The following is a 1,153,433-nucleotide window of genomic DNA, read 5'->3' on the forward strand; positions in this document are numbered from 1 at the left end:
AAAATGGTGGTGGCTAACCAACCGGACATAGTGGTGGTAGACAAACAGAAGAAGACGGCCGTAGTGATCGATGTAGCGGTTCCGAATGACAGCAATATCAGGAAGAAGGAACACGAGAAGCTGGAGAAATACCAAGGGCTCAGAGAAGAGCTCGAGAGGATGTGGAGGGTGAAGGTAACGGTGGTCCCCGTGGTAATCGGAGCACTAGGTGCGGTGACTCCCAAGCTAGGCGAGTGGCTCCAGCAGATCCCGGGAAAAACATCGGAGATCTCTGTCCAGAAGAGCGCAGTCCTGGGAACAGCTAAGATACTGCGCAGGACCCTCTAGCTCCCAGGCCTCTGGTAGAGGACCCGAGCTTGAAGGATAAACCGCCCGCAGGGGCGTGCTGGGTGTGTGTGTATATATATATATATATGTATATGTATATATGTATATGTATATATATATACATATGTATGTGTGTATATATATATATATATATATATATATATATATATGTATATATATATATATATATATATATATATATGTATATATATATATGTATATATATATATATATATATATATATATATATGTATATGTGTATGTATATATATGTATATGTGTATGTATATATATGTATATGTGTATGTGTATGTATATGTATATATATGTATATGTATATATATGTATATATATGTTTATTGTTCTGGATTCTTCATCTGGAAGAGTAGAGTATAGCACAGCTTGCAATCACACTTTCCTTAACCCTGACAAACAAGCACAGTTGCCAAAACATCTTGACCAAACATCTTGGGTTGGTCTTCTGTCCAAAGAACATTGGTCCAGAAGTCTTGTGATTTACTCAGATGCAACTTTGCAAACCCAAGCTGTGCTGCCATGTTTGTTTCAGAGAGAAGAGAATTTCCCTTGACAAGCCATACATGTTGAGGAGTTTTAACATGCTAATTGAGGCCTGTAGAGTCTGAGATAGAGCTCTTGGGTTTTTGCAGTTTCACTATTAGACATTCTGACCTCGGGGTGAAAAGTTTCTTTTTCACATGACTCAAAGTGTTAATTAGATTTATGTCAAAAAGACTTCAAAAATATTACTCCTATTACTACTGCCCCAGAACACTGCCAACAATGACCCTGAAAACTAACAGCTGATAGATCAGTGTTCCATAGCAAGCTATCTCACCTTTGCTTTGACAAAATGAAAGCTAGTTTCTAAACTGGATGCACTAACAAGTCTCTCAGTTTTTTGACAGCTACTAGCATAACATAGATTCAAGGATTACATGCAAAAACACTTCTTTAAACCCTCATATATACAAGTAGACAATACAGAAATGCATAGGCTTATTTGTTCTTCTGAACATTTTCCTTGCACTTTCCTGACTTGGTTGTTTTTTGTCTCTTTTGAGAGAGGAGCTCAGTTTTCATAGCTTGAAACCAAAGACAGTGTGAAAGATGGATGTCGTAAGGTTGATGCTACCCATTGCTTTCATGAATCTCAGTCACCAAAACTTTTTGGATGGTCAGTACCACACAACACAAGCGTCTACACTGTGAACAGACTCAGTTCAACAACTTGAAATAGTGGATGAAGCCTAGCAAACTACAATCAGCTCCATGTGTCTGTGTGGGACGTGTGTCCATTAATGTGTCCACACGCCTAACTCAACTATCCAAGTGGATGACTTATAAAAATATATAAATAACCCCACGTAGAGTAATCACGAATGACAAAACTAATCATAGAAGACAGGCTGTAGATGTCCTTTTTAATGCTGTAAAGTTGGACATTTTAATGCGTAACACAATAGGGATTAACTGTTTGGAGGCAGCCTCAAGTGGTCACTAGAGGAACTGCAGTTTCTGCCACTTATCTTTTGGCTCCCTTTCAGCTCTGGAGGTTGCCTGTTGCTTGAAACAGATGGAAAGTGGCAGTCGTGTACTGACGTTCTATGTTCAGGATATTTAAATTATGTTTTGCCCTCCAGAGCTTTGCACTGGTAACATGACTGACTGTTAAGAATGCAGTTTATCTCCCTGGTGCTATCGCCCTCTCCATTATGCCAACATCTTCTTCAAAATCAAATGCCAAGAGTAGTAGGAGTCCACTGACCAGTGAGTGACAGTGACTTTCTTACACAATTAAATACAACCACACAGAGTCTTAGTATGGCTGCAAACTTATTCCTGGTGCTTTATTCTTATTACCTGTCATATCCTTAACTTATTCAGGACTCAAGTTTTTCATATAAGATGCATTTTCACTTTCATTTTCTTATTTGCTCCTACAGTGATGCTACTTTACCACATATTTACGTGTTTTGCTTTTGTGATTTATTTGTGTGAGTGCCCATTATGGATCACTACCCATTACTCAACCTCTGCTCGCCTATATGAGAGCCTGTTTATCAGCCCCTCCCTGCGCCTTGCAATTTCAGCCTGTAGAAGACAACATAGCTGAGACTGGTGCCATTTGAGTGAAATATATCCACTGTGATCTTTTGGTACTCAGGAAAGCCACTGGCACCCCACCCACTTGCAACGCATCCTCCTGGGACTGGTTGCCTGGCAACACTGGCTGATTGGGTTAGCAGGGTTAAGAAAGGGTCTGGCACGGGCCAAAGGAATCAGATCACTCCCATTGATCATCCTCTCTCTGCGCTCCGCTGAGAGCTGAGGCCGCAGCCATGAAAATCAAAGCCCTGCCTTCATGTCTGAGAGGGGGTTATTACGCACACAAGGGAGCCGAGAGAGACACAGCAGGCTTTGTGTGGTCGCACTGTCTAACATCCCATAACGCGCAAGGCGGTGTCCTGCTGCAACTACTCACTGTCGCAAGTGATGTGATTGTAATTGATGCCCTTTAAAGAGATTTCAGGCAATACAGAGGGCCGGTCTGGAGAGCGGGGGACGTGCAGACAAGCCTTCAATCTATAGAAAAGGTCCTTCTCTCTTCTGCGCTATTATCAGGTATTATGAAATATGGGGATCTATTTAAGGTCATTAGCTGGCATTGAGACAGACACACAAGTTTTAAAAGGTGTCACTTGTGAGGAAAAGACGAGAGATGAGGGCGACAGGGTGGGTGGTGGTATTCCAAATGCCATCGGCTGCTCCAACAACGCAGGAGTCTCAGCGGGAGTGAGACACACTGGGCTGATAGAGATTCACATCGTACTATTTTTATCATTCATGCATGTAGTGGTTATAGTGATAGTCACCACATAGATCATAAACATGGGCATTCTGTAGATTTACAGTAGCATCCTGCTGACGCCTTTATTAAAGTTTACCGGAAACAACAGACGTCTTTTGCAGCAGATATTGAAAACTTTAACAACTCAAACTGCACTTTGCAAAGTTCAGAAAAAGTGTTAGGACCCAAACAAGGTCTACATTTGGCCAGGAAGGGGTACTGAAGATAAACTGTGAAGTCCACATCTGCTAACATGTATAGCTACTGGAAAATGTGAGCAAGTATTGGAAGAGTTGTTAGCAATGTTTAACCAAAAGCACTGGTCCATATACATTCTAATGATACACTGTGTGAATATATATGCATATCAAATGCCATATAATTGTGCAAATTTTATGTTGGAGTCTCATTTTGGGGTTTTTTTAAATAGTCTTTTACATATTGAAAATTGTTGCATCACCCTGGCCTGCAGCTATTTCGAGGATTCCTTCACCTTTATCTTACAAGGAAGAAGATTTTTAGGGATATAAAAGGAAGCACCTCCCATATAGGTTTGGACATTTCATTTTTTTAAAAAACATGTGGATGTATGCATGTACCCTGTACTTTCTGTTCAAAACCAGCCCACACCAGTTCTTCCTTTCACAGAGTGCCAGTACCAGTGTTCAGACAGCCCAACTGTTCCACCAGTCCTGCAGGCCTTTGGTCGCAACTGCTGAAGTCCCAGAGAGGTGTAAAGTGCAGCGAAGCAGTGTGTGGCGCAGGCTGGGTGATCCCTCCCACGTCTCTTTACTCATGCTCTCCCAAGGGGAGGTAGTCACCCGGCCAACTGGTGTCACAGTTCCTCCGCCAAACTGACTGAGTCACGGTGAAAATGGGGCAGAGACTTGGATCTTTTGGTCTCCCTTTCACCAGCTTTCCTTTGTTTCTGCAGTTTGGTGGGGTTTTTCACAACAAAATTAAACCCACTGTTGATAAAGAAGCAATGTCTGTTTCCTATTTTGGTTATTCCAACATAAATTCCACTCTTTGGTTCATTTGCATGATGTCGTTTTGTCTTATCTGGCTATGTGCAGTTTATTTGATATTTCATGCTGTTAATATTTCACCATTGTTCTTTGACCAGATTTTTTCTTTTAATTTGTATGTCCTTTCTCATGTACCGTAACATCCCTTCAAAACTGTCGAGCGGATAGTCTCTTTCCTTTGAAAGAATGTGGTGATTTAGGTTTTCATCACTAGTTAGGGTCCTCTCAAACGTTATGAATTCTGTTGATACTGGCTTCAAAGATTAGACGAAATTTTTTGTTGTTTACAAAAATTTATTCATACAAATCTTACAACACGTTTTTTTTTTTTAAACATTTATTGACTTGACCCTTGCAGACGGCCATTCGAAGAAGTAGTCTAATATTCACTTTCCACACAGTAAATATATATATATATATATATATATATATATATATATATATATATATATATATATCTTTGAAGATTATTTCATTTTCGTAAGGCTATTGGCGCTTTGAATTACCATACATATAATGTTTTATGGAGTGCGGAAAACTGCTTCTTCGCTTTATTTTCACAAAAATCCACATCTAGTGCTCTAAACACAAAGTACAAAAAGAAAGCAGCGCAAGCAACAGTGCTTGACGTCTAAGATGAATGATGCTTAAGACTATATCAAACATCTGTGCAACACAAAAACAACAGCAACAACAACAACAACAAAAGGGTGAAATGTAAGCTGATGATGTGCAGCATTGTAGGGCCACTAAATAGCCATCTAGGATTCATGGCGATTTTAAAGTCGATGCAAGGCACCACAGCCGCAAACTGCTTCCTGCGTCACAAACCCTAGAGGGGAATGCAAAATTAAAGAAAGATTGATACAGTAAACACAAATTGGAAACGTTTACCCTGCTGTTATTCCTTCCTAACACATTTGGTAAGAAGTGTGCAGATTGTAGGGGCGGCGGGGGACCACTAAGACTTTGAGTTTTTGGTCTAACCATGCTGGTTGCCCTGATCCCTTTCAAAATCAGCATGTTCTTTGTCATTTGACCCACCCCTGCTTCCCTTACTTCAGTTCTCTTTGTGTGTTTCTAACCCTGCTTACATCATATCCTCACTCTCTCTTTTTTTAATATAATCAATCATTGTGGCTTTTGCCGTATAAAGATACTAGAAAATGAATCGTCCACAGTTATTTTTTCTCGCACACAATTCAACAGTAGATTACAAAAATCTCCCTTGCCTAAGTAACAAACCCATAAAGTATGACATTAGATTGGGAAACTCTCGCCAGTGCATTCAGAGAGGACATACAGCTTTGTGTAGAAATGTGAGGGAAAAGTGAAGAGAAAAGAACACAAAACAACATCCAGAAATGAAAGGCGTGTATGTTTGTAGTAGTCAGAAAGCAAGCAAAACCATCTAGTTGGAGTCGTCTGCACAGATGCGGTGGCTAGTGCAATTACTTTAATCATGCAATCTACTGTAGTTTTTACATCGGTTCACATGACAGAGAATGGAAGCACAATAGACCCAGAAGGTTCAAACACAAAGCTTCAAACTGCCTTGTTATGTCTCTCACAAAGAACAAACTGATGAATAAGTTACCATGTAACAAGTATCATTTCTTTTTTTTTTTCTTTTAAATTTGCCTGATGGTGCTTGAGATGTTCGTGATACTTATTAAATGGGCAGAGAGGCGTGAGAAAACCTTTAGCAGGATAAGAGGTTTCCAAAACACAGAATCCAGAAAACACAAGATTGGCACTTTACACGAGTCAAAGGTGTGTGTGTGTGTGTGTGTGTGTGTGTGTGTGTGTGTGTGTGTGTGTGTGTGTGTGTGTGTGTGTGTGTGTGTGCGTGTGTGTGTGTGTGTGTGCTCACTTTGTAAACACCAAGGAAGAAAAAGGGCAAGAAAAACCTCAAAAGTACTCTGGTCTTCATCTCAGATTTGGAGGCTTTTATTTTGACAAGCCTCTCAAATTTACTTAAACAAAACTGGCATTTTTTCCAGCCAACTAAAATTACTTTTTTTCCATCTCTCCACACTTTTTTGTGGATAGATGGGTTAATTAAAAGTAAAAATCTGTGAGAGTCTAGAGAGACAGGAGCACAGATGAGGTGGAAGAAGAGGTTGAGTTTTGAGTGTTTGAAACGAGAGCTGAAGGTGAGGAGGGGGAAAAAGGAGGGGCGTAAGAAGCCCCTTGCAAGGACACGGCCTCAGGAAAGAGCCTGAAACTCACCGGGATTTCGGGAGAGAACTGTTTCAGCCATTCTCCCAAAAAAGCCTCAAACTCTTCCCCGTCCGGGAGGGCATCAAAGTCTATTTCTTGTAGGATATGGTGAAAACCTATGTCTTCAAGGCTGTTGTGAATAAAGACAACTAAACTCTTAATGTCACGTCACAAAAAGCAGCATTCAATACATTGATTGTCTTTTAAACTATTTATTTTCCTCACATTCATGTCTCTTTGCTAATTTTTTAAAAGACAGGGCTGTTGGAGCATATGAGTCACGTCAGACAACTGTGTCCCCTCAATAAATTAGCCTAAAATAAGTAAATCAATGAATACAGAAATAGAGGCTAAATTTTCTTAAATCAACAACAACAAAACAAACAAACAAACAAAGAAAAATTGGTCCACAAAGTAGATATGTGCGTTCTCAAGTGCTTTAAGTACAAAATAAAAAACAATATTATTATCAAAATATTCATTTTAATGGCTTACTTCATACATAAATACATGTTTAAGAACACAAAAGCGATCCACTGATTGGTCAGATTTCAAAATGACTTCATCTGGGGCTGCACACACTTTGATTTTGGTTTTTTTTTGTTTTTGTTTTGTTTTTCAGGAGAGGAGGAGGAAGATGCTACAAATATGCCAGCCGCCGTCCTTTGTTTCTAATTCTCTGTCTATACCTTTTCCCAAGGACCGCCGCCAGGTATTTCTTGACTGCCATTTGCTTTCTGTAGCGGCTGTAGCTGTCTGTGAAGATCCCATCTGAGTGTCGCTTGGAGAGGGGCTCTGAGCTGTCATCCAACATTTTCCCCCCGCTGTGGGAGAGACGAGAGGCGGGTCTCACTACCAGCACACGGATACATGATGCATTCACAAGACCCACCCATATGTACAGCCTGTGGTGCTAAATCTATTTTGTTTGTGTTTTTCCTTAAAAAGGAAAATCATTGTATAACCACATTCCTCCTTTTTTATCACCAGCCAGGAGAGCTGTGGATACACTCACTCTGCATCCTCAGTTTAAAACATTTGTTGGAGATTTACTGACAAAAACAGGCAGCATGGTAGTGAGCAGAATAGTGATCTCACAAAGGCTTTTTCCACACTGATTCATGTTCCCTCTGCTTAACTTTTAACCCACCCCTTCACTATTTTTCATGCCTGCACTGAGATGTGATGGGCCTGCTCATAAGGCTATAGAGGAACTGCAACCCCCTCCATCACACCCCACCCCTCCTTCCACCGGGAACCACTGGGACTCAGTCCCCATAAATAATTCATTTGGAGATAAATTTAAACTTGTGCGGCTTAATTCTTCCCTTTGCGCCTTTAGATTGCAGCCAGCTCAGAAAACGACACTTCCCAAATCAATCAAGTGCCCATTTGTGTTCCCCCTGACGATTTTTTTTATAGCATTAATAAAGGCTGATTCAGAGGGCGATTTATTTAGCAGCACGCTGGGAGATAATGGGACCACAGACATATACAATACGTGTAACAGCGTGAATTATGAGTTTTTAAAGAAAACCAACGGGGGAAAAACACACATAGGACAGACCACATTTAATATAAGAAAAGAAGAGGTGACAACCAAGAAGAAGCTCTTACCCTACACGTTTTGCCATCAGAGAATGAAGGTATTTCCTTGCTGATAACTGACCCAGCGCTTTCCTGTAGGCTTTATTAAACATGCCGTCTGCATGTCTTTCCGTTCTGGGATGATAGATAGCCACACAGTAAAATCACCACACAATGTCAAGTCGCTACACTGCAAAAATATCCACCTTAAATCGATTATTTAGGCCTAAAACGGGCTTTTTTTTAAACCTCCCTCCACCCTTTAAGTAAAAACTCTACGAGTCACTATGAGATCATTTCCTTTGTGATTTACAGTGAATCCGTAAAAAGCATTATTTTCCCCAAGACATTCCTCTTGATTCAAAATAACTAATTTTTTTTTAGCTTATTTAAAGAAAAACAAGCTTTTGAGTCTTCACGGGAGATAAATTCAGCGCATCCTGACGCAGAGAGACGTTGCTGATTCCCCCCCCCCCCACCCTTTTTCTTGGAAAGTGAAGATATTCATCATCGTCTCTATTCTTTCATTAAATTTTAATGACTTTAATCAATGACTTTTCCCTCGTTTCAAAGCAGACTGATTTTTTTGTTTTGTTTTTGTTAAAGCTTCAAAACAAAAAAAATGATTAAAATAAAACCTTCGTGTTTGAAGTTACAAAATCTCGACAATACACTGATTAACACGTAACATACACATACATGGACATAAATAGGGACTGTACGGCGATGAGATGTTCAACATGGATGTCTGCAACGTTGAGCGAGAGAGAGAGAGAAAAGAGAGAAGGGGTGGGGGAGTTTTTCGTAGCCGACATGAAAGTCACCTTTTTTCCGGAGGGTAGTATAAAGTGTAGACGTCGTCAGCGACAGACGGAGCGCTCCTCGCCTCAATTTGATCTCTGTCGTAATCCAGGGACGGTAAGGAATTGCCGTCCTCATCATAAACATCGCCATCAAGTCTGAATAAAAGTAAGAATGGACAGTTTTTCCCAGTTTCTCTTCACATCTGCACTTCATGTAGCATATTATTCGCATATTCACATGAAATTCTAACTCAGAAAGAAGATCAGACATCAGGAGTTTCAGGAACTCTTTTCACAACATTTGTTTTTTAAATGTTGGAATTATAAGGATTAGTCACACGAAATTCTCTTAACTAATTGGGATTTAAACTTGTTTAAACCCAGTAAACTCGTTTCTATTAATCATTCAATCACATACATCTGGTGTATTAATGGCTGCAGGTCAGGTTGAGACGCCGTAGTTCACTGCCTCAGTAGCTTAAATTTCATTACCGCCGCTCCCTGGTGAATGTTTCTCAGCCCTATGGATTGGCTGTCAGATGATGTTATCCAGTAATCCAATCGGCTATTATACTCCCAGACATAACTAACTCTAAAGCAGATAAGCTCGTTAGCCTGTGCCCTGCGGGTGCTCGGTGCCCACCAGGAGCTGCACATGAACCACAAATCAGCGACTGAAAAGGGAAACTTAAAGACGGATAAGAGCATACATACCTAAGACTGGGAAAGCTAAGCCCCACAGGTGAGCTGTTGACGCTGTAATGCATTATGATTCCATAGATGAATAGTGCTAAAGTCGCTTTACTAGACATTGTCCTGCTGCAAAAGAAAAAAAAAAGCGGCATCAAGTCAGGCAACAGTTAAACGAATCTACTCACAGCACAGCTCTACGATCAGGTAGGTTCACTTTAGCTGCTTTCACACCACACCTGAGTTTCAAAGCAAACAGACAACCACACACCAGGACTTTCATCTAAACTCGCCTCACTTTTACCCAGAATAAAAAGAAAGAAAAGAAGAAGAAAAAACTCCCCAAAAGTGGCTCCTCTTACCAGTTGCGAGACGCTGGACGCGATCCGCTGAAAACCTCAACTGGGAGAGTGAGATAGGATCTCTATCTCAGTCTCTCTCTCTCACACACACACGCACTCTCTCTCCCTTCCTCCTCTCTTCCTCTGTTACTCAGCGAAGAGCTTCTTCGGTGCCCTTGTGCTTGGTCGGAGTGTGCGTAGCCCGCTGTGCACCTGCGGCTCAGTTTTGGGGAGTTTCTAAGCGGACTCGGTCGCGGTGGAGAAGAAAAGCGGCAAACATTTGTCTGCAGAAAACTTTCCTGCGTCCTGCGAACTGTACTCCCTTTGGTTTTTTTATGCATAATTCCGAAAGCATGCCTTTTTCACTTGTCGCGTAGGTAAGGGGGGGGTAAGGGGGGAGTGGTGGGGGTAGGTGGGCGGCTGCGTCATCCCCCCCACCCACCTCACCAGTCCCATTAGAGTACATCCCTCTTTCGCGTCAATGAAAGACACCCCCCCCCCCCCCCCCCCCCCAAGCCACGCCATAAAAAAAGAAGTTTGAATTCAAACATTATAATTCATTAAACAGTGAATTAATGTCAATATTTGACGTCATGCCATAAATAGGATCACATGACGGGCCTAGTGGAGGTGGAGGTGGTGGGGAGCTGTCCAGTGCTGAAGTTTGTGTTGGGGGTGCTGAAATATGAGTCATGCTTTCTTCTAGAAAAAAAATGGATCGTTTCTCTAAAGGCAACAAAGAGATGTTTCAAGGACTTAAAAAGCTGCAATGTGCTAATCGTTTTTCCTTCCTGTTTTTCAAATGTCCGCCTCTGCAGAGGAGATGAGGCTCAGTTACACAACCACATATCTAAGTATTGTTCAGAGCCTGAACGTGAACTTGCTGAAGGATCCATACTGAATGGACGTTTTGGGTTGTACTCATAATTTTAGCTTTTTGCCCCACAATCTGACCTCTACAGAATAATAGCACAATTCTATTGATAGATAGATAGATTTTTGTGACAGTGTTTCTTATTTTTACTCATAAACTTTCTAAAAGGGGTTATTTAACACATATTACAGATAATCAATTGGAAGTTTCCTCAACCACAAATAAACCATTGGTGCAAAGACACGGGATATCTGAAAACTTACAATTCAGGGACCCTTAATGACAACTTGGGGTTTCACTGATGAGCAAAACTGTGTACTATGAGTACTTTTTATACATGTTACATTAAGTTTCATTAACTATTGTCTTTGGGAGCTATCCGGTGCTGAAATATGGTTTCACGACTCTGTTGAGAAAGCTACCTAACTGCACAGAAAATAATGCTTAACTCTCTACTTATTTCACTTTGCACTCACAATATCAGACATTTTATTAAGCATTTGAGTCAGAGTCACATTGTTGAAGCAGAGCTTTGGCTTTGCTTGATACAGTTACTTGAAATTGTTTAAGTCATAAGTGAAAAACCTGATTGTGGAGAGAAAATAAACTGCTTATATTCTCCACTTAAAAATATAATTACAAAACAACAATATTGATGCAACACCATACTGTTGAAGCTTGTCAGCGTGGAGCTACTCTGTGTAAAGGAATTTGGTTGAGTGGTTCTCAGCCTAGAGGAAAAGACACTCCAAAAGGTCAGAAGATAATGAGGCAGGAAAGAAGAAAATACAGAGTTCTGCTCTGCTTTATTCTAACTGGTCCTTTTGTGGTCACACATTTGATCCTTTTATCTATTTAGGGCTTTAAGGGTTATTTTAATGAGATCATCTGACAAACATACACCCTAAAAATGTCTTTCTGATATACTGTATTCAATCTGTATTCAATGAATGAGAAACGTGTGACATAAAGAGGGTGAATCTACAACAGTATCTGAATTTTAAAGAGAAAAACATTACTTTTTTGGGTAAAGTCTTGATCTGAAAATTTAAAACTGACTACAGCTGTCAGAGAATTAAAAATTTAGAATAATTTTCTGTGAAATGTAAAGTTGCTGAAGTGTTAAAAGTCCTTAAATGTGCAACTCTATAAGAGATTTGTGGTTTTCTTCTCATTGAGACTACTTTTACCGTTTGGGCACTATTCATTTAGAGTCAGCTGTGTCCGCTGTCCGCAGAGGAATCAGAAACGTGTTGAATCTGTATTGGGTGATTCAGACCAGTTGATGCTCTTGACGTCATGTGACGGTGGGCTTAGTGCAAAAATAACACAATGAATACATAAAATTTATAGCAAAAAAATCCCCATTTTATCTAAAAATACCTATTGGATTCGGGTTTTCTTCTTGTTCTTGGTGAGCACTGCGCCCCAGTGGCTATGAAAAGACAGTGCACTGTGTCATATTAGGGGCCCCAGTGATTGTAGATTGGCACAAAAAGTCAAATGCACAAGAAATCTCAACATAAATGCAGACGTGTCATTGCAATTATTTGTAATGTTGTTTCAATCATACTTTAAGCAATTGTTTTACTGTATTCCTGTTTGCTTTTGAGGGGTTTAATAGTGGATCACCTGCCTTTCTAACCTTTAACAGTTAAGATCCTTTGAAGCTCCTTCCTGTCATAAACACGGTGGAATATTAATAAACTTGCTACCCTGAACAGTCATTTAATTCTTTACTGTCTGTATTTTATGTTCAACTGTAAACTGTTTAAAATTATTGTTTTCTTTTGGTCCAGATTTTATTGTAGCAAACAATCATTAAACCCAGTTTCCAGTATTCAGATAGCACATATTATATTTTATATACTGTAAGTAGCGAACGAAGTTACAGTAAAAGAAAATATGCTCTTGTTTGATTAGAAGGGTCAGCAAACAGGAGCTTCCCTTCACACTGTTTAATATCTCCTGCTTGGAAAGAGAGATCTGAACAATCACAGCGGACCACGATGAGCTTTATCACCCCAAACAAGACAAGAGAGGAACATATGACTCATTCTAATTTTAGCACTGTTAGCTTTTTATAGCACCTTCTGGTGCTGACATGTTGTGTTGAAAGAGTTTTATTAATGTTACAGTCTCACAGTTCAAGTAGGCAGTACTCAGCTTTTACAATGACAAGTGTTGACAGAATGTGGCAGACGTGGATTTTGAAAATCTTATTTGTAAGGTGTACATGTCTGTATCAACAGACACACTGTACAAATTCAGCTTCCTTATGTTAACAAAAGCTGATCCTAATACTGTAAACCATAAAGATGTAAGGTTCATTCCTTGGACATGTCCTTATGCATGGGCTATAGTTCCAACTAAAGGGGTAATGAGTTATCCCTCATTTCTTTATTTTTTGCAAGGAAAATGGGAAATGGGTGCAGAGATGTGCCACTCTACATGGAAATATAGTATATAATGCAAAAAAGAAAGATATTACACAGTTCTAATGAGCTTGGAAGTCAATTACCACTTTTATTCTTCAGTACAGCCTGAACTCTGAAAAAGAAAGCTTTAAATCAGAAGTACTTGACTCCATTAGCAAACCCTAGCTACTAGAATAGAAAAAGTTTTAATCCACCCAGACCGATCCGGTTTCATCAAAACCAGAAAACTTAGTAAGTCTCACCTCTAAACACCATATAAAAAATTCTATCATCAGAGGCAGAAAAGGCATCTGATAAAGTTAACTGGACATTTCTATTCAGCACTCTACACAGACTGGGTTTTGGAAAGTAGTTCATCGACTGGATAAAAATATTTACACTTCACCCAAAAGAACAATCGCTACAAATGGGGTCACATCACAAATTTCACTCTTCACTGGGGAACCAGACAAGGTTGTCCACTCTCTCCATCTTTATTCACCATTTTCATTGATCCATTAATGCAGCAATATGCCAAAATATCCCAATATGCCAAAATTACTCTATCTACAAGACCCACATAACTCATTACAGGAAACTTTCAAAATAATTATCAACTTCTCAAAAATCTCTAACTACACAATAAACTGGGATAAATCGTCCATTCTGATGCTTTTTGAGGAGGCCTGGGATTCTGCAGCTCAGCACCCCTCCCTCCCGCTTCATACTGGCAATATTAAATATTTAGGTATTAACATTTCAAACATTTTAAAAAATTACATTTCTTTATTTTTTTTTTATTTATTTTTTTTTTTTGCCTGTCCCGTTTGGCTCTTTTGCCATCAGAATTATTGTCTAAAGGCAAAGAAAGATGCCCAACGGATTTACTTTACCAAATCGACCAAACCCAGCCTTGCCGTATTGGTCTATTTGATTCGCCTTTTATTGTTTATTTTATTTGAACCTGCTAAATACGGGAAAGACTTGACTGGGGAAAAGAAAGGGGCGAAAGAAAGGGGGAAAGAAAAACAGCGGGGAAGAGGGACGAGGATAAAGGTCAAAAAACAAAAACCAACAAAATAAGAAGACAAAAAATACATATATCAATCACGTGGATCACCTGTTGAGAAAGAAAAAAGAGAAAACAAGCAGAAAAAAAGAGCAACATAATAAACAACATCACGATGATCTATGGGAATATGACAGTAAATACTAAATATTAAACATTATTGTGCAGCACGTAAGATCGACAGCACACAGTGTGCTTTGAGGTAGGAGCCAAAAAGGGTGTAGTTTGTGTGTGTGAGCACCCGTGTGTACACCTGTGAGCATGAGCGTGCTTGTATTTAAAAGGTTCCTTCATGTAATGATCTGCTAGAGGGTGTGGGGAGCCACAGCCCCGTCCTTACTTACTATTCATCACTGATTAAGATAATAACAGCCCTAGGTTTCTCTTCAGCACTATAGCCGGGCTGACAAAAAAGTATATCTTTATTTTTTTGATCATAGAGGGTTTGTTGAACCTTTAGACAAAATATATGAAAATATATCAAATTTTAATCCGCATATACAAGTTTTAATTTGTATCCCATTTGCTACATAAGCCATATTTTTGCAATTTAGTCATTAAAAATGTGTCATGCAATTTATTTCATTTTTTGAGGGTAAAAAAAAGTCACAATGATGATGTAGAAGACTCAAAAACTCACAAAAACACATGTATCAAATACGATACGCTTGGCTTTAATGGTTTAACCATAACCATAACTAGTAACGACATGAATTTCATCACAAATAAAAATGTAACCATTAGAGAAAAAAAATATTCATATCCATCTCACAGATTTATAATTAGATGATTACATGCCTCCCTTAGCCTGGTTCTACCAGTGGTTTCTTCCTGTTAAAAGGGAGTTTTTCCTTTCCACTGTCCCCAAATGCTTGCTCATATGGGGTCGCTTGATTGCTAGGGGTTCTCTTGATTATTGTAGGGTCTTGACCTTGTGACGGGTGTTGTTGTGATTAGGTGCTATATTAATAAAATGGAATTAAACAGAATTTTTCTAATCAGGTTTATTTTTACTGCAACCGCAGTGTTTTGGGGATCAAGAGGTCAGTAAGTTCAGGCTAATAGTAGTTAAATGCAGGATCAAGTCAATTTCCCATGAAGGAAATGGAAATTTTCCAGCTTCCATAGGGCAAGAGGTGTTATACACGTTCACACTTATGAGCAGTTCAGAATCACAAGTTAACCTAACCTAACCTCATTAACTGCATATCTTTGGACTGTGGGAGGAAACCAGAGTACCCACGTAAACACGAGGAGAACATGTAAACTCCTCACAGACAGGCTCCGGCCTGCTGGTGGAGTTGAACTCGGGATCTTCTTGCTGTGAGACAGCAGCGCTAATCACTGTGTGGTTTACATACACGAAACAACATTTTGATTTATTTTTATAATTTCTGAACCAAAAATTAAATAGAAATCATAACTTTCACTACTTCAGGAGAAACATCTGTGTCGCTTCATAGCAAAGAACAGCGATGCTTGTGAGCAGACACGAGTATAATTTATGCACCATCTATTTCCAGTTGCACTTATCAGGAACAGCTATGTTTACTTTTACTTTTTAAGCAGAAAATCAGGTATCGAGTTGCTTGTTTTCACACACAGTAGTGTGATAATCTTGGAAACAGTTAATGAATAATGGTGGTAGTTCTACTACTGCTGAATGTCTTCCTCTACGCCTAAATGAGTTCAAAAACTATCTGCCTCAACTGACTTCCAGTAAAAACAATAACAACAACAAAAAAACATTTAACTGAAGTAGCTGAGTGATATAATGAATTTACAAAGTGTGACGAGGAAGCAATTTCAGGACTGGGAACCTGTGTGAGGCGTGAATCATCAACCCTCTAATGAATCAGTGATAATAAGACTTAAAATAGGAACATATAAAGAGTTAGGTTTGATTTGAATACTATCAACACTTGTAATTTTTCTCACACAAAAAGATATATTTTGGGTTATTAAGATAGAATGACTATAGACTAACCAAAGCAGGATGGTTTGTATTCCTTGTATTAACCACCAAAAAGCAGTAATTAGAAGGTTCAACATGAAATAACTCAAAAAGTAAAGCTGTTATGCAGAAAAAGACATTCATAAGTATCATTACTAATTAAGTATATTAATATTTAATCACCTTATCTTTAGGTTAATCGCAAGGTGCTGTTGCTTTTCTTGCCAAACCTAATTAATATAGGATTTGTACCACATTATAAAAGTGTTAAAAATAGGAATGTACCATATGTAGGAGGCAAAGATAGAGGAGTCCAAAACTGAAGAGAAAGGACATCCTGTGGTTAATTTAATGGTGTAAAAAAGGAGGCAGGAGTGTTCATTATAATAACAATCAATGTTCCCTCTAATTTTTCATGTGTCACAGAGCGAATACACAAACTCCCTGAGCGGTCCCTTGGACCACTGTGAGCAACAGCAGACGTGTGCACTGTGGTCACGCCAGCATCACATCCATCCAAGTCACATGGTTTATTAAAATAATCAGATTACAGTATTTACATTTATGTTAGACTTTTAATTAACTGCTTTAGCCCACTTACAATGAAAATGTAAAAAAAAAATGAAAATTTTGAAAACAAAACTTTATTTTTTTTTTATTTTTATTTTTTTTTTATAAAGCTCTGACTTGTATTATGAGGTTGAGTCTGTGGGTCTGGGAGAGAGTCCTGTAACTCTCTGTCTGCAAAATACAGTAAATAATGACCAATGTTGGGCAATTAATTATATAGTTACTTCTTCAAAAAAGTTACTGAGTTTTGCAAACAACAACGTTTTTTGCAGCTGTTTACCTAAAAATGCAGCCAAGGCGTTTTTTAAATAAACATTTCAAACTATTTACAGAACAATCAGCTGTTCTGCATCAAATTTGATGCCACACAAATTATTTGTGTCACTCCAAAAAATAATTTCTGTCCACTATGAGATAAAGGAGAACAACGGCCTGGTACCTGCAGGCCTGACAACAGGAGATGTATCACTCCTGTAACATTCAGCAGTTGCCTCATTGTTCTGACACACACAACAAAACTATTGACTACACTACACACTAACTACACAAGATTCGTGCTAAACGTTGCAAATCTGTCACAGCTCAAAACACCGCTGTCACTCCTAAAACTTCCCCCCTTCCTAATCAACTAAATACCATGTTGCCATATCATTTTTTGATTGGTCGACATGGTACATTTTTCCACCAATAGGAAAGGCTGAGGGCAGGGGTTTGCTCACAGGCGGAGAGTGCTTTCGAGGTTTTCCTTATAAAACGCCGTTTTTACCGTTTCTTCCTGCAGTAAATATAAACAACGATAGTATTCAAGAAGGAAACCAAACATTGCATTTATTTTTATCATAACTCTGGTTTTACGTGGTCTATCAACACAATTTAAAAACTGGTATAAAGTCCACACTTTTTCTGTCAATTGTTCCGTCTGTCCTGCTCACATCTCCAATGGTTCTACACGTCATCAACGTGGCTTCACTCCACATCAGCTGCTTTGCCAGCTAAAACACCGGTGTCAGCACATAAGGACGCTGTCATAGCCTGTCAACGACGTTGATTAGCTGCGTATAGATGAACGTGAATCGCATTATTGGCTGGACTATGGGATAAGGTGGCACCGTTCTAATCCCATAAGGGAGCAGCCAGTCACTTACTGACTAACACTGCAAAACAGAATTGTTAAAGTTTTAATTTTAATTTCAAGTCAAGTTAGATTTTTTTTTCTGTGCGCAACGCAGATTTTCTGTGCGCAGAGACCGTGCCAGCAGTGCGCAATTGCGCACGCGCGCAGTTTAGAGGAAACATTGATAACAATAGTCCATTAAAGTGGATAGAATTACCACTGCAATACAAGAGCTTCACATTTTACAGACAAACCATGTGAAAATCACAAACGTATGCCGAAATGTTTCACTAAGTACTGTTAAAAGGATTCAAATAAACAGAAACATTTCACCTTAAAAACTTTTTTTTAATCAGTAGGAATGTAACAAATAAGATCCTGTTTCCGCAGATTAAATGTAGCTAATTTTATTATTTGAATTACAACACACGAATTAATCAACATCCTCACTTCTGTCTTTGGTATAAACTGAGTGATATTAACATTTTAAACCTAGATCATATAAATGTGGCAAGGTTGAGTGCAACACTGCACAGAACCACGTAGAATATTTCTATTAGCCATACTGGCACTGTAGTTTTGCATTGACGATTGTAAGAAAAGAATATAAAGAACAAAATGCAATTAATTAAAAAAAACACATTCAGTAAAACGTTGAGCGAACTTTAAACGATAAATGTTTTTAGGGTTAAAGCGTAAACATGGTGGGAGGCAAGTGATACAAATTAGCTTATCGTAACACCATATTATGTGAAATGCATCCCTGTGAAAGTTAAGCGTGATACAACGGGTGCGATACAGCAGTTCTCCCCCTGAACTGTAATAAGAGATGATCAACCAGCAGGGGGCGTCCAAGACCTGTATTTGTGATTGAAAGCGCTGCACATTTAGTCCCTTTTGTAAAGGAAGCCTTCCTTCACTTCACGGACCGGTCTGTTCTTAGTCGCCTGATTTTGTTTCTTTCTTTTCTTTCTATTCTTATTTCCTCTCTCCCTCAGTCATCATCTCTTGTCTTGGCTGATCTCAGACCAGCTGCAGCAGACGGATCTCTGTCTGTAACTCCAGCTGTGTGGCTCCAGTCCCGCAGGCTGGGTCGGCCATGTTGTTGTGTGGGGGTTGATGGAAGTTTAGTAGTAGGAAGTGGAGGCTACAAAGCGCTGGGATACTTCAGGGTCTCACTTTTTTTTTTTCTTTGCTTTTTTTTTTTAAATCACTGTCATGCCGATGCAGGACTCATCCTCGCTGACCCGTCCGCTCTGACAACAATGACCGTCTCCTCCATCGCCCCCGCCATCCTCTCCAAGACTGCAACACTTAAGCTGCTTTGATTTAACTTCACAAAAAAAAAGAAAAAGAAAAAAATCTGACCACAGTTGACTCTGCTGGATGCGTAAAGTGGGGATGAAGGCGACTCGGTTCCGTTTGAAATAACTCGGATATTTTTCTTTTGCTTTTTGCTGATCTGACTCGAGGGGAACAGAGGGGGGAAAGAGAAAACACCCACCGAGGACTCGGATTTGAGAAGGTAAATGAAAAGGGAAAAAAAGAAAAGTGGTCTTTGTCAGAGCAGCGGGATCAGATAAAGATGGGCCGAAGCGCAGCTGCTCGCCTGTCTGGGCTGTCAACAAAGGAAATTAGATGTCCAATAATAACACAGACATGCTTGTAGATTTTCTATGTAGTGTGTGAATGTTCCTTTATCCTGCAAACCAGCCGCTTTGTGTCATTTTATAGGACATCAGCGAGCAGTCGGCATGCTTTCAGTCCCAGAGGAATACGGTATAAGTATACTGGATTGCAGATGAATAATCAAAGTAACACAAGCTGAGTGTTCTGCAGTTTGATAAAATAGCAGGGGTCTAATTATCATTTCACGGTTTAATTATCATAAACACGAGTCTTAAATTGTCATCGTGGGATTATAGTGGTAAATTAGAGATTAATTGCCAAAAACCCGTGTGAGAAAAAATGGATTAAATCCTTATTTTCTCCCATTTTCTATGTGTTCACTTGTCAGCGTGTTAATTAGATTAAATAACTGAGAAAAGTTGATTCCACAGTGCTGATAAAGATGGGTTGAAAGAGAAAGAAGAAGAAGAGGAGGAAGAGGTTCGGGTTCTTTTTGTGATGCAGAGTCACTCATTTAACAGCTGAGTCACACTTTGAGGGGTTGCTTATTCTTCTCTCACTCCAACCTTTCAGTCTCCACTTTTAGGACACGGGCTTTACTTGCACACATGTTCTTTGAAGTCTGTAAACTGTTAAGACTTCAAGTGACTCGGTGTGGTGTCATATCCTGAACAGCTCTGCACTTTTGCACAACTATGTAAGTGAATCATAGCAGCTCTGAATCCTTATAAGGTCTGGCGAGGTTGGAGAGAAGGCAGTTGTGTTGTTATTCGGGCTTTGGAGTGTGATCTTTCACCCCTGGAAGGTTCCTGTGAAGACATTAAAAAGTTACAGCTTTTAATGTTACCACCGAAGCTGCTAGAAGTACTTATTGAATTGATTCATTTGTTGAAGTTTGCAGCTGTTGTTTTGATGTTTTTAATGCACAATTCCTACAGTTTGATGGTCTGAGTCATCAGTGGTGATGCAACAGCATCAGCGTTCTGGGAACACCTATGATGGGTTGGATGTCAGAGGGTTAAAAAGACAGTTGACAGTTTCCAGGCTGATCTGTTTGTAGAGAATATACTCAGTGGATCATTTAGTTTGTGTGTTTTTAGACTGATGTTGGGCTTAACAGCAAAATATTGTTTTCTTTATAGCTCAGGATACCTGAAGTGATGCCATTTCTTCTTTTGACTGACATGAAACTTCCCCTTCTTTAAGGTCTTCACTGAACGAAGATACTAATAGTAGAAGATGTGAAATTTTGGAATTTCATCACATGATTGGTTAATAAGGTCATCTTCTAGCATATTAAATCAGTTCACCACTCTAAGAATGTTTCTTTTCATTATTTTTTTCTTTTTCAAACTCAGGACTTCACTCGCTTCTTTCTCCAGCATGTGAGGGAGTGAAATCAGAGCAGTGCTCTCCATGTGTGAAAAAAGAAGGCGCATGAACAAATATCTAAGAGTTGCCCTCTTATCAGCAGTCTGTAAGGGAGAGTTAGTTCTGATATTGCGAACAAAGCGCTCCAGTGTTTCCTAAACTCTGCTAATGCCACAGTCCACATGTCAAATACAGCTTTTGTTTCTATCTCAGTGAAGAAGACTCTAATCTAGGCTGTATTGGGGGTTTTGGAGTCACCTTTTGTTTTTCGATGTTGACACTTAAAACAATCGGTCCTGTTATGTGCTGGCAAAAGGATGATTCCCAAAAATAGCACGCCATTCAGGATTTCTCATGAGAGCTTTTATTCTGAAAAATGTGTGATGTCTATTCTCTGGCAGCACAGTAACTGACATGAGCACAACCACAAGCTCTTCATTGAAGTTTTGAGACAGGTTAAATAAAGTCAGTTATGATAATAATGTAAATAACCAAAACTGATCTTTTTCCTTTTTTCTGTTGGACTGAAGTCGAACACTGATGAGCGAGGAGGCTCTTCAAGCTAAACTTGTTCTCAGATCGATGTCAAAGTGTTGTAAGCCTCAGGATCAGCTTACTGTGAGCACGCTTGCAACAGAACTCAACACCCAGTGCAGAGTAAATCTCATTATGAACCATTTATTGATGTTTCTCTTGATGCTGCGGGGCTTCAGATCTCCACCGTCACATGACGTTTCTCCAGACCCAGATTTAACTCTTTGGCATCAGAGGAATGTCGCAGGCTGCATCTCTTGAAGATCTGAAGCCCATTAAAGCTCCACAGACCCGCCCAGTCTGCATCCGCAGCGACAGCAGCTAACAGCTGCCCGGCAAGATGCTGGGCAGTATTTCAGTAAGACCTCTGATGACTGATGGAGGAGGAAAACACCACCATACTACCCTTCAGCTAAGCTGCCAAGCTCTCACCCAGCCAACTATCAAGATCTAGTTAATCTAAATCTCAGAAGATTTGAGCCTGTTCAAACTACTGAGAGTCTTACTGTATCTTAGAATATCTTAGAATCAGGCTTCAATTCATGTATAATGCATGGCATGCAAAAGGAAGATGTAATAATTTATACTTCACTAGCACAGCTTTATCTTGGGTAACTTATCAGGCTAGCAACACTTTCATGTATCATATCTGCATATGCAAATACTTCAAAAAGTTGAAAATTAAAAGTTAAAAACATCTAATGAAAGAGGTAAATCCAGATTTATTTCTATTTATTGCCACGGTAGCAGGCAGACACTCCTTTTGTAGCCATATATTAAATATGCATGCAGTGGTTTGAGGATTCCTCTTTTGAGTTTCAGCATTTTGACTCCCACCATATTGTTTGTTTGCTTTTTGGAGTCAGAAGTGACCATATTTAGATGGGAATCTTGAGTGTTAGGTTATCAGCAAACATTATCTATTCATACTCAGAGGTACTGGCTGCTAAACTACTAGTATCACTCAAAAACTACAACACACACTTCTTGGACGGACTCTTTGTTAAATAAACACACGCAGTCATGTTACGGTAAGATAATGGCTTTAAACATAATCCAAAAGATGAAACACCAACACAGTTGTGAGGTCTGTACTACAAAGCAAGATTAGTGTGATAGCGAGCTATGTCGGGGTTAAAGTCGGAGTTTTCTGTGTCACTAAAGTGGCTAAATCACCATGGTAACCTAACCTAACCTGGTTGGTTATGTGTTTGGTTTAAAATGTTTTAAAATTCACTAGAAGCGCCGTGTTTTCACTGAATTTTATTTACAGCATGTTTTATGTTCAATGTGTTTTATATGTGCAAGTTGTTAAGCTGTACCTTATTATCATACCGGTTGCTTCAGGAATGTGCATATAACAGTGAATTGAATTAGCATGGGTAAAAACTAGCAACAACTGCAGCTCTCACATTAAATAAAATTTAAAAAAAACATGAAACAATTTGTCCAATTATAAGTTCTGAATTGGATTTTTGATGGGGATGTCTCATAAAAGTTTGTGTAATGCTGCAGGTTATTCTTTGCAAGCAATCAGTTCTTTTCAAAGTGACTCTTTGGTCTATTTAACAATACAAAAACCAAAAGAAACAAGTTAAAATTCATATAAAAGCATAAAAAAACAGCAAATCCAGGCATTACTATAGCAGTAATAGGTAAAAATCAGATTTTGTTCTGGTTTCTGATCATGGGACTCCTCCACATTCAGCTTACTCATCTAAACATTGTCTCTGCAGCCTTCTTAAACACTCTGAACTGTGATCCCTGTAAAACTCTTCAGTATAATCCAAGAGAGTGACGGAAAAATGCTCTCCTCTCTGTCTTATCAGCGTTTTGTGAAGCCTCTGTGGAATTATCACTTTGTGGTCAGAGTCAGGGAAGGAAGCCAAAAGAAGGTCGCTGATAAGAAGTGTTCAGGTTTGAATTATCAGTCTTACAAGAGATCATGGAAAAAACAGGAGATGGGTTTTAACTGAAACTCAGATCACGTTAGCTTACGTAAATACACAAATGAAACAAAGCAGGCAAAAGAGTTCTTCGAGAAAAGAGTGAAAGCTTGAAAACGCTAAATACAAAAGGTTAAGGGTCTGAGTTGCTGTCTGAATCTCAGATGTTTATGGAGGGATGCAGTCCCTCGGGGGAACATCTGGAGCTGCCTCAGATGTCCAAAAATAGTCGTTTTTTTGGTTTATTATGTATTTCCTGTAATACTTGACAGTCTAAGGGAGCGCCAAGAAGCTCTCACATGCAGGCAGGCAGGTTTCGGCAAGTATCAGCTTTGTTGATGTGTCCTTGAGCAACTCACTGAATCCCCTGTCAGCTGTCTGTGCCACAGTAGCTCACTTGGCAATCTGACCTCGCTGGAAGAGGAATATTAAACAGAGATAGTGTCTAGTCTTTGGGTCTTTTGAGACTCTGTGGAAACAGAAGGAAGCTCAGCAGTGATGGAAAACATATTTATGTTTCTGTGTTGCAGGTATTTTTCACCTCTCTGTCGTTCACGCTACAGAAAAGGCTTCTGCTGGTGATATACAAGTGATATATAGATAATTTCTCAGTTTGTTGGGCTGGAAAATGACAATCTTTAATCTGAGCAGAGCATTTTAGATTAGATTAGATTAGATAGAACTTTATTAATCCCTCGGGTGGGTTCCTCTGGGAAATTCGATTTCCAAAAAAGCACAGCACCGACAGAAGTTACAGAGTTACAGAATATTATATATATATATATATGCTTGCTGTATTTCTTAGGCACCTTATTCGTCGCACCTTTCTGCAACTCCGTTAGTTGGCTAACCTCTCTCCGTGCTACTTTGATCTTGCCCTCTAGCCTCCTTCTCCATGGAGGGTACTGCCCCTTGTGGCTGTTCAACTTGTAGCCAAGCATCTCACTGATCACTGCTGCCGTATTGTAGATCAGCTTGTTAGTGTCGGTAATCGTGGTTGTAGGTATTGCCCGTAGTGCTGCATTAACATCATCTAGCAGACCTTCTGAGGGTACTTCACGTAATCTTGGTAACCGGCTACGGGGGATCCAGGTTTCAAGCTTGGCCATGATCCTATTTTTCAGGTCAGTTCCTCTCGCACTCAACGATCCTTCTCCTATCGCACTTGGGGCTATGTACCCAATCTCGGGTGGGGGTGATGATATCTCCCCCCTGACCTGGCGTCCTGACTCCTCCTTGCCGTAGCATTTGTGTTGTACCTCGTCAATCTCTAGCTGTGAGAGCAGTCCCTTCTTTCGAATGTTGGAACACTGAGCTACTAGTTGTTTCGCCGTCATTGTGGATGTTGGGTATCGAAGAATCCATAGGTCCCTCATCCTATTCATGTAGCCCCTTCCGCCGGGGTTACTTGCGTAGTAGCCTACTGGCTGAAGAAGCTAACTGCACTCCACGAGCGTCTGGCAGCACAAATGAACCAGCTGCTAGTTAACGAGAGACACCCGGAATGGCTAACTGAAGGCCGGACGGTCCTGATCCCCAAGGACCCCAAGAAGGGACCGGTCCCCTCCAACTACCGACCAATAACCTGCCTCAGTACTACATGGAAGCTCCTGTCAGGCATCATATCGGCTAAGATGAACAGGCACATGGGTCAATACATGAGCGGGACACAGAAAGGAATTGGCAAGAATACCAGAGGCGCAAAACACCAGCTACTGGTAGACAGAACAATCAGCCGAGACTGCAAGACCAGACTGACCAACCTGTGCACTGCCTGGATTGATTACAAGAAGGCCTATGACTCAATGCCCCACAGCTGGATACTGGAATGCCTAGAATTGTACAAGATCAATGGGACCCTAAGAGCCTTCATCAGGAACTCAATGGGGATGTGGCGTACAACACTAGAGGCCAACTCCAAGCCCATAGCACAAGTCACCATCAAGTGCGGGATCTACCAAGGAGATGCTCTGTCCCCACTGCTGTTCTGCATAGGCCTGAAGCCCCTCAGTGAGATCATTAACAAGACTGGCTACGGATACCGACTACGGAACGGAGCAGTTGTCAGCCACCTCCTGTACATGGATGACATCAAGCTGTATGCCAAGAGTGAACGAGACATCGATTCACTGATCCACACTACCAGGCTATACAGCAATGACATTGGAATGTCGTTCGGACTGGAGAAGTGTAGTCGGATGGTAACAAAGAGAGGGAAGGTAGTCAGAACTGAGGGGATTGAACTACCAGAAGGCAACATTGCAGACATAGAGGACAGTTACAAGTACTTGGGGATCCCGCAGGCGAATGGGAACCATGAAGAGGCCGCTAGAAAAGCTGCAACCACCAAGTACCTGCAGAGGGTCAGGCAAGTCCTGAGGAGTCAGCTGAATGGTAAGAACAAGATCCGGGCCATCAACACGTACGCCCTGCCCGTGATCAGGTACCCTGCTGGGGTAATAGGCTGGCCAAAGGAGGAGATAGAAGCCACTGACATAAAGACAAGAAAGCTCCTTACCATGCATGGAGGGTTTCACCCCAAGTCCAGCACCCTGAGGCTGTACGCTAAGCGGAAGGAAGGGGGCCGGGGACTGGTGAGTGTCAGCACCACAGTCCAAGATGAGACAACGAACATCCAAGAATACATTGGGAAGATGGCCCCAACTGACCGAGTGCTCAGTGAATACCTCAGGCAGCAGAAACCCAAGAAAGAGGAGGGAGACGAGGAACCATCATGGAAGGACAGAGCCCTGCACGGTATGTACCACCGGCAGATAGAGGAGGTGGCTGATATCCAGAAATCCTACCAGTGGCTGGACAAAGCTGGACTGAAAGACAGCACAGAGGCACTAATCATGGCAGCACAAGAACAAGCTCTGAGTACAAGATCCATAGAGGCTGGGGTCTATCACACCAGGCAAGACCCCAGGTGCAGGCTGTGTAAAGATGCCCCAGAGACAATCCAGCACATAACAGCAGGGTGCAAGATGCTGGCAGGCAAGGCATACATGGAACGCCATAACCAAGTGGCCGGCATAGTGTACAGGAACATCTGTGCCGAGTATAACCTGGAAGTCCCGAGGTCAAAATGGGAGATGCCCCCAAGGGTGGTGGAGAATGACCGAGCTAAGATCCTGTGGGACTTCCAGATACAGACGGACAAAATGGTGGTGGCTAACCAACCGGACATAGTGGTGGTAGACAAACAGAAGAAGACGGCCGTAGTGATCGATGTAGCGGTTCCGAATGACAGCAATATCAGGAAGAAGGAACACGAGAAGCTGGAGAAATACCAAGGGCTCAGAGAAGAGCTCGAGAGGATTTGGAGGGTGAAGGTAACGGTGGTCCCCGTGGTAATCGGAGCACTAGGTGCGGTGACTCCCAAGATAGGCGAGTGGCTCCAGCAGATCCCGGGAACAACATCGGAGATCTCTGTCCAGAAGAGCGCAGTCCTGGGAACAGCTAAGATACTGCGCAGGACCCTCAAGCTCCCAGGCCTCTGGTAGAGGACCCGAGCTTGAAGGATAAACCGCCCGCAGGGGCGTGCTGGGTGTGTGTGTGTGTGTGTGTGTATATATATATATATATATATATATATATATATATATATAAATACAGAGACAATATAAATAAAATATACGAAGGGGATAAATAGAATAAATAGGAATAAAAAATAGAAATACAAGTGAATGAATTGCACATTTCAAGTATTGAGTCTATTGCACCGTTGACTATTTACAAAAGTATTGCACAAAAGGTATTGCACAGTGAGGTGAAGAGGCACTACAGCTTAGTTGTTCCCCCCTCCTTTGTCCTCCTGTTTCCCCTCCCTCTCCCCTCCAGGGAGGAGTTAAACAGTCTGATGGCGTGTGGGACAAAGGAGTTTTTAAGTCTGTTAGTTCTTGTCTTTGGGAGAAGCAACCTGTCACTGAACAGACTCTTCTGGTTGTTAATGGCCGTGTGCAGAGGATGTCTGGCATTGTCCATAATGTCCATCAGTTTCTTTAATGTCCTTTTCTCTGCCACTGTCACCAGAGTGTCCAGCTTCATGCCGACCACAGAGCTAGCTTTTTGTACCAAATGAAAAAGCTTTTATTCCATATCAACACCAATAGCGACACTGATACTTTTTACTAATAAAGCCAGGTTAACGTGGCTGTCTCTGAAGCACTTTGGGTCAGCTTCTGTTGTTTAAATGTGTACATACTGTAAATAAAATAGATGTGAAAGTCAACGCAAAAAGGTTCTGACGTGTTTTCGAGGTGCATTTTTTTTATTTCTCACTTATTTAGCACAATTCAGTCAGCTAGATATTGAACTCAGAGGATAAAAACAAAGTATCAGTCCTATCGTACTAGTATCAATCCAGTACCAGCATTGGTATCGATACTGTCGATATTTGGGTCTATCCGCCCGCATCTAGTGATATGTCAAGCTTTCTTACTTACTGATCTTCTGTCTGTCTGTCAGAACATAGCAGTTCTTAGACAATAGCACCAAACCTTTCCAATCAGATAGTAAAAGAGGCCTTGGTTTATATGTGCATGTGCTGACATGTAAGCTTCCCCATTTTTAAACCCTTCACCTTCCTCTCTCATTGTTCCTTTATGGCTCCGACTGGTGCTACTGGGAGTCTTCTCGTGTTTGCATGCTGTTGTAGGTCATGTTAGCATCCTGGGGGCAGTGGGATGTTGTCCGCAATTAGAGTAAGTTACTATAATTAGCAGCAAGGCAGATTTTCCTTCTGGCTTCATGATTCTGCTACAGATCTTGTGTTGCGCTGAGTGCAAAAGAGAGTGAGGCATTTTGATGTTAGAGTGTGATTTTTCTTGTGATTGTGGAGGTTTGGGGGGGGGGGGGTTCATGACAGCTATGCATGCTCACTGGCCTTAACATTGTTGCTGTTGCATCTTTTATTTTTGTGCCATATTTTCTCCTAAAGCTCTCGATTTTCAGTGTAGACAAAGCCTGTGGTGTCAGTATGTGATGACTGGCAGACTGACAGAGAGCTAACTGAGCTGATTTAGAGGCTTCAGGCAAAGCCAGTCCTCTTTGTATCGTCACAGCAAAGAGCCCTTAAGAGCCTCCTCTTCAGCTGATAGCCCTCATAATTCTGCTCATGTGAGAAGCCCATGAACACAACAAATATTTAATAGGCCAAAGTGACTGTAGAGTCAGAAGTCTTCTGTGTTTCAGCTACTGCCACCGGTGGTCACTCCTCTTTTTTTGTTTTCTGTTATTATCCTCTTAAGTTAAATCCACCATCCTCATAATCCTAGTAATTTAAGCTGGTAAAGCTGGCTATGAGCCCGTTTGGCCCCCTCCTCATTCAGCACAAGCATTCAGCAAAACTCTCCCTGTACCCTACATTTCATAACATTTCTTTCTTCACACAACCAGTAACAGGAATCGTATCTGAGTTTTTATCATTGGGGTTTTGGAAGGATATTGTGACACTGAGATAGGAATCTATCTGTTTAGTATGCTCCACTCAGTTATAGCCCAGCCTTCAGTTAAACACCATATATCATAGTTATTGCTTCTGTATTAATACAAATAGGATGAGGAAGTGAGTGTGTGCTGACAGATAAACTCCTTTCAGTATCCGATGGGAATTTCAGTGAATTTAACTTGCTAGCTTAAAGTACAGAACCTTAAATGTACTGTCAACAGGCTGATAGCTTTGTTGTTAAACTTTTAACAGCATAAATCAAATTTAGGATTATTGTTAACACTTTTCATTTTTGATCAGCTTATTGATCATTGTATCGAAAAGCAAACAGCATGCTAACAATTACCTAATGAACTCAGTATCTTTCTTTTTATGAAGACTAAAGCACTGTGAAGCCATGCTTATCAACCACTGTGATTTAATCTAATTGCTAACCAAATAGTCCATGTTGGTATTTTGCAAGAAATATTTTCTATGTTTGGTATCTTAGTTTATTGTTAAAGCATGCTAATGTTTCCTAACCCTTAACAAAAAACAAGAAAGTGCATACTTACCAAACTTGGCTGCCACAATGCCGGATTTGAGTCAGTATTTGTGCTATATTAATAAAAAAGAAAATGAAATGAATATGCTATATTTAAAAAAACTAATTTTTGACTTTGTTTATTGTGAGTTTTGTCTCATTTTTGACAAATTAATTTCACTCAAAATCCAGGTTCAGGAAGGTGTAGGTTTTTTTTCCCAATATTGTGTAAAATCCTACAAAAAGAACAATTATATGATATTATCATATGAGAATATCATATATCATACGTGTGTGCAACAATGTAGTTTAAAATATCCAGTTTATCATCAAAGCCCAAATACAAAAGCTGTGACCACTTTCACGCATGAACTGTGGCGTAAACAGCATCTGTGAGACATCTGACAGCTGTTGAATTTGTCTTTCAGTTGCTGGGCAGATGCTTTGATCTCTCTGACTACATCTGATCAGATATCTGATCAGATGTAGTCAGAGAGATCAAAGCATCCACCCAGCAACTGAAAGACAAATTCAACAGCTGTCAGACCAGCACTGAAACCCTTCATTGCTAAAAATAAGTCTTGTAGCATTGATTAAAAAGACTAAACTTTGAACACACTGATTTTTTTAAAATCACTTTTAGGAGCATTTTTTGTAGCTTTATCAGAGGGATGGTGAAAATGTTAAACAAAGATCACATGTGAACTGAAGGCATCGCGTTTATGGCCGATTCTTGGTTCCTCTTTCCTTCTACAAGATTGATTTTTCCAAAGCAGAAAAGAAATCATCTTAACAAATAAGTTATTAATCCATTATCTCACTACATTACTACACTGACCAAAAAAACTGTGTGATGTGTAATTATTTAACAGCATTCTGGTATAGTATAAAAATAAAAGAGACATACTTTATTTTTAAATCTCTTAACTTCAGTATTTATGAGGATTTTGGGAGACTGACGTCACTTTTATGAAATGACTGAGGCCTTATTTTTGGAAGGAAAAACATTTCTAAAGTGCAAATATTCCCGGGATGCCGGCCAGTGTTTTACAGTGTGATAGCTTCACTGCTGACCAGGCGGGCCAGGCACCCATCTGTCTAAATGTGAAATACAAGGCCACCCGAGTCGACCACTGAGCAAAGCCCTCTGCTTTCCGTGACACTGGTTTTGTCTCGAGGTTAAAGGAAAGTTTGGTTCAGAAAAGTGTTTTTTTTTTTTCCATGCCAACATTCTCAGCATGTCAGCTGCAGATCTAAAATCTGAGATCAGATTTACCGACATATTCATTTGAAGCTGTTTTTAAGAAATCCGTCTTTCTGACACAACTCCACTAACTGACCACCCATAAAAAATGTTTTGTGGAAGACGACCAGTACCCAGCATGACTTGCAACCTGCAATTTGCACAGTTTTATTTAAGCAAAGTGTTCTGAATCTTTGGAAGGTTTCTGCGGTTTGTCCCCGTTTTGTTGATTTCTTTGGCAGTTTAGCTGAAGAACTCGATGAACTCTTGATTATGAACCTCCCTCTACGATGAGGACAAATCCCTCCCACCTCCCAACATCAAGGCCACTGTTACAAAATCAAAGAGAGATGTATTACTGCACCAGTAGATCCTCTTTCACTGATGATTGTACGATCACTGCCCTGTAATTCAGTGCGCTGCTGTAACCAACTGTGCCGCCGTATTGCTCAGTAGCGCTGTGTTTAGTCTACTTCCACGCTGAACATATCAGCTCTTTATAAAAATCTTTTACCTCTTTTGTTTTACTGTCTTGGAGTGTCAGTAAACCAGCTCCTACTCTGCGTTCAGCCGTTGTTCTTGGCAAATGAAACCGTTCTGATCTCCCAGCGCTCAGACTTCTTTACGAGCGTATCTGATTGTCTCCACATTTTCCAGGCCTTCACTCCACAAAAGAATGCCTCAGTGTGACTCCATCCAAATTATGTTAGGAAGAGGAATGACAACCACGCCGATAGAGACACATCAATGCTTTAAATCTTCCAGCGTGGTCAGGCTGAGGCATTGATAGATTGTGAAATGGTAGACGACTTGGCAGAGACGTGTAAAAAGCAGAGGACTAAGATGCCCGGACAAAGACACAAAATCCAGGAATCTCAGGCTCGGACACAAAAATGACTCACAGTTTTGTCCGACACCGATTATTGTGTCGCTCATTTATAATCAAATTTGTAGTAATTTCCTTTTGCTGTCATTTTGTATCACTTTGTAATATGATTGTGTGGCTTTGAGTGTTTCTTAGTGGTTTTGTTGCATTTTGTTTCTGGTCAGTTTATGCTGTTTTCTGTGTCGCTGTAAGTATTTGTTGGTTGCTTTTTCTCTTTGCAATCATTTTATTCTTTTAATTATTACGTCTGTTTTGTGATTATCCGACGATGTCTCTTTATGGTTTCTTTAATTTTCTTTATAGTGGCTATTGGGCCTCCAACAAGGCTGCCTTTATCTGTACGTAGCTTTTATGAACATAATCTGTGACATAGCCAAGTAGCAGAAGATTTCCACTTTCCCTATCTGGCCTCAAGGTCACATCTCAGCTTTTTGCGCATGATGTGGTTCTGTTGGCTTCATCAGGTGGTGACCTCCAACTTGCTCTGGAGTAGTTCATAGCCAAGTGTGAGCCCGCGGGAATGGAAATCAGCACCTCCAAGTCTAAGGCCATGTTTCTTGGCCAGAAAAGATTTAAGTGCCCACTGCAAGTCAGGGACAAGTTGTTGCCACAAATATCTTGGTTCAGAAGTGAGGGGTTTGATTAACCCAAAGCTATGATATGTCAGTCTACATTCTTAACCTCAATTAATCAAAAAGTGAGATTGCAGATACACGGGGCAGAAATGAGTTTCCACCAAGGGTTGATTGGGGACTCAGAGTAGAGACTTTACTCCACATCGAAACGAAAAATATCAGGTGGTTCGGGCCAGAAACGGCCCTAACCAATCTGGCGCCCTAGGCAAGATTTTAGGTGGCGCCCCCCTACATCAGCAGTGTAGTGTAATGTTGTAACAAATAATATTTCTATTAAATAAGCTTTACTTTGCATTTTAATTAACGTGGGATTATTTTTTGTATTTAGAAATAATAGTACCAACTTTTCTTTTTTTTTCAACATTTGTGGCACTGGCGTGGCACCCCCTGATGGACGGCGCCCTTAGCATTTGCCTATACGGCCTATCACAGCTGCTATCCAGGCTGGACGCCTTCGTTTGCTAACATCGATACACGAGCTGCCTCATGTTGCTTCCAGGTTGGGAAAGAATGAAAAGATAAACCATTTTCAAGCTTATTCTCTTGCCGGTCGTGTGATCGAATATTGCAGCGGACCACACAGCAAATACGAACCATGGCTATGCTTTCGCTCCTTTTTCACTTAGACCCCCAAAATGGCGGATCGGGCCAAAATCCTTTCCACGCCCACCCCCGTGACATCACGCTCCAAAGCCCTATGCCACGGGCCGGCCCTGGTTCGGGCACCCAATTAGGATGCCTGAGGGCTTATGTGGTCATTTTGTGTCTTATGATACTTCTGCTACTCTTTGCTGTAATTTGATTGATTTTTAATAAAAGGCATGAACTGTCACTTCATAGAAATGGACTGTGACACTTTGGCCCTCTGGATCTTTGGCATGTTGAACCCATTTGGTAACCATCCATGGATGGAGGGCCCCATACAGACTTGTCTGAATTGCAGCAAGGCATAAATGTAGATACTCCAAAGAAATATGCATTTCCCTATATAATGTGGAGTAGATTTAAATAGCATAAAATCTGTTATTTGTTTACAGAGTCTCTTGATGGAACAGGAGCGTCAAGTAATAGATGGTAATAGTGAAAATGACAGAACTGCACAGTTTTATCTACATGGCCTTGTTTGAGTGATTCAAATCGGATTTTACATTTATCCATATGTCCCAGTTACCACATGGCTTATAGTCTTAGAGGTTTTAACAACAATAAAATGATTCACATAATCATATCAGGTCAATACATTTTTATTTCATAATGCTTGTTCCAGTTCCTGCAGACCTTATGTTGTAGTCAGTAATCCTATATGCCCCTCAGCCCCTCCATCTATACCGTCTCATCCTCTTCCTCTGTTTACACTGAAATAATATCTTCTTGTTGTGTGTTCTTTCTCAAGGGTGAGAAGATGGGGTGCATAAAGAGCAAAGAGGACAAAGGCCAGACGATGAAGTATCAGCCAGAGAACTCCCAGGCATCTGACACCAATACCGCCACCACGCCTCACGTCGGTCACTACGGACCAGAACCCACCCAGCTGCAGCAGAGTCAAATTCCCTCATCTTCCTCTGGCTCGGGGGCAGTAAATTTCAACCACACCCTCACGCCGTTTGGTGGCTCTTCATCTGCCATTACTCCCTTTGGAGGAACGTCATCTTCTTTCTCCGGTCCTGTGTCCAACTCATTCTCTGGTTCCGTCCCCAGTGAGTAGAGTTTTACTGCGTGATGTCAATACTGCACTGATAATGGTGTTCATGCAAAATGAAACCACTGTTTACTTATTTCTTTATTATTTAAAGCTCAACATGTACATCCTATGGAGAGCTTTGCAGACAGATGTCTACATGTTGCTTCTGTCTAACACCAACTGCAGACATTCATTTGATGTCATGCGCACATCAAAATGTGTCCACTGTATTAGACCCGGTTGCTAGGGAAATATTTATTGGTATAGAAGCACATTTTGGTGATCGCATTTCTCTGCAAATGCTCGCTAACTACTAGCCGAGTGTTAGAAAAACTCAAAAAAGTGCACCACAAACCAAAAATGAAGAAAATTAACCTTAAAAATAAAAGTTGTGCCTCAACACTAAAGCTAGCGTATTTCAAAAGGTGCAAGCTTTACTTTGAAGCAAAATGATCCACGTTTGCAGTTTGTGTTGCACTTATTCACTTGATCCTACATTGTCACTATGATTGCTATGTGTCCAAAATGGTGGACAAGTTAATGTCATGTGGTTAGCAGTCACGTGTCTGCAAACCTCAATAGGACTGGAAGTCTTTTTATGGCCTGTCACCATCTAGTGATCTTCAGATAGAGTGCAGTTTTAAGTAATTCCTGCATTGACTCAATTTTTCCAATTCAGAACCAGCTTCCATGTTTTATACTGTCTGTAGTGGCTCTTGCCTATGTTGATGTTGGTCCTTCTGCTTATTCCCTGCAGAAGAGAAGATAGAAATCCTGATGTTTTCAGTTCAGTCCACCTTCAATCAATCAGCTTTTGACATGTATATAGATATATGTATATGTATATTCTCGTAAATGGAGAACAAATCTTTCACTGTTGGCTTTTTGGTAGATGCGTCTCATAATCCTTGACTGTGTAACTGAAGAGTTAAGCAAACAGACACCAACATGGGCTCATAAATCTGCCTTAAATCAGGCTTTAGTTTTATTTCATCAACATTACGTCCTCTTTGTTTTGTACTAATGCAGTCCACTTTTAACTGTCACATCACTGGCCCAAGTTTGATGTCCTGAATATTGATTTGAATGTTACAGTGACATAAACTGAAAGAGCTTTATGAAATAGAAAATTCCCATCACATATGCTGAGACGGTCAGGAGCAGAAATGCAAAGTAAACATAATTTGTATTACAGTAAAACATAAATGGGATAAAACATGCAAACATTATTAATATTAGGCTTAGCCTGGTCAGCATGCTGATCTGGCTTTACGGTGTGACAGCTAATGCCGGTCGTTGTTATTTGAAGTTGTTGGCGATAACAACTATCGGCTCTGATCACACAGCTTACAGCGATCCTGAGAGCCCTCCTGTTTAGGTGGGATTTAGGTTGTAATCCTCCTCCATGATGGATTATCTGCTCTCAGAGGGGGATAAAGGTGGCACTGCCATGGTATTTGCTTTCTGCAGGTGATAATAGAATTACTGTTGACAGCATTGTTGTCAGTGGTAGGTATATGAATATCATGTCTGGGCATATGGCTACACAGTAGGCAAAATATTGCATGGAAAGATAGAGCACCTGTGTTCTCAAAAGTGATATACTAATAAACTTTATTATTACATGGAAAGCAACACTATCAAATAAAACCAGTTTTATACGGTGGCAGTTGTTTACCATGTGTGTAAATTTCACTCTGTCTTGACAGCATCTATTCTCAGTCATATTTCCATGCTGTTAAGACACAGACATTGCCGCATCGCTGTGATGTTATTCTTTTCAGTTCTTTGTCTCTTTTTATGTTGTTAGGTGGCGTTACATTCTTTGTGGCCTTGTACGACTACGAAGCCAGAACGTCAGATGACCTCACCTTTAAAAAAGGAGATCGTTTCCAGATCATCAACAATACGTAAGAATCGCTCCAGTTTCTCTCTCAGTTTATGAAGCGCCTGTATGAAAATGCTTCCTCGTGAGTACTGCTGCGATTACCAGATGCCTTTCTTTGTCGCAGCAATGCACAGCTGCACCTGTTCGCCGTGTGTCGGCCTCAATGAATGACTTAGATTGCCACTTGTCTCCTAATGCCAGCTTTCTACTGGGAACTGTGCACGTCTGCTCTGGCAGAAATGTTGCCCCGGGTTATATTATTGTAATGTAAAATAGATTAGTCTCATTCAGTCCCATTTAGATGTTAGCATTTAGTGTTAAACACATTTTAAAGACTGATTTTGAATCAAATAATGAGGTTTACAAGTGCAAACAAGATTGAAAAGAATTTCGAAGTATTTCCACAGGGCTTACCCAAAAATTATAAGCAATCATTTACAGTTTTTTTCCGTTCCAGGTATCAGTGACACTATTATTTGATGATCAGTCTTTGGTTGAGTGTTAACTGAACAAGTCATTTATCTCATCTCCTGTGTCGCTGTCACACTGCAGAGAAGGAGACTGGTGGGAGGCTCGCTCCATCAACACAGGAAAGAAAGGCTACATCCCAAGTAATTATGTGGCTCCTGCTGACTCCATCCAGGCTGAAGAGTAAGACCTTGTTGCTGCTTCTTATAACCTCATTACTCCAGCTATGACAGCTGCACCAAGAAGCTATGACCTCATATTGCACAAAGCACGCTATCCAACATTAACAGCCTTTAAAAAGCTTTATGATGTGATTGTGACATTCAAAAGAAGGGAATGCATTAAATGCGTTCCTGCTTTTTTGTTTTTTGTGTTTTTAACCATTCAAGTCCTTAGTCACGTCTGAGCATTTTATTCAAGTGCTCTTTCTTTGCAGGTGGTACTTTGGTAAAATGGGACGCAAAGATGCTGAGAGGTTGCTGCTGAATCCAGGGAATCATCGAGGAACTTTCTTGGTGCGAGAAAGTGAAACTACTAAAGGTGATTATATTCAGCAAAGTGGGAGGAGTCGTTTCCGGGCGTGCATGGATTACAATCTAGCATGGTCACTGCAGATGTATCATTTCAGGTTCATTGTTATTTCTATTGTCATTGATCTCTGTCGTGCTGGGGTTTTGCTTCTTGCTGCTTTTTTCCCCCACCTTCAGCTTTCCACATGTAAGTGGGGAAAAGCAGGGAAGACCCAAGACAGATACTTATCGCCAAATATAAACTACTGCAAATGGAAATAGAAATGTTCTTTTGACTAAAGTGGTCCAGGCTGAAAATCCTGTTGCTGCATGGATCATGCTAGTCCATAGCAACTGAAGCACTTTCATGACTTCGTGGCAAATATAAACAACGACATAAGTAATAATTTTGCAATGCTAAAAAAAAGTGTTTATATGAAATACATTCACCACGTTAAATCACTCCACTTTCAGATTCTGGGTGGAAGGTGAGTAGGTCAACTATAATGACATGATACAATGAGACTGTTATAGTTGTTAGTGTTAGTATTAGTGAGTCTTTAAAAAAAGATGGACGTATCTCTATCAATGTTACCTGTTGATTTTAGCATTTTAAAGCTTCAACATTAGCATTTAGGTTGCTACCATGGCCTCTACTGACTCCAAAAGCCCCTTAGTAGTACCTCAGCCAGATGCCTTTAGTATCCTTGTATAAACCTGGTTGGATATTTGACCACTCTTTATTTAAATTGGTTGATTTGCTGGCACGGACCCATCTTTTAAATATAGTCCATAAATTATTGTTTGGAGTGAAGTTGGGGTTTTGAGATAGTCTAAGAACACAGCTGTCAGTGTTCTTAGATCTGAAAGCCTTACCTTTACCCCTCCAAAGATACCTCTAGTTATTGTTGTCAAATAGCTAATTCTTTGTCTCGTCTGACTGTAAGATTTTTCTTCCAAAGGCATTTGGTTTGTCCCTGTGCACAGGTGTACATTTCAGTCATGCACGAAGGTGCTGATTTTGGTCAGGGGCAATGTAAAACTGGCTTCACTGTGGACAGTGATGCAGGTGTTATAGCAGTTTTCAGTTCATGGCATGCTCAGGAATTGCAACGGAGGTCACTTACTGATGACTTTGACTATAGTACATTTGAATTCATGCTGTCACATTAATGGATGCACAAGTTTAACACTGCTTGTGTCACAGCTAAATCTTTAAAAAAAATTCTTCTCACCAACTCTAATTTGCAATAAGATTAAAGTATGCTTCATATTTGCTGTTCCTCGTCTAGATGAGTGAGCTTTCTCTTAGCCTGTGTGTGAGAAGGGTGTGGGGGCAGCAATCATTTTCTGCAGCACCCTGTAGCGCGTACGGATGCATAGATCCTGGTACTGTTAAAATAGTAAAGAGAACAAAACCTACAACAGTTACACAATTGGATCTGCATAAAGCCATGAGGAAGACTAATAACAGCATGCAGCTGCTTTAAAAGAATGAAGCAGCCAGCAATGGTAAGAACTCTCTGTAAAAAATAATTGCCCTGTGTTTGACTTCAGTGTTCAGGCTGTTGTGGTATTGATGTATTTAGCATCAGAAACTGATGGAAGAAACATAAGTCTCCAAAGCAGTGGAGGATACTTTTTTGTGCTAAGAATAACAACTTTGTAAGAAAAACATAAATTCACAGCTGTAAAAAAGGAAAATAAAAGTCTGAGGGAACCAGAGCTTTATCCTAGTTTGGAAGCCATGTTTTTTAACCACAACAAAGCCAAATCACTCACAGTTGTGCTTAAAAAAATGAAAACCACTTCCTGTATGTCCTCCAGGTGCTTATTCTCTTTCCATACGGGACTGGGACGAATCCAAAGGAGATAATGTGAAACACTACAAGATCCGCAAGCTTGATAATGGGGGGTACTACATCACTACCAGAGCACAATTTGACACATTACAGAAGCTTGTGAAACATTATACAGGTATGTACACAGGCAGCACTCCCTGCTCACTTGCTTTTTCTGTGTCATCTCATTCATTATTCATCACAGTCGTTCTTCATACCTCGAGGAATTATCCTGAAAATTACTCTTACTCACAGCTGCTGCTCTGTGCCACGCAGTTTGCCGTGCTTCCTTTAGGGTTACCACAGGAGATGAATGGCCTTTAATTTTAATAACAATTGATGGTGCTGTTATAATTTTGAAACTCACACCTCCTCCTTAGCCCGAAGAGAGCTGAGGTTAAGTCTCTGTGATCCCACTCCATTTCAGCTTGGCTCTCGAGAGCGCTCTGGTGTGTTAAAAAGCCACTTCATCTCATTTATATTTCATCGCAGCTGGGATGAGTGCATCTAAAGTCATCCACATCAAATGGAACGAATGATGGATGAAACTTTACGACACTGAATCCTGCTGGTTAAAAGACTTGTGTGTATTGGTGTGTGGCACTGCTGGGTGTAATGTGTCATTTTGATTTCTGTCACAGAGCATGCTGACGGGCTCTGCCACAAGCTGACCACAGTTTGCCCCACAGTCAAGCCTCAGACCCAGGGCCTTGCTAAAGATGCCTGGGAGATTCCCCGGGAGTCACTGCAGCTGGAGCTCAAACTGGGCCAGGGCTGCTTTGGAGAGGTTTGGATGGGTAAGGCCAAAGCAGCCACATGTTGTTTAGTAATTATCTATATTTATGTACATTGGGAAATACAGAATAAGCCCCAGTTTATATAGAAAATGTCATTGTCCATCTATGTTTATTGTCTCTGTCAGAGCTGGGGACTTATCCACTTCCTTCAGTTGCTTCCTCTTTTTGTTATATCATCTTTATCTCTAGAGATCGTATCTCTCAGGAGGAGAGAGCGAGCTGGATTTGTTTGCCGTGAGCCCGTATCCGCTCATCCCAGGGATATTTTGCGAGAATCGCATGCATGACAGCACATGTCTGAGCAATTACAAGACCTAATTAATGATATTGTCTCGCTCCCAGCCCATTAACAACACTGATTACCCCTGTTGCCTGTGGGCTTTTCTCTCTCCCGCATCTCCATCTCTGCAGGCACGTGGAATGGTACAACTAAGGTAGCCATAAAGACGCTGAAGCCGGGGACCATGTCACCTGAGGCCTTCCTCCAAGAGGCTCAGATTATGAAGAAGCTCAGGCATGACAAACTGGTGCCTCTGTATGCAGTGGTGTCTGAGGAACCCATCTATATTGTCACAGAGTACATGTCCAAAGGTACCGCCAATCCCTGGAGAATAACAGTACTCAGCTGTTTTCCTGTTACACGACACTCCTGAGGTCTATTTTTAGAGAGAAGGAAAAACAACATCAGGTGTGAGCCTCTAGATTTTTCAGGTGGATCACATGCCCTTGCTTTTTTTCCTCTTTAATTTACACATGGTGATTTCCTTGAAGGAAAAATGTAAATTTTATAGGCTTTTTAATTAATATGCTTTAAAAATTGAAAGTCCCTCAGGGTCCCTGGTGGGTCCCTGATGCGGGAAAGTGGAATGGGTAATTGAAAGCTGCAGCAGGTTTTCATAGAAAAATTTTTTCTGAGGTTACTCGGTGACAGATGCATGCCTACGTGTCTGCAGTCTTTGATGTGCAGTGATTTCACAAAGACACTGACACTGACCTTTCCATACTTTAACTCCAAACAAGAAACATGGATCAGCTAACACTGTGAATCGCAAAATTAATTACTGTCCAACTTAATGCATTATTCACTTTAAGCTATTATTCCACACTCTGTAGCAGTATGTCGTTATGCAGCTCCCTCACATCCATTATGACTTCTCACACTTGCTTTTAATAGGAAGCCTGCTGGACTTCCTCAAAGAAGGAGATGGCAGACATTTGAATCTTGTCATGCTGGTGGACATGGCTGCAAAGGTGAGACCAGCACCTGTATCTTTTTTTTCTCCACTAGTGCAGAATTCACCTCAGTGCACTGCCAAGTATAGAGCTCTATTTTAAGCTTCTGACATTTAAAAAAAAAAGAAGGAAGAAGAAGAAGAAGAATCACAGCCTCAGGTAAACAAGTCCTCCTCTCCCAGATTTGGCACACTTTGCTTTTATTCTTACTCTTTGAAAATCAATCAGACATGAAGAGGTGATGGAAAGTACGAGAAGCTGAAAATTATTAGCTGAAGTGGCGAACGTGAGATGCTGTCTAACCATTTTGGGTTTCTTTTTTTGTGTGTTTATTTTAAAGATCGCTGATGGCATGGCTTTCATCGAGAGGATGAACTACATTCACAGGGACCTGCGTGCCGCCAACATCCTCGTGGGCGAGAACCTGGTGTGTAAGATTGCCGACTTCGGTTTGGCCAGGCTGATAGAGGACAACGAGTACACGGCGAGGCAAGGTGGGTACACGCACACTTAAACACAGGCTGTGTGAGTCACAGGTGAATGAGGTGTCAGGGCAGAAACAGAGAGAGCCTTACAGCTATGACGACTCCCGGTTGTCTCACCTCATGATGAATTAGGCTAACATAAGAAAAACCAGATGCTTCTTTTGATCTCTTATTAGCTTTGCCCTTCACATGTTGGAAGAATTTATCTCTGCTATTTCTGCTTCGCAAGCAGTGCCTTACCCTCATGAGAAAGTGGAGCAAGCTTTAGATGCTTCCAGTGAAGGCTGAAGACTGCAGTTTCCTTCTGAAGCTTGTTTTAGAAGCATCTGTGAAACTTAGGGAACAGTACTGCTCTACAAATTTAATTACAGTCTGAAGACCAGTGGCGTAGAAACAAGAGACAGTTGCCAGTGATGCTATAAAGAAAGAAAGGAGTTAAATACTAAATATGCTCACATTTTTAGTTTGAGATTTAGTAATTTATCACTAAAGTAGAGCTGAAGCTAATCGATATATCATGAGATGGATGAAAAAATAATCTTATAAACACACAGTCCTCAAAAATATGCTAAAAATGTTGCATTAGCAGCATATTAGCTGAGGGAAGTGGGGCACAGTTGATGGCCTGCTTAGGAGCAGAAAAACTAAATACCTGGGACAGAAGACTAAAAAGATACCTGTGAGCATCTGCTTGGTCAAAGATCTGAAAACTTGGTGGCTGTAAAAAATTCACTTAATCTCATAGACTGTATATAAAAGATGTAACTCCCGTGCCTGGAGAAACTGCGCTGGGTTCTCTATGACCTCAGTAAACACTTTTCAGATGGGTTTATTCTGTTAACAGCTACTTTTAAGACACTTGAATACAACATTACATTCAGTTGTTAAATTATAGTCCTGTTTACAGTGAAATAAACAATAGAGCATACTCTTCTTAATAACACATAAGAGGGCAGTGTTTGTTTTTGTTTCTCTGTCACATCCATGTGTTTTAAAACACTGTGATGGTGACAGGGAAACATCACATTGAGACTTTGCTACACTAGATGATGCCACCATGTCTGTGTCCATCTTTTATTTACAGTCTATATATGAGTTCGTGACTGTGGCAGAGATCAATGAACTTTTGTTTGTGGTGCACATGACACTATTTCCATAAGGACTGTTTCTCAGGTAGAGAGTAGTTCAAATGAAACTGCTTTTTGAAATATATATTAATAAATACTTTTAATACTTTAGATATCTTTTTTTAATTATTCAAATGCAGCGTTCTTTATTGTATTGTTTATATTCGTTGTTACCCCTTAAACCTGTTTTCTCTGAGGTCTATTTAAAAAATCTGTATGACTGAGTAGGAAAATATAATGTGCTCCAAATTATATAACTATGGTTAACTGACCTTCCTGTGACTTCCTGGAAATGAAGACAGAAATTAGCCCATATGCCCTCTAGTGGCAGCACTTCACCTAACCCTCTCTCCTGTCTCCTCCATCACACGCAGGAGCCAAATTCCCTATTAAATGGACGGCCCCAGAAGCTGCGCTGTACGGCCGTTTCACCATCAAGTCAGACGTCTGGTCCTTTGGCATCCTGCTCACTGAGCTTGTCACCAAAGGCAGAGTGCCCTATCCAGGTAAGTGACAGGGTCAACACTAGCACACAGATATACACATACCTGGTGTGAAGAAAAGGTGTAGTGCACCAACAGTGCGCAGTGATTAATGACCAGAGCGATCAGCCTGCAGTCTGTCAGCAGACGTTGAGCTGGTGTGCTTGTTAATATCAGAGGATGAAGTGAAGCTGTCTGACATTGTCTGCACTGGTTGTTTATGGCTCTGTAGGGGGAGTATTGACATGTACACGCATGCACACACAGATAGCCTTACACACACACATACACAGACTCTGTGGCACATTTGAGATTAGATGAGACCATCTGGTGGGGGACGATCAGGAGATTGAACACAACTCTTGTTTATAACCATCTGCCAGACCGATTCTGCCCCAGGGAGCAGTGCCCGTAGCCTTCTGTGCTACCTTCACACAGATCAGGTTTATATGTGATGTAGCCTTGAAACTAATATTAGAGGTGTGTGGCTGAAGAGAATCTGATAATTGATTATAGAAGTAAGTTGACATTTTGAGAAATAGACACATATTTATGGTAAACCTGGGGAAATAGCTCACTGGGCTCTGTGAACAAACACCACTGGATTTTATACATTTGCATTTATATGTTTGAAATTGCAGGTATGGTAGCAGCTCAAGGTAGCCATATTCTTACCTCACAGGAACAATTCTCAAATTTAACAATATATTCTGTTGAGGTTTTTGCAAACACACATTTACTAACCATTTGATGTTCATTTGTCTGCCATTGTGGATGTGTTACACCCTTGGTGAGCATGTAGGATCAAGTAAATAAGGCCCAAGTCATCCACTGCCCAACTGTTGTATCACGTTTAAAAGGGCGGACAACTCTCAAGCAATCTGTACATGACATGGATTAATAAACAGTTTAGACCATAAAACAATCAGTAACATGTTTGTTGTCATTGAGAAAGACTCAGACCCGGCTCGGTGTTAGAAAAAATATGTAAAATTAGGATCCTTCCAAGGTGGCTTCACGTTTTCAACCTGGTCAGGCCACATCCATCTTTTATATACAGTTGTTGTTTTATTACTTTTGGACAAAATCTATAAGCTAAGCTTAACTAACAGGTTGGTGTCTTTAGTAATAAATCAAACAAAAAGATTGTATTTCATTTCAAATGAATTATATGAAGCCTTTTAATTTGAGCAAATGTGCAGCTTCAGTAATATTGGGATTGAAAAATTAGGGATGGAAATTTGTGACTGATTTTTCTCAGTTTAAAGGTGCTAAATGATTACATGATTGGCAGGTCTGTCACAATATTCTTTATCTATTCTGTTTTAAATACACTTTTATGATAGGCAAATCAATTCACAAGTCTATAGGACAAACTCCCATGGAGCCTAAGCAATCCCAAATCTTGTCTTGAAATCAAAATGTAAAAGAGTGAGTGATATGTTTCCTTAAAATGTTTATTTAAAAACATAAACCACATGGACTGTTGGCTATAAATTACTAATGCTACCCAGTCATGTGCAAAGTGTTAAGGCCTCCTGCTACTGGGATCCAATGCGTCAATACAAGAGCAGTAAATTTAGGTCAGCGTAAAGAGTAATATCACAAAGTGGTAACAGAAGGTGCTTAGTTTTAATTATTAACATAAATAAATCAATTAATATTAAAATGCAAGTGAAGAATTTCAAGCTGAATTTCTTATATTATTGGGGTCCACCTGCAGTACAGATATATGATTTGCCTATTACTACTTTATTTATTTATTTATTTATTTTACATGCAGCATGGATATCATCAGCACCATTATATTGTGACACTCAAATAGTGTTTTTTTAATCACAACTTGCTGCTGTAGATTGATATTCAGCAGGGAGGGGATTTGCTAGGCTTTCAATCCTTTCTGTTGATGGTGGCTGTGATTTTAATGATGCACTCTGGATTTTCTGTGGAACATGCAGCCTCCTGAGCCCTCTTATCTCTTCTTTTTCCATTTGGAAAAAAAAGGCTTGAACAAAAGCTCTTACAGCCCTCTCTGTCTCCACTCCATCTCCACCTCAGGTATGGTGAACCGGGAGGTGTTGGAGCAGGTGGAGAGAGGCTACCGCATGCCCTGCCCGCAGGGTTGTCCCGAGTCCCTTCATGAGATGATGAAGCTGTGCTGGAAGAAGGAGCCCGACGAGAGGCCAACCTTCGAGTACCTGCAGTCCTTTCTGGAGGACTATTTCACCGCCACAGAGCCACAGTATCAACCTGGAGAAAACCTATAGCCAGACTGGACTCTTCTGTGTATCCCTACGCCCAGAGGAAGCTTGTTTAATGACAAGTCCAGAAAAAGTTGACCGGAAACTGCCAGTCACACAAACCACTACTTGCTCTACATTTTCTCTCTCCCTTTTTTTTCTGTTTCCAGTGTCCACACAAGATTTTGTTGCATTTCATAATTTTGTGTTAACCTACGGTACTACTCAAGTCTTAGATGTGTGAATTTCTGAATATGACTGTGGTTTCCGATTTCAGAGAAATGTTTCAGATACACTCCACGTGGGATTCTTACTCCTGTGAAATAAGCTGTGACGAAGCCTCGCGGACGAAAAACCCACTGAGAAAAGCCGGCCGTCGCACTCATTTGCCTCCAAATTTGTGCTGTAACAATAAATTATGCAACATAATGATTAATTGTTGATAAGAAATAATATATTTTCCTAACGGGGAGACATTCTCAGGGTGAGGTTGATGGTCCAAATTCCACACGGCTTATCTTTATTCACGTCATCAGTTGCAGTAGACATGATTAAGATTGTGATAAACTCTGTCTTTTTTAAAAAAGAACAAATATGTTCCTAGAATTTATAATCTCACGGACATTGATTTAAAGCTTCATTTGAAGACTTCCCCTCGCTGTCCATCATCCTCCAGAAGAGACTTTGTGATTACAATGCCATAATTCTTTGTGTCCCTCACTGCCCTGGTTACTATAATCCCACTGTAATCGCTGCAGAGACATGCTTACATGAAAGACGTTTGTATAGTGTGTCACTGGGTCTATTTAACGGTTTAAACAGGGATGGGATGAAACTCAGACTCTCGTGTTTTATGGTGACTCTGCAAAAACTGTTGTTTGTATGGCAGTGATGTGTATGATAGCTCTTCTCTTTGCTCCTGTATGGACTCGACAGGACAATATTATATTGTTATTAATTCCAGTTGATGACCGAGCTTGTAATGAAGGGCTTTATAAACTCCTCATTTTGTATGATTATTGATAAAATTGACAAGACTGCAAAGTTTACCGGGGAGGCAGGTTGTGGGTGGAGACTCACCTGGGGAATTTGTACAATAAAACGCGATTTTACACAGTGTATTTTTATATTTTTATTATTCACTTAGAGACCAGACGCTTTGATTTGTCTCTTTAAGCCTCATCTTTAATGTTTAAACCGGCACGACACGGTGAAGTGGGTGGGGTAAGCTTACAGAGGTCACAACAGCAGAAACCGCTTCGATCACATGACAGATTTAATCTGTGCGCAGAGATGTCGCACAAAATTGTTAATTTGAGAGTGAGGGATGTGAGGTTCCCGACGTCCCTGGAGCAGCACGGCTCAGACGCGATGGTAAGAAGTTTGTGCAGCTCGTTCTCCATGCGCGTGCATGTTCGCATTCACAGACACAGTCACAAGAATGAGACCTTTCCCCCCTCCCTCTCATGTCCACGCTGCAGCACACCGACCCGGACTACTCGGCCGCCTATGTGGTCCTCGACACGGACAGCGGCCTCAAAGGTTTCGGCCTCACGTTCACGTTGGGAAAAGGCACCGAGATCGGTAAGATCCACGCGGGGCGGCCTTAAAGACCCACTTTGACGAAGCCACCACAACAAACTTGCTGTTGCATTCAAGTGCACGCAGTGAGCTCGGAATTTCTGGTTCTTGAACAGTGTGAATTTTATCAAAAGGTTTTCGGTAGGGGAAAAAAATCTCAGCTATATAGAGTAAATGTGAAAACGCTGCTGTTTTTTATTGAGCAAAATTACAACTGCGATGTAGATTTTTACATGAATACAACGTCTCATAACTTACACCACCAAATTGTTTAAAAAAACATTAACAATGCAGAAATCAGCCACATTATGGTTTATTGTTGGTGTTTCTATGGCCTACATGCCCCTTAATGATTAAAAAGTTGCAGAGAAAATGTCCGATCTTGGATGATTTTTCTCTTTTTAATTTCCAAGCCCTGCACTGCCATCTTGTGGTAGTTTTAGTCAATGGATTTCAGTTACATTACAGAGAATACTGACATGATATGAACATGACAAAAACGATAACATTTATAACATGTATGGTGGTTCATAGATGCTGGAATAAGGATGGATTACTAGTTAATACGCACACAGTAAATACATGAGGATTGACTATAAAAATGTGTATATGGTGTGTAGGTGTGTATATATGGCATTAGTTATCTTAAATAAAACAAGAAGATAAAAAAAACAAACAAAAGCAAAACAAAGATATATTTCTCCCCCTTCCCAGGTTTGGTTTTAAATCCTGATTTGTATCAACTACCGCTTAACCTATATTAGTTCCTTTCAGGTTAATCTAAGTTTATTTTAGTTGTTCTAACTCTGATCAATACGAGTTCACTCAGGTCTAATAGCTCGATTTAATTTCGCCTCATTCGGTTCACCCAATGCTTTCACTCGCTGTACGTGCAAAGTAGCTGGTTATAAAGCATTAAGAGCTGCAGCAACAGAAAATATTGTCAAGGCAAGAGACTATCAAAATAAAACAGGAAACTACTGTTGAAAACTGTTGAAACTGAAAAATATTCATTAGTAATTATTCATCTCTGTCTAACATAGTGTAACTGTTACTCTGTCTCTCTCTGTTCTCTTCTCTTCCCACTCACCCTCAATTAGTCACAGTGGATATCAAAGAGTGCAGGCTTATGAGCGAGACGCCTTTGTGTAGGGTGGCACAGAGCAACAGGGAGATAAACTGGACAAAACACCGAACATCATAACTTGGCTGTTGCAGGGCTGTCTTCTCAGACTCCACAGTCCCTGTATCTGTTTAAATGAGGTTTATTAAAATTATAGATCTTTGTTGAAGTTTTGATCTTCATCCAGTTTTTCTTTGTTTTTGTTGCTGGTTGAAACCCCACAGTGCTGTGCGCTGTCAAGGCCCTTGCAGGACTAGTTATCGGCAAATCTTTGCAGGAGATTGTGAGTAACTTCCGTGGATTTTACCGCCTCCTGACCAGTGATGGCCAGATGAGATGGGTGAGAGTACAAACATAACATAACAAACATGACCAGATTACAGTCATTTCTTTAGATTTCAAGCTAATATCAGTTTCACTTGACTGATGGAATCTGCTGATATTCACTCGGTGTTTAACACTTATGGGTTAATATCAATATGATTATTGAATAAATGTTAAATGACATATTTTATATTTATAAAATATGTCATTTATCTAGCGGTGCCCACACTTTTGTATCCATACGAGACAGCTTATTCAGACTGGTGGCTTTGCCAGTGTTGTTGAATAATGTATGCTTGTTTTTTCATGCCAAAAAAGCCTCCAACAATAATTAACTATAAAAAGAGACCTAGTTAATAAATGCATGATGAAAAATGTGTCTATTAACAAACGGCGGTGTACTCTCCAGTTTTGCTAGATGTAATTATGACTCTCGTCTGGTACAGTTAGGCCCAGAGAAAGGAGTGATCCACCTGGCCACTGCTGCAGTCCTGAATGCTGTGTGGGACCTCTGGGCAAGAGCTGAAGGCAAGGTGGGGAAATCTCAGATGAAGCTTAATAAGTAAAACTTTGTTTCTCTCATAAAGCATGACACATCATGGCTCACAGACTTTTTCCACAGCCGCTGTGGAAGCTGCTCGTGGACATGGTGAGTCAGAGATAATTTACTCCACCGATTTATATCCGAGATGTAATCACAAGGGAAATATCATGCCATGTATTTGTCAATTCAGGACCCGAAGCAGATTGTGTCGTGCATCGACTTCAGATACATCACTGATGTGCTTACAGAGGAAGAAGCTCTGGGTGAGACTGGTTTTTGACGTCATTGAGTGTGTCCAGTACAGTTTGAGAAATGCAGTGTTACCAAAACGCTGTGTCACACTCCTTCTGTCTTCATTCTTTTCTTAGACATACTTGTGAAAGCACAGGAGGGCAAGAAGCAGAGAGGTGAGCACACTAATTACTGCCTCTTTAGAAATCAACCAGAGCCCTTTCAGCCACCATAAAAGGCCAGTTTATTCCATTTAAACACAATTTAATTCAGTACATATCTTTTTTCCATCAGAGGATCAGATGCTGAAAGAGGGTTATCCTGCATATACCACCTCCTGTGCTTGGCTCGGATACTCAGACCAGCAGCTCAAGCAGGTCTCTGTTGTATAAATCGCTCAGCAAACAGTGTGCCTAGTTAGGCATACTACTAACTATAATGACAGTCATGTTTCTGTTAAGCTCTGCTCGGATGGTCTTAAAAGTGGATGGACCAGATTTAAGGTGAAGGTTGGCGCTGATCTAGAGGACGACATACGCCGGTGCCGCCTCATAAGGAAAATGATTGGACCCAGCAGCACATTGGTAAGCCTGTTCTTGCCCCTGCATGTGTAATGGCATTAGGAAATTATACCAAAGGGGTTTATTTTCCTGTTAGATGATCGACGCCAACCAGAGATGGGACGTAGCCGAGGCCATAAGTTGGGTGTCCAGACTGGCTGAGGTCAAACCCCTTTGGATCGAGGAGCCCACGTCTCCAGATGACATCCTGGGTCATGCTGCTATTTCCAAGGTAAGAGAATAATTTCTAGTTTTCAGCTTGTTTATGTGTATGAAAGGCATTTCTGTGATACAGTATGTATATGGGACAACAGAAAGGTTGAAAAATCATCAAAACAAAGCAACCATCAGATACATTTTATGTCTTTCTGTGGCTATTTTGCATCCCTTGGCAGTCGTTTTAAACCTCTATATGGTTGTATCATTGATTTCTAATGAATAATATTAAGGGTAACAATAAACACAAGAACAGGACCCTCTTTCTGTCTCTTAGGTACATTCAGTCATCCATCCAGGGCTGTTGAGTTATAAACAACTTTCTTGTTGCAGGCTTTGGCTCCACTGGGGATTGGAGTGGCAACAGGCGAGCAGGTCAGAGCTCAGGTCTGTTCCAACAAGCATATCTTTGATGGGTTATATTTTTAGTTGAGTTGAGTTGAGTTTTCTCTCCAGTGTCACAACAGGGTGATGTTTAAGCAGTTCCTGCAGGCCTCTGCACTGCAGTTTGTCCAGATAGACAGCTGTAGGCTGGGCAGTGTCAACGAGAACCTGGCCGTGCTGCTGATGGCTTACAAGTTCCAAGGTAAAAGTTCAAGGAATAACAATCATGAATCATACAGATCCCCAAGGCATGTTTTTTAAAAGTTGCCAAAGGCCCTCAAAGGTTATTAGACAAATACTGCCTACACAGAGGAAACTCGTGGGTTTGCGTTTCTTCTTTCTCAGTGCCTGTGTGTCCTCATGCCGGTGGAGTCGGGCTCTGTGAGCTCGTCCAGCATCTGATTCTGTTTGATTACATCTGCGTGTCTGCGGATCTCAGGAACCGGTAGGAGCAGCGTTTATTTTTATCAACAGTTTGATCTCAGTGATTATAACCAAACACTGACTTTTTGATTTGTTTTCCCCCCAGAATGTGTGAATATGTAGACCACCTCCACGAGCACTTCACTAGTCCTGTAGTGATTCAAGACGCCCACTATATGCCACCGAAGGCAAGAAACTGATTAGGAAGTCAATCTGCATTACTCTGAAAAAAAAACAACTTTGCGTTGTTTACAGCTGCTGGTATAGATCGTTCTGCTCTTTGATTTCAGGATCCAGGCTATTCTTGTGAGATGCTGGAGGAATCTGTGAACCGACATGAGTACCCTGAAGGAGACATATGGAAACAGGAAATAAAGAAATAGGGACTGTATTTTAAACATTTTACATTTGTACAGTACAAACATTGGAGGGGAAAAACATTCTGAAATTGTCACATAAAAGGACTGGACTGAAAATGTCCAAAGAAAAAGTCTTTCAGAAAGCCTGGGGAACTGAAATTAACTTTCTCCAGAGCTCTTTTTCTGTTACCGTAAATAGAATATTTTTCTTCTTACTGATCAAAGTGCCAAGCTTTAGTGAATCATTTGATTTTTTTTTTAATACTCTTTGGTCTTTCCTTTATAATGTAAAGTGCTGTGAGAAAACTGCTGCTGTGAAATAGAACTATATTAATGAAACTTGAAAAATTACAAGTCAAGCTGTAAACCTTGTATTAAGTCCTCTTAAGTCATCAGATTGTGGTCATCTTTCCTTCATAAGCACTTGTCATGTAAATCCTCTAAATTCTGTCTTCTGAAGAATTTCCCTCCTATGCAGTGCTTTGCAGCAGAAACCCATTAACAAGATATCTGAAGGCTGCTACCCTGTTTAAGCCAAACAGTTCATGGGTGTACAACTCCAGTTCATCAGTTAGCATATAGGAAGTTGCAAATACATGGAATTAAAGACTTGTGGACAAAGCTGTAAAGTAGGCAACCTGGGCTCACTGTATGTGACACCCTTTACTTAGTTTTAATTGGTAAACCCGTCCTTTATTAGGATATATGAACACATCTTTTAACTTTTGTGACGTCTTGCAAAGTCACAACTAGCATCTTCAAACTCTTTAAATAAACTAAAAATCAAAGCAAACTCTCCACTTACCCACCAGTGTCATATTTTGTACTGAATGTACAACTAGATTGCGCTCAAGCTGACAAAGTTAACATCTTTATTTACAGACTTAGATAATTATTCATTTAAAACACAAAACAAAGAACTTGAAGAGAGAGAAAAAAACACTTTGAAGTGCTTAAGGCTTAAAAGAGAGTTCACCCAAACCAGACAGAAAAAAACTGAACTTTTAGCATGAGTGAAGCAGGCACACATTACAGTGGAGAGCATACTGTTCATTCAGATCAACGTTGTGACTTGAGTTTACACAGCCATCTTCATTTTGATTGTGGGATGTGGGTTGTAGTCGTAGATCTCAAAGTCCTCCATGCGGAAATCATCGATTTTCTCCACTTTTCTCAGGATCCTCAGTTTGGGGAATGGTCGGATCTCTCGCTGAAGCTGCACATGAAACACAAACAAACGTGTAAGTTTGAAATTTAAAAAAAAAAAGCAATGAGACATGCAAGAAGCACATTTAACTAACCCACCTGCCCTTTGAGAGGTTCAGTATGGTTGAGGTAAACATGAGCATCTCCCAGGGTGTGAACAAAGTCGCCCGGCTGAATGGACAGATTAAAAAAATATATATCAGGTGATGCGATAGAGGGGACACTGCTGGACCAAACAGGTATCAAATATGACAAGAATGCACTGGCCATACCTTGAGTCCTGTAATGTGTGCAATCATGTAGGTAAGAAGTGAATAGCTGGCGATGTTGAAAGGCACCCCTAATCCCATATCAGCTGAGCGCTGGTACAGCTGACACGACAGCTCGCCGTCGCACACGTAGAACTGGCAGAGTGCGTGGCAGGGGGGCAGCGCCATCCTAGGAAGGTCTGCAACACCACAAGACACGACAAAGATTTACCTTTTGTATAATTCTTCACCAAATGCGACTTAAAGCAAAAGGTCTCCGTTGGCCTCACCTTTGGGGTTCCAGGCACACATGATGATGCGCCGGTCCTCTGGATTCGTTTTGATGGTGTCAATGACTTTCTGCAGCTGGTCAACACCTTGTCCTGTGTAATCTGTCCAAAGATGAAACCAGGAAAAAACATGAAAACTCGACATCTCTACAAATGATTTTCATTTACAGCAGCATTTCCATATAAGATAACACCTGTAAAAACCCACAGCCTGCTGTATGTTTTACAGAATTTCTGTGCATCTTTATGAAATATTCAGAATGACTAAATAAAGGGTGGCCCTCAAATACCTTTGAGTGAACAAATTAACTATAAAGTCCAAAGGTGGATGTTTCCTCATGCACTTCCAGTTATATGTAGTAATTCAGACAGTTACTTGTATAGCTGCCGCACCAACCACAAACAAACCTGCATTGCTTTTCTTCTACTGGGATAAAAATATGGACAAATAAAGGAAAAATTATATGCATGGCTACAGTTTGGTGAGCAGATCTGATCCTGACAAATGACTTCACAGCTTCATTCAACTGGGTGAAAACTGTACCTGCATGCATGTCTGTGTACTCTGCACCAAAGTGCCTCCACTGGAAACCATACACAGGTCCTAGGTCACCCTCTTCTCTGTCAGTGAACCCAAGGTTGTCCAGAAAGTCCCGAGACCCGTTGGCATCCCAGATCTTCACTCCTTTTTCTGACAGCTCCTTGGAATTTGTTGATCCCTGTGACAGATTGCAAAAATATCAGATCTAATTTATACACTGGCAAGATTTTCATTGACTTGTGTTTCTTTTGTTTTCCTGCCAGGCTCACCCTGATGAACCACAGCAGCTCCTCAAGGATCCCTCTCCAGAACACTCTCTTTGTTGTCAACAGGGGAAACTGGTCTGTGAAAGATTGCGCAAAAAAAAAAAAAAAAAACCAAAAACGTTACGTGATGTTGCTGAGGAAGTAGGAAGCAGCTGTCATTTGCAGATGGGTATTTATGCAACGACTACCTTTATTTTATATTTTAATGTTATGCCACTTTATACTTGTAAGTCAATTACAGTGGTTAGCAGACTAAAAGGTGCAGATTACTTTGTTTTAGGAAGACTTTTTCATATTACTTCATGCAGTCCTTCTGTTTTCAGTACTTTTAACACACAGATACAATGCCATGCTAGCTGTAAACTGTACCTCTCAGGCTGTATCTGACTTGAGCGCCGAACAGGGACAGGACTCCAGTGTTGGTTCGGTCCCCCTTTAAGCGGCCGTTCTCCAAGATGTGCTCCACCAGACTCAGATATCCTTGTTCATCACAGAAAAATCCAGAGTTTTTCTGCTTCTCGGCCGCCGTCGTCAGCCGCTGCTTTTCCTCTTTCTCACAGCTGCCCTGCTTCGGCAGCTCCCCGGCGTGTATTTCAGAAGTTGCGGGCATTTTTGTAAATAAACTGTTTCAGTGTTTCCAGCCTCAGAATCAACTGAAGAACTCCCGCTCATTTTTTGCATTTTGTTGCGCTCCCAGTCAAACTGCTTCTCTGGTTGGCTGTTCTGGGTACAGCGATAGAACGGCCAATCATAGAAGGAGAAGATTTTTCTTATATGGACCTCTTCCGCATGTGCAACAAAGCAAGGTTCACGTGGGCAAAACACCACTGCGCCCCTTTACCGCCAAATTAGTGAGTCGATCACGTGATTGAAAACTGAATTGATAAGAGAAATGCATACGAACAAAAGTCACCCTTTCACTGTTCTTACAGATTTACGAGATGCAAACCACGGTTTGCATTTATTTAAAACTGTAAACAAAACATACTATGAAGTACGATTCAAAAACTAAATTCAAAAGTACTCGTGACATAAATAACAAACAAAATAGAGGTTGAGGAGTGTACACTGTTTTATTGCGTAGACGTTTAAAAATCTAAGCATCAAAATACATGAATAAGAACAACATAAACTGTGCATATGAAGGTTTAGAGGTCTATGCGGTGCATTTTCAAGTATTATACAGATCAGCTTAATTGTGCACGAGAAAACCTGAATGTCCTGGACTCTTCACTCTGCATGAAGAAACTGTTCCCATGGTGGTATGATCACATTACTCCATTCCTGTGCAGAAAAAAACTATTAAGTTTTACATTATGTAAGTGTACAGACCATTAAAAAACAAAAAATATAATATAATTAGAGACTGATTTCATGTAGATCCAATTAATCTTTTTAAACAAGTCAATAAAAAGAGGAATGTATGATTGTTTTTCTAGTCACATTATCATCTTGGATTGCAACATACTATCCAATCTGTAGCGATCGCAGTGTAAAGCGCTTTCAAATGATCGCAGTTCATCTGGGTTAAATTCAATTTGGAACTCTGCCAGGTGATGCTGGTAGCCAAATACTGCACTAAGGGACCACAATCGTGGGATCAATACCTTTTATCTTCCGTTTATATAGTGTCAGAGCCTCTAGAGCAACATTTTGGATGAAAGCAGGGTCATCCACCTCCAGATCTGCTGGGACCAGTATGGTTACTGGGGCTGAATCCATTATGGAGACAGTGACACTGCTGTCTGCTTTAGGCTTGTTATTCTTTATCTGTTGCTGTGGACTCACCTAAAAGATGAGAAGAGATGAAAATGAAAGTAGCCGTCTGACTCAAAATTGCAACCTTGGCTTGTTGCAACCTTAATAAAAGCTTCCCAATTTATACAGCAAAGGTAATGTCTACAGATGCAGCATCACTAGCCACATACCAATATCACACTGAAGATGCTGTGTGGGTCCACTGTGCTGTTGGACAGCTGGCTGACCCAGCCATACTTGTCATGCATGCTGCTGAGCCACATCTGAGTGTCTGCTGTGTGTCTGTGGACCAGCTGCAGCCTGCCGTCATACTGCTGACGGGAGGCGTTCAGCAGCATGTACATCTCCTCCATCTCAGAGTGCAACTGCTGCATGCTGGGGCATGCTGTATGAGGAGGCAGAAATCCAGATGTTCATGTTGAACTAAAGGACTTTTTTTTTTTTTTGCATTATTCCTGATGAAAGAATTTTAAGCATCTATCTAAAAAGCGTTAAAACCATTTTTAAAAATCCTCTCAGTCAAGAGAAAACTAATCAACAACTATTTTAACAAGTAAAGCCTCAAAAATGCCCTAAACAAGTTGATTCCCATTTCTCAGATGTGAATGTTCTGTTTTTGTGTCTGCTAAATCATTTTAATCTGACCACATTGTTGGGTTTGGACAGTTTTTCAGACCCAACAAGCTATGTGGCATTGAGACTCTAGGAAATTGTGACAGACATTTTTTGTTTTCCATAGTTTTCCTTCTTTTTAACGTCAAATAAAACCAGTTTTAAACTGTTTATATGTGTCTGTGTGGGAAGAGCGGCAAAATAAATCTGGATTTACCCTTTAACAGATAATCCCTGCATGTCTCACACAGGTCTTGAAGCTTCCAGCACTCTGATGCTTGTCTGCGGAGTCTTCTGCACATATATCTGCTCTGCAGCGGTCCCATTGCAGAAAACAAGCCTGTATCTTTGTAGGTGGACATGAATTATGTTACACACAAACAACCATTGTCTACAAACACACACATTTAAGAGTGCAGCGTTGTGCATCAGATACCTCGACTTGATTGCTGAACGTACTCTTCAGCTTCTTTTATTTCCTCAAACAAATCAGCCACTGGGGCACTGAAGCCTTCCAGCACGCTCTTCCCAAAGTCAAGCACTGAGTGAAGAACGTGCTCCAAACCCACCGACCCAAGGAAGCCAGAGCTTGACCCTCTGGTCGAAAGCGTGCTGGACTGCAGCTCAGTGGCAAAGGTTTCTAGAAAGGCGTGACCAAACACGGGTTGCATCTTCTTGGCCAGACCAATGCTCTGGTTGTACAAAAGGCTGATGTTTGACAACAGGTCGCTGAACGATGCTTCAGCCTGCAGCAGCTCCATATTGGATTTGTCCTCTGTGACCTGCTTTTCAGCTGCGACATTTTCACCTGAATTCTCCTGATTTTTATTGTGGACCTGCTCGGCATCTTCCAACTTAGTGGCCATTTTCCTGAAAAACTCCTCTACCTGAAGGGAGGGAGAGAGATTCACAGAGATATGTTTGCACCTTAAACATCAGTCCTAAAGAGATTCCTTTTGTTGGAATGTGCTGAAGTCAAACCTTGAACGAGAAAGAGGCGAAGCCGCGGCGACACGTAGATGTATAGAAGGCCTTACAAGAATCTTCCAAACATGGTTGGCACTCCCCAAAGGAAGATTTGGTTAAATCTTGACATTGTTGTTCGGCTTCCTCGACTTTTTGCTGTGTTTCTTTGGCCAGCTGCATCACCCCCTAAAACCCAACCCAAAAAACAGAAAACTCTGTCACAGATACATTCCCTTTTAATAAACCACAGAGGATAAGATGAAGTCTGAGGCTCTGGCACTCTGCCCTGTCCTGCGTTCTGAAAACACTCAGAAAATATAATAATCTAGAGACAGTTAATTTATCCTGACTGTAGTAAAACTACACCCCAGACTCACTTAACCAGCTGCACTCCCACACTCATTTTTCACTGTCTGCTTTGAGGTCTCTCCATGTGACTTTGTCTTTGTGAAGCAGAAAATATGTGGTGGGTTTCAGAAAAATGCACAAGGACTGGCATGAAACCGTTTAAACACGGTTTTAATTGCGGGTACATCTTAACCAGCCACAAATGCTGTGCAGGATTTTTGAAACTGGACGATCAGCACAGTGCAAAACGAACAGAATTCACCTTCTTCTTATCACTGCTGTGCCTCAGTGCATCCATCAGGTGCCTGTGCTTCTCTTCTTTCTTCTCCATCATTTCCTTCACCTGCTTCACTCCGAGCAAAGTTCCCTTTAGTTCCTCATCAACATACTGCTCTCCCGCTGCGGAAAGCCCTGCACACACCCGTGGAACACACAATACTTTAAGCTCTGCAACAGTAATCACTGGTGTCTTGTTTTTCGCTTTTCTTTTCTGTCAGCGAAGGCCTTACTTTTCAGTGTTTCCTCGCTGATCGGAGGAGAGTCGGCGGCACAGAGCATGACTTCAGCGATGAAGAGAATCTGAGCAAGAAACCTCCACATCGTGCCTCAAGCTTCAGAACAGGAGAAGAAATTTTTTTTCTAGCAAAAAGAAACAACGACCACATGGTGGTGCCAGCTCACAAGCAAATTTATATATAATATTTACAGGATGAAGGGGAGTGGATAAAATGTCAGTTCATTAGTATCCAATATGAAATCAATGTCAAACCAATAAACATGATGAGCTGAACAGATCCACTAAGGCAGCTGTCAGTTAATCTTTTTGGATTTGTTCATTAGTATCACATTAGGAAATATGATGGCTTGCTACCATAAAGTGCAGATGAATTATACATAAAGGTGAATATCCAAAAAATGTACACAACAAAACCTCAAATTACTACACAATTTTTTTCTTAAATGAGCTGAAAGCAACAGCAAGTAAATAGTAAATAACAGGAAACAACCATAACTGTGTGTTTTTGCTCTGAATACTGCATATTTATTTAGTTTATGGCGTCTTATCAATGCAAATTATTCCCATTAACCTTCAGTGAACACAGAGTAAGATGTCTTCCAGGTTGCAAACATTTAAAATATCTAGTTTAAAAAAAACAACAGCTGTATTGCAAGTCTCCTCCAATATCTCATCCAAGCCTGCTGTTGCACTGCAACTGTGCCATTCTGTGCAAAACACAAACCGAAGAAATGTAGAACAAGCTTTTACCTTGAGAGCTCTGAAATTATCCGACTCCCGAAAAAAAAAAAAGAAGCAGCTTGTGCTTATGGAAGAATGAGACTGACACAGTCTGGTTCCTCCGAGGATTGTTCTATTTTTATGGATCTACTCAGCAGTACAGATCCTATTAGTGTGTTTGCATTATTGGTTATTAAGCCTTATGCGCGCTGCATACCTGCAGATCAACTTTAATGCTCTGTAAATATAACGTGCTCAGTTGTTTGTCTGTCTCACGCACTTAATGGTCTCTAACATAGTCCAGAGCCCTCCTTAGGTAAAACTTTATGCTTTAATCTCTATCAGACTGACAGTAAGCCTGAGCCCCCTGCAGAGAATTGGCACACACACTGGCATGGTCTCAATCATGGGTTAAGCTCTGCACTGCAGGCCACAACAGGAGCAGGAGGACTGCACATGCACACGTGCACACTATACACAAAACAGGGTAACTGAAAAGAGGATATACGGCTGCTCTTAGTTTAAGCTTTAACAACAAACTGTGTAGTTTATGTTGCTTGTTTTCCGTTTTTCTACCATTCCAGGCAGCCATTCATTTCTGTAGGGTATCAAAAAAAAAATCAGTAGAAGACAGCTGTGTAATCCAGTCCAGGGAACACGAAATATGGTTTAGATCGATAAGAGCCCTGACTCTACAATGTGCACTGTCATTTCAACTTCACGTAATACAGCTGTATGCCTGGTGATATGGTTACCTGTGCTGTAAATGTACTAGCTGGTGATAAACAGCCAAAAGAAACTGCATGTAATCCTTTAGGCTCTTGTGTCTTACTGAAACCCATCTGTCATCATGAGTAACCAGAGCAGCTACAAAGCTTTCTGGCACTCTGTCTGAAACTCTTCCGGTTATGGAGAATGATATTGTGACTGTATGCATTATCACTTAGTAATTAACCATCTAACTTTACATACAACATTTTTATACTTAGTTTTCCTCATTGAAACATCAGTATTTGTGCGTTTCTCCACTTACGTATTCAGACTCTTCCTTTAGTTCATTACCAATCTGTCTTCCATCCACACAGAGAAAACTGGAAACTATCTGATCCTGGAAGTCGTCATACTTAAAAATAGTGTGTCATAAGACCGAAAGCTTGGTCCAAAAACTGGACTGTGTAGGAACCCAGAGCAGAGACAGCAGAACGTTTTACGATGTTTATTGGTTAAACTCAAAATATGATAAGGACAGAGGCAATAAAACACAGGACTTGACGTGGCGAGGCCTAGTTTACGTGGCTAGCTTGACATGGATTGAGAGGGGGGAATTGATGTACACTGGAACGTAGCAGTTTAGCAGTCACACTGAGGAGAGAGGACAACTGAATTAGGGAAGGGTAGTGGAGAGGAGCTCTGTAGATGGTTAGTATGTTTTACAACTTTTCTTACTTGCAGGTGGAGTGAGTAAGCAATGAGGGAGGGGTGACGTGAATCCAGAGTGAGCTGGACGGTGTGGGATGGCTGACCTGAGATCTGAAGGTTTCTGATGATGTGCAATAGCGGAAGGGCAGGCAGATGAGGCACAGAGTGATTTCAAAGATTGGGTAAGGTATCCTGAGTCCAAAAGAGGAGCTTAAGCTTGAGGTTTGAGTCAAGGTGAGTCCTGGAACTGTGTCACAAGAAAACAAGGTTAGCAGAGTAAATCACAAGGAGAGCCTGAACCATGTAAGCTGGCTACCAACATGAGTTGATGATGAACTGGCGGTGAATGAATGTCAGCGTGAGGCCTAAATCACTCTGGCTTGATTGCCTGCAATCAGCTCCAGGTGTGTAGAACTGCAGAGGAGAAGATGGCCCTGCCCAGGGGCGATACCAGGTAGACTCAGGATCCTGATGGAAAATTCCAGCCGCACACCTGGAGCTGTATTAAAGACACTATTTTTTAATTAATCTTAAAAACTTTAACTGAAAACTTTACTACCAGTAGGCAGTGTTGGTCTAATGAGTTTGTTTAAATTTTTCCAGATGTTTGCAGCTGCTTCTTTTTTTTTTAAAGTATATATATTTATTTAAGATGCTTTGGAATTTGCAGGCTGCCATTCTAAATAAAAATGTTTAATCATTTACTGGTTGGATAAAGGTTACATTGACTCACTGCCCCCTCTTGTGGTACAATGTGGTATTACATAAAAGTACAGCCCAGCCCTCTTTCACCTTATTTTTATATCTCTTTTTCATGCATAAAGTCATAGTGGTTGCATTTTAAAATCCTGTTGGTAAGTTAAGCTGTGGAAGATTTAAGACTATTTTTAAAAACAGGATTTTACAGTAAGAATTCATCATTTTTTAGAGCTTGTCACTGCTGCCCCCAAGTGATCATAATTTTCTTTCTTTTTTTAGGGCATGAACGGTTATGTTAAGGTACAGTTTTAATAAACTAAAAAGTTATTAAACTATCTCAGCAGTCTATGGAAAAGTACTTTCTCTAGTCTGCCAACAGTGAATCTCTCCTGCAGCAATTGAATGATTTGAGTTGCCATTTTTCTAATCACTACATGGCGGCACCGTGGCAAATGTGGAATTCCTGTATGCTTTCTAAATCTCCTGCTAATCTGAACCCACTGCAGAAAGCCTTGACCCAGCAAATGAGGTCCCAACCCCTGAATAAGGACCAGCAGGAGCTTGGTAGTAAGCTACCTGACCCTCAGCTGCTTTTTATTAGCTCACCACGATCTCTCTCTGCGCCCCAATACTAGCCTGCTGCTCCAATCATAGCCGACAGTAAAATAACAGTTTTGAAGCCTTTAGTAAAACAAGTAATTAGTTGCTTGATCATCTCAACTTGGTCTGAAGTATGTTATGTGGCACACTGGGTCAAACTCAAGCTATTAGTGCTGAGCCAGAGTTAGAAGGCTGTGTTATCCAAAGAAAGAAGAACAAACAGATCTGAGCTGGACATGTGTGCTGCTTTCCTTCCAAGCCCAGAGGATTCCAGTGCTGAGACACTTGATGTTGTCTGCATCCGTTTCTGGAAAATTTACTGGCATGAAGTGAACGAGTGTAAAAAGATTAGCATCATGTAACCCAGTGACACTAACCTGGACTGAAGATGCAAGAGTGGGCCTGTCTCATTTCTTTGATGTTCCTTGTTAGTCTGGGAGGATGCAGCTGGAGCTCTGTGTTTGATCAGTGATCTGAAGACTGTGGATACAGGAAGTGTCCAGGAATTATCACAACACCTGGAAGAGTTAAAGAAAAATGGCGCCCAGTGAACCTTACAGTCTAATATGGATAAACAGCGGACACTTCTCAGCAAAATAAGTTGTTTCTAGAGGAAGTGCAACCATCTATATAGCCATGTTGTCATGAGGATTTTATTGTGCTTTATCAAACAGAGCTCATTTAGACATCGTGGCAATAAAAATGCATAGTTATAGTTTTTCCACTAATTTATGCATGCAGCTGGAACATGCAAACTTTTTTTATACCTTTGAAGTACAGCTCTCACGCAGCCGTAAGACTTTTTCTTGAATCTATAAGTTTTTGATTTTAGTTTTTGTATGCCTGCTATTTTTTCCTGCAGGATTCTCTCCTGTTCTGTGGAAGCAATGGAAAATACTCTGCAGTGTTTTGCAGGATTGTGGGGCTGCCGTGATAAATCAGATGATAACACGTCACCAAACAGCATATTTAATCTATTACCGCAGGGAGGCTGATATTAAAATGATTTTTAAATCCTTGAAGGACATGAGATATGAGCCTAAATATGCAAAACAGAAACTGGGCAGAAATGTCGCGGTGCTCCCCTCCACCTTCTCCAACCTTTGAAATTATCTCTAATGGGTACCAGATTTTTACCCGGGGGACGAGATTGCTATCAAACCCCTGTAACCTAATCTCATCTCCGGCTGGATTACTGCAGCGTCGGGCGACGTCTCGCGGTCTGTAGTGCTGAAAGCAGTCCGCACCTCCTCTGTCCCCACAGGAGGAGGCTCAGCAGGAGGGCCGGGGACCGTAACTGCTTTGAAAGGCTGTGCAGCACAGATGTAGTAACAAGTTTGGTTGTCAAGTTATGTATGAAAGTTATGCAGAAATTGAGTCCAGTGCCGGAAATGAAGTATCTTAGCTTTCACAATAAAAGCGTGTTTAAATTAAATTTAGATACCTTAAAAGCGCTTAGAAAGTCTAAAAGAGAGGACAGAAAATGTCATCTATATGTTGTTACAAATGACCAATAGATTAGTTTCCCCCCCTAAATGTGTCAAAGCAAAGATTTTGAGCTTGACACAGAAGTTGTTTTCTGATGTCTTGAAACCAAGAACTGTGCAAAAGACCCGAGGCATCCTTCATATCTTTATAGTTTACTAGGAAAATATGTGCAGTCACTTGTTGAAAAATATACACACACATGGAAATACAGTATATAAGGCAAAAACACAGCTTGTGCAAAAAGGTGAAAAGTCAATATTTAGTGTGATAATATATATATTTTTTATAAACACAGCCTGAACTCTCTTAGGCAGGGCTTCTTGTATTTTCTTTAAGCAGGCTTCAGGAAAATGTTGGCTGCCTTTTGTTCTGTTCCCTGTTAGGATGATCCGACACTGCTTCAATAATGTTGATGTTCGAGCTGTAGGAAAGCCAGTGAATGGCAGAGAGTGTTCTATTGTGTGTGTTTTTAATTCAGATATGCTTTTATTGCATCAGCAGTTTGTTTGGAACGAGTGCCATGCGAAATCCTATCCTGTAGATAGAATTTAGGGCTACCACTTGACAAGAGGTGCCAGGTTTTCAGTAATATCTTTTGATCATTTGCATTGTTATATTTGATAAACTGAGATATGTTTGGTATTTTTTTTCATAGAAAGAAGAAATGGGAACAAATTATGTGAAAGGCATCTTCATCTATTAGGTATCTATTTCATCTTCCGGAAATAAGTTGTATTTTCTGTGGTTTAAGGGGTGGAAAAGAGGTGGGGCGACCACAATTTATTCTGAAAGGACCACCGGAAACGCAACTTGCTGCTTTGTGTAACTTAACACTGGTCTAAGTCTCAGCTCAACTCTCCTTTAGCTCAGCGCTCTGGGATCATCTGAGCTCTCCCGCAAACACTCTTCTGAGCCACAGCGAGCAAGAAAGCAGAAACGATGGGAATTTAAACTGAGAGTCATGAAAGTCAATGCAGACTTGTAGCTTTAAAAAAAATCCTTTAATTATAGTGTGTTGGAACAAGTTTACACTTCTGCACTGGATGGTGAGATGCGCATAAAGTGACAGCGGTCCTCATCTCTTCTACAGTTCTCAACGAGTGATAAAACGCCATGAAAGGTACGTAACTGTTGCTGCAGAAAGAAAAGTGCAAGACCTTTACTTTCATTCAAATATTGCATTGATTTAACGTGTAAGTGTTTCTTTGTGTTCTGCGAGTGCGCACATCTGGATGACATTACGCTACTGCGCAGCAGAAGTTGTAAAATGCAGTTTTTTCCACCACCAGTTTCATCCCATTGAAAGAATTAAAACGCCAAATAATGTTTGCGCAATTTGGCCGCTAAACTGATAATGTGAGAATTTAAAAAAAGCCCAGATCTAACAAACGAGAGAAAAGAGAGGCTTTAGATTCACTTGATTTTAAGCATGAGAAAGAGAAGGGTATGACTGATGATGACCAGTGAGCACCACCTGCAGAGCTTCATCACTGACTGCTGTGTTTGTGCTTAAACTCCAACAAGTAGCCGATTAAAGACAACAATCTGCAGGCGTTCTAATTCATCAGCATCTTCCTCGTGTAGAGTGAACTGGAGGGGAATTAGCACTCAGGAATGTGTGATCCACTCTGCAACAGTAGCTCCTGATCTAGTCTAAACGCCCCCCCTTCGTAAAAGTCATCCCTCCCTGGCTCCCCCATCACTCCCCCTTACCCATGTCACCCTCCTCCTGGCCCCATCTGTTAACCATTACCAGCGATGTTCTCTGTGCTCCGCTCCAGTCTTCAGTGCAGTGTAGCAGTGTAATTAGGGTTTACTGTCAACAACCCAGAGAAACCGCAGCCTGTGGTTTTTACAGTTCTGTGGACCTCCTATCTCTAAACTCACACTCACACATACACAGAGGAGATGATACTCTATTATCTCTAGCATAAATCCTCATTGGCTGCCCTGATCTTTGTATTTAAAGATAACTTTATACATTTTTGACTCTATGCAGCAGCCCGGTAGTGTCTCTATCACTTTTATGTTATTTATGGAGTCCTAACAACTGTCTCAGATACAGTGTACCCCTAGTTGTGTGACCTATTTATGTCATATGTTTCTGATTATGTCACGCAGACGACTTTGCAGACGAGGAGGAAGTACAGTCTTTTGGATACAAGAGGTTCGGTGAGTGAGACGTGACCTTTTCTTCTTTTTAATCACAAAACTCCTTTTTTGTGTGAATAAAAAGCCATGAATTAAAGGGCCTTAGTGTGTGGGCCCACCTCCTTCTCTCTTTCTGTTGCTGCATACCTACAATTACCTGGATATTTACAAGCATGTTGCTCTAATTGAATCATTCTATGTCAGGACAGACAGCTGGCTGCCTGAACCTCATCTGTCCCGATAGTCATCGCTAATGGTTTTGCCTCTGATGGCAGGATTTTAGGCTGAACATAAATGTGGCTGACAGTCTGTGAGGTCCAGCTTGCCGCAGGCTCAACGACTGCTGACAGAGCTCTCCAGATCAAGAAGTTTCAAAACCTCCCCTTTATCCACTTAAACCGAGTCACTTAAACATGTTGACTCACACAAACATGCCGAGAACCTCAAAAATGTGGCTACTCAAACTCAGACTGTAGTCAATGCATGTCCGTCTGTTGTGGTACATGCATTTTTGTGTGTGTATAGAAGTGTGTTCATGCACAGGCAACATATGGTTTTTTTTTTGCCCAGTTTACAGAGGCTTTCTTTACAGATCTGTACATTATGAATTATTTGAAGGCCCCTTTTATCCTCATTTCCACTCTGCAAGAGAAGCTTTACATGACTTACACACTCTTTTATTTTCATGCTGGGCTCTGGTACATACCTGCAACTTATTCACTGTCTGAAGCAAGCTTCTTCTTTTAGCTTCTTTCCCTTTAAGCCAACTTTGTGCTGATTGGCTGCCCCTGAAAAACAGATGGTTTAAATACCATGTGGGTGGGGTTTCTATGCTCACAGTCAGAGCTGTGTGCCTGAGATTTGGATCATTTGGATCAGTCTGAAGCCTGAATCTTAGGCTCAGAGGAATCACTTCAATATAGTCTGACCTCATTATTTAAAACTGTGGTCACAGATAATAAGCAAAAGCACAATAGAGCCACTTTAAAGCAAAAGTCATTAGTGATTAGACTTGCAACATCTTACAGTAACTAAAAAGGCTGAATAGAGATTAAAATACATGAAAGTAAACAGTGAAAAACTAGACGACAAAGCAGAACATCCAGTTGAGCTGTTGCAGCAGGATCTTGTTTCCACGATATGTCCTCCAGCTGTTATGACCACCGATGCGGTTGTAACCCAAAAGCAAACAGAGGAACAGCAGCTGACTATCCAGAAGGTTTTTACCAGTCTACAGTCTAAATACATCAAAGCTGGTATCCTACTGAAGTTAATCCATCACTGTCACCCTCTGTCTTATAAAATTTGGTTACAAATTGCTGAAATTTCAGTTTCCCGACACACTAAGTGTTTAACGCAGACTATTCTTGCCCTCTAAAGATTGCTCTCTGTAACAACAGGCAGTCCATTTCCACTTATCACTGCACTACATTCTGTAATGATTGTGAAAGTCAGCAGTAGCTTCGGGGAAAGTATCCTTGTGACTCTCTGCAGTTTTGAAGTGTTTTTCTGCCAAACAAATAGTTCCCATGACTAATGCATCCTAATTTTTAGTAATTTGGGCAAATTGAGTGTTTTACACAACACCTCTGCTCAGTGTTTTCCCTCAAAGCCAGCTTTAATACCATCCACTCTGCTCCAGTAATGCATTTTTTCCCCTCTTGCCCATACATAATATATGTTTAATGATGTACAGTCTCTCCATCACAAGCACTTTTTTAAAAACAGGATCTGCTTTCAGTTGTTTTTCTGTACTTGCTGCTGATGTGCTGTTGGGTTCACTGCTTCAGCATATTCGCTATTCATGCTTTTGGATAATGCTTAAAAACCAAACCAAGGGACCAACCCTCTGTCACACACGCTAAAGAGCATTATCATTATTATTCTCACTGCAGGCATGAGCACATGCCCCATAACTGCTCATCGAATTGCGATCAGGAGTCTCAGAGTCGCTGTATTCAGGGTGTTACTGGAGTATGACTCATTCACACACAGTTTGGCCGAAGTCCGTGAGAGTGAAAAGGAGGCAGCGGGCTACGCTGTCTAACTCAGGACCAGCGGAGACGAATTCAAGCTGCGTCCAAGCACACGGTCCCTTTCATCCCAGTCACCCGAGTAGAAGCATCCTGTTTGTCTTTCTCTGTGAGCGCGTGCAAGTCCCCGCTCATATATTACATTAGAGAGCCGTGGGGAGGGTGGGGTGGGGAAGTCAAATCCAGCTCACTTTTAACTTTATTCAAATGAACTTTTGACATGTGGATGAGTAGGACAAGAAAGCCGCTGAACTTCTAACTGAGTGAAATTGGTCCTGCTGGGACACGGCAGCTGTTCTGAGGGGCCGGCTCCGGGGGTCTGCTTCACCCCTCCAGAGCCTTTGTTGTGCAATAGAGCCGCATTCATGCAAACCCTCCCGAGCCCTCATTCTACCACTATTAGTGCTATAATGTCAGTTCACAGAAGGGAACAAACAGTTATTTCCTCCCTGCATGTTTTGCTTTAATTCACTGCGGTCTCCCGGGAGACTGATAGTGTTTAAACTGTCGTGACATGTCAAAGCTGTGAATGTTGTGTGAATATCTGCCCAGTTTATAAAGTCGCCACTGAGCTTAAAAAAAAATAACACGGGGCGAGTTAACACGGGAAAGAAAGAACACTCAAACCCGCCGGTTTTTCAAAGTCACTGTGAACAAGAAACGACACCTATAATACGAGTGGGCTTTGGCATCCTTTCATATACACATTTCACATACTTTGCATTGCTACTGGCCAATTCCCAAAGTGCTCCAGAAGTTTTTGCAGAGAGCGACGGGCTCCCATAAAATTCCTGAACGCAAAGAAAATCATCTTAGGGAGACGTGAAACATAGAGATGTGAGGAATGAGCAGCTGTCAGCAGGTAGATCATGCTTTCCATATGTCGAGACCCACAGTTGGGCCAGAGCCTGGCATGGTAGCTCTCATCAGTGCGTTAGCATTTGTGAATGAATGCATGAGAGGTGGCTGGTGGCTCCATATTTCTGGGTAGAAGCGATATTTCTTGTTGCATAAGAAATCAAACATGATTAGAACAAGATGCTTCACGCCCGTGCTGGTTGAAGAAATTAGTCTTAAAATAAATTGTCCGTGCTTTGAGTTAATTGTAAAAAATGCTTTTGAATGCAGTCCGCTGCACAACTGTAGGATAAAGGACCAAGGGGACCACTTTCTTGTGTGATTTGCTTTTCTCTCTCTATCAAGGAAGCAATAGAAAAGATAACCAGTAAAATTCCACATGGTTTAATTTTTGGCTTCATCTTTCCAGATGGTTGTTTATGAAGCGCTCGTCCAATTCCTGAAATTCCAGGATTTGATGTGTTCACCTCGGTTTTGTGATAAAGTGCAGATATACAACTGTAAGGAAACTCCACACTGGTTTCATTCACTTTCTTCACTGTTTTGGCTGCAATTCATATACAAACCAGCAAAGTCCAGGCTCCCTCTTTTCTGCATATAAGTATATAAGGTTTGCATTAAAAAGTGCAATGTGTAATATGAACACATGTGAACCAGTAATGGGAAGTGACCACATGCTGAAATATCTTTAAAAGTACATTTGGTGATGTTTGTGCTTTTGCTGACGTGCAAAGTAAGAAGTCGGCTTTATACAAAGATACACACTTGCAAGCACAGACATACACTTTTTAAACAGAGTGAGCTTTTTCTAATTCTTTTCTTTACTTAAGCATCATCCATAAGGCATGGATATGTCATGTATATTTACACAAATACAAATATAGACATGCATTTTCCACTCGCTTGTATACAAGTGTAAATGTACACCACTCAGGCACACACACACACACAGTTATCAGCGCATACTCAAAGTAAATTCATATGGTGATCCCATCTCCCTCCCTGCCAAGCTGAAGCTGGGCCGGAATTGCTTTCACAGTGCTCAAGGTTTAAACATATTTATTTTACTGTGGGGGGCTGACACAAGAAGGCCATCAGAACAAAAACAAAATCTACCTGAGCTTTGGCTGAACTCTCACAGCCCCATTAGGACTAGTATAATCATCGGTCAATGGAAGTCAGCAGCTGCCCTTGGCCTGATTCAAAGCATGAACCTTCAAGTCACACAAAAAAAACATACAATTGTGAAAACAAAGAGAAAGAAGAACAGAGAAAGAGCCACCTTGTCACAAAGCTTCCATCTGTTGTAGATGAAAGAGTTTACTTCATATTTCTAAAAAGTTACCTTGTAGTTACCTTGTAAATAAATAACAACAACCTGTGCAAGTGCCAAATACTGCAGCTCTTCAGACTTGAAGCCTTGAAAACTCCTGTGTTAATATGCCAAGCACATTAACAGGGGTAGAAAAACCATCTTCTTTCAGTTGGATACAGAAAGGACTGCCCCTCTCTGAGCCTGGTTCTGCTGGAGGTTTTTTCCTGTTAAAAGGGAGTTTTTCCTTCCCACTCTCGCCAAGTGCCTACTCAAAGGGGTTTATTTGATTTTAGATTTTTTTTTCTGTACTATTGTAGCATCTTTATCTTTACCTGCTTTTGTGATATGAAACGATATAAATAAGACTGAATTGAATTGAATATGTTCTCTGTAGCAAGTGTATGGATTTTTTATTCACCTGTTGCATCTAGCCTTAAAGGTATGCATTTTAACAACGTGGCTGCTTTGACTGCCAAGTTGATGCTGATAAAGCATTGTTGCCCAAGAAGTCTGTGCTCTAGTTTTCATGACTAGACTTCTTGTATATATTTGTATCTCACAGAAACAGACATTTATTAATTAGCAGGTATCATAATTAAGTTTCCCTCAAGAAAAAAGTTAACTATGGATAATTTGAACCAGTTTAAATGAGTGAATTAATGAGTAATTAATAATTACTAATTATTACTAATTATAATAATTAATGAGTGAATTATTATATATAGAGACCAGAACTATATCAGACTGTAAACATTATTGCATGTATAAAATTGGGCATCTTAGCATGACAGTCAGTAGGACTGATTAGTTTTTGGAAGCAGCCTCAAGTGGTCATTGAGGGAACTGCAGCCTTTTGTTGGTTACCACCTAAATAGCACCAACTGGAAACGGCGTAAGGAAACATACAAAACAGTGGAAATTATTTTGAAACATTATCTTTAGGTTATGTTGTAGCAATAACAAACTCTGACAGAATGTAACTGCACTACAATACATTGTGATATAGTCATGTACAATGAGTTTTATCCCAGCAGCACAGTATATCGATGAAAGAGGTAGAATTACATGAAACAGTGTGCAAAGTTAATACAACAAAAGCATAAAATGCAAGACTTCCTCCACGATAAAAAAAAAAGGGAGGACATCCTCTTGGGACAAGCACTGATATCTGGATGGGGGTCATACGCCCTGTGCTGCTGTGACTCCTGTTCCCACGCATGTGGGTTTGGAGAGGCCAGGCTCAAGAGGTTTGTGGCCGGTGTGGAACCCAGAATGCACTAATCCATTTCCTGCACTTGTTATGGTTTCTCCAGCAAAGGCCCAGAACGTTCCTGGCTGAGCATGGTGTCGGGGTATCTTTGCCTGGAAGCAGCTGTGTCAGCATGGGCAGGGCTCGGTTCAGTTCGGTGGGTTTCTCTGGCAGAGTATCCCCTGGCTTCTCAGCCACCTTTAGCTGTAGTCTTAATAACACCTCATCCATCCTGGTTAGCAGGGTATCAGACATCCTATGTTAACATGGGTGCTTGACACATTTAATATATACTGTCATGTGATACTTTGCAGTGCATTTGTCAGAATGTCTGATGGGGAATTTTATGAACTTTGCTGTGGTTTCTCCTCTTTTGCAGGGTTGTGTTGTGGGATTCTCAGATTCTGCTTCTTAGTTCTGTTTCAAAATGACGTGGCAGCTTTTGATCACTTAATACTTTTATGAAGTCTTAATGTTTTTTCATTGTCTGCCATACCACTTTCAGATTTTTCCTTTGGCCTTGATACTTTAGAGTCAGCTTGCCTTTGCAAACATTTATTATGCGTGTGGGTGAGCATCTGTGTTTGACTTTCCCTGTGCTTTTCTTTTTATTGCCATAATGTTTGCATTTTCTCTCATATGATGATCACCAGTTCACCAGTTTTCAGTGTTTTTTTTTCCTGTTGCCAAAATTCCACATTCACACTACATGGATCAAATGACTGTTTGCTTCTGTTTTGCAGAAGGCAACTGTTTCAAGCAATGAAACTACCTGCACAGCTCTGAAATACCAGCAGACACTAGCTGGTGAACGTAATGGTGTATTTAGTATCTCATAAGGAGCAGAAAACTTGCGGATAGAAACAGGAGGTTCACATCATGGATGTGCAGCCAAAAAATCAGCAGCATATGTGTGATGCTATCATGTCAATATGGACCAAAATCTCTGAAGCATGTTTTAAGCGCCTTGTTGAATCTGTGCCATGAAGACAAAAGCAGGTCCAACTCAGTACTAGCAAGGTGTACCTAATAAAATGAGTGTATACAAACTTTGAAGCAACATATGTATCTGAACAACATATTTTTCAGGGAATGGCTGTGCCAAACAACATTCTGGCCTTATTCCAGTGCATGACTCCATTGTTAGAGTCCAGGTGCTAAACTGGCCTGCAATCCAGACCTGTGACCCACTAAAACATTTGGTGCATTACAACATGAAAAGTAGAAGAAAGTTGGCTCCAAACTGTCACGCTGCAGAAATCTAAATCAAGCCCGAGTGAAAACACTTCACTTTTAAAACTACAGCAGCTGTTGTTTGAAGAAAATGTGACCATCACAACTATTTTTACAGTGTATTTCTGCCATGAAGATCATAATGAGTAGGCCTATACTTTTTTCAAGAAACAAAACAACTTCTTAGTTTCAACATTTTTTTTTGTATGCTGTTTAAGTTCATTTAGTTTAAATGATTAGTAAATCAAACAAAAAAAGAGTGTGTTTACTGTGTTCCTTCAGCTTCTGAAAGACCAAAAACTACTCAAGCAGGTTAAGTGTGTTGTCAAGCATGCAGTGTGCTAACACCTGCTGTAGAGAGAAGACAAAGATGGGAAACTACTTACTTAGAGTGGGAAAACCAAGCTATAAGACACTGGGCTTTTCTTTGACTTTCAAGGGCTTGTCTAGTAAAAATCAGGAAGTCAGTATTGGCCTGTGTTTTAAAGCCAGCTTTGACTTCACAGATGTGAAATCACTCATTTTAAATTCCAGATTTCATATCCCAGACTGGAGGCAGACTGGCTCAGTATTAAAATAGAAAACATTTTTGAGAGTTTAAATCTCCCCCCAACCAGTTGTGGCAGATGACCGCAGCTCCCTGAGCTTGGTTCTGCTGGAGGTTTCTTCCTGTTAAAAGGGAGTTTTTCCTTTCCACTGTCACCAAAGTGCTTGCTAATAGGGGGTCATGTGATTGTTGGGTTTTTATCTCTATGTATTATTGTAAGGTCTACCTTAACATATAAAGCGCCTTGATGCGACTGTTGTTGTGATTTGGCGATAAAATTGAATTGAATTCTAATTCACATGATTTTTGCTACCTGTTTATGACTAATTGTGAAGTGCAGTGACACTGATACTGTTAGTTGGCTAATTTAGCTCATTCTTCATCATTATTTTAAGTGAGGTAGCCTCACTTCTTTATGTGTTTATACATGAAAGTTTTCAAGTTATTTTAAAAGTCCCAGATTGCCCCGAAAGCTTGAAAAGCTTTCAGAGAGAAATTCCTGTCGTGACAAGAAGGTGAGAATGAAGTGTTTGTGTTGTTCTAAGGCAGGGGTGTCAAACTCAAATACACAGTGGGCCAAAATTCAAAACTGGAATAAAGTCGCAGGCTAACGTTAATATTTATTGAAATATATTTATTGAAATATATTTATTCCTCCAGATATAAGAATGAATCTTTTCTTATGGACTCAAACACGTTTTGCTAAAAAACTGAATATGGAACAAGCAAAGCTTAATACTAAACAATATATATATTAGCTGTATAATACCAGTAGGCCAGCTCTGATAGTAATTTGGTATGGCTTCGCGGGCCAGAGTTTGACACCTATGTTCTAAGGGCAAGAAAAATAAAGGCAGATGCTACAAATTATGACTCCCAAAACAAAATCCATAAATAATCCCGTATAATGTGATTTTTTTTAAAGTCAAATGTCAGCCAGTGACTTTTAAAACAGAATTGGATCTCTGTTGCATTTGTTCTAATTTTCTTTGTGCAGGGAGAGGAGGGTGTAAACAGAGAGATGATTTATAGACCAGGGTAAGGGATTTCCTTGTATCTGGTTTAGGGAGAAACTCATACCACAGGACAGACGGGAGGAGGGATAACACTTAATGCTGACTAAGCGGCGAGAACAGCGGGTGCTGGAGGAAAAAAGGGAGGAGGGTGGAGGTGATGCAGCTGGTTGAAAGTGAAGCGCAGGAAGAGGATGGATGTGTTTGGAGAAGAATGAGAGGAGCTCTGTGTCTGGAGATAAGGGTTTGTTAGTATGTGATGGTAGTAGATAATAGAAGGGGTGGGAGTTGTGACAGTATGAGATCCATCTGGACCGTTTGTCTGTAACACACGCGCACCTTTTTGAAATAAAAGCGCAAAGTAAAATGAAAAAAAAATTGCTGTAGTTTTTTTCTACAAATCCACTCTCTGACATTTACACTTCATCTTATCTCTGTTATGATTCAAACCTTTCAACCTGGAAACTCACTGAACCATCTGAATTTGAAGAAAAGCAGCGGAAAGAGGGAATGGCAGCCAACCACAGAGGAATTTTATGAACACATCATTTTTCTTTTGCCTTGAGCTTTCAACAGTACATTTTCTCAAGACAGCAGTGCATTTACACACATGCCACAACTGAGTATGTCAGTTTTATGCTACTTATACTCCACTGCTACACCAGTATACTTTCTACCTACTTTCAGAATAGGATTTTACAAAAAAGAACTTGATTGTTTTTAAATGATTTAAGTGTTAAAAAATCATTTTAAATTAGTCACATTTAAACTACCTCTTCAACTACTGATATTACATCTTAATAAACATCTCATTAGCAGGACTACACAAGGATGTGCACTCACAGGTCATCTTGTTAACTCAAATATCTAATCAGCCAATCACATGGCAGCAACTGAAAGCATTCAAAATAACTGCTGAAGTTTAAACTGAGAATCAGGAAGAAAGGTGATTTAAGTGACTTGTGCCAGACAGCATGGTCTGAGTATTTCAGAAACTGCTGATCTGCTGGGATTTTCCTGCACAACCGGAGTGGTCTGACAAAGAGAAACTATCCAATGAGCGTCTTAATGAAAGAGGTCAGAGGAGAATGACTAGATGGCTTGATAGGAAGGCGACAGTAACTCAAACAATCAAATAACCACACCTGTTTACACCAGTGTAAGCAGATGGGCTACAGCAGCAGAAGACCACATTGGGTGTCACTCCTGTCTGCTAAGAACAGGAAACTGAGGCCACAATTCATAAACAAAACATTGGAAAAGCTTTGGCAGGTCTGACGAGTTTTGAATTGTGCTGCAACTTTCAGATGGTCGAGTCAGAATTTGGTGTAAAGAACATGAAAGCAAGCACCGATCCAGCCTCGTGCATTTAGGTTGTACAGCCTGCCACTTTTTCATTAAGCAGCTGTTTTAATGCCGCAAAACTCATTTGATCTAGTGCTAGCTTAGTGCCCAGCAACAACCTACAAAGTCAGGATCTAGCTGAGGAATATAGAATGAGTCAGAGAGCTCAAGGGCCAGCAGCCTCAAGTACTGATGGAAACCAAAAGAGAGCTAAAACAGAGAGTAACTGTTCAACAGATGTTGAATTGGAAGTTGCTTTGATTGAACTTGATGTGCTTTTCTGACACCTTAGTAGCTTACCACAGTGATAGTGAAATAGTGATCTCTGTGTTTTGTTTGCTGTTTTTATTTCTAAATATTAATTGGGCTCAATTCCTTTTTTAACATAACTAAAGGACCTTATTGCACCTTGTGTTATGTATTGATATGTCGCTTCTGTGCTGAAAATGGGTCAGATTCCCTCTAATTGCAGATTTGGCCCTCTGGGGTCTGTAAATGCAATACATATATTCGGTTTTGACTAAGCTGGTCAGACTTTGGTTGACCTGCCTCATCAGTTGATCCCCTGAACTGTGATTAAGGTCACAGTACCCTCAAAAAGCGTCTTGAATATCTTTTTCTAGAAATAACAATTGGTTCCAAGAGATCCTGTAAACTCTTGTTCCACCTCCTCTTTCTCTCTCTGTTGCACCTTCATTAGCTTGAATAAAACAGCAGTAACATGACTCAGTGCATTGGATATAAAGTGCAGGCGTCGATCTGTGATGTTTTTGCTAGAGCAACACATGTGCGGGTAGTTAGCTGCTATTTTCAATCTGGACTGTGATCATCTGAGTGTCAGTGACTTTTCTGACTCACCTTTAAGAGTGAGGAAAAGCAGCAAACCCCACCGTGTTCCCCTAGCTCCAGCTCTCACACACCATAATAAGCCTGGTGTCCTTGAGGTGACCCATACGCAGATGTCAAGGAAGGGTCTCTGGAGTCCAGCACGGCCTGTTTTCTGTGCCTTTAAGGGGTATTTATACTGAGGGTCTGAGTCACAAATTTTGTAATTAAATAAAAAAGCGCAGAGAGAAGGCTTTCCAAAACACCTGTGTGTTCCTATAACGCCTCCAGTGAAAAGACTTATGTTAAAATTTGGCACGCTGCAGTTCTTTGTTCTGCAAGAGCCGTACTTGTACATAAGGTTTTACATTCGTATTCCCTTTCGTGTGCGTGTGTGTGCATTAGTCTGTGCATATGTGATTTCACTCCTAGAATAACACACAATATCTCACTTTTGCACTACAAACTGTTTTATGTGCTCCAGTCCCCTGTGTCCACAAACACTAAGATTTCTCCAGCACCTCCGGCAGCAGAACACACAGGCACACTTTTACAATGAATTTGGGAATTCTAATTTCTCCTCTTTTAGTGTAAGTAATAAAGCCCCCTAAAGCTCTTACTCTCAGTCCAAAATGTTGATGAAAGGAGGGAGAAATGACTGTGAAGGGTGCCAAGATCAACCCACAGCTTCCTGGTTTGCAAAAGGGAGTTGAAGCAGAGAGGAACAGTGTTCAGCTCCAAAGCCCTGTCAGATCCATAATGGCTTTCACATTTTCCATGTGTGAAGAAGACTGCAGACAGATGGAATTCACTAAATTCATTTTCTGGCACCTTTGCCAAATGCTTATCATGCATGCATCTTTGAATACATTATGGATGTATGGTGTGTGCTATATGCTGCAGTGCGTTTTCTGTTATTCTACAGATCACACAGCTGATACAGTTGAGTGCACTTAGATTGGCTTAGTTGAAAACAAAGCCAATCTAGGTATGTCTCTGAGTGTGCAGAAATGATGTTTGTAGTACTGTGAAAAAGTCTTGAGCTGTCCCCTCATTTCTTCATATTTTGACAGAAAAAATGGGAAATTGAAACCTGTGAAAACATAGAATGTAAGGCAAAAAAGGCATTTTTATAATATTTGGTATGACCATCTTAATTCTTCAGCACAGTCTGAACTCCTTTAGGTAGGTCTTCTTGTCATTTCTTTAAGTCGTCTTCAGGAAAAGTTCTCCAGGCTTCTTGAAGGACATTCAAAGCTCTTCTTTGGATGCTGGCTCCCTTTTGCTCAGTCCATGACTGATAGTGCTCCATTGTGTGTTTTTCGATCCAGGTTTGCTTTTACTGTATTGGCAGTGGGTTTGGGATCATTGTCATGTTAAAAAATGGAGCTGTTGCCAATCAGACACTTTCCAGATGGTATTTCGTGGTGGATCAAAATTTGACATTACTTTTCTGTGTTCGTAATTCAGTCAATTTTTGGCAAGATCGCCAATGGCTGAAATGCAACCCCAAAATATGACAGGACCTCCACCATGTTTTACAGATGGCTGTAAACACTGTGTTGTACTTCTTTCCTGAGCTCCTCCTCAATCACTGGATTCATCACTCAATAAAACATTTTGGCACTGATTTTCTGTCCAGTTCTAGTGTAATTTGGCAAACCTCAGCCTTTTCTTCCCATCTCTCTACTTTAAGAATGGCTTCTAGATTTCCACCTTTCCACTGAAGAGTCATTCGAACTGTCAACTATTGAAGATGATCTGTCTGAATCAGTAAAAATGGCGAACCTTCAAGATACTTGCTGACTATGATGGAAACCCCACCAAAAGAGAAACAGCACAAATACTCAATGGACCAGTGGAAGAAGATGGTCTGTTCTGATATAAAATCACATTGACATCCTGATGTGTGAGCTGAGGTAACTGCTGGATGGGAAGATGGCAAACTGGTGGAGGTGGGTTGATGCTCTGAGTCCCATTCTGCTTGAGTTTGACACATGCTGCCTATCTATGTATTGTTGCAGACCTCATGTACCCCTTCATGGCAGCAGGCGATGGGCCTCTTTCAGCAGGTGAATTTTATCACCATCAAATAATTGTATTTAAGATCCTTCAGATTTTCCACATCTTACTAGAAATGGGTGCTTCAAAAGCAAGTTGAATCCAGACTTGACCTGTTAATTTTCAGCTGCTTCAAGGATCTCCAGCTCATGTCTGAATTGAATTTAACATCTATGCAATTTATTGCAACCCCAGGCAGTACATCCACCTAATATTCTAAACTTAGGAAGATTGTAATCTTCTCTTTGGCTTGACAGACAGGTGTTAGCTCAATTATACAGGCATTGCTGAGTGTTATACTGGTGTAGCTGGTAGCCACTGAGTATATATTACTCATGTATGCTTTTTGTGTTGAATATTTGACGTTTGTATTGCGGTATGAAAGGAGTGCCAGTTCCCCTCTAAGTCCAGCCAAGCAGTCTCTACAGAGACTGATAAATTCATCCAAATCATCTCTTGCTGCTACCAACTAAAGTCCTCTGAACTTGAAGTAGACCTATTATGCCGATTTTCATTTCTGTATTTTCATTCTTGGATTCTGGAGGATCCTCGCATGATTTAAAGTTTAAAATAACCCTTAATTATCTTACATTTGGCTTAAGTGTCGTATACCTTGATGCAGCCCCTCTGTATATCCAGTTGTCTGAAACAAGATGTTTCAGCTCTCTAGATTTTTGCTGATTGTCTGCACCTCGCATTACAATCACTAGCATGTATCAAATACTGTCTAAGACCAGTACATGAGGGAAATGTAATGTTACTTGCAGCTGGACAGTGTCTGCAAGCATAGACCAAGGGTTTATGCGTAAAGGGCTTGCTGGATGAAAGACTCCTCTGTCAAGTGGTGAGGCAAAAAACAAATGTTTGGTGACTTATATGATGAAAGAGAGGGTCCACAGCAATGATAATTAGGGTTCTTTTAATCCAAACATCTCCAGAAGTGAATTCGTGTGAGTATATGTATATGTGTGTGTGGTTCGGTAAAATAACAGAAATTACAATTAGCAAACAATTAAAGTCAACCAAACTGGTCTAAATAATACAGAAAGGGTTGAACAGAAATGACTAAACACCACCCCCTGGTGGACACAAATGGGCTGCTGCACAGGGATAGACTCCATCTTTACTTTGGGCAGCTCAGTTCACAAGGGTAGCGCCATTTTGGTCAAATCAGCGTGAATATACAGTGTCTCGTGGCTATACAAACCGCTGGAAAACTCTATAAAGGCATCACACAATGTAGATAGGCAAGTGTATGATAAGTTACAACCATAGAACAAACAAATACAAGGCACTTACTTATCATTCACGCACACGCACGACACATGTTCAGTACAACAGCCCAGCTCCACCAGCGCTATCACGGTGAACCAGCGCAAACACAAACAAAGGATGGGAGGAATGTACCATCTTAGCAGTGGTTAGAGGGGGTCCGTGGAACAGTCTATATACACAAATCACAGGGGTTTTCTACAGTAATAGTAAAAAAATTAAAATTAAAATCATCCAGTGAGAAGCAGTTCAGTGGACAAAAATGTGTTGTTGATATCAGTTCAGAGGCAAATGACAAACTTTCTTCAAGCTGATGGTAACAATACAACAATATACAACCAAGGTATGCAGAAGAATGCATGACATGTTGAACTTTGAAGACAAATGGGCTACAGCAGCAGAAGACCATGCCAGGCACTGCTCCTGTCAGTTTAGAACAGCAAATTGAGGCTACAGTTCACCCAGGATTGGAACTTATCCTACTTTTTATCTGCGGTTCAGGCTGCTGGTGGTAATGTCATCATATTGGCACACTTTCTACCCCTTAGTACCAACTGAGCATTGTTGCTGGCCATGTCCATTATTGTGTGATCACAGTGTATCCATCTTGTGATAGCTGCTTCCATCGAGGTATAATGCCAAGTCATAAAGCTCAGATTATCTCAAACTGGTTTCTTAAACATGACAATGAATTCACTGTACTTAGATGGTCTCCACAGTCATCTAATTACCAGGCAGTCAATTCAGTCCAGCACAGATTTGGTAAAACAGAAAATTCACATCATGGATGTGCAGCTGACAAATCTGCAACAACTGTGTGATGCAATCATGTCAACATGATCCAAAAACTCTGAGGAATGTTTCCAGCACCTTGTTGAATCTGAGCCAATCTGAACGTAAAGGGAGGCCCAACCCATTGCTAGCAGGCAAAACAGAGAAAAGGGAAAAGAATAATAGGCTTAGTTTAAAAGAATGGATGACACTCAAAACCCTGGAAGCATTAGCATTGTCTGCTGCTGGAACTCAAAAAGATTAAATGATTAGGTAGGTTGATTATAAATTGCTTTTGGTCATCACATTTTACTGTTTGGAGTAATAAAATAGACACTTTGGTTCCTGGGGATCGGTTCCTTTATCCTACAGAGTAGACATTGCTCGCAGCACTTCTTCTTAATTGCTCTAAACAAACAGTTTTGTCAAGCAATTTAAAACCATTGTCTGGTGTTGATTACTGCATTCAGCAAATGGTATCACCCAGATGTCAGACAGCTCCTCCTGCCTCGTGATGTTTCGTCATAACTGCAGGCTACTCAGAATTAAAAGAGTGCCACCCTCATGTCTGGAGTGTGTCTGTCTAAACAGGGTTCAGCAGAAAAAAAGTAGCTCTTCCTCCTGACCAGGATGGCTTGCTGTCATTCGGATTGACATACCACACACCAGCATCCGACCACAGATGTTGCAGGCCACCCAGAAGACACTCCAACACTCACGAAGCAGCATTAACAGAAGGCATTTCGATTCCATTTCCACTTCTCATAGCAAACTATCAGTTCTTAGACCGACTCCTCTTTGAAATGTTGACTTTGGAGCTTTGTCAGGCTTTGGAGTAAAAGTGTACAACCATGTAATTGATCATTCAGCTTGTGGTTTTCTCTTTCTCTTATAAATTAACTGTTGTGGTGAGAAGTTCACATATGTGATTGTAATTGTGAGTTTTCCATTTGGGAAATTCATATTTTGATCAGGTATTCTTTTGTCCTCAGATACTGCTTAATATAATTGTAATACTAGTTTAAAATATATTAAACTAAAAGATAACATAACCATCAACTACATGACAAACTCACTTCTTTTTTGCCTGTTCACAAAATTTGCATGCAAGTCAAACTATACCTATATTTGCTTCTGAATTAAAACAATGGAAGTTCCTTTAAGCTCTAACCACCTGACAATACACAGACCACAGATCAGCTTATATTTTACAGCCCCCCCATGTTCCCTCAAAGCCACTGTTAAATGATAGAGATTCTAGTTACACAAAACCCTACAATCACAGAGCAGCTTCTTCCACGAGGACCATAATGTTATACAGACGTTACCCACAAGCAACACTAGTGGCTGCAAGCAGAAACCATCTGGATAGAAAATCTGAGTCCAGCGGGAGAGGAAGCATGACATGTGTCAATTAAAACCTGTCCTCTGTACGTATGGTGAAGTCAGTGGTGGATGTGGCCAGTGTGGTGATGAGCATGGCTTATGTATGTAATAAAACTGTCCCAGAGAGATTTTCCCTCAAATGCAGTTTCTGTCAAGTGTCCAGAATTCAGTCCTTTAAAGTTTGGTCTGTCAGTGCCCCAGCAGAAAAGGAAGTGTAGTTCAGTGCATTTATAGGTGGATGAACATAAAGCACAACATCATGGTGATTATTTTTAGCTGTCTGTTAAGCTGTGTCATACACTGGTTAATATTATTGTGCTGCAGCGCATTTATCTATTACTCTATCACCTGTTTTTAATACTGCTGCTTGCACATGCTGCAGTATTGTTCAACCTGTTTGTGCTGCTGGCCATGAAATGAAAAAACAAGCAACAGGCAAACGTTTGGTGTTCCAGATGTCCTTCTTCCTTAAAAAAACCTTCCAGTTAGTCCTGGGTAATCCAGAAGTGTTTCCTGGCTAAATGAGATATATAATCTCTCATGTGGGTGTTGGATATATATTCTGGGGCCTCCTACAATGGGAGGCACCCAAGAGCCTTGTGGCATCCTAACCAAATGCCATGTCAACAGGCTCCTGTCAACATGCAGGAATAGTGGGGCATAGTGGGTTTACTCAGAGATCCCTCCAGATGTTTCATCTCTTCACCAGGCCTTCACCAGGCTGAGAAACACCACAGAGGAAACTCATTTTGGCCACTTGTATTCACAGCCTTCTTTCAGTAATTACCCAGACTTGATGATCACAGGTGAGGATTGGGATCATCTGATTAATCGAAAGCTTTGCCTTTTAGCTCAGCTCTCTCTTCATTTTGTTGCCGCAACGTCCTCATGAATAAAATCCTAAGATATTTGAACTCCCTTGCTAAATGTGATGTTACTGTCATGAAATTAAATGCTTTGAGAACGCTTTCAGATTTTCTTTGAAGGCAAAAAAAGAACTGAATATTTTAGCCCATTGATGGATGGTTGCCAAGCAACCTGATGGCGTACTTGTATAATTAAAGTTTTGCTAATATAAATTAAATGTAACTGTTGCTAAATACAAATGATGCTTTAAAAGGGTGTTAGACATGCATAAAAACGAATTATTTTAGCCAGCTGTGTGCGGTTGCTAGGCAATGTGACATCATAATGTCTGATATAAACAACATAGTTGTTTTGGGTTATTTTTTTAGTATTTTGTGTGGAGTGTAATTCACTTTCCCGTTGTTGTTATTACCATTATCATTAAGGTGGGATGAGCAGCCACAGCACAATGGCACAAATTCTTCTTCTACTTTGAAGAAAAGATTTATTCCAAATATTTTTTGACTCTTCTCTGAAAGAGGGCATCTAGTGCCCATTAGAGGAATCGCATCTTTAAGCCACAGTAAGGCTGTGAAGGTTGCAGCTTAATTTGTTTTAATGCCCTGTGGAGTTTTGTTCTTATGACATTTTTAGTGTAACTCTCTTTGTGTGCATCCTTTGGGTCTAAATTTGCTTTTTTCCTCATGAAATATTTGCAAAGCTGATTTTTGATGATTTAGGAACCTGCATTGTTTATAATAATATTAAGTTTCATATAAACATGTATGTTTTGATATCAAGTAAATGTATCATGTCTAAACAACAAAGAGAATACATAGTTAAAAAAGTATTAAAGTAGTAAATGTGCTGTGTAAGATGCTTTTATATCCCATGCCAAAAACTCTGTCCACAAAAACCACCAGGGCATGCCACAAATACCATGTCGTGGTTTATTATCCCAGCTGCTCATGAGAGGAACACCATTGTGTTATTTATTTTATTTCGGTTTTTCTCAGACTCGTGACATTTAGCTGTGTATTTTTCTTTGAAGCGCTTGCCAGCGCTCCGTCAGCACGGAGGGTCTTTGTAGTGGGGTTTTGAGTGGCACCTGAATCAGCCAGCAGGGGACCTCAGCATTGATCGATGAGGATTTTGCAGGCAGAAATTGAGTTCCTAGTCTTTGCAGCTGAGGGCAACTCAGATCTACAAACTTCCATCAAAATGGAAAATGCTGACTGAAAGTGAATAACAGATTCTCAGTTTTTCCTCTATTGCAAAAGGGAATATGATGCAGAAATAAATGCTTCATGGTGATATTAATTACTTCACTTCTGACAGCTGAATGGCAGCTGACTGAACACAGACAGCCTTTGAATCTTTCGCTGAATAAAGTGATTCCTGTGTTATTCTTGTCCTGCTTTCCTGCATTCATACTTTGAAGTCGCTCCTCTTTTTGCTGATCGTGTTGTATTTCTTTCAAAGTTGAGCGTAGGAAGGCTATCAAATTCTGGATGCTAATGTGATGATCATTAACCAGTGGGCCACACACACAGACACACACTCATAAAACTTACTAGTGAGTTGCAGTGTTTGGAGTGCTTAAGCTCTGATGTTTTGCTTTGTAACTAGAACCCAAGTCACTCCGTGGGCCCCAAATCCTGGAGCCGAGTAAGTCCATACCCACTCCCCACTCCATTGTTGATGAAATTTCTGGAAAGACAACCTGTTTGTGTAACTGCAGCGAGTGCTGAGTCTCTGCAGAGCTGAGTGGGGCCTCTGGGTTCGTGGGAGGGGGTGAGTAGGAGAGGCCGTGGATGGTGCCGCAGCCTGCGTGCCTGTCTGACCGCAGCTCATCTGAAAACATTTTGGAAGTGTTTATTTCTCTACCTTTACTATCAGTTGGTGAGGCATCATTATCGTAGGATGGGTAAAGACCAGTTTGGCATGCTCATTTTTTAAGCTCTGTTGAGTGAATGAGCTTACTTTTGCACTGAAGTTGCACTAATGAGTATTTTTGGATTATAAATTAGTCTATATGTACTGGCAGAGAAGTCACTTATAATAATAAACTCAGCTCCGGCAGGGATTTTGATGCCTTTTACCTCTATACGCTTGTAAGACTGGGTTTGAAAGGGAAGTCTTAAAACTGCATTCCTTTTAATAGCCAGCAGAGGGGGCTTCTCTGGGAGTTTGATGGAAAATCACTGCTCACTTCATCTATGACCTGGGGAAACCCTTTCCTGAGGATTTTATCATCTCAATCTCTGATTTTAAGTCTCACAGAATAGAGCACGATGTTCATTTTGGTAATTATGGCCTCTTCTAGGGTTAAATAAACAACAAAGGAGGGTATAATTTAGGGAAGACCTACACTGTAAAAAAAGTCAGTAAAATATACAGCAAAACACCGTCAAATTCCAACGGTAATGGAGCGTAAAATCAAAAACTTCCTTTTACTGTATTAAATAGATTGAATAACCGTTAATTGTGAGACTGGATAAAACTTTGTTTTTTACTGTAATAAAATGTTGAAATTATAAATATTTTCTGTGAAAACAAATAAATATGCATACATTTTACAATTACATATTGTAATGTTGAAAATGTCTGAAAAACTTAGATTTTACGGTATTATTTGAGTAAAACTACATCTTTTGGGGTTGTGCACATTGGAATTCACAGTATAAAGCTGTAGATTTTTAAGCAAACAAAAACATTCATTTTTACAGAAACAAGATGTTAAAAAATAGGGTCCACCGTAATAATACAACCAGTACATACCATTAAAAAAAAAGCAAATATCAGCAGTGAAAGACAATAAAACTGATAGTATTTTTTTTATTTTAAAATTCAGATACTGATATACAGATTAAAAGTTAGGCCTGCAGTATATCATTGTTAACCTTCTGATAAAAAAATCAACAGCAAAAGAAGATGTTAAAAATAAAGTTTATGGTTGTGAATAAAATTGATTTCAATAATCTTTTTTAATTATTATTTTAAAACAACTTTATGTTGTTGTGTTTCACGCCATATTATCAGACCACCTTAAGTGGGTCGGCCTTAAATTTTGAATTTGTGTGATCGCTGTTGATTGGTAGCTAAACTGCTGGTAAACTGTGTACAGACGTTTTACGTTCGAATTGCAGAGAAAAAAAATCTGGTAGCAACATTGTGCAGTATGAGCGAACCATTTCACCAAAAAAAGGGGAAGCAAGGTAAGACGTGGCTGCAGCGGTCTGCAGACGTGACTTCTGATCAAATTCGAACCTCCTAAAGAAACAAAGAGCGACGTTACATTGCGGGATGACGTCACCTGAAAATGACCAATAGCGCGGCGCGCTGCTGAGCTGTGTGCCAACCGCTCTTTTTTTCATGCAGGAGACTCAAGTTGGCTTCGCTAACGGACACAGTTTTGAACTCGTATATTAGCGCCATTTATTGCTGCTTGGACCACAGCATCTTCGGAATTTGTAGACATCCTGGCAGCTTACAATTAGTTCGAGGTGAGGTGAGTACATGCAACTTCAAGTTATCTCTGTTATAAAAATCCACCAGCCCAGCGTTTATAGATAATTTTAGCAGTTCGTTTTTTATGAGTGAGGTTGTGAATTTAGTTAGCATTTGTGAGTTGAGTTAGCATTACTGTTGCGAGGGAAGCATTGCTCTGGATTAGTTTCTGTATATGGCGTGCTTAATTCGCTAGGGAGGAATTACCAAAGTACTTGGAGTTATGTTAACGTGTAATTTCTGTGGTAAGGTAGTTCAGTCATCAAGGGGCTACGTGCTTCATTGTAAACTGCATCGGAATGAGCCACGTTGTTTCTTTCGGTGTATTGAAGCAGGCTGCAAGCAGACATACACCAGGTATGGCGCGTTTAAGGCTCATTTTTACCGAAGACACTGCCCCCACCCATGTCACTGGTGTGGTGGTGGTTTCTTCGTTTACATGTGCAATGGCGATGTGTGAACGTCAGTGTCAGAACTCTAAAGAGTTAATAGCTCATCTGAAGAGCCATATTGTGGAAGGACACGTGGTCACTTGTCCAGTAAGAGGATGCACAAATACCTTTAGAGTTAAATCATCTTTTACTGCTCACATGTCACGTAAACACAGAGTTTTCAGACAGCAGCATTGGTGATTTATATAGAGAGTCTGCATGTCAATCATCATCTGTTCCAACCACATCAGATGACTTTGTACCCTTGATTTCCGAGCCTGCTGCACAGTCTATTACACATGAAGATAACATGGAAATGCCCCCTGAATTCTGTGATCTTTTTCTGAGAAACGTTTCACTATTCTACTTAAAATTGCAGGGTCAGTTTCTACTGCCTGCTTCAACCATACAGAACATTGTAGAGGAAATGCAGAACATGCATGAGTTGGGACAGACATACAGTTTGGGTAAACTTGCATCACTGTTAAAAGATGACACATCATTATCAGAGGAGGACATCAACAAAGTCTGTGAGTCTGTCAAAAGCTATGATCTTTTTTCTGCATGTCATACCGGGCCATTGAGGACAGTGCACTCCAGAGCTCAGATCTTTAAAAAAGCCTTCAACTATGCGGAACCAAAGAAAATATTTTTAGGGAGAGATGAAAACAGAAAAGATAGGTTTGCCTATTATGTGCCTTTAAGAGAGACTTTGAGATGTCTGCTAGAGTCTGATCTGTGGCAGAAATCAGAAGAGCCCTCTACTGAGCCTCCTGCTGATGTTCTGTGTGACATAAGTGATAGTAAGCTGTTTTAAATAAAATGATTTTTTTGGTCAAAACCCATTGACTTAATTGATTTCTATCCATTAACATCTTACATGAAGTATGGGTACCAAATGGTTCCACTGAAACACAGTGTGCTGTCACAATAATGGTGCTGTTAGTTTGGTACTTACGAAACACTGTATAAAAGTGTAGTATCAAGCAAGATCAGCTTCATATTTTAAGACCAAAGGTACCACTTGGTGTAAATTGACCTTTATTCACATTCTTTTATCAGACATCTTGGAAATGGGGGGCAGCATAAGGAGTTCCATTACTAAGGTGCTGCCGGACCTGTCTGCCTCAATCCTTGAAATTGTACTGGAGGCACTACAATCATTAGGAGTGGAGACATCTGAGAAACAAACCAGTAAGTATTATGATTTCATTGCACAATAGCCATGAAGGACTTTCTGTTTTTTCTATTATGCTTTGGCCAAGGTCCAAAAAGTACAATTAATCTATTGTTTGTGATATTGTTTTACAGCACCAAATATGGAAATTTCAAGCCAGGCCAGCATATCGTCTCCATCTGTTTTAAGGTTTAAGGGTGGTGGCACAGCTAAGACCCAAGAGTCTCTTTCAAGGTTAGTAAAGTAAACAGATTCAAGAAGATATTTTACACATTTCTTTGTCGTCTGTCTCTAAATCTTATTTTGTCTTTATTATGATTAAAAAGGTTTGTTTTGTTCCTGCCCTTTTCAGACACTGAATTTGAGCAGAAACCATAAGGATACTCAAAGGACCTGTGACTCTCAGGAAATGGTGAGATTTCAGGTCATAATCTTTTTTTTTTCCATTAAATTAATTTTCCTTTTTCCCTTTACAATATTGCTGTTTTGTTTTTGTAAACAGCATCAAATGAGAGAGACAGATGAAACAGTTTCAAGACAATGGCAGGAAAAAAATGCTGAAGATTGAAACAAACCTTGGCTGGAAATATTTGGTATGTGTTTTACCGTAAATCAAATTGTTGAAAAACATTCAGCTACACTGTAACACAGGGAAACTTGATTTGCACTTATTTTGTTACTTTAATTTCTTGTCTCATTATTTTTGTCAGTTATTATTGTTTATGGTGTATGCCCTTCTTGTTTTCCTTCTGAATGCAGAAGGTATCTAGCCAGTCCACAATGAAAGCTTCGTTGCACCCAATGAGTCTTCTGGCAGAAATGATGGCGGCTGTATTCTTTGGTTTCCCTAAACATCACACCCTGCCTGTTTATACGAGGCTCTTCAATTAAGTCTGCACCCAAAGATTCAATAAGAGGTAAGCAGTGGTATTATTCAAGTTTTGCTAAAGAAAGATGGACAGGAGACACTAATCTTAATCAGCCGAGCTCAGGTTCATGTCCAGGTGAGCAGTTTCATACGCTATAAAATGTAGATTGAATGATAGGTCTCATCACCATGCATTCAGCCATTAACTTCAAGTTCTATGATAAATCAATACGAAACTTAAATACGTTTTCCAACAAATTATGATTGTGATTAGGGCTGCGTTGTCTATGTATAACTTTTACATAAGTAGATTTAAAGTATAACTATTGCCAAAACGCAACCTGGGCTGTTTTTTTTGTTTTTTGTTTTTTTTACTGTATCGATTTTGATGTGCTCAAATTTATGCCCCGGCCCCCTAGTATTCCCATTCACTGGCTATTGACCACAAAACAAAATCACGGTCAATCTCAAAAACGGCTTGTTTGTCGTAATTATGCTTTTAGATATATGTTTGTCTCGTTTACAGTAAAAAAAAAAAAAACTGAAAAAAACAGCCCAAGTTGCATTTTGACAATAACTATCCTTTAAGAACTGTATATTTTACACTTAAGAAATCATTTATCATTAGATCTGGTTTTGGCAGCACGTTTTGTTCATTTCTGTGCATTTTGCTCAAGCACTGATCAAACTTTGTCCATTTTTTTTGCTGCAGAGGGGATCCTGCCAGTCCAAAGTGAACTCCTGATGGACATTGAAGTATTCCTGCAGAGCTTGTATCTTCAACACCATGCGCATTAGAAACTCCACCGAGTCCTTTCCTTCACCAAGGCAGGACCCAGTGACTCATTACTGTTGATAGGTCAGGGGCAGGTAATATTTTGTTTCATGTTTATTCATTCCTCCATGGATTACCAGCCATATATATGGACACATGCTGTATTCTCAAGATCTATGCTGTTTTGTAGGAATAGAGAAAATAATATGTTTAGTCTGTTTTCAAATGGTATGTCAAATTTTCTCATTGTTTATCAGTAATATTCTCTACCTTGGTTGTATATGAGCATCTTTAGATTTTTCTATATTTAGCGGTTGCAAATGTAAAATGTACGGTAAACCATTTATGTTCCTCATATTGTACTGTATTTTTAGCGGTAAAATACCGGCAGCTGTGGTTGCCAGGAATTTACCGTAAAATGTATCTGGTCAAAATAAAATGCTGTAATTTGTTATACAATTTCACTGTGTTTTTTACTGTCAAAGGTTTTAATAAGGTTTAACATATTTCTGTTATTTTTACAGTTATTTACAATAATAGGGTCTATCCTATTACTGTTAAATTAACAACAAATTACTGTAAATATTATTATATTATTACTTTTTTTACTGCAAATATCCGTAAAAAGCTATGGAAAGTTGCATTTTTTTACATTAAATTGCTGTATAATTGACAAATATATTTGGTTTTTTCTATCATGATTTTGGTAAAATAATACGTTGTCTACCTTAAAAATTAGGGTTACAAAACCAGTATACCGTATTGTCTTTTACAGATTCCACATTTTTTACACGGTATATTCCTGGCAACCACAGCTGCCGGTATTTTACCGTAAATTTGACAGATTTTTTTTTACAGTGTACCTGGTCATTGGCAAGTTCTACCATATAAGTGTACAGCGGTATTCTGCTTTCTTTAGATCCACCTCTTGCTTGTGACATCAGGTTTTAAAATATCAAGTTCTGTACTAACCAGTGGGTGACATTAATCTTGTATACGTAGTCTATGACCTCACTAGACACTCATCATCAGGCAGACAGAGGTAGAACAAGCAAACACTGTTGCCACTCACAAGCTCTTGTACAGTTTTTTAATCTAAATGTGGCTCTTGCTCTGTAAAGAACTTGCAATAAAAGAAAAAGAAGCAGCAATAAAGTTGAGCTGAAATATGTTTCATAGGGACAGCTGTCCTAAAATATCAGACAAGCATTTAGTGAAATCTCCAATTTGACTAATATTGAATATATTCAAATGCCGACCGTGTTAAACATGCAAAGCATTACTCCAGATATTGCTGTTATTAAGCTGTATTAAACCAAGCCAACAACCAAAGTAGCAACCACACAAGGTGAGTTTCTATCTCGTGAACACTGATGACCATCTAGCGGCTAATGCTAATGTCACTTAAAAGAAAAACAGTGGGTGGAGACCTTGGCACAACCAAAATGATTGCAAAACTGACTTCTCATTGCCTTTAGAATGGTTGCTTCAAAAACAGGGACCAGGTCTGCAACCACTCGTATTCAGTCACTGTCTTGCATGCATGAAGATGGCGATAAAATGGCTAAAAGTCTGCAATCAGTTTGTGATTAAATGGGGTCAAATTGGAAATTGCATGGAATCTGCTTGTGATCAATCAGCAAATATCACACAATTTTTGCCATTGATTGTAAATCTGTTGTTGTGTACATACAGCAGTAATTCAAAAATCCCACCACAAATAGTTGCATACATTTAACTACAAAACGGCATGGATCTTTTTGCCTTTACAGGAATATAACAAGAATGCAACTAGTCAAGTCGAGTCTCCTGTTGCACAACGATACATCACAGGCAAGTTGCATTATTTGGTGCAGACTGACCTTAACTATACTTGCAACATGTTGCCCATCTGTTTGTGTGTATAAACTCCAGCCGATTGCTGCAACTGCTTGCTTTTGGTTGCCAAAAGTGGAAAAAATTCATTGCAATTACTGAGCAACCATCAATTTTTCACTTTCTTTGAGTGTTACTTTCGGGAGTAGGTAAAGATCAAAGTAGATTGTTGAGCACCGATGCTCTTATTCCGTGTCCGTCGAGTGTGTAAACACTTCTACATAGCAACTTTCAAATTGGATAATTTCAGATTTTATTGTTTTCAGCTGCCACCAAATGGCCAGAAAATCAATCATTTCAGCTGCATGAAATGATTCTGCTTTTCATTCTGTCTCGCAGTCCCTTGAGACACGTTTCTTTCAGACACATTGAGACATTTTCTGAAACTGAAATGTTTTCTCTCAAAAGCGTGGACTTGATGTTATTGGTATTTTTCTCATATTAAGCCAAAATACAACTAGCTATCAGCAAAATGCATCGTGTCTGTTTCCTTTTAAATACGTCTCTGCATAACAGCAGGTCTGACAGATGAATTAGATGATTATGTGGAAAAAAATAGTTCCCTGTCACACCCCCATGGTGAGGCAACAGACTGATGGAGCCTCAGAGAGCTGCTGGGTGATGTAATCTTGGTTGCCTCATATTTTGACAGTGTTTTTTGTTAGATTTGAAACAAAGCTCAGTGAGCGATATCCTGCCACAAAGGCACCACTTTTTCCCCTCTCCTCCAGTTTTTACGTGGATGATGTGGCCGGTGTCATGGTCCCTGAGAGGTTCTTGGCTCATGGTGGTTGAATCTAACACGGATTTATTGGCTTTTAAAGGCCATCCATCAGTGCTTTCTCTCCACCTCTCAAATCTTTAAATCATCTGCCTCCTCTCTCACTCTCTCTCTTGCTCTTTTTTCCCCTCACATTTCACCTTTTCTCCAATTTCAGCCTCTCGTGACGAAGCGTTGGCCTTGTCCTCATTGTCTTTACTCCTCCTTTTGCTGTTGACCCAGTCACTGACAACTGTCAGCGCCTTTCCCGTATGGTTTCCATCACATGTAATAAAAGAGATGGAGCCTAAATCAGGCCACACATGAAGCTGGGATGGTGTTGGTTTCCTGCTGGGCCCCAGAGCCATCCCATGAACTCACAACCCTTTGGCCCTAATTCTGCACTTCCTCTGATTGCATCATTGGCAGGTAAAGCCTCAAAGTACGCACAGTGGACATGTTGGAGGACATAAGGTGTTCTCTGTGCCTTTAACAGTGTGGTATTAGGTGTAGAAACAAAAGGAAAAAAGCTTTTTGTGAATATTCTTTTGTTTGGTAGCTCATTAAACCCCTCCAAAATCTCCAAAGTTGAAGGCAACTGTTTAAAGCTGATTTGTTTATATGCAAGTATGTACATCAAGCAGGGATTCTTCTGCAGCTAAAAGTACCTGAAAGTCAGTTATGGCTACAAAAGCTGAAAGTCATGCACCAGTGCACTTGTTAGCGCGTGCACACACACACACACACACAAACACACATTACACACATGATTCAGTCCAGGCCCCCTCACTTTGCCACTGAGAAATCTGAGCAGTGCATGACTCATTCATTGGGCCATCATCTCCCTCCTGACTGTAAAACAACTTGGCTTAGATTACAGTGTATCAGAGATCTTGTAAAACATCTTATTTCTGTTTGAGTAATGAAGGGCAGATTAGAAGAAACAAAAAAACCAGGAAACACACGTATTGGCACGCAGTGAAAAATATTTTACAGTTTTTCATGGCTCATCAGTAAATTGAAATCATGTGTGTGTGTGTGTGTGTGTGTGTGTGTGTGTGTGTGTGTGTGTGGAAAAGGAGTGAATTGTCTTAGTTAGCGGTGTGTTTAAAATATAACGACCATGGAGCTTGAACAAGCATCTGTATATAAAAAGTTGGTAGTGAAAACACTCTTGAGAAGTGGCTTTGTCATTTAAGTTTGAATTTATCCAACATCCACTGGTGTCCATGCAAACTTTTAACTAGCAGAAGCAATATTGTACTCATAGATATACATTGGTTAGTGTGTATTTATGTCCTCTAACAAACTGATGCATTGTCCTAAACTAAGAGTTAATCCATTAAATCCGTTGTTTTAGAGGTCTTGTGGTGTGTACAGATGCAGCTTTGCAAAACTAACCTGTGATGCCATATTCTCCTGGCACCCCTTCCAAATAAACTGCCCTTGCTTTGTCTTTTCTAGTTGTATCTTTATGAACTTTAACATTTAACATGCTAACTGAGGCCTGTAGAATATGAAGCTTCTGCGTAAGCTGCTTTTCTGTTCTTTACACGTCTACTGCTTTCCCATGCTGCCAATCTCAGTACTGACATCATTGCTCTAGTCTAATCATCTTCTTGCCTGCCTTCTTTGAGCCAATCAGCCTATGCTTTACATGGTTTAAAATCTGTGCTCTCCATCATTCTCCCTTTCAGAGCTCCATTTGAGGCTCAGTCTTTATCTTCACCACAATTTCCAGCAAACTGCCAAAACCTCTGCTTTTATTGAGGTGGTCACACTTACAGATGATATGTTAATCAAGTGCATTTGACTGTCCTCTTAATTCCTTTGGAAGAAGTAAGGATGCACTTAGTTTTTCACAGGACTCTATGCAGTCTTGTGAAAAAACTCCTTTTTTCTTTGAAGGCTTCTTCCACTGAAGCTGAAGTTTGTCTTGAACTCCTTTCTTTGTCTTTGGTGCCAGGTATAATTCACTGATTACCATTTTGGAGTAGATCTGCACTCTGGTTCCTGGAAAGGGCTTGAGAGCATGTTAAGCAAGGCAGGGATCCAAATCACAGTTTGTGTGACCTCAGCTCACAGCTTTGTGTTCTCAGCCGTTACTATAGCGTCCCTGCTGCTATTTACAGTAAATAAACATGGTGTTTTAATGAACAAGGCACATGCATCAGCTGTGGCCTCCTGGACATTATTTTGTCATTTCAGAGCCCATGTTGAGATGAAAAAGGCGATGTTTGTGTAATCCTTTGTTTCAGGAAATGAGGCTGATGAAAGATGCAGGCTTGGATACATTTTTTATCACCAAGGTGGACACTGTCTGGACATTGTTCCAATTCAGAGGTTTTACAGAAACAATGGATGACTTTGTTGGAAACATACAGGATGACAAAGGGAATCCTTTCTCATTGAAAACCCACTAGTGTATTTTTCCTGTTTTGGTAAGGCCCTTTGTGTTTGGAGCATCATTCTTTATATTTTGCTATGAGCAGTAAAAGTGTTGGTGTCAGCCTGTGGTCTGAGCATCCTGGCCGATGGTTGTTTTTGTGGTTGTGGTCAGTATGATCCGACTGCGTCTAACTGTGTAGGCGAGTGGGAAAGATGACGAACTGGTGTCCGCTTTAATGATGAGGAACCAAACTAAAGGAGTCTCTGATGGTAAACTGTGGTCAAGGAGCCTGACGCTCGTGGTGTTTTTCCACTGTCTCGTGAAAGTTCATCTTCCTCTCATACTGAGAAATTTGTCACTCCAGAAACTTTTCTATTTATCAGGTCTGATCCGACTATATGCACAGACAAGCTTGCTGAGCTGCAAACCTCTCCATATTTTATTTATTTGTTAGGTTTCGTGCATCTGGGCTGTGTTAGTGTGTCAGACATTTGAGAATGTGTGAAAGCTTGTTTGTAGTGACTGACAGAGGTGGGACCAAGTCATTGTTTTGCAAGTCTCAAGTAAGTCTCAAGTCTTTATCCTCAAGTCTCAAGTCAAGTCTCAAGTAATGTCAGGCAAGTCAGAGTCGAGTCTCAAGTCACTGGTGTAAAAGTCCGAGTCAAGTCACAAGTCTGAAACTTTGAATTTCAAGTCCTTTCGAGTCTTTAAAAAAAAAAAACGAAAAAATAATGTTGCAGTTATATGCTAAATGTAAATATTAGACCATGTAATTTTAAAATCTGTGTTTTTCTCAACACATGACAAAATAGTGAACTTAGAAAATATACACAAATTGTGAAATTGCACCTCTTTAAAATGCAGCTCAATTAAACCTAGCTCCAAGAATAATTTTCACCGACAGTTCTGAGATAAGCTGCATGTTATTCTTGGATGCGGTTGTAGGACTGGCTTTAAAATCGCATGACAAAAATATCATACATAAATAAATGATTTTTTTTTTTAAATATCATTTAAAAAAAAAAACTGCATCACCAACGTAGCCTGGACAACATTTGCTAGTTAGATGAAGTCAGCTATCTCATCGTAGCATATTTATATGCATATTTATAATCATACGGTTCTTGGAGTGAGTGCATACACTCATGAAGTTTAGTAACTTCAGGTCACTGCAACAAGCCCAGGTACAGTTTACCGACGGATGGGTGCAGGACCTTGAAATGCACCGTGTAGAAAGTAAAGACCATCGTACGTATCATAAGTTTACCAGTCTCACAAATTGTTGTCATAAATACACATTCCTTAACCGTTTATTAATAGGACCTTTGAGCTCAACGGTAATTAATTAGCAGTGGAAATAATTTCTGGTAGCATTACAGAAATGTAGCAGTGACAATAATACTGTATGCTGTAATCGTACTGGACAATTAGTGATACAAAAAACCTGTTTTATCCTGTGAATAAAAGTATATGTTTTTGTCAATGTACCATAATAACAGAAGTGAAACGCAATATTGTGTCAGGACAATTCACTATTTATGCACAATAAATAAAGGAGCATAGCGCGACAATTTCTGTTCAGCGCCAGACTTGCTTGTAACCTATATCACCAATTATGTTAAGAAAAATGATGTATTAACTACTAAAAAACACTGACCTTCGTGTAAATGCTTGGAGCAGACTAACCTGTGAGCTGGAGAGTTCTGGGACGTTATATTTGATCTTTGAATGGCTGCGATCCAGGCCATCCGTCGCCTCTTTGTTACTTCGGAAACTTGGCTTGAACAATTTCTCTTAAACGTCGTAATCCGATAACAACCGATCTCTTTACCCGTCGGCTTCCCGTGGCTGTCATGCGACCGGCTATTGCAGTTAATAATACAACAGCTTCTTGACATTTTTGTGTTTCTTTTTATCGCTGTATAACTGATTTCAATTGAAAGCCTGCGTGCGCTAGTACCGCTTGCCACGAGTTCCCAGAATCCTTTGCGGTTCTACCCGTGAATGACGTCACATTTTCAATCTCTATATAATATGCATGTTAAATTTTATATTTGGGGTAAAATATCAAGTCTTTTCAAGTAAACCGGTTCAAGTCCAATTCAAGTCCCAAGTCATTGGTGTAAAAGTCCAAGTCAAGTCACAAGTCTTAGAACATTTTTTCAAGTCAAGTCTAAAGTCATAAAATTAATGACTCGAGTCTGACTCGAGTCCAAGTCATGTGACTCGAGTCCACACCTCTGGTGACTGACTCATTTCCCTGTGTCTGCTTGTCACACAAACAGACAGTTGTTATACTTTAGACTTTATTCATTTGGGTAAAGTGTGGATATGACTCTTTGTCTTTAGGAAACCTTTTACGCTAAATTGCAAGATCTTTCAATATTGTGGAGGAAAAATCAACAATTCCGTTTTGTTTTTTTTTAAATCAGGAATAAGACCCCAAAAGAACCCATGGAGGGTGGCTTTTTGCCTTGATGGTTGGGCTATGTACAGACTATATACACAGCTTCTATCGCGCTATATTAGGTCTGTTACTGGCTGTCGCTGTCCCATGATTAATTAAACACAAAACCATCAAACTGAACTGAATAGACTAGCAATATCTGATCGATACCTGGATCAGATATCATCACCGATATCAGTCAGAAATATCGATATGTAATCGTTATCTGATCCAGCCTTTAGATCAGTATCGGTATCAGTATTAATATCTGATCCAAATATCAGATTGCCACATACTTAGCATATACAGTCCTTTTTGTTTTGTCACTTGTGACCATTGCAAAAATGCCTCCAGGCAGTTATTTGTAGTTAACAAAACAATGCCTTTTCTAAAGGAAACCGAGTTTTCTTGTCCTTGATTTGACTATTGTAAAAACCCTAACATCTACCTCGATTCAAGGAGCGGTATGCCTCAGAAAACTTCACAAAGAGCTGCTGTGAGGTGAACAGCTGGTTTTATTTGCTTGCAACAGTAAGACAACACACGCATTATCTTCAGAGAAAATAAATGAAAGAAAGCGGAGCTCTTTAATTAATAAGAAACTTGTCCTTGCATTTATTTGGAATTATCCAATTAAATGCTTCTTCAAATTGTCCTGATCTCATAAAGTGTGCAAAGTGGCCATGACCTCTGAGGACACAGAGCTGGCGTGCAATGTGACCAATTTATGTGCAGGCCCAATGGAAACTGTGACAATAGAAACTAGATATGTTATGGTGGACACACCTTGGTGGTGATGTTGCAGCTGGCCAATGTAGTCATAGCCTTTGGAGGGAAAGTGGATACTGATGGTAGGATTTGTGTTTCACATTAAACATAGCCTGTCACAAGGTAAACTTGTAATTTTTTCTCAGTTGCACGTTGGCCATTTGGTTGGGTTGAACTAAAAAAATGTGAAATCTCTGAGTTCTTAGGAAAGTGAAAGATTTTACTTCTAGCCCCGAGGGTAATGTAGCTTCTGCTACTGAGTCAACACAAGCCAGTTAGAAGTGTATCTGCTTTAGTTTGTCCTGTGGTGATGATTCACGTTTATGGAATCCAGCTGTAAAAAAAGATGGACAGTTGACACACAAATAAAAAGAAAAAAACAAGCCGATTATCCAGGAAGTGACCCACTGGAAAATAATCAGCAGGCACGCTATGACCTCTGAACTGGACAGTTCACTCATGTGTGGACACTCAGGTTTAAGCTTTTCCATCTGATGTCTTTTCTCTTTGTTCTTGTAAATTAGCTGTGAAACCGAAGTCTCTCCTTTCCTATTGTGATGTTTGCCACGTGTTTTGTGTCACGGCAGCTGTCAAATTTGAAATTCTCCACTTAATCCACGGAGCATCTGAAGCTCATCAATCAGGGGTGCACTGAGATGGAAAAGAGTTTAGCCTGTGCAATAGTTCATACACTTACAAAGTGTTTTGGTATCATTTCAGCGCAGCAGATTTGTAAACACTGTCAGCTTGTTTGGATTGGAACAGCAGCACTTTGATTACTGTGAGCTGATGAACTGATGTGCTCACTTCATTGGGGAAGTTTGCACGAGCTGACACTTCAAACATGCCAGCAGTTATGAATGATTCAGAAAAGGCAATCATTTATCATGGCCATATTCCCAGAGTGCACTTCTCTGCTTACAGTTAAACCAAGCCGAGGAAAGACTTTGGTAACTCCTGATGCGGTAATCACTTTCGCTCCGTGCCCTGAACCGGACCTGTGTTTTTGAAAAGATTAACATGTTCCAGGCATGAAAACCTGCTAATACACATAAGAAGGCAAACAAGGCTCTTAACCTGCCTGAGTACTGCAGTTTCCACAGTTTTCTCTCATTTCTTTGACTCATGTCACACTTTCCTAATCTTTCTGTGGCCACAGAATGAAAAGAAGTGAATATTTTGGCAAGACGAGAGTCACAAGTTACTGATTTTTCTTAAAAACGTCTTGCTTTGAAACACTTCGACAAGATTTATGGGCTTCTGTGTTGTCATCGTTGGAAACAAATGCTCAAGGCCATTTTTTTATGGTACAGTTTTGAGTTGAAAACATAAATCTTCTCTGTTTAAGTTGAGAGAGTAAAGTTTGGATCAGGAACAAAAGCATTTTAAAAACTGCCAAATCTCTATAGTTTGCTTCACATTTACAGACTCTTCTGTGTTAGCAGTTTTACTATGATGCAACTTAACTGATTTTATTCAGACTAATTGTTCTCACCTGTATCGTTTCCTGCAAAAAAAAAAAAAAATCCAAAAGCTACCGCATGAAATCAGACAGATGCTTTCTTAGAAGTTGGTGGTGAGCAAAGAATGTTTTTAGGTGTGAAGTTAATTGGAAGAAATTGGAAGAAGTCAATTAACTGCTTCAGGATCCTGCAAATAAATAAATAAATACTCATAAACAGTTCTTAAAATTGAGTGTTTTTTAATCTCTTCACATTTAGTAAAGACAAAGTGCAATTCAAATAAAAACCTTTTTGTTTAAATTATAATTTCCTCAGAAAGAAGATCACCACAGGTATGGCCATAAACTTTAAAATTTGAACATTAATATCTGTGCAACAAAAGAAAAAATCCCAGTGGTAAAATTATATATCTATAGCTCAGGGATTGTCTTTCCCTTAAGGAAAAAGTAAATGAAAAAAGGATATTGGTAATGTTGATGCTTATTACTTATAATCGTCGTCAAGAGCACCAAATTCCTTGGTGTCCACCTGGCGGAGAACCTCTCCTGGTCTCTCAACACCAGCTCCATAACTAAGAAGGCCCAACTGTGCCTCTACTTCCTGCTGAAGCTGAGATAAGCCCATCTCCCTCCATCCATTCTCACCACGTTCAACAGAGAGACTATCGAGAGCGTCCTGAGCAGCTGCATCACTGTCTGATATGGTAAAGGTGGATTGCAGTACCCTCTCTTCCCTCCATCACGGACACTTACAGCATTCACGCCATCATCCTGTTCGGTCTAGTGTTGCACTGTCTTGTCTTTTTTTTTTTTTGCAATTTTTGCACATTGCACTTTTACGTAGTCCCGTGTTGATTGTCTGTTATATGTCATGTGTAACACCAGGCTCTCAGAGGAATGCTGTCTCGTTTCACTCTGTACTGTACCACTGTACATGGTTGAAATGACAATGTATGATAAGTCATACACCAGTCAGCCTCTTACTTTTTAATGTATAAGTCACCTTGTACTGCCTAAACAGCCCTGACTCAGAAAGGAGATCTCTGTGGGTGTTCTCTGGTATTAGGTACCAGGATGTTGGCAGTGGATCCTGGTTGCTGTAGGTTGCTACGTGAGGCCTCAGTGCTATGTGAGTACATTGTGATGTGGGAAATGTGGAGGCTGTATGAATACTTGGCTTCTTTGATCCGTCCCTCAAACCTTTCCTGAGCAGATTTTACAGTGGGAAGGGGTCCTGCTAGGGGAGGCCTTCATTAAGGGCCACTGGGGGTGGCAATTTTTTGGTAGGTGGCATGTGTCATTGTATCATTACATCATCATAAATGCCAGAACCCAAAGGTTTGTAATAGTTGACAAATTCCAGTCAAGTCCAATTCATGGACCTCCCAATTTGCAACCACCGGGATCCAAAAGATCTACCGCGAACATCCCAAACTCTACAACAGGTTAAAACAGCTTGGCTGATTTGTTGGTTTACCTCCACTGAAGATATGCTTTTAACAGTGTGGGTACTGGCCCGATACACTGAGTGCACCTTAAGGCATATGAAGTAAAGTAGGTCTTCTTGCTGGTCAGTGAGGTAATGGAGGTGTCATTTGAGTTTGCACAGAATCAATCGCATGGAACGATTACATCTAGAACCCCCTTTTTCAGTTTCATCCATCACTTGCTTGTACTCTTTACAGTAAATCTCCTGTTGAGGTTGACCAGGTGTTCCACCTCCTCTCCAACTTGACACGGTCTTTGACTGAGGTCTAACAATCAGTGATCTTACAAAAAATCCCTTCACACCAATAAGAATAAATGATGTTGTTAACTTTGGCATCGAAACTCCCAGTGGGACACTGAGGATCCAATCGGAGCTGGATTTTTAGTTTATTTAAGAATTACCTCACCATATAAAACACACTCGAGCGCAATGTGTGGTTAAACCTTTGGCACTAAGTGATTCTTGCACTTTACAGATCCACGTATGATGGGAACTGACTGGCTCCTGTTAATCTGAATATATCTTGTATTCCTTTATAAAAAAATTTATTCCAGGTACATGAAAAGCAAATACACCCCCCCCCCCCCACCCCCCAAAACACAAAATTCACACACACTCACACGCTACATTCCCAACCTTTACACACACACACACTCCCTGAACTGAAAATGAAAACAGCTGTGTTCCCGTCAGCACTGTAGAGCTCACCACTCATCTGTCATGAAAAATATCCTTGAAAAGGAATATTCCAAAAGTGTCCCCACACGCTAAGGGCCCCTAATTTCATTCCACAGTCCTGACACTGCATTAAAAAAAAAAAAACCTACACACCGTTTGCCTCCGTTTCTCTGGGAAGAAATCTTTTCACACAAGGCGACTGAAAGAGAGGCAGTTTGCTGAGAGAAGACTAAGTTCAGGAAAATAAGCATGTCGCTGAGTCTAAACAAGTCAGTGGGGGGGATTGTTTTTGTGTCGCTTCTCCACCAGGACCCCCGAGGGAAGAGCTGGCCTCTTTAATGTAGTCTCCAGTGCTGTTTATCCAGATGTGGGCCTCCTGGAGTCCTTAGCGAACACCAAACTCCACCTACACACTTTAGGCATTTCTGATTCAGAAAAATGCTCCATAGGAAGCAAAGTGTATTGACTCATTTGGTATTCTTTCATGTTTTTACGCAGGAATCCAGGAGGGCACCCAGTGCACGAAGTGTAAGAATGAATGGGCACTGAAGACCTCCATAGCTCTGCTCTATGTGCTGTGTACACTCCTCACCATCGCTGTTGCTATACTTGGATATAAAGGTAAAACAAGCTGCCCGCCACGCTCCTTTCCACTATCACTGTAATCTAACAGAATAAATTAGAGGATGGCAAACACTTCTACAATGACGCCCTTTGTTTTCTGAAATGTTGAAATGATTCACTTACATTATGTTGATGGAGTAACCATCCAAACATATCATTAGTTTTCTCTTTGTGCTGCCAAGAGCTTCACTGTTTCATGACCGTATGAGACCTCCTGTGTGTGAGGCAAGCAGCTCTCTGTCCCTTGAGTGGACTTCAGCATGCTCAAGTATGACATGAATGTTCTTTTGCAATGCTTCATTGTCATTATTCAATGTTTCAGTAATGGAAAGTATGACAACACTTCTGCCACATCCACGAGGAAAACTTAGCAGTTTTACCCTCAATTTACTCTCTCTACATTTCCTGTTACAGATAAACACCCTGTTAAACCAAATCCCCCCCCCCCCACCCCCCCACCCCCGCCAAAAATCCCCAAAAACATTACTCAAGGAGTTTTAGATTTTAAAAAAATGCGTGTTTACTTTCTTGCAGAGTCACGTGAGAGATTTCACCTTCATGTGTAAATATGAAGTCACCAAAAACAAACAGTGATTGAACTCAAGAGAAACAGCTAACAAAACAAATATGCCTGGCAGTGCATTTCACATGCGGGGTTGACTCCAAATACTCTATATATTGTGAATGGAAACGGGAAATAGCCAGAGAAGATGATACAGTACTGTGAAAGGCTTTAGCCAATCCCCATTCCTTTATATTTTGATAGGAAAACAGGAAATAGGTGCATATAGAAATCAAAACATATATAAATGTACAAACATACACAGTATATAAAACAAAAATGAGCTTGAAAGTCAATATTTAGTGTGACCATCTTTATTCTTCAACATAGCCTGAACTCTCTTAATCAGCTTTCTTGTCATTTCTTTAAGTCGTCTTCAGGAATAGTTTTGCAGACTTCTTGAAGGACATCCAAAGCTTTCAATGTTTCTGCCTTTTGTATTGTTTGTTGTCAAGACGATCCCACCTGCTTTAATAATGTTGAGATCTAGGTTACGGGGAGGCTAATCCATGACTAGGGATGGGTATCGTTTAGGTTTTATCCGATACCGGTGCCAAACCGGTACTTTTGAAACGGTGCTGGTGCTTAAACGGTGCTTAAACCGGTGCTTAAAGAATGGAGAACGCAAAAATTGGTCCAAAAACCTCTTGTGTTCAGCTGTTTTTTTGTAAAAAGATAACAATGCTAGCCTTTTCTGCCGCTATGGGGCATATATGGTATCACTCTTGGCTGGAAGCAGTGCTTAAACAATGGAAAAAACACAAACTTTGTCCAAAAACCTCTCATGTTTAACTGTTTTCCACTTTTTCTTTGGTCATTTTAGCCTTTTTGGCCAGGGTGAAGGGACTATCTGCCATTAAACAAGAAGACAGCCGCATGTAGCTATGATGATGTTTGCTAGTTCACCTTACATGCATTAATGTAATAACGTGGTTAGCCTACTCAACGTAAATTACACACGAACAACATTAAGCTACTCACGCAGAGAAGAACGGCTGCTGCTGCCATCATCATCCGTCATCATTTCTGCTACACTGGCAGGGCTAGGGGCCAGGACTCTCCTCTTCGGGTTTTTGGGGGATGTTGCTAACTCCGCGTCCGATAACAGGCACCACACCCGCAGTAGATGTGCACGTTGTGAGGTCTCGCAGCAAGCTATCAAAATACGGCGCATTTTGCGGCTTTTAAAAAAAAACCTATGCGTCGCCAGGTGTTTCATCGGATTTGAGGTGTTACCTCCTTTGACAGTATCACAGTATCAGCTTAAAGCACTTGTTGCAGGCTGCTGAGTTTGCATATTTTGCTGTGAAGTACAGCCAGACTTTGACCGCTTCGCATTTTTAATCTGTAGCTCTGCGCTAAAAGAACGTACGAACCTGGACCCGCCTACTATCCTCGGAAACGTAAAACGATTGGCTAGAATCTAAAGTGTATCACAGCTCACAAAAAAAAGCACCAAAATAAAGCACTGAAATGTGCGCTACTTTTCGGTCTGGTTACTACCGTTTATGTCAGAACCGGTGCCATGATGGCACCAGATACCAGTACCCATCCCTATCCATGACTGATAGTATATGACTGTAACAGTAACACACTCTCTCCTGATCTCCTCTGTATATACTGATGATTTAAACCAAAAAATTTACATTTGGATTCATCATTCCATAAGACCTGTTGCCACTGATTTTCAATCCAGTTCTTGTGTAATTTGGCAGACCTTAGTCTTTTCTCTCTGTTTCCCTTCCTTACCAATGGCTGTTTGACAGCCACCCTTCCACTGAGACCATTTCTGATGAGGCTTCAGCAAACCGTTGATGGATCAACTGAAGGGCCAGATGTAACTGATGTAACTTTTGCATACTGTTCATGTAGATACCGTGGGGTTTTTTTTTTTAGGTTTTTCGTCCTCCAGTAGTCCTAAAATTCCTCTGAAAAATATTGCTCAAGATCCTGTTAAAGAAATATCTAAAGAAATAATGGGTAGCTGAAGACTTTTCAACAGTACTATACTGTACTAATATCCATTGGTTTCTTCAACAAGCAATTCGAAACATTGTCATTGTCATAATATGTGTTTTTTTTCCAAAATTGGATTTTCTTTCTTTACCTTTCGGCAAACACTGTCTTTGTTTCAATTTCCTTGTGCTGACAGATCTCTGTTCGTGAGATTCTGGTTGTTGGTTCAATGAAGTTGGAGATTGGCCTATAATTAGCTAAGACTGCTGGGTCTAGAGATGGCTTTTTAAGTAAAGGTTTAACTACAGCTAGCTTGAAGGCCTGTGGTACATAGCCGATTATTAGAGATAGGTTGATCATATTTAAGATCGAAGAATTAATTAATGGCAGGACTTCTTTGATCAGTTTTGTAGGAATGGGGTCAAAAAGACACGTTGATGGTTTGGAGAAAGTAATTATTGAAGTTAACTCAGAAAGATCAATTGGAGAAAAAGAGTCGAACTTAACATCAATGGTACTAAGAGTAGCTGGAGATGATATTACATCTGTGGGATGATTATTGGTAATTTTTTCTCTAATGATAAAAATTTTATTTGTGAAGAAGTTCATGAAGTCATTACTAGTTAACGATGGTTGGCTCAATAGAGCTCTGACTGTTTGTCAGCCTGGCTACAGTGCTGAAGAGAAACCTGGGGTTGTTCTTATTTTCTTCAATCAGTGACGAATAGTAAGGTGTTCTGGCTTTGCAGAGGACTTTCTTATAAAGCAACAAACTATTTCTCCAGGTTAAATGATGATCCTCTAAATTTGTGACACGCCATTTCCTCTCCAGATTGCGAGTCATCTGCTTTAGGGTACTTGTTTGAGAATTATACCACGGAGTCAGGAACTTCTGATTAGAAACCTTAGTTTTCACAGGAGCTACAGTATCCAGAGTCGTACGTAGTGAGGAGGTAAAATTATTAACAAGATAATCGACCTCTGTTGGGGTAGCGTTCAGATAGCTGCTCTGCACTGTGTTGGTACAGGGCATTGAAGATGATAACAGTGGGTGGATTATATTCTTAAACTTAGTTACAGCGCTTTCTGAAAGACATCTACTTTGATAAAGTCTACTCTCCACTGCTGTGTAATCAATTATTGTAAATGTAAATGTTATCAGGAAATGATCAGACAGGAGAGGGTTTTCAGGAAACACTGTTAAATGTTCAGGTTCGATGCCATATGTTAAAACAAGATCTAGAGTGTGATTAAAGTGGTGGGTGGGTTCTTTTACATTTTGAGAGAAGCCAATTGAGTCTAATAACAGATTAAATGCCATGTTGAGGCTGTCATTCTTAGCATCTACATGGGTGTTAAAATCACCCACAATAATTATTTTATCTGAGCTGAGAACTAAATCAGATAAAAAGTCTGAGACAGAAAGTCTGAGTTTCTGCCTTACACAGACAGAAACTCTGTGTAAGGCCCAGGTGGACGATAGATGATAACAAGTAAGACTGGTTTCTGAGTTTTACAGCTGGGGTGGACAAGGCTAAGCATCAGGCTTTCAAATGAATTAAAAGTCTGTCTTGGTCTTTCGTTAATTAATAGGCCAGAAGGTTTGCCAATTATCTATGAAGCCCACATCGTTTCTGGGACACCACTCAGACAGCCACCAATTTAAGGAGAACATGCGGCTAAACATGTCACTCCTGGTCTGATTGGGGAGGGGACCAGAGAAAACTACAGAGTCCGACATTGTTTTGGCAAAGTTGCACACCAATTCAATATTGATTTTAGTGACCTCCGATTGGTGTATCCGGGTGTCATTACTGCCGACGTGAATTATGATCTTACTGAATTTACGTTTACCCTTAGCCAGCAGTTTTAAATTTCCTTCAATGTCGCCTGCTCTGGCCCCTGGAAGACAATTGACTATGGTTGCTGGTGTCTCTAGCTTCACATGTCTGAGAACAGAATCACCAATTACCAGAGTTTGACCCCCGGCGGGTGTGTCGCCAAGTGGGGAAAAACGGGTGTCCCTGGGGCTTCTGTTTAGGACTATGCTTCCTCCTCACCGTCACCCAGCCGCCCTCTTTCCCCAGCTGCTTGGGGTCTGCCGGGGAAAGCCTAGCGGGGCCTACGCTATCTTCGGCTGCACCAGCTACAGGGGCCTGGCTAGCTACGCGTGAATGAAGGGTGCGAAGCCGAGTCCCCAATTCAGTAATCCTGGCCTCCAGAGCTGCAAATATGCTACATTTGTTACAAGTATCATTACTGCTAAAGGAGGCCGAGGAGTAACTAAACATCTGACACAATGAGCAAGAAAGTGCAGGAGGGACAGGTGAAGTAGCCATGGTATGCATGACTACAAACATCAGTCGTGAGCATGTACAGTATTTGTCTATGTAATTTGGGTGAAAATACCCTTTAAATTTCAACTTCATCTGACTGTCTGTCTGCCTTCTCTCTTTTCTCTCTCTTCTGCTTGCTTTCTTTTTTCTTTCTCAGCAGGTGATCCAGGTGATTGATATATGCATTTTTTTTCTCTGCCCGTTCTGTTGGTTTTTGTCTTTTGCCCTTCTCCCCCGTCCCTCTTCTCAGCTGTTTCTCTTTCCCTCTTTCTTTCTCCCCTTCTTTCCCCCAGTCAAGTCTGTCCCGTATTCAGTAAGTGAAAATAAAATAAACAATAAAAGGTGAATCAAATGGACCATTACGGCAAGGCTGGGATGGTCAGTTTGGTAAAGTAAATCCGTTGGGCATCTTTCTTTGCCTTTAGACAACAATTCTGATGGCAAAAGAGCCAAACGGGACAGGCCCAAAAAAAAAACAAAAAAAACAAAAAAAACCCAAAAAAAACAAGTATCATTACTGCTAAAGGAGGCCGAGGAGTAACTAAACATCTGACACAATGAGCAAGAAAGTGCAGGAGGGACAGGTGAATTAGCCATGGTATGCATGACTACAAACATCAGTCGTGAGCATGTACAGTATTTGTCTATGTAATTTGGGTGAAAATACCCTTTAAATTTCAACTTCATCTGACTGTCTGTCTGCCTTCTCTCTTTTCTCTCTCCACCCCGCAACCTTCTCTCAGTTTATTTTACCAACTCCCCCAAAGCTCACACCTCCGGAGAAGTTCTTCAGGCTTTGTGGAGCTGAACTTCCTGGTTGGCTTTTTTTTTCTAATTTTTTCCAGGTCGGGAAGCAGTCCCGCCGTCTTTTGGAGGATTGAACTCTGAATGTTCCTGCTATAATTGTCTTAAACATTCCCATATGTGACTGCTCTATGTCCCCGTCTTATTTTCAATTGGTGAAAATGGCGTGAAGTTAACATGTTCGGGGCTTATCTGTGTGCCTTGAGTACACGAACAATGATGTCCCCCTACGCTGTGAGCTCAGCCGGTCTTTCTTGTTCCTCGCTGCATGTTTTCAGGCAGGCCTAATTGATCCCAGATGAGAAGTGAGTGAACTCAGTGCAACTCCAGCAGAACCCACTGAAACTGGGTTTTTACTGGCACTGAAGCACTCCTCTGTCAAGGGAACCACAGCTCAGCCTAAACACACTCCCAGCTCCAGATGGTTATGTAGTGAGACCCAGAGTCTTCTACGCAATAAACTTGTGTGTCTCTCCATCACTGACCCACAGAAACGTCCTGTATGTGGCTCTTTTGTTCTGATGCAATTTAATCACAGAAGTGTAATTGGGAGGGAGTGACCCCACTCTTTTCTCCTGCAGCTTGTTTTCTCAATTGACAGGACCAAAAGCAAAATGAGGTTATTCTCAGAGCTCATGGGTTCACGTCCCATTAATTTTCCTCAAAGAAAAAGGACCAGAAGCCTGCGACTCTCTTTCTGAATTCCAAGCATAAAACACCAAAGAGTGAAATACTGACATTTCTCTATAAATTAACTTTAAATAACTTTCGGTTCATGAGCAAAAAACATTTCAGTGATCAATTCATCATTTCTGCTGCAGACAGAGTCCCTATGCAGATGTGTTTTTTGTTTCCTGTTCTACCTGTTTTAACTAGTGAAATTTACTGCAGTTGACAGCTAATGCTAAACTGTCGCTGTCCTTTTAGCTAATGTGCTGGCCTTCTTAGATTCAGCGCAATCCCACACAGGAGTTTGAAGTTCACTCACTTCATTAAAAAGTTGCATAAGAGAGTTTGATTTTACAAGACAGCCCGGACAGAGCCGACACACAGTTTCAGAACCCGTCCACACAAAATCTTGGAAAGAGTTCAAACTGAGTACAAAACAGCTCATTTCTACAACATTTGGGCCTATGAGGCAAAATAATGCTTTACTCTGAAGCCCTGTTGTAATTTCAGCTTTTTGCATGTGTGTTTTATGGTTAATTTTACCACTGTGTGATGCAATGATCCTCTCCCGAGGCCAGCCCATGAACAGAACATGTGGAAAAGTTCCAGAAGCTTCTACTCATGTTTAGCTTTAGTTTCGAGGTTAGTGTGTGTGTGTGTGTGTGTGTGTGTGTGTGTGTGTGTGTGTGTGTGTGTGTGTGTGTGTGTGTGTGTGTGTGTGTGTGTGTGTGTTTGCTAATGAAACAATGTGCCATAGGTGTAGATTATGATAGGTCTGCAGAGCTTAAAGTTTATATGCTTTTTTTAGGTGTTTGTGCTTCATTGTACATCTGGTTACTGGAAATGCGTTACATTTAATTTTCTGTGTGTGCAGTATTTCCTATCCAACTGACCTTTTAGAAAATTATGTGGTACAGTTGCATCGCAAGACAGTTTTACTGGTTTGCTTATTCCCAGAAACAAGTTTAGGTAGGTTTTGGAGAGGGTTAAAAAGCCAAAGACGGGAAACATTTTCAGAATTAAATTTCCAGACGTTTTTTTTTAGCATACAATCTGAAAACAGATGAAAACAGCTATTGTAACTCAGTTCAAACCACAAAATCAGCCTACCACGATTTCTAGAACTCACCAATTAAAAAAAGTTGTATGTCCTAGTTTAGTCTGTACATTTTTTTTTAAAAAATATTCAAAACTAAACAGAGACACACTTCATGCTAACATTAATCTAAAGCATTTTGATGCTTGCTCCCATTCAGGGGAAAATATATATTTAGTTTCTGGTCAATAATTAAACCCCTTGGATTCAGCCGTTATCCTGAAGTAAACAGTTCAGATGCAGCTTCACAGCAGAGGAGCCAATGCTGTTCCCACTTACAGGATGTGTCCCCCTGGTGAGACTGGAGGTAGAAGCGGGATGCATCCCTGGAATCCCAGACACATTCCAGAGGAAATGAATGCCTGTGTCGCCTGTGGGGGCGTGAAGAGCCTCCCTGCCACAGAGTCTGTCTCCACTGGTCATCTTTGATCCGCTTGTTTACTGAAGCCCCCCCCCTCAGGTCACTTCCTGTCCCCTAAGGCCCTCTGCAATGTCCTCCTATGCACCTAACATCTAAGCATTGGTCAGTGACCACCCACACCATCATTGCTGAATCAGTGTGTCTTCCTCCCTCTCTCTCGCTCTTTATTAATGCCTTTTTCCTTTTCAATGCACAGCAACTCCATATCACTTTACGTCTGAATCTGGTGTAACCCAAGGGATTACATTACTGAGGGTTTGTCATTATTACATGCCTCCAAGACATGTGGACACATCTCCTCTATAGTGTATGTCAGAGACTTTAATTGGTTTCCTCTCTGATCCCATTTATATACGGTGTCTGTGGTTGCAGGCAGTTCTGTCATACCTGTTTTGTCTGTTAATGAAAGACAGAGCCTGTGAAGCTAACCTTTGTCTTGCCTGCCCTGTTTTCTTTACAGTGGTGCAAAGAGTTGACAGTGTGTCTGAAGGTATTGCAAACTATGGAGGAAAGATCATTGCTGTTGAGACTGATTTGAAAAAGCTAGGTATGTATCTAGGCTCACACGTTGAAGTCAAAAGCTGTAACTAAAAGCTACAGTAAATCATCGACATGTTTTTTTTTTTATCATTTACTGTACAAATCTTCATCTTCAGATGATCAGACCGGAGAGAAGTCGGAGAATACCACCACAGAGATCCAGGCTTTTAAGAACAACATCTGGACCCTCCAGAGGCAGCTGACTGCGGTGGAAGAGCGCATCCGCAGTGATCAAGTTAAGCTGAATCAGCTGCAGAACATTGGCTCAGACATCCAGAGCAGCCAGGGCTCCATTCAAGGACTGCTGAACATTAACACAGCCACCTTGCGCTCTGTAAATGGCAGTCTGCAGTCGTACGGCAGCATCATTGGGGGTCTACAGGAAGACACAGCTAGGTTGCAAAGAGAACTCCAACAGCAGGTAAAACTCCAAAATCAGGCACTGCTCAGCATTAGCAGTCTCAACCTCACTCAGGACCAGCAGAGAGGTCTCATTGCTGCTCTGCAACGCTCAGTCGATGACACCAGCCAGGCTATTCATAAGATGCGCAATGACTTTCAGAGCCTTGAACAGAACACCCGACAGACCCGCTCTGATACAGAGTGGCTTCGTAGCAAAGTGGAAAACCTGCAGATCTTGGCCAGTAATACCTCAGCTCTAGCAAAGTCCAACAATGACAGCCTGGAGGATGTGGGGACACAGCTCACTTTTATTGCTAACCAGCTCCAGAACACCAGCAGCCTGGCAGAGGTTCATGACCAGACTCTGAGAGAGATCATGGATCAGCAGAGGGACTTCGGCAACCTCACATCTACAAAGTTTGACCGCCTAGAGGTGCGACTGGATGAGTCGGAGCAGAGTATTGATCGTGTGACTGGCAACATCAGCTTCACCACACAGCTTCTTGGTGCAATCAATCTAAACCTGAATGATTTACGCACTTGTTCAGAGACAGTTGGCCGTCATTCAGACTTCCTGCTACACCTCAACAACAGTATGGCTGACGTGAGGACAGACGCAACGAGTCTGAGGTCACAGCAGGAAGAGCTGGCAGCGCGTATGGACAAGGAGGTCACAAGCCTCTCTATTGTCATGGAGGAGATGAAGCTGGTGGACACCAAGCATTCACAACTAATAACCAACTTTACTATTTTAAAGGGTATGAGAAGTGTGCCTGCAAAATTTATTATATGAATCAATGCGTGTTATAAATGTTACATTTTATTTTAACTTTCTTGCTAAGATTAAATTGAGAAAGTTAGAGAATGTTCTTTTGTTTCAGGTCCCCCTGGTCCCAGAGGGCCAAGAGGGGACAAAGGACCTCAGGGACTACCTGGTCAGTCAGGCCAGAAGGGAGAGAAAGGAGACAAGGGAGCTCCTGGGATCCGAGGACCTAGAGGAGAGCAGGGTAGTCCAGGACCACCGGGCCTTCCAGGGTTAAAGGGTCTCCCAGGCATACCTGGCAGCCCCGGGTCAAAGGGCCCTAGAGGGTCAGGAGGCAGAGCTGGACCACCTGGTACTAAAGGAGAACCAGGTAGTGCTGGTTTGCCTGGAAGAGATGGACAACCTGGTCCTCAGGGTGTACAGGGCCCACCAGGTATCCGTGGCCCAATTGGACCACCTGGGGAGCAAGGACCAAGGGGACTGCCAGGACCAGTAGGGCCCTCAGGGCCAGTAGGACCACCCGGACAACCAGGACTACCAATCCGGGTCCCTGCAGTTCCTTTTGGACCTGTGTCTCTGCAGGATGAGGCAGTGGGTCCTACCATATGGGCTCCAGGTATGACTTCATAATCAGTTTCAGAATGATTATTTTGACTTAGTCAGATAGCATATATTTACTTTGGTTGGTAACTAGAATATCACCATATTAGTATCATGTTTAGCTTGTTACCAATTTTCATGCCTCCATGCAAAATATAAAGCAACTGCTAGCAGCTGGTTAGTGTAGCTAACTAGGGTCTGCAAGGGGTGTCAAACTCCAGGCCTCGAGGGCAGGTGTCCTGCAGGTTTTAGATATAACCCTGTTTCAACACACCTGAATCAAATGATTAGTTCATTACCAGACTTCTGGAGAACTTGAAGACATGTTGGTAATTTAGCCATTTAAATCAGCTGTGTTGGATCAAGGACACATCTAAAACCTGCAGGACACCGGCCCTCGGGCCTGGATTCCGACACCTGTGGTCTAAAGGCTAAAAAAGCACCAACTAGCCATTTGCGTACTAGCCAATTTAGTCACAGGAGACCTGTTAGATTCCTTTACAGCTCTGTATTTTTATTCTGGGACTCAACTAGAGTGGTCTAGTTTGCTGTCTCTTCATACTTTTTCTTGATAGATATAGATATATAACTATGTGGTTAAAACTACATGTTTTACAGGAATGCTAGGCAGAGCCAGGTTTGTGGTACTTTCTGCTAAACTGAGCTTTTTTTTTCTTCATCTCACATCACTTTAGAAAAAAACAAATTGTACAATGCTTTTTCAATATCTTGCAGGATGCCCTGCGGAATGGCTAAACTACAAAGACAAGTGCTATTTTTTCTCCAAAGACCTGCAGAGCTTTGATCATGCAAAGACAACCTGTGAATCAATGTCTGGTTCATTATTAATCATCAACGACATGGAGGAACAGGTGAGTCGCACATCTTGTAATCTGACATTGCTCTCTAGTATTTGTGAGTTTTGACTGAGTTTTCTTTCTGTCCTCATGTGACCTCAGAAATGGCTGAAGAGGCAGATCTTTGGCAAAGGTTACTTCTGGATGGGTCTGACCGACAGGGAAAAGGAGCGCACGTGGCGCTGGCTGGATGGGACTGAACCTACTTTTACGTCAGTATGACAGTAAATTAGGAAATGCTCAGGAGGGATATTTGTTTCAGAGAAGAACTTCTTTCCAATAAAAATGCCAACAATAATAACAACTGTAGGTTTTCAGTTACATGAAACATTACAAAATAAACTTTGAAAACCCTGTGAAAATCTTATGAAAAGTTTGTGATTGCACAGAGTTGAATGTAGACCTCCAGTGCTCAAGTCTCGTTGCTGCCTATTTAAACAAAAGAAACACATTCAAATTCATTCTAACATTGTTTATAGAGGCACGTCCAGTGAGAGCATTTCACTGCTTTTCGGTGAGATAAACACTAAAGTGTACAAAACTGCAAACAGAACAATGAGACGAACAGTGAAAAAGTTTAATGCAGCATTACTGAGAAAAGTTAACCACAGGGATCTGCCTTCAGATCTAACCACCGAAAATAAAGGCATATTCAATGGAAAATTGTTGGATGCGATTTATTTTATTTGCTTTTCTCCTAGGCTCTTAGATCAAACACAGTAAATCTAACATGTGATCGCCCTCTGTTGTTCGCCTGCAGGAAATGGAAGCCAGGTCAGCCCGACAACTGGGGCCACGGCCATGAAGAAGGAGAAGACTGCGCGGGTCTCACCCACGAGGCGCTATGGAACGATTTCTCCTGTGAAGATCTCATAAGCTACATCTGCGAGAAGGAAATGGAGACCTGTGCGTCATCATCTGTCTTGCCCGTTTTCGCTCCACAGTAATTGTAATCATATTTTGCTCACTACCTTAATGCTGATCCCTTTTCTTTTCTTTCTTTCCCTCAGCAAGATCACCTGGATCATAGTGACGTGTTCAGTCTGAGTGCACAGTGAGCAGCTAGACTACACCCGTGTGGCACTGGTCCAACTGACGCAGCACATGGGACAGTCCGTATGGAGAGAGCAAAGGGACAATTTTGAAATGAGCCCACGGCTGCAACAGTAAACATCTCTCCAGTGCTGATGAGATGCCTTTCTCCTCCAAAGTAAAGCCAGTCCAACATTACCAGGAGTGCAATACAGCAGGGTGACCAAGATAGGAAGAGAATCTTTTTTTTAATAACCAAATCAACTGATTTATATATATATATATATATATATATATATAAATATTTTTATATTTTTTTGGAATACATTTTATAGAACAGTACTCAATGTACAACCGAATATCTGAATGTATATTTCATTATGCAATTTTTGTAGGAAAATATGAAATCTATGAAGCCAAATGGACTTTGGTAATGCTTCTCTTTATATAATTCCAAAAGAAAAAAGAAAAAAAAGGAATAAGGTGTGCAAAATGATGCGCAAAAAACATAATGTCGCTGATATGCTATCTTGAAACTGTTATCTAACCTCATGACCATCTATATAACACGAGTAGGAAATAAAAAATATAGTACTCACGTATAAACTTAGAAAAATGCCACAATCAGCTTGAGTTTTAGTAAACGAATTTACAGAGTAAGACTTTATGTATGATTTACTTTCTGCTATTACATACATAAATATGTTCATGAATAAAACTGTGGATCCTTCATGCATTTTCTGCACTTGGATATTTTCCTGCAAAACAAAGAACTATGAAAGAAATGACGGAATAACTCACAAATAAACAGATAAAATCCACAGGGTGGTTGTACTCAGTGGCTGAGTTCTAGATCCAGAGTGAAGTTCATCACAAAACTCTTCAGTACTGTAGAATTTAGTTTATTGAATTTGCACATAAAGGTATTTTCACATTTTTATAGTTTTTTTCCCTTAAATAACTTTCTTTTATTGTTTTCCCACTAACCCAGATTACAAGCAAAAAGGTTTTTTTCTTTGATAACCATGGGCTATGCAGTTCTTCGCTAACATTTCCTCTCAGTCATTTCACATCCTGATTTCCTGCTTTAGGTCATCTCCAATCACAGTCACTCCTTCAGCTGCACAGAAGACTAAAATGATCTCACAATAGCACCTTTGGTAGGAGGGAGTCTAACTACTGTCCAATCGATGTAGACACCGGATATTTTCAAAAACAAACAAGACAGAGACTGAAGACTGAAGTGCTCACATAAATTTGAATCGTAGTCTCATACCTACAGCGGCCTATAGAGAAAAAAAGAAGTTACTACTTTTGTGAAGACTCGAATTTGGTTTAAGATGCACTCTTGTAAATTAATTTGACATAGTAAACATCAGAACAACATAAAAGAAAGCACGAGCTGAGCCAAGCGGACACAATGTTAAGTCGGAGCTGTGCTTGCTCACAGTATGCGAATAAATTACTGTTAAGAAACATGATTAACTGCTCATTTCACATTGCATCGTTTACACATAGGGTTACACACATACACACAAGAAGCAGCATATTGTCCAAATGTAGATTTATTGTTGAGGTATGAATAATCTCGCTTTGAAAGCTTATTTTATATATGAAATACTTAATATACACTTAATCTGCCAATTGCATGGGCTGAATGATGAATTTAATTGAGGCGACTAATTTAACACCCCCCTCCCCCTCATTTGGCTCTTCCTTCTTCGGGGTGCAGTGTTGTGGCTCAGTGCTCGTTTCTCTCAGGCTGCGATGCTTCAGTGCAACAAGATGCAGTAAGGCTGGTGGGTGAATAAAGGACTCGTGATCTCTGAGTGCTGAGATGTGACGCCACAGGCTTCTGTCTCTAGCTCCAGCAACACTGGGACTGTAAACATGTTTCCAATATTACCATTCAGATAGGAATGAATCCTGCAAAGAAACACTCCAGATGTGGTATTACTACTGTGGTTTTACTCCGTGGCTTTGTCGTTATTACTGATTGTCACTGGGTGGTAACCATCGTCAGCTGTGTGGTTCTTTAGGTCCCGTGCAATGAAGAATGTAATGGCTGATGGTGCTAAAAGGTGAGACAGAGATGAAGATGAAGCGGTGGTGGAGGTGAGGGTGAAGTGGAGGGCAGGCTGGCTCAAATGAAGGTGGGAGGTGGTGCTCGTCTAGTCGTCCTTCTCCACTATGACCTCCCCGTGAAGCATCCTTCTTCTCTGCCGCAGCATGTGGAAGTAGAGCTGAGGAAACACTGCGAGAAAGACGAGAGCGTGTTCAGGGTGACTGTGACTATGATGAACACAAACGAAAGCAAGTTAGAGTGAAATACAAATTCACAACTCTCAACTTGGTCTCAATTCTGAATAAGAAGCAGCACAGTGGGAAGACATGCATTCACAGACATAAGCCACTGGGGTGGTCTGGCAAAGCCTGGAGCCTATTACAGCTGACAACTTTTCCATATATTCCATGACATTTGGTCCGTATTTTTTTGAACAAAGGCTATTTTTGTCGTTTTGTATCAAATAATCAACATCGGATTTAAGTAAAAACTTTCAGCTTTAATTCAAAGGATTTGACACGCATTTTGCATGAACTGTTGAGCAGTTACAGCCATTTTCATACAGTGCAGTATGTTTTCAGGGGCTCAAAAGTACATGAACAAGTGAGTCTTACTCCCTCCCATCATTTCATGACAAATTATGCAGGCAAGAGACCTGGAGTTGCTTCCAGGTGTTGAACTTGCATTCGGTATCTTTTCACTGGAACTCTCAACCTGAGGACCAAAGACATGTCAGTGGGAGTGAAGTAGGGCTGCCACGATTTGTCGACTAGTCACGATTACGTCGACTATCAAAATCGTCGACGACTGATTTAATAGTCGACGCGTCGTTTGAAACTTTGTACGATCACAAAAGACGCAGGAATAAGTGGCAGGATTTAAGAGTGTAATAACGGACTGAAACAGAAGATGGCAGCATTGCATGTACAAGGATGTCAGCTACCGTTAAACCCCGAAGAAGAAGAAGAAGAAGAAGAAGAAGAAGCAGCTGTGTCCCAGAATTCATAGCGCGGCCCAGCGCAGTTTCCAACAATGGCGGCAGCTAGTTAGTTTTAATGTTACTCTTATTATTCTTTCTGGGTCACAAAATAAACGTTTAACATATTTTCAGGCGAGAATGTAACTGTGTAAACCTCAAATATCTGCTCAGTTTATCAGGACACCACATATTTTCAAAAGCGCTCCGACGTTTTCGGAGACATCTGTTACCCACTAGCTCGATAGCGAGCCGGGGGCTAGGCTCACTAGCGCCGTGAGAACACCGGACTCCCCGCAAATCGTTTTCAAACCCACCGCCGTCTTTCGCTACTCAGGTTAAATATATATGAGTCACTTAGATAACTTAAATGTTATTGTTTGGCTTTTTTTTTTTTTAGTATTTTATTTGTTCCTGAGTAAATCAGTTTGTCTGAGATTAAAGTTATAGTTTTTACACAGCTGAATAAACATCAAGCAGACAGCTGATCATCAGAAGTGTGAGATGCTCCAGAATATACTCGTGTCCTGTTATATTTTAGATAGCAAGGAGTTTATTAAACTTCACCGAAACAATCTGCAAATTTCATTAAAATTTAATAAACTATCATCTTGTCTTTATTTTTAGTTAGCACAGACCTTAAACACTTAAAGCTGTAAGCTAATGATAGTTATATAAGAACAGATGCTGCTGGTGCAATAAGCTGTAGTTTTAGGTCTAATGGATGATGATCTGATTAGTCGACTAATCGCAAAAATAATCGGTGACTAGTCGACTATCAAAATAATCGTTTGTGGCAGCCCTAGAGTGAAGTAGGCCATCATTAGTGAGACAGCAAAAACTTGTGGCCGAATCAAGAATGTGGTTAATTCTTAAAAAGAATAAATGAATTGGTTAGCTCATTAACATCAAAAGGTCCAGAAGACCACAAGAAACAACTAAACGGGATGATCGCAGAATTATTTCCATGGTTAAGAAAAACCCTTTACAACACTGAGCTCAGTCAAGAGTGTGGAGAAAGTAGGAGTATTATCAAAGTCGATGAACAAGAGATGGCTTCATGGATGGAAACACAGAGTTTACAACAAGTTGCAACCCACTTGTTATAATCATGAATGAGAAGACCAGATTGGACTAGATTAAAATTTAAATCTAATCTGTGACTTGTGACAGTGCTGTGAATAATAAGTGTACAGGACTACACTCTCTGCTCAGATTCAGCCAAATACTGCAAAACCGATCAGACAGAGCTTCACTGTGCAAATTGAGAACAAGCCAAAGCAAACTGCAAAAGCAAGCCAAGAGTTTCTCAAGCCCAAGAAAAGGGATATTCTTCAGTGGCCAAGTCAGTCACCCAATCTCAGATCAATAGTTATTAAATGAATGCAGAAAGACAAAAACCAGCAACTGAAGGTAGCATCACAAATCAATGAGAGAAAACAACATCTGGTGAAGTCTATGGATTCTAGACTTCAAGGAGTCATTGACAGCTGTGTTATGAAAAACGATCTTTATATTCAAAATTATGTACGACATGTGAACACACAGTATATTCCAAATAAAATTGGATATACCACAACAGATGATTCTATTCAAATTATAAAATGCCACCAAACATTGCACCACAGGACAGAAAAGCTGCTTTTGAGCAGAACAGGCAGAATTATTTGTACCACAACAGGAGAAAATACAGTTTAAAAATCATGCAGGATTTTGACCTACATGCCAAAACTGAAAGTGCACAATGTAGGCATGAAATTTGCTTCTTACATGGGATGTAGGACAGCATGACGATGATGAGGCAGTAGTAGTAGTCAAACGACACGTTATACTTGTTTGGGAGCCTCATGGAGTACATTCCAGACCTGCGTACGAACGGCAGCGCAGCATAAATGGTGAGCAGCTCACCAACGACTCCCACCGGGTACAAGACAATGAAGAGGTTGTATCTGGGGGAAGAAGAAAGAGCAGGATGGATGTCTTCAAATCCAGCAGCGTGATCACTTTAGCACTCACACAGTTAGGACAGTTGACAGTCAGAGGATGTTAATACACTCACATGCATATTGAAAACACAGGAAGATGACTGACACAGGGGCCAGACACTGTAACAAAAGCTGCCTTGAGTTGTGGACATAAAACTTCCCTCGAGGTATTCCAGAGATATGGTGGTCAAGCAGCACATTGTAAAAAAGTAATATTTTCACATTTTTTCCATCTTCAGGAACTCTGAGTGATTTTGGTTCTGGATAACTCCAAGGTATCATTTTCTTTTTACACTTTCATGCTGTTCACATGCAAAAATTTAAAAAAAAATTCAACCTTTTTGTTCATGCAGTTCATTTTAATTGAGAGAAAGTCAAGAATAAGATCATATTCCAGCATTAAGTAATAAGCTGATTTGTTGTTACAATAATGTTTCATTGCCTGCTGGATATAAAATATGCATTATTACTTTCCAGCAGCTCCTCACCTTATTTCATGCCAGTGCACAGTTTTGCAACTGAAGGCATAATTACATTGGTCCACTGAACTGGCATGTGTGCAAAAACCTTCTGACATCTGAGACTTTAATGTTCCCAAACTATAATTTGTGAACTGGTATGTTAAGAACAACCAGGAACACAGCATCTTTTGCCTCACTGTTTGTTTGCAGTGGGCACATTACCAAACAAAAATGACCAAAATATTGAACTGAATCCAATTTTCTAAGATTAGAAAGCCCACACAAATATGTGGGAATACACTGCATGAATTCCCACAGATCTGATTTATAGTAAATAAAAGAAACCAATTGAAGTTCTTTAAAGCAACTCAAAAGACAAGAATAAGAAATACTAGGTTCAATTTTAGTGGTTAGACTGGTCATCAAAGAACAGAGGGTATACAAAAGAAGTCACTTAAACCTCTCCAATAAATAATCTTAAATAAAATGTCAAAAACTGCATTGTTTCAAGCTCACTGTCAATATACCTGAATATACCTGCAATCACTGCTAAACGCTTAAAACTACTTATTACTAAAACAGTCCTGATTAAATCTGATGTTTGACAATCTAAGCACCAGAACGTTCTCTTTGTTGGATGGGCTGTGTCTATCTACATCCTAGAATTACATGAAGGAATTGTCAAAACAATTGTGCAAGAAACATATGAGATTTCACAAAGATGGAAAATGATGCAAGATGACTAATCAACTAAAATCAACTCGAAATTGCAAGATTAACGATTAAAGACCTCTTATGCTCCACATTTTTGTTTCTAGCTTTGCATGGCTCACAGTTGTTGTTTATCTTATAGTAGGACTTCCAGTTTATCCACCAAAATAGCAAATAAGTCATTTTACCTCTTAAGCAACTCTTTTAACCAACTTTCTTCTGATTGGGTTCCCCTCACAAACAGCAGTTTAAGCAGCATGAGGGTGGGGCTGCTGCACTCACAGTCAGAGGCAAATCAGGGATATCCCCTCTCATAAAGAAGCAAGAAGAGAAAAGCTTCCTAAATTGCTTGTTTGAAACAGTTTGAAACATGTATCTGGCAGAAAATAAGGAAAGGGTAACAGGTCAACTTTAAACAACGTTAAACATCATCAAAGTCTGACGATTACTGGGAGCATGTTCTATGGTCAAACAAGGCCAACACAAATTTGTTGGGCTCCAATATGGTCCAGCATATATGGACTGAACTGCACCCAGAAAGTAGTCCTGAAATAAAAAGTTGCTGGAATGAACAGATGTATAGATTCGGTATATCCACAGGAACATATGGTGCAAACACTGGCAGACAAGATGAAGCTTGGCAGAAGAGAAATATGGAAACGATACAAACAACGCTCACGCCTCAAATCACACAAATGTCTGTTTTCTCTATAGGAGGTGAAAAAGGAAAACTTTAAAGTGGAGAAGGATATCATCAGACTTAAATAACATGCAATACTTTGGGGGTATATTAAAGAGAAAGGAACAGCCCAAGAAATCTGTTCAATGCCGACACTGTCCACGCTCAGTAGGACTGAATCTATCACCAGAAAATGTACATGGATACACAACACAAAAATACATTAATTAAATAATGAATCAATCTCTGTAATGTACTGATCTTTGGGGCCTGTTAACAGGTTATCTGAAATAAATGTAAATTTCAGATTCAAAGCAATTAATAAGGTAGTCCAATTCTGATTTTGTATCAGGGAGTTTTTCGGAAAGCCTGATAATAACGAATTACAATTGTCCAGCCTAGAAGTAATAAATGCATGAACTAGCTTTTTAGCGCTACTCTGAGACGGGACGTTTCTAATTTTAGAGATGTTGTGCAGATGACACAAAGCAGTCCTGCATATTTCTTTAATATGCTCAGTGAAGGACATATCCTGTTCAAAAACGACTCCAAGAGTCCTCACAGTGTTATTAGAGGTCAAGCTAACAGCATCCAGAGTAAACATCTGTTTTTTTCTAAGATATTTCTAAGATTTTTAGAACAGAATACAATAACCTCAGGTTTTTATGAATTTGGAAGCAGGAAATCAGAGGTCATCAGTCTTTATGTGTTTAAGTCAGAGTGTTTCATCTGGCTTCATGTATCAATAAAGCTGGGTATCATCTTCATAGCAATAAAAATGTATTCTATGCCGTCCAATTACAACTTCAGTTGCATACCGTATACAGAACTGTGACCTTATGAAGCAAAGCAGCCAATCAGGAAGAGGCTACAGTAGTGATGATATAGTAAATAAGAACTGAAAAAGTGCGAGGATGTTTTTAGCAACACTGACATTAAATCTATGCACAGGAAAAAAAAATAGTAACCACATCAATATGTGGTGACAAATTGGTCATAATATATTGGAAATTGAGAAAAAAAAGATATTAGTGCCTAAGAAAGAGGCTGTTTGTATTTTATTACTTAATAGTCCTTTATTTATCCAGGTAAAATCTCAATGAGATTAAAAATCTCATTTCCAAGAGAGACCTGACATCATGGCAACAAAAGTCAAAATACATGTATATAAGTATATAACATAAAAAAATACAATATCCCATACGAACATGTGAAAAATATACAAAAACAGATCAAATTAAGAGCGACATTAAAAACAATTACACCGAGTAAAAGAGTTATTCTCTCGATAATTTCAGTTCCTTCTGCAGATTATTCCAGCAAGCAGGGGCAACGTATTTCAAAGCCTTTTTCCCCAATTCTGTTCTGATTTTTGGGACAATCAATTGTATTAAATTGTGAGAATGAAGGCTGCACTGGTTGTGGTTTTTACACATATAAACACATAAATAAGAGGGAACTAGCCCAAGCAAAGATTTATAGATAAAGATCAGCTAATGGGAGAGTCTGCGAATATACAAAGTCTATGTCTCTTAGGAGACGTAGCTAACAACTCTTTGCCATTTGAGAATAACATGAACTTGGATTTCTCTGGATTTAACACCAACTTAAGTTGAGTTAAATGGGACTGAACAACATCAAAGGCAGACTGCAGAATTATAGGGTTTGTGCTACTGAAGGAGATGAACAACAGATAATTGTATCATCTGCATAAAGATGGAAAGCAGCATTTGATAAATTATCACAAAGGTTCTTTATGTAACGAGAAAAGAGCAATGGACCTAATGTGGAGCCCTGCAGAACTCCTTTGGATAATGGGAGAAAAGAGGAAGAAGACCCAGCAGCAAGGAAACACTGTGTTCTTGAAAAACCAACGGTAGAACTCCTGCACACAACTAAGTTAATCACAAAGTACCAACTTAATTTCTCGTCACCGCCCCAAATAACAGTGAGACAGCATGCCTCTTCCTATGATGGCAGCTCTCTCCAGGACCAAATGATATGCCATGACTCAGGACTATAGAGTTCCTGTATTTAGTGGGGACCACAGCAAAGGCTCGGGGGAGCGTCTCAGCGGATGAGAGAAATGTTGGGTGAACATTCCGTGACCAAAACAGATGGTCTTAAAAACAGGAGCAGCTGAACATGAGCCCCTTGCCAGGGGCCTGTCGTCTCCTCCGTGCTTAAAGAAAGACGTGAAGGGTGGGGGCGGGGAGGCGAAGGGTGCCATTCAAGAGCACAAGAATCCAGAGCAGAAACAAAAGAGTGGCTGGCATTAGATGGACCGCCTGAAGAATCACGTGACACAGCGAAGCAGAAAGAATAAATAAAATTAAGATGCCGAGCCTGCGCGCTGGACAGCCTTCAGTGGGGACGGCTCACGTTTCTACTAACGACTCCAGTTTCAGGTGAGCTGCTTCGAGGCCAGAACGACACATCACAACTACTCTGCCTTCAACACAAGACAGGTATTATATTTCACTACAGCTGAGAATATTTCTTTCACAAAAAATGCCTGGTTTCAGCCTCTTTCAGCAACTAACTAAACTTATTCAGAAATTCTTTATGTTTTAGGCAGAAGTTAAAACCAAAAGATAAACAAGCATTTCACCTTTTCCTGTTTCCTCAGAGTGCTGTGTTAGTGGTTAGATCACTGACCACAAACAGAATGGCTAATGAGGTGCTAATCAATAAACACACACATGCGACTCCTCTTTGTATTAGACGACAGATACTTAATACACGCGCGGCGCTACAAGGCCAAGAAAGCATGCCAGAGGTGAATTCACCGGATTAGGCCGACATGCTCAGACAGTGTCCCGAAACAGGAAAGACAATTCAAACTCATCCCAGCCCCAGCTAACGGTGTCTCCACCTGGCCCATTTGATGAAGTACGGCAGGTGGTTGAGCAGTTTGAATGTGTAGTAGGAATATCTGATAATCTCTGTCATCGTCCACACAACCAGAAATAGGATTACGCTTTCTTCACTCTGGATCTTTAAGTCAGGAAAATGGCAAAAAATAAAGAGTTAAAAGAAGCTTCAAACCTGACAGGTGCAGCTCTTACAGGCAAAAAGATGAGAAAAGTACGATTTTTATGTGGGGGAAAAAAAGCAACTGGACAGACTGTGTTCCAGAATAGTTGTGACAATACATACAGTGTGTGGAGGTTAAGAGTACTGTGGTGAAATCTGTCAACTAAAGACTGATCAATTGTAAAAAGTCACGGAGTTGCGGTTTATCATAAAAGTCACCTGTCTGATGCTGTTGGTGATGAACCAAACCATAAAAATCCGCGAACACACTTGAACCCCAGTTACAATCACAGAAGTCCTCACGATTCCTGCAACACAGCCAAAGTAAGAAACAAAAATCACCAATAAATACATGGCCAGATGAGGGAATTTATCTGAATCTGTACAAATTAGCCAAATATTTTCATGTAAGTTGTCACATACCAATGGCACAATGTCCCACCTGTAAGACAAGCAACACAAACAGCAGTAAAAATGACTGCCTTGTTAAAGTCTAAGAAAAAAGTATTTGTTTTTTAAATTCACTAATTCACTAAAGTCCCACTTGTGACAGGAAACGCTATAGACTGTAAATCAAAGATGGACATGGCACCATTGTGTCACCCAATGGTCTGTGGACTAATTCTGAAACTTTCCATTTGCTATTTCGGCTATTTAAAACCAGACAAGAACATCTTTGAACAAAAGATGGTAAACTGTCCAGCTAAAACATTGTTAGCAAAGTGCATCCTTCACTAACTTTCATCCTACTGGGATGATAGTTTTGGCTAGCGAAAAACAGGCTTACGACAAAATACACTTGCCATTATATAAAAAAGAACACTGCACACCTATTAGGTAGCTATTTGTCAAGGACAATAAAGCTACACCCTCCTGCTCTATTGTCTATTTATTATAGCTCAGCTGATTTATTGGCAGGATAATATTATCAGCCAAAATAAGCTACTTACTAATCTATCTTTACTGGCATTTATAACAGAGAAATTTTAAAGCAAAGAAAATAGTGAGAAACACCCTTCAATTATCTTAAGGATGTTGTCATTTCATAGTTTGTCCACCAGGGGGCATCTTCCCTTTTTGAACGCCACAAACGCAACAACAAGTGTGAACAAATAAATAACTGCATATAACAACTGTTAGAGTAATCCGTTAATGTATAAAATATCAATTGAAATATCAAAATAACCAAATATTAACATCAGAGCTAGCATCGGTCTTAATATCCCTGTTGACAAGCCTTAAAACTGATGATTACAACCATAAAAATCAAGATATAAATGTTTAAGTAGGTCATTTTAAAAAAAATTGAGTAGTATGGTTGTTTTCTCATAGACTTATATACTGACTGATAGCTTTTTACCACCTGTTGCCCCCTGCTGGCCATTAACTATAAAGTTATGCATTTTCTTCAATTTTCAGGCCGAAATTCTTTTTTTTTTTTCCACACAGTCTCTAAGACTTAAAAGTCTTACCTCAACTAATGCAAAGGTCTGGAAAAACTTGAGTGTCCTTGCTATACTTCTGTACAGACCCTTGTGTGTGCCTTTCTGTATGTAGAAGCGTGTCATTGCCATGGCCAAAACCAGCCACCTGCAGACAAATAAAAATCACACAACCGCTCAGTGCAACTGAAATGTGAAAGGAGAAAATTAGTGTAAAGGACAGACATTTTTCTGCAATGGAAAAAACAAACAAAAATAACTGTGACACAACTGGAAATATAATCTTTTAAACCTAATTTAAGTCATTTAGTCACCTCATAATAACATCAAACTGAGGATGACAATATGAATAGAACAGGAAACTTATAATAACACATTTGAGATGTAAATTTAAAGGGAAAAAACTTGGGAATTTAAACAACATAAATACTGAATGAAACTAAAAAAAATTATTAACATTTTCTAACCTTGTCACTGAAACCAAGGAATTCCCAGTACAAGCTGACATACTGGGCTACAAAGCTGATAAAAATTCTCTCACTAAATGCTGCTTTTCACTATATCAATCACTATGTCATGTAATAAAGTAAAATAAATACTTTTCTTCAAAGGTATTCTGTAACAGACAGACATTACTGCCTCTATTTATCTGGTGTTACCTGTTTATTCCACTGAGACACCAGACAAATACAAAAAACCTAACATTGTCATAAAACTGGTCTGTTTGTGTTTTTCACTAGGCCACAACCACGGTTCAACAGCTATGCCACAATTTCTGATGGTAGACAAATTTACATTATGTTTATAAGTATACATGTATCAGACAGTTATCCATACATAAAGTGAGCACTGGAATAAATAAACTGGCAACTAAAATCAAAATAATAAAGAGGGCAAAATGGAATAGCTTGAGAAAGCAAACCAAAGCTGCAGCATTTTACATCAGGCAATTGTAACGGCACTTTCAGTGAAATATTAAAGAATAGCAGCAGCTACAAACTCTCTCTGCAACACACCAGCTTTACTCTATGTGTAAGTAAAACCACAGAAAAACAGGATTTTCCTTTTGATTGATCCCTTCTCTCCTTCTTGCATGTTCTGAGTCTGCCCCAGGGCATCCTCCCAGTTGGACAAGACCCCAACAGCTCGACCAGGACCAGCAAGCATCCTAGCCAGATGCTCAAACCACCCCAACTGTCTCCTTTCTGATGTGAGGGAGTAGAAGATTTTCCCTGACAAATAAAATTTGAAATAAAGAAAAACATCTAAAAAAAAAAATTGGATTAAATCTTTGAATTCAGTCAAGGGTTAGGGCATTTAAAAAAACAAAAACAAAAAACAAAAAACAAACAGGATACACACTTTAATGAGCTTTGTTTTTTGTTAATTTAGGAATGAGACAACTGTAGAACACAATAGCTCTATTAATACATGTTCTAATAATAGTTATGAATAAAAAACCTCTAAGAACTCACAAGTCTTGCATGTGCATGTTAAAAAAAACAACATATTATAAAAAATAAATCCAGCTGCAATGTTATATAAAAAAACTTTAAAAAATCCTGCACAGTAGATAGGATGAGCAGCCAAGAAGCATCCTCACTCAGCTGTTTATAGCCACCAGTGAGTCCATTTAAGTTGATTTATAAAAAGGATCTCATACTGATAAGCGGAGCGCAAGTGAAGCTTTCTTAATGCATATTGTCGCTAAATGTCCTCATAAGGAAAACCTATGTTTGTGTGTACACGTCTTTCCCTGATGTCATGCACCTTTCACTGAGGACGCACCAGCTGTGACGTTCTAGACCAACACCAGTGCTGTGAAAAAGAATTCACCCCATTTCCCGATTTCCTATTTTTTGCATATTTGTCACAAATTTTAATATTAGACAAGGAAACACAGAGAAGATGCAAAATACAGTTTTTAAATGATGACATTTTATTTATTACGAGGGGGGAAAGCTATCCAAATCTGCTCGGCCCTATGTGAAAAAGTAACTGGACCCTAAACCGTGTATCATAATGATCCCAAACTATCTCAAACTGATTTCAGTTCAGGCTTTGACTAGACCACACCAAAACCAGGATCATTTTTCTGCTGTATAACCCGAGGGAGCTTGAGCTTCCAGCCATGAACTAATGGTTGGAGATTCTCATTCTGGATTTTCTAATAGAAAGCATCAATTACACCAAGTCGTCCTGGTGCTGAAACAACAGAGCAGCACCAGACCATCACACTACCACCACCTGTTGCTATGATGTTCTTTTTATGCAAAGCACTGTTACTTTAGGCAAGATGAGCCTTTCTTTGTCGTCAGTGGTTTTCTCCTTGAACTCTCCCATGGATGCCATTTTTGACCAGCCTCTTTGTTATTGTTCAGTCGTGAACTCTGACCCTAACTGAAGTGAGGCCTGCAGTTCTGTAGATGTTCTGGGTTCTTTTGTGACCTAATGGATGAGTCACTTGTGCGCTCTTAGAGTAATATTGGTAGGCCGACCTCTACTGGGAAGGTTTGCAACTGTTTCAAGTTTTCTCCATTTGCGTATAATGGCTCTCACGCCGAAGGCCTTAGAAATTACTTTGTATCCCAGACTGATGGATGTCAATTACTTTGTTTGTCAGTCGTTTCTGTAGATTGTGGCTTTACTCGTTGCTATCTGAGATCTTTTAGCCTATTTCCCTTTGTCAGACAGCTTATAGTTAAGTGATTTCTTGATCCAACACATCTAGCAGTAATCAGGCCTGGGTTTGGGTAGTGAAACTGAACTCAGATTTTCTTTTTTAAATGGGGTTATTCACAGTTAATTCATAATGTATCAAGAGGATAATAGAGGGAGGAGGGGTGTATATAATGTTTTCCACATAGGGCCAAGTAGATTTGGACAGCTGCAATTTTACTTATCTTTGACTAACACATGAAAAACAAGTTACTAAGTTGGACAGAGTCACAACGATGTGCACAAATATATTCTTGTTTTATTTCGTGTTATAATTATTATTATTATTATTAAAGTGATCAGTACCTGAAGCCATGCGCCAAACTGGAAGCGCTTAGTCACCACTGATCCAGTGACCCCAACACCTCCGCTATTCTCAAGTTCTCATGTGTTTGTCCTTTATCACAACACAGGAAGCTCTCTTCACACAAACGTTGTTGTTATTAAAAATGTGCCCATTGAGCACTTCACTGTCCCAGACCTGAGCTCCAGTGTCAGCGCGGTCCGGCTATACTTATCACTGCAACTGTCGGACGCACTGTGGGCCTTGACGCTGACACCATGCAGCCAGCCCTATTTGGACACGGCTGTTGCGCCAGCCTGCCACTTTCACCAAACACCATTCATTCATTTTCCAACACTCGAGACAAATAACGGTCGCTCGTTTCTTCGTAGAAACTACCAAACTGACCGCTAAAGCTTGCTCAAACTCAATTGCGACGACGAACTGCTAAATCCAAGCGAGCTGAACAGGCACTTTCGGCGGAGACGCAGTCCTATAAACAGCAACACACGCTTACGGTTTTTTAGGGAGCGGCTATAACTTCACTGCCTTTCTTATTAATAGGCGACAGGGGCGGAATAACGCACGTACCCGGCGGTCATGGCGATGTTGTAGAAAGTGAGCCATGCGGTAGCGAGGGTGCTTTTCGTTCTCTTTTTGTTGTTGTTTTCCTTCTCCTCAACCGTGCCGTCCTCCTCGCTGGACGCCATGGTACCGGGGGCAGGGTGGGGAAGTCAGGAAGGGAGCTGACAGCTGGGGCTAGTAGGGAGGGGAGCAGCGGGGTTATCCATCCATCCATCCATCTATCTAGCTATCCGCCCATGGATCCCCCTCTCGCGGGACTAGTGAAACAAGTGCGTGGCCTGCCGGTGAGGCAAAGCCTAGTGAAATAAAGCCGGCTTGTCACGGCTCAGTTGGTGCAACTATAGAAATTCAGGCTTATTTTCACCCCAATCTTCAGCTCAGCGTGAACAAGTTTAGGTATAACTTTTATAAATTAGATAACATCACATAAGACAAAGAAGAGCAGTTTTTCTACACGATGAAGAAATGTTGTAGCAAATGACAAAGACCTGTCAGGATGATTGTTTGGACTAAGTAAAGGTGTAAAATTGCAGACATAGATAATGTAATTATAAATGTGTTGTAAATGGCCATGGCCAAAGTGTTTATCAGTAGAAAAAGCTGTAAAACCTGTGAAAATATAGGAAAACCTATGAAAAATATAAGTCCGAAATTTATGAACTGATGGTTACTTTTTCCCCAAGCCTTCCCATTGGCTGGATTGGAGGCCTTGCTTGGCTGATTCTGGCCCCCAGGCCTTATGTTTCACACCCCTTGCTCTACGTATATATCCCATTGAATTGTGTTCAGTATACCTCAAATTTGTTTATTAGTTTTATTAACTAATTATTGATGTAATAAATCAAAGTGATTTAGTGGTAATTAAAATGTGATCAGAAGTTAAAAACTGATGATGATTCATGTCATCATAACACACTGTTCACCCCTACACAACCCCTACATGAGTCTCAGTAACACTATTGGTATCGGCAACACTGGCCTTGTATTTACTTGGTATTACCAAAGTATGGATACCAAAATTTGCAGTATCATACATTTGGCCTTGACTGACAGGCCACAGTTTCACCACATGTCAAGCACATTTTGACATACTCCAATGGGGCAAGTTGCCAAAACCAGCCCTGATTAGATAGCGACTGTATCTGCTATCTGCTATGTGAGCCTTGATCTTCAGGATTTTAAGAAAATCCTATACAAATGCAAATAAAAAACAGTTTTACTGACTTTGAGCTCTGGGGTCTGTACTTTCAGTCTAGTCTTTTCACAGTTTCTTTATTTATTGTTGATAATCAATAATTTGATGAAGTACTTAAATTATTAAGATACAACATTTTGAATCGTTTCAAATTTCGTTGGTATTGCACAGGACTGTAATTGCTTGGGAGTATACAGGTATCAGCCTGTACTGGACTGAGTTGTGCTCTCATGAAGGAACTGCTTCAGAAACCGCGTCGATGCAGAATCTAAAATTAGCTCTTCTAATGACACCACGTAGAAATGTGTGCAAACCGAAGACAGCACTGAATATAGTCCAGATTATCTAATCCTGATCCAGTTACTTGATCAAGTGTTCACACGTCTGAAGACAGCAATGGCACAATGTCCAGCTGTGTGGCTTTTGCAGACACAAGTCTAAACAATTCAGCAACATTTTTACTCCGTCGTCACTTTTATGCAGCGATATTGGTCTGTGGCATAGCAGATACTGTGGCTTGATGGCTTTAGAACCAAAGACAGATAAAATTACTTCATGAATGCTTTTGACTGGTAAAGTTCTAGCTGGGCTTTGGTGGGGAAAAAAGTCTCATGTCGCTTATTATTATGATGCAACAAATCATAATCAAGCGCCTGAATTTGATGAACAATAACATGTTGAACTGACAGCAATTTCAAAGCACGAATGCATTTGCAATTGTTACAAAACAGTGTGGATTCCAAAATTTTGCAGTTAGAACACTTTGCCACTAGATGGTGATATATAAGCATGAGAGGAGTCGATGTGTTTTTAGTGGTATCTTGTTTCTTGGGTTACAGCCAGTAGTCCTGGGATGCTGATTATACTGTGGGAGTAATTAACTTGTGTTTCTTATATTTGGAGAATTCCCAGGAAGAATACAAGGTACACATCATTAAAGCTGTGTGGACTGTGATGTGATAAGCCTGAAAAACACTGGCTGAGATGCTGTTTTTACCTCGGATTGCCCCAAAGCGATTGCTGTGTCACATGCATGTCCTTCAGGGTGTAAAGTTAGACGAACTTTGTTTGTACGTTGTATCAAAAGAGAGCAAAGGGCCGGTCACATCACCGCCACGCCAAGGCACACAATGCCTAGTGCAGTGTAAGCAGTTGGGTGAGCAGAGAGCCAGGGCTGTGGTGTGTGGAAAATGCTAGTGGAGGCAGACAATGCAGAGGTCCGAGGCCTGACCAGCCCTCAGAGGGACAGGGGTCGCCTCACTGCGACAACAGCCCCTGTCTCCCTCCCTTCTTTTTCTTTTTGTGAGCTGCCACAGGATGGGCTCAGGGAGGACGGTGAAGTTTGCCCTGTGCGAGGTGCTGCAGTTTGCAGGCCTGTGCGTGCCACTCTTCATCGTCATGCAGAGGTTTGCTGTCATCGTTGCAAAGGTCAAAACATCAGCACAACCCCCCGGAGACGGCAGCACTGCCTACTGGTTGATCGTGGCCTCCTCTATTGCCTATGTGACCTCCACTGCCCTGCTGGTCTGGGTACCCCTGAAGTATATGGTCTTCATGAAGAAGAAATTTCTCATAGGGAGGAAGAAGTGGTGAGTTTCTCAGACATGAAGATTGAGAACTGGTCCGAGTTGTGTATGCTCAGCAGCTGGGATCCCAGTGCTGTCCTACGGGACCGAGACATGATCAGCTGGTTTGAGGCTGAACTGGCCTGTGACTGGTTTGGACAGAACTTGGCTGGTTAATACCAGGCTTTAGCAATTCCTGTCACTGACTTTAACTTCCTCCCTTGTTTTCTTTCTTGCCCTTTTTTTGTCTTTATATCAGGAGGCCAGTGACCCTTGTTTATGTGATCCTATCCACATTACCCTGCTTTGCCTTTCTCATTGCCAGCTCTGAGGTACAACACCCAACAGATTGTTTCTCACTGCTTTCATTTGTCATATCAGGTTTATCTCTGCTCTGATCATGAACTTTGACCTGTATGTTGCTATACTTGTAACATGACTCAACCTGTAATTGTAGATCCTTTGTAGTCATGTTGGGTGATTGTGTTTATACTCCAAAGAAGTTGCTATTAACTTAAACATATATCTATTACAACATTGTGTTTGGGAACATGGTGTATGACAGGATTCACAGTATCACTGAAACAAATGTGATGAGCTGTGAGAATCCTTATGGATCTCAGGAGAGGACTATCTAGCCTTATGGATAAGGAGCTACTGATAAGCAGCTTGGTTCCTCTTCCTGTCCATGCTGTCCTTGTCAAATCATGTCCACGAGGCACATTTTCACTTCCTAACTGGCTACAGCCCAGACCTTATTTGCCCTTTTTTGTGGCATTCTTTAAAGCTTAAGCAAACCTTTTGACCTTTGCTTATCTAGTGGCTTCAACATAAGAGCCATAAATTCTGCTAAGATGAGCAACTCGTCTGTTTAGGGCTGTGTCAAATGCCCTCGCTGCAAGTGACAAATCCCAAAATGTTTATTACCATTGAGGTGAACCAGTGGGCTCTGTAAAGATTAAAAGTGAGTAAATAATTACAGTACTCAGTCAGGCTAACAATTTTACGGTTGTTTATCCAGGTTCAGATAAATAACAACCTGAAACACGATACATTCACTGAGCTCCCCGTGTCACTAGTCCTCTTCTCGCTCATCTGCATTGACGTTGTGGAGAGGATACGACACTGCAGGCTGACCGGCCAGGGTGAGCGCAGCTCTCTCAACACATTACACAAATCACTCTTTGACTGCTGTAGATCCTGAACTTTCTGCTGCAGACTTGTATAGTAAAGTATGCTGGGTTTTGCATTGCAGGAGCTTGGAGGCAACTGCAAACACACTGTGAACATTTCTATACATCACTCGAGCAAAATGAAGAAATGAGCAGGATATTTCTTTGGACTGCTTCATTTCTCACTTATCCAAAATGAGGAAATGAGCAGGATATATTTTTAAATTTTTCTGAATCTGACATGGCAGAAGTAGGGAAATATATTTTCTTAAAAACCACATGATAAAACAGTTCATATGAATTTCTTCAAAGCCCAAATCGTTTGAATGAGCAATCTCTTGATTTATTGCCTCTGTCTAAACAGCAGATTAATGTTTATATCTGTGAGCCACATTATTTGTCTGATAGCCTTCAGCTGTCTCTTTGTAAATCTGGGCCGACACCACTTGATGATAAACAGCTTAAGTAAATATAATCCAAGATATTGTGTTTTCTTTTTCTTCTCTCCAGCTAATGACACCGAAAGAGATGCTGACATCCCTTCCACTGTCCTCACACATGTGGAACAAGTAGCACCAGTAACACCTATCACTCCAGCTGTGCCAGGGCCAGCTGTGCACAGGCAAGGTGTGCCCACTCCTATGCAACCAGGAGCAAACCAGCTCAATGACAGGAGCCAGAACGGAGCAGGAGCTCGACCAGAGACCAATGGGACGCTACCGGGCATACCAGGTAACAATGGGAGGCCATATGGCATGTCTGGATTGAGTGAACCATCAGGAAGCACCACACCGTACCACATATCTCCCTATGCATACACTGGGCCTCTGAGATTCCTGTGCGCCACTGATGCCCGTGCAGACGTGTTTGTGGACAGCTTTATGTTCTGGATGGATACGGTGGAGATGGTGAGAGTGGCAGGACATCCTCTGGTCTACTACTCAGGCTGGGTGTTTCCCATCTATATCTTCAGCTACCTATCATGCTTGCGTGTGGTGGTCATGCCCCACAGCCCCCTGCTTTCCTCCCTAGGAGTAGCCCTGCAGGATTTACCCTTCTTCTTTGTGCGCGTTGGCCTCATTGCCTTCTTCGGCTTTGTTACGCCCATCCTCTATCTGATGAAGAACTTGTTGGTCTCGCTGGCCTTCATCTACTTCAACTTTATGACCAAGTTGAAGGTCTTCAACACAGAGAGGATGTTTTTTTGAGACCAGCATTGAAGGGCAAACAAGCTTTTCCTTATTTTCTGTCATATATACATTAAATACTGTCACGACAGTGGGTGCTCATTTTAAACAGCCAAATTTGTAGATGATGGCTTCAGACTGCTCTAAACACTCTGTTTCAGACAGCTTTATGTCTTCTATGGCTCTCCATGGCATTATAGAGAGTCCATATCACTTATATGATCGTCTCAGGCACTTAGCTTTGCCTGTGAGCACAGAAGCCCCACCTACATGCTGTTTAAACCTTTGGTTTATAAAGGGCAGCCAATCAAAAGGAAACTGGCTAAACAAAGACTGAAATGAGATTTGTTTTTGAACCATGTGTCATGCACAGCTACTCAACTGCCTTAAAAGAGGTGGTTAAAGCAAAGGTTTGACACAAACACAGAATGTATTGATTCAGATGGTGGCTGCACCGGCACTTCTTAAAACGAGTCAAGTAATAGGTTAAGTACTAAAAGAACAAAAGGACTTCTCAAGTAGTTATTGCCAAGAGAGTTCATACCAGATGTTTACACCAAATAACAGGCCGAGCATTGAATATATGATGTTTTAGTGAGGAGTAGAAGAACAATATGTAATATGTTCATCAAATCTGGCATCACGCTAAATAAAAACCTGTTTAACTAGAAGACAATTATTGAAAAAGCTAAGAAAAAAATCTAGCTCAAATGTTCAAATTTATAAGACTGGGATTAATATATTGTAATTTTCAAGCATTTTTCTAGATTGTGATGCCACAGTGATTTTCTGTTATTACACCTAAGTTTTAATGGTACAAATGGCACTTAAACCCTGGTATTTTTTAAGATAACGTAATATTGAATAACTTACGAAAAAGTTAATTCTCAGACTTCATGATGGATTCACAATTCACAGCTGGTGCAGTCAAACCAAGTATGAATTTGTGCATGTGACAAAATGCATGATGGTAATTTTCACAGGCCAAAAGGGAGCTCTTAGGCAATGGAAACTACATGTCGAGTGACTGTTGTCATGTTATGTCCAAATATACTTTTTTTAAACCAAGAATGGCACTTTGGAAATGTACCTGTAATGTAATGATTTTTCTACAATCATAAAGTGCGGTGAATATGTAAAAGCATAAATTCATGTTGTTTATATTAGGTTGTTTTTTTGGCTAAGTTTCTATACAAAAAGAAAAACTGGTGTGAGATTGTGTCACTGATACATATATTTTGGTCAACTTAATAAAGAAACTCATAAAATATGTTGCAACTTTGACTTGTGAAATATTTTTTATGCAGACAAAATTCACTGGCACTGACCTCCCATGTATGTTTTTAGGAATTTTTAAAAAAACTCTGCTTAAATGTTTTTCCTTGTAATTCATCTGATCTTTTTCTAAATCCTCAAGAGCAGGGGTTTCCTGTTATTCTTCTGCAAAAACAACTTCATCACACACAAGAACAATGACAGGGCAGTCATTGTTCACTGAAACAATGACTACACTGAAAAGTGTAAAGTAAATTAATACAGCACTGACACAGCACTTTTGTGACAATTATCATTTTCTGAATAGACAAAGTTGCAGAACCAAAACAAATTAAATAAAGTAACACAAGACATTAACGTGAAAAAATACCAATAGCATACAGTAGGTACTATATTTTAATGACATAATGCCCACTGCAGTTTACACTCAGGTACTTGGACAATAGCAGGTTTTGTAATTTTGCTTCCAATCATTAGTATCGTGAGTTTTAACTCAACCAATCAAGATGTGACTACAGTGCACACATAAAGAAAAATAATGTAACATTTTTATTAAACCCTCTATTTGTTGTTTAGGGTTTAAATCCCATAACATATGTTTTCGTCTCTTATATCCACTCCTTTGATATTTCTATCTAGAAGATAGTAAGGACATTTACCCACTACACATATATGGGGCATATATTTGACTTTTTGTGTTCATCTTCCTAAAGTTGTAGTGGTATCGGGGTTAGCACCATTGCCTCACAACAAATGGGTTTGAAGCCACTGGCCACCTAGGTCCTTCCAAGATTGAATTCACTCACTGTTCCTGCAATCCGCATTGCAACCCACCTCCATTATATGCTCTTCACGCTACTTATAACTTACCGTGTAAGTTAATAAGTATTAACGGGAATTCTTGCAGTTTGAGGCCAAAGTGGCCATATTGTCCCTCATTTCCCTGAATAGGGAGCAGGATTTCCTCTTGTCATATAAGTATGCTGAAACATATCATCGCTGTACTGTTCACCCAAAGCCTCATGAGAAGTGCTATCCTGCAAAACCCATCACATCAGCAAAGTCCAACAAACCTCATTATACCCTTGTTTCCTCATATCTGTTCTGCCAAATCTTCTGACATATGAAAGATCTTCAAATTTAGTCTTGTATAACACAGTCTGTGTTTCTTTAACCATAATCCAATGGCTACTTCAGAACAGTTACAAAACAATGACAACGGCAATATCTTTACCCTTGAAAAATGTAATCTCTCTTTCTTTTCTTTTTTTTTTTATAAACATTTAAACTTCTACCTGACCTTCAAAGTTGACTTTCATTTTCTTGATGAATGGAGAGATCAGTTTGTTTCCCTTCTTGCCTACCCTGCCAAAAAAGTCTGCAAAAAGCTTGTAGACCTTGCAGGCATTTGACCAGGTGTAAATGACATGATATTTTTCAGGGTGATTCAGAGGGGAAGGTACTGTGTCTCTGTGTTACCGTTCCTCCATGTCACACACCTTGGCACGTACCAGACCCCATCTCCCCTTGACTGGAAATTGGGAAATCTCTCTTACAGCCTCGTTTGCCACTAACAGCAAACCACACACTGAGAATAACGTTACCTTATTTAAAATTGCTGTGTCCCTTTGTGTCCTTCAAGACCTCTGCATCACTGCTGATATAGGCACTTCAGATTTTTTATTTTTTGGTGGATATTAGGCTTTTAAATGAATTTAAATATATCTATATATGATATACACTTCACCTTCACTGGGTGAAGATGCTGCTGGTCTTTGGCCTAAAAGACCAGGACCTGCCTTTAAACTGGGGCAAGTGCAATGAGAGAAATGTCATGATCTTCAAAGGTTCAGGACTTTGGAGTCACTGGAGGATACATGGGACTCAGGGTGACCACTGTTGAAAGGAATATCAAGGTAGAAATTGTGGGTGCAGCAACCTACAAAGGCTAAAATGTGCTTTAGCATTGAAGGGTGTCTTCATTTTTTACCATATTGTGCATAATTTCTTCATGCTTTAAATATTGTTGTTAAGTATTTGTGTTTGCAAAAGAAGAAAGATAATTCAGAAATTCTGATTATTAGTTAGTACCACAAGTACTGGCAGCACTAGTAGAACTGGCAGTGAAACAGCCCCGGAGTATGATGGAGCCACCGTGCCTGGCAGAGGATACTGTGACACAGTGTTCTTAGGTTTGAATATGGTTGGGACAGGCTCCAGCTCCCGTGCAATCCTGAATTGGATGAGTAGAAGAAAATGAATGTAACTCTGTAACTGAGTAGTTAATGAGCATTGCAGTCACCAGAGCACTGGCAACTTTTATGCACTTATGTGCCTCTGGATTTGATGCCCTGGGTTCTGTCGGCTTCCACTACACGGGTTGCTATAAACTTTCTCTGTTTTTCTGTTTTGTGTTTCTTTGTTCTGGGTGGATTTAAGGATAGCAGCATCCACTTTGTCAGTAATCAATGGATTGTGTTAATAAAAAACATAGAGATATATTTTCTTGTCTCTCAGAATGCTTTGAAATATCTTTGGTGATTTTATAATCCTTCTTCTAACATCTAGCTTTTATCATACATCTATTTTTGGTCTGTTGTGTGTTTCATGTCTTGACGTGGTTGTTTTTATAATATTAAGTCAAACAGACTATGTATATATGTGTTTATTTATTTATGTATGTATTTATCTGTCTTTTTCCGATATTAAATCTACAGTAAGGCCTTCAACTGTTCGTAAGTTAATGGTAAGTGTCATGCGGCGGCTGTGTGAAGGCAAGAGAGGACCTAAATGCACGGCTCTAGGGATGAACTCAAAGGCAGGTCTTTATTAACAGGAACATAAGAAGTCATACAAAAACTATACTGGGAGCAACTAAAGCTGAGGCGCTGGGAAGACACGGTAAATCCACACAACCTAGAGGGACGACGCAATACAGAACAAAGGGACACTCTGACATAAATACACAGAAGGTAACGAGGGAAGTGGGAACACACGGGGAACACAGCTGAAGACAATTACTCATGACTGAGCAGGGAGGACACGAAACTGAAAATACTGACACCAAGATGTGGACCTTAAACACAACACAGTACACAGAGATGAGCACAGAGAGAGAGAGGCAGAGAACAAGGATGAATACGAGGGGATGAGGAGAACACAGAACACAAAGGACGGGAACACGGTACCAGAACAAACACCACAATAAAAGCATGGACACAGGGGGAATCCAAATACCAAACCAAACAATCCAATGGACATAAGGAACAAAATACAAAACTACAGGAAAACTAAGAACACTGGGTCAAAATGACCCAGGACCATGACAGTAAGGGAGAGTTAATTGTAAGGTTAAGGTAGAATACTGTGCTACACAACAGCATAATCATGTCTGCAGTGAGTGGGAGATGCTCTGTATCTCATTGTACATGTGTATAGTGACAATAAAAGGTATTCTATTCTATAAGTCTTGCACCACCTCTCATTTCTTTATAATTTGCTAGGAAATGGGAAATAGGTGCCATGATCTACTTAAGGTACTTCAAAGTTATGGTGCCAGAAGGTAGACCTGATGTATTAGCTTGCAATTTGTGTGCTTATTGTTTTAGTTCCATTAGTTTGGTTCAGTTAGCTGTACTTATAAACGTCAGCATGGTAAACCAAGATGGTGACCATTAGCTTGTTAGCACTGCCACTGCTGTTTTCATTTGGCTTGAAATACTACATAATGGCAAAATTGCTGTTCACTTGGTTCTCTTTGTTTATATTTAGACTGATACAGAAGGACAGTACCACATCGGCATGATCGTGAATTTGGATGAATCATTTAGGTAAATATTATAAAAAATACTGGCCATTCAGTAACAACTGCATGGGTGAGTCTAATACAGAGATAGTCTAAAACACATTGAACATTCACGGTACCAATACTTATTTTCATTAATCACAGACGTTAAAATGAAACGCATTATTGCTCAAGAATTTCAAGTGAATAGGGCCTGTGCTAAAGAGGTTTGGGTTTTTTTTATTTGGTATGCCCCATGCATGTCTTCAAACAAGAGAAGGGGTTTTCCTCCACTTCAAGGACAGAGACTTAAATCTGTTCCAGTAAAACATTTTCTCATATCCATTTCCAGTAAGCGTCCCTTTGTAATTACAACAGAAAATCCCTAAACTTATTTTGTTTACACAGTGCTACAACTTTGTTGAGGGGACTCACAAAGACTGGCAGGGTTCCAGGTCATAAAAGCCAAAGAGGAAATTTGGTTCCAATCATCAGCGAGTTGAGCAAGGTGAGTAGTAGGAGCCGTGTTGTAATATACTTCTAATGTTAAAAAAAGTATACTTTTCTCTGTCTGTAAAGATTACATTTAAAAATTATAAATTATTAGTTATTACTTCTACTTCTTTCATTTCTATATCAGACATTTGACACATACATATGAATATTAACATACTGAAAATAAACCAACTGTATATTGTGTACAGCAGTTATATTTTTGAATCTAATCCTAAAACTGAGTGCAATATTTGGCTGCAGGATTGCAGGATTACTTGGAGACTTGAAAAATGGGATACCGGAATGTGGATAGCTGTACGTCAAGGCACGGCTTCATCTGTAAAAGAAGTATTGGTGCCCGATGACAATGACAGTAATTTGAACCAAAAATGTCAAATTACAAATCTGTTGCCACCGATTTTCACTCCAGTTCTTGTGTAATTTGGCATACCTCGCTGTTTCCCTTCCTTAGGAATGACGTCCTCATGCCATCCTTCCACTAACACTATTTCTGATGAGGATTCACCGAACAGTGAATCAACAAAAGGGCCAGATGTCTCTCTCAAATCGTGTGTCTTTGCTGGATTTTCTTCCTTTTTCTTAAGAATATGACTCTCAGATACTGTTCATCTGCTGTATACAAGGGTTTTTGGGTTTTTTTAGATCGACCACTTCTTCCTTTTTCCCATACTTGTCCAGTTTTTTCAATTTTTTTTAAAGAAACTCTTACACCATCCTGAGACAGGCCACTTTTTCAGCTTATAAGTCTTTGGAAATCACCTTGTTGGCACATTTGCCATTTTGAAATGTTATATTATCCCTGTGACATTGTTGTCTTTGGTTATTTTTCATACATTCAACCTAAGAAATTGGAACAATTATATGGTTTTTTGACAGGTTTCTGGTAATTTAAAGAACTGGTTCTTTGCTATATTGCCAGTTATTTGTAGACAACACTGTTCTTTTACAGTAAGTTTGGTGCCTTTTTCATGCTTTAATGACTCTTAGGTCAGTATTTAGTATTCCAAAATCAAACAAAAGCATACCTCTGAAAATGGTCAGGTACAAAGAGTGAACTGACAATGAGTGAAAAAGCAGGCAATGTCCAAAGAAAAACTTTGAAAGACCATCAGAAAGCCTGGAGAACTGTTACTCAAGACAACTTTTAACATGACAGGAAACTCTAGCAACTTGGTAACAAATATAAAGAAACAAGAGGTGGCTAAATGCTTTTGCACAGTACTATATTTATTGTGGCATTTCAAATTTAAGATATGTCACTGCTAAAACTGTACATTTTGCCTCCTTTGCACACATCATTACACCGCGTTCCAAATTATTATGCAAATGATATTTTTCTCTGTTTTTTTTAAATAGTCGATTCAAATGAGTCAGCATAATTTTTGTGTCATCCACCATTAGAGTATAATTCAAATGTTACTGATCAAAACTCCCAATGAACACAGTATCTTTTTCAAAAATAAAAAACTTAAAATGCACTGTTCCAAATTATTACGCACACAGAGTTTCAAAGCATTTTATAGGTTGTGGAGAATTGAAAATGGTCATTTGTTGAATTTGCAGCATTAGTAGATCAATTTTACTGAAATCAAAAGCTATTTCAATCAAAAACATCTTAACAGGTCAAGTAGGACCCCTTATTTGATAGCAGTTTTACAATTCTTGCATCCATGGAACTTGTGAGTTTTTGGAAAGTTTCTTCTTGAATGTCTTTGCAGGATGCCAGAATAGCCTCCCAGAGCTGCTGTTTGGATGCGAACTGCCTCCCACCCTCATACTTTTTTGTTTGAGGAGGCTCCAAAGGTTCTCAGTAGGATTGAAGTCAGGGAAGAATGGGGGCCACACCACGAGTTCCTCTCCTTTTATGCGGATAGCAGCCAATGATGCAGAGGTGTTCCTTGTAGCATGAGATGGTGCATTGTCTTGCATGAAGATGGTTTTGTTGCAGAAGGCACAGTTCTTCTCTTTCTACAATGGAAGAGAGTGGTCAGTCAGAAACTCCACATACTTTGCAGAGGTCATTTTCACACCTTCAGCGACCCTAAAGAGGCCGACCAGCTTTCTCCCCGTGATTCTGGCTCAAAACATGACTCCACCACGTCCTTGCTGACGTTGCAGCCCTGTTGAGACATGGTGGCTGTCCACCAACCATCCACCACTGCATCCATCTAGACCATCCAGGGTTGCAATGCACTCATCAGTGAACAGGACTGTTTGAAAATTAGTCTTCATGTAGTTCTGGGCCCACTGCAGCCGTTTCTGCTTGTGAGCATTGGTTAGGGGTAGGGCTGAACGATTATGGAAAATAATCTAATTGCGATTTTTTGCCCCAATATTGCGATTGCGCTGCGATTATTTTTTAAGGTCTTTGTCTTCTGTATTATTAAACAAAGACAAGCAATACATCATATAGTATGGCCAATACTATATTACATTAATTTTAAACTGTTCTTTCCTGGAAGACAGACCTCTGTTATGATGACATGAGGTGATGCATGAATTGATGACTGACATTTTTATTTAACTTCTTCAATCACAACAGTATATTTGAACATACACAATAGTTTATTTTTAGCTTACAAACATCTGAGCATAAAGTGCTGGCAAGGAACCCTGGTGTAAACATTAAAATGAAAGTCAGTACAATGTGCAGATTGCAGAAATATACATAAAAAAAATCAGTGGCTTTACCACACTCAGTTTTTCGACATCTGTGAACTACTAGACAGTCATTCAATTAAAAAATAATATTAAATAAATAAAACTAATAAATAAAAAATACACACATCTTACTGATCTCTGCAGTCAGTAACATTACACATAAAGTGCAAACATAATAGCAATTGTATAAACACACACACAAACACGCCTTTAAGGTTTAAAGGCGTGAAATTGGACGGTCTAGCCTTCTGATTAGCTAATCAGAAGGCTAGTTCTGATTAGCGTCACCGCTGTCTCGGTGGAGTTTAATAAACTCGGCCGTCTGCTTCTTGCTATCTAAAATATAACCAGACACTGGTGTAAATTCTCGACTGTCTCATACTTCTGTTTATTTTATTTTTTTTTTATATTCTTTATTTCTACAATATTACCTCATAAAGATGATTACAGGCATTAATTAACACAGTTTACAAGAGAAAAACGAAACAAAACGAGAAGAAAGACAGATAGAAAGAAAGAGAAAGAAAAAAAAAAAGGAAAAAAAATATATATATATAAAATAAAAGGAGAAAGCTCTGTCGGGAGTAAACAATTAACTAAATTGGTGGTTTCAAGCTTTAAAGAGAAAATTCGGTTTATAGGTATTAACGTATTGGACCCACTTATCCCAGCACAGATGGAACCAGGCCATCCTGTCATTAACATGAGCTGTTACTTCCTCCATCCTATATATCTCTAACGTAATTTCCGACCATAATGACAAAGTCGGTATGTCTTGCGAGGACCATTTCTTTGTTATACATTTCTTACTTGCAACCAATAAAGCTCTTAACAGACATATGTCACTTTTGGACCAGTTCTGCGGTATACAGCCAAAAAAAATTGTCTTCATATCCTGAGGGAATGTACAGTTAAAAATGCCTTGTAATATACCATGAATGTCTTTCCAGTAAGTCCGTAGCACAGGACAGTCCCACATAATATGGGTGTGATGGGCTCCTTGGTATCCACAGTTTCGCCAGCACACGGGAGGATTCCCATCATAGTGAGCCTTTTGACATGGAGTGATAAAGAACCTTATCAGAGTTTTCCATCCGAACTCCCTCCAGCTTTTGGAGGAAGTACTCCTCCATTGCCATTCCCACATCTGAGTCCATTCTTCCCTAGAAATACACATCCCTCCCTCCTTTTCCCATAACATCTTCACATAATCAGTTGAGTGTGGAAGCTTATTCATAAAAAAATTGTACCAAAAAAAAATGAGTCTTGTGTCAACATCCCCACTGTACGCCTGTCTAAATAAAGTTACCAATTCCACGTTAGTATTTGACATCTGACCGATCATACTTCTGTTTAATAAGTTTTCTGTTTGACGTTTAGTCAGCTGTGTGAAAACCAAGGAGGAACCCACCCGGGGGATTAATAAAGTTTTATTTTATCTAATCTAATAACTTTAATCTCAGCCAAACCGATTTACTCACGAACAAACAAAACACTGAAAAAAGCCCAACAATAACATTTTTAGGTTGTCTAAGTGACTTATATATTACGTTTAACCCGAGCAGCGAAACTCCGCGGTGATCTGAAAATGATGTGCCGGGAGTTGTGCCGTTCTCGGCCGCATCAGTAACCCTCGAGCTCCCGGCTAGCTGTCGAGCTGGTGGGTAGCAGACGCCTCTGAAAACGTCGAAGCACTTTTGCAAATATGGGATATCTTGATAAACCGAGCAGATATTTGATGTTTACACAACTACTTTCTCGCCTGAAAATATGTTAAAAGTTCATTTTGTGACCCAGAAAGATTAGTATGAGTAATTTTAAAACTTAGTAGCGGCCGCCATTGCTGGAAACTGGAGTTTGGCTGGGCCGCGCTATGAATTCTGGGATATGGTAGTAATTTGGACAGCCTTCGGCGCGTCGCTGTGACGTAATCGGTCTACAAATGCGGCCTCAGGAGGATGCAGCCCATGAATTTGGACATGTCCAGAGTATAATCGCAGCCTTTGCGGTTAGAAAATTGCACTTGATCATGTCGCGATATTATCGCAAATGCGATATATCGTTCAGCCCTAGTTAGGGGTGGCCAAATATAAGGTTTATGCACAACTGCAAGTCTCTGGAGGATCCTACACCTTGATGTTTGCAAATCTCCAGAGGCACCAGCAGCTTCAAATATGTGTTTGCTGCTTTGTAATGGCCTTTTAGCAACTGTTATCTTAATCAGATGTATTTGTCCGGCAGAAACCTTCATCATTGTGCTTTATCTGCACGAACCCATGTGTGCTCTGACTCAGCCACAAATCTCTTACATTATGGTGATCACGCTTAAGTTTTTGTGAAATAGCTAAGGTTTTCATTACGTGTCCAAGGCATTCAACTATTTCACGCTTTTCAGCAACAAAGAGATACTCTTTCCTTCCTATATTGCTTGAAAATGGTGGTTTGCTTAATAATGTGGAACATCCTTCTTTAGTAGTTTTTCCTTTAAATGGGCTCACCTGGCAAACTAATGATCATAGGTGTCCGAGATTGATTTCAGTGATACAAAGAGTCCTGAGACACAATTCCATCCATGGGTTTAATTGAAAAACAACTTATTTAATCTTTATGACACTTAACTGTCATAGTGCTATAAAAATATTATATATTCATATTTTTTTCCACTTTAAATTAGCCAATCTTTTAAAACTACTTCTCCCTGAAATATTCATATCAAGTTTTAATTATATTTCGGGGGTTTTAACCCTTTTAATCGCAGTTTAATTACATGAGCGCACCGTTTTTTTTAGCCCCAAAAAACAAAAAAACTAAATATTTTCCATAAAAAACATTTGAAGTAATATTTCACTTTTATTATAATTAGGCCTTTGGATGGTCCAAAGATTCGCACCAACATTCGTTTTGATCCAGCATTATTTTTAATGCAGGGGCAAATTAAAGGCAGCACGGCAGCACGGTGGCACGGTGGTTAGCACTGTTGCCGCACAGCAAGAAGGTCCTGAGTTCAATTCCACCATCAGGCCGGGGTCTTTCTGTGTGGAGTTTGCATGTTCTCCCCGTGTTTGCGTGGGTTCTCTCCGGGTACTCCGGCTTCCTCCCACCGTCCAAAGACATGCAGCTTGTGGGGATAGGTTAATTGGATAATCCAAATTGCCACTAGGTGTGAATGTGAGTGTGAATGGTTGTCTGTCCCTGTGTGTTAGCCCTGCGACAGACTGGCGACCTGTCCAGGGTGTACCCTGCCTCTCGCCCTATGACAGCTGGGATAGGCTCCAGCGCCCCCCGCGACCCTGAAAAGGATAAGCGGAAGCGAATGGATGGATGGGCAAATTAAAAAAAAAAAAAAACTCACGTCCATCGCCCTAGGGACCGTTTTCTGCCACGCCCCAAAAAGTGCTATAAAAAGATTATATATTCATATTTTTTTCCACTTTAAATTAGCCAATCTTTTAAAACTACTTCTCCCTGAAATATTCATATCAAGTTTTAATTATATTTCGGGGGTTTTAACCCTTTTAATCGCAGTTTAATTACATGTTTTTTTTAGCCCCAAAAAACTAAAAAACTAAAAATTTTCCATAAAATACATTTGAAGTAATATTTGATTATTGTTATAATTAAGCCTTTAGATGGGTCAAAGATTGGCTCCAACATTCGTTTTGATCCAGCATTATTTTTTTGCAGAACTATAGTAAATTATAATAAAACGGTATACTATGTTTTTAGTTTTCACATACTAAGTGCTTATTACCTCGTTGTTTTCTAAAATAAACTTACAAAAATATGTTAATAACAATACAAGATCACTTTGAACCAGAAAAACATTTATTTGAGAAGGATGAACATGAGCGGTTATGTTGGGAATCGAGGAAGAATATGATTTCCGCTGCCTCCAGCCGGCTGCTTGAAGCGGTCTGCAGCGGTGGGTCCCGGTGTCGTTCCGCGGTGACTCTTCCGGGCCAGTTTGTTTCCCCAGTGTCGGGAGCACAGGCTGGGATCTAAATCACGCACAAACAGTATTCCACAATTTTTATTTTTAGTTACAAACACTTCTTTTTATGACGTTTTACGCCTGAAACGTTGGAGGGCTTAGTTCTTTATACAGAAAAGTTACAGCAGGATATAAATAATTATCAGGCAAAATATCCTTCGTTCATTGCAATAATCCTGTCCGAACGTGAGAATAGTCAACATAAAATGTTTTCTTACCCTCAAATCGAATAATAAACAAACCAACAACAAATAACTCGCTGCGTCATCGTGACGCATGTTCTTTGTTCGGTCGACATATCACCACATGTTCGATCGCAAGAGCAATAAATCTGTAGTTTTCTTTTCTAACACTCAACTTGCACGGTAATGCAACAACACAAGTTCTTCATAAAACCAGAACAAACCATAACTCGCTGATTCACCGTGATATGTGTCATGTTCTGTAGCGGAAGCTACCCCGACAGTAGCTACCGCTACATGCACGATCCCACGCACGATCCCACGCAATCAATCTATTGTTTTCTTTTGTAACCCTCGTCGCATTGCCACTCAATGTAACGATACTAATTTTTAAAATAACGAAAACACTAGTATTTCCCTGCATTATCCCGATGCAGGGGGGAAGAGCGTATTTTGCCATCTGCTAAGAGCTAACGGCTATAGGCTGATAGCATCGCCAACGCGATCGCGGATCATTGTCTGCGAGTGACCAAAATACTTTAAAATATCGCCCTGTTACTGTCTCATCCATCTCCTTTTCGCTTCCAATGTTATAATAAGTGGCAAAGGTGCTTTTTTACCGTTAAACACAATTTGCATAATAATTTGGAACTAATTTTGGACTTGATGCCCTCATATTCTTCCATAAACAAATACACAGGATATGTACCCCTACCTGAGATAATCCACCTCTGACAACAATTTATACTTACACAAAAATCTAGTCTTACTGCCAGTAGATACCAAAGACCTGGTCGCCTACACAGAGCAGAACGAGCACGCAAAACAAAAAAGGGTTGAGAGCAGAGGCAAGCAGCATGAAAAAATCAGATTTATCAGATAAACCAAGGATTAAGACATATAGTAAATGTAAAGTTCAGGTTATTTTAATTAAAAAAACAACAACATTTAAAGCTTTATTCAGTGTCATGACAAGTGAGCAAAGTGGAAAGCTACCACAGTCATTCTTCATTCTGTATGACTATTGTGTTCCTGACAGAAGTTCAGTTTTAACATTTAAGAAACTTATCTGGATCTATTGGTCTAAGCACCATAACTTGGTGTTTCTGCAGTTTGGAACCAAAGTGGTCAAAGTGCCCCTCATTTCCCCCAATAGGAAGCAGGATTTCCTCTTGTCCTCTCTGTCTTCTGATTGGTGTCATTGCTCTACTCTTCAACTAAAGCCTCATAGTACTATCCTGCAAAAACATACATCAACAAAGTGCTACAAACCTCATTATATCGCTCAGGTCCTCACTGCAATCCTGTTCTTCTCAATCTCCCTTTGAATCTAAATTTAGTCTTGCACAGTGCAATCTGCTCTCAGGGTTCAAGCTCCAGGCACATTTTTAGCACATAATGTCTATTTACAACAGTTTAAAGTCAATGATGAAGTCAATAAAGGGAATTAATCCTGAAAAGGGTGCTTTGTGATATTTAAAAAAAAAAAAAAAAAAAAAAACCTTTTGCTTTCATTATGAGTCTTGCCTGACACTTTAAGTTGACTTTCATTTTCTTGCTGAATGGAGAGGTCAGATTGTTTGTTTCCTACTTCCTGCCTACCCTGCCAAAAGGTCTGCAAAGCTTGTGGAACTTCCAGGAGTTTGACCAGGCGTAACTACTCATGTGACAGGATATCCATCTGTCTGATTAAAAAGGGAAGGCACTGAGTCTCTGGATCACTGTTGCTCCATGTCACACACCTTTGTATACACCAGACCCCTTTGCTCATGACGGGAAATCTCTGCTACAGTCTCATCCAACAGTAACTGCAAACTACACAAGGATAATGTTGCCCTGTTTAAATTTTGCTGTGGTCCTCTGTGTCCTTGTCCAAGTCTTCTGCATCACCGCTGATATAGGTATGTAACACAGAAACATTTTTGTTGGTTAATACACTTGTGGCTTCATTTGAAAAACATATCCCATGGGAATGTGTTGCTGAATTTTCTTTTTGCTCTGCTCCAGACACGAGTAGCTTCCTGATTTTCAATGAAGATCACAACAAGTGCGTAAAGGTGGCGAGTGCCACCTTTATAACAGTGGATGCTTGTAATCCTCATGCCAAAGATCAACAGTTCCGATGGGTCTCTGAGTCTCGTCTCCTCAGTTTGTCCCTTAAGCTGTGTTTGGGTACAACAGCGATAAAAGACTGGGTGAAGGTGCAGCTCGTGGAATGTGATGAGAGCAATGACCTCCAGCATTGGCAGTGTAAGAACGATACCCTCTTTGGCCTAAAAGACCAGGACCTGCACTTAAACTGGGGCAACCGCAATGAGAAAAGCGTCATGATCTACAAAGGTTCTGGGATCTGGAGTCGCTGGAGGATATATGGCACTCAGGGGGACCTCTGTTCAAAGGGATATCAAGGTAGGAATGATGGGCACAAGAGCCTACAAAGATAGCTAAACCTGAGTCTGCTTTAGCTTTGTAGAAAGTTTAGAAATGTGTTTTAGAAGGTCCTTGAACAGTGCATGCTTTAAAGTTGTTGTTTTTGGAATTTGTAAAGTACAATAAAAATTTTCTTACTTCCATTCAAATTACAAATGCAAAATATTACAATCTGTACAAAGCAAACTAGGTTATAAAAGTGCTATGGCTACTGATGAAATTACATTTACCATCTAAATATCTTAAAGTATGTGGAAGGTTGTTTTTTTATCTGATCTGAGTACGAAACTTGGCTTGGCTATAATAATATTTATTGGGGATTTTGTAGTTGTCTAGGGAAAGTAACATAGTTCTTATTCTTTCCCCCTTCTTTTTGAATATTTGGACAGAGTATGAATGTTTTAGCACATGTTAGAATATGTCGTTGTTTGGAGTGTAGCATTTGAGGATTTAAGCATTACGAAATTATGTTTTCAACTGCAGGTATAATTTTTAGAAAGATTTTCTTGGACTAGAGGGGAGCTGGTTACAGCATAGCTGTTGAGAAACTTGCTGTTCTTACTAAAAGTGAACACAGTCAGGGATCGCTGGTGAGACTGCATAACTGTCAGTGCAGCACAGATAATAAGCAGTCCTTATGAAGGCACTCTCTGTGCACAGCATAGGCAGCAAGTCTCAACTGTATAACTGGAATCCATGGTGGATAGGTGAAAAACCCACACTTTTTAAAGCTTGGTAACTCAAACAACCAAAAGCTGTATTAAGTTTTAACATCCACCATCACTTTCAGGTCAAGCTAAAACTTTAGACTCATTTATCACACCTGATAACCTATTTGCAAAGTACAAGTATGAGTTTGCGTGCTTTAATGTACTTTTGGTTTGGAGTGATTTGCAGTGATTTGTACTTACCATTTGCAACGTTTGCAGCACTTCCCAACATTCTGGAGCGTTTTGGGAAAAACCCCTTTTCATCATGGGCACGTGTCCATTACAAGCACAAGTTCATTTTCTAAATTTAAATGACTGACTTTAACCAGGGCAAGAAACCGAACACTACTCCTTCTCACTCAGCATCAGTAAACAAACTTGAGGGTAAATTGGCTGAAATCAATTGAATGAAGTTCTAAAAGCTTAAGAAAAGAAACCTAAGAAGTTGGGAGGCAAACTCTCATAATTATCAATCACATGCTGGTGAAATGACTGCACGTCTCCATTATTTGTGTCTCCGCAGAGATATTCACACTAGGAGGAAATGCTTTTGGAACCGCTTGTCAGTTCCCTTTTAAGTTCCACGAGAAGTGGTACGCCGAATGCACTAAAGACGGTCGTACGGATGGACAGCTGTGGTGTGCCACAGAGAGAGATTATGATAAAGTGGGAAAATGGGGATTTTGTCCAACCAGAGGTAAGGAATGAAAAATCTCTTTAACCTGAAAGATGGTCTGATCCAGTCCACTTTACATCTATAATATGAAGACAGGAAGTCCTCCATGGTTACTTTTATTAAATCATGCACAAAAACTTTGTTTTTTATGAAGAATTAAGTGCTGCAGGCCCGTTTTCTGACCCTCTCTGACCTTTTCCTCTCATGGACTGTCAACACAGCACTGTCCTCTGTTTCCTCTTTTCACAGGCTTAAGTTTCCCCTGGCACTGCTCTTAAACTGAGGCAGGAAAGCAACAGCAAAATAAAGGGATCTCCCTTTACCAGACTGCTTTATAAAGTCAGAGTTCCGTCCCATCTGAGGCTGTAGAAGATGTTTCTTAAATTACATACTTTATATACTTTCTTCCTTTAAGTTTTGAAATTCTTATTGATACTTTCTGTTCCTGTATATCAGCTATTCCCAAAATTAAGACTGCTGTGGCCCACCTAAAAACCACAGACTCCCATGGGGCCCACCTTAATCTTTCTTCTAATCAAAATACAAGAAAAATCAGTGTATTTCTTTGAAAATGTTATTCAAAAAGCATAAACAACACAGGCTGTTGGCTATAAATTGCTAATGTTGCCCAATCAGTGTTAAGGCCCACCTGCCACACAAACCTCAGTACTATAATATCACAAACTAACCACCTCTTATTACTAATTTTAATTAACCTTAATTTAAATAAATACATTTATATACATATGTAATTGCATATACTTGTAATTTCAAACTGAATTTCTCTTATTACTGCAGCACCACCTGCAGTACCTTCACCGCCCACCAGGGCCCCCCCAGCTCACACTTCGGGAATCACTGTTATAGATCAACATGTCATCAAAACAGACATGTTTTAAATTGTGATAGCACCCAATCTTCAGTCCATATTCAAACCATGCAGGGTAATAAAAGAAACTGAATCCTTCACTGTGTACTGAAGTCAGGGAGCGTTCAATGAATTTAACTTCCTGATGTAAGTAATTTCCAGCTGTGCAATAATTTATAGCGCTTTGTGTCTTTACCATAATCTAGCATCCTCCAACTGGATCACTGACCCAGTCACAGGGGTTCAGTATCAGTTAAACGCACAGTCAGTGTTGACTTGGTATCAGGCCAGGAAGAGCTGCCAGCAGCAGGGAGCCGACCTCCTCAGCATCGTAGAGCTGCATGAGCAGTCATACATTTCAGGTACATAATCAGCCTTCTATCATCTGTGTTATATTGCTGATGATACATTAATTTCAAATGCATGTGTTGACACAGGGTTAGCAAATCATTTGGGCTCATCTCTGTGGATTGGGCTGAACAGCTTGGATTTTGATAGTGGATGGCAGTGGAGCAACGGAAACCCTTTCAGATATTTAAACTGGGCCCCAGGTTAGTATGTCTTGGTATATGTCATGGAATTGTGTGAGTTTTTTAAATACCTGGAGTACTTCAAAAGTACACCCTTTTATATTTAGCATTAACTAACCTGTGCTTCCCACAGGTCATCCATCATCAAACCCTGGGTTAAACTGTGCAACCCTAAATGCTGCAAAGGCCTCAAAGTGGGAGAGCAGCGTGTGCAGCAAGAAACTTGGTTACATTTGTCGTAAAGGAAACGCTACCAGTCTGCCCCCACCATCGAGTAAATTTCCATTTATTATGAGTCCATATCTTTACAATACAAACCTAGAAAGAGTTTGTTCTTAGCCCTTCTGGTCTCTGTCCACAGCCAAACAGCCTGGCTTTTGCCCCAATCACTGGGTTCACTATGCAGGAAACTGCTACTATCTGGTGAGGACTGCAGAGATGTGGAGTAATGCTTTAGCTGCATGCCGCAAAGAAGGAGGAGATCTTGCCAGCATACATAACATAGAGGAGCAGAGCTTCATTATTTCTCAATCTGGATACAGTAAGTGTACAAGAAGATAACAACAAATAACAATATCCTGCTAAAGTACTGAAATATCAGAAAGTAAGTACTCTATCGTGACGTGGAATAGGCCTACCTATTACCTACCTACCTATAAATGAAAAGAAATAATTTTACATTTTGAGAAAATATGAAACTAGCCTTGAGCTAATTAGCTTAGCATAGCATTAGCTAGGTTGTACAGTATGAGCTTTGTAACAAACTATAGCTGGCAGCACCTCCAAACCAGACTAAATAAATAAATTTGTGACGTTCATTAAACAATTCTATTATAAAAACAGCCTGAAAGAGTAAGGAGACATATATGACCACTTTCCGTCTCTATATACTTCAAACCTCAGTGCCGACAGATGTGCTCTGGATTGGCATGAATGACCAAAAGAACCAGATGCTCTTTGAATGGTCCGATCACTCACATGTCACCTTTACCCAGTGGCAGAGTGATGAGCCCTCTCATCTCACCAGCTTCCAAGAGGACTGTGTCCTGATTCAAGGAAAGGTAGCACAAATTCTTGCAAAACCACAATCAATTCTGTTATAAAGTTACAACTCTAAGACCCCTCTGTATTTCTTATACAGGATGGTAAGTGGGCAGATCACACTTGTGAGAAGTTGCATGGATATATGTGCAAGAAGAAGGCCTCGGCTAAACCAATTGGAGGCAGTCTAGCAGAAGTCAACAAAGGGTGCACTCTTGTGAGTTATGTCCTCTCCTTTAAATACAGGTGCAATTTAACAGAAAAGCCTTTATTCATCATTTTCCCCCCCTTTTTTTAGGGATCAATCAGGTTTGGTTCATACTGTTATAACATCGGAGCTGAGAAAAAAACCTTTGAAGAGGCAAAGCAGGCATGCTCAGGGGCTGGTGCGAACCTGGTGGATGTGTCTGATAGGTATATTTCATGTTTAGATGTTTTGTATTAGTTCAAATACCAAATATCCATTCATCTCTCCATCCATTTTGTTCAGCTTATCTGGGGCAGAAGCCCAAGCAGAGAAGCCCAGACCTTCCTCCTCCAGCTTGTCTGGGGGAACAACAAGGCATTCCCAGGGCAGCCCAGAGATATAACCTCTCCAGCATGTCCTGGGTCTGCCCCGGGGCTTCTTCCTGGTGGGAGATGCCCATAAAACCTCACCCAGGAGGTGCCTAGGAGGCATCTTTGTCAGGTGCCCGACTCACCTCAGCTGGCTTCTTTCGATCTCGAGGAGAAGCGGCTCTACTCTGAGCCCCTCCCAAATCGCCGAATTTCTCATCCTATCTCTAAGGGAGAGGCCAGCCACCCTTTGGAAGAAGCCCATTTCTGCCGCTTGTATCCGAGATCTCATTCTTTCGGTCATTACCCGAAGCTCGTGACCATAGGTGTGGGTAGGGACGTAAATCGACCAGTAAATTGAGAGCTTTGCTTTTACACTCATCTCTCTGTTAACCACAACAGATCGGTACAGTGTCTGCATCACTGTGGCCGCTGCACCAATCCGTCTGTTGATCTCCCGCTCCCTTCTCCCGTCACTTGTGAACAACACCCTGAGATACTTAAACTCCTCCACTTGGGGCAGGAACTCGTCCCTAACCCGAAGTGGGCACTCCACCCTTTTCCGGCTGAGGACCATGGCCTCAGATTGGGAGGTGCTGATTCTCATTCCCACCACTTCACACTCGGCTGTGAATCGTTCCAAGGTGAGCTGGAACCCCATCACCAGATGAAGCCAACAGAATCACATCATCTGCAAAAAGCAGAGATGAGATCCTGAGACCACCCAAGTGAAAGCCTTCCACCACTTGGCTACGCCTAGAAATTCTGTCTATAAAAATAATGGACAGAATTGGTGACAAAGGGCAGCCCTGGCTGAGCACATCACCCACCAGGAACGACTTCGACTTATTGCCGGCTATGTGGACCAAGTTCTTGCAACGGTTGTATAAGGACTGAATGGCCCGTAGCAATGGGCCAGACACCCCATACTCCCGGACCACCACCCACAGGTGTACGTTGATGTGAGCCTGACTATATCTAACCGGTACCTCTCAACCTCACGCACTAACTCAGCCTCCTTCCCCACCAGAGGGGTGAAATTCTGTGTACCAATTGCCAGTCTTGGTAGCCGGGGATCGGTCCTCCGCTCCTGGCCGCCGCCCGGCTCACAATGCACCCGGCCCCCACGGTGCCTCCTGTGGGTGGTGGGCCTGCACCACCTTTGCTTTTTGTTCTATTGGTAGACCATACATTTTCAATATTGTGCAATAATTTTCATTTACGTAGTCATTAGAAGTTGAAACTAGATTAAAATTGGATTGCACAGTCCTTGCTCATATCATTACTCAATTCTTGAGGAACATGGTTTCAGTTCTTTCTTCAGTTTTTTTTTTTGTTTGTTTTTTTATAGGGGATGCAAAAGAAATCACTGGACAAGGGTAGCTTTACTAGAGCTCTGATCACTTGATCGTGATCGCCTACTCTTACATAAAAATCCTTTAATATTAGAGCCTTCATCAGACTAGTATGGACAGTACTGAACCATGACATGAAAATTTGTTTGTCTGTTTTGGACTTTACAACTATTCCACACTTAATTCTAATGCAGAAATGTCACACATATGCCAAACTTTGTGTATGTTTTCATGCAGATATGAGAATGCTTTTCTGGTCAGTTTGGTGGGCTTGAGACCAGAGAAGTACTTCTGGACAGGCTTATCGAACACAGAAGACAGAAACATGTTCAAATGGATGACTGAAAGAGCGGTCACGTTCACTAATTTCAATGTGGGAATGCCAGGTACACCTTAGACTCTTTAACCTTATACACTCTTTAACTTATTACAATCCAGAGTCAGTTTTGATGTGTGTTTGGCATCACTGTCCTGTTGGAATACCCATTTGTGCCCAAGTTTGTGTCCATCTAGCCAATGATTTGAGAAGTTGTAGAATTTGGAAGAATTCACCCTTTGTGTAATGTAGCAGAACCATTGTCAGCAAAACAGTCCTAGAGCATATAGAGCATGTTGCTACCACCACCATGCTTGGCAGTTGATACAGTGTTCTTAATTTACTCCTCCCCTTTACTCCTATTATTTTGGCTGAATAGTGGACAGCTTCAAATTTTAGTCGAGCTTGAAGGTGCTGATTTCTGAAACTGGCTTCACTATTGACAGTGAAGCTGGGATTACAGCAGTTTCCAGTTCATGTCTTTTTTTTTTCTTTTTTTTTTTGTCTGTCCCGTTTGGTTCTTTTGCCATCAGAATTATTGTCTAAAGGCGAGGAAAGATGCCCGACGGATTTACTTTACCAAATTGACCATCCCAGCCTTGCCGTAATGGTCTATTTGATTCACCTTTTATTGTTTATTTTATTTATTTTTTTATTTTCACTTGCTAGATTCGGGACAGACTTGAATGAGGAAAAGAAAAGGGAGAAAGGAAGAGGGGGAAAAAACAGCAGAGAAGAGGGACGGGGATAAAGGGCAAAAAAACAAAAACCAACTAAATAAGCAGACAAAAAAAATACATATATCAATCACCTGGATCACCTGTTGAGAAAGAAAAAAGAAAACAAGCAGAAGAAAATGAGAGCAATACAATAAACAACATCAAGATGATCTATGGGAATATAACAGTAAATACTAAATATTAAACATTATTGTGCAGCACGTAAGATCGACAGCGCACAGTGTGCTTTGAGGTAGGAGCCAAAAAGGGTGTATGTGTGTGTGAGCACCCGTGTGTACACCTGTGAGCATGGACACGCTTGTATTTAAAAGGTTCCTTCATGTAATGATCTGCTAGAGGGTGTGGGGAGCCACAGCTCCGTCCACCAGGGCATGAAGCAGGTATGGAGGAGATCAAAACTCCAGACATCCAGAGGCCCCCAGTTTCCAGTTCATGTCAATATTCAGTCTTGGTTGTTCCTAGCTTGTTCCTGAACTAACTAAATTTCCTCTCAATTGAGGGAGAAAGTTAAGGTCTTCTTCCAGATTTTGGCAATGTGGTGACCAGTGTTGGGACTAACGCGTTATTAAGTAACGCGTTACAGTAACTACGTTATTATTGTGGTAACGAGCACGGTAACTAGTTATTATGCCAAAATCAGGAACGCGTTAGTCGTTACTGGGATTTAGATAGGGTCGTTACTCGTTACTTCGTGTGGTGGCTATCGCGGAGCTTCCACAGATTCAGTAACATTAGCAAGTGGTGGAGGCAGCAGGTGGATGAAGGAAAAGGGAGGCAGAAGGAAAAGAGGCCCGAGGCGGCCACCGGTCCAAGTGTGAACTGAACTTCAGGTAAGAAGTTATGACCTGCAGTCTCTCTGGGTCAGATATAAACCAAGTTTAGGTGGAGTTTATTTTCGTTATTCTGACTTTTTCCGTACTGCGTGCTAGCTAGCATGACGGGGTTTCTATACAGCTGGGTGGTGCTATGATGTTAATGATGTTGAACTTTATTTTGTTCATAAGTTATTAGAGTTGCCAACCGTCCCGCCTGGTATTCAGAGAAAATATTACGCGTTTCTTATTGAGGTGAAAAGGAACAGTTTGTCCCGTAATTCAGCTACAATGAAAAAGGCACAAAGCTGGAGTTATTCTGTGTCTTTGCTGCACAGCTGCCTATTCTTCTTTCATTCTCCCCCCTCCCTCTCCCTCAGTCATGAAAACTGATCAATGATCAGCTGATCGGCTCTCTTGTTTGTTTATCGCCCACTTTGCGCCGAAAGAGGAAACCAGTGGATGTCGCGCTAAACAACAGCAGCACGTTTAAGCTTGATCAGCTGTTGTTAGAATTTAATATTAATTTCTAGTATCAGCTGATGTTTGCTGGAGCCACAGCTGTAAAAGCTGCTGGTCATGATATGGTTTGGTTATCTGGTGAGAGGGAAACATGAAGATGAAACCAGGAGATGTCCTTACTGGATCATCAGAGTTGAACAGGTGATGGAGAAACAGGTTTACCTTTTAGGTGACATGAATGAGTTGAAGGGAAGTTATGAACTATTTCTGAGAGACAAATAACACCAGGGTCCTTTTTTAGGTAGCTGACAGCTGGTAACTGTGCAGGTGCGGATCTAGCAAAGTGTGGCCAGGGGGGCATGTAGGGTGTGATGGCTGCACTTACAGCCACACAGTGGTAATATCACCATGTTAGTGGTCTTTTTTGGACTTTAACCTGTGCCTAAGTTTCCTTCACTGCTCGGTCCATCACATAGGGCATTAACGGGGAAAGGGGGGCACAAAGAAATACTTTTCTTTCTTATTCTCATTTAAAATGTCTAGCTTTTAAAAAAATAATTATCTGAATCTTACAACAAACGATTGATAGATTGATGCATATATACCATCAAAACAGTGAACATCACTGTCACAACAGCGTTTGTTTTCATTCAAAGGCTTTAAGATTTTTCCTATAATGGTGGGCCAGTCTCTAGTCAAAATGTCCGGGCCAATTTTCTGTCCCAGTCCAGCTCTGTATGCAGCTCATCTGCAGTCTGGTGTCATCTTCCTATTCAGAAGGCAGAATTTCTGAGTTCTGAGTACAATCAAAGCACCACGACTGCAGTTTTTGTGTTGGATGTAAAAGGCGCACATGACGCTGTGACGTAGGCTAGAATCATGGCAGTAGTCAACGACGGTCCAGGTGTGGGATTTCTCTCGTGGAAATATGCACATTATCTTTTCCTTTCTATTGGTAGGTGGCACAGTGCACTGTGGCAAGTAAGCAAGCTAGAAGACTGGCAAAGTTATGGAAGCAACACATTAACAAGAGAATTCTGAGTAAAACCAAAGTTACTTTCCCTAGTAACTAGTTACTTTGAAAGTAACGAGTAACTTGAAGTAACTGAGTTACTTTTGAGAGAAGTAACTAGTAATGTAACTAAGTTACTATTTTAAAGTAACTTACCCAACACTGGTGGTGACACAGCTGAATAACTTGTGATTAAGCTAAATCATTTAAACTGATATTCTCGGAATCTGAAGTTGTTTAGAGACAGACCTTCCCAATCTACAGTTCTCCTTCTTCACTTCACTTGGTCTTTGCCATTGTTCTGAGAATGCTGTCATGATAATCATTGTCATGTAATTCATGATCACTAATGAGAAGTTATGCTCAACATAGTTTCTTTTCTGTATTAGATTGAATCTAATCCGTATGCTTTTATCTTACTCTAATAAAAGACAGAAAACAAGGATGTGTTGCCATGACAACTGGAGTTTTTGCTGGACTATGGGATGTTGTCAGCTGCAGTAACAAGGAGAAGTATATTTGCAAGAAACGTGCTGAGGGTGTGCAGACAACAACAGCTCCACCCACCACTCTGGCCGCGGCCTGTGCTTCTGAGTGGACCCCGCTCAGCAAAGGGAACAAATGTTTCAAAGTAGGAGCACAAACTTAAGAACAATAACAAATTTGTGCCGTTTCAGTAATAAAACACTGGCTTCCCCCCCCCCCCCCTTTTTTTTTTTCACTCCTTAATAAAGGCGTACAAGAAACGTCAAGAGGAAAAGAAGACTTGGTCTGAAGCACGGGACTTCTGCAGGGCCATTGGCGGGGACCTCATAAGCTTACACAGTCATCAGGAATGTAGAGAGCTCAAGTATGTTTACTTGCACTAGCTAACAGCTTGCATATCTCAGAATTCATACTGGGTAAATCAACAAGTCAGATAATCAGTGCTTGTGTTTTTTACTTTCATACAGTGTCTACTACAGTGAAAAATTCTGGATAGGCCTCAGCTTACAGGGAACCAATGGAGGTTTTGTCTGGAGTGATGGATCACCGGTATGTAGAAATTCAGAACAATCAGGAAAAGTTTTAATTATTACTGCTCTCATTTCCTGCCTAATTATGTATCTTTGTAAAAACTTTGACCTAGTTTGACTTTGAGAACTGGGGCTATGGAGAACCAAATAACCACAATGACAACGAGCACTGTACAGAGATGGACCTTAACTTAAGAATGAGGTGGAATGATCGACACTGTGATGCCTACAATAGCTGGATTTGCCAGTTACGCAAAGGTGAGACAGGCTGATCATATCTTGGAATTTCAGCTCACACAGAGCCAGATTTCCAAACATTTGGTGTTAAATTAAAGCTTGGTAATATTTGTGGGTCTCGTTTATTTATTCTCAGGTGTGACTCCCAACCCCGAGCCTGTGATATCCGTACAAGGTAAGTTTAATTATTGTTCAGAGAAAAGTCTAGTTGATTCAACAGATCTTTTTATTTCACTGAGAAATACAGTTTAGGTCAGTTGATTCACCACTTCTGTCTAGACTCAACGATGCCCTCTGCTATTTCATTGATTGGTCTAAAATGTAAATTATACCTCATTAATTCATTTATGGTTCTTTGAGTCTAAACCCTAAGGATTCTTTAATATTTCTGCCTTTTTTCTTTTCATAAATCAACTTAAAGATTTACAAAGCTGCCTGCATGACTGAACTCCCAATGACTGTTTTTGCTCTCTTTGCAGAATACAACACCACAGACGATGGATGGCTTCTATACAATGACAGCCAGTATTACCTGAACATGAACAAACAGAGTATGGAAGCAGCCAGAGCCTATTGCAAAAAAAACTTTGGTGAACTTGTAGTCATCACAGGAGAGAGCGAGAGAAAGTTCCTTTGGAAACAGGCAAGAAATATAGAATACATTTCCAAACCTGATAAATCAAATCAGGACCTTTGTGCATTTTGTTTAAATTCTAAAATCCACAGAGTCTCTTTTTCCTTTTCCTCCTAATATAAAGTCGCATTTTATGTTTCAACAGATTTCTAGAGGAACACAAGGACAGTACTACATCGGCCTGATAGTGAATTTAGATAAATCGTTTAGGTAAATCAAAATGCATTATTTACAAAAAAAAAACACTAGCTGTTTACAAACAACCTTCATCAAATGTTTAGGATTCTTGATAACTTGTTAATTCTCTTCTTTTCATTTTAAGCTGGCTTGATGGCACCCCTGTAACTTACACCGCATGGGAACACAATGAGCCCAACTTTGCCAACAATGATGAAAACTGTGTGACTATGTACAACAGCATGGGTGAGTCTAATACAGAGAAAATCTATATTGTAATTTATGGTAAATGTTAGTAAAAAATTCATCCCTAAATCCCTTGAAATGATTTGAAATTCAATTCAATTCATAATTTTCTGTAAATTCTTAACATGTAGGGTACTGGAATGATATTAACTGTGGTATTGAGCTTCCGTCGATATGTAAGAGAAGCAACAGTTTTATCAATACAACAATGGCCCCGACCACAGCTCCCAAAGGAGGATGTGCTCCAGAGTGGCTAGCTTTCCAAGGAAAGGTAAATACATATGTACTACACAGATTATTCCAGGTAAATGTCTTTAATTAAACAAACAAATAAATAAAAAGTATGGAAAAATATCCTGGCCAAGTTGATTTCTGCCCATTTGTTATTTCAGTATAAACGCCCTGATTACATTTTATTTACACAGTGCTACAAATTTGTTGTGGGGAATCACAAAAACTGGCACGATGCCAGGACACACTGCATAAACCAGGGAGGAAATCTGCTTTCTATAACCAGTGAGAAAGAGCAAGGTGAGTGACAGGAGTGTTGCAAAGTGCAGTTCATGTTTAAACATATCGGCTGATTTTCATGTGTCACTAAATTACATTGCAATAATTCCTTTCTAGCTTTCCTAACAACACAGATGCTGAACTACAAGGAAGATTTTTGGATTGGTATGAATGATGTCAACTGGGAGATGCGCTTTGTGTGGACAGATGGGAAAAGTATTTCCTACACCAACTGGGCCTTAGGGGAGCCAGCATCAGCACCTCCAGGAAGATATTTTCATGAGGTTTTTCTGAGAATTTTTTCTCTCCCTCACACGCTTTAATTTAGAAAAGACATTGAATTAGACTGAGTGCTGCCTATCCAGACAGCTAATATTAAATAAACAGTTTAGTTTAACAGTATGGCACATGTATGTGCCCCAGATGTTCCCAGTCACCTTAGCACATGATTAGGAAGAAGTCTAATATGATATTCAAAAGATCACTTTTAATCACTGAAATGGTAGTATTTCTTTGTTATCCCATGCTTCCAAGTCAAGGTTTGGTCTAATGAACATATACAATATTTAAAATCTTTGTTTCATAATCAGTACTATAGAAAGAAAAAAACAACAGCAGCTATGTTTCCAGTTATCGAGTTCAGGAGTCTCTCGCAGCTGCCACAGGGTCAGAGGCGGGCACACAGTGGCCTTTGCTGGGTGAAGAGACACAGAGAGGTGGACATCCGTGCTCACAGTCAATTTAGAGTCATCAGTTAACCTAACCTGCCTGCAGAGCATGCAGGCAGACACAGCACCACTTGTATCTACTTTTAGTTAAATAAGTAATAGGGGTGCAACGATACACAAAATTCACGGTTCGGTTCGGTTCGATACTTTGGTGTCACGGTTCGATATTTTTTCGATACAAAAAAAATGTTCATGCCTTTTTAATTTGTCATTTATTAAAATTATAAATATATATTTTAACTCAAAAGTACAGTTTTTAAATTTAACCCTAACCCTTGTGCGTGTTTTTTATTTTGACAGCGAATGCGCACCTGCGGACCACTTATGTGCAGCCCTGGTTATTTAGCTCGTCATATTGCAGCCACAGAAATTCTTTTGTCCATGAAACCATAAAGCTGCACTTTCTTTTTGCCTTATAGTCTGATTTGTCATAACTTCTCCGTTTTGTGGTAAGCTTTTCTTTGGCTCTCACTTCTTCACCCTGACCTGTCTTATTTGGCTCAGCAGAACTAAAATATATATCTGTCTGTGAAGGTTCTCAGTCATCCAGGTCATCGTAGTCAAATATAAATCCTGCTGCTTTTACACGCGCACTCACATAAGCTCAGCGATTCTCTGCGCGATCAGCCTCTCACATGTTTAAGCTGCGGGAGATTTCACTTGTCATGTTTGCATAGTAAGCTAACGATTAATAAGACGATGTCAGAGGAATTGGTGCACAAATTATCATCACTCACAGATCAGTGCTGTCGCTCTCTATACACAGTTCGCGCGATTGCAAAGTGAAAGCAAAAAAACAAGCGCAAATTCAAACGCGACTTCAATATGTCACATATTGACAGTGGCTCACCGATGCCAATGACATAATTACCCAGCTACATTTCCGAAAGAATGCAAAAGCATTGACATATATTTTTCCTTCCTACAATAGCCCGACGGGCAGGGCAGAGATAGATTTTGGTAGCCCGACTGAAAAAAATCGCTAGCTCCAGGACGTTGGGCTAGCGATATTGCGAGCCCTGTATCTGATTGAGGAATCACTCATCTTTGGAAAAGAGAGTTTATTACAGAGAAATGTCTCTTTCCAAAATAAAAGCTATACTATCCGCTTCTTCTGGGCTATATTCTCAGCAGCATATTAAACAGCTGTCTAAATGACTCGGCTAAAGTTAGTAGCATGCTTGCTTGTTTTTTTTCTGCTTCCACTTGTCTTTGCACTAGGATGATGTCGGCGTAAATGTGCAGTCATATTCGTTGTGTTCCCACTAGTGCTTTCAGGTTAATCTCGTTGAAATGACCTTAACGCCACAACACGGCAAATCTCCGTTAACGAGCTACCGCCGATCGCCCGTGCATGGGGCTAGACGGCCAACACGTTAACGAGCTAACTGCGTTAACACACTAGTTCCCACCCATGTAATTGAGCATTGCATGGCACATCCAACATACTGTTTTACTTTAGTCCATGACTCGCTTACCTTCAGGGTCATACGTCACATGAAAACCAAAATAATTCCAAACGCCAGATCTGAATGAGGGTGGGGGAGGTCCATGTTGTAAGGAGAGCTTAACTTCTGTCTCGCTAGCTTGCCCTGCGCTCTTCCTTCTGACGATGCTGTCTGTGTTGAGCGCTCAGTGAATCTGCGTTCGACTACTCCGCCTAGGCTGCACTGTCGACCCTAGGCGGAGTAGTCGAACGCAGATTTACTGAGCACTCAACACAGACAGCATCGTCAGAAGGAAAGTTGATAAAATAAATTACAAATTTTGTATTGTTCGATACATATGCGTACCGAACCGAAAGCACTGTATCGAACGGTTCAATATCGATACGAATATCGTTGCACCCCTAATAAGTAAATCTGTAAACTCTTTTACTCCACCAGCCATTCTTCCTCCATCACACAGTGATTACACAGATTATGTGTGCATGCCCCAGTGGTAATATTTATGTAAGACCAATAAGGCAAACATTTACTTACTCAAACGGTGTGTAAAAAGAAATGTCAGCATACTATCATCATAATACAATCAATGGAAACAAACCTTTTTTTTCTGCTTGACAGTCCTATGACTGCGTGATCATGATGGGCACCAGTGCCAGAAAAACTGGATACTGGAAGGTGGATGACTGTCAGTCAGATTATGGCTTCATCTGTAAAAGAAAAATTGGTGAGTAACAAACTGACGAGGCCACACTATCAGTAAAGCATGCTGTTAAATTTGAAGGCGCTCTCTATTATCCTTATCCTGAAATGTATTATGCAACTCACCTCTATGAGTCACAAGATCAAGCTTCAGACAACTTTTTTAACTCTTGGATCTGTGTGATGTCAGTGACTAACCCTAATATGGTCATGTTGCCTATGGCCACAATAGCCCTAGTAACAGTCAGCCAATCAGAACAATCAGTTTACAGTTAGCTTAACAATACCCAGCATAAACAAAAATGATTTCAACATTTAAATTATTTAAAAGTGTGACTTGTCATGAATTGTTGAATGAAGGCAGTTGAGAGGATGCTGAATCATGATGTTGAAACAGGCATTACAACAGAAATGCGTCATTACACTGCATGAAAAACAAAAGAAAAACACACAGAGAATGGCTAGGAGCCAAACAGGAAGCACAACCAGAAGCAAAACAGGTGATCTGACAAAAACAGACGGGGGTCAAAACAGGACTCTGTATACACAGGGGGCTGCTGAGGATGAAGAAGGTCAAAGTACAGGAGCAAGTAATCAAACAGAAGTGAAAACAATGAGAGAAACAGGAGGGGTGAAAAAGCAAAGTGGAAAATAGTTCAGTTTTGTGTAATCGAACTTGAGTTGCAGAGACCTTACGTAGACATTTCTTGTGACTGTGATTACCAGCTAATGTGTGTCATTTACTCAGATTCACAAATTGCTGTCAAACCCACAACTGTGTCACCAAAGACCTTCTACAAGCTCGGCAATGACTCCTACAAAGTGGTGACCCAGAAAATGCGCTGGGATGAGGCCAGGAGGCAGTGCCAAGCAGATGATGCAGAGCTGGCTAGCATCCTGAGCCCCGTAGCACACGCATACGCCACCTTGCAGATTCTCAAGCTCAACGAGCCTTTGTGGATTGGCCTCAACAGCAATGTGGTAGGGGTCTACCTGTTACAGCTTATTGCTGGTTCAAGCAGGATTTCAAGTTGAGATTTTGACCTTGTTTCTAGCTCTGTGTCAGTTTTCAACGATTTTATTTTTTCAGACTGGTTTTCACTTCAAGTGGGTGGATAACTGGGCTCTGTCATACACCAAATGGGGCAAAAATGAACCTAAAAATAACTACGCCTGTGTGTATGTAGATGTGGACAAAACATGGAAGACTGCACCATGTACCAATACCTATTATTCCCTTTGCAAAAGGTCACAAGGTGAGACATTCTGTGTTTTACACTTTGTACACACTCACTATGCAAAGTTAGCAGGCAGCTCATAAGACTGGCATAAAACCTGCTCCTTCTTTTTCAGTTGTAGCTCCCACTGCTCCCCCGCAGCTTCCTGGAGACTGTCCACAATCAACAAGCAGGAGAACATGGATACCTTTCAGAGGCCATTGTTATTCCTTCTTCAGCTCAGTGACCAACGACTGGGCCCACGCCTCAATTGAATGTATAAAAATGGGTAAGTTACAAATAATTCAACGTAAACAGAGAATTATGTCCATGTTTATAACCTTTAGCTTTTAACTGTTGTACCATGTTTATCAGGTGCTTCTCTAGTGAGTATTCAGGACCCTATTGAGAGTAAATTCATAGAAGAGAATGTGGAGATTCTCCAGGACAGTGCCAAAACCTTTTGGATTGGCATGTACAAGACCCATGAAGGTGAGGTTAACTTCAGCATAATATATACATGTATATACACACCGACACATTGGATATGTGTTGATAAATTAACATGTGTCTCCGCTTCAGACAAGTGGATGTGGATCGATGACAGCCCTTTGGACTATACCAACTGGAAATCAGGAATGCCACAGTCAGAGTCGTGTGTGTACATCAGTTCTTACACTGGTCTGTGGAGTACGACAGAGTGCAGAAGGTCATTTTCTTTCATCTGCAAAACACCAAAAGGTAACTTAAAGAAGCTTTTTTTTAAAAAATATATTCAAATAAGCCTTGTATGTATTTACTGATTTATTTACTGATTTATCATTTTAGTTATTAAACCTACAGAAAAGCCTCCATTTGTTGGTAAGTTGTTAAAAATATATAACATATATTTTTTAATTTTTCAAATCTGAGTAAATTCACTGCTCCAACTTTACATTTTTGCCTCCTCAGCCCACGTCGTCCAGGAAACTACACACGGGTCCGCTGGCATCACTGTGGCTATAGTATTAATTGTAATCGCCATAGTTGGACTTGGTGCCTTCCTCCTGTTCCGTAAAAGGATACCTAGGATACCTGCCCCCACCCTGGGAGAATCCACCTTTGACAACAAGTTATACTTCAACAATCCAAACCGAGCAGCGGTGGACACCAAAGGGCTGGTTGCGAACATAGAACAGAATGAGCAAGCATAGAAAGGCAGGAGAGGATTGGCAATCAACCCCATGAAAATTAGATTTCTGTTTTCATTTTATGTTTATATTTTGGATCACTTCTCTGGAAACTGGAACTGTTTGGTGGGGGGGGGGGGGGGGGGGGGGGTTGGTTTCTTTGTTTTGGGTGGGGGTTTGAGGCAATTGTACGATTTGTATCAAAAATAGTGATTACAAATTATTGCGTTTTCGTTTTTCATGATAATGTAAAATGTGAAATGTGTACAAATTTTTTTGTTTTGTTTTAATGAATGATGAGAATGACAAAAAGTGAATTTTAGTGCTATTTGACAAATCTTTTTATGGCATTTAAATCAAAGCCTGATTAAAAAAATATGAAAAGATGAAGAAAAAATTACATTTTTTTTACTTTTAAGTGAATGAATAGAAGCATAGTATTTATTTAGAGCCGTGATATACATGAAGACTGGGCTGATTTCCACTAAGTTATGGTAAACATGAATAGTTGAATCTAATAGAGCTGCAGGCAACATGCTTAGTTTCCACTGTGATGTTTATGTAACCATGTGTAGAAAGGAAAGAAAGAGAGGTCCTTCTCCATCAGGTGGAGAGCAGCTAATCACCTGATGGCAGGGAGGTGGTAAGTACAGGAGGACAAAAAAAATACATTTTATTTATAAAAACCACTCCAGGGTGTTCAGGACAACAAAAACCTAAAAGCACACAAAACAAACTAGCAGTCCACAGTATATTAAGCCTACAGTCACCATGGTCTTAAACTAAGTGCTCAATAAACCATTGGAACAAAAAGCCTTTCATCAGCCTCAATATGAATCACCTGTTGCTGGGTCCAACTCCATGGCCATGCCTGGCAAAGACTCAATATGGCCCGCTGGATTTCATGGGACACTGTGAAGGAGGGCATTGAATTGCAATTTTACAACTTTCACAGCTTTTTATACTGATGGGGATCTCTCCCATTGCCATTCATACGATGCCAGATTAAGTAAGTAATAGATAAACAGTTAGATGACAGAAAAGTCAAAGACATTTTCTGTGAATTGACAAAAACCTTTATTTTATGATTATAAGACAGTCACTGAGTTATTTATTTACTTACAGTTTTAATTTAAGAGTCATGCTGACAGATTTCTTTCATTACCTATAACATAGAAAATCTGAGACAGATTAATTGCACTAACTTCTTTTTCTAATACTAAGATTGGGATTAAATGTATACTTAAACTTCTTTGCCCTGACAAAAATAGGGATTTTACAAAGTGGGCTGTTTGTGGCCCTCGAATATGAAATGAGTTTGACATACCCGTTTTATATAAAAAGCTATTAAAAAGCTGCCAGATCATTTCACGAGTCCCTCCTGAGCAAACACCCTTGTTCTTTTTTAATTTATCGAGCACAACCAGGATCCCATTAACGCTACATTGAAGATGTTGTTCTGCATTAGAAAGGTCAGAAAAACTCACTGCTTGCCTCTATCTACAAATCTAAAGAAACTTTTGAAAATGGCTTTTGTTTGTCCATCTTATACACGAGACATGGCGTGCATAAGTGTGAGCACTTTGCTGTCACAGCCGAGAACAATGTTTCTTTTTTCATAGCCTGTGTTACACCTGTTTTTTCTGGCAGTATAGATGCTCACAGTGACAGGATTAAGAGCATGAATTGAAACTTTTATGGATTTTTCTTTGTAGGGATGTGATATATATTGATAAAAAAAAGAAAATATATGATGTAGAGAGACAGAAAAAATACAGAAAGAGAGAGAAACACAGCAAAGCAGTCTATTTATGCATAAACCTTTTTTCCTAAGGGAGCTTTTTAAGTATTACTCCATCAGGCTTCAGCCATTCAGTCACCCCTGCTAGAGGCCAGCCCCCCACCATCACCTTATTGTTGAAAATGAGGCAGCACTCTCCATGGTAACTACAGCCTTCCAAGGCTGTCGCAGCTAATCTTCAGGAGCTTACTCACTTCTCATAAGAGGGTTTTACCGGCAGCACCAATGCCCAAAAATTCTCCCCAAACTAGCACTGGATCTTTGGTCTGCCCTACCAGGAAAACCTTCACCCTAGGAGGAAAACAGACCTCGTCACAGCAGCTGATTGGAGCAGAGTGGAGAACGGTATAGGCCTGGTACATCGGGTAAGCTTTTTCATCTGTTCTCTCTCAGGTGTTATTGTAGCTTACAGGAATTTTTAAACAATAAACTATGTGCTCTTGTTGCCGGGTCGAATCGACCTGCAGGGTTTCCAGTGTAGGAGGATGTTGGGAAGCTTAGCGTGTTTTGCAGTGCATGGTTGATCCTTGATTACTCGGAGATCCTGCATAATATGAAAACCTTAGATATGAGCATCGCTGGTGCTTAAACATGGAGTGCTTATGATCATCACACCACATGCACTCACTCACATCACCTTCTCCCTTTCTCTTTTACAACTGAAGCTGCTAAATTAGGAAAACGATTCAATCCATGGACTGCTCTAAAAACTGAGATATAAATCAAAAAGGTAACAGTGTCTGCCTCTGTGCCACATACCTACTGCTTAAGAGGAGATATCTCAGATGTGGCTCTGTTTGAGCTATTTCTTTACATTTCTAACAGCTTCTATCCGGTCCCTATTTTTCCTCAGTACTAATTATGTTGTCTACAGTCTCCCCCTCATGCCCCCGTCTCCCTGCCCCTGTGCTCTCTTTCACTTGCCTGCACTAATCCTTTTGTTATGGACTGAGGGGCCCAGGCTTTTACTGACCATTCGGCACTGTAAGGACTGGTTCACCTCCGAACCGTCCAGTTCACGTCAGATCAGTTGTGCCTATTATTAGCACCTCCCTTGTCTAAAAAACATCACTGCCTTTCTTAGTAGCCTTCTGCCATCATTCACCTTGATACAGTTCTCTCTCTCTGTTTTCTTGTTTTCCATGTATCACTTCCTTGTCATCTCAAACCTCTAGCCAGTCCTGGAAGTGTGAGGGAGTTTGACGACCTTGGTAGGAACATGTACTTCATGAGCAGTACTTGGTGTTTGCTGCTGCTACTGCTGTATTTTTGTCCTCTTGGGAGAATGCTGGAAGTGAAAGGGCAGGAGCAGGGGTACCTGCAGGAGGCTCTCAGGTCCTTGAATTTGCCCGTGGGGCCGGACAACAAGGCTCAACTCCAGAAGAACAGAACCAGTGTGCTGATCACCACACTTCTCCAGGCAGTGCGCTGCACAGAGCGGACGGGCAGCTCTCAGGACATGTGTGAGAAGGTAATGCTTACACCTGTCTTAAAATGTTTTATCACTAAAATGTCACTAAGTGCTAAACTGAGCAAGGGCAATAATGCTTTTCCTGAACACACAGCAGGAAAAATGTTTGTTATGGCTGGAATGTGAGTGGATGTGGAGGCTTAAGTCCTTGACCTGCACAGAGCATTCGTGGCTTTAAACATCCCTCCGTTTGACATAATAAACTCTACAGAGTGGATTTAGAGGTACTACTCATGCTTGTGCAGCTGGGCTGACAGTGTGATTATCAGAATCAGAAAGACTTTATTTATCCCCCAGGGGCAATTAAGATACAACAGAGCAGCATGACATGAAAGATAAGGATGTCTGCGTCAAACTTTTAAATTAAGATTTAGTAATTAAGAGAGTAGCTTTTATCTCTCTTCAGTGAATATCCAGCTCTTTCCCAGAAGAAACAGTGCTTCACTCACTCTCTCAAACGTTTGCAACCTGCATGTGGGGTTAATTGGTCTCAACCGCTTCTTTTCCAAGAAGCAAAGAACAGAACATTGTGTGCAGAGAAAAAGTAGTGCTGTTATCAACACAACATCTTTCAAAAGTTAGCATGACCTAGATTTTTTCAACTTCCTTTAAATAAAATGTATTAAAAAAAATTATAATTATTATTTTTAATCGCTCCTGTCCTTGTTACAGTGCCTGACACCAGACATAGCCCTCTCCGTGCTGAAGGATGATGGGAAGGATGTCCTCACTGAGGAGAACTACCAGCAGATCTCAACTGTCCTGCTGTACTATATAATTAACTTGCAAGACCTGTGTGTGTCAAATGCTGCCCCCCCTCCTTCTTCCTTTTACTCCTCATCTGGGAACTTTCAGTTCTATCTTCTGGCCCTCACTAACTTACATCCAGCTGAAGACAACAGCTTCCTTTCATCCAATGAAACAGAAAGCATCCTGCAGGTCATCAACCAACACTATGAGCCATCCAGCCACCATATACCCTCAAGTTCTCAAGTGAGAGAGCATTTTCTGACAGATATATCTTTTTTTACCGTGCGTACGCCTGCATATAAATAATTCAGTTTTTCCATACCACAGTGCATCGATGCAGCTCATCTCTTGGAAGATGCTGATGTTAAGGGAAATCCAGGTGCTGGTACATCTGCTGTTCCCAGAGTGGCCGCAGCCATCATTAGCCATATTCTCCAAGGCCACTGTTTCAGAAAGAGAAACCTGCCACCTCCTGCCTTCTTTACAGATTATATCTTTCATTCTCTTAACTGCACAAGTAACCTGCAGATTATGGGTGAGTTCAAAAGAGCATGTTTGTATATTTTCCTTCCAGACCACAGCTACACACCATTACCTATAGAAACATCAAATGCAAAGCAGCATTAGCTTTGTACAACACATGCTCTCGTTTTAGCTCCATTTTCAGCCTGAGAAAAGGACACCTTAGATTTTAAATATGGTTTTGTTCACCAGCTGGTTTACCCACTATGTGAATATAACCACTGCCTGATTGAAGGCACAGGTGGGACAATTCAAACACTTTCTACTAGCAACAGCCAGTGGATCCATTGTTCATATTAAAGCCTCTATATAAAATATGGTCATAGCCACCATGACCTTACCCATTGGTACATGAAGTTCCACTGTGAAGCAATTACAGCTTTAAAGCCACGAATCACAATACTGGGTTGGATCTGACTGAGACACTGGGAAATATTGCACACCCTTAAGGGAGTGACGAGTCAGTCACAGAGGATGCCTGTCCTAAAACGCATCCTGCTTCTTTTTGACTCTAAGGGAGACCATCACATACATCATACTATTTTAAATAAGTCATCAGGAGAGTGTTCACTAAGGTGATAAAGCATCATACTACTTTTCAACCAGATGAGTCGCCCCCTGCTGGCTATTGGAAAGAATGCAGGAAGCTATGTCCATCATTCTTATACAGTTAATGATTATTACAAGATTACTGAACAATAATAGAGGATTTAGCTGTTCTTTGTTTTTTGTAAGTCTTCTTAACAGACATGCTCCAAGAGGGAACCGATTATCTTGAGACTAGATGCTCAAATACTGCATCAAAGGCACTACTATAAAACTATACTTACACATATGAAAATTGTTAAAATTATTTCATGACAGTAAAAAATGCAGGTTAATTTGAGGTTCAGTCACACCAAGAAATGACTGATGTACTGGATTTCAAAACAGTTTGTCCCCATCTTTTTATTTGTCTTTTTAAGCGATGAATAAAGAAATGCTGGTTTAAAGCACTGACCCCTGATATATTGTGTTCCATTTATCTGTTTAGACCTGGAGGAGTTGCTTCGTCAGCTGAGAGTAGGACGGGAAGGAGGAATGCACTCTCGCAACAGGAAGAGACGAGGCATCATAGTAGGTTCAAAGAAGGTGGCTAGGGATTTGCAAGATAGCTGCAACCCCGAAATTGAAGGAATAAACAGTGACTGGGCACAGGTATGGTGAGATAAATTGATTGGGTTATGACAAACCAAAAGTACTTAAAATCATAAAACACTGAATGAAAAACTTCACTCAGGCAAAGTGAGACTTGATTTGAAATGCCTCCTACTCACCTCCAAATTTGCCTTTTCTTTTTATTCCAATCAGGTATGTTTTTCAGCCAATCAGCTGGTGGATATTTTTGCTCTGGATCCTCATTTGCCGATTTCCAAGGAACACTTCAGACAAATTTGCCCAGCCATCATTCAGCAGTTGCTAGGCAATGCCTGTGAGTCTGAAGAGCAACAAACAAGAGGGTCTCTGCCCACAGCTCTCGAGAGTAAGACGCTTTACCTGATTGTTTCTCTTCACAAACCAACGTTGTAATAAAAACAACATGCTATAGTTTCAGCTAAATAAAACACACCAATAGTTGCAATTCTTACCAGCAATGAACATGACATTGACTAAGTTAGAAATAGCATAAATAGCAGTGTACGGATGAGCTGAGGTTAAGGCGGGTTGCAAAGTGGCTTGCAGAGGCCGAATCAGCTGCACTTGCCTCTGAAGGCCAGACATAATAAATCACTTGTTCTTTACTACATTTTTGGTTTGGTGTTTTATGCAAAGCTGTCTCCTTCCTGCAGAATATGGCTACAGCACAGCTGCTGTCTTTCTCATCACGGTGGGCTCCATGTTTGGTATCTGTCTGATCTTCTTCAACTCCTGCCAAGAAACCTACTCACTAATCCTGCAGCTGTTTGTTGGTCTGGCAGTGGGAACCCTGTCAGGAGACGCTCTCTTGCACCTCATACCACAGGTACAAGGTCACCGCACCGTCCACTATAACCCACCACACACATAGCTTGAGTGTGGAGTAAATTGTTTCCTCTCTGTCTACTTTGCAGATCCTTGGCCTCCATCACAGCACACACAATCATGGTGATGAGGACTATGATGAAGAAAAAGATTATTTGTGGAAGATCTTGGGAGTGATTGCTGGGATTTACAGCTTTTTCCTCATTGAAAAACTATTCTCCTTTTTAGTCCCTTCTCATAGTCATGTAAGGCTTTTGTTTTGTAGCCTTTATCAATTTAATGACAAAAAAGATGAATCTGAGAAAGTTACTCAGAAGCAGTGCATCACAGGCTGATCTTAAACATTTAAGGGTCTTGCAAAAGCAGAAACACATTTCTATGACTGTGCATGTTGAGCAACTGATGTCATGAATTTCTTTTGTGTGCAGGGTCATGGCGGTGACCTTTCCTTGAACTGCAATGGTCACTCACAGAGAGGCAAGTCTATCTCCACAATACAGCTGGTGAGTCCAGTCACGAGTCACACTGAACAGTTTTTTTGCTTTGTTTTAATAAAAAGACTGTTCTTCGCAGGTAAATTTTCATTCCTATACCCATCCATGTTATTTATTTAGTGATAAAACACACGGTTGTGACTATAGTAAGGCAATTCTGCTCATGTCAACACATTGATGAAATGTGTACGCTAACACTGTAACACAGGAGACCTATTTAAGTGAAAATAATTTCATTCACCCCAGTCATGCTTCACTCCCCCATTACGCCTCCAAGAAAGCAGCAAGTGTTGTGCTAGAGAATGGTATTCACCACACAAGTTGAGGGGCGGTACAAAGATTTGGCATAATCCTGATCCCATCTTTCATCACACTTTATTTAGTATTAATTCCCCCAAATTCTTGATCAAAAATTGACTGAAATCACCAAAATTTCCGCACTGCTCTTATATAACAAAATGATTAGTGGTGTAGGAGGGAGTAAAGAAACAGAACATGTAGGATGCTGGAGAATGAGAAGTATTAAATCATTCAGCAATCACTTCATGCTGTTGAATTGTGCAAAGACAGTTTAATACCTCAGGACTTGATCCTTTTAAATACACAAACAGGTCTCAGAGAGTAGATCCCTCACATGGAAAGCCTAACGAATATGGATTTAGAAACCATTTACCCACATTTTTAATTTGTCATTATATATGGTTTATTTCCTGAAAAGATACCAGTTGCAAAGGATGTGCCAATATGTAAACCTGGAGATAAACATCTCCTCATAAACTATAGGCTCATCTCTCTACTTCCAGAGTACTATAAGGATTTAGACCCAAAAGAACCACAACACACACTTTCATTGGCTTCATAGATACAGTTTTGTTTCCTGTTCTCATGCTGTCCTCTCTAGCCCAGCATGAGTAGAGGTCTCTTTTTTTCCTCTTGTACTTTCCCATTGTAGTGTACATTTCAGTGTTTTTTCTGTAATGCAACCGTTCTCTGACTTGTATCCCCATGTGATGTCTGTGTTGTGTGTGTATGGTCGGGGGGCGGTTCTGTGGTGAATCTGTGGTGTTAACAGGTATGTCTATCTTGCAGGGACCCGTGGATGACTTGGAGTGTACAGAAATGTCTCCTGAGCATGCAAACACAAGGCGTCCTTCACATCCTAGTAACCTAAACTTCTTTTTTCTTGTTTTTTAAATGAGCTGCGCCATCACACGCAGATGAATGAGTTGTGCTTTGTTATTAGTTGCCTGGCACGACAGAGGAATTGTTACAGTTTGAGGATGAGTTTGTTGACACAGGCCCTCTTTGTGTTCCCAGGACAAGGGGTTTCTCTGCTGGCTGTGATGGTAATTGTGGGAGACAGTCTTCATAACTTTGCTGATGGCCTGGTTATCGGGGCAGCTTTCTCCTCTTCATCTGAGACTGGAATGGCGACCACTGTAGCCATCCTGTGTCACGAGATTCCACATGAGATGGGTGAGAGGTCACTGTGTTTTCATTTAGATGACTTTGTTATCTTTTGGAAACTATTCTCCTCGACTGGCTGACTTATCTTGTATGCTTTTTGTCTCCAAGGGGACTTTGCAGTGCTGCTCAGCTCTGGACTCTCAGTGAAGACTGCTGTGCTAATGAACTTTCTCAGCGCTCTGACGGCCTTCATGGGGCTCTACATTGGACTTTTTGTTTCTTCAGAGACAGAAGTGCAGAAGTGGATCTTTTCTGTCACTGCTGGGATTTTTCTCTATTTGTCATTGGTGGAAATGGTAAGCCAGGTTTTATGAAGCACGTGGCTTGTGATATTCTTTATTAGCCATTCCATGTTGACAACAAATCCTGTAAAAGGACAGAACCTATGGTGTAATCTATGGTGTCTCTACCATAAAACTTTATTGTTGTTCAAAAACAGTAAAGAAAAAAAATCCCAAATGTGAATGACCCAAACAGATGCACTGGGTGACATAATTTACTTTCAGTGATCCTCTGTCCTGGTGCAGAAATAACTAGTGCCTCAATGTATCAATGCACTTTTGAACTCCAGTTTGAGTAACACTTTACAAAACATTAAACTGATCCAATGATCTCAAGCAGAAACTTTGGAGGCTGGCTCTAAAACGCCAGCTAGGACAGTGTTAAAAAAATGCAGTTCATTCAAGATGATGGCTCCGAATTCCCATAGACTTCCAAACATTTAACTTCAATAATAGATTACAATGTTGTTGTTTTCGTACAAAAAAAATTGTCACGTCTGTGTTGCTCTTTATAAGCAATTTCCCTAATTTCCTTCGGGATTAATAAAGTATTCTGATTCTGATTCTAAATATGATTTTTGATTTAATAATGTGAATAAGATTGTTACTGTGTGGTATGGCCAGTCGAAAAGCTTTGTGTTATAGTTTTAGTGAGTGAAAGCCATTTCCTTATTTGCTATTAGCATTAGCATGTGTGCTAAGGCTAATACTGCAGCATTGCACCCCTATAGCTTAATGTTTCAGTCTTGCTAGTGTTAGCTAATAACTTCAATCTAATCTAAACAAAAACAGTCAAAATACTAAACAAATGGGTGATATTACTTTGGTTAAATTAGTGCATTTTAACCAGCAGGAGTCTTTAAAGGGTCATTAAATGTGTTCTAATGCCACTACTAAATTCAAATTCAAGTTCAAATATTGTTTTAGCAGAAACTAAACCAATGGAAAACTGGTAAAACAGCTGAGAATTACAGCTTTTGCAGATCATGAAAAATTGCACATAAAATTATTCCAATCTCCAAGAGACCACCAGGAACCAAAAACTGAGCCCTTTTTTGGGGTGTGTGTATATCAACCTGTTTTCATGCTATGTGTCTCTCAGGATTGTCTGTCATCAGTTTGCAGGCATTTGTACGTGACCAAAAATAGCAGCACTCCCATCAACCTGAGCTGTGCACTTTGTATTATTTTGCAAAGTACTAACACACTAATTTGTGTGATTAACAAAAGGTTTTACCTGTTAAACTAGTAGTAAGCTGACCTCAGCATCAAGAAGCTCAAAGTCCAGCTGTGCTTCAGAACAGCGTCATGGAGAGCTTAGCGTGCTTGTAAATTCTGGTTTAAGATTTAAACCTTAAGTAGTACAGTTGGAAAGTACTGAGCGATGGGAAAATCGCTGACTGTTATTTTCACGAGGTTATGTGGAAGTACGAAAACTAGAGAATAATGCCAGCCCTACCCTGAATTTCTGCCAAACTGCTGAAGGTTTTGCTCTTACTCTTATTTTCTCTCTTTCATCAGCTTCCAGAGATGAATCGAGTAAAGACCGACAGACCGTGCCTCATGTTTTTCCTCCAGAACCTCGGTCTCCTGTTGGGTTGGGCCTGCCTTTTGTTGCTCGCACTCTTTGAACATGAACTCAAATTTTAAATGCAGTGTGCATCTTCCTCACAGGGTTGAGCCAAAACAAAATGCCGAGTCATACTAGAGTTTTAAATTTCCATTAACTGGTTTGTTATCATCTCTTAGCATGTGCAACCAGTAGATTTGAATAATTATTGATGATGTTGTAGTCTCAACAATGGATCAGATATATGTACTGTGGTGCGAAGCCTGTCTTTTTTTATACTTGATGATTTATTTTTGTATGTTAGGTACAGTGTGTGTGCCTGTATATGGACTGTAAATGTCTAGTTTCATTGCCTTTTTGGTTGCACCATCTGTTGTTCATGTTGCCTCAGACAATCAAATTCAATGATCAAGAGTATATTGTAAAGCTCCCTTTTTTATTAACATTTTTATTTATTTTTTTCCATTGCCTTTAAACTGATGGAAATTTCAACTGGAAAATTAATAGATTAATTTGGGTGTTGTTGATATAATGATGCAAATGATTTGAGGGACATTTTACTTGATGAGCTTGTAATAGCCACATCCAATTTCCAAATCATATGGGAAAACACAGATGGTTTTAAATTTGTACACTTAATTCCAATTAAAGTAGCACTAAAGTTTTTCAGTATTGCTCTTCAACAATATTGTCCCGTTGAAAGATAACCCCTTTGAGTCTCCATTCAATGTATTTCTAATTAATTCCTTTATTTATTTTTTTGCATGATATACACGAAATTATAAAGAGTTGTGCTTTTCAGGAATTCCGCATAATTTCCTGTGTGTTTGGGCGACTTCTAAATATACATAAACTAATTGGCTTGATGAGAAACTAATATTAGGAACAAAGAAAAGGATTTAAGCCTCTTTGTCAGGCACAAGCTGGTATCATTTACAGTTATTTTTGAAGCCCTATTTTGAAAAACGTTGCTCCGCTTCTGCTTCTCATCTCAGAGGCATTGTTCTTTGTTTTTTGAGGCCTCTCTGTGATCCAATATGAGGGCACTTCCACCCACCTGAGCTACTTGTTCTCTTCATCCACCAACCTGGATGACTAACGCTCATCGCTGTGCAAGACAGAAACTCCGCAGCGATCCGACCCACACAGAGCACACGCTCTTTACCGGTCAGAGTGGGCTCGCAGAAGGAGGTGGAGGAAGATGGGAATGTGATGAATACATAAGCACAATGAAATAAATGAAACATGGCAAATCAACTTATTTGTACATAAAATTGGATTTGTGATACTGAAAGAGCGAGTGGGCTTAAAAATGGATTTTTTCTTTCCTTTAATCAGCTTGCTGTGTTTAAATTCTGGTGCTCTCAGCATCAACATATTTCTGTAAAATTTGAGCAAACAGCTGTCGAGCATTTACTTTATTCGTGCGAGGGATTACTTTCTTCTATGCTGATTATGTTAATTTGCCATTCTGGGCTTATTATCTAACTGCAAAGTCATTTCCATAAACAGTGTCATGAGATTATTTGGCTATCATGGCAGAAAGAGCTGACACCATTTACTGTGACTTCCTGAGAAATGTTCAGACAATAGAAGGAAGCCCATTGAATTTTCTCTTATTCTAGCAATTTTGCTGTTATTTTAAAAATCTCAGCCTCTTCAGCACTTCCAGGAAAGCTCCAGGCCTACTCGTTTGTGTGTAAATCTGCTCTTTTGCACCACAGAGGCATTTTTTTTTTTTTGGCATGCTCATGTTTTCAAGGTAACTGTTGCCAGGATGGATGAAGGAAGTGCTTTTATTTGGGCCATGCTGGTTTGAACACTGAGTATTCTCACTTGCTCAGCAGAGACCTCTCAGAAGAAGAGCTCAGCTGCGGGGGGTCATCAGGGCAGGAGAACATACAAACAATGGGAAAAAGCTACTAGAGAGACAGAGAACAGGAAACATAAAAATATTTTTCCCTTTGATTGAAACGGATCTGATTGAAAACAATTCTTCCTATCTGTTTTTGTTGTGACACAAAAACACGCCAGCAAATAGTTGCCACACAGTGAGGGAAATGCTTTAGTGTTTATACATATTAGCACCTTAAAAACTGGCTTTAACTCACATATACTCATTCCATCAATCTTTTTTTTTTCTTCTTAGGTACAAATTCTTTTTACAAATGTTGCTAAAAAAACAAACAAACAAAAAAAACCCTCAAAATATCACAACAGGGCAGTTGAATGCCTTATGATGTTATATACACAAAGACAAAAGAAGCATATAATAATAATAACCAGACAAACCTGCACTGTTACCCCTGTTTAGATGTACATTTTTCACTTTTTCTTTGGAAATCATTGCTAAAATGAACCTTTACCTCAAAAATAAGATACTAACGAACTGATAATTGGTCCAAATACTGTGGAACATCACCTCCTGTGAACCTCATTGTGTCCTGATATAACAGTATACATAACTGGTCTAAAATATAAATCTATAGTTTTCAGCATAAAATGTTTTTGTTTTATAAAGTCTTGGTACACGTGAGACATTCAGAGTGCATCCACCACCATGGCCATCGCCTTTTTTTTTGCATCAGTGTTTATAGAAATTGCTCCCACATAACTTATTATATACAGTTCTTACGGTTCTCCTTTAAAATGCAAATGCACATGAAACCACTAGAGGGCAATAATGAATAACAACTTCAGAGCTCTCTAAAGTCTTTTGAGAATAGCATTCTTCAGCACCAGCATGGTTTTACAGGAGACACTATACCATGAGTGCGAGACTGCAAAGTTCATACCGAGGGATATAATGTAGATGCAGTTCCTTTCTTTCACTTTACCTGGTTCAAACTACCTTGTTTTAGCAAATGACTCATTTATACAGGTGAAACGATAAGAAAAGTTACCTTTCTACACTTCAGCAAACAATAAAAAGTAGAAATTATGAATTAATATTTACATCTGTCACTGAAAATATCCTGAAGTTGCATCTGTTATAATGCAAGGTTTTTTGGGTTGGATTTATCGGCTACACATCCATGATGTAAATCTTCCCTTTCACTGCATCTTAAACGTTTTCCACTGAACTGAGATTTAGTGACCCTGTAGGACAATAGAGTGCAGAGAATTAATAATCAAGTTCAATAAACCAGTTTTAGATGATCTGATCTTTGTGAGATGGCACATCATTTTGACTCATCAGACAAGGCAATTATTTCTATTCTTCTGCTGTCCGGTTTTGCTGAGGCCATGTGAATTGCAGTATGTTCTTAGCCGGTGTGTTCTTTTGTTGCTTCGCCCCATTTACTTCAAGTTTGTTCAGAGATGTCATTCAGAGATCCTCCTCTGCATACCTTGGTTGTATCAGTGATTCATTTGATGTTGCCTTCCTATCAGCTCAAAGCAGTCTGGCCATTCTCCTGTGACCTCTGACATCAACAAGGCATTTTCACCCAGTGAACTGCAGCTGACTGGATATTTTCACTTTGTTAGATCACTATTTGTGATCCCTAAAGGTGGGAATATCCCAGTAAATCAGCATTTCTGAAATACTCAGATCAGCCTGTCTAGCACCAACAACCATACCACATTTAGAGTAAGGTAAGTCTGAAAGGTGTACCTTTCAAAGTGTCCAGTGTGTGTTGTTAGTGTAAGTTTGTATTACCTTACTTACTAGGATTCTATTAATTTTCCTCTTTTTTGTGGTCATTTGATAAATAAAAGTTCATTTCAAGCCTTAAAACAGATGAAAGATTCGTTTAATACAAACCTGGTGATTTTCCTTTAGTATGCATGAAATTTTGTAATCTGAAAGTTTCTTTCTTTTCTCAAAATAAACTTAGCCCAAAAAGTGTGGATTCTGTTTGCTCAATCTTTTCCTTGTTGTAACAATTCTTCTTGGCAATAAATCTCATAGTGTTTGAAAGCCTTTTTATTTCCTCATAAATGATGCTGCATTTGTAAGGAGAATTCATTTGTGGGTTGCACCCATGAAAAACTTGCCAAATCTTCTCTGCAAATGGCAAAAACCTTCTTGTGCGATTGCTATCTGCTATATCTTATTCTTGTACCCCATGTGCTGCCAATCAGGTGACTGACTGGTGTCTGATTAGCAGCACCTTTGAGGATGGACCCTACTACAGTGGTCAATTGGTGTCTGCTCCAAGCATGCCATGATTGACTAATGTGGATAGGGCCTGTGCCACAGGGCAACTTCAAGCTGGTGTTCTGCAAAACCAAGTTGCAGCATTTTTTTTTTTTGAATGCGTACCATCTCCAAATAGAAGAGCATATTCCACATAAGAGGGGATTTTTGAGACAGGCCACAACATGTGTCCCAAGAAGACAACACCACCCTGTCAGGATTTAGGAACTGTAAATAGTTTTCTACAGCTTTGCAGTCAAAGTCTCCAGTATGATATGGCTGACGGCTCTGTACCCAGAAAATCTGGAACATACCATACAATGGAATCCCATATCTCCACAGTCTGGGACTGAACTCTATCCTCGAAGATGACACTCATCCCCACAGAGCAGGATTTATCAGAGACTATCACCAAAATTTGGGAGTGGAGAGAAAGGAACGGCCTGCCTGCAGTCCTGACCTCAACCACACCGAAGAATCGGACACCATCCCAAACCGGTGTGTGACCAAGCCGATGACCAGCATGAGGAGGAAGTGCCATGCTGATGTGGCTGTGTATGGTTCTTTCACATTGCACTGATGTCCCTGTTTGTTAACTGGATGGACTGTTAAATGGCCAATATGGCTCGTTCCTTCAGACTTCAATCATCCAATCCAATAAACAACACCAAACAAAACTCAATATTAGAATAAGCTTTTTTTCATGGTACAACCTCCATACTCAACCCAGCTGCTCAACCCACAAATGCATTTTCCTTACAAATGTGGCATCATGGATGGGGAATAAACAGGCTTTCCAACAGTATAAGATTTATTACCAGGAATTATTGTTACAACAAAGAAATAATCGACCAAACAAAGATTTTCTTACTGGCAAGTGCCAAGTTTATTTTAGAAACAATATATTTGGATTTTGGACTACTGGCTGAACAAGTATGTCATCCAATATGAAACTGAGAGGTATTTTTATTTAATTAATTAATTTATTGTATTTACAATAAATTAATTATTTTATAAATATGTATATGTATATATATGACATATTTACAAAAAGAGCTCATTCAATAATGAAATAGTCAACAGGTGCAACACCCTTTTTTTTCATCCGCCAGCTATGCTGCCTGTACTTAACTGCCAATACGAATTATTCATCTGTCAGCTTGTGGCTCACTGCTCCAATTTTCAGGTTTCCTGCACCAAATGATAACATGATGATATATATGTTTTAGGCTATCCCAGTTTAACTGGATAACTCCATTTCTTTATTACACAAGGAGCAAATATGGAAAACCAAGATTTTGTCAAATAATTACATTAAGAGGCTCCAACAACACAGCTGACTTTCATTTATAGGACGCAGTCAAAGCTACCACATGCTTAACTCAGTATCCAGATGGATACTGGACATACCCCTGCACCAAGAAAATGTTAAATATACCTCTGTGAAATAGGCTTGTTGTAGCAACAATTGTCCAACTAGTTTGTTATTAGCATTAATTAGCATGTGTGTGCATTTAAACCAAACCAGTCAGTCTATGAACTGCTAATCAAGATTCTAACTAAGTAACTAGTATTCCACCCTCTTGTCCACATATGACATCATTTTTGCTGCATCCATCTTTTATATACAGCCTATGTGGTGGCACCATACTCCTTTCACCAAATGCTATTAGCATAGAAAAAAAATGAATTCGGTTTTTTGGTCAGAAAAAAAGAAGCCAACGCAAAGTGCCTTAAACCTGCATTCTATGTGAAGGCCACCAGATGGCGATAGTTGTGATTGCAAAAAAAACATCCAGTCCTTTAGTATAGGTTTGTGGGAAAACGGCTCTTGACCTGTGGAACACTTTCCTCTCAGTCACTCATTTTGGATCATATTGAACTGAAAAAAAGTAAAAAATCTTCGTTGTACTTCAGAATGCAAGACTGTTTGTGGTATGAAGCTACAGGTTCACTGGCTAATGACTACTTAATCTCAGCTTGGCAGCCTTTGAGCCCTCTGTTTCAGTCACATCTGCCTCTCCTCATTACATCTGGTTCCATGCTTATTATTTGGATAAAGGGGAACTAGCTCTAAAAAAGCAATTTTAATCTAACTACAGCTGCAACAATCAAGTAATGCACATAATAACATATCAGTCTTTGTGATCCAATATTTTTTTTTACTCTTCTTTAAATTAACCAAATTTTTATTTTCTTTGTTTTGTTTTTTATCACTGTTAAAATTCCTGTTAAAACTTTGCACTGTCACAGTATAAGACCCTCACTATGCACCTGTGGCACTTTTACTTTAACACTGTGGTTTATTTCTTTTAGACTGCACTGTTTTTACTCTTTATCGTGCTGCTGCAATACAATAATTTATTAAATAAATTAAAGATCATTGAAGTATCTATCATGTATATGATTCTGAAGTGAGCCATTAGACATGAGTAATTTTACTTTAACTACTTGTGCTGAGACATTTATCATATTTTACTATCTGTATTTGGGCTACATGCATGTTCTTTTGTTTTTGTTTTTGTATTCATTTCTGATAAAATAGTCTTATTTCCTCTGGCTTCCCTCTCTTTGTCCCCACCACCACCTCCACCACCCTGTGGCACCTCTACTTTGGTGCCAACACCTGTGAGCGGCCACATCAGGTTTATATTACAATAACAGCATCATTTTGTTGATTTAAACACCTCCCAGTAGCTATGACTGATTTCTCTCACTTGTTCAGTTCTGATCATCAAAGTTACTCTGAATTGACGCTTTTCAGTCGTGTTCATGCCGACTATCTGTTTGGATGCTTCTATTCATTTTCATCCCTTTGCGCTGTGAGGAGGCAGAGAGGTGTTGGCGTTGGATGAGGGCTCACGGAGCAGGAGCGCTCTCTCAGCTAGTGTAGGAAGGAGCGAACTGATGAGGGGGCTTTGTGATGCTGAAGGCTATAATATCCGACGACTCACATCATCACCATCATCTTGAACTCGCGAAAAACTACAGCCATTTTTCGCACAAGCTCCTCCTTTAACTCGACTCAAACTTGAAGAGCAGCATTAAACTCTTCAACACTACTATGTAAAAATGCGCTTTTGTCTCGGGCACAGCTGGAGCATCTGTACAACCCGAGAGGTTTTACCGAATATCCGCGTTTTTCAAATGGTGTGATGGTCGTCAACATTAGCCCAACCAACAGAGCAGAAACACCTCCGGACAAACACATGGACGCTCTGGAACATCCCATGTTACAAGTGAGTTAATTCATTTTAATTAAAGCTGACAGTTCCTGTTAAACTGACACTTTAAACCTTGGCACTGCACGCTGAGAGACGTCAAACAGCTCACCTGCTCTCAACCTGTCCGCTTCCTTTGCGCGTGCTGATGAGCGCAGGTGCCCTCATTAAAGTTTTGATTGAGGTTCGTAAGTCGCGAGGGCGAATCTTTATTTTTTGTTAATTTGTTTTTTGTTTTGGTTTGTTTTTACTTATTTGTGGGTCAGGTTTGATATTTGGATATTCACGTTCAGGGACTGAAAATAGTTTGACATGTCGTATTAGTTTAATATCACGACGTTTTGAAGTAAGCTAGCCAGGCCGCTCGTCAAATTAACTCATATTTCCGGAAGTATTTCAATTGTAAAGCCAGTGGTAGAAATTACATATTTACGAGTGTAATGCAAAAAGAACTCTGTTCAAAGTACTGCTGTGTAAACGAAAGTAACTAAGTACTAGGTGCTTTAGCGGGTGTTTTGGCTGTTTTAGTGGCAGGTAAGCGGCATTTAAGTTTAAAGCTAGTGTAAAGTCTCAAAGAAAAAACATTGTAATGTCTAAAACATGTTAAAACGGGTTTTGTGTATTTCTGCAGGTAAAATAATGAAAAAATGATAATAAATTATATATAATTATATAATTGCTCTGTGGAGTAAAGTGAGTTTATTTAACACGTATAGTGATATCTCTGTTTGGTCCTGGGGTATTTGTCGAGGGGTCTCGACTGAGGGGGACAAAAAAAAGCAGATTTGAAATGAATTTCTTGCATTTCGTGCATTACTTTTCCAGGATGCCACTTTTGAAAAATAAGCTGTCTACCTACACGACTACCTAACCTCCTGAAACACGTCATAACATTACACCTTAAGTGAAAACACTCAAATCTGTAATAAGTAAGAAACAGTGGAAGTCAGTGCTTGGCTGACACTGGCTATAATACTGACTGAATGCTTTGGTATAAAAAATTATTTTATGCTGGAAATGACTCACCAACTCCACTCAACTACGCAATGAAATTCATCAGTGAAGACGGAGGCTGTAATGTTGGAAGCAGAACTGGTCACTCAGATAACTTAAAATTGCTCTATTGGCTTTCATAATCACAGATAATCTTTGTCAGAAACAACCTTTTTTGAGATCTCACCCTGTACTTGGAGTTTTCATAGAGAAAACATATTGATAATGAAATTGATCTAACTACAGTTGCTGCATTTGTTGCTAAACATTAATGACTTATGAGTCTCATATTATTTTCTGCTGAATGCATTTTTGCACATGAACTTAAAATCTGTTATGGGGAAAATGTATTAGTTTGCATGGTCTTGTGTATATTCTTTTAAGATTTAAGATTTTAAGATTCCTCATAAACAGTTTTATCCTGTCTTTTTTTGTTGTCTCAAGTCTCAAAGCAAAGGAGCTCGGAGAAAAGGTCGCTTTAAAGGCTCAGATGGAAGCACCTCGTCCGACACAACAACCAACAGCCTTGTTCGCCAGGTAAGGGTGGTGATTTGAATTTTTGCTGATCTCGCCTATCGGTGTCTTATTTTTGTCATCTCTAAACTATCTGTTGGTGCCCAAAGCCTAAAACCAAAATAGTTTTGTCTTTGAAAAGGTACAACAAAGATGTAGCTGACCACGATAAAAGAGTACCATGAAGTATAATTCAAGTTCCTGGCTGCAGTTACTTCCCGTTGGAATCTAACACTTGTGTGTTTGTATAAATGCCTGACAGTAAATGCAAACTGGTGTAAGAGCTCAGGCTCAGTCATCATCATCCATCAGCAATAAGATGTGCATTGCGATGAAAGCCCTCTGTAAACACTGCTGGGTACAGTATGTTAAATGGAAGCCTCTCATCTGATATGCATCTTCTGTGCACTGAGTGCACAGCGACACTGTGACCTGTTATAAAGCAGACCCTGTGAGGTACACACTCAGCGAGTCTGGTCTTTGTTGAGCAGACCTGCAAAGGGACAGTATGGGCTGAGTTAAGGATGAACACTCCTGCTTAAATGTTTCTGCCTTTTTTGGAGGAGGCACAGATCGCCTCGTCTTTGGCACGGCAGCAGCAGAGCGACGGGAAGCTGGAGGAGGTCAGATCAAAATTGCACCTCCTAGGCTGCTGTCTACTTCATCTCACAGCCACAGAGAAGTTCTCAATGAGGCGCTGCAGCTCAACCGAAGCTGCTCAGGGAGAAATTCCCTGATTTTTTTTTTCTTCCACCACCCTTGGGAGCTAATGTCCATTCCCACAGTCTTCTCCCCCAAATGAGGAGTTCCCCTTCAGTCAGAGTCATCGGTTAGCTTTGCTGCGAACGACTGTCAGTCTGCATCGTCATGTTAGGGAAATGAGAGGGCATTTGAGTGAGAGACAGAAAAGAGATGGTGTGGAGCAGAGGAATTATGCTTTTTGGGAGTCAGACAGTCTCTTTCATGCAGAGCAAAAATATCTTCTTTGAGATATTTGCTGCAAGAGGCCCCCAGAAATAGCAGACCTTCCAGTAACTTCACCTCTGTTTAGATAACAGTGTAAATACTGTTATTCAGTTATGTTTTCATGACAGCATTTTGTTCTGACCTTATTTCTCTTTGCCTCATGCTCAGTCATACTTACAGATGTATGAGAGTGTACTCTCTAAGTAGCTATACTCACACCACCACTCACACTCATGATCTCAGTGCCTTTTAATCAGCCTGTCATTTGATGTTGTCTTCACTGTTATTATTTAAACATGCACAACTGGATTTAGGATTTGGAAACCATCTCTCGGCGGGAAACATAACAACCCAGTGCCCGTCTGAGGTGCTGAACCATCCTATATTTAAAATAAAATTACTCTGTCCTTTACTGAATAAGCCTCAGACATGATTTGCCCGCACATGTTAGAGCACAGAACTAAGAGTATAAAGATCTCCCTTAACTGGTTTACCTGATAATCTAGTTGTCAGTTCTATTCAAAAACATAGCAGATCTAATCATTTTTATTATATCAGGTTTTTGAGGTGGAACTTGTAGAGTAACTGTTGCTGTAATGAATGTATAAAAGCATGTAAGGGTGTCAAATAAGTGACTGTCTCCTCAATAAATTACATGATCTCTTGTATATTTTCTGCCTCTCACCCTCCTGTTTAACCTGTTGTTTTTGTGCTTCATAATCCTTTTATACATGTGGGCGTCTTAAGAACATCTCACCAGGGTCACGGTGTGATCAAGCCAACGCAGCTCCGAGCATCAATACAGTCTCGCAGTAACTCCATGCAAACACTCCTAAATGACAGAATTACTCATGCTCTTACAGATAGAGAGGGCAGAGGGCAGATGGGGAGTAGTTTGAGTAGAGAAAGGATGAGAGACATTCTCTGCGGTCATGGTCTGATGCCTGGGAGGGGGAAGTGTGGAGGAGGCTGGGAAGGATGGAGGCTCAGGCAAGACCAGACCGCTCAGCCGTGGGAGTAGCGAGGTCGGTGTTTGTGGAGCTCAGCTCTCCATTGAGAAGGAAGAAGGGCAGAACTGTCATAGATTTGTTAGCAAACTTTACCACCATCAGGTAGACGGTTTATTTTTATTCATGTGAAGGTGGGCTGCTGTGTAAGCAAACATGCGTCACTGAGTGCAGATTGTTTTGTTTGCTTTGTCCCATCTTTTTCTGCACATGTCGAGGGGTCAAAACTTCGAATAAATAGTGTTGAGATCAGGATCATACAGTGCACTTGGGCGCCCTGCATAGAGTTCCTTTAACTGCCCAGACATTTACGTCAGCCCGAGATAGAAAAACAGATGGTTCAGCATCAAGTTGATGAAAGCTGATACATGTTTGTCCACCTCGGAGTTATTTTAGGGATCAGCTCCTTATTTTTAGAAAATATATGTGGTGAGACTCAAAGAAAAGGTAGATGTAACTGAGTGGAAATAGTAGCTGGTAAACTTAGATTAGCAAAAGTATAAATAACAACACAACATGTAAAATCTGTAAAAAAATATTTTAGAGAAAGGTCATGTGTATGACAATTTTTTTCTCTCTGAGAAGTTGTCAGACAACTAGCCAAGACTTCACCGGCGCTGGAGTCTGGGAGTTTTACATGGATGAATATGAATCCAGGGACTTCTGGGCTTATGTGCTAAGCTGACTGATTGTGTGTTTGTGAATGACTAAGCAGGTATAATAAAGAGCCAGCTTCGACATCATGAATTTGCGAGCCTCTTGACAATAGAGAATTGAATGTAGTCATTTCTAAACTTACAACTGGCGTAAGTGTCCACTGTGAGTGATCGTCCATTTGTAAACTGGCACTGTGTTTAGAGTGTCTGCTTTTGCTTAATGCATCCTGGGAAATCAGCCAGTCCTCCGTGACCCTGAATAATAATAAACTTTCTTTATATAGCACTTCTCTAAAAACAGAGTTAACAAAGTACTTTAGAGAGGGTGAGAAACAAAATGCAGAACAAACAACAGGATTAAATACTAGCAGAGGGATGGCTTAAAAGTGAGTCTATAAAAGCTTGGCCCAGTTAGTGAATAAAACAAAAAGACACAGACCTTGCGAGGATACTTCTCGCAGGTTATTTCAGGTTTTACAAAAACATTACTCTTTTTCAAACAAGCCAGGAAAACTGTCAGATGAGTTTCAACTCAGGGTGTCAGTCTGCCCTTTGCCTCTTGGGTAAAGATATGAAATGATTATAGATATAGGTTTCTTTGAATTCCTTTGACTTTATTGACTCCACTGAGTTGACTGGAGTGTAATCAGATGACAAATCTGCCTTACATCATGCTGATAGGCACATCGTTTTCGAGAATACAGTCATAAATGTAGAACTTGTAAGGCAATGAGATCTGAACTGCCAACCCACCTGTGTCCATCATAATGAAGAACAAACCTGCAAGTGCAACACACAAAGCTTTCTTGCCACTGTCTGAGCTACATCATTTTTATAGGCTGACACCACAAATTTACACCAAGGTAGCACAGAAATTTACATTGCATTATTTTTCCTCTCAGTATGGTAAATCACTGCCATCTATCTAGCAGTACAACGCAAGGACTCATACATATTAAAAATGTTTTAATTGTTGATAAAGTTCATAGGATATTTACACTTTACACTTTAATCTACACTGTGAAATCACCCACTGGTTTGCAAAGACCCATTTTGAAGTGTTTTCACCATCGTCATTGTGGCGATATCGTATTCTCCTTGGCTATCAACTGATCAAACTCAAGCTGTTAGCTCATGAGCATATCCTCTATTTTTAAAATGTACAAAATAGACTTAATTTTTATTCAGCATGGCCCAAAACAAGCAACTGATCATATGAACTAGTCAGCAAAGAGTTTAGAGGTCAAATCTCAGAGCCGTTTTCCCATATGCTTATAGGAGAGGAAATGTTTTTACAGAGCTGTTGCCCCCTGTTGGCCTTTAAAGAGAATGCAGGTATAAGGTGCTTCTCTGCTGACTTGTTCAGTCTTCTCTGTTTGGCTAATTTATGTTCTACTGCTGTTTAAAAGCACTGCTGCCATGTTGGATTGTGAAGTTGGGGATGGTGGGGCTAATACTGACTGGGTAAATCTGACATGAGCAGCTTAAAATTTCAACTCTGGATTTTTGACTTCCTGCTTCAAATGTGAGTGTGGTAGAAAAATGTTTACTGGATATAACCTCTTGGCTCCACTCTTGTTAGTTGCCAATTAAAATAAGATATTCAGTCTTTATGTCATTTGTTTTCAATAGAAATTCAATATTAGAGAAAGCAGACAGTTAAAAATTGAAGAATAGATTCAATATAAGGAGCACCTGCTCAGGGGAGGATAATTTGCGTGCGCCGGGTGAGGTGCTGAAATGATATACAGTGAAAAATGAGATTCAGTGTTTAGTAGTTGAGACTGTGATTTGCACAACTCACAGAGCATTATGTCATAATTAACCTACTGCTGCTTCCCACACTTGTTATGTTTATGTAAATGGTTGCACCAAGCTTCCCACTTCCCCTCTGTGTTGTCCGCCTCCTTCTGGCTCTTTCACCTCTCTATGATGTCTCCCACTCCCGTAACTTTCCACAGTATATTGGTACAGTTTGACCTGCTCTGTCTGTAGAGATGGATTTGCAGATGAAAGTCTGCATGAATGCATGTGGTGAACACATAAAAACCCATTCCCATTCACTCAGTGATTGCAACCATTTTCCTTCTCATCGTTCCCTTTATTATTATTTTAGTCAGTGGAGAAAAGGAATGACGCAAAGAGCTCGTTATGGTTCTGATCAAATCTGACAGCCCGTCTGTTTTCATGCCATGGATATGTTACATATGCACTGGTGGTATGGAGTGACTGCCATTGGAAATCTCAAAGATCAATTGTAGCATTAACCCTGCAGACCTTTTCTGAACTTTAAGCAACAAATGTCAAGATTTTTCCAGTAGTAAATATTTCTGGAGAACAGTATGTAATGTCTGGCTTCAGACTGCAGTAATGTTGGCCAGAGTAAGATACTGTACTTGAGTGAAAATCTAGAAACAAAAAAAGCAACCGTAAAGCACTACTGCTGCTCAGTCGGCTGTTGCAGCAGTGCCAGACTGCCATCTAGTGGACAAACAGTGTTATTGGGGTTATTTAACTGAGTGGAAATACATGGATAGCCAAATATGGTTGCAAAACTGTAAGTGATGTAACAGTATGATTTTTATCTAATAATACTGACACTGAAGCCACAAATGTGGAATTTATTGTTCAGTCTGTTGTTTTTTTAATAAGTGACAAGCGAAGGAACAAAGAGAAAGGCGCACATTGTTATCACTACATCAAAGCATGCCCTGCTTTCACAGTTGACCTGAATCCTCCATGCATCCTCCCACTCCTCAGTCCTGCTGATAAATTAATTTGGCAGTGAGCTGATCCATTAACCACCTAGTGGCCAAGGTCACAGCCCAGTTATTACGAGTGATCATCATCCTCCACTCAAATAATATCTATCTAAATAGCAGGTACTGTATTAGATGAATCACGGATGAGAGAGAGAAAGATAAAAAGTTTTGCTGATCATGTTTCAACGACTGGAGACTGCAGGACATGACTGAAATTCATGAGAGTGCAAAATCCATCCTCAAAGTTGTGGTGTAAAACACAAGTGTCCATTCTCTTTTTTTGTGCTTTAATCATAAGATGGATTCATTTAATTAGCTCCTTCTTATGCCTTGAAAGCTTGCTCTTACTGCCCCTATGATTGATTGAAACTGTCTTCTGCATAGTGATGCAGATCCGGGGGGAAGAATAGACACATCTCTCACTGTTACATTACTTTCATGATCACAGTGAGTTCCTAGTACCTAACAGTGTGTGCATGTTAACTCATGTAAAAGCAGAAACTGGTGCAGATTCTTGGGTAAAGTACCTCAGGTATGACTGCGAAAATGCATCCAGAAAGGCTGTAATGAACCCAAATTAAACTGGGAGTACTTCAATGTGGAGACCTGTTTCCCTGCAGTATTATCCATGACATCAGCAGCTGAGCGATTATTACCATTGAAGGGTGACAGCCTCTGACAGGCTAACTGATAGACATGATTCCCCTCTCACTGTAAGGTGCACAGCTCTGTGTTTATAATTGTGCCTTTCCATCACCGCAGACACATGTCAGCCTGTGAAATATTGGCAGTAAACTAAAAAGGCTTCAACGATAATAAAAGATCACGGCAGGTTTATGTTGTCAGACTTGAGGAGATGAATAGATACGTGTATATTATCACTGATGAGCACAAAGTTTCACAACAGGCCACACAGCCGCAGTCCAGGGTTCAGGGTTATTGTGTAGAGAAATACTCTTTCTAATAACGTTTTAATATAACACTAATAGACATAGATTATGGCACAAATACACAAAGGTCCTCTCAAGGTGCTGTATATTGTAGGGTAAAATCCCCACCTCAGATAACGCCCTGTGAGCAAGCACTTTGTGACCGTGGGAAAGAAAAAGTCATTAAACAGGAAGCAAACCTCTGGCAGAGCTAGGCTCAGAGAGGGCCAGACATCGGCTCTGTCTAGTTGGGGTTTGAGGGGAAAGAGAAAATAAGAAAGAGAGGATATTCATGAAAACAGATTACTGAACCGTTTAGAAAAAGCCCCTGTTGACTGAATGCTCACTGATTATATTATAATGTGTTTTGTTTGTTCACACTGCACAAAATTGGCTGAATTAAAAAAAAACAGAGTGAGGCAAGATAATTAAAGTCTTACTAAGCATGCAGATCTGAGATTACTGACATTTTCATTTAATTCTCCATGTTTGTGAGCGTATTACAGAAGACGTTGAAGCGATTATTTCATTAAAAAATTCCTCGCATTAACATGCACTTTCTTTAGGATCTAAAACTCTCCCTCAAATATCCCAAAATTAAAACTTGTTATGTTGACGTGAATTTGCTTTTTTACATTTCTCATCAATAAAATTTCAGCAAAAAAAAAAAAATTGACCTGGCTCTCATTTTAGCCCTGAAATACCCCATCTGTCTTTAGGTAAATCTTTTAAAACCTCAGTTAAAGCCAATGTGTTGGAGAATAAATTATGATACTTGACCTAATGCTTGATATTTTTATTTTCGTAAGTAGTAGGCGCCTGGAAAATCACTTGTGATTCATGGAGACAGAAAACTGGGTTTGTTTTTATCTTGACGCAGCACTTTGTGACAGCAGAAATCATGTTGTTATTCTACTGACAAACTGCAGCCTGTCCCACCTCAGCCTGAGAGTAAGTGATGATGTCTTCAACATCAGAATCAGCTCTGCACAATATAAGAGTGGAGCAAACTAAAAAAGTTGAAGGTAGGTGACAATGGGGGAGGGATGCTTAAGCTCGGTTTATACATGTGCTCAGTGCTGTCCTTTATTATTAGCACGAAAGAAAAGCTCATTTGTTTTAGAATCTGTTTGGCTCCTCACTTTTTAATAATCTGCTGATGCAAAAGCAAAGGCTTCCCGTTTAAAATAAAATGAAATTATGTATTTTGGCTGAAATTAGTGTTGCTTTTATTGGCTTTATTAGCTCCAGTTGTAAATCTGTATTTTCAGGGAATCTTTGCTGTCAGTGCTCATAAAACTATATTTGCTACACCATTTTCAAAATACATTACTTTGATGATTTAATTGAAATCACTGCTGGAAAGGTTCAAAGTTAAAATCTATGTATCCAGCTGGATACAAAAGCACATCCACAGTCATGCTGTATAATTGAATATTACCCGTGACCCACCCCTCTCTACCACAGTTGTCCTGTGGCATGAAGCGGGTATGTGCATTTATGGCTGACACAGCATTTGTGATGGAGTAGTGAGGCCGGATGTCCTTCTGGACTCAATCACCTGAACACAGTGGGAAAGGATAATAGTGGAGAGGAGGTGTGAGATGAGACGGGAGGGGAAAGAAACAAACACACCAGCTCTGCAGTCACACAAAGCACTCCAGCATGACTGAACTGTGCGAGTGACTTCCCCCTGCACCACAGGCAGCGTTGTGCTGTTCCTCCGCTCGCAGCATGAGACACACACTGTTTCTGTTACATTAAAAGCACAGTGCAGTCTCTTCAGCAACCAGTAGCTGTCTCAGTGCCTGTCCTCACACAGAGAAAGTAAGAAGGGTAATCCAGTGCAAATGAGGACTGAGTCATGGCATAAGAAGAAATAAAGAAAAGGAGTGGAGCATAAAAAGTCAAGATAGCCACAGTGTGTGTGTCAAGCTTTTAAAAGCCGACTGAACCCTGGATGAATGAAGGAGGGGCAGGGAATATAGAGGATGTGTCGTCTATTAGGAAGCAAGGGACAGCGGTCAGTAAAGGACACTCAGAACTCCACCTCCTCCCTGTGCCAAGAAGGAACTTACGCGTGGTAATGAGTGGGTCTAAATCCACTAGCAGCTGAACCAGTGTGCCAGCCTGCAACTGTACGTCTCTGCCACAGCACAGCAGCGCTGCAGAGGATTTGGCAGCACAGAGGCTCTGCCAGAGCGTGCACAGATTTTGGGGTGGGGTAAACTCAGATGGACACTCTGCTGCAACAGTCTGGAGATGGGTAGAAGAGGAGGAAGAAGAGCAAGGAATATTTGAATCGGACTTTTGAATCTCCAGAGTTTCTGAGTAAGGGGGCAGATAAGGTGCACACGTGAGGAGGGGTGGACAGAAGTAGGGGGCAGGTGTGGATACGACAGCCCTCTGCTAACTCTTCCATCAAGGATCCCTGCTGTCCTCGTTATCTGCTTTGCACCTTTTGGTGGTCCACAACCCTGTGGGCCAAGTCTGAAGGCATGGACCGAGGCTGAGTAGATGCCTGACAGGGAGTCTGTGAGACGGCCGTCAGTTCCTCCCCTCCCTGGTCCCCTTCATGCCGTGCTGTGGTCTGGGCCATCGCCGGAGAGCAGAGCTTCCATATGTGAGTTTGTGGCTTTGATGCTGATTTATCACACAGGATAGACTACATGTGATAGTGAGAGAATGAGAGGCGATGAAGCCTACAGTTGCCAGCATATGTGCAAAGACTAATTGTTTCAGGATGAATAATTCAGAGGTTATTTGGCAGGTGTTTCCATGCATGCACAACTTTACTGAAAATGTCAGCGCTGCTTGAAAGCACCAGTCTGAAGAGTCAGTGGATGCCTGCCAGCTTTTTCCCTCGATGTTGATCACTGTTGTCTGCTGCTGTAGATCTCTATCCAGAAACAATCCTGAGTGCTGCAGGATTTAACTGAAATATTTCAGTTGCCTGAACTGACCTGACAGTTTTCTGCAGAGCTCTGTTTTCACTCTGCATGCTGCCAGACATGATAAATGTTTTATTCCATATTTATTCCAGGGTTTGGAGAGAGAGCTGTGAGGTGGTAATGTTTTTGAATGCTGTGGGTTCACAATGCAGGCACATGCTCTGTTGACAGTTTGACTTTATTGGGTTTTGCTTGTTTATTTCTTGCGTCTTTTATGTGCTAGTGTCTGCAATCAGAAGCTCATTACAACGAGTCTACTGTGGCTGTTCAGCTTAATGAAATTGCAGTGAGAGGAAAATGTGGGTGTTTTTCTTCTAATAGCTATGACTCCGAGATGGAAAATTTGATGACACATGCATTTATTTCTCTACTGTCCTGTGCATTCTTAATTTTGTCAGTCAGCCTCAGTGGGTTTTTGTGCACTCCTTTATGTACAGCACAAAGAAAGGGAATGTCTTCTGCTTTTTGCAGCCTCCAGTGTTCGTCAATAGAGCAATGTAAAAATGAATCATGTTTTCCCTCTTCCACAATTCCCCAGTACTGCAGAAAAAGACAAGCATTGCATTTTGCCACTAGATGGCCACATTTCACTTTTGAGTCTTCCACTCAAATACATACTGTACATGCAGATCTGTCTTTTATGCACAGAGAGAAAATGCCTCACCGCTATTAAAGCCCAAAGATAAAGTTTTCATGAGGTAGACTTTTTTATATAATTATCTAAAATGAGTTATGAAGTCATCCACAGATCTGAGATGGTAACTTGTTCGCCTCTGGGACAAAATGTCCTGAGCACACAAAAAAAAACGTCAGAATGACGAAAACTGTGACATCTAAGCACATAAAAGTCTTAACGGCAGTGTGAAGTCATCCTTGATTTTTTTTTTACAAGAGTAAATATTCAATCTTCAGACAGCAACAGTCAACTATACCCATGTGTTAATCAAAAATGGCATTTTTGAAGATTTGCTTCTTTGTGTCATGTGAAAGTAAACTTCATATGTGGGTTTCCAAATGTTGGGCAGGCAAGGTTTACACTTTTTAGACAATGAGTAATACATTTATTGGAAAAAATTATACACAATTACATAATTGTTTGTTTTATCCCAATTTAGCATGAAAGTAAACCTGAAGTTTCATGTGAACACGGGCTGCCAGAGCAGGTGTAAGATTGTGGCGGTGAAATATATAATAATAGTACACTAAATGTTACAGACTTGACTTAAACTGAGACAACAAAAACATGTTTCAGTAGAATATTTAAAAATATTTTTTTACTTTAAATTTGTGCTTAATTTAAAATGTCCAAAAGAAAAGAGAAACCTGTATCAGTGCTCTAAAGGAAATCTTCATCAGTACATAAATAAATTAGTATCACCCAGTTGTTCCAAAAAAGAACTCATGGGTTCATAATTCATTATGTGATACTTTGAGCAGCAAGTAATACACCAGTTGTGTCTTCTAAATTCAGCCAGAAGCAGCCTTCTCTCATTCAGAGAGCTCTTTGAAAAGGGTCCAAGGCATTTGGGCCCATTATGATTATTATTGTCTGTCTTGAAATGCTTCTGAACTGGAACAACAACGTTATCGCAGATATTATAGAGAAGGAAAAAATGCCAGTGTGCTCCTGTGCACATTGCTCTAGTTTGGTTACGCAGTCTGGTTTTGTGTGACATGCGCTGCAGTAGGCTGGATCAACATTTACTGTACAACTGAGTAAGCTTTAATTTAACTGATGAGTGGATTAGTGTAGGACCAGCTGTGGAAACGCCACACCGGAGCATCTAAGCCCCATGTGTGAGGTGTTTGCATGAAAACAAACCATTCGCTGTGGTGGAGTATCACTGGCAGCATGTGTTTGTGTTTAATGACTGTGCACAAAGTAAGCATGGGGAAATTAATATAATGAGTAGAGTTTTTGGCAGAGGGCGGTGCAGCGCTGAACTTTATGACACTCCTCTCACATGTTTCCAATATGGAGCACCAAACCGCCGTTTTACGTCTGAAATGGGGCGGAACACAATTCTGCTCTCGATGGAATGTGGAGCACGGAGACCTGGCCGGATGGGACTCCGTCTGACAGAATGAATAGCCAGCCTCAGACACTCCTCACGGAAACTCAGTTAATTGAAGACAGCAGGGCCTACTCCATTCCACCTTTTGTTTTCTAGGCCTTCTTGCTTGCATGATGCAGCACCAGTAGCTAGTGACATCTGAGGAAACCAACCTGAGTTCTTTTCCTGCAGTAGAAATGCTGATAAACTCTTTAAAGGTACATGTGAAACAACGTAGCACAGTTTCTTTTCTATAGTCAGTGTATCGTGAGGCGCATCCAGGTGTGTTTCGAGATCGGGATTTGGTGGGAATATTAATGCATTATTCATCTGCCAAAAAAAGTTATCAATGAATTTGCTGTATCTTAGTTTGTATCTACTCACTCCCCAGCCATCAGGATAACAAAGAGAAAACAGATCACTTTTTCATGTGGAGAAAAAACAAAACTACCTACTGTATCAGGACAGATAATCTGACAGTATAACAGATAACATAAAAGATGGGCATAGCCTTTATGACCACCTCTGTGTTTTGACACCAGATGTGACAACCAAGTGCTTGATCTGAAACTGCCTACTTACTGGCTAATGATTTTGGATTAACAAGTTATTAGCCGGTTAGCATGTCTTGAATTATCCTCCTTTGTGAAATCTTAAAATTACCATAATTTACAAAAAGGACTTCATGTTCTACTTGACAAGATTTAAAACTAGCAATTGAGCACATAAGGTCATCAGAAAAGTCTTTGCTGAGGTAACGGAGAGAGGAAGAAAGGAAGCTGTCAAGTCGCCCCCTGGTGTAATTTATAAAGAATGCAGGTTTAAGACACTTGTGCGTTTTTCGACCTGGATGCAACATCCATCTGGAAGACCATTTGATGGATTATGTGAATGTATAAGGAGGCAAGGTATGCTAGCAGAGGGGTGATACAACTCACAACTAGACTGTTTAAACGTGCCTTTGTCTGATGCTATAGTAAGAAGTGACCACATGTCAGATGACATAGAGGCTGTTTTGTGCCTGGACACAAAATATACACAGTGGACACTGACCTAATTGTTATTGACAGCTCTCTGAGGCTATGCAGCAGTGCTGTGAGCTACCTGCTAACTTTAGCATGGTACCAAGTTAACAGAAACACTGCTAATGTGGTGTGGTTTTTGATACTCCATCCATCCATCCATCTTCATCCGCTTTATCCGGGGCCGGGTCGCGGGGGCAGCAGCCTAAGCAAAGAGGCCCAGACCTCCCTCTCCCCAGCCACCTCCTCCAGCTTATCCGGGGGAATACCAAGGCGTTCCCAGGCCAGCCGAGAGATATAATCTCTCCAGCGTGTCCTGGGTCTGCCCCGGGGCCTCCTCCCGGTGGGACATGCCTGGAACACCTCACCCAGGAGGCGCCCAGGGGGCATCCTTGTCAGATGCCCGAACCACCTCAGCTGGCTCCTTTCGATGTGGAGCAGCAGCTGCTCTACTCTGAGCCCCTCCCGGATGGCCGAACTTCTCACCCTATCTCTAAGGGAGAGGCCAGCCACCCTTCGGAGGAAGCTCATTTCTGCCGCTTGTATCCGCGATCTCGTTCTTTCGGTCACTACCCACAGCTCGTGGCCATAGGTGAGGGTAGGGACGTAGATCGACCGGTAAATTGAGAGCTTCGCTTTTACACTCAGCTCCCTCTTCACCACGACGGACCGGTGCAGCGTCCGCATTACTGCAGCTGCAGCCCCAATCCGTCTGGCGATCTCCGGCTCCCTTCTCCCATCACTCGCGAACAAGACCCTGAGATACTTGAACTCCTCCACTTGGGGCAGGAACTCATCCCCGACCCGGAGTGGGCACTCCACCCTTTTCCGGCTGAGAACCATGGCCTCAGATTTGGAGGTTTGGAGGTGCTGATCCTTTTTAAGTTTTTGATACTTAATGACTTAAATGGCCATATTAGTACCATCATGTTATTATTTGATTTGGGCACAAAACACAAATGGCTGACGTGGTTGTCATGTGATACATTATACTGTCATAAGACAGATGTTTGGACGTAAATAACAAAATGGTAATGAAAATTCATCCTGCTGGGACTTGTCTGCCGTTCATAAAATAGTCCTTGAGAGATTTAAAAGAAAACAAACATGGACCTCACGGTGGGAAAAGAGGAAACATCAGGGATCATAAATTTCAGGAGTAGCCATGTTTTTAACATTTTGTCTTGGCTTATTCAAGAGATGTAGCTATGTAGCAGGTAAGTAAAAACTTTGAGCTGTTAGGTGGACTAAAGAAACCAGACAGAGAATGAGAAAATACTGGAATATTCTCAGACAAAGATATTTTTTTCCCAGAAACAATTGAGTTTGTGTGTTCTTGTGGTGAGTGAGCCGAGCTCCCATAACAAAAGGGTGACCTGGAATTCCCAGTTTTCCAGGCACCGGGATGGATGCCCAGATAGGAGTCCCGAGCCAGCGCAGACTAAATTGGAGCAGGGTTTCCTTGGCAGCAATTATGCGTTTTTTCACTTATCCAGAGAATATGGAAATGTCCAGGAACTGAGCCGTTAATTGGCCACAGAGGCTCTGAAGAATGTCTTGGATTTAGGTGGATTTTTTTTTTACTGTGTTTACGTCACAGCTGGACTGGAAAGTGTGATCTATACACTATCTGTGGAAGCCTATGAAGAGTATAGCTCCAGCCCGGAAACACTGATGTCAGTGACACAGTGCGCATTGACCCCGTTTAAGTTACGGCTGGCAGTCTGAGTTTTAAAACTCTCAGTGGTCTGGAAATAGTGAGGTCATGGGTAAGGAGATGCTTCTCCCATCCTACAAAATGTACTGATTCCTCATTAATCTTCCTAATATGTCTACAATAAATCATTACTGTCACAACCTGGCTCAAAAGTATGTGACGAGAGGGAGGCCAACTAGGGTCTTAGATGACGCCAAATGTGTAATTAGAGAAATTAAGAAACAATACAATAGGGCATATCTGTCAACGGGTCAGTACCTTTGTAGTGTCAGTGATGAATGAGTGTGAATATAAAAGATCAAAGAATAAACGGGGCTGTCAGTCAGCCAACCAGGTTAAGGTCTGCTTTATATTCTCCTGAGCTCAGCCCATTCAGGTGTGTTGCATCAGGAAACTCATGCAGCTTATTCACTGTGTGTAGGGCATCGATCAACTAGGATGTAGCAAAATGCTGCACACTGTTTTCAGGTTTGATTCCTCTGTTCAGCTCCACGGATCAGTTTCCTGGAAGAACTGAAAGACAGAGCCAACAAGGAAAGGACAGCAAAGCATGCATCCAGCATGAGGCCATCAAACTGCAAACTGGGCTTGTTTGTCTGCTTGCCTTATTCAAGTCACTGTGATATTTTAAGAACTGCATGCAGACAAATACTGCATGACTATAAGATCTGTGGTTCTGGCTTGTAAAAAGGCCACATAAAAAAGTTGTGGGGAAAATCCTGAGGAAAGCAGGAAGACCTGTACCAAATTTCATGCCAATACCTCCAGTAAGAGCCTGGCAATCAGTGCGTATAAAACTTAACCTCATTATGATAAAGTGTCGAAATTATACTGGGAAAGTTTTGAAATATGGTTTCTGAGAGTCTTAGAAACACAACTTCTTTGCCTGTTTGCTGCTTTCTAACCAATTGAGATGAATGCATATGAAATAATTTAGTGTTCATTGCCAAACTTAAAAGAGACCTGTAAATGTGAGGACTTTGCAGGCACTGCAGTATATTTAAGTGCATAGTGTGTTACCAGTGTAGTCCAAGTTGACTTCAGATAATCAACAAGCTCCTCTGTCTATAATTTAGTCCCTGACGTCCTCTGACAGCTCTTTGGTCTCACTAATGGTGGTGAAGAGGCTGAAATGGAACAAACTAACTCTGTGGACAGGTGGGCCTTAGACACTTCAGGTCAGGAGTCTGTAACTGATTGGCTGTCAATAGGCGGGAGCCAAATTTATGGCTAAACTGTATCGGATCAAATACTTATTTCAATCAATGCCAAGAAAAATGACTTTTACTCCTTATGTAATGTGTTTTTCTGGATATTCTTTCTTTCTGCATTAAAATAAAACTACCATAAAAATGAGTGACTGTTCATTTCTTTGGAAGTGAGCAATTTTACAAATTCAGCAGGGGATCAGATATATTTCCCCCACTGCCTTCACTTAATCTCTTATCTTTACTTTTCAGTTTGCTTCTAACATACCTTGTGATGACTGTACTTTATGTAATTTTCTTCTACTAACAGCCCACAGATATTATGAAATCATGCACATCGTGCTGACACAAGAGTGCTAGCAGAGTCGTTTGCTCAGCTCACACCCATTAAATTGGTACCTCTGATAGAAAGGGCACCCAGGCCAAACTGAGCATCACTTAAAACAGGAGCAGATGTTCTTTGAGGCCAATTAACAGGAGAGAGATGCAGACAACCTTGTGCACCAGAGGAGGGCTGCTGGCCCATATGGATACTAGAGACAGTTAATTAGAGTGGCAGATGTTAAAAATGGACCAGGAGCCGAGTAAAGCAAGAGTTTTCACTATATGTTTGTAATTTTGTGGTTTGCATTGATTATTTTAATGAGCTGGTCTCACCGGTAGCCAAGATTTTCCACATTAAAGTAACAAGATAGAAGTAAAAATTTAAAAAGATGGCCTCAGATATTACGTGAAGTGTTCATGTATAGAGCTGCTATGATTAGTCAATTAATTGCTCTGTCAATCAAAGGAAAGTTTACTGACGTGTTTGTTTGCCAAGTATCCTTCAGCTACAACCTCTCGCAGGTAACAGGGTTTCTTTTTAGCCACAAAAGATTGTGGCAGAGAAATCAAGTAAAAAAAAATTAAAAGTTTCCATCAAGCTATAACTGAAGAAAGAGCACATCTCAGATAAATTTTGAAGACTGTTAATAAAAGACTCACACAACACCCTTCCCTTATAAAAGCTGCAAGCTGTTTTGGCACCTTTTTAAATTCCTTTTCAAACACTAGGTGTTCTGCTTGTTTATGTGCGGTCTGTAGACTTTTCTGCCACTGCTGATCCAGAGATCCGCCGCTGCTCTGTGGCTCAATTTCACCCAAATGCAGCCACTCAAATCAGCACTTACAGCCTCAGAACTCTTCACTGATCTTTTATGAGTAGTCCGGATCAACTTGAACAAACAGACTGCAAGAAGTGTGGAGAGGAGATGTTGGTGAGATTTTGCAGAGGAAGCTACAAAAGTCAGCATTTAGAGGCTTGATCAGAGAGCAGTGGAGCCACTTACTTAAGAGATTAAATGGAGAGTCACCGAGCATTTTCTTACTGTCTGTCATGCTATTTATCTCTTAGCAAAGTGGTACCATGACAACAGGTGCCAGCTGGGTGAGAAGACGTACTCCAGAGATTGAGGGAGAGATGGAGGATGCTAGAGAGCAAGGAAGGAGACTGGCTCTAGGTAGGTGGCAAAGAGCAGGGATGAAACAAATAAAAGCACGATAATAAAAGGAGAGGTACCTACAGCAGATGAAGATGAGGTCAGTCACTTTAAGTTTTGCTCCAGTGCTCCCGCTTATTTCCTGCCTGATATCTGTACATGCCAGTGACCTGCCAGTCAGGGCTCTCCTCCAAAGACTCAGTATGTTCATCCTAATACTTCTATAAGCTCACCCTGGGGAGCTGGCCACAAAGATCTGATTGGGCGCGTGCTGTGGCTCAGCAGGGCGGGGTTAAACCTGCTGGGATGTTTCATATTCATACTCTGCTCAAATACATAATCAGTCCATCAGGTCACTGTGTGCTGTGAGGAGGAAAACACTTTTGAGTTTTGCTGGATATTTCTGGACTTTTCTAGTTTTGTAACGTAGCCTGAAAAAAAAAAAAAACTTGAAAACTCTGCGCGTGGCGTGCTCTGATCCGCTGACAGATGCTGGATTCAGTCAGAGCAAGCATTTCGGGCTCGCGGGTTTGCAGGGCACATGATGACCAATGGCTGAGCGCGACGTGCCCCCGGCCATCACCCCTGATCCCGCACAGACCTCCCCACGCAACAGGCTGCGGGGCTAAAATCTGCTGAGGAGGGGGGTCCTCTCGCCACGTTACTGGCCTTCCTCTCGTTGCCATGATCAAACAAACCAAGAATAAAAATGTCTCATGGGTAAGTGAGGTGTGCTCCTGTAGAGTGAGTGTGCTCCTCTTCTCTTGAAGTGCTCTGTCATGTGTGTTTTTACTCTGTATTCTGTGGCATTTGCAAAACATCTGAAAGCAATGTAACATTTTGCATCACTATTGATATGATTTTGTGGTTTAACAGATTATGCAGAGGCTATTACAGTGTGTTTTCATTGATTTTTTTTATGCTGCTGTACTCAGTGGCTATTCCAAACTGAGGCTTAGAGATTTAGGTATTATATAACTACAAGCTACTACATACCCACTTTATGAAATCTGGTTATCAGTCTGCCAACTCTGCCTCTGCCAGGAAGTACGCCAGATGTTGATGGGTTGAATTTCTAGTTGATGGCAGTTCAAGTTGAACTCTCCATGAAAGGTGCATTGTTCTTGTTTTTTTTTTTTAAATAAAACAGCAGATAAACTGGCACCTTTTGTTAAGATGTCATAGTTTGTTTGTTTTTTCTAATGTGTGTGAGTTTGATATCTGAGTCTTTGCCAGTGCAGACGGATCAGGGCAGATTAGAATGAGAGTGGCTTTGCGAGGATGAAATCAGCTACTTGGGAAAACGGGGGTGGGGCAGGGAGGAGAGAGTTGGGGACGGAGGTATGTTTACTATCAAATCTACTTTCTTTCTGTCTGTGGACATTTTTCTCTTTCTCATTCTGCAGACATACGACCTGCCAGAAACTCACACAGCCTCCTTTTACACATTTTATGATCCCTCTTGCTGCTGAAGTTCTTGTAAGTCAGGTGCAAGTGACACCATAATAGTGCAAGGAGCCCGGGGCTTATTTCTCCTTATACACCATATGTTGAGCTGTCCTAAACAAGCGTTCATGTTTTACCCTGTGAATGTTTTGCATTTCTGTCCAGTATATCGTACATGTGCACATGTGCATGAATCGAAATGTGCTTATGTGTTTTCCTCCGGAGGGAAACGCTGCTCTACTTTCCCTCAACCTACCCATATGGCAAATATGTCATGCTGCTGCTTTCTACAGCCCAGCTCTCTGTCCTCACTCTGACTGAGCCTGATTTCTTCTACACAAACAGAGCTGGAAAGTTGATTACTTTAAAACACTTTAAAGTCTGCTGAACTAGTAAAGAGGCTAGTAAGGAGAAAAGACATGCACTTAAGCATTGTCTTTGTTTAGTTTGTGTTTTTATGGCTGATGATATCAAAGGGATAGTTCACCCTAAAATCCAGTTTACATATTTTTCCACTTGGCAGTAGTGCTGTTAGCTGTTTCTATCTACATAATTTTGGTATAAATCGTCCAGTTTTGAAAATATCTGCTCTTAAATTGGTTACCTCTCTTACATATAATTGAATTGCAGTGTCTTTCAAGAAATCAAGACACAGTTAGTTTAAAAACAACAACAAGAAACATGGCCAGTAGGAACTATTTTTGTTCTGCAGAGCTTCCCACCATCCATATCTGTAATAAGAGGCTCATGTTGGTGGAAGTTTGACAGGCTATAAACATTAATTGTGTCCTACCTCAGTTGAGCTAACTATGGGTTTGTGTGTGTGTGTGTAGACAAAAGAAAGAATGTGTGATTTCTGTATTGGGCTTGTAGTTAGCAAAGGAAAACTCTTGCAAATGAAAAGTGCTTTATCTTTTGACAATTAATTATTTCACCACATTTCATGGAAGTCAGCTACAAGAATTTAAGAGTTCCTGCATTTAAGTGCATAGTTTAATCTGACAGTGGTACAAAAGATGACGTCAAAACCAGACAATCATAAAAATATTAAATGGAGTTTCATCCATTTGTTTTCATGTCAGGTTACATTTTTATCCAATGCCAACATCAGAAAAAATATCAGCAATCTGAGCTCATGACAAGAAATTGAAGATAAGCTCTTTCTGGGACAGTGGCGCGGCTGCCCCTCTGTTGGTCTTCCTTGGTCTCTTGTGTTCTGGGGGCCTCTGGATGTCTGAAGTTTTGATCTCCTCCATACCTGCTTCATGCCCTGGAGGACGGGGCTGTGGCCCCCCACACCCTCTAGCAGATCATTACATGAAGGAACCTTTTAAATACAAGCATGCTCACGCTCACAGGTGTACACACGGGTGCTCACACACACAAACTACACCCTTTTTGGCTCCTACCTGAAAGCACACTGTGCACTGTCGATTTTACGTGCTGCACAATAATGTTTAATATTTAGTATTTACTCTTATATTCCCATATATCATCGTGATGTTGTTTATTATGTTGCTCTTTTTTTTTTCTTCTGCTTGTTTTTTCTTTTTTCTTTCTCAACAGGTGATCCAGGTGATTGATATGTGTATTTTTTGTCTGCCTATTTTGTTGGTTTTTGTTTTTTGCCCTTTATCCTCGTCCCTCTTCCCCGCTGTTTTTCTTTCCCTCTTTCTTTCTCCTCTTTCTTTTCCCCAGTCAAGTCTGTCCCGTATTTAGCAGGTTCAAATAAAATAAACAATAAAAGGTGAATCAAATAGACCAATGCGGCAAGGCTGGGATGGTCCATTTGGTAAAGTAAATCCGTTGGGCATCTTTCTGATGGCAAAAGAGCAAAACAGGACAGGCAAAAAAAAAAGAAAGAAATTGAAGATAAGACATTTTCTGTGTAGAAGGAAAAATGTTTAAAGTTACAACATTAATTAAGACTATTGCAAACACACCAAAGTATAAGGTCTGCTTCCTTTGTGTTATTAGCTAAGTTGTCACAGGAACAGGAGTATATTACTGTGATCCTAGTCAGGGCTGTTGGTTGTTTTTCATTATAGTGGAAATTGTAATATGAGTAAACATAAAGTGGTTAAAAATGATTTACAGCCTAAATCTAGCCACCAGCTGTTGCCCAAGTGCTGGATCAACAGACAGAACGATGGCCCTGCAGCCAGAAGGACAACAACTTTGCCACATGAACTAAAAGCTGGCTTTGCCTTTTTTCCCTCTCCACACCCATAATTCAACTGACAATATAGAAAAACTGCTTACACATACATCAATTTGGTATTAATTTTATTCAAAAACTCTTGACCTGCCTGATGCAGTTGCAGCACCTCTGCAGTGCACTCATCCCAAGTATCTCCTTGTCTATGCAATAAGCCTAATGACTTTGAGGGCCACATTCATAATCACAGGGGTGGGCAGTGTCAGGCGGATTAGGACTCCAGATGGTGCTGTTACTGCCTGACTGTCTGTCTGGCAACGAATGTACAGCTGCGGGAGGTCACATGTTTTTACTACAGCGGTAAGCTCTGCCTCTGCAGCCGAGACGCACAGCATCACAGACTCCTGTCACCTCTAACAGCTGATACAGTGTTTCTGGGGTTTTAAGGTATGCTTTGTGTGCAGTGGGTGTATTTTTAGTCTGCCTTTTATAGCAAAGTTTAGTGGACCATGCAACAGATGTCATGCTATCAAATTAAAGCTTAATGCCCGGTCTGGGAAAGAAAAACACTTCAGAGCTAACCATGACACCGCAGAGGTTAAACACTCCACCGTGTGTGTCCGTCCACTCATGCCCGGGTCACTGTGTGGGTTTGATCTGCCTTAGAGAGACTCCAGCTAGCTTCACTACACATGAGGGATAACACTTGCTGTTGGAAGAGCTCTCAAGTATGCTCATCTCATTTCCTCTCCTAGATATCACCTCAGCAGTGACACCGGTTGCATTTAAGAGCAACTCCCCAGGAAGCACAGCAGTCAGTGTTATCCCTTTTGACTGAAGCAGAGAGGTTGGCTTTTTTTTTTATGCCAGGCGTCAGCTGCTTGCACCCCTGGGTCATGGTACTCTGAACAAAAACCAGGGGATTTGCATAATTCATTACAGTCGCTGTGGAGCGGAGAGGCGACACAGGTGTCCCGGGCATTGTGGGAGAACGAGCATGTCTAAGAAGCCAAAGGTAAAAAGGAAAAAAAAGAAAATTACATACAACCTGTTCTTGAACCTGTTCTTGTTTCTGTGTAATCAGCAGCTTACTTCTCTCTTCAGAGCTTGTACTATTAGTTGTAGCACTGGATTGTTTTTCTCAAAGCTTTTTTTTATTGCTAGTGTTTTTTCTGTTTGTAGTGCTTGCTGCTTCCAGGTTTGTTTGTGATGACGTCGACAGTCTGCCGTACTGTATATCCTGTCTGTGAGGTCTGTTATCATGGGCCTATACTGCTGGAATTCCATGCAATATACATTAAGTGAAGCTTAGTTTTTAATCATGGGTTGTTGTGGGACTGTGTCTTGTATAAAGCCACTGATGCTGCAGGTGAAAGGCAAGCTGCAGGGTCATCTTTCTCTTCACATGTGAAGAGAACTCCAGCTGGTCCAGTGAAAGAGTCAAACAGCTAAATGCTTTGTGGCAGACTCTTTCTTTTATAGTGCAGGACCATTTACCCTGTGTTATTTTATATATATGGCAGTGTCGCTAAAGCTTTTGTCTTGTGAGTCCTCATAATTCCTTGCCTGCTTGTGGCAGATTTTGATTGTTTTGTTTTGTTTAGTTCATGAATTTTTAGAAGCAGTAAAGGAAGTTGTATTGTGCTGTTAGATTATATGATTATTTTTATATCATTGTAAAATGACTAAAAAGTGAATATCTTTGTAAATCTTTGACTAATCTAGATGAAAATGCTAAGAGCATTTTTTTGAATTTACATTACATATTTACATATTTACATTTATTGGAATTTTTCTGTTAGGTGAGAAATGATGAGACAAGGCAGCACAAATAAATATTGCAAAGGTCATGCACTTAAACGCGCACGAGTGGGAAATCACTCGTAAAACCTTTGCCCCAGATCACGTGTGCTGTAAAACATCAGTAATGTAGTAGAATAAAACTTTTTTATTAACAAACAACAAAAAAAATAAAAATTCTGCACACACATAATATATTTCTAAATGTTTAGATTTTAGTTTAGTCCACAATCTACCACAAAGATAGGTAAATTTGCAATGATATATGATAAATTAACATAATATTATAAAATAGACCAGTACAGATTTTATTTTAGTATTTTGGATAGCAAGAAGCAAAACATAGAGGGAGTAGGATAATGACTCCTGTAGGCTGGAGCCTTCCTCTTCCCACATTGACTTCAAGCGACCAGATCTTCACAGTTTCTAACCATGTTTCATGTCAGTCATTTCTTCTGCTCTAAATCCTGGATTGGTTGAACGGCCAAAGCAGATTTAAATCTCCTTACTGAGAGAAGCAATCATTACAAAGTGAGTCAGGGGATCAAGTGGACATAAGCAATAACCCCTGTGGGTGTTTTTATGTGGAAGGTGGATTGTCATCCCTCCAGAATAAGGATGCACTCTACATAGAGAAAGGTTGAATGGCACAAGGGACAATTGCCTTACAGCAAGACGCAGGTCTGCACAAAAGTGGATGAGACTACGTTGTATACATGTGCTGTGACAGGAAACTAAACTCATCGCGGTGTGTTCAGAGACATGGGTCTGAAAATGGACCAGTAACTAACCCAAATACAGTTTTTATAATCACAACCACTCAACACTTCTCCCCAGCTCTGTGGAGCTTTTTAGTGCCTTTGTGCTCTTTTTCTTTTTTAATTCACTCTCACTGCTTTCATAGTGTGAGATTATTCCCAGTTGTTCTTCTCAGGGGGGGAAAAAGGAACAAACAACTAATGGCAGGCAGTGTTAGTGATTAGATATTTTCCAGCCAACTAATATACTCATTGTATGAAATATACTAGTTGTAAAAAGGTCAACTAGTCTAAAGGATAGAAAACACTTAACATTCAAACTATTTTGTGTGTATTTTGTATGAAATCATTAATCACATCCCTTATTAATCAAATCATGTTTCAAATGTTGCTGAAATGTGCGGCACATGACAACAGGTGTAACATTGCAAAGAATAGTTTGCAGAACTTAGCTAATCTTAGCAGTGCTGGCAGCAGTAGTCCTGGTTTCTTCCAGGCTAATTTCCACACCACGGTGCAGAATGTGGTTACACCTGGCTTCATTTGTTTGGTTATTCCAGTTTATTCAGTCAGAGCCCACATGGCGCTGCAGCGCCGATTAGTGGCAGGTGGCACTGTAACATCTTTTGAACTGGTAATTGTCATTGTAGATGTATAAAAGAAGCTGTTGCTGTTAGCGTTTTTGGTGCCAAATAGCAAGGGCAGAAATGTTTAAACGTCTAATCGCACACATTCCTCTTAGTGACTAGCTGATGTGCTCAGTGGAGTCTTTCTCTCAGGAGCTGGTAGACAAAAACTGGACTACAAAACAAAGCTGTCTTATTAAACACATGGCACAGAAATATTTATCTAGTAAATATATATTTAACGACAGCTCCATGTCAGGACTGTTTCAATTATCTCTCTATGGCCAAAAGTTTAATGTAAGTCAAGAAATCAACATAAGTCAGTGTCTTAAGTGAGCTTGTATGTGAACTGAATTACCAGCTGTCAGGCCATACATTTAACTGATTAAAAATGAGTGGGCCCAGGCTCTGTGCCAGAACCGTTTGGAGTGATGAAAGTGTTTCTCTGTCTTTGTCCATCTTGTGCCATCAGTGGATCATACAACTACTGCATTTGATACTTATGAAAATGTGTTTGCACACACAGTGTGAGTGCATCATCCTCTTCTTGTGTGTTCCTGACCTACATGTGACTTTATTGGTCAGAGCAGTACCGATTTGATGACTGAAGAGTTTTTCCTATGAGTCCATGTGGAACAGCCGATGCGTTGATGTGTTCAGCGAGCGTGAAGTGAGTCAGTTTAGCACCACACACTGCACTACAGCCGCCAGAAGTTGTACATTGTTGTTGAGTACAGTAATAAATGCCAGCGCTTCGGACTTCATCAAGTGTTTGCTTCCCTTAGCTGTTCACAAACTCTGAGCTCATGATCTTCATTCCCTTTGGCGTGCTTGACAAGCTTCCTTTGTCTCCACGGACTAAGCACATCTTGGGACGGGTAAGATGGAGTCAACTTTTCAGTAAAGGCTTTGCGATTTCTTTGCTTTCTTTCTTTGGAAATTTCCTGTTCTGTTTTATGATTATTTTATTTTAAGAACAGATGAGAAATGTAAGTGGTGTGGGCGCAGGTTCAATGCTATTCTTAGGTTTGGTACACATGCTAGCGGGATGCCCTTTGGTGATGTGGGGGAAGCAGCAGTCGAACTGTCGAGATGCTCCGAGAGGCAACAGGAAGCAGAACAGCTGTGGCTTCTGTCTCTCTTTCTCATCCGTCTCTTTTTCTTTCTCCATTATTTTTCTCCGTGTATCTCTCTCTCATTCCCCCTCCTCTTCGTTCTCTCACCATCTGTAATTAGAGATGGTCCCTGGGCTCAAGTGGCCCTGCATGTACTGTAGCTAGGTAACATCAGTCAGATGTTGGCTGCAGGCCCTGTGGGTTTTATTAGATTAGAATCACAGTCAGGGGATGGATTCTCCAGCTTCATCTGGAAATTTTGCATCGGGATGCTATTCCACCTTAATCCTTTATACTCATTTTTATCTGGTGTAAACAGTAACTTTTGTTTTGTTATTTTGTTATTAAAAGTATCAGTACTTTATATTTTCTCAAAAACCCGTCTTTCAGTTTAATAAAAATAAGCCAAAACTTTCAAATCTGTGCTTTATTACAATAGATTTGTAAATGTCTTCATCCATGTTATTTATAAATGTAAAGCTATAGCAAGCAGAAATTATCTATGCCACTTTACGCCCAAAGATAACAAAAAAAGCATTTTTGCTGTTCAGTTATTAAGATGTCATAGCTTGTTTACAGAAACCAAACTGACAATACTGTAATTTCTTGATAAGGTTTCATTTGTAGGTATTTGTAGGTTACCACTTGCATGTATTAAATTAAAGAAATTAACCCAAAAAAAGATATGTCTTAATGAATTTTAGGAGTACTGGGGGTAGACAGCAAGTAGTTGCTTCCTCTTTTTAAGATTATGTGTTTAAACTAAGACCCAGGTTGCCTGTAGTTTGCTTGAAAGACACCAACTTGTCTGCAAACACTTGCAAACTAGATAAACTGTGAAAAGTGTGACACAAAGAAGAAACAGAAGTTGTCTGCAATGATAAGATAAGATAAAGATAAGATAACCTTTATTAGTCCCACACGTGGGAAATTTGTTTTGTCACAGCAGGAAGTGGACAGTGCAAAAGTTATGAGGCAAAAATTAGAATACAATAAGAATAAATACAGTACACAACTGTACAGAATAGAATAAAATAAAATACTATATACAGTAGAATAAAATAAAATAAATATACAATAAGATAAAAATAGAATACAAATACAAATACTATATACAACTGAGTAAAAATACAACGATGACAGAAAGGATTATTGCACTTAGTATTATTGCATATGTATGGATGTGTGTGCTTGATCAGTTAAAGTCTTTATTATGGAGTCTGACAGCAGTGGGGAGGAAAGACCTGCGAAATCTCTCCGTCCCACACCGTGGGTGCCGCAGTCTCCCACTGAAGGAGCTGCTCAGTGCTGTCAGAGTCTCCTGCATGGGGTGGGAGACGTTGTCCAACAGGGATGACAGCTTAGCCGCCGTTCTCCTGTCACTCACCACCTCCACTGGGTCCAGAGGGCATCCTAGAACAGAGCTGGCCCTTCGGATCACCCTGTTCAGTCTCTTCCTGTCCCCAGCAGAGATGCTGCCGCCCCAGCAGACCACGCCATAAAAGATAGCAGAAGCCACAACAGAGTCATAGAATTTCTTCAGGAGTGGGCCCTCCACTCCAAACGACCTGAGTCTCCGCAGCAGGTACAGCCTGCTCTGCCCTTTCCTGTAGAGGGCGTCTGAGTTATGAGTCCAGAAGCACAAGTTTTACTAGCCCTAGGCTACTATTGTGACGAGTGTTTGCAGACAAGTCAAGTTTATTTCTATAGCACATTTAAGAACAACAGCTTTGGACAAAGAGCTGCACATCTAATATAATCAAATAACATAAAAAAATAGGACAAAATGACGGTTTACGAAAAGAATCAGAGAAAGTCAAAGTATTCACATCTCATTCTTATTGCAGTTTTCAAGCAGCTTAAAGTGTCTAATGTTGCCGAGTTCCTGATGAAGAAATAGGTTGTTCCAGAGTTTTGGAGCAGCACAGATATCTTCTGTGCTTTAAACTAGATTTAAAGATCATTTGCTCAGCAGACCTCAGTGATCTAGGCGGGAATGCGCAAACTTAAATGATCAGAGGTGTAAAATTGTGCCAACCTCTGGAATGCATTCAAGGCATTAAATAAACTCAATTCAGGAACTGATTGGCAGTCAGTGCGGGGATGCTAATATAGGTGATATGTAGTCTTGCTTGCATATGCCAGTTATGAAGCGTGCCGCAGCATTTAGGACCAGCTGCGGTTGGCTAAGCAGCTGAACCTGAATAAAAACTATTACAGTAGTCAAGTCGAGGCCTAAGTTGACCCGATTCTGGCTCCAGCTTTATATTTTTTATACAGACACAGGACTGATATCAAGCTTTTCATCTAACTTGGGACAAAAAAGTTATAAACACATTGATTTTATTTCTGTCTAACAAATCAGCTAAAAAAACAAACATGAGTACTGAATTTGGATCCAAAACCTTTAAAATTCAAGCATTTGACTACATGTGAATTTATGCAATAACTGCTGATTGTCTCAAGACTTTGCAGGATCATCTGAGTACAGTAAATATGTTCTTGTGAAAGTAGGGTAAGAAAATCAAATTAAATTAAATGGTAGATTTTTTGTACGGGGATTTTTTTATCGACAAAAGGATTCATTTAGCAGTTCTTGAAAGCCTCTTGGAGAGTTTCATTTATATAATAGCATTCTTGGCAGGGCAGTCGCCCTTAGGAGGGGCCTGTCTGACATTTCCTCAGTGATCTAATTGTAGTGTATTTTAGCCCATTAGTGGTCTATTAAAGTTTGCTAAACATCATTTGTATGCCTTGTTATTTGCACTTTTGACAGAAAACAAAACACTGTTCATGTTGTTAGTGATTGTCTCCATCTCTGGCGATACGCCTCGGTCATAATCAATCAATTATCATCAGTGTCTGCTATTGCTTTGTCTCTTGTTTATGATGTCTTCAGTGTTATGATGTTGTATTGATATAAGGCGGATTAACTCATGAACCTGAGTGCTTCATCACTTGCAAGTGCGTGCGGCAGTGCTGAGAGGTTGTCTTTTGGGCTATTTACTTTGAGAGTGGTAGCGAGTGTGAAGTCACACTAGCATGAAAACTGTCCACTCCTGGTTTGGTGGTCCGGTGCCTCAAGAGACTATCCTGTTACTGAGTGTACACAGGTGTGATCCGTTCGCTTAACCCGATACATCGAACTGCTCTCATCTGACTTGCTTGAATTGCAAAACTGAATCTTCGTTTCTTCTCTTCCTCTGAAGATGCTTGGAGCAGAGGGAGGCTGATCTAAAAATAGTGAGATGTAAAGACCACGCTTGGTAATGAATTATGCATAATCACTAAGCTTCAGTAAATTTTCTAATAGCTTCCTAGAATTTTTTTTAAGTGGTTACATCCCATCATCTTCAATGTAGTTCTTAAATCACAAAGTCTGTTAGCACCCAGATGATACTGTAGGTATGATAGATGAGGGACAAGCTAAAGAAGCAGGGTTACTTTAGGGTTTGAGGAGTATTACAGGTTGACAGGTGTGGAGATTTTGGAGTGATATTATATAGCACTCTCACCAACATGATGAATACTCAAAATAACATTTTTGATAATGGCAATCGCCATTTTTAAAAACTTGAAGAAGAGGCACTAAGCCTCCACTGGTAAACAAATGGTGTCCCAGTATATAAAATGGTTTCTCCTCTTCATTACCAATCTGGATATATAGTATATTTGGCCTTCTACCATATTTAAAGCTTGGAACGCTTTTAATGTCTTGGTTTCAGGTAGTAGAGCTTGTTGTCCATTAATCAAAAGGTCGATGGTTCGATCTCCATCACCTTCATGTGCTAAAGAGTCCTGGCAACTATTTCCATCTTTGTGTGCTGAAATGGAAGCGCCAAACTGAAGTCTTATATATTTTGCAGTAAGTGAAGTGCACAATTTTTCTTAATTAGGCTTTTATGAAGCATCGCCTTTTTTATTTTTTAAAAAGGCTTTAATCTCAAGCTTGAAAGCAAATGCACCTCGCCAAATTAAATAATTAGACACATAACCCCCATTGAAACCCCTTTTTGTTTGTACACTTCTGCAACAGTGTCAGTCTAAATCAGCGGTCTCCAACCTTTTTTGCGCCACGGACCGGTTTATGCCCAACATTATTTTCACGGACCGGCCTTTAAGGTGTCGCGGATAAATACAACAAAATAAAACTAGTACCGGTACCGAAAAAAAGATTTATTTATAACACACGTGAAAAGAACCAGGAAAACCGAGTTAACGATAAAAACAATAACAAAATAACGCTGAAAACCGATAAAAACCCTGAAAACCATACATTTCACACCTGAGCCTCAACTCTCGCAGCCTGGTACCAAACGACTCACGGACCGGTACCGGTCCGAGGCCCGGGGGTTTCTGGACCGCTGGTCTAAATATCCAGCTGGGCACATTGGAAGGAAATTCCCATGAGCTGCTCAATGTTAAAGGAAACATGTTCAAATTAAATGTTCTTCATTCAGACTCAATTTTAAATAAGCACCTCTGCAAAAGAGCAGCACAAGGTCAAATAAAACAGATGGTTTTGAATATTAATATACGCAAAAGATCGCAGCTTCATCAAATCAGGTCAGCCTCCACAAGGTGACTCTTTTTTTAACTATGGAAGGAAACAGCTGTTGGTATTGTCTTTTTTTTTTTTTTCAAAAGTGAATGAAATTGGGATGTTATATTGATTCCTCTCCCATGGTCCAATTACTGTATGCTGGTTTTGTAAGCTGTCCTTTTTGGCCTTTATGTACTTGTCAGTGTGAGGGCCTGCTGACGTCATTGTGTGCATGTATACTGATCAATAAGCCAAAGGCAATGCCGGCACTCATTTCTGTGGCAGAAGCAGAAGACATTGATCTGTCAAATCCCGAGCTGATAATCATAGTGATGCCTGCTGGCAGTGAAGAATGCTATTATGTTGTGCTATATTTACTTTATAGCAAAATAAAACAACTAATCTGAACTGTAACTTTATTAATTTGACATCGATTACACGATTACACATTTAAATAAACTTCTCTGGCCTAAGCATAAAATCTTGGCAGGGTTGGCTGGAGCCTCATCGCTAGATAAACATGTTGTCATTTTTATGCATTACTTTAATTTAGTAGGATCTTAAAAATCTCTTTTTATTTAGAGTTTGCAGAATATACCCTGATTATTGTGAATTTTTGGCAGTATGTAGCGGATTTTACATGCAGAAGTCACTTTTGGTACACGTTCAGAGACACGGTATCACACTTTCTGATCAAATGTCATCACGCTCAGCATGTTAAGGTTTTTGCCTCTAGCATTTAGCTTAATTAGTCTGCCTTTCACCTTCTCACCTTGACCTCATGTTGCCATCAACAGGGTTTAGGTTAGATCTGAAAATATTAATGTGCAAAGGTTTGAGATACTCTAGATTTGTGTCTCTCATACTGTACCACCAGGAAGGCTTCTGCTCTGCTTCTAATTCATCATGCATGACAGTAACTCCAAACATACAGCCACACAGAAACATTGGGGAAGAACAGGAAGTCCTGCAACTGTGTAAAATGTGGGCCAAAGGCTTTAAAGATCTTACAGATTGTACACAAGTGAAGCAAAAAGAACCGGTGCTACTTTGAAGGCAAAAAAGTATCAGAGATCAAAGAAAATATCAAAACCGACCATCAAAATTTGAGCTCATGCTGCCAATTGAATGAAGCCTGTCTGTACATAGAGATGCCATCCTGCCCTTGATGAGGACATGTTGTTCACATTTAATGAAGGACTAGGAGCTTAAAAACAAGGTGACTGGACTGGACTAACAGAGAGTGCACATTTCCACACAGTCAGGAAAAAAAACCCATAGAATAAATGTTTTATTTTACATATAACCTTTTCCCTGAAGGATACATTTTAATGTAATCCCCCTCATATCACAAACATTTAAATTTGCAACTATTTTTCCAGTAGACTGTAACAATTAATTATTTTTTGAATTATGTTACTCTAATTTTGGAAAATCTTTGGAAAACACTGGTCAAGACTATTAGAAAATGTACTTTGTAACATACTTTTATTACCTAAGGGACAAAAATCTTTTTTCTTTGTCAAGGGGCCAGAAAAATGTACAAACATCTGTTTAGTAAGGCGACATAGTCAATACAAAAATAGTATAAAAACCAATCATGCTTAGTAACCCTCCCATGATACACATACTGATTCATGAAGAATGACACAATTGAAAGAGTCAAGACGCATTTTTTAAATGATTTTATATTACACAACAGTGGAGTTCAGCTCCAAATAAAAGAAATAGAGCTTAAAACCACTGTTGCAGTGACATGAGGATGACTATACCACGGTGTGTCACATGCCGAGCAAACACCCTGAATGATAATCCTCAGAAAGGGGTTAACCCTGATCAAACCAAATATTCACAATATAATCTAGGATTTAGGCTGGGCTGCCCAAAACAACATTTTCTCTCCATCAAAAAGGGGAAAAAAAATACAAATCTGCGTTTACCAGAATGTCATATGAAGCTCAGAGCTTGTATAATCATCCAGGTTGTGTCATGGTCCTGGGCCATGTGGGCCCAGTATTCTTAGTTCCTTGTATTTTTGTATTTTGTTCCTTGCTTAGGCCATGTTTTCTGAGTTGCCCTGTTGTGTTGTTCCCTAAGTGTTTTCCCTTCATGGCTTTTACCCCCTGTGTGCCCCTCTGTGTATCTGTGAGCCCTCGTCTCTCCTTATGTTTTATTCCATGTTTCCCCTGCCCATTATGTCTAAGTTCTCCCCGTGCTCTCTCTCCCCCCTGTGTGCCCTCTATGTATTTATGAGCCCTCGTCTCCCTTTGTGGTTGTTTCATGTTTCCCCAGCCCGTTATGTCTGTGTTTTCCCCGTGCTCTCTCTCCTCCTGTCTGAACCTCTGTGCACTTCCTGTTTACTTTGTGACTCTCACGCCTGTACATGTCATGTTCAGTTCACCCCGCCCTGTCTCGTTATGATTATCAGTGTCACCTGTGTTCCCCGTGTGTTCCCACTTTCCTCGTTAACCCTCTGTGTATTTCTGTCTGCGTCTCCCTCTGTTCGGCGTCGCGTTCTCCCTCATGCTGTGTGGATTTCCCTGTTTCGCTCTCCTTGTGCTTTAGTTTTCCCAGTTTAGTTTATTTTGTATTGTTTCTCGTGGCCAGCAATAAAGCTGTGTTTTTTGAGTTCATCCCCGTGTGTGTGAGTTTTGCGATTGGGTCCTCATCCTGCCTGCCACACAGCGATCCATGACAGGTTGGACATTAAATGGCACAACTGCTTACTCACTTCTCATCGGTGCTTTTCAGTTTGTATTTTTCCACTGACTGTGCTGCATTCCCCTGTCGTTGCTCCCCTTTTTGTAACCAGAAAATTAAGATTAGTTAAAGGTTTATTTTGCAAACTTATGACTAAGATTTTACGTCACGTGTTGAGTCATGTTTTACCACTATTAGATTACTGAACATCTCAGCCTGTGTACGATCTGACGTAACAGCAATGTGATGAAAAAGCACACATCACAGCTTCGTCACTGGCTCTGATCATAAAGAGATGGATCTGAGTTTCTTTAGAGTAACCGCTGCAGTTTTAAATGCCAGTTTACATGGCTATAATGTCAGACATGTAAGGGTTGTTTTTTTTTTTTTTACCTTACTTTTGTGTCATTAAAAGACCAAACGGAAAATTTCCCACTTTTTTCCCACTGATGATGAAAGCAAATATAGCATTCTGTCGATGTCGCGCACGTAATCGCTTCCTGACGTTTTCTAAGCAACATGTGTTTAGACTAAAGTTCAAGCCCTTTAAGCCTTTGTCTCTACCGAGTGTAACCTCTTGAAGGCGAAGTGGAACACATGTAAACTTCCCAGATCACACACTCACACACAGACATAAAAAGCTTCTGCAGCTGCTTTTGGTGCTTTCTGGAATTTTCAGGCCGGCCCTTTCAGTCGGAGATCTTACTTCCTAACTAGCTGTATGTGTGTGTGTGTGTGCGTTTGAGACAGAGAGTGTGTGTGTGGGAGGGGAGAGGGGCACGGGGGCTTGTTTTTGGGGCTGGAGGACGGCCGCAGTGCTCCAAAGGAGTGCTCTCGCAGCGTGGGAACGACGCTTGTCTTTTCTCTGCCTCTCAGGGACTAAAGTAGGCCAAAGAAGGACTGAGAGGAGCTAACTTTCTCCTCCAGATCCAACTTTTGCTGCTCAGGCTACAGAAGCAAAGCTCTGGAGCCAAGACAAGGGGATTTGTAGGAGTGAAGCAGTCAGGCTGGTAGGAGTTCCTGTACTCCGTGAGAAGATGGGCAGCAGCTGAGGAGATTTTCTCCCAGCCCGGCTGAACAGCAATAGCAGTCAACTGGGCAGAAATGTATCACTCTGGCAGTGAGGAGTCAGATCTGGTAAGTTTGTATAAACATGCTTTCTGCCGTGTCCTTTTCTGAGCCTAGCTTCTTCTTTACTTTAGACAAAGAGGGAGGTTCTTGTTGGAGAATGGAAGATATCAATGTGATATTTAAAGGGGTATCATCACACATAAGTGATATTTTACTCCACTGGTGCTTCAACAGAAAGTTAGTGAGGCTCTTTCTCAAGTTGCACATGTTAACTCTCATGCAGCATGCTCTTAAGACAAAGAGACTCGTGTGAGCAACCAGTATGAATTTGTGAGCACCGCTGCACGACCACTGCTAGCCTGTAGTGAGGAAATGAGATGGTGTTTAACAAATGGGGAGAGGGAAAGAAAGTCAACAGCCAGGAAGAGGTAGGTTTTTATATACAGAGACCGGTAGAGAGCACATACCTAGGCTCAGCCTGAATGTTTTGTTTCAAAAAGAGGTTCTTAAAGAGTATAAATGAGTGAATGTCATGTCCAAGAGACTTTCTAGTTAGTATCTCAAATATTTACTGTTCTGGTTGTGTGTGCTTCATGTCTTTGTGCGGGTGAATGAAATGATTACAGAAACCTTTAAAGTCTGCCTTTTGGCAGTGGTTGTCATAAATAAAATACCAGTTTGATAACACACATCCTAACAAGCAGGGTTTAGACCCCAGGAGCTTCATTTCAGATACTGGTGTAGAAGCCAAACACCTCAACAGTACAAAATTTATCAGGTTGAATTTAAAGACAATGAAAATATTTCCATTTGATGAAACGCTTCAAGTATAAAAAAATTAGATGTAAAGTTTAAAACAATTACACACAACAGTAAACAATCTGTTTTAAAGAAGTTGGAACAAAATCATATAGATTACATTTTGCATGGATTATGCAGAAAACCAAAGGGATTTTTCGAGACTTTCCTTTGGTGTGCCAAACCAGGCTAACTAAAGCAAATAAATCATAGCTGCAACATTTAAATCACCTTCTTTATGCTGAGCTGTCAAATCAGATCTAGTCTGATAAACACAGGACCTGTGGAGGTCACTGGCACTAGGACATCTAGTAGGGGCTCCTTTAGGGTTTGTAGCCAGTGGGGTGGGGACTACATGGCTCGGGCTTGTTCTAGCACATTTATGGATGCTCACTCAGCTTGGGATCTCAAGGGTTTTGACTGCAGTGTCATCATGTTGAGTTTTTGTCATCTTCCTTGAGCAGTTTTTGTGCTGTGGTGTGCTAGAGAGAAAATGCTCCCATCCACATGGATTCCAGGACTAACACTTTCCCAGCAGCAACGTTAAGCAACGCTCTGCTGGGAAAGTGTGTGTTTATTATTCATTCTTATTCTGTGCATATGTTCGTTGGGTCCATGTTCTGACTTTGTGGATGATTTGTAGCTATATGATAAACTATCTGATTAGCAAGTTGGTTGTCTTCACACATCCACAGAGAAGCATTTGCTTGATTACACGAGGTGCGTGTTCTCGGGTTGTGGTGTGAACCTAGCTCTTTTGACTGACTGAACCCACTCTCTACGACTGCCTCCACTCGACTTGGCTTATCAAGCAGCACCGTCTTTTCCAAGCGTGTAAGTGTTAGTGTGTGAATTTCTGTGTGCCACTGAGAGCTGTGGATAGGTGAGTTTACAGGCCTGATTATGAAGAGCTGTTTGGAAGATAATAGGTCAGAACATGAATTTGAAGCAAAGGACAAAGTGTGTTTATCATATACACTTAAATATTGTAGAATTACCATCAGCCAGTTGTTCCACTGCACTAAAGGTAAATTGCACCCTTTATAGAGTTGAATACATATTCAGGGTTTATTTTTAATAAATTAGAGCTTTTCACTAATCCTCTGTGTATGTAGGGTTGGGGGCTCTGTATATATAGCAGACTAAAGTAGCGAGGTTTGAAGAGAGGTTTTTTTGTTTTCTTTAACTCAGAAGTGGTTGGGAAATCCCAATTTGTTCCCAACAGGTCAGTTTTTCGGAAATCGGTCCAGAGTATATAATTTGTCGGTAAAATAAATGAGGCTGAAATACTATACTTGTGCACAGTGCCAGTTGTAGTATGATTTGTTTTACACCACTGAAGATGGTTAGCAGCTCGTGCTGCTCTCTAAGCCAGGTCTCATCAATCATGCGTCTGCTTTGTACACCAGGAAACTGTCAGAATATTGATGATGCAAGTAAAAAATAGCAGCACAGAGCAGCCCTCAGTCCTTTTTAACCGTATCCCCCTTATCAGATATTTCATACGGTGATGCTGTTTCTTCACAAAGGAACCAGAGTGTGAAGAGGGAGGAAGAAACTAGATCTTGCTGTGAGGGGATTCACTGCTAATGAAACCAATTTCTCTCAAAGGACGTTTGCTGCTGGTTGTAGGTAAAAATTTACTGGGGGAAAGGGATTAGCACATAATCTGCAGTTGTAGGGGACCCGTTACTCTGCATTTGTCTTGCTGTAGTGTTATAGAAACAGTGCAGCAGAATTGGAGCAAACATCCCAACAGTACATGTTCATTTGTAAGTCATGTAGTCATAACAGCTGAGCACAGAACAGTGCCTAATAAGGATAAATGAGTATGGGTTTATGGGGAGCTGTTGGCCTGTTATCAGACAGAAATGTCAAGTCGTTATATTTCACTTCCATCTCGAGTCTGACACTGTCTACTCTGACTCGGTGGGTATCTGGTTTTCTACAGCTAGTCTCTAGAGACCCCTGAAACTAACATCAGCCTTGCCAGGTAGTCCTTTAGGTAAATGTAAGTTCTCTTTAAGTTGTACTAAAATTTGTTTGAAGTCTACTGAATCTACTCTGACTTTGATATATTTGTTGTGTGTGATTGTTTTATTTGTGTGACTGTGATTATAACTACAACAGCTCTTTCATTTCACTGAGAACTTTTACCCAGTTTCTATAAGTTGTATTAAAAATGCTGACGTACAGAGTTTGCTGGGTTTCTAAAAAAAAGTAAAAACCTGCCAAAACAAGCTAACACTGCCTGTTTTATGGTGTGTAGCTTGAACTGTTTGATGACGGTGTTAATCTCGCCCATGGTTCTGATTGGCTTGTCCTTCTTTTGGTGCTTATTGGACCAGTGTTTTTTGTTTGTTTGTTTGTTTTTGGGGAGGTGTATTTTTAAATCCAAAAATATTTGTTTAATATCTCAATGAGGACAAAGCAGTCAACTTGGTGGAGTGGACAGATTAAAGAAGTCTGTAGCAAAGAAAGACAACTACTCTGACTTGCATCATAAAGTTTCAATTGCAGGTTTTAGCAGTCAGTTGTTTGATGGAGACTGAATTCAATAAAATAGCCATACATGGTACATACAAACTTTTCATTTAGCAACAATGTGTGAGGTTGTTATGCAGAAAAATATTGTTACACATTAGTCATTACTTCTTTTTTTTTACCAGTTAACAATATAAACCTGAGGCTACACTCCCACATACCAACACAAATCCTTATTTTAATGAGGACACACATATGAGCTTCCTTTTAGTGTTTACGTATGAATACAAACCCGACTACGCAAAGCAAAGTCGAAAAGGGACTTCAAAGCGATCTTTAAAGTGATTCTACTTTAGAAAGGTGAACAGGTAGAAAAGTCTGACTGCTCATCTTTGTTACCTGTTGAAGTTCATGCTCTGGCTGCTGGTCTTAGGTCAGCATGCACTCAGCTTCCTGGGTTCTTGGCAACATTTATGTTAGCATGATGTGTTTGCAGAGTCTTGCAAAGAGCCATAATTGTGTTAGCAGTATAATGCAATAAAAATGCAAGTAATGTCCAGATCTCCTGTAGATCGCACTACCATTTTCCTCCTCTGCCACATGAAATGTAATCAGCTGATTGCAGCTTGAGTGAATCGTCCCAGCATGCAGATACCTAAAGAAACCTTTTAAAACAAGTCACGGCACAGTTGTAACTGCAATATAGTTACTTAATTTAGTGCAATAACACTCCAAAGGTTGATTCTGTTCATCTGGACGCAGCGTTTCCAGTGGGAGAAACGTTTCGTCACTCATCCAAGTGACTTTTTCAGTCTCACCTGACTGCAGTAACACATTATCCAAGTTCATTCTATCTAACATTCACACTCCGATGAATGCATCTGAGAGCAACTCGGGATTCAGTATCTTATTGAAGGATACTTGGAGCAGCCAGGGATCAAATGACCAAACTTCCGATTGTAGATGACCTTGTGTACCCACTGAGCTACGGCTGCCCCAACCGTTATGTTGTTCTTCTTATCTTGTTTTCAAGTAACCAATCATTAAAAATAATCAGGGATAATTTCCAGTGTACTCTTTCTTGCCGATTCCTCCCTGTTTTGGTTAGTTATCTTATTCAGTAGTGATGTCTGATATTAGTTACAGTTGAATAGTTCAAAAGTTTCCCTTTTATATGTTTTCCTTTCATTATTCTAAAGTTTATCAATGTTTTGGTCTTACTTTATGTGACCAGTGATCAAAGGCCAGTGAATAAATGCATGTTTGAAATGCATACCTCCTCTCAAAGCGACCTGCCACGAGGCTTCTTACCAAGTTTCTAACTAGCCTTTAATCATGGTGCACTCCGGGATCCTGTCATGTAATCGACAGCCAGTGGGTCCATCACCTCGATGGGATGGTGCACTTATCTAATGCACTGGCACATGGAATGCTGGGTAAACACTTTCTCAGAGGCCTGTCAGTGTCACCTTGACGTCCATGCAGCCAATCCCTCTTTTGCAACGGCAGAGAGATCATTAGTCCTCCCCCATTTCTGTCTCTCTCCTTATTTCTTTCATGCACACTTTCATTGTCTGTTACAAATGTAGCAGGAGTCTGTTTCTGTCTAACTTTCCTGCTCACTTTGCAGTCATTCCTGTGTTCTGTGTTAAATATTAGTAACCATTCCTTGTAGCGGTCACACATCGCTCACACTTGGCTGTCATGTCTGCTCCCATTGTCTTCGTTTGATGAAGGAGACGCTGTTTGTGGAACGATGATTTAATTGACTTTGTGTAGTGGCTTTGAGTGAAGTGGCAGTGATGGACAGATGGCTGGGAAAAGAAGCTTTGGTTCCAGCCAAGAATGAGTCATGCCAAGCTTGAAACTGCAAGCACACTCGCTCAGCCTATTGTCAGCCCACTGTAGTCAACTACAGTCTGTGTGCCTGAGCTGTAGATGGCTTGGCATGAGCAGTAATCTTCCTTCTTCAGCAGGATATGAGTTACAGTACGGTATACTGACCACAGTATCTCAGTTTTACAGTGATTGTATGCTGCATCTTAGAATTTATGTTGTGGTTATTTGTTTGTTAAGTTAGCAGACTGCACAATAAACTGCTGATTTTTGATTCCTTCTTTAAATAACTTTTATCTTGGCTTTGCTCTTTAGGATCAGCAGTGCCCCCTTGCCCTCCAACTTTTAAGTGTTTGTTACTCATTTCTGATTGGATATATTTGCAACTATATCTTACACAATTGCCACATTATCCCATCAGCAAAATATGCAATTAGTGCTAGGTTTTTAAAAAAAAAAGCCTGGCAGATGAATAAATGAGCCTGGGTAGATGCACCTTTAGCTGCAACAAGCAGTTCATCACAAAATGCTGTCGGTCTCACCCAACTGAGATTTAAACTGGCATAATGAGTGGTCTCACTGTCGTTATTTCACTAATCTGCATATATACAATTAAATTGCCACCAGTGGAAGTACTAAAAGATAGAAATAACTCATATGGCAAGAAGCAAACACATTAATAATCCAGAACTGTGACAAAGTCGTTGTAAAGTGGGATGAAGGGCCCAAAATAAACAAAACAAATACCAGCACAGTGCTTTGCCAGCTGTTGATGAGTCACTGAAGGCACATGACAATTCTCTTCATCCTTCAGCAACAGAGTCAAGGAAACCCAAGCCGCTGAAAATCTCGAGAGAGAGAGATGAGAGATAAAAGAAGCAGAGTAAGAGGTCAGGATGGAATCCGAATGAATGGGAAAAGGTGAAATGAAGTGCAAACAGGAAAAAGGAATGTGAGAGGATATTTAGGAAACCACAAGAACAAGGGACATGAGTGCAGACATGAGTGAGAGTGCAGTGCTGAGCTTGAGTTAGGTCGCAGAGAAAGAATCGAGAGTAAAACTGGTAAAACTGACTAAAAAAAGGCCAGCGTGAGCACTTTATAGCCTGCTTAAATAGACTCCGTGTTCTGCATGGCTAAAGCTCTCTTTTTTCCATAGTGGACATGTACTGTATAGAGTAGTAGCAGCAGACTCTAAAAATGAAAATAGAAGCTCTCGGATCATGAAGAGATTCCCTGGTGTAATGGCTTCACCCAGCGTAAGTGATTGTGTCAGATATAAGAGGCAGCAACAACTGAGTCAGCTTCCTCTTTCACTGTGGATATTTCCACTGTGATTTGTATGTTCTAGTGTAATGATCGCCATCCTGTCGCTCCATGTAGAGGTCAGTGGCGGTCTTGCAGCAAGTACCTCGGTCTAAATAAATTAATAAAGGTGATGTAGATATTTAAGGACCTCTCAATTCCCCACCTCCACTTTTGCCCATTCTGTGTGCTGCTTTTAAACAGCCACCCCTGAAACGAAACCTGTTCTCTATCCCGAGTCTAAAGCCATTTAAGCAGCTCTGAATCTCTGTATTAAATTTTCTGGCACAAGTTGACCAAAAACTGATGATTTCATTTCAGTAAGCATTTTGAATTTCAGTCTCATTTTTGCACTTGATATGATGTCAGGACCTAATTGGATACTGGATACTTCTTGTGGGAAACATAGATGTCGGTAGCAATTTTTGAAAACCATTCTAGTCTTTGTTGTGACAACTCGCAGCATAAATGAAAATACTTGACCTGTTGGGAATAGTCTCGGCACAGTACTAGCGTTTCACTTCCTCAAGCAATGCTATTTAGTACTCAAGTGTCTCGTATCATATTTGGTGGCAAATGTGATGTGATATGTGGCTTTTTGCAGAGCATCAAACTGCTGCGCTCGCTCAGATGTTTGTTAGCGGTACACCGAATTTTCATCTCCTTTTGATGGTGACGTGCTCACCCAATCTGCTGGGTGAGCCCAGATAGAAAGAGAGTACTTCTCCTTATGGATCAGAGCGACACCATACTGCTGTTAGATTATTATTAGTGTCCTGTGTGTGGTGACACAGTGCTGTCAGTATCACAGGTCAGGCGTGTCGGGCAGCCGGAGGCTTGTTCTGTCGCTGCAAGTTTCCATCAGAGCGCAGCCTTCACAACTCCACCAGCCTCCTCCCCGGGCTCCACAGCTCCACGTTCAGAGCATCTGTGCCCTGCCCTTAGAGCTCTGCGGGCCAGTGTTGAGCCACCAGAACAAAACATATGTGACCCTCGCATGATTTCATAGTGCTGTGGACTGGTCTACTGAACTGCTGCATTTGAGGATATGTCATGTTACGAAGGTTCTCATGACACCTTTTCTTTTAACTCTGAGTGTGCACTGGCTTTTGTTTTGTCCACCCTTTCTGTTCATTTGGTTCTAAACTATAATCAGATAAGATTAAGATTAAGATAATTGGCCTTAACAATATACAATTACATTAATTATCCTTCAGCGTTTTCCTTTGTGTACAGAGTGTCACGAAGTGCCTGTATTGGAAAGACCTAAAGTAAATGGATTCCTGTCATTTGTTGCTTTTGATAAACACCAATGATTAGCGTGTCATTCAGAGACCTACAGTTAGTGCTCCTCAGGGAGTTGCTTCACTGGCCAGTTTAAATCGCTCGTCCCACAATTTGACCCCTGACTCAAATGAGCACAGTCTCCTGACAGGTCACACTGACACACATCATGTGTCAGCAGAGCAAAAAAAAAATCATTCTGAATAATCCTTCTGCAGGGTTTAACTTCTGCTAGTCCTATATGAGGATGGGAAATTTTTAATTAACGTTGTAATTATTCTCATTTGTCCTTTGTGGCTTTGCAGTGCTCTGCTCACATGTAATGAATCAGCACTGATCTGACAGGAGAGGATTTAGAGCAGCTTTCACCTCACAATCCCTGCTGCTGAGAGCAGAGGGAAGAAGACATAATTAAAAAAGATACAGTATATTAAACTTACTTCAGCATAATGCATACAGTGCAGTGCTAATTATTCTTCTTATTTTCTTTCTATAAAATGTCCAAGGTGGGCATTTGCTCCGCAGTTTAAAGTCCACAGATATTGATCTTTAGAAAGTGTGTACAAAAACACCTCAGACAAGAAGTTATACAGAGAAAACACGCTGCACTTGTTTCATTAATGTTGAAAACACTGGGTTTTTTTAATCTGTTTTGTTTTGTTTTTTAGACTCACAGGAAATATGAACATCGACATGTTCAACATGATTATCTACAAGCCTGCTCCTTAATTCCTCTAATTTCTTAAATAAAAAGCCAAGTGGTTCAAAGGCAAAGCTTCTTTTAGGGACTCCCTGAGCAGCTGACCTTGAAGTAACAATGATGCAGAAAATACCCACAATTAAAAAGCTGATAACAACAAATTTCTGGCATTTTTGCTTTGAAATGAAAATGATGAACTGACTGCCAGAGCAGTTTATTTTCTGTCAGTTGATTATATGATAACTTCCAGCTCTACCAACAGTTTTGTTTAGCTTTTTTTACTAAGCTCGTGTTGAAATTCTTGAGTGTTTGTTCTGATGTGTTGAAATGGTAACTGGCTGGTTTCTTCCATGCAAAAATGTGCTTCTTTTCTCTTTTCATTACATCATTGTGAAATATCCATGTTGGGTTTTAGGACTGCATTGTTTTTGTTTTTGTTTTCTTTTGTTTGGGTTTTTTTGTTGTTGATAAAACCAGCAGCATTTTGCTTTTCCAGAGGAGGGAGTACAACGAAAAGTTGCAAGAATAGATATGAAAGTAATTAAAGATGCAGTTTTAATGATGCATTTGCATTCTGACTTGTACTTTGGATCCTTCCTGAAAAAATTATGAGGTGACATCAGTTTCAGCAGCTATAAACAGCTCATATCACAGTGTGAATGTAGTGCGTTTGCACATAGAAGACAGCACGGTGCACGGTTGGCACATAAACAGTGTCCATATAGCGCATGCACTGCCCAGCACTGGTCACTGCAGAGACACAAGGAGCAGATGGACTGACTGTGAGGGGTAACTGAAGGAAAAAAATAAGAGAGGAGTGACAGAGGAGGAGGAGGAGGAGGAAGAGGAGGAGAAGGGGTGGGTAGAGACAGAGATAGAGAGGCAGAATCACTGAAGTAGTACAGGAGGGCTTGTGAAGGGGAGTGAGCAAGACAAATACTGACAGGCTGAGACACAGAATGAGAAAGGGAGAGCTTCCAGCACCTTAAAGGCAGCAGCAGCAGCTTCATTAGTATCAGGAGGAGAGTCGGTCACATGCAGCCACACCGGGACTCATGTAGATAAACCGCTTTTACCCATCGCTTATGGAGCAGCAGCACAGGGAGTCTACAGTGGAGGACAACAAGGCTGGAGCCAGAGCTTTAAGGAGAGGATGAGAAGCATCACTGCAACCTGACTCACACCGGGAGTCAGCCTCAGCACCTGCAGCGGCAGACTGAGCACTCCGGCTATCAAGGAGACTGGGGCAGACGGGGAGAGAGCTGCTGAGATTATGCGCGGGGCAGAGAGCTCCTGTGGATTCCCCATCTTTGGCAACAGCAGCAGCAGCAGAGGGGGCAGGAGCTGTGGCTCTACAGACAGCAGCCGAGCTAGCTGGAGCTGCAGAAAAACAGGAAGCTCTAAAGCAATTCATTTATCCAGAGATGAAGGTAGCACTTACAGCCAAGGTGTAACAGGAACCAGCTGTCGATGTAGCCACAGTGTTGAATGTACCTGTAGCCAGAGCAGTGACGGTAGCTGCAAGGTGACCACAGCAGTGCAGTCAGGTGTAATTGTAGTAGTAGCAGGGGGGCAGTGGCTCAGGACCCTGAATGACCAGTGTGGCTGATGAAGGCCACCTGGATCCGCTTGCTGAAACGAGCCAAAGGAGGTCGTGTCAAGAGCTCCGATGCCTGTGTAAGGGGACTTTTGAGTGTGCTTACATCATGAAAATCAGTGTGTTCTGTGTGCGTGCACTTGTGTTTTGTGCGTCTGTGCTTCCTTCATGCATCCATCTATCAGTCAGCAGTGCTGGGGTCACTCTGGCATTGTTATGTATTGCCTGGTGATGATGAGAAGTTGGGTGCTGTTATCAGTTATGGCTGTCAGATTCTGGGCAGAGCTCCATATCACCTCCCTCTGACCTACTGGGACGGTGTTCTCGATCACGCTTCATCTTTAATCGTGACCTGAGTAATGATAGCAGTCCAGGTATGCTCACCTGCACTTTTCAAGTACAAAAAAAAAGGTTTATGTGCATTAAATAATAGTTATAGGCCATGATAAGGAGCAGCATTTTCCAAAGAAGTAATTTATACTGTAGGTAAAAATGTTTTGAAAACCACAGGTGGATTGAAAGCAAAAGAAGCCAATACAGCCAATACAATCTAGCTAATTAACGTAGTTTAAAATGAGCTGTTTATTTCAGGTGAGAGGGATGAGAAACAGAGAGGTGATTGATGTAAAGAAGGGCTTTGTCGTAGATGGAGGAGATACATTTTAATAACCTTGTTTTATCAACAGCAACAAATCTCGTCTCTTTACTATAGCGTAAGTGGAGAGGAGGCACGATCATCCTTCGTATGTATGTGATGGCTGGATAATTCTAATCAGGCACAGAGTGAGGGAGGCTATTTTTAGCTCAGACAGAAACAGAGTGTAATGGTGCAGTGAGATGAATGAAAGACCTTGTGTGGGTGTCAGAGAAGCGTGCAGGTAAGGATAAGACTCATGCTGTCTTCACTTAGTTAAGAAAAACCCCGTTTTATCATATATCCTGATAATTACCTGAAACTGGAACAGATTTGATGTTGATCTGCAAGCGCAATATTTTTTTAATACCCACAAATAAGATAACAAAACTTTTTATCTCATATTTGTGTTTTTCATCTGTATGTCCGGATTTATGCCAGCATAAATGTGGCTACTAATTTCATGTTTAGTATATATCAAAATCAAATCCAAATTAACACATTTTATGAATGCATTATTTAATAAATTATGGAATAGAAGAGTATAATTTCAAAGAAAAAAATCTATATATAGCAGCTTATTCTGCTTCTCACTGGTTGATTTTTTTTTCTATACTTTAACTGATTTTGACAACATTTCCAAATGTCCACGATAGCTGACGTTAGGAGCGTGGCTATATCAAAATTAAATTTACATGTGTGTATCAGAAACTATATATTCCAGCTTGTTGTGGCTTCCACGATCAGTTTGCTGCTGCTATGCAGCTGTGTTTGATGTGCTGTGAAGTGATTTGTGTTGCACTGCTTCAACGAAGGGTGCTTTAAAACAACTAAAAAACTGCTATAATATCAAAATCAGGGCTATATTTGTTCTAAATATGAATTATGAGAATAAGACTCCATTCTGGATTGTTTCACAATCTCCTCCCATGAAACTACAATCTCCCTCTCATGATTTGGTGTGGCTAATCTACTTGTGAATGGCACGCGTTCCAAAATAGGTTCTATTCATATAAAGGTAATTTTTAACAAATGGTTGACCTAAAAAAAACATGTCATGTGTTTTATTTCTTCCTCTCATGCTTCTAATAACTTTCCCAAATGTCAGAAACCATTTTTTTCATGGTTGTATCTGTGAACATTTTTTAAGTGTAGAAAAAAAAGTGTGCCCATCTGTTAGATAGTTTACTCAGTAAGCCTGAAAACTTTGCTTTTTCTTTTCCTTTACCAGAGTGTTCTAACTATGTGTTAAAGCATGCAAGCATTGCTTTATCTTCAGTAATTATTTATTGTATGCGTGCATTTTCATTCAGCATCTAACAACTTGCTGTATATAACTTCTGGTGTAATGGTATGCGCTCAATGCGCTGTGCTCAGGAGTGTATGCTAGGTAGTCTTGTGTGCACTGGTATGTGTGAGTCTGCATGTTTATGAGTAGATTTGTGGCAACCACATATCACACAGACATACCGGGATCTGGTGTTCCTCAACATTTCCCCCAGTGTTTGACACAGAAAGATGACAACAAATCTGCAGGCAAGCAGCTAAGAGAGAGCTAAGTATAGACAAAGAGCTGCTATGATGTGATCGTAAGAAAGACAGTTTGTGTCCTTTGGCACTTTGTCTCAGAAAAAGAAGAAGTGTCAATGATTTTCTGTAGATTAGACCAGCACAGCCTTCCTTTGTGCTCAGGATCTGATGAAATCAACTGAGAATCCTTTGAGTTTAACACGTCAGTCTGTGTGGGGGCGTTCGCACATTTCTAAGTTGCACAATCTCCAAAGTTTAACGTATCATCAAAGAGCGAGGGGAGCGAAAAGTAAATCGTTTTCCTCGGTGTCCTCAAGATGCTAAGAATCTCAGCACGTCTTGGCTGATAAAACCGGTCATTTTTAAAGTGTGAAACCAAATGGACAAGCTCGTGTTTCCGTGCTGTTGTGTCACTGAGTTTTTACTCCTTGTGTCTTCTGCAGGGTTCGGCCGACTCCTACACCAGCCGTCCATCAGACTCCGATGTGTCCCTGGAGGAAGATAAGGAGGCAGTCCGCAGAGAGGCAGAGCGACAGGCTCAGGCGCAGCTTGACAAGGCCAAGGTTGGTATTCTAAACCCTGAGGTCAGTGACTACCTACTAGCCTCAGTAACAGCAGTTTGTCATCAGCATTTTATAAGTTGCTCCAAGTGGGATTTCCAAATGTGAGGAGAGCAACCAACACGAGTTTGTGCTTCTCCATGATGTCTGTGTTTGAGTTGAAGGCACCAGGACTGGTTTAGGTGCTGGTGAAGTTACCTCTCACTAGAAAGACTTCTTTTCTTCTAAAAGATGATGGGAATCCAAGTTGTTTATCTTCTCATGGGATTGTCACGATGGATAGGACATGATTGAGTCATTGTGAGTTGTTAAGGTCAGATGGGTTGACATGGGAATGGTGGTTAAATTGCCTGGGATGGGATCTCAGGGATGCAGAATAGATTAGTAATAGTTGGTCATACATGGACTCCTTTATGTGTTTATACACAACTCCATATTTAATTCTTAGGTATTATTAATCTCTGCCTGTCTTCTACAGTGTGTCTTTTGTTCTGTCTCCCTTTTCTAACTCCCAGCTGGTCGTGTCAGATGGCTGCTCCTCCCTGAGCTTGGTTCTGCCTGACGTTTCTTCCTATTAGAAGGGAGTTTTTCCTTCCTGCTGTTGCCAAGTGTGATAGTGGGAGGGATGCACCGCTGGTACATAAATACAATTGAACTGACATTTCTCCTCTTTGCCCAAAATGTGAAAATATTTGCCCTCAAAAGAGTTTCCCCTTTCCTGTAAGTGCAAATACACAGCTGAGTCCTGTCCTGAAGAGGTGGTTCTGCAGTGTTTTGCACCTGTGAAGTTGTTTGGTTTCTCCTTTGTATTAGTCCAAGGACTCCTCACAGCATTGCTCAGCTTGTTTTTTCCCGGTTTTGGGATGAACCAGTTTTTGTCTGAGGGTTTTGCTGGGACTGAAGGTCACCAGCATGTTATGCTTGGACAAACGATTATTCTGTGTTTCTCAGTCAAAGTCAGAAGTTTTCTGAGAATCTTGTGAATAACTTGAGAACAAGGTGGCATAGTATTTTGAAATCAGTACCATAGGTGGATCTACTAGGAGACTGAGAGGTAGGGCTGGTGGCTGCCAGTATTTATTTCCATGTCTCTTAGCTGACTTGATGAAGGCCCAGTTTGGATTGCCACATGTTTTAAGTGGTCTTTTGATGTGTGTTTGTTCCTTTTCTTTTCTCTCTGCCTTAAAGGGAACATTCTCTGCTTGGTGGTGTTTGTGTTCCAGTGGGTGGTGGGATTCAAAGAGCAGGTACTGGTGTGTGTGTGTGTGTGTGGGTTACCAGTAACCGTCAATGTCGAGGCTTCTGTCCTTCTCAATGAGCACTGCACAGTTCGTGAATGGTAACCTGTTTTCTTTGGTATCCGCTGTGGTGAACTTGTTTGTGTCTGCTGAGTTGATATGTTCAGTAAAAGATTTTGACTCGGGTGATTTTTTTTAAACCAGTAGCTACGTGTAGTTTCTCTGAAAGAGCTCAAAATTCTGCTTTCCACTTCCTTCAGGTACAGTTTGGTTGCATGAGCTTCATGCTTTGAGAGTAAAAACTCATATGAAAAAATAGGGGCTCCTTGGTGGGTCCACTAAGCTTCCAGTAATCCCCATTTCACATTCTAGCCAATGGCTTTACTTACTGATTGATAGAAGTAGAAGTGAAGAAGCTAGCAAATATCTACAGATGTAGTAAATGTTTTAAAATTAAACAGGCAATTAAAAATGCTGATAGATCTGTTTACAATAAAACTCTGCACCTTCAGGAATAAGGTTTGACTGTGTTTTCAATTTATTTTAGTCTGACATAAACATGCGATGGTTAGGATTAGGGGTAAGACACTGCAGTCTTGGGAAATATGGAAATACAAATGTGTGTTGTAGAGAGAAAAATTGGTTTATTATGTTTGAATGAATGATGGCAGGCATCACGCAGATTGTAACATAAACTTTACACTGCTCTGTTTGTTGTTGAAAAGCTGAGTCCGCTTCCTTTTTGGCTTCTTTTCTTAGTTTCCCAAATTTTTTTTCACATTAACAAGCAAGCAGCTACCATTTTCTAAGTGATAGGGGGCCACAAGTCAGGATACGGTAGGGGGCAGGGCCAGGTAAAGGAAATAGTTTGAAAGTTTTAGCGCTTCAGGAATATTGTGGTCAAAGTTTCTGTGTAAAGTTGTTGTAACTTGACTTGCCTTCCTTAGATCACTGACTGAGACCTTCATTAATCATTTAAAGTGCTCATTTTAAAATATATCATGTTCTACTAATCCTAAACTAAATCAGTAGACAGTCTTCCTGGACTGACTCAGAGAGAAGCAGGAAATTAGAGCTGATTTTAGCTGGTTTTTCACATGAAGAAAAGGGCTGTCAGGGACCGGTGATGTGAGAGGTTAGGGGCCTTGGAGGGCTCAGCTTCACTGTTTATCAGAGCTTCGCCTGCTCTGTTCTGCTCTGGGCCACAATTAGCAGCATATAAACAAACACACACACACACACACACGGCAGAGCAGGCTCTCTCTGTGTGACAGGAATTGCAATCAGAGCTCTCTTCCACTGAATGACTTAAATCTCTAGCACTGTTAAGATTCATGCCTTTGATCTGTGAAATAATTCTCCTATCTTCAATGCACATTGTGTTCCCTTCCTGCTCGGCAACTCGCTAGATAGCTCATGGTGCTCTATTTTTACATATTAATTCACGCAAATGTCTGAAAAATGAGTTTATTGTCTTTCATTGGGTGTTTAGTGTCTGTAACAGCAAGTTTGCTCATTAGCTGTAAGCCTCAAGCTTTTGGCTATCCATCCATTTGAGCAGAGATTTTCCTTGTGCTGTCTCTCGGTCGGGGTTGCTCATGCTGTAGCTGGCAAAGACAGATCATTCCAGTAGATCTATGTTGTTATTTTCCAGAGTCACCCTCTCCGGCTCACTAATTAAAAAGATAAGTTGGCTTTACAGATAACCTGGCATAGATTACCCCCGCTGGCATTTTACATGACAGATGACTAGTAAAAAATAGCTTCTCAGTGGTCTGGCCACCAGAGCAAGAGCAGGCTGGGGTCAGAGGAAGTGCAGACTCTCCGGCTGTGAGCCTTTATGGGCAGTAATTCATAATCACTTCCCCTACATGCCACTGATATTTGTAAGTGAGATAGCGTTGATGCCCGTAATGCTGATTTTTCATCGACTTGAAATATTATTTCAAATGCATTCACAGATTCACGCACACTGTCACCATCTGTCTGTTTCTAATTAGCCTTAAATGGGCACATCAAAGTCAAACCAATCACTGAGAGTAGTTAGCTTGTAAAAGGATGGTTTAATATCTCTAGAAGCAGCTGAGAAAATAGTCAAATGATGACTCAACTACAGGAAGCAGGACTTTAGGAGAATGAACTGTAGTAAAAATGGGATGTTTTCTGCTGTTTTGATTTTCATGTTATTGTATTTATTTATTTTTTTAGGAGCCATATCTATAGGTATTTTTGATTGTGAGCTACAGTGCTGTGCAAAAATCTCAAACTGGAATTGTTGTTATTAAAGTGGTCTTAAGGAATATTTCTTTCTGAAGGCCTTTGCTGAAGATGTTTTTTGGACATTGGCTGCTTTTTCACGGCTGACCGTTTTCAGAGGAATGTTGTTTGCTTGTCTTTTTTTTTATTTGTGTGTTAAGCATCGTTCAAGCATAAAAAAAATGCACCTTACTCACCTTACTCAAAGCATGAACTAGTGTTGGACAGTTTAGCAAAAACCCATTTGCTAAACCCATCAAACAAGTTGATTCACACCAAAGCCAAAAACTTGTCATATCACTGCATGGTCTGCAAGTAGAGGACAAAAGAAGAATTGGCAGGCCTTTAAAAAACTAACAAACTACAGCCAATGAACAGAAACTAAAAGTCATGTCTTTAAGAAAAACAAAAGAAATCTGACAAGACCTGAAAGATCGAGCTTTGAGCTCTTCAGTTGATCCAGTCCTGATTACCGTTCACTGAAGCCTTGTTAGAAATGGTCTCAGTGGAAACATGGCTGTCAAGAAGGGAAACAGGGAGAAAAAGCTGAGGTCTGCCAAGTTACACAAAAACTGGACTGAAAATCAGTGGCAACAGGTCTGATGAAGTGATGAATCCAAATTTAAAGCTTTTACTCTGAATCATTGCAAGTATGTCTGGAGGAGCTCAGGAGAGAGGTACAACAGTGAGTGCTTACAGCCATCTGTAAAACATGGTGGAGGCTCTGTCATAGTTTAAGGGCTGGAATTCAACCAGCGGTGCTGGGGATCCTGTCAAAAGTAATGGAGTTATTAATGCAGAAAAGTACCGTCAGATTTTGGTCAATAGTGCAAAACCATCTGGAAAGCATCATCATTTTTTACCATGACAGAAACACACTGCTGATGTAGTAAAAACATACCTGGATACAAAACACACAGTGGAGCTCCATCAGAGTCCAGACATTATTGAAGCAGTGTGGCATCATTTCTACAAAGAAAATTACATAAAGAAATAGGGCTGGCAGCACTGTGCAAACATATCAGCCTATCAGCAACATTTTTGAATGTCAGTGAGTGATGCTTATCTGTTATTGGCTAAATGTTCAAATACGATATAAGAAAGAGTTCAAAGAATTCAAAACAGTTCAGTTTTATTCCAAGACAAAGACTTCTTTGTACAAATTTTTGCCTTGTATTAAATTTCTGCATCAAAATATAAATAAGTGATGGGCGGCTCAAGACTTTTGCACAGTACTGTAAAAGAAGAGTGACAGTTTGACATACATTGTATTGACAGCCAAAGACTGCTGCATGGTTTATGGTTGTTTTTATCATGTTGTCTTTTTGTTGGATATCAGTTGTATTTTCTAAATCTTCAGTCACGTACTTGAAGTAATGGAGATTTCTTTTGCTGTAGATGAAGCCAATTTTCCCTCACTCTAGTTAAGTGTCACTCAAGAAGCTTTAACATAACAACCGTGAATGCAAAAAGCAATTTGACTATGTGGATGAAGGCTTGATTTATGAAAACAAAGCATAATCTCACTCCAACTATAAACTCCAGGCATAATAGGACTGCCAGCTGCAGTGGTCAAGTCAATATACAAGTATATACCAAAGGAGCCTTTGATAATTATAGAAACATCTTCCCACACGCTAGATTAATGATAGTTATGGTTTCCTTCACGTCATATAATAATAAATTTTACCAGTTCTCTGTACAGCCTAAGGCCGGCACGCAGAGCAGAGGGGAGTTTATTTCAAATTGATCCACAAGATTCAAGGTGAAACAATGTGGGAAAATTAATTTATAGCGCAAGATCCTTGGCGTGTTGCTAAAGGAAAGGTTGTAGCATGCTAGAAGGCAACTCAACAACATCAAGGGCAGGTTGGTATAAGCAGAAAGAGGACTGGGAGGTATTACCTGATGAAATATGTATGGGGTGACGTGATATTGGGACTAGCTTCATCGGTTGTTAATTGGTTATGCCTCATAGGGTTCCCAGTTACAGACAGGGCTTCTCTTGTGCTGTTAATCTACTTCCTTATTCCCAGTCCTTTCTCTTTCATCTCCTTTTTTTAACACTAAATCTTACTATTCCATGTCCTCTATTTTGCCCTCCTCCTCTCTTCTTTTTCTCACCCTGTCCCTAACCCTCCGCCTCTGTCCTTCTCCCTTACTCACTGCAGTATGGCATCCATAATGAAAGCCTGTGTTACGTAAGAAGCAACAGAGCCATATGGGCTCAGTCAGGAGGTGAGGAGATGCTGTTGAGCAGTGTCATTCTGAATAGACGCCACAGTCACCTGAAAGACAGGGTGGCACATCAAGAGATGTACGTGTGCATATTGTAAGTGCCATTAAGACTATAGAAAGAAAATGATGGATAACATGAAGGAGAGCAGCTGGAAGGGAGGAAAAAGGCCGCAGTCCAGGAGACTACTGAGAGAGCACACATATGTATACTAATGGACCTCATACCTTCATTCAGGCATGTGACTCATTGCATGCAAATGCCAAGGACTCTGTGTCCTCAAAGGGTCTTGGCAGTGCACACGCTGGATTGGATGATTTCCTCAATGGAGACGTCACACACACATACTCCAGCTTACAGCCATAGAATATTTACGTTGCTGCCTGCATGTGGGAAAATGATCTCAGGAGGATTTGACTAATGTATTATTTACACAGTCATTCATAGTTTATTGTGATTTCACACTAGTTGTGTTTCTCTGAGGCATTTATCTGATAGACTTGAAACTTGGAATAAATGTTTTGACCACTGGTTATGAACAGAGTAATGACGCGCCAATATTGTCACCACAAATAAAGTCACATTATCATTCATTTGGAGTCATGTAAGTGCTCTTGGTCATTTGTTTGTGTTCCCTGCGGAAGCTCACTGTATTTTTTTCTGAGAAGGTAGCTTTTTAACTGGGAAAATAGCTGCCTACCTGACAGAAAAGTTCACTGCAAGAGCAGTGGGACTGAATTAAAACAATGAAGCTGAAAGCCTGAAAGCAAATAGCAGCAAAAAACAGTCAGTTATGAACTAGCCAATGAACGAAGTGGAGCATTTATTACTTGACTAGTCGGGAGTGGTGGCAAAATAATCTGTCTCCTAATCAGAAATTAAAAAGTTTAAAGTGTTTGTTGGGTTCATCTTCTCCCGCGACTATTAAATCAGATAATAGAGCTTTTAAAATATATAGCATGAGCTCCACTTTTATCTATTATAAATCAGTTTTGGTTTCACTTTATGCTAAACCCAGTGGTAATAAAGATAAATGTGTTTTTCTTATACTTTCTGTCCACATTTTAATGCAGAAATCAAAATGGAAATTACCTCAGTGCGTTTTATTTTTGGGTTGCTAAGAGTAAATCAGATTGGGAGGAAACCGGCTGCAGCAGTCCAGACTTTTTGTGCCCCTTGAAGGCATTTTTTAGGAATCTGTAGAAAGTCCAACTCCATTATAGCATCAGCCTCTCTGATCTAGTGATCTCGGTTAGACCTCCAGCTAAATATTGCACATCCACTCTCTCATCTTGCTCCCTTTCACCTGCAGGTAAATGTTTAGCGTGCAAGTCTGGGCTGGGAGATTACTCTAAGCTAGATCCTTGTGCATTTATTTCGGCTTTTCAGTTGACTTCTGTCGTGCTTGTCACTCTGTCAAAGGCAGAGCAAATGTAATCTGGTTGAGGGCATGACCGTGTTGCCAACTGTTGAGGCTACTGCCGCCAGACTGGCTCCAAGATTATGTCCGAAAGCATTTTATGTAATTCTTAAAGGGATATGTGTCTTAAGTGGATATTCTGGGCTTGCAAAAACAAACCCAGAAACTAGTTTAGTGTTTGTATGTGAGCATATGATGTGATCCTTAATCTTTTGTAGCAGGGTAACGTGTCACTGTGGGCAGGGGAGGTTTTATTGAACGGTGCAGCTACATCAGTGCTGTTTCATGCAGTTTGTAGACAGTCAGCAGTGTTAGATTGTTATTTCCCTGCCTGGAAACATTTTATTAGCTTTATGCATTATCTCAATGACTTTTTGTCTTGAAGTAAAAGGTTTACAGTGATCGTATAAGGAGGTCAGTATTGATTCTGTCTTTGTAAAGAATGCTGGATTGATTTATGATTTACCATTTACGCAAGTGCTGATTTTGCTTGAGCGTACTTGTACTACTGGTGCTGCAGTTGGTAACATGTTGCATCATTTGAACTTGTAACATGTGAGTGCTGTAGCATGTAGCAGAGAGACAGAAAAGCAGGCAGCTCATTTGTGGAGAGAAGACTAGACGAAGTCTGGATGAGTCAGAGGCTGCTGATATCTCTCACCCGGGGTTATTTTTACACCTCACACAAAGACGAGGATCACAGCTTGGCAGTAGTGTTCGAAAAAGATTAGAATAAACACTTTTAGCAACTGTCTCCCCACTCGTGTTAGAATCTGTGCTTGATTTCCTCCAGTTTGAAAGCAAATTATCGCTTGTGAAATCTGACATTTTCTTTTTTTTCCCTCCTTTGTCACTTCTGCTAGACCAAACCAGTTGCATTTGCCGTCCGCACAAATGTCAGCTACAGCCCGAGTCACGACGATGATGTCCCTGTGCCAGGCATGGCCGTCTCCTTTGAGGCTAAAGACTTCCTCCATGTCAAAGAGGTGAGCTAGAGGTGTTGTTCAGTACGGTAGTTTGTCGATGCCATATGGAAAGAAAGATGACGGCAGCAATAAAAAGGAGGATGTTTGAGATGACTTTCTTGAATTTTGTGTATGTGTAGAAGTACAACAATGACTGGTGGATAGGACGCCTGGTGAAAGAAGGCTGTGAAATCGGTTTCATCCCCAGTCCAGTGAAGCTTGAAAACACTCGTATCCTCCAGGAGCAGAGAGCCAAGCAGGGCAAGTTCCACTCCAGGTAAACAGACTCGTGCACACCAAAGTCCTTTGCTTTAGCTTTGAGATAATTTATTATGAATGTGCACATCATTAGATATTCAATTTTGTTGGCCTAATGTTAAAAAATTTATTTATCATTTCAGTAAATTGGGAGCAAACTCATCATCTAGTTTAGGTGAAGTTGTTCCTAACTCACGGAAATCTACTCCTCCTTCATCTGGTAAGCAGCTTCAGGGGTGAAAGTCCAATTTTGTATTTAATAGATTTGTTAGTATTTTGAATCAACATTTAGTCACTGAAATCCAGCTGTAGGTAAGATGTACGTGTTCCTAACCTCAGTAAAACAGACATTATTTTTGCCATAACTGTACTTTTACATGTTTCATGTACTTTTTGTGTAGTACCTACATTCTGTGCTACTTTCAATGTAAATCCTACCCGCTACCTGTGACCTCCTGTCTTCACCTCCATGTGACGATGCTCTTGTCTGTCTGTGTGGGTAGCCATTGACATAGACGCCACAGGCTTAGACCCCGAGGACAATGAGCTTCCAGTCAACCTGCGCTCCCCTAAAGCCAGTCCAAACACTGTCATGTCACCCCTAGCAAAAGAGAAACGAATGCCCTTCTTTAAGAAGGTAAACTCTACCTGAGCTACCCGACCCTCGCTTCTTCTCTATCCGTCCGCACGGCTCTGACTAAAATGCCTATGGCTGCTCAGCTACACGCAGCGCCCCTCCTGTTTGTCTACACCATCGTCCTTGTCCCTCGGCGTTCACACCACACTTAGCATGCATGCCTTTTCCTAACCTCTCTCTTTTTCCTCTTTCGTCTTGCCACAGCTAAACAGAAGCAGAAGTCGGTAAGTCTTTGTGTGCACCGCACAGCAGGGTGTGGGGATAACCTTCATGGTCTGAGCTGTGAAAAACTCTCAATGCATTTCCTAAGCATAGACTCACCAATGTACTCACACTACTCACCGCTCCTGCCAGCCTGTGTGTTGTAATTGTTTTGTGTGTAAATTTGGGATCTCAGTGTGAACAGCTTGTTTCTTGGTGAGAGCTACAATTGATGAGAAAAGTAATGCCATGGTCCTATCTTTTATCAATATGAAGCTAGAGTATAAAGGCAAAGAGAATAAAAACAGAAAACATGAAAAGCCAAGAAATGATGATTGACAAATTAAAGGAAAGCTTGAATCCTAACCTCTAGAGTCAGGAGATATGGATGTTCTGTCAACATCATAAAAGTCTTCGTCTTCAGGACATGAGGGGTCACTGAATCATTTTATAAGCAAAAAGTGGTCCAAATCATATACTACAGCACCATTTGACCTTAGAACTGAAGAAGCTTCTCGGATGAGAGGTGAAACGTCTTCAAGTAACTTAGAGAAGTCCAGACGCTTTTCTTTGCAAGCTCCTTTGAAAATGTGCTGAAGCCTCCTCAGGGTGGCTCTGCTGACACATTTGATAAATGACAAAGATTAAAACTAAAGAAACTCCTGTTACATTTCATTTATGTAAGTAAAACATATAATATAGTTTGATCTTGGTTTTATTTTTAATTCATTGAAGTGTTATTTCAACTTAGTTTTGGTTTAGCTTTAGTTCACTATAACATAATCAGGTCCAATCCTCCAGCAGACTAACAGAAACATGGAGACTGCCAAAGCACACTGAAACCTGTTTCTTTATTTGTAACATATCTGTAGGTCAACATAAAAACCTCATAAAGCAGCAGCTTGTTGTTTCATGCACTTTATATGGATTAAGCAAAGAATAATGAATTTATAAGCATTTGTGGTGCTGATGGGCAGCTTTAGAAGAGTTGTATCATTCTTCCCATGAAACTCTCAGCAAGAACTCAGTGGGGCATGTCTTTGCCCATTCTTATGCTTCACTACTCATATTTTTCATTAGTGACAGCTGAAATAAATAAATGCTGTTTGCTGTGGGACTTAAGGATATAGTAGAGCTTGTTTCCCATGATTACAGTGACCATGTAATCTAGAAGTTAAATATGCTACTGAAAGGATTTAAGCTGAGCTACATTGTTCATTGATGGCATGTTAGTCAGCAGTAGTGCGCATCAGTTCCCACAGCGTCTCTGGGGAAGCTCACTGACGACAGCGAATGCTAGATAGAAAATGTTTAGAGCTGAAGGGATGAGTAAGACGGAGCAACAGACTGCAACAAGAAAGTCTAAATAAATCGTCTGAAACACTTATCGTAAAGATAACACAGATCGAAAGAACCGCCCGGACATGAGGACAAATAAGGGATGACTAAGAAAATAATGTCAGCAGTCCTTTTAAGTAGCCAGAGAAAGCAGAAGTAAACCTTCTCTCTGTTTCTCGGCTCAAACACGCTGTTCTTCCAGACAGTGGGACACAGAGGTATGAGGGTCATTGGCTCGCTGTCACAGACCATAATGCATTTCCTCTCTGAAACCACATGCTAATATTTGCAAGGATTAAGAAGACAGTCTTAAAAACATTATACACAAATTTCCACTAAAACAGCGAGTTCACTAAAAACACAAATGCAAGAATGTATCAGAAGTTTCAGTAGTTTATAAATGTATTAGAAAAATAATTCGAATAGGGTTGCAAATAAAAAAATTTCATCTCTATGAATCAACTATTTTTTTCTTTATTAATATATGCATGTTCACCGTAAATTGTAAAAATACAAAAGTATTTGTGTGATTATATCAGTCTATGATCTCTCATAAACATACCACATGACATTCTGCACCGGAGAGCCTCACAGTCAAACACCCAGTGTTCAGCCTTAAATTAACTGTATTGGTAATAATCAAAATCATTTTTATGTTTCTGTAATGATTAATTAACAGAATGCACCAGTTCAATCAAAACCATATTTTCAATGCATGTTATTCATGAATGTTCAAACTTACTGTTTTACAAAAAAGCCCCCATTGTAAAACACAATATGAGTGTTGTTGTTAGTGTTATTATGTAGCTATTTATTTGCATTCCCAAAAAGAAAATGTAGTTTTAGTGGTTAAATGTTATGCTTGATTGATTCTTATTTTCTTCGAGGATTACAGTGTGCTGGATCAAATTTGGGTATAAAAACATGAATTCAGTTCATTTGCGTCATCAATAACAATATAATTTTTTACATTTCTAAAATATTATATAATAATAGGTGGTCTAATAAATATGCTAAGTGCGGCATGTGCATACTTGCAAGTATTTTTTAAGTGTAATTAAAGGCATCTTAGAAGGCATCACATAAAAGAAAAATAACTGTTTATATTATGTGCAAAAGTCACATCATGGACCGTGTTGACCTCATAATAAGGTCAGTCGAAGTGTTGATTAAAAACAGGCTGTTCCACAAACTGAGGTCCGTTTTTGTCCGTACAGCAGTGAGCGAGTTTTTCTAACTGTGTCCTAATTTTGTGTTTTCAGTCAAAGCTTCTGTTGATCTACTCGGGCTTCTTTCTCACTCCCTGACTAACCTTTCCTATCATTTAGCTTCCCTTTTATTCAGCGGAATCAGAACCATGACACGAGAGACTCGATCTGACATACATAAATATTTTTCGTTTACGGTAACCTCCTTTGAAGTGTCACCATTAAAGTTTCTGCAGCAAACTGCCAAATCGGTTATAAATCAAAGCTTGTTTGTTTTTTTTCGAACCAGCTCGGACGTCCCGTTTCATGGTTCATAATGTTTCAGTGCTTTTAAAATGTCTACTTCGTTGTTTTTCCACCCCCTTAAGTGATTTGTGATGGTGAGCGTTTACTTTGTCTCCATAAATGTGTAACTGTTTTTCTTCTCTCCTTCTGAAGACGGAGCACATTCCTCCGTACGACGTTGTGCCTTCCATGCGGCCTGTGGTTCTGGTTGGACCGTCACTGAAGGGCTACGAGGTGCATCAAAGCTTCAACTTTCCAAACACAACACTGAATTTTCTTTAGTATTTTCTTTAGTAGTTTAGAAAACCTGACTCATTGACTCTTGTTCTCTCTCCTGAATCTCGTTTGCAGGTGACAGACATGATGCAAAAAGCGCTGTTTGACTTTTTGAAACACAGATTTGAGGGAAGGTAAGCTTCCTGTGACCTTTTTAAAAACACAAGCTCCCATCCCGCTTCCTTCCTCACTCTTCTAAGTCTATAGGCTGGTATTTATCTCTCCCTCGAGGTTAGCTGAGGGAGTGTGTAACAAGTTTGTTTGGCCTGGAGATGTGTGCCGCTGCTTTAAATAGGCCCTCTCCATGTCCTTAATAGGCCATAATGGGCCCTAGAGCCGAGCAGGATTCTCCTTACTCAATGCTGAGTCCATCCTCCCACCCGGAGCAGAGAGGTTTTTTAGTTTAGAAGTTGCACAACACGAAGATCCACTCAGATCATCAGCAGCTGCGGAGAATACCGTTTGATCTGCTGATTTGTTTTAAACAAATTTACACCTGTAAGTAATTCCCTGCTGCTGCTCTCTGACATTTGTCTTTGATTTGGTGTTAGTTTTTCTTAGTTGGTTTGGCACAGTTTTCACCTGGCAATCGAGATTCCTACGCCGTGTGCGAGTCTCAAATGCACAGCGCATTTTTATATGCGCTCTCTTGTTGCTTTGGTACAGAATCCTCAGTTATGGGCTGCAAAAGACATGTTTTTTCATAAGCATACACATGTTATAAATCCTCAAAATGTATAAAATAAATGTTTAAATTATTAAACTTTAATTTATCTTGTGTAAAGTTCGTGTTACTAAAGTTAGTAACATGCCCAAACTCAAATATAAACACATACTGTTCATAGCGCTGTTTCCGGAGTTTTACATGTTTGATTTCTATTCAGTGCAGTTTCGTTTAGTTCCCACAGTGGATGTGCTCTTTTCACTTCAGTTTTTGTGTTTTTCGCTAGCTTTAGTGTTCGTTTTTGTTATTGACATGGGTGGTTTTGCCGGAGTTTCAGAGCAAGACGTGACATAGTACAGCAAAGCAAACAACTACAGACAACCACAGTCACACAGACATCTCAGTCCCAGTAAACATATGCACCAAAGCCTCGTCAGCCTGACAGCGTTGACACGTTTGACCGAGCCGACAAAGACTTAAACTGAAAACATTTCTCGTATTTTTTTTATTTAGTTTTGTAGGGACAAATATTATTTTAGTTCGTTTTATTTCAGTTAATGTTTTTCCAGCAAATACAGATCAGACATTAACAACATCCACATGGTTTTTATGTGGGATACTTTTCCTTTATTTATATAACACAGCAGATAGACAGAGGAAAGAGAGGGGAGGAATGACATGCAGCAGAGCTCCCCGGGTGTTCAACCACTGACTGAGCTGTTAAGGCTCTTTAGCTCATGTTCGTTGTATCTACAAAATCTGGAAAAGTTAGTGAAACCATGCACAGCACTCCCCAAAACACCTCCAAATGTCTGCAGGGAAGGGTGAGCAGTTGTGATATAGTATCAGTATTGACAAACTGTTTGCATTTGATGAACACGATCAATGAAAAACAATACAATACGACTTCATTGTCTGCTTAGGGAAATTCGTCAGGGACTGAAGTGCTGTCACAGAAGCTGTCTTTGCAACAAGTCAATAAGCATTAAAAGAAAAGAGAAATAAATAAATAGATGAAGAACATTAGTGTAAAGTATATTTTCTTGGCATTTGTGCTCGTGTTAAGATGTAATCATTAATGGTGTCCCAGTTGGTTGAGCTGTAATGGTAACAAGCCACATTCTTCTTTTAGTAGAACAGGGGTGGTGGATTTTTTTGTTTGACTAACTAGGTCATGGTTTCTCAAAGGAATTGCTGCTGAGTTCTTCAGATGTATTTTTGGAAGCGTTGAGCATCGCAAAGCAAGTGCTGTTCAGCTGCAGTATATTTAATAGAGAAGCAAACATTTCTACAACCAGTATCTCTAATTCTGGGAAACCAAACATCAACAAAAACAAGCAGCACTGCACAGCAGAGGTTAAACATGTAGATTTTAATTTAGAGTGAACTGTCCCTTTACCCTGGAGTTCCTGTGTGTAGGACACCACCTTTATGACACGAGAGCCTTTACTTAAAGCAACAATGAAGGGAAGTCTCATTTTAGTCACATATACGCCGATCTGGTATCACATTTTGAACACTGACGGGTGAGGTGAATAACACTGATTATTATCATCATGGCACCTGTTAGTGGGTTGGTGGGATACATTAGGGGAACATTAGGAGACTAAGTCAGAGCAACTCCAAAACTGCAGCTCTTGTGGGCTGTTCCCGGTCTGCAGTGGTCACTATCTAGTGATCCTCTTTCCGATCCAACAGACAAGCTATGGTAGCTCAAATTTCTGAAGAAGTTAATGTTGGTTGTGGTAGGAAGGTGTGAGAATACACAATGCATTGCAGTTTTTTAGCTGTTTAGCAAAGCAGGGACCAACACACTATTAGCCAGGTGGCCATAATGTCATGCCTGATCGCTGTAGCCTAAATGTTTATAGTGAGCATGATGCAGGGCTTTCAATGACGTGATGATTGCTCTTAATGCTTTGAGAACTGCAGCAGTGTTTCAGGAAATGTGCTCAAGCAGTGGATAAAAACTGCTGCCCTCAGCAACATCTCGTTTTAAGCCCAGATCTACTGATTACTTCTCCCATTTCTCGTGACAGAATATCAATCACTCGAGTCACGGCGGACATCTCTCTTGCCAAACGCTCGGTCCTGAACAATCCCAGCAAGCACGCCATCATCGAACGCTCCAACACACGCTCAAATTTGGGTAAGTTTCTTAGAAAACTCTACACCTGGGAACATCTGGTGTTTTGATTCATAATGTTTTCAAGGAGACCAGCTTACGTAGCAAAAAGGAAGGAAACGATTAAAGAAACTCTTGACAATGGTAACGATAACTCTAGACGGCCCTGAAAGGCCTTGGCTGGCCTCTTTTGTTTGGGATGAAAGATGGAGCGCAAACATGCAGTAATAAGTTCAAGAGCTGCTCTGATTTGACTGAGGTTGATTGGGGTTTAGATGTGATTAGAATGAAACAGATTCCAGAGTCAAACAGAGATGACAAGGCTAATCTCTGCTATGTATCACCAGAAGCATCAGTCAGCAGCCACAGCAGAGGAAGAAGGCAGGAAAAAGCATAAAATAGAAGCACATCGTGTGTTAAAAGTGCAGTTTTTTAATGATTACAGAGAGCCGCCACACTATAACTTTGACTTTGTTCTTCTTCAGATAACGAAGTCTTTGTCAAACCTACTTTTTCATTTAATATACTAAACATAAAGCTTTTAAAGTTAAGGACCACTCAGGGTGTGTTTTGTCATTCTTTTGTTCTTATTTTGTCTCTCAAAGCTTTTGTTTTCCTGCCAAAAGAGCAAAGAGTTATGCATTTGCTTTCTATGTAATTTAAGGCTTTTTAAGAGAATTTTACCATCAAAAGTGACATTGGCTTGAAGCTGTGCTCCTTTAAGATGGATGAAATGATTTCAGGAAAAGTTGGAAACACGTGAAACTGGTGACCCTCTGTGGCATTTTTAAGTTGGAAAATGAGATTTTGAATGAGCTGTTAGGCTGGAATGTTTTCATGTTATCTTCAGACTGTCGGGACTGGAAGTCATGGAGCTTGGCCGTGATTTCTCTCCGGACTGGGCCTTCCTGAGTTATTTGTAGGATTGTTTTTGCAGTCACGTCGTCATCTGCTGGAGTGGGAGTTGTGTGATGTAAGAGTCGGTATCTGTTAGAGGTAACACAATGTGGCTCCTCACTCACTCAGAGCTATTAGTCTCCAAGCCGTGTCCCTGAAGTCATGATGTCTTTTGAATATTTAAGTCTCTGTGAGGCAGAAAGAGCTATGCCCTAAATCACTGATGCAGGCTCAGATTTTTAAAAGGCGTACTATATGACTGATGGACTCTGAGCAGTCATAAAAATTCATCTTTAATAATAACTAATAATCATTTTTTAGCCACACTTTCAGTGTGGCTCTAGGGATCCACATTAAAATGGGATGTCTCAACAACTAATGGATGGATTGTTGCAAAAATTTGCGCAGATATTCAAAATAAATTGAAATCACGCTTGGGATCCTTTTTAATCTAGTGCCATCGTCAGGTATAAATCTGTCAAATATATATTTGTACAGTGGTGGATGGTCACATTAAACATGCCCCTAGTTTCCAGTAATGAGGCCAGCAAAAGTAAGGCAAGTAATCCCTATGAGCCAAAAGACAATGTTTTTTACACTCATGGATCTGTATGACATCACTTGTGTTTACGAGAGGCAGCCAATTACAAGAGTCCGCTTAAAGAGAGAGGGGGTGGAGCTAAAACAACTTCTTTCAGACAGTAGATGAACTTAAGGCATGCATCATTGTTCGGTTTAAGATAAATAAGGAGTATTTTTAACTTTAAATCATACACAGCTACTCTAGGATAGTCCATAATAAAATATGGAGTTAGGAGTATCTTTAATATTGTGAATATTTTGCAATAAATTAAGCATAAATATTAATGGGGCCTATTATGTTCATTTTCTGTCATCCTAGCAGAGAGCTGATCTGCGATAACGAACTCAGCTGTTAAAAGACGAGATCATTTTTGTTTTTATTCTTTTTGTTTTATCAGTAATCATGAAATATATTTGCACAGGCACATCAAAACAACTTGTGAGGTGTTTTTAGATGACACTACAAGATTTGTGATGTCTTTGAAAGTCAGCAACAGAGGATATATTGGTGTTAATCGGGGTTTCGGAAGTGAACTTAATCATTAAGGGGATCTGGTAAGAATGCATGAAAGAAATCAGCTATTAAGTTATGATCTGGTGCATGAAAGTTTATTTATCCAACTTTAAATTAATTGCAGTTGTGAGTATGAATGGGGAAACAACACCAGTGGACTGCTCAGTGTGGAAAATAAACAAAGACAAGATTAGACTTAAGCCTCTTGGTCATAAACTTCCATAAACATAAATATAGTTATTGGTTATGCTAACAAAGAAATGGCTAAGTTGAACTTGAGTAGCAGGACTGTCGCCCAATGAGAAGGTGAAAAAGAGAGTGCAGATTTTGAGTAAGGAGTGAAAATAGGGGGATTTCAATCAAGTGGCAAAGAAAGAAAAGAGGAAGTGTGCCACTGATAAACAAAGTGCAAAACAAACCAGTGTTACACAAGCTACTATCATGATAAATCCCCCTGACGACTGATAAGAAATAATTTCCTGCTCTGAAAAGAATAAACCCAGACCTCTGTGTCTCCCTTCAGCTGAAGTCCAGAGTGAGATTGAGCGAATTTTCGAATTGGCGCGGACGTTACAGCTGGTGGTTCTGGACGCCGATACCATCAACCACCCATCACAGCTGGGAAAGACTTCCCTCGCCCCCATCATTGTCTACGTCAAGATCACCTCACCCAAGGTAAGAGAAATGATGTCTGTAGGAACAGAGAGGAACAGATGCACTTGCCAGTGTACATGTGCTATGATGGAAAATAAGGACAGTGAGAAAACGGCTCAGCAGATGTTCCCTGTACTCTCATAAACGTGTTAGTCAGCTCCGCTAGTTTATGTGTGTCTGTCTTCACGTCGTCCTGTCTTGTCACCGCTTGTATTGTCTCTCTGCAACTGCTCTCTGGCTTTAAATCCAGCATGTCAGATGTGACTGCTACTTTGAGAGTGAGAAAATGCGTGAGAAGACTGATTCATCACTTCGACCTTCAACAAGTGTACAAAAGGCTCATGAGTCAGTGATCAATAAAAAGCACATCTCAGAAAATGAGAGAAAGCAATAGCTGATGAACAGACACGAGATGCCAGCTTTAAATCACAGTGGCAGCAGATTAAATCACACTCGAAGTGGGGAAAATAAATTGCTCTTTATCACCTGGCCTCTTAATTACACCCAACTGCTGCTTCTTATACACTAAGTGTAACTTTTAATATGTTGTATTTGTATAAATCGCAGTTAAATGAGTAGAATTACTCAACTTCATTAGCAACTGCACAAATGAATGTAAAGACATCGTACGAGCTAAATATTCTGTATCAAAAGTAAAAATAGTCAAAATTGCTGCATTAAATTATTTCAGGCAACACTACTGTTTAATTTTCATGCCTCCCAAAATGGTCTTGGATGTGGCAGCATTTATTTTGGGAAGGTTATATTTATTTATGACATACACAAAGTCTATTTAATGACAGAAGTTTGACATTAGCCATCAAATATCACCACGTGGCACGAACCTGGTAGTTTGTGGAAAATATTGAATGTTTATTCTACAGTAGTAGCACATTGCAGCCTGCCGCACACATAAAACAAAAGTATATTTCAATACAAAAAGTAGTTTTCATATCATATTTATATATACTCTATATGCACAGTTGTACAGAGATGCAGGGGGTCCCACTGTTGCCTCTCAGCAAGAAGGTCATGTGTCCGAAGGTGGCCCGTCGAGTGGAGCTTCTTCCCACAGTCCAGATACATGCATGTTATGTTAACTAGTGATTTTAAATTGACCATAGGCATGGTTGTGACTGGTGACCTGTCTCTGGTATGCCCCGCCTTTCACCCTGTGACAGCTGGGTATGATAAATGGATAGTTGGATGGATATCCAGTATAACCACAAATAAATACAGTGTGCTGGTGTTAAAATGAGCAGGGTTATTGTTTATTATCTTTTTCACAAACTAGTTAGCAACTTACTGATAGGAGGGAAAAGAGTTATGCTTTTTCTGCATTGTTTTCTGTAAACAAACAAAAATCCCACATGCTGACTGGACAACATACCCGATGATACTCTATATTTCAAGAACAGATTATAATCACCAAGAGAAATATATTGGTCAGGCTCTAGATATCATATATAAGTGCCAATGGCAGATTTAATTGACCAGTTGAGCCTTAGGATTTGAGGTTTTCAACCCACATTTATGGGGTCTCATCTAAAAATGGGTTTTAAAAATTCATTACTATCTATCTGTAGTGCTGTAAAATGAATCCTTCTAAGATTACATTAATTGTCCACCTCCAAAAGAAGCTCCTGTTTAAAGCTGAGAAACTTGTGTGCTGCACGCACAAAGCTTTAATTTAAGTTTGTCAAAAACAGCCGTGACCTTCTTGCCTTTCGTCCTCATTTGCCTTCAGGTGTTACAGCGGCTCATCAAGTCCAGAGGCAAGTCGCAGGCCAAACACCTCAATGTCCAGATGGTGGCCGCCGACAAGCTGGCTCAGTGCCCTCCTGTAAGTCTCCACAGCGGACCGAAATTACTGCCAATTTTAATCCAGTGTGTGAAATAACTTGGAGTTTTGTTCTTTTTGGCTCTGGGTTTTAATTTGTGCATATCTGAAGTCAGGTTTTGTTTATTCCTTTATAATTTCTGCCAGTTCTATTTCCGTCCCTCTCTAATCTGCTTACTTATTATTTTAGAAAATGAGGCAAACCCTCCAGTATTGTGAAAGCGGAGGTTTAATTTCATTTAAATAGCAGTCAGTATCTTTAGGGATTTACAGTTTAAGATTTTCTGCAAAATGAATACTTAATGTTATCTAGTGTCTAATCCTGTGAGTTGTTTCTAACTTGCCCTGATGGTTTTTTTATCGTTTTTTGTTTCCTTAAAGATCACTTTAAGTCTTTTAATGTGAAGTTCCACATCAGCGCTGGCTGGTTTTGTTGACCCTGTCATGTCTCCGTTCCATTTCCTTCAACTCTGACTGCGCCCGTTTCGCCTTTCGCAGGAAATGTTTGACATCATTCTTGATGAGAACCAGCTGGAGGACGCATGTGAGCATATGGCCGATTACCTGGAGGCCTACTGGAAAAGCACTCACCCCACCAGCTGCAGCCCCCCTGACCCAGTGCTAGCAAAGCTACCCACAGCCAGCCTGCCCTCCAGCACGGCCCCGGTCTCTGGCGTGCAGGTACAAGTGCTGAGCATACTCTGGGCCAAGGGAGGCCATGGAAAAGGAGGGGATCCAGAAGTGTGGGAGGCAGGATTAGAAAGGAAGAGATGAAAGAAATCAGAGCGTTGAAGAATTACAAAATGTTGTAGTTTGCATCTACAATGTCTGCTAAAAGTCTTTACTTTTCTCATATTATGTTATTCTTTAACATATGCACTACAGGTAATGTGTAAATTAAGAATAATCTACTTTATCTAGGATAGGTACAAGGGTATGAAATACTAAGGAAGAAACTGAATTTAAAATGCTCTACAAGAACCTTCTGATGCATAAAGAGGAACTAGATCAGAGAAAACATCAAATATAAAAGGACGAACAGGAGCTGACAGCAAGAAAAGAGTTAGCAGAGACAAAACACGCTTCAAGAGATGGGAACAAAATTCATATTAACAGGTTAAAACAATGCTGTTATCACGTTCATTTGATTAATCGTGGCTGATGCTGATGATACAGGAGACCCCTGAAGTTTAACTACCACAAAACATGTAAAACTCAATAGAATAAAAACAGTTTAGAGACAGTTTGGACGTAGACAGAGAGCTGGACTTTAGTATTTAACATGAAATCATTTATTTTACTTTTAATAGTTCCTTTTCTAATGTAGTTCCTTTTCAGCTCAGCTCTAAACCATTGTTTTTGTTTAATATATTTTATAACAACCCTCACCGTTATGGGCAGTTTCAGTCATCTGTAAATGCTGCATAATCCCCTTATCTGCCCTTTCTCTATCCACTGCCATCACAATGTAAGACTGAGAGCGAAGAAAACGCTGATATTGATGAGGAGCAGGAGTGAGCTTGTATTTGCTAGTGTGGTAAGTGCGGCGAGGTCGAGTGATGAAAGCTGAAGCCGAGGAGCACGCCTTGCTTTTTTTGAGTTCTTACTCCTGGGTCAGAGTCGGCCGTGAATGGATTTGACGAGAAAGCGTGTGTGTTCAAGTGTGACATCTTCTTCTTTGTAGTTCTGTGTGAATTTTGGTGAAACAACTGGGGTGGTGTGATTTTTAGTTTGCGTGTGCTTGCTGTGATGTTTTCTGGTTTTGTATGTGTCATCGTACTGACTGATGTGTGTCGCTAATCTCAGGGAAACAGTACAGAGCAGAAGGGAGATAAAGTGGAGGGGAAAGGCTCCAGAGAGGATTACCAGCACCACCATCACCGTCACCACCATCATCACCACCACCAGAGCCTGGACCAGGGCGATGCTGACGCAGAGGGGGAGGAGGAGGGCAACGAGGAGGAGAGGCCTCTTAGGACAGAGTCATCCAGGAGATCCCAACACGTCCACCACCGGTCATCTTCTACCAGGACTGAACACCACAACCACCATCACCACCACCACCATCACAGCAGTAAAGCCAAGGGCCTCTCCCGGCAAGAGACTTTGGACTCTGAGACCCCCGAGAGCAGGGAGAGCCGAGAAAGTCGAGAGAGCAAGGACTCGGCTTGTACTGAGCCGCGCACTCAGCGTCTTCAGCAGGAAGAGGAGGACGATGAGGATCAAGGGGAGGGGCATCCCCAGCAGCAACAGCATTACGAGCCACTGCCCCACCGGGACCACAACCACCATCACCACCACCACCATCACCGCAGTGGGGCGGACGAGGCCGGTCACAGCACGGGACACCAGCGCTCCAAAGAGCGCGAACAGGACCACAATGAGCGGAACAAGCAGCGCTCTCACCACCACCACCGGCCAGCACGCGACCACCACCATCACTACTACGACCGGGACAGAGAGAGGGACAGAGAAGGGGAGGTAGCTCCAAAAAAGAGGGGTGAGGCAGGGGAATGGGCCAGAGACTCATACATCCACCAGTGACAGACCAGAACCCCTCCCAAGGCCCTCCTGGACTCTGTTCTGTCCTCCCATCGTGCTGCTATACCCTGAAAAACCACAGCATCCTATTTATGTACACTTCTTTGTAAATGCTGTTGCATCTTTTTCAATGGCAGGATTTTGATTACATAGATACAAATATAAATATATGAATATATGTATGTGTGTATCTATGCATAGACGTTGTTTATGTGTGGATATGCATGAATATTCTCAAATATGCATATTTTAAACCTGTGTTTGATAAAGCATGACACAAAAGCAGAATTTTTTCTGTACTGAGCTGTGCTTTCTGTGATTAGCATTATAATTTTTATTGTTTCTAATATTATTATTATTATTATTAAGTTGTATTGCTTGCTACCACTTGAATAATTTGTTCCTTCAGACTACTGCGAGGGTTGACCAGCCATCATACTTTGATGTTGTAGTTGCAGAATAGTTTGACACTTTGGGAAATAACACTTGCCTACATAGTTGCCAGTTTATTATGTACACCTAATGAGTGTAGGGCAGCACGGTGGCACAGTGGTTAGAACTGTTGCCGCACAGCAAGAAGGTCCTGAGCTCAATTCCACCATCAGGCCAGGGTCTTTCTGTGTGGAGTTTGCATGTTCTCCCCGTGTTTGCGTGGATTTCCTCCAGGTACTCCAGCTTCCTCCCACAGTCCAAAGACATGCAGTTTGTGGGGATAGGTTAACTGATTAATCCAAATTACCCATTAGTGTTAATGTGCGCGCGAATGGTTGTCTGTCTCTCTGTGTTAGCCATAACACTTCCCATAATTACATTGAAAACTATAGAAACTACTCATTTTCTAAGTAGTCTGCTTGTACACCTCTGGACTGCTTTCAGAGCTGCTCCTGTTTTTAGTTTTAGGTCACTTGAGACCTTGCACATTTGTGCTGATTTAACCACAAACCTCAAAAGAGCTTCTGTTTTAAACAGATCAGCTTTAAGGTTTATCATGATTGTAACTCATCGTGATAATTAGCTTTCAGGCTACAACCAAGCAACCAAACAGAGTCCAACCCCAGTGACAGTGCTTTAGGTCAGGACCATGCTCGTTTTTGTCTTCATATTTTCAAGATTCACATAGTTGTCAGTTTATCCACCAGGACCAGACTGTTTTACGAATGTTCTGAGGCACGCATTTGTGGGGAGAGGACCTGAATGGTGGCCTGTACCATCTATAAATGTCCTACTACAAATAGTCTGAAATACACTTAAAATAGCAGCAGTTCTTGAAGTGGTCAAGGGGTCCACAAGGAGACAACTTTGATTGGTAGACTGGACAAAACGGCAGACACAAATCCCTTTTGGGGTTGTGTCAAGAAGAAAATCCAGTGTAAAAACTCTACCAAACCTACCCACTGTGAGTAAGGGATCAGCCAAGCGTAGCATCTCTAAGAAGCTTAACAGCTTTCAGCACTTTAGTAAGTATAAATCACAGATTTGAGAATAATCATAAAGTTGAATCAATGACTGTTTGATTTAAAAAATAACTGAATACTATACTCTTCATAAATGCAGCACTGTTATATCAGACTGCATTGATTTTTAGCAGGTGAAAAACTTGATACCACTCTCATATCTGTAGGAATGTAGAGCCAACAGCAGGTTAGCTTAGCACAAATAAACAGGAGGAAAGAGCTCATGTGAACAGTTTCTCTGAAGGTAAAAACCACCTACCAGCACCTCTAAAAGCTCAACAATTACCATTTTGTGTTGGTGAAATCTGTACAAACCCTACAAATAACAGGTTGTGGCATTACTGGGGGAGGGGGATTCGTATATGAGAGTGGTATCGCTCTAACTCTAACAGCGTATTTCCCAAAGTGTCAAACTGCTCGTTTTATGTTCATCACTTACTGCTTAGTTTCTTTTTTTGATTCCACGGGTTTTAGATGTTACGTTTTAACATATTCATGCCTTCTTGCAGGCGCACCTTAGTCTTGCCTTACAAGACAGACAAAGAGTTCTCCAGTAACTTCCTCTCAACACATGCAGTACTGTTCTTTGTATGGGTCCAGAAACATTTTATAACATTGGAACAGGCTTTTTCACATTGGTTTCAAGTGAAAGGGATTTGATATAACATTCCCACCAAATCGTAGGTCCTGATGATTCATCTTGGATTAATCCTGACCCCTTTTCTAACGAATTCCATTTAAGTCCTACTTTGATTCCTTAGTACAAACAATGCTAATTTTAGGATTTGTTGTTCAGTGTGGGTATTTCTGAAATTCCAAAGAAACAAAAATAATTCCAAGTGTTTACCAGATAAATATTGCCTTTAAGTTTTTGCCCTCTTTTCACTCTTCTGATTAAAATACAGGATCTGGTTAATGGATTTGGGGATATTTTACCTGCTCTATATGCCTGAGTCAACAACATCATCAAAACCTGAATAGACTTTAGTTGATCTTTGAGTCCGTGCACTCTGGCCCTCTGTTTACACACCATCTCCTCACCTTTTTTTTAAATGTTTTTTTTGCCTGATAATTGTAATTATAAAAACTCGTCCATTTCTATGCTACATTGGTAGCACTACAGATTTTATAACAGTGTACATGTGTACATATTGCATAAATACGAAGAATAAAGTTGGAAACAAACGACTGACGCAGTGGGAGACCGTTTTGATGTTTGTGTCAGCAGAAGACCCAGACAGAGGAGGGAAACGGTGCGTCTATAAATAGTCATCTGAAGCTCCACTAAAAAATTGAGGTAGACTCACCGGCCTGCCTCCTGAGTTGTCATGACAACCCCGACATGAATGACAATGCTGAGGGGATGATTCTAATATAGGAAGCTGCCTCGACACACACTCACAGCTGCCTTCATAACAGACAAACTCGGAGATGAGGCATATTTGATCTTGAATTTTAATGTGAAATCGGGGAAAAACAAATCTTCAGTGGTGCAGCGAGTCCGCACTCACATGCAGCTTAGATGCAGGGAGGTGAAGTGCAGCGCAGACAGATGTGTGCGTGGACTGATAAGAGTCTGATGTTATTCCCAGGAAAGGGGATTGAGCTGAGGTCATAGTGAAGGTCCTCAAAATACTGCGTGTCAGAAGAACGGGACAGATGTCGGTGCACTGCTGGCACGGATCTATAAATTGCACACAGGCTGCGGATTTATTGGACATCTATTTTAAATTTGCACTGAATAAATTAGTTCCTATATTTGGCAACCATAAGCACGTGTGAACATGTAGCAATATGTAACACACTATAATGTGTGTGAGCAGATATGAAGTGGAAGTGGAGAATCAATTATTTTACCAAGCCTTTCATTATGGGAACATCAGAAAGCTTTGAAAAATTGAAGATCATAAGATCACACAGAGAAATAAGATGCCATTGAATGTCGATTTTCATCGCACCAAATATCTAGACCCCAAATATTCTAATGAATATGAAAAAGTGCCAGATGTTTCTGTAACGTTTTAAGCCTTTTCTGTCTAACAAACCATTTTAATTAGTAATTTAAGCACAAAAGGCACCTAACTGAAGAGACGAGCCAGTGTTGTACAACATACAACAGAGAAAAGAAGCAACTAAATTGTATATTTAGGCAAAAACAATCGATGGCTGTCAAGAAGCCAATGATTAGGAAAGCAAACAGGGAGAACATTTAATTTGAGGTATGCCAAGTTATGCAAGAACTTAGCTTAAAATCAGTGGTAACAGGTCTGATTGAGCAATGCATCCAAATTATTACCAATGCAATAAAAAAAATACCTGGATAAAAGACACAATGGAACACTATCAGTCATGGCCCAGACCTCAACATCAATGAAGCAGTTTGGGATGATCTTACAGAGAATGAAACACAAGCAGCAAACATCCAAAGAAGAGCTCTGAAGCCCAGAAAATTATCTATTTTTGGGCTATCAAGCTCTTTAGCAGTTTTTTGTCCTGTATAGTAATATTCTATGCACCTGTTTTTCTAGCAAAATATAAAGAAATGAGGGGTGGCGGTATTTTTTTGAATGTCAGTGCGTGACGTTTGTCTGGGATGTGTTGACTAAATGTTCAAATATAAGACGATTTGTGTTTTGCTTGCATAAAAAGGAATAAATAACAAAAGAGAAAAAGGAAAAAAAATTAGCTAAAATTCTTTTTAATCTCTGCTAAATACAATTAGTTAAAAGGAATTTAGACAACAATTGACAAATGGTTTGAGATCATATGCAAAGGTCTTCTAGGAGTAAACTCTACCATCATGAAAAAACCTCTGGACTATTTTGGCATCTTGTTTTTAAGGAATTATCTAAATTAACTCTTATTTTATTAGTAAAAAACAAATTAAAAAAAGGTCTAAATATCCTGGAAGTCATCATTTTAATAACATCTCTTTTTCCTCTCACATCTTTACTCTTAACCACTTCCAAAAACAGAAACAGCCTCCCTTTAAATGTGCTCTTATTCTGAAAAACTGAGCAACATTTCCTTCTGATGAATGCAGAGACTGAGCCAAACACATGCGTCTCCTCTTTCCTGCAGGCTCCAGAAGTCCTAATTAAATGTCCCAGTCGTCTCCAGCGCTGCAAAGACACTAAATTGTTAATTCCTCTCATGGCCTCTTTCTACACCTACTTCCTGATCCATTCTCCAGCGAATCCGTCACCATGGCAGCTGTGTCGTCACTGTTGTTATAGCAACCGTAGCGCTGCTTCTGCTGCATTTGCCGTTACTCATCCAGACTCCGTCGCCACGTGCCCCCCAACCACCACCCTCTTCCATCCAACCCTCCCCTGGTGTTTATAAAGCTTATCCCTATATGGCCCACGGTTTTAGAGAGCAGCTGTTAAGAGGCAGATGCTGTAAACAGCGCAGGGAGCTCTTTGTCAACACTGGCCCGTCAAAGCACACAGAGTGTCGTAATATAAACACTATTGTTCCCGTTTTGCTGTCTCATATGAGCCCCGTGCGAGAGCGCGAGCCCTCGGGTTAGTTTTTCAGGAACTTAGCGATAAAGAAGCCGATAGTGTCGCTGTCGGCTCTGCAGGGGAGCGGGGCTGTAATTTCCGTCTGCTCCCAGCTCAGCTCGGGACTGAACCTCTGGAGGAGGCGCAGCTGCTCAGGTGGAAGGCCGGCTCCAGGCATGCCTTCAGCACCGATGTGGGGCTCCTGAAAAACAAAAAAAAAGGTTTCACTTTGTGATTTTTACATTTGCAGTCACGTCCATGTGGCTCAAGTGCTTTACCTGTGGCACAAGTGAGAAGCAGGGGAAGGTGTCAAGGGCCCAAGCTACCTGCTCCTCATTCTCTGCTAGAGTCACTGTGCAGGTGCTGTACACCAAAACACCACCTTTCTTCAGCAGCCGCACCGCCTGCAGAGACACAGATAGCTACGTATTCATGTACTCGCTTTATAGTCGGTGTAATCGTGGTTTTATTAACTTTTTAGTGAGTTTTAGAAGCACTGGACCAAAACTATTTGGTTTCAGTTCATTTTTTGCTGCTCTTTTTTAGAGGTAACCTCCAGGGTTTAAAATTAAGTACCAAATAAATTACAGATCCTCTTGTGGCCACTTGAGGCTAGCTCCAAAACTGTGGAAATTCCCACAGACTGTCGTGTTTAAAAGGCCCAAATTTAAAGTATTAAAGATTCATCTTCACAGCTTTTTAACATTTGCTTCCAAAAGTATTGCCTGTTATGGTCACTGAAGGGAAAACACACCAGATCTATTATCTCTAATACTCATCATTTATCACATTCTGGGTGTGCATTCAGTTCAAAAGACTGCCTTTCTTGGTGTAGTGGTGCATTAGTGAATTGGCAGCTTGCACACGTGGAAAGGCCACATCAGTGGTGAAAGATATATGCAGGTATTTTGCTCCAAACCGTCTTTTTCAGGGAAGGCCTTGCAAATTTCAGCAAAACATTGTTAAACTGCACACTGCATCTATTCCAACAGCACGGCTTCATAGTAGAAGATTCTCTGACTAGTGAAGTGGCCTGCACCTTTCACCAGCTATAAATACTTGGCACATGATGAAACACAAAATACGACAACGAAGATCCAGGACTGTTGAGCAGCTAGAATCCTATATCAGACGAGAATGGGGCAACATTCTTTTCCCAAAATTCCAGCAGCTGCTCTCCTCACTTCCCAGATGTTTATAGGCTGCTGCTACAAGAAGAGGGGATGCCACACAGCGGTAAACACGGCCTCCTCCAACTTTTTTGAGACATGCTGCTGCCATCAAATTCAAAGTGACCTCATATTTTTCTTAAAATGCTTCATCTTCATTTTCTAAATATTTGATGTGGTTTCTGTGTTCTAATGGTAAATAAAATAGGAATAGGAAACACTGATGAAGCTCTAACGAAGCATGTCCTCTGCGCTGGTTTCCATGTAAGTGATTGTTGGGGTTTTCGCTGTGTTCTCTGTATCAGTGTTGGGTCTTTACCTTACAATATAAAGCACCTTGAGACGACTGTTATTGTGATTTGGTGCTACATAAATAAAATTGAATTCAATTGAACTTTTTAAATCGAAATCACAGAAAATGATCAGGTCTCGAAAGGTTATTCGCAGAAATTTGAAATGACAGTTTGCTTTCTCTGCGCACTTTTGAACAGACTTGTAAAACTGCACATAAGCCTGAGAAGTGAGCTTCAAACCTCACAGTGACGTTAAACAAGTAAATCTGAGCTGTGATCAAGCTGCAGTGGAATTTCTATCCAATGCTGCCACCTGCAGGTTAAAGAACGCTAGTACTGCTGTGATGTTAAGATGATAAAACGTGGTTTATGTGTGTGAAGTAAAACCTACAGCATGAAATAACTTGCGCTGCAGTGGCTGGTAGGAGCAGATCTCTTTGAGGCTCCAGGTGCTGCCCATGTTGGGTCTCTGTCCGAGGCCACTGCAGGGAGCATCGAGCAGAACCCGGTCGAAACTCTCCGGAGGGAACGGAGGTCCTGGGAAACACAGACACTGAGCTGCTACCTATTTATTATGAACCCCGGAGATTTACATCATAGATAAACTCTGGACTGTACCTTCAGTTTCCTGTACTGGGTCACTGCTCACAGACAGAGTGCTGTTAAAGCAGTGCGCCTTCACGCTTTGCAAATGCAACATTTGTGCATTTTGACGAATGCGGTCGATCTTATTCCGGATCCTGTCCAAGGCTACGACCTCTCCCTGTGTCGGAGGAAAAAAATATATTAGAAACAACTTAAAAAGGAAGGAAATTTCACAAATTACAATCCTAGACTGCTTGATTTTATCTCAGGAGACGTTTTAGTTAAATCAAGTAAATGCTAACAAGGACACAATCTGATCACTAATTTTATTACACAAAGATGAACGTGTTGTTGTCCGCCCTCTCCTCCAGGCTGGACACAGACCAGCCTCCCAGTGGGGTGGTGGTGGGCCCCTTTGGTGGGGTACAGATGCTGACCTTAAATGTACTTAAATTCCACTTGGATCATTTTCTATGTTAACAGTTAATGTAAAGTGTTGCTTGAGACCTAGATCTAAATCACTGGTGTCAAATTCATTCTAGTTCATGGGCAACATACCATCCACATGGACCAGTCAAATCACTGCATTAAAAAAAACAAAAATACTCTGAATATTAATTATGATCGCATCTGGACACAAGAACCTGATCTCCCATGAGCGCAGCAATGTGGCAGGTCTTCCCTCCAGGCGCAGCGCACATATCCAGGATGCGCTCCCCAGGGCGAGGTCCGAGCACGTGTCCCACAACCACAGACGGGAGGTTCTGCGCAACATGGATTCGCTTCAGTATGGGCAGTGATGTGGACATAACATGTATACAATACAGTTCCTGGTTGATTCAGACTGAAACCTCACTGCTGCTCTTTTTAAAATGGACCTAATACGTTATTCTACATTGTCTGTCATTCTGTAGGAATGTTTTAGGCAGTTTTTTAAATTCTTGGATCAGTATGATGTCATAAAGAGCGGATATCCTATCAGACTCCTGATCCACCTGCTGCTCAAACCATCTGTTTGCAAGGTGCAGCTGTTCCAGAACAATACAGGACAGTTTATCTGAGCCATAGGATAAATTGAGGGGCTACAACAAAGCCAGTTATAACAGAAAATACGGATTATTTTGGAAATCAGAATTATAGGTCCACTTTAATAAAGGTCCAATGCGGTTCTAGTTTATTACACCGACTTTAGCTCACTGCGGCTCTAATAAAAAATACCTGCAGGAACGCTAGGCTAGGTAAAACACCATCAAAGGACGGACTTCTGTAAAGCGGCTCCACCATTCGGATACCGATACCTCTGAAAGAAAAAAAGACGACAACTAATCAGCTAACACGTTTCTAAGATGAAGAGTAAATTTAAAGTTTCTATCCACATTGTCCAAGGTGCTTTTAAAAAAGAGCAAGGGATTTTCAACATAGCATTTCAAAACATACAAGAGGTCTTTAGAGACCATAAATTATTTAAAACAAATCCTATTCAAAGCAAAAAATAAAGAACTGCCAGGTAATATTCAGAGTATGTTTATTTTGAAAGAAGAAAGTTATAATTTAAGGGGTTTTTCTAACTTCAAAACAGGGAAGGTCCGTACTAGAAAAAGCTTTTGTGTTTCTGCTCATGGAGTGAAACTGTGGAACGGTCTGAATATGGAATTAAAAAAGACAGTGTTTACTTACCTGGCAGGCTCATCTGTGCAGAAGATAGTGGAGCGGTCCATTTCGGCTACTCCATTACCCACAAATACCTTTTTCCCCTGGAAGCTGGTGGCTCCTCGGGTGCACTTGCCCTCCAGGTCAGAGAAGACGGACACCAAATCCCCCGCCTTCATGTCTAACAAGAAAACAAAACAGCACACGGTTCGGTTTAAGGAAGATAATCAACACTTGGAACAAATGAAGATACTTTGGCAAAAAGTAAAACGTGCTTCCAAATCACAGAGCAGGTGAAGAAAACAAAGACACCACTGCTCTAAGTATTCACAGCCTCACTTCACTTCTACTGTTTTTAAGTCTTACATTTGGGGCTGCCGAGGATCCCCGGGGCGAAGACGTGAGCGCCTCTCAGTACGGCGCCGCCACACTGAGCGCCCACCACCACCTCTGAGCCGAGCTGCTTCACAGGTCTGAGAGTACAGGACAAAGAACGATCACACGGTTACAGAGGATACACGCACAAAAATGCCGTTCTTCTCTTTGACTGACAGTTTGTTGGCAGCTATCTGAGGGTGTGTTTGTTGTTCCTTTGTTATCAGAAATATTTCCTGTGTTGTTGCTGTTCCACTTGGATGTTGGAGAACCTCAGAGGCCCAAGTGGTGCTGAGTGCGACCTCTACAGAGCAGATTAAGAGTTATCTGAAGCATTCCTCGCATACCTCGGACCTTCAACAGGAAGGATCAGCACATCTGCAATTCGTGGGTGTGGCAGAATCTGCACAGAGACTTCCTCTGCTGACGAGCTGCACATCAGCTGCTAGAAAAACAATGACAAACTAAATAAGCATGACTCCAACACACTGCAACCAAATACCGAAGCCCATTGTGTGGGTTTTCTTACGCCCTCTACATTCTGTTACCAGACAGAGACTCACCTTCCTCAGCTCTTCTGCCAGCTGCTGCCTGATCTCCTCAAGGGGGGCGAGATGGGTGCTGGCTCGTACGCAGGTGTATGAAGGTGGGTGAGACAGACATGAGAGCAGCTTGTGGAAACGATGCTCTGCCTCCTGATGACCCACCGCCGTTAAAACCTAATAAAATAGAAGGGTTAGGTAATAAAAAGCATACAGTGTGCCTTTATGTTGATGAAGTAACACAAAAGAACTGTTTGTAGATGGTAAACAGACTGGTACTTATAAAGTGCTTTTCTGCAAAATACAGACTAAGAGCATAGACAAAAATCTAATGACAGGGTCACCTGATCCAACCCTAACTACCTCTATACTTTAACTATATTAAAAGCACAGAGGGTGTCTATTCCCTGAACCCAAACTGGAAGCTGGTTCCACAGGAAGGGGGCCTGATGGCTGAAGGTTCTGCCTCCCATTCTACTTTTAGAAACCCCAAGTAAGCCCGCAGTCTGAGAATGAAGAGCTCCGTTAGGATAATAAGTTACTATGAGATCTTTAAGAGATGACGGCACCTGATTATTAAAGGCTTTGTATGTGAGGAAAAGGACTTTAAATTCATTTTCTGGATTTAACAGGGAGCCAATGAAGAGATGCCAACATAGGAGTAATATGATGCTTCTTTGTTGTGCCAGGAGACTTTTAGGGAGCTTTCAGATCAACCCAGTAACAATGAATTACAATAGTCCAGCCTAGAAGTAATGAATAAATTAACTAGTTTTTCAGAATCAGTATCCAGAATGTTTCCTGAGCTCTTTCAATGCCTGACTGCATACAACAGAAATGTAATATGAATGATTTGTAAAAAACAAATGAACGAGAGAACCCATCAGTGTTTAAGGGAGCAGGACTTCTGTTAAAGATTACTTAATATTTCTTGTTAGAAAGTCACATGTAACCGTTTTGTAACTCTCAAATGGTTTTCGTGACTGTTATGCGGAGAGAGATTTGCAGAAAATATACTGCAACAGCTAAATGAAAGCACACGCCGATAAATGACGACTTGTAGCATCCTAACTACTCCCTCAGTGAGTTATCTTTTCATTTGAAAGGGAAGACAGCGATCCCAAGAAGTGCATGTGAAGTCTTCTTACCTCCTTGTTTAAGAAGACACTCTTAAGATATTCAGTCACTTCAGGCTTCAGGGAAATTCGTGGGAAAATCGACATTTCCTCTGTTTAACAAGGCTTCAGACTGTGGAAAGGAAAGCAGGAAAGCAACACGTGTCAGATGGACATCTTAATTATCACCGCCACTGGATTAATGTGGAAACCTAAAGAGGCCAACAATTCAGCGATACCTGTTGTACAGACCAAAATGTTATCGCTAGATCAGGCAATTTCTCCAAGTATATGAAAGATCGTATCACTTAAACGACTCTGTAACATTCAACAAGTCCGCTTCTTAAAATTTATTTAATACATTGACTGTTAAATTCTCTTTCCGCTCCAGGTCTGATTTCATTGTAAATGTGCTTTTAATTGTATTTCGTTACTCACTTCTGTGCAGCGTGGAGTCCACCGGATTGTTTTGGCATTCTTCTTGCAAGTACTTCCGCATACATCATAGGCCACGTGACACAAATTGTCTTTCTTTTTAATTTTTTTTATTGATTTTTCTCTTTAATTAAACAGAATAGATATATTTAAAAAAAATCTAAATAAATTCTAAATAAAAAGAAACAAAAAATTGTGCGAAGAATATGCTCAAGAATAAATCCACCAAAAAGAAAACAGCATTTTCAATAAATAAATAAACAATTATAAATAATAAAAAAATAAAGTTTATTTGCATGTTTTGCATGTGTGTGTGTGCGTGTGTACGTGTGTGTGTGCATAAATCTTTGTCTTTTTTGTTGTGTTTAAACAGTAAAGCAAGTTATAAAATAATATATCCATCATAAAAATTTATTTATAAAAACCTAACAAGTAAAAACTTTATCAAAATAGTAAAACATTTAAAATTATGACATTTAAACATAAAACTTTTTGTTTTAAATGTTGGCTAAACTCCTTTTCCTTAGGAATTTTATAGTTATAGGCAATATAATTTAGAAGCAAATAAAGGTGGAACTGAAGTGTTAGCGGCTTGGCTTCATTGATAAGAACCATTCCTAAAAAAAAAAGAAAAAAAAGAAGAAGAAGCAGAAACTGGAGATTTAAAAGACAAACATGCCACGATGCGTAAACGTCATCACGTAACCGGAAGATAACTGAGCAGTAGGGATTGCTTTTTTCACCGGACAACTGGCAGCTAACGGGCAGAAGAAGAGAGGAGTAGATACTCACGGGAACTACACAGCTGCTCTGTACACACAGGGATTATTTGTACTTCTTGTGGGGGCTTTAGGCTTTACTTACACCTACACAATAATAACTCATCCCGCTATTGTTTTAGATCTGGTTTTAGCTTCATGGCTTAGATGTTTTAGATGGAGTTTGCATTGAAAAGGTCGCTGAGGTGTTTTGTAGACCAGAGCTCTTTGAGCTAGTGTTAGCTAGAAGCAGCCAGCCGCGGACTGCACGGTGCGGACCACAGAGTGGAGAAAGTCGCTCTATCCACAGAGGGACGGACATCGGCATTTATCCCTAACAATGGGCCTCATACTCGCCAAACTGTGGAGCTTCTTTTGTAACCAAGGTGGGTGTCGGTTTTTGCAGCTCACTTATCTCAACCGGGGATAAGGCGAACTGTTAGCCCGTTAGCATGAAGAGGGCAGCTGAGGTGCCACAATAGCATATGGCAGAATTATCTCCCCACACATCTATTTTATTTATTTATTTTTACTTAAGCACTGCCATCTGAACTGTCTTTATTTATCTTGTAAACCAGGGTACTACTCTCCACCCGCATGACGCCACCCAACATCGTAACTGTTAATCTGTTTATCAACCGATATAATTACCTTAAGAACCTACCGGGGTATGTTCACAGTGTTGTCAATCAGCTTTGGCTCACTGTCCAGGACACGTCGCCCTTACATAACTTTTCCTTGACTTTCTGGAAAGATGTTTACTGTAAATATAATTATTCAGTTGTGGCTCCAAGTGTCCACTTAAAACAATGGAACTAGTCTAACTAGTATTTTGCTCCCGTTTATGATAGGTTACCAAGCTGGATAACCAACATTATCGTGTAATTTCGAGTTTTAAACTATGGAGGACAGAATTTGAGAAAAAATACAATTCAACCCAGAAAATATATATTAAACAGACAAAAGGTTTACTCCTTTCCTCATCACTTGCATCTTGGAACAGTAAAGAAATGTATACATGTCGAAAGAAGTACCAAAATAAGCTCTCGGGTAATAAGAATATCTAAACAAATTTCAAATTATTGATTTTTAGGTAGTTTTGGTCCTCTGTATTAAAGTATTCAATGTGGGTTTGCCAAATGTCCTCCAATGCAGTGTCAAGTATTCATTAACTGTACAGCTTCAACTTTCTGTTTTTTTTTTTGTTTTTTTTTTCCCCTTACTGTAAGTGAGTGTTATTTTTCTTAATAATGAGGAATAGGAAGTGTAAATCATTAATGAAGGATGTGGTTATATTTACAGATAGAATTTGTATTTTCTGTTTGATTCCAGTCATCATTTGTCATCTGATAGGGAATTATTTTTTTGTGCTCTTTAGCATGTGTTATATTGCTTACTTACTGCCTGGCCCTAAGAGTGGCAAATACCTACTTTCATTGTTACCCAATTCTGGATTAAACTATTCCCAGTGTCAAGTTTTACTTACTTAAGGAGACTGCTGTGTGGTTTGTGTGAAATTGTTGGGACTCAGACTAGGAGTTGAATCTATGTCATCATCACCATGTAATTGTATTACTAGAGATGTGGTTGGAGACACAAGAAGTGATTCTTCTTGGTGTATGAATCCCTTTGTGTTATTTTTGCCGAATTTTAATTCTTTAGTGCATTCTAGGAATAAATGTTTCCTTTCTCTGGACATCATACGCGTATTTTTCCCTGTGTGGTGACATCTATTTGAATTTTTGTTGATAGTTAAACTGTAAAAAAAAAAAAAAAAACCAAAAAAGCCAAACCAAAACCTCTTTGGTGGGTGCCAACATTTTTATTTATTTATTTATTTTTTAATATATGCAGGAAAAACCGTGTAATGTTGCTTCTTGTAAAGGAAGTTCATCAAAACCCTCAGAGCTGCGATGCCCTTTGGCCATACTTCCTTCCTTCCTCTCAGCCGGAGGCCTCGCAAGGGCAAGAAGTTAAAACACTGGCCTGAAATATTTTAGTATCTACATGTTCCTCCAATTCTGCATTTAGCCCACTATGTTTGCCTGTCTCGCACCAGCCTCAAACCCTCATTGTTGTTCTATGTTCTAGCTTGTTATATGAATGAGAGGAGTTTAGTGTAGGTCTAGGTTTGTTTGTTTATTTGGGAAAAGTAGGTCAGGAAGACATGAGGTAGGAAGTAAGTTTTTGAGGTTTTTATTTTTTGGTGTGATTGCTTTTTGTGAGCTTGATCCAGTTTTTGTTTCAAACTGTATACTTTCAAATTAATTTCTGAGTTGTTTTTTTTTGTTTTCCAGAGCACAAGGTGATCATTGTGGGACTAGATAATGCAGGGAAAACCACTATCCTCTACCAATTGTAAGTACTTTTTTCAGTTTGAACCTTCCTTCCTGAATGCTTTTAAAGTTGGAAAAACACAAACCCACTTTGCATTTCTGTTTTATTCAGTCTAATGAACGAGGTGGTCCATACTTCTCCCACCATCGGAAGCAATGTGGAAGAAATAGTGGTGAAGAACACCCACTTTTTAATGTGGGACATAGGTGGGCAGGAGTCTCTCAGATCCTCCTGGAACACCTACTACTCCAATACAGAGGTGAGAAACACCTTGCAGAGTCTTTCACACTCGACAGTAGCCATGTATTGTCGAGCACAGTTTTCTCCCTGAGCACAGCAGCTGGTGTTTGCTCGGAGCACAGACGGCAGCATAGGCCGCCCAAGTCAAAGGTCACCCTATTCACAAAGGAGCCGGTCTGAGAAGCAAAGGGGTCAGCTGCCACAGTAAAAAGACAAACAGCAGAGGCAGATGTGTATGAGAACTTAAAGACCGCTCTTTACAATATTCACTAAAGGTTTATATCCATTTTGGCTGCTTCATGATTTGAATACAAAGCTCAATTCCTCATTGTTCCCTATGCTTTCTGTGGGAGCATTCCATTATCCTAAAATGTCTCCTCACATATTCACTTGCATCTCTCTCTCATATCCTCTTTGTGATGTGTTAGAGATCCAAAAAAAGACATGTGAGCGTGGAGGAAGTAAAGCTGTCAATCTTCAGCTCCTCCCCCGATGGCAAACTTTGTTCTTTATGTGGAGGTGCAGCATTAATACATCATGTCGCCTGATATAAGACATGATTATACACCTGGGTGTCCTTGCTTTAAGCTGCTCCAGAATCAAACCTTTCCCTCATTCCTCAAGGTGGATCAAGGTGATGATGATGGCTGATTCGGCAGTTCCTAGGTTGTGGGAGAAGCGAGAGTTGGCATAATGTAAACCACCCCATGTCGGGGTTTCTGGGAATTCTAAGAGGCAGTATTCAGCATTTTTATTGACTGCTTTTATTGGGAATATATTAACGGTCAGTTATTGATTTTTTTTTTTTTTTTAAACCTCAGACTGCTAGTAAATTAATTATTTAGGAGCTGTTAATGAAATAATGTATTTGTTAGTAAACTCAGTATATTTTTTGGAAAAAAAAACTTCAAATCTAAGAACCTGCTTTTCACTTTCACATTAATATAACGTGAATATTGATAGGTTTAAAAAAGTAATTGAAATATGTGAATTCCAGGAATTAAGGATGCAAAAAGGAAACCCTATGAGATTAATTATGTGACTGATTATTATGGAAAGGTGAGTTAAACTACTGTAACATTCAGGTGTGTTTGTATCAAACAGTGGCTAAACTGATGCTGTAGACTTTACTGCAGCTCTGCAGTTACTGGAGTAGCTTGTATTTATATTTTGATTGTAAAGTCAAATGGTCACATAACAGTTTGTGCTCCAAGTCACTTTCATGTTGAATAATGTGTTGGTCTGTGTCATCTTCTGGTGGTTGTTGCCTTAGTTTTGATGGTGTGTCTCACATCTCTTCCAAATTAACATGCCTTTGGCATTTTGTCATACAGAGACAATTTTTCTTATTCAAGAGGGGATATTTGCATAGCACTCACCACTTCCCATTGTGAGGGTTTCAGCCTCGGAAATGCCCACCCGCTGTGTTGCATTTTGTTGCTGTGCCTTTTGAAAAGAGGTCACTTAGCATGGACTTTTTTTTTTTTCCCCCCAGTTCATCATTCTGGTGGTGGACAGCACAGACCGAGAGAGGCTGGCTATCTCTAAAGAGGAGCTCTACAGGATGCTGGCCCATGAGGTAACACATAACACTCTTCCTAGTATGACCATATATGACGATAACGCAGGACGATGGCCAGGCTTTTCCTCCACCAGCATTGTTTAGAGTTTGTGGTTCAAAAAGTGGCAGCGACTAAGGTTGTGCTTTCATTGTTCTCCCTCAGGACCTGCGGAAAGCAGCTGTGTTGATATTCGCCAATAAGCAGGATATGAAGGACTGTATGTCTGCAGCAGAGATCTCTAAATACCTCACCCTGAGCTCCATCAAAGACCACCCCTGGCACATACAGTCCTGCTGTGCACTTACGGGAGAGGGGTAAGAGAGATCTGCTCATTCTTCACAAGCAGGAAATGCAGAGTGACAGGGTGTGCAGACTTTTAATTAATGTAGGGGTTAGATGATGATATCTCACCCTCATCCAGCTGCAAACCAGATCTCAATTAATACACAGATGTTTCTAACTGATCTTATTAGTTTTTTTAAAATGAAAGCGGTGAGCAATAAAAGAAAACGGGGAATGCAGATGTTTTTTGTCTCTGTTGTTCTATCTGTAATTGTTTTCTGAGAGGCGGATGTGGCCCAAACAAGCAGAAACTGCAGCTCTCCATACAAACCTTAGATGAAGTGTTTTTATCTTCGTTTTCTCCTTTAACAGATTTAACCCGGCACCTAAAAGCTACTGTTCCAGGATTTTTGTTTTGTTTTTTTATCGCTAGGCTGTTTTATTTGTTCTGCTTGTTTTTTGGGGGGGGTTTTGTTTGCTTGTTTGTTTTTTATGTTTATTGGAACAAACTGAAACTCTATATTATGTTCAGACAACTTTTCAACAAGCTTTGGTGCTCCAGTATAGTGACACCAACACCACATTAGGGCTGGGCCATATTATACCGTTCACGGTAATACCGGTATAATGTTAGGCAACGATAGGAAAATGAAATATCGCGATAGAATATGAGTAAAACGCGCATGCGCAGTGCCTTTGTTTTCATACGCACATGGCCGATTGTTGAGTGAAACAGATGAACCAGAATTGGTTTGTAAAAATGGTGCAACTTCAGTGATGTGGAACTGGTTTGGTGTTTGTCCGTCAGATACACAACAAAGCACATTTTTTTGCAGAACATGCAAGCGGCCGTCGTTATTGTTGTATTTGTCGGACTAAGATGCTCTTAAATCTGGGAGTAATCTGGGTCCTAAATTCAGTACACTTCAGGTCAAACAAACACTGCAGCATCACTGAGAGTTAACTGTCTAAATTCTTTCATCTTTAATAAAACGATCAGCATTGCTGCTTTACCAGGTGTAACAATTCAGTTTAACTTCCAGGCATCCATGAAAACAAAATTTATTACATTTAACGGAGTTAGAAGTTAGCAGGAAGCTAGCGGAAGTTAGCTCGCTAGTTTCGCTAGTTACCTAAGCATGATATAGCATGTTCTGACTGAGAGATTTCTGAAAAAAATCAAACGTACAGCTCTGCTATCACTTCCAACATAAATGAAGGCAGGAAACTAAACAGCAGTGACGTTTGTAGGGTTACTGAAGTTGGGCTAGCTGGTATATAATGATGTGCTACGTGATCGCTAGCGACACAGCTATGTTAGCATAACATAAACAGTGAAGCTGGAGGATGAACACTAAGGTTCCTCATGGTTAGAGACAAATGCAATCGCATGGCAGGATGCTGTAAACGGACCAAACGTCAGTCAGGAGAACAACTGAGATAATCCATCCACAATACAAGGCTAGTCATTAATATACTGCAACAACATGGGAATAGAGCAGCTGCCAGAGAATTCAACATCAATGAATCAATGGTACAGAAGTGGAGGAAGCAAGAAGAATGAGTTTAATAAAGTTTGATTTATCTAACTGCTTTGTTTAGCTCAATGTGCCTTATGGTCCAAAAAATACGTACTGCACACTACAGTTTAATGTTGCAAAGCACCTCTTTTTAACTTCAGTGGATATTATATATGGTTATGCTCAGGATATGTCAGCCCATTTCTACTGGAAATGCCTTTTGGTTAAACTTTCAGCAAGGAATTTGCATTTGCACTGTTACATTTTTATAAAGCTTTAATGTACATAAAAACCAGCTTCTTGTTTAAGTGAAAATTAATGGAAGGTTGTCTTTTTGCGCTAGTAATGTTGTGGAGTATTTTGTCTCGCATCAATTATATCGTCAGTTATATCGTTATCGCAAATTTTCAAATGTATATCGTGATAAATATTTTTGGCCATATCGCCCTGCTCTACACCACATACTTATGAGGACATTTATCCAGTAAAATTAGTGTTAAGTTGTCCTGCAGGGCTGTGAGGCTTGTGAGCCACCAGATGTCACTGCATCTGCTTACTTTAAGCCCTGAGGCCTCAGGAGGCTTTGTGCAGCCATCAGTGGCAGAGTTCTGCTTTAAAAATAAATATGACCCACTGCTGTTTGTGTATAAGGGTAAAAACAGGCACACATTAAGTGCAGTAAGACAACAGGGGGAGTTAGTGAGAACATAAATATCCAACACAAAAACAACACAGGGTGTTTCCAGCTGTGTGAAAGTGTCTGACATGAACGATTTTCTGCTTTGTGAAACATGAAGAAGGACAACTCTGCAATGTATCCAATTTGGCTTCTCTTAAAGTTACTTGAAGTTGTCTAAAGCTGTGAAAACAGATGGGTATCTTTGACTCTTCCAAATTAGGAAGGAGTACACAGTATAAAAGAGGGATGCAGCTTTGAGGTCTGAAAAGTGAAACCCCTGCTGAAGAAATTTAAACCTGCATGTCACATTCACTTTCAAAAACGGTCACAACAGCTGAAACTCTCAACTCAAAGTTTCATAACAGAGCTGCACAAACCAGAGTGTGACATCATGGCAGCTACACCCATCTTTTATTCAGTCTGTGGCTTTGGGCCACATGGTCCATCGTGGGTTCTCATTACATTTGAAGGCATTGAAAAAGTTCTGCTGATTCTCATCTTTGATTTCCTGTTTTTCAGGTTATGTCAAGGCCTTGAATGGATGACCTCCAGAGCCGGACTCAGATAGCCCATTCCTTTGCCGTTAATGGCCTGACTACCTTCAGCACCGCTGGGATGGAACAGCATTATTTTTTTATTTTTTTTATTTTATTTTAGGACAAATTTGGAGAAGAGTGTTGGCACGCTGTCACAATGGAGCCAGTCCTTCTCCTGAACAGAGACCAGGAATAACAGAGACCAGCTTAAGGAGGAAGTATTTTGGAGTACGGCACCAGACTATCATCATTGACATGACATACTTCTCATCATATCATGTTACATTATATCGTATCATAAACCCCACGAGGATGTCCATACATGGTGCAGCTGTCCTTTTTTGCCATACAAGTTCATCTATGTTGGGACACAAAGGGATTACAAGCAGTGTTGTTAAAGGAATGGTTCCAAGCTGTTACTGTACAATAATGTTCTCATGGTCAACACTTTTATTTTGGGGGGAGGGGTTTATCTGTTATGTATAATTTCTGTTTCATAAGCTACACCATTGGTATTTCTCACACTACAACCTGATGGTGCCGTATTAAAATGTGGTAAAGTATGAAATCCTATTTTTTAACGACCTTGAGCCTGTACTTGTATATTGTTGAGCCAAATGGTGTTGATGCACTACAAATTTTCCCTTCTCTAGCCTCTGGAAAATGAACCCTGCAGCATTATTTCAGTACACAGCTCAGTTTTAATAACAGTATTTCAAACTGCAACATTTTTTCCTAAACGATGCATTATGGTCTTTATTAAAATTTTGCTTATAGACCTGTTTTGTATTAACACACGGTCACTGATGTTGCAAACCCCGCCCATAAGCTTTTTAGTTTTTGACAGCCTTTCTGGCATCTCAGTCCTCTTAAATAAACCTTCAAAGAGGTGCCACGTTTATATGAAGTCATTACTCATGAACCACTTGGCTATGAGGAATAGCAGAAATATGGTCCTAATGTAATTTCGGCTGTTTAGGTATAACTTGATCCTCCGCCTTAACCAACCTGTTCTGGGCATCTTGGAGGACCGTGCAGTTCAATCTGAGAGTCTCCCTGTGATTTTGACCTTCTTTAATTCCTTGAACTTGCTAATGGATCTATGCACGTGTCACTTTTAAACCTTGTATTCCTTTTACAAGTTCTGCAAGTGGCCAAAAAAAAAAAGTGATGAGGTGCTTGAATCTTGACTGCAAACCATCCTGGTCTGAGAGTGCCTCTGAGATGTTCTGGTGCAAGGTCTTTTTACACAAACAGGAAGTGGATGAAGCGTGCGGCCACCAGACACTGCAGCACCAAGGTTTACAGCTATTACCTTAAACTCAAAGCAAGGGAACTGATCATATACTGTGTGGTGATGTCTGTACTGTATCAGTTTTATTTCCAATAAAGGTTTGTTTTAAACTTTCAATTATTTCAGAGTCAAAATAACTTTCATTAGGTTGCTGCGTTTCAAAGACAAACACCAATTTATTCACATCTTTAATATATTTGCTGATCAAACAAAGCACAGGGCAGTCGATAAAAGACTCACAACTCCTAAGTACTTTTCAGGAACACGAAGAGCTCATCTAAAAACAATTTTCTGCGGCATGTTTTTTCTACTATACATTCACTTTTCAATGAAGTCTTTGCACTGGGGTAATGAGCAAAGAAAAACACTGTCAACACATTCAGGAATGAACAGGGATTAATTGGAGACAATTAAAAAAAAAAAAATTAGACAACAGTGAAACTATCTGATAAAAGCTGATATGTTTTCTAAGCTGCAACTCAGACGCCAGGAGTATAATTCTCCTTGGCCGTGGAGATTTAAAGAATACAGTCAGTAATAAATGCAACATTTTTAGATTTCAAGAGTTCTCACAGTAACGTCACTGTCACACGTAAAAAGCAACAACAGATGAGGAAACAGAGCTCTCAGCTTATCAGTCAGTCAGGCAGCCTCGGCTGGATTTTTGTGTGTGTGTGTGTGTGTGTCCTGTCTTAAACGGACCCAGCTCTGTTTTTGTCCTCGTCAGTTTTCAATTATGCTGGTGTTTCTGGACTCCTCTCTGTGACATCATCTGCAAGAAACTTGCTTTTAGTCTTTTTGAGCCACTTGTCCACAACAAGACCTCCTCTTTCTTAAGTGTCCGTGAAGTGGTCTCTTTGGAAATGTGGCAGGAGTGGAGAAGTCCATATGTGGCTGTATGGGCTCAGAGCTCAGGATCCCAGAAAACAAAAAACAAAATACTGGAAAATGAAATGAAAGAGTTTTATGCTGACACAGGACTATTTAACTAAAAACAATACAAATAAAACCCTGCCACAACACAAAGTTTACCACCGGCAAGAGAAGGCATCAAACATGCATTAGTCTGAAGGTGGAAAATGGCTTTGGACAAGGCAGCAAATAAATGGCGAGGAAGAGGCGGGGGGATGGACACTGGAGAAGCCTGGACACTCTTTGGCTGAGGCGGTTACACACACAGAGCTCTGGGGCAGCTGGGAGAAGAGAAAAATAATTTAAGTGACACATTTATTTATAGAAAAAACAAGTACTGCACAGCACATATTACAGTAAAGGAAACCCGGCGTTCAATAAGCAGTCTCACCTGTCCTCAGTGAAGCCATCCATTTCCTCTTCATCGTCCAGCTCCATGTCCAGCTCATTGTCGAGGGTGCCGCGGCCATAACCGCTCAGGACGCTGCAGAAAGATTATCACGATCAGACCCCCTTGTGTCACTATGTGTGCATTCAACCTGGGATACTTTAACTGGAACAAGTTACGTTGGGTGAGTGCTGAGTGTTTGTATATGTGTGCATGAGGGTGGGAATGCATGTTTGTGTGTGCCTGTTTGTCTGTGTCTATATGTCAGGTCGGGTCTTACACTCCACCTCTCTGGGAACTCGCAGGCCTATCTCCCCTCACCACACTCCCTGCCGGTGACTGATGCCCTCAGGGGTCGGTGCATTGGTGGTTCTTGGTGTCCGGGGCTGGGCGCTCAGGTATGTACCAGCTCACTCCCGGTGGCTACCTGGCGGGGCCTGGCGCCTGTTGCTCGGTCAGGCCTCCTCCGGGGTGCGGGGGGCCCTCGGGCCTCCGGGCCTGCACCTCAGTTCACTCTGGCACAGCTGGCTGCCGGCAGAGCCGGCGGGCACGCCGGTGCAGCCCCCTCTAGCTTCTGCTCGGTGGCTACTGGGTGACGCCTCGTCTGGGGATCCTCAGCCCTTCCCATGAGGGTGGCACGGATGCCCCTCTGGTGGTCCTCCTTGAGCTCTCGCACTCTGGGGCCTGGATCTCTTCCATGCCTGCTTCATGCCCTGGGGGACGGGGCTATGGCTCTCTACATCCTCTTGCAGACCATTACATGTGGAAACCATTTGAATACAAGCGCGCTGATCCACACAGGTGTGCACACGGGTGTTCACTGTTCGTAGACTTAAATTACACCTTTCTTGGCTGCTACTTCAAAGCACATTGTGCGCTGTCTGTCCTGCGTGCTGCACAACAACATTGAATATTTAGTATTTACTGCTGTTTACAGTTAGCTAGATTAATGCAATGGTGTTGTGTTCAGTATGTTGCTTTGGTTTTTTGCTTGTTTTCTATTCTTTTTCTCTCAACAGGTGATCCAGGAGATTTCCCCCCCCCCCCCCCTTCTCACTGTCCCTCTCCCCTTCTGTTTTTCCTTTTCTTTCCTCTTTTCTCCCTTTCCTATCCCTCACTCATGTCTGTCCCATCTGTAACAACTGAAAATAAAATAAATAATAAAAACAAAGGCCGATCAAATGGACCAATACGGCAATGCCACGATGATCCATTTGGCAAAATAAATCCATTGGGTATCCTTGTTGGTCTTCAGACAACAATTCTGACGGCTAAAGAACCAAATGGGACAGGCAAAGGAAAAAAAACAAAAAAAAAAACAAAAAAAAAAAAAAAACTGGAACAAGTGGAGGGATTTGACTGTTGCCTAATAATGAATTTGGCTTGGTCTGGCTGTACGAAGGCTTGGCAAACCATTTTTGCATTTTACTTTTATTTCCTCTTTTCTGCTTGATTGATGAGACCAACAGTCAGATGTACTGCGACTCTACAGTTTTGTGCTGCAGAGTGGAAACAGCCATCCTGTTGCTCTGTAGATCTGATATGCGTGTGCTCCAACCAGAACGTGAAGCAGGTGGAAACCTGGTTCATTGGTGCTACACTAAGCTCAAGAAGGCCACCTGTCGGCAGCTGCAGCACGAGACTGTGTAGCTTGAGAATGTCCAAAGGACGGAGGAGTTTTGAAACTTACTAATGTTGTCATTTCATAATTGATTTGGCTGCACACACACAAATCTGTGGGAAACACGATGTGCGAGTTGTTAAGAGTCTGTAGAGTTGAGCAGTAGGCTTATAGCTGCTGACCTGACGGAGCGACATGTGAAGAATACAATCCTCTTCAGTTTCTTGTTGTAGAAGAAGTAGTTGAAGGACCAGAGACTCCCCTCTTCACCAAAAGGGTCCGAGTCCAGATCTGGGTTGTAGCTAAAAAAAGATATTCAAGCTTAAAACAGATTTATTCCACACCACATGGTTCGCTCTGCAGCGTTAACTGATCTCAGCACCTACCTGTAAATGTCACAGCCCTGCAGGTTGATCTCCTGGTCGATAGCGTTCCACAGCTCGGGTCCCAAAGAGTTAAACTCTTCTCCCACTGCTGAGAACAGACTGCTGTTCACTGCGTTAGCCACCTGGACAGAAAAAGAAAAGCAATCTTTGAAGCAAATTGTTTTTTCTCATTGCAGAGAACAAGTTTCGCTTCGGAACGGCATCCTGACCCAGTTGAGGCTGGGCTCTCGGCTGAACTCGTGAGCTCGCGCGGCGCTGAAGTCATAGTCCGGCCTGAAGGACTCGTTGAGCGTGGTGATGAGATAGAAAAGAGTCTTCCTGCAACACTTGTCGCTCAGAGGGTTTTCTCCGTCCTCGCTGCTTTTCCCCAGCCTGCACAGAAATGAACATCATGGTTTTTGTTCTTTGTTTTTAAAAAAAACAACAAAAAAAAAAACAAAGAAAGTATTCAATTTCTTCATCTTCCAAACATGCTGAACCTGGCCTGCAGTACTCACTGTGAAGGGCTGGTGGCGCTGGTGGACTGAGGAGGGGAGAGGGCCTCCAGGACATGCGGCTCCCCCTCCTGGCAGAACTGCTTGAACATGTGTTTATCGTCTCCTGCCATCTTGCAGGAGTAGCTCTCGATCCTGCGGGGCAGAAAGAGGCGAAAAACATTTAAGAGCTGGACGATGTAAACATGACGATGGGAGGGTGCGGCCGAATCACTGGAAACTATTTTAATATCCCAGCAGGATTAAACACATGATTGCATAACAGATGGGCCACTCCAGGACATTTTGATGAAATTCATTTTAACCCGCCCCCCCTGAAATTAAATTAATGAACACAAACAAATGTTGTTCCAAGAAACCTTTGATAAAGACTTTCTTTACATAGAGAAATTACTGGCACCCAACCAAAAAGGGTTTAACCAGAGCCAAATCAAAATCAGTAGTGTAATGACAGAAAGCTTTATTGATCTGTTTCATTCATCTGTGTGTAATATGTTCTGGATCTGTTCATCAAAAAGCCAAAACAACCTGAAAACTCTGATTTCTATCAAATGTGTTCTCCATGATCACCGCCTTTAATGCCAAATACACAAACACCTTTTCTGAAATGGGAAGGACTCCATTTTTTGTTGTTGTCGTTTCATTAAACTGCAATGTAGGTACGTTTGTTTTAGGATAGTTGGGAATTAATAACTATCAACACATAACTTAACTCTAAATATCTACAAGCTATTACACGTTCAACAAGACAGCCTGTTCCTTTCACCGGAGCCATATCTGCAGGAGTGCCTGACAAGTCGTGGCTAACGTTTCCTGCGTGCTCTTTCATGTTTCTAGGTCACATGCTGCTGAGTTATATGAGAGCAGAGCAGCAGACTGCTGTGCAGTTGTTTATTTTGCACCCTCTCACCAAGAGGTTATACAAGAGCAAAGGTTGTGTCACTTGGAGGATACACTTGAGTGCTAAGACCCTCGCCAAGGCTGACAAGGCTAATTATAGGGACCTCATGGTGGAAATAACTGCCCTGGTCTCACTCACACACTCACAACTAAACTTAAAACTAGGCATAAAGAAACATTTCAGTTCACTGAAATAAAAACCAACTCAAAGCAAATAAGCACACTTTGAAAACGTAGCTGAATCTCACCTGAATTCAAGTAAAAACTCATGAAAAACACAAACCCATTATTACGCCAGTAGAGACCAGAGGTATAACAGTTAAAGAGATCATCCTGATGCGTTGATCTTTGTGTGAATGTTATCTAACCTCAGATAGAAAGCGCTTGAATTTAGTGTTTTCTATTAATGTGTGTGTAAATAGGTGAATTTCACATCTTGTATAGAGCACTTTGAGTGCTCAGAGTAGAAAAGAGTAAAGACATATATGCATTTCATTATTACTGTATTACCAATTCAGGCCTACTTATTTACTGCCTTACTTTCCTGTTTTCAGTAGGAAACACAATCTTCACACAGAACACCAGCTGCCTTCTTTCAGGTAATTTATGCACCCTCTGAATAAATTGACTATGGTTTTATTTTATTTTTCTTGCCTGCATGAAAATACCATAATCCGCGCTGGAAGCCTGTTCAGTTAATTCTCAGCTAAAGTCTGCTATGATGAGCTGTCTCCAAATCCACTAAGCAGCCTTTGCAGCTGCTTCACCAGCACAGTCCTGATACTATGTAGTGTATGTGTGCATGTATACATCTGCTAAAAAACACTTCACAACAGTCTCAGAAATAACCACAGCGCGCTGTGAGAGGACACCGTGATCTGCGTCACGAGGTCACAACCACCGCCCACACACCCCAGAAAGACAGAACAGCAGACCGAGCTGCATAACTCCACACACAGCCCACTGCTCTTTATGTAACCACACTGTCACCGTATCCTCGGGCCCCGCTGGAGGCTTTGCATAATCGACAACACGCCGATATATCTTACAGTTTCCCAAGCTGTCAGTTATAAATTAACCTTCACTGCAGGCTCTGAGTTTAGGCCGTCTGAGGTAAAGAGTTACCATGATGTTGCATAACACCCAGGTGGCTGTTTGCTCTACTACCCCGCTTATGAGGAGTGTACATGAACTGTGAGCCAGCCGCACCTCTCGCACCATCTACCACTCATTTTCATGACATCAGTGGTAGATCTCTCCTGTATGAGGAAAACTTTTGCTTACACTGCAAGCCTGCAAAGTTTATTGGTTCAACTTTAGAAGTGCAACCTCGTAAAACCTGCACACAAGAATTTGTTACTCATCTTGTGAAATAAACTCTGCATGCATCACAATCAGGTGAGCTATGGTAGCACGTCTTAAATATGCAGAAACTACAAGCACTGCAACTGAAGTTTGTGTGGCATTCAAGTGCAGCAGAAAGCCCTAAAAAAAAAAATTCAGTTAATACCCAAAACGTTCTCAAGGGACCAGTCACCTGTCTGAAATGTTGCCTACATGTCCACAAACAGACCCTGTGCCATTTTTTTAACCCGTGAGTCACCAGCACACCTAACCCAAATCATGTTTACTTACACCACCTGGTGCATTTTTAATACTGAGGACTTTATAGTTTATGCATTTTTTAATATCCTCTGAATTCCTACATTATTTGGTCGCATCTACTCATTTCACTGATCATTCTAAATGGGGGAGAAAAAAAAAAGTAGAAATGAAAGTCTTACCTGCCAAGTATGCGGGACTCCCCTGTTTCAACACACAGCCGGGAGCTGAGAGCTTCAAAGCTGGAGTTTTCCAACAGCTTCATTGTAGTCTGCAAGACCCATAAAGATAAACATACACATGCTGTTTAGCTTGCATTCACAACAGGTCTCTTAAGGAAACGATAACTTGGAGTTAACATGCCTGCACAGTGCCCGCCTTATAAAGTCATTACACAGCGAGTTACACATCAGCGACAAGCAGATAAACAATGGTGTTATTTAGCAGAGAGGGGGCTGCAGCGCCCCTAGAGGACAACTTGCAGATCAAAACAGAAGCAGCTGCCCCTCCCCCACTCTGCTCTACATTTAGTTGACAAGCCGTCTTCCTGGTTCCCATATAAATCACTTACCAGGCAGTATTTTTCGACACTGGCCGAAAACAGACGGTCCAAAATCGAGCAGTGAGCTGTCTCGGTAGATACTTGCCCCTCTGTGACCAGCAGGGTGCTGAAGATAACCGAACCGCGCTCTGTGGGTGACCAGCTAACGGTAGCTAAGTTAGCTTACTGACAATTGCGCTCCTGACTTCACAGAACAGCCTTTAGTTCGCACTCGAGCTTAAGCATCTTACACAAACACTCGGTCGAGAATGAGTTATTCTGAGGCTTTTTAAGTTTATAGAAAAGCTGCTCTTGCCGATTAAGTGCGATGAGATTACATCCAAAGACTCTTGGCGTCCGTCGGAGTCTGTCTGCAGCGGCATCCCTTCCGACCTAATTTACAAAGCGACCGTTATTAGCGAGATCAAGCCGCCTTTTTCAGAGCGACTCGATCAGAAAAGCAGCAACGAGCTACCTAACGTCGTGAAAATATATATAATCTGGTTACGGTTGCTACAAATCGTCGACTATCGCAAAGACATCTATTGCCATCAAAACAACGGACTCTACTGTACTGGTAAAACCCAGCCCCCTTTTTTTTATACGCCTTGCTAAAGGAACCCGCCCAAGCTTGTCTGTGGTCCCTTGTCATTGGCTGAAATAATCCATCAATATAAATATGACTAATAAGATTGGCCAGTGCTATATCGGGGGGTGGGCTCCCCAGGTTACTGTGTATTTAGAAACTAAACTTGTTTTGTTTTGTGTTGTTTTTTTTATAGACCTTTCTTCTCTTCCGTTAATCGAAGCAGTCAATTAACACCTTAAAATACTCAAGTATTATACATATATCAAATATAAATAATTATTCATCCATATGTTACTCTGAACATCACACAGAAAAAGTCACTTTTATTTTGTACTACTTTCATTCTGCATACTCCAGAGTTTCTATAGTATATTTGTGGTTTCATCAGCTATTAAAAAAAGGATGAGTACTTTCGTTTAGCACTAAGCAGTGAACATCATCTCAATCCTGCTATCTCACGTACACGTGCTACCTGTTTATAATTACATTTAAGATCCCCCCTACTCCACCCTCCGTGCTACAAAGCAAAAAAAGATGATTTGACATTTGAGGGTGTTGTCATCAAGGTCCCTTAGCTCTAGAAAAAACTGGCTTTGGTGATAAGGCAGTAACCACCTCTTTTAAAGCCTTTTAGACTTGGTTTTATGTATTTTATGCTGTCTATTACATGTTGTTTAATTTGCCGTATCTATATTTAATGGGATTTTTAAAACAAAATATATATCATAGATTTCATAGCACTGTTTTAAAAGTGATGAAAGTGGCTGACAAACTGGTCCAGTGGCCGACAAACTGGTCCAGTGGCCTAATGGACAAGGCATCAACCTCCAGAGCTGGGGCTTGAGGGTTCAAGTCCCACCTGGGTCACTTGTAAGGTAGCTGCAATTAAAGTGTGATAACTGTGGTTGTGAAGTCTACAACAGTTCTGGATAAGTTTAAGTTAATGACCAGCTAAATCTATGGTGCTGCTACTTCTTACATCATTTAATGTGTTTCCATTCCCACAAAAACAGTTGAAGTTGCATACAGTAAGTTTAAGTGCCTTAAAAATACAGCATTGTTTTAAAAGTGATGAAGCTGTCAAACAAAAGGGCCCAGTGGCCTAATGGATAAGGCATCAGCCTCCGGAGCTGGGGATTGTGGGTTCAAGTCCCACCTGGGTTGTCTTTACTTCTATTTACCACAGCATCATTATAGAGATGGTGTACTTGATTAACTGCACAACTCCATAATGCTCTCTTTTCAGCTTGAAAGTAAAACCCAAAGCAACATTTATAAAATAGCAATTTATTTGTATAAATACAAACTGCACACAGAAATTATTCACAGTGTCTGGTCAGTTCTGTGTGATATAGTCAGAAATATCATTCAGGCCTGTGCACTCATTGTCCAGATACTCCAGAATGACATTTCCCCCGTTATACAGAGGAGTTTCTGGGTGAGCCAACAGAGAGAGCAGGGTGTCATCCATCTGAAAAGCCTCGCCTGTCTGAGGATGACATAACCGCAGCTTCTGCAATTAAAGAGAAGAGGATACTGTTAAGAGATGTGCACGATGCTACACAGCTTTGTCTAGATATAAAACTGTAACTGTGGTGGGTACAATGTCCAACAACTCAATGCGTTTAGGCACGCAGACCTGTTGAATCTATACCATGAAGAATTAAAGCAGCTCTGAAAGCAAAAGCGTGTGTAAGAGAAAAAACAAACAGTGATAGGTTTAGCAAATAAGGCAAGACGGGAATGCTGCAGAAAATCGTTAATATTTAGGTAATATATTTATTTTCCCCACTCAGCGTGCTCTTATGTTGCTGTCTATTCCCAACAGTCTAATGAAGGGGACTGTGAAATCTATTTATCAAAGTGACATTAATTTCAGTGATTTAATATTTTGAGTGATAAATGGCTTACAAACAGACCAATCAATTTTCTAATGTGGCTTCTATTACACACAATTCCAGGACAAACATTTATTTGCTGTATCATCAGCTAACTTCCTGGGATGGTATGAAAAATAAATTGCCTGTCACCACGCAGCACATTTTGGGCTACTGTAGCTTTACTGCAGGGCTTGCTTAAGTAGTGTTACTAAGGTATGGTCGAACGGGTTTCATAATGTATTCCTTCTCACTTAGAGAATAGTAAAAAGTTATGCTCTAATGTGTGTATACACAAACAGCACTTGCCTATAGACACCTTACAGTATTAACGCAACAAATACCAAAGCATTTGTTGCTACAGTAACCTACGGTGGTAAAAAGACAGCCACCATTGTTCATTCAGTGGTGCTAGTTTCAGTCATTGTGCAAAGGCACTGTTTATAAGTTTGGGGAAGCCTGCAGTCAGCTGAGACTGAATGAGTCACTTGGATGAGTGTCGAAATGTTTCTCCCACTAAAACGCTACGTCCAGATGAACAGAATCAACCTTTTGGGATGTTGTGGCACAGACAACGCCGACTTTAAGCTCAACATACTTCACTAACCCATCGATATTGCTATTTGTAGTACACCCCTCTGTTCTCTTACCTTAGCTGTCAGCACGTTATTGTTGTTCTTGAGGCCAGCCAAAGAGGCTGCATAATCCACCACTTTCCCCACGCTCCATTTGGAACAGAAGAACATGGGCTTGCTGGAGTCTTTTAATTCTTTAGGAAGATACACCTGAAAGTAGGTTCTCTCTGTCTAGAAAGTAAAAATAAAAGAAATTGAATAATGGCAGGTGGATGACAAGAGATGTTTAACATGCAGTAATGTATACACAAGAAACTGAGCAGACAGTAAAGTGTCAAAATAAAAGTATCGACAGTTGGGATTTTACCTGCGGCAGCCCCTTGTCCCCTGCAGCATGCAACTTCAGCTTCATCAGGGCCACCTTTGCTGCGGTTGCACTGTTCTTTGCTCCTCTGCGCCCTTTACTTTTGGATCCATCTTTTGACTCTGAGCGGCCGCCAGGCACAAAGGAAAACAAAATCCAGGTTAACAGGTCAAAGGGAACAGGCACACAAGAGTGAAGGCAGTTGTTTAATACTGATCCCATGTGGACAAAAGAGGAATGACAGAAGAAACTCCGGACTACATTAACTAACCTACAATCTTCTGCACCAGCTCTTTGGTGGCTTGCATTCGAGGCTTTTGGACTTCCAGCTTCTCACACTTGTGATTATCTTGATGTCGGTGGCTATAAAGACAAAACAGTCAGTTTATTAGTTCTGAATTAATAAAAATTATGCGATCGGAGGTTTAAACTTTTTCTGCCATGAACAGGATCAAAAAACGCTCAAGAGCCACCGCCTTATTAAAAAGTTCATTAAAGTTGGTAACCTACGCCAAACAGAAATGTTTTTCACACTGCGGACATATAACTGGTAACAATTCTTTTCCCTTGCAGTCTTCAAATGAGCATGGATAACTTGTAGTTCCACCCGCTGTCCCGGATTCCCTTTTTACTGACTCCTAAAAAGAAAAGAAAGATAGAGTGAAGAAAGGCTTCAGCCATAAAGAGAAATGTATTTGTTGTCCTGATAATATTAGAGAAAGACATTAAGCTAATTTATTTAACAGCTCAGGATACCTTTGAACATGAGTGTCCATCTTTGCTTCTGTGCTCGAGACTGAAAGGGACAAAAATGTGTTTATCTGAGGTGAAAATGAACAATTCTCACCTGAATTATCTTAACCAGATAACTTCAGATATAAGAGTTTTCCGTACTACGAAGCTGGTTATGTTTTTACCAGAGTTTATTGTCATGGTAACCTATGTTAAGAACCTAATCTGCTCTGCAGCAGGTTATATTCCAGATAAGAGAACAACAGGTATGAACTTTCCCTGAAAAATAGCGTCACCAATCTTGGAAAAATCCCTCTGACATGAGTGCGCAGACAGTAGGAGGGTCTAAAGTTTTTCAATAGCGTCTAATATCTTTTTGTTTCCTTGTATTCTTAGTACCAACTTTATTCCTTGTTTTTTTTTTTCTCCTTTTGGCTGCAAACAATTTTACAACAATTTTATTGGTCTATAAAAATTAATATATGATCTTAAAACAGGACACCTTTTTGTACTCCTGGACCTTTTATTGAGTTTGCAACTAGACTAAGCTGACCTTTGAATTCTAATTTTATATTTAGTCTTTACTCTTTACTCAGCCCATCAAACACTACCAAGGCTGCAGCTAAGAGAATAAAAACTAAAATTGTCCTTTAAGCATTAACTTAATGAAATACCCAATTATAATCCACCTGATTCTCCTGTGTCTTAATGGAAGAGTTGTTATAATGAGTCTGGTCACACAGCATTTTAACCAAGTTTACTTTCCTGGATTTAAATAGACAAAACTGTATTAAAATTGTAGCTCTTCTCCCGTCTTACTGACCAAAGTGCACATTTTAAATACTGTACTCAACAGTAATTCTCCTCTCACACCGACTGTAGGTGTGTAGATGTTTTTATATTTTCCCATGTATATAGAGTCAACTTCCTTTATAAAATCACCTGTTCTACTGAGCATATTTGCATTGTAAAGATCATCTGACCAGTTACGTTTCAGAGGAAACCCTGGGTTACCAGAGCAAATGATAACCAGCTTTGTGTGACCTCTTTACCTGACTATCAATGTTAAGGTGAGTGAATCCAGATAATGCTAAGATACCCTGGGTATTCTGACCTCACTCAGAGGCCACTGGGGTGTTTTTATAGGTATTTCTTATTTATGTATCTTTATAGACAGAAGACTATTTCAGTTTGGTCCACTTCAATACAAAAGAAGCAACAGCGACTAGAACACAAAAAGGGATTTAACACTTAGTGTGGGGTCAGTTAACGACATTAAAACAACACTATTCAAATATTATATATATATATATATATATATATATATATATATAAAAAACACCCAGCGCGCCCCTGCGGGCGGTTTATCCTTCAAGCTCGGGTCCTCTACCAGAGGCCTGGGAGCTTGAGGGTCCTGCGCAGTATCTTAGCTGTTCCCAGGACTGCGCTCTTCTGGACAGAGATCTCCGATGTTATTCCCGGGATCTGCTGGAGCCACTCGCCTAGCTTGGGAGTCACCGCACCTAGTGCTCCGATTACCACGGGGACCACCGTTACCTTCACCCTCCACATCCTCTCGAGCTCTTCTCTGAGCCCTTGGTATTTCTCCAGCTTCTCGTGTTCCTTCTTCCTGATATTGCTGTCATTCGGAACCGCTACATCGATCACTACGGCCGCCTTCTTCTGTTTGTCTACCACCACTATGTCCGGTTGGTTAGCCACCACCATTTTGTCCGTCTGTATCTGGAAGTCCCACAGGATCTTAGCTCGGTCATTCTCCACCACCCTTGGGGGCATCTCCCATTTTGACCTCGGGACTTCTAGGTTATACTCGGCACAGATGTTCCTGTACACTATGCCGGCCACTTGGTTATGGCGTTCCATGTATGCCTTGCCTGCTAGCATCTTGCACCCTGCTGTTATGTGCTGGATTGTCTCTGGGGCATCTTTACACAGCCTGCACCTGGGGTCTTGCCTGGTGTGATAGACCCCAGCCTCTATGGATCTTGTACTCAGAGCTTGTTCTTGTGCTGCCATGCCATATATATATATATATATATATATATATATATATATATATATATATATATAATAATAATAAATATATATTACAGTATTCGTAACAACACGCTAACAGATGCACATAAGAAAAAAACAAAAAACCTGACTTGAAGTCTTACCAGAAAACACCACCGCAGGAATCACAAACAAATGGCAGAAAGTCTGAGAGAAGAACAAGGAGAACGTGTTAAATATGTTGTGAACAAGGACCATAAGTACACTTGTCCAGTTCAAACGATGAGATCTAACAATTTGTCCCAAAGTAGCTCATTAAACTAGTCTGACACTTTCAATCAGCTTCATTCACGTTACTTATATTTACATAACATTAAGAGTACAACTGTCGTAACTCATTTAAAGACCGAGCTGAATTTCCTTGTGGGAGTTTGTAGTTTTAGAGAAGAATGCTTGATAATAAATTGAGTTTTATCCGAGGGAACCAACGCTAACAAGCGTTAGCGCACAGGCTAAGCATGCTAAAAAAAAGACGATTAGCGTTTTCATAATAATTAAAACAGCAGAATAAAGTCGCACCCCAACATCTTTATTTACTGTGCTTCACACAAAAATACAACGGACCTTTCAGATTGCAGGAATCAACCTGGCAATGCTTCCCGATGTCTAATTCAGCCATTAGCTAACCGAAACAGCGTCAGCTGAGATCATCGACACGAACTTTGACCCCAAATGTGTCGTCACGTGACTGAGTCTATACCATATAAAACTTTTTAAATCTTTATATTTTTTTATTATATGTGTGTAACAGGATACACATGACTCGTATGTAAAGTAAAATAAATTAACAATTTCATTTATCCACATTTTTTTCACAGTAAATAAAATTCAGTTTTTTTCTGGTTTTATCAGCTTAATCAACATATCTGTTTGTACAACTAAATTAAAACGTTAAAACAAGATATGATGCACTGTTGTATTATCCCGTTTGGAGAGAAAACACGGAAAAGACGCAAAATTTAAGCCCTGGTGGAAACGGGAGGTAAGGCGTCAGGTATCCAGACGTCACGCAGGTATCTGCGAAAGGTGTGGCGAGAGTTGTGTTCACGGCTTGTTTGAAAGAACACAAAGCCGTCGAGCTGGAATATCTGCCCGCAACACACCCGCCTTTGGAGAAAAGAAGCTTGGACGATCGTTCAGACTGTTTTGCTTTTTAGTTACCAACAAAGTTTACCGCCCCCAAACAGCCAAAATGAGCAAAATCTCCAATTTGTTCAAGGGGGGCTCGAAACACAAGTCGAAGGGAAACCCTTCGGCCCAGGAGGCCATCCACAAACTCCGGGAAACAGAAGAAATGCTGACAAAGAAGCAGGACTACCTGGAAAAGAAGATAGAGCAAGAAATTGCGATAGCCAAGAAGCACGGCACGAAGAACAAGAGGGGTATTTATATTTGTTTTTATGATGGTCTGAAAAAATGTGTGCACCTGTTCCTCCACCGAGGCCAGGCCAGGACACACTACGCCTCCAGGAAGTCTTATCTTGTACACTTCCATATTTTAATCTTTTGTCCGGGCAAATATCAAAGAAAAGGAGGTGGTTTATGGGCCTTTTATATCTCATTTTACATTTCTGTTGTTCTTGCTTAATAACTTGATGTGTGGTAGCAACAGCTCATGGGTTAAACCGAAGACACAATGTCTATATAAACAGAGTTTATAAAACCTGACTCTTATTTCTAACAAGTCTTTTTTGTTTTATTTTTTTACAGTGAAAATCCCATAAAACCTTTAAAATGTACATTTTTGGACTCTTGCGACTACAAATGTACCAGCTTTCATAAATCCTAGTTCACATATCAAAAATTTAAGGTGGATGACTCTTTTGTTATTTAGATAAATGTGCAGGAAAGTGTTAAACAACTCTTAAATGTACAGTGACACAACTGTGAATACTTCCCTCGCAGTGATTGTCTTCAGTGTGTCATTGACAATGCCTGAAAATACAACAGGTTTCTAACAAGTAAAACAACAAAAGGTTTTTATTAAACCTGAAAGGTCCCTTCCCTCAGAGCTGCACCCACAGCCCTGGGTGGCATGGACTGTTGTCTCAGCTGCATTGGTTGTTGACTAAGAATAAACGTCACCCTGTGAAAGGGAGGAACCCTGTCTTTTGTTTGTTTGTTTGTTTGTTTTTGTTTTTTTGAGGACACATGACACTTTTGGAAATTTAACTGCACAAGTGACTTCTATGTCCTCTCTGTGTCAGCTGCCCTGCAGGCCTTGAAGAGGAAAAAGCGTTTGGAGCAGCAGCTCACCCAGATTGATGGCACGCTCTCCACCATCGAGTTTCAGAGGGAAGCTCTGGAGAACTCTCACACCAACACGGAGGTCCTGAAGAACATGGGCTATGCTGCCAAGGCCATGAAGAAGATCCATGAGAACACGTAAGAAGCTGCTCACACAAGGCAGAAACCCCCCTGAGCTTTGGTCTTACTTTCCACCGGTAGTCCTGGCTTGGTTGTGTTTATGTGCAGAGATTGTTTCCTTTTGAACAAGGAAACATGTGACGTAAATTCATTTATGAGCCATATTTCAGAAGGAAAGCTGCAACATACAATCAAAAATGTATAATTAGTCAAAATGATGAATAAATCCTAATACTTCTTTGGTGCAGTTTCAACACTACTGAATGTTGTGTGTGATAATTGAACACAGAGAATCTCAAACAGAATTTAATTAAGAAAGCAAGTGCGGTGTTTTGAGTGAGTGAAAACCCTTTCACCTTCTTTCACTCTTACTCTCATTCTCAGGGATTTGGGGAAGATCGATGATCTGATGGCAGATATCACCGAGCAGCAAGACGTGGCCCAGGAAATCAGTGATGCTATCTCCAGACCTTCTGGGGAAACATTTGATGAGGTGGAGACTGTCTTAGTGTTTATAAAGACTTTTTTTTTTGCACAGATATTAAAATATGCTTGGTATTTTGCTGTGTGGCACGTGCTCACCTTTCTTTTTTTGTTAGGATGAACTGTTGGCTGAGCTGGAGGAGCTAGAGCAGGAGGACCTTGAAGAAAGTATGATGAGTATGGGCGGACTGCCCAGCGTTCCCAGCTCCAAACTGCCTTCATCAAGATCCAATGAGCGCGCAAGTAAGTTTCTAACAACTGACAGATCTTACATGTGATGGCCACTTTCACACGCTTGCCTGCAAACTGTAATACTGTCCCAAATTAAAAAAAACAACAACCCACAATATTTTTAAAAATGTATCTATTAAATTATTAATTTTAAGCATATTTCTGTTAATTTGATCTTTAGTGTATTTATTTGAATATTATAAAATCCAATTATAATCGCGAAAATGTAATAATGGAAACTGATTGTTTTTTCTCCATTGTGAAAAGGTGCTGCAGTATATGCACACAACAGATTTTAAGGCTTATTATAAATACATTAAAGGAGAAGATTCTTTTTGCCATCAGTAAAATAAAAAAATTGGTTGCTGGTAAATTTCCCATGTTTAGTCCACAGCATTGATTATTAATTGTTTCCTCCTTTTTTACAGCAACCAGGAGAAAGGTTGAGGAGGAAGATGACATGCACATGCTGGCATCGTGGGGAACTTAAGTACACTAAGGCAGCCTGTTTCCTGAAGAAAGCATACACAGAACTATAAAAGGATCTTTCTCACAGTCTTTTTATTATTATTATTATTATTATTGAAAGCCATTTCAATAATGAAGAGCAATATGTTGTTTTTGAGTAAACTTTCAGCTACATGACTAGTAATATTTATCAAGAAGTGAAGGAATAGGTTTTTGTTCCCATGTGTGAGGGGTTTTTTTGTTGTTGTTTTTTGTTTGTTTTTTTTCTTTTAATGGAAAGTTATGGAATGTCATTTCTGCCACTACAATAAAAAAGATTTGCCATATACAATTTAGTGTTAATATCTCAAAATTTGGGGTTGTGTATCTTAAATGTCTGAGAAAATAATTTTAACTTGAAAAATAACAAACTTTGACTTATGGATGGAAATTGTTTGCCTTCTTTGTCAGAAACAAACGTTCATAGAAACCATACTAATCTATGACAGAAAATTTTTAAAGGGTCAATGAAATTGTAGCTAGGGCTTGACTAATGCTTTTATAACTAAGGGAAAAAGTGTACTTTATTCAGCTGTAAATAACTTCTGCATTAATGTTGTAAATACAGGCTATTGCTTTATCCCTGTTCCACAATAAAAGTCTTATACATATCTCAAAGTGTTTATGTCCTCTTTTTCTAAAAATAATAATTATTAAAATTTGATATGTAGCTATGTATTCTTGTGGTTATATTATTTTCGAGTCTTAAGTAATAACTAAAAACCTTTAAAATTGAGGATATTTGTGTACGTTTTATGCATCCGGTTTTTAAACGATGTGCCTTTATTTTGAAATCAGGGACCGGAAGTAGTGTATTTGCATTCAGATTATCCGGTAACTTCTGTCATCAAGTATTCCGGCGAACTAGCCGCCCAAAGACAAACTAAGACTATAATTCGGAATTTAACGGAACATGGAAGCGAATAAACCAGTTCAGACCTCAGGTAAGATTTTGATTTTATCGCAACTCAAACAACTTTAGTTTGTGTAAGTTATCAAATAAAGACGGGGCGTTTCCGGGACTGTCAAAATTAGCATCAACTTAGCAGTTTCGAAGCTAAACGTCCGAACCGGATTTTGACACGTTTCACTATATCGGCAAAACACAACTGAAACGTATTTAAGGTTTATAAGAAATACTTTTAAACCACAAAGGCTGTCAGTCATAAATCTTAAACTAGATGTTATCGATAACTGGAAACTCAGTTTCCGCCTTAGTTTAATATTTGAAACATTTCCTTTTCACAGTAAATGTATTCAGCACACCAGCAAAGGTTTTAGTACATCAAAAGTGTATAAAGTAGAGCTTAAGGTTAATTTAGGTGACTCAGCTAAGAATGCGTGGGAAAACACATTTTAGATAACTAAAGTACAAGTCAAAAAAGATGAAGTAACTTAAAAATGTGGACCGGGAAGGAAATAAAGTAACCATATATAGTAAATGTATAGGTTTATTTTATTTGGAACAAAATCTTCGTTAAGTTGGTCGATTTTGCTCAACGCAACCGGCCCCAGCAGGCATTGCTGCATAATTTGGGAGGTCTACGTGACTGTGACTCAGTCGCCTTCACGACATGTTATGTAGTGATGGGATTTCCGGCTCTTTTTAGAGAGCCGGCTCTTTCGGTTCGGCTCACTAAAAAGAGCCGGCTCTTTCGGCTCCGAACCGGCTCTTCAGGTTGTTTTGTTGCTTTAATTAACTTATTATTAACAATAATATAAAATTATGCACAAAAAGAATTACTAACGTAAAACAAAGTGGTTTTATTTATATACCGGTATGTTTATATATAAATATATGCGGTGGCCCCTAGAGACAAAACACGTACAAACTCCGAAAAACATTTCTAGCATGAACTGAACTTCCAAAGCAGAGCTACTAGATCACTTAAATTACACAATTGAAAGCATGTGTGTATTGTTTGTGTATTTATACACAGGCACTCATATATATTCAAATAATTTAAAAAAAAGTTCATTTACCTGTTACTACCACACACCAAATCCGGTTGTTGGTACTTGGTGGCTTGTGTAGCCACAAGATACCAAAAGCTCCACACTGCGCCCAGCATCCTGGAGCACTTCTGTTGTCTTTTGTACGTGTTTTGAGTTTTTATGTGCTTCTGAGTTTTTACATGCTTCGGAGTTTGTACGTGTTTTGGAGTTTGCACATGCATCAGAGTTCGTACGCGATTTGAAGTTTGTATGTGCTTTGTCTGTAGGGGCCACCGTAAATATACTTTTATTTATTCACTCCACATAAAATGTAATAAATAAATCATATAATACAAAAATAAACTATTCACATTTCAACTTTTAACTATTTAAATTTTCAGCTTTTTCCTTTTACAAATTTAAAGTGAAAACAACACAAAACACTGCAAACCACAACACAATTAAATATAAATTAAAATATCAAAACAAAAAGAACATGCATATTCTCTGTCATATGGGCCTGGATGAATAAACTTTCTGAATCCTTTATCATCTGCAACCGAAAATAGTTGTGGATGATTACTATACCTTTCTAATGTCACGTTTTTGTCCCTGGCTCTCTTTCTCTCTCTCTCTCTCTCTCTCTCCCTCTGGCTCTGTTCCTGCTACTGAGTGTAACTACCGCCCCTCCCCCCTCTGCCCATCGTAAAGCACAAGGCTCACGTGCAGGCGAGAGAGAGAGGGTGAGAGAAAGAAAAAGAAAAAAAACCCCACGTGACGGCTCGCGATAAGGAGCCGGCTCGCGTCGTTCACGTCAAAGAGTCGGCTCTAAGAGCCATTTCGTTCGCGAACGACCCATCACTAATGTTATGAAGGCAACCGACTTCTTTAAAACCTCTTGCATTTTCCCTCTAACAGATACCCCCTCGTTAGTTTTAACAAGTAGTGTTTGCTATTTGAAAAATACTTAATAAACTTTTAAAAACTGAAAAAAGAAAAAACGAATGCTTTTAAAGCATCAAAGGTACACCGAAACAATTAAATGTTAATCCGGCACACTGACTCATGTACCGCTAACGTATTTCGGTCCGACTGAGCGCAATTGGGTAGACGTATTCACACGTTTACCACGGGTTTCAGGAGGTAGAGCAGTTCATCCATCAGTGGAAGGCCGATGTTTTGATACCTGGCTGCTTCAGTCTGCATGCCCAAGTCTGTATCCTGATCCTCATGTTGCTTTCTGATGCATCTGTGGGAGTATCTGTGTGTGTTGTGGTTGGGGCAGCCAAGAAGACTGTGAGCGAAGCGGCAGAGAAAGCCACAAAGTGGCTGTGGATTAAGAGGGCTGATCCGTGGCTAGCTACTGGTACGCAAGTCGGGGCCTGATCACCCTCGGCTGGGTCGCCTGGGTGAGGGTGTATGATGTTGCGAGACCCGAAACACCCGATGACCCCAGGATACATCATTGAAGATGCGTGCCAGTCCATCCAGGACATGTTTCTTGCATAGTGTGTGAATGTTAGAAAAAAAAGTGCTTGTATGGAGGAGTGTGAATGAGGCATGGTGCATAAAGAGTACTGAGATGCTATGTAAGAGCCAATCATAGCATACTGGGTGTATACCATTAATCAAGTCTTAAAACCAACAAACATAAGTTCAGTTAGTCATTGTGACATCCACACAACCTTTAAGCTTTTTGTTCGTACAAATTATATCCCAAAATACATTAATGATATATACCAGAGTCAAAAGATATAATCATTAAGGTGTATAGCAATTATAATACATTTCATGTTGACATTTTTTTTCACAATTTTATACACAGAGTTTGGTCCATATTGACATGATCGCATCAAGCACTAGCTGGAGCTGCCAACTGCAGATCCCAAAGGTGCTCGAATTGAGAACTGCTGCTTACTGGATATTTTCTCTTTTTCGGACCATTCTCTGAAAACCCTAGAGATGGGCTTGTGTGTGGAAAATCCCAGTAGATCAGCAGTTTCTGAAATAGTCAGACCAGCCCATCTGGCACTGACAACAACTTTTAAAGTCACTTGAATCACCTTTCATCCTCATTCTCACGCTCTGTTTGAACTTCAGCAGGTCATCTCGACTGTGTCTGCAGGTCTAAATGGATTAAATTGCTGCCAAACGATTGGCTAATTAGATATTTGCATTATAAGTTGAACATGCTTTGAATGAAACCCAAAGTTAGGTATTTTTATTTGTTTAAATGTAGTGAATCCTGTTAAGCCAGTGGTGGCTTAACAGGATTCAGAGCTAATAAGCAAATTTTTGCATAATAAATAAAATAAAATTCATTTGAATATTTTTTTTAAAATTTAAAATAAATGCAAAAAAAATTAAGCATGCAATAATACTAATAATCATGAGTATAATGACGATAATACAGTTATTTGTACTGACACTGTCTTTTTTATGATTTTTACGGACCGTAGCTGGACAAACCTCTGGACCAGACGAGGTGGCCAGAAAGGCAGGAGCTGAAGCCAAGGAGGCCAACCGCCTGGATGAAGTTCGTCTGGTGGTGTTGGGATGGAGGTGGCCGGGGAAGAGCTTGACAGGCAACACCATCTTAGGCAGAGAGGAGTTTCATTTAGAGCGAGCTGCTGAGTTCTGTGTTACGAGGCAGACAGAGGTGCAGGGACGACAGGTGACAGTGGTGGACACGCCAGGATGGTTCTCTTCCCAGGATACTCCGCCTTCCTATAAACAGGAGTTAGTCAGGGGAGCCTCTCTTTGCCCTCCAGGTCCACACGCCTTCTTGCTCGTCATCCCCGTTGGCATGTTCACCGAGGTGGACCGTGCTCGCATTGAGGAACACGTGAGCCTCTTTGGGGAGGATGTGTGGAGGCATACAATTGTGGTGTTCACCTGGGCGGATGTGTTGAAGAAAATCTCCATCGAGAGGTACATTCGTAGGGAGGGTAAAGATCTGCAGTGGTTGCTGGAGAAATGTAAGCGGAGGTACTTTCTTATTAACAACTGCATATTTGGGGAGAATCCCCAAGTGGGACACTTAATAGAGAAGGTGGAGAAGATGGTGGCAAAAGAGGGTGGGCACTACAATCCAGAGGAGGCGAAGGAGAAGAAACCTGTAGATGAGAACCGGAATTCGTCCAAAGAGGCAGAGGAGCTGGGAGCCCAGCCCAAACAAAACTCTGGAGTGGGTTTGTCAAAAGCTAGAGAGGTGGAGGTGCTTTCAAGTGAGTGATGGGCTCATGTCACAATGGAGGACATTTCTATGTATTAAATATCACATGAAGTTCATCTGAGATGAGCTTCTATAAATATTTTTAATCATTTAATCATATTTAAGCGCTTGTATGTAAAAAAGGAATGAACCCACACAAAACTATCACCTGACTATACAGTTTCCTTCAACTCCACGGAGCATTAAAGTTTTTAATGGTTGAATTTTTTTTAGTAGTAAGCATTTGTTGTCATCAGCATTGTTTTTGGTCACAGCAAGTGGCCCTTTGAGCAAAAGGCTCTAAAAAAACAGCCACTTTATCTGCTAATCATAGGTCTCAGTGATGTTTACTGCCAACAGTCTTTTCTGCAAAGAAGATGACAACAACTGCTGGATGGCAGTGGCTGATTTTGTACTGAAACTGAAGAGTTAATAATTGTAACAATTTTTTGTTTCCCAGCTACAAAAGGTAAGCAGGCAGTTAGTTAGGGCATGTAATTAGCTTTTATTGGAGTGGTCCTCTACACCAAGCCCAGTTTTTCATATTGCCCGCCCCTGTATTAGAGACTGTCTCTGGCAGCTAAAGTGTTATACCTTTCCTTCAGAAGTTGAAAGAGTCCAACTTGTGTTATAGTGCTAACTCCAGTATTGAAACTAAAAATGGCTGCCTGTTATCACAGGGATCAGTATGGGCTATGAGACCACTCGTGTAAGTACGGTTGGTCCATGTAATTAAGGGAGAGGTAACAGAAATCAGTCCATTTTCTCATTATTCCTGGCTATTTGACAAAAAAAAGTACTTGTAAATGTACATGTATGTAAAAAAAAAAAAAAAAATCTTCTTTTGACAAGCTTTGAGCTACAAGATTAAACCTAAACAACAGAGATGCAGGCTGTAAAACCAAACATGGAGCTGAATGTAAGGTAGAGTCGGGTAATAATTATCTGTGGGCTCATCACTATGAAGAGCTTAGTTTTATTTATTTGTTATAGATGATCACTGCTTTAAGGAACACATTACTCCACACAGGTACCTTAAAGTAGTCTTGTTAGCCTGTTTCATCTTATCGCTGCTTTGTGGTATGTGTGGTTTAGATTTCAGATTAAATTATAATCCTTCCTCTAGGTTTCCTATAACTGAAGAAGAGCAAACCTAGAAATATCCTTTTGTTTTTAACATCCTTGTCGTAACAGTGATGTCGTGACTGTGCATGAAAATTAAGCTTGTAAACTGGAGTCTTGTTATAAATTATTAACAGACTGTGTGTTTGGTTCTAGATTAACGAGACATTCATGGCTGACGGAGCCTCTAACCCACGACTAACGAAGCCTCTTCCTTACTGATCTGATGGAAAAGCCGCTGTGTGTTGAGAGGAAAAAAATGACAAAAAATAGCAAAACAACTGAAATGTTACTGAATGTAAAAATCAATGTGATATATTTATTGTATTTTTTTTAATCAGTCGTGGACATTTTTAAGGAGCTCAGTGTGATAGAGGAGGCCTTTAAGCCCTTTAGTTCATGTTGTCCAGAGACTTGCTGTCCCGCTTTTACCCAGAATTAATTCTGGTTAATCTTACTAGGTTTGCAATACGGTCTTGTGGGGGGTGGTGTGATGAAATCTCGAACAGAAACACAAGTTGTTACATAGATATTGCCAAATGTAGTGTGTACACTCCTTACCGGATACCAATGGCAGAACTGCACTACTAAATTGTCCCTGTAATATCCTGTTGATTACTGGTGAGGGGAATTGCTTTGCAAATAATTCCCATTTGTTGTGACCAAACTGTAAATGTGTTTCTAATGTTGCATTATTACACACACACACACACACACACACACACACACACACACACACACACACACACACGTACATATTTAAAGCACTTGAGCAGTTACTGTTTTTTTTCTTTTGTTTTGTTTTTTTGTGGTTGTTTTGATGTGTTGCCTTAGATGATTATCTTGTTGCAGAAGGATAATTTAAAGGAAAGAACAACTATTACTCAATATACAGGTTTTGGTTTAAATCATTTTCCAGCAAAATATGAATTTATGGTTAATTGTCTCATAGCAAAGTCAGTGTCTTTGGGTTTGGGGAAAAGATTCAATTTCAAGGTGTTTCCTTTGTTTCTTATAGATTTAAGATTATGTTTCCAATAATCTGAGAGTACAGAATAAGTAGGTCAAACCGGCTACCAAAACTCGGGTTGAACAACTTGAGGTAGTCTTGAGGAGTTTCCGGTTTCGCCAGAAGTTAAGACATAGATTTCCACAGATGTCTAAATCAAGCCTAATGCTTTACTCTAGGAATGACAGTGGTTTGAGACTGCAGCATGACCATAATTATTCTGAGCGTTGCAATGAAGTTGTGATTTTGTTGCCTTTGAGATGATGGTTTCAAAGACAGGGACCAGGTCTGCAACCGCTCACAGTTAGTTGCCGTCCTCAAAACATCTTCCTTACATTTTCCTAACTGCTCTTCCAGTTCAGGGTTTCGGGGGAGGCTGGGCTTATCCCTGCGGCTACGTACAGTTTGGTAATAATTATTTGATCCACTGCGAATTTGTAAGTTTGCTGAGTGGTTTGAGGTCTGCAGACTGGCTAAGCCACTCCATGGGCCTTAAAGTGCTTCTTCTTTAGCTACTTCTTTGTTGCCTTGGTTTTGGGTCATTGTCATCCAAGACCCATCTTCAGTGTTCTGGCTGAGGGAAGGAGGTTTTCGTCCAATATTTTATCGTACTTTGCTCCATCGGCCCATCAATGCAGTGAAATCATCCTGTATGCATAGCAGAAGAACAGCCCCAAAGCATAATGTTTCCCCCTCTGTGCTTTACTGTGGGAATCATGTTCTTTGGGCCATATTTGGCATTTCTCTTCCTCCAAACACGGCAGGTCGAGTTGATGCCAAAGAGCTCCATTTTGGTTTCATCTGACCACAGCACCTTCTTCCAAGCCTTCTCTGAATCATTTAATTGTTAACTGGCAAGTTCTAGATGGGCCTGTACCCTGCAGGTGCTGCAAAATGTCAATCCATTATGGTGTAATGTGTTACCAACAGGCTTTCAGATTCATCAGGGGATCAAAAATCATTTCCTCTCAGTACATTTGACTTTGGGATGAAACTCATGCAGACACAGGGAGCACATGCAAACTCATGCAAAGAACAGTCCCAGCCAAATGGTGCTAACTACTACACCATGCTGCTTACTGAAAGAAAATGCTGACTTGTTTCCTCAGATGTTTTATTTTGTGCCATAAGGATATAAACAGTGATTTGGAAGTTCAGACTGTAGACATAACTTTTGTTTGTTTACAGGAAAATGCCTCCGGGCACAGTTATCTTTTTGTTTGCAGAAAAACACAGCCTGGTTCCAGCAGGGTGTACAAGCATGATGTAAGATTCCCACCTCTTTGTTTTCTAGGTAGTACTACATTGATTCATAGATTGTAGTACTGTAGGCAGGCCACTTTGGTCTTTTGAGACTCATTTAGTACCTTTTCAAGGTGATCTTAAAATGATAGAGTCAGCTGTTCCATACAGGCATTTAAATCTTCTTTGAGTAGATGTATAACTCCTTTTATAGTCCACAAACTTTACCTGAGTCCTCCCTGGGTTTAGGCCTTAAATATTGTTTTCTCTCTCTCTCGCTCTCTCTCTCTCTCTCTCTTTTTTTTTTTTTAGGATGTTGATAGATTTGCGTTGGATTAACCTTCATGCTGTTAGGTATTACCAGAGAAAGTGTTAGTTTCAAAGTTGGCCTTCAATCTTCTTTAAATGTCACGGGTCAGTCGTCACTTCTGGCTATAAATGAGGAGCGTGAGCGAGATAGAAAACCACGTATATACTTCAAGTCCTTTGTATTTATTTATAGTAATGAATGAGTACAATAAAAATAACCACACACTCTCAGATATACACTATACCTGTTTAATCCAGTTTGGGACAATACTGACGTGTTGGTTGAAGTTTAATGCTGAAATCTGATATGTACAACAGATCTGCTGGCAACCAATCGTAAACAAGCACCTGAGGAGTAGAGATTACTGACAGGTCATGCTAGCACAGTCAGATACAGTTACTGCTACAGATGTGTCACTCTTGATTTACTGTCTCATATGTAAAGAAAAAAATTTAAACACCAATGAGTATATGATTTAAAAATGTTTTAAAAAAACCTGACTTAGCACAAATACATGTATGTATGTATGTATGTATGTATGTATGTATGTATGTATGTATGCATACACAGGATGCTGTAAGAATCTCCCGAGGCATGAAATCCACCTTGTAGCAGTTCTTCTGGATGCTTTGATCCTGTTTGATCTCAGATGCATTTCTCACTTAAGCATGTGAATCTAGTTACTGCTAAGTAATTCATGGATGAAGAGTCACCTCTCTCTATACTTTGCACTCCTGTTACACTATATGGAATCAGCTGTAATTAAACTGGCATTACTTCAATGAGAGCTACAATGTCTGTTTTTTCTGTCAAATAAATGTATATATTGCAATCTACGCTGTCTGTAGCCTGTTTCTTGAATGTGTGACAAATTAATTCATTTTTATAACAAGTCTTCAGTGATTTGTTAAATTAGGTATTATGGCCAAAGTTTCATAGATTGTTAGGTGTGGACCCAAATGCAGACTCGCCATGCAAGGAGATGGGGGGGAAAAAAATCAACAAAAAATGAATCTTTATTTAAGCTAGCCTTGGACTCAATAAGCCCCCAACTAATACATAAGTCCATTAAATAAACTACCAAACTCAATCCAAACATAAGCAAGGAAGCATACATAGAAACACGGCAAGATGCCAAAGTATATACAAAAAGAGGGCAGTTAAAGGAAGTGAGAACAGCTGACACTAATGAAGACAAAGGAAGTAAAACTACAACAAGGAAGACTTGAGCAAAAGGTTGCCAAAATAAAACAGGATATAAAAAACTGGGAACAGATGAAGACTTAACAAAAAAACTAAATGACACTGGGCAGCCTATTTCTAAGTAAATACCAACATCCCTTCCAAACAGGCCATACTTGTTCAGTCTTTTTCCTGAACAACTATGGCCTGCTTTGTAATTGTACTGTCTTGAATTTCAACATTTAACCTTCAGACCTGCAAGAACCCTCTGCTTTTATTTAATGTGCTCTCACTTGCTGATGATCAGTTAATCAAGTGCATTTGATCAGCAACAGCTGGCTGGCTGGAAGCACTAAGGGTGCACTTGTTTTTTCATACACTGCTTCTGCATTTGATGTTAATCATTGTTAAATAAATAATTGAACAGTGCAATCTGTCATGTGTTGTTCATTTGAGGTTGTGTTTTAATAATCTTAGGACCTGTGGATTCAGAGGATTTGTTTAAATACTTCCTAGTATGTCAAACGTTAGAAAAAGAGCGTACTTACTTTTAGACAGCAGCTGTCTGATTTATTTTCCTTCACGGGCAGCAGTTTTGTTCTCTGTTTTGCCCACTAGATGGGAGTAAATCACCACAGAGGTGACCAGCAGCAGGATGATTCACAGCTGTGACGTGACCTTGGCCACAATAGAGCGATTAACTCGATTTGATGAATGTAATTGCTGGCTGTCTAGCTATTAACACCCGCTGATTACTGTTTATAGGTACAACATGCCGGGCTTGTGTTTGTGCAGCACACTCCATTGGTTCTTCAGGCCCTCTTTGAGGCACACACAGCACTACTTGTATTAGATAATCTGAATTCTGTTGTTGTTCTTTGCAGCACTGAATCAGTCTCTGTAACAAACAGCTGAAGTCTGACACCTCTGCCTTGCTCCTTCGGTAATGTTTCCCCCCTTACTCAAACCTTTTTCATGCTTTTTTTTTTTTTTTTGCTTCTAGCTTGCTCAGCTTGTCTCCATCTCCCCTCTGCTGTCTTGTTTGCTCAGCTTTCTCTCTGTACTGCTGTAGAGCTCCATCTCCTCAATCTGCAGTGAGGCATTTCCAAAATCTACCTGATCCAAGGGTTTCACATAAACCGAGCGTGCAGCATTTTTCACTGTCATTTAAACACAGGTGTCAGAAAACTTCATGGCCAAACAAGATATTCAATTTTTGGAATGCCTCAGCCCAGGGGTGTAGATTTGGTTTTGACATTGGTGGGGACGGATGATTCAACCACCGAACCCTGACCTGTTTCTTTTTTTTTCTTTCCTTTATGTCTTTGCTTCTTGACCAAAAAAGGAGAAATATACTTGCCTACATATGCTATTCTACATGCTTTTAAACAAAAAAAAAATGTTCCAGATGACAAGCAGCGGAGCGCTGTGCTTGTACCAACTTTTAAAGAAGCAGATCGAATTAGGACAAATCCCACCAGTCGAAAATGGAAGCACCCACACAGACCTGGGATCATCTCACATTGCTAGCTCAGTCTCGGTCTTTCATGCCTAAGAATGTGACAGATCTGTTGACACTTAAAAATATTCTCATCCCTCTGTTGTTCTTTTCAGTCATTTTTCAGGTTATTTATGAGGCGTTTTGCTGTTTGACTCTAAAGACTAATTTTCCTTTTTGAAGCCTTAACATGAGTATATCAGAGGGACAGCTCAGGCTGAGGTGTTTTGGACGTGTGCGGAGGAGAGATAGTGGATATACTGGACAAATGACGTTAAAGATAGAGCTGCCAGGTGTGAGGAAGAGGAAGACCACAGAGAAGATTCATGGATGTCGTAAAGGAGGACATGCAGAGGACTGGTGTGACACAAGAGACATTCAATATAAACAATATAGAGCATTTTCTCTGAATTAACCAAAAATGTCTTTTATACATAAAGGACATTTTGGCTACCAGAACTTTTCCGAACATACCAGAAGATAACCAGTTCCAGATCAGGTTACCATGGTGATTTAACCAGGTTAAAAAGAGAGCCGCCTTCGCGATACTAAAACTCTGACTTAAAGATCACTAACCCGTTAGCGTTGCTTCGTAGCGCACACCTTTGATCAAAACACAGGTGTGTTGCGCCTCCTTTCGTGAAGACGGTATGAACAAACGGTCGCTATGGATCGTTGCATCACACACATTTCCTCAACTTGTGCAAAGGTCGAGAAAGTCACGTTCCTTTAATATTGCACCGCAAAGTATTGAGCACATGATTCAGTGCAGGGAGATGAATCCACACCGCATAATCACCTCTTCACCTCTGTCCGAGCTACAACATGGCAGAGCTGCCTCTGTCACCTGATAAATAACAGTGAGACATTCCACATACATGCAGTCACACATGTGCTTCAAATACAGTCATGAACCACCAAATCATCATCCAATTTCACCTGTGATCTTGCATCACCATTACTCTCTGAGCTTTGTGTTGGTTCTTCTGTCACCTGACAAATAGGACATACATGACAATAAGAATAAAATGTGTAGCTGCTTCAGTGTTTCTGTCAATTTGTGCAGATCTTGACTCATCAGTGATGTTTGTAGTGTGAGTGCATTTTTAAAACAATTTGTGCAAACTGCACTAGGGTGGAATATTTGCAAAATCATGACTACCTCATGATATTTTGTCTCAAAAATTAACCCTATGAATATGTCAGTGCCATATGATGAAATTATTGTGTCACCAACATTTTAACATTAGACATATAATTCTAACAGCCTCTGTAAACTAATATCCTGGCTTACTCGAGGCTGCCGTTTTCTCTGACAGTTTCAATCAAAATTAGAAATGTTACTCTGAGAGACTGAGAGAACTAATAGCGCTGCATGTTGTGCAGTTTCCAAAACACATTATTCATGGTTACATACGATTTTAGACTGATGTGGGCCAAAGCCTAGCATAGCCTGTAATGTTATTATGACGGACACATTTCATGAGTGAGCTTGACTTTATGCATGTTTTCATGTGTTAGAGCCCCGACTAAACTTCGAGAGATGAGGCTTGAGGTTGCCATTGTATTCAAGATGGTGGGTCAACATGGCAACTTCCACTAACCGGTTTATGAGACGCCAGTAGCTTCTTGGAAGATGTAATTACACACTGGTCAATGTATATTTATGAGTAAAATATTAATTTTTTCTATTACATAAACTAAAAAAAAAACTGACTACACCTTTAAATGTGTTTTTAAGTCTTGTACTTAAATTAAAGGCTCACAAATGTTGGAAAAATTAATGCAAATCCAAATAGTACTCATTTTGAATCTATGTACTGCGAGGGTCTGTAAATATAAAATTTCTGCACAACTTCATGAAATATACTAAAGATATGGTAGTATATTTATACTAGCATAGTATAATCAAAAAGAAGTTGGACATGCATGCTTAAACAAAAGAAACATGTAATTTGGTGGACCATGTAAAGAAACAGACATGTGACTGTTTTTACCAACATTTTTTATTATTTCAAATGTAATCAAAACGACAGTAGTTACAGAAATTACAGACAGCTATGATACTTTATGATTTCGAGTCTTATTGTTTGCTATGAAAGTGTCATGATAAGATAAAACCAACATCACAGCTGGAAGAAAACTCCCATTCTTGTATCTGTATGTTGAGCTCGTGGAACATTTGCTGAATCTGTGACTCAGCATCATTTAATCCAACTCATAAGAGAGCAAAGAAAACAGCAGTAACCAATCCCAATGACACAACTGTGCTGCTTTTGTTAAAAGTGGGAGTGAAAGCCATTAGTCAGGTCCAGTGAAGCAAGTGAAGACTTTGCTGCTAGAAAGCCCAGTTTCCACTATCAGAGCATTGCCAGAGTGTGATAATTATTGTACTTGTGTGGCAAAGGTCCCATAATATTTCACAATCTCATTATTTTACAACACATAGTAGTTGAAATAAGCCGAGGCTGCCTCATTTTAGGACAATGGACTACAGCTTACACCTGTGCCTGCACACATCTTCTCTCATGACATCTTTTTTTTACCGATCTGACTTGTGTACAATAGTGCTCCTCAAAATATAATAACTGTAATCCTCTAGGATAACATTTTTTCCATCTGGCAATGCTGCGCGACTGAAGTGTTTTTAGCTTTTGTAAATGTGTTCAGTGCAAACAAATGTGACCTCCGGTCACGTTCTCGGACTGCATTTTCACAGCAGTCGTTAAAACACTTGCAGTTTCAGGTGGCACCGTATGATACGTGGATGATTTGATCACTTTCAAAGAGCATTTCTCCACAGGGATCGATCTACCGGTACTAAAAAATAAAAAAAATGGGCCTGGAGGTGTGGAGAAGCCATTGGCTCACAATTGTTAGAGAAATACTGCTGTGATGCATGTCACGAACCACGACCCAGCTGCATAGCTCCACTGACTGAATGACTAGTGTATAGAGTGACAAAGGCTAACATGACTCAGAGCCGTAGACAATATAAAAGGCAGACATAGCTTCTAGCTCTGTAAAGTGACGCCGACTGTACCTTGAACCTATTTTTTTAAATGTCCTGCAAGTGGAGACTCCTCTGGTTATAAAGAAGTCTATGGGGAAACTACACTCACCTCCCTTGCTTTGTGACCTCAGTATACAATTTGCTTTCAGCTGCTCCCTTATTTACAAGGGGCCGCATGGCCATGTTTAAAGCTCTACACTAAGTAAATTAATGACTTTATTTGCTCAGTTGCTAGTTTCAGGTAATAGGACATAAATTCCATATTGTAAATTATGATCATTTTAAACACAACAAGGAAGGATTATTTAGGATGTCCTCATTGGTTAACAACATAAGGACGTTCCCAGCTGTGGAATTTTTCAGCTTTTGTGAGTCCCGAATATGGAGTTTGATAACAAGTGGCTAAATTTAGTAGTCGTAAAGTTAAAGTCATGTGACCACGATGTAGTTCATATAGTTAAGATTTTATGCCTTGTGTGACTCTTCGAAAATCATATCTTTCTGAACACACTAAAGTAAAGTATTAAACAAGTGTTACTTCCCACAAAACCCCAAGGACAAATCTGGGTGATGCTAATTTGGCAGTTTAAACTTTTCTTTGCTTGATAGTGAAAACGACTTTTAAAGTCTTTTAAGTTGAACTTCATCATCGGGCTTGAATTTGCTTGGCCTGATTTTAACAGTTGGAGTCTATTAATCACGTCTATTAAACGTTCACCTGACATCATTTAACATGGACAGTAGAGTCCTCTTATTTTTTACTTAAATGGGGCCAGAATAACGCTGCATGATTTCTGCTCATGTGGCTTCGCATCAGCTTGATGAATTAGTCCATTGATTGTCTTGTCCAAACTCCTTGGAGAAGAGATTTGCCTCCATGTGAGCGCGTGACTTGAACTGCCCACTCCGTACATGTGCTTGAAACTTGCTTGTAACTAAGACCTTAACTAAACGGAATAATTTAAAAAGATTTTTTAGGAAGTGATTCTGTTCACTTCGCTCACCTAGTGGGACTTTACTGCACTTGAATGTGTTCTTTCCAAGGACACAGGACAACGTGGTGGCAACTTCACCACCTGCGACTTTAGTATTGTTTAAAAACCCCCAATACAACCAATTTCAGAATGACAGGAAAAACTTTGCTAATATAAGTTCAATGAATTAAAATATTCCCAACACACATGTTATAAAATATAAGAGAATGTATTGATTTGAAACAGGCTCCTATGCTTTCCACGTAGATTAACATGTATTTTAACCAAACAGGCAAAGTACTGGTTCCTCTAAAACGAACAAAGCAACTAAAACCCAAAGGTTGGTTGCTTAAGTGCGCTTACTACTGCTGTAGTTGTATTTTTAGTTGTGTACCTGCTTACACGTTGTGACTATGCTGGTACTAGCAGACTGCCACATTTGTTTGTTTGAAGTGAGTGAATGTATAACACTATCTCAGGTATCACTGTGCTGACTGGACTTGTTGATATATCATATCGATATCGAGGCTAAACTCTTCTTCCAGGATTCGTTTGTTAGCTGATGATGCAAACTTGAAATTAGTAGGTTAGTTAGATAGGCATACTGTTAATTTCTAATGGCTGACATTTTACCTCTTGTAATTCTGGTTATTCATAGAAAGGCTACTAAGAGACATTGGCAGTAGAACTCTTTAAATGTATTGATAATGCAAAGCTTAAGCTTTACTGTGCCTGGAATTGTAATAAGTTACTGGACAGTCGTTGATGGTGGGAAGGATTTAGCAAATGCTAATCAGGGAAGTCTAATTTTTATGACATCAAAATGCTTGCACAGTATCACTTTAATCCATAGACTGTACACAAAGGATGGATGTAGCTTCCTGGTTTGAAAAGTGACATCAGTTTAGAGTGAAAACCTGCAATTTCTTTTAATGTCCAGCAGGGGTCGACTCCTCTGCTTGGAAAACAAAACCTTCATGTTTAGAGGTCTGTGGGAAACTGCCCTTGGGCGCTGTTGATCTATTACCGCAAACTTTTTTCTGATCAGTTCATGGCCTTAGCTGATAGTTTCAAATCATACTGAATATAACATAATTAAGTACTACTGCTGTTCCCTCATTTCCAAGGTAGATCCGCATATTTGATTTGGGCGGATGCTTGTCCTGATGCAACCTTCTCATTTATCCAGGTTTGGGGCCAACGCAAGGAATACAGTAGCTTTTAAACCCTGGAGGTGGATTTAATGGCTCCTCCCCTCTTGAACTGGCTAGTTTTTCATATATAAGGCTTGTTTAATCGCTACACCATGGAGCCACCTGAATAAAGAATGACATAATATTTTTTTTAAATTGAGGGTTGAGGCATATGATCAGGAATTTGCTAACCAATGAGTGATGTCACAGTGGCTACTTCCATCTTTTGTGTACAGTCTGTGCTTTAACCAACTAAACCTGCATATCCTGCCTAATGAGAGGTATGGAGTCTGTGGGGGGAGGTTGAGGTAAATACATGTGACTGAAATTCTGATTAGTCTTTGGTCTCAATGTCAACAAAGTGTAAATAAAAAGAATTCAGATGATTGGAGTTCTTATGCGTTTTCATAGAAATTAACGGATGTAATATTGCACATTTTATTACTCAGTAAAACTCCAGGATTTTGAGCTCTAGTTTGTTTAAATGAGTCTACAATCATTGGTGTAAAACATGATTTTCTCTTGAAATGAGTGAATTGTTGTGACAGCAATGACTAGAACACTATTCACATTTAAGTAAAAAAGTAGAGAAAAAAAGGCCACTCATAAAAAAATAAGAAAAGAAGATTCTCATCACTGCTATACTGCAAATGTTTGCCATGAGTTACCTGAATCTGCAAATGTTTTGGCCTTGGTATATACATTACTACGGTGACATGACAGCTATTAAATGTGGACACAGAACTGGTTACGCTTGGCAACAACTGGAAAATAAACCGACACTGTAAAAATGAATCAAATCTCCAACCAGACCAATGTGTTTTCTGGCTCATGCAAACTGTATCCAGATACTTCTAAGTAAGATCAATAAGAGCCAGCTCAAATATATGCACCCATATAGCAGGTGGATGTCCAATCACTACTGTAAACTGTCTTCTGTATTCACACACAAGAATCACTTACACTCCAGAAAATATATTCACACTCACAAGCGCCTGTCTTGTAATTTTGCATTAGTACCACATGTCGAATGAGAAACAAAAAAAAAGAAGTGCAAACTCTACTCAGGGACGAAATGGCACGGCAGTAAAGAAATCAATCCAAAGGGAAGGATAGTGTCCATCACCCATTAAAAAAAACAACAACAAAAAACCCCCACCTTACACTTCATTTTCACAAAATGAAACCAGCCCCCAAAAATCACAAACTAATTCAACACCGATGCCGAATGTTCAGAGCTTTACTCCCAGCTGTGATCGATCGAGTTCAGCTCGCGTCATATCACGCAGCCACAGCCTCTCTGTGCAGAGTGCACTGTGGAAAAGTCAATTAAGCCTGCTATGGTATTGAAAAGCAATACCGACGGTCTGTACAGATAAATGCGCCAACCCCTGTGAAAACATAGAGAAAGGAAAAGAAGGAAAAACCTGATGGATATACAAAGGCCTATAATGTGTAACCCCCATGGACAATAAAGTGGACATCTTCGTTCACACACTCTGTATTGATCCTGAAAATATATTTTGTATAATTCACCCTGCTCCCCAACCCAACCAGACACACGGCTATCAGTCAAGCTGTACAGTCCCAACATGGCAACGCGATAGCAGTCGTAAAAACTCTCAACGAATGCAGAGTCGATGACGTCTGCGCTGTTCCCTCCCTCTGCCCCCCGGCAGCTCAGCTCCTTGCTAACGGGAGCTGAACAGTGGGTATGTCTGGGGATAGTCTTCAGGGGTGTCTCACTTTCTCATGTCATCGGTTACTGTATCCAGTCTCATCTAGCGCTCAATGGGCCGATTGTACAGTCTTAACGAGTCATTGTGTACACTGAGCTCCTCCACCGATAAGTGCATCCTGGAGGTTCCAGGTGAGAAGTCCCCGTGGAGCAGGAGAGAGGAGGGCTAGCACAGGAGGGAGGCTGCGGAGGGGAGGGAGGGATGTGGATGCCCCCTCCTCCCTCAGCACTGCTCGGACTCGATGAAGCCCTCCTTCTCCTGGCCCACTGGCTCCACCTCCGCGTAGGCTGGGTGACCCGACCCCCTGCGAAACTTCATGGCAGGCCACCTGCTCGGACGTCTCTACAGGAGAGAAGTTAAAGATTGAAGGTCAGAGGCAACAAATGTGGTCAAGGTTAAAGGTTAGAGGTTGCTGTGTAGTGCATTCACCTAAAGCCCTTTTATTTCAGTGTCTAACTTGACATCTATACAGCGTATGGTGCCCTGTACCTAAGACCCCATTGGTCGCTAGCATATTTCCATGGTTACCTGTAGTTTGCATGAAAGATGGTGACTTACTTGTCACCTAACAGTGGAGAGGCAGTAAAAATTGAAAGAGTGCAACACAAACCAGAAATGGATATTGTTTGCTTTCAAAGTAAAATCAGCTTTAACTTTGAAAGAAAGTGTTTCCGGTTTGCTTACTGTTTGCAGCCATTAGGTGTCATACAAACCATGGCCATCAATGGTCATCTGCTTGGATCCGGTGCAGCACTATATACATCTTTGTGACTAATTTCACCTTTGTGAGTGCGGCTAGCCTCCAGAAACCACTCACCAACCAGTCACTGAATGCACACTAGCAAAACATATATTACACTTCACTTTCAAATGATGGCTGTCTGCATTTTTCGGATATTAGATATATTCAGCTTATTGAGAACACCCATGAATGTTAACTGGTTTGATTCTCATAACCAGAATTAAAAAACTTCTCTATAGCAAAAAAAAACAATAGCACAGGAAAATATAATAAGTAATTTATGTCAAGGTGTAAGACTGACAATCAGCCCTCTGACGTCAGAAACAGAAGAACTGCTGGTGCTGCTGCTCACCTCGATAAGGAAGAGGCTGGCTGCAGAGGTCGGGTGATGGTAGATGTAGACTGTGATCAGCACGCCTGCAATCATGATAAGCATCACCAGCAAGATGCCCAGGATCAAACCAGTGTGAAGAGGATGAGTGCCTTTCACCCTGTCTACAGCACTGTCAGCTGGCATCACTGGAAAACACAACAAGAAGCCATTATGTTGGCACACACGCATTCTGTTTGCTATTTCAGATTGTTAAGCACCGCTGGTTTAATTATCACTTTGTGCCACATGCTTAAAGCAAGTGTTATATTTTCTCTGGTTTCGTTGCAGTTTTGTTGTCGACCAGCAGGGGACACTCATTATTCATCGATACGCTCCTTTCCTGCTTGTGCCGATATGTTTAAGTTCAGCTTTCGCTCCGTGTCACCATTGTGGGAAAAAGGCATTTCATTTTAAAACCTAACAAATGCACCGCTCTCATTCAGCCATGCACGTCTGATTCATTTTCAGTGACTCTAAAAGTATTTGTTGAATGGTTAAAGGACATTTCTTTCACTTGGAGAACAAATTCAAGGTTCACTGTGCAACTGGCTCTTTAGTAGTCTCTGGCACGATTGTTCTGAAGGCTTTTTAGGCATTCAAGAGCAGTTCTCGTCTCCCATAAGTGCGAGTAAGAGTTAATCCCACACCAAGGTTAGCAGTGTTTGGTCCTGATGGGAGGAGGAGGAAGGTCTATAGCTGCTGATAAAGTCCTATTATAGCCTTAAGTCGTGGCACTGAAAACCGAAGAGGCTGTAAGTAGTGACTACATAAGAGATCGGTCCTTCAGCCGGGTTTGGAAGTCAGCGCTAGTCTGTAAAGCACTTCATCAGATTTATATTTGGACCTCAAAGTCGACCCAGCAGGTGTTTTGAGAGTTCTTTTGAAGATGATCACAGTAGCCTGTAAACCTACTGGGAAATCTCAGTTTTCATCTTTGGGGTACAATTTCACAAAACACACACACAGACAAAAATACAAAAACTAAGAGAACTTCCTCTGTGATTTGTCAGAGGGAAGAATACACATAATAATGACAGAAAACAGTGTCCCAGCAGAGAACATAACCCAGCAAGGATTCTGCCTTCATGTTGTACCTCATCTCACACAGATTTATAGCAGGTTCAGGCCACGTGTACTCACAAAGCTTTTTTCTTCTCCTTCTGTGCCACCCTGGCAACATCTCCAGGGCTCCTCCCCGGCTTTAATTAGCAGCAATACCCACCACTCGGCCTGTCAGCCAAGCAGCCTCTCCCCTGGCTCTCTGCCTCATTGATTTCCGGCGTACTCGGGTTGTAATCAAATCTGTGCAATGTGTGTGGGAATTCACTGTTAATGTGTTTGTCTGTGTAGACATTATGTGCCCACCATAACTGGGAATGAAAAATAAAAACAACAAACGGATAATTTGCTGTGCTGAAACAAAACAACTGATGGCCGGCAATGCTGACAACCCAACTGTGTCCATCGTTCGTCAATCAGCTATGAAGGCAGTGAGTCGGGATTCTTGCTTGACATCCTTGCTTTTGCGTTTAATGTAGTAAACACATGATCTAAGTATGCTCTGTTTTTCTCAGAGACAAGACACTTTCCCATGCGTTTGTCCGCTGGAGCTGCACAGAACCATCTCCTGCTTCAGCTGGAAGTCCAAACGATGCGACAAGCTGTTAGTTGGGGGTGTTGGAAGGTTAGTGAGGGGCATGTGGCTAAGCCGAGATGTAGGCATAATGAGAAATCAAAAGCCTAGCAGCTAAAAACCAGCAGAATGCAAGCTGAGAGTGTCCGACCCCTGGAGGAGCACAGCGCTCTGGCACAGAGAGTTTCATCTGGACTCTTCTGAGTCTAAGCCAATAAGACAGCAGCGAAGGCCTCAAAATATCACATACACTGGGTGATAGTGATCTGGTGAAACAAGCAAAATTTTCTGTGTGGTTTCCAGACTCATGTGCAGCCATGTGTCCAATAACAGATGTATTATGTGAAAAGTGGAGCTGGACAAGACTCTAAAGACTGTGGAAAAACTGTGGAAACATGCAAAAAAACCCCACATTTATATGTTTTACTGGCAAAAACTGTAGTCACCTTAATAGTGCACGACTGACATAATCAAAGCACCTAAAGCATTGCCTTGATGCATGCTCAATCATCCAGGTAAGTAAATCCCAAAAGGTTGATTCTGTTTATCTGGACATCCAGATGCGTCAAGATTTCAATGAAACGTTTCTCCCATTGAAAACACTACGTCCAGAGGAACAAAATCAACCTTTTGGGGCACATAAAGTATTTTTTCATAACTGTTTTCAGAATCATACACATTAAAATGAATTTACTGGACCATAAACTGTTGATGATTTTAATTACCTCTATAATGCCAGACAGCTTGATCTATTCCACACTTTGAAACTGTTTGCTCAAAGTATGTATATACAGATGAAACTGTTGGCTAACCTACCAATAAACAGCTGAAGTAGCTAGCTAAAACTGAGAATAAAAACTTGGAAATCATTGGCTAGCTGTTAAAATAATTATCTGGCAGTCTGGGAAACAGTTTCTATTGATCACTAATACATGGAGAGTATTATGAAGTAGTACCACTGCTAATGATAAGCTGAATATAGTACTTTTCCAGGCTCAAATGAACATCTAAAGATGAGAGGTGGTGCTGGCAGAGGAGTCTTTGAGCCTGTCTGACTGGATACTTTGCTGGGAGTATGAAATGACAGCTGGGAACCAGTGCTGTCTACAAAACAACCACAAAATATCAAGTTTGCAAAAAAAAATAATTCTTAAATGTTCTTATTTTTTAATCACAAAAAGAGCTTACATTGGTGTAACTTCAGTTATAGAAATACTTCAGTTTACTGACACGTGGCTTAAAATACGTAAGTATTTTATATAATGTGAAAATATAGTATATGAATACTGTAATGGTGGGAGTACAGTTGGATAGGGACAAAGTGGTAGGTGTACAGCACATCGAATTCATTCCTCATTAGCTTTGTCCTTATGACTGCTAGGTCCTAAGCACTAATGGACGACAGAGCTCTTAGACAGCAATAAAATACATTAGAGATTTTGAGAGAGGACAAATGAGACCAGAGGAAACCAAGCCAATCTGTTCATTTTCAGCTCCACATTAGTGCCACGGTTGGCGCAGGGGAGTACAACTGTTCTCTCACTTGGCTAATGGGTTTCAGGAAGCCAACAACACAAACTGAGCAGACCTATAATTCAGCCTTTTTATAAATAGGAGTCGGGGAGAAGTAGCGCTGAGAAGCAGCTCCTGAAAAAAGGGCGTCTCACTCCTGTTGTTTCTTATCTTGGCTCTTATTGGAGCTGTAATCACCTCAGCATTTCCTGTCACCGTCAAGGTCAGACCAAACCTGGCTGTGATGTGAGTTAAACATGCTAGATCACCCAGACAAACTGACAGGAAGCAGGCTGATTAAATACAACTTCATAAACACCCACTCGTTACAATAGCAATACAATTAATACAGAGGAAAAGCCAATATAATTTCTCGCTTTTTATGTTTCAGTCCTTTCCTCACAATTTAGCTTCACCTTGAATAACACCATTGCCAGGTATGCGACGATAAAGGGTAGATGCATGAAAAATATGCAAAGAGATATCATCGCAGCACCAGGCGCCAGCACAAGAGTGCTCAAGTGATGGGAAACATGCAGCGTTTGTGTAATGAAAGTGTGATAGAAGCCGTGGATTTCCATTTTCTTTCAAGCAGGAAATGAAACATTTGAGAGGCTATCTCCGAAAACTGATGGAGTTCAAAGTCATTTCAGGAGTTTGGATGGTTTTGAATCCCCGAAAGTCTAATTGGAATGTTTTGAGTTTGCTTGTACGACTATAAATGTTCATGGTTTATGTACATTTTATGCTGAAAGGGCATTGTTCTCATGTTTTTATCTCATATCATTAGAACATTTTACACAGGATCAGAAAATTCTGCTTTAGCAGTCAGTAGACATCACTGTTTACAAAAAGCAGCTAGACTTATAATACTGTGGCTCTAAGACAATAATGATGGTGAATTAACTTTAACATCATAACTCCTCACTTGATAAAACAGCAGCTGGAAGTTATGAATAATCCTATTTCTTAGTATTTATGAGACAATATTAGCAAATGAATAGCCAAACAGGAAATCACATGAGTCACTTGTGCTGTTGCACTGATGCATGTAGGTGGCAGCAGTGAACAACAGCTGCGACTGTAAAATTAATGAATATCAACTCGTTATTGCATAAAAGTCCAAGTCATCATAAGTCCACCACCATGCTTGACAGTTGGTTTGAGGTGTTAATGCTGATGGGTGTGTCTTGCTAAACATGGTGCTGTGTTTTATGGTCAGACATCTCAACTTTGGTCCAAAAGACATTGTTAAACAAGTCTTGTGATTTGCAAACTTAAGCTTTGCTGCCATGTTCGTTTTAGAGAGACGAGGCTTTCTCCTGGCAACCCTTCCAAATAAGCAACACTTGTTTTATTCCTAATTGTACAGTCATGAACTTAAACCCTGTAGTCTGAGGCTTTGGGTTTTGGTTTTGGCACTGTGTTACCACACACCTGAATGCTCCACACCAGCAAACTGACGAAGCAATACATTTTCACACATTTCTCCTGCATTTTGGCCTAAATTTTGTTAAATAAATAATGACAGTGTGATGTTTTGAATCTCCCCTTAAAATTAATAGTGGCTCAACTTTCTTTTTCATATGATGCTAACTAAATCCAACCGGGCCAAAGGGCTTACTGCCTCTATTCTATTTTGTTTTTACTCGCATTGGTCCAGACACCATAATTGATCGCTGGGACCCACAGAGGACAATAAAGCATTACAGTGAGCTGCTGGATAAAGTTTATCAACTGACTGAGCCACATGTCCCCCAAAAGATAAAAAAGCAATCAGGGACAGATGCCTCAGCGGTAAAGTCAAACCAGGAGACAGAGAAACAAACAATAATAAAAACAACAGGAAGCAGCAGCGGCTTAACCTCAACAGTTATTGGATGGCACAGAAGGGAAAGTCGGGGACCTACCCTGGTTGTCTCTGAGATGCAGAGCGATCTTGGTGTCATCTGTGAGGAGACAAAAACAGAAAGAACCACGAGCATCAGACACAATGATCAATATTTCTCTTTGTTGTTTGTTTCTGACAACATAAACAACTCGCTGATGGTCCCAAATGAGCCGAAGCTTCTTTCACTATATTTAACATCCTATTAAAAATGAAAGCTGTGAATATAATGGCTTAGCATTCCCAATTCGGCACATAAAAGCAGTCTGGGGTTAACTATACATGTGAAATATGGAAATGTAGCATGACCCAGTTCTCCTCGAAGGGTAGCAGCCATTTACACACACCATAGGATTCACATTATGCAAATTTGACCCACACATCACACAGATGCATTTCACCGGATGATTTAATTCGAAAGGATTTCAGTTTTTAAAAAGAGCAAAGCAAGTGCATTTTAGCGACTGAAATGAATCATTAAAAGATATTGTTCTCTAAGTGGCTGCACGTCGCGCAGCAGAGTTAGGGTTGTGAATTTGATATTACTGTTTCTGTACGAGGAAGCCAACAAAGCAATTACATGCTCTTCTTTCACAGAAATGTCTATATAGGTGAAGGCGTACAGAGTATAAATGACCCGGAAGCACTTAAAATTAAAAAAGCATTGTTTTTTGTAATCTATTCTCATGTATACATGCTGCACATGTGCCCAGAGAATATTACAATCTTTTAATTAGTCCTAATTTCCCCATGTTCTTACTCCACAGTTTATTTTGGTAGCTAGATTTTAGTTTTACTTCCTGTATTTGTCCTTTTGTTTTCGCTGCCCGGATTACTTTCCCCTGTGTTGGAAGTCATTTTGATAAAACATTAAAGTCTATGGAAAAAAGGAGAAAGCTAGCAGACACATCTTTTTATAGAATAGGGGACAAACTGATTTAATGTTAAATAAGTATGAGGTGTTTAGGGCTTAAAAAGGTGGAGAAAAATAACCTGACCTGGTAAGACATAAGACCTTTTTTTCATTGCTTTAATTCTACCGGAGGTTGTACATGCAGTGGAAGGTGGGAAATAAATTGCTTTTACAACTATCCCCAGTGCCGTGTAGCTATCATGGCTTAAAATACATATTACTGCAAAAATTCCATTCACTTTATAAGTGACTAGTTCCTCAGAGGGAGGCATATTAAGTACAGCTGAACGTGAGCAGAGTGAAAGACGAGACGTTTCCATCTCTTACACCCAAACAAGCCTCCACCCACGCAGACACATTCATCCTCTCCAGTCTGTTTTTTACCTCCTTCGCTCTTATGTCAACCTGCAGCTTTTGCATGAGCCACCAAGCCTGTAATCTAAGCTGACCTTTGACCCCTGCAGCTGACAAGTGAGGGGATAGCTGGCGAAACTGATCCACTGTCAGACCGTGGGTGATAACAAATGTGAACACCGCAGCACGACCTCCTGAACTCACGGATACTAACACATACGCACGCCGTGCATTTTACTCCTCATGCTGTCTGCGAGGCCTCTCACCACGCCCCGGTTTGATCTGTGGGACAACTCGTTGTGTTTTGCCTCACAGCGAGGCGTTTTTCCCATTCCCTTCGTGAACTCACCGCATCTATCCTCATCACAGCAGCGCGTCGAGCACCCCGACCGCGATGGCCCGGACATTTAAACTCAGCCCCCACGAGATGATTAATGGGTGTGCGATGGAAAAGGTCGGCCACTGCCGGAGTTAGCCATGAAAGAAATGCTTCTTTTTTGGGGGGGAATACAAAATAAAAAGATAACCCAGACTTTAATGTAGAAAGTTCAATAAAAAAATTAAAAATGGAGGACAAATGAGATCGAGACGTAGAGCACAGAAACACTGCAGACATGCACTGGAAAGTCTTTTTAGTCTAACTACACTTTTGGGGACCATTTTTAAGATTTAGTTGTTAGAAAATAAAAATTTTAAACTCAGTTAAAGCTCGTCCAGAAGCACAAAATAAAAGAGATGAACAGAACGAGAACAGCACAGACAAAAACAAATGGACAAGAATTTGCTGCAGGAAGCTGGAGACTTTCAAGACACTTTGAGGGTTTCACTGTAAAGGAGTAATAACCCACAAGAACATGATTAGCTTTAATCTTAGACTTTAAAGTCAGAACATCTGAGGTCAAACAAAGCCCTGACCTCGCACGAGCCAATAGAAGAGACTGGGAAAGATTGTTTTGCTGTGTTTACTGAGCCACACCATTAACTAAAAAACTTCCAGAGAGCCCTAATTACACCTTTTTTCCATCGAGTCCCCTCAGGCGAGGCAGATCACTTAAACTCCGTCCTGTTCAAGTCATATTCCTATGTGTTTACTTTCTAAAAGCTATGGAAAAATAACACAAATGAACAAAGACACTCTAGTTTATCATGAGTCTATGAGCGACACACCATCCTGATGACTTAAATTCCTCCAAATAGCCACAAAAATGCGTTTTGCACAACACAGAGTAGTGTTTACTAAAACCTACGATTCCCAGCTATTTCAGGAAATTACTGAGCCACTTGAACAAGTAAACATCAAATTTTTGGCCTGGTCTTTTAAGTACAGACAAATGGGGTTGAGTACTGGCATGTTGTTAGTTATTACTCCAACACATTTATAATTTTTTTACCCACATTAATTAATTAATGAGTACAAGGTACGATTTTTAATTGAATAAAGATAGAGCTCCAAAAAATATCACATGGAAGCAAGACAACTGAAAAAACCACCACACAATGTACCAGCTGTGTGATTTTAGTGTTGATTAGAAATGAGACCTCGCGTCTCAATGAGATTTACCTGTATGAAAAATATAATAAAATAAACAGTGTTTTTATACGGTGACATACATAGAGACAAGGGTAGGTGGGCCTTTCCTATCATTTTGATTCACTTACGATTCACATCTGGAGCTGATTAAGATAAACTGGCTGTTTACTGAAATAAAACGTTTAAAGGTAATATACAAAGGGAAACGAACCGAAAATTGGCACGATAAATTCAACCGACTCGTCGTAACCCTGGCATCTCTGGAGGCGAAGAAATGGGAGTAAACAAACTCCAGAGGACACCTTGGCCGTTTTCCTATCATCAGCAAAAGACTGCTGTCTGCTGCCTCCACAGAGATTTGCATTAAATAACTCGGAGATTATGCGGTGTGGATTCATCTCCCTGCACTGAATCATGTGCTCAATACTTTGCGGTGCAATATTAAAGGAACGTGACTTTCTCGACCTTTGCACAAGTTGAGGAAATGTGTGTGATGCAACGATCCATAGCGACCGTTTGTTCATACCGTCTTCACGAAAGGAGGCGCAACACACCTGTGTTTTGATCAAAGGTGTGCGCTACGAAGCAACGCTAACGGGCTAGTGATCTTTAAGTCAGAGTTTTAGTATCGCGAAGGCGGCTCTCTTTTTAACCTGGTTAAATCACCATGGTAACCTGATCTGGAACTGGTTATCTTCTGGTATGTTCGGAAAAGTTCTGGTAGCCAAAATGTCCTCTATGTATAAAAGACATTTTTGGTTAATTCAGAGAAAATGCTCTATATTGTTTGTATTGAATTTCTCTTGTGTCACACCAGTCCTCTGCATGTCCTCCTTTACGACATCCATGAATCTTCTCTGTGGTCTTCCTCTTCCTCACACCTGGCAGCTCTATCTTTAACGTCCTTTGTCCAGTATATCCACTATCTCTCCTCCGCACACGTCCAAACCACCTCAGCCTGAGCTGTCCCTCTGATATACTCATGTTAAGGCTTCAAAAAGGAAAATTAGTCTTTAGAGTCAAACAGCAAAACGCCTCATAAATAACCTGAAAAATGACTGAAAAGAACAACAGAGGGATGAGAATATTTTTAAGTGTCAACAGATCTGTCACATTCTTAGGCATGAAAGACCGAGACTGAGCTAGCAATGTGAGATGATCCCAGGTCTGTGTGGGTGCTTCCATTTTCGACCGGTGGGATTTGTCCTGCTTCTTTAAAAGTTGGTACAAGCACAGCGCTCCGCTGCTTGTCATCTGGAACATTTGTTTTTGTTTAAGTAGAGAGCTGCAGCACATATTCATGTATTCTTTAAACAAAATGTGTGTCTTGTGCATGTTGCAAAACAGGAAATGCATCAATAACAATAAAGAGCAGCTCCAGAGCATGCACTTCATTTAACATCTCGCCAGAATGGAGCATTGATCACAGCACAATATGCTCTGTGGCCGCGATCCAACGTTTTACTTCTACTTCACCTTCAGTGGGGACGCTGGTGGGGGGGTGGGAGGTGGAGGGTGTTTCCCTGCCCGCAGTGGCCTCCTTCCCTTTGGGTGTTGTTTTGGCAGCAACCGTGGTGGTGAAAGGGTAAAGGTACGTAGTGTCTGCGATGTCACACATCTTGTCCTTGGTCTGAAAGATGAGACATTTTGTTATGTTTCTGATACAGATTTAGATGTTTCACCATCCTGAACTGTCGAAATCACTATCAGGTATGATGATGTAAAGGCTGCTTATTGTGACACTCACCTCATCTGGGCAGCTACTGTCCATCCAGTCCTGGTGATGGCGGTCAAAGCCAGTGGAACATCTGAGAGCAGAGGAAACAGCACATATGTCAGTCTAATAAAGGTGGAAGTGGAGTGGGATTATAGTGTATGTATATAGTGTAACCAAAGTTGAGGATTTTCAGAACACACTAACATACACCGTTTTTTAAACAAAACATAAAGCAGGAAAGATTTAGAGTCATAGTCAGGATTTAGTTAATCCAGCAGAGGGGCTCCATCCTAACTGTTTATAATAACTAACAGTGTTTGGAGCACAACTGCTGTAGGGTACCCATCACAGCCAAGCAGGATACATTACTCTTAAAACCAGAAGTCAAGAGCTTCGATGTTGCCTGCAAGCCTGCTTTAAATCAAAACCCAGAGTATATATGGCCAAGCATTAGTTGGTCTGCACACCGGTGGTCAGAGCTGTCTGATAACTCCAACAAAGTTGCAAGGACAGAATTAAAAGAGATTATACAGTATGTTGTGCTATGTATGAACAAAACTTTTTTTTGTCATATCCAATTTCGCAGAGTAATTTCTAGCTACAAATGAAAAAACAAAAAAATATATTTTTTTTGAATGGTGATGTCGAGCGTTAGCACGGTTAGCTTGTTAACGTGTTATCGCCGTGCAGCCCCACGCACGGGGCGATCCGTGTTAACTCGCTAACGGAGATTTGCAGCGTTAATGCGGTTATGGCGTTAACGTCATTTTACAGAGATTAACGCCGACGGCACTAATTCATTGCTTTCTATGTCCAGTCTCCCCAACTGTGTCCCTGGTTTGTTATGTCTCCATGTCTGTTTAACCCCAGTCTCACTTTCAAGTTCACTTGTCTTAGTCTGAGTCTCAGTGTGTGTTACTTCCTGTTTTATTTTGACAGTCTCTTGTCTTGTGTGTGTGATGTTCAGTTTTGCTTCCCCTGTCTCGACAGTCAGATTCTGTTCAGCTGTGTTCCACAAATGTATCCGATCTACTCCTGTGTATATATTATCTGCGTGAGCCTGTCCTTGTTTTTTAGTTACAGACGTGTGTTAAGTTTGTTTTGTTGCAAGGCCTCACCAATAAAGCTGTTCTGAGTTTTATGCCTTGTTTGGAAAACATGGAAATGGAAAACAAAGTGGAAAAGGAAAAAGGAAGACTAAAATGAAACAAAAGTTCTCACTGTAATCAAACTCAGGATGCTGCTATCCCAAACAGGCCAACAGTCTATCCCCAAATTTCACATTTCAAGCCTAAAAAGATTCTTTGTGGCTCTTGTCAGGCTTTCTAAAAAGCGCTGCATAATTATTTTCCAAGCTGAGTCATATTCCTCATGGTTGTAAGTACAACGACGCTGAGTGCTCCCTCTAAACATTCATAGTGTAATTTAAGCTAAGCTCAATAATACTTTCAGGTTTGTCGACTTTGAAGCAAGCTGGGAAGAAAATATCTACACCTCCCACTCCCTGCCACCCTCTGAGCTTTGGATTCAAGGAGCTTAAAGGGGAAAGTGCGAAGGTCTGTGAGTGGGAAGTTCAAGGGGTCATGAGGCCTTGGGATAAGGGTCCTGCTGAGTCAACTATGCGTAACCATACAATTTGAAAAGACAGACAGCAATCGAGGCAACAGCTACTAATCTTGCCTGCTGTAAAGGATAAAAATTATAACTCGCTTGCTGGTGAGCTCGCCATCATCCTGTCTTGTCTACGCTCTCAAAGGATTTTCTGTGTGGAAGAAAAAGTTAGCATGCAAAGCAGGAAACCCACTCGCTCTGACATGCACACGGATAAAAACAACCTACGACCAGCTCGCAAGGCAGAAACACGGCAGTTCAAAGCACGATAGCAGTGGTATCTCTGCTTTGTGCTGCAGGGACACTATGAGCCCAAAAGGATCTCATGCATCCCCAGCAGGCCCCATTTCTCCAGAGAACATATTGTTATGGTAATGACTTTATCAGAAGAAGTCCATTCTCATCTTTCTACCTCTCTAATCATCCCATTTCTTTTACCCCCATCCCCAAAAAAAAAAAAATCACTCCATCTGTTCAATCAGGCGAGACAGATTCCTCTGCTTAATCCCCCATTTCCCCCCGGCTGCTTTTCCCCCCTGAGAGGGCAGCGGAGCAGCCAGAATGAGGCGCGATATTACTGAGCAGGTCTGGTCTAACCTGTCTCTAAAAGGAGCTCGTGGCTTTGTTTCTTCTCAATGGCATCCATTTCAGCCGGTTGCCATCTAAGACAGCGAGCCCACAGCGCTTTAATTAGAAATGGGCTGAGGTGCTTCATTTAAATATAAATAAACCCATGAGGTGAATATTTCTGCTCAGGTTTTCAACAATCACAGCAGGATGGCTGGATCGTGATATTAGGTTTCATTCTGACTCATTCTTAGAGGGAGTCATTCCTTGCATGACAGAAATGATTATAAAACTGTTTTAACCCTTTAAATTTTCATATAATCAAATCATTTTGATGCATCTTTTTCAGAACATGTCTGTCAGGATAATTCTCTCTCTCTCTCGCTGATTATCCCACTGTGGAAGGTCCTAGAAGAAAACTACAAGCTCTCTGCCAACAGCTTGTAGTTTTCTCTCAGCATAGGCTGTTTACCCCTGAGAGCAGTATTACTTTAACATTATAAAGGGAACATTAGATGATGGTGACAGTTCATTCTGCTCTCAGTGATTTACTTTTAGAGAGAAATGTATTTATAGGAAGTTTATCACTTTGCTACTTTGCTAGTACCAGGACCCCCTTTTACCTTCAGAACTGCCTTTATTCTTCATATTCAACAAGGTCCAAAAGCATGATTTTAAAACAGTTTTAACTCTTGGACCAGTCTCGCTGGACCATATTGTCATGATAGCATCACACAGCTGCTGCAGATTTGTTGGCTGAACACATGCATGATGTGAATCTTCCATTTTACCACATCCCAAGGGTGCTCTGTTGGATTGAGATCTGGTGACTGTGGAGGCCATTTGAGTACAGAGAACTCAAGAAACCCGTATGAGATAATTGTGCTTGATGCTGACATCATGAGATGGGTACACTGTGGTCATAAAGGGATGGACATGGACAACAATACTAAGTGTGGGATTTAAAAAAGTTCAGTTGGTGCTAAGGGTCCCAAAGTGTAAATCCTTCTTGTCAACTTGATTGTGTCAATATTTGACCCGACCATTTGAATGCTGCAGCAGATATCAAGACTCATCAAATCAGATGTTTTTCTAATCTTCTATCATCCAATCTTGGTGAGCCTGTAAAAACTGTAACCTCAGCTTCCAGTTCTTAGCTGACAGGAGTGGAACCCAGGGTGGCGGCCCACCTTGGTTGCTGTTGCCTTCCTGTCAGCTCAAAGCAGTGGATGCTATCCTCTGGCGTCTACATACCTACATGCAGTGAGTTCCTGCCATGTGATTGGCTGATTAGATATTTGGGTTAATGAGCAGCTGAACAGGTGCAAATAAAAACGTGTGTGCTACTCTTAGATTAATGAAAACACACCTGTAGTTTATTACTTTTTGGTTTTGCTTCATTAGTAAACTTTGCTTAGAATTTACTTTTAAGTAAAGCAGGACTTTTGAGATCTAAAATCTCAGACTGGTGAGCCTGTGTGCCGTTTCACATAAAAACTATAGAGGAACAATTTGGTGTGAGGCTACCACAAATTAAAATTCAACATTCGTCTCCTTAACACCCATTTGTGATGCACACCAGCTGTGTTTTTTTAGGTAAACAAATCCCTGCACCTCTAAGCACATCAGCATTCAGAGGCTCTGGCACGTACGGCCCACTGTGAGTCCACGGCAATGTCTGTCATGCTTTATTAACCCGCTTTAGTCCACATCAGCCACAGCAAACTGATTCACCTTGTAACTTAGCATGAAAGAGGCGCCAGGCTCTCACCTTCACAGCACTCCACGGTGCGATCAGTCTGTTAGGGACGTTCCCTTTAAATTTCAGCTTCTTTCATTAACCCCCAGAGCCAGCGAGGCTGCCATAGTTTTTAATTAGTGCGTGTTTAAAGCATGTTTGCCTTTTTCAAAGGAAATGGCTGAAGGATACAAAGGGCAGAGTGATGCTGAACAGTTAGATATTAACACAGTAGGAAAGCTAATTAAAATGCTGCTTAATGAGATCCCTGCTACAGGCGTACAGTATCTCTCCACCGCATCCATAAACTGCTGAACAGAAAAGCACTTTTTCATATCATTGAACTGTAAATTAGATTGTCAAAGGGGAGGGCATTCAAAATGCAAAACAGAGGGGAAGTCAACTCCCAATACCCCTTCGAAGTCCAAAATAACAATTCCCAGCGGACAGAGCAGAAGAGCTACACATTTCATTAAGTACTCCAAATAAATAATTAGTCCAAAGGAAAAGATTGGCAGATGAACGCTCACTAATCAAGGAGTTTAAAATGCAGCGCCGCAGGAAAAGAAGCGATTGTAGCTCGAAAGGTCAAACGGCAAACCCCCCGAAACACTGACGACAATCTCCGAAAATATTTTCAACAAAATAAAAGTGCAGAAAAGCAGACACCCATTGACAGTCAGGTCCAAGCTTCCTTAACTTACAGGGAAGATAAACTCCTCCACCATCTATCCTCGGTGTCTGTTTAGCTCAGACTTTTCTATTTGATAAAATAAAACCCACCACAGCTCACATTTCAGCTGTCAGGAAATTCTGGGGAGGAACGCCAACACTTCTTTAGCAGCTCAAATATTTACTTTTGTTTGAAATGATAAAAAGTAGAGCAAAGGTTGGCAGAACAGGTGTGAACTGAATGACTGTCGGAGTGAGTCGCTTTCTCTTCCAAAGACTACAACCACTGCTGCGTAGCATAAATGTGAAGCTGCCTGATTAAATTAAAACCTAACACACAAGTTTTTCAGAATAATCACATTATATTACTATATGTAAATCTGTGATCCAAATATATATGTTTGGATAAAATTTTACCAACAAGTCCCTCTAGACCCACTTGAAGTGTACACGTGGGGGATTCTGCAGTAGTCAGTGGATATGTGGAACAATAAATGCACATTTAAGTGGAAAATTAACAGTTCATTAACTGTAATGGATAAACAGACCTCTAAAAGTATTGTATAAATTAAAAATATTAAAAGAGAAAAGGTCAAAGAAAGCTGAAAAAGAAGGGCTGAAATAAAAAGTACAATTAGACTCACGGCTATATTTGATAATAGTGCCAATAAATTAAATAACTTCCATCGTCTGTCCTTCCATCCATTTCTTGCTTTTCACTAAGGCTTCAGTCCTGGGGGGCAGCACTTTAAGCAGACACCCAGACTTCCCTCTCCCTGGCCCTGGATGGATGTCTACAAGACTGTGAATCTCTGTCTGTGTTTCTATTGTAATGGCCATAGTGACTTACCTAAAGCTAAAGAAAATTACAAAAATAATTAGAAAATACAAAAATATAATAAAATATAATAATGCTGCCTGACAAAACCCTCCCAGCGATTTGTGTGTCCTGATGGTCTAGAACCAGAGAGCTTTTGCAAATTTGTTGAGACAGCGAGCTAAAAAGTTGGGAACTGTTCTTTGACAGCACAGATGATTGGGATTCACTATCTTGACCAAGGATTTTTGGCAAGCAGACTGAAGCAGCTGGGAATCTAACATTCAATCTTCCAATTACTAGTTGACCTGATCTGATATAACTGAATGTAAGGCAAGGCAAGGCAAGGCAAGGCAAGGCAAATTTATTTGTATAGCACAATTCAACAACAAGGTGATTCAAAGTGCTTTACAGAGACATTAGAAACAAGAACAAATAAAAAGCATGATTTAAAATTGATTAAAACAAGCAAATAAACTAACTAACTAATTAACAAACAAACAACAAACAACAGTATATAAAATCAAAACAGATAAAATCAGAACAGTAGATAAAATCAGTAGTTAAATGTAAGTTTTGAAATGTAAGCTTAAAGTGTGGATTTGGTGCTTTATTCAAATGCAGCTGAGAACAGGTGAGTCTTCAACCTGGATTTAAATAAACTGAGTGTTTCAGCTGATCTGAGGCTTTCTGGGAGTTTGTTCCAGATATAAGGAGCATAAAAGCTGAATGCAGCTTCTCCGTGTCTGGTTCTGACTCTGGGAACTGATAAAAGACCGATAAACCAATAAAGTAACTTTCACTTGATCAGATTTCATTACATTTAATGTTCTACACTGTGCTTACATAATACAATTAAACAGAAATTTTACATGTAATCAAATGAGTTAAACTCAGCAATTTAATGTATGGAACTGTGGTCCACCCAAAAAAGTCAGATTAAAACTTTCTTCAGCACGTTCATGATAAAAGGTGTTGAACAACAGACAGTGTTGTATATACAGTGTACACCTCCATTTTTAGCTTTTACGTACCAGTTTCAATTGTAGTAAAATGCCTTTTTGTGAGTATAAGGGATGTCACTTTGGATTTCAGGCATGAAGTGAGGAGCAGAAGACAATTTAAAGTGGCTACCTGACAGCACTCGCCTTCAACAAACACAACCAGCTGCTTCTTATACTGGCATGTGGGGTTCTGCTCCGCTTTAAATATGCTTCTAATGTCTAGTTATTGTTTGGACATGGGCATCATTCCTAACTGACCAATCATCATGATCATAGTGTTTGTTTGTTCACCATCTCCTCCTAGACAAATGGGCCATTCTTGAGGAAACTTTGTATAAACCTTGCCTATGGCACTGTGAGTGCCAAAAATTACACAGCAGGCACAAATATTTTATACAACTTCTACATATTTATTAGTATTAGTATTTAGTATTGGGGTTTTCTCTGTTTTCTGTGTATCATTGTAGGGTTACAATGCAAATCCAACTGTTGTGATTTGGCGCTATATAAATAAAATTATATTGAAAATTGAATTGTATTTTAGGGCTAGGCTGCTTTATGATAAATGACGATGTAAAAATAAATAAAGGATATAATAAATGGAGAAAAAAAATTACAAATACAATGAAAACTCCTCAAAAGCAAGTCTTAAAAGATGAATGGGTCTGCTGCTTTTTAAAGGCATCCAGAGTGTCCACAGGTTTTTAGTTTAACAGGAGACAGCTTCAGTTTAGGAGCCAACAAAGGCACAGCTAAAGGCACATCCTGCCTTTAGTTTGAGTCTGGAGGGAGGGACAATCTCATAAATTTGCAGTGCATTTTTAATGCCCCCATGTGCTCGACCATGTGGAGCCCTAAAAATTATCCCGTGTAGCTTAAAACTGCTGAAGCCAACATAAAGAGAAGAAGAGTGGTGATATCACGAGACCCCTTTGAAGGCCTAGTCAAAAGATTAGCTGCTGCATTCTCTCTTATTTACACAGGCAAAAAGTATGTGCACTTTGCCTATGTGCTAGGCAAGTTTTAATGGTTCAGTTCAATTCAATTTAGTGCTAATTCACAAACAAAATTCGCCTCGAGGTGCTTTATATTGTAAGGTAAAGATGCTACAATAATTGCCTGTGAGAACATACTAGGTGGAAATGTGAAAAGGACAATAAAAGATGTCTTTTGTAAGAGTAAAAATGTTCTTATATCCAACCTGTTGAGCCGATGGCACCAGCTACAGTTGAAGCTGATCTGTGAGGAGATGCAGGAGCTACAGCTGGTGAACTGCAAGCAGGCTGCAGTGGAGAAAGGTTAAAAAAGAGGAAACAGTTTATGCAGTCAATAGCCAATTAGACACATGGCCAAGGAAAAGGTCTACAGCCTATACAAAAATAAAGAATTTGCTCAAACCAAAAACTGTTACTATTAATTCTGCTTACTGGGTAAAGGCATCATTTCCACAGCTGTAGAGTTGGTGATCTTTGTCTTAGTCAGCTCCACACGGTGGTACTCATAGATCGTCCTCCGCCTCACATCTAGATTTTGAAGGAAAAAAAAAAAAGAGGGACTGAGTGAGAAAGCAGCAAAGCCACCATCGCAAATCCTCCAAACCCCGAGATAAAAACTGGGACAAGTTATCCCTATAGAAAGAGGAAAGAGAGTGGGAGGCAGAATCGGGTCATATGGGATGCTACCACAGCACTTTATTTCTCCCCTCTCGTTGTGCCCAAAGTGTCAGACCACGACTTGGCAATGGACGGTAGCAATTTCCCCCGGGAGCTGATATCAATCAGACCCTGTTGAAAGGCTGCCTTCCCAGTCATCTGTAACAGCGAGCCATCAGCCAGGGCATGATGGAGCAATTGATTAGATACATCATTGACTCTCATTGCATTCTGGCCCCTATAACTCATATCGGCTGGAGTACAATGGGCTGTCTGGGCCATGCGTCTTTGCTACCATAAGTGGAAAAAAGACCAGAGCAGTAGCTTGACAAATATAATGATTGTGCCTTCCTGCTAGGGTTGCCAACTCCCTGAAAAATAAATAAGGGACACCTCGTGGCCAGGGCCGGGCGACCCAGTTGTCTTCACCCTTCCCAGTGTGGTGAATTTTCTAGCTCTTTTTTTGTGTGTGAAATTATTTTTTTAACCATTTGACTTGAAGTTGATTTAAGTAGATGCATATTCTATTCTTTGTGATATGAACACATGTGAAACAAATGATCATTTAGCCATTTATTTTTAGCTCAAAATGACAACATTAACACAGTAAAACAGGTCTCTTTCTTAAACAGAAGCCTGTCATGCTTAACTTTTGAAAATATAAGTAAATCTTTCTTTAAAAGAACTCTGTCCTGCTTAACTTAAAATAATAGAAAACAATAGAAAGAAAAACATTCTTGTAACAGTGCACATTTAGTGCATTTAGTACAATTGGCTTCAGTTGAGGTATTATTTCAGCTTTTCTAATGCTAATCAGCTGCTCCTGTTTGTAAACCCGCTTGTTCCCATGATTACGCATCATAACTCATCATCATTATTCATCTATGTATTACTTTTATGTATTAGTCATCAATTTGTTGTAATCATCTATCCTTGCAGTTGTTTATTACACAAAATAAATTATATTATCACACTTCTGGCCACATAGCGCTGATATTCACTGCACATGCCCATATTAACGTTTTCCAGCCAGGTGTTTTCCTTTTCCCATTCTTCCCTTTCTCTGAGGGGAACAAACATTGCTGCTCTAACACTGGGCTCACACTGTGCGATTTTTGGCCCATTTTGAGCCGATTTTTGAGTGATCGGACCGATTTTGGCCTTCATCGTGCGTCGTGTAGTATACGTGGGGTAAAGAGAAGTGATTAACACCTCACGACCAGCTCCCGATCATCAATCGCTCGTGAGGGTCTCATCACAGCCGCTCACACTGCTCACGCGCAAACGTAAACGTTGGTGAAAAAGACGGAGCAGCACGGCTGTGCAGCGTGTGATCTGGACACAAGCGATGGAGGCACAACTTGTAGAACTTTGGAAAGCTCATCCGAGCCTTTTCGATGTGGCATCACAAAATTATCACGACCACAACAACCGTGAAAATAGTTGGATCTACATCGCTGCTCAATCACAGCTGCCTGATCAATGTTTTTCATTAGCAATTTAGCAAAGTTGATGGTGGTGGTGTGTCTGTGTGAGTGAAAGACAGAGAGAGAGAGCGACAGATTTTCTCTTATAACCTTCATGTTATGGAGGCACAGTGTGAGCTCTCAGGTCGCATCAGAGCATCGGGCGGTATAGTGTGAGAATACATCGTGACATACGAACTTCTAACCCCTGCGAGTCAATCGTGCAGTTTGAGCAGGAGCTGAATAACGTGACTGAAAAAAATCGCACAGTGTTTGCCCAGCTTTAGGTGTACTGTCATCCGAGACTTGCACCGCAGAGTCGGCGTTTGTTCCCCTGTTGGCCATGCTTCTTGTTGTGGTCATCTGTTGTCTTCCGGTATTTTCTCCGCAAGCGACCTTTCCTCGACCAATGAGATGAGCGGTAATCTGAATTGTCATACTCGAATTGTCATAAGTGTGCTGTCAGCTCATTGGTCACAAAGCAGGAGAGGGGCTGGGAATTATGTTTTCAAACAAAGTGTTAATTCCATTAACATTTATAGACTACTTTTGATTCTCACTGTATTACGGGACAAAGTGCGTCCCTTATTAGCTCAATACGGGACGTGTGCTTTTGTTTCGAAATACGGGACGATTCCGTATTTTAAGGGACGGTTGGCAACCCTACTTCCTGCTGTTAATGCATGGATTATTTCAAACTCTAATTAGATTTTTATATGACTTTTCTGTGCAGGCGCCCCAGGAATAAAGCAGTAAATCTGTACTGGATCGCACTGAGGTGCACTGCAGTGCGTACAGAGACAATGCACAATGCATGACATTCTTTATCGCACTTGTATTTGCTTGGGCGATGAGCTACAAAATGAAATTCAATACATAAAACTGTGGCTGTGGAATATATATAGCAAGTAAATCCCTTAAAATCTAATATATTTCCAACTGGTAAAACTGTGTTAAAGTTAAAGCTATTCAGCTTAAGCTTATTAAGTTATTGAGGTGTGAAGACTGATGCTACTCTCGTGTCTGCCTATTAAACATGGATAGAGTCCAGATAGTTTGCGTAGCCTAGCTCAGATTAACTTAGCAAGAACACCGAAAGCAGTTAGCCCAACTCTGTGTGAAGCTACCAAAACCTGCTGCCTACCAGCACCTCTAGAGCTCACTTAGTAACATGATTGTTTAATCCCCACAAAAAAGTTATGGTTTTAATGTGCTGGGCTTTTGCTAAGCTAAACTAAGCTAAGCTAGGCTAAGCTAACTAATTAGATACATTTTACATTACTGGTTTTGCCCAGCTTATTAGTTATATTCAAAACACAGCCAACGTTAACACACAGTACATTAGAAAGAAGAGGGGGCAGGAAAAGCAACTTAAATAAAAAGTAAATTCTTTATGTCAAATTTTGATTGCTCGTATGGCAAAGATTGTCACATTATTTCCTGTTATCATTGTGTATGATAAATCCTGATTTGTAATCCAAAGAAATTGAATCCAACCCTTGTTTCTTCTTTAGATTAAGTCAGTTACATAGCACAACAAAAGTCCTTTAAACTTTTACAACACCCTTGCATTTGACACATTTGAATAACTTCTCTGCACTAGGTTCCTTTTTTTCCACTTGACTGAGAGACTCTTGGTGTGGAAATTGTTGTGCCCCTCATGTGGTACGACACTGTTTCCTTGCAGACTGCTTATTTTGATTACAGACAGGACGGCTGATCAAAGCAGCAAAATGTGAGCCAGCTCAGCCCAACCTGAGAATACAACCGCCCTTCCTTTCCCCTCCTCTGCTCCCCTGGTGATTGACTTCCTTTTGCCTACAGCTAAAGGATTATCAGGTGCCTAATGGTGTGGTGTGGGCCAGAGAGAGGTCATTTCCACAGCCTGAGGCTGCTGATGTCTGGGCAGACTGTATAGCTTCTCCGATCTGTGGTTTAAGGTGATAAGAAGCTACAAATTAAATCAATTATAGCCTGGTCTCAACAACAACATAAATAACACCTAATGAGAATTTAGCTACCTTCAGTGATACTATCAGACAAAGCCCAGTTTGCATAAATGCGTCATCAATTATGTAAAAAAAAAAGCTTAGTTAAATTATCTTCAAACATCCTGAAAAGACAGTAAACAGTGTTGCTAACCTGGACTGTACTTCTTTTTTCAATTGCACATTTTATAAACCTGATTTAATAGTTAGAAGACTTTTTATTGAGCATTAATGAATGTAAACAGAATACCACAGATTTCTCTAGTTTACACGGATTAAATAATCCAGGTACAGAAACAAAGATCTGAAAATGGCTGAGGTGGTTTTGGCTTCATTTTAAGAGTGACTAATGATAAAGTCTAAGCTAGCATTAAAAGCATATTACAGTCTGTGTTGTAATAAGTGCTTGTATCTGATCTGTTAATTACACAGGACACCCACAAATATATTCACTCATCGCTTCCTTTACTGGATGGGCTGTGGGTTGGTCTGCCCATGGGTAAAAATTCATTGAGCTTAAAAAATGCAATAATGTTGTATAATCTAACTGGCTGCAGGCAAACTTTTTTTTTACATTTTCCCCCTATATTATTATGACTTAATGCACTTTATGGAGCATCCATTAGAATACATTTATTTATCTGTCATGACAAGGTTGTGAAAATATGTCAAAATGTATTACCAGGACGTTCAGCTTGATTGGAATAGCATGCTATGACTTCTGGTAGCAATTCATTGTATGTTTTTTTTTTTTAGGAATTTCTCCAAATTTTCTTGTCCTTTCCTTTTAATGGAAAGGACAAGCGAGAGCTCATCTCTTCTTAAGGTTTTAAGTTGTAAGATTACAGGGTTTAACTGCCAGTAGATCACGCCACATAGTTGCTATTAGGTGTTGTTGTTAGCTGTTGTTCTCTCCTGATAGCTGGTGATGGGTTCGAATGTCATTATCAGCTAAAAATAGTCACCGCAGAATATAAAATGTTGGCACATGGCTCATGTTGTGTGATCTGGAGTACAGATTGATCAAAAGTCTAATATTTTTTTGGATTTCACTTTAAAAACTGCTCTATCAGCAGTATATTTTGCAGCCTCCACTTCGATTGTATGTGCAAGAACAAAGGGAGACTTGATGTAACATATAAACTATTCCCATACATCATCCTAATTTTTTCATGATTACTGCTGATTTGTTCTTTTTCTAAAGGTTAGTTCCTTTTCCCTATTAAAGGTCATTTCCAATAGTTTTCTTTATTATTATGAAAAATCTCTGATTGTACAGGCAATATCGTTCAATTTCTCCACAGAGTCTTGCTGTGCAGTTTATAAAGCACATCAGGCCCTTTGGACTGACAGGTGCAGGATGCAAATACTGCCCTTTTCCTTCAAACATGGACATGAGTCAGTGCACTCTGCAAATACCATCTGTGAGAAAACAAAGCCTTGTTTGTTTCAGCTAATGGAAGAGTTTGATTTTCTTTACAGTCACTGCAGACGGGTGATATTCACAAAAGCCCTCCTATGGCTATTGAATAGTCATGGACTAAAACTAAAGAGGTTCATAATTTTTCAGACAAAGATGCAGTTTTTGTAGTTTTACCTCTGTACACAACCACAGTGGATTTTAAATCAAACAATAAAAATATGATTTAAGTCTTGACTTTCAGTTTTAATTCAAGGAGTTTTTACAAAAATTTTGCATGAACAGTTTAGGAATTTTTATTCACAATCCTAATTTTGCAATGTCAATGTCAATGTGCATGACTGTGTTTACCTGTGCTACCTTCAGTTGCTGCTTTTGCGTCTCTCTGCATCTGTTTTGTATTTAATAACTGAAAAGCATGCTCCATTGGGTCGAGATCAGGTGACTGACTTGCAAAATCTGCATTTTAACCATCACATCTGTTTGACTTAAAATTCACTGTGGTGAATTTATCAAAATTTAAGCTGTGTCTTTATGAATCTAACAATATTTCTTTTTTGTTTTGGTCAAAATCTAAAGTACAGCAGTAGAAATGTGTGTTTGTCTCCTTTCTGCTAGGAAAGTTTTTAAAAATGTTTTTTATTTACAACCCATTTGCAGGATTTAGGTTTCAAAACAAAATATAAAGTGAGGAATGAATTTAATGATAGATGATAAAATCTGTCAGGGATAGCTGTGGTTTAGTTTATTGCTTGAAATAGGATTTGGTTCTGTCTTTGTCCTTTAATGTTTGGAAACTCGTGACGAATTTCAAGTAGTAGAGCTACATATGATCCGTGCAACAACAACTTTGTATGATTTAAATATGGGCAAGAAAAACATACGTCTGTGTCGAAAAGAAGTACAGTTTCCTCATTTTGATGCCACCACCGAAACTGTTTTAGCATTCTGGTTTTCCTGATAGAAATGAAGTATCTGCCATAAAGACAAGAACACACACTCCTCGGAGACACGAGTTATGTTCGACACAACACCTCAGTCTCAATATGCTTCCATTCAAGATTTCATCACTCCACAGCCCAGCAGTTGCACACATTGGTTTCATCATGCTGTGTCAGAGGCATCAAAGACAGTTTGGTTTATAAAGTCTAGGAGGACTGTGCTAACTGGTTTGATATTCAAATCTCTCAGTGCCAACCGCAGCCTTCTGCAAAGAGATCCTCTATGAAAGACCCTGGGACATGCCAGAAAACAAAGTTGGAAACTCTTACCATGCCAAGAGGATGTGTTTTTTTGTGAGACTTATTTTACTCAAACTAAACTTACAAAACAACCACTCTCACTACATACTGCGGAGAACTTAAAGCTGCCGCTGAAAGGATGAAAAAAGCCCCGAGATATTAACTTTGACAAATAAACGCTATCCAAGTTTCACAGATGTAATCACAACACCATTTAAATTACTGAATAAATCACCTTTGACAACTCATTATTGCAGCAGACTTTGAATCAGAGCCGGTGAGAGCGAAAGAGTCTGACTCTGAATGAAAAGGTTTGAAGTGTTTCTCCTGCATTTGCTTTAAATGTAATGGGCTTAAATTACAGTAACTGGAAATAAAAAGAAAGAAAGAAACAGGCAGATGTGGAGCTGTGCCCACTGAGGCTGAAGAGCAGTGGGGAGAAAAGGTGGTGACAAGCTGGAGCTAAAGCCAAATGGACGAGGCTGAACTGAGAGCTGTGACACAAAGTTAAACTCTTATTACACTAACTGAAATGTAACCTTTGGCTAAGCTCCTGTTTTTATTTGCAGTTTTATTTATGCTTTGTAGTTTGTTTTTCTCACTTTTCCTCATGAACGACTTTGAGTACTAAGAAAAAGAGGCTTTAAAAGAAATAAAGAGCTATAATGAGCTGCTACAAAAACCCTGAAATCTGATATAATAGCATTTCGCTTGCCACAGATGCTACACAGACATTGATCCAGTCCTGAATTGTTTTTTATACCTCTACGTAGCTCATGAGCTAGTCAGAATCCCATTTTTCAGAGCCACTCTACAATGTGAACTCCAAACATGGTGCAAAGACAGCATGTGGATTTATCCAGATATTTTAATATGCACAAGAAATTTTAGGGCATTGAATTGATTTTGAGACTCACTGGGTATCTGCTGGATCTTGTGGACCAACACAAAGGCGTCAGACAGGCCAACTTTCACCGGGTGATTGACAGAGCTGATCTGTGACACCTCAACGGGGATCTGAAATAGAAAAAGGGAAATCATTACCATGACCACGAAGATCAGTCTGAGACAGGCTGAGAAATGCAAACAGGCCACAGCAGCGTAGAAGTGCTGACAATCTCCTTTAGGAATCTGCTGAGGCAACATGCTACTTCAATAAGCATATGGCTATCTTTGGAGCATAGAATAAACATTTCAGGCACAGATGGGACAGAAATGAGCAACAGCTTTGTGAAGACTTACAAATAGAAAAACAGAAGTCTATATAAGGTAAAATGTAGTATTTTGATCGTACACACTAATTCAGAAAAGCAGCTAAACGCAACAAAAGTTTGTATGGAGGAGGAATTTAAAGTGACGTAAAGTACATAGTAGCTCAGCTGTACTCAACATTAACTCGTAATCATTGAGGTTATGTGCACACAGATCACGACTGATAGTCACACTGCTCTTTTCAGACCCATAATAATGCCAGCCTAATGTGAAACAACAGGAGAAAAAAGTTCAGCAGCCTTCAGATCAGATCCTCTAATAGGTAAAAATAACAAATTACATAAGCGAGCTCGAGCATAAAAGAAGCAGCACCGCTGTTATAACCACTGCAATTATCTTATCATGGCTTAGGAAATTTCACACTCCAACAGCGGGCTCTTCAGGTTTTTCATGACCTTTCTTTTCTCTCTCTTCAATTAGGTTGTTTTTCAAGACATTTTTGAAATGTGGATATTAACGGACACGGTTAGGGCGTGCAGTGACCCAGAGTTTGTAACATTAGTGGAGATTATGCCAAAACCTAATCAAGCATATGGAAAAAGCTGGTAAGGCGTTAACTGATTTTTTTCTTGAGAAGCTGCCATTAAACTTGAGAAACTCATTTTGTCGGTCACTTTGGCATCGCTCCTTTAGTCAAAACACATCAACACTGGGTATTTGTTCACTGAACTAAAACAACAGGGCAGGGCCAAATGTTAGAAATGAGTAATACTGTTAAAAGAAACATCAGGGAAACAGATTGTGTGTGTTTACGGTTTTAAGGAGACCTTTTGTGGCCACTATCAGATCATTCGTTTTATTCTTACTACAGACTTTGTACGATTTACAGTTCAAAATAATCTGTATCTATCTTATACTGGGACGTGGAGCAGACCTTGAGTTCATCCTCTGTCTGAAACATTTAAGCTTCTCCTTTAAGCAAACTGTCTTCTGATTGGCTGCCCCTCGTAAGCAGGAGGTTTGAATAGCAGGAGTGTGGGGCTGCTGTTATCTATGACCTCATACAAATCCAAGAGTATAAAAACATTTCACTCGCTGGGCTCACATCCTCGTATGAGGTTTGACAGCGTTTTAGTGGATAAAGGTGAATGCTTGGACATGAATTGAGCTGCGGTTTGGGGAAGGCCTTGAAGAGGACTGGTGGCGGCTCCCGGGCCTGGCAGATCCCCATGTACTAAATAGAAGTTAAGAAGTTCAAGAATTAAAAAGGGGAAGCAGGGTGGCGCATGTAAATGAGAACGAACAGCTTGTAGAACTGGGGGAACATATATAGTTGAGAACCAGGAGCGTGCTTGGAGGCGTTATCTCGTATAAGATGTATGATGAGCTTCTGCCGATTGAACATCTATAAATAGATTAATCTGAAAATATATGTGTGACAGAAAATAGGTAGAAATAGGCCACTTAAATGTAAGTAATATTATCTTTTTCTTGATGATTGTGTGTCAGTTTTTCTGAAAATAGCTACTTGAAAGTATCTGGTAAATAAAAATTGGTGTGCAATTTTGAAAAATTTAAATTTACTGGCAATTTTGTCAAGACTTTTAGTTGAAAACAAACCCCAAAAAAGTATAAAAACCATTAGCAGAATGGTAAGAAATAACCGGCGTGATGCTGTGTGTTGGAGAGAGATACATTAAGTGGAAAAGAGAACTTAAATTCAGGGACTGGTCCAAGTAGGGGGTGTAATGAAAACTGAATGCTATTTTTTTAATGTTTAGTTCTGACTCTAGAAACAGTGAGGTAAACCACTATCTGACGATGCTGTCAGAAAAAGAAACAAACAGAAATGAGCGCAGTAAGAAGCTGAGCTTTTGTGAGATCTCGCTCTCCCCACCTCTTTGTAGGCGAAGACGATCCTACCAGTCTTGTGCAATGTGGCCTGGAAGGTGAAACTTCCCAGGCTGTAGTTGTCCTGCAGGTGGACGTGGTCCCACTGCACAACCAGAGCAGTTCCTTAAAGGAGAAAGAAGAGAGAAAAGAAAGAGTGAAAACATTTTCACAGCTTTTGCTAAACAGCATCGGCTAGATTAAAGTAATTCACTGGTTACATTCAGTTACCAGTGAATGTAACTGTCTGCTTATAGCATGTACTTGTTTTACTCTGTTGCTTTCTCAGATCTGAACACTGAAGCAGTGATGTTGAAAAGCTTCGCCGGAGAAAAAAGAAACGGCAACGATACTGAAGCTTTTGACAGAACCAAATGAAGGCGTGCCCGTTACTGTGACAGACAGTGTGAGTCGGGCAGTTTTCACCAGAATGAGAGTTTTTCATAAATGACTCTTTCCTAAAGTTACAGAATGAAAACTGCCAACTGAAAAGGCTCAGAGCAATCGCCAACGTGTAGTAGTACAGAAAAATGAGATGGAAGCAGTGAAGTAGCAACAACAAGACTACTGAACTGATCCAGGTGCAGCTTTTAATGTATAAACACTGGTGAACATCATTGACACCTCTACCAGGTAAACAGAATGCATAGCGTTTGAATAAATGCATAAACAAGGGAACATATATTACACTATAACTTAATTCTGTAACTTCAAATCTTACAAAAGCTGCCAGACAGGACACGCTTCTTTCCTTCCCACTGTCGACAAAGTGCTGGTTCATAGGGGGTCACCTGACTGGTGGGGTTTTCTCTGTATCAGTGTAGGGTCTTTACCTTACAGTATGAAGCGCCGTGAGACAATTGAATTGAAGTGAACTGAAGTTCATTACCAGGAGCCACCACCATGATGCATCGGTTTCATTCGGGGAAGTACTAAATTAGCACCAGACTCACAGCTCTGCCCTCCAGAGAACCAGCCTTGCATTACTTTTAACACTATTTTAATTTACTGTGGACTTTGGAGAACCCACTGATGTGGAAGCCATTCGTCCCCTCAGAGTTAGTCATTTGGCTTGATGCCAGGGCAATAAAGGTTTGTTAATGCGACCAATCAATTTTTCCGTCACACAGACAGAGCAAGTCCATCCAAAGTAAAGGCGAGCTTTAGCTTCCCTGCTGGCAGTTGGTGACTGGTCGGAAAGGAAACCCCATCATAAATTACATGTGGTTTACTGCATGGCCTCTGGCACTGGACATGGATGCGTCTTGTGTTAAAAGAAGGGGAGGGGGGTTAGACAACAACATGTGACTAATATTTTAACAACCTCGAGGAGAAAGGCATTAAATATACAGTAAGAAGCCAGTGCACTAAATTGCTATTAACTTTTGGCACAGCGGGATTACTCAGTCAGTACGAGTTACGCTTAATATAAGTCTGCTTAAAATGCATTGAGTTCAGGAGGGGAGGCTGACGTGCTATCTGGGGCTGCCTTTCTAAAAATATAGAGTGTGTGAGGAGGTGTGGAGGGAGTACACACTGGCCTTGTTTCCATTTTCAGTTACAAGTTTAACCCGCTGTATGAACAAAGAAGCAAAAAAAGAAACAAATCCAGCCTGTAACACCAGAACGATTAGGTCATTTTTTGGCTTAGGGAAAAAAATGAATACATCTGAGGAGTGATGCACAGATGTTCAACAGATGTTGTCAGGAATGCAATGGCAGATTAACAAGACAGTCAAGATGACAGAATTATTGAAGGTAAACATGTGAAGAAGCAATTTCCAGATTCTACTATCCAGTTAAAAACATTTTATATGCACTTTTGTTTCCATAAAGCAACGTAAACTGGCCATATCACAAATTTGATGCAATCTGCCTTAGTTTGCTACAAGTACGAGTAACCCGGACTCCAGCTCAGATGGAAGCCATGCCGCAGAGAAGCTTCTTGGTATCTGATAAAACCAGAAAACATTGATGAAGATCTCCACTTAAGCAGTTTATCTAGATTGTAATACACTCTTTAGCTTATCCAGTGAGATAATATCAATAAAGACTTCTCCAGGCGATGTCACTCAGGGCCACTTCATTATCCATATGTTGATGCTCTCTCAGCTGCAGCTCACCGAGTGTTTGCCTCATCTGTCTGTCAGCGTATTGATGAGAAAACCCACGCGGACTCTTCTATAACAGCGAGTGTAGTCTGACGTGCTTCCCGGAGCGTTACAGCATTGCAACACTCACATTTGCTGGATTTAGGATGTTTTGAATGGACAAAGACGTTAATCTGATCAATAAGAGGAAATGCTACGGGACTGCACTAATTGTGAGTGACAGATGTGTGTATTCTTGGACATGTTGCTATTCTAGATATACTTTTTCAAGACTGGACAGCCATATCAACCACCTGAAACATGAGAAGTGTAAGGGAGTCATTCAGGATTAGACTATTAAAAAAACAGCAACAGGAATCTAAAATATTTAACAATATATGTCAGGGTGGTGTATTTGGTGACTCTGATCCTGGGTTGGTACTATTGTTCCTTTTTTAATATAATAAAAAATGTAATAATTGAACAGCAGCTGATGGTGCTGTGAAGTTAATCACTGAACGGTGGATTAATACGTGCCCGTCTGTTGCATCAATCAGCCTTATTTTTATCACAGTGATGTCACTGTGGTCCCGCCGGACACAAGAGTCAGCTGAGGTGCAGAAACATTAAACTCCTCTGTAAATAAACTTCAGCTCTTCAGTTTCACAGTCCTATCACATGCGTTCTTTATTTAGCAGATTTCAATTAACAACATCAAGTGAAAGTTGTGAAACTTGAACATTTGACAGCAAAGTTTTCACACACCCTCCACAGTCTAGTTTGTGTGGAACAAACAATATGGTTCTGCGGCGAACGCCTCATCAAGCAGCTTCAAAACTTGTTTTTATCATTTTTTAATGGAGGCGCTGCCTCCTCCACAGCACGGCAGACCGTGCAGTTCTTATGTTGTATTGGCAGGACATTGACTGATGGACGCAGCGCTGAGAAGCAGGCAGGCTGAGAATCGATTGGCTGCCAGTTTGGTTAAAGTCTGATGAGCTCCACTGCAGAAGGTCACACAGTTGGTCAGTCACACTGCTGCACACGGATCACAGAGCAGTGACAGACAGAACGGATAACAACCATCACAGATAGCAAAGAAAAGATACGGAGGAAGGGCGATGTTTTAGTTTAAAGGCAGTAAGCAGAATTTAGGGAGGTCTTAAGAAGATCTTGGAGGATTCTGTGAAACACTGTTAGCCATAAAATCTATTCTTTAACTTTAAGATTACCTGGCTTTATATAATAAATACTTTTTTTTGGAAGCAGACATAAATACATATTGCAGTGTTGTAAGCAATTTGTATTTTGATATATACAATGCAATAAAATGTCTTGAGGGATAAAACAACAGTAATATATTTCTGGGTCATTTTCATCAAATGAAAGCCTTGATAAAGCAAGGTACTTTTTATATATGAGCAAAACTCTTACACAGGCTACAGGCTATAGAGAAACTATAAAGTCTCGTGTTAAAATGCACAACCTTATAGTAGAAATAACCATGTTTACAGTATAATATATAGTTTTAGTGTCTGAAGCTAATTCTGTGTTCATAATATATGGATTGGGATTATTTTCAAAATAGCTCATGCCTTTAATTGACTTTTCTCCATGTATGCTTTGCTTCTGTTGTTTACTCCTTAAAATTAGGATGCTAATAATTATCACAGTGAACTATGGGTGCTACTCGCTAACCAAGCTAGCTAGCCAGTGCTAACTTATGCTGATAACTCATTAGTTATACTTTCTTGTCTAGATGTGGTGATGCTTTTAAAAAAATAAAATAAAATAAAAAATGAGATGAGGCCACTTTAAAAAAGTAGACCATGAGTTTTGTTTAGTTGGATGTCAATTAAATGAAACCCATGGGCTAATATTCGCCTACAATATTAACCACCCTGATATGGTAAGGTAAAGACCAACCATATTAGAAGGAGAACCTTAGCAACAACACCACCCTCTGTGAACAAGCACGTGACAACATTGGTAACCAGCTGAATCGAGCCAGAACAGACAAAGAGACAACATGTCTGTGTTGGAGACAAGTTATGCTCACTCGCTCAGAATGACTCAGATTAATTGCAATGTGTTGGCAACTCATAAACTGGTTTGCAGTTATTTACAAATTTTCACAAATCTCTCTGAGAGTGATTGCAGTCGGTCTAAATTGGACTTCAGTTGTCTGTAGACAGGTTGATCACCTTCCCATCAAAAGTGGTTATCAAGGTGTAGAAGATGTTGCAAACTCAACCTCAGGGTGACCAATACCAACACATCAATGCAATCAATGGGCAATAACAGAATTTTACTTCCTTTTTCTTAGCAGCAAAATGAACCACAGATTTGGCTGCAGGAAACTTAAAGCAAACCCGCTGTTTCTTCACAAATTAGCTCACTGAAATGCTCTTTTGTGCCACATTTATTTTGTAGTGCACGGGAAGGAGTACACAAGTGTTACACAATCGTGCAGAACTAAGATGCTAGTGCTGTTACCGTTGTCAGAGTAGATGACGGTAGAGTTTCTGGAGAGACTTGGGTCAAAGTTAGCCATTAGCGGAGCAATGTACTGTGTAGCTGTTAGCATCCGGTGGACCACGTCACCAGTGTAGATGAACCCTGAAGGAGAAAAAGGACAGAAGACCACATATTACTCTTTGTTGAACTCTAAATTCAAATTCTGACTTCTAATTTAACACTTAAATTATGACTAAGATAAGATAAGATAAGATAAGATAAGATAAGATAGAACTTTATTAATCCCTCGGGTGGGTTCCTCTGGGAAATTCGACTTCCAAAAAAAGCACAGCATGTCATGGTCCTGGGCCATGTGGGCCCAGTATTCTTAGTTTTCATGTATTTTTGTATTTTGTTCTTTATTTAGGCCATGCTTCCTGGGTTGATCTGTTACGTTGTTCCTTATGTGTTTTCCCTTCGTGACTCTTACCCCCTGTGTGCCCCTCTGTGTATTTATGAGCCCTCGTCTCTCTTTGTGCTTTATTCTATGTTTTCCCCAGCCCGTTATGTCTGCGTTCTCCCCGTGCTCTCTCTCCTCCTGTTTGAACCTCTGTGTACTTCCTGCTTTACTTTGCCCATCTCCCATCAGTGTTACGTTCACTCCTGCCGTGTCTTGTTATGATTATCAGTGTCACCTGTGTTCCCCATGTGCATCCACTTCCCCTGATCTTCCCTCATGTGTATTTAGTCTCTGTGTTTCGTACAGTCTGTGTCGCGTCGTCTGTGTTCCCACCCTCCATGTTTCCATGCCCGGTCTGTTGTATTCATAGTCTTACCTTAGTTCATTCCCAGTTTAGGTTTCTGTTTAGTTATTGCTTTTGAGCTGCCCTTATTCTTGTTTGGTTCTCTTGCGTTACCAGCCACAATAAAAGGCTCGCTTTTGTTTAAAGTTTACTCCCGTGTCACTCGTGTCTGCACCTGAGTCCTCCACGCACTCTCCACACGGTCTGTCACAGCGGACCGTGACACAGCAACGACCAAAGTTACAGTTACAGAACTGTTATATATATATATATATACACACACACACACACACACACACACACACACACACACACACACACACACACATATATAAATACAGAGACAAATATAAATAAAATATACAAAGGGGATAAATAGAATAAATAGGAATAAAAAATAAAAATACAAGTGAATTGCACATTTCAAGTATTGAGTCTATTGCACTGTTGACTATTTACAAAAAGTATTGCACAAGGTATTGTACAGTGAGGTGAAGAGGCACTACAGCTTAGTTGTTCCCCCCTCCTTTGTCCTCCTGTTTCCCCTCCCTCTCCCCTCCAGAGAGGAGTTAAACAGTCTGATGGCGTGTGGGACAAAGGACTATGTGAAGTGTCACTTATAATGCAGATATCCTTCTTGTCTCCCCCATTTCTACCTTTCCTCCCTTAATAAAGCTGTAATCTGATACACTGTCTACCCAGGAGACAACATCGCTGCCCTTCACTCCACAGTTAACAGCTTCTCATTAACAGACAACCATCTCTTGTCTCAGTCTATGGGCTTGCGCTCTAGGTACCTTCACCAAGGAATAGCGATTAATTAGCCCTAATATCTTTTATCAAAAAACAGAAGGGCAAATCAGAATGACTTTAAGGGAGGATGTGCTCCTGTTCCTCCACTGCTGCACTTTCTCCTCTCTTGTCATTATCAATCATGAATGCTAATGAAGAGTCGATGACAACGAAAAAGGGGTTTTGTTAACTTTTCCTCAACAAGGCACAAATAGATTGCTCTATAGAGGGAAAGACGGGGAGACAGAGACGTGCCCAGGCAACACAAGCTAGAGCTGGATCATTCAACAGCCCATAAACGTGGTTATTAATGGACTCCAGGAAAAGGGGGAAAACGCTCACTATTCATCACAAGGGAGCAGTCTTTGCATAAAGAATTTGCACTTATGACAACAGAATCAAACTTCATCTTAATTTCCCTGCTGACAACAATGTTTAGCAAAGTCAGCTTCTATTTCAAGATTTATTCAAGGTAAAAGCTTTTGTTCTCACTCTGACTTTGCCTGGACTGCAAAAATAGAAAAAATAAAGCAATAAAAAGGATCCCACGCACGGCCTTAGATATCATCTTTTACTCATTACAAAAGGAAAACCTGGCATTTGGGTGAAACTGTGTTACATATCCAAAGTAGTTCACCTTTGAAGAACAGTTTGAAGAATGAATAATAAACGTACAGTGACAGTATCTTCAGATAACTACATGCTTTAAGCAGCTTCTTGTCAAATGATTCTTCTTCTTCACTTCAAGGTGTTTATGTTTTTAAAACCTCATCACTTTTGCCCTGTTAAAGACTGAGAAACTAAATTTTCTGATTCTTCCCAATTCCCCAAGATGTTGGAAATAAGATTTGAGATTATGATTTACGCTGGCATCGTTGTGTTTCATAATTGCTGCTAATTTGTTAGCTCCACATTCATGCTGCGTATCTCCCATTCAGTAACATCCCAAAGGTGTTGAGTTGGATGCCGATCTGAGGAGACAGAGCCAGGCTGAAGCATTCATTTGATGATTTTGCACACACACACACACACACACACACACACACACACACACACACACACACACACACACACACACACACACACACACACACACACACAAATTTCATTAGATACACCCTTTAAACCACAAATTTCTAATCACAGAATCACGTTTTAACAACTCTATGCATTTAAGTATGCATACACGACGACATGCATAATTTCAATCCGAGTGGGAGATTGGGGAATAAAGGTAATTTAAGTGACTTTGAACGTGGCATGGTTGTTGGTGCCATGTATTTCAGAAACTGCTAACCTGTTGGGATTTTCCAAATTGTCTGAAAAGACAGAAAATATCCAGTGAGCAGCAGTTCTTTAGGTGACAATGCCTTGTTTATGTCAACGGTCAGGGCAGAATGGCCAGACTGCAGAAGAGCATCTCTAAACAAGGGCCACAGCAGAGGACCACACCAGGTGCCACTTCTGTCAGCTAAGACCAGAATATAGAGGCTACAATTTGCAAGGGCTCACCAAAAGTAGAAAAATGTTTTCTGGTCTGATGAGTCTCTATTTCTGCTGCAAAATTCAGATGCTACGATCACAATTGGTGTAAACAGTATGAAAATGTGGCTCCATCCAACCTTGTGTCAATGTATCAGGCTACTAGGGGTGTAATGGTGGGGGCGTATTTTTTTGGCACATTTAGGTCCCTTAATGCCAACCAGTGTAGTTTAAACACCACAGCCTACTTCAGTATTGCTGCTGCTGACCACGTCAACCACTTTATGACTGCAGTGTACCATCTTTTGACGGCTGCTTCCAGCAGGATAGCGTGCCACGTCACAAACCTCAAATGATCTCAAACTGGATTTTTGAACATGACAATGAGAAGTACTCAAATGGCTTCTACTGTCAGCAGATCTCCATCTATCCGAGCACCTTTGGGGTGTGGTGGAATTGAAGAGTCACGTCATGAATAGGGGTGCAACGATACACAAAATTCACGGTTCGGTTCGATACTTTGGTGTCACGGTTCGATATTTTTTCGATACAAAAAAAATGTTCATGCCTTTTTAATTTGTCATTTATTAAAATTATAAATATATATTTTAACTCAAAAGTACAGTTTTTAAATTTAATGTTGCTGAAACAAAAGTAATTAAAAAAATAAATATATCTCAGGGCTCTCAAAATTTCAAAATCCCTGGTAGCCCTTCGGGCAGGGACTCTTCAGTTTTTGGTAGCCCAAAATAAATGTAAGTAGCCCGAATAAAAAAGAGAGCAATTTTTTGATTGATGTTTTGTTTCCTTTACAATATTATACATTAAAGTATAATATTGTAAAGGAAACAAAACATTAATCAAAAAATTGTTGAAAAACAAATTACAACATTGTATAAAAATTACAATCATCAACTCAAATACTTGGTTCTAATTGAACAGAAATTTCTATGAACTTGTAAGAACTGTGTAGGACATCAATCAGTCTGTGTCAGATCCTGAATTTGAAATTTCCGCTGAAGTCACGGGTAAGAGACAAGTGGAACCAAGATCTAGGCCATTTGCCTTTGGAAGTTTGCAAAGTCTGCTAAATTTTGCCAGTGGTAGTTCACTCTTTGCAACATAGTACGCTGTTCTAAACAGATTTTTCAGGTTTATTTTTAGTATGTTATTTGCAATTGGTGTTTGTTCTGGGAAAGATATTGCAGACTGAGCAATAATGCATTTCTTGCATTTCTCATGGGTTCTAATGGGGCCTTTCTTAAAATGACTGGTCCCAGTAACAAAGGCGCTTGTCGACTCAGAAATCGAGAGAAAACCAACAACACACCCGGCAGAACATCATGTTATTTACACGGGTGCACATAAGTGGTCCGCATGTGCGCATTCGCTGTCAAAATAAAAGACGCGCACCAGATAAGAAGTTGCAACGCGCGTTTGCGTCCATATAAAAAGCACTGTTTTTGTCTGCTAGAGTGGGATTTTCACGGCACATTCCGCACCACATCTCTGTGCATTCATCATTTGTTTGAAGCCAGCTCACCTCCTGCAACCACTTTTCCGAGAATACGTGCTTCTTTTGTGGTTCGGACTCCTTCTGACAATTGTTTGGAGGTGGAGGAACACCAAAGTAATTGCTTAAAGGAGCTTCTTCGACATCTTTAAGAGTTTTAAACAAATGTCTGTCCTCCTCCAGAAAATCTTATGTATGCAAACACGCGTTGCAACTTCATATCTTGTGCGTGTTTTGTTTTGTTTTTTGACAGCGAATGCGCAGCTGCGGACCACTTATGTGCACCTGCGGACCACTTATGTGCAGCCCCGGTTATATAGCTCGTCATATTGCTGTCACAGAAATTCTTTTGTCCATGAAACCATAAAGCTGCACTTTCTTTTTGCCTTATAGTCTGATTTGTCATAACTTTTCCGTTTTGTGGTAGGCTTTTCTTTGGCTGTCACTTCTTCACCCTGACCTGTCTTATTTGGCTCAGCAGAACACTCACATAAGCTCAGCGATTCTCTGCGCGATCAACCTCTCATATGTTTAAGCTTGCTGCAGGAGAGTTCACTTGTCATGTTTGCATAGTAAGCTAACGATTGATAAGACGATGTCGGAGGAATTGGTGCACAAATTATCATCACTCACCAATCAGTACTGTTGCTCTCTATACACAGTTCGCGCGATTGCAAAGTGAAAGCAAAAAACAAGCGCAAATTCAAACGCGATTTCAATATGTCACATATTGACAGTGGCTCACCGATGCCAGTGACATAATTACCCAGCTACATTTCCGAAAGAATGCAAAAGCATTGACATATATTTTTCCTTCCTACAATAGCCCTACGGGCAGGGCAGAGATAGATTTTGGTAGCCCGACTGGAAAAATCGCTAGCCCCGGGACGTCGGGCAGGCGATTTTGGAGCCCTGTATCTGATTGAGGAATCACTTTGGAAAAGAGAGTTTATTACAGAGAAATGGCTCTTTCCAAAATAAAAGCTATACTATCCGCTTCTTCTGGGCTATATTCTCAGCAGCATATTGTAGCGGGTCAGGGCTGTTCGGGGTTCTGTTTGTACAGTTATGTTTTGTTTATGTTGCCATAGTGACGGGTGACGCCCTCTCGCTGCGACGGTGTGTCCTTCCGGGGTCAGAGGGCGCCCTGTGTGTTGTTGTTGTTGTTGCTGTGCGGTTGCCGCGCTGAGCAGTTAGCTAGCGGCAGTGTTCTTCTGCAGATGTCAATAAACGGCTGTGCTCCCTGGCTAGCTCACAGGAAGCAAGACCAAACGACACCTCCGTCTCCTCGTTGTCTGAGCTCGCCACATTGGTGTCAGAAGTGGGATGATGGTGGCACCCCATGTTCTGACCCGAGTGACTTTTCCCCCGCCGGTTGTGACCGGCCGGTGCGCCAAAAGAAGGCACCTGGACATTTGCAAAGTGAAAGCAAAAAACAAGCGCAAATTCAAACGCGATTTCAATATGTCACATATTGACAGTGGCTCACTGATGCCAATGACATAATTACCCAGCTACATTTCCGAAAGAATGCAAAAGCATTGACATATATTTTTCCTTCCTATGATAGCCCGACGGGCAGGGCAGAGATAGATTTTGGTAGCCCGACTGGAAAAATCGCTAGCCCCGGGACGTCGGGCTAGCGATTTTGCAAGCCCTGTGTTACAGGCATTCCCCTTTAAGGATGAAGCCTGATGGGAAATGTATTCGGGATGTGTGTAGCGGGACTGCCTGGTGTGTGTGTGAAGAGAGAGAGCGGAGAAGGGGAAAAAGTAAGGGTTAGCTACAGAAGAGACGAAAAGAAAATAAATAAAAGGAATATAATAACTCCCTCGACAGCCAGAGTTGTGTCGGCGATGCTCGCTGTGAGTAAACTGTTTCAGCCCACTGTACGCGGTGTTCGTGCCTTAGAGAAGAAATAAAGTTTGGTGAAGCAGATTTGCAGGACTTTGTGTGGGGTAATGGGGTCGTCGGGGACAACTGACCCCTTAGGTGGGGGGCTATGTAGCCGGTCAGGGCTGTTCGGGGTTCTGTTTGTACAGTTATGTTTTGTTTATGTTGCCATAGTGACGGGTGACGCCCTCTCGCTGCGACGGTGTGTCCTTCTGGGGTCAGAGGGCGCCCTGTGTGTTGTTGTTGCTGTGCGGTTGCCGCGCTGAGCAGTTAGCTAGCGGCAGTGTTCTTCTGCAGATGTCAATAAACTGCTGTGCTCCCTGGCTAGCTCACGGGAAGCAAGACCAAACGATACCTCCGTCTCCTCGTTGTCTGAGCTCGCCACAATATTAAACATATCAGGTCCCCATAAGGAGAATCATGTGCTAATGGCTGTCTAAATGACTCGGGTAAAGTTTGTAGCATGCATGCTTGTTGTTTTTGTCTGCTTCCACTTGTCTTTGCACCTGGATGATGTCGGCGTAAATGTGCAGTCATATTCGTTGTGTTCCCACTAGTGCTGTCAGCGTTAATCTCGTTGAAATGACAACGCCACAACACGGCAAATCTCCATTAACGAGCTACCCCTGCATGGGACTAGACGGCCAACACCTTAACGAGCTAACTGCGCTAACACACTATAGTTCCCACCCATGTAATTGAGCATTGCGTGGCACATCCAACATACTGTTTTACTTTAGTCCATGACACGCTTACCTTCAGGGTCATACGTCACATGAAAACCAAAATAATTCCAAATGCCAGATCTGAATGAGGGTGGGGGGAGGTTCAATTTGCCATGTTGCAAGGAGATAATAATAATAATGGATTGGATTTATATAGCGCTTTTCAAGGCACCCAAAGCGCTTTACAATACCACTATTCATTCACTCTCACATTCACACACTGGTGGAGGCTACAGTTGTAGCCACAGCTGCCCTGGGGCAGACTGACAGAGGCGAGGCTGCCATATCGCGCCATCGGCCCCTCTGGCCAACACCAGTAGGCAGTAGGGTAAAGTGTCTTGCCCAAGGACACAACGACCAGGACAGAGAGCCCGGGGATCGAACCGGCGACCTTCCAGTTACAGACGCGCTTCCCAGCCCCCTGAGCCACGGTCGCCCTAGAAGAGCTTAACTTCTGTCTCGCTAGCTTGCCCTGCGCTCTTCCTTCTGACTATGCTGTCTGTGTTGAGCGCTCAGTGGATCTGCGCTCGACAGTGCAGCCTAGGCGGAGTAGTCGAACGCAGATTCACTGAGCGCTCAACACAGACAGCATCGTCAGAAGGAAAGTTGATAAAATAAATTACAAATTTTGTATTGTTTGATACATATGCGTACCGAACCGAAAGCACTGTATCGAACGGTTCAATATCGATACGAGTATCGTTGCACCCCTAGTCATGAATGTAGTCAACAAATCTGCAGCAAATTGTTGAATGTGTCCTAAGAACAATATATAAAAGTATGAAGCCAGCATGTTACTAACTTTGCACAAACACTGGAAAGAGGCAGTCTGTGTAAATTATTTAATTAATGAAAGCAGCGAAGAGAAGCAATGCCTCAAGACATGGCATAATACTGTGATAGGCCAACAGGTTTCATTTCACAGTCAGTTGCTATTTTCAAAGCAACTTTGGTGTTCAAAGTATTTAAGCAACAGTACATTGACACAAAGTCACTGCTTTTCAAGCTAGATAGCTGTGTCCTGATTGTACATATACATAAGTCTACTGGAGATGAAGATGGAAGTGTTAAACAGTCAAAACTAGACATTTACATACAGCCATGTCTATCCTTAAAAAAAAAATCTAAATCAGAAATCTTAACATAACCCTAACACCGTAAATCACATGCTGTACATGAAAACATCTGGTCCTCACTTGATTTTAGGACAGCCGGTCTTTTAGTTATGTGGTGCTTCACAGTAAAATCACTCAACAGGTCAGAATACGAATTTAATCTCTTTCTTTTCTTCTCAGGTTCAAGAGATATACTGTATATAAGGTGGCTGCCTAAGGCATATAGGCATAAAAAACTCTGCTGAGAAACAATTTTTGGGAAAAATGTCATTGAGGCCAGAGTATAAAACCTCATTTCATGTATGTCTGATATGGTGGGCGTGCTATAAAACACATCTATCACTGTGGAAATCACAGGCAGAGCATACTATGAGGGGAATCAATCTTTCCCCAAAGATCTCCATGCTCAGAATTTCCTCCGTATAAAGTGCTGTCAGCACTGAAAGCAGGAGACAAGAAATATGGATCTGACTATATTTCTTGTGTAAAGTCTTGAATGCAGAGTGAACTTAGAGTGAATAAAGCAGTCCTTTTGGCTCACTGAAGGACTGCTTATATATGTATATATAAATTCCCCTCTCACCCCTGCGGGCGGTCTTTATCCTTCAAGCTTGGGTCCTCTACCAGAGGCCTGGGAGCTTAAGGGTCCTGCACTGTTTTTTGCAATTACTAGAGCTACGCTCTTCTGGACAGAGATCTCCGATGTTATTCCTGGGATCTGCTGGAGCCGCTCGCCTAGCTGGGGAGTCACTGCAACTAGCGCTCCGATTACCACTGGGACCACTGTTACCTTTACTCTTCACATCTTCTCAGGTTCTTTGAGCCCTTTGTATTTCACCAGCTTCTTGTGTTCCTTCTTCCTGATGTTGCTCTCATTTGATATCGTTCTCCTCCTCTGCTTGTTCACCACTACTATGTCCGGTTGGTTAGCCATCACCAGTTTCTGTCTGTACCTGAAAGACCCTAGGGACCATGTCCCATCTTGACCTCGGGACTTCAAGGCCACACTTGACTTAGATGTTCCTGTATACTATGCCGGCCACTTGGTTATGGCATTCAATGTTTCCCCAGCCTGCAAGCATCTTGCCATCTGCAGTTATGTACTGGATTGCATCTGTACACAGCCTGCACCTGGGATCTTGCCTTGTGTGGTAGACCCTGCCTCTATAGATCTTGTCCTCAGAGCTTGTTTCTGTGCTGCCATGATTAGTGCCTCTGCGCTTTCTTTCAGTCCAGCATTGTCCAGCCACTGGTAGGATTTCTAGACAAGGTGCTTCCTTGTCTTGATGTCAATGGCTTCTATCTCCTTCTTTGGCCAGCTTATTATCCCAGCATGGTATCTGATCACTGGCAGGGCACAGGTGTTGATTACCCTGATCTTGGTTTTTCCATTCAGCTCACTCCTCAGGACTTGCCTTACCCTCTGCAGGTATTTGGTGGTTGCAACTTTCCTGGTGGCTTCTTTGTGGTTCCCATTTGCCTGTGGGATTCCCAAGGCACTTGTGCCCCACTCATGTATTGAGCCTTATGTCTTGTCATCCTAGCTGCTATGATGCCTGACAGGTAGGTACTTCAGAGGGTATTTCCTTGAAGTTTGATGCCAGGGACAATTTTAAAGAAGTATTTCATTAGGATAAGAAAGGATACAAGTTGTGCTTGAGAAAATAAGCAGTATGAAAAACAACTAGCTGAATACTTCAAGCAATTCAGTTCAGTCCTCTAGAAGTAGAAATGGCATGGGGTTTGTGACTGTTTCACATTGTGTAGCCAAATAATCATTAGACATAATAATTTAACTCAATAATTTGAATCTTTTAATATAAAACTATAGAAGGGACAAGGGCATTAGCCACATATGCAACATATGCAAGGGCACCATTATTGCTGAGGAAGTCAGACAAAGGAACTGAACAGTGAGTCTGCAAATTTTTCAAAATAAAAGACACTGCAGAGGAGTGAACAAATCTGCATTACAGAAACAAACCTGACACCCATCATTCTACCTAAGCCTGTGCTTGTAGCTCACCTTCTGCCTCTGGGCTCCACTTTCAACCCTTAAAAGCTAAAGAAATAAAAAAATAAAAAATACCCAACCAAACACACACTTCTCTGAAAACATAAAGCCCAGGGTTGAAATGTTTTATTTCTTAGCCTTGATGCCTTTGCTTTCTACCACCAGCAACCCCCTGAATACATAATCCCACTTATTTGACAGTCTAAAGAAAATCAGACAGCCTCTCAATACACTAAAGAGGTGAGAGCTGCGGGGCGCTCAATAGAGAGGCAATTCATTCATTATGGCCGTCACTTACAGCAGTAGGAGACTGGACAGAACAGGAGGCATACACGAGGGAACAACAGAGAAATAGAAGTAATGGAAAGAGGGAGCGTTCAGAAAGGAGGGACAGCGGAAGACACTTCTTTATTTCAGGAGCTGTGTCTGTGTGTGCTGCTGTCCAAAAACATGAGCAGGAATTAGCAGTCCCACCAGGTCAAAGCTTCACTTTACTGACGTTGTGTTTAGACAATCTTTGTTCCTTCGTACTGAGATGTTTAATTTACAGGATTTTTCTCTTCATCACAGCTCAGTTGTGAGCCAAGAAGAGGATTCACACAGAGATTTGATAAGAAAAAAATTAGGGAGGGAGTGGGTGTCACAGGACAGCTGTGTGGTAGGAAGGCTAAGGATCGAAGGAGACAGTGTAAACTCAAATTTATAAAATAAACAAAGTCCAAAAACTAAACTAAACACTAAAAACTAAATACTGGTAACCACAGAGCCAGGGACACGCAGCACTGGCGGATAACATGACAAAGGGCAAGAAGAGACTCAGACAATTTCTAAACAAGGTACTGAGGCTAAGGGAAACAGGTGGGAGACACTAACACAAAGACTGAAGGAACAGTATAACATTGCTCTCATATAGTACATTTTTACATAGTGTGGCAGTCTGATGCACAGAGTGATTTTCTTAAAACAACACAAAACAGAGCAGTGCTGCTAGTCCAGATCGAGGGGCGACTCTTTCTAATGAAAATCTTGCTGTTTGTTGTCTTCCTCATGTCTTCTTCTAATAACATTTCATATGAGCTTTTGTTCCCAAGAGTTTAAGTACCTCACACCTCACGAATGTTATGCATTTGGCACCTTAAACATTAATGACTGCAAAACATGAAAAAAACCAAGCTGATTCATGCAGTTGTCCTGTGTTTCCTGTAAGCCGATGCATGCATTCTTCCTCTAACAAGTGACAGACCAACCACTGAAATCAGTGCACAGCTGGATAACTGTCCACACAGCTGGCAGCGGTCAGATCATATTTCATCACTTATATTCACACTCAGCCTCTCTACTCTGGCTCTCAGCTGACTGCAGTATGTTGTAAGCAGAATTATTCAAATGTGCATGCGTCACTTTTTTCTTTTAGTTTACTTTGAAGAAAAGTAGAAAAGTCTTAATTCTATTATTAATATTTGTATTCATTATTTTTATTCATTGTTAAAGACATTCCTTGAACCTGTTTCCACTAGAAATTGACGTCCTTGTGTATTAGTATCTACAGTAATCTGCCTTATTTCATTTTAAAACAGCCACCATTACTTTTCCAGAAAGCTAAAACATCAATGGGAACCTACTCGGTTAATTTCTCACTCTGTACTTTAATGTTGGCTCTCTGTAGTTTAGAATAATCTTTATGTGTTTTATACTGGGCCTTTGTCCAGTGCCTCAGTTCACCAGAACTGTCTCTGTTGACGCCAACCTCCCTTTAAGCCACCTTTCTTTTGATTGGATGCCCCTCGCTAACAGAATGTGCACGAAGCTTCTGTGCTCACAGCCTGAGCTGTTCAACTGATGTGAACAAAATAGGGATATCTGCTCTCACTGACATCATATAAAGCAAATATTACAACAAAAAGTCTAAAACAGGGTGTTTTTACTTGAAGCCTCAGGCTTCTGGCTTACTGGGATATGCTAACCTCATTATTTGAAACTTTGGCCATGTTTAACATGAGAGTCCATCAATGTAGGCAGTTTAAAGAGGAAATGCACCTTAAGTTCTTAGAATGAGGCCTTTTTGATGTTTAAATCTACAGTCACTGTATCAAAAAAGTTGAAAAGTACACTTGGACCATAGATGTGTATTCAGGATACATGCCAACCCAGTCTTGGTGCCTGGATCATTAATGTGTTTGAGGATTGGCTGCTTTACTGTTTGGAAAGTAATGAAATCCGAATGCAACTCCGCTGCCGTTTTGTCACCCTCTGTTAAGAAATTATCTTTTCCAGCAGAGTTTTTCCGCGTAGGAAGCAAGAAAGAAAAATATCTGCTTAAGTAAAAAGTGTGACCTGCTGACAGAAATGAAGGCAGGCTGCAAAGATGGTACAGTGGTGAGAGGAGGGCGAGCTGACTGATAGGTCCTGAAATGGAGGGATATGAGGAGGGTGTCTCGGAGACAAAGTCCCCGAGGCCTGTGAGAGGCAGATAGCTGCCTCCTCCTCCTCTTCTTCGCGGCCTTGTCCCTCCATCTCTGTCTGGAGAAATGCAAATTCCTGTTATCTCTTTCGGGCTAGTAGCGCCTCTGCCCATCCGTTCCTCCTCACCATCATCCAGAACGTCTCTAAAGCCCACTGAACTTTCCCCAGCGATCGAGGATCAAGTGGGGACACGAGACAGTGACGAGAATGAAGATAAGAGACACAACTGATTATTTCTTTATTATTCCACCGACAGTTAAACGCTGCACAACATCTCTGAAATAGTTGAGTAAGTGCAGGGCTTTAGTCTTTGATGTGATAATAGACGGTTGGGGTGTTGCGGTTTCGCCATCAAGACTCAAGTGGAAAATTGCTTTGCACACTCTGGCAAACACATCTGCTGCGTCATGTGTCTCGCCCCCAGATACACATCCTCTGATACCCCAACCTCTTTATCCACGTCTATCAGGGTGCGCTGGGTCACTCGGCAGAACGACTCCTGTCTCCCGTCCAAACCTACTGGTCTGGTTTCTCCTCCAGTTAAGTCTGGTGTGCAGAGTGTTGGGAGTGGTTTGTTGCTTTATCCCCTACTCTAGCAGACTATCCCACGGAGGTAAGAGCTGTAAATGTCTTGTATCAGGCTGCCTGCTTGGCTGGAAGATTGTTGTTGGTGGTTTTGTACTGTGGTTTGTGCCAGACAAGGTTTTTAAACCCTGAATCTCCCTGATTTAGTTTCCAAGAAGCATCTTTTGCAGAAATAACTCATTGTTTGGTCCCCTTTTCTGTATTTAGGGGGGATATCTCTTTGTACAGTAGCCACACCACACCCACAGGTTCACCAAGTACTAGAAACACATTCAGACATGAACACATGTATGCACACAGACTGTGGTTTTCTTCCCCATTTCATAAATGCCTCTGTACTCCAGACTCATTTCATAAATCTCACCACATTCCCTGCTAAACCCCATAGCAATAAAAATCTGTCTGTGTACAGTATAATATACCAAGCACAGGCAGTATATCCAATAATAACACTAATAAATACGACTGAGAACAGAGGGCAAAAGCAGTGTTCACTTACCACCGGTCGCCACTGTGATTTCACGCAGGTAATGTCCGTAAAAAGGAAAATCGAAGGACAGATTAACTCTCTGTGAAAAAACAAAAACAAAAAACAGACAGATGACCTCAGTCAGGATGATAGAGCTAAGACAGGATCCAAGAAAAAGCTGTTTTGATCTTAAAAAAACAAAGAGGATTTAGATCAGAAGGAAAATGTGAAAAACAAATACCAAAGTGCCCGGTGTGTTACATCTGCTCTACTTTACAGGGTAATCTTTATGAGAAGAAAGAAGTCCTACAAACTAAAAAAGACAAACACTGAACTCAAAGTTTTGCTGAAAAAAAATGTTTATGTCACAGCTGAAATATACAATGTGAAGCAATGACAGTACTTTCTTAAACACTCATGGAGAAATACTTATATTCAAATTCAAATTTTATTTGTCACACACAACCATACACAGTATGACATGGGGGTGAAATGCTTGTAGCTGTACAATGCCCGACCATTAAATGACATATACACCATATCTCTGCATGTAACTATTCAGTGGCGGTCGTTTTTTACCTAGGAAAACATGAAGTCTTGAGCCACCCCTTAGTTCATTATATTCTGCTTTCAAAGAGCCAGATCTTCTTCTGAATTTATAAAGTACGATGAGCAAAGGTTGTTTCACTAAAATACAAATGCTTCCCACTTCTTTAGTTGAATCTGTCAAAAAATGCCAAATATATTATACAGTTTGACCCCTTGTGAATAAGGCAGTGGACAAAAGTAGGGTTTACTGTTCTTCCATGTATGTTTGTACATGCTTCAATAAATCAGTGCAACTATTCCCCATTTTCCTAGCAAAATATAGAGAAATGAGGATATGGCTCGGGACTTACATGTCAGCACTGTGACTCCCAAAGTGAGAAATATGAAATATGTCTTTACCTACCCTCTGAACTGACCCATACATAAAATTCAAGGCTCACTTGAGACCACTTTTTACGTTTTACTATAAATTTCTATTAGATTGAGACAGAAAAAAAATGGCGTGGCAAGAAAAGATCTTTTTGGTAAAACCCAAGACACATATTACCGGTAGAAATCTCAACCCTCTAGATCAGTGTTTCCCAACCACTGTGCCACAGCGCATAGGTGTGCCATGAGAAATGATCAGGTGTGATTAGTACTCTAAGCAATCAGCCTGAGTAACGGGCAGAACAATTACATTCTCTTCCACTAGAGGGCAGTACAACTACCTGCTCTAATTAAATAGGTTGCCAACTGTGAGACGATCCAGCGCATGATAGCAATAGATACATATTTGAAAAGAGAAAGTTGTCAATCTGACCTGGGTCCTGGAGATGAAGGCCCTAGCATGAGTAGTGGTTACAAGAAAGCATAAAAGCTATACTGGGGTCAAATCGAACCAATTCTGCTATACCTAGTGCGCGGGGGGAAATGATCAATTTGCTTTTGGTGATTTTTTTGTTTGGTGATGTGCCGTGTGATCTTTCTAATGTAAAATATGTGCCGTGGCTCCTAAAGGTTGGGAAACACTGCTCTAGCATACTAGTAGGAATAATCGCATGACTAATGTGCACACGTCACCTCTCAGTGAGGTGCAATTCGGCACCTTGAAAATCTAGAGCACGGTACACCTGATGATTTCTCACGACACACGTATGTGCCACTGCACAGTGATTAGGAAACACTGTGCTGGAGTTGGTAGTAACAGTTAGCAGAAATAGTCTATCCGGTCACTTCGTAGCGGAGGAAAGTCATGCTTTAAGTTTAACAGCTAACAATAGCTTTCCTGTGTGCTTCATCCAGACTAATTAGCTATTTCTTTTCACACTAACTCACCATACTAAAATCTTCTAAATGGTAAAATTTGACCAGCCAAAAATCATCAACATCACTGTTACCAATGTATGTTTCATGCTAACGTTAGCATTTAGCTCAAAGCATTATCCAGCGTACCCTCATAGAGCTGCTAGCATGGCTGTAGATTCTTGAGGCCTACCATTTCTCACGGGAAATATTTAAACAACAAGCTTTTACACAGAGATGGGCTCATATTGTATTTATAAATATTTTAGTATGAACGGAGACATAATAAAATTATCTTTAAGAGACTACAGGGTAGCCAAAAATGTATCCTATAAATTATAGTTTACATTCATTGTTTTATCCCTCGGGTTAAATTCCAGACACTGCCAGTAAGTGTTATGGAGATGGACAGTCCACAGTGAATATGCTGATATTATGCATGGTCCTACAGATTGTGCCAGAGGGAGTAATCCTGTGGCAAACCACGATGAATCTTGAAGACCATAGAGACAATCCAGAGCTTAACTTTTCTGCACTCCGGTGATGAAGCTAACCTCTGTGACTGCATTTTGTTTTACAACTTTATTAGCCAATTTCTTTGAGTAATAGCTGGCAGCCGGCACAGTTTGGAAGGAAGATCTCTGAGTATATGCAGGACTTTAACTGTCTTCATTATAAAGTCTATTTGTTTAAAACGTTAGTCTGCTGAGGTTGTGCCGCAGATCTGTTCAGCACAGATGGTTTTCCCTGCTTCTTTCGCTCCAATATGAAATCAAATTATTCAGCCGAGAATTCCAGCGTCTCCTTTTGACTCCAGATTCCTCAGTTGACCGCTGAATTAGGAATTCACTTCGTAAAACAAAGTCAGAGAACCTTTCCCCGATGCTGTTTACAAGAACGCCTCGCTTCTTAGCCGGGACGTTCAGTGGCTAAAATGAATAGCTTGCCTCAGAGTGGATAGCTCAATCCATCACCACCCAGCTGAAGGTAAAGGAGCAGAATTCACAATGTGGGCCTCTATTCTGTATCCTTGCCAGCTATTGCTCACCCTGGGCAGTTTTTCTTTCTCTCTCTCTTTCTTTTACTGCAATTCTGCTTTGTTTCTCAGTCAGTCTGCTGCTGCCTTGTGTGACTCCATCAGTATGCAGCTTGCATGCATCACCTGCTTGTGCTGAGGTGGAGGGAGGGGAGCTTTCTAATTTTTTCACTGCAGGGATACTTTTAATGGTAAAAATGCAAGAAGAATTACTTGCTGTTTTTAGCCTTAAAAACAACCGTAGTCCTTCCAGTAATGTGTGTGTAGTGATAAGAAAATAACTGTTTTCAGAGGGGTTATTGTCACGATCCTCCTCATTTACAGTGACAAATTGTACACTTTAAGTCAGCTTTATATGTTATGTCTGCTTCGTTGGATGTCCCAAATCTACAATCTGGTTCATTCTTAAAAAGGGTCAACTAAAGTGCATGGTGAATTATTTCTACTTCATAACATCTAAGCAAGTATCCCCTTCATGAATGGAAATACAGAGGGTTTATGACAAGGTTATAGTCAAGAACAGGAAGGACAGATTAGACTTTGGCAGAAAACATTTAAAAGAGTCTGCACAGTTTTGGAAAAAACTTATTTTGACAGATGAAACCAAGATTAGCTTGAACCAGAATGATAGGAAGAGAAAAGGATGAAGGAGAGAAACAGCTCAAAGGATGAATTATGGCATGGGCATGTATGGCTGCCAGTGGAACTGGGCCACTAGTGTTTATTGATGATGTGCCTGCTGATAGAAGTAGCAGGATGAATTGTGAAGTGTACAGGGCTATGCTCTCTGCTCAGACTCAGCCAAATGCTGCAAAGCTGACCAGACAGAGCTTTACAATGCAAATGGATAATGACCCATAGCATACCACAAAAGCAACCCAAGAGTTTCCAAAGCAAAGAAATGGGGCATTTTTCAATGTCCAAGTCAGTCACCTGATCTCAATCTGATAAAACATGCTTTTCAGTCATTAAATATAAAAATATACAAAAAAGGAACCACAAACTTCTGTTGTACAGTGGCAGAAATATAAAACTTGTGCCTTTGTCCAACTAAACGCAGAAAGACTGTTAGTCTTATTATGTCCTACCAATCTTTACTGTGTCAAATGTAAAATGTCTTAAAGTTGGATAATAATTGTGGTTCCACAGTAACAAAGATATTGTAGTGAGCAGCAGTTGTAGATGGAGCAATAGGTCCATTTCTGGAAAAAACACCAACATCTGTGAACCGAGCTAAAGCAGATCAAAGCACCTGTACACAGAATTCAACATAAGTAAGGTTCAGATGTAAACATATTTCCTTTAAAATGCTCAGATTCATTTTCAGGATAACAAAATTATAGCTCATAACCATTTATCAGAGTGAAAAACACACATCTGATGGATAATTTTTGGTATCAAATGTCTTTAAATATGCCAACATCGAGTAAATCTCATGATGTGTGTTGACTTACCGCAGCTTGTCTGTGTGTGTTGGACAGAATGCCGTGGATCTTCACTTTGTCCTTGTCCATCTGGTCGATATTTACCCACAAGCCCTTGCTCATCGGATCTGAAGGGCCGTACGTCTTTGATGTGTAGTAGTTGTGATCTGTATCCTCCTGAAGAATGAAAGAGAAAATAAGATAATACATCGGGTGAGTCTGAGTCGATCTGTGAAGTTTGTACAGTATAATAAGGGCGCAAAGTGTAGAGAATATAAACACATTTAAAAATAGAGATTGTGCAGCTCATTGCAGTCTAATACACAGTTACCACTAAATAAAAATAAAACACATGCATATGGAAATTCACTGACATCCAGTATTTTTAATTTTGCAGCTAACCAAATTACCCACTAAATTAGATTATAACAGTCCCCGTCCTTTCCTTCAACCTCTTTCCTTTAAAGCGCTCAGCACATGTACTGCTTTTAATGTTTCCTAATAAAATTAAACAACAAAAAAATGCAATCAGCTCCTTTTTCTCTTAAAAAGCCTGCAAAGTCAGGGCTGCCTTTAATAACAGAGCCATCCATGAACTTTTACAAGGCCATACGAGACGGGCTTGTCTGCTTTTACTGTTTCCTGTGCAGAATTAAGAAGAATGTTCGTGTTGTCTGTTTCCCGCAGGGTCTAATGAGGTACCTTGCAGCTGTGTCTTTTTATTTGAAACACTGTTAAAGTTTATGTTTTGCTGGATGTACATTACTTGCGACTGTGATCTGACTAATAGGAGCTCACAGAGCTCTGCAGATGCTTTGATATATGGGCGGTAATATTCAGAGCTTGTCAAAAGGCCATGAGACAAACATTAATTAAAGCACAATCCTTCCCTGTTCAGTTCGTTTTGCTTCAAGGATTCATATTTCCCCTCAGAGAGTTATAATCTAATACCGCTATTCAATATTCAGCCTGCTATATAAGACAAGGGGAGATAATGTTTCAGGCCTGGCAAAGCCTCTGTGGGACTGATAAATATCTGAATCCCAAATGGAGTTCAGTCATGTAGGTGGTGCTACTTCTGATTAATGTGTACATTTAAACAAACACTGCCACAAGCCTTTCATCACAGATTAACGTGCAGACAGACCATGTCAGGGAAAAAGGCCCCTTCAGGCAGCCTTATTCAGCACATTACTCCCAGAATAGAAAACAAGTCTACTTGTAAAACACACAAATGCAGGGCTGTAAAGTTTCCTGCTAATCAGCACAGGATGATTTCTTGTCTCACGCAGAGAGAGCGAGGGAGATGTAGGCTCCTCAGAGGTGAGAGGGGCCAGCTGGAGAGTTCTTCAAGTAAAGGGGACGGTGGGCAGGGCGCCATCGTCCAGCTGGGTGTAGGTGGATGTGAAGCTGTGGGGGCTTCTCAAGAGAATAACAAACACAGTACAAGGAGCATAAAAAAAATGCTCACACAAATAGTTTTGGTGGGAGGTTGAAAGAGGAAGGTCCTGTTTCTTTAAAACATCCACAAAAATGTCCAACAAGTAAAGTGTAGTACTCAAAATCAGTGTGGGAAAATACAAACATGGTGAGAAATCTGCTCCCACTCTGGTCTCGGTTTTGGGTGGCTTTTATGGGAAACTCGAACAGGTAGGCGCCAAGACAAAGAACAAATAACTCTACTTAATTAGATTTCAGTCCAAAAGTTGGTCAAGAAACCGAGATTCAGTTAGGATTCTTTGAGTTTAGCCTTCATCTGTCTTCAAAAGAGTAGACAGTGCTTATGGTTAAAGTTACACTGTATAAAAGAAGATTGCAGCATTCCTTTTCTCCCAGTTCAAGTGTATAAACATAACTAGGGTGGCTGCTACAGGACAAACATCTTTTCGTCAACCAAGAGAGATCAAAAACATTAAGTTTAGACTGTACCCAATAAATGCTGTGGCTGGCCAGCGTGTTTCTACTAATGTCTGAACCAGATCTAGATCTGCCCCAAAGTTTTTCACTATCTGTGGATGGCTGTCAGTTCAGCTATCAATGCTTATTTATTCTGGAAGAAGCGGTAAAACTTTGTGAAATGAGTCTGATACAGGTCAGTGAGCCAGAGAAGCTCACTTTTGACCGATACCAGCGATACTGAAGTGGATTGTTTAGGATATCCAGAACTGTTGGTAGTTTCTGCTGCTGTTAGCTACTGTTAGCCTCATTTAGCTGCTGTTAGCAGGTGTTAGTGAAACAGTCTTTGAAATGAACATCTGATGGACTCCCCATGAGAAAATGTAATCAAACTGTTTATCAGAGGGAAAGGAAAGATTTTTAGCATACTAGAACCTAACATTAGCTGGCATGATGTTAGCTTAAAACCAGCTAATGTTGTTGTTTAGCTGGCTCTTGTCAGCTGTGTGGAGGGTTGCAGGACAATAAGTAATTGTGACAATATTGGGAATAATTGAGCATGTATATACATATTCTCGTTTGTTTAAGTGCCTGACTTGAATTCAGCAAATGAGGCTTGAGGTGAAAAGGAAGAGGATGACATCTGTACTGTATATTCTATGTATTTATTATCTCACTCTTATTGCATCTTTATGCCCTGTCCTAATGTTCAATGTCATGCTGCTCTGTTGTATCTTAATTGCCCCTTGGGGATAAATAAAGTCTTTCTGATTCTGATCTTATTAAGATGCCTGTGGCATTGTCTTTTTCCTTTGCGTTTTTGCTTTTTTGGTTAAGGGGACCACTTCCTGCTATACCATTAAAGTTTAAAGGAATCTAAAATCAGAAGTAGCAAAATCTCTTCTTACTGCCAGTTTTCCTTTAAGAAACCTTTAAGAAACTTGTGTGTGATAGTAGCTCCTTTGTTGTGGAAAGTTTGCATTGAGTCGGTGGGAGAAGTAGCTTCAGCCGCGGTGAAGCACATGCTGACAGCCAGGATTAAGTGACTGTAATCAACCATATAGTGTCTGGATATGTCTCAGCATAACAACTATCCAACCGTTCTTTATCGTCTTCCTCTTCCTGTCCTCGTCATGCAGAATTCATCTCCAGAGTAAAGGTTGTCAGTGAGCCAAGTCAAAGTAAAGATAGCACCAAAAGTTAAATTCAAACTCTGAGCAAGAATTAGCATCTCATTCAACATTCTGACATGACAAGCTACTCCATTTGAAGCCTGTAAGTGATATAGAAATGAGGCTTCGTTTCATGGTCTCATTTGTGTATGCATATGCACTTACATGTTTAAAAATAGGGCTAAAATGCGGCTTTTTCTTGACTCGACTTGAACAGAAATGTGTGTATTGTCGAGCCATTAGATGATGAGGGCTGGCACTGCGATTGGCAGACCTGCTGGGATTGATGCTGAGCGTGACTTCATCGCCCACCGGATCTCACGCTATGCTTGATTTAAAAGGAAAAAAACGCTTTAAATCCATCCTAAACACTTTGCCCTTTGGTCTACCCCACTATACAAACAGCCACATTCATACAAATGTTACACTATCATTCACATATATAACAAAATAAAAAACATCATCATGAAAGCTGCCTGTGTGGCATTAAGTCATGGTGACATTTTGACAAGTCTAAACCTAGAGAAATCCCTTTAAGGTAAAGTAACTGCAGAGTCACTTTCATATGCACGATTGCATTTTGAAACGCACAGCAGGACATAAAGACAGCTGACGTCTTTCATAAATCAAAACCCACAGAGGTTGTTAGACGTTCCACTCACCAGAAAGAAAAACAGTTGAAAAATCACTGGTGACAGTATAAATCCAAAAATGTGGAGCAGAATATTTTTAATATATTATTAGAAGCTACATGGAAGAGATACCCATCTCTGTTTTCAGCTTAAACTGCGGCGTCCCTGAGCTGACCTCTGTAGTTCAGCTTATTGCACAGTTGAACTCATGAACACCTAGTGCATCATATTTGAGATTTCTTTTTTTAATAGTAATAGTATGAGGAATACCTCGTCTCCTTGATATCATAGAGAGACAAATACACATAGAAACTGGGTGATAGAGCAGTCTGATCTATAAGCTTTTGGCTCTCAGGGGTCTGATTAAACTTTTCCCATGTTTAACATGATCATTCACTATAGGTACCTGGTAAAGTGTTCATCAATAGAATTACCCAATCAGCCAATCACATAACAGCAACTCACTGCATTTATGCATGTAGACATGGTTAAGATGACCTGCTTAAGTTCAAACCGAGCATCAGAATGGGGGAAAAAAGAGGTTTACAGTAACTTTGAACATGGGGCGATCGTGGCTCAAGAGTTGGGAGTTCGCCTTGCTGGTTCGAGCCCTGGCTTGCACAGTCTCGGTCGTTGTGTGCTTGGGCAAGACACTTCACCCATTGCCTACTGGTGGTGGTCAGAGGGCCCGGTGGCGCCAGTGTCCGGCAGCCTCGCCTCTATCAGTGTGCCCCAGGGTGGCTGTGGCTACTATGTAGCTTGCCATCACCAGTGTGTGAATGTGTGTGTGAATGGGTGAATGAGTGGATGATTGGATGTGTAAAGCACTTTGGGGTCCTTAGGGACTAGTAAAGCGCTATACAAATACAGGCCATTTATGGAATGGTTGTTGGTGTCAGGTGGGCTCATCTGAGTATTTTCCAAACTGTTGATTTGCTGGGATTTTCCCACAAAACCATTTAAGAGGATAATTACCAGCTTGCAAAGGAAAGCAGAAGAGAATATCTGAATGTAACAAACCTTGAAGCAGATGGGCTACAGCAGCAGAAGACCACACCGGGTGCCACTCATGTTAGCTAAGAACCGGCGGGTGGTGGCATGGTAGGCGAGTTCTTGGCACTCTGTCAGCCTCTTAGCACCACAGCTAGGTCCCTTAGCTATGGAAACACCACAGCCTACCTGAGTATTGTTGCTAACCATGTTCATTCTTTTAAGACCACAGTGTACCCATCCTCTGATGACTACTTTGAAGATAATGTTCAAATGATCTTAACTGGTTTCTTGAACCTGAAAATAAGTTCAGTGTACTCAAACGGTCTCCACAGTCACCAGATGTCAATCCCATAGAGAACCTTTGGGATGTGGTGGAATAGAAGGTTCAGTGGTTATGTGTGTATTATTAGTGTAAAGTCAAATGTCAGTTGTATATTCATACACAGTGGGGATAAGTTCAAACTGACACCCACAGAGTTACAGATGTGGATCAGCTGCCCTGAAAAGCTCAAGCAGGAGAAGGTGAATGTGAAAGCTGAAAAAATGTCTCTTAGATCCAGTATTTCATCTCTTCTTCATAAAGTGATAGACTACAAATAGATGGAGATGGAGAAATACTGTAATTGCTGTTGATAATGGATCACTTTGTGGATCTCGTGTACAAAAACAAACTGCTGTAAAGATTCAGAGTACAAAACCCATCCTCGATTCACTCCCATCTCTGTCTGAGGCATTTACTCAGGCTGCCCATTACATCAATATTGCATTATACCGAGACCTGAATATCTGGGCCAACATAGTTTCAATACTGAATGACTCTATAATATAAAGTAGAACCAAATAAAGTAATTTAGCACGTTGAGATTATTCTGGGTCCATTACTGAAATAAAATACGTTTTTTAAATTGTTATTCAAAAGTAGATAGCTGCGGCTGTGATTCGATGGGGTTTTTCAGAGGATAAGAGGAGAGTACACTAAAAACTGTAATCCCCTCAACTGTGATCATGTCTCTGCTGCAGCAGGACTCGAGCTTTGAATAAATGATTCAATATGTTGGGATTAAGATGCACATCTGCCAGCTTTCTTTTTCCCAAGACAACACTATCGTGCACAGTTACATCACGCTGAAGCGTGTTTGAAAAAGCATTTAAAGGACGCCATCGCTCATGTGTGTGGCTCTTCTTCAGTAGATAATGGTTGCCATCCATTACTTTTTGCCACACTTCTTCTAGTTTCAGCAGCTTGCTGGTGTTGGTAGGGAAACATCATCATGGCTGTGCCAGAGTATTTCAGACCTGCTGTAACAGCAGAATGGAAACTGAACTAAAGGTTTATGATGAATGCAAAATGTTGGACCGGGCCATTTCCCAGAATGCTCAGGCATGACCCAAAATAAACCAAAGGATAGCAAAACTGGATCCAATAATAATCAAGAGAATAGCAGCGTCATTATCATTAATTTCTATAATTTTTGTATTCATTTTGTAATAATATTTTTATTTTCTATTTCTATTCCATTTTGAAAACAGATTTCTACACAGTGACATGCAGAATTTATAATCAATGGACTAGATCTTGTACTGCTACCAGCCAATTTCTGGGTTCTATTAGTTATCCAAATAATATTCCTTAATCATGACACACCTGCACACAAACGGCTCATTTGGAAAAGGAAAGGATTTGGCTGATATCAGATTTTGTCTGAGAATGATTCACCTTCAGTTTATCTGAATCTATGGTCAGAATGTAAAGAATCACCACTGCAAGAAGCAGGAAGTTGTTAACCATCATCCCTACAGACAGGCCACAGCCAACGGGTTCGCAGACTGATCTACAACTAACGATCAAATAATCGATCAATTACACATTTGACAGGCTGGAAAGAACAAATGCGCATTATAATTACTGAGCATAACGTTAGTTCAGATCAAGTTCATCCACAATACAGATCAGCAGATGGGTCAGTTGACATTCCTCTACTCATCCTACTGGCAGATCTCACATACCTGCACTAGTAGTTTGACCACAGCTCCTTCATATGTGGAAATCCGAAGGTAGGAAAAGCAGCTAGTGGACAATCAAAGCCATCCCTTTAAATTCACGTGGTTACCTGATATCTCAGAGGACAGTGGCAGTATTTAATCCAATGATTATCATTGGACTGGGCCCAAACTATAGCCTTAACTCAGGCTGCACAGAACCACATTGACTGATAAAGACTAAATGCAACTCAGGACAAGTGATCATGTTTCAGAGAGCAGTGAAACAAATGGAGAATACATTCAGTGAGCAGACTGAAGTGAATCCAGGCATCTAATGTATAATTCAATGTGTACTCTCATCTGTGGGTTTACAGTAGAATTTAATTTGCAAACTGTCTGATGGGGCTGCTCTTTAAAGCGATTTCCATGGACTCAGAAATACACAGAGTGGACTACACACACTACCGGCTCTCTTTGTTCATCTGAAGAAGTGACTACAAACCAACGAGCTGCCTGACCCACTGAGAAACGTCTACACCCGTACTGCTGCAAGGTAGAAACTCAAAACTGAATTTAAACAAGCGTGGGTTCATCGGAAGAGCATCCGTGAGCTGCAGCAGCTGCCTGAGATGGTATGGCATTACACAGTCTAAACGGTGAGCAGTGTAAAGGCGGTAAACATCTCTTTCCAAACACGTTATCCCCCGGGAATCTTTTAACCGACTCGACAAACTGAAACACAAAACAAACAAATTAGGGCAGGTTCTGAAACTGCAGCTCAGGCGAGCAAAGTAATGAAAATTAGCAAACCGAATGACTCCCTTAAGAAACACAAATAAATAGTGAATGTAGTGAAGCATGTAACCCCCCCAAGTGCCTCCTGAGCACTTGGGGGGTCTCAGACATCCAATAACATGTCTCTGCCATAAACCACACCTCTATTACTACACATCAAAGGAAGCTACACAAACACACAAATAGAAGTGGGATGGATAAACCCCCGAAAAACGGATATATTTTTGCTGGCAATCTGACATGCTTGACTCTGGTTAAATATCAGCTCAGTGTAGATCTGAACATCCAGATGTGAACATAAGTGTATATTTTCATCTCAGAGAGACCACAAGGAGTTTTATGTCTCTCTTGTGTTGTCGCAACATGATAAGGGATTTGAAAAAGGAGCAGTCTGCACAATTTATCATCTGAGCGGCTGCTGCATGCCCTCTGCCGCTGACGGTTTTATTCCTCATTCCTCATAAAGATAAGATTTGAAATGTTGCCTCTGACAGCAGGAAACCCCGAGTAAAATAAAGCAAAGTAGAGCTTTTTCAAATGTATGTCGTCTTATGTTTACTTGTTGTAATTTTGTCTCCTTGATTGTCTATTCTGTGAATCTGTTCCTTTTCAGTAAACACGCCATCCATCCATTGTGCTGCTGTCTAATCCTCACTTATGCTCCCTGAGGAGGTTACTTTCATTTCTCTCACTGAAGGGTGTTTTCAATCTCACTTCAAACTCTAAGGACAGAGGGTGTTTAATGCTGTGCAGAGTGTAAAGCCCCAATGACGCAGATTTGTAATATTACGTTGTAGAAATAAAAATGGCTTCACTTTAGGTCAGGGCTACATATTCCTTCTGCTTGGTATGCGAACAGGACCTCGAGGTGATTTCTAGGACTGAGTTTTTGTTGGAGTGGAAGTAGAGGTGGTGAAAAGGTGCAATGCTTTTTATCTCCTGTCTCGGTGAACAATGACTGCAAACGCTGTGTTGCAGGGTAATGAAGCAGGAATGCGGCGTTATGTATTTAAAAAAGGAAATGGGCTGCGCTCTTCTTCTGCATGTTTCTGTCACAAATCAATGTCTGCCCTTTCTCAACGTTAACAGAGTGCTAGCATCTCATTTAAAGGAAGTCTGCACTTGAAGAACAGTGTTTACCAAACTTCTGTATTTCTTTTTTTAAGATATGCTCTTGCTGACAAAGTGTGACCAGCTTCATGCTGCTGTGGAAGTGTTTCTAAAGTTAATGTGTTAATATTATTCACGGGCTTGTGCATATTTCACTGGATTCTTCTCTTAACTTTGACTCGCTGTACTTCGCTCGCGCATCGAAAAACAAGTGTTGAGCATCATGTAACTGACAAAATTTTTTTTTTGTTTACACGGGGTGGGTGGGGGTGTTTATCAGACCGCTGATGTGTGAAGCTATTTTGAAGACACTGTATAACAGTTATTTTTCCCTAATCACTGTTCATAATTGGGAGAAATCATGCCCACCTGCCACCGAGCATAAACGGAGAGGAGGTGGAGAGAGTCTGTAGTTTCAGAACACACACACATTGTCTCAAAAAAAAAAAAAAAACACAACAAAGATTGTATTTCCTGAGATCCCTGAGGAAAATGAATCTCTCTCAAAAACCTTCTGTTGTCTTTCTACCAATACACCGTTGAAAGTGTCCTCACCCAGGGCGCTCTGACACATATGGAAACAGTTCTGCAGAGACTCATAAAAGCTGCACTAAAGATGGCCACACACAGCTGCCTGCTCTTAGACACATATGCAGCTTTCAGAAAGTATTGTAAACGACCTATCTCACATCAGCTGTTTGAATGTCTGCTTTCAGGTAAATGTCATAAATCCATCAAAGCACGCGCCACAGGACTTTTTTTTTTTTATCATCATCACACTGAACTCTGCTTTAAAATCAAACACTCAATAAATCAATTAGACATCAAATCTATTAACACCATTCACAATATCATTTACTTTTTATACACAGTTTTCTTATAGAAATACAATATTTTTATAGAATTGCTGCAGCCACTTTTACTCTCTTAAGCACCCATACACATCTGGAACTAAGCTAAAATAGCCAATGACAGCTAAGAAGCCAGCGAAATCATTCAGCATCGAGCTGGCCTTGAATCATGTTGTGGGTTATGTACATGGATTTTTTTGATAGGCGATCTGGCAACTTGGGTAACATAAGATGACACACAAAATGTGCTAATCCGTGCATTATAATTGGTCGAAAGAAAATCTGAGGGTCACGTAAATTTTGTGAATTTCCCAGGAGAAGTAGCAAAACGGGAGGGTGCCCGGAGATGTCTTAAAATGCGGGAGAAACCTGGAAAAGAAAGGAATGTTTGCGGGTGTTTTTTTTGCTTTATATGACTTTCCATTGAAAATTAACTGTAACTAGTCACCCCTTTACTGGCAGCATGAACATGCCATTAGCCTCTGTGGTTAACTGGGGTTCTCATGTAGCCAGTGGACACCCAAGGAACAGATTGAAAATCTTTGAATGTAGATAAAATTTAGAAAAAGAATAGCAAATTAATAAAAAGCTTAATGCTGATAGTTTTGAGATTGCATTTCAGCCATTATGTTACCCTTTTGATATCCAAAAAGACTTAAAATCCCCCCAAAAACATGTTAATATTAGTCAGACTACAAACAGAAAGCTTCCACACTGAGACGGTTGTTTCTTCCTTCCAGATTTATGTAGATATCAGTTTATAGAGATCATCAGACTACTGATGGATTGCTGCACCTACATGCTCAGGTCTGTCGTCTGCTAGCTGATTTTGTTTTCATGGGCTCCAGGGATACGAGAGTCCGATCAGCCACAAGCGTAGATTTTTGTAGAGATGGTAGAGAGGCTTCCCTCTCAATATTTAGAACAAGTGCATCTTCACCCGAAGGTAAAAGCACAAAAGCATCCATGTTTTAATTAGTTACTCAGAGAAGAAATAAAGCCTCACACTTGGACAGGTCGTCTTCCCTTCTCAATTTATCTTTTTCACTTTGAAAATATTAACTTTAATTATGAGAAGGAATTAAACACTGAGCCTTTGTAGCAAGTGAGAGCCTGACCGCCTTATATTTCACAAGTGCATTTTTCCTGTGTGACTGTTACTGTAGTTATGTACCGGTTCTCAGATTGCGTCAAAGAATACTCAGCATTGTCCGTGTTACATGGACACCATGGAAAATGGTGGATATTCACTAAAGGGTCTATAATTTTAACACTTTCACCACAGGGGGCAGTGTTTTACTAGTGTATGTGTACTTAACTGTGTGCTGCTGTTCTTTAAACCTTCTTGGTGCTTTTTGTCGAGATGTGAACCTTGGTTTTTGTTGCCTCCTGCTTAAAAAAAATCTGTTTGTTGTGTATTTCATTTAGTTGCACTTCCATCCTTTGCTCTGTTTCTCACCTATTTTGTGCCACACGTGTCCTCTTGGGTATAAATGCCTCCAGCCTTGCTATCCCCACTGCCACCTTGTCTTTGTTCAACTCTGATGTAAAGTTTTCACGGCATAAACTTGTCTTTTCTTCCTGTTTCCTGTTTTATTCTGTTGTATTAATGTTGGATTTTCTTGTGTATTGACTTGTTTTACCTTTTACCTGCCCTCGCCTATGCTGTTTACCTTTCCTACACTGATTAAAGGCAGAGCTCTTCCTCCATGACAAAAACATTTTTAGTCCTGAACCGATTTCCTTCGTCTTGCGCTGCTGAAAATGTTTTCCTTTACCTGGTTAAATAACGGTTACATGAACTCTGTGTATGACCTTGTGGTAGAAAGCAGTATTACATGAAAACACAGCCACTGCCTTAGTTCAAATTTATTTGATATCTCTTCAGCACAATACAAAGATGTAAATACATAGCAGCTGTTCCCTCACGATCTATTGATACTGTTAATTTTGGAGGATTTTAGATGATCCCTTACAACAGGAAATTAAAGAAGTATTGTGCATTAAAAAATAATGGCATTAGTTACCATTAGGTTGTGATTTATGGGATAAAAATTCAGAGATATTTTTATAGTTTCCTTCATGTTCTTCAAAACAGAAAAAAATAAAACTATGTTGTACATGAAGTGCCTGCAGCCACAATTGCATAACATGTTGAAAGGTAGCCATTAGATAACAAACATGAAAAATACAACAGAACCACCACAAGCTGCGAGCATGTCGGGGTGTGCAGAGACCTCAGTGTGCTCAGCTGCTGATGAGACTTGGCTTATATTCAGACACCCTGACTCGTTCCTACAGTTTGATTCTGCCTTTCTTATTCCATCGTACAGTGACCTGAGGACACCTACAGCAGAGAAGCTGTTTAATCTGGGTTAATGATCCGGAGAGCTGCTGCAGTGAGTAACAGTCGTTCAGGCGTCAGACAGTCTGCTGTCTAAGCCGCTGTGGTTAAAACCTTCATGTAGAGGTGACAGGAAAGCTGCTATTGGCTAACTTGTGTGTTAAACAAGCACAGAATGACCTCAAAAGGAAGGAGAAAGAAAAAGATCAACAGATTTTTTCACCTGCACTGATGCGGATGAGTTCAACTGGGAAGCATTCAGTCCATCCTTGGATAAAACACGCATAAAAACGTAAAGTTTGGGGCCTTGTGAGTCTCTGTACGGTTGTATAGTTGTGTTTTTCTTTTTCAAACTGACAAACTGACTTTAAATGGTTACACAAAAATGACTTCTTTTTAGCACAAACTCTACATTTTTAATTATTTGCATTGTACAACAAGCAAAAAAGTGGAATTGGACAACAAGTAGTATTTACTGATTTGGGTTTTCTCTGTATTCTAGCTCTGTCCTCTCTCAAATGCACCAAATAAGAAAAAAAAATCGTATTCATAAATTCAGAGCTGGTTAAGCATTTAACTTTTTTCTGTTTTAGCATATTTACCAAACACAACACAACGTACTATAAATAGAAGCAATAAAAATAATTGTGCTCAAAAATATTTGAAGCATAATTTCAGCAGAGAAAATAACAAAAGCCTCCTCTTTGCACCCCAAACTGTAAATGCTATAAACTCGGTAAATACGGCCCAGAGAGTGAGCTGCCTAGGTGCTGCATGCCGATCTCAGATTCGTTCTTGTTTAAAGCAGGGATGTCAAACACAAGCAGCCCGGCAAAAACTCCAAACTGGCCCACTGGACAGCTTTGGAAAATGTGAAGGTGGGTATAGAGTTCGGATTAAAAAAAAATTAAGAATAACTAAAATTAACAAAAACTTTGTGCCTTATAATTACATGACAGTGTGGGCAATAAGCTACCAGAACCTTTTCTGTAATTTTTACATTTATTTATTACAATTTAAGCCCAAAGAGTTACAGCAGCAGCGTGTCTTTATCATGTAGAAAAACCGAGACATGTGGCTGAAACTGAACTTCTTCTTATATTTAGATATTTCAGGGATTAAATATGTATTTAATGCTCTTTTTACTGACAGAAAGAGGAGTTCACTGGTCCACTGAAGACCAAAGTGGGCTCTATGTGGCCCACGGTGTAAAATGAGCTCGACAACCCCGCCTTCGAACGACTGCTGCTTGCTCCACCTCTTACTTTAACCTTAAAACCAAACAGGACCTGATAGGGTGTGAAATTCTTTTACATTTCATTGCTCATATGGTCTGAAACCCCAACAGGTTTTCACAAAGATAGCTGGGGATTTTTTTTTGTCTTTTAGTTTGGAAGAGCATCAAACTTGCTGTCATTAAACAAACTGATGCAAAGCGTCAGTAATTACCACAAGTCTTTGTTACTCACTTTGACAAAATCACTGCTTAACGGCATCTCTTAAGACCCACTATTGCACATCAACGAACAACAATAACACAGCGAGAAATTGATGGCATGACAGGCAGTAATTTCAACAGACTGGAGTGTAATGCAGCTATACGACCTTTTTCAGCGCAAGCTTAGATTCACATTTGTTTTGACAGGTAATTTTGGTTGTAAATCACTATTTGAAAGCAGCTTGAAGACTCGCGCAACAAAATAAATTAGGGTACAAAATAACTCCTGGGATGTGTTTACCATCACTGAGTGGTGATATATACCTTTGCTAAAGTGTCAAAGAGTAGATTTCTCCACCAGGACACAGCTAAAGCTGTTTGAGCGGACGGTCTTTAAACCCATTCAGCTCACTGCCGCGTGGAAGCCTTGAGCTCAGTGTTTACTGTTTCTGCCCTCTGAATATGAAGGCTCTGCTGGTGGCAGGTGAGGGAGTGCGTGTGCTGAGTAATGGCAGGGAGGACTGACGGGGTGTTTGTGCTGTCGACTGTTTTTTTCCATTCTGCAACAACAAATGAGGCTCAGAGAGACAAAAAACAACGAGACGGGACATGTCTGAGTGGCGGCGAGCACTTATGTAAGCATAAATGTGCGTGGCTATGACAAACGGAGCACAGGTGCGTGCTGTAGTCCGAGCGTGTTTACAGTTGTGTGAAATTTAAAGTGGTGTGTGTGTGCTTACACACGAATTTGAGCGTGAATGATTACAGCTGACGATTAAAGCTTCTCAGCCCTTGTCACTGAGAGAGACAGGGCTGTGAACCTGAGATGATTAGAGGCCACGGGAAAACTTAACGAGCTGTCTACAACCCAGCTGAACGCCCCCATGCTGCGTGCCATCCAAGGCGCCACAACAAGGTATGCGGGCGATGCCTCTCATTTACATAGATACAAACACAGATTGAGAGCAGCTATTAATCTCCAGCAGGTCCTCCAGACCATTCACATTGTAGGGGGCTGGGTTAATTTCCTGTTCTGGTCTTTTTGAGGTCAAATTTAAAAGGATCCAGTCCCACATAGAAGGTAAATGAACACCTGAGGGCTGGGCTTAATTTGATATAAAATATTAATCCTTAAAGGCCCCTCCTCGTCTTCTTTTTTCATTACTAAACATCCACTCTTGTAAGGAGATTTATAATTGCTCCAGGGAAGCGACCTAAGAGTAGTTTTGGGTCTGGCTCAACAGAGGACTTTATTGATTCATTCATTTCATACTAGTAGGAGGATTTACTGCGTGACGTCGGTCAAACACAAGAAATGAATTAAGGCTGGTGAGTGAAAATGCAGAAACTGTGAACTGCAGGAGAACTTTTAACATCTTTCATTAACATATTATTTAATATAAACTTACAGGCGACTTTGATGTTTGGGCAAATGTTTTGACAATGGTGGGAAGGAAACCTCCAGCAGAACTAGGTTTAGGGAGGGACAGCCATCTGCCGTGACCGGTTGGGGTCAGAGGAAGATTGATAAATGATAAATAATATGTAAAGTTACAGAAAAGCTTTGTGGTAGTTCACTGCTCAGACTGTCTTGTAATTACATGTATAAATTTCGAGAAAGTTTTCATTAATTGGCAGAAAATCTTCTTGTACTTTGGTGTGTTATGGATGTCCTTGTAATCGGAAGTTTGCCGGTTCGAGCCCCGGCTTGGTCAGTCTCGGTCGTTGTGTCCTTGGGCAAGACACTTCACCCGTTGCCTACTGGTGGTGGTCAGAGGGCCCGGTGGCGCCAGTGTCCGGCAGCCTCGCCTCTGTCAGTGCGCCCCAGGGTGGCTGTGGCTACATTGTAGCTTGCCATCACCAGTGTGTGAATGTGTGTGTGAATGGGTGGATGACAGGTTGTGTAAAGCGCTTTGGGGTCCTTAGGGACTAGAAAAGCGCTATACAAATACAGGCCATTTACCATTTACCATGTCAGTGGGGGGGGTCTTTAATAATTAGAAAAGCTGTAAAACCCATGAAAACACAGTTAAAAGTTCAAAATCTCCTTCACATTTGCCAGGCTGATTCTGGCCCCAAGTGTTTTGTGTGACACCCCTGATTTAACCATTACGGTTAAGTTATGTCGTTATGAGAGAAGCACCTGGTTATGAAATCAGATGTAACAGAAAACTTATGTTTCCATCAATCTATTTTCATCTCGTTTTCTATATCAGGGTTGCAGGGGAGCGTATGACAGCTGCCATGGGACACAGGTGGGATACAGCCTGGGCAAGTAACCAATCTATGACGGGGCTAACACAGAAAGACAGGCAGCTGCTCAAGCTTACATTCACACCTCCAACCAATTTAGAATTGACAATTAATCTAACCTGAACCCACTGACTGGATTTGACCCAGGACCTTCTTGTCGTGAGAGGAAATTAATACTGAAACTTTCCAGCACACTTGTTTTTTGCATCTTCCACAACAAAAATACACGCTCACTTCCCCCATTTAATTTCCCCCATAATTAAGACTCTTAGATAACCTGCCAAGAATGCCAACATCTGCAGGAAAGCCTTTGTAAGGACGGTAGCAGTAACACTATAAGGTGAGGAAGTGCCTAAATAACAATGACATACCAGTGCATTTACTGGGCATCTCCAAGACTGAAACAATGGCATCTTCAGGCATTTACTGGCCGTTAAACACCAGTGAAGCATGCCAGACGTTGCTTCTAACCTAAAGCAATTGAAAGTATGGTTCACTTACCTGCTGCTTTCTTTTATTGCCTAATCTGTGCATATGCAGTAAAACAAGCTTTACTTTTAAAGCTTGATGCTTGGCTTTTGACTTATTGTCCTAGCCTTCTAAAGGAAAAAAAGAAAAAGAAGCTGTGATAAAAATAAGATCTGGTCCTTGGATCGTTGCTTACCTCTATCTGGGAGCTGTTGTCTGCTTCCTCTGCTGAAACCAGGCCTGGGAAGCCTTCAGGCTCCTCCTGTTCACGCTCCTGGTCCTGCTCCTGACTGGCTCTGTTACTGTCCATGTTACGAGGCTTTGGGGGGAGCCATCTCCTCCACCGGTGACTGTAAAGCTTCACGTCAACAGCTGTATCCTCATCTCTCGCCTGCTCCTGCACGTATGAGTATGGCACCCCTAAGGAGACAGAACAGGAAAGTGTGATTAATAAACAGCTCTCAACAGCTCAATTACTTCTTAAAACAGAATAACTGCTATGATGCCTTCCAGTCAGGTTTTAGACAGAACCACAGCACTGAAACCGCTCTGACCAAAGTGTTTAATGACATATGTCTGAATACAGACAGTGGAAAAATGTCAGTCTTAGTTTTGCTGGATCTCAGTGCAGCATTTGATACAGTTGACCACAACATATTACTCAAACGACTGGAGAGCTGGGCAGGTCTTTCAGGAACTGTACTAAACTGGTTCAAAACATACTTAGAAAACAGGAAATACTTTGTATCAATAGGTAACTTCACATCTGAGCAGACAAGCATCACATGTGGAGTTCCCCAAGGTTCCATCTTGGGACCCCTTCTGTTTAACATTTACATGCTCCCACTTTCACAGATTATAAAGAACAACGAAATAAACTATCATAGCTATGCAGATGACACACAAATATATATCACAATGTCACCAGGAGACCAAGGCCCTGTACAGGCTCTTGGTAAATGCATTGAGGAAATTAACGACTGGTTATGAAGTAATAGTCTTTGGTGCCAAAGAAAAACGATTACAGGTCACCAGAGACAGTCTATACACCTAAAAACCACAAACCAGGCGAGAAATTTGGGTGTAGTGATGGATGCAGACCTAAACTTAGAAAAACACATTAAGACAATAACAAAATCAGCTTACTATCACCTTAAGAATATATCAAGGATAAAAGATCTGATGTCTCAACAGGACCTGGAAAAACTAGTCCATGCATTCATCTTTAGTAGGCTTGATTACTGTAACAGCATCTTTACAGGTCTACCTAAAAAATCAGTCAGACAGCTGCAGCTCATTCAGAACTCTGCTGCTCGAGTCCTCACTAAGACCAAAAAAGTGGACCACATCAGTCCAGCTCTGAGGTCTTTACACTGGCTGCCTGTCCATCAGAGGATAGACTTTAAAGTTCCGATGCTGGCCTATAAAGCTCTGAATGGTTTAGGACCAAAATACATCAGTGACCTCCTGACCCAGTATGAACCTTCCAGATCCCTCAGGTCATCTGGATCCGGTTTTTTTATCAGTTCCCAGAGTCAGAACCAGACACGGAGAAGCTGCATTCAGCTTTCATGCTCCATATATCTGGAACAAACTCTCAGAAAGGATCAGATCAGCTGAAACACTCAGTTTATTTAAATCCAGGTTGAAGACTCACCTATTCTCAGCTGCATTTGAATAAAGCACCAAATCCACACTTTTAAGCTTAAATTTCAAAACTTACATTTAACTACTGATTTTATCTACTTTTTTTAAAATCAATTTTAAATTGTGCTTTTTATTTTTTAATGTCTCTGTAAAGCACTTTGAATCACCTTGTTGTTGAATTGTGCTATATAAATAAACTTGCCTTGCCTAAACAACACTGGTAGATAGATGTATGATAACCCACCAGAAATAAGCTTTGATTGATATGCTAGAGAACCTAAACCATTAAACCCTCTCACAGTCAACTAAAAGGTAAAATCTGTTGCTGTGTAATAAAAACTGTCAGTTTTCAGGGCTACGATAATCACATACCACCAAAGTATTTTTACTTTCAATAAGCCAACAGTCAAATTACAGACGTGGGGACTGTTCAAGCCATTAATGTAATAAGTAACAGTGTCAGTTGACTTTTCTCATTTCTCCATCTGCCTGAAACACATGCACACGAGGAATGAGTCAGCAGCCTTCACACAGACCAGTGGGCCACAGTCACAGCTAATCATCCCGGTTCCTTCGGTCTGAAACGAGACGCCGGTGACAGGTGAGAAATGGCACCGAGTTACTGTAAACACTGACTTGATTATCTGAGCCAGAGACAGATGGATTGGAGATACAATCTGCTGCGTCACTATAAGAAATCTACTTTCCCTTATTCCATCCTTCTTCTCTCAGAGTGACATAATGAAGCGCTTTGCTGATTTGAATCACTGCCTTAATTCAACAGGAGCTAACTGTGCAGTTTGTATTTTATATAGTTAAACAACTACTTCTCATTTAGATGGAAAAGCCTCAGTGTGGTGTGAACAGATGTCTGCAAAGATGCATTTAAAAAAAAGGTTATAGTTTAAAGGTTCACTGTGGAGTTTTTAACCTCCATTAGAGGTGCAGAGGTGTCTTTATGGACAAGGTCAGCATGGCACTTACTGACAGGGAACAGTAACATGCAAAGATGTGCAAAAATTTGTCACAGCAAGAGAAGAAGAAGAAGACCACCTGACAGTACAGGATGTTGTGTATAAATCTATAAATCGACATAAATAGTTTTGTGTTTTTCACATTCAGACACGGCAATGCGCAGATTCACACTACTCTGCTTTTACACGTATTTCTGCTCACACCAGTTAATCCATGCTCCTTACACTCAGGTTGTTCTCACTGATTGCAAAACTTCTCCTGAATTTCTGCTCTTGAAAGTGAAAGTTTGCAACTCATAGTGTGGATACAGCACGCAAATGCAATGTTAAATCCCAAGTTTGAGTCTTGGCCGGACAAAACATTATTTTCCCCACATTTCTGTCTAAAATGCAGAGACTGCATACCTCCACCTTGGAATTCTATTGAAAACAGAAAATATTGTTTTTTGTAAACCAAATATATCAGAATTCCTGAAGCTGATTTTTTCCAAATATGGTGCAGACAATTAAAATCTTTTTGTCTGACACGTTGCAATTATATTCACTTTACTTCTTTTTGGAGCATCCCTCAACGACAGGTACTCAAACTGTAATTGACTTCATCCACTCTGCACTGTGCTTGAGGACTCTTAATATTTTGTCCCTGCATGGCTTTTAGAGTAAAAAAAAACTGTTATTAAAAATGTAAGTGGACTGATCTTTATATAGCATTTTTCTGCCCGATTCACTCACATTCTGGTACTGTCTTCTATTTTAATAGAATTATATTTTAAACTAACATTGTTCTATAATCATAGAACAACAGGGTTCACTTTCTTGCCCAAGGAGACTTTGGCACACAGACTGTCACAGCAACTGCCTCCTATTTTGCTCTTCTTTCCTTTGTAACTGTGTCCTTTGTAACCCCACCCTGTGTTTGATTTTCCCCATTTTTGTCTCATTTCCAATAAGCCACCAGCTTATTGGAAATGAGACTTTGAAAAACAGTAATATACTCCAATTATATTCTAATAGGCTAGTTGTTGTGCCTTTAGGTACAATGTTCAAACTGTTTCTTTCAGGTTGGTATAAAACTAGAACACCTTGAGCACTTTTATAAGGTCAGCAGCTGCTGCTGAGTTCCAAGCTTTTATGAGCGTATAGTTTTATAAACATACTGTAACATTATGGCTTTCTTATATCTATTTTTTTCCTTATTTTCCATAGTAGAGCAGTAGACGTGATTAAAAGTAAAACCTGACAAAGAATGCTTGTTCTCCACTTGTTTACAAGTGTTTCTCTACTTCAGATGCATCACAGAAGGCCGCGGACGTCTGTTCATCTGTCGGTCCTGTTATGACTTCAGGCTTGTTTGCCTTCAGGCTTATAAGCTCCTGCCCCTCCCCCTGGTGACCTGACTAGGATTGGGCTATTAATGTAAATTTGTAACAAACTTAATTTTCGTCGCACTCATCCAGACACAAAGTTTAAAAAAGGCTCATGGCAGATTTTTTGGGTTTTGGAACAAGGGGAACTGCTGATTCCTCTACTCTTAGTTTATGTTGCTTCTCTTTAATGAGACAGAGGTCACTGGGTTTAACTAGTAAGGAGCATTTTCCACTTTTCCCCCTCCGTCTCTTCTCTAACGCTCGCATTTCATTCTCGCTGCCGTCCCTCCTCCCCGCTCCTCCCTCGGGGCCCCCCAACCAGAGGCACTGGTCGGGGGGCCCCGACTGCCTCTCTTCTCCCCACTGGAGAAGAGAGGCAGCGAGAGCAAGTGGAGAAGCTTAAGATGCTAATTCGCTCAAAGAGGAGGCTGACAGATTCACTTTATAATGAGCGTTGGCAAAGGCAAAAAGCAAAGAGACCAATCTGCTCTAACGGGGGTGGGGTGTTGATGCACATGGGAAGAATTTATTGTGGCCAGAGGAAGAGTATGAAATGGGTCTGGGATGACTGCCTCACAATTTGCACATAACTGTTTTAGGAGAACAATTAAAAGTCACCTTCAGTCTCTGAAGTTAAAGACCACAAACTGAGCCAGGAATCCTGGTGTATGATCCAGGACCCAGACATAAATTTTAACTTCCATATTAAGAAAAATAACAACTCTGAGATTTGGAAAACATTTATAAGATACTTTTATCACTGAGCTATGACATAATTGTTATTTTCAATGTCATATAATTGCTATAAAATCATTTCATATACTTCCAGATATAAAGTAGGAGTCCTCATGGCAGTGAGCCAAAACTCCCAAAACTATCTTCCAGTGTGGATAATCTCACTCTTGTTTGGTCTCCGTGGCCACCTATTCACTCCCTGTCTCGTTCTCCGCATACCTCTAATACTTCCTGACACTCATCCTATCCCTAATAGTCATTAATCAGATCAAATCCGTGTGGACAAAGCAGCCCAGGCTACATCCCGTCAACAGCAGTTAAATACGCTAATCCAAGAGGCACCTACGCATACCGTTCCACTGATGTGTAAACATCTATTTCCTTTTAAAGGATCCTTAATATACAATGGAAAACTGGCAAAGTACACATAAACACAACACAGGGCCCTTGACAAATGGTTGCTCTTTTCCCAGCATGTCCCTCTGTGAGCCATGATGAGTCACCCATGCACCTGCATTTCTTCTTGTGAACACAGAAGTACTGTGATGCAGGGATGGCAGTATATCTGATTGTCCAGGGTCTTTTGTCAAGGATTTGGGAGGGCACTGAGGGCAGACCACCGAGGGACACCTAAAATAAACCTCCCCAGGAGGACGGGGGCTTCTCCTCCTAACGAGGCTATTCCTCTTTTGTGAGAAAGGAAATCTTACCCCTCTGCATTTCTTTCACTGCCTCTCAAAGCCACTGCATACCTTCACCCTGACTCTGTCGAGCACCCTTGTTGGCCTGACTCACGCCTGTCAACATCCCTGATTCACAAACCGCTTTTGGTTCCACCTGAAATCTTTCAAAGACACTGAGGCAGTAAAATCGCAGCATGAAGATCCTGTCTGCACCCTTTCTTTCATTCAGTTTCTGCTTGTTTTACTGTTTTCTTGTTTTCTCTTGGTTCCCACCTGACGCCGCGGTGCCGAAAGGAGACTTACAAACTTGACAAGTAGATGATTTGGAATGCTTCACTGCGTTTGTGCATAATTTCAGCGAGAAATGTAGAAAAAGTCACATCCACAAACGATTCCTTAGGCTTTATATCTCTTGGTGTCAGAGTGCTTAATTTAGTGCCCACTGAAAGCTGCTTTATCAGTGTACCCGCAGACCCTGCCAAGCACTTTGGAAGACCTTCAGTATTTTGTGCTGGAACTGTGCTGACTCACATCAGCTCGCCAGGGTCCACATGGATTAAGTTGATGTAACTATTCCAACTTTCTGCAACTATAACTATCTTTGAAATAGAAAAAAGTAAGGATCTGCTGTTGACACGGCACAAAACTAATTCTCACAGAGAACAGACAATGTGATCAAAATCTTTCTGCACTGGGAAGCAAAACAATGCAATTTTTCCTCCATTCACTTTCACTTTGTCTCTTCATTAGCAACAGCTGATTAGGGACATTTGTCAGAAGAAGTACTTTTAACAACATGTGCAAAAATCTGATCATGCAAGGGAATACTAACCTAGTCATTAAAATGCAGAAGAAGAAGAAACACAGTGGAAAAAGCTTTTGGAGGTCAGTTTACAGTATGTAACTTTTCTGCTTACACCTAAAACAATAGAAGGATTTGACGTAACTGACTTTCAAGAACTTTCCTGACTGTTTATTAACCTGCTGAAACAAATTAAACACCGTTTGAGTCACACTGACAAGGGTGAAGAAGCTAGTGAGCATGAGCACTGTCATATCTTATATTTCATTAAAAAAAAGACATCAAATTGCTTGATTTGTATAATAAACGGTCCAAACTCCAAAGACATTTACTTCAAATTGAAGCAGAGAAAACCTTTAAATGCACACACGGTGCACTGTACTATTATGCTGAAGCAGTGTGTGAAAAACTAAGTGCACCCTTACTGCTTCCAAAGGAATTAAGAGGGTGAACAGTAGACAGGTGTTGCTAATCAAGCACACTTGATTACCTGATTGATCGATCATCAGCAAGTGTGAGCACCTCTATAAAAGGTGAGGTTTTTGGCAGTTTGCTGGTCAGGAGCATTCAGGTGTGATCTTAATGTAGCAATTGTTGCTTTCCATCAATCTGGGAAAAGTTGTAACACCATTTCTGAAAAAATTGACATCCATCATTCTTTAGTGAAAAGATTATTCACAAGTGGAAAACAATCAAGGCAGATGTCAGTATTCCCAGAAGTGGACGTCAGAGTGTTAACTGCTCAGAGAGACTGTAAAAAACCCAAAACTTACATCTCAGACCTCAGTTAACATAACAGTACAATTAGAAAAAGACTGAATAAGTATGGCTTCTTTGGCAGTGCCAAGAGAAAGCCTCTTCTCTCTAACTAAAAAAGGCAGCACCTGTGTGCTTAAGTTGAGCTTTCCATGGTCTCCATGGTCATATCTTATCCAGTGTAGTTGCAGCTTTAGGCTTAAGTTTGCAAAGTTGCATCTAAACAAATCACAAGACGTCTGGAACGTGCTTTGGACAGATGAGCCCAAAGTAGAGGTGAACAGCGCCACGTTTGGTGAAACTCAAACACAACATATCAGGACAAACACCTCATACCAGCTGTCAGCACGGTGGTGGAGGGGTGATGGGTTTGTTTTGCAGCCACAGGATCTGGACACCTTGCTCTTCAACTCTTCTGTGAACCAGAGTCTTCTGGAGTATAAGCTGAGGCCATCTGTGTGACGGTACACCTTGGATGTACATAGTTTTCACACAATGCGCCTGTATTTCAGCTTAGTTTTTGCTGAATAAATAACAACACAGTGTAATATGGCACATGTTGTCGTTCATCTGAAGTTGGATTTACCCAATTTTAACACTTACTAAGGACCAGATTGATTTTTTTTATTATATCATGACAGGAAAAACCTTAGAGGGCATAATTTCTTTTTACTATCACTGCACACTGCTGCGCATAAATTCCAGGCATACAACTCTCAGTAATTATTATGCAGAGAAAGTGTGCTTTGTTGACCTGTGGTGTCTCAGATTTTACGCATCCCCTCTTAAAAACACAACCTGTCATTAAGCAAACACATAAAGTCGTAAAGCTGAGAGAAAGTTAAACACATCCAGTTTCACAGAGCTCCTAGAACGCAATCCGAATATCATACGCCGAAATCTGAGCTAATCAGAGCGTGAGACAAGTCAGGATAAGAATTAAAATAGTGCAGCAGATGAACAAAAGAACAAAATCGGTTTCTTCTTACGGAAAAGCCTCTAAAAGAAATTCATAAGCCAGTTTTCTAAAAGGATTTCTGATGTCTTTCCCCCTGGAGAGGAACATCAAGTTGGCATCCTGCCTGTCATGAACGCTTCGTTTCACCACAGATTTGTTTTGCCGACAATTAGTCACATCTTTCCAAGTCGGGGCACTGCAGCACAAACATCCCCCGAGGTTCAGATTAGGTCTGCCGATAAAAAACGATTTTTTTTCTTGAAACATAATAACCAGCTTGTTGAAGAAATCACATTGTAACTATTACACTGAAATTTTGATGTCTCACTTCAGCAATTAGTTAGAGCCCGTGACCCCTTTTGAAGAGAAAGAGTGCAAAGATACGCTTCAGAATTTTAATCAAAACGCTAAAGGACACACTCATATCGTATAAACTTGTTCTGACTTTTGCTGATATGCTTGTTGTGCAGGACACAATGAACTTTATCAGAATGGCTCCCGGCATCACCGGCACCAGGAAACGAGCATGTTGTGAGCGAGCCCTCCTTTATGCCGCCCAAAATGAGAAAGCAGGCAGGGGGGCTATAAATAAAAGCCCATTTTTGAACTCTGAACATGTTAATTACAATCTGCAGAGAAAGGAGGTGGAGGGAATGAATTAGAAGGTGACTAATATTGCATTCACACTGCCTGGGGAAACACAGCGTCCGTGAAGAGGACAGGTGTCAGGACTGCGTGTTAGAAGAAGGAATGAAGCCAAAGGGAGAGAAAATGAGGCGGAATTAGGAGGCAGTTCTGCTTCGGGTCCAGTGATTTTTAATCAAGGCTTTAACCTTGAGGAACATAACAGGTTTTTGTTGTTTTTTTACTATGGCTTTGTGGGGAGCTGCTAATTTTCTTTCTGAGTAAAAACAGTGGACACAAAATCCCAAGCAGGCTAAACCACAAAGCGCCCAGAAACATGCCTGAGCACAGTGTGTCAAACCCCAAAACACAGGGTTTAAAGTGCTGGAGTCAACCATCATGGAGTCTGCTGTCACTGCTGCGGCTTTCTTTATGTAATTGTTGGTTGTCTTGGCTCTGGCATTGGTCAGTGTAGGAAGTGTACACAAAAATGCTTTGGCAAAGAGACACACAGGCAGGCATGGCAGGCAGGCAGCACGATCACACAGACGAGAGCGCTTCCTGAGTGATACAAGCGCTAAGGAATTCAGGATTCTAGTCAGGCAAGGTTTCTGTCTCATATTCCAGGAGATTGAGTGATAGACTGCAGGACGATGAAGCGCGGCTGTTGGCCCTCATTCCACTTTGCGAATGAGTAGTACTGCACTGGAGCCTCGAGGCCTTGATTCACTCCACCGTGAGAGAAGCTGGGGCTGGGGGGCGATGCATCACTGGACACTGGACGTCCCGCAACAGATTATTTCTCCTCCCTCCAGCGCGAGCTATTACCTGTGGTAATACGACTGTATCCTTACAGGTCAACCGGCTCAAATCCCCACTGAGAGAAAAAACCTTAACATCTCTCACTCTGCCTAAATCTCTGCATGAAAATGCTAAAGAAGTCCTTTCACTCTTCCCACAGTCCTCAAGTACCTGCCTAACATAGCCTAAAATTGGAAATGCTTACATCAGTACTGGTGAATAGGCAGAACCAAACGCTTTCATTCACAAACAATGGGACTCACACGATCTTCAGCTGCGTTTCTAAGGGACACGAACACGTCAACAAATCTAACATCTGGGACGGACTCAACACTATAATCACTCTTTTTGTCCACTTATCCTCAGAGCACTCGGCCACCCCAATCTTCTTCCGAGAGCTGATCTCTCAGTCGCTTTAGCCTCAGAGATGGTTTCAGGTCACGAACTCGCTGACTCATTCCTGTCTTGTATATTTTAGGCCAGCTACACATCTGCTAACACAGTGCGGAAAAATGAGTTCAATATTCAATCAAACACTGCCACAAAGTGAGGTCTTTTACAATTTTCACAGCAAACTCTATGACATGTTACAGCAGCAAAAGCGTTGGACTTCAGTTCAGGTTTCAGTCTAAATAGAGAAGATATCGCTAGCATAGCGTCCTGACCCACATGCTGTTCAGACCTTTTGCTTGTAAAGACCAGCCAATGAGAAGAAAGTTGGCTTAAAGGTACAAAGGTAAAGAATGAAAACAAGCACAATAATTCCCCTTCAACACCAGTTTTGAGGATGCTCTATCACTTTATTGCTGTATGCTGTTATTAGGGTCATAATAACAGTGACTGAAACCAGCACCGTAAAACAGAAACAAGTAAACTGAATTCAGTCAGTCTTCTTAAGTTGACCTGCACCTCTCCTGATTAGATCACTGAGTGTAATCAGCTGCTGAAGCGCTTCAGTTAGACACTAAAAATAAAATCTAATTTACATAAATCAATAATTGGCATAATCGTTGATTTTTATTGGCTGACTAACAGCTGATCAGTAGAGTCAGATGGACACTGGATGACAGAAGGTCAGAGATGCTTCACAGTGTGAGAACATTTTTCAATAATTAGAGACACTTTTCTCAGTTCCAAACTCATCCCAGCCTTTGCGTATGTTTTTTTATAGGTTAATCTTTCACTTTTTCCCCTCCAAAAGCCAGCCTTATTGTCATACAGTAAAATGTTTTCTGCCAAAGGAGAAGCTTTAGATCTAAATTGGATAAACTGGAGATATTGCTATATTCTTCTGTGATCGCTTGTTTCACTGGTATGCAACTGTGTGTGCTTTCCAAAGGGTCGCAGAGCAGCTGTTTGCAGAAATGATCTGAAAAGCATATACGTAGTTATATTAAAGATAGCTGCATTCATAGACCAAATGACTGTGTGATTAAGGAATTAATTGGCATAATCATTGGCTGCAGTCCTGTGCACCTGGAGGTGTGATTAATTTATAAATGCAGACAGCCGTTCGTGGAAAACAGAACATACTGTACAAGTTGTTATAGCAGTGAAGCTAAGGCGAAGAAATGATTGTCTACTATTCTTATCTCATCGCAGCGTTTTTGTCAGGAGTTTACAAGCTGTCCACAATGCTCTGCTCTTTTTCTTTATATTACCTGGAAGAAAACAAGCTCCTGTAACAAAAACAGGCTTTTCTTTTGTCCATCTTATGATTCGGACTGTTATCTGATTCACTTAAATCGCTCAGTGCCGAATCTGTTTTCATCTTCCTGTATAGCACCGCCACACTAATATTGAGGGCTGCTTTGGCAGTGCTGTAAATTATGATCATTTTAACCATATTGATTACCACAGGCACTTCAGGCTAATTGAGCACTGTAAACTCTGAAAGCCATTGATCTGAAAGGTCACCCAGAGACAATGTGCACGCGCTGGAAATATCAGGCCCGGTGGTGGGCGGCACCCTTTTAACTGAAGATTGATTCTCTTTAGCGTGGAAAAGGTTCTGAGAGTGTTTAGATGTGTGTGGATGTGTATGTCTGCAGGTGGAGACTGATTTAGTGCCAGTATGGGTGTATTAACTGTGCTTTTTTCCTCCCACTTTCTCTCTGAGCTGGAGACTTCAGGCAAGCCCAGACAGGGGCCCTAGGGCCTGTCCTCATCCTTCCTGCTAATCCATCAGCATCACCAAGCCTCTCACCCGTCCACCCTGCCAAACCTCTCCACACTCCAATGTTCACTGGGCTGAGTGCTGTGTAAACACATGCAGAGGGGTCCGACTCTCCCAGCGGACCTGTTATTTCCCACAGTTAAAAAAGCCCAGCTGTCTAAGGAGGAGTGTGAGGGGAGGGCAAGAATATCATATTTTAAAATATCAGACAGGCTGATATTCACCAACTGCAACGTAACAGATATATTTGCAAAAAGAAAATCTTCTGCATGACAGAAAGTCACTGGTACAAAATAGTGTGGACCTGTTTTAACCCTCTGAATTCATCATATGTCACTAATCCTACAGTAACATACACTCTGGGAGTGCAAATGCTTTGCAGTATCAAACTAAAACAAATACCTGAATCCCAAATATCTACTGAGATGATCTAAAGTCACTAAATGTGATTAAGAGCATTTTTTTTCTTTTGATTGTATTATTTTAGATGGTTTAGCAGCATTGTTATCACATCATAAAATATCTAAAAAGATTCTGTGTTACTTAAAGTAAGATGTGTCCACAACCCACACAACATAAACACAGTTATTTCTTTAACTTTAATCTATTTTGGAATGTATGTAGAACTTCCATAAAAGTGTCAATAAAATCCAGATAACTGCACTGTAACGATTTAAAACTGGTATATAATTTGAATTTTTGACACATGTTGAAAGGGAGACTCACCAAAAACCTTCTTTTGATTACGTTGCCTGCAGTTTGCAAACACTGGCTAACTGCTAAACACAGTCCAGTAAAACCAGAATCTGAGAATGTTCGCCTTCAAAGTAAAAGTTGTAGCTCACAGCTGAAGCCAACACGTTTGAAAGGCAAACGGTCTCCTCTGTGTCGGATAATTTCACTGCCACTCAGAGAGCAGTTGGCAAGGGTTTGCAGACAAATTGGTATCTTCCACGCAAACATCCTGTTTGTGACTGAAGTAATCAAAAGCGCCACAAAGCTGTGACCGACAGCAGCCGTTCGCCATTCAGGAATATGAATGTTTCCCTATCGAGTGGCAAATGTTTTCTAATCAGCCCTCCTAGGTCTGTGTGACTAAACCAGATTTCCAACACAGGTGTCACTGTTAAATTTAGGTCGATCAAAACAGGGGCATAATTTCCAGGGGGGTTATGACCCCCCCCCCCCAAAAAAAAAAAAAAAAAAATCAGATCCAACCAATACAACCCCCCCAATAAAATTATGAATTATCTTGCATAAATAGGCTGTTGATTTTCTTTACTTATTTCGGCTATTACCAGCAAAATAGTTGCATGTTTAATCATCTGGGAATTTACCCAGATTTATTTATGTATTTATACAGAGATCTTAACCCCCCCAATATTCAGTACAAACAGTTTAATAGTGAGTATTTTTGCTCTAATGAACACCTGGACATGAATTAATTTTGTAAAAGAAACACTGTTTCCTTTTTTAATAGTTTAATATTTTCTTTTCTAGGTTTATTAGCAGCATTTTTCATCTAAAACATCAGTGTGCTTTGTTGTTGTTGTTGTTAAAATATATGTGTATGTATATATATATATATATTAGGGGTGCAACGATATTTGTATCGATATTGAACCGTTCGATACAGTGCTTTCGGTTCGGTACGCATATGTATCGAACAATACAACATTTGTAATTTATTTTATCAATTTTCCTTCTGACGATGCTGTCTGTGTTGAGCGCTCAGTGAATCTGCGTTCGACTACTCCGCCTAGGCTGCACTGTCGAGCGCAGATCCACTGAGCGCTCCACACAGACAGCATAGTCAGGAGGAAAAGCACAGGGCAAGCTAGCGAGACAGAAGTTAAGCTCTCAGCAACATGGACCTCCCCCACTCTCATTCAGATCTGGCGTTTGGAATTATTTTGGTTTTCATGTGACGTATGACCCTGAAGGTAAGCGAGTCATGGACTAAAGTAAAACAGTATGTTGGATGTGCCATGCAATGCTCAATTACATGGGTGTGAACTAGTGTGTTAGCGCAGTTAGCTCGTTAACGTGTTGGCCGTCTAGCCCCATGCACGGAGCGATCGGCGGTAGCTCGTTAACGGAGATTTGCCGTGTTGTGGCGTTAAGGTCATTTCAACGAGATTAACCTGAAAGCACTAGTGGGAACACAACGAATATGACTGCACATTTACGCCGACATCATCCTAGTGCAAAGACAAAAACAACAAGCCTGCTACTAACTTTAGCCGAGTCATTTAGACAGCTGTTAGCACATGATTCTCCTTATGCTGCTGAGAATATAGCCCAGAAGAAGCGGATAGTATAGCTTTTATTTTGGAAAGAGCCATTTCTCTGTAATAAACTCTCTTTTCCAAAGATGAGTGATTCCTCAATCAGATACAGGGCTTGCAATATCGCTAGCCCGACGTCCCGGAGCTAGCGATTTTTTTCAGTCGGGCTACCAAAATCTATCTCTTCCCTGCCCGTCGGGCTATTGTAGGAAAAATATATGTCAATGCTTTTGCATTCTTTCAGAAATGTAGCTGGGTAATTATGTCATTGGCATCGGTGAGCCACTGTCAATATGTGACATATTGAAGTCGCGTTTGAATTTGCGCTTGTTTTTTTGCTTTCACTTTGCAATCGTGCGAACTGTGTATAGAGAGCGACAGTACTGATTGGTGAGTGATGATAATTTGTGCACCAATTCCTCTGACATCGTCTTATTAATCGTTAGCTTACTATGCAAACATGACAAGTGAAATCTCCTGCAGCAAGCTTAAACATGTGAGAGGTTGATCGCGCAGAGAATCGCTGAGCTTATGTGAGTGCGTGTGTAAAAGCAGCAGGAGAAGTTATGACAAATCAGACTATAAGGCAAAAAGAAAGTGCAGCTTTATGGTTTCATGGACAAAATAATTTCTGTGGCTGCAATATGACGAGCTAAATAACCAGGGCTGCACATAAGTGGTCCGCAGGTGCTGTCAAAATAAAAAACACGCACAAGGGTTAGGGTTAAATTTAAAAACTGTACTTTTGAGTTAAAATATATATTTATAATTTTAATAAATGACAAATTAAAAAGGCATGAACATTTTTTTTGTATCGAAAAAATATCGAACCGTGACACCAAAGTATCGAACTGAACCGAACCGTGAATTTTGTGTATCGTTGCACCCCTAATATATATGTGTATATATATATATATATATATATATATATATATATATATATACACACACACACACACACACACATCTATATAAATGTCGATGTATATATATATACATCGACATTTACTGCTAGAAACGAAAAAAGGCTAAAAAATCTTTAAAAATATTGAAGTTATGTGATTTACAGTACTCTCTGAGTACAGTGTCTAATCCTTCATGAAGACAAATTCAACCAACAACACGTACTGTGGTTGTCACAGCCAGTCAGTTTTCCGGCCCTGGAAGCAGCCCTCATACCCACTTCTGAAACTCCTGATAATCAAGCCAATTTGCTGAAGCCATAAATACTCAAAATGTGAGTAACAGAAAACCAATTAAACAAAAACATGCATTACACATGTTTTTCTCTGAGATAATTTCCCTGTGAGCCGTTGTAAACATATACCCAATATTTTTTTTTATGTTCTACAAAAATATGTGGAAAAACATATGACAAACTTCTTTATAACTTGCCAAATCCCATAATATCCTCCCACCAACGGCCTCCAGGCACCCACACCCACAAGCTAGCAAACAACAAAAAGAATGAATACACCAAGAATCCACAGCATCCCGCAGAAGCACACCAGGAAACATAGATTTTCAGACTCTTTTCTCCTGCAGTACATACTGAGCAGAGACTAAAAGAAACAGAGGACCTCCAATCTTATCGCTGCCAAACCCATACCCGGCATACATTTCATACATCTGCTGACAAACTGGGAGCCACATCCAAGTCGTAGACTATAATTGCCTCTGCCTCTCGCCATTCAGGAGTGGCAACTTCAGCCACTCACAGGAAATCAATATTAAATATTGTTTACAACACAACATCCTCGCAGAAAATGAGACCTACGCAGCGGCATGTCGCAGAGCAGATGGCTGATTCCCTCCAAAAATCCCATCATAAGTGAGGATTTAGTAGATGTGGCATCACGTTTATGCGACTTCCAATCAATCAGAGCTCAACAATGGCAAATATTTGCAATTCATTTGCATTATACTGATTTCTTTTTTTTACCTAATGTGTAAATTTTTAATTATGCAGATTTAGCTGAGGAAATATTGAATCTGAGCTCTGCGTCATTTCTTTTCTGACAGGACAATGAAGGCGCAAAGGTTTCTCTCCTTTTCAAACCATGCAAGCTTAATTAAACTCATTAATTCTGTAATTCATTAGTTTTCCCATTTATTTCACTTCATTCTTTCTGGTGATTGTATGTCACTGAAATGACAAGTGCAAAAAGAAATTATCAGCTGTCTCGAACAATCGAATAAAGCCTGCAAATGTTTAATTTCTCTGGGTAAGACGTAAGAGATGATTTCCTGAGGAAATGTGCTCTTCACTTGGATTTTAATTGGTTTCTTGGTAAAAAACTGTCAAGCTGTCTCATTTTGTTCTGCGCTTTTCGGGAATATTAGCAAAGACAAGGTCTTGGGTTATCACTCCCAGATGCAAACCCCAGACAGCTGTGTGTGCAGCTGCAGGTTGTTAACATGTATGAGTGTTTGGGTCAGCAGTGCTTTCCGCAAGAAAGTGCCAGCTAGGGTGGAAGAAGAAGCCAAATTTTGGCCCCATATTTGTTGGCCTATAGCACGTGCCGATGCCTGTACTGTGCACACTGATCCCAGTTATTGTAATTTTTAGCCTGCATGGTGTCTGGCTCCAAAAGTACTAACTGTTTGGAAATTAGTGCAGTATTACTACACTCTTGTCCCAGAATGCTTTGCAAAATTTGTGCACAACCAATTATGATTCAGCTGATGGGCTTTAGACTCTTTCAGGGCTTCGTGCTCCTGCTTGCCTCCTGCTCCTCGTTCTCACGGGACAGACGCTCATATTGTTCACCTCAGCAGCCTTGATGCTGTCCTGTCATACTGCTGCACGTTCTGGCATTCATGTTTGTGGTAAAAAGTCCAACTGGTGTTAATGGAGGATGAAATTAGCCGACTAAGATGCTCCTGCCTGTGTCTGGGGGTTGCCCCATCGATCCTTCAAACATGCCTATCGATCCAATCCAAACATATCTGTGACCCCTGCAGAGGACACATGAGTAATTGTTCACTTCAGGTTCTGTTGGTGCCGTTTGTCTCGTACAGCTCAGCGTGGCTGCACAGGGTCTTTAATAGAAACAGACAGTTCAGTGGCCTTTGACAAAAAAGAGCCTGGAAGTGTCTGGGTTTGAATACAAATTGGATACACTTGTTCTCGAATATCTTCCAGCTTTCTCTCCTGTTTGTCCCTTGCAGTCTTAAACAGCGAGCGAGGATGACGGTTAGTTCGCTGCCTCTGAGGTGATGATGAAGAGGGGAGGAGGTGTAAGAACGGCTGTGTTATTTGGGTAAAGAGATGGATGTACCTTGGCAATCTCAACCCACACTTGCACACCCTCACAATTTCCCCCAGGAGAACAACGAACGATGCCTTTGTTTTGGCTCACAGTCAGCGAGAGAGGCTCCTAATCAGTCAGTGAGAGATTCATATTCACACCTATTTGGGCCCCGGGCTCTCTCGATTTAGAGATGAAAGCTATGCACTGCTGGCTTATTTGTAAAAGTAGAGTGTGATTCTCGAGTCCAGGGAAGGAAAAACAATGTTGTTTAGCAGATGCTTCTATTTTTCACAAAGTTTAAACCAATATGTGAGATAAATCTATATTCCTAAAAGAAAACAATGCATAACTTGTAAAATGTTCATTTTGGTCCTATGAGTTTGGCCAGTATGACTTCAGCTGTGCAAGACCTTTGTAAAATAAAATATATATATAATATATATAGTGTTTGTAGTAACTGCACTTAGAGCTGGGCGATAGAACGATAACGATATGTATCGCGATATAACTTTTACTCGATAGAGAAATTAAGCTATCGCGATAGACCTCGCCGCTCTTGTCCTCTTAAAATAAAAAAAAAATTAAAAAAAGGTCAGCCAATCCAAACTAAGTAGCGCAGAGCCGAAACAATCACAGCCGCAGCGTCACGTCGCGTGACTTGTTACGTACAGCACAAGTGCCAAGCCGCACGTGTGTTTGTTTGGGAAGCAGCCAGCGCGTAATGGAGGAAATGAGTGTGCCGACTAGAAAAATCAACCGAGCGTGACTGAAGAGAAAACAGATGATGGTTCCAATGCCGGAGAGATTGTCAAACGGAAGAGCCATAGAAGTTCCGTAGTGTGAAGGTATTTCGGCTATTTCAAGTCTGACAAAAAACAGAGTAGCGTGCACTGTAAATTGTGCCGAAAGCAAGTCTGGAAATACAATAAACTGGTGCATGCGTCACACTGTGCGCCGCGTTATTGTTTCGGTGAAATGAATTTCTACAAGACTGTTACTGTTAATTCTACTCTCTGCAGTGTTTAGATGCTTACATATACACACAGTTACTGTCCGTCCACACATACGACTCGGTTCTGCTTCTATGCCCCAGCTTTGTTTACTTTTTCCCCACCGAGGCTTCTAGACTTCTGATTGGCCAACATTTCTGCACGGTTAGGAATCTAGCGCCACCTGCTGCTTTGGCATGTTCATAGCAGCGTTTTCCTTCATTTCTGCCTTTATGTGTGGACGGGATTATTTTTTAAAACGAAAACGGAAAATCTCAGTTTTCAAAAATACCCGTGTACGCGTGGACGTAGCCTCAGTCTCTGACTGGAAGCGCTAATTCGTCATTCGGCTTTTGTCAGACTAAAGTAACTGTTAAAACTGTTTGAAAAGCGAAGCTATACAACAAGGAGAGATTGAGAATTTCCTTTTAGTTCTCAGTTTATTTGATATTGTCAAAAGTTAGTCAGTTTTGTCTGTTCTTCTGTAAAACAAACTAAGATTTATTTTTAGAATTAATATTTTGTTTCTAAGTGGAATTGACAATTTAGTCTGTTTCGTTTGTTCTATTTTGAAACTTAAACGCTTTAGTGGCTGCCTTTTGTGTAGTTTGCAATATTTGCCTTTATTTATCTGAAAAAGTCTCATGTTCCTTAAGTACATCTACCCTGTTGAACTTATTATGGGAAATAAATATTTAAATAAAAACAAGCTGCTGATTATTTCACATTTTACTTGTGAGCAACGGCACATTTAAATCTTACAAACATAGTTATTTGGCTTATATCGTGATAGATATCGTTATCGCCTGAAATGAAAAAAACATATCGTGATATGAAAAAATCTCATATCGCCCAGCTCTAACTGCACTGTAAGGGAGTTGTATTTTGGTTGCTGTAGCTTGACATTTTATGGGAAAGCTAAACCCTGAATCTACTCTGGCTGGAAATCTCCCCACTTTGGGACTTTGAAGTGCGACAAGTACGCTTCACCCCGCCACACTTAGTATGCTATGCCTCTGGGCACACTGCCATCAGCAGTGGGGCCCATGGCCTGCAACTCCTGGCTTCGCTGATCAAACTTCAGGACCCCCCCCCCCGGCACTGACAGAGCCTTGGATAGCTTCTCCATCTTTGGAGAAAAAAAAGCATTCAAACCTTTCAGTGTAAAAGTACCAAAATAGTCAAGTGGAAATCCTTAATTGGAACTAAAAACCTTGCACTTCATTTGCAAGAGAATTAAAAACCAAATTGTCTCATATGAATGATCTAGAGTCAACACAACACACTGGCTTCTTGTTTACTTTTTTTTCATAATTCTAGAATATAGTAGAATATTAAATAACCACATTTTACTCCACTCTACATCCGTCCTTCCAGACTTGACATTTAACCTTCAGGATATAAAATGTTATCACTTTATAATTTCATCCCAATAGACATGTTGGGGAAAATCCTTCACAATTAGTGCAGAAATTCTTGAGTCATGGTCAAAGGCGTGTTTGGTGAGGTGAGTTTGTCCTTTGACCACCAGGTTCTAATCATTAGATCCTTGAGCCCAAGAAAGTTTGTGTAACTCTAAAGAAGATGCTGATTTGACAATTATAACCCATCAGATTTTAAACTTTATTTACATAGCAGCTGTTTCCTAGTCCTCCTTCCTGCTTTTCCTCTCCCACACGCTCACACCATACCTGTCTGTTGCTTTCATCTGTATTTTATGTGTCTATTTCATATTTCTCCCATAGTACATGTTTATTTTCCTTTGTAAAGTCATCCACTCTGCTGCCAATACACTGTATCGGTACAGATGAGACACTGAATATGAAACATTAATGTGGACGCTGGAAGGTGGAGGGTCTTTTTATAAGTAAACGTGAGCATTTTTTGGACGCTTTCAATAACTCCAGTGTTATTGACTTTGTCACTGTGGCCCGATGATGAGGACAGTGAGTATATTTCAAAAATAGAAGCCCAGGTTGTTTAGTTTGGCATCACAGTTACGGAGTACTCAAGTAAATGTACTCTCCACGGGTACTTTTCCCAAAACTTGTGCTGCTGCACCAAGGCCATATTCAGAGGCAAATGCCTATAGAGAAACAACAAGAAGGGGTGCAACATGAATAAAACATGAAAATCTCCCTGCAGTGGTAACCTGAAAGCTTTCAGCTTTTTCCAAACACATCAGATGGAATATGGACAGCTTTGCTCTGACACAGGTGAGAAACCCAAATTCTGCTTTCTGCTTTTAAGGATTTCATGTCAAGAAATGGTGGAAAAGCAGATCCTGAAGACAAACAATGTCAAAAGGGGTTCTTAAAAGCGGCCGAAGTTCAATGGGATGATGCCAGGTTATGATGAAGGTGGGGAAACAGCGGGAGTGGAGCTGTCAGAGCCACAGTGCGGTAGGGGGAAAGGCCCTGAGGGGGCTGGAAGGTGGGCTGAGTCACTCTGTTACACTGAAGCAGACACCATCCTGCAACTTCACACCACCTGTCTCGGAGGATTCAGCCACAGGAGCGAGACTGCCGGAGGCTTTACAGGCAGAAAACACAGGCTCCATTACTCAGACGCACATGGGGAGCCTGTGCAGCGCTCTTCCTGGCAGAGAGAGATAGACTCCTGGTGCTGCCGTTCACGTTTTCTTAAAAAATTTGAGAGGCCAAATTTGTCAAGAGGAGGCGATTATTATAACGTTATGATGGCCATTTGAGCAGCGACTTTTAGCAATCCATCTATTTTTAAGACAGCCAAAGTATAGTTCTGCCCTTGCGTGCAAAGACAAAGTTTGTTGTTTGACAGGGAAAATAATTGCAGCATTAGCATATCATTACTGGCTGGCAGTAAGACAATGGATCAACAAGACCTTTCTTTGGTCCTGCTCCAAATGTACCCATAATACTTGGCAGATACCGAGATTATAACCGTTCGTCTAATTGATTTCTCATCATTCTTTCGCCGGGTTTCAGAGCCCAGTATTAAAAATAATTAAAAAAATATTGATCAAAGTGGAAAGATACCATTTCACTTCACAGGGAGGATTGGGTATGAATGCAGCTTTGAACTGTTACATCAGATTTCATCAAATTCAGAGGCAAAGAAAATCTAATAAAACCCACAGCGGGAGTGTAGCCACGCAGAAGCTAGATCTGGTGATTTGTCTCGGATGAGAACTCCTCTACTTGATATCCTGTAAAGAAGTGAGGCAAGGTAGGTTTTGTATAGACTTGTCCCACAGGACAAGCACTGTGTAAAACGGAATAATGGACACTTCTGGCTCATTTACAGACTATAAAGACAGTAGAGTGGTGTGTTGGGCTGTGGTGAATCTACAGCATTGTTTATGAGCATGTCAGCTGGGAACTGGGTGACCGCCCAGAGTCAGACCTGCAGAAACATGCCAGACACAGATGCCTCTCTTGATCTTGCAAAATGACCTTGACAGACAAGTTTGTCCTTGTAGCGAAATGTACCTGGAAAATCTGCACTTGGGCTCCTGTCAGCTGTTTCACGACTGACATTGAAACAAAGCAGCTTTTTTATGCAAATGACATGTAATTCAGACTCAAATGTAAGGTCGGGAAATGATGTTTATGCTAAGCTAAGCTATCTGGTGAATAGCTGCATATTTATTGAACAGCCACATGTTAACCTTCTCATCTTCGTCCTGGCAAAATAGCAAGAAATCCCATGTTAAACTACTTTGTTAAAAGGTGCCATTTTTTAATTGTTAAATTTTAATCTAACTATTTAAGTGCCTTGAGCCAACTGTTGTTGTGATTTGGTGCTATATAAATAAAATTGAATTCAACTGAAGTTTATTCATTTAAAAAATTTGGGAATCAATTGCAGTTTCTCTGGAATTGGTGCAATAAATTTGTTAAGTTTAGAGCAAGTTGTCACAAAAAAAATGACACAAAAGGAAAAGATTTAATTCTCCCACCTCACAGGAAAGAATTTAGCATTTTGCTTAAAGGTGCTTAGAAAAACAACTATGTGAGAGCACCTTATCTTTCATAAAACACCTACGCCGTGTGTGCTATTCAGTAAAAATATACATGTATTCCTGGCCAGAGAGCTGAAACTATCGAGAACTCAGGAAAAGGATGTTCAGAGACTAACAAAAACTTTGACATCTGCAGGAGAGAGCGAGAGAAGGGAGTGGTGAAGAAACAAGGTTGGGAAAAAACAAGACATCTGCAGAAAATGTAGCTTTAAAAAAATAATAAAATAAAGGAAGCAAGAATAAATAGACTCCTGAATTTCACATGACATCAGCAGAGGCTGTGGACCGTGGACTATTTTCGCCTACAACCATGAGAATCTGAGTGTCAACTGAAACTGTTTATTCTGTTTATACGGGCAACAACAAAATGCAGGGAGCATAGAGAGAGACTGCTGACATAAAATAATAGTGATCTTTGACCTTTAAGACAGCACCATGAACTGCACAATTCATGTAATGCAACATTTAGAGTCCGGGCTTTCTTTGGATGACCTTTGGAAAGCTATAGCCATAAAAGATTAGTCTCACATTGGAGTGTTGCAGCTGAATTCAGAATATGGCTGAAAGGAAGCTTGTGTGACTCCAGCTGTTTGGATGAGCTCAGACCGTGTTAAGGTTTCTCCACAGCTCCCACTCTAAACTATATCTCTAAACCCTACACTTCCTTTTCTCTTTGTGTGTCTCTAGAAAGCCAAAAACTTACTTTTTAAGACAGGTGTGAGCTTCCTTTTTCCTTTTTTGACTCTGAATGCCAAATGTTTCACAGAAGACAGCTAATATAAGGAACCTCTTAAACTGAAAACATGCTGTTGAATTGATTTATTACAATATCTGACCAGATTATCTCAAAGCTAGTGGATGAAAAAGAGATGGACATCCCCTCCAAGTTCACGAATCAGACCGTCGTAAACACAGACCCCTGACAGATTAAGTGCACCCACTCTCTGAGTAGATAACCTGTGACCACCGAGACAATCGGGTCCTCGTAGTGATGCTACGCCATAAAGAAAGTCGCTCTGACAGACGGGGTCAAATTATCACCGTCAATCACTCCGCAATCCACTTCAGCACGCCACCGAGCGGGACTGCCGGGGTGTCATGGAGACGGGGCCTTTCATTACCTCGCTGTCAACGTGATTGTAGCTTCATATCAAGCCGGATATGCTGCCTGTCATGTCTCGGCAGGGGCCTGTCACTGCAAATCTACCACAGAACACAAGCACCTCGGGCTGAAACACTAAAAATCCCCCGTTGTCACCCAGACAACGGGGGAGCCAATCATTTAAAGATAACAAAGACATTGTGGCTAAAGCTAGCCAAAGCTTGGAGCAGCCTTGGTAATGAGCAAAGGATCAAAGCAGTTATGAGGTAAATGGAGATGAGATTGGAGATGAGGGGGAAAAGGGAAATGTTGATGCTTTGCTATTTGGTGAAGTTAGAAACATGATGGAAAATTATGTAAGGGCCTCTCATTTATTCTTAGTTTGTTTTTTAAATAAAATAGCTACATCTGCCTTTGTTTGCTAAGGTAAAATATGCCAGATAAATGTGGGTGGGCAGCGGCTTATTTTCAGCTAATGACCTGTATGTCTTCCAGCAGCAGAGTACTTTATTTTCAGTTGCTGAGGTAAGAAAAGATCCTGTAACTTACTGCAGTTTGGGAAAAATGTAAAGCTTAAAAATTTATTTTGTAAATAAAACAATATGTTGCATTAAAGAAAAGATGACTTTTGTTTGTATAAGCTGTCAGTTATACAGGGAGTGCAGAATTATTAGGCAAGTTGTATTTTTGAGGAATAATTTTATTATTGAACAACAACCATGTTCTCAATGAACCCAAAAAACTCATTAATATCAAAGCTGAATGTTTTTGGAAGTAGTTTTTAGTTTTAGCTATTTTAGGGGGATATCTGTGTCTGCAGGTGACTATTACTGTGCATAATTATTAGGCAACTTAACAAAAACAAATATATACCCATTTAAATTATTTATTTTTACCAGTGACACCAATATAACATCTCCACATTCACAAATATACATTTCTGACATTCAAAAACAAAACAAATCAGCGACCAATATAGCCACCTTTCTTTGCAAGGACACTCAAAAGCCTGCCATCCATGGATTCTGTCAGTGTTTTGATCTGTTCACCATCAACATTGCGTGCAGCAGCAACCACAGCCTCCCAGACACTGTTCAGAGAGGTGTACTGTTTTCCCTCCTTGTAAATCTCACATTTGATGATGGACCACAGGTTCTCAATGGGGTTCAGATCAGGTGAACAAGGAGGCCATGTCATTAGTTTTTCTTCTTTTATACCCTTTCTTGCCAGCCACGCTGTGGAGTACTTGGACGCGTGTGATGGAGCATTGTCCTGCATGAAAATCATGTTTTTCTTGAAGGATGCAGACGTCTTCCTGTACCACTGCTTGAAGAAGGTGTCTTCCAGAAACTGGCAGTAGGACTGGGAGTTGAGCTTGACTCCATCCTCAACCCGAAAAGGCCCCACAAGCTCATCTTTGATGATACCAGCCCAAACCAGTACTCCACCTCCACCTTGCTGGCGTCTGAGTCGGACTGGAGCTCTCTGCCCTTTACCAATCCAGCCACGGGCCCATCCATCTGGCCCATCAAGACTCACTCTCATTTCATCAGTCCATAAAACCTTAGAAAAACCAGTCTTGAGATATTTCTTGGCCCAGTCTTGACGTTTCAGCTTGTGTGTCTTGTTCAGTGGTGGTCGTCTTTCAGCCTTTCTTACCTTGGCCATGTCTCTGAGTATTGCACACCTTGTGCTTTTGGGCACTCCAGTGATGTTGCAGCTCTGAAATATGGCCAAACTGGTGGCAAGTGGCATCTTGGCAGCGGCACGCTTGACTTTTCTCAGTTCATGGGCAGTTATTTTGCGCCTTGGTTTTTCCACACGCTTCTTGCGACCCTGTTGACTATTTTGAATGAAACGCTTGATTGTTCGATGATCACGCTTCAGAAGCTTTGCAATTTTGAGACTGCTGCATCCCTCTGCAAGATATCTCACTATTTTTGACTTTTCTGAGCCTGTCACGTCCTTCTTTTGACCCATTTTGCCAAAGGAAAGGAAGTTGCCTAATAATTATGCACACCTGATATAGGGTGTTGATGTCATTAGACCACACCCCTTCTCATTACAGAGTTGCACATCACCTAATATGCTTAATTGGTAGTAGGCTTTCGAGCCTATACAGCTTGGAGTAAGACAACATGCATGAAGAGGATGATGTGGACAAAATACTCATTTGCCTAATAATTCTGCACTCCCTGTAGTTCTTAGAAATGAAAAATGTGAATTAACAAAAAATTGGTATCGGCAGGTCAACCAAACGAACACAGAAATGGAAATTGGCCAAGAAAATTACAATCACTGCATCTTTAGTTATAGCATCGAGGTTACCGTTTTTAGATTTTCAGATGCAGTAGAAGAAGAAAAGCTAATATTATTCTATAATTTTTGGCACAACTGAGACTGAAAGCTTCAGGTCCACATTTGTATGCAAACATTTAAACAGGCGACTGCTGAGAAGTCTGTGGCTTCTGACTACAGATTGTAAAATGTAAATGGACTGGTTCTTACAGAGCACTTTTCAAGTAATTGTAAAAAAAGATCCTCTTTTATCAAAAGAGGCAAAGATTTAAAAGGGAAAAAAAGAAAGTAACAAGAGAGTGGACCTTTAAGGGCATTCACTTGATGAAGTGAGGACTGTGATTTGAGAAGGTTCAAAAGTGGTTGATGAAATTCTATCAGATCAGTGACACAAGCTGCCTCCATATTGACCTAATACAAGTGGGTGTTTCATCACAGGAAGCGAACTAGCCTTTGTACAAGCAGGGTGTTTACAGTGGCTGAAACAGAGGCTTAAATTCTAACTTGAGACTCAAATGATAGTTTTTTGCATTTAAAAGTCATATTAAAGCTCAAGAATACACATAAAGTCTTTGGTTCTTGCTTCACTGCAAGCACGCCGGCGTATTTGTCTGCTTTCTGCAGAAGATGGAGAGTCACAAAGGCGTATCACAAAGACTTTGCACAACAGGAGCACATCAAGCCTGCATACCAGTAACAAAGCTGAAAATTCTCTCTACACCATGCATGAAATGAAACCCTTCAAAAGGATACCTGGATCCTTACTGGTTGGTGAGCTAGGCTGAGCTACATTTTCACTAAAATGTAACAAGTTAAGGAAAAATCTGCCTGAAATCCAGCAAACAAATTAAAAGAAATAAATAAAACAAGCCGACATGACCAAGCACAACATTTGTAAGGTAACGATGGACAAAAGTAGCATTAAAATTGGCTGAATTTGCAGCATTAGCTGCTGTGACTATAAGCAGAAAAATCATACCAAGGAATTTTAAGCATTAAACTTAGAAGGTAATGTGACTTGAGTGCCGTACCTTTCTTACATATATAACCTGATCTTTGAGTTACCTTAAGGTGAAAGCATTCACTTATCATATCAAATTAACAACTTCTGAGAAAATGTGACAGATTAGCAACAGTTTTGAGGTTAATGAGTCCAAACAAACAGGCATAGTGTGTTTTTTCGTCAGATTCCATTCAGTCTTTTAAATCACGTTTAAAAACGTATTTGTTTGATCTGGCATTTAAGGCGAATTAGGGTAATTTACATCTGGCTCTGTATTTAGATTATGTAATTATCTTATATTTTATATATTTGTAATTTATATTTTAGTGTGATTTTATTTGTACTGCGATTTTACTGGAAAGCACTTTGGTGTACTTCGGTCTTAAAAATGTGCTATATAAATAAATTTTGATTGATTTTGATTGATTTTGTCTAAAGAAAACGAAAACCACAAACGCAGTGAGACTTCCCCAACCTTACCAATCATAAAAGCCCCACCCAAAGCATTTCCGTGACAACAGTCTTGTGCTGTAAACAGAGACTTGTTTCTGAATGCCCAGAATTTGTTACTTGCAGATGAAGACAAAAAACCTGCTACACAATAAGTTAAACTGCTGCCAGTTTTATGGTATTTCTTTCAACACTCATCAGAAGAACACATGCAGCACAAATGTTAATCATTTCCCTGTTTTTTTTATGACAAACCTCAAATAAATTGAAGCTTTAAAGCTGTCCCATTAAATTTTCAGGCAATCTAATTACACAAGACACATTTACAGGATTAAAATGCTTCAATTCTAAAAAGCCTCCTACAAATCGGTTTTCTCGTCAAAGGAATTAGACTCCAGCCCTCCTAGCGCTGACTGAAAGCTTTTACTCCAGCTATAAAAAGATCGAGGGTTATCGGCCCATGCGCTCACGTATTTGCTAATCGATTAGAAACCTTTCCGAGAGTCTACTCTCTCATATTTGTCTAGAAGTAGCATGTTTGTCCAAGCTCTGCTGGTGGTACCACAGTGTTAATGTGTTTGCCTCCCTCTCACCCAGACACGGGGATGGATTTAGCCAGCGGGCTGCTGAGTCAGGCAGAGGTCTTCTGCTGCTGAGAGATAAAGGTCAAGGGTCAAGTTGAGGCACATACTGGCTGTCTCTGTCTGGTTTGTCATCTGACTTCTATATTTAAACAGTGTTTTGCTTCTAAGCAGTCACAACATGCTTGGACCGAACTTGTCCTCTGGCTATTAATACTATAAATCTTGATGCATGTAGGGCTGCAGTCAACCCAATAAACTCTTGGTTGACTGCAACTGTACCAACCTTTTAACTAATTAGCTGATCACAGGTAGGCTGGAGAGGGGGAAACAGTGTTTGGACTACACTTTACCTGCTAGTCGTTTTAGCCCAAACCAATAGAATAAGCTAATATTATAAGCATGTGTACTTTTACCTTTAAGCTAACGCGTTAACAACAGACTGACGAATCTTTCTGTTTAAAGGAGAGATGAGGCTTCACATGCAGCTTGGTCTGGCGTCTACTGACATAAAGTCTGAATGTGTGTGTGCTTGCAGAGTTATTAGTAGACTAAACATAATTATATATATATCAGTTCTGATATGTTTGCACTCAAACACTATGAAACAAAAATGTTGGCAGACACCCTTGCTGAAAGATGGGCTGTGATATGTAAACTGCTGCCAAAGTTACACCCGACTCCATCCGTTTTAACCAAATGCAGCGGCAGTACCGACTCCTTCATTCCTCGCGTCATAGATTCAGTGGTGGAAACATTCCTCCAGGACTTTGGTCCATATTGACATGACGGCATCACACAGTTGCTGCGGATTTGTTAGCTGCACGTCCATGATGTGAATGTCTTCTTCCACCAAATCCAAAAGATGCTCTATTTGATTGAGATCAACAGTACAGTGTACAGTGAACTCATTGTCATGTTCAAGAAACCAGTTTAAGATCATTTGAGCTTTGTGACATGGTGCATTATCCTGTTGAAACACCTATCGGATGATGGGTACACTGGTCATAAAATGGGATGGACAATACTCAGGTAGACTGTGGTGTTCAATACTAAGGGGCCTAAAGTGTGCCAAGAAAATGCCCCACACCATTACACCTCCACCGGCCTGAACTGATACAAGGTAGGATGGCTCCATGCTTTCATGTTGTTCAAGTCTAATTCTTACCCTGCGATCTGAATGAGTCATCAGCACTAGGTGTGGTCTTCTGCTTCTGCAGCTGATATGCTTTAAAGTTCAACCTGTTGTTCATTCAGAGATGCTCTTCTGCATACCTCGGTTGTAATAACAGGTTATTCCAGTAACTGTCTTCCTATTAACACAAACCAGTCTGGCCATTCTCCTCTGAGCTCTAATATCAACAAAGCCTTTTCTCTCACAGAAATGCCACCCAATGGATATTTTTCCTGTAAACACTGATGGTTGTGTGGTCGTCTCGACCTTGTCCACATGTCTAAATGCATTGAATTGCTGCCTGTTCTAACCTGTGTAAATAGTTCTAGAACAAGTTAACCTCATAACTGGTTAGTGAATGTGGTTTGCTGCTCATGCAAAATAAAAAAAGAACCATTAAACAAGTTGGCAGTGAAAATATAGTGTTTTTCTGCGGATGATAAATGAATCCATCCTGGACAGCTCTGAATATGACATTTTTCTCCTGAAAGTAACACACAGTCTGGACACAGCTCTGTTTTCAATCCCAACCATCACCGCTGGGATAAACTAGACCACAGCTGGGCAGGATTTAAACTGCATCCAAAGGCGTTTCCAAAAGAACAAAAAAAACCACCAACAACAAAGCGTCAGCTCAGGCAGGGCACAAAGTCAAGCTTCGCCATAATCCCAGCAGATCGCATGATGCCAGTTCAGCCCACATCAGCTGACGGCTCAGCTAATAACTTTTATGAATCATTAAGTTACTTTAATCTGCCCACAGTTATGTGCAAGACATTATGCATCACAAATCCAGGTTCTCCAAGGATAAATGTCTGCTGTCATTACAGTGCTTGGGTCTTGCTGCTACTTTGCCAGCTCTATGTATGCGCTCATAAAGAGTAGAGCGGACATTTAATGGGGAGGACATAGAACAGACTCATTCCAACAAATATAAATGACTGCAGATGAATATAACAATTTCCTTTTACTAGAGTCTTCACCACTGAAGTAAAGTGACTCAACTCATGGAAGATTTTATGATATCAGAGAGGAAATTTCAAACTGCATATTCAAATTCACTTCATGACTTAATATTTGTGAGCGCTAAAACTGAAAAAGCTAAATGCATCTATAAACGCTTCTGATTTCCAGGGAGCCGATCTTACGAGCGCGTTCTAAGAGATCATAATCAGCAGCTCAGCCTCCTGCATTTCAGCTTCCAACAAAGGATAAAAGATGGATTGCAGCCATGATATCTTCTGAGATTTAAGATAATGTGTTGGAGCACTTTAACACTGATGTGGGGGCATTTCTGTCTAATAAAGCTATGCAGTTAGTTAAATGTCATGCACTCTAAATATGTTTTTTACTGTTGTTAAGCTGCTGTTGGTCCTCACATCAGAGCCAGAACATAATTTCATCAGATCCCTGCAACTTTTATCAACTCAGGGCCGTAGAGAAAGTTAAAGTCATCTTCCTGGACTCCCAGCATCCTTGACAGAATGCGTTTGCATCCTTCAGGAGCGTTATCAGACATAAAGAATGAGGTCATTTATTCACTTCTATGGCTTTTTAGAGAAAATTAAATCTGGCTTCTTTCTTGATGGATATAGGAAAGGAAGCTCTTCATGCTTTAGGCTTCCTCTTGTTGCTGTTTCTTGATGATTTTTTAAAATTTATTGTCTTTGTGTACTTTGTGTAAACGTTGTATTTATCATTACTGATTGCTTTCGGTCTTTGTCCAAGTTCCAAAAACCTTGTAGGAAATTTTCTACAGACAAGAGACGACACTGAAACATGATGATTCATGTGACTTTTTACCCCTTCTGTTCAGTTCAGACTGGATGTTTTGTTGCTGTTATTACTTTGCTGTAATTTCAGTATCAGTTCATATCACTTTTTTCTTTAGAGCGCTATTATTGTTTTATTGATTTCCGCAGTCTTCATCAGCTCAGGCCAGCAGCAGGTGAAGGACAGGCTTTACAACCAAACCTGGATGACGCAGCTGAAAAACACTAAGCCAGCTACTCAACTCACACGTATGGAAAAGTGGGGCAGTAAGAGAAATGAAAATAACGGTGGGAGGGGAAATGAGATTGTGGAAAACAGATTACAGGGCAGAACATGAGATAAGGCATTGAGGATGTGTGAATGCCTGCAGCTGTACTTTGTTCTCCACCATCGTGTGCACCAGGAAGAGATGCGACAAGAGCCAAGGTGGCCTCCGTTCTCAGCAGCAGGTTACAGCGACCTCCAGCTTATTAAAAACACATCGCTCAGGGTCATTTTGGGGCGACTCACAGGAGCACGGACAAGCTATCAATAAAGCTAATCACATGTGGCACATTAACTTTAATAAGAAGGCAGCAGCGGGAGCCCCTGAGCCCCACTGATGTAGAAAGAGTCTACCTCAGGGCCTCTAACGTGTCTGTTTGTATCACATCAATCTATGAATTAAGATTTTACTTTTGAGGTTCTTTCCAGCTGGCGCGGGAATAGTTAAAAGATTATTTGGGACGTATCTATACAGTTTAGGACAAATGTCACCTTCCATGGTTTACTGATAACTAAAGCGATGGCTAGGCTCCTCTGAAGTCAGTCCCCATTGACTTTAGTTAAATGTCTGCTTTTGGAGAGTGAAATCTATGTGATATATAAGGCAAGCAGTGAAATTGTGAAAATATTACTTCAGTGACCAAAAGCATGACATTTCAGATACAAGCAGTGGAAATGAGCTTCCTCTGAAGCATGTCTGTGCTCTCCCTGAGAGGCAGGGTGAGGAGCTCGGTCATTCAGTAGAGCACATCGAAAGGAGGCAGTTGAAGTGATTCTAGCATCTGATTAGGATACCTCCTGGGTGCATCCTAGGCAGTGATGATGACTCTCGGCTGGCTTGGGAACACTTTGGTGTCCTTTGGATGAGGTGGAGGAGGCTGTCGAGGAAGGGGAGGTCTGGGCTTATCTGCTTAAACTGCTGCTCTGTAACCCAGACCCGCATAAGAAACAGAAAATGGATAAATGGATATAGATGGAGAGGTATAAAGAGGTATTCATTTGCATGTCTTATTTTGACATTTGAGTTAATATTCTTTCCACCATTTTCACTTCAAATTATGTCCTCAAACATTTCAGAAGTGATAATTCACAAGGTTCAAATCTGCATTAATTGCTCACTTTAGTTTAAACTGGGCAACAAAGAACATGAGGGTTACTTTTAAGCTTTTAAGTTAGCACACACCGAACTGGCTACCCACTGTTAGTGAGTGAAACCTTCTGGCCTTTAAAATATTCAAGATCTCGAAGGATGCACCAGACATGAATTAAAGTTTCTGTTCCACTGGGAGGCTGGCAAGCTAAGCTAAAAAGATAACTCAAAAATTGGAAGACAGTCAGCTAAACTTGCTAATGATGATAATGTCAGCAGATCCTGCAGACTGTGTTTTTAACAGCTATGAGACAAAAGGGGATAGAGGCCAACTCGACTCGTGCGCTTGATTTTCTGTTGCCTTAGCACTTGTACGTTACACTGGGATCCAAATCAGGTTCACTGATTTTAGGCTCGCCCACACGTGTCCACTTACAGTGATCTGATGAACTGTTACACCCCAAAGGGGATTTTTTTTTAAATTAAAAAGAGGATCTTACCTTTTGCAGAGGCCAGTCCCAATAACTCAGAAAACACTTCAAACACTTTGACAGCTGCAACTGGCTCAACAGCTTTGAACACAAGCCGGACTCAGATACACTGTGCACAGACACACAGCAGGCACATCAAGCTGGTTCTGACCTTTCACTAAATTCCCAATTCCCATTCTGTCCTAATGATGATGTGCAAACAAAGAATTACCCTCAGCGTATGATCCGATGGACCGATCATCATCTCTGATCTGATTCTCTGTAACCCCAGCATGTGGCTCCACATCCGTTTAGACAAAAGAAGCCTTGAAGCCTTGTTTTTTTTGTTTTTACACACCATATGAACATGAACTTCTCTGCTGGCTCATTTTTTCCATAACAGCTTTTTAGTTTTTGCATAATAGTGAAAAAAAATGTAGTGGCATTTTATGATATTCTAAAAATTATATAAACCTTCAAATGACAGTCAAACTTTGACAGCAAAGAAATTAGAGATTATTGAAGGGCTGAGAAACGGGTGTTCAAAAGAAAACCAGCACACCTGCCAGCCATGCGGGGCAGGCTTGTGGCAAAAAGGGCATCAAATAACTCATTTATAATCATATCGTCTCCCTTCAATTTCAATTTTGGCTCCTCGTCGATGGATGGGATTTTCCGGGCATATATCAGTGGTTTGGCAGCTCCCTGGATAGAGGGGATTTTATATTTGACCCCCATTCAGTATGTGCTGGGAGGCAGGTCTTTCATTTCATCAAGTCAAAGACAAAAAATAAAGAAATATTTATTGCATCATAGACGTCAAATTAGATCCTCACAGTTTATGACTTAAATAAATGGTTTTAGATTAAGTTGGGTTGGCAGCGAGCAGGTTTCAGTTGCGATGATGGACAGTGAGTTGGCATCTTGACCACTTCAAGCGTCTGCGATAGCAGAGGCCTTCAGGTGCACGGGGAACCAGCCAGACATTTAATCAATAACTGGACCTCCTGAAGCCGAGTCACGTAACATTTTTAGGTTTCTGTGGGACACCAGTTCAACGATAAATCCCTCCACACTGCCTCTGTCTCAGACAGTAACAAGAAAGAGAGACTGGGTATTGAAAAACACACTGCTTTTGTCTATTTTAACTTTAATAAGGTGGCCCTTAGGTGCAAAACTCTTCAGAAAATACAATAAAAACAACACACAGATTTGCAAAATGTCTCAATTTTGTCCCTGTGATTTCATTTTCCTAAATAAGAAACTGTTTATTCATTTTTAATTTAATTTCCTAAAATGTGTTCTGAATTTTTGTTTTATATTTTATAAAATTATGTGATGCATTTTGTATTTAGTGTCTAAAATGCTGCTTCTTGTTGAAACTGTTGTGTCAAACGTGTAAAATCTTCCTTTACTGATCTTTAATCTTTCTGTGTATTCTGTTTAACTGCTGTGATTTTTTTAGTGCTGCGTTGTCTGTTTTGCATTGTGTTTTCTAAAATGATGTTTTTGTCTTTTGCACCCCAGAGCTCCTCCACGTGTATGCCCCTGTAGTTGAGTGGAAATCTTTTATTGTCACTCATGCTGCCTCCACGGTGTCACTGCCACCCAGCCCGTTTGGGACAAGGGCATGTGTATTATCTTCGTACACTGGTATGAATAACATATTCATAATTAAACTGCTCGCACTAATTTCTTTGCCATTTAATTAGTCAATTCTGGGGCACGGGAGACAAAGGCCTTTAAATGGGAGTCAATTACCTCTTTATGATGCAGTTAGAGCGCCACTCTAAGAATCCCCCCATAATAGCGGTTGTTTATCACATTCTTTGGACAAGGCTTTAGCTGCCTACAATTAATACTTTATAGGTTCGAAATGCACATGTTGCTGCTGAAAAGTGGTAATACATTTCAAACGTGAAGCGGCTCGGCAGTCCTCGAGAGGTGATAGAGTACTTCAGCAGGGTTGTCGCAGATCTGAAGAGCATTAATCCTTAGTGACATATAGTGAGAAAATACTTTGTGTTTAGCGACAAGACTAAAGACCCATCAGCCTAAAGGAAGGAAATTACTGAGTTGCCCCTTCACTTCCCTTCATCTTCTGTCTTTTTTGTCATGGGAAAAAAGGACAGCAAAGAGAATGACTAAATATTCTCAGATATATTCACACCCATGTATACAAATACCTGTATTTAATAGAGCAGTCAGACTGAGGCTTGCAGACTAGCCAACTTGGTTCTCACAAAGCCAAACCACAGACATTGAGCAATTGTGGCTGTGATAATGACGTGCTGTTGCATTCTTGATCATAACTTGTACATTTCACCACACCCAGACCTACACTGATACCAGCATGCTTTCTCATGCTAGAAGCTACAGGGAAAAAACCCCCAAAAACCAATAAACTCCCAGAGTTAGTGCAGGACAGACCTCTGGATTAAGACCTGAGAGTTTCTAGTTACTGGGGAAAAGCATGAGAACTGATACGAGCCTCTCCCTCTTTCTCCCATTTACAGTGCACACACACACACACACACAAAAGGTAGCTTGAACACCTTTGCAATTTATCACCACAAAGACTCAAAGAAAGCCTTTGTTCCTGGCTCTGTGCAGAGCACTGCCAGTAAATCTCTGCTAGTCCACACTGGCGAGGGGACAGAAACCTGAACACCTGGCACAAACTAAACCATTTACCAGAACCACTTGTTGACGTGTTTCCTTTTTTTTAATGGTCCGTTTTTGTTTAGTCACACTGATATCTTTGAACATGTTGGATCAGGTCAGAGGAAGAAAGAGAAGGGGTCACTTCATCCAATTTCCTCTGATATTTGAATGTTTAAATTGGTTCCCTGCAATAGAGGCATGTTTGGTATTGTAGCCTTTTAAAGAGGTACTGGACACTGTCTGGCATGTTTCCCTGGGAAAATATGGGCATGGTGCCATTGTTTCCAAGAACTGTGAGAAGAGTTTTCTAATTTTTTTATGCACTAGTCAAATAGATATGTCTCAAGAACTTCTTTTTTAAAAAAAGGGCACAGATAGAAATGTGCCGTAGCTCCCACTAGCCTCCTGTTTACAGCTTCAGTATGAGCTCAGTCCAAAATTAGTTAGCCAGACAGCTGGGACACTCTGGAACAAGTTTGTCCAAACAAAAAAAAAAAAATCACCCTGACCTCCAGAAACTTCTACTGGCCTGTGAGAACAATCCCTTATCCTCCTAATTCCTGGCAACCCTAACTCTTGGAGGGTCGAGTGATGAACACCATGGCCAGAAGAAAGCCATACACATGAGTTACAAAAGTTTAGTCTTCATGACTCACTCGACGGGGGAAAAGCAAAACAAACTGTAGAACAACGCTGACTGCTCTGTTTCAAGCACAGCAGCAGATGACGATGTCCAATTTTAATTCCCGGAGACTATAAAGATCCAGCATCTGAGTCAGTTTCAATTTCTTTGGTGTTTACTGTAAGGCATCAAAAAATGGCACTGAACCCACAAAGACATGCCTCAAAGCATGTAGAACAATGACGTGTTCACTAGAGAAAAAAAGCAAGCCAGATCCTAAAGATTTGTTCAGTCCATAGAGATAAATGCAAGGTGGAAAACAAAAAAACAGGCTGCCATCATCAAAGTCGCCATCTATTTTCAGAACTAAAGTGGTGGCTGTAAACCTTTTCATTCCTCTCCAAAATGCTACGACCTGTCAGAGTCTTGCAGTCTGTGTTGTCCTGTGAAGAGCCCTTGCTGCGGGGCATACTTGTTCTTTGTCAGAATGAGTTTGGTGGGGAAAGAGGAACTTCTGGATCGGGGAGGCTGAGACACTTTCCGGGCAGACTAACAAAGGCAGGGCTGTTGGATCTACAGCAAGGAAAAGACTAAATGAGTGTCTGCAAGAATTCCCTTGGAGCTAGGGCTGCACGATTTTGCATAAAATGAGAATCACGATTTTTTTGGCTTAGAATTGAGATCACGATTCTTTCACGATTTTCTTTTCCAGTATAAATATTTATTGCACTTATTAACTGCACATCAACTTCATAACAGTTGAGACTGAACATAAAAACAATAAATAAACATAAAAACAACAAATGTCTCACATTTTGTCTTTGGCGCAAAATGTTGTACTGCTTGAAATTCCGTCTCCACCGTTGCTCGACGCTGCGTGTATAGAGCAGGTAGCGCAACAATAGAAAAATAGTTGCGGGACGGCACTGTGTAGCGTTTGTCTAGGGTGTTGATCATTTTCCTAAATCCCTCGTTTTGCACAGTGTTGATGGGAGCCATATCTTTGGTCAGGTGATAAGTGATAGCCTCCGTAATTTCTTTGTGCCTGCGGGAGTTCGACGTGTATAGGGAAGCGCTGTATAAGGTTCCCGTTATTGGTGTTTGGGTGGTTGACCTGGACGGATTTTCTCCTGTCACTTTCTCGTCATCCCTGACGTGCTATCCGTTGTTTTTTCCCTGCTAATTTTAGCATCACACGGCACAGCTTCTGTATCACGTGGTATAAGGCTCCGCCCTTGTCATTTGTTGAGCAGGAAGAGTGAGCGCGTGTTTTCATGCAGATTACGTCCCGGATAAAAATGTGGTACAATCGTCGTTGTCTTTTTTTTTTTTTTTAAATCGTTGTCATTTGGAAATGAGATCGTACATAAGTATGAATCGAGATCGCGATTTTCTAACGATTAATCGTGCAGCCCTACTTGGAGCAGTTCAAAAAGATTGATTGAACAGATTTAAGCGTGTGCAGCATTAGCAGGATAATAACTGCAAAAGATACATGTTACACCAGACAGCTGTAAATTAGAGGAGGGAGAAAACAATGGCACGAATGAGCCTGCAATTGATGCCGTTTGGTGCGAGTGTGCTAGCTTAATAAACCAATCAACAAACAGAACAGTAACAGCATGTTTAATGTGACTGCGATCACTGAAAAAATGTGGCCTTTTGGCCTTTTCTGGCAAAAATTATGTCAGCAAGGGCAGGAAGTATGGCACATTACTGCCAGACTTTCAGCTAACTGTTAGCTTAACATAGCATATGTTTAGCTGATATTTTTCAGACGATAATATCAACACTAACCCTTCAAATGGAGACTCAGAACGGGGATTCACACATGGCATGGTTTTTGGTACCAGATGGGCTTGTCTGAGCATTTCAGAAACTGCTGATTTGCTGGGAGTTTCCCACAAAGTCATTTCTAGGGTTTACAGAATAGTCAAGAGAAAATATCCAGTGAAGTGTTATTCTCTGGGTTGTTGTTGGGAGACGTCAGAAGAGAATCGTAAGACTGCTTCATACTGATGGGAAGGCAACAGTAACTCACGTTCCAACCAACATATCTCTGAACGCACCACACATCGAACCTGAAAGCAGATAGCTACAGCACACCCACGTAAGCTCTTTCTGTTAATGTTTAGGTATGACCACAAATATGGGAGTAAAGCTTAAAACCATCCCAAACCGCACTTCACAGAAAAATGTGGCCACAGCTTTTCTAGCAATCGATTAATAACTTTAGTGTGATTGCTGAATTTAGTGCAGCGGTCAGTTATAAGAGTGCATTCCTGAAAAATCTGCTGTTACTAAAGTAAAGCACTGCACACATGACTGATCATTATTACCATGGTACCACTTGATCGCTACTCTAAGTAGTAAACTAGTGATAATATATATGCTAACAAGGGCACGTTTTTGGGACTTTTGCTTTTAAAGATTGTTATCCCTGCAACCGACTGGGGACCTGTCCAGGGTGCACCTCGCCTCTCACCCTATGCCGGCTCAATGGATGTTTTCATAAATATGAAGAACGACACCTTCCTCCAAACCCTCTGACTACCATTTCAATTCAAGGGCGGACCTAATTGAAGAACGTGATGTTACTAGATGATTTTAGTGAGAGGTTAATTTGAAGATTCAAAAACACTGGTGCCACAGAACCAAACTGAAGCTAGTTTTTATTTTAACAAAATACTGGAAAGTTTCCACCAGTCCTTGAAACCTAACTAAGTTTACAAGATTAAATCTGTAAATCAAGCCAACCAAGTGCAGGTTTTTGTGTGTGTTTGTGTGTGTGAGAGAAAGGTTTTGCTTTTTGCAAAATAAAGAAAGCAACAAAACAACAGTGAAAACTGCTGCTTAAGGACTAACAGACACATGCACAGAGCGAGGCGAAGGCATGTAGCAGCATGCCATGAACCCCGTGAGTGACACTTGCTTGAGTGGGACAAAGCTAAACCATCGCTCCTGCTGGGTGGAGGATATGAAGCCCGCTGCAGGGTGGTGTGACAGGCTGCTCGGCTGGGTTGACACCTTATCTTCTTTCAGCATGCCTGGACCGCCTGAAACATCACACTCTCTTCTCTCCTTCATGATAGCAATGCATGCAATGCTTTGTTCCCCTTTGGAGAGCTGCTGCTTTCAACCTTCCTTATTGAGTGCATCATATCTTTGCATCATTTCAGTGCATACAGGATGCATACAGTTTTCTTATTTTACACAGCTAGGTTATACTATGAGCACTGGTAGGGTTTTTTATGTATTGGGGAAAAAAGGCCCAGAGAGAGGTCACGATGCTAAAGTATACAAATAGAGTAAATATATAAGCTGATATGTTTTTTTGAAGGGAAAATTAGATTTCATGATTCTGTAACACCTGCAATTAATTTCTGCAATTACTCCCATTAGACACAAATAAAAAGACATATTGCCATAAAGTGTCAAGCATGAAATCACTCCATCTGTGTTTCCCATCATTACATCTTCAGGATGTTATATGAGGTTTTAGTTAACAGGACTCCTGTTACAGACCCCACAGCTGACTGACAACCAGCCGGCCATTTTATGTTATGCTACACATAAAATTCAGCACTCAAAACCTGACTTTAAATACCAGCGACTTGCTGGCCTGTATCAGGCCAAACCCCTCGAAGACCTCAAACAAAGTGAAGAAAAAAGATGATCCAGTAAACCTTTGCAAAAGTGCAAAACTAAAAACAAAGGGGCAACACTGTGCAGGTGAATGTATTAACATGGGAGAGATTTACTTCAAAGGCAGCATGCACGTTTGCAAAGGGGCGTCAACATAAAATATGTTGCATTGGATGTTTTGTGGAATTCATTCATAACTATACTTGTTTTGTACATTGATATTTTCTGTCACGATCTATTTCACAAGAAGAAACTGAGTCTACAGTAAAGAGGAGAAAAGAGTTTTGGAGTCAGTCCATCTCATCTAATTAATCAGAATTATCAGTGTAGTTTCAATAGGTGGGTCGTGTGGCGGTATGCCAGGTGTACGCAGTCCTGGGAGACAACTGCGGCTCGTTTGCATGAATCAAGAGCACCTCCTCCAAGATAGAAAAACATTCAGCTTTTCAAGAGGCAGTATTGGACTCATTTTATTTTTCAAGGCTTATCGAGACCACACATTACTTTTAGTTGACAAAACATGAAGATTGAATTTTTGCAGTTTGACAGTCCACTCATACATAATTTACAGGGACATAAACCAGAAGGCGATCGAGGAAAGGCTTCGAGCAGCCTCCAAAAACAGTCAGCCAGCTGTTTTCTAGGATAACACAAACATACAAAAACATTACAAAACTTTTATACCTTCGGTGGCTGTTCTTGTTTCATGGTTGGAATAAAAGGGATAGTACAGTACAGACCTGAGCCTGCATTCAGGTCAGATGCCAGAACAACCGCAACTGGCCAATTTCAGTGTGAGGAGTGGGGACTCCAGAAGAAGGTCATTTCTGTCGCTTGCAGTCTCATTGTATCAGTCACTACCCTCCTCTCGTGGTTGTAGGTGAGGGTAGAAGCATAGATCAACCAGTAAATCGAAAGCTTCACTATCATGCTCATCTCTCTCATTTTCTCACTCATAAACAAGACTCCGAAATACTTAAAGTCCATAACTTGGGGTAGCAACTCATTCCCAACCAAGCGTGGATACCAGCTTAGAACCACACTCAACTGCAAACCGCCCCAATGCAAGCTGGAGGTCATAATTGGTTTAAACCAACAGAACTACAACTGCATTTTGTCAGCAATGCAAACCAGGGTCATACTATTTATCGGTAATAGATAGCTTGAAACAATAGGTCCAATACTCTGTACCTGAAGCCCTCACTGGGGGAAGTGGTCTTCTCCAAGGTTTTCTCCAAGTCCGCAAAACACACGGAGACAGGCTGGACTATATATCAGTTTAGATATCAGTGTAGTTGCGTTGTGAACCAAAGTAGAATCCAACACATGATGTTGTTACTTATAAGTTCCAATACTGATGCGATCCAAAGTTAGCCGTCAGCAGTAACAAACAGGCAGATTTCATCATCTCTAAAATATTGCTGGGATAGTTTTAATACTTCAGACTGAAAGTGGAAAACACGTTGTCATTCTGTTTGTCTTTCACCTGCTGGTGTGTGGAAAGAACGCAGGGCTCACTTCCTATTTAAAAGTACCCTAAAGCTTGGGACATGTTAATAAAACAGTTGTTGAAACATAAAAAAGCTGCAGATATTTTCAATCTTAGTCACAGACACTCAGGGAGGCACACACACTTACAACAGACACTAAAGCAAACAGCAAATCTTCCATGAACTCCAATTCTCACATGGTCTAGTACCAAAATAAACATAGACTGAAACTGACAGCTTAAGTACTGTTTATAAGCCGGGCATTTTGTCCTGGAAAGGCCAAAAACAGAAGAAATGGAAAGTCTGGCTGAGATCCTGGATAGAGTAGTGTGCAGGGCTGTACAGAGGACAGTCAACTGTTGCAAATGCTACACCTTCACGCCTCGGTCGAAAAGTGACATCATTGGTTGTTATAATGTGCAATGAATAGAAAACCCTTCAAATAAATTCTATAACAATGACAGAAGATTTGTTTTTATATCCACCCACTAAATACTGTATAATAATCTGTAGACTGTCAATACAAACTCGGTCTGGTTAACATATGTTTGATCCTTTGTCAATGCTACATCCAAATTACTGGAAAATCTGCAAAGCAACTGTGAATTGATACACATTTCCTTCCACTATCATTACACAAACATCAGGAGTCATTGCTGGGGTTAATTTTCCAATCTGCAGTCAATTAACTGCAGCAGAACAGCCAGATGAAACCGGCACTAGTGAAGCTTTTATGAGGAGGAATGAAATCAGTGTAAAACAAAATATGTTTCCTAGAACACCAGGTATAGAGAACATACATATGAACACGTGTATACATATACACACATATATATATATATATATATATATATATATATATATATATATGTGTGTATATATCTCTAAAGTTTCCAATCACGCTGTGATTCATTCTGTTCCTGTTGCACTTTGTTTTTTATCATATACAAACTTCTTCCTCTCAGAAATTCAGTGCATGGACTGCAGCATGTTTAGATTTTTGGGAAAATAAACTGATCCAGAAGCAAATGAGGCATGCAAACACTTAGTCACTTGTAAATGATTGTTGTACGTCTGAGCAGAACATTAGTTTGACAATATGTAACTGCAGAAGAGTGCCCAGGGGAACTGTTTTCCTTTATTGCTACCCTTTATTTTTCCTTCCTATAATCTCAGCTATTAATCATCACTCACTACACTTTAGAGTCCCATATTTTGATATTGTTCTGCTGTTATTGTCTCTTCTTTCACTATGACGGTCAGAAAAGATGGGCAAGTGCCTGTTTTCTAGGACTCCGCCCTTTCTCGGTTATCCTCTCAAATGTTTCCCAATGCAAAACACAACTCCTCCTACCCAAAATGAAAACTATTGTGCTTGTTCCACTCTTCCACGCTTATGATCTATTTCTTACATCCCTCAGCCGAGTCTAAGGGAGGAGCAGATAACAGCCTTACTGTGGTCTACTGGCTGCAATCATCTGCAGAGAGGGGATGTTTCTGATGATTGGAAAATGCTTGTCATCTTTCACTGACATCCAAATTTGCATAGCTTCAACCATCACAAATCTCCTGGTCCTCCATCTGACCGTTTCAAGCTTACTCTACAGACATGATTCTTGCCTAGCAGTAATCATTAAAACTATGTGATAGCTCAAGCAGCATGTTTTAACAACTGGATGTAAAGGAACTTTTGAACCAATAAGAAAAAAGCTTAGAGTAGCTTAACTGCACTGGGCTTCATTAACTAGTGGCCTCTTTGCTTTTTGTTTCTGAGCCTATTGAACTCCGTGTGGCTCTCCAGCCCTCTAAAGCCATCAGCGTGAGCTTCTCCTCGGACTAAAAGGGGCGGAGGGCTGAGCGACAAGGGTCAGGCGTGACTAATGCAAGAACCTGGTGCTGCTGTTGGATGCTACTAAGCGGGGGTGGGTGGGACGATATGCCATGGCCCGCTGTTGCCACATAGAGGGCAGCACAATAAACCCAGCCGCCGTCGCCGCCCCTCCCTGTCTGTCACCCCCTCAGACCACCCCCACCCCCTTCATCCATTCATAGCAGCTCCTTTCAGCAGGTCATTCAGTGGGGCCGGTAAAGAAGCTAGCTCATTCTGTCCGTTCTGAAATGTGCAATGTCAGAAAAAGGGAGAAATGGTGGGGGCGAGATTCCGAGGAGGCTTAAAGAAGGAGAACAACTAAAGAAGACCGAGCTGGAATCTCCTGCTTTGAATCAGCAGGCAGTTTGTGTTGGGAATCACCTCCGAAGCATGACGAAGAGAAGCGGGAAATGTAGCAACACTGCAAATGCAAAGGAATTTGCATTACTAGTGTTGTAAGACACAACTTAGTAGTGGCCACAGGCATCAAATAATGACAATCTGTCACAAGATTGTGGCCACAGCAACACCGCTTTTACACACTGTTGTCATTTTAGCTCAGTCTTTGCTTCCAGTTTAATTAGCATCTGGTTTAGGGGCGAAAAACTTCTTGATTAGGCTCAGAAAAAGATTGGGGTGATGAAATAAATTAAATAAATTCAAAATATGAATCATCCTTCTCAACATTAAACCTGCTTTGCATCTTTGTACCAATTTGGACTTGGGCTGTGGTGAATCTTTACCCTACCCAGCATTCATGCTTGTGCGTGCTGTTAATTACCTTGTGGTCATGTCCTAGTGTTTCATGTGGTACCAGAAATAAAGAATATCCTTTGGGGTATTTTTTTCTACTTGTTTGTTTTTCCCTCCTGGGCCCTTTATTTTTGTTTTAGTCAATGTTCTTTTTTTCAGAGTCCTTCCATTTTTCAGTTCTTTGTATATTCCCCCATATTCAGTTCAGCTTAACTCAATTCTGTTTTATTTACATAGCGTCAAGTCACAACAACAGTCGCCTCAAGGCAGTTATATTCCAATAGTTTCGGCAATCTCCCTCCAGCAATCTGCTGATAAATGTGTCTTCATATTGAGGCGATGTTATTTTCTTACCGGTGAATTTAAAACCTGTGGCAAAAAAATAAGTTGGATATGCACAGAAGGAACTGACAGCACTGACCATGCCAAACACCTACAGTACATTTCCACTGTGATGTGCATCGTGGCATAGCTCACATCGTAAGGTTCAAAGGGGTCTGTGTTTATGACATAGCCTACAGCGCAGATTTAACACAGTAGTATAAATCCTCTGTTAACAGTAGCATGTGCAATTGTGATGCCACAGGGTCCTAAAAAAGCACATGTTGGAGGTGAGACCTGCCCTGACCCACAGTGTAATGGCATCAAGGAGAGTTTTGTGCATATACCTCTGATGACTTTGACTAAATTCCAATACTGGAATAAATAAGAGAAGGCTCATCTGTCATCATTTTATCTCCAAAGTTTCAGCTTTATTTGTTTATACTGTTGATACTCCAACTTTCCCTCCTGAGCCCAGAATTAAAGGTTTTTTCTTCACCTCTGTTTATGCACAGACTGAAAAGGACTTAAAACAGGTGGATTTTAAAGCACCTGATGTGCCTGAGATCTCGCATGTTCAAACTTGTAATCTCTGTTTTGTGTCTGAGACAGAGAGAAAGAAACACGTGACTCTGGACACAGAGGTCATCAATAAAAGCTTAGATATGCGGTTTGTTAGCTAGGAACATAGCTAGGTATTTTACCCACAAGAATAAAACCAAGGCATGAAAGTCTTTGATGGCCAGCATGCATTTTTCTTCACAGCTCTCATTTTAATGTGCCTCTGAGTGTGCGCCTGTAGGACTGCAAAGGCAGCTGCTGGCAGCGTGATGGATGAGGAGCGTCATGTTGGAGCTGGAGACGTCCACAGTCGCTGCAGCCTGTAAGCTTTTTAACCCTCTATCAGCCTCTTCCAGCCCGTGAAGAAACCCCACTCCCAGCATCCGCAACGAAATGAAATTCCACACACAACCGCAATCTTAGCACATTAACAGCCTTCAGCAAAGGCTTTTAAATCAGACCACATCATTACATGAGTCAAGACTCTCTCTCACGCTCTCCTTCTTATTCCCCTATCGCACATGCAGATACTCTCCAGGCTCTGGTGGAACATCTCTTTTTCCACTCGGAGAAAAGCAGCAGAGTGAAAATTAACCCCAAAATCAGTGTCAATTTTCTGAGAGTGCCCCTGTTGAGTGTATCTCTGGGTGAACATCCAGAGCCACAGACTGAAAGCTTTTAAAAAAAACAAATCCTAATGCACTCACAGGATGTTGTGTAATTTCGCCCAGATGTGTTCCACAACTCATCTAACTAATAAAGAAGAAGGGAATGTTTCCACCATTGCTGTGATCTCAGCTTCTAGTGGAGTTGCTCAGCCACTTTCAGAAGGCCTGCGAGCTTTTCTAAATGTGAATGGTGCATTATATCATCCCAGAGGACCTACAGAGAGTGAAAGAGTCCACCTGCACTCTGTTAATACAGGCCTATCTAAAGAAGGGCAGGGGTTGCTCCTTCCAGCGGATTTGAGGTCAGCCCACGGCAAGGGAAGCACCTCACCCAGATATCTAAAAATACTGTCCCACATACAGTTTTGCTGCATCCAGCTCAAGCAGGAGATGGACTGATGAAGGACTCCGAGTGTAGCGCTGGTTTGGTGGGCATTCCTGTAATCTGTCTACCTCTAAAACAAGCTTTAATACCAGGCGAAGGAAATGAGCCGACAATTTAATCTAAGCTCTGAGCCTGGAGTGTGGCAGGATTCGTAAATGAGACTGTGTGAGAGTGTAAAAAACACGAGCAGCACGTGCATGCCCCTGTGCAAACCACCACACACGCAGCTGATAGCATCGTGCTCTCTCTCTCTCCCAAACAGGGCCAAACAGCCCTGTGGTCTGCACTCACACACACATGCGAGTTGAATTTACAGTCACTGTCAGCAGTTGAACATTTCTCTCACCACTATCTGATACGTGATGAAGATCTGCTGCCAGCAATAAAAAAGCCCTGGGAAACACGAGCTGGCCAGCGCGAACAGAACCGATGCTGGCACGAACTTCTCCCACCGAGGGCAAACTGACGTGGGATGGGCTGAGATTACAGATTTGTGTGTGTGTGTGTGTGTGTGTGTGTGTGTGTGTGTGTGTGTGTGTGTGTGTGTGTGTTTGTTGGGGGGTTCAGGTGGACTACAGTAGGGATATTGTTTGCACAGGAATCCTGATTCTCCAGTATGGACTTTGTCTTACAATCAAGGACATCAACAGGATGAACATCTAGGTATCCAACCTGAACCTTAAATAAAAGTAAGAACTGTGAAAAGTTGCACATGGTTGACACTTCCACCTTACATGTCAGAGTGGGAAGAACAAGGAAGAGGAAGCTTGTTGTGCTTCTGCACAAGCTGAATTAATGCGAAAACACAAAAAAATCAGCCGAGCTCGGAGGCAGTGCATAAGAACATGCAGGAAAAGCAAAGCAATTAAGTGAACCTTGTAGTAGTTGGGAAATTATGATAATTAGCATCAGATCAAGTCTACTCGAAAGGGAGTAAGTTAGTGGGTCATGACAGCCTTCTTTAGGCTAATGAATTCTTAAAATAAAAAGGAGACAGGATGTTTGTCCACTCTTTTTTTAAAACACACAAGTGGATCTCTGCAGCAGCAAACAATGAATTCTGCGCGTAAAACAATCTCACGCAGAGGCTAACCAGCAGTCCACCTGTGTCTGCATCATTTCTCCTGCACGCTTTGCAGAGGAGACTTATGCACGAACTTGGCTCTTTAAGGCACAGATCTCAACTCGGTCCTAGCAGGTTAATGCCTGATGGCTAACGCGGTCTTCTTACCGTTACTGGCTGTGATCTCGGCTTGCACATTCCACACACACTGCAAAACTAAAACAACTCCAACAAAAAGGTCGAACGTCTTCACAGGCGCCATATCCAAGTTCCCGCTGCCGATTTCTGCTCAGTATCCCGATTTTTTTCTTCTTCTTCGTCTTCTTTTAGAGTCCGTCTCTGTCACGCACAGACACCGCTTCCCCGAGAAGACTCCGTAACTCTCCTGCCTGTCCTGCTGCTTTTAAAAGGGAAACCTGCCTGCGCTGCACTGAGCTGTTTTTTTGTTCCAGCGTGTGCCACGCCGCGCGCTTCTGGACAGTAAACGCGCTCTCCGCCTCCAAAATTAAGCAAAAATAAATACTAGCAAACAAAGTGACCGCATAAATACGAATCTCAGTCCTTGCACTGTAATGTCATCCCACAGGACGGAGATGCAGAGCGTTAGTCAGACAAATAAAGGCTAAAAATGCGCTCCTGAAGAAGAGTGCGCTCTCGCCGTCATCAACTCCTCAGAGCCAATGACCCTTCTTCTTCTGTTTGATGCTCCGGGTGTGCAGAAGCTGGGGAGGCAAACCCAGCGAGCTGTCGCGGACACAGGCAGGTATTTGAGTGACGTGGGAAAATATTGCGAGCAGAAATACTTTGGAGGTTCAGGATGACGCATTTGTCGACTGAAGGCTCCCCGGTGGACAAAAGAGACTTTCACTCAGAGGGGCTTGTTTTTATGAAAGATGGAGCAATAGACACAGCAGACTTTGGCTGTACAGAAGTACAGACTGGCTCTATTTTTAGTGTCCGTCTTACGTCTTTTCCTCCTCGTGCATTTCTTTCAATTAAGAAAAATCTGTAGACTCCACTTCTGTCCCATCGCTCACCTTTCCCCTAGACTCAGGTGATTGAACTGTGAGAGCGCCCTCTTCAGATACATAACATTAACACTTTTGTTCTATTGGAAATAGCTTACTTCTTCACTGATGGTGAAAATACATGAAATAGAAACCTGACTTTTTCTGTTTAAATGCACATTATCTTTTCCTGTGACTAAATATGTGGAAAACTTTTGAAACCATAACCGATAAATAAAATGAGCTATGCGTTAACTCCAAAGTGATGTTACTTAATTACACTTAATTAAGCTTAAGCATCAGTTAGATCTTAGCTCTAGAGGTAAAATTCCGTATTAAATCTCCGGTAAACAAAGTTGCAAAATACTACAAGCAAAAATCAAAATAACATGGGAGAGATTTACTTCAAAGGCAGCATGCACGTTTGCAAAGGGGTGTGTGTGTGTGTGTGTGTGTGTGTGTGCCTACAAACCTCAGTGGAGAAAAAGATGAAAACAGTTGTAAAAATCTGAGAGGACAAATATTTTGCACAACTCAGGCCCCTTAAACAAAACAGATCAATAAATACCAATTAACTCTATAGCTTTGTCAGTAATTAGTCATTACCTTGATTAGCCTCCCTGTCTACTTAGATTCATACAGAGCAGCATCTGCCAACAGTGCAACAGTGATGAGATGGGGATTTGTTTCTGCACTAAATACATTTTACTGTGGCATCAAAACAATCAGATTTTTCTCTTAGAATCATCACTTTCCCTTTTTTCTCTAGAAATATTTCTGAAAATGTGATAATCAATCATAAAATAATTAAGAAATGAAACAGATGGAAAACAGTAAAAAATATGAGACACGTGCAATAACTCCAGATCTCCAGATATCATGTTTTAATCCTTCTTCAGTATCAAAGTAACTTATTGACAGCTGTACCGTCATGATGATATGGCAAAGACAAACGGATAATTGTTAACTGAACATATTTATTTGGGCCAAACTGGTGAAGTGTCACAAAATCTTCTAGTTTACTTCCCTGAGACATTAAGCAATCCACAGTTAAAGCTGCAAGAGAAACTACCAGGAAAGGTCAGGAGTAGGAGGTGAACTACTGCCTAACTCACAGCAGTCAGTGAAGTTTTTTCATTCAGTGTCTTTATTACTTTTAAGAATAGGGGACAAACCTGTTTGGATTCATGTCAAAAACTTACACTGCACTGAAATAACACGTGAAATGTCCTTAAAAGCAGTGTGTGATGAAAATGGCATAGAAAGAAACTGTTCCAGGTAAGGTATTTGATGGACTTTAGTTTGGAAATAAAGAGAAATAAAGTTAACATTTGAAATCTTAATATATATGTCTTAGTGTATTAATTGTTTTGAAAGAATAGGAATTACTGAGGTACGGCAATGGCATGTGTCATCAGAATCAGAATCAGCATACTTTATTAATCCCTAAGGAAATTATGTGGGTTACAGTTGCTCCAATACAGTACAAGAAAGAGACTAAACTATCTGACAATGCAATGTGTTGCAGATGTATTGTCATGTGCCATTTATGTGGCCCAAAATCATTAGCAAGCCAGGCTGAACATTGTATCGTGTGGGCCTGAAATTTGGTGGGCGTGTGACTGACATGCAGAAGCCAGTGTGGCCCATAAACTGCAGCTGTGGGGCACATCTGGGCCAAAAATTCATTTTGATCTGGGTACCATGATCAACTTTATTTATATTTAAATTTTGTGTTATAATCTGGATATTTCTTTATTAGACCTATTTTTATTAGTATGGGTATTTTGTAATAATTTGTATTATTTAGTATTGGTACTTTAACTTGTTTGATCTGGTCCTGTAGTAGAGAGATCCTTCAGACGCTTAGTTCTGAAGGATCCTTTTTCACATAAATGGAGGCCATTTATGTGATAAGGGAAAGCCCATCTCTGAATTGAGGAGGGGGCCTAAGGGTACATCTTATGTATTGCAGCCATTCCCCAACTCTCTGTGAATGGTACCAATGGCCATTGATCAGTGGTTGTTCATCAGCGGTGATAGTTTCAGTCATTATGCAAATGTACTGTTTATAAGATTTGGAGAAACCTGCAGTCAGCTGAGACTGAAGAAGTCACTTGGATGAGTGACGAAACGTTTCTCCCACTGAAAACTCTACATCCAGATGAACAGAATCAACTTTTGGGAGCTTAGTTCTGTTATTTGTGTGAGCACTTCACTTTTAGGGATGTGCAAAAAAAATGACAAAAAAAGAGGAAGAATGTTTTGACATGCATTTTCTCTACTTTCCTCTAAAACAGCTGTAGGAGACATTGTTATGATCATAAGACTCAAATAAATTTCTGCTGACAGCACCTGTCCACGATTGTGGCACATTCATTTCCTCAGATAAATCCCAATCACCCCCGGCACGATTGGTTCAAACACACACCCCTTCTCCAGTTACAGGGGCTTACATCAAGTGACTGCAGCGCAAACACAAACAATCCCACCCAGGTAGGGATACACAATGCGCTGCCCTGTGATGTATTCCCTCATAAAAGGAGATTATTGCTGACACGTGCAGTGTGGCCATTTAAGCCGTAAAACATCTTTTAATCAGATGCAGTCCAGTGTCACCATGCCATGTGATTTAGCTCCCGAGGCTCCACACATGCTCTGCAGCTCTAATCGTCACAGCACTCGAGTCTCAGCAGCCACAGCTCTGCTGCTGTAATCGCCCCCTTCCCCAACTTCTGCAGAAACAAGCTGACCACTCTGAAAATCTCCCACAGCATCCTCCATCCTCCCTAAGCCACCACCCCCCCTTCCCCCAACCCCTTCCAGTGTGACATAAAGCAGGATCAGACACAGTCACTCAGTGAACTTTTGCTTGGCTGCACACCACACCACACTTTGCCTCTCCAGGGGGACTTTAAAGAGCATCAAAACGTCTGTGACGAAATCAGTGAAGTGAAATGGGAGGAATCAAGAGCTACTGGTCTGAGGGTGGTGGAAAGTGTGAATTTTCCAGCGAGTGTTTGTGCCTAGAGACTGTCCCCACATGTTGAGTTGCAGCGCACCATGTCACGCATTTATGATGCTTGGCCACTTAAAAAAGCGGAGAACAAAGAGGCCATGTGGCAGTCAGACACAAGCAAACTGAGAAGAACAAGCGCCGCTCTGTTTTGGCCTTTCCATTAGAGCATTGCTTATTATTACCTTTTCCGTCTCGCTGCAAATATTAAGGAGACCCGAAAGCACACAATAATTGCGCTTTGCTTTGAGTGGAAACTTGAAAATGCTTTGCTCTATTGCACAGTCGTATTTAGAAGTGGTGAGCCTGGATAGCAGGAAACTTATAATCACATGAATCAGACAGACAGCCTCGCCTGTGGCACAAACAAACCTGGAAATGCACACAAATGCAATTTAAAAGTTCAATAAAGAAACTGTTTATGCTTGTTTTTCTTCTTCTTGTGACGTCTTCTCCATCCTGGTCCATTCCTGCTCTGTTAGGGAGCGGGGCCGGACCGCAAAACTACACCTGAGCAGCAGAGGCTTCGAGCCATGTTTATGTCATGTGATTAGGTCCCCCTTGTAAACAGGGGCAACCGTGTCAACGTCCAGGCTGTGAAAACACATTGGTGGATTTGTACTTTTCACACTTCATAATAAGAAAGCGCCAAACAAACATGGCTGCCACAGTTCAGTCAAAACAACTGATCAGTAAGATCATCTCTACAGTCACACAGCTGTGTGTGTTAAATTAAGCATGGTAACTATGGCAATCTTTCCCATCCTTTCCATCCATCTGACCACAAATAAACATGGCGGCTGCTTTTTTCCACTTTTTAATGCATCCACTAGCGAGTTGTTTTTGTTGTTTTTTTGTTTTTAAACCAAAGCCAAAAAACAATAAAAGTGCCTTTTCTAGACCAATATTCAACAAAAATCTAACTGAATTCATGTGCATATTAGATAGATAGATCCTCCTCCTGCAAGTCACATGGTTTGTTATACATGGACTCTTTTTAAAGAATATATGAACGTCATCCCTGTAAACAGCTTGCAGGTGTTTGGATAAAGCATCGATCTCTCAACCATAGGCTATCTTTAGCCAATCAGATCAATTAATCAGGATCTGGTGAGGAAAACCAGCTTGCAGTCTGAATAGCCTTGCAAGCCAGCAGCGAGTTCATATAGCCAGCTTGGGAGTTACAATATCATTAGAAAATTACTGCAGTCTTTGTAAGAACACTTTATGCATAAATGCAGGCAGTCACATAAATAAAAGAGGAGATGACTCATCTGTTGCTACAGAGCTTAGCTGCAAACGTAATGACCTTTAGTTCCTCAGAGGAAGCTGATTTGACCACACAGCTTGTGATCTCACACGACTGTGATCTTGTGAGGCCTCACGGGGCAATCATAACATCTGAACTGTGACTGGTTAGACTTGACAAACTGTACGGCTCATCAGGAATGAGATGTCAGAGGCAGAATACCCGAACAAACAACGTGACTGAACAGTGGTATTTGGAGTGATGTGAAGAAAATATAATATCAGCGTTTCCTCTCTTTACGAGTTCTGTGCAGTAGAAGCTGTCAAGGCCACATTGTGGAAGTTAACAGAAGAAAGACCGCAAGAAAAAAAGTGGTTTTATTTTGTATTTTTGTACAATACAGGTGAAAGCCTCAACTATCAACTGCTGCAACTGCATTTTGTGGATAAGCTGGTTGTTGAAGTCTGCTTTTCAAAGCAACCGTAATCACTGCAACAGGAGTCACTATGACGTCATTCTGCAGCTCCACTTATCTGTATAAGAAGGTTTTTGTTGTGCATTTTTCTCTGTGTTTGTTTTACATACCAGAAATGTTTACTGCCAGCTGCTGCACGCATCTGTGATTACCAAAAGACAACGGAGACCAAATCAAAAGTTAAGAAGAGAATGAATAAAGGGATGTGAGTTATGTGCAAGTCTTGACTCACACTTCTTCTTTTGTTCTCCACATGTATGGCGTTATTTTTGTGCCACTATTCTGAGCGCAAGTAAAAAAAAAAATTGCAGGTGCAAGTGTTGCATTTTGAGGAGAAATTTATTTTGAGCAAAGAAAAGCTAAATTTGCCAATTTGCGCCAGAAAGAGGAAATCAGCGGATGTCGCGCTAAACAACAGCAGCACGTTCAAGCTTGATAAGCTGCTGTTAGAATTTATTTAATATTACTTTCGAGTATCAGCTGATGTTTGCTGGAGCCACAGCTGTAAAAGCTGCTGCTCATGATATCGGTTTGGATATGTGGTGAGAGGGAAACATGAAAGTGATACAAAGCATACATATATACCAACAAGACAGTGTACGTCACTGTCACAACAGCGTTTGTTTTAGTTCAAAGGCTTTATGGGTTTTTTTGCATCCAAGTCTGTGATTGGCTGGTTTTGTGGCACAAATATAATGGTGTACAGAAAGAGTTGAGCGCGCACGGGCAGAAATGTTGAGAGCGCAAGCAACACGTTGCGAGCGAGCGCTAGTGCAAAAACTGAGCAAGAGGGGCTGCTATTGTGTGTGTGTGTATGGACACCAGGAAACACTGAAATACATTTTTTGCACGCAGCAATGAATTTTGTTCACTCAAATTTAGCTTTTCTTCACTCAAAATTAATTTCTCCTCAAAATGCAACACTTGCACCTGCAATTTTTTTTTTTACGTGCACTCAGAATAGTGGCACAAACATAATGCCATACCACATGTCCATTTTCCTCAATTTTGTAAGGTCACACTGCACACTATGGTGAAATATGCCAAATTTTCATGTTGGGGATAATCTTGTTTGTACAAAAAAATGCAATTTTAAGACTGTAAAACTGTTATCTTTGGCATTATCTTTGACCTTCAGAAAGCCTGGAGAATGATTGCTCAAGACCAACATTAGAAGATAGTCTGGCTCCTTAGAGGAGGGATGGATCAGGAGTTTTGCAGCAAGAAAGAGTTGCTCCGTGACCATAAATGTGCAAATATTTCAACAATAATGTTTTGCTACTTTGTTTTCCAATAGGTAATAATACGGTGACATTTTTTCTGTTTCAAGCTTGTTTGCTGTCAAATGTCTGAATAACTTTTTGATCCTGTCACTGTGAACAGTCCACCACCCCCCAACATGATAACCACAATGAGCATCAGATTGTTCAGAGAGACATTTAGAAAAATGTCTTTACTATCTCAGTCAAAGAGAAATGTGTGGTTAGTTGCAAGCTCCTCTGAATACTGAAAGGATTACACAGAAGATAAATATAAAAAATGGGTTGCAGGGCTTTTTTTTATAACCTGCTGCAGTACAACTATTACATGTTACATGTTTTTCAATATTGTATAAAGAAACCTAATTAAGCAAGCAGTAATGCATCGATGTACTGGACAGGTCGACATTTACTGCATATCAGAATAACGGTGTAATCGGTTGTACAAGGTACATAAAACTCCTCTTTCAAGTCATAATTAAGCTTTACTGTACAACACAGGAGGCAGTTAAAGTGTAGATTAAACTCTTTCAGTGCTTCTAAACCACAAGAGATCCAATCAGAAAAAGCCCGCTAGTGTCTTCATTCCTCAGCCGTCTGTGGATGCAGACCTGGAGGTTTTTCTGGAAACTCAATGATGAACGGTCAGGATGGCCCCCTGGGCTCATCGCCATCCACTCCTACTGAGAAGAAACAGACAATTTCCTCTGCACTCAGCCAGAGAGGATGAGAGAACCAATTCTGAGCCATCTTTATAAGGGAAAGAGATAAATTTCACCTTGACCTGACAGGGTTACTTGGTACCTCAAGCCCACAATTGCAGTGAGAGACAAATCTAGGATAACAGCCCAGGAGGAGAGAGCTCGGAAATGTCTGAACAGGTATGCAAATGATGCACAAGTCAGCTGGTGTTTTGACAGAAAGTGTCCTCCAAGGCTATCACAGGAACTCTGCAGGAACATTTTCACTGTGTAGGCCTCTCGAAGCGGAGAGGTACACAAACAAAACGGGTGACCTCTAGATGGACTCTGCTTGGTGATTAGCAAAAGTGTGACAACAATGGCCCCGGTGAGAAAAGCTGACTAACGTTGCTTCAGCAACAACACAAGGACAAAGGCTGGTGGCGTGTAGCAGCTCTCCTGCGCGCTATTGAAAAGCGCAAATAACGAAAGTACCAGAGAGATGCTTGCCCCGGACAAAAAAAAGAGATAGCTGCACATTCCCTGTCAGCAGGCCCTCGTATGAGAGTGCGAGGCAAGGCAAGTAGAAGGCAGATTTGTTTGCGCGAGCATGTGGTGGCATGTTAGTAGGAAAGGTTTTTGTGTAGGGCATTGATTGTTGTCATGTCAGGTCAAAAGTCAGCAGAGTGAGACAAATAAACGTTGATGGAGAGGCCGTGAAAAGGCTGAGCTGGTGATGTTTGTGATTCAGAGGGAGATGGAGGTGCATTTGTGTGGCTTGTTGGGGAAAAGCAAGTAATATAAATGTCAGTAATGATACATCTAATGCATAACTTTAACATCTTTTTAACTCAAAATTCTGAATTTGTATAGTTTCTGCATAATTAGTGAGGAAAATGAAACAGTAATTAGGGCAATTACTTATGTAAGCTATAACGGCTATAGAAGCCACATGTTAAAATGCTAACACAGCACTTTGCCTTTGGAGCAGCCTATCTACAATTACTGACTAATACAAATTAGTGATTAAAAAGTGATTAAACTGTCCAACAGTTAATATTGCACATTAAAATCAATACATTAATCTTTGGAGGTGTTTCTGCATCTGTTTTTTCTTCTCAGCTATGATAGTAAGCATTAATTTAGCCATTTTTTTCCTGTCATGATTAAGTCTGTCACCTCATTAGTTATTTGTAAAATAATTCACCCGATGTGGACTAATAATAAAAACTGATACTCTTTGATTAATGAAGTAATTACAGCTAAGGATCAATAGGTTAAACTGGTTTTGGGGCAAGGGTACCTAGACCTGGTTCTTAGAGTACGCTTGGGGAGTGTGATTGTGTGTACAGTGTCTCTTTGTGTCTGTCTCCACGTTGGGTGAGTGTTGAGTAATTGCATATGAGAGCATGAGGGTGGGAATGGACGTTTGTGTCTGTGTGTGCCTGTATGTCTGTGTCTATATGTAGGTTGGGTACCAGACGCCACCTCTCTGGGGACATCTCAGGCCCTCCAAGGTATGGAGGCCTATCTCCCCCCACCACCACTTCCCCTGCCAGTGGCAGACGCCCTCAGACATCGGTGCGTTGGTGGTTCTTGGTGTCCAGGGGTGGGCGTCCAGGTACACACCGGCTCACTCCTTGGTGGCTGCTTGTCGGGGCCTGGAGCCTGGGGCTCGCTCGGGCCACTTTGGGGGTGGGGTGCCCTCAACCTCTCGGCCTGGGGCTCGGTCACTCTGGCACAGCTGGCTGTCGGCGGAGCTCACGGGCACGTCACTGCAACCCCCCCGGCTTCTGCTCCACGGCTGCTGAGTGACCCCTCATCTGGGACTCTCCTCAGCTCTTTCTGGGACAGTGGTGCGGCTGCCCCTCTGTTGGTCTTCCTTGGTCTCTTGTGTTCTGAGGGCCTCTGGATGTCTGGAGTCTTGATCTCCTCTATACCTGCTTCATGCCCTGGAGGACGGGGCTGTGGCCCCCCCACACCCTCTAGCAGATCATTACATGAAGGAACTTTTTAAATACAAGCGCGTCCATGCTCACAGGTGTACACACGGGTGCTCACACACACAAACTACACCCTTTTTGGCTCCTACCTCAAAGCACACTGTGTTCTGTTGATCTTACGTGCTGCACAATAATGTTTAATATTTAGTATTTACTGTTATATTCCCATATATCATCGTGATGTTGTTTATTATGTTGCTCTTTTTTCTTTCTCAACAGGTGATCCAGATGATTGATATACGGTATGTATTTTTTGTTTGCTTATTTTGTTGGTTTTTGTTTTTTGCCCTTGTGCCTCTTCCCCACTGTTTTTCTTTCTCCCCTTTCTTTTCCCCAGTCAAGTCTGTCCCTAGCAAACGAAAATAAAATAAAATAAAGAATAAAAGGTGAATCAAATAGACCATTACAGCAAGGCTGGGATTGTCCATTTGGTAAAGTATATCCGTTGGGCATCTTTCTTCGCCTTTAGACAATAATTCTGATGGCAAAAGAGCCAAACGGGACAGGCAAAAAAAAAAAAAAAAGGAAAAGAAAAAAAGGTTAAACTGGTTTTAGTTTCTAGCAAAGGCAATCCATAGCTATTTTTTGCAGGCTAGCTGTCACTCGATATCCTCCGTTAGCCTCACTTGGACAGGCTGTGTTCATGGACTGGATTTATTATTTCTGTACACAGTACAATATATTGAAATCTGAAATTTAATGCAAAGGTGTCACAGTCCGCTGTGACGGACCGAGTGGAGAATGCGTGTAATGGACCCAGGTGCGTACACGAGTGAGCAGACGGGAGTGAGCTTTAACAGAAGGCGAGCCTTTAATATGGCTGAAAACAAGGTGTACAAATACAGCAGGGATAACGTGGCTAAACAGAAACCTGAACTGGGAACAAACGATGGTGAGGCTATGGCTTGGAAGACAACAGACCAGGCATGGAAACACGGAGGGTGGGAACACAGCTGACACAGATAAACATAACAAGACATGGCAGGAGTAAACAACACTGACGGGAGACTGTCAAAGTAAAACAGGAAGTACACAGAGGTGCAAACAGGAGGAGAGAGAGAGCACGGGCATAGTGGGCTGGGGAAACATGGAATGAAACACGAGGGGAGATGAGGGCTCACAGATACATAGAGGGGCACACAGGGGATAAAAGTCACAAGGGGAAGTCAAATAAGGAACAACATAACAGGACAACTCAGGAAACATGACCTAAATAAGGAACGAAATACAAAAATACAAGAAACTAAGAATACTGGGCCCACATGGCCCAGGACCATGACACAAAGGTAAAGGTTCAATATGCAAAAATATGTGATTTTTTTGTTTACTAATATCAAAAATTTCAGGAGCTCTTGCTTTTTACATGCAGTTTCTGAAATCATTTTTGGTCAAGAGTTCAGTCGCATTCACAAATCACAGAGTACAATCAGGGATATCAAATTATCTATTTGCCATCTCTTAAACTAGTTTCCACTTATACGTGTCTTTAGTCAATTTCAATTTTTTATATAAAGAAATTTTACATTCCTGTGGCATAATTTCTGTCGGCATGCCTAAACGTCTCATAGCATTCACAATATGTTTAAATCTTTTATCATTTCTACTATTTAGTCTCAGTCTGGTAGTTAGACTGACTGCTGCTTCATTAAGTCAGGGATCAATATCTGTTGGCCTTTCTAAACAAATGCTTTTTAGTTAGAGATTAAAATTTTGAAAGAAATAGCCAGTATGTTTAGCTTTTCTTTTCTTTTGCTGTTTTAAATTAGTAAGTAATACAATGAGTAAATAAATTCTGCATCGGCATGACATAACAGCCTGTAGTCACTGGGGACCAAACCCCTGTTGTGCTTCTTTGGCTCTGAAGGGCAGAAGAGTGTGCTATAGTAAAGGCTGATCCAGAAGCCACCTACAGACTCAGCAAAGACTCTGCGCTGATGGAGAACAAGACTAAACAGTAACGACAATGGAGACTGCGGTCATATAAAGTCTAAATTCAAATTCAAATTCAAATTTTTATTTTATTTGTCACGTACACAGTCATACACAGTACGATATGTAGTGAAATGCTTGGACAACTGCTCGTGACCTAAAGAAAACAAAAAAGGAAAAGGCTATGAATAAGATAGGAAATAAATATGAAAAATTAAAAAGGGTAAATTTAACTAGGAAGGAATAAAATATAAATTAAGGTTAAAAATGAAATAATTGTACAACACAAATTAGAATGAAGGGTAAATTTAACTGGGAAGAATAAGATAAAGATAAATATATAAATTAAAGTTGAAAATAAAATAACTGTACAACAAAATACACAATACACAATATAGAACTATATAAGAATGTATGAAGAAATCTAAATATAAATAAATATATACACAATAACAGCAGCTGTACAAGTATTAACCGGAAATGAAGAATATAGTGACCAGTGTTGTGCAAAACCAAAGTCCAGAAAGTCCAGTGTGTGTGTAAGAACCATATGTGTGGGTCAGTACTGTGTGGTGGTGTGATTGAGAGACCGTATCGCCTGCGGGAAGAAGCTCCTCCTCAGTCTCTCTGTGTTGGTCTTCAGGGAGCGGAATCGCTTTCCTGACCTCAACAGAGAGAACAGTCTGTTGTTGGGATGGCTGAGGTCCTTCACGATCTTCCTGGCCTTGGTCCAGCACCGCCTGCTGTAGATTGAGTGCAGGTCAGGGAGCTCGGAGCGGATGGTGCGCTCAGCTGACCGCACAACCCTCTGTAGAGCTCGTCTGTCCTGCATGGTGCTGTTCCCGAACCAGGTTAAGATGTTTCCCGCCAGGATGCTCTCTATGGTGCACGAGTAAAAGTTCCTGAGCACCTTGGAGGGCAGTTGGAAGTCTCTCAAGCGTCTGAGGTGGTAGAGACGCTGTCGGGCCTTTTTCACCACGGTGTTGATGTGACAGGACCATGACAGGTCCTGCGTGATGTGAACTCCGAGGTATCTGAAGCTGTCCACTCTCTCCACTGGGCACTCGTTGATGACGGGGGTCTGGTAGTTCCTCTCCTGCTTAGTGCTGAAGTCCACTATCAGCTCCTTTGTCTTACTGACGTTTAGAAGGAGGTTGTTCCTCTGGCACCAGTTCTCCAGATTCCTAATCTCCTTCAGGTAGGCTGTCTCGTTGTTATCAGAGATCAGGCCCACCACGACGGTGTCGTCAGCAAACTTGATGATGGTGGTGGAGCTGGTAGTGGCCACACAGTCATATGTGTACAAAGAGTACAGCAGGGGGCTCAGAACACACCCCTGGGGGGCTCCAGTGCTGAGAGTGGTGGAGGCTGAGACATGTCCGCCCATCCTTACTGCCTGTGGTCTGCCAGTTAGGAAGTTGGAGATCCACTGACACATAGATGAGCTGAGTCCCAGATGCTCCAGCTTGGTGGTGAGTGTGGAGGGAATTATGGTGTTAAATGCAGAGCTGTAGTCTATGAAGAGCATTTTAACATAATTCCCCCTTCTAGTGTCCAAGTGAGTGAGTGATGTGTGGAGGAGATGAGAGATGGCATCGTCTGTGGAACGATTTGGACGGTAAGCGAACTGTAGTGGGTCCAGTGTGTCTGGTAGTGAAGAAATGATGAAGTCTCTGACCAGGCGTTCAAAGCACTTCATCACTACTGAGGTGAGGGCTACAGGGCGATAATCATTGAGAGAAGCAGGGTGGGGTTTCTTCGGGACAGGAACAATGATGGACTCTTTGAAGCATGTGGGGATCACCGACTGAGATAAAGAGATGTTGAATATCTCAGTGAACACAGGAGCTAGCTGGTATGCGCAGTCTCTTAGGATACGACCTGGGATGCCGTCTGGTCCTGCTGCTTTCCTGGTGTTCACTCTCTTGAAGGCTCTCCTTACTTCATGCTCGGAGATGACGAGCACGTTTCCGGTGCTGGCAGTATCTTCCTGTCTGCAGCCGTTAGCGCCGCTAACACTAGCATTGTTGGAGACCTTAGCTGCAGCCTCGAAGCGAGCATAGAAAGTGTTCAGCTCGTCTGCCAGAGTCACGGCCGCGTTCGTCATACCGGTTGTTGGTGCTTTATAGTCCGTTATTGTCCTTAGTCCCCGCCACAGGCTCCTAGAGTCACTCTGTTGGAGTTGTGACTCTAGTTTCCTCCCGTAGCGCTGCTTCGCCTCTTTCACCGCCCTCCGCACGTTATATGACGCGGCTTTGTACGGGTCCATGTCCCCCGTCATGAGTCCCGTGTTGTAGGCAGCGGTGCGGGATCTCAGAGCGTTGCGGATGGTTTTATCCACCCACGGCTTCTGGTTGGGAAACGTTGTGATAGTCTTTGTCTCCACGGTATCATCCGCTAGTTTCCCGATGAATCCCACAACCGCTTCCGTAAACACGTTGACGTCATCGTCGGAGCTGTTTCTGAACATGCCCCAGTCTGCGTCATCGAGTGCGTCCTGTAACGCGGCCACCGATTGATCCGTCCAGCGCGCGACCTTCCTCTGAACCGGAACTTCCTGTTTTAGCCTTTGTTTGTATTTTGGCATGAGGAAGATGGCGGCGTGATCAGATTTGCCAAACGGGGGGCGGGATTGTGCCTTGTAGCCGTAAAAATGAAAGACTCATAATTTGAACCAGTACGAAGGGGTGGGAGTTTGTTTTGATGGGCTTAGACTGAGTGCAAAGGCTCAGAGTACTCTGGCTGTGGTTACCAACACATATACCTGACAACTGCACTGGCTTTAGAGGTATGTACATCATCGCTCAAATTCCTCATAAAAGCTGCCATAAGAAAATTACAAAATGCAAACTTTAAAAAATAAAACCTTGAAAAAAACAAGTATTTTGTCAGCCTATTAAGTCTGTAGTCATGAAAATATAAATGAGAGGGTATTAAAGAAAGTCACTGACATTTATATTATTTGTATTTTTGAAAAGACAAGCTCTCCTACAGTCATGCCCATACGTTAGATTAAACAATCTGTTACCCGGAAGTGCGCTAAGCTAGGGTAACCGCATGTTTAACAGCAAGCTGCCTACATGCTTTCTTCAGCATGCTCGCTGTACATGTCCTGATCTTGTAAATCAAAGTGATGACTGTCAAATACGACAAGACTATTTATGATGGCACACGTAAAGAAAGCAAACCTGAGCTCTCATCAGATTTATAACTGGACCGGATATCTATGATCCAGCTGTCCTGTGTTGGTTAATGCAGAGAGTTAGAGATTCACTTCACACCACACACACAGCAGCCAGAGAACGACAACTTGCAATGGATTTTAATTTGCAAATAAAGCAGGGCCAAACTATTTTATTTGCACTTGTGAGGATTTAAAAAGATCAGTAATGAACTCGGGACTCCAGCCTGTTGGAGGCTGTTGTTCAGCAGAGCATTTTAATTCAGTCAACTGAATGTGTTCTGCTTTTGCCAACATGAAAAAAAAAAAACTTTAATCACCATTCACAACCCGTTCTAAGACTTAGAGTTACAGCAATTTAAAAAAAGAATATTTTTAACTGTCTCTGCATACTTGAGACTTTTTAATGGAATAGATTAACATGACAATGACTGAAGTTATCTACTTTCTTGCCACGATTTTGGGGAGAGGATCATGACTACTCATATCTTTGCAGGAAAGACAAAGCTGTGGTCGGTTAAATTTCAATTATGTTTCTTTATAATAGTACCGAGTCACAATAGTTGCTTTCTATTGTAAGGTAAAGACCCTACAATAACACAGAAACCCAATATTCAAACGACTCCCTTTGGGGAAGCACTTGGCGACAGTGGGAAAGAAGAACTCCCTTTAAACAGGAACAAACCTCCCAGCATAACCAGGCTCAGACAAGGGAAAGCCATCTGCTGCAATTCGTTGGGGATGAGGAGAGGAAAACAGGATAAAAGACACGTAGCAGTTACCTTTTAAATGTAGGTTTTTTTTGTTTTTTTTTACAGTTTGGCTTTTGTACAGATTAAAAAATATATATCTAACACAGTGTTAGGTTAACCTCATTCCACAACCCCTGAAATCAGCTGACAACAGCTCAACTCAGTGCCAAAACATATCAACTGATGGTTACCTCCTACATCTACAGTGTTGTCTCTTATAGGGAATACTTTTGAAAAGGGCTGGGGGGGGGCACTGTTGACTCCCAGCAGAAGGTCCTGGGTTCGAATTCAGGCTGGATGCCTGCTGCTTTCCAGGTACACCAGCTTTGTGTCACAATCTAAACGGGGGTTGATTGGCAATTATAAATTGTCTGTGGGAATGGTTGTCTGTCTCTCCGTGTTAGGCCAGTTAAAATGGATTATCCAGGGTGTCATGCCTTTGGCTCTGTGACAGCTGGGATAGTCTCCAGCCATCCCACAACACAGAATTACCGGATGGTTGAAGCCTGGATAAGCAAAGGATGATGAATGAAATAACCTGAGTTTTATACTAAGCAGATAAGCAGCAGATATGCTAACCATTAAAGTCAGGTTAAGCCTCCGGCATTATCCGCTATTTTAATTGGGCCAATATGCAAGTCTTATTGATCTTCTCATTGAAGTCTCACCAAGAGAGTTTGGTGTCCGTAGAGCAGAACTCCTGTGGATAAATACGCAGTGCTGTTTAGTCATATTTATGTGCATGTCTTAGATTGAACAATCAATTATTCTGTGGGCTTTAAACCTTTATTTAAACATATAAGTATCACATGAAGTCGAGCTGGTATCGTGAAATATATCCATGTCACCGCGTTTGCATCCTCTCCCCCACTCTGGACTTGAGTGCAGTGGGTCAAGACGAACTCCTCAAGAGTGTGTACGCACAATTCACAATTCAGTCTCCATGTTTTCTGCATCTCGATGGTTTTGTTGCAATGCTCTTAGTTGGCATTTACCCCAAAAAATATCTTTAAAAAAAATAAATGTGATGTCCGTTGTTTTTATGCATCAGAAGTTTTGCTGTCAGCCTCATTATGATTAGGGGGGTAAGGGTACATGGGGTTGGAGAAGGACAGCTTGGCATCTTTCCAGTTCAGACCCTGTATGTATGAATACGCACAAAAAAAGACATATCATTTCCTGTGTGCTGATTTCTGCACAGGAAATTAGAGTGAATGCCAAAAGGCTGTGTACAGACACCATACCTCTACCTCCTTCCTCCACGGGTAGACACTGATGGAAAGCCCGTGACCATCACTCCTCCTGGGGTTCACACTGGGACAGCCGCCCGCTCTTTCATCCTGAGGTAACGAAAATCATGTACATGGGTTTAAAATGAGATGAGGCTTAATGTGCGAGAGTGCATGAAATGCAAGCGCAATTAAAATCAAATTGCCTTGTTATGTGTACATAATTACAACTTTAACCTCCATAAAATATTTCATCGTCTTGCAGAGGTGGAATAATCACCGACTGTTTCCACTGCTGTGTAAGTGCTGAAGCGGATCTGTCATGGATATACTGGTTTGGCGCTACAACGCTCTACTTAAAATTGCCAGTAAGAAAAATGAGTGTAGTTAAACACATTTTGTGTGCTGTGCTTGTGTGTTTTCAACATGCACTTTAATAATGTACTGATTAGAATTCATCGACATAAATTCTTTTCTCGTGTACATGAAGATGAAAAATGGCTCATAAAATGATGACGAAACTGTACATGAAAGGTTTGTGATCACACATTCATTTGTGTTTATGTATTATAACTCTTACAAACATGCCACATGCACAGAGCAAAGTTTTAATCCAGAGTCATCAGAGCAATGAAACATCACTCTGACTTGTATTACTCGGTGACACGCCCGTGTAGCTAAGAACAAAGTGTGTTTGTGTGTGTCTCTCATTCCATTATCCAAATGGAAGAGCTGTGCTTGCATCATGTCCTACGCTTGGCTCTTTCTCATTAATAGCAGGAATAATAGCAGAGATCAAAATTGCAGGAAACAAAACACACAGTGGGCGGACAATAATATGAGCGCCCGTGTAAGGTAATGCAAGCCAGTGAAGAAGCAGTTTCTAAAGCCTTTCATCATGTGATCTTGATTAAATTGGATATTTTTGGCATCGCAGCTTGTGCTGTTGCATTTGATCAGATTATATAGTTCGGTTATTGTGTCTACCTGCTGTATAGGCACTATAGTGTGTACATACAACACTCGGAGAAATACAAACTCATAGCGACACACAAACTGCAAAATCAATGATCCTAAATCAAAAATCTAATTTTGCAGAAAGGCTTCTGGCGAGCACCTTCTGACTTCTTCTAAAATTAAATCCACTTATTGAACAAATGTGAGAACAATGGTAGAAATATTTGATTTGTGTGGCTGAGAAACTTAATGTTACTCAAAACATGACTGATTGGACATTTCTGTCTGCTGACCTCTGCTTTCCAGTCAAAATTTGGGTTATCCATCACCCCGTAGTCCGTCAGGTTGGGCTTTCTGTGGAGCCGGCAGACAAACTCATCAACACATTTATCATGAACATAATCGTTACACGAAGGATCAGCAGTGAAACAGCAGAACGAATGCAGCTCCAACTCACATTAAGTGGCACTTTCTCTTGCGCAGAGCCAGAACACACACAGCGACTCCGAGTACGAGCAGCAGCAGCCCGATGCCGATGCCAACGTACACAGGAACTGCAGTGACATTAACGGGGTAAGTAAGGATGCAGTAATTACACTCAGGCGAGTCATTTTAATAGAGGTGAGAGAAGAGGTGGGCTTCTTTATTACCCATCTGCGTGTCCTCTGGTTTCGGGGAAGACGTGGAGAGGGATGGTTTCTCTCTGACATGGCAACGGTTTCCTGTCCATCCCGGCTGACAGCTGTGACCACGCAAGGAAAAACAAACGAAAGATGAGACACGGATGCTGAAACCATATGTCTTGTTTTATGTAGCACCGTTTTGTGATCACATGATGAGGAGTCTGACTCAAATGTGCTTCCCAAATGTGAGTCTCTACTGGCCCAAAGATAAGAGGAATAAATGAACACAATATGCTTGTTTTATGATCTCCATCATGCTCTTTTCTTTTAATAATCCAGCACAACAACATGTTTTATAATCAGATTTTGGGTTGGAGGCCCTGAGCTACACTTTAAGAACCACTGCATACCTGTATATGTCTTTATATTTCTTGTCTTTAATGAAGCAACTAGTGGCACTGTCATCCATTACTAATGAACTGCACATGCACATATACATATAACACTTAATTAAATAGACATAGATCAAACCTTTGGTAAGAACAGGATAAGACTTTGAAGCTACATAAAATCAAATACTAAAACAAAAGAAGTATAATCCTGACAGTTTCTATTAAGCTTATTGAACATACGCGTCTTTTCCATCTTGACAAAAAGTGCAAGGTTTATCTGCTGGACATCAAGCATGGAAACACAGGCTAATTGCGAATTGTTTGGCCGGTCTGTGGAGCTGCATCTGGAAAGAAAGTAAGTTCCTCTTTTTCAAATCTAAGACTCTGCTCCAAGTCAACATCTGTTCAGTATCAGCTTGATTTCAGAGCAACATTGACCTTCTAATTCGAAACACACAGCTCTCAGCAAAGCCAGACTGAGTCATTATCATTCAGAGGGGGTCAGCGTGCATATTGTGCGACTGTCTAGCCGTGGCAGTGGGCTGCTCCTGGCCTGGTTCCCTGGTGGATCCTGCTCAGCAGAGTGGAGGAACGTGAGGCAAATACTGAGCCAGAGGTGCTGGCCATGAGTTCTGCTACAGCAGGGCTGTTATCAATGCTGGAACAGCTTCAGGAAGTCCATACCACACTGCAGTGTGAATGACGGCGGTAAGGTCCTCTTACATAATGAGAGGAGGCGGTGGTGGTGGTGGCGCTGCACTGAGGAATGTTGGACGGGGACATGAATAGGAAAGGGGAATCAAACACAGGAGGACTAAATGAGGGAATGAGGCAGCATTTCTGAGACAAAAAGCATTAACAAAAAAATCTTTTGACATAAAGCAGGAAGGAAAAGGAAGAAGAGGTGTCTGGAGAAACAGATGAAATGCTCCCTTCTCCTTTTTGCTCGCTGGGCAGGCGTGTGGGTGCACTTGATTGACAGCAGCTGAGCTCTGTCAGTGAAATTGGACACAAAGTAAACAAATTTGCGGTAGTGCCCACATGTCACGGGCAGACAGCTTGTTAGCAGTACTGAAAAGCAAAGACCACACCAGCATCTAACCTGTCTGGACTGATACCTGCGGGTACATTTATATTCTGTACGTGTCGCCGAGCCTACAAACCGACATTAGCAGCTCGCTTTTTGTCAGGATGTGCACGACAAGACGTGCGTTCATCTTTGCAAGTTAGATAAGAAGCAGACAAGCCAGTATGGGCTACTTAGCATTCAAAGTGTGCAGCTCTTGTGCAGCAGTTCCAGCTTCCTGTAAAAATGGTTTAAAAGGAAGTGAAGTTGTTGAAAACCAAAATTTGGATTAATCCAGTTTCTCAGTTTTGTCTTAACAAGAGATTTCCATCACAAATTCATATCATGCAGGAATTTAATTTCAATTGAAGGTGTTGCTTTTCTAATAACGTGAGATTTATTGGGTTGTTGACATGGCGTGCAGTTAGTCATGTGACTTTAGGGAAGGTGTATCCACCCCGCTGCATGATTCACATTCATGTGTTGGAGAATTTAACCTTTGGTGAAAAGAGAATGGGGGAAATGTGAATCTCCCAGAAAGGCTTCACTGGTGCATAATGATGTTAGCAGATCCAGCACCAAGTCTTATAATTGCATTCTTTCTTTTATAATGAAAAATCTCATTGGAGACATTCCAAGCTGCTGATGCAGACAGCTAGATTCACGGGCTTAATAAAAAAAAAACCTCCAACAGAGTGTCTGTCTTGAATGTGTTTTTGAAAGGTAGACGGCTGTATTATGCTGGCAGGTTAATCTGATGCATGGCTTTTTGGGGGTCTACCCGCTATAGCTATTCTTAGTGGTGACCACGATTAAATATTGACCAGGAGAACCTTTCAGAGATTCCCAGGAAACACTATGCTGCGGTTAAATGAAGGAAGAACCATCCTGCTTAATCTGCAGGGGATAAGCAGATTCCCACATGCTTCACGGAGCATGTCTTTTCCAAGGAAAGCAACAAGACTGATGGGATTTCCATGTTTTAGAGCTCACAGACAGATAAAGGATGAGAGGGGGAGTGGGAAGAACAGACAAGATACTTATCTTTCTTTTGTGCATCTTAATGAATGTGACTGAGTTTGTGTATTAGTCTGCTTATAGATGCATGTTTGTGTGTGTGTGTCTGGGTGAAGTTCAGCTTACATGCAAACAGGCCCCTGTGTCATCACATGGCATGAGCCGTGATACATGCAATACATCGGAGGACATTCTGCAAATGAAGAAAGGAAAATGCAGCATCACCACACGTTGTACGAAGAAGGCAGGATACTCAAATCCTCCCTGTACTCTGTCAGTAGCCACCATCTCTCTCCTCATCTGACAGGAAACAGACATGTGGCTGTTCAGAAGATGAAATCAGTCAAATATGTTGGGGGGGGGGGGGGGGGGGGGGGTACTGTTGAGTGTCATCCATTAACCTCTGCAGAGAGCATGAGCAGTTAAGAGACCATGCATTCCAGCCACTTAAAGTGAGTATGTTTTCAAAAATAAAGACACCGATGGCTTTTATTTACTAGTAAATGTCAGACAATCATTTGCTTTTAGTTCATGTGTCAGTTATTCAAGGTAGGTCACTCCAAACATCTTAGAGTTTTTATGAGGTCTTTTCAAGGTGCATCAGAGAAAGAGAGTGATCCCTAAGTGCCATCTTTCTTCTTCTTCTTGTGGCTGTGATAAATAAAGTTGCCCACATGATTTTTATCTGAAGGAAGCACCAACTTCACGTCTGGTGTTGAGCCAAGACTGTGCTGGCATATCTAAAATACTCCAGTCTTTTCAATTTGCTTTCCACCACAGTGCACGTCATTAATGTGGCCAGTGTCTTCCCTTAGTTGTGTCTGAACATTACAGTAAAACTGTTTTGGAAGAAATGTCTTTTGTGTTGAACACTGAGGAATCTTTGACTTAAAATAGCCGTTTGGTCTCTGAGTAATAGCTGAAGGACTGATTCTCATCTGTACCGATGTCCATGGTGAAAGAGGAGTCCGGTGGTGCCAGTGTCCGGCAGCCTCGCCTCTGTCAGTGTGCCCCTGGGTGGCTGTAGCTACAATGTAACTTGCCATCACCAGTGTTTGAATGGGTGGATGACTGGGTGTGTAAAGCGCTTTGGGGTCCTTAGGGACTAGTAAAGCGCTGTACAAATACAGACCATTTACTTTAGCATGCTTTTTTCCCCTCGCCCACCTAATCTATCTGATGATGACTGCTCCTGCCTCCATAGGTTGGATGAGGGTTATTAGGGTTGCCTTTTAAATAATCATCATGCTGGAAATACCATTATGAAACCCTGAAGTGCTGCTCAGCCCTTGATAAAGTGACTTTGGCTTGGCAGCAAATGCAGGCGGAATGGGAGGTTTGGGCTTATTTCTCAAAGATGCAGGAAAGCAGAGGTTTTAATGGATCACATTTTGGCAGCTTGCAGTAACACCGTAAGGTGTGCTTTGAAGACTAAACAGCCAGACCTGAAAATGTCCTGAGAGTCCCTCGAAATGGGCAAATATGAGTGAAGTACTGGAAGCACTTAAGGGAAAACTGACTCATGAGTGGGCAATATATAGAGAAAAAAGGCAAAGGTATGTGCTAAATTAAATGTGAAAATACTTTAAAAGATTACTTTTTCGTAAATGGATACAAAGAAAAGACGTGTCATTCGAATCAAAGCAAATTGAGATGTAACAGCACATTGGAAGTAAATGTCACAGTGATTGACATCAAAGCTTTAAAAGAAGCTAAATTAAAGCATGAAGTGACTAATGAAAGTAGAGACATTTGATCACAGCTAAATGCACAGACAGACGTGACACAGAGGTGGTAGAAATGACACTTTAGAGTAAGTGCAACCTGCGACATGTCAGGAAATCATACAACAGGGCTACAGTTAATGGCAAAAAAGGGTAAGGTAATAAAAGCGTGTTACCATGGCAGCTGGATTCATCTGAGTGGAATGGCAGGCAGTCGACAAAATGGTCACAACGGCTCTGAAATGGGATACAGCTAGACGAACTTTCACACACCAGTTCTCCCAGCTTACACTGGAGCCAAGCTGGTGGAAAAAATGAGGAAATATGAAGAGGGTGAGTGTTAAATTCACAGACTATAATGAGTGTATCGTAATTATAGTAGGAGAAGTGCACTGCTCACTGCCTTTTTAAAGCATTTTAAGGAGATATTCTACAAGCAATTGCACAAAATATTCAAAAAGTCCAGCTTCTAACTCCCAAAACTTTCATTTCTTCTTAGATATAAACTGTATCGACAGGCTCCGTACAACTAATGCTGTCAATCAAATACACAGTCAAATTCACTTTATCAAAGGAACATATTTTAACACAACAAACACTAACCAAGGCCCATATAAACGTAACACACACTAAAATAATCAAGTAGTTCACTGAGAGTGTTGGGATTTAAAAGCATGGACTGAGACCACACTGAGACCACACCAGCAACTCAACAGGCCTTCATAGTACCCACAGTGATCCTCACTCACACATCCTGTTATACATCTTCGATTACTGCGTTTACCCCAGTGCAGATGAGGTGTCTGAAATTCAACCTATGGTGCTAAAAACTAAATAAAAAATGATTAAACAGGGTCTTTAATCTGTATGCAGTACCCACTATAACCTGCTCTGTTTAAGTAAGAACTAAGTATAGCACCAGTAAACCTTTACCTTTGGTAGAACATAATATCTATAGCTCACATCTACACTTATGACCTGTAACCACATGAGCACCCCTCATCAGTCACCCCTCATTTCTTTACATTTATCTTCAAAGAAGTCAGACTTTTCATTTTTAAAGTGGTCTAGAGCAATAATCTTGTAAGCTTTCTAAAGGTCTTTACATTTTTTATGGACATTAGCTGCTTTTTCACACATTTGAGTTTTTCTAACTTTTTTTCCTAACCATTTTTAAGGAAGTGAAGTGGGGAAAAAAGCTGAGGTATGCCAAATTACACAAGAACTGGACTGAAAATCAGCATCACTGAACTTCCTGATTTAAATAATTGTCAACATATAAGGAGGAGGTCAGAAGAAGGTATCTCTATCATGGTTTAGGGCTGCACTTCAGTCAGTGGTCTTGAGGATCTTGTCAAAACTAAGAGCTCATAAAGGCAGAAAGTTAGCACAGATATTTGATCCCACATGTCTGATTAGCAACAGGTTCATTTTTCAGCAGGACAATGACTCCAAATGCACAGCTAATGCAGTAAAAGCACACCTGGGTGAAAAAACACACAGTGGAACAGTATTGGTCATGGATTGGCCTCCCCAGAACAGACCTCAACGTTAATGAAGCAGTGTGAGGTCATCTTGATGGAGAACAGGACAAAAGGCAGGAACTTATAAAGAAGAGCTTTAAGTCTATTTCAAGAAGTCTGGAGAACTATTCCTGAAGATTACTTAAAGAAACTACAAGAAATCTTGTCTGAGAGAGGTCAGCCTGTTAGGTAGAATAAAGGTGGTCATACAAAATACTGACTTTAAGCTTGTTAGACTCTTACAAACTATATTTTTGTCCTATATTTTGCATTTCCATGTATGTTTGCAGATATTTCAATAAATTTCTGACCATTTCCCATATATATACATATAAGAAATGAGGGGTGGCCGAAGAATTTTGCACAGTACTGTAGATAAAGCTGGAGGGGGGGGGGGGGTGAACTTTTTCAGCTTTTGAAGTGGAGCATGCTGCAAATGAGACATATTGCTTTAGACTCTTGGAGGAAACCAGAGGACCCAAAGAAAACCCACGTAGGCAAACTAAACACAGGAAGAGCCCAAGATGGTTCAAACACAAAGCCACAAAGCTGACAGGACTAACCACTGCATCAAGGTGCTACCCACGACACTAAGATGGAAATTTAATGGAAAATGTGATAACCTCTTATAAATCTGAGGTTTAATGGCTTATCATTTTATGTGGAAACAGCTTTACTATATATACTGTGACCCCATTGCATTTTTTGCCGTTTGCTTTAGACATTAAGATTTTATCCCAACACTTTTTATATTGTACCTGTTTTTAAAAATCTCAAAGATGTTACATTGGATGATGACACTGGATGATGAAACTGAGAAAACAGTCATTGTCATTACAGTTTAAAGGGACTATTTATTCAGTGGACAGTAGTTCCAGTGAAAGCAGTGAGGTTTGTGGATTGTCCACAAGTTGTTTTTGGTAAACACGTGTGATTTTTTGAACTATTAAGCTCTATCAGAAACATGTTTAGGGGAATTTGCGAGAGGTTTTCATCTCATCTGTTACTTATTAAACATGAATTCATGGGATCTTGTCTAAATATGGGTCAAACTGCCAATTATTTCCTTTTTTGCTAGCAGTGCACTTCAGTTTTCCAGCCATTCATCCTCAGTGAAAAATGAAGAGGTGCTAACTTACGGCAGCTGTATTCATCCTCTCCTGTGGGACAGTCAACGACTCCATCGCAGCGCATTATGGACGGGAGGCAGTTATGATCTGAACACTGAAAATAACCAAGAGGACAAAGGACCTGAGGAGGAAGAGTTCCGGGTACAACAGTGGGACAATGCTCTTCATCAGACTTATCAGCACAGTCGGGCTCCGTGTCACACAACCAGCTCTCTGGGATACACTGGAAGGAGTATGCACACTGAAACTGGTTCACACCACAAGTCAGTGGCTGAGGAGTCACAGGTTCTGAGGTGGAAAATCACAGTGGAGAGATGCATGCAAAAGGGTTAAATAAACTTGATTTTCAGTCAAATACAGTAAAAATCCCCCATTGATAAATCCCAGGATTGTTTTTGAAAGTATGTTAATGTTTTTTTTTGAGACCACAGAGGCTTCGTCAGAAAGCCAGTGAAAGAAACAGTTTGGGGTGGTGGGAGGACAGAATGGTGAGGGTGAGGAAACAACACAATATAAATGTAATTGCTTTTCCTCCCCATTGCCCTCCATGCTGTCCCTTGGCATTGACCCATTCTCTGCATTGAATTCATATGGACCTACAGGGCAACAGGCTCCATTAACTCACTACACTTTCCCCGAGGGTTCACACTATTTATATGGAAACTGAGGAGACGAGCATAGATGTTGGAGGACAGGGAAAAATTGGGAAATGGGAGAATGTGAAAACTGGAGGAAATGAAATGAAAAATGAGAAGGGTGCTAGAAGGATAGGAAATAAGGAAAAACTAAATAGAAGGGCAAAGAAGGCGAAAAACTTTCAGGTCTTTACCTCCAACTATACACTCTGCAGTGTAGGAAATGTCATCCAGGGCGATGTCTGTCCACATGTCTCCACCCACCTGGGCCTCAAAGGTCACTCTGAAGGGTACCGTGCTGGACACGATGACATTAGCGTATGTCCACTGTCTGCCATGGTTTCCAGTGGCTGCCCACATCAACAGACGGGTACCGCTGGGTCCAATAGTAAAGACCTGGTGAGGTCAGGTGGCACAAAGTGACATTTCCATTTGATGTGTAACAATATGTTTGAGTGAGAACATGTATCATCACCATACAAAATTTATTATAATCAAACAAACAACATAAAAAAAGTTTCTTTTTCAGTCTTTAAACATTTTTCCTTCAGTGGTGACAGGGTGTTTACACATCACCGTTACGTGCAATAGAAGTATGTGCATTCTTTGCTTAAATAAAACCAGTAGAAATGCAGTGTAGAAAAACAAACAATTGGAGTACTAGTAATAGAAGCGCTATAAAGCTTCAGTGTTTCCGTGTGTCATACTTTATGCATTTACGTGCAACATGTACATAAAAGATGTCTGTAGCCACTGTGATGTTACTGAGGGCCTCAGTCATGCAGGTCTTAAGACCAGTCTGCAAACCTCTAAAAACCTCTGGTCACAAGGGAAAAAACTGTATTCCCCAACTGGTTGGCAAGTGATTGCTGGAGGTTGCTAGCTGTTGCCAGGTAAAATTGGTCTCAAAAAGTGTGCTGCATCAAAAAACTCCAGATTATTTGTACTTCTCTCACTGCAGCCAGCTTAGGCTCCAGTCATAGGCCATCCTCTTGAAAATGGAATTGAAACATCCTCTGGTTCAATTCAATTTTATTTACATAGCGCCAAATCACAACAGCAGTTTTATATTGTGAGGTAAGACCCAACAATAATACAAAATGGTTGTTAGGTTAAATGCATATTCTCCTATCATTTAACAAGTGGTTGTTGGCAGATTGCTGTGGTTGCTGGTTGTTTTCAGACTTGTCTGCAAACACTCACAAACTAACTATGGAGCTGTAGTGAAAAGTGTGGCATAAGCTGGAAAATGTTGGCTCTCCGAGTAAAAGTAGTGCTTTTCTGTTAACAAACTACAGATAATCTTCACACACTGCTAGCAACCAAAGCAACTGAGAGGAGGTTTCCATTGGAGCACTCCAAATACAGGCCATTTTTTGTGACCAGTTTCACATGACAACTGAGACCAGCATCGGACAACCAATTGCCAACCGGTCAGGAAATACAACCTTCTCCCCTAGCGATTGCTGGTTTCCAGGGGGTCGCCAATCGGTCACTAACTTTAGGACTGTGTGGCTGGAGCCTAACTTATTTATGAGGTTCTGATTTGAAACTTTAATCTGAGTTATTTGGCTACTGTCATCTTATGTTATTTTCCTTTATTTCTTCTTATTCTTTAAAATTTTAAATGAAATGAAATAAGTGAGTGATGGATCTGGCTGAGAAACTGAGGACACTCACTCTCATAGGGTAGCACCTTGACTACAAAGTCACATGCTGCTTAATCATCGTTAAATTACTCTAGATTGTAGCATAATTTTAAAATTGTTTTATGAAACAACTAACTAACAACTTGGAACACAGCTACACACACATATACAAAACCAAAGCAGTTGCTACCTGCTTGTCAATAAAAAAGACAGGTTTAAGGCACTTTACTGTTAGCTTTATTGAACATACCTTAATTTTACATTAACTTGTAAAGATGGAGAGACCTTTGTCTTTGTACACTTACAAAACTTGGCTGCCAAACTGATCCAAAACTAAAAACACCATCTCATCATTTTTTAAAATGTATTTTAAGATTTTATTGATTAGTACAAAGACCTGAATGGCCTCTTTTCCAGCTACATCTCTGATCTCTTATACACACACTGCACTTTAAGGTCCTCAGGCAGTGGTCTGTTTTGTGCTCCAGAGGTCTGGCTGAAAACTAAAGCATACAAAGCATGTTCAGTCAAGGCTTCTCCAACAGTCTGCTTGAGTAAATCAGGTCAGCTGAATCACTGACCTCCTTTGTATCGTCTCTTAAAACAGACTTTTATGGGAGAGTATTCCTTTGTTTAGTTGAGTTTCAATTTAAAAATACACTTTTCAATATCAGAGGTGTAGTGGAACAGAAGCAAAAAGAAGCACGAAATGGAAAAACTCAATTAAAGTACCGTAGAATATCCTTCCTTACAATACTTTCTGATGGCTTATTTCAAAAGTGGAAACTCTGAAGGTTTAATAGTTGTTTTTGATTAGCAATACAGTAATTTATGCATAATTTAGAGCTGTGAGTTTTTGAGTAGTTTTGTTTATAATTCATGTAGATTTCTTGTAAGCGCCTCATCTGTGGCTACGCATGGAGTACACTTCCTGTCTAAGTAGAGCTTTTAGCAAATGCTTATTGTTTGTTGTTTTGAAATTAACCCATTTAACAAAGAGACCTAAAAAGACATGAAAAGACTGATATGATAATGACGTTTGTAACCTGACATGCTTTGATGGATTATTTGCAGGAAGAAAGACGTTCATTCCCTCCTTTGGGTATCAGGTGACTGACAGTAAGCAGAGCAAAATATGTTGATAAGCTGAGTAAAAGAGGAAAGAAATCTCTGACAAATCCAAATTAAGCCTTCATTTTGGATCATTTCTTAGCAGGTGACAGTTAAAAAAAAAAAAAAAAAAAGCCTGATGCCCAAAAGCAGGAAACAGAAGAGAAATTTGTCTGAGATGAGGTCACCTTCAATGTTCCCATCCTATCAGAACCATGCATGAAGAACCAGAAGCGCAGGTGACACAGGCCGATGCTGGCAGGAAACGGACTCCTGGTTGTCACCTTGGCAACATCGCCCTCGTGCTGAATGGCTGAGTTTATATACAGGAAGTTCCCTCCACCACCTTTGGAGATAAACGCAGTACTTTACAATTGCAGAACATTTATGTAAGGCATGAGTAATATCTCAGTGCGATGAACGATGAAGCTGAAACGGCAAAGGTAAAGCCACAGCCAAACCCAGCTCAACCATCAAATTTCAGCTTTGCTGCAGGAAAGAAATCCAATAACCTTATTCTGCTGGTTCAAATATGCACGATATTTAGACGGAGGAAGGCTGTCGTTAAATGTATCCTGCAGCCAAAAGCTGCAGAGAGCTTCTTCAGCTCGGCTAGGCTTGGAGATGAGACAGCATGTGTGCGGTGCCAGAACAAAGTGGGAGTTTTCCACATGAGTTAAGGGGGATTTAAGGCCATCACAATCCACAGTGCACAAAAAAACCTGCTCACACCCACAACACAGATTCCGCTGCGGTGAATCAAATCATAAAAGTCAAAACAAAGTCTGTGCATCTATCCAGGCAGAGCTCGTTTTCCAAGAACGTGTACACGCATGTGCTCCATTACCTGATCCTATAACGACAGGATATTTGCAGAGTCATGCCTTTGTCCATGTGTTTTTAAGCTGTAAGATCACGAGTCCATCCAGCCCATCATTCATCCTTCCGATCAATAACCTCAAATGACCGATCAGGAATAGCAACCTAGTGACAGCCAGTACAAGGTGGAGTTACAGCTGCAACTCAGAAGACAACAGCTGGTTCATTGAGTGCACTGTCACCCATGAAAAATGCTGCTTTGTCCTCAGCATTATGGCTCTCATGTGGCATGCAGGGACAAAATAGCTGCTGCTGTGTGTGTTTCTTTACCTCCTTACTTTCTCCTTAACAGTTTTCACCCGTGCGCTCCACTCATGCTGCTTGTCGTCCTCATTTCAAACTGGTCCGTCATCATTCAAGGCCTTAAATAAAAAGGGCGTGCTTGGAGAAGCCACTCGCTCATTTTCTCTACCCCTTACACAGCCTGAGACAGGAGTGAGCAATTGGTACAATTTTATGTTGCTCATGTCTTCAGAAACAATAGCTGCTAACTGTGCTGTAGCAGACAGATCTGTGGACGTGCACTCATGCACATCTGTGCACAAGGGGATGGAGGAGAGGGGAGAGTTCCAGTTTAATCTTGGAGAGATGCTAAAGTGTATATTTACCAGTTTACTCATATTTAAACTTGCTCACATACAGCAATAACTGATTTAATCCCTGGGTAACAGCATATCAGTACACAAGTTAATATTAATAGTAGATGCCTGAATACATAAATGCACTGAGTTGCTGAAATGTGATTGGCTGATTAGATATTTGCATTAATAAGCAGTCGAGCAGGTGTAGTCAACAAATGTATTTTCAGCTGGTGAGTTATTGATGCCTTGAAGTCTTACGGAAATTTTGATTAACATTGCTTCGCATAAATGTGGGTAATTGTTGCCAAAGTGTCGTTACCTTTCAATTAATCAGTTTAAAAAACAATATTTGAAGCAGCTTTGCTTCATATGATAAGCAGGAATGCTGTTAAGCTCAGTTTGACTCAGACTGATATTGATCAGGAAGTATTTTTAACCCTGCCTTCATGTCGGTGTCACACAGTCCTATTTTCCAGCTGTCAAGTTGTAATTACAAAGGCGCTGCCAGAGAGCTGAAAACATGGATGGTGTCAGGAGAATGCAGATGTTGTCTGCTCCTAATTTTGAGAAATTGTTTGTTTTTTCTGCCAGTGTTATTAACAGGAACAAACTAGGAGGCTGGCAGAAGCATCCGATCCGAAGATGCTCATATTGTAATTCTGGGTATCATGTAAGTGACACAAGGATGGAGGATTTTTTCAGACAAAGCCAAACATGAGGAAAACAGAATAAAACTACCCCTCGGTGGGCTTTTCTATAGACTTTTTGGATAATTAAAGGAAATAAGTTCAGGGAAAATCAGTTTATGATACATTATCATAAACTATCAATCGTGGCTCAAGAGTTGGGAGCTCGCCTTGTAATTGGAAGGTTGCCGGTTCGAGCCCCGGCTTGGACAGTCTCGGTCGTTGTGTCCTTGGGCAAGACACTTCACCCCTTGCCTACTGGTGGTGGTCAGAGGGCCCGGTGGCGCCAGTGTCCGGCAGCCTCACCTCTGTCAGTGCGCCCCAGGGTGGCTGTGGCTACAATGTAGCTTGCCATCACCAGTGTGTGAATGGGTGGATGACTGGATATGTAAAGCGCTTTGGGGTCCTTAGGGACTAGTAAAGCGCTATATAAATACAGGCCATTTACCATTTACCATTATTTGTTCAGTAAGATGATGCTCAAAAATTCTACTTTTATGAACCTCGACGCATAAATGGAACAACTTTTGTGTAGTTGGTTAGCGAGCGCCTTCTGTGGGTTACATAAAAGAACTTAAAAATACATTAGTGGAGTACTTCTATGTATTTTATGCCGTAAAACAACACATTGTGCTAATTTCAGACCTTATTGCAGCCAACCACCCAAAAAGCCATTATAAAAACCTTCGACTTACTTTGAGAAAAGGAAAGCAGAAGTAAAAGCACATTTTTCTTGTTGTGTATGGTCATATTTTTGGTAAGATTTTAGCAGAGAGCAGCTGCAGACCTTGGCTGTGGTCGGTGATAGGTCCAGCCCCTGGTGTCTCAGTACTGGAACCAATCCTCCAATCAAAGTCATCATCAGGGTCTTGAGAAAGTTGGCATCTCTCTTTCCACTGGTCTCCCTCCATGTTGAAGCTACAAGCACCTGGCAAGCTAATTATTTTGTCTGCCAGAAAGAAAGAAATTGAAAGATGAAAGGAAAGAGTTTGCAGTCCTGTTTCAAAGTTGTCCTTCTGCTCTCCAAGAAGGGACCTATTTATCATTTCTACTCACCGCAGTCAGCTTCGTCCGATTCATCAGCACAGTCGGCCTTGCCGTCGCACACCAGGTGGGACTCAATGCAGTGGCCGCTGCGACACACAAAATCTGTGGGCGCAGGACATTCAACGGCCTCCACAGTGGCTAAAACACACAGATAATTACAATGAATAATCATAATTTCTATTATTCCTCAACAATTTCATCCCCATTTTCTAATCCAGACAAATTAAATCTGACATGAAATAAAATGCTGTGATGAACAATTTATTAATAAAACACAGACTTCCTGTGCTCAGCACCAAAGAACAGCAGCGGAGAAGAAGGTAAACAAAAGCAGACAAAGGCCTGTCAGGGAAATCAAAGCCCCCTTCCTCCTGCACCGCCTTGTTTGAGATGGAACAGAGAGCAAGGAAAACAAATCAGGTGGATCACAGACAGCACACACACACATTAGCCACGTCTGTGCAGATGTGTGTGTGTGTGCGTGGTTAAACTTCAAAGGCAGCGACATTAAATGATGAGTGAAATGAGGAAAGAGTTGAATTTCATTCCGGGAGGTCAGTGGGGTTAAAACCCATCATATAATAAACTGAAAATCCATTTTAGCGAGCACTCAAAGTTGATGGAAGTTGTCTGTCTGTGTCATTTGGCTTTGGACAGACAATTTGTCTGCTTGTGTGTCTGCAGTCTGTTTTGATCTATGCCTCCGCTTAGATCTGCAGGTCAGTATTTATGTTCTCCTGTGTGTGTTTGTTTATACGTGTGCACTGGAGATGGAGATGGAAAAGAGTCGGCAGAGCAGGAAACATCCCCCCTGGTGCCCAGCCTTGTGCCAGGTCCTGTTTAATGTACAACATCTGTCTCAAACATAAATATCAAACGGCGTCTGTCAGCGACTGTCGTCCCAAAGACAATCAAACTCTCCTCTCGCTTCGAGACCCAACAGTTCTGCCTTTCTTTTTCTCTGAGTGTGCCGGCGGCAGAATCAATTTCATACTCCAAACTATCAGCTGGAAAGATCATAAAATAATTTCACAGCATAGTTATATCGCGCTTATGAAGCTTATTGGAAGAATACTTTGATAAAACGAAAGCAGAGAGGAAGGCTAGAGAGAAACTGAAAACAATTGAATCCACTTTGTGAAATTCAGGCTGAAATCTTTTTTAGTTTTTATTTTCTCAACCACTCTAACTGCTGGAATTATTTATTTTGTTGCGTTAAGGCACCTGGGTTGGTGCGGGTTTACATCATGCATTGCTTTACTTTAATCTCACATTTACAAAGAGACTGATTCATGGGTCCAGCTTCTTTTAAAGGCGAGATTACGGCTATTCTCCAGACTTCAGCAAACATGAGCCGCTATGAACACAAAGTTAATAAAAGACATTTTCCTCATGCTTTTAAAAGTTTAGTTGAATTGAAGCTGCTTTTTAAATTTAAGAAGCAATAAGAAAGATTTGCACTGCCACTGTGCACAAAGCGACGGTAATATATGTGCAGGGGTTTGCAGAGCGCCAGCGAGCCTGTGATTACTTTACCAGGTGGTGAGATTTCCAGCTTTTGAAACTTTTCCTCTCCACTGCTCCTTTTTTTTAGGACAATGAAATTTAAAGACCCTTCCTATCTCCTCTGCTCACCTACGATAGTGCCTGCAGTGCGTTATTTATCATTTACCTTTGCTGGCTGCAATTCACAGTTAATTAGTAAATTACTTGTAAACTATACCATTGAAAACTGCAGATGCAGATACATGTACATAAATAATATGTGATATAAATACGCTGTCCAGCCCAACTAGATTTAACTAAGTAAAAAAAAGTAAGAGCCATTGATGACATACCCAAATCACTTCTCCAGGTCGCTTGTTTTAAGCTAAATGCTAACAGCAACATGCAATTTAAACATGCTAGAATTTGCTGGTTATCAGTCATTTTCCATATATCTGCCAAAAGCATCTTTAAAAAAAAAAATTGCACGTTCATAATTGTACGCAGGCATTTAATTGACATAACTAATTTTTACATCACTACAACTTTTACATTTTTATTAAAGTCCACAAATGCTTTGATGCTGGTTCAACCCATTTTAAATTAGTGTTCAAAAGCGTTATATAATCAATAGCTTTTTAAAAATGTACATTTAAAAATGACATGTAATCATAATAATATTGAACAAACAATCGTTTGGAGCAAAACCATCAGTGACAAAATGAGCAGTAATAGAAATGCTAGTAATATTGTCATTAATCTCCCCAGGTGTATGAAACATGGGCTTATAGTGACCCAATTTCACCTGAAATTTGCCTTCATAGTGCTTTCATAATTATTTTATTGTAGTCCAGTCTATATGCAAAACTTGTTGTGTACTGTTTGTGCATGCTACCTACTTGGGGCACAGTCTATGTACTCCAGGTCATCTAAGGCCGCTCCACCGCTCACGTCCTTTAGGCGCACCACCTCAAATATGACTTCAAAGTTCCTGAGCTTCCTCAGGGGGATCTCTGCTCGGTTCCACTTATTGCCCTGATGTCCCGTTTGATTCCACACCTCCTTTAAATTATTCTCCATCTGTGGAGAAGAGCAGCGATGAACAAAAAGAGGCTCATGTGGTAGCATTTCACATACTATGGTGCTGCAGTCTCATTTCAAAGAGCTACAGCAGTCATTACTGTCAGAAATTTTTTTTCAAGCTTTAAGCCTCATGTCGAGAGTGAAGAACTTCTTGGTCAAAACGTGCTGAATCAGATATGTGGACAGAGTGCTGCTGCTGAGAAAAAGGGAATGGCATCTAAGAGAAGTCATTAAACTCTCATTAGCATTAGCATAACATTGTAGTAACAATTCCCCCGCCTTGAGACCTGCGGCTCACATTTAAACCCTGCTTTCTGAGTACAGTAATAGATTTCTCTCATGTCACATATGGAACATATTAAAAGACAAACTGACGTGTATTCCTCTGTAAGCCCACTATGCCTTTTCCCATGGTACTTGCCAGGCACTAAATCATGACTAATACAGCTTGGAAACAGCAAATTTGACTTTGGGTTTAGTGGACGTGCCTTTTGACGAGCCGGCATCTCATCGCTGGTTTTTATTGTCATGTCAAAAGCATCAATGGGACTTTTATAAAGCTCTCTCACTTCATATTAAAATACTTTGGGCATAAGAGTAACAGGATCTAGCGAGGTGATGGTGAAGGTAGTAGAAAATGCAATGGAATTTTAACAATAGTGTAGTTCAGATAAGATAAAACAGAACCGTACTCTACATATACCGATTTTAAAAAGTAATGCTGAATGTTAGATGAAGTGGATTAAAGAAAAAACAAAACTCGAGAAACTAAAGAATAAATATATCAAGACAAAAAGTATCAACAAGAGTACAATGTCAAAGTAAAGTCTTCAAATTGTTGTTGCATGCTCCGGTCAAGCCAACAAAGACAAATAAAGTAACTAAGTATAATTAAAGATGAGTAAAAAAAAAAATCCTGAGAAATTAAAACTCGGCATGAATGTTTGGGATTATTTAAAGATTTCTCACCTAGATTATGTAATAAAAAGATAGCACTACCTGAAGTCTTTGGGCTCATTAACTGTGGGGACGATGGTCCTGTGATGGTTAAGAAAGAAGTGTGATCCGTGTTCAGCCTGAAAAAATGTTTACTTAAATAGAAGCGGTGGTGCATAAAACACTGTGTTTTGCTACTGTATACAATGTTGTACTTATGACAGATGATCCACGTCAGTAAAGTACTGCAGATCATTTCCTGAATTTGTTCATCTAATGTGATCCTCGTCTTTGCTCAAACACGAAACCCTTAAAGCTGAAAACCTTCCCATAAAATATCTGCATCTGTATGTCGCTTGTGGAAGATTTTCTTTTTATTTGAGTATTTCATTTGAGGATGAATGGTTACATTGTTGCTCCTTGTTTAGCCAAAGGGGATGAAACAAATCCCTGACTGCATGTCTAACCAGCCCCACTCGATTTTAGCTGAAACCTTTTCTGTTTTCAATAACGGGACCAGAATGAAGCAAAACAGACTGCTTAGCAGAACGCTTCTGTGGGCTAGCAAGACAAAAATGACATGCTTGGTTTATCAGAAATGTTTTCAAACTGTGTAACGTCATCAGGGATGTGGTATAAGTGTTTAGGTTGGCAACAGCGTGTCTGAATAACTCGCCCATCTACAATAAATAGCAGCACATGGCCACTTTTAAAACTTTTTTATTGAAAGAATGTGGAACCGCTTGGAGTTGGTGTAGCTGAAGAGTCTCTGATGGGGTTAGATCTGCAAAAGCATTGAGCCAAGAATAAGAATGAAGTGTAAGAAATGGCAGCTAATTGTTGGCAAACTGAGCCAGTATGGATCAAGACTGACTTTGTACAACTTTTAAGAAAAATACCCAAACATCTATAAGGTACTGAGCAAAACTTATACAGCAGCACTTCTCCAGACCTTCCGAAGGTCTTTCAAAGTTTCTCTTTTTCTTTGATCTACTTTTTTACTCCTTTTCTGTCCAGTCCTTGAACCTCCCCAAGGTCATGGTGAAGAGAGAGCTAAGTGTAAAAGCGAAGCTCTCAATTTACCGGTCGATCTACATCCCTACCCTCACCTATGGTAGTGACCGAAAGAACGAGATCGTGGATAAAAGCGGCAGAAATGAGCTTCCTCCGAAGGGTGGCTGGACTCTCCCTCAGAGATAGGGTGAGAAGTTCAGCCATCTGGGAGGGGCTCAGAGTAGAGCCGCTGCTCCTTCACATCAAAAGGAGCCAGCTGAGGTTGGAAAGGCCTTGGTGTTCCCCTGGAGAAGCTGGAGGAGGTGGCTGGGGAGAGGGAGGTCTGGGCTTCTCTGCTTAGGCTGCTGCCCCCACGACCCGGCCCCGGATAAACGGAAGAAGATGGATGGATGGATGTTTTTTATTTGTTTGTTGAGCCACTTAACACTGACCTGATGAATCATTTAAAGGGATGAACCAGTATTATGTATATACAACTTAGCAAAGAACCAATTTTTGGTATTTTAGGCACTTTGTTACAGCAACCATGAAAACATATAATTAGTTTTCTTTATTTTTCAGCTAAATCTTTGAAAAATACCAAAAATAAGCCAGTTTGGAATAGATAAAATTGTATTTTTCACCAACAAGATGAATCCAGAAGAGCTGTTAGTCATTGGCTATATTAGGACACACTACACACCATGAAGAATACAGTCCTTGAATAAATGGTTCCCATTTTCCTAGAAAAATTTATATATATCTATATCTCTATATATGTATCTATCTACCTCTCTATCTCTCTATGTATATATATGTATATATAAAGCCTTTTGCATAGTATTGTATATTCTGCTTTGTTCTGCCTCTAGGATATCAGTTATAGTTGCAACTCAATCTTAGGTTCAGGTCAGTACGGAGAAGAGCATTAATGGGGGTGCATATAGATTTAACTACCTATTCTGCAGAAGCTCATGAGTCTGATATTAATACTGCTGTAGCTCTAATAATTTACGACGGCTTCCTCGTCCTCTGCTCTTTGTAAAGGTGATGGGAAAACTGCAGGTCTATAGCGTCACATAATTATTCAGTTTTAAGGGCAGTGCTGCAGTGGGGAATGAGTCGCAGGAGTGTGAAATAAACACCACCCCTGACAAAACAAAGCAGCAAACATGCTGCACTTGAGGTGGCAATATGTGACCAGAGGCTCGACTGCAGTGAAAGGAAACCTGGTGTAATATACTCAAACGCAGAGGACAAGCAATGTCACTTTCTACTCTGCGGTTGGAAAGCCTATTAAAATGCACCCTTGGGTGAGGCTTGCACAGACTGTCTTCTCTCTTTATGCCAGTGAAGCCCTGGCTTGAAATAATCTTGTTACTGTGAGAGTAGAGCGTACATTAATAGGCAGCGTCGCAGCAGGACTTATCCAGATTTATGCCACGGAGTAAAGGCCCAATCCATAAAAGCAGCCAGAGAGCGAGTGACGAGCGTGCGTTACAGGCATACGTAGCTCACATTTGATGCCTGGGTGGCATATCAGTCGAGGCATTTATTCGATCAATTTGAAGCTTCATTTCCTGAGCTTGCAGACAAGGCAGCGCAAGCCGCCAATTCGGTTTGCTCAAAGTGAAGAGAGGATATACATTTGCATAATTTCTTTTTATTATCCCTCAGTAAAAGTCAGGATGCAAGAAACAGAAGAAAGAAACAAAGTTGTGCTCGCAACAAAAAGCTTCTTTTATTGAAACTGTGAAATCCTTGACGTCTTAACCGTATACTGAATGTTCCACAAAACTAAAATCCAATTTGTATTCATGGCTTTTTCATTTTATGAAACTGCTGGCAGCTGTTTTCTGTCAACTTACCTTTTAGTCAAATCACAAGTTTTTTTTCTTTACACTCAGTCTTTCCTTACTTAAAAAAATATTTCCATGTTTCACCAGGGACAGATTTGCATATTGTTTCCGTGACGAGAAACACGCACAAATGATTAGCCTCGTCATGCTATATTTTACTCGAGCAGAACGTCCTCTCTGTGGCTGACCGGCAGATGTTTGGCTCACCATAATCGCAGGCTGCATCTGAACCCACAACACCATATATAACTATATTAATGAGCAAACAGCTAGCTATGTAGTAATTTTGCTGTCATCGTTATGGTAGGCTGACTCAAAGTGCATCAGTCAGTAAGGCAAACAAACAGCCTATTATGAAAAATACACGGCAGGGAAAGTAAAATATTTCTTCCATGAAAAGAGGACGAGTTCATCTCTCCAAGATGAAACTTTTATACTGCTGAGACAGCCAAGGAAATGGGGTATAACGAAAAATACGAATTACATTATTTTCCTTTGTTAGCATAGTCCCATTTCTGTTTTAATTCTGTTCCAGACTTTTTTTCACCAAACTTTAATTGCCCCATCTCATCCCTGACCCCTCAAAAAGTTGCAAATGTTTAAACTTTAAAGTTGCACAAGGCAAAAATTAAGAAAAAAAGGCCCGACTTTGTAAACAGGGGACTCTCCTTCTGTAGTTTCTATCTCCCTCTAAGCCCCGCCCACTAGGAAGTGGCTAAGGTCAGTGTTACCACCGGTAGCACGAGGCAATACCTGGACCCTACATAGGTTGCACAGCTAGGCCAACTCCTCCAGGACTGCACATCAACATGTGTCATTGCCAAAAGGTTTTTTGTATTTCCCAGTTCAGTCTGAGAAGCATGGAGACAAGCGGTTACTACAGGTCTGTATAGGCCAATTAGAGGGACTGTTATCTGCTTCATTGTGCAAGAAAGAACAGGATGAGCACTGCTAAAGCTATAGAATGACCTCCACCAGGCCACTGGTGTGATTGCCTTTGACCAAACAATGAGAAACAGAGGTGCACACAGACCTTTACACCCTAACTGCAATTAGATATCAGGATAAAATGCTTGAGCAACTCTGGGACATTATATATTTCAGTCCTTCCGATACTGCCAGGTTGCACCTCCGACTGTCCAGGAGATCAGTGATGCCCTGGTCCTATCTCGGAGGAGATCCTCTAGGACATCATCCATCATCTCATAGGAGAATGCATGTATACATACATACATAAATGGATGTAGACACATTAGAAGGAGTGTTGCTGGAAGTTTGAAGATTGGCAGGTCCATTAATGCTACTTAACTCACTCTTACACCCCATCTTTATTCAGTTTGCTCTGCTGCTGAGGACAGACACTTCATTAGTGTGATGACTAATGACTAAAAGAAGCAGTTCACACGGCTGGTGATATAAATAGAGCCGCCTGTTGAGCCCCTTGTGAACTTCATGGGATGGGGGGAGGCTTGCCATGTAAATACAATCCCCTCCCTTTCACTCTTATTATCATAAGCTTTTTTGTTGTTCAGTCACCCTTTAAAGATGCATAGTATACACTATATTTACACTGTGATGCTTGCAGAGACTGTGAGCGTGTTTGTGTGTTTTTATTGCCCTGCCTGTGCAAATGTGTGTGCATGCTAGTATTTATGTAGCTGCAACATCCGGACTATAAAAGTGCTCTAATGTTGTAAATTATAGCACAAACCAATAATCTGTAAGTGCTTATGTCTTTGAACCCTCTAGGTCATACATGTACTTATCATCATTTATGTGTCATAGGAAGCTATAGCCACATAACACTTGAGGCATTTTGGTTTTATCTGCCTGTCTCTCTCCCTCACACACACAGAGACACCCACCAACACACAAACACACACAGAGGGCCTCTGAACTCTCCACCCACTACGTCTGTGTCTCTAAGTGTAAATGAGTCCAGCACCTCATTTTAAAGCACAGAGCTGACCTTCTTTAAAAGGCCAAATTTTACATTTTCAACCCATATGTGAAAGAGGGTGCACATTTAAAAATAGTCCACATGCATTTATCATCTCCTGCCTCTCGGAGAGCCTCATAATCAATCCAACAGCCGGCTGGATGACTGGGGGACTGGGCAAATCCCATCATGATAGCAGTATCCAGTCTACAGCAGGCTTTAATGTTCAATCAATAGCAAAGACTATTTATCTAATGATTGAGACAAAAACAGCATCAGTAAGTGTAACGTGTCCATCCAAGCATGTGATCAGTGAATGAGTAACATAACGAGGTTGTTTTTTTTGTTAATGTGCAGCCACAATCATTCAATGTGTTTTAGTTTTTGTTCACAAATGAAGAACAATGAAACAAACAGCAAGGGATAAAAGTAGGTTTTTAAAATTACCATTAGAAAGAACTATATAGAAACAACAGGCACACATACACAATATACACAAATTTCACCACATTCCCATAGGGTCTTAGCAGTGTTTTTTATTTTCTAAAGACACCTCAAATGTGTTTGTATGTTTTTAATTTTTATAATTAAAAGTTAAAGTAGCAGAAACATGTCAGAGACAGGCATAAGCCACAGTTTGCTTTTCTTCTGTTTCTCTCTTCATGTTTCTTGTGTTTTGTTTTTCCCGTTGCTGATGTTGTTTACCCCTGCCTGAGTTTTTAATTGTTTCCTCTACGTGTTTCCTCTGCGTATGTATTCCAGTATTGTGCCATTTTTTTGGCAGTCATTTCCTGTTTTATTTGTGTAATCACTTTCCCTGTGCGTATTAGGGTGTTTTATTCCTCTTTCTGGTGCTCTTGCGATTGCCTGCTCTTGTTCCTTATTACCCTGCTCTCTGGAGTGTGTAATTTTTTTCAGGGCTTCGTAGTTGCTCTGGTTCAGTTATTGCTCCCATTAGATGGCTTTTCTCTTTGGATGTTTTGTTTGGTTGGGTATTTTTTTTTATTTTTTTTTTGCTTTGCTTTCTTTCTTTCAGCTTCCTACCAAAATCTGTCTGCCATGTGTGTTTGAATGTGGATCCTCCTTGAAATGAACTTGAACAGCCTTTTATTTTGCATGAGCAATGATATGTAAATGTTTGAAAAAGGAGGTACTACAAATAAATAACTAAATACATTTATATTAGCATTTTTGTTGCAGATGGCATAAAAAGTTCCTGAAGTGCCACACATGCAGAAAAATGATCTGCTACACCTTCCTGCAGAGGAATGAATCTTGTCAAGCACAGCAGCAGCACCTTCTGCTTGAGTCATACCTGATAAAGTGAAATAAAGTTTAGAGTAAATAGACTAGAGGATGGAGGCCAAACCCACCAGAGTTTATATGGCAGAAAAGTCCAAATAGAAATTTTAATCCCTCAGAATCAGCCATGTGTACAGAAACTTGATGGGTAAGAAGAACTGCAAGCTGCCAAAGAGAGAATCTTCCCAGATGCTCAGAACCAACTACAACCTCCCTCTATAGATCAAACACCTCCTGTCTTTTTTACAAATACAGACACCACGATACAGCTGCACTAATTTGATGTCATTTCTGTCTATATGCAGATGCATTACCTTGATCAGAAGCCGGATGCTTCCCGAGGCCTTGTGGGAAATGTAGTACCAGAAGGAGAGCTTGCAGATGGTGCTAGACTCTTTCCACACAGAGCTTCTAATATGAGCTTTATCGCCTTTCAGTCCCACTGGTGTTGCTTCCAAATAGACAAAATGCCCTAAAGGGAGAGAAATGAGGGAAAGTGATGAAGGAGAAAGACACTGAGCCAGCAAGTGAGCACAGAGGTTGAAAACTATCTCTGCACTGGTGGCTCTGACAAATCACATGAAGGTCACAAAACGTGTTGGGGGAAGGAGGGCCAAGAGTTACGGGGTAATCTCTGACACATCTTCTAATGTCTCACTGCCTTTGGCACAGGGGAGCACTCAAACTTTTTCAGCCAAGTAGAGAAAGGAGAAAGTAGGAAAATGAATGAATGAGAAATAAAGAAAGTGTATCTTCTTTGCACTCAGCATTAGCGACATTAATAATAATAATCTTACATCGGGCTTTTTTGTAGTCTATGGCTTTTGTATCGCTGTTACTGAATATTTTAAACACACTTAAAGTTTAGATATAATTCTTCTGATTTTCATGGAATCAAACTCAATTTTTTATGGTCTACATTTTTCAGCAGAATATTAAGATTCAGTCGACCACCAGTCGGTTTTAAGTTGGCTTTTCAAGAAATGATGCAGCATGTAATCTGGTGTTCCCACAGCTAGATCAGAACTGTATTAAGACTTTCACTGTGAAGCACTTAGTGGGAATGTAATATATTTCTCACCACAGTTTGCAATAAACATGAATGCCTCTGCAAGACATCCTCATTTTTGGTGTTTTTGCAGATAACAAAGTAATGGGAGAAGAAGCCACACCAGGGTATTCTTCTTCTCCTCCTCCTCCTCCTCCTCGTCCTCTGTAACAAACTCCCTTTTCTCTGCTCTGTTGTTGTCTGGTTACGGCTGTTATTGCTGACTGACTTCTTTATTAGAACATTATTTGTCTGGCTGCACAGTAAACTGACTCAGAAAAAGCTTTTTGTTTTGTTTCTTCACAGAAAAGCTGTTTAGCAAGTGTTTCCTGTAGTATTTACCCACACTTGCTGTGACTGTTATTCTGTTTGGCAAGGTTTGAAATGATTTATTAAAGCAAACGATATGTCTCTGAGCTCATCACTCCCTGCACATATCTTACACATAGAAATTGGAGAGTGATGGGAAAAGTTGCCCCCAGAGCTTGCAGGAGGATGCTGGCGATGCAGGACAGGAGCGCTGACATGCCAAAGAGAGGGAGATGGGAAATCGGCAGATGTTAAATCCTAATTTGAGGGTGTGTTTGGTAAATGACATGAGGAAAGTGCGGCATGTTACGTGTGCATGACACAGCACGCACAGGGGTCAGCCAGCAAGCTAGCAGACTTAGCTTCAACAGCAGCTCGTGTCACATTTGAAATCTTTTGCACATCCTTAAGAGCAAATGGGTGTGGACATGAGACCTCTGACGGGAGTGTCCTGCAGTCACTGTAATGTTTGCAGCACATCTTTTGGGTTAAGTTTGTTTGGGGATGTGACCTCCATGCAGGGACGTGCAGAGGGGGGGGCTAGAGGGGCTTGAGCACCCGCCCCTTTCCTGATGAGTGCCCAAAGTGCCCTTTTGTTGAGGCAACTTTTAAAAATTTTTTATTTATTTTTTTATGTGTGTGTGCGTGCGGAGTCCTGTCTGTGCCCCTCAACAATAATATTTAACTATTAATCACAGTTTTGCTAAATAAAAGGATCTGGCTTGCATCAGTCACATGCTCACATTTAACCAATGATCGCCCTCGACGGCAGAACACGCTGGTTACGAGCCGGGAACGAGCTCACAAAGAGCACGCGCATTTTTTGCGGTCCGGAGCTGTAGGAGAAACACAAGTTAACTCAGAGACACAGACTGATGCGACAAAACCAGTAAGTAGGTGTACAGCGCACACTGTAGTGTGTAGCACACAGGAGTATTAGCTTATTACGTACACGTTGGTAAGTTGTCTTGTTGCAACTGACGAACTGAAACAAACGAGCGTGCTGTGTGTGCAACAGCGCGACAAACATTACCTGTCCTTTTATTAACTGCACAAGTAGTGCTGGTCATAGCTGCTGGCTACCTGTGTAAGGCTGTCATGGGTCTGTAGCTCTGTCACCGTTTTAGGGAACATATTTAGTTTTAAAGTATTTAGAACATATTTAGTTTTAAAGTAAGTTTCTGGGCATTTCCTGCCTTTCTGGAGGGATTATATTTCACTAAAAAACGATCTAATATTCATGTCCACATAATAATTATTATAATTATAATATATTAAAAAACACGCTGTATTTTAAAGAACATACATTAAGAAGCAGATTATATTAGATTTATATTTTAAATAAGACAAAAGTTGGATTTTACAGCAGTAAAATGATTGTATCTCTACAGTTTAAACATGTAATAAGCTTTGCCCCTGCACAGGGTGGATAGTGAAACAAATGGAATCATCATAAATACATTATTTCATATTTATTACTTCCCCCTCCTCATTGCTTTATTATTGTAGCTCTAGTAATGAATAATAATGTAAGGATTCTGGATCAGCACCATGATGCCCATAGTATATACAGTATTCTGAAGAAGGTCTAAAGTGTTACTGTGTGTGCATGTGTGTGTTTTATTTAGCTGGATTTAAAAAAAATATTACTCATGATATAACATTGTGCAGACATGGCTGGTAAGGACATGAGGAGGAAACAGTAGGCGCTGTATGAGGCTACTAAAGGCAGGGCTATAACATTTTTCTGTCATCATTTTATTATAGATTAAGTGCAAGAGTTGTTAGGTGTGGATAATTAGATTATAGTTTATTGCAATAGCAAGTTGTGCCTTGTTCTCAGATGGACAGCAAGTGGAGAGTGATATATGAAATGATGGGAAGGAAGGAAGAAGAGAAGCAAAGAGTGATTCACAGGCAGAGCCGAGTTTATGTCACAGTTTTTTGTTGCCTTATGGTTCCAAGCGCTGTCACCAATCTTTGCATTTTGTTATTATCTCATGACACTTGTTTAATCAGCTACCATCTCTCCTGTGGACTTTTTAATGTCTACAGTCTCAGATCAACACAGCCCCGCCCTTCCCATATTAGATTCTTGATGAATGTGTGTTGTTGTTATTCAGCCTGGTTCAATGTGCCCCTTTTTAACTTTGAGCACCCGCCCCTTTAAACCTCTCTGCACGTCCCTGCCTCCATGGATCAGTCAGGGCACACAAACGCTCGATAAGATCAGGGTCTGGAAAGTTTGCAGGCCGGGTCAAGGTATCTGCCTTTTTGTTGCATTCCTTGAGCTGTTTTACTTTTTGTGGAGGCTGGAAAGGCTGCAGCCATCCTGGGGATCCCTTCCCTGCACACAATCTGACTTTTAAAAATAGTTTCTAAATGCAAGTTCACATCGAGCAGGCGTCTTGGACTTCTTAGTAAAGGAAGGTTTGTGTGCAAGATTTGCTATGCATTATCCTTTTAATAAAAAAAAGATGCTGTCAGAAGCTCTGCATTTTTTTATTTTATTTAGCAGTGTTTCACCAGATGCTCTTCATGAAGTAACCCCAAGGGGATTTGGACCTCTGGATTCAAAAAAGAAATCTTTTGCTTCCCAAGCGAGTGTGCTAACTAATGATTAGAACAAAATAAAAAGATCTCCTGCTTTGCTGTCCATTTCTTATCTGATCAGTTAGCTTCACCTGAGGGTTATAATGGGAACATTGGGAAGCACGGAGGTGATGGCTATGCAACAAATGACAGCTAATTTAAACTCAAATGGCATAATTGCATTGCTAATTGCTAAACAAATTAGATAACAATGAAATGGCATATTAAAAAACAAAATCATGTGCATTTGTTTCTTATTGCAATCATCTGAGGCTCTAAGTGGACCAGTATGGTATGTGGAAAAACATCAGCATCTGTCCAGTTTTGATTGGGGAATAATATTAGCCATGTTTGCTGGGTTGCCACGAGGTGCTGGTTTGGATCAGTATCAAAGTAGGAGATACATGCAGGAGACTGCATAATAAAAATTAGCTTAAGTGATAAGTAATTTATGTGTATTGCTTTTTTGGCATGCACAGAGTAAAGTGGAATTTTAGCCTTGAATAAATCACCTGGTGCGCTTTCACATGCTGAGAAGAAACTCATTGATTTTGTCTCTAAAGTTACAAAAGCGTGAATTAAACATGGTGGAGAGCCATTTGGCCCAAGCAGGTAAAATTTGAAAAATCATTCATTCTGATTATACAAAGCCACTCACAGCACAGATGCACCTGCTAAATTATGCAACGGTGATTAAAGAATCGTTCTTTTTAATGAGAAACGGTGGTAAAAAGAAAAATCCTACAACTTTAAATGTGTACAGAGTTCATAGTGTACCAGAAAATGCAAACTCATACCATACTCATTCATCAGCGTGTGATCATACGGAGGCCGTATGCTTTGGACAGACCCAGTGCCCAGCACCCAGTGAAAATTATCAGCAAGGGAGCTCTTCCACCCACAGCGTCCGTTCTCAAAGGTGCACGAAGTCCCACAATGCTTCTCATCAGTTCCATCGTCACAGTCATCCGTGAAGTCACAGCTTTGCCATGGAGCGAAACACCTGCCATTTTCACAAGGCAGGAAGCCCGAAGGACAGGACCCTGACAATAAAAAAAAAAAAAAAAGAAATACAACTCAGACGCGAATGTTCTTAAATGTAAAGTAGCATGCTTTTTCTAAAATATATGACAGGTCGCCAGTCGTCCTGGATCTTTGGAACTCACTACCACTTCACCTCCATCAGCCAGACCATATTACACATTTTCAATCACATGTTAAAGCCAAACTGTTCAGCATATAAACTATAACTCATATTTTTTATATGTATTATTCCGGGATTTTAAATATTTCTTGCTATTGTGTTTTTTGTGGATCTTGTTAATTTTGTGGAGTCAGGCCAGCTTGAGTGTTTTGAAAAGAGCCAACAAATAAAATTTATTGTCATTATTATTATTATTGAGCGTCCCATAAAATAACACCACCTCTGGATCCAGGGACGTGCAGAGGGGGGGGGCTAGAGGGGCTTGAGCACCCGCCCCTTTCCTGATGAGTGCCCAAAGTGCCCTTTTGTTGAGGCAACTTTTAATTTTTTTTTATTTATTTATTATTTTTTTTATGTGTGTGTGCGTGCGGAGTCCTGTCTGTGCCCCTCAACAATAATATTTAACTATTAATCATAGTTTTGCTAAATAAAAGGATCTGGCTTGCATCAGTCACATGATCACATTTAACCAATGATCGCCCTCGACGGCAGAACGCGCTGGTTACGAGCCGGGAACGAGCTCACAAAGAGCACGCGCATTTTTTGCGGTCCGGAGCTGTAGGAGAAACACGAGTTAACTCAGAGACACAGACTGATGCGACAAACCCAGTAAGTAGGTGTACAGCGCACACTGTAGTGTGTAGCACACAGGAGTATTAGCTTATTACGTACACGTTGGTAAGCTGTCTTGTTGCAACTGACGAACTGAAACAAACGAGCGTGCTGTGTGTGCAACAGCGCGACAAACATTACCTGTCCTTTTATTAACTGCACAAGTAGTGCTGGTCACAGCTGCTGGCTACCTGTGTAAGGCTGTCATGGGTCTGTAGCTCTGTCACCGTTTTAGGGAACATATTTAGTTTTAAAGTAAGTTTCCGGGCTTTTCCTGCCTTTCTGGAGGGATTATATTTCACTAAAAAACGATCTAATATGCATGTCCACATAATAATAATTATAATTATAATATATTAAAAAACACACGCTGTATTTTAAAGAACATACATTAAGAAGCAGATTATATTAGATTTATATTTTAAATAAGACAAAAGATTCTATCTCTACAGTTTAAAAATGTAATAAGCTTTGCCCTGCACAGAGTGGATAGTGAAACAAATGGAATCATCATAAATACATTATTTCATATTTATTACTTCCCCCTCCTCATTGCTTTATTATTGTAGCTCTAGTAATAAATAATAATGTAAGGATGCCCATAGTATATACAGTATTCTGAAGAAGGTCTAAAATGTCACTGTGCGTGCATGTGTGTGTTTTATTTAGATGGATTTAAAAAAAATATTACTCATGATATAACATTGTGCAGACATGGCTGGTAAGGACATGAGGAGGAAACAGTAGGAGCTGTATGAGGCTACTAAAGGCAGGGCTATAACATTTTTCTGTCATCATTTTATTATAGATTAAGTGCAAGAGTTGTTAGGTGTGGATAATTAGATTATAGTTTATTGCAATAGCAAGTTGTGCCTTGTTCTCAGATAGACAGCAAGTGGAGAGTGATATATGAAATGATGGGAAGGAAGGAAGAAGAGAAGCAAAGAGTGATTCACAGGCAGAGCCGAGTTTATGTCACAGTTTTTCGTTGCCTTATGGTTCCAAGCGCTGTCACCAATCTTTGCATTTTGTTATTATCTCATGACACTTGTTTAATCAGCTACCATCTCTCCTGTGGACTTTTTAATGTCTACAGTCTCAGATCAACACAGCCCTGCCCTTCCCATATTAGATTCTTGATGAATGTGTGTTGTTGTTATTCAGCATGGTTCAATGTGCCCCTTTTTAACTTTGAGCACCCGCCCCTTTAAACCTCTCTGCACATCCCTGTCTGGATCGACGCACTGTAAAGGTCAGTGTCGAGCTTCATCTCCATATTCTTCTTATATTTGTCTGTACTGCTATCACATATATACTGTATATATGAACTGTATATGATTTTTGTTTTATCCATACAAAACAGTTATAAGAACCAGACTGCAGAAAGTCACTGCTTCTCACCAAGAAATAATATCGTTTGCAAAACTGAAAACTGTTTTCCAGACACTGTATGTTAATTATGTATGTTCATTTAAGAAGTTTACATGTGCAAAGCTAGCAGGCTGCTGCTGCAGGTTAATATTTAAAGTAAAGCAATTTGTGCATTTCCTAAAACATCCAGCTTTTCTGTTATGAATTACAAAGTGCAATAAAAATGTTGTGCCTAAAGGAGTTTCAGCAAAATAACTACTGTGTGCTTCACCAGATTAGACAGCACCGCATGAGTTGAGCATTAACTTCGGAGCGTAAGCAGTCAACTCAAGAGAGGGGGACCGTCTGCATGTGGCATCGGGGGCTCTTTAAGAGGCTTAGGAAGACAAAAGGGCATGGGGCTATAAGAATGAAACACTGTATGATCTGGTGGCTGGAGAAGGCTGGAATCTGCTTCTTTTGGAGCCAAACATTCCAGTGGGGTCAGTGCTTAGCTTAAGGGAGTGTTACAAAGAGAGATGAGGCGTGATGAAGAGGGGCGGTCCTTGTAATTAAAGGAGAGAAAGGGGTATAAGTCCTTCCTAATCCTTTGTTCCTCTTCAGATGCACAGGACCAGAAGCAATGTGCCCCACAAAGGCATATAGGAAGCCAGGAAGCCACAGCTCCCAGCTGCTCTGCTACGTACTGAGCCTGTAGGTGGATTTATTTCAAAGATCAGCTAACAGCATACTGCTAAACCCACAGGAGTGGCTACCGCTCTGCTCCTGTGAATGCACACTAATTTATTTGTCCTCATTAATTCCTGCTTATATCTTGTTACTTGGATAACTCAAAGAGCTCGAAGGCTGCTGGCAATGTGACCTTCTCACCAGGCTGCTCCTGTCCTTACTTACATACAGTATGTGGGCAGGCGCCTTGAGCGGTATGCTGCCCCCTTGTGCAGCAATGTCATTCAGGTTCAACATTAAAGTTTAAATCTCAGTGAATTATTTCAGGATAGGAAGTTTATTGAAGGTTTATTGAATATAGAAGGACACCCAGGTTTCAGATAATTCACTGGAAAACTGTCCTGTTTTTATCTAAAATATTTATAACATTTATTGTTAATTAGAAACACTTTACTGTAAAATGTGGACCTTTATGAATGAATTTCCATAATACGAACATTGCACACAGCCACTTACTTGACTGCACAAGTATTAAAGAGTAGATGACCCTAAATGTTCCAGTTTGCAGCTTTTATCTTTTACAGAAAGAGCCACAAAAAATATTAAAAAGTTTCGCTTTCACTGCTTTACTAAAGGATTTTAATGGAAAACTTATTTGACTTGTATTTTCCCAGTTCTATTGCAAGTTCAACACAATAGTGACTTGAAGAAGAAGATCGGCTCAAATCTGATTTGCATTTTGTTCTGTCTCTCCTTTACACACGCTCACATTTACATGCAGTCTACAGATGCAAACGAAGAACTCCACGTTAACATTATTCATGTGTGTTGTTCTACAGTTTTGGGTATTTTTTCCAGGCAGAGCTATAAAACAAGTGCAAGTGGAGAGTAAAAGCGGTCGGTCTTTCTGCTCCATCGTGTGATGGTTTTATATAGATTGAAGCTGTGGAAGAAAAAGCTCCCGAGGGAACAGCAGTATATAATTACAGTTCCTGCTGTCTCTGCTCTCATCAATATTACTGTACGTCCTCTGCAGCCTGCAGCTGCTGAGACACAAAGAGAAAAGGTTTCTGTTTCAAGTCTTCTCCCTCTTGTCTCATTAATGGCCACTTGGACTCACCTCACTGTCAGGGCAGCGGTGATACTCCCTGACTTAACCTTCAAGAAACACTTCATATCACCGTGTTCTTTACAATGCCTTTCTTTCCTGTTTTCACACTACTTTATTTGCTTCTTCCTTCTTCTTTCAGAAAATTATCCTGTCATGTTTAAAGGGGGAAAAAAGCATCTTCTGACCCTTTTAATTTTGCTATATGTCTCAAACTAGTAGTCCTATGCACTGGATTTCAGCTCCTTATGGCCTATGTTTAAGCCCTTAACATATATTGCATAGTGTAAACTGTAAACCTTTCCATGCATTTTCTTCCACTTATATGACTCAGTGCTGCAAGAGGAACTGGAGCCTATACCAGCTGCCAGAGGGCGAACGGTAGCAACCAGAGTGTCACAAGGCCAACACAGAGTGTCAGACGACCACTTTTAAGTGTCTACCAGTGTAATTAATATCTATGAAAATAATTAAAAGCAGAATAGATTCCCATTCCAGCATACATAGACGTTCAGTCTGAAAGGATGAGTGACCTTCTCAAGTTTAAATGAAATAATTTTAGACAAGCTAAATAAATAAAGTAGCCACATATTTCACTTATCTTAACTGCACTACTGCATAATTCTGTATAAACAATCATTCTGTACAATACGATAATTATAATTCTACAACTGTTTACAACTGTTTATAACTTGCATATTTCTATAGCTTTATATTTATATCCTGTTCATAGCCTGTACATAGCTTGTATACCCACTACAGCCTGTACATACTTATAGTTATAGCATATTCATAACATACCTTCATACCGTGTACATTGTAACATACCCATAATAGACCCATTTTTGTACCCTCATACCTATAACAGACCCATTTCGGTAATATATCTATATTATTGCTAATATAAATTTTGTAATATATCTATATCATGGCTAAAGCACTTCTGGATGGATGCAAACTGCATTTCGTTGCCTTGTACTTGTGACATGTGCAATGACAATAAAGTTGAATTCTATTCTAAATAAACCTAAAACGCATGCACTTTTTTAAAACCATCATAATGAGAGGAAACTATATAAAATGAGCTGCATGCTCAAGATGGATATATAAAAGTTTCCTCTAAGTCTCAACAGTATGAGAAAAATCACCAAGCAGAGCAATGGAGTAAGCTGAAGGTAAGCATCATTAGCATGCAAACCTGCAGCGACTCTTATTGACACCACACTACTTCTCTAATAATGTCTGATTAATATTGGAGCACAGCTATTCACTGTAGGCACCGAAAGAGACGAATGCAAACAGACAGTGAAACGAAGAGAGAGGTAAGAGAAAGAGACAGCTGTAAGGATAATCCTGCACATCACCATGCAGCTGGATACAAACCCTCTACAGCTCAAAATGACAGGGAGCTTCACAGTTTTTATCCCTTTCTGCTCACAGGCAATCAGATTTTCTCTTCTCCCTCGACATCAGCTGCATCGGAAAGGCAGTACGTTTAATAGGCCAATTATAGCCACAGTGACAATGCCGATAAATCAGCTCTTGTTGTTTTCTCTTGCCTTTTAAAGGGTTCGCTCACAAAAAATGCAAGGGATGCAGAGGAACCTCTACATGCTGAACATCTCCCTAGTCTAAAATTCAAACTATGATGGGTTCGCTTTGGTCAGAGCTTCAGCCCCGAGGTGAGCAAACGTTTCAGAGCATTTCTCCTTAGATTGTTCGTTTTAGTTCAAAACATCTTATTTTTTTATATCAGCAAAACTCCAACTTAAACTGGATGTTACTGTTGAATTGCTCAAAAAAACAAGAAAGGAATGTTTTATATAGGTAATTTAAATTAAGACGAGTGTCTAACGGAAAACCGAAGATACCGAAAAGCTTAAAAATGGAAATGTGCAACGTTTGACAATGTTAGTCCAAAGAAAACCAGCATGTTTGATAGGACACCTCTATTTTCAAGAGCTCTAAATCTGGATTGGTTGAGCTTTTGAGCTCATTTTAATCCAGTCCTCATCAACTCCAGTTTTCACCTCCAAATGAAGGTGGTGTTATAATAACCCAGGAGCCATTATTAATTCTCCGATTGCCCATATGAGCAAACTATCAAGGTGAAAGTAATCAAAACTGTAGTTATCGACATCTTAGTGAAATCTTTTCTGAAAATTCACCAAATAGTTTAATTGGGAACTCGGGGCTGTGCTGTTCCGTTCTGCCTCAATGACAGTGATCTTTAAGCTTTTGTGATAAAATCCTCATATAAAGCAGCCCTAGAGGGAAACAGTTAAACAGCTTTTCACAGAAAATGACTACAGTCCCAGAATTCGCCTTGCCACGGCGGAATTAAAAAGTCATTATTAGAATAGCCGGGTCTTTTAGAAGCAATAATATAAAAACAGCTTTTTCCTGCTACACTCTGGCCTTCGTCTGGTCATTCAGTCTTTTGCAGAAACACGCAGTCCTTTAATTTTGACTGCAGAGCAAACATGCCAGGCATTTATTGCAATACCTCTTGTTTGGCAAGGTGTGCGCCTTGTTGAATTTAAGTGCTTGCAACTGTGAGATCTGGCCCCTGAGTTAATATTGCACTGAAGCTCTCAGAGTTCACCACTTTCATCTAGTAAGAGCAGTGGCGTGCACAGACATTTTGGGGGGCAAGTGCTCCAGGGGGAAAAAAGGGCACTTTTTGCATATGTGGAAAACCTTTTCTTTTTATAATAAAAAAATCGCACAGGTTAAATGCAATTTGACTTTTATTTCAAAACATTCTCTAAAAATCAAAAATCACACCACAAAAAGATAAAATCTGTATCCAACTCTAAACCATATACATACATATTCTCAAGTGTCCATTAAATGGAGTGTACTGCTCTAAAGAAGCATCCTTCTTGGTGCCATGTCTTTGTAGATGTTGATGACCTCGTTGTAATTGATCTCCACATCTTTCTCAATGGCCAACAAGAGGAGATCAGACAACCTTTCTTCTCCACACAAACTTCTTAGTTTATTTTTGATTATTTTTAGCTTTGAAAAGGATCTTTCAACTGTCGCAGTTGTCACTGGTAGTGTTGCGTAGATCTGAATCATTTTGACAAAGGCAGGAAAGATCAGCTGGCCATTATTTTCCCTCAGTATCAGAAATATTTCTCTGAGGTCTTTTGAACTAAAGCTGGAGTGGAAGACCTTTAATTCTGTTTTGAGCTGGTCCTCATCTTCTCCATAGAATTCACAGAGGATGTGGACAGCTTCAATGGCTTCTGGGTTTGGTGGGCCTACCCAGTTAGCATGCACAGTTAAGGGCTGGAAGGACTGAATGATTCTGGCCGTTGGGCTTCCAGTATTGTCCCCTTTGAACCTCCTGTTCAGTTCCCCAGTCATGATGTCCAGAAAGGTGAAATATACACCACTCCTGAAATATGCCTCCACTGACTCAAACTGAGCACCTACTTGAGACACTGTGGTGCTGTGTTGGAAACGCACTGGAACTTTCCGCTTTCTCTCCTGACCAGGCACCACGGTAGGTACTGGAATGTTGAAACTCTCTGCCTTCTCTGATGCACATCTAAATATCTCTCCAAATTTCTCCTCAGACCTCATGGTTTGCAATGTGTGAAGCACACCATCAATTACCTTGTAGGCAGTGGAATGGTCCAACCCTTCTTCCTGCAGAGAATCTGATGCCAAAGCAGTGACTTCGAATACTGGTGTGGTGATTTCCATGCAGAGAATGAACATAAAATTAATGGCATTTCTGTACATCTGAGCATCACCTTGGGCCAGGTTAGGTGGGTCACTGTCACTGATGTCATCAAGGAGCATCAAAATGGCTTTCAAATTTCTCTGAAGTGCCTTCAGTGCTTTTTCCCTGCAAGCCCATCGAGTATCTGACAGCTGCTGGAGCTCCATAACACGTTGTCCAGGAAAGAGAGACTCCTGAAATTTGACCAAGGCAGCATGACGCTTTGGGGAGCCTGAGCAAAAGGCATACAATTTCTCCACCAAGTTGAAAAATGTCACAAAATGCTTGCTGGACTTTGATGCCTCCACTAGTACCAAATTGAGGCAATGGGCTTTGCAGTGAACATAGAGGGCCTTCTCATTGTGTGCACGGATTCTAGCTTGGAGACCTTTATACATGCCACTCATGTTGGCTGCTCCATCATAGCCTTGACCATACATGTTCTTCATCTCTAGGCCATTCTTTTGCAGAAGCAAGAACACTGTATTCTCCAGCTCCTGGCCTGTAGTTGTATCAACATTGCACACTTCGATGAATCTCTCCTTTATTTGCATATGATGAAAATATCGCACAACAAATGACACTTGCTCTTTGTGTGAAACATCAGAGGTTTCATCAAGTAGAATGGAATACATTTCAGCCTCTTTTATTTCACGTTGTATCTCCTTCCTGATGTAAGTTCCTAGTGCTGCAATGATGTCATTTTGACTTCTGTTGGAAAGCAGTGACACCTGGGGCCTTGTCTTGGTGGCTTTAACTGTGGCAATTTTTTCCAAATGCATTTTCAGCACACTATCGTAGCGGGAAAATACATTGACTAATTCACGAAAATTGCCACGGTTATCACTGGACTCACTCTCATCATGACCTCGGAATGCTTGTCCCTGACATGCAAGATACACTGTTAGGTCAATTAATCTTGTCAGGATTTCTTTGTTTGTCTGCCTCTCTCGCTCTCTAACTTCCACCCCTTTTACGTCTGAAACATCAAATGCAGACTGAAGGGCCTTTTTCTGGAAATTGATCCATCTAACCATGCTTGTCATGTGCATCTCTGCGCTGGAGTGTTGTTTGATTTTTTCAAGAGCAGTACTCCACTTTCTGATGCCATCAGTTGTCCAGGCTGTTCTGCTTTTATATTTTTCATCCGAGAGGAAAAGCCGACAACTAAAACAATGCACTGAATTAGCAGTGGGTGAGTATTCCAGCCACACATTAGCAGAAAACCACTGTTTCTGGAATGATCTCCCCTCAGTTTTTGGGTAAGGTATATCAGGCTGACATGGGCCCACATTGCAGCACATTGAAACATATCTGTCATTGCGCTTTATTTTAAATGTATGGATGTGTGTTGGATCTGTTGGGTATTGTAAAGCTGCTAACTTTGACATTATGTGATCGATCTGTTCTTCCTCATTGTGGTCTTCAGAGAGCACTACATCAGTGTCTGTAGGCCTAACTGAACCTGTTGCTGCATTGGTCGCGGCTTCATCTGTTTCTATATCTCCCTCTTCTGCTATGCTGGTAGATGGCATAGAGCTGCTTCCCTGCTGTGACTGACTACAATGGAACAATAATAATAATAGTATTATTATTTATCATAATAATAAGCTTAAACAGATAGTTTTAATAATAACCCATACTGCAAGTCTTGTAACATAGAAATAACTTTCGTAGGTACAAAATAATAGTTAGCTCAATGCCTGCTGATTAAGTTCATTAAAAACTAAGTGTGAACAGCTTTTAAGATTTTTCAATAGAATTAACTGCAAGGAGCAGGTTACATTAAAACATTAAAATAGAACCTGACTCTGCCCTTGACTCTGACCTTTCATCTTCATTTTCCTTTCCTTTCATCCAGGAGAGCAGAGAACTGCTTCCCTGGGCTGCCTGTTGTAGATCCCTTTCTTTCTCCTTTCTCAGCCTCTCTTTCCTAGGCATTATGCTTGCTGAAATTAGTAAATAAATAGACCAAAATGTATGAGAACGAATAAGACTGACTGTGGTCATTACAAGAACAGGGCAGAATGGTCGTTTTCACAGGCAATTGGGAACTGCCTATTTTTCCTTTAGCAAACTAATGTGTTAATGTTGCCAATATGTTACACCAAAAAAAATTAACATGTCTAACCAGTGCTTCTCAAAACTTTTAACATGCACCACCCCCAACACCGTACCCTTCAAACTACCAATAACAACGTCACTGTTCTGTCACAATCAGGTCGGAATTGATGGAGAGTGGGGTTGCCTAAATGGTTTAGGTTACATTTTAAATGTGTCGTTTTTTTGTTTATCCATATGGATGGATGGAGGGGGCAAGCTGGCAAAGTTTGTCATGTGCAGTTTCTGACAGGCTACTTCACAACAAAACAATTGCAGGTTGGTCTTAGAGGGCAAACAGAATAATTTCACTCGATTCATGGGTTACCTGACTGGTTGGGAAGGGAAAGAGCTGCCGTGTTGTCCGCCGTGGCTCCCAGTCGCTATAGTTAGCCTACTATGCCTACTCCAAGTAGTCCTATGTCATGCCGCTGCTACACGCCTCACAACAAATGAACTGCAAGCGTGTTCACGTGACACGGTGACAGTGAAAAAGCGACAGGGTTCGGGTGTCTTTGAAGAAGGGGCACAAATCAAGCCATTATTTTCACACCTTTTTAAATCGCGCAGCTTTAAAAAAAAAAAATCACGTCTTTCAAAAGGGCACTTTTTTGGACTGAGGGCAAAAGGGCAAGTGCTTCAGCACCACCTCGTCTCTATCTGTGCACGCCAGTGAGTAAGAGTACATATATTTAATGTCTCACTGGAATTTGAAGGCCCATATTAATGCATTCTTCACAGGAGGCATTTGACATGATGGAAAAGATGGTGGATGTCAAACCTCTGTGCCCAAAGAGCCAATAGAGACCAAAAACTGAGCCTGTTGTGTTGTTGCACTGGCACATTTTTAGCAGAGCCGTTTTCACTGTGTTTTGGCAGAAATACCAACTTGTTGTTATAGTAAAGATGGAGATAAGCTTATAAAATAGTTTTCTGGGCTTTCTCTGTACATAACTTATATGACGTTTGCTCGGTAGTCAGCTTCTGCCTGAAGCTGTTACCAAGATGGCTGGAGAGTACTGACACTTGTTTTCTAGAAGAACTTTGGTGTAAATCGTGAGAGTAAACCAACTGGGATCAAATTTGAAAAGTGGAGTCAGCTGCTATGGCATGCAATAAGATGTGCTTTGAAAGAGATTTATGCTTTATGCTATGCTTTCCTTCACTCATGAAATAGTCTAAACTACAGTATTCATGAATATGGCACAGTAGTTCTTGTCATAAGCATATTATGTTAGCCATATTTGCAGTATAGCTTGTTGCCTTAATATTTGCTAATGAGTACTAAGAACCATGAGCAGATGAGGTTCTTGTCAGCAGTATTTGTAGCTGTTCCACATTTTTACCCCAGTGTTGGCAATTCTCTCTTATAAAAAGAGAGGATTGCCAAAGTTATTGCAACTGCAGATTTTGAGACTTTTCGCCTGATAGGTGAAACAGGGAAACAGCAAAGTTACAAGGATTCAGTAAAAGTCGTGCCTCAGTGCTGCAGTCAACAAGCATCAAAAGTAACCTTTACTTTAAAGGCAAACAATCTCTGTATCTCGATTGTGTCACACCTTTCACCGTTGCTCTACCGCTTGAAGAGTAACTGCAGGCAAATCCACGTGATTCAAACTTTGAGGAAAAGCAGCAATCTGCTGGTGACCAAAGGAAATGCTTTGAACATTCTGCAGTTACTGTTTGCTTTTCTTATTAGAAAACCACTCACAAACCAGTCAGGGAATACATGTTTTTCCACTTACATCTGGTGGTTGTGTCAGGTACAATATGGCAGACAACTCTCGAGCAATATGTGACGTCACATGAGAAGACCATGATGTAAAACGTTTGTGATTTATAGAAAGCTCTAGTTTATTTACTACCGGTATAAGCAATATATGCACTATATAGTTTTTGGTGGCTTACAGTTTTTCATATTTTTGTGAATGATAGGAGGGTGTACAATAACACGGAAAGAAACAGCCAAGGTCGAAATGAAACATATGTCCAATAAAGTGAACTGCGTACCTGGAGGAGGTGAAGGAGTGTTATCGGGCGATGTAGCTGAGGAAGCGAGAAGGCATCCTGGAGAGAAGGTAATGTCATCCAGGCAGATGTCAACCTTTGGATTTCGGCCTACCTTGCCCTCGAACATGACCTGGAAGTCCCTGGAGCTGCTCAGCGGGATCTCCTTCATCTGCCAGTAGTTGCCCTGATCTCCCGTCAGGGTCAGGAGGAGATGGAGATGGCCTTCACTTTTGCTGAACACACTGAGAGTCCCAATGCCATCTCCAGACATGTGGAAGTAGAAACGCATCTGAGAAAAGGAGGAAAATGAAAAAGGTGTTAATTTAAATAGCACAAAAAAAGATCAATAGTTTAGTAACTGTAATGTCTAACCCTGAAGACTTTAAATTTTTTGATGGGAAATGGGGAAAAATGTTGGTACGGACTAATATCCGTACTGTAATAAAGATGTCAAATAATTCAATCGCTACTATATCTACACTGGTACTCTTTCTAAATAATAGGCTTGGATCTTTCAAAGGTCGCTTGCTTGACACACTGATACCACTTTGTTCTCTTCTTTTTTGTTCTTATATTGGTCTACTGTGGAAAGAAACAAAAAGTAGAGGCATGCTAAGGTGATTAAGTTTTAATCCACTCGGTCTGTCACTGGATCGATGTGCTTTTCCCTTCAGTTGTAGCCTTTATTAAGGCACAGAGAGAAATTGTGTTTTTCCATCACACATCAGTGAGTTAGCAGTATATTTTATGGGCTTTCTCTCCAAATAGAGGCTTGTTCAGGAGCTGTGGCAGCACACCTCCCTCTCTCGTTCGCCAGAGAGAGCATTTCCCCCATAGCACAGCCCTCCCTTCAGTTTAATTGGAGCCTTTTTGCTAACCGTGTGATTGATTGACAGGTCAGGAGCAGGATAAGACAGACACGACACACAGAGCAAACCAGGCAGTCAATCAAGAAATCATTTCCCAGTAGAGCATGGGGCTGACAGCTGGGAGGACACACACATACTACCAACCAAGCATACACACTCATACAAACAGGCTAATTGCCTGTTTAGTTGCATCACGTTTTCAGCTCTAATTGTAAGAACAAGAAGGTCAATATTTAAAAGTCATTTCTTAAGACTAAAACTTGCAAGCTGACAGGAATTTCTTAATTTTAAGAAATACGTTCATGTCCTTCCTAATAAACGTTTTCCACTCATCTCTGAAATACATAAGAAACTAAAGTCAGCAGCTGGTTGGGTTTACATGAAAAGTACATCTCATCTTTACACTTGTTTGAGGACTAAATGACAAGAAAGACTATTTTCATCTCCATCGCCTCTTTATGCTAAGCTAAGCTAAGTTAGCTTAGCTACAGCTAGCTCTTAGCAGCAACTGAGCGTATTTTCCAAAAAGTTGAACTTGAATCTTGATAGTGTGAATATACCAAAACCACTGAATTTAGCTCTTCTTATATATATTAAATATATATATTTTACATTAGTTACTACTGAAAGTCAAACATAAATATATTATATTATACACTGCTGTGCAAAAATTCTCAAGACACCCTTTATTTCTTTATATTTTAATAAGAAAACTGAAGGTAGAAGTAGAGGTTTATTGAAATGTGCACTTCAACACTACAGCCACAAATCAAGATAAAGCCTCCACTGTGTTTTAGAAATCACTGTAAGCACTGTAAGCACATTGGTGGGAATTACAACTAGAAATTTCAAATCTGGATTCATAACTTCATAAGACCTGTTTTCACTGTTTTTGAGTGAAGTTCTTGTGTAATCTGGCATACCTCAGCCTTTTCTTCCTGTTTCCCTTCCACTGACACCTACAAAAGGCATCTCTTGGGTCCTCTGTCAGATCTTTGTTGGATATTTTTCCCCTATTACTTAAAGATATTACTTAAAAATACTATTAATCTGCTGTAGATAGGTTTTCAGGCCAGTTAATTGTTCATTTGTCCTCTATCTGTCCAGTTTCCTCATACTGCATACCATGCAAAAAGATGGCACATTTTCAGTTATTATATCTTTGGGAATCATCTTGTTGGTGCAACTATACAATTTTATTAGTGTCAAACTGTGTTATCTTTGGCATTTTTCAAAGATTCAACAATAGAAATGGGAATAAATTATGCATTAGTGCATAAAGTTGAAAAACAGCCAATGTCCAAAGAACAACTTCCAAGGATCTTCAGGAAGTTTGGAAAATTATTGCTTGAAATCATTTAAAGTATAAGAAAGTTTTGCTGATTGGAAGCAAAATATGTAGAAATCAGTTGTAGTTCAAAGGTTTTGCACACACACAAGTCCCAGACAATTATCTGAATAACATCAATCATGTTGTTATAAAGCAATGTTTCTTAAGAGATCTAATTAGGAATCCACTGACTCACAAAACCCAAAGATGGGAGGATTCAACAGGGCATGATGATTATTAATATATTGTTAAATAATGCATATTTTATAATATTAATTAAAAATACAGTATTTTATTATATAGCTCAAATAATCCATCCATCCATCCTAGGGTTAAATGGAATTTGTGTTAGTGGTCTTGGTACCAGGACACACCTGCCTACCAACCAGCCTACCAGCTCAAATCATGCCACATCAAAACCAATAGAAACGGCCAAATTTTGATGACCTCAGAATTTAAAAATTTAATCTGTGGTAAAGTGTTTTTTAGCGTCTTCATTTAGCTGTATTTTTAATAATTCTCGTACATTCTGTCCTTTGACCTTGACCTGACCTTGCACTGTGAGCTCCTGCGGCTCAGTAGGGGTCCTATTATACGAGCGGTGCTGCCATCTTCCTGAGGAAATGAACTTTCCAAGTAGAGGTAGTGTCCCGAGGAGTTTCTCAGGGTGTGGTCAGTTGATGGCCTAGTTCCAATGGTTGGACTGCTGCTGATCCTCCAATCAAAGTCATCCTCTTGGCACTGGCGCCAGGAACAGAGGTCAAACTCAAAACTGCAGCGTTCAATAAAACCCTCTGAAAGATGGCAATAAAAGAAGAACTCAATCACAGCTGTTCATTTATCAGAAAATTAATCTTCCACTTAAAGTCATCAGCCAAACATTAGAAGAGGCCTCACGGCAGATGTAGGGGTTCTCGTCTGAGCTGTCCCCGCAGTGGTTGATGAAGTCACACAGGTTGTCCTGAGGGATGCAGTGGCCATTTGCACAGGTGTACTGCTCAGGTGTGCAAGGCTGGTCTGAAGGAAGAGGAGGGGAGCAATCCACGAAGCCGACGTCATCTATTACCAAGTCACCCATGTAGCTGATCCCTCGTTTAGCAGAGAATACCACCTGAAAAAGAACAACAGACCCGGGATCAACTCTGAGTCCTCACTTTTTTTGGAGAGGTCGATGCTTAATGTTATCAGGCAAGCCGCGGAAACAGAAGAGCCGATAGCCCCTGTCCTAATGAGTCTTTGGCGTCTAGTGGCAGTCAGCTGATGAAGTGCTCGGAGGGGAAAGGAAAAGGGCACTTGTAGTCTCAAAAAGGGCTCTGAAGGTTTGGTGTGTAAAGCCTTTCAGCTGCTGATTGTACCATCAGCTCTGATCTGACTCTCTGTTCTGACAAAGGTTAATGTGCATCAGTGGGATGACTTCTCCGGTGCAATCAAGCCACCGGGGCAGGCACTGTACTTTTATCTGGGTGTGGCAGTTTTGCCCCTCAGATGAAGACATTGATTATCTCTTGTTTTGAAAGGACAGGCACTTCTCTAAAGATTGCCTTAGGTCAAGTGGCTGTGAAGAATTAAATGGAATTTAAATCATTGACATTTTTTAGTAAAACTCTGTTTTCACTTTGACATGATTTTGAATTAATTTTTGTCAGAAAAAAAGCCAAATTATATTGTCCAGAATTTTACTTATTAAAAACAATAAAAGGGTGAAACCACAGCAAATCATCTGCCTTCATCTCACTCTAGCCTCCTCTTCTGTGGCACCAACTCTTTTCATATCCTTCCTTACTACATCCATGAATCTTTTCTGTGGTCTACCTCTTTCCTCCTGCTTGGCAGCTCCATCGTCTATATCCTTTGTCCAGTACATCCACTACTCTACTGCACATGTCCAAACATCTCTGCCCTGCCTCTCTAACTTTGTCTCCAAACCACTAAACCCGAGCTGCCCTTTTGATGCTGCTGATGAAAATCTGAGCATCTTCAACTTCACCTCCAGCTCAGATTCGTTGGTTTTGTCAGTATCACTCTCTCCAATCCACACATCATAGCAGGTGTAAATACTATCTTGTAAACCTTCCCTTTCACTTTTGCAGCTGTTGTTCTGTCATTTTATACTTTTACTGTATATCATTATAAAAATACCACTGTATAAAATGTCTAAATTGTTTAAAAATGACTATTTTATATTATTTTTTATATAAAAGTTGATATGAACCATTTCATTGCATTAAACTGATTTAGATATCTCACTAGTTTTCTTAGGGAAAAATTATGTAACAGACCTGGACATTACTCAATAACCCCAAAAACACTTCTCCTCGTCTCCATTTGTTGCCTTGGTTACCAGTCTCAGTCCAAACCTCATGAGTGATGTTTGTTTGCTTCAGCAGCACCTGCAGACATCAACATATTTCCGTGACTCAATTCTGATGAGACCCCATACACAGAAATGATCTGTCTGCTCTCTTTACCTTCAGTGTTCCCACGGTGAAGCCCCTCATGTGGTACCAGAAGACCAGGGTGCACTGCGGCCCAGTGGAGGAGATGACAGGAGTCTGGAGGTCAGTGGTCTGACCGTATCCACCGTTTGAACTGTCTGCATACATATACCACCCCTTGGAGCTGTTGCTATCAGAGGAATATCAGGAATACAGAATAAGATCTCAAATTCAGCTGCGGATCTGAGACGGAAATGAGGATTTAAATCAGCTTTAGTAATGTCTTTAGCCTGAGTGCCTTGGATATACTGAGAAAGGGCTCTGCATTGGAACTGACAGCTGTATTTTTATTTAGTGTATTATAGTGCAAAAATATACACTTTTTTTCAGTAAAACATTTGTCTTAAAGGAAACAACCCATTTGTGATTTCTTGGCATTTCTCTTGGGAAATGTTTATGATTTTTACCCTTCAGGCCTAAATGGCTGATGGGATATTGTTATTGCCCTGCCAGGCAGGCGGGAAAGGTGAACACCCTTACAAATACGAATGCAAGAAAGAGGCGATGTAGGGCTTTCAAATTGATACTGTTGGGGTTTCTACTAAAAATCTCAAGGATGGGAATCTGGTGAATGCGATAACGAGAAGGAAGTCATGTAGGATTTTTCAATTGATACCATAGCTGCATCTACCAGGAGGCTGAGGAGAACCACTGGCAGCTGTCTGTATATTTTGTAGATTGTTACATTTTCCCAGAGGGAATAAATTGCTGAAGAAGTAAGAAAGTTCAAAAACACTCAGCTGGGAGAACATCTGGCAATTAATTAATTTAATTGGTAGAAGTAAAGATGGGCAGAGGCTCTCCAATCTGTGAAAGGGTGCGTAAGAAGATGACTTCAAAAACAATGTTCCTAAACGTCAAATTGCAGAGCCTTTGCAACTGTCATCGTCTACAGTGCATAACATCATCAAAAGATTCAGAGAAACTGGAAATGTCTCTGTGTGTAAGGACAAGGCTGAAGACCTTTATTGGATGGTGCTCCGTCCCTCAGACAAGACTGCAACACTCATCAGCATGATTGTGTCACTGACATTACTAAATGGGCCCAGGAACACTTCCAGAAACCACTGACGGTTAAGATGCGAACTAAAGCTGCAAAAAGAAAGCCATATTTGAACATGCTTCAGAAGCGCCGTCGTGTCCTGTGGGCCAAGACTCATTTGAAATGGACTGTCTCACAGTGGGAAAGTATTCTATATCCAGATTAGACAATCTTGTTGGTAATCCCGGATGCTGCGGAGAAGGAAGCCCTTCCAACATGCTATCAGCGTTCAGTTCAAAAGCCAGCATCTCTGATGGTATGGAGGTGCCTAAGTGCACATGCACGTTTTGGAAGGAAGTATCAATGCTGAAAGGTATTATAAAGGTTTCAAAATGAACAATAATACTGAAAAAATTTCAAAAACTCTTAGGTAGGTGCTTACAGAGTGTGGTCATTAGTAGGACGGTGGTACTCCTCTCCAAAATGATTGCTCTCCCCTTGGTCACATGACCAGCGAAACGAGTGATTTAGTATGAAAGAGGGTTTGACGATCTTCCACCCACAAGTGTCACCTCCTTCAAAATCACAGCTTTCCTTCACTGGAAAAGAGGGGACATAAAAATAAAAAAATGTCTCAAAAACATTTAAGAAGACTGATAATGCAATAGTTAAAGCCTTTTAAATGTTTTACCACAACTTATTTCGTCTGATCCATCAGAGCAATCATATCTAAAGTCGCACACTTTACTGAAGGGAATGCACTCCCCATATGTCCCACAAGGAAACTCTCCATAATGGCACATATTGGGTTGAACTGTGGGGGCTGGAGTCGTCACTGCTGGAGTTGTATTATTCAGTGTGGGGAGCTCTCCTAGAGCAAGAGACAGTAGAAAATAACTAACACTGGAAACAGAATTTCACTGTACAGTTTTGTGTTGTAATCATTTACCTTCATAAGGCTCACAGTTGAGGAAGGAAAGGTCATCAATAGCAATGTCTCCAGTAAAATCATCTCCAACTGTACCTTGAATCAAAATCTGGGAAATAAACACACGGCATATTCAGTCGACGAGTTAGCGTATAAAGTCCGTCCAAAGCTTTTAACAGTAACAGCTGTAGCTGCTGGTGTATTAATTTAGGAACCAATTAAAAGTGAACTCAGGATTTTGGTATTAAGTACATCTGCTGGGACACTTTTGGTTATTTCGAAAATGTTCATATAACCTTTTGGTTCACTCACAACAGTCTCTGTTACCTTGCTAATATCTACTGAAGTAAGCCCAATTAGATAGCTATACGAAGGTCTAAGTAAAAATTCTCTGTTAGAGAGAAGTACGGTGGCCCTGAGAGGCCAAACGGACTGCAACTTAAGAACACCAGCAATAAGAAAAACGCTGCAAAAGCACACAGAACACAACGGAAATAGGAAAAACAAAAACCGAAATAGGAAAAACACAAGGGAAGTGTCTCTGGCGAGACAATAACCCGACAACCAGTTGCAGGAACCAAAATATGCTAAGAATTGCGCTGGGAGACACTTAAAAGAAGGGTAGGATCTATCGGCTCTGTGAGGAACGAAAAGATGAGAGGTAAGTGTGTTAGCCAGGGGCGTAATGTCCAGGGGGGTTAGGGGGGTTATGACCCCCCCCCCCCCCAATAATCAGACCAAACCAATATAACCCCCCCCCAATAAAATTATGAATTATCTTGCATAAATAGGCTGTTGATTTTCTTTACTAGTTTCAGGTATTACCAACCAAATAGTTGCATTAGCCTAAAAATTCATTATCAGTATTATATGAATCATGATAAAACACACCTACCATGTTTTGTGTTCCTGCAACTGGTCTGTCGGGTTATTGTCTCCCCAGAAACACTTCCCTTGTGTTTTTTCCTATTTCGGTTTTCGTTTTTCCTATTTCTGTTTAGAATTTTTCCTATTTCCGTTGTCGTTTTTCCTATTTCCATTGTGTTTTGTGTGCTTTTGCAGCATTTTTCTTATTGCTGGTGTTTTCTTAAGTTGCAGTTCGTTTGGCCTTTCAGGGCCACCGAAGAAAAGATTGCACACAGACAGATTACACACAAGTTTTACGGAGGAAACACTGAAAAAAACTTTTTTTTAATGTTTAATCATATCACCTTCAGTCTGAGCAACATGCTAAAATTTGCTAACATTAGCTTTGTGTGTTTGTTCTGTAAGGCCTCAGGCACAGAGGCCTAGGGACTAGTTGACAAGGTGAAACTGGTCACACCAGAAACCACCTCGCGATTGATCCTCTGCCTAATCACACAAGCTTATCATGTGACTTAGGGTTAGTCACATGAGTGGGGCAAGGTCTCACAAGGGCTCACCTGAAACCTTGGCTGATCGTTACCCACAACTGTTTTCCCACCTTGACTCGTGTGATTAGGCAGAGGATCAATAGTTGGTCCACGACCCTGTTAGGGACACTCCCAATATGGCTTAAAAATCTGGGATTCTCTACCAATTGCTTTTAGAACTGAAGAAGCTTCTTGGATCACAGGTTGAAACGTCTTCAAGAAACTTAAAGAAGTCTGGAGGCTTTTCTTTCTAAGCTCTTGATTAGTGCCTTACTGTTGCTTAACAGTAAGGCACTAATTCTCAAGTTTTTGAGTGGCAGCAGCAATCTGCTAGCAACCAAATGCAACCTTACATGGAGGTTTTTGTTGCAATGCGTAGCACCTTGGTACCTACAACGGACAACTTGATTCGATATATTAGTGGCTCAATAATGCAAATTAACAATTATCAATACTTGGCAAAAGCCTCCTTTATCTAAAACTGCCGAAATGCCAATAAATTAGACGCATATTTCTTCATTTAATTATTGACTTGAATTTTCCTTATAGAAAGCATTGTTATCCAGGTTATATGTGTTTCCCCTTTTTTAAACAATTTTCTCAGAGATGTTGTTTCAGCAGTCACTTGCATGCTTCTGACTGCAAAAAAGGGAAGTATCATTTAGAAATACTCGAATACGAAGATTCTCATCAGGTTTTAAAAAGAAAACAGCTTGAACGTGAAAAGTACAGAAATGTTTTTACAGATAATTTTGCCTCTATAAGATCCTACATACGTGCAGAATAAGGCACCTTAATAGTTTTAAGTTTTCATATTATCACATTTGGATGATTTAAGCAGGAAATGCAATGATGTATGTCTTTTTGTTCTTACATTGACCACATTAAGTCTTAATGGAAATGTAAAAGGATGAATTTGACACAACTGACTATTCAGATGCCCGGTTTTTAGAGTTTGTCATTTCATGGCACTTTGCCTGCACTGGGAGCAAATGGATCAATCTGAATTTGAATTTAATTCATCAGTGTCTGTTTTTCTCCCACTTTTACCCTTTCTGCAGTCAATTGACTTGACACACAGAGTTGCTGTTTTCATTGCCATAGCAGAGCAAAAGTCTTTAACTGCGTGTCAAGTTATACTCACTCATGAGTAATGACAACAGAACATCCATCTTGAGGGATCGATGTTAAGCAGTGAAGCTATTAAATGGATCTTCATCACGCAATGGTGGAGTGCACTCCATGCAGACGCTTTGCTTCACTAATGTCTCGGCGTTGTCTGCAAAGGGAACTGTTTTTACCTAGAGCTTATGTGTGCATATCTACTTTGATTACACAAGGGAGCCAAAAGCAAATGACTCACAGTGGGATGCCAAGACTGTAACATCACAGGGTTTACCTAAGAGTTATATCTTAACCACTGTGTAAGCAGAACTTTGAGATATTTTCTTCCTATTTCCGTATTTTCATTTTGCCATGTATTGAGTGTACTGTCTGAAAGTCGGTTTTTTAAAACGACAGTCACAGATTAAATTGAGCACATCACATGTTTTACCAATTATACTCTTAAAATGATGCTTAAAGGTTAAAACATCCAAGAAAAATCCCACAAACGTGAAACAATAAATACCTCACTGAAAATGCCACACTGCTTTATAATGATGTCTATGTAAATGCTACCATTAGCTAACCTGGAAAGGCTGAGCGCTGCTGAGGTAAAGAGTCTCCCTGTGCCAGAAGTCTCCTTGATTTCCATATTTCACCCACAGCATCTGGCCACGGCCTGTAGCAGTGGTCCTCAAGTACACCGCCAGGTAGAACACATATTTTCCAAACATGTGGTAATAGAAGCGGAAAGCACAGTGGTTGTACGACTTGCCATCGTGGTGGGTGGGTTTGAAGACTGGACTGAGCAACACCGCCGTGTCTTTGAACTCCCGAGGGGCAGATGCCTCAATGTAGAGGTAGTGGCCATAGACAGTGCCCAATGTGTGGTCCTTCAAAGGGCCTGTGTTAAAGGATGGAGTCGGGCCTTGGTAGATGGTCCAGTCAAAAACATCTTCTCCAGTCTGTTCCTGTTTCCAGTTACACAGCCCATGTTCAAAGTCACACTGCAGCTCTGGAGCTGTGACACATGGCAGAGAGAAATTCACTACAGACAAAACTACAACAATAAAAAGCAATAAAAAGCAATCAACATCTTGTCTTTGTCCATTTAATTGTATTTATCTACCGTTAAGAAAACTTGAATTTTCCAGACTGACATTGATAAACATTGATAAACACACAAAAAAGTGCCAGAATCAGTGCAGCAGAGTCTACTGGCCACACATGAAAATAATAAATATTTTCATATACAGTCTACAAGCAGAACTTGAGAATGTATGACTACGTTTTACCCATAATTTAACTTCGCCACAGATAGTGCCATTTCAGATCTACTGCTTTAACACAGCAGCAGCAGCTAATGTAGCGTTAAGCAGAAGTAAGGAGCTTCAAAATGCTTTATGCAACTTTTAAAAACTTTTTTCATATCTGCAGTAACGCTACCCAGGACCTGCAAACAGATTTTAATGTGTGAAATTAGAGATGAGCAGCTTTATGTAAAATATCTAAACAATTCCTCCACCAAAGAATATAGTCCTCTTGGAAGGAGAAACAGATATTTTTATGAGCTGAATGCCTCAGATTAAACTTGTTTATTATTTCTGCATTTATAAACCAAGTCTGTTGCAAGTGAAATTAAATGAAGTAGCTTCATCTCAACAAGCTAAGACAGGGGAATGCCCTGTAGACACTGATGCAACACTATGACGAGTACTTTTACTTTTGATCCAGAACAAACATCAAAAACACTCACAACATCCTGCCTCATCTGATCCATCCCCACAGTCGTCCACAAGGTCACAGAGCTGCAGATGCTCCACACATGCCTTGGTGTGCACGCAGTGGAAATGTGTGTGGGGTGGGCACTCATCCACCGCCGGAGGCAGAGAGCAGTTCTTGAAAGCGATATCGTCTAGAGCGGCGACTCCATCGAACACGCCGAGGCTGATTTTAGCCAGGGAGATCTGGAAAGGCTGGGTGATGCGTCCCAGCTGTACGGTGACCTGGTTCCAGTGGGGTCCTTGGTCGTACAATGTTCTCCATATGACAGTGTGGTTTTCAACTCCTTCGATTCGAAGTGACATGTCAGCAGCTCCCACAGAAATGCCTGAATTATAATGCCTGAGGGGAATAAGACAGTGATGGAAGACAAAATGTTAATTTTGAATGGATGCATTCCCTCATGCTATACCTGAAACCTTTGCCTTCATCCACATACTGTAGTGAAAATACTCAATGGACATAATACCTGAGGACACTGAAGGAAAAAAATGACCATTTATAAAGCTCCTGCTTTCTGCCTGGAGAACTTCTCCAATCACCCAGGGGAAAACTATAATCTGTTATTAGACATAAACCTTCAGGGGCCATAAAACTGTCAGAACAGGACAGATTCAGATACTTCTTATTGTGTGTGATTGTGAAAGATGAGATATGCTTAGAGTGCAAAACTGAGACAGGTAAAATGATGAGTGGAGGTAAGAACGAGATCAAACAAGTAGTAGAAAGCAGAGAGGACAGCAAGTGGAAAAGCGTGTTTTCATAGCAATGAATCTTGTCAAACTACTTTGTGGGCTTGACAAAGAAATGAAGACTGGTTGTGATGTGCTGGCTTTAAAGTAGTGTGACTCTAACCAGAAGGTCATGGTGCAGGCAGCAGCCGATTGCTGGAACCGCGGTCCTCGGAGAGCAGCGTTTGGAAACAGACTGCTGCTGTTCTTGAATATAAACATGAAGTGACCTGCAATGAGAAATGACAATTACTATTCAGCATCTACTTTTTTAAAAAGTTCTGTAAACAACTTGCTTCACCAGACAGTCAGTGAGTCACTGACCAGAAACTCTTATGGAAGTTCTTTTAGTTAAACATCTTCCCACGTTGTTGTTGTTGTTTTTGCTCCCTTACGGGTCTATTTTATCTGTGTTTCCTTTGGGATGTCTGTGAAATACAATGTCTAGTGTAAAAGAGATTATATATCTTCTTCTTTTAAATTTCAGCACAGAGCAAGATGTTGTGGATCACACAGGTTGGCTTGCTGGCCAACAGCCAGGAGCCAAATATAGAAACGGTCAGTGCAGCAGCATTCACACAAATCATAAAATCATGCCGTTCTGCAAACAGCACAAAAATAATAATAATAATAATAATAATAATAATACAGCTTAAAAAACAAAGCTGAGAAAAAAGAAGTTTTCAGCTGGAAGATAACTGCAAGTAGGCACAGAATAGAAAAGTTCTTTAACTTGATTCTAGTTCAGGTTCTATCTTTTCTTTCTTACCAGAGATGCAACAAAAAAACCACATAGTGGCTATAATAATACAGCAGTGCTGTTTTATATGCTTCAGCCAACAACTTAAAACAATCTTTGCTGTAATTAAGAGCTTGAAGATATTTAATAAGTGAGACGTCAAAGATTAGTGTCACTTACTCTGGACCAGACTAACTGTGAAATATGGTCACAGTCTCTCCTTGGTGATTAAAAATAACTGCTGCAGAACAGTGAAGCTGACCTTTGAGTATTTGAACAGATAATGTCCTCGTCATTTTGCGAAGTGTTGTGATGATTAGTTTGGTAAATGGAATGGTTCTTATATAGAGCTTTCTACTCTATCTGAGCACTCAAAGCACTTTATACAACTTACCTCATTCAAACATTCACAACTATTCAATTCATACAAGCAAATTCTTTCTACTCTCACACTCACACTCACTCGTTCAACTTGGGATTAGTATCTTACAAAAGGATAGTTTTTCCTTCATGAAATCGATTAAACATTTCTACAAACTTCTGTAAAATTCCCTCAACAAATCTTTCTTTACCTATTTAAGAGAAGAGATCACAAGCTTCTGTGATGCCTGGTGTGATTAATGGGAGTGTTGTGTCAGGAAAGACTTCTGGTGTAAAATCTGTGCCAAATCAAACATGGATCCATCTGCTGTGGTGATCCACTGGGAAATGAGGGAGCAGCTAAAAGTTTCCAATTTTTAATGACAAATTATAACAGAAAAGTTATTTACCATGCTTCTCTAAGTAAATTAAAACTTCATAGCATTGGTTTCAAACACACACCTTTAACTGGATTATTAGGTATGGCTTGCCAGGTTGTGGATACAGATGGGCTGAAATTGTATGGATGGATGGATGCATGAATTAGTTATTCATATTAAAGTTTGAAGTAATGCAAATTATGGTGATTTCCCATGAGAAACAGCAAAATGTGAGGGCACTAGGTTTCAAAATATGGAAGAAACCAATAAAACCATGAAAAACATAAACATAAAGGCCAAAAGACTCACTTTGAGACTTGATAAACAGGACTTTCATAACTAATAGCTGATGTAATGGTGTCCATCTTTTGCATAGTCTAATATAAATCAGATTCCTTTCTTACTAATACATTACAAATATTTAGAGTATAGAAGACTGGAATAAGAGATGCAGTGTTTATCTTTGCAGAGCAAAGCGTTGGTGGTTCTCATGTTTAAAAAGTCTAGAAAGGCACAAACAGCTTGAATAGGCTGGTGAAACCATGCTGTCTAATGCTGTACAGTTTGAGGCGGTGGTGTGATGAAGTTGAAATGTTTTCTTGGCTCATATAAGGTGTCCCACTGCCAAATAATCACTCTTTGAACACACCACATACCTGCGCATTGTCACACCCGAGATAAGTCTTTGAGCGGTCACAGTCATCTACATCCTCAAACAGATGCTCCCACCAGGATGTGTGTCATTATTTCACAAAGCTTCAGTTTAGAGTCTGCACAGCCACCTTACAGAGCAGTTTTTTCACAGCATCTTCACACAGCCTACGTGAGAACAACAACAGATGGTGCCTGCGTGGAGTCCGACTTCAAGAATACTGCTTTTAAAATCCATCCCTATAGACTTAATTCTCCTCAGGGAAGAAGATGCGACGAGGCATAAAAATACAGTTGCATGTTGTGCCACATAAACTTCGAATAGACCTCTGCAGAGTCTTGTATATTTCTGTAAATAATGTTAATATGCATAATGGGTACAAGCATATGTCGATTTCCTTTCTATTATTCAGACGGCTGAGAAAGCGTTTCTCCATGAAGTGCTTATCTCACAAAAGACAGTGCGGGAATTTTCTTCCACAAAACCTCAATTTAATCAGTGGATAATATTATCTTTTTTTCTGGCTAGAATCCAGTGAAATCACGTTATCTCACATGGTGGCATTGCTACAGCAGGTTTGTGGTGTGTTTGTTTCCCTTACCTTCAGTGCTGTTCGTGGAGTGGTCCAGTGGTGGTGGGCGACCATAGTAGTCTGGAGGTACCTCCATCGATGAGCCCCTGACCCAGTCAAAGCCATCGCCGAGGGTAAGCTCGTACCAGCCACAAGAATCACTCTTAAAGTCACACTCAGAGGCTAAATATATTGACATAAAGGACAAAGTTACATAAAGGTGAGGCTTGGATGTGAAATTAACATTAACAGATGATTTTCAGCCACATCCCATGATGTTTCCCAGAAGATTTATCAGACTGTAGTGTTCAAGTGATTCTACTGGGCCTTGAAATGAGCATGCTTTGTCAAATTATGAGTAAAAGGTCAATAATACAAACTTAATCCCAAATTTTACTGCAGAGTAAGATTTTTAATACGTAGATTAATCATTTGAATGGATTTAACTTTTGAAAAAAAAGCTTCTAGATTAAACAGGATGATTTCCCAAAGATTAAACTTACAATAGGAAAACTGGAGGCCACAATTTAAAACGAGACGTTCTGATGAATTTCAGTTTTACTTCTCCTCCTTTTTTTTCCCTCCACCTGTTTTGTGAACCACCTGCCACCAATAAGTCTTCTCATATATCCCTGCTGTTTCACCACTCAGTTGCCAGGTTCTCTTTGTATTTCTTATGAACCATTTCCAATCTGTTTTCTCCGTCTGTTTTCTTGTATTGACTCTGGCATCCAGTTTCTACTGTAGGTCTGCTGTTGGCTGTTGGTGGTGAAATGTGCAAACACACAGCTGCTTTTTTATTCTCTTCTCTGTCAAGATGATCTCACACTGCTTTAATAATGTTGCGGTCTGGAGAGGCCAATCCATGATTAATGGTGTACTATTGTGTGTTTTCTGTCCAGGTATGCTTTGACTGCATTGCCAGTGGATCAGGGATCATTGTTACGATGAAAATTTCAGCCGCTGTCGATCAAATGCTTCCCGTGTGCTACTGCATGTTGCATCCAAATCTGAGGGTAGTTTTCTTCTTTCATAAATCCACCCTGTTGTTGACACTCACTGTGATGATTTGAACTGAAAAAAATTTATTTTCCTTATTTTGCTACCTTAAGAGTTGCTTCTTCACAGCCAACTTTCCACTAAAACTATTTCTGGATTGTTGCTGGATCGACTTCTTCTTTTGTCCTTCACTTTTCTCAAATTTTTTAGGAGACGCTGCACAGATTTTTCAGCTAATATTTTGTTGGGAAACACCAAAAGTTGCAAAAATCCTTTTTTATTTTTTATTTTTATCCTTTTCAAACTGTGTTATCTTTGGAATTTTTTTTACGGGAACAAATGATCTGTTTTTGCAACAGACTGCTAATAGCAAAGTGACCAAAGAAGCAGTTTAAAATTGGTTCTTTGCTAAGTAGTCTGTTATGTGCAGACACAATGCTAGTTCCTCCTATGAGTTAGGTGCCTTTGGTAATGAAAAATTGAAAAACTGAATAATTCATAGGTCTGTGTTAAGTGGCTTAACAAGTTTTTTTAAAACTCCCCAGAAAATGTTCAAGTATAAGAACTTGACTACAAACGAATAAGAGTGAGAAAAACTCTGAGACCTTCAGAAAGCCTGAAGAGCTGTTGCTCAAGAGAAAGTCTGGTTTCTTGGAAGCAAAATATAAAGAAATGAGTGCCTAAAGACATTTGGTACTGTAAATGTGATTTGAACTAAAATATTTATAATTTTTGTGGGTTTTTTTCACTTAATAAGAAATGTATCATGCAAAAACAAAAACAAACTCATTCGCCACAAATATGAAGCTTAAAATGTGAATGTGGTATCAGATAATTAAAAAAATATAAATCATATTTAACTAAGGTAATAAAATGGTTCAAAGTGAATGAACAGGAATTCATGCTGCCTGTCGCTCAGTCGAGCATACCAGTGCAATTTGGTTTGTTTTCACGTGTGAACTCAGAAATAAGATCCTTACGGCAGCTGGCCTCATCCTCTCCAGAGGAACAATGCGGGGTGAAGTCACACACTTTGCTCTCCTCGATACACTCCCCATCATCGCACACGAACCACAAGGGAGGGCAGGCAGGAGGAGAGGACACCCTCCTCCCTATAAGAGGACCAGTAAAACACGACATTAGTACATTTGGATGAGAAAGCAGTATTCACAGGCAAGACGCTCTTTGATAGTCAGGAGCTAATAAAGAGTTACAGTTGCTACCACAGTTATTAATAAAGATGAACTTAACTGTGTAGAGATAGAGTGCATTAGCTATGTTATGGAAGACTGGATACAACTGTTGAGTAGTTTGGATATTTTAATCAATATCATCTCAGACCTTATCACTCAAATGAACTCAGCTTCATTCCTCTTATTAGGAGTATTGGAAACATTTGAAAAATTGCCTAATTTGTAAATGGCTTCTGGCTGGCTACTGAAATGAAGTCTTTTAAAGGCTGCTTTGCTGCTGTATTGAGTTTTTAGTATCTCTCTTTGAAAAGAAATAAGGAATAAACTCAGCCGAAAGGATTAAAACTGAGAAGGATTTGGATTAATACAGCATTAAGAGGTAAAGCTGTCAGGTTTTGTTACGAATTTTAGTTCATGTTTTCTCTTGGCTGCATTTTAAAAGTATTTCATACTCTGAAAATATTAAATACGTTGCATGTCCCACTTGTTTTTGCTTCCCGTGCTTGTCTTGATTCCCACTTTTCTGATTTGTTGCCCCACCCTAATTTGTTTTCACCTGTGTCCAGTCAGCCCTGTCAGTCTTATCTCTCCCACTGTCTGCATCAGTTTGTCACTACTCGCTGTTTCCAGAGTTCTGCGACTTTTCTCATTTCACTGCTTATGTGTCCTTGTCTCCTTTGTCCTTTGTCCTCCTGCCTGTGTCCTGAAAATCTGTCTCAGTGGTCACTGAAGGAGGACAGAGGAAAAATGAGGCTTGCTGTAAATAAATGAGGATGCACAGGTGACTCATTTGCTGAAGTGATTTTACTTTAAGATGTTCCAACTTTCTGGTCTGCATTGCTTCTGTTTGTAACTTTAAAAAGCGTATGGTATCACTTCACATTAAGCCGCGTTGCGATCCTAAATATAAATCATGTCGCGAGCACTGTTGCATCAGAAATCATGAAATGCAGGAATATTTGATGCAGTTGCATCAAATTTAATTGGCATCGCTTTAAAACGAGGCTCACAGGCGAGGATGTATCATTTTGTTAAATGCCCGCTGTCTTTCTCTTTCCTCGTGTCTCTCCCTCGCCTCATCTGCTCGTATCTTTGTGAGATGGAGTAAGACGCGAGGAGAGGAATCAAGGATAGGCATTTCTGGAAATGAGAACTGGGGGTGGTGAGTATGTGTGCTGTCTTTCTGTTTATCACTCCCTGCTGTTTCCAGAGCTTGCGTTTCCTGCTGGTGTAATTTTTTTCTTTTGGATTGTCTTTTTGTTGAATTCAATTTGGAAAATCACTCAGCAGCAGTTTCTTCTGTTATTATGCCTGCCAGTCCAGTGTGTGTCCACACTCTAAATGGCACATAACAGCTGCTTACAGATTGCTTTAATGTTCAACTAATTTGCAATAAGAAGAATGAGACTGTCTCGCTTAGAGATAGGATGAGGAGCTCAGTAATTCAGGAGTGACTCAGAGTAGAGCTGATACTCCTACACTTAAAAGGAGCAGAATGAGGTGATCCAAGCATGTCATACTGGGAAGAGGCCCTGGGATAGACCCAAGATACATCTCGCGGGTAGCCTGGAGACACCACAGTGTTCCCCTGGATGAGTGGGAGGTCTGGGCTTCTCTGCTTAGGCTGCTGCCCTTGTGATGGATGGATAGATGGATGGATGGAGGCTTCATAGCAAATAAAACCTATGTGGATACTTTTCTCTCAAATAAATGGGATAATTATAAAAATATTGTTTAAAGTTGCACAAAAATTATGAGGATATTTGAGCACTATTTTTTTTTAAAGAAAAGATCGGTCTACTAATATTTAACTCAAAACTAGAGCAAAGCTCAACCCTTTAAAATGTGAACCATGAAATAATTGTAAGAAATTAATTCAAACTTTTGAAACTGAAGAATTTATTAAACCCTCCAACTGTTTTTTTTTTTTTTAGTTAATTAAATAATAATTTGCATATATGAGTTGTAAGTTGTATCATATTTGCTGTACTGGGCTTCTTTTTTGTATCAAATGTGTCAAATATGATAGGCTAGGCATTAAAGGGTTAACCAAAACTGGTGTTTTCAAAACTGGTCTTTTAACATTTAATGTATAACTGCAAAGCTTCACCAAGCGGCTTTGTTGCCTGAACTTAACCAGAGGTCCAAGTCATGACGTTAACTCTGTACATCACATACCACAAGCATAACTGAATATTATATCATTTAAAAAGGTTTGCCTGAAAATAGTTTTCTGTCTGCAAACTTGTGCACTCAGTTTGAGAACTATAAAATGAACTCCTGTGCAGAACATAAATGAAAAATAATGATTGCAACACAACGTGGTAAACAGTTACAGCAACTTAGTTCCAAAGCCACATCCACTCGATCACAGCTCAGATATACTGGTTATATTTTGATCATGTGAAGCCGCCAGTACTGAGTCTAACAAATAAATCGGCCATAGATGAGACAGGATGAATAATAAAGGATGTATAAAAATCCTTGTGGTTGGCATGATTAGATGTCGGACACTTTTCAAAACAGTGTCTTAAATCGTATATGTGCAGCTCAGGTAGTGTTAGCAGAGTTTTGACTGTAAAAGAAAAAAGTATTAAGTTGATTTGAGTTTAAAATTTGACTAATGAGCTGTCTGTTATGCACTATTTAGCATTTGGTTTATTGGTTTTTATGTGATTAAAGGGACACTAACAGTCCTCTTTTGAAGTCTGGAGCTTTTAATAAATCCACTGTGAGTGCAGAAGACAGATGGAAGCAAAGGGACCATGAGCCAAGGTGACACTGAACTGTCTCGTCTACTTAGACATGCCAAACTAGGCTTGGTGATGCTTCACCACACTCTTAAGAATACGCAGTGACAAGATCTTTTGCATTTATTAAATACTCTTTGCCACTTTTTCCCCATTTGGGAGCAGCAAAAAAAGAAAGAAAGATAAAAGGCTGTAAACAAAAAACTGACAACTTTAATATTATATAGAAAGCATGTTGAAAACAGTTGCCTGTTTATACAGCACCAGCATTCACTCCTCCCCTGTGCACAGTTTAGATCTTCACCATCTCCTGAAGAAAATAATGTCTCATTAGCTGCCGCTCTGGTGCCGGGTAGGTAATAAATAAGTCTACTGGGATTGACCAAAAACAATGAGCTGAAAATGCCAAGAGCAACTCTCCACATACAGATTGCAACTAGATTTAATGTTTACATGAAAAATGTACATTTTTGAAAGTTTTAGTCACAGAAATGAAGCCTAGTTAGGAAGGCTCTCTTCCTTAACATACAATTTTGCTACAACCTCTATGAGTTAATTTTTTAAAGGTTATTCACATTCATCACAAACGAGCCGAGCTGCCCTGCTCTGCATCCTTCTACACCAAAGTCCCATCATAAGGACCTGTTGTTATTCAGTTTGTGGTGAAAATAAGCTCAAGGTTGTAGTCAATAAAAAAGTTCAACTGCTGTTTATTTCATGATGAGAGAACATGAACAGGCTGTGGTGATGCTATGCTTTGGGCTCGCAACTGTATAAAATAATGTGAAAGCAACATGTTCAGATTATGTCCAAAATGCCAACTGGACAGTGCTTTATTGAACGCTCCCGGTCAAGATATTGAACCGCATCAAATTCATCACGGACCCTACCTCCCTGGTATCGGTATTCAAAACAAGTTTGTGGGGGTCTGTTTATGTGCGGTGATATTTCAAAATGTCAGGGTGTGAACTTGTGCTGTCTGTGTGGTGCGATGTTATTAATGGTACCAGTACCAGACACAGCCCCGCAGCCGGGGCTGAAGGATAAGTCATCGATGGCCAGGACCTCAGAGGCCTCGCTGTCAGCTGAAAGTTCTCCTCGAATCACCACCTGGTAGATAAAGAAAGAAAGAATTGATAAAAGAGTACTCAGCCACCACTTTTAATTTACACCATTGGTTTGCTTTGGTGGTCATGCATGCATATAGTATGTGTAGAGCATCTGTGAATGTGGTGTTTACTGTGCTTAGACATGTGTAAGCCTATAGCTCTTGCTCCAAGCTAAAGCTGTGAGCTTATTCACATGTTAGTGGGAAACTAGTGGGAAGAAAGGACAATGAAAACCAGAGAAGAACAAAATCACCAAGAAAGAAATGAGGCACAAATAAGATTGTTATAAGTTGTTCATAATATAACTTATATGAGCTTAATCTTCTTATTTTGGTGTCTTAACTTTCTCACATTTACTTGCTGGCAGCATAAATGTGCAGTTTAAGGCTGATGTGATGTAACCTCTGCAGTTCAGTTAGATGTGATCTAAAGCAGCGGTCCCCAACCTATTTTGCGCCACGGACCGGTTTATGCCCGACAATATTTTCACGGACCGGCCTTTAAGGTGTTGCGGATAAATACAGCAAAATAAAAGTAGTACCGGTACCGAAAAAAAGAAGATTTATTCATAACACACGTGAAAAGACCAAGGAAAACCGAGTTAACGATCAAAACGATAACAAAATAACGCTGAAAACCGATAAAAACCCTGAAAACCATACATTTCACACCCGAGCCTCAACTCTCGCGGCCCGGTACCAAATGACTCACGGACCGGTACCGGTCCGAGGCCCGGGGGTTGGGGACCGCTGATCTAAAGTGACCTGAGATTTTGAAGCAATACAAATAAAGCTGATTCAAATCCAGAGGGGTCTGTTATTGAGAAGCGCAGCCATAAACAAACCAACCAGTTAGATTTTCTTCGGCAAACATGGGCCAAATCTGTGATTCATACATTTACCAACCACTTCTTTAGGTACACCTGTCCTATAATTACTCTTTAACAGCCAATCACATGGCAGCAGCCCAATTAATTTATGCAGGTAGACTTGATCAAGATGACATGCTAAAGTTCAACAGATGGTAGGGTCAGAATTTGGTGTAAACAGCACGAACTAATCCATCCTATGTTGTATCAGTGGTTCAGGCATGACAATGAGTTACATCTGAGAGAGGGTAAAAGGTCTTAACATCCAGACTTTATGTCAAAAATGACACAGAGTGCTATAAAAGAGTTTATCTACATGTGCTTTTGCTAATTGTAAATCATCTTTATTCTTGGTTATGAAAGTCACGAAAGAAATCTAATCAATATGCTGTATGAAAAATGCAGTTCGAGTAATGAAAATCATTGTAGTGTTTGGATTTTGTTTGCATAGACAAATAGACATGATCCAGTTTAGATTTGTGTCTCTGTGTGTTTGCAGGCATGTGAAAGATAAGAAATGTGTCACTAACCCATCATTATACATGATTGTGAATAAGAGAAATGATATTAAGTGTCATAATTGTTGAACACCGAACTATAACTCATAAGATTTTTCTGACAGTTAATGAAGCTTAACTGCTTGATACTGATCAGATTATAATCAGGTTTAAGTTTAATCGATATAACAAATAATAGTAATATAATAATAGCAGGCCTCTCACTGAGACTGGCCTTGGAAGGCGTGATGTGTATGTGTGTGTGTGTGTGTGTGTGTGTGTGTGTGTGTGTGTGTGTGTGTGTAAATTGTGAATGGCAAACAGAGCTTTGAGGAGAAAAAGTGAGGAAAAAGTACTCCTCTGTATTAGAATTTACAAGAGATTATATTAAAATGGATGTAAAAACAGGGTAATTATAAATTTATGTTAAGAATAACATAGAAAAAAAGAAAATGTAATGAAGTGACGTTAAAGTTTTTTAAAACTTTAAATCATATATGTGGAAAAGTCAAATAATAAGAGGACGATATAGTGTGGCTGGACATCGTGTGATTAGACGCTAAACAAAGGTAACTGGATGTCTTCATGTGTGGGGTCAGATGTAATCTCAGAAGATGTAATGACTAGAAGGAGAAGGGGGAGAAAGGATGACCAGGTACTAAAGTGTTGTGCAGAAATAAATGGTTCTTCTGTGAGATGAGCAGTTCAGAAGATTGGATCTAAGAAATTCCAGCAGAGACTGTAGAGCGATGAACTGCTGCCCAAACTGTGAACGTGCAAATTAGTTTTGTATTTTTTGTTTTTTTCTCTGCTCAGTTTTACTATGTTAGATTACACATTCAAGAGAGTTTGGATTTCCACTGTATTCCTGGGGGATTGAATTTCCAAGGGCTGCTGCTGTCCTGTTGGACTATTAGTATCAACACGGATCAGAGATGCGTGCATCGTGGTCGAGGTGTAGTCATTCTCTTTTCAACTCGTTTATCAAAGATGAGAACAAAGTCAGCATTAGCTCAGAATAGGTTAATTAAACAAGTATAATTCAAGTGATTTTATTCTTTTTTTAATTCTGATTTTGCTTTGCTCCTTGCTTTTTAACCCTTTGTGAAACAGTAAAGGTAAAAACCTGGGTATTAATCTGCATTAGTATAATGCATATATTACAGCTCACTCCAGCCTCATGCAACAGACTCCTGGAGTTTCGTTTTCCAAGTCACTGCGCTGATCTAGAGGGGAGCTGCCATTAACAGGTGTGGCCATAGAATTTATTTTGACTCCCTAGGCTACTCAGGGACAAGGGGACCATGGAGATATGTGGGGTAGACACATGGAGGAGAGAGGCAGCTTGAATGCATTGAGTCTCCTGAGTCATTGGCTCCATCTAAGCTCTGCACTGCCTGCTGGGGAAGACGTGTAGTATCAGAGATTAGGACTTTTTAAACAGAGAGCTGCTCCAGACATCCTGTACAAGAGTGCTGATCCCACAGATCGACATTCATAGTGTACCTAATGAAATGGGCAGTGATTTTATATCATATGTGACTTCATTTGTATTTTATTTTATTTCTTAAATGACAGATAACCAGATACAGTTCTTATTTATTTATTCAATGTGAAAAGAGCTTTGTTTAGAGCAGGGGTGTTGAACTCCAGGCCTCGAGGGCCGGTGCACTGCAGGCTTTAGATCTCGCCCTGGGTCAACACACCTAAATCAAATGATTAGCTCATTACCAGGCTTCTGGAGAACTTCAAGACATGTTGAGGAGGTCATTTAGCCATTTAAATCAGCTGTGTTGGATCAAGGACACATCTAAAACCTGCAGGACACCGGCCCTCGAGGCCTGGAGTTTGACACCTGTGGTTTAGAGCAGCGGTCCCCAACCCCCGGGCCTCGGACCGGCACCGGTCCGTGAGTCGTTTGGTACCGGGCCGCGCGAGTTGAGGCTCAGGTGTGAAATGTGTGGTTTTCAGGGTTTTCAGCGTTATTTTGTTATCGTTTTTATCGTTAACTCGGTTTTCCTGGGTCTTTTCACATGTGTTATGAATAAATCTTCTTTTTTTCGGTACCGGTACTAGTTTTATTTTGTTGTATTTATCTGCGACACCTTAAAGGCCGGTCCGTGAAAATATTGTCGGGCATAAACCGGTCCGTGGTGCAAAAAAGGTTGGAGACCGCTGCATTAGAGTCATCGACAGATATAAAAATGTCCCTTAGCATTCTAATATTTGGGATAAAGTCTTTTTCAATTAAATAGTTATTGTCACAGTCCCACCACTCATAATTCCAGCTCTGTATCGACATACATACAGAACATTTGTGCTTCAAAAAGCCTAATTCAACCGTTAGCTCTTTTAATCCTCACCCTCTTTCTAATCCTCTCACAAATGTATTGGCTTCTACTGAATATTAACTTATAAATAACACTTTATGGGCTTCTTATCAACAGAACAGGCTGCTGCAGCTCTGCTACACAAACAGAGCCTACATGAGCATGTTGGACCGTGAAGCTTTATTAAACCTTGTTTTTGCAGAATGCTGTTATATTAGCTGATCCTAACGTTTGTGGGTTTTGTAGTGCCTGTCTTTCTTAAAAATGTCAGGATCCATTCAGTTCCTATTAAATTATTTAGAATTTGAGCAAGCCTAATATTATTAATGTCTTAAAAATCGTAATCGTTATTACTGTTAATATTCATATACCCATTCAGTTTTCATATTTGTTCTCACTGATTATTCCTGATTTCTGTTTAAATACTTGTTTCTAAATTTATTACAACAGGTTGTAACAAGTATGGGAATAAAATACAAAAAAGAAGCAACAACAAAAATAGGTGGATAGATGAAGGAAAAAAAGGAAGAAGAAAAAAGAAATCTAGCAAAGACCTGACACATGACCTGAAAGAGACACCTGTCCCTTTAATAAATCCGTCTACTGTTCACTGAAGCCTCGTCAGAAATGGTCTCAGTTGACGGGAGCCTTTGAAGAAGCCCTTCTTAAGGATGTGAGACAGGGAAAAAAGGCTAATGTCAGCCAAATTACACAAGGCTTGATATAAAAGTGAACAGCATGAAATAATGAATCCAGAATTTTGGCTCAGATTGTTGTCAATGTGTACAGAGGAGGTCAGGAAAGAGATACAACAGTGAGTGTCCACAGCCTTTTAGACACAGTGGAGGCTCGGTCATGGTTTGGCGCTGCATTTCAGCCATTGGTGTCGGGATCATGTCCAGTTTGATGGAATTGTTAACAATTCATCTGGAAAGAGTCTGATTGACAACAGGTTCATTTTTCAGCCTGACGATGACCCAGAACACTCCTGCTGATGCATATTTGGATAGAAAAAAGCACAGAGGAGCAGTATCAGTCATGGATAGGCCTCCCCAGAGCTCGGACCACAATATTATTAAAGCAGTGTGGAATCATCTTGACAGAGAACAGAACAAAAGGCAGAAACATTCAAAGAACAGCTTTAAATGTCCTTCAAGAAACCTGGAGAACTATTCCTGAAGACTTAAAGAAATTACAAGAAAGCTGCCTAAGAGTTCACGCTGTACTGTAAAATAAAGGTGGTCATGCTAAATATCGACTTTTCAGCTCATTAGTATTGCAAAAAAGTCTGTTTTTGCCATATATATTGTAAATCCATGTCTGTTTACATATATTTGACTAAATAACTACATCTATTATCCCTTTTCCTAGATGAATAGGAAGAAATGCTCTGTGCACCCTACTGAACATTACAACACATTAAAACAGTAATGTGTTGTTGTTTTGGTCAATTTAGGACCTTAACTGGTTCACACTGAAATCTAATAAAGTAAAAATATATATCAAAACTACAACTATTACAAATAAATTAGATCTGATCAAATGATCAGAATCAAGCTCACAGATTTGCAGTGTAAATGAAGCCTTAGTCAGAGTGCTATCAGAATAATATCATAGACACGCTGATCAAAGTCCACAGAGCAGCGTTTATCTGCACCGGTGCAGTTTTACAGCCTGTCATTTATGACTGATCTCAGCAAACAGTAGATTGCGTCATCAAGACTGCTCAGAAAAGTAGAATTTCCATCAGTCACACATCTCAGATGGTTTTTCTTTTACCTCCACAAGTGAAAATTGAGGTCACAAGGGTAATATAATCTTCAGCAATGAGTTTACATAACTGTTTATTTAGGATTTCACAGCTGAGCCGGAGTGTTTATCTGATCCAGACAGTGTGCCCCCGCTTTCTTAAAATCTTGGGTATTTTTATCCACAGAGTCATGTCGTTATTGTGAGTAGAAGCAGCACAACAAAACACCCTTAATCATATCGCAAATTAGATTTTCATCCTCCAGCTTCTGGAAAAAATTTTTATATGGGTGATATATTTTTTGTTGATCTTACAAGATTCAAGCTGACCAAATGAAAAGTTCTTCCGCTACACAATTAAAGAGCAAATCTAACCTCAAGGTGCAGCCCATAAAGCAAACTGACTGAAACTGAAATCACGGCAAATGAAAACCCAATTAACCAAACTACCTTGGAAACAGGAAGTGGATTAATGGAGGGGAAAGTGAATGTTAGCAGAGAGGTGGCCTCTCTTTACTCCCGCTGCTACTGGTCGGCTACATCACAAAACTGAGCGGGCACTCCTGGGTGACAGATGGTGAAGGCAGAGAAGAGGGGACGGTGACACACTGACATTGTCTCAGGATACTGGAAGGACACAACAGCAGGCTTCACAGGACTCCAGATGGCCTCTGAAGAGTAGGTCACTACCCTCGCAGTGGATATAAAAAGCTCCTGTCGTGAAGCTTACTTCTTCTGTGACGACTTCGCTAGTTACAATAAACCCTACACTGCATTATTAACACTGTATACCATAACACCTACTAAACCTGTGAAAGCCTTTGAACCAGATTATAGTAAAACATCAAGAGGTTATGATGTAGGCCCAACGTCATGACAAGCATGACTTTTGACCATTTATTGGGATGACCTCCATATAGTTCAGATGTTTTCTCCACCAGCTCCTGATGAGGCAGCACCGGCAAAAGCCAGAAAGAGCCTAAGCCTGAGAGCTCATTTATGTGGTCAGCTGTTAGTGCCTCTAAAGTAGAATAAGTAGAATATCAACCAGGGCAGGTCCTGAGCGATTAGCTAATTATCTGGCTTTCTCTGTTGGAGGGGCCCCAGGCCACAATATGGCTGCTAGACACAAATTATTTTAGTTTATTATATGTTCCCAGGCAGAATACTTCACTTTATCAAATTAGGTCTAGTTGCAGGGCTTAATGGGAACTTGATGGCATCAGCGCTCACAATCAAAAAGGTGTGCTTTCCACAAGAACATCCCGAGCTCTGGTGTAAATGTTCGACTCCTTAACCGCTAAATGCACCATCCCTTATGTTGCTAATTTTGTTTGTGTGCTGCTGGGGTCGTTTTTAAAAACACCTGTCTGCTGTGGCTGAAAAATGACTCAGATAAAAAAGATAGTGAATCAAGGAAGCAAAAGATGTTTGACTGCAAAGCCAAAGCAAGGGGATGCACAAAGTTGAGGGAAAATGCAATCATCTGATGATTCTCTTAAATGTTATTTAAGGAAACAATGATAAGAGCAGCTTTAAGATTATATTGTTTAAATTAAAGACAGTAGGTAGATTGTCAAGTTAAAAAGACAATAAATTATATGTTATAGACCCTGTTTTCATTCATCAGTCAAAGTGCAGCTCACAGGAAAAGGATCCAAGCATCTAATGGATATATTTTTCTTTTCTTGTGCCTCCAAAATCTGCTCTCGGGTTTTGCTCCACATTCATTTTTATTGTGGGCTCGAATGAGCTGCATTCTGACTTTTTCCTTTTGTAAATTCTACTCAGGATCAGTGCAGAGTACGAGACACAGCTAATGCACTACAGTGATACTGAGCTACAATACGAAAGCCACAGTACAATTTAGCACATTTGCTATGGGCTCTTACTTTAAAATATTAAAACTACAATAAAAAAAGAGCTTTTTCAAATACTGCACAAAGACTGTATAGTATCAGAAAGCTAAGAGAAGTAGCACTGCTGGTGCCTAAGGTAATAATACATTTGATTAAACGCTAACAAGTTGGAGTCGGGGGTATTTTAAAGAATGGTTTAATATGTATGAATTAGAAATTAAATACTAATATAACTGAGACCATTTGTGACACCATGATCTGATACGGGACACGCTGTTAGTATTAGACAGTAATTACACTGTTACAGACCTGAAAACTGTCATTCCTGGAAAAGCAAAGGATTTCCCGCAGCCACGTATCCTTCTGTAGTTGAGTTGAGGGTTTCCACACTGCTGTGCTCCGACCTACTGGATGAGTTTGAACCAGGACCTGAAGATCTCCGTGAGTTGTTCCAAAATAATAATAGAAACTCATCTGACAAGCAGAAATGAAAAGAAGGTGATCCGGTGATGTCACATTGGTGGAGGCTGTGGTTTACTGTAGATTCTGTTACCTGGCAGGTGTGGCTGGGTGGGAAGACTGGACTTTTCAGGTCTGCTGTGGTTTTGTTTCCTCTGACGGGTAACAGGGACAGAAAATGTGCTGACGGGAGAGAGGAGGAAAATTTAATGGAAAACTTTCATAATAGGTGTTGTTATCATTTGGAAATGACAGCTGCTCCAACCTGATTTGTTGTTTGTGTGGTCATGTTTGAGTCCAGCGACCTCAGTTGTTCTGGACCACTGAGCCCTCATTTCTGAGCTTTGGATCAGGTCACAGAAACCCTCCTCAAAGTCACACCTCTCATACATTGAACCTGCAGCAGAAAATGGTAACACATATATTTCACTTCTGCTCTTTTGTTGTTAAGCCTCTGATGTAGTTCACGTCATTAAAGATTTAAGTGTAAACTGCAGTTTATAATTCAGAAGTGCCGTGGCGTATTTTCAAGATTAGCAACCATACAACAATCACCGCCCATTTATAGATCCTTGTCGACAAAATTTTATATCCATCATAAAAATGTACTCAGTAAAGCTTTCGATTAGATTAAACTTCTATTTGTTTTATTCTACTGATCTGGATTTTAGAGACCAGCCCTAAAGCTACAGATTTTTAGAACAAGGCTTACTCCTAAAGCGCTAGTAAGATTAATGATCAAAAAAAAGTTTTGTAACTACAGTACACAATAAATGAACAATAAATGACCAAAGATAATAGTTCTTAATGGTTAAGGAAGAAAAAAAATTATTTTAGAAAATGCACTTTAAGACAGTTGTTTATTCTTTTAGTCCCATTATTTTGTTCAGTTGGATATAAGCCTGATAGTTCAGAGTGACACGTCATGATGACACATAGAGGTGGAAAGTAATGAAGTTCATATATTTATTACAAATATCTTTGCCTCCATGTCCTCCTTAATTACATTTGTGAATCCTCTCTGTGGTCTTCCTCTTCTCCTCCTGCCTGTCAGCTTCATCGTCAACATATCAGCACATGTCTACACCATCTCAAACCAGCCTTGCTTCTCTAACCTTGCCTCCAAACTGCTCGACCTGATCTGTCGCTCTGATGTACTCATATCTAATCTCGTCTGCTCTCACTCTAAATCAGAATCTTAAAATCTTCAGCTGAGCCTCCTGTCTTTTTGTCAGCCCTCCAAACCACACGTCACATCAGGTCTCACTGCCTCTAACCTTTCCTTCCACTCTTGCTGCTATCTTTCAATCACAAATCACCCCAGACACTAGTCTCCACCCACTCCGCCTCTTCTCTACGTCTTTTGTGCAATGTCCAAATAACTGTACTTTCTACTCCTAACATCTTTAAAATAGGTTTGTTACTTTAGGCTTAAGACATCTGAGGGGCATTGTTGATTACTTCACATCACTGTGCACCTCCCAGACAACAGACATCAAACTGATGTGAAGCTAAATGGAAGGATCAATAACATAAAAGGCAATCCTATTGGTGAATCCACCATTCAAGGTGCACATGTTAATGTGTTGTGGTTGCAGTACTTCAGCATCTAGCTTAGCCATACTGAAGAGGAGTGAGCATAAAAGGAGTAATATTTTCAGGTCATTTCAAACGCAATGCTTCGAACTGCTCAACAAATATCAGTAAACACACAAACTGTTTCTGTTTCGGTGCATTTTGTTACACACTTTGTGCAGCTTAAAGCGACAGGAGTTCTCAGGGAGAGAAAAGAAAAGTAAATGTGTGATAAGTTCGCTCTCAAAGATGAAAAAGGATGAGGATAAGTTGTTCTCCACTGCATTTAAAATAAAGAGAAAATGTTTGATTCACAAGCAAATTTACAAACTCTATGAACTGAAACCAGATCGTGGATAAAAATAGATTTTTACTCTCGCATTTTTCTACACTGTGTGTCCATTTTCACATTTTACTCACAATTGTTTTCATCGCTGCTGTCTCCACAGTCGTCGGTGAAGTCACACACACAGTCCTCAGACACGCATAATCCGTGAGAGCAGGAAAAAGCCTGGTTCGAACAGGTGTTGGCAGCCACTGGCTTGAATACCAAAGTGAAGGCTAACACCAGCCACACCAAGCCAAGCGGTGACGCCATCAGCAGCTTATTGTTTAACCTTCAACTAAAATACCTAATTTTCACCTCTAAATGAAGCATTTTTCTGTCAGGACATGAGGAAGAATTCCTGGTGTAGAGCGGCTTTTCCTCACTGTGTACAGCTTACTCGGCTCCTGGATTGATACCGTACGTGTGCTCAGCATTCATGCTGTAAAGAGTAATAAATGGGTTTTATTGCTGTTACTCAACAAGGTCACTGTTCCTGCTCATGTGTTTAACATGGACACATGTCATGACAAGGGGACAGAAATAACCAAAGTCTCCTAAGCCCACATTTTATTGCCTCTATTTTTTTTTTAAATAATTTGGATTGAAATTAGATTCAGAAATGATCTTTACTCTGTACGTAAGTGACTGCATCTTGCATAATTGTGACAATACTTCATCTTTTGTGTGGTTTCCCTCTTTTCCTCCTGCCTGGTAGCTCCATATATAACATCCTTTGTACAGTATATCCCCTATCCCTCCTCTGCACCATGTCAAACTTGTCTCTCTAACTTTGTCTCCAAACTGCTCATTTCTAATCTTGTCCATCCTGGTAACTCCCAAATGAAAATCTGACCCTCTTAAGCTCCGCCTCCTCCAGCTCCGCCTCCTGTATTTTTCTCAGTGCCACCATCTCCAGACCATACATCAGGTCTCACTAGCATCTTGTAGAGTGGAAGGGAAGGTCTACAATGTAGACCTTCCCTTCCACTCTTGCTGCCACCCTGTCACAAATCACCCCTGGCACTCGCTTCTTCACCTCTCCCCTGCAGTGCCCATTTCTGCAGATAGTCGACCCAGGTGCTTAAACTCTTCCACTTGTATTATTTCTATTCATTCCATCTTCACTGTTACACCTGTCACTTTCCCATTCCCATAAACAGGTATTCTGACTTGCGTCTACCCACTTTCATTCCTCAATCCTTTGTTCTCTTCTTCTTTCAATTTAGAGATTTGGATATTTTCTTCTAATAAGGACGATGTCTACCATTGTATGCATGAAAGCTCTCTTACTCCCAATAGTGATCATCGCACTCATGTTTAACTGATTTTTACAAGTTCAGCTGGGAAGGAGCCGGTTACCTACTATTATGTCAATAGTAGGTAACTTTAATAATCAAATGCAAATGAGACTTACAGAAAAGCCAGCAAAAGAAATATGCCACAAGATAAGATACATTATCTCTAATCAGTTAGATGAGATGAGCTAGGGAACGTATGAAGTGCTATAAGAGGATCATTAACTGTGTTCAGCAGGGCTCAGCTCCTCTATACAGTGAGGCATAATTTTATTTCACAGCAATCAATAAAGACAGCAACCTTAACACAGGCAAGCAGCAAGCCAGTACAAGAGTCGGTGTGGTTCAAATGAAATTAACCTTGAGAGAAAAGGCGAGCTTGACGGCCCCATTGTGGGATGAGGAACCAGTGGAACAAGGGAAATATCACGTCTGAATTGACCCCTGTTGGCAGCGGGCGTGCCACATGTAACACAGAGGCCTGCAGGCTGTTGTTTCTCATAGCAAACAGCAGTCAATCATTTTAACAGTGTCAGGATGTAGAAGTGGAAAGCATTTTGAGGTTCCAGATTTTTAACATGTGGTAGGAAGAAACAAGAGTACCAATGTGGTCACTAATGGTGATTCATAACCACAATTAGCTGATTTCAACTAGAAAGATTCATTAATATCTGCCAGCAAAGAACCGCGCAAAAAATCTTCACTGCTCTGTAACTCAAAGTGGGAAGTCATTAAAGAATATCTATGTTTTTTCATGCGGAACATAATATTCAGAGCAGCTGGATATAAAAGTAGTGTAACCAAAACGCTGATACTGCTCGATTAAATTTAACCTCACAAAAAGAACCGAGGAGGAAATTATACTGGGACAAAAATACATAATGACGTGATTACACATGCTCCCAGTGTTAGCATGCTATCATTTAATAAGAATGTTTAAAACTGATCGGGTCTGCACCTTGATTTTTTTTGTTTTTCAGTCACTCTGTCGTAGATTTGCTGCAGTGCTTTAGCTGTCTGACAGCTGGCCGGCCTCATATTTGGCTCTCAGTGTTTTTCTAATTGTGCTGTCATTAATTTTAACATTTAACATGATAACTGAGGCCTGTAGAGTCTGACATGTAGCTCTTGAGAGAATTTCTCATGCACAGTTTGACCTTAGGGTAAATTTGTTGGGACATCCGCTACTAGGAAGATGGTGGCACCCTGTTAATACACATGCGCTCATGCTCCAGACCAGAAAACTGCCTAAACTTCTACTTTTGTAGTGGCCTCTAGTTACCCTTTTAATTTCTATGGGAGTACTAAGTCTGTACATATAGAGTCAGGTTTCAGAGTACATAGAGCCCCATGAAAACCTCTTTCACATGACTGGTGTTCATACCTCTTTTTGATTAATTCTAAAGTCTGGACATCAGTTAGTATTTTCATCAGTAGCTCTGAGGTGTGGATTCATATATGGGAACCAAATACATTTAATTATTAGTTACTATTAATATCTAGCTCTCTTCCATAGCATGTCTTTGTGCTGTCTTCATCCACTCACCCTCGACCGGTCGCGGCAGATGCCTGCCCTTCCCTGAGCTTGGTTAAGTTGGATGTTTCTTCCTGTTAAAAGGGAGTTTTTCCTTCCCACTGTCGCCAAAGTGCTTGATCATAGGGGGTCATCTGGTTGTACGGCTTTTCTGTTTCCTTTGTATTATTCTAAGGTTTTTACCTTACAAGATAAAACGCCTTTAGGGAACTGTTGTTGTGATTTGTCACTATATAAATAAAATTTAATTGAACTGAATTAGATGACTTCAATGACCAATCCAATATAAAGTTCAGAAATGTAAAGAAACAAAGAACCACAGCACGAGCAGCTAGGAGTAAACGGGATATCAAACAATGCAACTGAGTGCTGGACATAAGGGAGTATTCACAGATGCTTTGAAAAAGATTATTTACTCCCATCCATGGATTCAAATCATCAGCATGACTGGAAGCGGGGATGTGATATATTTTCACAAAATTGTACCTCCACACACCCGTCCTGCATTTGTTCTTTGTCTTCCAACTAATGAATTCTTAAACTCTTGTGATTCATTTCACCTTAACTGGTGAAACAGAGGTCAAAGCAAAGCTTGCCCGTAAGTGACTTAAATGAGACAAATTTATCGTTGAGTCTGCCAGTCCTGGTGGGATTGATGCAGCCATTTGTCAAAGATTCGAACTAATCTGTTCCACACAGTCTTTTACATATTAATACAAAGCTGTGATGAAATGCTGTTCCTATTTGTAAGCAGAATGATTTTCCTTGACATCAATTTTTTAAATGTTTCATCTGGGTAATGGTGAGGGGGAGGTTACCTTCACACACCAGCAATGACCTCCGATTGGAAAATTAAGTTGCAAAACCCATTTTTCTACAGGATTTACAAGAAAACTGGTGATTGCACTGAGGAAGGAGTTTATATGCAGATCCGCAGTGTCATTTTTTAAGCAGAGCTGATACAATACAGGAAAAAATGGAAAACAATAAGTAAAATCTCCTAGAATTTCAATGAGGTGCAAACTTTACATTGGCAGATACTCAGTGTTCTTGTTCAGCAGCTGAATGAAAGCTTTTGCATTTTTAAAGGAAGTCTTCCTCTCTAAGAGAGAAAAAGTAACCAAAATCAAGTCGTGTTGTCTCATAATTCATAATCGTTTTTCTCACATCCCACCGCCTTTTGACACTTCGTTAATTAGGACACATTGACAGCGGAGAACATTTGCATTTTGAATGCAGCCAATCTGCTTTCACATCCTCACTCAAGCTGCGGCGATGTGCAACACCTGCTAATTTTCCTCAGACCTGAATCGAGTGATTCACTGCTGAGTCAAGTGATCATAACAGTTGGGGTTTAATCTTAACAGTGTACCTGTAGGAGATGGATCACTCAGCACCTCCAATCAACGCAGCATGAGCGCGAACATCCTGCAGAGCTCTGTGACGTGCCGTTGTGTACGAAGCAGTCGGCAAAGTATTGACAAATGAGCTCAATAAGCGCAAAGTGAGCCAGTGAACCAGACCGCATTCAGCACCTGAGTCTTATGCATCCTATTTGGCGGATCCTTGTCCCGCAATAATGCTGCCACCTGTCAGTATACAAGAGGCACACTGCAAGAATACTCAAGGTAAGTTGAAGGGAACCTGTTAGCTCTGCCATGGCTGCCATTAATCGTGCTGTTCATCTGAAAATCAAAAATAAACACACAATAATGAAATAAACCTGTGACTGTTCAGAGACATACATCATTTTAGCACTTCTGAAGCATTAGTGTAGTAATGTTAATGTTTTCAATGTTTTCAATTATTAACTTTGTCATTTTTTCTTATTTTTTTTTCAATTACATGGATGTAATTATATAATATGGGGATATTTGGCAATACTAACACTTGTGAGATCAGAATGATTTCTTATTTTTATCTGCAGTCTTATGAACTTTAAGGACACTGAAGGAAAACTAAAAACAGACGCATTTGTTGGTTGTCGCAAAGAGCGAAAAATGTGCAGTACAAGTAAAAAAGCAAGCCCCTCAAACATTTTCATTTTATTTTGAGATAAATTGACAGCAATATGCTTTGACATATCTGTGTTATCACCTTCTGGTTTGTTTTCTCTTTGTCAATGTCAATCACAACGTGAATGCAAACAAGTTGCACCGAAGTGCTGCACAGCAACAAAGAAAATACACAGAAAATATGAAGAAAATAATTCATTAATTTACAAAAAAAAAAGTTAAGATATCAAGCTCTGTTTAATTCGAAAGGCAAAGCGTAGAGGTGGGTCCTTAAAAGCACCTTAAAAGTCTCGAGATTATGAACAGCTCTCCATTTTTTTAATGGAGAGATGATTAACATATGAGTAAATCAAACAAACTTATACCGACTTTCTCTGTGATAGTTTGAGAATGAAAAGTCAACACAACATATTGTTTCTTTACCACACAGACAGATGTTTAAAGATTCAGTGGAACAGATGTCACAACTTACACTCTGTTACGTCCCTCTGCAGCCCCTAATCATCTCAATGTTTTCAGCTGGTGCTAATTGGCCACACCTAGTCAGGTGTGGACAAAAGCATACCTGAGGCAAGCTTCCCAGGAGCTTGCTTGTCTTTGCCTTGGTGGCACCAGCCATTTTAGCCAACCTCGTATTCCATTTCAAGAAAAAAACCTCTTCTCACTAACACTCTGGTATTCATCTTTTTTTTTTTTTATGTTGTGGCTTTTGAGCCGGGTCATAACACTCTCATCCTAAACCGCCAGTGTACCACCTCAGTATCAGTTAGCAAGCTAGCAATGGCTGTGAAACTGAAGAAGTCACTAATCCGAGTGACGAAACGTTTCTCCCTCTGAAAGCGCTACGTCCTGATGAACAAGTCCTGGATGATGGAGCATGCACATTGACCACACTAACAATGGCTGGTACTAGCAGTCTGTTTGAGCCTTTCCAATGACTTTGCTATGCAGCCACACCCGCTTTAAAAGTTGCTCTGCATTCTGCTCGACTCATAAGGTGTATGAAAATATTTATTGAATATATAGTCTCATTTTATTACATATAATTTGCAAGCTGTTTTCATTTAAAATCAGTATTTGAGTGAATGTAATTCTTAGTTACATCCCACCTTCACAATAAAGGAATATATCTGCTCTTTCAATATGCTCATTAACTTGTTGAGAGTTGACATCTTTAGATGGCAGCGTCTATAAATAACGCATGCAGCAAAGACTGTTCTTTTCTCCCTGTGGTGATCAGCTCTCAAAGCAAATCACCTGAATAATTTCAGCTTGATTAATGAATAAGAGAGACAAGGTTCATTGGCAGCGGGGGATGTTTTATAACAAAAAGATTAAAATCTGACCTGAATTAGAAGATATTTCTCCTACTGCAAATTCAACCATTAAAGCAGAAAGATGACGGTCTTTCGATTGGAGCGTATAATTCTAAAGATGAGAAATTAAACGTGTACGACAGCTCGAACCTTTTTAATATTCAAGTGCTGCAGAGCAGAAATTAAAAAGGGAAGTTGGCAGAATCCTTGACCTCGACAGCCATGTATATGTATGTGAATAATGAGCTGACACCGGGCCTCATATTCACAGAGCGGTTGCTGTATATGAAGCATTTACATACATTCATCAGAGCAGAGAGGCTGTGAGTCTCTGTTGTTGTAAATATTTGCTGCTCAACACACAATGTTTATCATTTGTTTAAATGCTTTGTGTGGTATATACAATTAAACTTAGCGCAGATATTGTCATGGGTCTGACGGCACGTTTAACTCAGCATCATAAGCCATGTAGGGAGGAGAGCATCGGCTGCTCAAAATATTCTCTCGGGTACTGGAGACCACGGAGAATAAAGCCAGGTTGGTCAGACTGTTACGAAAGTGTAATTACACACTAGATTATACAGATTCCACAAATTGCCAAAATTTACTCCCATCCAGCTACAAACCCTCAGTCCTGAGAACCTCTTCTCTCAGACATTCAGCCTCTTCCATCCTTAGTCTCCAGTCAACACACAGCTGTCTACACTAAAGATAAGCCAGGTCCAGCCTCATTTTTGACCAGGTTATAGTCAAGAGAAGGGGTCTCAGCCTTAACAGAATAAATCTGTCTAGTCTGTGTGTAATCTCCCTCTACTTTCAGCCAAACCCATGAACTTTTTCTTCCACTATCCAAGTCTTTCTGTTTCCTGTGTCCCTTCCTCAACTCAAACTGTTTTTCTTTTTCCTTTTTTCCAGTACTTGCAAGCATGATAAAATACTTGTCATGCTGAGTCATATCAAGTGAGCTGATATAATCTAATATCCAAACTTTGAGATCAAAGCCACTGTGAGATTTTGATATATTAGAAATTGTTGTGATAAGTATTTCCAAAACACCCCTAGAACTGGGTAGCTCCAGACTGGGATGACACAGTATTAGGATTCAACAGCAGTTATGAGTTAAACCTTACATACTGTTCAGGTCAAGACTGACTTATTTTGACATTTGACAGCATTCCAAACACCATAAATGTCTTTTTCTTTTTCTTTTTTTTTTTTTTTAGCTTAAAATGTGATTACTTTTCTTAAAGTGGCCTAAAATTTTAATGTGCATAACGTGTGACAAAATTTTATGTGCATTGAGGCTGTTGTAGGACAAATTTGACCCAAATGTACTCAGATGGATTTCCCAGTGTGGAACTAAACAAGGAAAGTGGGGGATTTAGGACCTCTTGAAAATGTATAATATTCTAATGCATTTGTGATTTCTTTTCTTTTTAAATCAGGCAGCGGTGACAGAGTTGAACAGGGAACTTGACACTATCATGAAAAATGTCTGTATTCTCACCATGGACAGAAAAAAACCATCCAAGAAATTGCTACAATATTAGGAGTGGCAAAATCTACCATTTGGTACATACTGAGAAAGAAAGAAAGCACTGGGGATCTGGATCCCCACGCAATACAAAAGTGGTGGATGATCGCAGAATCTTTTCCATGGTGAAGAGAAAACCCTTCACAACAGCCAACCAAATGAACAACACTGTCCAGGAGATAGGCTCATTGATATCCAAGTCTACCATAAAGAGAAGACTGCATGAAAGTAAATATAGAGGGTTCACTGCAAGGTGCAAGTCATTTATAAGCCTCAAGAATAGAAATGCTCAATTGTACTGAAAAAACATCTAAAAACCCAGCACAGTTCTAGAAAAAACTTTCTTTGGACGGATGAAACCAAGATCAACCTCTACCAGAGTGATGGCAAAAACAGCTCATGATCCAAACAAAGCATACCACATCATCTGTAAAACACAGCAGAGGCAGTGTGATGGCTTGGGCGTGCATGGCTGCCAGTCGTACTGGGACACTATTGTTAACTGATGATGTGACACAAGACAGAAGCAGCTGAATGAATTTTGAGGTGTTCAGAGACATACTGTTTGCTCAAGTCCAGCTAAATGCAGTCAATTTGATTGGGTAGTGTTTCATAATACAGATGGACAATGACCCAAAACATACAGTCAAAGCAACCCAGGAGTTTATTAAAGCAAAGAAGTGTAATATTCTTGAATGGCCAAGTCAGTCACCTGATCTTAGCCCAATTGAGCATTTCACCTGTTGAAGACTAAACTTCAGACAGAAAGGGCCACAAACAAACAGCAATAAAAGCTGCTGCAGTAAAGGCCTGGCAGAGCATTAAAAAGAAAACCCAGCATGTGGTGATGTCCATGAGTTCAAGACTTCAAGAATTAGAAATTAAAATTTTATTTTCAGTTATTTAATTTGTCCAATTACATTTGAGCTCCTGAAATAAGGGATTGTGTTTAAATTACTTTAGTTCCCCCACATTTTTATGCAATGTTTTTGTTCAAACCACGGCATTAAACCTAAAAGTCTGCACTTCAACTGCATCACAGTTGTTTCATTTAAAATCCCTTGTGGTAATGCACAGAACCAAAATTAGAAAAAGTTGCCTCCAAATATTTATGGAATTAACTGCATATGGTAGGCATAACAAACAGGGACATATAACAGTCACGAGAGATGCACTTGCAAGTACAAGCACATGTGATATCTGGAAATCTAAAATTAGGAAAATTAAACTCAATTTATTCTGAAATAACAGAGAGCTAACTGAGATTAACATAGAGGTCAACCCAGACCATACTATAAAGGAATGAAATATGAATACTGTGTAAGGGCAAAACAGTTTACTGAACTAAAAATGGATTTGGCACAAGGAAATCTAAACAGCCTAGCCAAGATGAACAGACGGAGTCAAAAACATAGAAAATCTAGGAAATTGCTGCATCACTAAGTACATATTAGGCAATCTGGCAGAGCAGGGAGGGAAAACATGCTCCTCAAATACACAAGGGAGACAATTAGACACAGGTGCGATCCATTAGGGCGGAGGAAGCAATCACGCAGGAGGGCAGGGAAAAGGTGAACCGGAAACATGGAACAAGGGTGACTAACAAAATAACACATAAAATTTATGAAAGGAGATGCAAATGTTAGAAAAACATCATATAATTTATGAGCCAGAGTGGGATCTCACACAGAGGACAGAAAACAGCTCTAGCATAAATTCTACTTCTCCTACATAGCAGAGACCTCACCATGAGAGGTATGAAAAGATCAGTGTGAGATGTTACACCGAATTTGTCTTTGTTGGAAAATTACAGTTTACAGTTCAGGAACAAGGATCGCTCTTTGATCCTTTTTCACCTTGCATCGGGTGGACGGCCAACCATTTTAGCCTTGCTAAACCTAACTCCAGCCTCCAAAAGCAACCAGTGCTTCATAGGTAGTGTGAAACTTGACTGCCCTGTTAATCTACATTCATCTGTCAGTTGTCATTAGCTATTGTACATACTAAAATATATGCAGTTTTCAAATGAGATTCATCTTTATAAATTAACTTCATTAGGCTTGCCATTAATAATGATAATATCATTGATGGTCAGTGCAATAATAAAATAGCACCAATGGGAACCATTCTGGGTTTTTTTGGGGGGGGGGGGGTTGAGTTAGTTGCACTACTCAGAACTTATTTTGTTTTGCTCCTTCTCACTTGTGCCATAAAATATGTAACAAAGAGAGTTTAAAAGGACTCAGTAGCTATGCCCTCTGCAACCCCTACTCTTCTTGCATTTGCAGTCCAAAAGTCTTTGGATGTCTGGGCATTCATGGCTGATTGTCTATAGCTTATGAGGTGTGGATAAATGCATCCCTAAGGTCAGCTTAGAGGGGAGACACCACTTCTTGCCAAAGCTTGTTATGGTCTCTTGGCTGTCATTTGTAGCTGAGCTTAGTAAGTAATATCTTTGCAAACTCTAGTTTCAGTCTTCACTTCACTTCGTGCAGAACACAGTTTGGACAAAACACATCAAATTGTCTCTGCATCATTAGATGTGTTTTTGCTCCACTGGTTTGATGATTCAGTGGAGGATACACTGGAAAGTCTGACGTGGATAATGAGTTTAAAAGGTTCAGGACATTTGGCAGGAAGTTGTCTGTTGTGCATGAAGTTCACAGAACAAGTTCAAGGAGCTTTGTGCAGGTTCTGGTATACACTTCTTGTCCAGGACATTCTTACCGTAACTGACAGGAGGAAGCTGCTTTTAACTTGTCAGACTCAATATATCACTTTTGTTAAAGGCCCATTGCAAGGGCACTGTTCACCAATATAAAATTAACGGGCATATTTGACATGAGGTAGAAAGGTTGAAGGATTATCAATTTAGCATCATACCATTTAGGTATAATGCAAAACTCTCAGTTTTACACAATTTTAGTTTGGAATTTCAGTGTCGGGTAGAAGATTTGAGTTCATCAAGATTTAGTCAGCCTGTATCAAGAAGAACTGAAAACCACCATCTCTATGGAAAAATCAATTTCCACATTCTTTAAACTTTGAAATATTCTGAAGAAAAGAAATTAACTGCACTGCACAGTCTACATATACTCATGTCAGCTGTGGTGGTAAAAACACTCAACGCATGCCATTTGGATTGGGTTATTTAATCAGTATCAACTGAGATTACATTAAGTGTTAAGTGTCAACATGTTACTCAGTGTGTGTATATATATATACCTACATAATACTCCTTAATCAAATTATCATTTCAACATAGGGATATTATCTGCGTGTAAAAAGACTTATGTAGATATTTTTATCAAAAACGGGTGTTCAAAGTGGGACGGACAGCAAAGCAGTAAACTAATGAGTTAATCCAACAATGCTCACACAGGGTCTTGAATCAGGTGCAGGTCAAAGCAGCTACAGTAAAGTATGCTCTCCTTTCAGCTTATCCAGTTATCAGTGTTATCAGACATTTGTTGTTCTATGTTTCAAACTTTCTACCATTGGTGAGGCAATCAAATACTCTTTAGAGAAATTTCCCAAAACAATTGCTGTTAAATATGCTGTGGCAACAAAAGATCTCCTATTTTCGTTCTACCTCTAAGAGTAAATGAGTGACCTCTAAAATGTGTCACTTCTTTGTTGGAAGGGTTCAGTTTTGAATAGTTTAAATGGGTGCATGAAGCTTTGGAGAATTTGAAAAATGCTTTACTTTTGCTTTACACTAGATTTTTTTTTTTTTTTTTTGAGATAAAGACAGAGAATCTTTTTTTCATTTTCGTTCCTTCCAACAACCAGATTTTTTTTAAAGTGACATTTTCTGTACAGTGTGTAATTTGACAATTTCATAGCAGCAAGGAAATATAACATGACATCTATTGACTGTTTTCAGTTATTAATTATAGGAATATATAATATGCGAAAGCCTAACAACCAATTTATCCATGAATAACTGAGAAGAAAAACTTGCTTTTCATTGCCATCAATAATTTGTCCCTTTTTTTTTTTTAATTGACTGCCTGTAAAGTGATGTACACAAGTAAATGCTGAAAACAAAAGGCAAATGGATGAGGATGTTGGCTGTAACAGCAAGAAGTAAATTCAAGGAATAATGGGCTTTTGCTGAAGAATGAAATATCTAAGCTACCTATGTACAGCTACAGTCAGTTTACATCCACTCAGTATGGGCATAAATGTCAATGTCAAATACCAGTTTGGGCTTTTAAAGATTTCTTTGAACTGTTCTTTTCCCAAGGTGGAATGATAGTACATGATACATCTATAATGACTTGAACTGGATATTGAATGAAGTTATTTTGGATTTTCTCCACACAAGGTCAAAATTATACTAAGGTTTAAAATGTCCCTTAGCAAGTTTTACTTCAACCAGAGACTTTTGGTATCCATCAACAAGCTTCTGGCATAACTCTGGCTGGATATTTGGCCACTCTTCTTGGAACAGTTGAGGTTTGAGTTCAGTAAGGCCAATCCAGAAGCTTAATGTTAGCCTGCTTTATCTACTCCAATACTATTTTCTTTAATATGTTTGGGATCATTGTCTTGTTGGAATGACCAATTGTGTCTGTAGCTGATTTGAGGTGAATTTGAAAAATTTGGAGGTTGCCATCCTTCATTATTTCATCCCCTTGTATGCACCAGTACCAGTGACACCAAAACAGCCCCAGAGCATGATGCTACCACTACCATGCATGACAGTTCGTATAATGTTCTTAGAGTTGAAACCCTCCCCTTTAATCCTTCAAACATACCTCTTGTAATTGAAATTGGTCAATTTTTCTCTTCCTTATTTGGCTTATACTTGTGGGCAGCTACAACTTCACTGAAGCTTGACTGTGTCGATTCTGGAGCAGTGGCTTCTGTCCTGGTTGGGACACTCTCAGTTAATGGTGATTTAAAACATGCTTCACTGTCAACAATGTAGATATTGCTCCAGCAGCTTCCAGTTCACGGCGGGCTTAAGCCTTGGTGGTTCCTGGGTCATTCCTGAACATCCTAATCAATTTCCTCTCACTTGAGGGTGACAGTTTGCATCTTCTTCCCTACCTTGGCAAAGTGGTGAGGCATCTGAATAACTTACTGACATACAGTTGTTTGAACTGGTGATCTTGCAATTTGCAGTTGTTTAGAAATGGCTTCAAGAAACCTTCTTAGATCACTGAGTTCACTGAGAGCTTCACTTCATTAAACATGTATGCTGTACAATTATTCCATCCTGAGAAATAAAGATTCCAAAGAAACATTTAAAAGCCCCAAAATACCACGACGTTCATGTTCATGACAAGTGGATGTAAACGTCTGACCACGACTGTGTACATCTACAAATGCTTTATATTTATTTTTAAATTTCATTGTCCTGTGAGACTTAAGGTAGAGATCTTATCATCTTGTATTGTTAAATAATTATTCAATATGTCTAACGCATCTTCTGCTGGTAATATGGATAGGCAGTCAGGGCAGTTTAATTGTTTCAGAGCAGAAGCTGGTAGTATTAACAGAAATGCATAACTGTGTTTCTGACTGAGTGATGGGAGGAGTCAGGGAGATAAGTGTGGCTGTTTGAGGGTTTAAAAACTGCAGGAGGGGTTTTGTGTCAAATTAAATTACATGAGATTAACAACAAAGGCGGCAAGAATCAAAATGTCTTCAATCAGCACCAGAGAAATCCAGGAGGGAATTAAAATACTGAGAGGAGAAGCCACAGCAAGCAGAATATCCCTGACTGCAGAGCATACAGCTGCGTAGTTACTGATAAATCCAGGTTGCACATTGCTCGCATCATGTTGCATATAAGAGTTTTTTCAGGAGTTTTTTCCTACAGTCTTGTGTCATGATTTCTTTGGGGCACTATTAGATTAATAAGCAGAGCGGTGGGTTTTTTCTAATGCAAAAGAAGAACAAAGGAATGTGTTTGTTTCATTTTGGCTTCCCTGCTGGCAGTCTGTCGAGCATATTGTGTTTATTTCACCATTTTTAATACTTTCTGTTGACAGATCTGCCCTTTACGAAGGGAGAAAAACAATTTAAAAAAAAACACACACACACACACATTGTGTAACATTTAACAGTCAGCACGTGTGAAAAAAGAGGGACTGGATGTATTGAGCACAACACATTTCAAATAAAGGGAAGGAAACCAAAGAATCGGTGGATATGTATAATGGTGTCAAAGCGAATGTGAGTAATGGTAGACATTTTTCACTGAAGACATTTTGACAAACTATGAATGATAATAGTAATTAAAGCTGGATACTGTGAGGACTTAATGGTTCTACTTCTCTGTTTTCTAATCCTCTATTACAGCTGTTGTTACTTTGACAGTGCCTTTGATCTGGCTGGCTGGAGTGTTCACGCACATCTTCAACCTTTCCCTCTCTCTGTCTGTAGTCCCAGCCTGCTTCAAAATGGCCACCATCGTCCCTGTACCCAAATCCTCCACCATCTCCTCATTGAACGACTGGCGACCTGTAGCCCTGACCCCCATCGTAAGCAAATGCTTCGAGAAGCTGGTCAGGGACTTCATCTGCTCTGCACTACCCGACTCACTGGACCCTCTACAGTTTGCATACCGCCACAACAGGTCCACTGATGATGCCATAGCCCTGACACTACACACTGCCCTGTCACACCTGGAGAAGAGAGACACGTATGTGAGGATGCTGTTTGTAGATTACAGCTCAGCATTCAATACCATCGTTCCCTCGAAGCTGGACAGGAAACTGCAGGATCTAGGACTGAGCAGCTCCCTCTGCAGCTGGATCCTTAGCTTCCTGTCTGACAGACGCCAGGTGGTCAGACTGGGCAGCATCACCTCATCCCCCATCACACTGAACACTGGTGCTCCACAGGGGTGTGTACTGAGCCCTCTCCTGTACTCACTCTACACCTACGACTGCACAGCCACTAACAGCTCCAACATCATTGTGAAGTTTGCGGACGACACTACAGTGGTGGGTCTTATCACCAACGGTGATGAGACGGCTTACAGGGAGGAGGTCAGCGCCCTGACCCACTGGTGTCAAGACAACCATCTCACCCTCAACGTCGCAAAGACAAAGGAGTTGATAGTGGACTTCCGGAGGTGCAGAGAAGTACACACCCCCATCACCATCAACGGCGCTGCTGTGGAGAGAGTGAGCAGCTTCCGGTTCCTTGGTGTACATCTGGCTGAGGATCTTACGTGGTCAGTACACACAAACAAAACAGTGAAGAAGGCCCAGCAGCGCCTCTTCTTTCTCAGGAGACTGAAAAGATTCGGCATGAGCCCCCGCATCCTCAGGACCTTCTATCACTGTGCCATTGAGAGCATCCTCACTGGATGCATCACCACCTGGTATGGCAACAGCACCGCCTACAACTGCAAAGCTCTCCAGCGAGTAGTGCGGTGCTCTGAACGGATAATTGGAGGTGAGCTTCCCTCCCTCCAAGACATCTACAGGAAGCGCTGCCTGAGGAAAGCGGGGAGGATCATCAAGGACTCCAGTCACCCCAGCCATAAACTGTTCAGACTGCTTCCATCAGGAAGGAGGTTCTGCAGCATCCGGTCCCGTACCAGCAGACTGAGAGACAGCTTTTTCCATCAGGCCATCAGACTGCTGAACACGTCATAGACACCTCAGCTTCACTACTGGAACTTCAACATTATGCACTCCACACTGTATATAAATGCCACTTGTTTTGCACATATTCAACTCTGTATATTTTATATATTTTATTATTATTATTATTATTATTATTTTATTTTATTTTTTTACTATTTAATTTGTAAAAATGTGTATACACACACACACACACACACACACACACACACACACACACACACACACACACGTAGGAAAATATTTAGTATACACATCCAGAAATGCATACACTATTATATATTGTACATATATTTATTAGTTTCAGGTTGGCCATTCTTGTATTTTGCTCGTTTGTGTTGTTGTGTCTGCACATCTCTGTTGCTTGTGGGGTTCGCACACAAGAATTTCACTCGCATGTGCTGTGCCAGTGTGCCTGCACATGTGATGTGACAATAAAAAGTGATTTGTGATTTGATTTGATTTGATCTAACGCTCATTTGTAAAATTGGCTTTTACTGTGGTGTGCCATTAAAACTATTGTCCGATACTTTTGAACACAATGACACTTTTTGCAATTGTGTTTAGTTCAAGTCATTAGCTGAAGACATTAGCTGAGGAGATGAGCAGTCTTGCATGGGAGGAGGCATCATCCAAATCACTCTTATTTCATCACGTTTTTTAAACTTGATGAAGGAGCTGTTTTATATCAAAGGGAGGAGGAGTAACGAGACGGGGAAAAAAGATCCTCGCTGTCATCTGAAAGGATTTAAGCTTTTTGTGTGTGTGTGTGTGTGTGTGTGTGTGTGTTTGTGTGTTTGTGTGATTTTCGAGCATATTAATAGCTGTGCACTCGTGCCCTTTCTAAACAAAGCAGAGTGATTACTTTCACAAACAAAGCATCAATTACAGCAGAGAAATGCATTTAAAGCCCGAGTGAGCAGAGCAAAATCTGAGCTCTTTGCATGCACCATAAAATGACTAACACAACATTCATCTTCATCTTCATCCTAATCAGTACCGAACAGAAGCACTACTGAGGTTTACACTTTCACCTGAACCACCAGCAGCTTTAAAGTGAATTTAATTAACAGCAGAAACAGCTCTACAGATGTGGCATCAGCTCCACAGAGCAGTACAGTCACAGTGATGTAATAATGGTTGAGTGAGGAAAAGTCACGCAGTGATAACTAAGATAAAAAAAGAGCACATGTGAAAGACTAATTGAAAGAAGTTGATTGCTGTGTTAAACTCAAAAACGTGTCTTGTTTTATATTATATTTTTATGTATGAGGACTGTACAGATAAGGATGTTTATCTCCTGTTGAAATCAAGAGCGCTCCTCGTCCATGATCATTTAGCGCCATCTACTGGCTTATCCTCTCGTTTCAGCTCCATGAGCACAAATTAAATATGAGCTGTGTTTTTGGATTTAATATTTACAGCATTTCAAGGGGCTGTAGATACTTTGTACACATTTTGCGCAAAGTAAGAGTGGAAGTGAATGTTTTTTACTTGAATACCTGTAAGCTGTCTCCTTCATAGACAGCTGTACAGTATCACTTCTTAATCTGTGCCAAATTGATATTTATTTAATTGGTAAAATGCAAAGAGCTTAAATTATTTTCTTTCTCATCTGGCGTTTCAGTTTTAGTCAGGGAAAGATAATGCAGATATGATGTGACTCTAGAATAGGACACTGGCAGGTGTTGCTTCGCAAAGATCTGTGATGCATGTTAAAGCCTGTGATTATTCACACTATAGTGCACTGTATGTGATTTCCTGTATTGGATACAAAGCAGGCTGCTTCAAAGTAAGATGGGATTATACACTGAGAAAGAGGAGTACTTTGCGCAAATGTGCATTATGCATTTAAATCCACACAAAGAGAGTTTGATGAATTGAAGTTGATGATGTTTTTCTCTCCTTTTTGGATAATAGTAATATGATTTTTTTGGTGGTCCCCTGTTCTCACTCTGAAGCCCCTGAATGTTGTTTATCGATCTTCCTTCGGGCATAATACAGATGACGATTTTACAGCCTGAAAGATCTGAGAGGTATGAGTTATTTTTTCTATAAGGTTGCCATTTAAAAACTTCCAATGTACACCATTTGTTTGCAAGTCTGGACCATAGCAAGCTTGAGCCAATGGTTTACTGAAAGTCCCTCAAAATGTCTACTGAAGAACTGCTTAAGCTTTTAAGCTCCAATACCCAGAACCCTTTACACTTAAAATTTTTTTGTTAATCCTGGTCTATAAATCCATGCTCAAGATCCATTCAGCTTCTGTTTGTACTCGTTTTAACTAGTTGGTCTCTTATTGACTTATTCTACTGAATCTGTTGAGGTACAGTGTGGACTGTACTAGAAGTCACTGAAGCACAGACTCTGTGATGTATCACTATCAGCCTGAGCACCAGCACTGTATGGTGACTCATTCCAGGCCTCTTTCATCACTGGCCTGAAAACTATTTTTCGGTTTGTACACATTTTTGGACACCTCTGTTAGAAGGCCGAGTGCACTCAAAACAAGATAAATAACATCTACAAGTCTGAACAATAAATCAAAGAAAATTGATTTATGACTCTATTTGGTGAAAGACAGAATAATCTGGGAATCGTTATGTGCAAATGACAGAAAAAACAAGAAAAGAATAAGTTCGATATTCCAGTATTATTCTGTATTATACTACTTTGTACATCATCCTCCTTTAATTCTAGAATGAAATATTATACTTTACCATTAATTTTTTTCATCAGTCTAATGGATTCCGATTGCCAGAAATTATCAGAAAATACATAAAACATCCACCATACCATGGCGCATTTCTGTTATATTAGTGTTTTCCTGTTGACTCTATGGTATATCTCGTAGAACTGATGCTCAGAATTACTGGTGAAAAGGACCGTTCCAAACATCCATCAGGTTTTTTCCTCTTAGGCGGGAATCTATCCTGGCTGTCATGGGATGAGAGGCATGGTACATCCTGGACTGAGACAACAACCATTCACACTCACATCTACAGTGCATTATTCTGCTTTTAAATTGAGTTTACGATGGTTCTGACTAGGATGCATGTTGGGGTGAGGTGTTCTGGGTATGTCCTACCAGGATGAAGCCCTGGGGTAGGCCCAGGGCACTGGTGGGATTATGTCTCTTGGCTGGCCTGGGAAGTGTTCTCTTGGATAAGCTAGAGAAGGTGGCTCGGAGGATGGAGGTCTGGGTTTCTAAGTGGAAGAGGATGGATGGATAATTAGACTTAAATTTAGCAATAAATAAATACTTGTGGTATATAAACCTAAATTGCCATATTGTCATCCAAACTTTAAAGGAAAAGGGTCATGAAACTGGCCTTGTAGAAGAAGAAAACAACCTGTTAAACGCTGGATGGCATTTATGTGCATCAAACACAATCATGTTATGTAACAAATCTGAACTATGTTATGTGTTGTATTGTTCCTATGTCTTTGGGTTTGTTGTTGTTTTTTAAATTCACATACACGTGTACCTGCGACTTTTATGACTGTTTTGTGCATTTCTTCCCTGTTACTTCTTAGTTCATGACTTTAAGATCAGGGACCTTTTAAAAAATAATAGGTATTTTTTTTAGATTTTTGCCCAAGAAAATTAGAACTTTAATCGAGTTGTAACCTTTTTTGTTTTTAAATGAATTTTAACCTCCTCGCCTGTTCTCTTATTTTTATTCAATATTATTTGCAGTTTGCCACTGTAGTAAGTCTGCTGATAAAGGTCTGTCTACAGTCATCACTTAAAACTCTACAGCACTGACGTTTCTCCTGTGCGTGCCACGTCACAAGCCTGCGTCAGGCTCAACTGTAATTGTAAACAGTTAGCAGCAGTTTTAGCTAACCTTACATCCCAGCGTTCAGTTTGTCAGCTACGGGGAGCTTTCAGTCGTCCCGGCAAGTTTTTACTATCAGTAAGGGTAACGGTAGCTGTCAAGTGATGTTGTAAAATCTTTTTTTGAGGCTTTATTAGACGGCGTCAAGTTCCTGTCATAAAGCTAATCCTAGCGTTGGAGCTAAATAAGCTAGTTGACTCTAAGATGCAAGTCTGCTTCGCACCAGTTATCTCTTACTTCTTTGAAGCCTAAAGGTGCTTTGTGCTGAAATGGTGCTTTCCTTGGTGAGCCTTTGTGCCAAGGAGGTGGTTCGTGACCACAGCTCGTCGCATTCCTGGCTGAGGTGGATGCCCAAAGATCTGTACAGAGCACTGCTGGAGGCCGCCTTCTCCACCTGCAGACCGCTGGCTGTGGGAGAGCTGGTGCAGCGGTGGCCTGAGCTCACACTGCGGGTCGGAGGTCGGAGGAAACCGGGACAAACTGCGCCAAATCGACTCTGTATTCAGTCTATGTTGCTTGGTGTGGTTAGAGGACTGACAGACCACAGGTGAGTAGTAGTAGTTTGAATCACGATGTCTAATATCAGCATTGTTTCTGGGAGTAACATATCAACTGTCATCTAGGTGTGCACTGGAAGTCTTGGACCTCTGTGGAGTGCAAGGAGATGAAGGAGGAATGGGGGACCCGATGGGAGGCTGGTCTCTGACAGTAGCTCTTTGCACCATGGTCCTTAAGGCCAGAGTTAGGACAAGAAGGCCACAAAGGACACGAAGGGAACAGAAGAAAGAAAGAGACCAGGAGAGAAAACGGATCTCAGCTCTGGAAAGGGAGAGGGATTTAAAAAGAGAGAGGGGACAGAAGAAAAGAGATGGGGAACTAAACAGTAATGAGTCAACCAATGTTGGTGAGAGGACTGAATCTTCAGGGTCTGTGAGTGAAGAAGACCTAAGTAAAGGAGTCAGGAGGAGGATGGAGATTGAGAGGAAAAGAGAGAGGACAGTATTAGGGAGCAGTGAGAGGGACGCTGAAGAAAAAGAGATGGATCGTGATGTGGTGGTGCATGTGAGAGCTGATCTTTTTGTTAATGGCCGCTCTTGGGAGCGTGTTCACTCAGCTCTGAGCACATCTGGACCTCTAAAGCTTCAGTGCAGATACCTGCGTGTGGAAGAGATTTCAGTGCCAAGTATCAGTATTCTGCTAGATCTGCTCCCCCGCAGAGGACTTCTGGGCGTCGACATACGCTACAGCAGCCTTGGGGTGGCTGGCTTGGCTGAACTGCTGCCTCTGCTCTCCACATTTCCTGCACTAAAATCCCTTCGCCTGCACTACTGTAACCTGGATTTTCGCAGAGTCCATCCCAGCCAGTCAGAGGCACTGGGGGAGCTGTCGCAGGGTCTGGCACGCCTGCAGGAACTGCGACACCTCAGCCTCACTGCACTGCGCCTGCCTGGTCAGCTCCGTGTGTTGCTCAGGTATGGCCTGTTTACCTCATTACATTATTTTGCATTTAACCCACTGACAAACACAAAGTCAGGGATTTTTCAAAATGCCATTGGCTCTTTTCTGAATTTCGTTACAGTTTAAAAACTAAACTTATAACAGATTAACTAAGTTGACCAGTTCAAGATCAGCATTTTGCCTATGTAATAAGTCACTATTTCAAAGAAAATGAGCAGACATCTTTAAAATAATGCTGTTAAAGCTAGAACACAAACAATGAAACCTAAAGTGTTTGATGAGGTGACATTATTTAAATGTTTTCTTCTATTGTCTGTTGATACAGCTCTCTGCCTCAGCCTCTGGAGATCTTGGAGCTCCCCTATTTGTCCCTGAGTCCAGCTGACTTTGCCTATCTGTCCTGCAGTCATCACACTTCCACGCTACAGCAGCTGGATCTAAGCGAAAACCGTCTGGATGAAAACACTCTGCCTTCCATTCGCCGCCTCCTCTCCCAGGCTTCGGGCAGCCTGCAGCACCTGTCTTTAAGCGGTTGTGGTCTGACTGATGGCCTGCTGGGGCTCTTGTTGCCCTCACTAGGAGGTTGCCGGGCCCTCAAGAGCTTGGCTCTGGCATTGAACCCGCTCTCCATGGCTGGTCTCATGGACTTGGTGAAGATGGCTGTAAGAATGCCCTCCCTACGACAGCTACTGTACCCCAACCCCCTGGAGGACTACCAGCCAGGCCTTCCCGACCTGCCCTCCAGTGCTCAGCTCTTAGACTGGCCTCTAGATGAAACCTCAGACATCAACCTGACCAGCAACAAGCTCAACGGGGTTCTGATCGACAATGGACGCTCTGACATCTTTCTGACCTGTGACTTGCTGAATTATGATAAAGACATGGTGGCATAAAGCAGAGATGCTTCTTAAGCTCATTCATCGACAAACGATAGCAATGTACTGAAGCCTTACAATCAAACTGTCACCTGAGAAATGGTTGGGTATTCTTTTTAAAAAAAATTTTAAATAGCCTTTTCCTTGTCACTTAGTCTTATGGTAAATGTAATGCATTTAAGCTTTTACAGTCCAAAACAGGCAAATGAAGGTAGCAAGACATTACTCAGTAAAATACAGATATCCACCAAGGCCCAGTAATCTTTGTTAAGTGTCTGGGTTTGAGAGAAGGGATCGCATTGTTGCCACTCAGCCACTTTCTCTAAACAGATATGGACATAAAAATGCTGACTCTGTGGCAAGGGTCAAAATTTTTAGTAGCTTTCTGATCAGTGGTGTTTGACGAGTCTTTGATTCAGTGCAGGTAAAGAGTCCATGTAGACAGCAGAAGAGGGACTGTATTTTTGAAATCCATTTGTTGTCAAACAAACGGCACACTTTTTGTTAATTTAAAAAAAAACCAACATTTAGCTACAATCATAAACGATGACCAGCAGACTGAAATGGAAGTCTTTCCTCACATATCTTCTGGTTACATCAGAAAATTGGATGTTGCTGCTCAAGTCAGCAGGTTAGCTGATGGTTTTCCAGATTTCTCAGCCACCAGATCAACAAGTGCAGGTCTTCAGATGAATTTCGCTCCTCTTGACTTTTGGTTGTTCTAAATAAATGTACAGGATGAGGTGATAATCTCTGCTGAAAAGTGACAGACACTAATCTGTCATTCAGTCAGAACATGCTGCACTAATTTAATTGATTTGCTTGTTGACTTTATAAGTGTTAGTACAGCATAAGTCAGTGCAGGATTCGTACTGGTGATCACTGGCGTTTTAATAATCAGGTTACAGCTGGGATGCAGCAAAATACTTTTGTATACAATTCATTCACATAGTGTCTGATCAGCAGATGTATGTGCAACCAAAACTACAGGATAGTTACTGCTTACTATCCTGTTATATCATCATGTTTGTACCTTTTGTAGTCACTAAGTCATGCTGTCTTGCGTCTCTGCTGTTCGAAGCCGCATTACTGTGTTCCTTGAATGTTTGTTTAAAAATATTTATAATCAAATCTTTTCAGTCACCAGCATTAAGAAATAAGTGCACCAAATCAGCTTTATGTGCATCACAGATGCACTTATACATTGAAAGTCACAGAATAAATCACTTATGAAGCCAAGGATATTATTCGGCTGTTGGAAATTGATTTACAACAAAGGTGGGTTACTGAGCCTAATGGGGTTGTTACAGTCTGTTACAGATTGAAAGGCATCATCTGTAGTACTCTACCCAAGACTGCTCTTGAATAAAATAGGACTGAGTCAAGACCTTCCACCAGTCTTCTTCTAACGGCAAAGTGATGAAATTGGGGAACTGCATGAGGAAGGGACGGTGTCGCACGGGAGGCAGAATTCAACCTGAATGACGATCAACATTAGACGGTTATTTTCTGAATGTAAATCACCCCATTTAATGAGAATTTTTTGTTACAGTTCAGTAACAACTCCGCTGGCATTCTCTGTGTTCTGAACATGCTGAATGTTTCTAGGCGAAGAATTGGTTGAAATCTACTAAAATAAAATATCAGAAATGAAATGTTTTAGCTTACAGTGAAGAAGTGAAACTAATATGTGCACTAATTTCACATACCTGTGATAAATAGGCAAAAGCACTGTGTTTTTGTGACCAGGAGGTGTGGCATTTCTGGGTTTGTTGTGCTCGTCCTTTTGCACACAGCAGAAATAATTGATCACTTCAACCACACTGCATGCCGGGGGTGTCCACTTGGTGTTACTGCTCAGGTAGAGATACCTGCTATGCTCCTGGTGGTTTGGAAATGAAAGTGGGAATGTAGTTAACCGCTTACACTAGCAGTCAAAAACATTAAAGCAATTGAGGTCACAGTAAATGACCTCAGAACTGATCTGATCTTTTGTCACACTGAAATACTGAAAATATGTCAGCTCTAACCAAAGACAGAAACATTTCAAATCAATAAATTACTTTGTATGTTGAGAACCACAAGTCCAGCCATCATTCTGCTTTACTGTGGAGACTCTTCCAGGTGTCACACTGTTCCTCCAGCTCCGAGTCCCAAGTGTCCACCTTGGGCCACAGCCACTGCTAGACCTCCACGTTCAGTTCTGTCAGCACGCGCATTACTGTCTTCCTATGTTAAAATCAGAAAAAAAAAAGATTTTAGCTATACAAACAAAAACTACTTGTTTTAGCAGTGAAAACTCACCCAACCCCTAGTTCTTTATAGGCTAGAAGAGTTAAAAGAATTTATCAGCTCACAGCCTGCAGGTTTCAGATGCATCAACAGATTTAAGATCTCAGTAAGCACAGCTCCACAGCTGACTCAAACACACATAAAATTAATCACAACCTAATAATCCTCTACTTGTAAACTGCAAAGTCTGGTTCTTGCTGTGCCATATGAGGCTTCACAAATGTGTGCACGCAGTCAGTGAGGCCTTGGTATAGCTCGTCTGTTCTGTAAGAGTCCCGGCTGTGCAGGGCCTTTGTTGATGCGAGGATCAATATCTTGAATGAGATGCTGCAGATTTGCAGATATTTGAGCAGATCTAAGGAGTTCTCTGGAAACAGCGTGCTTGGGATTCTCTCAGACACACACATGCACACCTCAGTATAAAAATGTTATTACTGTGCATGGCAGTCCATTTTTGTTGCACTACCTTTTTGTCAGGGTACAAATCACAAAACCATTCCATCTCTACGAACTCTTTAAGGAACGTTGGCAGTTCAGGTGAGGCTTCCCGTGGTGGAGGTGGTTATGGGGTCCTGAATTGACCACGAAATGGAGTCGATCTAGGTTTGGGTTGCTCCACTAGAGCAACTATCTTGGTCTAGTGGAAAGCTTGAAGTTTGCTGACTGTAAATGTAAGCTTTTGCATTTGCTTTACAGTACTAGATAAGTGAGGAAAGAACCTTAATATTCAGTAGCAGGCCATATATTAGTTTCATGTAGCGCTGAAATGCTTCCTTCCTGGTTTGCGCTGTACTTGGAAGTTTCCCTTTTTTGCTCTTTACTGCATCTTGCAGAAGTGCTTCCAGGCTGTTATTTAAAGTCACCAATATGTACTAAAACAAAGGTGAAAAGGAAACAGCTGAGATATCTGAAATAAAATGCAACTGTTAGACATTCAAGTCCTATCATTTACACACACCTCTTGCTGCATGTCTCCCCTCAGTTCATCACTGATGGCTTCCTCGTCTTTATCTCTGCTAGAAGTCCTGTTTCCACCAACAATGCTCACAGATAATAAGGCCACTGTTTTGCATTATCTTTAATATGAATTATCTGAGTCTTACTATTAGTTAGCTATGAAAAAGTCCAAATTACACTCCATTATAGCCACAGCCACACAGCCAGCTCTCCAGGTGAATGTCTTACTGTTTGCTGGTAGTTGGGTGGCAGGAACTTTGTACAGCTCATCACGTACAGGCCCTCTCTGATGCCCAGGAACACATCTCCTCCAAACACGCTGTACGCCAAGCGTTCAGGCACCGCATTCAGCTGGAGCGTCCTGGAGGAGCAACACCCACAAAGAGGTTGAAGAACATAGACGTACCTGTCTGAAATACACACAAAGGCTCGGACTGAAAGGCTGCTCCTCACATCTGTAATAATCACCAACCTGAGGAGGCGATTCTCTTCATCCCACATTTGCCCCTTCTTATCCAGACTGCTGGAAACAAACACCTTCAGATGGGGAAGCACAGTCCTGCAAGACACAAGCAAACATGCACATAGAGACATACAGAAACAACAACAACATAACTCTGCATGTAACTTGCAATAAAAACTGTGACCTGTTAAGTGGTCTGAATCTCCTTCTTCAGGCTTAAAATCTGTTTGGCTTTGAGTCAACAGACTGACATGCTTTAAGCCGTAGGAGCTGTCATTGGGCTCTTGAAAGGTTGCAGCCAGTTGGGACTTCAGTGCTGCCAGGTGGGCTAGAGGCTGGCTGTAGTGCTTAGTTGTCGAGTGAGACACTTCTGGATGTAGGGATTAACCCTCCAGACCACCAATGTCAAGTCCTCACCTTGGCGATTGGGATACAGTCATCAGGTAATGAGTGATAATTATTCAAAAAGGCATTGCATTTGTAAATACTTGTGAGGGGAGGTAGCTGCTTGTTGTCGACATCCACCTGCACGGTGGTGACTCTCTGACCATTGTATGCTGGCATCCGGCATAACACCTTTCCATTATTCATTATTCACACAGCCTCCCCTTTTACCAAGAAAGATCAAAAACCTGTCTCAGACACAGAAATATATTCGATTTCTGGCAATCCCGGAGTTTTCTATAGCACCATCGAGTATTTTCTTTGTACTGACAATGCTCACTTGTTCTTTGGGTTATTGAGTGCTGCCTCGTCTCTGAGACTGCAACCCCTCGTCTCCTGTAACCTCCACTGCTCTAAAGCTCTCTCTTTAGAATAGAATAGAATTCAACTTTATTGTCATTGCACATGCACGGGTACAGGGCAACGAAATGCAGTTTGCATCCATCCAGAAGTGCTTTAGTGATATAGATATATTACACATATTTGTCTACCACATAGCTGTATATTGCCAAGCTGGGCCAGGGATTGTCAGAGTACCTGCATCATCATTTTCTATCAAGCTTTCAATGTCCTTCGAGGGTCCCTGGCCTTTCCATTCCTCCATCAAGTGATTTGATTACTTAGTGTGTTGGCTTGAAGCACCGTGACGGCCTCAGTCAAGGCCAACAGAATCTCTTCGTGCAGGCAGTAGTCATCACACAAAATCCTGTTCCTTGCCTTGAAAGAGGTCAACACTGCTCCAGTTTCTGCAGCCACCAGAGTGATATTTCTGTCCCCCCTTGATGCAGAAGGACTTGCATAGGGTAAGGAGCAGCAACTGGCGGGACTTTAATTTGTCTCAATGGGGAGCCTTCATCACCTCTGAGTGGATGGTGTACAGTCTTCTGATGGTCCAGAAGTGCAGCCCCTGCTTTGAAAAAGAGATGAAGGTGTCTTCTTTTCTAGTACTTGCTATTCACAATAGAGGGCTTTTCTGATCTGATCTATATGGATGCAGTCAGTTTCATTACACTTATCCAGATCCCAGCGGCAGATGGTACCATCCACTGAGGAAGACATTAGCATCCTTAATCCAGAGCGGTAAAACAAGGACTTTACCACATGTAAAGACAAAAACAACAGACAAGAAATGTAAGAAAATTAAGGTGATAACCAATCAGAGACAGGCAGAAGTAGATATATGGAGCAGTTCAGTCATAATATACCTTTATGGCCTAAAAGGGTCCTATGTGGCCACCAGTTTAAAATCCATACCTTGATGGACAGGTCACGGAGAGCAATCATCAAACAGTCCAGCTGAATGCAGTGACATCACTGTAAAACATAATTTGTCAATATTTATGTTCAAAAATTCAATTCCGTTCATTTTAGTTGAATTTATATAGCACCAAATCACAACAACAGTTGCATCATGGGGATTTATATTGTAGGGTAAAGATCCTACAATGAAACAGAGAAAACCCCAACAATCAGATGACCCCTTTTGAAGCAAGCACTTTGGTTACGGTGGGAAGGAGAAACTGTTTTACTAGGCACAAACCTCTAGCAGAACCAGCCTCAGGAAGGGGCAGTCATCTGTCGCATCAGGTGGGGAGTGGACTGTAAACGACCACGGCAGACCCGGGTGCAAATCCATGCTTTGCAGCATACTTTATTGACTCACACGGTTGCTGTTCACAATGTTCATAATGCTCACAGAGCTGCAGCTCTCCCGCTGCCCGCTCAACATTATCACAACAACAACCCAACCACAGGACCCAGTACAATATTTAATTCGACGGGGCATGATTGCGGATGCCGTGCAGGTGCGTCCGCCTCCTGTGCACGGCACCGCAGGCCACGCCCCGCCACATGGACAAATTCATCATGAAAGTTTGAAAGATATCAGTCTCCTACCTCTTACTCTCCTTGGGCTATTTTATTAAGCACACCTCAGCAATCTACTGCAAAATAACACAGGTGTTCACGAAATTTCATCTTTGCTCACATCAAAATGTTCAGTTTTGTTGTTGTTGGATTTTTTCCCTTCTAACATTGTAGGATCTTTAACTCACAGTGTAAAGCATCTTGTTATGAGTTAAAACTATATACATAAAAATGACTTAATTTGAGTTACTGTTGCAAGGGACTACATTATGTTGACAGGTGTTTAAAGGTTTGTTGTCTCTATTTACTTACATCAGAGTGCCAGACCTTTGGGACAGCAGCCTCAGGTTGGGAAAGAGCACAGTACTTGTGTTTGTTGCTCTTGGGCACTCCATCACGATCTTCTTCTACACAAGACTGTTTTCCACTCATACAACTTTAGAACAGGCCAGCAGTTTGGAGACAAAGTCAGAAAGGCAAGGGTGAGATGGTTTGGACATCTGCAGACTAGGGATAGCAGACATACTGGGCAAAGAATCTTGAATATGGAGGGGATTGTAGAAAAGAGGAAGACTGCAGAGAAGATTTGTGGATGTAGTGAAGGAGGACATGCAGAGGGGCTGGTGTGACAGACGGGGAGGCTGAGGGTAGGGTGAGAAAGAGGCAGATGATGCACTATAGCGACCCCTAAAGCATGCAGTCCGAAAAGATGTCAAAACATACGCTGCTTTCACTTGTAGAGCCAGATTAATACTGCTTATACAGATATTTACTAATTAAAAAGTCTGGTATTTGCAGAGCATAGCTGCCAATATTGTTAAAATCCTAACGTATAATTAAATAAGTAGCGTAGAAAGTGTGGTGCTCTGTGGTGTGTTTTTTTAGAGGTCCTGTGCAGTATCTTAGCTGTTCCTAGACTGCACACTTCGAGAAAAAGACCTCTGATGTTGTGCCTGGAATTTGTGGGAGTCACTTTTCCAGTTTGGGGGTTACAGCCACTAATGTTTCTATTACCACTGCAACCACGCTGAACTTTACCTTAGAAATCAGATCCAACTGACCTTCAGTCTATGATGCCACTATATCATGCTGATTAACCGGAAGCTGTTTGTCCCAGACAACCTTAACCCTGTTGTTCTCAAACACTGTGTGGTGTCTCCCATCAGGACTTGGTGACTTCTAATTTTATTGATCGCAGCAGCAGTTTTTAGACTTAGCTATGATCATTTTTACTACTTTTAAGTTGATATTTTAGAAATAATATTTTCAACAGAAAATTTACAACCAAATCAAAATATTGTGATTTTTTTTTTTTTACATTTCCTCTGGGACCCTTTCAAAAGCAAAAGAAACTTTTATTATTAATTCTTCTAAATTTTGCTTCTTAGCCAATTTTAATTTTTTTAAGATAAAATACAATCAAACTGAAATTATTTGTTGGTTTTGTTTGTGTTTGCAGGAGTTTAAGCACTTCACTCTCCATGGGAAAAATTCACCAAACCATTCAACAAAACAAGCACAGCTATATATAGTTTATTATATAAAACGAAACATCATAGAAATATTCCATGTAAACAAAAAGTACAAATATTTACACCAGCAAATGTGCATATGTTTTATATACTATATTTATGGTAATGAATGTGGAAGATCCTTGGTATTTAATTACATCCTTCTCACAACTATGTTAATTTTGTTTCAGTGCGTGGTGACATTGGCTCAAATAAAACAAAACAAAAAAATAGGACTTCTATTATAGAAAGTAACTGCAACAGAAAACAGGGTTATGAAATGATGTATTTGCTCTCACGAACAGCACATTTCAAAAGGCTTCAGTCGTCATTCTCTCCAACAGCTTCTCCTCTTCTGCAGTGCTGGACACAGTTAAACTTCTTTTGAAATACTGCATTTCGATTTTCCCTGACTCATGTGCCAGTGCTACTCCTGAATATGTGTTTTGTTTTCCAGATTGTCCAAACAAAGCCATGTCTGTCACCCTGACAATGGAAAAAATGAAGAAAAAAAACAAAACCATATAAGACAAATATAAACTAATTTGCTTAATTATCACTTGCGTGTGTGTGACATTACCTGTCAGCACTCATTCTCTCAGTGACCACAGGCTGTGTGTCATCTTTCAACAGGTCCCATATGTGGAGGTTACATGCAGCATCGAGTACGCAGAAGACCGTCGCTCTGGTCTGGGCCCACTGCAGGGAGACCACCGGTTCGCCAGCTGTACTGTTCTTCCACTGTGCCACAGGCTGCTCATGGCTGACTGCATGCAGCCTGATGCTGCCATTGCCACAACCCACCTGAAACAAGGACAGCGAATATTTGAAATATACCCTTTCGAGGCTACAGTGGTATAAATCTCCATGGTTTTGTTTCTTGAGTCTTTGCATGCCATTCCTTTGAAACTCCAAACTTTTCTTTTCTCTATAAAAACTAGTCACTCAACATATTCAGTTACTCACCCACCTTTTTTTCTTTATACAAACTGAATTTACAGTTCTAGTCAGTTTTATGTATATATTAGGGCTGTGCAATATGACCAAAATCTCATATCCCGATATAAGAATTCTATCGTCCAATAACGATATAAATCACAAAAATGTAACATTTTCTGTAAATTCTGTGAATCTCAGGCAGCTCGACTTGCGGGAAGTGTTTCCTGCTGCGTCATGTAGCTGGAGTCGAGTGTTTTAACCGATGCATGATGAAACTATACGTTTTTAGGCATAAGTTGTAACGGCCGCCGTTTTCTTCGTGAGTATTTATTACACGGCGTGCGGCGGGGAAAAGCCTGTTCTAACGTTTGAGTCTAAGGTTTATTTTTTTAGCACCTGGCGGCTCTTTTTTACTTCTCATCCGTAAATAATCTGCTCTTTCACGTGATTCAGTTTATTTTGAAAAGTCTCAACAGGATCTTGAGCTTTATTGTGAAAGGTTTATGTGGAACATAAACAAGCAGACACGCGATGCTGTTACCGTCGTTGTTGCTAACCACAACGCATAAAAACAGGCGCCTGTCCGTCTGTAGTGTGGTTATATAAAATATAAGAGAAAGAGAGAACTTTAAGAAATTAATATCGCCACTACAGTGACCATCAAAACGATGAAAAAAAATACTGCCGTAAACAGTTTATTTTGTGACACCACGAAACAAACGATAGTGTAAAATGAAACGATAGACGTTTTTATATCGTCATCCCATATATATCGTTATATCGAACAGCCCTAGTATATATAGCACTAAATCACAACCAGAGTAGCTTCAAGGTGCTTTATATTGTAACGTAAAGACACTACAATAACAGGATGTGTTCATTTTTGAGCTTAAGAGCTGCAGGTACATTTCTTGTCCCTACTCATTTTATCTAAGCTAATCTAAGCGGTCTGCATATTTCCCAAAATAGATGTGATGTAAATAAGCATGACTCTCACCAAGAACAAGTGTGGTCTGAAGGGAGAAAAGTGGATTGAGGTGACATCGACAGGCTGCACTTCAACCTCCTGAAACCTGTAAAATTTGGGGGGTGCTTTCAAACCGTGACTCGTTCCATGGTGGACCAGCCCCTACACACAAGTCACATTAGTACACTTTCACTAAATTACAGGAGTATAATTTTTTTTTTAATATTTGAGAGGATTCATTTGAAATTACATGAATTAAGCTCACCATGTTGGTGCCAATAAAGAAATGATTGGAGTCTGTTGGAAGGAATTTTAAAAGCAGCGTGTGCAGCGGCCCTGTTTTAACTACATCTCGCGGTGACCCCCTGAGACTTTGAAAAGAGGCATAGAGGGAGGAAAAATAAAACAACAGGTCAGAAGTTAGATTACTCCCAAACAAACAACAACGGAACAAACTGGAAGACAACACTGCATCACATTGGTGGGCCATATGGGGAAGTTGCTGTCTGTATGTGCAAGAGATTGGAAAGAGACAATAAAGTAAATACTTCAGTTAAGACAGAGTGATGTCTGAGGTTTTCCTCACCACACCTCTCTGCGTAACACATGTATAAGAGCGCAGGTATGTTTCCATCAAATGTTGAGGTGACAAAATCAAGAGCATGCAGCATGTAACAAACAGGATTGAGTGGCAACAACATAACAGCTGTGTTCCACTGGGCCAAGACTCTGCGGTGTATTTTAAGCCCTGCGGCTGCCAGTGACAGATGATCGTCATGAGCCATTTATCAATCTCACCTCTCAGCAGCGAGGACGGACGAGCTGTGAAGCAACTTCACTTTGCCGCCAGGCCGGAGGCCTGCAAGAGGGGAAAAAAAAGAAAGAAGCGGGGCTGAAAGTAATGCCACATGTGTGAGAAAGGTGAGCCCACTCAAAGAAATACTGTGACTGCGTTACCCAGATCTGTTGGAGAGCCTGCCTCGTTGCCTTTTGGGAGCTCTACCACCACCTACAGGACACATGGGAGAAATCATGACAGGCAATTCACATTTTTACGGTGCAGCTGTCCCCAAACTTCAGAAACCGATCCCCCTACCACTGAGTTAAAATGATAGGAATTTTAGTGAACTGAAGATAAGAAACAATAGAAACAACAAAAACTATTTTCCCCACAAAAATCTCATTAATTACACTTAGTTTAGCACGTTTTCTTTTGGTCATTGTACCACCCATCTGCCCTGCAGTGACTCTTTTAAGAGTATAAAACAGATTTAGAATCGTTGGAACAATGAATACTTATGGACATATTTTATATCCTGGAGGAATGCAAGTCACAATGAATCTAAAATAACATCAGTAATCCTCAGTGGGCTTTCCAAACTTTCCAATTCATGTATCTCTCTCCATGACCTCTCTAATAAAATCCACTCCCAACTCCTGCTCCTTGTAAAGAAAAAAAAAACATACATGTAAAATATGTACAATCTACTTAGTTGCTCAACCTACCCAAAAATTTAAAACTCCACTTTCATCCAAAGAAGCCAGCTGGAATGACAGTCCTGATGACTCTACAATTGGAAAAGAACATCATTTAATTAAATAAACAGTACTGTGCAAAAGTCTCAGGACACTCTCCATTTCTGTATGTCTTGCTTCCAAGGAGCCACACTTTGTTGTAATGTTTTTAAAGTGCAATAAGCTCCAGGTTTTTCTGAAGGACAGCTTTTCTTTGGTTAATGGCTGCTTTCTCACTCATTTTCAGTCCAGTACTTGTCCCAGTACTGACCCTTTTCAGAGGATTTTTCTTTTGCTTGCTTAGCCACTTAGCACTGACCTATGAATCACAGAAGCATAAAAAGGCTCCGAACTCAATGGATCAAATGGCCTTGTGTCTACACATAACAGACAACTTAGCAAAGAACCATTTTTAATTGTTAATTAGTTACTTTGTTAGTAGCTGCCTGTCAGAAAAACACATAGTGTCCCCATTTCTCTAGCCGAATCTATGAAAAATTCTAAAGATAACACAGTTTGACAGGTATAAAATAGTATTTTTCCACCAACAAAGTGATCAATAAGGTGATTGCTGTAGCTTCATTAGAAATGGTCTAAGCAAAGCTGCTATCAAGAAGCCATTCTTAAGGAAGAGAAACATGGATACATGGCTGGGGTATGCCTTGTCTCTGAGTGAATATTCATATGAATATTGACTTTTAAGCTCATTAGAATTGTGCTAATCGCTGCAACTATTTCCCATTTTCCTGGCAAAATATGAAGAAACATGAATGGCAGAAAACATATAGCAACATTCACACCTCTGGTTAATCATTTCATACCTTCCTCGGATGCCAACAGTGGAACGTCTGCCCTCAGCTCCCCTGCTAGTGCAGAGGGGACAACTTCTACAGAGGTCACAGATGACAAATGGCCTGAGGCGGCCAACACTGCATCTGTGTTGAAAAGGTGACAAATAAGAAGATAGCTGCAAAACTCGAGTTCAAAAACCAAAGCAAAAAACAATCAGCCTCTCAAGTTTATGTGAGAGAGGGCAGGGGAGTGCTGACATTCATTTTTCCTTAGGTCGGGTGCAAAGAGTGAAATTTGTGTCACTGTGTAAGTTCAAAGGGATTTATATTCTTAAAATAAAAAGATGAATAACAGTCTGGAAACAAATGTTAGGTGTAAGAGGAAAGAAATAAAAATGCTTTTTTATATATTTGGCACTAGGGCTGCCACGATTACGTCGACTATCAAATTCGTCGACGACTAATTTAATAGTCGACGCGTTGTTTGAAGCTTTGTAAGATCCCAAAAGACACAGGAATAAGTAGTAGGATTAAACCCCGAAGAAGAAGTAGCTCTGTCCCAGAATTTATAGCGCAGCCCAGCTCAGTTTCCAACAATGGCGGCAGCTAGTTAGTTTTAATATTACTCTTATTATTCTTTCTGGGTCACAAAATAAACGTTTAACATATTTTCAAGCGAGAATGTAGCTGTGTAAACCTCAAATATCTGCTCAGTTTATCAAGACACCACATATTTTCAAAAGCGCTCCGACGTTTTCGGAGACGTCTGTTACCCACTAGCTCGATAGCTAGCCGGGGGCAAGGCTCACTGGAGCCCGTGAGAACACCGGACTCCCAGCAAATCGTTTTCAAACCCACCGCCGTCTTTCACTACTCAGGTTAAACATATATAAGTCACTTAGATAACTTAAAAATGTTATTGTTTGTCTTTTTTCAGTATTTATTTGTTCCTGAGTAAATCGGTTTGGCTGAGATTAAAGTTATAGTTTTTACACAGCTGAATAAACATCAAGCAGACAGCTGATTATCAGAAGTGTGAGATGCTGGAGAAAATACTCCGGTGTCCTGTTATATTTTAGATAGCAAGGAGTTTATTAAACTTCACCGAAACAATCTGCAAATTTCATTTAAATTTAATAAACTATCATTTTGTCTTTATTTTTAGTTAGCACCTACCTTAAACACTAAAAGCTGTAAGCTAATGATAGTTATATAAGAGCAGATGCTGCTGGTGCAATAAGCTGTACGTTGTACATCTAATGGATGCATGATCTGATTAGTCGACTATCAAAATAATGCTTGTGGCAGCCCTATTTGGCACAGCTGGAATTTAATTCCCTGCTGACATACCAGTGGAGAAGGTAGGCTGCCTGAATGTCCACTCTTCCTCCCCCATCTTTAAGCTATAGTGGTTACTAGAATGCTCCCTAAGGTCCCACAGCACCACAGAGCCGACTGATGTGCCTGCAAACACCAGCGTGACCTTTCCAGGGCTGAAACAGCAACACTGGATCTGGAACAAAGAAAACGACAGGGGATTAGTGTAGATGTTAGAGGTTCAGTGGCTTTGGTTTCACTAAGAAGCGATATGCCAAGTCCACAAATAACATCAGCTGCACTTAGAAGGACAGATTCACATTCCTCATTAGAGCTGAAGTAAATATCGCCATTTAGACACGTAAGGACAAATCAAATGTTTATTTTCCATCCTTACGGTCTTTTCATAATATTGCAAATAATGTTTGATGGAGGCTTTACAGATTTTTCTAATGAAAAAGTATCATGTTAAACAACTATGGGGTTTGTGTTTGATCATTTACAACAAGATTGTACATGCTGAGGAAGTTTAACCAAATTTGAAGTTAATGTGAGACAGATGTTTTTGTGGGACAACGTGCAGACAAAAGAGAGTTATAGGTTAGGTTTCCTCACATCTATTAGAAAAGTAAAGGTCATGCAGTGTTAACTTTTGAACGTAGTGGGACGAAGGTAACGGGACTGCTGTCCGTATGTGGGTCACCCAAGAAGGAGGAACAATTACAACAAGCAATTACCCTTCTGATGTGACCAACATGTAAGACAAGCCTGATTTGATTGCTGATTTCTGGAGGGCAAACAAAGCACTGATGCTTCTCACTGAATTTCAAGACTGATTAGGCTCCTCTGATTAAGTGATGCAGAAAAAAGCTACAGTTTAACACAGCTTAATTTTTATTCATGATAAACAATAATGCTCTGGAGAGTAAATAAATAGAGCCTGACTGACACAGGATTTTTAAGACTGATACCGATTTGTTGATTCCAAATCTGATATTCCCATATATAATATGATATTTTTTCCTTTCTTTCAGAGACATAAAACATGAACCATTGTTTTTCTGCCACTGAATTTTTTTTTCATTTAAAATTTCAGGTTATTTTCTCAATTGTACATTATTTTTTTCAGAGGTTTGAGTTAATAAGGGGAAATCTTGAGATGAAAACCCCCAAATTTTTTCTTTCGGCTGGCAAAAATTTTTTATTCATTGGCAGAAACAAGCTTCCGTAAGTTTCACTGATATTTGTCATGTGTATTTATTTTGCTACTCATTCGTGCTCTGCCTGACTGGTGGTTATTGTTTGTGACAAATGTGCAGCCAACAGGGAAGTTGAAGAGTGCCCTTTAGTGTACAAACAATATCAAAACTCCTTACATGGCTGAATGGTGTTTCTCTCATGTCTGATATTACTTTTTAAATATCCACTTTGCAATTGGCTAATAATCGGCTGATACCAAACTCTAGAAATTGTATAAAACTGAATACTAGAAGTTGTAAATGTCACCTCAGACTCATAAACAAGGATCTTCTGAGGCCTGGATGGCTCCCAGATGTTCCAGATGCAGATGATGGTACAGCTGTCAAGATGCTTGGCGTTGGGTTTAGTCGTGGGCATGTGAACTGACAGCATGGTATGCTTTTGGACCTGAGAAAAGTGCAGCATGCTAATCTGGCGATCTGCAATTGACAAGACAAAACATGAACATCTAATAGGAAGAACTGTCTGAGTTTTTGAGAGGCTGCTACTGCTGCCACAGAGGACAAGTAACAACTAACAAACTAGCAATGAGAATAGAGCAAGATACAAGTCAAAAAAACAAACAAAATGAGTTTCTCTGGTTGGACTTTGTACCATAAAGAAAAGGCAACTCAGTGATGAGCTGTAAACTTCCATCGCTGAAAGACAACGTGTCTGACTGAGTGCTCAGTTTCTCCAGGGATTTTCTCTCAGCTTGATCCTCTTCCAGCAGGACAACCATGACCTTGATTTGGAATGACAGCAGTGAGAACTAACAACAAGACAAAAAGTTCTTCATGCATACACTTCTAAGAAATAGTTTAAAGACCTGTGAGGCTGAGCGAAGAAATGATGCCAGACGCTGTGAATCATAGTTCATTTCACTTCTTTGTTTGTCTCGTGCTTCCTTAGAGAGGTTTGGATCTGTCAGTGCAGGGAAATTCTATTAATAAACTCACCATATAGCCTACACACTTAACTTATCAGAAGCTTATTGTTTTATTACCCCCACATGCTCCACTGCGCTCCGGAGGATGCTGCGTCCACTTCTCAGACATCTCTATTTCCTCTGTCTGGATGTCTCGATCTGTGTTATCCTCATTACACTGAACGTAAGCCTAGAAGAGAAGACGATCTCACGTGTTATAAATACATATGCAGTTTCTCTTTATAATTTGGATTAAGAAGTAGACAACAGAAATAATCGCTAACCTGTTTAGTGTTTGCATTTCCAAAGTTTCTGATGTACATGTCATACTCATTGACCGGCGGCAGATCCAAAAGGGAGAAAGTCATGGAAAAATCCAGATCGATTAAACGAAGCAGCTCTGTACTTCTCTTCCTGTTGTCAGCAACAAATATACATTCAAGGTTTAATTAAATAATAAACACACTGTCAGGTTGCCTGAGGTTGCTTTATGCTTATGTGAAAAGTATTACTTAAGTGACCACAAGTGTCCATTTAATATAATATGTTTTCTGCAAATAAACTTACTTTTGCTTACTGGCAACTTTCTTGCTGACTTCGCGTTGCTTTGCAGCTACAAAGTCGATAAACTTTCCGCGTTGGGAGGCTCTGCTCTGGATCTTTTCAGTGTCTGTAAACAGGGCAGTAATGATGCTTTAAATCCAGGATAATCCTGCACAAAACACCCTGGATTTAACAGGAGTGTGCCTTTCAGTTATACACAAAGAAAGAAGCACGCTTAAAACATTTATTGTTGGTAAGAATATACCTCTGGACCATTTAGGCCTCTCCTCCTCTTCTTTGCTTGTACTTTGTCTGGACTTTGTTGTTCCAATTCTCTCATTCTCTTCATCCATGGCTCTCCGAATAGCTTCAATCTCCTTTCTCCGCTGTGCTGAAAGCTCCTCCTTTGCTTCACCCGACTGTGGATGCAATGGCTCCTTCTCGTCCTCATCTTCATTAGTGCTCTCATTCAGTTCCTCAAAATCCTCTTCATAGTCCTTTAAATAGAGCATTCCCATTCATCACTGAGCACATGCAACGCGTTTTTATTTGAAACAAGAAAAATAACCACGATGAACAAAAACTAGATCCTAAAAGAAGAAACGTGAAGCGACCACTCACCATTTTCTTACAATGTAAATCGATTAGAGCATGCCAAAGTAACACAAAAAGAAATGTGTAAACAACACTGAAATTAAAATCAAAACTGGCATATTTTGTAAGAGCAGCCTCTGTAATTACCTCAAAATCATCTTCATAATCCTGATCAGCCAAATCTTCATCATCGACAACTTGCTGAAGTGATCAGAAAGCATAAAGTGGGAAAATCGTTTAAGAAACTTTGATTATTTGTGCACAGACTCGTGTTGCTTTAACTCCAATTTCCCAAACACTTGAATGCAATACTAATAATTTCCAAATCGTTAATGTAATTAAAGGTAGTTCGGTTAGAAAACATTCAAAGTTAAGCCCAATCAAAAAAAATGCAGATTCGTTTTGAATTTGATGTCAGCAACATGTTTGAAAAAGGCTGGGAGCGGGAAACATGTGATAAGAGGGATAGTGACACATTTCACAACTGATCACGTTGTCTGGCAAAAGGTCAGTACTGGATATAAAACCAGCATCACAGAGTGTTTCAGGAGTCCAAATAGCTACCCTGTGTGTGGGCATACAATACAGGTCAACAATTTAACAACAGAAATGAAAACACATGTATGAAGAAAAAATAGAGTGACATCTATGTGTTACATATGTGTTACATAGCTACAAATGGGAAATTCTGCTTAGTATATTTTATGCTTATTAGGAGAAATGATGCAACATAGTGGGAAACAGGTCCCTGTGTCTGCTTCTCTCTAATGCTCACTGTGAGCATTACAGACAAACCAGCTGCAGACTGAGCTTAAACCTGGTTTGTTCTCATGCAAGCACAGAAAGGCCCTCCACAAAGGGTGCCAAGACACAATATTCCTTAGGCTCAGTGACTTATGAAATAAATGGAATAAGTAGAAACACACCCCCATGCTAAAAAAAGAAGAAGTTTAAAGACATGCAAGAGTGCATTTGTTGCCTTTGAAGGCTATAACCAAACTGAGCATCTTACAGGCTCCTCTGTGTCTGCTTCATGTTTCACAGCAGGTATCCACTGCTCAGAAACCAAGTCAACTTCCTATATTGTGAAAGGATATAATGCAAGGAAAGGGTTTACAATCAGATAATCCATAGTATTGGATCAGCGTTGTGAGAGCTATGAGGGAAATTTACACGCAAACTAACCACATTCCTCTCATGACTCTTGCCAGATGATGATCTCTTGTCTCTGTGATCGTCTTCCTCCCTGTGCTTTCTCTCTTTGTGTTTCCTTTCCACGTCAGCTTCATGTTTGTGCCTTCTCTCCCTGTGTTTGTTTTCTGGGTCTTCTCCCTCTTTGTACCTTCTGTCTTTGGGTTTGTCCCTCTCAGCCAACTCTCTGTCAGCACGATGATGTCTGATCTCTTCCCCTCGATGCTCTCTGTATTCACTATCGTGCTTCTGTTTCTCCTCCTAAATAGCAGGAAAATCCCAGCAAGAATGTATGTAATCAAAGCCATTCCTTAAAAATTCAAATACGTGAACATTAATATTACTGTGGAAGCTTACATGATGTCCTCTCTCTCTGTGCCTCCGTTCTCTCTCCTCTTTACGTTTTCTATGTTCTTCTTTATACTCTGAAATCAAAGACATTCAAACATTAAACATCTCATGGACATGCTACTCTAAATAGGCACACTCCTGTATGTTTACCTCTGTCCTCTTTCTGTTCCAAATGCTTCATGTCTCTTTGTCTCTCTTCCTTGGCATTCCTTGTATCTTCATATTCATTTTGGTGTCTCTCCCGATGCTGATCTTTCTCCTCCCTGTGGTGCTGTTCTATCTGCGCTCCTCTTCCTTCCCTGCTTTCCTTATGTCTTCTTCTCTCCCCATCATTCCTAAGCTCTCTGTCCTGCTCCTCTCTTTTTCTTTCCTTATTTACGTCATCCCTTCTTTTACTACGGTCTTCCTCCCTGTGTCTATCTCTGTCCCTTATCCTCTCTTTCTCCTTATCTCTGTGTCTTTCCTTATCCCTCTCCCTGTCCTGTTTTTCCTCTAAGTCTCTTCTCGTCTCCTTATTTTCTCTGTAGTCATCACCATACTTCCTTACATCTACAAATCTCTCCCTTTCCCTTGTCTTCTCCCTTTCATTTCCTCTCTCAGCTCTCCTATCTTGTGAGCCCTCTTTCCTTCTGTCTCTTCTCCCTTCATCTCTTCTCTCTCTCTCTGTGCTCTCTCTTTCCCTGAGCCTCTCCTTTTCGCGTCTAGACTCCTTTTCTTGGTCCCTATGGCGTCTCTCAGCGGATTCCCCACCACGGTACCTTCTATCATAGCCATCGCGCCTCCTGGCATCGTCACCACCGCGTTCTTCCTCCTAGAATAAATAAATACAACCAATAAAAATACGATTAAATCATCTACCGTTGCATTTAATTGCTACAAATCGAGCTTGAATCAGAAAATTCTGCAACTTACCCTGATGTGTCTCCTCAGGTCTGCAGGTCTCCATGTGTCTTCCTTTGTTATTTTCTAAACAAACACGTTTCTTAAGGTTCATTTGATGACATTTTAATTGAAAGACACCATTTTATATAACTTGTATGATATCGAACCAGACCCATGTAAGTCAGCGGGATAACATTCACTCTTTGAGATAACGTTTGACAACATTCATAGCGAACACGACTTTTTCTACTAAAAATAAACGCTTCTCAGTTTTGGCTCACACACGGTAAAGTCAGAGCTGAAGCACGTACCTTATCTGTGTACATGTTCTCATCGGCGCTTGTTTTTTTTCTTGGTTGTCTTCAATCACCGAATATTAGCTCTTATTTTTGTAGAGACACCGCCATGATGGTTAAGACCCAGCGCGCAGGCGCAGTTTGCCGAATCCAAGGAGAACGCGTCACCTCGGCTTGACAACAGCCGTATCAATCCGCAGCAGAGAAATCGCTGAAATCAACAGCCAGTTGCCATGGCAGCGGCTGAAGATACTGTCCATACATTTTTGTTTTAGCGAAATATCTTAAGTTTTGGGCTTTAAACGATTATAACCGTTAGTTGTTTCGCCCTGTTATGTCTAGTTGTATGTGAGTTCATATTTCTATCAATAAAGACTGAGTAGCGATTTATCAGTGCTCATCATTTCGGGTTTAAGGGTAATACTGTACTAACAAGCTAGCGAGGCACTATTAAATGCAATATTTCTTTTTCAAATATAGCCAATGCAGGATGCTATTTAAACATTTACTTTTAAGAATATCTGTTTCACTGGACTTTGACGCTTTCTAAGTGATAACAATGTAGTTGCCTCTAGTAAACACCAGATGGCGATGTCTTAGCTTTATACATAGCGCTAGAGACGCCGCTGGGATCGCACACAACTGGATGCCTGTGCGTTTTTGGAAATGGTCATACCCACCCTGTGTGGGCAGAGTAAGTAGAGCTGTGGACTGGACTATCTCAAGCAGACCGATTTAATCAGCGGAATGTCTTCGCGAGCTGCTCTTCAGAGTGGAAACTAAGACGGTGAACGACAGCGGTTCCTCCCGGGGCGATGGGCTGGTGTGCAGGTGAACCAACGTGAGAGCAGGATCCCCGTATGAAGACTGCTTTGGTCCGCTGGCACATGGGAGCTGTGACACTCCGCATTTTCAGATTTTAAGGACACTCTCCTGAGGAGGCCACAGAGACATGTCAAGAGACAGCATGACAGATGTACGAGGAAGCCATTCACAAAATGCTAGCCCAGCTCTACCCAAAGAGAACGGGCACACTGCGCCGAGTCCACCTCAACCCAACTTTCCCCATCCCTCAGAGACGACCATACCCGACGATACCCCAGCGTCATCCACCAGCGAGCTGACCCAGACCTGGGTCCACTTTGCTAAGACATTTGTGCTCATTTTCCCCATTTACGCACTTGGTTATTTTGAGTTCAGTTTCAGCTGGCTGCTTATTGGACTTGTGATCTTTTTCTGGTGGAGGAGGAACACAGGAGGAAAGCAAAGCCGACTGAGCCGAGCAATAGCTTTCTTTGAGCAAGAGGAGCAAAGTGCCAAATGTGCTCTCACCACCTCTGATTTACCACCATGGGTAAGGCACAATTTGAATCAGAGCAGGACGGAGCTGTTTATCCCAACTGAGCCACTTCTCTGAATAGGGCGTGTAGTATTGTTGTGAACAATATTTTTGAGCTTCCAAGAAAACACAATCAGCTGACAGGATCAGCAGAGCAGAGTTGAGCTGTAAAGCTGTGATGGGGCAGCTGTCTCCGCAGCAGTGACATTAGACCAGAGCCCCAGTCTAAATACAGCAGGGTACAATGGTAAACGAGACACCACGCTGGGAAGGAAACATGCCCACGGGGTCTCTGTTATTTTGGGATTCAGACTGGCTATGTCACTTGTAGTAAGTCAGTCTATTTCTGCAGCACGTTATCTTGGCAAAATGTTAAGACAGAGCAGAGGTCCATCCTTGGGTTTAACAATTTAGGGTTTAATTTGGCAAACCAGTTTATAAACCAGTAAGAAGCTATACTTTGGGTCCCACTTAATCAGTCTAAATTCAAATGAAAAGTGGATAATTCCACAGTTATAATTTATATTTAGAAAAAAAATTCACAGGTTAATTCCAGGCTTTGGAAGAGGGCTAATTTTTTTCACACATGGATTTTCTCACGACTAGTGCTTTTAGGGTTAGAAAGTCTCAACATTAAAGGTTGGGGTCACTTGAGAGAAATAATGTGACTGTAAAAGATCATATATGTGAGTAAACTTTGTATCTTCCATAAAACTCAAAAGGGGAAGAGAAATTTGCTTTACTGAACCCTCCTATAGGACCCCAGAGAGTCTGGGTGGTCCAGACCATTCATGTAATTAGTTTTGAGTGAATTTGAGCCGTATTCTCTCAGCAAAAAAATGAAACTCAAATAAACTTTAAATGAAATGACTGAATAACTTGTAGGTCTTCAAAACGGAGACTTTCTGTATCCGACTCAGAGGAAGTTTGCGGCACAGCCTCGCTAAAAGTTAAAAGCCTATTCTGCTGACACACGGCTGAGGATGCATTGATGCCATTAAAGGGGGGCGGAGGAATTAGATGGGATCGAGGGAAAGCATCCCACTTAAAGGAAAGAGAAATTATTAATTGGCTTCAGCACCCCCCCCCCCTGTTTTAAGTCTGTTCTTTATGAAACTGTGATCATACCAGCAGCAGGATTGTGTCCTCATGGGAAATCAACATGGATCTTCTGGGGCTTCACAATGATTGACAACCTCCAGCCTGACAAGCTGAGCACATTTCACTGTTTCCAGTTATAGCTCTTAAATCTTGGCTGCTGCAGATTTCTCCCCACTACACATATAAAGATGACATTTCTTTCACACTGTTGGGTTTTTTGTGCGTCCACACCCCATGCTAAAATGCACTTCTGCCAGTTCCAGTTTCTCCAGTTTAGTTTATGTCCTGACCTGCATTTGTCCAGAGTGACTCAGTAGTCAGCTGGTGTGGCAGCTACTGACACTAAAAGTGTCCGTGGAAGCGTCACAACAGTTTTGCACATAGCTCTTGGCTAAATTTTACAGTCTGAGCGGCACAGACTTCGAATGAAAAACCTTGAGCATTCAGGTGAAAATGGCTCTTCTTGTTTAAAAAGCATTTTGCTAGATGAAGAAAATGGTTATAAAATGAAAGGTAAATGCATTCATATTTGGTGAGGCCCGAGGACTGTACATAAAAGATGGACCGTTATGGCACCTGGAGCTGAATATTTTAGCCTTCATGTAGAGCTCATTATTATTGGCATCAGTCATTAATATCTGATATAAACAACATTGAATGCTCTGTCTTAGTTTTTAGGAATAATGAAAAAATCTTTTCACACGTAGACCGCCATTCAGGGTGGTGATGTCATTGCGTTGATGTATCTGTTCAGCTATTTCATTTTGTAATAGAGCATAATGAGGAAAACATACCAGACATGAATCAAAACTTTATATCAAGATGAAGATAAAAAAGCAAGAGCATCAGCTGTTAGAGGTCAACAAATAGATCGCCCTGTCTTCTTCTACTTCTTTATAGAGATTAGCATCAACTGCCATTATATAGTCCTTGCTTTTTTCTCCAAGGTAGTTTCATTCTCATTGTTGTAAACAATGGCCATTATTCCTAGCTTGCGCGCACCTGCTGACATGCGATGTGTCTCTATCTGTCTGAGCCACGGAATCAGATTTAATTTGAAAACACTGAACACGTGTGCACTGCTGAGCTGATTGAACTGGCAGATAGTCACCTTGGTTCAGTGTCGGAGAAGATGGCTTGCTGCCCAGCTGGATTTCTCAAAGCAATTTTGACTTGCTATCAGGCTACTTATGGGAGAAAATGGGTGACACGGTGCTTTGGTTTGTTCTTTTAAATGGACTTAATGCATCAGGAGTGCAAAGAACACAGATCTCGGGATTTTGAAAGTTGTTGATTTCCACAAGCATGTTCTGCACCTCTTTTTGTCAGCAGGAATACCGTGAAGACTATTATCGCCTGCCTTGTTTCTCTTGCAGTGGAAAACAACAAAAGCAGCACGCTGTGGCATTTATTTCATGCTTAGAATACTTTAGCTTGTTAGAGAAAGTAACGTAGCTCTGAACTGCCACCGGTTTACATCACTGACCTTGAATGCATTGCTTATGCCTTTTTAAATCAAATTATCCTTTTAAAATTGAGGGTTTTTTATAACAATTCCAGTATATCATGTGTTTTTCATGATGTTGTTTAGTAGCAGAGCGTATTTAAACTATATTAAGACCCACAAGTTGAAATAATTAGTGTGTGTTTTCAACAAATGAGGGAGTTATTAAAGAAAAGTTATCACCCGTACAGTTTATATGAAGGGAATATAAGCTGTAAATTAGAAAATGCAAACATATTTATTGCATTGTTGAAGTTGGCCAGTGAATATTACAGGCACAGAACTGTACTACAGCTGCAGTAGATATAGTCGTGTTTTCCTTGAACCCTGTGGTCACAGTTTATTTGTACATTTTGTTTTCTCTGATCTTACATAGCAGCAGTGAAAGAGCAATATGTGCTGTACAAACTGAGATGGACCTTAGGTGTGTGGAGGTGTCGTTCAGAGGGCTCAGATTGTCTGCATTATATGAGACCTTAACCCTTTAAGACCTACCATAGAACCAAGTCCGCCAGAGCTTATATTATATTTTTACATGCTGTAGTGCCATTTTTGGGAGCATTTCAAGTTGCTATACATCAATACAACCATTATAGCCCAAATTTTAATAATATGTATGCATTAAGTGCATAGTAATTACATAAATTGCAAAAAAGTGCAATAAACTACAAAAAAATTGAAAATCGTTTTGTTTTTTTTAACATATATTTCTAGTTAGAGAAATTTAAGAAGCTTATCCCTCAAAACTGCAAATACAAAAAAGTTGCACAAAATAGTTTTCCATCACAGGAAATTTATTTTGAGTGTCTTTATAGTTTTGTTTTTGAAATACACCAATTTTTATATACTGCAGGAAAAACGAAAATAAATATTATGATGCAAATTTTCAAAAAAAAAAAACTATTTCCAGCAGTGCACTTTGAGTCCTAAGCATCCCAGAAATGATACAGAAAGTCTTAAAGTCAAACATAACTATTAAAAACACCAGTATAGGCTCATAAGGCCCTGAAGGTAAAAAACTACATTTCCGCAAAATGACGTCACTTCCGGTTTCACGCAGGTCATGGCGGACATGCGATAGTTCGCGCTGATGGAGGTAGGAAGTGTTACGAACAGCTGATCGGATCGGCTTTAAAGGGTTAACATGCACCTTCTGCCAGAGGACGGCATTACTTGGCTGAAATCCTGATACAATATCAGCTGAATTAAACCCCATTTCTGCTGCTTCTGCTGCTGACATTGTGTTTAGACTTTAATATTTTCCTGTGTTATTAGCTGCAGGACGTGGACTCAGCGAGCCATGATAAGCAGTCTGAAGACAGTGAGAATAACCATCTTTTATTCAAAACCCAGGCAAATTGTTAATTATGTCTTTAAGAGGCAGGGCTCAGCGACTCTTCGGCATAACACGAAATAATTAAGATATGTTTCCCTGATTCTTGCTCAGCGCTTAAAAGGAAACATTTGCTGCGAAGTGACTCATCATTACCTCACCTACATTTGTGAATGAGGTCACTGTGTCAGGGGTATTAATGAGGTTTTTTCCAGCATCTCCTCCACAGGATTATATTATTTCTGGAATCTTTTATGATAGCTGTGACATTTTCTTCTCTGTCGCCCTGCTCATGTCACTGCTTTTCTCACACTCTGACATAAACGCCGGATAAGCACTTTTGCTGAATCCATGAGAAATGATGCTGTCTCTTCACACATCGTGTCTCACCATAGGTCCAGCCAGTTGCCTCACTTCATCTTTATTTTATTTTTTACATCTTTATAGTGCAAATATGTAATATGAACCATGCCATGCATCACAGCATTTATACCTTGAGCTAGTTTGTAGTGTACTTTCCTAGATGGGATTTTGAAACATAAAAGGCACTAAGAAACACAATCGATACTATAAATGCTAAGAAGCACAAAACTCGAAACACAGCAAAATATAGAGAGACAGCCCAACACGAGGCACAAACTGCAGTTTAATGAAGCACCAGGGAAACAGGAAGTAGGGAAATATTCATGAAAGCATGACTGACCCCTCTTTGAAAACTGACTGAGCTGCTGCTGCACATCCATAATGTCAATCTGCCGTTCCACCTATGCTGCTTCCAAGTAGGGCTGCCACAACCGATTATTTTGATAGTCGACTAGTCACCGATTATTTTTGCGATTAGTCGACTAATCAGATCATGCATCCATTGGACGTACAGCTTATTGCACCAGCAGCATCTGCTCTTATATGACTATCATTAGCTTACAGCTTTAAGTGTTTAAGGTATTTGCTAACTAAAAATAAAGACAAGATGATAGTTTATTAAATTTTAATGAAATTTGCAGATTGTTTCGGTTTAATAAACTCCTTGCTATCTAAGATATAACAGGACACTGGAGTATATTCTCCAGCATCTCACACTTCTGATAATCAGTTGTCTGCTTGACTTTTATTCAGCTGTGTAAAAACTATAACTTTAATCTCAGCCAAACCGATTTACTCAGGAACAAATAAAATACAAAAAAAAAAGCCAAACAATAACATTTTTAAGTTATGTAAGTCAGCGGTCTCCAACCTTTTTTGCGCCACGGACCGGTTTATGCCCGACAATATTTTCATGGACCGGCCTTTAAGGTGTCGCAGATAAGTACAACAAAATAAAACTAGTACCGGTACCGACAAAAAGAAAATTTATTCATAACACACGTGAAAAGACCAAGGAAAACCGAGTAAACGATAAAAACGATAACAAAATAACGCTGAAAACCGATAAAAACCCTGAAAACCATACATTTCACACCTGAGCCTCAACTCTCGCGGCCCGGTACCAAACGACTCACGGACCGGTACCGGTCCGAGACCCAGGGGTTGGGGACTGCTGATCTAAGTGACTTATATATGTTTGACCTGAGTAGCAAAAGACAGCCGTGGGTTTGAAAACGATTTGCCGGGAGTCCGGTGTTCTCACGGCTCTAGTGAGCCTTGCCCCCGGCTAGCTATCAAGCTAGTGGGTAACAGATGTCTCCGAAAACGTCTGTTATTTGAAAATATGTGGTGTCTTGATAAACTGAGCAGATATTTGAGGTTTACACAGCTACATTCTCGCCTGAAAATATGCTAAACGTTTATTTTGTGACCCAGAAAGAATAATAAGCTGCCGCTTCTGGGACACAGCTGCTTCTTCTTCTTCGGGGTTTAACGGCAGCTGGCATCCTTGTACATGCAGTGCTGCCATCTTCTGTTTCAGTCCGTTATTACACTCTTAAATCCTGCTATTTATTCCTGCGTCTTTTGGGATCTTACAAAGCTTCAAACGACGCGTCGACTATTAAATCGGTCATCGACGATTTTGATAGTCGACGTAATCGTGACTAGTCGACTAATCGTGGCAGCCCTACTTCCAAGGTTCGGTATCTTGTGCATTCAGAGATGCTCATCTGCATACGTTGGTTGTAACAAGCGGCCCCTTCCCATCTGCTCTAAGCAGTCTGGCCATTCTCCTCTGAGCTGTGACATCAACAAGGCATTTTTACCCAGACAGCCGGTCACCGTGACCATGTCTGGATGCCTAAATGCATTAAATCGCTGCAATGTGATTAGATTAGATTCAATATTTACATTAAGAAACAGTTTCAAAGGTAAACCTAATGAAGTGGCCATCAGTATGTATCACCACAAGAGCCTTAATTAGGGCTTCTGTTGAAGTTAGGGTATAAACACCTTAAATTAAAATGATGAAGAGGACGTGGTTCATTTGTTTTCTATTATGCTGGTGTCTGCAGTGCTGAACACCATTATGCATCGTATTGACTTTGTTTCTGCTTTAGCTCCTGTTAAGTCAGTGATTTACGTTTGTCATTCAGTAAGATTAGTTAAACTGCAGAGCAGACTCAGACCACAAATTATGTAAAATGTTTGACTAGAGAAGGATGGAAATACTATCAGTCATGTTTGATTTATTTCAATCCTCAGCTGCGTATCCGTGAGTGTAAGTTTAGTTAGAAATGTGTGTTTAGAAATGTAGCATGGCTGCATGATGATAAAGGGAAGGGCATATGATGGAAACATTCTTTAGGTAGAGAAGAAAACATGGATTGCAAAACAATTGATCTTTGAAGAGCATCTTCATCTTTTTTCTTCACCTACAGCAGTGACTGCAAAGCAAAAATCGAACCATAGTAAATCTCATGCATCAGAATAGGAACACGTTACTCCATCCTCCTCCTCCTCCTTTGGAAACTTTTAGTAGTGAGGTTATAAACAATTAAACTGCCTGAAAACACAAAAACAACATTTTAAATTTCTGATAGTCAAGCTATTGCTTCTCGTTTGATGTGATATTACAGCCTAAAAGGTCTTAAAATTAAATATGACATTAGCCACAGCCACTAAATTGCCATTAGATACAAATATTTTGAACAGCTTTTACTGGAGGAGATGGGTGCTCTTTACTCTTAGCTTCAGTGCAAACATTAATAATAAATAAGTATCTAGACCATAATCTTTTACACTGGTAAATTTAGCTGTGCTGAAATAGCAGCATGGCTCTAAAGATGGTTAACGTCAGGAAGTCTGACATCTACTTGGGTTCACAAAAATGTTAACAAATCGTAATCGAAAGTGTTTGGCTGATTAGTTTTAATTACGTGCTGCTGTTATATAATGCACATGGGGTGAAGACTCTCATCTTTAACATGAGATAGGTTTAGAAATGACAGATCACACACTGAGCGTGGTTTTTACTTCCTAAATCCAAAAACTAAATATAGGAAAAAGAAAAAAACCAAAAACTGTAAAAACACATCAACAGACAACAACTGGAAACAGCTTCAGCTGCCAGTCATTAGGCCTTTGGGCAGTCATCATGTTAGTTATGATTATGGTCATTTTATGCACTTGGATGCGCTTTCGTCTCAAAGCAAGAAGGTTCCTCTTGCCCTGTGATTGCTGGGTTTGGCTCAAGGTCCACAGCAACCCTGAAACTGCATACATGGGTAAAAGTTGGATGGATGGATGACAGTTTTAGGCAACCCTGCTATCTGTCTATGCGCCTATGCTCTATTAACAAACAGCATGTTCCGTCTTTTCTTTAAAAGGCTTTCTGAAACCAACCAGGAGATGATCTGTTCTGTTTTCTCCATTGCAGGTCCACTTTCCAGATGTAGAGCGGGTGGAGTGGCTGAACAAGGTAACGAATCGAGCAGCTGCCTCTTGAATTTGCCTGCTTGAGTGAAGCCCTCCTCGTTTTTCATGCCTTGTAAAAACTGTGGGAAATGGGATATCTGTTGCCATCTGCTAACTCTCCTCTTCTTGCTGTCTGTTGCCACACTGCAGCACATCTGACTTAACATGCAGGCCCGTTCCTGCAACTCTGTGAAATGCATTAACCCTTGCGAATCCCATGATAGCAACCAGGATGTAAATTTGGAGTCACTCCTGAGTATACATTAAACTGAGCAAGCTGGAGATTTAAAACATTCATGTGTTAGTCTTTTTGCTTGATGTGCATGGGTTTGACAAATAGAACTAGACTTAAATAGAACTACACTTTGAATATTTTACTGTAAAGGATGTACCCCTCAATGTTTAAAGTCCTGGAGCAAATACATTTTTATATCCTTTTAGAATAATCATATAATGAATATTTTTCTTTGATTTGTTCCAAAACTCTTTGATTTCTCTCTTTCTGTATCCCCTTAGACTGTGAAACAGATGTGGCCCTACATCTGCCAGTTTGTGGAAAAACTGTTCCACGATGTGATCGAGCCGGCGGTGAAGGAGTCCAACGCCCACCTCAGCACCTTCTCCTTCACCAAGTTCGACATGGGAGACAAAGTGAGCATCTCGATGTGATAAAACAAGCTGCTAGCAGCAGGTGCCGTGGGTCAGCTGATGAGGGTGCGCCGTGGCTAGAACACGAACGTGCATGCATGTCGCTGACATATGCTCTCGTTGCACAAATAGTTTCCGTGCGGGGGTCTGCAGAGGGGTCGACCTTGTGCTAACCACGTGGGGGTTGGGAGGGGTGACGGAGTGGCCGTAATGCTTCCTTATGTTATGTTGCAGCCGCTGAGGATCAACGGGGTCAAGGTTTACACGGAAAACGTGGATAAGCGACAGATCATTATGGATCTGCAGATCAGGTGAGCCAACCTGTCTAAAAATGTTTATCGTCTAGCGTTCTCTCCTGCCATTATAGTTATAGACACTACTTGCTTGGCTCTTTTGTTAAAAATACAACACGAGAACAACTGGAGTATCTGTTTTCAATGCAGCTAAAGAAACTCACATTGCTTTCATGCAGAGGTCAGTATGTAAATAGCCTCTTTCCACTTAGGTCTGTGCAAGTTAATATCTTCTGCTTTGTGCACACGAGAATCCATTGTAGGAATAGCATACACAGCAAACAGCATTAAATTCACATTTCCTGGAAAGGATTGGAACTTCAAAGGCCTGAATCAAAGTCTTAAAAAGTGATGGAACCCTGATAGAGGGTTTTTACGAGACATACTTTTGCTTTTTATCACCCAGCTTTGTTGGCAACACTGAGATCGAAGTAGACATCAAACGCTACTACTGCAAAGCTGGCATCAAGAGCATCCAGGTGAGGAAATCCCTTTTTTTTTTTTTTTGTTTCATATCCTCATAGAGGTACTTTCCCTTGGTAAGAAATAAGGACTGCACACTGGAAACAGAAACACAGCAGGAAGCAATGAACAAAAAGGCTGTTAACTCAAGTAAGAGGTGATCTTGTCAGGTCTAAGTGTTCAGTTTCACTAGACTGGTGAAGGTGAAGACAATCAGAAAAACAGCAGGTAAGACAGGAGGAAGGAAAACAGGGGAAATCAGAATACTATCAAATCAAAACAGGAAGTTTTCATGTCTCTGTGATTAACACAGATAACCCAACCAAAGAGACAAGGCAGAGAGGACAAAGGGAAACACTGGGGACACTAGATGCACAACAAAGAAATAATAAAAGTGAAATAGAAACTAAAACTCATACAAATAACATACAGAAACCTAGAACCATGACAGGTATATCTCCCAAAAGAAAAAAGCTGGTGAATTTACTGTGTGTCACCACCATTACCACAGTTTCTCCCCAGTTTCCAGTCATTCAGCTGTCAAGTAAATGTCCATGCTCTTGTTTTTATTATTACAGGATTACCGTAATTGTCGGGCTATAAGCCGCTACTTTTTGCACAAGCTTTGAACCCTGCGGCTTTTAGTCAGGTGCGGCTTTTCTATAGATTGTCCATGATTTTTGTGATATCGTAAGACGATTTGTTTTGTTTGTTCCGCTGTTGTACGGCACTACGTTGCCTGGCGGAAGGATCGGGGTTCAAGAGTGGTATGTTGGTCACATGTCCATCCGCCAGGCAACATAGTGCCGTACAAGTAGCGCGAAAAACAAACTTCAAAGTAGCGCTACGCGTTCAGCGGGAGTCGTGGATGACGAGCGGCGATAAACTTGCGAAAAGCAAGTTGTGCTCAACTCCACCGGTGGATTCTGACAGCGTGGAAAAGTGTGCAAACATCCACGATCACCAACGGATTTTGAAGGGCTGGACTGCTGCATGATGGAGAGGAGGACACCGCCACGGCCCTTCAGAGGGTGTTCGACTCCGACACTGACAATGAGGATTTCTTTGGTTTTGAAAGTGACAACGAAGGAAAGAAGCTGAGAGTGGATGACGAAGCCATCCTGAGCCTGTTCGTATCCGACACTGGAGAAGAGGACTTTGGTGGTTTTAGAGCGCAGGAAGATGGTGGTGAATGACTGACTTTTCTTCTTGTTAAAGCCGTGTCACTGCACCTGAGCCTAAAAGGTAGTCCGAATCTATTTTTCTGGTGTGCTGTAGGTTATTGTTATGTAATACATTTGTTACTCATTTATGAAGCACAGCACATGTGCAAATATGTACCCATAACTTGTTTTTCAAAATATTAATAAAAGGGGTGTGTCTCCAAACAGCCATCTCTTTCCTGACAATTCCCTTTGTGCATATTCTCTTACATATGATAAGTCAACATTGAAACACCTGCGGCTTTTGGTCAGGTGCGGCTAATGTATGTACAAAACAGGATTTTCCCCTGATTTTAGCTTGTGCGGCTAATATTCAGGTGCGCTTTGTAGTCCGGGAAATACGGTAATAATCCTGCTTTTCTTATATATATATATATATCAACACCTATCAGGGGTTTCTGATGTTGAGAACTACTAGTGTTGTGCTGGAAAAAAGGAAAATGACTTATAATGGAAGCCGATTGTTTCTTATCAAAGTCCAGTAACAAAACAACGTAAATAAAGCAATCCAGAAAACTGCAGGCGCTACCACAAAGACAAGACATAATAAGAAACAATCAGCATACCAGACATATGTGGAGAAGATACTAACAAACTCAAGGAAAGATCAGTGGGAAAAAATGAAGCTATCACAAATCCCAACAAGAGAAACACAGATCATAATTCAAAGGAGACATTCTCAGACTTTGAACAGACAAATAGTGTTTTCAAAAGCTTTACTGTTTGTTCTGATTTGATCACGAGGACCTTTATTTTTAAAAAGTGTCTCTTAAACAAAGTTTTAAACAAACTAAAACAGCTAAACCTTAATTATGTTGCTTTGGAAGATTGCCTTTGACTACACAGCCCAATTACTCTGAAGTATTTTGTGTCTGTGTGTTGTTGTTATTCTTGCTGCTCCTTTCTCCCCTTTGTGTATTGCTGTCGAGTAGCAGCAGGCAGAAAAAAGGCAATCTGTGCTCCTCCTTGGAGACCCAGTGCCGTCAGGTCTGTCCCTGGCCCTGTTATGAAACCCAGGCATACTGTATCTCTGTAGACTATAATCATCCACTAATACATTAGTCAACATTTGAGCTGGATTATATTACAAAAATTACAAAGGTGGGTTTGGCTTCATATTAAGCTTAGATGGGTTGGATTAAACTTTTTAACCACTGCTGCTTTACACTAATAGCCCATTAAACCTGCAAATAAATCACGTGTTGTATTAAATTGCAGTATTTTTTAGCAGGTCCATTATTTTAAATGTTCATATTTTGTTGTTTCCCCTGCCAGTCTCCTGGCAGCCTAGGTCACCATGCCTTTAAGCCATTATTATTCCTTTGGACAGTTTTGTCAATATTGCTATAAATACTCCAGAGTCCAGCAAGAAACTGCCACGGCTCTGTGTGAAATACACCACCACTTACTTTTGGTGTGATCTTTGCACAAGTTATTGCACCTAAATGAAGCTTAACTTTTTCTACCTGTTCTCTTTGACGTTCCAGGACTTGATTTTACTGTTCTGGCTTTGTGTAAGTTTTATGTTCTAAGGAGCTGATTCAATCTCACAGTTAACAGAGCGAGAGAGGAAATAGAGAAATACATTTAAGTCTAAAGAACTGCCTGCAAACACAAAAACAAGAGTACTATTGGTTTTTAGTTTCACAGGGGCTTTAGTCATTAGTATCGGATTTACTGGCGTAATTCACTTTCCATTCGGACAACATTTTCTGACTGTCATTCCTCCAAAAAAGGAATATAACTCCACAACAAATATACTGGTGCTAGAATTCAAACCTCCTTTGTTCCCATTCTGCAGGATTAGAGCAGCTGTGTGGTGTTCCACATGATACATCTAAAGCACTAAACCATAATCCTCATAATTGTCATAATATGTTTTGAAGAAGGTGGAGGATCACACAGGGCAGGTGTGAAGTCAGGCAGCGATAGAGTTTCCAACCTGTCATGCGCTAGAGCTCCAGCGGCACTGCTGCTGACGAATGTCAGGGGTCAGCAGGGTGTGAGTTCCCTGTAGCTTTCTGTTTGTGTTTGTGGATATCAACGTGTTGTTCCTCTTATGTTTCCATAGATCCACGGTGTGTTGAGAGTGGTGATGGAGCCGTTGCTGGGTGATATACCTCTCGTCGGAGCTCTGTCTTTGTTCTTCTTGAAGAAGCCAGTAAGTGCATAAGCTAATAATGTTGAACTGAGTAACTTTATCAGTCAGACTAACTTAACAGAGGAGCAGCTGAGGTTATAATGACACTGCAGTTTGATGAAATGCAGCATGAATAGAGTGGAGGCTGTTTAACCACAAAGCCAAGATGGCATCACAGTTCAGCACATTACTAATTCAGGGTTATACTCTCAATTGACATTCAGAAAGAATGACAACTTTGTGTTATTACATATAATAATACTACACTGGCCAAGGTTGGCATGATTATCCTGCTGTCCTGAATATTTAAAATGCTCCTCTGAGTATTTCACCGTTCTTACTATGCCTAACATTTCACCTCATAAAGCATCTTGTTTTTGTGCTTTACTTATTCCCTTGCCTTTTAATGCAGATACAATGGACATAAATTAAAGCTAAAAAGGGTCATTTGAGTCAAAGTCACGACTGGATCACAGTAGGACGTGTTTCTTATTATTTGCAGCATTAATTTCCAGCGTAATTTCAGTCTCTTTTACTTCACTGTGCTTACCGTCGGACATTGTTTGTGCTCTTGCGGTGCAAGCAGTGTTCACATGATTTGCATTTACATTTCCAGTTGCTTACGCATCGATTATTTTCCAGTTGAGGCTCCATTATTCTCCTGGTTCAACCCCTAGACAGAGCCACTGTTGCACAGCTTAAAAACGCTTGACCGATTTATATCAAATGCGAGGGCCCAGTGGAGCTGTAGCGGTGCTTTAAATAGCTGCAGATCAAGCCAGACCTACTTTGGCATTTTTTTTTTTTTTACCCCAGGCACTGAACTAAAGCTCAAGGTGGAGACATTACTGTTGGAGACTGAAGGAAGAAGCAGCTTCCACTCAGTAAATTCCCCACATGCAAAGATATCCGCACATGCATTTAGGTGCTTTAGTCTTCTTTCAGCTCCTACACCAGCAACATCACATTGGGTTCCTGGAGGAAAAAGAAAAAGAATTAATAAAGCAAATTATTGACATTGACATATTAACATTGTGTTCTCTGGACTTCAAGTAAGTCATGTTCTTTTGCCCCTTTGTGTTATACAAGATCTGAGGCTGGGTGCCAAACATAACAGACACATTTCCAGACCATAAGAGGTCTTGGCCATGTCTGGACGGTGTGATTGCACTGATGCAACTCAGCACAGCCTAAATAAAAAGATGCACCACATTCTGCAGTGAGGCAGAAGATATTCATCTACTCCAACTCAGATGACAGTTTTATACTTTTATGTAATGAATGAACGATGACCTGACTGAATCGCAAACACTGTTATTATTGAGCACTTTTGAAAGCTTGAAAGTGTCATGATTAAACTTAAATTGGACTTACTGAGCAGATTTAGGGGATTTTCCAGAGGTTGCGAGGTGGCACAGGCAAAGCGCCAGAGTCCTTCCTGTGCAGGGCTCAGCACATAAATGCAACAGAGCGTTGCTGGTGACGTCCCAGCCCAGAGAGGAGTAACGGTTCGAATAGACAGGTTTCCAAGGGAGATTCTAGGCAAGGATAGAGGCAGTGGCGAACAGGTGAGGAACTGTGGCACCAGTCCACCAATCCACCCAGATATACTCATTGTCTGTCTGCTTAATCCCAGAGGTGTGTGAAGAATAGCTGCATCAGAACAACTCGTCTTCAGGGTCGAGCAGTGATGCCAAACCCGAGCAGAGCAGCAGCTTCACCTGTAAATAGAGAAAAGGGGGCGGGCAACCAAACCCAGCCCATCCATCGAACCCTGATAAAAAAAATTTTAAAAAAAGCTGTAAAATCGAGTCCTGACATTGTCTGCAGTTGCTCTTTTATCACATGTAGCATATATAAGGAGAGGGTTTGCTTTAGATTTACTTTGCAAAATATATATTTGGTTTCAGCAAGGAGGTCCAGTTGGATATGGAAGAGGATTAGGGCCACTGGGAAAAAAATGGGCATGTCTTTTTTTTTCTTCCTTTACAGAATTCTGACTTTTTTCTCAATATTCTGAAATTCAAGTCAGAATTCAGTCTTTTTTTTCCAGAATTATTTTTTCTCAGAATTCTGGGATTAAAGTCAGAATTCTAATTTTTTTTTCTCAAAATTATTTTTTCTCAGAATTCTGACTTTTTTTTTTAAGCAGAATTCTGACTTTTTTCTCAGAATTCTGAGATTAAAGTCAAAATCCTGACTTTTTCCTAAGATTTATGACTTTAATCTCAGAATTCTGACTTTTTTCTCAGACCTGACCTAATCTCAGAATTGGGAGATTAATCTCAGAATTCTGGAAAAGAAGAAAAAAAAGACGTACCCACTTTTTTTTTCGGTGGCCCTAATCCTCTTCCATAGCTGGATGATGCATGAGCATGCAGAACACATGACACATGAGGTTACCTGCTCTTGTCTTACATTGTCTCACATGGTTAAAATCTTTTTTTTTGTCCAATCCACAATGCTTCTATTTACTGTGTTTTCGTTTTCGCATACTGCTCTGCTGGGTAGTGTTAGAAGAGTTCAGGGTTGCACTGCGAGTGTAAGAGCAGCTCAAGAAAACTGGCTTATTCTGTGCAGTTTTCTCACTTTTCAATAGTCTTACACCCCAAAGGCATTAAAATGATAATGTACGAAGGGGAGGAAAACAGGAAATACTCCCACTTGAGAAGCTTTTCAAAGCAGATATTATTTTATCATTTAATCGTTTCACTTAGATTAAAGACAGTGCCCTTATCAACAGTTTTGTTATTCATATATACATCAACAGTCTCTTGATGACTCTTTGAACACAATATGCAGGGATAGGTGTGTCCTTCCACACCATCCCCTACATCATTTACAGCCCTGCAGTGCTTTCCTCGTCCCTGCAGAGCTCCGTGCATCTGCTGCAGTGTGAGCAGGTTGGACAAAAAAGTAGGGTAAATGGCCTGTATTTATATAGCGCTTTACTAGTCCCTAAGGACCCCAAAGCGCTTTACATATCCAGTCATCCACCCATTCACACACACATTCACACACTGGTGATGGCAAGCTACATTGTAGCCACAGCCACCCTGGGGCGCACTGACAGAGGCGAGGCTGCCGGACACTGGCGCCACCGGGCCCTCTGACCACCACCAGTAGGCAACGGGTGAAGTGTCTTGCCCAAGGACACAACGACCGAGACTGTCCGAGCCGGGGCTCGAACCGGCAACCTTCTGATTACAAGGCGGACTCCCAACTCTTGAGCCACGATCGCCCCAGGGTGGGAAAGGCTCATTAGAAAAAAAAGTCCCTGAGCTTGGAGGAAAGAGCTGATCAAAGCCCACTGAGCGGAGCAGGATATGCCTCCGTCTCAGGTCTCTTTGATTTACTTTGACCGCGGCACCTCATCAAGATTTGACCTGCTGCTAGATTTTCACAGTGCACAAAACTAGAAGGTGCAGTGTTTCCAGCCTCATTATTCTGTAAACTAACAAGACCCCAGACAGATGCTGCTGCTTTAATAAATCTTTCAGGAAGCAGGTGCTTTTGTATTCATTCCCATTCAAGGATCACTGCTTTCTGTGCTTCCGTTGTGACTCATAAACTAATTGTGCACACCGTGCATGCATTTAAACACTTACAGGTCAGTGGACCCCAAATTGAAAACTAAAAGGTAAAAACAATTAGCTTTAATATATGACAGGAAATGTTTGTTTTATACTTTAAGTAGCAGTGTGGCGCCATCCTAAATAACCAGTGCAGTGTTGCAGCATAATAGAGGAGCAGGAAACAATAACATCAAGTGTTCTGACTCCATTTAAAGTCATTCACACTTTCTATTCTTACCGTCTAACCCATGGCCACGCTCTCATTTTTACTTCCTTTTCAGCTTGTGGACATAAACTGGACCGGCCTCTCCAATATACTGGATATTCCTGGGCTCAAGTAAGTCAATTCAAACTTCAACTTTTCTTTTCCCTCAAGAAACAAAGCTTAGATTTTAAAGGATTTGAGGACTTCTAGTTTAAGTGAAGTTAACACGTGCCTAGATGTTTGCTGTATAATTTCAGGGTTTTGTTTTTCTCATTTAAACACATTTTATGTTAAAAAAAAAAAAAGCTTAATTTTCAGAGTTTCATTCGCATTTAATTTATTAATATCTTCAGCATTGATGAAACCAAAAGTATTATGCATACAGTAGTATCTGTCTCCACTGTTATATTTAAAGACAATATTGTCTTATTGTTCAGTTTCTGGAAAGCTAAATCTCACCAGCTGTAGAGAAAGTATTTTCCACTAATGAGGTTTCCTTACGTGCACGAAGCCTCGGGTGTTCCTGTCCTCGTTACTGCTGTAGTTTATCGCAGAGTTTTGCTAGACTGAGCTGATTTAGATTAACATATCTCTTTCAAACATTTGGAAGCAAACAATGAGATCAAGTGAAACGATCCAGCATGTCTGTTTGCACACACATCACGAAAAACAGGATTAACACAACAGTTTAATGCTCGTACTGGGATAAAACAGGCCGGCTCAGTGGTGTTTGTCGCCGCCGTTTTCCTTATCCTCACCCGTTTTGTTTTGTTTGTATTAAGTGTCTTTTTCCCTCGAGTTGTTGTGTGGGCTGAGCAGAAAATAAATGAGAGCTGATTAAGAGCTGCTAACAGCCCGACGCAATTACACGCTGCCATCTTGAGTGGTACTTTTTTTTTTTACAGCTGAAAAAGAAGCTGACAGATGCATGAATATTGAATGTAGTTTTCTGGGATTACAGCTGCCTGTTGAACGCCCCCCTGACGCTGACAGACATGTTGACACAGGCAGAGCTCAGTGGACTCTCTTCTGTTGAGTTCTCTGTGGGGGTGAAATGGATCCACAGAGCTTGTGTGCCTAGACGTGGGCGTGTTAGTCTGGGTGTTGATGTGGGTGAGGGGTTAGCTGGGTCTTCGTGGTCCAAATCACAGCTACAGCGCACGCAGCGTCAGCCGTCCACTTGAAGACTTGCCCAGTGGGCCTCTTTTAAACCTTGTTAATAATATTAAGACTGTCATTAATTAGTAGCTGTGATAACATGTTGTTGTTTAGTGGAGTCAGTATTAACCATAATCAACTTCTTAATGTTTTGTATTAGCACAAAACAAAGCTGAGGCTAATGGAAATGTGATTAGCTTTGCTCCCTTCATCTGTACCCTCAAGTATAATTTAATACAACGCAGTGCTAGCCTCATAAATTATGCTCCCAGTTAGAGGGGGAAAAAAGGATAACCTGGGATATCATTAACAGCAGGCATAACTGAGAGTTTACAGGTTGCTAGTGCAGTGATTCCCAAAGTGATACCCATAGATTTCTATAAGACTGGAAGTCTTTTTGTAACCACAAGTATTGCATCTGGTGGTGTTCAGATAAAATGGAGGTCTAAGGCATTTCCACGAGGGCTTCATTTTTCAAAGGTGGGTAATATTGTCTTTGTTTATTTTTGTTTTCTGACCTTATTTTTTGATCCTGAACTCATCTCATATCTCAACTTGTATTTGAAAGGAAATATTCAATTTGGTGCTCTCGCGATGCCAACGTTGTAATTAAAGGTTTCTCGGTCAGATCGTCCATTTTCAAAACACCAAGACAACTCGAGACAGTTTGAGACTTCACTGTGGGTTGTAATCAAACACAGTATCCATCCATCATTAATACACAGTCAGTTGTTTTGCTGTCACAGTATAGAGTAGTATAAACTTCTGGTGATCTCTGAAGTGATTTGCAGTTAACGTCTGTGACAATTACTGTGTCGATCTATCCAGTAGCTGCTGGCACATTACTCCAAATTTCAACCTCATTGTGGAGGGAAAGTCACTGATCATTAAAGTCATTAAAGTCTTACTCTGGGGACCATGAATATTTGTAGAGTCTAAAGTGCTAATCTCTTTAGAAGATGTGGTAATAATTTACTGGATCAGTGAAATCCTTTGCCAGCTAATTGAGCAAGAGAAAAAGGCAGGGAATCACTACAGTTGTTAGGATTCATTTCTTAGGGATCACAAATGCTTGTGTAGAATTTAATGGCAATCTGTTTAATGGTCATTTGCTTCTGCAATCAGCCAGAACAAAGTTAACATGGCTGAAGCATTGCTGTACATCGCAGTGATGGATATTTGCTGTCGATGTGAGTCAGTGGAAGGTAAAACACATTACCAGTGTGCATTATGTGAGCATTATAAGGGTTGAGTGTGCAGTCTTGAGTGTTGAGAGTGCTAAAGTGAATAGATAAACACAAAGGCAGGGACAGGGGGGTGTTCCAGTGTTTGCGCTGAGGGAGCAGCAGAAATAGTGCTGATGTGGCAGGAATCCCTTTACACCCTCAGCTCTTAGATGGAGAAAAGCTCCAGCTCTGATCAGCACCCTGCCACTGAATCCTAAAGTCAATGCGTGTTTTTCACCTAAAGAGAAGCTGAGGATTGATCAAATGAATGAAAGCTAAAATTATGTTTTGTTTTTTCATCTGGTGTCTGTGCAGCTTTAGTATCACACCAGAGTTTTTTTTTCCTTTGAAGGTTTTTATTGGTTTTGCAGGACAGCCTGAGATTCCTGGCACATTACATGTATTCCTGCAAGGTTATAATGAATTACAGATATTTATAAATGAGCTTTAACTGTCCTCTAATGTAATCTGTTCATAACCTTCGCATTGTTAATTACATGACAATCCAGCAAACTTGGGTGCTCTTTTTACTCAAATGGCAAATAGCTCGTGACGATGTATAATTTTCTGAAACCTGAGTTGTGCGATATTTAGAAAGTAGTTTAATTTACTTCTTGGTATTTGAATCTTTTGCTTAATCAATGTGCAGCCTATGGCTGATACAAAAAAGTAATTGAGCCCAGCGTTTGCTATGGATTTTGGGCTTTGTGCTGACCGATGTTTTCAGTTGATGGATCATTTGGCCTTTAGCCTGTGTTTGGTGATGCTTGTTAGGGTTAGGTGTGCTGTCACAGGAGTTAGGAGTTAGAGTGTTATAGAGGGGTTGTGAGTCTAATAATCATGGAAATTAAATTGTGTGGCACCTTTGAAAAGCAAGGAAAGGAGTTAACCTAGCTAATATAGAGCAATTAATAATCATCAAAGCCTTTAGAAGAAGCAAAATGAAGAGCCTAAAAATGCATTAAATACAAATGTGGTTTTTCAGTACGTTAAGAAAACCATTTTTATTTTATTTTATAACTTTATGTTAATTATAAATTCATTTAACTAATGCCTTATTTATGTGGTATGACCACCTAGGCTGTTTGAGCAATAGGTTAAAGTTTTTAATTACACAAGAGAAAAGTAGGTGAATTAGCCTTAGCTAAGCCTTAGCCTTAGCTAGCCTTAGCCTAGCTTTCACCAGCTAGAATTTATCATTTATCCCCAGTGATAACTTTACATTATTTTCTTGATTGTTTCAAGATTGACTTTGTTTAAGTGGTAGAACTTACTTTAAATAAAATTTAATTAGTGCAGTACACCTAAATATTAAGTTACAATAAACAGGAAACGGATAATGCTGTGGCAAGCTAGCTATAGTTTGATAGCTTGTCACTGCAGTTTTTGGACTTTATGTTTCTGTTTGTCTAAAATTACACACACTGTTAATTGTTAAAGATTACACATTTCTGTGTTGTTATTTCTATATGACAAAACCAAAGGTTAAACTTTGACTAAATATGGAGTTTACTGTAGTTTCTCCATGCAGTGATCACTGTAGCAAGTAGAGTTTTACTGTTAAAAACTGTGGGCACCTAGAAAGCACAGAGCACAAGTACATCAGGTGTGTGTTAGCAAATGTCTAGTTTAAAAAAAATTCACCCACTTTTCATCAGCTTACATTTTTGTACTTTTCTTTCTTTGCAGACTATTTTAAAGATTGTGTTTATAGGTGTCCTCAGAAAACATCCACTTCCAGGTGATGTCTTAGACAATTTACAAATGCCCCTGATTACAATGGTCACATTATAATATATATGGACATCTGGCCCATAATAATAATAACCATTCTTCGAGGGACATGCTGAGCAATAACCCAGCACGATAAGTTTTATTGTAATTTGATTTTTTTTGCTAGCCATGATTGCAATTTTCCAGCTGTGCCACAGTAAGTAAATGAATAAAGGAAACGTCTGATGGAAATGTCATCCTGTGACCTCACTGTCATTGTTGTCATTCACCATTGAATCATTAGTGGATCAGACAGACATTCAGACGTTTGTTGGCTAACAGCAGCAGCATGCTTGAACTCACTCCAATTTTCCTGCTGTCGTCGCGCATGTTAAACAGAAACATGCTAAACTATGCTTAGATTAAAAGAGAACATTTATAACCCAAGGGCACCCTTATTGTCTTTTAAATAATTTATCGCTTCATTCTGTTTATTTTCTTTTTTTTCTCCCCTCTCTCATCATCCCCACCTCCTCCCTTGTATTTACAGTGGCTTCTCTGACAGTCTGATTCAAGACATTATCTGCAGTTATTTGGTATTGCCCAACCGAATCACTATCCCACTGGTCGGAACGGTGGAGCTGGCCAAGCTGCGCTTTCCAATGCCAAAGGTACAAATGCACTTGTTACAATACATCCAATAAGGATGAGCTGCTCTTCTAAGTGTTTTAATAGTTCGTAAGCAGACAGTTTCACACGAGGAGCTCATGGTTAGTACGTTAAAGCTCGTCAGTAGTAAAAAATATCTCCCAGGGTTTTGTAGTTAATTCTCAGTGCTAACGCAGAATAAAACTAAAGAACCATAACAATAAAAAATGCAGCAAAGGTTGTATTCCTGGAACTTGTATCCATGGCAACAAAATGAAAAAAGTTTCACTGCAGGCCACATCCTTATTATATTTAAAAAGGTTTCAAGGGTTCAAAACAGGAATAAAAAAGAAACAACTAAAATCTTACCACACATCATATATTCATTACAGCCTTTGGAAAAAAAGGAGACATTGAAAAGATAACAAAGAACTCGTCTTTCTGATATCAGACGGCAGGATGTTTTGCCAACATACAGTACTATGCGTCACATATACAGTACTTTGATAAACTCTGAGTCACCCCTCATTTCTTTATATTTTACTTCCAAGGAGCCTTGAGCAACAGGTCCTACCTCCTTGACTTTAATGGTCATCTTTATTTACTAGACTTTCATCTGGCAAGGAAGCATATGTGATGGAATGATTTCCATGATAACAATGTAGCCTTGTTATATCCACCATCACTTTTAGGTTAATAAGGCCTTGTATTTTAAAATAAAGTCATTTAATATGTTAATCCATTAAAAACTCAGTAGGAAAATTAAAAGTAGATAATGTGCCGCACAATAATTAGGCAAGAAAATAAGAAAATAAACGCAGGTCTGATTTTATATATCAGTGGCAATTCTTACTGCTTTCTTTCAGGCAAATGTTTTTATTAAATATTAAAGAAAGGAAAAACATTTGACAATGGAAAAATTAAACAAAATAAAAGCCCTATTCTGCAGTAGAAAGTCTAGATTAGTCCTCTATTTATCCAGGTAATCATGGGATATATATATATATATATACACATACATATATGCTAATACATTCTAGGTATATGTATGTGTATGTAAGAAAAGGTTAGCTTATTAAATTTACATAAATTTGCATTTCTTTTTCTTAAATATTAAAGTAGCTGTTATGTTTTATTGTGGTGCGTTTTTTACAAACCACACATTTAAATAAAGTCTGCTAAATTATGAATTGTGAAATGAATTAGTATTTTTGTTATTACTTTATTGTGGTAATGAGTCATGTTTCCTCTTATACTACTAATGTCCTCCCATTACAGAAATCTTCACGTCTTATAAACTCTATAAGCTTTTTCAGACTTTAACACATGTGTCTGCATGGCTCCACAGGGAGTCCTAAGGATTCACTTCCTGGAGGCTCAAGATCTAGAAGGGAAGGATACATTTCTGGGAGGGTTGATCAAAGGCAAGTCTGACCCCTATGGTATCCTGCAGATCGGCAACCAGCTGTTTCAGAGCAAGACAATTAAGGAAAGCCTTAATCCCAAGTGGAACGAAGTGTACGAGGTGAGAGTTGGGGATGTCTTTTAGAGCAGGAAGAGCTTTTACGGTCGTTTGTTGCCACCGAAAAAGCTAGTCTGTTTCCCATTGTTATGTGCCATTGTTTTCCACTTGTCTTATTTATACCTCCTGCTGGTTTGCATGACAGGTAATCTATTTATTGACCTCCTGTGCCAGTTTGAATGAGCTTCAGTTTGTTCTTGTGTTCATCAGGCACTGGTGTATGAGCACTCAGGTCAGCATCTTGAGATTGAGCTATTTGATGAGGATCCAGACCAAGATGACTTCCTGGGGAGGTGAGTGTCTTTGTCATTTCCTAACCCGCTGAGATGTTATTGCACTTATTTCATTTAAAACAAAGCTCTGGTGTACCAGCGCTGATAACTGGTAAGAGCAATCTTTGATGTATTGCGGGACATATAGTCAACAAAATTAAGATAAATACAGCTATGTTTACTCATAATGGAAGTGTAGAAGTGTTATCCCCAGTTACCGGCCCAAGGGCAAATTTCATTGATTTTTACCCCAAGGCTGTAATGCTACACCCAGTGCTATTAACACAAAGCAGTCAATCGATATCTGGACCCCCTGTGTTTAGATTAATTGGTGCGATTTTACTGTTTGCTGTCCCAATTTCCATAATTATTTGTCCTTATTTACAGCCTCATGATTGATATGACAGAGCTGCACAAAGAACAGAAAGTTGATATGGTAAGCTGCTTTGTTCACAATAATATTATCAGTTTAATTACTTTAAAGCGTATAAATTATACATCTTAAAGTAACCGTCAGGCTCAGTCATATTGCTTTCTTGTAAGGAGTAAGATGTGACAGGTAAACAGCTAACCAGACTTTAGCCATGAATGACACCCACCAGCAACTCTAAAGTTCACTCGTTAACACTTTATATGTCGACTCACCTCTGCCAGCCTTAAACGAAGTTACTTTGGTGACACATAATCCCTGTAAAAACTGGGATTATTGGAGAGTACGCCGGCTTAGTTTCAGTTGGTGAGCACAGCAACTTTGCTTGTTTGAGTTTATTTTGTTAGTTTTACTTCAGCTTTTATTAAGTTGAGTTTTAGTTTTTAGTTTTTTAATCACTATGGTATGGTAGCCATATGTCAGAGGCAGAACCTTTTGAAAGCAGTTGACTCACAGCCTTGTAGACATCTGGAGTCTGATGAGTAAAAACGTCCATCAAAGCCTAATCAGGCAATTTCTGATAAAGTTTTACTAAAGTAACAAATATTAAAACTTCCACTATATTTTTTTAACTTCCATTAGTTGCTTTTCAAAGTTCACAAAAGTGTTTCAGTTACTTTTTTACCAAGAGTCTGTTTCTATTTTTATTGTAGTACTTAAATGTTTTATTTTCACTTCTAGTTTTACTTTTTAGTTTATGTTTAGCTAACTATAATAACACTGGATATGTTGACTGATATATAGTAATGATAGAAATGATTAGGTAATTATGAGTTTGTTACCTTTGGATTTAAGGTGTTTGAGAGTCCATGCAGATTTGAGATAGGCACTGATCTGATCATCTAAATCTTCGCAGTAAACTAAACCACCAAATTGTTCTGTTTTAGCACAGCTCCTAAAAGCTTTACAAATGATTTTTAAGCCTGGTTTGTTCCTGTCATCGACTGAATGGAAATATTGACGTACTTGTTTGGCCACATTGTTGCAGTGGTTTGATCTTGAAGAAGCAACTACTGGGAAACTCCACCTGAAACTGGAGTGGCTATCGCTGCTCTCCACTTCTGAGAAATTGGACCAGGTACTGCATGTAACAATAAGGCTTCATCGCTTTAACACAAGGACGTGTTCTCTGCATTTGCAGCTGTAAAACATGTCTAACTTGTCCTTCATGTTTAGGTTCTGCAAAGCGTGCGTGCAGACAGAAGCCTTGCCAACAACGGACTGTCATCTGCGCTGCTGGTGGTCTATCTGGACTCAGCAAAGAACCTGCCAGTAAGATGATGCAATGCTCATTTTAGTTTGACGCTGTAGCTTGTGCAAAAATATAGCTTTAGGCTTACACAGGCTTCTTGTTCTTTACCCAAAACAGTAAAGATTAGTGGTCTGTGTAGTAAAGATTCACATACTTTTACTATAGTTTTTTTTTTATTTGTGACTGAAGTGATTGCATTAGTCTACTACAAAAAGCATTTTCATATTTTTTCCAGGACATTATATACTTACCAGACACTTTATTGGGTACACTTGTTTAACTCATTTATATCAGCCAATCACATGGCAGCAGGTCAGTGTATATAGGCAAGTGCACATGGTCAAGTTGACCTTGTCAAATTCAAACTGAGCATCAGAATGGGGAAGAAAGATGCTAGGCAGGGTTGTCTGAGTATTTCAGAATGTGCTGATTTACTGGGATTTTCCCACACAGCCGTCTCCTGGGTTTGCAGAGAATGGTCTGAAAAAGAGAAAATATCCAGTGAGCTGCAGTTCTCTGGGTGAAAATCCCTAGTTGATGCCAAAGGTCAGATGAGAATGACCAGACTGCTTAAAACTGGTAGGAAGGTAATAATAACTCAAATAACCACTTGTTACAACCAAGGTGTTCAGAACAGCATCTCTGAATGCACTGAGTGCCACTCCTGTGACCTAAAAAAAAGGAAACCAAGATTTTCTTGACACACTTTGGGTTCCTTAGTACCAAGTGAGCATCATTTAAACTCCACAGCCTACCTGAGTATTGTTGCTGACTATGTCCATCTCTTTATGACCATAGCGTACCCATCTTCAGATGGCTGCTTCCTAGATGATAACACACCATGTCACAAAGCTCAGATCATCTCAAACTGGTTCCTTGAAAATGACAATGAGTTAACTATACTCAAATGGTCTCCACAGTCACCAGATATCAGTCCAATAGAGCAGTTTTTTTTGTGTAGTGGAACAGAAGATTTCCATGATCGGTGTTCAGTCAGCCGGTCTTCAGCGACTGTGTGATAATATCATGTCAGTATTTACCAAAAATCAGAGGACTGTTTCCATCAATTAACGCTTTCCTGAAGCCAAAATGAGGTCTAACTTGGTACTCACAAGGTATACCTAATAAAGTGTCGGTAAAGCTCAAGGATTCTGTGTTAGGGCTATATTGGGCAATATTGTTTTGCTTTTGTTAGAGGATAAACTTGAACCTTCAAATTGCTGACTAAATGCATTTTTGACGTTTATGTAATGAGATTAGAAAATGTTTTATAATACCCAAAGTGGTCAAATTGACCTCTTGTCTGATATTTGTTTGTTTGTTTGTTTGTTTTTTTACCTTTATTATATAAATACTTTAGCTCTTTCAGTTCTCATAACTTCCCCGTTTCCTCTTAATTTTCTTTCCTCTTCACCCAAGAGCGTCTTCTCAGGCAGCTTAGGCTGTGGAAACTTAAGTGAGAGGAGAGCTTCTGGCCTAGTCTTTTGTGAGAGCAATACTTCAGAGTATAAAACAATATGTGTGAGTTCCCCGGTACTTTTCCATCTTTATAGTGCTAGCAGTAGCGGTATGCAATGTTGGGTTGGGTTGAGCCCGTGCAAACATGAATCTTAAAGCATGCGTTAGCTGCATGGTTGTGAAGGAATGTTTACTGAAAAATAACCAGTAACATGAGGCAGACACTTCACTTCAAGGACTCAGCTATACTGTGCCTGCTAGTTAGCCTGCAGCATATTCTTCTTAATCAGTTGCTCAGTTCAAGGCCCAAGTATAAAATGTCAGGCGTAGAAAGAGCTCGCTGGCAGAGCTCATAATGATGTTTCACATTAGTGTATAGCTGTACAGATACAGAAAGTCTGTAGCTTGTTAAAAAAGATCCAGCACCTTTAAGTCTCCCCTATAGGGAACATCCTCATTATTTTGACATATGTTTTCATTGTTAGCTGTATGCCCTGCTCCAATATCAGCCCAATATCTGCTGCGTCTGATTTATCTAACAGTTATCCATGCTATTCATATTTCAGCACAAATTTCAACACGTTTTTTGTGGGCCTTTCCCCCCCCCCTCATGTCTCTTACCCATGCCGAGTCATTCCCGTCCTACTAACTGTGGGTGTGATTTTCTCCCCCAAATCTCCTTGTGGCTTAAAGAGCAACCTGTCAGATTTCACCTATGACGGGTTGAAGCAAGTCTCAGTCTTTAAGGCGCTGAAGGTAATGTGGGAAAAATGGACTGCATGTACAGAACGTACACCCTGTGTCTCACCTGTGCCGGTCCTCAAGTGCACCATCCAGTCATGTGATCGTGATGGCTATCAGACGTGCAAAGTGAACTGTGGTTTTTGAAAAAATGTGCATGAAGATGGATGATCGCACTGACTGTCTGAGCCTTTGTTGTGCCGTCCTGAATTGTTGTCATATTTTCCCTACTTTTGCATGCAGAAGTACAATATTGGTTTCAGGTTTTTCTAAAGTGAAATGATGGGTCACTTGATTGCTTTAAAAAGGCAGTTAACAATGGCACATCTATAGAACAATACAGTTCTGAGAACACCTTTTGTGCCTTTGTGTTGAAGAACCCGATCATGTTAAAGCTCAGGAATTCAGGATAAGGACTTGATGCTTGTTGGGCCAGCATTTCCACATTTCTTCTTCTGTAGCTCATATTTGCCAGACAAATACACAGATAAAGTAGACACTAGGTAGTGACACAGATTAGTCTAAGTAAATGTTATGTGAGGAGACTGGTAGAAGTAGAAACCGGCTTTCATTATCTTGTTTACCAGTGATCAGAACAGATGATCTAGTGTGTTACAAAAGATACGTTTCAGGTTGCACCATTCCAAAAATCAGTGTTGCATAATTCTAGTTAGCACGAGTCGTTTCCTTTTATTTACCTTCCTACTTCTAGGAAGTTTAAAGCCTCCTATTGTATCGCACTGACTGTGACACTCCCTTTGTTTGATATGAGCCAGTGAAACTCACTGAAGCATTGTGCTGGAGGGCAGCAGGAGTACAAATGTTTTGTTGTTGCACTCAGTCGTTCAGTCTGTGTCACCGTGGCAGCAGGGCCGGCTGCTAGCTGGATGGTAGACTGAGCTGCTGCATCTTATTTTCTTACTAATGAATTTCAAACCACTGTGAGTCTGACACCATTTTACGTGTTGTTTCCTTCAGCCTGTCCATGCTGAGATAAAAATCTATTCAAGTGAAATTGTTTTTGTGGGTGCGTTACCCATATAGTGACTTAGAGCTTAAAGCATTGGAAGCTGTGGGATTTTTTTTTGTAAACTGCCATACACACATAGCTTCACCAGCCAGTCCGGACAGCAAGGTTGCTGAAAAATAGAGCTAATACACCATGCTGCCTCTGTGTAGTAGGTCATGTGTTAAATCTTAATGGGCACGTCTTCACATGTTTGTAATGCATGCAGAAAACAGGAGGAAAGAGCAGCAAGTGCCAAAAATGTCTGCACTATTTTCACATGTGTGTTTAAGACAAACAAGAAAAGGGGCAACTGTTCTAGGGCACATTTCATACCTGACTTATTTACATTTGCACTTCAGTGAGAGTCTGAGGCCCCGGGTTATGCTCCCTTGTGATCGTGGACAGCTGAGGACACCAGGGATACTTAGCTGTTTTTATTATACTACTTTCTTGACTGCTCAGAGAATATATGCACAGTTGGTGCCCTTGCAGTGTAGAGTCTGTGCGGACGGGTCCTAAAAAAATAGTGGGTATAGTTTTATCTGCACACTGTGATTATAAAATCTATGAGATGAAGACCTTTATGTCCTCATGTGTGCATCAAGTATAGCATGAGTGTAATGGGACTCCCTAATGCACAAACCCCGTGCTGATTGGCTCATATGTTTCATATTATTTAAAAAAAAAAGATTTTATTTTATTCTTAGTTATTATTTAATTTGAAAAAAAAATGTAGAAACATATATATGATTTGGTTATAAGTTAATATGTATCATTGTAGGCTGTAAAAGTTTTTATAATAGACAGAATGTAAAATCTCTTACTGGTTCTGTTAGTGCATAATAGAATCACTATGAGCATCGTGTCACAGTCTGAAAATGATACACACAAAATTCTGATTCTCATTTATTAATAACAGAGCAATAATAAACAGCAAAACAAAAATACTTCATACAAAATCAAACAATGCATGTCAGGCATTGCTGCATCTTCCACTGTCTGATACCGCATCAGTCACAGGAAACTGTTTCCTCCTCCGATAACGTCAAAAAAGGAAACAGAATCAGTCAGTTATAACTGAAAAGATGCAAACTGTAATCCAGCAGAGGAGAAGAGATTTTCTCTAATCACACATTTAAACTCATGCGTGATGAAGGAAAAACAAATGAAAATGGATATAGAGGAACAGCAGAGATTCTACCTTCACAGAAAGAATTTATTTTGTTCACAGTTCACTTTATACATAGAACACAGAATCTCTACTATACAGATAAAAGTACTAGGGTGCCTACACTTTACACCTAGAGGAGCTGCTTGATCATAGAAACCCATGAAATGAAGCTCCCGGCATACAGTTTATATGCTGATATTAATGCCAGAGGAGGATTTGGACTTTTATAGAGCCAGCAGAGCATTTGCAACGATCCTCCTCAGCAGTCAGAGACCCTGCTCTGTAACTTTACATGCTCATTTTATGACTGGCTGACTTGCGGTGATTCCTAAAAACTTCCACTTTGCACAATACTCCTACAGAGTTGATCTGAGGAAGGAAAATTGTTGCAGTGGTGGCATGTTGTTACAGCACCACCCTTGAACTAAGCGAGCTCTGTAGAACGACTCGTTCTTTCACAAACGCTTGTAAAGATAGACTGCATGCTTGATTTTAATCACCTGTGGCTCTGGGGACTAAAAACACCTGAATACAAAGATTAGGAGGCGTGTCCCAATTCTTTTGGACATGTAGTTTAAACAAGTTAAAAACAGATATTGTATGAATTATGTAAAAACTTGTGAAAGTATTTCTGTGTATTTCTGTTCAATACGTGGTGCGTTAAAGTGTCTTTATTATCAGCCTGCATGTTCAATGGGAGGCTTAATTGTAATGCTGGTGAGAAACATTTGTCAAACTCAAGCGACATCCTCAAGAGAATGGATTAGATGATGAGAAAATGAAGGCTTTTCCTCTGTTGTCACAGACCTTGGCCTGTAGATATGTAGGGTATTATTATTCTGAGAGGAATACTGAATAATACGTAGCTGTCAAAGCCCAGCATGCTAAATTTAGCCCGCAGAGGAGACAAAGCTCGGCTGTCTCCTTGGTTGCCGCTCTGCCTGCAGCCCTGCTTGTCAGAATGTACGGTAATGCTCCTTCCTGTTTGAACTACAGGCTCTCTCACCGTTGTGTGCTTGATTGAGTCTCCACTTGAGCTGCTGTTTGAATGTTTGAGTGCAATTATGTTGTCCCTCAGTTGATTTTTGTGCCACAGTGGGGTACATGGCGCTAACACTCTTCTGTCTGATTCTCTATTAGTCTGCTAAGAAGAATACCAGCGACCCCAGCCCTTATGTTCATTTCAGAGTTGGACATAAAACTCTTGAAAGTAAGGTGAGTCGTGGAAGTATCCATTAAAGTTATTATGCTGTGTCATTGTATCGTAGCTCTGTATTCCTGGAATGTTGTGTCGATTATTTATTTTTTTTGCAATTGTGCATTTTATTCGTAGAATAATGTGTCACTTAGTAAGTCATAAAAAAGACTTCTGGGCAATCAAGCTGTTATATGTAATTACATATAACTATTTGAGGCGTTCTTTTAGCGATATACTTCCTTCTGACTGTAGCATTAAAAAAGAGATGAAATGAAATTGTTGTTGTAAAATAAAGAACGTTAAATGAGGAATTGCTACCACCAACACCCAGTTAACTGCACAGCTTAAGAGCTTTCAGTCTGACACGATGATTGGCTGTTTCTCACGGGAAATTTCTATCCTAGCATTCAGAAGGGAAATGTAAACGAGGAAGATCTGCTGGGCTGATTTTATTGCAGGCGTGAGCTGTTGGAGGTTTACTGCGATGGAGCCTGTTTGCACTTATGAAAGTGTTTGAGTATGAACACAGTCCTGCGTTCATATTCAAACTGGCTCTGTGCTCCAGGACTTTGGATTTAAAATGAAGCAATGAAACCATGAGCCCATCCTCAGCTTCAGTATGAGGCTGCAGGAATGACTGCTGTTTCACTTTTTGAGAGGAAGTAATTGGATGAGAGCTGTTAAATTACTCATTAGACCCTAATTTAGACAGAGGTGAGAAAAATTAAATCAAATTCAAAAGTTTGTCATTACATTTGGGATGAAAGCGGGACACCCGAGTTATTGCTTTTGTGTAAAACGAACCCCGTGGCACTGTGTAATCTTAATTTTAACTCTGTGATTGCATGATTGTTGACACATGATTCATAAAGAAACTCAGCCACATTTTTAGATTCACAAACTTCCAGTCCAAGCCAAAGAAGTGTTTGATGGATTTGCACTTTTAGATCTCTTTATCAGATCATCTTACATCTTCAGCTTATGTCACATGACTGATACAGTACAGTGGTAAAGTTGGTGGTTTAGCCATAAAAATAATCTCTCCTCACTTAGTGTGAGGAGTTTGGTTGTCTGGGGTTAAATGCATGTAAAGCTGAATAATCAGGCTTTTTAGAAACCTCAAGGTGTAAATCAAGTACTGTTAGGGGTTTAAAAGAAGATGCAGAACTGCTGGAGTGGAGAGTAGAAGACCAAGCAGAGGATAAATGTTATATGAGATATAAGATCAGATTTGTCATTGTATTAACAACCAGCAAATGGCTACTTATCTGCCCATAAAGATCCGGTACAAGACTAAGGAGCCCCTGTGGGAAGACTGTTTTTCATTCCTGGTCCATAACCCGAGGAGGCAGGAGCTCGAGGTGGAGGTAACTCTTCAAAATGTCACGGACAACATCTGTTTTCTTTATAAGATCGTACGCTGACGCAGATTAAGTAACTGACATTTCTAAAAGGAGATCTTTGCTTTTTGCACAGGTAAAAGACGACAAGAACAAATGCACTCTGGGTAACTTGACGGTGCCTTTGAGTAGCCTGCTGGTGGAGAAGGACATGACGCTGAATCAGCGTTTTCCCCTCAAGAATTCTGGGCCCAGCTCCACCATCAAACTTAAGATGGCTCTGAGGGTAAAAACAGGCTGCATCTCTTCTCTGCAGCTGCGTTGAGGATGGATGGGTTATTCATTTCAGGCTTAGGAGACCAGAACAGATGTTCACAATCTGTTAATTCAAATAGAACTGACTGATACAGTATGTCTAAATTAAAGATACAGCACACTGAGTATGTAATAAATTGAAAAAGCTTACAATAGTGATAGATTTACCTCTATAAACATTTCATTTCTAGTCCACAACCAGGTGAAGTAACGGCTTGGTTCATTCCATAGGAAGTCAGTCAAATCTGAGAAAAGCTCCCAGCTGAATCCAAATACTGGACACTTTAAAGGCCTGGCAATTTTTATAGTGTTAATATAAAGTTATTTTTAAGTGGTGCTCACTGATTTTTCATGGAGTAATCCTCACCTTCCCTGGCAGATTTAATCAGTTGGAGCTGGTTAGTTAGCCAATTAATCCAGCCATGTCATGAGGTTGGTTGAAAACGTTTTATCTGACGCATTTTAGACTAAGCAGAGAAACATTAGCGGCAAAGGTTTGGTTAATAATCATCAGATTTTAAAAAAATAAAAAGAGAAAAAATCAGACCCTAACCTAACCTCTGCGGCTCCTCTGAGTATTTATATTTAATGCAGTATATTGTAATGCCGGGCTTTTTGGGACGAAGACTAATGTCTTTCAGCAACACTGTCTTTACTGCAGTTGCTGGAGTGTACTTAACTCCCAGTTAAGAGCAGAAAAGAGCCGCCTCACTGCCCTGAAAGCCCGACTTTCACAAAGTGTGGAAACACAAAACAGTGGCTGTTCTTGCAAATAGATTTTTACTGAAGTGGCAACCTGGAAACCGACTGTAGTTAGTTAATCTAGTTAACAATGTGCCCCTGGCTAGCTTCAACTGTAAATAAATAAAACTGTAAATGGATTTGCTTATAGCATGTCATGTTTGAGAAGATAAACTGTTTAATCTGTTTGCAGTACATTACAATATATCTTATATAGTGTGAATTTTGGGAATATTCTGATTATATTTTTTTTTCTGTGATAATGATTATCATAATAATTCAGGAAAGAGAGCGGTCCTGCATACTCTGAAGCCTGTTAGGATATTTGCTATTGATTACTACTGTCAGTGTAGCAGTTACTAGTTAGTAGTTTGCAACTCTCCCTACAGGGAACAAAGTAACCCGGCTCATTAACTCAGTTCAGCAGCAGACTTTGAAGTTTGAGAGTCGATACATATAGGAAAATGACTCGGCTCTGTAACATGTTCCACATGTTTGCAGGTTCTAACTTATGAATGATGCAGTAAAAGACAGTCAGGTTGGGCTTGATCTTTTCACACAGGTGTGTCTTTATCAGCCCATCAGTTGCAAAGCCAACAAGTCGCGTGCGTAACATTCCTTCAGAATGGGGCAGATCCAGGATGACGCAGAGACAGCCCTGGTGTTTAAGTGCAGCTCAACAAGTTTAACCTCCTGGGACCCAATGAATGAGAGCAAAATTGAGTATTTTGGTCTAAATAACCCAAAATGTGATGCCCACATACATGGACTCCAGGTCCTAGGACGTTAAATAAGAAGCTGCAGGATTCACATTTATAGGGGACTGTGATGTCAGCGTGTTTGACACTCTGGAGGAATATTTCCAGGATTCATTTGTGAGTCTTCTGTAAAATCTGAGACTCTGACATTGATTTATTTCTCTTTTATTTAGTTAACAGCATTTTTCACTCTGAAACTGTGGGGCTTAGTGGCTTAATGAAAATTGGAACAGGCGTAGCGTCATCTCTGCTGTCACGGCATCTCGGCGGTGAAAATTAAAGTCAGATTCTGATTTGATTGCTGTTTGTGCTGTAGACGTTTTCGAGATGCACCACTAAAATTATATCTCTTTGCCTGAGGCACTAAATCCAGTGATTTGACAGGTAGTCTTTGGTGGTTTGCCTAATTGCCATCCATAGCGTAGTTCAGCCTTAACTAAAGCCATTACTTACTGCTAATGAGGATATTTTCTCCTGTTCCCACATGGAAACACAGGAAGCTATAACAAACAAACTGCATTGCCCTTCTTGAGACCAAAATGAAGCGTATTATACTGAATGACTGTGATCCAATTAAAAAAAGGAATGCAGCTACATTAAAATATTGACCTGCTCTAAAACAGTTTCTCCATATTGAAGCACAACCAACATACATTTAGAAGAGAAATTACTTTGCAGACTCTTAAAAAAAACATAATAAAATTGAAGAAAAACACGGTTTAGAAAGGTCTGCTAAATTTAGAGACTTTTCACGTGAAATGACAGCACTTACATTAACTTTAACTTCTTATTTTCTATTGTCAATCAACTAAACATCTTCATGTCTTTGTCTAGATCCTGTCCTTGGAGAAGCAAGTGTCCCCAGACCAGCCTTCTTCAGTCCAGGTCAACAAGTCCGGCGTGCCACAGGCACCCCCAGCCTCGTCCCTGAGACCATCAGCCTCAGATTCGCCGCTGCCTCCGCCCACGCATTCGCATCCTATAGAAGCTTCCACTCTCAACCTCAAGGACAGGGACGGCGAGCCGTACGGAGCCAGCCATCGCTACAGTACCACCAACCTGACCACCGCCATGTCAAGCTCCCAGAAACACCTGCCGCACAACAAGTCCACAGCCAGCCTGGCATCGGATATCTCCCTGCCTATTGCCACCGTGGAGCTTCAGCAAAGGCTTCGTCAGCTGCAGAAGTAAATGGCAGATATGACATATTACTTTTATTATTGTTTATTTTCCAGCTTGGCTCATCTCAGGGTTTCTTATTGTTTTTCCATCAACTTCATTTAAATTCTGGCCTCCATCTAAATGTCATCGTGATTTTTGAATATTCATCTTTATAAATATTTTATCAGCCTACCTGTCAAACAATTAATCAGTCCCTGTATGCATGCACTTTGTAAATTCGACCGCAGCACCTGGACGTGACACTGACTGACTTTGGTGTGTTTATAGCGGCTCGGCCCCCAGCCAGTACCCCCTGGGTGAGATCCAGCTGACTGTTCGACACAGCTCCCAGAGGAATAAACTCATTGTGGTGGTGCACGCCTGCCGGTGAGCTCCAAACTACTACAATACACTGAATTTACACAAAGTGGTTCGAAGGACTTTTTGTTTTTGGGCTCTTTGTGCCATTAACTTGAGTTTGTGGTATTCAAATCACTTTCTTTCCTGTGGAGCTGCTAACTGTAAAGATTTAACAAGCAACACGTGCCTGGCAACATGTGAGTGAAAACACCTTTGTCCTGTGTGTCCTCAGCAACTTGATAGCCTTCACCAAAGATGGCTCGGACCCCTTCATACGCCTCTATTTGCTGCCTGACAAGAGCCGGACGGGGAAGAGGAAGACAAGCACAATGAAGAGGACTCTTAATCCTGTTTACGATCAGACGTGGGTTTGCATCAGTACTTGCTGAGATTCCTTGCAGATTTGTAACGTAATGTGACTATTGGGGATCTGTTGTTTTGCTTCACCTGTGTCCGATTGTTATAAGCTCTGAGAATATTTCTGCCTTTAGCTGCAGTTGTGCCGCTGTACTAATTGGATAACTGGCTGTGTTTTGAGAGTCCTTCAAAGCTTTCCTTTTATTTCCAGTTTTAATGTTCAGTTATATTTTCAGGGTCCTTCTTGAATTCAGACCGACAGCAAGGGTGCAGTTGTGGAATATTTAATTTTTTCTAGCAACAGAGCTTTTTTATTACTGAAGAAAAGAGCTTGCACAGACAATATGACCCTGCTGAGCTGAGATTCGTATCACATGTGGCCGCTGTGGATCCATCACCTCGAGTTTCTGTTTGTTTTGGACACTTTTGTTTGCAGTTGAGCTTCAGTGCTCAGACTAAATCTTTTAGCCTCAGGGATGAAAGCCGATCGCATCATTCAGCTCCTTCGTGTAGGCTGGAGTTAGCACGTCGGTGCTTTCCTAGTCCCGCTGGCTATTGATGCAGTTGTATTGATTATCAGCCATCTTGAGCCTGCAGGGGTTTTCAAAGTTTTGATGACTTAGTGCAAACTTAGAGAGGCAATATGCCCATGTCAGAAACACTTGATGCTGGTTTGCAGTTTAACTATTAGCAGGGGAGGCTGATGAAATTGTTAACAATAGCTGTGGAGGGGCTAGAACAGAAGACTTGAGGTCAAAGAGAAAGAGATTATGGACTCACACAAACACTTAAGCACCTGCTGGCACTTACTTAAACCCCACTGGCACCATGTTGAAATCACAAATCACAAATACCAACTTAAACCAACTTATCTGTCTCTCCACAATGTGGTTAGCAAGCCAAACAAACCATGCAAGGCCTCAAGTTTACACTAGTGTATGCTGCTTTGTTGTGAATTCAAAGTCAAATAATTTTCTACAGTTTGCAAAAGCTAAGGCAAATTTCTTTGCCTTAGCTTTTGTTTAAAGGACCAGAACAATCCCCATATTTGTCATAGTCTGGCCACTAAGCCATGACAAAGACCCAGTTTCAACGCACTCAATCGCCTGTTTATCCATCCATCCGTTTTCTGCTACTCTGTTAGTCAAAGCAGTGATAACCAGGCCTCCCTCTCCAGCTCTTCCAGATCTCTGCAGCATGTCCTGGACCTGCCCCATTGCCTCCACCCAGTAGGACAGTACACCTCATCCATGATGCATCCCAGTCCGATAGTTGAACTATCTCATCTACCTTCTTTTTGTGTGGAGGAGTGGCAGCTTTACTCTACCCCCTTACCTCAAATGAGCCAAAGGCTGAGCCAGACACCGGAGAAAGCTTGTATCTGTGATCTCTTTCTTTCAGTCATTACAGAAAAGCTTGTGACCATACGTGACTGAGTTAAGTCCTGTCCACATGTAAAACAATTCATTTGTCACACATCAGTTTGTTTGTTGACAGTTGGTCACTAGTGGACATCCCCGGCTCCAGTTTCCTTGGCATCCCTGTACTGTATTCACCACCTTGTCTTATATCAGTCGATAGTATCCTCTCATTGGTGGTTACTTTAATGGCTTGCCCCAAATTTGAGAAAAAGTTTAACTTGGGGCCCGTCCACTTTGCGCTGCCAGCTACAAAGTTCCTAAATGTCTTTGTTTCTGTTCATCACATCGCTGTTAGTCCCCACTCTTTTTAGTCAGCACTGTCTGAATCTTTAGGCAGCCGTAGAAATTGCATGGTGCTAAGTGGATGGAGAACAAGGTAGAGCAAAGCCTGAGACAAGCAGCTCTTAAATGCATCCGGGCAGACCGGCCGGGTGGTCCCATTTACACTGATTCACTTCACCCACCAGGACCCTGCAAGAAAATGCAGAGGGACAAAAGGGATACGTAGAGAAGGCCCAGACAAAGACCACGCACAATCTGGATTTTATGCTAAACATAAAAAGCGTATGCTTATGTTTGTGTGCGTGTGTGTGTGTTTGCAGGTTTGAGTTTAGTGTATCTATTGTGGAGCTCTACAGGAGAACTCTGGATGTTGCTGTGAAGAATGGAGGGAGCATCCTGTCCAAACACAAAGGGCTTCTGGGAAAGGTATCTCCTGCAGGTTTTCCCTGTAGTGGCTTACGCACTGACGTTTTTATCGCTTTTCGAGCCATCAATGCAGGTGCTGATTCTAAACATTTCTTGTTCTTTTTCTTTGTTTTTTGCCTAAAATTACAGGTTCTGGTGGATTTAAGTGGAGATGACATAGCAAAAGGAATCACACAGTGGTAAACTAGCATTTTATGTGTTTCCTGTACAACATTGAGTTGATTCTTGGGGGTAAAAAAAAAAAAAAAAGAAGCAAATTTCTGTCCTTAAATATCTAATTTCATCATTTTCTGTTGCAGGTATTATCTAAGTGAAGACGGTTTGTCGTCTCAAGCCACAAAAAGTATTCAAGACCCCGTCGTCACGTAGTGGCACCACCTCTCTTCTGTAACATAGTTATCTTGTTAACCTAAGGGCACATCCTTCTGTTGTATTCATATATAATTTCCATTTAGTTAACAGGAATAATTTCATCATGTTTAGTTTTATTTTTGTCAAAATTTCCTGTTAATCGTTCATGAGCCTGATTGGAAGATGTTGTAACATATTTTAATTTGTTCAAACACACTTACTGCCTTGTCTCTGTTTTCAGTGTTTTAATGTAAATATATATAGTTATAAGAATTTGCAGGGGTTTTCATGGCATTATACTTACCTTGGAGGATTCGTGTTGAAATCTGTCACGATTCTTATGACTTTGTATCCGGTTTGTTAAAATGTGAAGAATTTTCATTTGTTGTCTGAGAAAACTAACCAAAGGAACTGATGCACACAAATATATGCTTAAGTAGCAGTCCTGATTTGAGATTTTGATTTTCCTTTGGCACGCAGTGTTGATTGATCGCTTACCTCTCGTTATTAATGCTTGATTACAAACATGGAATGCCGATATGCAAAGAATAAAACGACTGCTGTGCTGTGTATATTTTAGGAGATTTGTGCAATGGTGGTTGATTCTGAATGAGACTTGGGGACATTTTAGGGCTATGAGCAAGCTCTGTGCATTATGCAAAGGATACTTGAATAAGGGTTTGACTGTTTTCAAACTAAATGTAAGTTGAAAAAACTGAAAAACATGAACAGGGACAACAGTTTTTGCATTTTATGAGCAGGGCTGCCAGAGTCTGTGTCAAGATGATGCATCCTAGTCATGCTTGTGTATGTTTTTGCCTTGCAGTTATGAGTTTCATGGGAGCTGTTAAATACATTTCTGGTTATCTATCCTGTGCCTTAAAAAACTCACAGAAATATAATTTACTTGCCTTCTTATTGTTATTATTTTGGATGGCTTTTGATGAATACATGTTTTATCTTGTGAACGTTGGTGTGCTTTTTTTAATACCCCATTATCATGTGCTTCTGTGATGTTCCCCAAATTTTGCAACTTTGTTGTGCTTAAAGTTGTGCTTAAATTTGGAATATGAAAATCAAACGGATGATGTCTTGTATTTTGGTCTCGTTTGAACAACAAGATATATTTGCTAAGTTTCAGGTTGGCTGAAGCTCAGGAGGTCGAGCAGGTCATATGGGAAGGTTAACAAGGACCAGTGACCTGTCGTTTTCTGCGTACCTAAAAAGCAATTAAGGGAATTTCCTAATTGTTTTTTTTAATCTTCGGTTGGCATTGACGTGATTTTTTTCGAGTTGTCCTTTTTCCGATTATTCTGAAATCACTTGAATGCATAGTAAATCTAGCAAAGACTGAATAATAAACACTTTGAATTACGATATATTATGTGAGGCTTGGTGTGCGCCTTGCAAATAAATGTCTCTTGACTGGGGTGTAATCCATAATATGAATCATCCACAGAAAAAGTAATACGAAAACGCGATAATGTTACTCGTTTACGCTTTTTGAGACACAGAACATCTGTAGTGGTTTGCCGCCATCCAGTGGCAAAAGCGGGAATTGCAACTGTACGTCGGCGTCGAAACAAACGTGATGACGTGTGGAACCGACTTTATCCAAATTTGCGCGGGTTTACTGTTGTTATGGCTCGCTGTCATTTCACTGTTTCCTTTCACAAAATCCTTAATAAAAAGGTAACAGACGAAGGAAATGCTGCTTAATTCAGATGCGTATCATTGTGAGCCTTAATACCAGCCAACCCTGAGTCTGCAATTAGCACTTTTGACGGTAACAACAAACGGACTGCCATATTTGTTGTTGTGGAGTTGTTACAGCGAGACAAGCTAACGCTATAGTGGCTTCATAGCAGCATTACAGGAAAACTTACGGTTACCTCGGATCACTGTGGAAGCGGGAACCATGTCCAAGCGAGAGGCATTTTTAGAAGCAGTCTGTAAAGAAAATGTGGAGGACTTTCTTCGCTTTATTCAGCTTCACGTAAGTAGCTAACTCAACTAACTATTTGACAATGCTGGTTTCGATCCCAACTTTGACAAACTTTTACTGTCTGTTGTAAAGTAAACATTTTTCCCTCCTACATGTTTTTTTAATACTCACCAAAGAGGTTTTGGCCTATAACCAAAGGAAAAGTCACCAAGACGATAATAAAAATCTTTCAGACTATTTTTTTAATAGGCTTTGATTTACTCAAGCATAAAATAAATCAGAAATATCAAGAAAATGCATGCACTCCTGTTCAATAAGCTAAGACAGACTCATCGTGTTAAGTCCTGTTATTATTAGGTACACCTTGCTTTTGCCTTCAGAAATGCTTTAATTATTTGTGGCAGAGATTTAAGAAGATGATGGAAATATTCCTCAGAGATTTTGCTCCATATTGACATGACAGCAATGCACAGTTGCTTTAGATTTGTCAGCAGCACATCCATGATCTCGATCTGGTGACGGTTTGGGACATTTGAGTGCAGTGAACTCACTGCCATGTTCAAGAAAGCAGTGTGAGATGATTTGAGCTTTGTGGCATTGCAAGCAGCCATCAGAAGATGGGGACGCTGTTTTCATAATTGGATGGAGGTGGTCATCAACACGAATCCAGTAGCTGTGACATTTAAACCATACTCAACTGAAGCTGATGGGTCCAAAGTGTGCCAAGAATATATCCTCCAGGCCATTACATCACATCAGCCTGAACCATCGATGCAAGGCAGGATGGATCAATGCTTTCATGTTTTTTATGCTAAATTCTGACCCTGCCATCTGAATGTCACAGCAGAAATCGGGACTCATCAGACCAGGCAAGGTTTTTCTGATCTTTTACTGTCCAATTTTGGTGAGCTTGTGCAGATTGTAGCCTCAGTTTCTTGTTTTCGGCTGAAAGGCCTGGCAGCTGGTGTGGTCTTTTCCTGCTGTAGCCCATCTGCTTACGGTATGACGTGTGGTGCATTCAGAGATGCTCTTCTGCATACCTTGGTTGTAATGAGTGGCTATTTTACTTACTGTTGCCTTCCTATCAGCTTAAAGCAGTCTGGCCATTCTCCCGTGACCAAGGCATTTTCACCCAGAGAAATGCAGCTCACTGTAAAGCCTAGAGATGGCTGTGTGGTAAAATCTCAGCAGATCAGCAGTTTCTGAAATACTCAGACCAGCCCGTGTGGCACAGACAACAACGCCAGATTCAAAGTATTTTAAATCACCTTTATTCTACATGCTCATGCTACATTTGAACTTCAGTTGTGTGTCTACATGTCTAAATGCACTGAGTTGCTGTCATGTAATTGGTTGCTTCACCCTCCAAAATCTTAGACTGAGCAGATGGAGACGAGCCTGGAAAAAGGTACAGGGAGGAAAACTCCCAAACTGCAGGATACAAAGTTGTGTATAAATATAATTTAAGCCCAACTTTAAAGCAGAGAGGCTCTGCCCTTCCTGAATCCAGCTGAATGCTCTGCAAATGTACTCTTTTATAGCCGTAGGAGGCCTGTACTCTGAAATAAAAGTGCTCAGTTTTACACTGTGAGGTCTTTAAAATGTGATGGAGCTCAGTGATTAAAGGGTTTTGAATGTGAGGAGGACAATTTTAAATTCTGCCTTTGGTTTAACAGGGAGTCAATGGAGAGAAGCCAAAATGAGAGAAACATGACCTTTCTTTCTACTTCCTGTCAGTACTCACACTGCAGCCCGAGCTGAGGCTTTTCTCAGAGTTATGTCACAGATGGATATTAAGCAATCACAGCACATAAGTCCACAAGTGTTACAGAGAGACAAGGCAAAACCACCCAGCATAATTTATTGATGATAAGCCTGTTTAACCCTCATGTATGGAGATTCCCCCCATGACCGTTCATAGACCAGCAGGTGTCTGCAGGAACCCGAGCATGGTGGGAACATAGACAGGTCCCCCTACAACTCTGTCACCCATGCCCCATTAAAAAAAAGAAAGAAATGAAAATAAAAGAAATGTTAAATTAGGTTTGACCTGAACAGTATGTAAGAGTTAGCTGTGACAAATTCAGAATATTAATATCAGGGTAGTTTTAGCATCCGGTGGGGTAAAAAAGGAAGAAATTTGTCCTTTGTGTGGTTTGTCATTAAGGCAGACTTGAACTTTTAATTATATTTCAAATAAAAATAAATAAATGTGACCTAAACTAAGTCTGACTCAGCCTGGTGAGAAGTAAATTGTGGATTTTTATGGAGAAAAAATGGATGTGCTGAAAGGTGAAGTGAGAAAAAAATGCATGATCATCCTTTTCTCTCAAATATCTTTTTTTAATGTGGCGGTCACAATTGACATTGGAATTACAGACAAAAATCATTTCTTCAGTTATTATATTTTTATTAAATGTGCATAACACATGGCTGTCCAGTCAAAGCTGCGCCTGTCTGTCTATAAATCTGAGCAGAAGGACAAAGCCGAGCCCTTCGATGTGGAGGAGGTGTTGCAGGAGATGCCCAGAGAGCAGAGGGAGGCCCTGTGGAGAAGACTGGCATCTCTGCTTCAGGACGTCCTGCTGGAGTTTCCCACAGAGCGCTGGGAGGGCAGGAGGGAGGAGGAGGGCATGCAGGAGGAGCCCACTGCAGACTCTGTGAGTAAAAGGATCAGCTCACTGACCCCATGCTTAGTCTTTGTCAGTGATATTATTCGAATATTAAGGACTAGATGTATGCAAAGCACTCCTATGTTGATTTTTGTAATATCACATTGCTTTTAAGCTTTTTCACATTTTGCTTAATTGTATTTTTTAACATCTGGTTCATTAACTTTTTTCCCAGAAACACGCTGTGGCTGTTGTGGACGGCGTGACGCTCGTCTCTACAGTGTCTCTGCAGGTTTTACAAGACGACCCCTATAGCCCCCTTCTGGAAGTTACCCGACGTCTTCACGGTGAGTGTTTGTGTTTTTTGCACATTTTTACAGCAAATGAGTTGCATATGATGCTCTTCCCATTCAGATAGATAGATGGATAGATATTTATACCTAACTTATAAATATATACATTATAGAGCTTTGATTATCCTGTAAGAGTAGAAACCAGCTGTTATAAGTACCAATTCTTTTACCAGCTATGAAAAAACAACCTGAGAAACCATCATAATTGCTCAGTTTATGAGATGAATCGTGGACGTTTTCAGAAAGCTTAAATAATAATGAGCATCTGTGTGTGTCGGTGTCCTTCAGATGTACTGGTGTCGCTTCCTGTCTCAGAGGCACCTCTGCAGAACCACATCCACGCGCTGTGTGAGGCCTGGTGGAAGAAAGGGCTGCAGGAGAAAGAACGGTTTGGGCGCACTGCTTTCTTTGTGTCTCTTCAGAAGAGCTTCATTCTCAAGAAACCAGTGAGTGTAACCCCTCAGTCACATGTCAGCTCCTCAGCTCTTTCAGCAGGTTTTCACTCTGAAAGAAATGTTTTCCATCAGTATCCAGTGCGTCTCACAGCAGTCTGCTGATAACTGGTAACCTTTGTGATCTCTTGTCAGGGAGCTGAGATCCAGAGAGTGTGGAGGCTCCATGACGTGCTTTTGAGTCTTGACTACACATCAGAAGAAAACAAGCAGATAATCGACTTGTTGCTTCAGTGCTTTCACCGCCCTGCTCACATTAGAAACGATGATGTGAGTTATGCTCAGCCGCTGCGTGCTTGTTTTCACGATTCACTCCCTGCTTTATTTATTTTTATCGTCGTGGCTTCCCTCTCGAGCTGTCAGTCTGATGATGTGTATATTGTCACAGGGAAAGCGATTCCTGGTGTTTCTTTTCAGCTGGAACGTCAACTTCATCTGGGTTATTCACGGCACAATCAAAAACCAGCTGGAGTTTTACAGCAAGTAAGAACCCCAGTCTTTTCTCGCCGACACGCTCACTTTTCTTTTCATGTTAATAACAACTAAACTCTTCCATTCAGGCCCATCACTGCTCATATTGCAGAGATCTACTTCAGAGCATGGAAGAAGGCTAGTGGGGAGTTCTTGGAGAAGATCGAGAGCTTATGCATTCAGGATTTCATGCAGAATGCGATCTTCCTTCATAGAGCTTCTCCTGTGCATTCCAAAGTCCGACAGGTAGACTGTAAAATAAAAAATGTGCATGTTTTAAAGATGTTTTTAGTCCTCATATTCATCGTATGGAGTGTCATTCTCTGCTCTCTTTGTCTCATATTCAGATTGTGAGCTATTTCCACATGAGGAAGGACTGCCGCAACGTGGACAAGATGCTCTATAATCTCTACAGGCCCATACTTTGGAAAGCTCTCAGTGTACGCGTATTTCATACAAGTTTTAGCCTCGCTTTCAAGCAAAAAAAACCAAGTAGAATATTATTAATTAATGAGAGGACGATCCACACATTTAAGTATATACAGACCAGTTGAGATTATGTGCACAGTCAACCCTCAAAAGGCCCATCGTGAGCCAGCTGAACCCTGAATTTTTGACATTTAATTCTAATCTAATGTGTTTCTGTTTGATTTATTCAGGCTCCTAACTTTGAGGTGCGTGCAAATTCCACTTTGCTTTTCACCGAGGCTTTCCCATTTTACGACCCGAGTGAAAGCAACGAGAAGATAGACGAGAACATTCAAAAGCAACTGGACACAGCAATGGTGAGAACCTTTCAAACCCCCGCCAGGCATTAAGGGAATATTCGGTGTATCTCAGTAGCACAAAGCATTTCTAAACTAGCGTTGTCTGAGCGCAGACAGAATCGTAAATGTCACCTGTTGTCATCCCAGAACCTCCTTGATGATCCTCACCCGACAGTGCGCTCCAACGCCACCCTGGGTGTCTGCAAGATCCTGGCTAAATGCTGGGAGCTCCTCCCACCTACAGTCATCACAGACTTCGTGAAGAAGCTGGTGGCGGAGCTGGCGGCTGACAGTAGCTCCCCTGATGTCCGCTGCTCAGTGTTCAAGGTGGAAAATGTGGCTTCTTTCCCTTCCTGAAAGAAGAGAAAGAAATCGCTGTCCTGACATTTTGCCAGTTAATTATGCGGAATAACTATCGTTGGATTTGCATGAGTCATGGATAATTTATTTAATGACTTGTGGTTTGTGTAATTACCCTCCTTCTCCAGTGTCTGACTATTGTCCTGGACAACGCTCTCAGCCATCCACTTCTGGAGAAACTCTTACCTACCCTCAAATACAGCCTTCATGATAACTCAGAGAAAGTCCGGATAGCTTTCCTCGACATGCTTATGAAGGTCAAAGCAGTGCGTGCTGCAAAGGTAATGTATGTGTAGGTTTTTTTTAAAAGCTTTAACAGGCTGTCGCTGTCCCTCATCGAAACAGAGGAATCCAAAGACGCCTGTTAACACAAATTTTACTTGTCATTTATCTCCTCTATCTACCAATCTCCAGTTCTGGGACGTGTGCAACATGGACCACCTGCTGGCCCGCCTTGCCATTGACTCACACTCGGTTTCCAAGCGTATCGTCGACTTGCTGTTCAAGTCGTTCTTCCCGGTCAACGAGTCGGAGAAGGAGTGGTGTAACCGCTGCATCACCCTCATCCAGATGAACCCCATGGCTGCCAGGAAATTCTACCAGTTTGCTTATAGACACACAGCACCCACTAACTTAAGTAAATGCACAGCAACAAAACCCGATTTATTTTTGCATGCTGTGTTTTGGATATTTTAAATATGCTTGTACCGTTTTATCTTCTCCTCCAGTAAAGCTGATGTTGGCCATTCGTCGTGTCCTGAACAGCTGCATCCAGGTTGACTGTGACATGACTGACATCAATGACAGCAACAAAGAGAACAGCGCAGTAAGACGGAAACACACAGACTGACTTAATGTGCGCGCATTAAGTCAAATCTGAATTTATTTAGATGACTTTTTGATTGATTGAAACAGTACACCATGGAAGTATGTATATAAAAAAATAATATCCTACCTCGTTGCCACCCACTGTTTGTTTCCTGTTTCAGCAAATTGGCTCTTGCTGTTTTTGTTTTTCAGAGTGTAAAGTGTCCATAATTAGAATAGAAAGTGTACTGCTTAAAAAAAAAAAAAGCTGCATCCACAAACTGAATGAGTGCCTCACACAGACACCTTCACATGAGTATTAATATATTTAAAAAAATAGTAAAGATTTACTCAAAAACAAAACAAAAAAAACCTGAGCAGAAACTTCTTGGGCCAGCTGTGCCATTAACTCCACAGGAAGCATTATTATTAGTCACATAATTACATGAAAACACTTCGAAAGCCACAAATGGCACAAACGTGTCTCTAAGTTCACATCATTGACTTAAATTAGTGGAGGAAGCCTAGCAAACAGGTAGTGCCTACAGCCGCCGGAGATGTGTAAAAATAACCACCGATGCAGTTATCAGGATTTCACAGAGGTGAAATTCTTTTGGTTCCAGGGTGTAAACATGTTTATTTCTGCTGTAAAGGGTTAAATCCAGCCTCGTGTGGCCACTAGTGGAACTGCAGAGATAAGAAGAAAATGTGCTGAAACACGAGCTCAGGCTGTGTCCTCTGTGTGTCTGTTCATCTCAGCAGGCGGCACCTGCCTTGTTGGGGAAAGACATGACCATCGTGTCCAGTTTGCTGGAGGTCGTGGTCATCCTGTGGAGAAGTGTCTCGAAAGCCCTGAAACAAAATGAAGAGGCCCAGAAGTATACGTGTGCCAAGTTTGGCTCTGTCATGTCCAAGTATTTCCAGGCCTTTGAGGTACATCCACTGCAGTGTGGTGCTGTTGTATTTTTTATATATTTATTTTTGTCCCCTGAATAAATGTAAGCAGTCATGATTTGTTTTCCAGGATGAGCGAGCTACTGTTCCTCTCATACAGCTGGCCTCGTTTATGCCCCCGACTGCAGTGCCGATGTTCAGGTGAGCAGCTTTTTTTTTTTTTTTTCCTGACTCAGATTTTTATGTTTTTGTTGCTTTTTCTTTTACCAAAAACATCCTGGATAATCCTCTCCTTCATCCTGCTTTCTTACTCCTAGCTGTGGAGTCATGTCTAGACTAAGGAGGATGGACTCGGGAGCTGCTCCAGCACAGTACAGCCAGCTGCTCGACTGCCTCTGTAGCTGGGGCCAGGCTGCTGACATCCTGGAGCTCATCACTGACTGGCTCACAGAGTCCCTACCCAAAAAGGTACTCGCTTTATGCAATGCCTGACATCTTTGCAGTCTTCTTTGTCTGTCTCCAGAACACAAAAGTTTAAGATTAGCCTTAAACTTTTTAATAAAGCTTATGATTACAGCTGGATCAGGTGGCCCTTAGATATACTGCTCTTTCACTCCTCTGGCATTATCTACAACGACTGCCTCTAACTTTTGACCACTTTCTCACAAAGTTTGTGTTATGTCTCGTTTGTTTGTGGTCTCTCTGTGCTCCTCTTCTTTCGTCTTTTCTTTCCTTTCATGACAGATGACGATTTAACTTTCTGTCAAGAGTGTTCTTCCTCACCACTGTCACCAAATCTTTGCTCACAGCATTGTTGGGTTCTCTCTGTACTATTGTAGAAATTGGCACTTTTCATGAAAAAAAAAAAGTTAGATTTTCTATTCTTTTAAAAAAAAATTTCTCTTTTTTTGTGGTCATCTTAAGGACAAGGCGACCAGTGGTCGAAAGGTATGCATCATGGAGACGGTGGAGACCAAACCCGACCTGGCGCTGGCTTACCTGGAGCACATTTTCAGCCACACTTCAACACGTGAGAAGGTCCTGGCTCTCGGTGCGAAACCACTGAAGCAGCTGCATACAGTTCTGGGGAACTGGAAGGTATTATGCATGTCATTCAGTACGATATTTGAACCGAATGACAGAAAAGTGTGAACGGTTCCTCCATTAGAAGTGTGTTTTCTGTCATTTGTGTCTCCATAGTTGGTGCTCTACAGTCATCTCAGCTCCACCACAGAAGACCCCAAACATGCCAGCGTGGAGACGGCACTGAACGCCTTCAAGCACCACGGCCGCCTCGGCGCACATCTGCAACATAACGTGAGGCTTATAGCACTTTCTGTCATTAGACTCTCCACCTTAATAGTTAATATTTCAGGCAACACTGGACTGTAGTAACACATCTGTAGTTTGCCGTTGTATCCCAGAATGCAAAGCTTCACGGGAAGGCTTTTAGCTCAGATTAGCAGCAGATATTTTGTTGTTATGTTGGATCAAGTTCTCACAAACTGCTCTGGAGTTTGTTAGGAGCTGGACTCCTTCAAACGGTCTCAGCTCAGGTGTTTTGTTCTACACCTGAGTGTAATTACCATGTTCGCATCCGCAGGAATGACCTACGCCAAAGGGGAAAAGGAGCCAGAGTTTGATTTCAAAGGCGCAGGTGTGAAAACACCATCAGATTTGTGAGCTAAATGTGGCCATGGGTTGATTTGTTTTTTTTTAAATTCCCCTACCCCCCCTCTTGTTAATTGTGAAAAAAGAATTAAAAAAAGAAAATGAAAGCTTTTCTCTCTCTTTCAGCTGTCAGATGGCCGTGACTACCTGCTCTCTCTGGAGCATGTGGCTGCGTGGGTAGCCGACAGGGTGCTGCCCTTTCTAGCGAAACGTAGCGATGATGACAGCGAGGACTCTGAGAAATCTCAGCCACAGCCGCTGGCTGCAGAGATAACCGAGGTGAGCTCCACAGTTCATTTTGTGAACATGTGTTTGTATCAAGAGCTACTTTTTTTTTCTTTTTTTAAGCAGGGGTTTGAAAATATTGAGGCATTTAATTTGGTCAAACAAGGAAAATGTGTGCGGTTTCCATTAAAAGGAGACGAGGCTCTGGTTTCCAGTTCAGCACAAATGTGTGATTTAGGCTCACATGATGGGTCATCAGCCTGTCTGTTTAAAGAAATACCGATTAGCTATTTCAAAGAAGAGCAAAGATAAATTCAGATGCGAGGTCGGTTTGTGACGAATGGTTCTGGTTTATCTGACCAGTAAAGTCAATCCAAGCAAAAGATTTCTCTCACAGGCGAATTAAATCACATCTCCTCGTGCATAAATTGCCACTTTCGATTGTTAACTCACTCATTTTCACCCGGGCACACAGTGCCGAGGCTGAGTTATGTTGTTATCCAGAACATTAGGTTTTTGTGGAGCCTTTTTTCCTCCTGCTCCCAGGACTTTCTGTTCTGCTTGGTAAATTTAGACTCTTCATTGATTGTTCTGCCTCAGTCCACACACACTCTGTACATGCCTCCTCCGGTTAATACTGCCGTGGTGAAATAGCTTTATTATCTCATTTTAGCATTATCTGTTTGTTTCCATTTTTTTTTTAATAATAATGACAATTATTTATTTAACAATAGCAGTAAAATAATTTCCCTTCTCCACATTAGCCTGTCACTTTGAGTGTTGAAAATAAACCTGCTTGTGTTGGACATAAAAATGAGCGTTATGCTAACATGTAGAGTGGGTGTAATCCCTATTTGTTGTTTTTGTTTTGTTTTCTTCACAGAGCTTCCTGACAGTATGCCGTGACGTTTTGCTCGTGGGTTTGGGCGATGAGACATTCAAGGGTCAAATCCTACACCTGTGCTCGCTCATCCTCCTCTCAGGTGAGCGTTTCAGATGGTCTGCATGTCTGTATTTACGCCGAGAAATGCCAGGACTTTTGTTTTTCTGAAAATAGCCTACTTCACCCAAAGTAGAGAGTTGCTCCACATGGTTTACAAAGCATCTTATTTTTAATGAGATCAAATGCAAAATGTATCCACATGTCTACTCTTCTCTTCCTCCCATCGCGTTTTCATGGAAAACGAGGAGAGTGGGACGTAAAGCGTTGCACTGTTTTCCCCGGAGCAGTTCTACACAACTTAATAGTGCATTCCTTTTTTTAGTTATCAATCTTTTTTGTCAGAAGAAAAAAAGGTTGTTGAGAAAAACTGATGAAATTTGAAGATAACGCTGCTTTGTGTTTTCAGAAGCGGGCTACCTGTGCATCCCTGCAGTGTTGCCAATTTTGAAGGAGGTGGCAAACAGCTATGCACCTGAGGACAGCAAGGAGCCTGAAGAGAATCAGGAGGATCCAACCACTGTTATTTTAGGTGTGGTGTCTAACATTTTCCAGAAGATTATAGAGCTCTTGGCCCGTCGCCTTAGGAAGGATCCAGAGGAAGGAAAGCAGGTTTTTCAAAATTTTTATTTATTAAAGTCTCTGATGGACCTGGCTGTTCCGGTAACTGAGCTTTAACCTCCATAAAATGTTCTCTTCCTGCTCTGATGCAGCTCTGTCAGTCAGCTGTTCCCGGTCTGTCGGACTTCCTTCAGGTGGCCCAACTCTGGGACCGAGCACCTCTCAGCGGGGTCTTCTCTACTTTATTTGCGGTTATCGTTGTGGAGAAGAGACATTTGCTTCAGAAGGTGTGAGCTGACAGAGGAGGGTAGCAGCACAATGGACGCACTCAGATTATAAACAGTTATCCTGCATTTTCTGAGACTGATGTGGGACTTTTTGGAAATATTAACGTTCGTGTTTTTTTTAAAGATTGAGCATCCTGAGGCGGTGATCATCCCAGAGTCAGTGGACGACATGCCTCCTTTGTCCAGGATCTTGCTGTCTGTCCTCCTCAAGTCACAGCCTGTTACCAGGTCAGTATTGAAAGTTTCTTTTCATTAACTTCCATGAATGAGTATTCCAGAGTCTAATGGTTTGCTGTTGCTTCTTTTAGGGCATTTCTGGCAGAGGTCTGCACATCTGTGGATTCCGAGGCCATCGGCAATCTCGTTGAACTCGCAGCCGTCCTGCACGTCTTGGCGGTCATCAAACACGGTGAGCTTCCACTTCCAAAAAACGGAAAACTTTAAAACTGAACATTTTTCCTTCTGGTCCTAACGACACATTTCACTTGCCGCCTGTTAGCCGGACAGTCTAAAGCGGGCTTGAAGAGCGCAGCTGTGTCCGTCCAGCAGCAGCTTTACAAACATGCAGTCACCTTTGCAGACAGCACAGACGTCCAGAGGTAAGCGAGGAGGAAATCTGATGATTTTGTTTTGATGACTTGTGAATAATAATAACTAAATTTGGCTAATCATCTTTTTTTTTTTTCCCCAACAGGGTTATTTATGAATCTTCTGTGACGACTTTGAATGAGATTCTGCATTTATGAGTTCCAACTTTAAAAGACAAAAGTGTCGATGTGATGTATTTTCTGCTTTGTTTTGTTTTGTTTGGTCTGCTTTCCTGAAGGTCGATTTTCCCCAGCCACCTTTGTTTTAAGGGTTTGGATTAATACCAGGAATACAAAGTTTTCCAAGGCTCGCTAAACTCCTGCATTGTATTTATTTCTTGATTGCATACAATACTCAGTTCATGTCTCAAACTTTCTATATTTATGTTAACAAATACAGATTGAGAACTTGACTTAAGAGATATGGTGGGACTTTTCTTTTAAGCTTTCACTCGCCATATATTTTTTGAAAACAATTTGAAATGCATATCTTCATCGTGTGTCTGTTTATGTGTCTGCTGCTCTGTCAGCTTGCAGTTTGCTGCTAATCAGAATAAAACAAACAGTATCAATCAGCCTAAATTTGATGTTTATTTCCTCCTCAGATGTTTTCTTGCCCGTGCGGCGCTTTGCAGAGTAATAACAGAGAAAACAAGCCGTAAATCATCCTCTCACTTCCTTTCATTCTCAAAGAGGGAACCGCTTCCATTTTCAGACTTTACATACGGTTCTTAAATATTTGTTAACACTGCAGACAGCAAAGCTTCTAGTCTCAAAAAGTGGCACGAGGTAACATCACCTGATGAAGTGGTTAGATTCACCGCTTCATCTTTTGTCCAACACAAAGGAACAAACTATATGCTTTTGCCATATTTTGTTGATGTCACCAGTTCATCTAAATTCCAGGGTTAAAACGAACGTAGCAGATTGTAATACATAATTCACTTTAAGTTTTACTAAATTTAGTTTCTACCGGGTTGTTTTAGAGAATCTGATGTGGATAAAGAAAACGAATACAGCTATGATGAACACAAATGGAGACATTAAAAAATGTACTATATAAAAGTTTAAAGCTAAAAAATTTAAGTAAATTAAATAAAATGAAATATATGTATATATATTTTGTTAATATTAGCCCTGTATTTATTTTATTATAAATATCATATAAATAATAAATTTATATTGTATTATTTTAATGCACCTGTACTCTAGAAATGTAGTAGCAGCTCATTCATTGATATTCATGTGCAGTATTTCTGTAACTCCCCTGCAGTGCGCGTCATTTGTTTCCCCCAGTCATCTAAATCAGTCCTATCAATCAATCTGAACATGTGGGGGTTTTCACCCCCCACCCCGGTTTCTGTATGTTGGCTGCAAGCCTTTCGGGCAGTGATCATTCACATCTCTCCTTTCCATCCATGCACCCCTCCCGGCTCGGTTGCATGCTGCACGCATCATCCCTCCTCACCATGTGTGTTTGACGTCAGAAACTTAGGAGGGGCTCCTCCGTGAGGCTGGTAGCTGTTTGTGGTGCTGAAACAACGCCTGTATTGTGTTGCCGTTTAGCCACTTCGGCTCCAGTTTCTACCCGTTTTTTCCGTATTGTTATTATTATTATCTGAGCCCTCCGACATGCTCTCTCTGTGAGTCTCCTCCGAGCGGCCGACACTTTGAGTTTGGGGTTAAACAACATGCTGTTTTAGCGGAGGTGAGCGATGGATTGGAGTATAGGCAGGAGCGGTATGGATTCAGTCTGGTGTCCCGTCCTCTTCGCGGCATTGGCTGTCAGCCTTTGCTCCTCACCTGCCCTCGCCGACAGAAAATTTGGTAAGCAGCTGTGCTCCACTTTCTGTTATTGCTTTTTTTTTTGTAACATATCATGTGTTTTAGGTTTTTAGTTGTTTTTCTTTTGTATGTACGCTCACAGGCTCTGTCCGTGGTGCTAAATCCTCCCGAGTTGCCCTCTTTTGGCTCGATCTCTAATATAAACAGTTGCTCTCTTTGCAGAAAAGTTCCTAATGCATGCTGAGACTCATAATGTCGGTATTTGCAAACAGTGTATCACCGTCTTGGTGCAAACTTACCTGTGCTGTGGGCAAGACTGGATGAAACCTGAACAGGGAAAAGTTACATAACCTCTCAGGCCTCATGGACACAATCTTTCCTGCACACTTTTTGTATGTGTGACCACCTTTTACCTCCTTCATCTCTAGCAATGCATCCCATTTCATATTCCTTTAACAGTTTCCCAGCACATAAAAATTACTCACACGTTCCCTTAAGGAGCATGCAATTTTAAACTCAGTTAAATATTTGATGACATCCTATATGCTCCCCGGGAAAAGAGGGCATATTTCATATTGCTATGTTTCATATTCAGACTTGGCTGAGGTAAATTTTCATTACCCTTGATTTGTTCTTCCAGCCCTGCCTCAGACACTGCTCTGTGATTTGAAAGAAAAGAGTGGCAGATGTCCAAAGAGTGATGTATTGGAGCAGCCGCAGTGATAATTGTGTCCGTTTAATGAGACATATGAGAGATTAAATGATTCATTTTCCTGCTTCAGTAGTGTGTGAGCTCATTTACACTGAAAAAAAAATCAGATGTACTGATCCAGCATCAGGAGGCGGAGCACATATTTTCATAAACTTTATCATGAGCTAGAGGCGAATATAGGTCTCTGGTCGCCTCTTCTGCTCTGATGATTCATACAGACACTGAGCTGCATCATATTCTGTATATTTAGAACAGGAGGAAGCCCTTTGGTAACCTGTTGTCTTATTTTCTCATATAAACACATATATTCTAAGTGATCAGATTAACAAATACAATAATATGGAAAGCCCAGAACTTACCCTTTTGTTCACTGGGTTTTTCTCTCTGCAAGTTGGCTAATTTATTCTTCAAATTCTTGTGAATGAGTCAGTGCTCATATTCCCCGAGTGCATTTCTCTCATTGAATTCTCAGAGTGTTTTTCTGTGTGTGTGAATGAGGTCTCCATTGTCAGAGTGTGGCTGAGAGTTGGGGATGGTTATTGTTTTTAATGAGCCCCACTGCGGATTATGCCATGTCATAGGGAAGATTTGGATCAAAGTGCACTCATGATGTGACTCTATTTATATAGCATATGTAAAGCTCTCTCCATATGTGTGTGTATATATATATATATATATATATATATATATATATATATATATATATATATATATATATAATATAAATATAAATATAAATATAAATATATGTGTGTCTTGATCTAAAAATAACCACATCATTGTGTTTGTGTGGGAGAGACGGTGAGAGCACGCTGTGTGTGGGTGTATACATCCTGCATGTCTGAGAGCACATGAAAGCCAGACGGAGAAAATAAGTCTGCAGCTACAAGCTCTGAAAATGCAGTTAATGGCTGTGATATTTAAGTAGTGGTGTGAATTTATGTCCATACGCACAACATTTTCCACATTGGCTCAAAGACTCCACCCCTGAGACACTTCAGCAGTTATCCAAACCTATTATTTGCTGTGTGGGAATAAAGAGATGAGCATTAGTGATCATTAGTGTTTTCATCGATTCTGCATACAGGTCAACTCAACTACTGATTCCTGATAAATGTTCTTTGTAGAATGAAAAGAAGACGCACGCCAAAGACTGTATATAAAAGACTGATATGGCACTATGACATCACTAGGTAGGCACAGCCTGTTTGGTTGTTTTTCAATAAATAGGACAAAAATGTTTAATACATCAAAGAAGAAGACTTAAAACTGGTGACGAGACCATTGACTTATCGGGGGAGTGTTACTGAGGTCATAGATCAAGTAAAGCTGTACAAGTCCCCCACTGCTAGCTATTAGAAAGAATGCAGGTTTAAGCTGCATTATGTGGGGGGGGAAAGTATCTGGCTAACATCACCTAATCTTTGAATTCAGGTGTTTTCAGTCCCGTTATCACAGGTGTATAAAATCAAGTACCAAGCCATGAAGTCTGCCTCTACAAACATTGTGAAAGAATGTGTTTTTGTAGAGAGCCCACTGAATTTGAGTATGGTGCTGTGGTAGGAGGCCAACGTTGCATCTCTAGAGATTTGATGTTTCACAATCAGCTGTAAGAGATATTCTTGCAAAGTAGGAGTGTTTAGGAAGCACAACAACTGAGCCACAAAGTGGCAGATCACGTTGTCAAGGTTTGCAGGTTGTAGACCCGAATGCAGACTTCATAAACAAAAAACAAAACAAAGTAGAAAAAAATAAATAAATAAAAGTACCACAGAATTTATGTTATTTCATTTCCCACGCACAAAGATGGATGGACAAGAACGCCTTACGATTCTAGATTCTAAGGAAAACGGGGGCTTTAATTAAATATTGGAGGTAATCGGGGAGACTGGAAACATCGGGGTAACAAGACACAGCTGAAAGTGATTCTGGCAATATTGAAGGAAATGAAAGTAATGACTCAAGAGGACCAGTAAAACAGAGTAACTGCATAACAGAGACAAACACTTGACAGCGATGTATGCGATGACACCAGGAAGGCTAATTTGAACTAAAATGCAGGGAATCAAATATAAAGTAATCTAGAAAAAGATTTACAGGGCAATGGATTAGAAAAGTAGCAAGAACTAAAATCTAACCAGATTCTAGAGTTCAAACAGAAAATAGAGACAATAATATAATCTTTAACATCAGCACCAAAACTGTGTGTTGGGAACTTCATTACATGGGTTTCAATGACGGAGCAGCTCCAGCAGGTGAAATGTGCAGGTGCCCCAGTATGTCTGTCCATATAGGTCGCATCATTATTGGCTGAAAGCACCTTTTTTGTACACTCTGTGGCTTAATCAATGAATCAATGCAACTGGCAGAAAAACATGCCAGCATTGTAATAAGGGCCTGATAAGCTTGGAAGCAGAGGATTTTGATGGTTGGACACCTCTGAACCTACTTAAACTGATTCTGGATTCCCACCACTGGTAATAATATAACAACAGCAAAACAGAAACACAAGATTAGAATAAACTCATTCTTTGCTGCTTCGCTCGATGCACAGGTAATCATCCGTTTTGCAACATACTATGGCCAAGATTTATAACAAAGACAATTTTTCTTTTCATTATGTCCTGAAACGAGTGACTGGGCCCATGAACTTAGCAGAAAAGTGTTTTAGATGTCAAGATTGAAAGCTGTTTTCCAACAGACTAGAAGTGTTTTTACAACCACAGCTATTGCCATCAGCAGGTTTGTGGCTGTTCTGAACTGAGGAGCTACATCCATGTTTTATACTGTCTACAGATAGGAAGAGAAGCAATATCTAGTAAATATTAGTGGTTTTAAATCGCATTTTAACTTGTGGAGGGTTTACAATCATAATTATTAAGCCTTAACGAATTGGTTGCAACATAACTGTGGAGTCAGAAATGCATCTAGCATAAAAATTGAATGACTACAAATGTAAATGAAATGTAAATAAGAAAAATTTAGTTAATCCATCTAACAGCTTTGTTGGTAGATGGACTTTTCCCCAAATACTTTAAAGAAAGTATAAAGCCAACTCTAGGAAGCATTTTAACTGATGTTTTGTGGGTTCGTGTTGTAGTAATTTACTAAATTAATCAGCTTAAAGGCAGAACGCTAAACTAAATTACAGCAATTCTGTTTTCTAACCTGAACTATTTTGGCTGCAAAACTTGAATCCTAAAGAAGATAAAAGTAAACTTCCCCAAAGTTAAATGTTGTTTTCTCCTGGCAGCTACAATGCCTAAAATAGCCTAAAACATGCCACCATTACCCATCACTGTTGAAACTTTAAACCCTTTATTCCTCCTGTATTTGCTGTTCGTCGTCTCTGTGGTGCACTAAAATTTTCGATTGGTTTAGATTCGCTCACACGGCGTGCCATTTTGTTGCCTTGACCCAGCTGCTGACGTCTGAGCGGCTTCTTCTGGGAGGACGCTCTGGTCTTCCAAAGACTGGGAGAGGTCATGGACTGGTTAACGCGTTTCCAACTTGTTCCCACCAAGGTGACTCACTAACCAGCCTTGAGTCTGCCGCCTTGAAAGTGAGATGTAATTCAAAAGCACAGCACTTGTAAATTAACCAAAAGGCAGCGGCATTTAAAAAGCTTAACAGCACTCTTACACTTTAATTTTGCCTCAGTGTACGCGAAGGCCTGCTGTGCTCGTAATTGATGAAAGAGGCAGAAAGATTTTTATCAAAGGATTGGCAACTATTCATCTTTATTTGAAGAGTGCTGAAAGGTTAATGCCTTGTTTACACAAAGTTAGAAAAAACATAATTTAAATAATGAATTTATTGACTCCAGCACAGATTGTAGCCAATAGAAAATTAGCAGAAACACTCTAGTGCCTTGCGATCAGTATTTCCATCAGGATTGTTGTTAAAATTCTGTTCAGCATCTCTGCTTTGTTTGCAGAGGTTTGGCAGTGACAAGAATCCCAATACAACTACTGAAAAAATCCCAGTGTTTGTTAGCTACGCAGGTAGCTTTTCTCCAGCTTGCAGGTGCTGTTTATGAGAAAAAAATGTACTTTCAGCAACATTTGCTATATGTAAATAATAAAAGAAAGAAATATTAATCCTTTAAAGGTTATGAGCAGCTCCGAGGATTTAATAAAGGGAAAGCAGAGCAGTCTAGCTGCTATCGAGGTGTTGTTGCGATTCTAATAATGCACACACAAATCTAGCAGGAACACTGAGATCAGACTGAGCAGAGTTTAACATGGACACGCGGGGCTTGTGACAGCCTCTGAGCAAATCTGTTCCACTCCCCCCTTCAACACACTTTTTACACACAAATTAAGGAGTGTTAGAGGATATATTGATTGATATGTGACCTTTCTCCAATGTGTACATTGGAGATGTGCTTTAAGGCTGCACTGTCTGTCTGTTGTTTTTTTCTTTACAGCTGGCTCTCAGCAGCCACCGCCTAACATACCCAGACAAGTGGGATTTGATTAACTGGCTGCTGAGCTGTATGTATTTTGCCACAGCCCTCTGTCATCCAATAGATATCAGGACTGAGTGGTAATCAAGCATCTCATAGTGGTAATAAATCAACAGAGGCGATCGAAATGTGCAGCAGTATTAGGATTGATATTTTACTACAGCACAGATTATAAACATGGTGAAGTCTGCATCCACAAGCAGGACATCTTGCTTCAGTGGAAGTTGTCTTTTTTCATCCTTTATGCTGCGTGGTTTAGGATGTCTTCTTTTTTGTGGCACTAGGGCACAAAATGTGCATTCCCCCAACCTGTTGGCAGCGGTTTCTGGAGGCTGCTCGGTGTCACTGGGTGAACTGGGTGGCAAACAATGCAAATCAGCAAAAACCTCTTGACATTGCTTTGGTTGCAGAATGCTGTGGTTGTCTGTAGTTCTCTCTTAGTTTCTCTGCAAATACTTGCTAACTAAAAACTCAAAAAAGTGTCAAATGAATTTTGAAACAGGTCGGCACAACTTTGACTCGCCATTTCCACTCTCACTTTTCACTGTTTTGCTATAGTTCGGAGAGTAGCTGGACAGGGTTAGTAGACAAGTCACTTCCATTCAAACTATGACGTCAGCAACGTGCTAGCGACCAAAGCAAACACAAGGATGTTTTTACCACCAGTTGGGGAAAACACATCATTCCATAGCAACAGGTGGTTGCCAGGGGGTGATCACTGACAAGTCTGTAGGTCTGCGTGACTGGGACTTCAGCAGTGACTGCCATGAAGTTAATGCCACATTAACTTGTCCACCAGTGCAGTATGCAAAACCTCTATAGAAGCAGGTGCAATGTATTTGAAGCCGTTACCATAAACCAGGGGTGGGGAACTCCAGGCCTCAAGTGCCGGTGTCCTGCAGGTTTTAGATATCACCCTGGGTCAGCAGATCTGAATCAAACGATTAGTTCATAACCAGGCCTCTGAAGAACTTCAAGACATGTTGAGGAGGTAATTTAGCCATTTAAATCAGCTGTGTTGGATCAAGGACACATATAAAACCTGCAGGACACCGGCCCTCGACGCCTGGAGTTCCCCCACCCCTGCCATAGACTGTATATGAAAGATCAACCCAGTCATCACACAGTAGAAACGCTTTGGATGTTTTTAAGCCTCAATTTTAATAATTTGGCTGCTTTCATTTAATTTTTGGGGACAATTTTATTTAGAATTTACAGAAATTTCACTTAAAAACTAGAGCGTCCTGTGCCGTACCATATTGTCCCCAGACATACTGGTATAAATACATTTTTACATGGTCAAAAAAAGTGTAATATTATGATATCAGTGGTTTATCAAGACCACAAGTTTGTTTCATAGCCCACACAATGACACAAGCCCGAGAACATCTGAGAGCGAGAGCGGGTGCCAGTCTTGAGCGGTACTGCTTCATCAACCTCCAACAAAGTAGGCTACACTTTGTACACTATTAAAAAAAAAACCTGTTCCTGATAAAGGTGGAAACAACAAACTCGTTTCACCACTTGAAAAAAACAAAAAACACCAGGAGTACCACTAAGCTATGAAGACACACGAGGAGGTGCTAGCAGACGGTGATGTGCGACCCAAAAGTAAACAAATGACTCAGCAGAGTGTCACCGGAGCGCTCACTCACTGCACTCAATATGACAGAAAGACCAAACGATGGATGGGAATTACTGATGCAGTTAAATGATGGAAAAGCAGCATTATGTGACAATATAAGAGTTGCAAAGTTCAGTGACTTTAATTACTCTACACTAAAGTGTTAAGCTGTTGTTTTATACTTACAAATTTCCAGAGAAAACACTACCTGGGCTACATTTCTGCTTTTGACGTATCCTTTATCACTATAAATAATGGTGTGTCACTACTATTGCACTATAATACTGCTGCTGCTTGTGGCAATAGATGCGAGTTCAGATGAGGTAGTCTGTCATCACTGACAGCAGCTCATTGGAAATGAAGGATGGAAAACGCCCTTTATTTTATTTGCACTAATAAATGCTGCTGCCTGCAAACTGCATTCACCATAATTATCATCATTGCAAATTTCCTTGAAATTTTGTGATATAATTTTGGGGCTACAGCCTCCACCCCTAGCTGTCAGTACAATTAACTACACAGAAAGTCATATTATTTATTGGATAATTCCTTGAAAAACACCAGTACAACTTCCGACACCCACCCCAGAGGTCCTTGTCAGTAGTTCGAATTAGCTCGCACACAGCAGCCACCCGTCAGATAAAGTGGGAATGCCCCTGAAATTGACGTGCGCATTTTTGAAAATGAATGTGGATAAAGTTCATTCATTCATCTTGACCCTAAAATTGTTCTGTTACAACCTTTTACTCCTTTTGGATATGCCAAGTAGGCAATACTTCCATAAATACATGGACGAAGAAAATGTAAATTTGATGCAGAAATATCTGCTGCTGACAAAAAAGTATGAAGAAGAGGAGTTGGGAGGTTCTCTTTGGTGCTTTGAATTAAACCACAACAAGTTCATAGTGCCAGTGTGGGCAGTTATGTTTACAGGTGTTAAGCTACTAGATAACACATTAAGGGAGCAAACAAGTGATCAAAGACCTTCTTCTGCACAAACATATCTGCAACAGATTTTCACTGTAAGATATTTTACTCTGGGCCAAAGCAGAAGAAGGTATAGTCAAACACCTCATGCATGTATGTATATGAGTTTTCTAGTAATGAAAACTCCTCTGCCACCAAAATTGCTAATTAAGTTAAAACTCATATAAGGACGAGAACTAATATGACTGCTAGACTAATAAAAACCCGGCTTTGATGGCTCTCCTACTCTCAGTAAAGGTCACAGTGCATTTTTCGTTTCTCTCAGGATGTCTGAGTCATCTTGACTGGTCTGGTGGAGGGTCAGGCCGAAGCGCCGGCCTTCAGCTCAGCCTTTATTGACACTTCGTATGAGGAGCCCTTCTACAATTCACTAAGGGCTTTGACTCATCTAATAAATGGCAAACCATTTATTGGATGAGTTTTCATTGTGCAGTACATCCCCCTCTTCGTGCACATGGCAGCACATGATGGTTAAATAAGCATTTGGTGTGCTATTTGCAAAGCCTGTTTTTCCAAATTAATAAACTCAACAGCTGCAGCATTCAGTACGAGTGTAACTGATCTGACATTAACAGTTCTGCCATCATCTGTTGCTGAATATAATATATATCTATTGATTCTCGCTAATAAAGCGCATACGGTGTTGTAAAGGACCTCTTCTCAGCCACACAGCTGCTGGAAGTCTTGTTTTCAGGATGACATGAATCGCAGACTGATAAGCTATTCGAGCGACGCTGTTTTTCAGATAGTCTGGGAAACTGGTATTTTTGAGTTTTTAGTTGATTTCACAATTGTACCCTTGAAAGTGCAAGGAAAAAAACGTAAAACAAAGCAGGCTGTGTATCCATGGCTTGGGTTGCTTCCACGGCTGGTGTGATAACAGGCGGAGGGTGGATTTTCTTTGTGATTCAACAGATGCTCAGAGGAGTGTGTTGGGAGCACGGCGGCTGGCTGTTCCTGTGTCTTTCCAGACAAATGTCGGCAGCTTATGAGAGGAATGAAGTCAGAATTGTGTCAAGATAGACGTGTCGAGACGATACATCTCGTTAGGCTCTCTTCAGTTCAAGGTGAACCTTGAAGATATTCTGGGTCAAGGAGGAGGAGTGCCGCCAGAGAAGCGAGGAAGGCGACATGTTCCAGGGGAAGTCTGCTTTTCTTTTAGACGCTAAAATTAGTTTATAGTTCAGTAGAGGCTCTTTCTTCCTCTGAGACTTGTCAGGTGTAAGAACATGACGCATTTGGACCTTTACGTTGATTAAAAACACAAACAAAGAAGGTGTTTTCCCGCTTGCGTGCCAACAACAGTGCAAAGAACGTGCTCCTTTTTGCACTCTCTCTCCTCTGCACACACCTGACACGGCGAGTGTTAAAAACGTCATCGGTTTTTACAAGGAGGAGTGGACGGCGTTTCTCAAGGTTCAAATTAACTGGTGTTGGTAAAGGGGTCAGAGTGAAGGTCACCTCTGTGTGGCGGAGCTAAGATTTATAATGAGGACAATAACACAGTAATGAGGATTCTGAAAGCTGTGAGCTGAGCACAGGAATTAATCTATACTATCTCAGCTGTGATTAAAGCAGTAACGTTCCGGTTTCGCCTTTGGGGGATGCTGATTAATACTCTGGGCCATTTCTCAGTGCAGCAGGAAAGGAAAATGACTGTTTGAAGGGAAAAAAGCAACAGAAAGATGGGTGTTTTCCTATATTTGTGACCAACTGTCTCATTTGAAGTACATTAGTAACATATATGAAGAGAAGAAAAAAGGTGACGGTGAGACAGCGGAGGCTCGAAGCGAGGAGGAGGTTTAAACCGTGTCTGCCGTCTATCGTGATGGGTAATGTGCGATCGTTTAGGGCCAAGAATTTGGCATTTTGGTCACCACCTTGGTGTTTTGTTGGTGTCAGAAGTGGTCGTGTTTTGATAAGAAGCTGTAGTGCTAAGTTAACAGCTATCATAAGCTAGCTCAGTATATCATGACTTTAAAGCTTAATACAGTTTAAATAGGGGACTAATGAGAAAAAACGACTGTTCGTACGTGCATCCCTCCATCTTCTGCCACTTCTCTGGGATCAGGTTACGATGTTAACACTCAGCAGAGACGTCAAGGCCTCCCTCTCCAGGCTACTACCTCCAGCTCATCAGGGGAAACACCGAGGCTTTCCCAAACCTGCTGAAAGATACAATCTCTCGACTGAGTCTGGAGTATGCCCCGTAGCCTCCTCCCAGTCACCTTCCCTGAAACCCATCAAGGAGACATCCCAGTCAGATACATAAACCACCTCAACTGGCTCCTTTAAACCACAACCATCCATTGAGAGAAAAACGTTTTTTCTAACAGGACATAAACATCCGTATTTCTGTTTATGGCACTAGTTGGTAGCATAAATAGTTTAAAATGAATGTGTTTTAACCCCCTTTGCGGTCACCCTGGGGGCCACAAATTTAAATAATAGGACTTGGATACCGCTGAATACCTCAGCATTTAAAATCCACCTGAATATAGACTGCCTTTCCTTCTCAATAGCCTAATATTGATATTCATCTTGCAATGGGGGTGATTATGCAGAAGCACGTAAGGTAAAATATTAGAGGAGGAATGCTATTTGTTCAGTTTATGTTGCGTTATATTTACTTGGTTTTTCCAAACTTAAAGTCAGCTAAGAGAAGGGCTTTATGTGTTTTTGTATGTGTGATTATGTGTGTTTGTAGCCTTGCCACTAAGGGCTCTCCTCAGTGTAAAGAGGCCTGGCCAGTCCCAATTTATACACACACCCTGTTTATTTTGCCCTTTGTTACGCACTCATACACATCAATGCCCGCTCCGCTTTATGTCGTCATTCTTTTCAAAGGTTCTCTCAGCGCCTGCTGTGCTCATGCCCTACTATATATAAGAGGAGAGGTTAATCAGCAGATGCACACCAGGTGTGCCACCCTCCTCAAACGAATCACTTTCCCTCCTCTCTTCACAGCTGAGCCAGAAAACCACACCCCACTGCCACAGTGTTTTCACTGAGTCAGAAATGTGATGCCTTTGGGTGTCTGCACCAACTGCAGCCATAAAAATCCAATCCCTCAGTGATGAGAGGTGTTCTGACCAGGGAGCGGCATGGAGACAGTTTCATATCAATTTCCTCTCATCTCATCTGCATCTTAAGGCGTTTAATTCCACAGGTGGTACAGCTGAGTAGTTTCATTTTAAGCTGTGAAATTACCACTCAGGCACATAAATGACTTGAGGCCAACAAAGATGTCATTTCACTCCCATTTGCATGTCATCGATGTCACATCTGCAGGACAGGAAAGTCCAAACACCGAGGCGTGGTACTGACCTGCACTTTAATCGAGGTTCAGCTGGCACTCAAGAGTTAAACCTTTGTCCTCACCTGCAGGATTAGATATTCCCCTCAGGGCAGTTTGTGCTGGTTCACTTCGAGCTCTTTGGAACATAAGAAAGAAGAGGCTTAGCTGTTTCACTCGCTCCACTTCTGCTTTTCAACACTCAATCACACCTCAAGAGAAGGGAGAAAATCAAATGTCTGAATCACTCAGTGCAGGTCGGGAAAAAGGTCAACCCGGCCTATTTCTGGGTCCTCTGTTGCCGCAGTGATGCTGCCATCTTTAATTCATAGCCGTTGTCTGGGCTGTCGCCTGGAGCTGGCAGCTGAGTGACTGAGAGTGACCTGCCTGCTTGGGAATTCTGAGGGAATTGTGTCTGGTTACACTCCTCTGGATGCCAGGTGGTTTCACATCAGGATCTCTCTTCAGTCAAAGTGACCCCAGAGTCCCCTCACTTTGACCCCCAAGCTCCTAATTCAGGTTAAAAACTTTTAGATTTAGTTTCTGTTAAATGCTTTGAACTAAAGAAAAAGTCCCACAATATCTATATGTGCCATCTTGCTAAAAGGAAATATTTTACCAAAACACAATAAAAAAAAGATAATTACGCTACAGGTTAAAAAAGCTACGGCTAAAAGCTAATTAGCTTCGCACAAAATCTATAAACAAGGGCAAACAGCTAGCTCTGTGTTAACTAAACATGCTAAGCTAAGCTACGCTAAGCTAACTGGCTGCTTCACAAACATTGGGCACACAAGAAAGCTCTCACCTTAGCCTTGAGAAGAAAACTGTTCCTTTAAACATAAAAAGGTTTTTTTTTTCTCTAATGCAGTGATAGAAGTGAAGCCTCAATGGTAGAATTACTGTATTTTCTTGTGGTGTTAAAGTGAATTATTCATTTTGTCCTTCACCCCAGAGAAAATAGTTTCCTGATGAAATATGGGTGAACAAAATGTCACTGTCTTATTTAAACAACTGTTATAGCAGCGTCCTGCCATATTCAGATGAAAACGTGTGGGGGGGGGGAATGTATAAAAAACATCGAGGATCGTGATAAGGTAACCAGAGCTCAGTTGCTGACACATAGCATGCAGCTTTTGACAAGAACAGACCTTCTGGAGCAGAGAAAAGCTTGGAGCCATCTTTAATTTTAGCAGGAGAGCACCTTAATGACACAAGCTGTTTAAATCTGCGGACATGGTGTCAAGCTGATGCTAATTTGGTTGCAGGTGATGTTCTTCTCTGCTGTCCCCGCTCCAGCCACGCTCCCTTTTCAATTCACTTGCACTTTTATTGCAGTTGTCACCCGCCGCGCTGTTCTAAAATGGCTTTTTTGGCTGACGGTACAGTTGTCTGTGATTTACAAAAAATGAGCCAGGCGTCCTTGGTTGCACCTTATATCTATAATAAAAGATACTTTGGTGGCCCCAGAGAGTGAATGAAATATGCCCTTAACTGCAGCAGGCCTCGGGATTGGCTGTTCTCGCTGCCAGGCTCCCAGCGTTCTCCTTGGCCCCTCAGACATCGCAGATGGTACCCGAGCACCGGCCAACCACCTGTGAGGGAAAGTGGATGATCAGGCCTCTGACTTCTTGTTGAGCTTAGGGTTTTGCCTCATAGGGACATAGTTAATGTTCCGGGCAAGGTCAGCCAATCACAGCCAAACGTTTAGAGACCTAAATGTGCACTGGGATGTGTACTTAATAGCATTATAATGCTCAGGTGGAGATTGACTGTCGGATAATGTGGTTATATTGTTTTCTAATGAGAAACGTATGTAATTGCTTTTCCTCAAACAAGCCTTTCACTCCTCTCTGATTTCACACTCCCAAGGGGAGATACGCACGCTGCTGTGTCCCAACACGCAGGTGGTTTTAGTTATAGGTGAATAGTTTTTTTGCATGTGCCTGTGCTGCTCCTTGTTTACTTACACGGTCGGTGCACTTGCTGCCCTAAATAGCAGTTACTTGTAACAAAGTAGACAGGACACATCCTCGTAAAGTGTTTCTGTGCTGCATGTAGAGGTCTCAGAAAGGGTAATAGATCCCGTCCAAGTTCCCACTGTTGCATGCTTTCCTGAAGGTGTTATTTATGCAAAGTCTGCACAGCATGTTTTAATGTCATTTTGAAAGGCAGACAGAGACAAACAGTGACTGTAGCACATGTAGTTATGCACTTCTGTCTGATACACCTCCTATTTTACCGTCTCTTGAGAATACAGACCTCTAACTACCGCTGCATCTTGTTAAAAAACTGTGAAGTAACTCCTGTGACCTTCTGGAGTCTCCCTTCATACAGCATTTATAAATTAGGTCACAAAGCATCTATTTTGGGAGCAGAAACTTCTGCATATTTACAGCAGTTGTAGTCGGCTCTCATCTAGTGCAGCTACTAACAATTACTTTCATTATCTTTATATATTAATATTAGTTTCTAAAGAGTCCTGATTTCTTGGTTTTTTGCATATTTGTCACACTAAATCTTATAAATCATCAACAAAGATAACCTGAGTAATACAAAATGCACCTGATCCTGTGTAAAACCTAAAGCTAATCAAACGTTTGTGGCTGTGAGTCTTTTATATCACTGTTGGGGGGATTGTTTAAAATTCCCCCACATTGGAGGGTTTTGGGTATGAACGGGCTCCAAAGCATCTCAATCAGATATGAGTCTGGACTTCGACTGGGGCGCTCCAAAACCTTAATTTTGATTGAAAACACAATTGCTGGTATGTTTTAGATCATTGTTATAACCGGCATAACTAAGATAAGTGATAACAGTGTGAAAGGTGAGCATATATGACATGTTTTTACTGCATTGCTCACATGGGTCGAAGGAAAAAAGTCACATGCTTAAGTTAAAAATCGTCTAAAAAGCACAAATCATTTCCCTTTAAATCCGTCTGTAACTGCACTTACTTGACTTGAAGAACGGCTACAGATAAGCCATGATTGATCTGTGACGAGGCTGACACGGCCTCAGTACTTAATACCAAACGTAACACTTTTTCATAAAGGTCATTGTGTTTGTGAAATTATCTTGTAGGCCTTGGGTTGAATAAAAGAGCGCGGCTGTTCTTTGTCAGGATGCGTCATCAAGATAAAGCAAGGACTCCTTTTTTTTTTCTCCCTCAGCATCGACAAGTCCTTTTTTCTGCCTGGGGTAATCAGCAGCATCCACTGTGATTGCATTTTAATTAAAAGGCGCCATTTTAATCATCTCGCACGGTGTTGGAGAAAGGGGCTGTGCTGTTATCAATTCTATGTCCCTGCCTATCTCACACGCAGACACACACACACATACTGTCTGACTAACTATGCTCGACTGGACGCGTTATTAGTGGAAAGTTGTAATTAATATTGAGAGCTGACAAGGCTTCCCAGAGAACCCCATGAATTAAACAGGGAAGTGATGAGGAAGTAAAGTTGAATGGACTGACACTAATTGCGGAGTGCTGAGATGTGCATGGTCAAGAGGGATTGACTCTTCCAGCTCTAAGTGACTGCTTTATAAGTTTGGTGTAAATTCTTCTTTCACTTACCTTCAAGCTAAATGGGAAAGTCTTGGTAAGTTAAACAAAGTCGTGCGAAAATTAGGGCTGGCAGGTGAATATTGTTTGCACGGTCTATAAAATGTCAGAACTTCATTTTTTCTCAAGCCCAAGGTGATGTCTTAAAATTGTTTCATTTGTGGAAACAACAAACTGACAGGAAGTGATGCCTAATTAGAAAAAGCAAAAATCCTCTCAGTTTAGAAGCTTTAACTGTAATCGTTAATCAACTATCCAAAATGTTTTAGTTAATTTTTTCTGTTGATTGATTAACCAAGAAATTAATTGAACTCTAATTAATGTTCATCATCAGAAAGTCAAATGACTCAGTCGAGAGTGGTAATGGCCCATGCTTCTCCAGCAAGCACTCGGCGACAGTGGGAAAGAAAAACTAAATTTTAAGCTTTTAAGGAAGAAACCACCAGCAGAGCCTGGCTCAGTCATCTGCCCAGACTGGATGGGGGTGAGGGGAGAATAACAACATAAAAGACACCCTGTGGAAGAGAGCTAGAGGTTAATATGGTGATACAACAGGTGCAGGCTACTGACACGATCCAGCACATATTAGCAGGGTGCAACAGGCTAGCAGGGAGGGCATACATGGTACTGGAAATTGAACATCCGTGCTGGGTATGGCCTGGAGATCCCAAGGTCAAAATAGGCCACGCCCCATTGGTTGGTTGAGAATGACCGAGCCCAGATGCTGTGGCACTTCCATAGAGGATAGAGCTGGACAAACTGTTGATGGCTAACACAGTGGACATAGCAGTGGGAAGACAGCCATAGCGACAGATGTAGCTAAACCAAGTGATAGCACCGTTAAGAAAAGGAACATGACAACATTCAATATTCATTCACTCACAGTATACATAAAGTTTTGAAATATATCAAAAGATATCAACAGAAAAAACAGTATCAGTATCGGTTCATTTAATTTCTACTCAGTTCAACAAACAGCTGTACAGTACAACACGTGCAGGTGTACGTCAGTCCTGGTCCTCACTCAGGTTGTGTCATTTTGATATATGCTGGGCAGCCAGATAGGCCCCGTGTCCTTCTCCTTGGACTGCTTCTAATTTTGTCATGTTGTTTAGCTCACTGAAATACAGATCTGAATTGGTTGAAGTAAGTGGTCCTCACGTCACTGAGTAATTTACATCTTAAGAGGAAATGCATCTCTGTTTCAACCTCACCTGTCACAGTTTTGTTTCTGTTTGTATCTTCCATTGCCGGTTTATGGTCACTGACCTTATGCCTGGTTAGAATGTTTCTGATTTCTGCCTCTGACAGTCAACGGATTTTCTGCCATTTCATAATCTCTCTAATTTGTTTTGGCTTTTAGTCCATTCTCTCCAGTCTTTCTGATAGATTTCTTCGCATTGTGTGATGATTTGGTTCACTCTGACTTGTGTTTGGTAAGCAGTGCTGTTGTGAGACTTGTTGGGGCGTGTTTGTGTGGACACAGTCTCAACACCAGCTGGCATAAGTGGCTCTTGAGGGATTGAGGGTGTCTTGGGGGGATGGAGCTCCTTTGAATGTTAATTTTGAGCAAGTATCTGCCTAATTCTGCTCGACGGGCATTTGTTGAGTTTTTCTTTGTACATGATAACCAAATCTCCATAAACGTTTCATATATAATAAAGCATGAATGTGAAGAATATGTTTGCAAAGGACAACATTTGTAATCCGATGAGTATTGACCGCCTGCACGATAAAGAGTAACTTGAGCAAAAGTGTAACTGTTTGGGGCTTTTTTAGATTTTTGTTAGCCTCTTTAAATGTATCTGTGTTGATAGTAAGCAATGATTGGAAAGTGTTAGCCTGGATATGATTAGACCCAGTGTTCACTTGCATTTCTGTACAAGTACAAGTACAACCCTGCCATATTAAAATTGATAAAACTGTATGAAGTTTACCATTAACATTCATATGGATTTTTGTTTCAGGCCTCTAGTCTGGATGATTCACTCTACTTGTCACTCTGTTTTTGGTCTCCACCAACTCCACCAAATGTGGAAATATTTGGCTTTTTATCCGTCAGATCCGTCAGGGAGCACACAGAAAGTTTATCATCTGTTTATTTTCTGCCGCAAACCTTCTGATATAAGACAGAAACCCAGGTTTTAAACCATGAGCATTAGAGTTGTGGTTTTAGTTATTTGTAAATTGCAAATATAACTGAAAATGACTCTTCCAAAAATATATTGGTGCATATACAGGCATCCTTTAGCCTATAATGTGTCCATTAAAATGAGGTATATACTCGTTATGATGCAGAATAATATTCAGGTACAATGAGTTGGAAAAGCAATTCATGGTCTTGGTTTTAGAGCAGTAAGTTCCTTTTCTTCAGTTTGGGACATTCTGCCTTTTAGTTTTGTTCCAGAGAGCTGAGCGACCTTACAGCTCTGTGTTGATGCCCCACTCTACATCGTTAAATAGCAATTTTGCTGACACATTGAAGCCATTACCTTGCAAAAGAGTAATTTCATAAAATGTGCCCTCGACTCCTAAACAAAATGGCTGCGCACTGTGCCTGTAAGTTCCAGTTCCCACGCAGATTAGCCTTTAATAATGCAACAGAATAATGACCTGCACGTCCAACTGGGAGAGAAGAAACTTGAACAAACTTTGGATAAGTAAAGCCTGAAAAGTTCCTCTCTCTTCCACACCTGTCCTTATTATCTGCCCTTTCTGTGCCAATTGATTATCCGACATCCCGCAACTATCTCTTCTCGTTATTAAAGAAGTCTGACAGACACCTCTCCTCCTACTCAGCCTGTTCTTCATTCACGGTCACAAGCTGCTCGTTGCTGTCCATCGAGGCCACCGGGCCAAGAGGGTGCATCCAATTCCGTCACTCTGCATGATGAGCGGAGGGAGGGGAAAAACAAAGATAAAAGAGTTGGAGAAACAGGACTGAGGCTCAGCCTAGTTGTTTGCAGACTCTCCGTGTGTTACCAGCACTGCAAACGCCATGAAGTGGTGTATCATGAGCTCAATGAACAAGCCTAAATCTTGTGCTCGGTGTAGTTAATTTTGATCCTGAATGTGCGAACACCTCCTCCGTACAAGACAGAAAATTACACTTTTTTTTATTTTGTTTTTTTTTGTTTTTTTCACGCCTCAGCCTTTTCCTGGAAATGTGTAAATGTAGAGGATCACCTGTGCAGATCGGCGAGCAGAACAATCAGTCCTCTGTTCGCCGCAACTCCCACATGAGAGAGATATGAACACAGGGAACAGCTACTCATAATGCTTCTGCCATCTGTTCATTTATTAGTCTGGAAGCATTAAAGCTCATTAATATTCATGCAACATTCATAAATGGAAGCGCTGCCCATGGATTTGGGGTGTCAGTGTCAGAGACAGCTAGGGGAAGTCACACTAATTGATGATTGATGGCTCTGCCATTAGCGGCAAAGCCTAGGGCTAGAGTTAATGTAGTCCTAAGCTGCACTTTTATAGCTCTGCCACATATTTAGAAAATGTAGCTAATTTGGCATTGCATTTTCTCCGCAGCAAAGACAAACACTTTAACGACTTGAGCTGCTTTCATTTCTTGTCTCCTCTTTGTTTCACCTTCTCTGACCTCCAGGTTGCCTGTTTGAAGATGAGCTCTGTACACCCTATGAGTTCTGCGTCAACGGTAAGTCCACCTTCATGTACACATACCTCTTTTTATCATATACAGGACACTTGAAAAGTTTTATCAAGTTTATCCAAAATGAAGTCCTTAGTCCAGTCACACAGGCATAAAGACTCGCTGGAGACTACCAACTGCTAAGGAAAGTTGTGTATTACCCAACATGTTGGGAAGTGGTTGGTGGAGACTTGCTGTGGTGACGTGCAGTTTGCATGGAAGATGCTCACTTGTCAAGAGTGCTTGCAAACTGGTTAGTAAAACTGTGAAGAAAGCAATACAAACTGGAATCAGAGGCCGTCAAAGTAAAGGTTGCACCTTTTGAAACATGTTGGTTCAAGCAAAAAAGCAATACGGGTAACTTTACTTTAAAGGCAAATGCTCTCTTAGTGAGCAGTTGGCAAATGTTTGCAGACAAGTTGGCATCTTCCATGCAAAGTGTGGAACGCAATCACAAAGAGGGTTTTGATGCAGCATCCACTTTGCGACCAATTTAACCCGGCATTCAGTGAGGAAATAGACATTTCATCCCTAATGACTGGAGGTTGCCAGAGGGTTGCCAACCAGTCTATAGGCCTATATGACTGAGACTGTAATTATCATTAAAAATGACCATAAAGCTCTGAAACCAATCATTAAAAAAGGTCTTTAAAAAAATGCTCATTTGGGTTTCTCACATCTAATCAAACAAATTGTGGGAGGGAGGCGTGGTTGCAGACAGAACAGACACCTCAATAATCGGCTGGATATTTATCTTTTTATTGGTTTTTGGTAATGTCACTTTAGGTTGGTTGTGGGAGATTCGATATACAAAAGGTCAACAAATAGTCATAGCTCACTAAACTTTGTTTTAAACTGTGTGTGAGAAATTATTTTGACTTTTATATCACAGCTTTTCCTCCATGATTTCTCTTTACGCCTAATTTTTTCTTTACAGGGAATGAGTACCAGAAAACAAAGGTCTGGTCACTTGATCATAACTGAATCACGAACAAAAATAATACTCTGGTATTCTGATGTGTTTCGGCTTTCCTTATTAAAAGCAGCTTTCTCTAGGCAAGCATGCTCCATATGAAGCTAGTACAGTATTGTGCGTGTCTGTGTTGCAAATTGGACTCTGTTTCAGAGGAGGAGGAAGGAATTCAGACCCCTGGTTTCTTATAATATTAGCTGGTTGTCTGTGGTACACAATATTATAGGAAATGCAGTCTGCTAACTATAAAGCTCTCAGTACGACGGTGCTGTATCTACACCAATTAGCTGCAACAATAAAATCCAACACTGTAGTTTCCTTCATAAACCAAAACAGAATTGGCCTGTAGACATGGACGCTTGCTCTCTTGGGGGTGGCCCGGGGTGTTGGACACACTGACACTGGCCGTGAATCCCTTGGGTCATGAAAATCCTGATGGAGTGGAGCCTCCATGAGTCAAACTTGTGCCAGCAAATCCTCGTATGGCGATCGCATTGGGATGCCGGGTCAATGCCTTACACTCTTTACTGTGGTAAAATGTCAATTTATCTGCTTGCAATGCAATGTTTAAGTTACTGGTATCTGTCAGCATAACATTGACGTGAATGTCCACATCCAAGATATTCAAGCGAAACGTCGCATGGGAACAAAATGCTATTGGGTCCACCTGTCAGCTGTTTTAATGTTGGTGCTGATCATGAAACTGGAGTTGTGCACCAAGTGAAATTTTGGAGTCATTGCTGTAAGTGCTTGTGTTTTAAATTTTGTAAATGTGAGGTTCACCAAAGTGGAGTTAAAGTCTCAACATCTCCGAACCTGCAGATAAAGCCTTAAGCTATTTTTAATCGCTCACAGATTTATATATAGATAGATGGAGACTGAAGGTCCCGCTCACAGCATTCTTCTTAGTTTAGACATACAGCATGAGTCATACTTAAGAAAAGCTTCAAAATTGAATGTGAGTCAGGCTGCAACAATAATACCACACAATATAAACACACAGAAGCTCTCTGATCTCATTCATCTAATGATTGATGCCGGCGTCTTGCTTTCCCCCCTTTCGATTCCGAGGTTTCTCCAAACCACACATGATCTCGACCTCATCTGCAAACCTTCTCGCCATGGAGCACGGACCTATCTGTCTCAGTGGTTGCCATGACAATGCATCACCGGATGAACAGAGGGGAAATGTCATAGCTTTTCACTGTGAGGCATTCAGGCGGCTCACGCAGCGGGCTGTAATTTTAAAGGGGATTGATAGCGTGTCGATATTGAGGATCGTCTCCGCGGAAAGTCATCGGGAAAGGTTAATGTATTCAACACAGCAGCAGCAGGAAGTCAGGGAAGGGTCAAACGTGTATGGAGCGGTTTCATGTCCACGTGTTTGTTTTTGTCCTTGCAGGCATAATGATTAAATGCCTGTGCTTTGAGCCTGTTTGTTTGTCTGCACCTTTCAATTACTTTCTGCAGACTCATCCTGAAATCTGTATCACAAACAAGATGAAGGCAACGAGAGGAAGACGAGCACTTTCTCAGGCAGCAGAATTATATGCAAAACATGAACTACAGCTAACAGAACACAAAGTATCAAACTGACTATTAATATGCTAATAAGAGGAAGAGGATGAGAATGACCCGAGTTAACATTCGATTTTGAACTTTGTGTATGTCCTCAGATTTTTGTAAACATGATTACGAAGCCAGCGTGCATCATAGATAACTCGTGCATGATCTGATTACATTTTGAAAAAACCTTCCTGCATAGTTTTGCATACTGTTGAAGGAACACTGATTTGAAACTGATGCCAAAACTCCTTCACACTTGAAGCTACCAAGAACAAAATGATACCAAATAATTTAGCATGGAAAACAACTGAATTTACAGTTTACTTGTAACGAAGCTGATTTTTTTTGCCTGTGAACAACGTCCTATAAGAGTGATACTGTACATGGGAACTATTGCATATTGACAGTAAACAATCTGATTAATGACAATAAACCACTAGTACTGTAAAGTCACAATATGTGGTCTTTTATCGCGGTAATAAATGGACTGGTAGTTTTTTCTACTCTGTTTGAGTACTCAAACTGCTTTCTTACTACAAGTCTAATTCACCAATTCACACATACATTCATGCAAGCTCTTTTTTCTAGTATTAAGTGCTTTTAATCTAACTTTGACTATGCATCAGTTACAACACCGGTTTCAATGTCTGGCCCAAGAATACTTTGACATGCTGGCTCGAGGAGCTAGAACACCCTACCTCCATATCCACAGCTGGCCCTCAAAAATGGACATCATGCTGTGACATAACACCTCTTGTTTAAGTAAAGAATGACTTTTAATGCTTTGATACACAGGTCAGGACACTTTATTGGGCCTGCGACTAATTGCTGTTGTCATTATTGATTACTGAGACATTTTCCAGCCCAGTGAGTCATCCAGTGGCTGGTTTTATCCAAGTAACAGATAAAATGCATCCTAATTGTTTTTGCTTTACTTTTCTGTCAGCTAACTAATCAATTAATCAACTGGTTTTTGCACTCTGTGGCAACACTACAAGGGTTCAAAATTAATAATTGTGGCTGCAGTAACCACATACCTGGAGAACAGAGACGTATCATTACAGATTTGTTCAACATTTTACAAAGATGAGACCATTGATGCCACTCATGCCTGCACTATAAATATCAAGCAACAACTAGCATCTATAGTTAGCTTACTTTAGCACAAAACGACACCTAAAATGCCACATAATTGGGTGGGTGTCTGTGATCTCATGCCTCCGGCAATGACCCTCGCAGAACTCCACACTGCTTAAAAGCAGAATCTGCAAAAGATCTTTTATTTTGAAAATCCACCACCAGTTTCTCTAGGGTGCTCCTGTTTTTGACTTCCTGCTCTCGTCATCAGTCCCATCTACGCTAACATGGCTTCCATAAAAAACAAAACAAAACATGACTTTATTTAATACAATGTTAAACTGATGGCTACTACTGCTTCAATCTTCGAGGCCATGAATACCCGAAATCTTTAAAGGGTTGGAAATACTAGTTGGCTGATTGTGTTGACTCTGCACTGAAGTGAAAAAAAAAAAACTAGATAAAGTTATTTCTAGAAATGCTGAAACACTGTTCTGAGATGTGTGTGTGTGTGTGTGTGTGTGTGTGTGTGTGTGTGTGTGTGTGTGTGTGTGTTTTAAAGGGTTGGGATTATCTTCTATTGAGAGGGAGTGGGTAGACTTTGGAAGTTAGCACAAATTGGGAGACCTCCTCCTTGATTTCCATATTAACCCAGTTTCAGAGGAAATGGGGAAAAAGCAGAGAGTACAGAAAATAATATATTAAAAAAAAACCCTTTAATTACACGGCCTGCTTTGCTAAAAGGAAGAAAAATAGAAAAAAAACTGCTGACACCTTCACAATAAAATACCCCGAGGTAGACAAGAGTGTCTTAGTGTGGATACATAAGAACATGAAGACTCATGAAGAATGTAATATGATCCTTGAGGCACCTCGAGGCAGGAACATCTAAATATGTTTTTGAGTACTTTGGCAGGTGTTCGTGTGTTTGTTTGTATGGAAGTGGACAGATTTGTGACCGGCGTGTGAGTTCAAAATGAAGACCAAATTCAGCCCACGGGTACCGAGTACTCATCTTATCACGTAACAGTTTAGTAATAAACTGGGTACTCACAGGCTAGAGCGTCAGCATGTAGCCGGTGTGATCCCCATGCAAGATTGGCCTCTAGTCGTATTTTCATTTTAGCTTTTATTTATTTATTTTGCCGTGCTCACAGAATCCGTCTCCAACCGAAATGCAATTACTGCGCTGTGCTTGTTCACTGTAGGAAAATATATACAGGCAAAAAAGACTAATGTTAGATTAATGTTGTACCTAATATGCAAGTAATGAAACATTATTTAGTTGCTTCATCGGCACACTCAGTCTTGCTCTGTCATTCTCCATTGGACTCCTGATGAGCAGCATCTACTGCACAGACACATGATGTGTGGGAGTAACTAGGTCTGCCACATCAACTCTTCCTCAGGTCCCCGAAGGAGTAACCTGGTTTATTCTGGGCTGGGCCAACCGTTCTTCACCCGGCTTGTTGCCATGCAGGGTGGCTGAGGGCAGGGAAGGGTTGCATCATTTTATATGTGACTGACTATCGTTTTCAGTGCTTATGAAAACACATTCTTATTTTTGCACTCAAAAGCATGAAAACAGCTCTTTACTAATCAATCTCTATTCATCACGAACATAAGACCCAAAATTTACCGCATCCATAGCAACATATTCACCCCCTTTTAAGCCAAACCTAAACCACTGGTGCAAATGATTGTCTAAACGTTTCAGCTACGCTTTCTTTGATCACACTGAGCTTTAGCATGACAATATTTTATAATTTAACATTAATTTGTCAGCTAAAATCACAATTAACTGCTTCCTTGCAGATTTTATTAACTGTAGCTAGCGAGAATGAGCTAATATGTGATGAGACTTTAATTTTTTTTTAATTGTTTGTAAAAATATGATATAATAAAAGACTGCGACAGGTATCAGCATGCTCACTAGCTAATCTTCCCGTCTTTTTTGATTTTGATTTTGAACAAAGATGCTTCATGAACTGTAGATTAGGTAGATCATTTAATATCCTTACACATACCATCTGACTTCCTGCCGTCATGTCTCATTTTTAATGCAATGCTTCAAATCTTTACCCTCGTCTTCAGGGAATGCTTTTCTAGACGTTGTTCTAAAAGCATATATGATTACCCGGGAAATGCATTTTAATTTGATGCAGCTCTCCAAAGTCTGTGGCTTACTGCTATCACAAGCTAGGCTAAAGTACAGCGGATAAGTGCTACATGTTTCCCTCGGGGCACACTATTAAACACTTAACCAACAGTGTGGTATCGATTGGCGGTTATCTTTCCTCCACTCGGGCCAATATTGTCTGAAACATCCAGACTTTATTTCAGATTTAAGCTATTTAGGTGATGCTTCTATTGATCAGCAACAAGTGCAACTGCAGCATAAACACCTTAAGTAACCACTACAAAATCCATCATATCAAAACAATACAAAAAAAAATCTGCAAGGACAGAGAAAGAGCGCCAGAGCTCAGGAGGCAAATCCAGGAATAATCATGTATGAAGTGCAGAGTAAAGTAACTGTAAGTATCAAAAGATGCTACAGCGGGTTTAACAAAAGACGCGAGCTCTTCAGGGGAAGGAAAAATGTAATAATAGAGATGATTTATGCCCCACAGCCATATTCAACAGGCGGTATATTTTGATCTGAAAGTCTGATTTATCTTTATTCATTTCTGTATTTCCATGTGCATTACAGAGCATGCATAAATATAATTATCATTTCAAAGCCACAACTGCCACACAGGAAGCCCAGAATAACCTGTAAACACTTCATTAATCATATCCTGATCACTTTAGCTTTTGTTCCCATACATTGTTCCTTATTTGCAGACTACATCTGGCCGGACTCGGTGCGTTGATCTGAGTCTATTTATTTTCATAACATGAGTTGCGGCGCTAATACACCTGTTCCAATAAATCTTAATTTGTCTCCTGGGTCCGTCTGCCTCATCTTCTGAATGTAGTCTTTTGGAAATGCTTTGCTGACTGTCAGCTTTAGTGTTTCCTCATGTTATCCAAGAGCATTAGCTTTCACAGTTTAAATAGCTTTAGCAGCAGCCGGGCGTCTCTCTGTCTGTCACAGCGAGAGGAGAGACGTGCCTGGATTTAGAGCGCTTTACCTTTTTCAGCTGAAAATCTTCTTTATTCCTGCCAACGTGCTGCTTATCCAGTCACAGCTTCTCTTGAACATCACTGATTTATGGGATGGTGCATTTGAGGGCTGATCAATTGATTGATTCTGTGACCTACTTTATGTATTATGGATTGGACTTGATTGAGCTTTAATTGCGCTGCAGTCTTGCCACTGCAAGACAGCACATACTGATGTATCGTCAGCTTAATGCTCCCTTAAGCCTCGCAGGAGATGATCAGAAAATCACTGCAAATAGACTTCAGCTGGACGGTTCGGACATTCATAGATCTGTTCCACTCATAGTGACATATTTTAGGAAAATTATTTTGCCGTTTGACTGATTCCCACGTGTCAACCCTCTGCATACCAAACACATGCTGGGAACCTCCAGGCCTGGAATTAAAATGTTGTTTTTATCTGTCAAAAAAATAGAAGGAAAGAAAAATGTGTTTTCCTCCAAGCTGTCAGCTACAATAACCATTCCTGCTTGTTTTGATCTCCTCAATATTGTAAATATACTCACTAAAGTGACAGGATAATGCTTTGTGATTCATTGTGCATGTGGCTCTGAATGGCTCGGCACCACCTCGATAGACCAGTCAACTGTTATATTTGCCAAACAAGGATTTCTTTGTTGTTAAACACCTGACTTCTATATTTAATGCACTAAATCACAGTGTGTGTGTGTGTGTGTTTTCATATCTGGTTGCCATCGGGAATGTCCCTGACAACAGAGAAGGAAGTAACATGTGCCATCACTATGGAAACCAGTGAAGGATGCAGAGCATCAAACATTGAACAGTTTTCCGTCACTTGTTATGTCACCAGCCTCCCTTTATTTCTTACATAATAGTCACTGATAGTGTAAAATATATCACAAAACACTCTTATTTTGGGATCATATCAACTGCGACACCCGGAAAAAAAAAAGAAGAGGGAATGTTGGCAAAGAGGAAGGAGACAGTTGACGTTCTGTGATGCACACACGTCTGTGATGATCTGAGTCTGTAGGTGGGAAGTTTTCCTCTGCGCCGTTGGAGTTCTCGAAATAACTCCGGAGCGTTGCACCGTGCTGTCTATGCTAATTCACCTCCTCCCACAGGCTTATTCCTGTACAGAGCTGTCATTTAATGATTCACAGGGAAGAGGGGGGGGGAAGCTGGAGAGGGACACACCCGCATCTCGTTAAAACTAAGAATTCAATTTAGAGCATCGTTAGACATCACATTATTATCTTTCACGCAGAATCACTGTAGCCAAAAGAAAACTGCTGTTTCCATTTGCAGCCATTTATATTTGGTGGTATGGCTGTGCTGTAGGACACACCCAATCACTATCCACTTGTATATGGAGAAAGACGGAGTCGGGAGAACCGACACAGAATACTAAACATCTGATTAAGCCAGAGAAGGCATGAAAAGAAGTGAAAAGGAGGTTATAGACTGGAGGTGGGTTGTAAAGTGGCTTGCAGTTATGCAGTAACTTCAGACAGGCCCATACAGCTCAAAATATTGAGCCTCATATAAGACTGGATTGCTAATTGGACGTGTAGAACGGTATCAAATGATTGCACCTGAGCATAACTTATTTACCTGAATTAACATTAAGCTTGATCTCCAAAAGAGATGTTTCACTCTTAATGCAGAGAGACATCCACTGATCATGGTCATTTCGGCTTTTAATGATTTCTTGTGATTTCTTCTGTTTCCTGCGTACAGTAGCTCAATCTTTGTCTCGTCTGACCATATGTGTCCCAGTGTAGGTTACAGGAAATCCAAAATAAATTCAAATTTGTGCACCCAGTTCTTGTTTCTAAAGTCATTAAATGTACAATTATTCCACCCTGGAAAAAGAAAAAGCTAAGGAAACTTCTGACTACCGTCTGTGATTGAAAAATATATCATAAATCGTTTGATTTGCACTTGTCTGTTTTCAGAACCCTAGGCAGAAAGTTGCAGTATGTAGTGGACATCAGTTTTTGCGTATTCTTTGTTTCCCGATGTGTCATTAAATATCACTCATAGCATTGATGTTTGCTGTCATTGTCCGACATCTTGGGGCTAATTAATGGGAAGCTGTGGTGCATGGCCAAGTGCTGATTCACATCATTAAATCACAGCTAATCACAGCGGCATCCCTTACACATACTCTCACGTGGCAGCATAGATGATTGCACACATATGAGTGCACGCTCGTGGAGGAAGTAGCTCAGATTGAAACTGCAGGATTCATCTCCAGAGATCTTCTTAGACTTTCATTTAGTGAGTTTAGCAAACAAGACGCATGGATTTATCTTCCAAGCTGAGAGAAGGTGACAACACGGGTCATTTATATTCTAGGCCTTGCATCTACACACTCCCTCCTGACCCCCGGAGCCTCGGCATCTTTCAGAGGTCTACACCATCCATTGAATTATGGGGCTGATAGGGGCTCTGTAGCGTGGGTTGCCTAGCAACTTGTATTGAGTGAGGCAGGAGGCCTGCTGATAGGGAGATTACTGGGGTTCCCGATAAAGTCCTTCCTGCCATGAACGCCGGCTTATCGTGGTGCTGTCGGAGGAAAAAATGTCAGCTATTAGCTCCCCAAAAACAGGAAATCAGAGGTATGAGGCACGGCAGGTGCCTCACATAAATATAACATTTCACCTTTACATCATCAAAGCCACAAAAAAGGGGCTGTAAAATTGTGTGTGTGCGTTTGTTTCTCACTTTAAGCTGTAAAAAGAAAAAACACTCATGAACCTGTTTTCACCATTTTCCTCTGTAGATGGAGTGTTTGGAAGGTGCCAAGAACTGGCTGGTGCAGACCTGCACACGTATGATATTTCTTCGTCTGCTCTGCAACGTCTCAGGATCCTCCTCCAGAAACTGGCTCACAGAGGTACAAACAGCCTGTCCATCTTTGTCCAACTTTCTTTTTGTCTCTTCGGCATCAGTCGCAGCAAATGCCTGTCAACTGCCATGGTGCAACGCAAGCCAAATAAGCCAAGCTGTCTCTTTGGCTAGGCGCAGCGTACCACCAGAGAGCTAGAACAGGTCATTTGACTCATATCAGGCTATTGTTGTGCCCCCATCGCCTAACTCTGGCAGCCAATCAGACCAGCACGTATGCCGCTCAGACATTTAAAGCTAATTTTGTGGATGAAAGGCTGTGAGGTGTGCAGTGTAATCACTTCAGACAGTGTGTACTGCTCACTCACTGGCAGCTGGCAGTGATTTTTTTTATATATATATTTTTTTCATGGCTATACATCTTCAGAGATATATTACATAAGAACTAACTATATGTGCATCTAATTTAGATGGAAATCAGTAGGAATTGCAAATATCTGTTTCTTGTTTCCTAACATGGAGACATGCCACCATTCCTTTGGATTTTGTATAATCAGTGCATCTAATGTGGGAAAATTGATATTCATGTCTTATACTAGTTGTGGGGAACAAAGTCTTCTCTTGCTGATACAGTGTGAACGCCAGCGCTAATTAGGAAGCATGAATCAGAGGGGAAAAAATAGCTTAAATTCTGTGTACAATGGAAAATATGAAGCAAACGATAGTATTTCATTTCATGGGCCTGTGATTTAATAATTTAATAGCATGTTTCCTGGAAGCAAATATGTAATTTGGTACTCATTATAAGTATAAATGTAGACACAACATGTTCAGGCAGTACGTTCCTAATTAATTACATCCAATTAAATGCCTGAGCGTGTGCACAGCAGGTCAGATGAACATGCAAAAAGAGGAAACATGTCTACAATTCAGCATAGACGGGAACGTTCATTATAAACTCGTTAAAATGAATAGGTACCAAGAAAATACATGTTTGTAACTGCAGCTATGACCCACCAGGGGGCAGTAGACACCTTTAACACAGACCGTGACCGGCCGCTCAGCCCTCCAAGCGTAATTGGCTTTGCAGGCCACTCTGAGCTTAATATCTTTTAACAGGCGTAAACCAGTGTTGAAAATCATTAAGAGTAAGCAGCCGGCCAGAGAAAATCAAAAAAAGAAAGAAAAAAAAGAGGGAGAAAATGGAGTGATGAATATTAAGCTAGGCGAGACCACACATTTATTCTAATTACTGCTTAGAAATAAACAAATGAGAGCGAGGTGGATGAGAAGAGATCCGGTGTGTAAATGTTTTTTTTTTTCTGCTCTGTTTTAAGAGGTGTTTAACTCTTCAGATGGTTTTCATTATGAGACTTCTTCGGTGACCTTGTATTTTAAGACTCCCGACACCACAAACATGACATCATCACTTTGAAACATGCTCGCCCATTCTGTCTCGTAGAATTACATCCACAGACACGAAGCATTATCTTCGGATGAGTCCACAATGCACTGTTAATGCTCGGTGGCACGTTATTCTTATCAGCTCAACAGCTATTGAAGTGTCATCTTTGAGACATCGGGGACCCTTTTTGAGGCTAGACGGGGTTATAGAGACCATTGTACTGTAACCCAAATTGAAGAGATGAAGGGGAGGAAAAAAAACATCAATGGAATCGATTTACAATCCTCTTTATCTTGCAGGTAGAAATCACACAATCTCTGCTCAATGCACAACACCAATGTCATTCAGATCAATAGAAACTGACCCTTGTACAAAAGGGCTTGGGTTGTCTGGATGTGCCCCCATTGGCAGAGCACATTGTCTGGTATTAAATTTTCACCACAATACCTCTTGAATGCAAGACGCTGTCATCCAGCTGCAAATGACTTTTATATTACACGTCATCTAAAGCTTAGTTAGTATTCACCGTGCACAGCTGCAGTCTTCCTACACATTTCATATAGCTAGACTGCTGTCAAACAGCTTTGGGATCATTACGGCTCTGCTAAATATGTGTGCTGCTGTAGCCTTGGATTGTGTGACTATACACACAGGAGCTAATTCAGTTACTGCAGCGATTTGAATTTGATGTTCAATATATTCAAATGATGAAGTATTTAATTGACCGTTCTCTAAAGCCCTCACTGGAACAGCAATTTTCCAATCACAGCAGTGCTTTCCCTACTTTGTGGAGGGCAGTGGGTTCTCCTGTGTTTTTTGTGTCATGTTATATTCTGTCCTCTCCTCTGGTCTCTGTTTCACCGGGTGATGGGAGTGGCTAACAAAGCAGATGAACTGAAGGTAAGGTCACAGAGAGAGTTCTCCCAGGAGAAGTTAAGAGAGATAAATTAGCAAAATTAGGTGCATCGGACAACTTCTAGAACTCAACCCATAAACTTGACCACTATCTCTTTTGTGGTCGTCTGCTTTTGATGCCTGATTTATGCCACTGCAGATGTGTCCTGTCGTTTACAAAGGTATTTGTCTGCGGAGAGTCTACAGAGAGGAGTTTTCAACCACTGCAGACAGATAGGCAGTCCAAAACTGCCCATCTATCTGCCCACGCGCTACCATCACTGGACCATAATTTCCCCATTAACCGCTACACTGCTCGCAGTGCTTCTGCCCTCGCCACATATACTGCTTTTGTAATCCACATCTCCTCCAATGCTGAAATTTCAGTTATATTTTGGAAAGGAGGAAGACGTTGTAGAGAGCCAAATCTGGGCAGTAGAGCAGATGGTGGGTGATGACTGTGTTGCTGTGGCCAGAAAAACTCATGCCTTTTAACTATGCTGTGAGCGGGCGCACAAATGCGTCGAAGTTCAGGTCGTTTGTACTCAGATGTTTTGAGATGTCCACATTGCCAGTGTAATGGTGGGGGAATCCATTTAATCTGGGAAAAACAACAAGCAATCTCCTGGTTGTGCTCCTTACCTGATGCTCATTCTTCATGACTTCTGTTTGCTTTCTGTCCCAAGGCCCAGCTATCATCACCTACGATAATCCGTGGCATAAAACATGGGTTAGTTTAACATAAAAGTTGATACAAGTTTGTAGGCCATGGTATTATGAATACGCGCACATGTGCAAGTGAGGCCAAAACTGGACCAAGGAGCTAGCTAAAGAACAAAGGAGGAGTTCTCCAAGGAGCACAGGACCTTGAAGGGCGGAGAAGGTTTTGCTTTGTTATTAAAGGTGCTGTTACAAAAATTTTGACTGCAACTCATACCTGGGTCTTTTAAACAATCTCTGCCTGAGTCTACCGAAATTCCTGAAGATGCTAGAAGCTCAGTGTCGATAGCGAGCTACTAGCCCTGGCTAGAGCGAGTGTAGCTCTACGTTTACCTCATTCATTTACAGACATAGCAACCGTAGCTATGGAGGAGGAGGGACTTAGCAAGCAGTTGTGCTCCTAGAAGGTGAGTACAGTTCATACTAGGTCCAGATCAGTTTTTATGCTTTCGAGCGCCACAAGTTAAACATCAGAAAGAATTATGTCAGAATGCAAGACTGGTAACATAAAGTTGATGGAGCATATCAAACTGCAGTAACCTAAAGTTGATTGATTTCGTGACCCTCTGTAGAGCAGCACATAGTCTCATACAGACAAGTCAAATAAGATGATGCACTGTGACAGTTGCATTAGTTCTATTGACAAGAATCATCGGTCAGGGAGACTCAGTGACCATAAACTGACATCGTGTCCCTCCAGCGGTACGGAAACAACAGGTTACTCGTGGTCCTGCTTCGGATCCTGCGCAAACCTGCTTTCCTTGACAAACAAGCAACTAAAACTGCTGTTGTTGTTCACCATGTTCCACTCTGTCTGTTCCTTCACAGCCTAGCTAGATAGCAGCGGGGAGAAAAGATACACTTACAGGCTAATGTGCTGCATGAAAACTGGAGTTGTTATAAGGAAAACACGGGGGATCTACTCAATCATTCAGTGTGACTCTGGCTACTTTCTGCTGCAGGCTTTGACTCAGAGCAAATTATTTGCTCCAGTTTAACTACACGTCTTTGCACTCTTGTACTGTAGATGTTCTATGCACCATATAAACATATATTAGCATTTAACTGGGACGAGAATAGCTAAATCTAGGTGGGGCTGGAGCTTTTACGCTTTCATTAAATTTTATTTATTGAGGTGTGAGAGTACTGAGTTCTGAGTACTAACATGAACCCCACAGCAAATGCAGCAGTATGTTACAAATGGCACTCATACAGCATGTGCATTCATATAACAGAGCCTACATTGATTTAATGCACTTGTCAAATTCAGATTGACACATTTCACATTTCGACTAATTAAACAGAACTTGCTGCTAAGTAATTCAAGCTCTTTTCCATGAATGCCTTTAAATCAGTTAGTGCAAAGAAGTGAAGGAAAGGGAAAAATCTGCATTTCAAAAAAACACCACATGAAACAACAAGTCATGTAGACAGGATCCCATCTAATAGGCTTTGAATATTTAGGAGCCCCCCACACACTCCCTCTCCCTCTGTCACACAGAAAACAGACAGGAGGCCAACAGAAATATCTTGCTTGTTTGAAAGCTGTTGCACTAATGGCAAGGCGTTAATTAACTGAGGCATTTGCCTGAGACGGGATGCTATCCTTAACAGGCGAAAAGCGGCAGCACTTGATGATGGAACCTGCTCTTTCTCTGGACTTACAGATGAATTTGCATGACATTTAGCTCCTCAGTGCCAGGATAATCAGCGGAGAGGTTGATTGAGAGGAGCCCAACCGTAAAGGCCCCACCACTTTTCTCCCTGACTTTTTTTCTTTTATAAAATGGCTCATTTTGATTCTGTAATTTGTGCCGGCATACTTTTTTCCTCAAGTGGGGCCCATCGCACGCAGACAAAACATTGGTATGTATGGAAATGAACGCATTCCCCAGGAGACAGAGGGGATAGAGGTGTCACAGTCGATGAAGCCGGCCTCATCCTGTTGCGGCGCCATTACGCATTTACCACTTGAACCTATTTAACCGGCTACAGTAAACTGCAGGTGCCATATGGATCCTTTAGGGCTGAAGCCAGGCCCGATCCTCCCATTGCCCGCTGATGATGGCATAAATGATGATCACCACTGTAATATATAGCAAGTATACACCACACTGCGTAAGCCATGGGTAGTTAACTGTCATTGTTGTACGGATGGATGGCTGAGCTGCGTTCCAGAACAGTGACAACATACGCTGCTTTGTGCTCCATTCACTGCTGCCAAGAATGACTAGAGGCATCTGTAGCTACTCTGCATTGCTCAGATCCTCATCTGGTGCTTATGAATATCTATGAGAATATCCAGCGTGTATGGGTGAGAAACCCGGCTAATGAAGACATTCTGCAGTGTTGAAACGCTCATTCCTTCACAGATTTCTACTTCACAGTCTGTTTCCTTATTAAACCCAAGAGCAGCATTGGATTCTTTAGGTAGAAACCTCTTTAGAGTCTGGTAAAAAAAAAAGTTAGCTGTGTGGCAGCAATTAATTGATTCTCATTGTAAAACACTCTTACTCTGCAATCGCCATGTCGTCTGTGTGTTCTTGTTTTTAAAATATAATATGGTTGGTGTTTCGTCGCTCTCCGCCAGTGGAATCCTGTGTCTCTTGGCTCATTGGGAATGGGGCCATGTTTTGGGTATCTTTTTTGCTTGGGTAGCTCCATCTGGTCTTGGCACCACTGTGCTTTGCCCCTGCCCAGGAGTTCTGCATCCCAACTATGTGTTGGCAATTAGCAAGGATGTTGGCACGGCGTCAGGCCACTGTGTGACATTCTCCCCGTGCTTGTTGATGGGCTGTGCTGTGCGCGCATATGTGTGTGTGCGTGTCCGTACATGTATGTGCAGACATGTGTCCCTACATGTGTGCACGTGTAGTCATGTCTTCAGTTTAGCTTGTCATAATTTTGGACTTCCTCTGTTCTTTCATCCTTTATCCTTGCTGTTTTGTACCATAATGTTTACTCTGCAATGCTGAGAGAACTACAGTATAACACTTTCTCTGAAGTCTTGTACAGTTGAATAGTTCTCCGTGCTGAACAGCAGAACAGTGTAAGCAACAATATAATAAAACTATCATATTTTAATATTACTTCTTTTTTCTTTTTCTTTTTTTTTCTACAGGTTTGACATGGCAGGATGACATCACTCAGCAGGTCATCTCCAGAGAGCTCTCGAAATTGAAAAACATCCCCCTCCACCATCAAGCCACCCCTCCAAGCCTCCTGACCACCTACAGCAGCTCCAGAGACAGGAAACTGAGGCCTGGACAAGATGAGTTGACTAGAAACCTTCATAAGTACCTGACGGGACTGGGCTTCCTGCCTCGGGCTGAAATAGATGGACAACCTGGAGTCCAACATGAGGTGGCCAATATTCAAGTGAGAATCCAGCACTGAGTAAATGTGTAGGAGCCGCTGGGCATCTAAGTGAAATGAACAGTAACAAACACATAAAAATGACCCAAAAAAGCAGAAGGGCTGAAAAAAGGCTTGTGGTAGGATAATGTTAAAGTTAATTGTAACATTTTGCAGAACCTTACATGACAGGTTGATAACGTATGGTGGGAAAGGCATTTAAGAAGCAACTGGATCTAAATGATTGAAAAATGATGAAGAAGGAAGTAGTGTCAGGACTAAAGGTCAGGTTGTCTGCCATTTAATGTGTTTCAATCTAGTCCTTCAACTTTATGGCAGGGACATACTAAACTGAAATATGCTTTAATGGCTCATGTAAAAGTAGGTGCAACATTAAGGTTAGGATTTAGGAATCCATATCGTCCAAGTAAACATAAAGCGTCACATATTCTTGGCTAAATTATAGAAGGGCCTCTTCCCACTTCTTTTGACAAAGTGTCAGTATTCTCCTTCTGCTGGGGTCGCCCTCTTGTCTTTACTTTGCCTTTGTTTCTTGCTTTCTGTCTTCGCTTCCTCTCCCACTGAGCTGGGAGCCTTTTTATACAAAGATCTTCCATCACCTCTTTACATTATTCAGTCCTTATATTTCGGGTGGAACCCGGGCTTTGTGTGAAATGTGCTCCGCATCCTTCATAGCCGAGCTGCTTCCTGCTGCTGTGTCAGTGCAGCCATAATGCAAAGTTGAAGAGTTCAGGACCTTCCTTATTGATGAAATGAGCTCCTTTGTTGTGTGGTGTGATGGAAAAAGGCAAACATGGTTAGCATGAATGGCAGAGCAGCCCCCATCTTGCTGTGCTAATGCCATTATAACCTCTCAGTACGGCGGGGTTGGAAAGACTGACATTTTCTCTATATACATTTGAAGGACGGAAAATGGCAAGGGAGATAGCTAGTATTAGTGCAAAAGCAACATGGATAATGATGCTGTTCAGTGGAATGGATATACTGTATGCTGAATTGAAGTGTGGGCTCTTATGATTCACACGAGAGGAATTATTTTTCTTCCTCTCTTAGAGCACAATCACACATTTTGGTGCCAATATTAATAACAGCTACAATACCAAATGGTTAAAATGCCTCTAAACATCTTTGTATCATTTTAATGTAAATACATTATTCATCATGTGTCAAATATATACTCATATGACGAACTTTTAAATCAGATGACTCAGTTTTCTCTCTCTCTTTAGATAAGGCATTGCTGCTACCTCTCAGATAGAGGGGTTATATTTTTTAAAGTTTGTTGTGTGCTGTGGAAATGCATGAAATTACTCTTTGAGTGACACTATCTCATCTATGATTTCCATAATGCAATTTCCAAGAGCAGTTGTCTTTGATCTGGATTCCACATTCATATCCTGTTCCGTCTCGTCGAGCTAAGGTTGCTTCTCTTTTTATACTGAAGCCTGTCACAACAATGCTGACCCAGTACAACCCATTTCAATGTTGTCACAAAGAAAAAAATACTAGGTTATACTTATCATATGACTGATATGTCGCAACAAACTCTACAGCCATGCTAGCAGTTTCACAAGCTTGTATTTAAGCATGCTAACAGTGATAGCATAGTGACATGGCTTCAAATCATCATACTCCATACATTAAGGGCTAAAGCTAATAATACTTTTAGCAAGATGAAAAGATTTATAATTCTTTATGTCTAAGCACTATTTTAACTCCCAGTGTGTAGGTTAGCTAGTACGAAGATAATGCTAGTTAAGCTAACACATAACTAGCATTAAAAAGACACTTTTCTAATTACATACAGCCCTACAGAAATATTGCTTAAAGCTTGTTATTATCCATCTTTAACCTTAAAAAGCTACATGGTCTTAGCTTTAGCTTAACTTCGAGAAATATATAACCCTACAGCCGACATTTGGAAGTTATAGTTTGTCTGCTGCAGGCTATCCAGTTTTGTCTCCTTAAAGTTTTTCAGTTTGAAAAACTTTTTCAGCTTGTACAATAAATAATTCTGGATAATTTACCCTGTTAGCGCCTCTCAGCACAAGGATGCTTTTAGGTATTTGACACAGCTGACAAAGAGGCACCTTCACATAAGGCGTTAATTATTTTCCCTTCCACTATGGGGTGGCTGTGGCTCAGGAGGTAGACTTTAAGTTTTTTGTTTTTTGAACAAAACTTTTTGCACAAAATGGATGAAGGAATGTTAAGGAATGACAGCTATTTTTACACACAGTCCCACAATTTTAGGCGCTAAAAATTCAGTTGAGAAGCAGTTTCACAGCGAGGAACAGAGGCAAAACTACAAAAATAGTGTCTTTGCCTAACCAATTATAGACCCAATAGTACATATCCATTCATTGTTGCTTGCATGTAGGGTTTGGGTGCAATGTTAATAGCACCCAAACCCTACTCCTAAGCCTAAGCCTACTCTTAGATGGACCAGGGTGGATCTGGTGGATGATATTACTTAGAGGTTAGTTTTCTTCACTCTGTCATAGTTACAACTTACTAACAGGCCGATCCATTATAGGCTAGCTTGGTGAAAATGTGTGACATATTGACAATTGTCTAAATGTGGTATACTGAGTATATTGTGTTGTGTGTAGAAAGAAGACATCAAATCCGATGACCGTTCAGAGCCCAGCCAGCCAAAGCCCAAGCAGGGCTGGAAGGAGACCACAATCTATAGTCTTCAGAAAGGAGCCGGCCAGCCTCCAATCACCAAAGTCGTTACACAGAGTGGAGAGGGCAGGCATCCCAAGCTCAGTAAAGCTTACTCCAACCAGAACCCAGGAAAGAGCACGCTGCTTTCCAGCCATATGGAACGGCTTCTTTCCGGGGCACCAGGCACTCAGCAGGGCAGTCCAGGTGGCGAGGCGATGTGGCCCAAAGGAAAGCTCCACTACCTCAGCTACGTGCGACCAGCTTTAAACGACCACACAGAGCCACAGACTCGGGTTGCTTTTGGCTCCAAAGCCCAAAAGCCTAATCTAGACCAACTGCTATTCAAGGCTGACTCGAACCGACTCACCGCAAAACAGCCTCTTAGGGCCATGGATGGTACGATCAATTATAGTTGCTTTTTTCTCCTCTACATTTTCAGGAAAATTTAGCATTTTGGTGCTTTTTTTAATGCATTTATAAATGCTCTAGCAACCCTTCTTTTCCTGTCCAGAGCGATTCATCCAGAATCTGGTAAACCAACTGGGGAGGCACAGCATCAACATGGATGCTTTGATGGGCAAAGATTTGGACCAGCTGGCTGAAGTCATCACAGGAGCTCTGCGGGAGGTGGATGTGGAGCGCCCTGCGCTTGAAGCTCAGCCAGGACCAGGAGCCACTGACTCCAGGGGGAACATGGAGGGTAACAGGGAGCCCCAGGCAGCAATGCATTTGAATCAGGACCAGGACCTGAAATCAGATAAAGAGCAGGATCTAAACCAGAAAAACACACTGAGAATGAAACAGCAAGGTCCGTATGTCTACTGGTGAAAGAGAGAATAAAAACTTGCAGCATTCATGGTAGTGATGAGCATATAAATGTAAGACAGAATAAGACATTGTAAGCTGAAGATGCTTTAGTAAGGCTTTGTTTATGTAATTTCTGTTCAAAGTGCTGCCAGAGGTATTTTTGAGTCTTTCATTTTGAGTCATAACTCTTTTTCCTTGCTAAATACAAAAGAGTACTTCAGTTTTCACACAATCTGCTCACATATATTGTGTTTGTTTCCAGGCCAGAAAATAGACGGCGCAGACAAAGAGCCCGTTGACAAGGTGAATGTAAAATTAATCTGCCCAACCAACAAATTGGTTTCTCAGGGAGTGAGACATGTCCAAACTTGCATTTTATTTTCTTTTGAACACTTTTAAAACGGGGATGATTTGAAAGTTGTGCAGACTACCATTTACTTTGGCATTATTAGAACTTGAAAGCAAATTTGCAGCTGCAGAAACGTAGAAAATTCCTTGATTGTTGTCTGACCCCAGCGTTTTCGCTGGATGGAACGTTTTGAAATCAGAATTATTTTGCACAATGTCACAAAACTCTTGTTTAACAATGGTAAATGAGTAAATCTACTAAGCAGCCTTTAAAATTGGTAAAATAAAAAGATGTTATTAGACCTTGGACTGGCAGTTACACTGAGAAACGCTGGTGAATGCAGAACAAATTCATATCTTTTCAGTTGCTGATAACAGACTTTCTCTTGATTAATTCTCTTTTGTAAGGAGACAAAAGTAATGTGTAGGTAGACCTAAAAGGAAAATGTCTCCACTATTCTAAAGAGAATTCATTCTTGATTCACAACAGCATACCGCCTTCTTCTCCAAGCTGCTGGACTACCTCAACATGGAGCCCTTTGGTAACGCTCCAGAGGTCAACAGTGGGCAACCAGCCCCGCTCCAGAAAATGGTAGGACTGGAGAACGTGCATAGCCGCACAACGCAAGACCAAGTTCCCGTCCCCCACCGCTGGGAGGAGAAGACCATGACAGCACCTGCGAAGGAAGGGTCCACTTTGCGGCTGACCGGTGGGGCAGAGGACCCTGACGTTCAGGTCGATTCTGACATTGACAAGTGGATGCAGAGGATTCAAGGCCCAGAAGGAAGGAAGCAGCTGGAGGAGCCACAGAAGAAGGACATGAAAGTCAAAACCCAGCTGGTCCACGTGGGAGTGAAGGAGTTTTCCAGCAGAGGGAAGGACAGACACTTTGGCTACATCATCACCGGCACAGAGTAAGTATGATTCAAACATATGATGTTTATACATATATAAGAAATTACTACCTCTCATATTTTCCTAAACTTGACAAAAGTTTTTTGGTGAAATGAAATCCAAACTAAACCCTAAGCCTTCTGAAGATCACAGTAATGCTGTTGACCAGAAAAACCTGTTTGTCTAAATTAGGATTTATGGATGAGGGGCTCCATGTTTTACTGAGCCAGATGCCCTGATAAGAGCCACCAGGTCACTGAACACCTTAGATGTGATTATTTAGACAGATAGTTGAGTTTATATTGTTAAAGCAAATGTAATTTCCTTAACAACATGACTGCAGCCTTATCTTATCAACTTCCTATTCATATTATTAGTTGCTCAATTACATATCACTAAATTAAGCTTGCTTGATACAGAGATGCTGCTTGGGAGCCAGATATCACCCTAATGACTAATAACTGAATCTGCTTTTGCAACAAAGTGCACATTTTTAATGTCTTGATGCATGCTCAATCATCCAGGTAAGGAAATCCCAAAAAGTTTCTCCCACTTTTTGGAACAATTTTAATATCTTTCTAAATTTTAGGTTGGAATAGTTGACATCTCTAAAACAAAGAGAACCAAACTAGTGCTGTTTTCTTGAATGGGATGTTAAGTGTAAGACAGGAGCTTTTTAAATCCTGCTGTGATGGACTGCAAATGCTGAGAAAATCTTTTCTGCGTAAGTCATTTAAGCATAAACTAAAGAGAAGTGGGCCAAGAACAAAGCCCAGTGGGATTCCTGTTTTAGATAAATGATCATCATTCACACACACTGATCATGGTTGTGAAACCCACACATGTGGAAAAGTCCATTTGATGCTTCTAAACATAAATAATGATATAAATAATAACAATTAAGATTGTATAGAAAATGAAGGATTCTTATCTAGAAAACTTGTAGGCTGGATGTGACTGATGAAATTTGAGTGCACGGATAACTTTTACTTTACAGTAATATGAAATTCAATAGTTTTTAGTACCACCTTTAGCAGTGCTCGCTTTCACCGTGGAGGAATTTTCGCCACTCTTCTTTACAGAGCTTTCTTAATAACCCAGCACAGCAATTCAATCAGGCTGAGGGTTGCAGTTTGGACCATTGTAACACCTTCATTCTTCTCTTTTTTAGCCATTCTGTTGTAGATTTGCTGCTGTGCTTGGGCTGAGGTTTAATTGTGGATCAGATGGCCTCACATTTGACTCAAGAATATTTTGTTATACAAAGTTCATGGTCAACTCACTCACTCAGAGGTGCCCAGCTGCTGTGGCTGCAAAACAAGCCCAAATCAATACCCTTCAGCCACCGGTTGACATCTGATATGCTGTGTTTGGTTTCGTCAAACATGGTGCTGTGTATTACAGTCAAACATTTCCACTGTGGGTCTGTCCAGAGGACATTGTTCCAGAAGATGCAACTTTTCAAACTTAAGCCATGCTGCCATGTTCTTTTTAGATGATTTCTCTTGGTATCCCTTCCAAACAGGCTATACTTGTTCAGTCTTTATTAATTGTTCAGTTTTAATTCTTTTCTTTCTAATGTTAGGGTAAGCACCAGTGCCTCATGCTACTCCACATTACTATATATATAATCTGACTAGCCATAAAAAAACTAGAAGCCTTTATTAGAATTTAAATTAAATTCTAATGCATGATGTGTTTTGTATTTTGTGGTGTTTTTATACCAACCTGGAGACAAATGTCATGGGATGAGACACTGGATGTTGCAGTTTGCATCTCCACAAAAATAAATTGCAGTATAGGATTGAAAACATTGAGCTGTAGTATGTAAAGGGATGACATGATTGTCCCTGACAATGCAGTGCAATGCAGACCCATAAATTTCAGAAATACTTTGTATGTCAGTACAGCCATCATCAATAACATTTGTGTTTAACATCAGCAACAGCACGAGTCCCTGTCTTATTCCTCATTGGGCTCTTATAATTATAACTTTACAGCTGCCTCCATTTACTGGTGATACAGTGACGCACTTCTTTCAAGACAGACTTGTATAACAGAGCTTGATACTCAGCAAATGTCTTCTTTGTTAGCTTACCTTAAACTGCATGCATCCTCTATCAAAACCACCCACATGTGAACTTCTCTATGCTACAGGATACTGTAGTTAGAAATCCTTTTTGTGTGTTGTACCTGATTAGAAAAGCAGGGCTGATAGATCCCTCAGTGTGTAGGTATTACTGTGTTGTATTACAGCTTTAATGATGATACTTTGTCAGCAAAGGCAGCCAAGTTCTCTCTCCTTCTCTCTTACCTCTCAAGCTCAGCAAAGATAAGTTCCTATCGACTCTGTCTTCGCCCCTGGCCCTTTCTCAAATCCCTTTATAGCGTTATCAAGTCCAGTGTCAGAGGGTTGTCCTTCACCTGTTCAACACACGTACTCTCATAAAGGTCCACTGGGTACAGTCTTTGTCACCTTATTGCCACACAAATAGGAGTAGCAGATTAAGACGTCAACACACAATTTAGTAGGTGAGTGTGTGCCAGGGGAAAGAAACAGGTCACCTTCTGAGTGAAATGTCTGCCCCTCCTCCTTCTTGTCTATCCTCAGCCCACCTAGTGCATGCCTATAGTTGGCCTGTACAGGTGTCTGTGCTTTTGCTGCAGACCTCATGATTGCACAGTTGTTATCCCCAGCTTCTTTGCACCCTGCAGTGACGCTACGCAAACCTGCTTATCTGACAGCTCCTGACATTGTGGCGGTGGTAGTGGGGGGTTTGGGGAATAGCAAGAGGATGGGATGGTGAATGTGGAGGGGGAAATGGAAAGGTATGGATAGAAGAGAAGGAGACAGAGAGAAACCCAAGGGGAAAAGTGCTAGCATCAACAACCAAGTCACTCCTGTTGCTAGAATTACCACAGAGGGATGCAGACGTGTCTGGAATTGCTTGGTTGAATCTTTAACTTTCAAAACCCCTCGAAAAGTGTAGGGAAAAAAAAAAGAAAGAACCTCCCACTCTCTCAAAGGTGGAGTGAATCAGCCGCTCATGCACGGCACACTGTTCTGCTGAAGAAAAGCTTCTGTAATGTGGTGTCAAATGCAGGCTAAACAAAATATGTCAGCATAATTCTGACTAGAGTATGTCCAAAGGAAAAAAAATTTTTTTTTTTAAACTTCAAGATGATGCCGAGTATCTTAAAAAAACCACAAAAAAACACATAAGTGATATTGCACTCAATATCCAGTGCAGCATGAAATTGTTTCCCAGTTTATTTCACATTTCTCCGCAATGAGGTGGTAACAAAATTTGAACGATGTCTCATTATGATCCATGACTTTTTTTTTTTGGTCCTGCATGTCACCTTGCAGTTACTCGGCAGTCTCGGTGATTCCAGGTTAAGCTGTCAACAATAAAGTGGCTTTCTGAGTGGGTCTGTGTGGATGCCCTCCTCATTTCTTCATACGACGCGCTGGCCAGCAGATTGCCTTTGTTTGGTCTATTTCCTTGCCGATTTACTCTCCCAGTGAGAGAGCAGCCGTGGACTGAGCTGAGATGAGGCATGGCTTTATCAGACCACCATTACACTTCACCTCCATTCCATTTGCACCTTATTATTCTCATCTCACCGTGAGGGCGCGTGCGTGCCCGGCTGTTTGTGTTCTCTGTGTTATCGTGTTTTACTTTTGAGTGTGCGTGCGCGTCGGTGAGAGAACGCCAATGTAGGCGAAGAAGAAGAAGAAAGATGAGAGAAGGAAAGGGAGAGAAAGGAGCGTCCATATGATACAGCCATTACACCTCATGCAGGTTCCATTTGCACCTTATTGTTTGTCTCATTGCTGGAAAAAAGCAGGTGATTTACCAAGCCTGAAGAGGCAGCTGATCCCTTTTCCCTCGGCACGGTGCTTTGTGTGTTTGTTTGTGTTTGTATGTGTCTGCAAATGCGTGCAGCACATCCATTCAGACGACCGTAGCATTCGCTTGTGTGCAATGACCCAATTGTGGGTATGAATTGTGACAGTATCTCCCTAAAAAAAATTACATTTTAATGGCTAAACGGTTGTATGTTGTATGGGTGTGAACCTAAAAATTTGACGCCTCTCCGTGTATGTGTGTGTGTGTTTACCCCCAGCTCCCTCACCACTGACCAGGGCACGGACCTGATGGAGCATCTGACCCAGAGATTGAGCCTCCATGTTGCAGACCTCACCCAGCTCTCGTATGTACAGACACAAAAAACATCCCACATTGTTGCAAATAATGATTTACCGTGCCGTTTACAAACCATACATCGAACAGAGGATAATTGGCCTCATTTGAAATGTTTTGTTTTGTGCCTTTGAGGATGAGGAAGCAGAATGAAGGTTGTCCAGTTGCTCTGAGCATTGTGAAAATGCTCTGCTACACTGCCACAAACTGTAGGCGTTTGTTGTTTTTTTGACCTTTCGGAGTGTTTGACTTCTCGCGGGGAGCGAAATCAGGCCTAATTACCTCCAGACACATACTGATGTCTCCATTGTATTCAAAACACTGCCTAGCCGCTATTGTCACTGTGCGCCTTGTCAAAAAAAGAGAGCAGTCAAGCCATCAAACGATTTTTCGTTAGAAGCAAAGAGAGGAAGCGAACGAAAGGGAAGCAAGCAGTGAATAGAGAGCTGGAAAACGAGAAAGTAGTCAGCAGGAGGCGGTTAATATATTAATGAGCAGGCGAACTGTCCTTGAACCCAGGCTGTTTTGTGCTTGTACCATGGTTCTGCTGTACACTTGGTGTCAGACCATGTAGGAGGCAGAGGAGACATGTTCACCGAAGATCTGACAAGCCTTTCAAGACACTCCTGCAGGAGGAGTAAAATCTGGGTGGTTCAGTAACACTCGCAGCATATGAACACCAAAGCCGGTGCAGTGCAGCGTGAGGCTGCACTGAAACTGTAGATACAGAGTATTCGGGCTCAGATAATAGTTCCTGAGAGGGTGAAACTATCAGAGCGTTCTGTATCTACTGTTAAGCATCGAAAATGCGCACAGGGGCCTTAAAATAAATGTAGCCAAGGAGGCGTTCTGATCTCGATCTTTAAATCCAACCTTTGGGTTTAGGAGGACGAGGAGGACGTAGCATAGTGCCGGCGCTGATTTCGTTCATTTTGTTATTATACCTGTCATTTCATATCACTCAGAATCAACTCCTGACACTCAAACCCAATTAGAGGGTATTATTGCTGTGGGCTATTATTCGTTTAGAAAGGGGTGAAAGACCTGAGTGAAAGTTGACTACAGGATAGTACAGCACAGGTACCTGCATTTAAAGTGCTACTTAAGGTGCAATTATTATGCTTTTCTTTATTTCCTGTCATATCTATACCATTACAATAGGAAGTAATCACATTACATGTAGCCACATGCTTTCAGGCTGGTCTAAACACCCAATTTTACACAGTTCTACCTTCATCTTGTCACAGAGATGATTAATAATGCTTAATATGGTTATCTCTGGCAGTGAGCGCAGACGTACCTGCTGGTCAGATCTTTGGTTTGTGAGGGGCAGCCAATAAGAAGAAGTGAGAGGAGCCAAAACAGTTTGTTTCAAACACTCACTAAGCTGACTGCACCAATTAAGGCTCAGTATAAAAATGAATACACATGATTATAAACTGTGATTCATGCACAGCTACTCTAGTAGAGTCCAGGAATAGAAATATGGAGTTGAATATGAGCACCACAAAATGTAGTATGAATTAGGATTACACTGAGTTTAATCTGTTTACAGAATTTAAAGAAGTATACAATATTTACAATATATAATGTTTACAAAAGTTCAACTTACAAAGGGAATAAAAACCTTCTTTGATTAATTTGAAGACAAACTATCAGATTGGTTGCTGTGGTTTGATTTAAACGTAACGTAACAACAGGCATAGACATGAGTTCATAAAACTCAAGTTTTCACTATATTTGAACAAGCAGTGAATTTTTTCTTACGTCACAATAGTGAAGTGGGGGTGGGGGGTTCATACAAAGATGTACAAATGACGATGTGTCCTCTTCTTTGGAGTCATAATGATAACACAGAGAAATAATACACGTGTTTTTAGAATCAGTGGGAATAAACCACACATACCTTTGTCCCCAGTGTCCTTTGAAAATCAATATCCCCACGAATGTTGCCACAGATGCTTGAAAAACCATCATCATTGTTTTTTACACTATAAAACGTACCCAGCAGTATTTCTCTGCATGTACGTGAGTTCATTGCAACTAATAACTAATTCATAATATTCATAAAAGAGAATTAAATGTTATATGGTTCAGCATTTCTGTGAGTGTACAGTATCAATGGTGCCTGCTCATTATAGTCATTTAGCCAGTGTGAAAACCACACAGTTGCTTGAAATAAAGCTTTCCGAAACACATCACGTCATTCTGATATGGAAGAAAGAATACAGCAAATTTCCTCTTTGTCTGACTTGTTTATCTGCGTCCTTTTTTTTCCTTTTTACAAAGTAATGAAAGCGCATTCATGTAGAAATAGCCGAGGCGAAGGACATGATGCAAGCTTATTGTGCCTTGTGCTGTGCGGCCTCGACAGGTGAGTGTTTGAAAGCCTCTGTCTGAATATGAGTCGGCTGGAGTACAAGAGCTGGGTCGGAGCACGCCGCCCTGCTTCGGGGGGTCTCTCTTTCACACTCGTTCTGATGAGCTCTGATGGTAAGAGAGGAGGAGGAGAGATACTCAAATACGACAACAGGCAGGCAGAAAAGACTTTCAGACAGAGAGTATGAGAAGAGGAGGCCTGGGCGCCGTTAAGATTTTGAGATGCCGAACACAATTATGTTTGAGCTTGTTCCTACGATAATCAGCATAAAATATTCCCCTTTTGAAAGAGACTTGAAATAGCTGGATGATGATGGGCAGGGGATGAAATGTTCCTTTTTCAGATGACGTAAGGGTTTTACTCTCTAGAAACACTAGGGGGAGTGGGACACACACTCACTGGTCCATCCTCACACACAGTCTGTGCAAGAACACACACACACAAACACATCCTGCCAATATCCCGCCAAGCGCTCTGCACGTACATACTCCTCGTGTCCCACCAGCAGAGCTAATATGAAGTCCAAGCTCACACATCCGATAACACAGGAGGCAGTGCGAAGTCCTCTAGATAACTTATCTATCTTAACTTCATCTCCCAACTGTGGCAGTCTCCCCCCGCCTCCCAGTATATTTAAATAGGGTTTGTGCGGTTTGAAAAAAAAAGGGAAAAAGAAATCACGTCAGTTCAATTTGAGATGCATTGAGATCTCAGGCAGAACAGCCTCGGCCAAGGAGGACGAAGGCAGGGGTAAAGATTGTGGAAACATTGACATTTACGAGAGCAAACAGAGGCCAGGTGAAGGCGTTAGAGAAGGACATATTTCCTTCAGACCTCTGTGTGTGTGTGTGTGTGTGTGTGTGTGTGTGTGTGTGTGTGTGTGTGTGTGTGTGTGTGTGTGTGTGTGTGCCTGATCACAAATGCATCAGTGCACGGCTGGGTCCGTCTGTCTGGCGGTATTTGCCCGTGTTATTGCTCCTGGCCGAGTGAGCGTTGCTGCCTCTGTACCAGGCTGACTGATGGTGAGTGGGTCTGGGTCACAGCACTCTGGCAGTCTGATGAATCTCGCTCTCTGTTGTACAGTCTGGCAGGAAGTACACTAGAAATGTACGTGCACTTTCCTGGACATAACAATTCCGACATGATGATGTACTGAAATGCCAAAAATGGGACCCCCACACGCTCTCTTTTCAGTGTTACTTATTGTCGTCTGTCAGTAAATTATGGACAAAACATCTATACATGTGCTGTTATATAAGTCATATACACTAAACACATTTTATCTCCTTAATTTTAGCTCTTTCAGACTCATTGGACTTCTTTAAAGCTGTCTCCACTCTCTTCACTTACTTAGAGAGTAAGATAAGCATTGCCAACTGGTTAGCTTAACTCCGCTTAGCATAAAAACTGGGGAGAAGAAAAGTACAGCCACATACAGCTCATACAGTCTGAATGCAACTAAATAAGTCTATGGTTTTATCACTTTTACTATACACTCAGCAATCACTTTATTAAGAACTTAATACCTCCATTAAGTTCAACATTCAACTGTTCTTTAGCACAGATAGCTAAACAGCCAATCTCATGGCAGCAACTCAACGGATGTAAACATGTATACGTGGCCAAGACAACATACGGAAGTCTGAACTAAGCATCAGAATGGGGAAGACGGGTGATTTAGGTGAGTTGAATGTGTCATGGTCTGAGTATTTCAGAAACTGCTGAGATTTCCCAACAGAACCATCTCTAGAGGTTTCGGAGAATAGTCCTAAAATGAGGCACACCAACCACTACGTTGTTGATGTCAGAGCTCAGAGAGGAATGGCTTTTAGCTGATAGGAGGCAACACCAACGCAAATTAAAACTCATTACAATCAAGGTATGCAGAAGAGCATCCCTGAATGCACAAGATGTAGCAGAATTAGCAGTAGAAGTAGCAGAAGACCACCCCTGGTGTCCCTCTTGTTAGCTAAAAACAGGAAACTGAGGGCACAGTCAACAGAGGATCACCAATATTGGACAACAGGAGACTGGAGAAACGTTGCCTAATCTGATGAGTCTTAATTTTTGCCATGACATTCGGATAGGGTATGATCACAATATGGGATAAACAACATGAAAGCGTGCTTCCACCCTGCCTTGTACCAAACATTCAAGTTTCTGGTGGTGGTGTAATGGTGTAGGGGATATTTTCTTGGCACACTTTCAGCACCTTATTACTAACTGAGCATTGTTTAAACACCACAGCCTACCTGAGAATTGTTGTCCATCCCATTATCACCACAGCGTACAGGTCTTCTGTTGGCTGCTTCCATCAGTGCCGTGTCACAAAGTTCAAACATCTCAAACTGGTTTCTTGAACATGCCCTCCACAGTAAGCAGATCTCAGTGCAGCAGCTTTGGCATGTGGTGGAAAAGGAGATTCACATCATGGACAAATCTGCACTGCATGGACAAACTTCTAACACAGAAATAATCTGTAACAGGTTCCTCTGTGTACCAGTGTTAAATTACTTCATTATTCCAGAAGTCTTGTTTCCTTTAAACAAGTGACAAAATGTACTCATAAAGAAAGAAGAAATAGAACAATTTTATGTGACGGTAATAATATCTTAAAGAAGACAGAATAAAGCCTAGCACTACGCTAGAAGCAAAGAAAATTGGTCTTTATTGTACAAATTGTTCAAATAAGCAGATTTGTATTAGAGACAGGTGCAAATTTTCGCACCTCGGTGGTTAAATTTTCACTTGCTTAAAAAAAAAGAGCCATTTGTGACTGAATGAAATAATAAAAGTACTTGATAATAAGCTGATTGCTCATTCTGGCCTTTTCATGTTTTTACTAAATTTGGGAAGTGATGATCGTTTGTTTGTTCATTGTCGGCGTCTCAGTCGTCACTGCTTTAATATTAATGTTGAGTCTTGAGGAAAATGACCTCATTGCTACATTGGTTACCTTTTCCCACTTTTGCTTTGCTGGTCCGTGTTTAAAAGCGAGCCACACTCACTGCTGTGCAGTCGATGTGTGTTTGCTCTCTTAGTTGTTAAAAATGGTCTCCTTGCTTCTAGAAAAAATCATTTCATTTGGGATCTTAAGAGGTTACACTAAACATGAGTAGGATTTTTTTCTTTACACATTGCTTCACAGGTTTTCTTTTCCCTTGACCATTGCTGGGCGGTCTCGCCGAGTCTGCTAGGGTTGTTAGATTTTATTTTATGGCTAACCTCGGGGACCTTCAACATTTATTCTCCTCCAGGGGGAGAAGTCTGTTGCTGACTCCTGACCACACAGAGGAAAATGGGTGCAGAGAGTACAGGCAGGTTACCGCAGGTGAAGGGAAAACAAGGCGCACCGCTCATGACTGTACTTTGCTCTTTGGCCAATTTCAGGCTTGAAAGGAAAACAGAAATCATGATCACTCCACATATTTTCTGGGGGAGGTTTTGTTTGTTGTTTGGGTAATTTACAGTTTCTCTTCTTAATATTTCTGATCTGTTGGTGAAACATATGCCTGAGGGCTTCTGAGTCAATATTTAGCATCTTTATGATCCTTTGCTGTGCTGCTTATAGGAGTCATTTCCCCCAAAATGTTCTGCTTTCCCAAACACTTAATCACATCTCTGTTTAACATACATATTTTTAAACATATTCCTACATACAACATTGCTTTTAACACTTGGTAATTTTGGCTGTTCCTTTATTACTCATGTGGATGGATTCACATGTTTTGATCAGACCAGAGAATGCGTTCCTGTAATCGGAATACTTTTTTCAAGTAACAAGTAAAGTAAGGGATTACTGTTGCAAAAAGTAATTAGATTACTGTTCCTTTCCCGTAAGCACGCTGCGTTACTGCAATACTGCGTTACTAAACCGTGATTTTGTTTGTGAGAGTGTCCCATGACAATGACGTACAACCGCGCTCCATATTATCCATTGTAGATCTCAACAGACGTGTGTAGATCAACAACGGATAATATGGAGCGTGGCGTGGGGGAAAGTATGACCATACAGCATTTAATGCGTGGAAGTACTTACATTACTTTAAGTTTCAAAAGTGACATAAACATTAGCGTCCACTGTACACTCTGCGTGGGACGAAAACTTCTTTCTACAGCGAAAAATTTAATCTGATTACTTTATGAAAATGTGTGTGACTTCACCGTCCACTAGGGGGCTTCATATTGTGACTCTCACTTGAACAGGTGGCCCCATAGAAGAGTGGTTTACATGTCACAGGGTGGAAGTAATTTCAACGTTTTATTCTGTGCATTTTATAGTTTGGTTTTACAGTTGCATGTTTCTATATTTTTTGAGAAGTTGTTACTTTCTATTCCTACTTCCTTATTAAGGTAACTATCAAAATATCATTTAGAAGTGTAAAAATCTAACCTGCCAGCAGCTGTACAGGCGTTTCATATGACATTTCTTATTTGTGTAATATTACAGTAATCAGTAGTTGTTAGAGATTTTGTAAACATCGAGCTCGAATGGCTGATTCTACTTGCTTCCAGTCTTTATGCTAAGCTCACCCGTAGTTCGATCTTCACAGATCATGGACCTGAGCTGTTGAGCGTCTTCACATTTTTCCAAAAACCTGCTCATTCTGTTTCTCCTTTGCTGTTTATCTGCAGCGTCCTTGGCCCTGCCTTGACGTTCAGAGTCGGTCCGAACCCCAAGAACGTCACCACTGCAGATCTAGTTCAAGTTGCAGGTAAGAGCAGCGGTCCGTATTTCCTCACATGTCGCCCTCACGCAATCGTCCCATTGACAACCTTCACTGCGATTCATCGAATTTTTACCAGCCGGACCACTCTGTGACAGTCTGGGCTCCAGTAAATGAGAGCACAGATTAGTTTCTCCCGATACAGTAGATAGGCTGGTGTTCATCTTGTTCGGACAAACCCCCGTCCCTAAGAAGATTATCAACACCGGGCGATGACAGATGACCATCAGTTACAGAGATGATGAGCTCAGCGTGCACACCTGCTATTTCTGCAAACACACACACACACACATATATAGTACACAGCACAGTTTATTTGGTGGCAGGTTGAAACAGGTTTGCAACGGCCAATCAGACGGAGTGTACACTTGTGTGTGAGTGTGCCTGCATGTATGCACTTGTTTGATGTAGACTGATGGAGAGCTGTCACCCACAGAAAGGAGGTTGTCAGTATGCGCTGCCTCCACTCTCCTGTTCGATGTCTGCACTCCGATTAGCCCGGCGTTGGTGTTAGTGCGTGCAGCAAGTGCGCCTATGTGTTGGATGTGTGTCGATGTCCTTGCTTTGGTCGGAAATGACTTTGAGAAGCACAGCAATACTCCCAACAGTCAATATCATCCAATATCACCCCACTGGAATCAACATGGTGGTGTTGTTATTGGCAGAAATGTGTTGCTGCTCCAGTTTTTCTGCGCGGCGACATTTTTTTGGCACCAACTCGTTTCCCATTAGGGAAGCGCTGGATGATGGCTGATGATACAGACTTACCGCAAGAAAGCCTGAGCTGGGGGCTGAGCTTCGGTTCAGCGGGTTTAAGGGTGCGTTTTCGCACGCGCGTGTGTTTGCCGGATTACGGTGTGTGTCTATCTTTATCCCGCGCCGTCATCCCACTTTTGCAGTGTTTGTTTAACAAAACAATCAACTGAACAAATATCGCGGGCGTTGTATGCACGAGGTATTATTTTTAAACTGTATCGTTTTGGGTTTTTTTTATTCTGTGTTAACGTTTTGTTTTTCTTCTTCATCTCCTCCCTCCCCTCCTCGCTTGTGTGACTGACTTTGATGAGGTAGCGTGTGGCGAGAGCTAATGACAGGCGTGAGCAGGGCTGAAATGTCAGACCAAATGTTAAGTCAACATGATCATGAGCCTGACCCATGTTGATGAATTATGAATACAGCCCACCTGAATAGCAATTTGTAAAAGTGAACAGACGGAGCTTATCAAGCTACTTCCCCTTGGATGCATTGTTCTTTTATCCCAGTAGACCGAAGAGTTTCAGCTCGGAAATGTATAAAAAGTATAGAAATAGCACTTAGAGATAGCTGACTGGTTGGATCCTCTCTCCGTGTGTCCCCCCGGTGACCTTAGATTAAATCCTACCAGAGCTTTATTCCCTGCGCCCCCTCCTACCTTGTTGCCCACCCTCTGTTTCCACCACAGTGTGAAGTGGAGTGGACTTCCCACTCGCCTCCCGATATTAAAAGCAATCTGAAGTGCATGCACAAACTGTCGCTTTGTAGCTGTTTCCCAGCTCCAAATGAGCATGCGTGACACCGAATTCAATGCAGTGCAGCAAAGGCGTGGTGATTTCAAAGCGGTTACCAGGTTGTGGAGCAACAGCATGGTTAAAGTGCAGTCTAAAAATCAAACTGACACCCACATGCAGTGGCCACCTGGGTAATCCTGGCTGACCTTTGCCTTATGTGTGACTGTGCATAAATGACGTGGCCTCCTAATGAACTCATCGAAACCCCTGCTGTACTCTGTGCCCAACCTGCCGCTGAGAGCCTCCACATCCAGCCTGATGGCAGTCGTGAAACTACAAAACCCAAGAACGATGGTGAGAATGTAACAAAATCATCTTTCTTTGAAGCAGATCAATAACCATTAAACAGGTCTAATTAGTCATTTGCCACCAACATGAGAGAAAACAGAGATGCCCGTAAAGACAAGTCAATTTTCCTCAATAAATTTGCTGCAAGCGATGATTGCAGGAGACTCTTTCAAATGCACCAGTAACAAGAAGATTTTCACTTTAAAATGATAGAAAAAGAAGCAAATCTTTACAACTGAGGAGCGAATAAACATAAATGTTCAGGATCGCTCTCGGTAAATGACTTCAGTGGCAATCAGAATCATTTTTATTCAATTTTACTGTTGACTAAATGACGGCTTTCATGCACTGCTTTTGATATTTTGCATGAAGAGAAGCTGTTGCCATCTAATTTTCCCGTCGACTAACATCTGACGGTTTTAGCACTACTTGTGTTGTAGACTGGTTTTGAGGGCTTCCACTAACAATTACTATATTTCCATTATTGATTATTCGGTATAGAGTTTGGTCCCAAAAGGAAGAAGTTAAAATGTGACTCACATGCTCCGAGAGTGGAGAGCAATAAAGAAATTAGAGTAATGAAACCAACTGAAAAAGATGCAAATACTCATATTTCAGGCGCTTGAATAAGCGTTGAGAGTGTTTGCTTTGAAAATGACTTGCGATTAATCTTCCTGTGGACTAAAATATTGTTTTAATGCTGTTCAGAAAAATGTTTGCTTACTGTCGGAGCTGCAACAAGTTATCATTTTCACTGTCAATAAATCTTTTCCTTATTATTTTAGATTAACAAGTAAATTGTTCACTGTCCTGTGTGGCTAAATAAAAATGGTAAAACGACTCCAATTTAGCAAGTTCTCAGTCAGGTTTGTTATACGTTAAACCGAGTACCTTTACTGTACTCGGCAGTGTCTGAAAGAGGTTAATATGGCTCTGCTACATTCTGCTGTCCATCTATCTGCCCATCAGTTCTATTTGATGTGTTCAATGCTCCATTGAAAAGAATAGACAAAGAGACTCGGTTGAAAGGCATGGACAGTATAGAGGAGATTTGATAACTCATTGAAAAGCATCTTTTAGGCAGCAGGTTCTTAGCGGCTGTGTGGTGAAAGGCCTGCTGGGAGGTCTGACTGTATTAGTGGAGGTAGAGGCTCTTGTGTTCTGCTCAACTGGAAAACCGCAGGACAAAGGCCCGCACTGCCTAATCCCTGCTCGGCTGCAAAACAAAAGAGAAAGCTGCTGCTTTATCAAAACTACAAGGCATTCTGTGTGTCCGTGTTAGCATGTGCGTGTGGACGTGTGCGTGTTGGTGTGTGTGATTTTGTTCTTTTTTTCTCTCTCTCTCTCTTTTTTTTGCAGCTGTGTTCATACTGTGCCAAGAAAATGATTTATTCAATATTTGATGAAGTGGCAGCCAAGCTGTTAAAACCAGTGTTGAGATGTGTTGTTTAGAACTCCACTTTCTTTCTCTTTTTTGCCTTCTTGTTTCCTCTCAGTGATTTCTAAACATGTAAATCACCTTCAGTCAGTGGGAAATAGATCTGTCAGAACTGCTTCTGCTCACCGAAAAGCGACGTTTTGTAGCTGGTGATGGATTTGATCCACTTACATGTTTGCGCTCTTCACGGTGAGGAGGTGGATTTATGTGTAGGAAGGGTGTTTTATAAAGCTTCTATAATTATGACTTATTTTATATATATTTTTAAATTGATAAAGATGAGATACGATGCATTTTTGCAACACAGTTATCATACCTACACGTTAAAGTATTTTATTGATTAGCTGGGAGGAAAACTAATGCTGGATGACACGGCAACTGTCTGCCTGCGGGGATCGAGGATGTCCAGGCCAAACACCGGGGTGTGTGACTGTGTGTTGAGAGGGGCTGTAGGTGGTGGGTGGGGAGCAGGGTGAGGACACTCCTATTGTCTTGGCTGTCACGGTTGGGCGACCCCGGAGCCCCTCGGAGGCCTCAAAGGCCCCAGAGGCCAGGCCGAAGCAATGAGTCCACAGGCCCCCAGGCCGTGAGAACCCCAGCCTTGGTCAATGAGCACTGAGAGTCTGGGGACCCCGGGAGCAACTTGCTGGGCCATCTGGAGCAGAGAGCAGAGACCCTGACACACGGCTGTCACCCGAGGCAGACACGCAGAGATGTGGACATAGACAAAGTCTGCCCCCGTGTTTCTGCCTCCGCTTCTGTCTATCTGACACACACACTCTTTCACTCACATGTAAGTGACAGCAGAATGGAGATTGCTGAGTCAAACGGAAGATGATGGTGAGAAAACTCCTGAGGATTTTACCAGGAGGAAAACTGAATTGCTATGCACCTAAAAATCCTTCCCAAAATAAAGTGCTTGCCCCTTGATGGGGCAGAAAAGTTGAAAAACAGTAAGTAGACTTGCTTTTTTAATATGAAGACAGGTTCTAAGCAGACTATTGTCATGTATGCTGGTATGATAAACCATTAAACCGCCAACATTATGATCAGTCTTCCCAATGAAAGGCCAGCGGTCTCTGTTTTTGGTCTCTACCATCTCCTGAGGAAAACATCAGAACTCTTCAGGGGCCTAATTCTCAACTTTGTTCACAAGCAAAAAACTGCCAGGGGCGAGCAGATAGTATACAGTTGTTTTAAGTTGCTATTTTTTACTGAATACAGCTGCCTTCTGCAGATGAAAACGATTCTCTAGGAGCCCAACAGCTAAAGAAAGAGTGCAATCTCACTGTGAAGAGCCATAAAAAACCAGGAAGAGCTGCAGATTCAGCTCATAATTCCCCCCGTAGGCGACTTTATGAGCGGCCCCTTCTATATTTTCATAAATGGTTATTCGTAAAAAAAAAAAAAGGCATCAGATGTTTTCTGTGTGGAGCAGAAAACATTCAGATTAATACGTGAAACAAATAGAATGTGGCATAATTTCATCACTGTTTTCCACTGTTTGAGATTCGCCTGATGTGTTTTCAGTTACGCCATCTCACTGCGCTTCCTTCTTCTGCAAGACTTTAATGACATCCTATTGGAAAAAAGGCGCCCAGCTGTTTATCCTGTATGCACCCAACTCTATTTTTCACCAAAAAAAGGCTAAAGAGCAGCGACGTACACTAGTTTGGATTCTTATTTTTCACTTTTCTGTCTTCATTTGGATGGAAATCTGAGCCATTTACCTTAAAAGAAAGAGATTTTTACACGATATGAAATGAACCACACTGACTGGTGTTTTTTCTAAAACCATAAGAGAGCCAGCCTAAATTTAACCGGGTTCCTTTTCCATCTCACTCCACTTGTCTGTCTTCCTGTCTGATTCTGTCTGTCTTTTCTCTTTCCTTTTTTTCTTCTCTCCGCTCTGCTTGCAGGCACACACACACAAACACACACTCTTCTGCACACACACACACCCTTGCAGACAACTCTGAAGTGAAAACATAGTAGCTGTGGCTGCATAATAGTGCTAGCTACCGTTCGAGTGGTGAGTGGTAGTCTTTTCCAGCTGAGCAGATTAGCATAGATCTCCCACGCAGACAGAGTTGACCTTCACTCTGGCAAACACTTGTCAAAATGCCAGCGATAATTACCTGCTCTCTTCGCAAACAGCACAATGGTTTATCCACCTGCATCTCAGGCGTGCAGGACGGCTCCGTAGTGCTACAGCCGCCTGGTTTTTTTTGGTGTTTTTTTTCGGTCACACGCCGCCAGCAAAGGTAACATAAGCCGCAGGGATTCCAGAGCGACACGTTTGTGTATCTGGTTTCTGCTTGATATTGTAATATTTACCATTCAGAAGTCAGCAAGCCGCCAGAGGCTAAAGAAATAAGTGTGAATTTAATTTTCCGAACGTTTCCTCCACTTTGGTGTGCTCATGTCCAGGCACATACAGCTGGAATGAAATTAGTTTTGTCAGCATGGGTTTCCACTATCAAGAAACACGTCAAGAAAAGCTGTCTTTTTTTTTTTTTTGCTTGGTAGAATCCATGTCGGATGCCTGATTGTCTGTGTGTTCATGCCTTAACATCTGTATCAATGAGCGTAGAGGTCAGAAAACAACCCGATCCCTCTCTTCCCCCACCCACCCTACCCCCTTCTTCCCTCTTTCCCTCCCTCCTTCCTTCCCTCCCTCCCTGGGCGCTCTCTTCTCTCCTCCTCATCACTGGCTGCCCTCTCTGGTTGAGTGCTTGAATGTGCTCAGTTCGGTGATCAAAGTCTTCCTCAGTCTCTTCTCCTGCATTGCCCCTGGCTCTGTGCATGCGTGTGTGAGAAAATGTGTGTGTGTCATTCAGCTACGAGCCCAGCACTCAGTCATCTAAACCGTCACTCTCACTATCTGCTTTCAGTCTCAGTAGTACCTTTCCAGGCTCCCTTGCATCATCTCCCTGTCTGCTAGAGGGCACACACACACACACATGCGCCTGTACAAACATAAATCCACAGTGATGCTCATTCGATATGACATATCTCACTTTTCTGTCTTAACGTTTATGCATTGTTGATCTCAGAAACAGCCGCTGTCCGTTACACTAGGTAAACCGAAATTTATTCACTCCACACAGCGCTCGTGTGCGCGCGCGCCTGTGTGCCTGCTAGCTGCAGGGCACTAGATAACCAGAGTTGTGTTACTCACTGTAAGCTGCTAAATATTTTCGCTTTGTTTTAGTGGAAACTTTCTTTCTCTACGAGGGTATTATATGTCTTTTTAATTCCAAGGTCATGACGCCTCTTCCTCTTTTTTTTTTCTTTTCCTGCCGCCTCAACTGCCTCCAGTTAAAAAAAAAAAAAAAAAAAAAAAAGCACTCAAATTGTCAAAGACAGCTATTACAAATGCTTTATCAGAGCATTTTGGTGTCTATAAATCGGTTTGAAACATCTAGTTTTTATCCACGTCCCTGGCCCAAAGAGCGAGCTTTCATCATCGCTGACTTTTGTGTTCATCTCATACAAAAAAAGGTGTCAGGTACAACATTTGCTACTGCGTTGAAGAGCCGAGAGTGTTCCAGCCCACGAATCGGGCCGAGTCTTACACTTGTCTTTATCCTGTATATCCTTGCCAGTCGTTCGCCTGTCCTTTCTCCATGCTCTCCTCCTCTTACTTATTCTTCTCTCCTTTGCATTATCCCTGCACCTTTAGCGTAAGGTCAGGGCTGCGCTGCTCCCGTAAACACATTTACTGTGTCAACATTGCTGTTGCGAAGCAGCTGAAGACAGTAACAGGTGCCTGTCAACAGCCGGCCTGATCTCCAGTGCATTAAAGGATCTTTGCTGTAGACGAGGATTAGTGTCGCCTGGCATTGTTTGTTTGCTAATTCCATCTCCAAGGTATTTGTGGTAAATAGGCATGAATAATTGAAAGCGATTTCTAGTGGACCAAACGAAGCTATCAGCGAATGGAGGGAGATTAATGAGTAGGGGGTGAAACGCAACGCAAATTGGAACGACGGAGCAACCTTTCTCAGACACCCGCAGAGACCCTGAGTTCGTAAACAAAAATTGAATATGCATTGTTTCGGTGGTGGGAAGCAAAGCTTTGAATCGGGAAACGGACATGGATCAAGAAGGATGTACAGCGATACATTTGAATGTGAAGTGTGTCAGGGCATGACGCTGAGGCATTAAGGTGCCGCCTCTCTGCAAATCATCAGCTTTTAGCATTTTTAGACTGAATCGATGTATCTTCTGTCTTAACGTATAGTATAAATGGATAACAATCTCATGGATCTAAACCCTTTAATTTGTATTTGGAGAAAAAATATCCGTCCACATAAATCTATTTAAACCAGACAAAAACAGATTTTGTCTTCCTGCTTTTTAGTCTTTTAAATGCTCTGATGCAGCAATATAAGCTGCTTCATATGTGACGAAAGAAGAGAAATTGGTTGCTTTAGTCTCTTTGGTAGTGAAAAAAGTGAACATGGTTGCACTGGTTCCCAAAACATCTGATGTGGTGTGCACAAAGCATCGACACACACCCGCCAAACTGGATGAGGTGCCACTGGAAGATGGATGGAGAGCTGGAGAGTAACTAACCGAAAGGAGCTACTTGAGCTGGTTCATACAATACCATCTGGGAGGAGACCCTGGAAAGAGGGACATCAGGGCTTCTCAGCTTGCACCGCTTCCCGTGAGACCTGGACTTGAACAAGAGGCATGAAATACATAGACTTAAGGGTAATCTAGATGTGTAACGAGTGTATAACTTTATATAACCAGGATTTTCAGCCAGTTTTCTAAGCAGGATATAGCATTGACTTTATTGCTCTGCATCTTTCCACTTCCAGTACCTTCTTTTGTCATCATTGCAGAGAACAGTGGTCAACATAAGGAAATATGAAATATGAGGCAGACCTTAATTAGTCAGAAAAGCGTTCCTGATTCTTCACATGAAAAAATAGTTAAAACCCACTGCTCTTTCAGGACAATCACAGCATAACGTGGGTGTAAATGTCAGGTTGTCGTTTTTTGGGGAAAGTTACAGGAATGGTTGGAAGCAGCCTCAAAATCCAACATGATTAACGGTGTGTGCGAAGCTGGGGGTGGGGCAACTTTCCAAAGTAAGACTGAATGTCCCTTTAAGGACAGTGAACATAGTCAGCCTTGCAGAACTTCTGCCACATCTGTGTTTTGCTCCAGCTTCATGTTCATTTAAACGGATTTGCCGATATCAAACCGTCTCATCTTGATTAATAGGAAACTTACCGTGTTGCAAAATATATTATTAATGCCAAATATGATTCTGGAGATAATAATCCGCCACTTTGTTTCTCTGGAGATTTGCAGTCACATCAGGTGTGCAGACACGACTAATGAATATGGCGTTTTATTTGTGTATTAGCTTGTTCCAGTTTGCAGGTTGTTGCTATTAAGTGACACCAAATTTTATAATTGATCTCATTTGGATTTCAGCCAGAGTTGATGATGCAATTTTTTTATTTAACCAAGTACTTTTCCGTGATCTAATTTCCAGCTGAGCCACACAGGACGGCTGGCAACAGCACATTTTCTCACACATGGTGGTGAGCATAATAACAGAATGGCTCACTAGCTTCATGTTTTATGAACTGACAAAATGGCTTGTTTTGCCACAAAGTCGTAAAGACGATTAGTCGTCGCAGTCTTCTGTCTAAACAGATTGTGCCAAAGTGAAAGGGACGTAATTGTCAGTGCAGTATCTTTTCCATCAGTGTTGTTCACAAACGCCAGAAAAATACCAACTAAACCCAGCAGAGATGTAGAGTTTTCCCACTACTCTATATACACAGGCAGTCTGGCCATATAGATGGTGGGTACATGTTTGGTGCTGTGGGTTTAAGCACCATGTTGAGCAGAAAATCCAGCCTCCTCTTCAGTCCTGCCATCAGCAACACTTTTATTCTCCCTTTGGTTCATCTCGACCTCTCCACCCCCATCTCTATATTCCCTCATCCCTTCATCTTCCATGTCTGCCCGCAGTAAATGCTACTCCACGAGAGAGTCCGTGTGCCGATGGCCCTAATGTCAAGATCAGCGGGTACTCGTGTATTGTGTTTGTTGTACGCACAGCAGTCGGTATACTCGATGGATGCCACTTTATGAAGCAGCAGACACAAACAGCTACGGAAATGAGCTTCTTTCCAGCTCCTGCTATGAACCATAATTAAATCAAAGTATTTTAGTTTTTTAATCACTCCCATCATGCAGTTGTGAATGTTTTACTGAGAGAAAAGTTTAGTTGTAGCATTTACATTATGTTTTTATTTTATTTATTTGTGGGGGTGGGGGGATTCCTTTTAAGGCACAAGGGCAAATCTCACCACCTGCAGTTCAGAGCTTGTGTTTGTGAGAGGCAGCCAATCAAAGGAAAGTTAGCTTATGCTACAGTCACACAGGGAAAACAGTGGCTGGAGTCTGTGACACAGCCCAATTGGTGCAACCATGTGCGATGAACTTGTGACCTTTGAAGATGAGGACGCTTGCAACCACTTTCAGTCAGTTGCCATCTTCATAGCAACTTTAGTGCATCAAGACGGTGATAAAACAGCAATAAGACATAGTTTGTGGTTGAAAATTTTCCTTAGGGATTAATAAAGTATTCTTATTCTGATTCTGATGAATGGAGTCAAGTTGGCAATTACATTCAATCCGTTTGAGATAATACAGCGATTAACTGTGATAAAGCAGCAAAAACTGCAACTCTGTTGTTGTCTGCATACACAGAAATTCAATTAAATATTTACTTCAAAATCCCGCTAGAACTAAAATTCAAATTCAGATTTAAATGCTACATGAAATAGGCAGGGGTCGACCTTGCTTTTATATAGGCGTGTAACCAGAATACAACCAGTTGGCAACTATTTAAGTTGAGTCTCTTATTGCAAAGAGACAGACAAATTGTGCTCATCAGTGCAGACTGACTCAGGTTGATTGCAATGTCTTGGCAGTCTGTCTGCATTTGTAAATTAGATGGCAATTATTTGCAAACCTTAAGCAATCTGTCTGAGAGTGATTTCAGTCAGTATGAGTCAGACCGCAAATTGTGAGGTGGTAAGTTGCCTCTCAACAGGTGAACAGATGTAATCGCCTTGTGTTTGAAGGTGGTCCTTCAAACACTCTCAACCTCTGGTCATCGCTCCTGCTTTCAGTCGGTGTCTGACAACAAATAAAATTCAATGCAATTGCTGGCCAACCACCCATTTTTCCTACTTACAGAGAGAAGGTCACCTTATTCGTCCCCTAGTGTGACTGAACAATTAAAGGAGAAGAATTCAAACAGCTTGTTTCAGACAGTGAATAAACTGAGGCCCGGCAATAAGGTCCAGCATAAAATAAATAATCTGCAAATTAAGCAAAACAAGTAAAAAATATGAACAATCAGTCTGGTTTAAGTAAACTGGATTTAAACTCGGTCGTTGAGCAAATTTAAAAAGCAACCTTTTCTTCTATATCAACAAAATAAAGAAGCTAAAGAATATTTTACAAATGATGTTTTTACTCTTTGTAACTGTTAAGTGGTTTCTGCTTCTTCAGGAAATTTCCAGAAGTGTTTGATGTATGCTGCCATCCCGTGCTTTAAAAAACTTCTCATCATCATCAGACTTATTTGTAATATCCAAAAATTAAAATAACAAAAATTGGTTCATTCAGCGGCTTTACATGTCATGCTGCTAATAGACTAATAATTTCTATCAATAGACTATGTATATTGCAATAAGAACGTTACCTTCTTCCTTTCTTTACTTGTTTCCTTCCTGCTTCTGCTCTGTCTAAAGACGGCGAGCCTTAAAAAAGGTAAACATGACTAAGCTGACTAAAGAGACGAACAGGCACAAATCAAAATCTACTAAAGAGGTAATTGGTATTGATTATTTTGTGCTACTCATCTCCAAATAAGCAATGCTTTGTTTAGAAAATAATGGGAAAAAGATCATTTACATTTTTACTGTCATTCATTTTGACTGATTTCACCGTGCTTGCTTTTCACCCTCACTCCGTGTCCCCTAAATAAGCTCTACAAGATTCAAAACTGCGTCAAGGGTGAGTTGCAAAAATGTTGAATTTGAGTATACTGAAGCAACATAAATCGTCACTGTTGGATGTGGCTGTTAATGGACTAACCAGAAGGTACGTGTGTATCAAAGAGGCGGCAAATGACACTTAAAGTGCTCGAAACTACAAAGAGACGGTACAAAACAAAGGGAGATGGCCATACGTATGCTGTACAATGTCGCCTTTCCAGGTGTGTGTTCACCTGTGTTTGTGCGCGCTTGTCTCTTTCGGCCTATACAGTATATCACTGTCTGAGCTCATGAGCATGTGTTTGTATGTGTGTGTGTGTGTGTGTGTGTGTGTGTGTTTTCTCCCTTAATGGTACATCCGCTCTAAATTGGCCCCTGAATGCAGTGTGCTCTGCCTGTGGTTTTGTGAGCTACAAGTGTAGAGAAACAAAGAGAGCCAGGGAGCTTCAAAGCGGGTGGGTGACATTTCGGGCTTTCCATCTTCAAAGCACTATTTGCTTTTGTAGTTCCTCTTTGAGTATAATTTTTTTTTCTAAAGGATTACAGCTGTCTGAAAACATAGAGTAGTATTTGAGGGCCATTTCATAACATTTTCAATAGAGGGTGCACAATGAGCTGTCTGTTTTTGTATTATTATTTTTTTAAATGTGTCTGTGCCACTATTATTTGCTATTATGCATAATTTAAAGCAACTTTTTATGCAGCATATACTATATCACTGTGTCAGTCCTTATTGGCAGCTATTGGCAGTGAATTGATCATTGACCCATTGAGCTCCCTTGGTGAGTGTCTCCAGATGGGGGAGACATGAAATCCACCCTGTCCCCTCATTTTCATTCACCTCTCTTTCTCTTCTCTCTTTCTTCCACCCACCTCATCCAAGTGCCTCTCTATAATTCATGTCCAGGTGCAGCACCAGCTTTCTTTGGCAGGGGGCTTGAAAGGGAAAAAAAAGACAGATGTTCAATTTTCACTTCCTTTGTGCATCTCTTTATATGTGTTTGTGTGTCCACGGGCCACTTTTGCCCCCTTTTACCTATAATGCAGATTGCGAGGTCCCTGCAGTTCAGCAGCAGCAGTAATTAAAGCTAGTCACAGGCATGACTAACCATCGGGTGCAGCTTCGTGTTGATGTGCGTGTTTCGGTTTGCATATGGTCAGAGTGAAGTGTTTGTAGTTGCTGTTGAGTGCAGCATTTTAAATAGGAAACAATACAGAAAGCTTTACCCAGGAAAAAAAAAAGAAATCTGCAAATAATGAACCATAATGAAGCATTCTAGTGTTTTCTGGGGATGTTGGTTGCAAAGAGCCAGATATTTCAGTCCTGCAGTCATCATGAGACGCGTGAGAAGCATGAATGCCAAGACCTGCCCACGGCACAGCTGTATTTACATGCAGCTTCTGTACAGCTTGTCATACAAAACACATGAGCCCCCCACTGACAGCAGAGTTGTGGGAGCGACTGAACTCTGCAGGTGGATATCTATATTGCAAAATGACAAGTACTGTGTAGTGAAAATTTTGCGGCTGGAAAGATTCTGGACTTGGGCTAAGATAATGACATAATGCACGGTGATGATAGAAAATCATTTACTTTGGTTCCAATTCTAAAAGCTGAGCGCAATTGATGCTACTTGATGCTAACGCGCCTGATTATTGTGCATACAAGACCTTAGTGCAAGATTAGTGCTCTGGACGGGTTGTCAGTCTATCCCAGAGCTAACACAGAACAAGACAAAACAACCATTCACAACTGCGGCCAATTTAATATCACCAGACCCCAATATGTGGCAGCTGGTTTTAGTGTCATGGATGTATGTGAGAATTATTTACATAATGTTGAACTGCATCAGACTTTATTAACTAATAATTAGTTGCTCATATGCCGTTAAATCCAAAACTAGTAAGGTAAAAAAAAAAAAAGTATTCAGTAATGCCAGCACTTCAGAGTGTATCGCACATTCTTCTAATTACATTCAGTGATTATATTTTACGCATGATATGTCATAGGTAAGCTGTAGTTAAGACGAGGCAGCTGAAGCACTTCAGGCTGGGCTTTAATGAAGGACGCACTGGCCTCGAAGTCTGTAGGGTGAAATCAAAGGCAAAGAAGGAATTATTTTATCAATATCAGGTGGAAAATTATTGTGTTAGAGATTCTCAATGTGCCCCCCTGCTAGTCTGAACTGGATAAGAGGTTAAGAAGATTTTTTGTGGAGGGTTTTCTGCATTATTCTAACAGCACTTACACTGGATTTCTATGAATAAATAAGGAGGTGTTGCAGAGGAGATGTTAACATGTCAAGGCTAACTGACAGGGAAACCATTAGCAGAGGTTGTAGTGTTAACAACCTATGTTTTCATACTATCATAAGCTTTACTAGAATCTCTGCCAACAGGAAACTTACCACAGGCTTTCAAGGTGGCTGTGATTTAATCACAGCTTTAAAAGTTTTCACTTGAGTTATCTTAGTTTAGACACACAAATATCCAGCCTTCCTCTTATTGCAAAAATTCTTGAAAGGTTAGTTGTCAAACGCCTAACTGTCTATTTGCAGAGGAATGGTCTACTTGAGGAGTTTCAGTCAGTATACAGAGTTCATCATACCACAGAAACAGCACCAGTGAAGGTGACAAATGATCTTCTTATTGCCTGGCTGTGGACTCATCTCTGTGTTTGTCCTGTTAGACCTCAGTCCAGCAGTCATTACAGTTGATCACAATATTTTATTACAGAGATTAAAATACACTGTTGGTATAAAAGGTGTTGCACTCCAAATTCATCCATGCAAATGTCTTTCTCTTCTTCACACATGAAAGTTAGTCGTGGCGTTCCACAGGGTTCTGTGCTGGGACCAACATTAGTTACATTATACATACTTCCCTTGGGCAATATTACTATAAAATCACTGGCAAAATTTTGATTTTTATGCAGATGATACCCAGCTTTAATCAGGCAAAAACTGAAGCTATTATATTTGGTCCTAAAAATCTTAGAAACATGGTGGTGCAGACATGTGTACATCAACAATGGATAATATGGAGCGCAGGAGAGAGTACGACCATGCAGTGTTTAAAGCTGGGAAATACTGACATTACTTTGAGTATGAATCCATAAAAAGTGACAAAAACATCATCCACTGTACCAAAAAATTAAACTTCAAATCTGAGCAAGCACCTAGCAACTGCCACAGGATTGTGAAATTCACAGAGAACCCCCAGATCCCCCCACTGACATGACCTCTACGGCACTGGGCAAACCTCCTGCTAAACAGGTGAAAATAGATTTAAGAGCAACAGAACTTGTTTCTTCTTACTGTGTTTTACTTGCATCTATTTGAAAGAGTAAGTGTATTATTTTATTTTATATGCTGGAATATGCAGAAAATAGGTTTAAATGTTAAACAAATTTCTTCCAGTCAAAGACTATTGCTTATAATTTAGTTTTTGCTTGATGCAATGTGCATAAAGTTAAAAGATTAAAACTATTTACCGTGGCTCAGGGGGTTGGGAATCGCATCTGTAACCGGAAGGTCGCCGGTTCGATCCCTGGGCTCTCTGTCCTGGTCGTTGTGTCCCTGGGCAAGACACTTTACCCTACTTGCCTACTGGTGTTGGCCAGAGGGGCCGATGGCGCGATATGGCAGCCTCGCTTCTGTCAGTCTGCCCCAGGGCAGCTGTGGCTACAACTGTAGCTGCCTCCACCAGTGTATGAATGTGAGAGTGAATGAATAGTGGTATTGTAAAGCGCTTTGGGTGCCTTGAAAAGCGCTATATAAAATCCAATCCATTATTATTATTATTTTTAAAATGAGACTTTTCCATTTGATTCAACTTTATATGATGGGTTATGCAGAAAAAATAGAATTGGGCTGAGAGGTCTATTTCTTTATCACGTATTCTGGTTGTGTATCATGTTTTTAAAAAGTAACTAAGTAATAAAGTAACTAACTACTTCTTTAAGTAAGTAATCAATAAATTAATGAGATTACTTCCTTGGAGACGTAATCAGTAATTAGTTACTAATCACTATTTTCAAGTAACTTGACCAACACTGCGTCTGACTCTTGTAATTCATTAATATCAGGTTGTTCTGAAAGTTCCCTTCATTTAACCCAAAATGATGCAGCGAGACTACTCTCAGGGACAAGGAAGAGAGACCATATTTCTCCTATGTTAGTCTCTTTATTGGCTCCTCGTTAAATCCAGACTTAAATTTGAAATTCTTTTCCTCACTTAAAAAGTCTTGAATAATCAGGAACCGTCACATCTGAAAGGTCTCATAGTACCATATTTTCCCGAAAGGACTTTGCTCTCAAACTGCGGGCTTGTGGTTCTAACAGTAGCATGGGAGGCAGAGGCTTCAGCAGCTTCAGACCTTTCTCCTGTGACCCCAGACCCAGACCCCAGTTTGGATTCAGAAGATAGATACCGTCTCCTCTCACATTACAATTTAAATGAAAAATGGAACGACCCACTGTGAATAAAATAGATGTTGTTGGTGTTAATATATCAAATACATAAAATTATTAATATTTCTTTTACATTATGAGTATTAAAAATTAGCTTCTTTACTGTATCTTCTGTGTACATCTCTTCTAGCTGTCTGGCTGTGTAGCCATGGCTGTTTCTGTGTGTGTCTGGGTTGGGAATGTATTTCAAAATAGGTTGTCGCTAATCCCCTGTGAAAATAAGCATTCCTCTAGCGTGCACCCATTTGAAAAAGACAGAATATATACGCAATATAGAAGAAAGCAAAAAAGAAGGAATAGACAATGAATTATGGATAAGTTTTAAGAGGGATATTGCTCCCTGGCCTCCTCACTGTTTTTCATTTTTTCCTCCCCCCAGCCATCTTTCTCTTTTCCTCTGTGTCCTCTGCCTCCTCTTAAATCGATACGGGCTCACTGTCATGGGTCAGTGGCCTGTACGCATCAGGCTGGACTGCTACAGAGGAGCACAGTGTCTCCCAGAGCTCTCTTTGGAGGTGATAACTCGTTCCTATCTCAAACCTCTCTTTAAGGCACACCCGCTTTCAATTGAACTCCAATATCCTCCTCAGATTGACTTGGGATGACACAAAGGAAAGGAATATATAGATGTGTGATCAGCATTTCTTCTAGAAGAAATTGAGCATGCCTAAATACCTGCAGCTATACGGTATCTTTGCAATTTGTAATAACATCTTACCAAAAAAGATAATGTAAAATGTTTAATGTTCCAGCTTCTATAAAAGGTTTATTTCAATTGAAATCCTTTCTTTGAAGTTTAATATCATAAAGATGTAGTGTTTTAGTAGCCAGTTACTGACTTTTTGTCAGTTAAAACAGCTTGCTAGCAAATTTCGCAAAACTCTGCTAGTTAAGCTAATGCTAGCCTCATGTGTGACTTGTTTGAAAATGAGTATTAAAAATGTTGTGCCGCTTAGCTTACATACATGACAGATGTTACTTTTTTGTATCTTCTAGGCAGTTTGTTTTTGCTTAATGCTAGTTTGACATCACAACAATAATTATGATTGCTAAAGGTAAAACCTCTGATATGACAAGTTTCACCAGTTTTACAGCAGAGATGTTAGTTGTTGATTGACCATTGAAAAATCTGTGTTTAATACATCATTCACTGAAACAGCGACCTCTACGCCAGTCTGCATGGATTCCCATGTTAACGTGTCCTGTTTCACACCAGAAATAAAGAGGGTTACCGGTTCAAAAATCTAGTATTGCTCCTCAGTTTTACCCTCATATTAGCAGATTTTTAAATAGGGATGACTCAGTCATTCGTTAATCCAGAATTAATTCTGCAAAGTTTGGCATATTTAGAGGAATTCTCTGCTTTGTATGTTTTGTTTTAAAACACCTTTTTTGCTAATCAGTCTTAGTAACCATTTAATATTACTACTATAATTCAGAGGTGTGGACTCGAGTCACATGACTTGGACTCGAGTCAGACTCGAGTCATTAATTTTATGACTTTAGACCTGACCTTAAAAAATGTTGTAAGACTTGTGACTTGACTTGGACTTTTACACCAATGACTTGGTACTTGAATTGGACTTGAACCGGTTTACTTGAAAAGACTTGATATTTTACCCCAAATATAAAATTTAACATGCATATTATATAGAGATTGAAAATGTGACGTCATTCACGGGTAGAACCGCAAAGGATTCTGGGAACTCGTGGCAAGCGGTACTAACGCACGCAGGCTTTCAATTAAAATCAGTTATACAGCGATAAAAAGAAACACAAAAATGTCAAGAAGCCGTTGTATTATTAACTGCAATAGCCGGTCGCATGACAGCCACGGGAAGCCGACGGGTAAAGAGATCGGTTGTTATCGGATTACGTCGTTGAAGAGAAATTGTTCGAGCCATGTTTCCGAAGTAACAAAGACGCGACGGATGGCCTGGATTGCAGCCATTCAAAGATCAAATATAACGTCCCAGAACTCTCCAGCTCACAGGTTAGTCTGCTCCAAGCATTTACACGAAGGTCAGTGTTTTTTAGTAGTTAATACGTCATTTTCATAACATAATTAGTGATATAGGTTACAAGCAAGTCTGGCGCTGAACAGAAATTGTGGCGCTATGCTCCTTTATTTATTGTGCATAAATAGTGAATTGTCCTGACACAATATTGCGTTTCGCTTCTGTTATTATGGTACATTGACAAAAACATATACTTTTATTCACAGGATAAAACAGGTTTTTTGTATCACTAATTGCCCAGTACGATTACAGCATACAATATTGTTGTCACTGCTACATTTCTGTGATGCTACCAGAAATTATTTCCACTGCTAATTAATTACCGTTGAGCTCAAAGGTCCTATTAATAAACGGTTAAGGAATGTGTATTTATGACGACGATTTGTGAGACTGGTAAACTTATGATACGTACGATGGTCTTTACTTTCTACACGGTGCATTTCAAGGTCCTGCACCCATCCGGCGGTAAACTGTACCTGGGCTTGTTGCAGTGACCGGAAGTTACTAAACTTCATGAGTGTGTGCACTCACTCCAAGAACCGTATGATTATAAATATGCATATAAATATGCTAAGATGAGATAGCTGACTTCATCTAACTAGCAAATGTTGTCCAGGCTACGTTGGTGATACAGTTTTTTTTAATGTGTATGATATTTTTGTCATGCGATTTTAAAGCTGGTCCTACAACCGCATCCAAGAATAACATGCAGCTTATCTCAGAACTGTCGGTGAAAATTATTCTTGGAGCTAGGTTTAATTGAGCTGCATTTTAAAGAGGTGCAATTTCACAATTTGTGTATATTTTCTAAGTTCACTATTTTGTCATGTGTTGAGAAAAACACAGATTTTAAAATTACATGGTCTAATATTTACATTTAGCATAACTGCAACATTATTTTTTCGTTTTTTTTTTTTTTTTAAAGACTCGAAAGGACTTGAAATTCAAAGTTTCAGACTTGTGACTTGACTCGGACTTTTACACCAGTGACTTGAGACTCGACTCTGACTTGCCTGACATTACTTGAGACTTGACTTGAGACTTGAGGATAAAGACTTGAGACTTACTTGAGACTTGCAAAACAATGACTTGGTCCCACCTCTGCTATAATTACACCTTCTGATCAAGCAATCTAACAGTATATAATAACTTCAAAGTCCAACTATGGTCAGGCTAAACTAACAAACTCAAGCCTAATGTAATGTTTTTTGTTTTTTTTTTTTAGTTTAATAATGGTAAATTCAGAAAGGCCAGAAGTCATGACATCACCGAATGATCTGTTTCTTCTTTGAGATGCTCTGCTAGGTCTACTGCAGCCACCATCAGTTGCTGCTTGTTTGTGGGTATCTCAGCGTTTAGACTACGTTCACACTGCAGGTCTTAATGCTCAATTCCGATTTTTTGATCAAATCTGATTTTTTTTGTCTGCTTGTTCACACTACAAATAAAATGCAACAGCAAACGCGCTCTAGTGTGAACCCTCAAAGCGACCTGCATGCGCAAAAGAAGACGTCACACGCAACGTGCTCTGTTTAGACCCAGACCAAACAGTACTGTTTGACTGATGGCCCTTAATATAAAGACTTGTTTCGGACTTTACGTTTCCCAATTTTGCTTTAAGTTATAAAGTTATTTTGTTATTTACATATGGCCTAATAATTATCCTTATTGCTGTTTTAGAGAGGAGCGGTGCTTCAAAGGATAGTTGCAGATTTCTGTCAGAATCTACAGATTACACAGTACAAATAAAATGTTCACATTTCTCCAACGTTGTCTTCCCAACAGTTTCACTAACATCTTCACTGGATGGCCAGGAAGCGTTCATGATGTCTTCTCGGGCGCTGATGATTGGCGTCTGTCTTGTGTCAGTGACGTAAAAGATGGATTTAATGCGACATGACCGTTCAAACAGCAGTCGCTTTCTAAAACATCAGATATGTATCGGATTCAGTACCACATAAGAAAGTGAGGTCGGATTTGAAAATATCGGATTTGTGCCGTTCACACTGTCATACCATGATCGGATATGGGTCGCATAGGGTCAAAAAAAGTCAGATTTGATGTGCTTTCACCTGCAATGTGAGCCTTAGTTTTGTAATCATTAAATGAAAAGCTGCTCTAAGACCATCACATTGCTTTGCCTTCAGAAACATTATCTGCACTGTGAAGCACTGTCTGATCAGTTTTGCAGCGTTTGGCTGAATCTGAGCAGAGAATATATAGCCCTGTAACACACAAGCCCATGCCATAACATCGCCCCCGCCATGTTTGATAGATAATGGGGTGTGCTTCAGATCACGAGCTCTTTCTCTCCTTCTCCATACCTTTCTCATCCCATCGTTCTGGTCCAAGTTAATCTTGCTTTCATCTGTCCAAAGAGTTTTTCTCCAGAAGCGTGCAGAGTCTTTTAGACACTTTCTTTCAAATTCTAATCTGGCCTTCTTGTTCTCGAGTGTAAACAGTTTGCATTTTGCTGTAAACCCCCTGTATCTGTTTTTATGAAGGCACCGCTTGATTGTAGACCTTGACAATGATACGCTTATCTCCTTCAGAGTATCCTTGACTTGATTAGAATGCAAATTTAACATTTTGAATCAACTTCAGATGTTATGTCTTCATTTTGAGCTTCTGAAAATAAGGGACTATGTAGAAAACAGGCTATAAAACAGGCAAAACTACCAAAGTATGACAAATTATGACTCGGACTGTATTAGCTCTAAATTAGCTGGAAATGCTAATATCTGCAGCTTACATTAAAGCTTAAAAACAAACAAAAAAACAGATTAAAAACATTCCTTTAGTTTTTGCTCTTCTGGTTTTTGGTTTAAGAAATAGGATAATAAAGAAGCCATGATCTTCTAGTCTTAGTCTTACTGTATACAACATTCTCAAAACACATTCAGAGCTCAACAGGACAGTGTAACATCACAACTAAAGCAGCTCTGCTTCACAAACAAACAAAATAAAAGAGGGCTTATCTCTCTTGAGAAAATGAGCAATTCTGTTCATATTTCAAATCAGACTACACAGCGGTGTGTGTTTGTGTGTGTGTGTGTGTCTAGCCACAGGCTTCCTCACACTCCAAGTCCAATTACCTGTGTTAAGGCCACATCTGAGATGGGGGATTACAGCATATTATTCTAGCACAAACAGTCTTTCTACCCACCAACCTGCAGGCAGACAGACACCAGCAGCTGCGGAAGGTGTGAGAGGTGTTGCATTAGCACCTGGATGTGCGAACAGCAGACTACTGACCTTTTACCGGTGACTGATACACTACCTGGATAACTCTTCTCCTCCTGCACGCTGTCCTCAACTTTTCTCACTGTCTTTCCGCCCCTGTCTTTCACTTTGTTTGCCCTTTTTCATGTATCTTTCTTTCTCTGGTGTTTTATATTCTTTTCTAAATCTTTTTTTTCCATCTCCCATTTTCTCTTCTGTGGAAACACAGCCTGTCTGAGTTTGTCTCTCTGTGTTGTTTCTTTTTTTGACAGTTGATACTTTCACCAGAAGATGTTACTCAAGATGTCACCTCTTTCTCTTGACTTGTTGTCACCGCTTGAAATTTTGCATGATAAAAGTGATGCAAAAGACTCTATTTAACTTCCTCCAGGCGCCCCTCTGCTCCCCAGAAAAAGCCCTGAAAATATATCCCCCGCACTGAAACACCTTTACCAAGACTGATCTGTCACCGCAATTCTCAAAACACAATTTCATACCCTTCCGTCTTATGATTTTGATATTGCATTTTTGTCATGTGCCAGCCCCCATCCCTGTACAAATTGCTCCGCCTGAACATCCGTGAGACATACAACTTCCTTCAAGTCACCTGCCAGGGGCTCTAATTAGACTGATAAGCACTGCAACTGGAATCAGCTCTTCCTGGTAATCAGCCCCACGGAGCCCAGACAGACGGCTAAATGAGGAGGAGATGAGCCATGCAGCCCAACAGGTGTCCTTAAAAAGGCAGCGAGGTGTGCTTACACAGCCTTGTCTTTCCCTCTCCAACTACTTGAAAGTTCAGTCACAGGAGAGCTTGAAACATATAGAGAGATTTGTGCAGTTATTTATGAAATTAATCCTGAAAAAAAAAACAAAAAACAACTGCATGCCGGCGCTGCTGTGGTGTATAGATTTAATCATCATGCTGTGCTGCCTCACTTTTAAAAGCAATTGTTTGAGAAACTCTGCAGTAAGATGATTGATTCAGAGTGGGGAGAATTATGCGAGAGCAAACACACTAGTCAAACTGTGTATTTTGATTTTCCAATTGTGCCCCATCCTGAATGCATTTTGCGTTTTTCTTTTCCTCTTTGCAGCCACAGCTGCTCTGCTTTAGACATATAATAATGATTATCACATTTTATCCCGAAGCAAAATAATAATAAAAAATTTTTTTAAAAAAGAGAGAGCGAGGGCTCGGTGACACGTCAGGCAGGCTGAATGCAAAATGATATCACAACTAATAAAATCTCAAAAGGGAAATGTCATATTTCTCATTTTGACACCTGGCATGAGGCCGTTGTGTTACACTTTCATTTTGCACCCCCCACTCCCAGCTGTACGCGGGAAGGCAGCGCGGCGAGATTAACGGGGCGATCTGACGAGCAGCCAGGGTGCATCACGTGGACGAAGAGAGGCGGGCGGACGGACGTACGCTGAGGAGAGATGTCCGCTAACATCTGTACCGGTGGTTGGAGGGATTTGCTTAAAGGCCGCTGGCAGCAAATGTTTTCGCTTTGACATTAACCTCCCCGAGCTGAAAGCATCTCGACTCTCTCAAATAATAAAAGAAGCCTCGCAAATCTAATCTAGGTGCTCAGACAGTGCATTAGATGGAAATGGCTGGAGCTAGAGTAAACAGAAGCTCTGTATTCTTATATTGTTCATTTGATGAATCTGGACTTACTGTAAGACCAACATTAGCAGCTCAACATATATTTCATCCTGATTTAGCATCCTTTTTGGAAGATGGTGGCAACTTTTAACAGTCTCATACTGGCACATGTATTCAGTGAGAGTGCGGGCCTTACAAGAAAACCTTCAGGCAGAAAAAATCATTTTAAACTATTGCTCTTTTGTTCCTTCGCCGCTGTTTTTTTGGTTTTGTCTTTTTCTTACTTTCACATAAATTGTGAGATTTCCCTGCTTCTCTTTGCTTTGTTTGGACTCGTTTTGAGTTTTTATTTTGTTTTTAATTTAAGAAACGATAGAGCTCATCTTTTTTTAAAAGTTCACCCTGAGAACTGAGATGGACATTTACCTCTTATTTTTGGCATCTTATAAATTAAATGATTAAGTGATTATCTAACAATGTAACCATCAGAGTAATTAATGATAGAGATACTCATTAGCTGCAACCATAATCAGCTATCAATCAACACATCAGTGATGGGATTTCAGCATATACGTATACACAGGATTGACAAGCATGATAATACACGTGTAATGAGCTCTTCGTGCCCGCTTCATCTTCTGAAGTTCAACCCGAGCATCATGAAGACGAAAGGTGATTTAAGTGACTTTGAATGTAGGATGGTTTCTAGAAAATGGTCTGAAAAAGAGAAACTATCCAGTGAGCAGCCGTTCTCTGGGTAAAAATGCCTTGTTGATGCCAGAGGTCTGAGGAAAATAGCCAGACTGTTACAAGCTGATTGGAAGGCCGCAGTAACTCAAATAGCCACTGTTAACAACCAAGGTATGCAGAAGAGCATCACAAAAAAAACATGTTGAACGTTGAAGCAGATGAGCTCCAGCAGCAGAAGCCCATACCTTGTGCCCCTCCTGTCAGCTAAGAACAGGAAACTGAAGCTACAAATTTGACATAAACAACATGAAAACATGGATCCATCCTGCAATGTATCAACAGTTAAGGTGGTGCTGGGGGTGTAATGAATTTAGGATATTGACACACTTCAGTAGTAGTGCCAAATATTAATTAGTACTAATTAAGGATCATAAATGCCACAGCCTACCTGATTATTGCTTCTGACCATGTCCATCCTTTGATGACCACAGTGTAGCTTCACTAACAGGATAATGTCACTAACCTCAGATCATCTCAAACTGGTTTCTTGAACATGACAACACGTTCAGTGTACTCAAACAGCATCTTTGGGACGTGGTGGAACGAGAGACACACGTCATGAATGTGTTGCTGACAAATCTATAGCAGCTGTTGCCGATCCTGTCGTGTCAATATGGACCATGTCTGAGCGTGGCGTACCTAATAAAGTGTCTAGTGTGTTTGTGTCTGAACTGAGTCTAAAATTTTCAGCCCGTAGCCTGATATCAGACATAATTGTGAAGTCATTACACTCGTTCCATCTTCAGCCTAACAGTAGCTCTGCTCTGTACTCTGACCAACCTCCACGTGGGAGGGTGTTCAGTTTTCCCTAACCAGTCATTAGAGACCAATGTGTCATTTTAAGGTGACCCTATAGTGCAAAGCCGTGCTAACTTCTTAGTGGCATTTTAAGAGTGGAGTGGAGTGAAAAAGCACAACAGTTCAGCATGTGCCTTTATTTTTCTCTCTGTAGCCTTACCAGAAAACAAGAAAGCGCTGGTTGTTAAAAATCTGCACAGATAGGAAGTAACTAAGCGATGATAACAGCATGAAACAGTCTGAAATCTCACTTTAATGCTCACCTCAAAATAGGGGTGTGGTAGACCTCGATTACACTAGAATAAAAATAAGATCGCAACCTCCATGCAACCAGGAAAAGCTGGTAGTTAATGAGTGATTGCACTGAATTTTTAAATGATTTTATTTAATTTCATTTTATTGCTATCTGGTTAGTTGCAAGTAGTTGTCAACTGGTGGCCCAGATGATGAGAGTGCTGCACGCTCAATCTATGAGCGACCACTTTTCGTTACAAGGCGATTTCACAGTTTGCCTGATGGGACACAACCTCTATTGGTCTGACTTAGACTGCAGGCAGTCACTCTCAGACAGGCTGACGGAGGTCTGCAATTAACTGCGATCTAATTTAATCTATAAATGCAGACAGACTGCCAATATGTTGCAATCAGTCATAGCTGTGATGATTACAACTAGTCTAGCTATCTCTGTTGTTTATAAATTTATAGTTTATAAGTGTGTGGCTGAGAGACGGTTGAGCCTGATGTGTGGATTCTTCACAGTCCACCGGTGGCTGTCTGCTCTATCTCTGGTACAGCGTTACACTTCAGGTGTAAATAGCAACATATTTGACATTTATCACAATTAACTGCATTATTATCACAAACAGATTGCATGTTATTGCAAACCTCACTCTATCCAATCAAAAACTGATAGCAGAGTTTATTTAACTGTCTTAATGGATCAAAGTTGGTTTGAAGATGGCACCTAGTTCTCGTCTTAGAAGCATGAATTTCAAAGGGATCAGAGATCACGAGTTGATTGAACACTGTTGTAATCATTTTGATCATCCAGCAAATTTCCTAGTGTGACTTTAGCCTTAAAAAGAAGTAAATTAATTAAAGAGAGTAATTTTGGACACAGCTTAGAAATCCAAAGTTGCTCATTTTAAGTGGTCCTGTAGCTTCTCTTTTGTTTTTCTATGTTCTCATGGAGTTGCCGGGGCAGCATTGGACTCTGAGAGTTAATGGCCCTGATTTAAAGAGCACTGAAGTCCATATAAGGAGGGCAGGCCGGGTGGCGATAAATCTTTTTTCTCAGCCTGGAGATTCTGGTGTTTTGTGGTTGGGATATTTGTGTTTTTCACTCACTGATTAGTTTCCTCTTCGCATGCTTTTTGCCTTTTCTTTGACACGAGCTGATCGGTTAGCTTTAGGAAAAGAGCTGGGTTTAGCTCAAAATATAGCTCTTTATCCATTAACCCTGTATGCTTCAGTGTCACTCCAAAGGAGCTAGAACCACCGCGAGTAACAATAGTGAGTACGTGTTTATTTATCTTAAAGCATAAAAAGGAAGCTGCTTGGAGCTCATGGTTTCAGTTACAGTTAATCAAGTTACAATAGCCACTTGGTTATGTGCAGGAAACAGTTGTGTATCTATAGATTAGCACAAACGAATCTATAACACACCTTGCCCCCTCACCTAGTGGACTTTGCTCCTCTATAATAACGTTGTTTCTTGTTGCCAGTGGATAATTGAGCTACTGTCCTTTTTATGAGGACAGTTTAACATTAAATAGAGTGCACATCACTGTAATATTTCCTTCATTTGTAAATAACCCAGGTTTCTTGCGCCTGAGCAGCTGGGCATCATCTTCTAGTGGCTCAAGCGTAATAATGCGGTTTAATGTGTCATGGTCGTGGTGTTAATTGTCCTTTATTGCTCACGCATCTGCTTCCTTGGGCCACATGCGTTCGCCTGGGCGATCGTACCACATGTGTTGATGTTCACTGTCATCTATAGATTGTTTGATGATAGATCTTGTTTTAAGATTGAATCCACTTGATTACTATCAACCCATCCGCCCACCCCTGCTCACTCCACCCCCTCCATCATCCTCTCCTTCATATTGCTGACTTGAGTGATGGCGTTTGTGATTCCTAATGACAGTCGGAACAAATCTACAGTAATGAGGTCACATTAGGTTCCTTTTTTTCCCTTCCCTTTCGCTGAAATCACCCTTCACAGCTCTGTACAGTCAACCTGTTTCTCAAACTCAGACTGAGCTCTGCATTTGAGCTCCAGTGAACCGGCGTGAAACAAGCTTCCTCCAGAAGACCTCCCTGCAGCCAAAATGGACACCCTGCTCTCTTGAGCATGTCTGTTTACCCCCCTTCCAATATCCACGAATTATTTCTTGACTCACTAGAGCAGGGGTGCTCAATACGTCGATCGCGATCGACCAGTCGATCGCAAAGGTAGTATTGGTAGATCGCATGGCATTAAAAAAATAGATGCCAGCCTATCATCCATCCCGTCACTTGATTGATACAGGGAAGCCAGTCAGATGACAGCAGATTTTTTCTGACGCTTAGGTCGCTGCGCATGCGCAAACAGCGGCGCGAAGTGTAGTAAAACTGACAAGCTAGTCAGCGAGTTAACTCCAATTTTTAGCTCTCGGTTTTTTCTCTTAAACCTGGCCGTCAGCAGCTACTGTCCGGACTATGCATCCCTGGCTGATTCAATTCAGTGCAAGTCATCAGAGTAAACTCAGGTAATGACAAAAAATTTACATAGTTAATTGCGTTGTGAAATATTGGATATTGCGGTTATGCATGTATATACATTGTAGATATAAAGAATCCTCAATATATTTATAAATAAGTATATGTTTTGGATTTTTGTAGTGGGTAGATCATTTTGACTTGGTCATTTTATAAGTAGCTCACATGCGGAAAAAGTGTGAGCACCCCTGCACTAGAGCTTATATCCTGATCTGATATTAATTCCACCTCTCATTTTTAAACCTTATGATGGCTTGAGCGTATTTACTTATTTTGTTAGTTTTTCTCATGTATGTGTGTATTTGCAGACTTCTTACCCGTCTCACCTTTGATAACATATTTATCTTTAGCAGAACCCATAAGAGATATGTGCACATGCTTGCATGAGCACTCACATCCACACAATGTTGTGTGTTTCTCCTGGCTTGAGCAGGATGTCTGCACCAACACATCATTACAATTCGTTCGAGCCATTAGCCTGTGCAGAGCGAATTGTGGATGAAAAGCACAACCGCACATACAGCCATATGTGCGTGTGTGTGAATATGTACAGTATGTGTACTCGTGGGTGTGCAGTGTGCCCTCCTGTGCGTCAGTGTGCATACTCAATAAGTGTGTGTGCTCAGTGATGTGGTTAGTAATGTGGAGACCTGCAGGAGACAGTCCGTGGAGAGAGCCTGCAGGATAATTGCTGCCACAGTGACAGGTAGGGCTGCCTCTGTCAGAGTTCCCTCAGTGGGGAAGCTGGGGAAGGAGCGAGTTCGTCAGTCTGTGCGTGCGTGTGTGTCAGCTTCACCATTCTTTCCTCCAATAAGCATTTCCCCAGTAGGCTCCCTTCAGACAGTGGCAGCCTTCCAGATGTTTTCATCTTGTATCACATAAACATCCGAGGAAATACATCAAGCATCATTTAATCATTTGGATATTTTTAACCCCAGAAAAGAGCTCCTAGTAATCCTCCAGCTTTTAGCTGTATGTCACATATTGCATGAGTATATGCAGTGCTCTATATCGGGAGCAGTCTGGCGCTAGATGTGTAAACACTATTCAGTTGTTGAGGTTTCCCTAAAGATCGCAGTAAATGGTTTTTATGCAGAAGGGTTGCCAGCTTGTGCTTTTGGAAAAGGTCACCCAAAGATTCAGCAGCGTGGCTCTGAAGCAGGCTGGACTTCTGATGACCATGATTGCTTCAGATGCGCATTGTTTACCACATCGCTCACTGTGATCCACAAACCTATCGGCTGTTTTTGAGTGATTGTCAGATGTGATTTGCATCGCATATGTCACACATCTGCAGATTGTCATTTCTGAAAGGCGGCGTAAACGATCTAAACGTGTACCCAAGGAGAATGCGGAGTGACATCCGTGGGGTTTCTCCCACATCTGGAGGTGTCTGCCATCCAAGTCATTTGCCAGTACTGCTTCTGTTCGCTGGTCTCCTGCAGTCCGTGAAGAATTGATGTCAGCACCTATCAAAGGCAAAATGCCTATTCTACACAGAGTGTCAGAGCAGCCACAATCTATTAATCAACCAGCCGGCAAAGAAACAGTGTGTATTTGTGTTTAAGCGTGTCTGTGGGCGCTCATACATCTGCACTCATCTCGGTGTATTATTCAACCATCTTTGAAAAGGGTCTCTAATAAGAGTGGATGCAATTATAAAGGTGTCATGTGCTCAGTTTGTAAAAAGGAAAGGGCCTGTAGAGTATTTGATAGCAAAGGCCGCAGCAGGGTCCGTAGCAGACACAAAGTGCCTGCTGATTGCACGACTGAAAACAGGCAGCAAACTACATTAACCGTGTTAACCGGAAAACAGGGTTTGACTTCGGCTTTGGTTTTCCGTGATTTGCAATATTTTGCGGCAGAGTTCATGAGCTGAATTCAGCTAGATATCAAAGGTTCCCGGTGTGTTGGTTTAGGCTGAATAACAGCAGTTGGTTTGTTTAGGAGCACTGTTGGCTTATCCGCAGGAAGCGATTGATCGGGGTGAATAAACAGCGAGCGAGCCAGGACCCCTGCTAGTAACAGTATGGTCCTACCATGTGACAGGCATGGTGGTATATGATTGGCACTCCTTATTGGACATTAGAGTTTAATGATGTCATAGGTATCGCCATGTTGGGTTTGCTTGGAAGGAAGATTTTTCTTTTCAGCTCTGTGTAACTCCATATTTACGTCTGAGGGATTATCTGCTATGTTATTTAGTGTTAGTAGTCTATATGATCATTATTTGGATCATACTGTTAGAGTGAGTGGATAGAGTGAGTCTGTTTGAAAATTTAATAATACTTTTAATAAATAAATAAATGTCTTACATTAAATAAAAATTCTCCTTTCACATGTTTTCGATGATTCCGAATCTCTCTTATGTGTTTGGTTCATAAAATGATGAAATTAAAAAATCAACAGATATTCACATTTGAAAAGCATCCGACAAAGATTTTTGCTTTCCTGCTGATCGCCAGAATAATGGGATTAATCATTTCATGTTTTTCTGATTGTCTGACTAAACAAGCAGTTTGAAGACATCTTGGTTCTTGGAAAGTCTGATTTCAATGTTTTTAATAAACTGAACAATGAATCAAGTCTTTGATTAAAACTGGGGGAAAAAAGGTACACTGTAAACGTCCAAAAGTTGGCTGAATTGATAAACAGTCCTAAAAGTTGATGAACTTAAAAGTCAATTGTAATATTCTGATTACAAGCTGCTTCTTAACACATTGCAAACAGTTTTACAAGACTTAGTTGATTGTTTATTTTTTTGATTATACAAAAGAAGGAATTACAACATTTTACGGCAAAGATAAAAGTTAGCTGCTCGTGGCTTTAACCAAATAAAAAAAAGAATAAATATAAATCTGAAGATGAAAAATAGTTCGTTTTTTAATATTTACATGTTCATTGTTTTATTTCCAACTATAACAATGTGTATGGTATATATCGGTTCATATTCACTGTAAATCTACATTTAGATTCATGCTCCATTTGCTAAAAAGTATCCATCTGGGGATGAAAGAGAGCACAACCAGACAGCAAATCAAGGACATCAGTTCAACTCTGGCATTACTCAGTTGCTATATGTTTTGGTTATGTTTCTATTGGGGTCCTTTTAATTTGATTCAGCCAGACAAAGGCAGGACTCAAAGTGTCCTTCGTAGCTTCATGGCTACTCTGCTTCAAAGTAAGACTATACTTGCTCTTAGATATTTTCTCCTGGCAGTACAAATTTTGAAGGTACAGTGGTCCCTCGCTATAACGCAGTTCACCTTTCGCGGCCTCGCTGTTTCGCTGATTTTCTTTGGTGCAATTTTCCATTTTTTTTCTTTCTTTTTTTTTCAGCACATTGTGTTCTGCATCCTGATTGCCTGTAGACCACTGTCAATCAATCAATCTCGTGCCGTGTCTCCTGTACAGTACAGAATGCGTTCCGCTTGTCAAATTGACATAAATCTTGGATCGGTAGCAGCGTCACGCTGAAGTGCTGCACTGTATGTTTGTAAGTTTTCTCCCCAACAAACACAACAGTGTCAATGAAATGTTTTGCACCGTCTAAGGCAGGGGTGTCGAACTCCAGGCCTCGAGGGCCAGTGTCCTGCAGGTTTTAGATATCACCCTGGGTCAACACACCTGAATCAAGTGATCAGTTCATTACCAGGCCTCTGGAGAACTTCAAGACATTTTGAGGAGGTAATTTAGCCATTTAAATCAGCTGTGTTGGCTCAAGGACACATCTAAAACCTGCAGGACACCGGCCCTCGAGGCCTGGAGTTCGACACCTGTGGTCTAAGGCAACCGCGGGTTTCATTATACAATACTGGACTTATTTTTCTACGAAGGTTTGAACTTTGAGAGTTTAGAGAAGAGTGAGGAGTTTTACAGCCTTAAAACATCTAAAATAATTTAAAAAAAAAAAATACAGCTGGCTACTTCGCGGATTTCACCTATCGCGGGTTATTTTTGGAACGTAACTCCCTCAGTAAACGAGGGACCACTGTATGCTATCCATTCATTCATTTTCTTCCACTCATTCAATCTAACGTCACACTTGGGCCCAAGTGGGCCAGTGGGTTCGAGCTTTGAGCTTGTTGCTTTGAGGCAATGGAAAGTAAAATGTTTTAGACATTTATGTTCCACGATTTTCTAAATTCCACAAAAAAATCATATTATTGTAATGAAATTGCAAAGTTAAAGCTCCAAACAATGTACTAAAATCTTTATTCTTTGCATCTATTAGTAATGTTGATCAGCTAACTTATGTTTAATAGACTCTGTTTCTATGTGAAGTGATGGTTTCATTCAGATTCTTTAGGTCAGAAATGGCTCTTTTGTTAGTGAAGGCTGCTGACCCAAGTTTTAGGCAGATGCAGGTCAGTAATTATACTTAATTATATTAAAATACGTTAAAATTACAACAGTGTTAATAAACAAGTGCGGACTAGAGTGGATGCACACAACAAAATAAATGTACTCTGGACGTACTTTTAAGTGGAGCAAAGTTAGAAGTTGGTAATGTTAATTCAGCTTTTAGTAATGCAAAAGTCAACTACTTCGTTTACTTAATTACTCTGGGATTACTGTGTTACGTTACAGTTTTTTGACCGTGCGATCTTCAGCACACTTGCTTTGATTTTCTGTGTTTTAGTTTTGATGTAACGCTCGTGAGTTAATCTGTTAGCTCGTAATGTCACTCAGCGGTGGCATTAAAGTGTCTTGTTTTTATCGACGCACTCTTTTCTTCTCCTGCCTTGTTCCTCTCTTTCATTTGTAGCTTTCCTCAGAGGTGCAGGTGCTTTGATTTGGCGTCTTGATTTTTTATAAGCCGAGGAGAAGAATAACAATCGGCACTCACGAACGAGGAAAGGCAGAGCAGAGTTTCTCTGTGGGTTTCTCTAAAGAGAAATTGTGCCTGCGCTCAAATACTCGTATTTATTCAGTTATTTACAGGATGTTTGTGTCTCCTGCGCAATATTCCCTTTGATAAATTTCACAGAAGGTTAAAAAAAAAGAAGAAAAATAGAGAGCGCGAGAGACAGGATGAACAAATAAGCTTTCTAAACGCAACAGCAATATCCGTGAGCTGATTTACATTTTGATAAGCATCTGCGTACCGATGTAAAGGGGTCACATGCATGTTACATATGATACGTGTAATGAATATGCTGCCGCACGGAAATCAGCGCCACGGCTCGTCGTACACCGAGCTATGAAGGAATATTATTGTTTTTGTTTCTCCGCCCAGGTTTTTGACTGAAAAATGGGTTGCCATGCATCTTATCTGTCAGGGGGATCAGGTGCATCTCCCCTCCCTCTCCCTCCCACCCCTCTCCTCCTTTCTTCAGTCTCTACCTCTGATAGGTAGAGACAGTCATCATATGTGCGGGGGGAAAGTGATGGGCGGAATGGCAGCTTTAATATCGGAGCGATTGCCTGCTGATAAGGCTAACGGCTGTGGAGAGGCGTGAGCGTCAGCCCTCCCCTGCAATAAACACTTTCATTTTGTTTGGTTGGAGTGACGGATGGAGTGATGGAAGTGGTGAATATGGACGACCTGAGGAACAGAGGAGGGAGGAGGGGCGGCTAGATAGATGGAACGGCTGTGGATGTTATTCAATATTAACAGATCAATCAGGGGCTAGTGAAATATGCATTTTGTCAACTGTATACCCCCATTTGGCCAAAGAGGCAACATAACGATCATGTGACAGTGCCGGCTGCTGTGCTGTGTTGAAATACAAAATACTTACAGCCTCCAGTGGGTGATTTGTCTCCTGATGCTGAATTTATATTGCTTCTAACAATAACAACCCTGTCGTAAATCAGGAAAATGAATATATATATGTATATTCATGACTTTAAGCTCTGATGACTTCATGATAATCATTTCTGAATCGCTATTAGAATCTATGATGAGGAAGCACAATTGCTCCAGTTTTCAGCATATGGTGTAGAAAAGCAACGTTTTAATCAAATTAAATCTCGCCACTGGATAATTTTTGTCGAGCACATGTGCTACGGAGCAATTTAAAGATTTAAAGGTCACATAAAATCAAGCGTAAATGTTTGCTTGCCTCTTTTTTTTCTTAATATATATCTTTCTTTCGGCGTGCTTTTCGAGAAAATGAACCAATTCTTTTGATTGAGTTGGCCTTTTCCTTTTCTTTAACAAGTCCTTGGCAACTTTAATTTGAGCATTTCTTCACTCTTTCTATTTACTTAGCTGAACTGTGCGATTTTTAACACGAGGGTTTAAATCAAAGCACGTGTCCTAGAGTACTTTTACAACCAACTCTAATTTTCAATGGATTTTCCACACAATCCAGCAAATTTGACACGTTATATGAAATCCATTGTGTTGTGTCAAGTTTTCTAGCGAAACATCTTCAGTTTTGACCTTTGTGTATTTTAACTGCGGCCTTCTCTCTTATTTATTATACTTACAGGGACAAGGACAATGCTGAAAATAGAAAATGTTCCTTCTCATGTGGAGACTAAAACAATTTCAAATACACTTCATGTATTTTTTAAAGCACTTCTTGAACAGCAAATATGTCAGAAAAACTGGTGTCTCAGTTTACAGAACGGCCAAACTAACCTGCAGTTGTTATTAACTGCAGCTGTGATCGGATTTCATGTTCCATATGGCGCGTGGAGTTTTCCACTCAGCAGTGGGGCACTGAAAAATTATTACCTTACAGGGAAAGCTTCCTTTATCCTCCTTCTTTTACTCCCTCGCAAAAATTAAAAATTTCCTTTGCTTTCCCGTACCCACATTACAGTTGTAGAGTAGTAGCTAAGGCTGCTACACAGATCGGTGATTTTCAGGCATTATATGCAAAAAGGGACATCAAAGGGCAAGACAAAATTTCAAGACAGTGTCATCTGACATGTCGTCAGTCCTTCTGTGGGTTGTATTGTCAGATGAAGGCACTTTTGACAGCCTCTTACATCCTGTCAAGGGGGGCCGTGACAAAAACATGAAAAGCATCCATTTACCCAAGCCCCAAGCAGCCACAAAAGCAACTTATTAACATACAATAAAAGCTGTATTTATTCATCAGCAGTCTTAGAGATGCACAAATATAAATTAGCACTACATGAATTAAGCTAACTTAACTAATAGAAACAAACCAAAATACAAAAGTGAACATAAACAAGAGAAAACTGTTCCAAAAATAAAGGAAGGGCAGTTCAGGTCTACTTAATCCTTCAGTGGCAGGTTACAAATCAGCATCAGTGTGGCTGGTTGAGAGATGGGGAAGTGAATGCTCTTTTGCTGCAGGTGGCAGTCATTTTGGTTTAGCTTCTTATTCGGTCGTTAAGTCTGACGTCATTAGCCGTGTCTGGGCCCAAACTCCGCTGCAGGTCCCAAAGTCAAACGATCACTGCAGCATTACTGAGAGTTAAAAACTGTCTAAATTCTTTCATCTGTAATAAAATGATCAGCTCCTCTATCAGGTGTAACAGTTAAGTTTAACATCCAGGCATCCATTAAAACAGAATTTATTAAATTTAACAGAGTTAGCAGGAAGTTAGCTCGCTAGGTTCACCTAAACATGACATACCATGTTCTGACTGAGAGATTTCTGGAAAAAATTAAAACGTACAGCTCTGCTATCACGTCCAACATAAATGAAGACAGAAAAGTAAACAGCAGTGACTTCTGTAGGGTTACTGAAGTTGGACTAGCTGGTATACAATGATGTGCTACATGATCGCTAGCTACACAGCTTTATTGGCATAATATAAACAGTGAAGCTGGAGAATGCTAACTTTTTTCCACTCAGTGGTTCGGGACGAATGCAATCCCATGTCGGGATGCTGTAAACGGACCAAACTTCATTCGGGAGAACAACTGAGATGATCCATCTACGAGGTTAGTCATTAATATACTGCTGCAAGGCTGGGCTATCCGATTGTTAAGTGATGATGTGACGAATCCTACTTCCGGGCCTAAAGTAGTCTGCGTTTAATATGGCTTTTGTGTTGTTAACATGTTTAATGTTATGTATTTTCTTCTATTTAATCTCAAAAAGCTCCTAAAACAGTCAGTGATCACTGTTGACCTCCCTCGGCTTTTATTACCACTAATCATTTATTTAAGCTCAGTTTTTAAAACCTTAGGATGTAACTACAGCCCAGCCCATGCAGCAGTATATGAATGACTAACCTCATATTGTGGATGGATTATCTCAGTTGTTCTCCTGGCTGAAGTTTGGTCCTTTTACAGCATCCTGCCAGGCGATTACATTTGTTCCTGACCACCGAGAACACTCACGTTAACTTTTATTGAGTGGAGAAAAAGTTAGCTTGTTTATATTATGCTAACATAGCTGTGTCGCTAGCGGTCACGTAGCACATCATTATATACCAGCTAGCCCAACTTCAGTAACCCTACAAATGTCACTGCTGTTTAGTTTTCTGTCTTCATTTATGCTGGAAGTGATAACAGAGCTGTACGTTTTAATTTGTTTCCAAAACCCCGCAGTCAGGACATGCTATATTGTATTTAGATAGAAGCTAGCGAGCTAACTCCCTGCTAACTTCTAACTCCGTTAAATGTCATAAATTCCGTTTTCATGGATGCCTGGATGTTAAACTCAATTGTTACACCTGGTAGAGCAGAACGCTGATCATTTTATTAAAGATGAAAGACTTTAGACAGTTTTTCAACTCTCAGTAATGCCATAGTGATCGTTTGATAAATGGACCTGCAGCGGAGTTTAGACCCAGACACGGCTAGTGACGTCAGACTGAACAACCGGATAGTTACATCCTAAGGCTTTAAAAATGAGCTTTAAAACGAATAGCGGCAATGAAAATGGAGAGAGACCGACAGTGATCACAGACTGTTTTTAGGGGCTTGTTGAGATTAAATAGAACAAGATACAAAGCATTAAAACATGTTAAAAACACAAGAACCTTATTAAGCGCAGAGTAATTTGGGTCGGGAGCAGGATTCAACACCTCATCACTTAAAGACCGGATAGACCTCAGGATGAAGCCAATCAGCTGTAAGCTGTGCACTGGCTGCACCAACCACATACCCACCTTACCCACACTATGCAGATCTTAAATTAAATACAACAGAAGTTGTAACACGGGTCATTTGCAGCATCTGGACTTACTATAATACTATAGTGTAATACAGTTTTGCTTTCTTTCTTTGTCTTCTTTGAGATTTTCACACAGCCTTGACGCCTCTGACTCAGATACAGCATTTTTTTGCAGCAAGTTGGTTTCCTTCCCTTGCTCAGTCTTGTTAGCATTAGCTAGCTTCTCCCAGCACAGGATGCCTTCATGGTGAAGGCTATTAACCCCCCCCCCCATTTTCAGCAAAAGGCAAAAGTTTGGGCCTTGATCTTGATGTGTCTTGCTTTCATAATTCCCACCATCAAGTGACTGCATGACAAGACTTGGGCTCCCTTTGATAGGATTTTTTTTAGGATAACTGAGTGCATATGAAGTACTGGTACACTAATTTGCAATTCATTTTTCATTTTTTGTTGAGTTGTATATTGCAATACTAATGAATAGTACTGAAAATCCTACGCTACTCCATTTGGTGACCAGAGTTTGAAGAAAAAGGCAGAAAACAAGGTTTGCAGCCAGTATTTCAGTCTTTTTTCAGTATTTCTAGTCTTTTTAATATTTTCTCTTGAAACTATTGTCCTTGTACATAATTTCTCTCAAAGCCACTTGAAAATGGAACACATTCAAACACATATGAAAACTGCAGAACATGAGATGATTTGGCTAATATGACTTGGAAACCAAAAAGATCAAATGCACAGCAGGGATCAGATCTCAGTATTAGAGATCTGACTAAATAGACTCAGACAATGTCTATTAAAATGGCTGGAGGAGGCTCTCTGAAATGAGACCTGACATCTCTTTTCCACAGTCTGTCAGGACTATTTGGTGGCTAATTTGAAGTCTACAAAATCAGCGTGTGTGTGTGTATCTTTGAGAAAAAGAAAAAGAGAGTGAGCTCCAGTGGGAGGTTAATATAAGGGGTGACCAGAAAGAGATCCGGTTGGCTGTTATCGGTGCAGTCGGCGAGAGAACAAGCTACCTCTTGGCTGGATTCTCTCTGCAGCCCAAATCCATCCAGGTGCCAGCTAATTAGCTTGGCAAGTACATTGTATTTATATTTAAAGTGGCTGTTGTTGGACTGTCCTTCCCCTCAGGTTGATTGGAGAGGTTTTAGCTTTGATTCACAAGTATACTGACCTTCAGGCTTCTTTGGTTTCATTGGAAGACGCTTAATGTCAGCTTGTCAGTCAAACCTTGAGCTGCAGACTCTGTGACACGTGTTGATTCCTGGATAATCTTTCGTAGTTTGACTCATGATGTGTTGTGACCCTCAGATTGGTCCTCATTAGGACCAAAACGCTGCATGACCTTTAAGCAGCTTCACCTCCCTCCGCCACCTACGCCCTCACCCAGCTGGGCCCAATTACCTTGCTCATTACCCCCCTTCTAAACAGCACCGGGACTGAGCAGGTACTGTCGCTATCTATGGAGAGCCAATATGTCTGTGACTAAATACAGGGGTGGCAGCATGAAATGAAAATGAGTTCCATCTTGGAGACATGCCAGCTGAAGACTTTTCTCCTCTCACTAATGGCAGGAGATTTTCTTCCCCTCCTTTTTGTCTTCTTTTATGTGGCACTCTTCTTCAGAGACTTTGAATGTATATTTGACCTTTCCGGCTCTCTCTCGGCCTTCTTTATGCTCCTTTTTAGCCATCTTTCAGAAAACCCCGGCTGACAACTAAAATATAAGATGCCCCCTTCGCTGCCATGTTGATGAGATGATAGGATGATCAATGTTTGCAGGATCCTTAATAACCAGACAGTGAAAAGGCGACAGAGGAAGAGCCAGGGAGATGGATGATTATCCTAAAAGTAGCATCCTTAATTAGATAGAATTCTGCATACATTGTGGACTGAGTGGAATCACTGGGATAGATTAAAATACTAATTAAACAGGCCCTTGCCAAATTTGGAGTGTGAGGTGGGGTTCAGCTCTTCAGGGTCATTTGCATAGCCTTCATCTGGGGAAATGGGATTTAAAGGACCTGCTCTCTTTCTCCCTTTAACTGCACTCTTTTTCCTTTCCCCCTCCCATTACCAATCACATTCACATGCTAACCAACTCAATTAATATTATGCTCTATTTTCCCTTTCACTCTATAATTTGGCATAATCTATTAAGGTCCCCTTTGATTTTGTTTTCCAATATAAATGTTTCTATCAAAGTGAGGAAGGGGTGTTAAGCACAGGGAGGCGGGAAAAAGTCGGCAGAACGTGTGATCTTGGATGATGGATATTTAAGATTGCCTCACTTTAGTTTGATTTGCATGAGAATATCCTTGGCGAACAAAGCTTTGGAAATAGCATGCCATATTTGATTAGATCAGTAGATCTGAGGATCAAACTCGGGTGGTGTATTAATTACTGGAAGAACAAAGGCAGGAGCTCAAGTTATTGTGTGCTGCGAATCCACAAGCACTTCATGTGCTGTCTGATAATCTTCAGTAGGTCTGGCATGATATGTTTGAGGATAGCGGTACAATCGTTTTAGCCTTGCTAGCTGTTCATCACTTTTCCCCATTATAAAACTGATAGCCTTGATATTTTTACTTTTATATTTGGGGTTTCTCAAAAATTACAGAGTTGACTTCAGCTCTAGTGTGACTATGGATGCATTGAAAACTTAATAAAAACGTAACATACATAAAAACGTCTGGCGTCATTGTAACACACCCAAAGAAAGATTCTAGGTCTGACCAACCGTCTCAGTCGTGGGCAAAAAGATGACAGTCAATAAAATTCTAAAAGATAATTTATTGACAAAAAAATATCAAGAGATAAAAGATAAAACAGTCCAGTGTCCCATTTATGAATCATATAAAAACACACAGTCCCAAGGCCAGAGCCCGCTGTGCCACACGGCCAGTTGCACTCCACGTGTTGCCTTTAACAGGGTTAGAAGTTGTCCTTGGAGACCCACCACCCTGCAAGCATATAGCCAGTGGTCACTCCAGCCTCTGCAACTCTGCTGCCTTTAGGCTGTGGCATATAATAGGCCCTGGCCTGCACAGAGAGACAAAACGACACAGCAGTGTTTGTAGTGTGGGCTATAAGTAGACCAGTGTATCAGTGCAATCAAGTACACCTGCCTCTAATTAGTCCAACCCCATTCCAGCCATTGGCTCACCAAAAATGTGACACACACACACAAAACCACTCCCAACCCAGTGCAACTTCACACAATAATATGGAGCTGAATTAACACAGGCACATTAGTCTACCATGTTACATCATCATCACTGAGTTTTCCCAGTGGTGTAAAAATGGTGCGACAGGTGCGTCAATTAGCAAATGTTAGCATCACTGACTGTAAATAACAGACTGCCTCAGTGACATCACCTGTCAGTTTGTGTTTTCCTGTCTTGAGTATTTTGACCCTGACGACACATTCGCTCTCACACAGTGTAGCCCTCAAACATGCACACGCAACATTTTTCTTGTAAACATGCAAGAAAACCTGAAACCAGCAATTAAGACCAAAATATTTATACAGATCACATGTCAAGTAAAAAGTTTCTCACAGATTTCTATGCAAACAAATTTTCTGATCTAAAGAGTCGCCCCCTGGTGGCCATTAAAAACAATGCAGATTTGCACAACCAGAAGTGCCGCCTTTTATATGCAATCTATGGTTAACATACACACCAAAATAGGATATTGAACATTATGCATGCCACAGCTTCATTTTATGCAGTGCATGCAATATGCATAAGCCTTTCAGCTACATTATGCTGCCATATCCTCCCAAAAATCATAGACTCACAGCAGATAACAGCTCTACAGACCAAGTAATCAAATGAGGCATTGCATGGTGAGTGCTATCATTATAAACAGGATGTCTGTTCACATTTTGTATTAATCTTAAATATCATTGCACATCACTGTTAGCATGCTGGAACTATTAGTATTAGCTTATACAATTACTGTGTCCAAGTCCAGTCTCATGCTCCCTCAACTCGGATTTCCTACTCCGTGAGACACAGCAGACCCACCAACTCCAAGTTAGCAATCCAAGATGGCAGCAGTGATTGAATCAGTAGTAAAACTGTAAAACCTTTAAGCTATATTTAGAGCAATGACCAGGCCCTAACTCTGTGTTTTGTCCTTTCTTCTTATGGTCTACTTTTTCTTTTCCCTTCACCCCCAAGCAGATGGCCGTCCCTCCTTGACCCTAGTTCTGCCAGAGGTTTCTTCCTGTTAAAAGGGAGTTTTTCCTTCCCACTGTCGCAAAGTGCTCAATTGTAAGAGGGTCACTTGATTGCTGGTTTTTTTTTTTCCTCAGGGTGTTTTTACCTTGCTGTAAAAGGTGTCTTGCAGCGACTTGTTGTGACTTGACACTATATAAATAAATGTAAATTTACTGTATAACAATACAGCCAATACTCCAGTACATTTAGCACTAGAAACTAGGTGTTGTGCATCCTGCATGCTGTATTCAATGTTAAACCACATCAAGTATTTCATCAATGCAATAGTTTGCAATGCACTTTATGGTGCTCTGTGCTACATGTGAAATCCAAAGACCGTGGAAAGTATCCCAAAGTTCAGGTGTGGAAATGTACCTTTTACCTAACCCTAACCTGTTGTTACCTGTTAAAGGCCTACTAATAATTCATTCCTGCCAAAGTACCACAATAGACTGCTGGCTACTGCTGTCTTACCCCAGAGATTGTTTTCCCTTCGCTCTCGATGAAGATTGTCTGGCTCTATGTGTGGGCTGTACATTTTCTATGACCAGTTTGACATCTGACTCAGCCTGATACATCCATTGCATCATTCTCACTTTCACTGTCCACTTGTTCTGCTGCAGGAACTGAAAAATCTGCTACTTTGTCATCCACTGCTCATATTCAACACCTCCTCTGCTTTTGTCTCCCCATGCAGTCCAACAGAAGCAGCAGCTGGAGAAGGAGACGGGCCTGAAGATAGTGGAGGCTGGAGTTAGTGATGTAAGTAAAACTCACTAAAAATATCTGCTATCCAGCTATGTGTGTTTAAAAAGAGAGTGAGAGAGTGGGTGTGCTTAAGTGATTGTGTGCCTTCTCTGTGCTGGGGCTCATCAAACAGGAATAACTCTGATTTCAACTTGTCTTGGCATCCGTATCACACCTGCAGCTTCAGTCGTGCAGCCAAACACTAATCTTTTGCAGCAACGAATTCCAAACACATCTTTTTGAGCCCGCTCCAGTGATTATTGCCCCCTTACTCATTTCCTTTAGGTCTCTAAGAGCTGTTGTCACCATGGAAAAAAAAAACCAAGACAAAAGCCCCAGTGCATTTTATGAAACTTAAAGTGAGTGTTGATCACGTCTCTGAGCAACAATAACCAGATTATCTTGAGTGCTGTCACTTTGTAGGGAGCACTGAAGCTCCTGTGACATATTCATTGGAAGAAATTAAGAGGAGAGCAGGAGGACTCTCTGGATGATCCAGATGAAAGGAGAGCAAATGTGTATTTACTCAACAGTGATAAATATTCATATGTATCAAAGGTAAGGATCTAATCAAGCACCTATTGATGTGTCATAGCCCTCCATGTTTGCCTGGTAAATGAGTTTCTCTATGAAAATGAGACCGACAGCCTCAGACCCCTGAGCTGCCCTGATCATAAGGCATGCTGGGAGTTAACTGGATGTGGTCTGTGCATAGCAGGACAGTTGCCAATGGCAACAACACACTGTATAGACAAGATCATTTTCCTGCGTTAGTCTCTCTCTGCGCTGTCTCTCTTTTGGTGTCACTGCCTTTCTTCGCCCATCTGCCTCCCACTTATATCTTTTTTAGGACCACAATTTCTCTCATCTCATTCCACATTGTGTCTTCATCATGTTCATCTCAATTATGTCTGATTCATTTTTTTATTATTTTTTTTGCTATTTTTTTTTTCTTCTCCGTAACTTTTGACCTATTCATTGTCCGCCTCTCCTCGCCTCCTTTTTATTCTTATTCTCACTTAGACTGATTCCTGCACTCGGCTAGCACTGGTACAGGGCTGTGTTTGTCATATTGGGCCTATTTGTAGATAATTAGCTGCAATAATAGCCTCTCCGCAGGAGCCAGGGTGAGGGAGGGAAGGATGGAAAGAGGGAGGGAGGAAAGGAAGGATCTGTCTTCCACCTCATGGGGAGAAAATCAGCGCAAGACTGTTTGAAATTCAGGTAAAGGAAGCACAGCATTTACTACAAATCGTGATTTGGCAAAGTATAAATCCTGAAAACTCACTCAGAGGGTGTTTTTGGGGGTTTTTTTTATCAGTGATGCTCTAATGTGGATGTGTTGATCTCACCAGTTTGCATCCTGGAAGTGGAGAGTTGAGGGTAAGTTGGGGAAAATAGTAGCTTTTGACAGGAGAGCCTGTGGAGTGGGCCCTTCAAATACATTAGTTGAAAAGGTGTTAAACCGAAAGCCCGCTTTCAGTAAATTTGCACTAAATTGACCACAGTTATGAGTGAATGTGTGCTAGAGGTTGCAAAGAGGGTCGTCTTTAGTCTGCTTATTAGTGACAGAAATAGAAACAGGCTGGGTAAAATTGCTCCGTGAAACCATAAGAGGTATAGAGCTGAAAATTAAGCGGTACCACTCGTCTCCACGATATTCTTTCCTTCAGCTTGTATAAACCCATCACAGCGGTTGGTATCATTAAGTCTTATCACTGACAACTCCCACCCGCCTCCGTTTTTATTTAAGAGGTGACAAATGACAAAACAGCTTAGGAAGATGTCCAGATAGCGCGAACGTCAATAGCAGTAGATGCGGACGAGGATAAGCAAATGTCAAAGTGGAGGAAGGAGACATCAATCAATAGGCCGAGCAATATCTACTGCATTATAGATCGCATAGAAGTTGGCTTACCAAGGAAGGCGGGGGGGGCAGGAAATGATTACCTTGGTTTTCTTACACAGTGTATGCAAGTGTATTCTTTTCTGAGTATCTTTCTTATTAACAGCTGTTTCCCGAGTGGGAGATGCACGCTCGTGAAAACCCAACAGGCAAATAGAGGTTTCCTCACAGCAATTTATGAGCCTGTAAATGTGTGAAAAACTGAAAGGAAGAAAAGAAGCAAAGTGGAAAAAAATTCACGGTTGATGTGGTCGAGCTCGTACCGACTCCGCCGTCTATATTCATGCCACGCTGAAACCATACAGAGCGAACACATCCACGTTATTTTCAGACTCTTACTACTCTAAGTGTAGAAAATAAACCCCGACAGATCGTACCACGTACTGGCTCCGCTAACATCATCGTTCCTAGAAGGCACACAGAGCTGTGTGACCATCCATCCCCCCATCACCACCCGCCTCCTCGTATCTTCTTCCTCTGCGCAGGAGGTGAGTCACACCCAAAGCTGGCAGCGACCAGACACCATGAAAAGGGGTTGCTTTTGCTGACAGCCGTAGACACAGCATGACTGGTACCAGTAGGGAGAGGCAGGGGAATAAAAGGGAGGCTGAGAATGTTTTTTAGAAGCGATTGCTTGCCAGATGTAAGGTCAAAATACAAATCTAAGGCTTGAAAATAGTAACTTCCAGTCTTTTGAAAAATTGAGCGAACGATGACTAAATCTTACTGCTTGTCAGGCATTAGTTAATTTTTTAAGGGTTCCCTGTAAGAAGTATTTCTCAGTCAATTAGGATCTGATCAAAAACGTAAATCGCAATTAAAGAGTTCGCATCATATGATACGAGTATGCAGAAGCTTTCATCAAGAAAAAAATAATATTTTTTTAAAAATTGCGAGGAAATAACAGTTCTGACAGCTGACATAATTAACACCCATCCAAAGAGGAGCTGAGAAAAAATGCAGCACAGGGCTCCATATCAACATTTTCTTAAATAAAGTTTAATATCCCCAGTATACCTGCTTAATTAGAAATTTCTCAAAACAATCATTCGCAATTAATGCCTAATGACATGTGAAACGTTCTAATCATGTTTTCCCAGTTTTCTGTTCTACTTGTGCCAGTGTTTATAAGAAAACGCACCAAGGACGTAGCTCCACATTCATCCTGCCTGCATTAGATGATCCCCATGTGATTAAGTTGGTAGTTAAATTGAGATTCATTGACATTTTGACAGCGGTCTCATGTTCCAAATAACTCTGGCAAACTGCTTATGTGAAGAGGTGCTCATTAAGCAGAGAATTCCCTGAGCTACGTGTCAACTGATTATTCAACCACTAAATGTAAATCACATATGGCAGACAGGGAGTCTCTGCGCCGAGGATGTGTGTGTTGTTTATGTGTTTTTTACAGTAAAGGGGTGTATTAATGAAGTGGCCTTACACAACCTCTCACCACTGTTTAGGGCTCAATTCTGCACTTTTTTTCTGCATACTCTTCAGATGTCTGACTCTTTATTTGCACCTGTGTTTTTACATGTTTTTCCATTTTGTTTTTATTTAATAAGTAGATATTAAGAGGTTGTATCCTCTCGTGTCAGTCTAGACGCCCAGCGGGAGAATGCCATCATCGTATGATGTCTGAGAGACCACGATATATTTCTAATGAAATGAATAAGTGCTAAGGCACAGAGGCAAAACTCATTTCAGAGAAAGGTCATGTGTAATGATGACCCCTCACAATGGATTTGAAGGCTTTCCTTCCAATATCCTGAACCATAATTAATGCTACATGAGAATTTTCTGACAGACTTCCTGTAAAAAAAAAAAAAGAAAAAGAAAAGAAAAAGGAAAAATACTATATGATACTTTGGATAGTCACCATTAACAGCTGAATGTGTAATTTCGAGTTCAAGTTTGGCCAGTCAGCAGCATCGATGTAACTTCTTTGATCAGTTTGAATGGGTTTGATAGTTTTATTATTAAATTAATTTATAATTTTCCTTAACAAATAGATTATTGTGCCACGGCTGAATATTTTAAATTATTCATGTTTGTGTTGTTGTTTCAGTTTCAGTCTTTTTCTTTTAAATTTTCGACATCTCTTTGAATGTGTGGTTGAATAGTACCATTAGTCAGATATGGACCTAGTCGTGCAACCCTATTAAACAGTCTTACAAGTTAATCATACAAGTTAAGCAATAGACTGGAACTTTAAATTATTGTTATAGTGTTCAAACATTTAGTGTTAAAAGACAACAATCCATTTGGAGTTGAGGAAATGGAAAATAAAAGAACTGCAACTGATCACGCAACATAATTTGTGCTGAAATTCAGCTTAACAATGGCAAAATAGCTTACAGTGGCATTTTTTTATTGGCTACTTAGCTTATCTTTATCATAATTCAGACATGGCGGCATGTTTGCAGCTTTCTCTGTGTAACCACCAGAAAATCGCACCACAAACCTGCAAAACCTTTCACAACCTTGTCAGTCTTGAAGGTCATTTGTTCTTATCAATACATTTTATGACACTAAACTAACTTTTGCAACTTTTGCACTGGCTTGCCAACCCCAAAATGTAAGGTTTGTGCCACAGCTGACCTAAATTAACTGTAGTGGTTCTAACAAAAATATTTTATTTAACAAAAATTATTATTTTTTGTTTCTGTCATAACCACTAGTATATGCAAGCTCTTTAAAAGCTTTAAATATCTTAAATAATTAAAGTTTTACTTCCAAAAATATGATTATTGTTATTTTGCATGATTTATTTTCCAAATTGCTATTTCACAAAAAAGCTACAATAATAATAATAATAAAATTATAATTTTTAATTAAGATTAAATGACAGTTATTTGCTTGCATACGTAAACAGAAAAATTTGTTTTAGTGAATGTTATGCTTGATTAATTTCTTGCTTATCAGAGAAGCCTAGTGTTATACCCAAATTTGGGTATAAACAAAAGTTTTTTATTTACCTAAAAATAACAATATTGTTTGTCTTTTTTTTGTTAAAAAAAAAAAAAAGGTTTTTGACAGATTTCCAAGTCTTTCCTACGATTTATCTGGGTCTAAGACTAGACCTACCACTATCTAGTCACAAGTCTATAAATAAATATTATTTTATTAGCTTACATATACTCTGAACACTCATACTAGCCTAATAATCTGAACTTTAGTAAAGGCAGCAAGACAACAGAACAGGAAATTTAACATTAGTGCGTAAAAAAATTACCAGCTCTTGGCTAGCTTGCTAGCATTAGCATCATGTGCTGACAATGTATACTTAACCACTTAGTTAATAGTTCGGTGATGGTCCCTGCGTTATACAGAAAAATATACAGAGTAAATACTTAAACTTTTTAGGTTATCAAAAGGTAACATGGTAATGCATAAGACATTTTTTTTATTTAAAATTGATTGCAAGTACAGAAGTAGCCTGGATAACATGAGCATGTTAGCATGTTCAGGTCAGCAGTTAGCATCTACACACTTACAGGGTAACTTAAGTCTTGTGTTAATCTTCATGTCTTATAAATGACGTTTGATTTAATGCATCACTGTTACATCCAGATACAAGACAGCTGAAACTTGAGCAGCAAACACTACATCTTAATGCACTCAACTGGCTCCAATAACTTCTTAGCTCAGAGATAATCACTGTAAATTTGCATTTTGTTTTGGCGGAACTCTCTTTCCACATGAATATTTATTCCCATGTTTTTTGATATGAAGGAAAATCAGTGCATTTTGCTTTCCTTTAATCTAACAAAGCTTGAATATTGTAGCACATTCCACTTAACAGCAAATACCATGTGCAACCAGCAGTGACTGCAATTTCTCAGAGGGAATGGGACAAATAATTTCAGCTGAGACGTCAAAGGAAAACTACACTGACCATTTCCTACCAGAGAGAAGAGATACCCTGGCTGAAATAAATAAATAACTGTGACAAGAGCTCTACAAATTGATCTTGTAACGGCATGGGAATATGCTTTACTTCAAAACATATTTTCCCACGTTGGTTTTTCGAGCTGTAAAAATCACAAGATGGGGAAAATACATTTTTATGTTAATTTTGGGATCTTTTATTCTTATTTAAGCATGACTGTAGCTCCTCCAGGGAAATGAGAGTGGCTAAGTTGCACTTTGGAGTACATGCTGTGCCTATGCACGTCTTGTATAGTGTGCATATTGTGTGGCCTGTAAGTATGTCTTTCCATCAGCCAATCAATTCCACATTGGCCTTCAATTGCCTTTTTCTACATTGACAACCTATCCTATCTTCTTTAGAGACTGTAATAAACCCAAACAATCAAAAATTGCTGCCTATAAAAATTTCAACAGTGCAGGAAGGCCAATCTGGCTGTTTTAAAAGTGGCTAAAATGCCATTACTGTGGCAGATCTGGATGTGAAATGTCATATCGGAGCAGCCCCACTGAGCCTGCAGCCCCGTGTAGCACTGCCTCTTTGGAGACTCCAGCTGCCTCCCACTGATGAAAGCCCGTCCAGCAGCCCCGTTTCCCGGCAACCTTTTACCATCACCTGACCTTTGGACTGCAGAAATGCCTTTGATACCAAGCCATGCAGTTTGGTATTTGCCTCTCTCTATATCATGACGTGTGCTCTCCCTCGGGTAAGGGTAGACTTGTCTGTTTTTAATGAGTATCAGAATGTAAAGTATTTACTCTCCTACCTTTCACTTCTTTTATGTTCTGCTGCCTTTGTTAAAGAGAGGCACGGTTACTGTGTGTAGTTGACAGTGGTATTTTTACTCTGCTTGTTGAAGGGCAATTCTTTCACCTTAGGTAAGGTATTAAATAAGAGATTTTTTTTCTGGTGTACTCATCTCTTCTTGGAAGAGAAATAACAAGGTCGGGGTGGCCTTGGAGGTATTATGAGGGTTTAGATAAAATTAAAGGGAAAAAATGCACTCATGAAAAACCTTACACTGTTAGGAATTGTTCACTCAGTAACACTGCTGCTTCACAACCATTAGCCCTGGCACTGTTTCAGTTCCAGTTTCTTTCATGGAGTGCTACTAATTAATTTTACAGCACTTGTACTTTGAGTGTGAGTGATTCACCTTATTTCACAAATTCTACTGATTTTCTTACGTTTTCACAGATCATACTGCCATCGTTTTCACCACCGTGCAGTGACGTCTGCTACTTTTGCCAGCCCTGAATAAACACAAAAACCTGTTTACATATATGAGGATACACTGAACATAAAAAAACGTATAATCATACTCGTAAAACCCATGCAGTTGAGAGAAAAAGAAAGTACGCCCTCTTTCATTTCTAAGGTTTTATGTGTCGTGTCCTTACCATGTAATAAAACAAGTAAAAAACTACCTAGATGATGAACAATGACACATTATATATTATGGCATGCCATTATTTATTTAACAATAATCAAGTCAAATGCAGAAGCAGTGTGTGAAAAATAATTTAAAGTACTGCATTCACAGGAATTACTGGTGCTGCTAATTAAATTCGCTTGATTAATTTATCATCAGCAAGTGTGAGCATCCCTATAAAATCTGAAATTTGTGTTAGTTTGCTGCTAGATCAGAACAAAATGAAGATGTTCAGCCATAATGCACAGTCCCATGTTTAGTGTTTATATCACCACAAACACCTTTACAAACTGTAAAGCACGGTGGTAGAGGGGTTATGATTTTGACTTGTTTGCTGCTACAGGACCTTGACACCTTGGAGTCATTGAGTCCAACATAAACTCCTCTGAGTGTGGAAATGTGTGGAAATCTATCCAACAGCTAATGCTTGGTCCAAACAGCAGCAAATCTAGAATAGAACGACTGAAAAATAAAGAATCAAGCTGTTGCAATGACTTCAGTGTGTTGAAGTCCAGACCTCAACCTAATAAAAATGATGTGATGAGACCACAAGGATGCTTTGAATAAACAAATGAACAGAAGCAAGAGGCCAAATGATGTAAGAGACTAATATAGTCATCCAGAAGGTAAAAGCTATCAAATAATGGGGTGTACAGTGGAACACCGACTTACGAATACCCCGTTTCATGAAAAATTCAAGTTACGAAGGCGCTGAACGGCAATATTTCTGTCCGTGTTACAGCAAAATGCCCAAGTAATGAAATCTGCCGGCTCTGTTTGGCTGAGCCTACAATGCCCACAATGCCTTCTGAATCATGTGACAACCCCTTGGCTTCCGTACTTGCGCTTCGCTGTTTCACTTGAACGATGTATTGTTGTTCTAGTTAGCAATTGGCCTATAGCCTATCATTCAGCCTTGCCTCATTCAAAACGTGCAATAGGTGCTTCGACTTATGAAAATTTTCGACTTACGAAAGACCCTCGCGAACGAATTAATTTCATAAGTCGGGGGTTCCACTATACTTAGTTTTTCACACACTGGTACTGTATTTTTGACTTATTTTTTCCTAAATATATTTAATCAAAATTTATTATGGTATGTTTTATTCTTCATCTGAGTTCATTTTTACTTATTTTACAACCTGATTTCTTTTATTATGCCCTAATGCAAATCTATCTGAATCTGATCACTGGAGTGCATTCGGTTACCTCAAAGGTATACATGCTCCTAAAGCGTACCTTTAGGAGCATGGACAGTACCTACTCCTGGACAGTTTCCTACAGACTAGAAGCACAGGAGGAATAGGGCACGTTATTAATAATAAAATATAACCACCACAGAGTTGTGTTTCTTCTCCTTTAAATAAGAACCAGAATTAATAATCTCCACCAAAAGACTAAAACTGTTGTTGGTATCTTTTGACTGTTTCCACCTAAAAAGTTGAAAATTATATCGAGACCTCAGCTGATAGATGCCCCTACAACTCTTACATTGGTATCCACGCAGATGCAGATTTTAAGAAGCAATAATCACTGTACGCCCTGCCGCTTCACTACAGTTTATTCCCAATATGGTGGTGATTACGCTCAACTACCCTCCTAGATCTTACTAAAGGAGAGGCCTGGTGCTTGTGAATTAATTTCTAAAGGCTGCTTCTGTGAGTACTTTTATTCCTCTTGCAGCCAACTTTGGTTTTAAAAATGTGACTGGAAGACTTTTTAATATGTCAGATGGGGTTGTTTTAAAGATGCTAATGTTAGCGTGCTACCTGCATGCCCAAGGCAAAGCCATACCATCTTCACTATATTTCCATCTTGAAGATGTTTTATATGTTTCGTTCTCTATGTTATGAAGCTCAAACCAAGTTAGTTGTACTACACAGCATAATTAGAAGCTTAACAATGTTTCACAAACAACACACAGGTGACATTAAAAAGGACTCCTGCAGCATACCTGAGAACCAAAATAATATTCTGCACGTTTTAAAGCACAAGGAAAATAATCTGCATCTTTCACTATGAGAACATTCTTCCCTTTAATTTTTTAAAAATTCCACAGTTATTTGAACCAACGCTTTGACCGTTTATGGAAATTAGTTGACTGCTGTCTGGGAGCGGCAACTGTTGGGTTGAGGGCTGGGTGCCTGGGAGAGGCTGAGGAGACATGGGGGGTTAGGCCTGCGGTGTCCACAGCTGGATAGCATGGCAGAGGTTTTAAATGTCAACATTGAAAGGAGGATGTGGCTGCCATTTGGCCTGACAAGCCGCATGCCAAGGGACTGGCAGCAGGATGCAGGGAGAGGGTGCTCCAGGTCCCGGCCACAGAGCTCTCACCTTCTGCCATTTATCATGTGGTTACTTGCCTAACGCATCTGGCACCTTAGCACTGACAGCAGCAGGAAAGGCCCTTGCTGCAGGCTAACCAGTGGCCCGTGGTAATCTCTTTAACATTACAGCAAAATTAGGGCTGCAGTATTTGTTTCACAGTATTGGAGTTTTTTTGGTCTTACAGTCTCTAGTTGTCCAAAAAGGAAGATAAAAGTTCCAGTTACAGGACTGTAAGTAACATTAAAATATAATATCTTAAAGATATAAATATGTGCATATAGTTTCATGAATATAGTTTCATCTTAAAACATTAATGTGGCATGTTTTTAGCAAACACCACAATTTATGATAGCTGTGCGGTCGAATAATTATTGCTCAGTGGGCGCAAAACACGAAAACCGCATTGCTCTCAGTAAATTAAATGCAATCAACTGTCATATCATCTTTTATTGACTTTAATTGAGTGTAATTGTGAATCCTGCTGTAACTGCTAGTTGCTTTCTGCATGGCAAGGTCAACTAAATTGCTTGATGAGCTGTTATGGTCTTTTATATGATGACCTTGACTTGGGAGGATGTATGAATATCTTCCATCTGTGGTGATAAACCATGAAATGAAACTAGACCAGTCTGGTGCAGAGTGGCTTCACAACATCTACCAGTTCTGCTCACTGCTCAAAAAGAGTATGCTGCATTGACCTTGCAGTGTTCAGACATAATGATAAATGTTTAAATTATGAATATTCTATGTTTGGACATGTCTGAAATTCTGAATTTAAAGTAATGTACAATAATCATAATAATACAAAGCCTTGTTTAAAGCAATGTTTAGAGAGGTGTATAGGTTTTAAGTTGAGATAATAAATATTCTCCTTAATCCTTACATTGTTTTTATTGTTTTTGTTGTTTTTAATGAAAATTCTAAATAATTCTGAGGCGTGGTTTTCTTGGGCCAATAACAATTTACATAATTTAAATTAAGACTGTACCTGCATGCATTTTTTTTCTTGCTTGATCTCTGCCAGCTATTTAATTTTCATGAATAAATATTAATCTGATAGCATTCAATATCTGAGTCTAATTAGGCCCTTTAGCCACAAACTGAAGGCCTTTCTTTAATGTGTTTGGAGTAATATATGTTATCTTTCATCCAAATATGTGATGCAATCATTGCACAGCAGACACGTGTAGGTAAAAGGCAGCGGCAAAGATCAGATGCTGAGAGTCGTCTGTGAACTCAAGAAGAGTCCTGCTGTGATGGGATTTTTGCTTTACATATCACAGTTGGCTTGTTGGCAGCCATGTTCGTCTGTATATGGCTGCCAAGATGCCTGTTTACATTTACGTGCAGGCTCGTCCTGTCAGGTGCTGGAGGAAAATACACAGCAGGTTGTGGTAGATACCTGCAGCAAGTATTTCATCTATAAAGCCTTTGTCATATGGGCAACAACGGAAGAATTAAACTGGGCCATTTATAGTCGAACTAAACTCGACCAGACCACAGTGGCCAACAGTTGCTGTAAGAAGTTTACAAACATTCATCATGGGCACGAATATCAAGGTAATTTGGGCAAAAGTAAGAATTGCGTGAACAAGTTTTAATTTATTTTGGATTTTCTCTAATCGACACAGGCTCAAATGCATACATGCACCCAGTCGTTGTTCTGGATCACTGACCCAGTGTTTCGAGATTTCTGGACTTTATAGTGTTTGAATATTCTGTGTTTCATGGTTTCATTTACGTCATGTGTGTTTAGGTCAGCCTTCAGTTACTGGCTCAATAAAGGGGTCGCTTTCTGTTAAAACCTCCGTCTCCTTCCGTGTCTGTGTAATCTATGCTATGACTTGCCCCCACTAATATTCGGTTAAATGTCCCTTAGCAAGTTGTACCTGCTTTTGGTAGTCATCAACAAGTTTCTGGAACATTTCTGGTTGAATATTTGACCACTGTTGTTGACAGAATTGGTCGAATTGATTTAACTGGTTGGTTTCCTGGCACGCACTGGCTTTTAAGCATTGTCCACAAAAAGGGTTGAGGTTGGGACTTTGGGAAGGTCATTGCTGAAGCTTAATGTTAGCCTGCTTTACAAAAACAATGTTGATATGTGTTTGGGATTATTCTCCTGTTTGAATACCCAATCGTGGCCAAGGTTCAACCATCTAACTGTTGATTTGAGTTGAAGTTAAAGAATTTGCAGTTAGTCCTCCTTCATTATTTCATCTTCTTTGCAGTGTACCAGTACTACTGGCACCAAAACATTTCCAGAGCATGATGCTACTACCACCGTGCTCGACACCAGGTACAGTGTTCTTAGGTTTGAGAACCTTACCTTTACTCCAAAACATACCTCTTATCTTGTTGTGGCCAAATATCTCAATCTTTGTCTCATCTGTCCAAAAATATTTTCTTTGGAAGGCATTTGGCTTGTCCATGTGGGCAGGTGAAAATTTCAGTCAAGCTTGAAGGTGCTGATTTTGGAGCAGGGGCTTCTTTTTTGGTCGGCACCCTCTCAGTTCACGGCCATGCTGAAAACTTGCTTCACTGTGGACTTTGCCAGTGTTCCGACAGTTTCCAGTTCACGGCGAGCTTGACCCTTGGTAGTTCCTGAAAATCCTAATCAATTTCCTCTTAGCATAACACTTGTGGTCTTCTTCCAGACCTTGGCAAAGTAGTGGCATATCAGAATAACATCAGAATATCTGTGTTCAAGTCTTTGAACTGATCGTGAAATCTGCAGTTGTTTAGAAGCGCTCCCTTAAGCTTCTGAAATGGTCATTCCCAAACCCTGACCTCAGATCCTATCGGAAATTTGTGCAGTGTGCTCAAAATCCCATTTCTGTGACAGGAAACAAACCAGTTTAAATGAACCAATTATGCCAAGTAGAGTGATCAAATATCTAGCCAGAGTTATTACAGAAGCTTGCAGATGTCCAAAGGCAACTGGTTGACATTTAACTTAACCAGGTTTTAGTGCAGCTGTAAGAGAAAATCCAAAATAAACTTCTGCACCCAATTCTTGTTTTGCTAAAGCCATTAAAATGTGTGCTGTGCAATCATTCCACCTTGCAAAAAAAAAAAAAAACAGCTCAAAGAAATCCTTAAATTACCATGACATCCCTGCCCTCGATGAGCGTATGTAAACTTCTGACCACAACTATACAATATATATTCTTCTTTCTAGTTTTTGTGTTAATAACTAAAAATATATTATAAGTATGCCCCTGTGCAATCAGCCATCTATTTACAAAACAAGATAATTGATTGTTTGATTAAAAAAAGCCACTGTGATGGTGTACAAACATGAAATCAGTGTCCAAAAACCTAAAGACCTAACTGTGCTAAGGCACAAAGACTGAGCCTGTAAACTGAGGTAATAATAGAGGTAACAATGTTATCTTACTGCTCTCGAGCGAAACTACTTTAAGTAGTAGTAGATCTACTTTAAACTTTCTATACATTTTCATTCCTGTTTTGTGCTGGCAGCATCACACCAGAAAGAGCAGTACATTTTCTTTTATTGTTGTTTTTTTCCGAGCTATCCTTTGGGACTTGTTCTAGTCTACGGGCTGTATGTTTGATACCAAATATCAAAATAATTCATGTAACACATGAAAATAGTTACATGCTCACAACTGAAAAATATATAGTATGTCAAACAGTAATGTGCAGTTAATAATAATTACGATATACTAGTTTGATTTTCATAACAGATACTTAGAGTTTAATCTAATATCTGTATATTTCTGTGTATTTTATCTGACATTTGGACAACAAATTTAAAAAAAAAACAATATAGGACAAAGTAATTTTTCACAGCTTAAACAATATGAAGGACAAATAGAAGGAATTACATTTTAATGCTGGAAATAACAAAAGACAGAAGTATCTCTGCAAGTCAGGTCGGCAAAGACATGCATTCACATGTCTGTCACTATTCATTACTTTATTCCTTTTGAAGAAAGAGAAAAAAGACGTCCTCACTGGCTCGCTAAAAAAGCCATAGAGTGTAATTATGTTTGTGGGTGAAAATTGGCTAGATTGATTATATGCATTTATAATAATGAGCCGTCAATTGTATTATTACGTTACAGAACCATCAAAATCTTGGCATAAATCATAATTAATTTTGCCTTCAGAATTTCTTATCAGCCATACTTCGCATTGTTGTCAGAGGTTTTGGTGTGAAGCTGTGGGAGACGTGAGCTGAAAACAGGCGGCTGATACCGTACTACAGCTGTGGCAGTGCTCTCATTAGGGATTCACAGAGGTTTCTTTTGCCGAGCGGTGCTGCTTGGTTTGGCTCGAGGGCAGACACCTCGTATAAAGCTGCCGGAGCTGCGAGACAGACAGACAGCGAGACACACAGGGACGCTGCGGTGCTGGGCAGGCAGTGTCAGCTCTCTCCGTGCAGAGGATTGTTTTGCAGCGCCAGGCCCATGACTCTTCCCCCAGCTGATTGGTGTGGCTTCATTAGCATGGGCTGTGGCTCCTCCGATTAGCAGTAATTAAAGAGAGAAATCAGAGCGCTTGCCTCCAGTCCAGACACAGCCAGTGCCTGTCAAGTGTGATCGCTGTGGAACAGCTCTAGCCTTCCTGGCTGTCTGCCACTCCACAATCCTCCCCCCCCCCCCCCCCCCCCCCCCCACCCCCGGTCCCTATACTAAGAGCGAGTCCAGAGGAGAGGTATGGGCTGTTGGTGTCTGTGCCAAGTTACCCCCCAAAGTCACCCCCGGGGTTACACAGACACACACGCCTCTCCCTGCGGGCACACGCTGGCCCGCTGTTGTCATGGTGATAACAGGGGAAAATGTTTAATGAAGACACTGATGAGAATTTATGAGGCTGTGGCTCTGTGCATTTACAGGGATATGACCCTTAGCCCATCACGCGCTGCCTCCTGTGGTTCTACATCTATATCTTCACTTATACAAGTTGTAGCTGATCATCGGGGCGTATGCTCAGGCAGGCGGCCTCAATATGCTGCGGGTCCACCAGCACCAGCTCAGGCGGCGACACGAGGCTTTGGTTGTCCAATAAACGTAATCAAACGTGATCAGAAATGTGCGTTGTTTTCATTTGATTTAAACTAGAGGAATAATTGTCTACTAAAGTCTTGAGAGGCATTCTCAAAGGGCCAATTTAAAATCTAATTGTATTAGGGAGGCTGCTTACTATAAACAATATTTATTTTGTTGCTTTCAGACAGGCAAAACGGCAGAAATGTGACCATAAAAAAGCGCCGATTGCCACAACGTGCACAGGCCGGGTGGGTGGCCGATCTCGTTCTCACCACCTGCCAGTACGCCCTGCACTTCAACTGACCAATAGTGTCAAGGCTGGTTATTCACTTTGGGATGCTTGTCCTGGTTTATTTCTTGCTTTGTTTGCTCTGTCTGTGCTCTATCAGGCGTGGATGCCATTAAACAAACAGGCCCAGGGTTTCATTGAGTGTGCTGGCATTTGCTCGGGACGCCATATTCAAGAGCGGCCCAGTAGCGTTTGAGACCATGCCAGATTTGATTCGTTTGAAGTGCACTGATGGCCACAGTGTGAACATTTGTTTAACTATGGGTATAGTGCGGTCATTTACACAGTCAAATACTCTTCAGTATAAATGTATATATAAATGTAGTTTCTGATAGTTTATGGTACCACTTTGTGCATGTCAGCCTCAAGTAAAGTTAGATTTATACAGAAACTAGGGAAAATGAACTAAAAATGGTTATTATGTCAAATTATGCCATCATATTTCCGATGGTTCTTGCTAACACTTTGTTGTTGACTGCAAAAACAGTTGTAGCTTATGTTGATCTCTGATTGACTGCCTCCATCTCACCCTATCCCTGTCATCTTCTTGTGTCACACCAAATTATGAGTAATATTTGACCTTAAAAAAGCTGCAAAACACATCTATCTAAAATCTAAAATATCTATTAGCATGTTTAGGTCTTTTAGGAAACTATTAAGCTTGGCCTTTAACAAATATAGTGAGATACATTCATCAGAGAGTAGTGGTACTTTCTCTCCCTTCTTTGTTTCTTTAAAACCAGGCACCCTGTACGCCTTCAAAGATTTGGAGCTGAGCATATTGTTACTTTGTACCTTGGGCACTATTAGGAAACAGTAACTTTAAAGCTTCGAAGGCCACTTTGAGTCCTAAGGGTGTTTGTGCAAATGAATCAAAGTGAAAGTAGCTCTCTTTGATAAGAAATTTTTTAAAAGTATTGAGCACCCTAATAACTTTAAAAAGAGTAAAAGAAATAGGCTGGTTTTGGAACAGGCATATCAGTAATTTTCACACACTGTTAAATTCTTCGTTTTTCTCCACAACGTTCCTTCTTTTTGGGATTTTAAATCTATACTACTCGGCACTAACCGGTATAAATCCGTGCTAACCACCTGCAGCGAAATTAAGAGGATAAAGGCACCAGGCACCTCTAAAGAATCCAAAGAATTGCTTACTCCAAGGATAGATCATTTAAAAACCTGTTCATCTGTTTTTTCTTTTTCTTTTTTTGTCAAGGTCTCCTCAAGCCTGAAAACAGATAAATGTTCAAGACCTCTGGCCCAAACAACATTCTTAAAGTAACTATCCCACACAGGACTTGACCCCCAGTGAACTTTGTGAAAATCCAGCATTTCCCTCGTGTTTCAAATGTAAGCTTTCTTTTTAAACTGCATCATACTGCAAAAGTCACGATAATGCTACCTTACCGGGAGAAAACACATTTCAGCTGAAAAGTAAGTTTAGTTGTGCAGGTTTTGGCTCAAGGGTGATCTACTGAAAAGTACAATTCAACTTATTTTTAGATTGTGGGTGAATTTTAACTCTTTGGACTATGAAACTGAGCACCACTGTGCAATGGTGCAGCAGCTATAGAGCAGTAAAATGTTTCAGGGGCTTTAAGATAGTAGGTGGACTCAGGTGTGGAGGAAACCCATCCTGTTGAACCTATGAAGTCACTCAGTGCTCTCCTCTGAACACTTCCCTTTGTCCCTTTACTGTCAGTCTCAGTATCAGAGGTTCCCAGCCCACTAAGTCTCTTGTGACAGGGGTTTCAATTATGAATGCTACCTTTGACTACCTCTGTTATTCCGCTGCAGCCCACATATCCCTGCCTGCCACCACTCATGTGTGACTTGATGTATTGTCTCACTGTTTTCGCCCCTTTCAAAATTAATTGCAGTTTTATCTCCCTCCAAGATAAAAAAAAAAAAGCCTGCTGAGAACACAATAGTCTAAAAGTAGTGTGGATTCTATTCAAACAAAACAATTAAAACCACAGTGTTTTTTCCTCACTGTTTTTTGACTGCGGATGATTTTTAGTGGTGGCTCTTCTTTTATCTTTTGCCACAAGAGAATGAAGTATTACCTTCAATTACTTTTCCTGATTGGCTTCTGTTTTAGCAAACTCAGATCACACTCTGGGCATGGCCATTTTATTTGGTGTCTAATGACTTTTCACCTACTGTATTATAATATCAGAAGCTCATTACATCTTGAAAATAATTCTTGTCGTTGTGATTAATGCAAATCTGAGCATAATTTACTTTGTCTCGGGCCACAGTGCAAACATCTTTACTGATACCAAGCAGACTTTTGTAAGTTTTAGCAACAAGCACCATTTGGTGACCTTGTTTAATTAATTCTGGCTGGCATTTTAGCAAACACAATCATCCTTGTCAGACATATTGCTATTGTCATCACAGCTGCAGGGAGAAAGGATCATTATTGTCAGCTACAACCAGTTGGGAATTAAAGCTGCACCTTGACCAAATAAAAAAAAAAAATAGAAAGTTAAAATAAATCAGCTCAACTTTCTCAGACACTTGACAGCTTTGTCTTGTCTGGAATTAACAAGCCAGCTTTTTAAAAGAAGATCAGAGCTTAAATGTAAAGCTGCACTTCAGTTTAAGAGACCATTCAGACAGATTTAGCTAGTCATAGCTTAGCAGTAACTAGCTATTCAAATAAACTGGTGTACAAACAAAAATATTGTAACTTTAGAGCTTAGAGAGGAGCCTTTTTTAAAAACCTAAAAACAAGGTCAAAAGTTAAACAAAAGTATTTGATAGTGGTATGTGCTTTAATGTAAGCTGTAATCATTAGCATGTAGCTCTAAGGCTAACTAGCTTTGAAGCTAACATCATACAAGAACCAAGCTGTATTATTACTTCAGTGCCATTAAATAATTAGAATGCTAACTATGATATGCAGCTTTAGCACAGATTTTTAAGAATACAATACACATTACTGTGTAGTCTTGGCCCACCCTTTATTCATTTATATTTTGCTAGGAAAATGGGAAATATGTGCAGTGATTTAAACTGAGACATGTACAAATGCAGTACATAAACACAAAAACAAGTTTTAGCAATTCTGTAACTCAATATTTGGTATGAACACGTTTAGTATTCAACTCAGCCTGAACTCTCTTAGGCACGCTTTCTTGTAATTTCTTTAAGTAGTATATCCAGCTGTATGTTGTATGTGATGTGTAAATACAACACTGGTTCAGCTCTTGGGGTAGGTGCTTATTTTATGCTTGAATGATCCATAGGTCAGTGTTAAGTAGTTTAACAAAAAACAACAACAACAAAATCCTCTGAAAATGGTCAGAGGAAGGAAAGAAAAGCTTTGACAGACCCCTGAAAGCCTGAAGAACTATTACTCTCTTTTTTAATTACAAGAGTCTGGCTCCTTGGAACAAAAATATAAAGAAAACAGTTACTTGCAACTCTTGCAGAGTCTTCATTTTCATATGAACACTGTAAAGAGCAGTGTTAGTGATACAATAATTAAAATATAGTAAGTTGAATTAGCTTACTACAGCAATCAAACTCTGATATTAACACATGTCCTTGCAGCAGACAAATCAATGACTGCAGCCTTGAAAGGAGAAGCTGCTTCTGTTTACCATTTTCTAAAATCAATGACAATTTTCTCAAAGATTACTGTCAATTTTAGGTAATCTGCCATCTGACTTGTATGATAAACAGTTAGTGCCATCAGATCGTGATTATCCACAATGTTGACTTGCCTTTCGCTCGACATACAAAAGGTTTAATGAATATTAGATTTAAATGCTGATTGAACAAACAGTGCAAGCGAACAAGCCAAAACACAGAGCTTCAGACTGCATCTGAAATCATGCTTTTCTATACACTAATAAATGAGTACACTAGTTACCTTAATAGTTACCATTTCCAATTATGTGCAGTTCATTTTAATTTCATTTATTCAAAAAAAAGTAGCCTCATTGTTCTTTAACCTCCTAAGACCCGAACTCTTCCACGGCATGCATTTTTAATTTCTCTTTTATATTTGGGCTGATTGCGACCCGTAAAAGCAAAGAATTACCAGATTTGGGGGTTTTTAACCTGATTTTTGTTTCTAAGAAAAATGAGAGCCACATATGAGGATATTCGTTTAAAATTTCAATAGAATAGTAGCAGTATAATCTCCTCGTAAGTGGATATCAGGCCCTTGTAGAGCAAAATTGAATATTTTGGTCTAAATAACCCAAAATGTGATGTCCACATATGTGGACGCCAGGTCCTAGGAGGTTAATTTGTGAAGTAAAGATCCTACACTACAGAATGGAAACCCCCAACAATTAGATTATCCTTTATAAGCAATAACTTGGCAACAATTGGCAACAATGGGAAGGAAGAACTCCCAGTTAACAGGAAGTCCTTCACAACAGAACAAACTCAGAAAGAGGCAGCCATCCATTATGAGACATAACAGACAGCATAGAGAGACTCAAGAAGAATGTTATCACTGCTAGTAATAATCATTATCATAGTCATAATATTATGCCTGTATTTATAAGTGGCATACTAAGGAGGAGTAATCCTGTATAAATGATGAATTAAGAACTCGCTAACACCTTACTAATACCTTAATAATGTGACATTATTTTATTTTTTATTTTATTTTGGTAGATTTTTTTTGTTTTGTTTTGAAGTTTTTTTAGTGTACTTTATGGAGCCAAAGCAGCGAGACCACCAAAGAATTTTCAGACAGTAGGAGGATACGTAGCCACTCATGGCAATGCCAACACAAGCTACAGAGTGTCCTCCTGTCCATGGTGTGACCATCTTCATCTGTGAGGAGAACAAGGAGTCTTGCAACCTTCATACGACCCACACAAAGCCCTGATCTCAGAGCCTGGAGTCAGTCTGGGATGTCTAGAAAGACACAGGGAGGCAGCCAAAATCCACACATATTGTCTCAACTTGTCCAGTAGTCTAGAATAACCTACCTGCCAAGTACCTTAAAAAGCTGAGTGCAGGGGGACTGACGAGAAACGGTTCTGTGTTATATTATTTCGACTAAAACAGTTACAGGATTTTTTTATTCTCCCTCACCTGTAGCGATTGGAATCCATACAGTAGTGTATGTGTACATGATCAGTATTTATAAACCATTTAAATCAAGACATAATATGTATCACTCTGCTTATATCATAATAGATTACAACACTTTCTATAATTTCACAGATGTGCTGTGATTTCATACTCCAGGCTGTGACGCCACAACACTATTTCATTTTTAAGTGCGCGCTGACGTGCATGTGTGTGGGTTTGCCTCTGTGCTTTGAATATAGTCAGGATGACAGGCATAGCATTTACCTTGATGTTTACTGCTTTGAACTACTTGGCATTGGTAAAGCCTGGGCTGGGATTCACATAAGAAAGAGGCCTATTTGAACAAGCTCATCTGGGGAAAATACCAGAATGACATGGCTGACACACACACGGGTTTTGAATGGTTCCTCTCTGAGCAAGTGATGAGCATGAGACACAGCAATTCAAATGTTTCAAGTAAAACCCAGAAATGGGACCTTTTTGGGTCTTTGAACATCTTCCATTGGAACACATGGTCTCTCTCTCGCACTCTCTCTCTCTCTCGCACACACACAGACACAATGCATTTAAAGACGTTCACCTCGCTGTCAACTTTCTGCACCTTAAGTGATGTTTTAAAAGAGGCTTAGACAAGAGCGCAAAGTGTCACCTTTTATAGTCTACCTCTGTGTACGTATAATTTTATGTCTGGGGGGCAAAATCAAAGTGCAGTGTAGCGACTAACAATATCCCAGAATGACATCGGTGTACTGTGAATACAAGCAGACAGACTTTCAAACCAAACTTTTCGTCCTCGCATCTCTGCCCCTGCCTTTATGAGAGCTTTGTTTCATGACAAACAGCATAAGGGTAAATGTGTAAATCAAACGCTTAAAAACAGAAGAGTTAAAAACCCAGATGAGCCTCGAGATTTCCCTCTCGCACGTATCGTGTAATATCACTTCGGCAATAACGATAACAGCTGGTGGATCTGGGAGAGGGGTGGGAAAAAAAGGAAGACAAAACCCAAATGTATTTTGTACTGAATACATTTCTCTCCGCGCTGCAGTTTGAAGCTAATCCTCCAACACCTTCCCAAATTGAGCAGTAGAAACCACTTCTCTCACATATTATTATGAATAATTTATTGTACCCTGTTTCAAAAAGCCTTGCAGAACATCCCCCTAACTATTTCTGGTGTAGCACTTTCTCACATTAGTTAAGTCTGCAGGTACACATTGCAGCTGTTGGTTTCTTGTGCAGCACTGTAAATGACATTAGGCTCTCACTGATAGCATTATAGTGTGATTGGTATATGTGTGCACCACCAATGTGCTGCCTCCCTGTCCTCTGCAAGGTGGCTTTCTATTCTGTTTGCTAAAATAGAAATATTAAAAGCTTAGACGTCTGTGTGTCCAGATGAAGGTCTTCCTACACCGTTAGATGGACTGTTGAAGCATACCTGCACATTTCCAACAGACATGTCAATATGCCCAGATGTCTGCAGCCTGTAGGTGCAAAGATAATACCTGAGCAAGTTATTGTCTCCTCAACCCGTTTCTGAACTCACACAGAGGCATCAGTGGATGTCTCTGCTCTGCCATCGCAGGTAGCGCACTTGATCCTGGCATTTGTTTAACATTTCTCATCCCCACCTCTCTCCTGGTGACATGGTGAAGTGCCGCATACCTCTGTCTGCCACTGTTTAAACACACTCATTGCTTTTCCGTCTTTTTTCTTTATTAGAAATGTGAAATGTGTCACAGAGGCAAACAGCCTAGCAGCGAGAGTAGAGGAGGACAGATAAGCCATGCAGGACTCAAGGCGGCTGTTGGAACATGTGTTACCCCGAGGAAGTACTTACAGGAGGGACACGCAGGCGAGACAGCATCTACGATTATCACCAGTGACCACGAGAGCGACTTACTTCAGTACGATCCTGAATTTGACTGCTTGTAGGGTTTTGTGTGTGTGTGTGACAGAGAGAGAGAGAATGAATCGATGCACGTCAGACCTCCCTGGTGAGATAACCATTAGCGCTGGCCTCACTGGGGGGATGTGACACGAGTTGTCAAATGGCACTGTGCGGCACGTAGCAGACGGCATGTGTGAAAATGTGTCCATTTACGCAGAGTTCAAGTAAAGGAAAACGGCATGTGCCAAAGTCAGGCTTTCCTTCAAAGAAAAGGTAAAGGTTTCATCCTCTGAGCGTCAGGGGAATACTCTTGTTTGGGTGAGTATGGGTTTAGATAGGGCTGACAGGTGTGTAACCAGGGTGTCTTGTATGAAAAAGCATGAACAGGTCTCTCTTCCAATCCACCAGAGACCAAGACAGATATGATTGCCGACTTAATGTAGGGACTGATTTTCTGGGGATTAACTTCAGGAGCCACTATTCATTTCTTACCAGTAATAAAACCCACACACCGGCAGTCGTAATAAAAGTCTCCCACCTTGCATTACTTCTGCATCTGTCGTGCATTGCTGCAACAGCAAGCCACTGCAGAAAGAATGAGTTAATCTGCTCAAAACTGAATCAGAATCCTGCAAGTTAGAAAAATTTACCTCCATGAGCATTTGCATGCCCTCTCGCAGGGAGGAGAGAAAACAGCGTCTGGGTTCTGAATAATTTTCTGATATTTGCAGATGCAAGTGTGCAGAGAGCACGACGTGAGAAGTGTCAAGCGTATTGTGGCCATGAGAAAAGGGGAAAGCCAAATGCACTCACAGTTTTAGTTTTGCAGCTAATCCTGCTTGGTACAATTACGCATTTAAGAGTTTTTGGGGGATGCTGTAAAATTGTCGAGTCAATCGGAGTGTGTTCTGCTTCAGGTTTCATCCCCGCGGGGCCCGTCTGGTTGGCCCTGCTTTTTTTGGGGGGTGGGGGGGGGGGGAGATGTGGTGGCGTCCGATGTGGCCACAGACCCAGGCTGGACAGCAAGCTCGTTTTTGTTCTCCCCTTCACATTGCCAACTCCAGCTGTCACACTGAGGGACAATAGAGGAGAGGAGGGGGTGCTCTCTGAATGGAAAAAATAAACTGGAGAGCGCCCCGTCACACAGCCCCCCTCCCCACGACTCGTCATCTGCATTTGACAGGACCCCCGTTCTCCTCTCTTCACCGCCCCTTTTCTTTTGCTTTCTCCTTTTCTCTGCTTGTGCTCTCCATAATCCCCCTTTCTCTCTCGCTCTCTCTCTCCCTGCTAAGTGCAGCTGTTACTCTCCGTTGGATTTTTTTTTTTTTCAGACTGATTGCTAATTAGGATAGCATTTTATTGAGTTTTATCCTTAAAACTTGTTAAACTTGCAATTTCCACCTCCTTTTCACTTCATTTTGGCAGCACTGGGAAGGAAGCGGAGAAAAGACTCAGCCAATTATAAGCAATTTTACTTTAGGTTGAGGTTTGGGTTTTTTTTTTCCAGAATGCACCCAATCTATCTCCGATGCAGCATTCATATAGTTTACAACTACTGTACGGTGTGGTAGCCTCCAATAATAGCGCTCACTTCAGCTTTAAATGCAAAAGCCTACTTTGAAGAATAGACTACCCCATCTCCCTTATTCTGCTCACATAACTGAATCCCTGGGAGAGGGAGCAGAGGAAAAGCAGAGCCTGAGAAAACAGCAATTCACACACCAAACACAGAGACCCCTAGTAGCTCAACAAATGAGTGACTAGCCCTATGTCCATTCATATCGCCCCTCGGCCCGCAAGCCTATTAGCCAGGCATCGCTCCTTGAACATTCACTGTCGACAACATGTGGAGGCATCGCTATAGCAACCAGTGGATATGACATGTGCAATGGACGGGGACTCCTGAGCGGCTGAATATAAGGAGGGGCTCAGCCTTAACTAAATGATCGCAAAAAAAAAAAAAAAAAACCCAACCCCACCTCCCCATCTCTTTTCATTGGCACAGAGGCGCTGAAAGGACTCACTAGTGGGGCTTCTGCACATTCTTCCGAGGCTCGGAAAATCAGGCGGGCATATCCCACATTCTTCTCCCTTTTCTTATTCTCTTCGACTCTCCCTTTTTTTGCCCCCTTCTCTTTTTTTTCTTCATCTACGTCTTTTGTTGGCGCTGGGGAGGGGGCACGCATGGGACCATCGCAGGGGAACTTTTGGAGAAGCGGACTGAGTGGGCGGCCGGGACGCGCAAACGCTTCTTGGAGCTGCGGCGAGCGTCAGTGGTTATCCGTGCTCTCTGGAATACAAGACGCAGCATCAGCTTCCGTTTACTGCGAAATGTGCGCTCTGCCCGGCGACATGGATTTGGGTAATTATCTCCTGGCTTGAAAACGCGTGTGTCTGTTTTGTGCTGTAATCAGTGTGCAAGTTTTAACGGTTAAAGAGAGAGAGAGAAGGATTGGCTTTGGGAAAAAAAATAACAAAAGAAAAAAAAAACTTGCGAACAATCACGGTGAAAGCCCGTGAGCGAAAATGGTTTTTCATCGAGATGCAGAATAATTTAGGAGCTCTGGTTTCAGTCTGAGCACATTTAATTTCGCTCCTTCTGCGCGATAGTTTGCTGAAGACCGAATCACGAAAAGCTGATGGCATAAATGTGATCGAGAATCGAAAGCATTTGGCTTCCAGTGTATGGAAAAATAAATCTAATCTTACAGAAAGGAAAAAAAAAGATTTAAAAAAATCCTAGGAAGCGGTGTGTTGAGTCTGCTGCTTTGATGGGAGCACATCTGGCTGCAGCGGACAAAGTTTCGAAGCAGGCTCATCTTCTTTGGTGCCGACAGCTCCAACTCTTAAATGTTGAGAATTAGAACTGGTAATTCCCCTCTTTGACTGCTCAAATATTCATTTTTAATCATGTGTTTTGTGACATAAATATCTATTTAATTCCTAGATTTATTTTCATCGTTTAAGTCTAGTTTAGGACTGGCTGACTTAAAAAAAATCACATATATTGTATATATAAATGAATGAATAAAAGTAAGTCTAAAAATTATTTTCAATGTTGCCAAATTTAAACAACATTAGACACTTTTATTTTGGGAGATTTTTTTTCTTTTATTAATCACAGGTTCTCTCATGAATACAGCTTACATGGAGCTGATTTCATACCATTCAAATCTGCAATAGTAGCTGCAACTTCAAAAAGAAAAGACTTTGATTTAAGGTCTGGCGTTGTGGTGTTTGGAAGGATTTTCCTCTCGTACTTCTTAAAGGTATTGTGGCGTGAGTGAATGGATGGCCATTTGCCCCGACAGCACCACTCTGCCTGACCTTCCCTCTTATTATGTGAATAATCCAGAGCACTGAAATCCATCTGCCCCTTGTCTCCTCTCAGATTGGCTAATTCACCACACCAGACAGGGGCGATGTGAGCAGAGAGGAGAGCAGAGGGAGACAGCCTGTTAGAGGCAGAGTTATAACCAGAGATAGGAATGGTGTTAAAATCATTTGTGTGTGTGTGTGTGTTCAAGAGATTTAACAAATACATTTCCAAAAAGATATAAAAAAAACTAAGCTGATGATTTATTCTGTGATGCTTCAACCAGGTGATATTTTTTATTAAATGCACATAAAACAAAAGGGGGTAAAATTCTAAATGTGATAGCTTGTGATTTTTTTTAAAAGAATAATCTCGGTTAAAAATATTCATTTAGTTATGAGGGAAATCTTGATGCAATTTTTAGTTGAACCAGACTCCAATCATGGGGTGAAAAATTAATACAAAATGTAATTTATAAAAAGCTGAAAAAAAGCTGAGGAACAAAACTCAAAAGGTAATTCTTCGCGGCACATCTCCTCCCCTTTTTTCCTCCTTTTCCCCCCCTTTTCTGTCTCTCTTCTAGTTTCCTTCCAGTTCGATTGCCATCTTCAAACACTCTTTTAAGATCACACTGCATTTCAAGTCTGTTCGCTCCCAAACATTTTTATTCATTTCAAGCTGACCAGGTAAATCGTTTTCGAGAATAAGCCACGTATTACGAAGGGCCACGTCCGTGATGAACTTTATAATAAATGTTAATTTATTTTTTTTCAAAATAAAAGATAGAGTTGTATTATTGTGCTACTGCTGGAAATCGGTTGAGGCAGATCTGAATCAGTAGGCACTTTGATTTCAGAGGCTTGAATCAGTGTAGCATCCTATGGTGCCAGATATGCTGGATGCAAAGTGGAAGGAGGCTTTTTAAGCTTCGATATTTTTATTTTTTGTGTGCGTGTTTATGTTAGAATGCATCTAGCAAATGAAAATAGTTTTCATTTCTAAAACATTGCTGCTGTCCGTGTATTCATTTCAATCACTAAAAACGAGAGACAATTCACTGGATGGAGGCCATTTCTCCCCTCTCTAACCGTATATGAGCCTCTTCAAACCTTTCGGTTGTTGTCCAACCTCTTAATGCTTGATTGAAACTACATGCTCGAGTCACCGCAATTGCAATCAACAGCAACTGTCGTCAGGCCCGACACAGTAATCGAAAAGACCCAGGCATCGGCACAACAGCTAAAACACTGGCAATTACGAGCCACAAGGTCAAACCGCATTGTTACTGGTGTGAGGTGAAGTGTCTTGTTTTGAAAATGGTATAACAAGATGTAGTCATCCTTCAGCCGGCCCATTAGACCCCTCAGGCTAAATGTCAGAGCACGACTGGCTGCTTTTTTTATTTCTTTTTTTTTTTGGGGGGGGGTGGATTTGATTCATTCCACCCATCAATCTTTCAATATTGCATGCAGACAATTAGGAGCCTGCTGATGTATTCGTGCACTGTTATTGATATTGCCCTTTTGCAGATGCATAGCTATTGGCATGTGTGCAGCTGGTAAAATTTGATCAAAATCTGCAGAGATCTGGCTTTTACAGAAACGCCATGTTTTTACGTCAATCGCAGAGGACAGTGAGGATGATTTATGTGAGGCAAATTGTGCTGGGCCAAATTGCACCCCTCTGTTTTGCAGAGCTCAAAGCAAAGACAAATTGACAGGATGCCTATGCAATCAGCACAGGCAGTCTTATTAGCAGCTACATTTTAGGTATCTTTAATTATCCGTCTGCATTATTGCTCCTAATTATCACTGTTATGCTCTCAAAATATGTATCAGCGAGGCCTACAGGGGATTTATTGTTATAGTAAATGGCCACAAGTGGACCAATTATCAACACATAGGGCCTATTCTTTAACCTACACTGATAAAAATCTCTTAGATGATGTTACACCACATTAAACCTGGTCTGCTGTAGAAACTACTGTCTAAATTAACATGCAGCGTTGGTGTGAATCTTTGAAAAGCTTTTTTTTTTTTCTTGTTTTTTACTGAACTGGTGATAGTAGTGTATGTGTGAGGGTCCAGTCTGCGCCGCCTGTGTCTCCCCAGTCCTGGTAACCATTAGCTGTGCAGCTTGGGCCAGGGCCTAATCCAGCCAAACTCAGACCAGAGGAGCTAATTAAGCAACAGCTTTTAGTATCCAGGCCTCCTGAAGCTGCACAGTGCCAGCCCGTGCCATGCCAGCACTAAATGGGGTTGTAAATATCTATAGTGGGGCACAGTGAGGAGACAGGACTGGACAGGGGCTTGTAATAGGGGTTGACTGAGTCTGAATGCATATTATCAAGCCAGAGTTAGAGCTCTCTAATGAGAATGGCCAGTCAGACAGTGGCAGTGGGTGGAAGGAAAGAGTGGGAGAGGAAGTGGAGGTAAGGTGACAAGGCACTTGCATCACTTCTGCATCCACATTTTTTCCCCAACACAAGCCTTCAGGTGAAAATTGATGCACTGCAGACTTGATATGGAGGTTGCTGTAAATCAAAAGCGACTGCATCAGTCTGGGAAAAAGACAGACTGGCATCATTTACCGCTCTTGACAGCGTTTTTCTCTCTCTGTTTGTGTGCGTGTCCTCCAGAGGGGCAGCCTGACCCAGATCCCCGTGGTGAAGGAGACCAGGGTGGAGTCGGGCCAGTTCCTGCTGCTCTCCGTCCTCTGCATGCTCTTCATCCTGGTGGCCGTGGCAGTGTCGGCCACTTTCTTCTGCGTGCGCCAGCGCTCGCACCTACACATGAAGGAGAAGCTAGCCAGTCTGGGGACTGACACCAGTACTGATGCCACTGCAACCTATCAGGTAAGACCAGCCTCCTTGCTATGAGCCAGTCAGAGGCCGGGATTCTTATCCTGTGCTTTGCTATTGGAGGGAAGCACCCTCTGTTCAAATACGGCCGATCATCCAATTGGTTTGTGAGAGTTTGTCTGCTCATGTTTGAGTGACTCTTGTTCCACCTGCTTTTCGGGACCATTTTTTGATGCAGCGATTTTGTTGTTTTGTTTTATTTTATGTGCTATTAAATGTTTTAGTAGTTTAACAGGAAAATATTGTCATGTGTATTTAAATCTTTCCTTTTTCTTTGCCAGTAGCATTTTTCCAATAGATATGCTTACCCTTTCATGTGAATTGTGTGTGTCTGCGTAGGAGAAAGGGAGCAGACCGCCACTGTGACCTATTCCCTCAGTTCCTCCAGGGCAACAGGCAGCCTGGGCTGTATTGATTTTCAGAGTTGGGGCTCAGCTGTGCCCAGCGTGGCACTCAGAACACATTTATCTGCATGTCACGTTAACATTTTCAATATTTTATCAGGTTTTCACGAGGCTGATTTCCAAAGGCTGAGGTGTTATGGTGATGACCATTAAAAAAGATATCAAATAAAAAAATATTCAAATTAAGAATAGATGCAAAAATATTCTTTCTGAAATTCCACTCTTTGATTATCATAAATTAATGAAAATCGGTGCAAATTTAAGGTGAAATCCGGTACCTGTTCGTCCTCTGCTAGCCACTCTGCTGTCTTGTGGGTGTGTACTCTATGCTTGACATACAGAGTTGTTCGGGGAGAGCTGTCTGCAGTGGGAGGGTGTTATTGTAAAATGGCAGCACGGACTGTAGATTTTGTTTCCCCTTGGCCCTGTTTTCATTCTGATTAGTTGTCTGAAAGAAGGGGGTAACGGGGAGAGTGTAATCTCACGACCTGTGCTTCTCCCTGGGCTCCGTGTGTCTCTCTCCTCTGGCACTAACTGCATCCCACTCCCTTCTTATGGGACCATTTCTCAGCGCTGGTACAGCACAGGGCTTTGCAGAGATGTTGAGAAGTAGGATGAATTATGAGGTGGACCTGGACTGTGCCCTGGGGCCAAGGCCCAGGGCACTGCTTCATGCCTCTAATCATTAAAGTCCGATGGCAGAAAAGCTGATCCAAGACCAGAGCTTAGAGAGGCCTGTGCTCCAGAGGGAAATATCGCTATGATTCATCATGAGATAGCATGTGCTTTCACGAGGCATTTTCACTGGCCCGCCTGCCCTGACTGTTATTAATTGAGTATGGAAATGAATTCTGTGGAGCTGACTGCTTTGCCTCCCAAATTTAAACACGGTGGGGCTTACAGATTATAAATTTAACGTGGAAATATCCAGTGAAGCCACACCTTATTGTGGGGAAGCAGATGTAATATGTAAGCTTGCATAAATTCAGCAGATTTTCTTTCTAATATATATATTTATATATTTATTATGCTTCAGCGCTGTCAACATGCATGGCCAGAGGCGTTATCATTTCTCGTTGCCCATTTATTCATACATCTTTTTTTGGGTGAACACAATAGCTCAGGAACGCTCTTGGCGAATTTCTTCAAATTTGATAAACTATCATCGGAGTGTTTTGAGTGAGATAGAGCGTCGTCACGGGGTGGAGTTTCATTACATGTGGCGCAAACGTGCGGTAGAGGGTGAAGTTGTGAGAGTTTGATGGTCGTATGTCAAAGATCAAGGTTACATCACAAGAGACTTTTAGGGACAGAATTTCACACAAATGTCTAACAAATACATAATGCAGCAACATTTTATAACCAGCCAGGTTTTCCAGCCATAACTCGGGAAAAGGAGGAAGAGACTGTGACTGTATTTCTGGAATTTACTGATGCAGAATTGATCTTTGGCATCCACCTTTAAAAGTCTTCCATGGGTCTAAACAGGCATGAATATAAACTCCAATGTAACTTGTTGGCCGAGGTATACAACCCTGTGCTGGTCATTTTAGTAGTTAATGCTCAGTCTTGAACTGTTTAACCCCCTGAGGTCTAAGTAACCAATAGTGATGGTCCTAACCATCAGAATATGTCATTTTAGAAAACAAAATAAGGGAAATAACACGAATAATTGTTATTATTATAATAATTATTCTAACTGACATGCATTAAAACTCATTTAATTGAATTTTGTCACTATAACATCAGGGTACAGTTAGGCTAAGTGTTGGGGGCTAGGATGACAAATTAGATCTCAGAGGGTTAATCCTCTGTCTCTGCACTGAGGCATGATGGGAGAAAAACTGACTCATTAAGACTACAAAGATGTGTGGTCTTAATAGAAGTGGCTTCGTAAGCGACAGGAAATGTTTATTCATTTATTTTGCAATAGTGGAACTTCATTTTGTATCTCCTTTGCTTCTCTGCAAAAAAAAAAAATCCTTTAAAAAAAGATTATTCTTTTTTAAGTAGAGCACTTTTTGCTGTGCAGTTTGAGTTCACCGTGTGGATGTGGGGTGATTATGCTGTGAAAGATCCATTCTTTAGCGTTGAAGGGAGTTGTTTGTGTGGCAGCAAGGTGTGACATACTGAATTTATTCTGTAAGGGTTCCTCAACCATGTATTTTTGACATAATTAGTATAAGCTCCATAATCCACGAGGATAAGCCATTAATCTACAGTTAAGTGAGGACAGATCAACTCAGCCGAGATGCAGGATTTCACAAGGTGCATTTACAGAAACCAGCCCCTCACAGCAAGGATAAGCACATAAAGCTATTGTTACGTGCATGAAAAGAAGATAAATGCACAAGAGCTTGCAAAGAGGAAGAACTGCGCTCTTCATTATCCACTTCTTCACCATCGTCGTCTCCTGTAATCCCCAGGAGTTGTGTCGTCAGCGGATGGCGATACGAACATCGGAGCGCGTCGAGCGGCCGGAGACGTTGCGCCACTCTCGGCTCAACAGTGTGTCATCTCAGTTCAGCGATGGCCCCGCAGCCAGCCCGTCGACCCGCAGCAGCACCTCCTCCTGGTGTGAAGAGCCAGTCCCATCCAACATGGACATCTCCACTGGTCACATGATACTGGTAAGAAGCTTTGCCTTGACTCCAGAAATAATTTAAGTAATGATTCATGAGGTGGAAAAAGGGGGTAAAGAAGGAGATGAGTTATTAAATGGAGGTTGGCTGGTAACATGGCTTGTTGTCCAGCCCTCAGAGAGCATTTGTGGTTCTTAGCGTCTGACTGTTTCAACTGAACAAGCACAAACATCCCTTCATGTCTCATAAATATGCACTTAACCTGCCAGGGTGGGTTTAGTCGAGTGTGTGAGACTCCTAAGCTATGTAAGTAGGGTCAGCTTTCAGTAGACAGTCACAAGTCTACATCAGACATTCCCAGCCTTTGGTATTGCACTTCACCAGAGGATGGTGAGTGTTGAGTTGCTACATTAATCATAAAAGTACAAATCAGGATATCCATAAAGCACGAAAAAGATGGCATCCACAAATACCTGCTCCAACAGTGCACGCGGGATGTCTTTAATGAGATCTGAGTGATCGTTTAGTAATGTCTGTCTAATGAAATAACTGTGATCAAATGCAGAACGCAGACTGTTGTGAAAACTAGCAAGAGAACTTGAGAGGTGAAAATTGTTAGCTGAGAGTGATGGTTTCAGGCTGCAGTTCTCAAGTTTTTCCTGGCATACCCCACTTCAGAAGGACGTTCACACGCACACACACACACCCCACAGTTTTTAACAGTCATAAAAAATAAAAAGGATCCAAGCTGAAAGTGCAATAGCATCAGCAAACTCTATCCACCTGTTTCTGTCCCTCACCACAGTTTGAGAGCCAGTGGGTTAGGGTTAGTGGTACCTAATGAATGCTTGGGAAAATACTGTTACGGGTCATTAAATAGACAAATCGACAGCTAATAGTGGTGGGAAGAAGTCCGATGATATTTTCAAGTAAATAAATACGTTGACACTAAAGAAATTGTTTAAAATTCTTTGAAAGAACAACAAAAATGAGTGATCAGTGACTGAAATATCTACTTTTATATAATTAATAGGTTTAAAAATCTAATTTTAATGTTAAAAAATGAACACTGACTCAAGTACCTTATGATGTCATATGTATGTGATTCTGCGATACTCGATAAATGGCCATAAAGTCATTTACGATACATCGCGATATTCGCACAGAAGAGAGAATTTACTCACTGCATTGTGGGATTAATATACAAGTGTTGGCATTGTGTGTTGCTTCAATCGGTTAGCACCCTGATTTGCTTTCTCTGGCTGCCTGCTGCTTCTCAGCTATGCATTTATTGCTGCAAGCCAGTTAAGACCCTTGCACTCATTCGCTTTTTAGCTCCACCTTGAGGAGCCATGAGGTAATGTCTGTTATACGTCACGCCGCTTAGAGTGCCTGCATGGTTAAATGAAGATTGCCAGTGTAATGTATTTTGTACTACACCTAATTTGGAATATTCTGGCATACTGGAGCCAATCCAGTATAGAAAAATGTTTGCTGTCACTTCCTTTTATTTGTTTGATGAATTTGTATGCTAGTGTCTGATTTTAAGACGTCCTGTATGAATACCAACAGCTTTATTTCTCTCTGTTTATCTGTCTGGATGGTGTTTTTCATCCCTCTCTCACCTCATTCCCTTCAGAAACCTGTTATCTTTGTTTTTTGTTTTTTTCATTACTCTTCCTGCTGTTTTCTCCCTCCTGCTTTTATCTCGGCTCTGGCGTCTTTATATTTTTTTTTCTCCTCCTCCTCCAACTTTTTCTTCCTACTTCTGTCTCATTTTCCCTCTTCATCATTCCGTCCTGGTTCTCTCTCCTCTCTGTCATTTTCATCTCTTACCGCCTCCGTTTTCTCTTACCGCCGCAGCAAAATAAGGTAGACAATGTTTCGCGTGATGAGAGCGGCACAAAAGTGAAATATCATTACCCATCTGATTGTCATTTGGATGTTTTAGAAATATTGTTCTTTTTTTTTTTTTTTTTCGTTTGATTGAAAAAGCTCTTGGTTGCCAATACTTCCACAAACACACAATGCATGGTTTGATTTTGCACAACTTTTGCTTCATTCATTTGAAACAAGCTTGATAAAAGAGATGGATAGATGCCTTGCAGTGTTTCCATTAATGGAGAGAGCATTCATCACACTGCATGTCTAGCTTTTATATTGGGAGGCTATAATGAATGAGAGTGAATCTGAGTAATGCCTTGTATTGCTGGTAATAAATGGGTTTTGTTGCACTCGTCAAGGCTTGTTTGTGAAGCCTCTTTTGAAAACATTGACAATAGAAAAGCATTTAGCCTTGCAAATAACAAAAGAGCCACTGTGAATCATTTCTAGGAGCTGTTATTATTAGCCCTAGTTTCTTCGCAGCAGCAACGCAAGCGCTTCGCTGTGGAAAGGTAAAACACTCTGGGGCCTTTACTTCTCTTTCATGGCCGTGATTGACATGGAGATGTCCTATAGGGGCCTCTTCTTTAAAATTCCTCCACCATCTCACATGAAACCATGTGTGAGATTGCCTTGTTATCACTGATCTCAGACCTGTATTTTCCGATCTCTGCTCTCCTCTCATCTCGCCGCTCCCGCTCTTTGGAGCTCACACCGTGTGGAGAAGGATGATGAATACCCAGCTTTCCAAAGCACACATGCTGGGGGTTCTTTTTTTTTCCTTCTTGAGCCCCAAACACCTCACACACACACACACACACACGCACACACACCACTTCTGCGAGAGTGCCGTCAGGATAAATGAACTACGATGTTGTGTCCCATTGTGTGGCCCACCTTAAGACTTGCATAACGACTTCCAACTTCAAAACCAAAATTGGATGCCTCTGTGTGCTGAGTCATCTGCTGTGCTTTCCAGAGCTTTGGCACACCTCTGGTGTCTTACACTTGTTTTTTTTCTTCTGTTTCAGCTACACTGTGATGCCATAACCTCTACATTTTATGTATGTAAAATAATTAAGAGATGTGTAAAAAGGAAGCATGTGCCACTCTGTGATTCTGCAGCTTTTCAGCACCACGGACAGGGGTTCACAGGCACCAAACTTGTTTTCCGGCTTTGCAAAGCAAAACACCCCTCAGCAGGTTCTCCTGCTGTGCAGGAACAGGGTCAAAATGTTGATGCCGTTGCTGTTGTTGTAGTTTTCCCTTGGCTTAATCACCTCTCTCTTAAAAAAAAACTGAAAAAAGAAAAAAGAGGGGAAAGAAATCAATAATTAAGTAGCTGGAGGCCCTTTTTCATTATTGTGTTGAGTTGTTATTGTTCATTTTTTTTAAATGATAAATTATTTGCTCAACAGGATAATAGACTCAGGCAAAGGAAAAATAGCCACTGACTTGTGCAACATGTTCTGCCCTCAGCGTTTTTGTGGGGTTTTTTTCTTTGCAATTTTATATTTAGTTGGGGGGGGGGTTGCAATTTGCTGCCTCATTTAAAGCAACACAATGAGTTCTTTTCATGTAGCTAATATTAGTCACACAAATCACAGTACACGTTAATGCTCTTTTTCACGTCTCGCAGCTGTTCGACATATCATAAAGGTCCCTGCACAAACTGTTCCCACCATTGTTTGTTTTAATTTGACAGCAGAGCCTGACAGTAATGTGTTACCTGTTGTGTCTGGCTCCCCTGGTCGTCCCTTCATCCTGATTTCACCCAGCACCCTCTGCTGCTGAGGAGACTGCTTAGGAAGGATTAGACATTGTTTCCCTGACACCCAGGCCTCCCATCCCAGCCCTCTGATTGGCAGACATAATCCCCCCATTCACTAAACCTTCGTTACCCTGTCTCTGGAATACGCCGTGGTCCACTGCCTCCTCCTAGAAGCAGGAGGCCTCGATAAGGGCCTGCTGGCTGTATTGCATTAAGTTGCGAAAATATGAATTTGGAATGCAATCGATTCAGGGCATCGTTTGAATAGAATGGGATGCAATTCAGAGTGGATATATCAAGTACATGGAGATGTAATATTGGTAGGGGAGGTGGAATGCTGTCAGGCTGGCAAGCAGAGAGTACTTGTACAGGGTGACAAGAGCATAGTGGTGACAGGCTCTGTCAAGTGGCCATAATGGCATGCTGTCATTTTCCTGGGAAGACAGCGCTGTATATGTGTATATGTGTGTGTGTGTGTGTTCTAGGCGATGCACATCTCAGCACATGCAAATATACATGTGTTAGAACTGACTTTTTTTAATAATTGATTTTTTTTGCATGCATAAAACAGAAGATTCAGACTGGGAAGTAGAAGAGTAGAAATTTACTGCAGTATTTTAGGACGATCACTTCTTGTCATTAATGGGCTCAGATAGGGCATACTGTGCCACCGTTTTCTCTCATTATGCAGCTGCATTAACCACAAAAGCTGCTTTTTTTTTATTGTTCTCAGCCTGGTCGTGTGTAACACCTTTTGCTTCTGTGGCCAACAATAAACTCTGATTTCCATTGTGTGCAGGATTTGTAATTTTCTTTTAAGCGCTAATATCCTTCTCTCAGGCATGCAGAGGACTTCTGAATTCATCACCAGAATAATTGGCTATTGTGTTTTTGGACAAGCTTATTTGTGATTATCATCTATGAATATATATATATTAATGTATACTATGCTGCAAAGACTTGGATTCTCGATGACAGGCAGAAGTGAATAAGTCGGATTTGTGACAATGGAGCGTCGCCTCTCTGCTCGGCCTACCTATACTGCTTTTAATACGGGATGAAAACCCGGCACATCTGGGTATCACTTTCATTGTATTAGCCAGCTGATCCCTGACATCAGTTTATGAGTCTGTAATCTTCTGTCTCACACAATAGCGGACTAAACCATTTAACCCCGCCGAGAGGGGAGCCATGATACAGGAGAGAAAGTGCAACACTGTGCTATGCTAAAAAAGACTCTTCTTGCCAGCTACAGCCTCTAAGCTCCCTAAGACTTGCCCTGGTTTGGGTGAATACATACACACACACGCACATACAGAGGCCTATACCCCTCCCCCTTCTCTTTTTCCATCTTTGTCTCTCTAGCGAATTCAATTTTGTCTTCTCCAAGCGACAGCTTAAATGCAGACAATCTTATCAGCGGCTGTGCAAGCAGTGAGGGACGTGATTGAAACACCCCTGAAGTATTTCCAATGCAGACGAACCTTTCAGGGAGTCTTAATTGTGTGTGTTTTTTGTTTCTTCTCGGTCAAACACACAAACACACAAAGATGCCAGCATTAGCACACCTTCCCCACCTAGATCTTCAGCAGCCTCCTCTTCATTTAGCTGCCGTGCTGTACAGCAGCTTAGAATAATAATGCGACATGACAGCTGATCAAGCTTGAAGGAGGATGCTGTTGTTTAAGGTTTAGTGTTTTTGCTCTAGTTTATTTATGGGTTAGAAAATACAATGAAGCATTAACATCGAGCATTAACCAGAAACCTCCAGTGAGGTAAAGGTGAAGTGGGGTTTTTTTTTTGTTATTTTTACTTAATTAAACCAAATTCAGTGCAAAAACAAATCAGATTTCTTTGTTGCAGCCATATCTCGAGCTGAACTCTTGCACGGTTCTGGCTTGTTGTTTGAAGTGGTGGCTGAGGTGGTGTCTGTTTTCCTCTAGTCATACATGGAGGACCACTTGAAGAACAAGAACCGTCTGGAGCGTGAGTGGGAGGCGCTGTGCTCCTACCAGGCAGAGCCCAGCGCCTGCAGCGTGGGCCAAGGCGAGCAGAACTCCAAGAGGAACCGCTCTGACGCCGTGGTCGCATGTGAGTCCATTCAGGTTGTTTGGTTTGTTTGTTTTTTGTCTGCTTTAGTGTTTTTTTCTGCAGGAATGTTAGTACGATCCTCAAGCCTGGAACAGTCCAGGCAGGGTCATGTAGCTTCATAAATGTTGTTGATGTATTTGTGAACAGATGCTCCAAAGAGGAACATAAAACCATTTGGGTAAACATGCCAAAACAACACTGTGGAAAATATGCTTCAAACATGAACAAATAATTAGTAATTAGTAATCTAGCCAAAGAGCGATATTTAAACTGTTTTTTCCAGAAACCCCATAAGTGTCTGTCAGTGTAGTGAGAGGAGACTCCCTGCTGCATCTCTCGCATCCTCTCGATTAAAGCCAAAGAGGATTTTCAATGGGGACAAATGCATACCTGTTTGAGAGTCACCGAATATCAAAGTTAAAAGTTGTACTGGGACTGGGCATCTCCAAAAAATTTGGATGAAGTGATGTTTTTATGATTTTAAAGCAGTTTGAATGTGACTATAACTGCTTTCTTGGCTAATTCTTGCAAGTGTATCCAAAGGACGCATCAAAACCATCCAAAGGTTGAAATGAACATTGATCCCTTGTAATTAAAGTATTATTACTAGCTAGCGTTACCATGAAGGACAAAAACATTATTTCATGAGAATGTTTTGCTTTATTTCAGCCCACCACTACATTTTAGCATTAGTTCACACATTTTAAAGAAGAGAGAGACGCAATAACACGACAAAAGGTTTGTTAGGCAGAGCTGAGAATTTCTCATTAGTGGAGAAATTCCACTCACTGAACTGTGATTTTCAGTTAGTTCAGAATGAACTGGGACCCAAAAACGTAACACTGGAGGGTGAATAAGTCTTTCTTTAAAGCCGAGCTGCTCTGCTTACTTTTTAAACTCTAGATTTTTTGGATGATTCACAGTTCAAAATGAATATTAAGTATTATCTTATGCGGTGCTTTGATGCAGCATCTCAGTCTGCAACAAGTCATTTTAGCTCCTTTCGCTTTAAGCCAGCTTTCTTCTGATTGGCTGCACCTCACAAATAACCTCTGTTATTATATATATATATATATATATATATATATATATATATATATATATATATATATATATATATATATATATATATATATCTGGGAATCTCTCACAAACACCCTCCAGGTGACTTTCTGCCAATTTCAGTGCAGTGGGATAAATAGGAAGGAAACCCACTCTGTAGAGGGCTCAGGGCATAGCAACAGTAGCTATGTACCACACGGTGTCATGCGCCAATCAGGATTTAGCTACATTTGAACTGCAATCTGATGACAGGCGGCGTGTTGCTTGGTTACTGTCAAATTTGACCTCACCTGGGCAGGTCTCACGAGCCTAAAGTGTTAAACTCTTTTTAAATAACACATAAAGATGTTTTATTTTCCTTGATTTCGCCTTTTTGTTCATAAATATATGAAAATATTTTAAATCATGAACTTTAATTCCAAGCAAATCAAAGTGGGTTCCGGGCCATTACATATACATTATATGACTCTTGCAACAGCTTCACTTGTTTAGGAAAAAAAGAAAAGAAAAAAGAACGAACAGGATTTGAAAGTTCAGAACTCGCACACTTCTTAAGATGAAACAGTTTATTATTATTTCACTTGGAACATTCCTCGGTTAAGGTGAAGCAATCCAGGACTTTAGAACAGCGCATGATGAAAGTCTGGTGAAATTGCAGTCCCCGCAGCCATTTCAGCTTCATATTCCTGTGTTGCTGCTCAAAACTCTGTTGTTATTGTGCAGGGAGTAAAAGCGGGGGGAAATATTTACCGATGAATTATGCATCTCCATTACAGACGATCATTCCAGGATCACCTTGAAAGCGGAGAACAACCACAGCAACTCTGATTACATCAATGCCAGTCCAATTGTGAGTATTCTTTATTCATTATGGTTCTAGAGTTTGGCTAATATGTTTTCTCTGAAGCCCCCCCACCCCTTTTTTAGTATCAAGAGCACCTGTTGTGGTTGGATTTTACTCTGAGAGAAAAGTAGTGATTGATCCAAGCCCATTGATCTTTTTTTAACTTTGTTCTCCATGCTGAGAACCTCAGTGGGTTTCTTGTGTCTTGCTGAATTGCCTTGCTACTTTTACTGCTTTCAAAATGGCTGCTCCCTGGAGATACCTATCTTTCTTTTTCTTTTTTTTCATTCACACTAAAAAGAATTATGCATTTTTTTTTGACTAAGCAAAGGTATCCCATACAAATCCAGAAAGATCTGACTACTGGAGAGGGCTATGGTTATATGTTTTTTTTAAATATCTCTCCCCCAAAACATTGCCAGTCATGATTTCCCCCGAGGCTGCTGAAAAGGGATTCCATCAAAGGGAAACAGGAAACTATGCATTTCAAATACAGTGCCAAAATTTCCGAGGAGATAGATGAGGGAGGGGCGGGGTGCACGCAGCTGCGCTAAAAGCCTATTACTCTTCAGAAACAAACAATGGAGACTTTTAGGTGGTCTATTTATTTCTCCATATTCACTAATGGCATATTCATAGAGGTTTTTAGCTTATTTAAACAGCACTGAAGTGCAACGTCTTATAGAATAATGTCGCAATAACGTCGATCAATCAGAGGAAGAAGGTAGGGAAAGATTTTCGATTAAAAAAAGTTCTGCAAGACTGTTTTGGTGCGGCTTAAAGCAGAAATGCAGGCGGATGTTGAAGATGGGTGAAATACAGTAATGGCAGATGCAGTGGTGTGTGGATGAAAGGACAGTAATTACACCACAAAAGGGACCCCTGGCTGAGCCCAGCAAAACTGTGATAATTATGTCTGTCAATGCGGCTTCTTCCTCCTCATTAGCTTCAGGGGCAGCGGCCTACGAGTAAATAATCTGTCGCTTCTTTCTGGGAATCCGGGGTCAGAGAGGCAAAGGGAAGGGGGCGATCTGAGCTCCCTGCGAAGCACCGGGTGACACGCACACTCGGTGAAAAGCTCGGCTAATGGTTAATGGTTGACCACAAACGGTGCCAGCGCTCCCAGATGTACATCATCATTAGCGCGAGGAATGGTTTGAAGGAATGCGCAGCGGCAAGAAGTGGTCAAAGGCCGCTCGTCTTTGTCTCGTCTGGCCTTTTCTGGCTTTTCCCGATTTCCTGCCTGTTCTCGCTTTTGTTTTCAAACTCAGATGAGCTCGAGCTGGCAGTTAGCTTCTGAGCTCTCAATCTTATATTTTTTTAAAAAGGGATCAAGACACTACAGCGAGGTGTTGAAAGCTGAAGCTTCACGGTGAGCACATATTTGTGCGAGCTATTTTCGAACAAGCTATTTTACTTCAAACCAAAGAGCACTTCTTTGCATTTTTTGCTTTCTTTCGTTGGTTCTTTTTTTTTCTTACTGTAGTCTATCTTCTTGCCACAATGGCAGGGAGACTACAGCTGAAATGCAGGACTTTTCTTTCATGTTAGCGCTTTAGTATTCATGCAGGGATGTCAGCACACAGCTACAGCATGTCTGTGTCCTTGAGATTGGCTAAACGGAGTGCAGGAAATAGCTTTTGACATCACCCTTTTATTTCTGCGGGTGAGATTTGTTTTTTACTTTGTTTTGTTTCAACCAAACCATGTGAGGAATTTAAAAAAGAGACAAAAAGAAAGCGGACATGGCTAATTGACGTGTAACAGCAGGTAATGAATGCAGCTTTTCTTTCACCGATGAGTCCTTTTTATCAACATTTTTCAATTTCAGCCGGTCCGTGTGCGTGCGTTGGCGAGCATGTTCCGCTCCGAGCTTCGTTTCTGCTCCCCAGTGGTTGTTTTCTTACATATACAATGAAAACTGACACCTTGCCTGACATCTTATACAGATAAAAACTATAAATCATAAATAAACATCGACTGTGAATCCCGGGAGAATCTGCTGCGTTAAGCATTTCACTACTCCAAAAAACCAAAATCTCCAAAATAATCATTTACACAACGAATGATTTTCAACAGCTGGCGTCTGACAATGCTGCTTCTGTTGAGGTTGAGTTACATTTACGTCACTGCCTGGGAGTAGATTTAAATAAACAAAACAATTTAACGCATTTAATCCTCCGAAAAAGTACAAAAAATAGATTCCAAACTCTTAATAACAAAGAAGTTGATTTTTCTTAACAATTCAACTAAACTTGCGTGCTTGTTTTTTTTATCAGCTTTTCAAAGCATTAGGAATTAATCCTGTCGTTCAGGATATTAAGCATGAGAGAAGTGTCATGGTAGTATTAGAGCCATGGCGAAATCCTCCATAATTATTTTTCCTTTTAAGGGTGTGTGTCAAGGTCCATGAGCGAGACAAATGAGCTTAAGAAATTTGCAAAGATGTGAAATGAGAAAACTAGATCTTTAACATTTAAGGCCATGTCAAGTGTCCTTGACAATTTGTTCTTCAGCATAAAAAAGGGATTTCATAAAAAAATCAAAACGCCATTAAAGTCGACCCTGTCGCTTGCTGTCACCGTGATGTTCAGCTTGAAGGTGTCTCCCTCTCTCCCAGTTAGATTTAAGGGCGGTGCTGCAAAAAAAAGCACTCAGTTCCATTGGTGGATGTCAGTCAGTGGAAGATTAATTAAGCAATGACTCAATTATACCATCCATTCGCCCGCCTATCCAATTCAGGGGGGCAGGAGACGATCCCAGCAGGGTAGCTTGATGGGATACACCCTAAATTGGTCACCAGTCTGGGCTAACAGAGAGAAATAGGCCATTCATGCTCACATTTAAACCTTCAGCCAGCTAACCAAGAAGAGGTTCGAACCCAAAACTTTCTTACTTAAGGGAGGCAGTGCTGAGCACCAGCGTCAATTTTGAAAAACTCCTGCACTCTTTAGAAAGTCTGCAACATTTGATATTATTCTGCATGTGCAAAAAATACAGCACTGTTTGAGTCATCTATCGTTATGATGTCAAACATACATTAAGAATGCATTGTTGTGAATCTTTCCCTTCAAAATAAGTCACCATGTTCCCCACTGGTATGCCTGACACGAGAGGTTAACCATAGAAACTTAATTCAGTAAAATCTGATTGCTGATTTTATTTTCATTCAAATCTCAATCACATCCCTCAAACTGTGTCCATCACCCCACCTGGGCATTCAGCGCCCTCGTGTTAGGAGACTCCAGGCGTTAAAGTCCACGGCAGTGTCGTGTTTCATGTAGAAACACAGCTAAGCATGAAAAAGAAAGAGCTCTGAAAGCAGTTCATCAAGTCTTTGAGGGCACAAAGATATTGTAAGAGTGAAAAATAACGACAGTGAATTGAAGTTATTTTGCAAATTTCAGGTTAGTTGGAAATAAGATTTTTTTACTAATCCCCTTGAGAAGCTACAGAATCTTTCTTCATAACATATATAGCTTTTAAAAAGAGAGGTTCAGTTATTTGCTCGCATAGAAAATCGTTGAATATGGGTTGTGTTCAACATTAGAGGTGCCTGTTGCCTAGCAGATAAAGAGGAAAGTTCAAGGTCCAAATCTATTTAAAAGAGTGATTTTTTTAAAAGCATTTTTTAGCTACAAACCTATCCTTCAAATATGTGTTCAGCTTGTGTTAACATCCACATTTTTCCAGCGAACAGCATGCAGTTACTTCCATGTCCCAGTTTCCTCTAATCACCCCCGTAAAAATACTCGCATCCTGAATACGACAGGGTTTGCAGGAGGAATGAAAGCCAAGTGTTTACATCAATAGATGCTGATCTCATTTCGTTTCTGCATCCAGATGGACGATTTCATGGAAGTCTTAACCAGACAATATGTTTTCATCCACCAGTCACCAACCACACACTACGTCACACTCTGTTCCCTCTCTCCCAGATGGACCATGACCCTCGCAACCCTACTTACATCGCGTCGCAGGGTCCCCTAGCTTCCACCGTGGCAGACTTCTGGCAGGTAAAACTCTATTAACTGTCCATCCTTCATCTTTTTATTTGTTTGTGTCTACAGCTGTGAGGGAAGAACCACAGCAGAGGTACTCAGTTTCTGTTAATAATTCAGAATCCTTAAGTTTATTTAGAAATCATAAAAGATGCTCCTTTGCTCTTTCCACTGGCACAATGCCAGAGCTCAATCTAGAACTGGTCCCACTCATTTTTACTATTAAAAGACCAGTGCTGGTGCCAAAAAGCTGGCTACGTGAGGGTCTGCCACAAGAAATCCAACAATAATTGGCATATTCAGCTCGCAGATTCTGTAAACCACGGGTCTCAGACCTGCAGAAATGTGTGCAGAATTGGCACCACGTTGGTGCAAAAGAGGTCATTGTATTCCCGTTTTTCCTTGGATTTGCCAGATTTCTATCTGTATCCAAGTGATCCAAGTGTGATCCCTAATTTGATGTCTTTTTAATGGTGTCACTTTGCCCCAAATGTAAGCAAGCAAAGGTGAGAAAACTCTTGAAATTGTAGCCCATAGTCACTTCTCACCCCACTCAGTCTGCGGAAACAAACTTTACACACTGGAAAGAGTGATAGGAGCCGTGGCTCCAGCACAGCATAATCATCCCTCAAACAGAGGTAAGATGAAGGGTAATTGTATATTTTTAGGAAAAATGCATGCTTACATTCAAATGTAATGTTATTTCATGAGAGGCACAAACTTGGTAGAGAAGTAATGGTGCTGCTGCTGCTCCTACTCATCAATCAAAAAGTGTCAGCAGCTGAATATGTACACAAGACCTGAAGCTTTTTAGTTTTATATAAGGATCTAGTTGTACACGCCTCAGGAGACCTAATGTTATTTAAAATATTCCTGATATTTGCTCATATTAGTGGGGCTTTTCCCCCTCAAGCCTATTTTGCATTCTTTTCCATGTCCATAAATGTCAGCGGGACCTGTAATCAATCAGCAGATCTAGGCTATTGTAAAACGTGTCAACTTGTGCGGAAGTGTGCCTTAAATGATGCATGGTTGCCAAATGGCAGTCTTATGTGTTAATAGGACAGCACTGTTGTAATTAGTGGGCCCATCACCTCCATATGGTGAAGTAACTCCAGCTAGCCGTGACCAGGATGTAAAAGTGTGGCGCATAAATCCTGACAGACCAGCTGGCCCTGCACTCTGCACTCTGCATCTTGTACTGAGCGGATACTCATTTTGAATCATTATGATAGTGCTGACTTTGTGTTTGCACAGACGTTGGAGGCTGCTCGCGATTTGTGCGGTGGGTGGAGAAGCCAAGCTTAGCATGGTCTGGTGCTGTACACCAAACAGAGAATATTTACTTGTTGTAAAATGACTTCTTAAACCTCCCCACAAAACGTAGACGCATACACGCTTTGCCCTCATGTGGTGTTTAAACTAATTAAAAAGGAAAAACTCAAAGGCTTTTATCTGAAAATTGTACATTAATTGCCACATCAGCTGAAATAGGAATAAAATGTGCCTCAAATGAATAAGGCGTTAATTATAATTTCGTTTTTTTTCTCATATGCCTGCTAGTTTGTTTGTTTGCTTGTTTTTTTTCCCGTACAGGTGAATAAATCCATTTCCATTATCTAATGCTACTTAGCCATTAACTCATCTTTAAATCTTTCCCAATTAAGCAAAAATAATAGAAAATTAGCCACACGTTGACACGCTGAACATCAGCTCTGTGTCTGGGAATGCTTAGCAGCCATTCATTATTCAGTATGGTTAACCTTGGATTGTGGCATGAGGGAAAAACACACTCTTTACCCCATTAAAAGTAAACAAACAGGGGTAACACTGGCAACTCTCATGCAAATGGACCGTGCAGGAGTGCAAATCTTTTGCTGTGTCCTATCTAATCCACACCGGCCCCAGGCAGTGCTCTGAAAGGCAGCTCTGCTCTAATCCTCCACTCCTCATTCCTCCATCCCTTCATCCGTTGCCCCTCCATCTATCTCCACCTCCCTGGCTATTACCTTAGCTCTGCTGGGCCTTCCTCCCCTCCTTCTCAGAATGCAAAAAAAAAAAAAAGAAGCCATGCATGAGTTCACAGAGGCACAACTCAGGTCATTTTCAGTTTGTTTTTTGTCTATGCAAATCAAGTGTAGCTGGTGTATGTCTTTTTTGGAGCCTGTAAATTGCTAATCCCATTACAAAAACAAAAAAAGGAAGATAGGAGGTGGAAAATATGAATACTACCATCAAATATTTGCTAAATTGTACAAGACTAAATGGATAATAACCCCCCCCCCCCCCCCCCCCCCCCCCCACACACACACACACACACACATTATCACCTTGCCTAATCTCATCACATCCTGGCACAGTTGGCACAGTTGGCGTGTAATGTGTCCACTGGGCTGGATCACAGAAGCTTGTGATTAGTGTATAGTCAAGGCCATTGTGTTTTTATAGCAATCATAAAACCCACGTTTCCTCCTCATTTTCCTAATGGCTGCCGTGGGCCTGTTTTTTTTTTTTTTTTTTTCCCAAGGACACATTAGGTTGTGATAAGATGAAATGGAGCATCAGAGCAGTAGATGTTGTGATCTCGCTCAGACGACTGAGAGCGTGAGAGAGAGGGCGACACATGACGCGCCCTCCTGCTGCTCGAGCCCAACATTTATCATTTGTCACACACGGAGAGGTGACATTTATTCATACTTCCTGGATGAAGATTAAGAAATCAATTTCTCTGTAATACAACGCTGCCGTGTATCAGTAACGCTCTCGGCGCTGCGGGTTAGGACCATTGGAACGTTCCATATGAAAGGGTTTGTCATCTCAGGGTGTGACTGATGGGTGTCTCTTTTCTGGCGTGTAGATGGTGTGGGAGAGCGGCTGCGTCGTCATCGTCATGCTGACCCCGCTGTCGGAGAATGGAGTGAAGCAGTGCCACCACTACTGGCCCGACGAGGGATCCGACGTCTACCACATATACGAGGTGATTGAGAAAGCGGTTAAACAGAAAGGTCACGAAAGACATGTTTTCCCACTTCAGCTGGTGTCTAACCACGCAGTTAGGTTTGGATTTTACGTGCTGAAATTTGTGTGAAGAGTAGCAATCAAAAAAGGGCGAAAAAGAGCAAGCTATGGGGGTAAATCTCCAAAAGTAAAGAGAAGCATTAAAAAATAAGACAAATCTATTCATACTATTCTTAAAACTCCATGCTAAGCGGTAGCATTTATAAACTGTGGTAGCAGTATGAGAGCCTGTCCCTCCAGGATCTTAGACTTAAAATCATAAAGGGTTATAAAACATAATAATCTCTTATTTTATCATAATAATACCGACAATAACAACGCCCCAGTTCAATCAAAATGGCCAAATTATTCCCACGTGCTTTGGTGTCTTAGTCACATCTCATTTCACCACAAAATGTTTCTAATTTAATAGCAGGAAGCACACAAAACTGTGATTCCTGTATTATTTTCTATTAGGGAAATTCTGGGATGACACCAATACTGATGTTTCACAGTCACAACCCCGCCTTCATCAATCGTTACACCATCTTTGAATATTTAGCCTGGGTGGAAGCGATGTGATGCAATAGATGACAAATCGCCCACTGACACCAAAACCATCCCATTTGCTGACAGGCTGAGGTCATTATTATGTCTGTGAGTTACACCGGTGCACCTCTAATTTCTTTAAAAAGTGAATGAAAACTGAAATATTTGGCATAAAACAAACCCTGACATTTCTATAAGAAGGTGTCCATGTTCCTCATTTCCTTCCTTAACCTGATTTTCTGTTTGTCTGCGTTTAGGTGAATTTGGTGTCTGAGCACATCTGGTGTGAGGACTTCCTGGTACGGAGCTTCTACCTGAAGAACCTGCAGACTAACGAGACCCGCACCGTCACTCAGTTCCACTTCCTGTCCTGGATGGACCGTGGGATCCCCAGCTCAGCCAGGACCCTCTTAGACTTCCGCAGGTAGAGTGGAGATCCAGCCGGTTGGTCCTCAAACAAACACTGCAGCTCAGCAGATTTTCAGACAGATTTCCACCTTTTTTTTTCTAAGCAGCCTTTGTCCCGAGCTTGTTCTTAATCACCCTCCCTTATATTCTGTATTCTGTCAGCGCCTCTCTGGTCCCTCTCCCTTTTGCCCCACTGCCTTTTGGTGTCCTAGAGAATGGCTGTTCTAATAAGGACTGTGTTTCTGTACTATCCCTTTCATCTTGGGCCTATTTCCCTCACCTCCCTCCAGCACATGTGATGCAGCAAATTAACAGCCCCGCACTGCCTGGCTTGGCTTGGGAAGAAAAGAAAGAAAGAAAAAAAAAAACACCACCTAATTCAAACACCCAATTAAACGAGAGCTGTCTCACTAAAAACATGGGAGAGGGGGAAAGCTAGTGACTGAATAACCTTACTATGTTTTCCATATAATATGTTCTGGTAGAAAAGCGGCAGTAGCACTTCTGGGAATACCCAGGAGGGATAGGAAAAGCCCTCCACGCAAGAATAGATGCATCTGATTTGTAGATGGAAGCCTGTCCCTCTGGTTTGTTATGCAGATGAAAGAAAAAGAGGAGCTGTAGTTTTATCGTGTCATCCTCTCTCGACAGAGTTGCTGCCATTCTTCCAAATTAATCTGCTTGCAGTCAGCTACGTTTAAGACACCACTGTAATGGTTTCTCTTGTGTTTTGATTACATATACACTGTTTGCCCTGCTGTTGAGATCTCCCTCACGCTTAAATTGCCGTGAACTCCGATAATGCTGCTGAAGGTTATTGGGAATCTAGAGCTCTCTGGCGATTCAGAGGTCTCAGATCCGCACGATGCACTCAACACTCACGGTTTTGTGGTTTTGGCCAACTCTGTATTTTGCGGTTGCCAGTGTCATTTTTGTGATGTTGCAGCTAGTAATATGAGCCCAGTTGCATAGTCACAAAAGTGATCATTGGAAACTGTGTCTCCTCAGCCAGGCCTGTGCACAAACTGTCTTTCTCTCACTCCACTCTAAGTCTCCCTCCTCCACCTCCTCCTCCTCCTCCTACTCTGCCTCACACTGTTCCTTCCTCTGGCTTGCATGGGAACTCCAACCGTCTCTGTATGCTGTTACACTGAAGGCGTGTTCTGATTTAGTCATGCTTCCGATATCAAACAAGATTATTAAAATGTATGCATTAGTATGCAATGTGATTTCACATAAAAGTGCAAAGAAAAAAAGCATCAAAAAGAAAACACTTCTACTCCCAAATAAGCATCGAATTATATTGCAAAGAGTTCTATCATGTCCAGTTTTTTAGCACATGTATTTTAATAAACTTTAAGTCACCAAGTATGGAGGACCAAATATGGTAAAACAAACAAAATATGCCATTAAATGCACCAAAATAAACCTATAAGATTTTTACTTTTCTTGGGCATTTTTTTTACCTTTGTATTAATATCCATATTTATTCACATATTTGTGTTATTTTATGTATTTTATTAAATATTTTGTTTTTTTGATCAATTTTGACTTATTCTCAGATATTAACTCGTTGATAATCTTCATCAGATTTCCATAAATCACTGTTTTGGCAAAGAGGGCATCAGAAATAATGAATATTTATTTATTTATTTTAATTTTATTTTTTATTTTTTTTTTGGGGGGGGGGGGCTGTAATTTTGGCTGCTTTGGTCCTCTATAATTGGAACCTTCACAGATAAACAGCACAGCTCACAATGATGTTACGTCAAACACACCTGTGCTTTTCAATACTGGTAAACATGTTAAGTGCTATTAAGAATTTTGGTCACAAATACAGCATTCAGATGGCAAAACTACAAAAATATAGCACAAGCTATCAATATTTCTATTCATGCAAAACATTATACTTACTATATGTAACATATTAGTGCACGCAAGCTTAGATCAGCTATAGATACCATGAGATACTTCTCATTTTGTCACCGAAAGGTGGGAAACGAGAGGAAATGGAAAGACGCGGAAGCTCTCGGTGTAGTCAGTTTCCATGGCAACGGCGGGGTGTGAAAAGGCTCGTTGGCCTTCGCCGTGCCTGTGGTGTATAACATTCGTAATTGGCTCGGGTTAATGCGTCGGCGGTCGGCAAATCACAACATCGCACCACCACATCCATCACCCACATGTCACAATAACGCCGCCTGAAATGATGCTCAATTTATTTACGAGGGTGCGACACAGATTTCTCTCTCTCTGCGCTCAAATTAACGGGATTGATTGACATGAGGGAGCGTCTTTCGTGGTTGTGTTTGGCCCTTTGATTATTGCCGTCATTAATTTCGTCCAGGCCACAGCGCCCCAAGTCCCTCACGATTCACATTTGTTTTGATTATTATTGTTATTATTCAAGAAAAAGAAATAAATAAAAGAATTGTTTCCTGAATCGATGTAGCAGCCTGTGCACTTAAGACAGCTTAATGCCAAGCTTGCAATGACAATAACTTTTCTCTCTTTTTTTTTTATTTCAGAAAGGTTAACAAGTGCTACAGAGGTCGATCTTGCCCGATAATTGTCCACTGCAGGCAAGTATAACCGTTTGAACCCTGTGACAGCGGCTGACCCTGCTGCTTTGGGACATAGAGTGTTTGTCGTGGCCTATGTGTTGGAGGAGAGAGGCTGTTTACTTAAACCCGCTCAGTCCATTCACTCTGTCTGGTTCCACCGGAGCTGCTGTTTATTCCGCTCACTGTGTTCTTATGTAAATAACATGGCACAGCCGAATACACTCCCATTTCCCATTTGGTTGAGTTAGTTAACTGGCCTTGATTGGTTCGTATTAAACACCAGGTATCTGTCTGGTCACTTTTAATAGTCACATCCTGTTAAGTCATGTGTGGGGCCAGTAAGCCTGCTCTCCCTCTGAAGGAGCTGTATGGACTGAGTGTCTAGCAGTGGATTAATGAAGCTGTGGCGCTCGGGCCGCTCTCCTGTTTTATTGGCTTTGCCTTTATTAGAGCGATGTCCACGCCTTGTTTGCAATTAACATGCAGAGCCGCTGAATGGCCGGTGGGCACAAAGGAAGCCTTTTCATGGGGCTATCTCTGGAGTAATGGAAAAGCAAGGCTCTCCAAAAAGCTGTTCTCGAACCGCCCCTGGCCTCTCAACCTCTCCTCTGCTCCTGAGGTGCATGCATTTAAAAGCCTTTGTCCCCAGTGTGCCTTAGAAAACCCAATCCCCTCTCTCCAATTGCCATGCAGCTCTCAAGACCACATGTACGCTTGTGTGCAAAGGTTTAACATAATCACATTCATTGCATCATCAAATATTCAGATCTGCTCAGGTATTTTCGCAGGAATGTTAAGTGTGATTATTGATTTTTGCCTTTTAGATCTTTATCCACCACGTGACGCGCGAACGGAGAAACGCACGTCTGTGTGCTCGGGCTAATTTGTGCTTAAACATACTCGACAGTCTTTGCGCAGATGCAGATGTAAATGAGCAATTTGTTTCCTTATAAGAAAAACACTCTGAGATTAAAGCATCTCACTCTGCCGCCTTAATGATCTCTCTCTCTCTCTCTGTGACTCTCTGCAGTGATGGAGCTGGCAGGAGTGGGACTTACATTCTGATTGACATGGTCCTCAATAGGATGGCTAAAGGTAACGATCAATGGCTTCCCTTTCACTCTTTCTGCTTGAAGTGTTGCCCCGGCAACACTAAAGCCTCTCATTTTCCACAGAGGGTCTTGGGGATGCATTAGAGGGTGACTTTTTCTGAGGCCTGGAAAGGCAGCGAAGACCGAAGCCGTGGAGAGGAGTGGAGAGAGCAGAACAAAGAGAAAACAGAGAAAAGGGAAATGAGAAAGGAACCCACATTAGTAATTATCTATTTAAGCTACCTCCACGCCACGCTGACCTGCTTCAGCAGCTGCGACATGAATTTAGATAGCACATGCATGGAAATAAAATGTTTAAAGGCAAAATACATTTTAAATCAGAATCTGCAATTTGCTCCAGTGGTTTGAATCAATATTTAATATTTAATGGCAGCATTGTGCTTATTGAATTTGATTTGATTTATTCTTAGCGGTCTGCGGCTTTCGCTCTAATTTCACTCTGAGAATTGTTGACATTTGTTCCCGCTTGATACCGATGTGAACCACAAACTGTGAACATCATCAGTGTCAGTCATTTGGACTTCAGGCTGTGTTTGTTGTCTCTAATATAATCACAAATTTTAGTACTTTATATTAAAAACGGCCAAAAAAAAACAACAGGAAAATGACCCTTGTGGTGTGGATGTGTCATTACATGTAAAACAGGAAGAGTCTGAGGATGGATTTGTTTTTTTAATCTCGCTGTGACAAAGAAAACTTTAGTTTTTAGTTGAATCTTTACGCCAGCATAAGAAGAGTCGACCAGAGAGTGTTCATGAATAAAAAAAATGCTCAGTTAGCTTTGTCTATTGAGTTCTTTTGAGACATAAACATCTATTGTTGTGCACCTTAAGCCCCCCCCCCGTAGGTTAGCCTGCCCTTTATCCTTTGACCTCTGCCCTCGCCGCCTGCTCGCCCTCCCCCTGCAATCCAGCTCCATTAGAGCAGGTTAGGCGGACGCAGACCTTCCCCTCACGTCTCTGGAAAACAGCACTATGTTCATGTAGTTCGGTGATGAATTCGCTGTTGTCCGTGCTGATGAAAGGTGCCACTCGGTCTCTTTTAACCCTTTCTTTTCTGCTCTTGAACCAGATATATAAAATATACATAATCTCGCTCTCCAAAGCTTTTTTTTTTCTCTGAGAGCCTCTCTCCAGCCTAACTTTGGAATTCAGCCCATCTAAGACATGAAAGTCTTGTCAAAGCACTGGAGCACTTTGAGTACTAAGTCCAGCCGCATTAAATCCCGCTTTTTCTGTCTCTTTCTCGCTCACCCACACGCATACATACATTCACGCTCTTGCTCCATCTCCTTTGCTTCCTTTCTTTGCCTCACTTTGAAAACCATCTTGAGAGTTCAGGGGCTCTCTCCCTTTTTCTCTCTTCGGGTTTTGCTCTCTACATCTCTCTATGTCAGTTTCCTCAAATGAGCTCTGGCATGCTGCTCGCAATCCATAAATCTGAAAGTGGAATAAGATTTCCAGATTAACTTCACAGACTCGTGAAGCCAAAACAGGCTCAACAGCAGCTGATCCCTGCTGAAGGCAGGCAACTGTTGCATGGGTTAATCATCAGAATGACTGCTGCAGATCTGCTATAAATCATTGTAATTAATTTGCTGATATGTGCACGTGCACACTCTTGGATATTAGTGGACTGCCTACATGGACATCATCTAAACCGGTTTTTGAACACGACTCTCACATGGAAGCCAGTGTGTGGTGTGTTTGAATGCATTATTGCACCAGGGCCCAAAAATATCCTCTTGCATATTTTATCGAGAAACAGTCAGTGGCTCTTGTCCAAGTCTTTCGAGGGATGAATGTAATAATTTTCAATTGCTGCGCTCTTCCAAAGGGAGCCCAGTATAAAGAGAGATTGACAGATGTGAGCTGGATTACTCCACTGCTTTGAACTCAGTCCAATTTTCGGTCTGTTGCAGGTGCTAAAGAGATTGATATTGCCGCTACCCTGGAGCACTTGAGAGACCAGAGAGCTGGCATGGTCCAGACAAAGGTAAGGTCCCCGGCTTTGAGTTAGAGAAGTGTGTGTGGGGGGGAGGGGGGGCAGAGAGAAAGGAGAGCAGGAGGAGGGTTTGCAGCCATTCAACACCAAGGATTGTCTGCTTCACGTGCACATGGGATCATTTCTGGGGAAACGATGGGGTAACTGATAACCGCGTCAGGATTAGAACAACAGTCCACATTTCACGAGCTGCAAAAATAAAAGGATGGCCAAGATGTCTCACGGAAATATTTTTCAAACTGCAGCATCGTAAGATTCATGACTTGAGCATGTAACATCTCAAATGTCAAAAGAAATGTCCATCAGAAAGTGTGACGAAGTCCAAAACCAGAACATGGAGAATATACAACCAAATTAAATAGACATGAGAAGATATTGAGTCAGTTTTTAGGAGGAATCAGCTGATATTGCAAAAAAAATGGCAACAAAGTAATCAAAAATGTTCTCTTAGATTCTCTTCGTCTCATACAGCATCTGTCTGTCTAGTCCAAACAGTTCCTAACACAGCGGGTCGTTCACCTCTCACTATTATGTGGAGCAGTTTAGGGTGTGAACAAAGCGTTTCCTCTTATCCACTAATGCAAATAATAGGGAGGAAGGGTCTTTTGTTTCTCTCTTGTAATTGGAAAGGAATAATAATAATAAAAATAATAAAGGCGAACCTCCACGCAGAGCCGGGTGATAATATTTATGGACTCCGGTGCTATGCTAACAGACTCGAGTGTTCCTCGATGGTTCATTAATGCTGCTTTTACGGCCCTGCTCTGCTCAGCGCAGGAAAGCTTTCCGGGCACTCTCTGCTTTTTCTTTTCTTCAAAAGAGTCTAAGTGAAATTATATCAGACTATTGTTGATTCCACTTTGTGGCTTCATACTGGGTCTACACAGAAATTACATTGTAATGAGGTATGAAATTCACAGTTAGGTTTCGACGATTGAGCAACCAGTCGTGTTCTTTTTTGTTTTTCCCTCCTCTTCGTGATGCTGCCGTTTTATTTTTGGACAAAGCTCACAAAAGGGGCATTAATTTCTCCCCTTACTCTGGTTACTAATTTTTGACAGACATCAACACGCAGTAATTACAACATGTGTGACCGTTTTGTTTTTTTCCCCTTCCTCACTAACATCCGTTTGTGATCTGTCGAGCAGAGATTGATCTCCCCCCAGTGGCGTAAAGGTGAACAGCGTGCACAAACCCTCATATTTAGAAGTATCTTAGTTTTTTTCTCTTCCAATGCACAAAACTTTAAACCTAACTTGGGAATAGATGTGGGCACCTGTAACTGCGATGGAGATAAACATGGATGTACTTACATATTTTCTGGCCCCATCACAACTTCAGAAGACACATAAAAATAGAAAACATCGGCACTCCAGATAATCTCCACTGCAAAGCGAGAGGCACGGTCACCAGTGACTCCTCTGTATTGATTTAGCCTATCCTCAGGCCAGACTATGGCAGCCTGTGTGTTGACACATCTAAAGGCTGTTCCCTCCAAACTCCTACGTACCTTTTCTCTGTGAGAGGACCCCGTGGCCCCTCAGCCTGGAGAGAGGAGAGGAATATAAAAACACCAGGTCCATGGGGCAAACATCAATCGGCCTCTTTTGCGCTCCTCGGGGAAAACTATGAGTCGGTTTCACAAACAAATGCACACTCAAACGCGCGCGCGCACATACACACAGGCAAGCAGAGAAAGCTGAGAGACAGCTTGACTCAAAAGCTCCATTTTAAGACACACCTGGCTGGATCGATGCTGGTCCCGGCTGCTCACACACTTTAAGTTGAAAGCTCGGAGAGAGGCTCACCTTCACCTCTAGACTGTGGCCAAGCACATCAGGGGCAGGGTCGGGAGCTGCCAGTCATTCTGAAATGCCATTCCACTTGGTCACACAGTAAAACTTTTATCCTTCCTTTTCCTTCCCTGCGTCCTTTCCTCCTCCCCCTCCTCCTCATCCTCCTTCCCCCTCCTCCTCCTCAGGAGCAGTTTGAGTTCGCGCTGACAGCCGTGGCAGAAGAGGTGAACGCCATCCTGAAAGCACTTCCTCAGTGAAGCCATCGCAACCCACTCCCCCCACCACCTCACACCCAACACACACACACACACACACACACACATATGCTTTCCTCTCGCTCGCTGAGCACCGGTTTCCTCTGCCCACTCAAGACTGACATCTCTCTCTGGCCTGCCTTCTCCTCGCTCTGTTTCTCCCTCTTCTCCCTCTGCCTCCTCGTCACCTCTATATATACTGTATACTTATGAATGTCGTGCCAGATATCTCAGCTGGATCCATATACACAAAATTTCCCTCAGCGTACGGCCACTGATCCGCGGTCAGTCGGTGCTGTCCGATCAGCGGCTGCGCTGGGAGATTTTTTTTGTCAGTATGAACCCCGGTCCTCTTTAACTGTGACGTTGTTTTTTTGAACATACCATCCTAGTGCCACTGACGAGATGTTTACGTGATGTCAAGTGAAGATTTTTGTTCCAAAATGAGCAAAAAAAAAAGAAAAAAACTGATGCAAAAAGCTTAGAAAATGATCTCCGGCACAATTAAAACATGCTACGGTAAGGCTGCAACTAACAGTTATTTTCCCAGTTAATCGTTCAGTTTAGGAAATGTTGATAAAAAAAAAGAAAATGTATTTTTTTAATATGACTAACAGTCTGAAATCTTGAGATATAAACCATTGTTTTATCAGAGAAAGGTTTTATTGGCATTTCTTTTCTTCTTCTTCTTTTTTTTGCTTTCTCCCCCAACTAATCACTGCAGCTCTAAACTATAGTGCTATGTAAACTAAATGAACTTCCTGCCTGTAAAACCCGTATTATTGTACAGATTATACCCTCTAAATGAATCGATGTAGCTCCTCACACGTTTCTCCTCTGTGATCTGAATCAGCTACTACATCGTGTGTACAGACGTTGAAGCGTGTGCGTTGTTGTACTTTGGGTCGAGACATCTCACTGTCGTTCTAAACCGCAGGTTATCCGACTCCGAGCCCCCCACACGTCATGATTGTTGTGAAACACATCAGCTGTTCTCTTATTCCTCATTGTATTGTTTTTACATCGGACGCCACCAACTGTTTGTTGCATAAACATCTCTGTTAACAGTAAATGTGAAATATACTAACTGAGATAGTTATTGCTTCTATTTAGAAATACTGTCATGCTGTATGGATAGTAATAATATATTTAAGAAGACCTTATATTGGGATTGTTGCTAAATTTCTTTGTCCCTCCATCACTGGTATGGTATATTGTGACATTTTGTGCAACATGAGCGATTAATCCCTCCATGTATAGACCACGAATGACTTTATGAAAACTTACATAGTGCTATTGAAGATGTATACCGAGAGCCTCAATGAGAACTATATATTTTGTGTGAGAAGTAATATTCAGATTGATAATAAATCCGAACGGACCATACCGCTCTGCCGCCTCGTGTGTGATGTTACGTCTGCTACACTCGCGCACGTACAAACGGCAGCGAGAAGGCCGCCCTCACAGCCAGAGTCACTTGATTGAATGGCGGCCTTGGTAAAGTCACAGAGAAAAAGCTATACGGTGCTCCCCGAGGGTTTGTATCTGGGAGAGAGTCGCAGGTTTGTACAGATGAAATGTTTGGTTCACCAGCTCTGTCAGCGGAGAAAGTGGCTGGGATTTGAAATGAAACCAGTCATGTATTTCACCCACGGAGGTCCTCCTGCAATATTACAGAGAGGAGAAAGTTCAGTCAGTCAGAGTCCACCTCAATCAGTGTTTACTGGAGGATGCCACGTTCAGCTAATTGACAACAGACAGCCTCTTTTCTTATTTTTGTGTGTTTTGTCTGCAGTTTCTCTTGTTGCAGGGGTTTGTCTGTCTGCTGTTAGAAATGGGAGGTGGAGTACAATCTGTTATTAGACCATAATCGCTGCAAACAGCTGCACCTGCAAACAATGGCTGATAAAACTGTCTCAAAGAGTCTTTTGTGAAGACAAATTTGCTCCTAATATACGACAGTCACACAATCGTAAGTGTGCCTTTCGGGGTATTTTCAATCATTTGTGTTTTCTTTCTTATATTAACGCAAATTGGTGACACGCTAAATCTTTAAGGGAGCCCTTCAAGAATCATTTGATGCCAAACTAAAGGACACAGACTGGATTAAAAATCTTTAAAATCTCCACTTACTTGGTTCTCAGAAGCTTTTGGCCACATCTCCCAGAGATCCCCAGTCAATTGATACACACCAAAGAGCTAACTTTATCCATTATTGTGTAGCTTAAGTACATGTGATTACAAATGATTGTTTACTGCATTTGAATTCATCTTGAATTTTGACAATAAACAGTGATACAGGGACAATAATACAAGTGTGTTTAAAGAGGCAGCAACAGTGTTATGTTACAAGTCACAGAGAGTGTGATACGTAGTACACATGAGTAGCATGTATACCTCATGAGTCTTTAATTAAATAATAGTAATATAAGATAAGTCTTTCTTTCTAAAAAGGCAATGTTGACTAGGGGTGACTATGATTGGTTTCATAGTTTAAAAAATGCTTTATGGATCAATTTTAACTAAACCCCAACTCTCATTTGATTGGTTGCCCCTCTCAAAGGATTTAGCTGATACTGGTCTATCAGAGGTCTGATTAATATGATTTTTATCAGGCTAAGGTTGCCTAATACGTCCCCATAGAAAACCTTTTTAACACAGGCCCTCTGATCACCCATCATGACAAACATTTGAGCTGTTCTATCATTTCAGTGCAGCTGCCCAATGATGAACACTTGAGGAAGGTTAACTGCCACTCGCTGGTTAGTTAGCAAGTGTTAGCAAGTGTAGATAAAATCCAAAGACGACTGTGCTAATCTGCTCTCAACCAAAGCACTTACAAGAAGGGCTGATTTCACTCGGAAACAGTCGGTAACCTCCAGCAAACGAGCCAGACGGAGAATACACATTTTCCTTAGCCACCTGAGGTCACCAGTGGTGTCAACGACCAGTCACTAGGCCGATGTGACTGAGGCTTAATACAAACCACTGTGGCAGGGTCAGGTGATAGAGTGGGCTGTCTACCAATTTGAAGATCGGTGAATGGATCCCCAGCTCCTCCTGTCCATGTGTCAAAGTATCCTTGGGGAACATACTGAACACCTAGTAGTTTATTGTTGCACCAATCGGAGTGCGGTGTGTAAATGTTAGACAAAAGTGTTTAGATATAGATAAAAGCACCATATCAATGTGTGTGGGTAAATGAGACTTGTAGTAGAAATTCAAACTCAAATTGAGTACAAGACACTATTAGTCCATTTACCATTAGGACTATAAACAGCAGCTAACCAACACAGTGCCGTCATATTCTGTACTTGCATGAGGTGATGGTATACTTCCTCCAAAAGATGTAACTGCAATTACTTTTTTAACCCAGTTTAAAGACGGTGTTAAAGCTGTCATACATTTTTAGGGTGGGAATCCATGCTTAGCACATGTAGTGTCTCATGTCCACTTTAAGTCAACTGTCATTTGATTTGCTGCCCCTCTCAAAGAGGAGATTTGAACAGGAAGTGGGTGGGGCATAAGTAATCATGCATCAAGTGATGATCCAAAGATCAGGATCCTTAAGGGTTTATAACTGATCCAAATAAAGTCATTGCTCACGGTTTACGAACTTTATGTTAAAGTTACTTTATTAGAAACTGATACCTAAATAAATATCAAAACAAAACAAGAAGTATCCATATGCTGCTTATAATAAATCAGCCAACACACTGGCTGCTTATCAGCCCATTAAAAACTGTAAAACTAGAGGACTTGGGCAGAAAGTACAATAAGGATTATATTAGTCTACAAAAAGTATAGAGAAGCATGCAAAGAGAATATATAATTTCCTGCCTTTCAACAATGGGTGCGTGGGGTTCTTTAAGTGTGAATGGATATTCAAGCATGCGTGCGTTGCCCGTTGACATGTCCCTCCCTCCCCTGACAGTTCTAATAGCCGGGAATGAGGCTTCATGCACTTCCTGAGGCCTCATTTGCATATGATTCGCTGATGAGCTGCCACCACTAACCAGCAACCCCAAACCAAAGCACTATTAATATTCTCCCATTCAGGTTGTAAAGCACACAAACCTAATCAGCTTAGAAATTACTGTATGGAAGCCATAATTACGCATGTTTAATTGCTTATCATCTGATGGGTACAAGTTTATTAGAAAATGTATTCATGGTAATTGCTTCCTGAGGTATCTGGTGTGCTACAATAGCTTGTGATATCCTGTCAGCTCCCATTTGGGAGGATTAATGCGTTCTGAAAAAGTCAAAATTAGATACTGTGCATCGCCTCTTTGGATGCTCGGTTTAACTCAAAGTGATTTTTAATTTAGGGATTTCTAAATTGCTGCTTAAGCTCGGATAAGTCTTTGGAGTGAGATCCGTCAAAATCAGCATATCTGGCTGTTGTAAAAGAGTGCTGGCATATCACAGGGATATAAATGTATGTAAAGTAGGCAAACGACTGTGTAATCATGATGCCACCAGAAAATACTCGCATACCAGCCCTGGCAAGACGCTAAATTCCTGCCACCAAAGAGAAAAGATGTAAGGCGAACTGCAGGAATGACACAAAAGTGAAAAGTCACAGGCATGAAATGAGGAAACACATATTGTAGGAGAGACTTTTGAAGTGAAGCCATCTCAAAGCCGATGAATCGCTCAGTCCTGAAACGAGCAGATTAAAACAGAGCGCCGGTCCCTCGGAGAGGCCTCTACACCGCCAACAACGTCGAGTAGGCCTTTTCAGCCACGGACCTCAGCGAGTCTTACAGCTCCTGCCCACTCTTTGATGATGTCTCTGTGGTTTATTGTAATCACTGCTGGCTCTCAGTGCTTCTGACACACTTCATGGCGTTTTAGAAGAAAATGCAAGTCCTACCATCAGTTTCTCTTTGGATAGCTGTATTCCCAACACAGAGCTACTTTTTTGTGGGACTTTTATACATAATTGATATATTAGATATGCATACATTATGTTCAGTCACAAGATAATTATACAAAAAAGGATTACACAAGGGCGGTATGATTGTGGTAAGAATAAGCAACAAGCCTGGCTCACTTTTCTATTTCCTACAGACACAGAAATGGCCATAATTAACATTTTTATAGGTCCCTGTTTCCCAAAACGCTGGAACAACCTGCAAAGACAAAACAGATTCTAAAGAGTTCAGCGCCTCCTTTGTTGGATTTACATTTGTTATTGTACTAAATGTTCTCAGTGGACGATGGGTCTGGATGGGTCTGGATGGGTTTGGACTGCAGGAAGCACTTTTCTACCTGGACTCTTACCACCAATCCTTGTAGTTTGGAATTGTCTTTGTTAAATGACCCAGATAGTCATTGACCCCGAGATACTTAAATTCCTCCTCTGCTGTGTTGAAAAGCGAGTTGAGTGTAAAAGCGAAGCTCTCGATTTACCGGTCGATCTACGCCCCTACCCTCACCTGAGCTCACGAACTCTGGGTAGTGACCAAAAGAACGAGATTGTGGATACAAATTATGATAATTTCTCCAAAGGGTGGCTAGCCTCTTCTTTAGAGATAGGGTCAGGATGAGTGGGATAAGTGGAAGAAAACCAATGGGTGGATGTATAGATGTATTTTCACTGGAACAAAGACATCATTTTGGGTGGGGGGAAATATTGCAAGCAAGTTTGTTCATCCTAATGGTCCCTTCACAGATGTCACAGTGCCATGGTCTCCATTTGATGTCCTGAAAGCTAAATCTAGCGCAGGACCTGTAGCTAACTTTAGCTTATCTGTCATCAATGTATAAGAAGTCGAGTAAATAAATAAATAAGGGAATACTTAAGAAATAAGGAAAGTACATGAAAGTAAGTGCTAAACATGTACAGTCATGGTCAAAAAAGAAGGAGACACGGTAAGCAAATCAGACCAATGTGCCAATGAATAAAAATACATTTTAAGTCTAGTTTTAAAGGATCAAATTTGACTGTGTTGCTTCACAGTTACAGAGAGTGCACAATCTCCTCTGAGTTTAAATCTGGAGTGGGGGACAGACAGTAGACTGTTGTCCAACAAGCTTTTTTTCACTGAGTGTTTTTTTTAACATTTAAACTTTTAAGCATTTTTGCACCAGTTACTCAGAAAGTACTTATCACGAAGCTATTGACAGTAAACAAACACGTCCAACACTGTAGTTTTATAACCAATAATATCCTAACAGTAATTAATATTGTAGCACGTAAGCACTGAGACACACGGGCAGCTGGTGTGTCAAATGTCAATAAATAACAAAATGTTTCAAGTGAGATGGACGTATTTTGTAACGGGACAAATGTATTATTTCAAAACAAATAGCAAAAAACAGGTACTACTGAAAACCAACTCTTACCAATCTGATATGAGGACAAAAAGGTATTTTTAAAATGCTTATGGTGAACCCTCCATCCGATCATGTTACTGACCTGTTTCCAGTTACACTAATTAGCTCTGATCTGTTCCAGTAGTTGTGCTTTTTTTTTTTAAATCATTATAAAGTCTTCCAGTCTTCTGTTGTCTCTGTCTCAAACTTATGAGTTGCTCGTGTCAAATTCAAAGTGAGCACATAAACAAAAACATTTCTTAGTCAATATGTTGCCTCTCATAGCGTCAGTTAAATGTGAGGCCTTAATTAGCTGTTTTATTTACATTAAAGTCTTACAAATTATTTTGAACTGGATTTTCCCTCAGCTTTGAAGAGCTTTGAAAGCATCTTTCTACTTGTCATAATTCAAAGGCTTAAGTATTTCATTTTAACACATCACAACTAGTATGAAACAATTATGTACCTGCCATCAAATTTAGGTTAGAAACGAGCAGATTAACAGCACAAAGTCAAATAGTTTTTTTTCAAGATGGTGAAGAACAAAATTACAGCCAATTGATCAATAGCTGTTTTAACAGGCTGCCATAAAAGGTAAAAATATGCTAATATGTTGTCTGTGTAGCTATATTTTTAGCTGTCCATGAGTTTTTTTCAGTTATTTTTCTTATTTTGGTACCATTCTCGCTAATTAAAAAAAGGAATATTTCTGTGTGCTGTCTATTTCCCAGGATGGGGTGCTTCTTCACGTGATTTACTTGATTGTTGCCCCAAGTGGCTAAAAAAATATATATATATATATGAATATTGTTTTTAAAAGTGAAGATCAGCGAGTTTGGCGCCCCGCATGCTAGTCCTCTTTGATGCTGCAAATTTTGGTCTTCCTATGATACCAAGTAAATACAGGGCCAGTATTGCTGATACTTACATTTACTCATAAGTGCAGCTTATGTGTGTTTGTGTCATGATTTATAAGATGAATCGTCGTCTTTTTGCAAATTCTGAACACTTTTTAATGACGACTAAATCACTGTAATATTTACTTTCCACAATAATGACTTAATACAGCAAAACACACCTTTCAGCTTTTTGCATATTTTGAAACTGAAACGTAAATGTGTCTGTCTCTGAAGCACTTTGGGTCGGCTCTTGTTGTTTAAGTGTGCTATAGGCTGTAAATAAAGTCAGCATGACTGTCACAGTGCATGTTTGTGGTATATTTTTTCATTTCCATAATAATAATTAATTTAACACAATTTAGGGAGCTACATACCGAACTAAGAGGAGAGAAAGTATCGATCCAGTACCATTACATGCGTTGGCATTGATATCTGCATCGATCTCCACCTCTACCACGTGCATCAAGATGCTTCTTTATTTTTTAAGAGTAAAGCTGATGACTGCATAAAAATGGAAATATTGTATGAACCTATGAAATTAAGTACTTGCCAGCCTAAGTGGTAGTGATGCAAATCCAAACTCAGAGGTTACAGAAATGTATTGGGAACAGCTGCATCGGATGCTTTGAAATTCAGACTTGTTTTATTAGCTCTGATAGGCTCAATGGACAAATGGATATTGAGGCAGCATATTTTTTAAAATATCGGTTTTGGGGTGCAAGGCTTGGAAGCTAATTTAGCATTCCTGTCTGCAAAAACTACACCTGCAGATTACTGGACTTTTGAGTGATAGCAAACAACATGCTGACCAACATTTCCCCGTGGAGAGGGGTTGGGAAGTCCCAGAGCGTTTGCTTGTTTAAAACACTGTCTGGGATGATTTCCAGGATTTTTCCAAAGAGAAAAGCCTTGTTTTTCTTTGCTGGTGTTGTTGGGAGTGAATGGAGAGCAGATTGCAGAGGCTGTTCTTCTCATGTCTGTCCAAGGCCTCAATACCTTTGATCTTCTTAAGAAACAAACAAGCTTTTTAACTTGGCACTGCCGGCTAGCGACTCTCCTCTTCTACTTTTGCTGCTCCTCAAATTGCTGATCCTAAGAAAACTCATCTTCTTTAACACTCATAGTTAACGCATGCACGAAATTGTGGTCTAAAATATGGACCCCCGCCGAGTCACACAAGCTTCTTTTTTTTTTAGTGTATATGAATGTTAAAAACCTTATTAAGTGTGATGTTTGGCAGCAATGCGCATAAAGTGAGATGGAAACAGATCTGATTTTATTACATCTTAACACTGCAGTAGTGTGCTGTAGCTTCAGGCTAAATCTTTAAAGAAATATGTTTTGTTCTGTCTTTAACTCCTCTTTCTTTATTAGGTTATAATGATGCAATCTGAATTATTAAATGTCATCCATCTGTTTTCTTAACCACATATGTTATCAGGGTTACTGTGAGACTGTGCAATGACTCGTTAATTTACTAGGAGTGCTACTCGGATCGACTTTGCACGGTTCCAAGCGATCCGAGCAGGTAGTACTGGATTGCAATGGAAAACCAGTTGATCCGAGTCGAATCGTGGTGATCAGTGGTGAGTCAATCCAAGTAGGTACTAATGGAAAAGGAGCTTAAATTATCAGGTAGTACTGGCAAACTTGATTAGCAAGATGCATCCACACACATGCCAAGTATCACTCACGTGCCAAAAATGGAGCGCAGGCTTCTTGAATGTGCTGTTAGTGAAATAACCGCAGCGCGAGTGATTTTGTTTGTCAGATAATTGCATTACAAATGTTAAAGAAGAAGCTACGCCACAAACGCATTTGAGAGGTAAACTTCAGTAACTGCATGAAGTTTGGACGTTTTGTAAAATGCAAATAAAATAAACAAAAACAGAACTCAGTGATTTCATAAATCCATATTTTATTCACAAGAGAAGAGAGAAAATATCTAATGAATAATCAGTGAAATGATGCTATTTAATGAAAATTATGAGCTCATTTTGAATTTAATGGTAGTAATGCATATTAAAAAACGTTGGGACAGTTTACAGTTGGTAAACTGCATGAAAGCCAATTTTCTCCTACTATACTTATTATCATGCTGTAATAGTTTAGCATTTTGTTGCTGAAATATGCAAGGCCTCACCTGAAACCATCTTCTAATGGGAGCATATATTGCTCTAACATCTGCATATATCTTTCTGTAATGATGATGCCTTTTCAGGCACTAATGCACCCTCATACATCAGAGACTTTTGTATGTAGTATGACGCATGAATAACAAGCCCGGTGGTTTAGTCCAGAGGTCCATGTTTTCCCAAAAAGAATTTCAGATCATCAGACCAAGGAACAGTTTTCCACTTTGCCTCAGTCCATTTTAAATGAGGTTTGGCTTAAAGAAGATATTTCACCTTCACACCTTCTTGCATGATAGAGCTTTAACCTGCATTTCTTTAAGTGTTTCTGAGCCCCTGCGGTGATTTCCATGACAGAAATCTGCCTGTTTTTAGTGCAGTGCCACATGAGGGTCAAGAGATCATCAGCCAATATAGATTTTCAGCCTTGTCCCTGGTTTCTCCAGAAATTCTCCCAAAATTACCAGTTAAAAAGTCCAGTTACCATCAATTCAAGCAACTATGACTACCATGACGTGGATGACTGGGAACCTACATAGACACTAGTCTCTATAAACACTAAAGTCATCCTTAGGCCTCAATAAAACTTGAACTAGTAAGTTATAAAAAGAAATCAACCCTGCATAGTTGTTATGGGCAGACAGGGGTGGGCTGTAAACATGTTTATCTCCACTGTAAATCTAGACTTTTCAAGATGGGGGTCTATAGGGATTGATTCACTTTTGGCATCAGCTTTAAGTGGTCACAGTTTTCTGCACTTTTGCACGTTTGGCTTCATTTGTTACCAAAATCAAATGCGTTAAATGAAAGAGTCACAAATTGCTTGTGCAACCCAGTCCAGGTGTAGCAGGGGCAGATGGGTGCTTTAAAGGATTCATGGTCCAGTCGTGACATTTAAAGAGATTTTGGGAAAGGTTCTGAGATGAAGGTGAGCAGTCACAGTCAACGTCTGCCCGAGTAGAAAATGCAAAGACAATCAAGAAGCAAATCTCCTTTTATTGCGCTCATTGCTTCCTTCTCTGTGGCTATTAATGAATGTACAGCAGCCACAATGACATTTTACACAGTTTAATCCCTGTCCCATCATGCATCTGGGGATACCATGGCATTTGGCTGCAATGCTTTATTTTTTATTTTTTTTATCAGTGTCTGCGGCGGTGATGACCAGCACGACTTCAATCCTGCTCACTGTCACTCATCATAAGTGAGTTTATCAACACACATCTAATCGCCACACTCCGCAGGGACCTTAACCATTTGCATACTAAGATTGCTTTCTTTTGCTCGACGCATCTCCTTTGCATAATTATTAATGATAAAGAGACGGCGAACAAATGTGTCAGAAGGTATTAGCATCGAGTATACAACTAGATTCTAAAGGATCCCTTCAGTGACATGACGTGAGGAAAGATGAGGGCAGAGGGTAGGAAAACGGAGTCTTGGGAACAAGACTGTCAAGGGAGACACTTTTGCATAAAGGGAAGGGGTTAATTAAAAGGCCAAAGATGGAAAATATAGAGGTAGTGATGTTGTTTTGTATTTTAAAGTGTTGTTTGACAAGGAGGCTGCATAGAGGCTAAAAGTGTTGTCAGAAAGAATATAAAAAGGGAAGAAAGCAAAAAGCAAATAGCAGTCAGATGTGAAGAGAGTACCCGAAGGACTTAAGTTTAGTGGCGGAGCAGCAGGATGCAGGATGAGGAGCTGAGCCTGAAATATAACATATAATTACATCAAAGAAAATATTGCTCCAGTAGAAGGAAAATCCACAGTGGTGAACAACACAAGATGTTTACATACAGCAGAGTCACTGTAGCTGCTCATTGCAGCATTTCTGCTGTGTACCATTAAAGCAGCAGGCCCATATTGTCTGTCATCTGTTGTCGGTAATTACCACTTTTTACACTGTCTTACCCTCTGTGGATAATGTTCATCGTCTATACGAGAAGTGTTTCGTGTGAATAGTTTAACTGTTTGCCACTTTATATGAAACAGCTGCACTCTTTTTACAGGACAGGAATAAATAAGTCAAGCAAGCTACGGTTCAGTTGGGGGTTGAAATGTCCTCCCTGCGTTCTCTGCTAAACACAGGCCTGTATACCGTCTGCACAGTCTAATAGCATGATATTAAAAATGCCCACAGCGATTGTTAAGTCACAGCGGCGCATTTGCACCACGATGGATGACCTTTTGGTAAATCTTAACGAGGCTTTTTCACGAGTTTCAAAAGCAAAACATACGGTGGAGTGTAGAATAATACCAGCCGCGTGAAAAATGTGAGCAGCAGAAAAGTAAATCACAGTTTTCTGTGGAGTCTTTGGCTGCACTCTTTAGCTGCGTTTCTCTTATCTTTCTGACTGCAATTAAAACGATGTGTTGCATCGATACAGCGGCCAAGTTGCACTCTGCGTGTTGTAGTTAACACGTCAGCTGTTTGCACCTGTCTGCCCCCTTTTCAGGAGCCTGTCCAAACTTCACAGCAAGTCACAGCTTGGAGAATAATCTCGGGGGTCAGGCAGGGTCGTCAGTGGTCTCCCTTCTGGCTTTCCTTCAACAAATAAACTGGTAATGACCTTTGACCTTTCGTTTTTGCATGAGAATTGACATCAGTATTCCACAACCCCACTATGGCAACCTCAAATGTCAGCCCTTGAAACCCAAACTTCTTTTTTTTTTATGACCCCAACCAGAGGTGGGGGAGCGGGGGTGGGTGGGTACGCATTTGAGAGGTGGAGTCGGGGGAGGCAAGCTTTGGGCTCATCTGAATCACAAATTAGGGCGCTTAGAGAAAAATCAACCATCCATGATTCATTACATGTTTCCTGCTGAGCCTCTGCGATGGCAACTGTCCTAGCAACAGGATCCTAGCAACAGCAACAACTCTCCACCACCGCAGCAGCCAATCAGGAACTTTGATGCCTGATCAAAATTTAGCCAATGAAAAGGGGAGGGCACTGGGAAAGCATGATGATGCATTTCCTTGTGCAGCTGGTGAGACTGGGGTGTGTTTGTAAAACGTATATGTGTGAAAAAGTAATACTAAAATCCTCACTTTATCCTTCTGATAAAGTGAAGTATTACGTGATGGTGTTTTAGAAGCATTTTTCTGTGCAGTAGTCGTAGCAGTTACAGCACAGTACTGTGCAAAATCTCTTGAGCCACCTCATGTTTCTTTTTTCTTTTTTTTTCTTTTTTTGCTTCCAAGGACCCAAACTTGAGCAATAGTAGCAGCCTGTCACAAAAACACAATTTGTTACCATTTCTTTAGTTCAATCTATGAACACTGGCAAAGATAACACAATTTGATGGGCATAAAATTGTATTTTTGTAATAGCAACAAGGGGGGCTGTCATGAAACAATTCTTAGGGAGCGAAAAGGCTAAGGTATAGGCTGGACTGCAAATCAGTGGCAATATGTCTTATGGTTTGATATTTCTGGTTCAAATAATTGTTGATATATATGGTCAGGATAAAGTCTCTGTGATGCTTTGGGTCTCCATTTTAGCAGTGGCGTGTCTAGAAAATTTTTGTTGGGGGGGCCAGGTAGGGGCACAGATTTGGAGAAGGGTGGCAGATGTAATTGGCAGATAATGTTTAAAAAAAATTCTACCAACCGTTAACCATAATTAAATAACCCTGTAAACCTAATAACTGAATGTGCTTTTAACTCTTATTAGAATGAGATTTTAACCACTACGGTGCAAAGTTTTTAGATACTGCGTTGATAAAGTACAAGAGATACATCAGCGCGAACTATCACATGACCGCATGACCTGCCCGAAACTGGAAGTGACGTCATTTTGCGGAAATGTAGTTTTTTTACGATCGGGGCCTTATGAGCCTATACTTGTGTTTTAAAAAGTTATGTTTGAGTTTATGACTTTCTGTGTCGTTTCTGGGATGCTTAGGACTCATATTGCACTGCTGGAAATAGTTTATTTTGATGCATATGCTGTTATTTTGCAAATTTGCACTATAATATTTATTTTCGTTTTTCCTGCAGTGTATAAAAATTGGTGTATTTCAAAAATAAAACTATGAAGACACTCAAAATAAATTTCCTGTGGTGGGAAACTAGTTTGTGCAACTTTTTTGTATTTACAGTTTTGAGGGATGAGCCTCTTAAATTTCTCTAACTAGAAATATATGTTAAAAAAACAAAAACGATTTTCAATTTTTTTGTAGTTTATTTCACTTTTTTGCAATTTATGTAATTACTATGCACCTAATGCAGACATATTATTAAAGTTTGGGCTATAATGGTTGTATTGATGTATAGCAACTTGAAATGCTCCCAAAAATGGCTCCACAGCATGTAAAAATATAATATAAGCTCTGGCGGACTTGGTTCTATGGTAGGTCTTAAAGGGTTAAAAAGGTCTTTGTGTCTTTTCTACTTTGTTACAAATGTCTCTTAGGCTGCCCACATGCAACATAATGATGATGGTGTTGATTTACAACAGACTCCTCTCACATGTAAATGATCCAAAAGTGTGGGATGTTTGTTCACCTGCTTCACTGTAATCAGGCATCATTTTTCAAAGAGACCTTCCACCATCATCTGATGTCAGATAGGCCTGATCTTCACTTCAAAGGGACTCTAAGCAGGTCCAAATGCTCTGATAATATTCAGTGTGATAATACATCAAGCTGATGTCTTCCTCTCCACTTTTGAGTAATCTCACTATTTTTTCTAAAGGCTGAGATCCCATTTCCTTTAGAAAATGAAGAAAGGTACACACAAAATGTTTAAAACATCCATAAAGGAAACAATTTTACATGTTCTCTGTTCTGGCAGATAACTAATGGAGTGATCCCAAAAGTTTTTAATCTGTCATATCACAAAAGTACTGTCAGATGGATTTAACATATGTTTGTTTATAAGTTTATAAGTGTTTGAATTCATTTTAAAATACATGTCATCCTAGAACTGATCAACCTGGATACTGGAGTTAGGAGTATGGCCAAAACGATTGACAGGTGTCCCAACCCAGACAGCTGAATTTTCTGTGTCTTTTATACTGTCTTAATTTAACAGCTGCTTATTATATTTATTAACCACATTTTATCCATTATTTTTGCTCCACGCCCTCCGGTTGGATACTATCTAACCAGCACCAGTCATGATGGGACAAATGTATCCCCGAACTGACTGATGAGTAGTTGCTTGCAATTATTTGTGAAATAAGTTGCTAAAGCCCAGCGCAGGCCTGGAAAGCAGTCAGTGAACCCACTGGAAAGTTGTATATGGTGCAGATGTTTGTTGTGCACTGAATTTAGCATATAACTATAGAAATATTCAGGTATTATATTTGCAGTAAGCTACATCAATGCTATATCTTTCGGCAGGAAAACATCTGCACTACCTATTGCTATTCCTCGATGGATCTTCAGACAGTGAAAAAACATTGGTGAAGCAGAAGTTAGAAACGGTGCACTGACATCTTGACAGTGAGGAAGCTACATTAACACCACTGAGACCCTCTCTGTGTGGATGGTGCAAAGAGAGATAGATTGTATTCTCCCCACACATCTGCGCTACATAGCACCTACCACTACCTACACAGAGCATGTAGGTCTGAAATACATTGCTGTGCGATCTGGGAAGGCACAACTTTTGCCTTGAAGTCAATGAGTTTCTATTTATTGTTTCTGTTGTACTTTTTCAACTTTTGCTACCTCCCCGAGGATAATTAGTGAATATTTTTACCCTGCAACAGCTAGCAACTTCCAGGAACCACTTACCAGCTAGCTAGTGAGTGCACATCTTTCCCAAGTATACCAGGGGGTCAGCAGTCGATCTCGAGGCTTGCCTGAACATATTTTCTTTATCTATTCCAGTCTTTTGTCAATAATTTTAGCTAACAGCTTTAGCTGCTAGCCATACTATTTGCTAATAAATTCTGACTTTTCAATCCTAACTTTAGCTAGCTGTTGAACCCACTAAAATTAGCAGCTTCTGCATCTGTTAACCATGCTTTTAGCAAGCCCTTTGAACCATTTTTATCTACTGTTTTAACAGTACTTATTTATTGTCTTTGTATTTATACTTCTTAGCCATTGCTTACAATGTAAACATACTTATGTGCACTTAGTTCTCTTTTTTTTTAATACAGCAGTCAAATACATCCTGACTGATGTGTAAGTAGTCCCTGTAGCTTAGTTACACTTTGGGAATCACTGAATAAAAGGGCTGCTTTTTACTAGAAGAGATAAATATAACTGAACAATAAGTTCAATACTTAAATAATTTTTATTTCTTTTATAGAGTAAAATATTGGATTTTACTCTTGTGAGGTTTATGAACCAAAATCCTCCATCACAGCTATTTTTTGCCTGTCAGACTGAGCACTCCTTTGAGGTACAAACTGCAGATAAAAGCCTGTCTGTGTCTATTCTGTGTGATGTTCAGTACATTCTCCAACTGTAGGATCCAAAAGCCATAAATAATTCCTTTTTTTGAAATTTTAAACACAATAGCTCTAACAACAGCCTCTGCATACAATGTGTAAATTTCCGCCTTATTTCAGACGTAACTAAAAGCAACTTACACATCCTTTCTCATTTCATCATCTCACCGCGTGTGCTGATTGCGCACAGCAGGAAGGGACTGTTTTTTGTCATTGAAGTAGCCTTTACAGTATTCATCCCTATTTTTGTCTCACAGCCTGAACCTATACTTTTTCTGGATCCAATCAGCATGCTGTTGTTTTACTCTGTCTCAAACAGAATCTAACATTTGAGACGAGAGACCTCTCCTCTTCGCTGGCGTGAAGGTAAAAGCAACACCGGCTGCATTTCAGGAAGGATTTTGACTGCACTTCCACTACCTTTTCTCATAGCGTCAGCTGTAGGATTTCGTTTCAAGCTGCACTTCTTTCCTTGTGATGACATTGAGTGATACATTTCTGGAAATCCATCAAATAAGAAATGATAGATGATAACGGTGAAGAAGACAAGGAGTTAAAGATGGGATGGGATGATCGATGTCATCAACAAACAGGTGATATCATGCAGTCCCTGGGGGGGATGGAAAAGTAGATAGATCCAAGACTAACCAAAGAAAGTATTCAGGAAATATTTTTTTAAAACTGAAGAAATGAAGGAAATGCTGTGAGGTGGGCGTTAATTTTCTATGCAACTATTGTATCTATGAAAGTTTTGTTTTCTAATCTGCATTTTTTACATTCTTACTGAAGTTTCAGGCAGTTTGCCATGAAATTCCGTATCAACATTTTTGTATGTCAGTAACACTGGTAATCCTTACTTTGCATCTATGCCCACCATGAACTTGAAGTTAAATATCTTACTAAATATTAAAAACAATTGCTTTCAGATTTTCTAAAGATATTTAAGGTCTGTAGAGCAGCCGTTCTAATGAAACTGGTAACTTAGTACAACATTAGGTCAAAATCAATCCATCTTCTTAAGCACTTATCTAATTTGGAGTCACGGGGAGGCTTGATCCCATCCCAAAGTCCAAGGGCAAGATCCTGGACAGGTTACCAATCTATCACATTATTATTAGCTTAAAATGATTGGTTTTACTTCCATATCTTATTCCATTGTCACAATGAGCATGCTTGCACACTGATATTAGCATTCACTGCTGTACAGATTTATAGAGCAAGGCTAGCATCACAAAGGAACTCTTAGGGGTTTATGTACAATGGATTACATGTGAGACATGTGGTTAGGTCCAAAATTAACAATGCAATGAACACCAATTCACTATCATACCAGTTCAGCGCCCTAAGTTTAACCCCTTTAGGTCTATATGAATATCCTGTCATGCCTTATCCTCATCCGGTCACATACCAAATACACCCTTTCAGTCTTGTGGTTTTTCCCTCTAACACATCAGTGCTGCTGCTGTGATGCATCGCTGCCTGCTGTTTCAACACCTCAGGCACCCCACAATCCACCCCTAAGCCCCAGGGGGATAATTACCTATCACTCCCCAATTTGCAGAAAGTGACGGGGATCGTAGATGCCAAACTTGTATTGTATTCTGCTGCTGTAATGAATGAAAGTTTTGTGACAGAAATATCTAAATTGTGAGCAAAATGCCTTCAAGAAAAAATGCAGTGCTGTAATTTAATCTCGTATTGGTTAATGGTGCAAAAACAAAACAATGCGGAGATATAAAATAAGAATGAGACACATATTTCATGAACTTTAATTCGAATCAACAAAAGAACTGCACTGCTTTGCTTTTTTAATCTTTTTTTTTTTGATACCTTGGACCTCGTGCCTTGTGAATAGCAACTTAATAGGAATGTGTAACAGAGATTTAAAGCAGTCCTTTGCCCCTTTCTTCTACTGCCCTTGCTCAGGCCTTTCATTAATTTTAATGAGGCCAGTTTATGGATGCAGAGGGGTGCCAAGAAAAGTGAGTTGTAACCTACAGCAAAAATATGCACTACAATAAAATTCACTCCTATTGTGGTGACTCAGAGAAATAGCTTAATTCAATTTTATTTATATAGCATCAAATCACCTCAAGGTGCTTTATATGAAAGCTATAGATTATTCAATACTAAAGAGAAAACTAGTGAATTACATAACCTCCTATGAGGAAGCACTTGGCGATAGTGGGAAGGAAAAACTCCCTTTTAACAGGAAGAAACCTCCAGCAGAAGCAGAGTGAGGGAGGAGCAGCCATCTGCCGTAACTGTTTGGAGGGGAGGGGGAAACAGGAATTCTTGTACTTTGGTGGCACTTTCATTCTTCGTTTAAACTGATATTGTAGCTCAAGGAAATCTAAACTCCTTTTTCTGAATCTCTTCCAAGCTCTGACCCTCCAACAGTACATACTGTACCTCCTGTTCCACACTGAGCTCCATTATCCTGGGATAAAGTGACACTAAGAATGTCCAGAGAGATTTCTGTCGCTGTCAACAAAGATGCCACCTGAGTCAGATGACAACTGTACTCTGCCACAGTCAGAGTTCTTGCAGGCTGTCGTTTGCTGCTCTGCAGTCATAAAAATTGCCTTACCCGTGCTGGATTTGTGGTGATTACGGTCCAAGTAGTACACAAACCCTTGAGGATTTTGTTTGGACTCACATAAATCCCTTCTCCATTCCCAAGACAAACAGTATTAAGACCACTAATGCAATAATCATCAGCACAAGCAAACGTACACAAACAAGACACAAAGAATCAATCAATGAAGAATTTAGAGATGTATTATGCTGCAGTTGGCTGAGTCTCAGAAAACAAGCTGCTTGCCAAATTTCTACAGATTTAAGTTAAATTATGTGACACAGTTATTCATTTGACATTTAGAAAAAAATGTATCATGCTATACAAATTGTGTGCAAAGCCGTTATCGTGGGTGGAGGTGTGAATCTGCTCTCTTTGCCACTTTACTAAATGGATGCTCGTTATAAGCTGCTGAATACGCCCCTAAAAAAACTCCACCTAAATCCCCGTCTGACAGCTGCACTCAGGTGGCGTGTTTTTTTGTTTGTTTCACTTTTGTATGTTTTTTTTCCTCCTTCCGGCGCCATTAGGCAAGATTTTGAAAATTGTTTTTAAAAAAATCTTCCTGCGTCCTGCTTCTTTTGTCATTATTCACTAAAAGTCTTGAGTCCTTGAGGGGCGACAAAAGCCCTCTGACGAGCAGATGAGCAACAAATTCTCTGCGGTGACGACTGTTCAAAGCTTGTTTGATGCACAAGGATTTATTAGCAATTTCTGCACCAAACCAATTAGGCGCCGGTGGTATAAAAAATCAAATAAAATTTAAGAAACATCTGTGTTTCAGGGTTAATTCAGTTTCATGCTGATTTAATCCAATCAAGAGCCGTTATAAACCGAATTGCATTTATTAATTTTAACCACGCTGTGCATTTGCTGCAGATATGACCTCCTGTTTGAATGACTGCAGCATTTTTTTATTAGTCTATAAAAACAATAAAGAGCCATCAACGCTAAGTGGCTGAACATTACACTTCCCTGCTTTGTTTTCTTGTTTGTTTGGGATTTTTTAATATGGAAGATGCAGGCTTTGACAACATAGATGACAAAGTCTGAGTTTTAATCAAAAAGTTTGCTCTACATACCCCACTTTCTTTATTGGCTACATTTTTTGTTCTGGCATTTGAAATGAAAAGCAATGCTCTGCTTTGAAACCTTGGACCCTGGCATTCTTGCAGATGTAACTTTGACACGTAGCACCCACCTCCATGAAAGTTCTTCTGCAAAACGCATCGACGAAATACAACGTGAGAGCTGCAGCAGGCCTGCAACACCACCTCAATCAAGACCTTACCTTCCTAAAAGGAAAAGAAAACAATCTCCAATAAATCAGTTAAAGGTTGCATTATGTTAATGAATCTGGATTGTAATGAACCTGCACTGCTGTCTAACTAACTAACCCCTTTCTTTCATGAACTAAAGCACCTTGCAGCCCTTGACTGACATATGAAGATATTCATAAATATCAGCATGTATTTGTTCACAATCATTATCAGTCAATATTATTATCCTCTGCCTACTTTAATACAGGCATGTGTTCTAATGCTGAGGCTTACATTCTGATGACTTTATAACAGGCTGCTTTGAATCCATCAAGCAACCAGTAACCTGATGCACAAGAGACAGCAAAATGTGGCCTAATTTAAAATGAATTGTTTAAAATTACACTTAAGTAAACTTAACTTCTGCTCAAAGCCCATCGTGAAATATTGTGTTCAGGCAGTTATTTGGACAGTTACACTCATAGGCAACTTTGTTAGCTGCACCTGCTCAACTGCTCGCCAGTCACATGCAACTGAGTCTGTGACAGAGAGGCTAGTCTGAATATTTAAAGAACTGATGATCTACTGGATCTCCCCACACATCCATCTCTAGGGTTTACAGAGAAAAAGAGAAAATATTCAGTGAAAATGCCTTGTTGATGACAGCAGTCTGAATGCTTCGAGCTGATAGGAAGGCGACAACAGTAACTCAAATAAGCACTATTACAACAAAGATATGCAGAAGAGCATCTCCATGTCCAACCTCAAAGCCAATGGGCTACAGCAGAACACCATATCGGTTTCCAATGTTGAAACTAAGGCGACAATTTGCACAGGTTTACTAAAAGTGTACAACTAAAGATTGGAAAAATGTTGCCTGGTCTGATGAGTCTTGATTTCTGCTACGACACAGGTTAAGACTCTGATGTAAACAGCATGAAAGCATGGATCCATCCTGCTTTGTATTAATGGTTCAGGCTGCCTGTGGAGGTACAGTTGTGTTGTATTCTCCTGGCACACTTTAGGACCCTGAACAACAGCTGAACATCGTTTAAACGCCACAGCCTACCTGAGTGTTCTTTCTGACCGCGTTCAACCCTTTATGATTACAGTGTAACTATCTTCTGATGGCTGTTTCCAGCCGAATAACACAAAATGCCACAAAGCTCAAATAATCACAGACGGCAGTGTTGAACAGTGAGTTCGCTGTACTCAAACGGCCTCCACAGTCACAAGATCTCAATCCAACGGAGTACCTTTAAACTGCTCAACAGCATCTTGTTATTTAGGGGACACCAAAGCAAAATCACTTTTCCTTTAAGATAAGATAAGATCTTATTTAAGGTAAGAAGTTAAGGTTTAACTTTAAGGTAAGGACTAAAAACTCACACTGCGAGGTTTACTGTGAGCATAGCAGACCAATAAGTGACTCAATCCATATATTTGTGTTTTAAACCAAGATATTTCACTGCTCTTTACATTTTTCCTTATTTTTTACAGTTCTGTTAGTATTAGAGGCAAATGGCATCAAACTTTCCCCCTCTCTCTCCCTCAAAATTTGGACTACCCTTTCTTTTTTTTTTTTTTTTATATTCTTTATTTCTACAATATTACCTCATAAAGATGATTACAGGCATTAATTAACACAGTTTACAAGAGAAAAACGAAACAAAACGAGAAGAAAGACAGATAGAAAGAAAGAGAAAGAAAAAAAAAAAAGGAAAAAAAAATATATATATATAAAATAAAAGGAGAAAGCTCTGTCGGGAGTAAACAATTAACTAAATTGGTGGTTTCAAGCTTTAAAGAGAAAATTCGGTTTATAGGTATTAACGTATTGGACCCACTTATCCCACCACAGATGGAACCAGGCCATCCTGTCATTAACATGAGCTGCTACTTCCTCCATCCTATATATCTCTAACGTAATTTCCCGCCATAATGACAAAGTCGGTATGTCTTGCGAGGACCATTTCTTTGTTATACATTTCTTACTTGCAACCAATAAAGCTCTTAACAGACATATGTCATTTTTGGACCAGTTCTGCGGTATACAGCCAAAAAAAATTGTCTTCATATCCTGAGGGAATGTACAGTTAAAAATGCCTTGTAATATACCATGAATGTCTTTCCAGTAAGTCCGTAGCACAGGACAGTCCCACATAATATGGGTGTGATGGGCTCCTTGGTATCCACAGTTTCGCCAGCACACGGGAGGATTCCCATCATAGTGAGCCTTTTGACATGGAGTGATAAAGAACCTTATCAGAGTTTTCCATCCGAACTCCCTCCAGCTTTTGGAGGAAGTACTCCTCCATTGCCATTCCCACATCTGAGTCCATTCTTCCCTAGAAATACACATCCCTCCCTCCTTTTCCCATAACATCTTCACATAATCAGTTGAGTGTGGAAGCTTATTCATAAAAAAATTGTACCAAAAAAAAAATGAGTCTTGTGTCAACATCCCCACTGTACGCCTGTCTAAATAAAGTTACCAATTCCACGTTAGTATTTGACATCTGACCGATTGTTGTCTTTATATAGTGTCTTATTTGCAAGTATCGAAAAAAATCCTGTTTTTTCTAGATTGTGTCTCTGTTTCAGCGTGTCAAAACTAATAAGGTTCCCATCCTTTATCAAACTATCATATGTAGATAACCCTTTAGCAGGCCAGCTTTTAAAACGTGAGTCCAATTTATTCGGGGCAAAGTCAGAATCATATGCATACCATTTGAATAAAGCCAAATCCTGTTCAAGTTTGAATTCTTTCACGACTTTTCTCCATATATTAAGTGTGCACGACACCCAGGGGTTATGAATCTTGTCAATATATTTTCGAATATTCGAGTCCATCAGGACAGCTTGTATTGGGGAGGAAAACATATTCTCCTCTATAGTCTTCCAGTGTGCTTGGTAGCTTGTATCACACCAATTAACCACCGTTTTCAACTGAGCAGCCCGATAATAATTTTTTAGTGATGGCAACCCCCATCCTCCCACCTTCTTATGTAATTGTAAAGTTTTAAAACAAACCCTCGGCCGCTTCCCCCCCCATATAAACCGCGATATTATTTTATCCCATTCATTGAAACGACTTGGATCAATGGATATTGGTAGTGTTTGGAATAAATATAATATTCTTGGCAAGATGTTCATTTTAATAGATTCAACTCGTGAGTGTAAAGAAAGAAAGGGGATCATGTTCCATCGCCTAATATCACCCACTATTCTCCTTTGTAGAGAACCAAAATTCTCCTCAGATAGTTTAGTTAAATCCTTGGGAATAACAACTCCTAGATATTTCAATGATTGTGCTTGCCAATTCATTGGATATTGAACAACCATGTGAGCTGGGGGGTTGTAGTTATAGCTGAGAATTTGAGTTTTAGACATATTAATTTTATATCCAGAGAGTTTCCCAAATTTTTGACACAGATTCATCAGCGAAGGCAAGGAGTTAGTGGGCTGATCTAAATAGATCAATATGTCATCCGCATAACAAGCAAGCTTGTGTTCCTGTCCTGCAATAGTGATCCCCTTAATGTCTTTATTTTGTCTAATTGATTGTGCCAAGGGTTCTAAGTACAATGCAAACAGGAGCGGGGACCAAGCACAGCCTTGTTTATTTCCTCTCTGCAGAACGAAGCTATTTGAGAGAGAACCATTAACTTTAATTCTTGCGGTGGGGTTAGTGTATAGTGCCCTCACCGTATCAACAATTCCCTTATGTAAGCCGAATTTATCCAGGACTTTATATAGAAAGTCCCAATTTACAGAATCAAAGGCTTTTTCTGCATCAATACTCATAAGCATGGCTGTACTCTTAGATGTCTGTATCTGATGTATTACATGAAGAGTTCTACGTATATTATCCTGGGTCTGTCGTCGTCTTATAAACCCCGTTTGATCATTGCTAATTAAGTCAGGTAAAAATTCTTCCATTCTCCTGGCCATTATCGAAGTAAACAATCTATAATCTATGTTAAGGACAGAAATAGGTCTATATGAGCCACACTCCATTTTGTCTTTCCCTTCTTTCGGAATAGCCGAAATAATTGCCTCCTTCCAACTCGGTGGAATTTGCGCTGTTTTTAACACACAGTTAAAAGTAGTAAGTAGTGTAGGGATCAAGTCCTGTTTGAATTCCCGATACCACTCCGCGGTGTAACCATCGGAGCCTGGTGACTTATTGTATTTCAACCTATTGATGGCATTCATAAGTTCAGCTTCCGTCACCTCCGCTATCATCGTTTTATTTTGTTCCTCGTTAAAGCTTGGTAGGCATAAAGAGTTCAGGAAGTTGTCCATTTCGTGTTCAGCCCCCCCTGGGACTCCCGCATATAATGTTTTATAAAATGACTCAAAGGCGTTTTGTATCTTGCAAGGATGAGTCATTATATTCCCTGTCTCTGGGTGTTTGATTTTAGTTACAGTATTCTCCGCTATCTTCCTCTTAAGTTTCCATGCTAAAATTTTCATTGATTGCGATCCTCCATCATAATGTTTCTGTTTCAAATATAACAATTTTCTCTTTATCGTCTGTATACTCTGCGTATTTATTTCATTTCTAATCATTGTTAGTTTCTGCAAGGTGCCCGCTGAAGGCTTATGGACTACCCTTTCAGCAGAAAAGAGAAACAAATACGGAGCCTTCCTCTTTTCTGAGCCTTTCTCAACCGTATTGATTGCTATACAGTCTATAACTTTGATTGCTTTTATCCTGTCATGCTACAGTTTTGTTTTATATGTTATTCATAGCATCTGTGTAGCTATCTTTCTACTTGTTTCACAGTCAGACTCCCTCAGTCTACTCTATTGAGTGTTCATACTTACATTTGAACATCGTTTGTCTGCTGAAGATGGGTGTCGATAGGTGCTCCGCTTGGTACGGGTGCTTTTTCCTTTAAAAGGAGTGACTGACAGGAAGCTTGACGGTGAGCTGTCACGCTACCGTCGCTGTCCTCAGAGTGAAAGTCGATAGGAGGATTTCACAGTTTTTTTTGTGATGACTTTAGGAGGAGAGGAGGAGAGCTGTGAAATTTAAGGCAATGGAGGGAGATGGGCCACTGCTTTAATTAAACCCTTGGAGACTGCTGGCTGCATGGGAACAAGGGCCAAATGAGTTGCTGGGTCATATGCATGCGTTCTGCCACATGAATAATACAAAGCACTGCAGGCTCATTCAAAATAATCTGAGAGCGCTGCTCTTTTCAGGGCTCTGCTCACAGGACAGGAAAATCCAGGGTGTTTTGTCTCTGCTCATAGCATAGGAAAGAAACACTGCAGCTTAGACGTCTTGGAATTGTAATAGAGAAAAACTCGCAATATATGCTGATGGTACATATAAAGATAAAATGAATACATGCAATGTGTAATGGTCAATCATAGCGACAAAACTTTACAAAATTATCATTTGGCGCTGCATTTGCACTCAGGTCAGCCGAGATTTTTAGTGTGTTTCAAATCACAGTTTGGGTTTTGGGTCAGTCTTACTGTCACAAACCCACTGAAAGCTACCGGACCAGCACCAGACAACAATTAGGTGGCAGGCACTGTGGAGCAATTACCTGCTAAACAGCCAAACATTCCCCCGAGGGGTTTGTGGACAGGGTAGAGCTAGAAGGAGAGTGAATATCTTACTTAAATTTGCCAAGTAGCCCGAGACACACGAGCTCAACTTACCCCGGCTCATTATAGGCAGTAATATGTCATATATTTAGCCTACATGGGTTTTTAAAAAATACTTCCAGTGGAAAGCTTTCAGATGTTTTCTTTCACTCTTTTGTAGCCAGTTGTTTTATGCTAAGAAGACTGTGAGTGACAAACCACGATTAAAAGTCATTCATTAAAGAATCAAATAAACAGAAACGGGTCGCTCTTTTTTCATCATCTAAAACGTCTGTGTACATATTGACTGCTGTGGGTGTTCGGAGTCATTTCCACACATTTAGTGCAAACAATGCACCTGCTTAAATTAGAGCTTTCGTGTGTATTGGTATTTTCAGTTTACTTGCTTGTGGGTGTTATTTGTACTTTTTTCCTACCTACTTGTCTTATTTAATGTGTGCTTGATTTTCTGAGTAAGGATCAGTTCTGCACTGATGACCACAAAGACTCATGGGACTGTTTGGATCATTAATAGACCTTTTTCGCAGCAGACATTTTGACATTAAATGGCAGGTAAACACAGCTGCTGCTAATGACAGCACCATAGCTTCTGCTTTATTTAGGTGCAGGGCTTTAATTAAGATAATTAGTGACACCTGCGCTCACCTGCGTTATATCAACAAGACTGCTGTGGGAAAAAGTAGCTGTGCTTTTTAATCCACTTACAGCGAGTTATGTTCACGCTTCGATTGTCATGAATGTCTGAGCTTTGGCTTGCAGCTTCTGACCATCGTTCAGAGCTGTTCAAATGTTAAAGTGGATTTTTATATCTTGTTTTCTGTTATATACAAATACAGTGGCTTATATTAAACAGGTTTCACCTCAGTAGCTGTAAAGAGACATGAAGGGAGCTAAAATGACTTGTTTCAGGCAGTGGATGAACTGATGGACTGCCTGAAGCTGAACACAAACTACTTTAATAGAGTCTAAGAATAAAAGTATGGAGCATACGGTTCCCTTTCCAAGCAGTCCTGTTGTAGTTGTGCAGTACGGGGGCCTTTTCTTATAGGAAATATGCATCCGTCCTCTTCCACTTATCCAGTTTAGTGTCATGGGTGGGCTGGAGCCTATCAGCTGTCATAGGGTGAAGGGCAGGGTACACCCTGGACAGATCACCAATCTGTCACAGGGCTAACACAGAGAGACAGACAACCGTTGACGCTCAGTATCACACCTAGAGCCAATTTAGAGTCACCAATTAACCAGCGTACGTGTCTGGTGGGAAGTAGCCACACAGAGCTCACATGGACGCGAGGGAAACTCCACACTCTTCTTCTCAGTGGCTCATCTGCCTCCATCTCACCCAAACCCTTGTGTCCTCTTCTGTCACACCAACCATCTGCATATAGTTGTCTTCTTCCACTGGTGCTTGTTATTGTCGGCCTCAACAGAATTCATATGAAAATCTTATTGATGAGCCAAATGCTTGATTTGGCACAGATTTCCCTTCATGGGGCAGTCCTCCTCATTTATCCAAGATTGAGACCAGCACTTGGACTACACCGGCTGAGTGTATGTTAGCTGTTTTGCAGACCTAAAATAAAAAAGCAAATCTAACTCATCATCTTAGCCGTACCGTTCCCAATATTTCTGATTATAATACTACACCTCACAGAGCTGAAAGTTGTGCGTCTACAACATGTAAGCCTTTTCTTAATTAACTGATCAGATCAGTACTGGCAATTAGCGAAGATCTTCCTGCGATAATAGTGATACAGAAGGATAAACACTCACAATCTTCAAGGACGTGTTTTGCTTTAAGCATTTAATTTTAAGAGTCCATAAAAAATGAACATTTCTCAGATGTTTTCCACTCACAGTCATCATGAGAACAAGCTGTCAAGGATGCATCTTTTACAAAAACACCCACATGTTGTTGAATCCACTAAATACAAAGAGTCCTACAAAAAACCACAACACTTTGAGAGGGGTTAATAAGGACTTTTGGCTTTGACGTGGAAGCAGAGGTAAAGAGTGGATGGAGTTGTTGAGTTTTCATGTGGGAGTGAGCAAGAAACGTCAGTCCCTCCGTAATAAAGCTCACTCTTCTCTTTCATTCTCATTTTACTCTCTCGCCTTGTCTCTGCTGAACGAAGGATTGGCTGAATAGTTTTGACCTTCGCTTATTCTCACACGCTGCACAGTATTAGCCCAGTAATTTTCATGCTTCTTATAAACAAGGCTCGATACTGTAATTCTACTTCCACTTGAACCCTTTCAAACACAAAATCACTCCCCCAAAAAACACGCTGCAAACAGTGGAAAAGTTCAAGAGAGTAATTTAAGTTCTCTGTACATCCACGCGATAAATACAGCAACAGCTACTAAAATGTATCTCGAACAGAAGAAGACAAAACGTTGAAGTGAGGTCTGCAGCTGATAAACAGAGAGAGATGTGGTGCAACGGTGGGGCTGCTGGGCCCCTGATACAAAGCGAGGATGAACTAATGCCACATGTGATTGATGGATGGCACTTCTGCCGACCGCTATGTGTGTGTGTGTGTGTGTAAGCGTTTAAAAGAAGGCACCAAATCCACTGAACCACGGGAAGTGTCGAGGAGCTCTTTTCTTTTTGGATTCTGCCTCCTTTAGCCACAGTTTCTTCCTCTTGTTGTCTGTGTGTCCTTCAAATTAAAAGAAAACGGGGAAAAATCATTAGAATCATCATATTTATTCTCACTTTCACTTTTTAGCTTATTTAAACGTTATGAGTTGTAAATAATAGTTTTATTAATGTGAATAAATCACTTGCAGGACTAAAAGTGGATTAGCTTGGTCACAGTGTGCCTGTCATATAAATTTCCCGAGACATAACAGCTCGGGAGCACAGTGAGCCACCGTTCTTGTGGTGATTCAAGCAAAATGTGCAGAAAAACTTCAACTGCATCAGATTTGGGAAGAGACTGTAAAGAGTTCACGTCACTACACTACACTACACCCCTCCTGCTGATTGTTGACGATGCTTTTATAAGAGTTTTAAATGAATGTGTCTTTATTGGATAGAAGCAGTAGAGATACTGAGGATTTTCTAAGACAGCCAGGTTAGTGAGATGGCTGGACTTAGTTTTCGATCATGATCAGTGTGTGCCTGTGTCCTTCATGAGTTACGAGGCTTTTTTGAGCTCATAGCTTCAGTACTCTTAGAAAACGACTCAGATTTCACTGAGTAGTCCAATTACTGTGGAGAAATACACTAAGCAACACATTCATAATGAATCACAATCACTGGACATGAAGCGTCACAGCTTGCTTATACAGGTTTGTTGTCTTACTTCTGAACTGCCTTAATTGCATTAACTGCATAGAGTCAAACAGTCCTCTGAGATTTTGGGTCATATCGACACAAAGATGCTTCATTGGATTCAGATCTGGTGGCTGTGGAGGCCATTTGAGTACAATGAACTCCTTTTAATGATGTGTTTAATGATGTGTGGTCATAAAGGGATGGACATGGTCTGCAACAACACTAAGATAGGCTGTGGATTTAAATTAATTGCTAAAAAAAATATATCCCATAAAGCATTATACCAACGCCTCCAGCCTGAACTTTCAAAACAAGGCAGGATAAATCAGTGTTTCCATGTTGGTCACGTGGCACCAAGTGTGGTCTTCTGCTGCTGTAGCCTATCTGCTTATTAGAGATGCTCCTCTGCAGACAACTAAGGTATTAAGGTGCTTTCCTTACTGCTTGAAGCAGTCTGGCCATTCTCAGCTAACTAAATACTGCTCACTAGGCAGAGGTGGTTGTGTGGGAAAATCTCAGTATATAAGCTGTTACTGAAATAACGTTCAAAGTTACTTAAATCACCTTTCTTCCCCATTTTAATGCTCAGTTTGAACTTTATCAGCATTTGACTGTTTACATAAATGCAGTGAGCTACTGCTACGTCATTGGCTTGAAAAGGTTTAGCTAACAAAGTTTCCCGGTGAAAGTAGATTAAAGTTTTTGTCTCCCTTGTATCCTTGGACAACAGTATCATGTCACACTTCTTACTCTTTGAATTCAGGTATTTTCAGTCCCACTGCCACAAGTGTAAAAAATAAAAACTAAAGAAACCTGACAGGTAGCCACACAATGTGCCTTTACAAACAATTGTGAAAGAATGGGTTGTTGTAATGAGCTTGTTAAATTCAAGCATAATACTGTGAGTCAGTTTGTTAAATCTCTTCCCACCTAGATATTCGATAATCACGTGGCAATATTGTAAAGTGGAAGCATTTAGGAACCACACCCACAAAGCAGCAGATCACATAAAGTTACAGAGTGGGGTCTCTGAGTCCTGAGGAGGATGGTGTGTAAAAGTCAGCAATGCTCTGTGGAATCTTTAACATCAGCACAAAAACGGTGTGCAGGGAGCTTCATGAGCGAGTAGCTCCTCTAGGTGTAATGCATAAGTGGAAATTAAGAGAAATCTTGGATGGGCCTATCAGCATTTTTCTCCTGGTTTTTGTTCAAATTAAAGCTGTTAATGACTTGGCAACTAAAAGCTGTCTTTGTAAAGGATTGATCACCTATCATTAAATATATCAGAGGCTGCCTGTAGCAGTATGAAGGGTTCCTATTCGCAGTTAAAACTCTGAGCTTTAGTTTGCAGCAGCACTTAAAACCACTCCTCTCTCTGAGGACCCATATTTAAGTAGTTTGTGTCATTATCTCAGGGAGAGAATTAGGGCCTTTGTTTGTGTCGCAGCAGGAACTATGTACAGTGAAATTAAAAGTCCCCTCCTTAACTAACAAAGCCGCTATTATAAAGCATTCAGCGGCTGCGTGTTGCAGATAATTGCTCAGCTTTTGTGCATGACTTCCTGACCCCATGAAGGAAAACAGAGGGTGGACTCTGACCCCTGGTCGTTACTGCGAGCTAGAACAGAGCTGCCTAATGAACATCTCTGTCCTCTCTGTTTACATCTGCCAATCAAACACGCCACTCTTCGTCATCCTCCTTTGTGTGGCCATCAAACACAAAAGCAGACAATTAGCTGCGCTTATTAAGACTCTGCTCTTTAAAGGGGGTGGGCCTATGTGTGCTGGTAATTAATCAGCCCTACACGGGCGGGTGGGCGGACCTCTCGTTTGTCCCGGGCTCTCCCCCTCTTCCTCTGGTGGGTTCTGGGCAGAGTTCCTCAGGTGACGCTGGTGCAAGCCCAGGCCAGGAAGCGTGTTCTGTCTGCGGCGGCGAATGTCCTCCATGGGGTTCTCAGCTGAGACGTCTGTGGGTGTGAGCAGAGCAGAATGGCAATGAATCACACCTAAGCTCCTCGCTGTCTGGATGGTTTGCCCGAGGTGTTTAAATCAACATTAAACCCACCCCACCCAACCCCACCCCCCACGTAGCCTCTGAGAATTCCAGCCTTCTGACATGAGATGTGAAGTGAGCTGAAAGGAAAACATATTACCTTCTCATGCTCTTGGCAGTGTGAATACAATCAGGCAGCGAGAGAGAGGGGTGGGGAAAAAAACTAGATACACACATCTATTACACCAAGTTCAGTCCAAAAGGTATATTGATATAACCAACAAGAAACAAGAAAGATGAGATAAAACGAGAGGTTCAAAGAGTCCCCAAGGCTACACGGACCCCTTTTTCTTTCACACCCCAACCATATATTTCATTCATATTTCATCTGCCCGACTTTATTGTGATTAGTCATGTAAATAAAATGAGATTTGGTTATTCTTTTCTCTAGGTAATTTACATTTATATTGAATTAGTGGCAGGCAGGGTATAGGAGAAGGGAGGGAGGGTGGGTTGGAAGGGGGGGACTTATTATGCTGGGAGATTACAGGCAGATCTCATCGCTATTGTGTTGTGTAATTAAGGCAGTGGAGAGGAGAAGAAAGGAGGCCAGATGCTCGCCGTGCTGAACCCAGTCCCATTTAGAGGAGGGTCTGCAGCAGCACCCCACCCCCCAAAAAATACAAAATAAAAATAGAAAATCCCCTGCACAGCGTGTAACAGTCCAGCATTAAACTCATCAGAAGTCATCAGAGGCCCGTCAGCTTCGTTTGAGCCACCATCTACTGTACCTGCGCGAGCATAAACATAATCTTTCTAAAGGTGTCCTCCATGTTTTCTCTTCGCTTTAGGTCGATGGGATTTTTAGAAGGAGATCTTCAGATGCTTTCAGGTGGTGCTCAAGGGGGTTTAGAGGCAATCAAACACGACTGCTTGAGCTCAGGCCTTAACAGAGACAAAAAACCTTTGCTGGATTTCTATTCCCTCTGAATAGGGACCTTATTACTGCGGGTCATCCATTCTGACCCAAGCCCAATTTCTTTTTTGTCACAAATGCTTTAACCCTTCGCTGACCCTTAAAAATGCATCCCTTTAGAGCCCTGGGGACCAAAAATGGTCCCAGGGCCTCAGAAGGGTTAAGGTTAAAACTGGCTGAATGTAGTTATTTTCTCTAAACTTTAGGCGCCCGTTTTAACCCCAGACTTGAATTTCTTCACTCTAGAGTTTACAAATCAGCTTCTTTTTTTTTTTTTTTTTAAAAACTGAACACACACACACACACACACAAAGATGTAAACGAGCTGACCCCCACATGGAGGCACCTGCTCCCAGCAGACCACCAGACAACAGGACAATTGGTGGCTTTATTCTCAAGGCTGCAGTTTGAAGGGAGGGGGTGTGCGGGCGGGGGGACTAATCCCAACCTGCATTTGTCTCATGATCCTATCAGGTGAGGTTAGACGGCTGGATTAAGCTAAAATGCATGCGACTTCAAGGGTGCGTGCTTCGTCCCAGCCTCCTTTACTCCTGGGGATCAATATTTGCATCCATTAGAGGTCCAGTGATAAGATTCCTTCTGCTATCAAGTTCCATAATCCATCAGCAGTTAATTAATTTCAACAACAACAATATCAAAAAGCAGTGATGATAATGAGATTTTTTTGTGTGTGTGTTCATAAAGGCAGCCTTTTATTTTCTGGATCAAGGACTTCATTTGAGTGAACACAGTTGAGTTCCTGGATGCTTTCATTTGCAGCTATTGTCTTGAGAGTGCCTGTCATTTGTCTGCAGGCTGAACAATGGTGTGTGTGTGTGTGTGTGTGTGTGTGTGTGTGTGTGTGTGTGTGTGTGTGTGTGTGTGTGTGTGTGTGTGTGTGTGTGTGTGTGTGTGTGTGTGTGTGTGTGTGTATAAAGCCTGCTTGAAGCACACCGTCTAGACTGAAATGCAGGAGCACAGGCGTAAACGCCCAGGTTAAAACGCACACAGACACAAAATCCATGTGTGACTGACAAAGGCAGCCTTACTTGCAGCAGGCTGGAGCTTTAGTTGTCAACTGTGGAAGCTTAAAATAAATCACTGTTCAGAAGGACGTTAACCCTACATGACAACTACAACCACAGACCAGATTATTTTCAACAGTCCACCTTCCCCAGGTTCGAGACATCTGGTGGCGCACTGATGCGACTCTGCTGCAGAGCACAGGGAGATACAGTCTTGTAGAGACACAGCCAAAGGGAAACTGGCAGCTTATCTTTGCCATCGTTCATAAAGTGACCAATGGTTTCAGGTTTCATGCTAAGCTGTCAAGCGGGCGAGGCGGAGAGAGGGGGGGGGGGGGGATTAAAACAGGATGCTGCTTTCAGCCAACAGGAAGCCATCTCTCATGACATGGGACAGGAAATCACAGTAACGTGTCATACTGGAATAGATGGATGGAGAGAAAGAGAGCTGCAGGACCTTGGTCTTCACACCTTAATCACTACAATGGCCTGTTACAGAAATAAAGGGCCTTTATTTTTACTGCAAAACTGTTTTGATATTCAAATTATGAACACCGATGGACTTCTTCTGTGTTTTATTTGAATTTAATCTAAAAGACACATATGTCACTTGTTGCTCCATTTATTTCAATAAGGCTCCAGATGTTGTGAGCTTTTGCTCTCAGAGAAATCATGACGTCCTGCTGTCTATTGCTCACAAACAGCGTCACCTAGTGGCCACCTTCACATTGAAACGTGCGGTTTAAAAAAAGCAACAATTAATCTTCTTTAATAGGAAACATCATGAAGCTAATTTAATTTATATTCTTTATTTAATGCGGCATTTTCACCAAATTCTACACATTGAGGCCCATTTTTTAATTTAAATAAAATAAGCAGCAAGGTAATTTATTGTATCTTTTATTGTTGAAATTTTAATGTTTGTCGGGAAAAGGTCTCTCTTGTAAATGAGACATTGCGTCTCAATGGGACAACAAGTATAAATAAAGGTTAAATAAAAAAATATTACCAACACAAGTAGATAATTAATTTTTCAATTTTTTTTTTTTATCATTCAAGGCGTCAAAATGTGTTTAATCCAAGCATATATTATAGATGAACACATTTTAGACTTGCACCAGGTAAACTTTTTGCTAACAAACAAGAATAAATGAGACTAAAAAAAAAAGCCAACAAACAAAAATAGGCTTTTTATAGCGGAACCTGATTAAGATTTACCTCATTTTTAGCTTTTCACGCTATCACAATAATCCTCTGATAACCGTCTGTGCATGTATTGATATACCATCAATACAGATGGCTGATAGATCATTCGGCATACTTTATTACTTTAAATAGTGCCAATATAAAAAGAAAAAGTCACTAAAGCAGCGGCAAAATTATACTTCCTGTTTAGAGCGCCGGTGTTCTGGGAACTGTAGTTAATCTAATAAATTACACAACCCGAGTGTCCAGGAGGGGGAGCTATAGTACCACGGAAAATCCCTGCTCAGGTAACACCTTTTTTAGTCGCTTCCGCTCTTCTTTTAAAGGGCTTAATCGCTTAAATATATATATATTAGACCACCACAGGACATCGAGATCACATCAATGTGATCAAATGTGGTGTCCAAATTTTCGTTGCTTCTTGGTGCAGTTTAATAATCCTCATTTACATTAGCAACAACAATCCCTAATGTATGCAGCACATTTACACATACAGAGATATGAGTGGGAAAACGAGAAAGAGAGCATACAGGGCTGCAATGTCACCTAGCAACAGGACTGCGCACGCGCATCTGAAATCAGCGGTTTGCGGAGGGGGGGGTGAAAGCGTCAAATAGGATGATAGGTGGTCTTCACAGCACTGAAACAGAAACGCAGGCACCAAATGGTGTGTTTCTGCATCAACGTTTCAGTTTTAAAGCCTCACCCTGCCCTTTGCTTCTTCTTTGCTTTCCCACTCCTGATTGCTCTTTTGCAAAAATATGCAGCGGGGCTTGTGTAAATAAACTAGCCCCGAGCACATTCCTTAACACACACATACTCTGTGCACAGTGACCTCAAAACAAACTGCAGTCATACACATAACCCAGTTTAACTGAGTCTATCATGGCAAATGTTTGTGCAAGCGCGCGCACACACACACCTACCTTTAATGGCTCCGAACACAACATGTTTGTGTGCTTGTAATCAAGGACTTTCTCTGCTATTATCTGACACAGCTTTTACCAAACTGATCAGCCCAGTTACTTCTACCTTGGATCAGATCAGGGCCACTATCAGCACTTTTACAATAGCGCATTAAACTGCTATAAAGGGTGAGGCAGAGGTGGAAATGAAATAGAAGGGAGGCTGTTGCTTCAATTTCACCTAAAAGTAAAGCTTACCTATGAGAGGGGGGAAAAAAACCAAAAATAAAAATAAATAATCAGGGTGTGTTATCTTTGCTGTTTTCCTCATGATCTCTTGGGAAAATGATTAGGAGCATTATTTTAGTGAAAAGCAAACAGTGCATTGTGTAGTGACCTGCACTGAAACTGAGGCATTAGTGGGTTACAAAATGAAGCACAAGGTGAGCTCTGACTGAGAGTGAGTGTGCGAAAGAAGCAGCCGCTGTGGTTTCTTTTATTGCGGTTGTGTGAAGCAGCTTTTAAACAGTGAACGGGCGCAAGCAGAAGACTCACACATCCAGGAAGAGTGAGGCAATAAAGAAAGTCACTCAAGCAAAGAAAAAGCATCACACAGACACCAGGGTGACTGCAGCAGCACTTCCCTTCACGTTGCACAAAGTTTATTATCTAAATCTGAACTTTTTATTTTGCTGTTCTTTGTACAAAGACCCTGTGCGTCTGGTAACAGTGCTGGGAATCGGCGATCATGCACAAACAAACCAAAAACACACTGTGTGTCCTTTCCCCCCAAAATACACAAAAATGCAAAAGTGAGAAAAATGCACATTGTTACAATTAATTTATTAATGATCTGTTCATATTATTACACACGCGTGAACATGGTAATAGCAAACAGGTTAGCAAGGTGAAGTCCAAGTTAAAGACATTAGGGTGAGGTGGTTAAGCTTTCCTCATTCACTTGTTAAACTGGTCAAATGTAAAGAGCAAAAATGACATGCATAAGTCAAATGTACAGCATCTTGTGTTACCTTTTCCCCCCCTCCAACAACAAAGACAATATACACCCCGAAAGGAAAAAAAAACTATTTATATTTATATATACGTATAGTACGTACCAAGCTCTGTCGCAGAAGTTAAAGTAAAATTCAATTTACTGTAGAAAACAAAAACAATTCCCAGCAAGCTGGTCCCACAAAAATAATGGAATAAATACAAATATACAAATACTGTGGAAATGTCTCTTGCCTCCCCTCACAGCTAAACTAAAATGAGAAAATTGTTCTTTGGGAAATGAGATGCAGGAGGACACAGAGAGGAGAGACCGACTGCCGGAGATTTCCAGATGACAAAACTATGTTGAGGCGAGATAATTACTTGTTATCCAGTCTTAGGAGCTGCTCCTTACCATTAACAGTTAGAGATTTTAACTGACCATCCTCTACCACTTCAACCCGCTCCTGGCCGTTCTCAACGATCCTGTCAAACGTAAAAATAAAATAAATCCATAAATAAAAAGACAAAATACACTTTGGAAATCAAGAAGACGGGATAATGCCAGAAGTCTTATAAAGATTGCAGAGTTGAACATTTGGGTACCGTTTTGTGGTAATCCTTCTGCCGTTGACGAATTTGGTGGAGGTTGATACAGATTTAAAGTTACCCATTCCTCCTCCTCCTCCTCCTCCCCCGCCGCCAAATGATGATGAAGAGAAGGAGGTGAATCCTCCCCCACCCATGTCTCCAAATGAGCTAAAACCTAACAGAAGACAAACATTAGAGAAGAGAACTAAAATAGGGAAATTCTTCCTCTTTTGTTCAATAATCCTCTCTATGTACTCACCTGAATCAAATCCCCCAAAGCTACCTCCAAATGCTGGAAAGCCCCCAAAACCAAAGAGCGATCCACCCATCCTTGGCCCCCTCTGGTGACTGCGACTGCCTCCAAAGAAATCATTAAAGGGATCATCAGCTGTGAATGAAATCAGAGTAATTTGTGAGTAACACAGAACATCTTTCAGGAGCAGGGACAAAACTCCACGTTTAATCTGACATGTTATCACTTTCACCTTGTTATGGTATACATGCTCGCTTAAATGGACACATCACTGCCAAACTGTCTGCTGTCACCCAGTCACCAGTATCACGAGCAGGAGACTTTACTCTAGGAGAGCTGGACGGGTCCGTAGAAGGTCCTTAACCCATCAGCAGGACTATTACTGCTCCTTTGTGAAAGGAGGAGCAGGATAAGCACGGCCAGAGCAAAACGACCTCCAGCAGGCCACCAGCGTGAATGTCTCAGACCAAACGGAAACAGACTTCATGGGGCCGGCCTCAAGGGCCAACATTTTCTAGCGGGGCCTGTTCTCACTTCTCCCACAGTGGAGCCAGACTGGCATGTACCACAAAATACCAGAATTGGCAGCTACACCATATTAACCCCGATTCTTTTGTCCCCGTGACAGAACAGAGAAAACCGACTCGGAGTGTTAAAACATTTTTATTTCTTTTTAATTCAATCATCTTCCGGAAGAGAGAGACCCCTGCACAGCTCAAACGCCAGTTGCAAGAGCTCTAACATTTTTAGCTCAACATGTGTCTTATATGGTGTTATTTCTGTACTTCAGACGTCACACACAGTTTCATTACAAGCGAAACGCCTTTTATTCAGTTCCTTTATTCTGTCTTATTTATTAATATGCCTGTGCACTAAAACTTCTTGTTTTTTTTAGTCTGGCTGAGCACTTTTGTGTTTTGTAAGAAACACAACATAATTCCTAATTTATCCCATTAAGTTTACTTCAATTCAATCCAATTTTATTTATATAGCGCCAAATCACAACAAAAGTTGCCTCAAGGCACTTAATAGATACAGAGAAAAACCCAACAATCATATGACCCCCTTTGAGCAAGCACTTTGGCAACAGTGGGAAGGAAAAACTCCGTTTTAACAGGAAGAAACCTCCGGCAGAACCAGGCTCAGGGAGGGGCGGCCATCTGCTGCGACCAGTTGGGGTGAGATAACAGAGACTTTGAAGAGAGATGCCCTTATGCCCTCTGCTTTTCACAGATGAGAGCAAGTTACCCTGAGCACATGTGACAGATGTGCAAGGGTCTGAAGATGACGTGGACAATGTTATGATGACCGCATCATCATCATTCAGCATGACCGGTTTGATGGTAGGTCAGTGATAATGTGGGGATACATATCCATGGTGGACGGTACCCTGACTGCCATCAGGTATTGGGAGAATTTTGGACCCAGTGTTAGTACAGTGGGTCCTGGGTTCCTCGTGGTACATAATGCCCGGCCTCATGTGGGTAGAATATATTCAGGCTGTTCCAGGAGGATGAAGGAATCAACAGTACTGAGTGCCCCCCATGCTGGCCTGACCTAAATCCAACATAACATCTCTGAGACATCAGTGATTACCTGGTCCAGGTCTGGGAGGAGAAACCCCAGGGCAGACACATGGAGGCTATATAAATGACCATTTCTCAGTTGCTGCAATGAAATTTTAGCTAAACAGACTAGCCTGCAGCATCATTTCTTTCACTTTGATTTTTGGTGTGTTTTTTTAATTCAGTCCTCTGTAGGCTGATAATTTCAGACATTCAGCATGTTTTTATTCCCAACTGAGATCTGATGCATTTTCTAGGTGTTCCTTTAATTTGTTGGCTTTTGGTTTGTTTGTTTTTTGAGTATCATTATGCAAAAAATATCATCTTATTCTGAGGAGGTCAGGTGAGAGGCACTTGCTCACAAGAGGATAAAGTCAGGAATATCTTTAGCTTTGCTCTCCTTCCAGCAGTCTCAAACTAAGTGTGGTTCTTTGGAGCTGGACAGGAAGTACAGTTTTTTCCCTCGAGTACAGCCAGCCAGTTGCCAGCTCCTAAAATATTTAAGTACCTGATACAAATTTTTAAAACAAATTAAGGCTGTGGTGAATATCAGAGCATCCGTTTGCAATTTCTGGAACAATCTTATCCCTAAACTGTAAAAGTGCCGACCACTAATTCTCCTCCTAAAGCCCTGTGGACGCCCTACTAATTGTGCTCTGCCAATCTGGGTCAGCCCAGCAGGATAAGGCTGGATCACTGGCACCATTTGCTGAAAGAAGACTCCTCCTTCAACCTTGAATGTACTGAGGCAGTGGCAAGAAAGCTTTGCTTGTTCCCTCTGACTGAAAGCCTAAAATAAGAGTATCTGCTGACTGCTATTGCAACCACATTACTGTCCATTTACCTTAAAGACCTTAGAGGAGACAGCTGAGCTCCTGCAAAGAGGTCAGAATGACAGCAGGCTTCGCTGAGAGAAAGTGAGGAACGGGAGTGCTGAGGAAGGCCGTTTAAACACTCGGACTGTGATTTAATTATTGTTACAGTGGTGCACATACAGATAGCTGGAAGAAAAGCTGAGTCATTCTTAAGTAGAAGGAACACGCTCTCGTGCTCATGTACTCTGGCAGAACTTAAAAAGAGATGTCAAGCGCAGACTGGAGATTAAACAGCCAAGAATGTGCCACGCCTGTGTAACACCTCACAGAGCATGAAGAAAGTGAAAGGGCAGTATCACAGTGTACAAAAGCAGGGGGGATTTAACAAGGCGGTCTGAATATATGAAAACAGTTTAGAAAACTGAATTATATAAGCTGTGTTTTAAAAGCAGCTGTCCCGAAGTATAAAACAGTCATCTGCTCCTCGTCCACGTCTTCACATTTTCATCTGAGAATAAGAGTGTGCCGTTCTTGGCAGGCAGCTCGGCCCTCAGCACTGTGCGATTCTGTTTTTGTCTCCAAACACACCCCGCCCGCAGTCTGCTGGACGCTCCGCGGTAGCCGAGTGATCCACCGGACCAGCTGCTGGACAGTCAGGACTCCAGGCTTGATGGGCTTTTAAAACATATGTCAATCTTCCTCTGATTTGCCATGTTAATAGAAACCAAGAAACACACCAACACGGAGATTAAATAAACTTAAGACAGATGACTTTAAAACCTTCTCCGGGTGCATACCAATCAAGCAAAATAAGGTTTAAACTCTAGTTTAACTGCAGATAAACTTCACTCTTCTGCATGCAGACTCCATGGTTTGCCATTTTTGCTCTCACTGTTTACCGAAGAGCGCAAACAGCAACAGCTGTGCTTACCCGTGTTCAGAAGGACACAAGTTTACATAATGAAACATGACGACTCCCTTCTAGCTCCAGTTCTGTGGTTCTTATTTAAGCGTCATATTTAATGATTTTTAATATTTACATTTTTCCTGTCAAGTCCAAAATGCACAGCCGTGCTCGAGTGTTCGAATTATATCGTGTTTTACATGCGCTCTGACACACAGCGCGCACACAGACACACACTTGCCGTTATTACATCTGCTTTTGTTTTAATACGGAAGCTATTTTTGAAAGCATTCCAGTTGAGTGATGCAGACTCTCAAATCCATCGTCTGCCTGCGTCTGAGCTCCATATTTAGAGGCACACAGGGTGAACTACACATGCCTTCCAATCGCAGACAACCTGGTAGAGCAACTAAACGTGTTTTACTAGATCACACTGAACGCAAATATCGGCATCTTCAAAGGATGAACTGGATGGCACCTCAAGACACGGTGACTTCAATCAGTTAAGATCAACTAGCTCTTCGCTCCTTACTCTTTGTTACAAGGCTCATTATAGTTTTATCTCTCATTTAACTCATCTAAACTTGTGCAAAGGAAAATGAAGAATGGAACAATCCTGTCTATAAGTGTGGGTGTATATTTGTTTGAATTTATCATAAAGATTATGTGAACAAAGGCTCACAAAATGAACGATCTAAATCCTAATTAATTAACTAACCGAGGAAATGTAATGAGGTTGAAGCCAACATCCAGCGGGGATACTCAGCGTTTTCTTTCATGCGACATTTAGTGAGGTGAAGTGAAGACTGCTTAGTGCATTGGAAATGCACATTACAGTCCTGTGGGGGATTAGCAACAGGCTTTCCTGAAGGCTTCCTGGGTCTAACGCTCAATCTACACAGCAGGAGCTGTGTGCTAATAGGCAAACTAATTAGGAAATAGAAAAATCTATGTTTAACATACGGATAACTGGGGCCTGGTGGATGCTCTGTGTCTCTGAGCATTTTTAGGTCATCCGTGAATATTCTGGACTAGATAAAAATATGAGTTTAATAATAGCCAAAGCACATCCCCTCAGTCCCTCTTTCAGTTCTGAAAACAACATCCCATCAGTGCCTCTGAAGTGCACGCACAGAAATGGCTTACCGAATAAATCTGTAAATGGATCTCTGCCGCCGAAGAATTCCCTGAAAACGTCATCGGGGTTGCGGAATGTGAAGCTGCTGCCGAAGTGGTCATAATGGCCTCCTATTAAACATTGAAAAGAAACAAGGCTTATAAATGGCACCACACTTCAACAAAGATAACACTGCAAACACAGCTATCATTACAAGCTGTCAAAGCACCAATGCAAATACCAAATGTCCAGCTGTTTCCACCTGATGCATGTCGGCATTTCATACATAAAGTAACTGATAAACTTATGAATATGGAAACCTTAACGGATATCTCCTTACCTCCTCCTCCTCCACCACCTGAGAGGCCTTCTTTGCCATATCGGTCATAAACATTCCTCTTGCTTTCTGCAATAGAAAGAGAAGGACTTTACATGAGATGAGAAACAACTCGGAGCAACTGAAGGTGAAGCGCCCTCCTTCCTGCATTATAAACCTCTGTTAGGATCGCGAAAGACTCCAGATTTAACACATGATGGCCTCAAGCTAACAGCCTCTTTTAATTTTCACTGAATAAGACTACCAAGTAATTCCAAGAAAATGACTAGAGACAGTAGTGTGCTATTTCAAACTACAGCTGTCCACTGAATTTTTATTTTAAATTACAATTTTAGCTTCCAATTGTTAAAGCAAGTTAAACGAGATGAATAATACTAAATAATACTCTCACGTAAAAGTCCAGATTCACTACCAGCAGTATGCAGTAAATTTAATTCAGCAGACATTTTTTAATTATAATTAAACCAGATAAACTAAACAGTGTTAAAGAAAATCCAGTCAAAAGCATTTATGATCTTAATACTGACCACAATAACTAATTGAGTGGCTCGGTTTCACACCAAGCTTTTATTAATTTATTATTTATGTATTAATAATTCAAAGACTTGTTCCAACTAATTTAATCAGTAAAGGGGATTTGACAAATCTTGCTTTGTGAAGTCATATAAAAAATAAATAAATAAATAAAATAAAAAAATCAGTGTTAATACATACTATAGACTAGGGATGGACCGATCCAATATACAGTATCGGTCGGACCATACAATGGATAGACTCAAGTTTTACTTTGCAAAACGCAGTGGTGCTGACTAAAGAGTTTCATGGTTTTTGGGGAAAAAAAAAAAACCCTATGAAACCCCCCCCATACTTGTGTTAACCCCTTATTGCCTAGTGTATCATATTTGATACATAGTTTTGGGGTTTTTTGCCAGTTTTTGGGACTTAAACATCATCAGTGTGAATTTCTCCCCCTGACAAACCTAAATAAAATTGCATAATTTAAGCAATAAAAAAAACAAAAAAAACCAACAACACAACAACAACAACAACAAGCAAATATGATACAAATTAAATGTCATATATGGAAATTTAAACACGATTAATTTTTTAAACAATTACAAAAAATTAAACAAATTAAATTTAAATAAACACTATTTTCAAAAAATGTGAATTTTCTGGCAAGTATTTCCTGATTCAGGCTTTAAATGGTTAAGTTTTGTATAGAAATTTCACAAAATTCAGTCTCAGATTAAATGTGACAGAAACAGATTACACTGACATCCATCTTGATGAAAGATGAGCGTCATGATGCCGTGTTTGTATTTATTTGCATTGCTTTCCATTCTGGATGTCTAACATATGTTAAGTTATACATTCTACAAGCTGCTTTTTTAAAAGTTGTTGAATATAAACATTATTTTGTGCTCATATTGCACTTCTTTTTTTCAGAATCAAAGAGTTTTCAAAATCTGCATAAAATTGCATTTTGAATTACTTTTTAAATATAACTTTAAGTACTTAAGTTTAAAGTTATTCAAAAAGTTAAAATAAAAAGATCAGTATTGCTGAACTGCAAAATATTTTGGGTGCAGTGTATTTTTTTTCTTCACACAGGTATAATAGAAAAGCTTCAGTGTTTTGTTTTTTTAAAACTTGAGTATGAACAAAATTCATTTAAAAACAGTTTTATTGATTATAAAATAGACTATATTGGAATCATATCAGTATCGTCAGATATCTAAATTTATGATATCGGTATCGGACATTAAAAAAGTGTTATCGTGCCATCTCTACTATAGAATAAATTGATAGTTTCAAGTAAGAAAGAAAGTAAAAACTAAACCCATCATCCCAGTTTACATTCCAGTTATCCCATCCTGATAGTGGTGCTACAACTTCTTAAAAATCCCAGCTACCCCTGCATCTTTTGATCCAGTGTCTGCTATGAAACTGAAAAATGATGCTTACATTTAAATTAGAGGGGCAACTCACTACTTTCCTATGTCTTAAAATGTCAGATTTCTGGGCTCTAAATCAATGGCTGAAAAAACAGCAAAAACAATCTAACTTCACATCTGGAAACGCTAAAGCACATCACTGTTTTCTATCAGTTTTACCTGACAGAAAACAGTGATAACCAAAAAATAATCTAAATAACTTACAGCTGTTATAGCTCCCCAATGTGAGGCACAGAATAATTGTGTTTTTTTAGTATTGGTTTCCAAAAATGTGTCACGTTGATGGCAACAACACTTTTTGAACATGTCTCTACCCTCGTATTTATACAACAGGAGCAAAATGTCACTGTTTCTTAATAGCACAAGCTTCACATCTGAGACAGTAATGGCTTCAATACAGCTCATTTCAAACAGTGCACTTGAGATACACCAGCTTCTTGTTCTGAAGTCTCACCGTCTGAGAGAACTTCATACGCCTCTGACAGCTCTTTGAATCTTTTCTCTGCCTCATCCTTGTTCTCAGGGTTCTTGTCTGGATGCCATTTCAGGGCCAATTTTCTGTAACTGAAATACAAACACCATAAAGTCAAAACACACACAGAGTCAAGAACGAGTAGTCATGTCTTGATATAGGGGTGGAAATCGTTTGCGCATGTATGACAGAGATAACATGCCCCCCTCCCCCAATCAGAAACATATTCACACGACTGCAGCAGACACACGCTGCGTGTCCTTCTCGCCACCCAAGCAGAAATAACAAAGACAGCCTGACACTGCATTGACAATCAGCGCGGGCCTCGCACAGCGGCTTACGCTGCATCAGCGGTTTGTTTTTAAGCTCAGCAGCAGCAGCACACACACACACAAAGATGTTCGAACAAGACAAGGGACTGAAAGTCAGCAAGGCTTTACACAATCCAGGGATTCAATCCATTACAGACCTATAGCCAGCAGTCTTTGTTGTAATCTGTGACATTATCTTGCTGACTAAAGCCTGGTCACAGTTCAGTTGGACGCGATGCATGCAGCACTGTTGGTAATTGTGCAACATACCTCTACATCTTTGACATCTTTGTAGCCAGAAGTTCACGGGGAAAATCCACAGCAGAAATTTTCTTTACTTACTAACCTTCATATTGTATTATACTTTGACTTTTATCCAGTAAGTTCTTTTTTAGTTGTGCTTCATTTGCACTTCTTTAACCTCGCTTAGATGTGTTTTGTCATATTTTATCGAGTGATTTTATTTTATTAAAAGCCATTTTGCTACAAGTTGCATCTAATGTTTTGGCTGCTGTGACACAGTCATGTCCCAACTTTTGGGCTGAATAAAGTGAACTTTATCTTATTACAAAACACTGAGCTTTGTATTAACATAAGAGCTTCTGACTATAATTTAATACCCACTAAATTTAATAAACAGACACGATAAATGAGTCTCCAAGCATCGCAGCAGCTTTCTGAGGTTGTATTTTAGGCCAAATGCAGACATGCTAATAACCATTACCTTAAACAGATAGTGTTTAGGTTTAGTAAAGTTAGTGTGCCAATAATTTCTAATTAGTAATAAACTTTAAAAAAGACGTAGATCTATCATCACGATATTGGATAAATATCAACTTCATGATAATATAATGATCATTAATGAAAACTGCAGTTTCGCCTGGTTTTCCCACAAAGAGAGCTTGGCTCATCTAGTTTGTACAGACTGATCTAGAGTTAAAAAACGTGATACATCATCTTTCTGTAACATATTTTTGGCAAATGGCTATTCTTGGCTAGGATGATCCATACTGCTCAATAGTTTCCTCCTCTCTTACTTGTTTTCACCGCATTACCCAAAATAACTTAATGGAGCTCCTGGAGCACATGCCTGATTTGAAGCAGGCTTATTTCTGTCCTCAGCATTAGCATTGCCTCTCCTCTTCACATGTCCAAACAAACTGCTGTTATTGAGAAACCACCGAGGAAGTATAATTAACTGGAACGAGCCTGATCAGTGGGTGAGCAGTGGTGGGTGATTGAAGGTGGAAGGTATTTGACAAGAGCACGGTTACAGGAAGAAGAGTGGAACATTTCTGCAGAGCACTCTCTCATTTCTCCCTCTCCCTGTGTCAGTTTATACAGCGACAGAGGGATATAATTAACCTATTACGCCCTACAAGTGGCCGACATTTAACGTCAACACTGGCAGAAAACGGAGCACAAAACACTCGAGGGGGACTTACGCTTTCTTGATGTCTTCTTGCGTCGCATTTTTCTCGACTCCTAGTATATGGTAGTAGTCCTCCATGGTTCTGTCTGTCTGTGGGTGCTGTTTTACTTGAGGGTCTTGTGCGAGTGGCCTCTGTGGAAACAGTAATGTTCTGTTAAGACATGTTACAAGATAAAGCCCAAGACTCTGCAACAGCCATGTGTGACGAGTAAGATACAGCCCTTCCAGTCCAGAGGGGTATGCTTGTAAAGGGGAGGGAGGGGGCTGCTGGCATTAAAAAGGGTGGAAATACCCAACAATATTGCACTGCACTGAAATAGCAATACCAGGGACAGAGAAGGTAAGCTAATCCAACCCAAGCAAAATTGCATAATAACCGGGGGATCATCCTTCACCCTGAAGCTAAAAGAGAGAAAGTATGAAACATGTTTTTCTTTTGAATTTTGGAGCCAGCTATAAAGACCATGAATCACTTTTTTCCCCTTCTTTTTAAATCATGATCTAAGGTTAGAGTTATGAAAAACAAGACACAACTGGTCTGGTTAAAAGTATCAGAAGACATTCAAGTCCTCCAAGTTTAGCACCACATTTACAATTTTTGTTTTGTAGCTTTACAAACCTGCATCAAGCAGAGAGATATAAAACTTCTGTGACCTAGATCTTAGTGAAATATTCACCGTAAAAAGCAGTAGACATTGGACTGTGTGGATATGAAACAAGTCTGCAGAATTAAAAATAAGTCAATGGAGAGAAATAATAAAGGATAAAAGAAGAGGACTAATAAAGTGGTCATCCATCCTCCAATTAAGAGTTCAACAATTGTTCACTGACATGCTTCAAACTGAAAGCTACAAAGGTAATGCGCTGCATTTTATTGCTTGAGAACTTGTTTATTGCCATTTCCAATACACAATAAACAAATATTGCGTAACCTGGCTTACCACTCTTACAGCTAATAAATAACTTTTCAAGTTTAGCTAGGTCACTTCAGCTAGGGCTGGGTGATACAAGGAAAATCTCATATCATGATATTTTATAGCTATATCGTGATACACGATATATATCATGATATGTTGAAAAATTGCACTGGTATACTCATTCCAAATTTTCTACTTTGAATACAAAAAATCTGAATGAATTTAGTTTTATTTTAACCATTTTTAACCATCAGTTGCACAGAGAAGTTTTTCACAAATGACAATACTGTGACAGTAAGTCTCTTTCTGTGATCAACACTAAACCTTAAACAAACGAAAGATCATAGCGACAAGTAATAATTCACTAGACAAAATAAAACAAATGAAATTACAGCATATAACATATAAAAACTGTGAAATAAAAAAAAATGTGATGAACTCAAATTATAAATCAAAAGTCTAGACAGTGACTATAAAAAAGTCTGACCAAGAACAGTCACAGGTATCAGAGCTGGTTTATTTAACGTTTTCTTTGGTGTGTGCTGAAATGCTGCCATGTGTTTAAAACATTCTTAATTTTTCAGTAGATAAGTTTACAGTTGGTGGAATAAATTTGTGGTACTGCTACCTTTTGCGGCAATAGTTTTACTGCATGTTATGCAAATTACTGCATTTTTGCTCAACATTCTCCTTGTGAAATCCAAACGTTGGGACGGGGAGATTAATGATGCATTTGCACCGTGTGGGAGGGGAAAAAAAAAAAAAAAAAAAAAAAAACTTGAATTACATGCAGACAGCTTAACATTGCCATGGTAATTTATACTGTTGTACGTGGGAAAACTTGCGATACATCGAGTATATTCGATATAGTTTCAGCTAAACCTAAAACGTATTAGCAAAAAATAAATACATACTTTTCATTGAGTTTATTGTGGGTGTGTTTATGAATGCACTGTTAACCCTACCCCCTAAAACAAGATGAAACAGGCAACTATGGTTAAATTAACTATTATCTGAAGTAATCGAATACCTTTTCCAAGGCTAAGAAATACATCAAACTAACTTCTACATTCACTGTGTAGCACTTCCTCAATGCATGACAACAGCAGGGAACTATTACCAATGGACTCCAGCTCTTTGATTCACAGCAGCTCTTTTATATCATATGTATACATAGTCTCTACTAGAAGCCTGTTCTTTACACGTGCTAGTCAAGTTGTGAACAAACAGCTGTAGCCTTTAGTTCATTTCTTTAGATTAACTTCAGTGTCTTCATTAATGCCTAGACATAAATATAACGACTCAAAGTGTAAATCAACTTGATTTCGAGCCATGTGTCATATTTTGGAAACCTATGACCAAACAAAAGTTACTTTTTAAGATGCATATATGCAAGAGCAGGCCACACGTTTCAAATGAATACTATATTATAAAACCCGCCTCTTCCACTACACCCCGATACTCATTTTTCAGAAACTGACTTTGAAAAGAAGCTATAAACTCAGTACTGATGTTCAAACTAGATCTATAAATATAAGCTAACTGTGAGAACAGGTCCTTATTTTGGATCCAGGGTGATGAAATTACCAAATTTCCCTCTGAAACTCTTATTTTACTTAAAGGTGAGAAACATTTCAGCTTCTCTTGTATGGTTGCATTCAGGTCTTTATTTTATAGGACAAAAAGGCTGTTGCACTACTACTACCACATATTTATCCTTAATGTGTTTGTAAGGAAAACAGGCCAAAATCCTACTTTTCATTGAGGGATGCATTAGCTGTTGTACTGAAAGATATAAAAACAAACCAGTGAGGACTACTGGAGTCCACTGTGTTCTATTTGTTAGCTATTTATAACCTGTGGCCTTTGCAGATAGATTGTGTTTGTGTCTGTTATGTGGGGGGTTGGGGGTGTTTGGCACAAAGTAGTGCCAACGAGTGTCTCCTGGTGGGGACATCGGCACAGGCACTAAACTCTCCTTCATGTATCCAAGTAAGGCAGCAATTCCAAATCTCCCTCTGATACTTTATCATACAACCTCCATCTAACTTGACACTAATTTAGCCCGCAATCTAAATATAAAAAAGGATGACCTTCTGAGTTTTGTAAAAAAAACAAACCAGTGTCCTGACTCATATCTACTTTTATCTCCCTCACTTGAGCCATAACTGACCTGCTCACCCATCACCAGCGCCCTCGCAGCAGTTGGGATTTAGTGGACACAAGCGACTTCTAGAGATGCGCTTTGCAGTACTGCGCAGAGCATTAAAAGTGCATTCATGCTTGCATGTGCCCTTTGCTTGCATTACACAGCTAATGTAAATGAACTTGATTCCTCTTATGCCTCAGAGTAAGCACATGTGGGTCCAGTCAATCCCATAATGCATCAATTAAGCAAAGGTGATGGCTGTAAATGTAAACAGCAGACTACCAGGATTTTTTTTTCTATTTTCCTAAAATAAGCTATTGTAAAAGTGCACTACAAAAGCAACTTTTTCTGAAAAACAAAGATTTATGCAGTTTTTATCTTTTTGTTAAAACTGAGTATTAAACAAACAAACAAACCCCAAAGAGACATGCTGTGCAATGTAATTAAATATAATGGACACAATCTCACAACTGATGAATCCCATGGCATATACAAGAAGCTAACCTTCTCCACAATAGCCATACACTGCAGTAATTTGGTTCCTGCACCATTCAAAAATCAAACCTAATCATTTTAAAGACCTTAAAATATGAATTACAGCTAACTAGTGTTGAAATCATAGACAAGGCATAATAATTAGTTCATTCAACTGGTAAAAATCCCTACGGCAGACAGTAATTGATGCCACAAAGTGAATGTCTTTGGAATTTGACCACTGGTCCAACAAAGTTAACACTATTTGGGGTGTACACCAGGTTGCTGACAGCTTGGCAGCTCCCATGACTTTAAATGAGTCACGGCACTGGCAAATTTTCCATTTTCATTTCTTATCAAAACCACAAGGCAAGGCTCTCAAACCCACCACCTACCCTGTGACACGTGTACTGATGAGGGTCAGGAGTCTAATTTTTGGACAAAGGGTGACAAAAATAAGCAATCAATAATGACCTGACCTCTCGGTGCACCTCTCTTATGTAAGATCAACCCAACAGGAATCAACACAACACTTTGGAGGAAACACATGCAGGCAAGCTGAGCAGCAAGAGATTACAACAACATCGGTTTAAGTTTTCTCAGCTGTGCCATACTGGTGTGCCAACTGAGATCGCCCTTGAAGGAGCAATATTATGTAACTGTCGATGAACGAGACTCTTTACTGAAGAGCCGCAGAGTATTCATCGTTGTTTGCATTTATACTTTACGATACTGCCAGTACGAGCGAAACTGAGCTAGTTAAAAGCTGCTTTTACCCCTTACCAGTGGTTGAAACAAAGTAAACAAATTCAATTTCATTGTTTCTTTATAAAATGACAAATTAAGTATCTTAATCTAAATTTATAAGTGGACCAACTACAGTTGCTGTACTCTGCATCCCTGTAATCCTCAGTGTATTATTATATTTGCACAACAGTCCACTTTCTGGTTCTTTAAATGGTGTGCTTTGAGACATGTCCAGGTATGCTGTGGGACTTTGTGGTACATTATACAGCTACACAAGTGTTAGAAATCCTCAGCTTATTCTGTGTGTCAGTACTCTGCATGCAGTCCTTTCCCCAGGAAAATAAAATCCTTAAAAGGAAGGAAACCCCTGTTTGTTCATAGAGTTACTGGGTTGTGGGAACAATGACATTACAACTTGTTAGAGGTCCTTATCAACTGTGAGAAAGTCAGTCGATCAGGAAGAAAAAATATATATATAGTAAGATGACATATTCTTTCATAACTTACAATTTCTCATTGCAAAGTAAGTGCAGGTTTGATTAGATTAAGGTAGATAATGTGAAGAAGCAGCAGGAGAAGAAGAAAAAGTAGTATCAGCAGAAGAAGTTGCTTTCCAAACCTAAAAGAAGAGTGGATGACAAACAGGGAAAAATTCAACAAAGATGGACATTGCAGATTTTTTTTGTTGAATTTGGTGGAACTGTGATCCGAATTATATGTAAGGAGAAACTATTTTTTCCCCCTATTCGAACACTGGAGTGGTCCTCCAAAGCAGTGATTACAAAGTAGCAGGAGTAAAACAAGCAACGCTATTTTATTTGGACTGTCAGATTTTTTGTGCCATTTGAGACATTATCATTTATTGAATGTGGTCTATTCTTGGTCGTAGTGTATGACTGAGCTATAATCATTCAGGTAAATTCCATTACAGAGCATAAATCATTGCCCGAGTCCAAGTTTCAAGAGCATGTTTCTACAAGTTTTCACTAACATTCAAACACATTAGACTGAAGAGTTAAACATAACGTGAAAACACTTTATATGCAGTACATTAAGAGCACTCAAGGTGTACATGTTATGACTTACTGTTTTATTTGGTTTTTGTCATAGTCATTTACAGATATTTATATATTTATAAGTAAATATTGGGTGAATAAGACTAGCTGTTACTGAGGTTTGTATTGAAGCCTGTGAAGATGGAGATGCTCAGTAGTCATCAGGCATATATGAACTGTTCAATTTAGTTCTATTTAGCCTACTGAAGGTTAGATGTCCACTCTGACTGAATAATTTGGGATGAAATGTACAAATATCCTTTTTAAAAAGCACGTATGATCAGAATCCCTTTCATTAGAACGTGAAAACCCAGTTTAAGACCATCATTTTTGAGCATTTCTAGCTCAAAAATGATGACCATCACATACGATCAGTGTTGAAGAAACAGCATATTTATTATACGATTCAGTCTAGTATCAGCAGCTGCCGAGGGTACAGACAGAAGTCTCGTAAATGTTTTTACGACTTCTGTTTCCACAACCCCCCAAGTTATTTCACCACAGACCAGCCCAAGGGTTTATCTGCTGATTGAAATCTCAGATTAGACTTCAGCATTATGGTTTGCGTCTGTGGAAGTCGGGTTATAAAAGCCGTTGTGTTTTTAGGGCAACTATGTAATCAGAAAAAGGCATCTGAAGTATTTCTGTCAGCGTCCAAGAGCACTCAAACACCACTAAAAATGTGATATTAACAAGACAAGAGCACTGGATAAAACAGGCTCTAGGCAGCTGAGTCCAGGACATAACACAAATTACATCTGACAGAACAGAGAATCAGATGACAGCTAAACACAACAGCTAGCCTGTGTCTTACCTGAAACTATTCATGGCAATGACAAAAGCATTTGTTTTTAAGCAGTACAGGAGCGTTGTTCTCCTCACTTACTATCATTGGAAACACGTTTACCACAGAAGACCTCATTTACAGTAAACACTGAGTGTCGTCTTGCTGGACAAAGAAACCCAAATTTCAGCAAATGGGATAATTTTGCTGATCCAGCCTTTTTTTTTCTTTTTTTTCTTTTTTTTCTTTAATAAATAAACCCATCAGCTCATTTAAAATAAAATAAAAAAACCAAACACCTCAACATCTGCTGTACCTCTTGGTCCTATGTGGCACTTTGCAGACGATTTTCTATATATTATAGCTGCATGATCTTGATCAGAGGGCAGTGGCCAAAAAAGAAATAAATGTGGAACAACCGGTAGTGCTGGCTACTCCCACTGCTGGGTTTATGCTATTGTTGGTATTTAGCTTTTCCTCTTCCACAGAAATAACAAACACAAGACGTCTTTGAAGTGAAGAAAAGTGAAACCAGGTGTCAAAGCCTTTGTTTGCTGCTTAAACATTCTTTTCATCCCATCTCCTCATCACAATGACCATCGCTCATGCTCTTTGCTATTCAAGCAACCTTTTCCAGTAATCAGCACTCTACTTGTGGACTGCATGTCTCTTCACCTATGCAACCTAAAACAAACACAGCAACAGGAATTCTGCTTTAGGAGGAAATGACCAATGTTCATTTCATATTCAACAAAGGCTCAATAGTGTTGTTTAACATAGCTTGACAGCTTGATGTCGTTGTAATGGTTCTATAGTTACTATAGTAATTTGCTGGAATCAGTCAGCAACAAAAATCAAAGTCAAAGGTGGCGAGCTACATGCTGTAAAGCATACTGAAAGGAGTGGTATAGAGACTTACTGTATGTCAACAAATAAAACACAAAGCAATGAGAACGTTTGCTTTGATAAGATAACATGAGGGACTTCAAACTGAAACTGCAAGCCATCAAATTGTCAAACTCAGAACAATACAGAACGACAAACCAACAGTGCGTCACTCAACGAAAACCTCATAAGAGGCTTGGTTCATCAGAAGACCGTCAATGGGTAATACGCCCTGATGTGGCAATACCGCAACAAAAATGAAGCCGCCACCTGTTTGAACTGGACTTATTGTACCAATTTGGTCTACTAGTTAACCAAAGGAGGAAGCTGATCCTCACTTAAAGATGACTGGAAATGAAACTGAATTCCTGTAAAACATCTTAATGACTGATCCCTGGCCTGATCCCCCCTTATAGAGGAGACCAGGCCTTTCCTGTAGCTTCCCCTAAAGTCAGGTACAGACCCCTTCAAATTAGGAGTTTTCCAACACTCAACATCTTCAAAACCCATCTAAAAACTCATTTTTATACCCTGGCATTTAAACCAGACTGAGTATTGGCATTTGATTTGCATCCATCCGTTTTTCTGTAATGTGTTGGGGGTTTTTAATTGTTTTTTTGTTTTGTTTTTTTAAAAACACCAGGTATTTGTGTCTCCTCCTGAGATCAAATAAGCGAACTTCCCTTGTTCGGTGGACTTGAATAACTTTGGAACCACCAAGAAATGAAATACAAATCAATTCGCACCAGCCAAATTTCACAATAAGTGTATCACTGGTTATATTGTTATATACCTTCTTAAGCAGGAGCATCAATTTCAGTTTATGGGTCCACATGCAGCCCAGAGTTATATGAAATGGACTGGACCAGTAACTAACAGCTTTTTCAAAATACTGAAATAACACAGCATTTAAATGGGAAAACTGGAACAGTTAATGACTTTGCTATATCTTCCACACAAAACCATCCAGTGGGCCAAACTAGACCCTTTGGGGAGGACTGACTCCTCTGTCTTTAAGTCACATGGCTCCTTTTAAAATAATTAATTATTTAATATTAGGCCCTTACTAAAATAAGACAAAACCTGGCTTTGAAAGACCCTCATATGGCAACAGTCAGTGGTTATTTTAGTAACTGCTTAATAAGAACTTGTTTTCAGATGTACTGTGCTGACAATCCAATTATCAGTTTATAACTCTTCATAAACTTAGGAGGGAGGGGGGGAATAAAAATAAAACCCGTTTTATTTGAATAAAACATGTTGGCCTGGTGTTCTTTCAAGAATGGAAAAAGAGGTCACCCAACAACATTAAAACTTGATTAGCAGCAGTAAATAGCAGAAATAGGCTGAACTTAGTCAGTGGCCACTTCCTGTCACCCCCCCCCCCCCCCCGTTCTGTAACCAATAGTAACCAAAAACGTGCTAAACAAACTATAGTCCCCCCCCCCCCACACACACACACACACACACACACACACACACACACACACACACATATACACAGAAAACGTGTTTATTTTCTCTCCAGAACACTTTCTGGAAGCTAACTAATGTCAACAGACCAATCTGAGATATCCCAGCTGGAGCCCTAACTTGTGAACCTCTCCCTCCGCATCTGTTTAACAGAAACTTCTAGAAAAGTCTTAAAGCGGAATGGGAAGTTTTAGCCGTCTAAATTTCCAAAACAAATCCACTAATATAAATATATGTATATATTTAAAAAACAAAACAAAAAAAACAAAACAGCAGTGATATTACACAAAAGCAGAAATCTCTCTATGGTTGTCTTAACTTCCGACTGTAGACTATGCTGGCTAACGTTAGCGTTAGACTGGCATTTATAGCATCACTGGTACCAAATACAAGTTTATCATGCAGTCATACACCCCTGAATTTACTAAATAGTTTGTATAGACGGACTGGGGTTTTTTTGTTTTGTTTTTTAATTTTTTTTGTTTTTATTTTAGCCTGAGCTAACTCAAATTTTACGGCAGCGAGCAGGCAAAAAGGCAAGAGATCCACTCGTTATTCTCACACGCTAGCTTAACTATGGGGTAGTATCCTGGAAAACAGCCTCTCGGACACAAACGAAAACTACATTTCTGTATAAAAATAATCTTAATATATCCTAAATGATTCCAACATTAGCAGGGGACATACTGGGTGACTCCACCAAAGCATCCCCACATGTACTAGATGTACTCGATGCGGCAACACACGACAAACGCTTTTCGCCGCTCTTTCTTTCTTTCCTTCTTTCTTTCAGCAAACTGAAGCCAAGCGGCCCTCTCACCTAGTTCATCTCGAGCCTACCTGAAAGAAGGAAATATCCGCCACAATAGCCACCTGATTGTAGCTGTTCCTCCTGTTTTCCTTGCCTGAGTACGGAAACTGTAACTGCAGCAGCAGCTGGTAGTGGCTTTCTTGGTAGCTGGTTGAGTGGCCGCTGATATGGCCTAGCCCACAATGCTGCTTTTAAGGACCGTCGGAAAAAAACTCACATGTTTTACTGCGGATAAAGGTGAGTTTAAAGTTAATAATGGTGCAATGTATTATATTTACAGACAAGACAAATGCTGACAGCCTGTTTTTACCCTCCCTTATAAGAGGTTAACGTGAAAAAACCTTGAAAAAGTGGAGAGCGCCCCAATGACCCCATAGCGTCAAGGCCGTGCAGGAGCGTGTCCAGATGGGTGTCATGGGGTGGCCCCAGCCCAGGTTGCAATATACCCCCACCCCTTTTGTTTTAGGGAATTAATTACATTTGCTGGTATAACATTTCTACTTTTGCTGGCCTGTTTCTAAGTCTTGATAGTTTAAGTCAAAGTAAAACATTTTCAGGTTGTTGTACGGTGTAGCTTTTCACAAACTGTCTGTGTGAGGAAGTTCTCTAACCTATGACTTCAGACTCCAGAGCTATATGTGGATTTTTAATCTACATTGAGTCTTGCTGACAGAAAACTAATGGTAAATGGCCTGTATTTGTATAGCACTTACTAGTCCCTAAGGACCTCAAAGCGCTTTACACATCCAGTCATGCACCCATTCACACACTGGTGATGGCAAGCTACATTGTAGCCACAGCCACCCTGGGGTACACTGACAGAGGCGAGGCTGCCGAACACTGGCGCCACCGGGCCTTCTGACCAGCAACCTTCCGATTACAAGGCGAACGCCCAACTCTTGAGCCACGATTGCCCCAGACTAAACTAGATCAGTGTTAAATAGATTGCATTTTAAATTTTGTTTATCAGTTATTGTAAAACTGTGTAATGTGTTATGTTTCCTCCACTGAAAAAAAAATTTCCTGACTGACAGAAAGAACTAAATTAAAATTTTGATTGAATAATTTTAGTTATTTTCTCAATTTTTAGTTATTTTCTCCAAAAACTTTGATTTAGTAAGTCAGAATTTTGAGATGCTTAACTAGATGCTTAAAATGTTTGAGATAATAACCCAAATTCTAAATTATATATGGCAAAAAAGTAGTTGTTTGTTTTGTTTAATTCAGGGTTTTTTTTTTTCCACTGGCAGAAATAAGCTTCCAGATTGTGAATTTAAAAAAACAAACAAATAATGTTTAAATATTTCATTACCAAAAATGTGAAATCTATCATCTGTACCTTATGGTATTAGTTTTGCTGAATTAAAAAAAAAACCTGTGGATGAAAATAGCGAATGTAGTGCATGGATACATCTGTTTTCTTCGTCCCAGCCCTTTGTCAAAATGAAACTAAAACTTTGAAACCTAAAAGCTGAAATAGGCGGATTTTTATTTGTCTCATTTCCACAGACAGGTAGGTTTCAAAGTGGCTTTCATAGCATTATAACTTCTCCGTTTTGCACTTTATTGTTGTTGTTTTTTGGGGTTGTTTTTTTTTTTCTTTTTTTTTTTTTAAAAAGAACAGTTTTCTGTATTTTACTTTTATAAATTTCATAAGCACCCCCCACACTCCCTAGCAGATCGTTACATGGAGAAACCTTTGGAATACAAGCGCGCTGATCCACACAGGTATGCACACGGGTGTTCACTGCTCGTAGACCCAAATTACACCTTTCTTGGCTGCTACTTCGAAGCACATCTGTCCTGCGTGCTGCACAACAACATTGAATATTTAGTATTTACTGCTGTTTACACTTAGCTAGATTAATGCGATGGTGTTGTGTTTAGTATGTTGCTTTGTTTTTTTTTGTTTTTTTTTGTCTTTTTTTGCTTGTTTTCTATTCTTCTCTCAACAGGTGATCCAGGAGATTTTTATTTTTTTTCTCCCCCCCTTTCTCACCGTCCCTCTCCCCTTCTGTTTTTCCTTTCCTTCCTCTTTCTTTCTCCCTTTCCTATCTCTCACTCATGTCTGTCCCGTCTGTAACATCTGAAAATAAAATATAATAAATAATAAAAACAAAGATCGACCAAATGGACCAATACGGCAATGCCACGATGATCCATTTGGCAAAGTAAATCCATTGGGTATCCTTGTTGGTCTTCAGACAACAATTCTGATGGCTAAAGAACCAAATGGGACAGGCGGGAGAAAAATAAATAAATAAATAAATAAATTTCATAAGCACAAAGTAAAGCACCAAATTGTCTTAAAGAGAGGAAGAACAGTCAATGTGATAAACTATTTTAATTACAGCTCTTACCAATGTTAATTACTGATTGGTATTTCAATCCTTGTCTGCATGTCAAAGTGTCATTGAGCAAGACAGTGAATCCCGAGTTGCCTCCCTTGTAAGTGTGTGAATTATAGGGCAAAAGGTGCTTGAACAAATGTGTGAATGAGGTTTTTAGTAAGACGGCAATTGGAGTGCTCAAATAAGGTAGACAATCACTATGTAAGCACAGGTCCACATAGAGGGGTAAAAGTGACCTTCAGTTTACACTTAACTTTGTTTCTCAGTGACAAATATTATTAATATCAACGGGATAACCTGAACTATTTATAAATGAGTAGGGGGAAAAAAATTTCTGCATTGTTATAGCCATTTTGCCTGCTGAATGAGGGTAATCAGTCGAAACTGCCCTTGATGACTGCCATTGACAAGTGAGAGGATATTTACTAAAAGGTTTTGTTAGGTTAGATTTTTATTTGGGATCACTAGAATCTATAGTTTTTTTAACCAACTGAATAATTACTTAGAAATCTGCAGACATATCAGTATAAAAGAATGTGTGGAGGCAGCTGTAGACACAATAACTGGTGCCTGATATCGGTCACGGCCACCTGTTAGCTCAGTTCCTGCAAAACAAGCATTTTCTATGAAGAGTGGGATATGGCTCTTAACAGGGTCCATTCGTCTTCTATATGTTCAAGACATTCCTTAATACAATTCAAAGTGTTACACAGGTTACATTTCTCAAAAGCTAAACTAGCAAAAATATTTCCAAACGTAGAGCCATTGTGTGATAGATGTAAACAGACTCCAGCTACTTCCCTTTATATGTTCTGGTCCTGTCTGACAATTGCTCCCTTCTGGTTATCATTTTTTGATGTCATCTCTAAAGCCTATGCCTATAACATCTTGCCTTCCCCCTTGGTCTCAATTTTTCTGGTATAATGACTGCTGCTCCCCCTGCCCGTTTACAGAGGGTCATTGCCTTTTCGTCATTATTAGCAAGACGCCTGATTTTATTTAAACGGAAGTCTACTACTGCTCCATCACACCACCACTGGATAAGGGATGTTATGCAAAATGGCAAGCTGGAAAAAATCAGATGTACTCTCAACTGATCCATCAGCAAATTCCACACAACATGGGACCCTCTGATAGCATACGTCAACAATCTACCTGGTCTGAAACTGTGAATGTTCCAGACCAGTTCCTACCACCCAGATAAATGCACATTCTCATATAAAACTCTGTGTAATTCATATAAAACTACATCTATATATCCATTTTTTTGAGCACCCATCTAATTCAAAGTCACAGGGTGGCTGAAGTCTATACCAGGACACCAGTCTATCACAGGGCTAATATGAGATTTAGTGCAGTAAACAATAAATAAATAAATAAAATGTAGGACAATGTTAAAGAACAGAAAATAAAATATTAACATTTACTGTTTAAAATGTTTAATTTCAGTGTAGTTTTCATCACTGTCACTGTTGGTTTTCTTTTAGATCAGTTGCAATATAGATAATATTTGACAGACTGAGATTTAGAAAGTTCAGATGAGATAATACAACACAAGCACTTGACTCGCTGTCAACACATTATTGTTTGTGCCTCAGATTCAACAAGGTGCTGAAAACATTCCTCAGAGTTTTTGGTCCATGTCAACATGATAGCATCGGCAGTTGCTGCAGAATTATTCGCTGCACATTCCTCAAGAGAATCTCTCGTTAGCCCATGTGCCACAGGCGCTCTGCTGGATTGCAATCTAAACTGTGGAGGTAATTTGAGTACAGTCAACTTACTGTTTTCTTTAAGAAACCAGTTTGAGATGATTTGAGCTTTGTGACGTGGTTCGTTATTCTGCTGGAAACCATAAGAAGATGGGTACACTGCAGTCATGAAAGGATAAACATGGTCATCAGCAGTACCAGGCAGGCTGTGGAGTTTAAAAGACGCTCAATTGTTACTAAGCGGCCCAAACTGTCCCAAGAACATGTCCCCCTCAAGTTTTCAACCTCAATAAACATGAATGCAACTAAAAGATATATAATTAAAGGTTTATTTATTCAAACAATCAATCATTAATGGAGATGCGCTGGTATTAACTAAATGCACACTAATCAAATAATAATTTGACCAGATTCCATTAAATTTAACATTTTATACTGTACATAAATAACAAAAATATTTCAAAACTTACATGTAATAAAATAACTTAATGGCACAATTAAGCCACCAGTGGCCTGAATTGTTGATACAAAGCAGGATGGAGCCACGCTCTTATCTTTACCCCCCAAAAATGACCCTACCATCTGAATGTCACAGCAGAAACTGAGACTCCATAAGCTTGAGGCGACATTTTTTCATTTCATATATCGTCCACTTTTGGTGAGCCTGTGTGAACTGTAGCTGTGAACTGTCCTGTTCTTGACAGCTTCAGCCCACGGTGTGGTCTTGGTGCTGCTGAAGCCCATCTGCTTTAAGCCTTGACATGTTGTGCATTCAAAGATGCTCTTCTGCATACCTTGGTTGAAATGAATACCTTTCTTCTGTTCAGTTCAATTCAATTTAATGTTAGTTATATGGCACCAAATCACAACAACACTTTCCTTAATACAAAGAAAACCCCAACAATCATATAAGCCCTGTGAGCAATCGTTTTGGCGACAGTGGCAAGGAAAACATTTTCCATAATATTTCAACAGGAAGAAACCTGCAGCAGGGAGGGTCGTCATGTGCCGCGAGCGGTTGGGGTGAGGGGAGGAGGACGTTGTGGAGATCTAGATCTGGGATCTGACAAAAACTAAAACTATCATTAAAACTCATTTTATTTTTATTCAATTTAGTTTTTATATTAATGTTTTAATCATTGAAACGCAGAAATTTGCAAAGTCTGTCGTTTGTTTTTATTTCCCGTTTTATGGTAATTTTGATGGTACGCGTTTCACCGAGGGACACCTGAAAGCAGCACGTCATTGAGCGTGGACAGCAGCGTCGTTGCGGTGTCCTGCTCACACATCCGCGATGACACCCAACACCAGACTTTGCTGTTCACGCGCGCACAGTCGATGAAACGAGGCTGTCACGTGCCTCGCATATCCCCTAACAAACCTAGAAACGTGCCGGATCATAAGAAGCGCTTTCACGCGGCATTCAGGGAGCAAAAGAATCAGACAAACGGCTTTTTGCGCCACCTGTCGAGCGCACGAGAAACATACGACCTGTGTCTGTTGTAATTATAAGCCTGATCCAAAACCATTGAGAGGGGAGGGACAGGTTTCCATGTAAGCTCACCCGTTTTCCCTGCTATAAGAGGATACCCACTACACTAGCAGTGTGATAGTGGGACTTTTAATTGTAAATAATTCTCAGTATCACGCCTCTGCACAGGTGTAAGAGTTGGGCTGAATTTGATATACTGAAAAAGGCTTAGTGAGCCAGGGCCTAGTTTATATTATACGATATTATAAGACTGTTTATAAGATATTATAAAACTGTTTGATCAAAACTGTCAAATGTAACCAGAAGAAAAGGCTCAGACTCAATTTTGAGCTTATTTTCAACATGAAATCTCAACTATGAAATAAGAAGGTAAAGTTCTCACATTTGCATACTGGCTTTCAATATTTATTTATTTATTTTTTAAAAGATGATCTCCCCTTGGGTCACCCTCTAGAAATGTAGGATACGCACAGAAGACATATCTGAGGAACTGATAAGCAGTGAGGTGAACTCATCCTAACCCAAAGAAGTCAAATAAAGCAGGGCAGGTTATTGCAGTTTCAAACCGAAGTGAGGCTGAAATTACAGGCCTGCATTGATTTTAAATGGAAGATGAAGGTCGTTTTTGCAGTAAAAGCTGGCCGGAGCTCTTGCCAGCAAAAGAAGACCCAATGAAAATGACAGATAGCTATTAATTATACTGGGCATTAAGGGCAGTCTGGATTTAATTAGACCCATTGAGTGGGAGGAATCACAGCAAAAATAGATATCATGCATAGGTCAGTGCTTTTCCATACTTTGAAAGACTTCACTTAAGACTCTTTATTTTCTCGCCTTTCTGTGATCGCTGTGGCTGAATTTGACGTGGTAACAAAGTAGGGCGACAACAAGAATGAGACTTAAAAATCGATCAGATTTAATTTAAACGGCAACCACAACTCAAATAAGCTTGGGCTGATCAGTCTTCATGTCTAGACAGGCAGAAAGGCAGCACAGGCACTCCCTGTCCTGATGTACTGCTATGCCAAAGCCACTGAACCCACATTTCCTTCACAGGCTTCAGTGCCAGGAGAGCCATATTCATAAAAACAAATGAATTCATTGCTTTGATATTTCTGTTATTGGTTCGTGACCTTGAAAGGCTTCCAGAGGGTCTTCAGGTGTTTTCAAAGTCGTTTCCATGCAGCACTAAAGGTTGACCACCAGGTGGCAATCTGCTACAAGAAATATGTTAGCAGAGACTTAACTAAGATCTTTTAATCCACAACCTGGAGCTATGTCCCAGTTTTTTTGGTCAGTGCGCTCAGTAAATGGCCAGTTTAAACCTCAGGTTTGCTTCCATGTTAATTAAAATCCATGTTTTCATGCCAGCTTCGCAGGGACACTCACTTTGGTATCTTGTTTTGGAAAGCAGGCTACAATCCCACCCCCCTCAAAACACCCTCAAGTGATTTTTTTGATGCTTCCTCGCTACGCTGCAAGATAAACAAGCCTAAAAGCTTCAATTAGCCCTTAAAAATCCTATGAGCAAGCTCAAGTAGCATACGCAGTGAAGATGATTCACAACATCCTGCATTAACTTTGTCAGTTATAATCCATCACTTGGTAATAGTCTTAAATAAATCTTATAGTAATTGAGATGAATCCCTCATTTCAATGACAAGTCTGGTTTTTAAGACCCAATTACCACTTTGAGTTCTCTGGCCCAGAGGATGTGCGGCGTATGAGAAGAGGGGGGCAGCGAGCTGGCTGCTTTGGCGGAGAAGCGAGGATGGAGAGATGGACTCGGTCCAAATAGGGATGGATATCTTCCTCAAGGGCTGCACTGCATTAGAGGCCAGGTAGATTTATGACAAACGCACACAATCTTAATTTGTGCTCAGCCCGATAATGCATCTCAAGGCCAGAATAGTTCTGCTCAGTGTTTCTTAACTGGATGTTTCTTTAATTATATGTCAGAGGCCATAAAACTCAAGAGGAGATTTTCCCACAAAGCACTGTTTTATGTCTCGGTCATTACTGTAAATTACAAGTAACAAGAAAATATGGAGGGAAAAAATCAAAAAGAAAAGTGGGTTTATTTGTTTCCATACACTCTTATTTTTTTTTTCAGCCTGTTGGTACACTGATCATCTGTAAGCCTCATCAAACATGACACAGTTGCTGCTTCCCCCTACTAAAAAGCAAACTTGCAGGAGGAAGGAGAGGGGGGGGGGTCGTTCACCTTAAAGCAGACGTGTGTGAAAACAGAAACTCGTCACGTGAAAAGGAGAGAGGAAAAACAAACCTGTACAAATACTGAATAGATGAATAATACAAGAGCAGCTGTAAACATATACATATTCACACAAAAAAAAAAACCAACCTTCAGTGCTCCCCTCCCCAAACATCCAGCAAGACAAGTCATTTCTATTCTTCAGATGGCGTGTGCACACTTACTGTATCGTTATCAGACACGACGGTTAATACTAGGAATAATAACAATTCGAGAAATCACAAAAACCTGCAGGTTCACCGACCTCTACGTGAAAATTCATGACGGCTGTACACAAAAGCTCCTCCTGCCTCCACAGCCCTTGGCTTTACAGTCCTGCCCACTCTGTCCCCCCCAGTCTGTTGTTATATTGCCTTTTTTTGTTTCAACATGATGCCGCTTAATCTTTGGTGAAAACATTTCTCCATTCAGTTACACATTTGTTTGTTTTTTTGTTTGTTTTTTAAATGTATGCACAAAATACCTTCTGCAAAATTTAACTAAGCTGCTGATCTGTCTGAAGAATAAGAAGGGATTCAACATTTCAAATGATTTAAAAGCACCCTTCTTTCAGTCTGTGGGGGAGCATTTCCTCACCATCGGCTTGGCACGCACGCACGCACACACACAAACAGTAAAATCAGTCAGTGCATGGTTTGCTTTCCCTCGTCTATTTTCAGTCTTTCACCCCAAAGCCACTTCTGTGGCGTCCATGTCTGGAGGCACAGCTCAGCTCAGCTCGAACCCGGAGGATGACTCGATGGCATACAGCAGCTTGTTCCTCATCAGGTGCTGGTCGCAGAACTCGGGGAGCTTGAGCAGGTTCATGCAGGTGCTGGCGGTGGGCAGGCGATCCAGGTCAGTCCCTCCGTTGTGGATGCAGAAGGCCGGGTAAAGCTCCTGTTTATGAGTGAAGGGCTTCAATTAGAAACTGATAGAGAGAAATCTCTACATCCCCGAGGCGTTTAAGAACCATGGAAATTAAAAGGAAAAAAAAAATGAGGCGACAGGCAACACGTGTCCGTAATGATCCCAATTTCAAAACCAATTCAGATTAAGCAATAACTGTCAACTTCCACAAGGGGATAAATGTTAAAAGAAAGACATTAAGTGCTAAGCTAATACAGTGGAAGTATAAATTGAGGAAATAATCTTAGTGCTTGAAAGGCACCGAGTGGGGAAATCAGCCCACGGTTTGACCCTTGGATGAGACGCTGGAGGAATGGTCATTTCATGTTGTCTAGCTGGCATTTTTTTAAATCAAGCCTCTCGCCGATGAGGCCACCTCATCCGCAGGCGGTGACACGGACCGTTTCCATCACTGGCCGGGCCAACGCACCAGGTACTCCGCCCTGATTTCATCCTGCTTTTTAAAGTTAGCATAGATGGCTCAGCGGCCACACTTGCCCGATTAAATGGCTCTTTAGGGGTTTGGCCATAATGACCCCATTTTTCTGACAATTACCGTATTAAACTATCGTTGCTTATTGAGAAAGTGTCATTACCGCAGGCATCATTTTGGGGGGGAAAAATGGAGAGTTTCCATCATCTTTTTTAAACGGCTTCTCCTGACAGAGCCATTTCTCCTCTAATGAATCCTGGGCCGAATCACGACAGCTAATTAAAGCTTAGCTGGCTTGAGCTGAGGGCCGGGTCAGGGGCCGCTTCCCTACGAATTACCGCCTTCTGCAGCCCAGAGACGAGCGGAGGCGGGAGGAGCGGAGTCATATTTATCAATGGTGGAGTGAAGGCAACACTCAAACACAGAGAGGAGGAGAGCGTTGCTCCCCACAGCGCAAAAATCAAGTTTTCTTAACCGATGACAATAACAAGGAGTACTAAAACCAATCATATCATGATTACACCTTCTGGTTTGACAAAGTATGACATAAAAATTGTTTAATGGCTCAGAGTAACACTTTCTCCTTTTTTCTCCTATCTCAAACTACTTAAGTGGCCCACAAATCAAGTCAGTGAGAAAGCGAAACAGCTTCCAATTAGGAAATCATTTCAGAAATAGGAGGTTAGCGGTAATGATTCAGCAAACGGTCTTCAGAAGTAGATGGATGGAGTTTCCTTGCATATTAATCTCGCAGAAAACTGCTGCTTTCTGCCCCGCCGCGCAAAGTTGAAAAGTTCAAGAGGCTACCAAGTTCTGAGCGGCAATATTTGACCAGCCAAGGTTTTTCCAGCCAAGCCCACGCATGCGAAGCTGCAGACAGACTTCTTCTGCAGAGGAAGGTCATGAACTATAAAACAACAGTGGACGTGGTGATAAGACTCGGGTCTTATCGCCAGCTAATTTGAAAACGATCATTTTCTAAGCTGTTATCAGTCTGGGCATTTTCATTACAAGCCTATTAAAGAGGGAACACTCCCTTCTGTTGAGGAAGGAGAACCAGAGGATAATGGTGGGCAAGGCAAGTGCAGAGAGAAGAAGGGGGGGGGAGTCCACATCACCTTGAAGCCCAGCAGCGGTGGTCTGGAGCAGCTGGTGACAAACTTCAGCAACTTGCGCTTTTCGTCATCTGTGAATCCTTCGACCACCTCCCAGAAGATCTGGATGACGGGATGAGTGGCTGAATACCCGCCTGAAGATGACGATGAGGGTGTAAAGTTAGAATGAAATTTCTCAGTTCTATAAATGAGAATTTGCAGAAAAAACATACACAAGAAAATAAAGCACTTTGTACCTACCTGAGTAGTTTGTAAAGTTTTTTAGGTCGTCGAGACAAATTGGCACATGAGCCCCAGATATCAGAACCTTTAAGATGTACAAAGCATATTTTTAGCTTCTTTAACACATTTTATGTTTCTTCAGGTTCAGTTATTTATGTCACGTGTAGAATACCTGAATCTCCTGCTGGTCAAACATGCGCAGCCACTCCAGGTTGACCACATTGGCCAGACCCTGTCTGAAGGCCAGGCAATGAGGCCTGATCTGCTTGTTGAGCCTGTAGTCAGCCACCAGATGGATGTAGGCTATTCGGTTTGCCGTGGTCACAGGAATATCTTTGCCTCCAAGCTTCAGCTCAACCACCTGCATCAGAAGGCACACGAGGCATTTACACGGTTCTTTCACAGTTCTTCATTTTCTCTTTAAAGTTCTTCAGTTGCGAGGTGACCGTTCGAGTATTTATTTGCAACGTGCAGGATTTAATTCAATAACACAAAGGTCATTAAAATAGTTTCAGCAGCACTTTGATTAAAGGTAAAGCTCTCTCCATGCAAGTGTGAGGAGAAGTGCACTTCAGTGTTTCCAAATATAGCCCGACTACTGAACATCTGGTCCAATACAATTTGGCCCAGTGTTCTCTTTTCATTAGCTTTAGAGCAGTTAGCACTTGATAAGATGTGCTCGTCTCAGTTCATAAAGCTGGCAGTGCGATGACATCATAGCATCCGCAGGAGTAAGAAAAGAAAAAAAAAAGTAATGTTCATCTTTTTCCAACGCTGTCTTGGGATATGAGATCTAGTGTTTAGACAATTAAATTACTCACATGTATAAACGTGACTTCAGAAACTTTATTTCCTCTTTCTTTTACTCCAATAAATTGATTACAGGGGTTTAAAAAATACTCACTGCCTTTGTTGCTGCTGCATTTCCTGCAAATACTGCAACACTGCACCACGTGGCAATGTGAAAAGTTTTAATCAGGACGATCCACACGGCGGATTAAATCTCATCTCAAGGTGCTGCAGGACTGGGTTTGCATTAATTTTCCTAATTTTAGTCAGTGTGTTATTTGCAGCTGGCCAAAATATGGATAACCACCTTTCTGTGTCTTTCTACCTAAAGTGCCAGTTATCAGCTCAAACTCTTCCGGATGAAGAAAAATATGAACTTGCACTGATTTTCAGCATCACTGTCACAGATAGCTCGACTAAAATGAGCTCAACATCATCGTTTTGCAGTGAACAACTTTCAGCTGCCACGTTGGATCAGGTTGTCATGCTGGAACCAGTTCCCTTTCTGTTTGTTATTTTTCTCATAAACCTCCAACACGTGGCAAACAGGAACGCCGCTTTTAACAATGGTCGCATGCAGACGGTCACAAAAACTGACCGATAAACACTTTACAGGATATTTGTTTAACTAAAATAAAAACTATTGTCTGAAACTGCAGCGGTGATGAATCAGCACCTCTGACGCATTCTTAACAAAAACTGATCGATAAGCTTCACAAAGGCGTTCAGTGCCGCAATACTCAGCCAGACCGCACTATAATGTAAGCGGTTTTTCTTGTGGTTTTTTGTGTTATTTTTCAGCTTCTACCTTTGCACTTGCTTGTGGTCTAACTTAAAGTTAATCATTTTCTGTCTTTTTCTCACTCACAGTGGATTCTGATTATGTGCTAATGTAAGAGAATTACTATTGTTATCTTGCTTGCTTTGGCTATCTCACGAGGGCAAATGCAGGGCAGACTGCTCCCGGGTGTGTGCCTAATCTTTCACAAATTGTTTTCCCTGTCGTGTTTGCGACCAGGAGGGCTGTACCGTGACTCAACCATTTCAGGTGTTTGAGAAGAGCTAATACGACGCGCTAAGACCCTGAGTAAACAGGAGCTCCGTGCAGAGTGCAGGTCTGGGCTTAGGTGACTCAGAGTGATGGTGGTTGTTCACCTCCGGAGCCTTGAGCTTTGGAGGGGGCGTGCTTAAGAGCAGCTAGCTGCTTCTGTCAGGCGTGTTGTGAGGTAATTTCTCGGGGAAAGGCAGGTGGAACGGTCAACAGAGCTGCTGTGTTCGCTGCACCGCAGCAGGGCTTAGGGTGACAGCGGTGACGTGCTTTATCTCTCTCAGAGCTGAAAAGTGGTACATTATGAGGGAAATGAATTATTAACGCCACAAAGAGAAACCAAACAGGAGGAAGGACAGACGGCTAAGCATGACCAGGATACAAAGAGATGGAAAAAAAAAAGTACACGTGAATCATTTATCCAACTAAATCCCACCCTGTCCCCAACCCCGGTCACCTGAGCTTCTCCCAGATCGTTGTTGACCACGGTGAAGTTAAGGCCCAGCTCTTCCACGTCACCCTCGTAGCTCTTCAGGAAAAGCAGGTTGCGATACATCTCTGGGTCCAGGGAGGCCAGGTGGTGAATGTCCACATCTGCGCTGGTTCCAAGAAGCTTGGACAGGAAGAAACTCGCAAAGGGCAATTCCACCAGCATGTTTTCATAAAGCGCCTGCGGGAAAATGTTGATGTTAATCCCTTAAAGCCTGCATCAAGAAATAATTTGCCACGAAATTCTGTTTTGTTTTGGGGGTTTTTTAATTGAGGGTTTAAACCTTCTGACAAAAACTCAAAATTGATTTGTATAATATTTTCTGCATTCAGCATAAAATCTACCTTTACCGCACCAAATCCATTCAAGTTTAGCAGTAAGCAACATCTCATTAAGGCAACTTTTAATACAGGGAGTTGATTCTAAATTCGATTCCAATTAAAATGTATTTCTCTGTATCAATCGTGCCCTCCCTCAGAGTTTGTATTTGTCCAACCAGAGAAGCCAAATATATTCAAACTACAGTCCAGGTGAACGGGAACACTGTACCGTTTGGAAAACCAAATACGTCGCTTCCTAAATTATTCAGCGTCTTCAGAGATTTACTCACTTTTAGAGGCAACCTCAAGTGGCCATTTTTTCTGCCCTTTTGTTTTTTAGTTTCATTGCATCAAACACCACAATTAAATAACTAAGAGCCTGCTTCCAGCAGCAACCAAAATGCTAGCAAGCACAAATTAAAGAAAAAAAATAACAACAAAATATCACATTTGCCTGAAACTCCTAACAATGAACGAAGTGATAGAGACTTCATCTGATCACATCTGAAAATACACAAAACAACCTACCGCAAACACACACGCTTCTGCTTCACCGGACTCAAACTTTATAAATGCCAATTCTCACCTTGACCTTAAATGCCATTAAGTACCACAGCCGGGCAGGTGACTCATAAAACGAAAAGCTAATGTACTTGAATAGTCCGAAAAAGAGCCCATTGGAGACATTAAAATATACAGGTCTTTATAAATGATTGCGCTAAAAACCCTGACCGCATCAGCTAAATGGATTATAAATCTAGAGGATTTCCATAATGCATGCATCTTAAACACACACACACGCAAGCATAAATCACGGCTATTTTCTAAACACAGGTTAATTGTGCAACTCCAAACATTGTCTATTTTTTATGCAAAATAATCCACTTAGCATTTCTCTTGTGGCCGCGACTCATTTCAGACCATATGCGCGGCGTGGCCCCTTGAAACCTATCAATAACACTTGTGCTGGGAAGAGGCAGCATTAAGTATATGGAAAAAACCTGTAGCCTTATTTTTTTCAATGCCATTTACTTTATTTATGAGTGTTTATTGCCAGAAATTGTGCCAAAATGACTTGGGCTGGAAAGAATTAATTATTATGGCCCAGGCCCTTTTAATATAAGTGAGTGCAGTGGCAACGCAATTAAAGCAGATCGCGGCACCATCAGGTGGAATAAATGCCAACAACATTGCAGGTGCATTCTGTTAGCTGCCAAATAAACTCCTTAATTTACAACATTAAAAATCAATAAAATTATAATGCCTTCCAAACGCATCTCTATCAATCAGCAGTGCAGAACTATCAGTCAGAGAGCAGACTGTGCAGAGAGCTGGTGTTTGGGTCGGATCAAAGCAGTTCACAAAGAGAAAAGGCCACTGCCGAAGAGGCTGGAAGAGAATCTTGATATTTGGACAAACGCATGCTCCCATCTAGATTAAACGCAACTTTTTAATCTTTAGGTTGAAGCGATGCCACCGCAGCAGCAAAGTAACCTGTTTTCATGTTTTCCCATTTGTGGCTTAAATCTTTCAGCTTGTCAGCTGGGTGGACAAGTGAGGAAGAAGGATGATGGCCGGCCTCTATTCTGATGTTCAATCCACTTTCAGTGAGTACCCCCAGACAAGCCACTCCTGCCTGTAATACATCACCTCCACAACAATGGCACGCCTCGGACATTAATTAACAATATTAATCTCCTGTGTCCTTTGAGCCGCGCCGTGAACTGTGCACACTGCAGCAGCGGTGATGCAATCCCAATCTATATAAACGGTTGCCTTTTATCCAGGCAATAACGGCACTAAACAAATATCAATACACCTCTCAAGTGGCCACTCAAACGTCCATTTTTATGGAGAAAGAGGAACTTAAGGTAAGGTTAATTGAAAGTCAAATTCAAATTAATTTCCCACCGCCTAATTGCCTGAACCATTAGCTCTGGGGAGCACAATGTTGCAAGACGTAGGGGTGGGGAGCTTGTAACTGCTGATTGATCATGTCTCACTTCCACAGAATGCAGAGAAGAAGAAGAAAGGAGAGGAGAGGAGGGGGGGGCTCAGAGCTCTGATAAGTGGACTGGACCACCCAGGGCCGAGCAAGAGAGAAGAGACCTGGATGTTCCTGACTGTAAAAGAGATCAAAATGCTATTACCACATGCTTTGAACGCTTATTTATGTCCTGTCTCTGACGAGCTGCTGATTTAGTGCCAACCAAATGTGATCACTACACAAACAAGAGGTAGGAATCATCGGCTAATGGAAGATCTAATTGAGAGGCGACCGCTTGTCATGAGGTAATTCTTCTCCAGACTGAGATGGTACCCCCCCCCCCCCCCTCCCCTCCCAACAACGCACACCCCTGAAGGAGGCATCTTGATAAACAATCACCACCACATGCATTAAGGATGATTTAGAAACATTAGGCTCTAATAAATAGTGCCATCAGGCAAGGAAAGGGGCAGAAAAACAATGCTATCAACAGATTACGCAAACTGCTCATTAATGAAAATAAAGCCCACGCAAGTGCCAGATTTAAGTTCTTGACAAACTCCTCCATTATATAGGTTAATATTTCTTAGTGTTTTACTTTGGAGGCTCACCTTTCCGAGGATCCTGCCTAAGAAGTAGTAGTGTCTGGTGAACGAGTCTCCCACCAGCATCTCTGCAGCGGGGCTGGGGTACAGCAGGCCCTCGTTGGTCGTCTTGAAGAAGCCCTGGTTGGGGTTGAAGCCTGATTTGAGGAGCTCATTGAGGAACTCGCGAAAGATCCCACCTCCGTCGATTCCCGCCTCATCCAGACCGTGAGCGTTCAGCAGGTGCACTCTGATCCTCTTCTTTAGGTCCGGTTCTTAAAAAAAAGAAAGAAAAAAAGACACGGGACATCAGGAAGATTTCATCAAGGTACAACAAGAATAAATATTAAAGACACTCTCTGATAACATTCATGGTCACAGTAAACTGAATTTATTTTCCCTCCATAAATGTCACCAACAGCCTCCTGAAGATCTCAGAGATTTTTTATTCTTCACTTCACATTACTTTTTATAGTAATTTCCAGCAGGGAAATTAATTGAGACACACTGCCAGTATCTTCAGTCTAACAGTTAATGGTCATGTTGTCAGTTTTTATGATCACAAACCTATTTCCTGCCATGAAATTGAGAGAACAGCATATAAACGGAGGTTTTCACAACAAAGCTAGCTGCTAGCTTTAAAACAATAGTTTTAGCTTAAAGGCATATAAGGAAACAAACCATTTCCTGTGATATAAGTGGAGTGAGATTGTTATAATTCAGGACAAAACTGAACTCTTGCATCATTACTTTAAAGTTCGGTTTGACCTTGGTTACTCTTGGAAGTTAGGAGACTGAGTTTCTTGTAACTCTTTGGCAGCCCTGTGGATCAGCAGTCACAACATGCTGCTTTTTACATCACGTGTACACTGCATTCAGTATTTCTAATCATAAAAAATACACTTTCATATGTTTTTTAAAGCTTAAAATCATCTGTTGTCTGATTTTTCCCCCCGATTAAACAAACCTTGCTGACTTATTTTCTAAGTGCTTTTATGAGCTAACAAATGAAATGTGACTGTGTTTACCAAACATGCCCTTCCTGGTAATCAGCTGGATGACCCCCATTGTTTAAAATACCCCTATATTTATGTAGTTTTATTTTGTTCTAAGCAGGAAATCAGTTTTGCAAGTAAAAATATAAACTGTTGTGAATAGAAACAATTAAATGCATATAAAAAAAACAGTGATTAACACATCAAAGTAATCTATGCCTCACAGCAAAGGAGAAGAAATGAGCGGAGAGGCCCAACAACTTGTAAAAGTTAAGATCAAAGTCCAGATTTTTAGGCCATTTTGACAGAATCACATTAGTGGAGGTTTGCAAACATTCACTTACATAACTTCCTCTACCTTCTTCCTAACTTTTGCCCTCATTGACCTTCTGAGTAACCCTGTGAAACCATTTACACAGTGACTAAATTATTTCATATTCAGTGCAGCCGACAGGAAATATTCCTGTTCCATTTTGATGTCACCTTTATATTAAAACTAAAACTTGAACATTTTATCGAGCTGACTGGTTCCTTTTTTAAATAATTAATAAAATTGCAATTATTTTGACTTGTTATTATTATCGATCTATTAAATATTAAAAGGTTCCTTTAGAGGGTTGAACTTATTTACCATCAGAAAATGTAAAAACAGTATTAATGTATACACTTGCCACCCACTGTTAGGGAAACTGCTCATTAATCCAAATATGTAATCAGCCAATCACAAGGCAGCAAATCAATATGTTTAGGCGTATAGGCATGGTCGAGACAACCAGCTGATGTTCAAACTGATCGTCAGAATGAGGAGGAAAGATAATTTAAGTAATTTTTAGCATGGTGGCTGGTGCCAGACGGGCTTTTCTGAGTATTTTAAAAACTGCTGATCTGCTGGGATTTTCCACACACAGTCATCTGTAGATTTTAAAGAGAATGATCCAAAAAAGAGACAATATCCAGTGAGCAGTAATTGTCTGCATGAAAATGCCTTGATGAGGTCAAAGTTCAAAGGAGAATGGTCATGCTGCTTAAGGCAGACACAAATAACCACTCATTACAGCCACGGTAGAAGAAGAGCATCTCTGAACACACAACACACTGAAATTTGCAGTAGGTGGGCTCCAGCAGCAGAAGATCACACCAGGTGCCACTGCAGCTGTTTTCTGTCCACTAAGAAAGAGAAACTGAGGCTACAATTTGCATGGGTTTAGTATCGTGGATATGAAGCCGACAAATCTACAGCCACTGTGTGATATAGAAACAAGTCAACATGGACCAAAATCTCAGAGGAATGTTTCCAGCATCTTTTTGAATCAGTGCCACAAAGAATTAAAGCATTTCTGAAGGCAACCCAATACAAGCAAGGTGTACCTAATGAAGTGGACATTAGGTGTATATATTCCCACAAGTCTGAAGTGCTGTGCGTTTTAATCCAACAAACATATTTTGCACTAAAGCACTTTCTTGACCTGCAAAATATTATAATCAAATTCTGTAAAAGGTCATCTTTCAGAATAATTAATGTATGGCAATAAATCAAGACAGCTATAACGTATATACACACATGAATGATATAGATCATGTCTTTAGCCCAGGTCTCCTACTACTCTTTTTAATCAGATTGCTCCCTCTCGAGCACCCTTTCAAATTCAAACACAAAAGAGGTGACTTAAAATAATTGATTCCGCTTTTATGCGCTCCATTATAATAATCGCGACCACAATTACAGCTTTACTGAAATTCAATACTCTGCACAGGAGGAGAGCCAACCTTCATCTTTGCTGCTAACCAAAACCTTGATCCTTGATATTAAGATTTTAATGGAGCATAACAAGAGTTTCGGGAACATTATCGGCATTTACTACAGAATGCCGCCTCATTTCTTGTGCTCGGAATGACGCAGCTGCACGTTTTCTATGGTGTAATGTGCTATGATGTACTCGCTTCACATTGTTTACCCACAAAATAATGCACGTATTACAGTTTTCTTTTATTGAAACTGTAACGCGCATGCAGTACCGTTTTCTGGAGAGAGTTTGTCGTAGGCGTCCTCATATATGTAGTTGCGCCTGATGGTGACATTGATGCCGTCGGGGAACGGGCCGTCCCCCTGCACATCTCGCTTGTCGGCGAAGATTAACCTCTGGAAGATCTACAAGACAGACATGAACCCGGTGACAGGGTCAGTGACAAATCCTGGGAGTTATAAAATGTTTAATCCTGCGAATTATTTTGAGCTTTAGATTTTGAACATACAAACACGAACAATTCCTAAAAGCAAAGCGCTGCTAACCAATGATGGGTAAAATCCAAATATGTAACTGGATAACTGAAACAAATGGATTTTTGCTTCTCTACTTTTACCTCCAATCAATAAAAAAATATGAATGTAGCTACAAAGACGTAAAGCGCTGCACTCGAGTTGTTACCACAGTGTTAAATACTTACTGGCAAGCTTTAATATTCTCAAAATAACCAGCAAATTTAATAGCATTATATGTATACTATATAAAGGCAATCACTATAATACAACACTCAAAGCCTTATGGTGCAGCTGAGTATGGAGCAGCGGTGCAGTACCTTCACTCGCTCCTCGAAGGGCACCACAAATGGGAGCTCGGTGAGGATGGCCAGATGTCTTTCCTCGGACACAGACAGCTGTGGAGGCTCTAAACCAACTAAAAAAACAAAAAACAAACCCACAGTGTTCGATATTTTAGCGATTGCTTTAATGCAGGGAATCAGTCATTTTCTTCTTGTTTTTATACAATCTAGTTATTTAGTGATTTTTGTCCAAATCACAGTAAAAAAAACTCATGATCTAAATACTTTGTGCTTTTATAAAAAAAAAAAAAGTAACTTCATGAGTCTCAGATTTAACCAGGGGCGTAATTCCCAGGGGGGTTATGACCCAACCAATATAATCCCCCCAATAAAATTATGAATTATCTTGCATAAATACCAGCAAAATAGTTGCATGTTTATTCATCTGGGGATTTATTTATTTATTTAGACACAGATCTTGACCCCCCCAATGTTCAGCACAAAGTTACGCCGATGAATTTAACCCTCAGTATGTGCAATATAATTGTTCATTAATACACAATATTTGTAATTTAACAGCCAAGTGGTTTTTGAGCTGGAAGCACACTCTCCAACATCACTCTGTAACACTCATCTAACATAATCGCTCCTCACTGTTAAGCATTACGATTAAAACTTCAATCGGTCCACAGGCCAACCATTAAATACCCTTTCCACCCTACAGCCTTTTAATTAACCCAGCTGTGACCTGTCCATCCACCTGCTGGGCTTTATCCATTAGGCTGCTGTTTGTTTTGTATTAAACTTGGCATTTAGACTGTTTAGCCCACAGAAGAAAAAAAAAACGCTACAATAGCTAAACCGCTCTTCACCCTCCTCCGTGTCCACTGCAGCTCAATTATTCTGCCCAATTAGTCAATCTGATCTGCATTTTCCCATCAGGTTTCCATCTTTGAGGAGAAATATGGCCTCTGAGTGGTCAATACATTGCTCATTCATCAGCCATGGGGCTGTCCATTTAAGGAAATGAGAAAAGGCCAGACAAACACGTGGACCAGATGTGGCTGACTTCATCAGGTACTTTCACGCTAATTGAATTTATCCCACACGGCCTCTGAGTGGCACTGGGTAGATCATACACACATTTTTATCAGCTTGTTTTCACACCGTACTTCACAGAAACCCAAAGTGAGCCTGATGAAGCCCCGTGTCGACGTCAGTGTATTTTCCTGAGTGCCTAATTGAGTCAATGAAGAGAAAATGTGGTTAATATATCTTGGTAGGAATGGGGAAGGTTAATGACTTTTCTGCAGCTTCTTTTCACATCCCTGGGAGGCCTGTGAATGAAACATTATGGTACTGGAAATGTACTTCTATCTCTTTATCTCACTCATTGAGGAAGAATCTACTGGCTATCAGCAATAACACTTCCTTTACACAAACATGATTTTACACTCAAACTTCTCTTATCAGATACATTATCAATGCACAATTCCATAATATATGAAAAGCAAACACAGAGAAGGTGACTTTGGACAGCAATTACTGTGATTTCTTGGACTACTTATCAAGCTGACACAAACATTATGTGCTTCTAAACTTTGCCAAATGCCAAAGGAGTAGCTGTGTGGTGTACATTAAACAGCGCTGATGATAATAGGCTTAAGAGTCTAGTCATTCCAGTTGATGACAAATAAACATCAACTATTCTGCGATTTCAGAGCAGGATAAATATGAAGGTCAATTAGATGACATAGAAAAAGGTAAAGGGGCTCAATTTGACACCCATCTTTTTATAAGGGGAAAAAAAAACACCTAACAGCAGAAATTACAGTACCATCCAGTGTAGACTGAAGTGGCCCAATGCGGCCCATCCTCCGTGTTCTCCATACGTGTCTTGCAGATGGGACGTACAGCTGGGTGACCTGGAGAGAAAAGAGAGGAAGATAATGATGAACCTGAAGCTCCTGCCTGTGCCTTCGAGCCAGAATAAGGGTTACAGGTGACTTTACAAGCCCAAAACATCTTTAAAATAAGAAGTCTTTGTAAAGTTTTTCTTACTTTTACAGCAGTGGTGTACACATAACTATTTTTTTTTTTTTAATTTAGAATAATTTTCATTAACTTTTCAGCTACAAACAGTAGAATATGCTGACTCTGTTACCACCTCTTGAAATTATGCTCTTCTGTGCAACGAAAAAAGAAAAGAAAATAAGCTGAAGTTTATGAAACTCCTCTCACTTGCTCTAAACATGTCTTCACCTTGTTAGAAGGGATAAAATGTGTTGTGATGATCATTTTACCCTTAAGAGGGTAAATTCATTTTATAATTCTGTCTATTAAAATTAAACCAATGCAGAACACGCAATGTAACAATGAACCAAACAGCTGTGATGACAGGTAAATACCTTATCGGCCCGGATGTTGACCTCCTCCGAGAGCCAGTGACCTGCCGGACAGAAGGGTCGGCGGATGTCACGAGCTTTCACCATCTTCACCAAGTTAGTGATGACCTAAAGTGGAAATCAAACACAAAGACACACACACACACACACACACACACACACACACACACACACACACACATCCATACACATACCACATTAACATCTTTAAGTCTGACATCAGCATCCCTACAAGAATTCTTAAAAACCGCGGCTAAAGTCTATTTTCAGAGGAGAGCAGCTGTTTTTTTCTTTCACGTATAGGCTGTTCAGTAGGATGAGGTGCCTCCTCTTGGAGGAAAAAGAAAAAGCAATTTGAGAATTTAGCCATTAGTGCGCCATTTATGGGGAGTATAAAAGAAAAACGACCTGCGCCATCCCTCAACGTCCAGCCCTGTTAATTACTGGCGAGGTCTGCTGACATCAGCCATCGGACAGAGGAAGCAAAAGGCCGAGCAGCACTGGATCACAGAGCTGTAGCAGAAGGGCGAAGGGTTGCAATGATATTTCCATTTGGTTACACTGATATTACTGAACCTTTGTCCGAATGCATAATGCTTTAAAGGATTGAGACTTGTATCATTAACCTGAATTATTCTGACGCCATGTGAATGTTTCATGTTTCAACGGGGCCTCTTTCAGTAAAAGTTGCAACAGCATTTTTTCCTCTTTGAACCTAAACAGCAATAACATATCCCTACTCAGTTGCTAATTTCCAATAAATTCAGACTTTTGATTCTGGTGCCATCATTTGTGATTCTCTGAGCCAGTGCGAGAGGGGCGTGGCCCGTTATCTCTCGCTGCAGCAGACAGAGTAGAAAATAACTTAACTAAATGGTGCCTTTACATTTCACTTATGCAACAAGTCTTTTGCACATTTGGAAACCGTTGCGAGTCTATCTCTGTGAACATACAAAGTGACCTATGTCTGAATGACAGCATGCCCTCACTTTAGCAAACTAATGAGGCCTAAAATGTTACATATCCCATGTCTGGAAAGGCTTTAGAGCTTTTTCAGTCTGCTAATGACTCAAATGTTAATAAGAGGCTCCCCTGTTGCTATGGCAAGTCCGAGTTAGACACCTACTGAACAATCACATGCACGTCTTTGCATGAAGATGTAACGCTCGCAGCCAGTCAATTTCCGTATAGTACCTCAGCTAGATTATTCCAATCGACATGTTCATTTCTAAAGCATGTCATTTACATAGAGTAACAATCAATCTTGGCCAATCACCGGGAGGCAACCAGAGCCCGCAATAATGGCAAGTGCAAAAAGCTGTAAGAGGCACGTGACGATAGGTTTGGAGCAGACCTACCCCCTGACTCTGGGAATGAATAAGCATTCCTTAATTAGCCCATCGGGTTAAGTGCAAACCTTAATGGGCCTTTCCCAAACTCCGGCGTGACATCGTTCTCCAAACATAGCCAAGAAGAAAGTTCCATTAGCAATATTAATACAAGCTTAGTTGATCATTTTCATTCAATTAACTTCTTTCAATTAAATAGATAGCTCGACAATGGAGGTGATAAAAGATGGGGAGGGACAGCTGATGACACGAACCAAACATTAGCGTGTTAGGGGTCAGCAGCGTTAAACCGACTGTAAATCCCAACGTTCAATTTGGAAAATGCATTTCCCCTGCTCCCCACTTCTTTAATGGGTCGTTTTAGCTGACAAGAGGCCTTTGAGCTGATCTTTTATGAAAATCCCAGACATGCGCTTCACGTATTCACCACCTTTCAGAGAACACAAGCGTTCACTTTTAAATCCTTTGTCTAAGGGCCAAGAACAAAGTTGCTTAAACACAGTTTCTCGTGGAGAAAAGCAAAGAGGAGAAGTGGAAGGAAGATGTGGAATCGAGACTAGGATTAAGTTGAGGATGTTTTCTGCCTCATTTCCTCTGGGTAAATAATCAGCGTATGACCTCTCTGGTGCTCCGTCTCATCTTTGCCTGTTCATGCTTACATGCTTAACTTCCACTGGTATGGACAAGCATTAGGCCAATCTTGCCTCAACGCACAGAGGGACTACACAACAATTAGGCCCATCGCTAATGTGCCATGCTTCACGGTTAACATGCTGATGAACAGACTTCAATAAAACAGATTTAGCATGATCATAGGAAAGACTCATGAAGAATATGTAATGCTCACTAAATACATGTGTGCACTGAAAGCTAATTACTGAGATACTGCACGAATCCTTATTGTGCTTTGTGATCTTAACTCCTACTTGCACATGACTGCTCTGGATTTTTCTTATCGATGACAGAAAATATGCCCACACCTGAGGCCAGAAAAGATTCAAAAGTTTCCAATTTTATGCTAAATTTAAAATTTTCTACTCAATATAAAGAAAAACTTCATCTTAAAACACTAGCTAAATTTCTCTCGCTGGTATATCTACTGAGATACATTGTGCGCTCACTTCCTGCCTCATGTTTTAGGGTTAAACACACGTGTAAGCAGGTTAAAGGAAAAATATTTTCGCAACAATGAGACTGTGGGGCTTTTTCTGACATTTTACTGCTCAAAACTTCAGTTTTCAAATTACTGGCTTTGCCACACAGTGAGAAAGCAGGTTTCTGACTTTATTTCCCATGATGCACTTAGAGAACTGTAGGAACTGCAAAGTTTGAAAGTTCTGCTTTTTAGAAACTCTGATATTTTTTCCCATTACTTGATACACTTTTGTTTTCCATCAATTTAACTCTTAGCTTTTTTTTGAATGTGCACTTTGTGTTTGGCAAAACCCTCAATGTCATACGTTTTTATGCTCTGAAAATGAAGAAGATAATAATTTTACCTGGACATAATGAGAAATACAAAACAGACAAACAAAAATGCTATAATATATATATAGGACTACACATCTTACCTTGAAGAGTTGCACCCAGCGCTTCTGTTCGGCCTGGATATGCTGCTGAACCTCGGTGTTCGTCTTCACCCCCACACTACGGAAGGCAGCCATGTACTCCTCTCTGTGCTCTGCTTTGGTCTTAGGGTAGGCCAGCTTGATGATACCCAGACATGCATCTCTCAGACAGCGAGACAAAGTCACAAGCTCTAACAGCGTGAAGGGCATCATGGAGGACTGCGTCTGACCTGTTGAGAGGGAAAATACATTTACAGATATCGATCTGCACCACCTGTGACTGCTAAAAACAAAGGACAAAGCGGGAAATGAGCGATATGGGATGGATATGTATCCCAATCTGTCGTACATTCGCCTGTCCAACGACCTCTGTACAAAATATTTGTCAAATAAAATATGTAACGTAGATATAAAACAGGGCACCTAGAGGACTACCAGAGAACCATAGATACGCCATTATATCAAGTTAAACAGATGTTTATGTCTATTACCTTCCATTGCATGTCCAAAAAACTCGCTGTCATGCACGGAGATAAGAGAGTGGCTGAAGAGAGAGCTGAAGAGATAGAAGACAGGAATGATGCGGTTGGAGTCCTCAAAGGACATGGGAGACCCTCGGGAGATCAGCTGTAAGAGTGGCACCATAGACCTAAAGGAAACACAGACACATAAACATTTGAAAAAATAAGTATAAGGTTGTGTGAGCAGGCAGAAATATACTGCACATGGATACAAGCTAATGGGAGCTTAAAAACCTGCAGTTTGTCTACTGGCCAACTGAGGCCTACTGCAAAAGTCCCATGTTAAAAGCTCAACTTTACAGCATTAAAAAACATATTTACAGATTGCTTCTGGTTAACTGAATCACACTGAATGGCAGGTGGAGCCGGTTGGTGTCTGCTAGGCCTCATCCACTAGTTCAAGTCATTAAACTGGACATCTTTACTGTGCGTGTGCTGTTTGCCTGTTCTGGAGCATTTTTAATATCGGACTAATCTTATGGCTTGTAGTGTGGTAAAGACTGTCCAAAAAGTCTGCTTCTTTGAGGTTTTGGTGGGTGATATTCTGGTATTTTTTCATCTCTTACTGTATGGATGTTTGTGTGTTCCCCTTTCATCCAAATGCCCATCTTCTATACCATCTACGATACAAACGTGGTGCGTCTGGAAAGTATTCACAGCGCTTGTTCCACACTTTATCAAATTACACTCATACTGCAAAATGGATTAAATTAATTTCTCACCTCAAAATTCTACACAAAATACCCCATAATAATATTTACATATATTTGTTATCTTGGTTGTGTGCTTAGGGTCGTTGTCCTAGTTCGAGATCCAGAGCACTTCAGTGCAGGCCATCATCAAAGATGTCACCGTACATTGCCGCATTCATCTTTCTATCGACCCTGACTAGTCTTCTCATTTATGCTACTGAAAAATCATCCACACAGCATGATGCTGTCACCACCATGCTTCACTGTAGGGATGGTCTTGTACAGCTGATGAGGAATATCTGGTTTCCTCCAGATATGACACTGGGCATTCAGGCCAAAGAGTTCAATCTTTGTTTCATCAGACCAGAGAATTTAGTTTTCATGGTCTGAGATTCCTTCAGCTGCCTTTTCATTGAGGAGTGGTTTCTGTTTGGCCACTCTATCACACAGGCCTGATTGGTGGAGTGTGGGAGAAGTGGCTGTCCTTCTGGAAGGACAATGAAATTCTCCTCTTTCCAAAAGAGCAATGCTGATGCTCTGCCGGAGTGACCATCGCAGTTCTTGGTCACGTCTTTATCTAAATCCCTTCTACTATAATCTCTCAGATTGGCCGGGTTACCAACTCTATTGAGAGTCCTAGTGGACTTTTTCCATCTACAGACGATGGAGGCCATTGTTCTCATTGGGACCTTCAATGCTGCAGAAATGTTCCAGATCTATCTGAATGTATCTGAATCCATCTTGGAGTAAAACTGTAACATGACAAACTGTGCAACAAATGAAGCACTGTGAATACTTTCTGGATTCACTGCATATCTATAACAATGCTTCAAAAGATAAAAATCGTATAGTCAATGTTAGAGTAGCTCACCCAGTGATCATCTTGGTTGTCATGGAGGTGATGAGGTGCCAGAGATGTCTCAGGAAGCGTGCATTGAAAGCCAAGCTGTACAGAAGTCTGCAGAGAACAAAGACAAGCACATAAAACAGAAATATTTAAGTATATTAAATGGAACTGAAAAGACTTGAGTGAGATATTTCAATCAAATGGCACAATCAGTGTGAAGAACAATACATTTACCCTTGGCCAACCTGTTTACCCTGCTGAGATTGTCAACTTTGTCCCGTTAATCAGGGAACACCCAGAAAAAGACACTGTTAACCAATATTTCCCTCACACAATTTTCTTAGTATTTTTTCTTTCTGTCCTTTCATACCTTGCGAGGGGCAAAAGGAGATTAAATTAGCCATTAAGCTTTATTTAGGTGAGGCACCTTCCATTAGTAAACTAGTTGGTGGTGAGGGTGCCCATAAACAGCCCTCTGGCTTCCTGCTGGAGCCCCATTTAACTTAATGACCAGGGGACGGGGCGACAAGACAATGCAGGACGTAGGAGGAGGGGAAACCTGGTCCTCGCTGTGACCCTGCAGTACTGGCATGCTTCCACACTCACAGTGAATTACATGATAACGCAGAGGAAGGCCCACATACTTTGCTTTAGTCTCTCTGCACTCAACGGGCTGTGGCACCAAGGTGTGAAGGCGCTCTTTGTTCAAGTGTGTGTTTTTTTTGTGTATGCTCCTAAATTGCATGGCTTTTCACACGGAGGATAAGAACAGGTGACAATAATGTGGTAAGTAAGCTGAAAAGCAACATGAAGTAGCCCTGCATATAATAGGCCTCTGTCTACTGACACCTACTGTATGAGGATGATTGCCGTTAACAGGGCAGCATCATGTGTTCACAGTAACACAGAGGAATAAAGGTCAGCAGAGGAAAAACATAAAAGTTGGTTGAGTGGGAAAGGGGCAATTCCATGTCTGCTAGATAGTCTCATCTCAGTATCAATGTTCAAATTCCCATTCCACCATCCAATCTGCCAAAATGGAGATTAACATTAGGAGCAGACAAACCTCAATATGGCTTGAAAAGTGGTTTGTGTTGATCACAGGCCATCTGTCAGTGCAACAAGACACTGGAGGGAAGCAAGGAGCAGTGCTGTGGGCCCATAACAAGTGATGTGGGTGTTTGATTGAAATGGGAAACAAAACACTAAATGCCAGCTGACATGCTGATTTACAGCCTGAGAGAACCCAAACCCCCATTTCAATCATGGAATGAACCACTAATAAACAAAGTCAAGACATCAGAAGGGGTTGTGTGTACATATGTGTGAGTGTGTGTGTAAAAAGCAGGTTGATGAATAATGTCTGGATCATTTCATTTTGCACTAATGAAAGAATCTCAGTTCAGCAGAAAAAACAAACAAACAACAAACCCCCGAAACATCAGCCATGCTCAGGTCAGATCTGATACCGTGAGCCTTGAACGCGCCTCAGCCTACAGACAAATTTGTTTTGCTGGCTTCTGTGTCCGCATGAACCAACAGCATTTTCTTTTTTTTTAATCACACCACCACAAAGATCGCGGTAACGGTTCAAAAGTAAATGGAGGTCACTTAATCAGAGTGACCCTGTTAGCAGCAGAGTGCTACACTGGAAGAAACCAAACAATCAAAGTGAAATTACACCAAATATCCAACCCTAACAGTTAAAGTGAATTACTGCGTGGTCTCCAGAACAAACCTGAGCTAAGTATAATTAGCAAATCAATCAAAAATCTATTTTGGTCCCAGTTGATTGTCCTGCTTTTAAAGTTACCCTATAGAAAAAAGTGTGGAGTGCAGTTTAATGAGACATTTTACATATTTATTAAAAAGGCAGTGTGCTGGGCTGGCTGCACGACTGGCCGGCTTCTTTTTTTTTTTTCCTTTCTTTTTTTTGCTTTAAGACTCGTAAATCAAGACCAGAATGCAATTTGCTCCCCTTAGCCTCTTGTAAAGCTATCCCATCCACTCCTGCAGTGATTAATCTTTCTCAGTGAGCTAATTATTTTGTACAGATATCCAATAATGATGGAAGAGGAAGGACAGGATTTATGGTAAAAGCCGAGAGAAAGAGGAAGCTGTAAAAATTAATAAATAAATTTAAAAATAAGGGCTGAAATTCTTCTAAATTCTTGTCAACCGCTTGTAAACAACAATGCAAAATTACTAGCTGACCACTAGAGTCCAGCTGCACATGCCCAGTTTATATAATTACTTGAAAGGATTTGGGGAATGTTATGGATTCAAATAATAGCAAAATATCTGTCTAGTAAAGCAGAGCTGCTAATGTGATCCCGAAATGCATCCTCACATATAAATGAACTGACAGCAACTGGCTTCAATAATAATTAACTAGAGCTGGTTGCCCGTCCATGAAGCTCAGCCTGATCACCTCCTGTCAGTCAATGCACCATCTAGACCCCCACGCTACCTCTGACATCCTGGCCCTAATGCAATCAACCTGAAAAGGGGTAATTGCCCTCATCCAGAACTGACAGCCTCCCTGACATCCCGGCTTCCTCTGCCGGTTGTAAATGCCAGCGGGTGCGGACCACTGATAACTGCCTGCCTGCCTGGTTTTATCGTTACTTACATTACTGCTTACAGCGCGGAAACACATAAACACACAGTTTTCCTCTCAATCAGGTGGCTCCTGGGATGCAAGGCTGATCCCGTCGAGATGTGCAAAGTGTTATGATATGCCATTTAAAAAACGAAAAGCTTTTACATTTACTTTGAGGTTGTGTTTTTGATTCAGACACGCCTCCTGGCGTAAGGCTACTTACATTAACTTCATTACATGACACAGGAAGAATGAAAGACCCCCCAAAAATGTGCGTCTTTGTACCTGACTTTTGGCACCATGAGACGATGCTGCACCATCAGCGTGTGACAGATGGACGCCATCATGGTGAAGACCTCCTCGCTGGCTGAATCCCTCCACACCAGGTTGAGCAGGGCGTTAGTCTGATGTTTGGTGTCCAGTTTGTGGACACACTCTTCTGTTATCAGCTGAACTGAAATCCGGCTGTCATCCTAGTGAAGAAAGAGATGAGTGTTATTTAAAGGACTGTGATTATGTGATTGAGAAGTATGTGTACGAGGGTAAAAAAAAATAAAAATGTTATTTTAGTTTTTTATAGTTTATTTTCGAGATGCAATCTGCAATTTTTAGGTTACTGTTAATAAAACCAAGCGTTTAAATATCAGTTTTTAAACTTGTCGGTGTCATATGAGAGTATTGTGGAGTGTTTGTTGCTACTAATCTGCCTGGTTTGTGCTTGTGATAACAGTTATCTATTTACTTCTCTTTTAAAGAAATGTTTATTGGCTCTTGGTGAAAGCATCTTCTGTGACCACACAAGAGTGCACAACGAATTTCCCAACTAGGACAATAAAATATATTGTATCGTATATTATCGCTTTATTATCGCTAGACGAGGTGTCTGAATGTACGCATTTTTGAAGGTCTGAGGCAAAATGTTTTAAGCCACAGCGGTGCAGAATCCTTCCAAATATTCATTTATTCAGTTTCGTAAGTTAATCATGTTTACAGTGGGCCAACCACCAACTGGTGGTAAATATTTACTCTAAATCCATCGATAAGTAATGAGTAATCCTGCTTCAAACACAAAAACACAGAAACAAACTAAACCAACCACAACCGCCATAGCAAAGCTAATAAGAAATAATTTGGCAAATGTTGTGATTTAATGCCATTTTACCTTCAGTTATTCAGCTGATTGTCATCCTTTATGTTAACTTATCACTTTAAACTCATTCAGCATCATAAGCACATAAGGAATAGTCTGTTAATTCCTTTTATTCCTGAGTTTGGGAAACAAACTCCCAGTTGTTCACACAATGAAAAGTGTGGCTTCTCCATCGCTGCCACACAGCTTACATTAGAGAGGCTGACATTACCTGAGTATAGGGCTGCTCGATTATGGCAAAAATGATAATCACGATTATTTTCACTGAAATTGAGATCTCGATTATTTGACGATATTTATTTAACCCTTACGACCTACTATAGAACCAAGTCCGCCAGAGCTTATATTATTATTATTTTTTTTTTTTTTTTACATGTTGTAGTGCCATTTGTGGGAGCATTTCAAGTTGCTATACATCAATACAACTGTTATAGCCCATATTGTAATAATATGTATGCATTAAGTCCATAGTAATTACATTAATTGCAAAAAAGTACAATAAACTACAAAAAAATAGAAAATCGTTTTTGGTTTTTTTTTTTACATATATTTCTACTTGGAGAAATTTAAGAGGTTTATCCCTCAAAACTTGAAATACAAAAAAAGTTGCAAAAAATACTTTACAACAACAGGAAATTTATTTTGAGTGTCTTCATAGTTTTATTTTGGAGATACACCAATTTTTATATACTGCAGGAAAAACGAAAAAACAATCCTATGATGCAAATTTGCAAAGAAAACAGCAGGTGCATCAAAATAAACCATTTCCAGCAGTACAATTCGAGTTCTAAGCATCACAGAAACTATTCAGAAAAGTATAGAGTCAAACATGACTTATAAAAACACCAGTATAGGCAATTAAGGCCTACAAGTAAAAAACTACATTTCCGCGAAAATGACGTCACTTCCGGTTTCGGGCAGGAAATGGCGCACATGCGATAGTTCGCGACTTCCAGTGTTGCCAACTTTGTCGCTATATTTAGCAAGTTTTCAGACCCCCTAAAAAAAAGACGTGAAAGCCCTTATTGCTTTTACTCTCAACAAGTAGCGGGTGCTGTGACGCAGTCAGTTCTTCTTTTACTCTTATGCTGTTTTGTGGATCACAAGGTTTAAAACTACTTATAAACACACACAAAGTAACTCCACCAGAGCGCCTATTTCGGGTCACTTTTGCCGGTCCAAGCCCGGGTAAAGGAGCAGGGTTGGAATTGTGACATTAAAAAAAACAATAATTGCTAAAAGAAATTTAATTTGTAGTTCTAAATAAATTCTAAATGCATTTAGGACGTTTTTTACTCACTTTATGTCTCTTCCACGATGTTATTTCTCTCTCCAACAACATAGGTTACAATTAGATTAGCATGACCTATTATGCAAATTTGGCGATGACGTCATTTAGCGACTTCTAGCGACTTTTAGGACAACCAATAGCGATTTTCCTTACTGAGGAGTTGGCAACACTGCTGACTCCGTTTCACTGTGGGAAGTGTTATGAACAGCTGATCGGATCACAAAGCGTGTTTCTGGAATATTATGTTTTTGTTCCTGCAAGCGCTTTTTATGCAATTTTTGCAAAGCTTTATGTGGAAGGAAACCGTGACCGAGGACAAGCTGATGGCATCAGATGTAAGTACAACTCCGGTTTCATATGCAAAACAAATTATTGCGCTAGCTTACACTGTTCAGGTTCTACAGGGATTTAAAAATTGTTACACAAAACGGAGCGTGCTGCTCTGACCGGCTTTAAAGGGTTAACGATGACAACGTATTGAATAATGACTTTAAAAAATAATATAAAATAGTGTGCAACACCACTGAAGTTTTTTTTTACCTCTCTTTTCAACCAGCGGCAGTCACTCTCCTCTCCAAATAACTTCTGCTTAGCTTTCCGAGCTTCCCTCGGGTCCTCTTAATCAGCGGTCTCCACCCTTTTTTGCGCCACGGACCGGTTTATGCCCCACGGACCGGCCTTTAAGGTGTCGCGGATAAATGAGGGAGGGGCCAATAATCGGCTCAGTCATTTTTAATGATCGTTGAAAGCCCAGATCGTAATCGTGATTAAAATTCGATTAATTGAGCAGCCCTACCTGAGTACAACATGAACCTTGTGCTGGTATCAGCCAACAGGCTAAGTCACATTTCTAGTGAAAACTGTTAACAGACACGAGAATGACCTTTTTGAGATATTCAAGTTTTGCTTAAATCAAAACTGCTTTGACTGTAAGAAACTTTTGTTTTGTTATAGTTAGCCATATTGTTTATGCTATGTAAAGGTAAATGTCTTGCGGAACAGTTTCACATCTACAAAGCAAAACTCATGACAAAAAAAAAAAAAAAATTAAAAAAATGGGGCTTTGCACATGTTTTGAATGTAGAAATAAAAGTAAAAATTAACTGAATTGTGTGAATGCTAGAAATGTGTAGAGGGGCCTTATCAACACTGACATCCCTCACCGAGGCATGCTGTGCGCTGAGATATTTGGACATATATGCGGGGATTTTACCTGCATGGGTAGCGGCTGGATGCCAGCGTTATCGTCATCCTCCGAGTCGCTGCTCACTTCTGGCCTGGTGCTGCTTTCTGACACTGGCAGCAGCGGCAGCAGCGTCTGCAGGGCCCGGAGGTACAACAGGAGACCCTCCTCTGATAGTGAGCCTGCCAACGCGCATCATTCATCATTACCGCGCACATTAACCCATCTCCCACTCTATAAATCAGTCTCATTACCACACAGAGGAATGTACAGGAGAAACAAGTACAGCACAAGCATGAGCCTGTGTGTTCAGCTCTAAACTCCCACTGACCTAGGCGGTTCTCCCCTGCAGAGAGGACAAAATAAAACAGCCATGGTGCTTGGCTCTGTGCTGCTGAAGAGGAGTCGATCGTGGCCTTAAGGGAGCTCAGGAAAGCCTCGAAAGGGAATGAGTGACGGAAGTCTGATAGTGCCGGGATAAAGAAGTGAAAGATCTGCTCAGTAAACGGAGCAGAGATGAACTCCTCGGTAAAAGCCGCAAATACAAACTGCCTGTAACATGACAGACAAAGCAGATATTAGTACACTGTGTGAAATCCTAACAAAATAAAAATAATATCAAAATACTGTTTGCTCATCGATAAATTCACTAAAGTATGGGTTGATTTAACATCTCCCTGCTCTTTCTACTGTGTGACTTCTCCAATATTGTCTCTCCAAACAGTGCTGCTTTGTGTAGCCTGGTCACACACATCTGGCGAGCCAAGTCAGATAATTAGCTGTTAGAGCCAGTATGTACACAAGTTCCTCTCACTCCCGTCTTGCTTTTCTTCAAAGAAGAAAAGAAGTCCTCTCGTCGTTTGTTATTAAGAATGTCTCAAACCAAGAGACAAACAGGCTGGTATTCTGCACTCCAGCGAGCAAGCAAGTCTGGGAAACTTTTATGGCTTGTTGTAAATTGGTCTGTGAAGCAATTACTGCTTCACTATTGACAAGAGGGACAAAAACTGGTGTAGTTTGTCTGATTGGCTTAATGGATGATTTTAAAAGAATTCAACAGAGACAAACACCTTCTGTTCCTGCTATTATGCCGCTATCGTCTCCACTGTTTACTGTATGTGCCGGGCGTTCTGCAGAATTGTGTAACTTTTGAGACAATTCCTTCAGTAAATAGTTAAACAATACAGGGCAAACTAAGTTTTTTGAATGCCACTGCTTATTGTTTTAGCTTACTTTCCCAAAAAGTGAAAATAGCAGCGCTGTCTTCTTTTTTTGGAGATGCATGCACTAATTTCTCTAAAACTGTCCTTCAGACAATCATCATTGTACGACAAATACTAGCAGGTAATCTTTTAGGGGCGTCTTTCTTGTCGCATCCTGTGCAAATGTTCCTGTTCTCCTGCTTTGCTCACTGTACCTTGCGCCTGTTGTGCAGGAGGAGTAGGTAAAGTGCAGAGGTTTGAGGATGTGCTCCAACAGTGTGCTTGCCAGGGGGATAGTGGGAGCGTCGCTGTACTCCAGACTGGAAGGGAGCCTGTGATTCACAAGAATATACAGCGACCTGTAGTATCCTGATGAGAGGACAGAGAGAAGAATTAACACTCAAAATAATTATCTGAGAAAACGCTAATGTAATTACGTATTTAATATAAACATATTAAAAAAAGAAATCTTCCTGTTTGCAGTAACTGAAATGTTGTAAAAATGAGTCCCTTAAACCTAACATTCAGGCTAAAAAGTAGGATTTTTTTCAGATGTAATGCTAAAAAATGTTTCGTGCAGACAACAATGACTAACTTTAAACCGTGCTTTTGAAATGACTCATGCTTCTGGGAAATCGTCAGTACTTGAAATACACTTGACTTGAATGTAATCCTGTACCAGTCACAACATGAACTGCCCTGTACTGATAAAAAACACTGACAAAATTATATTGACACACATTCAAGATCTCTGCACACCCCTTATTGTTTAATAATTTGGTCTCAACAGGTTTATTTGCACCTATGCTGCAGGAATCTGTGTGTCACTGACATTTCTTTTCTTTCTATAAAAAGAAGAAAAAAAAAATCCTGACCGCAGACTCACAACAGAGATAAAAGTTAAGCCAGTGAGCTTACCTTTCTGTACCATGTAGTGCAAAATCTGCTCGAGTAATGAAGCTACATTATTAGCATCTGGAATAACGGGAAGATAGGTTCTCTCTGTAGAAAAGATTTCTAGCATTCGCATGGGAACTGCAACATTTAAACTGTCATCCGTGCAGCTCTGCAAGAGTCTAAAAGACAGGAGAGAGCGACAAGAGTGATAATGGCAACTTCTGTTACAGATATCCCATCAGCTTTTGCATTTATGCATCTGTAAGAAAATTATTTATTTCCAATACCTGCAGCAGAAGCCTAAGATCCTCTTGATCTGAAACACGCATGTCTTCTTCTGTGGGCCAACCAACAGCTTCACAAACTGGCCGTTGTGCTTCACCAGGTTCTGGCACAGCCATATCTTTATCAACACACAGGTAGACACAGTTTTGGTCTTTGGCAAACACAACTTTTTAATATATTAGCATCTATTAAATCTATTGATACAACCAAAGGGCCTAAGGCTCGGGGGTTTTTTTGTCTTCTCACCAATCTATGGGCATCCACACTCTGTCTGTAGAAAAATATTAATTGTCTTGATAAGAGGCAGAGACCAACGCCATCCAGGGCGTGTTGAGCTCCTCCCGACTGCGTCTGGCTGACACGCTCGTCAAACTTTGCCCGCTGTATGGCATACTGGAGAAAGAAAGTCACAGGTCACACACTGTAAACACTCTGTTTGAGCAGACTTGGTACAAAAACAGAAATGCTGCTACCACAAATCAATACGGTTCCCAAAACAAGAAAGAAAATGTGATCACCACATTTGCATTTTAACAGAAACAACAAGATGCAGCATCAACTTCTTTTAAGTAAGGTAACACAATATCATTGCTGTAACTGTCTGTGGACCAACCGACTTCCTGATGAGATGCAGAAGTTCACAATTTTGCCTAAAGCCACATGTTTATTTCTGATCTTTGAAGCCAAAAACACTCATCACAAGGACGAAGTTAAGGTTGCGAAAAAACTTGCTATTTCCCACACCATCAAATAGGCAGTGTCATTCATTAGCCAGCTGTATGTTAGAGGGTTTCACATGTCATCGCATGCAATGTCACTAGAATTATGTAATGTATGAAATGTGCTTGCAGACATACCTGTTTTTTCAAGTCTTGGTAACCGCGTACATAGGACTGAATGATAATGGCGTTCTTCAGTCGTCTTCTTTCATCCTGAGCAAATGAAAGCAAAATTTACAAATGCTTGATTGTGCTACTTGCTGCCAATGGTAGCACAACCAGTTATTAAGTTTAGGGGGCAATTGCTTTTTGATATACTATATGGACAGATTTGGATAACTTTCTTCCCTTAATAAATGAAATAACTACTTTAAAAAAAACTGCATTCTGTATTTTCTTGGGCCTTTGTTTAATATTAATCTGAAGCATGTAAGTGTGATATACAGAAAAAGAAATCAAGGAGAAAAAAGCTTTGCAGCACTACACTAGTTTCAACGTCATGCTGACTGTCACAAAGAAATGTGACGTTTATATTTATGAACGCAAACAAATATACTCCTTTTTCATTAATATTTCATGTTTCTTTGCAAGACCAAGCTGGGTGAAACAATGAAAGAACTGACTTTTCAAAATTGCAAATAGTATGAGCTGCAAAATTTTAAAGGGCACAAACAAAAGACTTCAGAAGAGACATTACTTCTCTTTTCCGTCTCTCTTCTTGAGTGCGGTGCAACAGTGATGCCTTCTCCTCCTGAAAAGCAACAAAGATTATTATAAAAATGCAACACAACAACACGTTTTAACCACATCTGTTAAGCATAGAGCTATGTGTGGTTTGTTAATGGCAGCAGATGTATTCCCAGTTTTGAGATGCCACTTACCTTTTTACTCGCTCCTCCAAGGGACACCTTGGGTCTTGTCTTGAAATCTCCCTCAAAGCTGAACATCGTTAGATTTTTTCCATGGACTGACTGACTCGAAGGCTTACTCTAATTTCTGAAAGAGAAAATGAAACAGACCAGTCGTGATGACTTGACTGCCAACTTATAAACAATTAACTTCGGCTAACAGTTTCTCCGACCACGACACTATAAAGCTACGGTTGCAGGCCATATTTTTAGTAGCAAATTTAAACGATTATGAACAGTCAAAGCGGACAACAGTTGAACAACATCACAGGAGGTCAAGTTCAGCCAGACCTTCAGTTTGAATGCAACAATAGTTAGCTAACCGGTTAACTTAGCCGGTTAGCTAATGACTCAGCAGCTGCTAGGGGCTTTAACAAGCCTGCTTCCTCTAAACGACCCCAACAATGAGACACCATATTAAAGCTCATTTATTCGTGACATTTCGTAGCAAGGACAACGTATGTGCAAGCAGCATGATTTTGCTGACGTTAGCAATGCAGCTAACTAGCTGGGCAGCTAAACGCTGAGGCAGGCTAACTTTCCGGGGGGGTGTCTTCCTACCCTACCCGCATGTCCTTTTGACATCATTTCTTTTGAAGGACACACATCTGAGAAAAATAAGCAGCAATGTATGAATCGTTTACCTTCGACTTTTGAGCTAAGAAGTGAGACAGACACTACAACACTGAGAAGGATGTTTACGTTTCTCCAAACGTCAAGTCTTCTTTTCCTGCTCTCTCTAGAAATCAACACAACACCGGAGAGCAGCCTGCATCCGCTTCCTGCAAAGCGAGGCAGCTGATTGGACAGAATGTCTGTCAATACCGTCTCTAAGACCCGCCCTTCTACTAGAGCCATTGAGAAGGTTCTCGGGCTACAGCATGAGTGTGTGTTTGGGTTGAATTTGTCATTTTGCGAGGACCTTCGTGTATTTTTTAGGGAAAAAACACGAAAAAAACACCATTAACTTTTAACCTGATGAGTCTGGGATAGATGTTTAGATTATGGTTAGTGTCCTCTAAAGTAAGGGAAACATGAACCAAGGTCATTAAAGTTAACTAAAGCTAACCATTTTAGGTAATTAAAATAAACAATAAAACTTAGACTAAGGTAAGGGCCAAAACAAATACAGATTATTAGAAAAAAAAATATGATTGGACAACACTGAATTTTTTTAAAGCATTGGGCAGAGTGAAAGGCAGTGTGGCAGGTGGAGATGAGTGTCAGAGGTGATTTGTGACAGAATGATAGCACCAAGAGTTAAAGGGAACATGAGACCTCCTGGGGTTTAATGTTTGGAGATAGTTGCACTGATGAAAACACAAGACACTGAGCTGCAGCTGTTTAGAACTGAAAATACTAGATTTACCTTGGGAGTGACAAGGATGGACAGGATTAGAAATTAATATGTTGAAGGGACAGCTCAGGTTGAGCAGTTTGGACACAAAGAGAGGAGAGGCCAAGATGGTTTGGACATGTGCAGAGAAGAGACGGGATATGTGGACAAGAGATACTGGATAAAAGATGCTGAATTTTGAGTTGCCAGGTAGGAGGAAAAGAGGAAGGCATGCAGAGGGTCAGTGTGACGAAAGATACTAGGGATGGGGTGAGATGTTGGGGTGACCTCTAATGGCAACCAAAACAACTGAAAGCAGACAACTATATGGTAAATGATATCACGTGCAATAGAATAATAGCTGAAAAAAGTTAATTTTAAAAAGTGAAGAAAAAAATTTAAGGAGTGAATTAACTGACTTCAGACTAGCTTCATGAAGCAGGTCACTGAAGCCTGAGGAACCCTGAGGGCAAAAAGATCAAAGAGGAAATATCCTGAGTGTTAGTCTTTGTGAGTTTGGTCATATCTGTTAACAAAACCAGCCTGATGAGGCATTGATGCACATGTTTATTTATATCTGGGATGTCTGTGAGTCAACTGATTTCATCAGGTGTTGTGTTTATATTGTAATACCTGCTCTGAACTACATAAATCATCCACTTATCTCATTCAAGAGGTGTTGGAGTCTATCCCAGCTGTCGCTGGGTGAAAGGTGTGGTATACCCTGACACAGTACTAACAGTGAGGCTGTCATGGTCCTTGGATTTTTTTTTGACAGTGTTTTAAAGCTGTGGACTTGCTTTCCATGTGTTATTCTTGAGCTTTTGTTTTAATAGTTCTGCATGATTTTCATGGTTTTAGTTTGTTTATATTTTTTTATTTCAGTTATCCTGCCTCCTTTCTCCTTATTATAAATTATTTGTCTTCATATTTGTTTATTTCCTGTTTTATTTTGGTCATTCTTTGTCTGTTGTGTATTTTTTTAAGCTTACTTCTCTTGCGTCGTTATCCTGATTTAGTTTAGGTGTGTTTTGTTCCTGTTAGACCTCAGGATGTCTGCATATATTAAAAGACTGTTTGTATTAGTTGCCTGTAAGTGGTCCTGTGTCGATCGCCAGTTTGGCTCAATGGGCTTCAGAAACACCAAAATAAATGTTTGTTTTTTGGTTTTTTTGTTAGATATTTATACATTTGTTGACTTTATCCTGTTTTGTTTTGTTTTTTTCTCCGGGACTTGTACATACATGAAGAGGGGAGGGGAAAAAAGACTTTTGGAAACACATGGAAAATGTGATAAAAATAAAGATACTTACATTTCAGTTTTTCTGTGAACTCTCTGGACTTTTCAGGAATTTTATCATTAAAGAGGAAATTAATAGTTCAATGTTAATAAATATATACTTTTTATCCTTAAGTTATCCTTACCATTGATATAGAGAAAGCAAAATTAAAACCAGAGGAGAGTTCTGCTTTGAATTTTATTTTTGGTCCATATATAGGCTTCTGATGACCTCAGCCCTGCTGCTATTCTAGTAATAGTGTTACTGCATGATTGGTCATTGAAACTGTACTGTGCTTATTTTTATCTGAGCTCAAACGAACTCCCGGAAAAGTAGATTTTCTACAGGAAAAGTACATTTAAATAACAATGTTGACAACAATTTCCAGTAATTTGGCATGCACCTTTTTTAATCTTATGTTTATTTTTGAAGAAATACCTTTTGTTCTCAAAAATACTGAAATTAGTTTTACACAAACATGATTTTTGTGAATGCGGTTCAGAGGTCGTGTTGCTTCTACACTCTGTACCTCTGTGATCTCACACCTGTTTTTTTCCAATATCAGTGCTTTTAATAATCAGAAAGGCTAACATTACTGAAAATGTCAGACTAACATTCATAATAAGAATAATAAGATTAAATTCTTTTAGTAGAGTCAACAGATTAAAAAAAATCTGCGCACATGGCACACAGATCAGATTTGTTTTTTGTTTATTTTTTGGTCAAACTGTTGAAATGCACAAATTTTTTGATATTAAAAACCAAGTGTTGCACATTTGATATGAGGAAAAAAAATATTTTAAGCATTTAAATTAAAAATTGTAGTGAAACCTCATTTTTCCATTTAGAATGGAAATTCTGCTTTGAGGACCTTTCATATATTTAGACAAACTTTTTGATTCAGCTGATTTCTTTGAAACTCTGGCAAATTTCGTGTGGAAGGTGAAAGATAACTTTAATACACAAAAGGTCACTGTCGATGATTGTTAATGATAATAATACCATATGATTCAATTCCCCTAACAGAGCCAACAGAACGTGTAAAAGGGACACGCAAGTCTCTGAATGTCATCATTGTTTTAATAAACAAAGAGCAAAAACCTCCCCACTCTGAACATTTCATAAAACGGCACAGTAGCTTTGTGGTGGTTTTGAAAAGTGCACATGCAGTCTGAGATTGAGGTATTTATGAGAGCCGTTAAAGACAAACTATATAGGTCGCATGAATTGACTTAAAAAGATGATGTTGTATTAAAATTGTGCAGGGAGACGCCAAATCCGAAATTAAATAAATTAGATTTAAGTTAAAGAAATAACGTGTAAAATGCTCGAATAATGAATATTTTATTGTTATTATTATTTTTTAATATTTATTATTATCATTTATGATGTTTGTGTTAAAATAACAATCACGAATTAAAGGTCATAAGAAGCTTCCTGTCGTCATTAGACTGGATAATGAGTGTGAACACTGACAATAATTGTCGGATATGGATATAATTGTACTAAAATATATCTATATGACCGCTAATGCATAGTAGTGTATAATAGAAGTACTACCCTTTTGGCACATGTCAACAAATTGCCTGCGCCTTCAGGCTCACCGTGTAACACTTTTGTCTGAGACGAAAACCTCGATATCGAATTTAGTAAAGGGGTTGGATCCTTGGTGTTATTTTAAGTCGCTCACTCGTAATTGCACTGATATATCTGACACCGACATCAAAGATTTCCCTTAAATAGAAAACAAATGTCGTGGAAATTGTACAAAATCAGTATAAAATTCCCGGTTTTGCCAGTTTGAGCGAATTCTGCATTTATTGCGTTAAAAGAGACAGGGCGGGTTCCTTTAAACCGCCTTTTCATAATGAACACATTTACCAAAGGTAATTAATATATAAACTATCTCGATTTGTCACTTTGATTTGTATTTTAGTTAATTGTGAAAGTAATTACGGAGCAAATTAACAGCTTTCAGGAAAGAAAAGGGTTTTAGGGTCAGTTTCCATTGGGCTCCTTATTAATTTTCTCTCTCCTGGATGTGATGAAAAGGAGCTATAAATCTGCGTGATCGGCGAAGGCCAATACTAAATGGCTCCATATTTCACCGCTGCTTTAATAGAAATATTCATGTGGGCTCCTTAATGAAATTAAACCCGTGGTGAGGGACAAGGCGCAGAATAAGAGTCCGGCTGTTGTAAAAAATCAGACAGAAGGCTGATAAAGTGCGTTTAATCGTTGAGGAATATGCAAAAGAAAACTTGTGTTTCGGCAACTCGCATCTGCTAAATATTCCGAGGTGGAGATGTTAATTAAACCCATGGCAATATCATAATAATTTTAAACCACCCTCTTTAATGCCTGCTCAGATTGAACGAGAGTTGCTGTGGGCATCTGGACCGGATATTTGGATTGATTTTTTTAATGCGCTGTTTTCAGAAACATTTTGGTAAAATATTCACAAGTCAATACATTCGAGACTCTAGTACAACATCTTCACATCGTCAACATCTGCGCATTTTCTCGCAGAAATGCTCGAAGCGCATTTGATCGTCTCCTCTCTGTCATACCTCCTCTCTCCTCCACGTTTCCACGCAGGCCCGCGTCCCACACACCCACATCAATCTCCCCCTTATCATTCTGTAATTGCTCGTGATCATCAAGGTCCACAATTAAATGGCGATCCTTTACTTCAAAACTACCCGGTGACTTGTTGATTTCCCCCGAGCAAATAAACGTCCCCGGAGTGCGGTTAGCTGATGAATTGACAAAAACTAATCAGCTTTATTGGTAGACCAGTTAAGGGCAACGGGGTGTCAATAATTCTCATTTTGACCTCCTCTTCCATTAACTTTAAGTGGCTTATTAGACCCACGTCACCCGGAGCCACGGGCCGATTACATCTCTCTCCTCATCACATTTTAAGGCTTTCAAATGCAAAATTTGTCGATGCCTCCTTGTTGATTTTTTAAAAAACATCAAACCATCCGTATTATTCGTCACAGTTCAGGGATTCTATTTTTTAAGGTTACAATTAATAATAAGTTATAAAAATCAACAACGTAAACGCTACAAGCAGAGACGCATGGACCTAATTAATTCAGATGCATAGCGCCATTGTAACGTGTCGCTGTGCGTCAGTCACCTTCAGGTTTTGGAGCGACAGAAGGAGGGCTTTTACTTAAATTTCCCTGTTGGCCTATGTGGCTCACTTTTGCCTATGCAGTTTTTTCCCCCTGAATTTAATGGGTCACTGTTGTCAAGACAGCCACAAATCACTTCACGTGTAAGGTCTGAAAATTGAGTTGGCGTCATAATCCAACTCGACCTATGCGCTTCGTAATATCCCCCCTTATTATCACGGCTATCGTAAGTATGCTTTGTTTTGTTCTGCTTCGGCTAAACCATGTCCCGTCCTCAAATGAACCATGAAGCATGCAGGCCCAAAGACAGAGCTCACCTCTGGAAACGGAATTGTTCTATTTTTATCTGCTCTTGCAGTAGTAATGCGTGTATTCGCTCAATTCTAAGAAAACAGGGATTTTAATACGTGGTTTCTAATGAAATAATATATTTAAATATAAATATATATTTTCTGTCTTTCAAAGTTAAACCAATACTACCAGCTCACTTCTAATCGAAGAAGGTCCTGTATTTTATAAATAGTCACACTGGAAACATGCCAGCCTAAACCTGCTGCTGAAGAATTGCGCATATAAGCAAAATTAGCATCCAGCTGACCAAAAACAGAAAAATATTTCTGTCTGCATCGTTTTTTCCCTCAGTAATGGCAATATTTTATGGAAACAGTAACTCTGCCAGCGCCGTGCTTACAGCAGGGAGGCTTTGTTGGGTGCGCAGTGACGCTTCGGACAGCCCCCTGCCAGAGGGCTGCACCAATCGCCTCCTTCTGACAGGAATTAAGTGTGACACGGAGTTCCTCTCACACACTCCGGATCCCATCATAACTTTAGAGAGGTGGGGAAACGGCTGTGGCTTCTCCTTCAGTCTGAGCAGCAGTGGCGAGAAGGACGCGCACCGGGTCACCGATGGAGAAATCCAAAAACTTTCGCATTGACGCGCTTTTAGCAGTCGATACACCCAAGGCGCAGACCTCGCCGCTGGCGCTTGTCACTTCCCTGTCTTCCTCCTCCTCCATCCCATCGTCTGGAAGTGTGGCAGCCGCGGAGCTGACCACCAGTGCCGATTCTTTACGCGCCGACACGCCGTCTCCGCCGAGGATTCCCACCTGCGGGTTGATTCCCAAACCGGGTTTCCTCAACAGCCCGCACAGCATGGTTGGATTACATCCGCAGAGCACGGCAGGGATTCCAGCACAGGCTCTCTACGGTCATCCCATGTACACCTACTCGGCTGCTGCGCTTGCAGGCCAACACCCTGCCCTGTCCTACTCCTATCCACACGGCTCTCATCACCACCACACCAGCGATCCCATTAAACTGACAGCCAGCACCTTCCAGCTGGACCACTGGCTCCGGGTCTCCACGGCCGGGATGATGCTCCCCAAAATGTCTGACTTTAATTGTGAGTAGCAGTTTCATGACACAATATTTTGGCAATTTCAAATCCCTCACTTTGAGTAAAACCCCAAAATATTATTCAGCCCTTGGTTGTGGTGTAGTCTGCTTTATATCTTGTTTAACAGAATATCTTGAAGAGTAAAAATAATGCTGGCCTAGATGCCCATAAACTGTGATTTAACTTGGAAAAAAAGTTCGATTTGGGAATTTCTGGTGCACAATTTCTATCAGATATTATCGTCTGAAGGGAACTGTGCGTGACACACTGATGCTTTTTCATAGAGGAACTAAAATGGACAGATAATGGACAGTGGGAAAGTGGCAGAGGAGTGTGAAACCCACAGTCGACATGCTATTTGCTCACCAGATACTGCCTTTTTGTTTCTGCTCGTTTTAACAGATTTGCTCAAAACTGGGTGGCAAATAGCTTGTCTGTGGATGTATTGATGGCGAGACAAGCTTGCTGTTTGAGAGAACAAGGACGCATAATAAATAGCCTATACTGCCGACTCCTCTTTTTCTTTTCAAAGTATCCTCTACAACACAAGCAGTTTTAATGTGATGATTGTGAATATTTGAATATGATGGCTTTCTTTACATAAAATGCATGACAGAAATTGCTGAATGTGTGAAAGCTGACTTCTTCTTTTTTTAAATATATATATTCATGCAGCTCAGGCGCAGTCCAACTTACTTGGAAAGTGCCGAAGACCAAGAACTGCATTCACGAGTCAGCAGCTGCTGGAACTGGAGCATCAGTTCAAATTGAATAAGTACCTGTCAAGACCAAAGCGCTTTGAAGTGGCCACCTCCCTCATGCTGACAGAAACTCAGGTAAAACATGACTGCACGACAGCACACACACACACACACACACACACACACACACACACACACACACACACACATATATATATATATATATATATATATATATATATATATATATATATATATAAACTAGAATTTTGCAGAATGATTGAAAGAGTTTGTGTTTAGTATTTGATATGAAAAAATATTTTCTAGCATGTATATGAATGATAACTTTAAGTTATGATAACTTAATTTTTCAACTGGTGTTTCTAAACTCTCAGAATGGAAATTCGGCTTTAAAAAAATCTTTTAACTTAAATTTTTTTTATATATATATATCGATTAAAGCTGATTTTACTATATTCTACAGATATTTTGAAACACTGCATTACATTTCAGGCGGAAGGATGACTGCAATACCCAAAAGGTCAATGTCAGGCGCACGGGTGACTTTTACGCGCCGATAGCACCTTCATTCCTGTGCTATTTTTAGTATTTTTGGAGAATTTTATGAGTTCATGCATAGGCTAATATTGCACATTGAGTGTGGTAGAAAATTAAAGGATAGGGAGAAGTTGACGATTTGTTGCCCAAGTTTCCTTCACACCAGTTTAAATCGTTTATTCTGCCCTTTTCCAGGTTAAAATCTGGTTCCAGAACAGACGCATGAAGTGGAAGAGAAGCAAGAAGGCAAAAGAGCAGGCCGCCCAGGAGGCCGAGAAGCAGAAAGGTTCCAAGGGCGGCCAAGAGAAATCAGACGGACTCGAACAGTCGGATTATCACAGCAAGACGGACTCAAAAAATGGCAGAATAAGAGATTTCAGGGACAGTGACGACGACGAAGGCGAAAATTTCCTGTACAACTCGTCAGACTGCTCTTCGGACGACGAGAGGAATCACAACAGTGACATAAGTCCGCAGCCTTGAAGCTTGGAGCAAAAGGGCGAAGGCAGCGTTTTCCATTTCTAGTGACTCTGGGGGGGCTTTCGCTGTAAAATGCAGTTAGATGCATGTAATCCAACCTCTAATCACCTACTTGGAATTGTGGAGATTTTTGTTTTTGTTATGAAAATAATAAAATGTAGGTCAAGATTAGACCCTCGTGTCATAAACAAGCAATAAAGCAGAAGATTTGCGGTTTATATCGTGCAGCACCCGGCTATAGGTAAAACTGTGACGTAGCCTATTGCATGGTTATATGCAAACGCTGTAAACTGGCTCAGGATTTTGCAATATCCACCTGCTGTGATGGTTAGTTTATCAGCAATAATCTTTCAATTATATCCTATCCTATATCCCTTACACTTAATAGTGGCTCTTTTATTTTTGTTCTTTGTGATGTTTTACTTCCTCGGTGCCATATCACACTGGAAAAATGTTATGTTTATTTTTCTATCTGTATTTATAAAACGTACATATAATACATCTTACTTATAATACATCTGCATGCTAAATTATTGTTTAGCGTCTTGGCAAACAATGTGAAATAAAGTGTTTTGGGTTTTTTTTCCTATATAAAACTATTTTCTTTCTTGCAAACGCACTCCCTCTGATTTATGATTTTGCTCGCAGTGTGTTTCCGGACAGAGGCTTGTGTTTTCCTCCTTGCTCTGACAGGTCGGGTCATGGGAATTACTGTTAATAGCGCTGTCAGATCTGTGCAAACGTGCAGTGTGAGCAAACAGCAAGGAGGCAGTCAGACGGAGGAAACATTTCACACCACACTAGCAATGGGCTCGTATTAATAAAGCGTTTTAAAGGCGTGTTAAGCGACAAACTTGGCTGCTCAGGCACTATTTTCAGTACTGAAATCATTCAAACTCATAAACTCAGCTTAACAAAATATAAATAATTGACTATTGACCTCACAGGATGCGCGTTTGTGGAAAATGGGCAGTATTGGTGCAAATATTTTGAGCAATAATAGTTTAATAATAAGAATATATTCTAATCCGTGTAACATCTAAATTCCATGAGCTAACACCTATAAATTGTAATCATAGATCATATATATATATGTGTGTGTGTGTGTGTGTGTGTGTGTGCAGGCCAAATAATCTAGCGCCTAGTTTTTGGTGAAAATGAGTGGACACCCTCAAATCTCACCGACTGCTAATGTGTTGATATCTAGCCTGACCCTCTTTCAGACAAACCACGTATTTTATTATATTATGTATATCTCAATTAATCCGACTTGGCCTCTGAGGCAGTTTAATAATCCTCGTGTGCGCGCTTTTACGCATGGCTCTATTTCCAGAAAGCAGGGCTAGCGGTGATTTGACGCGTTATCATTTCCTCCGCAGTCATCAGCGTTAATCTATAGCAGGGTCTCACTGATTATGTGCCATTTGTATAGGGATTACTGAAGGATCTGTTAGTTATCTTCTGCTGTTTGCTTTAGCAGACTAAATCAAAGTTCAGCTGAGGGTCAGACCCACACACCAGGTGAGGCTGAAGGAAACTCTCCGGCTCATGGTTGCAGACAATAGCCAGTGTATGGAGTGCACAGTGAGCCTATTGATCCCATTATCTCCACCTCAGCAGCCAAATTCTCAAGCTTTTCCACCAAAATTCTCAACTGACTGAATTGATGAAGTAATTGCGCTCTCTAAAATTACCTGAGACAGCTCGCAACATTTCCCCCGGGTGACCTTAGTGTCCTATTCCTGACCTCAGGGTACTGCTCCGAAGTCTTGGATTGATTCAGGCCACACCAGCGGAGCTAATTAATAGGAGCAAGTATCAAATCTAGCAGATTGATGCTGCTATGCTTACAATGCGGAGAGGCACTGGTGTCAGCTAGCGAACAGTATAGGACAGATTCATGGCTCCAGGTCATTTCATTAAGGCGTGTAAACACCTCTCGGTTCTCTCTGCTCCTACAGCAAATATCCACAAAAGGATAGACATACACAAATATGCAGCAATCAGCCACGTTTAAGGCTGAAAAAGACCAGATTAAAAGTTGCTTTATCATGTGGAAGGTGTAAATAGACTCAGCAAAGCCCAGAAGAATGGACCCAGGTGACCAAACTGTGCAATATTAACTCTTGATGCACACTGCCTCCCCGAGGGCAGTCTCTGAAGAAAACGTAGACAGACTTACGCCAACACAAAACAGTTCTTTTTCCACATAAAGGAGTTGAAAGTTAATTTATTGAGGTTTTCTTTGACATGAAGGTACAGGACATTTTCTTTCATAACAAATATACAAGAGCATGAACATTATGTAATTATTTATTACAGTGGATTACCCTTTAAACGCTGGTGTGTGCCTGAGGGAATCAATAACTTTCAAATGTAAAAATCTTTCTTTATTGTACACAGACACACCAAGGCAAACTGCTAGATTTAACCACATCTTCTTCATTTCCTTGTTTCCTTTATAAGTAACACAGTAGGTTTGTGTTTTTGTATTAAAAGGTCTTCTGTTGTTCCAGTTCTTTTTGTTTTTTCATCACAGTCCATATTTTGAGTTTTTGCTGTGTGCGTTTCTGTGTTTTACAGTTTTAGCTTTGTCTCTTTTGCCTCCATGGCTTTGGTGGCGAGTTGGGCACGCTCTGACAGCAATGCTGCTTTCTCTGGTGCTCCCTGGGACAGGATGCTCTTCAGGAGGAAGTGGTCAATGAAAAGCTTCAAGCCCTCCCTCAGCATTCCTAGCTTGGGAATTCCTGAAATCCTGGCAGAAGGGAAACAAAAAGAGTCACAGTTGACTTTCAAGGTGTGAGCTAATAGCAGTTTATAGAAGGTGGATGGTACAGCCATGTGGTATAGCTCTAACACATCTATGCTCCAGTGCAGCCTCACAGGGCTTTAGTCATGGCTGCAGTTCTTAATTTTGTTTTTCTTAACAGAGGTGCACCAGCAGTTCCTGGCAACAAACTCTGTGTGATGTCCGACTGCACCGATGTGAAAACCATAGCTCTGGTGACTTTACAGGAAGAAAGAGTTCCATGCACTCTACAGAGACAACCTTTCTAAATCAAATGGAGAAAACCCTAAACTATCCCCTGCTATGTGTGACATCACTCTCCTGATGTTGTGCAGCTCACCTTCCAAATATGCTGGCCAGCTCCTCGGGCTCAGTTTCTTTTAGCAGTTTGGTCAGCACCTGACGCAAGAAGCGCACTGTGGGCTTATCTAGTTCCCCAAACTCTATTACCTAAAGGCACAAACAGCAGAGGTTAATGCAAAGAATAGGTTTAAAGATTTAATCTGTAAAATCAACTAAATACATGTAATATATACATAATATTAATTACTTTGAGAATGGAGAGTGAGAGGCATTTCCTCTGAAGGAAGCAGGTGACCAGCTGGACCAGATTGTTAAAGGTGCTGCTGGAAAGGTTGGGCAGCTCCCTGAACTTGTCCCAGAGGCTGAACTGGAAAGTCATCTATGAGAAAGGAGAGAGGGTTTGAAGGAACAATTAAATCCAGAAACACACATATCATATAGTATTGTGTAAAAGAACAGGAATAGTCCTTCAGGCTTCTTGAAGAACATTCAAAGCCCTTCTTTGGATATTAGCTGGCTTTTATTTTATTTTTCTGTCAAGATGAACCCACGCTGCTGCTGTGGAGGCCAATCTACGACCGATAGAAAAACACACAGTGGGACGTTATCTAGGTATGCGTTTTCTGCATTGACAGTGTGTTTGGGATCATTTTTATGCTGAGAAATGAAGCTGGTAGCAATCAGATGCTTTCCAGATAGTACTGTATAGTGGAGCAAAATCTAACATGACCCCTAACACCACTGAAAACCAGCTCCAAACCATTTTTTTTCTTAAGAAGACGCCTTTTAGACACTGTTCATCTGCAGTATATAGTTTTTTTCTTAATGCCATTTCTTCTTTTGTCATTCACGTGTCCAGTTTACTTAAATTTTTAGGACACACTGCACATGATGCCTAAGTTTTTGGCCAATAGCGTTTTGTGATTCACCCCATCGGTGCGAAAAGAAAACTATTATAATCCTGTAAAACTGTTACCTTTGGCATTTCTGTAAATTCTACTAATGACAAAGAAATGGGAACAAATGATGCGTTTCTGCTTTTTTTATGCTTGAATGATTCATAAGCAAGTTTTAAGTGGGTTAAAAACACTTACAAGAACTTGACTGAAAATGAGTGAAAAAGCAGCCAATGACAAAAGATTCCCCAGAAAGCTCGGAGAACTATTGCTCAAGATCACTTTAAAATAAAAGACAAGTCTGGCTCATTGATGCAACACTATATCCGCAATACTGTCATCAGTGATTACCAAATTAAGCACCTTAAATAACCGACTCCTCTAAAGAGATAACCCTCTCATCGAGACCCAGTTTACATGTGAAAAGCAAACATTCCCACCAGCTCCGTTCTGGAGCTCTTTGATGAGGACAATGGTCACCAGTTTCCGATATGAGCTGCTGGCCTACATGACAGCAAAGTAGGAAGTGTGGTCTCAACGCCATTGTTTGTAATCACAGTTTGAGTCAAATCAGAAGCCAGAGGTGTCAGAGGCTCCCACACTGCAGAGGTGAACTGCAGGCCACACACAGATCACACACAGTTTGAGAGACCGGGTGGTCATATGCCCGTGCCAGGTAATTAAATCCCATAATAAACCCTTTTAAACTGATTATGCAAACTTACGAGACTTTTAAACTAAAATATAAGAAGGATTTACAGTATAATCTACCATAACCATTGATTGAACAAGCAGCACATGTCTTACATGGTTTTGCTAATAAGGCTACCTGGAAGCGACGGTCATGTGAGCAAAATTTCTCTCCCAGTATGACGTAAAAGGCGTTGAAGTTTTTCTCTTGGAGACAGCAGTCCATCAGAACATGAACAATCTCTCTCTCCTGCTTGTCCTTCAGACCCATCCTTTAAACATAGCAAATTAAAAATAAATAAAAATTTCAAATGGGCTAAACTACTCCAAAAACTGAAGAAAGAAACAGAGATGTGAGACGAAACAAACCTCAACAGCTTCTCAAATGCATCCAGGTAATCTTCACTGGTCATAAGCACACAGAAGATGTTCCTTCTGACATCGGTGTTCATCCTCTGTTTCCTGGCCAGCTCTAACACTTTGGCACTAAACTAAAAAAAAATAAAACAATGACAACAGTTATAGAACGATAAATGCTGCCATTACTGATGAAGCCATGCTTTCCTCGTACCTTATTTATTTGTTAATCATTGTCCCAACATAGCTGCAGGTTAAGACTTTGATGCAAAGCGGAAAATATATAAAAGGATTCAAATGGAGGGCTGTGATCATAGTACAGTTCCTGAAAATACTCTATAAAAAAGATAAACCGGCTAAATGTCAGACTCATGGGAATGTTGATGAACAGCATAGACGCAGAGTGGAAAGAAACTTGCTGCCTCCTTGGGGCCAACAGAGATACTGCTGCAGAAAAGCATTAATAAGAACTAAGTCCAGCCAACTTAGTGCAACTTACTTATTTTGAGTGCACGGTGCTTAGAATAACTTGATTTTTCTGAGTGAGCAATACTAAACGAATTAGTTCAACTGACATATGTCAATATAGATCAGCTGACATACATGACACATGCCAACTAACATATATGTCAGCTGACATATGGCCAATGTGTAACTTGAAATAATTCATTTAGTATTGTAACTGATAAATATATAGACATATATCTCAGTTGAACTAATTCATTTAGTATTGCTCACTCAGAAAAATCAAGTTATTCTAAGCACTGTGCGATCACAGAGAACAAGTTCCCCTAACTTGGCTATCTCAAGTCAACTAAGGCAACGAGTTTGGGTACTAATTTTTTGATTACTAGCAACTTATTCACGTTTACAGTGTCCAAATATGCTTAAGTGAAAGGAGGAAAAAATGTTATCTTAATTTGATCTGCCTAGAAGTGCACTAACGTTTTTTTAAGCACATGGCGAGGAAAATGGAAAAAAAAATATGGTGGCAACCATCAGGTGGTCAGAATTACAGTGTCAAAAATGTACACATTACATATTAGCTGCAGAAGGAAAATTTTAAATCCAGGAACTGTTGGAACTGAAAAAAAAATCTATTAGTTTTCTTCTTGGAAGCGAGTAATTTAAAGGGTTTATTGTGGTAGCGTCATCATTGCTAGAATCTCCTCAGCTGTGCTCATGAGGAGGCCGTTCACTCCGAACATCGGGGTGTCCAAGAAAAACCTTGGGTTTGCACAGGGAGGCTTTACTGCTTCTTTATTAACTGTTCTCATGATCGAAGGAGCCAGAATGAAGTGGTGGAGCGGTTAAAATTCATGATAAACGCTGTCTCCTTTGCTTCTGCAAGGACAAAATTGACAGTTACCAAGTAATTATTCTAGGTAAATATTGTCTTATTCTGTTCATTGTCTTAACTGAACGCACACCCCAGATCTTACAAATAATATCCAAACTACTGGATGTGAAGCTACCTGTAAAACTGGTTATATCCTTGGATGTGTGTTTACTCTAGGTGAAGCGATCCATTGCTTCATCAGTGAAGAACACGCCAAGGCCACACACGGAAGATGGAAAATGTCACCTTTGAAAGGATCTGCGGCCCTCTTAGACGTCAGATCTGCTTCAAAATGATGATCCTTATAGGAATACGTTTAATTTCTAATTTAATAATGCTTCTGTCCAACTTGTTGTCTTTCATTTTTTTGTCATGAAAAAAAAAAAAAAAAATCAATATCCACCCCTCATATTGATCAGTTTTTGCTAACCAATACAATAATTCTTCTAAGGCATTAAGACAAACAGTCATTCTTTGAAAATCAATCAGTGCCTCCCACATGTTTTTCTACCATTTTTGAACACAGCAGACAGCCACGTTGAATTTTCATGGATATACACACATCTGAAGCAGATGTCTCACACTAATCCAGATGTGCTCCAGGCTGCCTAATTTAAACATGAGTGCTGCTATAATAATTTAATGTCTTCTGCAGCTCCGGTACTCTACCTGTCCTTGAGCAGGGCTTTGTTTTGTGGTTGTGTCCTCTTGCTTGCTGATCATGGGAGCGCCGCTCCACGATGAGCCGACAATCCACCAGCGGCCCACCTGCTCTGCTGCCAGGAGACTATCAAGAGAGACCCTCAGCTTCATGTCACTGCCCCCTGCGCTTCTGTGGATCTGAGCATCGCAAGGTGTTAGCCATGAGAAGACTCAGCTGGTTAACACCAGGTATATTAGTTGGTAATATTGTGACAGGATTCCTGAAGGTGTGAACTATTAAAGTAGACGTTTAAGTCTATAAAAGTGGCACTCTGGGGCCACCTGGTGGTACAAGTGGAGGCTAAAAGAATGATTATTATGTTTAATAGGATTAAGTTCAGGCTTAGACTTATTTTTAATAATGCAGGTAATAAAATCAAATAAAATATGGCTTTCACCCACCAGACTCCGCTGCAGCTTCCTCAGTCTCTCCACAGGCTCGGGATCATAGCCAGGGATCTTCCTCATGTCATTGTTTTTCAATGCCATCATTGTTTCCAGCATGAAACGCACCTGAGGACGGGTTTTCACAAGTCAGAAATGCTTCTAAACTTGGTTGAGAAATCATGACACAGCATTGTGATCAGTTAGGAAATAAAACGTAATCTTGGTTTAAAAAAAACAAAATCTGATCTCATCTCCCTACCCTGGTTTGATCCTGAAACTTCGACCCCATATCGCTGGCCTTGCGTTGGGCTTCAGAGATGAGCTCCTTCAGAGCTAGAGGATCGTCCTTCCTCAGGGCGAAGCCGACATTCCTCAGCACAAACAGGACCAGCTCGATGTCCTTTTCTGTAAATGTTCCCACCAGCAGTTTTAGGATGTCGAAGATGAGGACGGAATGTACCACCTGGAAGTTATACAGGTGAGCAACGATGGCGATCAGGTTGTCGCACTCTTTGCCTCCACTCGGGTTCTTGTAGTGCTCGTCAAACTTTCGCACAACTGTCTCCAGAAAATGGGCTCCTACCTGCAAAAGGAGAGGATATATAAGATATGTGATCAACATGAGAGCAATATACAGCACTATGAAAAAGTATCTGCTTTTTTTCTGCTTTCCTGAATTCTTATTTCTTTACACATGCATTTTTCATGTGAAAGAAAATTTAATATGACAAAACACCTCGATCAGATTGAAGTCCAGACTCTGACTAGGCCACTCCAAAACCATCACTAGGTTTTTGCTGGTCTGTTTTGGATTATTGTCCTGCTGCAGAACCCAAGTGTGCTTGAGTATAAAGGCATGAACTGATTATGGCCAGTGTGTTTAATCTCAGCAGATTAATGATTTAATAAGAGGCTGCAAATACTTTTTCACCACATTTAGTTTAGATAGCATTATTTCCCTTAACAAATAAAATCATCATTTAAAAACTGCATTTTGTATTTTACTCGGGTTATCTTTGTTCAATATTAACATTTGTTTGATGATCTGAAACATTTAAGTGTGGAAAAATATGCCAAATAATAAAAAAGTGCCAAAAATTTAATATATGACAAGGTTTATAAACAAACCCAAATGTTTAAGCCAATAGCACATGGCTTAAAATATCAGCCTAATGTTTATAAAACTATATATAGTGCTACAGCGACTTCGACCAGGAGAAGATGTCGTCAGGTGGTGTTCAACTATTATCGGGTGTTTCTGAAAAACAACAGCCTCAGGTCGTTGGATCAGCAGTGATGGCCAGTCAGTGCCCATCTTCTCCTGGTCCCCAGTTACCCTCCTCCTGGTCCCCAGTTACCCTCCTCCCTCTTATTCTAGAGCCAACAAGAAGCTCTCTCGGCGGCCTCCTCTAACCTATGGATGGCTGCCTTTTTATCTCTTCCTGTTATTCCAAAAGCCGTGAGTGTGTTCCACTCAGACTGTGCAGGGAACCCCATGCATCCTACTTGGACTGGGAATAGCCAGGCCTACCACCCTCTGTTCCCTCTGTAGCTTGTTGGTGATGGAAGGGCGTAATAAACTGAGCGGAGCAAGGCTCCAATCTCCAAAGTTCAGCCCAAGTAATCTCACTTCATCCAGGTTCCTTGTGAACCCAGTGCTTTTGCCCAGGATACTCTACCTTCCTCCTCGAACTCCCGGATCTCAGCTTGAACCATGTCTCTCCTCTGTCTTGGATCAGATTTTACCCATTACTGGAAGTGAGTGGATCCGAATCCCTGACGCCCCAAGCAGGGGTTGCCAGTAACTTCTCTCAATTTCAGCATACTTTCTGCTTGTGCCACTGATGTGCCTGCTTTTGCATCCAGCTATTGTAGTGACTCCTGTGTCAGTCACCTTGTTATCAGTCAAGTCTCTAAGGAGCATTACAACCCTGCACATTGCCACACTGAATTCCTCCACTATGGATGATAAACAAGAGTCTTTGTAGCATGCCATGCTGGAATAGCCAGACCTTAAATTTGCCTGGTAGGCCTGAGTTTAATATTTACGTTTTATGTCATTTAGAGAATGACGTAGACCAATCAAACTGACAGATAACAATCAGTGTTACAGATCCCCTTCCAATTTATTTAAAGGGTATTACTTTTCAACTGAGATGTGCAAAAGAAGCTAGCCAGTTAGAAAAACAGCCTCCTGTAAATAATCTAAGAGCTGATGTGAATCAGGTCAGTGGTTTTTATTTCTCACACACACCAGCAACCGTGTTAACGCTTCTATCTATGTACCAGATCTGAGCATCTCCACAAGTTTACAGGAAGTAAAACCAGCCTACAAGCCATATTTTAAATACCTCTGTGTCTATTTGAAAATTTCTGGCAGACCATAAACCTCAAATTGAGGGCTCAAAGGAGGGGGTCTTACCTCCAAGCCCACAGCATGATGGAGGATGCTGACAAGCAGGATGTGCTCCATCAGTAATCTGTCTGGCATCAGGGTCGGGGTGACGCAGGCTGCTAGCAGCAACTCTGTCAGGGTGTCGTTCATGTCCTTCCTGCTGGAGCTCATATACAGCTCCTCTAGCTGACCGCAGATGGATGACATGTTGGGCTCGCTCAACCTGAGGATGACAAAACAACAATGAACTGTGCAGAATTTAAATAACTTACATTAGTTTTTCCTATGTGTGGGAATTTAAACTACCTACTTCTTTCAGTACCTGCATCTAACTAACCAGGTAACAAGCAAGAGGCTTCCACTGAATAATTCCTGAAGTGATTAATTAATATTTTATAAAATGTTTGTTTGCTTCTAATAGTTGGTTGCAGAAAAGTCTCTGTATAAAACCTGGATTAAAATCCATCAAAATGACCCATTTATAAATTTAAAACCATGAGTAAGTATTACTAAACTAAGACAAACCACCTATGGCTCATATTCTACACTGGAGTCTGTAGGTGATAGTTAGAAAACACTTAAAAGCAAATAAAGTGCTGTATGAATGTGTGTAAACGACTGAACGTGGGTTGTAGTAAAGGGTTAGAGCTATACGAGTACCTGTCCTACCTATGCCTAAGATGAGCTTTGTAGGCTTCTATCAATATTCTCAGTTAGCTGTAGCCAAGTTTTACATTTTGTTTTTAAAAGGGGGAGGGGTGTTTTCAGCCTTTATTGGACATAACAGTCAAGAATACACAGGAAAGTAGGGAGAGCAGGGGGGAATGACCCTCAGGAAATGGACCAGGTCCAAATTGAACGAAGTCCCTGCAGCCTTTCGATATACGGGTCACCTGCTCAACCAGTGGAGCTATAACGTCGCACATCAGTTATTATTTAACTATTTTAGCTGTTATATGTTGTTGGTCCAAGAAGTCAGCGACAGAAAATTCGTTCTTATTTATGATCTAGGTCTCATTATTTTGGACAGTGATTGCAGTTTTATCATATCAATAGGTTCGGGCCCCCAGATTTGCTCAGTGTTTGCAACCCAGTCAGACCTCTCATGTCATCAGCTGCAGATCTTTTAAGCCTTCCCAGAGTTAGAAGGTGTGGTGAAGCTGCTTATAGGTACTGTGGTCCTGTTCTTTGGAACAAGCTGCTAGCTTTCATAGATTTGGTTCTTATATAGCACTTTTCTACTCTACCTGAGCACTTTATATATGCCTCATTCACCACTTTAAATTATTTCTATCTAACATTGACCCTCTGATGAATTCATCTGAGAGCAACTAGAGGTTTACATCTTGACCAACAATGCAGACTGAAGCAGCCAGTGATTGAATCACCAACCATCTGATTAGTAGGTGACCTGTTCTACCAGACATTTACAGCCATGTATTTAAAAAAAAAGACCCAAAATCAATTGATTCATATAATGAAATGTGCTATATAAATAAAATTCCCATTGGGGGATCGACTTCATTGTGTTACCTGTTCATCAGACCTTTCACGTTCCTCTTCAGTTTTTCTAGCTCAGCTTTGCGTTTATCATCTCCCATGTTACGCAAATGAGGTGGCACGTACTTGCCACTTGTGGAGGTGACCTTGACATTGTAAGAATTAGTTTATTATTAGATTAATAGATCAGTAAGCAAGATTATCTAATGAAGTGATAGAAACAACCAGATATTACATATATCTGCACTCACAGTCTCCGTTTTTGTATCGGGAGCGTCTGTTTCTTCCTCTGTTTCCCCTTCTTTTTCATCTTCTGAATCAGGCCCGCCACTATCATTAAGCCCCTCCTGGTCATCCTCCATTTCCTCATCTTCATCCGCTTCCTCTTCATTAGACATGTCATCATCTTCATCGTCATCATCAATGTCATCATCGCTGCCTTCACTCGCCATCTCTCCTTCAGATTCCGGGTCCTCGCCTGACCCCTGAGAGTCATCTAGCTTTTTAAAGTTCTCTTTGGCTGTTTCCATGTCAACATCATCATCTTCATACAAGCCCACAGCTGATGATCCAGAGTCAAGCACCCCAAGGATGTAATCAAGTCCATCAGCCACAAAAGACTGAGGGAGACTTTTTTTGTTTTTCCTTTTATTTAATCCAAGACATCGCTCCAGCTTCTTTATTTCTCTGTCCTCTTGTTCATTTGCCTCCATAAGTGCCAATTTTCTTGTTTCCTGAAGCTTATTGACTCGCTTGCCTTTCTTGGAAGGAGGTGGTGTCTCAGACTTGTCTGACTTGTCTTTAGGCTCGCTTGGATGCGACTTCGACCCTTCCTTCTTTGTTTTCTCCATTTTCTTTTTCTGCGTGTGTGGTTGTTGATGCTTGTCAGCCCCTTTTTTCGGGTTTCCTTCATCACTTGGGGGCAGAGAGACGGTGTTTTTGCCCTCGTAGTGACTTTTCATTTTGGCTTTTTTCATTTTCCGCTTTTCCTTGCGTAGTTCCTTTCGACTCTTCTTTTTCACAAATCTCAACCTCTGGTCACTCTCCGCTTCTTCCGAGCCACCTTTGCTTTTAAGGAAAACATCCACTGCCTCCCTGTACTTCTGTAACACGGCATTGCCTTTCTTCTTATTCTTCGTCTTACCTTTATGCTTCCAGTTCCCTTTCATTTCTACGAATTCAACGGTAGCTAGCTTAGAGATAGCTTAGCCTGTAAACTGCTACAAGCACACAAAATAAAAGAAACTGAACTATTCTGATCATATAAATACCTTACAATGCACATGGGCCTCCATGAGGATGACCCAGAAACACGTGACCTTTCCCTTCCAGGGCAGCTGATGACGTATTTTATTTTGGGGCGGTTTTTCGGGGGTGGTTTACGTCGCTCCGATGTAAACTGTCTTTAACCAGTCAGAGCAGTCTATGCAGAACAGTATAGACGAAGCAGGAGGAGTTGCTACCCTGGTTGCTGTCAGTTGTACAGGCGAGAATGTAGGGACTCAGTAGCTTTAATTGTTCTTGCAATATGAAGAATGGAAGAAGACGATGTGACTATTAGAGAGCAGAATTTCCACAGCCAAGTTCGGGAGTACATCGTAAGTAGCGGAGCGGCTAGTCGAGCCTAGCTCGCTAACGGTTGCTAGCGTTAGCTTTGCCTGTCAGTTTGACTCGGCAGTATTCGTTTACGCTTGATATTGTATTTTAAGACCCACTTAAAAAATGTAAAAAGAAACAATGAAATTTGATGCCCGGTTATGTCACACACCAAGTTGGGTTTAAATATAAAAAAGCGCGTGAACCCGCTAATTAACACGAGCTTCCGTTAACGCTAGCTGCCACCAAGTTAATCACAGGAGAACTTGGCTAACCCACTATATGATGTTATTTGGCATGTAAACATCCCCACGGTTAAGTAGAGGTATCTGTAACTGTGGCATTGACAAAATGTCAGGGTCCTGTCTAATTCAAGCTTTGTGTGTCGCATATGTTTCAAATCAGGATGAAGTGTTTATGTTCTCGCTGCTCGATGCTCCGTTTAAAAACCGTACACTTTTTCGCAGTCACCATATCAGATTTTTATCGCATGATATTGTCGTAATACCTGGTCTTTACATTTTATCGTAGAGTTTGGCTGCAAAGATAAGCTATACTTTATCTTTAAAGTTGGGTAATCTTTGTGTTACAGAAGCCACCATATGACACGTAATCTGTACAAACTAGTTTAAATTAAATAAATTAAAATTTAGTACAGAGTAACCGTATCAGATTTTGACTGCAGGTTTATCCTGCTCACCAGATGATATTGATAATTATAGTGATATCTTTGTGGAAAAATCCATCTTCACTCATGATGTGTTTATTAATATAAGTTATATTATACAGTGGTTTATTGTAGTTTTTTTAAAAGATAGAAATAACAGGAAAAATGCACCTGCTTTTGTTAAGTGAGGCATGAGGACTAATCATGATTACATTCATAGTCACTCGTCATAGCTCCATTTTGAGCATAAAACCTCTGTTTAATATGTTTTTATTTTTAAACACAGTACCATTATGTCCTTTTTACCTCCCAGCTGTAAAAGGCTGATGGGGTATTATCACCTGAGTGGGTAGATGTTGTTGACAAGCAAGTGTGTGACTGCGATAACTCAAGGCGGCATAGGAGTTTGAAATTAATACTACAGGTGTAGCTAAAAATCTCAGACAAGTTTGAATGTCAGTGACCTCAACCTCAAGGTCAGAGGTTAAGTTGTTTTTTGAAAATCTTGTGAAAGCGATAACTTGAGAAGAAGGTGGCGTAGGATTTTCTAATTGACACCATACATGTATCTACTAGGAGGCTGAGGGGTAGCACTGGCGTCCACCAGTATTTATAAAAACGATCATCAGTCAATATCGGTGTAATGCCACATCCCAGTGTAGACCGTCCATCCATTTTCTTCTGATTATCCAGTACAAGGGGCGGGGTACACCCTGGAAATGTAACCAGTTTGTCTCATATGTCATTCACTGTGTAATTAGGGGTGATTAAATCCCATTATATGATCATTTAAAGCCTTCCTGCTTTAGTAGAATTAACATTGTTAATGTTTTGATAGTTATATCTATGCATTTTATGTAGAAGACCATTTTGTTGACATGTTACAGTCTGTTGAATTTGGCAAATAATATAAAGGTGATTTGTGACAATGCAATATGCATGTATGTTAGGTTCTTATCGGAGAGATGTTTCCCCACTGCAACGGTACATTCTGTCTTTCAAGAAACTATCTAATGCAATCACCAGCCATCTAAATTAAATTAGAGTTCAGTGGTCCCTGGGACCTAAAGGCTGCTTGAATAGTTACCAGTCAAGACTGTCTACTGACTTTTCATCCAAAATAAGGTTTTTATAAACGTTCTACCACTGTATTTGCTGTTGCAGATTTCTTCCATAGATTTCAAATTTGGATTTCCTTGAATGTCATATCTCTCTCGTTAAGTCTCTCTTTCTGTGTGTTAGAGACTGTCCATAGTAACTTTTAAGCTCACAATACAAAAAATATAGCATTGCTAAGTAACACAACCACCTAATTTATTCATGTGGCAGTTATCTTATCAGCAGTGTGTCACCTGTTCTTTTTTACACAGCATACGGTAGAAGCTGTTTAATTTCATTTAGATGTATCAATACAAAGTTTGTCCAGCAGAGTGGCTCTAGACTTACCTATTTGTGAAATGCTTTGCTAGAAACTCCATTTCTTTTTTTTAAAACAACTTTAATATACTGTCTATCAGTGTTTTTCCAAAATTAGCCTTTGGGTATACAGTTTCCTGTCTTTTCTCATTGAATTGTGGTGTCTTGATGTCTCCATAGCTCTAGGTGGGAGAAAAAAAACAAATAAAAGAAAACTAAAAGAGTAAAAAAGGTTTCAGTTTTCAGAGGTTTAGAGTAAGTCTCCTTAATTATTCCTGTCAGAATCTTGTGTAATATAGAGACTATCAGATATCTCAGCACTAAGCAAGGCCAACATCTGAGCTTTAGCTTGCACATTTTGTCCTGAGCCTGTACGCCTGGATGTCAGTATCTTATATCAACAACTGCAAATCGTTCTGTGTGATGGATTAACATCAGTGTATCATTTCACATCTTGATGTCTGTGGTGAGTCAGCTTATGGATGGATTTTTTTAATTTTAATTTTTTATACAGGTGCCAGGCGACTGATATTTTCCAGTTATTGTGTGTACTTGTTTTGCAGTTGGGGTTACTGTAGGTTAGGCTTAAAGTCAGTAAACATCTCTCAGTGACAGGACCTCATGTTCTCATCAGGCCCTAACTGGGAATCATTTTTCTTCCACAATGAAACCACTTGTAAATAATAATGCAAAAATTCTGTGCCTATGTTTAGCAAGAATGTAGAAAATTAGGTTACTGAGAAAAATCAGGTTAGAGTTGAATAATTTTGACCACAGTTCACACATGTTTTGGACAGTAATCATATTTCTTTGTCATCTCATCACAAAGCTTGTAGGTCATTATCAGGCTTTCACATTTTTTTGTAGACTATTAACCATTGTATTTTACAAAATAAAAAGTTTTATTATAATTGACGTCACAATCAGCCATTGTTTAGTAGTAGTTATAATAATAATAATAATAATAATAATAATAATTATAATTATAATTATAATTATAATAATTATAATAATAATAATAATTATTATTATTATTATTATTGTTTTATGAGATTGTTACCATTATGAGAAAGTACTTTTTACTACTTAAGTTTCTGAAAAGGCTGGTCTTTTTCAGTATATTCATCTGTGATGCTAAACCAAAATCATATTCTTCCATTATTAAATACCCAGACTAGTGACACTTTAACCAAAAGGAGGGACAAATTATTAATTTCACCAGTTTATTCTGGTTTATTGCTAATGTTTTTGCCTTGTGGTGGTCATCACAGCATTAGGAAAGATCCTTCCCTTGTCTAATAAGCATCTTTCTGATAATCTGGCAATAATTAAAGTTTGGAAATGTGTTAGAGAAGTCTGAAGATAACGCTATTTAAGGTAATGCACACATCAAAAACACACTCAAGCTAATGGTATACAGTACTGCCCAGAATGTACCTCTGTTAATAATATTGTTTTTAATAATTTAATCTGCAAAATAGATGGATATTTCAGGTTTTTGTCTCTGAAATCAAACTACTCCTGAATGAGTTTTATTGCCACAGTACATGAAAACAAGTTGATTATTTATCTGTTAAGCCCCTTTTAGCGGGGAAAAAGGTATTGCTGTTCTTCCGTTCAAGCCAATTTCCACCAATTTGGTAACATAGGATTGTAATGCTGAAATGATTGTTGTGCCAAATTCTGTTTTTCAAAAAAGCTTATTTTTCCCTCTCAGCACATCTTTTTCCTTTACTTTTGCCCTCCTTAAAGGTCAAAATTCACTTCCGGCAAGCCTGTGGGAGGTTTCTTTCACCTCACATGAAAAGGCATTTTCCCTTGTTTTATGGCCCCTAAATTCTGTTGAATTGGCCAAAAATAATTGACGTTATGGATTTTGCCCCAGTGAGTGAATGTATAAAATAAGTTTTTGGAAATGGTTTGCAACCTGGTTAAATGACGTCCCCTTGTCAACACTCGCTGATTTTTCCTTTACATAGAATGCAAATTTAAAAAATTTTTTTGAGGGAAAATGGATTGATAAGAAGGGTAGTAGCACTGGCGTTCACTGCTGTGCCTGAAAGTTGCTGTTATCTCCTCAGAGACTGCTGTGTCTTTGTGTCTGTGCTGCTTTATCAGCTCTGTGCACCTGATGATGTCTTGTTCAGGGTTTGCCACTTTGTGGACATCATTCGGCTTGCACCAGCATCACTACAGAATTTATAGCTAGAAACATATGAGCAGTCTTTCATTTGATAGGGGACTGCATATGATAGGAAAAATGTTTTTGTTGCTGCTGTCACATTATGACATTTGGCATTTCTTATTATGCCAGTTTGCCTGTCTGTGTTGTGTATGTCCGCCTGGCATCTGGTTGAATCCTCTCATAACCCCAGCTCGGCCGCAGTGAGCTATGTGGTGTTGACAAGGTGCAAAGTGCTGAAGTGGGAGCTTCTAAGATTAGTTGCGTCCTGGTCACTGTCACAGGAGAAGAAGGGAATGTGGAAAGTGATCTTTCTGTGGCTTGTTTTGAGGCTGTGGTTATCTAATTTGTGGACCACTTTGCATGTAGCTTCGACCTAATTAGTGTCATCAGACAAATAAGAGCAACAATGCAATTCTCACTTTCCTACTTTAATCGAATAAATGGGTCATATTAAACATCTTAGTTGCCACTGTTAATGTGCTATCATGTGGTTGCAATTAAGGTTTCTGCATAAACTTTGCAACTGACATAAGGGACATGCACAATTGAGTTGCAGTAATCATTTACTGGTACACAAAAAAAGTAAATTGCTCAATATTAGAGCATGAGAAGTTATTGACTTGCTTTAATGCAAAATGCAAAATTGCTTTTATGCAAATAATTAGAGGTTACACCATTACAACTAAAAGTTACCTTGTGTGAGCTCAGAATATGTTGGTCATTGTAAGAAATCTGCCATTGCTGTTAAACGGCAGTCTTGATCTTTTAACATCCACACCGTTTAGTCCATTCATATCAGACTCTGGTTTGTTTTTCCTTTTGGTGCAGTTCATTTGTGAACACGGTAATCGCTTTTGGGTGTGGACCAAAACAACTGGTCTCCCGAGGTGGTCTCAGTCTCAGTTCCAAAGAAACTCCAGAGTGACGTGTAGGCTACAAGTTTGAGCTAAATGCCTTCTTATAGCCAGCTATTCTTTGCGACAGACACCATAGACAGTCGAGTTTTGCCTAAAATATTATTCAGATAAATACAAATGTTGGGATTGAAGTCTCCTTTGTTATCTACTAGTTCAGAACACATCAATTTCTTCCTGTATTTACTTCTGTTGATCCTATTATTTTACAGTATTGGGAGAGATGGTCAAGCCTGATAATGCCTTGGATATAAATGAATTCCCAGTGTGTTCCTCAGAGTGGGGGAGCACAGCTTGTACATTTAACAGTGGTATCGCAGTAAAGCTCTGAGAAGAAGGTTTTGATCTTTCAACTTCATCATATAAAAACACAATAACTACTCTGTACCTAAGACCACGTATTACTGATTTTGAGCTGCACACAATGGTATTAGCATTGTATATACAGCATATGGTGTAAGAAATACTTTGACAATCCTTTTAATACCTAAGTGTGTCATAGTCTTAATGTGGGATATTTTGGGGTTTAAAATCTGCTGGGTGGATGGTGCATATGGTGTCTCCAATGTGCTGATTCATCCCTTGTCATAATAAATCCTGCATTAAAATTCTTGTGATGTTGTTTCAGATTTGCTTCCTCCTGTTTGCCGTCCTCTACATCGTGTCCTACTTCATCATAACCAGATACAAGAGGAAGAGTGGTAAGTGCTGTGCAAAATGTGAGTTCAGACTAAAATTCTCGCCTGTCTGTAACACGTAAAAAGCAGCGCTGTGTCTGCGGTGAAACGATTCTCACACCAAGCATAACAGAGGTTTGCTTATTTTGTCATTTATGCTGTGTTTGCTCACACTCAGAACCCATGATTTTTACAGCCAAGGATACTATAGTTGTTTGCTTTGGGTCACACCCACGCCTGAACACAGCCTGCTTTGTGTTGGAAGGGCTGTGGCCACATTAATCCACTTGGTCACAAAAGCTGTTAGGTTAATGCTGACATAACTTGTCCTGTGAGGTTGATAACTTCAGCTACGTCACCTAAAACATTGATTGTAACCTGTGTGACAAACAAGGAGATAAGAACAAGAAGAAAAGAAAAATACAAACATGTAGCACAAAAATAGTCATGTAGATAATGTGAACTCTTTCCCATTTTCCCAAGGCTAATATAGTTTGTCCAGGTCACCCAGCCTTACCTTGTCTTATTTTAAAAGTAGACCACTTCACATCAGAAATCCCTTCTGGAGATTTAAACTGTAGAAAACTAGGCTGCACCCAGTGGTTTGGGTTTTGGGTTATAGAGCAAATAATGTGTGAGTATTTTAGCTTCCATCATCAAATTTTTTTTATTTTTTTATTTTTTTGCTTTAGATAATAGAATCAGAGATTTGATTCAATTGAATTTTCTTTATATAGTGCCAAAGCATTAGCACAAGTCTTCTCAAGGTACTTAACATGATAAGGTAAGCACTTGCAACAGTGTAGAGGAAAAGCTCTTTTAAAACAGGAAGAAGGCTCAGATGTGTGACCATGTGCATCCAGCTGTTTACTGTCAGTGGAGAATATCAACACTTGTATGGTTGTAAAAAGCATTATTAGTACGGTACAGGTCCAAGGGTTATTCTGGTTCTGGGTGGGACTTCTTTGGATTGCCTTGTTACGCTTAACCATTTGTGACATAGAAATTTCCACTATCCACAATTAACTGAATCCCAAGGTAACAAAACTGGTACATAATATTTAAGGGTACAACATTCTTAGCCTGCTGTTTGACGTTTTTCCCCTGATGACGTATATAAAATCGATGCAGCCTCTTGTTTACTTGTTGGTTTGTGAAATGTTTTCGCTGACTCTTAGTGTTTTGACACTCAATGTGCCAAGTGAGGTATGGGTCTGACTGAAGGTGGAAGCTCATTGGCCGACGTTTGGTTTTTTGCAAAAAGTGAAGGCTGTTGGCTTTAGTTTTCAGACCTGGACGCATCCATTTTTTTTTCAGCTGTCTGAAATTTGTTCTGTATTTGTACTGATAGTTAATCATACATTTTGGTTTTGTATGGTGAGTAGAGAATATCAGATACTTTGAGCTATCTGTATGAAAGCGTTCATTATGTTATTATATCCATGTTGCTGTTTTTTTTTTTTTTTTCTCTTCTATGTTTGCCCAGAGTTTGTTTTTTGTCTTGTTTGTTTTTCGTAGTCTTCCTGTGCTCTCCTGTCTCTTCTCTTTTCCCCCACACTCCCCAACCAGGGGTGGCAGATACAGTGGGGCAAAAAAGTATTTAGTCAGCCACCGATTGTGCAAGTTCCCCCACTTAAAATGATGACAGAGGTCAGTAATTTGCACCAGAGGTACACTTCAACTGTGAGAGACAGGATGTGAAAAAAAAATCCATGAATTCACATGGTAGGATTTGTAAAGAATTTATTCGTAAATCAGGGTGGAAAATAAGTATTTGGTCACCTCAAACAAGGAAAATCTCTGGCTCTCACAGACCTGTAACGTCTCCTGTAAGAAGCTTTTCTGTCCCCCACTCGTTACCTGTATGAATGGCACCTGTTTGAACTCATCATCTGTATAAAAGACACCTGTCCACAGCCTCAAACAGTCAGACTCCAAACTCCGCCATGGCCAAGACCAAAGAGCTTTCGAAGGACACCAGGAAAAGTATTGTAGACCTGCACCAGACTGGGAAGAGTGAATCTACAATAGGCAAGCAGCTTGGTGTGAAAAAATCAACTGTGGGAGCAATCATCAGAAAATGGAAGACATACAAGACCACTGATAATCTCCCTCGATCTGGGGCTCCACGCAAGATCTCATCCCGTGGGGTCAAAATGATCATGAGAACGGTGAGCAAAGATCCCAGAACCACACGGGGGGACCTGGTGAATGACCTGCAGAGAGCTGGGACCAAAGTAACAAAGGTCACCATCAGTAACACACTACAACGGCAGGGAATCAAATCCCGCAGTGCCAGACGTGTTCCGCTGCTGAAGCCAGTGCATGTCCAGGCCCGTCTGAAGTTTGCCAGAGAGCACATGGATGATACAGCAGAGGATTGGGAGAATGTCATGTGGTCAGATGAAACCAAAGTAGAACTTTTTGGTATAAACTCAACTCGTCGTGTTTGGAGGAAGAAGAATACTGAGTTGCATCCCAAGAACACCATACCTACTGTGAAGCATGGGGGTGGAAACATCATGCTATGGGGCTGTTTTTCTGCCAAGGGGACAGGACGACTGATCCGTGTTAAGGACAGAATGAATGGGGCCATGTATCGTGAGATTTTGAGCCAAAACCTCCTTCCATCAGTGAGAACTTTGAAGATGAAACGAGGCTGGGTCTTCCAACATGACAATGATCCAAAACACACCGCCCGGGCAACAAAGGAGTGGCTCCGTAAGAAGCATTTGAAAGTCCTGGAGTGGCCTAGCCAGTCTCCAGACCTCAACCCCATAGAAAATCTGTGGCGGGAGTTGAAAGTCCGTGTTGCTCGGCGACAGCCCCAAAACATCACTGCTCTCGAGAAGATCTACATGGAGGAATGGGCCAAAATACCAGCTACTGTGTGTGCAAACCTGGTAAAGACCTATAGTAAACGTTTGACCTCTGTTATTGCCAACAAAGGTTATGTTACAAAGTATTGAGTTGTATTTTTGTTATTGACCAAATACTTATTTTCCACCCTGATTTACGAATAAATTCTTTACAAATCCTACCATGTGGATTCATGGATTTTTTTTTTTCACATTCTGTCTCTCACAGTTGAAGTGTACCTCTGGTGCAAATTACTGACCTCTGTCATCATTTTAGGTGGGGGAACTTGCACAATCGGTGGCTGACTAAATACTTTTTTGCCCCACTGTAGCTGCCTCTCTGAATCTAAATTAAAATTAAGTTCTTTTTTCTCACCATCACCAATTGCTCTCTTGTAAGGGAATTATATGGTTGCTGGGATTTCCTGACATTGTGGGGTCTTTACATCATAATGTACCATAAAGTGCTTTGAGGAAACTGTTGTATTACAAAGCTGAAATGACCTGTGTTAGATTATGTTCTGCTGTACTTACATATACAGTGTAGTCTTTGCAGAGTCTATAGTCTGACTCAGGATTTCTCCTTGAAACTGAAGGACTTTTGTTTCCCTCTTTAGATGACCACGAGGATGAAGATGCTGTTGTCAACAGAATATCGTGAGTGTGGGATTTTGTTCCGTACAAAAATTAAAAAAAAATTCTTTATTTGTAGATGCTAACCATTAATTTTCTTAATTAAATTAAATGAATTTTCTGCAATTCAGAATTTACTGCGTCCAAATCAGTTAATTCATTTAATGTAGAAAGTAAGAAGAAGACGAGCTTAAGCAAAATAATCATTAATTACTAATAACCAGAAAAATTTTTCATAAATTTGCTCCCCAACAATCTGTATGTTTCAAAAATGGTTTCATTTTCTAGACCAGTGATGAAGGTATCACATCACTCCAGCTAGGATCTTACATCCACCCTTCATTGTATGACTGCTGTCATCGCATTCGTCCTGCCTGCTTATTTCCAGCTGGAGGACATGGTACCTTAGGGTCCTGCGCACACAATAGATAGCATGCCTGATTAACATGCTTTTTTAGCAAACGGGTGTCGGGCCCACTGAGCAGCTGGTCACTGCCTTGGGCAGAGTCTGGACACTATATTGTGAAAAAATACCCAGTTTATGCCTTTTGTTGTTCGTGGACTAAGGCAAAGGTGGTGAAGGTTTAGTTTTATTTAAGTGGCTACTGATTCTAAATAAGCTAATATGTTGCTTGCTGGAAATGTTTATCCGTGTGACACACTCCCACTTGATGCAAGTGGCCTTTTTTTATTTTTATTTTTTTAGAATATACAATAATCTAAACTAATCTAATCTTTCAGTAAGTAAACGATTTTTCCTTTTGGTGTTGTTATGTGGAATTGCCCTAACATGAGTCTGTACGTGTGTCTATGTCTGTGTGTTGATTACATTTACAGATTGTACTTGTGCACCTTCACTCTGGCAGTGTCGGGTGGTGCCGTCTCCTTATTGCCTTTCTCAATCATTAGTAATGAGATCCTGCTCTCCTTCCCCCAAAACTACTACATTCAGTGGCTCAATGGCTCCCTCATTCACGGTCAGTAGTTCACACAGTTTATCCCAGTTTTCATTTTCTCTTTTTGTTTATGAAATACTTCACTGTAAAGAAAATTTGTCTTCCAGCGTATTTGATCATAATAACAGTCAGTTCAGCTTTTCACATTAATGTCAGGATAAAAAAGTTGTGCTCATTAACATTCTGTGTACATTACATTGGACTACTAACCACAGATGTGGTGTGAATGTGATCCAACCTCAGTCTGGATCAGCTACTAGTTGTACATTGCAAGTCTGAGGTTTAAAAAAAAAATAATTCTGTGATGCAGCAATGTACTATAGATGTGGTCTGTACAGGCTAGCATTTCTCCGTGTTCACCAGTCATCCAGAACACAGCATCTTCTATCTTCCATTTGTCTTTGTTGCTCCCACTCCACACACATCTGGCCATTAAGTAGACTGAACATTTTCACATGGTTTGTAGTGATGAAATTTGGTTTGCTTGGATTCTTCTTTTTGGAAAAAAAGAACAAATTACGAATCGCCAACTAATTCGGACCAACATAAATGAACTGTAGGTGTGAAAATACCCTAAGAGTGTACTTATTGTGTTTTTGTGGAGTTCCTAGTAGAGATTAATATAAATCCAGACAATAGAGTTTTCTAAAACTAATTATAGTAATTCTCACTAAGTAATTATTTGGTGACTCATCAACATTAATAGCATCCGAACGGGATCTGTCTATAGAAGGAATGTCAACCTGGATCAGTGAAACTTGCCTTTCTGTCAGTGTTAAAGTTATACTCCGAGATATCTTAATATAAGAGACAAATATGCAGTTCAAACAGTATCACAAAGTTGTCAGCACAACTTTGGGGGTTTAAATTGTAGGATTAAATGTGTAATACCACAAAAAAGAATGCCAAGAATGCCCAGTACCGTATTTTCACGACCATAAGGCGCACTGTGCTAAAAGGCGCAGTCTCAGTTATGTGTGCCCTTACTGTATTTAACACACACATAAGGCGCACTGGACCATAGGGCGCATACAAGTACCGTATGCGTATTTAAAAATAAAGCGGGAGCAAACCTGAATTCGGTACCTTACTCACATTTCTATTGCCGGTAATCGTCATCATCAACAACACACAAGCATACAAGTGTGCGTATTTAAAAATAAAGCAGGAGCAAAACAAAGTTTGGTACTCACATTTTTATCATCAATCAAACCCATCGAAGTCCTCATCCTCTGTGTCTGAATTGAACAGCTGCGCTAAATCTCCATCAAACATGCCAGGTTCACTGTCTTCACTGTCAGAGTCACTTTCCGTGCCGTGCGGCTCCTCGGAAACGATGCCGGCTTTTGCGAAAGCTCGAACAACAGTGCCAGCAGACATGTTAGCCCAAGCATCTACAATCCATTGGCAAATTGTGGCGTAACTCGCCCAGCGCTGCCTTCCACTCTTAGTGAAACTGTGGTCTCCACCGGTCATCCATCGCTCCCAGGCCGCTCGCAGCCTTACTTTGAACGGGCGGTTCACACCGATGTCCAGCGGTTGGAGTTCCTTTGTCAGGCCTCCCGGAATGACAGCAAGCTCACAGTTCATTTGCTTCACAAGTTTTTTCACATCGGCTGTGAGATGGGCACGCATAGAGTCACAGATCAACAGCGATGGTGATGCGTGGAAAAAACCACCTGGTCTCCTTACATACACCTCCCTCAGCCAGTCTTTCATCATTTCCTCATCCATCCAGCCCTTTTCATTTGCCTTAATGATGATTTCTGCTGGAAACTTCTCTTTAGGCAAAGTCTTTCGCTTAAAAATCACCATAGGCGGCAGTTTCTGTCCATTAGCATGGCAGCCAAGCACAACAGTAAAAGAAGACTTTTCATACCCCGTTGTGCGTATCGCTACCGTGCTGGTCCCCTGCTTCTCCACAGTGTGACTCACCGGGATGTCAAAAGTGAGCGGGACCTCGTCCATGTTTGTGATGTGGCTGGGCTGGATGTTTTTGTCGCCGATGTGTTTGCTGCAGTAGGAGCGGAAGATGGCCAGCTTTTCCTTATAATCCGCTGGAAGTTGCTGCGCTACCGTAGTCCTGGTCCGGATGGAAAAATGGCACCGTTTCATAAAACGAAAGCACCAAGACGGACCTCCTTGGAAATGTTCAATGTTCATCTCTTCAGCTAGTGAAACTGCTTTTAGCCGAATGGTGACCGTCGAAACGCTTCTCCCGCTCGCTCTTTGCTCGATGATCCACCGCTCGAGTCTTTCCTCCAACTCGAGCCACCTCGCCTTATGTCCGCGGAAACTCAGCTGCGTTTTCTTGACCTGCCGGAGCTTGTTTTCCAGCTTCCTCCGTTTGCGAACCATCGATTCGTTAATCTTAAATTCTCTCGCCGCTGCTCGATTTCCATGTTCCTCCGCGTAGCTGATGGCCTTCAGTTTAAACTGTGCTTCGTAAGCGTGTCTCTTTGCCATTTTCAGGGTTGTTAAAACAACGATGTCCTGCATAATGCACATACCTGTTCTTTTATACAGGTATGTGCGATTGTCCCGGTATATACGATCAACGCCCACACTTCACCCTTTAACGTTCTCATGGTGTTCTCTACTACGTCCTCCTTACAGCACATAGGGCGCACCGCGCTATAGGGCGCGCCGCACTTTTTGAAGAAAATCTAAGACTTTTAAGTGCGCCTTATGGTCGTGAAAATACGGTAATTAATAAACAAAGTTTTTGTTAATGCACATAAAATGTTTTCTATAGTAGATAAATTACTTTGGTGTAGTATGAAGATCCACAGCTGTAAGTTTTGACACCTGTAGTCTATAAAGTCCTCTATCATACAGTGTATCTAGTTTCAATTTGTGGACACATTAATGCGCGTTTATGGTGACACATTCATTTATCTCAGAGTAACTACGTGACAGTGTATGTTATTCACTCACCTTACACATCTTATTATGAAGATTTAAACACCAATGATGTTAATTATCTGGGTTATGTTTGTGTAGAAAAGATAACATTAAGTGTCCTTTGGTGCACAAAGTCTAAACATGAATCAGTTCCATTGTGTTTGCACTAAAACTAAAAGAAAACATGCTGACTTTGAGAATTTTTAGATGTTTATAAAGGGAGAAAAAAGGTGAAACCTATTAAAAATATCTTATGTGCTAGAATTTTGTAGAGTAAGTTAAAGCTTTGATTAAGCCAAATAATGCATTAGATAATAAGAAATGTGGTCTCTTTGTACAAACACTGACACAGTTTGCTTCCTATGACTGTTGAGAAACTTTGTATTTGTTGAAACATGACTTTGCTATACAAAAAAAAAAGAATAGATGTGTCACCAGATGGGGTGCTAACAAATGAAAGAAGCCAGTTTGTTTTTCCCCTTAAACCATTTGAGATTGAGAATTATTTATTTGCACTGCCAGTGCTAATTACCTGCTTCTGTTAAGGCTGTTTGATGTTCAAGTATCCACCAGGTGGCAGTAGAGTCCATGACTTAGAAACTGCCAAAAGGGCACTCAACAGACAAAACTGTCTTAACTTAAATTGCAATTTAGGAAACTCTGTGAATGAATCTTTGGCACATGTCCCCTTCATAATGAAACATTTTTTTAATAATATATTGTCTCTGTATATGTCTGTTTGGTTACTGCAGGTCTGTGGAACCTGGTGTCACTGTTCTCCAATCTTTGCCTCTTCGTCCTGATGCCATTTGCCTATTTCTTTTTGGAGTCTGAGGGATTTGCAGGATCGAAAAAGGTACAAACTATGGGTCTTTATCTAAAAATGAGAAAAAAGTTGCCAACCTATCCAACTGTTCTAAATCTCTGTTAGCAGCATATCAATTTTTTTTTTTTTTTTGTAATACATGTTTATTGATGCCTTTAAAAAATTATGGACAAGGTAGAATTTCATTACAAAAAATTATTTGGACAATTTTTTTTGGTTTAAAAAAAACAAACAAACTTGGAAGTCATTAAAAACAGTTCATAGTAAAATTTTGTGTGGTACTGTACTCTAGGCTGTTATGTATTTGAATGCTCTAATACCTATGCAAGAGGTTTTCTCTTAGCAACCAGAGCAGCAGCAGGTGCTTAGTGCTTGCCCTCTCCCTGACTCATGCCACTGACCGTAACTGCCACCGCAAAAAGCTCATTAACCATGAAAGTCTGAATCTGGTCTTCACCCAGTGCCACATCCTGACAAACCCTTTCAATATGGCCATAGGCTGCAAACGCTTCAACACTGCTGCATCGGCCCCACTGATTTAAAGCCTGATTCCTTGTCACCTCCTCCCCAGCCCCCTAAAATAAAACTTCAAAAGGACAAGCTAATAATCGAGTTGTAAGGCTCAGCGAACTTCCTTGTTTAATTGATTACCCCCCCCAAAAAATGGGCTGGGGGCTCGTGTTCCAAACGTCCATAAAGTCGCAGCAACATGACAGCACAATAGAGCCTTGCAAAATGGAGGGCCAAAGATTTACTTTTAATACGCCTCTATCCTGTGTCACAGTTTGAAACCTCTCTGGTTTATGTCCCTCCTGGCAAAAGCACATAAAAATTAGTTTGTACTGTAGTGTATAGCGAGTTCTTTTCTTCCTCAGCCCACTAATTTGTTTCGGTTGGATTTCTTCAGTAGAGGGCAAGCCCTGATGTGTAGGAAGCAGGATGAGGGCCTCTTTCACATTTCTCCCTTTTGTTCTTTTTCATTTCAGCAAGACTGTTTCTTGCAATACAGCTTCCATAAATGTGCCTAGAGGAAGTACTGTTCAGTGTTGAGCTGCACTTCCAGGTATATATTTTGTTGGTTCTGTGCTAAGGCAAGGGTGGAAATGATATACCCACTCCTCCATTTAATCGCCCTCCAAAAAAACAAAACAAAAAGCCCGAGCTGCCTGCAGAGTGAATTATACAGCCGACGGCAAGATAAATGTAAAAGCAGATCTGTGTTTTTATAATGTGATATTATCCCTTTATCCAATAACAGCATTAGACTGCTATGCCATAAGGTTTTATGTGGCATTTTAACCCACTGGGCTAATGTTATAGCACTGCGAGTTCCCTTTGAGTGCGGAAATGAAGTGAATGATGAATTTCACTTCTAACGTCGTAAGTCAGCCTTTTCATGTGGCTGTGTTTACTTTTGACGATGTACTAAAAGACGCCAACAGATTAAAGATGGTTTTTTTTTTTTTTTTTTTTTTTTTAATGTTGTTGTTTTTTAATGTTCAACTCTTTAGAGGCTCTGTCACCTGAATGATTGATAGTTTAACAAATTGTCCAAATTGTGGATGAATCAAGAGCGACTTAAGGTTTTGATGTCAGATGTTATGATTTAGCTTTATTTGCTGCTGTAAAATGTCTACCGCTTTACTGCTGTGTTCTCAAATCTTTGCAGAAGAGCTGCATCACTGAGGCAAGTAAAGGTTGTTGTTTAGTTTGTTTTTAGGTTCTGATCATATTTAGAAATTGAGATACTACATTGTTGGTGATGTACTTATCAAATATTGTCCACTTTTTCTTTTTTGCAGCATTAGCAAAGGAATTTAGATAAATAAAAAAAGAAAATTGCCATTATTGTCTCTCTGTTACTTGTCTCCACACCACCAATAGGTGGCATTGTAATGATGAGAACCATACATGTCATCCTTATTGAGATGATCAGTATGCTGTAACAAAGACTGAAGACATCAACATAAACCTTTAGTCAGTCTTCTATTTATATCAAGGAAATGTAATCACATTAATAGATAGAATTGATGAGTGTGATATCTCAGCGCTATATTTACTCAAAAACAGTGAAATCAAGGGTAAGGGTTTTGATGGTGACAACTTCCTGTTCTATTTCAACCAAAATAAGTGACAATTATTAAAGCATGCATAAAGTCTGTGAAACAGGATTTGTACAGGAACTCGTGCTTTGCAGAGAATAGTCTTTTGGTCTTCCCCACAGTATTGAAATGTGTTTGATCCTCAAACGAGTTGGAACGAGTCTGACCCCCTGACTGACCCAGCAAAGGGCCAACAGGTTTCATCTGGTAGTTAAAGAAACTCCTCATCAATCTCATCCTAAGCCCTAACCCGCCGATGATGAGAAGTGTGTTTATTGTGGAGGAGGAGGAGGAGGGGAAAGAGAAAACGTCTCGCCGAGTAAACCCGTGTGGTGTTACTAAGATACTCGTCTTTGTTGGAGCTCCACAATAGGGGCCTGGATATTTATTTCAAATCTCCTGCACATGCAGACATTTTTCCCAGGCCTTCTTTTGGGTAGGGCCAGCCGGGGAATATAAAGTGGTGTTTACATACCTTCCTTTAAGGTCACAATGTCTCCCGAAAGCTGCCTGTTACAATGTTCGTTACCATGGCGACATATTAGCTTGAGCTAGGAATTGTAAAAACGAGCAAGCGAGATTTTCCCCTCCTCTCGTGACTCAGTTTTTCAAATCTAAATGCAAAGTTCTGAAACAAAACTGAGTCTCTGCTGATTTTGTAGCTGTTTTTGAAGATTTTAAAGTAATCTGTAACTCACGTTGACTTGGTTACACAGCTTTATTTGCACTGTGGGTTAAGTTAGGTAGAGTATTATGTGTTATTAGGTGTGCTTGGTCCCTACTTTCCGCTTAACAAAACCCAGGAAGCAGCCATCTATTTGAATTCTTATTAATATAAGGATTTTATATAATCACAAGGTGCTGCCACAATAGGATGATTAAAAAAAAAAAAAAAAAAACAAAAGGGAGAGGGAGACTTGACAAACAACTGAAAGCTATGTTATTCATTAAAATGATTCTGTTTTCTTAAGCATCTGTACTCAAACAGATAAGCTGCTTCACTGTGGTTTGAATGATATGACTTGACACCAGCCATTTCCCTTCTGCCCTGTTTATTAAGAAGTCTTAGGAGTCCTTAGAAGTTGATTGCGCAGCTTTACAGGGCAGTGTCCCTCTCCTCTGCTTTCTGTCTTTGACACGGTCATTGCGCTGCTACCGACTGGTTGAAGGATACGCTAATAAGGTCCCTGAGCATCTGGCATGTCTTTAGCAAAGAGGGCAGGTCTTTTTGCTTGGAAGTGAAAAGGACCCTGCCCCCTTCCTCACTTATTACACTCTTGGCCCTTGTTGCACACGTCCCTGACAGTGAGCAGAAGGATGGTCCGTTGGATGATCTCTGCCATCACCTGCTGACCTGTTATGGAATGATCACAGCGACTAGGAAACGCCTGTGCCAACTTAGTTTCGTCCTGTGTTTGATTGCAACTTGATTTTACTTGGAAGTGGAAACGGGTCATGAAAGATTGGCTTTAGTTTGTCTGCAGAATACACCAGGCAACAAGCTTGTGAACTATTTCCAAAGCCCTCTGTAGCTTTGTGTGACTGGGTGGATTGGGAGAAAGATGAACTTGTCTGATTGTGTGTTTCTGTGTGTGTGGGTAGATCAATCCATGCATGTTTGTTTGCTGCCGCATATGAAGTGATTACTTTCCTCTCTGGCCACTACGCACATTTCTTAGAAAATCTCCCTTGTCTTGTACAAGCAAAGTTGCAGCCCCTCACTCGATGTCAGTGTGAGGATCGGGGGATGCTGAATATTTCAGAGCTGCTATATTTAGAGGTAGTTACACATTTAGAAAGGCAAGAATAAAAACTTTCAACGGGCACTCTAGATGCCAAGGCGCAGTCTTTTTCTTTTTTTTCCACCCTTCCTTCACCAGTTGACAGTTTTCTTTGATCACTGATGATGACTGACTTGGATTTTCCTATTTTTAAACCACATATTTTGCGATGAGGTGCAAAGGGCTACATTTTTCCTTGCAAGAATGTGTGATCATAAGCAGAACTTTCACTGTGCTATATCATGCATGTAAATGGATCAATAAAACCATTCAAATCAGTCACTTTCAGTGTCCCCCGTTCTCTTGACCCCCCAAATCGGTTTTGACACAGTGGATCGTTCTTCCTGCGAAGCAAGAACCAGGGGTGATAGTAAGCGAGGTGACAAGCATTGCCTTTGCCCTAAATGATCTGAATGGGTAATGATTTGAGTCTTATAAATGATTGAGAGACATATCTAAAGGGAATACACCTTCAGCATGGCCTGGACATCTTGTTAAGGTGGACTGGTGCGCTTGAGCGGACACACGTCCTGCCTGTGGTTTCTGCTTGTTCTTATGCATCCTTAAGAGACCACGTGAGGGACGTGGCTGAAGTCCCTGAAAGCATTCCTCTCTCACCTCTCTTACCTCTAGGGAACGCGATATGCTCAGACGTTGACTCCTCTCCTCCACCAGTCTCTCTCTCTCTCTTCCATCTCCTCCATCTTTTCTATTCAGCTGTGTTTAGCGTGCTCCCGACTGCACAGTTGAGCTGATCTGTGATGTGCTTGATTGCAACATCGATATAACGTGCAGACACTGAGCATTAGAAGGTCAGCAAAATGTGTGCTTATGTCAGCTTGTTACTGTAATTGTAGCCTATTAATTTCAATTGACTGATAAATTCATTGCTAAATATCACAACAGAAAGGCATGCGTAGTTCACTTATATGTCACCACCATGATGTCTCTATTAAGGCTCTGTATTTTTCCATAGCACTTATTTCGTGCTGACTAAAGGTCCCACCCCCTCTAACGTTACCTGTGGCTGCAGTGTCCACTTCAGCCACACTGAGGCACTCCAGACCCTGCCCATTTCACTCTCTGCCATGCTAGAAAATTCTACACTGACCCCAGAGGCTTTTCCAGAATAACACCGCAAGAGAAGGCGAGAAGCGGGAGTCATTTCTCAGTAATTGCAAAGGGATGCTACAGGGGATTTTTACTACAGAAAATTAATGAAATCTTAGAAAGAAACTTCCTTCCTTACATTACTATAGTAAATATATACTGAGTAGGTTGGTAGCAAAGTGTAGGGATCACATTTATTAAATATTAAATACGAATATTGACTATCTGACTAATGCATATTTGCACATTGAGCTGTAGAGTGGGTAGTAAGGGAATGTTAAAGTGTTTCCACTTTAAAATGCAGATGCTGAAGGTCAGGTGTGTGGAACTGTGAGGAACTAATAACTGCCCCCCATTTAAAAAAACCAAAATTAATCTCAAGAATTAAAGCCATTTCCACTCTTTAAATAGGCTTCGTTATTATTCATGGACTTCCATGTAGCTGTTGACAAATACTGAACAGCAGCCACACAGCGAGTGTACCTGTTGGCAAATACTGAACAGCACCCACACAGCCATTATGTTAGCTGGTAACAAATTACTCGTATGTACCTAATTTAAACAATGCTCAAAAGCAGAGAGCCCTTGTTATCCCATGCACGGTAGCCTAAGCTGACGTTTGAGAGTACCAATCTGTCTTACAGTGCTAGACAGTTCAGCTCTCGGGGGTGGGAGGTTATGGAAACTGTGTGTGAACAGGTACAGGAGGACTTTATTAACCACTCAGCAGTTTGTGACCCGGAAAACCCAAATTACCCCAAACCCTCTCTTCTGCACGGCCTGAGACATGACTGTGGTGCTAAGGGAGCTCCTAATCGGCTCCAGATGGGAGGTCTGCTCTTGATCGCAGACAGTAGCTGACCCAGCCAGGCTTCATGCTCCTTGCAACACCCCAGGAACCCCTCTCCTCCTCCCTCCTCTTTTTAATTTTACCTCTACTACCACCATCCCTGGTTGGATCCATTTTTATAGACCACAATATGTGTATATAAACGAGCTGTTTTACAGAGGAGTGGATGAGAGCGTTTATGTTATGTTTGTGTGGAGTGAATGGAAATGATGCTGTTTAGTTTAAGTGAAGGAGAAGGGGTGGAAGTGAGGTTTCCTGTAAAAGTAATCATGTTCAGTTCAATATGAAATGTAGGAAACAGCACTTCTAGCTCCTTTAAAGTTCATTCCTGACTATACAAAGTATTTGAACACTTATACAGATTTGTTTTACAGATGTTCTGCTTGAATTAACGAGAACCATATTAGTGCTTCATTTAGAGGTGGGTTATAGCAAAATAGAAATATGTGGGAGACAGTACTACATGGTACATATAAGGTCAAACAAAGCATCATGTTGAATATTATCTTGTAGTTTTCTGAGCTCCCCGGTTTTAGTGTGGTCCTCAGCAGGTGTAGCTCATGCTGATGTTTTGGTTGCATGTTTAGCTGTGTTATGCTGCTGATATTGAAATGTTGTCCATTGATTGATTGGTGCTTTTGGCTGAATCAGAGCACACAGAAGGTTTCTTCATACCCCTGCATCAATCCTGTTTCTCCAGAGAAGAATAAAGTCATCAAATGCCAACGTGCCAGTTCAGTTAGCAGTCATAGCCATAACGGAACCAAGACCATATTTGACAGATTTGTCATCTCTCTCCAACATTTTTTTTTTACCAACTCGTTCTGGCAAATTACCTTCTGATGTTTTTCTGACACATCTTCTGTCTTTCACCTTTTCACTAAGTGGAAGCACTCTGTCAGCTTTGAGACATGTTTGTGCCCTTTTGTGTGCTCAAAAACGCACATCCCACGAAAATATTTTGTAAGCACCAGTGTTTGTTTTGTTGACTTATAAATTTTTGTATAGTTTCTGTCAACAACTTTTTTTTTTTTCTTCTTTTAACGAAAACAACTACATAAAAAAAAAAGTAATGCTCTAGGACAAACTATGATGAAATGTATTCACACTTAAGTTGACGAATTGAAAACGAGATGAAAATGGAGAGACAAGGTCCAATCAGATTTAATCAATGTGTGTAGAAAGGCGGGACGAGTTTGGAAGTAATCAGAAGTAATCGTGCAGTCAGGTTAAATGTGCACAATTTGATCAGTCGCCAACATGCATGGTCCCGTGCATGGGAGGAAGAGAATAGTAGACATATGGACACATTTCACATTTGATGTTGAGGAAAATAAGACACTTTGTAAACCACATAGAGCAACTCTCACCAATAAAAATAAAACAAACTTTTGCACTTTATACTTTAGATTTAGTCTAAAATAATCTTAAGATATTTAGTTCACTAAAATATAAGAATTTTGAGGCCTAAACCATGACTAAAACTAAATAATGTTTTAGTTAAGACTGACTAAATCTAAATTTAATATTTCTAAAACTCTGGGAATTTGGGTCCTGTGTGAATTTTGTGGTTTTGTAATGGCCAGTATATGTAAACGTAAAAATTTGACATGGTTGATAATATAACTTTTGTGTATCATCATTATGATTTTATATGCATTATTTTAATTGAAATAATTTTCTCTCTTATTCCTGCTTTTTTTTCCTGTCAGGGCATTAAAGCACGCATTTTGGAGACCTTTGTGATGCTCTTTCTCCTGGCATTGCTCATTCTTGGAATTGTGTGGGTGGCATCAGCCCTCATTGATAATGATGCAGCCAGTATGGAGTCACTCTATGGTATGATTTTTGTAATATTCTACATGATTGGTCATTTTAAACCCATTGTTTTTGTTTTTTAAATAAAGGAATAGTTTTAGGATTTAACAATCTGACTGTGCATTAACTATGAATCTAGGCTGAGAGTTTGTTTAGGAAGGAAATCAGATTTCTAGCAGCTCTAAAACTCCAATGAACACACATCTTGGCTTGTTCCAAAGTGTTGAGCTGTTCCTAAGTTTCATTTTTACTAAAAGTCTACATATTTTGTAGATCTTTGGGAGTTCTACCTGCCATACCTCTATTCCTGTATTTCTCTGATGGGAGGACTCCTTTTACTAAGTAAGTGTGTTTATAATTTTACAAAATGATGCAAATAGAAAATGTATCTCTATGAGCAGTGTTTTCCCTCAAAGTACCTAAAACTTTGAGTCCGAGAAACCTTTCTGAACAAACAAGAAAACCTCAAAGCTCTGTCTTTCCACCATGGTTTCAGCACCCTTATAGGCTAGGCAGGTTTTATGTTATTTTTGGGTATAAACTCCTGTTAACTTGGTTCACAGGTTTATAACTCAAAGCCTCGAGTTGAGGATTTTCACTATCGCCCGCTTGGTGTTTTGAATGTGATAGGCATGGGGGTGGCCCTCTTCTGATGGCCAAGTTGAGCATACCCTGGATAATTTAGAACTTAGAATGTGCTTCACTCAGTATGAACCAAATCTATTGACATGAACTCCTCAGAGAGGAGCATTAGTGAAGTGTTACTGAAGGGAAAGCTGAGGGCTTTGTTCTTTTACACTTGTGCACAACTGAAAGTGTTTTTGTAACCATAGGAGTCGCCGCCTGGTGTCCACTGTGGACAATCAACTGTCTAAAGGATACTTCTTATACTTCCTCTGAAAAGTTTGAACTAAAAGTTCCAGACCCTATATGTGGAAACATGCCTTTATTATATTTAAACAAATTGACCGTATTGTCCTGTCTCCTGTGTAGTGTGCACTCCTGTGGGGTTGTCCAGGATGTTTACCGTCATGGGCCAGTTGCTAGTGAAGCCGACAGTAAGTAATCACTTGGATGAAGTATTTACTGCATTTCTAAAAGTTGAGTCAATGGAAAAGAGTTTATTAAACAGTTGTTGTTCAGATTTCTTTAAAAAAATGTCTCTACAGACAGACTTGAGTCTGCTCTTCTTGTCTGAAAGATGTCTCATTTAGCCATTTAAAATCACAACAGAGGACTACAAATACATCACCAACTCATCTTCCCATCTGCCACTGCTCCAGTCCCACTTCGGGCCTAATTATAACCCATTTCATCTCTTCCTACTCTGCTCTCTCCCCTTTAGATCCTTGAGGACCTGGATGAGCAGATTTACTGCATCCATTTGCAGGAGGAAACCCTTCAGAGGAGATTAAACGGTATGTCTGTGGGAGACGTGTTGGCACATTATAGGGGAGGGGAGGGGTTGACTGCCCTATTGGGTGTGATGGAGTAGGCCACGCTGGAATCAATTAGCATTGAAAATTCAGCTAGGCACACAGACACACACAGACATTCACAAAATTCACACACACTTGTCACTGGCTTTTCCCTGACACCGTCACACTCTCATAACTTTCTGCTTAAGGTCAAAGCAGCCACTATGGCAAGGACCATATTTTGTTTAGGAAGTTTTTCTTAAGAATCCACTTAAGAAAATCCACTGCCGCTGCCATTATTGGTGAAATGATTGCCACATTTAATGTCAGGCCTCGAATGGCAGCCTGTTTAATAGGATGGAAATGAAATTTTTCACGAAAGGGTTTGGTGCTGTAGACATTAAAGAGCCATAACTCTTCTGAGAGGACACCGGGAGCCTTGTGCTGCTTTTTTAGGGAAAGTTTGAAGTGTTGAAGAATGTTGAAGATGTTATATTTTTTTAGCCTGCATTTCCTTTTCACGTCCAGTTCTCTGTGTTCCCAAATTCCTTGTTTGACGTTAAATAATCTTAAAAAAAGCAGGAAGTATTTCGGCCAGTTTCCAAAACCTACTTTAATATTAACTCAAGCACGCAACCAAGTGTACAGATGTGAGTAAATGAACAGAAAGGAGTGTCCTTTTAAACCCGGGAGGTAAGCGAGATCACTCCTAGATAACACATGTTTTTGAACGCTTTGCCGGCCACCTCCATAGAGTGCCACCAATGCGTACAGTTTCTTAGGGCTCATTCCTCAGTGCCCTGCTTTGAACTACCTGATAGAATAATTGTAATCTGTTCCTTATCATCTCCAGGACTGTTTGATCTTTACACGTCACGGTGGGGCAAAAAAAAACAACCAAACAACAGTGGTCAACATCCCAGTATGTGTACCAAGGACAAGCTGAAGTTCATTTTTGTCTGTTAGAGAGGTGGGAATTGGAGAGAGAAGCAAGGGGAATGTTCAGTGAAGCTTAAAGCGTTGCTTATCAGACATAATGTTTTTATGCAGATACAATATGCATGCAAGTATGTGCACATGCAAATACTCATTGTTCATGGTCATAGTTAGGTGCAACTGAACGTCTAAGCGTGGTTCCTTTGATCTGCTCAGGGCATTAAGTAGAGAGCAGGTCAGGAACAGTTCACGGGACACACTCCAAAGACGAGCAATGTTGTCTTCTTGCTTCACCGGTGTCCGCTTTGCATCAGGCCTCTCTAATAAATTATCATCTTAGAAAGTTTGTGTTTGTAGATGTGGACTGTTGAGCCTAATCAGTTGATGCATTCATGTTTATTTACATGTCTGGTCCTTTGTTGTCCTCCTGTGGCATGAAATTGCCCATTTGTAATGACATGTTGGTAGTTTATGTGTTGCTGATCACGACATTGCTAATGAGCCGGTTTAAACCACAATGTGTGTCTGCTTTTCTTGTAACAAGCGTAATGAACCTAAAAGGAGAATGTCCAGATAAAAGATGGATGGTGCTTGGCAATTGTTACAAGTAATAACGCATTGTGGCACCCCTACTATTTTGCTTTTAAATGTATATACAGGGTGATGAATTTATCCCAACTGCACAAGTAGTCTGGTGACACAGAAGTCAGGATGGAGTCAGCCTGCGATTCCTCTCGCTGCTCTTCAACTTTCTCTATGTTCAAACTTTAAAGAAAAAAAGGTCAGAGCAAAGATAGAGATACTGACTTTAATACTCCACTCGTTTATCTCTGTATGCAAACCCCAATGATAAAGTCTGATTACCAGTAATCTGTGTTTTCTTTGATGGGCTTTTTAACTATTCCATTTATAACCAAAAAAAAAAAGCCCCAAAAACTAATAGATGGGTTTCAAGAAGTTGACATTCAAAAAGTTGAATTCCTAACAAAGTCCTTGTTCGTCTCTATCATCACTGTTGCTACTGTTGTGCTAAAGCAGAAATTACAGTGGTCTTTATATCTTAATTCCTGTACACTGTGTTTTCACAATAGTTTTCTCAGATTCCAGATATAGAAGTCAAAGCTGTAGATCCATCAACATTGCTTCAAAAGGAGCACCTAGTGATGGCTGCTATGTGCAGCCAATGTGAACTAAGGTTCAAGAATAATGGTGCATTGTATCAGAAATAAATGTTTGGGGTTTTTTATGATGTCAGAGAGACACAGCAAATATAAAACGTCCTGTTGACACTATTGATTGCATTGCCTCAGTTACAGAAAGTAACTTGATTCAGTTTTTAGTTCCATAACAAGCCTTTCACTTCTGTTGCTTCATAATCCTAAACTGTCCTTTGTACTGCCAGATGTTGCAGGTCTCCATACACATGGTAGATGTGTGAGAGGCTAAAAAAACTTGTATTTGTGCTTGTCAAAGTTTACAAGGACCAGTTTATATACTGTTTCAGTAGTTTCATAGTGAAGAACAGAATATATTAAAACAGCACCAGGCACACATAAATATACTGCAATACAGGCAAAGCGATGCACACACTTGTACAGACTGCCCTCTCACCACCCTGATGTGCTGAAAACAGAGCACTCGTCCAGATGCTATGCGGCACAATGACCTTGCCAGTGCCTCTGTTGTCTCAGCATGGTGTTTAGCATATTTGTGAATGACGTAATTTTTTGACTGTGGAGAAGGTTGGAGAGGATATGTTGAATTACTCCAGGCCTTCCTGACTGCCAGAAGCCCCACTCAGCATCTCTGCCTTGCTGTAACTCAGTCTTATACTTGACGCTGCCAGCAGAAGGAGTAGAAGGATATATTTAACTTCGGTTTGCTGTGATGTCATTGAAGATACTGCAGTTGAAAATCTAAGCATTTCCCTTTCTCTGCTTTGAACAATCGATTTTATTGTCCTTTGTTTTCAGTGTAAAGTATTGTTTTGGATGGATGGTTTTAAAAAAGAAAAAAACCCCACACAAACTTCTTTTTTTTTTTTTTTTTTTTTAATTTCAGCAAGGATTTATATGTGCCAGTGATGCGTCAGGCCTTGTTCAAATACGCAGTGCACGTAGGTAAAGGATAAGTTCACTTGCAGCTGAACAGATTTGGCTCCCCCGAGGCAAAGTGTTCAGTTTGTCTCTGGAAAAAAGAAAACTATTTATGAACTATCTATGACATTTCCTGTTGTGTTCTGAGCGTATTTGCTTGGAGGGTTCAAACTTTCCCTTGCTCAGATCCTTAGACGGGCATAGACTGCTAACTCTCCACCTCTGCGTCTATCTCACCCTCTTTTACCTACTTAAACCCATCCAGACAGGGCGTGACATAATAACAGAGGGAAGAAGAAGGTCTGATCAAAGTGATTGGTCCTTCACTCCTGTAACAAAGATGAAAGATGGTATTTTTATTGCACGTTAGTAACGGTGTAACACTGAACTAATTGGTCTTGATCTGCCAATCACCCGAGGGATGCAAATGGATACTCTTCCACTTTGGCTTCGAGGGGCCTCTGTGATAGTGCGTCAAGCTGGAAGGAAAACAGAGTAAAATAGATAAATTAGACTTAAATGAGCTGGCCTTGTGGTTTTCCTGGAGAATCCCTTGCTGTCTTATCCAGCCCACTCAACCAGTTGTGGCATGTGCTAGACAGCTCCTGACACAAGAGATTATTTTTACTTGTTTGAGATCACGTTGTTATTTTCTGTGCAGGATTACTTGTTTTGATGGGATTGCTTAATAAAGACAAGTCAAATACCATATGCTGAGGTAGGATGAATACAGGGAGAGGTTAACATCCTCTCTGTCTATTTAAGTATTTAAGGGAAGTTTAAAAAAAAAAGAGAAGTTTTTTTTTTCCAAGTTATGGTGTCCAAAAGAGGAGCTTTGTTTCTGTTTAAACAACATTATAGCTGCAACAAAAACAGTGAGTTATTTTTGCTGTTGATAGTCATTTAGGTTGTTTTAACAAAGCAAAAAAGCCAAACCTTTCAAAAGGGGCATCGTTTTTTTTCTTTGTCTTCTGTGAAATAAAAAATTTTAAGAGAAGAAACATAGCTCTATATTATCCCTACACAACATGTGCTCATACAGCACGTTTCAGACATTTTGAATATTTTTATTTTCACAGGGTCTTCCACACACGCTTATACCAGAGGGAGCTTTGCTCACCAGCTCAACAAAGAACTGGACAATATTAGAAATCAGAGGAATAAATTGGGTAAGTATGTGTGTGGTAGTTTTTATACTCTCTCGCTGTCTCTCTCGCTGCCTTTCATTTGAGTTGTTTTTTTTTTTTTAATTATTATTATTTCTGTTCCCTTGGTTTTATTCCTTAAATGATATGCATCATTTCTCTTCATTTTCTGTTTTGCATCTCGGGGATATATGCCACAGACGTTAGCTTAGCTTTTTGCATATTGCTGACAGGCAGCCGCTTTCTCTTCATCTGCCTTAATTTCTTAATTTGGACTTGGACCAGAACTGCCTGATAATTTCCCATCCATTTTAGGATATTATAAATGAAGCCTGAGCCTTTTGGGGAGCAGGGTAGGAGGGGTAGGAGAGCACAAAGGCACTTAGGATATTGGACAAGATGCAAACTTTATATTGTACCAAGCCTTTTAGTGATGTCATTAATTTAGAAGGATGGTGCATATAAAGTGCACTTGGCAAACTTCTTGGGCAGGCTGGGTGGATGCACTTTGAGAATAAGGAGGAGTAACAAGGTTGGAAATGGAGAAAGAAGTCAAAATAGCAAATACTAAAGGGCAGTCAAATACACATTGTAAGAGGACAGTTGATGTCTGTAAGACATAGTGCCTGTGGTCCATGGGCTGTCAGCAAAGTCTATAAACATGATGAATGAGGCGTTGAAATACGAGGTACATATAAAGCTGAAATGTTTCATCTGGCTTAGAAGAATGAGAGGCATAAGTCGCCCAGCACATGCATACGTATTTTCTCCTAAATATAAATCATAAAATTAATTTTGTAGCATTTCTTTTCATCCAGGAGTTATTATTTTTTTCCATTAATTAAGGCAATGATGAGTGTGGCTAATTACAGAGGAAGAGTGTAATTTTTGAAGGTTATGAAATGTATATTACCTGCAGGTGGGGCGGTTGCGATGAGAGCTGAGATTGTGCTCAGCCCACACACTCGCGATATGTTTTACTAAACAAAGCGGTACAAACCCTGTAAATAAAGCCAGAGGGCTTGTGGTTGCAGTAGGTTCTTTGATGAGCTGATTAATTAACAAGTAGTGGAAAGTGTAATGGAGGAGTTTAGTTCATCGTACATACATTTCTTAAAATAAATAAACTCACTCTTTGTTGCACTTTCATGTCCTCACAGAGAGAAGAAAGAAGGCATCGGGATGGGAGAAGAACTTGTTGTATCCCATAGTGATGCTGATCCTGCTCACAGGAACGGTGAGTGTTAAGATGGACCTATCATTAGGCCCACACTGTTTGCTCATGACGTTTACAGCCTGGCTGGTATCCACTGGGAGTAACACGGTACCTCAAAATCCATCTTTTCCCACAGAGTCTGGGTGGGGAAACTACTTTTGTTTAATGGATGTTTTAAGACAATGCTGAATACCAACCTACAACAACAGTGATTTTAAATAAATTACAGTGTGTGAATACTGTTTGTCGTCTGATACTGTTAGATAAGGTAGAAAGGCCATGTGCAAGGCAGGGCACGTGCATCGCACAACCCCCAAATTGTTTAAGTTTTGAGAAGCTCAATTTTGGCACAGTTTACAGTTACAAGATTGTTATTATGCATTCAATTATATCATGATGCCGGATACTTGGAGGGTTTGATCAATCTTTTTATAATTATACCATGTGTGAACAAATTTTTGTCTTCCTCTATGTCTGCAGACAATCTCTGTTCTTCTGGTGGCACTGAACATCCTCTATCTTCTAGTAGATGAGACTGCCATGCCCAAGGGATCCACAGTAAGCCTTCTGTCTAACTAGGCTTTTGCGTTCACACCATCACACACCTAGAATGTAAACTGCAGTAGGGCTTGCCTATCGGGCCTGCCCTGTCCCTGGCGGAGACATAAATCAAATTCCAGATATGCTCAGGTGCACGTTGGAAGAAAAGACTGGACCAGATGTTAATCAGGCTTCAACGTTGTGGCTCTGGTTTTGTTTTGGAAGCTCATTCAAAGTCATTTCACAGCAGTGTGCAAATTCAATGAGGTTGCTATGTGTCTCCTGCCCTCAGTGGGTGAATAAGCTGCTTTTCCTCCCTTGTGCAAATGCAGACGGGGGCAAGTGAAGGGCTCTTACTGTGAAACAGCCATTCCACCAAGTGTGGAATGGCTCTGAGATTCTCATCTCTGCCTAACATGCAATGTGTTTTAAGCTCCTTGTATCTCATCTCATCTGCAGTGACAGAGATGCGTGCATGTGTGTGCTTGCATGTGTGTGCAGTTGTGGTTGCATTCTTGTCTGAAAAGGGGCAACATAATGTATCCTATTTCTCCCTCATTTCATTTTGCATCTCGCGGGCATCTGACAGAGCTGCCCTCGACATTCCAATTATTTTATTGAGCAGAGATGTTTTCTTTGGCATGACACATTGCAGAAAATCCCCCAAATTACACTTGTCATGTAGCTTGAAGCTGTCCTCCCTGACAGTATGGCCTCACTAAATGGTTTATGCTTTATGTTGAGCTGGATGGATGCCACACCTCTGATCTCACAAATCTACGAGCAGGAGGGGCCATCTCATCTTCCTAAAACAATCAATACTGATATGAGATCATCTATCATGCTTCTTTAACCTTATCCTCTAACTCTCAGACTGTGCCCCTCTGGCACAGAAATTCCCTCTGCCCTCTGTCTGGAAAAAGATAACGACAGGGGAGAGAATGTGATATAAGAGGGGAGAGAGAGGTTTGACATCTCGGCAAGGTACTGCCAGAGCAAGAGAGACTCAGACTGTGGGAAAGTCAAATGAGGCCCTGATTGTTATGGGAGTAGAGCACAATAGAAGTGCCCTGTCAGTGTTTGTCTTCCCTTCCAGCTAAGCATCCTGCTGTAGTCTTTAGAATACTGAGCAGTGTACCGCTCAGCTTTACAGGGCAGTGGATGGGTATAGAGAAGGATAACAAGGAGTAGGGAAAGAAAAGGATGACGAGCAGAGAGGAAACGCAGGTGGCTATAGATGAGAAGTTGGCACTGCCTCTGTCATAGGACAGAGGGATTTACAGCTTTATGAACAAGCACTTAGAGACACCAATAAAACTGTTACTACAGGCCCTTCTTTTTGGTGGCCACTGCACTTGACACTCTATTTTGCAAAACAGGCAATTACTGTGGCTGGACAGTAATTTTCACCCAACTAAAGTTGCCCTTGTCCAAATGCACAAAGGCTTGCATCCATCCACCCATCTTCTGCCTGTCCAGATCCGGGTCATGCTAGTCCCAGCTGTTGTGGGGCAAAAGGCAGAATACACCCAAAACTAGTCACCAGTCTGTCGCGGTGCGACTGCGTAGAGAGAGACAACAGTTCACGCTTACATGAATACCTGCAGCCAGTTTAGAATTATCAGTTAGCCCAACATGCATGTGTTTGGACTGTGGGAGGAAGCCAGAGTACCTGGAGAGAGTCCACATAGGCACAGAGAGGACATACAAACGCATTTATCCTTGCATGTATTTAACAACTTGACCTCCCATCTCCAGACACCCTTTTCACTTTATAACTGGCTTTAAGATTATCTAAAAATCTGGAAATGTATGTGAATATCAAGTCTTTGCTTGTTGCTTATTATATGTATATTTAATATTTACATTTCAGAAATTCTGTAAGATTAAATGACAGCAGCCTCTCATAGTTCGGTGAAATGTATGGATTGCAAATGTCTGTCACTTAAACCCCCTCAGACTCCAACTGGTTGCGGCAGATGGTCACCCCTCCCTGAGCCTGCTTCTTCCTGTTAAAAGGGAGATTTTCCTTCCCACTTTTGCAAAGTGCCTACTTAGTGGGGTGGGTGGGTGGAGGCAGGATTTCTTTGAATTACTGTAGTGTCTTTACCTTACAATTTAAAGTGCTATAAGGCAACTGTTATTAAATTTGGCACCATGTAAATAAAATAAAATTAAATGAGTATGACTGTAAAAGTAAACTTTGAAACGCAGTTGCTGTTTCAAGGTTGTTACATGGGCACAAGCAACTTCAGAGATCTGAACAGTTTCTTCTCCCACTTGTTTAGATTTTTTATAGGTTGGAATTAGGTTGTTGGCAACTGGATACATGAGTAGGACATGGCTTTGACTATACGAAAGATGAAAAATATGAGAATATTTTACGGGACTGCCTTGAAATATGTTAATCATAGGGTGCATGTGTAGCTGTGTTAATAAAATCAAATTAAATACAATTAAAAAAAAAAAAACAACTTAGTACAAAGTAAGAATGTGAAGTATAGATGTATGTATGGCATTGACGGCCTCATCAGCCTCAATATGCAGTCTTAATGTGCAGTGTGAGTTGACTGGAACATAGACCCTTCCCTCTGTGGACCCCTATCCCGCTCTTTCACACACAGTAACACACGATCCGTCACTCTTTCTGCTACCGGAATGTAAAGACGAATGGAAAGGAGGTGCACAGCACAAGCTAGGTGTCCTGTGTACGCACGTGCATGCTTATTGCGAGTGCACACGCCATCTTAATGCATGCCCTCCCTCCATTAATAAATGACATCAGATTCTGTCTGCTAATGCTGCTAATTCTCTGTGTAAGAGAGAGAGGGCACTGCACCATGGCTCTGCAGTAAGCTCCCAGGGATGACAGTTGCATAAAAAGGCATGAAACAACCTGTCAGGCTTTCCTTTTTTCCCCTGCAGCCCGTTTTACAAAACAACTCAAGATAAAGACACTTAAAGTGGGAAAGGGAAAAAGAATACAAATGCAAATCTCAAACAGAAACCACGGCAGCACACCAAATATATGCTGTGCAGTTTAATATGCTGTAGGTGCATATTGCATGACGAGTAACAGCACATTTGCCTTGCACTTCTGTACTCTAACTGTACATGCAGTACTCTATGATTTAGAGTAAAAATAAATAAATAAAATGACTGGATTAGTGCTGCACAGCTCTGTTAAGATAGGTTTATTGTATCAGCAAGAATCTGAATTTGCAGCAAACACTTTGAGGGGAGTTTTAGGTAACTTTGTGTGAAGTACTGTGTATATACCCCCATTAAATGTACAAATCCTCTGGAGGATCGTCTTGGGTGCCAAGTCTGAAAAAAGCAAATATTTGGCATTTGACAACTCAGATGCTTGGTATGTGCTGTGTATGTGGATGTATGTCTTTTTCCTGCTCCACTTTCAAAAGGCCTTAGGGGTTGGAGGGGTGAGGATGGGTGAGGGGGTTTGCGTAGTGTATTTGCTAAAGGATTTGTTTAGTTGTTTTTATGTTTTTGGCATGCTTTCAGCCTGTACACTCTTCTTACCGTAAGCAATGTGCCGTTTTTGTTTGAACACCTGTTCACATATTGTATGGTCGACAGTGATTTGCAAAGAGCCTCTTTCATCTTGTTCCATTCATTACTTAGCCAATTTGATTCTGTCTTTCTCAAGTAGGGAAATTCTTCGTGCACCACGTACTTACTTTTGCAGGTCTTCTGTAATTGCTCATGTCTGCAGTCGTACACAACACCAAGTGTTGTCATTTTTGTGATCTGTTTTAGTCTGAAGGATAGTGTAGGATGTTTAATATCCCTGTTTTCCTATTTGTCTCTCTCTTCTAGGATCGAGCCATTGGGAACACCTCTTTGTCCACATTTGGTGTGGCTCAGGCAGTGCTGGAGATTGTCCTCATATTGTATCCTTTCAGTGACCTCCCCTTTGTCTGTGGCCTGAGTAACATGCTCCATGGCCAAGAGCAACATTGCCAAGGCAGCTTTGTTTACCCAGGACATAGTTGAGCTGAACACCTTCCAGAAAACATGTTGCGTTGTTTCATCACCCTTTATGATACCTGAAAAGGTTGAGCCTTGACACATAAAAAGTTGACTCAAAGAAAAGCTGCTTTCTACTTGCAGCAAGGTGTTTTTGCTCCTTGATTGATTTGCTGAACAGCTACTTGATGGTGTCTTCTGTCGTTGGCTTCTACAGTCTGCGTGTCTTTGAGGGACTCACTCCCAGGAAGGATGACACAACCATGACAACGGTAAAGATGGGATAGAAAGGCAGGGAGTGGGGTGAAGTGGGGGCAAGGGTGCTGAAATTGCTCCTAAGGTGCTGATGTGTTTGCCCCCTCCTGTGTTTCATCTATTTCCCCTGTCTTTTTTTTCTGTCTTCATTGCTCTCGCCTTCCTGTCTTCTCTGTCCCTGCTGCTCACTAATGTTTTCCTCCGGGCCCCTCAATGGCCTTAGTTGATCTGTTCAATATTTGTTTGTAAGTTGCGTAAACACCAGCAAAGTGCAAGCTCTTTTCTTGTACATCAGAGGGAGAGGGAGTTTTTTTTTTTTTTTTTTTTTTTTTCTTAGGGGGAGAAGGGGGCTGGGTGGCAACTATTCACTTGGTAATGAGTTTGGGAGTGGTGAGGCTTGTTAACTAGCATGATGCTTCAGTGAAAGGACTTGAAAGGACAATAGAAGGAACCTCATAATGAGCATCTTCAGAGGTACTAATTGTATAATATGTGGAACCAATTTATCATCAAGTGGCGTGTATGTGTGTGGGCACATCACGGCTAAAACTGCTGGTGCAATGGGTGCTTTTTCTGCTTCACACTCGCTATAAATTGCATGTAATTTGTTGAGGGCTAAACTCGGCGGTTTGATTATTTGGTCTTATTTGCAGATCATTGGTTGCTGTGTCTCCATCCTGGTGCTGAGCTCAGCCTTGCCAGTGATGTCCAGAACACTAGGTGAGTATGCTTTTTCATGTGAGTGTTTTTGTATTTTCTTTTGCCTGCGGTAAGGAGAGTGAGTGCAGCTTGCTTTTTCTTTTTTCATTCAGAGACAATTTTTTGTAGACACATTAAATGATTAAATAGCAGCAGTTTGACAACTTTCAAAAAGAAAGGACATTTTTTAGAGTTCGATGAAAACATTAATAGTGGGTGATCAAGTCCACCCACTAAATATGAAGCTGTAGCTTGTTAGTTTGATAGCTTGAAAATGTAAGTCCCTGATTATTGTCCATTGTGGACACTGACAGCTGGGTAGTTCTTCCTGTTGTACTTGAAGTCCACTACCTAGGGTGCATGTGTAGTTGATGCATTGTAATATAAATTTTCCCTTGACCAATGTTTGTGGTGACACATGGATATCTGCATGGACCCTTGCGCTCACTGTCTGATGAAATTTGCCACTCTGACCTGAGCGAACCAAAGCGGACTCCTGGATGTGGAAAGTATAATCGAGGGTTAAAGGGACAAAACGGCTAGCCTTGCTCTGTCTGAAAGAAGTGAGAATCCACCAACCAACACTACAGTTTATGTGATTCAAAGCTGGAATTTGGGAGGACATGCAAGGCTGGGAAAATCCAACTTGATTTATACCAGAGTTTTAAATATTGTGAACAGGCCAACCCTTTTGCAATGTGCAACCAGCAGCAATTGGTTTTCCAGATTTGAAGAGGGCAGAAAAGGTAGCACCAGGGACAGAGTAAACTGCACTGATAGAAATACAGATTGGAAGGGGGGGGAAAAGAAACTCTGCATTCAGAGAAAGGATAATGGTCTAAAAAAGAAAGCGGTCGACAGTAAGGCCCATTGGTGTAATCTCTATAAACCGCTATCATTTACAGATCAGTTTGTTTTCTGTTAGCTTCTTTTTTTTTATTTTTTTTAAATTATCCAGATCCATTCTGGTGGACAGAACAGCGTTTGGTCATGGTATCAGTTATCCTCTATTCCAGTTGGTGTTTCTGGTGTGTAAAGAACAAAGTTATTGGCAAGCTGATGGGTTCCCAGACTAACTTTGGTCTATGGCTTGTCCTCGCTATAAGCATGTCCACTCTCACTACCAAATGAACGATGCAAAAGTTCCAACTGCTGGTTTATCAAGGAAAACCTGAAAAAGATCAAAACCTCTCTTTCAGGGTTATCCTGGCTGAGACCAGCATACTGTATCTCCTTTTATAATCTGAACATGCAGAACAGACAAGAAATATTCCTGCCCAAAAACAGACTTTGTTAATGAAAGAAACAAGATACAGCATGCTCATTAGTGAGCTTTACAGAAGCTGGTATTTTTGCTGTGTTACGACTGAATGATTGAAATGTAGGTTACAGACTTATCAGAGCTGTCATTGTGTCCTTGGCACAAACAAGAAGAAAGATTAAATCTTCCTCTCCCACAACAATTTTCATTGTTACCACCAACACCAGGTCACAGGAGTTGAATTCTCCTACAGTCTCTCATGGTGATGTTAGAAAAGAGTGCAGGCAGAATAAAAATGACAGGAGTAGCACCATCACAATGGCACTAATAAACATGCAGAGTGCAGAGCACAGCTGTTTAAATAGCACTACTTTTGTGTGTGTGTGTGTGTGTGTGTGTGTGTGTGTGTGTGCGCAAGTATGTGTGAGAGCAACAGAGTGGGAAAATAGGATGGAGTGAGCATACAGTGACTCACTGGGAGCTTTACAAAATATCAACAGGTTCTGCTTTGTGACACTGAATGGATGAAAAGGAATAAATGCATGAGACAGAGTTGAAGAGAAAAGGCCGCTCAGCACAAGATAAAAAAAGACGTGCAAAGAGTTGAGTGTGACGAAGTGAGATGTTAAGAGACAAGAAAGGGTTTCGTGTGTTGACGTGAGGCGTTTTTATGTCGGTGGGTGGTAAATATGCACTGTGTAAGAGATAAGGGAATTGTGCTAGAGCACGCAGCATGTTTATTAATAGTGTAGTAACAAATGTTTAGTTACACCAAATGCACATCACAACCAGCTTCACCCTCCCCTCCCACCTCTGCAGGTTACACATGTTTGGGTGAACTTTAATGTCTCTCTCTGTGCACTTTAAGCTGCATCACCATCAAATCCAGCTTGATTAATGGTAATATCACCAGACGTTATGGCTTGGTTTTACTTTGCACCAATTCATATTTAAAACTTTGACAAATTCTGCATGACATGTTGGTCTCTGCTGAGTTGAGGCAGGGTCAGAGTGAAGATGGAAACACAGTGTAACGTCCTGACGGCTCTGAACAGCAGCATGATAATGTCTCCGTCTCCCTACCGACATTTCAGAGACTGAAATGGGTTTTTTTTTTGAAACCCTCAATTAGATTTTCTCACATTACTAACCCAAGTTTAAAACCTTTGGCATTAGAAATGAATTTAGCCCGACCACAGTGGCTAGCTGTATTGACTGGGGTCTCCATCATCGCTCTCCCCATCTTTTCTCAAGCAATTTTGTTAAAGGTCCTTGATGCTTGCCAAACCGCTTACTGCGGCTGTAAATACATCTCTCCAGACGCTGAATCGATTGCCCAATCTAATTGATGACAGAGGTTGTGAAGATGTTACAGGAGAAGTTGAATGTCCAGGGACTAGGGCTTCCTCAGTCTGATGCATGAGAATGTGATTTCTGCTTACAGATAGCAGGACAGGATACCGTTATGGTACTTGGACTTTAAATATTGATGCAGTAATTTCCTTCATCAATGTTGCATGCAAAATTAACATAGGAGAAGATGATTTAATAACATTAAACAGATCTGTGCACACAGGTTATTGAAAGCTTAATTATCTCCCCACAGTACTCTGTGGGATGGCGCAGCTAGAGTGCATGAACGCATGGATGGATAAGCAGGAAAACAAAAGGGTGTTGATGGCTTTCCAAGCTGCATGTGATCAGCTGTGACAGATGGTTTGAAATTGGTCTGGCAGTGTAGAGCTAAGAGGGAGCTCCTTTATCTTTGTCTGAAGGAGAGATGAAGTCCACCTGCAAGCCACCTTAGCTGCTATAATTAGCTCGCCATCCTTTTATGTTCCTCAGAGAATTGTGCTCACATTAACCAAGATGCAGCCAAGTGATAAAAATAAGCAGCAACTCTGCCATGCAGTGGGTCAGTGGATGTTTACCCAAGCCTGAGTGAAATTGCTTTGGTCCAAACCAAATCAGAATTCTTACACGCTGTACATTTGGATGACCTCCCTTCAAGGCCGTCTCCGGATCGCTTTTAGCGTGGTCGATTTTAAGATCACTCCCTGAAGTCGTGATGTGACCACTATACCTCTGCACTGGACATTGGATTCCCGTCAGTGTGGCAAACTGGTAAAACACAGCTGAAATATCAGTTCATTAACGTAAACTGTGTTAATGTGGCCATCGATGGAGACAAATTGAAGACGAACGATGCACAAAGGTCATGATGACATATTCACAGCAGTGTGGCAGCAGTGCTAAAAGTGGTCTAGAGGTTCACGAGTTGACCTTACAGGGGAGATTGGACAAATATGAATTGTCCATAGTGTTTGAGATTTCAGTGGGCACACTCTGTCTTCGCAATAGGTTATTGAAGAGGGTGGAAATACCTAATGTAGGTTAGTTTTTGTTTGATTGATTGATTGATTTTTTCAGATTTGGGCGTAAATCTGCTTGGAAATGTGCAGATTTGTCAACAGAAATTAGAATTGCATGCGTGAAGACTAGTGGTGTGAATCTGTGGAGTTCTTGAAGTAGTTGTTTTTGTACCACCTTACAACACAGGGCTGGTCTCAGACCCAAAGTGCACCAACGCTATTACAAGTAGTTTTTTTTATTACAAGTCAGAAATGTATTAATTCCTGTAATCCATATTAAATTGTTTTTGTATATAAGCCCCCTTTTCAGATTTTTATTTTCTTTTTTTCTTTCTTTTTTTACTTTTTGAAAAAGATGGGCCTGAGGAGAATGACATTTTCAAAGAGGCTCATAAGTTTGCTGCAGCCTTCTGCTTTTGTTAGGAAGAATTCTTATGAACAATACTTGTCTTGTCAGAAGGAGCCTTGGAAAGATGAACTTCATTTTTCTCAGGGTTTTGTTTATTTTGTGGAATTCAGCTGAGGAGAAAACATTTCGACTCTTGGTTATCACAGCTTTGTGTGAAGAGTTATTAAAGGTCACGGTTCTGAGTAAGAAATTGCAAATTTTTGAATGAATGTCAACCTCATTTGTAACCCAGTTGTGTGTGCGTGTGTGTGTGTGTGTGTGTGTCTCTGTCCTTCACAGGCATCACCAGGTTTGATCTTTTGGGAGACTTTGGCAGATTTAATTGGCTGGGAAACTTTTACATCGTCCTTTCGTACAACCTGCTGTTTGCAGTTGTGACAACACTTTGTCTCGTGAGGAAATTCACCTCAGCGGTCCGGGAAGAGCTCCTGAAGGCGTTAGGTAAATTCATCAACAGGGTCTGTACATATCCTAAAAGTTTCTAACCAGCAGCTTTCAGTATATAGTACAGGACAGTGCGTAGTCTTTCACGTGCCTCAGTACAGCTATGTTGGTTCTACGTCTGTCTGATAGTATGTGACTGCTCAATTTAATCCTAATTTTGAGACGCTGACAAATCCAACCTAGTTGGTAGCTTTGGAGAGAAATGGTGTTTATTTCTCTCTGATAGAGCGACACGTCCAGCGTGTCGCTGAACTGACATGTGACAGAAGATGAGACTAGTCCCCAAGGCTTGTGGTGACGGGCCCTGCATGTTTGATACACAGGGTGGGATAGGGCTAGAAAATGCCAGACAGAAGAACCGAGGGAGGAAAAAGGACATCAATACTTCTGTCTAAGTGAAAGTCTGAGGCTTTTTAATGAGATTTTTCTGCCTTATCTCCCACTGCCCAGGTCTGGATAAATTGCAACTGTCAAACAGCCCCACAGACCCTGAATCTGGGAAGCTCTCGGCCAATGGGCATCAGAAAACTCTGTGAAAGGGACGATAGATCAACACACGCATACACACATGCACAGACACCTACACACGTAAATGCAGCCAAAGGGATATTTCGACAGTACTGCCTGACTGCTGAAAGGTGAAAAGGATTGGAAGGAACTTAATAAACCCAGGCAGTGTCTGACGGATGCTGCAAATGGAGGCTGAGAGCAATTTAGCTTCGTGACATTCCATCCTCTGCGTCTCGGATGGAAGCTGGGACAGGGGCAGGGCTGAGACTGAGGATTGAAATAGACTGGCATCACTGCAGTGACCTTGAAGTTGACCTCAACCACGACTGTGACTTCAAACCACCCATCTTTTGCTTCAGGGGCATTCTCTCCCTCCCTCTGCCCATTCTCTTACAACCTTTACACCACCGCACTACACAGAAGCAACCAGAGTCTTACATTTACCTCTGTGTTCACTAACATAAATTTCACCTACACAATTCAATTAGACAGTTTTTTTTTTTTTTTTTTTTTATTATTGTTAATGTGTCTGTGACAGTGAGGCAGGGTGCACTCACAGTTAAGGGTCTTAGAGAGAGGGTTTTTGCTGTTGTTGTTCTAATGTTAACTGATACAGGCGTAATGAGGTGTCAGTTTGTCAAAAAATGTGAAAAATAACCAAGAGCTTTGTGAAGCGTGAGGACGAGTCATTTATTCCCACTCATCACGGCTGGTCTGTAAAACTGCACAGCATCAATACGGCTCACATATTGTGAATTAGGCACTGTCATTCTTAATAAAAGGGCCTCAAATTTTTAGCACTCGGGACTGTCATCAGTCATTTTATCTGGCTTTACTCCAAGTGCGCTTTAACTTTATTGATGATGTCATTAGTTTGTATGAAGTAGGATGAGAACTTTTTTTTGGGTGCTCCAGATTTGACTTGAGCGGCTCCACAAATGGGAAACTATGTAGGAGTTTTATTTCACTTCGCTTCCAATGAGCAGGTTTGAAAGTGAGGACGAGGTTGTATTCTTTTATGCACATCGGAGGAAAATGTCACCGCAATATTGCTTATTCCACACCCCAAAATCCTCAAAAATAAGTAAATAAAGAAGGAAAGGAACTTTTTTTTTTTTTATACAGGGCACAGAAATGGTCACGTTTCTTTGTAAATGTTGTATACACATGTACATATTTCATTGTTTCATACCTATTTTGGATGTAAACATTGGGCTCGCACCCAGGGTCTGAATCACTAAGCATTCTGTATTTTCTTGTACATATACCTATATATATATTTTTTTTATAAACAGCTTCATCTAATGCAAATCTGTAGGTCTTCACACAGAATGCATGAGTAAGAAAACATCCAGCTTTGTTGCTGTGAGAAAGACTAGGTGACTCAGGCCCCTTTTACATGTTGTTGTATTGCTGCATAATCTTCTGAACTGTGATGTTCTTTGTCTCCAGAACCACCTTAAATGCCTTATACGAAAAAGCAGGCTTAATGTTAAGGTTCTGTGGAGTTTTTGTCCGTGCACACGTGCGTGTGTGCGTGGGCATTGTGAGCGTGTAGACAGTTCCACTGTGATCTCCTGTATGCCAGAGTTTCTAGTCTGAAGCCATTTCTTTTTGCCATGAATGTTTATGTCACATCAGCTCCATTGAGACTAGATTAGAGTGATCTCATGATGTGTGTGTGCGTGCGTGCGTGCGTGCGTGCGCGCGCGCGCTTTGTATTTTCATGGTCGTTTAAGTGATAGAGTGATGAAAAGAAGGAGGAAAAAAAGCTGAATTTGTATATGCAATCGAAATGGGAAGGAGAATTTTTTTGCACCAAAAACTGACTGCAATTTGATGTTGTTACAAAGACTGGAATTAAGGAAAAAACTCACTGACACCAACTTCTCCAATCAGACCTGAGAATGTTTTGTAAATGGTGATTATGTCGGCTTTTCATCCCAAATCCAAAGTACAGCCATGTGTCTGATTTGTGATCAAGGCCATATCAAGAGAGCAAGTTGTGTAGTGGCAGAAACTTGAGGTACATGTCCTGGTATGTTTCTTGTCATTTTATTTGTTTCCAGTAAAAGCACGCTGATGTCTGCATACTGTGAAAAATACCATTGTGGCACAAATTAATGTGGTAGGTCAAAGGGTGACACTGATGGATTAGAGATTAAAATTAATCATTCTTCATCTGGGTGAAAAGGTTAAACCCGTGCGTCCATCCACTCAGCTACACACTGCAGGAAAGTGTCACACCCCTAATAAAGCATCACAATCAAACTCTGCATACTGCATTTACAATAAATCTGTTTAATGGGGTTTTTGTAAGGGGGGGGGGGTCAAAAAACTTGAAAATTGCTCTGAAATGTCAGTGAGCAGGCTTTCATTTCTTTCCATCTGACACTCGACCCCTGCATGTAATTTTGGTACATGTTTTTTGTGAATGTATTTTTTTTTTTTTAAACAATTCTTCAGTCTGCTAAATGTAATGTTTTGTTCTTTTCGATGTTTGTGTGTTTGCAAATAAAAGAAAATGCTTCAACTTATTTTCATTTGTCACTGTGGCAATCAGGTCATCAGCGGTCGTTGGCTAATTGTGACTTCAATGTTTACCTATTACTTGTCCAGTAATCAGTTTCTTTCCTTCCCATAATAAAAGGTGAAAATGTGGATGTGTTGGATCAGAAGAATGACACCATTGTAATATTTGTGTTGTGGGTATGATGGCAGGATGTTATTAGCTTTGCTCAGGGTAAGACTGGGAAGCCATCCTAGCTCCGTCCTCAGATATAAAGAAAAATGGCACCTATAAAGCTCACCAACATAATATCTCACTTGTTTAATCCATAAATAAGCAATGAAAAGATAGCTCGTGGTTTAATGGGGAGCTATGCGCTATAATTATGTCTTGTCAAACAACAGCTGCTGGTTGCCTGTTAACTCTCACGGTGGCACAACTACACAAGGGCTAGCTGCTGTTTGGTAAATAACGTCTCTCGTGTTTCTTTTTAATGCACAAAGTAAACGTGAGCGATGCAGAGTTTTATGTACGCTTTAGTTGTGGTTTTAGTCTGCTTCACTTCTTCACCCTGCATGATTATGCCGAGATCACGGCCTGTCGGTTCCAGCTTCATATTTAATGTTTAACTGTGATAGATGATTAGGTTATCCCTACCTGAAACCCTCAGGATCAGCTGGTTTTATTTATTTATTGTACATAAACCGTAGCATTTTAATGAAGCTTTGCGACATTTTTCTTGCATACTATAATAGGGTGGGTCTAATATGGACACTTTTCAATTTGCCTTATGTATTCCGTCATTTTTTTTTATTTTTTATTTTTTATCCCTCATAACATCTTAATTATAGGTGAAAACCTCATGAGATTTCCGGGGCTCAAAATCATCTCTATGCTCTGTTAAAACTGCAGCCAAAGCAATTTTACACCCACTCAAAGTGTCACAATATGAAGTCAAAGTCAGTGTAATATGTACACTTGCTGGTCACTTCATTTGGTACAGGTGCTTAGTAATACAAATATCAGCCAATCAAACTGCAGAAATGTATTGCTTTAAGGCTTGTAGACTTAGTTAAGGTGGTCTTAGTTCAAACTAAGGATGAGAATGTGGAAAGAAGGTGATCTAAGTGACTGACTGGTTGTTGGTTGTTAATGGGCTGGCCTGAGTATTTTAGAAAACGCTGATTGCTTTGACTTTCCCCATACAACCATCTCTAGGGTTTACAGAGAACGGTCTTAAAAAGAAATCATCCTGTAAGCAGCAGGTCTTTGGATGAAAATGCTTTGATGTCAGAGGTCACATGAGAATGGCCAGACTACTTCGAGCTGATAAGAAATAAGCACTCATTACAAATAAGGTATGCAAAAGAGCATCTCTGTATGCGCAACATTTTGAACCTCGAAGCAGATATTTACAGCAGCAGAAGACCATACTGGATGCCACTCCTGTCAGCTAAGAACGGAGGCTACAATTCACAAGGGTTCACCAAACTTAGGCCGTAATTAGGAGATAATAGAGTCAGGATCCCTGCTGTCTTGCATCAACAGTACAGGCTGCTAGTTGTGTAGTGGTTCAGGAGCTATTTTCTTGCTACACTTTGAGCCCCTTGTTACCGACTGAGCTTTGATAAAATACCACAGCCTACCTGAGTATTGTTGCTGACCATGTCCATCCATTTGTGACCACAGTGTGGCCATCTACTGATGGGAGCTTCCAGCAGGATAACACACCATGTCACAAAGCTCAAAACATCTCAAACTGGTTTCTTGAACATGATAAAAAAAATTCACTGTAGTCCTTCAGAGTTACCAGATCTCAATCGAATAGCTTTGTGATGTGGTGGAAAGGGATATTGACATTTGAAGTCTTCTCGAGTGATCAGAAAACAGATAAAATATCCAGGCTACCACTCTGCTACCCTGTGTCACAGACATTAAATTGGTGCAGTTGTGCAACTATCAAAATTGTGATACTGGTTCAAAGTTGGTTGAAGGAAAACAAAAATTGGAACAAATTCAAGAAGTTTCCCAGAGAAAAACTGATTTGGTTGAGGTTTCTAACAAAACTGAAAATGTGCTTTTTAAACAGTTTGTGACCCACCTCTATGTAGAGGCTGTAACCCAGAGAATATTCATTGTACGAAAGCATAATTCTGCACAGCTTCAGCAAAAATGCTTATTTTATTTTAGTATTTTATACAGCTAATTCTGATTTTATATTAAGCGACCCACATGGAGTCATCCAGATTGCCTTCTCCACCCTATTAGATAGGTTTTTTGTGGTACGCAGATCTGCACAGTGGACACAAAGGTCTACTATCTGCAGAGAAGGCCTCAAAGGCCTCAAGACAGAGCTGGTGGAAAAGGTGGGAACAGGACAGGAGCACGGTTGGTCTCCGCTGTTGATGGTTGGATCTCGCCGATACTGTCGGGAGGCTGAGGTTGCTTAGTGCAGTCAGGCAAATGGGGCAGTCCCACACACCTCTCTGGATAACCTGTAAGAGTTTGAAGTAAATCACATGAATTCTCTTGAACTTGCCTTAATATGTACCTGCACAATAAGAGGACACTGAGGTTCTGTTGGCAGAACCTGACAGGTTTGATCGGACACGAAGCAATAACGCGTTTATCAGCGATCCTTATACAAAACAAAGCATCACATGCATGGATTCACCAATGATTAACCAAAGGCAAGCTTCCTGTATTTAAGGGCCAGCATGCGCCCGCTGTTTAATGTTTCATAACGAGCTGCACGCCAGTTTATAGAGTTTGTACCCGTGAAAAAGGTGCAAGGCATGTGTTGAAAGCGCATTCAGCGTTTGATGCTTCATGTCAAGGCTGAGCCACTCCTGCCTTGTGCTCAACCTTTTCACACCAGATAAAGAAAAAAAACAGACATCTTCTTTGCACACACCCCACTCCCTCTATGGAAAAATGGCACTGACTGCAATGAAAGCCAACAATGGGGCCTTAAGGAACAGCAAATCTTAATGTCTTTTCAGTTCCTCCGCAGTAGGCCAGGTGATGAAAAGCCTGCCGTGCATCATCAGACTTGCTCGTGTTTTTTGATAAACACAGAGGATTATTAGCCTACTCACTCACATTCATTTGGTAAAAATGAATGATCACCTCTGAGAGATATGTACTTTCTGTATTGCAGCTGTGATGCTGTGGTCCCCTTGCAAGCATTGACTTGTCAAGGGAAAGGCAAGGCTGGAAGAAGAATCAGACCCGGATTAGATATTTTTATGGAGCCTTGTTTAATGATACAAGCGGCTTCTAGTGTATCTCGCCCCCTGACCTGGCTCTTTATTCGGTCCCAATCGTTCTCCTGAGGTTCGGAGACGCTCTTTCTCTCCAGCTGCTGGAACACTCGTCTGCTTGATGACAGCGAGCGGTCGATATCACTCAGAAAAGCCTCCGTGTCGGTGTGACAGTATCGGACAAAGCTGTCATTCAACTCCTGCAACTAATTAGAAAAACCATTTTAGCGGCACAAAGGATGCGAACGTTTTCATTCAGCCGCACAATAGAGTCGTGTTTTCGGCGAAGGCTAATTGTGTTTGTGTGTGTATGTGTGCGTGTATTGTAATGGCTGAGGCACGCTGACAGGGTGCAGTTGTTAAACAGCCAGATCGATACAGTCACATCTCCCACTAGCATGGAGAATTAATGGAAACCAGTAAAAAAAAAGGAAGAGGGTGCTGGGAAACATGGAAACACACATATCACTTACACTTTTTTCTGCTTCATACACCAGACGCACACGCAAACTGCTACACACCGTCTGGGCAGACACTCAGTCAAACCAATTGCATAGTAATTGTTCAATCTAAACGACTGAATACGAACTCCTCTTTTCTAAAGCAACTTCTGATTTCTTGATATTTGTTCCAAAGCCATATTTCTGGATCAGCTTAACCAGCATGACTTTATCTTTCTCAGCTAGATGGAATATATCACATGTCATGGTCGGTTTTCTGTCTATTCAGGTGAAATTGAGCTTTCCTTTTCGATACATAGACAACACAGACTGAGTCCAGTGTGATTTAACTACTTTAAATTTAACTACTTAAAAATTCAGTATCACTTCACAAGAATACTACTGTGAAGAAGCAGCATTTAAACCAAGTAAAACATAGCCTACCCGCATGCCCCACAAATTCTTCTATTTTGGATATTATTTGGTGTGTGGGCAACATTTTCCAAAGAGGGATGTGGACTTTAAATACAGCGTCTTCACTCCTCTCTCTGAAGCATTTAGTCAGCTATTCAATTGTCAGTTTGACCATTTTAAAGTCTTTTTTAAATTATTATTTTGATGTCTATCTACACAGAATTCATCTGTCTTCTCCCATTTACAGCAGCTGTTGCTAGGCAACAATTAAAACATACTCAATGAAAATATGAAGAGGCTGTACATTCATTTAAAGCCTTCTGATTTGAATATTTTAACTAGTTCAACAACTATCGTGTCTTCGTGCAGGCTACAAGCGATTTGATGTTCTGCAGAAATTTTTATCAGACCTTCCTCAAGCTCGGGGTGATGTGTTTAAAATCTCGTCTTGTTTGATCAATAGTCTTAAACCTCCAGCGATTCACTTAATCACATAAGACAGTCACACTATTGGTCTGTGCACCTCGCAAAAGTAAGAATAATTTGTAAGTGCGTTAACAGCAGAGGAGCGTTTGGCCCAGCACCTGCTTTCATACATGCACAAATACAAACCTTATCCCTTAGCCTGCCACAGTGACATCAGAATTGCTTTACAGCTAGGCTTTTATCACTAATTAAACAACTGTTAAGCATTCGGATGGAGGGTTTTATGTGGCTGGCGGACTTTTTTTCGACAGTCAATGCAAACAGCTCAGCCTCTGATGAACTTTGCCTCGCTCCACAGTCGATGCAGACAAGAGAGTGGGGAGGGGGGCACGCTACGTTATCTCACAGCAATCCACGTAGTTGTCGGAACTGTCTCGAGGTAATGTGTTGACTCAGGGTCGGACCTCCGAAACAGGACGAAAATTGAAAGCTGGACATCTGGATAAGCTGATAAGAGTTCTGAAACTGGCCTGTTGTTGTCAGTGTTTTTTTCTGAGGAACACCTTCAGGAACACCTGTAGCTTCATGATACAAAGATGCTTTATTGCCGTGTGTTATCATAAGGAAAAACCGAAAGAATAGGTTTCTCCCACTCATACAGGTCCCGGCTCAGCGCTAACACGCCTGTTTGCATTACAGTCAGCTAAGCAAATAAGTCTCCCTCTTGAAAATCAAGTCAATCAGACCTGTCAGCGCTGCGGTGCGCGGCTCTTGAAGATCATCCTCGGTGTGACAAAAGATATGAGACAATCTCATGACCACCCACAACCACTGAATCACACAACTTGAATGTAGAGTAGCTGATACAGCTGACTCCATCCTGAGAATGTGCACATGGATGTGGTCTAATGTGTTAGAACAGAGTTAATTGCCTCAGTAAAGGCTGTGTCTTTGTTTATGTGACAGCTGTAGGGACGCTTTATAGGCGAGAAGATGGAGACGGACAGGGGGATGGGTGGGACACTGTGACCCTTACGACACATTGTAAGTGTGGCCCTCACGCATTTGTCACTTGTGCTTAATCAGCCTCTTGGAAGGAAAGGAGCACTTTGCATGATTGCAACACTCCATAGAGACATAAAAACATACGTGCATTGGAGCTTTATCTATTACAAACAATGGCCGCTGGATGAATTTTCACGAGGGGTTACTCTGCAAACAGATGTTTGGTAAAGAAAAATGGTGACCCGTTTAGCCTTTGGTCATTCAAGGCCTTAGCTGGGGGAGGTTCACTAGGTGGCAATGTTCCCTTTTCCTGAGAGCCGTCATGAAAGCGACACAGCTTCAGAGTCAAACGACCCCATTCCCTGACAGATTACGAGATCAGTGGTCAGGGGTTTGTAAAAATGACCTCTTATCGAGTCCGCCTTAGCTTTCAACATATCACAAACTGCATCAAGCATCCAAAGACATTTTCACCTCCCTCTCCTCTTCCCCTTCTTCCATATTACCCAGTGACAGGACTGAACACACACATACACACACCAGACATAAAGAAAAAGCAACCCAAGCATACACACGAGACCTGGTGCAGTTGTGTTGACCCAGGAATGTCCAGACTGTTTGACTAAAACACAAAACTCTCTTCACATTCGTGGACAAACAGTGTATGATTCACAAAAGATCAAAGGAGCTCAAGAGGGTGAGAGCAGGTGAAGAAGTGTGCGTGTGTGTGTGTGCTAGCACTGGGGTCAGCGAGTCCCTGAAACCCACGTCTGAACCCTCAATATGTGATAGTCATCACGGCCATTATTTGACCAGCTACACAGTCAAAGAATGTCCGAGTTAAATGTGGAAAGAAATAAATAAAAAATGGAGGCTTGACGCCCTGCGATGTGATCTTATGTTTGTTTGCTGGGATCATTGTGATGTCATCCCTGCCGTGTTTATCTCACCCTTGATTCGAAAAACTGACGTCTCAGCCTTTTGTCTTTTGGGCAGATGGTTTTCTTGATAGTTCTGTACCATTTACGAGCCATGTAACCTCGCCAGTAAGCTTGTATCCTGAACATACACATCACATGACAAGACACCCATGTAACAACACATCCAAATTCCAGCGAGTGTTGCCGATATATATATATTTCTCTAAAGATATATTACTAGCTTATCGCCCCTACCTGGTGGCACACCGATGTTGGAAAAGGCGAGCTGCATCGCTGATGACACGTGTTTCATATGGCTCCCTTCTGCACAGCGGGCAGCGCTTCCGCCCAGAAAACCTCTCAAAGGCCTGCAGACACGCTCGGTGGAAAACGTGAGAGCAGGATAGCAAAACCTGAAAAGAACAGTAAGGAAAACATGCAAAGAAAAAGAAAAAAAGATCAAAAATCTTGACCTAAAATGTTCAGCTCAGATTCCCCGGTTGGACTGAATATATGGTACTGACTTGTCTCCAGCCTGAAGGATGCTGAATGCACATTGGTTTTAAGGAAAGCTTGATTGCATTATGAACACATACAGTGTGTGGCTGTGAGGTTTAAGCCATGCTAAATCTGTGTGTATTCAAGCACATATGTGATCACCTGTATCTGCCTTTCACTGTTATTTACCAAGAGGATAGAAGGAGTCAGCATGACCCCCAGTGGGCCAACTGGGACCTGGACTATAGCCTTCCTGTAAGAGGGACTCCTTTATTGCCTGAAAGTAGAGCACTGAAGCTATGGGGCTGGGCACACAAACCAGTTTACTCAGGTCTCTAGAGGGCAAGGGGGGAGGCGTATTGATTTCCCATTGTTTTTGGCCTGACCAACACACTCCATCACCAGTGAAAGGGCCCCCTGCAGTGTACAATTTCCAGGAGCTCGACAAGCCATTAGACCAGAGAGAGAGAGATTTCACATCTCTCTCTCTCTACGCTCTAAAGCTTCAGGCTGCACTTTGCCATCAGACACACAATATAGAAGTGAAATAAAACATTTGGGAAGCAGAAGAGCTCTTGCTATTTTATTCCTGCAGTGTTGCAAACAATTCGCGGTAAGTATCAAAACATTATCAGCTGCAGAGAGGAGCAAATGCTTCAATCCACACGAACGATTCACAACAACTGCTGTCGTAAGCATTTTCAAGTGTCACATTAACGCTGGAATGCAACATAAGATTTGCAGCACAATTGCAATCGTTACAATATGAAGGCTTTCAAGAAAATGCCAGATCAACAAAGATTCCCTCTTGTCACTTTCCCTTGTTAGCAGGCTCTAATTAACTTTTTTTTCCCTCCCCCTGAGTCAAACTAATATTTACACGCGCATCTATGGCAACTGTTCTTTGTGAAGGCGTCTATTCTGGTCCCGCATTCTTGAGGAGATTGGCATCTTAAAAGGGGATCGGAAAGGTGTAAAAGACCGAATGACCCTCACAGTAACACACTGATTGCTACATCATCACGTCACAGTTGAGTTCCAAGGCAGTATGGGTAAATTTGTACAGTTGTCTACACAGATTAGAACATACAGGAACTGCAGGGGAGAAGGAGGGGGCGAGGGGGATGCTTTGTGTTTCCATGTGTGTGTGTGTGTGGTTGTGCGTGTGTTTGTCTGTGTGTGTGTGTAGGGAAACACAGGCTTCCCTGAGGCCAGACACAGAATACAGTAAAAAAAAAAAAAAGTAAGAAGAAAAGGGGGGAAAAAGAGCTCCCACACAGGGAATTAAGAGGAGCCACTGTGTTGGGGAGTACCTGAGGCTGGAGTTGAAACTCCTCCCTGCATATTGCACAGGGCTGAGCTGATTCCTCCTGCTGAACGGACCTTTCTTTGACCCGGGTCCACTCATCCTCTGTCAGTCTTTCTCTAGGGGAGGCCACCAAACCTAACTTTTGAGCTATAAAAAAATAAAATAAAAATTACTTGAAGTAATAGTTATAATTCATATCCTAGTCTTCCTAAAATCCCCAACTGTTTGTTCTACCTAAAGTTAACGGCGGTGGAGCAGGGTCAAGCACGTATTCTCTCTCTTCTTGCTCATGTCGCCTTTGCAGATCCCTTTCTTCCACTCCTTCTCTCACCTGGGGATGTTTGCCTCTACTGTGTCTCCGCAAAGGGTCAGAAAGTGAGAAATCTGGATGCAGCAGGCTTCGCATTATGTGGTCTTGGAAAGCAGCTGAGGTGATTACCAATTTGCTGCTTGCATTGGATTTTAAGTTCTGTAAAATATGTGAACTGCTGCAGTTACATTCAGTAAATGCATAGCTGGGCAAAAGCAGCGAATGCAGAATTATTTATCTCAGTGAGGATGAGCACAAAGCTATAAACAAAAATGAATACACTGTGAGCTATACTGTCTACAATAACAGCAAAATGCATGAGGAAATGATTATTAGGTAATCCAGAAATTACATAGACATCATATATATATATATATATGTATATGTATATATATATATATATATATATATATATATATATATATATATATATATATATATATATATATATATTTATCTATTTATTTATTTATTTATTTATTTATCCCGTATGGAGCTACAGAAAGCCACAGAAAGGAGAAATTTTGTCAACCACTGTGCCCAGTTTCAAGTCTTCAGCTAATGAAGTCTGTCAAAGTCTAAGGACCAAAGAAGTAGAAGAAAACTACATTTTCAGATTAGCAAACTACAATGTTTTGTTTAAATAATATCACAAATCTGGGTGAAAAGGAGCTGAAATTAAAACCCAAACCTTCCGCAATGCCATCCTATCAGCAGTGTTTCGGTGGTTACCGGGTTACCAGTCCCCGCCCTCCGCATCGCCAGAGCAACCAAAGACTCAGCCCCATCAGTGCCTCTGATTGGCTGTCGATAGTTTCTAAACTAAAACGGCACGGATTCAACTTTGTGTGGTTAATTAATAACTGCACAATACAGGAATATGTTCAATATCGCAAGTACCTCTAACGCTATTCGTGTTTTAGGATTTGTGATGAATATTTTATCACATAAATAGCAGTGGAATCTGAGCAGCTTACATTTACGGTATTACTGTAAGTACTGTATTATTTGCAGTCCAGACTTCTGTGATTTTTTTTCCTCCGGTGATTTAATCTAAGCTTATTGAATTTACATGTTCTCACTTGAGCCACTGAGAAAACTAATGAGCAAGTTATATAATCTACTGAGCAACCAGAAACCAGAATCGAATCCAACAATTCACTCCACCTTCGCTTTAACCTTCCTACCTTATTTCCTTAAAGAATAAAGTACGACAGCTATAGTAAGTGATCATTTTTACCCTTTTGGTTTTTAGTTGATATCTTCTCAAGTCCCTCTGGGGCTGTGGAAGTGCTGGAAACTGCAGATTCAAATACAGCTGGCTCTAAAACCAATCCTCATAATCCCCCACCGCCTATGAAATGAACACATTTACATCCAAGTACAACAACTGCGCAACAACAACTGTAAATGGGTAATTTTTTTATATTGCAGTGAATATCATGTACTATATCTATATCAGTTATTACTGACTTCTCATCTGTGATTGTGATGTTGGTGTCTTTTGAACATTTTTATTGCCATTATCAGAAAACAAATATAGATTGATTAAAAAATATATTTATATCATTTATTATTTGTATTATTATATATTTTTTATTTATATACAACCAGTTCACAGCAATAGGCAAAAGAACCACCTAGCGAGAGTGGGGAGGAAAAACTTCCTTTTAAAAGGAAGAGACCTCTATGGAGGGGTAGCCATCAGCTGTGACTGCTTGGGGGTCTAGCAAAAAAAAAAAAAAGCATAGAAAGACCATAAACAGGGCAAGACACAAACTATGATAGATTACATACAATAGTGACATTTCAACAACACTGCATTAGCATGTGCAAACAAAGTGTAAGAATTAGTTTTAATGAGGAAAACCTGTATTATTGTGGCCTTAGCGCACATGTGAAGGTGTCTGTATGTTTAGGATGAACACAATTTTTCAAGATTTTATGCCGGATATTTTTTTAATCAAAACAAAAGCTTTTGATACTTCCTCCACCACTGCTCACAAAGTCTTCTAAGTCATTGTCCTTCCATCACCACACAAAGACAAGTCTCTCTCTTTGAAGACTGTGCATCTCAGTCTCACTAATGATTATTTTATTGTCAGAGAGTTGTCATTAGTTGGAACCTGACCAAAGGAGGTTAGCCTAGGTGAGTGTGTCTAGGTGACTCACCGAGCTGTCGTCAGAGTAGGCACTGAACAAAGCTAAGCTGCTCATACCTGTCCTGTGAGCTCACGGATCCCTCCCAGGTCACCCTTACACTGAAACCATACACACAAACACGCACAGTACAAACTGTCTGTCTTTTTGTGAAACTGATGAAAAGTTTGCTTTATTTCTCACATACAAGGAGGGGGGGGGGGGGGGGGGGGTACGACTTTTAAAATGCTTTGCAGCACTGATTGACTTTGATGTGCTCAGTCAGAATCGTTGAAAACAGATGGCCGAGGAGAGGGCTAACGGTGAGGCCTGTCAATCCAGGGAGTCCTCTAAGAAAACAAAGTGAAGACACTGGCTCTGGGAGAGGAGGAAACCCCTGAGCTTCTCAAGAGGCTGCCACATTCTTGAGATTAGGACAAGAAAAACGTAGACTACTGCTGCTAATGCCCCAGACAAAGGCACGGAACAATTTATTAGTTAAGAATTCAAGCTCAGAGCTCAATCAAAGGGCCATCGTCCACAGTGCCAGACTTGGAGATTTGGTTTGTTGTTTTAAGTAAATAATCACGCTTAAAAGATACAGCATAGATGGGGCTCAAGTCCCCCATAAAGCCCGCATTCTTCCAACTGTCATCAGAATGGACTTTAGAGCATGCTTTTATTTTCAACGCGGCATTGTTTGTCTTTTTCTCTATGAATACCATTTTAAAGAGCTTTTTATTTAACTTTCTTCCCCCTAGACCTCTTTACCTGATCTGTGGTATTTTTAAATAGACAGCTCGCCTTGACGTGCAGTGAGCTGATGACTTCAGGGGTTAGTTTGAAAAAAGGGAAAACCAGTGTCAAGGACTAGTTTGCAAATTTACACCAATAGCTGGTTGAAAACACTACTAAATCTGTCAGCTCTGCAGTGCTTGTGCATATGTCTTGGCGTTAAGTGAAGCAGCAAGACAATCGTGAGCTTGATGCTAGTTAATATTTGGGTAAATAAGAATCCATACGTGTGAGTAAATGCACAGCATTTTCAAAATATCAGGTTGATTCGTACTCATAAAACTGGTCTGTGTCCAAACATCATGCACTGTGATATACTGCATTGTTGTCAAATGAGTAATTGCTGTGAGATATAGATGAGAGAGGGCAGCCCATAATGGTTAATTAACAATTATGTCAGCCAGTGAGATGACCAGGAGACCAATCACTTTGATAGGAGACAGTGTAGGGGGACAGAAATCAAATTACTTTATGACTTGACCCATAATGCTTCCCTAACATGACTTTAATCACTCCATGGTGCGTAGGAGTCCCCCATGGCTCTTTTGGAGTGAACCAGCCTGGAGTGGAGGACAGCGAGGCTTTACCGGTTGCTGTTATCTCCTGTGACATTGCTGAGTAAGTAAGCCATAAAAGAACACAGCCATCATTACGGCAGTTTGGTTGCTTTTCAGAGAGATGGAGCTACTAATGATTAGACATGTTCTTTGTAAATGAAATACAAATCACCCCGGGCTTTGGGTTTTACTTCATTTACTAAGTGCTACATTACCTCATACTTTGGACCTAACAATGGATTTCCAATAAATCTCCCAGTAGTTGAAATGATGAAGGGGCTCACATATCATGAAACTTGCCAGTGCTTATTAGCACTTGAGAAGTTATTGATCGGGGATTTTGATTAATATTTGCTGGAGGGTATGGTGGCATTCAACCCCCCCACCCCCAACCCTGGCAGCTGGCAGGGACTTCTCTCAGTAACCTCCAGTTTGTGCTGACTGCCAGCCTGAGCTCTGGCAAGATGACAGCCACTGCAGAGCTCTAATGCCAGGAATAATAGGAGCTCACCCTCTATTTCCCGATTCTTCTCCATTATTTAGACATAAACATATTGAAAGCAGGAGGGGGGGGGGGGGGGGGGTGGCTGTAAAGGGTTTGCTTATTGGAAAAAGTTTACTGTATGGGTCAGGACCACGGAGTATAGGAAAAGCATTAAATAACTGTAATAATAATATTGGAAGTGTTATATTTAAAAATACCCTCTTAAAAAACAACCAAACAGACAGTGAGAGACCAATAAAAACATTATATTTAGATAGCAACCTCTGATTTTATGGACTCAGAGGTAAATTGAAAGCTGATTTTTTTTACAATTTAATCCAACAAAAGGTAAATTGAAAGTGTTTTTGTGTTGCATACACTCAGTTACAGGTGATCAGACGAGCATCTCTGATTAAATGACAGGTCAGATGGGCTAAAGCAGCTGAAGACCATATCTGACGGCCCTCTGTTCAACTAAGAACAGGAAACTGAGACAACAATTCACTCACCAAAATAGGGACAACAGAACATAGGAAACATGGTGCCTGGTTTGATTTGATTTCAGCTTTGGTAGGGTCCAAATTCATCAATCCATCCTGCCTTGTATCCACAGTTCAGGCTGTTGCTGGTGGTGTAACAGTGGGGGATATTTTTTGGCACACTTTGGGGCCCTTAGTACCAACTGAGCATCTTATATCATCATAGCATCATATAATCTTATATCATATAATCTTATAATCATCATAGCCTACCTGAGTAGGCTCCTTTGACCTGCAAAAATTAAATAAATAAATAAATAAAGAGAAAAGGAAAAAGGAAAAAAAAAAGGCAACGTTTAATTTAAAGTGCACACATCCCCACAATATGTAATATTATTTAATAGGCCACAAGTATGAGAACATTATGAGGAAAAAACATCAGGCAAAACTAAAGGAATCAGTCACAAAACAACAGATTTTAGTTTAGGCCCAAGAGATAATTTCTCTGTAATGTACTGCAGCCAGAACCAGTAATTTCTCGTAGAATTGCGCGGCCATCTTTCTCCATAATGGACAATAATTGACCCTAATCCATCTCTATGGCTAGAAATAGTCCACCGTAATGGCCATAAATTGTTCCCTGCAAAGGCACTTAAAAATCCCATCACCCCTGCTGTGTGAGAGAGGCATTGCAACTTCTGTACATTCCCTTTTTGTCCTTACATTTTGACTCCATGCTGATTACGTACAATGAACATCCAGTGGCGTCAAATCATACCTTTTAAGCACAGAGCACACTCAAATGACCTTTGCAGAGTTTTAGTGGCACAATGTAATCCAGGATTTCTGCTAAGAAAAGCATTATTGATTGAAAGCATGACATACAATGGTTCCTGATCCCTATCCATCTGTAGAAGATACATCAATTTTACATAAACTATAAACTGCTTGGACTCTTAGAACTTCTAGTATTTTTTTCATGGCTCTGGAAATTTTAAAACATATTCATCGACCTTCTAAAAGAGGAGCTACTGTAAACCTAATTAACTTGTTTCATTTTTTGAAAGGGCACCTGCATTAAACAAGCCGAGCTACTGGAGACTTTCTTCCAAACTCCACCATAAATCATCAGCAGCAGCTATTTCATCTGATTGAGCTGCTGCAATGAGCCTGAAGTTTGCCTGTGCTGCGGGGAATGCATTTGCGGCAAGTCTCATAAATGCCAAGTTCTTTGGGCACTAAGAATAAATATCGCAACCACTCTCTAAATTTACCACATAATTGGGGACTTTCCCCGTCTGCACAAGATCTCGTTGTATCCTCCTCCCACCTTGCATGTACCACTACAAATGAATCCATCTTTAAGGTGATGAGGTGTAGAAATATAAGAGGATGAGCCACATATAAAACCTGCCAATGCATATCATTAAAAACTCCTTTAAAATATTGACAATAACAAGTAAAATAAACTATTGATCAAGATGCATGATGAATGTAATATTTCAGGAATCCTCTTGCATCCCAAACTAGAGTTTGTATTCTAGTACAATTAGACGCTGCAGTCACAATTGAAAGTTGAAAGACATCAGTATGCAGTAGAAAATGTGGTGGTGAAGTAGAGCTCTTGCTGGAGGCCTTCTCCTGTGCCTTTGTGGGGTTTCTCTGGGTATCCAATCTAGAATCACATGCATGTCCTTGCATGTGATTCTAGATTGGCCATATATGTTAAATGTGCATTACATTTTGCCCTTGCCCTTGTTTTTCTATGCTTCCCTGACTTAGTTCTGCTGGACGTCTCATTGTGAGTTAAAAGGGAGTTCTTTCTTCCCGCTGTCACCAAGTGCTTGCTCATCGTCAGATTTGTACATTTTTTGTAAAAATTTAATGAAATTGCAATATAAGTAAATTCAAATTCAGTACAGTGTACAATAATTTTAAGTAGTCTGTACTATCGTCGTAATTTTGTTGAAAAACAATTAATTTTCCCCCATCTTGCAACAGAAGTATGCTGAACGTTTCAAGCTGCGGGCCAAGTTATAAAGTGGATTAATCTTTTTCACATCTTTTTTAATTCTTCTCATTTCCCCAACTTTACAGAAGGCATATAGTAGGGATTTAGAGCAGTTTATTGCTAAGGTTTGTGGTTATACAAGTTGTCTTTTGTGATGTTTCCAACTTTATAAGGTCACATAGGCCTGCAAATTTTTATGGTATTTATTTTTTCTTGTAAGCTACAAAGAGAGGACTATCTTTATTGCATTTATATTGATATAATAAAAGGACAATTGAATATAGCCACACCACGAAAAGAATATAGCATACATGTGATATAAGATAGGGAAATATAGTCTGTGGACAGTGACAACAGTTTTTAAGTGGCAGACACATTGATTTGGTTGTTTTTAAATATCTGCACAGCTCTTGTGTCAATAAACAAGCTATATCATAGATTGCGTGGTCTAGCCATGTGTATTATAGTCACAAATGCAATTTTTATTTATTTATTTTTATGAGAAAGAAGATGTCTGGCTCTGGTACATGCAGTAGTGCTGTGTATGCAACTTCCTGACGCGACAGTGCACAGAAGGCTCCACTCAGCAATCAACATTGGAGTATAAAAGCTTTGAAGACTAGCTGGCCAGCCCCACCAGCCAGCTCTGGCACTGTTATAAGTGCTTCCTTATTTGAGGGCGGCTATAGCTCAGGAGAAACAGTGGGTTATTTGCTATAATCATAGCTCCTCTAGTCCATGTGTCAAAGTATCCTTGTGCAGGAAATAGTTGCCCCTTGGGCACTGGGGCAACTGTGCCCTGAATTGCCCCAGTGCAGTGACAATGATACATAAAAGCGCTGGGTGAACAAGAATTGTAGTAGAAAGGGTATTACCTCTGTAAAGCACTATGTGACTGGCTCTCATCTTAAAAAGCACTACATGAATACATTTTAATTATTACTTACTTAATAACTAACAGTCTTTTCTTTTTTAACCATTTGACTTTTTTCAGCTTTGAGGATTTGTTGCAAACTTTTTGTTTTAGGTTTTTGATGGACACATCAGTCTACTTTTCTCTTTAATTGAAACCTTTAAAAAATACAGTTTTATTTGTAAACACTTTTTAAATTGTTACTCCCCATCCCCTAGGACCTTTTGATGAGTCTAACAATTTGGGGGCTTGTCTGGAATTCGGACTTGGGACCAGGTACCTGGGATCCAACATTACATTGACACAAACCATATAAAAATTTTCACACAAAGCAGTGTGGCTTTGATTGATTTATAGATTTGCAAATAATGAGTTAGCACACTTAAATTGTATGGAAACACCTCTAGTAGCAAACAAAAGAGGCATTAATTGGCATGAGACGTAATGCTATCGTAATGACAGCCACATATATTTATTTTATTGCATTTCCATACAAATAAATACACTTATACACATATCAGTCATACAGAGATCAGCAATGCAAAGCAGGTATACGGATGCATGCTGATTATAGATGTGAGCTGATCAAACCCCCAAAAAGCAGATTGTATGTGTTAGGTACAACTTCACCTACTTCTAAAGTAGCGTAATGGGACCAATACTGACGTGCACTGGTCTGGCAATAAAGTAAAAAAAATCCTCACCTGCATGAATGTTCAAAACCAAAGCCAGGAAATCACAGAAACTGCTAAATATAAACATTACAGAGCATGTTTACCTTAGCGTTGTGTTACTGACAGAAAATTAATGGTTACATAAGTGTCCTGTTGGGTTAGAGGATTAGGCTGTTCACATGACATCACATCAACTATGTATACCTATGTACCTTTGTCTAACGTAATTCCCCATCTTTCTGTCCCTTCATTAAATGTTAACCCTCTACTCTCCACACATACACTCATATAAAAAAAAAAAAAAAGCAACCCCAAAACAGGTCACACGTGACAAAGCTCACACTGCCTTTCCACAACAATGTTCAGTGATTAGCTCCAGTCAAACAACACCAAACAATTTGATTTCAGTTACTGAAAATAACATCTCCTGAAAGCAACTCACTTACCATAACTCATGTACTTCAAAGCATGTAGAAAGACTGCCAAACATGCATCATCTCTTGGTTTCTTGTTGTAATTTTCATGTGGGATGAAAGTAAAGTAGCAAAACTTATTTGCATCTGCTGTGGCAAAGGTAGGTGCAGCCACAGGTGTTTTTCCTTTCCATTAACTGTCTCATGAAGTGAGCCTCAGCTTTGATGGTTACTATTTGAAAGTAAGCCGCTGGTTACAACATAAACCCGATTCCTACAATAATAAATAGTCTGCACATTTATAATCATGATTTCCTTCCACTAATGAGAAGTTACAATGAGTGTGTCTTTTTGTTTTTTGCCTGCAGCGCACAATGAATTAGTAACTTGTAAATCTTTGATTGTCACCACTTAAATCCATTTCCCATTGCACACTGTGTGCACAGGAGCCTTTGATAGACACCTTGTAAACTGTTGCGTGATCAGAAAGTTAGAACTTGAGTAAAGTTAAGGATCCGAGTGATATAGAAAGGAAAACAAAATGCAGTGATATTCATCTACTCTATCTACCAAGATATGCATTCTCTCAGTGCCACATTTATTCCGCTGGAATGTAATTTATATACTGCTGTTAATTTACATAAGCTCCTGCAGGAGGGGCTCGTACTGAAATGTTCCCCTGACCCGTGCTCGTCATGTTAAGTGCGACGCCGGGTAACGTTTCTGCATGGCTTGCATCGATTCACTCACATGCGTGGGGACAGAACGGGAGGATCCAGTGGGAAGAGTGACAAGCTACTGGCTGTTTGCCTGCTCGGTCTTCACTGCCAAAGTAAACAGGTGAGCTTCTCATCTTTTCGCACCTCTGCCTGCTCCTGACAGGGAATCACATGGAAGAGAATCAAGAAGAAGCACACCAGACAATACGGACGATGCTTTGGCCTACTTACAAGTCGCAAAGGTGTTTTGATAGACTCCCCTGACTCAAGCTGGCTATTTAAAATAAGCCATTTTTGTATGGAATAAAAGAACGGCTAGATTTCAAAATGCTTTAGAAGTGCCAGAAGATTAAGGCTAGAAAGGCGTAGTGCGAACGTGTTTACATTCCTGTATGATGTCCCACTCCAAGTATCTCATTTGACACCACAAATCAATTTTAGGAGAGATGAAGTGGAGAAGGGCCCGTGAAATTCAAACATTCCTCTGATGTATATTGCAATTTGCTTAACCTTTTGATACGGTCAATAGGGCTACGTCGCTCACAGCTAGATGGCTTTTTGTTTATTTTCCCCTCAACATTTGTCACATACTTGTGCTGAAAAACAGGCTGCCGCAGCTGCCCCGCTGGGAACCCAAGATGTCATACAAGCGCCGCAATACCTGGCCATCACAGACTGACAACCTTTGAACTGTCAGCCTTGAAATGACTGAATCCGCTGAGGCTAAACAAGACGTGTCAGGCTAAACAAGCTGGCGTGTAAGCAGACAGTTCAGGTCATGCAACATGGGAACCACAGACTACATCTTTATCAAGAACCTGTGTGACCATGCAGAGATTTACTCACCTCCGTGCACACACCCTCCACTGTACACTCACATCTTACTCGTGCAGCAGAGACTTCAAAAGGAACGTGGAGATAAAACAAAATGAATTGCAGACACATCAAGCCTCCCATGCCCTTTAAAGCTTAATTATACCTGTTGGGGTGATGAGAGACACATCACAGAACCTAGTGATTAATAAACAAACGCCGCATCCCATAAAGTGCCTGACAAGTCCCTGCTTATCACCCCTCGCACTCACAGTCTGGGCTCAGGTGGAGTGCACATATCAAAGTATATCAAACGGTTAGCCCAGCCTTGGCCAAGAATCAACCCTTATACTCCCTGTTCTGCTCTCCTGGTCATCTTTCCCAGTTCACCTGTCTGTCTGACGGCTGACGAGAGCATCATCCAGACACGCGCTCCACAGCAGCGGTGTCAGTCCACGCTTTCATCTTTCATTGCTAGTCCCAGATCACTCGGCCGGAGGCTTTGTACCTGCCGACATTGTAAGTGTCACATTTGCTGGGGTTTTGTAAACAGACACACCTTTTGTGGAAGATGATGTGAATGAGATGAAGTTACTAACTGCTGGAACTCTGCGGCTGCTGCTGAAGGAAGGGGCTGAGGGCATATTAGATTGCACCGTTTTGAAAGGAAAGGGATACCCATCCACTGGGATCCAAAGTCGCTGTGAGCGCAGTGAGTGCACAGCCAAAAATCAGAAAACACCACCAATGAGACAATAAGAAGTGTGCAAAAATATTTATCAAGCTCATTTATCTTGAGTCACGCAGCTTCTTTTCAGTACAGAACAACATAAATCACGGTTTGTGATATTTCTAAGATCTCCTCTGATCACATCTGTACAGGTGTGATCTAGAAACAACAAGTGCAGATTACAATAACAGTGGCAACACCGACGGAACGCGATGGTTTCGGTTTAACTTTTTAATGTAAACTTTAAATTGATATGAATGAACAGTAACCATGAACACAGACTGAATGAGGACATTGGACCCAACTGTTTGTTATGTTGTCAGACTTCTGGTATTTCTAAAGCCCCCCTCCAGTCACTGTGTTATTACACTCTTGGCGATGCATGCGTCTTTTAAGCTGCTTTAGCCAAACAAATGTGATTTAGCCTAATCATTTCACTCAGACAAGTTGGGATTGTTCGGCGGGTTTTTCCACTGACCATTTTGTTTTATCTGCCTCAAAGACTGTTGATATTCACCTTCTTAAGGCCGACTTGTTTTTAAGTTTCGGGTTTAAAGAAAAAAAAAAAACTGCGCCCATGAAGAATCCTACAATGTCCTGACTTCACTTAAAAGCAACATTTTAAAGCTACAGTAACCTTTTTGTTTTGTATAAACAATGGATGAAATGATTTGAAGAGCGAGGCTTGAGAAATATGAAGTATTACCACACTCCGCAGGTCCCTAAAAGACTGAAAAGTATTTAATCATCTTTCAGCTCATTATTTTGAGTTTATAGTTGGCATAATTATGTCTTGGATTAGTATCAAAGCTCCCAATGACCCATTGTTTAGCCACAGTAGGCAGCTTTATTTATTTTAAAAATACAAAAAACCAGATAAACCCGTGTACACTACACATCCACCACCAAACAACAAAATACCTGTGCTCCTGTACCAATATGACATCTACATGTGCAAATTATGGAAAATACTGTACTTTGTGTTGCAGATTAATTGCCAATTGCATTAATATTGCTAGTGAGACAGAACACGATTCTGCAAAAAGTACTCTTTGGTAAATTGACTCAGTTTCTACAAGGGTTGCCTTTACGGTTTGGCTAATGCCAGTTTAACTGTCTAAAGTAAACTATTCCTGTTTAAAAATTACACGTGTAAGCTCTATACAAGCGTAGCTTAAATTGTTCTGAGATATAATGTGCATATCAAATGCTATTTGGTGTCACATGACAGCTACTGTCATAACTACTGTCTATTAGGAGAGCTGGTGTGTTGTATTGCTGTGGACTGGTGATAGACTTGGACCAAATGAGAGGGCTGACAGAGACGCTATAAAGTGTGGTATAGTATAAATGGTGATGTCTTACCATTGATTTAACTAATGATGAGTGCTCCGAGTGCAACAATAGTAATTTTGTCATAAAGCTGTCAGCAGTTAATCAATCTGTTAAGGGTTTTCCTCCTGCAATGTAAGATTTATTAAAAGTTCATGCAGGCGTGTTCAGGCATGCTCACAGTCTGGCTACACAAAGCAAGTCTAAATGTTTCACAAGTACTTTGATGTTCCTATTTGTCACGATCTCCATTATTATTTCATACAAGCTACTTACTGAATGGTTTAAAATTAAGGTGACATAATTAGGCTTATTTTCCACATGTGGACATAATGACATAATTTGTTTCTTTACTCACCTGTGTGATTTTTCTTTTGCCTGGAGTTTGAATATTTCGTCTGAGCTCCTCAGGCTGTTGCTCATAAAGCCAAGACTTGCACTGTAGATGCCTTTAGGACTTTCAAGACCTGTTGGTACATCTGCCAACAATAGGGATTTCCCCAGTTTACACAACTCCAAATCAGTTATCTGTAAAGATTTAGCCTCATTGTTTCCTTTTTTGAGGATTCCTGCCAGTAAAGATTTTGAGGGTTGTTACCTCAGCATCTTTTAACTGAGCCGACTTAATCTTAATGCAATTATTGTAAGGAGCATTGCTCACAGAGCTGTTTTATAATTGCATCCCTTTTCCCGTTAAAATATATTACTGTAAACTGGTGGTATGGCTGATATAAGCCTTTGAAAATGCTGGAGTTTGTGAACCTTGCAGTTTTCCTAGGAAAAAAAAATCACCTCTTTCAATGCAGTTATTGCAAACAAAGCGAGGCACTTTGATTTGTTCAACATGCCTCACACACAGAGTTAGAGTCAAGAGGCAGAATAGTAAAATTTAGTGATAAACTGAAAATAAATCTATATAATATTGCAAGAGAAGATCATCAAGCTCCAGAGTCATGCTTTCTACCTCACAAACACACAAGTTCATAAATTTTCAAATTCGTGACTCTTTGTGAGAAATATGGCATTCAATTAAACAATAGAGGTTGCACCTATAGAGTAGGTTAGCTTAGCATAAAGGCAGGAAATGTGCCCAAATGCAACCAAATGTGCTTGCTAAAGCCTTGATTATCCGCTTGAGTTACAGAGATGTAAATTATTAAAAAATACCAGACAGTAAGCTTAAGAGTACATGTGGATCACAGAGACAAAAAAACATGGACCTAGCTTACGGGCTGGAAAAACTAAGCTAACGCAGACATACCTTAAACCTGCATTCTATCTGAATGCCACCAGAGGGCGACAGCTGTGGTTGCAAAAAGACTTCCAATCAAATCTAACTGCATAAAATAACAGACTTCTGACGTTTTGTCTGTAAATACTTTAACACTGAGTGTAGGAGCTCAGTCACATAATAAATTAAGTCTTTTTAGCAAATCTTGGTCATACATTTCAAAAATGAGGGTTATCTAGGGTCTCCTCATTGGCTAAGGACCAGTCAATCACAAGTCCCTAGCCAATGAGACCATCCTTTCCAGTTTTTTTTAATCAACGGAAGCATCGGAAACACTTATCTGGAGGTTTCAATGCGGGACCCAACCAATGGATGACGCCAGTGTAGCTATGTCCACCCATTGTAATGTCTGACCACTTTTTTTTGTGATTGCATGCATGCGTGGAAGTGTGCCTCCGGTGGTGGGCTAAGCACACTTACAAGAAATATAACTACAATGGCTATTTAGCCATGGTGTTTCAAGCTGTGTCAACAAGCAGAATATAATCAACGCTTAACATGTTTGTGCACTGTTGCCGCACAGCAAGAAGGTCCTGAGTTCAATTCCATCATCAGGCCGGGATCTTTCTGTGTGGAGTTTGCATCTTCTCCCAGTGTTTGCGTGGGCTCTCTCTCTCTCCAGTTAGTGGGTATGGGTTAATTGATTAATCTAAGTTGCCCATAGGTGTGAATGTGGGAGTGAATGTGAGTGCAAATGGTTGTCTGACCCATGTGTTAGCCCTGCAACAGACTGGCGACCTGTCCAGGGTGTACCCCGCCTCTCGCCCTATGACAGCTGGGATAGGCCCCCCCGCGACCCTGAAAACGATAAGCGGAAGCGAATGGATGGATGGATGGATGGATGGCTTAACATGCTGTATGTGGTTTCTTTAAACCTGTTCTTAAAACATAAAGTGTGGAAACAAAAATAAGGTTATTTATTCATTTATTCATTTATTGCCAGCAGGCTTCTACAGGACCACATGACAAATGTTAAAAAAATACAAATTTAACATATTTAAACACATTTTAACTAAAGACCTCTGACAGTGGTCTTTAGTAACAATGGTAAGGGGATGTTTTTAATTATTTTTTACTGTGTTTAAGCCAACAAGAAACCTTTTTTTCTACTATTTTAATTGATCATGTCATCCTTACCTGATTCATTCATCATCCAGCAATCTTATATAGGTGAAGTAAACATGAAAAAAAAATCCACCCAAAAGCAGATTTTAATTTTAACTAATATTTATAATGACCTGTAAAATTATTGTTTTTGTTTTTAGTGCTTTCTCCTGGTGCTCTTACTTTGCCACTTTGAAGTCAGATATTAAAGTGCTTTTTAATGTGGTCATAGACTTCACATTTTGCCTTCCGACTGTAGTCAGCTCTTCTTAAATATATAGCCAGGGCTGTAATTTTTACAAGTTAAGGCAAAATGCACTCTAAATACAGTATCATAGTTTCAAATGGTTGGGATAACCATCTCATTTTGTATATATATCACCATTTGATATTCAGTCAGCCACGCTTTCTCTTATCTCTGGTGTTATTAAAATGTATAATCATAGATTTTGTGAATGAAACGGCTCAAAATGGCAGGTATGGAACATTTACTTAGAGTTGTTAGAGTTTTTTTATTTTATTTCATACTTGGCAAGCCCCCAAATTGAAATGTGTCATTGTAGAAGGAAGGTTGAACACAAACACAAGTGTAGTTTTATAAGAAAACAGAAACACACTGATAAACAAGAAGATGATGAAAACTCCTTTTCTGGAGAAATTAAATTTAAATTAAAACTAATGCAGATGAGGACAATTTCCTGTAATTTGTTCTATACAGTCGGTGTCAGTTGTTTTATCATCATCATTTTTGTTTTAACTCTCTGTTGTGTTTCTAGCCCGGTGTGTTTCTTAAAGTCTATAAATGTGAATGTTTTGACAGGAAGTTTCTCAAAATAACCTTTTATAAAGAGAAGCTTTCATGCTTTCATGTATTTCAAGCCTTCATCTGCTTAAAAAAAAGCCTTAAAATTTTAAGCTTTAAAGCTGAAAGCTGAAAGCCCTCTTGAGTCAAACCCTTTTCTGCTGCTTATTAAGTTTTGTCTGCAGGTCTCATCGGACGAGCAGATGATGAATAGGAGGGAGAACATTGGTCACTGGGCGCGGACCACCACGAGCTCCCCTCTGAGTCTCCTCCACAGATATGAACTGCTGAGATGTTATGAGAACAGGATAGCTCTCAAGACGCTTGCCTTTCACTCCTGAGATGGTGCGTAAACAGAGCAGGGGCCGACAGATGGGCCTCAGCAAACTGGTCCCGTTGACCCTTTAACCCCACTGTCCAGCACTCTCCTCATCTCTACAAGAAAACGCAGAGGAATTCCAAGGAGATTATCATCCTTTATGTCCTCGGGTTTGCTGCCGATTGCGGGTGGTGCGTATACAGAATACACAAGGAAAGCACATTCCCAGGATCCTGGAGTAGCGATAAGGCTACATCTTGCTAAAACTCGTGAAAGCGACAAACATAAAGAGGAAATAATGTATAATATCTAATGTGTTTTTATGAGCTATAGGTATGACTCTAAGGTGAGACATGACAAGTGGGGGTTTGCTGAGCTGCTAATTTAAAATGAGGCTTTGTAGTTTAAACAAATACCGTGCTTTCCTTATATAGTAAAACGTATTTTGGGTGCAAGTTCAGCTACTGTTTACCTGTTCGCATCATATCTATAGAGAGAGATAATGAGAGAGTCGTCTGTCTGAGTGAAGGATTTGAACTTGCACGGTGAGACACAAGAAAGAAGAGACTAGCAATTTGGAAAATTATCACTTCAGATTGCCTGAAGCTATACTTTTGTATATTCTTGTTCTTATTTTCAACCTATTTCCTGGTATAAGCAGAGCCTGCCCAGGGTTTAAGGAGTTAGTAGCTGCTGCAGGATGTAAAGAGGCAGTTTCATTCATAATTTCCTCTGCATAGTATTATTTGGGCTTTATTTTAAAGTGGCACCCTGTGTGCACAAACACACACACACACATGCACACTATATTTTTCACTTACAGGTAACTGTCTTTCTTAGTGTTTGTGTTAGCAGATGATTCTACTTTTGCAGAGCTGCTGTTTGTAGTTGTGCACAGCATCTGCTATGCAGTCCTGTAGGCTGCATAGCCCATACTACATATTGCTTTTAGCTTAGTAGTATTTTTCTGATCTTAACTAAAGTTTAAATTTCTTTTCTTTTTATGTTTTCTACCCCTTGAGCTGAGGTTAATGATGAATTTTATTTGTCAAAGAGGAAAATCTTCAGTTCTTTCCCTGATCTGATGGAAGGGGGACGAGTAGATACAGTAAACCTTCCCTAAAGGTTCGCTGATGTTCATAATTTTATGACAAAATCATATCTTCACTTATATTAGTGATGATAATTTTTCCTCACAACATTTTAGGACAATAACTGAAAATACTCGGTGGATATATACAAATATGATCTTTTGTTTTATGGCTTTAGATACAATCCAAAGCCACATCGCGTGTTTTGGGAGTTGGTGATGAAAACAGTTTATGTTTTGTTTTTATATAATATAGAAATATGTATATTTTAATAAAATTGAAAGGAGAAAATGATTAAGTCATTTTCTTAACTTTGAAGGACCTTTTTTTTACAGAGTAGTTATCAAGTTACCATGAAACTATCGTCTACTTAGCGGTGATGCTACTCTGCTGCGTGTGCTGTCTCTATGACAACAGTACTGTAATGGAGACAAATTTTGGTGTTTTTTTTCTGTGACTTATAGAACTGCAACATGGCTTCTTTGGAAATCCCATGTTACCTTTTTCCTGATATGAAAACACACATATAAAGTTGCAAAGCGCTGCTAAAACGATCTCTACTGCTGAAACTGCTGCTTGGCATCCACCCTAACTACAGCATGTAGCTGCTTTGTAAAGTAACAGTCCCTTATTCTAAGGTGCATTAGTTCGTTAATACACCTTCATTTTTGCTGTTATGGAGAAACATAGTGTCTTTGTGTAGCATAGTTTAAACCTTTACTGATCTGTGCAGAGAGGAATTTTTGGCATTCCTTGTTAAATTTTAATCTGCTTTGCGTTTTTTTCTTCTTCTTTCATACAAGCACAGGGAAACAAATCAGTATAAGCTGGTCAGGTCAGCATTGTGGTTTGTTTTCCATGCCCACTTCCAGGACTTAAACCGCTGTGAGAAATGAATGAGAAGTGATCCAGTTGTACTTGTTAAAACAGAAAACAAAGGGCTAAAACCAGAAAGGCTTCTGCTGAGAAGCAAACAGATGAAGCAGGTAGAAACACGTTGCAAAGATGTTCACAGATTGTGCGCGGTGCTCAAACTCAGTGTCCTTCGGTATCGATATTTTTCGTCTGGCATGAGCATTCACTCGAAGTTTTAAAGGAAAGCACACTTACTTATATAACAATGCTGATTAACAGAACATTTCCCTTTTGTAGACCGCCACAAAGAGCGACTCTAGCGTCTCTGTGGCTGAGTCACCACACAGCTTGGGCCCCATTCATGTTTTTCCCATGTTGCAATTTACTCACTGAATTAGGCTTCGACCAAAAAAGTGTTTCAGTCCCAATTATCATCTGGCAAGGAAGAGAGGCGGTCTGACAGGGGTGGGGGGTGACATACTTAAGCCTTTTCACTAGTGCTGCCTTGTTTCCCCTGTTACTCTCCTTGAGAGAGTAATGTGTTTCCTCACACAAAAGGAGGATCTTCAGAGATATGCCAAGAGTCTGGAGAGTGTGTTTGCTGGACCTGTGAAGAGACCTCTTTAGGAGGCTTTGAGGACAATGGAGCATGGGCACCGGCCATGGTTTACTTTGTCCACGCCAAGCATTTCACACGCACCCAGGGCAACAGCCGGTCTGAGCAAAGGCACAACATTAGTCTGAGATATTGAAAGGCCTTTTTCATCTTTGTCACCCAATCAGTGCAATGATCGCTCCAAGGGAGTTATGTTTGACCAGCACGTTTTTTCCCCCCTTAACACTCTTCACATTCTTTACCTACAAACTATTTCCCCATTGAAAGGTAATATTTGAGCTCTTTTTGATTATAGTTTTATGTCGCTTACAGAAACAGTTCAGATTAAAAGACCGATTCGGTGTGAGTTGGTCATTTTGGTTGATGTCTGCCCTCTCTTGTATGTAATGCAACAAAATAATAGCTAAAAAGGAAAACCCAAAGAGTTATCCTTTGAGAAATCAGGCCCTGGTTACTCTATCAAATCCACAAAGGGAACATCCCAGTATCTCCAAAACCGGGCAGCTCACAGTAAAACAATCTAGCTGGATAAACAGTACAGCAGACCTGATGAAAAACGGGGATATTTGATTTGCAGGTGAGCGGTCCCCTTTGCACGTAGAACTAAAATGGCACAGTAATGAATCAAACTAATAACAGGAGGATGTTTTTCATTGTGCAGCTAGAACTGCCTCCTGCACCGCTTGATGTGCTTTGTAACTCATAAATATTGAGGAGCAATCAAGCAGAGTACGTAACGCCGACAATGAACGCATCAAAATACAGATTCAGAATTGCACGAAAATAAAAATAAGAGTCTGCCAGAGCCTTTTTATGCACACGGTTGATTTTATAGTGACAGCGTCATTGTGATACATAAAAATAATGGATCAGAAGCCTTATTGTGTTGCTCCATTTTTATCATTTGCATCTAAATTGCTATAACTAAAGCTCTACGACAATTATCATTTATCGTTTTATTGATAATGATCACAAATTTATTCAGTTCCTTCTAAATTTGAGGAACATACCACGTTGACAAGGCCAGAGGAATGCCAGTTTGAATGATCTGCAGCTGAAACCGAGGCGGCATCCAATACATCATCATTATAGCTGAAGTTTCCAATCTCTCCTGTGTTTCCAATCTCAGCCTGCTCTATTTGCCCCACCACATTGTTCATATCTCAATGGCTAGGCTGTTGTTGCTATAGCAATATGTGGATCTGTCAAAGGGCCCAGGTTGCTCCTAATTCAAGTATATGGCACCTTATAGTAGATGTTTTAAACAGTCTTAGCAATGTGTTATAATAGGAAGACAAGGGGGGACAAATTACATGGCATTGACTAATACAGAAATGTGTATTTCTTTCTTTGGTGAGGTATCTCAAAATGTGAAAAAAATTATATATTTAGACATGAACAGCATTGCTATTTGTGAATGCATATATCCATTTTAATTTGGTAATCTACTAATTTAAATAATATTTATCATACTTTATGATGTCCAGTGGAAAATATTGTCTGTCCCTTAATAAAAATCCTGTAGAGCAAGACTATACAGTTCCCAGTGCATCAGTCACTTGAGACTTTGTTATGAAGAAAGCTTGATAACGGTGGCAGCAGAGCTTTTAGGAAAACACAGCCAGGTAAACCACAGACTCTGAGCAGCAGCAGCATTTCCAGCCAATGTTGTGTTAAATATTAATCTCACACACTTTGGAAGCAGCATTCTTGCGAGAGGCAACGTGTGGAATGCAACATTAAGCCCCGAAACTGTACTTCCTGGCTGCGAGCGCAGGTATTCTGGGAAGGCCTGCGGATTCTTTTTACCCTCTGTCTCTCAACAGGTGGCTCTCCCTTCCTGATCCCTAAATTACTGCTCTAACGTGAGACCCTCCACGAGGGATGGTTTTGACAAATATGATTGCACTCGCTGAATTCTACCTTTAATTTAAGTCAACAATGCATGGTGACAGCCGCCACTGACATTTGGACTTTGGCTCTCGAAGACCATTAAGTTCATGAGGTGAAGGTGTGACTGTGTCTTGTACCTAAACAAATAATAGCCTAATGGATCACATGGTACGTGTCTTGAGCAAGCATGTGCAGGCAGATCTGTTGTAGCCCTTGAGAAATTTCTTGATATAAGCCCCACTTGCCAGACCACATAATTAGCTTTTGACCTACATTTCTCCCCAAGCTCTTTGTGCATAAGCTACAGGTCAGTTTCACTGGAGCTGTGACTCGACACTTCAAGCAAATCGTTCGAGTCTGACCAACTTGAATGGAGGGCAAGCTATTTCTAAATGTTTGCCAAACAGAAGTGTAGCCTTCTTTTCACAAGTAACAGCTGTTTATGCTCGTGTTCCCTCACAGCAAGTTAAAAGGGCGTTTGTGCATGACTCACTGCAATTGTAAATGCTAAAAGATAAGTTCCTAAGATTGAAAATCCTCCTTTTGATGATGTGATGATGTGGGTGGACAGGTCCTTGAATGGCGTTCTACTGTATGTAGTTTCTAATAAAGTGTCTGCATTAATATGTTCCTTCTGATGCTGTGCAGAACACAGACAAGGCATAGCGGTAACATAAAACCGTCTAACGTGACATGGCATGGCATAATGTAAAATGACATTTAATGGCGTAATTACATGACAGAAATCACATAAATACTGGAGCCTCAAAACAGTATGTGCAGCCATGGAAGAAGAAAGAACACCCTCTGTCAGTTCTAAGGTTTTACAATGAAAAATGATCTCACCATTATTAGGTCTTAGAATTAGGTGAATACAACCTTAAATGAACAACACATGGCATAATACATCGTGGTGACATTGAGTCGAAGAAGCAGAAGCACTAAAAGAAAAACTAAGCGCATCCAATCATTTAGTAGCTTGTCGAACCACTTTTATTACTTTTATCACTTGAAGTGATCATTTTTTGTGTAGCTTTATCAGTCTCTCACTTCATTGTGGAGAGATTCTGGCCCACTCTTCTTTATGGCGTTGCTTCAGTTTATTGAGGTTGTAGGCACAACATTTCAATCAGGTTGAGGTCTGGACCGTGACTGCGCCATAACCCTAACTCCTCGATTCTTCTCTTTTCAGGCAACTCTGTTGTAGATTTGTTGTTGACCCAGTTTGGGCCAAGCTTTATCTGTCAGACAGACGGCCTCATATTTAACTCTAGAATACTTTAGTATACAGAGAAGTTTATGATTGATCAGTGACTGCAAGGTGTCCACGTGTGGCTGCAAAACAAGCATAAATCTTCACCCCTCCACCACCGTGCTTGCTGTTTCATGGCCGAACATCTCAACTTTTTTCACATGTAATTTTGCAATCGAAAATGGTGTCATAACATTTTTCCAGATCTCAGAGCAGCAACAGTTGCTTCTCTAAGATCTTTGCTTATGCCTTTCCTTCTTGGCATTGTGTTAACACACACCTCAGAACAGCAAACTGACAAACCATCTGCTTTCATACAGGTGCTCACACTTTGTGACGATCAATTAATTAATCAGGTGCATTTGATTAGCAGCACCTGGCTACTTTTAATGCCAGTGGAAAATTCTTCTGCATTTTGGGTAATTTTCTGTTAAATAAATGAGGGCATGATATAATAAATCATGTGCTAAGGTTTATCTGAGGTTATATTTACCTAACATTAAGTCCTGATAAGGATAATATGATTTTTATTATATCCTGATATGTGAACCTTAAAAGTGTAAAAGGGCGTATCTCCTTTTTTACTCGCCTGTATTGAAAGCTCATCAGGGGCTCAGCTTTAACAATATGTGTTGTTCTACTTAGTTCACTGATGGGTTTCATTCATTTAAACAAACAAATGATATTATTATAATTAACTTTGATGTAGGAGCCGCCGCCAGATCAGGAAAACTGTAGTAACGTTTTAAAATAGAGCAGGAATTCAGGAAAACTAATAATATATCAAGTTAATTCAATTTAAATTACATAATATTTATTAAAACAACGCTCATAAATCACATCTACCTTTCAGATTTTGAATATTCCAACAAGGTAATTATATTGTTTATATAGTAATAATATTTCTTCTTGTCTAAGAAATGATTTTGCAGTTTCTCCACGTACAGTTTATGTATGCAAATTTACATATAACCTTGCACCGCTCGCAGAGCCACTAGACGAATGGAGGAGAAAATGAAGACATAACTCGCTGCATTTCTACGATAATTTAGAAATTCATGATGACGCTTGACAATTCACCATGGCACAGCCTAGTTTTTAATCTATTTATGCAGGAGAATGCTGATAGTCTGTGTAATCCCAGCTGAACTCTTGCGGTGAAAGAAGATGCGGGCCTTACAGCAGCTTAATGCCATGATGATGTGTTCCGCTGCTGATGAGAGAAGGCTAAGCAGTTTCTGTATGGATGGTGGAAATGTTGGGGTTCCCTGCTTGGAGGGATGGGGAGGGGTCACAGGATGACATGTGCTGCAGAATTCATACTGTTCTTAATGTTCTCACCATAGAAAATAAAGGATGTGAAAAAAGAAAAGACAAAGTAATTCAGGTCTCTTTTGTATAAAATCCTCCCAAGAGCTACTCAGTCCATGATTTCATTATCAGTCCGACTTACACTAATCCTCTCAGAGTGGAGTTGTCCCTTGTTAGATGTCTATACGTGGGTATCAAAAAAACTCTGGGTGTCAATGGGTAAAAGGGACAGGAGCATCCAATATCCCCAAAGTTTACTTGTGTATGCATGTGTCTGTGAGGCTGTGCAACTGTGCATGTTGACAAATGAGCGTAGACGTGTTCGCTTGCGTTTGTGTGTGTGTGTGCGTGCATGCGGGGGAATGCTGAATGCTTTAGATCACCCCCAGACGCTCAAGACGTGTTTTGATTTCCCACTTCATGGAGGACGTGAGAGTAATCCCCTCAGGATTCCCCCTCTAGAGGTCTTTAGCTGCCATAAGCCACTATTCAACAGGCAAAACCCAACATGGGCTCTATACAGCCTGCTGGCGTTACTGGATGGTTGGGGAGGGGAAAAGGCTTAATCTGCCCTTGTGGCTAACCTGTTGCTGAAAAGAAACCTGCGGGGAAGGCAGCCATGAGACTGGATTTGCAGACAAAGAATATTGTTCATCTTCTGGCTGAATTGAAGGAAATCTAGGAAGGATTTGTAAGCCGGGGACTGAAGGATAGAGATGTTAAAGTTGATATCTTATCAATCACCCCAATTGCTTTTGAAATGTTTTTATTCATATGTTAAGCTTCTCACAAAAAATGATGCACCTGCAAGAAGGCAGTCATGGTGATTCCCAGCTTTAAATCCCAGTAAACAATTAACATACTTTGCATTCTTTTCATTTTACATGCTAAAGGACACAGCCAGTATGACTGTATTTATTTGTCTTGGGCAAACACTGCATGCTTTAGCAGATCTTTTCTCACATGTTACTTAAAGCTATTAGCATTACATAATACATTATTTTAACCTTCTCTAGCATGTAAGAAGTATTGAAAAATGTAATAATTATATTAATGTAAAATTAGCCGAATCATCTGTGACAATACACAGTTTTCCTTAACTTTCCAAATAAAGCAATTTCATGCTTATGTGGCAGTAGGATAGCAACCAGTAGTTTGCAACCAAAGAAAGAATATAAGTAAAAATAATGTAATCACAATACCTTTAACGATATACTCAGTTTCCCGAAAGGTCTTTGATGACATTTTGCCACATCTTCAATCTTTGTGATACACGGCTCTTGAATTCTACAATTTATTCATATTCATATCTTGCATGTCTTCCTCCCACCTCCCGAAGACATGCAGTTAGTGGGGATAGATTAACTGTAACTCTAAATTGCCCATAGGTGTGAATGTGAATGGTTGTCTGTCTCTATGTGTTAGCCCTGGCAACCTGTCAGGGACCAAGGTGTACCGTGCCTCTTGCCTTAAGACAGCTGGGATAGCCTCCAGCCCCCCTGCATCCCTGACAAGGATAAGTGGAGGAGAATGGATATCTGGATAATATTCATATAAGTATTGGTGACCGATCAGATCTTCCTGTGTTCTCTCCGTAAACATTTTGGATACCTGACAGATACATAATCTTGCATACTGTTGGATCATTCCAGATAGGACCTTGTTGTCCAAAGACAACTTTTGAAAATGTCACTATTTAAGAAAACGTAAAATTAGATTACAGTAAATATTCATCATTAAATATTCATATATTAGTTATAAATGATAAACATGGGGGCTGAAGTTAACGTTGATTGCATTATTCAAATTACTTTTTGTTAAAAGTTGAGTGTTGAATCACCAACAACCCACTTTTCTTTCAAGGCTTTGTCTACATTCTTCTGGTTGTTCATTTACATGGATCACAAACTATATAAAAGATGGACACGGCCATTGTGATGGCATTCACTGGTTTGTATGGTGCTTCAACATTAGCAGTTTTTGTGCAAAAAACCTCCCAAAACAACAACAACAACAACAACAACAAAAAACTGCAAACAAAGCCCATTCTTCTTGGTCTGTTCTTACAGGTAACTGCACGGTGAGACAAAATTCTTGTCAAATGACTTCTTTCAACAAAAGAAAACAAAAGAAAACCCTCCAAGGTCAAGAAATCCAGTTTGATGACTCGAAGCTGCTCGTGTTGGCATGTGGCTGTTGGTCAAAGTGTACACACCCTTCACTTTAAGCCCTAAAAGGGTGTGTTAAAAAAAATATCATCCCATGTCCACGTGAGTCTGTGGGGATTGGCTCGTGTTTGGGCCTCACCTCAAGTGACCTCACAAGAAACTGCAGATATTTTCAATCCTGCGCTGATTTAATTTTTAAGCCCCAAATTTTCTTTTCTTTTTTGCTTTACAGGGGGGGGGATCTAAACTATGGTCCTATGTGGGATTTAAACTCCAGTCTCTTGGGTGAAAGTCTATGGTGGCCCTGAAAGGTGAAATGGTCTGCAACTTAAGAGGACACCAACAAATAGAAAAATGCTGCAAAAGCTAAAAAAGACAAACAACCAAAAAACACTTTCATTTTCTTTGATTTGTTTCTTTAACTTTTTGTGGCATTTTTTTTTTCTATTTCTGATGTGTTTTGTCTGATTTTGTGGCATTTTTCTGTTTGTTCATGTTTTTCTTTTTAAGTTTCAGTCCATTTGACCCTTCAACGCCACTATAAAGTTCATCCTAAGGTGGACTATACCTTGAAAGAATAAACAGTCATAAAGAGGTGCTGTTCTTGCATAAGTCTTTTTGTCACCAAGGACTTGGTTATATAGTATCCGCATATTTCCTGTTCACAATCCTCTAAGATGCCATGCTTAGCTGTGGATAAAGTCTGTTCCCTGCATAAGTGCATTTAGGTATAAGTGAGTCACACAGAGCCGAAGTGATTATGGATCAACTTGCTTTTTATCGGAGCATATATGATGTAACGGACGCCAAAATTAAGAGAAAGACTTTAAGATAAAATGATTTCTTCAGTTGTATCTGGCGCGTTTGCCAAATTCTCCTGCCATTCAAGTAAATCCAGATGATACACTAATGCCCTTTTAAGTGCTTGATCTGAAGGCAAGTATTGTTAAGAATAATAACATGGATGTGGGATGGATAACACTGACAAGGAATTAGGTGACCTGAATGTGATGCAGTAGCATGCCCTCCTTTCCAGCCAAAAGATTCATGTCACATTGCACATATTGGCGGATTACTGGCTAGTTTAAAGAGCTTAAGATGAGTTCCTCTGGTGTGTGATCACGTCTGAGCAGTGTGCCCTATAATGCTCCACCGAGACAAAAAAAAGGTCCTTTTGCACTGGCTCTCTGGCCGTCTTACTCTTAAGGCCTCTCCTCAATTGGCTGTCTAAATGGCTTTGTGTGACAGCTACGCAGCGCTGATTGCAGCCAAGTCACATGATGTTACCATGGAAATGGCAATCAGGTTACACCATTTGTGCTACACTTATACCTGCAATAAATGCATGCATTCATAGCTGCAGGTTTAATAGAAAATGGCCATGCTATTCAAAGGAAAAGGTCAGTGCACTCAGATTACAAAAATGCACATTTTTTTACTTACTCTTAGCTAGTTCTAATGATGTGGACGGTTTGGGCTTAATTTATTCAGGATTTGAGAAAAGCAGTGGTGATACTGTGATTATTACAGTTAAAGTGTTCAAATTAACATTTTTTTTCTACCTTGTAGCCATGTTGTCTGGGTTAAACCACAAAATACACCTTCTTCATGGGGCAACTAGTTATTTTTCACAGTTTAAAAACATCCATCTATTCATCCATTTTCTTTTGTTTATCCAGTTCAGGGATGCGGTGAGGTTGGAGCCCAGAGTATACCTACTGACAGGTCTCACCAGTCTGTCACTGGGCTGAAAAAACTCCACTACATGTTTTTAAGGAGACCTTTTCCTTTACTTTCCAATATCCAGCTGATTCAGTTCCAAAATGGTCTTTATTTATCCTAAAGTGGGCCTGGTGTAGTCCCTTGGTTCATCCACTATCTGTAACAAACTACTGCTACAGTTGTTACTGTGGGCTGTATGCCTAACATGACCTATCAATCTCCATACTCAGTGACATCATGCAGATCCAAGAGGACATCTCAGGCTATTCGTCGTCTGTTTTCTAAAAGGACAGGAACCTCTACAGATTGTACTTCTTTGCAATAAAAGCCAGGTAGAAAAAAAAAGAAGGTGTTTTTCAGTAGGCTCATATGCAGCATTTTGTTGGTGTGAATCAGTTGCAATCATACTGCGCTGTATGAGGCCAATGAACTAAAATAAGTGTAACTGTGCAGATTTTCCCTTTAGGGGTCGCCACAGCAGATCTTCTTCCTCCATCTCACCCTATCCCTTGCATCCTCCTCTGTCACACCAACCCTCTGCAAGTGTCCTCTGGCAGCTCTCTTCTTCAACATCCTTTGTCCAACACATCCTCTGCACATTGCAAATCACCTCAACCTCTCAGCAAGCCTCTCTAACTTCAAACTGCTGAACCTGCGCTGTCCCTCTGATATACTACACTATGATGCTATGATATGCTATGTGCAGATATTGCGTGGAATACAAATGAGATGCACTTTAAAGATGAATGCTCTGCAGACACATTCTGGATTAATTTATCATATTTAGCAGATGTGCTTTTAAAATATTACCTTATGATGTTATTAAAATAGGTGTTACCTGATGAGAGCCTGGTTCATTTTATACATGTTCAAAAATCTTGTTCTACATCCCATTTAATCTTATTGTTTGGCCTAAAACACAATTCCCTAGTAAGCCACTGACATATTGGAGTATGTATAATTCTTTATGTATTTGCTTTGGTGTCCCAGCTCAAAGAAAAACACTGTGCACGCATACTCACCTTGTTACGGCACATTTAAGGCATGAGTATAATCATTTGCTTGACTTTTTATCCAGAGGGAACCAACTTTAATAACTTATTGACTTCAATCTGTCAAATGACGAGTTAAGGTTACGGCATCATTGAATATTTGCATTCCAGACCATGTGAATATTTATTTCAGTGCATCATCAGGACTCAGCAAAGCCTCGCCAATCTTCTGAGAAGTCATCACTGCTGTGCTCAAGACAGGCTGGAATTGGCAGCGGTTTATTTGAGGTTGTCTGTGGGAGAAGGACAATTATCTTGTATGTCCTCAAGAGGTCTGGTATTGTAGAGAAAGGCTGAGTAAAAGAGATCAGAGAAGTACACACAGAAGTACATCTGAGGGCTTTGTAGATCCCAGGTATTACCAACTGTCTGAATTAACAGGATACACATACTTCACTAGACAGTCAACATGTCACGTCTTAACAGCGTTTGGCTTCACCTATGAGCCAAAATTCTTACATGAAGCCCCATGAGCTCCTCGCTGTTTCACAAGCTTAGATGAGGTCTTAAGCCTCAACAGAAGATGAATGCAGAGTGCTAAATTAATTTGAGGCATTTTCTTTTGTGCACTGACAAAAGCGACCAAGTTGGTGCTGGTTTCCATAGCTGATGACAGATCACTGGGCTGCAGTGTTTGCCCAGGTGTCAGGCCTCCCGCTGCAGACAGCAGAGGGTTTGTCCAGGTCTCCGAACTTTGCATTGCTGAAGCTTCTGTGCCTTAATTGTACAAATCGCCTCATTCAGCATAGTCATGAAAGAAACTCCTAAAATAATTGTGACAAAATACCAGTGTGACTCGTTGAAAGGTTGAAACATGCCCTGCATTCAAGACGTTTCAGGCTGCGAAAAAACAGGAAAAGACTTTTTCAAAACACTTTTCAAAGTAGTGTTTTAAAAAGTGTTTACACAAAAACTTCCAACCTTTAAAGTCTCACGAACTAACATTTGTTTAATATCCAGCTTTGTGTTGTGTATGCAGTGCTTTTAAGAACTGTACTTACACTCTTTCCAAACAACATTAATCAAGACTGTATTATAATTACTGTGCATTGTATAATACTGCAATAATATGTTTTAATTGCTCAGCTGTGTATAAATAGTCATATTGGCAGATCACCAAATGCACGAATTGCTTGATGTATAAATACATACACACATATATATATATATGTGTGTATATAAAAATATGGGCAAGTATTAATAAGATTTGATCTCTGTGTCAATGGAGTTTGAAGTGTTTGGTTAAGGGTAAAGTTTTGGATGCCAGTTCAAACTTTGCCTCCTGTCATTCAGAGATGTCTGGATTTAGTGGGCTGGGCGGAGTAAGCACTGCACAGCTGGGAGGTACAGTGTCTGGATCTATAAATTTTCCTTGGCAGCCATGCATGACATCCCTCACCTTTACCCAACCCCATCCTGTTAGATCTTCAACAGGTAACAATCCTAAATACATATTTTGTAATCACAGGAAAATGCCTTTTGCTAATCCGCTGCTTGACACCATTAAAATACTGATATATGTTGCACATGTGTAGCTGTTTTCATTTTCAACCTGTTACAGGCTTTCGAAGCACAGCGTGCTCACTTTTCTTGCCCGTTTGGAGGGAGTGTCATTTGCACTTTTCCTGCAGTCAGGTTTCTCGTGTGATGTGTTCAACCTTTTGAAAACACTCACCCTGGACGTGATCGTGTGCTCACACGCTCCTCCTGCAAGTTTATATTTGTCCCTCTTTTCACTTTTAGCAGTTGATATAAGAGGAAAAAAACCCAGCAAGAATTTCATGACAAACTTTTAAAAAAAAAGAGCACGAGTTCCTCTACATTGCTACGGCTTACTGGACAAAAGAGCAAGGGGATTCATTTTTCCACGGGGTGAGCAGAGAAGAATTAGAAGCCTCTGCCACTTAATTTGGCGGCTGAGACTTACCCTGCAAAGTTTTGTTTTTTTAAGCCTTCAACATAACAGAGTGTGCCTTGCCGTCAGCACCTTAAGCAAGTAAAAGCGCTTCTTTTATGAACTAAACCTGCCAGATATTTGCTTTGCGAAGCCCGGTGAGAAGAAAAGAGGTGGGTTTGCAGTGAATAACTTTTAAAACACTGTGTACGAAATGAAAAAAGCAGCAGGAGACATGAAAGAGCAGGAGAAATGAATTGAATGTTTTTTTACCTATGAAAAAGGAGGGCGATGGGATCTGAAGGCCTCTTTTCCAAAAGCCTTAGCCAGGTGATTCATCACAGCGCTCTGTCAAAAGAGCTTTCCACAACATGACATGAACAATGACACTGTGATTGCAAAGACAGGAGAGCGCTTGATTGAAAGATATCAGCTATAGGTTCAGCAGAGAGAAGGGGGCCAAATGCAATAGCTGGGTGGAGGGGCAGGACGGAGGGAACGCGACTGGCTGATGAAAATCAAAAATCGTAACCCTTCGACATGGGTGTCAAGAGAGCTTTTTAGGGAGAGCTGCGTAACGAGAGCCTTCAGATATAAATTAACCAAAACAATTTAACAGCTGCTTAACTGTGAACAGAGGAGCTGCCAGGCAGATTGATTGGAAATGTAGCAAAGGAGAGCATCTTTCAGAATGCCTTTTGCTTTTCTGTAACGGTAAGTCCTCAGCTGTGGAGCGATGCTGAACAGATTGTGGACCACTGCCAGATCTTTAGATCAGCTGAAGCGTATTCAGCAGAAATGCTGCACACTTAATTTGTAATGATTTAGTTTCCCTGGAGTCTTAGAAACTACTTGTTGTATTTTGTGTTTATATTATTCTGTATAAATGTTATATATTTGAATGTTTTTAGTTGTCACAGACTTCTTCAGACCTGGACTTGGCTCTCTCAGTACTAGGTGTATCTGTGGAATTCATATGAATCAACGTAATATGTGTCTTTTGTGCACGTAAAGCACTTTGGTCTACATTTATAGTGTTTTCCAAGGTATTATCCTTAAACTGCATGTATAATAATAATGGAAACAATCATAAAATATTTAACAAAAACATCATATATAAGACACACAACTAATATGTCAATTTCAACAACACAAATACTGACAAAAATTCAGTTACTTTACATGGCCTGACATATAGACAGTGGAGACATGTGGTGTAAATACAATACACAATACAAGTGAAGCACCTAAAAATAATCTAAGCTTATTTCGGATTAAACGTAAACTCATCATACTACAAGAATTATTTTTAAAAATCTGCCGATTTGACATGGCTATTTTTTTTAAGTAATTGCCATATAAGTTTTAAAATACATCGCTAAATACAAAGTTTTACATATAAAACTTACAATGTTCTCTGGAAGCTTACAGTCATACCATAGTCACATTTCCCATACTTTGGGGAGCATCTGTGAGTCACTGCAGCCATTGCTGTTGTTATGGTACTTATATGTTCTTTATTCACACACAAGTCAACCAATCTTGACCTTTACATACTGTGAGTGTCAGCATCTACATGGTTTATAGAAATATTTATATAAATCCCACAATATACCCCCAAACGGCTGCCCTTTCCTGAGCCTCAGGTTTCTTCCTGTTAAAATGGAGTTTTTCCTTCCCACTGTCACTAGGTGCTTCCACAGGGTGTTGTTTGGTTGTTGGGGCTTTCTCTCTATTATTGTAAGATCATTACCTCACAGTACAAAATAATTTGAGGCAACTGCTGTTGTGATTTGGTGCTATATCAGTTGGTGGAATATGAATTTAATAATCAGTAATATTTTAAATTTCATAGTTCAGTTGAGCACCAAACTGCGACAGCATTTACGTACGCACAGTTGTTGACATTTAGTGTTTGTTTTTTTTACGTTTGTCACAACACGTATTTTAACGGTTAGCACAAATTTTTTAATCTTTCCGGTGCAGGTGTGAAGATTACTGATCAAGTTATCGACATAAATCTCCATAAAAATGCTTAAATTTTAGAAAACAGTGCAACAGAGCAAAATGGTGATAAATGATGAAGTTTTGGTGCGCATCATCATGATATTGCATTGTGAAGCAATCCATTGAGTATTAAATTTGCTATATATATATTGCTATATTGCTATGTAGATTATGATTTTCCCAACAGTAATTGTTTACTTACCTAACAACAAAGCAAACACACGGGGGAATTTGCAAGTATCATAAAATCTGGTCACCAGGTCATGTTTCCCACTGTGTTGCATTAGCTCTTCTTTTAACATCATTTATTAATATGTGTAAGGTCTGGATTGCAGGCAGCCCACTTCGTTGTAATGCACTGAGAATGTGCTTTGACATCTGCGTGGCAGCATATGTTGCTCCAAAACCTGCATTTACAGTACATCGTCCAGCATTAAGGGTAGCTTCCTAACCTTCCCGGATTTGCAGTTTGCTTCTGTCCATGTTAAATGAGCAAAGATCAAGAGAAGGTAACTGCGTCTCTGGATGTTGTTTGTATACAGTATATTAACAAAACTATTGGGCCACACATCTGAATCTCTGCGTTTTCAGGGTCATCAGGTGTATGTATTGTGAAAGAATGGGTTGATCTAAGGAGCTCAGTGAATATAATGCATCAAGTCTCCATAATTTTGTCTCTCCTTTATATTCCATGATTGTACTGCTAGCATTGCAGGGTTGTAGAACGCTGCACATAGTACAAAATTCGCCCACAGTCTGCTGACTGAGTAACTATGGAGGTATACATCTCCTCTGGCATTAACATCGGCACAAAAACTGTGCACCGGGAGCTTCGCTGCATGGCTCTCCATGGCCAAACAACTAATGTGGCCTAGTAATTTTATCCACAGTGTACATTTTCTTTTTTGCATAATAGTTTACAGTTGTTTTCATAGACAGGGCTTTGAAGACATGTTCCTAACCCCAGTCAGTTTGAACTTTGATGCCGTGCTGATGGCCCGAAGATCACAGACAATATTTTAATTTAAACAAAAGCTTAGTGTCTCCCTTGTGTACTGTGATTTATCCAGAGTCTGTTACTCTTTTAATGACATCACGCACCATACATGAAGAAATCCTTAAATTCTTAGTTATTTGGTTAATCGACATTGTTGAGCTGTTTGCTCACGAGGTTTTTCACAGGTGCCTTTTTTTAAACTAGTCGTGTTACTAATTAACATGTGACTAGTTTTTATTGAAACATCACAGAACTTTTCCTGTTTTCATTTTTTGTCTTTGTGCTATTTTAAATAAATATGTTCAATGATGCACAAATGGATGCATTACTTACATTTTAGACAGCATCCCAACTTTTACAACTAAATTTATATTTAGGCGTACTTACACAGGAATACATTTTCCCAACTTAGGCTCTCTACCTTGATTAGGTGTATTTATGCTTAATGGTAGGTATGGTAAGCATCCTTACAATAATAATGATTTTTATTTTACCTAATTTTTCTAAAGAAATGAGCAATATTAACTATTGTCAGTATTAAAGCAGTGATTTTCAATTGTAGACCATCTCCGTCAACTAAAACATGTAAACATTACAATGTAACTACACCAGTGCTCAGTTTCTCAGACTGTGGCTCTCTCTGTTATGTGCCATGTCTCACATCTTTCCCCCTCCACCTTTTTTTTCTTCCACACGTGATAAAAGAGTAATCACCTTAGATACTATTTACACTCAGGGCCGAGGACTACCATTACCCTTCCATCAATATCAGCACTTAAAGTTCATAAAACTGTGAGGCAGCCCTCCAGCCTGTAATTTTCGTAGTCCCTAATTCACAGTGAGAAGAAATAGTATTACAGGGTATTCAGCTAAGTAGTGATGACACTCACACGTAATTGTGAGAGACAACAAGGACTCTCACTGCTTACAAAAGCTGTAATACATTTACGCCTATGTTATATAAGGAAGTATATGCGTCACAGCAATACAGTTATGAAATTTGCTCCATGGGAAAATACTGGGTGGATGAAAGATACTCCCTGTCTATATACATTGTGGACACTTCATTGGGGACATCTTCCTGTTTGCACACACAGCTTGATCCTGCAGACAGTGAGTCAGCATTTAGTTTCTTTTCTACTAAATGTTAGAATGGGCAAAACATGTGATTTAGGCAACTTTGAACATGATATGATTGCTGATATGAGATGCGTCAGCTTCAGCAGCCGTAAGATTTTTAAGTACAGAGATTCCACTTGGCCAATTTTGGCTCAATAAACATCCAGTTAGTGGCACATCCCTGGATTACACTCACTGATGATGAGTCTGAAGACAATAGCAGCTTAGGGGAACGGTGATGTGCAGAAGGCTATGTCTGGACACACTTAGGAGTTGCAGACGTGCCGCACAGGTTACACTGTTCTCATACTTCAACACAATGAAGCCTTTCTCGAGCAACTTTGCTTTTATTCTGCAGCCCTTCGCTGTACCCACACCTCAAAAGATTATGTGGAATAAGATGCTGAGGAGCTGGTTAAGCACAGGCAATAGAAGCACCTTCTAAGAGCCATGATGAAATGGCTAAAGTTGATACGGTGTATTAAAAATGATGTTATCCAGAAACTTTGACCTCTTAACATCTGCATGGTTAGGGTTAGATTTTGTTGTAGTCACATGCTAAATAGGGAGCTTTTATTTTTCCAATTAAGTCACTTTCCACTTCTGTGAAAACAAGTGGACAGGTGTCAACTAAAGCATAACCTCACCTGCACTGACTGGTCTAAAGTAACATTCACAAACTGATATGAGCAGTACTGTCTTTTTATCAGAGAAGCAAATAGCTGAGGGCTGATCATAACACTACCAGGCCCCACAATTAATCCAAAAGGATATTTTGAATTTGCAGCAAATAAATTACACACTTTTCTTTACTTTCCGAGGCCTAAAGGGAAAAAAATGCATGTTTTTCTTTGTTTGTATTAACCAAAAGTATCTCCCTTTTGGAGATAATACAGGTGCTATGAAAGCAGTTATGACAAATTTGTGATGTCTGATTATTTATTTACTTTATAATAAAAATTCAAGACAAGTATCCTAATTTTTTACATTGAATAGTAGCAGGTTTTTCATACCGTCTCTTTATAAAAACATACACAGTCAGTGGTGTGTTTGGAGGCCCTGATGGGCATATTCTGTCTTACAGGTTCAATGAGCTGGGATAAAAACTCTAAATGTTGCAGGCCCCAACAAATCTGACAGGAATGCTTCACTGATCGTGAATCCTGATGTGCTAATTAAAAACATCTCAGCCTACAATGAAGACACTTTATGTAATATGTTGTGTATTTATGTAGGCCTACTCTGTTTTAACAGTTAAGTGGAGGGGAAACAACTTGGCCCAGAGAGTGCGACCTGAGGCATTTCTAAGTCTGCTCACTCACTAAAGGGACGGATGATACTACACCTTACTGTGCACAGTTAAAATGACTTTATTGTTCAGCTGAAAAAGATTTCAGCCCCTATTTCTATGAGGACAATTTAACCTGTGATGTCATGTTGGAGTTTTTTCAATTTTCCTTTTAAATGCAAAAATATTAGCAGTTCTAAATAAATATATAACGGCCTGATAAGAAAATATTAACCTATTAATAACTCTAAGCAAAAGAAAATGTTATGGTTTGTTTGCATATGAATTGAGGAATTTGGTTTTGATTTCAATCTCATCTTCTTGGGAGCGTCATTAGATGGTGTTAGGAGCATGTTATGGGGAGTAATTGCACTTTGGCAAGCAGGTTAGCAGGGAGAAGTAAAGCAGGTTAGCAGGGAGAAGTAAATATTTGCTGTCCTAGACTGCAATATCTGGAAATTCATCCTTATCACCTGTGTAACTAAACTACATATGGCCAGGCTGAGGTGCCTCATTTCCTTCTTCAGCCCTGGAAAAGTAAAGATAAGCACAAAGGTAACTTAGAGCTGCGTGTAAGGAGAAAACATGCTCAACTTCATTTGTCATATTTGAAACAAGATGAAGATAAAATGTGAAATAAAAATAAGAAACAAGGCTGTTGGTTCTTTTTTTGCAGCACTCTCACAAATACCACCAACTTCATCGTTTTCCTTTGTTTTCCTTTGATATCAAGATTTTTTTAAATGTTTTTTTATTAGTTTTTCTGTTTTCACAAATAGTACATAATTACATAACATAATAAAGTGTACAATTCAGAAACAAAAATAAATAAATAAAAAACAAAAACAAACAAAAAACAAACAAACAAACAGACTGATAACTAAGCACAAAACACCAGCTCAGGTCCATCTAAAAAAATAAATAAATAAAGAGAGAATACAATACAGTACAATACCTGTGGTCCCAGTACTACGTTGCAGTTTGAACACTCAAGAGAATCCTTGTAACATAATATTAGAGACGTCAGGTTCCACATAATTCAAGTATGGTTCCCACACCTTAAAGAATTGGTCTGTTTTTGAGTGCAGTACACATGTAAGATATTCCAATGGCACTAGATCCAACGCTACTCTGTGCCAACCTTTAATAGTTGGTGCTTTTTCGGCTGGGGAGGCCCAGTATGAGAGACAGAGGGTCCATCTCCAATTCACAACCGAAAATCTTCTCCATTTCAGATAACACATTGGACCAATATTCTTGCAATTTCAAACATGAAGCTGTGAGTTAGGGTACCAATTTCTATCTTACATTTGAGGCACATGGGTGAAAGGGTAGGATTATACTGATGTCTGCGAAATATAGATATATGCATTCTGTGTATGATTTTTAACTGCATTGCTTTGGTAAGATTACAAACTGAGATTGATTTGGCATAACTCCAGAGATCTTTCCACTCTTCATCATCAATTGCTATACCTAACTCCTTTTCCCATGTGCCTTTAAGCCTCTGTGACATCACTGAAGGTACAGAATATAAAGCCTTATAAAATATCTTCACAGGTACCTCTTTATCTGTTAGAAATAATAATTTTTCAACAGGAGAAACTTCATGACTCTCACTAAAGTTAGTACCATGCAAGATATAATGCCTTATCTGTAAGTAACGGAAAAAATTCTTATTATTAAATTATTAAAATGACAACTGACAACTAAAATAATTGTAAAATAATTTAAAACTAAACTATGCAGTTTCTGGGGCAATTGTGGTGGGATTGTTGTTATTTCTTGGTCTGCAGCCTGCTGCTAAAAAGTTTAGGGTAAAAAAACAAGCAGCTATAGCATCAAATATCTCCTGACAGAGTGCGAACCACTCAAATCAGCCAATCAGATTGTCAGTTGCTTTCACCTGTGATGTGGCAGCAAGTTACCAACTAGCAAAATGACTCGTAGACATTGGTTTATAAAATCCAAACCATAACTCATATCCACCTGGTTTAAAAACCTTGAGTGCCCTAACAGGGCGCTCTCCAGAGCTGCGGTCGTTATTTGTGTTTGTTTCTACTTTTAAAAATGTGGTTAAAGGAGGAGGAGAGAGGTAGATTTTGTGTTTCTCCAAAAATCCTTGATCAAAGTGCAGCTGATCCCTGTGAGGCTGTTAAATGGCACTCAGATGCCCACAGATCAATAAGTGCAAGTCTGTCAGCTTTGGCGGTTAGCACTGTTGCCTCACAGCAAAGAGGTCCTGAGTTCGACTCCACCATCTGCGTGGAGTTTGCATGTTCGCTATACAGTGGTGCTTTTGCTTTGCAACAATCCCATAAGTAATTCTCCGAGCTCACGTTAAGAACATTTAATATGTTTTGGCCTTTAATGATCCTTGAGGTTGATACGTTCTTTAGACCAGTGTGAAAACAATGGCCCAACATCTCCATCCAGCTTATTCAGTGATTTTCTGAAGCATAACATTAATTATTGAGATGTGTTTTCGAGAAACTAATAGCACTCTATTTCTCAGACAGATGTCGATATGGAGGATAGAGAAAATAGATGTTGCACTATAAAACTGTCAAACAACTCTTCAGGGGATGTAATTGCTTCTTCCTGCACCCTGGTCTTGTCATTCCCGCCCTGAGTGTAGACACATTGAAAGCTTCCTCATTTCCCCCCAAAATCCACCAACTTACCGAACTCCTCTAGACTATCCTGAGACACTCATTTTCCCTCACAGCATTACACATGATTGAAAAGCATCTGCTAAATGATAAAAGGCACCGTCATTGCCAAATTAGCACCACATTCAAAACTTCTGAAAGGCTGCTGAATGTCAACAATGGAGGCTGAGCAGCAAAAGCTTAATTATCCTAAATGTGTGTGTGGGTGTGCAGTTGCATACAGCATACACGTGTGTGTGTGTGTGTGTGTGTGTGTGTGTGTGTGTGTGTGTGTGTGTGTGTGTGTGTGTGTGTGTGTGTGTGTGTACTCTCTACCCAGGTTTAGTACCGATGATGTAATATCACATATCTGTGTCTCTGGATGAGCATTACATCACTGATGCTGCTGGCTGGCAGAAATAGAGAGGTGCTCAGGCTGCACTGGCTCTGGAGGCATCACTGTAGATGAAACAGTGAGGGCAGCCACTGAGTCAGCCAGTCTGCTGCTTGCACAGAGAGCAGCGGATGCCAACATGAGGTTCAGGATCCTTCGGTGGCCCTACAGATGGTTTTAGAGGGCCAAAAATCATTTGCTTAATGTCTTATGTCACTTAAATGTAAATAGTCAACTTCTTGTGTAGCAGAGTGTGGTGCTCATATTTATGTAAGTTTAACTTGATTTTGATCTTGATAATATTCATCACCTCTAACATGTAAAAGTGTTCTTTTTTTACCTGCGATGTTTGCTTTGTATATTGCTTTTATATGTTTTCTGTCTTCTGTGGAGGCACGGAGCTTGTGGGAAATATTATTTATTCCACTGACAGATCTTAGAACTCTGCTCGCTATTTTTCTAATGCTTTTTATGACTGTTGTAATTTTTTGGTGTATACATGGTGGTTGCTTTGACTGAATAATTGATTTTGATTGTTGTGATCTTGTCCAACTATATTAGTAAATGCTAGGATTTAACTTACTTATATACAATGTGACTATAACAGTATTCATCCATGCTTACCCAGTTCAGGCTCACAGTTGGGCTGAAGACTATCCCAGCGGTTAGAGGCAGGGTACACGCTGGAAAGTAAACCAGTCTATCGCAGGGCTAACTCACAGAGACAGACAACCATTTGCACTCACATCCACACCAAGTCTAGAATCACCACGTAATCGAATATACTTGGACTGTGAGAGGAAGTTTGAGTACTCAGAGAGAATCCACACAGACACTGGCAGAACTTGCAAACTCCACACAGTGGATTCAAACCCAGGAACCTGCCTGCTGAGAGGCGGTGATGCAAACCACCACACCGTATAACTCGTAAAAGAAGAAAAAAACAGTTTGGATGCCACAGTTTAGTTTTCTCATTTAACTCTGAATTGAAACTATCAAACAACTTGCCCTTTAGGGGTTTGTAGGAAGAGATGCATGTGGACTGTATTCATAAAGTGCTTCTAGTGTTTGCCGTGAAAGACATCGAATGCAACCAGACAGAAACGTCCTATGGACAATAACATAACTCCACTCTTCTGTTAGTCATCTTGCATGAAATGAAAAAAGCAGCGGGCAAGAAATATGTCTATACGTCAGACGAAAACTGTATTTTTTTAAAAAAAGAACAAATGCCCAGTCTCACTGAGAGGCTCAGTATCCTGCAAAAACTGCTTTGTCATTTCTTCCTTCTGCAGTTTATAATCTTCTGTATGCTATCCACTTTGGAAATGCAGAGCAATGGGTTCAACCAAGGCACTTCTAAATTACCAGATGAGCAGAAACTGTTTTAGAAGTTGGCTCGGATTAAGTTTGCTTTGATTACCTCATTACACAATTTAAGTAATTTACAATAGTGCAGCCAGGAGTATAATATTACATTGTATTGATTTTTCATTTTTGCAGGTCGGTAGGTTTCTATTGAGTCATTTGACAGACTGCGGATGAAAATGGCTGTGCCCTGATTTAATTACTTGCATTGGAAACACATCCTGTGTTCAAAGGTAGAAGCAGAGAACATTTTAAAAAAGAAAAGAAATCATACATAATTATTTATGTAAAACTTCACAGTAGCCCTTCATCTTCGACAACAGCCAGCTCTACTTAGTAGGCCACAAGAAAGTGTGGCTGAGAGTTTGTAGGTACCTGTCTGTAATTCTTACTGATACCTGTGCATTAACCTGCCTCACCTTCATGGAAGAAAACATCAAAAGCAAATGAGAATTTAAACTAAAATCAAGGTGATCCAATGCACAGTTACCTCTCCAGATGATAAAGCTCTATCCGGAAATTTGAAACAAAAGTGAGACCTGAAAATTACTGTAATGGAAATGTATGAAACCATACTGCATAATGGTTTTTCCCAGAGTTCTGCAGCTGCCATGACTGATGCAATGTGGACAACCACAAAATATCGAGTGACCGTATTATCACAATGTAGATAACACCGCTAATATAGGATTCAGCGATGGCGTGTGTCTGCAGTGCAGTGCAAGTCACCCAAACCAAAAAAGATCAGAGAGAAAGAGGCGGGGCGGTCAGCAATAAACATGTTTGTGTGGTGGAGTAAATTGATCACAGTGTGGATGTCAAATAGCTTGTGTTATCCCCTTTTTGGAGCCACAGAGGGTCATTGTTTTATTTTGAATACATGAATGCAAATGTATGGCTTTCTTCAGGATTCACTTTAGACCCTGAATACATCAGTGCAGACCGTAAGCATGCCCAGTCCCGCATCTGAGCTCAAACACAGACGAACTATGAAGGGCAAAACTTAAAATGTGGTACCCCCAGACACCACTCAACCACACAGCCATAATTAATACTTTATTCCCCAGCAGTTGCCTTCATGAGGCGCAGATGCAGGGAAGATGACCTGAGATTGGGAAACCACATGTGAGGAGGCAGCATGGAAGCCAGGTATCGTGTTTACTTTCATAAATATGGCAACCCCCCCCCCCTCCCCCCTCCAATCCCCCCACCCTCCCTATAGCCATTCTGTACCTAGCAATTAAATCCAGTTAGAGATTACGCTCTGCTGCATCCCTGTCTTCACAGGAGTCTCAGCCTCCAGCCTGGACTGATAATAACTATGGTCGGCACTGTTTCAGCCATTCATTTGATAAAGTGCTTTTTCACCTTGCAGCTTTCATTACCCACACACCAGAAAGTGTGTGCATGTGCGTTCAAGTTTATTTGCTTGGCTCAGAGTGAGCTGATTAAACAAGTGTCATGTGATTATTCTGTAATCAATTTTTCAATTACGATTCAGGCCCTATAACGCTGTAATGGAAGGTGAACTCGGATCTATACCAGAGCAGCGAGGTGATTAGACTCTGCTGGAAGCAATCCAGAGAAGACGAAGAAGAGAGAAAAAAGAGAAAAAAACAGGGCGATGGGTTTTTTTCCCATTTTTTTTTTCCTGAGTTAGATCGATCCTGTTGACTGAAATGGTCTTGGTTCATAACAGACCGTGTCTGCTAGCAACAGCTTAGCTGGTCCACTGAAGTGTCTGTCTGCACATCTTTTGGAAGGTTCTTTAAAGAGGGTGAGTAAAGAAGTCTCTCTGAGAAAAAAGGAGAAAAGATGTTTATTGTGATGACCCACCTTGACACTGCGAGGCTGCTTCCATAGCACAAAAAACATGCTACTCCAGGGCTAGGCTTTCAGGCAGTCTGCAAGCAAAGATCTTTAAAGCACGGAGCCGACTCAAACAGAAAAAAGGTTCACTTTAGGTTTTCCAGGCAGATTCTTCCTTCCATTTCCACTCAAAGAAAGAATTTTAAAACGCCTTCTCATATGATTCTGATTCAATTACAAATTAATCAAAATCAATAAGGTGCTTTTTAAGGTCTCAGCTAACCTTCTTGTTTTTATTTGAATGATGAGTTTGACTCATCAAAATAAACTACAGTATGTTGGTATGTCTTTAACAGTTTTTTTTTTTTAAATCTTGTTTTTATAATGCAAATGGACAGAGACGACATTTATAGATTTCATAGCTAAAAGCGCAGTTGTGGTTATATAAAAGAAACATGCTAGTTTCAGCAAACAAACATGCAACATAAATGTAAGATTTAAAACATTAGATTTTGTTTTAGAGATCAGATCATTTTTTAACATATGCATGTTTGAAAAATAAAGTTAGAGTGAGTACTCAGTTGCCTAAACACCAGAACAGGTTAGCATCAGTGGTTTTCCTCTCGCTACACTTACTGATGTTACAGTCACAAGTTTGCTAGCTAGCTCTGTCTTCATCATGCAAATACATCTTGTCTTCTTTGAATGATGAGCTGAATATACAAGAAGAGCCATACTGACCATCTGTGCAGCACCAGGAAGTCTCATAAGGACTTGGAGTAAGCTAGGACAACCCACTGTTGTCTGCTAATAGCATGTATCATTGGTAGCTAAGTCTACAGCAGCTCTTTGTTGTGTGCATCAGTTTAGCTTTGGCAAGCGATTATTATATGTAAACTGTGATTTTAAGTTAAAATTAGCACCCACCTTTTTGTGTGTGTTTTGGTGTGTAACATTATAATTAGCAAACCTTACAGCCACTATGTTGGGTAGTTTTTTAAAAAATCTTTTAAAGAATTACATGCAAAGTCTTAAAAATTTTTTAGTTTCTCTTGTAATATCTAATTATGTTCATCTCAAGTTGGTTTAAAAGAAAAAAAAAATAATTCACCCTATTTGGTAGAGTGTTAATAATATGTTGCTCAGCAGGGGGTTTATGACCTCTAGTTTTTACTGACTGTTATGATATCTGGACATTTTCTACTTAAAGGGGAAAGGGGAGAAAATATAGAGCCAATACTCAATAAGACTAAACAGTACCCATCTTAATTATATTAAATATATATTTCGTTTTCGAGCCTTTATTCACTAGGACAGTGTACAGAAGACAGTAAAGCTTGGAGGAAGACCAGGGTAAATGGCCTGTGGACTGATTTGTACCCAGACCTCTGTATTAGCCTTATGGCTAATGAGCAGAAATTCTCATCATGTGTAATTTTTAAGTGCTAATACAATTTAAACAAAAGAATTATATAAAATTGTGCCGTTTTCATAAAACTCTGCTAGGTGGTTGAAACATTTGCAATAAAACCTTTCTTTAAAGTCAGTGTAAAGCAGAAACCAAAAATAAGAGTATAAATGGCCTACAAACGTGCTTTAAAATGATTACTCTAATAACCACGGCTTCATGGTTAAACATTTACTTTCCATTCTTCTTAAACTCATGACCTGCACATTTACACGGGCGCACATCTGTACACAGCTGTCCAGCGCGAACGCATAAAAAAGTCACGTAAAGATCTGAGCGATTGATTTACAATTTACAGCCAAATGGAGACAAACTACCAAAACATACTGAAAAAACAAGACAGCAAAGATGGATTTTTTCCAATACTGTAATTTGAGGTTTTAAAGTAATCTCAATTATTATTTATGACCAGGAAGTAGACAGCAGCAAGCAGATGTCAGCAGAGTCAAATAACTAACTGCACATCATTTATAACGCTATTATCCCCCCCTACACCCTCCACAGAAACACATATTCACCTCACACGTAACATGCTCCTCCTGAGGAATATTGCTCACTGTACTGGCATGAGTTAGCAAATAATTGCTAGTCAGGGGAGGAGGTGGCTTATAATATGCATTGGGAATTTTAATCTTGACTTTTAATAAGCTTTTGACCTTCTTGCGTCTGCAGCCTATAATTAGAAATTCTGGCTGGGCCGGATTGACAGAATGCTGTGTCTTAGGGGAGGTAAAACCTTGAGTGACTGCGGTCAGCAGACCTTCTAAATCATTTGGCTGCATGGGAAATATTTAATCTAACAAATTGGTTTCTGTTTCCTCTCTCTTTTTTTTCATTCTTTCATGCAGTAGGTATTCTGAATATGAGGGTGATGTCATCGTCTCATCCTCTTAAGAGTGACTGTGGACCATATATTCTGTGGGGGAGACAGAGAATCAGGACCTAATGGTCTCTCCTCCTCCAGCCAAATCTAATTGTGCCCTTATCTTCTCCATGTTTAACTGCCCCATTGAGCTGTGTGGACTTTTAACTGTTGACTTGCCCGTGTGTGTTTTTGCATATGTGAGGTGATATTTCAAACTGAGCTGCAGCAAATCTTGCCGTTTCTTACGCTGACGGCGTGCCGGTAACCTGGTTTTAACCTCATCACACCAAAAAAAAAGAACAGTTGGGGTTTTCTTGTATCTGAGTAAAAAGAGATGAACTCTCTTCTTGTTTTGGGCCTGTGCATCTATCAGGTGGCACTAAATTTAGTGGCTGGCATTTATTTACCTTATGTCCTTGCTGGTGTGTCCTTGCTAAATGAAGGCGAACGGGACTGTCACCGTGCAGAGGACACCAATGCCCAGCCCCTTGGGAGTTGATGGATAACACGGTGTGCGTGAATACAAACAAGAATACACGTGTATGCATGCAGACACGCTTGCACGCGGACCAAAAACAAAAACCTACAGACTGTAATCCACTCAGATCTCAGGGTACAGGAAGCTGGGCGCATGATCAGCCATCACAACGGGCCTCTGTGCCTCCAGTCATACAGGTATTTGAGTTTGCACCCTGTGAAGGTATTCCGTGTGGCATAGTGGTATTTGCACCTCTGCTGTTTCAGTGTGTTAGTGTTGAGCGTTACACAGTCGTATGGATCAGTGCCTCTGTATGGATCCCCTGGAGCAGCCTCTTGTTCCTTTAACATTCCAGGTACATCCACACCAGCTCCTTCCTGTCGCTCCCCTTGTGTGGCGCTGATTGACAAGCGTCCGCTTCTCTCAGGCGCATAATCAATCTGCTAATTGGTGTCGGAGGGTCGGTTGCTGTTGAAGCGTCCCCTGCTCTTTCTTTAGCTAATTTATCTTTGTCACCACCAGACTAGCAAGGTACATTAGTTGGGGAAGTTCAGTCTCTGCAGAGCCTCGTCTCCCTCTCTCTCTTGCACGCAGTATTCTCCTGCACCTTTTCTCTCTCTCTCTTTTTTTTTTACTGCAATACATCACACAAAAGAGTGAGGGTAAATGTTAGCCTTGTACTGTTTCCATTGGTAACCACGGCTCAGGCGGTAGAAAGGGAGAGCAGGTCAGTCTCTCTATCCAAGGTAATTGCCGAAAACAATGTGCTTTATCATAATTCGCTACAGCAAATAAATCACTGAGGTGGAAAGAGTTGGAAAGAGTTGTAATTAGCGAAGGTGCTTTTCAAAGATTCTGAATACAGCCTGATCATCTTCTTTAAGAAAAAAAAATGCTACAACTGCATATTGGGTGGGGGGATGAGCAGCATTAAACGCATGCGATTACTGATAGGAGCACAACAGAAGCTTGTATACTTGCAGAGAGCTGACTGAGCCCTTGAAGCAGCACTTCACAGCTGATTGATTTACAGGCCGTCTCTACCCAGGGTGCCAATCAAGCCCTGATTAGACACCAGTGACTCGTTGATGACAGTTCAGACGGCTGCAGCCGTGTCCGTGGTCTCACCGAGCACGAAAGATTGATTGCACGAGGCCGCCTTAACCCACATTAATGTCTGCAAATGAGATAACGCACATTAAGTTTGATTCTTTTCTTGCTTTACCAGTTTAAAGTCACTGCAGCGTGACAGTGGGGAGAGCAAAATGAAAGGCATATCCTCACTCCCAAAGTTGTGGATTAGGCCCCCAGTGCCCCCTATTGGCCCCCAAATCATCTGTTGATCCTCTCCCGCACTGATCCTCCAAAAGACTTTATTTTGAAAAAATCTGAATTAAATGCAAAAAAACCCTAAAATACACACATACTTACACATATATGTATCACTCTATCTATATAGATATGTGTAGAGATAGATGTATGGCAAAATGAAACAATCTAAGTGTATTCTTAGTTTCTTTCCCTCCTTTAGTGTCTCTTTTGCTTGCTTCCTCTTCTTTGTCCTTTTTTTCTGACGTGGTGATTTATAGGAACAGAAGTGAAGTAAGGTGCTCTGATGGGAGGAAATTATGGCGAGCAGCAGGGGAGAAGTCTATATTCTAGCCCTGCCAGCTACCTTCCTTGCTCTCAATACAAGAGCAGCGGCTGCACACTGATCATACCCTCATTAAAGTTGTTCACTTTCTCCTTTTTCACTCTTTTATTTTTTCTTTGATGCACTCACTGCTCTTTAAGTGCTTTGAACGCTGCGGCTGTCGCCTCAGTAAAAGTCTGTTAACTACCACCTTTTCAATAATGGCAGGACTATCAGAAGATGATTTTATGCAAACTTCTCCAGAGATCGATCCACCTCCATTACCTCCACTTTTATTCACTTGCTATTGTTATATTAGCACCTTAAGTGTCTTTTCAATGCAAAATAAGGCTCTTAACACAGCTCAGGGATCAGAACGGAGCTGATCTTGACATTATTATTATTCACAGCAGCGAAAGTCTTTGGACTACACTTTTTTGTCCATTTGTGGTTTAATTTAGTCATTTTTTGACTTTCGTTACTCAAGTCAAATGAATTTTAAACTTTTGAAAAAATAAAATCGCTCCCAATCATCCAGTCATTAACACTAAATTCTTGGACTCCACGTGACTGTGATTATATACATTGATGCAATAAGATGCTATTTTTTGATTTATGGTTTTTACAGCCAAAGCTTAAGGTGGAGGACGATCTGGTGCGTCTTGTTTCACGTGAGCTGACATATACTCGAGGTTGCTGTCAGTGTTGTGGGGCCGAATAACTTCAAGACACCTCTGCTCTACCTATCTGCAGCCTGGCTGCCGTGCGTCACACTAAACATTGTTTCAAGCCTGACCCAGACAGAGCCAGACAAACAGACTGACAGGGATCCGTGGACACAGATCTGCTTTTCTTGAGGTTTCTGGATATTCTCGACCCTCTGCAGAATCAAATATAGATTGTGACCTAAAAAATTGCTTTAACGTCGCTCTGAGTGCCTACTGCCGGCCCGTTTGGACTAAAGCGTTCCTCTCCGTCTTTCTGTATTTAAAGAAAAAGCATTTAGGCTGTGAATTCAACACATTTTTGAGTGCTGAGCCCAGTCTGGTTGGCAACTTACTTGACAATGTAGCAAGTGGGTGAGTTTTTGCACAGTGTCCTGTCAGTTTTCAGGGAACTACGCAAGCAGGGGAAGTGGTGAAGTCTCACACTGTCCCCGACCTTCCCGAAAACTCCAGCGGTGGAATCCGGCCTCTGATAGTTTGGTGAGATTATAGTGGAACAGAAGAGGGTCTAGCCTTAACAGAAACATTTGGAAAGTGTCATAACAGCAATGAATCCATGTAGCTACTGAGACACACAAAAATCCTGTAATATTGTAGTAATGTGGAATTTCCTTATAAGAAATGGTGTGAGCTGGGGTTATTTGAGTAACAAAAGGTGGGAAAACACCTTTCCTGCAAGAACAAAGCATAAACATTCATTTGAGCAGCGCTAAACAATAATCAATTTGTGCTACTATTAACTAATAAGAGCCTTGAGCAAGATAATCTCTGTGAGATTGGCTGTACTGCATAGTGCAGCCGTCACCTCCAGTGCGAGCAAGTCCGTTTCCTGTTCTTTTGATCTGCAGGGAGAACACGTCTTCACAAAGCTGAAAGACGGCGTACGATATGATATTATGTTCATATGTACACGGCACTACAGCAGCCTTCAGTACACCCCTCAAACACCTGCGCTGTCTGCTCTGTGATCCTCTCACCTGTGATCTAAGCCTTTTATAAACCTCTCCACCCTGCAGAAGCTGAAAGAACCATCAACCAGTAAACTCCTCCCTCTGCTCCTGACGGGGCAGCCATTCTCTGAGGCAATAAAGATAAAGGATGAGGAGTTTCCCACCTGCAGATAGGAAGTGGGGATAGCTTCGCTAACTGCCAAATATAAATATTTCTCGCACCTTGTTTCTCCCAGTTTGGAGTATAAACCAACATCCAGGGCAACTCCTGGCCTACAAACATGATCTGACCCCATGTGATAGCACAAAGAAATATGGTGTTTGAGTCTTGTTCAGACATGCCCATGCAGCCCCTTCTTCTGCATATAAGCCACCTGAAGTAATGTCGTTTGTCATTTGTACTTTTGAAATATGTTTAGTCCTTAGAGTTTTATTTGTTTTGGGAGGACATTATTAGGCCAAGCCTTTATACTAAGCTTAGCGCAAAAAGTAAGGAATTGTACTGAAGGGTAAAGAACCTACAATAATACAGAGAAAACAAAGACACCCCCAAGAATCATATCACCCCCTATGAACAAGCACTTTGGCGACAGTGGGAAGGAAAAAATCCCTTTTGACAGGAAAAAACCTCTGGCAGAAAGAGGTTAAGAAATGTGGGGGCATCTGCCACAACCGGTGAGGGGAAGAAGACAGGACAAAGACACACTAGAAACGTTGTTTATAAACACATAGTGAGCAAAAAAGGTGACTGAAGAAGAAGCAATGCATCATGGGACGCTGGCAGCAGCCTAGACCTATCTCAACATTACTAAGGGTTCAGGGTCACCTGATTCACCCCTAACTATATGCTTTGATTTCTAATTAGCGTGTACAAGTTTACACACTTTTGGACCTTGCCCCAAGTGGCCATTCTATGAACTGCACTTCATTTTTTGGCCTGATTTTACAGCCCCAGAGGTCGCCTCTTACTAAAAAGGGGAATATCACTTTAGAGCCTATTCATCTGTGATTTATGTGTTTTATTTTATTGTCAGTCAGTTAAATCTGTCTGTTACTGATCAGACATCAAAGGAGATTTAATGCAGGGCATGCCCCACATTTTCCCTCGGAGGACACAAACAGAAGCTTCTGCCTTCAAAGACAATTAACCCAGAGCTCCGACAAACACACCGGCTAAACAAATCATAAACATAGGTATGAGAGCTCAGTGACTGGTTGTTTGGCAGCATTTTATAAACGAGCCATAAAGGGATTTGGTCTTTCCTTCATTTATTGTACGTTTATTGTAGATTTTCTGCTTGTAAAAAAAAAAAAAACAGTGAATATGTCTGAAGGTGGAATTTGTTATTCAAGGGGTGAAAACGTGAGTGGCAGCGGTCATCGCCAAGGTGTAAGCAAGCGGCGCAGCGCAGTCCGTATGCTAATCAGACTCCGCAGTGTTTGTCATTTTCCCATCAACACTGATGCCCTGCTTGCTCTCTCTACTCACCTGAGTTCCCTTAGACCTTAAACTCCCAACCTGCCTCTCTTCCATACTGCGTTGACACAGGCGGGCTGCTCCGTCACTCACTCGCCTCATTAACTCCTGCAGGGATGTTATTCCCGCTGCTACAGCCGTGCATGCATGTGCCCATATGCACTCTTGCATAAATTCACTGAGGCAAACTATCCCATTTGGAGGCAGTCGACTGTTTGCCGGTGTGCACATTTTGACATGTTTTGGTATTTTGCTGCTTGTCTAAATTACAACAGCTGCAGGAGTTACCGTTACCCTCTGATCAGATCTATTGATTCTGGAGTGTGGTGACAGGATAGGTGCGTACATTCATCATTGACTGTTTGTATTAGATCTTGATAGAAACATCAGATTATTTTAAAAAACAAAAAACAAAAGCAGTATTCTGTGCAGTCGTGTGAATCAATCCACTCCATGACTCAATAGCTTATAGAACCACCAAATACCTGTTTTTGCTATGACTCCATTAGTCACTCAGGACTAAGGACTTGACACAGCATTTCAGTCAGTTTAAGGTCTGGTCTTTGGCTGGACCATTGCAACACCTGTATTTATTCATTTACTTATTTTCAGCCATTCTGGTGTAGATTAGCTGTTGTGCTTGAGATGACTGTCCACGTGAATGACACAGTATTGGCCAAGCATTAGCTGTTGGCCACATGGCCTCAGATTTGACTCTAGATTACTTTGGTATGCACATGAGGTCCTGTGGCTGCAAAACAAGCCCAATCATAACCTCTACGCCACTGTGCTTAATATCTGTTATGAGGTGTTCGTGCTGTTTGTCCCGGCAACCCTTCCAAACAAGCCATACTTGTTCATTTCTTTTTTTCTAATCATACGTTCATGAGCTTTAACATGCTAACTGGGGCCTATAGAGTCTGACATGTAGGCTCTTTTGCACTTTCTTCGAGGGTTGCACAGGGGGTTGAACCTTGGGGTGAATTTCCTGGGACCTCCACTCCAGGGAAGACTGTTGCACACAATGTTAACACACACCTGAATGCGCCAGACCAACAAAATGCCCCAAACTTCTGCTTTTATAGAGCTGTTCACAGTTGCTGATGATCAGTTAAGCACTTACGTTTGATTATCTGGCTGCTACTAATCCTCTTAATTCCCATGAAAGCAGTAATAGTATACTAGGTTTTTCACAGTGCTGCACAGAGTCTTATAAATACTTAGTCCTTCACATGACTTGAGGTACTGAAATATTTTGGTTTGATAAAAAATAATATTTAAATATTGATCACAATCTTAACAGTGAGTACCATGCCACTTAGCTACAGCTACGCCTACCAACCCTTGAGGTTAGTTTAGCTAATACTAGCTTAACCAAAATTGTTAGCATAAATTGTATACGGCAAATCGAAAATACCCACGGTGACATCGGCCGTGGGATTGTAGAATTTAGGCCATTGCCTTCTTGGTTTTGTGGACCCAGAAGTGACCATATTGAGATGAGAGGAGTGCTAAATTAGCAGGGTCCATTCACAGACTGAGATTGTTAAGTTAGCTTACAAATACAAAATAAGAATTTCAGACACCCAAACTGGCACAGACAAGAAGACAACAAGAAAAAATGGGGGAAAGTACAAAAGCAAAAGCAAAATGAGAATGAACCGTGGACAAGCACTGTCCACAGTAAACAGTTGTTTTAAAATGGAAAGTGATCAGGCCTTTGTAAAAGTAGTCGCTAGCATCCACTTTCAGAGTCCGTCAGGTTTCTAGGAGCAAAGCACTTAAGTGGCAGAACACTTCTTAAGTATAAATTGCTTTTGTATTTGATATTAATTAGCCAAATCAACCATATTTGAGCGGTAAATCAATAGACACAATATGTATGCCACAGAAAAAAAGAGGGTTTTCATTGCATCACTTCTGCCACCCACAAAAAAGCATTGATCATTACAGGAACTGCTGTAACTGACTCAGAATTTATTGCCCTTTTCACTTTGAATTCCCATCAGATATCCACCTGACAGAGATCTGCATCCATCCAAAGACACAATCCATAATAAGCTATGAGGCAATGTCACTTAAGTTCAGCTTCCTTGTTCCTTCCAGGCAATAACTTTGATGAGTGGCAGCAATTTCCTGGATTAGTAAAGTCTGAACGAACACACAAAGCGGGAAGGATATGGACTACTTTAGGACGGATTTTGAGAAATCAAACTGGAACGCAAACTGTGTGCGGGCCAGCACCATTTCTATTTTAACAAAGCTACATATATTTGCAGCAAATGAACTTTAAAATGATTTAAAGGTAAAACTAAAATTGCAAGAATGCAGAAAGTGATGTTTAGAATTGAAAAAAATAAATACGGATTTCATATTTAACCAGGCAACAGAACAAATAAACATCGGGGCATGAGCGCGATGACACATTGTTTTGCAGATATCATCAAGGCAAATGAGAAAGAGCTGATTGAGGAGCAGCATATTTGCATAAGCAACTATCAGACGCAGGTGGTTAATGTGGTTGGCATGGGTAGTGTAGTAGCCTGCTAACTGGGCGTGACCGAAGCTTTGCTGCTGTTTGTTGTGCTCTTATTCTTTATTTTAGGCAGTGGAGAGTTATTAACACTTCTTTCTGGGGGGGTTTATTAGCCCGAGGTGTGATGGCACACACTTGAAGCGTTTAGGACTCATTAGAGAGATAAAATCAGTGTCCTCTCTTTAATGAAAGCAAATCCTGAAGCGTTCGTGTTGAAGCAGATTGCTCATCTCTAAGAAGTATATCTGTACCGCTGATACTCTCACATCAGTGTGATTAACTCTGGTGTTTCAGATGGTTACACGCAGTTTCACAACTTTATGTCCCCTGAGTCATTGAGTTTGTTTCGATTGAACTCGTTTCCTGCAGTCTTGTGGATGAACATATTGTGACTGATGTAAAATATTAACGCCGTGTATGAACTCACATGTTGCCGCTGATTCTTCCAGATTTGCGTTATAATTTAGTTGCTTTCACAGGTTTTGCAGAATGTAATTAATGTTTTTGTTTTTTTTAACATCTTAAAACTGAAAAAGATTTTAAAAAAATGACCCTACTGGCATCATTTTTTCCAGCTTCTTTTAAAAAGGCACCTATAAATTTCAGTTCACTTGTCATCAAACTGCTACCTAATCTATGACGACAGTAACGTTTTTGACTTTCTACAGTAAAAGAAGAAAGGCCATCGGAGTTATCACTTGGTTTAGGGTTTGTTTGTTTTTTAAACTTTGAGCCTAAACACTGACTAAAAAGCAGGCAGACAGGCAAGCGGTGAGAACACAAGATGCTACAGAGTTGCAGTATGGGAAGGTCTGTATGCAGTGTGTTTTTGGAGTGTGACTCATGCTAAGAAAGATCACAATATTTCAACTTCTGCAGAAAAAAGGTTGCCGGTTCCAACTTAATGTGCAGATACCAGTGTTTTCAGCCTCAGCTTGTTGATGTGTACCTTTTATTTCTGCTCATTTTTATTGAAACATTTATTACAAAGAAGTTAAATCAACTATTCACTCTGAAGAAGATAAATCTTTATTGTGTATTTTCTATATCTAAATTTCTCTATAATAACAACAAATCCAGCATTCTCAGAAATTCTGCATCTCTCAATCTGTAGGTGGTACACAAAGGTTTGGCTGCTCCCATGTCACAAGGAATCACCACATGATTAATTTGGTAAAGCTTTACAGCGGATGTCCTTAATGATGCAGTACCAAAGGGGAATTTGTGTCTCAGAATATGAACCCAGAGGTGGTTAGCTTAGCTTAGCCTAACTGGAACCGCTTTGTCTATGACAAATAAATAAAATATATTTAACTTTGCAGTTTTATTCATGTCATTTCTTCTGCAGCTGAGAGTTTTCCTCTGAATCAATACTAAGCAGACTCAGAGGCTGAGATGGAGGAACAAAGCAGTGACACATTCATCCAGACTGCTGAAGTTCCTGTATGAGGTGATCAACTCTGAAATTCCAGGGAAAAAGGTTTGGCTTATTTTCACAAAAGCCCAAATATAATCTGACTGAACATGCAGACTGGAGGCTGCAGTCAGGGTTTTCTCACACTGGTACATAGAGAGAGGTATCAAGAACACACCCGCGCATACAGCCTCTCACTTCATCCAACTTCTTGTATCATGCAGTATTCTCGTCTTTTTATTGTCTAATTTGCTGTGATTTAGGGTCTGTGTCCGCAGGCAGAGGTTTTTGCACAGGAAGTGACCAGCCTCACATCTATTTGTCACAAAATAGCCCAAACCTTTCTCCCCTGAGGAGAAACGCTGTCATCCCTGAGCTTCGCTGAGGTTTTTTATAAAACATAGATACAAAAACCCCACAGACTCTTATTCACTTAGATAATGTTTGAAATTTTAAAAGTCTTTTTCAGAACAAAACTGGAGTTTTGAACATTGTTTGCTCCTCATCGTCTTTTGAAAAGCAAGTAGATGCTCTTTCATCTATGCGTTTGCCACATCCCATTAAATGCTGCTGGTGTCTCAGTTGTGCACAACGTGTCCTTTGGTGTCAGTACCTTGGCATACAGCCTGAGTGAAACTGGACATAATACAGATGTAACACAGACACATAAGTACTCTTTGAAAGCAAATATTTATCTTTAGATCTATTGAATTTTATTTATATAGCCCCAGTTATTGGTCAATAACATTTGTCTCGAGGCACTTTATATAAGAGGTAGCGACCTTACAATATTAATGTAGGACACAGGTTCATTGGACTCACTGGTGAAGTGAACGCAGGTCAGTTTCTGGAAACACACTGAGCCACTTGAATGTTTGTATATGAACTCATTTAAGTGAGGAAGAACTGATTTCAGGAAAATAGAGATGTTCAGATCGTAAACATTGTGAGGCTTTTGTTCATGTATTAGCTGTTTAGATGTTTTATCACACAAAAAACATTTACATTAGTCTAGAGATGAATGTCGTCATTATATTTTAGTAAATATATTCAGAGGTGAAGAAAATAAACTGCAGTGGTTAGCACATTTGCATTAGCCGGTTCGATTCCAATCAGAGACACAAATCTCCTTCGGAGGTTGCTGCAGCTGAAACTAGCTTTCCATGAGTCTGCTTGGTTTCCCCTCTTTTATTCTTTTTACAACATTTGTACCCCTTAAAGTGTAAACTCAGATATTTTCTGTAGAATGGAAGAAATCGGCCGCCTGTGCCGTCATGACATTGAAACCGGTTTGGAGAAGAAGTGAAGTAATATCGGCCGTGTATCACTTTTCTTTAGGACGTTAAAGACACGGCTAAGATTCCACAAAAACAGCAGCTTGTTTCGATGTAAATTCTTCACAACGCCTCATCAGAAACTCTCAGTACGGTTATGCATTAAAGTAAACAGACACATGTCAGTCCCTCTGAGCCGTTCCCTCTGTTATCACCGTTGCTTAAGACCGAGATGGTGTTGCAGCGCACGGTGGCCAGCGCTGACTCACCTGGTGGAATAACACACAAACACCAGCCCCCCGTTCTCCACTCACTCAACTCCTTCCCCTCCCACTGAGTTCACCCTGCCCTGCAGTTCAAAGAGGTTCTGCCTGTCTAGCCTTGGCGTTTAATGTTTAAGTATTGGGAGCGGCAGGAGAGTGCAAATAAAATGCCTTTACAGACTCCGGGGCACGCTGAGGGTTGTGATTCTAGATACTGTATTGTGAAATTTCCATTGTACTTGACAGATTAGCTCCAAGTCACCTGATTCTGTTCAGCCGAATTCTGACTCTTTACCTCTGCTTAATGCTTGATGCGTGCGGCTTAGATAAACCATTTAGAGGAAGATTATTCAAACTTTGTGGCTCTAACAAAAGAGTACACATGCTCATAGGATAGATGGCAACGTGTCCGTGCTATAAACTGTTTGCCAAAAGTTCAAAACAGGATAAAGGGTTGAATGCGGACTCCACCTGCGAGGAGAAACCACAAAGAGTTGCGGTGGGGCTGTCTTTCTGTTGACCTGGGAGAAAGGAAACCCTATTTGCAGCAACGGAAAACAAGACAGAAAGCCTGACACTGCTTATATGTTTGTGCGTGATTATTCTCTAGTCCTAATCCGTCTAACAATGTTACAAAACATTCAGACAGGAGGAGGCTTTAAAGCAGTAATTGGGGGGACTTACACTGGTTAAACTCCACTCAACCACTTCTAGTTGCATCTCGCTTGTGCTTGATCGAGACGGTGGCAGATGAAATCAAATGTGGGTGTGGATTTAGTCTGATTCTAAGCACATCTTTTTGATTCCTTTGAATGTCAGACACAAGAGGGAGCCTTCTAAAGAAAGGCAGCGCAACGCAGCAGATGAGGACGATGCGATGGACCAGGTAGAGGGTTCCATAAGTGCGTTTGCACATTTTGGACGGTAAAGTGTTAGATGGGACACACAACGAACCAGAAACTGATGACTCATCGGCCGTTTTTCACGCCTCATACTGGATTAGCCATCACATGCAACAGGCTTCTTAATAATTGTGTAATGCCCTCAATCCCTCCAGAATTATTTCAGAGAGCTGGCCTTTGCTTTTCTGCATCACCCTCATATGCAAATCCACTGTAAATAAAAGAGTAACATAATGTGACATAATGGCACAAATCTGGGATCTTAGAAGGTGTTTGTTTTAAGACGTCTGATCAAGGCAAATGCTCAAATAAAAGTTCACACGCCAAATAGATGCAGATACTTTAATTGTCTAAACTGTGTGCAGTGATTTACTTTGCCTTTAGTTGCAAACTCCACCCATCTGGCACCGAATTAGGCCAAAACCAAACAATGAAGTGTAATGTTTGCAAATACTATTTGCCCCAGGTCTGACTGAGAGATGCTTGGTTTCCTCTGCGGTAGAAACTCAAGTTCAATCCCAACAGCAAACCTTGGTTTTTAGAAAGCACAATTCATTTTCATTCAACATCTTTTTTTTCTTTTGTTAGTTTATAGGTTGTTGCTTTAATAATTGTGTTAGTGTGAGCATTAATATAAGTATTATTACTCTTTTTCAGGAGGACTGAGACCTCTGAGGACTCTTTCTACCTCTGCTTCACCTCCCTGTGGGTTTGAGGCATTTGTGTGGCATGCCAGGTTTTATCCCAGAGCTGTGACACCTGACCTGGGGCTAAACAGTGCCTCTGGTGTCCCTCAGGGCACCACAAGTGCTGTCAGCTTTGTGTTTGAATACATCTGCAGACGTCGGTGCTGAAATGTGACTAAGGAAGACATCTTAAGAATCTCAATCTATGCAGCAAAAACTGAGTGGTGGTAGTGATTTGCAGACTGAAAGCTGGTAGTGGAGTATCTTACTCTGGGTTATACAGCAGTGTGCCAACCATCTTTTGGCTAAGAGCTGATGATCGTGGTCTCAGTGACCAGCAGTTGGTCTCACCTGCCCAAGCTGCTTTGCCACAAGCCTGGCACTGACTAAACAACACCAGACTGGAGGTCAGCCAGAGCGAGGTCTAATGAGAGAGAAGCCACACCAAAGACTGGCATATCTGTCCTCACTTCAGAGCACCTGTGCCACAGTGTCTGTGTGATGAGAGCCAAAGTTGCCTCAGAACAGCCCGTCTTCCTCTAATTACTCGTTGTTATCACACAAATAATTGTCCTTCCTGAATTATTTTAGATGTTTGTTTTGTCTGGACCTTGAATTTGAATACAGTGGTGTCTCATGGTACAATACAGCCTTAATCAACAACAGTAAAATATTTCTTCATTGGCCTTTAATTATAGGAATGAGACTATGAGAATGTTGAGTTGGTGATTGAAATAAAATCTATTTTAATACTCGAGAAAAGTCATAATTTCTTTCCTTTCGGAAAGTTAGTTTTTCAAAACTATGAATCTGTGAGTAAAGTAGGTTTTGACTGTGTAGGAGAGAATATTGTTGCTACCCACTATCAGTATATTTTACGCACTAAATAGGTTCTTCCCCATAAAAAGTGGCTTTTTAAAACTTTTTTTAACGCTTTCTAAAGCCTCGTCTACTATTGTGCTGTAAGTCTGTCCCGCTCCCATCCTCATTTTTAAGGACTCTGCTTCATTTTCTGAATCTGAGTTCCAGAAACCTGCGTGAAAATAAGATGAATGTGTTGAAAAATAGTCACATGGAATGATATTTTGGAGAATAAAATGCATTTTTACGCATAAACTAAAGTAGGAAACAAGAGCGCGCAGAGGGCACTGATGTTACTCCAACTTTTGCTTTTTAGATCTGATGAAATCTCCATAATATTAGTCCAAAAAGTACATTACAGCACCATGTTTTGTCAGATTTATTGTGCCTTTGAACCATCAATAAGTTAAGAAGTGACCTTAGAGCAAATTTCGTGCGTACATTCGCGTTGGCACGCTGTTGTTGTTGAAAGGGACGCGAAGTTAGAGGCAAATTTCAATCTAATCTAATCTAATGAAATCTCTTATCTCACTGCACTGTAAGCAAACTATTCCATACTATTCGTGCGTTTATTCTGGTGGATATGGGGTGTCACAGCCAACTCATGCAGCCTTTGCGCACTGCACGTCCATGAGCAGTTTTATTCTCCTGGGAAACGCATTCTGCGCTCAAAGTTGTCCCACACAAATCAATTCACCAAACTACACTGCTTCAGATTTGAGAACCACTGTTCAAGTTCCCCTGTCTGTGCTTCACTTACTGTGAAACACTGGAAAACGGGAGGGTGGAAAAAAAAGACAGTTTATAATTGATGTTTTCCCATGGAGCAGCCCCTCCTCCTCGAAACAGAGGCTAACCCTCAGGTGGAAGAAATCTTTTAAGATTTTTGTGGGATAACATCAGGAGGGGTAGTCGACGCCAATGAAGTCCCTCCCCTATAGATCGGTGCTATAATACAAAGCAGTAAAAGCGGTAGGCACACACACAAGCGGCAGCAGCTCGACTAGAGATCCCGTGGCTTTTAATTCCCTCACTACTTTTTTTTAAACCCTCCTTCGATTTGCCCCGTTATTACCATTTATCCGAGGCGTTCATTTCCGCACCTGCCACACAGAGACCAAGCTAAGGCGAAGTAGAAGAGGAGACAAGGACACTGCGAGAGCCGGGAGAGGCAGACTGTAGAGATAGCAGCGGTGACCCGTTTGAGATCTTAAAGGACAAAAAAAAAAAAAAAAAAAAAAAAATGCTGCTCTGGACCAAAATCGCGTTGGTCGGTCTCATCTGCTTGTCCTTGGTATCCTCTGGGATGGGATGCGGACCGGGCAGGGGCTACGGCAGGAGAAGACATCCGAAGAAGCTGACACCTCTTGCGTACAAGCAGTTCATCCCCAACGTCGCGGAGAAGACCCTCGGGGCAAGCGGTAAATACGAAGGCAAGATCACAAGAAACTCCGAGCGATTTAAAGAACTGACTCCCAATTATAACACAGACATCATATTCAAGGATGAGGAGAACACCGGTGCTGACAGGCTAATGACTCAGGTAAGGAGACGGAATAACCTTTTATTTTAATTTTATTGTGATTTTTATTTTTTTGCCCCCACTGTCCATTTCCTAACGCACCATCACTGCGTACTGCAACAACTCCCTTGTCAGACTGATTGCGCACCTTAAGTGAAGTCTGTTTTACCCGCTGCTGAACTCTTCACACTGAGCCTTTTAACTTCACTGCAAAGGCAGATGCGCTTTATACACCAGCATGGGAGTTTCCAAAGGCTGCAGGCTTGAAGCGAATATAGAAATCCAGCTGGATAAGTGATGTGCAGGCGGACAGTCAGGACACTCGGCTTTCATGATTGTGACAGTGTATTTAAAATATTAATGTGCCCCTCTCCTCATATCTATATTTGTATCTATGGGAGGCTCATTTTGTTGCCTTACAGGGGCACGTCCATGTTAGATTTCATGCAGACTTTCTGTGTTTGCTGCCTATTTCGGCTTTACGTTGCAGCTTGTTTAAGCGCCTTTTCTTTACCCCAGCCCTGGGGATGCGCATCGCTTTAACAGTCGGGCTTACTGAGGCATGGCGTAGCTCATTCAGACGTTTCCTTGCACAGCCTTCTGTAATTTAGCCTTTCGCGTGGCGTGCATCTGTGCATGAAAACTGACATTTCTTTGAGAGTGTCCAGGCCTTGGTAAATGGGTGGGACTCGGCCAATTACACGAGCAAGGCGCACAGGAGTGCTGGTGTGTTTTACAATACACCTGCACGAAGGATGGCGTCTGTTTTAAATATCTCATCCTCTTGCAGCCAGTCAGTTTAAAACCTTATACCCGGTTCAGTGCAGCTAAGAAGAGGCTCACATACATGCCTTGATTTCTCTCCAGGCTGCAGGATGTCGCGTCTCTTCGGCATGACTTTTAGCACTTAGATGCTGGTGAATTATTAAAAAGCTCTTGGGTGATATTGGCTCAGTAATAATAAAATGAAGGTGGTGATGGTGGTGCTGCTGGTGGTGATGAAGCAAGGCGCGCGCCGGTGTCCCTGAACCCGTGCCTAGCACCACGCATGAGGGCGAGCTCCAATAAAATATTCACAGTGCGTGCGTCGCTCAGCCCTCCCCACATCTCCTCTGCTATACACCTATAGGTTCTCATACGCAGGGATCGTGAAATTACAGTAGTGTGAGGATGTGATTACCAAGGCGAGGGGTTAGAGACCTAAACGGATTCTCCGTGGGGGTTTCCAGGTCTCTAGCAGGAACATAGTTTAATTTAACCATTATTTCGAGAATCTTTGAACTAAAGAAGCACCTGTCTTAATCCAAGCTTTTACTCTGAGTAAAAAGACCCGCATGCCTATAAGGATTTGCTTTTGCAGGTCAGCATCAAAACGAACAACGGTGGGAGGTGGAAGAGCTGATAAATTGTGATTACATGTGGCACCATACGCTTGTGCAGCGTGGCCTGTTGGGGGTTTCTTTTTGTTTGTTGGATTTATTTGGGTTTGTTCGTGATCCATTTCCCACTTGACTGTTTACAGAAAACACGGCGACCGACTCTAAGTGTGAAAATGTACACGAAAGAACTTTTAGGCGCCCCTCGCCGGGGCTTGAAACACAGTTTGAACTTAGAACCTTTGGTCAGCGGGAGGCCACAGTAAGTTAAAACAGGTGTGATTATCCTTTTTATATATGACACTGTAAAGCCACCAGATTGAAGCATGTGCACCCAAAGGAGAGTAAGTGTAGCTGCAAGCAACATAAGCATTATCACATGAGGATTTACGCCGTGCCAAGGCTTTATGCATGAATCCAGAGGGTTTTTACGCACGGAGTTTTACGCATGAATGCCTTGAACTTCTTTCGTTATCTCGCGGTTTAGAAAATAGGTGTTGTATTCATAAATGAAACAAGGCACGTGTCTAGAGTAGCCCCGTTAGATATGTGCAATAAATGAATTAATCAGTCAATCAGTTTAGTGAGGTCTTGCCAAGATTATATACTCGAAGAAGCGCTTGAACAAGCACTCCTAACTAGTTTGACACAGCGCACTCCCAGAGAGCTGCCAACAAATACGCTTTAGAGACATTTACGAATAGATACACGAAGTGACGGGTCCTGACTTGATTAGGACCATCACCCGTTATTCCACGGCTTTTAGACTTATGCTCACCTGTCGCTGACCCTCGTGAATTCAACTTGTGTTAAGTGACATTCTACGCAGAAAAGTGGGACAAAATAAGACTCCAAAGGGATCTTTAAGGCAATAAAATGACTTAAAATTAAACAACAACAACTTTGATTTGCCCTCTTTAAACAAGTAAAACTGTAAGCCACATGTCAGGGGTTACTTTTTTTTACATTAGACCCAGTGCCAGACTTTTCATCTATTCTTCTCCCCCTCCAAGCGTAACAGTGTTAAGAGCCTGCAGTGCAAACGAGTTGGAAACGAGATGAGCTGGCGGCTTGTTTGCACTGACAGGTAGCTGATAAGTGTTTCCTCTAACCAAATCATTTGTGAAAAGATTAAGAGGCAGGCTGTTGAACAACTTTACCCCGAGCACAAAGCGCCGGTCCAAGGCGCCCTGCTGGGCTTCATGGTGGTTGAGCAGAATTTGGCTTGATTTGCGGCACACGACCTAATGAATTAATAAATAGGTTAAGCTTTACGGCTCTTGACTCCGACAGTCTCTCTCAGTATGCAGAAGGGTTTTTTAAGGAGGGTTTTTTTTTTTAATTCAACACATTCTACAAGTGTGATATGCTCATAAAACAGCGACTGATATATATGACTTTGTTTTCTGTTATGCGAGCGGGTAGATTTGTGTGAACAATCCCCGATTGAAGACCTCAGACTGTCCCAACCGTGGCGTGGGGGTGGGAGGGCAGTGGGCTCTTCTTTGCCCCCAGTGCAATCCTGGGATATTTCACAAGTCTGTTAGTCAGCAGCCAAAACACCTCGACTTAAGAAGGCATGTCACGTTTCCAAGACTTTGCAGGAGAAGAGTAATGAAAGTTTCCCTCCGCCGCTGGACTGAAAAGACTCTTTGTGATGTTTTATTTGACATATTGGTTCGGCGTCCAGAATAGTTGTCTTGGAGAAGGCCAGGCATCTTCATTTAGAGCGCGGAGAGCTTAGGGTTCAACCAACTCCAGATATTTTAAGGAGGCAGCTGCTCTTGAAGATCATCTTCATATCATCTGGACATCAATTATTAATTTAAAGAAAACAAGCAACTGACAAACGACTCCCTCATTCATCGCCTAATGCAGACTCGTGAATTCATACTGTATTAATGTTGTCTTTAATGCAACACTTCTGGATAGAAAAGGGTCACTGCTCGCACCTCTCCAAGACCAAAGACCCATATGTTATAGGCCAGTGAAGCGAATGCAGTGCCTTATCAATATTTCATCAGCAGCTTTCTTGCCCGAGATGTGCCCTCTGACGCTGCTGCTAACACTGAGAAATGCAAGCTCAGGATCAGAGACGCAGTTCAGCTCCAGTGTTTCACCTCAGCTGGGAGGAAACAGGGGAGTCAGGTGGGTGGGGGGATGGAGTTGTGCGAGAGGCCTCAGTTGGTCCAGTTTTAATCTTTAATTGATATTAACCCTTGTGTGGTGTTCATGCTTTTGTTACTCGGGCAACATTGGCGGATCTGGTTTAACAGATGTTTACTTTTCTCTGTTCTAAGCAATAAAATCCACACATATGGTCAATATGTGGAATTTGCCTCCGTCAGAGCGTGTTTATGAACTAAAGCGCTGCTCGTTTTTGTGAGAAAATATAATAAATATCTAAATATAAAAAAGTTGTTAATCATATGAGCCTATGTAACTCAACCTCGTTAAACAAACAGCCTGTTTGCATCAGCTTCTACACAACACATGGGGGGCACTTTTGCTGTGTGTGCACATGTGTTTCTTGCCCACAAACATTTCACCTCTTCTTTTTGTTGCTACTGGATCTAGAATAGATCGGGGAATGTCTCCTGATCGGTAATGAAAAGTCCAGCCAGTGTGTTGGTCCTGGCTGGACCACGTTGCCACATTGCCACGTGGGATGCTTCATTCCTTGGACGAGAAGGCCATTTAGTTTCACTTTTTCTCCACCTCGCTGTCTGCTGATGAGCTTCTCTTCACCCTCCTGTCTGCACTGTCCTCCCAATAAAGGCAAAAGTCCTCATGTACTAAAATCTCATCGTGTTCCAAATCCTCTCTTTCTCGACTAAAATCATAGATATAGATCGATAAGGAGCCTCCCTAGCAAAGCTGCTTATTAGTTGTGCTCCTCTGCGATTTGTAGTTGGGACAAAGGGTATAATGTGCGGGGATGAGGGAGCAGACAGGTGCAGGTTTAACAAAGTTGGAACTTTGTGCGGAAATAGCAAGAGCAGACAGAAAGAAAGAAAGAAAGAAAAAACAAGCGCGCATAGCAACAGCAGGTCATGCAGGACGAGGAGGAGAGAGTGAAGTGACACCAGCACGACCCCACTTCTATGACCACATGAGTGTGGGGGCTACAGTGTGATGCTTTATATGTTCTTCGCAGAAAATGAACCGGAATCTGAGGTGGAAATGATGATAAAGCACACAGTTCTTCTGGCACAAAGGGTAATTGCTGAAATGTAATAAATCTGTCGGAAGGCTGATTAGGTGATCTAATATTTTATTTCTCTGACCGCTTATCAGCCCTTATTTCTCTCGTCAGCTAAGCTGTGTCAGTGCAACGCGTGATTTGAGTGATTTTCACTTCATAAAAGCTGATATTTGCGCACTGTGGTGGTGTTTCGGGCAGTTCCGGTGATGCATGGATTCATTTCTTGTTCCCACAGAGATGTAAAGACAAACTGAACTCGCTAGCCATCTCCGTGATGAACCAGTGGCCCGGAGTGAAGCTGCGGGTCACCGAGGGCTGGGACGAGGACGGACACCATTTAGAAGACTCTCTTCACTACGAGGGCAGAGCCGTGGACATCACCACTTCAGACAGAGACAAGAGCAAATACGGCACTCTGTCCAGGCTGGCGGTGGAAGCTGGATTTGACTGGGTCTACTATGAATCTAAGGCCCACATCCACTGCTCCGTGAAAGCAGGTATGGCTCCAAAGTAAAAAGAAAAACAGAACTGCGCTGATAATCTGCCATGCGCACCACTGGCTGTAGGACAACGGCGCGCATTTCCCATCAGGCGTGATTGCAATCGTTTGTAACAACAGGTGCAGCTCAGGGAAGCAGCAGTCCTGTTTTATCTTCTGGAAAAGTTTCACCCAAGACTAGATTGTATCAGCTGATTGTGATGGGAAAGTAAAATAGAGTCACAATAACACTTATCATGGGCTTACTGATCTGATGGTTATTGTAGACAAGTGTGACCACTGATCAATTCAATGATTTCAGTGATTAATCACAGAATCCTAGTGTTTGAGGGGTCATTTAAGTGCAGAGGTCAGATGTTTCAGATCTTTTCATTTGTTTTAACTGGATAGTTTTTATGAAACTGTAAATAGTCATTTCTCTGAGTGATGTATAGGCATTTCCCGGTTAAAGGCGTTATAAGCGTTTCTCGTTGCAGCTTATTTCTTGATCTTACACCGCCCCACACTGTCTCCTGGTGGGAACCGCTACCATAGTCTAACGAGGGTGCTCGGCGTGACCTAGAAATAGCACATTTTTCTCGCTCTCTGATAAAAATAAGTGCTGCAAGGTGAATTTGGTAATCGTTTTTAATTATATGTGAGAAAATCATAAAAATTTTCATTTCCGTTTGTTTGTTTGGTTTTTTGGGGTTTATCGAGGCTCATAATCGACCTAGGTCGTCACTACTGGACACCTATGACGCCCAGAAAATATTTCCTCACTTTGACTGATGAACCATGGTGCTTTTTCCTTCTTCTTTTTTTTTTTAAATTGATAAATCCCTTACTTATCATTCAGCACACACGTTTTGAGATCACAGTATGAGCTAGGCCGACGTGTCATTGGAGGTCATGCGACTTTACCAAAAGGATTTGGCTGAACAATGTTGAATTGGTTTGGGGTAAATCTGGTTTTCAGTTGTCACCTTATTTCATGCTCGGGAATCTTAAAAGAAGATTAAAAGCCCCAAATTCTGAGTAGGAAACCCTTTTTTCTCCCTCTGTGCAGGACAGTGTGATCCTAGAGACTGGTATGTGAAGAGTTCCACCAAGGCCAAAATTATTGTCATCAAGACTGACAACAAAGCAGGGAGAGGTGGTAGACAGGGAGAGGGGGGACATTGATGTTGCACAACAGAAAGCATTTAAGAGTCCGGGCCCTCATTTAAATTCAAATCTACAACTCGAGAGGCTTGGAAAAGTGGCTCCACTGGGTAAATAGTAGTTGTGAGTCGCCTATTTGTGTGAATTGTCACATAGAGGTTTCTGCACCTGAGTAAATATGGGAAGAGTAGCTGGGAAAGGCGTAAGTGTTCTTTACGGAGAGTAGCTCGATCCACAAGTTGATTTAGAATAACAATGCCTGCTCTTCATTGGGGTTTTTAATTAAGAATAGATGAGCCAGGGCTTTCAGTTTTCCCGTCTCAGACAACGTGGGCTAAGCTAATACGCATCTGGCATCAAGGAGCCGACATCATTATGCAAAATGCATATGGCCCACCGTGTTGTGTAGAGGCAGAAAAAATACAGATAAAGGTGGATTTTTCAGTCAATTTGAATTATTATGAATGGGCCTTTGAATGAGTTCTGGGCTGGAAATGTTCAAAGCGCATGTGATGTTTGTTTGCACGCGTTAAAAATTATTAATAAAAGTCTCGCAGTGAGAAAAACGACTTAATGTTTTTCTTGTTTCTTCTAACAGAAAATTCAGTGGCAGCAAAGTCAGGCGGCTGCTTCCCCGGATCCTCCACGGTCACTCTTCAGGATGGCACCAAGAAAGCAGTCAAAGATCTCAAAAGCGGCGACAGGGTCATGACAGCAGATGACGACGGAAATGTAATTTACACCGACTTCGTCATGTTTATAGACCGAGATTCGATGCTGAGGAGGATCTTCTATGTGATCGAAACCGACTCAGGCCAGAAAATAACCCTCACCGCCGCGCATCTCGTCTTCGTCAGCCGCAACAGCTCCAGCGAGGCGGAGAAGCGGATGTCTGCGATTTTCGCCAGTCAAGTCCAGCCTGGACAGAAAGTGTTCGTCTTTGACGCAGAGCGAAGTCGACTCGAGTCTGTGACCGTCAAACGGATTTACACGCAAAGTCACGAGGGTTCCTTTGCGCCCGTGACCTCACAGGGGACCATCGTGGTGGACCAGGTCCTTGCGTCCTGTTACGCAGTGATCGAAGACCACGACTTGGCACACTGGGCCCTGGCACCCGTCAGGCTCGCCCACTGGGTGTCCTCGTTCCTATTTAGCTCCCAGCCTCCAAGCAGTGTACAAAACGAAGGAGTGCACTGGTACTCCAAAATCCTTTATCAATTAGGGACATGGCTCTTGGACAGCCACTCGATCCATCCACTTGGAATGTCGGTATACCCAAGTTGAAACAGCTGCGACAGGAGCAGAACGAGACTTTAAATGTAGGACACACGAACTATACAGTAGATTAAAAATAATAATAATAATAATAATTAAAAAAGAGAAAGAGAGAAAGAAAAAAAGCGAACTGACAGACAGACGTGACATGACAAGGGCCCCAGCGGAGTTGGGATATTTATTTCAGTGACTTTTCCATGATGTGTCCCCCTTTCAAAGAATGAATGGAGCCTTAAAAAGTTTCTCTTTGAATAATTTATTCTCATGTGAACTCTGCTGCTGTCACATAAATGGATTCTGAAACTGTGTGAGCAGCAAATTGTGCATAATCTATTTTTGTAAATATCAAATGCAAAAAAAAAAAGAAAAATGAAGAAAAAAAATTGAAAAATGGGAAAAAAAAAAATCGGAAACAGAAAGAAGATCATGTAAAACGGAGCTGACTTTGACAGGCTGTAAGTTTCATATATATGTATATATGTATGTATGTATGTATATATATATATATATATATATATATATATATATATATATATATGTGTGTGTGTGTGTGTATATATACATACATACATATATACATATATATGAAACTTACAGCCTGTCAAAGTATAATAATCAGCTGTATAACAATCAGCTGACTGTTATATTTTGGGGAGAGAGGAAAAAAAAACCCTCGCGGGGTTCCATAAATTATATTTTTATACACAGAATTGTAAATTAGATTTTGACAGATCGCTACCGAATCACATTTCGTTATTTGAAATAGTGTAAGATATGAAAATATATTTTAATTTAAATACAGTAGCTGGGAAAGTGTTGGAAAATCTTGTACTGCTTGGTTTATTAAGAATTTTATTATTTTGTAAACTGTTCGTTTCAGTTGTTGGAGAGGGACAGATATTCTGCCCCATGTCTGCATTCTCTGCTTTTTTATGTGTATGTGTTTCTTTTCTGTTTTCTTTTGAGAAAAAATAATATCAAATGCAGATTCTGACAATTCAGTAACAGTTAAAGTAGTACTGAAACCGTTTCGTTAAATAAATTAATAAGTAACTCCTGTAAATGTACTAAAATCTTATTTTTCTTTTCATATTTTGTAATAGGGAAATAGTTTTATAGAAATGAACTGCAGGCTGATGCACAGTTTGAATAGACTATATATAGGCAGACCTACCAGTTAACTTTCATAACAGGGCGATGTGTCAAAAAATGTCTAGAATTTATTATTTATATGTTTATTATAAAATGAGATAAAGAACATTTTCAAACTTGGAGTTGTTATATGTCTTTTTCAAAAAACAGTGCCAGAGGAACCACACAGTAGTGGGAAGGACGGGGGCTTTTTGGCCATATTATTTGGACATTTACAACCAAATTATAATCTGGACTCAGTCAAGAGATATATCAATTGGCTTGGTTCACGCCCGCCCCTCGCCAAAAGAATCCCCACAGCCTATTGGATGTCTTACGCACAAAAAACCGGGGAGAATATTGCGCTTTGATCTACCTTTTGCATGCTTGCGAAATGTTGAAAGCCTATGTCAAATTTAACGAGGTCTGCCCTCCGCAAATAACTTCCAACGCGCAGACAAATTAAACAGAAGCGTCTTTGTTGGCCACAGGTCTGCCTCTCGGCGTCTGCTGGTTCAGGTCAGATCGCTCCATCCGACAGTAACTGACAGTCGGGGCTCATTATAAAGAAACGCTGCAGTCCCACTAGTCCACATTACAGCTTTGTTAGTCTTAACAAATCACTATAATCCTGCAGTATTTTCATAGACTTATAGTGCGCATGCAGCACTTAATAGTGAGCTCTCAGAGATGCGTTTTTGTCCTCTAGTGGAGCGCTTTGGCATCGGGCGGCACATCTTCTCAAATCGATTACAGCATTAGCTTTTTTGGAGATATCATCTTCAGTGATAGGGCGACACCTTGTGGTTAAATTAGACAATTGGACGTAATATTCTGCAGCTAGGTGTAAATACTTAACGTAAAACCTGAATGAAGTTCTGGAAAAGGGATTTTTATATAACCAACTCTAGTCAAAGTGTTTGTAAAGCTGGAAGCAAAATCAGACAGTCAAGCAGAAGAACAAAAGCAGTTCTGAAAATGTGAGACTATAAATTCAAATTTAAAAAAAAGAAGAAAAGCCCATGCACACAAAAAAAGATAAATGTTGGTGAATCACTCAGACCCATCAAAGGTAAAAGGGGCCTCTGAACCTGGGTTTCTGAACACTGTTGCAACATGAGCAGGAATTCCATTTTCGTCTCCCGCATTGTGTTGTGCTGTTGATATTGTGAGGTGGAAACTTCAGGGAGGGACAAAGCGGCCCATCTCTCCCGGCACTGTGACCTTGGGTCCCTGTCAGATACAAAAGCGTCGGTGCAGGGCAGCATTCCTCAGAGCAGGTAAACAGAGCCTCCTCTAATCCCTCTGGGGGCCCTCAGTCTGCTGGAGCTCAACGACGGCTTTTACAAATGTTGACATTTGCAAACATGAACAGTCTGGCATTCTGCAAAAACAAAACTCCCCCGTTTCTAAGAGAGTTCTGCAAACGACAGAGCTCGTCCTCTCTGCAGGCAGCTTTTGCTTCGCGGCAGCAGCCTGCAGAGTGCTCAATGTGGAAGTGGCAAGTTAGAGGGAAGCAGAAATCCACAAGGCCTTAATTGAGAGATGTCCCTTTATTCCTACTAACGTAGTATTAATAGAGCAAAGAAGAAAGCAGAACTTTTTGTGACAGGCCAGCATGGATAGATGGATGGATACAGGCCTGCAGAGATGGGAGAGTATGCACCCATTACTTTGGTTAAAAATGGCAATTGTGGTTTTCCAACTAAACTATTTAATTTGAATAAACTGATACTGGTTTATGGTTTAAGGTGAACACACCACAACAAGTTTTCCACTTCAGAATCACAGCTACATAGTTACACCTTTTGGCCCCTTTTTCTACACTCTGTACTCTGATATTTGGCCGAGCTGAGCAGCATCAAGTTTCTGATTGTTCGAGGAACACAAAATCCACCCAGAGTGATGCTGCCTGTATTAAAACCCTGAACTTTGCTGCAAGGTAACAGTGCTAAGCATTCGTCCCTCATACTTATAGAAAGCATACCCTACCAGTAACAAGGGTTTACAAATGAGCACTACTTAACTTTAAGACAAGTAAGAGTACAAAATAGTTCTTTAGCTGGGACTCATTCTGCTTCATCTATTTCTACTCAAAGTTACACAAGGCTAAATGACAGAAAGGTCACCAAGAAGTTTATTTCACACCTGTTTCTGGTATCAAATGTGACATTTTCAATTTACATAAAATACTGAATATCTTGAATCATTTTCAAAATATAAGACATAAAGAACAGACCAAATGCAGTTGTTGTTGTGGTTTTTTTAATAATCCAGCAGACAACACGATCCCTTCTTCTGACTCGTGTGATCGGGATGAAAACACACCAATCAATCATTATTTGTAGCGTCAAACCATCCGAGATGATGGCACCAGGTTAAAAAATAAATAAATAAAATATATAACAGCGATGAAGCTGGAAGGAGCTTCTGGTGAAGTGAAAGCCGTGAAGCAACTTGCTTTAGAGTTATGTGTCTCCTCAGTGAACCCGGCTGTCGTCAGATGGAAACCTCCATCCACTGGACTAGCAAACAGTGGTAATCCAGGCAGGCCCCCCTGCTCCTGCTTGGTACAGAAGTCTTAAGTTCAGAGAACAGATGAGATATGTTCGAATGCACGTACAGCAAGTTGGAACAACAGCAATGACTGGAAAAGCAGAATATTCTCTGGAAGAGAAGGCTGTGGCTCAGGAGGTAGAGCGGGTCGTCCACCAATCAAAAGGTCGGCTAATAGATTCTTCTGCTACTCCAGTCTGCACTCTGTCCCCTAGATGGCTCTTAAAGCATAAATAGCTCTGTGACTTCTTCAAATGTAATAAAACACAGATATTACATGCATTACGTGAGAAGCCTTTAAACCAAGATTATCAACCTCATTTTACGTTGTGGGCCACATGCAACCCACTTTGATCTTAAGTGGGCCGGACAGGTGAAACCCCTTTTTGTCAGTGTAAAGTTTTCCTACACATCTCAAAATGCAGAGATAGCTTAATTTTGTTTTTTAAATTAGTGTAGTATGTCCCAGTTTTTCTACATGATCAAAAAATTCAGTTAAAATAAAGTTAAAAGTCCAAACTCTACTCCCTACTTCATCTTTTCTAAAAACCATCCGGTCGGCCGGATTGGTCGTCCTGGCTGATTTTGGACACTGGGCCTTATGTTTGACACCCCTGATTTCTACGTGTTTAAACTTGTGGTTGTAAAGTCAAAGTATGACAAGTTAGTGGCTCTCAGAGTGACTGGAACTGTCTTAATAAGACTATAACTGAAAAGAAAATCAGTCAAGTTGTCAGACAAGAGAGGTTAGAAATCTTTGAAACAAACCGGAACAATCAGAGGTCAAAGCAGACTCACAAATGCTGCACGGACTGTTAGATAGGTTAACTGTATGTCCGACGAGGGAAGAGGGAATCTAGAGTCAAAGGGCGGGACCAGATGGTTTTCCTGTTGATCTGCATTAAAACATCTTTGATATTTAAATTATCAAATGAAATAAATTGTTTCTAAATGCTTTTTAAAATGAGAGCCTTCCATATTTCATGAGTGTTGCCCTGTTTTTAACCAGGCAAAAATCTGAGGCCAACAAATTTCCAATTTGTTCCAAATTTGTTAAATTCATCTTCGTCCACTTTTCCACTTCGGGGTCGGTCAGCTGTCGTAAGGCAAAAGGCAGCGTACACACTGGACAGGTCGCCACTATCACAGAGCTAACACACACAGTGAGCCGAACACACTCTCGTCCAGTTTAGAATTCCCAATTAAAGTATAAACCCATGAGAGAAAAAGTCTGTAGAAATAACTACAGTGATTTTGGTTGCTTTATTTTTTTCTCCCTGAAGGCCAAAATATGCCGGTCCTAACTCAACGGTCTCATTTATCTAGGACAAGGATTACACTAGCTCGTGACACTGGTTACCAAATTTGAGATATAGGACTTCAACCTTTAGGCCAGGGGAAGTCCTGCAGTGGCAAAAAGCTCAGAACTGAACTGGGTGGAGGTTAGGAATGATGAAATGTTAGGCACTGGACAAGAAAAAAGATGTCCAGAAAGGTCAAAGATGGAATTCTATGCTGTGAAACATGAATGAACTAAGGAAAATAGCTTTTTAAGTATCTTTGTATTTTAGCTCTAATTAAGAAAATTTGTTCTGTTAAAGTAAAAATTACAAAAAAAAAAAAGAAGCTGAACTGGAAATAAAACATGTAATTGCTTATATAGAAACTTTTTGCAGCAAACATTTCAATGTTTTACGTCACCAGGTAAGGTTGAGGAAAGCTTCAGATGATTACATCAGCTACTTTTAGTACATAAACTTCCCAACTTGCATTTGTTTGACATATGACGAACAATGAGTCAAATTAATAAAAATAATGTAATAATTAAAAAAAACAAAAAAACAAAACAATGGTGCCTATAAATAACATTTATTATGAAGATGAATGACTCTCCAATCTTCAAAGTTCAGAAGAATAAAGAAAAGATATATAATATTGAAAACATTAAAATTTATTTTGTCTTGATTAGCTTCGATTCACTTCTAGCTACAGAAACCTTTATTCATTTTGATTGAAGTTTTGAGCAAAAAAAAAAGCCAAAACAATAAAAACACAGAAATATTAAAGTGCATCAAAAACTTTTATTTTTCATGAGTTTGAGGTATAAAGAATAGAAACTTAAATGTACTTAAAAAATGAAGTATCTTTAAAAGTCTTCATGTCATAGTAGAAAAATCCAGTTTTTACAGCATCAGAACAAATTGCACAATCATTTCAGAATAATTCAAACACAACATGATTCCTTCTTATGACACAAGTGTGAAAAACACAGAGATGTCTTCAAAGTTTGCTTTTTGTTTTGGTCAGAACCCAACGGGCTGGGTTTACAGTCATTTGGTGCACCATACAGTTCGAGATGACGAAACCAGTGCAGTGTCTTTGTGTTAAAACTCCAACCAAACAGTGAGTGTCAAGAAGCTGGAATGACCTTTGGTGCAGTGAAAGCCATGAAGCAGCTTGCTTTAGAGGTTTATGTGTCTGCTCAGTGAACCCGGCTGTCGTCACACAGATGGAAACCTCCATCCACTGGGCTAACAAACAATGGTAATCCGGGCAGGCCACCCTGCTTGATACAGAAGTTTTAAGTTCATTGAAGAACAGCAGCGGGAAGGAAAAGACAAGATATGGTCAAGTTGAAAGAACAGTGACAGCAGGAAAAGCGGTTAGGAAAAAGGCGACAGGCCCGATAACCTGAACGCACCAACAACTGTCGAGTGAGGGAAATGAAATCTTCATCTCGGGGCCGGAGATGGCGAGGCTGTGAAAGAACGTGAAGTGTTAAGCGAATGAGTTAAGGCAGTATCATGGTTTAAGCTGGTCAATGGCTCCTCTTACTGGCACGCTGTTAAAATAAAGTAAAAGTATGCGTTAGTTACAGATGTCTCTCTGTTGTACTCGCACCTGAGATGGCTAGCGGTCACGTCAGGTGAATCAAATCTCAACTGCACCATCGTGCCACCAAGTGTGATCAAACAAAGAGCACCACAAGAGCAAGTGTGGGACCACACCAGAGGTGTTTCATGCTTTTACTCAACCTCTTAGTTAATGACTGAATCAGTCACAGGTCATTTAACACTTTTTTAGTTTTCCTGTTAAAAGGCAGTTTTTGCCCTCCACTGTCACCAAGTGCTCGCTCATAGGGGGTCGTCTGATTGTTGGGCTTTTCTCTGCATCGCTGTAGGGTCTTTACCTTAGAATATAAAGGGCCTTAAGCAAACTGTTGTAGTGAATTGGAAGTCTACAAATAAAACTGAACTGAAATTAACTGTAAAAAATAAAAAAGATCCTTGAAGAATTCCCTGCTCAGAAAACAGGTTGATTATTTTTCTAGCAGAACAACAAAGGCTTTGAGAAACTGGGTGAGGTTATATGATGTTAAATGACCTGATAGGTTTCTGGGAAAAGGCCTCAGATGATTACATTAGCAATATAAACAGGGGATACTTTTAGCAGATTAATATAAACAGCCTGCTTAATTTCAGGTCACTCGCAAATGCACTTTGTTGATTGACTAAAACATGTTAAACCTTTGGTATGGCCTCTTAAATGTGCTTTTAAAAAATGGATTTGTCACTCTGCTCCATGGTAGAGGATTTGATCTGAAGAAAAAGACAGAATTCAGTGAGTAATTCAGCGACTCTGCACCTTAAATGTACCTGTTAAAAAAAAGTTACAAGTTAGTGCTGTGCAAAACTCAACCTTTGACCCAAATATGCGAAATATTCTCCCTATAATCATCAGCAGCCTTTATGGAGGTTTCTTATGCAAGCATAAGAAAGCTGCATTCACAACTGACAGGCAAGCCCTTCTATGTTAAATACCTACTACAACCATATGAGGTGGCATGTTTGGAAAAACATGCTGTAACTTAAATAAGCCTTTTTTCCCCCCAATTAAAATTAATCACTTTTAAAAATTCACAGTACACGTCTGTATGAAATTCTTCACATTAAGGTACAGATAAGATTCAATATGAATCTGTTCTGGTATTAAAAGACCTGACGTCTTATAACAATATCACTACGACCTGGCATTGCCGTTACTCTTTCAAATCCACAGGATTTAGCGTAGCACTAAAACTCGAGCGAGTAACCCACAACATGAAAGACAATAAATACATAACCGTCAATACACAGAAAAAGCTAAAAAATGTCAAACAAAAAAAGAATAAAACATAAATAAACCAGATTTCTGCAACATACAAAAAAATAAATAAAACAATAAATAATTTTTAAAAAAACGCCACAACTTCACTGTTTATATGAAGAAGAGGAAATTTGTGGGATCGAATACTTTGGGTACTTGCTGAGAATGTACTGGTGGCTTATTTTAAACCTTTATGGATTATTAGTAACTTCAAGTAACATAAGGGAAATACCACTAAATTTGTGATGTGATTCAACACATGCAGACAGGACAGAGAAGCCAATTAGTACACATTTCTCAAACCACAAAATCAGGGAGGTTAATCTGTAGCGCCACCTAGAGGCACAGCTGGGAACAGACTTTCAGACAGATTAAAAGAATAAAATAAAAGTGGTGACCTTTTTTTTTTTGGCATAAAACTCGTACCTTTTCCCTACCAGCCGAGTAGCAATGCTTCTCATTTTATGGAGCTGCACATTCAGATGACCTCAATGCTAGATTTTCAGGCCAAAATTTCTCATTTAAGGAAATAAATTCAGTGATATTCCCCTTCAACTTTGAGGTAGTATCTCTTGCCATAATACTGCTCATTTTTTGTTTTGTTTTTTTTGCGTCTATAAACCTACAAAATCAAAAATTACTTAAAAAAGTGGTTCATCCCAAGAAAATACGCAAGTTTCCAAACGCATTTACGTCATATGTTGCATAGTTAAAACCCCCAAACTTACAGAATACGTTAAAAAGTACAAACGAGTAGAAAGTGTGGCACAGAAGATGAAAACTACGTTATCATAAAGGCACATAACACATGGACATCACACACAACCACACGTCTTTGGGCTAAAGTTCAAGTGGCTTCACATACCTGCATGTTCACGGTATATTGGCCATATTTTTATTTACACTTTTGTTTTTGGTTATTTGTTCGTTTTTTTCTTTTCACCTTAAACTTTTTGTCAAATGTATTGTTTAACACAAATGTGGTCCAGTCATTCCTCGTTTGAAAATACAAACAAAATACTTGTAAAAATGACATATCTGGACACGTCAGCATATCCTTTACATATAAAAGTTGTTTCTCCTGATACAACGTGAGTGAACTCAAAAAAATTTAACGAGTTAAATATCGAGTGAAAGCCTGACTTATGCACATGATCACTACGCGGGTAATGGTTGCCCCCTCTCGTTGTTCTGTCTCGTCCCTTTGAATAATGTATATAAAACAATTTCAGTCTTCGATGTGAAAAAACGTCTGCATTTAAACTTTTAACACATTTTTACAACTACAATACACAAACAGTTTTGTGATGAGGAGAAAAAAATCTGAATAACAAAAAAAATTTAAAATGTGACGAGCTAGTAAGTGATGCCTTGGAAAAAAATGTGTAAAACTGACAAAAGAGAAATTAGTGTATTTAGAAAATGTATCTCTCTACAGTCTCCAGGGCAAATTATTAAGGTGAATTTTGTTTATATTTCCTCCTCTTTTATCCAATCTGACCGCTCTGCGTGAAGGAAAAACAGTCTGCTGTGCAGCTTACTGATCAATAAGCTGATAGTCACTCAAATTTGGGTAAATATTTCCAAACTTATTCCAATTCCAGAGGAGAGTAAGGAATGTATCCTCGAGGAACTTCACAGAAATGTCTGTTTATCCTGCAGAGAACTGGAAACAGTTCTTTTCCATCTACCAACAATGTCAAATACCCTGCCAAGCTCATTAAAAAGAAAGAAAGAAAACTCAAAAAACATGTCTACATACTCACAGCCCCAAAGCACACTCGGCACAACCTAAATCTAACTACTACATAATCAGACATCCAACTAAAATGCAGGTCAAACAAGGCATGAAAGGTTCATCCACAATGTTTTCTAGTTAACAGTTAAAAGCTGAGTAATAACCAACTAACTTAAACGAGAGAGAGAGATAGAAAGGACTTAGTAAGCAACAATAAAACTGAAAAACAGGAGAAATCAACTCATCAGTGCCCACATTTACAATTCTTTAAACCACAGGGAATTTAGCAAAAAAAATAATCACAGCCTATCCCAGCTGGGTTTTGGTCACTGCTATGACATCTTGAATCATCACAACCAGGACACCTCTCCGCCTATATGCAGGAACCCCACTAGGTAGTGCCATAGACCAAAAAACAGACTTCACAGCTACCCGAATGCAGGGCTACGAGAGAAAGACTGAAACACCAATAGTGATAAAATACTGCCATCTACAGACAGGGGAGACCCACTACATGAACAGGCTGACCGCATCCCACCACAACAAGTCCCCCTATATGAGCACCACACCACTAATAACATAAAAAATTCTATTAAGTGGTCACGTTAGAATCACAGCGTTCAAGTGTCATTTGTCACGAAGGATTTCACTAAAGAGGGGAGCAACCATTATCCCATGATGAGCTCTACTTATAGTGTCCATGTCAGATGCAAAATAAACATTAATCACAAACTACATTGAAATAGCAGAAGGTATCCAGTATCTCTCCAGTGCCATTTTCACAACTGCAGACACTTGGTAGAAAAAGTCAAACACAGGCATGCTCTCAGCTAAATGTCTTTGTGTTCACTGTCCCAGCTCGATGGGAGACGACTTGATGAATGATGTGCAGAGGCATTGAATGTTAGTGACCCCCAAAAGAAATGGAGAAGTATCTGTAGACCAGGTTGGAGCTGTGCAGGAGACCCTCCGGCGTTGGGAGAGAGCGACTTCTTGCAAAAGGACCCGCTGGCTTTATAACGCTCCTCATCCGTCAATCAGCGACACATCAATGTGGGACAAATCAATCATGTGCCTGTGTGATAATTGTGATAACAATGTTTGAGCCACTGTGGATGGAGATACCTATGACACTGTACAGCAGCTAAACTGGAAAATATAAAAAGGTCTACTGGAGTATGTCTGACATGTTTACAAAGATAAAAGGAAGGAGCTGTGTTCAGTACCTGTGGAAGCTCATTTGGAAACTTGCTGCATGTTGGGGACTGGAAAATGTAGCAAATGCTTTCCTCTGCTGGGGCACCATTTTGAAAGTCTGCAAGTGGATAAAAATGGGGGGGAAAGGCCCAACTAAATAGAAGTGCATACTCCTTTCCTCCGCAAGGGGGAGCGGGGGTGGTAACAAGAAAGGGAATAATCAATTGGATCTTCAAAGCTAACCTACTGAATCGCTACAACAGAGGGCGCTGTGGGGTTGCAGATAAGAAACGCCATTGCTGTCACTGGTGGGTGCCACTAAATATGTGGTTTCTAAGTTTTCAGTGTGAAGTAGGGCGTCAAGATGACCAAAGTGATCGGCAATATCTCGCCAATTCTTACCTAATTTGATAATTTAATCTTTTAAATAAATAACATAACAGATTATTCAAAACGGAATCTACCTCGCTACAGTTTCATGTCACATCACATATAAGCAACACTTGCAAACGCAGATGTGTCTGGGTGTGCACGGAGATGTGCACGCAAACACACGCTCAGACTTCTGCACACTTTAAAATTAATGTGTGTATGCAGCATCGTCATACGAGGGGGGATTTTTCAATTTGGAGAATAATCTGACTAAACGTGCAGAGATACTCATTGAGCTCATTTCTTTTATTAAACTTTGGGGGGGGGGGGGGGGGGTGAAGACCCCCAAGATTCATAACTTAGTGTATCTATACACATGTATACTCTAAAAGGGTCCACTTTAACCTTCTCTGCCAACCTACCTTAGTAGCAATGCTATCAATGACTGGCAATCCCTAAAGGGTTACAACAGGACAATCTGACCATTAAAGCAGATCACCTAATAGTGTGATGTATGAGGCTTTAATGTAAAAACAATGCATAAATTCAGCTTTAGCCAAGCCATGTCAACGAGGTATGGAAACACAATATAAATACACCATATTCTCCAGGGTGATGTATTTGGTACCCACCTCTATTGGGCCGATGGACCTCAGAAGGTTCTTAAGCTGCAAATCGGTTGTAGATGAGGAGAGGCCTTCAATGGACACAGTGCAGCGCTCACTCTCAGCAGTCTTTTGGCTCTGTCTGGTGGGCATCGGACGACCTCGACCCATCTGGCTACCCCCTCTACCTCGGCCCCGGCCTGACACAACAACCTAAAATCGATGGAAGGAGTCATTTTAAAAACAGAGAGAGAGACCACAGATGTACAGAGTGAACCTTCTCCTCCTAAAAACGGGCACGCAGGTGCATTCAGCCGTGTGGAGAGTTTTCTGAGCACAAAGGCAAATTTTTAAAATTCTACACGTTTCCCTCTCACACCTCTCAGCCTTGTCACGCTTTCACATGATTGACTCGTCATATTTCTGCATTGAACATCAACATCAGAACACGATGCAAGCGGCGTGGCATATCTTCATATGAGCTTGTGAGTGAGAGATATGTTGCTTCAGCAGCAGAGGGGGAGGAAGAAGAGGAGGAGGGGAGGAGGAAGAGAGGAGAGGAGCTAGTGGGAATATGTCTGTATGTGTTGGGGGGCGGGGGAGCATAAAGGGAGAGGAGCCATGCAAGCGTTATGGTGGCTGCCTTACCCTGTCAGCGCCAGTGAGTACGGTAACAGTGACAGGAGCCTGGCGGTGACAGGCGTGCAGAGAGGCCAGGGGACCTTGTGTAGTCCCCCTGTGTTACACCATTTTCAGCCTGTCAATACTCCCGCACCTGGCATACTGTCCTGTCTTATTACAACTCCTCGATTGGTACGTCTACTGAATGCCACAGGAGTGCCACTGGCACAGGACAACTTTACAGGAGTCATTTCAGCTTCTTTTATAGCAGAACTGCCATCGCATGTGCACTGACCTCCATTAATAATCACATTTCAGGCGAAATTCTCTCTAGTGTCTACACCACAAAAGAAACAGAGCTCATTTTGAGCATACCCTGTTTTGTTGTGGGTTGCCCATGCCCCCGCGGCTAGCCTGTGACGGTCCACCTGGTCCCTGTTGCTGTTGTCCTGTCATGGTAACTTTCCTTTGGATGCCCTGGTTGAGCGTAGCTGCTGGCCAGGCGCCTTGTTCCTGTACTGGGCTGCTTGTGGCCTCAGGCCCCTTTCCACTCTGGATGGGAATGATGGAGGGCAAAACTAATTTAGCATCTCAAAAAACAAGAATAATTAATTATAAACTTCCCACTTTTTAAAATCACCTTATGCACATTAAGCATTTAGGGGAAAGTGGTTTATGGGCAACTGGGAGAAATGCAAGGACATATCTACAACGTTAAAATCCGTCAGGACTGGACGCTGGATTCGTATCCGCCAGGCTGTGGAGAATAAAGATCAGCTCAACAAGGTGATGGTCTCATTATCAAATAAAGTCACAGCTCAACTGTGTTGACATGCAGGGAGGAATTGAAGGTCGTCTCCTCCCCGAGTCTGCAGAAAGATGTGACAGATCAATACGAGGGAAGAAAAGAGGCGATATCTCTGACCTGTCCCCAGCTGAGAATAAATGGATTAATCCCTCCTATAGAAATCACAGCTCCTGATTGCGCCCATCAAATGCTAAGCTGCATTACACTGAAACGACAGCAGCTCGATGTGTACCCCATCTCCCTTGCGCGCTCCCCTCCTCCCCAGCTTTTGTGTTTTGCACTGCTTTGTATTATCCCTGATGAAAATATAATTTGCCTCTTATCTGTGTGCCTAAGCCATACAAATCCAAATCCTCAAAAGTGGCAACTTTCTTACACAGGTATTATGTTTCTCCCCCCACCGCCACCACCTTCAACCAAAAAAGATTAATTACAAGAGTCTTGGATTGGCATCTTTTGTTGCTTCGCACCTGAGAGATGGGCTGAGGGAAAAAAGCAACTGAGGGATGACAAGAAAGGGAGAGAGAGAGTGTGAGGAAAAATAAGGAAAGGAGATAACATTGTCAAGCTCCCGTTGATGACAGCAGAACAATGTGGAAGAGAGAGCACCTGGAGAATGTTCTTTTCACTGCTGCTATAGGGCCCTAGCCGTTTCTTTCCCTTTCCATCTCTCTCTCCCCACTTCACATCCCACTCCTCTTTTTTTCTCCAAGATGCGCTACATCAGATAGCTCTGCGCAGGTTTCCATTAACGCGCTGACACCCAGTTATCTTCATCTGCAGCCAGCCTGTGATTTTGGCTCGGCGGCTTGATCCTCTGGGATGAAGTCGAAAAGCAGCTTATTTCAAATACTATCATATCCCACCAACACATCTCATCAGTGACAAGTATGAATGTTTAACATGCACGCTTTTGTGGTTTTTCAATAAAGATTAATGTGCAATTAAGGCCACAGCAGTAACTTATCAAGCAAGTACAAAAACAGACAGCAGTGGTAATTCTGGACTTTACCGCCGTTACCGTCATTCTTATTTTACCCCCTCCGAGGCCTTTATCATTAAAAGAATACTCTTCTGTCCTGAAAAGAGGATATCAACCTTTAGGAGCAGTGATGAGGTGTCCCCAACTCCACAGATAAATGTCATATTGCTCTCTTTTAATGCCTCCAGGCTTTCTGTGTTCTCTAGGTAAAATGTATGTAAAGACACTGTGGCTTAAATACCAGATCCCAAAGCTTAAGAGAGGAAACTCTTAACAGATCAATTTTTCCAAAATGACACAGACATCACTATGTCATTCCCATAGGTTAGATATCATCTGGACTGCAACACAGACAGTGAGGGCAATCAGTGGCATTTCCTTTCAAAACTGTGTAGTTTCCCATGTGGGTAAAATCTGCTGAAGAGGATCAAATAAATGTCAAACCAAAACAGGCAAAGAGGTGTAGGATAAAAATGAAATCATATGCTCACCGCTCCTGAAAGTTTGACGACTCTGACTTTTTGCGGCACCTGCTGGCGCTCGAAGCTAGTACTCCTTGCCCGCTGCATCACAGTTCTTTTAGCGCCAAGTTTAGGTCCTTGAGCCTGAGCCATGGCTGGACTCGCTGAAGGAGTATCAGGTACGTTCCTTTGAGGAACTTGAATGGTTTGGATCGGAGCACCAGGTCGGTTTACGTTCTGCAAAGCGCTGCTTCTTCGCTGCTGCACTGGCTGCAGCTGATTTTGTTGGGGTTGCTTAACAGGCCGGGCAGGCTGTTGCTGCTGAATGCTGCCTTTTACCATCTGCAGCCGTGTCCTGACATTGGGACGGGGCGCGGGGGTCTGAGCAGCACTGCTGGGAGGGATGGTGTTACCTATATTGCCAGTCTTTAATGTGGGATTTACTGATTGTTGTGTTCTCTGAGGAAACTGTCTTTGCTGTTGTGGTTGCAGTTGCTGTTGTGGTTGCAGTTGCTGTTGTGGTTGCAGTTGCTGTTGTGGTTGCAGTTGCTGTTGTGGTGGTTGCTGCTGCCGCTGCTGCTGCTGTTGTTGTGCTGGAGGTACAGGGTGTGGTATTTGCTTATTTGGTTGCTCGGGCTGAGCTTGTGTAGTAGTGGTGCCTTGGCTTGGTGCCTGGGCATTAAGTCTTTCAAGCAGCTCCTTCTTCCTGACACCAGCCTGCATCTGCCGTCGCATCTCCTTCCTCTTTAGAATCTCCTCTCTCAGACGCTTCTGCTCCTCAATCTTCAGACGATACTGCCGTGTCTCCTCATCCTCATCAGGATCCTGTAGCACAAAACACAAGCTGGAAATATGCCTGCCACACTTCACTTCCTGGATGTAGCACTGTGTCTTATTTTAATCATTAGTGCTTGGGTTGGGCATTAAGTCTAAAGCATGTGAAAATGTCATCAGCAAATATATGATTTGGTTTTTGGTGAATTTTTAGCAAGTAAAAATCCAAAGACTTTAGTATACAGCAAGTAATTTTTTGTACTTATTACACACATCAATGTTTTTAGATTACATTACTTTAAAGAATAATGTATAGTATTATTATTATATATTAATATTCCCCTGTTTTTACTGGCATCTAGTAGCATGTAATGCAACAGTACTACCAGAAGGTGGCAGCAATGAAATTATAAGTTGTCTGCCAGTCTCCTCCAAGCCTATTATAAATTCTAACTAAAACAGAAGAATACCGCCTTCACTAACAATTACTAGACACACATTAGATGCTCTGATACAAACAAAAAAAAGAAAAAAAACAAACATCTATGGCCATTAAAAAGTTCTAAAGAATGAATGACAACAACCACTCCATAGTTTTCCAGGTATATAGAGCATATATATCCACAGTCATATGAGAGTGGGTGCCGAGGGGTAATCTTTGAATAGTCAAATAGCTTCCTATGACTACTTTAGAGTATTTTAGCTTGAAATGTTCATCTCTAACACCGATTTCCTTCTTTTACTTTTGGGACACGAGCTTACGATGGTTTGAATTTCATGATGCAGGAAAAACAATGCTGCAAATAACATTTTTGACACTGTGTTGTATACCAGAGGATTTATAAAAAAGTGTATTTGGAAAAAAAAATCAGCACATTACTATAAACACATTATGTATTATCCAAACATGCTCATTTTTTAAAATTTACTTCTTTTGTCCTTGTCTCTGACAAAAAAAAACAACAAAAATTTGATCTTCGAGTCCTGACCTGTTGTGTCACACCGGACGGCGTGCGTGGAATTTCCTTGCGAACAACTGTCCTGCCTGCTCCCTCAGGCTGTGATTCAGTCTTCGCAACAGCTTGGCCTCTTCCTTTGCCACCGTCAGGCATCGGCTGAGTGTTCTGCCCAGGACGCATCCCCTGTGTTGTCCTGGCAACAGGCTTGATGTTGGCAGCGGGGGAGGTGGGGGTGGTGGCAGGGCGGGCGCTGTTCGTGTTTGTGTTGCCAGGTGCTACAGGGAGCTCACGTAGGTTGCTGTTGCGCTGCTGCATTTGCTTGGAGACAGGTGTGTTCTGAAGAAAAGGCCAAATTTTGTGTTTTCAAACCATTTAGCTCAGTTTTTATTTACTGATTAAAAATAGACGCGATACATATAACAACGATGGCAACATTTTATTCTTTCATTCTTAAACTGCGACCAGTTTAAGAATAAAATAAATGAGATAATATGTTAATCACTCACCATTCTCTGCCTGTTAGACATGTGGCGCTGTTGGGGGTTCAGAGGGCGGGGATTCATCTGTCTTGGGCTGCCATGCCCCTGCTGTTGATGGAAAGGATTCTGGCCATGGTGCATCATGGGGCGAGGCTCACCGAGATTTAGCTGCGGCTGCTGATGGTGGGGTAAGTCCTGCCTATGGTGTTGCTGCTGCTGGTGCATGGGCTGATGGGGTGACAGCGGATCATGATGTGGAAGCTGGGAAACAGGAGGGCCGTGCATTAAGCCCTGAAAAATCAGGAGGAAAGGAAGAAAAGCTTAATGAACACATCTTTTTCTGAAACAACAGGAACAGGACTAGTTTTTCTGAAAGTTGTTCCCAACGATGGAATGAGAAATCTCTACATAATTGAGCTCTAACTTGTGTCCTCATGCATCCAACTAAATAGTACTAAAATAATGCTTTAATCACTAGAGGGCGCTCTTGTCTATGTCTCCAGTCAAAATGCAGCAGTGCCAAACACAAGAGCCTCAACACTTTAGCAGCAATGAATATGATTACTAGTCAGACCAAATTATTGAATTTAGAAAGCACGTCTAACTGTGGTAGAAGAGGAGAAAAAGGGTTAAATAAACAAACATTCACTAAACAAACAGACACAAATACACACAGACATCTAGTGGTTATAGAAATCACTTACTCTTAGTCGTACCTGCATCCCAAATGGAACTTGTGTAGGAGGGAAAAGGTTCCCCTGTTGGCCAAAAGCTTGACGAGGGCCCATGAAAGGCCTGGGCTGGTTGGGGGGTCCACCTTGTTGATTTAAGTTCACCATTCCCGGGTGATTTTGGTGGGGAGGGATGTTGTGTCTTGGGGGTTCTCTCCCAAACAGTCCAAGCGGGCCCTGGCCCGGGTGGTTGAAGGCTGGTCCTGGTGGGCCGAAGCCCATGTGGCCCTGGCTGGGCAGCTGCTGCTGGTGGAGGTTGTTGCTGCTGTTCATCAGAGGGCCGGGGCCCTGGTGATCAAACATGTGCTGCCCTGGAAACCGTGTTGAATCTGTGCGCTCTGTTTCCACATGAGGAATAACAACAACATAAGGGAGATGTCAGCTTTCTTTCCTTGAGACTACACCGGTAACTAAGACTCTGGATGTATACTGTTATAGCATGAAAAACGGATACAGCCAGCTCTCTCAAGGTGAACGGAAAAACAAACATGTTGGTTATTAACTCTGCAAATGAAATATGTATAATGCCATTTCCAGGTTTCATTCTGACGTATATAAATATATACACACATGAATTCTACATGAGTTCTGCTAACCAGAAAGCTAGCAGCATACCCTGTAGGTATAGCGCCAGAGGTGATGATGAACAGGGTTAAATATGCTAAGAGAACTTTGTTATCCTCATCAAGGCTGGATGTGAGACTCACCTCCCATAAAGAGGGGTTCTCTGTCCTGGGGGCCTTGAGGTGGCTGGTTCCTAAAAGGCTCCATGTGATGAGGGGGCCGCTGGGGCTGACCGAAATTACCAGGCATGTGCTGCTGAAAGTCTCCCGGTCCCTGGGAAAACACAAAACTCATGAATTATAGGCCATTCTGGGAACTCAATAATCACAAACAAATTAAACTAATGAAAAATGGGAATTTGTGAGGTATTGCATTGGGCAGAAAGCGCTTGTAATTGAGGTGCTAGGGTCATTAAAAAGATGCAGAATCTTGAGTTGTAAACATCAATATGCATGCCAATATTAAAGAAACCCTTCAGCATGAATTTGTGAGCAAACCTGCATTAATGCTACTCGGGGCTTCTAAAAGGCTTTTTTTCTAACAAGGAAAGGGTATTTCACGAGGGGATAAGTGCCCTCATCTTTGTTTCAACCACTTTGTATGTTAGACAGCTTTCCACTCATCGCATGCACACCACTCCCAATCTATCTTCCAAGGAAAACTAGATAACCATTTAATCCCTCCTTGGAATTCGAATCCCCCTCATAACTGTCTCCTTTATTCTTTTAAACATCCATCTCTGTTGAAAAATTAACCTGCTATTCAACACGTGCCACTTCCACAAATGGGCTGCTTGCCTCCTCCAAGCCTATTGTAAATTACTTAAGATGCTATCAAGGCTTAATCCATCTTTATTCCACTGCTGTGTGGAGGTATTTAGAGAGAAGAGGTGTTAGAAAGCTAGAAGGCCAGAGTCCCAAAAACTTGCTTAACATAAAGTTAATCAAAGAGGCTTACAAAGACTGAGGATCACAATGGGGGCACAATCATGCCATTCTGAAAGGTCAGGCAGGCAGGTTTGCACAATGAGGACTCCAGTGTCCATATAATACCTCTCGAATAACACGGCTCATCCTCTCACGTCTAATCCTTGATAAACAGTCGACTCGGTATGTAACTGATGCAAGGACAGTGCTTAGTTGTGATGGGATAACCGTGACAAATATAACAGAGATGGGCCAAATGTCAAACTATATAACAAAGAATGGAAACTTGAGTTTTTGTTTCTGGGTTTAACATAAGACTGATATCATTTACTACTTGTGCTATTTTCAAAGTAGTGAACACTGCTGTAAATTAATAATAGCTAAGGAGAAAAGATTCCTACAAAGTGTCTGCAGAGCAGGCGTCTCTTTCTCAGACACGACTCATCATCGGATAATTTTTTAAAACGCATTTGTTGTTTAGGTTTAAAACAACACAAGCTTTCTGACTTTAACAGTTAGCTTTGAGCAGATAGAAAGCGCATGCTTGGCTATTTCCTGGTTTTTCCATTAACATTAATCAATATTTAACTGAGAACGGGCACCAAATCAAAATAATTGTCAAAATAATCCTTAGTTGCAGCTCTTTTGTGGTGAAACTAAATGTGTGAAGAGTAAAAATATTCGTAATAATGACTTTAATTGGTGTTGAGATTAATATTTCAAAACCTGTCTCCACCAGCAAAAATTTAATGCAGTAATACTAGAGGCTATGACCCCCAATTCGCCTGGCCTATTAACAATTAAATTTGATGGGATGATAATGTATGATAATCATGAGTAATCAGGTGCCCGCCGATAAATGGAATGTTGCCGGCTGGTATGTCACCTGCATTTCAAATTGTGTCCTTGGCAACACCAGCCTAAATGCAATTGACAGCTGGGGAATCCAACACTATGCTGTTCATCAGTCCAGTTGTCTGGATACCTTTCCAACCCACCCTTGTACTGCCAAAATAGCTCTTTGCTACGGTGCCATCAATAACCAGCACAATCACAGACCTCAAGAAACCGGAATGCTGTGATACTGACACTAAAGGCCAGAAATTTGTGTAAATAAAAATACATTTTTGACAAAGACCGACTACTGTGCAGAGGTCTGGCATCTGGCAGCAGGGTTGTAAATTCACATGAGCGCAATTGGATGCAGCCATTTCCAATGGCTCATTTGCATAAATCCATATAAAAGGCGCTCTCCAGAAAGATGTCAGTCAGTACCAGCACCACCTGATGCCTGAGCATCATTAAGTAGAAGGATGGAGTAACTTAAGGCACCCTGGGTGACTTTCTAGCGAGTGATTTCCTTCAATACAGTAATTACTTTAAAGGCATTTCTGTCATGTCTTGGATGGGCTCTTTGTGAGTGAAATAAAGGACCTTTTCTTTCAGGAAATAACCGACTTAAGATCAACCCGTCTGACGTGAAATTCTGCCTTTGCAATATGTGGTACACCCGAGCCCCATCAAACCACCACCCCGTTTCACTAATTTAGATACTGTTCGAAAAAGGTCTCTGTGCCTTTGGGATACAAACTTGTGGAAAGTGAATTTTAACTGGCAGTATATCCTGGTTTCACAATTCCATTATATGCCAAGCTGACTAGTCTGAGCCCCAGCCCATCCATAAAGAGCTACTAAGTAAGTCCCGCCACTGCAGCCCCAACCTCTAAAAGTCGACCGCCTAAAGCCCCTATCACGCATTTCCAGTTGTGCAGCCAGGCTCCTATCAGTGTTTACAGATTTTCTTTAACAGTATTTGGCCTGGGCAGACAGGCTAATTGAAGTAATGATATTGCCCTCACTAAAAGGGACGCTAACCGTGTGAAGGAGGAGAGAAAGTGAGGCGAAAGAGAGGTAGAGGAGCAGCTGCTACTCACAGGGAACCTCTGAGGACCCACAGCAGGTCTGGGCTGGCTCTGAGCAGGAGGCATCAAGGGCACTGCAATGAGAGGTAGAAAGAGAGCAAGAGGAGGAGGAGGAGGGGGAGGGGGCGAAAATGAAAATGAGAGGCAGTAGGCAGAGAGAGAGAGGGTGGTGATTGTAGAAAGGAAGGAGACCATTAGACATATCCATGCTAAAGGCTCTTAGTCAGGGGTACATGTTAAATTTTAGCTCAGTGTTGCTGCACAAATCTGCCCCCTCCCCAGTTAGGTACAGACCAGGGAGCTCAAGGAAATAGTAAATACTTGCTTGAATCAACAAATATAAAAGAAGAAATTTCTTATTGTTTGAAATGTTATTTTTTTAATGGGATTTTCTTAATAAGCATTGGTGAAACCATATGCCAACATCCAGCACTGGTAAAGAAAATTAAAGTGGAACATATAAACTACACAACACAGATGTACAAAAATAAATAAATAAAATGCACTTGCACACATATGCACACACAATCCTAACCTCAGGCACCCCCAGATCTTCCAGCAAATGCCTTTCTCTTGGGAGCACAGCCCACACTGCACACGCTTTCCTAACACAATTTCAATCTCGGCCTGGACAGACAGGCCGGATAACCCATCTCAGTGAATGAATGCATACTTGAGTTATTGTAACACTGTTCATCTTCACTGCCCATACTAACAAATTTAAGTCAGAAAATCTGACAAGACATCTCATCGGGTCATATATGGCATAATTTTGTGAATCTACTCTAAAAAGTGTTTAAATACATTTCCAGCCACCATAAAGAAACATGGCTTAATTTGGGTTTTAGCTTGGTTTTCGCAGCATATGAAAGCCAGGCCAAAGCCCAGATTTTCAACTTCTAGATTAACTTTTATCTTTGTCCTTAATCTGTGTTCATTTCCTGTTTTTTGTTTTGTTTTTAAATTAAAGATGTCTAACAGTATCTATTGCCAGTTACTGTGGTTTAATAAACAGGCAAATAGATAAACAGCCTCTTGTAACTTCACTGAGTTTACAAGAAACCATCAGTTACAATTACTACCACGGCCCAAAGATGAAGAACTGACCATCATCACTAATGGGATGGCAGACTGGCTCGGTCGCAGCCTCAGACGTGTGTGGCTACACTGAGTGGGGGTTCCCTCCCCACCTCACAGCCGAGAGGTTTGCCGGACAAGGACCCGGGGCAAAACGCTGTGTTGCTTACTTGAAGTTTATGCATCGAAAACTGTTCAATAAACTAATTTTTTCCACTTACAGATTATTTGCAGACACTGAAGCTACAATAACAAACACTGGAAATACTAATGAAGTCACCGTTTGACTGACTTTGTGCGCAGGTGGGATTCTCAGTTTCCTGTCAATTTCTCGATTTTTTGTGTGTTATGTCTTTGACTCCAAAAAGTTGCACACAACAAATACGACTCTCTAAAGCAATGTGGTTTCTTATGCATTAAAACTTGTAAATGTGTATATAATTATGAGAGATTGGCTTGATCCCCTTGTTAATGGACAGAACTGTTGAATATATAAGTTCTCCAGCAATTTTAGTTTTAACACTAATCCAAAGAAAAACTGAATAAGAGGGATATATTAGGTTAAATAACAAAAGTCACCCAGAAAGCACTGGGTTGACGCTGGAGAAAGGTACCTTGAACGGGTGACGTTGCAGGCCCTCTGAAGTGGGGGTTAATGTGGATGTTCTTAGGTTGTGGAGCCTGTTGCTGGTGATGTGGAGGGAAGTTGGGTGGCGGGGAATTCATCAGTCGTGGTGGCGGCTCCATCTGAGGTCGCAGCGGCGGGGAGCGATGAGACATGTGCGGAGGGATGAGGGGCTGAAGGGGCTGCTGAGGAAGCGGACGCCCGTGATCTTGGAAGTGAGGCGGTCCGCTTGGACGTGAGGGGTGGTGCTGCGGGGAATGCAGCTGCTGCTGATGAGACTGATGAGGAGGAAGCATTCGCGAGGACTGCTGTTAATTGGAAAGAGAAAGGAAAGCAGAGAGGAGGGAAAACCAAAACAACCCGTCAAAACACCTTCCGATCTTTTGGATTCTGCTATGATGCGAGGACACACCAACAAGTCAATTCAACAGCAAGAGCAAAGACAGTATGATAGAAATAGGATGTACGTCTGTTTTCTTTATGCTGGGTTCAGACTCTGTGATAACAGCCTGATTGTGGCCTCATACAGATGATGTAGGCTTCACTGTTAATCGAAACTGGAGCAACTGTCCTGACAACGTGCTATGTCAGAATATTTTGTGAGGTTGACCATTATGAGCAAAGTAAAACAGGAATGATGCTGCCAGTGTAGCTCAATAGATATCATGTGCAATCATGATTAATAAAGGAGAAACAGCAAGTACTCCGTCATGTCTCTCAGTTACAAAAAGGCAGGTTTTTAATGACTATGATCGCTAACTCTGCCACAGTGACCATCATTAGAGGTAGACAATTTTTGCACTGTGAACCCAGCGTTAAATTTCATCAACCTTCATTCAATAAAAATATAAAATCTTTGAAATATGCTACAAAAATTAAGAAAAACAAACAAAGCCAACACTTAAAAGTCATGCCACCTGCTACCACTGGAATATCCCTGCCATCGATGCATCAAAAAAATAATTATATAGTTAGGTGATGTTTCAAATGGGTCCTTGATAATTGGTCAATATGTTTACCGAGCAAACAAACAAACATGCCAGTGACCAAATTAGTCAAATAGTTAAGCCTGACAACTAGAGTGCCTTGTAAAAAGCACACACTCATTAACGGCAGCCAGCAGGATGTTTGTGGTGTTGGCATGTCATCCCTGTGCCATTAAATTTTCATTTCCAGTGTTTACGTTTGGTTTTGAATTTTAAAGCCTATTAACACTAATTAATACAACCTAAAATAATGCAGTGCTGGAGTTGGATTTCATCTAGCCTTGAAAAAGAATCACTTTAATCAGTCTCAAGCTGTGAACAACGGGGGAAACACCCAACTCATACTTTTATTTGTTACCTGAAGCCTTGATCTAAAAACGTAAAGAAACCCAACACACCTACACAGTTTGTTTTATTTAAAAAAAAAAAAAGAATAACATTTTTATTTGATAAAATTAATTTACATTCTAACTATTTATATCATATACCAGTGTATAAAAAGGCCCAGGATGTGCTGAAAAAGTATTAGTTACTTGCACATACACATGCACATTATGGTACATGCTCAATGTGACTTTTTCACCAATAATAAATGTATATCAAAAGATTAAATGGTTGGAGCTCAGTCCTGTGTAAAGAGCAAACAATTTTTTATAATGCTGTCTAAATGAACAACTGCTAAATCATTTTCTATAATCCATATATCACTGACTACAGGAGAGCAGAGAGTGCTTTGACTTTCTTTCCATGTGTAATCAACCATTGCTGTGGTGCTTTTAGATAGGAAGGAGAGCAGCAGCAAAATAAATACATGTCAAGTACTTAGACACGCTGCCTTGTAACTGTGACGAATACAAGGAGGTAAAAAGTTGAGCCATTTCAAATCATCTTATTCAGTGAAGCCCTCATGCTCCCTTACAGTGAAGTGACACAGTACTGAGTGATGCAATGCTCTGTGCAGCCAAATAGGAGAACGCTTTAAAAACATTCAGGTGGATGACTTGACAGTGCTTTACCTGCATGCCCATGTTTCCCATCGGGGGGAATCTCTGGTCGTTCATTCTTCCTCGGTTTCCTCCTCTATAATCTCCCATTTCAAACCCTGGGAAGCCTCCTCTTCCTCTGCCTCCTCGTCCCCCACCTCGGCCTCTGCCTCCGTGACGATTTTGTTTCTTCTGCCGTTCTTGCTCCTCGAATTCCATCAAATCTCGCTTGGCCTTCTCTGACAGTTCTGTTTATACGTGGAACAGGAAAAGGAGGCACTCATACATTAAACTTAAATCAACGGAAGTTTAAGTAATGTAAATGAAGCCTATAAGAGTTTAGAGAGATTCAATATTTCAGCATCTTTAAGCATTCAGGCTGTCAGTGGATACAGAATAAATTATTCCCAGCAGGAATAATTTGTACCTAGTGTTTCAGGGATGTTCCGCCTTTTGGAGCCTGCATCTGCCAGGCGCACAACAACGCCCTCCTTTCTTTCAGATTTGAACCTTATGCGGCCAGACTCTTCATCTTCCTCGTCTTCTTCATCCGATTCCTCCTTTGTTTCTTCTTCTTCTTCTCGCACAGCCTCATTTTCACCCTGAAGGACATGCTCCGATGTTAGAAACAGAAGACGTCTCCTATCCTAACATTTGCTTCACCATTTTTACTCTGTGGCTTGCTGTGTTTAATTTCATCATTGGCTTTATTGCATGAAAGGACATCCTAAAATTCATGCTGGTGTTTATTGAATATACACCAACAGTTGGGGGCCAGTAGCCAGAAGGTTAAAGCATATACTCCCATTGCTACCAATCAAGCTCTATGCATTCCTAGCTAACAAAGCCAGCCCTCAAGCTTGATTGTACCATGTGAAGTTGTAGCACCACTTGTTCATCCCGTTTCAACACTAAAAACAATGAATCTAAAGAAGCTGGCTTCAGAATACCTCCTCCATGTCATAGACTCTATTCCCTTCAGCAGTGTCTTCATTCTGCTGATTTCCCTCCACCTCCTCTGTGTCCTCCCCTGCGCCCTCCTCCTGCTGGGCTCCATCTTCATCAAGAGGCTCATCACCATAGGGGGTTTCGTATTCTTCATCCTTTAAAGATGAAACGGTTAATATGCATCAATAAATTGACAACAGATTTCTGATTAGGACCGGCAATGAGCAAATAATTTTTTATTTTTCCTGTTTCTGTTGAAAATAAAAAAACATTCTGTTTAATAAAAATGCTGTTATAGATTATCTTTTTTCCCATCACTAAGAGCTGAAATGAACGCAAGAGGTGACATGATGACATACTTTGCAGTGCAGATTGATAAAATTTCAACTTTTCTCATTAAAAAAGGACAAAAAAATAAATAAAATAAAAATGCTATGGTGAGGTTTTTGGGGAGGCACCAGACAACCCCACCCCTTCCAAACCCAAATTATCATAACAGTAGGAGCAAGGCTTCATTACTATTCCTGACAGCATTTGAAATTCAATGAGATGTAAATGTTTGACATGATATACAGAAATGCAGGCGCAGATAAAAACACTCCTCCCCGCTTCAATGATGGTGAAAATATCATTGACTGACTCCTCACAAATCACTCCGTTACTGTCCACGCTGATTTCACTTCAACCCATGATGCAAACACTGAGCTGTGATCCAAATACACAACTCAGTCAAAAAAAAAAAAAAAAAATCAACACACAAAAGGTGCAACATAGCTGGAATATGAGCTGCCAGCGATTCCAGCATCCGAACTGCACAATACCCTCTAACAAATACCAATGGCTGAATAAGGTCAGATTGTATGTCTTGCAGTGATGTTAGGTGATGTTAGGTGTTGTGCTCCATTAACCTGCCAGCAGCAGCTCCACGTAAAAAGGCAGAAATGGGGGGGGGGGGGGGGGGGAATATTCCAACCAAACCAGGCGGATGGACAGTAAGCCCCAAGGGAGGCACAAGAACAGCTTAATCCTTTAAACTGTTCCACAAAATGCTCAATGAATACCACAGTGAGCAAAATGTCAAGGCCATGCAGTCTAGTGACCTTGTAAACAGGCATTGCAGATAGCTGAAATACACCTCCACACCTGCAGACATCTCCAAAATATCCAATCCAAAATAGGCAGCCACTTGTGCTAAGAAGGTCAACATCTTATCGTTGTTTGGAGAAAGACGGTAGGCTAATATATCTCTGTCAGGTGACACACACAATCACACCATGGTAAATGGAGCATAACAGACATTTGCACATGGATCTGGTCTTATCTTTGATCCTCTTAGCCCAGGCTAAGAGGAAAGGAAAACGAATAAAAGGGAAACTCACATCAATCATTAGAAAACTGTATGGAGTGTCCTCGGGAAGGTCAATAATCTTTTCACCTGCATGAGACTTTATCAGATCCAGTCTAAAGGCAGAGATAAAAGCCCCCCATATTAACCTCTGCCGATTGGCAGCACATCTCCCTGACACAAAGCAGCTTCTTACTCCCCCAAAGATACAAGGCCCAAGGTCACAATGGCACAGGGATTTGGAGGCGACAGCAGAGCATTACCTCACGCCAAACAAGCTGTCAACAAAACTTTGTCAGCAAGATGGAGAAATTAACTGGCAGGAAGTGATAATGAATCTAATCCTCCCCTGCCAAAAAACACCGACCAACATCTCCTTCTCCTGAATAGATTTTCAATCCTGACTGACCCTGTACTGAGACAAGAAAATTGACATTATCTCTTGGACACAATAGAGCTGGGCAGAAAAGGGGGAGAGAAATGTGTGTGTGTTTAGGCATAGATTTGAACAACTGAGGAAATGTGAGAACTCACTTGAAATTCACCATCAATAGGCTCATTGATTTGGATGTTTAGCACACCATCCTGATAGTCGTCGTCAGCCTCTGCTGGCTCTCCAGCGTAGCCCATTTGGTCTTCGGAAATCTCTGCGCCATCTTCTTGGCCATATTCCTCTGTATATGCCTCATCCTGTTGCTGGTACTCTTCCGCCTCCTCCACATCCCCTTCTTCGCAGCCCTCTGCACCGAGGTTCACAACGTCATCGGTATAGTCTGCTTCCTGTGAGTTGTCCTGCTGGTCATAGGATGTGCCCAGGGTATATGTGGTATTGAGGCTGATATCCTGACCACTGAGAGGAAGTGAAAACATTTTTAACATCCCATAAAACAGAAATGAGGGATGATGGAAGTCTAAGCAAAGATGAGGACACAGATATAAGTGGATTACCTTTGATCTACATCTTCATCATCACTTCTGAGAAGATCATCATTCAGCTCTTCATCTGACATTTCTGATGGATTCTGAAACATACAAACAAACAAACAAACAAACAAACAAACAGGGCCATTATGGTGTTAAACATACTGTTCTTTAGATGTGTGCGTGTGTTGGTGTGTCTGTTTAAGGTGTGGGGGCAGGGGACCACCTCCAACCCCAAAGGATGCTCTATTCCCATGTGGTGAAGGCAATCTGGACAGGTCAACAGAGTGCTTTTTTGTCCACTGTACTTCCTCCTGGTTCACATCAACAATTCCCCCTGTGGAGGAGCCACCTGCTACAAATCCACTGATCGCATCACTTTCTAAATGTTCCACAAACACCATCAACTAATGTTTAGGATGTTGTTTTCCGGTTTTTAAGCAGAGAAACCATACCAACAGCTTGGCACAAAGCACACACAGCAAAAAAATGTGACTTTTAAAAGCTTTTAGCTTATTCTTACCTTTTTACCTGACAGCCAGTCCTCTTCCAACAAATCCTCTTCCAAATCACTTTTGTAGCAAAAAGACAAACAATGACAGGTGAGTAGAGTTAGACATCAGCATGTTACTTAATACTGCCTTACATAATACTGTCAACTCTCTATTCAACTAGCAAGTTAAACCTGTTTAGGTAAACTCTTCTTAAAAAAAAAAAAAAAAAAAATATATACATATATATATATATATATATATATATATATATATATATATATATATATATATATAATTCTCAACTTTTAACAATAATAATATTATTGCAATAAAAGATAAGTAATTTCAGCAGCATCTTGACCAATACAAGGGATGTAAAAGTTCTAAAACACAGGCCAAAATCCATTACACACATTTCAATGATAACAGCAGGTTGTGCCATTTAATATAATAAAGAGATGGATGCAATAGTTTACCTCTCAAGATCATGATCTTCACCTCTCCTTCTGCGTGACCGCTCAGCACCGGGTTTGTCATATTCATCAAAGTCAAAATCTGCAAAAAGGACAGTTGTGCTTCAACATTAGCTCTAACAAGAGCAACGTAAAATACTAACAGAAGGCTCCCACATGGATTTAGAGGTGGGTGGTAGGCGGCAAGCAGGATAGTGGCTCGAGCCACTTTTTTATCATTTATGCAGATCTGTTAAGACCAAATCACATGCGGCGTTAGTAAGATTTAACAATGAACAATCACTTCGTTACACATAAAGCAGGATAAAAATCACTCCATGAAAATAAATATGTCTGCATTTTCAACATGATTTGGGAAATCTGGCAACGGCTTAAAATAACTACAAAATATATAAAAATTAGTTTTAAGGTGAGACATAGCCCACATTTTCTTCATATGCCATAGGCCTATTATTCTCACTATGATGCTTGTTTTAGTGGGACCGTGTATCCATTAAAAATGGAGGAGGCTCCTTGCCTGTACAATTAAACTTTTACATTTACTTTGCAAATGTTGGTCAAAAACACTGAAGACTAGTGTCTCTTTTCTACCGGCCATGATGCAACACTTGAGCTGAACGTCAAGCCACACATGAATTTATGTCTTGGCAGGACTAACGCAGATGGGCATGTTTCTCCACCATCATGTTAAAGCTGAGTTGTAGTAAATCAAAATATATTAAAATATTTAAATTTTGGGTTGGAAACTAGCGCTTTTACGAATATATATTTTATGTATCTTAAAGCTAAGAAATTCCTTTAATATGTAAAGCATTAGACTAACATTATGGAATCGGGCTGCACAATTAATTGAATTTTAATCTCGATCACCATTTTGGCTTCCCACAATTAATTGAAATTGATCAAGCGACACTGAAAACGCGTGCTTCCCCAATGGAACACAAAGCAGAGGCAAATCAAGCGCTTCCTAAATCAGCACCTGACCACGTGCCTGCATGTGCCAATCACAGCTGTTCCCTGTGCAACAAAGCTTCAATTTTCCTGGACTAGTCTGGACAAGTAACATAATGTTAAAAGACAGAAATACAACAAACTTCAAATGTCTAATACAGCAGGTGGTGAAGAGAACATCATTTGTTCTTTGGAAATACTTTGTATTTAAGGCAAATTTTGTCAACCAACCAGCAACACAATGAACTTATTCAACTCCCTGAAAACACACCACAAACTGCTCTGCAATAAAGGCTGAGGGAAAAAGCAATGGGTGCTCAGACATCCATGAAAGTGATCCTTTGCAGTGCATCAGTTTCCATCCAGCTCACAAAAATACACTGAAAAACCAATGCAATCACATTTAGCCAAAATAAGCACCCAATAAACACTTTGCATAATGAAAGCTTCAGAAAAATGATACATTTACTGGACTAAAGATGGGCTACCTCTCAGCGCAATCATTTTTCCAAAGTAGCAAAACCTGCACTATATGCAAACAATCAAAGGGTAAATAAAGAGGAATCTCTTTTCAAGTACTTTGCTACAAGTTTTAGTCATATCCATCGCCCAGGTTTGATTAATGGAATGAAATACTTTATATTTTCCTTCTAGGAGATGCACTTGAGTCAAGTGAATAAACACCTTGTCTGAAAAGTAGAGCAGGGCGATATGGCCAAAAATATTTATCACGATATATATTTGAAAATTTGCGATAACGATATAACCGACGATATAATTGATGCGAGACAAAATACAACTCCACAACATTACTAGCGCAAAAAGACAACCTTCCATTTATTTTCACTTAAACAAGAAGCTGGTTTTTATGTACATTAAAGCTTTATAAAAATGTAACAGTGCAAATGCAAATTCCTTGCTGAAAGTTTAACCAAAAGGCATTTCCAGTAGAAATGGGCTGACATATCCTGAGCATAACCATGTATAATATCCACTGAAGTTAAAAAGAGGTGCTTTGCAACATTAAACTGCAGTGTGCAGTACGCATTTTTCGGACCATAAGGTGCACGGGATTATAAGGCACATTAAGCGAAACAAAGCAGTCAGATAAATCAAACTTTATTAAACTCATTCTTCTTGCTTCCTCCACTTCTGTACCATTGATTCATTAATGTTGAATTCTCTGGTAGCTGCTCTATTCCCATGTTGTTGCAGTATATTAATGACTAACCTCGTATTGTGGATGGATTATCTCAGTTGTTCTCCTGACTGAAGTTTGGTCCGTTTACAGCATCCTGCCATGCGATTGCATTTGTCTCTAACCATGAAGAACCTTCACGTTAACTTTTATAAGTGGAAAAGTGTTAGTGTTCGTCCTCCAGCTTCACTGTTTATGTTATGCTAACATAGCTGTGTCGCTAGCGATCACGTAGCACATCATTATATACCAGCTAGCCAAACTTCAGTAACCCTACAAACGTCACTGCTGTTTAGTTTCCTGTCTTCATTTATGTTGGAAGTGATAGCAGAGCTGTACGTTTGATTTTTTTCAGAAATCTCTCAGTCAGAACATGCAATATCATGCTTGGGTAACTAGCGAAACTAGCGAGCTAACTTCCGCTAGCTTCCTGCTAACTTCTAACTCCGTTAAATGTAATAACTTTTGTTTTCATGGATGCCTGGAAGTTGAACTTTATAGTTACACCTGGTAAAGCAGCAATGCTGATCGTTTTATTAAAGATGAAAGAATTTAGACAGTTTTTAACTCTAAGTGATGCTGCAGTGTTGTTTGACCTGAAGCATACGGAGTTTAGGACCCAGATTACTCCCAGATTTAAGAGCATCTTAGAACGGCCGCTTGCATGTTCTGCAAAAAAATGTGCTTTGTTGTGTATCTGACGGACAAACACCAAACCAGTTCCACATCACGGAAGTTGCACCATTTTTACAAACCAATTCTGGTTCATCTGTTTCACTCAACAATCGGCCATGTGCGTATGAAAACAAAGGCACTGCGCATGCGCGTTTTACTCCCATTCTATCGCGATATTTCATTTTCCTATCGTTGCCTAACATTATACCGGTATTACCGTGAACGGTATAATATGGCCCAGCCCTACTGAAAAGCTTCTTTAGTTACCTGAAATGTAGCACAGTGTATTTTTCCTCAATAAAAGCAATCAATAATCAAATGATTGTCCATCTTTTTATTATTATTTTTTTATTATTTTGGCCATAATTTTGCAGCCCTGCAACAGACCATGTGCTTTTCACAATCTGAAATGCCCCTAAACTGCAAACACCCTGCTGCACATGCTCCTTACCCCAACAAACTGCCGTTATTGTTGCAATGACATGTGTATCAAGAGCCTATTACGCAAACTGATCAAACTCTTTGAAACCTTTCAGAGAAAGAACACAGATCGTCTATCATGGACGATCTTAATTTGTCACAGTAGCCAATTCAGGCAAACCAACTTTATTTATATAGGAATAGGTTAAAAAATACACATAATACAAAGGAGTGCAGTGTACAATGATGTGTACTCAATAAGCGATGGGCCTCGTGTCAATAAAAAGGCACATCTGATAAGTTTAAAGGCAGTGATCAATAACCCGATTTTAGGTTTTGTTTGAAAATGGCTAGCACTGACGCAGATTTGGCCTCCATTAAATCAATAAATGTTCCGTTCAAACGTTATAGACCTTGATGCAACTGGGGTAAAACTCACTGCAGCAACATGATCAATGAATGTCAAAGCAGCTGAGATATTAACCACTCTGATCAGAACTTTCAGAATTAAATCAGAGAGATAAAAGAACACAGATCAAATTATGTGGGCTCACCTAAATCTGAAGAACTCAATTTTAGCAGGTTTTCCAAACAGCCTTGAATAGAATCTGTCAGGCTCATTCTATTCAAGATAGCATCCCTACACTTAGAACACAGCAAATGCGCAAAATGCAACCTCTGATTCTCTGAAAGCCAGACATCATATGAGCAAAAAAAAGGGACGGATGCTCAAAATACTGACAAATTGAAATTGTTTAAATTAGGGATGCACTGACTGATCAGCCAGGGATTGGAATCAGTGCATTTTCAGCATTGTAATCCCTCTATATCCAATTACCAGCCAGTGTGTTTCATACAGGCCACATACTAAAATTCCTATTAACATGCAAGTGCTTCAGTGTGAGTGAAAACAAAAAGTTAATCAAAGTAAGGCACGAAACTAGCACGAAAACATTTGTAACAACAAACTTAATAAGACACTTAAAACACCCTCACATAAACATTTTAAAGAAGCTACCAAACGCAACTAAAGCTAAAGCTATCCAAAACCATCCAGCTATCCATCAATCTAAAGACATCAGAGCCAGTCACAAAGCAGAAGCCTTGGTATGAGAGAAAAATGTCAGCGTCCTGTTAGCAAAAGTTGATTTTTCTTTGTGCACGCTATCAATTATACCCCTTAGAAAGAAAATCAGGATTGGCAAAAGCTGATAATGAAAGGTCACACAAAATAAATAAATAAAAATCAGACTCAACCAAGAAAATTGCGATCTCTACTTTGATTCTAAGACGGGTGGATATAACAATGTGCTCTGCTCTGCTGACTTCGACAAAGCTGGAAGAGGCTCAGGTAATTTAATTGTGATTTAAATATCAAGCTTAGCTCATGGGCGTCCTTCTACATCCATGAACCTTTCTCGCCTCTACCCATCTCGAGCAGACCATCCTTCATGACCCTCCCCAAAACTAAGGCTGGTGCTCCCTGACAGACAGTCGAGCATGAAACTTTTATCTGGTAAATTACACGATGTAATTCAGAATAATTTTCTGTTTTATCAGTAAAGTGTTAAAAGCTACACAGCATGGCGGGAGTCACTGCTGACGGTGGGAAGTCGGGTGTATCTGTAGTGAGAACGCTTTGCACCTTCAGAGTATTCAAACAGAATGAAGCAACACATCACGTCTTTCCCTCCAAAAATAATTCCAATAATTAATAAAGATAAAGCGAATGGAAGCATGTCGGCCAACAGCAGCACAGCCAACCATTAAAAACAAGTTTAACAATGAACTCCCACTGGTAGACATTTTCATCATTCACAGAGCCTACTACCTTGTCTACAGTCTATGGCAACGTCAACGAGAGAGCCACTTGTGCTATTAAGTACCAAACAACTGTTGCAGGAAGCATGTGTCACACATAAACACACACAAGGCATGACATGCAGGTTTCCACCGGCAGTGTGCTCAGAGGTTAATAACTGTGTGTCAGTGATGCAACAAGAACTATATTCAAGACCCTGAAAATAATGTAGCAAAATTTAATTAACCTATTATCAATTTTAATTTTTACATTTGCACATTTTCTGTTCTGGCAAAAGTTATTCTACTCAAAGGGCAAATTAGCAGCTTTAAAATGGGCTCTTGAATCTGGGTTGCCTAATAATTCAGTCTCTGCTCATCTAATTATTCTGTATCTGTGCTTTCAGCTCGAAAATCTACTCTGACAGTAGAGCCTGATAAAGCTGCCATTTTTAAATAACATCCTAGAAAAGCAGCCATGCACTGAGCATGGGATTTCAACAGAAAAACTGTTGTACAGTTGACCGCCATCAGTGTCAACAATAATTATGTATGAGTCAGTTGTTTAATGGACTGCTAAAGGCACGAATCACAAACTCTTACATTTGGCATTGAAGTTGGGCTAAAAAAGTTTCTGCATTCATGCAGTGCAGGAGAATAACTGGTTAATTTAACATATGAACTTGACAAAAAGAAAGGCCATAGCATTCCAGTATGCTCATGCTGTCAGAAACGGTAATCAAAATAAAATATCTAAGTGTGATTGCTTGCTAAATTACATACAGGCAAAAATACAGCCAGAGCTGGCCCATAAAGACAAATAAAATAACCCATAAGAAGAAGTAGATGGAAAAAACCAAACAAACAAGTAAAAAACAAAACATAAAATCTGTTTTTGGTAAGAAATCTCATGTCTAATGCCTGTAGTGGCTCTTTACTGCTGTTTAACAAAGTCCCAATGCAGTGTGTTTCATCATGACTTGTTCAGTGGTGCATATCAGACAGCTAGCAAGATGTGGTCTTATTTAAACGCTATAATATTTCATTTAAATTGTATTTATACAGGGCCAAGTGACAACAACAGTCGAATCAAAGCAAGTTATATTGTATGGTAAAGGCCCTACAATAACAGAGAGAAACCCCAACAAACAAACAACCACCCTTTAAGCAAGCACTTGGCAACAGTGGGGAAAAAGAAAGCAGGAAGAAACCTCTGCAGGAGTAGGCTCAGGAAGGGGAAGCCATCTATTGCGACTGGTTGCAATATTTTTATTTTAGGTTGCCGCCAAGTCGCAATTCAGTCATCCAGTGTGAGGTCCTTCATCCAAGTCAGTATGGCCTCCTAAATGTAGTCTGCCAATGTAGTAGCAGAACTGATGTGTAGAAAATAGGATTGCAGCTGTTTGATGCATTATCATCCTCTTATTTATACTGAATAAAGTGACATTTTTAACTGCCCCCTCCAGCAATCTCTTAGAGATCCAATCTCTGTATGGGTTTTATTTGAGGTAAAAGCCATTGGTCAGTCCGGCCTTGGGGTCCCAACCAATTCCAAAATCCAAATGATCCCAATTTTGTTCAAGTGTTTAGAGTCTGGTGCCTGTATTTTACCGCTTGTAATCAAATGTATTAACTCTTACTGTAATTGTGATCGTAAGATGGCCTCTACAAAGCAATGCTATCTAAACACAATGTAGGAATCACTATGGGGACATACGGACCGCGTTAACTGCGTCATAGTGCCCTTATAGAAATGTGCAGTTGTGAGTATAGCTACGATACTGGCGAAAAAGCCATAGAATAACAGCCTGCACTGCAGGTAGTTAGGTGCATAATCAGTGTTAATCATCCATAAAAGAGTATGTTGTGGGGGGTGGCGACTACCTTGAGCTATCAAAATTAGCTATCGATAAAAGCGCTACTGCGATCAAAAAGGGGAAAATACCTGATTAGAGAACCATTATATCTGCTTTAAAATTCAAGAGAAAGCAAATAGGACCCATGGCTTATTTTATATTATGCTTAGCTATTCAGGAATCAAGTGGTTTTTTTTCAATCCCACCAGATACCAGACTAGCAGCGAGCGTATTTGCAAATAATGTTAGCAAACAGGCCAAAAAGGAAATTCAACGCTAATCAGCGCTTGACTTTGTCCTCAATGTATTAACAATAGCTTTGGGAATTATGCACAGCTGGAGCGTATTACAAATTTAAACTTGTTGAGTTAACGTTGTGTCCGGTATTTTCGTCTGCTTATATTCGTTTTCGTTTTACAAAGCTGGTTTAGCTAATGGCTAGCGTGCGGCCTTCTCTCATTGAAGCCGTCTGTTGACAGTACGAACGAGCTAAGTTAGCTTGACTTAGCTCTGAGGCTAACTTAACACTATCGACAAAATCAACTGATATTACTCACCCTGGTCGTTGGATGACATGATGCAAGGCCCGTCCCGCTTAAAGTGTGATTACTGTACTGCAGAGTGCATTTAATCTTCAGTACTTCACCATTTTCATGGTTTAAAATATGAGACTGGCAAGAGCTTCTATGCGGCAATGACTTCAGATCACGACCAGGATACAAGCATGCTAGAGATGGGTTTGCAGCGATGATGCATTGTGGGTGGGGAAAGTCCAGCTCCCTGGATCGGTTTGCTGCAGGAAATCGAGCTCTCTCCGTAGACATATGTTCGCCCTCTACTACTAGGCTACATGCAAGATGAGGGAGGGATATTTACTTTACATCTGGATAAGGTATGAAGTTGACTTCGTATTAGTTCTACAAAAAGCATACATCATTAACACAATAATAAATCTGAATATTATGTGGCATATTGGTAAGTAAGTGTATTACCTATAAATTCAAAGTGACCTTTTCAGCCTTTTTTCAGGTTAGGGCAGCTGTGGCTCTGGAGGTAGAGCGGGTCTACCATCAGGCTGGTGGTTTGATTCCCAGCACTTTTAGTATGCATGATTTACTGGGGATACTGAACCCGCAGTTTCCCCCGAGCGTGAGCGTGTGAATTCTTAAAAGTCATTAGGCATAGAAAAAAAATTGTGTATGTGTTTGATTGGATGAATAAGGACTGCAGTAAGAAAGCACTTTAAATGCTCAAATAGAGTTCTGCACTACATAAGTACCAGCTCATTTACAAAATTCAGTACTATACAAAACTTTATTGAAAAGTATAAAATGAAGGGTACATTGCACTGCAATACCTTTAATCTATTCTCCTTTTTGTAGTTAAGCATCATCCACAGAGGAAAAAGAGATGCACATTTTAAATTCCTATGCGCTCTCTGTTCTTTAAATGTTTTCTGCTTCTTTCCCCCACAGCTTTAAACATTCATGGTACTCATTCAATTTTTAATAATCATTTAAGAATGAACATGCTTTAGCTGGATTAATCCTGCCCTCAAACCTCTCCTTGTAATGTTTTTCCAAGGTATGAAAAATTAGGATTTCCACCTGTGTTGGGGAACTACTTGCACTAATGGAAGGATAATGTTATAGAAACATAATGGTTTTTGTCATGCATTATTTCGGCAAGGCTGATGAGGTTTTTATAACACTTACACCAGTGGTAATCCTGTTATAAATAAAGCCTTTTTTAAATTCTAGTTTTGCAGTTTTATTTTTCTAATTCCAAAAAATACATTTTAAAACCAAAACTTTTATCTTCCTTTTTGCTATAAAAAACACACCTGTACTCTTGCACAATATCAAAGCTTTAGTGGAGACTGTTCCCTAAAAGGGACAGTGGTGCTAGGTACTTCCTTATCCTTTTGCCAAGTCTCAATCAACTCTCTGATAACTTTGCTCCCTAAAGGAAGAGTAGACAGCTTCTGCACTAAGAAAAAACAATGACTAACAACAAAAATCAGGAGTCTTTTTTCTGATTGAATCCGAAACTTGGAAAAGGAAACTAATTCAGTCCCCTGCTCAGCTGAATATGTTATTTTGCACACATGAAATCATGAAGAACAGAAGAAATACTTGTTATCTTTAGAAAGGAAACAACCTCAGGCATTCAAAAGGTTGCATTTATTGTCTTGGCATGAGATTTTTTTTTCAATACAGAGAAGAGATCACAAACTGGCTTAGAACACTTGAAACTCATGAATAATACAAAATATTCTGGTTGTTAATTGGATTCCATATGTTTCAGTGCCACATAAATACATTAACACTAGAACAGAGAACAAAGAGAAACTTCTTTCCATTGGTCAGCTTTATGCTAGTGGGTGAAGTTTGCCCTTAGGGTGTCTGCTAGAAAGCCTCAAGGCAGAAGACTTTATGAAGTCTATGGTAAGCTAGTATAAAAAGTGAAACGTGTTGGAATAGGGAGGAGGTAAGGGTGGATGAATGGGCAGAGCACAAGACTTTCTCCTGGGAGACACCTGGAGTTTGTGTCCCATGTGAAACCAAGAGTCAACTTTGGCCTTTGTTAGGCTTTGTTTTCAGTTGTATTTTAGTTTAAACACAGGCGTAACAACTCTGTAACGGGCCTGGGGCAGATATTTTTTGGGCCCTTACTGCCACCAGAGCAAAAACACCATCTCACATTCTCTCTATATTTCTCAATAATCAATACTATCAACAACATCATTCTAGCTTTTGAACAGCACTGTGGATAGAAGCTGCACTCAGAAGTCGGAGAATGGACACATTTAGTGCTCGTTTAGTGCTATAAACTCGACTAGTTAAAGTGACATGAAGACAACTGTATTACTATAAACATGGAACAAAGGAGAGAAGCCCATTGACCACATTCAACAATCATTTCCAGTCGACCAGCTTCTAGATGTATTTTCACATGTAGGTGGTAATAATGTTTCAGTCATTTAGAAAAAGAACTTTATCTTAGCAACACATTGATAACACTGCTCAAATACAAAGTCTATCATCCTGCTCTCTTCTCTCCTTCCTCTTCTGAGCACCACATTTTTACTTTGGCTTGCTAAATATAATTTATAATGCTGCTATGCTGACAAAGTCCTCTATAGTACAGCCTACAGAAAACTTGATGTCAACAAGTTCGTGCACATCATCCATGGGCACCAAGGTCAAGAAGACAAGTAAAGTATTTCCCAGCATATTTGTCACCAAGACTTTTCAGAAATTCAATTCATAAGGAAAATGTATATTACATAAATCAAGTTAGCTAGAACCATGGCTTAAACATACGGTGAAACATTTATAATAGAACAAAGCAAAAGATCATGATATGAGCTGTGGAAGTTTGTGGGGTTCTCTTCCACGGTCTTCACGCTGTACAGGCTCCAGTGATTCTTTTAAAAAGCAGCTGAAGACATTTCTATACAGACAAGCTTTTAATTCATTTGTTGTTTTATTTTTTCATTTTATTGTCTTATATTTATTTCTGGTTTTATTGTAAAACACTTTGTGATTTCTATCTGTGAAAAGTGCTATTTATATACATTTTACTTACTTTTACTTACTTATGAGTTAAAACAAATCCTTTTACAGTCGGTAGCAAAAGTACCTTCATCAAATTAACTGTCTATATGTAGGAAAACTTAAAGGCAAGCAGCTTTACATTGTTTCATGGTTCAGCCAATAGAATTCATATTTGTCATATTCTATTTGAAAAACATAAAAAACTCAACAACTTATGGCAACGGATATTTAAGATTCTGCACAGTATCTATCCCAATGATCAAACAAAGAATGAGAACAAAAGCTCAGAGTTCCTCGAACTGTTTCCCTTCTATTGAAGCATTTAGATGACACTTGGGTTGATTTGATCTGCTCATCAAAGACTTGTTTAAGTAGCCATTATTCGCTTGTTATAAATATGACTTCCCCCTATTTTACAGAAGAAACTTGATTATTACCTATCATTATATGTCAGATATTGTCAGACTAACAGATATTAAGAGAGTAAGTAAAGTAAGTAAAGTAAAGTAATATCAGCAAGACCAAAAGCTCAATGAAAGCTTTAAAACAAAAATGATGCCAATTGCAGAATTTGATAAACAAAGGATGCAAGACTCTAGTCAGAAAAAGAACTGCAATGGCTACTGTTGTGGTTATCTTGATAGTGGTCTGTGAACCAAAAAGGGGAACAAAAAGGCCAAATGGATGATTGGATTAAAACACAGTATTTCAAAGTGACTGAGTTGAAAAGAGGAAATCTATTTACTGATCACTTAAGTTAGAGATTAGCGTATCAGTATCATAAGTGTGTAAGACATGGTAGGAATAATTAAATCTGAGTGTATCTTTTCTCTGGAGTTGCACTGAGTTGTACTGACTTTCACCGAAGAGAAGTGGCTCATTCTTCAAACATGCGACAGCCTCTAGTTTGCATGTTTATGGAGAAGCAGGATTCACACCCTAAATACACCTAAAAGCTATGCAAGGACCTGAAGTAGGGCTGGATGTTCCTCCACAACCAACGGACCACCTGCCCCAAACAGTATTTAGTGTTATAGATATCATAATTTCTAAAAATGTGTTTAAAATTGACTAAATTTAGAAATAGAAGTACCTTCTTACAATATTAAGAGACTATAATTGAGAAGGTAGTTCATATGGATAAAAATATTATTTAAAAAAGTACTATTAAAGCAATGACATGGCCTAAATTCTTTGCGCATTCTTCACATCCATATTGGCAATTATACACACACACATACACACACATATATATATATATATATATATATATATATATATATATATATATATATATATATATATATATATATATATATATATATATATTTGGCATAATATGTAATAACAGCAACTTAACAATTTCTATTTAGCTAACAATTAGCTAAATTAATAAAATGGCCACATATTGATATTCATCTTCCAGCATGTCCTGACTGTGAATATTTTTAACATTAGCTAAGTCAATATATTGAAGGCATCGCTTATATCCCCCCCTTTTTTAACATTTAGTGTTGGGGTTTGGACATTTCTGTTGTTTGGCTGTTGATATGAATGAGAAAGGATGGGGAGGGGTAGTTTGAATGCTCTTCTTCCACATGGTCCTAGTGCATGCAGTGTCTCCCTGGTTGTTAAGTATTACATTTGTTTATAGACTGTAAGTAGTAGAGGGGTCCAATTCTGCATTTCCTGTTTGTACGTATACCCCACCGTCTACCACTTTTTAATAACAACCGTAAATTCGACTGTACAAAAATCAGTCAGGGTCCATAGATGGTCATTGTTTCTGGAATTTCTTCAGTGGGGGTCTCTGATCTGCTTTGCAGTCAAATTTTATGTTTTGATATCTGGAGGTGGCATCTGAATGTGCAGAGCTTCTCTCACTCACATGAGTTGTAGCTTTACTTTCCCCTGCAGGCAGGTATCATGACTCATCAGATCTGTTATTTGCTGCAAAGCTGTCAAAGTTAAAAAACAAAAAAACAAGTGCTTGGTTTTCAGTTTTAATGTAACAGAGTACAGCTGTCATGTAAATGCTTGTCCTTTTCAAATGGTCACTTTGGCTGAAATTCAAAATCTGGCCTTATCTTTATTCATTTCACTCCTTTGATTTTTCTTCCCTGTAAGGTCACAGCCTGCTTATCTCAACACTATTTTTTCCCCCTCTTTTGTGCTTAAGTCTGGGAGTCAAAGTTTCGTCTGAGTCTGGCCGTTAGACTACAGCAGAATTCTAACCCCCAAATTCCTCTTGGGCTGACAAACGTCAACAAAGACCCCGAGAGACACCAAAGAGAGGTGAGCAGTGAACTGAAGCCTCATTGTATTGGCTCATTATGGGGTCCCGCAGTGAGGAAGAAGCTATTTTGTAGCACCACAAGGTCAATATCTGAAAGCCAGGGTGATGGAGGGGATATGCTGTGAGATTTTTAATTTGAGAAAGTGTAACGGGACTTTGTTAGTGAAATATAGTCGGTGAATTCTAATAGACTGCAGCTACTGATAGACAAAATGCGGACTTTGCCTTTATTTTTTCTTTTAAACTAATATGAAAAGCTGTTTATCCAAAGCATTGCGAATTTGCAGACACACCCAATACTGTGCTGAAATTTAACAAGCCCATATTTATAATAGTTTCCAAGTTGGAACCAAAATTGTATCTGGCAAGACCCATTGCAGGTGCTTTTATAGCCCATAACATGCTTTCTGACATTATAAAGGTCTGGTGTTTCAGCCTCCCAACCTCTGCAGGTGCAGTCCATATCAATACATATATTCCACACCTCATTACATGTTCACTCACAACATCTGTTTTCAAAGCTATATAAGATATTTCTATGCTCCATGGATCTACTTTCCCAGGAATTTTGATTTTACTTCCAAATAGATTTGAAAAGGGGACCTGTCACACTCTATTATGCTGATCTCAATGATTCTGTGCTCTGTCCAAATCCAGCGGTTTTCCATAACAATGCAAATTACAGGGTGCAAAGCCGAAGGAGACAAGACTTGTTATTCTCCACCCAAAGGACAGAGGTTCTTTACAACAAACTCGCCTGTATGCCTTGTGTAGACTTTGACAGAATATAAATGCCAACTTGGAAGTTGTTTTGTGCCAGACAATGAGTTTTAGATGTCAGTTCATAAGGATCAGCAGCTGTCTGGAGAAAGTGATGCTAAGGCTGTGGGATGGGGTGGGGTGGGCTGTAATGGTCTGTAGGAATATTTTTGTGAATGAATGAAACTTTGAAAGAAAGAAAAAAAAATCAGCCGAGACCTTCTGATGCTGATTTGGAGATTCAAATTGGTTCAGTTTTCTCAATAAGGGGAAAGTCCTTGGCAACATGGAAACTATTAGGGTTAATGTATTCAACAACTTTCTTTTTCATCATTGTGCATAAAATCAATAACTAGCATTATGCAGACCGTATCTATCAAAGCTGTCTGGCCTTTATATGTATTTAAACATCTATCTATCCATCTTGAGGAACATGCTACATTTTTAAAAAAGGGTATGAATGAATATAACTGTCTTAACCCTAAAATGTTAACTGTTTTAGACTATATGCTTTTTCTTGAATACACAACACCATGCATCTGTGCCTTTTTCCCAGCGTGGATAGGCTGCAGTCAGTGACCCACATCTCAGCGCAATGAACTGCTTAACTCAGACTGTTGTTTTATTCAGTGCACTGTCAACAGACGGCTGAGGAGGAGGAGGGGCGGGGCTTACGCTTATGGCCCATTATTATTGGACACTAGATTCGACTCGTCTTGCCCATTGGCCGCTCGCGCTGTCGCTCTCGATCTGTTATCGCCGCTTCCCGCGCCATTCGGCGTGCACGCGCATGCAGGACCAGGCACGTAACCGTTTGGAGACTGTCTGGAGTCTGTCTGAAATAGATAAAATTGAAAATGGACTTTTAGATATCTGTGTTCATTTACAAGGAAGCCGCCTGTTGGAAAATGGGATCTTTGCTCTCCTCCTCGAGCGCCTTCGCCCACCAGTCGCCACGCTCTGGCAAAAATGTAGATTTTTTTTCTAGATAAACGTTGTGAAAGTTTTTTCTTCTGCAGTCTATCAGGAGACAGCTCTTTATGCACAGGTAGGTACGGCAAGCGTCAGAGTGAGAGTTGCCCAGTGTACTGCAGCATTACACAGCTGGTTTTTATTTTATTTTATTTTTTATTTATTTTTTAAATTCATTTTTAACCTGTTTATTTGTGAATGTTAGCTATGTGTTTTTGACTAAAAAAACAAAAAAAAACAAAAAACAGAAAACAGTTAAATTGCAGACCTTAAAATCTAAGGCAGCTTGTTTTACGTAGCAGACTGTAAAAAATAATAATAACGCATATTGTGATATTTTTATTTACTTGTATAAATTCGACTAGCAGTAGCTTCTTTTGTTGTGGAGGCTTCACCTCATTCACTACTTCAGGAAGACGCGCAGGTGATGCACCTTTGCTGACGTGAGGTTGTTGATTAACCCCATGCGCGCTTTAGCTACCTGTTAGTCAGCAGACACCTGAAGGCAAATGCTGCCTTCGGTGGACTCTTCTATTCTCAGTTTAACCCTTTCAGCTACACTGACAAAAAAAAGACCACATTTTTGGTTACAATGCATTTCTTTTGCAAGTAGACGCACATTTACGGAATCTAAATTCGTATATGTGACTACAGGGTAGTGGAAAATGAACACTGTATGAATTCTTTTTCTTCTTTTCCTATCTTTGCTTGTGCTCTGCAGGGAATCACCCTTCAGCCCTGGAGTTCAAGAGGAGTGCACCATCCAGAAGGCAGCCTACAAGAGCACAGAAAGGTTGGTTGCTGTGCGCATTAGGCTAAGATAGAGATTTTTGAACTGACTTATAGTGTGGGTTGATGTTATGCAGGATGTTGTTAGCTGTGTAAATTAACTGAAAATTTTCCTCAAAACATGATATTAATATTTGAATTCTAAAAGTTTTCAGAATTTGACCTGAACTTCTCCCTTTTGTAGCTTCAAAGTATAATAAAACACTTACTGTGGATAAAAAAAAATACATCTAGAAATCTATACTATATTCAAAATGCACACATATTTTAATAAATGTAATAAATATGGCTACAGTATTGCACCAAACTGAAATCCCTACGTGTGCTTTTAAACATCTTTTGTAGCCCAGCCTGGATGAATTTGGTTTGACCACCGAAAGATGTCTTTGTCAAACAGTTTCTTATCCTAAAACACAAGACTTTACAGAAAACAGAAATATTGGTAAGGCTTTAACAACACGATCAAAGTAATCTGTGTGCCACTGTGGCTGTGTGCCTGATGTGCTGCTGCCACAGACTAGTCTAGACACTTTTCCTCCTTCACTGCAGTTGTCTGCAGACAGTGCGGTCATATGACTTGGGGAGAATTCCTCCCTCCTTTCAGTGTCTGCTCTTTTAGGGCAAGATGGCTGCTAAAGTATTGTTGCAACCCATGACGTATATATGAATCAACGTAAAGGAGGAAAACGGTGGCAAAAATGGTCACACGTCTTGTTATAAATGACAACAAGGTAGAAGGGGTAGTGAATATCAGCTCTTTTCACAGATTTTTTTTCAAACCTACATTTATTGTAATCGTCAGCTCAGTTATTTCTTCGGTCGATTATTGATTGTTACTAGTTAGCATCCTTGGATCAGTGCAACCCAGTAAATGGAAAGTTGCAATGTTTTTGTGCAGTTCTTGACTATCTGAGAGCTTTCCTCCCCACTTCTTTCTCTTCTGCTGCATGCCGGTCTTTTATAGGGGCGCTTGGTAGCCATTTTGTCTGATTCATCACTGCATAAGGCTTGCAGGGTATTCCAAAATTTGTCGTGCAACTACTCAGCATTTCTGAGCATTTGGCCCAGCACCTTCAGAAGGCTGTGGTCTCAACAGGAATACGCAGTACAAAATGCAGTCGTGTTCCAGTGTTGTTGAAAATGAAATTTGAGAGTGTGAATGTTTATATTTTTGTGTTCATAAAAAATCCAGCGAGTCTTAGACAAATAGTTTACTAAAAAGTAACCTAACATAGGAGAAAGCATTACTTGGAATAACGATGTAGTCTGTAAGATTATACTTTAGTTTTTATGATTTGTAATTTTTTATTTTAAAGCTTTTGTCGCTTTAGACTTGAATGAGTCTTGTATTAACAGCCAGTGTGTTCATACCACAGGTAGTGCTGTAAAGTGGGATGCACGATAACAGAAGAAAAAAAAAGTGTACAATGTCTTTGGGAGATGCATTGCTTCACCTGAAGTGGATATTGATTTATAACAGTGGTATTACGCTATTGAAAAATTATAGCTGCGGTAGTAATGCTTTACAGAATCCTCTTTAAAGAGAGGGAGGCAGGCAGTATTAACTTTGACTTGTAAAAGTGCTTCAAGCTTTCCTCTGACATTACGAGTTATTTCCACTGCTTAAGTCTGTGATGTTTATCTGTTTGCCATATCAGTGACCAGCCTGGACAGATCTCTTCATTAACACCTACTTAGTGCATACTCTTCTGATGTCTGACGGCTTCTTTAGTCTCATCCTTTTCAGGTGTTTTTGTGAGCTTGTTGATCATGTAGCCACATATAAAACATGCAGTATTTTTGCAGGCCTGTCCCTAACCTGAACCAGTGTCTGACAAAAAATGATTGGAAATGCAATTAGAAAGGTAAGAAATGCACGCAAAGCAGTCTTATATTTCTTTTTGATACCTTTTAAAATAAATAAATAAATAAATAAATATGTGATTTACCTACAGTAGCACAATAACACAGAATAGCGAGCCATTTTGGGGGTGTATGCCACACAGAATAATACGTTACTGATTCATTTTCAGATTTTTTTTGTTCTTTTTTTTTTGTAATGCAGTTTTAGTGAAATGTCTTACTTATTATTTGTAACTGTGACCACAATATTAATTAAATGAGTATTTATTTAATCACTACTACCTCCAATCAAACTGTAAATTAAAGCGATGCATCGCTTAAAGCTAACTTCAAATAAAATCATTCCTAAATTATGTATCTGTAATTGTGTCAGCTACCATAAAGTGAATAACGATTGCAGCTTAAGTGTTTCCGCACAATTACGATTTGTTTTTAAACTGTTTCAGCCACACTTACCATCTAACCAATATGGCATTTATGTGTGGGGACTTTTTAGCCGCAGACTTAGTTGGAATAGTTTGAAGAAAGCTGTGATAAACAAGAAAAAAACAAAGTGTTTAATTTAATCCTTGGCATTTCAGTTTTCTGCTATGTTCTGTGTGGTGCAAAAGAATGTGAGCGTTGACTAAGACACACAGTTGTCCTGTAATGCTTTTTTTTTCCTTTCATTTTCACAGGAGAGCCCTGGTTTCTTGAAGTCTGTCATGCCTTCATATGTTTGACCCTGAAGTATACCCGCCCAAATGGTAAGATCTGTGTTGACCTGTTCATTAGAGCACATTTGGGCACGTTTAAAGTTGAGAAAAGCAATTCAAGGAATGCTTTAAGGTGCTGCAGTGAGTGAATGCGATTGCCTGAGGGAAATATCAGTCCGCTGCACACCAGCATTTCCAGAGCTTGAGCTCCTGCCTGCAATGCCAGTTCTGCATGATATGATGGTGAGACTTGGCTAATCAAACCCACTGCTGTCATTCACTATTTTTATTTTTTATTTTTTTACCAACACACATTTTTGATCTCTTCATAATATAATCATAGATATGGATCTTATAAGTTATACTTGAGGCGTTGACTGGAAAATGCTGATGCAAGAGGCGCTCTGAATCTTCATACTGTTTTTCTATTGGATGATTGTCTCCACCCACAAGTGCAGTCACGAGGTCTAGCATCATGATGATGTCTGGGAAAAACAGGCTTTTCGTGGGTTATTTCTGTGCACATACAAACTAAAATCTGAGCCTGTTTCAAAGCATTGCTCTGTACAGCAGCAGCACCTGCCATTGTCTCCTGTAAATGGTGGGATGTTTAGCTCACCAGGCTTTTGCTACGTAATGACGCAGTTTCCTTTGACAATGGTGTGTCATTTTTTTTTCTTTTCAAATCAAGGTTTTCTCTGTATTTAAGATGTCTCCTGGCAGTCTGCCAAAACATGGATCCATTTCCCTTTTCTGCTCTAACAGCTGCACAGCTGTGACCCTCAGCCGGTCTTAGCCATCGATATCGCAAAGCCATCAACGTCCATCTTAGGTTTAGGCACTGGCAAAAGAGAAGAACTGTAATGTAGCACGTAGAAAAGGAAATCTGAGCTCTCAGCATAAATCCTAACAGAAAACGGCACAACTTGTATGAACTAAAACTTTCCAGTCAAAGAGATTTATGGGTATATGTGAAACGTACTTTTAGCGTAGTGGTAGTAGTATTTTAGTTTGTCTTTTAAAGTTTTAATTTTTGTTCAGTGCAGTGTGTTTTTTCTTATTGCCGTAATGCTTTCTTTTTTCATTTTCAAATGTTTAAATTGACTTTCAAATGTTTTTGATGCCACGTTTAAGATGATTTACTGAAAATGCTCATCACCTCAGATTTAAATCAAAAGTATTAATTAAGCGCCAGCGTAATATATTCTAATAACGTACTATTAAAAGTTTAACATGGAATACATGCTTTAAAACGTGCAATACACATATTTTGTTATTTGTTATTTATTGAAGTCTATCAGACTTAAATGACGATCACTAAGTCACGCCATGTAAATGATCATTCGAGAGAAGATTCTGAAGCAATAAATGTTTGTTTGATTTTTGATTTTAAATTTTATTTGCTCTGTAAATTGTCGAAAAGTTATAGGCATTCGGCGATAATAAAAACGCGCATTAACATAATACATTTACACGATTAATAAAATGTTTTTTTTCCAGCGTGTTGTGCATCTTAAACCTTTTATATTTTTTGTAATAAAATTTTAGCGGCATTAACGGTTTGATAGCAAATTTATTTCTGATTTGTACGATTATTACGCATTGTTCGTATTTATTGAAGTTATTTTTAATCGTTTATTTAAACACAGTTCGTTTTTATTTTATTGAGCAGAGTGTATAAATCTCTAAAATGTAATGAGTGTAATAAAATATTGTTTGTATATTATAGAATAGTATAGAAAAGTTATGCTTATTGACGCTAAATTATATTAGAGCGATATAGTGTTGTATTTTTGTGTGTGTTAGATTTCAGTCAGGCTCTTATAAGTGATGCATCTTTTTAATGAAGTTGTATTAGCTAATGACTGCACTGGAAAGTAAAGTCCACCCATTGCAACGTTTATTTTAAATGTACTGTATAAAACGATGTAGAACTGCTAGTTTGTCTTACGAAACTATTTAGTTAACCTTTACCCACCCACTAAATACTTGTTTTCCTCCACTTATGTAAAGCCACACTGTATTCTGATGCCATGTAACACAGCAGTGGCTGTCAGTAACATTAAGCTGGGTCTGTGCTTTGTTGCCATTAAAATAGAGAGAGGAAAAGGGACTTTGGATTTATGCATGTGTTTAGGTGTTATGAGGCCAGGAGGCAGGTCAGAATTACCAAACCTATAGATTAATGTCAGACCTGTTAGATTTTGTTAAAAAAATAATTAAATGAATTTTAAAAATGAGCCATGCTAAACCATATTAAGTTCAGCTTATGCATGCAGGTGGTTTAGATAGTTTCCACTTGAAATTATGATTACTAAAACGAAATTATTTCAGCTGAAATCCTGATTGCGTTGAACACTTATTAATATTTATTATTAGTTCATTTGACTGCAGATGCTTTTGTTAATAAGCCTAAATTGTTTTCACCGTTTTGATCCAATGTTACTTTTCAAAATGTTTCTTTAAGTGGTTCCATTAAACCTTAATAACAGAATAATAAAAAGCTGTTTATCTGGTGAATTTTTCTGTCGCTTTGAGCCAAAATAACATTTTTGAAGTATTGAATTGATCTTAGGTCAACAGTAGGATCTTGGCTTGGAGATAACAGACCTTTTTTTTTTTTAAGTTTTCTTTTATTTTAAATCACTAAAGAATCACAGTCGGCACACACTCACTGAGGTTGGGAATGTAATCTGCAGCCACAACATCATATCACATGAATATTAGTTCTTCATTAGCAGAAGGCTGCCTGCCTGAAATTCCACATTGACTTCAATGTAAATGTCACGGTTATTTCTGAGAGTTGTGAAGGTAAGTAAATAACCTCTTTTCGTTGACTGGAGTGTGTTTGCTTGCATTTGTTACAACTAGCTGTGATCCAGCCAGTCTTAAGATGTGCACACGCAGCATGTCTGTTCCCACTCAGCTGCGTTGCATTGACAGCTTCAGCAGTACTTCCTGGTTTCATTTGATTGCAAAACCACCTCTGACTTTTAAATGGAGTGTGCTCATTTACAACACCCTCATAAACGATACAAACAAGGTCATAGGGCCTGGTGATCACTGTTTGACTGCACTGCAAGGCTGTGTGCTTGCTTATAGTGAGCAACAGCCTCAATAAGTACTTACCTTCTGGGAGGAAACTTTTGGGTTGAGGTGAACTTCTGCTTGTGTAACTCTTTCTCTGAGATGTCAACACATAAGATTTTACAGTGGACTACGGCTTTGAAAATGACCTTAGTTATACAGTTTGTTTGTGTCAAAAGACATGTATGCTTTTACAGTAGTGTTTAACATGTTGCACAATGCTTTTTGGAGATTTTATTGTTCGTAACAGTATTCGGCTTTCTAATGAAGGTTTGAACGTGCAGTAAATAGTATACCAGTGCAATAGTCACTATATAAAGCTTGACTCGTATCATTATTAAAGGACAGATTTTTGTAATTAGGAAGACAAAACACATTCTTATTGTGACGAGTTATTAGATATTGTTTTGTGCATATTTTAATCAAGACATCTTCTAAAATTGATAGCTGCTTGGTTGATCAGCTACTATCACCATGAGTGAGTATAAACATCTGGTAAGATGATAATATGGCAGTTCGAGAGTCCTCCTTGCCTCCGTGTAATATAGTACACATTGCCATCGTCTACAAATTTTGGTTATTTTAACAAAAGACATACTTGGGGTAAAGTGTAACTTGTTGCATTAACTTTATATTCACAAAAATGAAGATGTAAGAATAAATCTGCAAAATACTTTTATAGTGAAAAGTCAGAAACGTCATTTGTGGAGTAGCCAGTAGTTTGGTGCAAATAGTATGTAGAGCAGATCGGTGTGTATGTTACTGCTTTATATTTTTGTCATTTGTTTCATATCTTACAAAAACTGCTTCGTTAACATACAAAAGCATTAAAATTTCACCACTGCGGTGGCTTTGGTAAAAGTTTCCCTCAAAGCTGGATTTCTGAGACTTGAGGGTGCACTTGCATTTTTCCCTAATTGGGTCTTATTTGAACACACCTGGAATACCTGCTTTCATTCTGCCATTTGACCTTTTGTGAATTAAGACGGCAAGACAGAGTTAGAGCTCATCAACCCTGCGGTACATCATACTGAGGGAAGGCTGCACCATGACTAATTAGTAAATCTCACTTCTCTCTAAGGTGAAAAACTGATTTCCTTTGCAGAGTGTGGGGGTTGATGAGTAAATACCCACCTGCACTAAGTTGCAGTAACCTAATAAGTCTCCCTGGACTTTGAAAGTGAATATTTCATATTTCACTTATCTCCAACAGCTTTTCTGCATGTCTCATATCTGACTCCCAAACCTTAAAAGATGGGTAAGACTGCACCCACAGACTGCAGGATCTCTCTGTCACACAATGGCGTGGAAAGGTCAGGCCTAATGAAGTCGGGGGTTTGACCCCTAGTATTCAGTGACTTTGCATGGGCTCCCATCCCACTGCTGCAACCATGCCGGTTAATCCCTTTTTGATCCTAATTGATAGGCATTAACATGATCCTTATCCAGGAGCTGTGTTTTGTCTTCCACAGCCCTTCTCTCTGGGTGTCAGTGACACAAAGTGTGAAAGCGTTAAACCAAATGTGAAATTGATATTTTTCATGTTTGTGTGCTTAAACTCAGGCTGGGTTTTATGAACACTCACGCAGAAGTCCTCAGTGTTCAATGTTTTGCCCTTTGAGACTCTTAACAGGACTTAGCATATAACCTCTGGAATCCGACTGTGATGTGAATGGTACCAGCCCATTTCCAGTTTGTTTTCCTTTGAGTCCTTTTATCTTCATTGCTAGGTGATTGCTTCCTTTAACTATTTACTAATTACCCTCTTTAAAATGTTTGCACAGTCTTTAAGTCAGGGTACATGTCACTTTTATGAAAGCACAGATGCTGCAAGACTTCAGAAATGCAGGCGGCATCAGTTCTTCAGGGTTTCTTTTGACTTTGATTTTATTAGTCTAGTATTATATAAGATTCGTTTTTTTAAATTCCAGCTGTCAATTTCCAACTCTAAAAATACTTAACTTTAAATATTAGAACTCTCGCTACACACTAATCATTTACATTACTTATTGTAGTTTGACTTTATTCACAATAGCAATCAGAAGTCATCGCACACATTTGTAAATTAGAAAAACGCCTTTACTAAACACTTGATGTACATTTGAGTAATTGCTCATTACATTACATATTTTCCAAAGGTGTGTCCTTTTAATTTCCTTGCATCTACAAACTAGCGGCACATAAATCTGTTGTGTTACACGATGTTTTACAAGCGACATTAAAGGGGTATTTTATTTGTATTTGTTTGTAAAACTACAGAGTAAAGCAAATAGCAAAGTTTTCTTTGGGCTCAGCAGTATTCGAGTTTTCTGCAAAAGTTTTGCTTATGTTAATGTTTAATGTGTATGAGAATTTTCTTCCAAATGCATTGAAACCTTGTGCTGTCATAAAAACACTGATTTAAAAAGTTAGGTTCTGACTGCTGTGCGCTTTGAATTAGTCACCTTTATATTAGATTTACACGTAGATGTTTTACATTTAATGTATTGGTGAACATTTTCCCACAGCTCCAACGTCACAATTGTTCCCCTAAAAACTGCATTATGCTTTTAATCTATGGTCTCTAATGTGAAAAACTTATTGTAGGAACCTTTTTCTCCCATTGTGCATTGCATGAACTTTACTTAAATGCACTTAAAAAAAAATTGTAGAGACATTTCATCCTTTAAAAACAAAAAAACCCCACCAGAAAACAAAAATCTGTTTTTAAATGTTCTATTTCTTTCCTAATATTAAGATTTAGTTCCTTCTTTAAGCTTAGTAAACCTCATCTGTCTGCAAAACCAAAAGAAGGCTTCAGGTTTTTTGGACAACCATATGTTAAATATTTATTTATTTTGAACACTACACTCAAATCTGCACAATTAAGAAGCATGTCTCGCCATTTCGCTACTGTGCTCAGCAGTGTGCATCAACCCACTTTAGCTGTAAAATGCCAGGTGTCATGTTGGTTCTTGTTGGTTTCACACAGCGACTCAAGTCCCTCCCTGGAATGCATTTCTCATGTCTCCATAGGATTGAGTGCTATTTCAGCTTGTTTGTTGCAGTCAATAATGAGTACTCTGTAAGGCCTGATGACATAATTTTAGGGATTGCTAAAGGAAAAAACTCATTATGGAGCTAAGACGGTACAGACTGGGACGGCGCACATGTACTCCACATGACTGGCACCACCTGCCCTCTATATGTTACACTCGCTTCTCTTATCCCACTGAGCTAGTTTCTGCCAGTTATGTGCAACCCCCAGCAGACACCCATGCAGTGACTCAGTGGTGGGTTGGGCTTTACTGTGTTGCTGTTATTTAGATTTGCTTTAGCCACAGGTAAACAAGTTTGTAGATGATTTGGTGGATTGAAAGGTCAGTCAACGACAGCAACAGGAAGTGTACTCTCCTTAGTGAGATAGAAAGATTAGAGAGTCAGTGCACTGTAGAGAGTTTTTCTCATGTTTGTTGTCTAAAGAAGCTTTGTTTTCTTGCATTTTGTCTGACACGTTTTTTTCTGAGATGGTAGAAATTTTCAGCAAGTGTGTGACTATTTGCTGTGCAGTATGAAGAGTTTTCTTAGTTCTGGTTGTAGCTGTTTTCTTTCTACTTATTTTTTTCTCCTAGTTGGAAAAATAATGGGGAGGTAGTTCATGTACAGTAAAATGAACAATGCAGTAACCAGCTCTAACATTTATGACAGTGTTGCACTGGTTCAGGACATGCAAATAATAATTATCTGTAATTGTCATGCTGTGTGGATGGTAATTGGCTAACAGCTATATCGTGCATGCGATTGGTGCACATTTAATGTAAATTTTAACGTTTCCTTGATTGAGAGGTATTTACGGTATAGCAGTAATTGCCATCCTGGAGCATGCAAACCTTAAAAAAACCTGACAGATTCCACATTTTGACTGTAGCTGTCCTGTAATTTGATATTCTTGTCTATAACTGCCTTTATTAATAATTGCAAAGCCAAAAAGTACTTCTTGAGAAAACAAAAAGCAAAGAAAATCAACCACGAATTTGTGCATGTGCATTTGTGTTTGCCTGTGTTATAGAGGTTTGACTTTCAGCTTGAAGAAAGCGACATCATTACACTTTTACAGCATTGGCAATTGAGTGACTGAGCCATATTTATACATGTCAAATTCTGGTCTAAATGCACATCAATGCAGTCTGTCTTTAGCATTTTAGAGCAGTTATACCTGTATGTATCAGAGTGACATGTCTGAAGTTTAAAACTTTGGAGTGTTTATTAAAAATAAAACAAACTCTTATTTTGATATCTTATTTTACTCTGGAGCTTTACACATCACAGTGCCTCACCACCTTCGTTTATTCTCTTCATATTGTTTCGATATGAACAGCTTTTTCTAGAAATGACACAGATGAAAATATCATCTTGCAGGATGTTGCTGCATCACAGCAGGGATAAGAGGAGCTTGTTGTCATGTGTGGAGTTGGTCTTTTAAGACATTGAAGTCGACGGTAATTTCCACTCCTCTCTGGATTTAGCTGTCAGAATTCCTACCAGCAGACTTCCATTTGCATTCAGTTCATTTTTATGAATTAGCTGGTGTATTTATAGCCTCTGACCATTTTCGACAGCTTAGATGTGGATCACTTAGTGTGCAGCCATATTTTTTAATTATTTGGTTGTGTTCACGCACATTTCACTTATTTGTATGATGTTTAAAACATAAAACTAGAGTGGGATTTAGGTTGAGTTCCTAAAAGAAAACAAGAAGAGTGAAGCATATGAAGAAAAGATGGAAAAGGTTGGAAAACAATCTTTGTATAAAACTTGCACTATGTAAGACCAGCCATATATTTGCAGAATGGCTCTAAAATTAAAAGAAAACTGAAAAAGAAACTTTATTTAAAACTTTTCTTCAGGTTCATTGGATATTAAATCATCATTTTCTCCTGGCACTAGCATTATTTCATATTTCCTACATCCCTTTTATTCATATTTAAACTTTTGGTGATTAAACCTTAAATAAAAGCATTAAATTAAAACACAATGCTAAGCTCTTGATCTGTGAAGATGGAGTTTAAAGAGGCAGCAATGCTAAATAATCAAAGTGCGGATTGATGGACAGTATTTGATTGGAGAGCCTTTTAGCAGCTTTGGGCCTAAACAAGTTATCTAATGTAATGACTAATGTTTGAAGTTGGGTTTCATGCTGTGCTTTTTCCACATTGCAGTTGCATTTTTATTTTAAAAAATAAATCAGTTTTCTTAACATAGCTGTTAGTCCCAAGTGGGGAGACTGCTCAATCTAACTTTACTTCTCAATGCTGCACATTGTCCTTTCTCCTGACAGAAGCATTCAAGATCAAGGGCAGCATCACCTTTGCCACTAATGAGGTTGTTTATTCCCCCAAATTTCCTTGTGGACTTAAACTGAGAGGAAAAACGGGCCATGCATAGCAGAGCACATAATTAGCATTAGCAAAACAGAGCTCCAAAAGTCCCATTTTATAGAATAGGTGACAGCAGGATCCCATGTTTCTTACCTAAATTGCCTGTATGTTTACACTTTGGACAAAAGTGTATTTAATTGTAATAGGTCATAATCTTTGAAAAAAAATAGTTTCAGAACTTCCCGTTGCTTTATTTTAGAGTCAACATTTTTAGGACTTTAATTAGAGAAATTAATTTCAGATTTTCCCAAATTTACAAAGATTTCTCAGTAATAAACAATATTTTTTCAATGGTGACTATCCATATAAGATATTACTGTGCTCTTTACTTGGACTCTGTAATAAATGACACTATAACAATGTGCTAACTGCTAGTCAGTAGCATTTTTTCTTCTCTTTCAAGGCAACTTGAGCTGCAAATAGGCCAAATCATCTTTGACATCAGCTGCATCAATGTTTTTTGCTTTGTTTGAATCGTGGGCATTCAAAAGTCACGACATGCAAAATAGAAACTCATCTGATGAAGACGACTAAGTACTAAAAACGAACTACTAGGGATACGACAGACAGAGTACACAGTGTCTGTGGTTGCAAATCAATTAGCAATCAACCTAATGTGTTGAAAATCCTTTTGAATTCCCAATACATTGGCTTTTTTCGTGCAGTGGTGCCTGACGTACTCTGCCCTGGATTATTTATCTTAATTTCTATTGACTAGATTGTATTACCAGTTCAGAACTGTCATATATTTTAATGTTTTTAATCTAATTTCCATTACGAATGAGTTTAACCTGATCAAGGGCCTTTGGCGTTGTATATCTTCCAATAATAGTGATGATGATATATGTGTGGCACTTTTCTCTAGCTGGTGCACAGGCAGAATACCATTTCCAGGCCTCTACTCAGAGCCCATGTACACTGCTTTATTTGCTGATGTAGATTGGGTTCCAATCTCTGCGTAAATGTGAGGCTTTACTGTATGTTTGCTTATCTGTCCAGCCATCCCATCTATTCAAACAGCTTTCCTTTTATTTAAAGCTGTGTGCTGGCTGGGCTTTTTATCCCTAGGACTTTTTCTGTTATTTTGGGACCAGATGGCGAGGGGCACGGAAGCGCCTCTTTTGTCTGGGTGCTTCTTTTGAAAAGAGGTTGTCGTTCCCTAATGTAATCAGCAGCACCGGAAGGGTCCATTTTGGGCCGTGAAAGAAGACAATTGGGTCTGGACACCTCTAGCTTACAGAAATGTAGAGTTCATCTCTCGACCCTGCCCCCTTTGACCAAGGCCCTGGCATGAAGGATGCTGATCTTTGATCAGTGGAGGGTGGAGGTGCTGATCCGACCTCATGAGGGCCAAAGGGCACCCCCCTCCACCCCGTTGCCCTGTTTACCCTGTACTTGGCTACTGCTGACACCACCTTCCGGAAGAAGCCAGGGGGTAGTGGGTTGGGTTGGGCATGGTGCGGGGGTGTACCATGACCTGTCTAGACACAGTTGTTGTTTGTTGCCCTGGTGTTGCCAAGGGGGACACGGTGAACTTTGACCTCAACTGTAGTTGGTTAGGAGCTACTTTGGTCATCCAAGGAAGACATTTTTTTTTCTTTTTAATTTCAGGGTTGGAGGTGGGGAAATGAGGCGGGGTATGGATGTGACCTACATAATGCGCAATCTGCTTTCAGAAACCACAGGCATGAATTTGTTGGCAAAACTGGTTTTATTTTTTTATTCATTTAATTATTTGCTAGTTATATTATATGATAATTTCAGTTGGGTCACAAAATGGAAGACTTGTATTGTGATTTTGCTGTTTACTGGATGCACTTTTGGATGTTTTCTTCATCATACACAGTAAGTAATCTTAAAATTTCATTTACAAATGTGATATTCAGTCAATAAATTGGAGGTAAAACCAATAGAAATATTAATTAAACTCTTACTTACAAAAACTGACTACTAACATAAGCTGTTTTTGTGTGAAGCATCAGTCTTTAGGCCCTTTATTTATTTTAATTTATTGGAAAGCACTTTGGTTTTAAATGTGTTATATAAATTCAATTTAGTTACTTGCTTAGTTTTAACAAATGCTGAGTAGCACTTGTCTGTCCGAGCGGCTTTAATGCCTTCTTGTTGAGCGAGAGACAGATTTTCTGTGTGGTTACACATTGTTATGCTCGTATGTTGCTCGACCTTTTTCACATTTTTAATTTTATATTTCAGTTGCTCAAATTAATATCCGGCACAGTGTTTCTCTTTATCTCTGCTTACTCAGAGCTTATACATAGATAATTCCTTGGAAAAGATTTAAACATAATCTGGAAACCAAAGAAGACAAACACTGAAAAGTAGTAATGAAGAGTTTGAATTTTAAAAACGCAAATCAGATCTTGTCTAGAATTTTTATGCCAATATGCACAAATGTCTAGATTTTTTTTTCTTTGTTCCTTTTTAAAAACAAACAAACCCCAAAACAAACTATTTTAATAGGCTTAGAAGAAAATAATTAGCACCATTATTCCTTAATGGGAATGTTTCGCCACAGACACAGTGAAATGTTTCTTTTATTATTTACCACATGTCGCTCTTTATCCTATGCCTACAGTCGCTGATTTTGGCCTGAACCAGAACATAGCCTAATGTGTGAACTGGCTTTGATGTTGAGGCCGTTTCTCAGGAGTGGGTGTAGCGATTCCACCATCATGGCCGCCACTTCCAACCCCGCCCTCTCGCCTGCCACTCAGGAACAGTTAAAATGGCAGCACGCAGCAAAATGAGTGAGAGGGAGAAAGAGGGAAACGCCCACTACTGTGAGCTAAGGCACAGTCGACTGAGCTGTAGCTCGCCTCGTATGCCAGCTCAAAGCGAGATCATTATTTTTTGGTGTTTTCAGTCGTCTGAGTACAATGTGAATCCGAAAATGTCTAGACGGGAACACGCTGCTGAAATCACTGAATAGTTAGCAAATTTTGTCACAGATTCATCCGCCATCTGTATTTTACTGTAATGCTCTATTTTGAGCAACAGTTTGTGAGAAATTTTACTCAAAACAATCATATATTCTTCTTTATGAGCTGATTTCAAAACTTGTAATAGGGCTAATATGATTAGCGAACCCTTCGTATGCAGTATTTTATTAGGCGTTACACTTACTACACTGTAATTGAACATGAACATGCTCTTTGGCGTGCTGCCATGCTTCATGTTTTTGGCTACAGGTTTATACAACTGCTTATGGGCTCTGTGTGATTAACACAGGATTTTCTGCTGTGTACTATCTAAAGATGTTAAAAAAACAAAACAAAAAACCCTAAAATATTCATATTTTACTCATAATATGTATTTGTTTGTACTGCACGCATTGGCCACTGCATCATTTGTATTCTGAAGTGATACAGTACAGTATTTCAGCGAGCATATTCATTTTTAATGTTGACAGAACAAAGTAGTGCGATCAGTGATTTTTGAAACCCTTTGCTCTTAAACAGCTCTGTGAATGTGCTTATTATGTCATCTAACTAATACCAATTAAAGGCTGTACGCTACACCAACCCAGTGCTGTTTCAATGAGCTTGAGACCCTTTTAAAATGGCTCACAGAGCATAGATGGATATAACCAATCTCAGTAAACTGGCTGAAATTAAGCATTATACCCAATCATTTTAAACCTTTGCAGGACTGGCAGCTTCTTCTTAACAGCTCTATTGCAAGGCACTCTACATCCAAACTGCAGTGTGGAAAATTTAAAGGTAAATGTCCAAATTTTTATTTTTAGCTCTTCCTACTTTCGCTGAATGACAGTTTATTATGATCCTCTTGGTGTGAATGTGTTTATTTCCTTTCCACAGTGCAGGGAGCTAGCTGGTGTACTAGGAGGAAGATGTCATGCTAAGGATGGGTTTTGGTGATGATGTTGCTACTGTTGATGCAGCATCGAGCTCTCACTTTGTGCCTCTGTCAGCTATGATCCGTAACCACAAAGTGAGTGACAGGCCAGTCCCTGGGGAAAGCAAGGGGGCCTGAGGTGAGTCAGATGTATCCTTGACCCTGTCTGGCTGTGTGTCAGCGAGCAACACAAACTCTGTATAAAAAAAAAGAAAAAGAAAAAAGGCCAAAACTGGCATGACTGTACATTGTACATCTTTATTTAGTATGTAGAAGAAGAATGTAGGAGAAACAGAACCAACCTGAGTTTTTCTGTTAAGTGGATCCGTTTTTTTGTTGTTGCTAGACTCATTTTGAAATTATAATGAAGCGCACATTACAAATTGATACCTTTGATACCTTTGTGTGCATTTCTCTTCCACCAGAGTGCTGATGTTTTAATCTTGGCTTTGTGATGTTGTTACAGACCTGTTTTAGACAAACTCAGCACAAATTTTGTATACACTGTTTACTCCAGTGCATTACATATGGCTTAAATAACACATTCATGCAAGGAAACATAAATCTGTTCATTACTGAGGGTAAATTTTACTCAGGTTTGAAGTTGCAAAGTGGCATATTCACTCAAATTAGCATTTTGATTTTTTTCACTTAAAATAACTGAAGCTGATGATTGAGAAAATCTTTATTAATATAGCTGTTGTACAGGATATGTGGTCAAATGGTAGAAAAATGTTCCACTGTTAATCAGCTGCAGCACTAGGTGTTGCAATACTTAAAGATGGTGTAACGTTTGTACACGATGGACTCAAAATGAGGGGCCTGGAAAATGTTATCCACATCTCAGGATTTCTTATTAGAGCAAATACCTGATCAGTTTGAGAAGGTGTCCAATTGAGAAGAAATTTTTGAATTTATTGAATTGCGATAAAATATCTGTTTTATTTCTGGCCTTTTTTTGTTATATTCATGTACTGACAAATTTAAAAATATATAGATTTTAGACTTTTAATCAGATAAAACTGTTAATCTGATGATAATGTTTAAGCATTTTGTGTTTGGGGATTTTGTGTATCTAATGTCTGAACAATAAATGATCAATGCAAAATTTAAAGAATATAATGATGATTAGTGAAAATAATTTTTGTAGTTGCTGCTTTTAGGTGTAAATGTACATTCAGAAATTGATATCTGCAGATGTTCCAAAAGAAAACATTGTGTTTTGTGCCATGCAAGATATTTGCTTCCACTTGCCAAAAAAGATGACCCATAAGACATATTAGGAAATTATTTTAAAAGTTGGTGTTTTTTTTTTAGTTCTAAAGTGCTTATTGTAATATTTTGTAGCAGCAATCAAAGACAAGAGTTCATCCAAAGCCGTAGTCAGTGTTACACCAGACGCATTCTGCAAAAGACATGATTCAACTTAAGGTGCAACTGCAAGAAATGATGTATTTATGTTAAATTAAATGTAAGATAACTATGACCGTAATATTAAATAACTTTTTATTAATAAACATTTCCTATTCTGTAATTGCTTCTCTTATTTTGTTCCTATATTTCTTTTACCATCTTTTTGTTAAAAATATATGACACATCCATAAATCCACCAGTATAGAGAACAAGCTGTGCAACTCATGCTGTGTTAAAAACAACTTTGTGAAATTTGAACGCAGCATAAAATTTGGTCTCGCTGAGCAGAAAACATTACTTTAGGAAACAAATATGGTAGCTACATGGGAAAAGGTGCATTGATGTTTTTTCTTTTTCCTGAATTTCTTCAAGTGAACAAAAAGAATCTTTGCTTAAAAGTCTTGCATCTTCTTTCTTTTTTTTTCAAGGGTCACTCAAACACGGTGTGTGAAATGAGAGTTGCCTGGGTGTGACTTCTCCAGAAAGCATCCGCTTGCTATTGTCTGCCTAGTCAACTTCTGCAGGCCCCAGCACCCTGACTTCCATACATGAGAGATCAAGGGTTACCAAGGTGCTTTTGAGAAAGAAGGGCTCAGTGTGAGAGGGGACAAACCAGTCCACAAAATACTCATTTCCTTTGCATGTTAGGTGCCCTAGTGGGGATTCAGCCGGGGTCACTGACACAGTTTTTCTTTTTTCCATCGTTGTTCTTAATGAAAACTGTTGCTTGCCTTTTCACTGCCTTTTCACTGCTATCTGCTGCCCTGTACAGTATGTGGCTCGATAATACGGTGAGTTTGTCCAAAAGAAAGTTTGTTCAGACTCTGACTGTTTATCCGGTGCCAGACAGAGGCACCTCGTGTAGAAAAGGTAAAAGTAGTTCTGTCCACCTCTCATTCTTGCCAAAAAAGTTCAGCCACTGAGCCACAGCATTAACTTGTATTCTAACAAGATTAAAATATATTCGTCCTGGGGATTAGCATAGTTAGGTGTCCTTTTGCCTCTTTTTTTTCCTGCACTGGTGCGGTGACAGTGGGCTTTGATCTGTGTTGCGAGGCAAGAGTCCTGGCTTGGACCTAGCCATTCGAGTGCCAAGTGTGAAATTGGCCTGATGTCATCCCCATTCTTCACCTTTTACATCTTTCACCACTTTAATTATGTTTCCGCCACAAAGCCCAGGCAGCTCTGAGCAGATTCCACTCTGGCCGTAGGAAGCATTTAGAAACTGTGGGTAAATGACACAGTAGGGGAGGGGGAGGATGGTGGGAGAGGTCATAGCAGGATGGGGCCCTTTTGTGTGTAGAGGTAGACATTGATACTTTCCTGATGTATCCTGCACCCACTTCCATTTTTTACAACATGAGAACTCTCTAAAATTGTCTGCAGTACTGAATAAAATTGCTTTTATCCCAGGCATTTTTAAGAGTTTCTGCAGAGATTTTTATCTCTGTGTTACCTCCCCAGCTTTACACGGTCATATATGGTATTTTGGCAGCAATGCAAGACTTTTCTGAACCATGAGGAGCCTCAAAAAAGGACCGCTGGTGGTCATTTGACCACCTGAATCTCTACTTCCCAATACGAGACAAATTATTCTCAGATAAAACCTTTTGTTCCAGGAAAGAAGTGCCCATGCAGCCTAACAGCTTTAGCTTTTGTTCATGCGCTGGTGTCCCTATCTGAACTTCAGGGGAGCTTCTCTGCCTGTGAATATTTTGATGAAGCTTCCTATTGATGCGCTGAATGAAGGATCAAAACAACAGGGCTGCGTGCGCATGTGAGGAGGAACACAATTGAATGGAGTATTTGGATGTGTGTGTGTGTGTGTGTGTGTGTGCCATGCAAGAATAAAATAAACCAAGTGATACTGAGATATGTGTGTGTGTGTGTGTGTGTGTGTGTGTGTGTGTGTGTGTGTGTGTGTGTGTGTGTGTGTGAGACAGAGTATGAGTTGGCGAGTGAAAAAGCTGTGTGTGGAGAATGGGTTACTGAGGGGCGGGAGGGGGAAACCAGCCACCTGCAGCCATGACGGGCTTTGACCTTCATTGCTCTCTCTCTCACTCTCTCTCTCCCCCTCTTGCACTCACCCCTCCCTCCCCTACCCTCTCTCGCTCTCTCCCTTCGACTCCAATTTCTTCCTTGTGATAGAAGCACAGGCTCTTTTCAGAAGCAACGAGGAACACTGACCGTCTCAAAGACAGTGCTGGGTGCAGCCCTATTTGCTCTAATGCTAGTCACTGGCCGTTAGACATGGCGTTCAAAGACTAGTGGTGCAAGTATGGAAATGCAGATAAGGCATTGTTGAGGAAACATGCCTGGGAATTGTTCAAGGCTTTCCCTTGCATAATATTTGAAGCTTTTGCAAATGTTTTAATCTCAAAACCCATGATTCTGATTTTCAGCGACGATTCTGAACATAAACAAGTGTGTGTTTGCATGGAAAGGACTGCTGTGCTGTGCAAATGAATAATGTCTGTAATTTTCTTTAAAAAGAGCAAATGCCATGTTTTAGCTTGTAATGTATTTGTTTTTTCTTCAAGTTATGATGTGTGCACACTATCAGGAGAGACCGAAGGTCCCGTTTGCTGTTCTATCCAGGCCTCGGCTAATGCTTATGGGTTTTAGAGCACCATACAGAGTTCAGAAACATGTTTGTGTATAATCTTCAAGGTTTATTTACTCTTCTTCTGCAGTTTTCAGGTGGCAGTTAATTACACAATTAATACATGATACAAATTATGTACATTTATACCAAAGAATACTTCCAACATAAAATAAAAAATAGCATTGTATTCTACAACTCTGTGTTGTAATTTTATTTAAACATGTTCATATATAGATAGATATACGCTGATGAGTAAATTCATAATGTCGTACCAGCAGTTTTTCATAAAGGCATTAAACTTGAGTAGTCTGCATTTGAAGTAATACTGCTTCTCTGATTCGGCACAGTTCTGTTTCATAAAAAGTTCACACTTGAACTTTAAGGCAAAGTGTGTTTTCTGTTTGGTGGATTTTAATTCACACACACTTTTTGCAGATACACAACAAAAAGACTTTGAAAGGCAAATAATCCACAATTTGGTATGGATACAGTCTGAAACTTAGCTCGATCATACTTTCGTTGATAAAGACCAAAGTTTTATAAACACAGTTATTTGCCCAAGTACAACAAATTGCAGCTTTCATGCAAAAGGCCCCATAAACAATTTTTCATTCACAAAAAAAAGAACCCAAAAGAAAACAAAAGAAAACAAAAAGAAGTTATTGCAAGATAAACAAGCAGTGTAAACACCTCAGATATCTACTCTAAAGCAACACTGGTCATTGGATAGATTTTTTTTGTCAATATAATCTATATAAATACACATATGAAGTCCTTTCAACAACGATAAGAGATTTCCAACATTTGTAATACAGTCACTGACGGATTTGCCTTCTTTTTATGATATATGGATATGCAATAAAAATGTATATAGAGAAAGATTTAACAAGAACATCCAATAACCTGCATTTCTAGAAGATACTCGTGAGAGTGCGCAAAAATCGGCGTCATCATTCTCTTTATGCTACGGAGTTGTTTCTGTGACGTAATAGGCAGCATTATAGCCTTCGCTTAGCTACAAAAAATGATTCGTATTGCTATTTAAAACTATAATAGCTGCACTGATGCATTGGTATAACGAATGGAATACGCACATAATATTTGTTTAAAGGCTATGAGATGACCACAAGCATAAGCAAGGCCTAAATTAGCATTTTAGTTAAGTGGTGTGTTAGAGAGAGAAAAATCCCTACCTCTCCCGGTCACTTGTAAGAAACTGTGAATTTAAAAAAAAAGTATCAAAATTCAGAGTCTGCCCGATTAGTTTTGCAGCTGACACGCAACACCTTCTTCTGCCTATTTTACATCAAACACAATCAACCCTCCCTCCCCCAAAAAACCCAACAAGCATGGAAGATAAAAACCGCGTTAGCATTTATTTAAATTCACAGTAGCCTGGATGCAGCAGAAAAATATTCTTTGGACTTAAAGTTTGCTTACTTCACTGACAAATCCAAACGTCAGGTGCCAGTTAGTAAAATGTGAAACGATGACAATCATGGGTAGCAGTAATCCTATACGGTATATAAAAATGAAGGGAGTAAGCGTTTGTACCTCAGGGGGGGTTGTTGGGGTTGAGCTTGGGCTGGGCTGGGTTGGGGGACAACAAACAATGAAAACATACCTTTATACAACATCTTTTATAGACGTGATATTGCAGAAATATCTCTCTTTTTTTCAAACAATTTATGCTGGTATACTCTATACACTGGCCCTTTATTCGGTGAAGTTATTGCATTGTAGGCTTGTCTAAACCTCCCATATAACGAAAAAGCACTATAATATTCCCATAGGAACATACAGAGACCTATGGTAGCATTAGAATTCCTGTAGGGACTCGAAGTAGTAGCGATCTTATTCTTACTTTTTTTTTTTGTAGTATTGTATTTTTAACGGTGCCCTGGACGCGATGTACATCTGTAGGCTACTGAGTTAGCGTTGAGTAATAGTAATAGTACTTTGTAGTATTTTTATCTGCTGTGGCATCATTAAATATTCCTGTAAGTAGAGTTTTTTTTCTCTGTGATATCTCTATAAAAATCTATAATAGGATTACTATAGGTTCTTTTTCGTCAGGAGGCTGCTTTTACTTCTCTGGAAATCAATCGCTGTCTGATTTTTCGTCTTTCGACGTGACGGTGGAGTGATTGTACAGTCCCTGTGCCATCAGGTGCAAGGCCAGAGAGTTTTTAGCGCCGCTAGCCTTCTTGATTTTGGCCCTCTTGTTCTGAAACCAGATCTTGATCTGGGATTCGTTCAGGCCCAGTTCCTGCGCCAGGTTCTGTCGCCTCTGCTCCGTCAGATACCGATTTGTCTGAAACTCCGATTTGAGTCTTTGCAGCTGTTCTGCTGTGAAGGCCGTCCGTGGTCGCTTGTCCTCTTTGCTGGTCGTTTTCTTCTTTGGTTTCCGAGATCTTGGCCCTGTAGTGTGGGGAGGTGGGAGGTGGGGTTCACAGATACACATGTATGGGTTTGTCAGCATCCGAACACGAGAAGAATAAAAGAGAATAAAATCATAATAAAAGATACACTGCCCATTATCAGAGCTGTTTTATAAAGTTCAGAAACTATTTTGATTCATTTTTTCTTATTTATGTATTCAAATCCTCAATCAACATATGATCTCTACACTGTTGTGCTAATTTGTATTCACAGCAGTGCCTACAAACCCGTGCGTAAAGCGTATTTTATAATAATCTAGATTTTATAGAGCTTATTTAACACCCCCCCCCCCCCCCCCCCCCCCCCCCATGCAATAAGTATGAAAACAAATGGCTCTGTGTCTTACTGCTCTGGTCACCGTGCCTTTTAAAAAAATCGCAAAATAAGTGTGAATTAACTGACAAAACATTTTTAGAAACTTGTAAAATCTGAACAGGGATGCTTGTTAAATGTTGACAAAGCAGAAACAAAACCTTCCCTTCCCCCCTCTGTTTTTATCCCTCTTCCCGGCTTACACATACTACGTATGGATACACACACACACACACACACGAACACACACAAACTCTGGAGCAATGTGAAATTATTAGCATAAAGCATCTCTGACACAACTCAGCCACTGTTTAGCAGGTTGGCTGAAAAAAAAAAACAGGATCAATTTCAGTGAAGCTACTTTGCATTTTAGTTTTTGTGGGCCACTTGAAAAGCTCCTCAGTGGACAAACGTGAACAGAATGTGAGCAGCACACATTAGATACACATTAATTTTCCGTCTGGATGGAGGCCTGTTTTGTGGAGCTGCTGGCTGTCTGTGTTCGGTCGCCTCCTCCAAACAGCGCGGAAAACATTAATGAAACTACTTAATACGAGTCGAACCTCCATGAATCAACGTGCATGATGTGTGTGCCCATACCCCCCCCCCCCCCCCCCGCAATAAAAACCTGCAGCTCTACAACTCGGTAGTAGTCGCCTACGCCACTCTATATGGCGTTACATAATGCATGAGAACAAGTTGTACTCCACTTTTTTTGACAGACACTTAGAAAAATACACGAGCTGTTAACCTTGCTTGCTAGATGAGAAGCGACTTTCCACGCGTTCTTGTAACTGAAGATTAGAAAAAAAATACCACCAAGCTCTCTACTGGCCAGCGTGTAGCCTACAAGTCCTACTGCAGCCATCATTTGAAAGCATATGCATATTTAATTCACCTCAAACAACTTCTGCAACGCGTTTAAAGAGCAACACGTCCACGCAAAGTGCACTAAATATTCATTTGGAGCAAATTCTTTGGAAGACACGCAGCTGCTTATTTTTAATGGAAGTAGGACTCCGATATTATCATATTCATAACAACGTGAAACTGATGACTGCTTGAATGTGAGATTTTCAGACAAAAATTTAAATTTCTGTGCAATACAGAAATTGAATATATACATTCAATTTCTGTATTTTTAGTATTTAAAATATTTATATCTTTTTTTAGGGAAAAAAAGACATGATCTCCGCTCTGTCATTTGCATTAAAATTGCCCCTCGCCAAAAGCTTTTCATGTTGTGTTTTTCCGCTCTGTAAATTCACACCTTGTTATTGTCTTCCTGTGGATATTATTCCTGCGTTAAATAATTTTTGATGATTTTCTTTTGTGTGTGTGCAAATTCTCAGCCTGCTCTGCACAGCACGGTTCGCTTCTCTACTCTCGAGAAGTCGGTCAAGGCATTCGGGGTCAGTGTTACGGGGTATTTCAGGTTACCGAGAACGCGGTATAGAAAATTTAAAAAAACGCACACCAACCTGAAGAAGGCCTATCCGAGTATCTGGTGCAGTAGACCCAGGCTGGCCACAGCATGGGCTGAGACCTGGATGGGTTTGAGCTGGCTTGGGAACTGTCTGAGTCTGAGCTTAGGCACTGGTCTCCATTCTCCCCGCGGGGTTTCAGGGGCTCCTCGGCGGCTATAGCAGGCTTCTTGGTCCCGGTAACCGTGTGTGGAGTGGAGGTCCCTTCTGCTGGCACAGTGCTCCCCACCGGTTCGGTCTGAGGGGCGGTTGGGCTGTTGTGGCTCTCCCGCGACGCAAGGCTACTCTCTTCGCGGTTTGCGCCACCGTCCTTTTTCCGTCCGAAATCCGGCCGCAGGATGTTGTCGATGAAAAAATTGGTGACCCGGTGAGGGATCTGCGGGTTCTCCGGCGCCTGTAAGAGGGGAAGGATGGCTCTGTTTGATTCGTCCGCCGACTCCTGCCGCTCCACCACATCTCTGTTGCCGTGATCATTTTCTTCCATACTGATTCACTTTCCCCCGCTTTACTCTCTTTAACCCTTTTATCGCTCTCCCCGTTGCAATAAAATTCGCGAACAACTTTAGGGGAATTAGACTGCAAAAACTGCACGAGTAAAATAAATAAAAAAGAAAACTCAAATACTAGTGAGTACCTCGGACACCATGCAAAGCCTTGCGACTGTGTCCTCTGAGAAAAGCATACTTTTTGACATATATCCCCCCAATCTCGGGTTACAACTGATCTCGCACAGCTAAAACATTTGCCATTTGCGCACCATCCAATTTAGTGTCATCCAATATCAGCGTGCTCGGTAATGCCTACACCTAAACTAAACTAAGGGTAAATAAAGAGGCTCCTAAACTGATGCTCTAATACTCTCACTCTGGAGTTTTGTTCTTATTTTCAATACGAGCCCCCCGAGTGACGTTTTCCCACCGTCCTCCCAGACACGTGCCTTGGACCAATGGGACAGCAGAAACCAGGCCACGTGACGCAGGCTCCAGAGCAGTCTACAAACGCCCATCCTCTCCTTAGTAAAAGAGAAAGAGTGCTGGACTAAAAGAGAAGAGACCTAATTTAAATCCAAGGCATGCACCCACATACTCACAATATTTCATCAGTGTTTATGAACCTGTGACTTATTTTATTCTATTTTGGGGCGCTTTGGGGTTTTCAATTTAAAAACGCCATGCATGTCGGTTTTTGTCGTGTATATTAAAACAATAGGACACTGGAGCATCGGTTGTCAAATTGAGCTGCGGGGACCCCCGGGGTTCCTTGCTTGCAGGGCAAGCAGGGATTCCCAATAACACAAGTAGCAAATTTTTACTATATAGGCCATTTATACACGTGTATATATATATATTTTTTTATTCAATAGCATTTTTATAACTATAAAGTTTAATTTTCGACACTTTTACGCACGTCCGCAATTAAATACAGTTTCATTCTAACATAATAAGAAGTGATGATTTACTCATATGAAGGCAAATGAGACGGAATTTTAACAAAATGGCTAACTGGTCCAATGCAGACATGCGTGGGGATGCGTGATATGAAGATCTTTGAGGCGAGTTTTAAAATGCCATCTGAAAACACTACAACAATAAAATAACTACTTGTTGAGTTTATACATTACAATTTAGCTTTATTGAATGTAGTTAGAGCACTGGTAAGGTCAACTAAGGCTTGAGAACACTCCGTCCTGGCCAAGGTTAAATGCGGATAGCCTTTTTTCTGGGTGTCTACGTGCTCATATTTTCACCTAAAAGTAATGTATGTGTGTTTACTTTAAAAATGCAACTTAATCTCCGAGCATTTATGCCCTTTATCCCCCAAATAAACAGCAGATTTTCTGTTTACTCGTCACTGATGTGCAGGGTGGTCGGATGTGTCATGTTGCTTTCAGTCGCCTCATAACTGGCAACAAATTGCATCAAAACTAAAACGTGACAGCCAAAAGAGTCTTCCCTGTCTGCTTTCAAACGCACGGGGAAGTGCGCTGAGTATTTTTGATGTTCTCATGTTCGCCTGTCGTGACGCTGCGGTCGACCAAGAACTGGGTCCATATCCCTTTAAAAGAAATCAGTGATGCAAACAAACTGTTTTGTGCGCGGTGCTCGGGATACAGAGTCGCGCCAAAGACAAAACTTTGAGTAACTTTGCTGACCAGCACCAAGTTTGCGCTTCACTTCCCAGGACGCCACCGGCTCGCGAGGACGGCTCTTCTCTGGCGTTTGAACCGGAGAAGTGCATTTAAAAAAAAGAAAGAGAGCCAGAGTGGATCGGGGATGACCCGAGGAGCAGCAAGACTGAGACTGAGTGAGGAGTTTTTCGGCTGGCTTATTTTTATTATTAGAAAAACGCTTTGTCTTAGTCACTAGGTTTTCTGGCTGGCGCCTCTTAGATTCTTCAAATTAATTCAGGACACATAACCTGTTTCCTCGTGTTAGCTAATTATTTGGGCACCACAAGCCGGCAGTTTGCTCTGATGTGATGTATTTGTTTGATTTGATTTGTGCACATGCTTTGGGTTTGGGAAAACTGTGAAGGTTGGCTGAGAAGTGGAGTCCAAAGCTGTTTTCATTTCTATTTGTGCAACACAAAAAATCTGTAATTTAAGCTGGTTTAGTCTATGCCCGTTTTTTCCCCCGTGGGAGACATAATTTTCTTGATTATTTTTTTTCTCACTTGTTAAATACAGGCTTTATGAATTTATTTTTTGCAAAGCAATAGCGGTGAAGCAGCACAGCAAAATATTTTCTTGGAATTCACACAGTGCGCGTTTCCACGGCTATGTCCAGCTCCTAGTTGCAGAGATTTGCAAAGTGCACCATCACATGCTTCTAGCTGATTTGATTTAAAATAAAATTCTTGCTTTGTGATAATGCTGCTTCTGTTTAGTATTTTTACACCATACCTGAGCAGCACCTTCTGCTCCCGTCTAACATCTCCCCAGTCACAAAAGGGCCCAATCCAAACAGTGAAAGTTGGGAGTGAAAGATGTAATTAGACAGGCCACTCTCACGCTGCGATTGTTTCTCACTTGTGAGGGGAAGCGCAGATTAATGTTGAGCGCTAAATAAGCAGCACACAATGGATTCACAGACAGGCCGCTACCGCCTGGGCTTGGCCTCTAACCTCATAGCAAAACAGGGATGTCTGGAGGAAATGACACCATTTCAGACTCTGAATTATAATAGGGGCCTTTGTGCACTAAAAAAATATGCACATCTAAACCAATCTAAGCCTGAAATATTATTTGTCTTTAGAGTGAAAGAGCGTCCACTAATATCACTCCATTGGCTCATATTGTTAAAGCGTTTTTAAATAAAGGACGAGATTTGTTTGAAAGTCGGATTTGGAAATAATGACTCTTTGAGCTATTTCTCAGTGCTGCTTCTGTGCGGTGCAAGGAAGTCATCTCAGCCTGGTGCAGTTTTTAGACGAAAACAAGGTTTTGACTCAAATCTGGAACACACATGCTTATTTCTTTATGCTGTACAAATCCATAATCCCGGTCATTGTGGGGGTTCCGATTCACTATTGTCTGCCCACTTTGGACTGGCTTGTTTTGAGTATGACTGATGAAAAGACAAAAGGATCGTGCTCTGTTTTAGCTCCTAATAATCAGTTATTGCTTTGCCTGCTGAACATTTCTGTGGTGCTGGATGCTAACGAGACTTTCTGGTCGACCTTTTTCGGGTTTTTGTCAAATTATATTTTCCAGGACGGTCTGATCTGATTTATTAAGGGTTAAAATAGTACCATACGATTCAGTTATCGACATATTCTCATTATTACTTTAAATATAGGCAGGCGTTAACTGACATCTATAAAGCTGTGTTTTATTGGCATGGTCTTTTATTCATGTTTGCCTGTTTTGGCACGCTTATATGCCAGAACAGCCAACGAGAGCTGCTATATTACTTTCTCTGTTTCGGCTCTTGTGGTGATTTGGTGGCGCCACTGCATTTTCTTCAGAATGCGCTTTGTTTCCCTTATTTACTGATTTGTAAAACGTGATTTTTAAATCACAAGCCTTAACGACGGTAACTTATCAGTCCCCCTTGCCTCACCAAGCCTGGGCCCAGACTTTCCACACGCAAGAAAATGATCAGATTACTGAACAATTACAATTACTTTATTTTTGCTTGTGCTATTTTCCCAGTCAATCAACTTATAATCTTATAGTTACTGTTATAACCTAACCATTGTAGTGCAGGGGTTATACCTTAACCCTAGCTGTAGTTTTTGTTCAAGATGACTTTTTATATTTTGACAAGAACAACAACAACAACAACAACAAAAGTCCACTGGTCAAAGAGTAGCAGCCATAGAGCCAGAGACAGCTGTTTTTTGGGGGGGATAATAATTTTCTGGCGAGTCAGAAACATCCCCTGCAACCATTTAACATTTTGAACACAACATGTGAAATATTTTCATTTCCTGGACCCTGTTTGCCATCATTTGCTCTTTAACACGCTGCCAGGTAACCTCCAAAATAGCCTCCAGCAGGCCCGTCAAAGCTCTAATCAAAGATATAAAGATTAAAAAATTCTTGATCCCGCTATAAGGATTTTTTCCTCTCACATATAGGCTCAACATTATTCATTTAGCTGGTTAGCTTTTCTTGAATTCTGCATCCCGGGTGCCGCCTTATGGTTAAAACATAGCCTATAAAATGGGCATTTCTTATGATTATATTCTGTTCTTGTTCACGGAAGCAGGAAACATTGATTACTGTACTTGTCATATCTGTCAGGTTCTACTAAATAAGTGAATGCTTCCGTTTTTTTCTGTCTTTTTGTTTGTCTGCAAAAAAATTAAAAAAAAAGCATTGGGGCATCTCTTCTTTTGCCCTGAAAGGGTTAATATTCCCTGTCTTTGAATGCATATTTTGCGTGCAGCGTATATACACACTAACCAGGTGTGTTTCATAATCACTTATAGCTCTATACCCCTCCCCTCTACCTCACACGCGCACATACACACACGCATATATACAGACATATACTCCTCCTACTATTATAATGTATCGCATGCATTGTGCGCATGTGCCCTGTCCTTGAGTTCCTATAACCTATTTTTTTTCCTCTGTATTTTTCTGGGTAGGATTGTCTTATACGTCACCAGCGCTCAGTACTATGGAGTACTACAAAAGGTGACGCGCAGAAGGAGGATTTGTGAATGGACGCCGTGATGTGTGCCAGCTCACAGATCAGAGGGCGGTGGGCCCTCTGCAGATGCACCCCCTCCATCACACCACCCCTCCCTCCAGATGAATGGGGGTCTCTAATATCAGCCCTGTCACCATTGCAGGGGTCTAACCAAATCCTCCAGCTTCCTGTGCCTTTCAAAACCTAAAAGCACCTCTCTTCTATTTGATGATCCTGTATGATTTTTTTCTTTCTTTTTTCTCTTTTCTTTTTTATTGTCGTGGTTTTGTGGGCCTAGAAGCTCGCTGCCCACTCTTTTATTATGGGCCAAGAGCATGGCAGCCGAATTAGACTAGATTAGAAAGCTGGCCGAGCTGCATTTAGTGGGCAATACAAAAAGTCAATCAGTTTTAGAAGTGTGGTTCATCGGAATATAAAATAGGTTAAATGGAGGGACTTGACACCAGTATCTATTTTTTCATTGTTTCCCCGGGATTTTCCAGAATCGGTCTTCGCAGTGTTTCATATATAACCATAACAGGATAAATCCCAAAGAAAAGAAACACATGGATAAGAAACAAAAGCAGTTTTTTTGGTATCTGACATCGATACATGGATACAATTGTAGTAACAGTCTTTACAAAACTGCCTTCTTGGGCTGAAATACTGTAGGTGTTCATCCAAGTTTACATTGTTAGATTTTTAAAGCAAAATCATGCTCAGGTGGTGTTTCTCTAAATCCGTTTGATTAATTTTATGCTCCCCTTTTCCAGTGGAAAAAGCGCAGTATATAATTTCCACAGCTGCTTATTCATCACAGGCTCTATGTAGATGATGTCTATATAATTTTTTTTCCCCGTGGTTTGATTGTGTTTACAGAGAAATCCTCTAGAGTCGCCACGTAGCGGACTTTGGGGCTGCTGAATCTTCTGCTTTCAGCCCTTTATAGGTTTTAATAACTCTTAATCCGTCTGATCAGTCTGGCGTAGATAAGTCTCATTTGAATTTGGATTGTTCTTAAGAGGCGGGTCGTATTTCTCCACAGAAGTCTACAGAGCTTAGCACAAACAACCGCACCACCCTGAGCGCAATTAAGGCTTCAGCTAAATTAGATGAAGGGTAATTGAATGCAGCTGACTTCCCATCAGCAAACTCTTGAATTAATACAATGAATAATACCAGTTGATGGTCACTGATTATTATTATTATTATTATTTTATCTGTATTTTTAGGGTAAAAAGTCAAAAAGTGCATTTTCCTTTAGACACGAAGCAGCAACACTCCAATCTTTATTTGCATCATTTTAGAGAGGAAAAATAGGCAAAACTTTTCTTCTTTTCAAGTTTTCTCTTTGCGCATAAGAGACACAGATTTGGAGAACCTCGCTGTGGTGCATACTGTGTGGGTTGCAGACATAGAAAGCTTATATCTTTGACAAATCAAATTTCTGTTCTTGCCAATCAGTGCCACCCTGGATTGTTTTGCAACTATTTAACTGTTTTCTGAGCGGAGGGGGAAAAGAAAACTGCATATGCTTACTGTGATCCAAAGTTGTTTTTTTTTCTTTCTTCTTTACAAGAGAGAAAAATAACATAATTCTGATCCGGAGATTAAGGTTTAAAGGAGAAAATTTGATTTTAAAATATAAATTTAAGGACAACCAAAATCTATAGCGAACAGAACAACCATCTCTAAGAATGAAACTCTAAAAAATAATGCAACAGATATATAAAGTGCACCAACAGCAATAAAAGTTTGAACAGAAAAACCTTTCCTTACAGCGGCTGCAAGAAAAAAAAAATCTCATGCATTAAAAAAAAGCATTGTCCACCTTCTTTCTTATATTTTGAAATAACTCAGAGACACTCTTAATGACCCATAGTGCCTCATTAACAGCCATAAAAGTTTTTTTTAAAAAGGTTTTAAAGTGGAAAAAAAACTTCACTATGCACGCAACTCTCGCTTTGTATCCCGTTAAAGATCAGAATTTCCTTTTTCTAGTGTGCTTTTGTACTTATATACACATCAGAAAATAACACTGTAAAGATCCTCATATCTTTAATAATAACTGGCTATTTTTCACAGAGTGTAAAAGCCTCTAAGGGTCCGCTCTGTAATCCTGTAGGTACATAAAGCGCACAGTTATCTGCGTGACGCTCAACTGGTGTCAGGCCCACAGAGCTCTTCTCCTACTGTAGTTTTCTGGCTGGTCTGCGGGACTTTTCACGTGTCGGGACGTCTTACTTCGGACAGCAAAGAATGAACTGCTGGCTATTTCTGTAAGGTTAATGGGTTTACATTCTCAGTCATACAGAACAAATAGGCTATGGTGTGGGTGTGGGTGGACAGGTTCAGTTTGAGAGGGACCAGAGGGGGGGGGGGGATGAAAATGTGCCGCCAAACAGACCTCAAAGCAAAGCCAGTGTAATGGCCCCTAAAGTTTTTTGGGGTCCTTGATTCCCCTGTGTGGGTCATCCGGGAAGCTTTGCGGTTTTTGGATTGTCCGCATGCCTCGTGCACCTGTCTGTCGCGGGGAAGCAAGGAACAAGTGGGACAAAGACAGGTGGAAATCCCTTGCTGAAACTCATATTTGTTCTTTGTCGTTGTATGAGCTAATTAGATTTTATTAGAAGAACCTCACGTCCGCAGGAAGTGCAGTTAAACGTGTGATCGTTTAACTGCATAACCAAATCTGTTAGTTTTATTTCCTTTAAAACGACGAAGAGGAGAAATTCCTCTTAAATTATGGCAAAATCTATACATATATATTTAAAAAATAATAATAGTACAAATCTTATTCGCGTTTATGTTAAGCTGAAAGTAGATTTACCCCAGCCAGTTCGGATTTTGCGTCCGGGCAGTTACAAACGCCAAACCCACAAGTTAGATGTAATCATATCGCATCACAGAGATTTTAAAGTTACACATTTAGTGCGAGTAGTAAATGCTAAGGGATTAAATCAAGCATCGGCATCAGTGCTTCTTCATTTGTTCATACCGAGGCTCTTTCTAATTGCGAGATACAATTTAAGTTATGTCCCCGCGTCCAGCAACTTTAATTATAGTGGAAGGAGGTCAGTCATAAGCGGATATTTGACCCGGCTCCTTGTGTGGCATCGCGCCCTTTACCGTTAAAGTCGCCAAAATAGTTCTGGACTCCGCTGGATTTACCATGTGCACCCAGTCCCACCCAGTGCACCTGAGTTGTTTTTACCCCCCAGTAACTTATATGTTGTGAATTTGTCACCTACCAGGAGAGGGGCTCGTCAAAGGACATTTTAGACGCAAGAACTTTCCCAGATGGGTTTAGCCTGCCAACTTTGTGCATTTCTCCGGAACTGCAATCCTGTTGCTTGAATTATGCTTACGTGTACTAATGAAGACTAATTAAAACATGACAAACATCGACCTTTAGTGCATTCTAAGTAGGGCTGCAAGCATGTCTTAGATTACTGGTATATGGAAATGAAGTCTGTTAGCCTATTTGACAATATACATACGGGCGACATACAGTAAGACATAAGCAGACTGTCCACATTAGTTGTAAAATCACGCAAACGTAAGGGCTTATATATATGTATATATGTTTTAATATTGTAATATTTTAAACGTGCTTCATTGATACAGCTAATGGCCACAACCAGCTAATCTTCTTGAATCTCAAATCCACATTTCATTTTTAAATGAATCTCCTACTATTTAATTCTTTTTTCTTTCTTTTTCTTTCAGAAAACTAAAGAATACACACGGATATTGACCTGTGGTGTAAATTTTAGCCTTCTCTCTGTTTGTGAGATGTTGTTGTCTGCCTCCCAGGATAGATCTCGCAATGGAAATGCTCACCTTGATTTATTCCATCACCTTTTATTCAGCTGTTATTATTATTATTATTATTATTATTACCCTGGTCGATTTACAGAGTCTGATCTGGGCGCTAGGATGCACTGGGTGTGTTTAATTTACACTGGGAAGGATTTGTTTGGATGGCATGCATAATGTGCCATCACCTGAGGTTTATGCTGTCATTTTATTATTGTCCTGCGGTGGAAGAAAAGGAATCAACTGGAATGGCACACAAGGCTGAGCATGTTGACTGAACTGATAAATCTCACACGACACAAACACTTCTAATGATGATTCTGTATCAGTCTGTTTAATGTTTTTAAGCGTTCATACTTTTATTTGTTTGGGTTTTTTTCCCCCGTGATTTCACCCACTGGAGGAACTGCGACCAAAAAGAGAATCACAGCCTCTTAAAGGGAGAAAAGGTGTGAATGGATCATTTCACCCTCAGACAGGAATACGCAGAGAAGGCAGAGAGCAGCCCGAGACTGCCATTTGAATGGATCTGAGAGGTAATTTGAGCTAAAATGGAGTCCACTTCTGAGCCACTCACTCAGCCCCCCCATGGCATCCACTGTAATTCATTATTCCTGGCCGGCACTGGGAGAGGCAATGAGCGAGGGCAGAGGACAGGAGTGGACCCAGCTCTGGTGTAATGAAGACTCAGTAGACCTAAACCAGTCTCGCACACACTCGCACACGCACTTGCACACACAAAATCTTTCATTATATTTCAGAGAGAGCAGGACATTAATGCCACTGAAGACCTTTTGGCAGAGAAAAAAAGTGCAATGATTTTCTCCACACTCAATCCATTTCATTGACCTTTTCTATCATGCATGTGACTCTGCCCGCTCACTGCACTGTGAGATAAATATTCCAAGGATAATATTCCTCTGCTGTTTTAATAAATTATCTTTCTGAATCCAAAGTTTTAAGAGGCTTTAAGGAGAATATGAGCGTATTTGTAATTACTTTTACTTTTAATTGCCTTCATTTTTCTTCATGTGCTGTGTTTTCTTGCTTTCTCAGATTCCAACACTCCGGTTGTTCTTTGTTCGACGCCTCTAAAGACTTGTTTTTTCTACATTTCCATACAAGTAGTTAGGTGAAAACCTCTACATAGATGAGGCCTTTCCAGACCTTCCTTTTCCTTGTCCTTCCACTAGGGGTCTATAGATGTCCTGTCCAGACAAGCTGGGAGGATAAATACTGTCATCTGGTGGTAACAAAAGCCATCACTACTGGGTAATCTGGTACTATACTGCATGTTTTCTTTCCCCAGAATATATGCATCTTAATATCTTTATCCACTACCACACCACAACGCGGTACTTTACAATACATTTAGTTTTTTTAAACAACAAAACGAATAAAGTAGTCAAAATTTCATTTTTCTTTGTCCTGGATGAAACAAACAGAAGTTTAGTGCCACAGGTGGAGCATGAAATAAAGCAAACAGTGCCTGTGTAACAGCAGCTCACAGATTTTAAATGTGTGTGACAGCCAGGTGAGATGACAGGCGCTCCCCCAGATGGGTTTACCACAGAGACGCGTGTTCAAAGCGAGGCAGGCCACCAGCGTTCAGTGAAGACAAAGTCAGAAGTTATAGAGGAGAGGAGAAGTTCAGCATTCAAATGTTTCGATAGGAAAAGAAAGAATAAACGTGAAAGTAGCTGATGGTTTCAATACATTTTTTCAGATTGCAGATGCATTAGTGTGAGACTAGTTTTTCTACTAAGACAAATCTGAATGCTTGCAAGACTGGGGTAAGAAAGTGATGAAAATAAAGTTTTACTACAAATTATGCACCGAGTTATGAACATTTTGTTTCTTGTTAAGTTTGAACAGCTGTTTAAGTGAAAAGATTTCTAAAGGAAATGTTTATTTTGATGGGCGGATCTGCTGAAAATGGTCACAACCCCATAAGATTAGTACCTGTTGGTTTAATGGTTTTTAATGTATTTTATAATTATGCCTTACGTGCACCATTGTGATATGTAAAGTCTTCAGCTGTTGCATACATTTAGAAGTTCCAGCAATTCACTAATACACATATTTAAAATAATAATTTGGCCAAATTTAGTCTATTCAGATACAAATAGAAAGAAGAGCTGTAAAAATTGTAAACATCTTCTAGTGACATTGTAAATGCAATCCTGTTTGCAAACTGTTCAATGGTGTATTCCTGAAATGCAATACAGTGACAGGAACAAAACCAAATCTGAAATATAATCCAGATGAAGTGTAAAGTAGCACAAAATAGTAATACTCGCTGCCTTCTACACTGTTGAGGGACGGTAAACGAAAGAGCAAATCTAAAGAAGCAGTTTAGTATAGGATTGCATCTTCTTTCTCAGTACACCTCTGAACACCACCTTTTTTTTCCTTGAAAAATTTAGTTTTTGAAATATTGCCTCATCACAAAAAAACTCTCAAAGGCAAATATATTCAAAAGTGCCAACACCACTAGAGTTGCTCTGAATTGCTGAAGCCTTTTTCTTCGAGTTCGAGCTGCTTTTTTAAAAAAAATTTTTATTTTTATCTCCTAAGAACTCATAAAAGTGAGAAACTAAGAAATACTATAAAATTACAGAACCACACAATGCAGCAAAGAACTATTATTATTATTACATTACATACATATTGGCCTTAAACTCTGCTGTATCATACTGTTATATTTTAATAGCAATACCACTGGTGTGTTTCATGAGCAAAACTCGTACTCATACTTCTTCCATCGTGCCAACTTATTCTGGAAAGCTGCACTAATCATTTTCCACTTTATTTTGGAGTCTCTCTCATTTCCTTTGGCTAGTTTAAAACAAATATATATCTGTACAGTGTAATTTTTATATGAATATACCTTCTTGTCTTGTTCTTTCTGCTGCTGTTTTCCTCCTCGGACCAATAAAGCTATTTTTTAAATCTGATTTTATCCATCTTGTATACCGTGATCTGTACTAAACAGACGCAGTAAGTGAGACTCTCATTTCAAGAGACAAAAAAATTGCAAAGAGAATGAAGTTAAATACAAAGTAAACAAGTTAAATTTGCTATACTCCAGTGTAGAGTTGTAAATCTTTGTCTTCATGTTTGCTGGCAGTCGACTCGCTGCACAAAATGCGAGGCCAAGTAACACAAATTTCAAAGTCAAAAAAGTGCTGCAAAGAGATGATAGCAGTCTGCCGGAGCAAACCTATAGGTGCCGTGAATCAATATATCTGATGTGCCCTCGCTTGTCTTCTTGCCTGGAAGGAAGGATAGAGAGACGGAGAGACGGAGGGGAGGGGGCGCTTTTGGCAATGAGGGGGGTTCTCTAATGGAGTCTTTCAGTTTGCTGTGGCTGGAAATGAAAGGAGGTTGAAGCCTGGCCAATTATTCTGCCTGAGAAGAGTAGGAGACTGAAAGAGGAGGGAGAGGAAAGAGATGGCGTGTGGCGCCGTTGCCCTGTTAGAGGATGGGTAGATGGATGGATGGATAGATGGGATAGAGGGATTGATGGAAAACAAAAACAGATGCATGCGAGTATAGAGGGACTTCCAGAACGAGGGATTGATTCAGAATAGCCCACAGCCATTGGCCCCGCTCCCAGAAATTTCCCCCCAGTGCAAAAGGTTAACTGTCAGTCCCCCGCTAGGTATAAATAGAAGTCTGCCCTCCAGAAAGGCGTGTTCAGAGAGGGGGTAGACAGAGGAGGGGAGGGAGGGCAGTTCCTCATGATCCCAGTGACACACAGCAGAGGGGGGTGGTTTCAGGGTTTTTTGGTGGGTTGCAGAGGGTCTTACAGAGAAGAGGAAGGAGAGGGAAGATGCAGCCAAAGACAGTACAAAGGAGGGGACAAAAGAGTGTCCTCATCTATTCAACATGACCGTGACAGCAGACACAACAAATGCCATCATCAGCACCCCAGAAAGCTTCATTCCAATTAAGCTGCAGCTGCATTTGACAACCAAATAAAATCTGCGGGCTAGTGTCTTACTGGAGCTGCAGAGATGTGTAATTAGGCAAGTGTCTAGTAATCAGTTTAATTATGAATGATGGTATCAGGTTCATATCACCACAGGGGAAGCTACAGTGTCTGTTATTTTCAACCAGATAGCATCCGTATGTCACATCATAGCAGTCACAAAGTCCCTCCAGTCCCACACGCGAGTAACACAATAAAATAAAAGAAATCACAAAGACGTCTTTGTCAAGTGTTTTTATTTTTCACTTAAATCCAAAGTAGCAAAAATGATACACAGCTGAATTATCAGACGCACGCACACACACGGAAACTCTAAAACATTGAGACAGAAGGTGCTTCACCACCTCAAAACATAAAGCTTCCTCTTCAGTTTTAGCACACCTGAATGTACGCAGATTCGACCTGAAGTGATCTGCCACAAAAAAGGATTTAAAAAAATAAATCAGGTTTCCTTCAGTAACACTACTAAATGAGATTTTTTTAAACAACAGTTTGACACAATATTTTTTTTTTTATGCTGTCTCTCTGGTTAGAGTCATTGGTATTGACTCTGAAGGCATGTAATCTCTGACAAAAGCATTGTTGTTTACAAAAAAACATAAGAAAGAGAGGATATTATTGCTGTTTTGAATGATCCACACTGCATATACTTTAAAGTTACAAATATGTTTTTTAGCCTTTGTCAGAAATAATAAATAAGGAAGAATAATCGGCTCATGTATGGTCTGATTGCACTTAATCCTCTGGACCCCCAGACACTAACGCACTGTAGGTCTAGTGTGGTAATAATACCTGTCTGATTACACAAGCAAGCCATTATACACACAAGCAGTAATGTCATTATGTTTTTTACAAGGATACAACTAAACTGTAATAGTGACAAAAGCACTACATTCTATAATACACAGGCAATCACAGATTGCAAATCTTACGTAATAACGTCCCGTCCTCTCCCATTTTAACTGGTGTCTGTTCCCAAACTATCATCTCTAGTTTGAGGATGCTGTTGAAGTCGAAAACATGTACGATCCCACAGTAAAGTGTTTTTCCAAATGGGAATGTAAGGTCCATTCTATAAAAATGCACTGGAAAGGGTTTTTTTAAACCGCTAGTATACCTGGTACATTCCTTCAAAGCATGCTTCACCTCTATGGTTCATCTCAACTCCCAGTCCCGACTAACGCTTCCTTTAAAACAGTCCTCTCTGTCGTTTTACAGCAAAGACAAGCTTGATAACTGATTAAAAATAATACTATTCGCTGGCAAAAACAACTAATTTCCATTCTAAAAAAAAAAAAAATGAAGCAGCTTGAATTTTGTGCTTCAGTGATCTTCACTGTTTGTGAATATATAAAGTTAAATTGGTAGTCAACTCTTGGCGCCTTCTTTAATCATGTATTATAATCAAGTGTTAATAAATCAGAAAAATGATTTGCTTTCCTGCTGGGAATAAGATGAGAAAGCAGTTTCCCCAAATATTTCCCAAGACATTGAACTAGTCCTTCGAAAAATGTGAAACACCGTTCATTACCATACATACATTTAGTTTGGGGGCGGCGGTCACTGGATGCTTGGAAAATAAATACTTCAATTTGGTTTCATTGGGATTCTACATTGGAAAACAAAAGGATCTCTTTGTGCAAGCGAGCATCATTTTGCCCACTAGAGCAACACTTCCCTTTTATGATCATACAAAAATGAAAAGAAAGAAAGAAAAGAAAACATCATAGCACCCCCATCATTTCTTTTCTGCCATTTCCAGGATACAATCACGCCCAGGAGCACGCGTCCACTTCATGAAATTAAACCCCTCTCCTGTTCACTTCAAACAAGGACACACACACACACAAAAAAGGCAAGGGCTGTCCGCCTGTGTAGTGTGAAGGAAGCCTTAATGCTAATGGAGCACAACAGAGGCGGGAAGGGGCTGTTTGGCTGCAAAGAGATGCAGAGGACATGGCACGTTTGATGAGGGGCTTTTCTGACCTGCACTTTTGTCATCTGAGCAAAAGATGAGGTCGTGACAAAGAGTCTTTCCTCACATCATTCTTCTCGTTCCTCACAGAACGTATCCATTTTTTCTCGGATGCTCTCGCCCGGTCGTCCACCAATCAGTCCATGTGGGGTTTCTCAACACCACCCTGGAGAAGAAAAACAAGGCCTATGTTAGTTATATATCAATCAATTTGTAATGCAGCAACAGGTTAATACTTGTATTTGCTCACAGTATAAAGGTAGCATGTTTTGTTGATCTGACTGATATTAGAATCAGTTCCCTTTTTCTTTCTCCCCAATGGCAACCTAATATTTTGCAGAATCGGGGGAAGAAAGTACTTCCTTCTCAACATCGGCTTGTTTAGTTACATGCTTAATCACCTTATTTGCTCATGAGCTCCTGCAATAGTTACATTTATCAGCCATTCAGCTTAAAATCACAGCTAATGTGTAATAAAGGGTGTTTTTTTCCATGGTTAATCCAACTAAACAGACTCTATCACTGTCATTTCCAGAAAAAAAAAAAAAAAAAAAAAGGTCTCGTGTGCCTCCTGATTCTTCTCATAAATGACCCACTGAAGCGAGTGAGCGAAAAAACACAGAACAAAACCACGAGTTCAGACTTGTGCCAACATTTCTCAGGCCTCATCGCGAAAACAAAAACAACAAGTAGCAAATGACCCTCTGGTCAGCCGAGTCCAGACTGGCTCTGTTTCTCACCACGACTGTGAAAAACAACAGCTCTTAATCTGCTTTCACGCTTTCAGTGAGTCAAACTGAGGCAGTGATGGGGACTGGTACTTTACAGACAGAATGAGGTGAGGCTTCTGGGCAGAAGCTTAATGAAGACATCAAAGCTGACTTGCTGGGATAATTATGAAGGAAGGGGGGCGTCCAATGCTCTTTGCACAGTTTTAAACCATTTGACAATGTTATCTGCTGCCGCGCCTCAGCAGAATAATTGCAAATAAAGCATGTGTGGCGCACGGGAAGCTTTTGAAGTCAGCTCTTTAGACACAGAGCGGAGGCTGATAACGATAAATGCGGAGGGATATTTTGCGCAAATACGACATACCGAAAACTTTTCAAACCATCGATGCAGAATCGCCACTTTATCCTCCAACTTTTAACATGGCCAATTAGAAAAACCTTTTGGATCAAGAGAGTCATGTGACTGGTTTCCACTGAAACTTGAAATCTTGGTAGCTCTTGAAAGGAACAGTTCATCTCAAAAGTGAAAATTAACATGTCAGCATCCAACCTCATCCCTGCTTATGCTGTTTTACACATTAAAGACAATAAAACTCCAAATATGCAAATGCTCCTTTTTTTAAAACCCTTAATTCTGAAATCTGGAAAATTTAGTAAATAAGCGAGAAAACCTAGCTATCTGACTCCAGAATAAATACAATGGATTCTACGGACTTAGCTATAGCCCCTAAATATGATGATCACAGGACAGTAAACAGTGGTTTCTTGCAGTGAGTATTGGCTTGTTTCAACTGGTAATATTCCAATAAAGCCAGGTAAGTGTTACCTCGTGAAATCAGCACTTCACACAAACATCAACATATCAGTCTGAACCTTCAGTTAAAGGATGACAGTGTGATCAAGACTTGCAGACTTTACCATGGCTAGTTGGCGTCCTATGTTACCCACAGTAACACCGCCGGAGAAGAATATGCACGGGAGCCAGGAGCGTACGTACAGGAAGTCTGGAGATGTGTACCTTAAGAGAAAAAGAGAAAAGAAGTCACACTTCAGAAAAAAATAAAAGTTAAGAAAGCCATCCCAAGCACAAGTATGAGTTGCAGTTATTACCAAATCATTACCTCCCCTCATCCCTTACTATTTTTCTATTTTGTAAAATCAGGATGATCTGCAGCTGTGTTTTTCTCTCTCTGCTGTACAGTTTTAGTTATTATTGTATTGGCTAACACGTCACTGACATCATTCCATATCCTCATACCAAAGCTGGGTTTACTCTCACAGCTGGATAACCAACTCCCACACCAAACACTGTCATTTTAGTTGTGGGTGTAATAAGAAATAAAAGAATAGTGATGACAAATCACTGCATTAGTTTTGTTTCCTCAGAAAAAGATACTCAAGAATGTTTTTGTTCCACTTTTAAAGGCTTTCCTTGAACACCCTGTTGTTGCTGATGGAGAACTTACTGGTAGACTCCATTGTAGACCAGCAGCTGTGTGATCACAGTAGCTAAAAAGGCAGTGGTGATGCCCAGTCCGAAGCCGCTCCTGGACCGGTCGAATGTCCACCACAGACCCAGGGACAAGGCCGCTAGCGTTAAGGAGAGCTGCACGTTGTTGTCGAAGTCTAGTTTCTGTGTTCCGGGAAGTTAAGGACAAACAAATCAAACAGCACGAGGATAACATCTGATTATTTCTTACACAAATATTTGGCCACCAACAAGTTGCACCACCTCTTTTTGCAAAAGGATAAAGCAGATTACTGAGCTGATGCAGACAGCAGCCAAAATTGAGTTAATTACTGGTGTACTTTTCCACTGTACTGTAACAAACAATCACAAAAGTAGCAAAAGTGCATTTGAGAGGTGTACAGGACATGGTGAAAGGATACAACACTGGCGTGGTTGATACCGACGAACACAGCGATACACCTCATGACGCTCGCCCACTCCCTCTTGAACTTGTGCGGCTCTCCCAAGTGGCTGTCGAGACAGGGATACAGCAGGCCGATAACAGCTGCAAAAAAAGCACAAAAAAAGGGAACAAACAGTATTGAATTGTGCCAGATAAGCAGAACTTCTCTGAAATAAAAATAGGGAAAACTGTGTCATAGAGACAGACTGCTGAAGGTGCATTTCCACAGTTAGCGACACACCTGCTGTACATGCACTTCAAAAATCCCCACATGACGAGTATGCATAAACATTAGCTTTAATTTTAAAGTTGTCTTTTACTTTTTAAGTTTGCGACTTTTTAATCTAACTCCCTACATACTGTCATTAAAAGTCCAAGAATTTGTGAAGGAAACTATGTAACCACACTATTTGAATGTAAAAAGTGGACACAGTGGATATCTTACAAGAAGAGTTGGCGGAGTTACAGGAATTAGTACCTGGGTCACGAGAAAATGAATATGAAACCATTTTGACATTCGATTCGTCACTTAAAAAAAACAAAACTGCTCACAGAAAGCACCAGATGCTCTTTAATACCAGCCTCTTAAGTCAGAGGATTTACTTTACCCCTCTAGCTTTTGTTAGTATATTTTTCACCTTATTCAGGCTCCAAGAAGCTTTTATCTGAGAAATACCTCCTTTGACTCGTCATTGACAATCTTTAGCTGCAATCCTACTAAGAATAGCATGCTTAGATGGGATCTGTGACAGTTGCTTGTTGTGGAACCTGAAATATCATCTGTTTCTTGGACTATTTATCAAGCATAAGAAGACATTTAATGACATCACCTTCAGGTGTGGGAAAGTAAAGAACCATAAGAGCCATAAGCCTACATCTCTTATTTCTCAGTTTGTTTCTGTCCTGCAGCATGCAATGACGAGAGGAGGGGGAGGAGCCCAGCATTTACGCGCTTCTTTCTTTCCCTCACTTCCCTGTTTCTGGCCTTAAAAGTACCTCCCCTCTCAGCTCACCCGTTATGACACCATCCAATGAGCTCGCAGCTCGCCTCGTGTCCGGCTGCCGCGACCAATCAGAGCGCAAGAAAAAGCAACATCCGTTCCAAGCCATTTTTTTTCTTTTTGATAACAGCCAGACTTAATGATGCCTTCAAAACTGATAATTAATATGAAACAAAAACAAAACTGAAAGGTGATTCATTGTCAGCTGATCATACAAATGCTCCTGACAGTGGTGATGAGAAAAGGGATGTGCTTCTGCTGTATGCGGTTTAAATTCCTGCTGCTTATTATGGCAAAATCCAGCTCACAAAGGGGGATTTCCTGACCATAAGAGCCCATTTTATATACACAAGCGGTAAAACACACCACATATTATTTAAAGTGTCATTTTCTCTTCATAAGGGAAGGCTGTTGTGCTCTAACTCCTCCCCTCTCTGCATTCCTTTGTCCCCAAATTAGCTGCAAACTACTGATCACCCGGGTAAAACTACCCTTGCAGGGTCGTTTATAAAGCACCAAGTAAGCTTGATAAAATCAGCCTTTTATTCACTCACCGGCTCCTGTACCGCAGCAAGGTGGGATCCACCATGCGGACGAAAACAAAGTTGTCATCACCTCCTCGGGGAAGAGGGTAACATTTCTTTGTATCTGGAGCAAGTTGAGCACCAAGGCCAGGAACACTCCGACCGTGAAGAGGACGACACCCCGGCGGATCAGGTTGGCCGTCTGGACGTCCTGCAAGGAGATGTAGGCACTGCTGAGCACCGATGTGATGATTGACATCATCTCTTCAGCTCTGGATGCCAACCAGTTTGCGCCAGAAGATGGGTGCTTAGTTTCGGTCTTTGATGAAGTGGAGCAGCTCCAACAATGCTCCTCCAGCCTGGGCATTTGGCACTTTAAAGCTAAAGAAGGAAACGAGACAGTCAACACACGAGTGCCACTGTTTTCATGTTGAAAGAAAAAAATCGAAGAAATTGTTTTAAAATTGTTCTGGCTGCTCACCTTGATCTCCAGACGTCTTCAGAGTCAGCTCCAAACAGAATCCTCTTCTCCTGTTCATTCGCGCCTCGACAAGCAGATTTAAGCCAGGATCCCTCCTCCTCGTTTTCCTGCTCTTTTACAACAAGTGAACTGCAGTCACGTTGTTTGTTCACATCATCGTCAGCAAACACACGCAGAGCGAGAGAGAAAAAACACACAGTGCTCCTCCATTCCACCGCACAGACCTCATACCACCGACGAGAGCTTCCTCTGCAGAAAACAATCACAGCTGTGTCGGGTGAGAATCGGCAGCCAATCAGAGCGCGGCGGCTGATATGACGTGACGCCACCCCACCGCCCACTTCGTCCGGGACAGACGCACAAACAGGGAGGCTGGAGAGCAGAAGTGAAAGTGGAAACGCCAAACAACGGCTCTTTAAAAAAAAGCCTTTATTCTCTCTATGATAGTTTACAAGAAAGTATAAAAGAAATCTAAGAGACAGAGGAGGCGGTTAAAAACATTTGGAATAAAAGCAGTAACTATGACTAAACTACCACAGTACCACAGCTGTAGCTTTAGCTTTATATTCAACTAGAATATTACTCATTTTTTTAAAGGTAAATGTGCGTTTACCAGGCAGATTTCAAGCTCCACCTCGCTTACGTGTTGAATTATTCACTGATATTCTCTAAACAAACCCTGCTTTTCTTCGTCTGTAACTAAACAAACAGCAGTCCTCTGCACCCTTATATACACTCAACAAAAATATAAACGCAACACCTTTGTTACTGCTCCCATTCCCCATGGGATGGACGTAGAGACCTAAAATTCATTCCAGATACACAATATAACCATCCCTCCCAAACAGTGGTCACAAATCAGTCCAAATGTGTGGTAGTGGGCACATCTGCTATATTGAGATAATCCATCCCACCTCACAGGTGTGCCACATCAGGATGCTGATCTGACATCATGAGTAGTGCACAGGTGTACCTCAGACTGCCCACAACAAAAGGCCACCCTGGAATGTGCAGTTTTGTCTCACAGCAAAATGCCACAGAGGGAGCGTGCAATTGGCATGCTGACAGCAGGAATGTCAACCAGATCTGTCGCCCGTGCATTGAATGTTCATTTCTCAACCATAAGCCGTCTCCACAGGCGTTTCAGAGAATATGGCAGCACATCCAGCCACATCCAGTGGCACAGTTCGTTTGTTTAAAAACTTTGGGTCACTTTTGAGGAGGTGTGGCTTGGAAGGAGGCTCGGGAAGGCGTGTAGTGCCAGCGCACGTCGGTTAGAGATAACGTGTATTCTGAAAGGTTCAATATCCCGATCACATGTAGACTTTTGGGGCTCGTTCGACAACAACGCGAAAACGTGTTTTGCAAGAATCTGCGTTGTCCAGTCGGTCGTGAGTAGGTCAGTGCAATAACAAACACCCTCCTGCTGGATACGTGCAGCAGGACACATGCAACTACCGGAGCACATTTTGCTTCTGCGCCCGAGGAAAACCTCACCTCGCACGTGGATGAAAATCTACTCCCGTGCAAGCTTCCTCACTTGTTGTGTTTCCAAAAAAGATAAATCAAACGTTTTCAGTTCTTTTCACTTTGTAAAAGCCCCACAAAAAACCTGAGTCACATTTACTTAATAATATCAGCTTCTGGCACTTACAAAGCAATACCATGGATGAATCATTTCTTTATGCAAATAAGACTTGGAAAAAGTGAGTTGATGCCTCATGACCTGGAGCAAATGTGGTAAACAAAAACAGAGACCGTATCAGTGTGACAGCATTTCATTTCAATTAGGTTTAATTAAATGTATTTTTTGGGGGTGTAATTAACAGTGCTCTTGATATTTTGGGGGTATTATATTAATCGTGTGTGTGTTTTTGGCACATTTGTGGTGTTCAAATGTAGAGAGTTCGGCACTAAATCAGGGTGCAGTGTTGGTTTTCACCCAATGTTCAGCTTCAAAGCTTCCACCCAGCTGCCGAATTTATCTCTTCTTAGTTATGGCTGATTTGATGTGCAGTGTGGAGAAAATCAATGTACGATTTATCAGGAGTATTTGTGGAAATAACTGTATTTATAATAACAATAATAATAATAATGGACATTGTAACACTGTGGGCACACCAAGGACTTTTTAGTTTTGCTAGTGGTTTTGGCTCTAGGGTTTGGTTGCTTCACCACTTTGGCTGCATGGCCATGACTTTTGGTGAAGACAATCAGAGTCTTCAGGGGTCAAATCATAATGAGTCTGTTGATTCTCTGACTTTTATTCTAGCACCACAAACAGATTAAAGGCAGCAGTTATCCTGTTAAATATGTATCAACATCTACTTGTTGGATTCACACTATTTTTCGTAGTTATGTTATTGGTCCCCCAGAATCTCAGTATTATTACTCAGTTAAATACACCGCCCAGTGAAAAAAACAAAAGGCACCGCTTGTATTTAACTAACCAGAATTTAAGCAGGGATCAATATGATTCAGCTGGCTGTTTAACCGTAACTGAAGCAGTGAGAAGCTTATCATTAAGAACTGTCCAGGTTTTAACTGTATTGTTAAAACCTGGAAGGTTATTGATGAACCGGCACCTTTGAGGAAGAAATGGTATTGGATAAAAATCCTGAGTGATCGTGATTGGATTTCACTTAAACATCTGGTCAAATTAAATAAAAACAGCAACAATAAACCTCATGGCCATGTTAAAAGTGATAGTAAGAGCATTTTCTCACAAACACACACACAGTAAGAAAAGAACTGAAGGGATTGGGGTGTGTAGCTGTACAGCTGTGCAGCCTTAAGAAATCCACTGACGCTAATTGGAGAAATTGGTCTGATTAGTCCAGACTTTACCCTGTTCCAAAGTTATGGGGACATTAGGGTAAGAAGAGAGGCGGATTCAGTGGCATCACTGAATCTGTCATTTCTAGGCTCAGCAACAAAAATGAGGTCTGCTGACTACCTGACAATGCTGAATGACCAGGTTTTCCCATCAATGGATTTTATTCTTCCCTGATATCAGAGTTCACTGGGTTCAAACTGAAAGAGTGGTTCAGGGAGAATGAGACATCATTTTCATTCATGGATTGGCCACCACAGAGTCCAGACCTTTACCCCACAGAATCTCTGGGATGTGCTGGAGAAAACGTTACCCAGCAATCTGATTTTCCTTACCAAAATAATCCCAGGTCCAATACATGCCTTCATTAAAAGCTAAAGGTAGTCCAACGAAATTATAGAGTGCCTGACTTTTTGTTGTCTAAGCAGTGTACTTTAGAACATCGTGGATGGAAAACCTCAGTGATTCACTTTGAGCAAGCACTTGGAAACTCCTTTAACCAGAGGAATCCTGTTGACTCCTGCACAGTCTGAGAAAAAAGAACATATAAAATCTTTTTCACCTTCCTTTTTTTCATTTAAGGAACGTTTTGAAATTGTGATCTACAGTCATGTATTTGTGTCATTGCACCGAGGTTATTGTAATACCCTGTTTACTGCTCATCTCTTCTCTTTTACACCTCCAAGCAATACAAAATGCTCCAGCGAGCAAGCTCACACTACTCCTATTTTCTTCTCTTTACATTGGTCCCGGTTGATTTTCAATCACGTTTTTAAAATTCTCACACTTGAAGCACTAAACAGACATGCTCCAGACTATATTATATATCAGCTTCTTGTTAAATGCACAGCTGTTTGCTATCTTCTCTCACAAGCTCAAAATCTATCAGTTTTCCCTCATACTGAAGACCATAGGAGAACAGAGCCTCTTCGTCTGTGCATCAAGGCAATGAAAGAATTTAATGCTTCACCCCTTGTTAGCAGATTCGGTAAAATCCTTTTAAAGAAAACAGTTGAAAACCTTTCTGCTTTATCACGCCTTCTGTTGAGATTCTTTTGGTATTTATATTTTTATCGATTTCTCCTAGGTATTTATTGCTTTGCACAGATAAAAAGCGCTATATAAATACATTTTGCTTGTTTTTTTATTCTATTTTAGCACGGTTCGGATATTAATTGTTGTATAGTAAGTGTGACTTTTTGTGAAAAGCACTTTGTAAATAAAGTTTAGTTTACTTTAAATTTATAGCGAGATAACAAACAGCACAGCCTATAGACTGCAGAATGTGTTGTGAGCAAAAGAGAAGAAAGGAGAGGTCTGCATTGTGTCACAGCTTGAGCCTATAGCTCATATATAACTAAAGGATGGCTCAGGGTCACATGATCCAGCTCCAAATAAAAGCATAATCAAAAAGAGGTTTTGAGATGAATCTTAAAGTAGTTGGATGTTTCTCTTCTGAACCCAAACTGGGAGTAGGGTCAAATATGCTCCCATTTTACTCTTGTGAACATAATCAAGAAAAACAAGGAAACTACACTCTAAAGTGCTCTATTGGCATCATACAGTTCTATGAGGTCTTTAAAGGATGACTGAGTTTGATGATTTGAGGTTTGATGATTACGGGCTTTGAAGGATTTAAAAGTCTATCTGGGAGCAAATAACGAGGCGATCTTTGTTTGTAGTCCTTTACAGTACTTGCGGTGTTTTGGATTTTAATGAATCTCGTAGACCAGATTTCCATTACTTCTTTTACTGTTATAATTAATTGTAAACTAGATGGATTTCTGCAACTATATAGACATTCACGTGCCCATCAGGATAAATTATAATAACTCTGATAGTTCCCCTGCAGCAGCAAGTACAACTTCCTAAATGATGAGTATGATTGTACGACACATAAAGTGAAGGCAAATGTAGTGGAGAAATTTCTTACTCTGCACAATTTAAAAAATAAATCAGGCTTTTCATTCGATCTAGAACAGCCTGAGAATGAGTCTTTAAATAATACTATTAACTATGTATTATTAGATGTTAAAGTCCAGACTGCACATTCAAAGTGATTGGCTCTAAAAACGCCTTCACTGGGTAGAATGAGAAAAAAAATGGGTCTGATAACTGAATGGGTAAATATATATGTCACAGCTGCACTTTCTGAGAGTTGTTTATATTATAAAGCCATGCGTGAAAGTAAATTGAGGGTTAAAAAGTTTGTCTCCCTGGTTTTATTTCTGAGTATTTAGAGCAATGTCGATACATGCAGTAGGCTTGGACAAATACTGCATGTCATGATAAGAAGTGTCAAAGAAGAACTCTTTTCACCGCTTTCTTAAAAGACACTTAGACATCATTTCACAGATCCTCACTCATTCCTCTCCCTAAACACACTTTTGCTGTCCTAGAATGACATTCAGAGACTTTTCACTTTCCTGCTGTCCGTAGATAATGTCATCAGTCATATTTACCACACCCTAAATTCAGTGCTCCATGTGGTTAATGCAGATAAATCGCCCGAGCCTCACAGTTTCATAAAAGGGTGGGGGTGGGGAGGTCAAAAAGAGAAGGGTGCACCTACGGGGAGCTCCCCAAGGCCCCAAACTAACACCACCCCAGTAATCCAACAATAGTATTCTTCTCTGCCTCAGGACAAAAGGTTGTCTCAGGGAAGGAGTATGTGTATATTCCCCAAATGAATAAGTTTCTTTCTGTGTAATTCTTAGCTATCCAGGTGCCTGAGGATAAAAGCCTACAGCAGTGAGTGTGTGGGGGTGTGAGTGTGTAAATCAGTGCCTTTGCCTGAGCGTGCATGTGTTACATATGTGTTAATCTAGCAGAAATAAAACGTGTAGTGTCAGATACGTGCGACCTGAGATGACTGTGACACAAGGAAACACATTACATTTCTTAATGAAGACAGGAAGCTAATTTTTTTCAGTGAGTAATAGAGAGATGCTATGGGATTTTAGATAGCGCTTCATGCTTCCTCTGACAGTAACATGTGCATTAATTTGAAGGCTGGAATCACGAGTCCTATGTTAGCTAATGCAGGGCCATAACAACCGTGAAAATGACTCGGCATATAGCAAATAGCTCCTAGCAACCAACAGTGTTGGCACTGGTGTAGAGGAGGTCTCCGCCACGTCAGGAGATAAAGCAGGATGCCACGACACTTCAAATGAATAGCAGATCAAGCGTGTCATAGATTATGCCGTTAGACTGGGAGGGATTTTATTATAGCTAAAGGAGAGGGCTGCTGGAACAGCTGGCAAATTGATCTATCAAACTCAAGCTTGACAATTTTTTACCTCAATCCTGTGTGAAATTATGAAAGGAAACATCATAATCCACCCTCTCAGATAGCGGATTAAGACGGAAACAGTTTCAGATTCATCCTATTTACCCCGTTTGCTCAGGTGTCAAAAATCATTGCGTTTCCCAAGTTCTCAGCTACACATTTGGGTAAGCGCCAAAGCGCTTTTAAGTTATTAATAAATCAATAGTAATAATAATAATAATAATGGTAAGTCAACTGTGGCATCCATCCATTTTTACTGGAAGATTAATCCGCAGTTTCTTTAATATTTCTCCAACTCTGCCTTCTTTTTTTTCTCCCCTAACACTGCTTCAGTGTGTTGTCAATACTCTTCTGGATACCCTTCACCTTCTCAGTGGTGAACCCTTTCTGTGTGCCACGGAAGATGAAAGGGGATTCTGGGTTATAGACTGTATAAACCAGCTTAAAAGGTTGCCATAAAGGCCCTGACTCTACAGCCCGAGGGCGTGGCACCAGGATTCTAACTCGCCCCTTTGTTCTTTAGTGCTCAGCTCTGAAATTGTTTCAGAGCAGCTCATAGCCAGATCCTACACACTTTCCGCTACACTGTGCTTATTTTCTGAGAGTATTCATGGCAAAACAGAAAGAATATGTTGGGCTTATACACAAATCCTGATTCAGAACTGCTGTCTCAAAAAAAGCAACCCCTGCTATTGAGAGTGTTTTTATTTCTGAGATGGTGACTCACATGTAATGGTTGTTTAAAGGAGTAGTTTGATATTTAGAGGAAGACGCTCATTCGCTTTTCTTGTCAAGAGTAAAAAAGGAAGATGGTTGCCACTCTCATGTCTCTATGATAAATATGCAGCTTGAGCCAGTATTCGCTTAGTTTAGCTAAGTTTACAAACTGGAATTAAAGAAATAACATTTAAAAAAGCTTAATAGTGAGCATAGCCTTCTAAAGATGCAAAACTGACATCGAGCCTCTCGTCTTACTCTCAAACTATTGTTTTTTATGTTGCTATAATAGTTTTAGGTACTTAAAATTGATCACCATTGCCCAAAATTTGATCTGCATCACGACCGCGACAAACATATAGCCACGGCTTTGAAGAGCTACAATAAGTCCTACAGCTAAACAAAATACCAACACAGAGCCCTGATAGAGTCAGTCTGGAACACTGAAGTTAAATTCCCAAAAGCTTTGACTTTCTCCAAAATTTCTGGAACAAGCTACCTGCCAAGTACCCTGAAACCTGTGCTCAAGAAAGAAGGGGCTGTCTAAAAGGAGAATATTGATTCTTTTGGCTTGTTTTTGCTGGTCATTGCAAGGAAAATGCATTAAAACAATGTTTGCAGTGCATTAGCTGTCCTTGTTTGTTCGTTTGTTTGCTAAGCTACACTTATGATTTCTGATCTTCTCAGTGCTAAGCTTATTCCTGCCTTTGACCCTCTAATAGATTTTCCACTTGAAAGCAGATGCTTCAGGTTCTTATCTTTCTTTTAAGGAAATTGCACAACAGTGGTAAGTACTCCATCTACAGGGGGGATGGTGGTTGTATTTTCAATTATTTATGAGTTTTCTGCAGTCTGGTAAACAGTTCACAACCACAGTGTTGAATCAATGGCTGTCTGATAGGAACTGAACAATATGAGCTTTTAAAAAGATATTGTTTTGTTGCAGAGCTGGTGCATTGGACTGCACAGGTGCTGCCCCAACCCTACCGGGCCCACAGCTGTATATGTGGCACGTTTACACAAAAGCTCCATTCAAGCCAGCTTACACTACAAGTGTCACAAACAGCACAGTTCCAGCAGCCAATGAGCACCCTAATTACTCCCGGCTGTCTAATCAGATGTCATTCTAGACCAATCATAGCCACTGCCTCAGTTGGCTGTTTTGTATGAGGGAGAAAGAGTAATATATGAGTAGTAAGTGCTACGAATCCTCTGGTTTCTTCATAGACAGTGAATAGGAGGATGACTCAGCATTAGAGCTGCTGTTAGAGGAATACGTGTGACATACAGCTGATAAATCTGGTTGTCCTCATTAGACAAGATGGGATTTTCTGCACCTGCTGCATGCATAGCAGAGATAAAGCTTCATTGTCAATAACATGTTTATGTTTCCAGGCAGGTCTTTTACTTTTTTCAGGTCTTTTCCAGTAAGTTCTTCCTTTTTCATGTTTGTTATGAGATCTCTGTTCCACAATTCATACACGATTTTCATTTAGATTTTGTGAATTAAATCTAACATATTATCACAATTATTATCCCTTTCTGTAAACCACAACAATTATCACTATCATAGTCAGTATTCACTCTGCTATTGGGACACATATATCTATGTACCATACTTGCCTATAATAAAACTCACTGACCTGTGGAATCACTTCTAATCACTAAAGAGAGAATCTTATTCATAACCTGCTTCCAAAAGAATCTCCTATTAGTGCCATTAAATTCAAATACATTCAAATACTGATGTTTCGTATACTTAACTTTACTATCTGGATGTGCAGACCACAAATGTGATGCTATCATCAATATGGACCAAATGTTTCTGGCACTTTGTTGAACTTATGTCATAAAGAATTCAGGCAGTTCTGAAGGAACAGAAGAGCCTAGCAAAGTGCACTTAGAAATGGCAACTATTTATTGTAAAACTTTAACATTGTTGAACTATCCCCTGATGTTTCTTCACCTTAGCTTTTGTGGTGAATAAACACAGGATTGTAATTTGGAGTGGGTTTTTCCATGGGTAAGCTACTTTTCAAATTCAGCCTGGCTACCTGCTTTCCATTCTGCTTTGTGCTAAGCTAATCCAAAAACCTTTGGCAGAACTTTCACATTTAAAGGTCTGTGTTTTACTGAGTGTGGGTCTAATTATTTTATACGGTGCCTTTCTTACAGCACCTGTTAAAGACTTACTTTCAATCATGCAACGTTTACCTGAAGCAACATTCCCTTGAGTTGTTTGTGGCTAAAGCTTAATGTTTAACGCGCTGTAGTGGGCTCATATCAGCGGAAGTACTGAACACTGTGCCAAAGAACATTAGTGTGGGAAAAAAAGGACAGCCAAAGTTAAAAAGTAAACTCAACTTGTTTACTGTTCTCAGATGATTTCCACATGTCCCCGTTTACAGGAAAACCCACGTCATTTTACTATCATGAGTTACGTTTGTACAAATGAGCAATACTATGTTAAAGTTTTCGTGAAAATATAACACATTTTAACTCAAACTCTAGCCAAATAAACTTGTCCAAGTCGTAAAAAAGCTGCAAGATAGTTAAACAAACAGCGATATTTTTTGCATTAGCATGTTTGTAAATCAACATAAATAAAATGTTGAGAGGGAAAGAAGAAAACATAGCTCAAACAGGGGCTCCTGATGTTTCATAGTTCAAAACCTTGATGTCACTGTGTGATTACACTACTCACGCCACTCACTCATGTGATTGTGAAAGTCATGGGATATGACAGAGATGTAAACAGTATGTCTCATACAGTCCTAAAAATGTCCTTGTTGGCATGCCCTGCACTTGTCAGAGCTGAGTCCTTTATTCCTCGTGAGCATTTGCTTTTCTTTCATTTGAAATGGTTTCCTTGGCCTTGAATCCCAGCGCTGCTTTTCATTTTTACACAGATTTTTTTAGGATGTCACACAAAGCCCTAAAAACATTCGCCAATAAAATCAAATGTGGTGAAAATAGTCTTTTACGTGAACACGAGCAGTTTTGTGGGTTTGCTTGTTTTTTGATGAGCAATTTGATCGTTGGATCATTGTTTAAATTATGCAAATGCATCACTCAGCCAATGAATAGATGAAAGATGATCAAAGATGTTTTAATATGATTCTTTTTATGGAGGATGATGGCAGTTCAGCCAAATGACACTTGACTGCAGCATCATGATGACTGCCTTCAAATAGTGCTAAGGTTGATTTTATGTAGGGATCCATTTCTGTAATTTATGGCACGCTCTACCTATCAAGTGGAACACCTTTACTAATTATGTTATGACTTTTCAGCTTTCTTATCATTATGTGTGAGGGGTTATTGTACATTGCGTCTTTGATAAAGGCAGCAGTTATTGCTGGGCGTAATACAATACAGGGACAGGAAGCCTGTGACTGATCTATCATCTCTGATAACTTGTGATACTGTTAAGAGCATGAATGACTTTATCTGTAAGATAACATAAAAAAACAAGACTTAATCAGGAAAGTATGTTCAAAACACTGCAGGTTATTACAAGCTGTGTTTGAAGGAATATACAGTATGCAGTAGTGCAGTGTCCTCCTAGTGGTAGTTTAAGGCTTTCTCTTCAGTTTTTGCACATTAATAACCAGCAGATGGCGCCCACATGACAGTGAATGGAAGTATAAATAGATTTACCCCCAGTTTCTTTCTTATGTACAGTAAGAAAAAAAGTGAGGAGACGACAGAACCAAGCTTCAGGCTGAAAGATCCAATCTTTGCACCTGCGTCTGACTGAACCAGAATGATTGTATCGATAAAGTGCATCACCTACTTAGCATTTCAGTTAGATGGCTCACTGGAGAATTAAATCAGGAGCTTTCTTCTTATTGTTTCCGCAATACTTGCATGACTATGTTGCTATAGCACCCAGACAAAAGCACATGTCCTTCATCTTTAGTTTGTCTGACACATTTATGAAAAACAAACAAACAAACAACTCTGACAGTACTGAAAAGGAAAATGCATGACGTGACTTTGTCAAAATTCAAAAGCCTCTGATACACTTGCTAATTACATATTTGTGTGCTTTCTGCAGCTGTGAACAAATGGGGGGATTTTGATGCACGACTGCCACTTTGGAATTGCTGTTGTCAAAAACTTGCTTATTTTCAGGTGTAAACAGAGGCAGGAGTTATAAATCCTGAGCTAGCTTGCCCTTGGCTCGTTTTACAGATTCCAGCAGGGTCCACTGAGGTGACAGACATATTTGTCGATAACCGGTCTTCTGGTGGCCGGAGGGGTCAAAGAAAAGTGACTCTCCAGCGCTGAATCCAGAGTGTCTATTACCTGTGAATGAACTTCACTTTACAGGGATAACATGTTTTAAATGCACACTCAGTCTGCTGCTGCTGATAGTCTGAGTTTTTTCATGACAAACAGTTTTAATTGTTACAAAACTTTCTGTCACTCATAGTCGTGGCCAAACATTTTGGCAGTGGCACAAAGCTTGTGTTTCATGCACTTTCATCGCTGTGTCATTATTTATTTCACAAAAACTAAGCCAAAATGGAAAAGTAGACCTTATGATTTAGTAGCTTGGAGAACCGCTTTTAGCAGCAATAGCTTGGAGTAATGTTTTTCTGTATGACTTCATCAGTCTCTCCGTTGTTGTGGAGAAATTAGAGGCCCGCTCTTTATTACAGCATTGCTTTCTTTCTTTGAGGTTTGTCAAAAATCATTAACGCACAGCCCTCTTAAGGTCTCACCACAGCATTTTTATCAGGTTGAGTTCTGGACTTTGAGTCATTGCAAGATCTTTAATCTTTTTCAGTCATTCTGTTGTGGATTTGCTGTGGTGTTTGGGATAGCTGTGCTGTTTGACCCAATTTCAGCCAAGCTTTAGATGTCAGACAGATGTCCTCACATTTGACTCTGAATACTTTGGTATACAGAGGAGTTCATAGTCGGCATAGTGACTAAAAGATGCCCGGGTGCTCTAGCTCCAAAGCAAGCTCCCCTCGACCGCTGTGTAGTTGATATGAGGTGTTTGGTTTTCTCCAAATGTGATACTGTGCATTATGGCCAAACATCACCACTGTGGTCTCACCTTTCCAAAGGATAAGTCAGAGGTCTTGTGGTTTGTTCAGATAAAAAGTTAAATATTATATGTTGCTGTTGCTGAGGCTGTATGTTAATAAACATTAAACCTGTTGAGGACCAGATGATTTTATTTTGTTATGTCCTGATATATACAACCTTATCACTGTATTGCTGTCTATTGTTTTATATTATTTACTCTCTTTCCCTTTAAAAGTCATTGTTCCTCATAGAACTATTACACTTGACGGTTTACAGGGCAATTTAAATCATGAAACAAGCAAAATGCTAATAGCTTTGGCTATCCGGTAATTGTAGGCAATTACTACAAAAGTTCTCTTGTTATTTAATTGCAGATAATGAAATCACGAGATGATAATTTCAGTGAATATTCATATCAGAAACCCTACTTTGGCTGTCAAGTGGACGAGCTTGACGTCACTACAGTTTTAGTAGAAAAACCTTTCATCTCAGCCTGAACATATCAGTTTAATAATATTTTTTTTAATGTGCATTTTCTACATATCCATCAGCCACTTACGCTTGCAGCACATTTAGATCATCATACATTCAAATCTGCGAGTGAAAAACTGAAAGGATCACATTTTTCTTTATGTTCTGCTAATAAGTCAGTTCAACCGCACTGACATACTGCAGTGAGACTCCAAAAGGAGCACAATGTTCATCTTTGCCTGAGTACTTGTGTCTCTCTTGGCTGGTAAAAGCCCCTAAGGTGGCACTGAATCCAGAAAGTCAAACAGATACTTTAAGATCCTCTCCAAGCAAATATACCAGCCTGTGTGTGTGTGTGTGTGTGTGTGTGTGTGTGTGTGTGTGTGTGTGTGTGTGTGTGCACAGTCTGTCATTATCATCCTGAGCAAACAGAAGGAAAAAAGCTAAACTGAGACATGTTATCCATGTCACGTACCAGAACACAAATTATCAAAGTCCTTGAGACAGAACAAAGTTTGAGGAAATGAATGATAGTACTTTAATAGATTAAAGAGGAATAAAGATGATTTTGCTCTTTAATCAACTTAGAGGTTATTAACAGATCGAGGAGATTACTTGTGTTAAGAACAGTCAATGGAAAATTGAAAATTATGTCTTGTGGGGACTCTCATTCTCTGCTAATTAAAAGTGGAGCCTTTTAGCCTAGGGTTTGAAATAATACGTTACAATTTGCCGGAATAATTCTTTTCATATGTCAATTGTCTTGACTAAAAGCAGGCCGAGGCATTGTTCTGAAAGGTGAGTACACATCAGTGCCAAGGAAGTCAGCTCCAACAAGAATCAGCAGTTTAATGAACATTTTTATTGGAACCTGCAGTTATATGTTTTTCACAGACTATCCAATTATAATATTGTGCGACCAGATCAGTTCATTCAGTCAGTTTATTATTTGGAAATCAAGTAAATTGCTGCCCTACTGAAATTCATATTACACCTTAGGCAAATATACACCTTTTAATTGATTTGGCAATGTTAGCCATTATGTATGAATTCCAGACTAAGGCAGATTTTTAGTGGCTGTTCATACACACTTTGGAAAATGTATACAGTCCTGTGAGAAACTAAGTATACCTTTGCTGCTTCTATAAAAGGTAAGGAGCAACCAGGTGCTGCTAATCAAATGCACTTGATTCATTGATCATCAAGCATCTCTAAAAGCAGACGTTTTGCCAATTTGCTTGTCTGGAACATTCAAGTGTTTGTTAACATAATGCCAAGCAATGATTGTAAAGAAGAAGCCATTGCCGCTCATTAGTCTGGGAAGGGTTATGGGGTCATTTCCAAACAGTCTATCATCAGTCTATCAAAAAGTCTATCATCCTACAGTCAGAACGATTATTCAGAAGTGGGAAACAATCAACATTCATTATCTTGCCAGGAGTGGACATCTCAGCAAATTCATCCCAAGGTCAGTGAACTTGAAACAACCCAAGCCCTGTAGGCTTCAGTTAGCATGTTAAATATTAAAGTTCATGATAGTAAAATTTGGGAAAGTTTGAACAAGTTTGACTTGTTTGAAGGGTTGCCAGGAGAAAGCCTTTTTTCTCTAACAAGAACGTAGCTGCATAGCTTAGGTTTGCAGTGCCATTTGAAAAACCACAAGAATTCTGGAATAATGTCCTTTGAACAGATGAAACTTGAGCTGTTTGGCCATAATGCACAGCACCATATTTGGTGAAAACCAACCATGTCATTTCAGCACATATCACAGCACATAGCAAAACCTCACACCAGCTGCACAGTATCCTGGCACCTTGCAGTCATTAAGTTAACCGTGTACCCCTCTGTATACCAAAGCCATCTAGAGTCAAATGTGGAACCATGTGGATCATCTGGGTCATGCAATAGGATAATGACTCCAAACACAGCAGCAAGTCTACTACAGAATGTCTGAAAATAAAAAGAAACAAGGTGTTGCAATGGCACAGTCAAAGTCTAGACTTCAACTCTGACGAATGCAGTAGCGGGACCTTATGAGAGTTGTGGGTAACAATCTAGCTATTTAATAACCACACCTCATATGAATGCACATAAAATGTAAAGAGTTTTGCTTCATTACTGCAGGTAAGGAAAAGCAAAGATTTGATATATTGCGCTATAAAATTATATGTTCCCGCTCCATTTAAATATTTCAGTAAGGCATGATGGTGAACGAGCACAAGAGGGCCCTAAAGCTTCAACATCTGAAGGCCATATTAAAGCACCTATACATTCATAGTCACAGCACATGTGTTTTCACTTAATTAGTTCTCTTTTCATCTCCGTATGCATGTGTACAGCTCTTTCGCATTCCTTCTTCTTGCAGCAGTTACAGATAACATTTTACAAGGTTGTCTGTGTCTTTAATTAATATTTTTTGACATCAAATAATCCCCAGCACAGCAGAGGTCTACGTAGCCTTTAACTCTACTTGGCGTTGGTGGAACAGAAAGAACATGAAAACCTTCCAGTTATTCTGACTTAGTATTCACACTTGTCCAACTGTTTGCCTAGTCACATAACTTAGCTACTTTAATTTGATGCTTTGAATTGGTTCAAGGACAACTGAAATCCAATACAAAGTGTGCATAGCTTCTTTCGCTTGAGTATGATTGATTGCATTGATTGTCCTTGGCAGTTTAACTGGAATTTTGCCAGTTATGACAGAATTTGGCAACATTCGCAATGTGAAAAGAAAATCTCCCGAACTAATGTTGTTTATTTTCTTCATATATGTGGTTCTGTTGTGAGAAATTGTTTAACTTAGTAGATGTGTTTGAAACAGTGATGTAATCGCCTGTTAAAGCCTGATCACAGTATAATAGCAAAAACAGCTCTGCATCAATGGATGCTGGTATTGTTACCACATACAATAAAAGACAGGTCAGAGTGTCTCTCATGAAGCAAAATATATGAATTAAATCTACTGGTCTTTTTTTCTTATGCAATAACATTTGACTGTCAGCCAATCAGGTTAGTGAATGGTTGTAAACCGACTACCCACAGCATCCTGGAGTGTCACATTCATCATATCTCAGTCCCTGATGTCAGCATTATGAACCTATGATACGAGCACTTGACTGTCTGCTCACGTTGCTGGTATGATGAGAAATGGAGCTCAGAGCAGGGGGTCAGGAGTCTGAGTTGTCCTTGGAGTATATATATTTTCTTGATGTTTTTAACTCTTCTTTCTAATATCAAGAATATTTGATTCATTTCATTTTGTTCTAATGATAATGTAAAACTATTCTGTCAGATATTCTAACATGTTCAGGTGCTTAAAAGGAGTGTGACCAGCTAATGATGAATTTCTTGAACATTGACACAACTTTTGATTTTTTTGAACTGCTTTTCAACAAAGAATAGAGAATCTGCACAAAGAGGTCTGCTCTTTGTGCAGATTTTAAGCTTTGCTCTCATCTTTGAGGTAACAAAGAGTCTCTTTCCTCATTAGGATAGAAATGTGTTTCACTGTGTGTGACAGTAGCCTAAGGTTTCTATTGTTAACTCATAATTATGTGACAATGTATTTCTGTTGCAGAATAACAGAAAAGTAATATAACGAGGAGTACAACAAATTACTTTCTCCAGGTAGTAATTTTATGCTCTACCTTTTAAAAAAAAGGTATCAGCAAATATTTAACAAATTACTGTTTTTGTGTCAGAATCCACAAACAAACATTTTTCCTTTACACATGCTAGTCACCAAGCTAATGCATACAGCAATATTATGATGTTGCAACATTTAGCATGCTATTCTACTAGGTTTACTTTGTCCACAAATAAGAGCGCTGGGCTTACTTTCATTCAACTCAGAAAGTTAGCTATGGTAGCCTATTAGTTGCTAACCCTTTAAATAGTAAATTAGCAACAAACATGATTGTGCTGCTCTTCTGACGCTTATTTAATTCAGGATCCAGGGGCGCTTTAGCCTAAACCACAGAGTACACCAGGCCAGTCTGTCACAGAGAAACAGGCAACCATTCATATTCGCATTTGCAGCCTTTTGCAATTATCCTTTTACTTTAAAACAATATACTAGGACTTGGGGGACACAGGTACCTAGGTTTGCTAGGCATTTGACCTTGACCTTCATTGTTAGCGATTGAAAATCTTGAAAAGAAATGACATGAAACTATAGAGAGTAATATTTCATATAAAAGGGCATGGAGAGAGCTGTACAGCGCACTTTTTATTTTTTTAGTATGACACCCAATGTTACAGTGACACAATAACAGGCTGATGTCATCAGATTGTAATAAAAACATAAAACATCACATTTTTAGTAAAGCCCTTGCCCTTCTGACAGGAGTTGTGTCCTCTGTCAGCTCTTGTTTTCATTAGTGATAATGATGAAGATAACAACGCCTGCAGTTCCTTTCGGTATCACGAAATAATCAGGTTACTAATAATCAAACTGCATATTTTGTTCTTGTTTTGTTTGGTTGCTTGATAAAGCAACAGCAGACCTTGCATGCTGTTACATTACGGGTTGAGTACTATGCAAACAGTTACCAATACTGAAGCCCCTCTCCACTGTGTCCAACATATATTTATTGCCCTGGCTGTTGTCCATTACATGTCTTTGGAGGGCATATTTGGCATAACAGGGACTTCACGTACCAAAAGGCAGAACCTGCCACTCGTACAAACCTGACTTGCTGCATATCTATATATACCAAGTATTTCAAAATTGGCCAAAATGGACAATTGGGCAATCAACAGAGCACTCTTGTGGCCAAATACCCTAACTACAGTAGCCAAATCCACCACGTGTCAAAACGCTATGGAGAAAAGTCACATGCTTCTACATATGATTGCTATCAATTTCAGTCAAATCTCCCAAAATACTCAATATCAGGTACATGTCCTATAATGTGATATTCCTAGTGCAAAAACCATGAAGGATGTAAACAATATACTAGAGTATGACGCCGTCTCCTCCTAATTAAACTCATGGGACACGTGTACTTTAGCAAAGATAATCCCACAAGATTTACAGTAATCTTTATATCCATCATATTCACGATATTGGTAAATTGACTCTTATAGAGAGGTTCTGACTTACGTTTTCCCAGAGAAAAAAAAACGTGCCTAATGGTCATTGCACTTGTGGTACTGGTGGACTGTTGTAAATCATGGGACATAACCAAATCCGGCAAACACTGAGAACAAAGTGGAAAACCCGTTGATGCATAAGAAAATTACCTCTATAATCATAAAAATGAAAACCAAAATATGAGGAGATTTTCTGACACATTTTATTGGCATGTCCTGGAAAATTACTGTCCTTCTGTGTGACTACAATTCCATCCATTTGTCAATAATAAAATGTTAGTGGAATTTGAGTGGAAGTTAGTGGCCAGACCAGGGAGCACTAGGATGCTGATTAAAGTTGCTGGCAACAATGTGGGAACCATTATCTGCAAGAGAGGTGAGATGGAACAGCCCATTCAGTAAATGGTGTCAACGACGTGCCAGTTAACCCTGCTTTACTTCAACCTTAATTTCACGAATCTGTCTAGCTGCCTGTCTATTAGCAACCCAAAAGAAAACTCAAAATGAAGAATAAAAACTGAATGCAGTGATTTGCAAAGCTTTGAAAAGGGGTCAGACTCAACAGACAGCGTCAGTACACTGACTGCAGTTTTAAAGGATTAATTGAACAGGCAACTGGAATGATTAGAGAGCAGGTAAGTGACTCGGGAGTGGTAACTGGCTGCTGGCCAAAGTAAATGCAGAGTAGAGAGGTCAGGCAGGTTTCCAGGGAGGTAAGGTTGATCGCTGGGAAGAGTAGGCAGGCAGATGTTTGGCTGAATATTCAAGCTGAGCTCCTTGAGAATGCAACGAGGTCAGAAACTAGAAATGCAAGTAGGAGGCAGACAGAAGCAAGGTTATCAAATGCAAGTAGCTAGAATATGAGGTTAAGAGAGCCTAATTACCACCATGGTTGGCATAGACATTTGGTGAAGATCTGCAGCTTCTCCAGCTACTAGATACTCCAGCTAAAGAGAGCTGAAACAGGTGTGGAATGATAACAAAGAGAGAGTGTCCAGCCTAAAGGCAGACCAGGAAAGCACCAGGCTACAACTCTGCCTAAACTGAGAATGGACTTAAAGAAAATGAGTGAGAGAGGAAAATAACGGAACCAAAACCTCAAACTAAGACAGATATTTTATTCACACTAGAATATAGAAAAGTGTTCAAACTGAGAAAATGTACCATTTTAAGAAAAATATGCATGTGTTTAGATTTTGATGCTTCACACAAATCATTTAAAATACAAACATAAATATCCAGATTTGTATTTGTGAGCTAATCACAGCTTGTAAATGGCTAACCAGACATCAAATAATATACACCAAATGCATATCCCAACATACATGATCATTGTAAACAAAATCACTAAGACAGCCCAAGATCCCATCACATATGTATCACTAATACAATAGATCAAGAAGAGACAGGGTTTAAAATTAACTATATTTTAGCAACAACTGTTGCTGTCTGTTTGAAGATTTTATAGTTTTAATAGTACTTTGAAGTTTATTCCAAATCTGTGGGCTTCTACTGATCACACTAAAACTTTAGTTTTTAGTTTATGTTTCTTCCCCCTCAGAAGTTTTTTTGTGAATGAAATTATAAATTGGAAAAAAGTATTTTCTTGAGTCTAAAAACTACATTATGGATCACACAAGAATATGGAAGATGTTACATTCAGTTAACTTTAGAACTTTATAACCATAACAAAAAGAACCAGAGGGAGCATCTACCTTGGACCATGATACGACTCTCATAACGTTCTTTTGTAAAGTCTGTAATCTCTCAAGAAATGTAGCATAAGTATTGCAGCATATTACACTGCAATAATTTTAATGAGGCTCAAACAAAGAAATTGGTATAAAGTAATTAAAGTAAAAATAAACCAACATATTTAGATCACTTAAAATTCAGGCAGGCCCTTTCAGCAGCTGAACTTTACTACTATTAAGCCAATCTGTTAGAATAGCTGCAATATGTGTTTTTGTATTGTGTTGCTGAAATATGCAAGGCCTTCCCTGAAAAAGACATCGTCTGGATGGAAGAATATGTTGCTCTGAAATCCGTATGCATTGCAAGCTGCCAATTCCACAGCCACTAAAGCACCCCTGTACTAGAGATGCAAGTAAGAAGTGAGAGCTCATAAAAAGCAGGATGATCTTTCTCCTCTTTAGTCTAGAGGATGTGGAGTCCATGTTTTTCAAATATAGATTTGTCTGAACACTTTTACCCTTCTCTTTAGTGCATTTTTAATGAGCTCTGGCTCAGAGAAGATGGTCATTTTCTGAATCTTGTTCACATATGGCTTCATTTTTGCATAACAGAGCTTTAACTTGCATTTGTATATAGCATGGCAAATTCAGTTCACAGATAATGTTTTGATCATGGGTTGTTACAAATGCTAGTACCAATATATTAGCTAATAGTTGGCCATTATGTAGCAAAATAGCAACAAATTAATAGAAAAAAATTAATTAAAAGTAGCTTAAATGTCTTGTGCAGTCTAAGTGCAATCAGGCTAAAATCAAAACGTAAAACAGCTCTGGCTAAAATGTGATCACAGCAGTTGGTGATTCAAATGTAGGTCTTTATATTTGATGGATTGTTCAGTGAAGGGTACCAGTAGAACTAAATAATAGCATTTTTAATGGTTGACACTGTTTTCAGTAAAGGACTACTTTCATATAAGTTAAAAATAGAAAGCGAGAGAAAAACTTTGGAGGATTTTCAATATTCTGCTCTTGTTTCTTTGATATTTTGAATTTTAGTTCATGTAACTCTCGAGTTGAGTCAAATATAACAATTTAATAATATTTGGAAAGTTCTGCAGAATTCTGGAAACTAAAAACTGATCAGTAAGACCAAAGAAAAGCAAAAGCGTTCGAGAGCTACATGTTTGTTCAAGCACAAGCAACAAGTATTTTGCATCTGTCCCTGAAACTCCCTAGAGGAAAGGACACTTTCCATCTCACCATTTGCACTTACGTGATGTGTTTGGAAGATGTCAGACATCACACTTCTTAAATGAGACACTTTGATGCATCATCTCAAAAGAACGCATGTTTTCATTTGCATATGTCACTCTCTGCAAATCACATCATCCTAAACCTTGAGCAGCAAGGTAATTACAAATAAGACCTGACAAGTCGTGATGTATGCATATAAACATCAGTCTCCAGTGTGCCACCATGATACAGGGTGTATAGTCCCCTTTTCCCTCAGTGAGCCAGCCATCCATGACATGCATCACACAGTCACTGGCAGGTGCAGAAATGCTCTACTTTTGATCTCTTCACGGAGTGCCTCTCTATGACTATCTCAAGCTCTCTGCCTTTGATTTATTTGGTGTTACACTGTGGAATCCATCTATTTAAGTCTATCTATTGCATGGTTTTCCTTGTGATTTCAGATCATTGTGGTGGAGAGCAAACAGGCCCAGTGTAGCAGTATTAAAGCGGTTTACACCTACACCTTTTCCTACACAGAGTTATGCTGTGAGAATTTAAAATAGCCATTTGTGTAGGCATTTCTGAGCAATGCTGTGTTTGAGTGGGTTAATGCAGGGAACCTTCCAAAAACATCAATTTAACAGACTAATTCTGGGTAACTTCCTTTTCATAATTGAACAGCTGGACATGATTAGCTTGGTTCATAATATTTAAATGAATGTGTCCTGCATGTAATTTTACAGTAATAATCAAATGATATTTTTACATTCCGAAGAACTGAAGAATTTTTACGAAGCGTGGAATAACATCAAGACAAACAAAACACGTTTTGGATGTGTAAATTGTAAGGGTTTTATTGATTCTAATGCTTAAAAAGCCATCCACTGGGTGGGTTTAGTTTCATAAAGAGTGCAGATGGTGTCTGTTTTGGCCCCTGAAACTGGTGTGAAGCAAATGAACATTTGGATGATGACTTTTGTTGACTTTGAGGAAGCTGCCAAAACTGAGCAGACCCAAAAAACTGCAGAGGAAGTAATGTGCAGAGGGGTGCATTACCAAGTAAATTTGACATACACTTTCTTTGCATTAGAAGGTTGCGGAAAAACCATTAAAAAGCCATTTAGAGATAATGAGTTTCACAAAGGTGGGTACCAATTTTCTTTTTTTCATCAGGCCTTGTGCGCTATTCTATAATAATGTGTGACTGACGCGCCATTTAACTCCTCTTCACACAGCATGACTTAACAGTGAGCTGCCCATTTCAGTTAAGGGACACAGGTCATGGAGTTCAATGGATAATATAGAATTTAGAGCAAGCACTTGGCGATGGTGGGGAGGAAAAACTCTCTCTCCAGAGAAAAATACAGGTTTCGGGAAGGGCCATGGTCTGCCATGACTGTTGGCTGACTAGGACTAGGGGAACGTGACTCAGGAAGGAACAGCCATCTGTCACAACTGGTGATGGGAGGAAGGCTATTAGATTCCCACTGGTTCAGTCCATGCTGCAAACCACTGCGCCTGGCAATTGCAAGACTAACAGTAGTCTAGTCTAATGGCAATTTAAACTCCCTTGTGGACACACTAGTATGTAGTCTGTTTGAAGAGCACAGTTGATGTGCTGGTCCCTTAGTTATGCTGCAATAGACGTAGGCTACCGGGGGGATTCCCATGATGCATTGAGTTTTTTCCTTTCCAGTCACCTTTCTCACTCATCTCTGGCTCTCTTCCACAGCATGTCTTTTATCCTGTCTTCCTTCTCTCACTCTAACCGGTCCCAGCAGATGGCTCCGCCCCTCTCTGAGCCTGGTTCTGCTGGAGGTTTCTTCCTGTTAAAAGGGAGTTTTTCCTTCTCACTGTCACCAAAGTGCTTGCTCATAGGGGGTCGTATGATTGTTGGGTTTTTCTCTGTATCTATTATTGTAGGATCTACTGAACAACATAAAGTGCCTTGAGGCGACTGTTGTTGTGATTGGGCACTATAAAAATAAAATTGAATTGAATTGGTCGCATAGTGACTGTGCAAGCAATAGGTGGATGCCTCCACAGAGCTTTGTGGGGGCTTTGCTGAAATTTACAACACACATAGAAGTGGAATAAAATGCAATCTAGGTCTGAAGTAGTATTTGCCAAATAAAATACATTCAGCAATAGCCTAATTAAATTAGCTTCATGATCAGCTGTTTAGAATAGATTCAAATGTACCAAGCTTAAAAGCATATTTATGCATTTGTAGCATCCCAGTGCATTGGATGAGTGCTGGCATGGCTTCAGGTTTTTGCTTTTTTTGTTTCTTGTCTTCATCTTCTTTTTTCTGTTGCGCTTTAGGACTGTTGAGGGGTGTGTGTTCATGTGTGTGATGGGTTTTTGCCTCAAAGACAGTACAGAAGTTGCACAGCGATACAGATGGGATTTTTACCCTCGCTGTCTCCGATATTCAGACACAGTCCTGCTTAAATTTATAGAACATAACAATGTGAAACACATCAAGTTAAAGCCTAAATATGTTTTCATCTGTTATAATGTATTCATAACAGCATGAAAAATCTGATTGAAAATCATTTTAATTACAGCCAAGAGATAAACTAAAAAGGCTTTTGTGAAAATATAATAAAATCCAAATAATCAGAATTTCATCATCTTCAGTTTGCCGGATTATAATTTTCAGCTTTTGGAAAGGATCAATAATTGCCCTGCAGGTAATCGCATCAAATGGCCTCATTAGGGTTTCGACTGATATTGCCTTTGCTTTGGAGCAAATCTCTTTGCATCTCCAGTTTTTCCCTGTTCTGTCTTTTGTTAGTCTTTTGATGCCAAGGAAATTTCCAAACAAATATTTGTGCATGCCACGCATCATTTTTCGATCTATGTGAACAAATTTTATCAAAATGAAAGAGAGAGGGAGAGATATTTCCTTATCTGTCACTTGTGAAATTGACAGTTAAAGTGTATAATTTTAACGTTTTAACCACACTGAAGGATAGAAAGTATCCTGCCTTTTCATCTTTTCTCATGTCGCTCTGCTTCTTGTGCTCAGATCATTGCTAGCGAAGAAAAAAACGCTTGCTTGTAAATGAAAGACTCTTCTTTGTGAACAGAATCAGGAGAAAACAGCACCACGAGCCCTTTCTTCTTATCTGTTATTTTGAGTGCAGAACAAATTTTTTTTTGCTGTGTTTGTGTAGAGTGCATGGCCTGTAAATTATTTTTCTGATCAGTTAGGTTTATAGGTATAATATTATATAATAATGACAAGAAGATTACCTCACTAAAAGTCCTTAAAACTAGATTTAAACGAAAAATAAATTTCCTGTCTCTTAGGAAATCTGTATTTGCTTGGTTGATTATTTCTTCTTGTAACAATGCCTCTTGGCAATAAATCTTATACTATTGGAAATCCTGTTTATTTCCACTTATTGTGTCACATTTGTAAGGAAAATGCATTTGTAGGTTAAGCAGCAGACTATGAAAAATTTACCAGATCTTCTCTGCCAATGCCAAACAGCTTATTCTATACTGACTGTTGTTTGGTGTCGTTTACTGGATTGGATGATTGAAGTCTGAAGAAACCAGACATATTGGCAATTTAACAATTTAACAAACAGAGGCCTGAGGAGCATGTGGAAGAACCATACGCAACTACAACAACCTGGCACCTCCTCCTCATGCTGGTCACCAGTTTGGTCACACGCTGCTCGGGCATCCCATTCTTCAACCAGCATTTGTCACATATCAGCCAATGTGGTTGTTTTGGTCACTCAGGCATAGCAGCACCCACAAGCGGATTCATTAAGGTTGAGGTCAGGACTGCAGGCAAATGGGGGTAGTCTCTGATAAACCCCTCTCTATGTGTTTAAGTGTTGTCATCTTGGAGGATAGAGTTCAGTCCCAGACTGTGGAGATATGGGATTACACCGGTTACAGAATGTCATTTCGATATCTCTCTGCATCGAGATTCCCTCCAATGATGACAAGCCTTGTTTTTCCAGTGAGGGAGATGCCGCCCTACACTATTATACTGCCTCCAGCAAAAGCTGTTACCTTATCGGTGCAGCAGTCAGTATCTTTTCTACCCTACAGTCCAGCTGCTATAGACAGAATCTGGACTCCTTGCCGAACAAAACGTTACTCCAGATGTTCAGGTTCCACTGCACATGTTGCAGACCAGTGCAAATGGACCTGATGGTGAAGGGCAGTGAAGGCAGGCCCTGTGAGACTGGAGGCTGGCTGTGTGCAGTGTGTTCCAGATTGTCTGGGTAGAGAGCCATTAGCCATATTGTTCTGCAATGCTTTAGAAGACTGCTTACGGTCTCTAAGTGCTGACAGGGTGAGGAAACGGTCTTCTTGTAGTGTTGTCTTCTTACGACGCCAATTATATGGAACTTGGTCTTCATAAAATGATTAAAAAATTGAATTGCATACTGCGAAGATATGTGAATGTAACCTTGAGTACAGTTTCTGCCTAATGCACTTTCATTCTTTTAGTGGTGGCTCTTACGCCTCTGTGCACCTCCACGATTACCCCCACTTTATTGTTTGTTTTATCATCATTATTAACCTGTTCTCTCGCTCTGTCTTTTATCCCTGCTAATCACTGGGTGGATGAGGTCTCTTCTCCATCAGCACCTACCTTTGTGTTTAGTTGCTTTCTGCAGTGTTATCCAGTAAATAATTAATTTTAGGTTATCAAAATGTATTGGAACTGTAAAAGCTTTGTGGAGTCATATATGCTGGCTGCTTTTGAACCATAGGCTCAGATGGTGAAGCCAGGTCCGAACTCCCAAGGTACTCAATATTTAAGCTTTTGCTTGTTAATATTGTTGGCTTATAAATTTCGCAATGGATCAAATGTTGTTTTCAAACCTTTTGACTGAAAGCCCAAAGTTTTAACAAAAATGGAAAAAATAATACAAACACCTGGAAACGGAGCATTTAATTAAACAGATGTTGTTGTTGTTAATTTGACTTGTGATTTAGAGATTCAATATAAATATCAATTCTAACCATGCAAGTGAGGTAAAAAATGTTTTGTCTGGATAAAAGTAGGGATTTTGCTTCAAGGATCAGTGGCACCTGCTCCTCACACTTCAGAGTTCTGACTCAGATTTGGTGTCTGCCAACTCATGAGGGTTGTTGGAGGAGGTTTACAATGTTCCCTCACCATATTTGAATGCAGAGGCTGGGAAGGACTAATTGTAGTTTTACTTATGTGGCTAAAGACCTACAAAATATAACAGTATGCTAGAGGAGAAAAGTAGAGAGCTCACAGGTATTCGTGTGAGGTGGATGGACATTTGAACTCTACCTGGACCTTTAGACTCAAGATATGAAGCATTATACATAAGTGTTTTTGTTAGATTTGTATTGTTGATTGTCATTTATGCTTAGAAATATTTACTTATATATGCTTAGAGTTTTGTAATTAGTTGTAGATTGGTAGAGGTTTTGATCCTTGATAGTCTGCAAACTTTGTGTGTATTAGACAGCACTTTGGGAGCATGAGAGGTCATACCGTGTCTTATTGTTTTATGGTAGGATTAACGTAGTTGCGTCTGTTCGAGTCTAAGTGCTCTTTGTTTAGATTAACTGCAGGACTTCCTCACCGTGTTATCTAGGATGAACCATCTAGGGTGAGGGGGAGGCTACCCTCTTCCTGACCAAGGATGTTTGACCCTTTGATCAGCAGTCCACACACACACACACACACACACACACACACACACACACACACACTCACACACTCACACACACACAAGGTACTCTTTGTGTGTATGTAGACGTCATATGTTAATGAACTTATGCATATTCATGTAACCTCAATAAAAGAACAGTGGTACGGGAGAACGGACGAGAGCAACTGGGGTCAAGCGAAGGAACGGTGCCTGTCCGGTTCTCTCCCGTGCACGAGAAACATGAAGAAGCTTGCCTACTTGTGTCTTGCTTTGCAGTGTAATTATATTGCCTTCAACGTTCCAGCGGATGGGTTCAAGCTACAAACCTATCAGTTTTCTTTGAAGAATTGGTCCCCTTCACTAAAGAAGAAGAAAAGTGAAGGAAAGAGTCAACGACACTGGCATCTTACTCAAATGTTGTCCTGTTCCTTCTCACCTCAAGCCTCATCTTTTTTTTTCAGCTCTACATTTTCACAACTTCTTCCACACTAAACTCAAGTTGGTAGAGTTGTTGTTGGGTTAGTTCTTAGTTTCACTGCAGCATGTGTTCATTAAAAGCTACACTTCAGCTATTAGCAGTGACTCATGGCCAAAGTAGCCATCCATTTTACTTGAATCCTTGAATCTCTTCCTTCCTAAATATGTTCGTTCTCTATTTTCTTACCATGTGAACTTCATCTTCCTCCGTCTCTTCCTCACTTCTGCACCAAAAACTGTGACAGTTTTATAGATATTTAATACCAGTAATATATCCACAAGCAGAACAAGCTGAAAACAGACAGGTTAACTGATTTTTAATTAAGTGAATATCACTTTTAAAATCCCGGTACAAGCGAAGGATGATAGGTGTTTGTATCATCTCTGCACTTTTAGACCCATTTAGCAAAAATCAACCTGTTGAAAAGCTCTCATAGCTTTTCATTGTGACTCAAGACAGTTATGAGATGCCAGGAATTTCTCACCCAACAAAACTAGAAGTTTAATACATCAGTCTGCTCTTCATTTTATGCAATTAATCACAGCTTGTGAATTTTCCTTTTACTCATATAGATTAAATAAAATTCAGGGGCATCACGTGGATCACATGGGTTAGCAGGCAGTTTGAATATGTGCTGATAACATAAAGATTTTTTTTTTTAACTTCTTACCTTTTTGAAAATGCATCTCAAACTCTGCATGGTGCAGCTAGCATAGGTTGCTAACTTCCTGCTCCATTAGCAGCTAGCTTTAGCTTAAAATTGAACAAGACTCATTCTAAAATGAAAACAAAATGAGCTAGAAAGCCTCCTTGAGAGATTTTTTTTTTCAACTTTGGCACAAATATCCACCTGGACTCAAGGGTGCAAGTGTCATGTAGGATAAAATGATAAACTGATGATATTTTCTACCTAAAAGGTCAAAAGCTATTCCTTTCTAAACCATTAAAATGGCAACCTTTCAACTCAGAAACAGACAGGAGTGATAATGACATATGCCACATGTTGTTGGACACTGAAGCATGTGAAAGATTTTTTTCTGTTTGGTGCATGAGCTTTCACACTAATACAACAGACCAACAGCTGAGGTGGTAATTGCAGTTAATTGTGTGGCAATAAGTGGTGAAGCTTGAATAACGTTAAAAGAAATGCACTGTACATTGAAATCTATTTTTGTCTTTGGAAGAGAAAAGTCGCACGATAACAGAAGACATTAAGGTGTAACTGATGAGCTGTAGAACTGGATTTAAGCAGAATTTAATGGCCAGAACAGGGAGCACTGGGATGCTAATTAAGATTGCTGATGACAATGTGGGAACGATTATCTGCAACGGAATTGAGACCTATTCAGTAAAGTGCCAGTTCACCGTGTTTGACTTCGACACTGATGTCTTTGCACATCTGTCTATCTATTGATCTATCGATGATCTATCGAGCAGCTGCTTTTATTGAAATCTCAAATCGATAATGATGATAATTATGTCTTACAATTACACTGACACAGGCCCACGTAGATGACCGTGACTGATAACGGTGCAGACTCTGGAGACAAACACACAAATCCACATATGGTGCACTAAATAGCACCGTGAATCTCAATTAAGCTACACAGCTGGGATCTTTTGCCATGCAACACCCACCACGCTGGACATTTTGAATTATGGCTTTAAACTGCAGGACAGAGATCTAAAGGATGAATAATGTCAAGATGATATTTTGTTAGCTTTATCATCAGTGCTATTTTCAAATCAGTAAATTATTTTAAATATTAAACACAGTTATATTGTATTTATTTACATGCTGGCCTTTCCTTTATATGACTAACACTTGCAGCCTTGCACATGTGCGTATGCACACTGTTCATGTTCTCCGCAGACTTTAAAATTAATGTGCAGTTGCATTAAAATCACAGGATTAAAGAAAATACACAGAGATGAAGAGCAGAGGAATAACATTCCCATTGTCACCTCTGCTCTCTGTTTGACCATGAGTGTTTGTGGAAGAGATAAGTGAACTGAAGATAACCTTATTGGAGTTTATCACAACTTGAATCAGTTATTGGCAATCTATCAGCGTGACAATGGGACCAACGGACTATCGAGATTGCACATCCCCTAGAACTGGCAGATGTGCAAAGCCAAGAAATTTATGCTTTGGCAGTGACAGATTAACAGCAAACAGCGTTAATGAGATGGATTGGTTCCCAGTAGAAGGTTTCTGCACATGATAGCACAGGGGGGGAAGGAGCATTTCAAGATTCTTGCCTTTAAGTTGATGCTTTCAGGAGAAAAGCTGCATTATCACCAACATAATACAGACATCTCCAGGAATTCCCTTCAAATGTTCTGCACACCGATGGGCTTATTAGAGGGGAAAGAAGAGACACAGAGGACGCAGCTCCTTTGATTATTTTTTACCAAAACCTACTCTGTTAGTGTGAGCTGCTGTCAAACAGGCCTCAAAAGCAAACGTGCACAGCAGGAAATCTGAAACTGTGCAAACATTAGTGGATTTTACGGTTGTAATGTGAAAGTCAGAATACTAATATAGCTTTTAATATTTATATATCCCTTTTGAGATAATGAGCTTTTAAACACAAGTTTTAATATGAAATGTGTTAGATTTTAATCCATTTCTTTGGTATTTATATCATATTCACAAGCACCGTAGGCTGATACTGCGTTAAGCAATAAGGTAACACTTTAGAGGTTTGGCATATATTTCTTGGGAGTCCCTGCATGCGGCCTGAACTGGTTCAACACGTTATTAATGCACACGCAGCAAGTAGACTGATGATGCTCAGTCTGCTCTGAAGATTATTGTGTGCTTGTCTGTGCTTTATTGTGTTGTGCATACATTTCCTGTGAATCAGTGGGCTGTGATGAAGGTTTGATTGGCTTCTGTCTGCCAGCTCCTTCCTGTCTTGATGATGAGAAATGAGTCACATGCATGTACACATACAAACACACACACACACATCCATGCACACACACACCACACACACAATGGACAATTTATACCCTGTATCAGTGTGTTAGGTAATTGTTAACTTTATTTATTACTTTTATGATGGGCTTAAGATTAGCAACTCCATATCTCTCAAATTTGGGACTGCATTCTTTTTAACTAAGTCTGCATGAAGGACAAAACAAACTTTGCCCTGTGCACTGAACATTAACACATTGTACACGTTCAAACTGGAAAAAGTCTTTTGCTACTACTCGGCTTCTCTCTTTAAGCGTTATCACAGCGGATCATCTGCCTCTGTTACACCAACCATCTGCACAGCATCCATGAACCTTCTCTGTGGTCTACCTGCCTGGTACCTCCATCTTCCTTTGTCCAGTATATCTACTATATCTCTGGACATCTATTCAGTGATCTTCTTCTCATTCACTCACATGTATTTTGTCTCTCCTTCTACTGAATTTCATTCCTTTTCTATCCAGACCATACTTCCACCTCCTTCCTATTCTCACTACAGATCAGATGGCCAGCAGCATGATAGTCCATGCATCAGCATGGCAATATGATAAATGTAGCAGTGATTGATGGGCCTTTAGGTGACTAGATTATCAAACAGCTAATTGTGTGTTGCTGCTAATATTTCCAGTTCTAAATCAACCACATTTTTATTTTCGAACACAAAATTAGTGAAATCCATCACATGGGGAAAATGTTAACAATTTCCTATTTAAAAAGGTGTTTTGGAAGCAAATGCTTATTAATTCCTACCCTTATCTAACTCGTATATATCTCTAATCTTATATATGTTTTGATTATCCAGTCAAAATTATGTACATGTACTATAAATAAATATCCTTATCTTCTACAGTCCCATGTCATATTAATGTATACATTTATATGCATGGATCTATAATGATTTAAAAGCATTTCTTTTTAAAATACGTAATAATCCATTTTTAATGTATAGTACTGCCATATAAATATTACATTATATGGTATATTATATTACACCCCACTCCATCTATATAATGCATTTATTTGTAAATTTTTCCAAATTTTTCTCTATAAAATTCACCTCCTCCCCCCTTTGTCAACATTTAAACATCGAAATTAATATTAGAGAAACTTTGTTCGCAATTGGCTGCTTTGGCAAGCAAGTCCAATCTAGGAGCCCTCAGACTTGCAACAGACAACAGCCAATTCGTCGAAGTTTCCTCTGTAGCCAGAAGATATCTGGCCCATAATTCTAATTAAACCTGACAGTCACTGTTTACAGCTGAATGCAGCTGTACTGAAAAAGGGAATGTAAAACTGAATCAGCATGAGATTATAGGCAGCGGTTATCAGATCTATTTTGGCACACATCATCACTCTTTTGCTCTTCACATGGACTATTTACCAGCATGCAACCAAGGCCTGCTCAGCTGTGATATTTCAGCAGCATTCAGACAACCAGCAGTTCATAAAAGAAGGCCAAAAAGATTCTCAGATTCTACATAGTCACATGCAGAATCTCTTTATAGAGATCATACCCGCTGACAGGCTTTGTACGTCTAATGATATGTTGTGTGGGATAAAAGGAAATGACACAAGATGTGGGAACAGTTGTAGTAGTTTAGAGTAGAGAGAGTACATTGACAGACAATGCAGTGTTTTTTTTCTGCAGGGAGTTTTGAAATATAACTGAGATTTCAATGACTAAAGTGTGCAACACTGGATTTGAGGGGTGAACAATAAGCAGCTTGACTGTCGAGTTAGCAGTGGCAAACTTTCAGCTGACAGAGTTGGAGGCTCTGCTGTACATCCACTGCTTTTATTTTGATACGATTTCCACTGATCGGTGCTACGTCCAACCCCACAGAGTCCACATAGTTTAGCTAATGGGACATCTCCCTCCTCTTGATTCTGCTCACTCAGCACATTGTGATCTTCCTAATTGAATAATCAATAATGTAATGAACACTGCAGGATACACTTAGAAACTGCTGAAACAATATAACCATGTAAAGAGTGGATACAGAGAGATCTATAGTTGGTGTCTGGCCGGCTCCCAGCAGCAATCTTACTATATAACATGAAAATTCCCCCTTTTTTTGTTCCTCAAGGACTCATTCACTACCTAATTTTCTCTTTTGTTATCTCACGTTTAGTTGAGCCTTTCAAAGCAGTGATTCAGATTCTAAGCTTTCCGGTTGTAAAATACTCAAACCATTTTTCATGGTCATATCTGAAGAGCGCAACAATTGGTGGTTTCCTGTGCAGAATATGCACTACATTTTAAGTTCACCTCTTTATTTGTTCTTCTGTAATTTAGGGGATATTCAGCTTTCCTGGGTTAGTAGAGTGAACATGTTGCTAAGTGCTGAAGCCCAAGAGTACATTTTAAGTGAGAAGTGGGCTGTGGAAAGTGGAGTTGGCGTGGACCAGCTGTGGCTATGAAAAGCACAAGACCATGGTAGACAACAGTCTAAACACAAATTTTCTTAAAGTTTGCCAGCAAATGTTAAGAAATAATTCACAGCAGGTTGCGATATATTATTATGACATCACAGTGAGGTGTTGATGAGCCCAAATCCCTTAGCTTTTATTAAGCAATTACCAGGTATGGTAATATGGAAGTTTTACACAGCCCAAGGAAATGTTAAATTAGCATATATATTGTAGACGTGTTCCAGTTTTTACTGCTTTTATTAACTTGTACACATAAGCATTCATAAAACAGGGCTCTTACAAAGTAATAGCCCCTTCTGGGTGACTGCACATAGTAGGCTTGGGAGACGTGGTTACAATAGTCAACCAGCCTGAGTCAGTCGAACAGCCAGTATATTTGTGGAGATGTGTGTGCTCAGCTGCCTGGAAAACTGCCTATATGGCTCATACTTTTTGTTAGGTTAAGTTGTATCGCCTGCTGTGGCAAAGATCTTTGCTCACTTTCTCCGGTCCTGCTGTTTTAGTTGCCAATATCTCTTAAGATATGTTTTGCACTTGTGGCCACTTATGGCCGTAATCTTTTTTGTGTCTGTGTAAAGATATGTATCAGATAGTTTCAAAATTGTGGTCCTTCAGAGGCAATAGAGAGTTTGTTTCTGTTGCAGTCTTGCGTATTTGACACTGTAGGGCAGTGACTGATGCCCTCTGGCTCTTCTGTGTACCTGTAACAAAAAGCAAATGAGAATTTTTTTTTTGAGCTGTAGTGTTGCCCATTAAAAGCCAAGATGGCCAACAAACGAACCTATTTATATAGTTATATCTTTCGATAGAGAAAACAGGGCAGAGAGGGTTGTCAGGATTGTCATACGTTTCTCTTCTTGTGCTCTGTTTATTGGTCTCATGTGGGTGTTTTAATTTCTTTGTATGCTCATGGAAAGCTAGTGTTGCATACTCTCTCAGTAACAAAAAATGAGTCATTTTGCCTGGTGTGTAGCTGAACATCAAACAGCACTTAGTATCCCCTTTGCTTACTATCCCCTCCAGACTGTTAAGATACAGCACTCTCTTTGTGCTTTGATGTTCAAGTCACTTTGAATCTATTCAGTTTCATTTACATTTATATATAAGTATAGACCCTGGAGAGAGAGTGACTCCTCTATGATGCACTTGGCGACAGTCGGGAGGAAGAACTCCCTTTTCATCAGAGCAGAGAGCTCTATAAGGGTGCCATCAGAGGTTGAAGGAAAGAAGAAGAAAAATAAAGAGACCACCAATGACAAGCACAAAAAACACAAACTATGGGAGACAGTGGGCAAGAAGTCATCTGACACTGACACATAATGAACTGTTGCATTGTTCCTTGTGTTCCAGCAGTCTGTTTGAGGAGACACCAAGACTGAAATCAACACGTTTCTTGCCATTTCTGACAGTAGCACAAAAAAAGCTTCTTTTCCATATAAACCTTTGTTGAGCTTTAGAGATTTTATTGAGCAATGAAAGATTATGTTCGAATCTGCCATTGCATTTGACACAATTTAGTTATAATGTGCTCCTTACTAAACAGCAGCAATATGCTAATTTAACATTTCCTTGGGCTGTGCGAACCTCTCAAAAACAGCCACAGCACAAATGGAAACTAAGAGGCAATCAGCTGTCCAGAAACACTTTCCACTGCAGGCCTTTCAGCAATGCACAATTTGTCGGACTAATGAAAATGCCACATAGATATTTCTGAATCTTGTGGATGTGGCTAAGGATAGACAAATGAATAAAATGGAGATGAAAATAGCGTTTGTGGAAAAGGAAATTATGCTGGATTCAGAAATGGGATTACCATTTATAAAACAAGGATGTACTGATGTTATTGCAGCTTGCATACTGGAAAAAAAAAATAAAGGAGGCAAATTTTACACATCGCTGTTTACATCAGTGGAGCTGAGGTAGAGCAGATAAACACTGTCAGAGAAAATTCAGGAACACTTCTTAAGTTAACTAAGGAAACTAAATTTACTCATTTAAGCTTATAACCTCATGCTGCACAGCGATAATTAAAATGAATCTTTAATCTTAGAAAAAAGGCTCCAGTTAAGCTTGTACAAATATATTTGTTCTGCAAAACACCATAGCAACAACCTGGGGAAAATGTTGCAGCTTCTAATGATGCTCATCTCTGTAAAAGACCATAAATATGTCTTCAGAGGGTTTCAAATGAAGGAATATGGTGTTTGGCGCCATGCAGTCAATTTCAATATGTGTCACTGTGCTATAAGCTCCCCTGAATATGAATGCATTGAAACAATGGAATGCAAAACAAAGGCTGTTTTCCCCTGGGGCTCGTGGTGCTAACATATGAGCTGTAGTGCAGGCTCCGCTTGTTCCAGCAGAGGTTGGGTCAGCATGGCTCCTAATGCAGCACTGAATCCTTGTTAGAGTACACACCTGGGAGGATTTTCTCAGTAAAATCCTAAGCAAGTCACACACACATGCGCGCACACACACACAAAAGCCACTGGAGCTCCTGGTCACGCTGCTTCCACCCTTGTCCTGATCATCAGCCGTGGGTAATCAACCACAGTCTGTTCCTGTGCAATTGATCTCATTCATATTGTAATGCTTCTTCAAGGGAATTCAAAACCAGAAGCTCACACACTCAGTGCATATAATGTGAGTAATGATAAAAGCGCCAACATGCACATCATCAGACTTCAAAGAGGCGCCTGCAAACATCCTCTGAACTGATTGAGAGGGAGGGCAGAAGGAATGACAATACATTCTGTTCTTTACCAAAGTGCCACGCACTTGTGCCAAATGACGTCCCCCTCCTCCTTGATTCCAGTTTCAGAATGGCTCGCTTGCCAAGAGAAGTGCCTTCACTCAGGCTGTTTCTGGGATTGTTTTATAAAAAACTTTGCCAAGGATTTCAGCTCTGAATCAAACCCGAGTAGACTGCACAAAACACATGCTTGCAGAGGTGGAAATGTGCACAAATTCAGAAATGTAACCAGCAGATGGTTTCTGTTCTTCCTGTTTGTGTTTTATACAGGGAAATTGGAAGTGGCAAGTTAAAGGAGAGCAGACTTGTTGGGCATGTTTCAGGACTTTCTTGGTGAAGAAACAAACATTACCACATGCCTTTCTTTGACTTAGCACTATATAACCTACTGACTGAGAATCTTCACAGATATGTACTGAGCTTTCTTTGAGCCTTGGTGCCATAGCAACAGAGCATGAGGGCGTTTAGGTTTATCGTTTGTGAACTGATGAAGCGCTGAAGAATCAGGGAATCACCTGCTTCTGCCTTCGATCTCCTGCAGTGGAATGATTGAATATCAGCGACGCAACCACTCCTCATCTGTGTTTGTATGCATAAATATATATGTCTGTGTCTGCCTCCCTGATGAACACACACTGAGACTCCCCACATCTTGCCATTTACCCACTCTGAGCAATCACCCCCCTGAATTAGTCTGGTAGTGCGTTCAAGCAATCTCGAAATAACAACACCACCTGCCTAATCTCATCGGGAGCCAGCATTTAGACTCATCAGCCTGTAAAATGTCTCTTTTACATTCAAGTCCTCTCAAAGGTCTCTCTGCTCTATCTCCATGTATGCATCGGTTGAACCAAGCCCAGTCGGGTGTTAAATTAAAATGCAGACAACCAAACAACACAATGTATACAGCTATATTTTTTTGTTCTTTTTATTCCACCTCAGCACAATTAAAAAAAAAATTATCTTATTGCCGTGATGTTACATGAAAAGGATGTTTCGAAAGAACTGAAGTTGGCTCATAATGGAGGACATTATGAGAAGAGGATGCAGTACCACTTAAAAAGACTTAGCAGAACAATGAAGAGAAGGAAGTAAAAATATTTAAATGTCACAGTCTTGTCAAAACTCATCAGTGGCACTGTAGCTCGGCAGTATCTGCTTTATAGTGTATTAACTATTCATGGCCTTGCAGAGATTGTTATTATTGTGTATGAGTGAAAGAGGTCAGAGACAAAAAGAAGCCCCAAAAATCCATCAGTTCTTAGTCGGAGATGACGTTGAGGACATTACTTGTGTTTAGACAAAAGACAGATGAGTCAGTGCACAAGATTTCTTGGCAGCGTTTTCTTTCAGGTTTCTAATCTTTTCCCTTTAAGTCTTTACCAAAGCATTTTACATTCACATCCCATATACTTGACAATAAAATACCAGCTTCATTAAAACTGTTTAAAACATAGGGCGCACTTTATTGTTAAAGTGATGCCAGCATGTTGGCTGGTTGGGCAGCCACGGCAGTACAGCCAGAAATGTTTAAATATTCATTAGACAGTTTATCCTGAAATTTTGTGCATAAATTATGTAACTTTGGTATCCTTGGTAACGTAGTTGCTTGAATGAATGAGTTGCATGTTTTGTTACCCGCATATAGTCTCATTCTACAGATTGCATGTAAATCATCGCAGTGATACCATCACATCCTAATGGTATCACAGCCATCTTATCTTTATGCATCACATGGCCAACAAGAGCAAGATGATGCTTGAGGATGATGCTTGAGATCTTCAGGCCATGACAGAGGTGCATGTAGGTGGTTTAGGGTGGCACGAAGCATGCGAGTGCAGGCTCTATCCAATTTGTTGCTCTCAAATTTGGTCAGGGCCCATGATTCATGCCTAAAGAGCACCACGAGACTTGAACACTAAGTTTGGCAAGGGCACGAAAAGCTCCCCAAACTTGACTAATTCAGCAGTTGAAGGCACAGGCAGTGTAGCCATCTACAGGTTTGACTGGAGTAGAACCGGGCAGTGAATACCAGGCAAAAATTGTATTAGCAGTCCTGTTTTCACTTTTGTACATTTCTGTGTTTGTATTATTTATTTTTGCCTCCCCAGTGGTGGCAGACATGCCGAGATACTTTATTTTTCCTGTCTGTCCCACATCCCACGTCCCACCATTTCTCCATCCCTGGTGAGCACAATACCTTCTGCAAAAAAGACTTTTTCTATTATTCACTGGCACAACTCAAGGACAGAAGGGAAGATTGTGACAATATTTCATATTTACTGACTTGGGTGCTCATCTGGAAACTGTACACAGATTTGTGTTCTATCATAATCATTTTTACTGGTCAGACATAAACACACTTAATTTGTTTGATTTAATGTCTTTTGAGTATTTGCAACATACTCAGCTTACTGTGTAAGCCTGGCAGATATTGATATAAAATGCAACTTGACTGCTTGGCAATGTAATATAACCACAAGATGATGCTTTTTTCCTGCCTTTGGGGTCAAATTTTCATAGAAATTTGTGCTGTCAAATAAACAAAATCTACAAACCCATAATTATTAATTTATACCGCTGAGTTTTTCATATTGCATCAAAAGCTGATTAAAAATTCCTTAACAATTTTTTTTCTTTTTGGTCCAACACCGTGCATCACCAGAGTTCATGTAATGAAATATAAAAAAAGAAAACAAAGAAAGCTTTAAAAAAAATGTAAAAAAATGCAGTAAGCAGTGTCCATCCCTTTTGTGGCTTGAGGCGAAAAAAGATTTATCAGCTTGTACCTCCTCTGGAGTATTTCAGAATTTCCAATTTCTTCATTCTCCCACAGTCACTTCTGTTTTTGCCCCCAGAACCTGAATTAAAAGCAAGCAAAAGGGTGAAGCGGAGGGCGAGAAAGCGAATGTGATGTCATCCCGGTCACACATACGTACATGTGCTCTCTCCCTCCCTCACCAGGATTTTCTTCTCCGCAGTCCTGCTGTGCAGTTTCCATTTGGATGAAACGGAGCTGCCACGAGATAACAAGTGGAACAAAAACACAGTCACAGAGTCAACTTTGCCTCAGAAAAGAAGAGACTGAGTCCAATTTGTTGTTGAGATAAGAGAGTCATGGCAGTATAGGACATCTCGTCCTATCTGGTCACTCTACGCTGCGAGCCACACCACATGCAGTTCACCCATTACCTCAGGTCTGGTCTATTGTTACCTTAGGCTGTGGTGGCAAACTAGGGACAAGCTTCTTTACTGGTAGACACATATATTAGAGTGGAAATAGCAAGTTTGAAAAAAAAAAAAGCTCTAAAAGCTTGCACATATGCATAAAATAGCTGTAATATAATAAATAGGTGTTGGTTGCAAGCTCCAACCATTTTTCCATATAATTTTATATATATATATTTTGCTTTGCTGTGGTAGGAGAATACATTTAATCACTGTCCACGTGTCACGAAGGGGCTTGCTGCAACTATTACTGCAAAATTCAGTAGCTAAAGCACAGGTTTGCCTTGCCAGAGCTTCTAATCCTAAGTCAGTTTAGGCAGGCCACATTTTCATGTATGCTGTCTTCCTTGGACACGGATGAATATGCTCCTTTGAACAGCAGCAGGCTCTCTGCTGGCGCTCAAATATGCATGCTGGCAGTGGCTCCATAGAGAGTTAAAGACATGCCAGTGCCTGTTTTATAAAATGACCCCAATGGCTTGGCAATGATTGAATTCTTACCAAAACTAAAATGCTGCAAAATTCTTTCTTAATGATATTTTCTTTTCCCCAGCTCGCTTTATGCATTATTCCAGGCAAGTGCATGCCAACAGTTAACAAATACCTAGCAGTGTGCCTCGTGGCTCAGCCTCTACAGCTGTTACTTTCATAAATTAAACAGAAGTTGTGAACTTGACTTGCTTTATCTCAAACGGAGTGTTTGTTTGTTTATTGTTAATTTTATCATCCAAGACTTGTGTGCAGCAGAGCATGCGCATATGAAAAAAAGGCTGACACGGTTGAACATGAAGGTTTGTTTTTTTTTATTCTTTTTCTGAATAGGACACACGGAACAGATGGTAAACAGGGCCACTTTGCATTTCCTGAGCTGGGTCATAACACACACAAAGAAAAGAAAAAGGAGGGGTGAAGAATCTAGAGAGCACTTTTATTGATTAGCATGAAGTTAATCGATGAAAGAATCCCAAAGGATGATATTTACCAAAGAATATCACAATGAATGTAATAACAATCAGCATTTTTCTTCATGCATTTTCTTTATTCATCACAAAATATTGTCAGCTGTTTTTTTTTTTTTGCACTTTATCATCTTACCACATCAGATTAAACAGGGTAAAAAAGTGAACATTTTATGGCAATGGTGCAAGAAACCTTAAAGATGTTCTCCAGTACTGTGCAAAAGTCTTCAGCCACCCTTATTTCTTTATATTTTGCTTCCAATGAGATAGACGTTGCTGCAGTTTTTTAAAGTGGTCTTGCGAATAACTGAGATAGTTCTCCAGGCTATCTGAAGATCTTTCAAAGTTTTTTCTTTGGCCATTGGCTGTTTTTTCACTCATGTTCAGTTCAGTACAGTGCAAGTTTCAGAAGAATGTGTTTTGTTTGTTTGCTTTTCATCAAGCCACTGAACACTGACCTATGAATAATTCAAGCATAAAAAAGGCACCTAGCTCAAGGGAAGAACCAGTGTTGTATCTACAGATAGCAGACGACTTAGCAAAGAACCAAATTTAAAAGGTGTCTTTAGGCACTTTGTTACTAGCAGCCTGTTGCAAAAACTGTCAATCATGTTTCCATTTCTTTTGCTGAATCCATGAATTATGCCCAAAATAACAGTCTGACTGGTAGAAAATAGTATTTTTGCACCAATGATGTGATTCTCAGCTGAAACCTTGGCAGATATTGGTGTATATACAGTGTGCTTTGTGTCCTTAAAAAATTTGAGGAAACTGACAAAGTGGAGGACTAAATAAGTGTCAGGCTTAAAAAAACTACTGAAAGCAGATGAACGTTATGTTAAAGTCATGCTGTTAAGAAATAAGGAACAAATCCAGCAAAGACCTGACCTGAGAGATGCATCTGGCCGTTCAGTGAATCCATCTACTCTTCACTGAAATGATCTTAGCGGAAGTGTGGCTAACAAGAAGCCATTCTTAAGGAAGGGAAACAGGGGAAAACGGTTCAGGTCTGCCATATTGCACCAGAACTGGACTGAAAATCAGTGGCAGCAGGTCTTAGTAATGATTCAGATTTGAAATTTTTGGTTCAAGTTATCTTCAGAGGTCAGGAGAAAGGTACAATGTTGAGCATCTACAGCAGGGGTGGGCAATTCCAGGCCTCGAGGGCCGGTGTCCTGCAGGTTTTAGATCTCACCTTGGGTCAACACACTTGAATCACATGATTAGTTTGTTACAAGGCCTCTGGAGAACTTCAGGACATGTTAGGGAGCTAATTTAGCCATTTAAATCAGCGGTGTTGGTTCAAGGACACATCTAAAACCTGCAGGGACACCGGCCCTCGAAGCCTGGAGTTGCCCACCCCTGATCTACAGCCATCTGTAAAACTGTGGAGGAGCTGTCATGGCTTAGTGCTTGATTTCAGTCAGTGTTGTTGTCGATCCAGACCAAACTGGTGGAATTATGAAAACGGAAAATATTTTGAGCCACGATGCAATATTATCTGGACAATGTCTGGCTTCTTTCAGCACGACAATGATCCCAAACATTAAAGCTCTTTGGAGCAACTGTTGTGGTGATTTGATACAGAAATACAATTGAATTGAACTGAAACACACTGGCAGTGCAGTATAACTCGGACAGAAAAACACAAAGAGGAACACGGATCATTGATTTGTGTTCCTCTGACACTGATCATTGATCCGTGTTCCTCTGGTCATTGATCGATCTCCACAGAGCCCGGACCTCAGCATTACTGAAGCAGCGTGGGATCATCTTGAGGAAATATAGAAGACAAGGTAGCCAACATCTAAAAAAGAGCTTTCAGGAAACGTGGAAAACTATTCCTGAAGAAATGAAAAGTTTCCCAAGAGAGTTCAGGTTGTGCATTCAAGCCAAATATTGACTTTCAAGATCATTAGAATTAACTCAGATTTCGCATTAAATACTGTATTTTCATTTATGTTTGCACATCTCAATAATTCACTGCACCTATTTCTGACATTTCCTAACAAATTCTTTTAAAAAACTGTGGGGCAGCTGAAGAATTTGCATAATACTGTAGGGCATTTTGGTTTTTTTTTTATTTAAAATCCATTTCTCATATTTGATTCCTCACAACACAGTCTATTTCACAAAAAGTAAAGGTTCATTAACCGATTCCACAGTGGGGAATGATTATGTAGAAATTTATGCAGGAAAACAGGGGAGTGATACAAAAAGATCTAAAAATGGAAAACACTAAAATCAGCTCTATCATCTCTGTGTTTTGTGTCTGGTTTTTTTGAGCTGTTCATGGACGTTGGTCACTTGACAGGTTTTCTTACTCCTGTAACCCTTATACTACAGTATAATCAAGTTTAACGCCCCTATTTTTATAGCTCAATTCAATTCCGACTGACGTGTTGGAATCTATTATTGTGATAATGCTTTGAGCGGCTTTGCAACAGTCAAAAGATCTTTTGTATCCATCTGTTATTGGAATAGGAGTAAGATGTGATCATTTGTGGCTGCAGCTTCTCAACAAAGGATTTATTCAAACAAATGAAAATAATGTCTTGTGTGGCTATTTTTCTCCGCTTTCATTAAACCCTCACTAGTGTGTAGACAAAGTGCAAGAAATATTAGTGTGTAGCTCGTCAGCACTAGAGGACAGAATGCACATTTATCAGCAAGCATGTCTGAATGAATTTTATGTGATACCACAGCGTGTATCTAGCTAAAAGGTAGACGGTTTTTCAACAGTTTTCCTAGAGGGTTGTGTACTACAACCCATCTTTTCTATAATTAGATAAAATCCTTTGCTTGAGATGTTACTGACGATGAGTATTTTGATGTGTTACAGCACAAATTCCCCAGCTGGTTCTCAATTTATCATTTATGAAGTTCAGCTCGCTCAGCTCTACCCGACTTTTCTGAAATTTTATTCCAGCTCTACTTTTTAATCTCAGCAGGCTCACACATGATGAAATTGTTGACAAGCACGTTAACACGCATTTCTCGTTAACAAGCTTGAAATGAGCGAGGCGGGAGAAAGCTAACATGTAGACAGCGCCGTACCTGCTGCTGCCGCCGCAGCACAACCAATTTATTTTCCTTCTTGCGGACATATTAGCTCAGTCCAGCTGTGAGGTTACTTTCTCTAATAGACAGACCAAAAAAAACTGAAAGACTTTTCTTTCTTTTTTCTTACAAACACAGTTTCTGGTTATCATTATAGACTACATAAAAATAGATGGGACCTCTGGGTTTTTATGGCTAATTTATGCTCGCCAGATTGGTCTCTTTGCACAAAAAGAGTGATGCCGCTACAGCTCCTTACCATCTATGGACCCAGTATGCTCGCCGTAACCTTTAGTGTTTTTCCATTGCCGCAAAATCGTCATATGGCAAGCGTAAACTGATGCGGGTGTGCGATTTCTGTCAGTACACAAAGCGACCAATTTGGCAGGTATAATTGGGCCCTTATATAAGTGCTGAGGGCACAAGTACTCGCCACAGTGTCCTCCTGAACAACAGGTGTCGGCCTTCAGAGAGAACCTCCACTGCAGTGCTGGTATAAGAGGAGATGTCAAAACCAGAAGCAAAGAAGCCTCCCTCTGTAAAATCTGTGAATCGCCAAGCTTCTGTACTTATATATCATTAAAATGCTGCTAAAAGATTGATTTGTGTCTTGACCCTGGCTGCGGCACCTGGTTAGAAAAACCCAGAGGTACTCGAACAGCTGAAACAACACCAAAGGGTGAGCCAGCACTGATGATGACACTTTTGGCCCATGGTGCCATTCGTGGCTGTGAGAACTGTGTCTAAATGCGCTCTCATAGTGTTTGAATTCCTTAAACCTGCATCTTTCCTACTGGCCAGCAGCGAACAACTTCTCTGGTTGTGGCAAGTAGTCAGACTGTACAGCACTCCATGAGAACCCACCCACCCCCACCCAATGTACACTTGAGATACAGGCTCAGTAAACATTTGGCTACTGAGTTCTTGGTCTCTAATGCTATTTTTAAATCCTCTCCAAAGCAGCATGGTGTTCATTTTGAAAGTTGTGGTCCCATTTATAGCAAAAATAGACAATAATGCTGGGTACGGTTTTGGGCACTGCTTGCATAGCGTCCTGGGGTTCAGGAGTCCCATCCAACACTTCTGCCACTTCTGGTTTCCAAAAACCATACTTGCAGTCACCAAAACACTGAACTCCCGGCTTCAAAACATTAGTCTACAGCCCATTATGGTGACTGTTATATACAGTGTTAGGCTACCGTCCACCTGATAGTGATGGAGTAGCCGACACAGATTCGTCATGAGAAGTAGGCTAACACTGTGGAGCAGATGCTGGTGTAGAGTGTCGGCCAAGCTTGCAGAACGGCTTATCGCTGCCTGGAAAAGAGGTTCCTCAGGGCATTGTTGTAGTTCTTATTAAATGCGGTGTATATAAGTGGGTTAAAGAAGGAGTTGGAGTAGCCCAGCCACAAGAAGATGCTCTTCCAGATAGGTGGGATGTCACAGGAACACAGCGGGACGATGAGCTCGGTGATGAAGAAGGGGATCCAGCAGAGCACAAACACGCCAATCAGAATGCCTACCATCAGCGCAGCCTTCTTCTCCTTCTGCTCGCGCCACGTGTCCCCGTCTGTCTGGAAGGTCACGGTGGCGTGGCGCACAGTAAACACCATCTGGGGCTGCTGTGTCTCCTCCTTTACCTAGGAGACAGCCAATCAGGAAATAAATCACTTAACCCATTGAATTATTAATCAATCTGGGAAATCTGATTAGCTCTTAAATAAGCAAAGCAATGTCTTCTACAATGCAGGTCAGAGATAAGCAAATGTGGAAGTGAAAATGTTGAGGCTGCTCAGCAGAAGATGGATATTAGGCTGGTGGGGAAATGATGTGTGGATCAGCTGGTTGATCAACAAGCCAAAGCTTATTCTTTCATTCCACGCGCGCACACACACACACACACACACACACACACACACACACTGAGAATCTAAAGCCAGAGCTGTGTTTTAATCTGCAGTTTCCAGAAGCCCATTTTCTCCATTTTGCAAACACAAGCACAGCCAGGAAGAGAAATGTCAACATTTATCCTCTGACTTTCTCCTCTCTTACTGTCGCCTGGTGGATCTCAAGGCCGACGTTATTTCTTGTTCATCCGGTTAAGTTCAGGTCGCAGCATTTATAAAGACAAACTATCTGTCGAAATGTGTTGGAAGAAAAGCAGAAAGGACAACAGTCTACACTGTTGTGTCCTGTACAACATTTAAGCAAGAACCTGCACTCCGGTACAGGAACTTTTACTCTCTGGAGTAAATTTAGTTGAATCAATACAGGTCACTGTACAATATAACGGATGAGATAGACGAAGCAAATCCTTTTACAGCAGAGGCCAGGAGTTAAAAGCATATTGCCGCTGGCATGGGGGCTTATAATTTAAGAAATGGTTCAATATAATAGTAAAAGATGCAGCTGCTAAAATGGGCACTTATATAACTGCAAGTATGCCTTTATATACAGCAGGTGAATGAGTCTAAGATGTGTAAAAAGTTCACGTTTTTAAGCGTTTAATCCAATGATTAATCCTTAGGTAAGTTTAAGCGATTGCATGAGGTAAATATCAGCGTATTAGTTTAGAATCTGTTTCGTGAGTGCACAGGGACAAGAAGCTGGCTTACAGCTAATGTTTGTGCAGTTATTTTATGTTTGGGCTAAAATATAAAATGCTGTCAATACAGTTTGACAGTAAATTTTTACTGAAAGCTTGAACACAGTCCAAAAGACTGATGCATTAGGATTTGTGGAGTCATTCAAGCCATTTTCTTGAGGCTTTTGGCATTCTCAAGTTATCTGTGCAACTAGGTCAGGAATCTTACCTCAGTGAACTCTATTTCTGGTGCATTGTGTGTTTATGTATATGTGTGAGTGGGTGTTTTTAATGGATCAGTGTAGGAAGTTTATTATCTTGGATGCTGATGCCACTTGCTCACATCATACATCGGTGCAGGCACACTGGAGGGCTCGGTGTATGCTTGGAAATGATTAGAGCAAACTTTGACGAAATACTGAGCGACATAAAACGTAACCAGTGGTGGATATGTCTGTGGAAAACAAAAATCACAAATTAAACATATTCCGCGTTGTATAATTGCTATAGCTGGATGAATGATTGTCTGTGTAATGAAACTTGACACGAATGTTCATCAAAGCAATAACAGATGTGGATAATTTACTGGGTGATCGGCCCTCCTTGACCAAGAGTTAATAATTTTGTCACGCTTGCATAACAAATGTGTATCTTGAGGAATTGGGAAAATTATGGACATTAAATAAATGAAATTAATAAATGAGATAAATAAAATCCCAACACTTTGCATTTTTTTGTTTTTGTTTTTACTTCTGTGGCTGCTTGCTAAAGCCTGAGAATCCCTGGATGCTAAATGACTTTATAAGTAGCCTTTCATAGTTTAGGGAAAAGGATTGTTTTTGTAAGACTGTAAAAGTAGCGTAATCTATCACTGATGTGTTGTAAACCCAAGTGAAAAGAAAACTTCCCTGATTAAATGTTTGCTTAATGGAGAGACTTTTTGTATCTGCTGATTATAATAACACCAAAGCCAGATGCATGTTTCATGAAAGATGCCGGAGGTAGTATTTATAGTTTTCTACCTTCTTCCTACGCACATTAACAGTCTGATGATGATGAGCAGGATGGCTTTATGCTCACACACCGGATACTTATGTTTCCCTGATCACATCAGAGTAATTTATCAGCCAATATAAAAAATAACCGCACAGCAATCCATATTTGCAGGTCAGAGGCAATAGCTGGTTGATGAAGGAAAGGGAGAGCGGTGATACTGTAACCTACGTGAGGAGTTATTATATAAAATTAAAGTAATTACCTCAGCCATGGGTGTGATTGTGTTGGACTTGCGGGAGCCAATCCGAAATTTGGCAGCCTTGTAGATCTTCCAATAAACAAAGAGAACCACACAAAGAGGGAGGTAAAACGCCCCAAAGGTGGAGAAAATGGTGTAGGAAGGCTCCTGGCTCACCTGGCACTTCATCCCCTCTGAGTAAGTCTCTCCCCAGCCGAAGAGCGGTGACAAGGAGATGATAGAGGACAGCAGCCAAGTGAGCGCTATCATCACATTGGAGATCTTTTTGCGTGTCTTGAGTGTGTACTGCAGGTGCCTAGTGATGGACCAGTAGCGGTCCAGCGCAATGGCCGTCACGTTCCAGATGCTGGCTGTGCAGCAGAGCACGTCGAATGAGATCCACACCTGGCACAGGACGCGCCCCAGTTTCCACAGTCTGCCGTTCAGCTCGTGGACAAGGCTTAGGGGCATGACCAGAGCCGCCACCATCACATCTGAGATGGCCATCGAAGCCACCAGGTTGTGGGGCACTCGGTGAAACGTTCTCACCCTCAGGATGGTGACCAGCACCAGCAAGTTCCACACAAAGGTGGCCACCACCAGCATCGCCAGTAAAGTGAGAGTGAGAACGCTGAAGACAGAAAAGGGGCGGTAGATGTTTCCTCCGGAGTCATGGCCGTCCAAAGCTCCAGTGAAGTTGACTGTGAGCGTGCTGGTGTTAGGGTACGTCATGGTAGCTGCTCACAGCCCTGCAGCCAAAGACGATTCAGCGACAGCGTCTGCAGACAGCTCGTGCATTCTGCAGCAGGGTGAGAGAAAAAGACACAGATTTAAACCTTAACAGTGCCCTACACACTAAAGGTTAAAGATGCAGTGCTCAAATAATTAGTAGCTTTTACTTCTGGGTTTGCACGAGTGTGCAAATGCACCAGTCTGCACCTATGTGTCATTGACCAAAGAGGTAGTTCAGTGATTTGTTCACAATAGTAAAAGGCACTTGAGCTCCTCATTTCAGTTGTCGAGCAACCTGCCTACAACTTTCAAGTGCAATTTCATCTGCTGTTAAAAAGGCTCAAAAGTACTCGGGGACATCTCTGGTTCAGGAAAAGGCCATAAATATTCAGTTTTATCATCCCACTGCTGTCCTTTGATTTCCATCAGAGTCAGGCCTGTTGCACAATGGACAGTTTTAAGTGGAGTCTTTGTTGCAGACTCATTTGGGAAGATCTCATTTTTAATTGAGAGATCCAACCGTTAAGTAGAGCTGGGCGATATGAGATTTTTTCATATCACGATATGTTTTTTCATTTCAGGCGATAACGATATATATCACGATATAAGCCAAATAACTATATTTGTAAGATTTAAATGTGCCGTTGCTCACAAGTAAAATGTGAAATAATCAGCAGCTTGTTTTTATTTAAATATTTATTTCCCATAATAAGTTCAACAGGGTAGATGTACTTAAGGAACATGAGACTTTTTCAGATAAATAAAGGCAAATATTGCAAACTACACAAAAGGCAGCCGCTAAAGCGTTTAAGTTTCAAAATAGAACAAACGAAACAGACTAAATTGTCAATTCCACTTAGAAACAAAATATTAATTCTAAAAATAAATCTTAGTTTGTTTTACAGAAGAACAGACAAAACTGACTAACTTTTGTCAATATCAAATAAACTGAGAACTAAAAGGAAATTCTCAATCTCTCCTTGTTGTATAGCTTAGTTTTCAAACAGTTTTAACAGTTACTTTAGTCTGACAAAAGCCGAATGACGAATTAGCGCTTCCAGTCAGAGACTGAGGCTACGTCCACACGTACACGGGTATTTTTGAAAACGGAGATTTTCCGTTTTCGTTTTAAAAAATAATCCCGTCCACACATAAAGGCAGAAATGAAGGAAAACGCTGCTATGAACATGCCAAAGCAGCAGGTGGAGCTAGATTCCTAACCGTGCAGAAATGTTGGCCAATCAGAAGTCTAGAAGCCTCGGTGGGAAAAAGTAAACAAAGCTGGGGCATAGAAGCAGAACCGAGTCGTATGTGTGGACGGACAGTAACTGTGTGTATATGTAAGCATTTAAACACTGCAGAGAGTACAATTAACAGTAACAGTATTGTAGAAATTCATTTCACCGAAACAATAACGTGGCGCACAGTGTGACGCATGCACCAGTTTATTGTATTTCCAGACTTGCTTTCGGCACAATTTACAGTGCACGCTACTCTGTTTTTTGTCAGACTTGAAATAGCCGAAATACCTTCACACTACGGAACTTCTATGGCTCTTCCGTTCGACAATCTCTCCGGCATTGGAACCATCATCTGTTTTCTCTTCGGTCACGCTCGGTTGATTTTTCTAGTCGGCACACTCATTTCCTCCATTACCCGCTGGCTGCTTCCCAAACAAACACACGTGCGGCTTGGCACTTGTGCTGTACGTAACAAGTCACGCGACGTGACGCTGCGGCTGTGATTGGTTCGGCTCTGCGCTACTTAATTTGGATTGGCTGACCTTTTAAAAAAAAAAAAAGAGGACAAGAGCGGCGAGGTCTATCGCGATAGCTTAATTTCTCTATCGAGTAAAAGTTATATCGCGATACATATCGTTATCGTTCTATCGCCCAGCTCTACCGTTAAGCATTGCGGAGCTGTGTGCTTTCTGTTGTCGCAGGAAGGGGAATCTGTTTCACTTTGAACGAGACTGTGTGGTTGAGAGACCCTGCGCATTACCATACAACTGTCTCAGTTTCAAGCTCGGAATGAAAAGATTTGACATGCCAGCTCTATCAATAGATTCACAGGAGAGGCTCGGCGAGCTGCTCTACACAATTTTCAACAGTGCAGAAACAATGAATCCTAAAACACCAGCCACTTCAATTCTGACAGCTGGCTGTTTGTAAAGTATTGATCTGTACAGCTCGCAACTACTGTAAACACTCTGAAGACACCAACACCCTCACCAGAGAAAAAGTTCGATAAATGGCCACATTACCAACAAACTTGAAAAATATACAAACGCATTTGCCTAACATTAAAAATCTTTACTGGTTTGTTTATCCACAGGACTCTGGTATGATAGCCAATACACATCTGACTCACAGGAGCCTCATTTTTAGCAGCATCTCTCGGGGCAATAATGATTTCATGCATCGTGTTTTGGGACACATATTCAGACAAACCTAATTTAGCAATGTTAATTTTAGTCATTAATCGTGAGTCCTTATTTATACATTCACAGTTTAAATTACTCTTCCTGCTTTAGCATATTCCTATGACTTATTCTGTCTTTCGGGAATCCTCCCAAGCTTTTTAAAAGCACAGATCACAGTTTCTGAGCTTGACCCAGTGTACCGGAGCCATTTAAAGCAGATTTGTACCTGTGATGTGGAATATTGAATAAAAGCATTCATTTTGCATGGCTCTCCTTCTAGCTCGGGTTTTTTTTTTTGTTTTTTTGTTTTTTACAAGGTCTTGAAGCAAAGTGTCGATAATGACCACAACTAATGCACATCATACTGCTGAAATAATTGGCTGTAACTGAGGGTTTTTTTTTTATTAATTTCTTTTTAATTACAGAATTTAATGAGTAGGATGAAAGTTTTCTGGCTGTTTGGCTGCATTACTTTTGGCTATATTATGAAACAATCAATATGATAAATAAGCTAAAGTTTGCCCAAATTCTACCTTTTTTTCCCTGTAGTACAACCAACCAAGAAGGGCAACTCTGTGAAATGCTTCATTCATGCTTCTACACCCAAGGGACCGTGTCAGATTGAGTTACCTTTTATCAATCACTGGGCTTTATGAGTAAGGCCCGATGGGTAATAACAACACCGGCCACGTCTCTATCAGTTTCTATACATAAGTGACATGTGACACCGTCTCTTAGCATCACAATCCATCCCCTCTAATCAAAGGTTCCACCTCAAGCACACCAATGGGCTCTGTGCTCTCTCTTCTCCCCGCTCCTATTAACAAGCCTAATAGCCATGAAATTGGACAACTGTTATGAAAGGAAGAGGCAATCAAAACATGCGGCATTTGGCAAAGCAATGCTGCAGTTTCTCCAGGGACATCACAGGCCAGGTGTCTCAAAAGACGGCTGTCACTCACTCAAAGTCTGAGGCACATGGCAGAAAGAATAAAAAAGACAACAAATTGTATGTGTAAGCATATGGGAGAAGAGCGAAGAGTGAGACACTGGCAGAAAAGTCTAAGATGGCAAAATCAAAGCATGAGCGCTGAATAGATCTCGTTTTTAATGTTATTCCACACAGCTGTGTTGGGAAAATGTCAGTTCAGGTCAGATGTTGTCTTAATACTTGTGCCAGCTGGTTCACTGAGCATATTCGCTTGCCATCCTTTTGGGGATTTTACTTGAGAAAAGATCTGTCTGAGAAGATCTGTACACAGCGTACTTTGTGGTAGGAGGACCAAAGAGAAATGATATTTATAACCGTGACGAATTTTCATGATTCTGACAGACCTGCGAAAGATAATGCAGTTCAAATGAACAAATCTATCTGCATTTGAAATCTGTTTCTGAACTTCAGACTCTTTTGAAGGAGAACCACACTGCAGCCAATACTGCAGCAATCAAGAAGCCATTCCTTTATTTGATTGGGGGCAGCAAAAATAGGAGAATGCCTTTTATACGTTTGCTATGATTGCTTTTTATTGTTGCACTTATTTCTGACCTCCTGCTGTAAAAGGGAAAGAGTTTTGCTTTCCCTTTATTTATGCTGCTTCTGATTATATGTGTTTTTTTTAATACTACTGCAATCAGCTTGCAATTTTAAACAATATATTCCCTGGATTACTCCAGAAACAGAGTTGGGTAAGAAAGGAATTTGTTTTGTTATTTTCATTTTCATCTTTGTGTCCAAAAGCACTTCCACAGCCTTTTGATTAAATCTGCAAGAGTGTGGATGACATACTCGTTGTGTTAAGCTCGCCACTCTGAAACTGTTGTATATTCATTTGTTATACAATTTTCCCCATGGGGAATCTCGGAGCTGACATTTGGAGGTGTATGGAGGGGAGCTATGTAGATGTGTCCTCTGACTTGAGTGATAATAAAAGCGCAAGGCAGCATAAAGCAAACCTCTAAATCTCTTGTGCGTTCAGCACCTCTACCATGATTTCATACCAGTCTAATCTCTCTTTCTCTGTGGGTCTCCTGTTTTCCAAATCCTCGGATCACATGATCTTTACAACTCTTTATGTGGTTCTGTGAAATTTACGGCAATTTGACAAAAACAATCAAACTTTACCATTTTAATAGTCAGAAATCTCATCTCAGTGGAGATCACTTGTCCCGTGAGGTTTCCTATCTGCGCTCGTCTCTGCTTGCAGACGGTAATCAAGCCAAAGACACTTGTTACACACCACCTCACAAAACGCGTTCCCACTTTTGAACTCCAGTGTAAAAAGAAATTATAGCCCCGTTGCTTGTTAGAAAATAAGAAAGGGGAAAAAAAAACACTGGGCGGCCAATGATTCGTATCAATTCATTGTTAACTCACCCCGTTGCCAGATACGCGTCCAGCACAAGACCAGCTCTGCTCGCTCTCCATCGTATTTCACTTTGCTGCTCTGTCAGAGGAGTGATTGAACCGCCTCGCTCAGTGCGGATGACAGCAGAAGCACACCTCGCACTGAGGATACAGAGGCGCTGGAATGAACCACACTGGTGGTCTGGAGGGGGAACTGAGTGCACTCAAATGATAAGCACTGGCTTTCCGGGCGTGCGAGAGACGTGCGCGCGCGCGTGTTTTTACGAGGGAAGCGCTTTATTTTGAGATGCGCGTGGTGCGCGAGGAGACAACGTCTCGGGCCCGTCAGAGTTTTCATCCTGCTCAGAAAACATTCCCTCTCGCTAATTAGTCTTACTCTGCAGGGATCAGATGTGGCTTGAGGAGACACGGCTCATGCTGCTTTATGATGGATGATATTCGTGCCACCACCACTCCCGTGGCATTTCCTCTAACCCACACCATCTTGATTAATCCATATTTCGCGGAATGTAATTCAGATCCAATTTGTGCGCAGGATCGCGGCTGTGTACAACTTGTAATCGAGTTTCTCTCGACTGGGCTTTGTGGAATACCCACTGGGAAACTTCATTTGTCCCGCGAAAATGGCCTGAGAAAATGATTAATTTAATTAAATCATCACAGTCAGCACCAGAACACTGCGAGGCTGTTTAGCCGGCCATCTGTCACTTAAGAGTCTATTGGTGATGCTTCCATTCGGATACAAAACAGCTTTTCTTCTTAATGGTGATTGCCTGCGAAAAAATAATAGCGCTGTAGGTGGACAGAGAAAGGTGCTCCCGTCAGATTTTATAATGTCAGGCTGTGAATGAGACTGACATCAAGCTATCGAGAAATACATTAGAAGTCGTCTGAGCAATGCCTTAGCTATAAAAAGACCAGCAGTCCCTACAGTGACTGATAATAGGTGTACCCATATAAAAATTGTGGTTTCAGCACCATGGTCAGCAACATCACCCCCACATTTATTCATTTATTTATTTATTTATTTATAGAAAACAATATAGCATCATAAATAAATCCAGTTTGTTTCAGCACAAGATTCAGCATCTTACAGGTAACACTTACCTCCTCCTAATCCTTGGGATTAGCTTGAAAATGCTCGAGCAGAGTAAGTGTGGTCTATCACTAACCCTGAAATATGCAGCTGTTTACAGCCAGAGGGACTCTTGGAGTTTTTTTTAAATTTATTTATTTGAAATCACACCATCTTCTGCTCAAGGAAAACATTTATGTGACTCTACTACGTCCCTGCCTCCTATCCAATCACCCCATCCTCCCCTCCCTCTCCTTCCTCCTTAACAGCCCCTTACAGGTGAGGCAGAAAATCAAATCAGCTTAGCGGTGGCTTCCGCAGTCACTGCTGAATAACCTGTTTTGCAAAATTGTATCTTGCTAATTATAGAGCTACGAATGCATTAATGCAGCCCACTTAAAGTGACACTGCAATGTGCTCCTCATTAGAACAGATGATATACTTGCACTTCCAGCTGTTTAGTTTCAAGCTGATGAAAATACACTGCAGTTAATAAAAACAGAGCGCCGGATGGGTCTCACATCATGCAGTGTAATCTGTTCTTCAGTTATTTTCATAACTGAACTGTGCTTTTGAGCGTGTCACTGGATGAACTACTGCATCCTGTTCTGAGCTGCTGTGATTCACCTTAAATGTAAACATCAAACTTCCTCCGCTCTCTGTTCCCTCTTATCTGAGGCAAAGGGTCCCCTTTTTTTTCTCTTTATTCTCCAGGCACTGTCCTGCAAATCACATCTCTGACCTTGTTACGCCAGACTGCACCCATCCCCATAAATAGCCAGTCATCAATTATTCCCATTACTACAAGAATTTTATGCTCCCAGTAACTATAACTTTAGGTTGTGGAAAACGGCCAGGGAGAAATTACGATATGGCCTTGGGACAGAGGCTTTGCTGTTAAATCACAGGCTGTGCCTGCGTGTCTGGTTTGCAGTTATTGTGCAGTGAATGATGGAATGGTATATACAGAATAGACATACAGATAGACATAGAATTTCATTTTAGAGCAACTTCCCTTTGCTATATGATCCTACAGAGTCACATGTGGGTCATTTATGTCAATGAATTATATATAATAAAAGTGGAACTGCTCAACTGAAGCAGTGAAATGATTTATTGAGCCTTTCAGAGGGTCATAAATGTAATATAGGAGTCCACGTCCCCAACCATCATATTAATAGCTATTCATTGGCTACTCAGTACTTTCGCATAATTTAACATGCTATAGAAAGGCGAATGTGCAGAATGTCCTTGCCTTTTGCACTGGGGGGGTTCAGCACACTTCCATAGGTGACACTAAATGATGTGACGGGCTAAATATACTGGTGAATGTAAAATACTAAACTTACACACCTGTACACTGTCAAGATTCAGTGCCAGCTCTCCTTGAAAGTTAAAGCTAAAGGTCTGCACTATAACACCCACACCTAATTAAAGCATCTGTATGTCAGTAGCTGGCGAAGCAGGACTGGGTTCAGACAGGCAAGGTGTTCAGCTACGATGTGCTGAGGCGAGCAGCAAGGACCACTAGATGAAGGAAAGGAAGAAGTGATTCAATACATCAGGAAGATGAAGAAGTGGCGGTTCTCTTTCGACAGGCTGTTGGCACAGCACACAGGGAGCAGAAATTGCTGCTCGTGAACAATGGTCCCAGCTTGTACTAAAAATACAGCCACGGTAAAACGAAAGTGCACGCTCCTCCTCTCAGGTTTTACATACCCAGATATGATAAAAAAATAATAATAATAAAATCTGTAGGTGAGTACAACTTGGCAACACATGCCATATTACATAGTGCTGTTGTTTATTTAACAAAATCCAAGCCAAAATTCAGAAGGAGCCCAAACCATCACCCCTCCACCACTGTGCTTTGCAGTTGGTATGAGGTGTTTGTGCTAATGTGCTGTGTTTAGTTTTTGCCACATGTGGTGAGCAAATATCTCCAGTTTGGTTGCATCCAGCAAGGTTAGCGGTTTGTTCCAGATTTGCTGCCACAGTCTTTTTAGGGAGAAGACACTTTATCCTGGCAGCTCTTTTAAACAAGTCATACTTCTTCAGTCTTTTTTCTAATTGTGATGTCATGAATTTTAACATATCAGCTGAGGTCTGTAGAGCCTGAGATGTAGCTCCTGGGTTTTGTTGACCAAGGTGCATCTCTTTTGCATTATGACAGCTGTGATAGACTCCGGCACCCCCGCAACTCTGAAATGGATAAGCAGAAGGAAATGGATGCGTGTCATAATACAGTCTGACCTTGTGATGAATTTGCTGGGATGTCCACTCCTGGGAAGATTGACAACTGTCTTGAATGGTTTCTACTTGTGAATAACCTTTCTGACTCTAGAAAGATGGACTTCAAATTGTTTGGGCATGGCATTGTAACCCTTCCTAGATTGATGAGCAGCATCAGTTGCTTCTTTAAGATCATAGCTGATGTCTTTCTTCCATGGCATCCATCCATCTTAATTTTTCTGAAAGCAGTAAGGGTGCACTTTGTTTTTCCACACACTGCATTTTGACTTAATTTGTGCTAAATAAATAATGACATGCTGTAACATTTAAAAGGTCGTATTTTTACACAGTTGTAGCCTAAAGCTGTTTGAATTTTGCGACATGTTTAACTGAGAAAAAGATTTGTCATTATTAAAAAGCTACCCTCTAAAAATAGGTGTAGATGTAAGAGTGGATGCTTGCAGGTCTCCCTGCTTTGGCCCTGTGACTGACACGTTCGGGTTTATCCCACTTATTTCCTTATTACAGCCAAAATAGGTTGCAATCTTCTTCGAGTCTTCATTCATCTTCATCATGATTAGTGTGCGCTGATCATTGTAGTGACTTCATTTCTTGATTTGTTTGGATCTTTGTGTTTTCTGTCTAATCTTGGATGTAAAGTGTTTATTTAGAACCTTCTGTCTGCATCAGTGCAATTTTATTCTGTCTTTGTTTTATAATAGCTTGTTGTCATTAAGGCCCCCAAAGGAATGGCTGTGATATATCATCTACAGCTATAAGCCATTGATTTCAGACAATCACATTTTATTTTATTTTATTTTTTAGATTTTGGTTGTTATGGTTGTTTACATATCTTTGCATCTAGCATTGAATTTTAAGTTGTTATCGACACACTACCTTTTTTATTCCATCTATATGATCTTCTACGAAATATTTGGTGGCTTGTTAGGCGTTGCACATACCGTGGTGGACCGAGGTGTCCTTATTGTACAGCAATCATCATGATAAATTACTCTGACTGTAGAGCTAGACTAGAAATCCTGTAACACACTCCTATGTTATGAGAATTTCAAGCTGCTGCAAATGACAGAATGAGGCTTTTCTTTTCTACAAATGCAATTTTAAGGGTAATATGATATAAGAGGAATGTTCATATTTATACATTATGACTCCATGCAAGCTAACCATGTAAATCTGACCCCTTTATGCTTTCACAGCTTGTTTCCAAGGGAATAAATATGCACTAAACTGTTGTTTCCCCTCGTTGTTGCTACTAATATATTTCACTTTATATTTAGATCTTACAAAAGGCAGTAAAGAGATTTAGTATATGTCAGTCAGGAAAGGAGTTTTCAAGCGCCACAATGCAGATGATCTTCAGCCTTATTCACACATTTAGAGAGATGACACATGGAGTGCAGCGCATTTCAAAACACAATGAGTCAGTGCGAGAACTGTGCATCCTCGGTCACTTAACTCCTCGAGTAAACGGCATTATAGCTATCTGTCAAAAAACGAACACACATCTCTTCTCTCCAAAAGCAAACACAGTTTCTCATTCATAGCCTTCAGCTGAGAAACCAATTGTTCCAGCACAGTTTATCCTCGTTGTGAATAAGACTTCTAATTCAAGTGGTTAAATGCCAGTTTGAGTGAAGCATTTTCAAAGCATCTCCACTTCACAATTGGATTATTCCGCAAGACGATCTCTCCTGCGTTTATCTTATTAAAGTCCTATCTGTAATCCAGCATGGAGGTTTTCCCCTGAACGATCCTGACACGATTGGATGCTAACCAGACTTTGGTCACCAAAGATCTTAAATAATTCCAACCTTTTGACTAATTGAAAGGGAAGCTTTCACATAAAGCAACGAGGCTAATTTGATAATTGTAATTTAACTATTCTTCCGCCAAAAAAAATATATAATTAAAGCAGTTAATGAACTATTTAAGTCTTTTTAACTGGAAATTGTCTAATTTGAGATTTAATGCCTCAAGTGATCCCCTGACTCATCTTTTAGGTGAATAGCCCGAGGTCTTGCCCTAAAAAAATAAGGAAATTAATAAAGCACTCAAGGTCATGTGCCACGAAAGCATGAGAGAAGCCATCCATACTGCTCCCAGGGACCATCCAAGGTAAAACAGGCTGAAGCTTCATATTATTTTAAAATCACATTAGCATTTTTGAACAGAAGCTTGGGAAGCGCCGTGGTTTGGACTTCCACCAACTCATCTGATATTGTTTTGCTGCAGCCAGGAAATTCATTAAACATATTCTTTGAGGAGGCATCCTTGCACTGCTTAGCAGCTGAGGCACATGCATGCAGTTTGCTGTCAGGGCATAATTATTTCCCTTCATTTTATATATCTGACACATTGGCTGCTTCACTCGAATCCCCCCGTCACCCTGCTTGGTAAAAAAAAATAAATAGTGGGAGGAAGAACTAAAGCCCGCTGCCCTCCAACAACACACACACTCTGATACACACCCCAACCCTGCCCAGTGCATCACATGTCATCACAGACATCAGCCAGTGTGTCTGGAGCACTTGTGTAACAGTATGAAGGACCCTTTAAGCTGTAATTTGCTGCAATCAGAGACCCTGGACCTTTGGGGTACAGTGAGTCATATACTTGAAATTGATCCCTCGCTTCTGTTGCCAGACACCATACAGCGAGGGTATACTGTCCTATTTTTTGCCTCCATCTGTAAGCTCCTTGCCTTGCCTTGTCGGTAGGCTTAATATGTAGTCACCAATGACACATCTAATTTAGAAAGATGAGCCGGTCTTCTTTCCCAGCATTTCTTACGGCCTTTAGTACAGGTCTCGATCCCGCGAGCGTGTAATTTTCACCCTACATTAATCTTACAGAAATTTAAATTAAATTATGCACCACACTGACACAGCTCGGAGCCCTATTTCAAAACAGCATCCACTGAGCCCATGAAAATCGCTATTTACCATAATTCTCCCAGCTCTAGGAATATTTCCCTCGACATTAAAATTCATTTAAAACAATAGTGACTGTGGCAGAAATCCATTTCACTTGTAGATTAAACGGCCGCTTCAACACAATCAGAGAAATTTGCTGTATTTGGTTGGACAAACAAAATTTACGTTGAGGAAAGGTTCCTGCTAAATCAGGAACAAATCCTGTGTTGGTGAAACGAAATGAAACGGAAAAGAGTGAACGTTCACACAAACGCTTTACCTGAACGGGCTCCAACGGAAATGTGTGTCCTTGGTGGCAGATAGGGCTGTTGAGATGCTATCACTTGAATACTAGATGCTTTTGCAAATATGGCGCTGTAACTAATTGTCTTCTGTGTAACATGAATAAAAATGGGCTACTGGCTGTTAGATTGCTCATGTACCTTATTCTCTGCTAGATTCTCATTTCCTGCTATTTTTAGTGTCTCCTGACTTGGGTTTACCATTTGCACTGAAACAGTTACTTGGATTTATTTTATCTTTGTTTCTTTCAGTTTGAAAGAAACCTATTCCAGCAGATGGTGCCTGGTTCTTCCTGTTAAAAGGGAGTTTTTCCTTCCCACTTTCGCCAAGTGCTTGCTTTGAGGGCATCTAACTGTTGGAGTTTTGTATGTTTTCTCTCTATTATTGTACAGTCTTTATCTTATAATATTAAGCGACTTGAGGCAACTGTTGTTATGATTTGGCACTATATAAATAAAGCCGTGCTGAACTGAATTCAACTGAATTGGTTTCTGCTTTGATGATGATGATGACCAGAATGCTCAGTTTCACAAACCAGCGGCTGACATCACAGTGGCTACATCCATATTTTATACAACATATCAGCATGTAATTTTCTGCATTTGTTTTTCTACATATTTCTCTGTAAGATATTTAAAAGAGTTGCCTATAGTAGAGAATGGTTGAAGGGATGTAAAGAATGTTTTTTTTTTTTTTTTCGTTTTTTTTTTCTTTTTTTTCTCGTACTACCACTTTAAAAGAGCCTGCTTAGATCTTTAGAGATCTGGAGACAATAAGCATCCTTTTATGTTCTAAGTGCTTCATATGACAAATATGAAAAGGGAGCCAAGAAAGAGCTGACAATTTTTGCGTCGCCCCGTTCCTCAGCTGCACAGAGCTTTTCAGGGAGAAGTCAAGCCTGCAATCTTTTAACATTAGAAACCTTGCAAAGAGATAGACCCCTCTCATTCAGGGTCTTGCTGGGTCAACGTCATTAAATGGAACTTCATGTACAAACAAAAAGCATTTCTGTGGAATAAAGCCTGAATCTTGAATACTCTGTTTGCGCACAGTGCAGTGTGAGTCTTTTTGTGCAGTTTGTGTTTATGAAAAAGAGACCATTTGTGTAGTAGGAATCACATTATTAGATTATTGTGTTCCCCACTGTTTTCTGCTGGCTAACTGAGGAAAGGCCTTGAAGGTTTTTTGTAATAAATTCTAATGTTGTAATCTGTTGTGCACAAGCCACTCAAGATAAATAACTAAGCTAGTCAGTTTTTTTTTTTTAAATCAGTAGGCTTGCAGTGAAGTGAGATGCATAACAGTAGTTTGACATATTACCAAAGAGATGGACTATATTTAAGTGCTATTAACCTAGGGAGAAGTTGATTGGACTAGACCAGTGATGACACAAACAGTTTGACAGTGTGGGAAAGTGGAAGTGATAAGCTTAGATTAAGCTGACAGCACCTGGGAGCGGACAAATGTGAGGCCATAGATCTATCTATCTGAACTTGCGCATGAGCTTCATTAGTTTACTTGTTACTGGACACTTTATTAGCCACAGCTTCCGACTACCCAGCTGGACTAGTTGGACCCATCTCCCTTGGCTTAATTCTACAACATGCAGATTCAATAAGGTGTTTTGATCCATATTAACACTCACCAGACCAGGCAATACTTTTACATTGTCCACTCTCTTCTATTGTAGAATTTGATGAGCTCTTGTGATTTGCACCCTTAGTTTATTGCTCTTAGCTGACAGAAGGGGTTTTCTGCCGCTGATGTGATTAAGGTTCAACGTGTTATGTATTCAAAGATGCTCTTTTGCATACCTTTGTTGTAACAAGGAGTTAACAAGTTCCTGTTTCCTTCCCATCAACTTAAAGCAGTGTGGCCATTTTTCACATTTTTCACAACGCACAAACAGCAAATGGAGATTTTCTCTTTTTCAGATAATTTTCTAAATTGTAGAAGTGGTTGCATGGGAAAAATCACAGTAAATCAGCAGTAATACAAGATCTTTTAGCATTAAGAACCATGCCAAGTTCAAAGCCACTCAAATCACCTCTGTTCCTTACTTTTTTTTTTTTTTTTTTTGCCTGTCCCGTTTGGCTCTTTTGCCATCAGAATTGTTGTCTAAAGGCAAAGAAAGATGCCCAACGGATTTACTTTACCAAATTGACCATCCCAGCCTTGCCATAATGGTCCATTTGATTCACCTTTTATTGTTTATTTTATTTTCACTTACTGAACATGGGACAGACTTGACTGGGGGAAAGAAGGGGAGAAAGAAAGAGGGAAAGAGAAACAGCTGAGAAGAGGGACGGGGGAGAAGGGCAAAAAACAAAAACCAACAGAACGGGCAGAGAAAAAAAAAGCATATATCAATCACCTGGGTCACCTGCTGAGAAAGAAAAAAGAAAACAAGCAGAAGAGAACAAGAGTAATAGAATAAACAACATCACAATGATATATGGGAATATGACAGTAAATACTAAATGTTAAACATTATTGTGCAGCACATAAGATCAACAGAACACAGTGTGCTTTGAGGTAGGAGCCAAAAAGGGTGTAGTTTGTGGGTGTGATCACCCGTGTGTACACCTGTGAGCATGGACGCGCTTGTTTTTTGTTTTTTAAAAGGTTCCTTCATGTAATGATCTGCTAGAGGGTGTGGGGGGGGCACAGCCCCGTCCTCCAGGGCATGAAGCAGGTATGGAGGAGATCAAAACTCCAGACATCCAGAGGCCCCCAGAACACAAGAGACCAAGGAAGACCAACAGAGGGGCAGCCGTGCCACTGTCCCAGAAAGAGCTGAGGAGAGTCCCAGATGAGGGCTCACTCAGCAGCCGCGGAGCAGAAGCCAGGGGGAGTTGCAGTGACGCGCCCGTGAGCTCCGCCGGCAGCCAGCTGCACCTGAGTGACCGAGTAAAGAATGGTTTTATTGCCTACATAGGACATTTTGCTGAAATTTCCCAATTACAGTGGCTTCTAAACAGAAACAACGTATTTATCTGACAGCTTGATTTACTATTCCTAGAATCACAATAACATTAGAGGCCCCATTTTGGCTGCAGTAAGTAATGAAGGACATCTAAGCCAACTTGTGCCAACATTTCATTAGACAGAATTGACCTCTAGGGCCGTTAATATTCAAGTATGCAGTGTGCTGAGGTTATAAGAGAGCAAAGATATTTTTCTAAAAAAATAAGTACACCCCATGATTCAATAGCTTGGAGAACCAGCTCTATCGACAATAAGTTAAAGTAACTGTTTTCTGTATGAATTTGTCAGTCTCTGACATCACTGTGGAGGACTTTTGACCCACTGTGAAGGACCAAGCAGCAAAGGCAGTGGTTTTTTTTGTTTGTTTTTAAATCTTGACCCCCCCCCCCCCAAATGGAGTTAAAAAAGACAAAGTTCAAAATATAATGAATGGGGCCATAAAAGAGATCAGCTAAATATAACTCTAATCAAAAAGTGACATATAAAACCTTAAATACCCACAAAGTTTACACAACTAAACTCACAAACTCACCTAAACACAAAGACACAGGAGGGTAACCTTTTATAGTGGTTTGGCCAAATCATTTATTTACAATAGGGGACAGAACAAACACCAGTACTAATTATGTGTGCACTTCATAATATCTGTTAGGTTTAAGCAGAGAAATGAATGAATTATATTACTGAAATGCATGTTTAACTGCAAACCAAACTAATGTGGTGAGTGTGTGGACTGCTTTTACCCATGTGTGGCTGAGGCCATCACACCCAGTCATCTTTATAATGTTGCTTCAGTTCATTAAGTCTTGCAGACATTAATTTATTCACAGCTCTCTTCAGGTCCCACTAGAGCATTTTAGTCAGGTTGAGGTCTAGACTCTGACACGTTTTACACCCTGATTTTTTTCTTTTTCAACCACTCAGTTGTACATTTGCTGCTGTGCTTGTGATCATTTTCTTGTTCTATGACCCAGTTTCCAATAAAATTTGGTTGTGCATTATGCCATGCCATGTTCTTTCTCCTGGCCACCTTTTCAAACAACTGTCATCATGATTTACTGTCATGAGCTACATCTCAGACTCTGTAAGAATCTGAGATGTAGCTTTTGGGGTTTTTGCAGTTTCCCTGAGGATAGCATGCATGCACATTCTGACCTGTCCGGGGTATGCCCCTCTTGCCCTGTGACAGCTGCGACAGATTGCAGCGCCCCTAAAAACCTGACATGGATAAGTAGAAGAAAATGGATGCATGGCACAATGCAATCTGTCCAATCCTGGGTGACTGACAACCGTGTTGAATGTTTTCCACTTGTGACTAACCTTTCTATTTATGAAAAGCTGGACTTATAACCCTTCCCAGATTGATGGCCAGCAATAATTGCTTCTCTAAGATCATTGTTGATGTCTTTCTTCCTTGCAAAATGATCAAAACATCAGCTTTCATAGAAGTGGTGACGCTTTCTGAAGATCAATTAATCAAAGTCCATTTCATCAGCAGCACCTGGCTTCTAATTATCCTCTTAATTACTATGAAAGAATTAAGATTGTGCTAGTTTTTCCACACACTGCTTCTGCATTTTGGCTTATTTTTGATAACAGCATTTGTTGCTATTCACCGGAGGTCTTAACTGATTTTAAGAACAGCTAAGAGCCTGATTACGTTTTATTTTGCCTGTTTATATAAAGTCTTAGACTTATAAGAGGGTTTACTTTCTCTTTTACATGAAGGTCACACAACAAACCCCTGCAAGAAAGTTAACATATCAACAAAGAGTTACTAGTTAGCAATTCAACCAAACTGTAGAAATTTTTTTCAGTAGAGTGAAATTTTATCATAGACTTCACATGATAAACCCTACAAAATACTGGCACGCACTTATAATTGCATCACTTCAGAATTATTGAGAATTTAGGCCCAGTTTTGCTAACTTAAAGGGATTCCCTCACCATAAGGATGATTGTCTAAACAGTGACACATTAAAGTGGTTTGTATTTTAACATGATTTCCACAATTTAGAGCCATGCAACAAATTTAGTCAACCATCTAGTTTTGCATGGAAGCAATGTGATAATGAGCAGATTATACTGAAATCAGAGTTGAGGAAAGCATATAAACACATAACAGCATAATTGTCAGCTCTTCAGCACTTTAGACGCTTTATAATGAACGAATTACATTTCTGTCTTTTTAAAGTCATTTAAAGACCACTAGAGAACCATGTTCACTATAATTATTATCCTCTTAATTACAACTGTAAATTAAATCTATATCTTTTGATTAACATCAACATGCTCCTTGTTGGTTTGCCTGCGTCCTAGAAGACATCTGTCAATGCTCATTTGCACAGACAGAGAAGTAATGCCGCTAATTAGCCAGATCTATTTTTTTTAAACCCATTCATTTAAAGGAATAATTATTCCTACAGATTCCACACTTTGGTGTGTGCTGTCCCCATATCTGGACTGAGTGGGTTTAACATAAGTATGGAGCAATCAGAGTCAAGGATTACCAGCTAATTAGTGCATCCTCGTCATGGGATTAATTAATTCACAGCATTTACACATATATTCTAATTGTCTAATTGGCAAGGTAATTGGCATTACCATGTTCAGTTTTAATAATGAGATCTGACAAAATTTGTTTGCTTCCAGCCAAAGCCAACATAGAGTCATGTGTTCAAAGTTTGATCTTTACAGCTTTAGGTTAGGCCCAGTAATTTCAGTAGAGCCATAATTACTGCAATAAAAGCAGAACATATAGGGTATTATTATGTTGTTTGCACTGTGCTAATATTATACTGAGTACTGCTAGACTATAATACTGCTAAGAACTGAGCAGATATATTTAATGTTTTGTCTCAGTTGTACAAAATAAATATAAAAATCCTTTTAGTCATGAGTTATTTAATGACTCATAAAAGAACTCATAAAAGTGAGTTTCTGACTGATGAATTTAACTTTATTCTAATTAATAGCAAGCACCAAACAGAAAAAAAGTCATACAAGCTAACAATGGCTAAAATTTGAATGATTTATAAAGGCAGCTGAGCTCATAATATTTTGATCTTATAATTCTCTTTTTAGACTATAAATAAATCATGCAGAGCAGGAATAAAACACTTTCGCACGGTTCTCAAAAAGTGTATTATTTAAATAAACTGTATGTAAAAGAGGGAATTAGCTTCCAGGTAAGACAAGTGAAGGTAATCTGGAAATGTTGCTAAATATTTGTATAATTGCAAGGAAGAACAGCCGTTCAGCTGCTTCTATGACCTTAAAACACTTTACTGCTGAGTTTATGGGCTCAATCTAGTTTCAAGTCTTACTGAATACAACATGGAGTTCAATTTGTAAATGGTGGTGCCAGCTAAAGTCAGTAAGTCCAGTACAGCACAGCATTATAAAGGCAGGTCTACTTTGTTATTGATGACCTGTTAACTCATGAACATGAAATGAAATCCACCCTTTGCTTACCATGTCCAGTTTCAAAATGATTTGATCAAATCTTTAAGATGGGACTGCACTAACTAGTGGGTGATGGCAAGGAGATCACCTCCATCTCATATATACAGTCTATGGTTTCTTTCTCATCCTGTAGCCATCTTTAAACTCCTATCCCTTTTATCAGTTAGAGTCCATTAAACTTTTTAAGGGGCTTTTAAACTGAACTTTGATGGCAAAGCAACAAAATGTAGTAGTAGTAGTAGTAGTAGTAGTACACTGCAGTAAAATCAGCTCAAATAGGCCTCTATGAAGTTGCAAATTAAAAATGGAGCATTAATAAATGCTGGACATAGGGTCACGGGTCGTGTTTGTGCATTCAGTCACTGCATTTAAACTTACGCTTTTATTGATTTCTACCACCAGCTCACAGTTTGTTGATTGCAAATGCTGAAGACCACTCATTAAAATGTTAGCGATAATTGATGCTCATCTGTGTAGCCGAGCATGCTTCAGTATTCCGAGCTAATTTAGCTGTACCCTGCAGAGCGAGGGGGTTTGAGTGGGAGGACAACTTGGCACAAGGTGCGACTTCTTTTCCAACCCAATCTCTTTTCTCTGCATAATTATGTGAATTAAATTAATTGGGAATGCACATTTGCATATCTAGGTTATTTCTCTTATGGAGAAAAGGGTCTTTAGAGATTATAGAAACAATTACAAGGCAGCCAGACAGTAAAATACCTCCATTTCTTGCTTCACATCTACCATTTCCACTCAGTGTTTTACTCCAGGGAGGATTTGGCCTCTGGAGGAAAGATGTGATAACGTCACTTTGCAATATGTGCAGGAGTCAGAGGCATGAAGCAATTTAATGGACTTCACCTGACATCTTTAAATTACTCGTAGGTATTTATAATTTGTTTTGCCCAGGAGGGAACAGTTGAAATTAAGTTCTAAAGAAAATTTGATTGGAACTGTCTGATCTGATACTGGCTCATAAATGCTGGGAGAAAGACTTTTGTAAGAACACTGGGCCAAAAGCCAGAGCTTTCTAATCATCTAAGGTGGTACATTAGGCTGTCAGAGGTGAATCGACTACTGGAACATGCTGCTCGAAAGGAAGTTACTTATTATTTTAAGTTACTTATATTTTTGAATTGAAAATTGCTCCAGTAGATGTCTGGAGACAGTCACAGAAATGTTTCTTTTTGAGAAACAGTTATTATATCTCACCACAAAAAGGCAATTTTCACTGCACTAATATGAGCATTTTTCTAATTCATTTTGCCTCCATTCTTGCAAAAGCGATTCAGCAACTGCAGACACAGCCAGTAGAGACTATAAAAACCGCCGCTCAGCTTCTGGGTCTGAAATGTGAAGCTAGTGTGGAAGTGCACGGGCATGTGACTCCTGTGTTTGCCAAAGGACGTCCCACCTCCCTTGCTCTGTGACCTCAGTAAAAGCTTTGTTTATGGGCTCAATCACTAGTTTCAAGCCATACTGAATAAAACATGAAGTTAATTTGGGTAAATTATTTGTCATAATTAGCATAAAAAATAAGGATTAATCAGGGTATACTGATAGACCCCTGATTGAAAAGTTATTAACCAGTAAGCATCTGATCATCCACGCACTCTGCTCACAGCAGGTTTCAAAGCACCAAGGGTACGATCGCATAGTCCAAATATCACCTCCTACTTAATCACTCTTCCTTGACCTCAGTGGAGCTAAAGTAATCCTTAACAGTGTTTCTGGTTGTCTACCATATTAAAACTAGAACTAGATACGCATCTAATTTCACTCCGTATTTTCTCATACACGCAGAATTTGACTACCACATCCCAAGATGGCCAAAAATGCAGTGAGAGGCTTCACTAAACAATGGCTAGACTATAAGAAGTCATAGAGTGGTAATAACTCTGGAGTATAACATGTAAAAAATATTATATATATTTTAAAAAAACTCAAGCCAATGGTCCACAATATATTCTGTTTCCAATCACAGAAACGTGGGGAAAAAAGCTCACAGTTGTAGCTGGAAACAAAGGCCATTGATTGAATGATTAGTCCCAATTAATCTCAAGAGCTCATCAGTTAAGTGACTGTCACTGCTCTACAAAGCTTTCTCAAAGACTTCCTTAAGGTAGTAAAGAGGTTCAAACCAAACCTGCTTCCTGTGAGCCGGACCGTCGTTATTGCAGGTCTCTACCAATCAATGCTTTTGGAAATAGATTAATTACTGAAACATCCACGCAAAGCTAAATTGCAGTGGTATGTCTTCTAATTGGTGATTTTCCTCTGTGCTCTAACACAAGCTCCACGTACAATGACCCTGAAAGCGAATTGGTTCTGCTTTATGATGCCAGAGAAAACAATGTTCTGCAGAGTTTTCTCCAAACGAGGCAACCAAATAAATTGTCACTGTGAGTTTATGATCAGGGTCGCAGATGTCCACCCACCACAGAAGGCGGTTTTGCAATTTAATGGCAGTCTGTAAACACCAAAATAACCCTTCACCAAGAGCAGTGAAAAAAATTTACAATTTCAATAGTTTGTTAAATAATCAAGAAAATGTTTCAAGGACGTACTATTTCTGCCTCTCACACAGAATATATGAAAATAAACAAACAATCGGCATTTTGCGTTTCTTTCTTTCTTTCTTTCTTTTTTGTCCCACCAAACAAAAACCATGCTGCAGATGGAGATAAATACGCTCAGCTGCGTGGTCATCGTTGTCCACCCATGGCCACATTCATTGTATCCCCATTGTCTTTTTTCCACCCTGTTGCTTTCATGTGATGTTCAGCTCAGCCACCTCATCAAAGGTCGTGCTGCACTTCCCCCTGCACTTGAGCGTGTGTGTGATTATCTCTGTGCTCTCACATCACAGACACAGTAATACACTCAGATGAAGAAAAATGGATTTGGGTTTAAACACACAACCACACAAAACAGAGAGAGAGCGAGGGAGTGAGCTATGATGTTATTATCTTCTTCCAGGTTATGCTTTGATTTTAAGGTTTAATGTTTCGAGCAAAGGCTAAGATCAAACTTGTCCTAACAAACTAGTACTTGTTAGTATGACCCACACTGTAGTATGATTTGTATTGTATTGGGTAAGTGTGTTTTTTATTTATTCAATGCAGTTTCCTATCTTATGCTGAGAGTTGAGAAAGCTTGAACCAAGGTGCCATCTCCTGGTGCAACACAGTAATCTACCATTTCACGTGAAATAAGTGAATGCTGCCCCCTTTTGGTGACAAATATAAACTGTACAGTTTTGGAAAAAACACAAGAGCAATGTGCTGACTGTAAAATAGAATTTTGTTATAAGTATTAATGACTGAGTTAATAGCCTTTAAAAAAATCAGATTCAGTTTGAGTCTTTGTATCTGATATTTAATTTAAAAAAACTGTAAGTAAGTTAGAGTGCTTGGGTGGATGCTTTTTTAAAAGAAATTAAATCATCTTTATTGCAACATTATTAGATCCTCAACTCTCCTCTATTCTCGCTGAAAGAGGTTGAATTTCTACAAGAAACTTTAAGCTGCGCTTCCTTGACTCTCCTTGACCAGCATGGAGAGTCAAGGCTTTAACAGCTTAAGCTCATGATGGTTATCAGAAGGGAAATGAAACCTAAAGGTGATAGAATCCAGAATGGACCCACATATTTTTTTTAAAAAGAGACATAAAGATCACTAAACATTTATCCATGACACATAACGAACCGTGTTGGCAGTGAGGTCATGGACCCAATAACTTCACCTGAACATTGAACTAAAAAACACCCATAAACTGTGAATATGTAGCACACTTACATATTAACGACGACAACAGGATGAACCTGTGTGGCGCAACGTGCGTTTTCAAGCTTCCTATAAAAGAATTCCCCTATATTGAATTTTGCCTTTACCGGTTGTTCTAACCACACTGCAGTTATTAAAGTACAGAGACACTTTTAGCCTGCTGTGTTAGACTGGGAGAAAAGTATAGCCATAGACCTGAGGTTAGGAAAGAACATGGATAGTATGAAGATTGTTTAAGTATATTATTTGTTGTTTTTTGGGGGACATGTCAGCAACACAGCTGAGTGCATTTCTTTCCATCTCCAGCATGGTTTTTGTTCAGTGGGACAAATAAGGAAATTATATGCAAAATGATTATTACTTGTTTATTTTTATATAGTCTTTGTAATAGGCAAAAATACTATATCCTTGAAACATTTGATTGATTACTAAGGATCTCGCTCTCTCACACACACACACACACACGCACACGCACACACACACATAAGTTAAAGGTTTTAGTGTAGATTTTGTGTTTTGGTATATACATTTTATTTATACTTAAAAACAAGAAAATTAAATAGAAGAAAATGTTCATTTCATTAAAAAAGACAAATAAATAAAGTGAATTATGGCATGATAGTCTTATCCCTCTTCCTTGTTAATATTCATTTATTTCCATTTTCGTTCATCATTAAAAAAACAGCACAATCCAATTATTTATTCATGTTCTACATTTTTAAATCTAAAATTGTTTACAATTCAGTTTTTAAAAATATCAAATGACATTTTCCAGCAAAAAAATTGAGCACAAATGTAAACACCAACACAACACTTGAACAAAAACTTACATTGTAACTATACAAGCTAGTATTCATAGAAAGATTTTTCTTTGTCTCAAGGCTATTTCAACCGGTGACATAGTCGGTTCGCTGTCTTTGTAAAGTGGAACTTTGTGATGCCTCCATGTGACAAGAGCAATACGAATCACAAACATGATACAGGAAGCACTCAGGATCACAGCTGAGAAGAGAAGAGGAGATCAAATATTTTAATATAAATAATTAACAGTGTGCAGAAAAAAGCTTTCTTCTTCTTCAAAAATCAAGAATGCTAATTTCACCTCAGTGCAAACTTTACCTGCAAAGACGTAAATGAAACGTCCCTGAGATTCTGAGTTGTTCAGGGTGCCTGTTAACCACAGGATTACCACAGGGTAGCATGTCACAACATAACGCACGTGCTTATCCAAGTAGAAGTTCTCTAACAGAAACCTGAACGCAAAGGAGGACAGAAACAAAGGATTGTCCTCTGGTGCCCTCTGCTCATGCCAGAAACACCACTGGTGAAATTACAGAACACAGCGAGGAAGCACACTCACCAGACCAGCAGCTCCATCAGAAGCAGAGTCAGTGCTAGCATTGAACAGTCACATCTCGCTGTTTCTGCCTGATACTGCAAATATATCGTCAGGTTCAGCAAGGCAGAGAGGGTCCCCCATGTTGCACACACTGCCACTCCATTTTGAACCTTGTACAATATAATGAAGTAAGTAAGTATTATATTGCTCACCAAAGCCAATGCATGTTAATGCACAATAGAATTATCCATAGCAGCCTGCGTCTAAATCCAGAAAGTAATGCAATATCACCATTGCTGTATTCCCATATGGAAAAGAAATAGTAAAACCTTCTAAAAAAACTTGCATAAGATGTGGCCTACTTCATATAGTGAATCATATCAGGCTTATATGATTTACTCATGAAAGTGGCTGCTTTCTCATTACTTTCATATATTATTTTAGTATCCAAAACATACAAGTTTCATTTATATAATTTTTCAAGGGATCTTATATCTGTTTTCACTCTTGTATGCTTTTTATATAAGTTTCACACAAGACAGATACGAACTTTATAAGATTTATATATATCTTTTCCATATGGGTTGAACCAGGTGTGTATGGATTTTCTTTTACTTGATGAATACTACTTTATTATCAAATTTATTGTCAGTCTTTTTTTTTTTTTAATGATGGACTCATCATTTCAGAATTACAAGCAGCCAGTTTGGAAGTTGTGACCTGCTTCAGTGGTTGATCCTGAAGCGCTCGTAAGACTCTAGAAGTTTCTCACATGTGACACTTTTAATATGTTCACAGATAAACACAAGAAAGGAAGCAGATTTATGTTTTGTTTGTTTGTTTTCGGCTGACTTTAATCATCAAATGTCACACCGCTGTTGCCTTTTGCGCAGACACCACACAGCCAGGACTTATTTATGAGGATTTATGAATATGGTGTTGGCACAGCCAGCAGATTTTATGGATGAGTGACTGTGAATGGAAAGCTACTGATACATTTATAAAACGCGTACAGGTGTTACAGTCTTAAGTGCTGTCTTTACCTTTACTCTGACATAGACTACCTTGGACTGTTTTTAGCCCTTTATATGAAGAACTTTCTGGAATTTACTACTGCTTTTAAATCCTACTTCCATCCTGGATTATGTTACGAGCTCAGGTGAATACTGAATGGCAGTGAGTACCACCATATAAAAATAGCTTTTTATAGGTATCTTTTTTCTTTAGATAAACAATGACAGGTGACATTTTGCACTGTGTCATTATTTATTTAACAAAATTAGGCCAAAATATAGTAGCAGTGTGTAAAAAGCTAAGTACACCCCATGATTCACAAGCTTGTAAGACCACCTTTAGCTGCAAGTTGAAAAAAAAAGTTCTGTTTGACTTTTTCAGTCTCTATTATGGTTGTAGAGGAATTTTGGCCAACTAAACTTTATAGTGTTGTTTCAGTTAATTGGGGCTTGTAGGTATTTGTGCACAGCTCTCTTCATGTCTCATCACAGCATTTCAAACAGCTTGAGGTTTGGACCTGGGCTGGACTATTGAGAAGTGGCTGCCATGAATTTGAACAGTAAATAAACATGCTAACTGAGGCCTGTAATTTTTGAGTTGTAGCTCTTGTTTTTGGGTTTTTCTTTGGCCTTTTGGCATCAATACACACCTAAATGCTTTCAGACAAACAAACAACCAAAAGTGATGATCGATTAATATTAATCAAATGCATTTCATTAGCAACACCTGGCTGCCACTTAACCCTCTTAATTCCAGTGGGAGTAGTAAGGCTGCCCTTGGCTTTTCACTGGACTGTATATATAGTTTTACCAGGATTCTGAAGAGCCAGAGGTCTGTGATGTGGTATTTGTTCAACCAGGCTCCATAGATCTTCAGACCATGACAGGAGAAAAATAGGGTAATGTAATCGGTGAGCATCATCAATACTGAGGTTATCAGTGTTGGCAGCAACAATCTATACACACAAACACAGACACACAGACACACAGAAAACAGACATTTAAACTGGCCCAAATGACAGTAAATGATACAGCTGATTATCTTGTTTAGAGAATTGGATAACTGTGCTCGTTCACTTACTCTCTGTCATAAAGAAACAGCCATGTAATGTTCAAACAAAGGCTGATTATAATAGAGACATGAAAGCCATGGGGTAGCACTGCTGGCATGGTGTACATCCAGTCATAAGCATTCCTGTGGGGAGCATGGATAATATTGTTAGATAGGGAGAAAGAGTGCAGAAAGAGTGCCTGTGGGGAAACAATCAGACTCATAATACAGCGTGAGAACAATCTGCAATATCTAAAGAGAAAATGACTGCACGGAGGCCGTCTAAATTGCCTCTGGACCAGGTGGGATGATTTTCCACATGCAATTTCTCATATATGAGATAAAAGAATACAAAAATCGAATCATTTCTGGAGTGTGATGCAGTTGCCAAACATTGCAGTCTCATGTGAATTGTATGTGTAAATACAACAAATGGGACATACCTTCTGCAGAGTGCAAGTAAAAAGTATATATACATGGCCAAAACCCAAAAGTATGTGAAATCCCACACAAAAAAAGTCCACTGAGCAGGAGTTATCTGTGTTGTATACTTAAGTGTCACATCCTCTATGCTCTGCTTGAATACAACTGTAGGGAGATAAGCATTGCACTGTTGTAAGCAGTTTGTTATTTTCCCAGTACTATAAGTGAGTTCTTTTTACATGAATGAATTCTTCTGGAAATATTTACCTGATCTGAAACCAAATCCTGAAAGCGAGTTGAACGTGATGGATGCTAAAAAGGTACACAAGCCAACCAACATGAGCACCACACGGGCTGGGTTTTGATTTGCCATGCTGTTTTGCTGGAGGGTAAAAGTCCACAAGAGGATAATTGGTCAATTATAAATAATTAACAATGAAATATATATATATATATATATTCTCAAATATTTTTTTAAGTAGCCAAATCTACACTTGTGTAGTCTTTCCCATTCCTTCAACAAATGCAGTTAATGTCCTACAGGTCAGAAAATGCCACAAAATAACAGCTTGCCTTGGGTTGATATATATTGTGTCATATCTTTTTATGATGCTGCAGTGAGCGGCAGGTTATCTTTACCTATCATAAAGAGATTGCTGTTAAAGCAGTTAAAAGCAGGTTAAAGAGTAGTGAACAGCTTGTGAAAAGAATGTGCTAGCATAATTGAGGAGAGAGAGTAAAAACAAACAGCGTTAACCTACCTACAAGAAAAAAGCTTGTAAGCACGGATTACAAGCAAACTACAAACATTGGGCTCAATAACATGTTTTCTATGATATGGTATTTGATATTATAACATGATTTTCATTATTCAAACATATGTTTATGCAGATTACATATATATATTTTTTTATTTAATAATTTTTAAGAAACTACACTTCCACTGATTATTTTTTATTACAGTGAGAGTTTTTTTTTCCACATGTAAGTCACTTTAAAGATAAATCAGTGCAGGTTTTGTGTGTGCAGCTTGCTTCCACACAGTGGCACCATTGCATGATACTGTGGCAGTGTTTGAGTGCATACTGTATTGAAGTGCCAGTAACACTATAGCTCATCAGCTCATTGTATATGTAATTAATCTGTAATTGTACGATTTTAAAGGAAAGTACATTTTTGGGGTTATGATGCTGTTTTCATTCCTACTAGAGAAGTGATCCTAAAATTATGACTTTGGTTGAGGCACGGTGCATGGTAGGGTGTAGATGACCAAACTGAGTTAAAAATAAGCAAGCGATCATGGTGACTGCAGTTTTATTATTGATTAAAAGTGTGGGGCATAAATTCTTTTATACTATCAAAATGGGACAGATAACAGGATGAGAGCCACTGGAAAACTGTAACAGGCTATACAGAGTCTATGTGAAGTCAGTTGAACTGAAACGGACTGATTCTTATATAGTGCTTTTTTACTCTCCTGGAGTACTCAAAGCACTCTATACAACATGCCTCATTCACCCCCACTCATACAAGCACTTCTAAACACAAGTGCAAACTAATCTACATTCACACTCCGATGAACACATCGGAGGGCAACTCCTTGCCCAAGGATATTTGACATGCAGACCAAGGATCGAACCACCAACCTTCCAATGAGTAGCTGATCTGCTCTACCACCTGAGCCACAGCCACCCCATAAAATTCAGTTTAGTTAGGCGACTCTTTTTCACCTTGAATACGACAGTTTTCTACCAAGCAAAGCAACACACAAAGTGTATTTGACAATTTTTACAAACTGTCAAATACACTTTATGTGTTGCTTTGGTTGTGTGTTGACAATTGTAAAAATTGTCAAAAACAGTTTGATATATTCCTTAACTTGTGTGTCATTTTGTGACTGGTGATTTGGGTTTACGTTGTTTATTCTGTATTTTAAGCTACTAAGACTTCAGAAAAGAGCAGTCACTTATCCAACTGCAAAAGCATGGTAGGAGCCGATGCCAATTAACACTGAGTGAGTGGTAGTGGGTACACCTTGGACAGATCACCAGTGTCTCACAGGTCTACTGTACCTGAATTCACAGGTTAACCCTACATGCATGCCTTTGAACTGTGGGAGGAAACCAGCCTAATAGTAAGACTATAGCTGGTAAAATCATATAAAACATGGGTGTTTGTGTCTTTCTGTGTCATTTTTCTGAGGATATAATTATTCTGCAGCCAAGGATTGAGATCGTGGGCAGCCGGACTGTGACACGGCAGCACAGCTGAGGTTAAAGGGAGCACTCAATCCAGGAAAACTCCCCCACCAGATTCCTCACCCGGCACCAGCTGTTGTCTAGTGGTGTGTTCCACTTAACGCTCTGCAATAATTAACGCTGAGTTCCCCCAGCGGAACTTGGATTGCGGGCTTTTATGGACAAACACGTGGAGTCATAAACACAGGTATGCTATTATATATGGAAGACTCACATTTTCTTGATGCTCATGAATACTAACATGACCATCAAGTCCACAGGCTCTTTGTTAAGACACTAAATATACAACTATACTACTTTTTTATGATGCTGTTATCCCACAGTGGGTCTGGATGATTCTTTCAAGTTGACTGAGTGATTGCTGTGACCTGTACTGCTGGCAGAGGACAAGGTCCAATTTGTCGGCTGCTCATCATCTAATGAATGAAATCATATCCAATTACACGCCCGCCATCTTTGATCACTTACATTATGAGAGATATGTGTATGATGGGTTTTATTAAAGATCACTGTCAGCTCAGTAATACATTATGATTCACTTTATGACTCATGTACGTCTTGGCAACAGTGAATTTTCACCCCCTTCTGAATCACACAGCGATTACATCCAAATACTGCTAAATATTAACATACTGTCAACATTTTTTGGGGGGTGCCAGCATGAAAAGCAATTACCTTGGACAGACAGGGAATCAGATAAAAAGAACAGAACAGTTTGTTGCTGGAATTCGTGATCAATCACAGCAAGAAAAAGAAAAAAGTGTGTTTGAAAAGATCTTAAAATTACAGCTATGCATGGCAACAGCTTCCCCAGCATCATTTCTGTTCAAACTAGATTGGACAATTGGGACATTTCTACATGAACCGTTTGGTAATTAGGGACCGTGACTAACAAGCTCTGTGTGTTTGGACCGTTTATCTTCTCGCAGCCCAGGCTATGTGACTTTCACGCTGTATTTATGGACGACATTTGTGGATCCCTCTGGAACCAAGGCGCCTAATGTCACTATTACACTGCCATGACCAATAGCGGTGACTGTGCCAACTAGATTACAAATGAGGATGGCAAAGGACAGCAAAGGTGAGAGTGGAGGATATTAGCCTCCAGATTTAATCAAGACTTACTCAGAGTCCCAGAACTGTAATTTAGCCCTTTATTAGAGAAGTGTTAAAACTGTACACACCATTGAATCTTTAGGAAAGAAAAATAAGATGTTTAAGTCTCTAAAGCTCAGGCTTAAACAAAACTATGAGTTACACCCCAGTGGGGTTTGTTAGGAATCTAAAAATTACTCACTCCTTTTGACCAAGCAGTAGACTCCATGTTTTCTCTGATATAGTTTTCACATGTATCACATTCAGTGTGATAACCCTGCTTTTTTTTTCACTCACATAAGTCATACGAGAACAGAAACTGAAATGAAATCATTTTGTTCTGGTGGAGTCTGTTCAAATAAAATTTTCATTCTTTTAAAACTATGCTACTGTTGTTTACTGTAAGCCTGCATTATCAGTGACGATCAAGTTTGGACACAGATAAAACTCAGGTTGCTTACAGAATAGACTTACAACCTTTCTAAATGCCTGCTGGTTGTGTAACTGATTCATTCTCATAAAATTTGAATTGATAAAAAACAAAACAAAACATTGTAGCAGGTGCCAGTTTGTGGAAGCTGTCCTGTTGCCCAATCATCTTTAATAAAGATGGACATCCCTGTTCTGCCTAGGCATGTTTTATGTATGTTGCTAGAGCCTGTCTGCATAACTAGTATGCCAAAGGCAGAGGAGAAGAGAACTCGTGGGTGTTTGCGGCAAATTTTAATTTACATCTGCATCTACACGCTCGTGATATGAAGGATCATACCTATGTTTTATCATTTCATCATGAGATATTATTATGATCTCTTTTACCGAAGAAGCAAACATGCAAAGGAAAGAGACGCGACTGGCACTGGATTAAACGTTACCCTCTTCCTCTTCACATCAAGCATTTTTTTTCTTTTTTCTTCTTTTTTTTCTTTTTCTGCTCATTCTGTTGGTTTTTGGTTTTTGCCCTTCTCCCCCGTCCCTCTTCTCAGCTGTTTCTCTTTCCCTCTTTCTTTCTCCCCTTCTTTCCCCCAGTCAAGTCTGTCCCATGTTCAGTAAGTGAAAATTAAATAAACAATAAAAGGTGAATCAAATGGACCATTATGGCAAGGCTGGGATGGTCAATTTGGTAAAGTAAATCCGTTGGGCATCTTTCTTTGCCTTTAGACAACAATTCTGATGGCAAAAGAGCCAAACGGGACAGGCAAAAAAAAAAAAAGTTTGATTACCTTCTTACATGACATGAGAGCTTATTTGCTAAGTCCAACAGTGTTACATCTACTTCAAAGAAAGTTTCCCTGGCACCAGCTAACAGAGGGTAACAACAGCAGGTACCGTCAGAAAAGAGACATAAAGTGAGTAAAAAACGTCCTAAATACAGTTAGAATTTATTTAGAACTACAAATTAAATTTCTTTTAGCAATTATTGTTTTTTAATGTCACAATTCCAACACTGCTCCTTTATCCAGGCCTGGACCAGCAAAAGTGACCCGAAATTGGCACTCTGGTGGAGTTACTTTGTGTGTGAGAGTGTGTGTTTATAAGTAGTTTTAAACCTTGTGATCCACAAAACAGCATAACAGTAAAAGAAGAACTGACTGCGTGACAGTCAGTGCGGGAGCAGCGGCTTCGCTCATGCGCGATTCATTTGCCGTTTTAATGCACAGGTGTGAACGTCTCCTGCCCTGATAGCAGCTGGGGGAGGACTATCCTCCGCCTGTGAGCGGCAGCACCGCTGCTTGTTGAGAGTAAGAGCGATACGCGTTTTCACGTCAAAAAGTCGTCATAAATAAGTCTCCAATAATACCAGAGAAAGTCGCCAGATTTGTCGCTAGTCGCTTTTTAGAAAAAAAGTCGCTAAGGGGGTCTGAAAACTCGCTAAATATAGCGACAAAGTCGCTAAGTTGGCAACACTGCTGCAGCACTCGGCCGGGGCGGAGCTCTCTTTGGGCTCCTGCCCTTGGCATGAACACCTGCCACTAATCAATCACCTGTAGCTTAGCACCATTCCCGGACCCTACTAAAGGAGCTCAGAGCCTCTCGTCACTGGAACATTGAATCACCACGTTAGTGAGAATCCCAGTTTATAGATTGGTGAATTGTGTCACGCATCGTTAGTGATTGCTGTCCTTCCTGTCTCCAGATCCCCGGACCCTTCCTGTTTCCCCACAATCTGAGCGTGAGTGAGTTGAGAGCGGAGTGTAAGGAGCGGCTGAGACCCCGCGTGTTTGGAGCATCCGTCCCTTTCCTCTTCTACCCGTGGACCCTTCCCCAATCCCTCAATTTTATAAATAGCACCTGGTGTGTAATAAAGCTAAAAGTCTGAACGCAACCCGCTGCCTGCGCTTGAGTCCAACCCGCTAGCCCCGACACACACAGGTTTTCCTTTATCAGACTTTATCAGACTTTTGACAATATGACTAAATCTGTGCAAAACAATCAAAACTGATATAAGTTTAAGCTTTGTGGTCAGTGCTAATTTGCACATATTAGTAGCCTATGCCAAATCACTGAATAAAGATGACGTTGGCATGCTAATATAAGTATTTAACTTGTTTCATTGTAAACTATTGTCTTAATTTATCTTCATCTTTAAATCTATTCAGAAAAAACGAGAATGTCACAACCAACAGCTTGTGTAACCAAGATGAAGGATGACAAGCAGACATTTCTTTGTCTTTAAAGACGACAGGCTAAAAACAAATCCTAATTTGTTTGACTGAATTCTTTACCACCATCACCCAATCACCCAATTAAGGACCATCTCTCACTGTCAGACCTCTGTATGGGTGCTGTCATATTCATGACTGCCCACATATTGAAGTTGACTTAAAGATTTCGTTGCTGTCATGCAAATCTATTCCTTGCTCTCACATGAAGCATAAACAGTTTTCCTCAAATTACCCATCCTGTCCAAGAAATAATGCATAATTGAACCGAAAGAAAAGCTAATGGAAGGTAAAGTGAACATTTAATATGCAGAAGATTAATTGGTGCCCTCCCAAAGGGGACAAATCTATGAAAAGCAGTCACTGCAGAGAGATCCATATCAAGAGAAATAAGATGTGTGCTTTGGTATGGCTTGGCTCCTCTGGTCTGTGTCATGATTAATTATACTTCTGTAGAGGTTGTATCTCATTAAGTTACTGATAGTGTAACTGTGGTTACTCTAGAGTAATGATCCTGCACCGATACCCCAGCGTCAAAGCTTTCCTTTTTGCAAACTAACATTTAACAGCGCATGTCTTCCTGCAGCAGCATGTCTCTCATTCACCAGCTTTCTTTCTATCCATCATCCATGATTTACTTTCATATCCACCCACCCCCGCTCTTTCATCTCTGAATCCAATACTGTCGGAGCTATAAACTCCCAGCAGCAGAATACATGGTGGTTTAGTGGCATTGTTAGAGGGTTTCAAATGTGAAACTGCTTGATTCCAGGGAAGGTTTGCATGGATTTGTTTCTCACAAAGACATTTTTCCCTGAAACTAGAAAAACTCCATTCTTGGTGCTTTACATTGTATTATCCATTTGCATTATTCTGTGCTGAAATGTTGTAATTACCATGCCATGTCTAATTCTGCTGCAGTTGGTTATCCATGTATTTCCCAGTATCCTGCAGAAGTAGAACTGTACTTGTTGCATCTGGGTAATTTGGAGAGTACAGCAGTAGTACAGCAGTAGCAATAACAAATCATTTTTCCAATAAGTAAAGTTAGTGCCATTTAAAATTTGTAGCTGCAAGAAATCTACATCTGTAAGCCACAGCTTTCAGTCGCTGAATTTGTGCCCTTTTGTTGAAATTAAGTGACGCGCTGACAGGTACAACATCATGACAGAATTTTTTAACAAAATTATTTCAATATAAACTCAAAAAATATAGTAAATGCACACTGCATTTCTGCTCCTATAGTTTAATAACTTAACTTACATGAGCATATTTAGGTTTTGTTTTTGTTTTTTGGACTGGTTTGGGCAATAGAGAGAACTCCTGATAGATGTGACACAAACTGACCCTTTTTCAAGGTCGTAGTCTTTAGTCAATATGAGAGAAGGTCTTCTGACATCTGTCATTTCAGTTTGGCCCAGAATCATAGGAAAAGGAAGAAGAGAGAAGGAAAGGGCACAGAGCATGAAAAGGAAACAGAAAGCAGTGCAGTGAAGCAAGGATAATGTAGTCCCTGTTTGGTTCTGTCAGCACCTTCTTACCTGTCAGTGAACAGTTCAGGCAGGAATTGCTCCAGTCTGTCTCAACCAGAAGGACATGGTAGCTACACGGTGACAGAAGGTAACAACACAATGCTACGGTACCAATAGTACGAGCTTATGCCCAAGAGTAGGACTTTCTTTCAAATGAAAGAAAAGATCTTGTGTAATGAAAGCCCACTGGAATGTATGAAATATGTAGTGTCAAGACTGCTCTGTGGTTATTAGAGAGACTATCCCATGGCTTCTCCATGACTGAAGGGTCAGCGCTTCAGTTTGTGCACCATGCTGTGTATTCATCTGGACAGTTGTCTTCTGTCCTGTCAAGATGTTTCTCAGCGAGCTTGCTTGAGTTAGACACTCACAGCTCAACAATGAAAATGTAAAATGTAGTCCAGCAAGGGTAAGTACAGTTTAAAAGGAAGGGGCAACTTGCTACTCTGGGTCCTCACATTAACATGCTTTTATGTGTCTGTGTTTTCTTGTTTTATGCTATGTAATATCTGGTTTGTGCTGATTTTCACACCACTTTCCAGTTTAATTTCGGGACATATCTGTGGTTTCCCCTTCTCATATCATAGGTTAAGTTATCAATTCTTTAGACTGAGAATTTGCAGAGAATTTAAAAAACTCGAATGATCACAAACAAGGCATACTGAGAAACTGACTCAGTAGTAAGCTCCACTTCCTCACAGTAAGAGAGTCCACATGGGGCCAGGGTTTTACTGTGTTTACATGATCTCCTAGTCAGTCCTCATGCAGGGATATGCTACTCCAAGCTTTCAGGATGGGTTAAAAATGGAGATCAATAACATATTTTTATTCTCATCGTATCTCTTCCTTTTTGCTCTGGTGTAGGGAGGACTTTAGTCTTTTTCCTTTACCCATGAATCTTGTTCTTTCCTACTCATCCCCTGTGCTGACAGATGACCGCTGTTACACTCTTACTCGTACTGTTCAATATTTAATACTTCCCCATGAATTTCTTTTGTAAAGTTTAGCTAAGTGTGAAAAGCAAAAGTCCCGTAGAGGGGAATGAGAGGCTAAGCATGAATGGCAGAGGGCAGCCGCGTGAATGTGAGAAGTAAAAAAGTGTAAATGTCGCCTATTCTGTTCTGAAAGATGAGGAGTTTGATTCTTTTTTAAATCCAGTGGTTTAGAGTGTTGAAAGTAAGGCCAGAGGTACAAAAAAGACTTTTACCAACTTGGTTTTAGTGGTATGTGTTAACTCTTTTATGATAATCCTTAATACATGAACTCAATCAATAGAACCTAAATGGATCAATGTGATACAATTCCAAGATCCGATTTGTTCATCCTGATCTGAAATAATGTTTATCTAATGATTTAATATGTACACACACAAATCACTCACAGCATTGTGATTTTATAATATCAGCATTTCCAGGGGCTTGTAATTTTTTAGTTTTTGAAAAACTCATTTTGTATTCCACCCCTACATCTGAATTATTTAGCTCCAGTGCCATTTCTATTCTTAGTATTTTTACTAGTGTTTAGATGGCTGCAGACGAAGACTTAGCATGAAGTAAACACGATAAGCAGCATATTGTGTATGTTCATACAGATCATAAACAAATTCTTCTGGTTTGTGCATCACCTCAGTTCTTTCTTGTGAATATGAATGTTTAGTTATGTGCATGAGGACTTGTAATGAGTTATCATTTCCTTGGGCTAAAAGATGTGCAACATTAACTGTGAAATTAGAAAATGCAACATGTTCGTTCTATCTTTAACTTCAGACCTTCACACACAGCATCTGCCATTGTAGTACATTGTATGTGTGCACACTTACGTTTAAAACTACTGAAAGGTTTAAATTAGATAGTAATGTTTACCCGTTATTTTCCAGCCTGGAATAAATTTTCTCCAAGACAAAGAGGCTTGGATTAAATCAAGCTGGAAAGCAACAGTCTTGAAGGGAACATCAAAGGTTTTCACATGTCCCTCGGGTCTCTTCCACGAGCACCGATCAAAAATGCTGGGTGGGAATGTGCTTACAGTCTCCTATTCAGTGAAACTGATTTCATCCAGCCACGCCTCGTAGCCGAGAACTGCTAATCTCTCAAGTCTGAAATTGTTCTGAGAGAAGCAGCAGAAGAAGGACGAGTGGCAGTAGAGAAAAGGATTGGAAGGTAGAACTGAAATTGGCTGACATCTGGTGCATACTACTGCTGCAATCAATAAGCTTTCAAAGATGCAAATACATATTTGTTTTGTTAATTTTTTCTTTAATTTCAGTTGCTATGCAGTCTAGATTCCTTTTACTTTTATTCACCCAACAAATTTATCTCTGCAAGCAAATTACTCTTTTAAAAGTTCAGCTAGTTGATGCTTTGGTCTCATTTTTAAACAGACTCATTAGGATTGACACTGTTATGCTGTCATTGCTGTGGCAGCATCAGCAGAATTTTTAATGAATGATTAATAATTTACATGAATATGGCTTGTGCTTCATCTCCAAGCATCATAAATATGATTAATCAAATAAACTGAAATGTAATCATGAGCCACCAGATTATTCTGTTGACAGAGTCAATACTTAAATTCACATTAAAATACTGAAGATTACTAATATTGAATTACAGAAAGGCAAATGAAAAGAAAGCAAGACATGTATTCTTAATTCTTATAATAGCATCTTGGAGTTCTTTGAGAGCTGAAGAGTCTGTGATTCCTGACAGACTATCAATATGTCATTTGAGGGTAATTGTGATGACAGAATCTAACAGTTACTTTTCACTTTCTGTCATTTTTTATATGTTTGCAAACCTCCTTTGGACTGAATTATTGATAAATAGCTGGCTGTTGCATGCTGAGTCTGAGAGAAGGGTAAAACATGGTCCGGATTCTTTCATAGACCGGCTACACAAATGCATACACCAAGAGTAGCTGTTCAGTACAAATTCGTTGAAAAATGTCTTCAAACACTGCTCTCTTTTTTAAAAATACAATATTAAAGATTTTCCATTTTGCTAATTTGGTTAAGTAAGCGTCATGGATTTTGTTTTTCTTGGCAAATTTTGAAGGAACCAAGTCTCATAACACACTTTAATATGTGGGCCTAGGTAAGCGTCATTGGTCTTCTGCTCATCCGAGATACTGTGATGCAAATCGGACAACACATTCATCCTCAGGGACTAAAAGCATCAGCACAAGTTCCCTTGAAGACATCACATACAAACTCACGCACACACACAATCCAAGTACAATGCATACACACACGCTCCTGCGTTTAGATCTCTGCCCTTGTTGTTCTTGAAGGACAGCTCTGAGAGATTTACTGCTGTCAGCTTCGAGGGAGAATTTAGTTTTCCCTTCAGAAAGAAAAGTCTGTCATCGCACTGGGATCAGGCAGGCTTGAATCATTACACCCATAATGAACATCAAATGGAATGAAATGAGGAACAAAAACTGGCTAGTGTGATTTGTACAAATTTCACCTCAGTTCATTTTTAATGCTTCACCAGCAACGCAAATAATCAATCTTATTTGCATACAGAGCAAGTGTAACAACTCATTATAGCTCTATTTATTTATTTTCTCCTCCCTCCCTCTCAGGCTCCGGGTTGTGAGTTGGGTCACAGAAATATTGATTTCACCCACACTTTCCGGGAACGCCTTTATTGACTGACTGCCACCAATAAATTGTTGATCGCTTGTTGATGAAAAGCCTTTGGGCTACAGTAAATCCTCCTAATAATGTGTCAATGCAGCTATTTTCTTGTGCGCTGTCAAAACCAAAGCACAGCCATGTATCACATTCTACATGCATAAGTGATTTGGTTAAACCCCGATCTTTCAAAATCCAACACCAGTCTATGGTGCTGCTGCTGTTGTTACCAGGGTTTTGCCATTGAAGTATGCAACCTTGTTATCAGATTCAGGCTGCCTGGCAGGCATAAAACACTGGCTGGCATGCTATGTTGGTTCTTGTTGTTGTTTTAACTAGCAAAGTAGCCTCCAGTCATTCAGCAGTGTCACTGGCAGAGAGAGCGTAATGGGAGAAGTATGCATTATGTGACACAGTTAAATTTGTATTATTTTATTTATCACGTAAGATATATTATATATTATCACGTTGATATAAGTTGGCTTAAGAACTGAGGCTAAAATGCAGTTCTTGATTCCTTTGGTAAGATGGGAATTGAAAACTTTAGCTCAGGGGTGTCAAACTCAAATACACAGTGGGCCAAAATTCAAAACTGGAACAAAGTCGCGGGCTAAGATTAATATTTATTGAAAAAAAATCTTCCTCCAGATATAAGAATGAATCTTTTCTTATGGACTCAAATAAGTTTTGCTGGAAAACTGAATATGGAACAAGCAAAGCTTAATACTAAACAATATATATATTAGCTGTATAATACCAGTAGGCCAGCTCTAATAGTAATTTGGTATGGCTTCGCGGGCCAAATGTAATTAGGCTGCGGGCCAAATTTGGCCCGCGGGCCAGAGTTTGACACCTATGCGTTTAGCTTAAAGAGCTGTGTTAATCATTTATCCCTAATATTTTAGAGAACTTCCCTCTCAGATTACTGGCTTAACTGTGGTTTCTAGGATATTTAAAAGTAGAATGGGAGGCAGAGCCTTCAGCTTCCAGCTCCCTCTCCTGTAGAACCAGCTCCCAGTTTGGACACCCTCTCTACTTTAAAAATTGGTCTTAAAACTTTCCTTTTTGATAAAGCATGCATTTATGGCTGGATCAGGTGACCCTGAATCCTCCCTTAATTATGCTGCAATAGGTCTAGGCTGCTTGGGGCTTCCCATGATGCGCTGTGTCTTCTCCTCTCACCTTTAAACACCTCTCTGCATTTAGTCATTAGCTACTATTAGGCTAATATTGGCTCTCTTTCGGTGTGTCTTTTGTGCTGTCTTCCTCCCCTCACCCCCAGTGGAAAAATGGCTGCCCCTCTCTTAGCCTGCTGGAGGTTTCTTCCTGTCAAAAGGGAGTTTTTCCTTCCCAATAGCGCCAAGTGTTTGTTAGTAGGGTGCTTGTCTGGGTGTTTGGGTTTCCTGGTATTACTGTAGGGTCTTTGCCTTACGATATTAAATGCTTTGAAGCCGCTATTGTTGTTATTAGACATACCTGTCAATAACTCCTTGTACAGCCTCAGTATTCCTGTTGTTCAGGTAAATGTTGAGTTATAGCAATATTAGCTTCTAGCTGTTAGTAATTAACCTTTAACCTAGCTTGTAAATTAGCTAATTAAATGCAGCTGTGAGTATATTTATAGTTTCCCGCCTTTTGCTTATAACAACCTAAGCTTAAGTGTTAATTCACATGACATCATAAGAATTTTACAGCTGGTCTCGAGTATGTTTCGTGAGTCAAATCCGGACGACTCTACCGCGGAGGAATCCAGGCAGCAGACTCCATGTCGGACTTTCCCTTTCTCCGTTCGTGTGAAGCGCTGTTTCATACGTTCAGTGATGCCTCTGCAGCTCACAGACGGAGCGATACAGGAAGATACTACAGTCAGTGGGACCTTATCACCCAAGTGACGTCGTATATGATCAATCCCGACTTGTAATAATCTCAAAGCAAAGAAGCAATTTCAGCCGAATCCCCAGGACTACTCTGGAGGCAACTGTGGGACGGTCAGTCTACTGTGTTGACAAGGTAGGGCAACTGCGCAAATTGTTTTTTCCCCCGTTTCATTCATTCTGCAGTGAGTATTTGTTTGCACCTGTCGTGACTTAAAAACAATCCTCTCTTTGATCAAGTAGTGTTTCGACATCTACTTTTATTAAAACATGCAAACCTGGGATACAATACTGTTTTTTTTCTCATGTTGTCACATTATTTTCTTCACGATTTACTGTTTAGATTTTTTTTTCTTTTTTTTTGTACAAGTTTCTTTAAAACACGGGGCACCTAAAGAGGAAAAAAACAAAAACACAAAACGCCTCATATTTGGGCAAAGTTGTTGGTCTGGACGTTCCCCTTTAGCACGTTGACAGCTGTCCCTACCACTTGCCGCAAGTGATAATGAGGCAAAAATATCCAATCACCCTTTCCGTGCGCCTTGACGGAACAACCGCGTCTGCAATTGCGTATTTGGGATTTTAATATGACGACAAACTGCAGAATTTCTCTTTTACAAGAACACAGTAAACAGTGATTCTTCTAATGAATGCTTGGGGGGGGGGGGGGGGGAATCAGAACATGATACTGCCACTTGTTAGACGAGGATGCAGCAGTGACCATGAGAACATGTGCCATGGCTCTCCACGTCCAGAGGTTTGGGGGTAGCATTCTGGTCACTTCTTAATATCCAGCGCTGAAGCCTTGCAGATGGTGCGAGCTCTACTGGATATTAGGGGTTAAATTCCTTATTTCTATATCCACGTCAAGCTGCTCTGTGGGTTTATTCAGACTATTCTTTGGTCACCCAGTCTCCTTGGAAATTGGCTTTGATGTTGAATGTATTCTGCACTTCTTCCAGCCTGAATGTGTGATTCCAGTCATTAAAACACTGCCTCGAGTAGTAGCCTGTGTAATTCAGCCCATATAAATGAACAACGCTACATCTGTAAATTACTCTCTGGACTAACTCCAGATGTGATGTGAATGGATCACTTGTCTGATGTAAAAATGCACAAGGAGTTTGTCTGCGAAAATAACGCTGCATTAATGGCTCATTATGGATGGGAATGATACACTCAGTAATTCTTGCGTGTGTGGAGGGGCACTGATTTGTTATACATATACATACATATATATGCATGCTACAAGGTAGAGAGAACAGAATTCAAGAATGACAGGAAGGGATCAAGGCTAAGAGGTTAACGAACTATGAAGAAGCCATTAATAGACTCCCAAAATGAACTAAGCACTTAACACACACAGAAATGGGACTATTGACTGAAAGCTGCAGCTCATGCAGATCTGCACATTTTGAGGTCATGTGCTACAGAACAAGAAGCATATTTAATGATTTTTTTTCCCACTCTCCCCGTGTTATCTTCCTCTTTATATTCCTACAGAAATTGAAAGGCATTGCACGCAGACGACCCAAGCACATTCTCTTATCTCAAAGAAGCAGGGAACAATCCCTCAATCTGTTGATCTTCCCTCGGCACATGTGTCACTTCCTTAAACTATAATCATGCACGCTTTCCTTGTTAAACACAAGGGTTCTACATCTGCTCACCTTTCCAACCCAGTCCTCCTTTACAGACCCTCTGCAACTCATATTACTGACTGCAGTGGCTTCATACCACCATGGAGGAGGAGGAGTGTCTGAGTGATCATTAGCAGCATTTCGTCTTTGCCTGTCAGTTAATGATGGACTCGGGGCTGAACTCTAAACCCTATCCTTCATTAGCTTCCCTTTTGTCTTGATGCTGTTATCAGCTCTAGTAGCATCCCCTTGTGTCATTTCTACATATTCAGCAAAGTCACAGAAAATGTAACTGACTGAACTGTGGATGATTTGTAGCCATTACTTTGTCCACATCAGTAATCGAATGGCTTGTCCTTGTCGGACTGTATTTTTGTTGATCCTGTTTAGTTAAAATCGCGATGATATCTGCTCTGCTACAAAAAAATACGTTTAAACACTTCCTCGGTCACTGCTTTCTGGGTGCTGCCAGTGGAATATTAAGAATGCTTTCGAGGTGAGATAATGGATGCTGAATATCTGTACTTTTCACACTTCTTCCTTCCTCACCAAGTCTCACTCAATCATGCAAATAATGCTGTCCAGATGTAAATGTATCATCATCGCGGGCAGACCAAACAAGCTTGCTTTCTCTTCTGCATGAGATTGCCTCTTAAGCCACGGAAGCCTGAAATTAAAGTGCAATTATTAAAGGGGCCATCAGATTTAAGAAGCCTGGGGGGCAGAAGGGAGGCTTGGACTAGCAGTGGGACAAATATTGCTTTCTGACACCTCAAGGGTTTACAATAAAATTAAGGCACAATGACGGCAAAGAAGATTTTGCAAAGCACAGTGATGACATAGCTGTTACTCATGACTTGTCGCCCCTCAGGTTTTATTAGTGAAGACCAGAAGTCACAGTCATATCATAATGATGGTTGTGGATGACAGCAATGATGAGTCAGCTATTGCCGGATTCTCTGATGTGCTATAAATCCAGGCTGTGTTCTTTTTTTCATTCTTGAATTTTAATTACACTGCACTGTTCAGCAGCGCCGAGCCCTGTCGGGTCTCACTATGTCTTGCTGCTCGTCTGTGGTTCACTTATGAGAACAGGACATCTTCTGTTTCCGAGGTTTCACTCTGGCAATAAGAAGACTTACCAGTTTGGCTTGAGGGGACTCTTCAAGCACTCCTGCTCTACCCGTCTAATCTCAGCCTGCGCACTTTCTGGTGCTGCTTAGATTGGTCGTATGGGAGCTGTCAGCAGGCCAATTTAATTTCTTCAGCTTTTCTCCTGTGAATCTTTTTTAAACCAGGAGAAAAAGCTGTGTGTTAGCTCAGAGAAGCTAAAGAAAGTTATTTTTTAGGATCAAACTACGAACTTAACAAAGACGGTTGCATTAGAGACTGTGCACAGGCCCTCGTGAAGAATTGGTGTGCCATCACCAGTGAAACGGGACACACTGTGCTTGATGCTGAATGAACGCATACTCGGTGCACGGCAACCTGTACTAATACTACACTTCTGAGATTATCTGTCTATTGGCAGGGGTTAAGCCACAAAACGCTTTCTGCTTCCTAGGATTTGCTCGTAATAGCATCTCTGATATTGTACATTTTTTTTTCTATATTCTTGAATGCCATAATTCATTCGTTTATCTGAGACAGTCACTCAGCTGACAAATATAATTAATTTGTGGGGACCCTGATATCAGACTGCAGCTAAAGCATGAGGCAAAGTATACTGACACTGATAATGTCACTTTGGTGGATATACAGTGCTCCGCTGTGGGATTTCTGTGTGTGCAGTAGCTTTTGAGTCACTGATGAGGAGCATTGTTTGCCATTACAGCTTCCCTTCATGCCTGCTAATGCCTGCAGGTCACACTACAGTCTAAGCCCCGGGCTGCCTTTCTTTCTCACTGTTGACAGCATGCATCTCTATACACATTTAAAAACACAAAGTAGCGTACAGTGTATCTTTTTACATCCAATCTGCAGTCCAAGGCGTTTAATGTTTGAACGATGTGACACACACACACACACATATATATATATATATATATATATATATATATATATATATATATATATATATATATATATATATAGTTAGTATAAATGTAGTATAAAGACATACATTAGACCTGCTTTTGCCAGGGAACAATGTCAATTCTGATGGGAGAGTGAGAGAAATGGGGAGAGAGTCATGGTCGTTTGCCTTCCAGCTATTGCAGCATGCTCCAACTGTGAAAGGCCACTGCCATTGTTGGGTAACATAATCCACCAGGGAGGCCTTCAGCCAGACACTGGGGAGGACTACCTATACACACTCTCCCTCTCTTTCTCTCTAAGTAAAGATGCATATCCCTTTCAGTGGTGGAATCAGCTGCTGAATGCTAAGCAATTCTGAAGTGTTACCGAACTTGTGTGTGAGGTTACAGCACACACATCCCATTATTGTTGCCATTCTGAGCAGAAACACTCCGCTTGCTACTTGCCTCATTTAAACTGTCTTTTGATAGTGGTAGATCCTGATACTCTCCGGTGATGGCGAGCTGAGGGCCTGGATTAAGAAATACAGACATGCAAATGCCTCCTCTGTGAAAATGTACCCCATAGATAACTGTCTGGATGGTTTTAATCAAGTGTTGTGGAGTGTGTGGTCACCTACGGAATGGATACCAACAATAATGTGTCTGTGAGAAACAGATTTGTGGTTTAATAGTGGAAGCAGTAGCTCACAATGGATCACATATAGACTCGTGCTTACGAGTATTGGGTTGCTTGCAATCTAATTAGCATGAATGTTTTCCCATCATAGAGGCCACATACTCTGGATGCATATGCACATTAGATAGAAGATGCATTTGATATGCACTTGAGGGAGATATACGTGATTCAGGCTGCCCGATTAAAATATTATTTATCTATCCGTACACAATTTAATCCT

The 1,153,433-nt window shown here is 40.5% G+C and overlaps 36 protein-coding genes and 5 long non-coding RNA genes across 88 annotated transcripts in view; 21 read left to right on the forward strand and 20 right to left on the reverse strand.

Moving 5' to 3' along the window:
• Window positions 1–4,576: 4,576 nt before the first annotated feature.
• Window positions 4,577–10,226, reverse strand: adcyap1a (adenylate cyclase activating polypeptide 1a). Of its 3 annotated transcripts, XM_082546029.1 has the most exons (7): window positions 9,890–10,226; window positions 9,552–9,656; window positions 8,859–8,993; window positions 8,065–8,169; window positions 7,137–7,271; window positions 6,457–6,577; window positions 4,577–5,056 (listed from the first exon to the last, which is right to left on the reverse strand). In XM_082546029.1, exons 2-7 carry the CDS (start codon window positions 9,647–9,649, stop codon window positions 5,048–5,050), a joined length of 603 nt encoding a protein of 200 aa, XP_082402155.1. In that variant the 5' UTR covers window positions 9,650–9,656; window positions 9,890–10,226; the 3' UTR covers window positions 4,577–5,047. The 3 variants fall into 3 exon arrangements, with proteins under 3 accessions (XP_082402155.1, XP_082402156.1, XP_082402154.1); XM_082546030.1 differs by lacking the exon at window positions 8,065–8,169; XM_082546028.1 differs by having other exon boundaries at window positions 4,577–6,577.
• Window positions 10,227–18,341: 8,115 nt separating this feature from the next.
• Window positions 18,342–45,955, forward strand: LOC309714938 (tyrosine-protein kinase yes-like). The gene is made up of 12 exons (XM_082547678.1): window positions 18,342–19,391; window positions 33,479–33,782; window positions 35,577–35,676; window positions 36,207–36,305; window positions 36,559–36,662; window positions 38,459–38,608; window positions 39,114–39,269; window positions 39,681–39,860; window positions 40,444–40,520; window positions 40,843–40,996; window positions 42,489–42,620; window positions 44,655–45,955. The coding sequence occupies exons 2-12, from the start codon at window positions 33,488–33,490 to the stop codon at window positions 44,861–44,863; spliced, it is 1,656 nt and encodes a 551-aa protein (XP_082403804.1). The 5' UTR covers window positions 18,342–19,391; window positions 33,479–33,487; the 3' UTR covers window positions 44,864–45,955.
• Window positions 45,956–46,024: 69 nt separating this feature from the next.
• Window positions 46,025–51,374, forward strand: enosf1 (enolase superfamily member 1; the record flags this gene model as incomplete). 2 transcript variants are annotated; one of them, XM_082547679.1, is made up of 15 exons in its annotated part: window positions 46,025–46,210; window positions 46,318–46,420; window positions 47,765–47,880; window positions 48,311–48,397; window positions 48,487–48,513; window positions 48,599–48,671; window positions 48,777–48,815; window positions 48,934–49,016; window positions 49,101–49,223; window positions 49,297–49,431; window positions 49,749–49,790; window positions 49,872–50,001; window positions 50,145–50,244; window positions 50,329–50,410; window positions 50,513–51,374. In XM_082547679.1, 15 exons carry the CDS (start codon window positions 46,025–46,027, stop codon window positions 50,603–50,605), a joined length of 1,419 nt encoding a protein of 472 aa, XP_082403805.1. In that variant the 3' UTR covers window positions 50,606–51,374. The 2 variants fall into 2 exon arrangements, with proteins under 2 accessions (XP_082403805.1, XP_082403806.1); XM_082547680.1 differs by lacking the exons at window positions 46,025–46,210; window positions 46,318–46,420 and having other exon boundaries at window positions 47,768–47,880; window positions 48,474–48,513.
• A 56-nt stretch (window positions 51,375–51,430) lies between these two features.
• Window positions 51,431–53,971, reverse strand: tyms (thymidylate synthetase). The gene is made up of 7 exons (XM_082547682.1): window positions 53,502–53,971; window positions 53,136–53,209; window positions 52,870–53,044; window positions 52,326–52,427; window positions 52,060–52,235; window positions 51,887–51,958; window positions 51,431–51,797 (listed from the first exon to the last, which is right to left on the reverse strand). The coding sequence occupies exons 1-7, from the start codon at window positions 53,740–53,742 to the stop codon at window positions 51,660–51,662; spliced, it is 978 nt and encodes a 325-aa protein (XP_082403808.1). The 5' UTR covers window positions 53,743–53,971; the 3' UTR covers window positions 51,431–51,659.
• A 215-nt stretch (window positions 53,972–54,186) lies between these two features.
• On the reverse strand, window positions 54,187–58,338 carry LOC309714941 (clusterin-like protein 1). The gene is made up of 9 exons (XM_082547681.1): window positions 58,084–58,338; window positions 57,326–57,427; window positions 57,079–57,227; window positions 56,484–56,654; window positions 55,939–56,389; window positions 55,720–55,848; window positions 55,061–55,275; window positions 54,740–54,920; window positions 54,187–54,416 (listed from the first exon to the last, which is right to left on the reverse strand). Exons 2-9 carry the CDS (start codon window positions 57,414–57,416, stop codon window positions 54,406–54,408), a joined length of 1,398 nt encoding a protein of 465 aa, XP_082403807.1. The 5' UTR covers window positions 57,417–57,427; window positions 58,084–58,338; the 3' UTR covers window positions 54,187–54,405.
• An 888-nt stretch (window positions 58,339–59,226) lies between these two features.
• Window positions 59,227–62,168, reverse strand: LOC309714945. The gene is made up of 4 exons (XR_014279104.1): window positions 61,539–62,168; window positions 61,149–61,289; window positions 59,500–59,719; window positions 59,227–59,415 (listed from the first exon to the last, which is right to left on the reverse strand). It is a non-coding gene; the product is annotated as an uncharacterized lncRNA (long non-coding RNA).
• A 901-nt stretch (window positions 62,169–63,069) lies between these two features.
• LOC309714934 (collectin-12-like) lies at window positions 63,070–113,274 on the forward strand. Its single transcript, XM_082547663.1, has 10 exons — window positions 63,070–63,379; window positions 64,381–64,431; window positions 100,290–100,412; window positions 108,720–108,806; window positions 108,916–109,959; window positions 110,083–110,580; window positions 111,300–111,436; window positions 111,524–111,633; window positions 112,182–112,327; window positions 112,432–113,274. Exons 1-10 carry the CDS (start codon window positions 63,373–63,375, stop codon window positions 112,449–112,451), a joined length of 2,223 nt encoding a protein of 740 aa, XP_082403789.1. The 5' UTR covers window positions 63,070–63,372; the 3' UTR covers window positions 112,452–113,274.
• LOC309714944 lies at window positions 83,553–87,908 on the forward strand. Of its 3 annotated transcripts, XR_014279102.1 has the most exons (8): window positions 83,553–84,381; window positions 84,545–84,674; window positions 86,167–86,298; window positions 86,416–86,515; window positions 86,634–86,693; window positions 86,784–86,874; window positions 87,041–87,198; window positions 87,862–87,908. It is a non-coding gene; the product is annotated as an uncharacterized lncRNA (long non-coding RNA). The 3 variants fall into 3 exon arrangements; XR_014279101.1 differs by having other exon boundaries at window positions 83,553–84,669; XR_014279103.1 differs by having other exon boundaries at window positions 83,554–84,674.
• A 65-nt stretch (window positions 113,275–113,339) lies between the features above and the next one.
• Window positions 113,340–127,726, reverse strand: hacd1 (3-hydroxyacyl-CoA dehydratase 1). The gene is made up of 7 exons (XM_082547683.1): window positions 127,401–127,726; window positions 123,839–123,956; window positions 122,790–122,808; window positions 122,586–122,674; window positions 122,206–122,327; window positions 117,265–117,443; window positions 113,340–114,707 (listed from the first exon to the last, which is right to left on the reverse strand). The coding sequence occupies exons 1-7, from the start codon at window positions 127,517–127,519 to the stop codon at window positions 114,625–114,627; spliced, it is 729 nt and encodes a 242-aa protein (XP_082403809.1). The 5' UTR covers window positions 127,520–127,726; the 3' UTR covers window positions 113,340–114,624.
• Window positions 127,727–129,906: 2,180 nt separating this feature from the next.
• On the forward strand, window positions 129,907–164,643 carry mrc1a (mannose receptor, C type 1a; the record flags this gene model as incomplete). Of its 2 annotated transcripts, XM_082547659.1 has the most annotated exons (33): window positions 129,907–130,178; window positions 130,414–130,486; window positions 131,176–131,299; window positions 131,837–132,360; window positions 146,932–147,331; window positions 148,586–148,759; window positions 149,813–149,968; window positions 150,044–150,157; window positions 150,270–150,410; window positions 150,498–150,677; window positions 151,040–151,197; window positions 151,278–151,394; window positions 151,476–151,591; window positions 153,325–153,473; window positions 156,861–157,060; window positions 157,164–157,279; window positions 157,383–157,464; window positions 157,559–157,703; window positions 157,819–157,857; window positions 158,162–158,325; window positions 158,462–158,526; window positions 158,639–158,739; window positions 158,871–159,010; window positions 159,165–159,270; window positions 159,367–159,533; window positions 162,044–162,149; window positions 162,873–163,105; window positions 163,215–163,380; window positions 163,478–163,630; window positions 163,717–163,833; window positions 163,924–164,082; window positions 164,170–164,202; window positions 164,293–164,643. In XM_082547659.1, the coding sequence occupies 33 exons, from the start codon at window positions 129,907–129,909 to the stop codon at window positions 164,532–164,534; spliced, it is 5,232 nt and encodes a 1,743-aa protein (XP_082403785.1). In that variant the 3' UTR covers window positions 164,535–164,643. The 2 variants fall into 2 exon arrangements, with proteins under 2 accessions (XP_082403785.1, XP_082403784.1); XM_082547658.1 differs by lacking the exons at window positions 129,907–130,178; window positions 130,414–130,486; window positions 131,176–131,299; window positions 131,837–132,360 and adding an exon at window positions 146,562–146,823 and having other exon boundaries at window positions 146,930–147,331.
• LOC309713861 (uncharacterized protein) lies at window positions 136,746–138,965 on the forward strand. The gene is made up of 5 exons (XM_082545761.1): window positions 136,746–136,972; window positions 137,560–137,618; window positions 137,981–138,080; window positions 138,329–138,440; window positions 138,540–138,965. The coding sequence occupies exons 1-5, from the start codon at window positions 136,937–136,939 to the stop codon at window positions 138,677–138,679; spliced, it is 447 nt and encodes a 148-aa protein (XP_082401887.1). The 5' UTR covers window positions 136,746–136,936; the 3' UTR covers window positions 138,680–138,965.
• A 719-nt stretch (window positions 164,644–165,362) lies between the features above and the next one.
• LOC309714937 (zinc transporter ZIP12-like) lies at window positions 165,363–176,124 on the forward strand. 3 transcript variants are annotated; one of them, XM_082547676.1, is made up of 15 exons: window positions 165,363–165,519; window positions 166,590–166,676; window positions 166,977–167,041; window positions 167,487–167,782; window positions 168,455–168,775; window positions 168,860–169,067; window positions 170,088–170,251; window positions 170,405–170,576; window positions 170,884–171,056; window positions 171,145–171,300; window positions 171,484–171,558; window positions 172,639–172,711; window positions 172,867–173,025; window positions 173,125–173,312; window positions 174,819–176,124. In XM_082547676.1, the coding sequence occupies exons 4-15, from the start codon at window positions 167,531–167,533 to the stop codon at window positions 174,945–174,947; spliced, it is 2,070 nt and encodes a 689-aa protein (XP_082403802.1). In that variant the 5' UTR covers window positions 165,363–165,519; window positions 166,590–166,676; window positions 166,977–167,041; window positions 167,487–167,530; the 3' UTR covers window positions 174,948–176,124. The 3 variants fall into 3 exon arrangements, with proteins under 3 accessions (XP_082403802.1, XP_082403803.1, XP_082403801.1); XM_082547677.1 differs by lacking the exon at window positions 166,977–167,041 and having other exon boundaries at window positions 166,563–166,676; XM_082547675.1 differs by lacking the exon at window positions 166,977–167,041.
• A 5,538-nt stretch (window positions 176,125–181,662) lies between these two features.
• cacnb2a (calcium channel, voltage-dependent, beta 2a) lies at window positions 181,663–254,212 on the forward strand. Of its 10 annotated transcripts, XM_082547673.1 has the most exons (15): window positions 182,421–182,763; window positions 183,667–183,759; window positions 200,401–200,506; window positions 229,314–229,433; window positions 237,444–237,566; window positions 237,686–237,822; window positions 237,947–238,023; window positions 238,307–238,440; window positions 241,626–241,706; window positions 241,824–241,882; window positions 244,452–244,561; window positions 247,054–247,205; window positions 248,932–249,027; window positions 249,523–249,705; window positions 250,831–254,212. In XM_082547673.1, the coding sequence occupies exons 5-15, from the start codon at window positions 237,522–237,524 to the stop codon at window positions 251,566–251,568; spliced, it is 1,812 nt and encodes a 603-aa protein (XP_082403799.1). In that variant the 5' UTR covers window positions 182,421–182,763; window positions 183,667–183,759; window positions 200,401–200,506; window positions 229,314–229,433; window positions 237,444–237,521; the 3' UTR covers window positions 251,569–254,212. The 10 variants fall into 10 exon arrangements, with proteins under 10 accessions (XP_082403790.1, XP_082403794.1, XP_082403792.1 ...); XM_082547664.1 differs by lacking the exons at window positions 182,421–182,763; window positions 200,401–200,506 and adding an exon at window positions 181,663–182,247; XM_082547668.1 differs by lacking the exons at window positions 182,421–182,763; window positions 200,401–200,506; window positions 238,307–238,440 and adding exons at window positions 181,663–182,247; window positions 238,645–238,664.
• A 1,489-nt stretch (window positions 254,213–255,701) lies between these two features.
• Window positions 255,702–262,779, reverse strand: nsun6 (NOP2/Sun RNA methyltransferase 6). Of its 3 annotated transcripts, none has more exons than XM_082545550.1 (12): window positions 262,693–262,779; window positions 262,288–262,387; window positions 261,161–261,316; window positions 260,945–261,039; window positions 260,589–260,695; window positions 260,250–260,403; window positions 259,791–259,872; window positions 259,217–259,336; window positions 258,606–258,750; window positions 258,379–258,524; window positions 256,804–256,929; window positions 255,702–256,727 (listed from the first exon to the last, which is right to left on the reverse strand). In XM_082545550.1, exons 2-12 carry the CDS (start codon window positions 262,360–262,362, stop codon window positions 256,548–256,550), a joined length of 1,386 nt encoding a protein of 461 aa, XP_082401676.1. In that variant the 5' UTR covers window positions 262,363–262,387; window positions 262,693–262,779; the 3' UTR covers window positions 255,702–256,547. The 3 variants fall into 3 exon arrangements, with proteins under 3 accessions (XP_082401676.1, XP_082401674.1, XP_082401675.1); XM_082545548.1 differs by having other exon boundaries at window positions 260,945–261,042; XM_082545549.1 differs by lacking the exon at window positions 262,693–262,779 and adding an exon at window positions 262,494–262,685 and having other exon boundaries at window positions 260,945–261,042.
• Window positions 262,780–263,375: 596 nt separating this feature from the next.
• Window positions 263,376–272,014, forward strand: arl8 (ADP-ribosylation factor-like 8). The gene is made up of 6 exons (XM_082546032.1): window positions 263,376–263,833; window positions 265,745–265,805; window positions 265,896–266,043; window positions 267,520–267,603; window positions 267,749–267,900; window positions 270,587–272,014. Exons 1-6 carry the CDS (start codon window positions 263,788–263,790, stop codon window positions 270,633–270,635), a joined length of 540 nt encoding a protein of 179 aa, XP_082402158.1. The 5' UTR covers window positions 263,376–263,787; the 3' UTR covers window positions 270,636–272,014.
• Window positions 272,015–272,049: 35 nt separating this feature from the next.
• Window positions 272,050–279,330, reverse strand: maf1b (MAF1 homolog, negative regulator of RNA polymerase III b). The gene is made up of 8 exons (XM_082546031.1): window positions 278,772–279,330; window positions 278,383–278,471; window positions 275,702–275,833; window positions 275,414–275,576; window positions 275,205–275,326; window positions 275,001–275,120; window positions 273,201–273,293; window positions 272,050–273,090 (listed from the first exon to the last, which is right to left on the reverse strand). Exons 2-8 carry the CDS (start codon window positions 278,463–278,465, stop codon window positions 273,066–273,068), a joined length of 738 nt encoding a protein of 245 aa, XP_082402157.1. The 5' UTR covers window positions 278,466–278,471; window positions 278,772–279,330; the 3' UTR covers window positions 272,050–273,065.
• A 1,271-nt stretch (window positions 279,331–280,601) lies between these two features.
• zfand1 (zinc finger, AN1-type domain 1) lies at window positions 280,602–285,633 on the reverse strand. The gene is made up of 8 exons (XM_082546244.1): window positions 285,519–285,633; window positions 285,059–285,101; window positions 282,903–282,942; window positions 282,657–282,784; window positions 282,418–282,509; window positions 282,150–282,268; window positions 281,858–282,013; window positions 280,602–280,843 (listed from the first exon to the last, which is right to left on the reverse strand). Exons 1-8 carry the CDS (start codon window positions 285,571–285,573, stop codon window positions 280,667–280,669), a joined length of 810 nt encoding a protein of 269 aa, XP_082402370.1. The 5' UTR covers window positions 285,574–285,633; the 3' UTR covers window positions 280,602–280,666.
• Window positions 285,634–285,930: 297 nt separating this feature from the next.
• chmp4c (charged multivesicular body protein 4C) lies at window positions 285,931–289,153 on the forward strand. Its single transcript, XM_082546245.1, has 5 exons — window positions 285,931–286,336; window positions 287,162–287,339; window positions 287,706–287,814; window positions 287,921–288,047; window positions 288,464–289,153. Exons 1-5 carry the CDS (start codon window positions 286,147–286,149, stop codon window positions 288,523–288,525), a joined length of 666 nt encoding a protein of 221 aa, XP_082402371.1. The 5' UTR covers window positions 285,931–286,146; the 3' UTR covers window positions 288,526–289,153.
• A 196-nt stretch (window positions 289,154–289,349) lies between these two features.
• Window positions 289,350–298,210, forward strand: gimap4 (GTPase IMAP family member 4; the record flags this gene model as incomplete). 2 transcript variants are annotated; one of them, XM_082545883.1, is made up of 3 exons in its annotated part: window positions 289,350–289,486; window positions 292,937–293,704; window positions 294,970–298,210. In XM_082545883.1, exons 1-3 carry the CDS (start codon window positions 289,456–289,458, stop codon window positions 294,972–294,974), a joined length of 804 nt encoding a protein of 267 aa, XP_082402009.1. In that variant the 5' UTR covers window positions 289,350–289,455. The 2 variants fall into 2 exon arrangements, with proteins under 2 accessions (XP_082402009.1, XP_082402008.1); XM_082545882.1 differs by lacking the exon at window positions 294,970–298,210 and having other exon boundaries at window positions 292,937–293,712.
• Window positions 298,211–302,042: 3,832 nt separating this feature from the next.
• Window positions 302,043–420,895, reverse strand: plxdc2b (plexin domain containing 2b). The gene is made up of 14 exons (XM_082545881.1): window positions 420,016–420,895; window positions 373,740–373,963; window positions 357,639–357,785; window positions 353,346–353,415; window positions 339,501–339,623; window positions 334,922–335,040; window positions 332,730–332,829; window positions 325,473–325,568; window positions 325,247–325,328; window positions 317,667–317,727; window positions 317,396–317,549; window positions 313,144–313,182; window positions 308,068–308,234; window positions 302,043–307,315 (listed from the first exon to the last, which is right to left on the reverse strand). The coding sequence occupies exons 1-14, from the start codon at window positions 420,107–420,109 to the stop codon at window positions 307,196–307,198; spliced, it is 1,596 nt and encodes a 531-aa protein (XP_082402007.1). The 5' UTR covers window positions 420,110–420,895; the 3' UTR covers window positions 302,043–307,195.
• Window positions 420,896–436,180: 15,285 nt separating this feature from the next.
• malrd1 (MAM and LDL receptor class A domain containing 1) lies at window positions 436,181–535,413 on the reverse strand. Of its 11 annotated transcripts, none has more exons than XM_082546905.1 (43): window positions 535,211–535,413; window positions 534,925–534,984; window positions 534,681–534,762; window positions 534,208–534,577; window positions 533,411–533,643; window positions 533,236–533,322; window positions 532,992–533,124; window positions 531,578–531,743; window positions 531,224–531,396; window positions 512,237–512,549; window positions 508,128–508,474; window positions 506,398–506,529; window positions 506,227–506,315; window positions 505,983–506,147; window positions 498,269–498,371; window positions 494,299–494,430; window positions 492,350–492,502; window positions 489,742–489,847; window positions 488,861–489,228; window positions 487,692–488,125; window positions 484,628–484,715; window positions 484,370–484,549; window positions 484,121–484,277; window positions 482,670–482,826; window positions 482,481–482,591; window positions 481,099–481,312; window positions 480,754–480,995; window positions 478,003–478,291; window positions 465,990–466,235; window positions 461,558–461,715; window positions 454,031–454,211; window positions 451,656–451,784; window positions 451,387–451,548; window positions 448,642–448,799; window positions 445,889–446,090; window positions 445,069–445,347; window positions 442,583–442,708; window positions 440,809–440,875; window positions 438,235–438,326; window positions 438,042–438,138; window positions 437,878–437,938; window positions 436,643–436,738; window positions 436,181–436,537 (listed from the first exon to the last, which is right to left on the reverse strand). In XM_082546905.1, exons 11-43 carry the CDS (start codon window positions 508,303–508,305, stop codon window positions 436,439–436,441), a joined length of 5,451 nt encoding a protein of 1,816 aa, XP_082403031.1. In that variant the 5' UTR covers window positions 508,306–508,474; window positions 512,237–512,549; window positions 531,224–531,396; window positions 531,578–531,743; window positions 532,992–533,124; window positions 533,236–533,322; window positions 533,411–533,643; window positions 534,208–534,577; window positions 534,681–534,762; window positions 534,925–534,984; window positions 535,211–535,413; the 3' UTR covers window positions 436,181–436,438. The 11 variants fall into 11 exon arrangements, with proteins under 11 accessions (XP_082403031.1, XP_082403035.1, XP_082403034.1 ...); XM_082546909.1 differs by having other exon boundaries at window positions 508,128–508,218; window positions 508,351–508,474; window positions 533,411–534,577; XM_082546908.1 differs by having other exon boundaries at window positions 498,275–498,371; window positions 533,411–534,577.
• LOC309714438 (leucine-rich repeat-containing protein 14) lies at window positions 517,292–530,899 on the forward strand. Of its 2 annotated transcripts, XM_082546914.1 has the most exons (4): window positions 517,292–517,324; window positions 527,471–527,728; window positions 527,805–528,653; window positions 528,965–530,899. In XM_082546914.1, the coding sequence occupies exons 1-4, from the start codon at window positions 517,314–517,316 to the stop codon at window positions 529,530–529,532; spliced, it is 1,686 nt and encodes a 561-aa protein (XP_082403040.1). In that variant the 5' UTR covers window positions 517,292–517,313; the 3' UTR covers window positions 529,533–530,899. The 2 variants fall into 2 exon arrangements, with proteins under 2 accessions (XP_082403040.1, XP_082403039.1); XM_082546913.1 differs by lacking the exon at window positions 517,292–517,324 and having other exon boundaries at window positions 527,108–527,728.
• A 1,640-nt stretch (window positions 535,414–537,053) lies between the features above and the next one.
• On the reverse strand, window positions 537,054–548,758 carry dync2i1 (dynein 2 intermediate chain 1). 2 transcript variants are annotated; one of them, XM_082547416.1, is made up of 23 exons: window positions 548,616–548,758; window positions 548,335–548,388; window positions 547,573–548,233; window positions 547,429–547,496; window positions 547,066–547,332; window positions 546,893–546,958; window positions 546,028–546,081; window positions 545,552–545,783; window positions 545,311–545,413; window positions 545,028–545,157; window positions 544,822–544,933; window positions 544,645–544,739; window positions 544,431–544,560; window positions 544,083–544,255; window positions 542,610–542,772; window positions 541,290–541,403; window positions 540,460–540,521; window positions 539,911–539,962; window positions 539,752–539,812; window positions 539,219–539,324; window positions 538,984–539,115; window positions 537,628–537,851; window positions 537,054–537,533 (listed from the first exon to the last, which is right to left on the reverse strand). In XM_082547416.1, exons 1-23 carry the CDS (start codon window positions 548,628–548,630, stop codon window positions 537,359–537,361), a joined length of 3,249 nt encoding a protein of 1,082 aa, XP_082403542.1. In that variant the 5' UTR covers window positions 548,631–548,758; the 3' UTR covers window positions 537,054–537,358. The 2 variants fall into 2 exon arrangements, with proteins under 2 accessions (XP_082403542.1, XP_082403543.1); XM_082547417.1 differs by lacking the exon at window positions 546,893–546,958 and having other exon boundaries at window positions 548,616–548,756.
• A 271-nt stretch (window positions 548,759–549,029) lies between these two features.
• On the forward strand, window positions 549,030–588,913 carry esyt2b (extended synaptotagmin-like protein 2b). Its single transcript, XM_082547662.1, has 22 exons — window positions 549,030–549,954; window positions 557,683–557,724; window positions 558,237–558,371; window positions 558,603–558,679; window positions 559,068–559,140; window positions 562,418–562,507; window positions 566,343–566,398; window positions 570,914–571,034; window positions 572,360–572,536; window positions 572,744–572,826; window positions 573,193–573,241; window positions 574,224–574,313; window positions 574,412–574,507; window positions 580,007–580,081; window positions 581,345–581,431; window positions 581,541–581,690; window positions 584,053–584,405; window positions 584,668–584,766; window positions 584,972–585,103; window positions 587,120–587,225; window positions 587,355–587,404; window positions 587,525–588,913. Exons 1-22 carry the CDS (start codon window positions 549,553–549,555, stop codon window positions 587,592–587,594), a joined length of 2,613 nt encoding a protein of 870 aa, XP_082403788.1. The 5' UTR covers window positions 549,030–549,552; the 3' UTR covers window positions 587,595–588,913.
• A 240-nt stretch (window positions 588,914–589,153) lies between these two features.
• ncapg2 (non-SMC condensin II complex, subunit G2) lies at window positions 589,154–601,083 on the forward strand. 2 transcript variants are annotated; one of them, XM_082547660.1, is made up of 26 exons: window positions 589,154–589,572; window positions 591,999–592,181; window positions 592,369–592,480; window positions 592,775–592,932; window positions 593,074–593,208; window positions 593,327–593,421; window positions 593,499–593,655; window positions 593,757–593,849; window positions 594,069–594,194; window positions 594,324–594,503; window positions 594,665–594,817; window positions 594,951–595,173; window positions 595,265–595,362; window positions 596,103–596,276; window positions 596,368–596,438; window positions 596,555–596,705; window positions 597,162–597,335; window positions 597,438–597,554; window positions 598,035–598,187; window positions 599,017–599,116; window positions 599,483–599,685; window positions 599,787–599,921; window positions 600,046–600,149; window positions 600,230–600,330; window positions 600,421–600,520; window positions 600,616–601,083. In XM_082547660.1, the coding sequence occupies exons 1-26, from the start codon at window positions 589,495–589,497 to the stop codon at window positions 600,665–600,667; spliced, it is 3,426 nt and encodes a 1,141-aa protein (XP_082403786.1). In that variant the 5' UTR covers window positions 589,154–589,494; the 3' UTR covers window positions 600,668–601,083. The 2 variants fall into 2 exon arrangements, with proteins under 2 accessions (XP_082403786.1, XP_082403787.1); XM_082547661.1 differs by having other exon boundaries at window positions 596,106–596,276.
• Window positions 601,084–601,708: 625 nt separating this feature from the next.
• ptprn2 (protein tyrosine phosphatase receptor type N2) lies at window positions 601,709–749,373 on the forward strand. 3 transcript variants are annotated; one of them, XM_082546246.1, is made up of 22 exons: window positions 601,709–602,335; window positions 620,567–620,617; window positions 630,145–630,258; window positions 636,350–636,606; window positions 639,216–639,669; window positions 639,785–640,081; window positions 640,343–640,383; window positions 640,919–641,343; window positions 645,455–645,541; window positions 652,547–652,626; window positions 693,571–693,635; window positions 721,440–721,655; window positions 724,492–724,695; window positions 730,246–730,393; window positions 732,232–732,305; window positions 736,238–736,315; window positions 739,158–739,277; window positions 740,104–740,270; window positions 742,780–742,833; window positions 743,846–743,910; window positions 745,849–745,922; window positions 747,913–749,373. In XM_082546246.1, the coding sequence occupies exons 1-22, from the start codon at window positions 602,224–602,226 to the stop codon at window positions 747,982–747,984; spliced, it is 3,255 nt and encodes a 1,084-aa protein (XP_082402372.1). In that variant the 5' UTR covers window positions 601,709–602,223; the 3' UTR covers window positions 747,985–749,373. The 3 variants fall into 3 exon arrangements, with proteins under 3 accessions (XP_082402372.1, XP_082402373.1, XP_082402374.1); XM_082546247.1 differs by having other exon boundaries at window positions 636,350–636,591; XM_082546248.1 differs by lacking the exon at window positions 601,709–602,335 and adding an exon at window positions 610,926–611,151.
• A 25,622-nt stretch (window positions 749,374–774,995) lies between these two features.
• On the reverse strand, window positions 774,996–802,829 carry dnajb6b (DnaJ heat shock protein family (Hsp40) member B6b). Of its 3 annotated transcripts, XM_082546070.1 has the most exons (10): window positions 802,669–802,817; window positions 793,358–793,476; window positions 791,584–791,693; window positions 789,175–789,240; window positions 788,864–788,965; window positions 784,440–784,568; window positions 784,196–784,355; window positions 784,005–784,075; window positions 778,315–778,458; window positions 774,996–775,871 (listed from the first exon to the last, which is right to left on the reverse strand). In XM_082546070.1, the coding sequence occupies exons 2-10, from the start codon at window positions 793,420–793,422 to the stop codon at window positions 775,762–775,764; spliced, it is 957 nt and encodes a 318-aa protein (XP_082402196.1). In that variant the 5' UTR covers window positions 793,423–793,476; window positions 802,669–802,817; the 3' UTR covers window positions 774,996–775,761. The 3 variants fall into 3 exon arrangements, with proteins under 3 accessions (XP_082402196.1, XP_082402194.1, XP_082402195.1); XM_082546068.1 differs by having other exon boundaries at window positions 784,196–784,568; window positions 802,702–802,829; XM_082546069.1 differs by having other exon boundaries at window positions 784,196–784,568.
• Window positions 802,830–810,253: 7,424 nt separating this feature from the next.
• On the reverse strand, window positions 810,254–840,299 carry ube3c (ubiquitin protein ligase E3C). The gene is made up of 24 exons (XM_082546056.1): window positions 840,145–840,299; window positions 839,474–839,588; window positions 839,290–839,343; window positions 838,731–838,805; window positions 838,120–838,266; window positions 837,876–837,991; window positions 837,610–837,767; window positions 836,907–837,060; window positions 835,821–836,041; window positions 835,520–835,671; window positions 832,151–832,338; window positions 829,288–829,374; window positions 827,695–827,852; window positions 827,207–827,433; window positions 824,290–824,394; window positions 823,719–823,806; window positions 821,918–822,015; window positions 821,357–821,489; window positions 818,373–818,620; window positions 815,422–815,634; window positions 813,300–813,488; window positions 813,146–813,212; window positions 812,909–813,039; window positions 810,254–811,348 (listed from the first exon to the last, which is right to left on the reverse strand). The coding sequence occupies exons 2-24, from the start codon at window positions 839,537–839,539 to the stop codon at window positions 811,178–811,180; spliced, it is 3,246 nt and encodes a 1,081-aa protein (XP_082402182.1). The 5' UTR covers window positions 839,540–839,588; window positions 840,145–840,299; the 3' UTR covers window positions 810,254–811,177.
• A 5,791-nt stretch (window positions 840,300–846,090) lies between these two features.
• Window positions 846,091–848,942, forward strand: mnx1 (motor neuron and pancreas homeobox 1). The gene is made up of 3 exons (XM_082545495.1): window positions 846,091–846,661; window positions 847,331–847,491; window positions 848,110–848,942. Exons 1-3 carry the CDS (start codon window positions 846,166–846,168, stop codon window positions 848,395–848,397), a joined length of 945 nt encoding a protein of 314 aa, XP_082401621.1. The 5' UTR covers window positions 846,091–846,165; the 3' UTR covers window positions 848,398–848,942.
• A 1,649-nt stretch (window positions 848,943–850,591) lies between these two features.
• On the reverse strand, window positions 850,592–861,072 carry nom1 (nucleolar protein with MIF4G domain 1). Its single transcript, XM_082545551.1, has 11 exons — window positions 860,003–861,072; window positions 859,785–859,897; window positions 858,279–858,474; window positions 856,116–856,439; window positions 855,872–855,982; window positions 855,437–855,607; window positions 853,441–853,562; window positions 853,211–853,343; window positions 851,733–851,864; window positions 851,523–851,632; window positions 850,592–851,149 (listed from the first exon to the last, which is right to left on the reverse strand). The coding sequence occupies exons 1-11, from the start codon at window positions 860,918–860,920 to the stop codon at window positions 850,972–850,974; spliced, it is 2,508 nt and encodes an 835-aa protein (XP_082401677.1). The 5' UTR covers window positions 860,921–861,072; the 3' UTR covers window positions 850,592–850,971.
• Window positions 861,073–861,122: 50 nt separating this feature from the next.
• Window positions 861,123–902,993, forward strand: lmbr1 (limb development membrane protein 1). 2 transcript variants are annotated; one of them, XM_082545552.1, is made up of 17 exons: window positions 861,123–861,349; window positions 867,158–867,230; window positions 870,682–870,721; window positions 871,535–871,674; window positions 875,310–875,413; window positions 882,939–883,065; window positions 883,318–883,386; window positions 884,038–884,102; window positions 884,390–884,462; window positions 888,574–888,663; window positions 889,800–889,876; window positions 890,336–890,413; window positions 894,233–894,306; window positions 894,564–894,654; window positions 895,291–895,357; window positions 899,658–899,836; window positions 900,273–902,993. In XM_082545552.1, exons 1-17 carry the CDS (start codon window positions 861,287–861,289, stop codon window positions 900,462–900,464), a joined length of 1,602 nt encoding a protein of 533 aa, XP_082401678.1. In that variant the 5' UTR covers window positions 861,123–861,286; the 3' UTR covers window positions 900,465–902,993. The 2 variants fall into 2 exon arrangements, with proteins under 2 accessions (XP_082401678.1, XP_082401679.1); XM_082545553.1 differs by having other exon boundaries at window positions 861,125–861,349; window positions 899,658–899,819.
• Window positions 902,994–905,105: 2,112 nt separating this feature from the next.
• On the reverse strand, window positions 905,106–915,929 carry rnf32 (ring finger protein 32; the record flags this gene model as incomplete). 2 transcript variants are annotated; one of them, XM_082547090.1, is made up of 7 exons in its annotated part: window positions 915,911–915,929; window positions 911,351–911,585; window positions 911,121–911,263; window positions 909,565–909,722; window positions 909,340–909,448; window positions 906,143–906,310; window positions 905,106–905,336 (listed from the first exon to the last, which is right to left on the reverse strand). In XM_082547090.1, the coding sequence occupies exons 2-7, from the start codon at window positions 911,520–911,522 to the stop codon at window positions 905,106–905,108; spliced, it is 981 nt and encodes a 326-aa protein (XP_082403216.1). In that variant the 5' UTR covers window positions 911,523–911,585; window positions 915,911–915,929. The 2 variants fall into 2 exon arrangements, with proteins under 2 accessions (XP_082403216.1, XP_082403215.1); XM_082547089.1 differs by lacking the exon at window positions 915,911–915,929 and adding an exon at window positions 912,118–912,174.
• Window positions 915,930–923,472: 7,543 nt separating this feature from the next.
• LOC309714544 lies at window positions 923,473–925,533 on the forward strand. The gene is made up of 3 exons (XR_014278963.1): window positions 923,473–923,487; window positions 925,300–925,405; window positions 925,495–925,533. It is a non-coding gene; the product is annotated as an uncharacterized lncRNA (long non-coding RNA).
• A 43,414-nt stretch (window positions 925,534–968,947) lies between these two features.
• shha (sonic hedgehog signaling molecule a) lies at window positions 968,948–978,557 on the forward strand. The gene is made up of 3 exons (XM_082547564.1): window positions 968,948–969,563; window positions 974,359–974,620; window positions 976,364–978,557. The coding sequence occupies exons 1-3, from the start codon at window positions 969,264–969,266 to the stop codon at window positions 977,047–977,049; spliced, it is 1,248 nt and encodes a 415-aa protein (XP_082403690.1). The 5' UTR covers window positions 968,948–969,263; the 3' UTR covers window positions 977,050–978,557.
• Window positions 978,558–985,714: 7,157 nt separating this feature from the next.
• Window positions 985,715–1,013,492, reverse strand: rbm33a (RNA binding motif protein 33a). 4 transcript variants are annotated; one of them, XM_082546053.1, is made up of 19 exons: window positions 1,013,322–1,013,492; window positions 1,005,868–1,005,946; window positions 1,005,421–1,005,469; window positions 1,004,925–1,004,998; window positions 1,004,511–1,004,826; window positions 1,002,634–1,002,786; window positions 1,002,111–1,002,285; window positions 1,001,717–1,001,931; window positions 999,704–1,000,022; window positions 998,025–998,086; window positions 995,308–995,437; window positions 994,586–994,938; window positions 993,897–994,160; window positions 993,421–993,726; window positions 991,688–992,482; window positions 989,782–989,958; window positions 988,813–988,998; window positions 987,838–987,926; window positions 985,715–987,686 (listed from the first exon to the last, which is right to left on the reverse strand). In XM_082546053.1, the coding sequence occupies exons 1-19, from the start codon at window positions 1,013,338–1,013,340 to the stop codon at window positions 987,638–987,640; spliced, it is 3,810 nt and encodes a 1,269-aa protein (XP_082402179.1). In that variant the 5' UTR covers window positions 1,013,341–1,013,492; the 3' UTR covers window positions 985,715–987,637. The 4 variants fall into 4 exon arrangements, with proteins under 4 accessions (XP_082402179.1, XP_082402178.1, XP_082402181.1 ...); XM_082546052.1 differs by having other exon boundaries at window positions 994,574–994,938; XM_082546055.1 differs by lacking the exon at window positions 989,782–989,958 and having other exon boundaries at window positions 994,574–994,938.
• An 80-nt stretch (window positions 1,013,493–1,013,572) lies between these two features.
• Window positions 1,013,573–1,040,273, forward strand: LOC309714019. 3 transcript variants are annotated; one of them, XR_014278781.1, is made up of 7 exons: window positions 1,020,156–1,020,427; window positions 1,021,073–1,021,144; window positions 1,022,947–1,023,005; window positions 1,023,681–1,023,749; window positions 1,035,870–1,035,942; window positions 1,036,042–1,036,217; window positions 1,037,920–1,040,273. It is a non-coding gene; the product is annotated as an uncharacterized lncRNA (long non-coding RNA). The 3 variants fall into 3 exon arrangements; XR_014278780.1 differs by lacking the exons at window positions 1,020,156–1,020,427; window positions 1,037,920–1,040,273 and adding an exon at window positions 1,013,573–1,013,656 and having other exon boundaries at window positions 1,036,042–1,037,620; XR_014278782.1 differs by lacking the exon at window positions 1,037,920–1,040,273 and having other exon boundaries at window positions 1,036,042–1,037,620.
• A 1,838-nt stretch (window positions 1,040,274–1,042,111) lies between these two features.
• On the reverse strand, window positions 1,042,112–1,044,974 carry en2a (engrailed homeobox 2a). The gene is made up of 2 exons (XM_082546073.1): window positions 1,044,332–1,044,974; window positions 1,042,112–1,042,517 (listed from the first exon to the last, which is right to left on the reverse strand). Exons 1-2 carry the CDS (start codon window positions 1,044,816–1,044,818, stop codon window positions 1,042,198–1,042,200), a joined length of 807 nt encoding a protein of 268 aa, XP_082402199.1. The 5' UTR covers window positions 1,044,819–1,044,974; the 3' UTR covers window positions 1,042,112–1,042,197.
• A 12,533-nt stretch (window positions 1,044,975–1,057,507) lies between these two features.
• Window positions 1,057,508–1,064,248, reverse strand: insig1 (insulin induced gene 1). Its single transcript, XM_082546072.1, has 6 exons — window positions 1,063,914–1,064,248; window positions 1,063,463–1,063,813; window positions 1,061,885–1,062,009; window positions 1,061,461–1,061,627; window positions 1,060,913–1,061,012; window positions 1,057,508–1,059,429 (listed from the first exon to the last, which is right to left on the reverse strand). Exons 1-6 carry the CDS (start codon window positions 1,063,969–1,063,971, stop codon window positions 1,059,400–1,059,402), a joined length of 831 nt encoding a protein of 276 aa, XP_082402198.1. The 5' UTR covers window positions 1,063,972–1,064,248; the 3' UTR covers window positions 1,057,508–1,059,399.
• A 42,500-nt stretch (window positions 1,064,249–1,106,748) lies between these two features.
• Window positions 1,106,749–1,112,789, reverse strand: htr5ab (5-hydroxytryptamine (serotonin) receptor 5A-b). 3 transcript variants are annotated; one of them, XM_082547567.1, is made up of 4 exons: window positions 1,111,938–1,112,789; window positions 1,109,854–1,110,475; window positions 1,109,701–1,109,766; window positions 1,106,749–1,107,498 (listed from the first exon to the last, which is right to left on the reverse strand). In XM_082547567.1, exons 2-4 carry the CDS (start codon window positions 1,110,406–1,110,408, stop codon window positions 1,107,166–1,107,168), a joined length of 954 nt encoding a protein of 317 aa, XP_082403693.1. In that variant the 5' UTR covers window positions 1,110,409–1,110,475; window positions 1,111,938–1,112,789; the 3' UTR covers window positions 1,106,749–1,107,165. The 3 variants fall into 3 exon arrangements, with proteins under 3 accessions (XP_082403693.1, XP_082403694.1, XP_082403692.1); XM_082547568.1 differs by lacking the exon at window positions 1,109,701–1,109,766; XM_082547566.1 differs by having other exon boundaries at window positions 1,109,701–1,110,475.
• A 22,555-nt stretch (window positions 1,112,790–1,135,344) lies between these two features.
• On the reverse strand, window positions 1,135,345–1,148,533 carry LOC309714020. Its single transcript, XR_014278783.1, has 4 exons — window positions 1,148,461–1,148,533; window positions 1,136,070–1,136,184; window positions 1,135,823–1,135,967; window positions 1,135,345–1,135,523 (listed from the first exon to the last, which is right to left on the reverse strand). It is a non-coding gene; the product is annotated as an uncharacterized lncRNA (long non-coding RNA).
• Window positions 1,148,534–1,148,674: 141 nt separating this feature from the next.
• LOC309714009 (disks large-associated protein 1-like) overlaps window positions 1,148,675–1,153,433 on the forward strand; it is a 96,726-nt gene continuing 91,967 nt past the window's right edge. Inside the window, exon 1 of one of the 2 annotated variants that reach the window (XM_082546057.1) lies at window positions 1,148,675–1,148,994. The gene's annotated coding sequence lies outside the window, so the exon portion shown is untranslated. The remainder of the gene's footprint in view (window positions 1,148,995–1,153,433) is intronic. The other variant, XM_082546058.1, reaches the window with a different exon arrangement.

This window comes from Aulonocara stuartgranti, assembly GCF_965226115.1.
Source record: "Aulonocara stuartgranti genome assembly, chromosome: 9".
In the NCBI taxonomy this organism is placed as follows: domain Eukaryota; kingdom Metazoa; phylum Chordata; class Actinopteri; order Cichliformes; family Cichlidae; genus Aulonocara; species Aulonocara stuartgranti.

Excerpts from the sequence above, each read along its gene's own strand:
- malrd1 (XM_082546905.1), bottom strand. The coding sequence starts at position 508,305 with ATGGCGTCACCGCTTGGCTTGGTGTGGCTGGTGTTAGCCTTCACTTTG. Across the intron at positions 478,292-480,753 it reads GCAGGAGCTCACAGTGCAAG|ATGCGTTTCTACTTCCACAT; the intron begins GTCAGGTCAAGG and ends TCCTTTTCTCAG. Across the intron at positions 446,091-448,641 it reads ATAGGATGGGAACATTGAAG|GTCTTTACTATTGGACCCAG; the intron begins GTGACCTCATCT and ends TGACCTCACCAG.
- LOC309714938 (XM_082547678.1), top strand. The coding sequence starts at position 33,488 with ATGGGGTGCATAAAGAGCAAAGAGGACAAAGGCCAGACGATGAAGTAT. Across the intron at positions 36,306-36,558 it reads GACTCCATCCAGGCTGAAGA|GTGGTACTTTGGTAAAATGG; the intron begins GTAAGACCTTGT and ends CTTTCTTTGCAG. Across the intron at positions 42,621-44,654 it reads AGGCAGAGTGCCCTATCCAG|GTATGGTGAACCGGGAGGTG; the intron begins GTAAGTGACAGG and ends TCTCCACCTCAG.
- tyms (XM_082547682.1), bottom strand. The coding sequence starts at position 53,742 with ATGCCCGCAACTTCTGAAATACACGCCGGGGAGCTGCCGAAGCAGGGC. Across the intron at positions 52,428-52,869 it reads GTACACAGACATGCATGCAG|ATTACACAGGACAAGGTGTT; the intron begins GTACAGTTTTCA and ends ATCTTTGGACAG. Across the intron at positions 52,236-52,325 it reads GTGTGCCTGGAACCCCAAAG|ACCTTCCTAGGATGGCGCTG; the intron begins GTGAGGCCAACG and ends GTGGTGTTGCAG.
- cacnb2a (XM_082547664.1), top strand. The coding sequence starts at position 182,164 with ATGGTCGTCAACATTAGCCCAACCAACAGAGCAGAAACACCTCCGGAC. Across the intron at positions 237,567-237,685 it reads ACTTCCTCCATGTCAAAGAG|AAGTACAACAATGACTGGTG; the intron begins GTGAGCTAGAGG and ends GTGTATGTGTAG. Across the intron at positions 241,707-241,823 it reads CGTCACTGAAGGGCTACGAG|GTGACAGACATGATGCAAAA; the intron begins GTGCATCAAAGC and ends TCTCGTTTGCAG.
- maf1b (XM_082546031.1), bottom strand. The coding sequence starts at position 278,465 with ATGAAGCTGTTGGAAAACTCCAGCTTTGAAGCTCTCAGCTCCCGGCTG. Across the intron at positions 275,327-275,413 it reads GAGAGCCCAGCCTCAACTGG|GTGGCTAACGCAGTGAACAG; the intron begins GTCAGGATGCCG and ends TTTTCTGTCCAG. Across the intron at positions 275,121-275,204 it reads CAGGGCTGTGACATTTACAG|CTACAACCCAGATCTGGACT; the intron begins GTAGGTGCTGAG and ends ATCTTTTTTTAG.
- lmbr1 (XM_082545552.1), top strand. The coding sequence starts at position 861,287 with ATGGAAGAAGACGATGTGACTATTAGAGAGCAGAATTTCCACAGCCAA. Across the intron at positions 883,387-884,037 it reads GGGAGGACTCCTTTTACTAA|TGTGCACTCCTGTGGGGTTG; the intron begins GTAAGTGTGTTT and ends TCTCCTGTGTAG. Across the intron at positions 890,414-894,232 it reads CCATGCCCAAGGGATCCACA|GATCGAGCCATTGGGAACAC; the intron begins GTAAGCCTTCTG and ends TCTCTCTTCTAG.
- LOC309714934 (XM_082547663.1), top strand. Across the intron at positions 64,432-100,289 it reads TTTTGGATACAAGAGGTTCG|GAATCCAGGAGGGCACCCAG; the intron begins GTGAGTGAGACG and ends GTTTTTACGCAG. Across the intron at positions 111,437-111,523 it reads TCAACGACATGGAGGAACAG|AAATGGCTGAAGAGGCAGAT; the intron begins GTGAGTCGCACA and ends ATGTGACCTCAG.
- en2a (XM_082546073.1), bottom strand. The coding sequence starts at position 1,044,818 with ATGGAAGAAAATGATCACGGCAACAGAGATGTGGTGGAGCGGCAGGAG. Across the intron at positions 1,042,518-1,044,331 it reads CTCGGATAGGCCTTCTTCAG|GGCCAAGATCTCGGAAACCA; the intron begins GTTGGTGTGCGT and ends CCCACACTACAG.
- adcyap1a (XM_082546028.1), bottom strand. The coding sequence starts at position 9,649 with ATGTCTAGTAAAGCGACTTTAGCACTATTCATCTATGGAATCATAATG. Across the intron at positions 7,272-8,064 it reads CTGATGGCAAAACGTGTAGG|CGGGGGGAAAATGTTGGATG; the intron begins GTAAGAGCTTCT and ends TCTCTCCCACAG. Across the intron at positions 6,578-7,136 it reads GCGGCGGTCCTTGGGAAAAG|CCTTGAAGACATAGGTTTTC; the intron begins GTATAGACAGAG and ends TATTCACAACAG.
- insig1 (XM_082546072.1), bottom strand. The coding sequence starts at position 1,063,971 with ATGAACAGGAGAAGAGGATTCTGTTTGGAGCTGACTCTGAAGACGTCT. Across the intron at positions 1,062,010-1,063,462 it reads TTGCTGCGGTACAGGAGCCG|CTGTTATCGGCCTGCTGTAT; the intron begins GTGAGTGAATAA and ends CTTTTTTTGCAG. Across the intron at positions 1,061,628-1,061,884 it reads GTATCAACCACGCCAGTGTT|AAACTAGACTTCGACAACAA; the intron begins GTATCCTTTCAC and ends CCCGGAACACAG.
- shha (XM_082547564.1), top strand. The coding sequence starts at position 969,264 with ATGCTGCTCTGGACCAAAATCGCGTTGGTCGGTCTCATCTGCTTGTCC. Across the intron at positions 969,564-974,358 it reads CTGACAGGCTAATGACTCAG|AGATGTAAAGACAAACTGAA; the intron begins GTAAGGAGACGG and ends TTGTTCCCACAG. Across the intron at positions 974,621-976,363 it reads CCACTGCTCCGTGAAAGCAG|AAAATTCAGTGGCAGCAAAG; the intron begins GTATGGCTCCAA and ends TTCTTCTAACAG.
- arl8 (XM_082546032.1), top strand. The coding sequence starts at position 263,788 with ATGGGCCTCATACTCGCCAAACTGTGGAGCTTCTTTTGTAACCAAG. Across the intron at positions 263,834-265,744 it reads GAGCTTCTTTTGTAACCAAG|AGCACAAGGTGATCATTGTG; the intron begins GTGGGTGTCGGT and ends TTTGTTTTCCAG. Across the intron at positions 267,901-270,586 it reads TGTGCACTTACGGGAGAGGG|GTTATGTCAAGGCCTTGAAT; the intron begins GTAAGAGAGATC and ends CCTGTTTTTCAG.
- ncapg2 (XM_082547660.1), top strand. The coding sequence starts at position 589,495 with ATGTCCAAGCGAGAGGCATTTTTAGAAGCAGTCTGTAAAGAAAATGTG. Across the intron at positions 594,504-594,664 it reads TCCGCTGCTCAGTGTTCAAG|TGTCTGACTATTGTCCTGGA; the intron begins GTGGAAAATGTG and ends CTCCTTCTCCAG. Across the intron at positions 595,363-596,102 it reads GCAACAAAGAGAACAGCGCA|CAGGCGGCACCTGCCTTGTT; the intron begins GTAAGACGGAAA and ends TGTTCATCTCAG.
- esyt2b (XM_082547662.1), top strand. The coding sequence starts at position 549,553 with ATGTCAAGAGACAGCATGACAGATGTACGAGGAAGCCATTCACAAAAT. Across the intron at positions 571,035-572,359 it reads TGCGCTTTCCAATGCCAAAG|GGAGTCCTAAGGATTCACTT; the intron begins GTACAAATGCAC and ends ATGGCTCCACAG. Across the intron at positions 581,432-581,540 it reads GGCAGGAGCTCGAGGTGGAG|GTAAAAGACGACAAGAACAA; the intron begins GTAACTCTTCAA and ends CTTTTTGCACAG.
- nsun6 (XM_082545548.1), bottom strand. The coding sequence starts at position 262,362 with ATGTCGATTTTCCCACGAATTTCCCTGAAGCCTGAAGTGACTGAATAT. Across the intron at positions 261,317-262,287 it reads GTGTCTTCTTAAACAAGGAG|GTTTTAACGGCGGTGGGTCA; the intron begins GTAAGAAGACTT and ends CTATTTTATTAG. Across the intron at positions 259,873-260,249 it reads TGCACAGATGAGCCTGCCAG|AGGTATCGGTATCCGAATGG; the intron begins GTAAGTAAACAC and ends TTTTTCTTTCAG.
- htr5ab (XM_082547566.1), bottom strand. The coding sequence starts at position 1,110,408 with ATGACGTACCCTAACACCAGCACGCTCACAGTCAACTTCACTGGAGCT. Across the intron at positions 1,107,499-1,109,700 it reads CAATCACACCCATGGCTGAG|GTAAAGGAGGAGACACAGCA; the intron begins GTAATTACTTTA and ends GCTGTCTCCTAG.
- plxdc2b (XM_082545881.1), bottom strand. The coding sequence starts at position 420,109 with ATGGCGCCTGTGAAGACGTTCGACCTTTTTGTTGGAGTTGTTTTAGTT. Across the intron at positions 357,786-373,739 it reads ACAACAGCTCCCAGATAGAG|GAGGATACAGATCACAACTA; the intron begins GTAAGCAACGAT and ends TTCATTCTTCAG. Across the intron at positions 325,329-325,472 it reads GGAAATGATGCCTTTACCCA|CCTGCTTGCAGTTCACCAGC; the intron begins GTAAGCAGAATT and ends TCTCCACTGCAG.
- hacd1 (XM_082547683.1), bottom strand. The coding sequence starts at position 127,519 with ATGGCGTCCAGCGAGGAGGACGGCACGGTTGAGGAGAAGGAAAACAAC. Across the intron at positions 123,957-127,400 it reads AACATCGCCATGACCGCCGG|GTGGCTGGTTTTGGCCATGG; the intron begins GTACGTGCGTTA and ends ATTTGTCTGCAG. Across the intron at positions 117,444-122,205 it reads TACTTCATCAAATGGGCCAG|ATACAACCTCTTCATTGTCT; the intron begins GTGGAGACACCG and ends TTCTTCCCCCAG.
- mnx1 (XM_082545495.1), top strand. The coding sequence starts at position 846,166 with ATGGAGAAATCCAAAAACTTTCGCATTGACGCGCTTTTAGCAGTCGAT. Across the intron at positions 846,662-847,330 it reads CAAAATGTCTGACTTTAATT|CTCAGGCGCAGTCCAACTTA; the intron begins GTGAGTAGCAGT and ends ATATTCATGCAG. Across the intron at positions 847,492-848,109 it reads TCATGCTGACAGAAACTCAG|GTTAAAATCTGGTTCCAGAA; the intron begins GTAAAACATGAC and ends GCCCTTTTCCAG.
- LOC309714438 (XM_082546913.1), top strand. The coding sequence starts at position 527,451 with ATGGTGCTTTCCTTGGTGAGCCTTTGTGCCAAGGAGGTGGTTCGTGAC. Across the intron at positions 527,729-527,804 it reads AGAGGACTGACAGACCACAG|GTGTGCACTGGAAGTCTTGG; the intron begins GTGAGTAGTAGT and ends ACTGTCATCTAG. Across the intron at positions 528,654-528,964 it reads CAGCTCCGTGTGTTGCTCAG|CTCTCTGCCTCAGCCTCTGG; the intron begins GTATGGCCTGTT and ends CTGTTGATACAG.
- chmp4c (XM_082546245.1), top strand. The coding sequence starts at position 286,147 with ATGAGCAAAATCTCCAATTTGTTCAAGGGGGGCTCGAAACACAAGTCG. Across the intron at positions 287,340-287,705 it reads AAGAAGATCCATGAGAACAC|GGATTTGGGGAAGATCGATG; the intron begins GTAAGAAGCTGC and ends TCTCATTCTCAG. Across the intron at positions 288,048-288,463 it reads AAGATCCAATGAGCGCGCAA|CAACCAGGAGAAAGGTTGAG; the intron begins GTAAGTTTCTAA and ends CCTTTTTTACAG.
- LOC309713861 (XM_082545761.1), top strand. The coding sequence starts at position 136,937 with ATGAGGAGAACACAGAACACAAAGGACGGGAACACG. Across the intron at positions 137,619-137,980 it reads AATTTGGATGAATCATTTAG|TGCTACAACTTTGTTGAGGG; the intron begins GTAAATATTATA and ends TTGTTTACACAG. Across the intron at positions 138,081-138,328 it reads TCATCAGCGAGTTGAGCAAG|GATTGCAGGATTACTTGGAG; the intron begins GTGAGTAGTAGG and ends ATTTGGCTGCAG.
- LOC309714941 (XM_082547681.1), bottom strand. The coding sequence starts at position 57,416 with ATGTGGAGGTTTCTTGCTCAGATTCTCTTCATCGCTGAAGTCATGCTC. Across the intron at positions 55,276-55,719 it reads CAGGGATTATCTGTTAAAGG|CATGCCCCAGCATGCAGCAG; the intron begins GTAAATCCAGAT and ends CTCCTCATACAG. Across the intron at positions 54,921-55,060 it reads GCATCTTCAGTGTGATATTG|GTGAGTCCACAGCAACAGAT; the intron begins GTATGTGGCTAG and ends CTCATCTTTTAG.
- dync2i1 (XM_082547416.1), bottom strand. Across the intron at positions 542,773-544,082 it reads TCCTTGTTTATGAGTCTGAG|ATCCAGTGTTGCTGTTTCAG; the intron begins GTGACATTTACA and ends TCTTTGTTCCAG. Across the intron at positions 539,116-539,218 it reads TCTTTATTGGCACCAACATG|GGGCTGGTCCACCATGGAAC; the intron begins GTGAGCTTAATT and ends ACTTGTGTGTAG.
- LOC309714937 (XM_082547677.1), top strand. The coding sequence starts at position 167,531 with ATGTACTTCATGAGCAGTACTTGGTGTTTGCTGCTGCTACTGCTGTAT. Across the intron at positions 170,252-170,404 it reads TAAACAGTGACTGGGCACAG|GTATGTTTTTCAGCCAATCA; the intron begins GTATGGTGAGAT and ends TATTCCAATCAG. Across the intron at positions 173,313-174,818 it reads ATTTGTCATTGGTGGAAATG|CTTCCAGAGATGAATCGAGT; the intron begins GTAAGCCAGGTT and ends CTCTTTCATCAG.
- zfand1 (XM_082546244.1), bottom strand. The coding sequence starts at position 285,573 with ATGGCTGAATTAGACATCGGGAAGCATTGCCAGGTTGATTCCTGCAAT. Across the intron at positions 282,510-282,656 it reads GAAAAACATTTCTGTTTGGC|CCACCGACATCAAGATAATC; the intron begins GTAGGTTACCAA and ends TTGTCTTTATAG. Across the intron at positions 280,844-281,857 it reads ATAACGTGCTGACAGCTAAG|AAGCTGCGGTTATGTCATCC; the intron begins GTAAGAGAACAG and ends CTTTAATTGCAG.
- ptprn2 (XM_082546246.1), top strand. The coding sequence starts at position 602,224 with ATGGATTGGAGTATAGGCAGGAGCGGTATGGATTCAGTCTGGTGTCCC. Across the intron at positions 640,082-640,342 it reads ACTGAGAATGAAACAGCAAG|GCCAGAAAATAGACGGCGCA; the intron begins GTCCGTATGTCT and ends GTTTGTTTCCAG. Across the intron at positions 724,696-730,245 it reads CCACTGGTCACATGATACTG|TCATACATGGAGGACCACTT; the intron begins GTAAGAAGCTTT and ends GTTTTCCTCTAG.
- rbm33a (XM_082546052.1), bottom strand. Across the intron at positions 993,727-993,896 it reads TGTCTAACAGGCAGAGAATG|AACACACCTGTCTCCAAGCA; the intron begins GTGAGTGATTAA and ends CCTTTTCTTCAG. Across the intron at positions 988,999-989,781 it reads GCAACCCACAACAAAACAGG|GTTGTTGTGTCAGGCCGGGG; the intron begins GTATGCTCAAAA and ends CATCGATTTTAG.
- dnajb6b (XM_082546068.1), bottom strand. The coding sequence starts at position 793,422 with ATGGAGGACTACTACCATATACTAGGAGTCGAGAAAAATGCGACGCAA. Across the intron at positions 784,569-788,863 it reads TCCATTTACAGATTTATTCG|CTGATGATCCCTTTAATGAT; the intron begins GTAAGCCATTTC and ends TTTCATTCACAG. Across the intron at positions 784,076-784,195 it reads AGAAGGATTACCACAAAACG|GATCGTTGAGAACGGCCAGG; the intron begins GTACCCAAATGT and ends TACGTTTGACAG.
- nom1 (XM_082545551.1), bottom strand. The coding sequence starts at position 860,920 with ATGAAAGGGAACTGGAAGCATAAAGGTAAGACGAAGAATAAGAAGAAA. Across the intron at positions 853,344-853,440 it reads GCATTTGAGAAGCTGTTGAG|GATGGGTCTGAAGGACAAGC; the intron begins GTTTGTTTCGTC and ends CTATGTTTAAAG. Across the intron at positions 851,865-853,210 it reads CACATGACCGTCGCTTCCAG|ATGACTTTCCAGTTCAGCCT; the intron begins GTAGCCTTATTA and ends CCTTTCTCATAG.
- ube3c (XM_082546056.1), bottom strand. The coding sequence starts at position 839,539 with ATGTTCAGCTTTGAGGGAGATTTCAAGACAAGACCCAAGGTGTCCCTT. Across the intron at positions 838,806-839,289 it reads AAGAGAGACGGAAAAGAGAA|GATGAAAGAAGACGACTGAA; the intron begins GTAATGTCTCTT and ends TCATTTGCTCAG. Across the intron at positions 818,621-821,356 it reads CAAACTCTCTCCAGAAAACG|AACCGGACCTAAAGAAGAGG; the intron begins GTACTGCATGCG and ends CTTTTTTTTAAG.